A 1,153,433-nucleotide genomic window follows, 5' to 3' on the forward strand; every position below is an offset into this window, starting at 1 on the left:
AAAAAGCGTCGACTGTCAGACCATCCTCCCCTGGAGCACTACCCGCCCTCATTCCGCTCAGTGCCTCTCTAATTTCGTCATGCTCAATGGGGAGCATCAAAAATTCCCTCTGTGCGTTGGATGGAAACGGTAGCTCTAAGTGGTCCAAGTAGTCTAAAATGTCGGACTCTCCCCCTGTTGCCCTTGAACTGTGTAGGTCAGAGTAGTATTCCCTGAACCGCTGCGCTATCTCCTCTTCTTGTAACTTTCCTACGTTGTTGCTTAGCCATGTTTGCCAGAATGGCCCCTGGCCTGTCCTTCTCACCGTAGAGTCTGGCAGTTGCGTACTTGCGTAGGTGTTTGATCTCCGCGTCTGCCTCAGCCTGATATTCAGCCAGAAGCTTTTTCTTGTCTTCCCTGACCTCCTCTGTATTCCCAGTCACCTGTCGCGCCTCACAGTCTGCTATTTGCCGTTCCAGACCAGCTAGCCTCTGTCGAATGGAACAGACGACCCCGGAATGCTTGCTCATGGCGACTCCCCTGATGTAAACCTTAAATGCCTCCCTCGTGGAGTTCTTCACGAAATACAGAATCTAGTAGGGAATACGGCGGGAAGCGCCACAGGAATGGGGGGTTGGCTGCACCAGGGGTCGACAGCTCAATCAATATCGGGGAGTGGTCGGAGAGCATGCGCGGCAATACTGGCAGCTACGCACTCGCGGGAGCAGATCCTGTCGCGGCTAGCCAATAATCAATGCGTGTAGAGATGTTATGGAATGCCGAATAGTGCGTGTATCCTGCCTTCATGGGGTGCAAACTGCGCCAGATGTCAGACAAGTCATCACTAATTAGCAGTCTGTCAAGTTCCCTGGCTGCCTTAGACTGCTGGCGAGGAGGGCCGCACGAGCGATCCACAGCAGGGTTTCGAACTACATTGAAATCCCCCCCCCCCCCGCCCAAAGGGCAGCTAAACCAGGCAGACCAAGAACTGTATCAGCGAGCTTGGCATAAAACTCAGGGCAATCATAATTCGGGCCGTACAAGTTGACAACTAGGGCTTCTACACCCCTGCCCGCCACCATTGAAATTACATAACGGCCATCTGGGTCTGCTCAGAGCTGTGTTAATGCTATGTCAGATTTGGGGTTCACCCATGTCAGTACTCACATCGCATGCGCAGTGAAGCCAGCAGCGTTAATCTGTCCCTTCAGTCCCCTGTCCCGCAATCCAGGGCTGTGTGCTGGTAGGTGTGTCTCCTGGAGCAAGGCCAGATCAATGTGGTGTCTAGTGAGGGGTATCGCCGCGATGCTCCAGCTCCAGTCCGGCCCTCCACATGCCGCCTCCTCGCAGGTGTTCAAAAGTCGGCACAGCTCGGCCCACATCACAGGTGCGGCGCCGTTGACCTCGGGCTGCCCAGCAGGAAATGTCCGTCTTGAGCGCGAAGCAGTGTCTGGGTCCGCCGAACCAGCGGGGTGCCCCAACCACTGCACGCCGCACGCAAGACTACGTCGGCGAGGGGTTCAGGCAGGCAAGGCTGGTGCTTCTGGGCCCTCTGGTGGCGCCTGGTCCGCCCCCGCCAGACAACGAAAACGGGCACCACCAGCTTCAATTTGCGGTTCGGCAGGCAGCGGACAGCACCGCCAACCGCAGTAGCCAAGTTTCAGGTGATGCCAGCCTCCGCGGGACAAGGATAATGCAGGATATTTGAGTCGGTTTGACGGAGCCCGGGAGCTACGCATCCATCTTGGACCCAAGCAAGCTCCGCCCCCTTACCACCATAACTGTTGTCTTGATATTATCATAATTGTGCTCATATCGTGTTGTTTATTTTTCTAATCCAAAATGGCCAACCTCTTTCAGTTTCAAAACACATCCTGTTTTAACACTATAAAGGGAGAGTCAATCTTCAGTTCAATTGTGTCCCAATTGTTTCTGCATCATTGCTCGCTCACTGGACTCGATGGACTCTCTGCCTTCTCCAGTTCCTGTTGTTATTCTCCTACTCGTCGACAGGCTACTTGGCCTATCTGAAAGAAACACGTTAGTATTAGATTCCTTACCTTAGAATATCCCCAGGCGTCAGTCTGGATCCGGAAACTTTTGCGTAGCAGTACCCCTGCGCGTCGGTAGGCGTCGTCTGCAGGCGTCCCCTGCGGCTCCGCGTCCGTCGTCGGCGTCGTGCGCCGTGATGACGTCGCTGGAGTATATAGACGCCGCCTCCGCGCGCTGACGTCAGTTCTTCTTTTTTCTGCGCCAGTAAGCGCAGATCCGAAGAGCAGTACTCTGGTCTTTCGACCAAGTTTTGTTAACTTTCTATATCTTTTTGGTGCCTGGTAGGATGCCCGGTTTCAAGAATTGTGACGGTTGTGACCGCACGATGTCGGTCACGGACCATCACCGACTCTGCCTCCGGTGCCTGGGCCCCGACCACGACGTGGACGCCTGCGTCGATTGCCGGGCTCTGACTAATAAGGCTAGACGGGAGCGGTTCCGCAAGCTACTCGAGCTCCGGGTGTCGGCCCCGCATCGGGAGCGGTCCCGGTCCGGCCGGAGGTCCAGGGAGCGTTCGAGGGAGCGGTCGCGGAGCCGCGCCGGGCGCTCCGGAAGTCGTCACCATTCGTCGGGCTCTTCAGGTAAGAAACACAAGAAGTCGGGGCGTCGTCATCGTACCCCCGAATCCCCCCAATGCTCGCGCGACGCGGCCCGGGGTTCGGGTGACCCCAACCCCGCGGCTCCGCGAGAGTCGCCGGCGCGGCCTGCTCTATACCCTCCGGTCCCTGGGCAAGGTGCGACGCCTGAGGAGATTGAGGCGTTCCTCATGGCCATGAGGGCGCTCACTTCTCCGACGTGGCCTACGGCGCCTTCGGGCCCAGTGCTACCGTCTGAGGGCCCTGGCGGTTCGGGTGTCACTGACTCGACGCCATCGGGTGCTCCGGCCCCGGTGCCGCCGACGGCTCCGACCCCGGCGCCGCAAGGGCCTTCGGGGTCGACGCCGACTGGTTTGCCGGCCTCTCCGGCGCCGATTCCATCGGGGTTACCCCCGACGCCGTCCCCGCGCGGCGCCGGTTCTCCTGTGCCAGCTCCGGGCGGCATCGTCCCCATACCCTCCCCGAATCCGGACGCTGAGTCTGACCGACGTCGCTCGACACCGGGCTCGACGCCGATGGGGCCTGTGAACCCAGAGGAGCCGGTCTACATTGTTGACTCCGAATATGGAGATGATGTAGAGTACGGAGAGGGTTGGGAGGGGTCTGAGGACCCCCTGTCACGTGAGTGTCAGTACGACGTGGACTGGACAGGTGATTTGGGTGATGCCAGTGGTCTGGACGACTCTCCTAACCCAGGCTTTGTCTCTCCTCCTTCCGTGGCATCGGAGGAGGGAGCTGCTTATTCAGTGGTGTTGATGAGGGCTGCCAAGGCCTTACACCTTGAGCTCCCCGTCGCGGCCGTGAGGCCTAACATCCTCACTGAGGTCTTCAAACCGCAGTCATGCCCACAGGAGCCACTGCTGCCGTTTAACGAAGCCTTGTCAGACGTTCTGTTGGGCACGTGGTCCAGGCCCTCTTCAGGTTCGCCTGTTGATCGGAACGTGGCCAGACGCCACCGTCCTTGTCCGGACGACCCCAAGTTCCTGTCCATCCATCCCACCCCTGAGAGTCTGGTGATCCAGGCCTCGACTTCCCAGACCGCATTCCCGTCGGCCCCGCCCGACCGGGAATCTAAGAGGTATGACCAGTATGGCTAGAAGGTCTTCTCGTCCCTGAGTTTGGGACTGCGGTCTTGCAACACCGCTTGCCTCTTGGGCCGCTACACCCACTCTGTGTGGGATACGGTCGCGGAACTGCTGCCAGAATGCCCCATGGTGGTGCGGGCGAAGCTCGGCAAGGCTGTGGCTGCGGGCCGAGATGCAGCGAAATATTCCATACGGTGTGGTCTTGATATGACCGACTCGCTGGGCAAAGCGATGTCCACGACGGTGGCGATTTGTCGCCACGCCTGGCTGAGATCCGCCAACTTTTCGGCAGATGTCCAGAATGCCTTGATGGACATGCCGTTCGATGGCTGTCGCCTGTTTGGTGACAAGGCGGACCACGCGCTGGAACGCTTCAAGGACTCCAGGGTCACGGCCAAGTCCTTGGGTCTCTCGACCCAGCGCCAGCAAACGGGTTCGTTTCGCTCCTTTCGTGGCCAAGGAAGGGGCGTCCCCACACGTGCTGCCAGCCAACAATCTTTTCAACGCAGTGGCGGCCGTGGAAACCGCCGTGGAGGCGGTCGGGGTCAACGGCGGGGTCCCCCCGCAGCATCTGCCTCCAAATCCTCCTAGTCCGTGCTTTCAGGCCCATGTGACGCCAGTGGGTGGCGGGGTTCGCCATCACCACGCCCGCTGGCGCACAATCACATCGGACAGGTGGGTGCTGCAACTCGTCCGAAGGGGCTACTCCCTCCCCTTCGAGACCACTCCTCCAGCCATGCCACCGCAGAACCACCGTGTGTCGGGGGACCACTTGACACTTCTGCAGGAGGAAGTTACGGCCCTCTTGGCCAAGGGGGCCATCGAGCGCGTTCCTGGGCCAGAAGTAGGGCGTGGTTGCTATTCCCACTACTTTCTGGTGCCCAAGAAGGACAAAGGGGGCCTACGTCCTATCTTGGATCTACGGAACGTCAACGGCTTCCTCCGGAAGGAGAAGTTCAAGATGTTGACATTAGCTCAGGTCTTGGCTGCTCTAGACCCGCAAGACTGGATGGTAGCGTTGGACTTGCAGGATGCGTATTTTCACATCCCTGTCCTGCCAGCCCACCGGCGTTACCTGCGGTTCACGGTAGGCCAGGAGCACTTTCAGTTTATCGTGCTCCCCTTCGGCCTTACCAGCGCCCCACGGGTGTTCACAAAGGTGTTGGCGGTGGTCGCAGCCCATCTGCGCAGGTTAGGGGTTTCAGTCTTTCCCTACCTAGACGACTGGTTGTTGAAGGCGGGCTCGCCCCAGACAGTCGTCCACCACCTTCAGATGACGGCAGACCTCTTGCACGACCTGGGGTTCTCCATCAATGTGCCGAAATCACACCTGTGTCCCTCTCAAAAGCTCCTTTTCATCGGAGCGGTTCTGGACTCGGCGCAGTTTCGGGTTTATCCTCCGGAACGGCGGGTCCGGGATATACAGGCTTTGATTCCCATCTTTCAGCCGCTATCCCGGGTTTCGGTCAGGTTGACGCTGCGGCTGCTGGGGCTGATGGCTTCCTGCATCCTTCTGGTGCATCACACCCGGTGGCGGATGCGGGCTCTGCAGTGGGACCTGAAGTGTCAGTGGGCCCAGCATCAGGGCAACTTGTCCGACCACGTCTTGATCTCGGAGGGCACTGCGAGACAACTGCAGTGGTGGCTTACGGACCGCGATTGGGTCAGAGGCAGATCCCTCTCCCTTCCCCAACCGGAGCACGTTGTCGTGACGGACGCGTCCCTCCAGGGCTGGGGAGGCCACTTGGGAGAGGTGGAGATCAGAGGCATCTGGTCTCCGGCGGAGTCCCGGCTCCATATCAACCTGTTGGAGCTACGGGCGATTCGTCTAGCCCTGAAGACATTCCTCCCCTTTGTCAACGGGAGTGTAGTGCAGGTGTTCACAGACAACACCACCGCCATGTGGTACAGCAACAAACAGGGCGGGGTGGGGTCGTAGACCCTTTGCCAGGTGGCTCTGCGCCTCTGGCAGTGGCTGGAACGTCAGGGCGTGACTTTGACGGTTCAACACCTGGCAGGTTCTCTGAACGCCAGGGCGGACGAACTCAGCCATCGGTGCTCGATGGATCACGAATGGCGTCTGAACTCGGACGTGGCGCAAGGCCTCTTTCTGCAATGGGGAGAGCCTTGGTTAGATCTATTCGCCACAGAAGAGAACGCGCAATGTCATCAGTTCTGCGCGTTGGAGTTTCCAAGACGGCACTCGCACGGCGACGCCTTTCGGCGCGAGTGGAGTTGCGGTCTGTTATACGCCTTTCCGCCTATACCACTTCTGCCCAGAGTGCTGAAGAAGATCAGGCGCGACCGGGCCCAAGTTATCCTTGTGGCTCCGGACTGGGCTCGAAGGTACTGGTATCCCGAGCTACTCAGTATGTCAGTCGGTCCCCAGATCCGCCTGCCCCTTCAGGAGGACCTTCTGTCGCAGCAGCAGGGGACGGTCCTCCACCCGAACCTGTCCAGTCTCCACCTCCATGCTTGGAGATTGAGCGGCGGCAGTTGAGGCCATTTGACTTGCCTCCTGAAGTCTGTGATGTAATTCTGGCAGCCAGGCGTCCCTCCACAAAGTCGGTATACGCCTGTCGGTGGAACAGATTTGTGGCATGGTGCACAGCAAAGGCTGTGGATCCTCTTTCTGCCCCTCTTTCCGAGGTTCTTCTTTTTCTTCTCTCTCTTGCCCAGCAGGGCTCCGCTCTGGGCACTATCAAGGGCTACCTTTCGGCCCTTTCGGCCTTTCTAAGGCTTCCTGATCAGCCTTCTTTGTTCAAGTCCCCAATTGTAACGAGATTCTTGAAGGGCATCACACACATGTATCCACCTGTTCTGTTTGTGATGCCTCAGTGGGACTTGAACCTGGTTCTAACCTTTTTGATGTGTGCTCCCTTTGAGCCCCTTCATTCTTGTCCTCTCCGTCTCCTGACTTTAAAGACGGCTTTCCTGGTTGCCATCACCTCTGCCAGGAGAGTGAGTGAGCTCCAGGCTCTTTCTGTCCAACCTCCTTTCCTGTCCATTCATCCTGACAAGGTGGTTCTAAGGACTAGACCTTCTTTCCTGCCCAAAGTAGTTTCTGCTTTTCACATCGGGCAGTCCATCACCCTCCCCTCCTTCTTCCCGCCTCCGCATCCTTAGAGGACCCAAAACGTGCGCTTTCATTTTATGTGGATCGCACACGCCAGTTCCGGGTGGATGACCAACTGTTTGTTGGCTACGTGGGTGCGAAGAAGGGACGGGCGGTACATAAACGGACCATCTCTCGGTGGGTCGTTCTGTGCATCAAAGCGTGCTACTCTTTGGCTCGGAAGGAGCCTCCTGTTGGGCTGAGGGCCCATTCCACTCGGGCCACGGCGGCTACTACTGCCCTGGGCCGGGGAGTCCCCTTGCAGGACATTTGCCAGGCGGCTACGTGGGCCTCGCTGCACACCTTTGCGAGGCACTACTGCCTGGACAGTCAAGTCCGGAGGGATGGCTTCTTTGGCCGTTCTGTCCTCCAGGACTTTCTGGTGTAGGAATGTATTGGTTCGCAGACCCACCACCGGGGTTGGTATTGCTGGGGTATCTATTCTAAGGTAAGGAATCTAATACTAACGTGTTTCTTTCAGATGAACAAGTTACTTACCTTCGGTAACGATATATCTGTAAGAAACATTAGTTAGTATTAGATTCCTTACCGAACCCACCCATCCTCCCCGTTCTGCGAACTGATACCTAGGGTTAAGGACATCCCTTTCAGGGCCCTAGTTTCAAATGGCACCAGTGTTGGTTCTCACATGGCTCTGCGTGTTCTGGCGCGGAAAAGCTGTGTAGAAAGAACTGACGTCAGCGCGCGGAGGCGGCGTCTATATACTCCAGGGCATCATCACGGCGCACGACGCCGACGACGGACGCGGAGCCGCAGGGGACGCCTGCAGACGACGCCTACCGACGCGCAGGGGTACTGCTACGCAAAAGTTTCCGGATCCAGACTGACGCCTGGGGATATTCTAAGGTAAGGAATCTAATACTAACTAATGTTTCTTACAGATATATCGTTACAGAAGGTAAGTAACTTGTTCGATAAGCAGGTAATTTTTTTTCTAGTCTCCAGGTTTTCCCCTTCCGGCTGAAATTATTTTTTGGAGCATGTTAAGACTCTCAGGCCCTGATTTGCTATGATTTTGCGTCAGAGTTGTGTCACTCTTGTGGCTCAGCCTGATGCAAAATCCTTTTTGGCATGTACTTAGCCACGCAAAGCCACTGCGCATGCTTTAGCAAATATAAAGTAACGCAGGCAGAACATAGCTCTGCCTTGCTTTTCTTTGTGTTGTAAAGGCGGTACATGGTTGGAGCATAGGCATTCCCATTCATTCACTCATGTTTGCCTAATGCACACCCAGATTTACATAGACCTGTAAACCTGGATTTGCACCAAAATAATGTGCCTCCCCAATGGAGGAGTAATGAGGAGACCTTGACGCCACAGCTCTGAGGTCAGTGACTGCATCTGTGATGGACCCGGCATGAATGGGGGTATTTACACATGTGGGGTTCCCCAATAAGGTAGCATCTGGCAGAGGAAATAACTTCATGTATGCCCATATGAAGTCCATGTTGGATGAGTGTGGGTAACATATTAATTCTCCACATCAGTGCTTAATTTTTAAAAACATAAGTGCCATGGCCCTCATTTTGAGCTCTGCAGATAGCTCCACCCATTGCCACTGCCAGCAATGTCAGTGACAGTACTCAACACAACTACTAACCACCACACTCCCTCAAGTGTGATGATTGGAGCAAAAATGGGTAAGTGGAAATTGTCCTTTCCCCTACCCTGACCCAAGAGCAACAGAGGCTCAGCAATTCCTCTCTTTATTCTCACTTCCCCCAGGGCTTACTGATTGGTGTTCCCATGACATACACATGAGGGGCAGCATACCTGTTAAAAATAATATCTACAGGCGGTCTGACAAAGTGAGAACCAGCATCAAGGATAAGGTATCCAAGATGTTGGCATTGTGGGTGATTGAGCCCCCCTGTAGTCCCTGGTCCAGATCAGTGGTACTGGTATCCGAGGCTGCTCCTTTGGGCACCAACCCAGAACTTAGGTTCGGTATGGATTGCAGGTATGCTCACCCTATCCCCAGAGCTGATATGCTCACTAATCGGTTGGGGGCTGCCATGTTCCTCAGTAGCTTTAACTTGATGTCAGTGTCGGTGTATTGACAGATTGTCCTAACTGAGGATCCAAGGAGAGGTCAGGATTCTCCATCACAAGTGGCACAAGAGTTTAGTGTGATGCCCCTTATAGTAAAGAATGCCCCCGTCACCTTCTAGAGGTTGGTCACCTGGGTCCTGACTAGGCTAGATAACGTCAGCGCTGCCTACTTGAATGACATTACTGTTTTCACCTTCATTTGGAAGTGCTTCAGGCACTGCAAGGGTGTACTTGGGCCACCAAGTCAGCAGAGGCAAGGTTCCGACTCTTCAGCCCAAGATACAGACATCATGGCTTGGAAACCTCCCAACACCCTGACCCAGTTGATAGCTTTTTTGGACCTCACTTGGTTCTACGGGGGATGTGGTAAGGGTTATTGCAGTATTGTTGTCCCCTTAACTGAGATCACTTCCAAAAAGCTGCCCAAAAAGTGATCTTGACAAAGGTGTGCCAGAAGGCTCTTGACACCTTGAAGGAAGCCAGGTGCAAAGCACCCATGCTCAAACTCAACTTCTTTATTGAATTCCTAGTTCAGACAGATGCTCCAGAACATGAATTGGGGCAGTCTTGTCATAGCTACCCAATGAGGGCTTGGACCAACCTGTAGGGTTCATCAGCAGGAGCCTACTTTCCACAGAGCAGAGGTGGAGGGCAATTGAAAGGAATCATTTGTAGTGATCTGCGCACTGAAAAAGTTGAGACTGTACTTGTTTGGGATTCCCTTCCGGGTTCTGACAATCCACAAACCGCTCAGATGACAATGAAAATGCGTAGTGAGAATCCAAAACAGTTGAGGTGGTCCATCTCCATCCAGGGAATGGACTTTACTGTGGAACATCGCTCTGGGACTGACCACATGAATGCTGACAGGTTTTCCAGGTTTTTCCCCCTTGATTTTTTTTCAAACATATTTTTATTGGCATTTTAATCACTGACAATGTTACAGATTCATTATGACCATTGCTTTTTGGCATATTGCATGAGACCTTTAGCCACAGGAATAAATGAGTATTCCATTCTTATCTAGTATCTCCACCTCTTTTATATATATATATATATAGATGTGGACATAACCTACAATTGGTGATGTGCATTAGCCTTCTCACATTTGCTCAACCCACCTATTGGGAGTATTTGCAGAAGTATCACCTGTTTGCTATTTAATTAAAATATGATCATTCAAACAAACAAAAACATAGAAAAACATGCAAGTGGTCAGTTCTACCGGTAGCTCGGTATTCAATCTGAAAATTTAAGTCACAGGGGGCGAGCGATTTGGGGTCACACTTATGGTTCCTTATTAGGTCTATACTTATCTCACCATTTTCTACTTATTCAATTCAGCACGTGACTGAGTAAAGTGAGGATGCAGATACAAATGTGCAGTGGTTCTTCTCTTTTAGCCATCACCTCCTCCCCTTCCCACACGTCCAATGTCTATTGTCTACCCGACCTTTGCTGCTGTCCATACACATAATGTATTTTTTATGTCTCGTCAGTGTCATTTCTCTGTGGTTCATCCCCGTCCCTAGTCTCATCTTCGTCTTCCTGGGCCTGCATTGGGTGTTCCCAGCTAAACAATACTTCCCTCCATTGCTCAGGCATGGAATGGTGTTTCAGGGCTCGAGACTCCTCCCGGGCTAGAACTTTGCCGTCCGCCCCACCCAGTAAGTGACATCTCGCTTTCAGAGTCCCACTGATGGTCCAGTAGTGGCTTTCCAAGACCTGGCTATCCTTCTTTTAGCTAGTGCCATGGCAAGGTCGATAAATCTATTGCCCACCTTTTGTTTAGGAGGTCGGGGAAAGAGTCCCAACAGGCATTTCTGATAGATACATCTGCCGTGTGGATTCCTCACCTTGTGAATATCCCCCTTGCGTCAGCAACGTTCGGAAATTTTCTTCGTAGCACGCCGTCGTGGGCGACGTCACAGGAGCACGGCATCGCGCGCGACTCCGTCTGACGTCACCGACTCCATATTAGGCCCACGCCGGCGTGATGACGTCAGTTCCCTTTTTTCCGCGTCTCCGACGCTAACGGTTTTCGGGATCTTCAGCGATACCTAGTATCTTTCTGACTATTATTTGTCACTGTTTCTCTCTTGCGACTTTGTTCTTCTCCGGAGATGTCGTCGAGGAAAACAGGCTTTAAGCCATGTAGGTCTTGTGCCCGCATGATGTCTATCACGGACCCGCATAAGGATTGTTTGTGGTGTCTTGGATCGGGCCACGACGTCAAGAACTGCGAGTCCTGTTTCAAGATGAATCCGAAGGCGCTTCGGGAGCGTGAAGCAAAGTTACTCTTGGCGAAGGTGAAAAAGGACTCTGGGCGACTTTCGAGATCTACGTCACGGAGATCGAAGTCGAAGCAAAGGTCTCGGTCGAGGTCGAGATCGGCGTCGAGGTCCAGAGCGGGTTCGAGGTCTGGAGACGATTCGAGGTCCAAGGCGAAGTCGAAGTCCAGAGAAAGGTCTAGGTCTAGATCTAAGTCGGCTTCCGGGCATGCTTCGAGCTCTTCGAGGAGAAAACATAAGAGGAGGAAGCACAGTTCGAGACATCATTCGGGGAAGGATTCCTCTGACTCGAAGAGAAAGTCTCACAAACACCGTAAGGACTTTGTCTCTCCTTCACCTGCTATGTCAAGAGTGGGTTCGCCGGAGCCGGACCCGGAGCCGGTTTCCTCGGAGCATGAAGAAGAGGAGGTGGCTCAAGAACCGGCTTCGGCGGAGACTCCTGTGAATCCAGAAGGTCAGGGTGAGGATGTGTCGGGTCGGCCTCCATTGCAACATCCGGTAGGTCCGTACCCTTCCTTCCCTGGACCTGGACAGGATCCCTCGCATTTTCTCAATGCGATGTTTGGAGTTTATTCTAGGGCGATGTACCCCGCTGGAGCGCCTGGTGGCCCCATGGGTCCGTTATCGTACAACCTGGGTATTCCTCAGTCGTATGCCCCTGCTCCATTTATGCCTTTCATGCCGGCGCCTGTTTCACCTTGGCTCGGTACGGCTCCACCGAGGTCCTCGACTCCGCATGCGGCTTCGCCGACTCCGGATCGACCTCGCAGTCGAGATCGAGGTGCCACACCTGTTCTTGACTCTCGTCCTCCTGCTTCGGTTCCTCGAGCGACGTCGGAACCGGCTCCGTCGGAGTCGTTACCGGATCCGTCGACTTCGATTCGAATGGAGTGGTCGAGGCGAAGAGCTCAGCGTCTTCTCGAGCAAAAGGATGATGAGAGTTCAGATGTGGAGGAAGGTGAGCTTCCTGATCATGGTGATGACTTCGAAGAGCTTCGGGATGCTAGTGGTCTGGAACTCTCTCCCGAGTGGGGTCTGCCTTCGACTTCTGATGCACCATCAAGGGACGTGGCTCCTTATCACGTGGTTATTAGGAAGGCTGCTGAGCTTCTTAACTTAAAGCTGCCCACGGTGGAGTACAAGCCCAACATTCTCACGGAAGTCCTGCATTCTCCATCCTCAATTGTGGAGCCAACTTTGCCGTTTACTGATGCCTTGTCAGATCCAATTAAGGAAATTTGGAAGAGGCCGTTGTCTGCTCCTGCAGTTTCAAGGGTTATTGCAAGGCGCTATAGGGTGGCTCCTGATGACCCTGCATTTCTTTCTACGCATCCGTCTCCGGAAAGTCTTGTGGTTCAGGCGGCTTGTTCTAATAGGGCGGCAGGCTCCTTCCCTCAAGTGCCTGCTGACAAAGAGTCAAAAAAAGTGGATCAGGCTGCGAAGAAGACTTTCTCTTCTGGGAGCATGGCTCTAAAGTCGTCAAATGCCACTTGCCTTCTAGGTAGATATGTGCACGCGCTGATGGACTCAGTGAAGCAGTTGTCACCAAAACTTCCTGAGGAGGATAGAAAAAACTTTAATGAAGTCATCTCTGACACTCAGGCTGCGGCCCGCATGGTCATCCAAAGCGGCATGGACACTGTGGATTCAGTTGCCAGAATTATGGGCTCATCCATTGCAACTAGGAGAGCCGCATGGTTAAAGTCATCTGATTTCTCAGCGGATGTACAATCTACTTTGTTGGACTTACCCTTTGAAGGATCTGGCCTTTTTGGTAAGAAGGCAGATGTGGCCTTGGAAAGGTTTAAAGACAGCCGTGCCACTGCGAGATCGTTGGGTCGTTCGGTCCAGGTCCTAACGGACAACACGACTGCGATGTGGTACATCAACAAGCAGGGAGGAGTAGGGTCGCAGTGTCTCTGCAGAGAGGCTCTGCGTCTCTGGTCCTGGGTTCAGGACCATCAGATTTGTCTGGTGGCAAATCATCTGGCCGGGGTTCTGAACGTGCGTGCGGACAGTCTCAGTCGGCAGTTTTCTGCCGACCACGAGTGGAGGCTTCACCCGGAGGTTGTTCGCAACATCTTTCGGATGTGGGGGACTCCTCGGGTGGATCTTTTCGCCACTCGCGAGAATGCTCACTGCCCTTCATTCTGCAGTCTCCAGTATCCGATGCAAGGAGCATTGGGGGACGCGTTTCAGTTGAGTTGGGAAGGTCGACTCCTTTACGCGTTTCCCCCCATACCTTTGATTCCTCGGGTTCTGAGGAAGATTCGTCAAGACCGGGCCCAAGTCATTTTGGTCGCCCCGGATTGGCCGAGAAGGGTGTGGTATTCGGACCTACTCCACCTATCCTCTCACCAGCCGCTCCGTCTCCCTCACAGGGCAGACCTCCTCTCTCAGTTGGAGGGGCAGGTTCTACACCCCCACCTCCAGACATTACACCTTCATGCCTGGAGATTGAACGGGGCAACTTGAGTTCTTTTTCTCTCCCACACGAGGTGGTGGATGTCATTCTCTCTGCCAGGCGTGACACCACTAAGTCCATTTACTCCTATAGGTGGACAAGATTTGTTTCTTGGTGCAGGGAGAGGGATATTGACCCTTTGAGGGCTCATTTGTCTAATATTTTACAGTTTGCCCTTTATCTGGCGCGGCAAGGTTTGGCTGTGTCCACGGTCAAGGGCTATCTTTCGGCCTTATCGGCGTTTCTATGTTTGCCGGATCAGCCTTCTCTCTTTAAGTCTCCGGTGGTTGTGAGATTCTTGAGGGGTCTTGTGAATATGTTTCCTCCTACCCCTTTTATTATTCCTCAGTGGGATTTGAATCTTGTGCTGACCTTTTTAATGGGTACTCCCTTCGAACCCTTGCACAAGTGTCCATTGAGGCTTCTCTCTTTTAAAACTATTTTCCTCGTTGCAATCACCTCGGCAAGGAGGGTAAGTGAGCTTCAAGCTCTAAGTTCCAAACCCCCGTTCCTGACCATTCATGCAGAAAGGATGGTTCTTAGGACCAGGGCTGCTTTTCTGCCTAAGGTGGTGACTCCTTTCCATCTTGGGCAGTCCATTACCCTTCCTACCTTCTATCCTCCCCCTCACCCGTCTAAGGAGGAAGAGAGACTGCATCGCCTGGACCCTAAGCGGGCGGTGTCCTTCTATCTGGACAGGACTAAGGACTTCCGGATGGACGACCAGCTGTTTGTTGGCTTTGCTGGCTGCAAGAAGGGCAGAGCGGTGCACAAGCGCACTCTTTCCAGATGGATAATCCTGTGCATCAAGATCTGCTACTCCCTTGCGGGTAAGGACCCTCCTGAGGGTATTAGAGCTCATTCAACTAGAGCAAAGTCTGCAACATCTGCTTTGTCTAGGGGTGTGCCTGTTGAGGATATTTGCAGGGCCGCGACTTGGGCCTCCCTCCACACTTTCGCGAAGCATTACTGCTTAGATACCGAGGTGAGGAGGGATGGCCACTTCGCGCGTTCTGTCCTCCAAGACTTCCTGGTGTAGCAGAGTGGACACCCTCCTCCGGGAGTGGGGACTGCTGTGGGAATCTATTCACAAGGTGAGGAATCCACACGGCAGATGTATCTATCAGAAGAACAAGTTACTTACCTTCGGTAACGCTTTTTCTGGTAGATACTATATCTGCCTGTGGATTCCTCACTGACCCACCCGCCTCCCCGTTTGTCTACTCTGCTATACCTGGTCTTTTTGTATATATGATTATAATACTGTTGTATTGATTTGGTTCTATTTGTACTGTGTACATTGTATATTTGCATATTTGCTATCGTTGGTCCGTCCGTGTGCCTCGAAGGCACGGAAAAAAGGGCGGAACTGACGTCATCACGCCGGCGTGGGCCTAATATGGAGTCGGTGACGTCAGACGGAGTCGCGCGCGATGCCGTGCTCCTGTGACGTCGCCCACGACGGCGTGCTACGAAGAAAATTTCCGAACGTTGCTGACGCAAGGGGGATATTCACAAGGTGAGGAATCCACAGGCAGATATAGTATCTACCAGAAAAAGCGTTACCGAAGGTAAGTAACTTGTTCATCTCAATCATAGAGTTGAGCGTGCGCCCCACCGTGGTATTTATCATTAATAAGACCTGTCCCATTTACGCGGTTCACCTCCATATGTGACCTGGAGTCGGTGGGGAGTCATGTATGTCATGTGCACATAGTTGAACTGAATGTACTTCTGCCTAGTGTTACAGGAAATCCTCTTGTGGGAGGACAGAATTCTGCTCCATTCCAGGACAGTTAAGTCCCTGTCCAGAACCTCCTCCAAGCACCTCCATAGTTTATGTAGGGGAGCCAGAGAGGCACCAATCAGTGAGACATAGAACCACCTCACCTGGTGGCTAGCCATATCTAGTGTGAACAATGAATGTAGTACTGCATGGGTCTCTGATTCCATCCTGCGCTTCACCAACAGTTTGCCGAGAGTTCGGGCCAAAGCCTCATATCGGAGGAACTGCCCTGGTGGTAGGCCACATCCCTCAACCAGGTCCTCAAATGGCATTAAGACTCTCTCCTGATAGCAGTCCCCTATCATTTCCAACCCCACCTCCATCCACACCACCAGTTGGTCAATATTAAATATCGTCCGTGGGTTGCAATGGGGTAAGTTGACCAGGGAGGTTCCGCCTTGATGATAAGAATTCCCATGAAGGGTTGAGAGTTTCCCCACCATCTGCTGCGGTTGACACATATTGGAAATTACCATCTTTTATGAGGTTTACGCTCCAGATTTTTTTGCTGAATTAGTTTTTGTTTGCCGTAGACCTCTGTGCACTTTACACCTACCAATAATGGTTAAAGTGCTTGTGCTTTCCTTTTCAAATATGGGAAAAATTGCATACATTAATTAACACATTTAATTTACTGATAGGTCCCTAGTATATAGTACTACCTGTACCGAGGGCAAGTAAATAAAATGTTACTATTATGCTGAAGCACTCATTGTGCTACAAAGCCCTATAAAGCATGTCTCCAGGTCTGCCACTGCAGACTGCATGTGCAGATTTAAACTACCTTTTCAACTTGTAAAAAAAAACTTCTCACAGGTCTAAACCTTCCTTTTTAATATCTATAAGTCATCCCTAAGAAATCTTTCGTATGCCTTATTGCCTTCTAAGGCTGTGTACATGGTATTTAAAATAGGACATGTAGAAATCAAAGTTAATGCATGCCCTGGCAGTGAAATTGCCACAAAGCCATTTTCACTGTAGCAAGGCTAGCTTTCTCATAGAAAAATACTGGGTTTTGTTAAAAACAACTTATAATGCTTGATTTCAGTTTGAGAGTAACTACAAAAATGATTCAGTGACTCAATTTTGATGGTGATTTAAAATCCAACATAATGGTGAAGTCAGATTTTATATTACTATTAAGATAAATACACTTTTAGAAAGGTGTCTTGGTTCTGCCTAAAAGCAAAAAGCCTTTCTGTCAGTGTTCAACTGTCGCTTGACTACTAATAGCTCTCCTGTGGTGTGATGTGTATTGCTCCTAGACAGTGGGCAATAGGTGCTGGGTATGAGAAGGGACGTTTCCTCCTTAACAAGATGGCTTGGGGGGGCTGATCCCAGCCACTACCTAAACTGCAAAGGATGCCGTACCCTGTCACTGGCAGATGAAGCTCACACATAGGCCTGCCTCCCTTTTGTCTTTCTATTGAAGCTAGCTCAAAATTCAGTTGGAAGGGGGATCGGTCCTGAACTGGGTTAGAGAGAGTGGACAAAGGATTTCCCCCCACTCATAGGCTGGCGCTGGGCATAAAAATGGCATCCTCAGGACTCTCCTCAGAACACCCATGAACCTGTGAAGAAAGAGAAGGAGTGCCCTTTTTCCTGAATCCTCAAGGAACACTTGACCTGCCTGCATTGAACCCACGACCCCAAAAGCAACTCTAGGGTCAATAAACTCACCTACTGGTTGATCTACAGGGACACTTGCTTCCAGAGGCATTACCGGTTTTCCAGCTGACCAGTCCCAACTGGACATCCCTGATCCCCTCTGATGGCCTCTGTGGGAGGGTGTCCAGTCCTGCAAGTAATTTCCACAAGGTCCTGGACTCTTGGTTGTTGTCAGTCTACTCCTCCCAGCCTAATTGCAAACTACCCTAGATTTGACACCGAGCATCAACGCCTACAGATTTCGTCAATGGCTTTATTGGACTTGGCGTCAAGCAGCACCTGATCGACACCGACAATCTTTTTCAACAGCTTTACTGGACCTGACGTTAGGCAACCACCAATGGACTCCATGACCTCGTACAGCAATTCCCTGTTGTAATTGAGCCATTCCTCAGGTCCAGATGACTAATCAACAACCACTTTTTCACCAGAAAACATTCTAGGTCAGAAGGTAAACTTTTGTATTTATATGAACCGTTTTATTGAAGCAACAGCAAGCCACTCATTTGTCGGATACACATCATACTAATTTAGCAAGTCCCAACCAAATTGAGAAGTCTTTAACATTCTTCATATTAGCAGTTGGGCAAACCTGGTCCCTTTACCCGACTAGTGAACCATGCAGTCGACCTTAACTTTATACTTTGACTCAGTCTAGCGCAACCATATACTCACGGTTGGTGCCTTGTGCTTGTTGGTGTTATTTTGAACTTCAACTTAAAACATTCATACCTTGGGTAGTACTTATTTCATTTTTATCATATGGTGTCATTTTATTAAAATGTTCTCTATTTTTATAAATAAGTTTGGGATTTTTCTTGTGTTGTTTTTCACTTTATTATTGTTTGTGTACTGTTAAACAAATTCTTTATACATTACATTGCCTCTAATTTAAGCCTGGCTCTTCTGTGTCATAGCCACCAGGGTGTTGGCTCAGGTTTATTTAGTGACTTTTGGGATTCACTCCGACAAAGATTATTATTTGAGATGAGTCCTCAGCCCCTCAACTAATACCCCAAATTCCTACAGCCATCACTGGTAAGCGGTGCCCAACTGACTGTGGCGAATCGGCCAATAAAAACCAGTAGTCTAGTGTGGGTAAATTGGAATCCCAACCTCCAAAGATGGGCAGCAACCGCTGCCATCACTTTCGTGAACACCAGAGGTGCATCGGTTACTATTACCCGCAGCTAACATCTGTGGGAGATGCAGGAAAAGTATGAGAAAGTATGCATCCTATAGGTCTCATGCACCATCGAGTCACACAGATCCAATGTAGACAGAACCTGGGTCAACACGAGCATTTTAAACGTGTTGTTAATAATTTTTAATCTAATAAAGGGTGGAGGTCTCCATCCTTCTGCGGCACAAGGAATTAGTGGGAGTAACAACCTGTTCTGATCTTTACATTTGAAACTCTCTTGACTGCCATTTTCAAAAGTAAAGCGTACACCTCTTTCACTAAGATGAAAATGTGCTCCTTTGAGAGCCGCTCTAAAGTGGGAAGAAGCTGTGGTGGAGCCGAAAGGAACCGAATGGCATGGCCCTTCTAGATAATCAGGAGGACCCATCTGCCGGGTGTAATTAATTGCCATCATGGAAGAAAGTGTTGGAACCTCAAAAACTATAGACTGGGGTAATTGTTGTTTCCCCTAACCTGGTATTTCAACTATTCACTGGATTTGCGGCAACACGAAAATGCATCAATAACTTTCTTGTACCTCAATGATGAACCAGGACCATGTTTTTCTTTGTATTTAATGGATGGCAGACATTATACGTTTTATGTTTCAGTTTATTTCAAATGTTTTTTGAAAAAAAAGATTTCTTGGTGTAAATAGGTGCTCATTATCTGGGTTCCATCGTCACTCAAGTTCTTTCTTCTATTAAGTAGGGAATAGACAATAAGACCCGACTGTCACAATTTTATGTGTGAAAAGTACACGTATGTGGAATTTTGTTAGGGCTGCTCAAACTGTCATTAACGTAAGTGGTGATCGACAACAGCACTACTCTATAACGTACGATACAGCCATACCGTAAGCAATGGCATGCAGGGGCACTAATGCATATTCTTATGTATAATATAACTGCTTCTACTGGTGAACAGCACATAGTGTTGTTTTTATGTTGCTGTGTGATGTAATACTATTCTGACCATGAGTTTATATTTCTGATGTCAGATTTCAAACATCTCTGTACGAATCAATGATGACAGTAATGTAAAATGTAAAAATGTCAATAAATATATTTAAACAAAAAAAATGGAAGAAAGTGCTGGATCCTTCCTCCAACACAATGGGTATGTTCCGCTAAGAGCAAACTAAAGTGGGTTGCCAGTAGATACGGCAGGGGGCCTGGGAAGACTGGTGACCTGCGTTGTGCCTGCCTGAACCCCGGCCACAAGGGTTAAAATGTTTTAAGAAGTCCCCTGGCTCTCCGCTCCTTTGCCAAATAGGCGGGATCCATCAAAAGGCATATCAATATTGGATGTCCGCACGTCTCTTCAGAAACCACACTAGTCCCAGACAAATGGTAGTATCCAGACCAGCATAGATCATGTGCTATTACCGCAAGGTTTTTAGTGTCAGCGAAGCAATGGGCGCACTGCCAATAATAAATACACAGGAAAACAATTAGGTGGTGCAACCGGGTGAGTGGAAAAACCTAATAACCACTCTTAGGTTAAACCAGCAAGCTGGTAAAACACAAGGATTTAAGGAAAAACAAACCCTATGCACACACATCTGATATCAAAGTAAACGTAGGTAGTGAGACATGCAACAAGAAATACAAAGCTGCAGAAAAACAGTAATTTCCAGAACATAAAAGGTAGTCTTCAGTTCTGTAATTTTCATGTACTCAACAGCAGCCAGCCGACACGTGTTCCTGTTCCTGATGGTTCAAGGAACCCTGGCTCATCAAGAACAGTTGCAGAATTGGCTTCTCAAGCATGGTTCAGGAGCTTGACCGATTTGGGGGCATATGATCAAAAACTGAGTTAAAATGATCGCCGCTTTAGCGGCAGGAAACTGCAGCTAAAGCGGCAATAATGAGCTTGATAATATGCTCTTGAGAATTCCAAGAACACCGTTTCTTGATAATATGCCCCTAACACTTTTCTTTCAGTGGAGAGTGTGGGATTGGTTGAGTCCCGGTTATCCTTCTTATATTTCCTTTTTATTTGAACTTTGACTTACATGATTTCAACCATGGTTAAGATCTGTCCCAGGATCGACATTCAGCACGGGAGTGGGTCAGCGCCCTTGACTTGGAATGGGACTTACTTCTTTTGATGTTCAGAGACATACAACTTTGCGGTCTTAAATTGCCCTCGGTGCATGAGGATACGCTCTTTGCACAACTTGTATTCATGCCCAAGTCCAGACACCAAAGAAACACCTTGTGCCAGTCCAGTACTGACGTCTATATCTGAAGTCATGGCACGGTTTGCACCCAGTAGTTTTAAGTTGGGACATCATTCCATTGCACACTGGATTCGAATTGAAAACTTGTCAAAATGATGAATAAGAGAGCAGACTTCCATATCTGTACTCAAAGGCACAGAAAGAAAGAAACTTGTCAGCACGCAGGGGTGGTGCTTATACGCGGCTCCACTCTGCCACTTCTGGGGCGCAACAAAGACAATGTGGAGTCACACGACGAAATCTAGCAGCAGGCAGAAGAACTGCTGTGAAGTTTTCCAGATCCAGTATTGTACATGCTGATATGCTAATGGTGAGGAATCTGAATTTAGAAGTATCCATTGGAAATCATGTAATCAGTTTTTTTTCCAGAATCCGAACTCTTATGAGGAAGCAAAACAGCATACATTAGACGATTGGAACATTAACTATTTATTAGCAAAAAGCATCCTATTTTCGTTCAACTGATCTTCTTTATGCTTGTTTTGGCAAAGAATAAGGAGCCATCTGTAGCTTCTTTGAATGAATGGCTGAGTTCGGCAATCTTTGAATCATATTTAGAATAAGAAAATAAGGGTCCCAAAAAATATTCATGGCAGTTCCACTAGGAGAATGGTGGTTTCACTGTCTTGAGGATTATCATTAAAGAATGTATGTTTGGCCACCATATGGTCTATTGCTCATACATTTGTTAAATATTATCAGTTGCAGATAGGTGAAGGATCCTATGCATCATGTGGAAAAGGTGTGATAAATAATTGATTTTGTGTGGAATAAAACACTTCGTATCTGAAAGTTTCTGGTTAGTTATATTGAGGTGGAAACTACCTCTCAGTCCTCAATGAGGTGGAGGAGGCCTTCCTCTTCAAAGTCATGTGTTCCATCACATCCTCCCTTCTTGCACCGCTGCTGACAAGAAAACAGGAAGCAGGTGTGGCTAGGAACCTTTATTGAATGACAAGAAAGCTGACTTGGATGTGAGTAACTTGGAGAAAAGCGGAGACCCGAGGATGAAATGTTAAAACTTGAAGAATTTAAATACATTTTTATAACATCTAATATGTGTGGGGGGACAGTTGGAACACTGCAGCCTCATCCACTTGTGTTCCGCCGTCGCAAGTGTTAGCACACTTACCTTAACCTTGCATATGCGTGGTTAGGGGTCAGGGTTTTAGGCCTAAGGGCAGGTGAAGGGGCCATTTTAGCGACAGCAGGGAGGTGTGAGGGGGTGGGGGTTGTGTTTGTTACGGGACAGGGTTTTAGGCCTCTGGGCAGGGGAGGGGAAGGGGTAGTCAAGGCCGTTTTTAGGGCTTAGGGGAGGGCGGGTCGTTTTTAGGGCTCGAGAGAAGGTGGGGTCATTTTTTAAAAATAGACGTTTGGGTTTTAGGCCTAAGGGCAGTGGAAGGGGTTGGGGTAGATTTAGGAACAGCGCAGGGTGGTGGGAGGGGGTCAGGTAGTTTACGGGAGAGGGACAGCATGGGGGTTGTGATATTTGGACCTCAGGATGGGGGGTGGATAGGGAGTTTGTGGCGCAGCGCAGGAGGGTTGCACCCTTAGCCATGCACCCTTTAACACGACATTACGTGGTTAAGGCATGCTTGGTAAAGGAATGCGTGGTTAAGACACATTTGTGATTTTGGCTGCGTGGTAAAAGCATGTGTGGTTTAGCAATGCGTGCATCTATCACACAACCGGTGGGGGCAATACAAGAGCCTGTCTTGAGGCAGATTGCTCAATGAATAAGCACTATGAAGAGGAAGACTATGACTTGGAGTAACAAAAACTATCAGTAATTAATCCAACTATCACTACCTGCAGAGGCAAAACATATCTGAGGAAACCGTTTATTTATTTTGTTTCTGGTCCTTTACTAGGAATGTAGAAGCATGTGCGTATACTTATTGGACCAACTTGCTTCTTGGGTACTGATTTAAAAAATAACATACACCTAGTGTTAAAATATAATAATGTAGTCTGGGAATAAATTCTGGTTTGATATTTGGAGACCTTTTTCTTACTGAACTAATTGAAAATCAGTTTTCTAGTTTGTTTGAGACATGCACTAAAAAACAGAACAGGCATGCCTCAACTTTTAAAGTTTCACCCCCTGCTCTTCAGGTGACCTTAAAAAATAATTATTTGTGGATTAAAATATATAAATTGTTGAATGCTTTTCAAACAGGGAAACTTGTTTGCATTCAAAATAAGCGGGCAGACGTGATATGCATTTAGTATTGACCCATATACATTTCTCAGTAACATTTACTTGTGTTAAACCAAAAAGGTGTAATATACTAAACACATGCTAGAACTAGTGAGGGTGAATTAATGTAAGAAGAAACTAAGAATCTGCGTTAGCGTTTGGTGGATGGCATACTTCAGTTAAAACATGAAGGATAACCCATCCGCCATATTACAAATTCATTATAGCCTGTGAAACTTGCAATATGGTGGACGGGATATGTGCCACATTTGCCATTGGCCATACCCTAAATCAGGCCCTAAGTAGAAAGATCCTGCATTTATTTACATGGATACACATGTCTGGATTAAGCTAGAAGTGTCCACAGTCTAGTAGCTGTACAGTACACATTTGTGACTTATAAAATCTCTTATAGGCCAATTGAGAGAGAAGTGGCAATCAAAAGGCCGCTTGGCATGAACGGGTAATGCAGCATTTTAAAACAAAAATGGTTGAGCTGTATATGATATCGTCGGGGTCCGGTTTTGAGGATTCTTGCAGGTTGAGAAGCGGGTTGTGAGCGCTGAGGGCGATGTGCCAGGCGCGCTCCAATCCTCCTCCCGAGACCCATGGTGCTAGTAGCGCCCTGTTTGAAAGTGCTGATACACCCCTGAATTTGGGGCTTTTTTGGCTTGAGCATTTGCTCTTCTAATTTTTAAGCACTTTTTCACTTTTCCTTTTTTCACTTTCATGTCCCCAGGTCAGGGTGGACTATTAGAGTGTCCATACCGCCGGGGTATAGTCCTGAAGAATGCCTTGGTGAATACATACCACAAGCACGGCAGAAACATGTTGACTGATTAATTTAAAACTCGTGGTATTTAGCTGAATTTAACCAAATCCTAACAACCTTGGCACTTAAATTCAGACACATATACCACCCACACGTGTCTTAGGGATCACTCATTAAAAGTTTTTTTGATACCCTGTTAGGCACTTTTAATTTTCCATTTTTCACAACACGTCCTCCCCACACAACCAGCTCCGCAGTCTTTCTGGCGTCGCAGCACACCGAAGAGACACTCGGTCTCTTCGGTGGGGCCCGATGATGAAGCATGACACTGACCAGGTCGGTGTGTGAGGGCTTTCCTACTCAATCAGAGTGACTGTGTCCAAAAAAAACCCTCTTATCTCTTTGCTCCTTATTCCTGGCAGCCTTGTGACTGACCAGACCTCTCTTCTTTTGTTGTTTGAGCTGTATATGCCCAGCATTGTGTCAAATAAAAAATTTGCATAATGCCCAAATAAGAGTTGCTTCTCTACTGCGATTCAGTTTCTCCTTATCAGCATTAATGTAAAAAAGGCTTTGTCAAGTTAGAATGCCTATTTGTAAGTAATGCATGCCAGCCACAGAGCACCTGGTCGAAAAGTAATAATATTAGAAATAAGTCTTCGCACATGATTTATCATTCAAATTCAAATATGTCTTGGAATACACAGTTTTGTCACGCATATGTTACTTTAACAAAGCAAAAAGTTCTAATTTACAAAGACTGGCATACACACAGGAGAGCGGCATCCGTAGCAACATGAGCTACTCATTGGAGACGCCAGGCTTAGATACTTATCCTTCTTTTAAAAATAGAATGTCAGAAAATGCTAGTTTTCGATGAGCAATGCTAAAGTTTCACATGGAATTGAGTGTGGTTGAGGTCTTACACATGTGTGGAGATAGCAGCATTTATGAACATGTTCTGTCTTGGGTGGTAACAGAAGGAGAGCAGGTAACAGTATGGACACTGGAAGGGCTGTGTACCAATATCTGTGTTACAAAGTGATCCAAAGGAAATTACATTTAGGGTGACCTTTTGTGCCGCTGAGATTCCTGCTAGGTACAAGTGCAGTTACATTGAATGATTTGGTGGTAGTCAGATTGATCTTATAATATCAGTTCTATGTAGCAAGTTGGTTCTTGAACCCATGTCTGAATTGGATGAGGTAAGCTGACACTCCATTAAAGGTCATGGTAAAGCAATTTGAGCAGGATATTCATTGTCCTCTTTTATGATGACGTTGTGTAGAGGCAAAAAATATAGACTGAGATGATATTACTAGAAAACGTAAAACCATGTGACATGGTGGAGTAATCAAAAGGAGTGGTCTACATTTTCCTCATGAAACTAGCAGGAAATGATGGGATGACTGCAAATTAAAAATGTCAGCAAGAACAAACCAACCTTATGTGATAGACCATACATAGTTTAAGGAGTAGCTGGTTTAATATCACTATATAACTGTGAGAAAAGATGTTGTAGCAGTGACAAGCCAATAGTGGGATGCAGCTGTTAAAAGCCAGGCTAGGTTAACATGCTAATAGAATTTTCTGATGCAGGGTAATTTTGCCCCAAAGAGTAGCTGGAAGGAGGCATTTTCAATTAAGTGCTATTAAAATTTTCTCTCGCTCTCTCTCTATATATGTATATATATATATATATATATATATATATTCACTGAAAAAACCATAGGTTTCACACCAGTTATAGTTAGGAATTAGCATTTAAAAAACCTATTAAATTCACTGAAAAAACCATAGGTTTCACACCAGTTATAGTTAGCTGGAAATTTTACTGATATAAAACCATTGAAATTCCCACGTTATAGTTAGATGGACTCACTATAACTTGCGCGTGCAATGCACTGCTGATGACATCACATATTACATCACTCATGACATGGTCAGTGACATCACTCATGACATCACTGATGACACCATCCAGTGAATGTGTGTCTTTCTGAAAAATAAATATATTTTATATATGTATATGTAAAAGTTGATGGAAGAATAAATGTTTAAATAAGTGTCTAAATGGATGGTTTTTAAAAATTGATTGGTTAACTGGCTTAATAAGACATCATCAGCAGTGCATTGCACGCGCAAGTTATAGTGAGTCCATCTAACTATAACGTGGGAATTTCAATGGTTTTATATCAGTAAAATTTCCAGCTAACTATAACTGGTGTGAAACCTATGGTTTTTTCAGTGAATTTAATAGGTTTTTTAAATGCTAATTCCTAACTATAACTGGTGTGAAACCTATGGTTTTTTCAGTGAATTTCATAGGTTTTTTAAATGCTAATTCCTTTGTATATCGAGTTTCTAACCTTTTTTTTTTTTTACAATTTGCTGTTTTTTTTTAAGTATTCATTTTTTTTATATAATTTTTTTCTTTTGCGCTCTGGGTGCGCGCTCCGGGAAGCTTTCAGCTAAGCTCTCCGGTAAGCTTTTCCGAGAGCTCATCTGAAAGCGCACCCAGAGCGCAACTGTCGTTCGTGAAAAAAAATATGAATGAAAAGTTAATAATAATGCAAAACATTTCGTACCATACAAATAAAATTAGTTTTTTTTAATAAGGAAAATGATTATGCATTTCTATAAAAGATTGATGACGTCACTTCGGCGCGCAACGTAAGTGCCCTCGGAAGCGCCTACGTTCGCGGCGCATAAACGCACGCAAAAGCGCCTACGATCGCGCCACGTTTGCGCCCCGGAAGCGCCTACGATCGCGCTGCGTAAACGCACCGGAAGTGCTCCGGAGCGCGCAGCGTAAACGCGTCGGGTCATGTGACCCTAAAATAACACTTTTCATTGGTTGCTAACAGTTTTTTTTTACAATGAATGAAATCCCCACCCATTTCCTTCACTTCTTCTTTCACTTTTGTGACTGAAACACCTGCCTTTTTTGCTGCTCCATATTCCTTGATTAAGCATGGCTGCCAGACAATCCAGCAGTGAAGATGACTCCAATGATTTCATTGATGAAGAGCCTCCTCAGCCGAAGGTCAAAGAACATTTCATCTGGAAATTTTTTAAGTTTCCAGCAGACCAGAAGAAGGTGAATGCACCAAAAGTAGAGTGCAGGATCTGCAAACAGGTCCTGTCACGGGGTAACCCCCCAAAAAAATACTCTTTTGTCAACTTCACCATGATTCGCCATGTGGAGAGGAGGCACCCCCAGAATTTTGCCCGTGAAAGTGTCAGGGCTCTGGCACAAGAGGTTCCCAGAGATGGGGCCTCTACATCAACAGGAGGAGCAACTTCTTCTGGAAGAGAACAATCACAGGAGCAGGTAGCAAACATTCAACCTGCATTTAACCATGGGGTCGTCAGATGCAGATACTGCAATCAACTCCTCACCTATGGGGAGCAAAGTGTCCTGCTCATGGTTCGGGCATTGGAGAACCATCGCTGCCCTTCCCACCCCTAATTTTTTTCTTTTCTTTTTGCTCCTGTTGAGCAGTTTCTATTCCCTGTTTTTGTTCCTGTTCAGTTAAAAGAAGAAAACCAAAAGTTCTTTTCAGAACTACCTCCAATTCTCATCAAAGAGCTATATTCTTAAAAAATGAAGAGTAAGTGAAATATAGTGCATTGATAATTGAAAGGAGAATGAGTAAGAAAGAACAGAAAGGTATGAGAGGTGAAAGGAAGTGTAGTAGGAGGAATGAAAGAAGGTGAGTGTTAGAAAAGAAAGTTATGACACAGTGAATAAACTGGAGGCCTCATTTCTGAAAAGTGACGCATCGCTACGTGAAAACAGCGATGCGTCACTTTTCTGCACGCACTCCTTATGACATTCCAGATATGTCATATTTAATATATGACTAATCAATTCGCAAGGAGTTACAGATATGTCAGTATTTCTGACATATCTGTAAACACAAAAGTAACGCATTGCAGGAGTGCGTCACAAAAGTGACGCAACTCCAGTAATGTGTCCTTTCACATGGAAAAAGCACCATGTGAAAGGTTTGCTGTGAAGCAGGCGCAAGATTTTGGCGCAACAGCATCCTAAAAGAGACGCACTGCGTCATTATTACCAAGCTTTTTGCAAGGAACACCCCCTCTGCATGCATTATACCTGACACTATTTTTTAAAAAGTGACGCATCTAGGTACATGGGTCACTTTTTAAAACTCTGCGCCACATTGTATCTGCATCAGGTATAATGTATGCAGAGGGGGCAATCCCTCGCAAAAAGCTTGGTAATAACGACGTACTGAAATCTATGAGATTTCTCTGCGTCACTTTTAGGATGCTGTTGCGTCAAAATCTTGCGCCTGCCTCGCGTCACTTTCATGTTTACAGATATGTGAGAAATACTGACGTATCTGTAACTCCTTGCAACTCCAGTAATGTGTCCTTTCAAATGGGGAAAGCAGCATGTGAAAGGTCTTGCCTCAGTCTAACACCTGCTGTAAAGCAGGCACAAGATTTTGACGCAACAGCATCCTAAAACTGACGCAGTGAAATCTCAAAGATTTCACTGCGTCGCTATTACAAAGCTTTTTGCGGGAGAACACCCCCTCTGCATGCATTATACCTGACGCTATTTTTAAAAAGTGACGCATCTAGGTACATGGGTCACTTTTTAAAACTCTGCGCCACATTATATCTGCGTCAGGTATAATGTATGCAAAGGGGGCATTCCCCCGCAAAAAGCTTGGTAATAACGACGTACTGAAATCTATAAGATTTCTCTGCGTCACTTTTAGGATGCTGTTGCGTCAAAATCTTGCACCTGCCTCGCATCACTTTTATGTTTACAGATATGACAGAAATACTGACGTATCTGTAACTCCTTGCAATATGATTCGTCATACATTAAATATGACACATCTGGAATGTCATAAGGAGTGCGCACAGAAAAGTGACGCATAACACCAGCAGTGTAATAAAATGTGCCTCGTTGCACTATATTTAAAAAGTGACGCATCTAGATAGATGCGTCACTTTTTAAATATTGCATAACAATGCGCATTTTTTTACACCGCTGGTGCGTCACAAAAATTGACGCACAGGAGGCGCAAAACTAACAGCGCAAGGCCTTCATAAATATGGTCCTGGATTTTCCCCGTGCTTCGCCGGTGCGCGTACCATGCGCTTCCCCCGCGCAAAACGAAAAAAAAAAAAAAAATGTAATGCCCCGCAGGACCCTATTTTAGCCCCTACATCAAACCTAGGGGGTCAGAGGGGGTCTACTCTTCCCCCTTATGGTCATTTGCCCCTTTTTTTTTCAAACCCCTTGTGTCTCGATTTTACCGAGACACAAGATGGCGGCCGCTCCAGACTGTTTAGAATGTTTACAGACACCCAAGAGCCAATCAGCTTCCTGCGCGCAAGTCGCGTGTCGCGCCAGGAGCGCACTCCGGTGCGCGCACCGAAGAGCGCATATAGATATATATATTTTTTGGCACCTTAATTACTCAAAATCCACTGCAGCACATATCTTGAGACATAGCAAAGGCACATCGGGCTACCAGTCCCTACAATTTTGCCAAGTTTGGTGTAAATCCATTCAGCCGTTCGGGCTAAAAGTGAAATTGACCGCCCTATGGAAATTAACATGGGGAAAATGCGTTTTGGGACCCCCCTTTTATCTCGGCCCCCGCTTGACGTATCCCCCCCAAACTTTCAGGGAAGGACCGGAGCTCGACGAGGCCATTTTCAGGAAATTTTCAGGCAGATTCGTCAACCAGTGCCAAAGTTATTCCAAATAGAATTTTGAGATTTAACATTGAAAAAAATCCTAACTATAACTACCTACTGGCGACCGCCAGTAGGTAATATATATATATATATATATATATATATATATATATATATATATATATATACACACACATATATATGTGTATATATATGTATATGTTTTTGCTTCCTCTTTTCGCCAGGTCGCGCACTCTAGCACGGGTGCTTTGTTGCGGGGGGCGTACCTCGCTCGTATTTCTGCTCCTTTTCCTCCGTAATTTCAAAGAAAACAAGCACTCACGGGAGGAGGATCAATCGGTTTTTATTACTGACCCTCTGAGCACCAGACGCGTTTCGGCTACTGCCTTTGTCAGTGGTACAAAGGCAGTAGCCGAAACGCGTCTGGTGCTCAGAGGGTCAGTAATAAAAACCGATTGATCCTCCTCCCGTGAGTGCTTGTTTTCTTTGAAATTACGGAGGAAAAGGAGCAGAAATATATGTATATGTGTGTATATATATATATATGGACCCTGTAGCTATTCAGCAGGCTGCTGCACAATAAACGCCTGTCTCTTCTTCACCCCCGTGAGTGTGGCGTGTTTTGTTAAACACAGGAGCTTCAATATTTTAACGGTCCGCCACCGTTTTCTGCACCCGCCTTCAAGAGTGCATGGACATTTAGGCGGAAAAAGGAGCATCGCAGTGACCCTGCATATGCCTAGCACCGCCACAGTACCAGCCTGATTTGGAGCCTGAAACCGGGAATCATACAGATTTGGAAGGAGACCGGATATTCACCACTCCTTCTCCATGCTCAGCTGTTATCGTGGCAGGCGAGGGGGTGCGGAGCGGGTGATTATCAGCAGCAGAACAGGATCCCTGATGAGGACTGCTAAATATGCATTAACAATAAAGACAGCCTACCTGTTCCAGCAGACACCGCGGCATCAGCCCAGCCCGCCATTAGGGGCGTGTCATGTATTTAACTGGACCCGTACCTGCACCATATGTGATGTTCGTCGTTTCCCTGAGGAAGAAGGAAGTTAACCTTCGAAACGCGTCGGAACCTGCAAGACGAACCCTCGGCCTCTGAATCTTCTGAGGCTTTCCATGGACCCTGTAGCTATTCAGCAGGCTGCTGCACAATAAACGCCTGTCTCTTCTTCACCCCCGTGAGTGTGGCGTGTTTTGTTAAACACAGGAGCTTCAATATATATATACATATATATGCAAAATACCTTCTCCGCTGTAGCAGAAAAAAGCTTGAACACTCTTGCAAGATGAAAGTAAAGTTTAATGGCTCCAAACTACGCGCTTCAGCTTTCGCCTTGTTCACGCTCCTGAGTGTGAACAAGGCGAAAGCTGAAACGCGTCATTTGGAGCCATTAAACTTTATTTGCATCTTGCTAAAATGTTCAAGCTTTTTTCTGCTACAGCGGAGAAAGTATTTTGCAAGTGTGGGGTTGCCGGTAACCCGTGCTCGAACTGCCCAATTTTGCCAGCCTTTACCTAACCGGGACTGTTGTTGGGGGGTTGTTGTAGATTAAAAATAATGGAAAAGAATTATGGAAACATCAGAACTTTATGTCAAAAGCAAATGCTTGGTTCTTTAAAAATGTCTACAAAAAGGGAAAAAAAAGTATACTGCAGTTACCATTTACTGTGATCATATATAGTATTGATTCACTAGACATCTGCACCAATGTAAGAAAAGTAACCCTGTTTTTAAAAAAAAATTTTTAATCTGTCTAGAATCAGTCCTGAAGAAGGTAGTCATACAGAATACCGAAACGCCGCGTCGACTTGTGATTCTTTGTTTTAAAGTGTTTTTAATGAAATGTATAATCATGTTTTTTAAGAATTTGTATATTGTATTATGATCAACTGTATTTCCAAATGTAATAAATGTACAACAGAGGTTTACTTAATTCATGGTGTGGAAAATATCTTTTTAAGACTATTCTAAATTGTTTTATTTGTTTTCATTTTTTTCTTGTGGAATACGATGCTTATGTTTGGATTAAATATATACTTTTAGATATGCCAATCACCTAAGACTTGGTAACTGCAGAGATATAGATAGGTCAATCCAGAGATCTTGCCTCCCCATTTAAGTATGTTTTTAGAGATCATTTTCAAAATCTTGTAACTTTACCTTTCCCGCCGAAATAACGGCATGCTAGTTCTTGGGTAAAATACTCAACTTGTGTGTTTCTTTGTTGAGGGGACGCCAGAGTCCGTTGTTGCATTCAATTCCCCCCAGTCCCCTATTAACCTGTGCGGGGTCCTCCTTTATTTTCGTAACTGTTGTAACACACACATACATATATATATATATATATATATATATATATATATATATATACACGTATAGATACATATATATATATATATATATATATATATATATATATATATATATATATATATAGTCATATTATGGGACAATAACTTTTTTGTACTACTCTTAACCATGTTTGGTAAGTGGAACACCTCATTATGAAAGACCTTTTGATTCCAATGTGGACAGTAACTGCAGTCACCAGCCACATTGGAGAGCAGCTGAAATCTCAGTGTGGAAATCGGGGTTTAAATTAGAAACAACTGGGCTAATCAAACCCAGAATTCACAGAGTCCCCCAGTAATTCCTCAATTCTAAGGGGACTCTTCGGGTCCCATTTGTAGATCCTGATAACCCCAGCCCTCTGGAATTAATGGTACCCTTGGTATCAGTATCTTTGGGGGCTGAAGTTACCAGGATTACTGGGCCACTCAGGACGATGGCTCACAATAAATTTGAAGTGGGTTCGGTGATAGTCCTGGTACCAAAAACAAGCACATACTAGGCCACTTTAAGACAGTAACATCCCATTTGATGGAGAATAAACAGACAAATTAGCCTGTTTAGGCTATTTGAAACACAGCCTCCATATATTCTATCAATATGCAGAACAGACACTGTTGCAAATCATTTCAAGAAAACTCTCACGCTTCAACCTGCGCACATACTGCACAACACTACTTGGAAGTAAATTTTTTCTTTCCAGGGATTGCCTTCTCTATGAAAATGGCACCCTGAAATGAAGGTACAATAGCTAATGTAATACAAAACATTTTAATGTGTATAGCTTTGAAGTTTGTAAAACAAAAATGCACCAAACCGTTTGTTTAGGTTCTCACACATTGATACAGAGCTAAAAACAACACTTTTATGCATGTAAATAGCTTTCAATAAAGAGGGCACAGTTTTTACAAATGAATGTAATGCATAGCTTTTTTAGAGGTTTACTACTGTGTGAGTGTGTATATATATATATATATATATATCATACGATTCTTGATCAATTGAAAGGAATCCCATTTTCACTCTGCTATTTAGTATTCTATGCCCTTGCTGTTAGTCCATTTAAACAGGGCCTCTGCCAACATTACTGTTTCACAATTTCTTTTATCTCAACCACATAGTGTTCACACGTCTGTATAAATACTTTTGTATAAATTCAATTTTGATTTTTAAATAGACTTTTATTTTAAAAGTTGTTCTTTTTTCATTCTGTTTACATTGTATGTAACTAGCAAAGTTATTTTACACAATACATTCTTTGAAGAACTTTTGTATTTCAAAAACTAGTTTGCATTTTAAACGGTATAGTATATAGTCTTTCATCTTAATTCATCTCACATACTTTCTTTGGATACTTAGAAATCGATCATCAGTTTGAGAAGCTTACCTAAAAAACAAATATCGAATTTTGTCATCTTTATTAAGTCAGGTGGGAGTCAAAAGCATTTTCATTCATTCCTAAACAATGTTTTTCAAATCAATATATGGTAATTTTGCAAGTGGTGTGATACAAATCTCTTATGCTACATTTCTAAGGGAACACTGTCATCCCTATTTTGCATAGAATTTGCATGTTGCATATATATTTTTTGTGACAAACATTCCAAAATTCAAATTTGCTGTTGTTAATAATGTTCTAGCTGAGAAATGCATATCACCAGCAGGTGCACGTAGCATCTACTCTCCAGACTTTTCTGCCAAACCTACCGGGCAAAGGGTCACCGAACTAGCAAAATCCTCTAAATAATGGTGAGTAAAATCTTCCTATAAAATGATCTTTCAGCACGCTGTCATATTTTCACACACAATATTTCCCATCAGAAGTTTAAAGGAATACCCAGCCTTCTTACATTTGTCCCCTGACCATTCTGCCCCACACTGGATAAAAACATAAAGATTAGTTTCCCAAATGTTGTTGCCGGTAAACAACTGTTAATACAAGATTCTCTCTAAATTTCTCAAACACAGACACAAACTATCTATAATATGAGTACAGATGCTTATGGTCACCACTATAAACACAATGCAGAGTGTAATTTAGATGTTTTATGGTAGAGCCGGTGACCATAATCATGACTTGCAACTTTTTAGAGGATTTAATACTTAGATGCAAGTTGTATACCTTATTTGTTTTTGCTATCACACACAGGTCTCTAATTAAAAATATTTTTATTTTAAAATGTGTCACTTTCTATACAAGTAGCCTTACCTTTAATCTCTGATTATAGCTCCAAGTTTCATGTTTTTACTGATTCCTGCACATAAAGATTGAAAACGATGTTTCCCTGTCTGTATCATTTATAAAAACTAAAAAATGGGTAACAGGTATTCTGACTAACTTCCCAAGAAGTTCACTAAGCCTCCTAGACCAATGACTGTGACTTCTCCATGTGTTTCCAGTATTTATAATCTGATAACTTGCACATAACCACTGACATGCAGAGTGCTTGGATATATTTTGGTCCTAACTGCGACTGGAATTCAGTGTACAGTGAAAAGTTTAACAACTGTGTTAGTATTGTGTATATAGCTACTTCATATAGCATGAACAGCCTATTAGAAGCCAAGAATGAGTGTTCAATGTGGGCAAATACATTTTGAAACTTTTTTCACTGAACAAAATACAGATGTGGGTAAATAAAAATACAATTACTTTAAATAAATATGGATAGTTACATACGTAAATGTCAAAAATATAAATACTGTAAAACAGGTCACCTTATCTATGATGTCCTCAACCTTTTCAATATTAGGAAATTTTGTGAAGGAGTCCTTGAATCACAGATCCAACGTGAGAAATGTTTGCAGCACAAATGAGGGCATGTTTCAACCTCCAGTCCTTTCTGCTATTTGAAAAGATATTATGCCTCTATACAGGCTATTGCAGATTTACTGTAGCACGCTACTAAAAAGATAGATGGAGAAGTTTTTTTCCAGTAGCCAATCACCTTCCTGAACGCCACTATGTCTTTGAAGGTCTTCGGACAATTTTACATTTTTGCACAGATATCTGTAAATTGTATTTTAAAAATGTCAGCACAACTAATGCACACAATTGCACAAAACTTGGTAAAACACACTAGAGACAGTGGGACCCTCTGCAAATAATATTTGGTGCCATTATATCTAGTGATTTGTTTGGTCTGGTAAGGAGAATTTAGGGAACTAGAGGGATGGGCTTAAGGATAGACATGTTAATACAAAAAAACCCGCAAAAGAGTAATACAATTGCAATTCCCAAAATTAATTTCTAAAGTTACTACAGGCCTAAAGCTTTCAAAGTAAGCTATGTACTTTAGCTGTGGCACACGCCCTAAAAAAAACAAAGGAGTCAGGGAATTAAAATAACATCATATTAAAACTAATGGTGCATGAATTACATGTTCAGAATTTCAAATGTTATACGTATGTATATTTTTAAAGTAGTTAAAAATGTAATATTTTTATAAATTTAAAGACAAGTTTAATTTAAATAAATACATGAAACGTTTAAACATTGTTAAAATTGTTTACATTTTTAAATAATTTAAATATATAACTTTTAACCAAGCTTACTAAATATGAAATAAAGAAAAGAAAATGAGTTAAAAAAAAAGAATAATAAATTAATTTCATATATTTAAATTATGTATTTATCTAATACACATTTAGGGGCATATTTGCTAAGATCTCAGGCAACACAGCAACAGAAGTTGCTGTGCTGTTTTATGTGAAAGGGACACTGCAGAACTGCACCATATTTACAAAGATATGGCACAGTTCTGCTCTCTTCTAGCACTGGCCGACTGGTGGCTGTCAAGTGTCAATGCAGGAACCCTTGCATCATTTTGCAAGGGTGCCTACGTTGTGGTTAGGATAGTGTTTCTGCAATATATCTTTCTGCACAAAAATATCCTTTAATGCCTATACCCCTTTCTATTTGGGCTTCATAATGCAGCCCACATGCAAAGAGAACCTAACAAGGAGAAATAATGATATGGCTCCTTGTTATGCCAGCCACAGGAATATGGTATTCGCACAAACCAATGCTCACTAGTCCTCGTAAATTTAGTTTTGTCAAAATTAATGTATGGATGCATGTGAATGCCTATACTTTAATCCTGTAACGCCTAGCTGACACAATGTTACGCAATATGCACATCATTGCGTTACTTTCTTCCCAAAATAGAATTTGCGTCAGGCCGTGCCAAAAAAGTGACATAACCCAGAGGCAAAAAATGTGTAAATCTGAGCCTTAATTTGATAGATCAATGTACTTGATATAGTCTGGAATACATCTGCACCTGCTTTTACACCTCTAGTAATGTACTAACTTTGGATGTTTATTTTATTTGCAATTGTCTTACTCCTTTGTAGGTGTGTTTTTGTATTAGTATGCTCCTCTCTAACCTTCGTTTCCTACTTCCCTATTGTCATCCCATTCAGCAGCATTTTCTAACCACATCCCCCTTATCCGCCCCACATTCACTACAGAAACATATATCTACGTGTATGGACATTGTTGCAGAGTAGATGCCTCCATACAAGAAAAAATAGGAGAGGTGAAGGCAAAGGTCTCTGGCTAAAGTTTTGCGAGTGGCATTTTATAGTATGTGAGTATTTCTCCTGTAGTATGTACTATAAAATGCATTTTGCAAATTGTCAGCGTGAAAGCAGAAGACAGTGTACTGCATGAACCATTCATCAATTGGCCCCTTGGTCACAAATTTCACATCAACTTTTGGCAGCCACTCCATGTTATATTTTCTTTTCTGCTCAGTATTTTATTGTCAAGTTAACAACAAATTCCATTACTAAACCCGTATTAACAAGTTTCTCAAAATAAAGTTGGAGGCATTCGGAAGTAAAATTTGATGCGCTAGAGACTGCTGTAATTAAGAATCCTAAAGTGTATTTTATGCTTGTTGCTGATGCAATATTAGCCAAAACCTTAGCCTTAATCTAGGCTTTGGTAAGAAACTCAACCTAAGAGAATATGTAAGAGAAAACTGGTTTTCTCAGACGTTGTTCATTATTCCTGAGCACAACTAAAGAAACCACATAGCCGACAAAATGTAACAACATAAGCACAGGTGTCTTGAACATGAACTAAAAAATATGAGACTTGATGAAGGACAAACGTGGTCCTTCATTATCATCTAGTTAACATTCTTCTTTTATACTGTTCGTCTGCGTGATAGCCACAATAATCATTGTTTATCTTAAAAGTAGAATCTGCAATTGAAATCGATATGTTTCAATAGCAGAAGGCTTGCTATTTCCACTGATTACAATGAGACAGCAATCTGAAGGTGCACAGCCTCAATTTCTAGCCTTACATGTGGAAGGCCAAAAAGTTACAAGTGCTGGTCATTGATGCAGGCCCACTGATAGACACAGGACATCCACACTTGATATTTGTATAATGGTTTTGAATTTAGGGATCATAAAAAGTTCTGGTAATCCATAATAAAACAAATACCATAACACTGCCCACATGTGTCAGATACGCTGACACTACAAACAAGGATGCCAATTTGTAATGGAATGTATTTGTATGGTGAATACTTGGTGATTGTGAACTGGAACCAAACTGAAACCATCAACTCAGGATTGCAAAAAAATTAAAATGAATAAATATTTAATATTGACATTTAGAGAGATAATATATTGTTTAAACGCTGCTAGGTTGTTTAAATTGTATGAACTTAAAACATAACAAATATATCAAAAATAATAATACTGCCATGTGGTAGCACTAACCTGCAACCTAATTTCAAAAGAGGAATCACTGGACAGGTAGGTCTAGGGCACACTTCTTATGTCAAAAGGTACTGATGCAGAGATCTCCAACTTCTAGGTCTTTTTCACACTCGGAAAAAGCTGGCGGTATTAACAGCTGACCAGGTATGAAGAATCTCAGCTTCTGGAAAAATGGATTTGAAGAACCAACAGCCAAATAGATGAACTTCCTTCCAAGACTTATTCCCAATTAGGAACTACACAAAAATCTTTAAAAAGCCATCTTGGAAATATTATACAATTGAAGCTGTCTGAGCTCTAAAGAATAGAACACATACATCTTTTGCTAAAGTATGTAGCATTCCTCAATAATTTCCTGTCACGTTTGTCGGTCTTTGAGCTATTACTCTACAGCATCCACGGGCTGTTTTTCTATAAAGATGAACAGATCACCAAATGTTTTGTCTTTAGTAAGCCCTCTACTTTTCTTTCAGTAAGACTGACTGGCTCACTGGCCCATCCCCTTAACACCATCAATGCTGATGGTTTTCCCCTCCTGTGCTGGCCACGATTTATTCCCATTGTTCATGACGAGCTCAGCTCGTCATGAGCACAGCTCAACCGTGCCTCATGACGAGCTGAGCTCGTCATGAGCATCGAAGGGGTTAAAACGACCCATAATACTTAGTGGTTGTCGCTACCAGCAAAGACTGTAGCCGCTTTGAGAAAATTAAACCTATACTTATGAATTGTATTATCTTTGTTTGACTTTTAGTGTACATGCCACAGTGAAACAGGGATCACTCACACTTATCTTTCAGATATGGAAAGACCAGGATGTGTTCTCAGTCTAAAGATCTCATTTGGGGCTATGAGCCACTGCAATTACTATTATTGATTGTTACCTGTGGCAAAATTAATCCATTAGATATTATCTATCTGGCTTGAAGGCAGATGATGGGAAAAGTGACGTTACTGATCCGCACCCCTGCTGCTGTTCTGTTTTTCTAGGTGTATTCTGCTGGGGACAACGGTAAGAGGGGCATGGCGTCTATCAACAGTAGGTAAAAGGTGTGGTTCCACTGTATGAACCTAGTATGGAACAATGAAAAAACAAAAAAAGAGGGTCCAAGAATCTCAGGGTGAAGGATCGGAAATTATGTCCAAACAATAACATACCCTTTTGTATTTTAAAACTTCATGTCAAATCTGGAAAAGTCCACTGCAGTAGATGAATTAAAATCTAATCAGCTCTTAGAGGCAACAGACAAAAAATTTAATTTTGGAAATATTTCCTACTTACTGAAAAGAGGACAAATTATTTCCAAATAAAATAACATTCTTGCAAAATACACTGTAGTATTTTTCATGAAAAGTAGTTAAATATTTATTTTCCATACAGCATATATTTCAATAACAGATTGTGGCATATGGATGAACAAAAAGGTCTTGCAGTGTTTAAATTAATGGAATTCTACCAAACACAATCAGTAATACCACAGCACCGCTGGCGTTTGAGAAGTTCTCATATTTTTAAAGTGACTTGCCTTCGTGCACTAGAATAAAAACTGTGATGGCCCTCCATGTACAATCATTCAATAAATTACCAACACATACAAGCTAAGTTACAGTTTTGATAAAATTTGCATTCTCAAAGCATTTGAATGCTGCATATTGCTTATTAAGCACTTGGTAAATTGTAGAGTTTACTGTTAATGTCAGTAAGTTAGATTGAAATAATTATTATCAGTTAGTGTGTATACCTGTTTTAAATAACATCTCACATTGCCTGCGTATGAAAGTTTTTTAATGCTGTAATATGAATACTCATGGTGAAGAGCAGCAACAAATACTGCACCACCAGGGCAGGAACAGTAGTAGATCATTAGAAGTGAACATCCAGCATTGCTGTGTACACAAATAAAGAAAACACTGTCAGCAGTGATGAAGGGCTTCTATCGTGTAATGTGCTACAAACAACTAACAAAACAAATCTATTTACAGGTCAATGCATTGTATGGTCTAGGCCCGAGAAACTAGAATGATGGCTGTGGAGGGGGACTTAGTTGTTAGGGTTTCACATAATATGTAAATATGATGGATGCAAGTGCAATACAAATGATGGAATTCTGAACTTGTGCGAGCAAAATGTACATTATGTTTAGGAATAATGTCACTACAGAATGCAAAAAGCTCCTCCAGCCCAAATTTCTCCCCAGTTGCCCTGGTGGCGGTTCTGTACACCTTCCCTATTACAGTACAGGAAATTCAAGCTTGATAGATACATCATCTTTGGAAGGTTTCAGTAATTTTCCTTTGTAAACTTAAAGACCCTCCTGACCAATACTCACTATAACAGTGCAATTTAGCTCAGCTTAAATATTACCTGTATTTGTGCAACTTGTATATCGATGTGGATTCGAGCATGCCTTGTCACTAGAAGGTGGGTGGTTGCAAGTTCATGACTCTACTTGTTGGTCCCGGACAAGATTAGTGTCTAAAGAGTGACACGCACTGGATGAATGATGATAATGCAACATGCTAACCCCTAACAGGTTGACAGTGTTACCCCATTTAAAGTAATGCTTTAGCTATGATTTACTGAGCAAGACAAATGGTGTAAAGTAGAAGTAGCTACAATAATGTACGTTAGGCAGTAAAAAAGTAATCACCACTGTTAGGACCACTGACACTTTAAATTATAAAGTGGAGTGAACAAAAACAGTCATGTCTGTGGTTAAGTTTAGGTATGTACTCTATCACAGTTAAGTTTAAGTTGACATTATACCAAATGTTCAACACTGCTATTTATAATTACAAGTATCTGTTAACATTGTATTTGAATGTAGCTACTTTTCATCCAACGTACATATTTGTAGACAAAATGCAGTTTAACCTTATTAGCTTCTCTTACTTTTCATCATATGCTTTGGTCACTGAATCACAGCGAAGCAATGCTACATCCTGGAAAGATACCCCAGCCAAAAACCAAGTTGTATTACACCACTATTATAAATTCAATGACACAACAAATGGTGTCGGCACAATGGGTGATTACAGGAAAAGATATTTATAATCTTCGTAATTTTTATTTACAAAGACAGACATATATTGTTAAGTAAAAATATGAACTGTATTTCTCATTAACATCAATATTGACTCATTTTCTGTGGATTGTACAAGCAAAGATCTTTAGAGCAATAATCTATACAAATGGACTCAAAGGAACAACATTTCAGAGTTAGGCAGGTATTTGAAAGGGAAGTTGAAAATATGGCTTAGTGGTCTGAGACAGAATCGTAGGCACTAGCTCTGTTCAGATGAAAGATAAGCTTGACCTGTCAGAGATGATCACTCATTTTTTTTCAATACCCTCTACAAAAAACGCTTACATTTACCTGTAACCCAGGCACTTTTAAGAGCATATGTACGATGCCAGTTACAGGAGAAAGAAGCCCTAATGCAAAGGGGGTGGAGTGATCTATCATTTTGTTTTTCACTCTCACTATGGAGCTACTTGTACCATCTCTAATGTAAGATTTCACCCATGATTACCTCTACATATCTACTTGATACCACTTCATGATCTCCATGAATCTAATTTTCCCCTTTTGGCCATCCCTATGTTTCGGTGTACTACAGTTTAGTGGAGCGGAATCTGCCAGGATGCTGATTTTCCTATCTTTTATAATAAAAGAGGTATCTAAAGAAAATACCCACTCTTCTGTTTTCTGTTGGTCTTTCCATCAAGTCAAAATACCAGGGCTACTGGACACAGACGGCTGATCTACTGTTCCTGTAATGGAAGCAACAAGATGGATGCATCTTAAAGTGGGCCAGTCTTCTCATAAGAATAATGTCTCTCACCCATTTTTTGTGACAAAGTCCCTCTTCAGAAAGACAGCCTCAAACAACCATGAACTGCGGGGATTGTAGGAATCTAGCATGCAACAGCCACTTGCAGTGATTACCTTACAAGCAAATGTAAAATATAAAACAATGACCATGCTGCTTACAATACTCTTAAGCACCAGCTAAATTAAATGGGCATTAGCAGCAAGTTGGGCTTCTTTGTGCATTAAAAAGAAGGGCATGGTGCTGAAATGTATATATTAATTATTTTCACTTTTTACTAAGCTTCACCATACAGTGAGAAGTGCCAGTCATCAATGCTGTAGAAATACAGTAAAGGAAAGTACTTGGAATGCAGTTTTCAATTTAAGGAAAACATAAGTGCAAATATAAGGATGGGTCTGTGATATTTTAGTCCTTGTACACGCCACCATTCTGCATGCTCTGCTTTCATGTGGAAGTCTGGCTTTCTTGATTTCTGTGCAAGTTAGCTGGCTGTATTTAAAATACATTTTGTCAACTAGACCAACAACCTTGAAAATGTATACAAAAAAATAAAAGAAAACATTAAAAAATCTGGTCTGTACTTATCATTACATAATCCATCATAACATGATGTAGGTGTCATTTAAAAAGGCATATTATGTTCTTCATCCTGTGCACTTTTTAATTAGAAAAGAAACCCATGGCATTTACTTTTGAAATGTAGAAAATGGTGTCACACAATGTCTGAACTAACCGGAACATTGAATTGCTGTGGACAAGCAGAAAAGATACTACCCCGTCAATTTTTATGTGAATTATATAATATTTAAGCTACAGTTTTACATCTGCTATCCGTTAATAGCATTAATTCCGATGATTCAATTACACTTGCAATGTAATTATGAAGAACTATTTATCACTAAATGATTTCGACTCATTCAAGATCGTATTAATTTCATCTTCTTTTAACAGACGCAATCTTGCTGAAAATAATTTACAGGATGAAAATTAAGGAAGACAAACAAAAAAGGAAATGGGTCCTTCTGTGGGAATTCCTCTTTCACCTACATTTTTGCATGCCAATTGTGAAAAAGTTCCCAAATTGTCAAATGTTTGTGAATCTCAGCGGAAGATCTTGAAAGGAATTCATAGGAAAAAACTCAACAGTAAGTGCAAACACAGTTTCGTTTTTTTCCATATATCACTGTTGTCCTGAGATAACTTTAATATCAAGTTTTTCAATGACAACATTACTAACTGCCACTCAATCTTCTTGGTGAAATTAAACACATGTAAGCAGTTCCTCCACCTGCGAATATGCTAGGATTTTGGGAAAAAATAGATATATCGAGGTGTTCAAATTAAACTATCGGATTGTATTTACGTGGTCAAACTAAACTAATGGGTTTGGTATAAGAACATGCAGGGAAATCAGATACTTTATTATTGTTCTGCACTGAAATATATAGATGAATATATTTTTATCCTAAACAACTGGTAACAGAGTGTCCATTTTTATAGGTATCTCAGTGCAAGATGGCAAAGTTAGGAAAAAAAGCACTTATACTTCCAGTGTCCCAATCTGTGGTTTCTCAAACAGAACCATCTAACTGGCTTTGAAGCTTATTTCCAAGGTAATTACCAAGTCATTACATATTAGGGCACACATTAACATGCATTATTGTGTACTTACTGTATCATTAGTAGCATTGCACATATATATCGCTACACAATTGTATCAGGAATTGTGCAATCAATAGTACTTGCATATGTAATTCTACACTAGTTTATGTGGAAAAAATTATTTTAGTGTAGGAGTTCCTGTTTCAATTGTATAACTTAAATTATACCATGTGACTAATGATATATCAATACTCTGATTGTTACAAGTAAAATTTTTTATCTTCATACTTTTGACCTCACAGCACTTACACTGCAGTTAAAGTGTTTTTCGGTTTCCTTTGACTTCAGTCACTTTAAAATCCATTGGACAATGGGAATAAAGTGCTGTATAAGAGATTTTATGAATATTTAAAATAAATCAAAATATCTTTAACACAAACTGTATCAACTAAAAGCAAACATTTTGGGCAGGCCTCTTTGCCATGAGATGCAGTTTAAAAAAACAACAACAAAAAACAAATGATCAACCAAAATTAAGCTTTCAAACAACCTGTTAGGTCAGATGTGCTAAGAACTTTAACTGACACTTTGCAGCACTATGTGTTGAAAAGCATTACAAAGCTGTAAACAGCAGAGCTGGATTATCTTTCACACACAAAACCTTTTGTGTCCTGAAAGTTGATTTCGAGCTCTACCTAAATCACTTTGTGCCATCCCTTGCTAATCTATGGAAGGTGGGACATATCTGGGGCAAGCCAGCAGAAAAACCTTAGGTTTTGGGAGAAAGATTTACTAAAATTGCATGAGCTGCCTTTTTTCGCAAATCTGAAACAAAAGAAAAGCAGCTGCAAGCAGGCAGTCAAGTGATGTATCTACTGCTAATCCTACCTACACATAGTGTGTTTTACACTGATCTGACACCTATCTTGGAGTCTATATTTAGGAATATGTACTGGAGGCTTTACCTCCAGTACATACCCCAGGCTAGACAGTGCAGTCTCCTTGTGCATCATGCAGAACAGCTAGATTTAAAGAGTGTCGCTGATGAAATAATCAACAAGTGACTCTTACTAAATGTGGTGCTTTGCTATTTTCTACCCTTCACCCAATGCAGCACTGCAATTTTCCATGCAATTCCTTGAGTGAAAGACAACTGATCTTGGCCGTCACCAGATAGGTCAGAACCTGTGAAAGCCTAAGACTAGATTCAGGATGGTAAATATGCTGAATAAAACATCAACAAATTCATTTAAAAAGCAGAGGAGTGCTTAAATCATCCCTCAACCAAGGAACTAAGGAAAATATATGGCACTGGACTAGAACTCACGTAGGGGTATCCTCCATTCCTTCATATTTTTGATACTTTCAGTTATTTGGCTCTTCTAGTTAACTGAGTTATTGTGAACATATGTGTCTTGAGGGTGGCAAGCTATGCGGTGCATCAGAGTTCCTTTTTAAATGATACCTCCATAAAGTTGTACACATAACTGTGTTTCCTCACTGAGGGCAATAGGAAAAGAAAATCCTAAAATTGTTCAGACAACAAAAATGTGCAACCAGAAAACATAAGGGTGAGTTTCACGAAAAGGTAGAAAGGCTTAAATACAACACAAATGGACAAAGAGAGGCTATTTACAATAGAAACTTTAAAATGGCAAACTAAAAATGATGCTAAAAAAGGCACAGCTTTCCCTTTCTTAAATACACTGTAAACAGTTCGTTGTGCATGCAGAACATTTCACTTTGAAAAAAAAATACCTTGTATTAGACAAAGATAGTACTTAAATAGTCTCCGGCAAAATAGAATTCTTCCAAAAATACTTTCCCATTCGTCCTAACCATTAAAGATCTCATTTACAAAAGCTCCATACAGCTTGAATCGGGTCCTTCACAATTTATACATACAGCAATATACAGTAAAGCAAAGACCGCAACATAAGGTGCCCATAGCCAGCACAATAGATACGATGAACTGAAGCTGGGGCATCCGTTTTAACATTTAATCAATTTCCTTAAATAACTGATGAATGTTTAACACAGTGTATGTCAACTATGGTGGATAATATGGGATAACAAATTCCACAAGTGTGATAATGCAATTATTCTACACCATGTTGCTTTATTACTGTACACAATAGTTTTTATTTTCTTAACAAGAAAAGAAAGTTAATGCCCCATACTGACTGTACAATTTGTGTGCAAACCAAGGGCACACTTTTAGAAAGTTCGGTTTTCTCAAACCTTTCTGAAACGAGCAAAACAACACCAGAAATTCCATGGCATATTTAAAACGTCAACATGTTATAATATCAAAATCAAAGAGTTATTGACTAGTTATGGCTTTTCATCCATAGGAACAGGGGCTTTTTCCAAAATGATGGGGCTTGTTTGCCAAAAAACATCCAAGTCTTTCCAGGTCCGGAAGAACCCCACTTCTTTCTTTAGCCAAAGCCCATTCACATGATTTGTAACTATTTAAAAACTGCAGAACAAGTGCACATTGTTAGAAAATGTGGTTTCAAAGGTCCTTCTTAGGCGTGGAATAATATTGGGAAACTTAAGGCAAAGTTCTTCTGTTAAGACAATCTCCATCACTTCCTGTTAAAGTACAGGGGCTTTGCATTCCCAGCTTCCACCTTTGGTAACTGATCACTGATTATTTCGACCAACATGGCTGGAAACTCCACTTTCAGTGCCTGAGACTCCCGGAAGGTATAGAAGCAGAACTCCAATAAATCTCCAACAAGCTGAAAAACAAAAACAAATGGCGAACATTTTAGTAGTAAGAAAAAAAAGCTGCTTATTAAATTTGCTCCAACTTCAGTGTAGGCTTCAATGCACTGCTAGGTATGCCTTCTAAGTTTAAAAATAGTCCATGACTGTATTTTTAAATACAAGGTTCACTAAATAAAGAACCCAGTGGATTGTTCGTTTTGTGACAGTTTCCAGTACCTTCCAATACTGCAAAAGGGGCCCTCCAGTCAAACAAAAAAAATGAATTACTCTTTACCCAACCTTACATCATCACGTTACAACCACTGATAAGAAATGTAGAATATAACTTTGTTTATTGATGATGACTCATTGGGTGTTTTTTTTATTTTTGGGAAGAATAAAATCCACAATTTTTATTCACTTAATATACTTAGACAAGAATGCCAAAGGTACATTAAATATCATGTAAAACTTCATTGTTAAAATATTATAATGACCTTAGACACTCGGACGCCCACCTTATGAGATAAACTGTATCCCCAGAAATTCTTTTCCGCTCTTAGTAAGAATTGGGAGTCGTGCTATGTCTCTACAGGTTATTTCCGCCTGGAATAAATCAAACTGGTGAGGGATATGAGGGAGGCATACTTCCTATACATCGAAGCGCGAAGTCCTACAGGGAGTTTTAATATACTTAATACATTCGCCTCAAACGTAGTTCAAGGAATCTTTCTGGCATAGTTGCTTACTGAAATAAAGAAAAGGAACCCAAGTTATCTTTTCTGGGTGGGGGAATTTAATATTGCCCCACAAGTACACATAGACAGGCACCCTCAGGCCATGTGCCATTACTACTGGGAGAACTCAAAGATATAGGTGGTATAGATCTCCTGAGTGTGAAAGAGTCTTCTGGGCAATACATGTACTTCTCCCATGTACAGAGATCATATTTGCCGGGGTGGCGCTCCTACAGCCCAAGATTGATACCATTCTGGCTTGGGAACCTCCCCAAAACCCAGACAGAGGTGACGCCTGCCAGAAACATTTTGAAGCCCTTAGATCTGCCATGTGCGTGGAGGCCCGTGCTTAAGGCTCCCAACTTCTCAAGGAATTCATTGTGCGGACAGATGCTTCAGAGCACAGTGTGGGGGTTGTGCTCTCACAGCTAGATGAGGAGGGCCTAGACTGTCCTGTAGCCTTCATTAGTAGGAGGTTAATTCCAGGGGAACGGAGGTGTAGTGTGATTGAACGTGAGGCATTTGCTGTGGTCTGGGCGCTGAAGAAGCTGAGGCCCTACTTGTTTGGAACTCACTTCCGGGATCAGAGCAACCACAGGCCCCTCAGATGGTTGATGCAAATGAGGGGTGAGAATCCAAAGCTGTTGAGGTGGTCAATTTCCCTACAGGGCTCACCCTTTGCCCATCTGGATTACTCTGTTCAGTCAGCGCCATGAAGCCCCTGGGTGTATGAGTGGCTATACAAAAGACTATTAACATAACATAACATAACTTCATGGTGGAACACTGCCCTGGTACAGAACAAGCCAATGCTGATGGTCAGTCACGATTTTTCCACCTTAGTGAAGAGAACTCCCAAGAGTGTGGGTAGTTCTCCCCACATTTCGGCTGGAGGGGACATGTGTTAGACCTGGCATCATTGGTGTTGGTGTCCCTTGTAGTTTGTGCCTTGACCTCTTGTGTTTTTGCTTTGTGTTGGACTCCGTTTTGTTGGTCTAGATGCTTTGGGCACTTTGCCACTACTGTTCAGTGCCAAAGTGCAAGTGCTCCATTTCTAAATTATTGTTATGGATTGGTGTTTCCATGATTGGCATATTTGATTTACTAGTCAGTCTCTAGTACAGTGCTCAACGTTTGCCCAGGGTATGTAAATCAAATGCTGCTAGTAGGCTTGCAGCATGCATTGTGCCACCTACATAAGCAGCCTGTAAATGTAACTCAGACCTGACATTGCAGTGCCAGTGGGCAGTCTAGTAATGCCATGTCGACCCTTCCCTTTTCTACCATGTTAGTCCCCCCCTAAGGTAGGCAGGGTGCAGTGTATATGAAAGGTAGGACATGCCGTGGTGTGTGTGGTATGTCCTGATAGTGAAATACTGCCAATTTTGTTTTTCACTATTGCAAGCCTACCTGTCCCCATAGGATTGAACGGGGATTTTGCTTATAACATCTTATAAGCCTAACTAACCCTGGGATCAAGGTAGGAAAATAAAGTTTAGTATGCCTGAACTCAGAATGTTAAAATGCATCTTTTAGTGAGGGTGATTTTTACATTCTGTGTTTGAAAATACCACATTTAGTTTAAAGTAGGTATTTTCTGGCTCTGCCATCCAGTGTGCCTCTGCTAGGATATGGATTGACTGTCTGGGTTTGGAGTGTGAGGGGCTGAGGAGATGCAGTGGCTCTGGAGAGTGTGATGAGTCAGAGCTGGGCTGATTAGACCTGGGCTGCATTTAGAGTAGGGGGCGGAGATTTCCTTTCTCCGATTGGGCCTGATCTGCCTTCCACAATGCTCTCTCCACCTCCTGCCACGAAGCTGCACCAGAGAGGGTAGAACTGGTTTTGACTGAGCACAGGGCTTCTCTGCCACCAGAGAACAGAGGATTTTGTAGTATGAATATTGGGGCCCAGAACTTTAGATCACTTCTGGGAATCAAGAGGAGCCTTTGCCAATGAGAAGAGGTGGAGAAGCTGATGAGGAATACTGCCCCTGTACTGTATCAGGTTGGCCTGCAGTGGCTACTTGCTACCAAGGAAAGGAGAAGGACTTTGCTGTTTGCTGCGTCCCCTGCTTGAGGAAGATCTCCAAGGGCTTGAGATAGAGCTTGCCTCCTATTCTGAAGTCTCAGGGAAACAAAGACTTAATTTCTTCTGTCTTTCTGCATCTGGAACTGCAGTTTCAGCTGCCACAGAAGGAAATTGCAACACTGAGGCCGGCAAGCTATGCCGTAACCTGCAACAAAGCCGCGGGCACCGCTTGTGAAGAGCATGACGCACTGCCCTGACTTGCACCGTAGGCCCGACACCTGCTAACGTCGTGCTGCACTGACTCCGAAGCCACTGCCTGCACCGGAGCCGTGGACACCGCTCATGACATCCATGAAACACCATCCCGACTCATACTGGAGCCCCGACTTCACCAACGCTGTGCTTCATCAACGCGGAGCTGATACTCACCGTGGGTGACTCCCGAATCCATCGACACCGCACCGTCGTAAGGAACTGCCGCCTCGCCACCACAGTGACGTCACCTCCCCGACACAGTAAGGAACCAACGTCTCACCTCCCCTGGATCGCATTAAGGAACCGAGGCTTCACCTCCCCTGGGGTCGTAAGTAACTGACGTCGCCCGGCGTTACCGAAGCATCACCTCCCCGACAACGTGCACCGTCTTTGCTTTCATTGTTTCCAAGATACTGTTTTTTGGGGTACTGCTTGACTCCATGCCTGACACCGCGCACTTCGCAGTCGGCGCCAAACTTTGGAATTTTTCATCTGTCATGATGTTGTTATAACTCCAGGTGGAGTTATTTGTTGTTACAAACTTTATTAGAGTGAATAACCAATTTTTAAGGATATCTTGATAGCTGTATTGCGGATTTTTGTCGTTTGGTCTTGTTTTGGTTATATTAAGATTACTTATTTTCCTAAATTGGTGTGGTGTCCATTTGTAGTATTTTCACTGTATTACTGTATGTGTTCACAAATGCTTTACACACTGCATCTGAGATAAGCCTGTCTTCTCGTGCCAAGCTACCAGGTGGGTGAGCAGGGGGTTATTTTAGAAGTGTCTAGGACCCTGACTAGGAAGAAGGGCCCCATCTTGGACAAAGGTACCTACCTCTGTCAAATAGAGATCCCCATTTCTAACACCATTTCTAACACCATGTATTTCTCATGGTGAGGTGGCAGCAAATAAAATGAATATCCTTCCCAAACTGTTGTATGCTTTCTAAGCCCTGCTAATTCGCATTCCAGATACATATTTGAAGACCCTGCAGAGTGATGTTGACGCCTCCGTTTTTCATTCTATACCTGTACTGAAAGCAGCCTGAAGCCAGGGGTGTTTTCTCTAACCAAAATCTTTTTTTCTTTGTGTGTCTGTCAGTCACTCTTTTTGATGTTATATGTCCAGGGGGGTGATTGTTGATCTCGGTTGCCCTGATGAAATTGTCGCTGATATTTAACTGGCAATGAAACATGTTGGCCGTCCTTGAAGTGGTCTACAACATGCTGTGTTTTTAACCTTGTGCAGACTCACAGTTCGGTATGAAAGTGACAAGGTTGTGTATGAGTCTAGCCCAATTTTAATAGAGACTTCTTGAGTCTCATTTTTTCACGGGGTCTTGATTCTTTCTTCCACACCTTGTTCATTCACTGGACACATCACACTTGTTTTCGTTTGAGAAAGTTATCGAAGATGACTAAAACACTTGGGCAAGCTGGTGAGAACCTACCAGTAGCTCCTCTGGTGGTGCGCACGTGAGATACTTTCTCTTTTCTCCACACATTTTTCTAGCACATATACACTTAAACAGAAGGGGTATGTTATGTTTTGAGTGAATTGAATGACCACTTCTCATTCTTTTTCAGCAACGGTTTTAAAACCAGTGGGCACATAGGAGTTGGCCGTTGTGTGCTACTGAAAAGCTGGCCGTGGGTATAGCTTCCTCACTTTAATCCTATAGACAATAAATAATTGAGAGACAGATCTTTGTTGTATGAATAGATGTTGATTGGAGGGTGATCTGGCACTTTTTTGCCCTCTATAGCTCCTTATTGAAAGCACAGTTATAATCTTGCCAACGTCCACTGTCCAGTTAACCCCAAAATAAAGAGCATTATTCACTTTCCCAGAGTCTTGTAGTCTGCATATACTGATAGGCCAAAATGTGAGTTTTATTTTTATTAATAAGATACCCTGATAATGAACCAAACATATGTGCCTCAATGTGCATGGCTTCTATTGCTATGCATGGTGATATTATTGCTATATGCAAAAACAACAGTTGATGGACAGAATGCAGAACAATGTCATACATTCACCCCAGTTCAGACATGGCCATATGCAAATCAGCCGTGACCCTGTGCCTCATGGGAACAGTCCAGCCCGAACTGCCAAGCCATGTCTTTCCTGGACCGGAATCAAGCATCCTAGGATCGGTTTCTGGATATCAGCCATCTTCAGCCAGGATAGCTTGACTCCAGTGGTGTGGAGAGTCAAGCAAGCCCGGCTGAAGACGGCTGTAATGCCAGAAACCGGTCCTCGGAAGCTTGTTTCCGGTCCAGGGAAGACATGGCTAGGCAGTTCGGGCTGGACTGTTCCCATGAGGCACAGGGTCAGACTGATTTGCATATAGCCATGTCTGAACTGGGGTGGCAGAGTGGGCTAAAGAACGGTGATGGATTAAACCCAGATCTTTTGACTGGGTGTGAGTGTTTGATTGATTCAGATGCTCCGTCCATCACCACCCCCTTTGGTACCGCTTTTGGCTGCCATAAGTGTGGCAGGGTATGCTCAGACGTGAGTCCCTTGCTCACTTTGCCACTGGATTCAAGCAAGCCGGGCTGAAGACTGCTGGAATGCCAGAAACCGGTCCTCGGAAGCTTGATTCCGGTCCAGGGAAGACATGACTTGGCAGTTCGGGCTGGACTGTTCCCATGAGGCACAGGGTCAGACTGATTTGCATATAGCCATGTCTGAACTGGGGTGGCGGAGTGAGCTAAAGAACGGTGATGGATTAAACCCAGATCAGTTGACTGGGGGTGAGTGTTTGTATTGTCAACGCTCCGTCCATCACCACCTTTGGTTTTTCGATATTATTGCTATAGCAATATCATCTGCATATGCCAGAACATTAGCATGGTGACCATTGCATGAGTATGCACAGACATGACTGCTGCAGCAACCTCTTAGGGGTACGTACGCCCAAGATGTGACAGATCTCAGTTATGAACGAGGAAAAAAGCCCTGGATAAACGTGCAAAGAAATTGAGTATAGCTTCGGAATCTTTCACATAGAAAGGCAGATGAACACAATACATTTGAACACTTGTCTTCAGATGTAGCATTTCAAGAGGACACGTTATTTTTCCAGTGTTACCTTACTGTTCAAGTTTCAAGTTCAAGTTTAACTTTTGTTTACTTACTGAGGACATACACCTAGGTTATCAAGACAGGTCAGTACAGCGGTGCGATTAGAGATAATGTAGTCATTTGTGGGACACTCCTGGTTTTTCAGCATCGGTCTCACCAAATTTCAGTTAAGATCGAGCGAGCAGACTGAGAACAGAAGGATGCAATTTTCCATGCGGTACAGTGCAAAATTAGTTAGCAGTCCCGAACGAAAGGCTTTAGTTGACAGACTATACTATGTGTAAAAGCTGCACTTACTTCTCGTTAGTGCCACATTATCTGTGCTTTCTAGGTTGGTGAGTGCGGTATGTTGGAGAGCAAATTACAGTTTTCAAAATTCTATCTCACTATGCAAGATGAGAGCATAAACTGCAGAGGTGGCAAAATATACTAAACACAAAAGGCCAGCTGTGGACTCTTTCTAGTTATCTATATTCGTGGATGTAAGCCCACAATAAGCAGATATAGCATGCTTATACGAGGTAAGTTTACATTTTTGCCAACTTCCTTAGTAAACATGTGTCCCCCTTCTCTACTAGTACAGATTTATTACACTAGAAGTTCCATGTGTGCAGAGCTAAGATACATGTGAAAATGTATAAATACATTATTTCCTTTAACTGGATAACATCTCTATAGGAGATCAATATAGGGAGTTTTCTGTGTACTTTTCTACTCTTTCAGGGAAAGGTACTGCAAATCTATGTGAATACCCATAATTTTACGACTATGTGTGTTCAGCTCATTTTCATAGCCATACCCACTAGTAATACACCAGAATATGTGGAAGGACATGCACTCAAGTGGCATCTCTGCATGCACAACTATGCAGATCCTGTCCCTCAGAAGCCAGGGATAGGTTCTGAATGTCCCAGTTTGTCACCACAGAGAGAGGTCCAAGTTGCGAACTGAGAAGGCTATGAGAACGAAGCCCACAATGTTTCTTCATCTCTCAGTTTATATTATTTTGCTTGTTAGTCCACTGAATGAATGCAGGCAATTGTGCGATTGGCTTAGTATAGCCTAGCGGCAGAAGTAATTTACAAAACAGGATTCACAAATGCCAATGAGTGGGGGATGGGTTGTCTGGTGGTGGGGGCTTAGTGATGAGACGGGATGAGGCAAGGTGGAGATGGCTCAAAACTGTGCAGCTGATGTGGTGGAGCAAGGAGGGAGGAGACAAAGTAGCACCAGAGTGGAGAGCATGTGGGAATACGACGAGAAGGAGGGGGTGGGGTTAGTCCACAATGTTTCTTCATCTCTAAGTTCATATTATTTTCCTTGTTAGTCCACTGAATGAATGCAGGCTATTGTGCAATTGGCACAATATAGCCTAGCTGCCGAAGACATTTACTAAAAAAGGGATTCACAATGCCAATGGGTGAGGGATGGGTTGTCTGGTGGTGGGGGGCTTGGTGATGTGACGGAATGAGGAAAGGTGGAGATGGCTCAAAACTGTGCAGCTGATGTGGTGGAGCAAGGAGAGAGGAGACGAAGTAGCACCAGAGTGGAGAGCAAGTGGGAGTACCACAAGAAGTAGGAGGTGGGGTTAGTGTGAAAGCACATTCACTAAGAAGGATCCATTTCACACATGTTTATCAATTATGTTATTGTCATTAAGTACCAAAAAAGAAATATCAGCAAATTTAATGACATGTAAGTTCAGCATAAATCCGTCGTAAGATACAAATGTTGTTTGCAATACATGTACCAATACCAAATGTTACTAAAATATAAGAAAGGAAGAGAAAAAATGGAATGGAGTGAGAAGATAAGCCATAGATGGACAGAAAAAAAATAAAGAGGACAGGAGGAAAAAGAAGGGCGGGAAGATTAAACTAAACTAGATAGCAGGGTAAAGAGGGCAGGGAAATGGAACACTCAAATGAAGCCCAAGTATAGTAATGCTAGGGGGAGGCAGGGTCTTGTACATTTCAAGCAGCCATTCCTCATGCGATGGCAGTTGTGGAGAATGCCTGTGTTGTAGAATACAGATCTTGGCAGCTGCAAGGACTGTTATGAGCAGACAACGGGCATGGTGGGTAAGCTTGGAAAGGACTGATAAGTCATGGAGGAGAATTAGGGGGTCTGAAAGTGGCGATGACATATCCAGGGACTCCTGGAGCGTAGACCCTCCTGCTGTCCAGAACGGATGAATGACAGAACAATCCAGTAATATATGAACTATATCACAGGGTGCATGATTGCATCACCAGCAGGCAGGCTGTGAGGGCAACCCTGCAACCTGAAGCCGTGCCGGAGCCCAGCGCCAGCCCTGCAGAATCTTAAATAGACTTCATCCGTGCTTCCCAGACTCCCCATTCTAGAGCTTCCGATAGTTCTACCCAGTCCTCCTCATCATATTCCACCTGCATGCAAGCCTGCCGGGCTAGCTAATTTCGGCTCAGAATAGAGGTGGCAAATCAGAAGATTGTAGAACGCACACATCACAACTTGAAACTGACTCCAAGTGTTAAGGTAAAAGAGCACTGGAGAAAGGGTGATGGTCCAGGGTTGAGGACTCAGTTTGCTCAGCAGACAATGACGTAATTGTTTATAGTGCCATAGTTGAGTATGCAGCAGGCCAATCTGTCCTCGAGCATCTCAAAGGACTCGAGTTTGCAGCCAGAAATCAGGTGCATGAGGCTTAGAATCCCAGCTTTTACGCCAGGGGCCCCAGTCAAGCTTGCCCCCCCCCCCCCCCCCCCATGCGAATACCAGAATTGTTCCAGAGGGGAGCCTTGTCATGGAGATGAGCATCAACAGAAAAGAGCTTGAGAGCCCATATCCAGGTGGTGTACGAGTCTTTTAGCATAGGGTAGAGGGATACAGCGACTGGGCTAGGATGATAGAGGATCTGTAGTCCCAACGAGGTCTCTTGGAGTCTACTTTTGATTGCAACCCATAACGGGGGTCTTGGACCCGAGGGTGCATGTATGCCATTTGTGCCCAGTGTAAGGCTAGACAGTAATGCTCCACAGAGGGAAGGCCAGTCCTCCTGCTGATCTATAGGCGATAAGCTTCCGGATTGCCAGGCGAGGTCCTCCTGAAACCCAGATGTAGGCCTTAAGGGTCTAGTCTATCTGACGGGGGGTCAAGAGGGATATTAGTTGAGGAAGCATGCCCAACTCATATGTGATTCCATGGAGGGTAACCATTTTTACTGCTTGAGTCCATACCCAGAGCAAGAGATTCAGGTGGGACCACTTCACGAAGTCCAATCACATTTGCTCCATAAATGGGTCCAGGTTATTCGCTACCATGCTCTCCAGGCCTCTGTTAAGTAGGATGCTCAAGTACCTAAGGCTGGAATTCTTCAACTGGAATGGATAACCAGTGATGGCGGCACATGTGGTGATTTGTGACAGCAGCAAGGTCTTGCTCTTTCCCCAGTTCACCTTGTAGCCAGATATTGCTGCAGAAGCATCAATGATCTCTTGCGCCACGGGAATGGAGGAAGGTAAGGCTGATAGGGTGAGTAGCATGTCATCTGCATATAAATACAGTGTTGAGGGACCTCGGACATGGGTACAGCTATGATCTGGTCCGGTTGGCATAGGGACGTTGCTAAAGGCTCCATCGCAAGGAGAAATATCAGGGGGGGTGGGCAACTCTGACTGGTACCCCTGTGGACTGGGAAGAGATCAGAAAGAAAGACCCCACAACTGACCTGTGCTGAGGGGGAATGTTAGAAATTGGGGTCTCTAGTGGGCAGCGGTTTGCACCTTTGTCCAAGTAGGGGCGCTTCTTCCTAGTCAGGGTAAGGGGGATAGACTTCTAAAATATCCCCTGCTCACCCCCTTGTTAGCTTGGCATGAGCAGACAGGCTTATCTCGGAGACAGTGTGTAAAGTATTTGTGCACACATACAGTAATACAGTGAAAACACTACAAATTAACAACACACCAGTTTAGAAACATACGTAATCTTTATCTAAACCAAACCAGACCAAAAAGCGTCAGTTCTTTACACCCAGGGAAGGTGATGCGTTGGTTCCTTACACCAGGAAAGGTGATGCGTTGGTTTGTTACTGCCACACAGGGGAGGTGATACATTGGTTCCTTACTGAAGGGGAGGTGTTGCGTCGGTTTCTTACTGTGCGGCAGGTTACGCGTCGGTTTCTTTCTGAGGCCCAGGCGTTGATGTAGACTTGGTGCCCAGATGCGATGCGTTGAGATCAGGGATGAGTCTGTTCTCAGTGTCACAGCGGCGATGCGTTGATCCCTCCATTCGCGGTCCCAAGATGCTTTGGTTTTGCAGCCGCACAGCAGGGCCTGCATCTGAATGGGTGCAGTGATCTCGGACTTCGGAGATCAGTGCACAGGATTCGGCGTGCAGCGATTTGTACAGGCGCGGGGAGACGCTGCATTGGTTTCATCAGCAGCACAATAGCAATGCATAGAAATTCTTCCCGCAGGCAGCGATGCATCAGAAATGGGTGGGGAAGCATCGCGCTTCTTGTAGTTTCTCCCAACAGCAGGAACAACCTCTAGAGGCCCAACTCAGCAAAAGGCACCTCTTCGCAGGTCAGAACTCCCAGCAAGTAAGTACAGGGGAGCTTGTGGTAAAGTCTTTGTGGCCCTGACACTTCAGAACAGGAGGCAAGCTCTACTTCCAGCCCTTGCAGATCTTCAAGCTGGATACACAGCACACAGAAAAGTCTTTGTCCTCTCCTTGGCAGAAACAGCCACTGCAGGCCACCCCCAACAGTACACAGCAAAGGAGCAGTAGATTCTTCTTCAGTTTTCCCAGCTTTTCTCCTTGGCAGAAGTTCTGCTTGAGTCCAGAAGTAATCTAAAAGTTCTGGGGTCTGGGCCCCAATATGTTTACAGCATTTTCCTTTGTTCCCTTGTGACAGAGAGGCTCTGTGCTCAATCAAAACCAGCTCTGTCCTCTCTGACCAACTTTCCGGCAGGAGGTGGAGACAGCATTGTGTAAGGCAGACCAGACCCCTTTAGGTGAAAATAAATCTCCTCCCCCTACTCTAAAGACAGCCCAGGTCTATTCATCCCAGCCCTGACTCATCTAGGAAAGGAAAGGCAGGACACTCCTCATCCCCCCCTGTGGCAGTTTACAGTGAATGCACATCCCTAGCCCCTGTCATTCCAAAGCCAGACAGTCAATCCACAAACCTGCATAGGCAAACAGGATGGCTAAGCAAGAAAATACCTACTTTATAAAAGTGGCATTTTCCAATACAGAATGTAAAATCATCCTTACTAAATAATACATCTTTAGATTCCGAGTTCACACCTTTGGGACAGATAGCCTTTCAATATTGAAATACGAAATTCACTGTAGTTCGCTATCAGGACATATTCCACACATCAGGACAAGTCCTACCTTCCACATGCACTGCACCCTGCCCACAGGGGTACCTTGGGCCTACTCACATGCAAGAAAAGGGAAGGTTAGCGTCTGTTACGTCTGTGCACTTGCAAGGTCAACATGGCAGTACCAAACTGCACACAAACCCTGCAGTGGCAGGTCTGAGAACCTTTTGCGAGGCTGCTTGTGTTGGTGGCACAATCAGTGCTCCGGGCCCCCAAGCAGCATTTGACTTACAGGCCCTGAGAACACACAGTACACTGTAGTAGGGACTTAGTAGTAAGTCGAGCAAGCCAATCATAGAAACACCAATCCATATTCACAATTTACAGAGGGAGCACTTGCACTTTGGCACTGATCAGCAATGGCACGAAAACCGAAGTCCATCACTCAGCAAAAAGGCAGAGGCAAACATACAGAGGAAAACCACACCAAACATAACAGGGAATCATAGAGCCACCTAACTCTGGAGATGAAGTTGTCACCAAGACCAAATTTCTAGAGTGCCGCAAGCAGGTAGTCCCACTCTATCCTATTAAAGGCCTCTGTGGCATCCAACGACAGTGTCAAGGCCTCACACGGAAGATTCGTTGCTTGCCAGACTGCATGAGCTAATGTGTAAAGATGATTAAGGAATGAGCTGCCTAGTAAAAAGCCTCCTTGTGAAAGGTGAATAAGAGAGGGGAGGTGGCTAGAATACTGGGCAATATCTTAACATCTCCATTGAGAAGGGATATGGGGCGATAACTTCCGCAAAGAAGAATGTCTTTTCATGGTTTGGGAAGGACCGAAATCTGTGCCCAGTTGGACACTATACCCAAGCAGTCTGTGCAATAAGCCTCAGCGAACGCCTCATGGAAAAGATCTACCACCTCGGATTTGTTACATTTGTAAAACACTGCTGAAAAATCGTATTCGCCCAGGCCTTTATGATAGGGTAGATCAGAGATGTCCTGCTCAATGTCCTCTTTAGTGATAGCGCCCTGAAGTAGTTGACTGCCTTTCTCTGAGAGGAACGGTAAGTGAATACCATCCAAAAAAAAAAAACATTCATCTAAACTTATCCCTAAATAATTTCCGGGGAGTAGAGGGCCCTATAGTAGGATGCAAATGTATCTACAATCTCCTGTGGCTTGGTAACTAACGCCCCTGAGTAAGAGGCAATAGCAAGAAAGGTCATGCCTGCCTCCCTCTGCCTGAGCTGCGCTGTCAGTAGCCGTTCCACCTTCTCTCCCTGTTCGTAGTGCCAGTATTTCAACCTCTGTAGCACAGACTCGGCTTTGGAGTTAAAAAGAGTTGGAATATGAATTAATAGACTTACTGCTATGATTGATTTACACTTACCTAGCTACAGTTCTGATTTATAGATGTCTATATATTCAAATACAGAATCAGAGCAAATACATAAGAAGACTTAGGATCAGATTTAGCAACTATTTGTGTTGGTGCAAAGTCACCAAAGTAATGCAAAGCGGTACAAATATTATGATTTGTTATAAAGTGATGCAAACAGATGCCAAGTGTTAATTTGTTATAAACATTTTTTGTGCTGAATGTCCCCCAAAAATAATGCTAGTAGTTTGTGATGCTTTGCATTACTTTGCATCAAGGTGGGATACCATAGGTGGTACATGGATTTCAAATGCTATGACCCATGTTTTTTGACACAAAGTCCCATCTACTTACATTGGTAGACAGTGCTTTGTGCCAAAAAATAACATCTCCTTGAGGCAGGCATGAACAGGGAGAAAAGTTTTATTTTCACCACACAGTTGAAACCATGCATGTGTGCTCTATTGTACTGTTATATGTTCGGAATGTTTTAAAGTATGTTTTATCATACTATTTTGTACTGGAACGGTATACCATTCCAGTATAAAACCAATGCTAGACATCACACACACACACACCATACATTGCAACCCTCCCGATTCAGATGGAAAACTACCGATTTCAAGGCTAGTCTCCTGCTCACGATTCCTGCATGCAGAAACCCAATTCCAAGTTTTGAAACACCGGCAAAAATAAAATGTTGATACCTGTCACACACACTCCAATCTCCTCCTCCAAGAATTATCTCTGACATCAAAGGTTAACATTTTGTCCCTGATTCTTGGAGGGGGAGTTTAGAGCATGTGTCATCAAAGGTTAATGCTTTGTCCTTAATTCTCGGAGGGGGAGCTTAGAGCATGTGAAAGGCCTCGAGATTTTTCTTTGGCCAGTTTTTACATAGCGCAAATAAAAACAGAGTTTAGAACTCTGTTTTTGTTTGCGCTATATTATTAAACTGCCAAAGATTAAATGCTGATTTTCTCTCACCATACATACCAATAGACCAGATTCCGGCAGATTGACTCTTCTTCTACACGTCAGTGGGGAAAATACATTCTCCCGACTATTTTCTTTAAATCTTCCACTGCCTGCTTTAAAATGTTGGCATGTGAGCACACACACCTTTGCACTAACATGCAAAGGTGTTGGGTGGCGCTAGGCAGCCTATTTGAGTGCCTGGGGATTACAGCACCACCAACGTCATATTTGCAGATATGGCTCTATTATGCGTTTTCCCCTTTGTGCAACACAACTTTGGTTGCTGCGTTGAAGAACCTTTTGAATAAATCTGCCCCTAAGTATAACTATCATGTTTCAGCTGCTAGACATATGGCAAACTAAGTCGGAAATTAAGGTCTTATTTGCTTTAAATTCCTACATCTTTATAGTGGTGTAGAAGCAAAGACAGACTAAGTAGACCGTTGCATCATGCATGGCAATTGCTAGATTTAATGAGCGCAGAAGTCTGTCTGCTTTCACAGTCAAGTGTCTATGTCTAATTACATATAAAGTAGCCACTGTGTGGAAGCAAAATCAGACCCGTTATAGGCAATTCCATATATCTTTTACTCTGGTCTGAGGCCTGTTAAACAGGCCAAGCCACATGCGCTTTGCTGAAATAATGGGACTTTGTTCTCTCGGATAGCCACGGTAAAGTGTAACTGGGGCAATCAATGCGTTAAACTGACACTGGAAAATAATGTGATATAAATAATTAGCCAATTTTAAGGCAATTATCAAATTTCAGGCATCTGGGTTAGTCACGAATCCGGATAATCATGCTCACAATCTAAAATACCCGGTATGAAGCTTAGTGCCCATTCGGCAGCTGACAACCTTGCTGCAGGTCCTGTGTTAAAGAAAATTTCAGAAGGCTTTGGAAGATGTTGGCAGGCATTAATGCTCAGACTAAATCCTAAAAATAATTTAGCCTGAAAAGTTAAAATATCCCTTCAGATTTGAGTTACTTTTTTAGGTACTTTTCGGACATTAAATGCTGTGCACCCAAGACAGATTAATGTCATCCTTATATCTGGAGGGCATCACGCGACTCACTCCTTTTACCAACTCTTGTTCGGCCCATGTTTATCCACAAACATATGGAAGGAACTGAACAACAGTCATTTTCAACACAGTTTTTCTGTGAATAGTCCTGCCATCTCCAGGCTGTGATAGACTTTCCGACTCCGCAAGTATTATGGATAATGCTAACTGAAAGTGCCAACAGAAAATGCTAGAAAGACTGAACTGTGCTGGGCTAAAGTGGTTGGAGAAAGAAAGGTGGAACAGGGGTGAAATGAAGAGTTCATCTGAATGTTGCTTGACAAATAGCTCTGGTTAATGTTGCTATCATCTGGCACAGGAACTGCGTCATTGTAAAGTGAAGGGGAATGGGGCCCTTTTAGGAAGTGGGTTCTCTGCCTTTTTCTACCATTAGCATTCTAATTGCCCTTTTTAAAGTGTGCATTCATGACTCACTCAGGATTTCTTGGTGAGTTAGCCCTCCCTCTTCCAATTCGACATTCCATTTGTATGTTCTATGCTCAATGGCCACCTCTCATCTTTCTCGCTCTCTCTCTCCTGTACCTCCATCTTCTCCTCCACTTCTGCTATCTCCTCCACTTACCTCTCTTTCTTTGCCTTCTGTCCTTCAGTTTTTGATTCCACCTGCGTGTAAGAAAGGGGGGCATGTTGTGATCTCTCCTGTGTTTGAGGCCGCCTGCCTCTGTAGAATGTCACTGACTTAACGTTCTACTGTTGCGTGACGTTGCTCGCTACCTCTGCAGTTTTGTCAGTTGCTGCTGGCTGAGGCGTGAGGGACGCTGCGACTATGTGCTTGTGAATAATCCTACTTAAATCGTCATCAGCCTGTGTGTCATTCCTGCCTATGACACCTTCCTCTACCTGACTCTGTCCCAAAGGACGTATTCCAAGAACTATGAATCAGTCCCAAAGGACTGATTCCAAGAACTAGGTAATCCAGTTCCCTAACCTGGTAAACAAGGATATTTGGGCTACTATGAGAGGAAAAGCCAGCTGCCTGTGGGAAAATATGTCTCTGGGGAGCGTCAAACCAAGAAGGCTGGTCAATGACCAGGGTCAGTTAACTGATGTGCTAAAGGGGGGACTATGAAAGACCTGCACCAGATACAGGGAGATCCCTGGATCTGATTTTACGAATACTAGAACCCTTGTGGAAAATCCATAAAGCAACAGCTTGAAAAACTCTTCAATATATTAGTTCTGCCAAAAAATGTTAGTTTTGTTTTAGAGGACATTAACCAGATCTATGGGGCAAAGGTTCCTTTCTTCAGTTGCCCCCTTCGGGCTCCAAAAACTAGAGAGAGTATGAACAAGGAAATCAAGAGGGCTTCAACCCCTAGTTGGGATCGAGCCATGAGTGTTCACCTGTCACCATCACTTGACCACTTGTCATTGTTTGAGCTTTTTCCGGTCAATAACCATGATCTACAAAGAACTTCTATGCTGTGCCTCTATATCCTTGCCTTGATACTGCCTCTACATTGGTCTCACTTGACTTTTTCTTGCCTCCAGAGGCATTTCTATTTCGAAAGGTAGGAGGGGTTTTACCAGACACTGCCAATATCTACAATCTTACTGCATTCACATAGTACCTCAGTTGTGTGCCACAATACTGTATGCACAAATATCATATATAGCATCCTAAATAACATTTACAAAAATATAATTCCATTGGGTGTAGTTTTTCTGGTATTGACTTAAATGGGGTGATATTTTTTTGAACAATGTTCTCTCAAATTGCTCTTGCAGTATCAAAAGCATCAGAGATGTAGGAACTGCTTTCTCCCGAAACTTAACAGAGTTTTATATAGCGTGAACTTGACCCGAATCGGGTATCAGATCACTTTACATAGCACCAGTTACATGAGGACACACATTCATTTTGGTTAGGCATGGGGGATTAAGTGATTAGCCCAGAATCACAGGATGTTCAGTGTCATTGCTGAGACTCAAACCCAGTTCCCCAGATTCGAGGTCGACCACCTAGCCGTTAGGCCATCTCCTCTCCCCATTCTTGACCTGCTATAGTGGCAGAACGGCCTGAGGACTAGATTCATAATGGTGCCATAGTTGGTAACCTCTGCTTGGGTGGTAAATTGGATTTGGATTTGTTTATGTAGACTCCAAGGCTGAATAGTGGTTGATGGTACAGGAGGTCTGAGACTAACTGAGGCAAGCCCACCTTCTACATCAAGTCAACAAGGTACCAGAACACGTACACTTTTGACCTGCACTTTTGTAAACACCAGAGGTGCTGATGTAAGGCCAAAGGGGATGACCAAAAATTGGTAGTGAGTGGAATCTGCCACAAAACACAGATGTTTCTGTTGGGCTGCAGGACCTGCATATAAAAGTACATGTCCTCCAGGTCCAGGGTTACCATCCAGTCCACATGGTGCAAGGTCAGCAGAACTTGCACAAGGCTTATGATGTAGAATTTCTCCTTCCAGAGAAACAAATGTAATACCATGGGGTCTGGAATCGGCGGCAGAGCTCCACTATTGTTAGTGATCAGGAAGTAACAGGAATAACATCCGAGCCTCTGTCCTGCTTAAGGTGCTTTCTTGAATTCACACTTTGCAAGCCACACAAGCACCTCCCTAAAGAGGAGTTAAGCATGAGCCGTCAAAATGGTGTGATAACTAGAGGAATATGAGGAGGAGGAGGTTTATATTTTGATGTGGATGCTCATATTCACCAAGTGATAAACAAAAGTGGTCGTGTTATCATGGCAAGTGAGGAGGAAGAGTGCTATTGTGTCCATAACTTCGGGTGTCCAAATGCCTTTTTGTGCCATCTGGGAATGGGTCAGCTAACAGCGAGGGCAAAATAGTGCTGATACCAAAGTGCCAAGATAGGATCAACTACAGCTTCAAGCTGTAAGACAATTAGCTTTTGTTTCCTCTAACAGAGAGGAACTATTAACAATTCATAGCTCTCCTAATGACTACTGCAATGAAAGTACTCTCCTCAGTAGGAAGAATATGTGGCAAATCAAGTTCTGAAAGAGATGTGGTGTCAAGGCCACCTGCATTTCGTACATTCAGGTAAAGGTCAGTATCAGTGTAATGCGGAGGGAGCAAGTTGCCTGCCTCATCCTCGTAATCCAAGTCAACTAGTATTTGAATGGCATTGGAATCAGGGCTGAAGTGCTGGAATTAAAAAATGTTTAATTGCAGCATAGGGTTGCACATTGTTATGGAGACATAGGGTGAATTCCTCTTGCTAATAAAGGATCCTAATCCAAATTTGGTATCAGCTTCCTTGGAACCAATGAGTGGGTGTGCTGATAAAGCAACATCCAGTGAGGCCTTTGTAACAGGCAGTGCCGGATTGGGAACCCAAAGCAGTCCTGGCAATTTGGTTGACCAGCACCCAAGGGAGGCGGGGTGCAAGTGTGAAGCACTGCTGCTTTTTTTTACTGGGAGCTGATATTGCAGCACCCCTGCAAAACCAGCCCCCAGTAACATAACAGGCCCCCACTGTTGCACAACTGACCTCCACACATTAAGTCTCCTGGGGAAAAACCCAATGCCCGCTACGGCCAGCCCAGCACAGGTAACAGGCATGGAAGCACAGCCGGGTATTAGTGGTAGAAGGAGGCACTCCAAGTGTGGTCAGCCGGCGCCAATGGGGGGGCAGCCCCCACCAGAATGCAGACCTATGGCAAGTTGTTTTCCAGATCCAGTGTGGCACTTGAAAGGTTTCAAAAGGTGAAGAGTCTGAGGGTAAAATCATCCATCAAAAGTAGGTGCATCAAGGTGTGATTTGCCTTGGAAATCTGGGAAGTCCCATGAAAATGTTAATTTATGTACATTTATGGAAATTCCTTAACTCCACTCTGACCCCTTTCCACTCTGAAAACGGCCAGAGAATTGCTCCAGAAACGGGTTGAAATAACTCCACTTCCAGGATATGAAGGGGGACAGATCACCCCAGACTTGCTGGGGGTCTGTGAAGAAATACATACTCCTCGTAAAAAAGTGCATTTACAGATGAGGCACTGTTCCCCCTGTGAGGAGTTCTAGGGTATGTATAATAGGAGCCCTTGGGTTTAGTCATAAGAATTTTCCAGTAGTGCTCCTGGCAGCTTTTCGGGGTCATTACTCGAAGACCTTCAATTGTCCTTTGTGTAACACAAGAAATGTTAGTGAACAACAAAAATGTGTACAATATAAATATCCTCTGAAACTTTACTTATTTTGCTTTTTTCTAACTAGAGCCATGTATATATATATATATATATATGTGGGTTTACAATCCCACCTTTAATCTCCCACTCACAGTTATGTAAATGTAAATGTAAATGTATTTCAGCTTATATAGCGCACAGCTACCCACAAAGGGTTTCCCGACGCTTGCTTAGGGAACCCGTCCTGGTATTCCCCTGTGAGATAACCCCGGCAGGGTATCCACAAGGTGAAAGCCAGGCATCCCGCCGCAAGGGGCCGTTGTGGAGATTAAGCAAGCTATTGCCCAGAGTCGCAGAGTGTGAACCCTTGAGTCGAGAAGGCACCGGAGCTAAAGATAACTTACTTTAACCTCCGTAATTCTAGTGTGTGATTAGAATTTACAACTATATAATGCCAGTGATAAGTATACATCAGCACATTTTAGTTGCAGTTATGAATAGAGGCTGGTTTCTTCCCCTTACGCCTTCATCCCCAGCAGCAAAATAGATCCACTGTTTTCCTTGTGCCTTTGGAAACCCAGTACCTGTTCATAATCTGCTCCATGTCTTTTAATGCAGTGGGTTTTCTCGGGTCTGCCCTGGTTGACTGTCAGCCATTAGTTGAGTTTATATGTGTTAATTTGAAAATAAATATTAAATACTTGATATTAAATATTATTGTAAATATATGTTATATATTTATTTTAAAAGAACAAAATAAAAAATGCAACTGCACTATTAACTTAGTTTTAAATTAAATTACACTTTTCTTCTGGAATTTATGTTAAAAAATAAGTCCCATCTAAAGAAAAAACATGATTACGTATTACTATTTATTAAAGGTGATGTAAAAGACTAAATTCCAATTCATTTCATATTATATTTTTTTTAAAATGTAGTTACAATTATTGGTCAATTTAATATAGGGTATTAAAATATTTACAAATTAAATATTACATATGTACTATTTTAATATATTTTAAAAACATTAAGGGGCCCCTTCCGATTTGGTAAAATGCCCTCCGAATAGCCGTACGGAGCTTTTTCCCCATACGAATCGTATGCAGATCCGTACCCGTACGTAAGATGTAGTACGATGTGTACCCAAAGCAGTACTCCATACGAATCGTACCGAAGACCGTACAACTCAGTAATCCGTACGAATCGCATTCGGAACGCGCTGTACGCGATGTCTGTACGGATCGAAGCTGCATTTTCCGACTCATGCAAGTACGAATCGTATCGACAACATTCCGTACGACTCTTTTTCTACGAGACCTTAAAACTTCAGTAAAAGCAGAGTTCGCCTCGAAATGTGTACGAAACGGACCCCCCCTGGGTACGGTGCGTATACCCCATGACTGCAGGGGTACAGTGCATCGGGATACGTTGCATACACCCCTGGATTTCAGGGGTATGGTGCGTATGTCCCCGTGCGTGCACCCCATGATCGTAGGTGTACGGACCGTAGGGCTACGGTTTGTACACCCCAAGGTGGTACGTGTACGGTGCGTACACCCCGTGCATACACCCCTTGATTTTAGGGGTACGGTGCATATGTGATAGTGTTGCCCTCCGTACAAATTGCTCATACGCGACGTTTACCGTACGAATCGTGAACTGATTGCCCGGTCCTGATCGTACTTGGTGGGTCGTACGGCATTTTTACGAATCATACAGTTGACTGTGCGGGTCGATGTACGGATTTACCCTTCATTTTCGTACGGTTTGCACTGATTCAGATGTATTTTCTCGCAACGGATCGTACTACGCGATTCGGACGGATTCGTACAATTCGTACGGAAACGGCTACGAATACGAATCGTCGTACGGATTTGTTTCCCGAATCGGAATCGAGCTCTAAATGATATCTTTTTATGTTTTGTTACTCTTTTAAATATTTTAAATGAACACTATTTCTTATTATGTTTTATTTTATTTCCCTTCCATCCTTATTTTTTATGGGAGGCCATTGCAGGGCGATTGATTGGTAACGTGTGGTAATGGCTTACCACTTTGTTTTTTTTAGTAACTTCTGATTTTACAAATAATGAAAAATTTTAAATGTAGTAAAAAGTGTAAGATACCTTTGTTAATCGTGTGTACCTAAGCTTGTAAATACAAGGACCCCTTCAGAAAGTGAAGTTGTAAGCCACACTGTATATTATGGGTTCCAAGATCCGAGCCATGATATCTAACTACAAAGGAAATGCAACAACTGATATAATTCTGCGATTGCTCCATTTTTCAACACTTTTATACTCAGGAGCAGTATTACATGTGGCCCAACCGGGGTGCGATCAGTATTTGCATTAGCTATTTGCACTCCTGAGGCTGGTTGGTATTGAGGAAAGGGCTGCAGATGCTTGGGTACCCTTTATTTAAATGGAAATTAGAAAGATGACTAATCTTGGTGGAAATGGCGCTTCACAGTTTATAGGCTGTTATCTAGTAGAGATACATATATATGTCGTTGGGTGCCTAGGCATGGGTTGTCATCCTAACCCACAAATAATCCTTAGATTAAAGTTATTCAGTACAGAACCTATCACACCAACATAAAAGATTCAAAACAAGGGCTTCTAGTACAGTTTTAAAGAAATTCCACAATTATCGCAAATAGAGACACTTTAAGGTTCTTTTAATTTCAAAGCCTTTCCCTCAGTCCAGCCAACACGTGTTTCGTCGCTTGGGCGGAGGCCCACGACTTCATCAGGGCTGGGAAAAGATACAATACAAAACATATATTGGAGTTGCGAGATACAAATTATCTCCTGATCACAAAAAATGCATTTAGTTATCCCATTTACATGAAACAGCAAGTAGGCGATTACATTACTTATGTATATTTACATGCCATAAATACCATACATTGGAGGGGGAAGAAGAGGGGTATGGGAGTAAAGGTCATCTCCCATAGAGAAACGGCTGGAGAGAACTCCAATGAAAGCTATAAAACCGAAAAGAGAACCCCACAGTTCGTGATAGTTCCATTAGCATCTATTGTGCGTTTTATAGAGTCAAATTGTTTGTGCTCACCCCAGTTATCGTCAACCTGATTTGTGCGTATTTATGTGATTAATGGTGCCGGGTCAATTCAGTCATTAGTTCGTGTGCTACAATAAGTGTTCTATTAAGGCTAGTAAGATGCTGAGTAAATTCATACTCAGGCTTACCTGATGTCAGGTTCTTCTAGAATTATCTGCCTAAAATTATCAATGTATAAGAGATCTTGAGTATATTATCTGCTCCACATGTTGTCTCATCTTAATGCTAACCTTATAATAATATCCTCCAGCCATGCCAGCAATCAAGGACATACCTTCTGGCTGGTTTTAATTCCGGCCCAGCCTTAAGCGGCGTGGGCAATCCTTTCTTTGTGGGTCTTGATTTATTGTGGACGCTAAAAACGCAAGGATAAATATATTTTAGACTAGTCCAGTCTATCGAGGCCACACTTATTTAATTTACGATTGCCATTATCAGTCATAGAGCTTACCTTCAAATCGGTAACTCTTATCTTATTCCGTGTGCCAGTAGTAATAGGTTGTATCCGGATATATGTGTATACCAAGTATTATTGTCCTTCCTCCAATATTATTGGTGGAGCGAAGTTGCTGTCCCGCTGTTAAATCAAAATTTATACACTCGCGTTAGATGGACTATTATTTAGTAGACACTAAGTTACACTAGTAATACAGGCATAGCCTGACGGACCCGTAGCGTGTGCAATCCTTACCTCTCAATATCGTAGAGTCATGGGGCGGCAAAAATCCTTCCGTGTTGCGCGCGGTCTTCCGTATTTTGGAAGTCCGTGTGTGCGAACCGGAAGTTGATATATATCCGGTTCAAAATTCCCGTATCAGGTCAGGCGGTCATATCTGACCAATTGCTCCGCCATATTTGAGTGGTTAATATTGTCTTAAGGAGCAACCTATTCTTCGATCTCCGTGCCATAGTGCATTTTAATTAAGTTTAATGTTCGGTGCAATGTGAATGGTGCTACATATTTAAAACAGCGCCATATTACTCAATCCTGCGTGCCTCAAAGCAATATGAATGGTGTTCAACCATCTTAAAGAGCGTCATATATTTCAATTTACGTGCCTTAGTGCTCTTAGTCAATATGAAAATCCGTGCATCGCAGTGCCTATATTTAGGATTGAAGGTACTTAAGTTGTACCCGTGATAGTAACTCCGTAGTGTTAGATAGAACCATGGGGTCCCTGACATATTCTTTTACAGTATAATATCCAGTGACATATATAAAATCACTATTATCCTATCATTGTCATCCTCATCAACAAAGTACATCAGTAATCTATTTATACAGTAATAATTTTTTTACAAGTTAAAAGTGCTCCAACATTGACAATCTTAGTAAGTTAATACCTTTTGTTATAACTGATGATGAGAGGGTACAATTAGATGTGTGATGTTGAAAGCACTTTGTATAATTCAGTTGTGCTTGACACATCTATCTCAGAAATGTTTACAATTGTCAGTTTAATATTATAATTCAATCGCCCAGGTAATAGTGCAGTTCCTGATCTGAGTTCATGCCGTACTCTACCGCACGCATAGTTAAGATCCATGATGCTTCCCTGCGTCTCAATGCCAATTCCCTATTGCCTCCTCTTGGATCATTTTTCACCTGATCTATTGCGCAGAAGCTAATTGTTTTGTGTTTACCTTGTTTGGGACATTGGTTCACATGCGTGGCAGTATTGTATCTTGCGTCTTTGTGTTTGATGGCTCTAACGTGTTCAAAAATTCTATCCTTGAGCATTCTTATAGTGCTACCTATGTAAAAGCTGCCACAAAGGCATTTAATCATGTAGATTACAAAACAGCTATTGCAATTGAGTAGTTGTTTGATCGCAAATTCCCTTCCCATGTAGTTGTGAAATGTTTTACACTTGTTGATTGCCATGGGACATAGTTTACAAGTACCGCATTTGTGGAAACCAATGCTTTTCTGTGTCAGCCAGTCAGGAACTGTTTTAGGTTTCACTGGGTAGGTTGGACTTATCCAGGATTTTATACTTTTCCCCTTTCTATATGTAATCAGAGGATTTTTAGTGATATATTTGTTTAGAGCTTTGTCATTGTTAAGTAGCCACCAATGTTTCCTCATGCTGTTTCTCAGAACCATTGCTGCATTGTCATAGTTAGTGATTAATCTGATTTTATCATTTGTGTGGTTCCCTCTCTTTATATCATGAAGAGTCATTTCTCTAGGAGTTCTATCTATTCTCTGTTCAGCCTTGGCGATCATGTCTCTATCGTACCCCCTAGATATGAATCTAGTTTTCATGTTACGTTTGCACTCCACAAAATCCTCATCTTTGCTACAATTACGTCTAGCTCGAGTGAATTCTCCATATGGAATGGATTGGATTTGATGTCTTGGATGGGAGCTACCAGCATGTAAAAGGGAATTACATGATGTCGGTTTTCTGAAAAGTCTGCTATGTATTTTATTGTCTTCAATAAACAGTGATAAGTCTAGGAATTCTATTTGAGTGGTGCTGATAGAGTGAGTCAGTTGGATACCCATCAGATTTGAATTTAAATAATCACAGAATTCTATTAGATTATTCATATCTCCAGCCCAAATCAACAGACAGTCGTCAATGTAGCGACCACAGTATATGATATGTTCACTCCACTTTGCGCCCTGTTGGCCCCAGATCCACTCCTCCTCGAACCTACCCATAAACAGGTTCGCATACGATGGGGAGAACCTGGAGCCCATGGCTACTCCTTGTTTCTGCCGATACCAAGTACTTTCAAATAAAAAGACATTATTTTGTAGTATTAGATTCATCATATCCATTAACATCTCAGTGTGTGCCCATTGAGATGCTGGCCTTTTCTCAAGAAATTTCCTGGCTGCTTTAAGACCCAAATCAGTTCTAATGTTAGTGTATAGGGAGGTTACATCTAGGCTTGCCATAATCATGCCATCCTCCCATGTAACATCCGCCAAAATACTTAGGATGTGTTTCGTATCCCTGATATATGCTGGTAAGTTGCGTACCAGTGGCTGTAAAAAGTTGTCTACATATTGCGAAAGTCTTTCAGTAGGGCCCCCAATACTTGAGATGATAGGTCTCCCTGGTGGATATTGGGCGTTCTTGTGTATCTTGGGTAAAGTATAGATACAGGGGAATCTGGGTTTGTCTACTTTGAGATATGTGAATTCATCCCTACTGATGAGACCATCATGCCACCATTTCTCTAGGTGGATATTGATGTTAGCTTTTAGTTGTCCCATTGGATTTGCTGTCAATTTTTCATAGCATATATCATCTCTCAGTTGTGTCAATAATTCAGTGTTGTAATTTGTCGTGTTCATTACCACGATGTTCCCACCTTTATCTGCCTCTCTGATGGTAACATCTGGTAACTGGCATAGTTCCACTAAAGCTTTGCGTTCATCCTTATTTAAATTGTCAGACAATCTATTGTGTTTTCTGTTGTGTCTCAAGTGGGTGTATAGGTCCTCAGTGACTAGTTTGTGAAACATATCCACACTATTGCCACTCGGTAAAGTGGGAGTCCATCGAGACTTATTGTGTAAACCACTAGAGATTGTGTTGTCAGGTTGTATATCATGGTCAAATAGCAGTTCATCTATGGACATGTGGTCCCTGTCATCATCTACTATAGACAACAATATCTCACAGTCTCTGATCTCTTGTATTGTAGGTATCACATGAGTCACATTAGAGGCTTGTGTTTCTATGCTTTTATTCACATTTTGCATACAATCAAAGTGTTTTTTCAATTTCAATTTTCTAGTAAATTTAAATAGGTCCACCATAGATTTGTGGATGTCCCCATGTTCCCTTGGACAGAAACCCATGCCACGTTCAAGTACCGAGACCATATCAGGTGAGAGTATTTTGTCACTGAGATTTACCACTTGCACACCAGTACATTCCTTCATACTATCAGTTACTTCCTCCAAGACCTCAATCTCATTCCCTGTCTTCCTGCATTTGGATCCTCCTCTTTTTCCCCTCCTTGTCCTTTTGGTGTATTTACCTTTTGTCTTGATTGGTCCCTGTCTCCCCGTTTTTTTCTTTTCACCTCCCTTAAAAAAGCACTACATTGTGCTGTATCATCAGATGAGATTCCTTCATTCTCACTAGGAAGGGTCTCTAAAGATGTTGAAACAGAACTAGCCGGGGTAAGGTTTTGCGCTTGTTCCGTGGCCCCCTTTGCGCCTTTATCTACCAAATGATCATATTTTTTTGCGTAGGTAAAAACCCTGCCCTGTTTGTAGTCAATCTCATCCCTTTTTATCTTGCGTGCTTTACGCTGTTTTATATCTGTCTGGTGTTTCTCTAATATCCCTTTTAGGATTTCATAGTTTTTTTCTGTGGCTTCGGGGAGGTTGAGTTCTTTAATCTCCAATTCTAATGATGCTATTTCGCCCTGCATTTATTTAATAGAAGTACCACGCTGCCATACATTTTTCACAAGCACAATACCAAGGTGACTAACTTTCATTCGCATGGGAATGTAGCTCACTGCAAAGCCAATAACGCCTTTGGCTTTGTGCCTGCATCCCAAGGGCTCTTTGGTATTACACAAGGGGCTGCAGATGAATGTGTGGCCTCTTCTGAAATACAGGGATTATACCTCCAAACATTTTGCACCAATGGCAACCCCCATGAAAATGAGTGATAGCCTTTGTATCATAGGGCGCAAGATTAAGGAAGCTGTCAGGAAGTGCAGTTATTGTGAGCCACACATGATGTGATACACAATGTGCAATCTAATGGCAGCCTTTAAGAAGGAGGCACAAGAGCCACAGGGACCGGGCAGCCCCCTGATGAGGGGATCACTGTCCCCCTTTACAACGAGGCCGGTTCTGCTTCTAGAGTAAGAGGGAGTTGCAGTTTCTAACCATTGCTCGTTCTTTCACTGTTGCTCTCACCGCAACACATTAACAAACAGTCTGAATTTTTGTTTGCACTGGGAATAGCACATTATTTTGTGTGACTGGGTGTGCCATGCCACAAAGTAGAGGAGTATGCCCTATATATACTTCGGTGCCAGGAGGCATACTTATGAGCCCCTGTTGTCAACATAGTGTCATCTTTTGTGATGCTCCAGTGGCGCAAACTACAAAATCATATTTATGAGGTCAGGCAAAGCCACTTTTCATGGCATTGAACACCCTCATAGATACGGAGTAAGGCAAGGCAGCACAAATCGTTGTGTTGCCTTACTGTGGGCTAGTGAGATGTTCCATGGGCGTTGCCGTGGGTGTTCCCACACAACATTCACAGAGTTTGACGCTTCCCCAGATTTACAAAACCATGTAAACGTGGGGATGTGCCAAAACAGAGAAATAACTTTATTTCTTCTTGTGTGTTCTTTTTTTCATGTGTGCTGCATTCTGCAGCACACATAGAAAGTGGATTGAGCCTCCCATGGTGCAAGGGTGCATGTGTTTGCACAAGGCTGTCAAAACGGCACATCCCTGCCCTTTCACTTTGATGTAGGGCAGCACAGAAAATCCTTGATGCACTGCCCTACACCAAATCTCCATAAATGAGGCCCCTGATTTTTAATGTTTTGCAACCCATAGGGTCCCATTACGAAATTCTTGGAATCTTGGATGTGTCCAGACTATGGGCCTTATTTCAAGATTGGTGGACAGGTTACTCCGTCACAATGGATATCGTGACGGATATCCCTTCTGCCTTACTACACGTCCCATAGAATACAATGCACTTGTAATAAGGCGGACAGGATATCTATCACTGTTGTGATGAAATAACCCTTCCACCAAAGATCAGACCCTCTATTTCCCTCAAATATTATCATGTCATCTTTCAAGGTGTTGTTAATTGACAACATTTTTCGAATTAGGAAATGTTCAGAACTTGACTTCAAACATTTCAATAAACATTTGAATACAATGATTTCAATGTGGACTTTAGTGTGGAATGGAATATTAAAAGAATATGGTTTATAGATTGTGTAAAATATTGAGTTGAGAATACTATTCACGCAAGGATTTATAGACGAGAAACAGATGCAAATAGTGTACACATGTTACATCTAGTCATCCCTGACATGAGACTTAAAATATCCCATAGAGAGAGTTTTTCCAAGAAAAAAAGGCTTATTTACGTAATAACTTGAAGAATTTTTTTATCGTTAGTAGATTTTTTATGATAGATTATAAAAGATGTTTGATCGATCAATATGTGAAACAAGCAAGACTAATATCCAGAATTAGGTTAGTATGTAATGCAGTTATACAGAGGAAAACAAAATGTGGCGAAACATAGTCAGCTTTAGCACAAAAATATAGTGCAGGAAGCAGAGGCATTTAAGCAATGTTGAGAAGACATTGCCATTTTTCGACACTGGATTTACATATTGATGAATTTATACCCGAAAACCAAGTGTTACTTACAAAAAAGGTTGACAATGTAAGATCTACTTTTTCTAATTGTTATATTAGGAATGCAGTCAAGGAACAAAGAGCAACCGAACGTTTTCGACAGGCAATTGTGGTACAGTATATGCTGTGCGTATAGACTACAATATGAATGCCATGCTCTACAAGGTATGCAGGTTTGACAATTAGAACTTCAAAAGAGAGATGGAACGGGCACATAAGAGGGAAATAAAATCAGTGATAGTAAATAACGGCTCCAGGGGTCTCCAACCTTTTGTGTAATAAGAGTGTTGTAACAGTGACAACATCAGACTAGGTTACATTAGTACCCACCTTGTCACATTTACCAGCAGTGATCACCTCTGTAAATTAGCAGGGTTACCAGCAGTAATGTAACAAAGGCTTTGTCAATTTAGAATGCCTTTAAGTAGGTAATGCATGCCAGCCTCAGTGCCCCTGGCATACAAGTAAAAACATTAGAAATACGTCTCTGCACATGATTTATCACTCAAAATCAAATACGTCATTAAATACACGTTTGTCATACATATGTTAATTTAACTAAGGATCTATGTGCATTCTGACAAATGTCACCAAAAGGATATTCAAAATATTTGTTTCACATGTATTAACTACGTTAAAATGTATCATGTATTAAAGAGCAGAAATTGTAATAAAAGCCTTTCTGCATCAGAAGGTTGCAGGCAGCACCTAGACAACTCAACAAGGAAGCAGAATTACAAACATTTTGTTAAAACAAATAGGAACTAGGCTTTTACATCAAATAAGGCCTTTCTTTTAATAAAATCAGATTTTTTTTAAATATTCTTGTTAATCTGTTCATAAAGCTAAAACTAATTGTCTATTTAACATTATGTTATCACAGATGAAATTATATATGAAGAATTGGCTCGGATGAAAGGAAATTATAATAGGAATACTTCTACTACTTAAAATACACTCAGGTTCCTGTCATTATGAACTGTGATCCTGAATTTGACAGTTTTGTGCAATGGTGTTTATAAGTATTAGTGCACCATGAATCTATAGAGCTTATTAATATAAACGTAAAGAAATTCCATATTCTCGAAATATTTGAGTGTAAATTTTAGTGAAAAAAATCAAAGTAGTACTTTACTTGGACAGTTAACTGAAGATGTATTCAAGTTGTAAAAATGGAGGATATTTTAAAATGTTTGTTTTTCATGCTGTATATTGTTTTTATTAAAAAATTAAAAACAACTTTCTGTTTTCTTCTAGTGATAACAAATCCAGAGCCTTTGACTTTACTGTTACTATAGCAGGACTGGTCACCAGATGTTCACATGGCAGAGGTGCCCAACAAATGCCTGGGCTGACGTACATGCCAGGGATACCTACCATATGATAGAGAGGGCCCCAATGTGCCAGGTAGGATCACCACATGTCAATATCACCATAAGACCCACAAGTTAAGGTCCTTTTACGACCCCGGTTGCCTTTCAGAGGCTAGGGGATGCTCGTCGGATGACAGAGATTGTCATTATATTCCTGGAATTTGTGTCAATGCGAGGAGAGTTCATTTTGTGTCAGGACAATTAGTATGTTCAGAGGGCGTCCACGGGCAAGGAGCAACCACTGTATGCCAGGCACAGCTTCCATGTGCCAGGAATGCTCTTGTCATTTCATGGGTAGCCAGTATATGTCCGAGATTGTCACAATATGGTGGGGATTTTCATCAGTGGTAGAGGTGACCTTTGTGCATCAGGGATGCTCATCACATGCCAGGCACTGAGAAACACATAATTACACGCACAGACAACCCACCTCCGCCATTCTTTTGCTGATACTCACTCTCAAATATCTATCCACGCTGGACATTGTCCTACTCCAGATTTCCTTCTGTCCTCTGTGGTAGTAATCCAGTGGGGGCATGGGTGATTTCATACGGCCCATGAAATCCCCAAGCAACACCACCACTCTGCTGCTCTTGTCTAATAAATGATTACAGAGCACATTGACAGCACCTTGGAGGCCCAGCAGCCAAAGAGAGTGTTATATATTGTGATTACTTTTCCTTCCCTTGCTCTCTCGTGCTTGCAGCACGAGAGATCTCCTCATGGTTCTGGAATCCGGTCCTTCAGTCGTGAGGATTCCTCGCACGTCACTTTGGACGTTGGCTTCCTCACGACTGGACGGCTCTGGTTGTGGGTGCTATATTTGGAATTAAATCTGAAGAATAAACCTACGAACTACAACCTACGCAAGTCTCTTGACCCTTACTTAACATATTTGGCGACGAGAGTGGGATTTTCCTGCACCCACCGCCAGCCTACTCACCGAAACTCGACCACTGCTCGCTGTGCCTCCTCAGCTGAGCCCGCCTCCAGTCTGCTTCCTGCTACACCAGGTCGTATGCTTCCGGACACCTTTCCTGTCCATTTCCTGGCTCCCGGCGTCATTTTGCTTGGTTTCTTCGCTTGTTCCTTGGCGCTACTTCTCCCTGTCGGTTGCTGCCTCGCGCTCACTCACGCGCGCAACGTTCCGACTTCCTGCTCGCGCACACGCGCGCTACGCTTCAGGACAAGCTCCACCGCCTTTAAAAAACCACGTCTTCCTGTTTCCTAGACGACGACGCCGGCGGCCATTTTCAGCGCCCTTTAAAGCCTTCGTCCACCGCTTTGCGTTTCACACGCACTGCGCTTTCATCAATTTCACAGCGATTTCATCGCCTTGTCAAAGTTTCAAGTACCACTTCAGCGATAGGCACGCTCATTGCCTACCATGTTTACTTAACCCTCATTTACTCATTTTAATCGTTTTTCAACTTCAGCGACAGGCACGCTTTCCTGCCTAACATATTCATGTAAATTTCCATTTACTTCACAAGTTTTCAAGCAACTACAGCGATAGGCACGCTTCTTTGCCTACCATGTTTATTTAACATTTATTTCACAAATCTTCAAATTATCGCAGCGATAGGCACGCTTTTTGTCTTATTTAAAGTCATCAGCGATAGGCGCGCTTACTGCCAATCATTCACTCCAAGTCTTTATTTTTACAACAGCTTTTGACACTTTCCTTTATTTTACAAATACAATGGCTTCTTCTCAACAGTTTCAAACTCCAGCTCCTTTTTTACAAACTCCTGGGAAACCTACTCTTGCTTGGCGCAATTGGTTAAAAGGTTTCGAGAACTATTTGGTAGCCATTGACGCTACCAAATATGATCCTCCTCGTAAAGTTGCCATCCTCTATGGTTGTTTGGGAGTTGCTGCTCAACAAGTCTTCGAAAACTTACCTCATATTTCTTCTCCCGCTGGTGAATCCGGTGACAACTGGGATGTCTTCCAAGAAGCCATTGCTCGTCTCAATAAACAATATGACGATGAACCTAGCATTGTTTTAGAACGCCACAATTTTTTCAAACGGAGACAAAGTCTTGATGAAACTGTAGAAGACTATATCGCTCAGCTTAGAATCTTGGCTTCTACTTGTGACTTTGGTGCTAGTACAGACGCCTCTATCAGAGATCAATTTATCTTTGCTTGTTGTTCAAAAAAAATTCAGGAGCGTCTCTTAAGTTGCAAAAATCCTTCTTTGACTGAAACAATTGATATTGCCAAGGGGATTGAACGCGCAACTTATTCCTCGAAGATTTTACAAGAAAGCATTTCTCAACCTTCTGTTCATTTAGTTGAACAAGCTTCTGGTTTCACTTCCTTTGATCTTGTTAACAATTCTTCACGACAACCAAATAGGAAACCTCTCATTTGCTACAGATGCGGATCCAGGAATCATCTTGGCAATTCTCCCACGTGTCCTGCCTCTGGAAAAAAATGCTCCTCCTGCAAAAAAATTGGTCATTTTCCTTCTGTTTGCAGGGGTCGCAAAAGGTTCACTAGAGTTAACAACATCGAGATTCAAGATAACGTAGAGTCTTGTTCCTCCAGACTCAATGATGTTATGTTGTCTATTGAATGTGACTCTTGAATTTACTAAAATTAAGAGTCCCTTGTGTGAATTGTTGATTGGTACAATTACTATCCAGGTTAAAGCTGATTCTGGTTCTCCCATCACCATTTTGTCTGACCTTACCTTTTATGCAAATTGGAGTAAAGTTGTTCTTTCCAAGTCCGATCTCCATCTCAAAGCATTTGGTGAAAAAGACATTGATATGTTGGGCTTCTTTTATTCCAACATCGCTTGTCTTGGCAGATACACTTTCACCAAAGTTTACGTTGCCCTCAAAGGCAGAGATGTCGTTGGCTGGTTTGACTTAGCCAGAATGGGCTTGATTCTTAAGCCTGGTTCTGACCAACCCATTGCCTTAGGTGACATCCCTCACGACTATTATACCAGTCATGATTCTGGGAACTTTGACATTTCTGATCTTTCCTTTCCCATTATCAAAATTGACTCCTTGCTGAGTTCTTTCCCAAACTTATTTCAAAACAAGGTTGGCACTGTGATTGGTTTTAAACATGAAATTCGTCTCAAACCCAACGCTCTACCAGTGTCCACAAGGTTCGCCCTCTTCCCTTGAGCGCTAGAGACGAACTCAAAAGTGTTCTTAAAAATCTTTGTGACGAAGGAATCATTGCCCCCTGCGATTCATCTGAATGGGTTTCCCCCATTGTTCTAGTTCGCAAGAAGACTGGAGAGGTTAGGTTGTGTGCCGATTTACGCTCCCTAAATAATAATATCATTGTTGATTGTCACCCCCTCCCCAAAATTCACGACCTAAATTCACGACCTATTGGCTAATCTGGGTGGGGCTAAATTCTTCTCCCTCCTTGACCTTAGGTCTGCTTATCACCAAATTCCCTTGTCCCTCAGGTCTCAAGAGTTAACAACATTTGTCACCCCCTTTGGTGCTTTCAAGTACCTTAGGCTTCCCTTTGGCTTGGCCTCTGCAGCCAGCATTTTCCAAAAACTAATGGACAACCTCTTTCAAGATATCCCTGGCGTACAAGCGTACCAAGACGACATCTTGGTCTACGCCAACGACTCTTTTCAGCACAATCAAACTCTTAATACCGTGTTACAAGTCCTAGAAAAAGCTGGCATGACTGTTAGACACGATAAGTGCAAATTCGGTGTCCAAGAGTTGGATTACTTGGGTCACTCCCTTTCTCCCAATGGCATTAAACCCAAGTTTTCTTTAATTAAAGCCATTCGTGACGCTGAACCTCCCAAGGATCGTGACGCACTTCGCTCCTTCCTTGGCTTATCTGAATATTACGCCAGGTTCGTTCATGGTTATGCTCAAATTGTTGAACCTTTAAGAACACTCTTGAGAAAAGGTGTAAAATTTGTTTGGTCCCAAGACTTGCAAAGAGTTTTTGAGCAAGTCAAAAAGATCATCGAAGATTCACCTGCTTTGAACCCCTTTTGTGACGGCTCTATGTGCTTTATCACCGTAGACGCCAGTCTTACTGGTTTGGGCGCTGTCCTGGGTCAGTGGGTTAAGGGCAAAGAACACACGGTTGCCTTCGCTTCCAGAACCCTTCTTCCTGCTGAAACCAGGTACAGCACAATTGAAAGAGAAGCCCTGGCTTGCGTCTGGGCTATTCAAAAGTTCAAATCCTACATTTGGGGTCGCGAGTTCGAAATTTACACGGACCACAAGCTGCTTATGCATATGCTCTCTGACAGTGCCTCCAATAGAGCTTCCGCTAGACTTGTTCGTCTCCTTTCTAAGCTTCACGAATTTCACTTTGTCATCAAACACATTCCCGGAGGTAAAAATTTCAGGGCCGATTGCCTATCTAGAATGTCTCTAACTGATGATTCAATTGTCAATGATGATGTTGAGTGTGTTGTTGCCACCATTGATGCAGTTGCCGAATGTCAACCCATTTCTGAAGCAGAATGGAATACAGCTTATGTCAATGATCATGTTCTCTGTAAAGTTAAGAATTTTATTGTCAACAAATGGCCCGAACGTAGAACCTTATCCACTGATCTTAAAGGTTTTGCTAATGTTTCGGAAGAACTTTCTTTGGTCAATGATATGGTCATGCGCAACGATCTATTTGTTCCCCCTCAGTCTGTTCGTGATCATATCATTCGCTCTGCTCATCAGGGTCACCTCGGCATCTTTAAGACCTGTCAGCGCATCAAACAATTTTACTGGTGGCCTTCTATGGATTCTCACATTAGAAAGATGATTGACAATTGCACCCAGTGCATCCTTTCTGATAAACATTGGAAGACCCTTTCCACACCTTTATGTCCTGTCTCTCTACCGGCTGGCCCGTGGGACAAAGTAGCCTTGGACTTTTCTGGTCCCTATGATATTTTACCCTCTGAACACAAGATTCTCATACTCCTGGTTGATTATTATTCCAAATGGCTTTATTATTCTTTTTGCAATTCTGCTTCTACTGACAATGCCATTAATTTCTTGCAGTCTGTTTTTGACATTGAAGGTTTTCCCAAATCCATTGTTACCGACAATGGAACTCATTTTGTCTCTCAAAAGATGTGTTCCTTTCTCAAACGTAACGATATTTTTCATCACAAAGTTGCCTTGTACTCCCCCTCTTCAAATGGCCTTGTTGAGAGATGCAATCGCATTATTAAGGAGGGTGTCCAAACCGCCATTTCTTCTCGGCTCGACCCTCTACCCTTCGTTCATGACAAAGTATGGGCCTACAATACTTCTCCACATTCGACCACCGGGGTCTCACACATTAGCTTACTTAGAAAAAGAAGAGTTCATTCCGTTCTTAATCCCAGTTGGTTGCATAAGAATTCTGGTTTATCTGATTCTTCTTTTTCTGTTCAAGATCATGTGTCTGCTAAACAATTGTCAATGAAATCACGTTTTGATCAAGGTAAACATTCTGTTGATCAACCTTTACAAAAAGGGGATATGGTTCTTGTCAAAAATCCCAAAAGGGTTTCAAAAGGTATGTCTAAATTTTCCTCTCCAAATTTGGTCATACAAGTTAGTAAAACCTCAGCCCTTCTTGATGACAGTGGATGGTGGAACAAGCGAGCTCTTGTTAAGATCTCTCCACTTCAAGCCCATGTCATCAAGGAACATGCCACTTCAGATTCTGAGCATTGTGATTGGTTTGATTTTCTTTACTCCCAACCACATTCCTCAAATCCCGTTGCTGAATCTTCTACGCCCTCTGCGGACACCGTTCCTGTTCATCTTCCCCTTTCCCCCGTTACTCTCCCTTCCACTTCCGCAGGGCAACAATCCTCTGTTTCTGAGGAAACTTCCCTACCACAAGATTAGATTTCTCAGGAAACTTCTGAAGTGGCAACAAAAAGGGCTTTTCGTTTGAAACAGTTATCCTGCAGATTGAGAGACTATGTTTTAGAATAATTTTGCTTTACACTGTACCTTTTCACCTTTGTTTTGGCAATTCCTCATGTTTGCTTTACACTGTACCTTTTCACCTCTGTTCTTGCAATTGCTCATGTTTGCATTAGTATGTTTGCTTTGTTTCCCTTCTTAGTGGGGAAGATGTTATATATTGTGATTACTTTTCCTTCCCTTGCTCTCCCGTGCTTGCAGCACGAGAGATCTCCTCATGGTTCTGGAATCCGGTCCTTCAGTCGTGAGGATTCCTCGCACGTCACTTTGGACGTTGGCTTCCTCACGACTGGACGGCTCTGGTTGTGGGTGCTATATTTGGAATTAAATCTGAAGAATAAACCTACGAACTACAACCTACGCAAGTCTCTTGACCCTTACTTAACAGAGAGTTACTACATATGGAAGAGGAAGAAATGCTGGATCATTTAGCCGTTGCCCAAAAGAACACGTTCTACAGTCAATGGATGAGGGACTGCAATAACAGCAGCTCTTTTGTACTTTATAGGTTAGCACCATTCCGTATTTACCTTTTTACCCCAGTACACTGCCACTAGCTGAAATTTAGCAAATGGCAGTGTAATATGAAGGTGGATGGGACCAAGAAAGCTTTGCCAATGCTCAGTGTGACAGAATGCCAGCCCACCTCCCAGGCGGTGGAAAAATTCCATCTGAGTTAAATGAGACCTGCCCTCACGAGTGGTTTCACACTACACATATGCTTCTGGGACTGCTCTGAAGCCACTCCAAACAAGCAAGTTCCATGCTAACTCTCCCTTAGTCTTGATCTTCAGAACCCTAGGTCACGGTTGAGAAAGCATTTGGTGTTAAACACACTTATTTCAGTGGTGCATGTGTCAAAATGGTTGAAGCCCCACAGTCCTAGATGACCAGTCTTCACTGTTTAAAAAATGTTACCCTTTTAAAAAAACAAGTTGGTTAGGTCCTGAAGGCTGGCTGTAACAGAAGGTGTATCTATATTTACTGTATTAATTGAAGAGTGATAACAAAACAACTTTGGTGTTTCTCTTGAATGAGAAGTGTAACCCTCTTGGAGTAAAGATGGGAAATGTAATCTAAGAGTGATGATCAAAAGTATTATTGTCCCCAAGCAGTTTTATTGCAGTCAATGTATAAGGATGCCATGCTTGCCACTCTTTATATTTCAAAGTTTTGAGAGAGTTATGATTTGCTACACTGGGTAATATAAAACGCGAATAAAACATTTTATTGAAAAATACATTTATTAAGTCTCAATACCGGTGCAGCAAACACTGATGCTAGAAAAAATGCACCGGTGTAAAAAAAAAAAAAAACTAATAGTAAAAATATTTTACAGCAGTTCCTGTGGTCTGGGGACCCCCTGGGGGTCCATAAGGCCTATTCAAAGGGTCTGCGACTGCTTAGAAAATTAAATATTATTAACAGAATAATAAAGTGCATATATATATGTAAAGAAACAAAATATAAAACTGACCATTTTAAAATGTTCTGTAAATGTGAAGAATTTGGAAATTGAATGCTAAAAATGAAGTTGGTGTCCTAATCTTGTTCTGTGGGATGAGTGCAAATGCATCAAACTGAAAATGTTGAATGTCTTATTTGTTTTATAATTACATTAAATATTTCATCATTTGTGTATTTGTTTGATGAATCGATGTTTCTGTATTTTTGTGTCTTGTTGTGTAGTGCTATTCATGAACATTGCGGGTCCATGGCTTCCAGTAATGACTCAGTGGGGGGTCCCTGGATTCAGCAGAGGTCCTCGAATTCCTGTAATGATTATGTGGTGGTCCACAGAAGTCAAAAGGTCAATAACTACGTATTTACAGAGTTTTCTGGTACGCTGTCATGACCTCTTTTCAAGCAGCACCTTATTGCATTATACATCTCTCTACTGGGGCACTTTCAAAGGAGTACTCAATCCTCAACTCCTTGCCTCCAGTATTTCACTGCTTGGTGCTCCTCACTTCTAACAGTACCCTATTCCCCACACATTCTCCTTGGCCTACAGAGTACATCCTTTTAATACACTGTCACTCCCATTCTCCTTGCTTCGCCATGCCTCCCCTGCCCAACCCGTACTGTATGCTTGTCTTTTGTACAGTGATTAGTTACTCTCTAAAGGAGTTTACTCTTTATAAGTTACACCTCTACAGGGAGATTATTTACTAACATTTGCAAGGGCCCTTGCATGGTGGGCTTTTATAATGCATGGTAAATCACTGCTATACTTTGCGTTACGCTGCAACACGCGTGCGGCCATGCAAAACGTTAGCAAACCTATCACTGAGAGCGTGGTAATCATGCTCCTCAGCTACGGAGCAGCGCAGTTAGGTTGCGACAGGTGACAGACCTTCTACTCTACTCAAAGACAGTAGCGTTGTTTTTTCCTCAGCATTTCTAGGGAGTTTTGTAAGACAAATGGATTGTTTTCCAAAGAGAGAGCTCTTTATACCAATTTCATAAATACTAAGGCTCAGATTTACTAACAGTTTGTGCTGCGTTTGCATCATAAAAGCGGCGCAAACTTGCGCTGTGTTGTATTGAGATGTACTTTCCAGCGCAAAACTTGTTTTGTCCTGGAACATAGCCCTAAAGTAATGCAAAGCAGCACTATGTACTACTTTCTGTCAAGGAGTGTACAACTTGTGGTACATGGGTATTTCCATACAATCACTCATGGATTTTGACGCAATACCCTATCTACTAACACTGCTAGACAGAGATAAGTGGCAAAAAATGGACCCCCCCCTACCCCCCGTCCGCTAGGAGCAGGCCTAACATTGGAGAAAAGTTTTATTTTCTGTGCGCTGAACCTACAGCACACATACAAACTTGGAAAAGTATAAAACTACTGCTAGAAATAGTATTTTGTACTGGAAGGGTATCCTTTCAGTATAAAACCTATGCTAGACATCATTCAGAAACCACTGCACTATGGTTCCAGAGTGTATGCGTCGAGCAAGGCAGGCAAAAGTGTGCCTGCACAGGCTGAGAAACAATGCCATAACTTAGTTGATATGATGCTGCTCTGCTTTTTCCCCAACATAGCAACTTTGGCTGCTGTGTTGAGTCTCGGTGTATATGTTCAGTTGTTAATTGGAGATGATGTGGCTTAATGGCCAGAGCTGTCGACCTTGAAAACTGGGGAACCAGGTTCTAGTCTGGGTGTCGAGTCCATAGCCTATGATTCTTGGCAAATCACGTTATCTCCCTGTGCCTTCAAAAACGTAATGTGGCCTTGTGCAATGTAACTGGTGCTCATGTAGAGAGCTTTAATACCTTCGGGTCGAGTTTGCGCAATATTAAAAAAAAAAAAAAGAAAACCAACATAACATCATAAGTACTTTCTGTACAACCTTGACATTTACATGTAATAAATATGAGCCAAAAGCTATTCAACAAAAAATCTAGTTGTCTGAACATTTTTCGCGAGGATATGGGTTTCGCATCCCCCACCCCCGTGCACAGCTTAGAAGAAAAATTCACCACATGAAATCGCTTCTTTCTCGTGGAAAATGCGATTAGATTAACCACCTCTTCAGACAGTAAAGTACTGACGCTTCTTCACTGGTCCAATGTTACCCCAGTGCAAGAGAGAACTAAAGCCAGCACTAGGAGGTCCACGCTAAGTGCTTCCGGGTTCCACGTGTGCTAATCCCCACAGCCTTCTTTCGGCACACCCCACTGTGCAATTCTATAACCTCTCTGACCAGGGCGAATGACTGGCTCAGGAACGAGTCAATCATATTTCTGCCTCTCACTGAGCTTGTTATTTTCTTTAAAGGGTAGCATAACATTGCAGAAATGTTCGAAACATGGTAGGGGTGAGATAATATATGCACCAACTTGAAACAGCCCATACGATAAATAAACTTCCTTTTACCTTTATGCACAGATTTTTGTATGCTATACATACATGAAAATCCTTATTCCCGACATCTTTGTAATGCCACAAATATCTGTGGCAGGCAGCACAGTTAGTTCTTGTAGTCATGTGAAACACACTTTGCGGAACACAATATAGACGGCTTTAGCTTGGTTGTTAAACATGTGATGTCTGCTGCGTATTTATTAAACAATTTCGAGTCCCCTCCCGTGTGGTCCTGAAACTCAGTTATCAAAAAATAAAGCAACTACCTGTCGGCCCATATTACGCCACAATTTTGTACTTATTTGAGTAACTTAAGGAAGGATACTTCATGGTGTTGTACCTTTTTGAACGATACCTACATTGTGCATGGAATCCAAAAGCTTCGTTAGTTGGTAAAACCGCTGCCAGCTCTGCCCGGAGGTGTTCGGACTCTTTGTTACCAGCTTCCTCAGCTCCTTAATGTAGTTTGACCTCATTTCATCAAATGCCGCTTGGCATCTCAGGCCGTCTTTGGGAACTGTTGAATGAGGAAACAAATACACCAGTCGCTACATTTTCTCGCATGATATATGACATATTTAAACTTGTTCCTACAGAAGTCAATAACTATAACATACAGAAGATGATGGACATCAATCTCAACAGTGGAATCTGCCAATGTATATAAAAATATGTACAGGAATACACACATATCTAAAAGTACCTTTCTTTGCTAATGGAGGCTCTTCTGTTTATCATGGAATTGTTGCTGAAAATGAAACGCACCGTCAACAACACCGAACAAATACTGTCAAACCCAAGAGCTCTGACCTTTTTGCAAGCCTTCATTGCATATTGACATTTTATTTTACTGCAAACATTTGTAATATCCAATAAAATATAAAAGGAATGAAAAATAAAAATCGTACCATTTAAAGATTGTGAGCATATAGCTGCAAAAATAAAAGTAAAAACATGATCCATAGCAAAAATAAATTAATGAACGCGCAAATTAGCTCATCCAGTCAAGTGATCACTTTGTAGGTGGCTATGGAAATTTTCATCAGACACAGCGAAGAGAGCCAATGGGTGAGTGGGCACACTTACTGCTCTATGCTGTGGTGGGTGGAAGCAAAATGTGAAGGACACGTCAGTAGACAAATGGATAAAGAGGGGTGACAGAAAACTTCTATATGTAACCATTATGTATATTATTATGATTTTTGGGGGAAAGATGTGGCAAGACTACAACGTAGAAATTGTCGATAGACACTGGCTGCTTACACCACTACAAAAAAAATCTAAGGCGTAGTATACTATTATCTAAAGAAAAGAAGGTATATGCAATAATCAGTTTCATAACTTCAAATTTGACTCGGGCAAGAAAAACAAGTAAACAGTAATGCTTATGTTTTGCAGATTGCTTGTGCAGCCCTACGAGCATGGTCTTCCAGAAGAGACCTAAAAACAACGTTGGTATTTTGCTGCTGTCTTCATGGGTAAAGTCTACTTGAAAATAACGCCACAGATCTAAAAGTAAAGTGAATGGAGGCAAAAGTGCATCCACAAGATGTGAATCTAGAAATGTTGCTACCAGAAAGGATAACGAAAGTTACAGTTAAATTCAGACAATGCTAGTCAAGTGCCTGATTGGAGACAAGTAGGCACAACTAAAGCAAAGTACCCCAAACTTTCAGATTCTAGATTCAGCCTTAGAGTTTGATGTCAGTAGGAGCACTGCCTTTGGTTCGAGATCCAAAATTGACATCCTGATGGTAATACCAGAGAGCTTCCGCTCCTTTGGCCGCATTTATCAACACTTCGCCCCAGTCAGTCACCAAACATGACACAAACCCACACAAAGTGTTGATTTGGGATTTACTTTCCAGCGTGAAACATGTTTTCAAGATGGAGATCCACAGTTCTCCCATGTGACGGAGACATTGTCAGAACTGCTGAAGAGGATAACAGAACCATAGAAAGAATCAAAAAGCCCCCACTGCAGGCAATGAACAGGATAAGGACAAAACCTCAGATGGAAAGTGGATATCACAAAGAGGCCCAACACTTTGCTCTGCATTGGTGTCATAAAAGGGACGCAAACCCAGCACAAAATGTGTAATTGGGATGTACTTACCAGCTTGTTAAACTATTTTGTGTGAAAAGCAGCTCTAAATCACTAAAGTAAGGCAAAGCAGGGCTATGCGCTCCTTTGCATCAAGAGGTTACCATGGTTGTTTTTGGTCATTCCCATGCAACCATTCATGATTTTGACCCAATACCCTATCAACTAGAAATAGTAGATAAGGTTTTGTGCTAAAAATGTATGCCTCCTCAAGGTAGGTGTAGCGTTTTGAGTAAAGTTTTATTTACTTCAAACATTTCCAAATTTACATTCGTAGCGTACTGTACAGCACACTTACAAATTTGAAAACAAATGAAACTATATCTAAGGATATTATCTTCCCTTCGAGTACAACACCTATGCTAGACTATGCACTATGGTGAAAGGTCTGCGTGGCACAAGGAAGCCAAAAGTGCACCAGTGCAGGAACAGAGAGATATAGTACCATATCTTAAATGATATATCACAGTTCTGCTCTTTCCTTTTCGTGTAATTCACTGCATCAACTTTAAATTAGTAAATGTGTGGCAGAGTTCTAGCTTTACTTTCAATCACCCAAAAACCTGTATAGAAGAAATAAAAGCATTCCGATCTGAAAATGAACATGTACCAAACAAGGCCTCGAGAGTCAGAAAACAAGGAGAGTAGCTTAACTTTAACTTGATTTCACAGCTTCCAGATCCGCAAAGAGATTGAATAAAAAAAATAAAGAATTAAGCCACAGAGGTGGAGTCAGATTGTAAAAACTACACCACAGTCTTAGGAGCTAAAGCTAGCAGAAAACAGTAATCTTCTTAGCAAGTATATCAATATTGGAAATACATCATTCGAAACAACAGGAGAAGTAAATTGTATACCTGCATTACGGGGCTAAAAGATCCTTAGGCCTTACACCCAGCAGTCTGCCAGCCAAGACAGATCCTGTGTGCCTGCACCAACCAACAATGCCAAGGGCAATAAGAACATAGCGCAGAATCAATAGTGATTTCCTTAAAAAAGGCTCACTTTCAGGCCCTTCGGATGTCAGTACCTGTATCTTTTTTCTCCGATCGTTGGACACTGCCTTTTGCTTGGCAGGATCAGTCAACTCAAATAACCCATAACATTTTGCGGAACCCTATGCCAGAGGGGGTTAAGATCTTCAAGACTTGTACTATGTTACAAGGCGGCGAAGCTGCGGATCATTGCAGACTGGTCCCTCGGAGCCTCCGAGAAGCATTGGGTCGGATGGATTATGCTGTAGTTGGTAGATCCATCTGGGACTTAGTTTGGAAGTCCAAAGATGATGGATCAGTGAACGCTTACCTCGGCATCCTGACTGAAACAACCCATACTTCCATAGTCAGCCTTAATTCCTGCTCAATATTCGGGCCCTTTCGAACAGTGGGAGGCAGGCGACTGGTTGGCAATACCTCATGTTCACCAACTAAAAGATGCTCACGTTTCAGGAGTTCAAGTAGACTTACTAGAAAAATGACTGTTTCCATTACACACAATTAAGGCACTGTTTTTTTCCATCCACTTATTGCACAGGAGACACAAGAGTGCTTTTCTCCTTTGAGAAAATTGTGAAAACAGCAGAAGAATCCAGAGACAGCATCTCTTTCCTATAAAGAGTCCTATTGGCTGGCTCAAACACCCCAACCCGCACACCCTAATAGAACGCTGGACAAGAGTCCTAAAGACATGTGACTTCATTCACTAGATGGCGCCTTTAATCGCTAGATTATGTCCACTTTCAGACGAAACAGAAGGATGTCGTAAACTGGTTGTACTACAAAGGAGGTGGAATGCTACAAACCTTAAATAGTGCCACTGGAGAGGAGGAAAAACAATAAATAGGATAAACGATGCGCCAGTTGCAGTAAAATGGCGTTCCACAGTAGTATGGAGAAGCTTCAAAAGTCTGGTAATGAGGATTGAATATGCGGGCAGACATTTAAAGGTTTGTGGTCGCAGTTACAACATTTCGAAGCCCCTGCATTACCTTTTCTTGTGCTATCAAGCGCCGTTGCTTTTGTTTTAAAGCAGCATGAGGCAATTATAGCATACCATCAGAGTTCGACAAAAAGAAGAAGGGGGATGAAATAAACCTGTAACGAACAATGTCCGCTGTGATGCTACATTCTGGGGTCTGCCCTGATTTGACCTCTCAGAGGCCTGAGGGCCGACTGGATGTCTTTCAGCGCTTGAGATCCAGCTAAGAAAGCACCTTGGGGGCGAGCGAGACCGAAACAGAGAATAGACGGAAACCGCAGCAATTGAGATGAATCATGCGGCTTCCTCCACATGTGAGCAATGTTGAAACTGCATTGATGCGGTCATCATGAAAGTTTCATAATAAACCGTTGCTTGTTTTACGATTTAATACAAGGCCCCCAAAAAGGGAAGCCTTGAAAAATTGACATAAACAAATGGTGTTAATTAAAATCGATAACTCTATACGATCATCTTTCAGAGAGTATTTGAGCAACATGTGTAGACTATAATGGAATAAAATACTTGAAGAGCTGCAGCATCGATATTTTATCACCTTAGGCAGTGGTAATTTGTTGACTGTCACAGGAACGTTAAAGGAATGTGAAGCGTTGCAGTGTGTGTTGAAATTACTAAATTAAAAAACACAGGAAGACATATTAACATAATACAAAGCAAAATAACAGGACAGCCAAACCATACCCGGGCACAACACAACAACACAGTCCCAAGAAGAGTGCAATACAACAACCACAGTAAAACACAATAACAATACAACAACTCCCTTACCCCTTGGTCCTGGCCGCGGCTCCCGCTGCAGGCGGAGTATGCTAGAGCCGCTGTTCCTGCCCTCCAAACTACCTAGCACAAAGTTTGAGCCCCTCGTCCCCCGGCATCGCGGTCTGTCTTCCCATTAACATAAACTCTAATTGTTTGTTTTTGCCATTTACTGACTAAACGTGTATTAATCTGTTTCTCAATGTCGTGCATATCCGCATTACTTGTTGCTCATTGTAATTGTGTTGCATTGTCAGAACTGTAAATCCTATCGTCCTCATTGCTGAATTGTTTTATTTCTTTTCTTCCTTGCTGGTTTAGTAAAGCCCCAACCTGTTCTCACGGCCCCACCTGCGCTGTGCTTTTGCCACACCGTTGCCCTACCCACGGCCCGACAGCCCTTTCCACATCCCAGGGCAACTTAATAGAGGCCTCAGCAAGTCCGTCTGCGCCTGGACTGTGCTCAACCCTGAACCCCAGCAATTTCAGGTTCTCCGCAGCAGAGTTCCATGCCCTGGACCCGGCACGCAACAACTGTTTCCTTGCTTCACCACATACCACAGCGGCACCATTAACCTGCATCCATTGCCGCTTCAACACAATCACCACTTTGTTGAACTGCACCACCCCAATGCCGCACTCCCCCCCCCCCACCCCCTCTCAGCTCAACTCAACTGCCTCCTGATCAATGCAAGATAACTCTGCAAACATTCTACCGAGATTTGGGATGCCATCTCCACACTCGCCCCCAAGGTAACCTTCATCACAAGAATTTGCTCACCCCACATCGGTCCCCGACATCGCCACTGCAACCTCCTCCGAGTATAAGATGAAACAGAGACCGCGCCAACAGACACGGAGGAGGCATCGCCATCGTACACAAGGATTCTATCACCTGCACCATCACTAATGACGACACCTCATGGAATACATGAACTTCCAGCTCCGCAAAGACGCTAAAACCACTATCAGCAGCAGCCTCGCATACAGACCGCCAGACCACGAACCAGCCTCAACGATGCCATAGATGCAGTCATCGACCCTCTAGATGTCAAATTCGAACACTACATCTTCCTGCGACACCTACATTTCAACATGAATGACCTCCCTGACACCAACACCATCGACCTCCTGGAAAGATTTAACAATATTGGCTTCAAGCAGTTCGTCACTGATACCACACACAGTGCAGGACACACGCTAGACCCGGTCTTCACATTCAGCAACTTAATCAGATACAGCCACACAACAGACCTCACCTGGATGGAGCACGCCATCTTACACTTCACCCTCACCAGCCCTCAACACACTACCTCCATCCGAGACAACCTACCGCTGCTGGACCAAAGTAATTCAGTAGCTAAGAACAGACGCCCTCAGCACCTCTCAGTCAAACATCACAACCAACCTAGACCAAACAGTAGATAACTTTAATGTCTGGATCACCAATGCCGCCAACCAAGTCGCCCCCACCAAACCACCCAAGAAGAACAGACCCACCAAAAGTGCCAGCAGTCCACACCAGAGCTCTGCATATTGAAACATGAATGTAAACAACTTGAAAGAATTGGTGAACCAGCAAGAATTACATTGACATAGTCAACTACAAATCAACCTGCAAAAACTACTATTGCCAGCTCAAAGCCACAAAAAAGGAGTCCCTCAGGCTCCACAACAAAACCATGGCCAACCAAACCAAGGAACTCATCACCATATTCAGAGAGTTCTCCTGCACCATAGCCACAGAAAACACACTCCCTCACTCACAAGAATTCTGCGACTCCCTCGGCGACCACTTTTATAACAAAATAGCAACTATCTACACAAACTTCGAACCCCACCCCTCCGACATCATCAGCAACACATTGAACCGAACCAGCAAACCCTTGCTCACAACATGGGGAACTCAGCACACAAACTATGACAACCCTGATGAAATCCATCCACTCTGGAGCACCCACCGACCCCTGCCCACATCGGATCTTCAACCTCGGAAGCAACGAGATCAGCCACCAGCTCACAACCATCCTCTGAGCTTACATCACTATAGTAATCTTCCCTGAAGCATGGAAGCACACAGAGGTCAGGTCCCTCCTCAAGGAACCGTCAGCAGACCCCAGAGATCTCCAGAACTATCATCCCATCGCCCTCTTACCGTTCCCACCAAAGTCCTGGAAATAGCCATAAACCTCCAACTCACTGATCATCTGGCACGAAACAAGCTACTGGACCCATCCCAGTCGGGCTTTAGAGTCAACCCCAGCACAGAGACAGCCTTGATCGCAGCAACAGCAGATGACACCCAGGTCCTGCTTGACAGATGAGAAACGGCTGTCCTCATCCTCCTGGAGCTCTCCGCAGCCTTTGTCAATGTCTTCCACCATACACCCATCCAGCGACTTTGCAGATTGGAATCACAGACAATGCGCTCCGATGGATGGCGTCCTATCCTCCCAGGTTCCACCCAGAGGGTCCGCCATCCCTCTTCACCTTGCACCCCCAAGCGCACCATCTGCGGAGTTTCCCAGCCCCCGTCCCTCAGCCCCACTCTCTTCAACATCTACATGACACCATCGCAGACATAGTCAGAGCACACATCAGCATCATCTCCCATGCTGATGACACCCAACTCGTCCTCTCACTCTCAGTAAACCCCACCCAGACAAAGACTAACTTCCACAATTGCATGATGAATGTTGGGACATGGATGAGAGACAACTGCCTCAAACTGAACACAGACAAGACGGAAGTCCTCATCTTCAGCAAACACACCGCTCTCTGGAACGACTCCTGGTGGCCCACGGAACTTGCCGCCTGATTCATCATTCATATTTGCGCTCGCAAAGGGCCAGATTCTGAGAATCTGGCCCTATGCGAGTGCAATTTTTGCATTTGGGATTCATCATCCCAAATGCAAAAATCGCTATTACCGAAATCGCATATTTGCAAGGAATTGGATTTAAGGAATCTCTAATAGAGATTCCTTAAATCCAATTCATCAACCAATTAGAAAATGCGAATCGCAATATTTGGTCGCAATTTACCACCAAGTCTGACTTGGTGGTAAATTGCGAAAAAAGAGCAAAAAGCACTTTAGTGCATTTTTTTCTTTTGCATGTTACACACACACATGTCCTTTGGACATGTGTGTGCGCAACACCTGTTCGAATGAGCATTTAAGGGTTGCTACAGGGTGTCCTTTGGACACCCCTGGCACCCTTCAAATCGCTATCTTATTTGTGATTAGCTAATCGCAAATAAGGAATACTCCTCATTCATTCCTATGGGCCTTTTGGCCCATAGGAATGAATGGGGAGTTTTTCCTTATTTGCGATTAGCAATTTGCTAATCGCAAATAAGGAATTTGTAGGAATCGCATTTTATTTTGCGATTCCTACATGAATACCGTTTTGCGAGTCTCTAATAGCGATTCCTTATGATTCTCTATTAGAGAATCGCAAAATGGTACCTTGATGAATCAGGCTGTTGGTCCCACCCTCACGTCAAAAGACCATGCCCGAAACCTCTGCATCATTCTAAACAGCGAACTCTCCATGAAATGCCAGGTGAACACCACTGCCTCAGCTAGCTTCCACATAATTTGCATGCTCTGAAAGATCTTCAGATGGCTCCCCATCAACACCAGGAAAACTGTGACGCAGGCGCTCATAATCACCCGACTCAACTACAGCAACAACCTCCAAACTCATGCAAAGACTTCAGGCAATTCAGAACGCAGCACCTAGGCTGATACTCAACCTTCCCAAGCGGACACACATCACCAAACACCTGAAAGACCTTAACTGGCTCCCCATCCAGAAGAGATGTCAGTTCAAGCTCTTGACCCACTACTACAAAGCCATCCACAACCTAGGATGACACTACACGAACCAATGCCTGACCTTCCACCAACCATTTAGAAGCCTTTCCTACATGCATCTCGCCCTCGCACAGACTCCATGTAGCCACCACAGCTGCACCAGAGGATGATCCTTCTCTCACCTCACCGCCAAAGCCTGGAACACCCTCCCTCTCCACCTTTGCACCTCTCACTCCCTGAACTACTTCCGAAAGAAACTCAAGACCTGGCTCTTTGACTGAAACCTGCAGGACAGCGCCTGGAGACCCCCTCTCCCCCCTCCCCCCAGGGCTCTACAAATACTTTTTTGATTGATTGATAAACAACACCACAATGCAATAAAGCAGCACAACACACCACCACTAAGAAAGACACAACACATCATCACCTTAGGAAAATGCAATACAAGTCTGCACAAATATTCTTGTCACACATTACCTACCACCTCAGCAAATCTGAGTTCATAATACAGCAGTGAGAGGTGTTTGCATCAATCATTTCCTTATGTACCTTCAAGAGCATGTAACAACACCACACAAAAAAGTAAAAAATGTTTTGTGATCAAGCCCCAATAGTTTAAAACAGCCCGAAGACTCATCTCCTGGTACTAAAAAGCAAAGAGTGAAGACCATTACAAAACCTTAACTACAATGCAGAGGAGGCAATACTACCTCTGTGGTTATGGTTAGGTATGACCTTCCAATGAAAATAGTTGTTCCAATTGTATGCAGATCAAACATGTGAGGGGCAAAAAGGGAGATAGGGTCAAACTAGTAACATTTCCCATTAGAATTCCATTAGGATCCTTCCTTTGCCTTTGCAGGTTTAGGTTTGGTTCAATTTGATTCAGTAGTTTTCAAGAAGCTAGCATTCTCAAATGAGCCAGTAAGTAAAAACTCAGCAATTCCAGGTTTGCGGACCATCCGCGAACCCACATTTTAAAGAATACTTAAATCCAGCTGGACGAGGGGGCTTTTTGTCAGGAGGTATGACTTTCCACTTAAGACTAAGCAGGCACAGAGGAAAGATATTCTGAATCAGTTTGTGCTGGGATTTCATGGAAGGAAAGGCTGGTGGCCCCTGCATAGCATTAGTGTTGTCTGAAATAAAGCTTCACATGTGTAGAGAACACAGTCTGCAATGGCATACTGATGGCAAACTACATTTACCATGAGGCTATGAACTCTTATGTCATTTATAAACACATCAGCCACCTGGGTATTAACTCTCCTTGTGGTCCACAGTAACTTTGCTAGGCAGTTGTGATCCGATGTTGCTGCAGCCAGTACTCTGCTACGAGGATCATTCTAGGCTTTTCTTTGGGGAGAGCAGTTGCTTCCTTTGAAGTTGTTTAAAGGACAATGATAATGCAAAGGAGTATTCTGAAAGTCAAGCTGTATTTCGATACCAAACTTTGAACTATTTTGAACATTTAACTTGATTTCTTCTAAAGACTGTAGGATTGTTGCATTACATCTGAGGTCGTCCTGTGATGAAACAGATAGAATTCCTAAGTCTGAACCATATTGCACATGCTAAGCATATAAGATTACACATATGGTTTTAGAGTTCGAATAATGTTTATAAGTGTTACTAAGCTAGGAATCACAGAATATACATGATTGCTAATCCTCTTGCAGTAACACATAAGTCAAGTAGAACCTATAACTCATCTTCCACAGAGAGTGAAAAATGACATAGCTTGAGAGAAGTGTTGATGAACACATATTAAAGCCACTTATCTTTTATATAGTTTCTGGAAGCAAGTTTCACATCAAAGTAAACACAGTTAGTTACACAGAGATACTGCTAATGTATATTCATTCCCTTTTACAGTTAAATGCAGACTGTCATGGTAAATTACTAATGGTATATCTTAGAGCTATAAGGCAAGATGAGCATCCCATGAAACTTAGCAAAAGGTAGAGGGGACCCAAGGGGAACCACCCCATGTAAAAACAAAATGCTGATATTACCACAGGGCTTGTGACCCGCAGGAATGCGTTTGCACAGAGCTGAAGGCCATCCCCAATGGGGGTTGGGGTTTCATTGAGGGTTGGGCACAGAGCATAGCTAAAGGCCAGGTCTTGCAGTCAACCGCTGTTGTTCATGGTAGAAAGCTGTGCGCAGCAGGCTGTGTGCCGCTGGCAGGGGGTTGAGCACAATGACTACACCTTGTGGCCTTCCCCTGCAGCACACTACAGAAGGTTTTGTGCAACTGGGGTTGGCCTCCTGCAGGGAGGAGCGAGTTGGGCCAAAACCTGCTTCACATAGCTGAAGGCCTTGCGAAGCAGAGATTGACTGTCCATGACCGGTTAGGTGTGAGGAAATGTTGCACGTGGTACATGATATAAAAAAAATCATTAAACAAACCACAAAGATTAAAGGGAAGATACGGTTAGCTTATTTATAACATCTTCAAGTATGTTTATAACAGCCTCATAAATTCACTTACAAACTCAGTTAAAGGGCAGTGATATTTATGAATTATGGTTAAGACAGCAATCATCACACTTACAATAAATAGCAAGGCAAAATTGAGAAATACATTTACGGGAACTGTGTAAAATAAACCAAAGGGCAGATGTTCTCATTTTTAATGCAATGAAGTGCAGCAACCAAATTTGCTGCGCTGTGAGATGTCAGAGGGGGGGCGGGGGGGGGGGGGGGGAGAACAGCACAGAACCATATCTATTACAATTGGCCTGCTGCTGCTATCTTCCCCTATTCTGGCGCTCTTAATGGCTCCCTTGCGCAACACACTGACCCGCAGTACTGAGTGTGTGCTGTTCCTTCCACCTTTCTAGTACACATTCCTATGTCTAGACAAACACTGAAGGATCCCGTGCACTAGATGTATGCTGTGCTTTTCAGCACACATGCAATGCATGGGATTCTTGGCAAAATTAAAACATTTCTCCTTGTACACCCATGCTTTAAAGAGAAATGATTTTTTTTTTAATAGAAAGCCCACTCCGGCTATCTTTATAGCATTAATAAAACTACAGGTGATTGCACAGTAATGTCCCAGTAACACCCTTTTGAGCAAAGTGATAAAAAATGCTCTTTCCTGCAGAAAAAAAGGGTACCTTTGCTGCGCAAAACACCTTTTGCACTGAAAAAGAAATAACATTTTGTTACAAAGTGTTAATAAATCTGGGTCCAAGTCTGTAGGCTAACGGCTAAGAAAAATGCTGTAATCAGCAATGTACAGGAAAAAAGCTGCAACATTCTTTCTTCGTATTAGAGAATTAGTTGTGTGACATCGTGAAATGAAATAGACAGAAATTAAAGCACCTCTTGCAGAAAATCTTTCTTTATTATTAGATTTTAATTTGATCATATCAACATGGGAGCAACAATAAGCAATCATGGGCATCCAAGTCCATCACTGCACCCACTTCTTACTGCTTCATATGATGCTTCATATGATGCTTTATATTTGGTTGTTTCACTTCGGTTACCTAACATGAAAGCTACCATGAAGGTATACAGATACAGAATACTGTCTGAACTGGGCTTGACACCAGAGAGGGCTTTTGATGCTGCTCGAGCGCCAAGTGCCATAAATTCTATTGCAAGCTCTTTGACCTCACTACTTTTTCCCACAAATGCTCCAATGGTGAACTGTGTAGGGCATGACAAAAGATCTAAATGCCATAACTCACATTGCCTGAAATCTCAAATAACAAAAGTCTGTCCTGTAGACTAAGCCAAATGTTTATGAGATACACAACGTTTAAGTAGCAGAACAGTACGTCATGAGTCATTATATCGGAACGTAAATTTTGGTACAATTACATCAGGATATGTATATATCTATCACATTATGTATATTTAAAATACAGACTATAATTAAAATAATTTCCCTAAAAACGTATTTCATAATAAAACAAAAATATAAATATAATGCTTGTAAATGTTAGTGCACATTAATAATATTAATCATAATATAATATTGGAGTAAAAAATTAAGTAACAATGTAAAATGGGAATAAAGTTGAGAATAATAGGGATTTAGGAGAAGCTTAGAAGCAGATTCAGGACATCGTGCCAAACTCATTGGCAAATGAACATATTTTTGACTATCCTTTTTAACTGTCCTTCCCCGATGGATTTATACAAATTAAAAAATACCATTACTAGAAGTAACCTCAACTTGCGCTTGTCTGCTAAATTTTATGAATTCTAACTACACATTTGAAGTTATATATTTGTGTGAAATGTAATTTGCATTTCACCTAATTTTCCTAGGGACGCATACACATAAGCAGGACTTGTTTTGAGGGAAGTAAGAGTGTACTTCTGCATATGTACAACTGGCCAGAATGTGCAAAGTTTCCACTTCTGAATACGTTAGACTTGCAGGAAATGTTAGTTCTGAGCTTGCACTATCTATCTGTCTATCTATCTATCTATCTATCTGTCTATCTATCTATCTATCTATCTATCTATCTATCTATCTATCTATCTGTCTGTCTATCTATCTATCTATCTATCTATCTATCTATCTATCTATCTATCTATCTATCTATCTATCTATCTATCTATCTATCTATCTATCTATATATATATTTACTGAAAGAACCAAAGGTTAAAGCTTAGTTATTTTCCCTATACAAACCAAGTTTAAACTACACAAACTTTAAAAATTCTAAGCTATAACTTTCATTGCCAATTTATCCACCACCTTCAAATTATTATATGTAGCAGGCCTTGTTATACACTCTTTTCAGCTTGCTAACTAGACAACACTAACTAGAACTTGCCACTCTGCCATGCACTCAGGGGATGCTCCTCCGCTAATGTGGAGGAGCTGTTGCTCCACTGCCCTGTAAGCAGTTGAAAATCACAAAACTGCTGTAAGACAGCGTTGTGATTGGTTAAGAGAGTCTGAGAGCCAGGGTGGTTCCTGCCTCCTTCCTACTCCTTGAGTGATGAGGAGGACAGAGATGCGCTGGCCAGTGTGCAGTTAAGTGGTATTTCTTTTCCTTTCTTTTTTTTAATTACCCCACCTCACCTCCTTATCTCTCTACCCCGTTAAGTAGCGGATGCCACTGCAGGCACTGTGTTCAGAGGTGCGTGACTTATAGTAATTTGAAGGTGGCGAATAAATTATAAATGGAAGTTATAACTATAACTTTACAAATTTTAATGTTTGTGTATTTTAGGTCGGGGTTGTATAGAAATAATTAATTCCTAAGATATTTCTAACTTTAAATTATCCTTAACCTTTATTTTTTTCATTGTATGTTAAATGGTTTTTATTTATTTTTTGCTAAAAATGTGTTTCAAATCGCAGTGTGGAGTATATTGATAGATGTGTTGTAAAGTGGAGTGCAGTGTAGTACATGAAGGACAGTGTTGTATAGTCTACTGTTGTACACTGGAGCACTGTAGAGTGGAGTAAAGTAGAATGGAGTAAAGTAGCGTACAGTTGAGTAAATTGTTATACAGTAGAGCGGCGTGGTGTGTCATATCGTGGAGCGGAGTATCGCAGAGTGGAGGGGCGTGATGTACAGTGTAGTAGCTTGTCGAACAGTATAGCTAAGTATTGTAGAAGGGAGTGCCGTTGAATGGAGTGCAATGAAATGGAGTCTGGTGGAGTGGATTGTCATCGAGTAGAGTGTTGTAGAGTGGCATAGAGTGTAGCAGAATCTTGGGGGAACATCGTTTAAAACGAAACTTTTACCACGCACTACCATTACAACGAAAGTCGTTACAACAACTTTCGGTGGAGGGCGCTGTTGAATAGGGAATAGTTTAATTTTCTATCCAACACCTTCCCTACTATCCACGGGGACTGGAGTTGGAATAGAAAATTAAACTATTCCACTATCCAGCGCCCCCCAACGCAAGTCGTTGTAACGACTTGCGTTGTAATACCTGCTTTGTAAAGGCATGCGTGGTAAAAGCATGCGTTGAAACGTCATACAATCGAATCTTGCAGTGTGGAGTGGCAGAGAATCTCGTACAGTGTAGTGCTGTACAGTGGAGTATCATTATTTGTGAGAACACAGTGCTTGGTACAGTGGCGAGTAATAGTTAGTGTTGTCTGGTTAGCGAGCTGAAAAGAATGTGCAACAAGTTCCGCTAGTCACAATAATTTGAAGGTGGTGGATACATTGTAAATGAAAGTTATAACTATAACTTTAGAAGTTTTTAAGTTTGTGTAGTTTATACTTGGTATGTAGAAGTATACAGTAAATGTATAGTACAGTGATGTGGAGTGAAGGAGGATAGGCAGGAATAAAGTGTCGGAGAGTGGCATACAGTGCAGAAGAATGTTGTAGAGGGGAGTTGCAGAGAGTACAGAACTGTGTGAAACAGTGGAGCTGTGCAGAGTCGATGGCTCTTATTGTAGCGTTGAGTGAGAGAAGTCTCGTACAGTTCAGTAGAGTCGAGTGGAGTGGTGTAACGTAGTGTGGAGTAAAGTACAATAGAGGGTATTGGCGTGTTGTAGAGTAGAGTAGCATGGAGTGGACTGTACTGGTGTAACATAGGTAGTAAACTTTTATAAATTGAAGTGGGGTCACATACAGCAGTGCTATGTCGTATAGAAAAGTTTCTTGTAGTGGAATAGTGCTGTACATTGGAGTGTATGAGCATGGAGTGGTAGACTTTTATAGAATGGAGTTATATAGAGTGGAGGAGAGTGTCAGACAATGGAGCAGCATAGAGTGGAGTGACATACAATGGCACTCAGAGTGCATTACCGTTAAGTAGAGTAGCATACAGTGGAACACTGTACAGTGGAGTAGAGTACAAGCATAAAGTGGAATAGCGTAGAGTGGCACTGTGTACAGTGAGGTAGTGTAGAGTGTAATAGGGTACAGTGGATTAGTGTAGAGTGGGGTGGCATATATTGAAGTGGCATAGCCTAGAGTCCAGGAAGCTGTTATAAATTGGAGAGGTGTCTAATACAGTATGTATGTATGTATGTATAGAGTTCTGTGTTGTACTGTGTTGGAAACTGTTGTAGAGTGGAGTAGAGTGTTGTACAATAGAGTATACAGGTATACAGTCGAGTGCACTTTTGGACAGTGAGTGGACCAGAGTGTATTAGAGTGGCATAGACTGTAGTAGAGTTTTGTAGAATGGAGTTATATGGAGTGGAGGAGAGTACACTGAAATGGCATAGAGTGGAGAAGTGTGGAGTGGGATAATGTGGAATAGCATAGACTGGAGTAGCGTAGAGTGGCATATAGTGAAGTAGCATATAGAGGAGTGGTGCAGAGTGTAATAGGGTATAGTGTAGTAGCATACAGAGGAGTGGCGTAAAGTGTAGTAGCGTATAGTGGAGTGGCGTACAGTGAAGTGGTTTAGACTGGAGTGGTGTTTTGTGGGCTGGGGTAGGGTGTAACAGCATACAGTGAAACAGTGGAGTGGGGTAGAGTGGAATAACATACAGTAGAGGGTCAAAGATTGAAGTTGCATACAATGTAATTACGTAGAATGGAGTGGCGTATAGTGAAATAGTGCCTAGTAGAGTACAGTGGAGTGGTGTAGACCAGAATAGCGCAGAGTGAAGTGGCGTAGAGTGGAGTGGTGTAAACTGGAGCAGTGTACAGTGGAGTGGGGTAGAGTGGACCAGTGTACAGTGGAGCGGCATAGGTGGAATGGCATCCAATGGACTAGCGTAGAAGAGTAGCGTAGAGTGGAGTAGTATACACTAGAGTGGAGTAGCATATAGTGGAGTAGCATAAACTGGAGTAGCTTAGAGTGGAGTGGCGTACAGCAGAGAGGCGTAGATTGGAATAGCATGTAGTGGAGTTGCGTACAGTAGAGTGGTGTAGACCGGAGTCGTATATACTGGAATGTGGTAGAGTGCAATAGCATACAATGGAGTAGCATCTAATGGAATAGTGTAGAATGGAGTGAGATAGAGTGGAGTGACACACACTGGAGTGACATAGAGTGGAGTAGCATACAGTGGAACATGAAAAAGTGTAGTGGCATACAGTGGAATGGTGTAGAGCGGACTAGCATTTACTGGAATAACTTATAGTTGAGTGGCATACAGCAGAGTGGGGCACACTGAAGAGCCGTAGACATACATTGTAATAGCGTAGAGTGAGTCTGGCGGCGTCACTACCTAGACTCAGCTAAAGCCCACTATAAAATGGCCCTGAAAGACTACCATAAAAATCTTAAGAGGTCCCCAAGCACCTTTTATGTACAATATATTAGGGAGGCTGATAATGACGGGAAGAAGATTAAAAAAATCATTGCCAATTTTACAGACTCTAAATTTATATCTCCCCCGTTGGAACCTAGTCAGTTCTTATGTAACTGTCTCAGTGACTTTTTTTGAGGATAAAACCCTCAAAATTCAGTCTAATTTAGGGGTGGTGAATAATGCTCCAGGGGACCTGAAATAAGAGATGTAGCTGGTCCCATTCCACAATCTGAATTGGCACCCTTCTAGGCCCAGTCACTGGAGGAGGTGACAGCTTCCTTTAGGAACTGTAAGTCCAGGTAGTCAATGGGTCGAATACCACTTCATATTTTGAGGTCGATCTCTGATATTATCGCCCCAATATATCAGGAGGTATTTGCCATTTCAATCCATTCCGGGGTACTTCCATAGAATTGGAAAAGAGCAAATGTAATTCTTCTGCTTAACCCCTCCCATGCTCATGACGGAGCCGCTCCGTTATGAGCATCGGCTGAGCTGTGCTCATGACGGAGCGGTTCCGTCATGGCCCTGCCGCCGCGCCTGCGCGGCGCTGATTTCGCGCCTTCACGGCGCGTTCTATTGAGCGGGCAGGGCCATGACGGAACCGCTCCGTCACGAGCACAGCTCAACCGCGGCGGGCATGCGGCAGCCGCTCCCCCACCCCCCCTAGCGCAGCGGCGGAATTGCCGCCGCAGCGAAGGGGTTAAAAAGGCCAAGCCAACCCTGAATCCTTGGCTAATTTTAGATCAGTCTCTCTGCTCCCAGAAGCCTTCGTCCTTATTTGAGCGACATGAGCAAATTGTTTGGAAGAAGCCAAATGCATCAGGAGCAATTGTGGGGAGCACTGCAAGGCTCCTTCCTAAGCCCCACACTCTTCAACATTTATATGGCTCCTTTGGTATATTTGATTGAATCATTTAACATCAAGGCCATCTCATATGTGGATGATACCCAACTCCGGCTCACATATGATGAGGATTCCATAAATGCGAAGGATGCATTTCTCGCAGTATGGTAGCGCTGCTCGATAGGCTGAAGGCCAATAAATTGCAGTGCAACACAGTTAAAACAGAAATCTTGTTGTTCGGGTGGAATTCCCTTCCAGGAAGGGTAGGAGCTTGGCCCAACACGGTGCCCCATCTACACCCGGTGGCTCGGAATGTGGGTGTTGTGTTTGACACCCAAATTTCGTTTGAAGCACAGGTATCAGCAGTAGTGAAAACATGCTTTTGGGTTTTTCACATGCTGAAGAAATTTTTCACTTGCTTACGCATGATCCCCAAGTCACAGTGGTCAGGGAGCTGAATCCTTCAAGATTGAACTATGCCAATGCGTTATATATAGGCATCCTTGAATATTTGATCCAGCGATTACAAGTTATGCAGCATATGGCAGTCGGCAGTCCGCTTTCCGTATAAAATACCGAAAAACACCTTAGTATCATTATTTCAGAAGAGACTTCATTGACTGCCAGTTCGAAAAAACATTATGTATAAAGCACTGACCCTGACGATCCAAAACCTTCACAAGGTCTGCATACCTTAATGAAAGAATTAAGGAATACAGCCCTGGAATACCTGCGTTCCAGCAATGCTGGACCAATTCTGGTTCCCTGTTTTAAAAGGCTACCAAGGGGAGGTTCTTTCTTCACTGTTAGAGTGGCGGGTATCTGGAATCGTATCTGGAATCAGCTACCCGAGCAAGAGGTCCATTGCGGAAGAAGCATAATTTTAAAAAGAGCTGAAAATCCTCTCATTCAGATTGCTATGAGGATAGGTGATCAGTGGTCTATGTCTCTGTTCCGCTCTGAATTGCCTAAACAGCGCTGGCACACTCTGTTTGGGTAGCCATGTGCTACAGAAGAATGTATCATTCATTTATTCCACTTCTAATTTCCACTGGCTTTGAGGTCTTTTTTTCGTTCTATGAAATTGGTGGTGTAACTTTGCAGACAAAGGTCTCCTTCACTAAATAAAAAGGTGAACATTCCATTGAATGTTCGATTCGTAATTGCAAAATCAAGCCAGGAAAACAATTACATGGAGTACAATAAGTAACAATGTTGTATGAACTGGAACAGCTAAGCAGCAAATCATAAAAAATGAAAAGATTTTATTTTGGGAAAATACAACACTCCCCCTCCCAGATTTCCGCTTATAAAACTGACACAAGACAAACAAGCACTGCCAAAGCCAACAGATCGGGCTTTAATGTCACAATGCATGCAGAACAGGAATGCAGAAATGTATTCCAATGCGATAACATATTAAAGGCAGAGAAATTAGCTCTACCAATCATTGGTGGTGATGTCTGCATTGGAGGTGATATTGCTGGTGGTAATGGTTATAGTACTGATGGTGTTATTGGTGGTTGAGGTATTCGTTGTGGTATCTGTATTGGTGGCATTTGTGTTTTGGTGATGAATGTCATGGTATTGGTGGTGGTATCAGTGCCAATAGTATTGGTGGTGTGTGACATTGGTGGTGGTGTTGATATTGGTGGTGATATGCGAGATAATGAACTGACTTTGACAAAAGTGTGATGGTGGATTGTACTTTTAAATGTACAGTAGTCCCTAAGGCACTGCAATGCAAGCAGTCCTCAAGAGGTGGAATGATACACCAAACAGCCAATAGCACAAGGTAAGATACACTCTTTTGAGCAGAGCCAAAGGCCGCTTTGAATCTTTTAAAGACATAATAACAACATTGCAGGCGAAGATCTACAGTTTTCTGTAGCCAGATCTTAAAATCAAGGCAACTGTAACAAAATTAGGCAGAAAGTAAGGTTAATAGTCACAATTAACATACCTGTACTTAATAGAAGCAGCACCTTCATTACCGTATACTCTTCAAAAGTGAGCTGCAAACGCCCAAACTCCACGCTGACCCCTTGCATACCCTGGCAGAGATCATACATGGCAGACTGGCGCATCCTCTCCCTGGAAGTAAAAATGTGACCTTAATTTCGATGTATATGAGCAATAGAACAATAAGGCCCTGCGGCTTTTAGAAAATAGTTATTGTACAAGATTTAATTTTTGTTAAAATATCATATTAAGACAACCTATTTTGTTACTGTTTCAAATACATTCACAATGCTCTCTTGCCTGGGAGCATCGGTTATGTTTTATAGCTGATATAAAAAACCACAGGAGAACTTTTGCAAAAACTCTTTTTGGTGTACTAGTTGAAAAAACAGCACACTATGATGTCGGAAGGAACATCAAAATAGATGTGGTTTGTAAAGGAGGAATTAGGGGGCATATTACCAAGCAATAGCGACAGGGCCGGACTGAGAACCAGAACCGGCCCTGGCAAAGTGCTCGGCCGGCACCCCCCCTCCGGGAGGAGTGGGAGGTGTGACCGCGCTCTGTGCCAGGGCCGGTTTTCGGCCGTTTTTGTTACAGGGCCGTTTTTGCAGCATAACGGCCCTGTAACAAAAACGGCCGAAAACCGGCCCTGGCACAGAGCGCGGTCACACCTCCCACTCCTACCGGAGGGGGGGGGCCGGCCGAGCACTTTGCCAGGGCCGGTTCTGGTTCTCAGTCCGGCCCTGTCGCTATTGCTTGGTAATATGCCCCCTAATTCCTCCTTTACAAACCACATCTATTTTGATGTTCCGTCCGACATCATAGTGTGCTGTTTTTTCAACTAGTACACCAAACGGCAATCTCCCGGTGGGCCCATGCGGCCCACCGGGGGATTGCCCGGTGCCCGCAACGGCCAGTCCGGGACTGAATAGCGATAATTATCGCTATTGCTTGGTTAGAGACAAAAATTTACCGCAGCGCTGCGGCGATTTTTACCGCACATACACCTTGGTATTACCAAGGTTTAACGCAAATGCGGTAAAAATCGCCGCAAAGCATGAATATCGCTGAAAAGTCAGCGATATTCATGCATTAGCAAGCTAATGCTCTTAGCCATGTTATCCACCTCCCATTGGATAACATGGCTAAGAACTGCTCAGGGCAGGTGTTAGCTTTTGGAGATATTCCCGCTTAGCGCGAATATCTCCAAAAGTTGGTAATAGGAGATAGCGATGTTAGCGACTGTTTTCAGTCGCTAACATCTTGGCACGCCCACTTTGCATCTCATTAGTGATAAATATCACTGACATGCAAAGTGGGGCCCAAGATGGTCGTTATCTCCTACTAGCTGTCGCTAACTGGTGTTAGTGGCAGCTAGGTAATAGGGAGATAATTTTATCTCCGCTTTCTTGGCTTTTAAAGCCAAAAAAGAGGAGATAAACCCCCTTGATAATATGCCCCTCGGTTCCAGTCACCAGAGAGTGCAGAGCACGAGGTCGGCAAAAGAAGAGGGTGGCCCTTGGGTCGATGAATTAAGCACCATTAGTTTTTTTTTATCAATCGTATGTCACGTCTGACATGGGTACTAAGCAAAGATTTATCAAAATCATAAAATAACATGCAATGGAGTGTTTGCACAAAAACAACTGAAAGTAGAGGGAAACTGTTAGCATACTAGTAGAACGTTTTGCTAGCTCGATTGTATGAGAGTAAAAACTTCCCTGGTGCAACCATTTTCATTTTGGGTTTACATATGCATACCAGGTTTACCTTCGGTTTTTCGTCTCCATTTATGAGTCGCATACTGGAGTTGTGCACCTGGGAGTGGCCAGTGCCACTGTGTCTCTAGGTAGCTGGTGGAGCGCAAGTAAATAAACAAGCATTGGCAAAGTCAATATGTTTCAGCAATACCCAAGCTATTGGCCTTGTCAATGTGAATGACTTTTAGCCATGTTGTCTATCAGCACATCCGCTGTTCAGCATGGCTGAAAGTCACTGAAAGCCCAGAAGCACAGGATGTTGAGCCGACGCTGAGTCTCTTCGCCCCCACCCATGTTGAGATTATTGTCCTGCCCCTCCTAACACAAAAAAATGCTATGTCGTGGCCTGTGCTGGCCACATCATAGCGCCTATTTCAGTGAGTTTCAGCCATGCTGAACAGCAGATGTGCTGCTAGACAACATGGCTAAAAGACATTCACATTGACAAGGCCATAGATTGCACATTGCCGATATTTATTGGCTTTGCCAATGCTTGTTCGGTGTTGATGGGGTCTTGCTGAACAAATGTGGAAGTGATAGTGAGAAACATCTGAGAAGCTTTGAAGTGAAGCGCGGTTGTAGTGTAATGAACAAAGCAGCCGACAGGGGGCCAGGGAACCAAGTTCGAATCTCGGGGTCGGCTGACCAGTTTCCCCCTGTGCACGACAATGAATGTGTCATTGTGTAATGTTACTGGTGAGCACTTAAAGTGCATTAATATCATTGGCTCGTGTTCATGCTATGGCAAGACGGAGGATGGAGCCAGCGCTATAATACTATCGAATTGTGCAAAAAAATCAAATAAACAAGTGCTGTCCACGTTTTAACAGTTAAGAAATGCATTTGTTTATGTAATGGTCATGCATTTTAGTGGTGTGTGTGTACAAGGGAGACTAGAACAAGACGAAGGACGGAACGAGTGCTCCAATACCATTGGATTGTTACAAAAAATAAAAGCAGCTGTGACGAGGGAGGTATTGGGCAGACGGGTCAAGCAGAGAAGCAGGAGGGGATGGGGAGTTGGGCAAGCAACAAAAGGAGAGAGCGGGAGGAAGCAACAATCAAGGGGTTAAAACATGTCTTAATTGAAGCAGGATCAGCAAAAAAAAATAATGTGTCATTATGGAATGTAACTGGTGGGCACTTAAAGCGCTCCAATACCATTGGCTCGTGTTCGCGCTATAGCGATTAAATAACCTTTAGGTTGTTTTAATTTTAATACCAACTCTACTCTTTTACAATACACCTCTCATTTTCAATATTCCTCACCCTTCATCATCCCCTGCTCCCTGCCAAACCAGACAGTGGGTAAATCTGCATATCGTTGTCAATTTATTTTATTACGGCTTGTTCCCTGCTTCCAGAGTTCAAGGATGGCAAGCTTAGGCATTCTGCGCTGTTTGGCTGGAGCAACACAAAGTGAATAAGTTACTCATGTAATGTTCTTGAGTTAGGGGTATTCTTTCATTCCAGGGTCTTTTCCATGGACCATCATTCTTTTGAGGAAGGGTATCCTACAGGGAACATTTGTCATCTCGTCTCCCTATGGAACTGCTCATATGACCTAGAAACCCTCCAATAATTTGGTGAACCTGGCTCCTATGTGGCCAAGTAACAATGACTTACTACCACACTCTGCATTACCAATGCAGAGCAGTATTACCACACTTGCAATGGGCAAATCTGATTTTTACCAACTGGACTGGGGAATGTCAAGAGAAAAGCATTACATTTGGGTAGGCATTTTACAGCTTTAAGTTTGCACATTAAACATACGCATTTGGTTTTATAGTGGTCATTCACACAAAAGACAAAATTGCCCACAACATTGTCCTTTCACCCTATAGCAATCAAATGTCCTGATGTCACACAGTGCGACGTCACTCACCCCAGAAATTACAAAGGGTTGACAAAGCAAGGAACTATAATTTTACACTGAAATTAGACTGATTTTTAAGTCTATCTTTACCTTTAGTCGTTCAAGGGACCAGCTATGAAGCAGACTTACATTATTAATACCATACAAAAGAAAATCTTTATAGCATGTAATCCATACTGAAACTTAAGAATAAAATTGGCTTAGCACAGTAATTTTCCAAGGAAGCTGTTATTACTTAGAGTGTCCTTTCTTTGTCCAGAGCAAAGGTTGTAATCAATCTTTGTTTTTCTTTCTACAATCTGTCATGCAGCACATTTAATCTGATTTCTCATTGTGCAAGTTTATTACTGTTTCTGTTAGTCATAACCTCTCAACAGGGGGCAGGGGAGAGGGGTGGAGGACATGGGCACAAGTCAGCGAGTGGGTGCCACAAACTGATCAAAACTGCTCTGATTCCTAGATACTAGTGGAAACAGCTGTGGAAACCTGAAGATTCAAACAACCTCTAATTGAGGTGCTTGCCCTCTCTCTCATGAACATCCGTTTGGAGAATCCAGAGTTTAGAGCTGTGTCCCATGCTTGCCCATTGGTACCCATGACACTGGTCTTGCTTCCCATGGTCTCAAGAGACCACAAATGCAGCAGCAAATCCATTGCCTATAAATGGCTCTCAAGTCTTGCTGCCTTAATACAACTCCATGCCAAAGCTTAGCCCCTCAGAAGAAAATTAGATGCTGCTGACGGCTAATGGCACGTGATGTCATCAATAGTCAAAGGGAGTGTAACGCCTGTTGTACTAGCCCAGTGAAGAGAAATCCGAATAACTACAATCAGCATATGAGATAAAACGTTTCCTCTTTTGCCCATCTTATAGAACACAATTAATTATTTTAGGGTAAACATTTAATATCAAGAGGGCTCTGGAATGTAATTAAGCCAAGTTATATTCAGGCCCATTAAAGGCTGTATGTATGTTGGTAGAGTATTATCAGTTCCAAAAGATAGCTCTAAAAAGATTATAGTTGTTTAGCTTCCAAACTCTACAGCATCAGAAGACCTTCTGAACAACAACAGAGTGAAATTGTCGCACCAGTTTGCCAAAACCAAACACTCCTATAAACTGCGATGCCTAGCGTTTGATTTGTGTTTACTCAATAAACACGATTTGATTTGGCTTGGGGTGGAGAACAGCCTATGTAAATGAAAGATCTGCTCACCCACTTCATAATTAATGCACCTCTGCGAGTTAAATCCTAGTTGCTGTGTGCAGAATTCAAATCATAAGCAAATATCGACCTGAAGACATAGCAAAGAGCAGGGGTAAATCTGATTCTCTAAATTAATCTCCGGGAGAAACACACATTTAAGAGATTTAGGAGATAAGAGGCTTTTAATTTACTCTGTGTGAATTAGGGACAAATGTTTCCGACTAAGCTACATGAGTACTTAAATGAATCATCATTGGAGGACACAGGTGTCTTGTAGCTGCTCCCAGGCCGGGTCCAGCAGCAGCCGTCATACTTGCTTCCACACAACATTTCCTATTTTCGCTATTCATAAAGTCTAGAAAGTTAAGTTCATCTAAGGACCTACGTGTTCTTCTCGCATTTCGAGGTCATTTTCACTGCATTATGAGACAATTTTCACATTTAATCCACGCAGCGAAGATGGAAACCGCGTGAAGACGATTTCTCTGTAGGTTTGCATGTTGCGATGGTTTTTCTAAGCACAGTGGAAAATGTATGCGTACAATGGCAATTGTTTGCAGAATTTTTCTAAATGTAATGGTCGTTTGTGACACAAACTGTCGAAAAAAATCACAATGTTCACGCACAAGTGGAGAAGCCTAAAACTTTGCAACTTTCTGAAGTTGTGAACATTCCACAGAACTTAGCAAAAGTCTGAAACATTCTAATTTATTTTCTGACACAATCTACCAGGGGATCAATGCCTACGTTTGACAATAATTAAGATGCCACAAAAGGCCCAGGCATATTATAAAAAGCCACAAATCAATGTAAAAACAGCAAAGAAATACGCACAGTGTAAGGTGCACAAATATTCTTCTACATTGAGTGAGACAGAGTACACAGAAGGCCCACACAAAAGTACTTGCTAATTTGCCTCACGATCTAGCCAACAGTTTCTGACCATCCGAGTATTTCTATCAACAGCAGCTTCCATATTGTGACTCACAATGGCCAGGCATTACAAATAGAGTAACAGAGCAATGCTCTTTCAATCTGCATCCAGATAGAGGGGCTATCTTCGAAAGGGTGCCCCTGGCCCTGGAACAGCACCGAACAGCTGCATTCATTTCTATAGTAAGGAAGAATACATTACCTTGCGTCTCCATTGATAATGTTGTCTTGTCAGCACGATGGCGAGTTGGGAATGGCAAATGTACTGTTGGATTACTGATAAGGCATCTCATAATGCTGAATGAGTAGCTATTTGATATATACGATGACCCGCTCATCCAAGTGGAAGAATGTGCATTCAGTGGCACACACCCTACATGTTATGTTAAGGAATTTTTCAAGCGCTTGTATACCCAAAGGTGTCTTGGCGCTCTCTGAGAAAGCGCAGGCTAGAATTAAGGGCCCGATGTAGGTAAATCTCATTTACTGACTCTAGAATACAGAATTTTACCGATTCGGTATTCTAGATTCGGTAAATGAGATGTAGGAAATAATTCGGTAATTTTTACCGAATCGGTATGATTCGGTAATTGCCATTGATTCCTATGGGCCTTGAGGCCTATAGAAATCAAAGTCAATCACCGAATCAGTAAATACTGATTCGGTAAAATTACCGAATTGTCAAGGGGGACAGGGTGTCACTTTGACACCCTGTTGCACCTCTGATTCTGGCTTGTGTGCCATGTGACACACATACATGCCCTTACGGCATGTATGTGTGCCACATGGCACAGGTGTACATGCACAGATGTGCATGTACACTGGAATTCGTTATTTACCACAAAATATTATTTTGTGGTAAATAACGAATTCTTAAGGGCCTGTGGCACTGTTTTCAGTGCCACCTACATCTAGATTTACCGATTCGGTAAATTTACCGATTCGGTATTTTACCGAGTCGGTAAATTTAACGAATCTGTAAATTTACAGATTCTGTAAAATTTAAGGCCCCTACATATCAAAAACCAAATACCGGTCGGTAACGGCCGAAATCGTCCGTTACCGACCGGTATTTGGTGTCCTACATCGGGCCCCAAGTGTTTTAAATATTAAATATCCAAGTTTTGATCTCCTTCCTAAATGCCGGCAAAGAAGGAATGGCTCGAATGTGTGACAGCAGGCTATTACATAACTTGGCTGTACCATGGATGATGCTTCTGCTACCCCAGTGTGCTTTTTTTTTATTTTTGGGACATCTAAAGTGTTAGGGTTAGCGGAGCGGAGATCTCTGTTTGGCATCTACCATTTAAATGCTGAACTGAGAAATTCCGGCCCTGTGTTATGCGGTCCTTTATGCGCATGGCATACAGCTTTAAATTTTGTATGGCTGCGAATAGGAAGCCAGTGTAAATTACGAAGTTCCTGGGAAAGAGAATGATATTTAGGAGGCTTAAGGATCGTTCTAGCCGCGACATTTTGAACCAGCTGCAGCCGCCTCATATGCTTTTCATGTATGTTTAGATAGAGACTATTGCAATAGTATAATTTTGATACGACTAGTGCAGTGATTCGTTTTTCCTACTGTTGTCAGGAATAAAGGGCAGAACTTTCCTGATTGTTTTTAAGATATAGTATGATGAAGCGCTTACTGCAGATACTTGGGCATCCATGTTAAGGTTGTCATCAATGATGACTCCCAGATTTTTGGCTTCGGTGACAGGAAGGGGGATGAGGAAGATGCTCAGGCCATCAGTTAAGGGACCAAGCTGGAGAAGTCTTCCCAAATACAATAATCTCAGTTTTACCTGAGTTGAGTTTCAGGCAGTGTTTGCTCATCCAACTGCTGAAAGCCTCAATTCAGTTCTGACATCTTTGAGGGCCAGTAGTATCATTATTAGCCGCCGAGATTACCAATTGAGTATCATCCACATATGACGTTACCTCCATTCTGAAACTTTTAATAAGTGGGGCCAGCTTAGCCACATACACATTAAAAAGCGTGGGACTGAATGATGATCCCTGGGGGACTCTGCAAGGTAAGGAGTAAGGGGTAGATTCGTATTTCCCTAAGGATACCCTTTGTATTCTGTCTTTAAGGAAGGAGGTGATTAGATCCATAGCTTTACCCTTCACCCCAATTTCCGCTAGGCAATGGATAATGGTTTTGTGGTCCACTGTATTAAACGCAGCCGATAAGTCCAATAGGACCATGACTGCGGAACCCTCCTTGTCCACTGCCACCCTCACCTCTTCCTTTGCTTTGACCAGGGTCAGTTTATGTACTGTGACCTGGTCTAAAGCCAAACTGGGTATAGACTAAGAGCTGGTTGTCCTGAATACATTTCGATAGTTCTATATTCATGATTTTTTTCAGATGTTGGCAGAAAGAGGCAGGTTCGCGATCGGGCGATAGTTGGAAGTATCAGTACAGCTTACGTAAGATTTTTTAAATAGCAAGAGGATGGAAGCCTGTTTTCAAATTTGCGGAAATATGCCTGTGGAAAACATGTTATTGAAGATGTTCGACAGGTTCCAGGCAATTATATCTGGGGCCAGTCTCAATATCTTTACTGGACAGGGGTCATAGGGGGATCCAGTTTTTCTTTGTAAAAGCAAGGAGATCACTTGTTCTGGATTGGAGGCAGTAAAATCATGAAAGGAAGAGTCAACCTGTCTATCCTGATTGGATTTCTCTAGAAGATGTCGAGCTGTAGTTATCAAAGTTTATAAAGATTCCATTAACTTGTTCTTTAAATGAATTTGCCAGAGCATTACAAAACATCTGACTATGAAAGGAGTTATTACTGTTAGAGGTTGTCGTAAGTTTCTCGACAACCTGAAATAATTCCTTGGAAGAATTAGAGGCATTGTCTATCAAGGAAGTGTTATATTTACTTTTTTCCTTAATAATAAGGTCTTTATATTTAGCCAGCACCATCTTATAAGCATGTCTTTCTTGCCCTTCATACTTCCCCCTCCAGCTCCTTTCTATCTTTCTACAGGCTTGTTATTCAAGCCTCAGGGCTTCAGTGAACCAACGAGCTGAGGGCTCCATTCAGTGAGAGCACTGATTTTTACTTGGGACCAGATCATGGAATGCATGAACTATGCAGAGGCCAACTTCCCAGCAGGCTACCGCTAGTTTAGTTATACTTATGGCACAGTGTCCACTGGCTACTGGGAGCAAGTGGCCTGCTGTTTGTAAATGCAACACTTTGAAATGGAAGAAAATGAAAACAAAGAGTTAACCTAATCATCAAGATGACTTTTCGTTTGAATTTTCTCCTATATAAAAGCATCCAGAAACATCATTTTGTTCACTGCTCCAATATTGAGTTGACAAGAACTTTTATTAAAAAGTCAAATACCTCACTGTTTAAGTTCTTCACCTCTGTGCCCCATCCTGAGCCATAAATATGACCGAGCACTGCTCACTATCAGGCTCTGCTATCTGCAGACTGATGGTAATGTAAAATAAACACAGCCTTTCCTTAACTTTAAAAGGAAAATGTGACATGTGCTTATTTAAAGATAAACTAAAGGCTGTGAGCTACTCTGAAGGTGCCTAGGAGCTACTGGTAGCTCGTGATCTACTGGTTGGAGACAACTGTTCTAATTAGTCTTCTATAAGTCTCCTTTTCAGATACAAGAGAATACTAGGGATGTATGCATACTTGAAGGAGAGAATTGTAAAGTCTGATAGAACTCATCTTTTTTTGTTGCAAAGCTGCAGGCAAAGATGCTAGCACTGATATTAGTTCAACTGAGGGGGTTTCCTCGGTAGTGAGGGCTGAGCATGGCAGGGTATGAGGTTGTGGGTTGAGTGGTATTGTGCTGGGTGCCTACGTTCCGGGCTGCTGCTCCTGTTATAATGTGTTGTCAATTCCTCTATGGAATATTGTGCTATGTTGTCAATTTATATGGACTTTGTTTGTCCCAACTTCCTGTGTAATCTGCCCTGCTGCATTGCTTCTCTTTGTTGCTGTCATGTTTTTATAAAATGACAAAGCTTTAAAAATAAAACTTTGTTTTGTAGTAGCAGGATAGTAGAGGAATTTGTGAAAGTCCTGTTCAGGTCTTTCACCACCATAAGAAAACCCCCAATTGTTTGACAGTTTAGTAAATACCTCTTTCAGCTTATGCGAGCACCATTCAAACTGATTCATAGGGCAGGGATAAAGTCAGTTTTAAGAGACATCGAATTACAGGCCTTCACAATCAATGAGCCTTTTCTCAATTTTTCACAGAATAATATTGGGAATTAAACAAAATGTATACCTCAAGTACCTTCAGGCTTCTATCTGAAAGAGTCATTTAGGCTTTTTCCAAATCCGACAATGCTCCGGAGAGAACCCCCTCCTTAGATAAAAGCTGTCCATTAGCTGCGGGCCCATAGGTCGAAATTATTGCCTAGTTTGCTGAATTATTTTGTATTTCCCAATCGTAACATAAGATTCTCTTCAGCATTAAAGGGATACACCACTTGTTCTTTGGAAATAGACAACCTGGAAAATAAAATAGATGCCTGGTGGTAGCTTGAAAAACCTTTTTTTGCAGACCACAATAGTATGAAGTTCGCCTAATCTTCTCTATCTCCTCCTTCAAAAAAGAAGCCAAATCTTTTCTTCTTACCATGTTTTTACCCTAAGACAATATAACGGCCACATTGAAAATGTATAGCCAGCAAACTCATATGGAGATTGTCCCTCCTATTACTGTCTTTATTCAAGACCAATCCGTGTCATCCTATTATACTTTATGTATTGTTTGGTTCACACGCATGTATTTCCTGTGTCTTTTTTTCTTTTCGGACCAAATGTTACACTATTCCCCGCCATGTAAAGCGCTCTGATACACACTAGGGTCCCGTTCGCGCTATACAAAACTTTATAAATAAATAAATAAAATAAGTCTTAGATTGTGCATTGTGTTAGAATAGACTTTTGCAGATTCACTCATAGTACAAGTTTTCTGCATCAAGTATAGATTTGTCCCAGTTGTTTTCAAAGTGAGTTAAGCGGCTGTGGCGTTTATCACCCAGCTTTTGGGACAAGAAAAAACCTGGTGACCTTCTTGTTGTAGATGACTTGTAACTGGAGCCATGCATTTGATAAATATACTTGAACCGACTTCAGGCTGAATGGTAGAACTTTGAATTTCTAATGTTGTGTATTATAATCCATAGTCTAAAATGTTGTCTCTTTTGAATGGATTGTGCTATGGAATTATGTACCTTTAGGGTCTACAGAAGCTAGGAATCCTTTTTGGACAAGGAGATCACATTGGGAAATGTAACCAAGTGAATACATTATACAATACGTACAACATATACACATAATTGTGAAGTGCTACTTATTTAGGCTGCATTAACTTTTTCCTTATTAGCGTATACCACAATGAACAGAAAATGTTATTGTTTTATACTATACTCTACTGGGCAAGGAATGAATCTGTAGCTATTGGAAGAGTTTGTGTAGTCAAAATAAAGCTGCACCCAGAGAAAAATATTTCAAATCATCACCAAAAAGCAAAACAAAGTTTTATGCTTATTTGGGTAGTTATCTTGTCTTTTATCAGCAAAAGCGCTCAAGTAAATTCCCATCAACGACACACAGCTGAAACCTACAGTGCGATTTCAGATCCTATCCAAGATATGGGATGGAGACTGGGTCAACATAATGAGGTAGATGGACTATATATTTAACGTGAAATGGATTGCTCTGTATGAAAGCATTATTTTGTAAGTGTGTTCTCAACCCGGGAGACTATCAACAGTGCTAGCAGGACTGTGGGTTTAACTTCCATCTCAATCGACACAAGGACTTCTTTATCAGGGCATCCGCCAGTCTGAAGTGAAGGGTGACTCTAGTGACAGTTCCAATGTTTAGTCCTGTTCGAGCTAGAAAGGTATTTATCCAGGAACCCTGTCCTTCGGCCTGCAAACAAATCCTTAGAATACTACTACAACAACTACTACCAGGTAAGGTGACGATGCCATAGGACGGTGGTAACTGAAGGAGCTATATGATGTGTTAACTGCTTTTCTGCTAGTGACCCTTTCAGAATTCAGCCTCTTACAAACAAGGGAGTCATTTAGGGTTGGGCAGTAATCAGAAATAGCTGGATGCCCACTTGAGGAATTGCTTCCTTAACAGTGCAGTTACACCTCTTTGAAACTGACCATCTGGTGCTGGTTTTCCTGTTCACAACTGACACGAAAAGCAAGGAGGTCGTGAACAAGAACAAAACAACATGCACCCCATGTGCAGGCTGGAAACTCACAACGTGGCAGGGAAACTGCTATTTTGTCTCTGAAAAGACAGAAAAATGATGACAGGGCCATGATGACACAGTAGGCTGTCCGACACTAAATTTTCACAGAAAGTATAGGTGGGAGCTGACACAGTGGAGGATCTATTGTATTGCATAAAGGCTATCTGATTAGTTTCGCCATATTGCTTTCACTGTAAATAGTACACTTTTTACTAAGAGGAAATAGTCCTAATTTACAAAGGTCCCGGTATTCCTGGGGATCGGCTTCTTTCACAGAAGCATAGATCCGGGCCTCCAGGACCGACTTTGGATAACCCTGGTCTATAGAATGAGACAAATAAGTGCAAGTCTGACACCTATATCAAGAAGGTGAATCAAGTGTAGCAGCAATTTGATCTATTATATCAATGACAAAAGAAACCCCTAGAATAAACACGTAGAAACAAATATCATTATGATATATGCATTTTGGCTCAGTAGCGTCTACCAAGAAAGAAATTCCTTCTTTGTAAACACACCTTTAAAAAAAAGCCTGAATAAGAAATTGAGACGACTCACCACAGCCCTAAATCATGAATATACATTTCTCAATACTCATGTGTCCAGAGATATGAAAGATTCTGGCAACCGAGATGTCTGAGAGCTTCATCACAACCATCAACTCCACCAGACAAATCTATACATTTCTAAACCAATACAGCCCTGCAGATTCAGAAGTTACACAAAACAATCAAAACCAATGTGCCACTTCAAGAGTACATAAACTTATCTGACATAAGATCTAATAGGAAAATTATTGTTGGCTCACTCTGTACGACCAGAGGGCTCTTGAATGAATGAATGAATGATGAATGATTACGCACTTGTATTGCGCATGGTTACCCGTAGGCATCCCAGCGCAGAAGTATCTAGCCATTCCTCCAGCTCAGGGAAACAAGAAGGTTTTAAGCTGTTTCCTAAAAGCCAGGTAGTTGGGTTCCCACCTCATGGCATCAGGGAGCTGGTTCCGGAACTTTGAAGCGTGAAGAGAAAAGCGACGGCCACCCATCCTAGTTCTCTTTATCCTGGGAATTGTTAGTAAATTCTTGTGACTAGATCTAAGATTTCGTGGAATATGGTGGGGCAAGAACAGAGGTTGGAGCAGGGCAGGTCCAGAGGCAAATATGGATTTATGGACCGTGCACATAGCTTTGAACAGAATCCTTTCCTGTACTGGAAGCCAGTGCAGCTGCTGTAAAGCGGGTTTGGCCGAACTCCGTGAAGGCATTCCCATGAGCAAGCGAGCGACACAGTTCTGTAATGTTTGTAGGACTTTGATGGTTCCCACAGGAGCACCCAAATACACATTCGCATAATCAAGGCGCGATAGAATAAGTGATTGGACCAGCAGCTGCCTGGCTACAAAAGGGAGAAGGGTCAAAACCTTTCTCAGTAGCCTGATTATGCCATAGCAGATTGCCGCTACCTTACGTGCCTGTACCAGAAAATTGAGTTTTGGGTTCAACCAGACCTCCAAACTCTTAATTTACTTCTTGGGGTCAGGGGGCAGACCAAGCGAACTAGGCCACCAAGGGTCTAAATTGATGGGTGCCAGATGTCCCAGCATCATGATCTCAGTCTTTGAGCTGTTAAGCTTCAAAAATGAAGTATCCATCCATTCTAGGACTTTATCAAGGCAAGCAGACAGGTTGGAACCAGAGGTGTCATGTCTGGACAGGGCGACCACCAACTGGGTATCATCGGCGTAGGTGACCAACCGAACCTCCCTAGGGAACAACCATTTGTGCCAACGGTCTCATGTAGATGTTAAACATGGTAGGGCTTATTGAGGATCCCTGGGGGATGCCGTACTGTAAAGGAATCTGTTTCGAGATTACCTCCTCCTCAAAGACAGCGAACGTTCTGTCTGTGAGGAAGGACAGGAGCCAGTTAAGGGCCAGCCCTGAGATCCCAACATCCCGCAGCCTCTGCATCATTATTGAGTGGTTGACCGTATCGAAAGATGCACTCAAATCCAATAAAATAATGGCAGCACAGCTTCCGGCATCCACAATTTTCCTAACCTCCTCAATAACGACGATGAGGGCTGTTTCGGTGCCTTGTTTACTCCTAAAGCCTGTCTGAGTAGGATGTAACATACCGTTAGTTTCCAGGAAGGAAGACAGTAAAATATTGGCATGTTTTTCCGCCAGTTTGCTTATACCCGGTAGCAGAGAGATCGGGCGATAATTCGACCAGTCTTCTGGGTCTAGGTTTGGTTTCTTCAGCAGTGCCTTCACTATTGCCTTCTTCCATGGAAGAGGCACCAGAACAGCTACGAAGGAGGAGTTGATTACATCTCGTAAAACTGGGGAAACAATTTCCGCCACTTTATTGAGAATAGATGGAGGTGCAATATCGGCCGGAGACCCAGATTTCAGATTCCCCAGAAGGACCTGTAGGGTGGGGAGGTCCAGGGGGGTAAATTCTTCTAGTTTAACCGAACCTATCACAGGGGTCGGAGGTTCTGAAGGAACTGTCTGCTGAAACCTGGAATATATGTTGGAAACTTTTGCGGCAAAGAAAGCTGCTAACTCCTCACAGCGTTTCTGCGCATTAGAAGATCCTATAAGGGGACCTGCGGGGTACACCAATGATTTAAATATTTTAAAAACTTCCCTCGGAGAGCTGGAGGCAGAGCTAATCTTGTCTGAGTAGTAGTTGGATTGGGTGATTTTAATTTTATTTTTATATACTCGAAGGGCGGCTCTATAGATGCTTTTATCAGCTGCTGCGAAGCCCTTCCTCCATTTCCTTTTCAGCTGTTTGCAAGATTGTTTGAGCAATTTTAATTCCGGGGAATACCATGCTTTTTTGTAGATACCAATACAATGGCAGACTTCCGTCTTAGGAAGAATAACATCCAATGAGGATTCTAACCAGCTGTCCAGAGACATATTAGCTATAGTGGGGTCAGAGCTAATGACTGGTGTGGCCTTACTAAGATTATTACCCCACTCCTCCAGAGGTAACTTCGACCAAATCCTAGTGAATCTTTTAGTTCTTGTAGCCGGAACTACTAGATCCTGAGGGGACCATAGAAAGGACAGGAGCACATGGTCAGACCAGGGAACCACAGTAGATTCCCTCAGACAAATATTATCTAAGTTAGTGAAAAAGTGGTCCAGCAAGTGCCCCGCCCTATGAGTAGGTCCATTGACAATTTGTCTCAATTGGAGCACATCTAATGCTGCCATAAGACTTTGGGGGGCCGAGGTCTCTGGTTCATCAAGATGAATATTAAAGTCTCCCAAGATGGAAAAATTAGGCATAGAGCTAGCATAGTTAATAAACTTGCTAGGGAGATCATTACAGAAACTGGAGTGTGCACCTGGAGGGCGATAGAGCAAAATCCCTGATAGCGAGCAGGTAGGTGACAGCTTGATGGCAAACGAGCAGCTCGCACTATCAGAAATAGCACAAGTAGATAATCTACAGGAATAGATATTCCTGTAGATAATTGCAATACCCCCGCCCTGTCTACAATCTCGGTCCTGTCTCAGTATGGCATAATTTGGGGGCACAGCTTTAACCACGTCGGGATCAGAAGAAGCGTTCATCCATGTTTCTGTAAGAAAAAGGATGTCCGGGCATCTTTCTTCTAATAACATGCCAAGTTCGATTGCATGTTTGGGGAGAGAGCGGCAATTAAGAAGTGCCAGAGAATATGCTGTTGTAGTCCCATTAGATGATCCACTGGGTTCCACTAGTCAGGGGGCGAATTTACAGGCCGGGCAGATCTGTTGTCCATTTTCGTGAAGATTAAGATTTACGCATCTAGGGTTTCTAATTCCCATAAATGTCAGAAGCTGTCCCCTATTATACCTCATAATTCCCGTCCCTACCGGCAAGGGGTCAAGAGTACTAGCCCCTGGGCCCGTCCTGGCACGGACGGGCTTTCCTTTGGCGCTCCTTCGGCGCGATGATGGCGCATCCGCTGCCCGCGTCCGCAGCGTGGAGGCATGCCCGTCTCTTTTAAAGCGGGTCAGGTCCCTGCGTCCCAACCACTAGCCCGCAACCCAGAATTCCATCAAGATGGCCGCTCGATGTTCCATCAGCCGCTGAGGCTAGTGAGTCCTTGAGCACCTATTCGGCTGAGTGACAAGTGAGTGGATGTGGGGGGAATTCAGTTAAAAATACAAGCAAATGCCACAGTGTACAAATAATAACACTGTGACTCAGGACACACCTCATATGCCAGAGGTTGCCCTCAAAATAGTGGTTTCACGCCAGCCACTTTGCAACAGTAATACCATGGCATCAGGACTCCAGTAATGGCTGGGGTTCTGCGGCCTAGAGATTGCTTTGGTTCCTGGTCTCTTTTAAGAATTCGTAGGTAAGTTACCATCACACAACACACCTGAACACCTTCTGCATGAGTAGTGAGCACAAACTATGACTTTCACTCCCTCTGTAATAGTGGTGCTGTAATTACGTAATGTAATGATAAAGTTACTTTGCCTACAATCAGTCTCCTTGAGAGACACACCACTTACTTATAAGTGACTACCACACATGAACAGAGCAATCTGTCACATTGTTGAAATACATAAGGGTCTAATCAAATGTAAACTTTGCTGCTCGGAAAATTAGGTATTGGTTTGGGAAGTTATTAATAAAGCCCAATTACTTACTGAATTACCTCAGCAGCATTATCCCAGGATACAAAAGCAGGTTTGGATTCAGACAATACCATAATACTTGGCAAGAATATAGGCCGGTGACGAATTTGTATTTCAGAACCTCTAAACTTTACGTCACCGCTGGTATGAAAGCTGATCACAGACGGGGACTTCCAAAATTGAAAACAGGACATAACAGAAGGGTCTAAAGTGCCTTGCTTTTGTTATAGTAATATTAGTAGTTTAGGAATGGCATACTGTCCTGGGAAATAGAAATGTCTAGACCACTGGTCATTACATCTAGAAACCGATTGTATGATAGAATATAGGTACATATCTCAGATCTGGTAAAAGGGAACCTGGAAGCTGTCAATCAATGGGATCCCTGCTACCACAAAGACAATTCTGGACAGTTTTAGTGGTCTGTATCTACTTGCAGGAATAGTGAAGGGCATAATAGTTTACTTTTCCTAATAACAGAGAGATTGGTGTTTGTTGTTTGCTGGTATCTTACATTAATTCTTGGACTATGAACTATTCTATAACTGCACGTTTACTCTACAACTGTCTGTCACTCTACCTCAGCATGGAACCCAAATCTGTGAACTAAGCACAAGGTCTGATTAGCCCCCTGTTTAGATCCACCTTCGATTGCAGTCACTGTGACTGCCTCCATTCCACTTTATATAGGCTTCCCTCTTTGCCTTTCTTCCCATCATTGTCATCACTTTGTAAAGTACCTGGAATTGGGGCATCAGCTACTAGACTGCTCTACAGTACACTAAAATAAATACATTTCAAATACTGTGAAGCTCTTGGGTGCACCGCATTTCACACTAGAAAAATAGAATCTGAAGCACACGGCAGACTTAGACCTCTTAAGGTGCTGTGCAGTCAGTGGCGGCTCCTCTATGGGGGCGTTTGGGCGCTGCCACCCTGCTTTCTCGCCGTGCGAGAAGGCAGAAACAAATGGTAGTTATTGCCGTAATAACTACCATTTGTTTCTGCCTTCACGTACGGCGAGAAAGCAGAAGTTCCTGGTTGGGGGTCGGCGGAGTTGCTCGTGGGTAGAGGGGGAGTGGCTTGCCCACTGTTCTTCATACTGACTGCTTGGGCAGCCTGAGGCCGCCCAAATAGACAGTATTAACAACAGTGGGAAAGCCGCTCCCCCCTGCCCTCGAGCAACTCTGCCCACTCTCCCTGTTCTCTCTGTATGCTGCAGCATACAGAGAGAAAATGACGCAGGTGGGGCAGCGGCCGCACCAATCAACAACGCAGCGGGGAGGGAGGCTGCCTGCCGCCTTCCTGATGACGTGCACAGTGCTGCAGGAATTCGAAACTAGGACAGCGGGAGTCGGGAGTCTCGGCAGTGACAGTAAGTAAAGTTTACTTTATTTTATATTTCCATTAAACCCCTCCTGCCTCCCCACCATCCCTTCCACAGCGCCACCCCCCCCCTCCCCCCCCACCCACCCGTAATGCCGGCCGCGACTGCTCTGCTCCATAAATATATACATGAACGCAGCTATGGGGCCAGGAGACCTGAGCTCTGAATTCTGTCTCCCCTACCACTGTTCAACACATTCTGTGTAACACATATATTACTCCCAGCCCTACCCGCCTTTCAGACGGACAAGTGTGTTTTATGTATGACTGACTCTGTCCTAGCCCAATCAGCCTTTCAACTTACACTGGCCTGACGTCAATTTACAAAGCGCACAGATGTCTCTGAAGAGTCCTAGCGCTTGGCCAGCAACAGTCCTATGCTGATGCCACATTCTCGCGAGCTGGTAAATTTCCAGATTTCTCCTGCCAGTCCGCCAATGCCTTCTGGTAATATTAGTATTTCCGGAGTGTGGGCAAGGCAGCATTTTTTTTCAAATGTGGGCATTATAGTGGAAAACTGCTGGGTGTTGCTGGAAAGCCGAGCTTCTCTGCGGCCTTTGGCCAAAGTAAACACTGCCAGGAAAACCCAAAATGGCCGAAAGGCGATTATTGTCTAAATATGCCCCGCTTGATTGATATCTGCCGCGCCCAGCCAGCCTCGGCGTGGGAGGTGGACATTTCACACCACCTAAACGGGAAAGAAGGGATCTGTGGGAGATTAGGGTGCTCTCCACGTGCTTGTAATGAAGCATCGTGGCTTCACGAGTCTGGTGCAGAGGCCTGTTTTGTATGCACCCTGAGGGTCTGGGTGTTAAACCCAGTGAAATAGCTCGGTGGGTTAATGCATCTATTGCATAGATCCGTGTACAACCACCTAGTCACAGGGCAACACCCTGGCTAAATACCTCAGGGGAGTAAATGCAGGTCAGAGTGCTGGTAACACAAAACACAGGTCAGAGAGGTAACGCACCTGCTGCAGAGACGAGTATGCAGGGATCTGTGTGGGTCCCGGGCTCAATAGTGATAATATAGCTCAGGGGGTAAAGCCCCGGCTGCAGAATGGTCCTAAGCGCAATGACTCATTGGTTCATCATTCATAGAGCGATAAACTAACTGAATATATGCAAACACCCCCCAAAAAACATTCTGATTAACTGCAACTAAAAACGCACCCTCCCAAAACTCCCCCAGCGTGGAACTTTAGGTGCAGAGCACTGGCAGAATAGAGCACATGCATGATACATCTGTGATCCCGGGCAGTACCATCTCTCTGTGCTCAGTTCTTATTTTTGGCAAATCTGTATTATGCACTTAGATTCAGAAGTAGGCTGAATACCAGCATTAAGTAACACATCTGACATCCACAGCCCAGAGAATAAGGTACGGCGACATACAAGTGAACAGGGCTAGAACACGTACAGATCTCCACCAGCGACATCAGACTCGGCTGCGACGGTGACCGTCAGGCAGGTGGAAAGTCACTGGCAGAACTGCACGACACAAATGCCTATAACATTAGTAATATGCGCGCTGAACATGTCCTTTTATATGCATGCCAAATCCCCGATGTATGTGCCCCCTGTGTCAGCGTGCAGGACCTAGTGCTTGAAACAGAGGCCAATACTGATCTATAGGTTGTGGCTTGCCCTATATTCATTCCCTATCACGTCACACTCTCTCGAGAAAAAAAAGCATTGCTGGTACGGCAGGCCCTGTCCCGCGGCTGATCCGTGATAGCTTTGCCCTTCCATTTATTCTCCATTTCCAATTTCTGGCCGGCGTGGCCCTGAGGCGGCTGATAGGTTTATCTGAGATGCGCCTCGTGTGAGTGGCATCCCGTGCGCACATTAATACCCTGGACTTTGGTCCTTATGGGAGGCGGGTGGGCGTGGAGAGTGACGCTGAAAGACGCGGCGAAACATGGTGCAGCAAATGCCTCTGCGCTAGGGTCGAGCTCGCTTGCTAAACTTGCTCACTAAATTGCGTTGCCGTGACTTTTACGCCTCACCTCTTTTAAATGTCACCAGCCGCCACTGTGTGCAGTGTACATCAAATGTTAAGGGAGCACACAAGTGGTCAGGACCCTTCCATCCTGGATGCAGGCACTACAAATAGGACTTGTTTGGAGCCCTGCAAGCTACGATCTGTGAAGTGTTTTTGTTAGAAACCCTACTGATGTTTCTCAGACGATGCTAGAGGTCGGCACAAGAGGTGGTACTCTACTGCACTGTGCCCACCTAAGTCTGAGGCTTCTGCCCATGCGGGTTTAGAATCCCTGGCTGAATTGATTTTATTGGCTGAAAAGGCGTCCAATACAGGTCATGCCACTGATTGTTTTTTTGGGGGGCCATGCTTTGGCTTTCCATGCTCAAAACACACAAACATGATGTTCATACTCACTGGCATTGTTTGGGAAACGGTTCAATTGTGGGAATGTGCTGGAAGATAAGCCATTCCAGAGAACGTGTTTGGGAAAGAACTTTTCTAGAACATAATTCATAGCTAGGGCAAACTAATACAGCCTGGTAGCCTACTTCACATTTTATGGACGTACAGTATACCAGCACCAATATCACTGCACACGAGCAATCAAGCGCAGGTGTGCTGTAGTACAGAAATGATGAATACCAGCATGACATTATCTGTACTACACAGCATGGAGGGAATAAACCCCTGCTGCACCTAAACGCACAGCTTCATATGCTGCCTTTATCCGTCTTACCGTTACTATAGAAATCAGAATACCAAGAAGAATTAAAGCTTTTATTGCCTAAAGGTCACACAGAGGTAGCTGTATTACAGCGCATTATGTAACACTAATCCTCAAAGCATGTGTTTCAAAGCGTGTTTTCCCACTATACCTGAACGCTCTCCCTTTGATATGTATGCCTGTCTTTAAAGAAAAAAACAAACAACCCAAAAAAGGAATTCTGCAAACTAGTTAGAGCTATGCATTACTACTAACCCGTACGCAAAGAGAAAGCTGTGGCAAAACTAATTCCCAAATATATATGTTTTTAATAGAAAGGTCATGGTGCATAAAGTGTCACTTATTAACTAAATGCTCAATTAAAGTTTCATGAAATCTACTATTTTAAAAAATAGTCCAAAGATATACAGTACGCGAAATGAATTGTTCATAATAAGAAGTCCAAAATCAATATAAATTACGCCATTCAACTAAACATGTAATTAGAATAATGTTGGTCTCTCTTTTAAAATATATTTTTTCTATTTTGCACATCCAAAGCATTCACCAAATGCATCCATAACGCGAAGACAGCACTCAGGCTAGTAGCACGTGATTTTGAAAGCTGGGGTGTTTGAGATACCCCCTTCAGAGGCCAACATGCATTTTAATCTGGTTTCAAATAAGGTCGAAAACAAAGAAGCTAAAGACAAAGAGTGCCTAATTATAGCCAGAAACCAGGATGGTGTCTGCATCTCAAGAGAATAACACAAATCCAAAGATAAAATTAGAGCAGGAAATAACGTTTATAAAAGATGGCAATTCAAAAACAACTCACTGGCAAAATCCAAGCACACAATAAATTAAAACAAAAATATTATGTCTATCCCTACTAAATCTCAAAAGTTCGAAAATCTATCTGCTGAACACATGTGAGACAACCTGCTTTCATACAGTGGAGAAGTGTGGCTCAATGATTAGAGCAGACCCTGATGCAGAGGTCTAGCCTGGGACCAGGTTTCAATTCCCCACCTCGGCGGGTCTTGGGCTCAAAAATTCCACGGACCTGATAATTCTCGCCTCGGTGCCTATTCCAATCATGGAGTCCCACTCTGCAACTCTGGGCAATAGCTTGCTTAATCTCCACAACGGCCCCCACAACGCTAAGGATGCCTGGCCTCCACCTTGGGGGTGCCCAGGAGTGGACGCCTCACAGGGAAAGCCAGGATGGGTTCCACAGCGGTATTCGTACAAGCGCCTTGAGACCCTTGCGGGTGAGTAGTGTGCTATACAAGTATCAATTTACATTTTTACATTTTACAATTTACATACATTAATAGTCTCTTTCCGTTATCAGGATCCATCATCACAACAACAAAATGTTCAAAAAACACAACCCCAAAGAAATAACTATTCTGTCTGAAAAGTAAGAATCCTGCCCTAAATTTTAGAAAATTAACCACCAATAGCCAGGCAACAACTATCGTCATTACTGGACAGAAAACCACCAACAATTAATGAATTAATAAATCTAGAAAATAATGGACTGAAAAAATCTATGTTCTAATAGCTTTAGAGCCCTCCATAGCGGGCTCCACGCGGCCCTTAAAGGCCCGCCCTTCTTTGTTAAAGTCCCCCGCCTTCGGGCCTGTTACCCTGGAGGGGGCCTTTAATGGCCGGTAGAGCCAAGCCCACTACAGTAGGCTCTAAGGCTATATTATATTACCTGAGCTAGGCTTTGGCAACTTATTGGGACCTAATAGAGCTAACCATCCCTCAAGCATGATAGTTCAGGTTTCTTCTCTATGGCATGGTGCTATAGAATCTCGGAACTTATGGCTGACCATCATTAGAAAAGCTTCCCTGAAAGCTAAATAATAGATAAAACACCTTCAAAGAGAAAGCATATAGTGGGATTATGATTAGTGGCAATGCATTTTAATTTGTGCACTAATGCTCAAAGGAATAAAATACACATCACGATGCAAAGTAATGCCTGCAGATGCAGGCACACAATGAATATGTACTATAAAGTCGAATGGAAATTAGTGGGTGAAAAATCATTCAGCTGTTGTCCCACTGTTGTGTGAGTTCAAACCCTCAGTCTACAGCAAGACAGTGAGGGCTGTACTCTCCAAGTAATAGTGTGTACATGTCATCAATCGTATAAGTATAACCGGTTGCTGCAAGCCAATGACAGAAGGTAAAGTCACAACTGTAAGTTCTATTCACACTCTTTCAGAGAAATCCCTAGCAGAAAAGTATGTATGCTACCACTGATATTTATGAAAGAGTCATTAGTAAGGAAATCTATGTTGAACTGCCTTATCAATTTGACATTGATATTCACCACTTTTGAAACTTGAACACTAACATACACGTATACTTCCTTAAACAGTTATGAAAAGATACTTACCAGAAATCAGCAATTTCAAAGTGGGAGCCTTCAGTACAATCACATGTTTGAACTCTCCTATCAATGAGAGGGTCTCAGTTGATCTCACAGTTTTCATTAAGATTCAACAGCCATGAACAAGACACCTTGATGCCATATACTTTATCAAAGTACAATCATCTTAGACCACCATATGTTTTATCTCATCATTGTGAATAACAGGGTTGAGAGAGTCAAAAATGAGTGTGCTCAGGATAAATACATTGAAGACAGGAAAGTATCCTACATTTAGCTGCAGCTCCTCCACATGGGTATCTGTTTTGAGCTCGTAAATACAGACTAGTCTACATCGAGGACTTGAGAACACAGTTTTTGAAGAAAAGTTTCTCTTTGAAAAGTTAGATTCCTGTTAAAGCAAACATGGGTATGGTGAAACAAAGGGACACACAACCCTTTTTGATCTCTTTCCAAAACTCAAAACATAAAGAAAAAAATAGGAACAGATAAGTATAATCTTCATCAGTGAGGAATTATGGCACGCTCACATTAGGTAAGCCAAGAGCCTCAATGACCTAGAGTCAGTGCTATTAGGGTTCACTCTGAGAGCATTAAAATATTTTAGTAATGTCACAACCATTATAATGATTTTTTATGGAGGATGGAGAGGAATCTCTTAATTCTATGACACCCATGATGGTGTGGTACACAAATCTTTTAGCCTAAATATCATTTAACCAAACTATTCTGTCCAAATATCATTTACAAAATTACCGCACCACTGCAGTCAATAATTGGAAATCTACATTGAATGGAGTAATGCTTTTGTAAATGATATTTAGGTCTTGATATTTATGTCAGACAATAGTTTTGCTATTGTCAGGAGACAAGTAGTCAGGGTGCCAGAGATTAGCAAAAAAGAAGGAAATACCTGCTCATAAAAGGACATTAACATAAGGGCAATACATAATTGGGTGAGAATGGAAGAGATTCAACATCCAAAACCTCTTCCACTAGAAATTGCAGGAAGATCTTTTCGCTGTTTGTCTGACTCCTTTCATAATTGTCATGCAGGCTAGAGAAAGGGTCAAAAAGCTTATTTCAAGAACACACAGTCAGTTTTAGAAATGTCAAGCTTGTAATCCTGCCTGAATCCCAGAGCCGAACTATGGCTTGAACTGCAATTTCCTTGCTGGACTCTCTGATAGGAGACACAGATCTGGATGCATCAGATGATATCACTCTATTTATCATGTTTGACTGTTTCAGCCTGGAATAAAAGGCATGGAGAGAAACGTGACGAATTCAAAATACACTCTGCTACACGTGTGGTTCTGGAAGCGTAATTATGAAGACTCTGTATTTGACAATTTCTCCTGTGTTGACCAGTCCCAGTTAAGTCTTTCCTCGTGGTTTGATTATTGCCAAGATGGCCTTTAAGATCTACTTCAGCTTTTTCAACTGAGTTCAGATTCACTTGTCTGCCTCGGTATTACTGGCACCTGTAAGATGGGCTGCTTTTTTCATAATATATCATGTGATCTGCAAGGATCAATTTAACTAAGCTTCGAGAAAGAGCTGGGGACCCTAGTTTTCCAGGATTGTACAGTTAAAACAGTGTTGTCTACTTGAATGCAAACAATGGGTGGTCATGTGGAGAAATGAGGGTACACAGACAGCTAGCTGTGTGTACAAACATGACATTATAGCACGATTTTTCTTTTGTCGACCACTTTCCTCCAATAATGAATGATTCATACTTAGCGGCAGCTCCTCCTCGGGAGGGGAGGAGCATCACCCCGGCTACTGCCAGTGCAGCAGGCAAACACAAATAAATAAAATGGCATGTCAACGCCATATTGTTTGCCACCACACCGGCTTACACAAGCAAGAAGGAAGTCCTTCCTTTTCCTTCCTGCTCATGGAAAGCTAAGAGGAGTGCCGCAGCGGTCATGCTCTCGAATGTATGGTGAGTCACGTGCCTCTGCGTCCCAACTTTTTATTTTTTTATTTTTAAGGTAGTCGCCACTGTTTATACTGGTGCCCCACAGCATCACAGGGGTGTTTGTCCCTAGGATGCCTCAAGAGTAGAACCCTCAAATGTCATTAAAAGAAAGATGCATGGAGCTGCCACGTCTAGTAGATAGATTATCTTGCTGGCTGTAGGATGAGTATTTGTTTGAAAGGAGCAACATTTTTAATCTTAATTTAGCAGTATGCATACCGAAGGATAGACTCTTGTGTATTGTATTGTAATGTAATTGTTTTCATTATTATTTGTTCTTTGTATGACTTGTAAAAAGTCGAATAAAGATATTCTGACTGATAGACTCTTGTGCCATTTGTGTCTAAAAAGGTACTGAACTTGCTGGACTCAAACAGAGAATTAACTGTTATGATTCGTCTGAAGCCACAGGTTTCTCAAAGTGATCTCAAAATCTTGCATTAGCTTATCTAGAATTCTGGCTTTGAGGGGCCAGTTAGCTAGAAAAGTAGATATACAGATCAATTTCTATTTGAGGAAAGCAGTTGCAACCTCATGCATTTGGTAAATTATTGAGGTTTCTGCTGAATGGTAGTAATTGGTAGTGCTGACTTCTAAGCATGATTATATAAAGAATATCGAATTTTCCCATTATTTTGATGGTGAAATAATATGTCGTGCAGGTCAACAGAACATATCAAGTCCCCGTTACGTAACTTAAAAAAAAGTGGTGCACCCCTAAAATCCAGAAATATTTTAATTTTATCCCATCCTTTTGATGTGTTTAGGTGAAGGCTTGTGCATCTGCTTTACACCGAACTTCTTCGTAAGGAAATGCCAGATGTATATCTTTGTGATTTATAGATATTTTGGTGCAGATTTACATGTCCCTTGCGTCATTTTTGACCCGCTGTTGGTCACTTTTTGTGAGGCAGCAGTGACATAAAAATGCAGCCCATTTACAACGTGACGCATCTAGGGAGATGCGTCACGTTGTACCTGCGTCAGATATAATGTTACAGGGTGGGGCCTCCTAAACAGGAAAGCCTCATAAGAGTGACGCAGTGAAATCTACAAGATTTCACTGCGCCACTTCTAGGAGGCCACTGTGTCAAACCCTTGCTCCTGTTTGAAGCAGGTGTAAGGAGTGACACAGCACAATGAGGATAGGCCTCAACATGCATTGCTGGGGTTGCATCGCGCTTGCGACACGACTTCAGCAATGCGTGACTTTTGCACCAACAGATGTGCTGGAATTTCTGACGCATCTGTCAATTGTTGCGCCATGGTGTACTGTATTGTAAATACAGCGCATCCATGGTGGCACAAGGGCTTCTCAGGGTGACACAGGGAAAGTGAGGCATCTCTACATATGAATCACATTCTTGTCAATCTGCCCTTGTGGGTTGCAATGCTGTTTTAAAAAAAACATGATCTCCGTTTCTTGAACAATCCTGTCAAAGCATTGAGGGCAGTGTTTTCTGGAGGGATATCCACAGGAGCGGATCTGAATCTGTGAGTTTGCCTTTTTTGTGTTATGTTCAGCACACAAATTAGTACGAAATGTTTCCTCCAACAGTGAGAGCAGAGAGAAAGAGTTTCTCTTTGAAGGGAGCTTGCCAAGAACTACTGATGGTTGAGTGTCTTTCTCTACTCTTGTTGTTTCTCGCAATAAGGTTTGTGCTGATGCCGTTGTTGTTTATGCTGCGGGTACCCTCTGTTTGGGGCTTACATGATTGCCTGCTGTATTCCTTTCTACTTACTAGGCTAACCTTCTTTAAAGTGTAGGCCTGAGTGTCAAATAATATGTAACAGAAGAGAAGAATACATAACATCCTCTTGCTTACTCCTGTCTTAAAGCCTGAGAGGCAAAACTACAAGTACGGTGCAGGGCAATTGTGTAGCAATATGCTAAGTCATCTTATGTTTAACATGATTCTTCATTTTCATAGCTGTATTTTATTATCTTTGAAGGTTTTTGTGGCCGATTTCTTGCAATACCTAGTAAAGCCAGTTCAGGAAACGATCGCCATTGTGTGTGGACTTATCTGCAGTCATACATGTTAACAACAGCTGAGAAAAGCTGCTTTACATTGGAAGCATTAAGGGGGTGCGTAAAGCTTCAAAGAACTCTTACATTTGGGACCAGAAACATCTGCAATCACCTTTCCACACTTACTGCACTTCTTAAAGGATACCTAGATAAAGCAGGAGTAAGTGATGTAACAAGTACGGAAAAGTACCCCTACCCCATGATTTTATACAGAAATGTAATATTATGCACATATTCACATTTGGAAAAAAACACAAAAGTGGTCCTGCTTCAAATTTTCCCTACAAACTCCTCCTTAATCAGCAACTTGCAGGAGTAGGACTGGAGGAAACAGCCACATGCCTAAAAATATAGGAACATGGTAGATCCCTGCTGTATGCCTTGGGCTCTGATAATTTGGAAAAAATGTCATGCATATTAGTATGACTTTGTATGGACACTTACAACTTGGTTCAGTAGTCCGTCTTTATAGTATTTACAGGAATTGATTGCATCAGTGCTTTTTGTCATCCATGTGCAATAGAATTAAAGCAGTCTTTTCTGTAGGTTTACCAGAGGTTCACACTGAGAAGCCATAAAACAAGCAAAGAATCGGAGCAGTGTCAGTATAAACTACAAGTTTCGATGTCCATTGTTCTAGGTGAAAAAATTATCATACATTACATTATGGAGTATTTAAGCCTGCCTTTCAATCTAGTTTGACAGCACTGTCCAAGGTTGCAGGTCGACGGCTTGAGCACAACCGCGAGACACCCAGGTATGTTAAATCCACAGTCCTTCATAAATACCCTTCAAGTCATATCTGTCTACCGTCTTTGCTCCATGTCAGTGAAAGTTATTCAGGACAAGCTCAACAAGCTAAAAACCACTGACTTGCCACACAACCTGCCTCTGGTCTGGCTGGCTAGCCAGTAATGCTGTTTAGCTGCTTCATGCCGTTTGGTCCAGACATCTTCATAGGATGATCTAAATGTAATTCTATTGAAGAAATCCAACACAGAGTCATCCATGTTATGCAAAGTTCCACCCACTTACCAGCCTATCTACAGTAGCTAAACTACTATATTAAGTGGTTGTGGAACAGCTTTAACAAAACCCTGAGTCAGTTGGGGTTCAGATCTAGGCATGAGGTAGAAACAGGCCCTGCAAAATTTTGGGATGGTGTCCTTATATTTGTAGATGGCAGGAAACAAGTAAATTGGTGATGCTAATGGAGGAGCTCCCGGCTTCATTGACCCCCGTCCTTCGCTCGAAGATCCTGTCGTATATCCTGATTTCTCGCCCCATATCCGGGTGCATGAACTATTCTGCGAACTGATGGTGCAATCCCGAGAATTTTCCAACATGGTGGAGAGGAGTTATGTTGAGGTTTAATTTGAGGCCTAGCCCAGTCTGGAAGCCGGGGTCTCCACTGTTGGTCTAGCCGGGTCCGAGTTGAACAACAGCGGACCGGAGAGGGCGGCAGGGTCCGGTCCGTGGAACTTCCGACATCTTTCTGATTGCTTTGCTGCCGATCTGCTACCTGGAACTATATCGGAGGTGAGGTGACGAGTGACGCCCAAGGTGGTGTGTGTGGGGGTCCGAGATCCAGGTGCCTGGCGTATGCAGCGCCAGTGCCGTCGGATCGGAGACTTGGTGCGCACTAACGCTCATTGATGATCGGTCCGTCACGACTCATTCCTGCTCCGCCTAATCCTACCCCGGGGACGGCGCCTCCCCGTGGGGGTCAATATGCTTGATGCTATGTGAAGCCCGGCGGAGCGGGTTCAGTGCGGCCCGTCATTGCGGTCGGTGATGGTGGCCCTTGAGTCACTTCAGGCGACTGTGAAGACCCAGGCCTGGAATCTGATGTCGGCGGCGGACAGAATTAGAGGATCGGGACCGGAATCTGACTTGCTGCCCGAGACCCGGTGGCCAGTTCCTTCCCCTATTGCTACCCCATCGATGCAATTTGACCCGGTGCTCGTAGCTTTCCATGCTCCTGCGGAAGTGGAACGGTCCGAACATGTGGAGATCGGCGATACACTTACAAAGTTGGACTCTTTGGAACTGCAATTGGCGGAACTTTTCACTGCTTTTCCCGATTTGGAGACGCCTGCTCGTAATTGTGATCCGTGTGGGACTGTGTCGACCCCCCTTCCCAACGGGTCCGTCAAGATCGCGGATGGGATAGTGCCTGGTCTTAGAGTCAGGAAGGGGCATCGTTGGACTCGAGCGTCTACTTTGGAACTTGCCATCCTTACTTCGACTTATTGACTATGGTTCGACAATTTCTGTTTGACCTTTGACAATCTCACGGTGGGGCTCTCTCTATCGGAGGGGATCAGCGAATTTGCTCGACGGGGCCAAGGTTGCGACTGTTGTTTGAGGTTTCACAATTTTGATTTATTGATAACGGGACTGCTTTATTTGGTTAGCGGAGTCCGGGGCGGGATTTTTAGTTTCTTCTGCTGTACTGTTTCATTGTGGTCTGCTTGATCGTATTATCATGGCGGGGGATTCTTCGTTGAGACAGGGGGAGAGTCCGGGAGTGCGTTGGACATAGCCCTCCTCCATTACTTCCTTTTGGGTAGGGTTTTAGTCTCTTCTTTCTTTCTCTTTTCTTTCTTTCCCTTTGCTCTTCTATATTTCGGGTTCATTTACGGGGAGACAGGCACGCTGCTAGGGGGGTAGGCCGTAGTCATCTGCAGGGATGCAGGGTGGGGGGGTTTGTTTTTATTATTTGTTTCTATTGCCTTTTCTTTTTTTCTTATCTTTCTTTGCCTTTTCTTTTGTTTCCTCTTTTTCGGGTCAGCGTAGTGGGTCTATTCTTTTGTCAACTGTCGTCCTTTTACCTGTGCCTATACTTTCACGGTACTTCAGTACCATCGGGGGGGGGGGGCGCTCCACTAGCGCGAACATTAATTGTATGCTTGTTTATCCTGATTCGTAATCCTCAGCGCCATGGTTTTGAATAATATCGACTTAAATGTGGATCTCCTACTGGTTTGCTCGCCCTTTATGCACCTCTGTGATATTGTATGACACCTGATCCTTCTATCTTATATTATAAAATGGAACCTTTATTATCCTGTTATTCGTATAGTATGCCATGCTGCCAGTTTTAATTGTAGTCATACTGTATTCGCCTCCCGGGGGGCCATGTCTAGTTCTAATTGCTTGGTTGCAATGATATTGATTAGCGGCCAGCCCTGGTGGTTGTAGGCCCATACTTGTAACTGGTTGAAGTATCAATAAAGGTTTTCCAAAAAAAAAAAATTGGTGATGCTAGACGTACTGATGGCCTTTAATGCTGCATACCATGTTTTATTAATCACCCTCTGCCCTGAGTGCTGGATGTCACACCGATTACATTGAAGTGGTTTAATTCTTAGTTAGGCGGCACGACATAGCTAGTTATACTTGTATCTTTTTACCCTAAGAGCATCCAACTCATATGATGTGCCACATGAGTCTAATATTATCACCCATAATGGTGAGTGGCCATCTAGATACCCTTTATGATATTGTTAGAGGGCTTTGACTTCTGGTTGCATATTAATTCTATTATGATGGCAGGTAGCTCTACATTAGAATGTTAAGTCTCAATCAAACCTATGAACCATCTTCATTTATGCTTTAAGAAACCAGAAACCAGAAACTAGAATGCAAGGGAAATATACAACACAAGGGTTTTTAAATGGGGCCACCCTATTTAAGAGAAATTGTAGATCCTAGTTGCACTCTAAAACCTTCTTTCTTAAAGACCTTTTTATTGGTTTCAGTGAAATAAAAGCAATAACAAGAACAATAGCCACCCACAACAATTTGATAAAGAGGTGCAAGAATACAGGTGGTGCCACATATAATCACAGGAACAATACACCCAGATTGAACCACGTGTCTCTTTGGAATAGGTTTCACCAACATCAGTGGAGCCGACATCCTCAGTTTAGGAAAATACCTGAGATCTCCCTGGATCTACAAACCTGTCTGTCTTTCACTGAAGAACAAGATCCTTTTCAAGGTTGCTTAACATTCGCATGCCTTCTTGCCACTGCTATATCCCTGCATGTGCACCGTGATAGATTCCATCTAGTAGTTACTCACTTTAAATTGTCATCAACAGTGAAACAACAGCTTTCAGTGCATGCTGCTTCTTTGTGGAAAATTCTGCTCTTTAACACCAAGATTTCCACAGATACTGTAGCCACATTAGATGAATCCTCAAGGACCAACACTTTGAAAGTGCCCTTTAGGTCACCATCACCAAAAGGCTTGTATGTCGTAGAGTGTTATACAGATTCAGTTCAGTCAGTCATCATAAGCACTTTCAAAACGTGGTAACATAAAAAAATTAAAAGACAATGGGCCTCACTCAGTGTCGGTGGACAGGGTACTCTGCTGCAAACGTGGAGGAGTACGTGGTCTGCCAAAATGACTATGTGTCGGCTCTATTTAGAGTCTAGCAGACTGTCATATTTTCGGGGGCAGTGCTCTCATAGGCTCTGCCAATGGAAACCCTACACAACTGCTCGATGGACTAAGGGACATTGGTGTAGGTACATCAGACCATCCACCCTATTCAGAGCAGATGGTATCATTTACTTTTTTTCTGTTCACGACCACCGGAGAACGCCTCACAGAATCAAATAGAAAAAAATCTAAATTACCCCCACACCATACACCTCTGATCGCTAGCCAAACTCTAAGTGCGGCCCACAGATTTTATTTGCATAAATATTTCTAGTTATGAAACCAAAGCTGAGATGTCTACTGCGATTTTCATACCCACTTAGCCACTAAACTGCTCCAAATGCCACACTTTGAGTGTTACACTGAATCCCCTCTGCGAGGTCAATTACTAGATACTTACTCATTGAAGACCAAATCTGGAGCAAAGTACAGGAACTGGCTGTTCGTCTGCTTGTACGACCTCCAGCTCAGAGAAAATGATGACAGACACATCCAGGAGTACTGTATTAGAGTGATTTGGTCCTCAAGTGGCAAATTTCGAAATCCTGGAGAATAAAATTAACATTATCCATCACACTGAGCTTCACGTCTACAAGCATCCATCTAAATAATGATTAAAGGTATTAACTGTGCATATTCTCCCAACACTTCCTTAAACAATGCCTTGCATCATGAATTCAGAAATACAGCTCCCAATTCTAAGTCAGTTATAACCTTTGCAACCAATATTTGAAATGTAAAAATGTCTAATGATAATGAATCTCATCATTAGAAAGGCACACTTGGACTTTGTTGTTGTCCTCGTCAGTGCTATCAGAATCCACATACAAACATTTCTGAATTTATATAAAAAAATACACACTATCTTGCACCTTCCACTTACACAGAACTAGACCTATTTGGGGGCCTCAAATGTCCTTTATGTTATTATATTGGCAAATGTAACTTGGTTGCCCATAGGCTCCTCGGAATCAACATGTTCACTTCGGAACAAGGTTCTACTTTGGGTTAAATCGTTCAGTAAACTGCCATTGGGTTCTAAATAATGAGATTCTATTTATACGGCGAGTTGGAGGCACTGGATCTTTAGAAAGGAATTATAAACCAGACACTGTTATTATAAATGTTCGTGAACTTAAGCTTGCGGTGGACATTTTGGCCCAAGCAAGAGATGGCATGCTGAAATCTAGCCCCATGAAGATAATGTCACTTTTTTTTATGGGCCTTTAGAACCAGACACTCCAAGGGAAAATTGGGCCAGGGGTTCAAATCATAATTGCAATAGATTTCAACCCAACTTTTTCTTACCCCTTAGGAAAAGGATTATGCCCTTGTCTGGTACGGAGGACAACGATTGACTCTTTAAAGGGGAAACTACAGGGCATTCATTTCACCAGACCCGGGGGGCAAATACCCATGATCAAAACACTTGTCCACTAAATTGGCCTGGAGCAAATACCCATTTGCCGAGAATAGATGGGGGGGATCAGCAAGGCATGAAACGTTTATCTTGGAACATTGTGGGGATTTGCCACAAACTCCAAAATGAGGATTGGTTGATTTTTGTTGGTAAATTGGATTTCATTTGTAGCCAAGAGACTTGGGCCTTTGATACTATAGCCATCAATGGGTAAACATCTTACTATACTGATGCAACTCCATCTGTTAATGGAAGAGGAAAGTGGGGCCTAGCCTTTTTTGAGGCATGTACCATCGGAAACTTGGAAGTCAGAATTTTAGCATCAATGCCATGCTATCTAATTTTAAATCTTTATGGGCCAAAAGTTTTTTTTTAATTTTTTCACAGCACACCCAATAGGCATTAATGATGAGTTGGGGAACCGAGTGTCAGATTAAGTAGACTGGTGGAAAAACGTACACATCAATCATATGGGCGGGTGATTTCAACATTTCCAAATGTTTGTATGATGGGGACTGCACATGTGGATTCACTAATGCCACCAAGGCGACGATATTGGTCACTTTGTACACTTGAACTGTAGTGTAGCCGTAAATCAGCTGGTCTTATCGCACAATTAAGTATTTTTTTCCGATATCCAGGGAAAAGACAAAGTAAACTTACCCATACTTACAGGAAGGGATCAGACTAGTACGATTTTGTCCTGTTATCGAGGGACCTAGTACAGTAACTTGTTGGCTTCGAGTTTTTGCTCACTTCCACACAGTGACCATAGCCCTGCCTTTTTAAAATGTAATATTTTTTCCAGCAAAATACACTTGGCAAGACAATACCCTCTGTTAGCTATTCTATTGATCCAAAAATGTTTTAATGGTCATTGCGAACCCTAACGAGATCTTGGTCTGCGTCTCTAATGTGCACAACAGCTTTACAGGGATTTTTAGAGCCAAATCCAGTGGACTTGTTTCAAAGAAACCACCTAAAGAGAGAACTCTTTACTCATGGTTTAGCCCTGAGTGTACTGCAGCACTTAAAGAATGAATGGGGGGACTCAAATAAACTGGCACAGCTGAAAGAAAAAAGAATTTTTTGAGATATAGTTAACCTAGTCTTTTATTGGACATCTATAGAGACTGACTGTCACATTCCTGAACAAAACTGGGTTGACCACTATTCTCTTGTTGTCAGTCCAGATAAAGGGGGGGATTGGATGCTAAGGAAAATGAGTTTGACTTCAACTCTATAAATAAAAACTGGATAGCTGACCATGTAGATTTAGTTTCTGTAACTAAAGTAATTATGAGTGCCACAAATAGGAAACCTCTCTGCCGTAATGTGGTACCAGTGGACCTGTTTAAACTAAATGTAGAACTTTAGACCCCATTGGTTACAAATGTGTTGAGGGCTGCAGTGAAGGGCGGCCTGATTGACTTGTGGATAGAATCTATAATAGTACACATTTAAAAAGAAAGTTGATCGGAATTCACCTACTTGTTACCGCCCAATCTTGCTGATAGACTCGACAGTGAAGATTTTAGGGTGTGTTATTCTTGGCAAATTGGAGACCTAGGCAGATGTCAATTCTTTCTTGTCCAGCCCTATATGGTTTCCGACCATGCTTAGGAACCGTAGAGCAGGCCCTTAATCTCACACTTACCCTGGGTAATAATTCAAGGGCAGGAGAGGGGCCTTGCATATGGCCTTTATGGACCTCTCCTGTGCCTTTGACCTTGTAGACAGGGATTTGTTTTGGGTTCTGATGGAACAGGCGGGAAATGATCTCCTCCTATTAGACATCATAAGAAATTCGACTCTGCAAGACAGAGTAGAATTTTATTCGCCTTCACCTGAGCTGAGATCCCGTAATCTTGCATTAGCAAAAATTAGGTGAATAAAAAACGTTATCGCAGGAGGCAGCTCATTTTCAAATCAGGCAGCTGTACAGTGGAACAAACTATCTTTAGACCTACGTCTCATCAAAGATCATCTGGGATTCTGGAAAAGATAAAAACATGGCTGTTTAGGGCAAAATGTTGCTAGTGCCAGCACTAATGTATGCCTCAAGAAATGCTAGTGAGCGATGCTAGTGCCGTGATATCCTGTTGGGATGAGTGATGCACTTTATAAAAACTGTAAATTTAAAATGTTTACACTGGGACTCCACAACTGCATTATTCACTGACTTAGGAGTGTACAAACCAATAAAGGTTGCTGGAGGAGTTAGGCAGGGTCACATATTAGCTTCCTTCCTTTTCCTATTTTATATACATTCTTTAGATACAGCATTAAGATCATGAAGCAAAACCGTCTCAAGAATTGGCACCCAGGCAATCCCGGTATTGCTGTATGTAGTGGATGCTCTCCTTTTAGCTCGGACAGCTAATGGCCTTCAAAAGCTTTTAAATGGTTTTAATGATTTTATGCTTAGACTTAAGCTTAATGTGAACCATCAAAAGTCCATCTTTGTGTCATTCGGTCCCAAAAACTCCAAATCAAAAACGTTTTTTATAGGGGGTAGACCTATTAACATCTACTTTTAATTATTTAAGTATTTTACTGAATGCAAATTGGCGATGGGATACGCTAATGACTAGAGTGCAAAAAATAGGGGCAGCCGACGATGCTATATTCAGATTTTCTAAAAGGCAGGGCCAAAGGCCGGTTCAGGAGATGGTCCAGCTCTATAAAAGTAAATGCTTATCAGTGAGAACTTATGGAGCAGGAGTTTCGGGCTATGTGGCCACAGGTAAACTTCAGGTAGACAAAAACTGTTTTCTGTGCGGAGTTTTGGCTATCCCTAAAACTGCTGTGAGTCTCATTGCACACATGGAACTGGGATTAGGATTCATGGAAGATCAAGTCAGAATGGCTACCCCTATTTTATGGTTAAAGATATGGTATAAACCTAAGGCACAATTTTCAAGAAAGATGCACGCTGATTGCTTAAGTCTAGACAACATGACAGCTATCCCATGGATGGCTAATATTAAAAAAATATTTCAAACTGCCTGGGTCACATTCCCAATTTTGATAGACCTGAAAGTATTGTTGCTAAATCTAAAGAGATTGGGGCTTATGAATCCTACAGAGATTAAACGAGACTTGAGAGATCTCTGGATATGTCCTCTGTTATTAGCTACATGCAAATGTTTACATCTACATGCATGGAGCCCTATTTAAACTGGATAACTATTCCAGGGTATAGATTCTATCTCACTAGGTTGAGACTGGATACAGTTCATTACCTTATGGCGTTGCCCATAGGAGGTCAGTGGCATACATCTCTCTCATGCTGTCCTTTTGACACCGTTACTGTCCAATCTGTGCTACACCTTATGCTCTTTTGAACACTGTATGATTTACTCAGCTTGCGCTTTCTGTGCCCAATCCTCTCAAATAAGTAAGTTACATCATATAAAGAGGAGTTAACCTACCTGCAAAGTCTATCTTCTGCTGAAATTTGCAATTCTGTTCTTAGCTTCACTGTTGCTGTTATTACATTAAGAAGAGCGTATGCACTGTAATTGTTCATTGGACGATGGTTGCTGAAATTTGTAATGTTGTTCTTAGCTTCGTTGCTGCTGCCATTTATTACATTAAGAAGGACATATGAACTTTAATTATTGATTGGATGGGTTTTGCCATCATGTCTGTTCTTTCTAAAAAAAACTTCTGAAATGGTCTATTTATTTTAAATGCTTTTATTTTTAGATTGGATAAGGTAAAATAGATTTTACTCAGTGCTTTTATGGCCATACATAGTAGTGGCAGAATAAAGATATATTTGTCTTTGTGCATCACAAAAAAATATTGATTGGAAAAACGAAGTTAAAACTGGGAAAGCATAACCAGACATAATATTAGTGGGTTGTATTTTATTAATGAGATGAGAGCACAGAGGAAAGGGAAAGCAGAGATCTTCAATATAACTATATAAGCATGATCAAAAACACCAGGGCGCTGCAGGAATATGTGCATTTTTAAAGCCCTAAAGACTTCTGTCAATGTTAGTCTTTGGTGACGTTTCTAACATGTTTTTTAATCTTAAAGCAAGTAACACTGTTTGAAGATACAAACACCCTTAAAATGCTCTCCTACCTGGAAGTAATTTTGCCCATTTAACAACTTGAATCATCTGCTTGCCAGCAAGCCGGTTCAAACTGGAAAGCAGGTGCTCTGCTGTGTCTGGCTTTGAATTGTCATACCCTGCATACACAATATCTGGCTCAATGCTTCCAAGAATAAGTGATGGAGCCGGATTAAGCCCTGGTGGAACACCAGGTAGAAGAGGAACGAGAGATGTGTTCATAGGTACAGAGGGCTCTTTTGGAGAAGAAATGCATATTGTTCCTTCTTCAGGGCTTTGAGGAGGTGCTTGTTGCTGTGGATGATGCTGCTGCTGTTCTTCATGTACACCTTTTAACTTCCCCAGCTTCTTGGACTTCCGAGCTGTGAGAAAGAGGAACAAGCAGTGAGTAATTCAGCTGGAAAGATTAAGAGAGAATTTCAGGTCACAGTAAAAGCAGAAACCTTTAAAAATTGAGCAACAATACAAGACCAAAACTAGTTCTGGTTGGGCTTATTTCGAGTCGCGGCCGGCATGACTTGCTAGTGGGGTCCTGGGGAGATTCACGCAGGAAGGGGGGAAGAGGGGGTTAATAAAAAAAAATGTAAAACGTACCTTCGCCTCTAGTCCCTCGTTGTGTTTCCTTCTCTCCCTGCTCCGATTCCCAGGAAGCAGGCAGTCTACCTCTCCTCCCCTAAACCAATCACAACGCTGCAATGGCAGCGTTGTTATTGGCTGCAACGCCTACCGCACAGGCATCTATGGGGAGGCCGCTTCCTCCATGCACGAGTGAGTGCGTATGACTAGTTTTGACGGCCCTGGGGCCGACCAAACAGTCGGCTCCCACAACAGTGGGCAAGCCACTCCTCCCCTGCCCTGCAGCAGCACTGCCCTCCAGCCGAGAAGCAGAAACATAAATGGTATTCATAATACCATTTTATGTTTTTGCTTCTCGCACTGCGAGAAAGCAGTGGGGCGACGTTCCTCCGCCCACATGGAGAAGCCGCCCCTGCTTATTTCTAGTTACTGTGGAAGTGCAGGGGTTAATAGTCAACGCGAGATGAATGCAAGTGAGCCACAAGTAATGACAAAATTATGCAGGATAAAATCGATCAAGGTTCAAGGACGATAATTGGCTAAGAAGAACAGAATCTATGGGGGGATAACTGTATCTCGCATTTCTGGAAATTGTTTGATTATGTTCTGAAATACAGGCATTCAATTGTCCCAAACCTTTAGGTTGGCCTCAATTAACCGCGCTTTGTAAGGATGACTCCACGAAAAAATAAAAATAAAGTGGGAGTCCTTAGAGAAAAGTGGCTGCGTAAGAAAAAAATAAATAATAAGCTCATCAACTCTCTTTTCTCTGTGACTTGTTTTTCCAAGTAGTTGTTTATTACTTTTTTTTATCTGATTCGCGCATCACATTCCTGTTTTCCCTATCTGGCCTCTTAAATGTTCACTATTGCGTGGTAAAAAAAGGATTCAATAAGTACCTAACACAAGTTTCACCTGTCATTATTTTACTTGCATAGTACTTAAATGTGCTGTTTTTTAGAATGTATGTTTTCTTTTTTTCTCATTGAACATAGAGCAATGTAATTTGTCATCATTTAAACATTTGGCTGACTATTTCAATTCATAAAACTGAGCAGAACTTTAACAAACCTAAACCAGCTGCGAACAGGCATAAATGTTCCTTCATGGGTTGATAATATGACATCAGCGGTTTCGTGTGCAGTATCACCTTGCCCTAATTATTGCGTAAAGGCCAGTTACAGTTATCGGTGTTATACACTGATTTCTTTAGGCTTGTAGCAATCACGTCATATTGTACATGCAAGCTGGAGGGGCCTACAAGGGTTCATTAGACATTTTTGGAATGAGCTGCAATTGGAACTTTTAAAACATCTTAAGAGATCCCGGTGAGGAGGCAGATAAAACACATCAAAGTTAAGATCCCATTAGTCGCGGTGAGATTTCTACTTTGCGTAATCCAGCATCCTAAGTGCTGGGTCCGGTCCTCCCCATATGTAAATATATCACTTGAATGTCGAGGTGCAACCCTGGAGTACTTTTTTAGACAGCTCAAAGCACTGTCACGACGATTTCAGCTTTTATTCTATGCACACATTCCTCATTTTTAGGTCTCGGCTAGCGTAGGCTGCGCACATGCGCAGTCTCGCTGGCGAGATTTTATGTTTCTTAGTAGCGAGGGTAAACTCTGCCCCTCTTCTCCATTGGCTGGCTTCCTATACGGCGGCCAGCCATTGGAGAAGAGGATTTAGTGATGTCATTTTTTCCATCTAAGCCCCGTCTTTTTCGGATTGAGGGGCTTGTTTTTTCGTTTCTTTCTCATTCTTCTCCATTGGCTGAAATGTAACAACAACAGTCAAAAACACGCCCATTGTTTACATTCCAGGCAATGGAGAAGAGGGGAGAAAGAAAAAAACGCCCCCCATTCGTTAAATGATGGGGCTTACAGACATGGCAAACGCTTGTTGCTTTCTCGCCTCCTGTATGGAAGAGGAGGTTACATCGGGAAAGTGCTCCAAGCCAGTAAGTCCCTCTCTGGTACTGCTGCCCCCGTAGTGATGGGTGTATGGGCGTTTAGGCCGGGATCTAGGTTAGGTGACGTGGATGTCTAAGCGCACGCCCGCAAGCCCCCAATCATGGCTGCGCTGCCCTTGGTCCGCAAGATGGCTCCAGCAGGTCCCAGTCATCTGTCGCTGCCTGCACAGCTGCCCCCAATGCGGGGATGTGTCTCCGCCGCTGTGTATGGCTTCCTTTTTGAAAGATTTTCCCCTTTGGTGCAGTTGTGCGTCCCTTCCCGTGCACTGCAGCCCAGCAGTGCAGTCAAGCCTCTGGTGCCGGCACTGCACGTGCCTGTGTAACAGTTGGGTTGGGCCCTCACAGCTTTATGGGGCTGCAGATCTATGAGTGGGCAGCAACTAGGCCCCTCCGCCCCTCACCACTTTTACTTCTCCTGCAGTGCGGGACAGTCCTTTACCGCCTTGTGCGCCTTATTTGTTGAGACTCTGCCAGCTTATGTGAATCCTTCTCTGCCCTGTGGCCTGGCAACGCGCTCAGTCCCCAAGCGCTGTCGCTGCCCGTACTTGCCCGACAGACTCTCACAAGGTGGTCGTAGCCGTCGCCTTCACAGCAAGTGTCCCTGCCGCCACCGCTGTTTTAAATTGCGATTTCATTGCAAGAGCCTAGGAGAGGTTCTGCCTTGTTTAGGGGTTCCATACATGCCCTCCTGCGTGGACTCTCTCCTCCTCCCTCCCCCCGCGGGTGTCCAGTGCCTCAATGCCCTCTCTCTTACTGCTGCTTTCTTGGCGAGGTGTCAGCAACCAACATCCCGACTCCGCCCTCTCCCCTCCCGGGCAGACTTTACTCTACCTGCAGCTCACATGACCCGAGCATTTTTTTTAAAAAAAAGGGTTCCATACATGCCCTCCTGCGTGGACTCTTCCTCTCCCTCCCCCCTTCGCGGATGTCCAGCTCCTCAATGCCCTCTCTTAAGAGTATGTGCGATTTCCCTCAGTCCCTCCCCTCACTTTTGCATCTCGCATTGGAGGAGAGGTGTTGGGTGGGGGCTTTTATTCATGTCTTTTATTCATGTCTGGGCTGCGGCCCCCCGTTGCTCGCAGCGAGGGCGGCCTGACTGTGCTGCGGGAGAGTGGGCTGGCAGTGAAGCAAGGTGGAGCAGGCTGGCACCGGGCAGCAAGAGATCTGGGGAAGGGGCAAGGCTGGAGATGGGGCAGGGTAGAAACAGGGGGGTGGGGACAAGAGCTGAGAGTTGTGTGTGTGACAGACAGTGTGTGTGTGAGAGACAGGGTGTGTGTGTGTGAGAGAGTGTGTGTGTGAGAGACAGTGTGTGTGTGAGAGACAGTGTGTGTGTGTGTGAGAGACAGTGTGTGTGTGAGAGACAGTGTGTGTGTGTGAGAGACTGTGTGTGTGAGAGACAGTGCGTGCGTGAGAGACAGTGTGTGTGTGTGAGAGACAGTGTGTGTGTGAGAGACAGTGTGTGTGTGAGAGACAGTGTGTGTGTGGCTCTGTGTGTGTGTGTGGTGCTGTGTGTGTGTGGCGCTGTGTGTAGTGCTGTGTGTGTGTGTGTGTGTGTGTGTGTGGCGCTCTGTGTGTGTGAGGGGCTCTGTGTGAGTGTGTGTGGGTCTGTGTGTTTGTGTGTGGCATTTGCAAGAGATTAAGCTATCGGCATTGTAAATGACAATGACCTTTATTTATCTGTTTCCAAAACCAACACATAAATAAAAAGTTTGTCATTTACAATGCCAATAGCTCTAACTTTTGCAAAGGCGAGACCGTTGCATTGTAAATGCTTGTTTCATGGAAGGAAAAGATCTTCAAATGGATAATAGAAGAAATAATCATTCATTTCACATTTATACCGGGCAGAAATTGGAGCTGTCAATATACGCATTTGGTAGCAGCTTTAACTAGTTGCAGGCTGTGCTGGACCTTTGAGACTGATGCAAATCTATGCAGATTGCAGTTTCATCTGAGTATTGCAATGGCATCTGCTATAAAAAAAATCAAATAGAAGAGAAACGAATGACTGGCAGTCATTCAAATGCAGTTATAGTAAATTTTAAACAAGCAATGGCAGATTCAGTAAACGTAGCTTGCATTTCGAGCCCTCATAAAAAGCATTTAAAAAAGCTTGCTACAATGAAAACGAAAAAATGTTTTGTTCATACAATGCTTCTACGAGAGAAAGAATATATAGTGTGATATGTCAGGATGCAATTACAGACACACAAATACTGGGCATGTGGCAAGCATTGTGGATCACAGGACTATATAATAAAGTTCCATAAACTACGCTCTTAATTATACATTCCTGGTTGCGCTTCTTAAGCCACGTCCCTTTTTAGGGACGACCGCCCCTTCCTCCACCCTTTTCATTTATCTCAAAGCACTGCATCCAGGAGAACACATACCGTTTGATATATTTTTGTTTGTAGCACCCGTCTAAGGAAAATAATTTTTTTGTATCATCGTTTCTGCAGATTTCACATCCCTTTACAGCAAATATTTCAGAAGGTGTTCACAATTTTCTAAGATGCAGGTAGCTTTTACCCAGTGGTCTTCAAACTTTATAATGCTGTGACTCTCTCCCCCTTCCCCACAGAGAGTTACCACAGTTACAGCACTTTTCGAGCATAGAAAATACAGGCATGGATGCGACTTGTAAAGAAGGCCTATGTGGTTTTGCTTACGAATCTCACGCACAGCCACTTTTTTATTTAATAAGGATATGTACAACATATATTTGCACATGTCATGAATCTCATACAAATAAAACATACTGGGCCAGATGTATCAAGCAAAATTGCGATCGCAAATACGATCGCAAAATCGTAGTGTGCAATGTGGGGAAGAAAAAACCCACATGCTAAATAGGAATCGCTAAATTTGCGATTCCCTATTTTGCGCATGCATTTAGAGAATCGCAATTTGCGATCCCCTAAATGCTATTCTAGTAGCCATTGCAAATTGAAATATTGCTTTAAGGAATCGTAATTTACTACCAACTTCAAATAGGTGATAATTTGCGATTTCCTAGAAAAATTTACTTTTTTGCATTTTTCAAAGTGCCATGCGGCTCACATACAAGTCCTTAGGGCATGTATGTGAGACACATGTGCATATCGGCACATTTTAGGGGTGCTACATGGTGTCCTTTTGGAACCCTTGCAATTTGCAAGTACCTATTGGTAAAATTCGCTATTATACACTCGCAAAATGTAATGTTGATACATCTGGCCCACTATTTTGAGAACGCCTTGAAGTTGTGAAGTTTTCCCTAGAACTTTGCACACCGCTACCTGAGAGCTGCAGGATAGAAATAGACCTCTAGAACAAGTGCATTAGTCCATTAAGCCACGTCTCTGGCATTACCTTCAATTCTACAGAATGATGAAGACACTTGTGCATGGCCACTCTTTGAATTCACTCTATATATACTGCAATCTAACTCCACTTGTTTTTCCACCCCTCTGCTCGCTCACTGTGCAATGCTTTGAGGTAGCTATCCATTGGCATGCAGTATTTTATGTATCACGCACAATTAGCATGTCTGTCAAGTGGTTACTGCTTGGAATGTTGTAGGTTTTAGGTGCATCAAAACCTCTGTTGCTTAAACCCTCCGGGGAAAAACCGTTGGTGTGTGTGGTAAGTTAGAAAGGCAGAAAGGGGAGAAAGAGAGAGCGAGAGAGGGGGAGATAGAGATACAGGGACACAGAGAGAGGACAATAGAGATACAGAGCGGGAGCAAAATAGATGCAGAGAGAAAGCATGATAGTCCGGATGGACTATTTTAACTCCTGCCTTTCATCCTTATCACATGCAAAGAGATGTATTACAGTGGCACGCATGGCTAAACCATGCGTGCCTCTAATAAGCTGCCTGAGCATTGCATCCCTTTACCCTGCATGCCTTTACCATGCAATTTCGTGGTAAATGTATGACTGGTAAAGGAATTTGTAGTAAAGATCACATCCGAGGCCACCCGCCCGGAGCCTTAAAAATTCCCCAACCCCCCAATCCCTAAAGACGACCCCAACCCCACCCTGAGCCCTAAAACTACCTGACCCCTCTGAGCTCTAAAAACATCCCAAACCCTATTTGAACCATAAAAACTGCTCCAACCACCCTCCTCCCCGAGACCAAAAACTACCTGAACCCCCAAGCCCTAAAACTACCCCAACCCCCTGACCCCTAAAAACGACCCTGACCCCCCAAACCTGAGCGCTAACAACTACCCAACCCTTAAAAACTACCCTCACCCCTACAAAACCCAGCCCCACTTACCAGTCTGTATCCTCTCCCAATCCTTCCTCTTCCTGTGCCCACCCATCTCAGCATCAAGACCGCACAATGCCTTAACCACGCATATGCGTGGTTATGGCAAGCATGGTTCCTCTTGCAGGGAAACGGCACGCATGGCTCTGCTCGCGTTGTAACGGCCGATTCCCCATGCAAAGGATTTGATGCACACTCAAACCCACATACTATAACTGTGTGCGTGCACACACATGCAAATGTGTAGGCATGCACTCCCTGTATGCAGATGTGCAGAAATATTACCCCCTCGTCTGCTTTACTCATTCCAGTCCTTACTAATGAGGCTTCTGCCTCTAAAATAGATCAAATAGAAGAAGAACTAAACCGCCTTCACATTGTTGTATCTAACTCTCCAGTATTATTACTGTGTTAGGAGCTTTAAGAGTCTACACTGTGGTAAGAGACTCAGCACTCTATGCTTGCTGTAAAATATTACTTACATCAGGTTCTATAATGTATTATTGCTTTTTGAAACAGGTGACAGTTGACTTTAAGACTGTGGGAAAGACAAATTACAATATTTGGTGATAGAAAAAGAGTTGCTCACATGTTGGTGGGCAATTGAGAAGTTTGACTGTTATGTTTGGGTCAATCCAATCATAAACTTTCAGGGCCTATTCTGACTAGAGGTGGTGGTAAATGTTGTACGCCAAGGAATTTAAGGTTATTTAGCAAAAGCGTACAATTCCAGTTTCATGTAGTTCACACATTGCTGACTTTCTGTCCTGGTTCCCATGCAAAGGAGAGGATGAGAAAAAAGCGTGTTGGTAGAATTTATGGATGAAGATTTTGAAGAATGTTTGGTGTCATCCATTGAAGTACCTAAAGTAGGTGTGTGATCTGAGGAAGCATGGAGAGTCTCTCTAATGGAGGATCAGGTTTTACAACAAGTATTGGAGTTTGTCAAAAATGGGTAGCCAAGGGCGCAAATGTTTTCTCTCATGCCTCAGCTATTTTTTAAATTTGGGAGGAACTTCCCATGGCATGCTACTTAGGTCAGATAAACAGGTTCCACTGCTTAAGTTGAGAAGCAGAAAAATTGATTACCCCCATGAGGGACATCTTGGTTCTACTCTCACTAAAAGGCACATTTGTGCTTCTTTAAGGCGGCCTTGGATGGATGCTGACATTGAAGAGGTGGTGAAAAGATGTTGTGTGTGTGCTTCAGCTGACAAAAATTTAAAAGTAGCAACTTCTCCTTTGATGTCTACTAAAGTTCTGTTGAGACCAAAAGTAAAATTAATGATTGATGCTACCAGATTTATTTTTAGTACTGATGGATTACTGTTCTAAGTGGATGGTACTTAAATTCTTAAGAGACCCTAGTGCAAGCTCTGTCAAGGAGTTTCACAGAAAACTTTTTCTGAGGGAAGGGTTTCCAGAAATTCTAATTTCTGACAATGGCACAATTTAAGTACTAAGGAATTTCAGAATGTTCTTGAATCATGTGGCATTAAACCTCATGCCCAAACCAACGGTCATGTTGAAAGGATGAACCGAGCTGTGGGACAGTGTGTGAAGTGCGCAAAAGATGGGAACCATGACATTGTGATATCTGTGAAGAGTATGCTGTGGTTGTATAGGACCATGCCTCATTTGTCAACCAAGTTCTCTCCTTTTGAGTTTTTAGGGGCTAGAAAAGCCAATATCACTTTTCATCCAGCTTGGATGGCCAAATCGTGGAAGAGTGAATTAGTTGTGAAAGAAAATTTCTGTCAAGCTCAGAATAAGCAGAAATGCTGGTAAGATCAAAAGACAAGAGTTAGGAAACGTGATGGTGCAGGTTGGAGAAGTACAGCGAATTAAAGCAGCTATTCACGTAGAAAAAGAGAAAGGCAAATTTGGTGATCCTATTAAAACTGAAAACATTTCAGATAATGAAGTCAGAGTTGATGGTGGCCATTGGTTGAACGTCTCAAACATTTCAAAAGTGGTGAAAGTAAGAGATAAGGAGTCTAAATCCACTACCAGCAAGAAGGAGTCTGAGTCTAATTCCTCTACCGGTAATCAAAATGTTCAATCCTTGCATAGGGGTTCTTGTATAATCAATAAACCGTTTAGGTTTAGAGCATAAGATTTTGTTTAGACTATGTATGTTTTATAGATTGAGGAGGTAGTATGTTTTTTTATTTTTTAAGTGCAGAGGGAGGGGAAGGTATATGCTTAGTGGGTGGAAGTAAGTTTTACTTTTCTACTTTTTAGTTTTATTTGTAATGAGTTATTTATTCAAGAAGGGAAGATATGTTGTATCTAACGATACAGTATAACTGTGTTAGGAGCGTTAAGAGAATATACTGTGGTAAGAGACCCAGTGCTCTACGCTTGAAGTAGAATGTTCCTCACATCAGGTTCTATGTTGTGTTGTTGGTATTTGAAGCTGGTGACAGCTGGCTCTGAGACTGAGGGCAAGGCAAGCGTACTTGCATGTACTGCCATAGCACCTCTTTACTTGGTGTTGAATAAACCGCATTAGCCTTCAATTCTACACCTTGTCTGTAATCAATCACTACACACATTCTGTTTCTTTTAGCCTCTTCAAGAACAAGTTGAACAACCATATGGTAAGTGTTCAATTTTTATGAAAAGCGCATGCATTTTTAACCATTTAGAACACATCTTTTATTTTTCTGATAACGTTCACCTATATGTTTGTGTGCCAATCAGTCTGCCCTTTGAGTTGCTTCTCTAGCAGACAGGAGGACATGGCTCAGCGCATCTTTTCATATTTCAGAGAGGTTGTCTCTGTTGGGCGGGAGAATGCAGCTGTAGCCAGTACGTCCTTAGATATAGATTTTGGTAGTGCGCGGCTTTGCTAGAGCCAGAAAGTCCCCATCTGTTCTTAATTAGTTATCGCTGATAAATTGGCTGTGCTATAGCCACCAGAGATGTTTTAAATAGTTTAAATATAAAAATATATGGATAGTAATTAATGCAGCTGTGTTGTAGTCAGCGCATTCTTCTTTTACTTAATTTACTGCTGTCTGATATGACAAAGACACATTTATGCACAATAGGGAGTTTGAGCAATACCTATCATAATCTCCTATGTTTGTTACTAATTGAAATAAAACTGTGCTTTAGCCAGTTTTCTTCTAAACATTGCTATTTTACGCTTTCCTCTCAGCTGGCAATATCTTACCTGTGGTAGTCTGGATAGGGGCATAGCTTGGTCAGTAACATTGGGGGGTGTAAGCTTCAGTATTTCCAACAATCAGGCTGGCACATAATGTTAAAAATAAAGTATACAAATAGCAGGGTGCCTGAGAGGAGACTAAGGAGCAGTAGCAAGGGAGAAGAATGCGTATTGGTAGGAGTACTAAGAGAGAACACAGAGCATTTTTGATGACTTTCAAAACAGAGAGGAAAGAGAGTGTGCTTAGGTTTTTGTTAGTGTGTATGTGAAAATTCCAGGTGAAATCCGACAGACATCTCATCATACCTGACTGAAAGCAAATGTACCCAAATATTTATCAGAAAATAAGAACTTTTAAGTGGATGAAACACCGCCCCCCTCCTTCCGCCCCCAACAAAGCTATGCCCCTGATTTGGAGGACAGAGAAGTGGAAGGGATCTGCTGGAAAGAGAGGAATTACTTTTTATAGAATGTAGATCTCGTGGGATTTGGTAAACAGGATTTGGGCATGGTTTAATTCAGGTGATTCTGCTAACTCCTTTATTACGTCTTGAGTCATGGAGGAGGAAGGACACACAAGTCAGTCTCTAAAAAGATGTGAAAACAAAAAGGGAGTGGCCCAACTATCCAAGGGACATGGTACCAACACAGCTGGTGTAATAAAGAAATTCCCTTCGTTTAGATATCAGTCATACTCTGATTCTCACCACAACTTGAATACAATCTCAAAAAGTGCACCCTTAGTCAGCTGTGATTATAAGCACAAAATACATTTTAAAAAAAACCAAAATAGAAAAAATATATCAATGTATTCAATACAGTGATGGGACACATATAAAAACATAATCACCCAGATATTTCATAAAAACAATTAAAACCCAAAAAGAGACAATAATAGGTGAATCACTGTGGAAACATCCTAGGTTATCAATTCATTATGATTTATAGTCACTGTTGGGTAAGAATCCTCAACATCCCAAACATTTAGTCCCTTGAATTTGATATAACTCCATATGAAAGACTGGATCTCCAAGTTCCTAGCCGAAAACATTGGCAGCATGTCAATAGAGGTAGTATGGGACACTTTGAAAGCCGGGGTTCAGGGCGAGACGTTGCCATATTCACTTAGGTCCAACAGGCAAGAGAAAGAAGAAATACGGAGGCTGCAGGAAGAGCTTATGTTAGCAGAAGTAGGACTTGTTAATGCCACCAGTAATAGGGACACTACTGGGGATATCTCTAGCATCTTAGCCAAAGTAGCAATTGCAAAGGCAGCAATCACGAATATATTTACGGTTAAGGCAATACGGAAGTATTTACTTACTGGCCAGTTTAACATTTTTTCAGTGCCGTGAGCGTCCTCAGTTAGAAAATGGTTCAACTCAGACCATTACTATGTCCAAAGAGACAACATGTTTTGTTGCTACCACTTTGCGCAACTTCTTCAGGGGTGAGGGGATGACCAGTCTTGACTTTACTTAAAATGGCCACTTGGTTGGGTCGTTGCTAGTGTCTCTCGTACCTGCAACCACCTCGATGTGTGAAACGCGCCAATTGGTTGCGTATCCACAGGGTGACCGCACGTAATTATGGCACCGCTACCATGAAGTATCATTGTCTACAGTATCCGTCCTCACTCGAGGAGTATCACCGTGGAGTATCACCGTCTACAGGCTGCATCCTCGAGCATGTCTTGAGCATGCGTGTTACTACTAAATCACCTGTACCCCTTTATGCTACTTCCTCATCTTCAAACCTGTGTGCTACTTTTCTTTCTCAAACCTATGTGTTGTTTGCCTCAAGCCTATGTGATACTTGGCCTTGTGGAATCTGTTTGCTGCTTGCCCCCCTGAACTTGTAAACCATCAAACCACCCTTAAACCTGTGTGTTCCTTGCACACTTTTGAGCCTGTGGCCTACTTACCTGGGCCATGTGTACTACTTGCCTCCCCTCCAAGCCTGAGGACTACTTGCCCATTCCTAAGCCTATGAACTATCCACCCATCCCTTAGTGTGCGTGTTTATTGCTCACCAATAGACACCTGTGAATCCATTCCCAGTGTTGAAAAAAGACAGCAATAATCAGGGTTCAGTGGGCCCCTAAGGCATCTTGGTACTAGTGCCACTACAATATATAAAAAACCTATTTGAGCAGGGGGTCCTAGGGAAAATTATTTAGAGACCAAACAGAATTTCATGCCATTGCACCTGTTGCAGCAGTGAAAACTAAGCCCTCTGAACCCTGAATATTGCTGTATTTTATCATTCAAACAGAAGTTGGGGTTGTTTCCTGACTTGCACTCGGGAACATGATTGATGCATTATATGGGCCGGTGCTATCAGGTTATTTTGAGAGGGAGAGTACCTGCACTTTTTAGCAGAAGTGCCAATTAGAGAGTAATGGCATTTCTGAGAAACAAGCAGGCACTCTGGCACAGGGTACCTATGAATGCTAGTGCTTAAATTGGGTCAGTGGTTGCAGGTTGGGCCCATCGCCACTCATTTTTGGGGACCAGCTCTTAATTTTCTTCATCAGACTTCGACCCAGAACAAGAGAGCAAAATTCACACAAGGGGGGAAGAAGCAGGAGTAGAAAGATAGAAAGAAATGAGACAGTGAGAGAAACAGGGGTGAGAAAGAGCATGCTAGACTGAGATAAAGTGCAGGGAGTGTCTGGTAGTGAATTAAAGAGGCCTGAGAGGTGGAATCAAGATTAGGCAGGATTGGTATTCAGTACATCAACATACAATAGCACTGGCTGCGGGTTTCTCAGCAAAATGTTGAGCCCACCACTTATTCTTTTACAAATTAAGCACTGGTACCTGCACTTGTATTGTTTTATATCAAGCACACAATGGCTAAGCTACTAATTGATTGGGCGCCCATGAATAGGATTTTAAGTATTTCTGTTTATAGAGTACTTCTTTTGTACCTGTAGAGATTTTCCAGCCTCTGTGTGAAATATAAGTACCAAAAGTTAGATGCATCACTTCCTGTGACAGCACTAAGTTAAAGGTCATGAAATGTTGCATCCTTTGATTTAATGGGGGTGGGGGGAGGTTCAAAGGGCAGGTGACGTCACTTCCTGTGATGCCACCAGATCAAAGTTTATGTGATATCACATTCTGTGACATCATCGGGGAGTGTGCAGGGCAGATGATGTCACTAGGCCAAAGTTTGTGCAATGTCACTTCCTGTGACGTTATTGGAGTGTGTTGTTAAAGGCAGGGGAAACCCAATAAACCCTTGTAGGCTTGGGCACAAAGTAGTTTAAGTCAAGGGATGCTACAAGGGACTTATTTGAAATAGATTTCAATTCACTCATGAGTTGTACATATGTAACGCACTCTTATGTATCCACAGGATAACCGTCTTGTTTCAACTGTGACAAATATATTGGTGGAAGGCAAAAGGAACATATAGAGCAAGAATCGTATTCAGTGTTCAAAAAATTCTTTATACTGCAACAGAAGTAGGGAGACAAATACAAATAAAGTAAAGCAAAAAGGTCATGAACAGAGATCAATCTCATTTTCACTACAGTTCATAACTTAGAACATCAACTCCAGATATTTAAAGACACAACCAAAATTAATTAATAAAAAAGGGGTTGCGAATTGGTGACAGGGCAACAAAACAGGAGATGATGGAGTGTCGACGTTTCGGTCTAGGTAGCAGTCGTCAGATAGACCATCATCAGGACGGTGTTTTTTTATGCAGGAAAAACTCCCTATGCAAAATGATAAATGCAACAAAATCAACAAATGTCTTTAAAATTAGAAGTACATTAGTAGAGAAATACATCAATAGAGAAATACATGCTCTATGCGTCAGATAAAACTCATGTAACCATTTTATATCTCAGAGGTCACTCCTTCCTAGTAACCCCTGAGAAACAGTTTCTAAAATGAAACTAAGGCAGTATAGATAAAATCATAAATCTGCGTGTCTTAGCATGATAAAACTAATATGTTAAAACAATAATGAAAACATATACAGTTATTCATTAATCAAAAAAGGAACAAATGTTCATTTAAAAAGCTTGCCAACGATTTCATTTGAATTCGGCAAAAATATTTACAAACATTTCTAAATTCCCACATATTTAAAATTACCATTCAAATTGCATTACAGACATTAGTGCCTATGTCCGAACATCAATCAGAAAAGCTTAGGTTGGTTTGTCACCTTGAATCCTCAAGTGGATCTTTTATGAGCACGGAAACAGCAGTGGCATATGGCAAAAATGTCGCATATGAGTGCGGGAACAGCAATGGCGTGTGGCAAGGATGTCCGACACGGAGCTTCAACTAAAAGATAAGTGGAGTCCTATGAGAAGTCGGAATCAACAACCATGGACTAAATTTGTATAATTAGATAAACAAAATATCATACCTTAAATTAAAAGAATACGTGTTAAGGCTGGTTGCCAGATTTCACGTGAAGATATAACATCAAAAGTTCCTGTTGGAAGTTAATAATGGGTTGTTTTAATGATCTGTAACATATTGGACAGTTTAACTGTAGAAATGCGGCGTTAAGTTGTAGTTCAGATCTGGCTGCACGTTACTACTGACATCGATCTATGTTTGAAGTGTCAACATCACATAACAGAGACGAGGTATCAATTGCCGCTAGTCCGAGTATGATCCGTTTCAAAGGCTCACAATGCTCATGAGTTACTAGTATCAGATGGCATATGGACCTCGTAGAATTAAATTGCATTTTGAAAAAACTCTGGAACAGCGTTATCTTATTGTTACAAGTAAAAGAAAAGCCAAGTTTTTACAAAACGAGGGCTTAAAGTACCTCGCATCAAAAAGCGTAGAGAGCCGGCACACGGATGCGTCGTCGTCAACTGACGACGACGCGTCCGTGTGCCGGCTCTCTACGCTGTTTCAAGTAAGTAGCCTTCTCAGCGATGAGGTGTACATAATTGATGCGAGGTACTTTAAGCCCTCGTTTTGTAAAAACTTGGCTTTTCTTTTACTTGTAACAATAAGATAACGCTGTTCCAGAGTTTTTTCAAAATGCAATTTAATTCTACGAGGTCCATATGCCATCTGATACTAGTAACTCATGAGCATTGTGAGCCTTTGAAACGGATCATACTCGGACTAGCGGCAATTGATACCTCGTCTCTGTTATGTGATGTTGACACTTCAAACATAGATCGATGTCAGTAGTAACGTGCAGCCAGATCTGAACTACAACTTAACGCCGCATTTCTACAGTTAAACTGTCCAATATGTTACAGATCATTAAAACAACCCATTATTAACTTCCAACAGGAACTTTTGATGTTATATCTTCACGTGAAATCTGGCAACCAGCCTTAACACGTATTCTTTTAATTTAAGGTATGATATTTTGTTTATCTAATCATACAAATTTAGTCCATGGTTGTTGATTCCGACTTCTCATAGGACTCCACTTATCTTTTAGTTGAAGCTCCGTGTCGGACATCCTTGCCACACGCCATTGCTGTTCCCGCACTCATATGCGACATTTTTGTCATATGCCACTGCTGTTTCCGTGCTCATAAAAGATCCACTTGAGGATTCAAGGTGACAAACCAACCTAAGCTTTTCTGATTGATGTTCGGACATAGGCACTAATGTCTGTAATGCAATTTGAATGGTAATTTTAAATATGTGGGAATTTAGAAATGTTTGTAAATATTTTTGCCGAATTCAAATGAAATCGTTGGCAAGCTTTTTAAATGAACATTTGTTCCTTTTTTGATTAATGAATAACTGTATATGTTTTCATTATTGTTTTAACATATTAGTTTTATCATGCTAAGACACGCAGATTTATGATTTTATCTATACTGCCTTAGTTTCATTTTAGAAACTGTTTCTCAGGGGTTACTAGGAAGGAGTGACCTCTGAGATATAAAATGGTTACATGAGTTTTATCTGACGCATAGAGCATGTATTTCTCTATTGATGTATTTCTCTACTAATGTACTTCTAATTTTAAAGACATTTGTTGATTTTGTTGCATTTATCATTTTGCATAGGGAGTTTTTCCTGCATAAAAAAACACCGTCCTGATGATGGTCTATCTGACGACTGCTACCTAGACCGAAACGTCGACACTCCATCATCTCCTGTTTTGTTGCCCTGTCACCAATTCGCAACCCCTTTTTTATTAATTAATTTTGGTTGTGTCTTTAAATATCTGGAGTTGATGTTCTAAGTTATGAACTGTAGTGAAAATTAGATTGATCTCTGTTCATGACCTTTTTGCTTTACTTTATTTGTATTTGTCTCCCTACTTCTGTTGCAGTATAAAGAATTTTTTGAACACTGAATACGATTCTTGCTCTATATGTTCCTTTTGCCTTCCACCAATATATTTGTCACAGTTGAAACAAGACGGTTATCCTGTGGATACATAAGAGTGCGTTACATATGTACAACTCATGAGTTATTGGAGTGTGTCACAAGGGAAGTGATCTCACTTCAGCTACCTCTGACATTTTGATGAATTGACGTCCATATGTTTAGCTCTGCCAAATAGCAGGAATAAAATGCACAATGTCTATGAAAAGGATCACATTGTTACACTGTACCACCAATCAAAACCTATAATATAGGCATAATTTGTGGAGTAGCTACAGTACAGTCTTTTGCCTTTCAGCAGTGTATTTGTCATCCTTGTTCTAAAAGGAAACTGGTGTGTGCAAACATTCAGTACAAAATTATAGGGTGCACGGTTGGATGTATTGGGAGCAATCGAAATTTGCCTAGCTTACGTAACGGTAAGTTTCAATTCTATTAAGGACACGGAGGCGAGGATTATGCTATATCTTCCTTCGCTTTATTAACATAAAGAAACCACAGCAGCTTAGGAAAAGATATAATAGGAACAAAAAATGCTTTAAACATAAAGCATTGACGTAATGTTCAACAAAAAATCAACAACAACTCCCAAGAGTCTCTTTGTTATAATCATAGTCCACAGTCCTTTGTCACTGTTCATCATCCCTATATAACCGGACTTCCCATCATCTTCCTCCTCTTTCTTCGCGCAGATCACGCTAAGCCTCATTGGTCCTGTTTAGCACCGTCGTTGCCTGCCAAAAAAGGAACAGCATCAGCGAGGTGGCCCAGGAAAAAGTTACAACAAGGCGAGGAGCATTCAGTGAACAACACAGTACAGACAACGTAAAGGAAAACGCTTTACTTACTGCCATACGGGTGGGTAGAGACACCACCGTAGTCCGGGTGGGATAATCCTCGCCTCCGTGTCCTTAATAGAATTGAAACTTACCGTTACGTAAGCTAGGCAAATTTCGATTCTATGTCAGGACCGGAGGCTTCAGATTATGCTAGTTTAAAGCTTACTTACCACCAACTGAGCTAAATCCACCACCGGCTTAAAATAAAACCTCTTGAAGGTGGAATCCGAGGACCAGTCCGCCGCTCGCATAAGGTCCTCCAGACGAGCACCCACCGAGAATGCCTTAGAGGCCATGGCCCCCCTGGCGGAGTGTGCTCCAAAGAGAGAAGTATTGATGCCCGCTTCTTGCATGACCCAACGCACCCACCTAGCGATAGTGGGGGAGGAGACAGCTTTGTGTGGCTTCCGCAGGGCAATCAACAACTGACGCTCGCCCGGAGGGCGAAGATCTAACGTCAGGTCCTCATATGCTTTGAGGCATTGCACAACACACAACTTAGGAGTGTCAGTAAAGGCTGGATAAGAAATGGAACGCGACGACGTCTTAGTGCGTCGACCCACCGTAAAAGTAACCCCCTCCGGGGAAAAAATGCGTGCAGAAACATCCAGCGCGCGCACGTCCGAGACGCGCCTACAAGAGACCAGACATAACAACATGGCTAATTTCGCCGAAAGCTCCTTCAGAGACAGATAAGAATTCGCTGGCCACGATAGGAACAGGTTCAGGACCAAATTGACGTCCCAAAGGACGGAGTACCTGGGCTCTGGCGGCAGCGCGAGGCGAACCGCTCGCAGAAGCCGGCACACAAAAGGGTGTTCCCCAACCGGATGGCCATCGATGTTATCGTGGCCCGCAGAAATCGCCGACCGGATAGCATTGATCGTTCTATACGCCAAACCCTTGTCGGCCAAATGAGCCAGGAAATTCAGCACGGGAACAAGGCCGGCGACCATGGGATCCAAATCCCTTCGTAAACACCAACGCATCCACTTAAGCCAAGCGGATCTGTAACGCTTCGTCGTACTATCGGCCCATGCTTTGGAGAGCAAGTGCTCAGCCGACCCCGAAAGGCCCGGGAGCGTCCAGCGTCTCCTGAGAGCCTCCACGCCACGAGGCGGAGAGTGTTCTGCATGACGAGAGGGTGAGGTTCCCGATCCGGGCTCGTCAGGAGCAGAGGAAACAGGGGGAGTAGGATTGGAAAATCCCAGGAAAGTTCCAGAAGAACCGGAAACCACACTTGAGACCACCACAGCGGTGTAACCAACACCAGGTCCGCACCCTGGCGGCGTATTTGAGCCGCCGTTCGCATGATCATGGAGAACGGGGGAAACGCAAACGGCTGTTCCCGACTCCAATCCTGCAAGAACGCGTCTGTGGCCTCCGCCAGAGGGTCCGGCCTCCAGCTGTAAAACCGCGGCAGCTGGTGGTCGAGACGGGACGCGAAGAGGTCCACCGAGAAGGGGCCCCAAAGGGAGTGTAGCCACCGGAAGACTCCCGGATCCAGTTTCCACTGGCTGGCATCCCTGAGATGTCGAGAGTGCCAATCCGCTACCTGATTGGACTGGCCTGGCAGATACTCCGCCGTCACCGCAATGTGACGAGACAGGCAATAATCCCAGAAGTCCTTCGCTAAATCCGCCAAGGCGCGGGACCGAGGACCTCCCAGGTGGTTCACATATCGGACCGCCGAAACATTGTCCATCCGGAGCAGGACACAAGCCTTGACCGAATCCTTGGTCCAACAGCGAACCGCGAAGGAGCCCGCAAGGAGCTCCAAACAATTGATATGCAATTGTTGTTCTTCTGACGACCAGGCGCCGCCGGTGGAAAAATCCCCGCACCGGGCGCCCCAGCCCGACCTGCTGGCGTCGGACTCTATAATTAAGTCCGGAGCCGACCCGAAGATCGCTCGCCCATTCCATGCCTCCATGTGAGACAGCCACCATGACATCTCCTCCTTCACTTCGTCCGTGAGGGGAACCCACTGATCGTAACACATCCCACGGCGCAAATGCTGCGCTTTCAGGCGCTGAAGAGCCCTGTAGTGCAGCGGGCCCGGGAAAATCGCCTGGATGGAGGACGACAGAAGACCCACCACCTTGGCGACATGGCGCAGTGACGTCCGATCCCTCGCGATCGTCTGCCGAAGCAGGTGCCGTATCTTTGCGACCTTCCGGCTCGGTAGGCTCAAGACCGCCTGCACCGAGTCCACCACGAAACCTAAAAAGGTGGTCTGCTGAGTGGGAACCAAGACTGACTTGGAGCCGTTGACGACGAACCCCAGTCTCTGAAGCAGGCCGACCGCTTGACGCAGTTGTCCTGCCAGCACCTCCGGGCACTGCCCCATGAGGAGGATGTCGTCTAAGTAAACTATCATACGGACCCCCTGGCTTCTGAGAAACTCCACCACCGGGTGAAGGACCTTCGTGAAGCACCACGGGGCCGAAGAAAGGCCGAACGGCAGGGCGGTGAATTCGAACACCTGGCCGTCCCACAGGAATTGTAGGAAGCGACGATGAGGGGGGTGGATGGGAACGACCAAGTAGGCATCCTTGAGATCCAGTCGCACCATCCAATCCCGAGGGAGGAGCACGTCCCGAAGGAGGTGGATCCCCTCCATCTTGAAGTGACGGTAGACCAACCACCCATTGAATTCCTTGAGGTTGATCACAGGCCTCTTGCCCCCATCCGTCTTGTCTACCAAGAAGACGTTGCTGAGGAACCCATGCGGGTGGCGCGTTGATAGGCGGATGGCCCCCTTGCGCAGCAAGTCCGAGACCTCCCCGTCTATCAATCGCGCGTCGGAATCTGAGAAAACCATTGGGCGCGGGGGCCTCACCTGAGTTGGCTGGTCGTGAAACTCTATATGGAAACCTCTCACAGTTTGCAAAACCCAAGCATCGGCAGTGAGCAACTCCCACTCCCCGTAAAAGCTTGCCAGCCGCCCCCCAATCGGAACTTGATCCAAGCAAAGTACACTTACCGGGGGCATTTCCTTGTCCGGACTTCTTTTGGAATCCTCTTCCACCATAGCGCTGTCCCCTTGTGGGGTAGAAATTGGTGTAGTTGGCCGAGGTCTGGTACTGACCTCTTCCGGAGCCTTGTCCACGGTTGTTGGTCTGCTGACCACGGCCGATCGCGCGGCCCCTGCCGCGACCGGCCCCTCCAGAAAAACGCTGGTGAAACACCCTCTTGATGCTGGACTGGGCCTTGTCCAGCGACGTGAACGTGTTCCCGAACTTTCCAAGCTCGCGGATGAAAGGTTCACCGAAGAGGCCACCCTGGGCCACTGCACCTGCCTCCGACGAGGCCAGGTCCCCCAGCTTCGGGTCCAGTTTAATAAGGAGCGACCGCCGCCGCTCCGTGGACAGGGCACAGTTGGCGTTGCCCAAGAAGACGATCACCCTCTGGGCCCAGTTGGAGAGCACCTCCGGTGAAATGGCGGTGCCATTCGCTCGAGCCTCCTCCGCCATATCGAGGATTTTCGTGGCGGGCCCGACCGCATCCAACAGCTTGTCCTGGCAGGCCCGCCAGGACCGATCGATCCCCTTCCTGGGGTCCTTCATGAATTTCGCCAGGAAGGTGGCCATCTTGGGGTCCAATTCTGGGGTCATAGCCACCTTCCCCTCCAAAGTAGGCCGAGGGCATTCCCCGCGCAGGCAACCCCTCGCCTCCTTCTCCAGGGGCTTGCGCAGCCGGCCCGCGACAAACTACGCCACCGTCTCCCCCGGGGCCCAGGCCGCGGATCGGGGGTGGACGATCTCGTCCGGGTCCAGCATGCCCGACTCATCCCGGGGCATCTCCTTTCCCGAAGGCGCCGGGAGCCAAGACCGGGTCGACTCCCCGTCGTCATCCGTGTCCGGAGAGTCGTAGATCGGGGAAGCGGGCGCCGTTGACAGACCGCCCGAAGTGCCAGGGTCCACCAAGGGCGTCGGAGGCACCGCCGTCGCCTTGGCCAGGAAGGCGTCACGAAGACGCTCGAAGGCGCCCTTATCCACGCCTTGGGCCTCCGATGAAGGCCCCTCACCCCGGGGTCTCTTCGGAGCGGGCGGCAACCCGCCGGACGTCCCCGGGAGCTCGGGGGGCGGCGGCACCTGCGCCGCTGCCAGCTTGGCACACTCCTCTACGATGCGGGCCGAAAGGCGGTCCTCCATGGGCCCTACCACCTCCGTCACACAACGATAGACGGAGCTGTCCACTGCCTGATAAAACTCATCATCCTGCAGATAGGGGCAGGCCTCCTCATCATACTCCCCTTCCATGTCGGAACCAAGGGCAAATGCGGGGCACCCAAGAGGGCGGCAACCGAGAAAGTTCTCGAATGTGGGCAGGCCCAGCGGCTGCGATCACGTTTTGGGCCAGCTGACGTGGCAGGTGGGCTGCACCAACCCCCAAGCGCGCAGACCCTCCTCGCCGGGACCGGGTCTACGTACCCCTCAAGCGCGCTAGGCCACACACGAATAAAGAGGTGCACAGATCTCGCTCGAAGGCGATTCACGCGGTCAAACCGCCATACAGACCCCAAAGGGCGTCAATTTGTGAAGTACAGACCCGGAGCACCAGGTGTCAGAGGGGTACGCGAGGGTCGGCCCCTGCGCAAGCAGACCCCACGGCGCGGCTCCTCGCACCGCGGAGGCGCGCCGGAGGGTCGGCGAGGCGACAGGCCGCCCCCTTGCGGTCTATGTACACACCGCACACAAGTGGGAAAAAAGTCGCGTAGGAACGGCAGAACGTTCCCGCAACTAGGGGACTCTGAAAGGAAATAAACCATGCAAGGAGTCCCCAAAGACCGCAAGACACAAGTACAATACAAGAAGACAAATAGAAAAGCACTTATCTGGCTGCGGGAGCAGCGAAGAAAGAGGAGGAAGATGATGGGAAGTCCGGTTATATAGGGATGATGAACAGTGACAAAGGACTGTGGACTATGATTATAACAAAGAGACTCTTGGGAGTTGTTGTTGATTTTTTGTTGAACATTACGTCAATGCTTTATGTTTAAAGCATTTTTTGTTCCTATTATATCTTTTCCTAAGCTGCTGTGGTTTCTTTATGTTAATAAAGCGAAGGAAGATATAGCATAATCTGAAGCCTCCGGTCCTGACATAGAATCATTGTTCAATGTGGCCCATGAAGCTACAATGCATACTATACGAGGCCCCTTGAAACTTCCTCCAGCAGTACTTCATTTCACCAGCCACTTGTTTCTTAGGTCGCCGGAGCGACCATCCCTCTGAAAGTGCATGCATGGTTTTTAACATTTGTGGTTTATCTTTATTAAACTGCAACATATTACTTTTGAAATACATCTGGCTGCCTGGCCCGAGGATTATGGTGAGACCAAGCACTGGCAGGGCAGTAATGTGCACTTGCTGACGCATCAAATCTCGGTAGCCAGGTGATGTCATGAGGCAGGGCTTACCTTTTTACAGCCCGTGTTCCCATCAGGAGAACTTGATCCCTTTAGTTGCTCAGCACCGATGAAACTTAAACCTGGTCGGGTGCTGCAATCCGATGCCGTGCATGCTATAAACCATGTCACGCATGGGCAACCACACTCCCTAAACTAGAGACACACATTAGACTCCCACTCCCACTCAAATCTACCCCAGTCTATCTACACTTTCTTCTGCAACTGCGATTGTCTTTGCGGTGCTACACCCGATCGGTAATGACAAGTGATTTTTTATAAAAGGAAGGCTTAAATCAGAGGCCCAGGGAGCCTGATGGTGTGAATTTTTGCCACTTGAGAAAAAGCTACTTTGATGACAGGGTATACCAACAGAGCTCTCCCAGGGAAGGCTTTCTGCAGCAGTAATATATTGCAAAAAACAAGTTCATCTGCTTCCCAAAGAATCAATGACACTGTAGTTAAAAGTGCTTTTGGGCTCTTCGCGCCTGCTGCTGCTATGTTGCTATTTAGTCCCCAAATTGCATGCCTTTAAATAATAACAGTAAAGCCAGATTTCAAATTCTTTAAATAATTCAAGCCTCAAAATCCCAGTTCACTCGCGCCCATGTTTTATTTCTTTCATAACCGTCAATTCTGTTCTCTGAAAGCCTTCTCGGAGAAGACTCTTTAAGGGACTTTCTGTGGCCTGCAGGGCCACTCGTGCTCCCTCTCTTCAAACAATAAACTTAAAGGCCTTTGTGACTTGCAGGGCCGGACTAGCCATACTGGCCACCGGGCGTTTCCCCGGTAGGCCGCTAGGGTGGGGGCTGGTTTTGGGCCCCTGGGGGGCCGTTTTTGTTACCGGGGGTCAGCAATATCGGCCCTGGGAGGGGGGGGGGGGGGGGGCAGCTGAGCAGTTTGCCATATTCCACTTGCTGACAGTGGCCTTGTACAGTGTTGTTGAAGTACCAGTATTTTAGTCCGCGTCTAACAGCCCATTTTGTTGCCCTGCATTGTCTGCACATTGGTTGAAAGGACTAAGCGCAATGTGATGTGAAAAGACGACCTTGGAACTTTTAACAAACATGCCACTCCTCCAATATATACAAATTCAAAACTCGGGTGTGGTGTTACGGCCAGAGGCGCCGTTTTTGGAACTGGGGAATCAAGTTTGAGTTCTTGTGAATCTGGGCAAATTACCTAATCTCTGTGCCTAAAAAAATAATCAGGACCTTACTTAATATGATTGTTACTGGTGTAAAGCACCCTAGTGCTTTTTGAGGTTGCGCTATATAAAACTACAGGGAAAAAAAGGTTTTCATAATGCGCTTTGTGGGAAAAAATATGAAGTGTGGTACTATATCTTCTTCTGAAGTTGCAATTACATTTCTTAACAGTGCATCTCTGCATGAAAGGGGTTCTGCTGAGTGCAAGTTCTTCATGGATAGCTCTCTGATAAACAATATTATTCAGCTTTGAATGGAAACTACATCACACAGTCCACAGTTTTTCCTCCATTTTGAAATGAATTTTTGAGGGAGTTTTAAGACCCATTGTGAAAGTAAAGCTTGCTAGGCACGACACAAAGGTACCCCTTAAGAATCTTTGGATTTTAAAGCAAATGTATGTGTAAATTGTGTTGTAAGTATCCCATTTCGCCACGTTTGTATCAGTACAGAACTATACCCATCACCGAATATTCTACAAGGATTTCAGGTTTGTTCTTTTCACTAGCTGACATTTTCCATTTTAGGAAGGAATTATGCCCCACCACTTTGAAAATGTCAGCAGCCACCACTGCTTAATTTGTAAATGAACGAATGCTGGTACACAAAGCTCCACTAATAAGCCAGCGGCTGTTGTCATTAAATGTCTGTCCAGTCTTCAATCCACTTCATGCCTCTTTACTTCAGTTCTAGACACTTTTAACCCTTTTATATCACTGTTGTAGGTTCCTGTATTTTTCCTTTGTTACGTTTTCCGGTCTTTAAGCTTTGTATGCTTTTCGCTCTCATGCACTTGGGAACCATCTGATGAGAAAAAAGAAGTGCAGATCCCTAAAAATAAGGGCCTGTGGCCCCCCCACTGGTCCAAATTAAGCACCGCCCTCCCGATTTCAGAAAAGTATATTTGTCTATAAAATATAGAAGTGGCATAATAGTACCAAAAATAAAAATGTTAATTTAGTTTAAACAGAATATATGACAAAACAAACTTTTTAAAATAAATACAATGCACAATACGAATGGTATCTTTAGTGAGCAAAAAATCTTACAGCCTGATTCATCAATGGGCCGTTTTGCGAGCCCCTTATAGCGAATCATAGCGAATCGCTATTAAGGACTCGCAAAACGGTAATCATGTAGGAATCGCATAATAAAATGCGATTCCTACTGATTCCTTATTTGCGATTAGCAAATTGCTAATCGCAAATAAGGAATAACTCGCCATTCATTCCTATGGGCCAAAAGGCCCATAGGAATGAATGGGGAGTATTCCTTATTTGCGATTAGCAATTAGCTAATCGCAAATAAGATTGCGATTTGAAGGGTGCCAGGGGTGTTCACAGGACACCCTGTAGCACCCCTCAAATGAAATTTCACACAGGTGTTGCACACACACATGTCCAAAGGACATGTGTGTGTCTAACATGCAACTCAGAAAAATGCATTTAAATGCATTTTTCTGAGTTTTCGCAATTTACCGCGAGGTCTGACCTCGCGGTAAATTGCGGCAGGAAATTGCGAATTCGCAAATTTAAATTGGATGTTGAATTGCATTTAAGGAATCTCTAATAGAGATTCCTTAAATGTAATTCCTCGCACATTTGCGACATCGCAATTAGCGATTTTTGCATTTGGGATGCTGAATCCCAAATGCAAAAATCGCTCTCGCAAAGGGCCGGATTCTCAGAATCCGGCCCCTTGCGAGCGCAATTTAGGTTCATGAATCGGGCAGTTAGACAATATAAACAGTTCTGCTTGTATAACATCTCTACTGAATATGACTGGAGGACGTTTGTAAAAAGGAAGTAACGATGACATGGACTAACACTTTCCTGCAAATACTTGACTTTAAGCACAGGACAGGAATTTTCCAGGTCCTGGGTGGATCTGCATAATGAGGATGTTGCTACCTATTTCACATAATCCATATCTTACTGTATTTTCTCTTGATTTCAGCAAACAAAATATATATAGTGTCTCGAAATCACTAGGTGGCCCTGGAAAGATGAATTCCCTCTAAGAAAATGTCCTTTCATTCAGCCCCTGAACTGAAATATTGGAGTAAAACTAGGTCTTGTCACGGTATATAGCGTTAGTCCCTCTACACTTTCACCATTTTATACCAATTGCCCATTGAGCACGTTATGGTGCATTCTGGGAATGGTAGTATTACAAAAAGCACACCAGTTTGTGCCACAGAAAGTATGACTCTCAACATTTCATCATATATGTCAAGTAGATTGATATTAAAAATGATTAATTTACAATTGTCCATTTATGAGTGTATCATAATGTAAACATACATCACATTTCTTTAAAGACCATAGGACATGAGAGATTTCATAGGTGATTCCTATGCAGCATAGACCACTTATTTTAGTGACGGGTCTCCTGGGTTGCTCTACATATTTCATCCTCTTTAGGCTTATGAGCATAGAACACAGTGTCCATTATCATGCTGTGTTAAGTCCTGGCTCAGTGCCGGTTTTGTTCCCGTATTCTGCGCGTAATGCCTTGATCATGTCCTGTTCCTAGTTTTATTACTAAAAATGGTTTGTCTACCATTCCCAGAATGCATCATAACGTGCAAAAATGAGCAACTGGTATAAAATGGTGAAAGCATAGAGGGACTAACGCTACACTGTGTCCAAGACCTGCTGGTCGAAACGCGTAGGTGGAGAAGGAGAGGAGATGGCATTTTAAATACATCTTTATTGAACTAACAAACCCCAGGAGAGTGCAGCGTGTACATTTCTTTGGTGGTGAAATATATATATATATATATATATATATATATATATTTATATATATATATATATATATATATATATATACATATGTATATATATATATCAGTGAGCAATGGACGCATGTCCGAAACGCGTCTGATGACTGGCACCACCACCACCATTATATGGAATAAATAATTCTTTCAAAATCACAAGACTGGTTTGCGGTAATTATTTTGGAGTCTGTGTACCTGTGCGCTGGCTGACGGCCAGCTGGCGACTCGTTGGAGTTTTATATATATATATATATATATATATATATATATATATATATATATATATATATATATATATATATATATATCTATATATATATAGATATATATAGATATATAGATATATAAATATATATATATATATATAGATATATAAATATATAAAATAAAGTGCCCCAAAGCATTGAAAGCGCAAACGACTTGCAGAAGAAAACCTTCCGGTTTTATTTTCATGAAGAACAAGCATCAGCTTACAACTTTACTTGTATCAACGCGTTTCGAGGCTCCCTACCTCTTAATCATGGGTGATTAGCATATGAAGCAGATGGCTCCGATATTTCTTTTCACAGCATACTTCATTTAAATACCCCCAGTGTAATGATGCACTTTCTTCCCCCAATAACTCTCGGAGTCGGGTAGTGGTGCCAACCTCTTTATTCAAGTACGTACATACAAGGAGCGCAAAGCGTGTCCTACGCCCAGCCTGCTCGCGCTCTGAATGCCGCGCTCCGCCTGCCGCGCCTCTACGTCAACGTACGTCACGTAGCCACGTGACGTACCACGCTAGCGCGCTCACTACATATCTCCCTTTTTTCCAACGAATTATGTGCACAAGTCCTGACTCATATCGTAGTCTCTGAACCTCACTGGTGGGACCACCGCCCTGCCCCTTCTCGTCAGTCTTACCGGGGAACTGGCAGTCGTTGCTTCTTCCCTTTGTCCACTCTCTAGCGCAGCCGCGCTAGGCACACTCCGACTGCTGTCTTCCTCCGGCTGACACTCTGCACTTGCCTCTTGATCCTCATTACTACTTTCGCCAAAGTCCGGGCCCTCACCTCCATAGTCACTGGAGTGGTCACTGTTGCTCTCACTCTCTTCCACGTTGCCTCTGCTTCTCCAGTTAAGTATTTTATTGCACCTAGCCATGCGATCCTGCGACCACACATTTCCATCGCTCAGCAAAGCCGCCCGGCCCTTGATTTCCACAACTCTCAGGGGCCTGCTGTACTTACTTTCCCCCTTTTTCTGTAGTGTGGGCAATCTTACTCTCACCCATTCCCCCTTTTCGAGGGCAGTGTCTTTTACATTCCTCCTCGCATCGTAGTGTTTGGTATATACTGCTTGTGCCTTCTTTAGATTGGCTTGCACCACTGCCGGTGACCACTCACTCTTAACAACTCTGTCTTTCCATATCCTGTTGTCTTGGGTGAACGGCTCCCGGCCCCTCAATATCTGGAAAGGGCTATAGCCAGTGTTCGTGGGAGTTATCCGGTACGCCCACACCATGTGCCATATCTCCGCCTCCCAGTCTTTGTTGTCTGCAATAGCCGCTTGTATCGAGCCCATCACCACTCTATTGAAGCGCTCCACCAAACCATTCCCCGCCAGGTGGTATATGGATGTGTGTTTTGACACTATTCCGTTTCTTTGCATAAACTGGTTCCATCTGTCAGAGCGGAATTGGGGCCCATTATCACTGAGGACACACTTAGGGATGCCCTCTCTCACAAAGGTCTCCGCCATGAAGCTCACTATCCTCTCAGTGTCCATTGTTTCTTCGATCTTTAATTCCGGCCATTTTGAATAGCGATCCACCATTACACAAATGTATTTCTGTATACCTTGTGCATCCAGCACTGGCCCTAAAATGTCTATGGATAGTTCCTCCCACGGATTTTGTGGAGGATCAATCTTTCCCAGGGCAGGGCGCAATGGTTTCAGTGTTTTGTCCGCGCCTTGGCACCTCGGGCACTCTCTCACATGTCTTTCCGCTCTTATGTCCATTCCTGGCCACCAATAATTCTGCTTGGCCCTTAGTTTCAACTTTCCCGCTCCCAGGTGACCTTCGTGTAACATGTCCATCAATCTGGAAATCATCGTTGCCGGGGGTATGACTCTTTCCCCTCTGTACACAAATGTGCCCTGGCCATCCATAGATAGTTCCTCTCTCACCTCAAAGTAGGGGACAAGGCCGCGCTCTAATTTGCATTTGTCCGGCCAGCCTCTTACAATGTAGTCCTTCACTTTCTCCAGAGTCGGGTCTCCGTCATATGCCGTTTTCCATTCCTGTTTGCTGATGGATACTTCGAGGTCCTCGGTGAGCGCGACCCACTCTTCCCCCGCCTCGGAGCGTTCTGTACTGGGCTCCATCGCTGCCGCCCTACTCAGGTAGTCCGCCACTTTGTTCCTGTTCCCTGGAATGTGTTCCACATCATATCGGAACTCCATTAATTTGAGCGACATTTTCGAGATCCTCGGTGTCGCTTCTGCATGTCCACTCGATGTGAGCACTTTGAGCAGGGGCTTGTGATCGGTCCTCAACCGGAACCTTGTGCCCCACAGGAACTGCCGGAACCGGGACATGGCCCACACCACCGCCAACATTTCCTTTTCGATCACACTATATCTTTTTTCAGTGTCATTCAGGGTGCGGGATGCAAAGCATATGGTTTCAACTCTCCCTTGGCCTCGGTCTTGCATGAGGACTGCCCCCAGTCCTTTATCACTCGCATCTGTGGTGAGTATGGTGCTTCCTTGGGGGTCGAACCCTTGCAATGGTATTGCCCCTGCCACTTCACTCTTTATCATTTCAAATTCCCGTTGAGCTTCCACTGACCAACAGAACTCGCTGTTCTCTCGGGTTGACAGCCTCATATGGTGAGTTTTCGAGGCGAAATGTTCAATGAATTTCCCATAGTATTCCGCCATCCCCAGGAATGATCTGACCTCCTCCTTGTTGGCTGGTGCTGGTGCGTCGCAGATCGCCTTTACATTTTCACACTTGGGAGTCACTCCTTGAGCACTGATTTCGTGGCCCAAGTACGTTACCTTCTCCATCCCTATCCGGCACTTGGCCCATTCTGCTGTGAGGCCCTTCCCTTCCAGGATGCCCAACACCGCCTCCAGCTTTCTGTCGTGGTCCATCCTGTCATGGCCCATCACCAATATATCGTCCTGGAAGTATTGCACTCCTTTGAGGTTCTGAAACAGCTGATGCATGAGCTTTTGAAACACCGCAGCCGCCGAGGCTAGTCCGAACGGCATGCGGCGGAATCGGTAGCATCCGAAGGGAGTTATGAAGGATGTTAAGCTGCGGCTCTCTGGGTGCAATGCTATCTGGTGATACGCTGACGTTAAGTCTATGGTGGAGTACCACTGAATACCCCTTGTGCTGGCCAGCATCTCCTCTATCCGGGGAAGGGGAAACTTCTCCACCACTATGTTTTTGTTCAACTCACGTAGGTCCACGCATAAACGGACCTTCCCATTCGGTTTCTTCACTACCACCAACGGCGATAACCATTCAGCACAGGCTATCGGCTCAATGATCCCTCTTTTCTCCAGCTGTTGTAGTTCTTCCTTCACGTCGTCCCTTACTGCTAGCGGGATGTTTCTCACCTTGTGTGCCACCGGCACAGCTCCTTTTTTGAGTATGATCTTGTGCGCGAATTTGTCGAGCCTGCCCACTGAACCTCCAAAGACCGTTGGGAACTCCTTCCTCCATTTATTCGTGTCCAGTGCTTCTTCCGGCTCCGTCATTAATATCTGTTCCTTGCCACCCGGGTCCAGCTTGATGCCCAGGTCTCCTTGGTCGAGCCACCCTAGGACGGAGGGACCTTTCTCGGAGACATACAGTTTGCATCTGGCCTCTCTGCCCCTGAACTCGAAGATCAGTTTCCTGCACCCGGCCATGGGGATTCGATCCCCGTTGTAGGTGACGGGACATATGTCCATCTTGTCCAGCTCGGGGCCCAGTCGCGGAGCAAACTTTTCTTCCCACACGCTCCGGGGGATGATGGTGTAAGGCGACCCGGTGTCTGCCACCACTTGGATTTCGACACCTCCGATCTTCATTTCCAAGACTGGTTTCATCGTTCTTCTTCCTCCGGTACCACGGCCTCGGTCGTTTATGCTTAATATTTCGTCGTAGATGCAGAGGACTGTGATCACCTCTTCCTCTGCTGCCTCTTCTGGCTCCTCCGCTGCTTGGGCCACGTACTTCACTGCGTTCTTGGCTGCCTTCTTCCTGCACGCCTTTTCATAATGGCCGACTATTCCACAGAACATGCACTTGGCGCGAAGCGCGGGGCACTTCCGGTCGTGCGCCTCGTGCGTCAAACTGCCGCATCTGTAGCAAGGCCGTTTGCTACTTCCGGCCTGTTTGCCAGGGTTGCCTGGGCTGTTCCGCCATTTGTCGGGACCCTTTTCTGGCTGTTTCCGTGCCTGATTATCCCTGTGGTGTTCCTCATCATCTACTTTGCTCACTGTTCCACTGGGCCCGATCTCTTTCTTCGTAGCCGCTGCACACCTTCGTGCCAGTTCAGCCCTTTTAACTATCACCAACACGTCCTTGAGGGAGGTGTCCCCTGCAGCCCATAGCTTGTCCTGCACGCTCGTGCACGTGGTGTGCATCACCACTTGGTCTTTTATGAATTCACTTTCCCAGTTGGCATATTTGCACGAGACCGCCAGTTTCTTCAACGCCGCCCCATATTCCTCCACCGTTTCCCCGGGTAGTTGCTTCCTTTGCTGGAAGTTAAACCTGTCTACTGAGACGCACACTGAGGGTTTGAAGTGTTCTTCTAGGTCTTCCAGCGCGTGGGCATACACGTCGTCATCCTCTGACTCTCTCTTCTTCGGCACCAAGCTTTTGTAGATCCTTAGGCCTTCTGGGCCCAGATTTAGCAGCAGGATGCGTTTCTTTCTCGGCGGCTTGAATTTCTCCTCGCTTTCGTCTTCCATCACTTCTATGAAATTGTCTATGTATTCCTTCCAGTCCTCCCATTTCATGAGCGGTTCCCCTGGTCTGGGAAGGAACTGGACTGGCGCTATCGCGTAGCCCGCTTGTGCCTTCATCTTCTCCGCCCGGGCTGCGGGCAGCGTACCTTCCAGGCTTCTCGGGCTCCCTGGTGCACCGTTTCGTTCTTCCTTCTTGAGCAAGGGTGGAGGGCTGCTCCTTTCAGCCCTTTCCTGTTCGGGTGGGGTAGCCAGTGCGTATACCGGTGGGCCTTGACCGTGACTGGCTTCCTACCTCGGTTGTTCAGGGTTCTTCGACCGTCGCTATTTGGGCTCTCGGTGCTCTGTTCTCCTTGCTGATGGTCGCGTTGCGCTCCTTGCTGTGCCCTATGAGGGTGGGGTCGCTGTGCGTACCCTCGGGCCTTCCTCGTTCCTCCTGCGCCACCACTCCGTTCCGCTGTGTATCTCGTAGTCTGCGTGGTGGGGGTCGTGGGTCGGTATCCCACCCTCGTCGCCACTGTAATGATGCACTTTCTTCCCCCAATAACTCTCGGAGTCGGGTAGTGGTGCCAACCTCTTTATTCAAGTACGTACATACAAGGAGCGCAAAGCGTGTCCTACGCCCAGCCTGCTCGCGCTCTGAATGCCGCGCTCCGCCTGCCGCGCCTCTACATCAACGTACGTCACGTAGCCACGTGACGTACCACGCTAGCGCGCTCACTACACCCAGTAGACTTTGCACAGTGCGTTAGTGTTTTCCTTGTAATGCTGGGACTTGTAGTCCATAATCAGAGTCATTTGTAGCGTGAAATGAAGGCAAGTTTCATGAGAGAAACCAGATGGTGGGAATTATGTCGAGTGATCACCTGAAATGCTTCGGGCCTTTGGTGAAACAAGTTTATGCAGGGCAGCCCTGCCCTGGGGAGGAGCACCAACCACATACAGTATGAGAGGCTGCTGCTGGAAACTATTTCAAGCGTGATGCAGCACAAAGTTCCAAATGTAAAATAAACTTGCCTGAAATGCCACGAGTCCTACTAAGGAAAATATGTATGCTTTTAACATGGACACAAGGAACTTAAGCCGCTAAGGGAATAACAGGGACTCCAAGTCCCAGCATGCCGCTTTACATATTGCGGGCCAATTATTGGTTGTAACTAATTGAATACATGCTGATGCCATGAAAATAAATGACGGATTGGCTGTTCCTTTGGTTCAAACAAGCGACCCCCTGACGAAGAGGAGCACTTCCTTGAAACGCGTTGGGCAAAGAATTCATGAAACGTGAAATGAAGGCAAGTTGGTGGGAATTTATATATATATATATGGCTAAAGAAATAAAACGGAACATCTTGCCAATTATTTGTGGTCTGTTCTTCTGCTTCGCCGGCTTTCCTGGCCGGAGGTGGTTTGAGGATCTGGTAATTGATATATATATATATATATATATATATCTCCACACGCTGGTTCATCTCTTCCTGATTATTGGAGCGCTCTTCGTGGGTGCGTTTCACCTACGGCGGAACCACGCCGTTCAATTCCTGTCACAATGTTACTAAAGTTCATGTTATTTGACAAAAGGAATGGAAACAAAAGCCGATTTTTTTCACAAACGGAATGACTTAATGCCTGGCATTAAGTCATTCCGTTTGTGAAAAAAATCGGCTTTTGTTTCCATTCCTGTTGTCAAATACCATGAACTTTAGTAATGTGGGGTGATAGTGAATAAGGTTTACCCCCTGAAAATTCAATATATGACTTAATGACAGTGTTTTTTGTACTGTTTTTGTGGGAACTGTTCAATGACAACTGAAAATACTTTTAAATGTACATTTGTATGGTATGTTTATTTGTTTCTACACATTAATTGTATATATTGTTTTTTCTCGCTTTTTCCTTTCAAATAATCATGGTTGGCTCAATGTGAAGTTGATAATGTACTTTCCTTGTCTTTAAATGTTAAAACACATAACCCAAAAAAAGTGAATGACATAAATTAAATGTCTGGGTGAACTAATTAATAGTGGCTTTCCCTCTGTTCAGCATCAAGTGTTATTTCATAATTGTTAATAGAGGCATAGGTAAAATTCCCCCTTATGGTACTGTAATAGGCCCTACCTACCCTCTTTCCCACAGGTCCAAACCCCTCCTTTCTCTGATGGGTAGAATATAAGGCATGTGAGCACAGGAAGTAATGGCACATTAGTTTGAGCCACCGTGATCAAGACTGTAAATGTTGAAACACGTAGGTAGCATGTGTAATAGCGGGTTCTATGCCCGCATTATGTTAATGAAGGAGACACAGACACCAGGATAGCGAGCTAGTTAATGGGCCAAGAGCACGTGCGCTCCGCCCTTTTTATTGACTGGGTCACCTGACTCGTCACACCAGTGGTGGGTGGGTGTACAGTGTAGGGTTACAGAGTAAAACAACTAGAACGTGTCCAGCAGGACACTACATTCCTCCCAAACTTTAATAAGAATTGAGGAACATCAAAGTCCAAACCTGTGGGAGGAAAAACATGAATATACAATATAGTAAACTTAGAAGGAGGCTCTTCACCTGCCTGCTAGATGACGACGGTGGAAACTTGCAGCTGAAACGTTCGTTCTCTTGGGCTCAGCATCCTGGTTCTCGGTGGGTGTGCTCTTCTGGACTTGCGCCATGGCAGTGTGTTCTTCGGTCCATTGAGATCTTGCTTTTGGGGTGACGCCGAACAGGATGACCAGATGGTAGCCTTGAGGGATGTTATCTTCTTCTAGTCCGTCTGGTTTCTTCACTGTAGGCAGCTTGGCTTCACATTGCAAAGGAGGGAGTGGTTGAAGGACATCCCTCTCACTGGGACGCTCCTCTTGCGGGTGTTCTCCTGCCACGAGATGTCCCGGAGGCCCTCTTCTTCAGGTTTCCTCTGGGCTGGGTGTTCTCTGCAGCGTTGCTCCAACTCCACAGTCTGGGTGTGAATGGAGGAGGCAATGAGATTACTACCTCGCAGTCCGTAGCTCCACCTGGAGGGTGGATGTTGACTCTTGCCTTTGCGCCCAAGTTCCTCTTCTTCCCAGGACGTGCAGGATAGATGGCGGTGGATCCATCTCTCTTGTCGGGACCCTCTGCCACTGGCGTCCCTGAGGCCTTTGCCCCTTGGATATCCACGGGCTGGTGTGGAGTGGTCAGTTCTCCTTCTGCCGGTCGTCTGAGCGCTCTCCCATGCAGACTTCCGCTCAATCCCAAATGTGGGTGTTGCCAATGGTCCAGCCTGTTCACTCCTGCATCCGACAGGTTGTCAGAGGACCTGTAAGTGGATGTCTGTTCTTCTTCTAGTGCTACCGATGTTCCCCTGGACTAGTAAGTCCTGGTATTCGACGTTGTGGCGCGTGTCACCTTCTCTTCTGGTGCTTGTTGGCTTGCCACACCTCTTCACATTTTCCAGGACGTTGTTGTTTCTGGTGGCACCATGCCCTTCGATTCCTTTCTCCCTCGTGACGCGGTCCGGTCATCTTGCTGCTCTTGTCCTCCTGACCAGGCTTCTCCAAGTGGCGTGCACTCCGCCCGTTTCCCTCTGGTCTTGTCCTGGCTCTAGGGCACTGTCTTCTTTTCACTCTGTGACTGGACCGGTCGCCGCAACCTTCTTCTATTGATAGTTTTTCTTCTGTTTCTTGATGATGTCGAAGCTTGTTGGTCCATGTTAGCGGACCACGTCTTATTTGAACTTCTCGGACCTCTTGCCAGTCCACGCTGCCGACCCCTGGCAGCGGTGTAGTCTGGCGCAGGTGCTGATGGCTGGGGTGATGGTGGTCGCCAGCCATGTAGTGGCTCTGGATGACAGGTGTTGGTGACTTGCTGGGAGTGTTGGATGTCCGGAGAGACTTGGCAGCCATGTGCTTCCGCCTTGCTGATGTGGAGTGTCTGTGGAGGCTTGACACGTAGAGTGTGGGGACCCTCGCTTGCCTGTTGTGGGGCCACTGCCGACTCCATCTTGAGGCGGTGTGAGAGGGACACTCAGTGCTGATTTTCACCTGTGGCATCTACGGACAGGAGCAGGGATGCACTTGACTTAGACTGCCGACGCTCAGGGACGGTCGGTCGCCTGGGGAAGCGTTCGGATGAGACGCGGTTGGCGCTTGCTGCGGCTTACGTTCGGTTCATCCATGAGGCTGTATCCAGGGACGTCGTCCTGCCTTGGTAACTGTCTGGTGTGTCAAGGTGTGCTTCTTGGCTGGCTGTGAGTCCTCGGTCTTCTCCCTTTGTTGGTTTGTTCAGCCCACCTGTGCTCATCCGGTCTTTGGGGTGACAGGGCTGTCACTCTTCTTCTTTTCTTTGAGGGCGTTGAATTTGGACCTCGAGGCGGCGCTGTCATGGCGCCAGCTTCTGCCTTTGCTCTGGCATGCTTGTCTGGACAAGTCACTTGGTGAGGCGCTCCTTGCTTGCTGGGCGACGTGACGTCCGGCCTTGTGACGCTGTCTGTTGGAGCGCATGGTGCTGTGGCGGCCTGCCACGTGGGGTGTACGACTCCTTTCTCGCCGATCTGGGTCGCGGCCGACTCTATCTTGAGGCAGGGTGAGGGAGGACACCGTGGGTAGTCTTCGGCCTACTGCCGGGCTTCGCTGTGGCGGTGAAGATGTGTGTGCTCTCCGACCTGTGTTCAGCAGGGCTTCTGTGTGGCGAGGTTTCCTGGGTGCTGACTGTGCAGTCCGGTTCACTGGCGCTGCTTTCTGCGAGCTTCCGGCTTTGCTTGCTCGGTTTTCTTCTTGGATGCTTCCTCTGGTATGTCGTGTGGCTGTATATTCGAGGAGCAAGTGGTGCCCTTCTGGCTGTGGCGTTGGGCAGTCACTTGTGGTGCGCGCGCCGCACCAATCTTCCTTGTGTTTTAGATGGGGATAGCTACCTCGGGACGTTGCCGTCCGGCCGGTCTCTCCCAGTGTTTTGCAAGGGGTGTTAGGCAGTGCCTCTTCTACTACTGCCAGGGTCCTGAGGCGTAGAAGTGCTGAGACTGCTGTGCGAGTATCTTGTCGTGCTGAGCATTGCAGGCTCCTTTGTTCCTGGGTGGGCCACACAGGTCATGCTTGACTGCTTGGGCATGGAGACACTTGCGGTGGCGCGATAGGGCCGTGCACGAGAGTTCCTTTTCTGTCTGTGCAGGTTACCAGTCATAGGTGGAACTGCCGTTGTAGTGTAAGAACTGTGGAGGCACCTCGTAGCCGTGCTGCGGCGGTCCTGTGCAAGTGAAAATCTCGTCAGAGGAACAATGTTGTAGCAGGATTGTGGGCGCAGGGGCCTTCGGGGTTTTCAGGATGGCCTCTGCCACCATTCTGGTTCAGTAGTGACAGTCCCAGTACCAGGCGGGTCACTGCCATTTTCAGTGCTTTTGCGTTGGTGCGCTTTTGTCAGCGCCCTTCATGTGCTTCGCCGTCTCAGGAGGGTTACGTCACTGCTCCTTGGACTTTCTCTTTTGGGTACGCCGTCATGCGTGCTGTCGATGGCACTCTTGTCGCGGTGAGACGTCGCTGCCTTGCTCTGGCGCCTTTGTGCGCTGTCCTGTGGTGTTGGCGTGTCGCTGTGCAGCGTCACTCTCTAGCTGCTTAGTGACCTCGCGTCACTCTATCATTGTCTGTGCGTGGAGTTCTGGCACTCCTGGCGTGTTCCTGCACTCTCACTCATCCGTGCCTCTCTGTTGCCGTCCCTGGTCTGCGTTGCTGCAGGTTTGTTTTACTCTGGAGAACTTCCTTGGTTTGTCCAAGGCTTGTTTGCTGCCTCCTCCATTGCAGTACCTACTAACGGCCACTAGATGGCAGTGTTGCCTGCACTTGCACTGTGCTTTCTAGTTCCAGCTGCCCTGTCCTCTGGTGTGTCCTCGTGCTTGGGGGACCGCGCTGCCTGTCTGGGCGTCACTGGGGCCAAAAAAATGGAGGGCTGCTCGGGATGGGGTTGTCCTAGTTGCCCCCGATGCCCCCCCCCAAAGCTGCAGAGACGTCCGGGCGCTGCTTGGAGCACTCGTGTGCAGCCGGACCCTGCAGGAGGAAATTCCCTGGATTGCTGCGGTGAGTGCCTTTCCTGCTGTTGGGCCTCGTGCGGGAGGAAAGGGGGGGGAAGGAAGTTCCCTCCGTATTCTGACTGTGTTCTTCTGTGCTGCTGTAAGGCATTGGGTGTGTACTGGGGCTTGCACCGTTCTTTGTTCCTGTGGGTGGGCTCCGCTTTATCTATGCATGCCCGGCAGCTCACCACACACTGCGGGCGCTTCTTAGTGTCGCCTTCACCATTTCTCACGCTGCCGCCGCAGCTCACCAGGCATTCCCATGCTGAGCGGCAGGGGGTGGGGTCGCCGCTCCTAAGCTGCAGGTGGGCTCCGTTTTCACCACCAGGCCTTCTTGGAGCGGTCGCATGCTCGGCAGGGCTGCGCTTTGGTTCACTCGGTTCGGGCAGTGTTCAGTTGCGGCCATGTAAGCGGGGTGGGCTCCCGCAGGCCTTATTGCGCTCAGGGTCGCTTCACACGCATAGGCTCACCTTTGGCCGACGGGCCCCCCTGCCATGCGGGTGGGCTCCGCGTGGTTCACTGCATTGGCGGCAGACTCAGGTGGGCTCCGGTCGATCCGTGTCTTCACGGGCACAGTTGCGACCGGTGCAGGTGGGCTCTGGCCGGACCGCTTCTTACGGTGGGGTCACCTGGTTGCGGCCACCGTGGGTGAGCTCCGCGTGATCCGCACTTTCTCCTCAGGTACGGCCTCGCAGAGGGGCAGTTCATTGCAGGTGTATGAGGTGCGGGGTAGGCTCCCGGTCACCTCGTCATTTGCATATAGACCCGGGGCACGGCACACGCCCCGCAGGCCTCTCTGCGGCCGGCGGCGCTCGTCGTAGGGGGTGCCCTTAGGCGGGCCGCATTCACTCCCCCTTTTGTTTTGGCTGTTGCATGCCGGGGCACAGCCACCTCGTTGCCAGTGTAATGTCGAGCTCTAGGCCCGCATTATGTTAATGAAGGAGACACAGACACCAGGATAGCGAGCTAGTTAATGGGGCAAGAGCAAGTGCGCTCCGCCCTCTTTATTGACTGGGTCACCTGACTTGTGACACCAGTTGCGGGTGGGTGTACAGTGTAGGTTACAGAGTAAAACAACCAGAACGTGTCCAGAAGGACACTACAGTATGCTGGAGAAGCTGTTTGAAGCCCAAACAAATATGTGATTTTGAATCCCCCTGGTAGTGCTGCACAGTACTTTGTTGCTCACAGAAAATATATACACACACACTCACTCAATTACATATATATATTAGTAAATCTCATCTACGTAATACAAAGAAGAGAGCGCCACTCCTGATTCAAGGGTCTTAAGATGATTTATTTGAAAACACGAGCAGCAGTAAACGTGTTTGGGTTCTTGACTCACAACCTTGCTCAGGACATTGGGTGCCATGTTTTGCATATCTAATATAGTATCACATGTTAACATGTTATAAGGTCATCCAAACAAACAAAGGAATGGCGAGATCTGCCCAGCACATAATGAGCAGCATTTTTTAACATGTTTACTCATAGTAAATCATGATAATAAAATACAAAACATATCGTACCAGGTATATATTTAATTTTATACAATTCACATGGAACTTAAATTTAATCCTAATAGAGCATGATTCTGAAGTAATAAACTAAACATCTCCTGTCGAGTAAATGGCCAAATTCATAACAAACGCTATCATACAACAGTGTGCAATTTTGTGCCAAAGTGCTGTAATGTAGAATACAAGAGTGTAAAATACAAAGGTGCTTGCATCAGGCTACATATAGTGATATCGAGTAAGAAAGTGTGTGACTTGTTATACACTACCAAGAGCATTTGGGGTAAGGGTGAGTCCTGATTAATCTAGGCAACAGCCAAATGAGACAATACATCCCAAAATGGCACTCTTGAAACCTTATATCCCAATAAAGTTTTTTTTTAACATACTTTATTAATGACCATGACATACTATCCAATGCAATAAGTATTGTACAGAGACAGTTTTTTTGTATTTATAACAGGTACTACATATATTTAACATGAAACTGCCATATATTTTGTACTATTTGATTTGAATTAAAGGACAAATAATTTCTAATGACAACGTGAATATCAGGAACGTCAGTTATGTCAAAGGAATTGGCTATATAAAGCATTTACATTTCTAATTAGCGAGAATAACAGGTTCAACCACACCCCTTCACTCCCTAACCCACCCAACCCGGACCCCTGGTCAGTCGACTATTAACTTCCAAAAACAACCAAGAGGAGGATAGTAGTGAAATTCTAGCAGGTCTATAATGCCCGTAGGTTATAGTGTATGGGTCAGAGTCTCATAGCCCAGAGTATGGGAATCGTAGCGTTACCTGGTATGTCATACGGGTGGGATACTCTATGGGGGCAATAAGTCAAGTAATTCGAACTCATGCAGCATGATCTCCCATTCCATCGAAATGGGTTGCTTTTGCAGCCCCCTCTTTTCCTCCCTCCGAAGGACAGCACCCTCTGCCCTCCCCCATTGAAGCATATCGGCCTGCCAGCTGGAAACCGAAGGACACCTGGGGGACTTCCACCTCATGGTGAGGGCTCGCACTGCTAATATAAGCGCTAAGTCTAAAAATCTCATACGGACCTTTTGCACCTTTGTGCGTCTACGGAGACCAATTAGGCAGTTCAGGACGTCATCCCAAACAGGGAGTTGTATGACTTCGCTCAACGAGCGACAAACACTCTCTCAGTAGTCTCGAATGTGAGGGCAGGTCCACAGCATATGTAAGAAGTCCGCCTCGTCACCTTTACAGCGAGGGCAACAGTGGGAAGAGTCTGGGAACATGTGATGAATCTTCTTAGGGGTGAGATAAGACCTATTAAGGACCAATGTCTGAAGGAACTTTAGTTTCAAATTACGTGACAGGTTTTTGGGGTGTTCTAGCATAGACTTCCAGGCCTTGTCCGTGATTTCCGTAGTAGAGTCCTCGGACCAGTGTGCCCTGAGGGACGTGAGTGCAATCGCTGCGTGTGCCCAAATACCTGTGTATAACCACCGGACCAAGTGTCCCACATTTCCCATGTAATATAAGACGTGTACCAAGTTATGTTGTGAGGGTTCCCTGCGCTGTGGGGCCCATGTGTTTTTGATATAATGTGAGACTGCAGCGTGTAACAGATATAAACGTGTGGGTGCATCCGTAGCCTGAACAAAGGAGTCATGGTCTAGCATAGTTCCATCCCCAAAGAAAGCCCTGTCGTCCTCCACCCCGCATCTATCCAATCCTGTATCCTGGCCTTCGTGAGCCTACCTTGTGGGGTGGGAATGCCCAAGAGGGGGATATTCATCGCATAAGGGGTTGTTTGGGAGGTATAGGATAACGCCTTCCTCCAGCACTGTAGAGAGGTCTTTAGTAGGAGGGGGGCATCCACAGGAATCTTGGCTTTGGGCAGTAGTAGTAAATGTAGCTCGCCCCTATCCAGATCCCTGAGTGTGTACCCTATTTCCTGTAAATTCCTACCCGCGGTCCAGTAAGAGAGCCATTGGAGCTGGCTAGCATAGTAGTAGGCCCTGAAGTCTGGGACTCCCAGGCCGCCGCACCGGGTCTCCAGCTGAACTTTCTGTAGACTCACTCGTCTGCGGCCTGTTCCCCAAATTAGATCCACCAGTATTGTATTCAATGTGTTGAAAATAGACTGTGGGACGACAACAGGTATATTCACAAAGTAGTATAAAAGGCGAGGAAGCATCACCATCTTTGAGATGGCGATACGCCCCATCACCGATAGCGGCAGAGAGGACCGAAAGGCTATGCTGGCACGGAAGGCTGTAATGGTCCGCATAAAGTTACCTTCAATTTAATCCGCCTGTGTTCTGTATACTTGAACGCCTAAATATTTAAAGGTGGTGGGGGCAACTGGTAGGGTGCACTCTCCGAACGTTAAAGTATTGGGGCATGTGGTTTCCCAAAAGAAGTAAGCCATAGATTTCCCCGGGTTAATGGCCACACCCGAGAGACGTTCAAAATTGGCAAAGATCTCGGGGAGGGAGTGTTATCTGTTGTCAGGTCTCGCAGGTACAAAAGGATGTCATCCGCGTAAATAGAGATTATGTGAAGCAACTCATTGATATGTATACCAAGTCGGTCAGCTGTTCCTCTAATTGCTATAGCCAGGGGCTCCAATGCAATAACAAACAACAGGGAGGAAAGCGGACATCCTTGCCTTGTACCCCTATGGATTGTATATTGGTCTGAAATGTAGCGGCCTTTGCGTGCTCTGGCCGTGGGAGATGTGTATAATACCCATTTTAGAAATGTGTCCGGGAACCCAAATCATTGGAGTGCAGCGAACATGAAGTCCCAGGAAAGAGAGTCAATGGCCTGCCGGAGATCTAGTGCTATGCATCCCGCTGCCTGGTATGCGTGTGGAGTAGCATTCATAACGTGATGTAACTGCCAGGTATTAAGGGATGTGATACGGTTCGGTAGGAACCCACACTGGTCACTATGTATAAGTGTAGTAAGATATGGCTGTATACAGTTGGCGAGAGCCTTACTTCGAATTTTATTTTCGGTCGCTAGCAGGGAAAGGGGTCTATAATTAGACAACTTTAAGTCATCGTCGCAACCTGGTTTGGGTAACAACGGGACCAGTGCTTGCATGGTGGATTGTGCCTGATGACCAGTCTCGAAGGCGGCCTTATATAACAATTCCAGTGCTGGGGCTAGAGTCTCTGAGTATGTATGGTAGAATTCAATGGGTAGCCCGTCAATCCCAGGTGCCTTGTTATGATTCAGGACTTTTATAGCTGCTCGAATTTCCTGTTGGGTTATGGGTCCATCAATTTCTTTTTGTATGTCATCGGAGATTACCCGAATGGGGAGATCCCGCAAGAATTCTACTACAGAGGAGCCCTCCATAGGAGTATGGTACTATGAAAAGTGTACTAAGGTAATCATTAAAGGCTGTATTTATTTCTCGTTGGTTATGTTCTATATGTCCCTGTGCTGTACGGATTCTGGTTATAACCGGTGGAACTGGCCTATCCCGGACTATGCGGGCGATCAGTGTACCGGACCTGTCCGCCTCTGTGTGTTTGTGTTGTAGATATGCTCTATGATCTATTGTTCGTAGTGTCTCTAGTGTTTCAGCATGGTCTATACGGGCAGTCTGCGGCGCCTCTCTCTTGTCAGGGTCCGTCACAGCTTCCAGTTCTAGCGTGTTTATTCAGTGTTCGACCCTCTGTAGGCTCTGATGCGTCTCCTGTCGGGCCCCCACTAGCTGTCCTATCGACGCTCCCCGTACCACCTCCTTCAGGGCGTCCCATTCAATTAAGTTAGAGGAGGCTGTGTTCTAATTTTCTGCTACATAATTTGTTATAGTGTTGGAAAGGGCTGTTCTAAATGGAGCATCTTCTAGCAGCTGCGGGTGTAACTTCCAGGTGGGCAGAGGGGTAGGCACATTACCGCAATTTAGTGTGAGCTCTAGTGGGCAGTGGTCTGAAAAGGTTTTAGCTAGGCATGTGGATTGACAGACCTGCACGATATTGGATCTAGTACAAAGGAATCTATCTATTCTGGTATGGAGACTATGTACTGGTGAATAGAATGAATATTCTTTATTAGTAGGGCATATGCAACACCACGGATCAGAAAGCGCCCAGCCAGCAACCCATGTAGCAAATAGGTCAGCTAATTTACTGGCGTTTGTACCATGGAGGGGAGGATGTCATCTATCCAGGGTAATATCGAGTAATGCGTTCCAGTCTCCTCCCAGCACCCAGGGGATACCATCCTAATCCGCCAATGCCGTTCCTAGTCGCTGTAGGAAGCGGTCTTGATCGAAATTAGGGTCGTAAACACTGCCGAGGACCACCAAGGAACCATCTAGTGTACATTTCACCAGGATGTATCTCCCTTGATCATCAACATGGCGTTCCAATTCAAGAAATGGGACCCCATGGCGTACCCAAATGGTCACGCCCCTGGCAAATGCTGAATAAATAGTGGAGTAAATCTGTCCCCACCATTTTCTGCGTGTTTTTTGTGTTTCCCACTCTGTTTAATGGGATTCCTGTAGGAACACTATATGTGCCTAACATCTGAGAATATTTACAACAAGGGGTGGTGAGGGACAGAGTCTCTGAATTAAGCAGAAAGCTCTTACCCAGTCAAGAGATCAGGGCTAGATCCAACACCGTTTTTTAGCTCACTGCACCATCCCAGTTTCAGAACCTGGCTGTATGCAAATTAGTCTGTTCCTGTCCCAGTGCATGATGGGAACAGGGCAAACCAAACTACAAAAGCCAATTCTTACACTGGGAAGGAAACAAGCTCCCGGGGACCGGTTTCTGGCATTACAGCCGTCTTCGGCCCGGTTTGCTTGAATCCTGATGGTGCAATGAGCAAGGGTCTCACATCTGAGAATACCCTTCCACGCTTAGGGTGGACAAAAATATTTACAACAAGGGGTGGTGAGGGACAGAGTCTCTGAATTAAGCAGAAAGCTCTTACCCAGTCAAGAGATCAGGGCTAGATCCAACACCGTTTTTTAGCTCACTGCACCATCCCAGTTTCAGAACCTGGCTGTATGCAAATTAGTCTGTTCCTGTCCCAGTGCATGATGGGAACAGGGCAAACCAAACTACAAAAGCCAATTCTTACACTGGGAAGGAAACAAGCTCCCGGGGACCGGTTTCTGGCATTACAGCCGTCTTCGGCCCGGTTTGCTTGAATCCTGATGGTGCAATGAGCAAGGGTCTCACATCTGAGAATACCCTTCCACGCTTAGGGTGGACAAAAATATTTACAACAAGGGGTGGTGAGGGACAGAGTCTCTGAATTAAGCAGAAAGCTCTTACCCAGTCAAGAGATCAGGGCTAGATCCAACACCGTTTTTTAGCTCACTGCACCATCCCAGTTTCAGAACCTGGCTGTATGCAAATTAGTCTGTTCCTGTCCCAGTGCATGATGGGAACAGGGCAAACCAAACTACAAAAGCCAATTCTTACACTGGGAAGGAAACAAGCTCCCGGGGACCGGTTTCTGGCATTACAGCCGTCTTCGGCCCGGTTTGCTTGAATCCTGATGGTGCAATGAGCAAGGGTCTCACATCTGAGAATACCCTTCCACGCTTAGGGTGGACAAAAATATTTACAACAAGGGGTGGTGAGGGACAGAGTCTCTGAATTAAGCAGAAAGCTCTTACCCAGTCAAGAGATCAGGGCTAGATCCAACACCGTTTTTTAGCTCACTGCACCATCCCAGTTTCAGAACCTGGCTGTATGCAAATTAGTCTGTTCCTGTCCCAGTGCATGATGGGAACAGGGCAAACCAAACTACAAAAGCCAATTCTTACACTGGGAAGGAAACAAGCTCCCGGGGACCGGTTTCTGGCATTACAGCCGTCTTCGGCCCGGTTTGCTTGAATCCTGATGGTGCAATGAGCAAGGGTCTCACATCTGAGAATACCCTTCCACGCTTAGGGTGGACAAAAATATTTACAACAAGGGGTGGTGAGGGACAGAGTCTCTGAATTAAGCAGAAAGCTCTTACCCAGTCAAGAGATCAGGGCTAGATCCAACACCGTTTTTTAGCTCACTGCACCATCCCAGTTTCAGAACCTGGCTGTATGCAAATTAGTCTGTTCCTGTCCCAGTGCATGATGGGAACAGGGCAAACCAAACTACAAAAGCCAATTCTTACACTGGGAAGGAAACAAGCTCCCGGGGACCGGTTTCTGGCATTACAGCCGTCTTCGGCCCGGTTTGCTTGAATCCTGATGGTGCAATGAGCAAGGGTCTCACATCTGAGAATACCCTTCCACGCTTAGGGTGGACAAAAATATTTACAACAAGGGGTGGTGAGGGACAGAGTCTCTGAATTAAGCAGAAAGCTCTTACCCAGTCAAGAGATCAGGGCTAGATCCAACACCGTTTTTTAGCTCACTGCACCATCCCAGTTTCAGAACCTGGCTGTATGCAAATTAGTCTGTTCCTGTCCCAGTGCATGATGGGAACAGGGCAAACCAAACTACAAAAGCCAATTCTTACACTGGGAAGGAAACAAGCTCCCGGGGACCGGTTTCTGGCATTACAGCCGTCTTCGGCCCGGTTTGCTTGAATCCTGATGGTGCAATGAGCAAGGGTCTCACATCTGAGAATACCCTTCCACGCTTAGGGTGGACAAAAATATTTACAACAAGGGGTGGTGAGGGACAGAGTCTCTGAATTAAGCAGAAAGCTCTTACCCAGTCAAGAGATCAGGGCTAGATCCAACACCGTTTTTTAGCTCACTGCACCATCCCAGTTTCAGAACCTGGCTGTATGCAAATTAGTCTGTTCCTGTCCCAGTGCATGATGGGAACAGGGCAAACCAAACTACAAAAGCCAATTCTTACACTGGGAAGGAAACAAGCTCCCGGGGACCGGTTTCTGGCATTACAGCCGTCTTCGGCCCGGTTTGCTTGAATCCTGATGGTGCAATGAGCAAGGGTCTCACATCTGAGAATACCCTTCCACGCTTAGGGTGGACAAAAATATTTACAACAAGGGGTGGTGAGGGACAGAGTCTCTGAATTAAGCAGAAAGCTCTTACCCAGTCAAGAGATCAGGGCTAGATCCAACACCGTTTTTTAGCTCACTGCACCATCCCAGTTTCAGAACCTGGCTGTATGCAAATTAGTCTGTTCCTGTCCCAGTGCATGATGGGAACAGGGCAAACCAAACTACAAAAGCCAATTCTTACACTGGGAAGGAAACAAGCTCCCGGGGACCGGTTTCTGGCATTACAGCCGTCTTCGGCCCGGTTTGCTTGAATCCTGATGGTGCAATGAGCAAGGGTCTCACATCTGAGAATACCCTTCCACGCTTAGGGTGGACAAAAATATTTACAACAAGGGGTGGTGAGGGACAGAGTCTCTGAATTAAGCAGAAAGCTCTTACCCAGTCAAGAGATCAGGGCTAGATCCAACACCGTTTTTTAGCTCACTGCACCATCCCAGTTTCAGAACCTGGCTGTATGCAAATTAGTCTGTTCCTGTCCCAGTGCATGATGGGAACAGGGCAAACCAAACTACAAAAGCCAATTCTTACACTGGGAAGGAAACAAGCTCCCGGGGACCGGTTTCTGGCATTACAGCCGTCTTCGGCCCGGTTTGCTTGAATCCTGATGGTGCAATGAGCAAGGGTCTCACATCTGAGAATACCCTTCCACGCTTAGGGTGGACAAAAATATTTACAACAAGGGGTGGTGAGGGACAGAGTCTCTGAATTAAGCAGAAAGCTCTTACCCAGTCAAGAGATCAGGGCTAGATCCAACACCGTTTTTTAGCTCACTGCACCATCCCAGTTTCAGAACCTGGCTGTATGCAAATTAGTCTGTTCCTGTCCCAGTGCATGATGGGAACAGGGCAAACCAAACTACAAAAGCCAATTCTTACACTGGGAAGGAAACAAGCTCCCGGGGACCGGTTTCTGGCATTACAGCCGTCTTCGGCCCGGTTTGCTTGAATCCTGATGGTGCAATGAGCAAGGGTCTCACATCTGAGAATACCCTTCCACGCTTAGGGTGGACAAAAATATTTACAACAAGGGGTGGTGAGGGACAGAGTCTCTGAATTAAGCAGAAAGCTCTTACCCAGTCAAGAGATCAGGGCTAGATCCAACACCGTTTTTTAGCTCACTGCACCATCCCAGTTTCAGAACCTGGCTGTATGCAAATTAGTCTGTTCCTGTCCCAGTGCATGATGGGAACAGGGCAAACCAAACTACAAAAGCCAATTCTTACACTGGGAAGGAAACAAGCTCCCGGGGACCGGTTTCTGGCATTACAGCCGTCTTCGGCCCGGTTTGCTTGAATCCTGATGGTGCAATGAGCAAGGGTCTCACATCTGAGAATACCCTTCCACGCTTAGGGTGGACAAAAATATTTACAACAAGGGGTGGTGAGGGACAGAGTCTCTGAATTAAGCGGAAAGCTCTTACCCAGTCAAGAGATCAGGGCTAGATCCAACACCGTTTTTTAGCTCACTGCACCATCCCAGTTTCAGAACCTGGCTGTATGCAAATTAGTCTGTTCCTGTCCCAGTGCATGATGGGAACAGGGCAAACCAAACTACAAAAGCCAATTCTTACACTGGGAAGGAAACAAGCTCCCGGGGACCGGTTTCTGGCATTACAGCCGTCTTCGGCCCGGTTTGCTTGAATCCTGATGGTGCAATGAGCAAGGGTCTCACATCTGAGAATACCCTTCCACGCTTAGGGTGGACAAAAATATTTACAACAAGGGGTGGTGAGGGACAGAGTCTCTGAATTAAGCAGAAAGCTCTTACCCAGTCAAGAGATCAGGGCTAGATCCAACACCGTTTTTTAGCTCACTGCACCATCCCAGTTTCAGAACCTGGCTGTATGCAAATTAGTCTGTTCCTGTCCCAGTGCATGATGGGAACAGGGCAAACCAAACTACAAAAGCCAATTCTTACACTGGGAAGGAAACAAGCTCCCGGGGACCGGTTTCTGGCATTACAGCCGTCTTCGGCCCGGTTTGCTTGAATCCTGATGGTGCAATGAGCAAGGGTCTCACATCTGAGAATACCCTTCCACGCTTAGGGTGGACAAAAATATTTACAACAAGGGGTGGTGAGGGACAGAGTCTCTGAATTAAGCAGAAAGCTCTTACCCAGTCAAGAGATCAGGGCTAGATCCAACACCGTTTTTTAGCTCACTGCACCATCCCAGTTTCAGAACCTGGCTGTATGCAAATTAGTCTGTTCCTGTCCCAGTGCATGATGGGAACAGGGCAAACCAAACTACAAAAGCCAATTCTTACACTGGGAAGGAAACAAGCTCCCGGGGACCGGTTTCTGGCATTACAGCCGTCTTCGGCCCGGTTTGCTTGAATCCTGATGGTGCAATGAGCAAGGGTCTCACATCTGAGAATACCCTTCCACGCTTAGGGTGGACAAAAATATTTACAACAAGGGGTGGTGAGGGACAGAGTCTCTGAATTAAGCAGAAAGCTCTTACCCAGTCAAGAGATCAGGGCTAGATCCAACACCGTTTTTTAGCTCACTGCACCATCCCAGTTTCAGAACCTGGCTGTATGCAAATTAGTCTGTTCCTGTCCCAGTGCATGATGGGAACAGGGCAAACCAAACTACAAAAGCCAATTCTTACACTGGGAAGGAAACAAGCTCCCGGGGACCGGTTTCTGGCATTACAGCCGTCTTCGGCCCGGTTTGCTTGAATCCTGATGGTGCAATGAGCAAGGGTCTCACATCTGAGAATACCCTTCCACGCTTAGGGTGGACAAAAATATTTACAACAAGGGGTGGTGAGGGACAGAGTCTCTGAATTAAGCAGAAAGCTCTTACCCAGTCAAGAGATCAGGGCTAGATCCAACACCGTTTTTTAGCTCACTGCACCATCCCAGTTTCAGAACCTGGCTGTATGCAAATTAGTCTGTTCCTGTCCCAGTGCATGATGGGAACAGGGCAAACCAAACTACAAAAGCCAATTCTTACACTGGGAAGGAAACAAGCTCCCGGGGACCGGTTTCTGGCATTACAGCCGTCTTCGGCCCGGTTTGCTTGAATCCTGATGGTGCAATGAGCAAGGGTCTCACATCTGAGAATACCCTTCCACGCTTAGGGTGGACAAAAATATTTACAACAAGGGGTGGTGAGGGACAGAGTCTCTGAATTAAGCAGAAAGCTCTTACCCAGTCAAGAGATCAGGGCTAGATCCAACACCGTTTTTTAGCTCACTGCACCATCCCAGTTTCAGAACCTGGCTGTATGCAAATTAGTCTGTTCCTGTCCCAGTGCATGATGGGAACAGGGCAAACCAAACTACAAAAGCCAATTCTTACACTGGGAAGGAAACAAGCTCCCGGGGACCGGTTTCTGGCATTACAGCCGTCTTCGGCCCGGTTTGCTTGAATCCTGATGGTGCAATGAGCAAGGGTCTCACATCTGAGAATACCCTTCCACGCTTAGGGTGGACAAAAATATTTACAACAAGGGGTGGTGAGGGACAGAGTCTCTGAATTAAGCAGAAAGCTCTTACCCAGTCAAGAGATCAGGGCTAGATCCAACACCGTTTTTTAGCTCACTGCACCATCCCAGTTTCAGAACCTGGCTGTATGCAAATTAGTCTGTTCCTGTCCCAGTGCATGATGGGAACAGGGCAAACCAAACTACAAAAGCCAATTCTTACACTGGGAAGGAAACAAGCTCCCGGGGACCGGTTTCTGGCATTACAGCCGTCTTCGGCCCGGTTTGCTTGAATCCTGATGGTGCAATGAGCAAGGGTCTCACATCTGAGAATACCCTTCCACGCTTAGGGTGGACAAAAATATTTACAACAAGGGGTGGTGAGGGACAGAGTCTCTGAATTAAGCAGAAAGCTCTTACCCAGTCAAGAGATCAGGGCTAGATCCAACACCGTTTTTTAGCTCACTGCACCATCCCAGTTTCAGAACCTGGCTGTATGCAAATTAGTCTGTTCCTGTCCCAGTGCATGATGGGAACAGGGCAAACCAAACTACAAAAGCCAATTCTTACACTGGGAAGGAAACAAGCTCCCGGGGACCGGTTTCTGGCATTACAGCCGTCTTCGGCCCGGTTTGCTTGAATCCTGATGGTGCAATGAGCAAGGGTCTCACATCTGAGAATACCCTTCCACGCTTAGGGTGGACAAAAATATTTACAACAAGGGGTGGTGAGGGACAGAGTCTCTGAATTAAGCAGAAAGCTCTTACCCAGTCAAGAGATCAGGGCTAGATCCAACACCGTTTTTTAGCTCACTGCACCATCCCAGTTTCAGAACCTGGCTGTATGCAAATTAGTCTGTTCCTGTCCCAGTGCATGATGGGAACAGGGCAAACCAAACTACAAAAGCCAATTCTTACACTGGGAAGGAAACAAGCTCCCGGGGACCGGTTTCTGGCATTACAGCCGTCTTCGGCCCGGTTTGCTTGAATCCTGATGGTGCAATGAGCAAGGGTCTCACATCTGAGAATACCCTTCCACGCTTAGGGTGGACAAAAATATTTACAACAAGGGGTGGTGAGGGACAGAGTCTCTGAATTAAGCAGAAAGCTCTTACCCAGTCAAGAGATCAGGGCTAGATCCAACACCGTTTTTTAGCTCACTGCACCATCCCAGTTTCAGAACCTGGCTGTATGCAAATTAGTCTGTTCCTGTCCCAGTGCATGATGGGAACAGGGCAAACCAAACTACAAAAGCCAATTCTTACACTGGGAAGGAAACAAGCTCCCGGGGACCGGTTTCTGGCATTACAGCCGTCTTCGGCCCGGTTTGCTTGAATCCTGATGGTGCAATGAGCAAGGGTCTCACATCTGAGAATACCCTTCCACGCTTAGGGTGGACAAAAATATTTACAACAAGGGGTGGTGAGGGACAGAGTCTCTGAATTAAGCAGAAAGCTCTTACCCAGTCAAGAGATCAGGGCTAGATCCAACACCGTTTTTTAGCTCACTGCACCATCCCAGTTTCAGAACCTGGCTGTATGCAAATTAGTCTGTTCCTGTCCCAGTGCATGATGGGAACAGGGCAAACCAAACTACAAAAGCCAATTCTTACACTGGGAAGGAAACAAGCTCCCGGGGACCGGTTTCTGGCATTACAGCCGTCTTCGGCCCGGTTTGCTTGAATCCTGATGGTGCAATGAGCAAGGGTCTCACATCTGAGAATACCCTTCCACGCTTAGGGTGGACAAAAATATTTACAACAAGGGGTGGTGAGGGACAGAGTCTCTGAATTAAGCAGAAAGCTCTTACCCAGTCAAGAGATCAGGGCTAGATCCAACACCGTTTTTTAGCTCACTGCACCATCCCAGTTTCAGAACCTGGCTGTATGCAAATTAGTCTGTTCCTGTCCCAGTGCATGATGGGAACAGGGCAAACCAAACTACAAAAGCCAATTCTTACACTGGGAAGGAAACAAGCTCCCGGGGACCGGTTTCTGGCATTACAGCCGTCTTCGGCCCGGTTTGCTTGAATCCTGATGGTGCAATGAGCAAGGGTCTCACATCTGAGAATACCCTTCCACGCTTAGGGTGGACAAAAATATTTACAACAAGGGGTGGTGAGGGACAGAGTCTCTGAATTAAGCAGAAAGCTCTTACCCAGTCAAGAGATCAGGGCTAGATCCAACACCGTTTTTTAGCTCACTGCACCATCCCAGTTTCAGAACCTGGCTGTATGCAAATTAGTCTGTTCCTGTCCCAGTGCATGATGGGAACAGGGCAAACCAAACTACAAAAGCCAATTCTTACACTGGGAAGGAAACAAGCTCCCGGGGACCGGTTTCTGGCATTACAGCCGTCTTCGGCCCGGTTTGCTTGAATCCTGATGGTGCAATGAGCAAGGGTCTCACATCTGAGAATACCCTTCGACGCTTAGGGTGGACAAAAATATTTACAACAAGGGGTGGTGAGGGACAGAGTCTCTGAATTAAGCAGAAAGCTCTTACCCAGTCAAGAGATCAGGGCTAGATCCAACACCGTTTTTTAGCTCACTGCACCATCCCAGTTTCAGAACCTGGCTGTATGCAAATTAGTCTGTTCCTGTCCCAGTGCATGATGGGAACAGGGCAAACCAAACTACAAAAGCCAATTCTTACACTGGGAAGGAAACAAGCTCCCGGGGACCGGTTTCTGGCATTACAGCCGTCTTCGGCCCGGTTTGCTTGAATCCTGATGGTGCAATGAGCAAGGGTCTCACATCTGAGAATACCCTTCCACGCTTAGGGTGGACAAAAATATTTACAACAAGGGGTGGTGAGGGACAGAGTCTCTGAATTAAGCAGAAAGCTCTTACCCAGTCAAGAGATCAGGGCTAGATCCAACACCGTTTTTTAGCTCACTGCACCATCCCAGTTTCAGAACCTGGCTGTATGCAAATTAGTCTGTTCCTGTCCCAGTGCATGATGGGAACAGGGCAAACCAAACTACAAAAGCCAATTCTTACACTGGGAAGGAAACAAGCTCCCGGGGACCGGTTTCTGGCATTACAGCCGTCTTCGGCCCGGTTTGCTTGAATCCTGATGGTGCAATGAGCAAGGGTCTCACATCTGAGAATACCCTTCCACGCTTAGGGTGGACAAAAATATTTACAACAAGGGGTGGTGAGGGACAGAGTCTCTGAATTAAGCAGAAAGCTCTTACCCAGTCAAGAGATCAGGGCTAGATCCAACACCGTTTTTTAGCTCACTGCACCATCCCAGTTTCAGAACCTGGCTGTATGCAAATTAGTCTGTTCCTGTCCCAGTGCATGATGGGAACAGGGCAAACCAAACTACAAAAGCCAATTCTTACACTGGGAAGGAAACAAGCTCCCGGGGACCGGTTTCTGGCATTACAGCCGTCTTCGGCCCGGTTTGCTTGAATCCTGATGGTGCAATGAGCAAGGGTCTCACATCTGAGAATACCCTTCCACGCTTAGGGTGGACAAAAATATTTACAACAAGGGGTGGTGAGGGACAGAGTCTCTGAATTAAGCAGAAAGCTCTTACCCAGTCAAGAGATCAGGGCTAGATCCAACACCGTTTTTTAGCTCACTGCACCATCCCAGTTTCAGAACCTGGCTGTATGCAAATTAGTCTGTTCCTGTCCCAGTGCATGATGGGAACAGGGCAAACCAAACTACAAAAGCCAATTCTTACACTGGGAAGGAAACAAGCTCCCGGGGACCGGTTTCTGGCATTACAGCCGTCTTCGGCCCGGTTTGCTTGAATCCTGATGGTGCAATGAGCAAGGGTCTCACATCTGAGAATACCCTTCCACGCTTAGGGTGGACAAAAATATTTACAACAAGGGGTGGTGAGGGACAGAGTCTCTGAATTAAGCAGAAAGCTCTTACCCAGTCAAGAGATCAGGGCTAGATCCAACACCGTTTTTTAGCTCACTGCACCATCCCAGTTTCAGAACCTGGCTGTATGCAAATTAGTCTGTTCCTGTCCCAGTGCATGATGGGAACAGGGCAAACCAAACTACAAAAGCCAATTCTTACACTGGGAAGGAAACAAGCTCCCGGGGACCGGTTTCTGGCATTACAGCCGTCTTCGGCCCGGTTTGCTTGAATCCTGATGGTGCAATGAGCAAGGGTCTCACATCTGAGAATACCCTTCCACGCTTAGGGTGGACAAAAATATTTACAACAAGGGGTGGTGAGGGACAGAGTTTCTGAATTAAGCAGAAAGCTCTTACCCAGTCAAGAGATCAGGGCTAGATCCAACACCGTTTTTTAGCTCACTGCACCATCCCAGTTTCAGAACCTGGCTGTATGCAAATTAGTCTGTTCCTGTCCCAGTGCATGATGGGAACAGGGCAAACCAAACTACAAAAGCCAATTCTTACACTGGGAAGGAAACAAGCTCCCGGGGACCGGTTTCTGGCATTACAGCCGTCTTCGGCCCGGTTTGCTTGAATCCTGATGGTGCAATGAGCAAGGGTCTCACATCTGAGAATACCCTTCCACGCTTAGGGTGGACAAAAATATTTACAACAAGGGGTGGTGAGGGACAGAGTCTCTGAATTAAGCAGAAAGCTCTTACCCAGTCAAGAGATCAGGGCTAGATCCAACACCGTTTTTTAGCTCACTGCACCATCCCAGTTTCAGAACCTGGCTGTATGCAAATTAGTCTGTTCCTGTCCCAGTGCATGATGGGAACAGGGCAAACCAAACTACAAAAGCCAATTCTTACACTGGGAAGGAAACAAGCTCCCGGGGACCGGTTTCTGGCATTACAGCCGTCTTCGGCCCGGTTTGCTTGAATCCTGATGGTGCAATGAGCAAGGGTCTCACATCTGAGAATACCCTTCCACGCTTAGGGTGGACAAAAATATTTACAACAAGGGGTGGTGAGGGACAGAGTCTCTGAATTAAGCAGAAAGCTCTTACCCAGTCAAGAGATCAGGGCTAGATCCAACACCGTTTTTTAGCTCACTGCACCATCCCAGTTTCAGAACCTGGCTGTATGCAAATTAGTCTGTTCCTGTCCCAGTGCATGATGGGAACAGGGCAAACCAAACTACAAAAGCCAATTCTTACACTGGGAAGGAAACAAGCTCCCGGGGACCGGTTTCTGGCATTACAGCCGTCTTCGGCCCGGTTTGCTTGAATCCTGATGGTGCAATGAGCAAGGGTCTCACATCTGAGAATACCCTTCCACGCTTAGGGTGGACAAAAATATTTACAACAAGGGGTGGTGAGGGACAGAGTCTCTGAATTAAGCAGAAAGCTCTTACCCAGTCAAGAGATCAGGGCTAGATCCAACACCGTTTTTTAGCTCACTGCACCATCCCAGTTTCAGAACCTGGCTGTATGCAAATTAGTCTGTTCCTGTCCCAGTGCATGATGGGAACAGGGCAAACCAAACTACAAAAGCCAATTCTTACACTGGGAAGGAAACAAGCTCCCGGGGACCGGTTTCTGGCATTACAGCCGTCTTCGGCCCGGTTTGCTTGAATCCTGATGGTGCAATGAGCAAGGGTCTCACATCTGAGAATACCCTTCCACGCTTAGGGTGGACAAAAATATTTACAACAAGGGGTGGTGAGGGACAGAGTCTCTGAATTAAGCAGAAAGCTCTTACCCAGTCAAGAGATCAGGGCTAGATCCAACACCGTTTTTTAGCTCACTGCACCATCCCAGTTTCAGAACCTGGCTGTATGCAAATTAGTCTGTTCCTGTCCCAGTGCATGATGGGAACAGGGCAAACCAAACTACAAAAGCCAATTCTTACACTGGGAAGGAAACAAGCTCCCGGGGACCGGTTTCTGGCATTACAGCCGTCTTCGGCCCGGTTTGCTTGAATCCTGATGGTGCAATGAGCAAGGGTCTCACATCTGAGAATACCCTTCCACGCTTAGGGTGGACAAAAATATTTACAACAAGGGGTGGTGAGGGACAGAGTCTCTGAATTAAGCAGAAAGCTCTTACCCAGTCAAGAGATCAGGGCTAGATCCAACACCGTTTTTTAGCTCACTGCACCATCCCAGTTTCAGAACCTGGCTGTATGCAAATTAGTCTGTTCCTGTCCCAGTGCATGATGGGAACAGGGCAAACCAAACTACAAAAGCCAATTCTTACACTGGGAAGGAAACAAGCTCCCGGGGACCGGTTTCTGGCATTACAGCCGTCTTCGGCCCGGTTTGCTTGAATCCTGATGGTGCAATGAGCAAGGGTCTCACATCTGAGAATACCCTTCCACGCTTAGGGTGGACAAAAATATTTACAACAAGGGGTGGTGAGGGACAGAGTCTCTGAATTAAGCAGAAAGCTCTTACCCAGTCAAGAGATCAGGGCTAGATCCAACACCGTTTTTTAGCTCACTGCACCATCCCAGTTTCAGAACCTGGCTGTATGCAAATTAGTCTGTTCCTGTCCCAGTGCATGATGGGAACAGGGCAAACCAAACTACAAAAGCCAATTCTTACACTGGGAAGGAAACAAGCTCCCGGGGACCGGTTTCTGGCATTACAGCCGTCTTCGGCCCGAATTGCTTGAATCCTGATGGTGCAATGAGCAAGGGTCTCACATCTGAGAATACCCTTCCACGCTTAGGGTGGACAAAAATATTTACAACAAGGGGTGGTGAGGGACAGAGTCTCTGAATTAAGCAGAAAGCTCTTACCCAGTCAAGAGATCAGGGCTAGATCCAACACCGTTTTTTAGCTCACTGCACCATCCCAGTTTCAGAACCTGGCTGTATGCAAATTAGTCTGTTCCTGTCCCAGTGCATGATGGGAACAGGGCAAACCAAACTACAAAAGCCAATTCTTACACTGGGAAGGAAACAAGCTCCCGGGGACCGGTTTCTGGCATTACAGCCGTCTTCGGCCCGGTTTGCTTGAATCCTGATGGTGCAATGAGCAAGGGTCTCACATCTGAGAATACCCTTCCACGCTTAGGGTGGACAAAAATATTTACAACAAGGGGTGGTGAGGGACAGAGTCTCTGAATTAAGCAGAAAGCTCTTACCCAGTCAAGAGATCAGGGCTAGATCCAACACCGTTTTTTAGCTCACTGCACCATCCCAGTTTCAGAACCTGGCTGTATGCAAATTAGTCTGTTCCTGTCCCAGTGCATGATGGGAACAGGGCAAACCAAACTACAAAAGCCAATTCTTACACTGGGAAGGAAACAAGCTCCCGGGGACCGGTTTCTGGCATTACAGCCGTCTTCGGCCCGGTTTGCTTGAATCCTGATGGTGCAATGAGCAAGGGTCTCACATCTGAGAATACCCTTCCACGCTTAGGGTGGACAAAAATATTTACAACAAGGGGTGGTGAGGGACAGAGTCTCTGAATTAAGCAGAAAGCTCTTACCCAGTCAAGAGATCAGGGCTAGATCCAACACCGTTTTTTAGCTCACTGCACCATCCCAGTTTCAGAACCTGGCTGTATGCAAATTAGTCTGTTCCTGTCCCAGTGCATGATGGGAACAGGGCAAACCAAACTACAAAAGCCAATTCTTACACTGGGAAGGAAACAAGCTCCCGGGGACCGGTTTCTGGCATTACAGCCGTCTTCGGCCCGGTTTGCTTGAATCCTGATGGTGCAATGAGCAAGGGTCTCACATCTGAGAATACCCTTCCACGCTTAGGGTGGACAAAAATATTTACAACAAGGGGTGGTGAGGGACAGAGTCTCTGAATTAAGCAGAAAGCTCTTACCCAGTCAAGAGATCAGGGCTAGATCCAACACCGTTTTTTAGCTCACTGCACCATCCCAGTTTCAGAACCTGGCTGTATGCAAATTAGTCTGTTCCTGTCCCAGTGCATGATGGGAACAGGGCAAACCAAACTACAAAAGCCAATTCTTACACTGGGAAGGAAACAAGCTCCCGGGGACCGGTTTCTGGCATTACAGCCGTCTTCGGCCCGGTTTGCTTGAATCCTGATGGTGCAATGAGCAAGGGTCTCACATCTGAGAATACCCTTCCACGCTTAGGGTGGACAAAAATATTTACAACAAGGGGTGGTGAGGGACAGAGTCTCTGAATTAAGCAGAAAGCTCTTACCCAGTCAAGAGATCAGGGCTAGATCCAACACCGTTTTTTAGCTCACTGCACCATCCCAGTTTCAGAACCTGGCTGTATGCAAATTAGTCTGTTCCTGTCCCAGTGCATGATGGGAACAGGGCAAACCAAACTACAAAAGCCAATTCTTACACTGGGAAGGAAACAAGCTCCCGGGGACCGGTTTCTGGCATTACAGCCGTCTTCGGCCCGGTTTGCTTGAATCCTGATGGTGCAATGAGCAAGGGTCTCACATCTGAGAATACCCTTCCACGCTTAGGGTGGACAAAAATATTTACAACAAGGGGTGGTGAGGGACAGAGTCTCTGAATTAAGCAGAAAGCTCTTACCCAGTCAAGAGATCAGGGCTAGATCCAACACCGTTTTTTAGCTCACTGCACCATCCCAGTTTCAGAACCTGGCTGTATGCAAATTAGTCTGTTCCTGTCCCAGTGCATGATGGGAACAGGGCAAACCAAACTACAAAAGCCAATTCTTACACTGGGAAGGAAACAAGCTCCCGGGGACCGGTTTCTGGCATTACAGCCGTCTTCGGCCCGGTTTGCTTGAATCCTGATGGTGCAATGAGCAAGGGTCTCACATCTGAGAATACCCTTCCACGCTTAGGGTGGACAAAAATATTTACAACAAGGGGTGGTGAGGGACAGAGTCTCTGAATTAAGCAGAAAGCTCTTGCCCAGTCAAGAGATCAGGGCTAGATCCAACACCGTTTTTTAGCTCACTGCACCATCCCAGTTTCAGAACCTGGCTGTATGCAAATTAGTCTGTTCCTGTCCCAGTGCATGATGGGAACAGGGCAAACCAAACTACAAAAGCCAATTCTTACACTGGGAAGGAAACAAGCTCCCGGGGACCGGTTTCTGGCATTACAGCCGTCTTCGGCCCGGTTTGCTTGAATCCTGATGGTGCAATGAGCAAGGGTCTCACATCTGAGAATACCCTTCCACGCTTAGGGTGGACAAAAATATTTACAACAAGGGGTGGTGAGGGACAGAGTCTCTGAATTAAGCAGAAAGCTCTTACCCAGTCAAGAGATCAGGGCTAGATCCAACACCGTTTTTTAGCTCACTGCACCATCCCAGTTTCAGAACCTGGCTGTATGCAAATTAGTCTGTTCCTGTCCCAGTGCATGATGGGAACAGGGCAAACCAAACTACAAAAGCCAATTCTTACACTGGGAAGGAAACAAGCTCCCGGGGACCGGTTTCTGGCATTACAGCCGTCTTCGGCCCGGTTTGCTTGAATCCTGATGGTGCAATGAGCAAGGGTCTCACATCTGAGAATACCCTTCCACGCTTAGGGTGGACAAAAATATTTACAACAAGGGGTGGTGAGGGACAGAGTCTCTGAATTAAGCAGAAAGCTCTTACCCAGTCAAGAGATCAGGGCTAGATCCAACACCGTTTTTTAGCTCACTGCACCATCCCAGTTTCAGAACCTGGCTGTATGCAAATTAGTCTGTTCCTGTCCCAGTGCATGATGGGAACAGGGCAAACCAAACTACAAAAGCCAATTCTTACACTGGGAAGGAAACAAGCTCCCGGGGACCGGTTTCTGGCATTACAGCCGTCTTCGGCCCGGTTTGCTTGAATCCTGATGGTGCAATGAGCAAGGGTCTCACATCTGAGAATACCCTTCCACGCTTAGGGTGGACAAAAATATTTACAACAAGGGGTGGTGAGGGACAGAGTCTCTGAATTAAGCAGAAAGCTCTTACCCAGTCAAGAGATCAGGGCTAGATCCAACACCGTTTTTTAGCTCACTGCACCATCCCAGTTTCAGAACCTGGCTGTATGCAAATTAGTCTGTTCCTGTCCCAGTGCATGATGGGAACAGGGCAAACCAAACTACAAAAGCCAATTCTTACACTGGGAAGGAAACAAGCTCCCGGGGACCGGTTTCTGGCATTACAGCCGTCTTCGGCCCGGTTTGCTTGAATCCTGATGGTGCAATGAGCAAGGGTCTCACATCTGAGAATACCCTTCCACGCTTAGGGTGGACAAAAATATTTACAACAAGGGGTGGTGAGGGACAGAGTCTCTGAATTAAGCAGAAAGCTCTTACCCAGTCAAGAGATCAGGGCTAGATCCAACACCGTTTTTTAGCTCACTGCACCATCCCAGTTTCAGAACCTGGCTGTATGCAAATTAGTCTGTTCCTGTCCCAGTGCATGATGGGAACAGGGCAAACCAAACTACAAAAGCCAATTCTTACACTGGGAAGGAAACAAGCTCCCGGGGACCGGTTTCTGGCATTACAGCCGTCTTCGGCCCGGTTTGCTTGAATCCTGATGGTGCAATGAGCAAGGGTCTCACATCTGAGAATACCCTTCCACGCTTAGGGTGGACAAAAATATTTACAACAAGGGGTGGTGAGGGACAGAGTCTCTGAATTAAGCAGAAAGCTCTTACCCAGTCAAGAGATCAGGGCTAGATCCAACACCGTTTTTTAGCTCACTGCACCATCCCAGTTTCAGAACCTGGCTGTATGCAAATTAGTCTGTTCCTGTCCCAGTGCATGATGGGAACAGGGCAAACCAAACTACAAAAGCCAATTCTTACACTGGGAAGGAAACAAGCTCCCGGGGGCCGGTTTCTGGCATTACAGCCGTCTTCGGCCCGGTTTGCTTGAATCCTGATGGTGCAATGAGCAAGGGTCTCACATCTGAGAATACCCTTCCACGCTTAGGGTGGACAAAAATATTTACAACAAGGGGTGGTGAGGGACAGAGTCTCTGAATTAAGCAGAAAGCTCTTACCCAGTCAAGAGATCAGGGCTAGATCCAACACCGTTTTTTAGCTCACTGCACCATCCCAGTTTCAGAACCTGGCTGTATGCAAATTAGTCTGTTCCTGTCCCAGTGCATGATGGGAACAGGGCAAACCAAACTACAAAAGCCAATTCTTACACTGGGAAGGAAACAAGCTCCCGGGGACCGGTTTCTGGCATTACAGCCGTCTTCGGCCCGGTTTGCTTGAATCCTGATGGTGCAATGAGCAAGGGTCTCACATCTGAGAATACCCTTCCACGCTTAGGGTGGACAAAAATATTTACAACAAGGGGTGGTGAGGGACAGAGTCTCTGAATTAAGCAGAAAGCTATTACCCAGTCAAGAGATCAGGGCTAGATCCAACACCGTTTTTTAGCTCACTGCACCATCCCAGTTTCAGAACCTGGCTGTATGCAAATTAGTCTGTTCCTGTCCCAGTGCATGATGGGAACAGGGCAAACCAAACTACAAAAGCCAATTCTTACACTGGGAAGGAAACAAGCTCCCGGGGACCGGTTTCTGGCATTACAGCCGTCTTCGGCCCGGTTTGCTTGAATCCTGATGGTGCAATGAGCAAGGGTCTCACATCTGAGAATACCCTTCCACGCTTAGGGTGGACAAAAATATTTACAACAAGGGGTGGTGAGGGACAGAGTCTCTGAATTAAGCAGAAAGCTCTTACCCAGTCAAGAGATCAGGGCTAGATCCAACACCGTTTCAGTCTTTGGCTGAGGGCCGGGTTCGGTCAAAGAACATACTTCTGCCTCTGGGAGATGTTACCAGTCCCTTGCCCCTCACACATGTCATTAGTTGAATACTAAGCCGGGGCCTGTTGTGTTTGCCATTGTCTGCTAAGGGGGCCACGGGGGTGTTGCTGATATGGGACATTTCAGATAGTTGTGGAGCTGTGCCGCCTAGTGAGGAAGGGGGAACCATGAAATGCTGTTCTTCATTTCTGGTAGTCTCATCAGCCGTTCTCTTAGAGTGACGCACCACAGCCGCCACCTCTTTGAATCAATTACAACAAGGGGTGGTGAGGGACAGAGTCTCTGAATTAAGCAGAAAGCTCTCACCCAGTCAAGAGATCAGGGCTAGATCCAACACCGTTTTTTAGCTCACTGCACTATAGGTGTGGCAGGGTATACTCAGACATGAGTCCCTTTCTCACTGCTCCATCAGGATTCAAGCAAGCCGGGCCGAAGAAGGCTGAAATGCCAGAAACCGGTCCCCGGTAGCTTGTCTCCTTTCTGGTGAAGAATTGGCTTGGTAGTTTAGTCTGCCCTGTTCCCATGATGCACTGGGCCAGGGACAGACTGATTTGCATATAGCCAGGTTCTGAGCTGGGATGGGGCAGTGAGATAAATAACGGTGATGGATCAAGCCCTGATCTTTGGACTGGGTAAGAGTGGTCTGTTTAACTCAGACACTCTGTTCATCACCACCCCCCTTTTTGTAAATCGTTTTTGGCCACTATAGGTGTGGCAGGGTATACTCAGACATGAGTCCCTTTCTCACTGCTCCATCAGGATTCAAGCAAGCCGGGCCGAAGAAGGCTGAAATGCCAGAAACCGGTCCCCGGTAGCTTGTCTCCTTTCTGGTGAAGAATTGGCTTGGTAGTTTAGTCTGCCCTGTTCCCATGATGCACTGGGCCAGGGACAGACTGATTTGCATATAGCCAGGTTCTGAGCTGGGATGGGGCAGTGAGATAAATAACGGTGATGGATCAAGCCCTGATCTTTGGACTGGGTAAGAGTGGTCTGTTTAACTCAGACACTCTGTTCATCACCACCCCCCTTTTTGTAAATCGTTTTTGGCCACTATAGGTGTGGCAGGGTATACTCAGACATGAGTCCCTTTCTCACTGCTCCATCAGGATTCAAGCAAGCCGGGCCGAAGAAGGCTGAAATGCCAGAAACCGGTCCCCGGTAGCTTGTCTCCTTTCTGGTGAAGAATTGGCTTGGTAGTTTAGTCTGCCCTGTTCCCATGATGCACTGGGCCAGGGACAGACTGATTTGCATATAGCCAGGTTCTGAGCTGGGATGGGGCAGTGAGATAAATAACGGTGATGGATCAAGCCCTGATCTTTGGACTGGGTAAGAGTGGTCTGTTTAACTCAGACACTCTGTTCATCACCACCCCCCTTTTTGTAAATCGTTTTTGGCCACTATAGGTGTGGCAGGGTATACTCAGACATGAGTCCCTTTCTCACTGCTCCATCAGGATTCAAGCAAGCCGGGCCGAAGAAGGCTGAAATGCCAGAAACCGGTCCCCGGTAGCTTGTCTCCTTTCTGGTGAAGAATTGGCTTGGTAGTTTAGTCTGCCCTGTTCCCATGATGCACTGGGCCAGGGACAGACTGATTTGCATATAGCCAGGTTCTGAGCTGGGATGGGGCAGTGAGATAAATAACGGTGATGGATCAAGCCCTGATCTTTGGACTGGGTAAGAGTGGTCTGTTTAACTCAGACACTCTGTTCATCACCACCCCCCTTTTTGTAAATCGTTTTTGGCCACTATAGGTGTGGCAGGGTATACTCAGACATGAGTCCCTTTCTCACTGCTCCATCAGGATTCAAGCAAGCCGGGCCGAAGAAGGCTGAAATGCCAGAAACCGGTCCCCGGTAGCTTGTCTCCTTTCTGGTGAAGAATTGGCTTGGTAGTTTAGTCTGCCCTGTTCCCATGATGCACTGGGCCAGGGACAGACTGATTTGCATATAGCCAGGTTCTGAGCTGGGATGGGGCAGTGAGATAAATAACGGTGATGGATCAAGCCCTGATCTTTGGACTGGGTAAGAGTGGTCTGTTTAACTCAGACACTCTGTTCATCACCACCCCCCTTTTTGTAAATCGTTTTTGGCCACTATAGGTGTGGCAGGGTATACTCAGACATGAGTCCCTTTCTCACTGCTCCATCAGGATTCAAGCAAGCCGGGCCGAAGAAGGCTGAAATGCCAGAAACCGGTCCCCGGTAGCTTGTCTCCTTTCTGGTGAAGAATTGGCTTGGTAGTTTAGTCTGCCCTGTTCCCATGATGCACTGGGCCAGGGACAGACTGATTTGCATATAGCCAGGTTCTGAGCTGGGATGGGGCAGTGAGATAAATAACGGTGATGGATCAAGCCCTGATCTTTAGACTGGGTAAGAGTGGTCTGCTTAATTCAGACACTCTGTTCATACCACCCCTTCTCTAACATCTGAGAAGGCATGCATGTACACGATGTTGCTTCTGAATCGCCCCCAACCCACGTACGTTCCATGTGATTAGTTTATAAGACCCTAAGGTGGTATCTGTCCTGGGCATATCACTATATAGAGGGTGGAGCTCCAAGTTATGTGGAGCCAGTAATTCGAAATCAACAGGAGTCCCCTTTCCTCAGAACATTAACAAAACATGGAGCAGCGCCCGAACTACGCTGGGCCCAACAACAATTCACAAGAATTATAAAACAGATAACGGTGCCTACGCTTGTAGGAAGGCTGCTGCCCTCAATCGCGGTCATGTTCTCAGTGAGGTCAGCAACTTGGCGGCTCTATAGGACCCTGCCAAAGGGAGTGGGTTATGATTTGACCAGCCAAGACAGTAACCTCAGCCTAATGTAAGCATATGTACTACGCTGCCGGAGTCATGGTATATAAGGAGCCCAATATGCACATAGACTGAGGTGATCAATGTATACTGTTTTAGCAAAAGAATCCAAACCCCCATGATAACACCCAGGCTGTAATTGGATGACAATGTTCGTAATTCTAATTACAAAAAACTGGATATGATAGGCTTCAGGAGTTAGTGTCCATTCTGTCCATAGAAGGGTGTGCCAAATAATAGCCCCAGAAACACTCTTATCCCCTTCCCCTGACGCTACATAGTAATGTTCATGCAACAACATGGTGTCAATGTTTAAGTATAGATCTACAAGAATAAGGATATGAAGGGTGCCGGGAGGCGGAGCCCAAGCCATCAGTACACGCGTCCGCCTATCCACGGTTCCAGAAGTCATCTCAGCACGTCGAGCTGTCTCCACCTTTTCAGTTATCGATGATATCGTCCCCGCCTGGGGAGTCATTGTGGGAAATAAAGTTATACTGTGTTCGGAATCGGAGTTCAGAGTGCTGTCCTCTGAATCCGTGAGGATTTTGTTGGAGTCTTCACAAAAAGTCCCAGCGACTGGTCCCGCGCCGCCCTTGCCTCGATTGAAGGTCCGTGATCCATGAGGTCCTGTTTTTTTAAGTCCGCCGAGCCCTGCGAGGATATGTCTGATCGAATGAACTGGCTAGACCCAAGGCCCATAACTTCGAGCCATTCCTCGGCGTCCGCGGGACTCTCAAAGAAGTGAGTTTTTATATCATGGATAACTTTCAGTCTGGCGGGGTACAGAAGTGCATATTTGAGTTGTACATGCTGGAATTTCTTCTTCACCGCTTGGTAGGATAATCTTTGCCTCTGAACCATCATGGTGTAGTCGGGGAACAACGAGATGCAGTGGTTTTCAAACTGAATCAGCTTCTTTTCTCTTGCTTTCTGTAATAACACATCGCGGTCCCTATAATTCAGGATTTTCACTATCAAAAGGCGAGGTGGTGCGCCTGGCTTGGGAGGCCCGGTTGGTATTCTATGGGCCTGTTCGACATAGAAGTATGAGGAGAGTCCCCTGGCGCAACATGGTCCCTGAACCACACCTCCATAAATTTTGCCGCTTTAACACCCTCACTACGAAGATGTTGTTGGTCTGTTTCTGCCCTCCGCATCCTCCACTCGGTCCAGGAGGCTGCCGTTTGTTGTTGTAGCTGACGCAGTGTTGTGGAATTTGCAGTTTCTCAAGTGTCCAGGTCCTCAAGAGATTGTCCGTGGCTCTTGACGATGTCAGCCAGTTTCCGTGGTTAGCCCTGAGTAGTGTAAGGCCTGTGGTGAGCGTGCCGATCTGGAGTTCGAGTGCCGCCCCGGAATCGCGTATTTCTTTGAGAAATAGATCCAGTTTGTCTGGTGCACTCTCCGGAAGCTCCGTGGATATGGCCCCTGGCAAGGAGAACCGACTGGAGAGCTCTGCTACCGTGGAGGGAGGGCCCCCTCTTGCTGACCCTCTAGTCTTTTTGCCCTAATTCGGCCCATGATGTGCGTCCTCCGTGTAGGTGTAGAGTGGTGCCTTCAGGGTGGGCAACTATGAGGGGTTTTGGCGGGACTCCGTATGGATGTAGGGGTAGGACCAAATCCCCTCCCAGCAGGCCCTGGGTATATGGTATCGTCAGCACCATGCGGCTCGGAACAGAGTTAAGTGACACAGGTGTTCCTGCGAAGGAGTTTGTGACAGCACTCCCCCTGTAGTACTGCAGACAGATTTGGCAGACTAATGGACCTTGTTGTGGATGATAAAAGGGGCAGGTCTCAGGGTTAAAGACAACCAGCCATTGGCCCAGGAAGGATCCCTCGTGTAAGGCGCTGCCCGAGTGTTTTCTGCCGCGTCCTCCTGGGGCACCCACAGCACCCCAAAACTCAGCAGGATCCCCTCAGACCGCTCCGGCCGGCCCGTTATTCCTGCGCTGGCGGCGTAGGCCTCTCCTCAGGGCGCGAGTGCACGGCGGGACATCAAGGGTCAATGGTAGATGGTGAAGGGCCCCTACAGTGGAGTCGCCTGCCGTGTTGGGGAATAAGCCCCCCCGCCGCCGTGTGAGAGCAGTACATTCACTAAGCAGGGTCCTATGGCTGGTGCGTGAAGCCACGGAACCACCCCAGGCCCCAGATCACACTGTGGGGATCCAGCCACGCTCCCTGGCAAGACAATCAGGCCTGGGGTGCACTGTCCAGGCCCATGCGGGCCATCACAGGCGTCACCACTCACCACAAAGATCCCTCCGGTGCACCAGTGTGACTCCCCCCGGCGGCAGGTTTTCCCAGGGGGCTCAGGCCCCAAACCGCGTGGCCGCACGCAGTCGTCCTGCAGTGGCCGCCACTCAGCACGTCCGCCCACCCGCGGCTCCTCCAGGAGTCAGAGCGGGCACTCAGGGGTATACTGCGTTGTTGAGAGGGCGAAGGGTATGTGGACGCCTCAACGCCCGGGCAGGTTCCACCGTACACTCGGAGCCATGTATCTTAAGGCGGGCCTCTTTCCACTTCACGCCGGGCTGCTCGCACCCTGTGCGCATCCGCGGCTCACTCCAGGTCCCGGCCTCCGCCCGATTACAGCGGCGGGACGGCCTAGGTCCTAAACCCCTTCCAAATCGTAGCAGCAGGGTTACTCAGGGCATGTAGCACATCGGGGGACCCCAGCGCTTCTGTGGTAATATCCCCGGTCGTCCGTTGGCTGGGGAAGGCAGTACAGGAGAAGTATAAACCCCCCCAAGGGACTGGAGCTCTACCAGGACTCGACCGCCATCTTAGGCGGCTAGCCATATCCCAATAAAGTTAATGTCCGACTTGGGCACACGTATGCTGTGATTCTTCATCCACTTGGGATTGTGCAATCTCTGTTTCCCCTGACTGCATAATTATACAGTTCATTCATATGTACGGTTTTTCGAGAGCATACCTGTACCTAGTTCATCCACCCCACACCCTTCTACGCACACCCATCATCTGAGATAGGGATCTGAAAGGAAAGGAGAGCCCACTCCCTCCCCACACCCTACTACGCACACCTATCATTACAGAGAGAGGTCTCAGCGGAGAATCCAGTCCCTTTACACACCCTACAACGCACACCAGTCATCTGAGCGAGAGTTCTGAAAGGAAAGGTCAGTCCCTTTCAACACCCTACTATGCACACTCATCATCTGAGAGGCCTAAAGGGACATGGCAGTCCCTCTCCACATCCTAGTATGTCAGGGGTGTGGATTTTTTTTAAATAATCTACTTGTCCAAGGGCAAAATGTTTCCAAGATCTACTAGTCCAGTAAAATTCACTTGTCCTACCTATTCTCCATCAGTTCTAAGGGCTGACAGAGAAACATTTAATATAATTTGATTTAATTAAAAATGATAAACAATCAATTCTTTGTAATATTGCTAAAGAAATATGCGAAAAATGATATTATTTATATCTAAAAGTATAGAAATACAACAGTAAATGACCTTGCATGGCAGACTGCTATAAGTCTCATTAAACTGATAATAACTCAATAGTTATGATAGACGTGGCCTCTAATGTCTGCACACATGCTTTATGCCTTCTGTTTGAAGTCAGAGATCAACAGCTCTGCCACAGCTCATACAATATTTACTGTGAGTTAATGTCTACTTGTCCAACGGACCAAATAGGCATTAAATCTTCTTGACCACCACAAAAATCAGCATGTCTCAGGCGTCAGGCGATATGAATCACCCAACCCTGTATGCACACCTGTCATCTGAGAGAGAGGTCTGAAAGGAAAGGTCAGGGCATTCCCACACCCTACTATGCACACCCATTATTACAGAGAGAGGTCTCAGCAAAGAGGCCAGTCCCTCCACAGATCCTACTACACACATCCGTAATCTGAGAGAGAGGTCTGAAATGTGAGGCTAATCCCTCTCCACACCCTACTACACACACCTGTCATCTGAGAGATGGGTCTGAAAGGAGAGCCCTGTCCTTCTCCACAACCTACTACACACATATATCATTACAGAAAGAGGTTTCAGCAGAGAGGCTGGTCCCTCCACACACCCTACTAAGCACACCAGTAATCTGAGAGAGATGTCTAAAAGGAGAGGGCAGTCCCTACCCACACCCTACCACGCACACCAACCATCTGTCAGAGGTCTGAAAGGGGAGGCCAGTACCTCCTTACACCCTACTTCACAGACTGATCATCCAAGAAAGTGGTCTCAGCCAAGAGGCCAGTCCTTTTACACACCAAACTATGGCCACCCACATCTGAGAGAGAAGTGTCAGGCAACATGCCAGTTCTTCCTACACACTATGTATACATGTCACCCTGAGGAGAGTTGTCAGCAGAGAGGCCATTCTCTTCTTACACCCTACCATACACTTTTGTTACAATTTGAAAAACTCTGAGTGGAGAGGCCTCCTTCCCCCCCCCCATATGCTAGTAGTGGAAACTAAAAAGTTGTATTACTGTAATGAAAGAAAGTGTTAAAACTATTCTCCCCAAAAAGAATTGTGATCTTGTGAGACTTTAGCAGTTTTGTAAAAAGGTAGAGAGGGGTTGAGAAAATCTGTCTGAAGAGAGAGAGAGCGGTTTCAGCAGAGGCTCATATGTTTGCACACACTACTATCCACCCCCAAGAATACAGGGCTGTTATCCATGAGACATATGATAAGTGTTTGAGCTTGTGATACTCTCATGAGACTCTGAAAAATGTACGGGCGGAGGTCACCGTTTGTATACTCCTATCCTCAAGAGAGTCTCCTGCATGTGAAGCTAGCTGTGGGGGCCTAGTATGACCCCACAATCCACTTGCGAGAGTAATGACACCTCAAAAAAGATTGCTGGTGACATGTTTCGATATCAGAATTACAATAACTGAGCAAATAAACAATTTCTATTGAATATTTATCTGTTTAATACTCACACATATTTTAGAAAGATTTTGTAAATTGTAAGCCATATCCTGTTTTGTTACAATAAATAAGAAACATTATTTTACTAAACAAATGTTAGAACACAACATATATTATGAAGTCCTTCTACCACACATACACTCACAAAAATATTTAATTTAAAATAAAAAAAATCTAGTAATTCACTGAAAAAACAAAGGTTAAAGTAACATTATAGTTAGGTGAATTTCTCAGTGACAATTTTAACATTTTAAAGTAAACAAAACACAGAAATTCAGCAGTTGTAGCTCGCAGCAACAACAATAACTTGTGCCCCGCCATGCACTGCTTATGACCTCACATATGGCATCACTCATGACATGTTCTATGACATCATTTATGACATCACTGATGACATCTCAAATGACATTCTTGATGACATCACTTATGACATCATCCAAGCTTCTTTTGTACACATTGCTTTATAAAAGAGTATAGCTTGGAGCTCTAAATGGAAGTAAAAAATACCTCAGAAGAATATGAGCTATGATAAATGCCATCAAAGAAACAACTCACTTAGCTGTACTAAGTATGGGCTGTGTGTCACATTTACCCTATACCATACACTTCACAAGTTACTTGGTTCAACTTAACAATCCACCACTGATCTATAAGAAACCCACATTGGATACAGTTTTCAAGCTGTAAACTCTTTTTCAGACCAACACAAGTTCCTAAATATACAGAAAATCTCTTCCAAAAACAATCCCCTAGTACAACCAGCTTATATCTGTATCTAACCCTTGACAGTCACCAAACCTACATTGTGAAATTAAGCTGATATAAGTAGAGAAGTGAATACTTTAAACAGTATTCACTCTATGGAGAAAAGAAGGTTTATTCTGTACCAGACTGTTTGCGTACAGTGAACCTGTCATGACAAATACACTAAAGAGTAGTAAAAAGTATCTAATAAGCACAGTATACATTCTATGCAAAACTCGTCCGAAGAATCACAATTCACGTAAGCTACTAGGACAGTGCTGATAGAGGTCGCTGAGAATCTGACAATCTGTGACAGAAAGCAATGAGGAAAATTCCACCTGAAAAAAAGTATTCATTTAGTACGCACACATGTAAGGCATTCAGCTTCAGACGCTTTGAGCAGATGAGTAGTGCTGAGGCTTGTGCTTCTGTGGGGCGACACAACCCTGGGGAAGGAGTCTTCTGGAGCACTTAAAAGAGCTTTTGCAGGACAACAGGGACAGGTAAAGCAGATTGAAGCCAAGTCATGAAATGTGATGGCCATATTATGGGGTATGAAGCTATTGGGGGACACGGAAAAACGTCCAGAGAGAGACTGGTGGTACTAGAAGAAGTGGCCTAGCCTTCCAGTGTTTTTAAATATTTTGAAAATGTAAAGTAACAGGGCATAAAAACAAATAATAAAATGCAACAAAAATTCTTAAAATAAGTTTGCATAGAAGACAAAATTAAAACCGACATTTTGAATTCCAGTATTCCGAAAAAAACAAGGCATCACAGAAAATAAGAGAATAAGGAATTAAACCTATTTGAAGTCATCCCTGGAGGACACACCAGAGGTATAAAACAAAGTGGTCAGTAGTCAGCATTCACAAACCTAGTGGTGAATGTGGATAGTGTGGATGATGCAACGGATGGACTATATGAAAGTGGACGTGGCAACCAATCATGGAACAACAACACAAGAGCGAGTCAATGCTTTGCTATAAATCAACCAGATCGGATGTGACACGGGGAATAGTGAAACAAGCAAAAAGCTTGCAGGGTTAAAAAAAACTTAGGAAGAAGTAGAACTCAGACAATGGGATGATGACATCGATAACAGAGAGAGATGGGTGCAGTGATTTCTGAGTTTGGGCGTTTGAGAGAGAAGGGGAAACAGAAAAGGAGGTTGAAAGGTTGTCCAAAGATGTAGTCACACTGTATTTGAAAAACAAGGAGTAATGGAAGTGGGCGTGGTAATACACGGAGTACCTCTGGCAGAAGAAATGAATAGGTGCCTCAGAGCAATAGTGATCTGCTTTCATTACTGTACAAACAAGCCTCGAGTCCCAGAGAAAGTGCAAGGCCACAAACAAATTATGGGCACATCAAGATGCAACAGGATCTGTAGTTATACACTAGCTAAAAGATGGAAACAGAGAGGCTGATAACTGAGGCTCCAGAAACAATTTACTGTCACTAGAGAAAAGCCTCACGTGATAGCTTTGAAATAAATCACGAAAAACACGGCGGAATTGCTAAACTACAACTGAAAGAAGGAACCTGAGTGGAATAAAGGGAGGAACATTTACAGAAGAGCTAGAAAAATAAAGAAAGTAGCAGACTAGAAAACCTTTTACACCAAACACTCCATGAGGGAATTAGAAAGATTACATCTAAAAATGAATGCATCACTAAACCAAATAAAATACTTCTGAGACTTAGCCATAAAATAGCACTGCAGTTTTCCTTCTTCCCGTGCATGGTGCCAATAGTACATGACTTTTTGTTCACTTCAATCGCCTCCTGCGAGAGCTTTGCCTGCTTCCTTTGACTAACGAAACCAACGTGGCTCGCACACAATCACTGGGCGCCAGGAGTATTGTCAAGCAGACTCGAGCATCCGAGCTAGCGGGGGAATGGAAGGTGTTAAACACAGACAAAAGGGAGTACACTTGCCACGTTCTGGTACAATACTTTTTTTTCACCTGGTCTTGCTCGAGATGCGGTTTGGGATGGCTCCATGAAAGGTTATCAAATGTCTTCATATCACTAAATACACAATGTTCATATCCTCCACTTCTTTTTAGAAACCATTTCTAACTGAGGCCGTATCATAGCCCCGTTTTCTGGCTGCATATGCGCAGATGTGGTCTGTGAATTTGTTTTTTGTGTCGTTAGCCCATACACTAACTTGAAAACTCTCTAAAATAGTGCATGGGTTACAGAAAGTAGAGCTCAGAAACATAGGGCAGTAATTACCTCTTTGTTGTTTCTGAGCTTTGCTGTAAGTACTAACTCTGAAATGCTTTCAGTTAATATATGCGCTGAAAATGCTAAATAGAAACACACAGACATGATGAGGCCCCAGGGATGCCATCCCAGTTTGATCAACAAAAGTGAACAGAGACTACAAGTTCAAGAATGCTTTAAGTTGATAAGGTTTGGAGCACCGTGTCATTGTTCACATCCAGTGACCTGAGTTTCATGCATCTTTCACAAGTTTTTGCAAGTAATCATGATAGGCTGATTGCTCGATTTATAGGGAGGTAACCCTACAGCTGTCAGAAGGAACTGATTTGTGTGACATCAAGCCAGGTGCTCACGCAAAAAGAACATCAAAACAGAATATTCAGGAGAAATTGCGCGCATTGGCTAAAAATGACCATCACCCTAACAAAATGTATTACCCATCCCAGAAAAACCATCCTAAAGCACAAGAAGTCTCACATTTAGCATACACATGATTTGTAATTAGAAAGGAAATTTCGCAACAAGCATTGATATGCAGTTTGTTCCCTCAAATAATCACACAAATGGTACTGTGATTCAGAGTTTGGAAGGTGCAGTTTGTTAAAAACTTGATAAGTCTTCAGTGTCTTCGATTGTACGTGTATTAATCATGGTTACCACAGGACACATAGTTTATTTTATTTTGAAAAGGAAGAGTTCTGCAATTAAAATAGATTAAGTTCTTAATTAGTGTGACTCGTGAAAATTGCAGACTAAAACCAAACACTACAAACAAAGCATTTGATGGCAAGCTTTATATAGTATATATAGCAAATCAACTAAAAATATATATGAGCGATTAACATTAACGACTGTTAATTCGGTTGTGCCCTTTCTCAAACAAATTGTTTTTTAGGTTGAGCCTAGCGTCAGCGCGCAAGCACTGCTCTGGGGAAGACCTGGGGTAGTTCAATATGTGAGGGAAGCCCTGCCCAAGTTTTCCATTGGCTTGTATCTTTGTCCTTCCTAAATGCTGCCTTTCGATTGGTTTACAGGCTTGTTAGTCCATCCTTATGACAGCCATGTCGTCATTTGTATTCTTCAATGGCATTTACTTCGAGTGTTGCACGGTATGTGTTATTTAGATCATGAACACTATTTTCTTTAATGAGGTTCTCTTACTGCCTGTGCCTTCTCCCCGCACTCCAATTTTTCGTGCCTCCCGCCCGCACTTCCATTGCCCTTTCCTTCTTCCCACTCCCCCGCACTCCCGTTGTCCGTGCCTTTTGGCACCCCCCGCCCTCACTCCCGCTGTCCGTGCCTTCTCGCCCCCCTGCCCCCCCCCCGCCCACCCCGCGCTCCCATTTGCAATGCAATGGGTCTCACGTAAATGCTAGTCCTATTGCATTGTAAATGTTTGTTTTGTTTCAGTATGCGTTGGCAAAGAGACTGGGCGTGTCTCGAGACTCCGGAGATGACAGGGGAAGGCCGACTGGAAGCAGGAACAGGCGCTGTTGCTCCAACTGAATACAGGAAGAACCGCCTCTGCTGCTGCTTTAGCTGGAGAACGGGTAAGTGTCCAGAAGAGCTGAGGCCAGCATCTTGTGCTCGGTTTGGCTTCTTTAACCAAAGAGCTCCCCAAACGTTCTAGAAGTGTACATGCAGCTGGTTATGGTGCTGGCAGTTTATCACAGGGAACGTAATTGCCGGCCCAAGTGTAATCCAACGGAAAGCAGTTGAAAAAACATACCCTAAGGGTAATTATAGGCACCAGTATTACCCAGTTGAAAACATGTGATGATAACACAGTTTGGTATGTTAGGTTATAAACAAAACACGAGAAGCCTACCTCTCGCCACTATGGATGACGTATTAAGACATGCCTAACAAACCAAGCATTTACAATGCAATAGGTCTCGCGTTTATCGAGTTGGAGCTATTGACATTGCAAATGACAATGCCTTTTATTTTTCTTTCCGTTTTTAAAACATAAATAAAAGGCTTTGTCATTTACAATGCCAATAGCTTAAAGTTGCGTAAATTCGAGACCTATTGCATTGCAAATGCTTGTTTTTAGCTACATGCAATTAAGATGTGTACTTTTTACTAACTGACAATGGGCATGGTCAAGCAGTGAAGAAGACATCCTTGCATACTAATTGGGCATTCTAATGTAACCAGTGCAAATGCAGATAATGAATTGCTACTTTGTGTCTTGGGTCTCAAACTAGTCTTGCCAGGAGGAACTGGAACGAGGAATTTCAGCAAGTAAAAAAGCAAATCATGTTATGGTGGCCTCTTCTGACTTTCATATACTTCCCTTTGTCCCAAACAAAGTAGAAATAGGGGAGGAAGCTGGGTAGAGAGTTCAGTGGTGACTGGTGATTCCTAAAAGTGGCGAGGCGTATTACGTGCAACAGGTTTAACTCTCTGTTTTCAAAACTTGCTTTGGGTGCCCTCACACACACACACACACACATGTATCCATACACTCACACTTATAGTTTCTCACTCACAAACACACTTACACAACTCACACTTTCTCAATCACTGACCCTCACTCACAACTATTGGTGCAGAGGGGCTCTAATTTAAACTCCTTGGAAACACGTATTCTGCTTTAATAGAGGCGGGTGCAATTGCACCAGGGCTTCTGTGCCCTGATGCAATTGCACCATTGATAGAGACATCCAAAGGCTTCTGGGTCCTGGTGTAACTTCACCTGGTGCAGCATTGATTGCTAAACCTCTTAAATGTAAATGTAAATGTAAATGTAGTATACTTGTAAAGCGCACAGCTGCCCTAGCAACGGGGCGTCCCAGCGCCATATAACGCTGTGGAACCCTTCCTGGCTCTCCCTGTGAGATGCCCCTCCTGGGCACCCCCAAGGTGAAGCCAGGCATCCCAGTGTTGTTGGGGCCGTTGTGGAGATTAAGCAAGCTATTGCCCAGAGTTGCAGCGTGGGACCCATGGTTAGAGTAGGCGCCGAGGCGAGAATTATCGAGTCTGCGGACATTGAGCCCAAGACCCTGCAGCGTCGGGACTTGAACCCTGGTCCCGGGCCTGATCTCTGCATCAGAGTCTGCCGCTCTAACCAGTGAGCAACACTTCTCCACAATCCCACTCCTTCACTCAATCTCCCATCACTCACTCACTTTAACTCATTCACACTGCTTTACTCACTCCCTTGCTTTCCCTTATTCATAATCACTCTCACTTACTCATTGATTCTCACTCTTTCATTCTTATTGACACTCTCAGCACATTAAACGAACACAGTCACCCACTCAATCTCATTCTTTCTCAATCACTCATAAACTCACTTTCACTCACACATTCACAAATAAAACACAGATCTTTTTCACTTACCTTCCTTCCTTTGATGGCTACTCATAGGCTCCATGGTAGCACAGGAGCCGAAATCCGGTGCTGAACACAAACCAGTAAGCCATGATTGCCATTGAGAATTCAGGCAGAGCAGCAGAGCCAGGTTTCAGAGGAAGACCCACCTCATTTCCTCTCACAGTTCCGTGAGAGGATTTGAAGCACAGTCCTTTGAGAAGCTGGGACAGTTCTGGGGATCCTGCCTCTGCTGATCTCTGTGTGGCTTTTCATTGGATTCAGGGATGCACTGATGTACGCCCAGACAGCCCTACTTTAGCAGATATACTGTGCTGCGTGAGGCATCTGCAGAATGTCTGCTAAACTAAAAGGATTGTGCCTGTGTTAGAAAATCGTCGCTGAGCTTACGTCCTTCAGCCATGCTCAATCAAGACATCCATTTACAGAGCACTGTATTTTGAACACTCTAGAGACAGTTGCTCAGTCCCTTCAGACCCCTTCTCCTTTCATCAGGAGCCTGGTGGAGAGGCAGAGAGGGCTGCCATGTGGATGCAGAGTTTGTGTATGCACGAAAGTGGTGTTTGCATGAACAGTTCAAAATGAATTTATTACAAGTGTAATATTTTAATTGAACAGTGCCTCGTTGGGCTCACAGGTAGCAGTACTCCACCCTGTACCATGAAAAAGATCCAACCCTGCAAAATTGGCTATAGAAGTCAGAGCATTCTGATGAGGAGACACATTAAGACTGAGAGAGATGACTACTCGGGCCGCATGGTCCAGTTCAGGGGTTGATTGTCAGAGCTCTTGGACATTTTAGGCCAGTAGTGCAGGCAATCACCTAGGTGTGAGATTGAACGACACTTATCAATAGTTTGAGTCTCTCTACAAGCTGTTTGGGTTACAAGCACTTCAGTAGGAGCTTAAGGCTGGGCAAGACCATCAGTCTTTGTCTTCCACCCACGTCACAGGCCTGGACAATATATTGGCAGACCGAACAAGCAGTATCAGTATTTTCCCCACCAAGTTCAAGTTCAGGCATTTATATAGCGCACTACTCACCCAGAGGGTCTCAAGGCGCCTGATGAAAAGAAGCATCAGGGAGCAAAGATGGCAGAGCATGAGGGACAATGTGTGGGCAGAAAGGGCAGCAGAGGAAATTTGGTCATTAAAAAGAACTGTACTGTCCAATCTCAAAATTGATAGAATTCCTAACAGTTCAGAAGTCTGTAAGCCTGCCACACATGTGCTGTCCCTGCAATTCTACCCACTTTATAGTCAGATTTGAGTCATGAGGCTTAGGCCACAACAACCTGTTTGGGAACCTAGCTCCCATGTTTCATAGCTGGCCTCTCAAGAGCTTCTCCCTACCTTTGCATGCTGACGGTATTGTGCCCCTACTTTCAGTACAGAAAGAAAAACTCCAAGTTCCACAATGTAAGCCGTAGACGTTAAACTTATCATGAAAGTTCTCTGCAGCTGCGCTTCACCCCAGAATCAAGGCACCTACAGGAGCGAGGTTCTGCACTGTGGATGGAACACAGCAAGGTGAGGCTGCGCTATGTGTGTTCTTTATTACATGTATGGACACAAAGGTAGAATTGACAGGAAATCCTTAACGCCAGAGATACACAATGAACACTGCGTGTCGGTTAAGGTGCTTCACTGTATTGCATAAGCAGCACACCAGCACAGTATTTTACTTGCCTGCTCTAAACCAGCAATTAGTATCATCAAAAGACACCTACAAATACAATCTCAGCTTTTCAGCAGAATCATTTGGCGCGCTGGACACAATGGAAAACTGAAACTACACATAACAATGGAAAGTGCTGAGTCATGCACTGCTTATGGTAAAATGCTTACGACTTTCTCTCCAGCATTGTTTAAACATAGCCCGACCTGAACACAATCTACTTTGGGGTCGTGGCAAGTCAAAACTCGTACACTACCTCTTTGACATTCGGATAGTGTAAGTTTAGTTGTTTAACTTCTAAAAGGTGTCGACGGTTCCCATTTAGAAGAGGAGCACCGAACGGCTTAGTCACCTTCCTATTGTTGCTAATATTCAAAAATTACAGAAATATGCTTTTTGAGCCTCATCACTTCTAGCCCTCGCTGCGTTGGTCCAGTTCAGGGCCACTAAGCGAGCCCAGTCCTCTAACCATGTGTTAAATAACCGGCCCCTAGCACTCTGTGGTGACAGAGGCAACACAGAAACTGTAGGCTCCTGTGCTACAGGCATAACCCCTGCACGGTGCCCACTCTCACATGACATGCAACTTTCTTACATACCTTACATATATACCTCTACATAAACAGCCAACACACATTTTTGTTTTTTTTGTGGTCAATGTTGGCCGCAGATTTTTTATCCTAAATGAATCATCATATCTTTCCTTACACTCCCCAGGTCATCACTTTACGATCTTGGTCATAAATCATCATAGTGACATGTTACACCTTGTTGCTTGTCATAACTCGCTTGTTTGTCATAAATCATTTGCACCTCATAATTCGTAAAGCACACAGAGAGGTTTGTTGTGTTGTTCTGTTCTTTTGGGGGCAGTTCTCATTTCTTGCCACTTGTGGGGTCCCAAAATTGTTCTGTTGGTCCCTGCCCTTTGAGTGTGAAACGTAGCATCTCTCTGGAGTTAGGCCCCAACTCGCTACCTTGGTATTAGTCTCTTTTGCCCCCTGCCAGTCCGGCCGGGTCTGTGCAGTGAGCGCCGTCTCCATTTGCTATCCCCTTTTTGTGAGGCCTACTCACCCTACCATGAGGCATTCCAAAGTGAGTGGCCTTCCTCATGCACACCGCCATGCTGGTGTGCCTCCATAAACAACCATTGTACCCCTTCCTATCGGCCACGCCATCAGGGAGACTTCCGTCTTCCTGCGGCTCCCCCCTGCATTCACCGTTGCTTCTCTTTTTTATTAAAAGCAGCCTGCAGTGCCAATACCATCACGCCCCACAGGTTGTCCCAGAATATCTGCATACCGGCCTCCGATAGGTGAGCCCCGTCATGCCCGTACAGTTCACGGTGGCCCGGAATGATGAGGCTGTGTCTGATGCTCTCCAGGCCGTTGACTTTGCAAAACTTGCTCAATGCTATGTTGAGCTTTCTCCTTCAATTCTCCACCACCTTATGTGACTCAGCCCCAGGCTATATCAGCCTTCTGATCAACTAGGACCACATGATGATTGCGCAACCGAAGCACTGTGCCACATCCATTAAATCCCTATGGATAGTATGGAGGAGCTCTTTCCTCCCCAGCGGTGGCAGGTCGTTCCACCCAAGGTGAATAATGAAGACATCCGGATGCCATGCCATATCTGCCAGTAACTCTGCGAGTGCTGCTGCTAGTTGGTTCTATCTTATCCCCAGGCGGCCCCACCAGCGGACGCATGTATTGACCGGCCTTCCTTTCTGTTTGTGACCTCCCTGCTGCCATCAGGACCCAATTCTGGATACAAATGAGTGGCCCACCACCCATACCAGTCTCGGGCGCTTTCCTGTTGAGGCAATAAGTACAATGTCAGGCAGCTGTGAGGCCCGCCCGCTGCCTTGCTGCCAAAACTCCCGTACAACAGCTGGGGTCTCACGTATGTCTTGTATGCTTTGGACCGCTACCTGCCTATTGCTTTGACTCCTGCTTCTGCCATCCAGTGTTGTGCTGCTGATGTTGCAGCCCAATCCTAAATTAATCCGGGCCAAAACCAGCCAGGGGGAGCCTCGCTCTATTCAGGGTTTGGCGCATCACTGCTGTAAACTGCAATTTGCTTTAAAAAAAAAAACAGTCTCTATGCTTGAAAAGCCGCATTTCCCCTGTTGGTCACAAGGCCATGTAGGTTAGGAGGTAGCAGACTGCGCAATATCTGGGACCTCAATGCAATGTAGCTGTACCACAGCCCCCTTGCCGGCCTTATCGATTTTTGACCTGTGCAGCAGTGCTGGGCCTGACTTTACCGGGCCACCAGTTCACTCAGACTAAAAGCCCCAAAGAATGCAGTCGCGAAAGCCGCCTTGAAGAGACTCTGCTCAAATGCGTCCCTCGTTACTTCCTCTAGAGTGTTTATGAACTGTGCCAACCTCCCAAAGTCTATGGGTCACCGAGTGTCCGCTTTCTTACCCTCTGACTGCTTCCACCCCTTCATCGCTGCCCTAATGTAAGGGGCGGAGGTGTGGTCTAGCCCTGTGGTGATCTTGGCGAAGAGTGCTACTGCTGACAGGCGAGCTAGTGCCCAAGACCTCGATCTTTTGTTCGTGAATGCCCTTTGTATGAACCGCTCCAATGCCCTCACTGTCCCCCCTCCCTCTGCCAGTGACTGTATTCCGCTGAGCTTCATCACTGCGCCCGCTTATTTCCTGTAGTGTTTGGCCGTGCTGGGGGTGAGGGCCTGGCTCACTAGTCCTGATAGGTCCATTCCGCCAGGTCCCACAAATTCTCAGGGAAGGGGGTCGTGTATCTCTCCGCCCCTGGAGCCAGCTCCCTGAATCAGCTCATATGTGCTCGCGATAGTGAGTCTGCTACTTCGTGCTTGACCACCGTAACGTGATGGGCTTTCAGTTCTATGTTCCCCTTCAACTGAAATTTAACCAATTGACGCATTCATCTCAGAATGTTAGGGCACAAGGGTGATCCACTGTTGATCGCCTGCACTAGTGTACGCTTCCAGACCATCAGGGCCCCTATAATGGGGAATAGCTCCAAAACGTGATGTTGGTAGTGAGCCCTGTTTGCGCCAGCGGTTTGGCTATTGCCCTGCACACCACTTGTCACACAGGATTGCACCCAAATCCTGCGCTGCCAGCTGCGTCCGTGAACAAGGCAACCTGCCTGGCTGTCACCCAGCCCTCTCTCCATATCAGGACCCTGTTAAAGTCAGATAACAATGCATCCCACATGCGCAAGTCGTGTTTGACACCTGCCCCCAACCGGACATGGTGATGTTTGTGGCTGAGCCCGGCTGTCAGTTGTGTCAGATGCCTGCCGAAGACCTTGCCAGCGGGGATTACTCTGGCTGCAAAGTTGAGTTTGCCAATCAGCTGCTGTAGCTCCCTGAGGGTGGCCTTCTCCTTGCCACACAACAATGTTATATCCTCCCTGAACTACTTCACCTTAACGTCGGGCAATCAGGATGTTCCGGTGACTGAGTCAAGCTCGATTCCCAAAAATGTGAGTTTCACTGTGGGCCCTACTGTCTTTTCGGCTGCCAGAGGTACCCCCAGCTCCCTTGCTAACTCTTGGAATGCGGCTAGTGTGTCACTGCAGTCTGGGGACCTGGCAGAGCCTACAAATAGGAAGTCATCAGGGTAGTGCAGCTTGCCCCCAGCAGGGTGTCTGTCATGGAGGGCCCCCTCCAGGAATGTGCTAAATTATTGGAAGTATGCGCAGGCCATTAGCATTGCTTTCACAAAGTAGGTGCCCCATCCCATTGGAAACCCAGTAAATGAAATCTGCTTGGGTGTATCAACAGGAGGCAAAATGCTGCTTCTATATCGGCTTTTGCCATGAGGGCCCCTTGACCTGCTGCCCTCACTAACTCAAAAGCGTCATCCACCACTGAGTACCCCACTGAACATCCCATCGTTAATCAACGTGCCCTCTAGGAAGGAGAGGTGGTGGATGGGTCTGAACTGACCTGCTTCCTTCTTAGGAACTACCCCCAGGGGGAAGACTACCAGGTTGTCAGGGACAAGGAGAGGGAGAGGGAGGGGACCCTCTATTCTCCCCAGTCATTTTTCTTTCTCTATTTTTTGGTGCACGACCTCTGTGTGTTAGAATGCTCATTTGAAGTTTTTTACATTACTTGTGGGTAGTGGACCCTTAAATTGTATAACAAAGCCTTCCTAAAACTCCTTCACTGACAGGGCGGCACCCGCCTTATTGTGATGTTTGTTGGCTACCCTCCTCAGCTGGTGTGTGTTAATGGGGGACTCAGCTAACCTGTACCTAGTCACTACTTTTGGGCCCCCCACACCGTGTGTCTGCACTGCTGTTTCTTCTTCTTCTCTCTCTTGTAACTTTGCTGTTCTTTCTTGCGTCTGCACCATGCTGCCGGATGTCCCCCCCCCCAGCTGGAGCATATGTGCTGAAATTTGCATGAGGCCCCATAAGTACATTCGTTGGCTTAGAATTTACAACAGATCGCACCCGGCCCACCAGTGTGTGACTGTTTCCAGTTGTTATATGATCTAGGTTTCTGATATGGTCTGCCCTTCTCTTTATAAAATGAGTTCCAAAAGGGCGGCTCGTTCTTCCCCGCCCAAGCTCTCACCTCCTTAGTTACCAACATTTTGTGTATGAACCCAATAACATCTTCCTCGTTCCATTCGATCTCCAGATGCATCTTTCGCCTAAAGCCCTTATCGTATTCTAGCCAAGCCTCCCCCGGGAATTGCATATGCGCCCCGTGAATATTGGCTTCATACAGCCAGAGGTCCGCGGCGCAGAAATTCTTCTACGAAAATGCAGGCCATGATCCTAAAAGCGTCTAATCAGTTGTCAAAATTCCTTTCTTTCCTTTTCTTTCTCCTCTCCCTCCTGTACTCATCTTTTTTATCATATAACGTCTCGTCTAGCTCGCCTAATTGTATCTCTAACAATGTGAAAATGTCGATAAATTCCTTTCTCCATATTCTCTCTTTTACCGCTAGGGGGAAAAGGTTTGCCAGCCCGGTTGCCCTTGCGGTCATTGACGCAGGGCCCGGAGATGGCCTAGTGTATGATTCTGGGGTTTGACCTGTTCCTGTTGCCTCACTTGTCATGCAGGTGCTGCCTGCGCTGGCCCAAGCTGGCATGGGGGCCCTATTTCCCACCCCTTTCTTGCGCAGCCTGGCTGCCTGAAACCCCAGTACCTGCGGGTCCTGTTTGTTGGCCCTGTAATCGCTCCTGACGCGTCCAACCTGGTTCCAGTAGGTGCCATGGCAACCCCGATATCCCCCCTTGTGTCTCAGTGCCCCCTGTGCCCTGCCCTTGCACGCCCAGGCCATTTAAGAACAGTGGTGTAAATGATTTTAAGCATTCATGGACTATCCCGCTGATATGGTCACCACTTGTTGCTGTGCTGCTGGGTACTCCACTAGATCCCGCTGCCGCCTGGATGGCTACAGGCAGCGGTCGGCCCTCCTGTCCCTGTTATTTACCGCAGACCTCTTTGTTGCTCTGGCTGCAACCCTCTGTCTCTTAGCTGCTGGCTGACCGCTGTCTTCGGGCGTCCCCTCACTTGGTTGCTTGCTTGTTACGCTTCCGGCATCTTTGTCCAGTTGAGACTGTAGCCAACTTGTGCCGTGCACTTCAGAAGCCAGGCTTTTTTGCCTTAGTAAGTCTCTCAAATCCCTGGATTGCTCGCCGCCTATCTGGATCCTCATCCTGGGTGGTGTGTCTGTTTCTTGCTCACTTCTTTCTCTTTTCACTTATTCCCACCCCCTTTTTTTTAATGGTGGGGTGCTGCTGCCCTCCCTATGCACCAACCACTCTTGTTGCTCTGCCTCTTGTCGTTGTGACTGTTTTGTCGTTCACTGGAGTCAAATTGCCCGTATTCGGCTGCCTCCTGGTATTTTCTTTTACCAGCTACGTGATGTTGACTCATGCCTTCAAGGTTCATGATAGCAATGTTGACAAGCTGACATGCACCATGTTATATTTTTGATGAGGCTGTAGACCGATGCTTTCACCACCGTGGTCCACCTGTAAGATTTGTTGAGCGATACGGTAGGCATCAGATAAATATTAAATATTTTCACCCTTCTGAGGTCCAGATACGTATTGCTGATTTAGGGAGAAGTCAACGGCAGAGGTGAGCATTGATACTGTTCCACTACTTTTTATAAAGTTTTGCAGTTTGAGCTCCAAAAATTAACACAAGTGCGAGTTGTTCACCCCGTCAAGACTTTTGCTTTGCACTCTGTGCTAGAACACAAGCTACTGTCCATCAGATGCCAGGATAGGGCTGGAGGTGGCCCCATCCTTTATTCGAAGCTTAATTAGCAGACATGCTGCAATGCCCCAGACAAGTGCTTCATGTCTGCTATCTACTGTGAATGTGTGAGGTGGACTGAAGAAGCCACCTCCTGATACATGCACAGTTCCAAAGGGATAGTGGAGTTCCCTTTGTTGGTGGATTGATATTACACTTTATTTTGGAAACAAACATTGTTTTCCTGTGAGAATATAACATCATGTCAGCAGCTAGTTGGAGACCAGGCAGTACTGGGCCATTTGGTGATTGGTCATTGCTCTTGGGCCCCATATGGACAAACCGCCACTGAGAGAGGACATATGATGATATAGGTAAGGAGACACAAAACAGTGGGGTGGGGATGGAAAGAGCAAGTGAGATGTAAGCAGTTCTGTAGAGCAAGAGATCAGGGAATTTGTAATGAAGTCCAGAAGAGCAGGAATGTATGCCTGTATCTTTCAAAAAGTAAAAGTTGTAAAAATAGAAACCTAAGGAGAGAAGATAATAAAGTGGGGTTATAGGGAAGAAGAGATGCTGGACTGAAAGAGAGTCCCCCAAACTCCTACATTTCAGCTTCAGCTTGTAAAAGTATGAAGAGTGTTCCCTTTAGCACCATTCTATACTGGTCAACATTTTCTTAGAAACATCACTGATAACTTTCTTTTTCTACCAGAAGGTTCAGGTAATTTATTTTACCATCTAAGAAAAAAAAGCACATCTAAACAATTCTCTTTGCCTCCTTTTTCACCTTGCTGAAAATACTATATTATGCGTTTATTTATCTGTTTAGGAGTTGCATAATACACCTTACAACAGCAAGACCACTCTAGAGTAGCAGTTCTTAACCTTTTGACTTGTGTGGAACCCCACTCAATCATTACTGGAATCCAGAGACCCCCCACTGAGACATTATTCAAAGCTGGGGACCACCCCCAATCTAAGCAATTTCTTAGACTGAACCTTAACACAAAACACAAAAACAAGTACACACCAAACAAATGCTCAAATATTGATATATTTGGCTTAATTCCCAATCAAATATATCAAAAGTTCTTACATTTTCAATTTGTTTCTCTATTTCTATTTACTTTATTAAAGTACATTTATTAATGTTATAATTATTTAATTTTTTTAAATAGTTGCAAACCCCTGAGTGAGCCTCGCAGACTTCCAGGAATTCTCAGACCACAGGCTAAGAACATGCTCCAAAGAACACCAAAAAAAGAGTAGAAAATAAAAGCACATACTGATTACAAAACAGCAGGGCCTATTCACAAAAGTGAATTTACACATGGGAAATCTACATGTGTAAATTTACTCTTAAACTTTATAGTAAATTTACTACTTTTGGCTATTCAGGTTTTTTTATTGTAAATATGTTGCAGAATTACACATTGAGTTACAAGCCTACAGAGCTAAAGTTACCAATATGTGGAGATCCTCAACGAGTAGAGATCTCCCCATAGGAAAGTATTGGGAACATTTTTAAAGTTTTATATTCTTTAAAAAAAACTTTCAAAATAATTTAACAAATGTATAAATAAATGTAAATAAACTAAAATAGTATTAACAGACAACTAATAAAATAAAATATTATAGAACATTATCTTATTACATTAAATGTGTAATAATTATAAATATATTTATTTAATTTATAAATAATATTTTGTAAAGAATTATTTAACATAATATTACCTAGAAGAACATCTTTATTTGTATTTACTATGTATTTTGCTTCCACCCACCACAGCATACAGCCCTGTGCAGCAAATACGCCTGCTTTACCAATTGGCTCCCCTCACTTTGCGTGACTGCACAAACCTTATGTACATTGTTCACATCTGCTTCAAAATGTTAGTTCCTCTTCAGAGACAAAGTACTTTCAAAGTGTGCTTTTTAAATGTTATTTTGCAAACCGACTATTTATCTTATTTTCATGCTGGATGCACAAGCTGGCAACTTACTCTATGCTCCGCTGGCTCCTCTCAATTGGTGCTACTGGCTCACCCCATGCAAAGACAGAGGGGTAATAGCAGTGCAGAGAATGCTGAATATACACAATATGGGGGATCTTTTCGCAAATGGCACTGCGAGTACCTGGGGGGATGTGGTAGAGGCGGAAGAGACGTACTCGCTGATGTTATGTTTCCAGTTTTATAGGGTGCGACAAGCACTCAAGGACCTACTGGGAGAGGATATGGCGGAACCCCCGGAGGTTACGGCATTGACTGCTATTATTAAAGCCAAGTTGCCCGCTACCATGGTGTCCAGGCTGTACCGCATAGCCCTCTCTCTGAGGGATACTGAATACTCTAAACCGCAAATGGAATGTGTTAGATCTGGGGGTCTCACCTTTGTCCAAATAGGGACCCTTACTTCTAAGTCAGGATAAGGGGATTACACTCCTTAATAACCCCTGCTCACCCCCTTGGTATCTTGGCACGAGCAGACAGGCAGTGTGTTAAGCATTTCTGACTATACAAAGTAATTCAGTGATAACAATACAGATGGAAACAACACAGGTTTTATAAAAATATGTATTCTTTATATAGACTTAAACACAAGACCACAAACGACAAAAATCAAAAATACTACACTTAAGATTACTTAAAAGATGGTTAAAGTCGCTTAGTTCAAGTTGTTGGTAAATGCGACAAAGTTCTCAACAAAGTACCTGGATGCGTAACGCAAAGTGAACGAAAGGCTCGTAAAAGGGGAGATGCGTTGGTTCCGTGACCCGGGGGAACGGTTGCGTCCTTCCTCAATGCTTGCGCAGAGTAGGGGACTCGTCGTGAGCCTTACCGGTGCGGAGGTAATGCGTAGATTCTCGGCCTGCGGGCCCGTTGAGGTGCGCAAGATGCCGCCTTGATGTGATGCGACGATAGATTGCGATGCGAGAAGATGGCGCCCTTGATGCGGCGATGCGATGACGATGACCTAGCAGCCTTGCGACGACTCTGTACTTTGGAGCCGCGACTGGCCCTGCGACACGCTTCTCCGGTGATGCGATGGCGACTCTCACGATGGCGTCACGCTTCTCCGGTGATGCGACAGCAGGCAGCTTCGATGAACACACGCTTCCAGGGAGATGCGACGAAGGCTCGCTTCTCCGGCTTTGCGACGATTTCAGCTGCGGCAGCGACACGCTTCTTCTCGATGTGCCGTGCTTCCAGCTCTCAGCTCCCAGCGGCACACAAGTGTCTGGAGTCAGAATTCCCATCAAGGAAATTCAGGAGGGAGCTGGAGGTGAAGTCCTTTGTCCCTGAGACTTCAGCAGGAGGCAAGCACAGTTCAAGCCCTTGGAGAATATTCTGTAGATGAAAGTCCTTCAAAAGTTCCTTCTCCTTTCCCTTGGCAATGAAGCTACCATTGCGGGCCAACCCAGCAAACTCGCAAAGGAGGGGCAGTCCAAACTCCTGCAGCTTCCTTGGTTCTTCTACTTGGCAGAAAGGTTTCTTGTTCCAGAAGTGATCTAATTTCTTGGGATCAGGGTCCCAATATTTATACCACAAAATCCTTTGTTCTCTGAAGGCAGAGACACCTCTGCCTAGTTCAAACCAATTTCTGAGCACTTTGTTTACATGACTCTCTTCTTCCTTTCACTGTGCTGAGCAGAGACATCAGCCGCCCCACAGAAGGTGGAGCCAGCACAGGGGAGGGAAGATAAAGCTCTGGAGCACTCTGTTGACATGATTCCTCCTCTCCTTTCACAGTGCAGGGTAGAGACATCAGACAAGCCACAGGGGGTGGAGCCAGCATTGTAGAGGGAAGGCCCAGCCCTATTCAGGTCCCAGGTGCAAGTCCTCCCTCCCATCTAGATGCAGATCTCTCTACTCACCACTGGGCTGCCCCAGCTTGTCTCCTGGAATCCCCCAGCCCTGTCACTCACAAGCCCAGACAAGGAATACACAACCCAGCAGAGGCAAGCTCAAATGGTTAGGCAAGCAAACACCTGCTTTCTAAAAGTGGTATTTGCAAACACAGAATATTAAAATAACCTTTACCAAAAGATGTATTTTATTATTCTGAGTTTAGGCATACTAAACTCGAGTTTCTACCATGTTCCCTGAGTCAGTTAGGATTATAAGGAGGTAATAACCTAACTTCCCATTCTGGCCTACTGAGAACAGCTAGCCTTCAATAGTGAAAAAACGAAAATGGCTGTAATTCACTATTGGAACATGCTACACACATCAGAGCATGTCCTACCTTATACTTACAATGCACCCTGCCCTTCGGCCTACCATTGAGGTGTCTAATATGAAGCAAAGGGAAGGTTTAGGGACTAGCAAGTGGGTGCATTTGGCCAAGTCGACATGGCAGTGCTAGACTGCACACCGGCCTTGCAATGGCAGGCCGAGATACACTTTAAAAGCTGCTTCTGTGGGTGGCATAACCAGTGCTGCAAGCCCACCAGCAGCTTTTCATTTACAAGCCCTGGGCACAAATGGTGCACTGTACTAGGGGCTGACAGATAAATCAAATATCCCAATCATGGAATAGCCAATTAGTACATAATTTAACATAGGGAGCATTTGCACTGTGGCACTGATTAGCAGTGGCACAGTGCCCAAAGCATAAAACCAGCTAAAACATATCAAAACAGAGGAGGCAATCAGTCAAAAATGGAAGGGAGACTCAAGCCAATGATGTCAGGTCTAACACGTGTCCCCTCCAGCTGAAATGTGGGGAGAACTACCCTTCCCCTAGGGAGTTCTCTTCACTAAGGCGTAAAAATCTGGACAGACCATCAGCGTTGGCGTGTTCTGTACCAGGGTGGTGTTCCACCGTAAAGTCCATACCCTGTAGGAAAATGGACCACCTCAGCAACTTCGGGTTCTCACCCCTCATCTACATCAGCCATCTGAGGGGCCTGTGGTCGGTCTGAACCCGGAAATGAGGAAACCCATACCTTGTCATCAGTGCTTCCTTCATGTGGCGATAAGACATCCTATGCTCACTGGGTAGGTCTAACAAAGTATCCCTCCCCTCAGTCAGAAAGCGGCCCTACAACCCCGCTCCCCAATCCTTCTCAGGGACCCGGTGGACCAACATTGCTATCTCATAGGCTGCAAACCACTGACCAATATCTTCACCTTTGTGAAAATCTTTGATGACATCCTTGGGAATATGTACCCTGCCTTCTGAAGGTACAGATGGTGCGCTGCAACCAGAGGGATTGATTTCTAAGCCCTTGGCCTTGATCTCTAACTCCCTCAACATTCTCTCATGCTCCATTCTCATTCTCTCTCTTTTCAAAGACAACCTGTTATTCTCCTTTGACTCTCCATCTTAAGCTTAGCCATCTCCAGCTTGTGTGCCGTATTTCTCTCCCTGTCTTCCAACTATCTGGGGGACAGGTCTTTAAAAGAGATGCTTCTGCCAGGTGGAGACGGCACCCCTCCCCTGGCTGGAATCACTGACCTATCAAATTGCCTATCTGCATCCCCAACTGGCACCACCACAAGATCAGGGACATTTCTGGCTTCTAACCAGGCCCTCAGTGCCTTTTGGTAGTCTTCCTTTTTAGAAATGCCTGGTGTAGCAACTATCAATTTCCTGCAGAGATACTTGAGCTGTTTCACAGTGTAGGCTTCCAACCTCTCTTCCTCAAAATCAAGATCCATAGATGCAACAGATACTGGTTTACTCGTGGTAGTAAAAATTGGGAGTTTTCAGGAAAAAACTAACAGTCCAAGGAAAAAGATTCTTAAAAAAATGTATGTGGTAGCGTTTGGTCTGCACTCACGAGTAGTGTACACCAACCACTGTGTATGAAACACAAATGCAAAGTCCAAATCTTCACCGCTGACCACCAATGTTAGATCTGGGGGTCTCTAGTTGGCAATGGTTATCACCTTTGTCTAAATAGGGACCCTTACTTCTAAGTCAGGATAAGGGGATTACACTCCTTAATAAACCCTGTTCACCCCCTTGGTAGCTTGTCAAGAGCAGACAGGCTTATCTCAGAGGCAGTGTGTTAAGCATTTGTGACTATACACAGTAATACAGTGATAACACTACAGATGGACACAACACAGGTTTTTATAAAAATAAGTATTCTTTATATGGACTTAAACACAAGACCACAAACGACAAAAATCAACAATACTACACTTAAGATTACTTAAAAGATGATTAAAGTCTCTTAGTTCAAGTTGTTACTAAATGCGACAAAGTTCTCAACAAAGTACCGGGATGCGTAAGGCAAGTGAACAAAAGGCTCGCAAAAGGGGAGAAGCGTTGGTTCTGTGACCCGGGGGAACGGTTGCGTCCTTCCTCAATGCCTGCGCAGAGTAGGGGACTCGTCGTGAGCCTTACCGGTGTGGAGGCGATGCATAGGTTCTCGGCCTGCGGGCTCGTTGCGGTGCGCAAGATGGCGCCTCGATGCGATGCGAGAAGATGGCACCCTTGATGCGGCGATGCGATGACGCCCTAGCAGCCTTGCGACGACTTTGTACTTTGGAGCCACGACAGGCCTTGCGACATGCTTCTCCGGTGATGCGATTGCGACTTTCACAATGGCGTCACGCTTCTCCGGTGATGCGAAAGCAGGCAGCTTCGATGAACACACGCTTCCAGGGCGATGCGACGAAGGTTCGCTTCTCAGGCGTTGCGACGATTTCAGCTGCGGCGGTAACACGCTTCTTCTCGATGCGTCGCGCTTTCAGCTCCCAGCTGCATGCAAGTGTCTGGAGTCAGAATTCCCAGCAAGGAAATTCAGGAGGGAGCTGGAGATGAAGTCTTTTGTCCCTGAGACTTCAGCAGGAGGCAAGCACAGTTCAAGCCCTTGGAGAATATTCTGTAGATGAAAGTCCTTTAAAAGTTCCTTCTCCTTTCCCTTGCATTGTATTGTATTAGAAACTTATATAGCGCAAAACTGCCACCCTACGGGTATCCTGGCGCTTGGATCAGAGAGAAGCCCGGAAAAGGAACATCAGAATCAGCTATTTAAAAGATATACTTAAAACCCATTGCTTGGGAAGAGCCAAGTTTTCAGGCTCTTCCTAAAGCCAATCAACGAGCTAGCCTGTCTAAGCATTAGGGGCAGTTCATTCCAGAAACGGAAGGCCATCACTCCAAAGGCTCTACCACCTTTCCGAGACCTCTTAAATCTGGTGGTAGTTATCAGACTGGAGTTTGAAGAACTGAGCTGCCTGCTTGGATTGTACCAGGTGAATGTTTCTTGTAGGGGAACTGGGCCCTGACCATGCACTGCCTTATATACAATACAGAGGGATTTAAAGCGGATTCTCTCCCTGATGGGCAGCCAATGAAGGTCTCTTCGGGCCAGCGTCATAGAGGATCTGCGTTGTCTATTTAGGGCCAGTTTTTCTGCCATTGATTGAACTCTCTGCAACCCCTGCACAATATATTGTGGTGCTCCCAAGTAAAGGGAGTTGCAGTAGTCCAATCTACTCCATATTATGCTCCTCACTACAAGAGGACGGGTGTCCTCGGGGAGTAAGGGAAGGATTTTCCGTATAGTTCGGAGCAAGGAAAGCTTGGGCCTACCATAGGAGTGTCTAATATGAAGAAAAGGAAAGGTTTAGGGACTGGCAAGTGGGTGCGAAGTCGACATGGCAGTGCTAGACTGCACACAGGCCTTGCAATGGCATTCCTGAGACACACTTTACAAGCTACTTCTGTGGGTGGCACAACCAGTGCTGAAAGCCCACCAGCAGCATTTGATTTACAAGCCCTGGACACTAATGGTGCACTGTACTAGGGGGTGACAGATAAATCAAATAACCCAATCATGGAATAAACAATTAGTACATAATTCAACATAGGGAGCACTTGCACTGTGGCACTGATAAGCAGTGGCACAGTGCCCAAAGCATAAAACCAGCAAAAACATATCAAAACAGCGGAGGCAATCTGTTAAAAATGGAAGGGAAACTCATGCCAAGGATGTCAGGTCTAACAGAATGGCAGAGAGACCTCGGGGTGGAAATGACGGATGACAAGTGGCTGCACTGTTGCTCGAGCACTAAACTAATATCGCTCAACGGATGCCACAGATTAGTCCATTTCAAATTTCTGAATGGGGTGTACTATACGCCAGAACGACTACATAGATACAGTCTTCGAGAAAGCCCACAATGTGAGAGGTGTTGGGCGATGGTCGCTGATTTTCTTCATGTAGCATGGGACTGTCTGGGGATTGAGGCCTTCTGGGTCAGGTTATATGAGGAGGTTAATCGCATCACTGAGCTGACATTGACTCCAGACCCACTTCTGGCTATTTTAGGCTATTCCAAACCACTCCACAAGGACCTCAGACGATAGTGAACTACTGCCCCTACTTAACAGGCCCAATAATTTTTGGTCCCTCTTTTTGACCCGGGGACCCATGCACGAGACGCCGGATGGGGAGAATGCAGCCTCGGCCACTGGAGATGATCGCCCTGTTGATCACACATAAACACCTTACTATATGTCTCTAGGCCCTTGACAGACACACCTACTTGTCAGACAGTACACCTGGGCCACAGAGGGATAAGCTCTGAGACAGTTTACCCTTTCGACTGAGGAGCAATGGGTACCTGGGGTGAAAACTGCAGCAAGCCTGGCTAATTTGGTATGATGCACTTGCACTGTGAGGGGTTAGTCTTTAAATTGCTGATGGATATGTATCGTTTTCAGTTATCTGCCTTTTCTTTTGCACTATGTATGTCTACACTGATGCCTTGAACTGTTGTTCTTGTTTTTGAAATGCCAATAAACAAATTAATCAATTTTTTAAAAATCTTATTTGCTTTTTAGGTGTCCAGCTAGCTAGCTTCTTGTCTCCTTTTCTGAAAATTGTTTCTAAAAAGTGCTTAAGTAGCATTGTGACATTGTAGCTGCCACCAATTTTAGAGTGTGGTTGGTTGATGACTTTTTCTTGGTGCCTTCACAAAATATAATAGTGAAATTCATGGCACACTTGAAGGCTTCCTTTAAAAAAAAAAAAAAAAAACTGTATGCTCCCTTTCCTCTGAATTTGAAAGAGTGTTGAAGTCAAAGCTTCATGGAATTGGCTAATTGAGGCCGCCTGTCTAACATTGCATTACAACTGACACTGTTTTTATATTACTGAGAGAAAAGTAATGTTTCAATAGAAAGGTATATGATGGACTTTAAATATCTTGAGCTAAAGTGGATTTTTTTATGTTAAATTCTGAGCTAACAGATTTTAATTAAAAAAATGACTTTGACTATTGACTCAATGCCAAATTATGAGCTGTTTAAGAGGGGAGCACGTTTTGGGCGGTGAAAGACTGACCTGTCGAAAGAATTTTGCTTTAAAATATAAATAACAAAATCATATTCTTAAAAAATATGAAATAGAAAAAAATGAAAATACAATGCTGTTTCTATTGAAGTGGAAATTTCATTATGAATGTAGACTACTGATCAAACATTTAGAGACGTGAATAGACAAGTTCTAGTTGTTCAATTTGGCAAAAAGTCTTGTGACCAATACAAATATATTTATACAAAAAAATGTTTGTATGTTATGATATTGAATAAAGTATTATTTGAATGGATGTTCTTAACTTTAGCAATACATGTGTTCAATTGGCACCCTGCTGGACACAACACGTCTGCTGATACTGCTGCATGAAGTGCTAGCTTTTACAAATAGGTGGCAGAAGAGACAGAAAGCCTCTCAATTTCTCTGCAGTAGGATAACGGGGCATTTGAGCCAGGACAAGGGGGAGGCGACTGTAAGTGAAAGAGTAAAGTGACAAAACAACTTGCAGACACCAGAGTCACGAAAAAGAAAGAGAAAAACATCAGTATGTATCATATACAAAAAAACGTCTGCCGTCCCACAGCACCTCAACAAATTTAAAATCAGTATAATTTCGGAGCAAAAGACCTAGAGTTGACTGCACAGCTGCAGAACGATAACAAATGATACTCTATAAGAGGACATGCAACCTTCTTTAAGACCTGGCTTCTGCACTGAGACAGCTATGCTCCATGTAATAGATGTCCAAGTCCTTGATGATGGCAGCTCCTACCCGCTGTTGCTTTTATAACTGACAGAGGCTTATTTAGTTGGTTTTCATCTTACCCACCAAATCGGGGCCAGGGAATAAAAACCAAGATCTCTTTCTGTAAGTTAGTACCCTTATGCCAAGGAATCTCCCATGGTTCTATACTTGCACTGAATTCTTTCAGTCAGTATCCTTATGCCAGGGAGTGCCACAAGGTTCTACACTTGGAACTGCCGCTTTACTAGTTATATGAAACCAGTTGATGTGCTGCACTGACATCTCACTAGAACATACCAACCACAGCTCTGTTTGAAAATCATGTCATCAAATCACATAAAAAAAACCTTGCTTCCTCCCTTGGAACTATCTGGCCTAGTTCACAGTTCATGATCTGAAAATTAATATTCAAATGAGTTTCTGCTTACCACACTTCTACATATTAACCTGCACTGTGCAATCCTGGCTTGACTCCCCCAGCCTTATGGACAGTCAACCTGATATCACTGACTGCAAAAAAACAATAGCTATAAATAAAGATGAAAGACAAACCCCTCAGGCCTGTTTCAACAATATGGCCAAAATGCTCAAACCATGCATACCGGTAGAAGATCTCTAAGTGTCGGATAAATCGTTGATTTATAAAAAAATATATCATAATTGCAGATGCCACAAATTTTGGTTCCACCACTGTTACCAGCACTTCCATCACTGGCACCACCTAGTTCCACTGCTGGTGTGGCTGCTACCTGCATGTACACTGCCCAAAGCTAGATTTCAGTAAGCAAGCAAGACAAGTGAGCCTGCCTCCTTTAATGGGTATTCGGGGGTTCATCTTCTAGAAAAGTTGCTAAAAGTGATGTCAAACTGGGCATTTTACTGCAAAACTTTAACTTAAATTGGGTAAAACTGATAGACTTTGAAAGGCACCAATAAGCAAGTACAGCACTTTCATGGTCCAGTTTGCAAAAAAGGCAAGCCATAGCAAACCACACTACTTACTTAACTAGGCCACATGGCACTAGCCCACTACAGCTTCAGGCCATGTCTTTCCTAGCTTTTTCATTTTAACAACCAGCTGTTATTGGAATCTGGCGTCTGCACCAGGTGACACTCTGGGTACTTCTCTAAAGCCAGTCTAATGTAGTGGGTGACCTTGGATTTCAGCTTTGCAGCCCCCCCTGAGGCCATGCCCTATGGGCAGCGCCTGCAGTCTTGCTGGACACAGAGTCAAAGCCCTACTGACACAGTCTGCTGTGAAACTCAGCCAGCTGAGCAAGTATTGATGTGTCAGCCTAAGGATGTGTGACACTTTACAAATAATGGTGCAACACTCCTAAAATGGCCCTTGAGTTGATGACTAGTATAACGTCTGCCCTTCAGTCACTGTCACTTGACTAGAACCATTGAACTGAGTAACACTTTTCCCAGAGGTAAGGGGAACTACCAGTGGACGTGTCAAGTACACTTTGGTATTCCAGGAGAGTAAACCTTGTGCATAGTCTTGTTTGAGAGGGGACAGCACTGCAGCATGCCCACGGTGAGTAGTTTATTGATGTGAGAGATTAAACGAACATATAACTTGAGCAAATTAACAATGCTGATTTGTAATTGTCCCCAGCATCTACAATATTTTTTTGATGAAAAGCACTGTAGACTTATGGCTCAAAAGGGTTACCTAATAGAGTCAGACTTCCTTTCTCATAGTACGTCTAACTGCCACTACTGTCCAAGATTTAAACAAATGTCTTTCCTTCTTTCACTTTCCAAATGAATACAAATGCAATCCTTTAACTAAGGGTCCGGGAAATACTGCTCTTAGTGTATACAATATAGGAAACCACACGCACTAGTAAAACAAGCAATTGCAATGCAATAGGTCTCGCATTTGCGAGAGTTTAAGCTATTGGCATTGTAAATGACAATGACTTTTATTTATGTGTTGGTTTTCAAAACAGATAAATAAAAGGCATTATCATTTACAATGGTAATAGCATAAACTCTAGCAAATGCGAGACCTATGGCATTGCAAATAATTGTTTTTAATAGCTTGCTGTTTTAAGGGTGTAAAACAGTAGTTTTAAACACAGAGGCGCCCACCAGGACATGAAAGAAACCATAGTAGTTTGAGTACTAAAAAAGTATGTGTGGGTCTTCTTTCAAGCATTCTCAGCGAAATGTTGTAAGAAAAAAGGCAAATTCGTTTCTTAACAGTTATTTAATATGCAAATTGCAGTGCTGTACTCAGCACTGTTATGTGGATCGTTACGGGTGGCGCCGCCCACTTTGGAGATGGGGAACCAATTTCGTGCCTAAAACGTTGATTTGACCTCTCACATAACATTTAATTGTAAGCATGAATGTCTTGTACATAAAGGGAGCTACTGATAAAAAATTGTTACTGAGAAGTAAAGAGGCCTTAATGAACATAATCCAGAGCGCGCTTGCATTTATAAGGCAAAGAAGGCACTCACGGTGTATGTTTTCTAAGAAATAAAGCTTTTGTTATGTGTATCATTACAATCAGATCTGGCGACGTTGGAGCAAGGGAACCGTGTCTGAGTCTTAATGCCGGCTCAACATCCGGTGATTCTGGGCAAATCAATTAATTTGCCCGTGCATAAAACATCAGTTTTACCTGTTCCATAACATTTTATTGTTAGGATGTACAACGCCTATATACACAGAGGACTAATAGTAAGAAAATGAAGCATAATGATCATAAAAATGAAGGAAATTGTTGTCATTGCGTTCACAAATTTAAGCGCATGTGTGATTGAAAAAATAAATCCTGAGCCTTTCCCATTAACACCAAACGTTCGAATGACTGTTAATGACACAGAAAAGTCATTTGTGCTGTAATGCTGATTTAGAAGACGTGTTGGAAATGGAACCCAGTAGTCAAAAACACTAGAAAAAGTATTATAAATGATTAAAAGTCGAAAAAAGAAAAGTACATGCACACACACTCCAATAAAACATATATTGAAAACTAAAGAAAGAAAATTGTAAGTGAAAAGTATCGGAGCAATGCCAAGAAAGAAAGATAAAACTACCTTGGCGCTGACAGTAAAAGACCAGATTGTAAGTGAAAGAGAAAGCTTGGTGCGTTGTGTGTAGTTAGTAATCTGACCCATGAGGAATGCAGCTGCCACTCTGTGCGCCGCTTCTTGCTCCTGCAGGCAAACCGCCGTGGGAGTGAACATTACAAAAGAGGAGGGACATGCACCCGCCTTTAGTCATTTGCGTGCTTTCATTATTGAAAGACACACACAAAAGCTAATCCAATGTGTGGGAGGAGTCAGGCCCACACTGATTAGACACAAGAAGCCTTGCAGAGCAGCGCATGCGCGCTGCTAGGCTCGACCTAAAAACTGCGAGTTTTGCGTCTCCCTATAATAAAGCAATAAATACAGTAAGCTACTGCTTAGTAGGGCTGAAAACCGGCAAAAACAGGAGTACTCCTGCCTACTTAAATGCAGGTTTTCTTTATTATTTCTAACAAACACCCACCCACAAATTAAAAGCAAAAACTTGTTCCAATGCGTGACTCAACATCAGGGTAACAAGCTAACAGGAACCAAGGAGGTCCATGCAAAGGAGATGCTGTGTAGCTGTGCTATTCACTCAAGAGCAGCATGCGATCCTAATGTGTGTCTTTTCAACACTTCCAAGGTGAAAAGAAGTTGTGGAATCTCTGGCCCCACAATATCAAGTGTCAAAAGAATTAATCTGAACAGAAAAAAACTGATATAGCTGAGCACAGGCTGCAGACATCTGTATGTAATTTGCAATCCGAGCTGACTCTTTTAATACTTTACAATTCTTTTGCCATTTGCATTAGTAATAATGGAAGAGAGTTATTTTGAGATTCTTCCACCTCTAGCCGTACATGCCTTCGGTTTGTTACTATTCCTACATCAGATGCCACCCTGGGCCCAGCAGCATCACAATGCACCAAATGGGACTGGAAGTAAGCACTAATCGGCGACACTTAAGTTGCGTAGAAATGTCTTTTCAAAGTAGACCCCACAGGGTGAAGTGACCTGAAGCTTCTGTGCAATCTTTTAAAGTAAATCTAGCACCAGAAATTGGATTAGCAGCCTGTTAACCGATTACAAATGTCTTCATTAATTACATGCCTAGGTTGATGCCCACTGGTATTTTATTTTAAACAGTTTAACTGCCCCATGTTTCAATCAGGCAGTAGGAGCAGGCAAAACTTTTGTAGCAAGAAATATCTAGACCACAATCTAGATATGTAATTCTATGTCAGGACCGGAGACTTCAGATTATGCTTTTCCTTCTTCGCTGTTTATTATATACCAAAAACACAGCAGCCCAGAAAAGCTCCACAAAAAATGCTTATATGTCCCAAACACAGGAAAAAGTATTTAAATCCAGAAACAAAAAACGATTTCAACATAATCTAACTACAAATCCCTTCATTCCATCATAATCCGAGTAACATCAGTCCTTCCATAGTGTCCATGACGACTAGATAGGGTGTCCATCTTGTGTCTTCTTTCTCTTTCTTCGCTGCTCCGCAGCCAGTTAAGTGTTTTTCTTTGCTCTGCATGACGTTGTGACTTTACAATATATGTGGTATTTTTTCATGACTGTGCATGAGTTTATGCTTTCTGGGGGGGGGGGGGCTCTGATGCATATCGCCATGTTCTGTGCCGTTTTTCCCTTTCAGAGCCCTTTCATGACCGGGGGGACGTTCTCCGTCCCTTTCCCGATCTCCCAGTGACAGCCGCAGTGTTTCTTTCAGCCGCCAGGGGGATCCCTTGCGTCTCGCTGGTCTCGGTGCGGCTTTCCTCACAGTTCGGAAACCGCGCTGAGGAGAGAGATGCTTCGGTGCCTTGCCCCGCCGCCTCACCTGTACGCCCTCACTGTGGGGGTCTGTATTTGCCCCAATTTGTTTCCACGCCTGGAAGGGTCCGTATAGCGGTATTACCGCGCTGCCGCCTGCAGGCGTATTGAAGCACTTAATTGCGGTTTTTACAGCATGTGGGCCCAGTGTTGAGTTTCTCAGGCTTTGTAGGGGTCCCTACAGGAGCGCACGAAGGGGGGCGACCGAGACCCGGTCCTTGGTGAGGGTCTGTGCGCTCAGGGGTTGGTGCTGCCCTATTTCTGGTTTCCATCTGCGGGCCTCCGGCCTGCCCATAACTGGTGCTTAGGTTCTAGCACTGTTTTCCCCCTCATCTTCTCTCGGGGTCTTAGGGTTTCCTATAGACATGGAGGGGGAGTACTATGAAGAGGAGGAGGAATCTCACCACTATCTTAACGATGAGGAATTCTATAACGCAGTGGATAGTTCTATCTACCGCTGCGTTACAGACATTGTAGGCCCCATGGAAGAGCGCCTCTCCACTCGGATAGTGGAGGAGTGCGCCAAGTTAGCGCAAGCGCATTTAGGTGCCCCAGGTTCGGACCCGGACCCTTCTGGGGGTGACCCACCTGCTCCTAAGAGACCTTGCATGGAGGCAGGCTCGGGGGGCGCAGGGTGTGGATAGGGATGCCTTTGAGCGTCTGCGTGACGCTTTTCTGGCAAAGGCAACCAACCCCACCCCTGCGCCGCCACCAGCCTCAGCTCCTTCGGTGTCTTTGGGCACGGCTCCTTCATCCCCGGGGGGAATGTCTCCGGTTGATTCCGACGCGGTCTTGCCGCCCGTCCAGCTCCGCCGCCGAGTTGCCCCCAGACAGCTCGGGCATGTTGGACCCGGATGATATTATTCACCCGCGGTCGGCTGCCTGGGTGCCTGGGGACAAGGTGGCGAAGTTTGTGGCGGGGCGCCTCCGGAAACCCTTGGGGAATGAAGCGAGGAGCTGTCTGCGGGGGGAGTGCCCGTGCCCAACATTAGAGGGGAAAGACGCTCTGACACCAGAACTGGATGCCAAAATGGCTATGTTTATGGCTAAATTTGTCAAGGATTCGCGCAAGGGCATAGACAGGTCCTGGCATAGCTGCCAGGACAAGTTGCTGGACGCCATAGGTCCTATTACTAAGATTCTGGACATGGCGGAGGAGGCAAAGGTGTCAGGGGCGGCCATATCTCCCAAGGTTTTGTCAAATTGGGCGCAAAGAGTTGTCATATTTTTGGGGAATGCCAATTGTGCACTCTCGACGGAACGTAGGCGTTCCCTCTTGATCAAATTGGACCCGAAACTAGGGGATTTGGCCTCCTCGGAGGTAGGGGCAGTAGCCCAAGGGGGCCTGTTCGGGGACCCGTTCATAAAAGAATAGGGCACGTTTGTTTCAACTTTCACATCCCTTGATAAGGCCCAATCCAGCATCAAGCGGGTGTTTCAGCAGCGTTTTTCCCAGGGGGGCGGTCGCTGTAGGGGCCACGCGACCGGCCGTGGCGGTCAAAATTCTGCCAACAAGGGGCAAGGCTCCGGAAGAGGTCAATATAATACCTCTGCCAACTATACAAACTTCTACCCTACGAGAGGCCAACGCTTCAGGGGGCGAGGCGGTTACAAGAACAACGCCGGCAATAACAATTCCAATGGTAAGTCTAATATTGCCGGACCAGATCCAAATTGGTGGCCGGCTAGTGGCTTTCCCAGAGGCCTGGACCGCAATTACTGCAGACGCATGGGTCCCTCAGACCGTGCGCGGTTTTCAGATAGAGTTTTACGATCAACCCCATCAGAGGAACCCCCCTCGCCCAATAGTTTTTTCACTGGCCGATGCGCAGTTGATCGACAAGGAGGTCTCAGAGCTACTCCGCAAGGGGGCCATCGGTCAATCAACTCGTCATCCCTCGGATTTCCTCAGCAATATCTTCCTTGTGGAGAAAACGGATGGGGGCAAACGGACGGTCATCAACCTCAGGGAATTCAACGGCTGGTTGACTTATCATCATTTCAAGATGGAGGGGATCTATCTTCTTTGGGATGTGCTCCTTCAGAACGATTGGATGGTTCGTTTGGACCTGAAGGACGCCTACCTTGTGGTTCCTATCCATCCACTGCATCGTTAGTTTCTTCAGTTCGTCTGGAACGGTCGGGTGTGTGAGTTCACCGCCCTTCCATTCGGACTTTCCTCCGCCCCGTGGTGCTTTACCAAGTTCCTGCATCCAGTGGTGGAGGTCCTGCGGAGCCAAGGTATCAGGATGATTGTTTATTTGGACGACATCCTCTTGATGGCTCAGTGCCCTGAGAAGCTCAGCATTCAGCTTCAGATGACGGTATCGTTGTTACAGGGGCTAGGTTTTATCATCAACAAAGACAAATCGATGCTTTCCCCGTCCCAGAGCGTGGTATTCCTCGGCTTCGTCGTGGACTCGCTCAAAGCCTCTTTGAGTCTTCCGTCCAGGAAGGTGACCAAGATCCGACATGTGTTGCGGCAAACAATGGCAAAATCACACACTTCCCTGCGGCAGATCGCCAGAGTTGTGGGACTCCTGTCCTCTTCCATTCTGGCGATCTTCCCAGGACCCCTCCATTACGGGCCCCTCAACGCCTCAAGGCACACCATCTCAGTCGCGGCGTGTCGTACAATCAGTTGGTTCCCCTTACAGAGGAGGTAAAAGGGGAAATGGCCTGGTGGCTCGCTCATATGGAGGCCCTGAACGGCCGGGCGATCTTCGGTTCAGCGCCGGATCTGGTGATAGAGTCCGACACCAGCAGGTCGGGCTGGGGCGCGAGCTGCAGGGAATTCTCCACAGGCAGCGCCTGGTCGTCCGAAGAGCAGGAGTTGCACATAAATTGCTTGGAGCTCCTGGCGGGGTCCTTTGCGGTTCGTTGCTGGACCAGGGACTCAGCGAGCTCATGTGTTCTCCTGCGGATGGACAACGTCTCAGCCGTCTGATATGTCAATCATTTGGGCGGTCCTCAGTCGCGAGCATTAGCGAATCTGGCAAAAGGTTTTTGGGACTAATGTCTTGCCCACCATGTATCCTTGACAGCGGGATACTTACCGGGTCAGGCCAATCAGGTGGCATTCCAGACATCTACGGGACTCCAGTGTTTGGAACTGGATGTTCCGTTATTCCAGCGACTGAACGATCTTTGGGGACCGTTCTCGATTGACCAGTTTGCGTCCCGTTTGGATTATCAGCTCCCGCGGTTCTTCAGCTGGAGACCGGACCCTCTCGCGGAAGCCACGGACGCTTTTCTCCAAGATTGGAGTCAGGAGAGGGCTTATGCGTTCCCACCCTTTGCGATGATCGTCCGGATGGCGGCCCAACTTCGCCGCCAGGGAGCGGAGGTGGTGGCGGTGACGCCGGTTTGGAGATATCAAGTTTGGTTTCCAGTTCTTCTGGAACTTTCTTGGGATTCTTCAATCCATCTCCCCCGGGTTCCTCATCTTCTCCTCAATCCGGAGGGGGTACCGCATAACCTTCTAACGCAGGGAGCTCTCAGCCTCATGGTGTGGTGGCTTTCAGGCGACGTTGATCACTCCCAGGCCTTTCGAGATCGGCTGAGGATCTCTTGTCAAAGGCATGGGCACCAAGTAGAGATATCGATCCGCTTGGACCAAGTGGATGCGTTGGTGTTTTTGACAGGATTTGGATCCATTGGTCGCAGGCGTCGTGCCAATTCTGAATTTTTTGGCAGATCTGGCCTCCGATGGCCTGGCATATCGCACCATTAACGCAATGCGTTCTGCGATCTCAGCGGCTCATGAGCCGGTGGAAGGGGCCCCTGTTGGGGAACACCCTTTCATATGTAGACTCTTACGTGGGATTCAGCTTGCATTACCTCCGGAACCGCGATATTCCGTTCTTTGGGACGTCAATGTCATTCTAAATCTCTTCCTTTCATGGCAACCTAACAAGTATCTTTCTTTGAAAGAATTGTCGGCAAAACTGGCCATGCTTTTGTGTTTGGTGTCTTGTCGGAGGGTTTCGGATGTGCGGGCCCTCGACATTTCAGTGAGAATTTTTGCTGCGGACGGTGTGACCTTTACGGTGGCCCGTCGTACTAAGTCCGCTTCTCGGACGATTTTTTATCCTGCCTTTGTAGATTCACCCAAATTGTGCGTAGTGCAATGCCTCAAGGCGTATGAGGAGATGACAACAGAACTCCGCCCTCCAGGCAAAAGACAATTGCTCATCGCTTTGCGAAAGCCATACAAGGCTGTCTCCTCCCCCACTATTGCTAGGTGGGTGCGTTGGATCCTGCAAGAAGCAGGTATTGACATGAAGCAATTCGGAGCTCACTCAGCTAGAGGAGCGATGGCTTCAAAGGCTTTTTCTTTGGGTGCTTGTGTGGAGGACCTGATGCGTGGGGCAGATTGGTCCTCGGATTCGACATTTAAGAGGTTTTATTTTAAGCCGGTGGTGGACATTGCGCATTTGGTCGTAAGTAAGCTTTGAACTAGCATAATCTGAAGCCTCAGGTCCTGACATAGAATCGAAATTTGCCTAGCATAGTAACGGTAAATTTAAATTCTATTAAGGACACGGAGGCGGGGATTATACCTCCCAAGACTTCCTGGGGTAAGATTTCCCGCCCATACTTCAGTAAGTAACCAGGTTTTGGTTTCTATTATGTTTGCATTCTTACAATAATTGTTGATTTTGCAGTTGCTTTTGAAGTGTTCGAGTGAACTGAATCTCGTTGTTTAAGCGTGAAGTTTTGATTACAGCGCTTACGCTATTGTGTCTCTTCCCCTAGGAAATGAAGTTTCCAAGCAGGACTGATGTGAAGTCGGCATGACTCACGCGAAGAAAGAGGGAGAAGACACAAGATGGACACCCCATCTAGTCGTCATGGACACTATGGAACGACTGATGTTACTCGGATTATGCTGAAATGATGGGATTTGTAGTTGGATTATGTGGAAATCGTTTTTTGTTTCTGGATTTAAATGCTTTTTCCTGTGTTTGGGACATATAAGCATTTTTTGTGGAGCTTTTCTGGGCTGCTGTGTTTTTGGTATATAATAAACAGCGAAGAAGGAAAAGCATAATCCTCGCCTCCGTGTCCTTAATAGAATTGAAATTTACCGTTACTATGCTGGGCAAATTTTGATTATTCACGACATGATCTCATGAATTAACAGACTTGAAATGCAACTCTTTGTGCATTCTAAATCAGGCAGCAATATTTCCCAAACTCCTGAAACTTATCCACAACAGTGAGGCCTTGGTACTGGTGAGAGCAATAATGACAGCATGCTGGTCTGGCCCAGTCTGAATAGTCAGGTAAGGGCTGGGCTCCTAATGTCAGCATGGCAATGAAGCCTTCAAGTTCCATCAGTGATCATATAAGTGAGACAAGGCCTGAAGGCATCAGGGAACCATGGATGGCTTTGGACGGGCAACTGACAAATACAGGCTAGCACACACTGAGTTGGCTCCAGCATCAAACAGTGATGGAAACTGGTAATTTAATACCACGTAGTTCCCATTTTAATCTCACAGACACGGCTGAACTGGGAACAGGAACCAGCCTTAGCAATTCTGTTCGACCGGTCCCCATTGGGGGTGGGAGAGAGGGCGGGGGTGTGTTGGAGTGCTAACGTCAAGCACTGCTGCAGCTGTTGTTAGAGGGGGCCGATATTGAAGCACTGCTGCAAAACTGGCCTCCATGAGTCAAAAACCGGTCCCCTCCCATCTGGCCTAGCAGGAAAACACCTGGTGCCCGCTACGGCCAGTCCAGCCCTGCTCACAGGCCGTATTTTGTCTAATATAGAAATGTAGTTGTTGATCATAGGGCTTTCCTTTGTTACAATTGAGAACATTTTTTTTTAATTTACAAATGGAAATGCCACCATTTTTTTTAGGAAACTAAGACTGAAGCTTTTATTTTCTGCAAACCCATGCTATGAGACTTTTAATGTCTCTGTTCTACGATCACACTCGACCTTCTACTCCTCAAACTCCTCAAACTCTAAAAGGCCTCCAGAACTCTGTCTTACACAAACTGATCTCAAACACACAAGAGCATATACTCCATAAAATATAACTAAGGAAGAAATACAGCCATTAATAGTCCCATGTAATAATAACTCTATTATCATTAAACCTGCAGAAAAAAGGTGGGAAAAATGTCATACAAAATATACAGGGCTACAAGACAAATTTTATAGACAGCTCAATAATGCTGAACACTACCAACTACCGAAATCCAAGCACCCTGTAGAAACTCGGGATGTATAGAACAACTCACTTGTCACTGGGATTCTGACAATTTGCCTAACCGCCCTGAAAATTGCACTTCATGCAGCTGTGTGCTTAATTGGAGTATGCATAATTATGACCACATCACACATGTGAATTCGATGGTACGGCTACCCTGGCTTAGATGCTAAATACTTCTACAAAAAGCTTCTTTAAGAAATACCAAACTTTAAGGTACCACCGGGCTCCGCCGATTACCGCAGGGGCACGCCTCAGAGTAGCCGTGCATAGTATAAATCCCTCGTTCATTCATTCCTTAAGGAAAACCACATCTTGCAGAATTCTTCTTAGGCTGTTGCATAGAAAATCTGATAGTCATTCCCCTGATTCTGAGGAAAAAAAGCTCCCAGTCAGTATGAAAAAAGAATACTTCATCTCTATAAGCTCCATTTCTACTCTAGAATGCTCTAAATCCCACTTTATTAAACACCATCACCCTCTTGATACTTTCATTGAGTTAAAAGCTACGCTAAGCCTTAGGTGTGCTCCTCACTACTCTTTTCTCACTGTGCATGGCCACGTTGTGTCCTTCTCACTGCTTCTCTTTATATTTGCATTTGGAGCTCCATGCTCTGTTCTATATTCCTTTAACAACCACTCCCAATTTAGTGCTACTATTACTCTTTCCCTCTAAACACTCAACTGTGGTTCATCTACTGTCCTGCTTGTCTTTAGGAGATATACTCACCTGAGTGTATGACATATCACCTCACATGTCTTTCAACTTATTTTCTTTCCCTTGATCTATACTCATCCTATATTACTATGTCCATCCTCCTCAATCTCCCTTCTTTTCTACAGGAGATGTCACCATTGCATATTTTTCATAAGCTTTTCCCTACTTGTTGGATAAGTATCACTAGCCCCCTGTTTTTTTTGTTCCTTTCCTCACCTCAAACGGAACTAATATCGCTTGTACGTTTAATAGGCACACACAACTCTACAAATAACTCTCCAGCTTGCTCCTTTGTAGCGGAGACTCTCATTGCTTATACTGTATTATCATTTGTACATTTTGTAATGTTTTACCTTGAATGGCAACTCTTCTGCCCTCCTTGCACATAATGTATTCCTAACACCTGAAAGTGCATCCCTGAACATTGTGCACTTCTTGTGTGTGAAGTGCTGACACCATCTTTGCCTGGTTTGCGCTCGTAAAAAATATAAATGAACAACCCTTCATTATTAATGTACCAACAGGCATGATGACAGGGCCAGCACATGCTAGAAGCTGCAGCCAGTCTTGGCATGGCCTTTGTGTGCACAGTACGTGATATTTACCATTTGCATAGTGAAGAATTAACGAACACTGATAGTTAAATAAACCCGCGACTGGGGACTAGGATTAAGAGGCACAATGGCAGAGTACCACGGATGACCGCTTAATGATTGACTAATTTCTTACTCAAATACAGTAAGATCTGTACACGTGCAGGAAGCCAAACTATGGTGAAATGTCACTCGCAGAAACACGTCCCTCGACTACCTCCTCTCCACGCTTCATACTCCACTGATAACATATGGGAGACCACGTAATAATTAGGCCTGGGCTGTAAATTCTGTTCTGCTTGCGGAATTTGTGTAATTTTGCATTCCGCAGAATTGCCCAAAATTCCGCAATCCGCTGCTTCGCGGAATTTTTTGCTTGTTTGCGCTTTCAAAATGCATGTTTGCGAGATATTACCCCCGAGCACGCAAACAGCGTTCGCGAACAGGAAAAAAACATTGCGAATGGGCGGAACAAGCAATTCCGCATGTTCGCGGAACTCTGTGTGCTCGCAGAGATTTTTTAACGTTTTGCGTAGCTTTGCGTAGTGCGACTACGCAAATTCCGCCCACCCCTAGATAATTTGCGATGTCGCAATGGTTCCATGTCGAGACGTGAGCTATTGACACACTTCGAGTAAATAGAGTAAAATGAAATGGCCATGGAGACGTGTGGTAGATGAACTTGGAAAGAGCACAGACCCTATCCTCGGCGACCCCTCGCACAGGCGAAGATAACAGGTAAAAGGTGTGGAAACTAATTGTGTTACGTGTCTTTCAATAATCCATATGTTGATAACATGAAACACGAGCACAATAACGCAGCAGAGGCAGCATTGAGGACACAACGGACGTCAACTGACAAAATATATAATTTTTCAAAGATTACAGCTATCTGTGTAAGCAATCTGTGGAAATTGCAGACCGTTAAAATAAAGCATTGCTTCAGCGCATCCTGGATGAAATACTCACATCAATATATACAGTGGCCTACTGTGTAATTTAGATGCGATGCCTGATGGGATTCTTTTTCTGGTGTCACTCAACGAAAAACTGCGCCTTTTCACTGTGTTTATCCACTGAGCTGCTCTCGCTAAAAGCCAAACGGAAAGTGCAGCATTTCAGATACTCCGTGGCATTGGCGCGGGTCCGTCGGAATACAGCTGTCTCCTTTTGTTTGATTAAAACATCAAAACGGAAACCTGCAATTAGCAAGTGAAGAAAAATGGAGCAAATCTAACTCTCAGGAATGCGACGAAGTACACGGATCAAGGGGCATGCCTTAGTTGTGTTCAAGGAACGCGTTTGTATTTTTAGATCTGAAACTAGTGCTTGAAATGCCGGGTACGGAGCACCATCACTTTCTTTTGCTTTGAGAGGGAGAGTACCGGCACTTCTCACGAGACGTAATACTTTTATTTGGAGGGGACCGGCACATCTCAGAAACAAGCAGGTACTCAGCTACAGAGTACCTGCACTTCCATTCTTCTATTTCAAACACTGCCTGAAACGGAAGTGAACATTTCATATTCCAAAATGTAGATTTTACTTCGAAAAACAGAGAGCGCTTGCAAGCACGGCTGCTATGGTTAGTTAATATATATTTGTTGGAGATAGCGCGTGCCTTAAAATTGATCACACATTACAAGGCAGCAGACTATAGCTTCGAAGTTTCCTAAGAAACTGCTCGTTAAATGGGCCACCATTGTATCCGGTATGACGTGACATGGGAACCTCACAGTCAGCTAGCTACCTGCCGCAGGGCAGTTCCACTACACAAGTGAATGCTGAGCGTGTCTCTTTGGCAGTAGCTTATCTGGCTTGATTTGGGCCTAACTCTTTACAAAAGATGAAGAGCCAGCCCAGGTCGAACCCCAGTCTCCCCAAGGAGTGGCCTGATAGGTTCAAAACAAACAACATCATTGCAACAAACAGCTTGTGGCGTTAAGAGTGGTTTTTAGTGACGGCTTGTCTCCCATATATTTTGTATTTGCTGCTGCTGCACGTGAAGTGTCATTGGCAAGGCTGCGCGTGCTCTGGCTTTTGGAGCCAAGAGAAACACTTGGCATGGTCCTGCCTAAAAATTCTCTGGCTAGTCCACCTCTACGCGAGTTATGCGATAACCCAGCAACATTCCGCGTCCACTTCAGAACTCTACTTCTGAGCACAGGAGACTAGCAAAGGCAGGCAGAAGTGCGAAAGAAAAGACTATTCTTGAACCTCTAGCGACGTGCAGGCACAATGCAGGCCGTGAAAGTGCCATTTTCTCACTTTTAAACACCGAGCGTTTAGAGTAGTATGAGCTGTGTAAGGAGATGCTTAAAGAAATTAAACCACTGACAACATGAGGGAACAAGACCACACACATGTAAACCAACAATACAGAATACGCCACAGATCAGCTTCATAGTCCTTAGGACGAAGCCGATAATCTAGCCATCATAGATTTATACCTATGGTTTGCGCCTTACTTTTTTGGAGATTCTCAAAACAGCCCAGTCGTGTCTGCAGCCTTGTTTATTTGTAAGTGGACTCACACTCAAGTAACCTGCGGACAATGAATAAGTGTGACAGATATATTTAGCTGCATACACATCTGTTTTTCCCACAAGAAAAAAGCACCTTGAGGACAAAACCTTTTCATACACCCGATGGGATATGAGGGTGCCACTTCCTTTTCCAACCAAGGAAATATACTTTTGTAGAGTACTTTTATGTGCATTTGCAGGGTAAGAAACAACATGAACAATGTTTCTGGATACTCACATATTTGAAATGTTGTATCATTGCATCTTGCAAAGCCACCTCTTTAGACCCCCCTTTTCATCCAGTAAAACTTGGTAATAGGAACAATCCACCATACCAGCAGATTGTTTGCAGTACTAAGTTCCATTTGCGTCAATTCTGCAAATCAGGACCTCAACACGACATGACTGCAGATTACTTTTCTAATTGCCATCTTAGTGCCAGGATGCTACTCATACACAATTACTGTGAAAAACCTCCACCCCTCTTCCCTTCTATAAACTGAATGCTTGTGCTGACGTTTTAAAGACCAGCACTCAAATACCATTGTCCTAAGAGCAACACGTGCCCGACGTTCTCACTTGACTTACTATTTACTAACTCTTGCTGTGCTTTTTCAGTTTATTGTCAAATTAGGCTGGAGAATTTCTAATTCAAAAAGGTTTAAGGTTTCTTTTTTATAATTCATATTACAATCTCATTTACTCACAGGCTGGAGTTAAGTCTAATGTATATTCGTTTCTGTAAAAACTACTAATTCTCTTCTAATCTTCTCAAATATTCAATAAAAAATATTTATTTATACACCACAGTAGATCAGTACATCCATAAATTCCACTTGCCGCATTTTAGACCTGTCATCCCTAGGGTAGTCTTTCACCAAATTATTTGCTTTTGCAGATTCTTTTTGTTGGCTTAGGACTTTGAGCAGTTTTATACTGCTGATCAGTGCTAAAGTGCATGTGCTTCTAACCTAATCATGATGACATTTGTGTATACCTGATTGGCATATTTGTTGTACGGGTATGTCCCTTGTAAAGTGGTATACCATATACCAGGGCCTGTACTTCAAATGCTACTAATGGGCTGCAGGACTAATTGTGCCACCCACAGAAGTAGCCTTTCAAACCTGTCTAAGGCCTACCACTGCAGTGCCTGTGTGTGCAGGTTACTGCCGCTTTGACTTGGCATTCAAAACTACTTGCCAGGCCTTAAACTATATAAGCCACTCCTAACGTGGGCCCCATGTAACCCGGAGGGCAGGGTGCCATGCAAATAAAAGGTAGGACATTTACTTTTGTGTTTGGCATGTCCTGGTAATGATAGTCTATTTAGTTAATCACTACTGTGAGGCCTACCCCTCTCATAGGCAAGCATTGGGAATTCCTTAATACGTTTTTAAGCTGTAATTCTTGATCAGAAAAGGAGTAGCTTTTTCATATTTCAGATCCTCCTTACTGGTGAAGTTGAAATTAACATTCCTGTTTTAGAAATTTCACTTTTAAAAAGTGGACATTTCCATGCATTTACTGCTGTATGTGTCTGACAGCTTTCCTCCAATGCAAGTCTGGGTTGGGTGACAGTTACACTTTGTGCATTGCCTCTAGACAGCCACAAACACAGGAAGGTGAGGCTTACTGGCATTCTGATCACTCATCTGCATTATGATGGGTCTTCTTGTGCAGTGTGGAATAGGAGGGGCTGACACACGCACTTCAATAGGTAGAGTCCTGTCCACACACAACACACTGAATTACCTCCCACAGATAGCCTGGCAGGTAGGACAGGGTTGGAAGGGATTCTTGTGCACTTCAAAGAGCTGCTTTGAAGTCACTCCTACATCAAAGGCAGTTTTGGGTATAAGTACTGGGTCTCTGACCCCCTAAAAACAGACACTGTATCTTGAACTGACCTCTGTCAGAAGGTCTGCTGAGCTGTGTAAAGGACTCAACTGGACTGCTTTTCTGGAAGGACTGATGTTTTGCTTGTTGCCCTGCTGCTCCCTGACTCTGCTGAAGGAGAGCTGGACTCTGCCTTCCCTCCAAGTGATCTCCAATGGCTTGCTGCCTTGCCTCCTGTTTTCTGAAGTCTCAGGGACACAAAAGACTTCCAGCAATTCTGCTGGTGCTGCTGGACTCTGCCTTCTGTGAGTCCTACCCTTGCCTGAGGTGCCCTCTATAAGTTCTGGGCCTCAGAAGCGGGTTCTGCAGCTATTTTGCTACAAAATCGAAGAATTAGCATCTTTGCGCTGATTAGAACTGACGCATCGGACTTTGACACAGACGCAGAGGCTGTCCAACGACAGCGGTTCTACAGCCTGCGTGGCCTAATGATGATACTTTGCGCAGCTCGATGACGCATTGCCTTCCCCTTAGCAAAGCTTGACAATGATGCACAGACTCGACTCCATGTAAAAGATCTATTATCGTCACCTCAGTGTCGACTCTTTGCCCCATCCAAGGTACTTTCTCAGTGGGCCCTGCATTGGGCCTGTAGCCGGCCTGCCCGAACTTTGGATTTGCACCGCTCCCTCAAGACCTCAAGTAACCTTTTGACCACTAGTGACTTCGAAGCACTGTTTTTGTATTTAATCTTTAAAAAATCATATCTCGGCTTCTACTAATTGCAATTTTGTCATTTTGGTCTAGTTTTACTCAGATACATATTCGCAATTTGTTTAAACCTGTGTAGAGTCTTTTTGCAGTGTATTCATTCTGTTACTGTGTGTCTGTCTTGCACAAATACTTTATTCAAGCAACAGGGAGAGAGAGAAGGGTAAAGATAACTTGTTCACCTTCCCAAGCAATAACTATTATTACAAAAAAGAACGAGTTCGCTACCTACACCTACTCAACTTCAGTTAGAAGGATGGATTTCTCGTAATCCTGAAGACTAAGATGCCTTGGAACCGGCAGGGTGTTTTTAACCGCTTAACCACGGAGCAAATTCTCCCGCAATGCGGGAGAATTAATGAGTGGGAAGGGCTGCGTCGGTCAACGGACGTGCGCAGCACCAGTAAGGTAGTCATCGTGATGGCCGTTGACTGTCGCAAGCACGGAAGGGGTTAAAGAGCCCTCACTCACCAACCTAGTTGGCGACATGCTTCATTATTTGGTTCCCATCTAGGTCGCCGAATGCTTCCAGGGTGTGCTACGATGCCTGATTTGTTGTGATTATATTAATTATTTATTTAGAATTTATATTGCGCAACAGCTACCCAAAAGGGTTTCCTGGCGCATGCCATGAAGCCGTAACACGAGGGATCCTGGAAAAATTATTTATCGAAGAGCCACGTTTTCAGCTGTTTACGAAAACTGGAATAGCTTGTTTCATTCCTAAGTGAAATGGGAAGGGAATTCCAGTATGTTTGCCCTATGTGTGTAAAAGATTTGCCTCCAATGCGGGCTAGCTTGTATTTTGGGACCGCAAAGCGTCCATGGGAGGCTGATCTGAGATTTCTTGATGGGATGTAGGGTGAGACCAGGGAGCAAAGGTATTTGGGGGCTGTCCCAACTTTGATTTTATGCATGTAAGTGAGTGCTTTAAACTTTACTCGATTTTCTATGGTTAGCCAGTGCAGTTTTCGTCAAAAAGCGGAGATAGATTCTTTTTTAGGCACTTTGCATAAAAGTCTGACTGCTGAATTTTGGGCCATCTGTAGCCTATGCGTTATTTGTTTGTTTGAGCCCACGTATAGAATGTTTCCGTAGTCTAGTCGGGAGGTGATTAAGGCATTGACTATAGTTTTATTTGTTGTTTCTGGCAGCATCCAACTGATTTTTCTCAGCCATTCGATGATGGAGAAACAGGTGGCCGCGACTTTTACTGATTGGGCCTGCATGCTCAAGGTGTCATCCAGGAGTATGCCTAGGTTACGTACTTGAGGTGCGGGGGTAGGGAGAGCCTTAATTTTGTCTGGCGAATGTTGTGTGCTCCAGAGGTTTTTTTGTTTACCCAATATGAGTACCTCTGTTTTATCCCTGTTTAATTTGAGGATGTTGGATTGCATCCAGGCTGCAATGTTGGTGAGTCCTGTCTTGAGTGTAGAGGTGTCATTTGGGTTTTGTGCAGATAATAAGAACATGATTTGTGAATCATCTGCTTTGGAAAAGATTACCAGACCAGATTTCTCTGCTAGCTCTGCCAGGGGTATTACATAAAGGTTAAAAAGTAACGGGCTCAAGATGGAGCCTTGAGGTACTCCATGTGCAAAGGAATGTGTTTTGGAGCAAGCTTTTTGGGAGAAGACTTGAAAGGTTCTATTTGAGAGGAATGCCTGGATCCAGTTGGGAGCTGCTCCACCTATACTGATTTTTCTCAGTGTGTTTAAGAGTACCGTGTATGAGATGGTATCAAAAGTGGCGCTCAGATCAAGCAGAATAAGCGCCACTGTTTCTCCTTTATCCAAATTCTGGCGGATAGTTTCTGTGACACCTAGGAGGGTGGTTTCTGTCGAGAAGCCCACCCTAAAACCTGGCTGAGAGGGGTGAAGTAAGTGATGTGTGGCTACATATTGCGTAAGATGAATGTGTATGTGTTTTTCCAGGACTTTGGACAGAATCAGCAGCAGAGATATAGGACGATAATTTTTAATGTCATTAGGATCTGCATTAGGTTTCTTTAGCAGTGGGTGAATCATGGCATGTTTCCATGTAGGGGGAATTTCTGCTTCTTTGATTGATGTGTTAAGAAAATGCGTTAGAACAGATAACACAGAGTGATCTAGTTGTTTCAGAATGTTGGCTAACAGTGGGTCCATAGGTGAACCCGATTTGATAGATTTCAGGAGTGTGTCCGTGTTTTCGGTTGTTAGGTCAGGCCATTCCGTTATGACGTGGTCCCCGACTATTTCATTGTACTCAGGTACATCGGGGGGATGATATACCATAGGTGAGAGTGTATTAATGTTCGCATCGCTGTCATGTGCATGTTTCTGCGAGATTATCTCTTGGTAAATACCTTCAACTTTATTTATGAAGAAGGCTGCTAAGTCCTCGCATTTAGTTTGAGATACTATTGGAGGTTTGGCTACGGTCTCTGAGCCGTCGAATTCTTTTACTGTGTTAAAAAGTCTTTTGGCACAGTTAGAGGCATTACAGAGTGTTAGATTTACAAAAGTTGTGCGAGCTTGTTTGCATTCTTTGTGGTATTTGCTCAGAGCCACCTTATAACTCTGTTTGGAAGATAGATCATAATTTTTCCTCCACCTTCTTTCGAGGATCTTGCAGCTAGTTTTTGAGATTTTTAAAGAATCATTATACCAAGCGCTGGAGGGCGATGGATAGTTCTTTTGTATTTGGTGGTGGGCAGGCAGGTGTCAATGGCTTCAGAGAGGCATTTTTGGACGGACTCAGCAAGGGGGCCAACTTTATGCTCTAGGATAGGTTTGTGTTTCTCAAGACATTCGTTAAGTTTGCCGATGTCAAGTTTTTTCCAATTTCTTTGTGTTTCTCCTACTCCTTTGGTATTATTGGAGTTGAGCTTATCGGAGCTCAGATTGAAATGTATCTGGTAGTGATCAGACCAGCTGGTGGGAAATGCAGGGGAGCAGATGATAGTACTAAGATTGGAAAAGATAGGATCGAGGAAGTTTCCTGCTGTGTGGGTGGGACCGGAGTTTAAAAGCTTTAGATTTAGTGAGGTCATGTCCGATATGGGTCTAGTACTATTAGTGCAGGTAGGGTCTTCCAGATGTAAGTTTACTTCGCCTAAAACTGTGTAATTAGCATTATTAGTGGCAAAGGATGAAACCTCTTCCACAAAAGTGGGGATCCAGTTAGCATGGTAATCAGGAGGTCGATATATTAATACTCCTGAGAAAGTGAAATTAGGGGAAAGAGAAAGTTTAAATAGAGCAGCTTTGCACGTGGTGATGGTTAGTGGCTCCAGAGTGCAGCAGTAGTTTTTTCAAAAACTACTGCAATTCCGCCTCAAATCCTTTTAGTTCTATCTAATCTGGCTATCGCGTAGTTGGAGGGTAGGGCTACTGCTATATCAGGCCCTGAGCTCTCATGGAGCCAGGTTTTAGTGAGAAAGACCACATCAAGCTGGTCATTTAGTAATAGATCAAAAATATTTGCTTTGTGTTTGGGGAGTGAGCGACAGTTTATGCTTTTCATGGTGTAAGTTTTGGGACGGGGGGTTACTTGTGCATCGATAAATGTGGGGGTGAAGTGAAATCCGCAGTGAGTACAGAGGAAAGGATCAGAGATAACATGGGTTTTGATACAGTTAGATGCTAGGGATTTATTGAGAGCTTTCAGAGAATTGGAGTCATATTTGCGAGTCCCTATATTGCACGCTCGTTGTATAGGTGGATTGGTTACTTTTGCCTTCGTTATTTTTGTGCCAGGGTTTCTGGCCCTAGGCTCGGGCCAGGTGAGCGTCCGCTGCGCGTACACTCAAAGGTGTCCCTTTATCCTAACTGCGTCCAACAACTAGCCCGCTACCCGCTCCGAAGACCTCTAAGATGGCGGCAGCGGTTTTCGGCGGCAGTCCCCGGTGTTGCCTAGCGCCCCTGATCTGCTCCTAATCGACAGATTCAGGTAGGTTAAGTAGCAACTGTGCAGATTAAAAATATTGTGTGGGATTTAGCAAAGAAATATGTGACACAAAATAATTCTAAGTAATATTATTAAAAACACAACCGCCCGGCTGATTGTGACAGTGTGTGTGATGGTGAATGGTGACTTTAAAATTGTCTCAGGTACTCCTACCACAATTAGTGTTTTAATACTGGAGGTCTAGGTCAACTTTTAAAAACCGTGGTGAATACTTGTGGGACTTAAGATGATCCCAGTTATCCTCAATGTGGCCAACATGTTTCAGACATCCGTCTAAGTGCTTCTAAGAGTCAGTCGCTTTCGTCAGGACCAAAGATCATACATATGTGCACGCTGCGGCATGCAGAATGGAGGTTTGTACTTACAAACCTGTTCAGTTATGGAGAGAGTCACTTTTTGCGAGTTGCAAATTGTGAGCTGCATAACAAAACAATTTGCGACTTGCAAATTGGAAGGGTCACACATCTGGCTCTTAGTCTCCTGCACAAAGAACTGCATGACGAGCAAACATAAGGGCAGACCTAGCACCAGGCAGGCTATAGTGCACAAAATCCTTCCCTCACACTCCAAGAGATCTGATCTTCGTGTCTCCGATGCATCCACTGTCCTTTTAGTCCATTGAGTGCCCTTCATTTGCCTCTGAACTGCCTGCAATGGACCCTCTGGACAGAAAGTGCTGTCAGTGCTAGTCAGTGTAACAGTATTTCGGATTCCATAGCTGCAGAGATACAGTCATACTTTGCAATACATAGTTCGGGGGGATACTTTTAATACAGTGAAGTTGATATTAACGCTGTGCCACTACATCTACTGCAGGAGATCTTTCGGCAGTGACTTAGCTACAGACATGAATTTCCCGAATTTTGCCCAGATCTACCGGGGTCTCAAAGCAGTAGAGCAGCTCTTTAGCTCCAATACATGTGCGCACTTCATGTGCTAAAAAAACTTGTCTTAGTAAAGTGTGGCATGCATTCAATAGAGCCGGGCAGATGCATGTAAGATGTTCCAGGGTTTCTTCTCTTAGTTGGCAAAGTCTGAACGGCCCTAACCCCGTGCATAGTTTCCCACATGCATGGAGCTCTTAAACAGTTAGGGCCATACGTATTGCATAGAGAATGTGCTTTAGAGTTGCCTTCCTCAGTGCACTGTTCAGATACTGATGGATTAAGCACTCCCTGTATGAATTTATGATCATCCTAATATTGGATTCAGACTCTTGAATATTATTGATGTCTTCCTGCCTAGAGAGGAGCATCACTTGCTTTTTAAAAACAGTTTTTAATAGTGTTGGTGAGAATGGGCTTTCATCTCAGCTTTCCTAGACCAGATTCAGTTTTCCGCGTGAGGCTATCAGAAACGTGGTCTATGAGTTCCTCTCGGAACCAAATATTTTAATTGTAGGTGCAGATGAGATACAGACTTGAGGGATTGTTTGCAGAGGGTGAGCTCTAGGTGTATTAAAAAGTTTCGAACATGAGTTGGAATGCCAAAAATGCACTTATGGGTTACGCACTACATCCTTTTTTCTTGTCAATGTTAAGGCCCGGGGAAGGCAAAATGGCCATAGCAAATGGTTGGGAGAAGTTTTGCTCTGATTACCCTCCGGATGGCTTCTGTGGTTGGACTGTGTAGATTTGAAGTGAGCTTATATAGAGCGTAGGTCGTGCCTTTCCTTTCTCTCCCATTCCAGTGGCATGCAGCTTTGACCCTCACATAGCACTGAACCAGATGCCTAAATAGTTGTGTTTTGTATCACTTGTTATTTTTAAATTGTCTAGAGCCCATTGTAATTTGTTCTTGTTGGATATCTTCCAAAAGTGACAACCTTTGTTTTAGTGTAGTTTGCAACCTATTTATTTTCAATGATGTAAGGCATCCAGTGCTTTTTGCATCCTCCTCTTGGCATCCCCCACATGATGACCACTTCATCTGCAGATTGCATGAGGAATAGACGCTTCTTGACGATTTTCGATACAAACAGGCTTGCAGCTTTTAATGATTACCCAAGGTCTGCGATGTACAAATTAAGGAGCACAGGGACCAGGACGCAGCCTTGCTTTACGTCTTTCTCGGTGTGAACTTCAGGTGTTACTGTATTGTGTGTTAGTTGGACTCGCATTCATGTTTGTGAATAATGTGAGATTATTGCCTGCAGCAATTTTTTCGGGTTTCCCCAGTTGGCTAGTTTGTTCCAGCGTATTTGCCTCTCCCTATCAAATGCTGCAGTATAGTCGACAAAGCAAGCAAAAAGTGAAGAGTTGCTGGCTTGAGAGGCCCGATCCACCAAATAAGCCAGTGCTATAATATTGTTGATGGCTGATGCTCCTACCCTGAAACTTGACTGGAAAAATGGCAAAATGTACTCATCCTTGACCCAGCTTTCCAGATCCTGTAGATCGCCGCATCCACATCGAGGTGCATAGACAAAGAGGAAATGACATCAGCATGGAAGTATGATACCTACATGCAACTCCAGAGGTGAGACAGAACCGCTGTGGATCCTTATGGTGCCACCTATTGCTGTGCAAGAGCTGCTGCATGAGAAATGTCTTGATTCAGTTGGGCGTCTGGGGATTCAAAAGATGAGGATCAGAAGTAAAGTAGTAGAGCACATTGCTAGTCTATGCTATATATTGTTTAGCACGTACTAAAGTGATGGTTTCACTACTGTAATAGTTCATTGATACTAGGGGACTTTATATATGCAAACTAATAAGTATATATAATTACAGCAGCAATATTTAGTCGTACCCATGAGCAGGTCAGTATCTGTCCCTTCCCACCTAGGGCTAACTGAAGAGAAGAGACCCATCATAATTACATTTGGTTTTTTGCCTAGCAATAGGGATGCTCTGTATGGTCCTAGTTTCAAATGACAGTGTGGGATTATACCGCACTTGAAAGGTGAAATATTGGGCCCGTGCAAAACAAATAAATACATCAGCTCTCTCACATTTTTGAATTAAGACTGCTTTTTTTAATCTTGCATCTTTCCATGAACCCCAAGGGAACTTTTGTGATGAAGGCACTGCCTCAACAGGCCCGGACTGGCCATAGCAGGCACCGGGCAATCCCCCGGTGCGCCGCAAGGGTGGGGGCCGGTTTTGAGCCCCTGGGGGGCGATTTTGTTACAGGGCCGTTTTTGCAGCATAGCTGCAAAATCGGCCCTGCAACAAAATCGGCAGAAAACTGGCCCTAGCAAAGAGCTCATCGGCACCTCCAACCCCCCCAGTGGGGAGGGGGAGGGGCGGCCGAGCACTTTGTCAGGGCCTGATTTGGTTCCCAGTCCGGCCCTGTGCCTCAACTTTGTCACCCGGGCAAGAATGCCTCATAAACAGTTATTTGCCAATCTCAAACCAAAGATGGATGCAGCATAGATTTCAACATTGCTGGATTTCCCGTTTACTCTTTCCCTTGGTTTTCTTCTGAAATGTGACAGAAACTCTTGTTGTCCTAAAAACTCACCCTTCATGCCACATTGCTATCAATAAAATACGAAGTACTCTAGAACCTCCTCACTCACTAATGAATGCAGGCCATGGCATACCCCACAGACCTCTCTCCCCGGATCTGGCAAAACATCCCTACTAGGACACTGTCCTATACATTTAACCTCAAAACCCTTTATACTATATCCCTGCTTCGAGCCTTATACTTGATAGGCCAATACATTGAAAGTCCTCCCAAGCCATGTGCCACTCACACAGTCACTACTTTTGAAGGTGGCCTCAGAGCCCATCTCCTTCTGATCAACTCCTAATGTACCAACTAACTCCATCCCACTCACACACACTATTCCTTGCTGCAACACGATTGTTTCCAACTTTCCAGTCAGAAAGAATATTTTCAAATGGAAAACGAATGTAGCGAAAGATTTACAAGAATATTTACATGTGCATCGGGAAATCTGATGAAGATGCGCATGTGCACTCTAACCTTTTTGTTTCTCCATGGGAAAAATGTGTTTCACATGGAGAAATTCCTTCATCCTACACACCCATTAGCTAAGAGACTGTTCTGTTGCCATTCCTACCCTTGAAAAGCACTGAATATTCCAGGGGAAAATATGAAAGTATTTTTAGAATGGGAAACTGTCAGCACGGGGTGTTTGGGTACCCACAAACTTACAAGATTGCTGGTGTTCGCCTAATTTTGCAGAGGGACGTTGCAAGAACCTCCCGAAACATCGCAGTTGTACTTGTGCAAATGTCCCCATATTGGCAACATTTCTGTATTTAGAAATTCCATTTAAGTTTGTACATTTTCCCATTCATTAGTCTTGATGAAAAGGAAAAATCAAAACCATCATAGGCAAAAAGTATAGGTTAATATTTAACACCACCTTGTTGTTGTAGGGGAGTTTCAAGGGACTTGGTGCAACGTGCCAGAAGAGCCAGCACCATTGGACTGTGCTTGGAAGAGGACGTTATTCATAAAGCCATTGCTTTATGGGGACACAGTCTTATTCACATTCGCCCAATCTATTACATCGCTTGAAGCAATCGGACAAATACTTAACTTTAGGGCTCAATACTGAGAGAGGGTGGCCATTCTTATTCTGTGACTCCTTCTTAAATACCAATACTATTCTAGTGTCTCTCCAGTTATCTAGTATTATATTGTCCATAAGCACCACTACCAGCGTCAGCAGGTTTTGAGGGATTCAATGCATGGATCATATTAATGAGTCTTACAATTATAGCCAACTGATCAGGGAACATAACTTTTCCCAAGGGTAAAGGGTGTTTATCATTTATAAAACCGTTATTTACACAAAGCTGTTGGCATTACCTTCTTGATCTCTCTCTCTTAGATCTATTTCCGCTTTTAAATGAAAGAGTTCTTAGCTACCTACTTAGTCATTCTTACATTTTTGGTAAACTACAGGTTAATCTTGAGGCTGTATTCCTTGCATTTCATATTATATTTCTTGTCGCTCTTTTTAGTTCAGTTATACATACGTTTTTCAATGTTATATTTTTACTGTGCTTCCTGCCAGCAACATCACCTGTTTAGAAGACCTTCGCAACAAGCTCTCAGAATTATTGTGTAAGAAAATCACCTCCATATACCGCAAACTTCGACCCTCAATGGACCCAATCTCCATCGCAAGTCAACTTCCTATCACGGGCGAAGAATGAACCTTGATCTTGTGGGCCGCTGTCAACACAATCAACAACGCTGCTAGCATGAAGATCATCCACTCGGGGGCCTCATTGGACCCCTGCCTCCACCACCAACACCAAAGTATTCCTACCAATCAACAGACCACTATAACCCAACCTCAACACTTCCATCGACTCAGACTCGTTCCTGGACACCTAGTAATATGGCATCATCATGCTCCTGCTCAGGAAGCCAGCCACGTTTTACAGCTACATACCTATCTCCCTCTTACTGTATTCAGCTAAGGTCTTTGAGATCTTAATCAACTAATGCCTCTCCAAACCATATGAGCAACCACCAGCTTTACAACACCACACAGTCTGAATTCAGGCCCAACCACAGAATAGAAACAGCACTCATCACCACAACAGATGGCATCCGCATGATCTTGACAGAGGAGACACGGCAGCCTTCATTAGTCTGCACCTCTCTGCAACATTCCACAGGGTCTCACACCCCACCCTCATCAGGCGTCTGCTCCAAATTGGCATCCAAGGACTCACCCTCCATGGTATCTGCACCTTCTTAATTGATAGAACACAGGCTGTTGGCCTGACACCTTAATCCTTGGAAGCCTGCAAACTGATCTACAGAGTGTCTCAAGGTTCAACACTCAGCCCCACCCTCTTCAACACATACACCATCTCCTTGGCCAACGTCATCCACGCACACATCAACATCCTCTGCTATGCCAATGACTTAATACTCATACTCTCCCTCTCGAACACAACCCCGACAACAAGAAACAAGTGTGCCGTCTGCATGACTGAATTCAGTAACTGGATGAAAGCCAACTTTCTCAAGCAGAAGTAGTAATCTTCGACACAAACTCCTCACAATGGGACTCCAACTGGTGTCCGGCCGAACATGGACTAGCATCCAGCACCTATGCCAGGAACCTTGGAATAATCATTGATGACAAACTGAAGAGGACACTCAAGTCAAAGCCGTCACTGCATCCTGCTTCCACACCCTGAAAAAAGATGCTGAGCAAGCTATTCAAATAGGCCCCAAGCAATGCCAGAAAAACAGTCATTCATGCACTTGTCATCAGCAAGTTGGACTACGGAAACACCCTCTCCACCGGGATCACCAAGCAACTCACTAGAAGACTACAAACCATCCAGGACTTTGCAGCCAGACTCATCCTCCCCTCTTCTTGAATTATGCAAGAAGTGGAAGACCTTGCTTTTCAATTAACCAAACCTACCATAGACAGGGCTACGCATACACATCTGCTGAGGCCTAGGATACCCTTGTGGATGATAATGAGCTTTCTGAGTTAAAGAGTTTACCAACAGCTGTAACAAGGTGCATTGTTTTCCCTGAAAAAGAATGAATGTACCTGTAATCTGTGTGTAAAGTCAGTGCCCTGAAACCCATGGTGTTTACATTAAACACAACATTCATCACACATATTTTTTTTACGCAAGTCAAACATCAGCAGCACAGAACACCATTTGACTGCCAAAACGTCAATGAATTCAGAATATTCTTACCTCCTAAATTCATTCCAGCTTGTAGACATTTCTGCAATCGGCATGCTGGGCAATTCTTTCTTCTAATCTTGTCAATAATACAGTCGTTCCTTCCTGCGCACAGGTAGTTGTGCTGCCCTAAATTAGTAAAAAATAGATATTTTATTTTCGGTTACAAATAATTTGCTTACAAAGCCAACACCCTGGTTACTTTAAATGTTTTTTTTTAAATATAAAAACAACTGCATAGTAGTTTGATTTACAACAAATAATGGAATGGAGTAAATGAAAACAATATAAATCCCTATTAGACATAAATATATAAAGTATTTATTTCTGTTAAAACACACTTTACTGGCTCCTACAGGGTCTTTAATAGTATAAACGTTAACCATAGAGACTGCTGCTGGCAGTCTCCATAACCCTATCCATACACACTTCAATCCAATTCAATTGCATATTGCTGAATTGAACGACTAAAGCTTATAAAATGGTATTATCAGAAAGTAGATTTACAAAACAATAATTCAACAAGTAATCCCCAATTTTGTCAACTTATGCACACACCAGTAAATACAGGTGCTCGAGCACTGTTTCCCAGAAGAGGGTACAATTTATGTAACTCGTCTTGGAAGCTCATGCTATTGACAATACACCGCGGGTGAAACTATTCCATTCTGATTGACAGATGGGGTGAACATGTTTGCTCTAAGGATTAGTTTCATATTTCTACTTGCACCAAATTCCTAAATGTTTTAACTGCAAGAATACCCTTGGACACATCCCATATGGGCTCTCATTATTGGTGGCTCAGTGGTCGGTTTGGCTTTCAGCATGCCTGATGAAACTGTGGGTGGTGAAACTTAGCACGCGTAATGCATACATCCATACTAATCAAATGAACAATTCAACAGGAAGTATATGTATGCAATTGTTTGTCAGTCGGGCCCTAAAGAGTGCAGTAGTATTTCTGCACTTTCACACTTCACTTTTAGTTTTGATTCAAGTTCTCTTTTCTCATTGTCGCATACTTCTAAAATCCCCAAAGGAATTATTAGCTAAGAGTGGCATGTCTTTTACTTTGATAATATTCCAGAACGTATTAAAGTCCCTTTATGAATATCATTTTTCAAGCAGATGCGTTCCCGCTTTGGATGGGTCACCTTGAGCAGTGGACAACATGGCCAAATCTTCGACTGTTATATAAAACTTTGAAGAAATGTCTTAAATTGGTTTATTCGACATAATTGTGAGACCTCACTCTATGCAGGACATATTTTTTGATAAAACAATGCTCGAAGATAAACGAATTCTATTACAAGAAATAGGACTGCTTCTACCTGAAATAAAATAGAAAGTATATATTTCAAGCAAAAAAAAGAATAAATAGCAGGTTCAATATCAGCACAATAAACAGCACAGATGTACACTTTTTGGGACACATGTCTGTTGAGGTGGTGTCAACCATTACCTTTCTTTAGTAGATCGTTAAAAAACACATTTGTATCATATTTATTAACAATATTTCATGTACGTTTCGATAAATTACGTAAAAATTATCATAGCCAGGACTGGTTCAAGTGTTTGCGTAGGAGTGTGAACTGACTAAGCGATTGGGGACATATACACGCAGGTAGGTAGACCTTTGCCCTTGCTCCAAATCACCTTTTCCAGATTCATATTTTTCTTGAACTGGGTTAACATGGGTAAGTGGAGTAGTTTAGATTTTAGCTCTAATATGGTAAATGAAATAGTTACGCAACTCCCCCTTCCATATTTCTTTGAGAATGAAGGAGGCATTTTGATCATGAGGACTTCAGGGTCAAACTGGGACAGACAATAGGCACGATCAGTAAAATAAAAATGTCTCCCATTAGTGAATCAGATAGCTAAAAAAGTGACCCGATTCTGCGAATTGAAGCCGCTTTGAACTTGTAAAGACACACTATCTATGTGTTTTGCACGGTATGGAAAACTGTATTCATTTGTGCTTTCTGCAGGCAATATTTGTGGTACTATCAGAGATATAAGCAGTATTAGTCGGCCCACCAGATCATTAAACAGGCCCATACACAGTCAAAACATAGTCCCACACACGGACTTGCAAGACCACTCTTTCCGGCACGGACAGGTTAGGCAAGACCGATTATGGAGGGCTGTTTAATTTCTCTACCCTTATAGTCTACCTAAATAAATCAGTTACTCTAAGTTTAATGGTATTTGTTAGAAATGGGCTCTCTAACATATGGGAGCCCACTGAACTTACTCACGCATTACAGGATTGGACGACCCTTGGGATGATGCTCGCCAAACGTAATATAGCCCGATTGTGAGGATCAAGGTGCTCACCAACGCTACATGACTGGTCTGAAGACATGGATGGGGCCATGGTGGCAGAGAGGGGGACGTATGTACACCGGCGTTGTCCCAAGAAATGGGAGCGAATATGGGGAGCATGGAATAAATATAGGGGGTATATTTGTGCTCCACCTCTGACAGTAACCGATGAGGGTTCTGAGTGAAGGGGGTGATGAGGAAATCGCATTTCAGGTTTAATGTACTAACTGTATTCATGATGTACATATGCAAGTAGACTATGTGTCAAACATTTGACTGCAATTTTGCAATTGGTGGTTTGCAACACAGAAAGGGTGGCAGGTACTATTGCTGCACTAACCGACAGTTATTACAACCGTTTTTTGGTTTACGCTATTATTTCCACTTCTGCCCACCTCCTAAGACCAGCCACCAGAAATGGTCTTAACATATAAACTTGTTTAACACAACAGTGGAGAGGCAAAGCGTATCAGTACTACTTTATGGCTTCAGATGCCATGCATTTGAGTCAACATAGATGACAGGAGTAATGGTTGTCAAGACGGTGACGTGATTTTCAAGTGCCTTTATTGTGTTCATAAAATCCACAGCCAAAATCCACAGCCTACGCGTTTCGCCCAAACACGGGCTTCTTCAGGGCTTAGTATCATATCCTGGTGCTACACTGGTTTCAAGACTGGCTTGGTCCAAATGTAGCTCCCATAAATGGCAGTTGTATCCCACTTGTATTTATTAAAGGTATATTCTTGTGATCCCTTGTATGCTGCCAAACTCCTTAATTCAGAGGATGGGAGAAGAACTTCAAGCTTGGCCATGTCGCTATCACGTGCCAATTAAGGCGTGGGCACGCTTCCGGAACGAATTTCAAAAGGGACGGGCTCCGACATAGGAGACACTATACTATGCCTACAAATGTTTTTAACAGTCTACCTTTAGTGCCAATGCCAGATACGTGGTCTACAAGCATAATAGTGCCAATATATAAGAAGGGTGAGAGAACAGACCCAGTAAATTATATACCAATCTCACTCCTAGACAACACTCCTGGGACGAGTCTTATATAATAGGGTCAATGAATGGGCAGAGGAAACTGGCGTTTTAGATCCCTGTCAAATGGGCTTCAGAAGTAGGGTTGGGACGACAGAACAGTGTTTGAATTTAAATTTAGTAATTGGCAAATATAACATCGCCAGGTCCTCACCAATCTATTTAGCCTTTATGGACTTATAATCCGCATTTGACCTAGTAAATAGGTCTAAATTGTGGTCTATTCTCCTGGATTATGGCCTAGACGAGCCTCTTGTACACTTTTTGGCCTATCTGCACACCGATACAAAAGCCCAAGTAAAGATCGGGATGAGGGGGGAAATCTCCAGGGTCATAAAGGTGGAAAGAGGAGTTAGACAGGGGTGCGTTTTAGCACCCCTGTTGTTCATTATTTATATTAATGGGTTAAGTAACTCCCTAAAACTGGCAACTACAGATGTTCCGAAAATAAGAGGGGGATTGTTACCGACACTGCTTTATGCAGATGATGCTGTCCTTATGGGCCTCACACCAAATGCTTTACGCACCCTGGTTAAAACTTTCACACAGTATATGGATAATTTAGACCTTAAAGTGAATTTTAAATAATCTTTTATTATGTCTTGTGGGCCAGGGAAAAGACAGCTTAGTGCTATTTCGGTAGGAATTGACAAACTATATTCCACAAACACATTTCCCTACTTGGGAATGGTTTTTGCTGCGAACGGCTCGTGGGGTGGACATTTGGTCCATGCCACGAGCAAGTTCTCAAAAGCCATTAATTCCATTCTTAGTCTCCCACGGCCTAAGAAAATAGGTGCTACCAAAGCAATACATTTTTTTAAATTGCAGTGTGCCCCGGTAGCAACATACGGGGCGCAGATATGGGGCCTGGGTAAAACACCCAGCATCCAAACCGAGGAAAATCGCTTTTGCAGGAAAATCCTTGGAGTTCCTATTTCCACTTCAGAGTATATTTGTCATTGTGAATTAAACTTGCACTACATATCGGATTTTATAGCAACCAGACCGGCCCTGTTTTGGCTGGCTATCTGGAGGAATAAATCGACCACTCTAACCCATGAAATTATAAGAGATTGTCTCACCTGGGAGAAAGGGATGGCAATCCCTTGGCTCTCTGGAGTTTTTAATAAATTGAGCAGCGTGGGTAAAGGCGATCTTTTTATCGACCCCTCCAAGATTGAGCCTATAGACAAAAATGAAACAAAGTTTGCACTGTATGCACTTTATAGTAAAGAGAGACTGGAAGGGGAGCTAACCAAATCAACCGTCCAGGCCTACGTGAATAAAGATTTTTATAGGCAACCAATCCCATTGTATTTTACGTTGCCGATGACAAATTGGGAAAGATCACTTTTGTTCCGTTTAAGGGCAGGTACTGTTAGATTTCTATTATGTTTCCCATTAGGTTATTTTTCTACAAAATCCATTGACAAGTTTTGCCCATGTGATGGAGTGAGCACACAAAATTATCTACATTTTTTCTTTTCCTGCAAATTTTATCTAAAATACATCAAATAGTTTTTAGTCCCATATTTTAAGAAACAAAGACCACTTTCCCTGGAACAGTTCTACCTGATGCTGCTTACCCTGCACACTGATAAATTGATATTTCGCGTCAGCACTTTCTTGAGGGTTATTACTCATGTACGCAAAGTGATGGAAAACCCTTGAAATAATTTCTGTACTGTAGCTGCTAAATAACATATAATTTGCGTTAGTTTTTAATGTAATTTGTAAATTATAATCATTTTATTGGGATTGTATATATGAGATTGCTTTTATGGATTTGATGAAATTCGAATAAAGATTTTGAATCTGAATCTCACTACAGGGCTGTAGAGACAGCTTTGTGTGAGGCGGGCACAGCCCTATTTATGTGTCAATGTCAACTCCTCCCACCACTCTTGCTCAGTAAGGCCTATCAGCTTTGTAGTGGGCCATCAGGATATGTAGTTCCCTTTGTGTGACTTTCTAGAGTGCATGCACAAACAGCCCAACTGTCATTCTGACCCAGACATGTATTCCGCAGACAGGCAGAGGCACAGAATGGTTTAAGTAAGAATACACCAATCTTCTAAAACTGGCATTTCCAGACTTGCAATTCAAAAACCAACTTCACTAAAAGATGTATTTTTTAAAATGTGAGTCCAGAGACCTCAAACTCCAATTTTCTATCAGCTCCAATTTGGAAGATACACTTGTAAGATATTACAAGGCAGTTCCAATGCTAACCTATGAGAGGGATAGGCCTTGCTGCAGTGAAAAACGAAATTAGCAGCATTTCACTACCAGTACATGCCCTACCTTTTAAATACACTTCACCCTGCCAAAGGGCTAACTTGGGCATACCTTAGGGGTGCCTTACATGTAATAAAAGGGAAGTTTGGGGCTGGCAAGTCGGAGCACTTGCCAGGTCGAAATGGCAGTTTAAAACTATGCATACAGACACTGCAGTGGCAGGTCAGAGACATGTTTTCAGGGCTACTCATTTGGGTGGCACAATCAGTGCTGCGGGCCAACCAGTAGCATTAGATTTACAGGCCCAGGGCACAGAGGGTGCACTATTCTAGGACCTTACTAGTACATCAAATATGCCAATCATGGAGAAACCAATTACCATTTAATTGTAGACATGGAGCACTTGCACTTTGGCACTGGTCAGCAGCGGTAAAGTGCCCAGAGTCCTAAAACTAGCAAAACCAAAATGTAGCACACAGTCAAAAAGAGGAGTTCAGAAGCAAAAAGACAGGGTAAACCATGCCCAGTCTAAAAGTATTCTAACCACCCAACTGAAGAGCCTTATTGATCAGCGCTAAAGAAACTTATTTCAAATGAATAAAACATTTGGATTCCTCAATTACCATATTCCTTGATGTCTTTCAATGGTTGCATAGCAAGTTTGAGCAGGACAGCACCAAGGAGTACTGTCCTAAAGAGCTGTACCGTAATTTTTTTTATATCGAAGCACTGGCCTCAAGGAAAAAAGTAATTTTTAATTGTAATATATAGAAACTTGGGAATTACAACCGCCCCATCCACGTTTTAGGTGTGACTTAAAGGTGAAGCTGTTTGCAAGGCATATTGTGACCAATTCTTTAGAATCTACATAGAATTAACTTTAACTCTACTGAAAAAAGTATTATTCTCACCTCATTCATTTGGCTGTTCGGTGTATTATTTCTCCTTCTGCTAAAAAGTGCTTGCACTGCAATGAACGGGAGGCTATTTTACAACTGAAAAGTAAGCTACATCATCCCAACATCATTGTATGCAGAAAGAAATAATTTCTGAATGTCTTTAATGCTGAAGGCTTTTTAATCAGGTGCCATTACCAGCACATCCTTTATTACCACCATCATAACTGTTAACTACCTTTGCCATTACCAGAATTAATACCATCATTATTACCAACACCACCACCACCACCACCTGCATTACCATCACAACGATAGCAACTATCACTACCACCATTGCCATTAACACCACAACTAATCTCTCCAGAACCATTACCAGCACGACATTATTTTCTCATGCCTGGATTGTCATGTTTTACTTTTTTACACAAAATATGTACCTTTGGTAGCATTAAAGAAAGGGCAGATAGCTGTTAAACCCGCACTCACCCGAAGGTGACATGCTTCATCATAGGGCTCCCTCCTCACACAATAACCACAAGGAACCTTGTGTGGACTATAACTCCCATATATGTTGGAAGGAGCTGAGGTGTTTTAGATGAGCAAGGTGGTAGCGTTGGTGGGTGAGTGGAAGAGTGCAAAATAGGAGAAGTAGCAGTGATAAACACTATCTCCAAGAGGGCAAAGCTATTTTATTCTGGTGCCCCCTTCAGATAGGGCTAAAACAGTGAAGACAGGGAGTTACAACTACCCTATCTCAATAGGTCAACATGTTTCTGCCTCTTAGTAACTGTATACGCTCATGGGCATTCATCAGCACCAGAGATAGACGGTCACTCTGCTTCAATAATAAAGAAAAGATAAAAATTGGCCATGCATCCAAGCTTGTGATTTCATGGGAGTATTAATCTCATCCTCAGGTTTAATACATGGTCCCAAATGTATTGCATCCTAATCCATGGCTTATTTGCCTGATCTCATCTGTATATTCAGAGATGCTGAGTGCTCCGTATAATGTTTTTTTAAACATATTTAACAACATGACCTATTGGTTTTGTCAATGCCTGTTCCTATAAAGATGCAGGTCTAAGGAGAAGAAAAACAGAGTATTTCAATAAGGAGCACAACTCGCCATAGAAGATGACAATGGCGTAAAACAGAAAACTGCTAGTAGGACTGATCATCCATAGAGAAAAAGCAAAATGGTACTTTCTTTTAACATTTGTTAATTTGTTTGCAGTTTTATATAGCGCAAACTTGGCCTAAGGGCACCAGAGCACTTTACATAAGGACAATCCATTACATTTCTTTTAGGCATGGGAAGATTAAGTGATTTGCTGTGAATCAGAGGATACTGAGGCTAAGCCAGGATTAGAAATGTGTTCCTCCAGTTCTAAAGTTGGCATCTCTGGGCATTAGGCCATACACCTCCTTTTTGCTGGAGGAGAAGCAAGGGATGCCACAGGCAAAAACAGCATGTTGGTCTGTAGTGCCAATGAACAAGTTACTAGCTTTCGGTAATGCTCTTTCAGATGGATTCTTTATCTAACCGCATATTCCACACCTTGTGATTACTCACACCTGCCAGACTGGATCCCAATATTTTTCTCAGCAATTCCCTTGTGCACCTGTTGGTAGTATCATGTGACTCCATGTCAGGTGCATCCCATCCAGAAGTGATGTCGGGCAATACATAACTGCCACCTCTGTCTACGTCAGTTTCTTTCTGGTATCTCTCCACACTGTGGGACGTGGCGCCCTCAGTACTCAGATTTGACTGTGTGCAGATCTCTAATTGAAACCTTTTAGAAATGCAGAAAAAGGAGTCCATTCCACAGGATGGGGAGGAGGAAGGGCTGGGAGGAATCGGAGTTTAGACAGAGTATCCCCCAGAAAGAGCGCTACCAAAGGTAAGTAGCTTGATCTTTGATGGATACTTCTAACCGCATATTCCTCACCTTACGAATAGATACACCAGGCAGGGAGACTCGCTATTGTCCCTCCTGGTTACCTGGGTTAGATGTGATGCGAGGATTTGGGGGTTTCAATGGGGGATGGGATGGAAGACCACATTAACTTGTATGCGGACGATGTGTTATTATTCGTGCCAACAGACGTCACTGGGCTGCAACTCCTTCAAATTCTAGACCTATATGGGCTGGCCTCCCGTTTAGTAAACTGGTCCAAATCTCTCTTTGTCTCCATCACAGGGGTCAGCGAGGCAGTAGATTGGAAAGCCTAGATACCTCTCCACAGACTCATTTTCCAATACATGGGCATTTATATATCCTCGCTCTCAGCTACTGCAGCCACAGTATCCAAAGTGTATGAGGACCTTACCAAATGGTTCAAGTTACTACTCAATATACTGGGCCGGGTGGCACTCCTTAAGATGAAGGTACTGCTGAGTTACTTATAGGTTAAAGAAAATTTCCCGTTTGTGATTCCACAACATTGGTTCGCTAAGTTAGAGGTCAGAATATAGTCATTTATCTGAGCTGGCCAGTCACCACGCTTTGCTTTTGGTAAATGTGTGCAGTCCACTTTTGACAGGAAAATGGCTGTTGCGGGAGTGCAAATGTAATATTGGGCCTCCCAAATGGTGGTCCAGAATGAAAGGTTTCCTTCATGGGATATGATGCAGTGATGGACAAGCTGTACGGGACGCCCATTCCTCGCTCTTTCCCGGAGCTCTTCAGGGTGGTTTTCCTGACATAGAGATTGTCCCATCGTTGGACGCAATGGGGCTGTAGATTTACGCTTGAGAGTCCCCTCTGGAGAAGAAGCTGAATGGAAGGGGAAGTAAAACTGGAGGGCTTTGGTAAATGAGAACTCATTGGCATCTCAAAGTTGGGGGATGTGTGGTGGGGTCAGATTTGAGGTAGTTTGAAGAGCTCCAGACAGACTTCAAACTTTACCACTCCCAGTTCTATAGGCTCATAAAGCGCCAACATGCCCTGATGTTCCAAAGAGATGCCCTTGACAACGTTCCTGAGTATAACCCTTTAGAAGCCAAAATCCCTATAGGACCTATCTGGAAATGGGGTATATCCTTATATATAAATCCCTAGTCATTAACTATCCAGATCTTTTTGTTCCACTTAAAGCCAGATGGGAGACATGGGTGGGACCCCTGGACAACAGTAATAAGAGAGAGGCCAAGATGGCACAACGAGTGCTGCCAATCTCTTCAAGGCTTTGAATAATCCAAATAAAGTTCCTGCATATCACATACTTGACGCCCATATGGTTGTAAAAGGCGCAGAAGCGGGCCTCCCTAGCATGCTTCAGATGCTCCAAGGGAAGTGCAGATTTTTTCCAAGTAGTTTGTAAGTGCCCGGTGATCCTGAAGTACTGGGCTGCATTTTTACTACCAAATCGCAGAGTTTGGAGAGACCCATTGACCCCTCACCTAGTATCACACTATTCAGTTTCTTGGAGTACATGGGAGGGTATAGGGGGGAACAGTCCTTGATTGAGCTGGGCTCTTTAAAAGCAAAACGAAATATTGCCCTTGCATGGAAATCCACGGAACCTCCGCCTCTGACACCAGGCAGGCTGCCATTGACTGGTATGTGCAACTGGAGGAGCCTATGACACAGCTATCCCCAAAAGCACAAGAAAATCTGGAGAAAATGGCGGGAAGGCTATGAACTGGAGCAACGGCTATGATGCTCTTTGTTGTAATCCTCTCCTTTGAAACAGTTCTTATTGCTTGAACTGTACTGTTTATCTTGGTACATGACAAAATAAAAATAAAATTGTTTTATAGAAAAAAGATAAACTGATTCAGCCAGGGAACAGTAAATGGGGAAGGAGTTAAAGTGCACAACGACCATGGATAATATGGCCAATGCATGAAGACAATCTTCCAGTTTTCTTCTTTTCGCTGGGCAATGAAACAGTTCAGGAAATAGCGAAGGTGTGGAATGGGCGGAAGACAACCTCTTGTATGGGTATCTAGTGAATGGTGCAGTGTGTCCCTAGCCTTATGACTAAGGGATACTGCAACTCATATCAGCATACTGCACCTCATATGGACATATTGCAACTCAACTTTTGGCATTCCTGTCTTGCTTCCAAAAATAGAAGAGGCAAAAATCATATTTGTTGCCACTGCACTGCTTATTCATCAAGACAAAATATTGGCTTTTAGGGTGAAATAGATATATTTTGGAAAACGAATAATGAAATAAAATGTTGTTGTACATTCTGTGTTGTGCGCATTGCCCGACTGATTATTTAAGCTTTCTACATGTATCCTTATGGCAGAATCCGTCATTTGGTCGGTGCATGGCTGCATTTACTTAAACATAACCTTCTACAGACTGCGTAACATTCTGCAAAATAATATAGAGTCAATTGTACAAGTAAGAATCAGATATTACAGCAGCATCCTAAATAATAAACTCAATAACAGAGTTTCTGATTACTAGCAGGTGTTTCAGAACCTGGGAACAATGGCAGTTAAATATGGTTGCCCATCTTATGATTACGCGTATATTAAGGGGGCTACACATATCTCATACAACTTCACATATCTCAGTATCTCATTTTACTAGCACAATTTAAAAATAGGTAGAAGCTGAAGTATAAATCTTCTTTCAGAACAGCCTTAAAGTTAACTACCTCATGAGGAGGCTCCGATTCAAACGAAAATTTCTTCCCTGTGTATACAAAATACAAACTGTACATAGGTCAAGAGAAAACTTGCAATATAAACTGCACTGAAAGTACCAAAATGTTTCTTTACTTTATATAAGGATTTTTTTTAATTTAAATATCTTCTCTGATGAATACTCTGTAGCACAGGAGTCTCCAACCTTTCCAAACTGCACCTGCCTCATTAATGAGGCATGCAATTTGCGACCCCATTAGGAATCACAAACAGGGTCTGAGACACTGTTGTACATCCCAATTTGGGAGTTGCGAATTGCGAGTCGCAAATGCAACACAATTGGCGACTCACAAATTGGTGGGTCGTACATCTGGTCCTTAGTGTTTGAAATGCTATCTGCAGAAATTCACAAATTAAATACAGAAACTTTCCAGACAAATAAGATGATTATAAGCCCTTCCCATTCTACTCTGCTTGACTCCTTTAGGTTTAATTAAAGTGAACCAATTCAATGTATTTTAGTAAGTAATACATTCTTTCTTGCAGATGAATAAAAAATGATCGCAATGTCAATTTTCCTTTCAACGTGATTATAACAACAGCAGTCTATTCCTTAAAATGTGCAGGCTGACTGTAACTTATTTAATAAAAAAATTCAGGGCTAAGATCTGCAACTTTTGAGACAGTAACAGCGAGGGCCGGTCACTCACGTGTGATGTAGTGCATAGAGATATGTTTCTTAAAGGTTCGCAGTTTGCTGTAGAAGCCACATTCTCACTTGCAGCAGAAACTTTGTGGCCCTGTGAGAAAGCTGGATCTCGTTCCTATTTAGGCACGCCATCAGTATTTAATTAAGAGTCTGGTGCCGAGATTAGCTGCTTTGAAAACAGTAACGACATGGGGCAGTCACTAATGTGCGATATAGAGAAAAGAAGTATGTTGCGCAAGTGTTTGTGGTTTGCTGAAGAAGCAACCTTTTTATGTGCATCAGAAACGTTGTGGCCCTGCAGGAAAGCTGAATGTTGTGCCCATTTAGGAAAACCATCACTGCTGGTGACAGGATCTAATCTGAATTGGCCTCAGAGCGGGACATAACAATTTCTGTCTAAGGTGAGCAACAGCGGGACAAATGGTCAAGAAGTGTAGTATACTTTCTTCCAAGTGGCCACATTAGCGTCATTGGGAGTCCAGCCAGGATTGATTCCACAAAGGGACCTGATCTTTTGATGGCAAGGCACTCATGCGGAATAAAAGGAGTGAGTGTTGAATGGGCGCTGCAATGTGATTTGGGAGATATGGGTGTGGTCTCAAGGTGGAGTAGTAATCCAGAACTGTCCATCCATGCTTTTTGTGGGCTATCTCTGCTTTGTCAAGGGTCCAAGAATGGAGTTTGACTGCCTTGTTGGTAATATTTTTGAAAGCGGTAGGATCAATATTCATGTTAAGGTTCTTTCAAATTTAGATTGTTTAGTGCTTGCTGGAAGTTTTATGGTTGGGCTGGTTCTCTATTTCAGATCAGCAGAGGGCAGCAAGCGAGTCCAGTAGGGAAGATCTGAGCTTTCAGCATAATTTGATAATTGCACCCAACCTTACAGATACTTGATGGAACAGACCAAACTTCAGTCTCACCTGTGTTTGTGAGATATGTTGCTGGAGCGCGAAAAATGTTTGAACAAGGCAGAATGAAGTTGGTTTAGAGCAGTTGCATCACAACCCTTTTATAGTTCAGAGCTGAAGGTGACTGGGGGGAGAAACTTTGCCCCGATAACCTGAACTAAGTAGTTCTGTGATGTACTTCTTATCTTTTTTTTGCTACATGTTAAAAGCAATTTGAGTTAGTTGGCCTGGGCTCTCCTTTAAAATAAGTGTTCCTTAAATGATAGTAAGGCATTACCATTCCCAGGTATTTGTAAGATTTAGCCAGTTCTAGTTTTTTTCCGGCTGCGTTCCACTTAAACTTGGCACTGGGGGTCACTGAGAAGCAGATTACTTTTGTTTTAGTATAGTTGAGTTCCAGCCCCAGCGTTTGATGTATTTGACCAAGCTGGTGATTAGGCATTGGAGGCCAATGGGGGTCTGACTGAGTAAAACAATGTCATCCGCGTATTGGAGACATTGCAGTGGTTCGTTCGCTCGCTTGGTTGCCTACTGCTCCCATTAGCTGTGTGTCTAGGTATGCCATATAGATTTTCAGTAAGCAGGGGGCAAGGATGCACACCTGCTTATGGGCAGTATGTTTGGCGATCTTGCTTGTGGTTCTGTTGTTGTTTACTATTTTAACTTGTACCTTGGTGTCTGAATACAGATTGATCAAGGCCTCCAGTAGTTTAAAAATTGCATCTCTAGCTGGCCATTTTTACCTGTTGAATGCTGCTTTCAGGTCAACGGAGCAAGCATAGAGTTTTGAGCATTTGCTTCAGGCTTTTTCGACAAGGAGGCTGACCGCAAGACGGTTGGTCAGTGTGCCCATGCCAGCCCTGAATCCTGTCAGCATTTTAGCATTTTAGTGATGAGGTTTGCTATTCAGGCCCAGGCTTCCAGGTCTGATACAAGGTTAGAGGCGAAGAGCTTGGCGTCAACATCAATGAAAGCGATCAGTCTGTGGTTCGTTGGGTTGGTCTGTGAGCCTGATTTGAAGGTGGGCTTGCCCCTCTTGTGGTGATATCAAGGAAACAGATGAACATGCTCTGTTCTTCTGCCCAGCCTACACAAAAGTGAGAAGGTGATTGGTTCCGCTGTGCTAGAATTTGGAAATCAGGCAATATATTGAGGAACTCAGACTACTGAAATACGACATGAGGCAAAATATTGTATTTGCCGTCTCATGATATTTGCAATCAATGATGATGAGCAGGCAAAAGATGTGCCAGTTAAATACTGCCTCTGTTTGTCAAGAGGCTGGTTCCCTCAATAGATTCTGCTTTATGGTAGCATATGCTCTTTACTGCCTTGGGCTAGATAGCTAATATATGTATATTTTCTGACGCATGAAAGTTTTGGTCGTATTGATTTTTATCTAAAGTTTTATTGATGGTAAGTGATTAACTATATCTCAACTTGCACTGTTGGCAATTGACTCCTTCGATGCCACTTGCCCTATTTAAATGTTATGTGTTTTTATTCTGTATGTTTATTTGTTTTTTATGGCTTTTAGCTGAAATAAAGATTATGATGATGATGACGACGATGATTTGAAGATGCGATGCAAAATATTCCCTGTCCATGAAGCCGGGATGGAGTTGGTGATAAAGGCTTGGTTGAACAGCAGGTTGAGGTACAAGGCCCAAAAATGTAGATCTTACTTAAAGGAGGTGCTTAGAAGGCTATTTGGGTCAGGAGCCTCGTCTGATCTCAGTCTCTTAAAGGTGCTCCGGATTTGCCAATCGTTCAGCCATGGGATTTCTGGTGATTTTGGTGGCGTAGCTTCTAAGAGAGAGCTTGTTGCATTTAGTGTGGAAATCTGTCATCATATTGTCTAAATGACGCCTTGGGTGTGGGATTGTATTGTGAGCTATCCCGTCAGCTTTAGAGACGCTGGCGTAATAATGGCAGAATCGGCCGTTTGTGAGTGTATTCATTTCGGCCTAGAATAGCTTGCTGTTTTTCAAATTACTTGCATGAAGGAGCTTTAGCCATACGTTCGTCTGGTATGATTTATTGGCTGTCCAGGTGGCCTTTTTATAGGTGACCCTCAGAGTTGCTACTAGCTGCTTCGTAGTTTGACTGACTTTTAGGTCTAGTTTTTAGTCTTCTGTTAGTGTTAGTAACGTGGATATAAAGTCCATGACTGGCTCTGCCATGGTTCCATTCCAAATGAGGAGTTTCAAATTATAGGTGCTGGGTGTCATAAACAGGTCTTGTGTGCGAGGGACTCTTGATGGGCATGGCAGTAACTGCAAGCGCTGGGGGAGATTATTGCTCTCCACTCTTGTTGTTATGCTAAAATGATTGATTGCAAAAAACAGCTCCATGTCTACAAAAATGTAATCACGGATTTTGTTTGATATCCTGGTGAAAGTTGCTGGTTGGTCCTGGGGAAGGCGGACGTTGAGTGTAAAGAGGCCAATGTTCTCTAGGGCCGTGAAACACGCTTTTCTCGTGTTGATCGGCTTTGGAGTAGGTTGATATTGCTGGTGGTGGTGTTTGGGTGGCACTAGTTAGACGCTGTTGGTGTGGTTGTGTGCTAGTTTGCAAAAAATTAAATTGCTATGCAGAAAGCATTACATGAACGGAAATAAGAAGACTCAAATTGGTTTAGGAATGTGCGTTAAGCATCATATAATTGAAAAGGAAAAGGAGAAAAAACAGTCATAGCAGCACTGTACAAATTAAAAGGCAAACCCAAATTGGACTTGGTGCATGGTTTGTGACTGTGACATACGGATAGCGACACAAGTGACAATTGTGATCAGCTGGAACGGCGTGTGAAGTGCAAGTATGCAAATATATACAGTGAATCAAGACGACGGCAAGGCTCATATAACAATACAGAGGTATTCTGTTTTGAATGAACAATTCAGTTGAGCCAGATGCGCCATTTAATGAGCTGAGGAGTCGACGACATTTCGATCCTTGTGATTCAGGATCATCTTCAGCACGGGGTTGCGTAAGGAGACCGGTGCTGAAGTGGAGAGCGCAACACGGGGGACAAGGAGTCGAGAAGCTTCATTCTCGAATGGCTTCCCACACACGCTGGTGGCGAGGACTAGCCAACCCCCACTGCTTCACTCAGCCGCAGGGTCGATTTAATTGCAACTTAGACCCCCTCCGGGACTACTCCTCCACCCAGACTCTCCTTCATTGGTTGTAAACTTCCAACGTTCTCCCCAGAATTCACCGGATCTGAGGCTCCGCCCTCCGCCGCCTCCACCACGGGACCTCCGGACTCATTGTCCCCCATTTTGCGCTCTCCACTTCAGCACCGGTCTCCTCACGCAACCCCGTCCTGAAGATGATCATGAGCGTCGAAGGGGTTAATGTAATGATCTCACTGCTTGGTAATGGGTGAGATGTTATAATGGCGTTCTCCCCCTCAGCTGCAGTATCTTTTTTGAAAGGCATAAGTACTTTAAATTGGTTGCTGTGTTTATCTGATGACCTTGCTTGGGTTTCGGAGCCTGCTCGCAAGACACTAATAAAATTTCAATGTACATCCAGAGTTTATGGAAAAGCATTCCAAACAATGTTTTTTCCACATGATTCTGGAATAGTGGAAATTCCTAACGAGGGTACAGATGTCTAAATAGACACTGATGAATCTATATTTGTGCATTTGGAGAAAAAAAAGAGATTTGCAAATACCAATGTATGTGCCACTGTGAGCTGTACGCAGTGATTTCCTGAATATCGAAATTTGAGAATTTTCAATTTAATGAATGTTGCTGTTTGCAAAATAGATAACCCTGCACTCTACCACACTCTCCTCATATGCAACATCCCCATACTGTATTCCTCATCATGCAAAAACCAACGTACACGTTTGTCTTGTGGTGGTCATTTGTTGGCTGCTATTTATTAGGAATACAATGAAAACATGTATATACTTTGCATCTTCTGACATTATGCTTCCCTTGGCAAAATATCATACTTGCGCACTTCTGTCCCCGGAGTTAGGCCACGACTTGCTACCATGTCCGATTCTTGTTGTGCCCTGCCGTCCGGGGGCAATGCTACGAGCGCCGTCTCCATTTGCTACCCTCCCTCTTTGGTAGGTCACCTCACCTAGCCGTGAGGCATCCAAAAGTGAGTGGTCCTACTCGCTGCCCTTAGGCCAACTCACCCAGCCGTGAGGCATCCCAAGGTTAGTGGTCGTATTCTGGCACACCGCCCTCCGGTGTGTCTCCGTACCACCCATTACCACCCATTATCTGCGTAGTTCTCTGCCAAGTCCTATCAGCTACTCAGCACTGCGACATTGCTGCCCCTTAGGTGTGGGTGGGTGGGACAAAAAGTTCCTTTCGTCGGTGCTGCTTCCCGCTGCGTGAAGATAGGAGCTTACCTGAGGGAGCAAATGTTCAACTTTTTTTTTTCAACAAGACAATCCCAAAGCGGGAGTTTCTTTTTGAAAGGAAAAAATAACATTCTCATGGAATTGGGGTCATTTTGCTATTTTCCCTATCCTTTACTGCCTGATTTTACCTGGCGGTGATGGACAGTGTAAACTGGCTATGTATTTTGACCACTCTAAATAGGGTGGACGAACATATGGCCAAACATCCTGACAGCCCTTACTCCATCAGAGATGTATTTAGGGGCGGAGTCAGAATAGTTTCTGCCATCTACATATTCAAGTTCCACCTGAATCTCAATGAGGCAGTCAGAAATTTGCTTTGGTGCAGAGGGTAACCATGGGTGCTTCAAGTGTTTCTTATCATAAGTTCATTTATCAGGTGCAATGAACTACACAAAATCTACAAGTTTAATGAGTGCTGATTATTGCAATTCAGAGGCAGTAGGACGGCAAATCAAGGAGTGTCTCTTCCACAAATTCTATCATCTTGGGGAAAATGTGCAATTCTGTAAAATTGCAGCTTGGTTCCCCGCATTTCCTGTAGGGAATTTGAAAAGGAAATGTGTGTGTCAATTCTGGCCAACAATGCATCCAGGACATTATGAAAAATCCTGGAGAGGGCTCAGTGTGTCATAACTCCTGATGTTACTAGAATGCCCAAATAGCTGCCTGAGGCAATACAAGTGGGGTGAACACAGCACCTCCACACATGTGGGTATTGCCTCATTTCTTGGGATGTTCATACCTATCAAAGGATCAGCTCATGAATGAGGGCATGTATCATCTGACTCTTTTGTATATACTTGGCATATGTATGATCCTCTTTTTAGCACAGTATTGCTATCCAGACCCAACGCATCCTATCATGCCTCCTCCTCCTCCTCCTCTGTTGCATTGCTAACAACCTCATTCTCCTTGCCATCAAATATAGCACAACCATTTAGTAGTGAAAAATACATCCAGGGCATTCTTTCATATTTTGCACCTAGTTACCATCTGCTCCTCTTTCATACAATTTGTATATAGCATCCTACAGTTTTTGTGGTCGCACACCAGGCTAGTAATAGGCTTGCGAGTTGCAGAACTTTAGGACATAGGGCTCTTGGTTTGTTACAACACTGGGTACACTTTACCAGCCAGGTATAGTAGAGAAGAGAGGAAATCACATCTGAAAAACAACACTTCACCACAAAAGAATCTGCATTAAATCTAGAGCAGTGGTCAAACTTACCCTTTTTACTGACTATATTAAGAGACCGCGACAGACAGCATCCTTTTGGACTGGCCATGAAGTAATTAGAGAAATGTTGCTAGTGATACAGAAGCCAGTTTATTTATTCAGGTTGTAGCAATACAACCACCAATTTGAGGATTATAAAGTGACAACCATCTGAACGTAGTCGGAGCTGCACAGTGGTGCTCTTCAGTCACCATCAATATGAAAGACCTCACTGCCCTGTATATACAGTCTCTGCACGCCCCAAAATTCCTTCTGGCAACTTGTGATTGTTACATCATGAGTCTGTTTGATTTGCACAACGGCTAGCCCGCTCACAGATTCCAAGAATAATAAAACTACCCCCATCAAACTATTGGAGACACACTTTTGTTTTGCTGACTACAAAGAATGTTACCTAGATCAGTACAAAGAATATCAACATTTCCTTGACCCGAAAAATACACTTACTGAGCTAAAAGGTAGATAGGGATGCGACTGCCTTTAATGTCAGTGCACAACAGGGACGGTTGTAGCAGGGGGCCCAGGCTCTCTAAAGGTAGCCCCCTGACCCTTCCATGGTCCATATAAAAGTAGAAAAATATATACCTATCTTTTCTTAATGTTTCACATGGGCATGCAAGCTTGCTTTCTGAGCTCAGTTGGCAAACTTCCTAACAAACACCAATTCGGTGGGCTACTTGAAGTGCCAGGTTAGGGATACACAGTACTTAAGAGATGACATATGGTCAGAGCCACTGGGATTTTGAGATGCTGCAGATGTGGTGATTTGCGAATAATTATGGGGTGGCCACATATGTCACATAGTGGCAATAATTTGCTGATTTTAACAAAAAAAAAACGGATCAAAAGTTACTAAAAACAATGCATGTGTGCTGCAACAAAGTAGCAGGTCTTTTCTCATGAACAGGCAGGTCACTTCTCTGTTGCACATTCCTTTGTTTAGGTGTTAAACTGATATTAGTGACGTGAAATCTTTGCTCACGCAGAGTTAATGGGTAAAACTTTTCTTGTCACATCATTAAGTACACCTAGGTAGACAGTGGATTTAATTTCTTCCTGCTGCAACCCTATTCTTAACAGTTAGACCTGGCTTTTCCAGCGGGTTTATCCCCAGACTTTTTTCTTTTGGGCCTCGTGTTTTTGACCCTGTTTTGTTGGTTTTAGGACTCTGGGCACTTTACCACTGCTGATCAGTGCTAAAGTCTATATGCTCTCTGTGTACATTGTTCTTATGGATTGGTGTTTCTATAATTGGCTTATGTGATTTACTACTAAGCCCCAAGTAGAGTGCATTGTGTGGGCCTAGGGCCTGTAAATCAAATGCTGCTAGTGGGACTGCAGCAATGATTGTGCCACCCACACAAGCAGCCTTGCAAAAGGTTCTCAGACCTACAACTTCAGTGTGTGCGCATAGTTTTTACTGCCATGTCGACCTGGCAAGTGCACCCACTTGCCAGGCCCTAACCTTCGCTTTTATTACATGTGACTCATCCCTAAGGTAGGCCCAAGGTACCCCTGTGGGCAGGGTTCAGTGTAAGTGAAAGGTAGGACATGTCCTGGTGTGTGTGTGGCAGGCCCAGCTAGTGAAATACAGTGTATTTAGTTTTTCACAATGGAAAGGCTATCTGTCCCATATGATAGAATGGGAGTTTATTAATAACATCTTATAAGTATAACTTCCCATTGGTATAAGATAGAGAAAGTGAGTTTAGTATGACTGCACTATATATAAAATGCATCTTTTAGTTAAGATGATTTTTATGTTGTGTGTTGGAAAATACCACTTTTAGAAAGTGGGGGTGTTCTGCCTGTCCTGGATGCGTTGGGGCTGGGCTGAATAGACCTGGGCTGCATTTAGAGTAGGCTGAGAATTCCTTGCACCTGAATAGGCTTAGCCTTACATAGTGCTGTCTCCACCTCCTACCAGGAAGCTGGACCAGAGAGAAAAGAACTGGTCTGGACTGAGCACAGAGCCTTTCTGGCACAAGAAAACAAATAAAAATGTATAAATATTGGGGCCCAGACACCAGAACTTTAGAATATTTCTGGACTCAAGAGGAACTTCTGCCAAGGAGAAGAGTTGAAAAAGCTGAAGGAGAAGTACTGCCCCTTTGCAGTGTGCTATCTGGGGTTGGCCAACATTGGCTGTTTCTGCCAAGGAGAGGACAAAAACGTTGCTGTGTGCTGTGTATCCTGCTTGAAGAAGATCTTCAAGGGACTGAAGTAAAGATTGCCTCCTGTTCTGAATTCTCAGGGACACAAATAGGTCACCACCAGCTCCCTTGAACTTCCTTGCTGGGAGTTCTGACCTGCCAAGAGGTGTATGTTCCTGTGTTGGGCCTCTGGAGGTTGTTCCTGCTGCTGGGACCTGGGAAAAGAGAAGCATCTAAAGAAGGGTGTCGCATACGCACCCATTTCCAACGCAACACCGCAATGCGGGAGGAATTCCCACGCAACGCCATTGTGCCAGTGAAGAAACCTACCTAGCCTGTGCCCGGCAGGAGAAATCGCTGTGCAGTGAGTCTTATGGACCGATCCCCAAAAGCCCCAGATCAACGCACCGATTACGATGCATGCCCTGCTGTGCTACTGCTAGAACCGACGCACAGCGGGACAGCAGCTAAAGAGATCAACGCAGCGCCATTGCCGCCGCCACATCATTGTGTCGGGCAGAGAGGGAGTGTTAAGAAGAGAGTTGTAGAACACAAGGGAGAGGAGACTGATGGGTGGTGAGAGTGATGGAGACAGAGGATGATGGAATAGAAGAGACTAGAGGGAGAATAGATAAGGAGAGAACATGCCAGTCACAATTTAGAAATGACTGTTAGTCTGGAGGCACTCACATGAGCTATATATTTCCTTATTATTCCTCGTAATTCACATAATTGGTCATCTTGGCATAGTGAGCGGCTATTATAAGAAACGCTTGCATTTGAAGTTTGGCCAGATGCCAACTTTGATAACTCTTTCAATTGTTATTACTTGTATTTGAAGTAAAAGGACAACAGTAGGAACTTCAAAAAGTCTTACAGTCTGTTTATAATCTCTTTAAAATATGCAGGTCCCCAAGTCTTCGTAGATCTTCTGCATTCACGCTGCTGTTTGAAATGTTGAGCGCTGCCAGTGGGGACCAGATACCAGGCAGCAGTATTACAAAATCCATTTACACACGCCGACACAAGCACACCCACTTGAGCAGAAACAGTTAAAGCTTCCTTTACATATAAACAATATTACCCCAAAGGCAGCAGCAATAAAGGAAAGGCTGACAGAAGAGGGGGAGCAGGAGAGAGTCATGGTTTAGATGGAGAGAGGAGGTTGTGTTTCAAGGAGGAGTTGTAGACGTTGTATGTTGGAACAACGCGTTTCACAACTACGACTTCCCTAACAACGAGGACGCTACCACGACCTCGTCTAAACTACAATTTTATTTCCCACGCAATCCTTTGCCACGATTTTTCGTGTTAAGTAATGTATGTTAAAAAAATGTTTTTCAACTACTACCCAATCCCCCTCTCACCCTCCTGCCCCATAACCAAACACGATCACCCATACCCCCTATAAACTAATCCTAAACCCCCACTCCCTAATACCAAACTCAACCCTCTTAAAACTAATTCCCCCACCTTAATAATAAATACGATCACCAACGCCACCCAAAAACGAACTCAACATACTACAAACTAATCCTTCCCACACCCTCTGAACAAACACAATAACCCATACCGCCTAAAAACTAACCCTCAACCTTAAAAAACGAATCCCAAAACCTCCCAACCCCTGTAAATTAACCCCTCTTACCTGTTCCTCTGCGAAGCTCCTCCGAACTCTGCCCTGCCCGAACACTAGACCGAGTCAGCCTTAACCACGCACATGCGTGGTTAAGGCTGAGTCGTTGTTCGGGCAAGTCGATGTTCGGCTTGCGTGACCCCGGAACTCGTTACTCCGGAGTCGTGGCAAAGATCGTTTTCCATTGTAGAAGCAGAGAGAGGGAGGGAGATAAGTAAGAGTGTGCGAGAGAAAGAGGGTGAGGCAAAGAGAGGACGGATACTGAGGAAGAGAGGGTGAGGCTGGTGAGGTGTAGAGAAGAAGCAGGCGGGAGAGAAAGATATGCCAGAAAAAGAAAGTTGAAGTGGAGCCAGAAGAAGAAGGTGGAAGTGGATGCACAGTGAGGGGATACTGAGGCAAAAAAGAGGAGGGTGATGTGGATAGAGAGAAAAAGGAGGCCACTGCAGGGAGAGAGGATGATGAGATGGGTGAGATGGAGAGATGGAGAAAGAGGAGGGTGAGATGAAGAGAGATGGAGAAGGAGGATGTAGAGGGTGAGGAGAGCAATGTGAAGTGGAGAACAGGGAGGGTGAGACATATGGAAAGGGGTGTGAGGTTTAGAGAAAGGATGGTGCAGAGTAGAGAAAGGAGGGTGAGACCGAGAGAAAGGAGATTGACACTGTGAGAGCAAAGGAGATAAAGAACTTAGGTACAAATTAAACACTTAGAAATAGAGGGAGTAAGCAAGATCCCCTCAGTAGCAGAGCATTAAACTCATATCCCCACAAGAATAGCTAACCAGCATGCCGAGACCCAGGACTCGAACACCTGGAAGATGCTACACAAATCCATTCATCATCATGGCCCACCAAAGCTTCTTCAAGACCTGGTGCAAAATGTGCATATAATGAGTCCCTAACTACTCTGTTCCAGATTTGTACCCCGGGAGTAAGTTTAGATGCTGGATACAATGGGCTGCAGGGCAATGTGGAAATGATTATAGCAATATGTGCTGCAGACAGAGTAAGTGGAAACTGTCCACACTTGCAGGGCAGAAAGCAAACATCCAGCATTGATAGCATGCACCACGATCTGTGCACCTCTAGCAGGACTAATTGAGCTGGGAGGTGGACTACCTAATGGAGTATAAGAAGATGCCCATGAATGTAGGGATAGTGTCAATAAAAACAAGAGCAGCTTTGAAATGAGCACATGCGACACTGTGAAAAAAAGCCTCTCCTCAGCTATGACAGGGACCTCTGTCATGTTCCAGATACAGTGCAAGTAAAAAGCTGACCTTTCCAAGTCGTAATTCCATTTTTTTCCCAAGCACTATTAAAATGTGCAATTTTTGTGCGAAAGGCATATTCGAATAATCTCCAGTAAAGTAAAGTTACTGATGTGGCACACCATATACGGGATATACCAGCCACTTTTGTATAAGCGCCCCATGAAATGCACCTTTTCCAAATCAACCTTTCGAATTCGAAAACATCATTTTTCACATGTATGCATCCTGCTTATCTGAGCAACAGGTCTGCGATATACATACATACGCAATTTACTGCAACTTACATTTACACCACATTAAACATGAAGAAGTGAAGTGCCACTTTTGTCTTTAACACTCTGGACCTCATTATCACCCTCCGATTGAGTTTTTGCTTTCATTTCAGACATCTTCACAGTCAGGCACTGTACATCTGTAGAAAAAGGTAGGGCTAGGACCTTTCTCAAGTTTTGCCCGGCGCTAACCGCCCTTGTACCATTCAAATTTACCAAGCAATGAGGCAGGCGCCGGAGACCAGAAGGCAGGAAACAGAAGTTTATTCCGACGGAGCAGAACACATCAGATCAGACAACAAGGTATCGTCTCGAGGTGCTCTAATAGCCTCTCGGAGGCCTGGCCTCTTATACACTGGTTTATGGCATGTGACCTTCCTTTATTACAATCACAACTGTGTAAGGCAAGGAAAAAGTCATCCCCGCAATCCTCGTGTTAATCCCACCCCCATATACCTTCACAATGGAGGTCCTCAACCTGCTGATAAGAGAGAGAGTCATCACGCAGCTGAGTGTTTCGTCGAGTCTTAGGATGTGTGCGCCTGATCACGTCACAGGGGGTGGGGGGGGGCCTGAATCAATAGAGGGTCCTTTGAAGGAGAGCGACCTCATACAATAAGGGCAGTAAATGATATCTTCTCGGCTTAGGTAATGGCCTCGGACCTGTGTGGACAGTCGGACACGGGGTGAGGGGCCATCAATGGAGTGGTATTCATGCTGCGTGGACAATCCAGTGCAGGGGGGAGGTTGTTCAACAGAGGGGCATTCATGGGAGGGGAGGAGGTGTTGGTCAGGCGCTGGCATGACTTCCAAGGACAGGGTCACGCAGATGGGTCATGCTCGTAAGGAGGAGGGAGGGGGAGCCAGGGTGCGCAGAGGATGCTTGCTGGGTCACAGGGGCGCGCTGGCGATCGATCGTGGACAGGGAGACCATGATATCTAAAATGGCTGCCGTGCACGTAGTACATAGGTGACCTAGAATGGCTGCCGTACACGTAGTGCATAGGTGACAAGTTGACCGCCATGCACGTAGTGCATAGGTGACAAGCTGGCGCAGATGATGTTCAGATCGTAAACTAAAATTCCACAGTCCTCCCTTTTAACATGTCTCGCCAACTTGTCAGTTCGGATTTATCCCCATAAGGCCACGTATTTCTACTTCATAGAGAGGGCTCATGTGCTCATTTCGGAAGTCCAAAGTCTTTGGGCACATACAGTTAGAAACAAGGCCGAACAAAGGTGGCAGACATTGGATACCTAGGCAACACCCACATAATATCACAACAGGTACCAGCACGAAGGAAAACAACTTCCAACCCCAATTTTTCAAAGTGTCCCAAAACCAGCTCCCAAGCGACCATCCTTCCTGTTCTTGGTGAACCTCTGAGGACAGTCTGTGGAGGTGTTCAATGGCTTTGTAGACTGAAGGCGAGTTGTCAGGCACGTAGGTGCAGCAGCTGGATCCGATGATGCGGCATGCTCCTCCTCGGTCGGCCAGGACCACGTCTAAGACAAGACGATTTTGGAGGGTCACGAGGCGGACCGCCTGAAGCTCCGCAGTGTTGTTGGCGAGGATGCCAGCCGTGATGTTGATCGTCGTTTCTACTGCCTGGGTCAGGTGTCGGATAGCACGGCTGTTTGCCATTGGGCCCCACAGAGGAACAAGTCCCTTTGCTGCATCCAGGAACTGTGCTCCGGTGGAGTCGGTTTGTCCAAGGTCGTCTGCACGCCTCTGCCGGTGGTGGCTGGCAGGGGCTACATATGTGGGTGGAAGAACGAAGGCAATATAACAGGTGCCCTTCCAGCCTTTCGGGAGCCAGGTGTAAGCCTTGGTGCCACACACAAAGTACATGTTTGGAGAAGCAACAAAGGAAGGGGGGTCAGCTGAGTCCAATGTTCTGGTGATTCGGCAGGCGCTGTGACCCACCAGCTGCGTTCCATGGCCTTCGAGACACACAAGACCTGTGACATTGATAACGGACAGGGCCACAGTTAGAGTGGCAGTAGTTTGTTTTTGCAGATGAGTGAAGGTGGTTCTGGCTGGATTGTGGAGCACCTGTACTTCGACTCGTTCTTTGGCTGGAATGTCTTTGATGAAGGTGGCGCCTGCGAGCGCAGGACACAGGGCAGCTGGGGTCTTTCCTGTTTTGTTCAGCCAGAACCCAGAGTAGAAGTGTGACACTGTCCGGCTGGAGGTGGCGTTGTCCTTGTGGCTCTCTTGCATGAGGATCAACCAGGCGAGGCAAGAGCCGTGAACTGAGAAGGGTGAAGGGATGAAGGGGATGGAGTGTCCAGTGGCATGCGGGAGCAACCCGCAGATCCAACAATTCGTAGCATTCGCAGCAAGGTTGTGTTGGTGCAACAGTTGCACGAAGGAATTGTTCCAGAATTCCCTGCGCCTTTCTCGGAGCTGAGGCGACAGAGAGATCAGGTGATGCTCTTTCAGGGGTGTTGGCTGTGCAGTAGGTAGCAATGTCTCATGAGCCGGAGTGCTTTCCTCCAGAATCCAGAAGGAGGTCATGAGGAGGAGGCAGAAGAGGAAGACGACGAAGAGTGCAATTGTCTTTGATTTGTGCAGGTTGTCAGTCTTTGGATTTCTATGCTGGGTATTTCCTGTTGCTTCCATCATCTTCTTATCTGGCGCTTCCATCATCTTCTTATTAGGCGCTTCCATCACCTTCAAGGGGCTCGGTAGTGGGCAGAACCACAGACTTCGTTCAGCTTCTCTCCCGGCAACCCTTGATTGTGCGTAGGTCACCGTTCTGAGATTTTAACTTAGTCCGTGGCCTACTTAGCCGAGACTCCCTCCTTTCGACGCAGGAAATACCCTTCTCTGGATGGCACAGTAGGATCAGAGAATTTTGCAAGTTCGAGTGCCCCAGTATCTGGATAACAGTCCAATATCGGTCGGTCTTTGCTCAGGAGCTCTTCTTGGGTGCTGACGTTTTCTGTCGTGGCCAGGTTTGCAGGGACCTTCCGACAATGATGCGCGTGCAGCCAGTGCTTCTTCCCCTCCACTCGGAGTGCCGTTCGGGTGGTGATCAGCACTTGCCAGGGGCCCGTCCACCGAGGTTCCAGACTCTTGGTTCGCTGGAAATTTCGTATCAATACGAAATTTCCCGGTTGGATGTCGTGACCGGGGCCCCTGGAAGCATCGGGGATGGCCTGCTGCACCTGTTGATGAATGACAGACAACGTTTTAGTTAACTTGCACAAATAATCAGATAGTAGGACGTCCGGGACGTCATGAATGGAGGTCGGTTTGGGAGCAGTCCAGAGGTTCATTGGTCGCCCAAATACAACCTCGTAGGGGGTCAAATGATGCTTGGTGGGAGTGGAGCGCATCGATAACAAAGCCAGTGGGAGGGCATCCGGCCAGTTAAGTCCAGTGGTGGCCACTATTTTTGACAATTTCAGCTTCAGTGTGGCATTATGGCGTTCCACTAGACCGGCGGATTGGGGGTGGAAGACCGCATGGAATCGTTGCTTCACCCCCAACCCCTTCAGGATTAGTTGGATAACCTCAGCTATGAAGTGGGGGCCATTGTCGCTCCATAAAATTCGGCAAAGGCCATAGCGAGGGAAGAATTCCTTCAGTAGTACTTTGGCAGTAGTCATGGCAGTGTTGTCACGGGTTGGATAGGCTTCTACCCATTTGCTGAAGGCACATACGATGACTAGTACATACTTCAGGTTTTGGCATCTCTCTAGTTGGATGTAATCCATCTGAAGGACCTCAAAGGGGTGATTGGGGGTCCCAAACCCTCCCCGGGGCACTACAGTTCCTTTCCCGGGGTTGTGTTGCAGGCAGATAAGGCACTGCTGAACTAGACGTCTGGCTGAGTCGGGGATTTTGTCGTTATGCCAGACTTTGGAAATGAGTTCGATCATGGGTGCAGATCCTATGTGTGCGGGGGAGTGAGCCATTGTCAGTATGGGAATCAGATATGAGTCGGGCAGCAACCATTTGCTTGCATCCTTCGTTCGCCAACAGCCTTCCTCATCCTTCAAACCCACCCTTGCCCACTTAGTCAGCTCGTGAGGGGTGCTGGCCGATTGTATGTCTCTGATCATTATCCTTGTGTCACTCCATGTTTCTGCTTGTGACCTAGTCACGTACATGCGTGTCACCGTCCTATTCTCAGCTGTGGTTCGTGCAGTGATGTCGGCCAATGCATTCCCTTGTCCAACTAAGTCTGTCACCCTTTTGTGTGCCTGACATTTTATCACCGCTAATCGTTTGGGGAGGAGAACTGCTTCAATCAGAGCGGAGACTAGATCTCCGTGGAGGATCGGGGTGCCGTGGGATGTCAGGAACCCCCTCTCCCTCCACAGGAGCCCAAAATGGTGGACCACTCCGAAGGCATACTGGCTGTCCGTATATACGTTCGTGGTGGTCCCTGCAGCTATGATGCATGCTCGGGTGAGGGCTATCAGCTCTGCTGCCTGGGCAGATCGTTGTGTGATGCAGGCTGTCTCAACTACTGTTCGGGCTGTCGTTACTGCATAGGCAGCTGAAGTGGTGCCATCTGGGAGTTTGATGCATGAGCCGTCTACCCATAGCTCTCCATCGGGGTCAGGAAAAGCAGTGTCTCGGAGGTCAACCCTACTCCTAGTTTGTTCGTCCGTGAGGGTCACACAGTCGTGGATGGGAGGAATGTCGGGGTCATTTTCAGGCAGGGGTAACAATGTGGCAGGATTCAAAGTCGTGCATCTCTTTAGTGTGATGTGGGGTGCAAGCAGAGTCAACTCATACCCTGTCAGTCGTGCGCTAGTCAGGTGTTGGGTCTTGGTCTGGTTCAAGAGGGTGTCGACTGCATGGGGTACTAGCACTGTGAGGGAGTTGGAAAGTACGATTCCCTCGCTCTGACGGATAGAGACAGCAGCGGCGGCTACTGCTCGAAGGCAGGCAGGCAAAGCTCTGGCTACAGGATCAAGAGTGGCGGAGAAGTAGGCACAAGGGCGCTGCTTAGGACCAATTGATTGCGTTAGGACAGACAATGCGCATCCCTCCCTTTCATGGGTGAAGAGGGAGAAGGGTTTGGAGTAATCCGGAGTTCCTAGGACAGGCGCTGAACAGAGTGCATCCCGTAATTCCTTAAAGGAGGCTTGACACTCAGCGGTCCAAGGAAGCGGGGAGGGGACATCTTTGGTCAGTAGGGCAAGCAATGGTTTCACAATGAGGCTGTAATTAGGCAACCACTGTCTGCAGAAAGACGTTAGGCCAACCAAAGAGCGGACCTGCTTTTGTGTTTTTGGGATGGGGGTGTCTAGGATGGTTTGGATTCGGTCGGGTGTAAGTTTCCTCCCTTCTTTGGACAGAAGATGGCCTAGGTAAGTCACCTGTGGCTGACAGAACTGTAACTTCTTTTTGGAGACTTTATGGCCATTCTCTGCAAGAAAGTGTAGGAGTTGGACGGTGGCTGTCGTTGCAAGCGGGGTGGTGTCAGCCGCCAAAAGGATATCATCAACATATTGGATCAACACCACTCCCTCTGGTAGCTGGAAGGCATCCAGCTGTCTTTTAAGGGCCTGGCTGTAAATGCTGGGACTTTCAGTGTACCCCTGGGGAGCTCTACAGAATCGGTACGAGCGGGATTTTAAGGTGAAGCCGAAAAGATAACGGCTGTCTGGATGAATGGGGATAGAGAAAAACGCGTTCTTAAGGTCGATAACAGTAAAGGTGGTGGCAGTGGACGGGATGAGGGTCAGAATGGTGGTGATATCAGATACCACAGGATATTGGGGTACAACTACTTTGTTAATCTCTCGCAAGTCGATGATGAAGCGGTACGCTTTCTCATCTCCTTCACCTTGCTTCTTAACAATAGGTAGGATTGGGCTGTTGCAGACGTTGCTAACCACCTCTTCAACCACTCCTGCGTCTACCAGAGACTGAATGATCGCTACCAGTGCCTTCTCACCCTCTGGCGATATCCGATACTGCGGGAGTTTCGGGAGCATAGCGTCCTGTCGTACAGTTATGTGAATAGGATCAATCATCATTCGCCCCACATCAGAGTCATTTTTGGCCCACAGGTACGAAGGTAGGGTGTCAAGCAGGGATAGGTCAGCGTCAGTTATAGAGCACATGTGTCGTGGGGGACGGGATCTGGGCATGTCTGGGTTGTCGTACAGGATGACTCGTATTCCATCTGGGGAACACCTAATGGTAGCTCGAAAATGCTTCAGTAAGTCAATGCCCATAATGGCGTCAGGGGAGTTGGAGGAGAGGAGAAATGTCGCGTCAGTAGTGTTGTTTTCTAGGTCAAAGGTAATAGGTACGGACAGGGGGTTAGTGGAGGGCGTCCTATCGAAACCTATCGACGTTATGTGTGAGCCAGACAAGGGTGCCCTTGCAATCAGTCGTTTTGATAATACACTACGTGTCGCCCCAGTGTCTACCAAGAATGGAGACTCTGTACCCAGGACCTTAGCAGTGACATAAGGACCTTGCTGGTCAACACAGAGCTCGACTGGATCCCTCCCTTGCCCCTGGCAGTCCTAGGCAAAGTCGGGGGCATTTTCACCTTCGGACAGCTGATATTGGTTCAGTCGGGGACGGTCAAATGTGTTCAGTCTCCCTGATCTGTCATTGCTGGTGTCGTTGGTGCTCCCTCGTCCTTGTACTCTATTTCTCGGGCCACCTGCCACATCCCTGGAATCCCTACTTCTATTCATTTCTAGCAGAACCGGACACTGGAATTTCCAATGGCCGAGCCCTTTGCAGAAGGCGCATTGGTCATTGCTAACGTCTCTACGTCCAGTGTGGGGTGCTGGGGTGTGATCTTTAGGAGGTAGATCTCTGGGGGTGGTTGATTGGTAGTTCCCCCTTTGGTGTTCCCGTCCTAGCGCTATACCCTGTATCTGGGCTATCATTACCCTTTCCTTCAAATCTTTCTTCTTTTTCTCGGACGCCCTATCATTCTCATTCTTTTGGTGCTCGTAATACTGAGCCATCTGAAGGATAGCTGCGGGTTTGGAGGCCCCCCAACTGCTTTCACTCGTCTGCAGTTTTTGGGAGACTTCTTGTGTTAACCCCTTTACATAATTTTGCACAAACAGGTGCTGTCCGGTTGCGGTGGTCATGTCTTGGCCACTGTAGTCGGAGAACACAGTCTCGAATCGGGAGAAGTATTCTGACACATCCTCCTGGGGTTTCTGTCGACAGGCCGTGACTATCGACCAGTCTACTTTTCTTTCCGGGACCAGGGTTTTTAACTTCTGGACTAGTTTGTCTGGGAGTTCCAGTATGTCCTTCACTGGTTTGCTCCCCGGCTCTCGCTGTCTATCTAGTTTACCGAGTTGGTCCCAGGTATGTCCAAACAGATCCGTGTGGTCGACTTTCCGGATTTGCTTCCACACATCAGCTGGCAGGCATAACCCAAAGAACAAGTCAATATCTGCTAAAGTCATTATTGTCGAACCCAAGGCTGTGCCTAATTCGGTATAAAATGCCGTCGGGTTCTTTCTTAAGTCGGGCAAGGTTTGCTTGAAGGTTAGGATGTCTTGTCGGTCCCATGGTTGGTAAACCCAATTGTACACAACCCTCCCCTTTGCATTTTCACTATTAACATCATCGCTCGTTCCCTGGCCCCGTGGCGGGATCCAGTAAGGAGCCGCTTCTCTGATAGGCATCATAGTATTGGCTACCTCTGCCGAGGTTGTTTCAGGGACCGTAACCTTGGTTTCTGGTTTCTGTTCCGCGAGGTGGCGGAAGACCTCAAGCATTTGCATGAAGAGCTCCGTCGCCTCACGTTCAGTCCCATCTCCAACATCAATCTTCCTATACAGTGTTGTTAGTTTAGCGGGACCCTTACTCTGATACCTATCTTCATACGCGTTCAGGGTGTGGAAGCTGAATCGCAAGATGAAATGCCGTCTGTGGCTGTCGGCATGTGAATTATATATGCTCATTGTGTATTCTTCGCTCTCCCTTCGTTCTACCAATGTCTTTGCTATTTTGTCGATCCCATCCCGCTCATCTTTGCTTAACCTACTTAACCTGGCTGATGATTGTTTGCTAGCCTCGGGGTCGTCTAATGAAGTTGTTAATGTGGCTGGTGCGGAGGCCGTGAGGGCCGGTGCACTAGCACTAGGGCCACTTTCACTCACACTCGGGGCTTGCAAGTTTTGTTGGCTGGGAGCATATGGAGGGGGCATGTAGATGATCGGTGGACCTAGCAATAGCTCATCGTTTGCCCGTTGTTTGGAGGGTAGTTCAGGGTAGAGCGCAGAGGGGGTCCTAACAGGACATTGACCTGTCGACCCTGATTCTTGGTTTTGTGTAGCTTCTTTTCTTTCTTCTTCTAGTTGCTTTGCGGCCAGATGGGCTGCCTTTCGTAATTCTTTCCCTATTTTTGCTTCTTCTCTTTTCTTTCGTTGTTCCGTTTCTTTGCGCCACATGCCGATACTGTCGAGCATAGTGGGCGTGGTCTTATTCTTCTGGAGCGCTATTTCTAATGTTTTTATTTTATTTTCACTAAAGGAACCTATCAGTGGCCACTGACTTTCAGGGTTCTTTTTCGTGTATTTATGCCATAGTCTAGTGTAAGCTATAGCGACTAGTCCATACTTAGTAAACATGTCCTTATTAGGGGTGCCCTCCAGTGGAGCTGGATGGTTCATCTCTAATAAGCGGTCCGGGCTAAACAGGCTACCAACCAGTGGGGAGAAGATAGGCATGACGGTTTACACCGGGGACAAAAATCTGCACTACCTATCTTATCACAGCGGGCAAAGACTAGGCAGAATATTTCTATTCTCCGTTGTTTGGCGGCGGTGAATACCTCAAATGAACCAATACCGAACAATCGGCCAATCAAACAATTCAGTGGGGAGAATAAGTGGGCACGAAAAGTTATCGCTACCCACTCTTTCTTTACCTGTAAAGAGAGACCTTGTTCTTCCCTGTTTGCAGAAAAAGAATCTCCAGACAATAATCCACGAACGACAGTTCGGGAAACAGTGGGGGAGGAAGATAGGCACGACGGATTACAATGGGGACAAAAGTCTGCGTTACCTATCCTTCACTGTTTGCAAAGAGAGAGCCTGTTTGTTTTTCCCCGTTTGCAGACAGCGAATCTCCAGAGGTTTCAACAAAGCGTAATACTAGTATTATCCAAACAAACAATTTTCCTCAATTCGTCGTGTTTACACGACCTTACCCGGACCGCATGGACGGTTTCCTGTCCTCTGGATCCAGCGCCCGATCGTCCTCTCTCCTTCGTGATGTTCGTGGCACTCCTGATGGTTCCCAGTCAGGACCGTAGATCACTCGAGAGAGGTCTGTTCAGAACTAGTGAAGGTCGGATGATCGGCTGTCAGACGAGGGTCTATCGGACATGAGCTCTTCCCGATCGTTGCAGTCGTTCACTCTGTCATCGGGACCTCTCCCACTGGATCCACGTGTCGCTGATGGGCCCCACGCTTTGGGACGCCAATTTGTAGAAAAAGGTAGGGCTAGGACCTTTCTCAAGTTTTGCCCGGCGCTAACCGCCCTTGTACCATTCAAATTTACCAAGCAATGAGGCAGGCGCCGGAGACCAGAAGGCAGGAAACAGAAGTTTATTCCGACGGAGCAGAACACATCAGATCAGACAACAAGGTATCGTCTCGAGGTGCTCTAATAGCCTCTCGGAGGCCTGGCCTCTTATACACTGGTTTATGGCATGTGACCTTCCTTTATTACAATCACAACTGTGTAAGGCAAGGAAAAAGTCATCCCCGCAATCCTCGTGTTAATCCCACCCCCATATACCTTCACAATGGAGGTCCTCAACCTGCTGATAAGAGAGAGAGTCATCACGCAGCTGAGTGTTTCGTCGAGTCTTAGGATGTGTGCGCCTGATCACGTCACAGGGGGTGGGGGGGGGCCTGGATCAATAGAGGGTCCTTTGAAGGAGAGCGACCTCATACAATAAGGGCAGTAAATGATATCTTCTCGGCTTAGGTAATGGCCTCGGACCTGTGTGGACAGTCGGACACGGGGTGAGGGGCCATCAATGGAGTGGTATTCATGCTGCGTGGACAATCCAGCGCAGGGGGGAGGTTGTTCAACAGAGGGGCATTCATGGGAGGGGAGGAGGTGTTGGTCAGGCGCTGGCATGACTTCCAAGGACAGGGTCACGCAGATGGGTCATGCTCGTAAGGAGGAGGGAGGGGGAGCCAGGGTGCGCAGAGGATGCTTGCTGGGTCACAGGGGCGCGCTGGCGATCGATCGTGGACAGGGAGACCATGATATCTAAAATGGCTGCCGTGCACGTAGTACATAGGTGACCTAGAATGGCTGCCGTACACGTAGTGCATAGGTGACAAGTTGACCGCCATGCACGTAGTGCATAGGTGACAAGCTGGCGCAGATGATGTTCAGATCGTAAACTAAAATTCCACACATCACTGTGGGCTACTAACAAGCACCGTGGTGGGCGAGGAAGCAAACGGGCATTGTCAGGGATCCTTGGTATAGAAAACTTGTTGTTTGGAGCAGCAACAACCTCAGTAAACAAGAGGATAAAAAATAAACTGAGAGATGTGAGGACGTCTTTTTAGAGATTGCGCTTCTATTCTTTACAATGAGGCTGAAACATTACACTATTTTGCTACTTGCTACATGTTTGGGGGATTTTGTGTACTGGAAGTCCGCTTTCTTTCCTCTACAGGCGGGGTATTATTTTCAGCGTGACATATTATCCCATAAAGGCACCGCTTCTCCTGGGTCTGCTTGGTCTGTGCGAGCATTCGGATGCACAAGTTATTCACGGGATCTTGCATGATTCATTATTGAGATCAAGTATTGTGTAGATTTTAACCTATTGGAATGTGAAATTTGTTTCCCTTCAGATTAGTCTGTAAAACATATGTGCACTTACATTTGAAAACATGCGGAGCCCAATGTACCTTGTAGTCTGAATTAAAAAAAACAATTGTAGGGAGTTTAGGAGATAGGGCAGAAGTCTTCAAACTTTTTTCGGTTGAGCCTCCCCAGCTGATTTTTTTAGATGTCGCCCCCCCCTACACTATCTGACTCTGGTAGACTACATAATCGACTGCCATTCGAATATCCAAAGCCATATCCGGCAAATAATGTTAAACACAGTAAGAGTGTTTAGTAAACTACAGGTTTGTGAGTGGGTGTGTTCAAATGACAGAGGCTTATAATTTCCAAGATAAAATATGAGCAAAGTGTTTTTGCTAGGGTTTTACTGATGCAGTTGAGTCCTAATGTTAATCATGTTGTCATTTGTGTCCATTGCCTTTATACTTCTGATTGTATTACTATATAACTGTATGCCACATAAGGTGCAGACTTTATTCAGTCAGGCGACAAGTGGCTCTTTACAGAGTCCTAAAGTAAGAAATAAATATAAGGCAGTTGCGTACATTGCTGGTAAGCCTTCCGTTCGACACAGGCATGAAAAGGCTGCCAAAATTTCCCATCATCAAATGCTCTCTTCCGCCTTTTCGCAAGACTGGAGACACCCAACTTTCCAAGCACTGTGTTGCAGGATTACGATGAAGCGTTAATTTGGGATCAAATTGTGACAGCAGCAAATTTTGCTAACTAGCCTCACTTGTAATTCACATAACTGCCCATTTGCTGCTGGCACAAAATGAGCATGGCACAATCTGTACATGTCAATGCAAAAAAATATTGTATCAAATATTTAGGTTCAGGACCACATGCTCAAAGGCTGTCAACCTTGTCACTGACGAGAACGGCCTTCTTCATAGTTCTCACTTTCCTTTATTTGCCTTCTGAAACTCCCAGCACTATTTCCACTTGAATTCCATTCACTTAGTAAAACTAAAATGGTAGTCACTTAATTGATTACACTCTGGTATGTGAGGGAACCTAGACTGTGAAACCGGACAGTAGGTTGAGCCAACTGCCCTTCATTTGTCCCCCAAGTCATTTGTTTTAGCCTACTATACAGAAATATCTGTCTTAAAATTGTTCTCCACTCTGGAGGAGTGAGTGGACCTAGTGCCCAGATCACAATTACAAATATGGCACTTGGAGAGCTGCCAGGTGCCCGATTCCAGTGGACCCACAGGATTGTACAAACCAAAGAGAAATGGAACTACAGGCTTTCACTGCAACTAGGTGTAAATTGTAAACAGTGAGGTGCCTGCTCCTCGTCACTCGCAATATGCTGTAGACCACGGAGGAGAGATCCATTATACTTGTTTTTCCAGTGATGGTGAACCATATCAGATATTAAACATAGTTCGGGCACATGCCGTGGAGAATTACATCGTTGCTTAAATCTCCAAAAGAGCTAAGTGAAAATTCACCAAACCAAGAACTGAATGAACACTGAATGGTCGAAAAGTTGCTTTGCCATTAAAATCTGTTGAACTTTTAATTTAGTGGTTTCGGAGTTATGCGTGGCGAATCTTTCCTATGAAAAACCCCATGTTAATTTGAGGAAGTGTAAGGTTCTGCACCCCAACCCCATTATAATTTCTGTGCCATTTGAGCATCTGCCCACTGATGCTGTTTACCCAGGGCTTAGAGCAAACTGCTCAGAGAAAAAAGTTATTAACTGTACAAAATATGAATAACTATGGAGTAAGTTGCCAAACCAACCTGCAGAGTATGTGATGTATTAAACAAGCATGAAAAATGGCTACATTACATATGCACTTTTGTAATTTTTAAATAAAACGGTGAGTGTATGGCATGCTCATATTTACGCAATTTAAAGAGAAACTTTGCCTCCTTTCTTTGAAAAACTAACCCTCCCGGATGGTTAATTCCAAGAGCTGAAATGTTTCAGTTGCTGTGGTAGGCTGGGAGCCTCCTGTGCTTTGAAACCGAAAGCAAATTGCTCAGTGAGTGAGGGGATAGGGACACAGTGATTGAAACCCTCATGGGAAGTGATGGGCTTGCTCTCTGCTCTCATTCGTGCACTGCATGGTTAGTATACACAGTTTCACAGGGCATCTTTTGGCTCTGAGTTCGACCCTACCGTCCTCCACCTACTTTAGGTAACACCAAACTGCAATTTAATTCGCAGCCGACAGAACAAACAGTTTAAAGTCACATTTTCAAATCTATATACATTTTAAAGAGTTATGATGAAACTGAAATACGTTTCAAGTGCTTGATTACACAGCAACTGTAATCTATATTTGGCTACACTGTGTCTGTCACATAACTTCACTGTTCTAGAAATCGTTTTACAAGAACCTAAAAACAGGTTAGAGCAGTTCCTTCAGATTTTGTGATATTGCTGTAAGGCACCACCCAGTGCATAATACGAACACAGTACATTTGTGATTTATAGATTTGATAGGTAACTTATTCAGTCTATATTAAGCTCATCTGCCCAACATGCTATTGTTAAAATTCGAACATTGCCAAAGTAAACCGAAATAATGTATATGTCGCAAGGAAAAAGAAAATTTGAGACTCATAGATCAATAACATCCCAAGGATTTGTGGAGCCTTCAGCAATTATATTTTGGGGCGGCCTGTTTGGAAGAAATTTACATTTGGTTCTTTTTGGCTCATTCACTTTCTCGTGATGACAAACTTAATGAAATTTAAACCTTGAAAGTTAAATCTTCAAAAACTGGTACATGCAAAAAAAAAGTGGAAGGCTCAAGTTGCCTGTTGTGTTGCCTACCAAACAGTTCAATAAGAAAGCTTGAAAACGCCTTTGAATCTAGATATGTTTTACTTGCAGCAATATTTTATATGAATTTCAGTTCATAACCAGCTAGTTACTCCCATTCAACATTCTCCAAATTTCCCTTCCCCTGCTTGTCCCTCTTCTCTTAATATGTTTGCACTTCTGTGGCTAGGCAAGACCCTGCTGTGTAAGAGAAACAGGATAGGGCAGGATTGAGGAGATGGACAGAAAGATAAAGTATAGCAAAGTGAAGTAGGGGGAGAAGGGGTAGAGACAGAGATGATGTAAAAAGATATGTTAGGGAGGAAGAGAAGTAAACGGGGAAAGGTGAGGTAGTCCGAAGGAAAGATAAATCTAGGTACAAAGCGGAAGGTGTTAGCGTGAGTGTTAAACCTGTTACCCTTAGGGTGGTCTTTCCCCAAACATTTTGTCCTAATACTTCATTTTTGGAAAATCTCGTTTTTGTTGGCCTTTGGACTCTGGGCACTTTACATCTGCTAACCAGTGCTAAAGTGCAAGTGCTCTCTCCATCAAAAATGTTGAAATTGGCTTACGCCCAAGTAAACCTTTTGCTATGTCCAAGCCTTCCTTTTTTAATGCACATAAGTCACCCAAAGGGTAGACCCTAAACAGCCCAGAGGGTAGGGTGCAGTGTATTTAAAAAGTTGAATTTGTGTTTTTAGTTTTTGCATGTACTGGTAGTAAAAAACTTTTGAATTTATTTATCACTACTGCAAGGCTTACGTCTCCCACAGGATAACACTGGGTTCCCTTAATACATTTATTAGATGGTAACTCTCAATTAGGAATGGCAAGTTTGGTGTCTAAAGAATTGTAATGTAAAGTCCTCTTTAAAGGTAAAGTCAGATTTTAAGTGACAATTATGAAAATGCCACTTTTAGAAAGTTGGTATTTTTTTGTTTTGTTCCAACCATTTGGTGCCTGAAACCTTAATCATGGGGCACATGACTAGGTGTAGCAGGCAGTTAGCCTTTGTGTATTACTCCTAGACAGTGAGACAAAGGGGAAGTAGACTTTGGCAGGATGGGCCATCTCTGACTGCATAGTGTTATGTATCATTTTAGGACCATATTGTAGGTTTCCCGATTCATGCACTTATATAGGTATAAATCACCATATCCTTATATAGGCATAGAAATCATAACCATATTTAGACATAGCTCATGCAGTCCAAATACGGCAGGGCTACTTCCACTAGTTCCGAAAATCCACAACAATTTCTTGGAAAACTCAGCTTCAGAAGCCGGGGACTTCCCCTTGCTTGAATATTGATTTGTCCAAGAACTCATGGAGTTTTCAAAGAACTGAGACTCCTTGATGACGTTATTATGTCCAACTGTACGTCAAAGTCGGCACCTTCAAGGTATAAATATGCCCATACTCGCCCAAACAAACACACAGTGGTTTGGAGTAGTTCGACTATCTACTTGCCCGACGCGCCCTGCTACAGCAAGTGCCGAAGGAAGCCGACCCTCCAGCAGACGCACTGTGAGAGACGCTGTCTTTTCTCCTGCCGAGAAATCCAGCTCCTGTGTTTCCAAGCTACCCTTGCGGGTTGTTGGGAAATCGAGTCTCGAGACTGACCTTCTCCATTCTAAAGTAAGGTACGGAGCTGATTAGACCCTTGGAGAAATCTTGGGCAGATTCTTGGCAAAAAAGAATACGACATTTATGCTACACCTCACTTACTTCCTCTGTCGTACTAAGCTTAGGTTAGGTACACCGGGGTAGGGGTATTTTAGAAGCACCAGTTGAGTACTTTTAGCCTCTGTTATTTATGGATGTACTTATATATGGTTTAGGAACCATACAATGCTCTTACAGTATTATTTTATTCTACTATTTATACTGTACGCATTATATTTTACAAACAGTGTTACGATTGTAGCAGTTCATTTCTTATGCTTGAGGAAGAAGACTGTTCAATAAAACCTTTTATTGAAAGCGCCGTCTTTCTACTTTCTCTGCACCTCTAATGAAACGATTGCAAAAAACAACAATTGATGGACAGAATGCAGAACAACATCATACATTCACCCCAGTAGAGAGATCTGGGCCTAAATCCATTGTTTTTTTGCACTCCACACCACCCCAGTTCAGACATGGCCATATGCAAATCAGCCTTGACCATGTGCCTCATGGGAACAGTCCAGCCCAAACTGCAAAGCCATGTCTTTCCTGGACCGGAATCTAGCATCCTAGCACCGGTTTCTGGCTATCAGCCGTCTTCAGCCAGGATAGCTTGACTCCAGTGGTATGGAGAGCATGGGACTCACGTCTGAGCATACCCATCCCACTCGGGGTGACAAATGCAAAAACAACAATTGATGGACAGAATGTAGAACAATGTCATACATTCACCCCAGTACAGAGATCTGGGCCTAAATCCATCGTTTTGTTGCACTCCACACCACCCCAGTTCAGACATGGCCATATGCAAATCAGCCTTGACCCTGTGCCTCATGGGAACAGTCCAGCCCGAACTGCCAAGCCATGTCTTTCCTGGACCGGAATCAAGCATCCTAGGACCGGTTTCTGGCTATCAGCCGTCTTCAGCCAGGATAGCTTGACTCCAGTGGTATGGAGAGCATGGGACTCACGTCTGAGCATACCCATCCCACTCGGGGTGACAAATGCAAAAAGAACAATTGATGGAAAGAATGCAGAACAATGTTATACATTCACCCCAGTACAGAGATCTGGGCCTAAATCCATTTTTTTTTTGCACTCCACACCACCCCAGTTCAGACATAGCCATATGCAAATCAGCCTTGACCCTGTGCCTCATGGGAACAGTCCAGCCCGAACTGCCAACCCATGTCTTTCCTGGACCGGAATCAAGCATCCTAGGACCGGTTTCTGGCTATCAGCCGTCTTTAGCCAGGATAGCTTGACTCCAGTGGTATGAAGAGCATGGGACTCACGTCTGAGCATACCCATCCCACTCGGGGTGACAAATGCAAAAACAACAATTGATGGACCGAATGCAGAACAATGTCATACATTCACCCCAGTACAGAGATCTGGGCCTAAATCCATCGTTTTTTTTGCACTCCACACAACCCGAGTTCAGACATGGCCATATGCAAATCAGCCTTGACCCTGTGCCTCATGGGAACAGTCCAGCCCGAACTGCCAAGCCATGTCTTTCCTGGACCGGAATCAAGCATCCTAGGACCGGTTTCTGGCTATCAGCCGTATTCAGCCAGGATAGCTTGACTCCAGTGGTATGGAGAGCATGGGACTCACGTCTGAGCATACCCATCCCACTTGGGGTGACAAATGCAAAAACAACAATTGATGGACAGAATGCAGAACAATGTCATACATTCACCCCAGTACAGAGATCTGGGCCTAAATCCATCGTTTTTTTGCACTCCACACCACCCCAGTTCAGACATGGCCATATGCAAATCAGCCTTGACCCTGTGCCTCATGGGAACAGTCCAGCCCAAACTGCCTAACGAAGCATGCACGATTGACTGAGTGAAATATCTATCTATTGTTTCCATACCCATCCCACTTGGGGTGACAAATGCAAAAACAACAATTGATGGACAGAATGCAGAACAATGTCATACATTCACCCCAGTACAGAGATCTGGGCCTAAATCCATCGTTTTTTTGCACTCCACACCACCCCAGTTCAGACATGGCCATATGCAAATCAGCCTTGACCCTGTGCCTCATGGGAACAGTCCAGCCCAAACTGCCTAACGAAGCATGCACGATTGACTGAGTGAAATATCTATCTATTGTTTACACGACTCTGAAGAAACGTTTTATTTTGGGGAAACAAAGTTGTCATGTTTATGCGGTTGTCATAGACTAATCCCTTCTTGTGAATTCGAGAAAGTTTCTAGTGACCTCAGAGCTAGCTGGCACACACAATTAAGTCTAGTATATTCGATAGAGACCTAGTCGACCTCAGTCTTACGTCTAATCTTTAGGATATATTATTCCAATGCGCAGAGCCTATTGGGAATATCGGAACTACACTACATGGCGCCCAACGTTTGGCAAGGCGCTAATTTAGCGCTAGATACTAGAGTAACTCAGTCGTGCTTTTCACAGAGACCCCTTTATCCCGTAAAAACTCCAATAGACGTGTGGAGTGGGTTAAAGGATAAAATATCCGCCTTAAACTGAGTAGGATGAAAAATCCTATGTATTTGTTTTTAGTTTTGTTCAACGTTGAAGGATACAGTGTTCCAAAATATTGTGCACGTTATCTTTATTTCCTTGAAACTTGCTCTGCAAAAACTTTCATTAAACAATGTTGAATAACGACAACAATGCAACCGGTGGAGCTGCAGCAGCCCAACCGGGTTTAGACGTTTCAGGGTTTAATGAAGACGACACGGATGCTATAATCATCCCGGAAAACGTGAGAAAAGCCATAGCTATAAAGCTTATAGAAAATGGCCTATCACCGAGAGGTGGTACAGTTATATTTGTCATAGAGGCACATGAATATCGGCAGACAGAGGTATTTTATTCATGTATTGTCTTTCCACAGGCAAATCCAACAACACATGTGTTCCACTTCTACAAGACGGAGGAACATCCAGCGGAAAACGTTCCTTTCGAGGACGTTGAAATTCCACTATCTTACCAAGAGCATCAGCTCTGGTTTAAAGGCGCCCTACAACATCAAAATCTCATTACCAGGATCAGTCCACTAGGTAGACCAGGAGCTACATGGCCGGTACTAGTCAGCTATACACCACATCCTAACATTGAAAGAATGTCAGATGTAGACCTATTGGCTCAGCTAAAAAAATGTATTAAAATACATAGACAATTGGTAAAATATGTCATGCAGACTTTAACAGTCCAACCTGCTATAAAAATTCCACGGCACAACCCTCATCAGGGGAACACAAACAAAATCACACCACAGACTATACAGTCAGTAATCGGTAAGTTGCCCGCAAAAAGGGAACAAATTCCATTCTGGTTAGTGCAGAAAATTACTCAAATAGAGGCAGTATTTCCCGATAGTACACCCCATGAGAAACACAGGATTCTGACAATCTGTTTACCAAAGGGGATTGCACCACACGTAGAGGACTGTGACACTTGGGGTACAGTCTTTGCTTCAATCTACACAAAAACACATGGTGTCCCGTCTATGGCAGTAATACCAGACGTTCTGAGACAGATTCAAAATTAATACGGTACACAACCGGCCTTGAATCTAGGTATGAAATTACTGAAAGATTTCAAACAGGTCTCAGCTATCTTATTAACTAACATTAAAGGTGAAGCAGCATCAGTGGCAATCCGCCAAAAATTAAAAGAACTTGATATTACTGAGCAACCATATGAACTTGCCAGAATTATTGAAAAATCCTATGAAGGACTACGAAGAGATAGTTTGTGAGAGAAACCTGTAAAACCTAATAGAAAATCCGGAAAAAGTTTTTATCAAAAACAATCTAACTACTCCTAAAAAGAAATGGGAAAATAGTAGACAGTCACTTCTTAATGAGAAGCGCTCTCAGTCCAGAGGTAGAGCTCCTCAAAAGGAGCACTCTGAAAAAAGATATAACCTTAGAAAAAGAGATAATATAAGAAAACCTGATAGATATCAAGATACTGATACACGATCCTCTCGTACCTTTCAGACTTCCTCGCAGAAATCCAAAAGAAGAGGACGATCAGAACAAAAAGAAGAACGTGTGAAGTCCAAAGACGACCAACACGTTCCAAAAAAAAAAGAAAACTCGATTCTCCAAAAAGAAGGTAGTAAGTATTAAAATCAGACATGACGAGGATCCTGAGGACACAACTCAAGAACAGGGAGTGGGCCCAGATAATGCTGGACAGCGCAGCAGAGGTCACCATAGCTCGCAGGATCCTGAAAGATCATCTGGAGACAGTGGATCTGAATGAATGCATTCGGGTTGAAACTGCAGACACCAGGGTTAGTGTACCCCATAAGTTGTATGAAGTAACACTCCGAATAGAAGGGAGGTATAACTAGGAAGATAAAAGCACTCTTTTAGGAAAAATTATCCCAATGTTATGACATCCTTCTAGCTGAAAAAGACTGGCCACCTGAATTTGTCAGGGAGTGCCCATATGGCGAAGAGATCATTAAGCCAGCCTTCTCTAATCATATTCCTATTCGTAAAAAATACACCTATGCCAGAAAATGGGCTGTGGCCCAGGCTCCAGCATTATATAAAATCATGTGGGATGGGATGAGGATTCTCCTCACCATAAAATCCAGTTGAAAAATCAACCTACTGCTCATAGGCAGTATCCAGTAAAGCAGGAAGCTAAAAAACAAGTCAGGGAGATCTTAGATCAACTTGAATACCAAGGGGTAATTGAAACATGCACCTTGTCAATAAACAATCCTTTGTTTCCAGTTTCCAAACCAGACGAAACATATCCTCTAGTTTTGGATTACAGACATTTAAACTCTTGTTGCAAAACTTTAGCAGTACAAAATTCACACAGTGCAGCACTGATGAATAATATCGTTCGGAAGAAATATAAAACTACTTTAGATATTTCAAACGGTTTCTTCTATCAAAACATTGCACAAGAAAGCAGGTACTTGACCGCCTTCTCAATAATGGGGACACTGCAACACTTCTGTCATTTCCCCCAGGGATTCAAGAACAGACCTGGATTATTTTCAGCCAGAGTAACAGAGTTACTACAAACGTATGATGATGAGGCATTATCTTATGTCGATGACATCTATCTTACAGATGATGATTTGGACAGGCACTTGAACAAGGTGAACGCCATAATACTTGGGTTCGCCTCAGAAGGGTATAAATTCAACTTTAAAAAATCAAGAATTGCCAACCTCAACGTCCTATTCTTGGGATGCCAGCTTTCGAGTGAAGGCAAAAGCCTGGCAGCAAACTTTGTAGAAAAATGTGCGCTGCTCCAAACTCCAAAAACGCGGAAAAACTTACAGTCAATGCTAGGATTCCTAAACTCCGGAAGAACTTACATTCTGAATTACGTAGAAAGGGTTATATCTCTCTACGAACTAATCAAACCTGATTTCAAACCAACTAATTGGACTCAAAAACACACAGACTTTTTGCGTTCAGTACAAACAGACATGTTGGCAACAACACACTTACAAATGTAATTACAATGTACGCAACATTGTAATCCGAATCATCCCAGGGAGATGCGGATTCACATACCTAACCTTTAACCCCTCCCATGCTCATGACGAGCTGAGCTCGTCATGAGCCACGGTGCTCCAGATGAGCTGAGCTCGTCATTGCCTGTGGAACGCTCGCACGCTGGGCGAATTCCCCTGCTGTGCTGAGCATTCCATTAAACAGGTGTGGTCGTGACAAGCTCAGCTCGTCATGAGCACCGGAGCACCGTGGCTCATGACGAGCTCAGCTCGTCATGAGCATGGGGGCGCTGTGCGCGCCCCCTGCACAGCAGGGGAATAGCCCCAGCATTCAAGGGGTTAATGAAGGTGAAAAGGTACCAATAGCTTACAAATCACACTTGTACACACAAGCTGAAATGTAATTCACTTCAACAGAAAAAAATCTGACAGCGGTTCAGACTGCTGTAGCAAAGGAGAGAGCCCTCGCACAGGGTAAACACATTAAAGTCGTTACACCTGTACCTGTGTTAGAGGCAGTGACGAAGGCAAGCATTCCAAATGCAAAAGCTCTACATCTGAGATGGATACAATGGGTTAATTCTCCTGCTGCAACAGACGTTGAATACGTTTTGACCCTTACTTGAAGACACAAGAATTTCTCCAATACGAACAAGAATGTCCTCTGCCTACTGAAATTCTGCCTCTAGAACATTACGGCTGTATAATATATACAGACGGATCAGCACAGCCCCCGATTGGGGGTAAACAAGCTTATAGTGCTGCGTGCGCGATTATTAAAGGTCGCTGGCGCGATGGTAAATTTAGACCTATGGTAACAAAAACTCAATCACTAGGAGACTGTACAGCTCAGCGAGCTGAACTTCAAGCATTCAAGATGGCGCTGGAAAATACTGATCGCGAATTCCCCGCACTCATTGTGTGTGATTCGTATAACTGCGTCGGGAATTATAATGAATATCTGCAGACCAGGGTTAAAAATTGTTTTAAAAACACAAAAGGTGGCACAATCAAGCATAAAAAGCTTTGGGAACAAGTAGTTCTTTTGCAGAAGGAACTATAAAAGACTCACGTGATTCATACACTGAGCCATCAGCGTGATGGCGTTCACGTTGAAGGAAATTCATTGGCTGATGAAGCCGCGAAGGCAGCTGTGCAAACGGCTTCCACAGCTACAATCAATCGTTCGAAAACAACGATAGACTGTGAAACCATGCTCGCTGTCAATGCCACGAGCAAAGGCAGCGGAGCCGCGTTACCTCTAAATTATCCACTCGAGTATACATACATAATTGATGCAAACTCTGTTCCTTTTGCTCGAATCCCTGGAGTGGGGGATAGGGTAATTCCAAACAGGAACAGAAGAGGTGCTCTCATTTTTGAGGCACATATGGGAGAGGGTCTGATACATCAAGGGATCTCTAAATATCTACTAGAATTAGAAGAGATGTACTGGTGGCCAGGGATGAAAGCTCACATATACGAATTCGGAATTAATTGCGATGACTGTTACAAATACCACAGCTTTGAACACCACCAAATTCCTGACTACAGCGTAGCCAGCCCAGTACAGACACCACTGTTAGACAGTATAAGGCTATCTGCATGCGGACGTCTGAATGGACTGATGCAGTCCGATAAATATTAAGACGAGATTCATTTGGATGTGGGCTCAGCGGATGCCCGAACTGTTATAAAAAGATTTGAGAGTCTTTATTGGAACATACGCAATCGGCACGCTACATTCTGACCAGGGTCCTGCGTTTAGCTCTAGGGCTTACACGGAGGCCATGGCCAGCTTGGGCGTTGCATTGTGATTTTCGAGTCCATTCCATCCTGAGGGAAATACGGTTGTGGAGGGAAAAAAATGTGACATAAAGCAATCTATAACAGCTACGGTATTAGGTTCGGGTAAATGGTCGGTCAAACATCTAATAAATGTCCAACGTAGTCTTAATAACCTGGCAAGAAATTCTCTGAGAGGAATCACTCCATACGAAATCCTTTTTGGTACTAGAATGTTGGTTGAAGACCTCGATCGTCACACTTCAGTGGTGGAACAAAAACCCTTTGATATCAAGGATCGTTTGGCTGTTTAACAGGACTTAAATGAAACAAGAAGACGTCTAAGCAATACTATCGAAAAGCCAACGACCACTGAAGAAAAACCACCTGTCCCAGGAAGACCTGTCTGGATTCCAAAGATTGGGGAGCTGGTCAGGGAGAAAATAGCGGACAAGAAGGAATTTGGGCCTTCTTACAGAAACCAGTTCCCGCACTAGCAATCCACGGATCAAGAACATTACTACTACCGCCCTTTGCTGGAAAAAAGGAGAACCGGTTTGTGTCAATTGACCTGGTAAAACCACACCATGTGGCCGATAATAAGTAGTAGGCCCAGTGGACTCCCAAGATGTAGCAGACGACCAAATCTTTCTACTATCCAAGAGGTTCAAACTGAAAGGCTCATCACCTTTGAAGATTCTAAAGTGAGAAAAGAAGGACTATGCAATAAAGCCATGGAACTTGTGCCTCTTGAAACCCAAATAATAGTTCGGCAAGAAACTCCAGTCTACAATGATGTAGCATCTGACTATACAAACATGTCACAGGAAAAAACAGCTCCAGCGATTTCAAAAAATCCGAATGCAATACCAACAATTGACAGAACTGCCTCTGGCTATTTTATCAACTTCGATAACTTTTATGAGGATCCCAGTGAACCTGAAACTACGCCAGCAAACAACTCTTTAAAGGAAAAAGTAAAGGAACTTGGTTAAGAGCTTACAAATACATATCTGCTTTCACAATGGGTTGAACTTTGGATTGTGTTAGGTGTACTTTATCTCCTGCTATGGCTCATTCTTGTGTTAAGTTTGGGAAAGCTGATAGATGGAAACACATTAAAATGGACACAGCAAGTAAGAACATCAACTTGCTCCTGAAGCCACACATATCATCTCATCGTGAACAACGAGACCTGTCATCAGTGAACATCGCAGCGGTCCCACTACCTGGTGAAATAGCATGGGATACAACTGATTATGCCATTTATGGCCCTGTTGAGCTGCTAAAGATTCCTCATCAATTTAAGGTTTCCTTGAGTGATTTCGTCTCACCTAGCACATGTTCTGATGATTGGGACTAATAACATGATGGCAGACTTAGAAATGTCAGCAAAATTTACAAAACATGAATACTTAAAGGTTCGTCAAATTATGAAGAAATGTGTTGTTTTAATCATTTTGGCCAAAATTACTTGCATAAATCTGCAAACCCAAGAAATGTTTTAACTTATAATCAATGGGAACATTGTCGAACACCTCCAAAAGGTAGTTCTAAAACATTTCTTAGAAAATTTCCATATTCCATATTTCACAGGTTTTAATGTTACAAACCCAGAAAGTTTTTACTTTGAAAATGTGAATAAGACAGGCATGAAAAGTATGTTGACAAATACTAAACAAATGTATTCTGCTGCCTGTTATACTCAATTGTCCACCTTAGGCTTTGACTTTTGGAAAGACAACATTGAGACAAAAACTGTTTGGGGCACAAAAGACTGGCAGGTACAAGGTTTAGAAGCATTGTTAAGAGCCTGCATCATCCCAGAACAAATGATGTTCCTAAATGACACTGTTCAACAGACATCTTGTCTTGGCATTGCCAAGATAAAAGATTTAAACAAACCATCCATACCTAAACCAACACCTGATAGTAATTAAACTTCATATGAGGAGGTAGACGTAAATTATATTTTACAACAAAACAGAACAAATCATGAATGGAAAAAATGGTTAATCTGGCCCACAGACACGAATAACTGTCAAGATAGATTCCTGAACAAGACAAAAGGATTCACAGTAACTCGGCCAGATCAAAGATATGTCCAGAGACAACTTCCAGGGATAATAACAACTTATAGTGTAGGAAAACTATGCCTTGAATGGCTACAGAAATCCACACTCACGGATATAAAACAACACTTATCTTTGCTTAAAGATGGCGTTGATTTACGAGAATTCTTAATGGAACCTCGTAATCCACGTCATAAACGTTTCATATTCGCTGGTATATACGCTGCTTACAATGAAGCTTGGAAAGTCACGCAAATGGAAACAGCTGAAAGAATACGAGAAATTGATCATATTAATTTAGAGAAATCACTCTCTGTAGTTGACAATGGGTTAACAACTCTGTCTTCCAGAATTTACTCTTTGGACAGCATTGTATCATCTGCCATAGACATAATGGAACAGGACTTGCTAATGCTACAACATGGCCAGTCTCAATTACGTTCTATAATGCTATTAGGCTGGACGTTGCAAAACCTTCGTTCTGGCTATGTGCCTTGGCGTCTAATCAACACTACGTCATTGTTTACTGTATTTAACCTTACAGATAAACAAATCTAGTTGGCACAGAGGGGAGCAGACTATACGGTGCTGAGCATTGAAAAACTAGAGAGATTACCATTGACCGTTTCTGAGAAACCATCAGTTGAATGGATTATATATGGCACCATCACGATACCAGTGACGACTTTCCAGTTTCAGTATTCCTTAAAACACATACCAGCAGGCCTCTATGAAAGGTTGGGTAAAGAATACATTAAGTCGACCTGGGATTTACCATACACACACAAATGTTGGAGTGGGGGAAAGGAAGGATTTCTTAGTGGTAAAAATTGTGAAAACTCACTAAGCGGTACCCTATTGTGTCAAGGTATTAATTTACACGGAGCCTGCGAAGTTTCTTCCAATAACCTTTCTTGCCACCTGCAGGGTTCGCCGACAGCGGTGATAGATCCAATTTTCAGGCAGCTTTCCAATGGTAGCTACATTATGTTAAATGATCACAGCTGTTGTGGAATGATGCCAGGAATAAGCTATCTTGTTACTGTGTTAATGTATGCAAGTATTGTTTCCTAAAACCAAGACAGACGGGGAGTCGCCACTATGGCCTTCACTGAACATCTCTTCTATATGAATTGATACTTTAAGCAGAATGAAAGCCATTCTTTTGCAAAAAACTGTGCCACTGACCTCGTCCAGAGAGACGTATGATCTGCAAGTTCCTCTGCAGAGATACATGCATTATCAACAAACTGCCCAATACATTTGGCAGAAATGTTAGTTTGTATCTTTAACATGTCTGATACCAGCGGTATTGCACATGAATTTAAGACGATTTTTTCTGGACTGTTAGCAGCCTTTGAAGCAGTCCTGGGCATTTTTCCTAACTTCGTCCACCAGGTGTACAGCGGCCTGCCTCTCATTTTGGGACTCTTAGCAGGGATCTTATTTTTATTTCTCCTGCTCCGTTATGGCAAATCCGGCCACCGGCGATACCCAAGTCAGCATGGAAAATGAGCTCCAGGCCATGAGGTATCGTGAGAGAATAACAACGATCCTTGGCTTGGCTCGTTTGAGAGATCTGAATACCACATGGTTCCTGTCATTCAGACCAATCTGGCAAGATTGCATCTTCCCTGTTCTACGATGCCTGCTTTGTGGAGAGGAATGCATGTTAGATGTCTGTCTAGCACTACCATTGGTTATGCCAACAGATGCTGATGCATTACTGGGTCCGGTAGCGGCTCATGTGTTGTGTTGCCCCCAGCGGCTACCAATCCTGATGACGGCATTCATTGAGATCTCACCGGTAAATCCATCTGGAGGTGAGATACGCCGACCAACAGGCACACAGGTACCATCTGATATGAACATTGCTAAAGCGGCCGACGCTGACGGCGATGCTTCGCATCAGTGCACAATTGACCTTCTTAATGAAGTAGTCGAACTTTCATCTACTGACGATTTCTTTGCCAGCCTTGATGTCTTAATGTTTTCTTAATGTTTTCTCCTGACACCGAGAATAACTTTTGAAATTAGCACACTGCATTCTTTAGAACTCTGAAATTCGACCTTCAATTTTTCAAAACAAAAGCTACCAAGTTTGAAACTCTATTTTAACGACAGATTTATTTGATTTTTTCCAAAAAACATAATGAACTTTTGCACAAAAAGTAACCTGCTTAAAGTAGAACTATTCTTAGATAACAAGAAATTCCTTGAACACTTCCTAGAAACAATATTAGCCTAATCCACAAACAAAAATAGTTTGTATATTCTGCTATGGGATGTTCTCGACCTTTTTCTTCTGAGGTGCATGCCTGGTCCCTTGTCCCTCTACGGCCAGTCAGCAATATTCAAGATGGTCTTGTTACCGTATATTTTGTATCAGCTCCAAAATTACCCATACGACATTCCCCAATCGTGGATTACACAAATGAACTCACTCCTCAAAACGTTCTTATGGGAGGGGGGGGCTGTACGTACGGACGTGTACTCAATCCACTTACTGCAGCGGGATTGCAGCTTCCGAAATCTGCACTTTTTATGCTGCCTCCCATCTCCTCAACATAAACGATTGGTGGTATTGTCCCCAAACAGAACCGGCCTATGCCGTAGAAAGAATACTGTTAGGGGGCCACGCGTTGCTTGACATGCTGTATAGACCACCTGCCTCCAGGAACTAGAGTGGCTATCCAGCTATGGAAATGTGTGGTCAGTCTGATGGGATAGTGAGGGCAATTAACGCAGACAACTCCGTTGTGGCGGGGAGCCAATCTTCGCCAGGTGGCGTCACTGCCAGGTTTCCGTACATGGGACCTCATAGGCATATCTATACCTGAGGACATCGTGAACGGGGTTGTTCTAACATCATTTCAACAACTGCAGGAAGACTTTCATCTTCATCATAACCAATTCTATATAAATTACGACATGCCCTATCCCTGTACATCGCAACACTGACAGAGCAGAGAGAATTCTACCCGCTAGAAGGGCGACTATTAATGAGGGATATTGGAGCCCATAAGATTAGACAGGTATACCAAACTATAATTACTCACAACAGTACAATATTAGACGCACTACGACAGAGTTGGGTCAGTGACATACCTGACCTATCGGATGATGATTGGACAGAGGCATTGGCGAGCCCCCGTGGTATGGCCATAGCATCCCGTTATCGCCTGATACAATTTAATTTTTTTACACAGAAACTACTTAACTTGGCATCACTTTTGGCGCATGGGAGTAATACCGTCGCCTTAGTCCCTGAGGTTTGCACAGGAGGCGGTTACCTTCCTGCACACACTGCTCTACTTTCCAGCCCTAATGGGATAAAATACTGGCCTGCTTGAGTAAAGTGCTCTTATGGAGTATTCCATCTGAACCCAAAGTCATTTTACTACATAGCATGGATAGCATTGGAGGCAACAAGTAGAAACAACAATTGCTTTTCGTGGGACTAACATTAGCCAAAAGGGATATCGCCCAAAACTGGAAGAGTAGCTCTCCGCTGCCCATTGGGAAATGGAGAAAAGCTCTAGATTGGTGCATGGGAATGGAGTTAGCTGTGTTTCAGGATTGGGGTTGCCCACAGAAACACCAAAAGACATGGCAGCGATGGGCAGAGTACAGGGGTATTGAATTGCGAGAGGTGGAATCCCTAGACACTATCTTACTACGAGAGTAGTTATGTAATGGTGTTGCTCTCAGACATTGGATACTGTCATCCAGAGGATACCTGTTAGATTTGGGGGTTTCCAGTTGGCAGAGGTAGGTACCTTTGTCCAAATAGGGACCCTTACGTCTAGTTAGGGTAAGGGGGTACACTCCTAAAATAACCCCTGCTCACCCCCTGGGAGCTTGGCACAAGCAGACAGGCTTATCTCAGAGGCAGTGTGTAAAGCATTTGTGAACACATACAGTAACCCAGTCGCAACACTACTGATGGACACCACACAAGTTGTAGTATAAAAATAAGTATTTTTATATAGACTTAACACAAGACAAAACAACAAAAATCCACAATACTGTACTTTAAAAATGGTAGAAATAGCTTTGTTCTCTTTAGATGTAAAATGCAACACTTTGATGTGACCAGCAACGCCGTGATGCGATGAAGATCCGGTGTAATGAAACAAAATGGCGTCTTCTTCTTGATGCAACAACGATGCATGCACACCCGACAGCCGTGCGGCAACTCAACAATTCTTCTGATACGCGACAGGCCCTGCGACACGCTTTTCCGGTGATGCAGCGGTATCTGCTGCAACAGCGAAACTTGGCTCCGGTGAAGCGAGGTGTTTCTGGTGATGCGAGGGCGACTGCGGCAGCAGCGGCACGCTTCTCCGGTGATGCGATGGCATCTGCTACGCGGCACTCTTCTCCGGTGATGCGTCGACAACGGCTGCGGTGCCAGGGCCCCGAGAATTCTTATTGTCTCTTGTTGGTGTCTTGAGATCTTCTTCCTGATTCTAGATGTCGAAGTGCTAATGTTCTTTTGGGCTGGCCCATTAAGGACGTCATTTCCACAGGGGTGGCTTTCAACCGCATTTATCATGACTGCTCACACAATATTTTAACCACCATGGGTTTACTGCTTAACATATGATAACACACCCTCTACATGGTCAGGTATTTTGATGCTTACTCGACAACACTGCTCATGCGATATTTAAAATATGCTTTTAGTATACAGTACTGCTCTAGCTCTACTTTAACTGTTTTTTGAAACATGGTTTTGTCCATACAGTGATGCTCAAATTCATAATGAATTATTTACTTTCATCATAATTTATGTTGTATCCTTTTCATCATTGCAATACGGGCAACCTAATGCCATATTTCAAATATGTCTTTATTATACAATAATGCTCTAGCCCAATCTGTACTGTGTTTTGAAATATGGTATTGTTCATACATTAATATTCACGATGACTGATTTACTTTGGCCGCAATATGTGTGATATTTGTATCCCTGCATCGTTGCAATACGAGCACCAAGATGCCCCCATACCGGTTAACTGATCATTTTTTAATGGGAGACGAAGGGTTGGCTTTCATGGAAACATAGTAACACAACCAGATGTCTATCTCTATAATTAACCAGGAGGCACTGCCAGCTGTACATTCAAGGCTCTCCGGTTCAATGTCATAGCCTGACCTGCACTTAGCGGCGGCACCGGAATGTACACGCGCTATGCGTACGTCGCCCATGCTAACAAGAGCCTTAAATAACCCGGGAAAAGGCTATCTCATTCAAGACTGCCGCTACCGGAGGACGTTCAATGAGGTGAGTGGGCCCCTTTAGATAACCCCAGAGCACCGCGACTGCATCAGAGCAGATTAATCCTCCCCCATTCCCTTTAGGCACCCGCCATCCTCGATTGGAAGAGGTTTCCCTGAGGGATTCCATACCTTAATTTGGGTGAGTTATTCACATTTACGGTGTTGGCATTTGGCCACCACACACGTTAGTGCTGGAACACACCCCCTGATAAACTCCATTTATTTTCAGGCTGTCTACAACTACCCCCTAGCCTTGAAGAAGACCCGCTATGACATCATTAAATTAGGCTGTCGTCAGGGTCGAAACGTCAGCGTTATACGTTGGCTCAGCCACGTCATGTCTCATGGTTAAGAATGATGAGCACTTTGGCCTTCTACCAGAGACATTGATTTAATTTGTTCTGACCTCTTTTCCCTCAACCATTTTTCCCTTAGTTGTAAATTCAGTGTGTTCGTTTGTAAATATTTTATCTACACCCGTATATAATGCATTTACATCACCACAGTCACTAAGCACCTATTTCACTGTACTATATGTCACTGTTTATTTAGACAGCCTTAGAAACTAAAATAAATATTCTGATTTTTTCTGACATGGATGAAGTAATTTTCATTTGAATTTTTGTTTGGGTTGTGTTCCTTTGGTATCTACATTGAATGATACTAACTGAATTGCTAATGCTTTTGTGAAGAAATCAGTGTTGTACCCCATGGAACCATTGTAGTTTTTGCGCTAAATACCCGGGTTCTGAGGGACACAGGGTTTCCCCATTGTTTTTGTGCGATGCTAGAATAAGCGGGCCTTGAGGTTTGTCAGAAGGGTTGAGCGGAATACTGCGATCGAAACCCCTGTTGGTATTAGGGTTGAAAATGCTTTAGGAGTTGAGACCGAGAGAGATTCTGACCTCTTACTCTTCCTTCAAACGAAGAAAACTTCTTCTGCTGTAAAGTCGCAAGCGATTTGACCATGACAATGTCTAACTATCTATTGCAGCGCGTCACCCAAATAGAAATTCATCATCGAACGGCATTTCCAGCATTTTGTCCTGAACTTCTGGACAGAATGCTGTAGCCCTGAGCGAACCCAGCAATCTCAACTCCGCAGCTCTCGCCATCTGCCGAAGGCGTTAGATGAAATGTCCATTGTCACATCAATAATTTCAGAAGAAACTCTCTCACAGTCCGATAAAACATCCTTTACCTCCTTATTCTTGGCTTCAGGAAAGTATTACAACAAAGAAGAGATGTTGGACCACATATGTCAGCCATATCTCCCGAGGATAGCCAAGGCTTTGGAGGCTTTGATGGTGCTAGCGGCTAGGGCGGAAAACCTCTTGCTGATGTTGTGTATCCGGGCCCACCCTTATCCGGTGGGCTGAACATGGCGTAGAAATTTCTTTTTCTTTCAGCGGCCTGCAGATAACGGAATCAGGTCGAGGATGACCAATAAGGCACACAGGAGTCTTCAGGTCTATGTATTTTTTGTCCAGTTTCGGGAAAACAGCAGGAGTGGAGGCTGGCGTCTTCATCAATTTTAGGCCCTCTTGCCATACGTAATGCACAATGGGAATGGCTCGAGTGGTGCGCTGTGTACTTGCCTTAAAATCATATAGAAACCACTTCATCTGATTGTCGGGCATAGGTAAGTCAAATCGCTTTGACGCTCACTCTAGGAGCTTGTGAAAAACGCCTATATCTGCAGGTGGAGAATCGGGCAAATGCGGAGTAGACATGGGCGCCATATAATCATCCCATTCATCGTGGACATCTGGGTCCAAATGCAGCTACCCTTCTTCTAAGTATGTAACCAGAGAAATAGGTATTTTGATGGAAGGCTCTAAGTATGGTGCTGCTCATCTTCCTGCTCTTCATAGGGATAATGTTCCTGAAATGCGTCCAAGCATTAATCGCAGGGACGCCCTGTATCAGAGAAGGAGTATTTCCCCTCTAGATAGGTTGACAGGTCATCTAGTGCATCATCCTCCTCTGAATCCTGTCACTTGACTCTGAGCTGTGTGGGGCTGTATGCAGGGCCATATGGACCATCATGCTCTGATTCTTGGAAATCCAAGAGACAATGTCTTTTTGAGCCAGTCGAAGTCATCGACGATGTTATTGTCGACGGTAACACCTACTGTGCAGCCTAAAGAGAAATATTTCCAGGTGGTGTAGTGGCGAGCTGGACCGGATGGAGACAGTCTTAATGCTGTCCACAACAGTGACATCACCACTGCCGTTATGGTGGAAGTTGCCGATGAGACCGACGACGGTGTGCCTGATCTTGTGGAAATGGAGGTCGTAGATGGTGAGTGCTTCATCAACAGAGTCATCGACATGTGGTTTTTCTTAGATGAGGAATCTCTGAAGGGAGTGTGAGGCGCAGATGGTGGCCCTGAGCCAGCTCTTTGCTGTGAGGTAAAGGGACCACGCAGGTCTTTTTTAGCCTTTCTTTCCCCAGGCACTTCTCTAGTCTGAGACATAGATTTCTTAGAATCTCTATGGGAAAAAGAAGGCTTTCCTTACTTTCTTTTCTTAGAGGATGTATGAGGCTTCTCCTTACCTTCAGAGTCTGAGTACTTAGCAGCATTTTTCCTCTGTAGCCAGATAAACAGCCTACCCTCATGGTCTTTAAGGGTTTTTGTAGAAAAAGTATGGCAGTACTTGCATTCTCTGGGCTTATGGTCTGGATACAGGCAATAAAGACACTCTTTGTGTGGGTCCTCAGAATAAAGTCTGGACCTTCCAAAAGTATTGCAGGGCCTAAACAACCCTTTTTTAGACTCAGACATTTTGTAGAAAAAACAGGCACACACACATCCAAACTGTACCTCAGATGAAGAGATGAAGTATAGAGATGGACTGCAAGCTGAAAGTTCAAAAGGGTAACTGTAGAAACACTGACTCAGAGAGTTCAGACAGATTCCCTAACACGCGATGTATTGTAAAAAAAAGTCTGAGGTATAATGGCCCTGCAGGGTACAGATACTCTATGCTCTGATTGGCTGAAGTTTGGATGTTTTAAAACAATGCTAATAGGTTACTAAATGCTATTGGTTTTCAATAGGAATTACATTTAAAGCTTTAGCACTACTATTTTACTGTTACCGTGGGACTCCCACCATAACGGCGGGGCAGATACAAGCATATGAATCTATAAAAGATACAATAATGGAGAACCCGGTTTACAACAGTAAAGTAGAGGAAGACAGACAGGGAGAAGGAGGCGTGGATAGAGGTAGAAGAGAACAGTACTCTGAGTGAGGTACTGAAAAAGTGAGAGAGAGCGTTAATGTAGAAAAAGAGGTGGACTAGAGAGAGATAAAGACAGCGAGAGGTGGAGGTAGACAGAGATTAGAAAAAAAGAGATGATAGAAGGCAAAATGAGAAAAGGTATAGAGAGTATTAGGGAAGAGAGAAAGGTATAGAGAGAGATGAAGGTAGAAAGAGGAATATGTTGTAGAACAAAAAGAGGAAGTTGAGAGACATACATGAAATAGCGAGAGAGAGGGGAGTTATACAGAGGTAGAGAGTGGTAAAATGAAGAGATTGTGAGGTAGAGATATCTTTAACGATAGACGTTGAGAGAGGTAGTTGACGTCAGGGTGAGTGGAAATAGAGATGGATGTCAACAGAGAATGATGTGTTAGAGCGAGAGAGAGGGGTTGATGAGAGTAGAAGAAGTAGAGAGATAGTGGTAGCCAGAAATGAATAAGATATTAGGGCGGTGTAGGAAAGGGAACAGAGATAGGACAAAAGAAAGGTGAGTAGGTAAGGTGGTAAACTAATGGTGAAGTAAATTGAGCAGTTGGGTAGTGCGAGAGAAAGAGAGAGGGTGGTGTAGAAAGAGGTGGGGTAGTGATGTACAGGAGATTAGAGAGAGAGGGACGAGGGGGAGTTGTGAGATAGAGTGAGGGCAAATAGAGAAAGTGAGAGAGAAAAGGTGCAAACATGGAGCAAGTGATGGCTTAAAGATTGAGATTAGGTTGTGTGAAAAGGGAAGAAGGAGGAGGAGAGATAAAAGTAGATCAGATAGAAAAATAGGTACAGAGAGGAGAGGTGGGAGGAACAGAAAGTTACAGAAGAGAGAGGGGATTGAGAGGTATTAGATGGCATATTTTGGTGTGATCTCCCCAGTCTTTTTGCTTTTGACCTGTTTTTGACTGTGTGTTGCCTTTGGTTTTTGGTCGTTTTAGAAATCTGGGCACTCTACCACTGCAGCCCAGTGCTAAAGTGCAAGTGCTCCCATTCTAAAATATACTGGCAATTGGTTTCTCCCTCATTGCCATATTTGATTTACTAGTAAGTCTCTAGTACAGTGCAATGTGTGTGCCCAGGGCCTGTTAACCGCATGCGCGCTAGCGGGTTTTCCCGCTGCGCGCTGAAAATTCGAAAATCGCGCGTTACGTGACAAAGCCAGCTCGTCATGCGCGTAGCGCAGGTAACACCCATGACGAGCTGGCTTTGTCATCAGCATCGAAGGGGTTAATCAAATGCTACAATTGGCTGTCAGCACTGATCGGGCCACCCATCTGAGTAACCCTGCAAACATGTTATAGGCCTGCCACTGAGCTGTTTGTGTTTGCTGTTTTAAACTGACATTTCGACCTGGCAAAGGCCCCAACTTCCCAGGCCCAAACCTTCCCTTTTGGTACATGTAAGGCACTCCTAGGGTAGGCCCAAAGTAGCCCCAATGGCAGGGTGCAGTGTTTTTAAATGGTAGGAAATGTACTGCTGTATTTGATATGTCCTGGTAGTGAAATCCTGCTAATTACGTTTTTCACTACAGCTAAGCTACCTATCTCTTTGATAGGTTAGCATTGGAGCTGCCTGGTAACATCTTACAAATGTATCTTCCAATTGGGAGCTGATAGAAAATTGAAGTTTGGGGTCTCTGGACTACATCTTTCAGTAAAGTACATTTTTAAACTGCAGGTCTGAAAATGCCACTTTTAGAAAGTTGGCAATTTCTTACTTCACTTCAACCATTCTGTGCCCCTGCCTGCCTCTGAATACACTTCTGGGTCAGGATGACAGTAAGGCTGTTTGTGCATTCACTCTAGACAGTCACACAAAGGAAGCTGAAGTGTGCCCGGCATATCCTGATGGCCCATCACCAGGCTGATGGGCCTTCCTAAGCTAGAGTGGTGGGAGGAGTTGACACTGACACCTGAATAGGGCTGTGCCTGTCCTCGCACACAGCCGACTTCAACCCCATGTAGTGTGTCTGGAGCCAGGGCAGGGAGAGGCAGGGTATTGTGCACTACAAAGACTCCTTTGAAGTTTTCCTACTTCAAAGGCTGAAATGGGTATGAGTACTGGACCTCTGATAGCACATACTCAGAACTCTTCTGGGGTTGGGGACATTCTTCCATGAAGAAGAGCTGGACTGCTGTCAGGAGATTCTGCCACTTTGCTGAGAATGTTGCTATGCTGGCCTACTGTTGCTGCTTCTGTCCTGGGAGAGAAAGGACTTTTTATATCTTGCTTCCAAGGGCTTGTGTGTGAGTGCCTCCTGTTAAGAAGTCTTTGTGCCATCAACAACTTCATCTGCCTCTTGCTAACAGCACCTGGACTTCTCTGTAGGGATTGCTGATTCTCCAAGCGGGACAAAACCAGTTCCTTGGCCCTTGGAGCTATATAATTGGTGCTGCAACTCAAAAAAAGCAATCCTGACGCTATCAACGATACTGCTGCCTGCACCAGAGCCAAGGGCACCGCTCTTAAACAGACGACGCACTGTCCTGACTTACACCGCAGCCCAGGTGTTGTCTATGAGAGCAACGCCTCGACTTCGATGCCGCAACGCTGCCTGCACCGGAGCCAAGGGCACCACTCATGAAGAGCACAATGCACCACCCGACTTGCCCCAAACCCTGACCCAGCCAATGCAAGCACCTCAACCGCGACACAGCGGAGTCGATAACTGACGCATGCGACCTCCTAACCTCATCAACCCTGCACCGCCGTAAGAAACCAACGCATCGCCACCGACGCATTACCTCCCCTGCAACAGTAAGGAACCAACGCATCACCTCCCTTCCCTAGCAGTACGGAACCAAAGCCTAATCTCTCCTGTGTCAGAAAGCAACTAACGCCACACCAGCACCAATGATGCCTCACCTCCCTGACACCGTGCAAAATCTTTTCATCATCTTCCAAGACACTGTAACTGGGGTCTGTGTGACTCTGCAGCCAGACCGCGCTCCCTTGCAGTGGGCACCGAACTGTTGGATCTGTACCGGTCACGACATCGAGATAGCCTCAGTTGGAGCTTTTGGGTTTCTAGGAGTCATACTTTTAAGTGATCTTGCAAAAGCATTTTTTTAATTTGTGTATGTTGGATTTTTGTTGTTTTGGTCTTGTTATATTCAGAGAGATATTGGCTATTTTTCTAAATTGATGTGGAGTCCTTTTGTAGTGCAATCACTGTGTTACTGTGTGTGTACAAATACTTTACGCATTGCCTCTGAGAAAAGCCTGTGTGCTCTGTGCCAAACTATCAATGGGGTAAGCAGGGGTTATCTTAGGTGTGTAACCTACTTATCATGATTAGAATAAGGCCCCCTACTTGGACAGGGTGCAAACGACTGCCAATTAGAGACCCCATTTCCAACAAGAATGATAGATATAGATGTACCCACAGGGAGGGATACACGGAGGGTCAAGGTAACAAGAAAGATGAGCGCTGCCCCTTGCTTTCCTCCCCACTCCCAGGACCAACTTAACAGATGTGCACAGCGAGCATGCCACTGGCACACCAAAGGCATATCAAAGGAAAGCCTGTCTGCACCCGTCTGCCAGCTGCAGCCGCTCCTTGCAACACTGATGTCATGTCACACCACACAACATCGAAGGAGCACTCCCTTGCACCACCTACAAATTCTCTTATACCTTCCAACACCCACTGCACACCACTCCCACAGTAACAGCACCCAAAATCCGACTCTTGCTCTCCCACACTCACTAGCCACCGACCATACTCCACACTTATGCATCTCTTACCAGGCACGCCATAGAGATATGGGAACTACTGTGCGCTCACGCTCCAGACCTGCTGGTCCTCATGGAGACCAAGCTAAACCCCACATCACCCCCCAACATTGCCACAGGCTACTGTTGGACCCCAAGATTGCACTACTGGAAATGACAATTGATATAGATCTGGCTAGACCATTACTGATCTTCCTGGCGCTGGCCCTAGTGGTGGCCAAGAGAGACGTGGCACGGAAATGGGGGGCGTCAGACACCCCTCAACTAGAAGAATGGAGAAGGGAAATGGACCTCTATATGGCCGCAGAGAGAGTAACATATAAGGCAAGGGGGTGCCCCAAAAAATTTGGTAGGGTTTGGGGCAAGTGGAGGCACTACCATGGACTGGATGGAGGGGTCTGAGGTATATGGGGGGCTTGAACACGCACTCGCCGAGGAGCAGATCCGGGTGGAGGGTCTGAGGCTATCATGCGCAGAGAACAGGGTAGGAGGACTGACTGCACTGTTGAAAATTTAGACTTATGTTTCTGATCTAGGGGAAGGAAATGTGAATAGGGAGGTGGGGAAATATGTGTGCTGTTCGATATTGACATGCTGGATGTTTACTTTTATGATGATAAAACCTAATAAACATGTTTAAAAAAAAAACATTGCCGCAGGCTCTATTCTTTCCCAGCAGGGGAATTGCCATCATCTTCAAGGATGTCATCAACTGCACCACCTCCTCAGATACAACCACCAGTACTTGGAACACCTGTGTAACAAGCTCCTCATCGCAGTCAACTTCACCCTGAGGGGCACCCTCAGCTACAGACTACCTGGACCCCAGACCACCTTTGCATTCAACATCGCACACTTTGTCATACCCCTCATTCTTGACTCGAGTACCTTTATTCTCCTTGGATTGTTTAAGAGACAGTGGTCCCTAGACAGAGGTAATGAATGAGGAAAGTGATACAAAATAGACCCCGGAGTCAGGGCTATATTTTAACGCTGTCCAGCTAAACAGGAATACTTTAATATTTATATTTTTTCACAACATTGTTTCTACACAATTATTTTGTCCTGATGCCTGGCTATAAAAAGGTAAAGACTCCTGTTGGCTACATTCCTGTTAGGATCACTTACATTATTTACCATGCACTTTATAATCTTGTTCATTGCCTTCTTGTTGGTCCTTCCCAATTTGACCGTCCTACCCTCCCAACGCCCATTAACCAAGGAAACTTGTGAAAAAGATTCTAATTTAAAAGTCATGTACTCTACACATTCTTAATGAAACAGATGCATAGCCCTGAACCGGGTTGGTACTTTAGGCATCTCTTGTCTCTGGAAAAATAATTTCCAAATGTTTAGGGGCCGAGAACTCAAATATTCCTATCATATTTGCTCTCCTGCCATAGTGTTCAAAGGGTTTTTCCACATATGTTAAGGATAGCTCTATATTTCGTTCATGGAGGCCACGATTTCTTTTCAGTATGTCTGAATTTTGGACAATTCCATCCAAGTGAAGAGCATCATAGGCCTCTATAATGAGTGTGCAGGAAAACAGTGTGGAATGTCCCACAAACCATGAAGTTCGAATACTTGCACAAATTCCAGTTTGCTCAGGGTTTAGAATGTTCCTGAATCTACCTCAACATTACTAATTGGGGGCCTCAGTCTTCAACAAGCCTGTTATCAACTTGTATATCATGTATAATTTATCCAGAAGCATAAACAGTTATACAGTATTTTTTAAATGTAGCAGTGTTCCGTCAGGCACATTATTGTCACCCTTTCCATTCAAAGTCTATATGCACCCTCTTGCTGTGATTATCAACTCACACCACGTCTAGTGCCAGTTTTATGCTGACAACTCCTAAACTTTTCTCAGATTTGAGATACGATAATGCTCACAGTCAGTTAACAAATAGTTTAGGGTCGAATTAGTTCAAATGAAAGAATGGAAGGCAACCTTTAACAAGCATGGGGAAAATCCAATTCAAGGACGGACAAAATTAAATTTAAACTTCATATGAGAGGTTACCATGAGCAGGAAAAGGGGCCTAGAATTTTTTTTTATGCTCACTGCATACATTACTCCTGAAACCTGACAAGCAAATTCATTAAGATTTTCACAGAAATTTCTAGCCGGAACAACCCAACAACAAACCACACCTTCATCTCAGGTCTGCAACATCATCACATTATTCAGGGAAAATTGGAAAAAAATTAGGAAAACATATAGATGGACCAAAAACCACTGATCTTCCTTACTCCTCCTGCCAACAGGGTTATCACCAAACTTCAACATTACTTTGCCATAAACATATTCAAGAAGTAGAGGCAGCAGCAAAGATAAAAGCCTCACATATTCCAACATACCTGTTCTCGGGACAATAGATCATGGAATTTTTCCATTCTCTAGCACTATATATTGTTGATGTGATCAGTGCTTCCCTCCAACAAAATACATTAACAATTCAGGTAAAACTCGCAATAGTGACACGTCATGTAAAAATAATCTGCAGCTGACCCGTCCACTTAACCAGCGTTAGACCAATTTTTAAAACTTCTGTTCATTTGATGGAGAACAAAATGCTAAACAACTTCCAGAATATCTGGGATCTCATTACAACATGTACGACTTTGAGGCCAGAAAGAGGTGATGAATTAGCTCTAATGCATTGTGTGAAAATAACCTTCCAGCTTTAGACTCAAACCAACTAATGGTTCTGACCCTCCTTGATATTTCAGTTGCATACATCCCCACCAGAACACATCAAGACAGGATATAGGCCTCTGAACGTTTATGGGAAACTATCCGTTGTGGGGGTCCTAAAGAGTCTTTGGAATCACCCATTATATTCAAAAGCTGTAAGCGCCCACTCAGATCTGCTCAGATCATGGACTCATACCATCTCCATTTCCAGTTAGAAGCCAATGAATCCCAAATATTTCTCAGACGTGAAAGAAATTTGCAACCTCTTACCAACATCCCCATCTTTTTAGAACGGATTTTCTCATGAGAGAAAGAATAGAGAGGTCCTTATCCTTAGCAATGGGCCCAATGCAAACTCCAGTCTATCCTTCACCTGCCTGTGATCCTTGGTTAATCTGCATCTCTGACAACTAAGTCAAAAAAACTAACATGTCTGGGGATGTGGCTAAGATGGCGGAGGAGCAGGTTGTGTAATTCCTGCGCTCTGTACCTGCCCACACAAATCCGGCTCATATCCTGTTCATCGTGCCTGCCGTTTAAACCTATGGACATCCTGACATTACTGATTGCCATGTAACGCCCTGGTTGACAATGCAGGCCATTGAGGTAAGATGGAGAGGCTACAGCGGGGAAAGGACACCAACGGGGCTGGCTGGGAGGCCTGTGTCGTGGAGGCGAAGGAGAGTCCGAGTGAGCTCTAGGAGCTGGAATTCCCCTGGGGAATGGGCTGATACGGCTGGCGTTAGGCCTGTGCAGTTTGCTCGGAACATACCCCTGGACTGTGCACAGCTGATAAGAGAGCCCTCTCTACACTCCCTCCTAATTCGTCTAATTGACTCATTCGTCTACCCAGCGGTTGCTTGAAAGAAGCCCCCCGTCGATGTGCTCATGACTCAACCCAGGGAATGGCATGTAAGGGAGCAACTCCAGCAAACTCTACAAACATGCAGTGAGTGATGTCCTGTGTCCCGCTGCGCCCCACGGCAGAGAGACATCCCACCAGGCGCCCATACCCAGCAGGTAATTGTGATGTGTGGCTCCCACATGATCCAGGTCTTCGTTGTTGGCTGGTGGTGACCCCACCTCAGTGGAAGAAAGCAGTCAACGCTGTGTATTGGCCTTTCCTTGAACACACGTTGATAAAGTTTGGCTTTGGTCCTGGTTTCCAGAAGTGTGTTCAACTGCTATACAAAAAATCCTATGGCCTCAGTGAAAGTTGTTGGGGTAGTGTGGGCTGAAACCCAGATTGGCCGTGAACTAGAGAGGGCTGCCCCCTCTCCTCTCTCCTGCTTACATTGAGTCTCTGGCCTGTAAGATTCGTGAATAACCGGAGATCCGTTTATTTAGAGTCCACGATGAGGAAGCCGCAGGGGGGACGGGAAATTTTCCTGTACGCAGGCGAGGTTCTCCTTTATGTCACCAATCCCCCCAATCCCTTCCACTACTCTTTCAGTTGTTGGATAAATACAGAAGCTATTCCGGATATTGCACAAACTGGAACAAATAACTTCTTTTCCCCCACATGAGAATGATGCGTTTCCCCTATTTCCCATAGCTTGACACGCACTACTCTGGGTTTCAAATATCTAGGTATATTTCTGACCTCCCATCAGAAGATAAGTCATGAACATAACTTGGGGAGGATTATGCGTACTTGCAGAGACGACATGATTAGATCACACAAAATGCCCCTTACGCTGTTGGGAAGGCCGTCAATCTTTAAAATTATTGCATTCCACGAGTTACTATGCGTTCTCCAACACACATATTCTTCCATCTCCTCTGAGATATTTATGGCACTGGAGGGGGACATGCACACTTTTTGGTGGAACGGTAAGCACCCTAGAATAACTCTCGCCATGCTTCAGCATACTCAATATGACGGTGGAAGTGGCCTACTCTACCTCCGTGCATACTACTGGTCTACCCATCTTATTAACATCAATGATTGGCTTTTCGACCCCTTGGACCACTTCAGGTTTATCTGTACGGTGGTCATGGACTGCATGATCCGCTAGCTACCATTTTGGCGATCAAATGGAGATCTAATATTGGATCTATTTCTTTTGCTTGGTTGCGGATTGGATACTACTTTATCTCTAAACAGGAGCATATGGGAATACTTCAAGCGTCTTGGATAGGGTGACGGGTGTACTGCTGCACAATGAGCTCTTCATTTTGGATAGAAAAACGTTGTGACTGGTACATTGCCAATTGATACTGTTTGCGCCCTGAGCAAGCTCCCTATGTGGGAGCGAAACGTGTTGGCTGATGATTTGAATGGAATGTTTTTAAAGTGAAAGATTTTCAAATAAAGAAGTGACTTTTCCATCTACCCTGGCCTATTGGACTTTGTGAGCTTCGCACCCCCATTTGTTATACTCCACTTTGGCGATCAATGCCTGGGCTGATGCCATGAAATCCGTGGGATGGAGGGGCAAACCCAAGTGGCTTCGAAGTCTAGGAGCCTAATTGGAATTTCGAAGTTAGGAGATCTCCTAGAGGATGTTGACGATATGTCTTTCTCCTCGCTTCAGTGTGAATATAACACGCACAACACACAATTCCTTAAATACGCACAACTATGACACGTAGCAGAGCGGCTTCAACGGGAGGGAATCCCAGAATATTCACCTCTTGAAGGGAGACTTTGATTGAGGAACTAGGGAGAGGCGAGCTATCCGCTAGGTATAAAACCCTCTTTAACACCTTCCGTGCTCAAGATGAACTCTGCTCGTCATGAGGCACGGTTGCGCTGTGCTCATGACGAGCTGAGCTCGTCATGACACGTGCGGCGCTCACACGTGGGGCTAATTCCCCCGCTGTGCTGAGCGTTCTGAGAAACGGGTGTGGTCATGACGAGCTAAGCTCGTCATGAACACAGCGCCACCGTGCAGCATGACGAGCCGAGCTCATCACAAGCACTGTGGCCCTGCGCACGCCCACCCTCCCACCAGCGCCGCGGGGGAATTAGCCTCACGGCGAAGGGGTTAATAACAAACCCAGCACTTTTAAGGGCCTACGAGAGGTTGGGTGACTGACTTTGGAGAAACTGAGGATATTGTTTGGGAGGTGGCCTTGATGCACCTCCGGGGATTAGCAATAAAGGCAAGACTCAGATTAAACAAGTTTAACATTTTACACAGCGTCTGCTATGATAGGCGACAACTCCATGCCAAGGGGAGTGCCCGTATTGCCTGAGAAGCCAAGACACATTAAACTACTTGCTGCATACAATGTGGACCTGCCCCAGAATACAGGTCTATTGGAAATCCATTTTGGAGGAACATAAGACGTGTTTTATTAACTCTCCCAATGGATCCCAAATGTATTCTATTGGGTATTCTCAATGATGTCGACCTTCTATAAGCCCGACTCATATTTTGCACTTTAGCTGTGATAGGGGCAAAATGAGACGTGACCCTTCATTGGGCTTTGAGGACAGTACCACAGTGACAGAGTGGAGAAATGTCATTGACATGTAAATGATACCTGAGAACACTACCTATCCCAGCAGGGGCTTACCCGAGAAATTCCATCAAATCTGGGGTAATTGGATATCATATTACACCCTGGAAGACTTGGTGGATGATGGGGAGAGGGCATTGGGTGAAAGGCGTTGTGGATCTTGTTACATCTGTGAAATCCAAATAGGTGATGGATCTCTATTACTATGTGACTCTGACGGCTGAGATTGGTTTTGGGGAGGGAGGAGGGAATTGCCTGACAAACATTTGCTACATCTGCTGATGCGAATTTCCAGTGTCAACCTAGTCTTTGTGTCCGCTCCGCGAACCAGCATTAATTCTAACATTTCACGTCAACTGCCAACGCGAAGCTTCAAGCAACCAAATTTTTGCACTGAACAGGGACTGTCCATGACACCTGTCCTGCTCCATGTGCTGACAACTGTCATCCACAGGGAATGGGCAGCTCCGCTGTAGCACCCCGTGTGGACTTGGACTCAGAGAAGGAAAAGCTCTTACTGGGCGAACCTGGTCCCAGCATCCAACCCGCACTGCATCGCAGTCAGCCTGAACTTGTGACTTTGACCCGGTCCAGCCTGACCAGATAATCGCAATTTGCACTTTGTCCTTTAAGCAATTTTGTCACTAGAAACGTTAAAAAACTCATTACTGTGGTTTTACTGATTGGAAATTTTTATATTGGTGTAAATTTATTTAATTAAATAAAAATAACTATCGTTCTAAATTGGCTGTAGACTGTGTTTTGATGTTTAACTAATATGTAAGTGAATTTAAGTGGCGATTATGACTTTGCCGTACATTATTATCTCTGCTTTTCACACATAACACAAAGTGAAGACACTATGTTGAGGAGGACTATATCTGGATATTAAGGTTCCAATTAGATTTTACGAGGGCTCAGACTGTGTTAGCCTCAGATAAACTGAAAGAGTGAGAATCCCTAATCCTGTTTTTTACCGAACAATGTCATATAAAATAAAACGGTGAATGCAGGGATGCGTAATCACATTCACTAGACAGGTGGCAAAATGATGTATAAATGTAAATGAGACCATTCATCTAACACCTTTTTTAATTTTAGTTTTATACAATACAAAGTAGGCCTCAAGGGTGCTGGAGAGGTTTACATAAGTAAAATGAGATGCAGATTTAGGCTTAGAATAGCAAACAAATTCACAGTAATCGCAAATGGTAATAATTTATAGGAGACACCAAAATTGGAGAAATTACAAAAAACTAAAACATTATAATCAAGGGGACAAACATGAAAAAGCACTGTCCAAAATGTACACTAATAATCAGAGGTCCCCCCAAGACTAGACCTGAGGTCAGGCTGAACGCCTAACACAGTACAGTAGGAACATGATATTCACAACCAAATGTCAATCGTATGTAAACAGAAGAATGAAAAGTGAGCCTAATGCAAAGAGGCCAGACGCTCTAGTGAGATAGAACCTGAAAATCTAGCAGAAAGGAAATCAAAGCTGGAAGCAGTGTCGGAATAGAGGAGTTTTGAGTCTCTGCTTGATTTTCCTACAAGAAAGAAACAAAGATGTGGCATTCGTTGCTACCTGAAAAAGACTGACTTAATATGTGCTATTTTTAAAGCAGGACTTTATAGATGAAAAATTTCAAAATTATAAGTGAAGGAAGAACACCATAAATTATTTGATTCCGGGTAAAAGAACTGGATGATTCGGAGTGTAGGGTCTTCTGTACATGAAGATCAGTTTACAAAGTCCTCTGGCTTAAATTGGAAACCATAGTATGGTGAGACGAGCACCCGCTCCTTGTTATCAGTCTCGGCAAGTAGGTCTGCATTTGAGGAGCAAGGAGAACTTTAGAGATTCATGCGAGTTGAAACTTACTATATCCAGTCTAGATAATGAGCAACTGAGTTCCATACTTGAAGTCAGCTTCAAGTGGTTAATCCCACGTGGAAGTCTCAAGTGAAGGGGAGCATTTCAACATAAATCGTTGATTTGGGTTTTGATGAAGCGGACTTCAGAGATAAGTTTAGAATTTGTTCACAGATTTAAACTCCCATAATTTATAATAAATTAACGAGTGTTGCATGTTTTTGTATTAATTCAACCTAGAATATTGTGCCCCCTCACGAACACGTGGGACTAATAATATGTGCTCTTGTCGCATTTGTCACTACGTTTAAATAATATATTAACTTTGTCTTTTGTTTTGTCAAACATTAACTGCTTAAAATAATAGCATGTGCACTTTCTTGAATGTGCTTTTGTTTATGTCGTGTCTTTCATGTGATAGTGTTTTGTTCGTCTTTTGTGCATTAAGCTAGGTAACATCGACTAATGGGTTAACATTAGTGAAGGGGGTGGGTAACAAAATAATTATCATTACTTGAATTAATTGATGTCTTGTGTAAGCATAGGCGAATTTTGCGAATTGGCAATTCGCGAATTTGCGAATTGGCAATCCTCAAAATTCGCGAATTCGTGCGAATTTTTTATTTTTGCGTGTTCGCGGGTGTTCGCGAGGCACTTTGGGTGTTCGCGAGGCGCTTTGCAATTTCGCTGTTTTTTTTTTTTGCCTGCTTAATCACTGCCACCCTCTTGTTTTTTATGCCCATCAGCCCTCTGTACCACTTGTTTCTGTGCCCTTCTGCCCTCTGCCCCACTCATTTTTTGTCCCCTTCTGCCCTCTGTCCCACTTTTGTCCCCTTCTGCCCTCAGCCCCACTTAGAATGGCACCGGCAAGCTGCCAGCGCCATTCTAAAATAGCTAGAAATAGCTTCAACAGGAAGCACTAATAGATAAAGTAAAGCAGGTGCTCCAGTTGAAGGTCAAATTAAGTTACACAATCATTAATCACCCCAAGTTTGGGGGTGATTAATGATTGTGTAACTGAATTTGAGCAGCACCTGCTTTACTTTATCTATTAGAGCTTCCTGTTGAAGCTGACTTTTGAAACTATTTTAGAATGGCTCTGGCAGCTTGCTGGCGCCATTCTAAAAGAGTTACAAAAGTCAGCTTGAACTTTTGACCCAATCCCCGTTCGCGGATTTCCGTTCGCGGATTTTGCGGGAAATTCGCGAATCTCGCGGATTGCGAATTTACCGAAAATCTGCGAAATCCGCGAGCGGAACGGATTTTCCGCCCATGCTTAGTCTTGTGTTTCCTTGCATACTAGAGTCTTGCTAAAAAGAGGCCTGTGGCCTATTTCTAAATGGATGTCCGAAGTCCTGTCGAGTTGGGCCTTGCACAGCAGGGAATGAAAGAAAACATTTTCTTCCTAATTCTTTGAAAAACAAACTCGCGGAAGCTGAGCTGTGCTTAATGCTGAGATAATCATTGTATAACTTTCAATGCCAAGGACAGGACATAGCGGCAGAAAAGCTTGGGCAGAGGAAGCAACGAACTGTTTCATTAAATGTTGCAAGCTTCGGAAGAGCTTGTGACACACGTAGACAAAGGACAATGCCGCTCTTAAGGAATATGGTTCTTGCAATGTGAAAGGCGAATGACTTCATGGATTGACATTTCTCGACCAGTTACGCTTCGAGTTGGTCTTCTTTTTGTATTCTTTTAGTTAGTCTTAGATAGAGAAAAGGTATAAAAATTGCCCCATTGGAAAGAGTTCTGTTGGCTCGTTCCTGTGCTCCAGAGATGCTGTCGGACTTTTGACTCACGTAAGATCCTTTCGAACTTATGTTTTTCCCTTTAGGTTTCTTTAGTTAAGTTAGGGAAATAGGGTCTAGGGAACGAGTTCTTAAATGTTTAAGCATTTCTCATGCTGATTTTGATTTAAACTGACAGTCTAATGTGCCAATCTAATAAAATAATGCTGCTTAATAAAATGCTAATAAAGAGATAAATTCTTAAATGCTCTTTGCTCGATAAATAAAGTTAATAAAATAGATTTTGAAATGACAAGCTGGTCTTGTTTGTTTCGTTTGAGTTACCATTAGTTAATCCATTGCCTATGATTTTGACTTAATTAAATGTTTATGAAAGTGTTTGATTAATTAGGTTATATGATTCAGTTGGTCAATTCATGTCTCAGTCATCTATGGGCCTAGTGATAAATGTATGAATAATGGTGAGTATCGTGGTGTAGAGTTGTACATATGAGACTGAATTTCCTTTGGCCCGCTGGATCAAATCTCTGGTAGCAGAGGATGGTTACTATGGTACCTGACATGTTACATGGTAATTACATAGGATACATGTTTAACACATGTTACGTTTTGTCTAGTTGTTATATGTTGTCGAAAGGTTTTTTCCAGCAGTGAGAAAAATCCTATGTGCCGGCAGAGTAGTGTGACAGATGAAGTTACACATTTCATTTGTTCTGTTTTCACGTTAGTGGTACAGAAAAATCAGTGTTGTGGACTTACAACACAAGTTTAGGGAATTTTAGGTATGACAGGTTGTATGTATAGTGAGGTTTGCCTATGAAATCGTAGCTCTGAGTATAGGGACTAAGAGCCCGTTTTAAAACTTGTTGCGAAAAGAGTAGTAGGATTTTTCCAAGCTTGTGTGAAGGGTAAGATGGCATTGTCTATTCTTACTGGCGTTTGTGGATTTCTATTGGTTGGTTAGAGTCCTGCCAAAGATTTCATGTATACATGAATAGGTTTTCCTGTATGGATGCGTAAAACTGTTTTTGTGAAAATAGCGTTTTCTATTTCACGAGAGTGAAATCTTGACTGTCTGGTAAAACAATCACTTTGTTTAGCGAAACAGACAAATGGTTTGTTTTCTGTAGTAATGAACTGAAATCCATTGAAAAGGATTGTTTTAAAATGGCGCTGTGAAAATATTTTATAAAGGAGGGGTGAGTTTACGGAGTGGCACTGACACGCGCAGCTTCGCTGCAGCGGCTGTATACGTCACAGGGTTCGCGCTGCGATTGGTTAACATACGTCACAGCAAGCGCACTGATTGGTACATGTGACAAAATGAGCTGTTAGCTGATTGGTCCTTTCTAAAAACAGGATTCTCATTGGTTGAGCAAGGTAGTGACGTGGCTTAACCTGATTGGTTTGTTGGTGAGTTTCGCGCACGGATTAGCTAGAGTAGCGGAACAACAAAGAAATACTTACGATCTTTCCTAAATTAAACTGAATTATTTTAAAACATGAGTTATTGGTATAAAGAAGAAAAGAAGCCTTCATGGTTTCAAAAAAATTAAAAATGTATTCAATCCTGACAAGAAAATTGAAGCGCGTGGTGGAAAATTACTTCATAAGTACAAAACACCCGCAGCATATATGGAAGGAGAATATGGTTATCATACGGTTCTCTGGTTTGAAAATTGGATGCAATATACCAAAGATGATGGTGTTTTAGCCTGGCCAGAAGATGGATCGTTTAATGTTAAAGTTTTAAGAAACTTAAGAGATAAAATGATGGCTCTTTCGCCAAGGCCCAGACCCACTCAATTTGAAGCTTTAGCTGAATGGGAATGGGAAATTGAAATGATGGAACTCGAACGAGAAAATTGGGGAACATCAAGAGGTCCAAAATTAGATATAAATAGGGAAACCCACCAAGATAGAGTGCGTCCTTGGAGAAAAGGAGACATGCATGATGGTTTGTACCCGGTTATAGAAATGGTTGTTGAAACATCAGGTCAAAAGAATTCCCGGAAAAAAGGTCATCTTGATGAAGAATTAGATGATGCAGTTTTAGAAGAAATTTTTGCTAATCCACCACCTTATCAGCCAAGCTGTTCACAGTATACCCCGAGAAGCTTTTCAGGAATTTCTCCTAGTGCACCTCCTAGAGAGATTGATGAAAATTCACCCAGATTTTTGAGATTACTGAGAGGGCAAGATCAAGAAGTAAATCAAATGCTCCAAGAGAAAGCAGAAATTATCCAGAGGTTTCAGATTCGAGAAATAATTTCTCGAAAAATTACAAAAAAGCAGAGCTACCTGAAAATATACCAAACATTTCAGAATATTTAAAAGCGAAGGGAGAATTAATTCAGCAATTAACAAAAGGCATGGAAGCAGTAACAGTAACAGTTACAATTGGTCCTGTTGTACCAGTTTTTGAGCAAGGTGAAAACAGACATTCAGTCTTAACGAATCCATTTATTGCAGAAATTCAAAAAGTGGCTATAAAATGTTATTCTGAATTAACATAAATTCACCGAGATAAAACAATTCCAAATTTAACTTTAAATCAAAGTTTGTCAAATGGTGCCACACCATCAGCTGCAGATTCTGATTCTGGTTCTTTAGAAAAGACCACAAATAAAACAGATTTAACACAGATTCCTCAAAAAGTTCCTGAGTCTAAACAACTTGATGTTGCAAAATTAAAAGCAGATTTAGAAGAATTAATTATTGGCACAATTGGTACTGACTGTTTGAAGCAATATCAGGATGATGAACTGTTGTTTATTTGCAAGATCATTCAGTGGAAAACTAAAAATAAATATGAACAATTTGAAGAAGTGGCTGCTGAATTAGATATAGATTTGAGTCATCAAAAACAATTGCAAAAACATTACAGAGTGGATTTTTCTGAGAAGGATATTGAGAATCTAAATACCACAGGCAGGATAACCCATGTAAAATAACTAATTGTGTTTCGAAAAAGATTAGGTGAATTAAGTAAATGGAGAGTTAAATGGACAAAAAAAGAGAAGAAGAAAAGAGAGAAAGAGGAGAAGTTTTTGGTGAATTTCCTATGAGGGAAATAGCTGGTGGAGGTTATGTTCATGATCCATGGACAAGACAGGACATTCTGCTCTTTACAAATGATTTTCCTCGGCTGAGAGAAAAGCCAGTAGAATGGTATCGTCAGGTTGACAGATTTATAAAGGTTTCGAAAGTTCTGTGGATTGATCTTGATGGTTTCTTTGACATTGCTGTCCCATCAGATCTTTGGACAGAATGTAAAATTTCTGTTGGTTGGCCCAAAGAGGAACCACCTCGACATAGAATAACAGGTGCTCCTTCAGACGATGTTATGGATTTCTTTAACAAAGTAATTGTCTGGCTGAAAAACAAGATTCCTGCAAAAGAAGTAGATTGGGTTAAAATAGACAGGACAAACCAAGAACCAAAAGAATCAGTTCATTCTTTTTATGAAAGATGTTAGACCTGACATCATTGGCTTGAGTCTCTCCTCCATTTTTCTGTTTGCCTCTACTGTTTTACGATGTTTTGCTGGTATATGCTTTGGGCGCCGTGTCACTGCTGATCAGTGCCATAGCGCAAGTTCTCCCCCTGTGAAAATGATGTATCTATTGTATCCATGTTTGGCTTATTTGGTTTACTGTCAGTCCCTAGTCTAGTGCACCAGGAGTGCCGGGGCTTGTAAATACAAATACCGCTCGTGGGTTGCAGCACGTGTTGTGCCACCCACAGGAGCGGCCTTGTAAAAGAATGTCTACGGGTCGGTCATTGCGAGACCCACGTGCAGTCCTGCACTGTCACGTCGGCTGTGCAGGTATACCTACTTGCCAGCCCCTCCAACCTTCCCTTAACTTCATGTTAGTCACCCCTATGGTAGGCCCAGGGGCAGGGTGCATTGTAAGTGTAAGGTAGGACAAGCCTGACCAAGTTGGCATGTCCTGATAGTGAAGTGCCGCCATCTTAGTGCTTCACTATTGCGAGGTAGCCTGCTCTCCGTTGGATAGAATGGGCCGCCGGGATTATTAATGCTATGATCCTAGCTGGCTCGGAGAGTACGGTGCAATGTCGAGTTTGGTATCCCTGAGCTCGGGGTTTAATTACGCATCCGTTGGTGTGGATGGTTTTTGGACTCTGGGTTCGAAAATAGTACTTTTAGAAAGTGTCTATTTTCTTGTCTAACCATATCTGGTCTCTGCTGGTCTTGCGTGTGTGTGACAGGAGCTGGGTGGCTCCAAGAGGTCTGGATGAGTCAGTGTGGGATGAGTGGAACATTACGTTGAGAGTAGGGGGAGAGTAGTTGTTGATAGCCTGCCTTGCCTGATACAATGCTGGCTCCACCTCCTGCCAAGCGACTGATGGCTCTGTGCCTGCCATGGACGATCCTAGCCCCACCTCCTGCCAGGAGGGCGATAGCTCTGCTCCTGCCAGTGTCAATGCTGGCTCCACCTCCTGCGGGGCGTCTGAGGACCCGGCCCGGCTCAATGAATAGGCCAGGTGCTACTGCCTAGCTCCACCCACCACAGACCCAGGATGTTGGGAAACCCCCGGCATAGACAAAGGGATCAAAGACGAAAAGGGGTATAAGAGAAGGACCCCTGAACTAGGAAATCAGATCACTTCTGACAAGGAACCCTGTAACCAAGGACAAGAAGCCTGCTGATCTAAAGGACTGCTTACCCCTTCTGCCAGTGTGCTGTTGTTGGGGGAATCCTGCAGCGCTTCTTTATTTTTGCCAAGGAACCAGGAGAGAGGAACTGTGTGTGTACTCTCACGCTTGCTAAGAAAATCTCCAAGGACTGGAAGAGTGCCAGTCTCCTGCCGAAGTCACAGGGCTAAAGGACTTCACCTGCTACAAAGTGCTATCTGCTGGAAGTGTGAATCCAGCATCTCTGAAAGAACCAGCAACCACGACGATCGGACGCTGGGCCCAACCGACGCCAGCAGCAACGCCAGTGAGTAGGAGTACGGCTCTAACTCCAGAGGACCTCGTGTCTGCCCCGCTGCTGATCGCATCAACGTGTGCCCTTCGACGCCGTGAGCGCTGCTCACTCTGTGCAACTGCATCATCGACAACGCCTGCTGTGGCCTGATCGTCACCGAAGACGCGACGCCGGATTGCTCGACGCCGCTGATCATCGTGTGCTTCATTTTCCTAAGGTACTGTGTTGTTGGGGGTCCGTGTGACTCCAGGCCCGACGCAGCGCTCCTCGCGGTCGACGCCGAACCTGTGGATTATCTCTGCCCAGCGTTGTGTAGCTCCCGTGTGAGTTACCCTGTTGCTAAAGAACTGTGTTTCCAAGAAGAAGATTTGCTTGATATAAAAGACTCTTGTGCTAAAGAAGAAACTACCTTTGAACTATCCTTTTTCCTTCCCGAACGTATTTATTCCGATTGTGTACAGTTTTGCCGTTATTTTGGTCTTGTGCTAAGCCTTATATAAAAATACTTATTTTTATAATACTACGGTGTCGTGTCCATTTGTAGTGTATTCACTGTATTACTGTATGTGGTCATAATTGCTTAACACACAGCCTCTGAGATAAGCCTGTTCTGCTCTGCCAAGCTACCAAGGGGGTGAGCAGGGGTTATCGAAGGGTGTGATCCCCTTGCCCTGACTAGAAAAGGAGTGTCCCTATTTGTCAGAAGTGTATACCTCTGCCAACTAGAGACAGCCGGTTCTAACAAAAGATTACTCCTGGTATTTAAGCAATACAGTGGCTATGAAAAATTAAGTGAAAGCAACATGAGCCACTTCATTTATAGATTTGTTTATGGCCTGAAACCTGAAATTGGAGAAATGATTAGAAATGGAATTGTCGGCTGACAGTCACTTTCAGTCGATGATATCCTGAGGAAGGCAAAATACTGCAGTGATGAGATAGATGCAAAGCAAAAGAAACTCAAGGAAAAGGCAATGTGGGCACAAGTAAAGGTAGCTGAACAGCAGATAGCAACCGTAGAAAATAAAAAATTTCAACAGAATCCAGGAAAGTTCAAAGGGAACTTTGTGAATAAGCCTAAATTTAATATAAACATTGAAGAGCTAAAACAAAAGCTACCTTGTTTTAATTACGGTGAAATTGGACACTGGAAGCGTGAGTGTAAAAATCCGCCCAGAAATTTTAAAAATTCATCATTAAATCCACAGATGCAGAGTGAGATAAATCAGCAGCAACAGCTACAGCGACAGTTAAATGAAATAAGTCAGCAGCAACAGCTACAGCGACAGTTAGTGAATCAGCAGAGCCAATTGAATCAGCAGAGCCAAATTCCACAGCCACCCTTGCCAAATTGCATGAATACACAGAGATACAGTCCAGAGACTGGTTTCTGCGGAGCTGAACAGGTAAAAAGATCACAAAAAGTAAATGTGTCAAATGTTTCCCAACAATTTTGGCTGAAAGAAAATGAAACCAGTGATTCGGAGGATTACTCATGACGGTGCCTGAGAGAGGAAGAAGAGTGTGTACTTGGAGCCACTCTTGAGGTAGATCAGGCAGGTCCATTTGTAAATGGTAAAGTGAATGACAAAGATATCACTTTTCTTGTGGACACTGGTGCTACCCGTTCTACTGTTAGATCAGTGGAAATTTAAAATCTTCCTCTCTCGGGTGAGACCATCCAGGTAGTTGGCGTAGCTAATCAACAAATAAAAACAGATTTGACAAAACCAGTTGATGTAGAAATTGGAAATTACAAAGACAAACACAGATTTGTTATCTGTAACAGCAGTCCTGTTAACCTATTAGGACGTGATTTGTTGTGCAAAATGAACTGCAAAATATACTGCTCACCGGATGGTATTGAGCTTCAGACTTTAGAAGAAGATGGTCTGTATAAATTGACAATGCTAATGGTTGACGAAGAAAAGAAAATGTTCCCTGCTTTTGATAAAAAACAATTTACCTGAAGAATTGAAAGAGGCAGTTAATCCGAAAATTTGGGATTTAACTGGTGATGAAATGGGTTTAATGAAACATGTGGACCCAGTAAAAATTACTGTGAGACAAGGAATAGATTTTCCAAACTTTCCCCAGTACAAAATGAAACCTGAAACTATTGAGGGTGTCATTCCTGTGATTGAAAAATTCATTAAGCAAGGTGTTTTGAGAGAGATTGAAAGCAGCCCATGTAATTCACCGATTATGAATTAAATGAATGAATGAATGAATGAAATGAATGAATGACATGAAAAAGGATTTATAAAGCGCATGGCTGCCCGGGAGCGTCCCAACGCTGGAGTGCAGAGGAGATCTGAGGGGAACTAGGGGGGGTGACAGGTGATATTATGGATCTTGTGGGAACAGGTGTGTCTTCAGGAGTTTACAAAACTTCAAGTAGGTTGGTTCGGCCTTTTGATTATGGGAATCAAAAAGCCAAACGGAACTTACAGGATAGTTCAGGACCTGAGAAAGGTTAATAAAATAGTTGTTCCTTGCTGTCCAGTTGTACCAAATCCAGCGGTAAATCTATACCAGATTCCACATGATGCAGAATGGTATACGGTCATTGACCTATGTAATGCCTTCTTTACAGTTCCACTGCATCCAGATAGCCAACAAATATTTGCGTTCCGGTTCCAGGATCGCATATTAGCATGGTGTCGTATTCCTCAAGGGTATACTGAGAGTCCATCTATCTTTAATCAGTTGTTAAAGAAATCCCTGGAAGATTTAAAATTGCCTGGAGAGTCAACATTGGTTCAGTACATAGATGACCTCCTTATTGCAGGAAAAACAAGAGAAAATTGTGTAACAGACACCATTACACTTTTGAATCGATTGGCAGATGAGGGACATAAAGTGTCACCTGCGAAACTACAGTTTGCAAACAAGAGGTTAAATACCTTGGTCACAGAATTGCAAAAGGAATCAGACAAGTGACAATTGAGAGAATAAAAATGATTCGAGCAATACAACCACCAACTACACAAAGACAGATCAGAATGTTTTTTGGAATGGTTGGTTATTGTCGCCAATGGATTTGTGGGTTTTCAGTAATTGCAAAACCACTGCAGAGGCTGACATTTGTTTTGACAAAAACAGAATTAGAGGCTTTTGAAAAGCTAAAGAAAAGTCTGTGTGAAGCACCAGCATTGGGGATGCCTGATTACGACAAAGAATTTGAGCTGTACTGCAGTGAAAGGGAAGGTTGTGCATTATCAGTTCTCATTCAGAAACATGGAAAAATGAGAAAACCGATAGCATATTTTTCAGCTGTTCTTGATCCTGTTGCAAAAGCATTGCCAGGTTGCTTAAAAGCAGTGGCTGCAACAAGTGTAAGCCTTGAGCAAAGTGAAGGAATCATAATGGGGTTTCCTGTAAAAGTGTATGTACCTCATTCAGTTGAAACACTTCTTACCAGAAGTAAAACACAGCACCTGTCGAGTAACAGATTGACCAAATATGAAAAAGTTATTCTGGGATCAGATAATGTATCTATTGCAAGATGTGTTAATCTCAATCCGGCTACACTTTTACCAGATAGTGTGGTTTCTGAAATTGACAATGAAACTGATGACATTGATCATGAGTGTTTGGATGTTTTGGAATACTGTACTAAACCCAGAAAAGTCATTAAAGATGTGCCTTTACCAGAGTCAGACATTGTTTACTTTGTTGGTGGTTCCTTATTAAGAACAGATGAAGGCATTCTAAGAGCAGCATATTCAGTTTGCACAGTTTCTGAAATAATTGAGGGTTCAACTCTTGAAGGAATTCATTCAGCACAAGTGGCAGAATTAGTTGGTTTAATTCGTGCTTGTGAAAAAGCAGAAGGGAAAAAGGTTACCATAGTGACTGATAATCAGTATGGATATGGCGTAGTTCATGACTATGGCCAGCTCTGGTCTCAAAGAGGTTATTTGACCTCTGCGGGAACTCTGATCAGGAATGCAAAATTGATCAAAAGATTGATCGATGGCATACAGTTACCAGAAAAGATTGCTGTTGTCAAATGTGGAGCGCACAAAAAGGGAGAAGATTATATAACTAAAGGAAATGCCTTTGCTGATGAAACTGCACGTTACTGTGCGAAAAGCAATCTTTCACTTAATCGGGAAAAGGATAATGATCATATCATGAACTCTCTCATGCTAATATCTGTAGTAGAAACATGGCAGGGAGCAAAAGACTTACAAGATGAGGCAAATGATGAGGAGAAAAACACATGGCTCAAAGAAGGTTGCAGACAGCGAGAGGAAGATGAAATTTGCGTTTACAAAGGTGGAAGACCTGTTATGCCCAATTGCATGATTGCTGACATGGCACGGATGTACCATGGTCCAGGTCATTTAGGAAGAGACACAATGATTCGACTGTTCAGGAAAACTTGGTATAATCCAAAGTTTAAGATTATTGCGGAGTCACTTTGCCAGCGTTGTTTGATCTGCCAACAAATCAATCCAAACAGAAAAACAGTTGTAAGCTTGGGAAACATAGGACGGGAGGGTGGTCCTTTTACCAGATTGCAAATGGATTTCATTGACATGCCACCACATAACAAGTTGATATATGTCCTTGTTATTGTCGGTCTGTTTTCAAGATGGGTGAAAGCGTTCCCAACTCGTCACAATGACTCAGTTACTGTGGCAAAATTGCTTTTAAGGGAGATTATACCTAGATACGGATTTACAGTGACTATAGAAAGTGATTGTGGCACACACTTTGAAAACAGACTGCTTAAATTAATTTGTGAGGCTTTCGGCATAAAGCAAAAGATGCACTGTGCTTACAGACCAGAAGCATCAGGTGTTGTAGAGCAGATTAATGGCACAATAAAAAACAGAATTTCAAAGATGTGCCTAGTTACAGGAATAAAGTGGACAGACGCACTTCCACTTGTTTTGATGTCTTTGAGGAGCACACCAGATAAAAAGACAGGTCTTAGCCCTCATGATATACTCATGGGAAGAGTGATGAGACAGGCTTTTGTTCCAGTTGGAAAATTGTTGACAATAAATTATAGTGCAATTATGGATTATTGTAAGCAGTTGTCTGATGTGGTAACTTCTGTATTCCATCAGGTGGGAACAGATGTGATTTCAAAAGAAAAGGAGCAGGCTCATGATCTATTGCCAGGAGACTGGGTCAGAACAAAGGTTCATCGGAGGAGGAACTGTTTAGTACCCAGGTGGCAAAAAGCAAGACAGGTGATACTAGTCACAACAAATGCTATTAAATGTAAGGGTCTGAAGAGGTGGGTGCATGCAAGTCACACCATTCGTGTACCACCTCCTGATAACCCTGATGAAGATAGTGACGACACTACAACTGATTCAGACTCAGAAGAAGAATCTGAAGATCCAGATTCTGAAAATCGACAGGAAAGTCGACATCTGGAAAATTCTGATGCGGATCAAGCATCAAATGAAAAAGATCTAGAAATTGTCGACGTTGATTCAGAAAATGATGAAGATGTTCTAGAAATAAGAACTGAAAAATAAACTGTGTCAGAAGAGATTCAAGATCAGGAGAGTATTGAAAAGCAGATTGGAAACTCTGAAAGCAGGAACGGAGATTCTGGAACTGGGAAGTTAGAAGTAATTCCAGAAGAGGAGGACGAATTGCCAAGTACCAGCTACAGAGATTTTGTTCCTAACGGAGTGAAGCTGCTGAGTAAAGAAGTTCCTAGATACAGTATTGAAATCTCTGAAACTGGCTCGGATGAAAGTGATGAAGAGTCTGAAATAAGAAAATTCAGAAAAAGGGCTTAGAAAGCTGAATGTAATGAAATTGAGCCTAAGAAGAAACTCTTGAGAAAAGGTGATGTCTGGCCAAAAGAAGACTTGAAGTTCAAGTTGGTGAAAAAATCAAAAGTGCAGATTAATGAGATATCTAGTCAAAAGAGTGAATCAGACAAAAAAGAACAAGTTGGAAAGAAAATTGAAGTAATTAGCAGAAAGAGCAAAAGACCATTGAAGCCAAATCAGACGTACAAGTCTCCAGAGTGGGCCTACATAATTATCCCACCAGTAGTTGAGGTCAGTAGTAGCAGTCAGGAAGATTTGGAAGAAAATAGTGACAATGATTAGGTTTAGTTTTCTTTGAGTTGAGGTTTATTTTTGGCATAAGGCTGAAGAAATTGGGTTAGGTGACACAAGGTCGAAGAAATTGTGTTAGCTGGAAACACTTTTATGGACGCAAGGTCAAAGAAAAGCTGTTAGAGGGTTACAAAAAAAAAATTAAAAGGGGAGGGTATTATTTTAATTACTACTACTAATTTAAAATTTTTGTTTTAAGTAAAAAGAAGTAAAAAAAAAAAAAGAATGCCTAATACTGACAATTCAAAGTGTGCTATCCTCAGGAGATGTTGTAAAATGTCTTCCATTTGTGTGATTCGAATCATTCTAGTTTGGTTAACCTTAACAGTCATCTTTCCTCTTGGCATAGACAAAGAGGATTATAAGGTGAACATGACAAGCAAAGCTGAATCTAAACAAGCTGTTCATGATGTTGCAGGCAAAACTAACAGGATTATTGAGCATAAACCAGAGATTTACCAGGACAGATCTGTTGGTGATTTTTCTACTAATTCCTTTTCAAGACTCTTGTCAGAGTATGTTAGAGTCATGGATGTCAAAGATTGTTATGTGTGCGTTAAGCTTCCTACTTCAGTTTCTGAAGGGGTCAAGTATAATATGCTTCCTCTAACTTATGGAATAACATGCAGTGTTATATACAGCTTGTTCTATCAGACAGGTCATCTGGAGTACTATTACTCACACTTTGACGAAATATTTGCTAACCTGAAGGTTGTACATAGTCTTAACAAAGTCAGACCTGCCAAACAGATGAGGGAATTATTTCTGGTAACTAATGAACTCACCTATGAGTATGCTTACAAAAATAATTTAGCCTGCAAAATGAGAGATGAAGAAAGATCTTTTCTCAAGTTGGTTGAGGAGAGAAGGGCAATTTATAAAAGAAATGAGATGCTGAAACAGACTAAATCCAAGTTTTGGCAGCTCGAGGATGAGAAGCTTAATGGTGAAAATAGATTTGCTGCTATTCACATAGATAATCCAGTTAGTGGAAAATTCTGCATTAGAAGAGACAACACGCTTTATGACAATTATTTTGTTGGTGTAAGCCAGTGTGAGGACACTTATCGAATTGTAGGGGGTTGGGGATTTAAAGGTGGTAAGGCCCCTATTTTCCCAGGAATTTATTTTATCTGTGGGAACAAGGCATATTTCAATCTCCCGGACCACTGGTATGGTACATGTTACCTTGGTCTAGTCTTTCCTAAAATTTTCCATGTGGACAGAAATGGGGAGGGTTAATTTGAAATTGGCAAACACCTGAATAGGTACAAGAGAGAAAGCTTCTCTGAGATCATGGGAGATATATTTGGTGCAATAATTCCTATGGTGGGAATAACTCTGAATGCAATCAAAATCAGAAAGGTTTCCACAATTGTTGACAGATTGTCCACTGATACAGCAAGTGGTTTTCAATTGGTTAATACTGAGCTCATTTCCACCAGAAGCATGGTTATGCAGAACAGGCTTGCTTTAGACATTCTCCTAGCAAAAGAGGGAGGAGTCTGTGGGATTTTGCACGTTCAGCATTGCTGCACGTATATCCCAGATAAAAGTCAGAACATAGAATTACTGATAAAGAATATCACTGAATTTCACTCAGAAATAGAACCCATGGAAAGTGACAATTTCTCAGAACGTTTGGCTAAAAGATTTGGGGCAATCAGGGAATGGTTTGCTGAAATTGGCAGTTCAATCATTGGCAAAGTGCTTTATCCTGTAATAATCATTGTTATAGTGACACTTTTGTTAAAAATCAGTTGCATGATTCACAAGAGAAAGAAGCATGTAGGGGAAAAGAGGAGGATTTACAAACTCTGAAAAACTCAGGAGAAGGAGATAGAAATGGAAGAATTTCGCAGGGCTCAATATGAGAGCTCCAGACGAACTGATGAAACAGGAGTTTAGATTTACTAACACAGAGAGAGATCATTATATGACATTTCTAAAAAGTAAAATTTTTGGATAAAATTTTGGGTTTGTTTGGTGATTTAGAAATCACCAGATGAGGGAGTTGATGAAGCAGACTTCAGAGATAAGTTTAGAATTTGTTTGCAAATTTAAACTCCCATAATTTATAATACATTAACGAGTGTTGCATGTTTTTGTATTAATTCAACCTAGAATAATTGCCCCCTCACGAACACGTGGGACTAATAATATGTGCTCTTGTCGCATTTGTCACTACGTTTAAATAATATATTAACTTTGTCTTTTGTTTTGACAAACATTAACTGCGGCTGTTTAAAATAATAGCATGTGCATTTTCTTGAATGTGCTTTTGTTTATATCGTGTCTTTCATGTGACAGTGTTTTGTTCGTCTTTTGTGCATTAAGCTAGGTAACATAGACTAATGGGTTAACATTAGTGAAGGGGGTGGGTAACAGAATAATTATCATTACTTGAATTAATTGATGTCTTGTGTTTCCTTGCATACTAGAGTCTTGCTAAAAAGAGGCCTGTGGCCTATTTCTAAATGGATGTCCGAAGTCCTGTCGAGTTGGGCCTTGCACAGCAGAGAATGAAAGAAAACATTTTCTTCATAATTCTTTGAAAAACAAACTCGCGTAAGCTGAGCTGTGCTGAATACTGAGATAATAATTGTATAACTTTCAATGCCAAGGACAGGACATAGCGGCGGAAAAGCTTGGGCAGAGGAAGCAACGAACCGTTTCATTAAATGTTGCAAGCCTCGGAAGAGCTTGTGACACACGTAGACAAAGGACAATGCCGCTCTTAAGGAATATGGTTCTTGCAATGTGAAAGGCGAATTACTTCATGGACAGACATTTCTCGATCAATTACGCTTCGAGTTGGTCTTCTTTTTGTATTCTTTTAGTTAGTCTTAGATAGATAAAAGGTATAAAAATTGCCCCCTTGGAAAGAGCTTTATTGGCTCGTTCCTGTGCTCCAGAGATGCTGTCGGACTTTTGACTCACGTAAGATCCTTTCGAACTTATGTTTTTCCCTTTAGGTTTCTTTAGTTAAGTTAGGGAAATAGGGTCTAGGGAATGAGTTCTTAAATGTTTAAGCATTTCTCATGCTGATTTTGATTTAAACTGACAGTCTAATGTGCCTTTCTAATAAAATAATGCTGCTTAATAAAATGCTAATAAAGAGATAAATTCTTAAATGCTCTTTGCTCGATAAATAAAGTTAATAAAATAGATTTTGAAATGACAAGCTGGTCTTGTTTGTTTCGTTTGAGTTACCATTAGTTAATCCATTGCTTATGATTTTGACTTAATTAAATGTTTATGAAAGTTTTTGATTAATTAGGTTATATGATTCAGTTGGTCAATTCATGTCTCAGTCATCCATGGGCCTAGTGATAAATTTATGAATAATGGTGAGTATCGTGGTGTAGAGTTGTACATATGAGACTGAATTTCCTTTGGCACGCTGGATCAGTTTCTAAATTTAGCGCCAGATGTACGACCGTTTTTTGCAGTCGCAAACGATAGATCGGCACGTTTGTGATTGCAAAAAAGGGTCCTGGCATGTACACACGCTATTTTACGAGTCACTGACTCTCAAAATAGCTTTTGTGACTCTCGCTATTAGGAAGGAGCATCCCTTTATAATAGCGAGTGTCAGTGCAATATACTATTGTTTTGCAACCGCATTTTGGCAGCAAAACACTAGCAGTTTACCACCTACTTCAAGTAGGTGGTAAACCACTTGCAAACGGGATGGAGTTCCCCTTTGTGAGTGTCTGCGAAAATATTTTTTAGGAGCAGGCAGTTGTCACAGGGACCACTGCCTGACCATAAAAATTAAACTGAAAAGTTTTTTTTTTTAAATACATCAAGTTTTCCATAATGGAAAACGGGCTGCATTTTAAAAGAAATTGCTTTACTTAAAAAGCAGTCACAGACATGGTGGTCTGTCGACCCCAGCAGGCCACCATCCCTGGCAGTGAAGGCCATTCCCAATGGGGTCGCAAATTGCAACTGCTTCATGAATATTAATGAGGCATGCAGTTTGCGACCCCATTAGGAGTCGCAAACATTGTCTGAGACACTGATGTACATTCAATTTTGTGAGTCGCAAATTGCGAGTCACAATTCTATGCAATTTGCGACTAGCACAATTGAATGGTCATACATCTGTCTCTTAGTCTCTTATCCATAATACCGACAATTGATGATGCAAGGCTTGCAAATAAGAATATTGATCATGTTGCGCATCAAGGACTGCACATGAATATTAATCAAGGGAGAAAAGATAAAGAAAAACTCTGCATTAATAGCTTTAGATTTAATATAAGAAAAGGACAGATCCTTGTGAGTCCTGACAAGGGGTATGTTGTTAGGTAAAGCTGTGTAAAGCAGTGTATCTGTGAAGTGGTGCATCCTCAGCACAGCTATAGCCAGAGATACAGGAGCATTTAGGCAGTGAGGTTAGATGCTCAATTCATAGGTTGAAAAGAGACAGTAACAAATTGTAACTTGGAAAAATCTCTTGTTGTAATAGAAAATGGGTCTGGCAAACTTTTATTCCCAGTTTGTATTTGTTGAAAAAGATTTGCTAAATAACATACAAACCATCCAAATACAATCCCATCATTGCTGATTTGAGAGATGGTTTGTTTCCAATAATGTAAAATTGTTAACCATGTCAAATTCCACTGAAAGGTCTACAGGTTTCAGCCAGCATGAGTCACCATTCCTTCTCTCCAATTTGTGTTATACGGAATTCAGAAAACAGAAGTCCCAGTAATGATACCTGTTCTAAAACATGATTTGTAGCCATCATAAAAGTCAAATTCATCAACAAATTAGTTTCAGTTGTAGAGTCACACAGTTTTCTGGACCTAATAAAATAGTGACATTATAGCTAGAGGTGGAGTACCACCCACCTTAACAAATAATCCACTTTCTCACAGTGCCACTGAGCACATTCCAAACGTTTCTATGCAACTGTCACCAATGTTTGCAATCCAGAACTTATATTGCTGTTTCCAGCACAGTCCTTTCTTCTATCGCACTACAAACACCTCTTTTCGGAACAATTTCAGCATTTAAATGCTGTCTCTTTCAAATCTTATTCAGGACAAAAGTTTATCCTTGCACTCCTACCCGAAAGAAAATTCACAGAGGCACACATGGGTGTTGGGAGCCTTTGTATTACTGTAAGAAATTAGAGTATTAGTTGAAGAGGGCAAGAGCTCACTTCAAATCATAATCACAATCCTTGTCAGGGTGAATTTCTAACGTCACTAAATAAACCTATGTTTAATCCTCTGTCAACTCGGCACAAAGCAGTCAGGCTTAACATAGAGGCAATTTGTAATGTATTTATGCAGTGCTCAAACAGCAGTAAAGTGAAAACACAACATAGAAGAAATCACAAACCAATTAGGAAAATTAAGAATATTTTAATTAATAAAATGACACCAAAAAGACAAAAATCCAATAAGAAGAGCGAGAGATATGACGTATAAACAATAGCACCAAAAAGCACAAAGAACCAACTGCGATTATCTGGTTACGCTACACCAGATCAAAGTCAAAAGTTATGGCTGGCCGTGATGGAGAGCAGGTCAGATACAAGAACCAGATTCTTCTCAGTGAAACATTTTTAGGGAGCAAAAGTGGTCAACCTCGAGTCATCAGCGGGGCACGCTGCAAGTTGGAAATGAAGTGGAACTCGATGAAGGCGGGATGCTTAAGAGTGGGGTCCTGGTGCAGTCGTCGATAAAGGCGGGAAGCAACTGAAGGGTCAAAGTCGGAAATCCCCACACCAGAAGGCCTTGATGATAATCGGATGCTTCATGGCATCGGCCCTGATGAAGCTCTCTACGTTTAAATGTAGAAACTTTTCTGGAAGTCAGATCTCCTTCAGCAGGGTAACCTAGCAAGATGAAGACAACTAGCGATTCGACGGCGATTGCAGCTTCGACGGTGATCTTGGACACTGACAGTTCTCCAGGAGCACTTCTTGCAGTTTGGAACAGAAGGAGTATACTCTCACCAGCCAAGGGTACATGCCCTAGGGAATCACTTGTGGGTTAGGATTCACTCCAACAGAGGCCAGCAATAGGGTCCAGGGCAAGTCCAGCTGGAATTGGACAGCTGGACAGTTGCAGGGAGAGAGGCTTCTGGACGCTTGTGTCTCTGTAGCTCAAACAGAAGGTAAGCCAACTGACCCTTGAAGTTACTTCTGGGGCCCCGGGTTCAAGGTAAGCAGGTCCAGTCTTCTTCAGTTTCGCATCTCAACGCAATCCTTCTTCTGCTCTTCACAGGCCCAGGGGAGCTCTCAGAAGAGAGGTCTGTGGGATCCACTTTATGCCAAATGCTAGCCTGTGGGTGGAAGGCAAGCCTACCACCTAAACCTATTGTGGTCCGTTCCGCTACTCCCACTGGGTTTGATGCCAGCCTGCCTAGAGAGACAAAGGAGAAGCAGACCTAGGTGTGAGCTTCAATTGCCAGTGACAAGATATTCATCCTTTGAAGCCCAGGAAGGGGCTGGGCACAGCCCCTAGGCCATCCTGTCAAGAGAGGATTACCCACACCCAAAGCCCTTTGTCCACTGTCTGACAGCAAACTACATCTCACTCCAGGAAAGCCATCAGGAGACAGGTAGCAGCTGAACACTGGCAGTTAAGCTTTTTGGCTGCCTGGCCAATCTCCAACACCTGGCCCGCTCTCCCTGCTAGCCCCGCCCCCAGCGCACAGTCTGCATTTAAACTCCTCTGCCTGCTGAATCTACGGAGTCCCTGACCCGTGTAATACCTTTTGTGACCCGGAGACTTTGGGAATCCTGTTTGGTTGCTCTCCCCTCGCCAGGACCCTCAACAGCTCATCGGACCCGCTCCGCGGGTCCCGCATCGGAAAGGAGGGCTGCACTTCGCATCTGGACCTAGTGGAGTGCCTGGGGAACCTCAGTGGATACCAGCAGGGCTGTGAGCGTCAGAGCAGGGACTCCATCTACCAGGAGCCCCTGCCTGGCCAATCTCCAACACCTGGCCAGCTCTCCCTGCTAGCCCCGCCCCCTGCATGGCCCACTTCCGATATTAGCAGAATCTGCTTCCGCTGCGCGGGAGCTCGCGGGAGTGTCCTGGGAGAAGCCAGGGACAAGGGCGGGACCGTCTGTGGCCGTCAGAGGCTGGTGGAGGCTGGGCTGGGCCATTCCCCTTGGTTTGTTCCTTCGGTAATCTCTTTGATTGTTATTTTTTAACAACTCTGGACGGGGGTATAATGGCTGCTCAGACATCTAAGGGAGGCAAGGATGGCGATAAACCTAATAGTGGTAGCATTTTGGGTACCCTAGATAATTACTTCACTAGGGCCTCAGTTGCACTTGAACACCAGATAAGTGCTGTTGAGAAGAGATTATCAGCTGAAATCTACTCTAAACGGTCTTCTTTAGGGGCAATCCAGCACTGTACCACGCCTGAGTCCCGTATAAGTCAACGGTTAAGTGATTTGGGTCTGCCCGAGACCAGCATTGAATTAGATTCTCTTGCAAACATCCTAGAAGAAAATAACTCCCTTATAGTGCCAGGTAGTGGTGATCCAGAAGAAACTCCAACTTGTATATCATCTCCCAATAGCTCCCCGGTTTGTCTGGTAGTTGACTCCCCGCCTTTAAATAAAAGAGCTATTGGTAAAAGGAAAAGAAGGGGTGGGGGCGGTACGCAAAATAAAAGAGCTAAAAGGTCTAAACCGACTAAAAAGGGGAATAAACACGTGGGTGAGGGGATTTGTTTAGAGACTGATAACACACTTCCTTCTCCATTACTCCCCCCAGTTACCCAAGATGATGGGTCTTTGGTTGGGCAGGTTGAACACCTGCTTCGCTCCTATTTACTCCCCATTATCGAGAGGCTGAAACGAGTAACTGCGACTCTGGATACATTAGAAATCTCAGTTAAGGATAATTCCCAAATGCTACTCTCCCTGACTGATGGTAAAAGAAAGGGCAACCTTCCTGTTGCTGACCCAGATAAAGTGGTCACCAGACGTAGCCAGCACCTTCTACTAGTAAATCTCTGCATAACGGAAACAAACCAGTGGCAAATAGAGATGTTGCCCTAGGCAGGTCAGGTGTTAATGAATCATGCCCAGATGTATCTAGTGCACCGAAGGGTGCATTGCAATCTCATCAGGATGTTTGGGCAGAACCCTATAGAATCGCTTCTGGGCATTTGGTTCCTAACAATTCTGATTTAGTTGTAGGTAACCAATTTACACTTAACTTACCTCCTCAAAGTACCCCCTTAGTGGTGATCATGACGAATGTCCCCCCTCTTCGAGCGGGTTTGACAGAGGGGTTCTATCAATTGAAGTCAAAGGTCTCCCACTGGTTCACAAGGAATTTAGTACAGGGCCATGAAATTGGACGAGACATACTCATGGTCCGTAGAGTAGGATGGGTGGGTCGCTCAAGGAAGACCAGAGAGTGTGACTGTATAGTTGTTAATTTTAACAACTCGAGTACAGTTGGTAGAGTACTAGGGGAGATAGAACAGCATTCACTAGAGAGGGGACAGAGCATTGAAGTCGTGCCCCTTAGTTTCTTCTATAGACCAGGTGCCCAGGTAAAACCCTTCCATAGGCTCCCGCATCTGATGAATTTCCCTAATCAAACCCATCCTATGGGAAGACACGGGGTGCGACCTTCACCCCATGTGATTCCATCTGGTTGTTGGTATGGGGAGATTCCGGATATAGAGGGGGAGTTGAAATAACTAATAGATTCAATGTCCTCTCTGGGCTTAATGAATGCGACTGACTTGATCGCAACCAAGTCAACAGCATCTCAGAGCACATCATCAATCGCCCACAAGATCATCATCACAAGGAGGTGGTACCTACTAAGGGAAATTCCAGGACAGATGAGTATACTCATAATAATCCAGCTCCTGATGTAACCTCGCAAGGAACTGACATGGAACCGGCAACAAACAACATGGAGGGAGTAGGAAGCTATGTTTCCTGGAATATAGCTGGTATCCGCCCTAAGTTGGAGTCCCAGGAATGGGTAGATTTTGTAAATTGCTATGATGTATGTATGTTCCAGGAGACCTGGATGTGTGAGCCATGTTTTCTCCCAGGGTATCTGAATTATTCAATCCCGGCAACCAAAGGCCAAAAGGGTCGCCCGAAGGGTGGCCTGATCATATGGGTACGTCAATGTCTGCCCTTTTCTATCAATATGGTTGAGATTGGTAGCAACGATATCCAACTTATAAAAGTGAACATGGGCCTATCTGGGAGTTTAGGGGGAATGGGGGAAAATCACCAGTTTTTGCGGCCCTGGTCTCCCTTCTTGAGACATACTCTATGAATAACAATATTATTATTGCCGGGGATTTTAATCGTGCATTTGAACCCTTGGACATTTGTGGTAATTTAGTTGGGATGGACGAGGATATGATATGGGGTGTACCTAAACTAAATCTAGATCTTATCAAACGCTGGCCTGAGGACATTATCTGTTTGAATGCCATTTGCCTGGAAAGGGGCCTTAAGGCTCTAAATGGGCGTACAATGAGTGACAAGGAGGGGGCATGCACTTTCGATAATGGTAGAAACAGGAGTAGGATAGATTATATTTTGTGCAGTCTTCAACTATGGAAGGGAGTCAACGATATGGAAGTAAAGCAGAGGTCGGAAAGTGACCACGACCCATTGTGTATAACCCACAAATGGTGGTGGCCCGCAACAGGAAAGCCCTTAACCCCTTCGATTCTCATGACGAGCTGAGCTCGTCATGAGGCACGGTTGAGCTGTGCTTATGACGAGCTGAGCTCGTCATGAAACAATAGTATTCAAAGAATGTCAGCAAAGGAGGGGAAAAGTCACAGCAGCCAAGGTGTTAAAAGAGTGGATTGGTGTTCCCCTACCCACATCCTCCAATGATATGCGACGGCTAAAATGGCCTATGGTCTTGGTCAACCATCAGTCTATGGCTAATATAGACACGGAGGTGGACAAGGCGATAATTGCCTTCGAACAAATAAAAACAGTTGTTCCTGGGTCACAAGAAGCTACTGCTATACACGATAACCTTTTTCGGGTTATTAAATCTCATTTCCAGAAACCAGGTAGGAAAACCAATAATGTACGTACCTGCTCTGCGAGGTGGTACAACGATCAGTGTAGGAAAGCCAGGATAGCCTTGGGAACAGCAATTAAAAATAGAGACGTACTGGCTATTCGTTGTGCAAGAAGGTCTTACAAAGATTGTATAGCCTCTGCTAAGAAAGCATGGGATGAGAAGCACTGGAACGAATTAAGGGAGGCTAGCAAGTCCAAAGATTCCAAGCTCTTCTGGAGCATTGTTAAATGGGGTAGTGATGGTCTATCTAATTGCCCAGATAACAACGTTAGTGAGGAGGACTGGGTCAACTACGTCAAGCCTCAATATGCTGATAGCCACCCCGGTTCTGAGATGGTAGATTTTGGGGTTGTCTATCCTGATGGAATTTTTTTTAGTCTTGGCGAAGTAGCGCTGGCCCTAAGTGCAGTATGTAGAGGAAGAGCTCCCGGCTTGGATGGGATCCCGGCGGACCTTTTTATTAATGATCCGAAACGCTGGGGCAAATATATCCTGCTTTTGATTAATGCTGTTGCTAAGGGTGCAATCGTCCCGTCATCTTGGAAAGGTGCAATTATTATCCCAGTACATAAGAAAGGAGACAGGGGTTTGCCGGGGAATTACAGACCCATAAGCTTGATAGCTACCATTCAAAAGGTGGTAGGGAGGATGGTGGTGAACAGGCTCATGGTCTGGGTGGAGGAAAAAAATGCACTATCCCCTTACCAGGCTGGGTTCAGGAAGGCCAGGAGTACGGTGGACCAGGTCTTCCGCTTTACTCTACTACGGTGGCGAACAGTGGTGCTGGACGGGGACAGCCTGTACGCCGCTTTTGTGGACTTGCGCCTTCGACCTGGTTCCCAGGTCAAAGCTGTGGTCAGTACTGTGGAAAATGGATCTTCCAGAGGATATACTGACCCTGGTCATCAGGTTGCATGAAGCGAATCTTGCCAGGATACAGTGGGGTAGTCAAGGGGTAGTCACTGCGGACTTCCCGGTTGAGCAGGGAGTTAGGCAGGGGTGTGCCATGGCCCCCCTACTATTCTCCTTATTTATCAATGGAATAGTAGATAGAATGTTGTCTGCTAATTTAGACGCCCCTTCGTTGGCGGACACTAAGGTCCCAATATTAATGTTCGCCGACTACACTCTCAATATATCGAAGACCCCTAGTGGCTTGCAGAGTGCCCTTAATATTTTTGAAGAATTCTGTGGGGAGCATGGCCTTGAAGTCAATGTGACCAAAACCAAGCTAATGGTATTTAATCCCCACCGTAACTTTCGATCTAGGTTAACTATGAATCAGCGCCCACTAGAGGTAGTTGAAGCTTTTACCTACCTTGGTATCTATATAACCAATGACCTTAAATGGTCCCAGCATATTGATCTAGCGGCATTAAGGCATAGACAATTAGCTGGTACCTTAGGGGTTGAGCATAGAAAATTAGAAACTAAACCAATTATGCCAGCCCTCCAGGTCTACGAGGCAAAAGCCCTTGGCTCAGCACTCTATGGGGCGGAGTTGTGGGGATTTGGAAAACTTGACTCACTACAAAGGTCCGAAAACAAGTTTATTAGGACAAATACGGGTCTTCCCAAAAGCACCCCCCTTCTCCCCCTTAGATATGAGCTGGGCAGAAAGGCTGTGGTCAACTTGGCAAAGCTTTGTCCGATACTGTACTGGAGACGACACTGGACCACTCCAGAACTTAAGCACTATGCCGAAGGTTTTTTGGTGGCAATTAAATGGGACCTTTTTCATAAAATTAAATGGGTAAAAGACCTCAGATCTCTGTTGTGTTTGCTGGGTCTCCAAACTCTTTGGGATAATCCGTCAGGAGCAGTATTTCCTAGTAAAAGTATTGTAAAGGAGTTGTATTGGTACAATGTGACTGAGCGGGGCTGGAGAAATACTGATTCCAGATCGATGGCAGGATGTTACCTGGAATCTAAAATCTCACCCGATTACGAATCTTACTGGGACGCAATAACAAAGCCACGGGATAGGAAGCTCCTATGCCAACTGAGGATAGGTACTCTCCCACTAAGGGCACTCACTGGCAGGTGGAGGGGATCAATGAACATTTCTTGCCCCGCGTGTGGATCTGAAAAGGAGACTGTTGGCCATTTTTTATTCGCTTGTCAAGCCTATGCTATCCCTAGACATATTTGGCTAAAACCTGCATGTAAAAATCTAGGCACCAAAAGCAGTATTGTAGCTATGAGAATTATTTGCACTAGCTCATACTTACCATTGGCTATAGCAGTAGCAAAATTTCAGGGGTGGGCATGGGCTATTAGGAATAAACTGATAGTCGAGTAATTGTATATAGAGGGTGAGATATATTACCACAAGATATTTGATGATGCTTTTAATCTAAAATTGTATACATATATGAACATGATCCTTTTTAAAAAATTCTTGCTTTTATTTTTTCAGAGGCAATCATCTAATATTGTTTATATGTATATGATTCCTTGCTAAAAATTCCTGTTTTTACTTGTCCGAGGCAATCATTTCATACTGTTTTAATATTTTGTATGTATTGAGCTTTTAGGAGAAATGTTCGAATAAAGCCTCTTTGAATTGAATTGCTTTTTGGCTGTAAGATGGAAAATGACAACTTTCTAAAAGTGTAATTTACAAAATAGTAATATAAAATCCGACTTGACCACGAACTTAGGTTTTAAATGAGTCCTTGAACCAATTTTCTATCTGTTCCTAAACTGAACCTAGCACTTATTAAAGGCAATAGTCAGTCAGTCAGTCAGTAAAATCTTTATTTCGATGAAAAGTTCATCATAAAAAGTACATGGTACAAATGATGCATTATACAAAAAATATACATTCATTGTGAGACTGAACCATAAAATTTAAAAACATATTGCACAGGGGGATTGTTAAAAGTGTTAAAAAAGAATATTTCTGAATTATCATTATTCAATCACGGGTTTTCCTAAGTCTTACTGTTACTCTCAAAAAATTTATAATTGAGCACAAAGTACGGGTATCAGCAGCCATTTGTAAAAGGTTCAGGGCAGTCTTGGCTTGGTGGATTTTAGCCTCCTTTAAAATATCAACCAGAAATCTCCGACGGGGCATTTGGTAAAAGGAACATAAAAGTACAAAATGAAGGGTGTCCTGCGGAGACCTATTGTCGCAGCCGCAGGCACCCTTCTGCTCAACTGTCACTGTAAAACCTGAGGGATAAGCTAAAATATGATGTAACAGGTTAAGCCTAAAACAACACATTAAACATCTATCCTGATGATTATACATTAAAAATAAGTAAGGTTCCATACCCGCCCCATTTCTCACTTGGCAATATGCCACTACTGATTTCTTTAATAAATCGGAGCTTAATCTTTCTGCTTCAAATTTATCTAAAAGTTCTCTTTTAATTTGATGTTTGCATATAAGGGTAATGGAAGTCGGGTCGCTAAAAAGTGATGGGTGGTTAATGGCTTCCAGGGTCTCTTTAATGTACCTTAACCACGGAATATGGAGGTGATTGACTTTAAGCAGGCAATCGCTGATTATTTGCCTGCTTAATTCTGCTACAGGATTTATCCATAGCCTGAGCCATGTCATTACAGGCCTTATCTTTACCAGATCAGTGATATAAGGTATCCCCAGTTCTGTATGTTGGCTATTTTTTTTATTCACCTGTCAAGCCTATGCTATCCCTAGACATATTTGGCTAAAACCTGCATGTAAAAATCTAGGCACCAAAAGCAGTATTGTAGCTATGAGAATTATTTGTACTAGCTCATACTTACCATTGGCTATAGCAGTAGCAACATTTCTGGGGCGGGCATGGGCTATTAGGAATAAACTGATAGTCGAGTAATTGTATATAGAGGGTGAGATATATTACCACAAGATATTTGATGATGCTCTTAATCTAAAATTGTATACATATATGAACATGATCCTTTTAAAAAAAATCTTGCTTTTATTTTTTCAGAGGCAATCATCTAATATTGTTTATATGTATATTATTCCTTGCTAAAAATTCCTGTTTTTACTTGTCCGAGGCAATCATTTAATACTGTTTTAATATTTTGTATGTATTGTGCTTTTATGAGAAATGCTCGAATAAAGCCTCTTTGAATTGAATTGCTTTTTGGCTGTAAGCTGGAAAATGACAACTTTCTAAAAGTGTCATTTACAAAATAGTAATATAAAATCCGACTTGACCACAAACTTAGGTTTTAAATGAGTCCTTGAACCAATTTTCTATCTGTTTCTAAACTGAACCTAGCACTTATTAAAGGCAATAGTGCAAACCGTTGTTAACGTACGGGAGAGCCAGTTTTGCCACACTGAAAACTACTTTGGAGGTTTTTCAGTCAGGACATGTAAAACACTAAATGTATATAAACTACTTTTTAAATACAACGCCCCCTGGACATTTAAGGCCTACCTTAGGGATGACGTATTAGTATTAAAAAGGAAGGTTTAGGCCTGGCAAAAGGTTTATTTTTTAGGTTGAAACACCAGTTTAAAACTGCACAGCCAGGCTGCAGTAGTGGGTAGCACAAGTGCTACAGCCCACTAGTCGCATTCAAATTAATGGCCTGAATACAAGTGCTACCATATTCTAGGGATTCACAATATTACATTCAATGTGCCAATAAGGGGTAGGCCAATTTTAAGATGTTCAGAGAGGAGTGCACTCTTTACCACTGGTTAGCAGCAATAATATATGCAGAGTACCATGGCCAGCAAAAATAGGTTCAACAAAAGAAGGTAAACAAATGAGGGAATGGAAATCAAAAGATGGACATTGCCAACTATTACGAATATGTGACATCAATACAGCCAGGATAGTTTCCTTTGGTACTTAGTAGATTGGTATCATACATTGTATCATCAATAAAACTGTCTTTTCTCTCTCATGGACGTCTGTTTCCATATTTGATATGGTTCGAGGGGCTGTAATAAAAATATTCAGGCGATGGATATTTCCCGATTGAAAAACACTATGAAGTGTTCCAGGGAAACTGAACTGGTGAGAAATGTGACTGGTTGCTCCAGGCATTTCCCAATCTTAAAATCTTAACATTGACATGCAATAACAGCTTGCAGAAATAGCACAAGCTGCACAAGATTATGAGTTTTAATTTGCCAGTAAAACTCTAATGGTTAATCTTCAGCTGAGGTAGGTAAGAGGCATTTGGCCTCCGCCTTTATGGATCATGTCTGTTTTTCAGTTTATTGTGTCCCTTATCTATGAAAATACAGAGTAATGAAAAGAGAGAACATCATCTTACAGCAACTTGGGGCAGTAGTAAGTGGGGTGCCAATAACATGAGCCTTAGATCTAAGAGGTACAAAAAAACACAGAACTGCTCCTAAATAGACTATCTGAACATAATCCTTAACTCACACAATCTTTGAGATGGGAATAACAAGATGACAGAACAAAACCTTGCCACTGTGTACAAGCAGGATTAGACACCTTTCAATAAAGATGTCTGAGTGATAAAAAAACATTAAGATGGATAACACAGTTAAGATCCCAGAGACGTCAGAACTCTGTAAATCGTTTGCCCACTAAATATGCATTGACAGCGAGGGCGGCCTTCTCATATTACTGGGGATTGGGGAACAATCCCTGCCTTCACTTACTGGAGCCGGCAATGCAGGGGATTCTTCTGCCCTGAGGTGTGCTGACTTCGCCGTGGCCAGCTGGATGTGTGGCAGTTTTGGATCTGAGACGGTGGTGGTCTACGCGGATCACCGATTTCCCTGCTGATGGTTCCTCAGAGCTGTGCTGAGGGGGGCGAGCTTCTTCCGTGGCATGTGGACGCTGGAGGTCTACAGCAGCTGCGGACCAGATAGACGATAGCTCTCTTCCCCATTGAGAGGGGGTAATGCCTGGAACCTGAGACACTCTGCTCATTTTCTGAACTACAGATCGAGCCAATTACTCTTTCACCTCGAGCTGACTCCTCTGTCTACCAATGGGTGGTCTCGATTTCCCTTCAGCCAATGCTACTGCCCAAAAGTGAAGCTGTTACCAAGTTGTGTTAGTTGTGGTTTCCCTGCCCGCAGTGAGTTACGTGGCACCATTCTGGGGTGGGTCTTCACCCCCCTGACTTCTCTGCTCCAGTGCGAGGAGGCGACGTGCTACAAGAGTGCTTTCCAGTCCCACAGCACAAGTGTGTAAGTTGTGCCTCCAGTGAGAGGAGGTGACGTGCTACAAGAGTGCTTTCCAGTCCTGCAGTGTGGAATGCGCCCAGGCCCATCTACACACGGAGGAAGCTGGGTTGGGCCACACCTCTTAGCTTCTTCTTTTAATGCCCATCAGTTCACAGGGGTGAGTCTCAATTTGATTTATAGCTAATTTCTAACAGGTCAAAACATACAGTGCGTAGCATGGGGAAACGCTAGTGTACGAGAGGAGGTCATTTACCTCCACTCCAGCAAAGGTCAAGACTATGGATAAAACGCTTCAAAGGGCTAAAGGAGTTTTGCTACAGAGATAGAGCTGACGGAAAAGAGACTCTCTTTAGGAGACGGTAGAGATTTTTCCCTGAGTATTGCACCTCTCCCCCTAAACACATTTGTGGTCACTGCTGAAACTCGATCTTTAGCACTACCTGATATTGAACATAATTTTAAAGCTACACCTCCAGATGTTACATCTGTAGCTGCCCTACCATGCTAGAAAAACCCTGAGGAATTACATCAAGCAGGAAAGAAAGTAAAGCGAGCTGTGAAGATTAAGTGTAACTCCCGTCGGGGTGAAACAGTCCCTTCCCCCACTTCAAAAGTTAGCAAAACTGTCTCCATAATCTCAGAGGGAAGATTGGATGCTTTTAAACCCATTTGGTTGGATGATCTCATGGGCGCTCTGACAAACCAACTTTAAGGATTATTACGATCAGAACTTACCTCAATATTGGAGAGACTTAATGAACTAGAATCTGGTGTGAATCTTATTTTCAAAGTTGGTCCACCCCACCAATGTTTACATTTAAATGTCAAGCATGTCCACACAGAGCCCTCTACAGGCCTAGGTATGCCAGAGACCTCCAGTTCTCGGACCCCTAGTAGTGATCTGGGCACATCTCAGGGGCCCAATAAGGTCCTGATTGCAGGTCAGAGGTATACTGGCAGACAGGATGTTACTGATTCTCAGGGTCCTCCTGTGAGAAACAAGGACATTGGATTATACCTCCAAGAATCCAGGAATCTCCTACGCATTTACCCTAACCCTGGAGGCTTGCCCCGATGTAGCTGTGCTGACTGTGGTCCCAGGTTAAGAGCTGGACAGATGGATTCACACATGGAAGTGGGCAACAAGTACTTTAACTGGCTTGGAAAGAACATGAACTTTCTGACCATAATGGCAAATAATATCCTGTTTACAGGCCGTATGGGGTGGATAGGGAGATAGGGTGATCATAAACTTTAGAGACCCTGCAGTTGTTTATAAATTTCTGTTTAATGGTGGTTCCAAACATATGAGGAGTTCAGGACTGACACTTTTAACACTGTGGTATTTTTTAAAAGCCTCCCCCAGAAACTCGACTGAGGATCTGCCAAACTTTAAAGAACGCTGTCAACCTGCATCCCTTGTCCTTAGGTGCCAAACAGACAAATCTAGGTGGTATGTACAATGTTCCAGTATATAGAAGGTTTGGTCCTCTGGATCTTGTTGTATGACAAAATGAGCCAAAGATTAGTCTCTACTCTGATAGGCCCAAATCGGAAACTAGTAGGGTGGAAAACTTGAGGGAAGCTACTGATCGTCACAACGGTCAAAATACAGTTGGGACCATAACTACTGGCTCCTTTCTGCTCCTGTAGCATGATGACACAATGGGACAATTGATATCCCTCACAGACACAGTAGAACGGGAAAAGGTGAGTCCTGATTAATTCCATAAGGTAATGGCACCTTCCAGTGTCAATTCTGGAGGACACAACGTGGTGATCCCATAATACTAGCTAAGGGATTGGACCCAGTGGGAGGGCGTGGCCCAGGACAACACTCCAGAGTGGAGTCCCATAGGGTTGCTCCTGACCAAGTGAATAAAAAAAATAGGAGTAATTTCAGGGAACCTTGCAGTGCTAGGTAATAAGTTGAGCAATTCCGATTGGGGAGCGTACATCAGCACATTCAATATCTGTCTCTTTTTTTCTTCAAACGTGGCAAAGTCAGAAAATTAGTCGTGCAGGCTTTGCCTCATATAGTGTCGAGGCAATGTGTCAGTAGGGGAAGACCCTCTGGGGGATTGATGGCATGGATTGGACACGTGGGATGTGTAGTGATAGGGTCAGAATCGATAACTGATGACATTTTATATGTAACAATCACGACTCCCCAATGGATGTACAGCCAGTATATATAACATTTATTTAAGACCATCTACAAATCATTATGAATCCACAACCATTGATTTGTTAGCCTCACATAAGGCAGGCTTCCTCCTGATAATCTGAAAATAGTGGGAGGTGACTTTAATTGCCAGTTTGAACCTCTTGATCTAGTTAGTCATACCCCTTTGTCGGTAGAGTACAGGATTTGACAAATTCCTGCCCTCAATGTTCCTCCAATTAAGAAATGGTCCATACTGGTGTTCCAACTAAATGCTTTATCAATGAATCACAGTATCCGCAAGTGTAACGGGAGGACAAAAATGAACAGAGATGGAAAGCACACTTTTAACTGGATATATAGTACTAGTTTAATTGACTATATTTCAGTATTTCAGTGGATGTTAAACTATGCCCATTTTTATTGGATATGATTGTGGCGTTTAGGCATGACAGAGATCATAACGCGCTCAAGAGGATTTTGGAGTTTCCTATGGCTTCCACACAGATAGCACTCCCCCAATCATTGGATGGCAGGTGCCAGGTATATCCATAATACGTAGGATTCACTGGTGTGTAGTGGCTCAATCAGAGAAGGCACTGAGATCTATATATACTACGGTGGAACATTCTTTTGGGAGCTTTGCCATTTTAAACTGACGTCTAACCAGGAGACTGTTTTTTAAAGTCCAGAGAAGTACATAACTCCTTTTTGATAGCTTACAAAAGGAATTTGTTAGAGAAGCAAGCAGCCAAGGACCAAGGAGTAGAGTACCATCCTGGTTTAATCAAAACTAGTCTGGCCAAATGCGCTTTGATTAATTCCATTAAGAGCAATAGAAGGGGAGAGATCCAAGCCATAAGAACTGCATACAAAACTGTACTCTCAAACTCAAAAAGGGACTGGGATAACCATAATTGGAGGCTCCTAGCAGAAGCCGCGAGGGAAAATAACCACACCCTCTTCTGGAATTTAATAGCTATAGGTAAATTTCGAGATAGATAATAATGTTGCCACTGAGGCCTGGATAGCACACTTTTCTAATTTATATCTAGTAATGACTGGTAAGGGAATACCACCTGAATTACCTAACCTTCAACAACTAACATTATGATCTGTTGCTTCTCCCTCCCTCTCATCGTTTAGTTTGCCCTAGCGCCGGGAAACCTCCGGGTAGCTGCGCGCTTAATAAATGTAATTATAAATTATAAATCCCATCTCACCCTGAAGTGGAGGGGAATTCAGGGGGGTTCTCCCGATAACCTGTATGGAAGTGGAAGAGGCCTTTAGGAAGATTGTACCATTTAAAGCCCCCTGTATCAATAAGATTCCTGGGGGCCTGTTCCGAACTAAAATCAATATTTGGACCCCGCACTTCACAGCAGTGTCTAATGTCATCTTGATCGGGTTAAGTATTTCTAAATTATGGGCTGGGGCTAAGATCTTTTTTCAATATATAAGAACGGCTGTCCCATGGACCCTGCCAATTATAGGCCCATCAGCTTGATAGACACCACACAAAAACATTTCAGCAGGATCATATTTACCAGGCTTCATCAATGGCTTGCTGAAAACGACATACTTTGTCCCCTTCAAGCAGGTTTCTACTCTAGCACCTCTACTGTAGATCAGGTACTCAGGTTGCATATGATTTACTGGAAGACCATCAGCATTGAGCAGGGAAGGCTACACGCTGTCCTTGTAGACCTCAGAGCAGCGTTTGGCCTTATCCCGAAAACCCTACTGTGGAAAATGCTCCCAGCTTATCTGTGTGGTATTATTGAGAGATTACACCAAAACAATTACACAAAAGTTCAGTGTGGAAAGTTGGCTGAAGTAACAGAACCATTTCCTGTAAAGAAGGGTGTAAAACAGGGTTGTGTGCTGGCCCCCAACCGATCTAACTTATTTTTAAATGATTTAGTTACCTTCCTTAATAGCTGAAACAATGATGCCATAAAGATTAGCAGGCATGAGGGTTCCGGCACTCATGTTTGTAGATGATACTCTTCTTCTAGAAAAATCTCTGATGGGGTTACAGAAAACACGTGACCATTTCAGGAGGTTTTGCGTGATGAGGTGCCTGGAAATAAATATGCACAAAACCAAACACATGGTTTTAAAACCATGCCATCTCACTCGCTCAAATGCAACCCTAGAGGGTATTCCCCCTGAACAGGGCCACCTCTTTGGGCATTACTTTAGACGAAAAGATGGATTTGGCCTATCATACAGCTAAGAGGAGACTTAAATTGGAGCAGCATATTGGAGGCTGCAGAAGTTGTACAAGGGGTCCCACTTTAGATTTGTTTCTACAGTCCTTCACTTGTATACTTACCAGGCATTGGCAGTAGCCCTTGTGGTGAGGAGATCACGGGCCATAAAAATCTCAAATCACTGGTAATGACAGAAAACAGGTTTTTATTAGGCAGCTTTTGTGTTTGCCGGTTAGCACACTCTTGATACCGTTGAGACCAGACCTAGGACTCCGGCCGATATCTGAAAAGATTGAACTTCGCCTTGATTTTCTGTAGACGTCTGTGAATTACTCCTGAATAATCGCTCCATCGTAGCGGGCTGGAGGAAATATTTAAGACATCCCCTGGCTGTCAAATTCCCTTGGATTAAATTTGTCAAAGCCTCCTTCTTGGGGATGAGTTTGGCTAATCTTTGGCTTGATCCTGTGGGTTGCTAACCAACTATTAATGCCAAGGAACTAAAAAAACAATTTAAGTTATATAAATTTAACAACCTTTTAATGCATGCACAAGGCACTTTATCAACTTCTGTTATAGCGCTTAGGGATATTTTTTAGAAACTTTTTGTGACGAAGTTGAACCCAACCTAGCAAAAAAATGCACGTCCAGTTTAGATATGGAAATTTACTACGTCATGCATTTATTTCGAAGTGGTCAGAACTATGAAGCACTAATGACCAGGGGTGCCCCATATGTGGACATAAGAAAGAAAACGTACCCCCTTGTAATTATTTTGTCCAGCTTACAGCAGGGCACGATTAAAATGGTTGATCCTCTGCAGAAACTTAAGCACCACTAGAAAAGAGGAAGCCTATTGGATGTTTCAAACAGATTCGGCACCCCATATTTCCAGATTTTTATTTTTTATTGCATGCTTGGCTGATAAGGAAAAGACATGTTGATGTAACTTGCCCTAATGGACTTAGATAGCTGAATTTTTATTCAGTACAGGATTACTTTTCAAATGTATTAATCAGCAGTATAACATACGTATGGATTAAGAAGGGGCAAGTTCTGGCTTGTTGATTGTGTACTCTTCTTTTATAAATAATCTATATGCATGCTTTTATTCTTTTAACATATTACTAATTTTATGATAATTATTGTATATTGTATTATGTACCTTTTTTATGGTATTTTGCAGAAAGATTATGATGAGTAAAACGTTTCATAAAATTAAGACAGAGCTGGATAATATTGCTGAACAAGCATTTTTTGACTTTGCGGTGGCCATGATTTGAATGTAGAGGCAACCTTTTGTGTTTTGAAAGCTCATCAGTTCATACAATTATTGCACAAGTAAGTTTTAGGAAAGGAGTCAAAGGCAGCAATTAACTGTTTATTGGACATTAACCCAACTTGCTGAAGAGGATTGTTTTTCACTAAAGGCATTTGAGGTAAGCCAAGAAGTACCCAACAATTGTTAAGAAATATAGATGCTGTGTGCTACCCATCATCATAACAGCCTGTATTTCATGTAGACTTCACTCTGAATACATTTTTCTTAGAGCAATTAGGAGTTTTCAAACTCAATTAAATAAAAATCTGACTAAGCCTTGAAAAGGTTAATTGCCTACCCATGGCTCCCCAGATGCATAATAATAGGTGCGGTGTGGATAAATGAGAGAGAGGAGTGAACTGTGTTCGAGTAATATTAGGTGTACGTTTAAATCCCGCTACTAGATTGAAATGTTGATAAGAGTTCTGTTGATTTTACTTTTTTCACATAATGATGAATCTCAATTTGTATACTGAAAGTGAAATGGACTAAGTGGACTACTTACAATAAAATTTAGATTTTCTTTGTTGTGGAAAATATGCCAAACCTATAAATAACTGTAGAGCAGGTCGGTTAGCTTAATGATAAAATGGGGAAGTGTACTGTTTAGGCAACGGTGAATTTGTTACAGCATGCCAGTGATTGAAACTATGCACAATGCTTGCTGAAGGTCACTGCTCTCTGGCACATGTAGTTAGAAAACAGATGTTACCTGTGTTCGGGCTATGAAGCTGTGGCGCCACTTACTGCCTCATACTTGGGAAATAAGTTTTCATATTGTCTGGATGTGCATTCATCAAAACAAAATAAATCGCACATCATTCACGAGCAGCCCGTGATAGTGTAGCAACTTTTCTCAGAAAAAAATACTGTCCATATCTTCGTGTTTTGAGATTCTGGATTTCCAGGAGACCATACTTTAATAAAAATGTATGTAAAATCCTCTATATTCTTTTCTACAGTGGCAACTTTGCCTCTGAATGATTTAACAATTGTTTCGCTGGTGTTTAGAGAGCTCTAAAGTAATGCTGAAGTTATTCCATTAATTTTCGGACATTTCACTGCTGGGGCAAACACTGACAAACTTTGGACTCTGGTGATTGCTGTTTCTTTCTTTTTATATAGATTTTTTTTAAACAGAGATTGGTCCCCTTCTCCTTAATCACCCCCACCCCCAGGAAAGAACATTGACGGACCCCCATCCGGACTCAATCAGGCGCTCTCAGGTAAGGGTACTGTGCTGAGGGGGCCCATGGAGCTTAGGGCCCCCTGTACCGCGGGGGCTGCAGGGGCCTATGTTACACCGATGAGGCGGCAGAATGTTAGATGGCAAAACAAACTCGAAACAATTTTCTCATACCGATTTCTTCTTGTACTTGATGTTTTCATTTTACATTTCAAAGAAAGCACTAGTCGCTTTTGTAGATTCTCTAACCCCGCATTTATATGAAAATATAGCCCATGGAGGTGAAATACTGGCACGTGGCAACCCTAGCCAGTGAGGCCATTATAAGAGTACAACAAATTGATCAAATCATGGTCAACAAGGAACTGAAGACCCACCTGAGTATTATATCGGAGATTTTTACAAAGCACTGGCCACACATAGAGCTGTTTACAACAGTTTAGGGGGATGAGTCAGGGTCTGTGTTTTGTAGTGAGGTGAACACTAACAAGGAGGTGACTGATTTAGGACACAGACGATTCAATATCAGGCACACATTAGACTACTTTGTAAAAAGGCGATATAAGTGGTGGCAGCAGTTTAATACTTAACCATGACTTAATGAACTGTCTTAAGGGTAGTTTTGTTTTCTTTCGGTTTATTAATGTAAGTGTACTCATGAATGATCATGTCATACGTTAAAACCTCTTGGCTGAGGAACTGTAGGAAATTGCAATCAAACACTGTGCTTCAACTTTCCAGTTATTTTTCTGGGAAAGTAAGCATTTGTTAGGTATGTGGCGCCACAATTTCTGTCACCTGGGCCTGTAAAGAATTTGCAAGAAAAGAATTTTCATGTGTCAAGAAGAATGGCAGTGGGTGTGACAGTCCCGCCAGGGAACAAATCCCCTGACTCCTAGATATATGAGATACGGTCTAGCTTTGGATAGCTAGTGAGGGTCTGGGTCCCCTAACTATCAAGCAAGTTTGAACGGAGAGGCAGGAGGGAGAGAAAGGATATGGCATTCTGCCATTAAAATCACCTTGTAGTGCCTAAATATAGCATCTTTGTCTAGCGGTGTGAGAGCATTATCCATCCATTATAGAAAGTCCTACACTTGCCAAACGTATACAGTCAACCACTTTCCTGGTGAATTTTTCACTTGGTGCACCTAACACACCTTTCTCTGTCAACTCTTAATACCTCAAACCGGTGGTGCAGATACGTTTAACCTTGATGTCCTTTCTCATCTTACAATTAACTGCTTATAAAGGAACTCAATCGCAATTTCTTTTTTGGACCAAACAAACGTGCAGTAACATGTGAAGAAATTTTCTCTAAGAAATCACCTGTCAATACCCCACCAAATCTTCCACTTTTTTCATCCTAAATATATATTGTGTGTATTCGATAACTAGAGACTGGTATGCTGATATAACATGTTGAAATTATAAGGATATTCGATCTCTTGAGAACAAATGACCCAATGTAGAGATTAGTCGCAAACAGTGGGTGTAAATTGCATATTACCTTTTTGCAACCTGTCTGCAATTTCGCAATGCAACATATGTTGCTTGCTGTCTCCAACCCGGCAACGCAGCTAGGGTTGGAGATAGCTCAGTGTACATGTCGGTTTGGCCATCCTGAGACGGCCAAATGGCCAAAACAACATGCGTACTGATAGAAGTGCCCACCACTCCCCCGTTATGGCCCTGCCCCCAAGACTCGGCCTGGACCATAGCTCTTGAAAAATTAAGCGATAATAAAACGGTTTTATTATAGTTTTATTTTTCAGGTTTGAGGCTGGTAGAGGGGGTGATGCTCGAGCCGCTGCTGCCTAGGACAAACTATAGTGCAAAATACTTTATGGAACTATGTGGAAATTCCTAATACATAGTTTGAGAGCAAACTGACTAAATTCTCAGAAACAATAGTTAAGATAATGTCCCCCCCCCACTGTCAGATGATTACGCTGCCCTACTATTTTGCAGGTACTTCTGGAGACATTAGGTTGCGCCCTGATGTGGATGGGTTTGTTAATGCCCTGTAAGGTGGCTTCCCACAGGTCTCCTTAAAAAACCTTTGAGTATCTGACAACACTGATAGGCGAAGGTCAAACCCTCTAGACTCCTACATATCCAGTTTCCTGAGGCAGTGTGTGGATATCTCTAGGGTAGAATGGAGCTAGTTGGATGAAGAATGAGGACAAAAAAAAAAGATAATGGGTCTGGAAACTGAGATGTAAATCATGGAATAGACCTAGGCTGCCAAATGCAGTGATAAGACATGTTAACTAGAGGTATATGAGGTTTATGAGGCCTACTTCTGGGAAGCCTGAGACAAAAACAGGGGTTCAAAAACAAAATATTGCGTACATAATGCTGTTGAACTGTATATGCTTAAGTATGAGCATTATGACACCCGCTCCTTCTCGCAACACTGGCTAGATCATTGAAATGCTGATTTAACAATGTTTCTGCAAGTCTGCAATCACCCAAGGGATAGGCAACAAAAAGATCACAGCATCTTTAAAAATCATCACTTATACATCTGTACCACAAAGATCAACATAAACGGCCACACAATACTAGCCATTATCATTACTAAACTATTCAATGTATAGCTAACCATGGCTGAAGTTACCTGAAACTAAAGCATGCCATCATCTTCCAACTGCTAAGAAACAGGCTGATCCAAATATCCAGTCTAATGGCCACTACATTGTTTTTCCCAAAACACAAGCAAGACATTCTCTGTTGCTGCCTAACTACTATAGACATTTTTCAGATGAATGTTTTTTAACAAGCACATTGAGCATCGGTCTTTGCTGCCACCTGTCTACTTCAATGTATTGCAAAAACTGGGGCGATAAGTCTTTAGATTGTATATTCCGCAAGTAAGTGTTTTTTTTCTAATGGTAGCCTTGAGCCTGGAGCCCCGAAAGAACCTCCAGACATGTTCTGCATTTAGAGGCTCAAGGCAAGCAGCAGTTATTATATTACAATCATACTATATATATTCTACATAGTGTTAAATTGTTAACAGTATTAGCTGATGTTGTGAGCGTGAATGAACTAGATGGCTGCCCTGGGAATATAGGGATGAAGATGTCAAAACTGAGCATGGAAGGTCATAGGAATTGGGGAATTGGAGAATGGAGATGAAGCAAGAAAGGTGAGATGAGTGACCTGGCAAGCAGTAACTTTGGAAGTGCATTATATGCTTTTGGGAAGGCAAGAGTCTGATCTGAGCGACAGCTGAAACAGCTGTCTGCGTCTGAGAATATCACTTTCAATAGAAGGGGAAATAAATTTAGCCATTGAGAAGAAAACCATATAGTCCGTTATGACATATAACCAATCTGATGTAATGTCAATACTGGGCACGAAAAAGCTCAATTGGAAGGCAGGTTGTATGTGCTTCGACAAGTAAATATGGTTTATTAACGTTACCAGAGGAATTTAGGTGAATGGTGACACCATGTTCCAATCTTGTACTTTCATTTAACAAGTGAGTACATCCTTAGAGTTGCTGTCCTGGCTGACTTAATCAAACCAGTTTTACTTAAGTTGTAGCTCACAGAGGTCACCCCCTCTTGAATCATGTCCTGTTAGACTCTAACCAAACCACAGGCCCAAATCTCTAAAATCTGTTCATATCATCCCTTTGAGCTTCTCAATCCCCAGCTCTGCTGGACCATCACAGTTATAATCACCTCTAACTCACGGACATTTGAGGTCCAGTGCAATTCTGTCATGCAGGTTTATCTTGCATTTCGGGTGTTCCCAGTCTCAGTCAATCAATTACCAAGATCTTTACATACTCAAGAATTAATAATGCCTTCCATTGATGTGTTGAGACTAACCAACTGACTGCTTTGTGGTCTGTAAGGTTGTGACACTCATTGCCTTTCATCTAAACTCTACATGGAGACTCTCCATTCAATAGGTCATTGTTAAGTAAAAGATCCATGTCATAACAACAGTACTTACTATACAGAACTACTTAAAGAAACATGAATTTGGTTAAAATTGTGTATTGATCAGCTGGAATTCTTTATTAATGACTCCCATGCACAAGGCTATAAAGATATAAGGGATGTGTTAGGACCCTATATGTTTAGTTTTCATAGTCCCACTACGATAAGTAGGCAGAACAGAAATACAGTTAAAACACTAATAAGTATCAAGACAAGCTATCTAAGTCTACAGGAAGTGAGCGTAGAATTAGGTTGTATTTTATCTGTCTTGAGGAACCAAGAAAAGGTTTAGGTAAATAAGTCTGAAGACTAACTAGCAAAAAATATCTATATTAAGTAGATCTTTCAGAGATGGTGAAACAGAAGGTAAAGTGAACAAAAGCATAACACCCTTGGGGTTTATATTGCATTCTTATATTTCTAGAACAGCCATGTTACCACGCTCGCCTGCTCATCAAATTACCATTTAAAGCTGTTAAGAGGTTCTCACCTAAATAACTCCTAAAAGCGACCCGAGCGTGCTGGTATTTGTTTTTATGGGAAGCAGGCCATAGGAGTGAAGTATATAAATATATATTTAATATATACATCTATCCAATTCCAACTGCTCTTGTCAAGACCACGGACCCGTGGAGGGTGGTGCATGCATCGGGAGAGCACCCGGTAAACAAATTCTTCTAATCCGCTTCGTGCCACGAAAGTAATGCACTCTCAGGAAACAAGTGCAGTTGGAATTGGATAGATGTATATATTATATATATATATATTTATATATATCACTCCAATGGCCTGCTTCCCATAAAAACAGACTCCAGCACGCTCGGGTCGCTTTTAGGAGTTATTTATTGCGACCACACACAACTTGGTAACGCGTTTCAACCACCAAGTGGTCTTTGTCAGACCTGGGGTTGTAGCCATTTTCTTGTGTTTTTATAGACAAAGTTTCAACAACGTTAAAGTGACAGTGCATAATAAACCAGTTAAAGTGATAGGTGCAGTCCCTGCTATAGGGTGAATTGACCTATGCCATGTGCAAAAGGAGCATTGTTGTAAAATGCTAAAATTGCAGTTCTCTACATAAAATGCAATAAAATAAGTATATGTCACTCCAACATGTTACCTATGGCTACAGTTGTTTCAAACACATTGAAAATATAAATAAGTGCATTTAAAATACCTTAGTCATCATTGACAGTACTAATCATGGGCCAGGGCCCAACATCACTCTAAGCTCCCAAGACCAAAACTCAAATAAGACACTCTGTATTAGAGTGACCTATGGATTTTCCCTATTATAGGATAAAGTGACTTGTGCCATGTGCAAAAGGAGCATCACTATTAAAGTGCTTTTGTTAAATTCTCTCTATATTAATTATAGTGAATCTAATCATTTCACATTGCAATGATGTAAATATGGCAACAATAAAAGGATTTGAAAAATATTCATTAATGTTACTAATCCGGGGCCAATGCCCAACGCCACAGTATGCTCCTAGAGCCACACTACATATCGAACCCTCTAAATTAAAGTGACATGTGAATTCTCCATTCGTGATAGTAAAATTACATCTACCTCATAACAAAGAGCATGTTATTAAAGTGCTACAAGTACCCTTGTGCTCCTTTTTGGAGCAGACTGTATAATGTAATCTCCATGGCTAATGCCTTTCACCGTCACCCGCTCTAACAGACTCTTTATGCCGGGCCAGTCCTCATTGCCATTCCACTATTTCAGCAAAGTTAGGTCATTTCATTAAAAATTGGAAATAAAGGTGAAAAATGAAATTATAACATGCAGTGAAAATTTAAAACTACATGAATGATAATTCATAAAGACTCAATGGAGTGTGTAATAGATAAAAATAATTGAACATATACTCAATTTCTACTTTCTACTCATTCTGCAGTGCACCATACATCAATACTTATCACCAGTTCAATTCAGTTCAGTAGCCATTCACTCCCCTGACCTATTCATTGATAGACATGTGAATCTTCCTCGGTGTTATGGCCATTTGGGATCTTGCTGTTAAAGCGTAGGATATACCTTGACTCCAGCTGCCTCAGGCACCTTTCTCTAATGCCCCCTCTCAATATTTGTGGTATATGTATATATATAATATAAGATTGACCGGGAAAAAAACTTGCAGGAAATCGTTCGAATAAATGAAGAGCTATCTAAGGAGCAGTTTGCCAAAGATAAAGTACTAATTGAGCAAACGAGAAAGGAAATCAAAGAACGACTCAGAAAACACGAAGAGACAATAAAAACTCGCAAAGTATATAAATTTGCCCGTGATGAACAAGATTATAAACTCGGGCAAATATATACATTTGCTCGCAAGTACAATCATCTGAGAAAACAACGGGGTCCAGGAATGACAAAACAGGCACCAGCAAATCAACAAATGCCAACCAGGGAGGCCGATGAGAATGAATCCAATATAACAGGCTCCACGGACAGTCTAGTGCCAAGCAGTGAAGATTCTGATGCCAGACCCCCAGGTGCAAAACAAGGGCATATGGGCCAATTAACATTGGCGGAAGAACTCGAATATATGCGAGTGCAACGCAAAATGTCATTGAGGAATGCAAATGCATCAACAAGCAACGCAGGAACAAAAGGCGCCGCGAGCGCCGAAAATGCGCCAAGAGGAAGGGGGCGACAACAAAAGAAAAAGCATTGGCAGAACAAAAATCAATAAATGAAAAAACGATCATCAACTTGACTGACACACAATTGAATGAGGCTGAAAAACAACTATTGACTTTGGGACTCTCTTATTGTCCTGAGAGTAATTTTAATTATTGCAATACACGAATTGACGTGTTTAAGTTCATTCGTAAGATAAAATTAAAAAAGTACTTTGCAGTGAAAACTACTTTGGCAAGCAAGAAAAATGCATCAGCCCATGCAAAAGTACCTACGAGTGGACTGCAAGCCAAAGATACCACCCTCATGAAAACAATGCATCATCTTCGTAAAGATGGTGATGACGTAATGGACACACAAGATATTGCCATTGAGGAAGGCATCAGTCTCAGTGACACAACATTCAGTCCCTTCAAGGCCCCTTCGACGTTTATTCCAAGCATGCCCAAAGATGCTATTGACACCTACGCGGAATTGATTACAGAAGGTCTGAAAAAATTACAAACTAAGGTTATGAAAACACAGAGTTTAACCAACACGAAAATGAGACCGTATAACAACTTAATGAAAAAACTGAAAACAAATGATAATATAATTATCAACCAATCCGATAAAGGAGGCAACATAGTTCTTTGGGGGAAAAAAGTGTATTTAGAGGAAGCTCATAGACATCTTGATGATCAATCCTGTTATGCTTTATCCAATATGAAAAGTATCAAAGTCATACAACAATCTTTCTATAATGACTTGAATCGCTGGAAACGGGAGGGACTGCTATCGAGAGATGAGCTAAAATTTCTACATAAGGAGAACCCGGTGTTACCAAATATTTATTTTATCCCTAAATTGCATAAGGGATTAACTCCGGTACCTGGCAGGCCCATCGTGTCGGCGATAAACAGCTTATATGAGAACACTTCAAAATATATTGACTTTCATTTACAAGAATTTGTGACCTCCCTTCCCGCTTATATCAAGGATACCAATGAATTTTTGCACTCCTTAAATCAATGCACGTGGTCGGCCGATTACCTACTAATAACCATGGACATAGCCACCTTATATACAAGTATCTCCCAAACAGATGGTATCAATGCAATTAAGTTTTACCTGGGTAAAAGACCTATGGAACTGTATAATCATAACAACATGCTTTTTTCCATGATAGAGAAATGTTTAAATAATAATGTTTTTCTGTTTGAAAACCAGGTATATAAACAATTGAGGGGAGTGGCCATGGGGGCATGTTTCTCCCCCAGCTACGCGGGGCTCCAGGTTGGCTGGTGGGAGTAACATGTCCTCAGGGTTACACACTCCATATTTTGGCTCAACAACATAGTCAAATATTGGAGATACATCGATGATGTATTCATCATCTGGAAAGGTACAAGTGAACTGGCACAACAATTTGTAGAAAATATCAATACCAACAACTTAAACCTAACCTTCACTGCTGATATCAGTGCCAAGGAAGCAAGCTTCTTAGATGTGCAAGTGCAGATAATAGACAATATTGTGACCACCAGTCTATTTAGGAAAAATACAGCAGGTAATTCAATATTACATGCACAAAGCTTCCATCCACAGCACACCATTCGAGCAATTCCTTATGGTGAATTTCTAAGGATACATAGGGCATGTAGTTCCACTGAACTTCGTGATCACCATCAGCTAGAAGCAAAAGCTAGACTGATAGCGAGGGGCTACAATTCTCACGCCCTCGATGTGGCAAGGCAAAAGGCCAACTGCCTTAATCGTCTTGAACTATTAGACCCCCTTAGAGTATCAAATTCACAAACTAGTGAGGGTCAGGAGATCAATAACATCAGACTAATTACTGGCTTTAGTCGCCAAGCTCGACAAATTGTTTCCATGTTTAAATCACAATGGCCAGTCATCCTTACCGACCCTGTACTTAGAGACATTCTGCCCAACACTCCAACCATCACTTATAGGCAAGCGCTTGGGATGCACAATGAATTAGTCACCAACAGCCCAGAGTTGTCTAAAAGTGACAATTGGTTATCCCCACAAAAGGGCTTTTTCCGATGCAGCTCTTGCAGGGCTTGCAATTTCGGAATTAATACCAAGTCATATACAAGCCCCTTTAGTACAAAACCGGTTTTTGTGAATGCACATTATACTTGTAGGACAGAACTGGCCGTATATGTGCTTACTTGCAGTTGCAACTTGGGATACGTTGGGAGCACCAAACTACCTGTGCACCAACGCATATTACAACATCTAAGGGCCATTGTGAATGCTGATCTAAGCTACCCCGTAGCGAGACATTTTCAACAATTTCACAATAAGAACTTGGCACACTTGAAATATTATGTGATCGATGCTGTGACCACCTCTAAAAAAGGTGGAGATTATGAATCTAAACTTAGACAGCTCGAGTCACGATATATTGTGCAACTCAATAGTAAAATACCAGGGGGTCTAAACATGGGGGAAGATTTAAGCAATTTTTTGTGAGAATCTTACGACCTGCATTGCTTACCTTTGTTTCAGTAATTTAAGAATCTCCATATGTATAGTTTTCTCTGTGTTTGAGTCTACCATGTTCAATAGACATCCATTTGATGACAAAAATAATTGCCGTATGTACCTCATGTCCTATTCAGAGCAGATTTTTGATAAATTTTTTCCATTTTTAATTTTTCCCTTGTAACGATATAGGGTTCAATTTATTTAAAAAAAAGTTTTTTGAATGACTACCCTTGTGCATTATTTTTCAGTTGTCACGTTTTTCTCCTCACATATTATTTTTTTGATTCAAGTTGATCAAACATAGACCACCTTTGCAATAGCATTAGCATTTAGATACACTTTATTTAGTATGTGCTTCGACCAACTATCAGGACATCATTCGCGCTACCTTTCATGTATTATATACGTTGTGTACCACAGGGAAATCATTTTCTGAAAATGATAACAAATTATAATAGAAAGGCATTATGCACGTTATAGGATCATAATATCTTGTTGATATAAATTAACAGTATAGGTGGACATTAATGCGTATTTGCACAGTAAGATAAAGAAGCACTTTTGCACTTTATTATGCAGAACTTTGCACATATGAACGTTTACATATTGCCCTATGCACTTTATTGTATAATGTGACCTATTTTTTGGATCTAAAAAATCAACGTTGATATATAAATGAATGTGTTGTTCCAATTTATCATGTATAATTCCCTATGGTTGTTTCAACTAATACATTGCACGGGTAGATTCATTCATTATTTCTGACACACATTAATGTGAAGATTCAATTACATATGTATTTGTACAGTCATTGTTTCTATCTATTGATATTCGCATCGTTATTTGCGCGATTGGATCCGATATACACAAATTGCCCTAGCATATACTATTAGTATACAGCTGTACAATAATTATTTGTAATGACATTTTATGTATTGACAGCGTTTTACTTGTACCATTCCAAAATGGCGCCCATTTTCGTTTCAATATAGGCTTAGGCAATGTGTGAGTCCTATGTCTATTTCCATATACATGCTTTCGAATTTGGGCGCGTTAATGTGAAATGTATGCTATATATATGAATTGTGGTCCACATTCCCGCCAACAGTGAGCAAGGACGCTTTGTCCGAAACGCGTCTGTTCGGCATTTTTTCACCCTGCACCTTATGATTAAATAAAAGCAGTAAATATCGAAAGACTGGCTTTGGGCGTATTTTCTGTGTCCACGCGCTGGATTCTGCGCTTGGAATGTTGGCGCGGCTACCGGCTGGATTGATATATCATTAGCAAATATGAATTTACATTTTTATATAAAGAACACCCCGCTCTACCCATGTTTTATTTTTTAATTCCCAAAGTACATAAAGGTTTAGACCCATTGCAAGGAAGACCAATAATATTGGCAATAAACAGTGTGTTTGAATGTACATCAAGATATGTAGACTACTACCTCCAGGCACATGTGACAGCGTTGCCGACCTTTTTGCAGGATTCTAGGGATTTTTTATCAAAATTAAATACTGTGCAGTGGACTAATGACTACTTTTGTTTTAACTTTGGATATCGCCTCGCTTTATACTTGCATCAGGAATGAAGATGGCCACCATGCCATAGATTTGTATCTTAAGCATAGGAGTATTGGCATGTATCCTGGGTCACTGTTGGCTGAGGCCTTAGTGCTAGACCAATTGCAACAGCATGCATGTAATCTACCGCATCACATGTCCATGCAACCTCTGGTACATTGGGATGACAAGCCGCAAAATAAAGACACAAATTTGTGAACACCGCAGCACCATCAGGTGCAAAAAGAATACCACCAAACTAACCAACCATTTTTTAGAATTGGGCCACACCACCAATGACATGCGGTGGGTCGTGATTGAGAGCATCAACCCTGAGGGGCCAAACAGCCAAGACATACTTTTGAACAAAGAACAGAGGTGGGTCTACCGTCTATCTACCCACAAGTCCGGCCTAAACGACAATATTCCGTGGAATACCTTGAGCAACCGCTGATAATGATGGCGCAATTTTCCCTCATAAACCTACTCCACTTGATGCCTTTTCCCACACCAGGAAATATTACTAGACGCCTCCAGTCTGAACCAACTCCCTGTAATGCTCTTTTCAAAGTAGCACTTTTCAAAACAACACTATTGGCTTTATTGGGAGAACCATGCCACAATATGTTTTGATATATCGTCACCCTGGGCTGTTCCGTGCCCCATATCGGCCGATGCGCTGAACCAAACTAGACATACATGGGGATATGAAATATGACATTTTCAGTTGCATGAAGTACATTAACTTGTGCGCCTTAAGTACATATACCTATACACACTTATTTGCGCCAACAGAAAAAACCCATTATAAGATGGCTGCCGTGTTCACAGGACTATCTTTTGCCCTAGCGCATGCGCAGTAACGTTCCTGTTTCCAACGCGCATGCGCATTTGAAGGCGGTGCCGCCCCTGGCCGAACCCGGACATTGAACGGGATGTTACATAATGCATAAACAACCGGCGGTTCCTCACCAGCCGGGACGCCGAGGGACCCGATGTAGGTTCCCTGCAGAGGACACGCTCGTAACAAATAAGGTCTTGCCTCCCCATCTGCCAGACAGCACAGCAGATTCCTTCCTTCCTCCTTGCTCTCGTGACGATCTGTGGTATTAATCATTGTTCTTTATAAACCCCAACAGATCCATTACAGAGCTGCCTCTCCCCCGGGCCCCGAAACTCTGGGAAACCATGTTATAGCGAAGTAATTATTGGTGCCCTACATACTACGTAATTTCTATATGTCTGTTTTGTCTCACGATGCATGATTGCTCTCGGGGGCGCAACGTCATTTTAGAACCATGTCATTTTTAAATGTTTGTTTTGTCTCACCATTAAGTGATACCACACGGTAGCGGCCCTTGTTATAGCCACACCAGGGCTCCTCTATACAGACCACCAGGTCTGTCCTGTATCAGGCGGCTATAGAACACAACATGCTATTCCAGCACGCCGCAATAACATGTTACATCATGCCACACAGTATGATGCGCATTTCAACATAAGCATGCTCATCCTCTTCCCCACGTACATGCTGCGCTCAAGCTGAAGTATGTCACTGGTCCCGGCCGATACTTACCTATTTCATGCATGCCGCATGTCACAAAGAATCCTGAACACCTCTAGATAACTCATGGCCTGCTATTTTCCTGATTTAGTATGCTGTGCATTTGTCTTCTTTTCTCTCCTTACAGGATTTTTCTCGCGAATACCAGGTGCCTGCAAGTATACAGTAGCACCTTTTTACCTTTCCTTTTTCCACACACCTTAGCGCGTGTGTAGGAGATAACACACCCGTGGCACCACTTTTGCCACTCACAGTCCGTCTCTTGGTCCTGAAGAAAGTCCTGTCTAATTTTTAAGGGACTGAAACATGTAGACCACCACCACACAGTCACCTCGTAGATATAATTTCTCTACTAGTAGTTGCACCACATCGTTTTTATCCTGACACTCTGGGCCGCCAAGAATAAATTACTAGGCAAGGACTCCCAGAAGTGTATTTTAACATTCACCTTCATCCACATCACACTACTGCACGACACCCGCTCCGCTGTAGTCAGGCGTAGTAGCACAACCAGGTGGCACTGGGCTGCCTGGTTGGACCCCAATGATGAAGCATGACACCAACCAGGTTGGTGTGTGAGGGGTTTATAAACAAGACCTTTTGGGTCTAGCACTAAGGCCTCAGCCAACAGTGAACCAGAATATTAATTTATACTCTACAATCTCAGTGGGCTAGTCCACATTGTTTTCTACATTATTACTTTTGGGGAAAGGACCAGCCCCTTAAAACCCTTGCTCTCCATTTTGATTAGCTTTATGTATTGACATGTATCACTATAACAAAATGCTTTTAGGTATGATACAGTGGTATCTTTTTAACAATGTTTTTATGTTTGATGGTAAGGTTTACAAGCAAAAGCAAGGCGTGGCGATGGGGCCATGCTTCTCCCCCAGCTATGCATGTTTACATGTTGGCTGGTAGGAGGAGCATGTCCTCAAGAATAAGCACAAGGCACTTTACGAACAACATGTGATGCATATGTGGAGATACATGGACGATGTATTCATAATTTGGAAGGGGAGCGGGGATGAGGCAAAAGGCATTTGTGGACCTCATAAATGCAAATGAGCTTTATCTAAAATTCACATCCCACATTGATCCGCTCTCAACCACCTTTTTGGATATTAAGGTGGAAATACATAACCAAACAATTGAAACTAGTCTATAGAGGAAACCCACCGCGGGCAATACACTTTTAAATGTGTCTAGTTTCCACCCGCACCACACCATTGCAAGTCTGCCTTATGGGGAATTCTTGCGAATTCGCAGGAAATGCAGTACAACGACAGCACTGACGGACGCATAAAATGTTGCTAAATGCAGGCTGCTAGAACGGGGTTCAGATTCCCACAAACTGGACCTTGCAATGAAAAAAGCGAATAAAAAGGAAAGGTCTGAGCTAATTCAAGTTCCACCTAAACCTATGTTGGGCATCCCAGTAACTTAGAAAGATCATCAGTGAATTACTGTAGATTAATTTCCACATACAGCAGGCAGTCAGAAACTATTAAGAAAATCATAAACACTCAATGGCCAATAGTTTTAACTGATGTTGTTCTACAAGGAGGTTTACCCAATCAACCTAATTTTACATACCACAAGGCACACTCAATGCGAAATGATCTAGTGAAAACTAGCCCTGAGCTCTATAATAAAAGCAACTGGTTGTCCCCTAAAAAAGGTTTTTTTAAGTGCAGTACATGTCGGGCATGTAAGTTTGGAGTTAACACGAATGTGTATTGTAATGCCTTTTCAGAAGTTCCGATTAAAATCGGTGGGCATTACACTTGCAGAACTGATTATGCCGTTTATGTTTTAAAATGCATATGCGGACTTCAATATGTAGGAAGCACAAAGCTTCAAGTACATGCATGCATTCTACAGCACCTGAGGGCCACCGTTAATTCAGATCCAGCGTACCCAGTTGCCAGACATGTCAAAGAAGAACATAATAATAACATCAATGTTCTCCAATACTTTGTTATTGACAGTGTCCCACAGCATAAGAGGGGAGGCAACAGGGAACGTACTCTCAGGCAGCTAGAAACGAAGTATATTATTGAGCTCGACACTAAAAAAGGGAAGACATGGCTTGGCAGTTTGGAATGGACTGTTCCCATGAGGCACAGGGTCAAGACTGATTTACATATGGCCATGTATGAACTGGGGTGGCTTGGTGAGCAAAATAACGATGGATTAAACCTAGATCTGTGACTGGGGGAATGTTTTGCCATTGTGCAACATTCCCACCATCATCTTGTATGTTTTGCTTTTCACCTTATGAGGGAAGGTATGCCCAGACGTGGGTCCCGTGCTCACTACGCCACTGGAGTCAAGCTATCCTGACTGAAGACAGCTGATAGCCAGAAAACTAGGATGCTTGATTCCGGTCCAGGGAAGACATGGCTTGGCAGTTCGGGCTGGACTGTTCCCATGAGTCAAAGGGTCAAGACTGATTTGCATATGGCCATGTCTGAACTGAGGTGGCTTGGTGAGCAAAATAACGATGGATTAAACCCAGATCTGTGACTGGGGGTGAATGTTTTGCCATTGTGCAACATTTCGCCATCATCTTGTGTGTTTTGCTTTGTACACTAACAGTAGCACTTATTTGACTACTGAAGTCGAAAGGGCTATAAAACACATTAATGCTTTACGATTTTTGTATCACCATGTAATGGAATATTAATTTGCATGTTTCAAATACAAAAGAGCCGTTAATGGGTGAAGTGTTGTTTTTTGTCTCTATTCTTACGCTGACAACCATCTACTATTTCGAAATGTTTGAAGTATCTGCATTTACTGAAAAACACTAATACCCTAAACTAATCTCAAAACTCACTATCAGTGGTGAATAGCTACTATTACCATAGCAAAACGAACACCACCACTTCAAGTAAAACAAACATATTAGGTCACTTACTGTTTATACGTAGGAGAGCAGAAAAAGAGTGTAATCAAATTTTCGATTCTACTTTAATTGCGTTTTAATTGATAACATGATAAATCCCAGGCAATCCAAGGATTCTCCTATCTTTGGCGTTTCTTTTTCGTCTCCCCTGTGTACAGGTAGACCAGGTAGACTTTGTTCTATAAGCAAATTATATCGGGTTGTAAGATACAAAACTTCTCAAATGCTCTTAAACGGACTTTGAAATGTTCTGTAGTGTGTCAATGACCCTAACTTAAATGTGTATGTTTTCTCCACACATTACTCTTTGCAGTGCGTGGACCGGAAGCATTGTAATGATGTTATTGTGCCCTACACACAACACACTGAGTCAGCGGGTATATGATAGTTGGTTTATTCAGCATTTACATAAGTGGAAAGGTCATAGAGCGCCGAGCGTCTGAATAGCCTCCGCTCCGGTCGCCAACTGCCGTTCTGCCTTTCGTGCTCTTCAGTTTATACCTTCTGCGCCTGCGCGCGTCCTCCGCTCTGGTTTACCACGTGACGCGTCATCGCGTACACGCTGGTAAACTAGAGCGCAACACCACAAGCATAATTTTGTTTTTTGTACTATGTGGGAGAAACATCTGCAAACTGAAGGTGTCAGTCACTACCTGCAATGTCTTGGTGCGACAGTGGGAGAATAAAAGCTATTCCATTGTTCCTCTGATGCTATCAGTACCGTAGCCTAACATGTGACTGACACTGTCCTATCGCTACTGGCCTTCTACGAGCACCAGCCTATCAGGAATTCTCCCTTTCACAGCAGGCTCAATCATTTTCAGCCCCCCTGCTCAAAGATCTTTATGGAAAGGCAGGGACATCTGTCAGGAGTCCCAGTGAAGGCCAGAGACATATGTCTGAGAAAGGAGTTCAATAAAGCTGCTATTACCTCAGAGAAAGCTCTTACAAACTAGAGCTTTTCAAGTGGATGCTTCTCTCACATTGATCTGATAGTCATCTTAGGTACTGCTAATGTTCTTTACTTCAGTTATCCCTTCCTCGACCCAGTTATTATTCCTCGATATGTGTACTCTACTGACAGCCAATATGCGTCCAGGACAAATACTGTATTCACTGAAAAGAAACAGCACATCCTTTCGGGGCTCAACTCAACAGATCCTCACTCTTATTAGAGGGATATATAAAGGGAAACGCCAGCCAACAAACATCTTGTTATTGCTGCATATTTGTCTCGGGCATTCTCCACCACAGGACCACTGTGTGGCAGAGTAAGATCAGGCCTGATGCTAGAGTATCCTAGATGCTTTGTTGTGTATGGACCACTTCAAAGAATGGCAGTAACCGTTCTCAAGTGTCCTCAGTCTATCTGTGTGATGCAAAGCCACAGTTACCATGGAAGGGCAGGGGATCAGAGTGGATGAGACATGGGAGTACAGCAAGCAGAGGCCAACGTTTGGGGACAGCACATACACGCTCTTGATCCACCCCCCTCCCACAGCAGGAGATGATAGAGGATGGGGAAGGACAAGCCAACTCGACCAATGGGTATTGTTACAGTTAATTAGTATTTCAATCACACATATTTTGCAATTAGCATGGTTTTAGCACTCAGACCACAGAGGAAAAGACCTTAGCTAACACTGTAAGCTGCAGTGTAGGTATGCAGCATAAGATCAAGGACCCGAGCACATCGATTAATAATGCAGTGCTATCAGTGGAGGAAGTGGAGCGTGGAAGTGGGCCAATCTAAAGAAAAATACATACTTGAACAGAGAAGAGGAATGAGGAGATCGTGTGCAAAAGCTCTGGACAACACTTTCTTTGCTTAAATTAGGCAAGCATTGAGTCAGCGCCCCTATTAAACTGTTCCATGTTCAGCAAATAGCCCCCAATCAGACTTGGTATATGCAGTGCTTTAAATGGGTCGGTACTGTCCGGTACGGATTACCAATACGTTCTTATTCTGGCAGGGAGCGTACCGGCACTTCTCGAGAGAAATGCTATACTTTTAATTGGAGAGTACCAGCACTTATCAGAAACAAGCAGGTACTCTGGTACAGAGTACCTGCACTTCTATTTTTCCATTTCAAGCATTGGGTATATGACTAAAAGTATGTTCCCCGCTGCAATCAACATCATACTAGAGTTAGTACTGCTTCAATATATAAACAGCTGCGGTTCTTCCATAGGATGTGAGACGATTCGCTCCCCCACACTGCTGCAGAAAGAATGAAAAATAAAATGGTAATAAAATTATTTTATCACCATTTTATCTTTTACTCTCTGGCAAACGGAGTGTGAGGGCGGGCTGGGCCAGTCAGTGCATCATTGCTGCTGATTGGCAGCAATGAGGAGTGATCACTTAAATTTGAAGTGTGCATGTCGTTTGGCTGGCTATCTTGCTGTGGCTAGCCCGACATGCGCAATTCAAACCTCTCCTTTTTTTATTTTTATTTAATTTTTATTGAAAGTTCATGACAATATCATATCTAATACATAATAGAAAACACAGACTAACATGACAATACCAAGTAGTTATACATATTTAAAATGTAAATATGGCTGACAGATTTTCAACTTCTAATAATAGTATTCGAGCTAATTAAAACCATTAATATAGCGGGAAATACAAATACAAATAATATGTTAAGATCGTGAGGGAAGTAGTGCTATGAATGTAAAAAAGCTATAAGCCCAGAGTTTTTGACCTCCTCCATGAAGCCACAGGGGCCCAGAGCCTTAGTCCCATATCCCTGGATTTCACTACCTTCAGTGCGTACAGTTCAGACTCAATGTTATGGATCCCTAGTAGCCTACACATCCACATCTGAAAGGTTGGGGCCTCATTGTCCTTCCAAGCAGCAGCAATTAATATTCTAAAAACCGCTGTTGCTATGAAAACGAGTGCCTCCATCTCTACGCTCAAACCCATTTTGGCATCAACCCCGAATATTAAAAGTGTTGGGGATAGATCAATCCTGATATCTAGCAGCCCCTCTAAAAACTTTACAATTTCATTTTTAATTGGCCCTAATTTCTCACAGCAGCAAAACATGTGAAGCAGATCGGCCGGGCCCTTACCGCATCTGGGGCAGTTGTGATCTGCTCTCTTGCCCCAGTCAAACAATTTCGCCGGTGTGTAATAAAGGTTAAATAAAGTTTTAAAATGCTGCGCTCTTAAGTTTGAGGATCTTAGAAACCTTTTATCCATGAGAATGGCTCTATCTAGATCAATGTCGGGGTCATTCAGTTTCCCAACCCACGTAGTTTCTGTCTTAAGCAAATCATCCGACTGTGTACCCAAAAATAATGTATACATTTTCCTTATACGACGGCCGCCTCCCTTCATATAATCTAAAAGTGCACATTCTTTAGATACATCTATAACAGGTCTCTTGGATTTAATTATGTTAGTCAATTGTAAGTATTTAAGCTCTTGCGAACCTTGAAGTGCATACCGTGACATCAGGAGATCGAGGGGCCTCAGGACATCCTTTACCATCACTTGTCCCAGTGAGGTTATTCCCTGTCTTTCCCAATGTCTCCAGGGCCCATCTGTGCTCAAGTGAGGGAATAGCCCAGAGCTCCAAAGTGGAGTATGCTTATTAAACTTCGGAATACTTTGGTTTTTCTGTATCGCCACCCAAGTCGTACGGATATCTTCCAATATTTTGTACCCTTGAGATTTAAAGAAACGTTTGTCATAGTGCCTTAATAGTACCCCATAGACTTCATTCCCTAATAATAGCTTATATATGGACGGAATACCTTTTTGATCGTTTATCATATTAGCAGGGAAGAGAAGTATAGCCATATCTTTAAGGAGACAAGACCAATGGTAGAATTTTAGGTTTGGTATACCCAAACCGCCCTTTTCCTGAGGTAAAGACATGAATTTAATTGATCTCCTCACCTTACCATATTGCCAGACAAAATTCATAAAAATTGCCTCCATTTCCCTGATCAAAATATCGTCAATTTTAAAAGGAATAGATCTGAATTTATATAGAATTTTTGGAAACATTGTCATTTTAATGACATTAGCCCTGCCTATAATTGATAAATGAAGAGTATCGATCCGCTTTAAATCTTGTTTCATTTTCAACAATAATGGTGAGAAATTATCATTGATAATTTCCTGTGTCTGGGCATTGATTGTGATTCCCAAATAGACAACAGAGTCCACATATCTATCATCCAATTTGACTGTCTTACTGGAGCATAAAACCTGTGTTTTTGCCACATTTAATCTATATCCGGATACACTACCAAAATCGGAGGTGATATTAATTAATTCCCTCATGGCACTAGGAGGATCCACCGTAGTAATGGCTATATCATCCGCATACGCGAGGATTTTGGTTGCAAATCCGTTAGTGATGATTGGTTTTATATTAATGTTACCCATAATGTGGCAGATCAGGGGATCGATATACAGGGCAAATAGGATAGGCGAACACGGGCACCCTCGTCTTGTCCCTCTCGAAATATGGATCGGATTAGAACCCTCGCCCATAAGATGGATACTAGCTTTTGGGGTGTGATACATGGCCTTGATTGCCTGGAGAAATCAGGGGGCCAAATCCTCTGCCCTCCATCACTTTCCATAAAAAGCTCCACTTAACCCGGTCAAACGCCTTTTCGGCATCGAGGAGGATCATTGCAATCCCCTCACCCTCCCCGACATGCATATTAAACAGAGTTATGGCTCTTTTTATATGGTCAGTGGTGCCCCTTCCGGGAATAAAACCATGGTGCCAGGGAGAGACGAGGCCTGCAATAATCTTCCCCATTCGTGTGGCCAGAATTTTAGCGTAGAGTTTATTATCGCTATTTATTAATGAAATAGGCCGGTAAGAACCTGGGCTCTCCTTAGGTTTGCCTTTTTTATGGAAGACCACTATATTGGTATTAGTCCAGGATTCTGGTATAATGCCTGTATTAATAACCCCATTCAAACCTCTCCAACCCAGCTGTCTTGGAGGCTGCGTTGGAGAGAAGGCACTGAGCCAGCCTGCTCCAGCCAATCCAGATGCTTCACTCATGCTGTTTAACATTGTTAATAGCATAAGAGCATCTGGCTGTGGGACCTCGTGCACGGAGGAGTCTGGAGCCAGGGACTGGAGAACATTTAAGACGTGCTGCAGGTTAAGGTAAGTGATACTTTTATTTTTTATTTATTAAATGTTTATTTTTATGTATGTTCTTATCGCGCCCCACTATTTTTGTATGTTTTCAACTGCCACTATATATAACATCGCCCATATAATAAGGATTAGGCGTAAATATCATCCTGCACAACAAACAAGCAGTGTTATAAGACCCCAACGTGATGACACTATTCCTATTACAAGGTAACTTCTAATGATTATCAAAACTGAAATGCACCGACCCGGCTAGTTAAACCCTTGCGATGCCAGGTACACAGCCGTTCTTTAAAACAGAAAGACTGCAGAACGCATATCAGCAGCAAGATCAACTGCTCCGAAAATGTGGATTCACGGAGCAGCGCGGCCGGTCGGAGAAATCTACAGATGATTTGTGTTGGCTCTTCCCCACACTCCGCTGACTTTCAGCTGTGCACCCTCACCATCTTTTAGCACTTGCGCTGCCAGTCAAATGAGGTCACTAGCAGGTATTCCAGATGGCAGGATATAGTTCTCTGCTGGTTTCCAAATCAAATTTGACAGATATGCAAAAGGAAGATGATTAACGACTTGATTTCATGTGCATGCTACGAAGTTTCTGGCTGCACAGTGCAGGGGAAAAGATGTTGACATCCAGGAAGAAAACACCAGTGTCATGTTAAAGGCATCGAAGAACTTCAACAAAAAGAAATCTGTTCATGAGAAGAAACTCTTTGCGTTTCACACTGAAATGTATTCATATGCTTAGCAAACTTTTCTTTTAGCTGGTGAAGCCAAGTGATATATGTCCTTCTCCTAAAGGTCCATTCCATGTCGCTCAAATGAAAAAATCTAATTGTGAAAGTCTCTTTCAGTTTTTTATTTCAACCCTATACAAGGGCTTGGAGGCGTAATTAGCCTCAATCAAACCTACTGAAATTGGCCAGATCGCCCACATATAGAATATCCTGTTTTTTTACATTTAGATCTATATTCCAAAATTCAACCGCAATGACATTTATCTACCTAATTTACACATTTAAACAATGTTAAAATGAATTGAGGAAAGAGGGACGGATGTGGAGGAACATAGAAATTAGGTAAACGTGCTCAATGTGCTACACACCCTGTTAACAATAGTTAATATGTGGGGGCGTGGCTAGGGGTCCAAAGATGGCAGGGCAGGCTGTCTGTCTCTCACTGGGTGTCCAGCTTGACTATGGTGTGTTGGCAGACGTTCTGAGTGGCTAGGGCGGCGGATAGCTGGGCTGGACTTCTATAATGTTCAAAACCACAAGAAATAGGCATAGAGCAGAGCCTAGGAGGAAGACATTTTAATACTAGAGTGGGTGCAAAAGGAGGTCAGCAGTGACATTTTAAATTGCCATACAATATCTACAGCATGATGGGAAGGCTGAAAACACCTCAATTGCTAGACAAACATGAAGATGGTAAATGCACTTTAGGCAAATAACACTCTGCTGTATCCCAGGGACAATGCGATCGAGGATGTTGGCATGCAAGCAAAAGTAGACATGATACTGGCAGCGATAACCAGTACCCAGGAGATGCTAGCAGAAAAAATTAATACAGTGGTAATGAATATAAATCTCATGTGGGAAGGCCAAAAGAATCTGGTACACAGAATCCAGAATAACAATGGTAAAACTGAAGGACTGTTTCAAGAAACCACCTAGCTGTGGGCCTTGATACAGGAACTTACTGATAGGATTAGATCCCTAGAAGGGAGACCACAGTGTAACAATGTGAGAGTGACTGGACTTCCGTAGCAAACAGAGGGCTTGGACACAGTAGCCAATATTGACGATTTTATTCAGCAAGAGGTGGTAATCCAGGCTTTGTCAAAATGATTTGCAGCAGAATGAGGGTATACAGTGCCTGCTAGGACCCTGCCCCTTGGAGCACCCTCGAGACATATGGTGATGTGAAGTTTGAAGTGCAGAGAGAGGAATATGATTATACAGAGTGAAAGGTAACTTGGACGATGCATGGCAAAATGTATCAAAATGCTCTTCCCGGATTACACCCTTGCGATGCAGCACCATGGATCCACTATTATGGGGGTTAAAAAACAGCTCAGACAGGTTGGAGTTAAATACGCCCTCCTTTTCGAAGTCAGACTCAAAATCATCTCTGACAGTGACAATTTATTTTCTGAAGGCCCAAAAGAAGAGGGTGATTGGCTGGAGAGGTGGAACTGTAAGCCACTATGAGCGCAGCCACTTCTTGAACAGAGGCAATGGAAAGTTCCAAAAAATAGAAGAAAGCAAGCAGGAATAGTAGGACAGCACTCAACTTCTTAGGCTAAACATGAAAGAGAAGTGTATGTTGTTGAAGCAGCAGAGAGACAATCAGCATGGTAGCAACATTCACAAGAAACTACTGATGGAAGAAGAACCGGAGGAACGTCACCCCAACAGTTAGAAAAGTAGGTGCAGTGAATGCAAGGCTCATCCCACTACTTCATGCATACATACATTGTAAATCCTACCTTGGAATGCTAGCGGTCTAAATAATGTCCTAAAATAATATATTTTGTCTCTATACCTGAGGAGAAGGGGGATAGACATTGTACTACTGCAGAAAACTCATCTGAATACTGAAGAGGGTGATTGGCTTAGGAGACGATGGCGGGACCAATTTTGTTAGTACCACATATTCAATATTTGCTAGGGGTGTGTTAGTATAGATCCGACCAGGGTTGCAGTTGAAATGTTAAGATTAATCAAAAACTCACACAGTCACTATGTAGTACTGCTTGGAAGACTTGATGTATCGAAATCCTGTTGGTTAGTATTTACAGCTCTAACAGAGAACAAAGTGCAGATCACGAAAACATAACAAGTGAACTCACTGACTTTGTGGGTGTCCAAATGCTCCTAAGAGGAAATTATATTAGGTTTGTAGATGCTGTGAAATAAAGTTAACACCCCCCACTTCCTAGCTATGCTACATTGAAAGTAGCTAAAGCGCTATCAACCTTGCAATCTCATTCGAAGTTAGAACATGTATGGCAGATAGGTAACCTTGAGGGCAGAGAATTTCCATTTTATTCCTGCATGAATGGTGATGGATTGATGACAGGGTGACCCTGGAGTATTAAGCAAACACACAGCTAAATCGATTAGAACAGGGTGAAGGTATCAATACTTCTCTAAGTGAGCAGAAAATACAGGAAGCTATCGCCAGCGTGGCATCTGGTAAAACACCAGCTTCAAATGGATTACCAACAGAAATGTAAAAGGTTTATGCTTACAGCTAGCCCTTAGATTGTGGCGATTATACAAGATGCTATACCAGACATGACTAGAGAGGTCCTGATAATAACCTCCGAGAACAGCTAGCCCTTAGATTATGGCGCATATACAAGGTGGTATACCAGACACGACTAGAGAGGTCCTAATCACAACCTCAGAGAAATAGGGCCTTACTCCTGATCAGAATGGACATGGACCATGGGCTATGTTGAATATTGATTAAAAATTATGAGTAAAATCATCGCCAACCATATTGTTGGGGTGCTGCTTGACATGGTTCATCCAGAAGAGAGTGGCTTCATCCTAGGGTGTAGCACATCACCGAATTTAAGGCCCTTTCTGCAAATATGGAATTGGTGTCAAATGACACCCATCAGTTTCATTTTGAAATTCTTCACCTCATGCTGTAGTGCGAAGTTCATCTTTGTTGCCCTTTATATTTTTAGCAGCATTTAAGAGCTAGATTTTGGTGTTGGTGAATGTTAGACCTGTCAGCCTTAGGGTGATCTTCCCCCAATCATTTTGCTATTTGCCTCCACATTTAGTTGAATCTTTTTGTTGGCTTTGGTTTCTGAGCCTTTACCAGTGCTAATCAGTGCTAAAGTGCTTGTGTTTCTTCCCTAAACATGTGTGTAATTGGTGTGTATCTGATTGGCATATTTGTTGTACTGGTAAGTCCCTTGTAAAGTGGTATTCCATATACCCAGAGCCTGTACTTCAAATGCTACTAATGGACTGCAACACTGATTGTGCCACCTACAGAAGTAGCCTTTCAAACCCGTCTCAGGCCTGCCACTGCAGTGCCTGTGTGTGCGGTTTACTGCCACTTCGACTTGGCATTTAAAACTACTTGCCAAGCCTTAAAGTCCTGTTTTATTCCATATAATTCACCACTAAGGAAGGCCCTAGGTAGCCCTAAGGGCAGGGCACTATGTAAGTAAAAGGTAGGACATGTACTGTTATGTTTTACATGTCCTGGTAGTGACAAACAGCCTATTTTCTTTTTCACTACTGAGAGGCCTACTCCTCTAATAGGTTAGCATTGGGAATTTCTTAATACACATTTAAGCTGTAATTCCTGTTCTGAGAGAAGTGGCGTTGTCATGTTTCATATGGTTGGAAAGGTATTGATAAATCCTACTTACTGGTGAAGTTGAATTTAATATTACTATTTTAGAAATGCCACTTTTAGAAAGTGTTCAATTATCAAGGAGAGAGAGAGGACTAGGTAGTTAGTCCATAACCCCAGTTTTATTATATGTAATCAAAAAGAGGACTAGCCCATTTGTGAATGATACAGGACTCAGGACTGTATGAGGAAGGGGGGAAACTATTAAGTTTCTTTATGAAGCCCTCACCCACCAACCTATTTGGTGGCATGCGTCATCATCGGGCCCACCCAGTGACAGCGAATGTGTCCTGTGTGTGCTTCTACGCCTGTGTTACAGTGGAGCTGGTGTTTTGCTGAGTGTGCAAAGTGGGTGACGTGAAAGTGATAATTAAAAGCTATACACCGGTCCCAGTTCCCGAGGGGGTAACTTTAATATCTGGGCCTCTGTTCGCAATAAAAACAAGGCAAGTGAATGCTGGTGGAGTGGTTATTAGGAACTCCTACATCCGAGATGTGGTCTACATGTTTCAGCCAGGCCTTTCTTTAAAACTGGCTTTCCTCAGGACTGTTAAGTGCCTCTGAGATCCGTGACAGCACAACAGGTTTCCAGTGGGTCTTGACCGACAGAGTCGGTCAACACCTCTGCCGGATTTCTCCATAGGGGGATTTGCAGCAAAACGCCAGCTAATGCTTGGAGAGGGAATCCCCCTCCCACACATATAGCACCGTATCGCGTGCTCCACATTTTTGGATCATATACTCACTTAAAGTATAGATCGCACTTTCACATACTTAACAGTCCTGAGGAAAGCCAGTATTAAAATATTTGTGAATTAAATAAAATATTTCATCAATTATGTATTTGTTTGATGAATGCCTGTTTCTGTATTTTTACTGTATTGTTTTGCGGTTCAATTATTGGAAAACGCTTATGCTGCTGGCTCCATATTCCAGTAATGACTCAGTGGGGCTCCTCAGATTGAAAGAATGATTCAGTGGGGGTCCCTGGATTCCAGTAATGATTAAGCGGTAGTCCACAGAAATCAACATTTTAATGATCACTGTGATAGGGTCTCCTTTTCCGCCATTGATGGTAGGTTATTATTCTTTACATATTAAAACAGAGTTTACACAAAAAGTTTATTTTTTTATCACAGGGGCTTCCCTTCCATTCTTTGCAAAGGCGGCTCTCTTTTTTCAATGTTTTAACATTATCTCCAATATACCAATTATCCCCCTTGCATTCCTCTTTACATCGTGACCAAAAGGTGTCTACATTCATTTCTTTCAAATACGGAATATAGCCCAGGTGTGCATGTTACTAAAGACTATCATTAAAGTATTTATTTCTGAACTGTCTTGGGAGCAGTGGCCACCCTACTCTTCTTGAAGTATTGGCAGAAGGTACACATGGACACATGGAACCAACTCAATGGCTAGTATCCCTCTATGATGAAAGCAGTAACTATCTCATGCTCCTCCTTCCAGCACTAAACATCAGAATGAGGGAGCTGTGCCTTTCACATTCTGTACACAGTTCAGAACTTCACCTCTCTAAAATACACGAGATATCTTGCCTACGCTCAATGCAAAAAAAGACAAGTACCACAGTCATTCACTGTAGTTACACTTGTTGACTTTACTCCCAAACCAAACCGCTAATATGTCAGTAGCTCCCATATTCCATCTACTTTCCTAATGTTACATATTGTCAAATTGTAAAGTTTTCTTTGCTTTCAGATTTAAATATAATAATATACATTTTTACAATTAATACGACTTACAGTCTTGTACATATTATTCAGAGTTCAGAGAGATACGATCTAAAAGACACGGTTGTACCATTTACTTTGTTGTAAAATACACACTCATCAAGTCAACTCTTTGTGCTACTGTCAAATTATATGCTTAACTTGAATCTGAAAGGGAGTTTTGTCATGGAGTGTAACTCCTCCTAGTCTTGAGGAAATATAAATTTTATGGTCAAGTTGTGTTCCCTAGCGCGTACCCCACCGACTCCATGTACCAGCTTAAAGTGCATGTAACTTCCCTCCTGTGTCAGTTATGAAGACGCAAATACATTTGCGTCCAACGTTAACTTGTTCTCTTTCAGATCCACCCTGAACGGATTGAATAGTCCGTTCCTAAGTATGCTATGCCACCGTCTTTTTGTAGTGTATTTTACATGTTTTCCTGCTCTGGCGGAGTAGGCCCTGAATTTCTGCCATCGAGCCTCTTTTCTGGCTTCTGACTCTGACAGCCTCAGCCCAGGCTGCCTCTGTACCCGTGAACTCTGACTTACTTCCAGCGCGGCCCATCGCGCTCAGCTCAGCCTGCTTTCTGCCAAAACTGACTATAACCTTCGAGTTATCTGTTCCGCTCCTCGAAAATGCATTCCTGCCTACTAGCTTCAGTAAACATCCTCCCCAGCTGCAGAGCCAAAGGGCCGACCTGTCTCAGTGCAAGTAATTCATAGCTTCTGTTACCATGCTCCCATGGAAGGCCCCGTGCCCCCACGCTTCTCATGCAGACACTTAGGCGCTTATACACGCATCCACAGTTAGTATAGAATAGCTTCTGCCCTAGAGACCTTTCCGTCCAGATAATATGGTTCCTAAACATCAGATATCAGATATGATAGAAGTACAAGTTGATCTGACATGCCAGACTTCTGTCTCTTTCCGTCAGTGTAAATGTCAAGTCCCCTCCAATCACACGTCATGCAGCTGCGCGCGCATCAAAGCTTCCGATTTCTGCTGACATTGCAACATTTCTGTTAGTACCACCCCTTTATGACACCCATCTGTGACGTTTCTAGCACACACCTCCAGTTCACGCCTAGTCCACGCCTTCTGATTACGTACTAGTAACACGTGTATACTGTTATCTTGTCTTATCTTGTCTTCTCTCAGCTGTTACGCCTACTATACTGTTTCTTATGACATGAATTAAGTGAATATGAGCTATGTACTGTCAATAAAATGTAGCGCGCTCTATCCCTTCTTTCACCCCTGCGGTGGGAAGAACATGATATTATGGTCCTGACCATTCCTTTTTGAGGAATAAAACCCCTAAGAACTCTAACACCACGGACTCTGGTTCTTTCTTTCCGATTTGAGTTATTATTGATTAAGTACTTACCTGCATAGAAATTAAGAGAGTAAATTATATATTTACGTCATTTTGGCGCCCGAATAGGGACCCCTCCCCCACCTCACGCGCCGGTTGGTGCGTTGCAAGCTATGTCCCCTGCCATCAGTTAGATGGAACCTACGCGTACCGGCAGGATTTCCTGCATCTCCCTCTGACCCACGGAGGTGACGAAGACTGCGATCAGTGCCCAGACGAGGCGGTGAGGAGTGCGGAGGATCCCGACCAGAGCCTAGCCGAAAGAAGCAAGGTCCGAGGTGTCAAGAGGCCCACCAGTTTTCCGAAGTTTTCCGAAGTCGAGCCGAGTCGAGTCGAGTTTTCCGAGGCCTTCTGTTTCCGTGCTTCCCGGTGAGTACCATTGCTGGGACGTATCTAGATGGGTTTGGGTACACAAGTCCGGTCTGCACTGTTTTTAGGCAGTGTATCTATACTGTTTAGCAGTATATCTAGTATTCTGAATTTCTGAATTTCTGCACTGTTCACCAGTGTATCTGTACTGTTTAGCAGTACATCCAGTATAGGGGGTAGTCATCTATGTCTCAAATGTCTCTTTTCATGTGATTAATGTCGTGGTATGAATGTGACCGTTTTAATGTGCATTATTGTGTTTCTTGTATAAACTAGCTGTATCCAGTATTAAGTAGTAAGGATTGAGTATTCAGTAATAAGTAAACAAGATGCCGTTTTTCAACAAGTTAAAGCAGATAGGAACTAGGAAAGGGATACTAGAGGAAGAAATTCCTATTCCCCCTAGGGACACTCCAGGCAACTTTATGTACCACAAACACGGCATAGATGCCATATTATATCTAGACTTATGGGCCGACTATACCAAGCATCTAGACGAAAGACACAGATGGCCTTTTACCGGAACATGGGATGCCGAGTGCATCATGAAGGTAGAAGAAGCATTATGGAAAAAGAAAGCTAGACAATCCCAGAAAGACGCCATAGAATTTTGGCGTAAGGAATCACATAAGCGTGCTGAGAAAGCACTCCGTAGAGAGGACAGACTTAAAGAATCAGACAAGGCCCAAGAAAACGAGTTAGTTACTGAAGGGATCCGAGTAAAAACAGAACAAATAGACCGTGCCCGAAACAATCTCGTAAACGGTATGTATCTCGCGGCCGAGGGTACACCCGAGGCCCTATCAGAAATACCGAAAAACTTACCGCCACCATTAGTTCCAACTAAAGTAATGCATAAGACTACTAAAGACATATTCCTAAATTCCTATCTAGAGGATGTAGCACCGGCTTACACCAATCTGCCTGTTCGCGCCTTGCCTCCTGACAGGGACGGGGGTGGCACCCCGCCCCCAGATCATGCTCCGCCGGTACCGCGACAGACCTCCCCCGCTCCGCCAGCCCCGCCACTTCCCGCACCCAAAATTGACCTACCGAAACCACGTCTACCTGATCCTACTAAACGACAAATTCAAGTTCAGATACAGACTCCACAGGGAGATAATGCCCAAACATCCGCTTCAGGAGGTGCGACCGCGGGTCTTCGGACCCCGCCATTAACACCCAGATTCAATCTCAGAGATATGCAGAGTCCTCTCACGTTCAGGTCACCCCGCCTTGACGCATTAAAAGAAAACATTTCAGTTTGTAGATATGATCCAGTACCCGGAAAAGACGATCTTATGATATTGGCATCACTACGGTTAAGATCTGCCACTGATATCTTGCTATGCTATGTAGGAATGAAGGACCGTCTAGATAGAATATATGAGTTTGTTCAGACAGGGAAAGACCCTGACAGTATCAAGGATGCCATGGAGAAACAGAAAGTTGACGTTCAAGCACAGATACTACGCTTTTTCATAAATTGCCTAATAAGAGAACGAGACAGGCCCGGAACAGATCAAAGTGAATTAGATGCACTGAACAAGTGGGGTCAAAATATTGCTGAAGGAAAACATGACAAGGGGGCTTGCATAGCCAGTATGTACAAGAAAATTAGAAAAGCAGTGATAACAGTACACCAGAAAGAAAAAGCTTCCTCCGAGGAGGAAGAAGAACTTGAAGAACCAGAAAGGACTCCAGATACTATAGCGTATGTAGGTAAGGGAACTTACCTTAGGAAAGGCATCCGTCCAGAAAGCAAGAGAGTTTTCCTCTCTGCTTTAACCAACCCGAATTCTTCTGAACATCAGTTCCAGGAGACTGATAAAAGACTACGAGAAAGAATGGGGTACCATGTACTCAATTCGATGGATGAACAAGAACTAGCCCGGTCAGCCATATTATGGGCCGAAAATCCAGACATATACAATGATGACACCTTAGCACAGACGTTTCTGAACCTTTCCCCAGACGAACAGAAATTAGCAGGTGTATACATGATACAGCACCTCCTCACGAAATACAGAAACCAACATTCCGATCCAGGTCCCTTACACGAAACATTAGAAGCACTACTCATGGATAGATGGAGAGGTTTCAGTACCAAGTTAATACAAATAATTATAGAACAACGACATAGATATAACACTTTCATAAGTTCCGAATATGTTCCGGCCCCGCCTCCAGAAAGGAAAATGTACCACATGCAATGCGGGAGTGGCATTGAAAGTCAGAACCCTTTACGAGAAGTACACCCAGTTATGGGTGCGGATCATGCCTTGAAACGTGTATATGTACACACGCCACTGACTAAGTTAGAACTGTTAGAAATGAAGAAACTAGTCCCGAGCCATGATAAAGACCCTGCAGGTTTTCATAGAGAGCTTAAAGATATGTTACTGATGGGGGATTACACGTATGATGATATTATGAAAATGTTAAAGGTACTGCTGCCCACGGGCATTTACGAGAAATTAAAGGAAAAAGAATGGGAGGTGGGAGAGAAAAAGATTGTATGGGCAGAAATAGAAGACGAAGAAAGCAAACGTGTCCCAGGGGTAGGCCTTGGGGACAGAACTAAAGCATTACCAGGTTTAATAGTACAGGTTCTGCCAAGATTATTGACAACTAGAAAGGAAGATTGGGACGCCATCTCGTCCTGTAAACAGAAGCATGATGAAGATACTAGTGACTTCTATTCAAGATTCGAGAAATGTTTCATTATTAATAGTGGCCTAAAACCAAGTAGCGAATCATATCCACACCTTTTTGTATCAAAACTAGTCGAGAACTCCCTACCATTAGTTAAAAACCGAGTGTACAAAGTTGAAAGTACTTGGCAGGCAAATACGCCATCCCAGATGTTACAGATGCTCCAATATCATCAGAACAGAATTAGAGAAGAACAAGATCAGGAACAGAAGCGCATGAAAGATACAAAAATGAAAATGTTAGTAGCTCAGACGGTCCCAGCCGACGGGCATAGGAAAGGTGGGACCCAGACAAGTCACACCACAGCTCCCGTTAAAGGAACGTGCAATTACTGCAAGCAGCCAGGTCACTACGTACATGAATGTCCCGTTCTGAAACATAACATAGCAACAGGGAAAACTAAAGAAAGACCGCATCCGCCTAGACAAGACCAGGTCCAGCAACAGACCTCACAAAATGCACAGCCAATGCAGAATACACAGCCTATGCACGCCCCATCTCATACAGCACAGACAGTAGCAGTACCACAGCCCATTGCCGCGACTCAGCAAGTTTCACAACAGATGTACCAGTATGCCCAATCTGCATATCCAGATTACCCCCAATATACATGAAACAGCCTAGAGAGGGAATTTGGCTTGCCTCTTATTGAAATTCCTGTAGATCAAGAAGGTCCTTATGTACACAGTCAAGTATTGGGAAAAGACAGAAAGTTTTTAATTGACACAGGGGCAAGCCGCACCACAATCAGTCATAATGAAGTCCCAGGGGCACCCCTCTCAGGCTCACAGAATGTTTCCCTTGGTTTTTCAGGACAGCCTATTGTAAATGAAGTATCGGAACCAGTACCCTTGGCTGTGGGTCCATTATCACGAGTTACAGATTTGTTACTCACGAACTCATGCCCAGAAAATCTGTTAGGAATTAAAACATTGAAGGCTCTAGGAGCTATAATATGCTGTTCCCCGGAGGGAGTTAGACTCTTTCTACGGGATTTCAAGGGTCACTATGTGTTGCGAGAATTCGATGTCAGATTGAGAAATGTACCAGATCACCTATGGGCAAAAGGCCCAACTGATGTAGGTTGTATGCATATCACACCATACCGTGTTACACTCAAGACAGGAGTTATTCTACCACGAATCAGACAATACAAGTTACCACCCGATGCTGTAGTGGCTTTACTGGAAATCATTGAAGAGCTTATTGCCCAAGGAGTGGTCGTAGAGACCGACTCCAATATCTGTAATTCACCAATCATCCCAATTCTTAAACGTACTGACCCCAATGCACCGCCAGTATATCGGCTGGTGATTGATCTTCGAGAACTGAACAAATGTATTGTACCACAGTACCCTGTGGTCCCCGATATCTCTTCCCTATTGACAGCTATTGATTCAGAAGCAACGTTCTTTACTGTAATTGATCTCAAGAACGCTTTCTTCAGTGTACCTATTGATCCGGAGAGCCAGTATCTCTTCGGATTCAGTTTAAATGGACGAAGTTTCAAATTCTCCCGCGCACCTCAAGGATTCACAGAAAGCCCCAGCATCTATAGTCAAGCACTGAAAAGACAACTAGATTGTATTCAAATGCCAGTTAACACCGCTTTACTGCAATACGTCGATGATCTACTGATCACCGCACGAAGTGAGCCCGAATGTGAACAAGCATCATTGACAGTTTTACATTTCCTGGCAGACAAGGGACACAAGGTGTCTCCTTCGAAGCTACAATTCTGTGTTCAGCAAGTTGTGTACTTGGGTCACTTGCTGTCCAAAGTGGGGAGACAGCTCACTCCCGATCGCATTCAGTTAATTGTAAACATGCCACGACCCCATACGCAAAAGGAAGTGCGGGCCTTCATAGGCCTCACCTCGTACTGCAGACAATGGATTCCTCAATATGCATTTTTAGCTAAACCACTCATCCAGTTAACGACGCAGGAGGCAGCAACTTCGACTGTCCTCCCTTGGACTCAGGAACACACACAAGCCTTCGAGGAATTAAAGAAAGCATTATGCCAAGCACCAGTTTTAGCGACACCATGTTACAGCAAACCGTTCAAACTTTTTGTTACAGAACGTGACGGTACAGCATTGTCTGTCCTCACTCAAGATCAAGCAGGTTCACATAAGCCTTGCGCTTATTTTTCTAGTACATTGGATTCAGTAGCCCAGGCACTTCCTGCGTGCTTAAAGTCAGTAGCAGCAACAGCACTAGCAATTAGACAGAGCGATTCAATTGTTCTAGGCCATCAGTTAACAGTACAAGTTCCACACTCTGTAGAGGTTCTTTTAAATAGAACCCAGACTCAGCACTTGACCATAGCACGATTGACAGGTTATGAATTAACGCTATTCCAGCCACACATAGAAATCAGACGCTGCAGCATCCTGAACCCAGCAACACTGTTACCTACAATTATGACAGATCCAGCCCCGCATGATTGCATAGAGATCATTAATGCCGTAACAAAGCCCCGACGAGACTTAACAGATGTTCCATTGACAAATCCAGACCTGACACTGTATGTGGATGGTTCATGTATGAGAACAAGTACGGGAGAATTAGTGGCCGCGTATGCAGTGACCACTGAAACCGAAGTTAAAGAAACACATCGTATTGACACATTGTCCGCTCAAGCGGCAGAGCTCATCGCTCTGACCCGAGCCTGTATTCTAGCCAAGAACAGAAATGTCAACATATACACAGATTCACGTTATGCTTTCGGAGTCGTACACGACTTCGGCATGTTATGGCAAGAACGAGGTTTTCTGACCTCTCACGGTGCCAAGATTCAACATGGTCCCCTCATTCAAGCACTGTTAGAAGCAATACATCTGCCTTCAGGCATATCCGTCATGAAGTGTAAAGCACATACTAAAGTCACAGATTCTGTTTCCCAGGGTAACGACCTGGCAGACCAGACAGCAAAACATACAGCATTGACTCACACTCAGACAACTGACATGACAAAGACAACCAGACCGACACATTGTATGACAGTCAGAGATCCCACACTAGATGTAATCGATATTCAGACCCATGCCACCCCAGAAGAAATAAAGAAATGGATTGAACTAGGAGGGATCCAAACAGATCAAGGTTGGATGACGAAGGGAAAATCTACATGGTTTCTCCCTGATTCTATGGTTCAAGTCATGATTAACACAGCACATAGTCCAGCACATCTAGGAGAGAAAGCGATGCTAGACAGTTTACAGAATCTATGGAACAATAAACACTTACGAGCAGCAGCAAAACAGAAAGTGCGTACTTGCATGATCTGTTGTCAGTTCAATCCAGGTAAAAGCGTCCCTGTAGAGCAAGGTGGATTTCATCCTCCCGATCACCCTTTTGAAGTCCTCCAGATGGATTATATCCAGATGGACCGTTGTCGAGGATTTAAATATGTTCTTGTAGTTGTTTGTGCTCTGTCCCGCTGGACCGAAGCATACCCAGTCCCAGATTACACCGCTCCGACCACTGCCAAGCAGCTGGTTCGTGAATTTTTCCCACGGTACGGCTTGCCTCGTGTCGTGTACTCAGATAACGGTCAGCCATTCTCATCCGCATTAATGAAAGAAGTTTCTTTATTGCTAGGATACCAGTGGAAATTCCATTGTGTCCGACATCCTGAAGCCGCAGGCCTTGTAGAAAGGCATAACCAGACACTAAAGATTCGCCTTGCAAAAATATGTCAGGAGAAAGGGGTCGACTGGATAGTCGCCCTGCCAGTGGCACTATTCTATATGAGAATGGTTGCCCATTCGAGATCAGGGCTATCCCCGTACGAAGTGGTTTTTGGCAGACCACCGAATATGTGGGGGACGCCCATTCCGAAAAAAATTACTGATGTTGATTGTAATATGTTGACAGATTACCTTGCCTCCTTGATGTCTGCACTCCAATCATGTCGTTCACAGGTTGCCGCAGCCTTCCCCGACAACACTGATGTAAAGCCACATGATGTCCGTCCTGGGGACCTAGTATTGGTGCGCAATTTTGATAGAAAGAGTCCGCTGGAGCCCCGCTGGAAATCGCCGAAGACCGTCCTTCTCACCACGAGGACCGCGGTGAAGATCGAAGGGAGAAAGGGGTGGGTGCATACGAGTCATGTGAAAAAATTCCATGAACTGAAACCAGACCGAGACTCGTCCACCCCCACCAAAGACTGTGTTGAGCCAAAAGACTTTACAGTATCTGAACGAGAAAAAACTCCCCAAGAGGAGTATAGACTTAAGCTCCGATCTAGCAAGTCAGACAGTTTAATTGTTTAAGTCCTCCCCTAGGTGAATCGGTTAAATAGTTTCTGACATGTATCCCCTAGATCGAGATAGAGAGAGAGAATACAAGAAACGTACATATTGTAAATCACTTCGTAGTCACTGTATAGTGACACTATTAATCATGTTTATTCTGAGTATTTTAATTATTGTTGCTAGCATCTTACTACCTATCTACTACCCTATTTTCAAGCGTGAACAATCTGCTTACAATGTTTCTGCTGAACATACTTTTAGCGAGTTACCTCCACACGAACTCTCCTACAGACTTGCGCTGCGCAACAACACATTCATTAGTATGCTACACCATTCCCATCAAACTAACAATGCTACAGATTGCTGGATATGTGGCCGACTCCCTCCCTACCAGAATTACAAGGGAGCTCTGCCCCTCTTTCCGTACCCGTTCACTCACAATGGCTCCTGTGGTGCATGGTTTAAAATAATTAATTCCTTAGATCCTGATATTGCTGTTTTTGACGGGGGTTAGGTTTGGGGAAACCTGAACTTGGTCCTGCTCGACGTCTGTTACCCTGATAAGGAGGGACTCCCCACTAGAATAGGAACTGATCTGGAAAATGAAGTATATGGATTAGGTAATTATACAATTAGCCTCATGATTCTCACTGTTGAAGCGGAAGCTGCACCAGTTCTACCCATTATGTCAGTATTACCAGTTACTGGTGAATTATGTATCAGGAAGAAAGGTTCAGTACACTTAGGTCATAGTAAATGCACTACTGTGATCGAATTCAGTGATCATGGAAAATCGTCCTTTAAAGCTATCAGTCATTCTTACTTTGTTTGTGGTCATACCGCATACATACGCCTACCTCCAGATTGGGATGGTACCTGTTACATTGCATTCCTTCTGCCACCTGTTTTCCTAGCCCCTCCTGATTACCACAGAAATACAAATCTAGTAAAGAATAGACCCAGAAGAGATATCCCACTTGTCGACTACACAGAAACGGCATGGGAACAATACACCGATTTTAATAAAGGATTCTTTTTCTTTTTAGGACCTGTTCAGAATAGTAAATTAATACGCAGATTAACTAGAACACTTGAAGCAGTAGTGAATGAAACTGCCTCCGCCCTAGGTAACTTAACAGAAGAACAGTCCGCTATGCGGGTTGTTGTCCTTCAGAATCGTCTTGTTATTGACGTCATCTTGGCAGATAGAGGTGGAGCTTGTAAGGTCATCGGGTCAAGTTGCTGTGTTTTCATACCACAAAACGCACCATCTGTATATCAAGCTATTACACGTCTCCATAAAATTGCAAATCAGATACATCAGAATCCAGGCACCTGGACTTGGTCCGGTTGGTTCTGGACAACGTTAACCGCTTGGGGATGGAAGATCCTATCCTTCCTAGGCATTGGCCTAGTCCTAGTATTCAGTTGCTGCCTGTGCCTGCAGTGCGGGCCAGCGATTTGTGGACTGTGTGCCACCTCTTGTATTGAACATTCCAGTTTTCTCTCAAAACGTAAACGAAAGAAAGAAGAACAAATGATGTTACAAGAACAAACTGATCGATTCATGAGGATCGATATATCATGAAGGGTCCGTAGGGAACAAGGAGGGAATGAGGAAATATAAATTTTATGGTCAAGTTGTGTTCCCTAGCGCGTACCCCACCGACTCCATGTACCAGCTTAAAGTGCATGTAACTTCCCTCCTGTGTCAGTTATGAAGACGCAAATACATTTGCGTCCAACGTTAACTTGTTCTCTTTCAGATCCACCCTGAACGGATTGAATAGTCCGTTCCTAAGTATGCTATGCCACCGTCTTTTTGTAGTGTATTTTACATGTTTTCCTGCTCTGGCGGAGTAGGCCCTGAATTTCTGCCATCGAGCCTCTTTTCTGGCTTCTGACTCTGACAGCCTCAGCCCAGGCTGCCTCTGTACCCGTGAACTCTGACTTACTTCCAGCGCGGCCCATCGCGCTCAGCTCAGCCTGCTTTCTGCCAAAACTGACTATAACCTTCGAGTTATCTGTTCCGCTCCTCGAAAATGCATTCCTGCCTACTAGCTTCAGTAAACATCCTCCCCAGCTGCAGAGCCAAAGGGCCGACCTGTCTCAGTGCAAGTAATTCATAGCTTCTGTTACCATGCTCCCATGGAAGGCCCCGTGCCCCCACGCTTCTCATGCAGACACTTAGGCGCTTATACACGCATCCACAGTTAGTATAGAATAGCTTCTGCCCTAGAGACCTTTCCGTCCAGATAATATGGTTCCTAAACATCAGATATCAGATATGATAGAAGTACAAGTTGATCTGACATGCCAGACTTCTGTCTCTTTCCGTCAGTGTAAATGTCAAGTCCCCTGCACCCCTCCAATCACACGTCATGCAGCTGCGCTCGCATCAAAGCTTCCGATTTCTGCTGACATTGCAACATTTCTGTTAGTACCACCCCTTTATGACACCCATCTGTGACGTTTCTAGCACACACCTCCAGTTCACGCCTAGTCCACGCCTTCTGATTACGTACTAGTAACACGTGTATACTGTTATCTTGTCTTATCTTGTCTTCTCTCAGCTGTTACGCCTACTATACTGTTTCTTATGACATGAATTAAGTATATAAGCTATGTACTGTCAATAAAATGTAGCGCGCTCTATCCCTTCTTTCACCCCTGCGGTGGGAAGAACATGATATTATGGTCCTGACCATTCCTTTTTGAGGAATAAAACCCCTAAGAACTCTAACACCACGGACTCTGGTTCTTTCTTTCCGATTTGAGTTATTATTGATTAAGTACTTACCTGCATAGAAATTAAGAGAGTAAATTATATATTTACGTCAGTCTAGAGATTTTTTATCTCTGCTATTGTTAGTTAGCTACTGAAGAGAACACTCTCAACCAGGTTCCAAAGATCAAAAGCACCAATGTGCCACTATCCATGCTGAGGAAACTATTCCAGCTCCTCCGTATGGCCTCTTGATAACACATCCTGATTCTTGTAGGAACAGTTACATCGTTCTCCAAAAAACACCTGATCAATAGGCTGCAAAAGTTCCAGTGCCAAGTTGTCAAAATGTACCTACGTATACAGAGGAGATTGGCTCCCACTAGAGATAAGCCTTAAATTCAAGATCCACAGCACAGCTAATGGTGTACAGATCCAGCTTACCTACAGATACTTGCTACCCAATATGACCCACAGAGGTGCCTACCAGAGTTAACTGTATAACTGAATGCACAAAGAACGTCCAAATGGCTAAAACACAGAGAGATAGTCCTCCGAGTACCATGCCTATTGCTGTGTAATGCCCGAGCTCAAACATGAGATCGGAACCAAAGTACATGAGCTTCAATATGACTCTGAAATCTGAACCTTTCGGCATTACCTGTAAAAGAACCAGACGATCAATATGAAGAATGACAGTCCAAGGTCTGCCCACACTAACATACCTGTGCCATTAGATTTGTTTGTATTTTTTATTTAATAAACAACTTTTTTTTAGGTTTTCCAAACGCAAAAAACAATTCTCATCAATAGGCCAGAGAGCATCAACCCTTGTCCAATAGAGGTTCATATAATCAAACGTCAACTAACAGTGACCCAGTCCATAGTGGTCGAATATTTTTTCCCAAATCTGTTTGTGTTTATGCAGGCATCGTCTCACTTTGTAAATGGCTTCTTCAAGATGCGCACACCAGTCCATACCTGATTGCCATTCAGTCAACATGAGTGGGCTAATTGTTTTCCATTTCCGAGCTATGCCTCTTTTGGCTATCACTGAGGCCAAGCCAATGAAGCACGTCTCTGCCCTGATGTTTCTCAGGTCGTCCAGTATTACTAGGAAATTGTGTTTGAGCATCAACTAGAGAGAGTAGCCCAGGACCGGAGTGAGAGAGTTAGTTATCTGTCTCCAATAAATCGTTATCAAGGGGCATTGCCACGTCATGTGGAAAAAGTCTGCATTTGTGGTAGGACAGAGGAAGCAGATTGGGCTGGGTAGTTTCCCCCCGAGCCTCAGTTTCAAGGGAGTGAGATAGGTGCTATGTAAGTAATTCAGCTGGATTAGTCTAAGTCGGGAGGATATGGCAATTTCCCGTGGGGCCATTCGACTGAGTCGCCAGTCAAGGTCCTCCAGGGGGGCCAACCCAGCCCTCCCACCTTCACCTCAGGGGGGTGTAAACATCAGGGGCAATGTCAATCAGGCTTTGGTATATGCATGAGATGCCACCCCTGCCCAATTTACCCATTAGCAGCTTAACTTCCAGAGGGTTGTATTCGGGAAGCTCTTCAAGACTATCTTTATACATGGCGAGGGCATGTCTGAGTTGCAAACTTTTATAGAACTGGATGTTAGAGAGGGCATATTGGGCCTAAAGGTCTTGGAATGATGCTGTCCAATGTCTCCCAATGTCATGATGCCTATTTTTTCCCATAACTGGGAGTCTTGAAGACCGGAAGTATGATGGAGTAGATGTCCTCTCCATAATGGGGCCTGCTGAGTGAGTTGTTGTGCCAACCCATGGAGCGCAGTGCAGTCATCCACGTCAGAAAGACTACTGGGGTGACTTCAAGGAGTTTCAGTGGGAGGAGGTATCCATACAACAGCACAATCACCATGTGAGTCCAAGAAGGGAAAGTTCTGCAAGGTATACTGAGACGCTCCACCCCCTGTCAGCCAGTTGTTCAAACTCAGTAGTTGAGTAGCTTTATAATACAACAGAAGGTACCACCAATCCTATATCCTCATTATGTACCAACAGTCAGCATTTAGACCAGGGTCTCCGAGGCGGGTGATTCACCCATAAGAAGGCCCTTATCATGGCCATAAGGTTGCTGAACCATTTGTCTGGCATTGCCATTGAGAAATTCTGGAAGACACAGAAAAACTGTGGTAGAATCTTGAATAGGGACACATGGCCCAATAAGGTGAGTTTTAAGGTCACCCAGCATTGCACATTTGCTTTCATCACTGAGACAATGGGTGTCATATTCCAAGTTAATTTGGGAAGGCGAGAAATAGGAATTCCCAGGTATTTAAAGCTTAAGCATTTAAAAGGTATGGATGATTGCCATTGCATAATTGCAGTGTCCCACTGAATAGGGAGCAACAAGGATTTTCCCTTGTTTACCAGGAGTCTTGAGGCCCCTTCAAAGAGTCTGAGGAACTGGAAGCATTGTGGTTCTGTACGGATCGGGTTTGCTACTTCAGGCGTATAAAGCGCTAATCTTTGTTCCGTAGTGCTCTCCCATTTCAATCCTTGCAGTTGGGCATTGAAGCTCACCAGCCGGCTGAGGGGTTCTACGGCAAGAGCTAATCGAGTGGGGAGAGGGGGCAGCCCTGTCTGGAGTACAACAGGTCGATACACCCTCATATGCAAGGGCCCAGGCCCATCTGCGTCAAAACCACTCTAAGAAAGTTCCAGTCGATTTAGTCAAAGACCTTCCTGAAATAAAGGAGGAGAAGCGCACACAGGTTGGCCAATTTGTGGGCTCGGGACATTGTAGTCTGTAGCTGGCGTATGCAGTGCTGTGTGCTCCGTGCAGGTATAAACCCACATTGGTCTGGGTTATACTATTTTCTTATAGTATCTCGCACTCTGATAATAAACAATATCACCCACAAAATGTGCAATTTTTCTGGTGGGGTAATCTATACTTGCCAAATACCATAGTGTTCAACAGCTCTCTTTAACTTTGTAACAAGTTCGGAAGGGTCTATTGTACAAGACTCTGAAGCATATTTTTTTTTGTCCTCATTTTGCAATACTATTGTGTCAGGTTTTAACATAGAACCCATAGCTGCTGCTCGGGATGAGCCCGTCCCTTCTTACTCAAACTCTTGTTTCCCGTGGGAAGGCCGCTAGCAGTGTATTCATTTGGCTCCTGGACACTTTATTTGTGGAGCAAGCCACCCAGCATTGCTTTTGTTAAAATCATTGGACGTATTAAAGAACAATGAAGATAAACATATAAAAAGGCCCACACCTTGTATCTATTATGATTTATAAAGTCTCACAGAATTTTTCCCAAATTTCCCAGAATCTATATTTCTTTCTAGGCCTTCCACTTCTGTCTAATCGGTTTATTCTACAGACAGAATTCCACCACTCTAGTTGTGTCGGTGGTTGTGAGGTAACCCATTTAATTCAGATTTCCCTTCGGGCAACAAGGATCAAGGTAAAAAGCAGGTTCTCTTGATTTTTATTCAATTTACAAGTTCCGCCGCCCTCCTCTTGTACCCCAAAAATGACGAGCCCCCTACTTACTATGATGGTTTGACCAAATAGGTCTGTCAATACCTTACCCACATTTGACCAGAAATTCTCGAGCTGGGGGCACTGCCGAAACATATGTAAATCATCCGCCCTCTCTTCACCACATTTTGGACAGGCTTTTGGATGTTGTTGGCCCTGGAACTTTGAAAGTCTCTTTGGGGTCCAGTAAGCTCTGTGAATAGTAAAGAGGTGGTTTCTACTTAAAGCAGCAGGTTGTATAATTTCCCAGCATTTTCCCATTGAAACTCGCCATATGTTCTGGATTTCCAGCGACGGCAGTGACTTTCCCCAAATTGAGTCAGGGATCATAAAATTCTCTTCTCCAGCAGAAATCAGAGTCCAGTACCATTGGGACACTTCTTTTTTCTGTGTTCCAACTGCCAGCATTTTGAATTCTAATTCTTTATTGCCAGTATGACGTTCTGTTAGAAATCTTACCCAACTCGATAGTTGGTAGTATTTGAACTTGGCAATTGGGCCTTCCGTCGTGTTTATTATTGCGCCCAAGCTGATTAGCACTCCTTTTGTCATCAATTGGCCCCAGTTTAGTAATCCTGCATGCCTTAGCGGAAAGGCTAAAGAATCTTTAAGGCATTCTAACGTTCCTGGAGAATCCCAGATTGGGGCGTAGTGGCTGTAGTAGGGTATCTCGTTATTTTCCTTATTTGTAGCCACAATTTAGCCGCTGACAGCAGGACCTTTGGTTTTATTTTTTTAAAGAATTTTTGATGGCCAAATTTAAAGAGAAAGTGGCCTCCTGTGTTTATCATTGCTTGAAAGTGCGGTGGATATAGTTCATAGTCTAGCAGTAGAACTCTGGTATATTTAAATTGGAATGCCCTACAATATTCAAGTATGTCTGGGCTGGCGATTCCCCCTTGATCCTTTTTCCTTCTCAGTTTATTCCAGGAAATTCTGTTACACTTACCGGCCCAGATGAAACTGTTCAGCTCACCCTGAAGTTTCAAAATTGCAGGTTTACCGAATTCCAGAGGAATTGTGCTGAAAATATAAGTACATTTCGGCAAAATTGCCATTTTAATGATGTTAGATCTACCTAAAAAGGTTAGCGGGAGTGCTTCCCATGTTTTCAAAAGCTTTTTTACTTCTCCTAAGACTCTGTTGAAATTGATCTGGGATAATGCTTTAATGTCCTTGACTATATCTAGGCCAAGGTACCTGATTTTCGTTTTCAGTAAAGGATGGTTACTCATGGTATGCCATTCCATAATTTCTGACTTTAATTGGTTAATTTGGTAACCTGAGATCTTGCCAAACTGATCTATTATGTTTTCTATATCAGCCATCGACTTTGATAGGTTGCTGGAGAAAATCATTAGATCATCAGCATGTAGAGCTACTTTTTTCTCCCAGCTTTGATATCGAAAAGGGAGTATCTTAGGGTTTTTTCTCAAGTTTGTCGTCAAGGATTCAATGTACAAATTAAATAGCAAGGGAGAGAGTGGGCATCCCTGCCTAGTACCTCTTTTTATGGAAATTTGGTCTGACAGACCATCGTTCAGCAGGATTCTTGCCAAAGGTTGCCTATAAAAAAAAATGATGGCAGCTTGAAAGTTTTCTCCTAGTCTAAATTTCTCAAGGACTAGATGCAAAAAAGCCCAAAGTAACCCTATCGAATGCTTTGGCAGCATCGAAGGAAATGATGGATAAGGGAAGCTTTTGTTGGGTAGAAATATCTATTGCAGCGATGAGTTGTTGAGTCAGATCTTGAATTTGTCTGCCTTTAATGAAGCCCTTCTGGTCTTCATGAATGAGGTCTTCCATTATTTTACTCAACCTCTTTTACAGGATCTGTGTATAGATTTTGTAATCACAGTTCAGGAGTGATGTTGGTCTATAAGATTCACACTTACTCGGATTCTTACCAGATTTTAAAATTATGGTAATAGTTGCCTCACTACAAGATAATGGTAGATCTTTTTTTTACCAAGGAAGAGGTCATTCATGAGAGCTGTGAGAGGGGGAGTTACAGTTTCTTTTTTTTTTTTTTTTTGGAAAACCTTTATTCACCAAAACAAGTACACCGCTATTCAGCCGTACATCCCGGAGGCCAGGCAGCATCACATTGCAACTCGGAAAAATGTACAAAAACAAGGCACAGGAGTGGTCAGGTTTAATTTTACAATAGAAAATACTAAAATAACAATAATTATGACCTAAGTCAACAGAGAGAAAAGTAAAGAGAGAAAAAGAGGAAGGAAAAGAAAAGGAAGTGAAAAAAGAGAAGAAACGAAATAAGGCTGAGGACAAAGAGGATAGTCTAGGCATATATCACGGGGAGGGGCGGGGTTCGCACATCCCATCAACAACAGGGTACATGACAGTCAGATGGACGGGGAGCAGAGATTCAGGATACAAAGCTTGGAACCTTGGGAGGGGGGGAGCTACGGAGACAGGCGGATCTCAGGCTATGTCATCTCCGGGGGTGCACAGATGTCTCCCCTGTATGAGTTCCACGCTCCCCATATCGACCCCCCACATCCTGGGTTTGCCCCAAGCCAAGTAAACAGTCTTTTCTCGGAACATGCACCAATCCATGTTGGTCTTCCACAGGTCGACAGTGGGGGGCGCGGACGCACCCCATTTCTGGGCAATGTCCCTTTTGGCTATCATATTACCCAGGGTGACCCAGCGGGTCTGAGCTACATTGTAGTCGTTCGGGCCCCAAACGTTCAGGAGGCAGCGCCGGGCCTCGGCAGGCAGGGTCACGCCGGTAACAGCTCTCATCACTTCATGCACACGCCCCCAGTACGAGGCAACCACCGGACACTCCCAGATTATGTACATAAAAGTTGCCACCACACCACATCCTCTCCTGCACAGTCCATCCTGAGAGAGTCCCATGTGTATCAGCCTTGGGCCCGTGATATAAACCCTGTGGAGTATCTTCAACTGAACAAGCCTCAGCCTGGCCGAGATCGCCACCTCCTTAGGGGAAGAAACTGCTGACTGCCACTCCTCCTCATCCATCTCAATTCCGTCATTCACCCAGAGGTCTTTCAGTTTCACCAGCAGGTCAGTCCGCACATTAATAAGCTTTTTATAGGTCAAAGAGATGGCACTATCCGGCATATGGCCGTCTAACACCCTGTCTTCCAGCGGAGATGACTCAGGCACTTTCTCCCCCACGGGTATAGAAGATATGAGAGCGTGCCGGAGCTGTGCATAACGGAAGTATTCCGTTGTACCCAATTGGAACTCGGCCTGTAGCACTTCGAAAGATTTAACCTCCCCCCTAGCCATCACATCTACCACCTTTGAAATACCGATAAGATCCCATCTGTCGAACCCTTTGGAGTGCCACAGTTTCCCAAGCAGGTCGGAATCGTACAGGGGAGTAGCCATAGTGAGTTTGCCCTGCCAACCCAAAGTCTTGGTCACCGCCCTCCAGAGGTGCACCGCCGTTTTAGTAGGTCCAGTCAGTTTCCGATCCAGAGATCTAGAGTACAATGCCCTGTAGTAATTCCCATCATTCGTAAGCCAGCGATCCATGGCATATCCAGGATTGACCGCCGGACCGTAAAAACCGTGGTTAACTGCCGCCAGCTGGGACGCCCAATAGTAGCGGCGCATGTCAGGCAAGGCGATGCCACCATCATACCTTGGAATAGTCAGCTTGGCAATAGAGATCCGCGGCCTGCCATCCCACAGCAGGGTACGCTGCAGGCTCTCAACCTCTCCAAAGTACTTGGCTGGCACTGGGTCTTGCGTATTCTGGAGCGCATAGAGGAACCGTGGCAGGGACATCATTTTAAACAATGCTGCCCGGCCCAGCAGAGACAGCGGCAGCTTCTTCCAGCCCTCCACGTCTCGCCGCAACCTCACCAAAGGAGGGAGCAAGTTCTTAGTGTAACGAGCACGAGCATCCTTTGAAACATAAATGCCCAGGTACTTGAAACCATGTTGCGAAATCTGTATAGAGCAGCCTCGAGGGAGGCGCGGAGTATCGCCACACAGCACGTAGAGGGAGGACTTGGACCAATTGATGACCAGGCCCGAGTAACCACCAAAAGTGCCAAGTAAATCAAACACCATAATCAAGGGCCGGCAGGGAGAAGTAAGATATAAAAGGATGTCGTCTGCATAAAGCGATATTCGATCCTCAAAGCCAGGCGACCACGTGATACCTGCAACGTCGGGATGCACCCGGATCCACACAGCCAACGGCTCAAGTGCTAGAGCAAACAGGAGCGGCGACAGCGGGCAGCCCTGTCTAGTGCCCCTGCGCAAGGCGAACGAGGCAGACAATCGACCGTTCACCGTCACATTGGCAAGTGGGGAAGAGTAGAGGAGCCGGACCCAGCCGATGTATTCAGGTCCAAACCCAAGTTTAGTAAGCACAGCCCAGAGGTAATTCCACTCGAGCGAGTCGAATGCCATTGTCGCGTCGAGCGAGGCAAGTACCGTCGGCGTCGTGATCAGGTGTGCCCGCGCCATTACCGCATGGAGCCTTCGAAGATTAAGGGCCGTGTTACGGTGCGGGATGAAACCGGACTGATCCGGGTGAACCAAGTCTGCGATCACTCCCACCAGCCGGGTAGCAAGAAGCTTCGCCAAAATTTTCGGCTCGGCGTTCAGCAGGGAAATGGGGCGGTAGGAACGGCATAGGTCTCGAGGCTTCCCTTCCTTGTGAATGACCACAATAGTGGCCAGTCGTTGGTCAAATGGGAGCTCACCAGCCTCACGGGCCGCCAGGAACATATCTCTCAGAGGTGCAGCAATGGTATCAGCCCTGAGCTTATATAGCTCCACCGGGATACCATTAGGCCCCGGTGCTTTACCAGAGCGCAGCGACCTGATCGCCAGTGCTACTTCGTCAGCCGTCATGCCCCGGTCCATATCCTCCCGCTCCGCGTCAGACAAGCAAGGGAGCTCGATCTCCTCCAGAAAGGAGGCCGAGTCAAGTTCGGACCGGTCGGAAACGGACGTATAGACCGTCTCAAAGTAGTCCGCAAACGTCTCGGCGATAGCAGCAGGGTCAGTGACGACGGAGTTACAGTTTCTTGTTGGGCTATGTATAGCTCATTTGGCAGAGCATCAGGGCCCGCCGCCTTTCCTTTTTTGAGGCCCTTTATTGCTCTGATCACTTCCTCCTCTGTAATTTCTTCCTTTTTTGCCCTATCCAGTCTTAGCTTATCAACACCTGAATTAGAGTTGTGGTTTAGAAGTTGCATGTCCAAATTTTTTAATTCCTCCTCATATTGTTTTATTGTTTGTTTTAATGTTCTTGCTTTACATACACCAGCGCTCATAATATTACCTCTTATAACAGCCTTGTAGGCATCCCAGGATGTCTGTCGGGTGACCCCTTCTCCGTTTAATGCAAAGTAATGATTAGTTTCTTTTTTTAAATAATCGATTGTGGGAAGATCTAGGAATAAAGTTCGATCTACTGTCCATCTAATCGAATTTTTTAGTGGTTTTAAACGAAGATCTAATCTTACCGCTGAGAGGTCAGATAAATGTGCCGGGAGGTGCTCCACCCCTTCTGATGCTGTAATTAAGTTGCTATCTATGAGAAAAAATTCAATCCTGGAGGAGTGACCCAATCTTTTGTTCTTAAAAGTGAATCTTGTACATGCAACACTTTTAGTTTTCCAGATGTCTACTTGCCCTAAGTCTTTAATACTTAATTTTAGCTGCTCTCTCATCCTAGGGAGACTCGTATTTTTCCTTACCTGGGTCCTATCTACTTTTGGGTCTATAACTATGTTGAAATCCCCTCCCCATATTATGGGGGAAGTAGTAGTCAGAAGTTCAGTATATAATCTTTGTAGGGGTTCAGGATCATCAATATTTGGGCCATAGTACCCAACTATAGTATAGTGTTTTTGGTTCAGCCTGATTTCTACAATTACACATCTTCCTTTACTGTCTACTGTGGAATGTAAAATGGTAGATCCCAGAGATTTTTTCAAAATAACGGCGACACCTTTTATATTACATGACTGATTAGTACAAAAAGAGGTGACTATCCATCTTAAATTCTTGGTCAGGTTCTCCCATTCCTGTTTTATTAGGTGGGTCTCTTGTAGGATTATGATTTCCCTTTCCGATTCCTTAAGGTATTCAAATATTTTCCTTCAACGCCTATTTGTTCTGAGACCATTAACATTCCAGGACAGGATTCTAGTTATTGATCGGTCTACCATTGTTTTTGATGGTTTTTAGGATTTGGAAACATAGTATTTGTGTGTAATAGTTTGGGTCTATTAGCTCTCTTAAGTATTGCAGCCTGAGGATATTTTGTATACATTTTTTCCCTATTTTGCGCCCCACCCATTTATGACTGTTTTTTATTCCTTTTATGTATTTTCCTTCTTACTTGCCCTACCTGGGGGAACCTCCCTTTTCCTTGGTTAGGGCGCATTGCGGCCCTCATTCGAGCTCCTGTGCTCTCCACACTCCTGGTGTTATTTTTAATTTTTTCATTTATCTCTCATCCGTTCTAATAAAAGTACGACTTCCTTTGGTTCCCTACTATTGTGCATTTTGTTCTGCCACATGATTCTTAAACTTGCAGGGAAGCGCATGTGTACCGTAGCTTCTAAGGATTTTAATTGAGGCATTAATTGTCCCAGTTCCCATTGACGGTCCTGTGTGGTCTTGGATATGTCTGAGCGTATTTCAAAGGACCAATCATCTTTATGGAAAACGCCTTCTTTCAGGGCTTCCGACAGTATCCTCTCCTTAAGCATGTAGGATTTAAAATTAATCAGAATCTTCCTAGGGTTCTTTTTCAGTTTATTCCTACCGAAAGGATCTCGGTGGACTCTTTGAATGTCGTCTGTGAGTGCCCTCTGAAGCATATTATTATTTTTCAAAATGTTTGCAAAACCCACCTGTAAGACATCTTCTGACGGTCTCTCCCTGTGCATCATAAATAACCTGAAAAGGGACATAGAATGTTTTTCCTGTCTTCTGAGTTGTGTTTCACAGGTCCTGTCACTGAGTCATTCGTATTGCAAAGGGATTTCTGTATTAGCAATAATGCACCACCATGCGTCAGCATTAATATGAAAAAAACAAATAGTGATAGCTGGAAATCCTTGAATAAATCTTAAACACAAACAACTGCCTCACACTCCAGAGGGGTGGTTGTATGTTAACATTGGATGTACCATATGCAGTTAATAAACAATCTGTAGGCACAAAAGAGATGTTATTCCAGTTGTATGGGTTACTAAATGGCAGAGATGTAGCCGTGGCGAATATCTATTCACCAAAGTTGACGATGCAGGGTTTTTGTAATTACATTATGGCTAGAAGGCGTTAACGGTGTATGGAAAGGCATGAACCCCTTGTATATGATTACCAGAAGAATATAAAAGGCAATCTTAGATGAGTAATGCATAACCTTGGCAACGTTGATTTATGGAGCTAGCATTATCTAGAAATAAGAGAGTTCTCCAGTTATTCAAATGTGCATGGCACATATTCAAGATTAGATTATGCATTCATATCTAGAGCACACTCAGCATTATCACAGTATTACGTATGTGGTAGGATCAGTTCAAACATACCAAATTGGAGATTATGCCTCACTGTATTACAGGAACCAGAATTTCACAGAGGCCAGAGAGAAGAGGATAAGCAGTACTTCACCCACCAAGCAAACACAGCAACATCCAAAAGAAGAAAATGGGATGCAATGAACATAGCCACACGAGATAAGCTGCACCCTCAACAGCATTCACAATTAATAAAATGAAAAGGCAGATGCTTGAATACAATAAGGATCTGGCAAAGCTAGCAAGAATACACAGTTCTGGTTTGCCCCCAAAACAGTGAATACTGTATTTGCAAAGGACGGTCGCCAAAGAACTGTATGAACTAGACAGCGGCGGCTCCTCCGCTATGGTGGAGGAGTGTCACCCCACTGCTTTTAAGCAGTGAGAAGAAGAAGCATAAAATGATAATAACACTAAGTTATTATCATTTTATGCTATTTGATGCATGTGGGCGGGTGGACGAGGCTGCTCTGCTCCCGGAGCAGGGCAGGGGAGGAGTGATTTGCCCACTCCTAAGTGCGCAGTGACTGTTTGGTTGGGCCTCTTGGGCCGCCCAAATCAGCCACGCACTTTCCCCGTTCTCCATGCAGGCTACATTACAGCCTGTATGGAGAACAAGCCCAGGACCCTGTTCCCTGGTTGAGCGTCGAACCAGGATGCTCAAAACCAATCACAAACTGCTTTGCAACATTGTGATTGGTCAGAGGAACCGGGATACCTACCAATCACAATGCTGCATTGCAGCGTTGTGATTGGCCAGTGAGGCCTGGCTGTGCTGCCGTCCGAGACGGAGAGGAGCAAGAGCGGAGACGCGGGACCCCGCGCAAAGGTAAGTTTGAAAAGAAAAATAATAATATGCGCCACCCTCCCATGCGCGGGATCCCCCCACGCGACCCCTCCCCAGCTACCCACCTGCCCCGACACCCGCGAGCCAGGCTGGCCGCCCTTGGAACTAGCATTTTTCAAAAGACATATAGGCAAAGGCTGCATGGGAGGTGACAAGGCTGAATGCGGTCTTGGCTGTTGAAGACAAAGATCCATACTACAAAGTGTCTGCTTGGGAAGGTGAAGGGGTGCTCCTATACACACAAGAGGGAAATAAGTTGACCTTTTATAAGTATCTAAAAATCTTACACAGTAAGGTTAATGCATAGAGAGGTTTAGATAGGTATTTTGTGCTTCAAAAAATGTGGTTCGTATATTAACTCAGAATGACAGAGAGAAGCAAGATGCATCACTGACTACTGAGGAAATAAAGAATGCAACAGATAGTTTTTAAACCTATAAACTGCCATTTTGGGATGGGCTCAGATGAGAAATTTAAAATATTCTGAACAGTGTTGGCAGGCAACTTTATTCTAATGTACACATAAGTGCTGGATAGAAGAATTCTGCATTAATCTGCAAGTAAAAAGCTTATGATAATGATTTTCAACCAAACAAATACCCACAAGACTAGACTATAAGGCCAATAGGCGAGTGTCAAAGGCTAACACCAAAAAGATACTTGGTAAGACACTTGCAGTAAGGTAGGGTATGGTGACAGCAAAATTATTACATATGGGTTTCTGGAGAATAGAAGAACGATTCAAAACAATAAAAGGTTGGCACAAGTTATTGGTGAAAGATAGTGACATGGGATGAGAAAATCGCTTTGCTGCGCAGAACATGGAGAAAGCAATTTACAGCATACTGGGGAGCTGTCTATTTGAGGTCTTAAAATACATTAACTTTAGTACGAAACATAGTTATATGGTGCTATTGTTATACACAACACGTGAAGCAAAAATCAAAACAAACAACATAATATGAGAGGATTGGGATCTGGAATTGTCAACAGGCATAAGACAGGGTGGCCCCTTATCAATGAAACCTTAGTCATGTGGCCCGAGCTGAAGCCTAATATTAGGGGCAAATATATATAAATTGTAAATTGATACTTGTATAGCGCACTACTCACCCGCAAGGGTCTCAAGGCGCTTGTACGAATACCGCTGTGGAACCCAACCTGGTTTTCCCTGTGAGGGGTCCACTCCTGGGCACCCCCAAGGTGGAGGCCAGGCATCCTTAGCGTTGTGGGGGCCGTTGTGGAGATTAGGCAAGCTATTGCCCAGAGTTGCAGAGTGGGACCCATGATTGGAATAGGCACCGAGGCGAGAATTATCAGGTCAGTGGAATTTTGAGCCCAAGACCCGCCGAGGCGGGGAATTGAACCCTGGTCCCGGGCTAGACCTCTGCATCAGGGTCTGCCGCTCTTACCATTGAGCCACACTTCTCCACTACATATACAAACATATATTGTCACAAACATTTGGTGTCACTATACACAGAGTGCATATGTAAGCGACTCAGCGGATACAGTAGCCATATTGATAAATTATCCTTGAACAATTTGGTGAAGAATCGGGTTAAAAAATCAATGGGGGGAATGCGCTGGAGTTTCCAGTGGTGCCTTTAAGGCCGACACTGAGCGAGACACTGTTCCTACCATGGAATGGGCCACGTGACTAGGTTGCCTCTTGACCCCCTTATTGTTTGTGTTAGCAATAGAATGTTTGGTACTTGACCTGAAGTGAAAGCTTGATGACAGGGAGATAGATGCATATGATCACAATCATGTGATGTTTATAAAAATAATAGAGAAGTTACTGGAGTTTCCAATGGGGACCTCAAGAACGTCAGTGAGCTCGACCCTGCTGGAACTATCCTTAACATGGAACACAGACTTTATTCGATATCTGGGCATCAATGCCATTCAAATTGCACAGAAGTGGCATTAACTAAATATGGGGGTAGCGTGCTACTCTCCCAAAAGCACTTTCACGCCTCTCCAGGGGTAGTAAGCACCCTATAAATACAATTACATTGACTAATGTCAAAAATGCATAAATGCTTACAATTTTGTGAGACCCTACTTCTATTTCTGTTGGGTAGGGTAGCTATAGCTAAGATGATTGTACTTCCACGATCGTTATACTTATTCTAATGTTTTACATAATTAAAGGACAGAAATTATAAATACTCGTAGCAATTCTATGGGGGGATGCACTTACTAACTTGGAAAAGGCTTAGTGTGACTAATATCTTGGAATGGGTCAATTCATACATAACCAGAGCTGCACAGAAAACTTCTTGCACCATTACAGAAGTTCTCCTGTTGTGACAGACAGTATGAGTATTGGCAATGGCGAATCAAGGAAGGGCTGCGGTCATCAGACTGCAGCAAGTTATCAGAGGAGATAGGCCGAAGACACAACTAACAGTCAGACAAATGTGGGGCATGTACTGTGTGAAAATATTGAAGGATTAGCAATGAAAGAGTATTTTAGAACTAATACAGTCGGTAACCAGTAACACAAGATTTATTTATTTATTTATTTATTTTTGGTGAACCTTTATTTGTCTTGCAATCAAGTACAGGTACGGGCCTACAACCTTCTCGGCCGGCTGCGAAACAGGGTAAAAGTATAGCAAGCAATACGGAGAATCGGAGCAGTTCAAAAGCCGGAACGATATGTATATCAGGAGACAACACATGGGCTTACGGTCAGGTCCGAAGTCAGGATTACAGAGGTTCATTTTTTAATATAGGAAACTGAAATAGTGCCATACAATCACACGTGGTCCTACAACCCAGCACGCAAATCAGGGTATCCACAATTAATATAGCTCTAGACAAAGTAGTGGGGTTAAGACACACAAATCAGGAGAGGCGTTGGCACAAATCCGGTGGAAAGCAAACCCCAACCCCACCCCTCAAAGCAATATACGTTACAGGAACCATGAACGAAGACGACACTATAGAAAAAGACAAAGACTAAAGGGCCATGGAAACAAAGAACGGACAAATCCCACCCCCCTACCCCCACCCTGCACACCCGCGGAAGGCCAAGGCCTACCCCCCCAGCCGCGTGCCTGTCGCCCTAATGGAACCCGAAATTTAGAAAAGAAAAAGAGAAAAGACAAGAAGCATAGATGGAGGAGGGCCCACAAAGTCGCCGCCCGGTCCCGCCCATCACCCCTGCACGTGGGGGAAATCCAAAAGCAAAATGGAGTAGCACGGAGAATGTCAAGTACCAAGTACATCAATAATACAACCCCAATACAAACACACCCAAAGCACCGTCAGTTAACGCGAGGGCAACCGAAACCTAAAATGCATCACCCCTGGCCTCGCCTAGCAACGGAACCACCCAATGATCCCTTGTCAATCGATATACAGTACTTTTTGGAGGATCTGGAGGATCCGAGCGAATCTGGTCCGAGTAATACCAAAAAAAGGTTCAGCAGCTCGAGTCCATCCAGACGTGTGCAGCTGAAGTCCAATGGCAGTAATACCACGCCCGCGGGTGTCACAAAGTCCAAGCACAGCAATACCATCCATGAAGAGGGAATCTCACCGTCCGGCAAATGCCGCGGTGTTGATGGGGCGGCTCGAAAAGAAGAACAGCAGCGCGTCCCTATGCTCAGGTTAGGCATGTGTCCCAAGGAGGCACTCACGTGTACATCCGCACTGTCCAGGGAGGACGAAGCAACCAGGTCTCTCTGCAGGTCCCGAAACCCAGGCGGGCCCTGAGTCCTCCCCAAGGAAGTAGAAACGGGCACAGAGGCACTCCATTGAAATCGGACTATGTCCTCACAGGGCGGTGAAACAGCAATGGCGGCCATTTTTCGATCCAGGTCACCGGCATTGCAAATCAGGGACTCGCGTAGATCCGATAGGGCGGCCAAGACATCTTTGGGTGTGGGCTCCATTGTGCGCCGCCAGCATCCCATCTCCGTGCCTACGGCAGCCGTCCGATCGGGGCATGGTCCGTGATGAGGGGTGTCAGCTGCCATCTTCGTCAGTTCGGCCCCGTCCCTCTGCACCTCACTGTGGGGACCGGCACAGGGCGCCGCTGAATGTACGCCCGGAACACAAAGTTATGAGGCGGGTACCCCAGGGAGAGCCACCAAAAGGCTAAACAAAAGACCCTACCACCCCCTGGGGCCCGCCCGCCTGTCTCGGGGGCGATCCTTGGTTATGTCCGGGCACGGAGTCCGAAGAGGGGGGCCAGGAGCCACACACCCCCCTCGACTCCAGTATGCCCCTCAGGTCCCCAGGGCTCTTCGACAATGGACCGGGCTGATGCTGCCTTCAGCGGCCCTCCAAGACAACGGCACCCTCCGACCGACTCCACACCACCAGAAGGCGGCCGCTGTTGTTGCAGTCGCGGCCGGCCGCCCGTTGCAATCGACACCCCGGCTTCGTCACCTCACGGGCCGCTGAGCAATGGGTGGGAAATTCTCCGGATTCACAGCACGCAGGAGTCACAGGAGCAGATGGTAGGTGAACGCTCTCCTTCTTTTATCCAAATATACCGTTATAGTTCAGGACGAACATCAGGATGGGCGTGCAGGGAGAGAGGGCTCACGGAGCCGAGCTTGGCTCCTCCAGTAACACAAGATTAATCTAATTCATTTTAATATATTGCTTTGAAAATACACCACCCTGTAGATGCTACATAAGCTAGACCCGATCATAGACATTATGTGCCCCAAGTGTAAAAAGAATGAGGCAAATCTCCGGCATTTGAAAGGGTTCCTGCATGGCAGGTGTGAGCTGCGCCTTTCCTTACTAAATAAATGTGAATAGATAGTTTAGACATCTCCTATTATTATAGGCGAACCTCAGAATAGCAATACATTGGTTGTCATAAAGGTCAGCATTGCAGAATGGAGTGTAGCCATAGAAATACAAATCTCTGTGTACAAGAAAATAACATTATTAAAGGATTTTTCGGGCTGGAAAGAATAAACTAGAGTCTTTATGTATCCTCCTGACTTCTGTGCTCGTGAAATGTGAATATGTAAAATATAGAACAGGCTGAAATATGTCGATAATCTGTGTACGATTCTACCAGTATGGGAGATTACTAAAACATTACCACATAATGCAGCTCTGTCAGGAATGTCAATGATCATGAATTACATGTAATAGAGCAGAGGTGTTATCTTTTATCTTTTTAAGACAATTTTACACAGAAATAGTTTGTGAAACAGTTTTATATGAAAACGACAAACTGTGTAATAGGCTTCTTGTTTCAAAACTACATGCAATGAAGTTCTGATTTAGATACTGCATCGTAAAAGCTCGCAGAATGTTAGAAGTGGTTTTATGGTAACACATAATAGTCAATAAGTAGATGTGTTCTTATGCTTAGATTAAAGTGATAAATAAACGATAACACAGAAAACTTCTATGTGTGCATAAAATGTTTAAAATGCCTCATGTGTTAGAAAATGGATAGCGATATTAGACCGTATAAACGCAAGCATTGACATTGAAAAGAAAATTAGGTGCTACACGAGGTTAAGTTATGATTCCATTTCCTAAAGTTTATCATTGATGTGCCTTTAAATCCTGTATGCTGTAATAACATATAGGGGTCGATTACGATAGCGGACGGACTTGCGTCCGTCCGCGACCCCAGAGCAGGAGGGAACCTCCGCATGACATGCGGAGTTCCCTCCTGTGCAATTAGGATGTGACCGCCACCCTGGCGGTCACATCCTCTATTTTTAACATTGCCGCGGGTGCAGCTTCAAGCTGCACCCGCGGCAATGTTAAAAAGGCACACATTGCATTTGCATGCAGAAAGAGGCAGGCACCGCGCGGTGCCTGCCGCTTTCTGCATGCAAATGCAGGGGGGTACCATAGGTACCCCCCATGTGCACCCCCCACCCCCCCTTCACCTAGGGGACCCGCAACGGGCCCCCGCAGTGAAGTTCCGTATGCTTTTCCGCGGCGGAAAACCCGCCGCAGAAAAGCATACTTTACTGGCCATCCTAATATGGTGGACGGTGTCTGGAAGACACCGTCACCATATTAGAGCTTTTCCGCCGCGGTTGTAATCCGACCACGGCGGAAAAGCTGCGGACGGAAACCAGGACCCACCAGCCATCCTAATCTGGCGGTGGGTCTTTGGTCAGTCCGCTGCGGATTTTCCGCATCCTCGGGCCGGCGGTGGCTTCCGCCGGCCCCGAGGATGCGGAAAATCCGCTATCATAATGACCCCCATAATATGCAAAAGAGATTTACAATATGATATGTGAATTGATAGTGAATATTAAACATTTTTATGGGTACCCTATACTTACATGAACAAATCGCATTTCATAATGAAGTGATATTAATATGCTTAGTTGAAGAAATTAATGCACTATTTATGTAATGTGAGATTCATATTTTAGCACAATGTCATGGTGGATGAGGTCTATTTTAAGATGGCCTTAAAACTTTGCTTCCTGCTAGTATGAACTCATGAACTAAATAGTTTGAAGCCTATGGGAACCTTTTGTAAAGTTATCACTTGTGTTCTAACACTCAATTACCTTCTTTGACGTTTGTTGCTAGCTTGACTAGACTTGTAACACAAGTGTTACTTCCTAAAGCAAACGCTTGAGAATGGACTGATAAAGGATGAGAGCATGAAATTGCATACTTTCTAAATGCAACAAATAATTGAATGACTAAACTACAGTGCCACTAAGGAAATGGCAAGTAATGGATTACTAATTTTTTGAGGATCTATATACTTTTACTTACTACATCATCTCATCTTATCATGAGCAACCAATGGGACAGATTGGTCCAACAAATTTGGTGATATCAAGGGGTGGAAACCTGGAATGAATGGAGTATAATTGCCCACATTTTAAACCATGGAGCGTCACCCTTTTACCCATTTTGCGGTATAGAGACTGATGATTGGGACTTCGAGAAACAATTCGAACTGTGAAAAAATACTGTGATTTGATGCCGGCTGGTATGCTAGTGTAGTGGAACTTTTTCAGCCTGTAAGGGTTTGCATTGGAACAGCTGTAGTATTGACGCTGCAGTGGGGTCAGAGACAGACAATTCTGTCCATGAACTGGAACAGGTCATTTGGAATTTATTGAACTTCCTAAATAGGGTTGGTATAAGACATAACTGATTTCCCTGCTAATTCACTTAGTATAACATCTCTCTTGGCTGAGGAAGATAGTTCCTTCATATCTGAATTTTGCAGAGCTTGCAAATGAGTATTAAACCTGATATAATTTAAATGTAGGTGTATGCTAATTATTTGAATCTAACATGAAATACAAATTAAGATAAAATACTCCGCTGATTGATATTTTTTATGCATTTCTACTTTTGTTTTAAAAAACAATAAAAACATACCTAAAATTAAAAAAAACATTGTGTATTTAAAACGTCAGAGAAGCTTCGACTAGGAAAGCGATTAGCATATAGCAGCATTTGATTAACAGGTAAATTCACAAGTTGTTCAATGTAATGGGATGGAACATCAACTCACGAGGACACTGTTGACATGTTAAGGATTGGATTAGTGAATATGGTAGATTGCTTTTTATTTTACAGACTGAGGCACATGACAATGAGTAGAAGAAAGATAATACAAACGGTATTACGCACTTGAACATTTACCTTCCACTGCTCGCTTGAAAAAGACTTTGCAGCTGCCGCAGGTCACCACGCCATAGTGGCAGCCAGACGCCTCGTCACCACACACTAGGCACACTTTGGAAGGCCTTGACCCCGTTGATACACTCCGCAACGACGAGCTATCCAAAATAAAACAAATAAGAATTTAGTAAAATTTAGTTGGAATAAAATATGTTCATTGCATTAGTGACCAGAACAGGCACAGAAGTACTAATGTAAATCAAGCTATATGCATAGAAAGTGCTAGGCTTAACAAAAACTGAAACAGTAAAGCAAACATCAGTGCCACTAATGGGTACAATAACAACAAAAAGCTCAAGAAGAAGAAAAAAACACTATAAAAAGCAGGACAATCATTGGAATGCTAAATTAACTGATTAATGTCTGAAGTAGGCCACACAAACGTAGGCGCACAAAGTACAATTTACTAAATAAAGTGGAATGTACCCATAAATGCTGAAGTATAAATATGTCATTAAAAAACGAGAAGTTTTTAAGAAATGCAGATAGTGGTGAAAAGCAGTGACTGGTCATGAATTGGGCATTCCTGGGCAGGCAGATGTCCTTAAAGTCTAAACTTTTAAGTTCGTTACATTTATAAACATTGTAGATTTTATAAAACATAGTACGCTTTTTGTTTCTCTCCTTGCTTACCATATCATTATGCATAATTCACAATGCTATTACCATACATTATATGAAAATAGCTCCGAACTGTGTTATCGCATGAAGTAAACGTTGTAAATTACACCTTGGCAGTTTAAATAACACACAGTTGTTTCATCACTGAGAACAGCCAAAGGCCACAAATGATTAGTTTGCCACTTCAACTAGTACGCACAACAAACGTAGAGCATTTCTTTTATCACCCAGAAGTTATATTGTGCCTACGTGCAAGGTGCTGGTGAGGCAGCACACATCGGATCTGTGTGCACACTCCTGGATCTGTATTAATGCATGCTGCCGAAGATTCTTTGCAAGCATTTGTGGAGGGGGGGGGGCGGGGCAGGGGATAGTGGGAGTCAGAGGTCTTTCGTAAGATTGTCTACGGCTGGAGTCAGCACCCCTCCAAAAAGATGATCAGATACCCACAAATCCCAGGAGCACACACTTGCAGCAGCAAGGCCACCAGAAACAGCACCCCTGTGTGCCTTGGCAAAAAAACAATGATCCCAAGTGATCAGAGATACACCAGGAGTCAGGACATTGGTAGACTGGAAATGAAGAAATGAAAGAAAGACAAACATCTGAAAAATCTACCTAGGACCTGGAAAAACTTCCCTAGGAATACCAGGACCGTCCCTAACCTGAAATCCAGAAAGAAACAAAGGCATGCTACCTCGCTACACCATCTGAACCAACTACCCCGAAAATACCATCAAGAACAGCATGTCAGGGTTTGTACTATTCAAAGAACATTACATACAAACATACACACACACACTCTTCACTCCCTGTGAAAGCTGGTAGTGACTCCTGTAGCGCTTTGTCCTGTTATATCTGCGTGCCTTCGTCAGGGAACCAGAAACTCCATAGCCCATGGAAGCGCCCACACTCTACAGTGAAACCTTCGATCTCATTATAAACAAGCATTTGCAATGCAATAGGTCTCGCATTTACGAGAGTTTGAGCTAATGTCAATGCAATAGCTTAAACTCTCACAAACGCAAGATCTATTGCATTGCAAATTACTAGCACAGATGCGGTGCTTTCACATTCATTGAGGCCGCACCTCTTTCTTTAGACGAGGCGCGTCTAAAGAAAGGGGCGTGGCCGACATTAAAGTGAAACCGCAGCATGGGGCGCTTTGCAAAAAAGCATCTGTTTGTCAAGTCGACAAACAGATGTTTTGGGGGAATTTGCTACAATGGCATGAAGACCATCTAAGATGCTTTTACAAGCATGTGTGTGACCCCTGACTGGAGGCACCCAAAGTGGCTTCCTAGTGCAGATCACCTACAATTTCAGTATGTGGTCTGCAAATGTGGAACGACCTTTCACTGCTTCGGAACCCCACGTGTGGCCTACACATACCTACTCCCCTCCCATTTAGTTACAATCGGACTGCTAAGGTTGGGTGATTAGCTGAGTAACCAATCCAAGATGTAAGAGTGAGGCTAGAGTTCTGAATGCATTAAGCACGAAACGTCGGTGAGTGCAAACCTAACTACGTCTTTATGAAGTCCTTGTGTGCAAGTTCAATATTAACCACCTTCAAAGAATTCAGCAGATAAGCAAGATCTCTGCTTCACAACAATCTAAACCAAGAAATGCCCTCTCGAGATCCTTAAGAACCCTCTAGAGCCCAATTAATACATTCTTCATTATCCCTTTTACATTTGAACATTAAAATTAACCAAAGAGCCTACTGCTTTTGCCAAACTTATCAGAGGACTGCTGGGTACATGTACTTTACACAGGGTACGCAAGGCAAAGTACGGAGCCCACAGGCACAAATACTGAGCCATCACAAAGCCAGCCAGGGCAAAGATAAGAAGGAGCGCCCAGCAGGACGTGGCCTGTGGGACCAGGACAACTAGCCGCTGTCCGGCAAGTGAAAGACCTGGGTGCAAGCATTGGCGCAACAGACCGCTGAGTGCTGCACATCAGGGGGAGGCCTTGGCAAAAAGGGAGGGCAGCCTGCCAGGGAAGAGAGGAGTGGGTATGTCTAAGTTCTCAGAGCCCACAAGGTGAAAGGGAGGGAGCAAACAGGCCCCATACACCTTAGTTCACTACAGGAGTCCAATCCCTGAACAAACGGCAGTTACAACAGCTAATATACCTTGGTATCAACCATGGAGATTCAAGGCACCACACCCTCTCTTTTTATGTGACATTTGTGAAGTCACTCAACACCACACCCTGCTCTGGGCAAAAGAGCAAGTCCCAATTATGAGATTTTTATACATTTAGGAAAGCGTGACACTTAAAAATCTGAATGACATGTTACTTAATGCAAGCTTCATCCACTGGAGTCCCAGCTCACGCACAGTTAGTGAGCATGCTGCATTCTTGTTCCTGGTGAGTATTAAACAGTGTTAGAAGTGGGCGGGATCGGAAGGGCACGGTGTGCCCCTACTTTTAAAAATGATGTTAGGCCGTTCCCCTACTTCTTGGTTTTAAATAAGCGTACCGGGACTGCAGGAATAGCCCTACTTTAAAATCCCAACTTTATTTTTCAGCCTGTGTGGTGCACCGTGCACATCGAGGAAGGCCTCTGCAGTGCGCCCGATCTTCTCCCCTTCATCATTCTTTAAAGAAAGCCGGGCAACACTGCTCACAACTGGACGTGTGAGAAAGAGAACCTTTAAGGTACATCAGGAGTTCTTCGCATGGCAGGGAATCCGTGAGAAAGCAGCATGCGAATGCGTACAGCGAGCATCTGTCGCCTGCAAGGCTCCGGTTCGAATTCAGACAGGGCCTACCCTGTCTATCATCCTTCTGAGGTCTCTGGATTCAGTACCTTGAAATTGGGCAATCGTAGTACTTGATGGTGACGGGCATACTACATGGAGACACAGCAGGAGCTAGCACTACATATTGCACGTGTGTTTGCTTTTAATATATTGTGTGTGGACGTGAACCAGGTTTCACTCCACCTAAAATTGTGTGAAGTGAACCGGATACATTGGTGCACTGAGCAGAGCGCTTGGAAGCAATGACACTTTGGAAAAACATGACCTCGTGCTCTAAGGGATTTATTCAGCGGTTTAAATGAGCAACAAGATGTAACAAGCAACCCGGGAATACAAACTTTCACAAAGTCCAGCGTGCTTTAAACAGGGGCATTAACTTAATGTTCAGAAATGTAAAATAGCATTTCTAGCTTCGAAAAGTCGCGTGTCCCCTCCTAAAGTGGGTGCACGAGGGGACATCCTGAAGGCTCATTTGCCATGCTCCTGCAAAAGGTTCAGATGCGCGTGTGAAAAGACTCAACACCATACTTATGACCCTGCACGAACCTTTCTAGCGTTTAGAAGAGCCCACTGTAGTCTAAAAATAGCATTATATGGAGCCACGAGTGTACCTGATCATGGCAGCAGTAAGAGAAGGTGGGGGGCATCGGGGGTGGGAGGGTGAGTGAGTGCAGCTGCAGGAGTCTGTCCTTGACCGGTTCCTCCTTTGGTTTGGGGAGTATGCCCTTCACCCAGTGTTAGAAGTAGGCGGGATCGGAAGAGCACGGCTACCAGGACTGCAGGAATAGCCCTACTTTAAAATGACAACTTTATTTTTCAACCTGTGCGGTGCACCGTGCACATCGATGACGGCCTCTGCAGTGCCCCCGACCTCCTCCTCTTCCCCTCTGTGTCTAGGGGCCTGCAAAGTGACACTTAAAGGGCCATCAGTCTTAGCACAGCGTGAAAACTGCTACCTCTGATGGACCTGCTGCTTCTGTGATTCACACCTCATTTAGTGAGGATGCTACTTGCCTGCCCCCACTGTGACCAATACAATGGTCACATCAGGGTACTTTGGTGTCCCTGGCCTTGACCACCCCTGTGTCTGAATGGGCTGGGTAACAAGAGAGATCCTTGGGCCACTTAGAGTCTGATGAACATAGATGTTTTGTTATTAGGTGCAGCTTACTCCTCAACGCCCCGCTAAGTCAAAGGAGGCCACATCAAAAAATCCTGGATTACAGGGTGGTTTGAAAGAGAGTTAGAGCTTTTTGTATATTTTGGGCAGGTGCTCTGTGACCTCGGTGGCAAAGCTTTAAGTGATTTGATGGGTGTGCTGAGACGTGTACTTAAAGGTAGGTGGGATGCAAATAGAGATTTAAGTCTACACCCACATCAAATTTTTATTTCTGCTGCTTTCATAGAACTGCCAACATAAGTTATTTTACACTTTGCAATTACATTCAAACTGAGAAGTTAAACGAGCAGCATAATTTTTGCTTGCAGTGTTTTCCCTCTCGGCTAGATTTTGTTCTTGCCTTCTAAATGCTAACAAGATGTGCAGTTCATGCCCCGCATTTCCATTCACAGTGCCACCAATGTGTTCAGTATATGTGAATATCAAGCTCTTTAGGGCGAGTTTTCTATAGATCCAGAGATCCAAAGAAGTAGCTGACATTAAAGTAAATAGGCATTTGTTTACCCCTTCGAAACTGTGGCTTTAACACAATTTGCCCATCTGCAACTAGCAGCACAATACTTTAAAGTGAAGGATCAATAAAGTACTGCGACAGGTTTTCTTTTCCTGAGTGTTATGCCAATGGAACAGTAAAATGTATAAACTACTTAACTGTGTCAGTTTTGCACAATACCCTTTTTTCACCATGGCTGGTGATGCTTGAGAGTAGTGTAGCGTAATGCTAGAGATGAACTAGAGTGTACAAAGCGAGTAAGGGTGCATTTTTGTTAAGAGGATTTGCAGTCTGGGTGTTGCAACTCCCAAGATAATTGAGAAAAAAAATAAAGGGGCAAATACTGCATTTTATTTTCAACACCCCATTTTTACACAAATTCTCTCAAAAGCCATTACTGTGCCAAGACAACATAGCCTGATACTCACGAGGAGTTGACCAAATTTTTTTTTCAAGATGCACAATATGTTCCTCCCATAAGTAAATATTTACCTCCACTTTGCCAAGGACTGTGTTTTGTCATGCTTGCTCACATGTTATCTCACTCAGGCTCACTACCCCCATTATTAATTCTCATTCACTTTCCCTTTTACTCAAAATTGCTCACTTGCACTCTTCAACATTCGGTATCACATTATCATTCTCACTCAGTCTCACTTTTTCCTACTCTGATTACCTCATTCTAACTTACTGTTTCACTTACTTTACGGGACTCATTGTCACTCACTTTCTCTCACTTTCATCCACATACACTCTTTCACTCATGCTCATGCTCAGTTATATTCAGGCACTCAATCATTCGCACCCACATTAACTTACTCGCACTCATTCTTCTTTGCACATGCTATACTATACTATGTTTGAGCAGCTAGCTGGCTGACATGAATATGAAGGAGTCCTTGTGGGTTTCCGTGAGTCAGATCAGATTCTCTTGAAGAGTTCCTTTGTCTTCTGAGCCCTGCTTAACACATATGTACAGAAGGAGCCCTATATTCATGACCTCAATGTTTGAGACAAAAAATACTCATTAATTTCTGAACAATGAGAGTAAAAGCATTAAGGTAACATGTCGTTCCTGCTTATATTTTATATGCTTTACATATTCCTGTATTCCCTATGAGTGTTTGCTTTTTCCAGAATGTTGTTACTTTTGTTCAGGCAGTGCATAATTTGAAATGAGTCACATCCATCTGTTTATAATGGGGCAGAATTGGGTTGTAGCTGAAGACAGTGCGACTTTCACTCAGTGAGGCAGAAGGGTGTTCGGGGGGATAGGATGTGGCACTATGGCTAGAGATACTGAATTTTGAATTGGGGAACATGGTCCAGCCTTCATGCCTAGTCCATCAGACCACTCCTGAGGGAGCACATTCTATGATAGTCCTTAGAAGGCCCAGCTAGACCTTAGAAGCCCTGGTTTCTTAGCACCAGCAGGTGAAGCCTACCGGTGGCCAGTGTTGGTTAACCTTGAAGCCCTGTCCACCACAGTCCATACTGAAGTTCACCTTCAGTCTTGCGGGCAGGCCCACAGAGCAGCACACCCTAGAGTGTCAGGGAATCTGTCCCTGAGGTCACAGGACCATTGAGGCCAGTCCACCTCACCCTTTGGTGCCTCCAGAGGCATTGTTCCAGTAGTACTAATGCAACTCACCAAGGATTTGCAATGCAGGATTTGCATGCACACCAGACTAAGGAGCATGTTTTCAAGGGCCTTGCGTAATGCTTGCACCTTGCAATGTGCCACATGCACAATGCAAAGCTCCAAGTCATATTTGAAAACCCACGTAAAGCCACTTTGCATGTCTTTGAACTGCTTCATAGATATGGAGTAGTGCAATGCAGCACAAACTGCTGCATTGCCTTACTGTGTGCAAGGGAGGTGTTGCGGTAGGTGTTGCATGGGAGACTGGTTTTGTAACTGGGGTTTGGTTTTGCAGCAATGCTGCAAAATCGGTCCTCAAGTGAAAGATCTGTGAGAGCTGTTAGGAATAACTACAAAGCACTTAGTAAACACTTAATGGAATCTTCCAAAGACTCAACGAGGAGTGACATTGAGCAGAGGAGATATGCTGTTTTTAACCGTTTATTAACCTCCCTGGTGTTTGTTGAAAATATGGGTATATTATATGATGCTCTCACAGAATTGGGTGACCTATCCAGAAGGATGCAGCAGCGTGATATGACCATATATGAGGCCGATCGTTCAATACAGATGCAGAGTTTAGTGTTTGAATCAATGGCTGATTCACCTGGGCCCTTTGCTACAACTGCATTAAATGCTGCTGAACGGATGCAGTTCGCTGGTGTAGGACTGCAACAGAACAAAGGCTGTGTTAGCATCAATAGGGCACAGTTCTTTAGGAACTTAGCAAATAGCCTGCGAAAAAGGATTACAATGTCTAATGCATCAAATGTTTCTAGATTCACCACCACAAACAATGACGAAATAGAATACAAAGAGTTAGTACATAGAATGAAACTCCTACAACCAGTTTATTGGACAGATCCAGTAGACATCTTATACAGTGAGGTTGAATTACAAAACCTTTGTAGCAGGTTGCATGTATTTGATACTAGGCAGTACATCCTTGGTTTCAGAGAGTACAAACAAAATAAAAATTGCATCCCTGAAAGCCTGAAACCATTAATGCACATTATAAACACCTTTTGTACCTCAATTGCTGAATGTGAACCGGGCTTTAGTGTAATGAATGATGTACTCACACCCCTGCGGAACAGAATATCAATCAATCGTCTGCCTTCCATAATGTTCATAAATATAGTAAGGTCTCTTGTCACAGAATTTAAACCTGAATTTTATGTTCAGATACGGTTAGAAAAAGGGAGGCGAAGTGCCGATGAAAGAAACTGCATGGCTCGGAGACAAATGGCTTATGATTCCACTTATAAGCGTGTTTGGAATATTCAGTGATTAGAAACATGTGCCACATTGTAAATGAATTAAATATAAACAATTCATATTTTAAACCTCAAATAAACATGTTTATCAATTGTTTGAATTAAATAACGTTATAAGCTGTAACTGGTCAGTGAAATGCCAAGCGTACTAAAAATTGGTATGTTTGCTATTTCTAGCCGCACCTCCGACTCTGCCCACTAATCCAATCCTCTGCTTATTCCCGCCCCCTGAGTCTCAGCCCAAAGTTCCCCTACTTTTTTTTCCCCACTTCGACCACTGGTATTAAAGAAACAAAGCAGTAGCGCAAGACTGTGCACCTCTGAGGCTGGAAAGCACTCTCTCCATGTCTGGATGAGAACATCCTCAGTCCAGCACTGCAACCTCTGCATGGCGGTGGCAGAAAGCTACATCATTGGAAATGCAGACATCGACAACCCAGAAAAGGAATGCAGGCAAACAATTTACAGAACAACAGACATACTGAAAAATACAAACAAATAATACGCCTAAAAATAGATCACCTGCACGATAATCACTTGCTTTTTATGTAGCGCAACAAATAATACGTCTAAAAGCAGGTCGCCTGCATGCTAATAACTTGATTTTTACATAGCGCTTTACACCATACTACAGCGGTTTCTGAGCACTGTAAATAACAAATAACACGCACTACTAATTGAGAGTATTGAAGCTCCGTGTGAAAATAGCACAGTGAAAATTGAAAGCATTGCAAATACTTGTTTACAAGCGCGTCATGCTATGCTTTCATGTTAATACGCACATTTCTTTAGACCAACCATGTCTAAAAAAAGGTCAAAGGTCGCAGCTGCTATTAAATGAAAGCCAATATTTGGCGTTTCTACCAAAAAAAAGCATTTGTTTGTCAAGTTGACAAACAAATGCTTTTTTTGTCAAAGCGCCCAGTGAAAGTGCGCATGGCGGGCAGTATGTTCCAGGAAAGCATGTTGTGCCTGCAATTGGAGAAACCATTAATGAAAATAGTGCATACAAAGTAAATAAGACGTACCGTGGAACACTCGAAGTTAAAGGGCCAGTCCTCATGGGAGGTTACGCATGAAGACAAGGCAGTACTAAAGAGGGACTAACAAGTCTATTAAGGAATCAGAAGCCAGCGTTTACGAAGGACAATGACACGTGCCAATGACAAATATGGGAGAAGAGTAGGCGGGGCTTCAATTACATACTCTAATACAGGCTCGACCTAAAAAGGTGCGCATGCGCGGCCCAGGCTCGACCTAAAAAGGTGTGTGCTTATGTATCAGCTTATTGATATTTTCGAAATTTCTGTAGCTAAGAGTGGTGCACAGTCGCCGGAGTAAGGTAATATATCATTCCCCCCCATGCTGTCCCACCAGCTCAGATGCGGACAAGTTATGCAGTACCAACAGCCCCAAACAAAGCCAAGCTGCAGATACGCAGTTTTTGTATTGTTACTTTTTAATATCGAAAAATGCAATAAAAGCAGCAATTTCTGTCACGGGGCCTAGTCTGTATAAGCTCTCCAGGTGAAATTACAATAGCTGACAAGGACTCCACGATCATAATGTAGGCAGCAGCACAACTATTTTACTCAACATACACTGGAGCGTACTTTAAATTAATGACATGGCATCACGTAGTACTTATAACCAACAAACTGTTCTCATAGAATTGATTTAGTCTTTCTATGACACTTTGTGGCATAACTTTTCGCTTAATATCTTGTGTAACATGCCCTATGTTCCATAGGGAAAATAAATCGTGCAGTCGGTTTTAGCAGCTGTGGTGAGTGAGGTTCAAGACGCTTGTGAGTCAGTGAGGCCGCCCTGAACAAGGCTGCAGGGAGTCCCCGAGACTCAATTGCGCTGAAATTAAATCCCACATCATTTAAAAATACTCCAAGCCAGCGTGCAGCGCAATATGCCTAAATCTGGAAGGAATGTCGCTGCTCTTGACTCGCCTCATAATCTGTAAGATTTGCATGCCCTGCTCACGGTGCTATTTATAGGCTCCTTACATAACCCCGCAACACTGACTCCTGGGCAACGACAGAAAAATAACACACACAAGCATGTTCAGAGGCGTCCCTACGCTGAGGGCTCTTCTCCGGTGCGCAGCGTATGCGTATGACCAGGCTTTCTCTGCGCAGGTGAACTGCTCCTCACCTCCCTCCCCCCATGCAATACAGTGCAACTGCTGGAGCTGGCTCACCCCACCTCACTTGTTGCAACAGAATGCGAGGGGCGTTTTACTTGGAATGAGCATCATCTGCAAGGTGAACGTCATATCCTATCTTGGGAAGTACTTGTATTAAAAGAAGATGCCGCCCTACAATGTTTCCTAGATCAGACAAAATAGAACAAACCACTTCACAATTATTCATATTTTTTATAGTGCATAGTACCACCCAACCATAGGAATCACTAGGTAACAAACCAGTCATTCCTAATGCTTAAAATAGAATATAAACCCTGTTATCACTATAAAAGTATTAAGAAGAATATTTATCTGAAAAAAATAAAAAGTTTAAAGGCATTCATTAGGAAAATTTGTGTGCAATTCTCTTCTTAAATAAACGTTTGATTTCGGGAACCTTTGCTATTTTTTCGTTGGTGCTTTACAAGAAGACAAATAATTAAAATAAATAAGCAGGTAAAAGCAACACCTACTATTTACATGACTGCAACCTGTAAACATGTTATGCAGGGAAGAGGGAGTTGAGTGCTATCTGGAGGTTAACAGGGTTATTCAGACCCTGGGTCAGCAGAGTCCATGACCACTACTACTAAGGTGAGGGACTCCGACGGGCAGGCAGAGACCTCTGTCCCATCAACGTAGCCGCTGATGTGGAGTCTCCACTTAAGGCACTGCACTTTGTGACTTGGCACCAGATATGATGCACCCTATCAGCAAAGATGTGTTCTTTTCAACAAACAAACTACCAAGTGCAGCAGCGGCACTCCATTAAGGCAGAGGAGCATCAACTCCCTGCCACCATCGTCAAATAAAACGATAATAAAAAGGGTTTTTAACCAGTTTCATTATCCTTTTATTTTAATCCCTCTGTCCCACCACCACCCAGGACTCTAATGAGTTCTGGGCCCAGATCCAGGGGGAGGATACTGCTGGTGGGGGGTGGTAGTGCACTTCTTCCCTGTGCATGAGGGTTTGGTCAACCACAATGAAGCTTTCTCCAGCCCCGGCTGCATTGCTATGGCTGGAGAGAGCAGGCACAGGCTCCCAGTCTTCGTGGGAGTGAAAGTTGCCCGCGCTCAGGCCAATCCTGGCGCTGCTTTCATCTAGTTTCAGGATTGGCAGCAGTGCAGTCTGGGAGCTTGTGCTCAGAAGAAAGAAGAGCACAATGCATTGGGCATCGCTGGCGGCAGAGTTCAAGGTGCGTTTTTGTTGTTGTTGTTAGACCCTGAATGCACCATACCTCGCCACCTCACCTCTCCCCTCCGCCCTGCCACTCACTTTGGCAGGGGACAGGCCGCTACTGCCAAAGTTGGAGTTTTTTTCTTAAAAACAAACAATATCCCTGATATGCCAGCTGTTTATCACATTATAGGTGTGTGCCACTGCATGTTTCCCCTACCCAGACCTTCATGTACCCTGTAGAAGTGTTGGGCAGGGAAAAGGAATGATGGTTGCTCAGCCCCAAATACGACTGGGCAATCGTCAGCTTGACCTGGCTGGCCTGTAGCAGATTAGTCATCAGTTCAAAGGTTTACACTAGTGAAGCTGTGCAAACCCAGAACTTGCCCCAACTCTAAACAGAGTGGGGAGCCATGAGTAGCGTCTGGTGGAAGCTACACCTATTTACAGAGGTGCTCCTGCTCTGCCAAAGTCAAGTGTAAATAGTCCTAGAAGAATTACCGGATACAGCACTGGCATTCATAACAATAACCTAAAGCAAGTTTCTTTGTAACTGTTTGCCAAGGGCTGTTATGTACTCCTCCATTTACATTATGCTGACTGACGTGAAAAAACAATACCAAAAACTGGAAACTTATGAGAAAAAATAGCACATTTTTGGTAAGACAAAAGCGGTTTCTTAGGAGCCTTTGCTAAAAGTGCTTGCCTGCTCCTGGGCCACTACGTATATATCCAAAAAAAGATCATTTTAAAGCATGAACTGTTATTCACGGAAAGAAAGGTGCACTATAGTAGACATAGCCTTCTTTAAGGTATTGTCTTACTGATAAATGATCCTCGTGTTGTACTGCGGTGCATAATCCCACGCTTCGGTGTCTGGGATATAGGTTTCCTCCTGATGTGGATCTGAGAGAATTACCCATTCAACAGTATTCTATTTTTTTACGTACTTGGTAGTCATATGATTACTAAGTATGATGTCTAATGTTCTGAACACTGTACAATTTAATAAAGTGTATTTAACATTTTTTTTTTCCGACGTACTGTTTTACATTCTTTTAGTAATCCTGCGGTGTGCCTACCCACCTGTCTTTTTTTTGTTGCCTTCCCTTTTCTCTTGTGTGTTTGATCATGTGCTACTTCTTCATTCAGTGGAAAAAAGTATTTTGTCCATCAGTATCACTGTATTTAATACAGGTATGGGCACATATATTTAAAGGAAGAAGTTATATATTCTTATTGGCGATTTTCCGATTGATACTTCTAACAGCAGATTCTTCGCCTTGTTATGTTATGAGTATTTGTAGAGCGCACAATTCACTCATGACGGTAACCTATAAGTGATAAGCAGAGTCTAAGCAGTCAGGTGCCTAGGTAAAGTGCCTTGTCTTCAGTTTCTTTCAGAATTCAAGTACTAATAAGGTGGCTCTTATGGGCAAGGCGTTCCAAGCTTTGGGGATGAGGTAAGAGAAAGCTTGGCTGCTGTCTGCATGTGCAGGGGATGTGCGCAAGCTGGAGAATGGCAGATTGGAGGTGTCTGGAAGTTGATGCGTGTTTTGAGGTAGACAGGCCTAAGTTTGGTAGGGCATTGTATGAGCATTTGTTAATGAGAAACAAGTGAACGTTTTTGAGGTGCAAGGTGATGTGTGTGGGAAGAAAGCCTAAGAGTCAGGCAGCTTTATGTATGCAGTCTTTTGGTCAGCTCGGCAGTGATACCAACATGGTGTGCGTTGCCGTAGTCTAGCTTGCTGGGGATGACGGCTGGGTGACAGTTCTGCGAGTGTTAAGCAGAAACCATTTGAAGATTTTGGGAAAAGTTAACAAGTTCAATTTTACGACTTTAAGGGGTGCAAATTTTGGTAAAATGCAGTTTTACTCCAAATGGTTAATATATACGACCTCACAGCTTTTGAATTTGAAAAACCTGAGGTTTATGTGTGAGGTCATAGATAGGGAAGACTGGTCCCATATTATTTGGAAGTGCGGTAAACTCGATACGTTTTGAAAACGGATTTGTAAGTATTTTGAAGATAAACTGCAGATAAGAATCCCCCAAAGTCCTAATCTTCCTCTGCAAGGCTACTGTGCTATGACGGGAATTCCACTGAGATGTCACAAACTGATGTTCCTTTCAATATTGGCGGCACAATCACTTAAATTGCAGAGATGGAGGTCAAAGCTCATTCTCTGCCTCATGGAATGGCTTAAGAAAATGAAGAGGGTTAAAGGGAAAGAGAATCTATTTGCTGTACGCGTTAGCAATATGAAAAACAATTGTAAACTGTTTTTGGTTGACTTAATTTAAACGATCACACATAAAGGTGAGATGGGAGAATCTTGGACAATATATTGTCGAAGGATTGATGTGGTTTGGGGTTTGACTTTAGTAATGTATTTAAGTATCTCTAAAGTCCAGTTGCTCAGGGGAATTTTTCAAAATCTGTGGAATAAGCATCCTGCATAGATTGTGTATTTATAACAAGAAGCCTGTATTAGGTCTTTTTGATAGTCATGAATTTGTAATGATGGTAATTGCTTGGATCAGAAGTATACCACCATATTGTGTTTTATTTTATAAAACAGCAGAAGAACAACATAAGAACATTCAGGTTAAAAGTCAACTGTCATTATCACGCCCAGGTGAAAAACAGTGCTTGGTACGGATCACACATTTTTTCAATGGGGCTGATACATGTCCTTGGTGGTAAGTAAGACCGAGCTTGGTGCAAACACCTTTCACAGCACTACTATGAAAGCAGATTTATGGTGGTGGTAATGTGCAACAAAAAGGTTTGGACATATTTGTTATATTGCACTTTGTTGGGGGCGGTAACGTTTTATGGTGCTTGTTGTGCTGCTGTGATTTTGTGCTGTATTACTGCATTGTGTTGTTGTAATGTGGTAATTGTGCTGCATTCTGTTTTAACTGTTTCGTTGTGTTGTGTCCTGTTATTGTACTTTTTTTATTTTGTTTTTTTTCTGTCACTTTGTTTTATTTCATTGTGCTGTCTTGTGTGGTTTACCTTAGATATGTCAACAGATTCTGCTGCATTTCCCTTAAAAAAACGCACGTTCCTTTAACCCCTCCCCTGCTGATGACGGTATTGAGTGGCATTTCAAAATACAACACTCTGTAGTTGGATGTCTAAATTGCGCATGTGAGGGGTATAGCACAGCCACCAACCCCTAACGCACAATCCTTTTTATTTAGCGGTATCTCAGCTGTCACTGAAGCATTGTCTACAACTGTGTAAGTGTGGCATCTGGCAGTGTGCTGCCCGTGACGTGCGCTACTCCAGCAGACTTGTGGCTCACAGCTGAGTTAATGCAGCCCTCCTGATTTACCTTTGTGAGGAGCCATACTATTAGTGTATTAAAAAAAATTAAAACGGGTGGGTGGGTGACGATGATGCGAAACCTGGTGGCTGCTCTTTTCTGAGCTCTGCCACTTTTCTTCCACTTGTTAAACCTTATATGCACCGCAAAGGCTCCTGACTGGCTGATTGTTTTGCTGCTGACACAGAGGCCATGCTAAGATAGAGCACCAGCCCTGCAGCAGAGACGCGATGGGACAACATAGGGATGACATGGACTCGGAGCAGAGGTCTGTTTAAAAGTGGCACTGCTGGTGAGTGAGGTGAGTCATCCCTCTTCATTGTCCTAGCTGGCCGCTGTCTGAAGCCCGCCACCCTGTGGGTTGTGAGTCAAGCACCAGAAGAGATGAAACCCATTGGTGGGACGCAGCACTGTAACATTTTCTGCTCGTGAGGAAAGGCGGAAAAAAGCACCCGGCCTGGGCCATGTTATGGACGAGGTAAAGGGATAGATGGACAGTGATTTGGGCAGTCCTCTGGGCCTGGTAGATGGACCAAGGGCTGAGAGGAGCGTTATCGGGGAGTGTTTATTTCAGGGATGTAAGGAGTGGCGACAGGCTCAGTGGTTCTCGCCAGGTACTAAAATAGACGACCTTGCAACTAAGCAAAGAGACTTATGATTGACTGGGGAGCAGAGTGAGGACCCTAATACCCTGGTCTTCATTATTGGAATTTGCTCGCGAGAAAGTGTCACTCATAGTTGCTGAATGTCACTCATAATTACACTGAAATGAAAAAAATGTCACAAATAAGCATTCTGAAACCTTGGCATCCATGAGTCTCCCTAGTGGTAAATGCCTTAGGCAAGAGGCACAAGTCCTGGAAGACAATTACGAGGGTCCCCAGTCATCTCGGGGATCCTAACCACATATTTCTCATATTACTTCCCTTGAGCACATACACACACAACCACTGCATTTCTGTATTGCTAATCAGTCAAGCATAAAAGTAGTGTCTGTGCAAACCTAAGAGCGCTGTCCGCCATGTGCCTGAGTTATTGCCCTATGAAAATACTGGAATTGTCTTGTCCCTTGCACAAACTCCGTTGCGGATTTAAGAGCAACGGCAAAGAGTTATTTGGGAGACCTGGAGTATACCTAATAGTCCATGTTTTTCAAACTACAAAAGTGATGCCATCCTTATCATAAAACTGTAAATTTACTTGCAGTGCTAAAGCAGGAGGGTGATCGATCTCCCAAAATTATCATGAAGGAAAGCAAAGTAGGCGTTTCCAGTGGCAGGGATCAAAAAGCGTTTTTGGCAGAAAAACACCACAAACATCATGTTGGGGTGTTTTTAATGAACAGTCCGATCCACAGCATCTTCACCCTTAATTGCCGAAAACTGTTTTCGGGCAGTTTCCTGATAGCAAATGTATACCGCAGCAGGAAATCACAGAGGGAAAGAATACTTTTCTTGCAACTATACCTTTGCATGGAGGACTGGCTTCGAATTATAGCTCTACTGTGGGACGCTGTACGGTTTTATAAACTTGCAATTTTGGCATAACTTGCTGAATTTCGCCTTCTCCTTTAGTTGTCACCTGAGTGGCAGTCGCAACACATAACACCACCAACATTTGAACTAACCCCAGGTGTTCCCGTTTGGGTCAATTAAAGATCGCAGTGCAGCAAGTCACTGAATAGGAAATAATAGACTGCCACATATCGCATGCCATTCTGGGCAGGCAGCAGCACAGAACTGAAATCATTCTGTCATCAGTGATTGATACCCATAGTGACGTCCCCTGTCAGCCAGTCTGTAGTAATCACTAGTACTGACAAAATGCACATTTGTCTGGACAGGTGTGTCAAGACCAACTAGACATGCCCACAACCGCAAGACCTACAAAACCGACACCATTTATTCAACCCTGTTTAGGTTCTTTTTGTTTTACATTTAGTAGCACTTGTTCACATATTTAAGTAGGTAATATCAAGCTTTCTCTCAGTCTTACTCGGCACAGTAGGAGGGTAAAATCAACAAATAATTAATCCCCTGCCAAAAGAGGAATTTAATATTTCTTGATTCCTTTTAAGCTCTCCTACAAACGGTGCACGTCGTACAACTCTGGGATCCCATACCATGCACATCCACCGATGAAGGAGAAGAAATACAATTCTAAAGTGACACCCTCTTCTGGTGTCAACATGGGAACAACTAAGTACAATGAATGTATTATCCAGATGTGCTAACGATCATGGGAGATTTAGAGGGATGCCCATCACTTAAATCGCTGCCAGGGATGTAGTCATGGTTAGTTGGGGACAGTCCTCTCTGCTTCTTGACTGCTATGGTTATAATGATCTGGAGTCAGTGGTAGAATACACCAGATGTGCTCAGAAATCCATGGTCTTAAAGACACTGCCATTGTTAAGAGCAGATATAAGGGATCTACTGTAGGTATCCGCTTTGCTAAGGTTTTTTGAAATCCAATCAAAAGTGTGTTTATTCTTTTCAAATAAATGTATAAAACAACTGTTCCCAGCGCATGCGCTCTGGTGTGCACATCAACATTAAATGGCTCCACAAATGAAAAAACCTGCATTGCAGTGGCATGAACTTAATTTTTAATCTAATCAAATAAAGCATGTTTTTTTGCATTCCAGGATAACAAGTTCCATTAATGGTTAATATGGTAAATCTTGCCATAACAGGTCAACTTACACAACCCTAAAAAATTAAATTAATCATTTATGGTTGGGGAGTAGTGCAGAGGCCAATGACCATCCCTGCTTCATACCTTTCTTGTAGATGTCACAGCCAGGATACTCTATTCCACTGTGTAAAATTATGCACTTTTCCTTACTTTTGAAAGTAATCCAATTAAGATTTGGCATTCACAACATTCAACTTGTGAAAGTACCCACACATATCAAGGGTCATACTCTTGACTTAGTATGGTCCACAGACCCAAATGTCCTTCTCAAGGATGTGGTTCCTTGTATCTGGACTGACCATTACCTGGTGACCTGTGAGGTAAACATAAAAGACCATTTAAAGCACCTACCCCGAGGTACTAGAAGGACCCGCAAATGGGCCAAGGTTGATTTAAAATCCCTGACCTCTGTGCTTCCGGAAATGGCTTGTTTGACGAATTCAGATAGAAGCCTGGACGTAGAATACGCGGCCCTAACTCAGAGCCTGAACATAGCTATTGATCATATAGCGCCGGAAAAAACTCAGTCAATTAAGGGACCTGGCAAAGAGGCTCCATGGTTTACTCCATCACTAAGGGAACAAAAAAGAAAGCTCCGAGCTCGGGAGAGAATCTGGAGGAAAACTAAGCAGGACACTGCAAGGAACCAATATAAAGACTCACTCCACCTGTATAAAAAACTTATCTCACAAGCCAAGGCGGAGTACTATGAGTCTCGCCTACAGAAGGCCAGGAATATCCAGAAGGAGACGTTCCAAATCCTGTCGGAGCTGAGTAAAAAACAGGAGAACTCTGAGTCTCCCATAAACTGTAACACCTTCCAGGGGTATTTTTTAGAAAAGGTAAAGACTATCATCCGGGATATTAAGAATAGTGTGGTGAACTGTGATACTATACATTCTGAGGTCCATAATCCTACTCACTGCTCTATAGTACAGTTCCCTGAGCTGGATGAGCTGAGCCTAGAGCAGCTAATGGGGAAAACCAAATCTGGTTCCCCAGCGGACCCATGTCCCCCGAGTATCTTCCGTGTGGCACGCCCGTTATTGGAAGCTCGGATCATCTCTCTCCTTAATAGGTCCCTAGAAACAGGGTATTTACCTGGTGACCTTAAGGAGGCGCGAGTTAGACCCCTGCTGAAGAAGCCAGGCGCAGATCCGGCTGTCCTGAAGAACTATAGGCCGATTTCCCAGCTGCCTTTCTTTGCAAAGGTCCTAGAGCAACACGTGCTAAAATCCCTGTCACTGTACCTCGAATCCCATGGCTTATTGCATGAGCGACAGGCAGGGTTTCGAGCGCACCACAGCACCGAGCTAGTAATGCTCTCGTTGTTAGATGAACTGAGAGGCATGGCTGACTGCAAAAAACCGAGCGCCCTGATTTTATTAGACCTGTCAGCGGCGTTCGATACCGTCAGCCATGACCTGCTGCTGGGAAGATTGGAGGCCTTTGGGATCAAAGGCTTGGCCCTTAAGTGGCTGCAATCCTTCCTTTTAGGAAGGACTCAGAGGATACAACTGGGGGAGTCAATATCTGAAGTGGGCCTCTTAGAGTGCGGAGTTCCACAGGGCTCCGCACTGTCCCCACTTCTGTTCAATCTTTACCTGCAGCCTTTGATTGCATCCCTGGCCGAGTTGGGCTGCAGAGTCTACAACTATGCTGACGATACTCAGCTAGTGCTGAGTATCGATAACACAGGGACAGCACAAACCCAAGCTCAAAATATCCTGAGGTACACCGTAGGGTGGATGACGAAAAACCTACTAAAGATCAACCCGGATAAGACCGAGGTATTGGTAATTCCATCTACCACCTCACCATGGAGTGATCTGTATTGGCCTGCTGAGCTTGGATCAGCCCCAAAACCTAGTGCCAACGTAAAGAGTCTGGGGATTAAATTAGATTGTGACCTATCAATGTGCAGTCAAATTTCCGCTGTTGTTGGAACCTGCACGAACATCATCAGACAATTGAGAAAGTTAGCTCCCTTCCTTTCTCATTCTATGATACGCTCAATTGTAGCAGCAACTGTCATTTCACGGATCGATTATGGGAATGCCTTGTATCTTGGCCTCCCAAAATTGTTGACAAACAGACTCCAGGTCGTAATGAATGATGCTGCACGGCTAATCTTTGGAGTGCCCAGACGAACAAAGGCCTCCCCTCTTCTCCAAAACCTTCATTGGCTCCCTGTTAAGGAGAGGGTTCAGTTTAAGAGCCTCTGTATAGCGCATAAGGCGATCTACGGCCATGCGTCGGCCTACATCAAAGCTTGCCTGGAAGTATACAACCCGAAGAGAACACTCAGATCATCGGACTCTCAGTTATTGGTCTGCCCCCGCTACAAATTAGTGACTAAGGGAGGGAGAGCCTTCTCTGTTCTGGCCCCCCAATTATGGAATAAGCTGCCTGAGGGGCTACGCAGGGAGATGAATCTCCTACGGTTCAGGAAATCACTGAAAACCCTGCTGTTTAGAAGAGCCTTGATCACAATGTAGTCCTGTAGCTGCGTCTCTCTCAGGAGTGAACCAAGTTATTGTAATGACATCGATTTCCAAGCGCTTAGAGGCCTGCAGGTGATTGGGCGCGTTATAAATCTAAACTAACAATAACAATAACAACTCAAAATACTTTTGTGTTCTAGAATGGTACCGAAAAAAAATTAAAGATCGCCCAGCACACCACAGAGCTGATGAAAACAACACCCTACAGTCCTTGAATCTCCACCTGCACCAGCCACTTTGGAGTAAGAGATTTAACGTGGGCTTCCTCATTCTTGAATTCGTAATTGAGGGACTGTTGGGAGAGGGTCTCTGTATTATTTATTAAGACTTTTCAGCTTTAGTTATTTGCAAATAATTTATAGATGTATCATGTATAGAGCCCTTGCTGTAATTGCAACAAGAGGCCAGTCTTTGACAGCTGCTTTCATATGTCCAATCAGCGCATGCTTCACAGAGTAAGGAATATCTGGTGTCCCACCAGAACGACTCCAAAACAACGATGCAGCATCAACCTTAGTGAGAAACAATCTAACTTCTCATCACTTTTGGTTAGAAGTGAAACCGTGGAAGCTCCACCTTCCACTTTGGAACTTACATTGAAGGGGAAGTTTGTGAGTGGAATGGTGATAGCACATCTGCAAGATGAAGATGCAGCATTTGTACAACCATCATTGTTTGGCATGTCTTGTCAGCATGCACAAGAGAGACAGTGCGACCAGACTGGCACATAGAGCCGGGAGATGAAGTAGTTTAACACCAGTTTTTAAATGCGAGAAGAGGCCACTCTGGATACAAAACAAGAGGTTTAGAGAGAGGAGAGCTATAGATGCAATCTGTCTCAATGCTGCACGTGTATTCCATGCCATACATGACATAGGATAACAGGATTTGGAACATAAGGATTAACAATTTAAGTCAATATAGGGAGCAAGCTTGATCAGGCACTTCTGCATCAGGTGTTGTCAGATCTTAGTGCAGGTGAGGTGATTTTAGATGCTGAGAAGTAATTCGACTTCCTGGGCCTGAGATTCTTGTTTACAGTTTTGTTCAGTCAACCATGGCAAATGCGTCATTGGATGGATGGTACCCTGCCTCAAGCACCTATGTCTATGTAAATAACCAACTCTGGCCCTTCATCAGTATCAATAGTTGGGTTCATCAAGGATGTCCACTCTCACCATTATTGTTGTCTGTTGCAAGGAAGCAGTTTGCTTTGATTCTCACAGAACGTTTCTTACATGAATGTTTGTATTTTGGCAGTATTCTGTCTCAGAATATTATTAAAAAAATATTGAGAGTCACAAATAACGATTCAAAAATATTGTGCTGTCAAAATAATTGTGGGACAGAATACAGAAGTTTAAAATATATCTTCGACATAATTTGCGAAAATATAGTTGGATAAAAAAGATTTCTTTAATTATTTAGGTGCTTTATTGACTTGTGTCACGGGTTATTATTATATTACTGTTTAGTATGCGTAAATATTTTAGTGTGGTTTATTTTCGTATTTTGTAATATAATTTAAGGTTTTTATTATTTAATGTATTTTGTAGTTTTTAGCAGGTTCTTGGGTTTGCAGGGGACAAAGAAGGAATGTTTTTCAATATTTATTTTATTTGGATAATCCATTTTTTGTAAGTTTTAATTTGTTATTTAGATAAATATGTAAATACTTTGGTTTTTATGGATCATTTTACCAATACTGTAAAGTTTTTATTTAATTGGTTAATGAGATAAATGATTGTGTTAGGTATTTGTTAATAATCATTTGTATAATAATTAATTTTATAATCCTATCATGTGATTAAATAATGTGTATTTTTTCCTTGCTAAGAATTCAATTTCTTTTTGTGGCTTTAATTGGGTAGGAAGAGGAGGTTTTTAAAATCTATTTTTTAATATAGTTTTTCTATATAATTTATCTGCAATTTTAGATGTGAATTTTGTCATTTATATTAAATAATGTATAAATAATATCATGTTTATTTATTTTATAAGTATGTAATTTATTTTGTATAAATTTAGGATACGGAAATGTAAATCTGAGCTTTCTAAAGTCTAATATTTTCTCTACTGTTGCATACAGTGCAGTGGGAATAGTAGTTATGACCCCTCCAAAATTCAACACATTCCCTACTGTTCCTTAAGTCAGAGGGAAAAGAGTAAATCCAACCCCTCTAAAGTTCAACCCTTTCCCTACTGTTGTTCACGTTTGAATGGGAAGAATGAACCTAAGCCCTCCAAAGTCCAACACTTTCCCTACTATTGCTCAAGTGAGAAGAATAAATCTGAAAATTCTAAAGTCCAACACTTTCCCTACTGTTCCTCATGTTGGAGTGGGAAGAGTAAAAATAACCCTTCCAAAGCCCAACACGTTCCCTGTAGGTCACCCAAGTTGGAGTGGGAAGAATAAGTCCGACCGTAAGAGAGTGCAATCCTTTTCTTATAATTGATTACGTCTGAAATAGTAAATCTAACCTCTCTAAAATGCAATACTTTCCTTACTATTGTCAGGCTGCAGTGGGAGTAATGAATTTGGCCCCTCAAGGTCTCATCGCTTTAATCTGCTTCTTAAAAAATAATAATAATATAGGGGGTCATTACGATGGTGGACATCGTCCCGGGGATGGGGACCACCCGCCTATTAGGCTGCGGTCCGGCTAATGAAATTAGGATGGCGGCCTCAAACTGCATGTTTAACATTGTGGCGGCTGCTGCTGGCTGCAGCGCCCGCCGCAATGTTAAAAAAGCACTGTTTACATTTCGGTGCCTGCCACATGGTGCAGGGAAATGTAGGGGGAGCCCTGCACACACCAACTGCCCCTGCACAAGGGGGGCCCGCACTGGGTCCCCAAAGTACATTCCCACCAGCCTTTCCATGGCAGTTGAACCGCCACATTAACAGATCCACCCCACAGTGTAGTTCAAGAAGACACCCTAGTGCATCAAATTCAGACTGGTGGACCTGAGGAAGCTGTTTAGCTACTTTAACTGTATGTCTAAATCTCTAATTACCTATTCAGGTACAGGGCCACTGGGCCGATACTGTCTGGTGTACATGCCCAAACCACACTCCGCCCTCCTGCCAATGACCTCTGCTCATTACTAGCTGAACTGTTGACTGGTTTCTCGACACATTCAAAACAAGTAACTCCTGGATTTTCTTTTGAGAGTAGGCTTGGGCGTTAAAAAGGTAAACGGTGGTCGAAGAGGGCAGGAAGGGAGTCATAATTGACGCTGTGTGAGAAATGCAGTGTTGTAAGAAAGATATGGATAAAACCACACCATTTTAAGTCACCTTCAGTATTCCCACATGTGTATGGGTTCCGTTTGAATTGCGTACAGCGTAGCTATTATAAATAAGAGTTGTGTAAATAAATTAACACACTTTCATCTTCCTATCAGACAGCAGTCTTTGAGAAAGTACTAAAAAAGCTTAATTTGCATTAAAAGTAAATTGCAGCAATCTTGCTTTTGTTTGTGAATATTATACAGCACTTCTGAACTGCGTCTTCTCCTTGCTTCGTTGAAAGACATAGAGGTCAAGCATTTAAGAGTACTTACTCCAACCTATCAAATTACAATGAAACCAAAGTGATGTTGACCTTACAACGGCACAAAATGTTTGCTGTCACGTTAAGCAACATTTAATTAAATATTAATGGTATTTACCTAGGTATTTACATTTTTGGTGCACAGCAAAGGGAACAGCACAGTTAAAGCTAGTCCATCTCATCCCATCTGCTGGGTTCCCCGAGCTTGGGCGAAATGAACATTACCTCACTCAGGCTAATGAGAGAGAGCGGGGTAGTATTAAAGGAATAGGGGCTTGTACTATGCTTGTTCCTGGTTAGTCAGTGAGATTCGGAGGGCGGAGGAGGGTGTGATTCTCAAATTGACCAACTAAAAAAGCAGTGGGATGCAAGGTACAGGGATGAGATGACCAGGGTTCGTCATGCGTTGTTTCATGAGGAACAGGGTTAGTACTGATTTGCAGTAGGAGAGCCTCTGTCCAGAGAGGCACAGAGGGCGAAAAATGATTAGTTGGAATGCAACCCTGGGCTATTGCCACTGGTTACTCCATCTGCAAGCATGTAGCTTTCTAAGCCAACTATTGACAATGTTTGTGAATTTCAAAAAGTAGCAAATTTGCACCCATTCAAGTAGTACTTGATTGGGTGTAGATTTACTATTTTTTGTAAATCACTATATATATTTGTTTCCACTCCAAAAAATGAACAAGTTCAAGGCCCTTATTGAAATGGGAATGATGAGAAAAACCTACAGACATAGGAGACCTGCACCAGGGCCCTCAGACCCACCTACCAAGCCAAGAATGCATTTTGTCTCTGCCAGTCTCACCTAGACCTGGTAGATCTCACTGGGAACTCATGACTACGGTCAAGTACAACACAACAGCTTGGAGTCCATTCCCTGGGATCATTTATTTGATCCTCCGACCTAATACAGGGATGAACATGGGTGGAATAGAGTGTTAGTGGAATGTGAATACACTATACCTTCACTACATTGATTGTATGTATACTGTTTATTATACTGGAATAAAAATATTTTTTTTATAAACAACATTTTTTATACACGTTGCAATCTTGAAGAATTGTTATTTTCCTACAACACTCAACGGTTTGGAAAAAAATTGTGCTTTTATTCACAAGCCTGAAAGGGTTATAACTCATGCAAACCAGGTTTCAAATATATGCAACAGTTGTGAGCATTACAACCACTATGATTTGCATTCCTAAGGTGGCAAATGTTGGACTGCTGGTGCAAGGTAGGTGGGATGACAGGGAGTCAGATAGATAGATAATAATTGTGTGATTGGTTATATCCATTCTGATACACTTGTTCAGTACTTCCAGGGGAGCTTGTCTCTCACCGGGCTTTACCCATGCCGCCTTACCTGTTAAACCCGCATACTTTTCTCTGCATTGAGTTCCTTCTATTCTGGTCTGTTTTTAAAGGATATTCACCTTCTGGTACAAAGTGCTCAGTGTCAGGTTTTAATTGCCTTTGAAAAACATGCCATCTGCCAGTCTACTACATAGCGATATTCTTTAAGTTGAATAACCATGACTGCAACAAGCACTGCACATTCTACCCATTAAGATCTTGGCTGTAATCTTACAGCCTAATTTGGTCAATGTTTAAGCAACCAAACAGAATAACATGACCAATAACAATGGTTTCCGTAGAGCGGAGTCTTCCTTATTAAATATAGGAAGGGTATACTGTGAAGACTGCAACGTGTTATATGATTAAGAAGAGCAAACATCTGCATGATTAACACATTTGTTAAACAGGTACACACGTTATCAAAACAAACAGGAACCGGAAATGTTATTTATAGTAACAAATTAAGAGAACTATTTACACTTACAACAATAACACTGAAGAAAGTTACAATTTCTTCTTTAAATATAAATGACGGTTCACAGAACAGCAACCATTGTAACTGTGTTACAAAATGGATGTTTTAACAAGAATGAGCTGAATTCTTTTTTTTTTTGTAACTGCAAGTCAAGGACTTAGCAGTTTAAATACTGAGACTATGGTAAACTAGGCAATTTAAAATGACTGAATCCTCCAGTAATTACGAGAATAAGCCTTATATATGTTGGTTAGATATCACAAAACATGCTCATTTAATGCATTTTGTCCACCAGAACCACACAGGCATAAGGAATCAGTAAAAATACCTAGGTATTAAAAATGCACAAGATTTTAAGTCAAAAGCTATCATCAATGGGCGTGGTCAGCCGCGACTAAAGATGGGCGCCTAACTTGAGCGCTCCGCTGCAGTTGCGGCTACAAAAGGAGAGGACACACAGCATATGCATGACTTGCGACCTAATTTTGGTGTTGTGGGAGTCATAGTGATCCTGTGCACAGGATGTGCCAAATATTTCATGAACAGGCAACGCGGTTCCTGAGTAACACAGAGTGCGTTTCCTGAGAGACTTTGGGCCTGTGAGTCTGCCTGCATCCTCGAGCCTGTGGTTTCAGGGTCTCCCGCTTGCAACATTCCATAACTCATAATCGAGCTCCCCGGCTTTTTCATGACGCACTTTGGCCTGCGCATCACACAACTTTACTTGCTGGCAATTATGCTGCGCTTTGACGACCCAAGGCAGCCTGCATGTTAAAAAAAGTAACTGCTTTAAAGCGGATGAGTGCTTTGTTGAGTGTTAACTTTGGCACCCTGCTTATTTCCTGGCTAATGCGATATGCTGTTTTGAGGAAATATTTTCGTCTGAGTTTTGAGAGACTTTTCACATTAAACTTTTCTTCGGCTGTAACTGTTGCTTGAATACTGCCGGCATTTCTTACTCAGTCAGCCTTTGTGAAGTGCCTAAATAAAAATGTTCCTTTTATTCACACGCTTATTTTTTCTGAAGGCAGGGAGGAATAAAGGTTCTTCTGTCATGATTGAACTATAAGGATGCCATATATTGCTAATTTACATTGTAGTTAGCACATCTTTTACTACAACATACGGGAGGGATTCTTCTATTTTCCTTTAAAACAATTTAAAACAATTTGACACAGTTTACTTCTTCTGGTGTTCACCAAAATATCGGAACCCTAATTTGAGCCCTTTTCACGTGCGCTATAGAAAAGATATTCACAATATATTCTGGCTATTGAGTGGCTGGTAATTCAAGGCGGTAAAGCGAATTTAATCTCATCGCTGCTTTGTTTTTCTACATTATTTTACTGTCTTAACACCTCACTCTGGCACCTTTCTCTAAAGCAGAAGTTAAGATGTCTAATGCCAGGCAAGGAGGTAAACCCCCTAAGCAGCCTCTTTTTGCGGATGTACTTAAGCAGTCACAAGATGTAGTTGCCAAAATCTCTTATTCTACAACAGAAGATTCAATAAAAACTAACCATGCAAGTCAAACTATGGACCGCATATTGCAAGAAATTTCGGCGGTCAGTCGCAGACTAGAAGGCCTGGATTCAAATACATCCTTTTTAACTGCAGAAACGAAAACAATTCGAGCAGATTTTGCAGGATTCCACGCCAAAACAGAAGAGCTCAACCACAGATTACCAACTGTAGAAACTTGTCTAAACTCAGTACAAAATAGAGACGAAGAGCTCTTATTCCTGCGAAGAGAGATGATTGATTTGGAGGATCGAAGTAGGAGAGATAATAAATGCTATTTTGGTTTTCTGGAAAAAATAGAAGGCCCAAACGCTAGAACGTTTCTCTGAAATATTCTTCCAAAATTAATGGATTTTGCTTTTGATCCTCCTTTGGAAATACAGTGAGCACATCAAATTTGTCAATTACGCAAAGTCTCTGCAGGATATTCACGTCCTCTCATTGCTTGTTTTTTTAAGACATGAGCAGACAAGGCAACTATTAATATCAGCACACACTCATGGTCCATTCTCATACAATGGGCACGAAATTCGTATAGCAGCTGATTTTTCTAGAGATACTAATGAGCGAGGCAAGGCTTTCCTCTCACTTAGACCTCAACTGCGTCAACTAGACATGAAACATGTTTTTTTGATCCTGCTCGTTTTCGTATTACCAAGGATGGAATATCCAAGGACTTTTACGATCCTTAAGACCTCCGTCTACTTATAGACAGCTGGAAACCGCAAAAGATGGAAACTCAGCAATCCACTCCAGATCTACCACAACACATCACTTCTCTTACAGCATTGAACAATGAGCGACGTAATGTCAACAGTCCTCGGCAGAGAGGCAGAGATTTTGGAAGATCTATTCTAAGTCATGAAGATAAAACTGCAGCTCTTCAAACTGTATCTACCTTCACTAACAAACAGCATAGGGGTGAAACCCGTTCCCCCTTAAAATCTACTTCAGACGCAGAATGTGGATGATTTAATGCTTCTCTATAATCTTGCTAAAAAATTAGCCCCAACTTCACACTTATTTCCTTCCAGGTGATCAACCAAACTTAAGGAACTCATAATACAGAGGGGGAAAAGAAGGCATTTCGTGATCGGCTTGTTAAGTATTAAGTATTACATTTATTGCACTGCTCTTTATTGTTCTCTTTTTCTATTTTTCTATTACTACTTTTTGTTTCATTATATCTATTATATTAATTATATTGACTCTGAACATTAAGTTTATCTCCCTCACTGTGTCCACGTATCTGATGGATATCTTTTGTACTTATTAATTCACTTTAGCATTGTTATTATTACAGCTCTACATTAAATCGCTCTTTTATTGTTGATAATCTCATTCTATTAATCTTGAATTTTTTTTCTATTTATTTATATCATTGCATCTCTCTCTTAATTGAATCCAATACTCCCATGGTTCAATAATATGTTTTGAAATTATACCATACTGTTGCATTCTTTAGTAATAACATGATACGCTTCCTTATATGCATTATAATAATTCTCTTACCTCTCCATTTATCATTCACTGGATAAGTATTATGATTAATGATCTGTTTACATTGTTTCCTTTCCTTTTTTCATTCTATTGATTGTGCCATGTTAATTATGTTGGTTCTAAATAACAAGTTTATTGTTATACCTCTTCCCATATACATGGTAAGTATTCTCTGTATTTATTGATGCATTTTAAGATTGTCATTATTCTACTCAATGAAGAAGTTATTTTCATTGTTAATATTTCACCCTCTTTAATCTTCATGTACTATTTATTTATTTATAAACACATTAATCCTTTTTAACTCAAGGGTCCACCAATAGGTTTTAATGTTACAATATCATAATATATTGTTATGTTCTTTATTAATCATAAGCGTACATTTTATTCTATGCATTCTAATGACACTTTTGGCTTTACATTTGTCAGCCACTGTTTCATTCTCCCGATGGGGTCCCTCCTCGTGGCGGTGCTCCAGTAGTGTTAAGAGCCGTGATTAGAAGTTTTGAAGCCCCTTGTGCCATTTTATATTTGGCACCCTTTCCTCACTAGTTTCCCTTTTTGTCATTTGAACTACGTACTATTCCTTTTGTTGAACACAGCTCTGTCTATATTCACACACATACTCTTTAGTTTTGAGTTAGTATTACTCATTTGGTCCACTTACTAGTCACCTGATTTCTGTTACGGAACAGGGTTCTTTCTATCTTCATACCCCTTTTTTCTTTTCTTTCCTTTCTTTTCCTTTTTCTTTCTTTTCTTTTCTTATTTCTTCTCTCTTCTTTTCTTTTTCTTTCTCATATCTTACACCTTTCTTTCAGCGTATATAACAACAGTATATCAACCCTTTAATTTATTGTGTCACGTTCTGACATCTCTAGTAAATTCTTATTGCCAGCCCTTTTTCCTATTTTTGTCCGGCATGGTCATCTCACACAACCTTGGTATAGTAACATGGATTGACGCACTACATTAAAAGGAAAAAAATATGTTTACAATCAAAACATGTGGATACAGCTCTCCTTCAAGAAACCCATCTTGATGCTAAAGAATCTGAAAAATTGTGTAGAGATTGGGTAGGAAGGGTTATCCACAGAAGTATACGGAAAGGAGCAGATTCAGACGCGTCTCCTACCCGTAAATGTGGAGTTGTGATTCTTATCCGTACTCTTTACTTGTGACAGTCTTAAAAACTTGGATAGATCCGGATGGACGATATGTCTTTGCCAAACTACGAATCGGCAAAACACACATCTGCGTTGGTTCAATTTACGCCCCCACTGGAACAAAAAGATTGTTCCTTCTTCAACTGAACCGCCTTTTAACTGAGATAGATGCTTCCCAACTTCTTATTGGCGGAGACTGGAACTTAGAACGTTACCCAGTTCTGGACAAAACAGGCCCTCTAGTTTAATGCGGCAGATAGTGCTTTAATGAATAATGTAGTGGTAGATAATGGTTTGGTAGGTAATTGGCGTCTCTCTCACCCAATGAATTGTTGTAAACGTATCTAGGGCTCTAGTGTAATTTTCCCGATTCATGCCCTTATATAGGTATAACTTATCATATCCTTATATAGGCATAAGAATCATAACCATATTTAGGCACAGCCAATGCAGTCCAAATACGGCATGGCTACTTCTACTAAGCTCCTAGAATACAACGAGTTCTTGAAGACAACCAGCCTTCAGCAGTACGGGACTTCCCCCTGCTTCAGTATTGATTTGTCCCAGAACTCCTGGAGCGTGTAAAGAACTTCGAGTTCTTAGTGAAGCTATTATGTCCACCATTACGTCAAACTCAGCTCCTTCCAGGTATAAATATAGCCACATCTGCCCTAGCAAACACACAGTGGTTTGGAGCAGATCGACTAACTACTTGCCCGACGCCCTGCTGTAGCGAGTGCCGAAGGAAGCCGACCCTCCAGCTGACGCACTGAGAGAGACGCTGTCTTTTCTCCTGCCGAGAAATCCAGCTCCAGTGTTTCCCTGCTACCCTTGCGGGTTACTGGGAGATCGAGTCCTGAGAGAGAGATACAAGACCTCCTTCATTCTATAACCAAGGTACAGAGCTGATTAGACCATTAGAGAATTCTTGGATAGATTCTTGGCAGAAACTATTTAACTCAAGCTACACCTCACTTACTTCTTCCCTTGTACTAGACTTAGGTTAGGTACACCGGGGTAGGCGTATTTTAGATGCACCAGTTGAGTACTTTTAGTCATTATTTATCATTGTATGTATTTTATCTATTTTATGTATCTTATGGCTTAGAAACCATATAAATGCTTTTACAGTATTATTTCATAATACTCCTTTTACTGTATGCACTTTACTTCATAGCAAGTATTACGATTGTAGCAGTTAACTTCTCTTGCATGAGAAAGAAGACTGCTCAATAAATAACCTTTTTATTGAAAGCGCCCGTCTCTCTATTTCTCTGCAAAAACCCTGGTGAAACGAAGCATGCACGATTGACTGAGTGAAATAGCCATCTATTGTTTCCGCGACTCTGAAGATATATTTCTTATTCTTGGGGAACAAAGTTGTCATGTTATATGGTTGTCAGAAACGAATCCCTTATTGTGTATTCGAGAAAGTTTCTAGTGACCTCTGAGCTAGCTGGCATTCACAATTAAGTCTAAAAATACTCAATAGAGACCTAGTCGACTTCAGTCCTACGTCTAAACTATTGTTTATGTTATTCCAATGCGCAGAGCTTAGTGGGAATATAGGAACTACACTACATGGCACCCAACGTTTGGTAAGGCGATAATTTAACGCTAGATACTAGAGTAACTCAGTCGTGCTTTTCACACAGACCCCTTTTTCCGTAAAAACTCCAATAGACGTCTGGAGTGGGTAAAAGGTTGGTATCTGCCAGAACTAAATAGGATGAGAATCCTATGTATTAGTTTTTGGTTTATTCAACGTTGAAGGATACAGTGTTCCAAAATATTGTGCACCTAATCTTTGTTTCCTTGATAACATACAAAATAAAAAATAAACGCAGTATGCTGAAAATATTTAACTTTGATTTGCTGGTGCAACATTACATTTAATTATTAACCCTTGGCCGACGGGAGCACTACCTCGCGGGTGCTGCTGTCGGCCAACGGGCGACGGAGCCCCGCCCACTCAATAGAACTCCTGCACCGTGGCGGAAAAACCGCTGCGGTTAAGGCGTTAATGCGTGTGAATTACTTTTACAACATGCACTTAAAAAAGGTTTTGCATCGCTTGATTTTGTTTGTAAACATGCACTGAAATAAAGTCTTTAAATTGAAGAGATAGAAGTGTAATTTAGGCACATGTTTTGAAAGCCAATCATGGGCACTCAGAATTACAAGTATATTATACTGATGTCAGACTAGAGTGTTGACATACACAAATCATTTGTGAAATAGCTTAAGAGGTGCCCTTGGGAAACAGCATCTGGTATTTGACCTCATTCTTTGAAAGGACAGCAAATGTGACAAGATAAGAATAAGATTTACAGGCCTGTTTACAGAAACGATTAAAAGCCATTGTTTAACATATGTTTTGAAATTAAATCACATGCACTCCGAATTAAAAGTAAAGTTGCGCCGGCAATCAAAATAACAAAATAAAGCAGTATGTTGAAAGTATTTAACTTTGGTTTGCCAGTGCAACATTACATTTAATTATAAATGCGTGTAAATTATTTTTACAACATGCGCTTAAACAAAGGCTTTACATTGTTTGATTTTGTAAGTAAGCACGCACCAAACTTAAGTCTTTAAATTGAAGTGAAAGAAGTGTGAATTAGCCATGTGTTGTGAAAGTCATCATGGGCACGCAGAAATACTGGTATATAATACTGATGTCGGGCCTGAGCGTTGAGGTACACCAATCGAGCTAAACAGGCGCCCTAGGACAACAGTGTCTGACATTTGTCCTCGGTCTTTGAATGCACAGCAAATGTAACGAGATAAGAACAAGATTTACAGGCCTGTTTACAGAGGAGTTTGGAGCAGCAAGTGAAAACACAAGTGCTTGTGTTAGGTGGTCTTTAACAAAGAAAAAAGTAGTTCCTGCAACAGATCCTAAAATGGAAACAGTGGAGGATAGTGTAATTGGTCCATGCTCCCAGGGAGGGCTAAATACAGGAAGAGGCATTACAAATGCATGCCATGGACAAATGGGGAGAAAGAATATGAGAGCTACGATGGAGACTGATATCCGCAAGGATCTTGTTCACGCTCTATAAAACCTTCAAAATAAATAAATAAATAAAATGATGGGCTGTAGCCCACAAAGTATATACGCGTAGGCCCCGCCCTAACCGGTCTGCGTGAGCATCTGGGCATCCAAATAGCTGAACCCGGAGCTCTATTATGTACATTACCTTGCAGTACTAATTTGAAATTAGTCTCAACCAATCTGCTAGAGATATAGGAATGTACTACTAAAAAATTGTTTGTTCTATTGTTCTTTGAAACCACTCACAGACCTTGGTTGCTTTTTGCTTTTTACCTTTCTCCTTCCCCCCGTCTTGGGTTTTCCTCAATTGTTTCTAAATTGTGCAACATCATTCTCCCCCCCGAGTGTGTGAATGTGATATGGTTGTTTGTGATATGCTTGAAATCTTGAATGAAAGATTGAGTGTATGGTTAATGCCTAAATGTCCCACGTGTTTGTATTAAATTTTGAAATAAATTCTTTGTAAAATTTGAATAAAATGCTATTGAGTAGCAATCCCCATTCTTGAATTCGTTTTCTTGATTTGGATGGATATTTGTTTATTTGAATTATCTATATCAGTATTGGCATTGTTGTTTTGTTAGATAATTATCCGGCTCAGCCTTACTGATTAGAGCCAGCCCCCAATTGGTTCTTTCTGTAATAGCGGGCATCTGCCCGCGAGGTAATTTTTGAAACTCCATTAGATTTGGAGTATAGGAGTATTTAGACCTCCTTTTTTCCCCACTGGTTAGGTTTGAATTTATTGTATAACTTTAACCTTCCATGATGTTCTCTATTTTATTTCACCACATTTGTTTCTAATTGTTTTGCTTTTTCCTTTATTGTTTGTTCCTTAGTGATGGCAGATAAGGACACGTTTGCTTACACTGAGGACCACATCAAGAGCCTGCTAAGCGATCCACCAGTTTTTGCGTCGGTTTCTCTGAGTGTGACAGCGACTTCCCACAATGAATCCGATAAGTTGATCTGATTAAAAAAGAAACAGATTAGAACTGACCTCCATGGTCATTTTTTATTGCAACACCTCCGAGAGGGAACTATCCCAGGTGGGTTACAAATTAAAAACATTCCAGTAATCTTTACTGAGGACCCTATCTTTAAAAAGGGCTTTTCATTTATTGAAACCAAGTGCAGCAGAGACCTTATGGTCTTGACAGTTGAGACAGCAGTGAGGATCTCCAAAGAAGAATTGGAGGAAATTGCTAAACTAGAGGCTGAAATTAGCACAAATCCGACTATAGCTGATGCGAAGGCACTGCTAGAAAAGGTGGAGAAGGAGATACAGGAATTTAAAGACTACACAATTGCACAGAAGATCAATCAGTTTGAGAAAGATAAAAAAAGTTTTTCTTTGGATAACGTATATCCATATTTACATGCAGATTTTTACTCCAAGGTAGATTCAAGACGCTACCTTCCAGACAATCAAGGGAGATCTAGAAAACAGTTCATTTCATTCTCTGAAACATCATCATCAGGTACAGACAGTGACACTGGTAGTAATTACAACCGTCCCAATAGGAATCGCAATTGGAATTCAAACCAACAACAGCAAAACCAATCCCCCAATCCTTTTTTATCGAGAGGCCAAACGCGCCCCAGGGGCAGGGTGAGATACACAAACCCCTGGGAGATGAAAACTCGCGGCCAACACTACAAAAATTAGTAGTGTCTCCAATCTTTAATCTCTCGAAAAAAGTCCTGACACAGGCAGAGGAAAGTAAACTAGCGAAGGGATTGTCATTTGTGCCCTCTAAAAGGACAGACTTCGTTAGAATGAAATCTGAATTCATTGAATTCTGCAGAAAACTGAGACTGACTATGTTCTTCATTGAAAATCCTATCCAATGCTCCACCGAAGCAACGGGCTTACGGAATAAATCTACCTTTTGTCCACCAGCAAATAGGATCCCAAAAGAACTCGTGATCTTTGAAAAAAGTGTGCTATCTGCCATCTCAGCCATGGAAAAAGACAAAAAATTTGTCAAATTTAACACCACCAAAGATCAAATGACTGCATTGACCAATTTAAGAAATGACCCTTCGGTCATAATAAAGCAGGCGGATAAGGTTGGGTCAATAGTCGTTTGGGATGCCAACGACTACACTGCTGAAATTATGAGGCAATTGGATGACCCCAGTTGCTACCGAAAAATAGGGAAGGATCCCACAAAAGATCTGCAAAATGAACTGTTCGCATTAATCCAAGAAGGATTCGAGCAAGGGTTTGTGGGAGTAAAAGAGTTGGAATACCTACAAATTAAACACCCTAAAATACCTATGTTCTACGTACTACCAAAGATTCATAAAAACCAAGACAATCCCCCAGGCAGACCCATCGTGGCAGGATGTGGTTCACTGCTTGAGCCGATTGCCAAGTACGTAGATTTCTTTTTGAAAGAATTTATGAGTCAGGTGGTCTCGTACTTACAGGACACCACAGACTTTATTAATAAATTGGAGACAGTGAATTTTGTGAAAGGACTGACACATTGGTCACCCTTGACGTGACGTCCCTGTACACTCAGATTCCCCAGGATGAGGCAGTGGCAGTGCTTACATTCTTTTTAGAATCCAGACCCAGACCTATGCGAGTACCTACAAAATTCCTGGTAGATCTTGCATCCTTTGCACTGAGAAAGAACTACTTCTGCTTCAACAGGGAGTTTTATTATCAAGTCAAGGGGGTGACAATGGGCTGCCCTTTTGCACCGGAGCTAGCAGTATTATTTATGTCCATGTAAGAAAACACCTATGTACACAATAATAATCCATTTGGTCATCATATTGGGACATGGCTACGCTTTATCGATGACGTCTTCATGGTGTGGACAGGAGGCAGTAACAACTTGTCCCTGTTCCACCAATGGTTAAATTCCAGAACACCGGACATCAAGTTTAGTCTTGCCCAATCAGCAACTAGAATACCACTCCTTGATGTAGAAGTATTCCCCAAAGCAGGCATACTGGCGACTACTCTGTTTTCAAACCTACCGACCGGAATAAAGCTCTACTGTTTGAAAGCAATCACCCTAGAAGTCTCAGGGAAAACCTCCCTTACGGCCAGTTTTTGCGTGTCCGCAGAAATTGCACGTACAATGAAGACTATCACCATCATGCAGACAATTTGGTTTCTAAACTGTGCGACCGGGGGTACCCAAAAAAGCTCGTAAAAAACTGCATGAGGAGGGCCAGATGGACGCCCAGAGAGACACTCCTGGAGCGCAAAAAGAAATCTGATTTAAAACGCCAAGTGCGCGTCACCACCTTTTGCCCAAATGCCAACCAGCTCAAACGGGCCATTGGACAAAACTGGCATCTGGTAAAAAATCTAGATGCCAGCTTAAAAGAACTCCCTCTATTCGCCTTTAAGAAAGAGAATAGTGTGGCCAACCACGTAGTACGAGCAGCTATGCCAGTTGAAACGCAACCTACTCTGCGCCAAATGATGTGTATGCCTCCAGTGACAGGGCATCACAAATGTGGCACATGCCTATGTTGTGAAACCACAGTAGAAGGGTCGTTATTTCAACATAATGGAATTTCATGGAAGCACGATGCTTTTAGTAACTGCAAATCAAAATTTGTAGTGTATGGGATAAGATGCCCGTGTGAACGCCTATACATCGTAAAAACAAACCAGGAAGTGCGCCAGCGTATCTCCCAACATAAATCAAGACTGAAAAGAAAGGTGGAAAATGCGCCTTTAGTCAATCATTGGGCAAGGATGCAACACCAAACCAGTGATTTGAGGTGGACAGTTATATCTAAGGTCGAAAAAGATCCCCGTGGAGGTGACTGGAACCTCAAACTATCCAAGAGAGAGGCATTTCTTATAGTAAAATTCGACACGGCAGTGTCGGGCCTCAATGAGTTGAGTGAAATTTATAAATTATAAGGGTGCCACAGATAACCCCTGAGTATCCCCGCTATTACTTCTGGTAGATCACACTTCGGTTCACTGCAAAGGTTCAGCATTTCTGTTGAAGCGTGAACCGTCGTCCGTGTCCCATTCATAACTATGTACAATTAATGCTATTTGTACACCCTGTCTCTCAGACCCCAGGCTCCCGTGGAATCCTTTCCATACAAGAACCGGGTCGATAAGTCATCAACCACGCCCCTTGTGGGCGGTCCTTGTGAAGCGTCCCTTTAAAAAGGAACACCATCTCGGCTGCGCTTTTCCACGCATGCGCGAGAGAGAAGTGCCGATCTAAACGCTAGCCTCCCGTGGTGGCGCTCGGGCAAAAAGTAAGTGTTCTTGCTCCAAAAGGTGCCAGATAACATCCCTGCCCCCACTGTTAATAACGGTTGGTTTCCCCTTTGTTGTAGATTACTTCAACGCCTTTGGTAGGCGTTTGCCCTAGGCGCTTTTGATGTACGCGTATGGGTCAAGTTGGAATACCGAACACATTCGGTAAGAACTGGTGAATTAGGCATCATATCACCGACATGTATACAGGACCAATTGTTTGACAGGTTCTTTTTCGTGCCCTTCTAGTGCTCGTGTTTGAACGCTTCTGAAGTCTTTTTGCTAGTTGTCTCACCATACTCCGAAGCACGCCTATTGAATAGGAGCGGTAAGATCTTTTTGTCCATATAAACGCTCCTGTAATAACGACACTCGTGAGCAGTGAACTGTTACATGCCATTTTTCTACTCCACTGCAGTGCTGATTGCTCATCCACTGTGCGGATTAGAAGAACATACCGACTTAACCAGCTAGGGTTATGAAGCTTTCAAGACCGGTAAGATTCATTTAAACTGTCACTTAGATAGTACGCCAAAGAGTTGTTTTAACCTGCAGGTGTAATCGGTTCTCTTTTACATTGCAGCTGAGACCGTTCACCTAACTTGTCTTGTCGTCCACTTCCTCACCAGCCCCGAAACGAAGCAAATTAGTGGTAGGGGTAAGATAGTCCGTTTCTTTGATCTGACTACGCTACTCCGCCCTGGGCGAGACACTCTAACGAGGTTTTTTCCACCTCTAGGCATCCGTGCATTCTGCGCTTGAACGAACTCTTTCACTACATTAGCGGGACATCTGGAATAAGAACGCACATCATGTGATGTGAAAAGGTGAGTATTAAGACACACGTAGAGCAACATCCCAATCAGTCCACGCCCAAGCCCACTCTGGAAGTGTGACCCCACCTGAATAGGCGAACATAAACACTTCAGTCAAGCCCTTATTTCAAATTTCTTTATTCCACAGGATAAGACCAGCCACAAGAGGCCCTTTCCTTAGTACACGTCTAGGACCCCCTCCATTGGGTAAGCCATTTGCAGGACTGGCAGTAGTATCGTAAAGCAGTGCTCTTGATGTTGTCCAATGTTTAATCCTATGGTTGTTCTAAAAGTCGTACAATATTCTATACTCATTTTTTCTATTTTTCTATTTTTCTTCTTTTCTGTTTCATTTGTCATAGATATTTATAGAGGCCCTGAAGAGAATCCCCAACGATAATAGTGGGATTCGAAACGCGTAGGCCCAGCCCTAACCGGTCTGCGTGAGCATCTGGGCATCCAAATAGCTGAACCCGGAGCTCTATTATGTACATTACCTTGCAGTACTAATTTGAAATTAGTCTCAACCAATCTGCTAGAGATATAGGAATGTACTACTAAAAAATTGTTTGTTCTATTGTTCTTTGAAACCACTCGCAGACCTTGGTTGCTTTTTGCTTTTTTGCTTTCTCCTCCCCCCCCCCGTCTTAGGGTTTTCCTCAATTGTTTCTAAATTGTGCAACATCATTCCCCCCCCCCCCCCCCCCGAGTGTGTGAATGTGATATGGTTGTTTGTGATATGCTTGAAATCTTGAATGAAAGATTGAGTGTATGGTTAATGCCTAAATGTCCCACGTGTTTGTCATAAAAAAAAATGTTTGTACTATGTATTACATTTTGAAATAAATTCTTTGTAAAATTTGAATAAAATGCTATTGAGTAGCAATCCCCATTCTTGAATTCGTTTTCTTGATTTGGATGGATATTTGTTTATTTGAATTATCTATATCAGTATTGGCATTGTTGTTTTGTTAGATAATCACAAAGTATATACAACATGTGCCATCAAGTCAGCACATGCGCTGTCTAAGACCTAAAAATCGAAATGTTACACCATATATTGCATTGTTGAAAGGATTATCAAACATGTACGAGTTTGCAGACTTAAGTGATTCACTGATGCAAGAAGAAGTGGTAATATGAAGGAACATATCTAGAATTCAAGAAAAACTATTAGCTGATAACTCGAACCTGAATGAGGTAATTGAAATATCTTAAAGTCTCAAGCACACAGCTGTGTGCGTAAGAGAAATAAGACCAGCAATACAGTATATTGTTTGTGAAGTACAGGACAGGGATATTTCCAAAGAATCTTCCAAAGCCAAAGGGACACTGGTATCTAAGAACAAAGTAACTAATGACAGCAATATACTGAAATGTTATAGGTGTCAAAGTAATGGACAATTCCCAACAGTGATGTTTGGTTTGCAAGAGATTCTGATTGAAAAAAATGAGAGAATAGCCCAATAGACATATGTATATAGAGATAATATGAATAACAATCAAGCTAATGTGGTTGAAGAACTTAGAGGTTATCAATAACCTGGTATTTCATATACATGATAATGATGATAAAATCCAACCTCTCAGCTTTGAAGTTGCTTTACACAACCTTGTAATCAAAGTCCTTGCAGATTCATGGTTCCCCTTACTCTTACCCTTAATGACAAAAACGTTTCAGACAGTTTTCCTAATAGGGATTAAGTACATTCTAGAGGCACTTAACAGCAAGCCTGGGGGCTACATTAGAGATCCCATTCCATTGGTTAGCTTGTCTGAGTATGCACATGATTTCAAAGACCCTTTCACGCTCTGCAAACTATAAACAAAGGTCAAGTTTGATGGCATTGAAGCATGAAAATAATTTAGGAATTAATGTTTACCTGTAAAGCATTGTTAATTAAAAGCAAAAGAAAAAAACATCACAATATATTGTAAAAGAAGGAAGCACAAATCTTATGGTATCTCAAAACTGCACAATTAATTAATTATTTTAATATTTTTAAATGCTGTGGTTTATTTTTCAAATAGGTTTTACTCAGAAAGCTCTAAGCAGAGTTTAAAAAGTCTAAGAAAGTGTCACATTGTAAAGCAAAAACAATAAGGCCTAATATATTCTTCACAGGATTCCACCATTTGCTCCTCTTCACTAGTGCAGGTGGTAGATATATGTGCCTCCAAGAGAAGTCTTCCGCTAAATACAGCCTCTGCCTCAGGCGTCAGCTGAGTGAGAGCAGCAAATGTCCCATCCCAGCATCATGACAGCCTTTGTGTGCCAAAGCTAGTGCTTTAACGCAACATGTGGAATGCAGGAGATAAGAAAACAAGTTACTTACCTGTAACTTTGGTTCCCCAGTATTGGTAACTTTCATAGATTCCCATGCTTTGTATCATTCCCCGTCGTTGGAATGGGAGCCTCGGTAGTATTACAACCATAGAAACAAAAGAGAAAAATAGGCCTAGGCCTCATCTCCTTTTGTATCCTATCACCCTCCTTGTGCAAAAGAGACCAAACTTTTGTCAGGACCAATCAGAGCAGCCTCACCCCCTAGAACCTTCCTGAGAGAGCTCAGAGCCTCAGATTTTCGTAGCAGTTGTGCAAACCGCCAGTTTCTCTGTAAAAAAACTGAGCTTTCCCAGGGGAGGAGGGTGGGCGCATGGGAATCTATGAAAGTTACCAATACTGGGGAACCAAAGTTACAGGTAAGTAACTTGTTTTCTTGCCCCAGTATTGGAACTTTCATAGATTCCCATGCTTTGTATCAGAGTAGCTAGCAGTAATAACCAAGAAACATTTTGTAGATACATGGCATCACATAACCATAAAGCATATAAACTTATAGTATAGCAAACAAGAAACAAAATGTGCTCACCAGGATGGAGGGCTTGTAGGGAAAGCTCACCTCTCAATGGGAAAGATTCCACAGAACTGCTTGACCAACAGCCGCGTCGTCTCGTCCTGCAGACTCCAGGCAGTAGTGCTTCGTAAAGGTATGTGTACTGCTCCACGTTGCTGCCCTGCATATGTCCTTAATGGCGACTCCAGAGAAAAGAGCCACCGACGATGCCACAGACCTTGTGGAATGTGCACGGACTTTTATGTCCAAAGGCTTGCCCGCCTCCTGATGGCAGAATTGAATCGCACTGGAGATCCAGCGGGAAATGCCACTCTTTGCCAAAGGAAACCCCCTCTGTGGTGCACTGTAGGACACAAACAATTGGGATGATTCCCGAAAGGGTCGTGTGCGCTCTAAGTAGAATTTTAAGCATCTTTGAACGTCCAAAGAATGTAATGTGCGTTCCGCAGGCGTTGAAGGGCGCGGAAAGAAAGACTTTAAAATCAAAGGTTCATTCAAGTGGAACTCAGATGGTACCTTTGGAATAAATTTCGGATTGGTGCGAAGGATAAGCACATCTTTTTTGAATTGCAGGAATGGATGCACTATGGAGAGGGCTTGAAGCTCACTCACTCTTCTCGCTGATGTTAGAGCTAAGAGGAGGGCAAGTTTCCAAGACAGGAATTTCAAGTCCGCCTTGTGCAGCGGCTCAAACTGAGCTTTCATGAGTTGAGCCAGGACAAGATTGAGTTGCCAAACTGGTGGAGGAGGGCGAACTGGAGGATACATTCGAAACAAGCCTTTTAAGAATTGTTTAACAATCCTAGAGGACCATAAGGAAGGGCCTGAAGAACTGCGCCTAAACCTCGATATGGCTGCAAGATGTACCTTAACAGATGAATGCGCCAACCCAGACTTTGCCAATGATAGTATATATGGCAAAAGTTGATGAGGCAGAGATTTGTAAGGATGGAGATCTTGTCTCTGACACCACAGGCAGAACCTCTTCCATTTAGCCTTGTAAGTCTTATTAGTGCTCGGTGCTCGAGCTAGGGACAAAACGTCTCTACATTCCTGCAAGAGATTCAGATGACGGAACTCTCTGTGTTCAGGAGCCACGCTGTCAAGTGCAGTGATTCCGGATCCGGATGGTAAACTTGTCCTTGATTCCTCGACAATAGGGAAGGAATTGGTCGTAAGCGAATTGGATGAGCTTGGGAGAGTAGAAGGAGTTCTGTGTACCAAAATTGCCGGGGCCAAGCTGGTGCAATGAGAATCATCTTGCATGGTTCCGCTTTCATTTTCCTGAGTATTCGAGGAATGAGGGGAATTGGCGGAAAAGCGTAAAAGAATGCGCTGTACCAGGCCATCGAAAGGGCGTTCCCCAGAGATCCCTGATGGTGAACTTTGCTTGCGTAAAACCGGCATTTTGCGTTCACCGGAGAGGCAAAAAGGTCGATGGTTGGTGTCCCCAGACCGAAAACACACTCTCCAGAATGGACTGATTCAACTCCCATTCGTGATTCACCTCTGTCTGGCGACTCAGGGCATCCGCCTTGACATTGAGAGAGCCTGCCAGATGTTCGGCTCTCAAGCTGATGTTGTGTAGAATCGTGTAATCCCAGATCCTCTGAGCTTCTTTGGACAGAGTTTGAGATCTCGTTCCTCCTTGCTTGTTGACGTAGTGCATGGCCGTCGTATTGTCCGTCTGGACCAGCACTGTATGATTTTGGACCCTGGGAAGGAAAGCCTGCAAAGCCAAACGAATGGCCGCTAGCTCAAAAAAATGTATATGGCACTGACGCTGTTCTGGACTCCAGTGCCCACTGACCTGAAGCTCTCGGAGCACCGCTCCCCAGCCTTCCAAAGAGGCATCCGTTGTCATGATCAGAGGGGATGGTGAAACTCTGAGCTTCAGACCCTGTGCGATATTGTCCTGCACTAGCCACCATTCGCATGCCTTTCTCATTTTTGGTGTCACCAACACCTTGTCGTTGAATGATCCCTCTGCTTGGCACCATTGTCTAGCTCTTCCTGCAGAGGACGCATTCGCAGCCTGCAATGAGGTATTAATGGTATGCAGGATGACATCGACCCGCGCAGGGACTTGTATTGTTTGACTGAAAGGAATTTCTTGTGGAACAGTTGGCGAGCCGATATGATCAACTTCTGTTGACGTTCTTCTGAAGGACGAGCTGTGCATTGCGCCATGTCTGAAATGGTCCCAAGGAACCTTGTGGATCTGGAGGGCTGTAGAACTGACTTGTGTTTGTTCAATTGAAGGCCCAGGTGACTGAACAACTGAATGCAAGCCGAAACCGCTTGAGAGGTGTCCTTGAAAGATTGAGCCTTGACGAGCCAGTCGTCCAAATAAGGGAAAACCTCCAGGGATTGTTTTCGTAGAAAAGCTGCTACTGGTGCCAACACTTTGGTGAATACTCGAGGTGCAGACCGAAGGCCAAACGGAAGCACCTTGAATTGGAAATGGCTCTTTCCCACTGTGAATCGCAGATATTGTCTGTGAGCTGGGTGTATTGGAATGTGGAAATACGCATCTTCTAAATCCAGAGACACCAAACAGTCGCCTGGGTTCAAAAGAGGAAGAATTTCTTGGAGAGTGACCATCCTGAAAGAGAGTTTGATGAGGTAAGTGTTGAGCTCTCGTAGGTCTAGTATGGGGCGCCAAGTCTCTGCCGTCTTCCGAACCAGGAAGAACCTGGAATAAAAACCTCTGCCCCTCTGAGAGAGAGGTACCGGTTCTATTGCCCCCTTGAGGAACAATTGGTGGGCTTCGAGGTGGAGCAGTCCCAGATGTTTCGTGCGGGTGGCGCCCGGACCTCTCGTTGGAGGAAGGTCTTGGAACTCCAATGTATGGCCACTCTGAACAATATTCAGGACCCACTGGTCCGATGTTATACACTTCCAGCTGTTCAGGCAAAATGATATCCTGCCCCCCACTGATGTGACTGGGAGGGGAGGAACAGTAGGTAGAGCCAGGAGGCCGCTATTGTCTCTTGGTGTTGTCGCGTCCCTGACGGTTCTGACGCACTCGCGGAGGTTGGCGAGAGTAAGACGCCGATTGTCCCTACCGTTGATTTGAATACTGAGTCTTATAAGATTGCGAAGACTGAGAGGAATATCTCTGTTGGGTGTTGCCTCTGTATGAAGAGAAACCTCTGCCACGAGCGCCTTTAAATGGGACCTTACGGTAGGTGAGTGATCCCAAAGACTTCGCTGTGTCCGTATCCTTTTTTATATTCTGCAGGGCATCATCAACATGCTTACCAAAGAGCATCTCTCCATCAAATGGGAGGTCCAGGATCTTATTTTGGACCTCCTGACGAAACCAGGTGGCTCTTAACCAACCTTGGCGATGAAGCACAGCTGACCCTGCCAATGTTCGAAAAGCCGTGGACGCTATGTCCATAGCACAGTCGATAACTTCAGAGGATGATTTTTCTCCCTCCATCAGAACTCTCCTTGCCTCTTCCCTCGCAGAGTCTGGCAGTTGTTCCACAAACGGCTCCATGTCACACCACATCTGGCCATCGTATCTGCCTAGAATGGTGAGAGCATTTGCTGCTCGAACCAGTTAGCTGGCCATTGAAGAAAACCTCTTCCCCACGTTATCCAGGCGCCTACCGTCCTTGTCCGGAGGCGTAGTCAAAGGTGTTGATGGGTTCTTGGACTTGCTTTGAGCAGCCTGTGATATCACCGAATCAGGCTTCGGCTGCCCAAGAAGACAAGCTGGACTGCCATCTGGAGCCTTATACTTCTTTTCCAACCTGGGGAGAACCGGAATCACAGTGGCTGGATTTTGCATTATCTTCATACCTTCCTCCCACACATGCTCAATAATAGGAATGGATTTGACCGATCTTCTGTACTGATCCTTAAAGTCATACAGGAAACATTCAGACTCTTCCTTCGAAATTGGTAGTCCAAACCTCTTTGCAGCTCTCTCCATGAGGTTATGGAACCCCCCTATATCAACCGGAGGGGAAATAGAAGTATCCCGACCAGTGGCGTCAAGATCTTGAAACCCACTGTCTCCTTGATCCAAGTCTGGGTCCTGCAATGGATCAGTCAAGGGATCCACCTGTACCTCATCATCCGAAGAGGTATCCTGCTGAATAGGAGTGGAGGGTCCGGGATCCGGTGTCCGGAAAAGGACCCTAGGAATGACCGCTGGTGGTGTGAGAGACACCACTTGTGACGGAGGAAGTTCGACCACTGGCTGCGCTTGCAGCAACGCCTGAGGTGGAGGTTGCGTAGACTGCATTGAAGGTTCCGAAGGAAACCTGTTTCTATAGTCCTGCAGTATCAACTGCAGGTCAGAAATTAAAGAGGCGGGTATGGCCACCATGTCCTGCCCTAAACCAGGTGGACGTAGTCCTTGTGGAACATATTGATGCACCCGTTGGTCACATTGCTCATAGTATTCCTCCGTGTCAGTGTCCTGCAATTTTACATTTAAGTCTGAGGGACTGTAGGCATCCCCAAAATGGCCTTCATTTTCCTCATCCTCCTCCGAATCGTCATCTAGAAGCAATGTCGGTAGATCTGTCGAAACTCGTCGAGGAGACGTCATCTCAGGTGTAATTTTCATTCTCTGCAGAGGGAATTGCAGTTTTTTACCCGTCGACGGCTTCGTCGACGGAGCCGTCGTCGACGGTGCGGAGGTCATCGACGGTATTGTCGACGGAGTCGTCGACGACGGGATGATCGTCGACTGTCTCGTAGACGAACTCGTCGTCATCACCATCATTGTCGTCGTCGAAGTCGTTGTCGTCGTCGACTTAGTTTTCGTCATCGACGATGCCGTCGACAGCAGCTTTCCGGAGACCACCATCGTCGACGTTGAAGAAGTTATCGTCGACGAACCAGGAACCTTGAACAACGACGAAGTCGTCGATGTTGAAACCGCTACCGACGACGAGCCCGTCGACGGAGCCAAGGAAGCAGCGGGAATTTTCCCAGAAGTAATCGTCGTTGACGTACCTGATGTTTTTGTCATTGACGGACGCTGGTTTTCTCAGGCACGGTCCCTGGAGTACTTTACTAATGGGAGTCTAGAGGGAAAGACAAACAGAACTAGGACGCCCTCCACTCTGAAAGCTAATAAACACAACAGTCCTAATTCTCATGGCAATATTCATTTGTTGGACTGTAAACATCCATGGTCGAAATTCGTTATCCACGGGATCTCTTTAGTCTAAAGAAAATCCTAAGATGTTTCAATCTATTGCCTCTTTAAAATGACAACCTCTCTGATTGATACAAACAAGACAGCACAGACAAAAAATGTGTGAAAAAGCGAGATGGCACCTCACGGGCGCACCACCAATGGGACCCCTGGTTGGTACTCACCAGGATGGCCCTGTTCTCATCATTGGTGCCATCAAGCTAAAACCAAAAAACGTGCCTCGACCCTCAAAAAATAAAAGGACAGTGAATGGTGCAGTGGACACAACTTATATGTGACAAAACTAACAACATATAACATATTACATATAAGTCACTGAGCAACTGGGGCCTTAACTTTTTATTGTCTTTCCCTTCTCTGTTGCGAAACAGTGAGCACACATATACTAAAAAAGAAGAGAGAAAATACTACCAATCGATTCACTCTCTACTTACAGCCGACATGTTTCATTGCCTTTGATTTTTTGGCAATTTCTTCAGGGCAATACATTTTAAATGCCACTGCAAGAGACACTGAAGTTTGGGTGCTGTAACATAAACAAACAAAAGTGTGGTCACCTGGTATCCCTCTCTATGTTCTGCATATCAAACTGTCTGTCAAAACACCATGCTGTATAGGTAAATAAATGTAAAAATTCATTATTACCCTTCATGCAGATTTGTCTCTCATACCAGTGTTGTGATTATGTTAAAATCGGAATCCAGCTCCCTTAGGTGAGCATGGTCCTTACTCCCCGTTTCAAAAAAGGTACTGAAATGTAAAAAACGGAGAATTCAATTATTTCTGTATTCAAGCTTACTCCTACCTTGCGCGTTGTTTACAGCCTAAATACAAATAGGGAAGGCGTTACCGGTGTAAGAGTAGCGGTCGGCGTCCTCTCAACCCTCGAGCGCCGACCGAATGAAAAAGTGCTTATTTACCGGCTTGGAAGGCGAGGGTTTTTCGCGCTGTGATTGGTCCGCGAAGTTTGGTCACGTGGGCCAGAGCTGCCGGTTTCCCGGAACTCGTATTGGTTCCCACGCCGCATACCGCGCGCTTTCATTGGTCCCTAGTGTCAGGTGACACGGGGCTCGGTAGCCGGTTTTCGGCCACTGTGATTGGACCCAGGCTCTCTTAGAACCAAATGCCGGTCTTCGGGGAGACGACACGGCCATTTGTAAACGGACAGTTAAGCCTGGAATAAGGTGGAATATAACCATTAACTCAATGTTTATTATTCAGTATACGCCACTATTCTAGCTAGTATTATCCTATTGAAATAACTACACTTTTTTTAGAGACTGGTGCAATTTAGAAGGTTCCGTCTTTGGCTATCATAGAATTCAAATGTACACAGAGCTCCACTTGGATATAGTGTAGTCAGGATTACTAGTGGCAAATAACACCCTATAGTGGTAGTGTGGAGGACCCTGGGCGAAACAATTATTAAAGGCTAATACGGACATATCAAATGTTTAGCCTGGTCAGATGGGGTCAGATGAACCACAAATCTGCTGAGATGGAGATATTCAGTTATAAAATTATTAAAGGCTAATATGGACATATCAAATGTTTAGCCTGGTCAGATGGGGTCAGATGAACCACAAATCTGCTGAGATGGAGATATTCAGTTATAACAGGGTTTTTAAGATGTTTACTTCTAATAGGGGCTTATCATATGTGATATGGTGAAGGTCACAGTTATACTGGGATGTACATATTCAATCTTCACAGGGTCTCTGAAAGAGATGTTCTATTTCAAGATGTTAACACCTAATGGTCATTTTAATTTAGGAAGGAGGAGCACCATCAGTCAAGGGGACAACAGACCACTGCACTAGAAGATTGTTCTTCAGGAGGTTAACGCAACTTGTTCCATTCCAGTAATTCATTCAGCCCTCTCTGTTCGCTTTGCTCTTGATATATCCAGCGAGCTTCCTTGTTGATCAATCGTCTTTCCACAGACTGCGCATCGCCCATCACTCTCTCCAACACTACCCAGGTGAAGGTGTGTTTATTGCGGTGACAATGTTGCACTAACTTTGTAGTCAGCTTTCCGATCCTGATTGTACTGACATGCTCCTGGATGCGGAGTTTGATCTTACGTGTGGTGAGTCCGATGTATTCCAGACCACACTCGCATTTTAATCTGTATACCACGTTGGTTTTATTACAGTTACTGAAGTGGTTCAGTGACCATATGTTTCCAGATTGAAGAGTAACGTTAGTGGTTTTCTTTGTCATGGGGCATACAGAACAACTCCCACATGGGAAGTGTCCTTTAGGGATGGTGGTGTTCTCAGCTTCTCGTTTTCCAACACTCCTGGTATGAACCAGTTTGTCTTTCAAGTTACTCGCTCTTCGGAAAGCAAAACGTGGTGGTGGCATCTTAAAGTCCGTTGTTGACAGTAGAGACCAGTGTTTCCTGATTGACTGGCGGATCTTTGTGGCCATGGGATCATAGGTCATGACTACAGGAAGGCAGTCTGACTTTTCTTTGACATGTGTCTCTAACAAGGCTGCTCTTGGTGTGTTCAAGGCTCTTTTCTGGGCTTGCTTGACCACTTTCAATGGGTAGTCACGGGCTTCCAGTTTTGAACTCAGGACTCCTGCTTGTTCCTTATATAGTTCTGTAGATGAGCAGTTTCGCCTGTACCTGAGAAATTGTCCTACAGGGAGATTGTCCCTGAGTGCTCTCGGATGATATGACCGGTATGACAATAATGAATTTCTATCGGTCGGCTTTTGATGCACACTTGTATGGAAACCTCCTCCAGCGGCTTCAATATCCAAGTCAAGATAGACTGCCTTTGTGTGATGGTAGTTCCAGGTGAAACGCAGACTGCTATCTTGAGTATTTAGCCAATTTAAAAATTGGGCCAGGATGGTTTCTTCCCCTGTCCAAAGGAGGAGCACATCATCAATGTATCTCCTCCAGAGACGTATGTGGTCTCTGAAGGGATTGATGTCTGATTCGATGATGTGCTCCTCAAATTGGCCTACGTAAATGCAGGCAAGGCTAGGTGCCATCGTAGCCCCCATAGACGTTCCCGTCACTTGTAGAAAGAGGTCATCCTTATAGCAGAAGAAGTTTCTTGTAAGGGCAATTTCCACACACTGTAACACAAAGCTTTGTGGAGCGTCGTAGAACCATTCCTGTGTGGCCAAAGCTCTTGATGCGGCCACTAGTGCGGCATCCTGGGGGATACATGAGTACAAAGACTCTATATCTATAGTCACGATGTATTCGTTAGTAGGATCAAATGTTATTTGGTCCAGGACTTTTAAGATGTCCATGGTGTCCTTGACGTATGATTTCTGGGTTACCACTGATTCGCGGAGAAAGTAATCCGCGAACTGCGATAAGGGCTCCAGAATGGATTGGATACCGGATACAATAGGCCGACCCGGCGGTGGCCGGGCCGGCTTGTGTATCTTCGGCAGGATGTAGAAGGCAGGGATCCTGGGATTGGTATTGATGAGGAACTCAGCTTCCTTTGCACTTATCCACTTCTTCTCCTTCGCAGTCCCCACTATATCCGTTATCATTTTCATCAGATCTGGAGTGGGGTCTTTGGTGAGAGGTTGGTAGTTGGTTCTCACATTCAGTAAACGGCGAACTTCAGCCTCGTAATCACAGGTGTTTAATATAACAATGGCTCCGCCTTTATCGGCGCTTTTTATAGTGATGTTGTCATTACCCTGGAGGGACTTCATTGCCTCCCAATCACTTTTCGTCATGTTTTTGAATCCACCTGATTTGTTGTTATTTTCTATTCTTCCAATTTCCTCTAGAACTTTGGCCTCGAATACTGCCACTTCAGGGCCTAGTGTCCCGCTGGGGGGGAAAAAGTTGAAGGTTTCTTTAGGTTGGTATTGAAGCTTTTACTTTCTTCAGATGGTTGTTTCGCGAAGAATTTCTTCAATTTAATCTTTCTCATGGTCTCGTGAAACTCAGTCCGGCATTTGAAGGCATCATGGATCGGGGTGGGAACAAATCCCAGCCCTTTGTTAAGAACACGTTCTTCCTCCATTGTTAGTTGATGATCGGACAAGTTGACCACAATGCTTATCACAGTGGCTTCTTTCCCCTGCTCCGTGTCAGTCGTGGGGAGAATGTTTGCCATTGTTGTGGTAGCCGACTGCCGCGTCCTTTTCCGTTCCCTTGTTGTCCCGGTCCCTTGTTGGACGCTTGTCCCTGTTCTAAAAAACTCCGTAGCAAGGTACTCAGGTCAGTGTTGGCAGTTTCCGGTTGGTTAAATCTTACTCTGCTAGTGCTGGGTCCTGGCTCAGGTTCATCCTCACTGGATGTATTATCGAAGGTCCAGTTTGCAGGTGTTCGCCTTTGTGGTTGGAATCTGGCTCCTCTGCCTCTTCTCCCTCGTCCGAATTGTTGTGGCTGTTGTTGTTCTTGTGCTGGTTCGTAATATGAATCGTTGACGTAGGGGAAGGCCCATTCATGTGTATAGCGTTGTAAGTTACGCTGCAATCCCTTTATTTTCTGTGTTATCATGTATTGTTTATACTCTTCCAGATCGTCTTGAATTTTTTGCAGGTGGTCTTTTGCATCAGTAAAGCTGCTGTCCCGACTGATGGCCTCCTCAAGTTCTACGATCTCCTTAAGTACTTCTTCACTTAGTCTCTGGGCTGTACTTATTATCAGTATTAACCAGTCCCTGGTACATTTATTAGCGATAAAGCTCCAATCACGTCGGAACTGTTTATCGTCAAGGAAAATCCGCGGTTCGATTCTCACTATTAGACTTGCAGGTGAGGCCCCAGCTTGATAATATTCAGTCATAAGAGCCCCATGCAGGGCAATTCTTATGTGTTTCTTTTTCAAATTACTTAATTTCTCCCATTCTTCTCTGACTTTATTATTACCAGAGAGGGGATTCCCTTCAAATAGTGATGGGCGTGCAAAAATTGCCGCGATCTGTTCGTTCGTGAAAGCCAGGCAATTTTTGTCCATTCTCAGAATTCAGACTTATTGGTGGTTTGATTGTGCAGTAAGCGGTAGGGAAGCCAGGTTAGGGTGACCACACGTATGCTTTAAAAATCAGAGTCAAGACGTAAGGTTGTATGGGAGTACTCTCACGGCTGAGCCGCCGTACACAAGGCACTTTACTAATGGGAGTCTAGAGGGAAAGACAAACAGAACTAGGACGCCCTCCACTCTGAAAGCTAATAAACACAACAGTCCTAATTCTCATGGCAATATTCATTTGTTGGACTGTAAACATCCATGGTCGAAATTCGTTATCCACGGGATCTCTTTAGTCTAAAGAAAATCCTAAGATGTTTCAATCTATTGCCTCTTTAAAATGACAACCTCTCTGATTGATACAAACAAGACAGCACAGACAAAAAATGTGTGAAAAAGCGAGATGGCACCTCACGGGCGCACCACCAATGGGACCCCTGGTTGGTACTCACCAGGATGGCCCTGTTCTCATCATTGGTGCCATCAAGCTAAAACCAAAAAACGTGCCTCGACCCTCAAAAAATAAAAGGACAGTGAATGGTGCAGTGGACACAACTTATATGTGACAAAACTAACAACATATAACATATTACATATAAGTCACTGAGCAACTGGGGCCTTAACTTTTTATTGTCTTTCCCTTCTCTGTTGCGAAACAGTGAGCACACATATACTAAAAAAGAAGAGAGAAAATACTAGCAATCGATTCACTCTCTACTTACAGCCGACATGTTTCATTGCCTTTGATTTTTTGGCAATTTCTTCAGGGCAATACATTTTAAATGCCACTGCAAGAGACACTGAAGTTTGGGTGCTGTAACATAAACAAACAAAAGTGTGGTCACCTGGTATCCCTCTCTATGTTCTGCATATCAAACTGTCTGTCAAAACACCATGCTGTATAGGTAAATAAATGTAAAAATTCATTATTACCCTTCATGCAGATTTGTCTCTCATACCAGTGTTGTGATTATGTTAAAATCGGAATCCAGCTCCCTTAGGTGAGCATGGTCCTTACTCCCCGTTTCAAAAAAGGTACTGAAATGTAAAAAACGGAGAATTCAATTATTTCTGTATTCAAGCTTACTCCTACCTTGCGCGTTGTTTACAGCCTAAATACAAATAGGGAAGGCGTTACCGGTGTAAGAGTAGCGGTCGGCGTCCTCTCAACCCTCGAGCGCCGACCGAATGAAAAAGTGCTTATTTACCGGCTTGGAAGGCGAGGGTTTTTCGCGCTGTGATTGGTCCGCGAAGTTTGGTCACGTGGGCCAGAGCTGCCGGTTTCCCGGAACTCGTATTGGTTCCCACGCCGCATACCGCGCGCTTTCATTGGTCCCTAGTGTCAGGTGACACGGGGCTCGGTAGCCGGTTTTCGGCCACTGTGATTGGACCCAGGCTCTCTTAGAACCAAATGCCGGTCTTCGGGGAGACGACACGGCCATTTGTAAACGGACAGTTAAGCCTGGAATAAGGTGGAATATAACCATTAACTCAATGTTTATTATTCAGTATACGCCACTATTCTAGCTAGTATTATCCTATTGAAATAACTACACTTTTTTTAGAGACTGGTGCAATTTAGAAGGTTCCGTCTTTGGCTATCATAGAATTCAAATGTAGACAGAGCTCCACTTGGATATAGTGTAGTCAGGATTACTAGTGGCAAATAACACCCTATAGTGGTAGTGTGGAGGACCCTGGGCGAAACAATTATTAAAGGCTAATACGGACATATCAAATGTTTAGCCTGGTCAGATGGGGTCAGATGAACCACAAATCTGCTGAGATGGAGATATTCAGTTATAAAATTATTAAAGGCTAATATGGACATATCAAATGTTTAGCCTGGTCAGATGGGGTCAGATGAACCACAAATCTGCTGAGATGGAGATATTCAGTTATAACAGGGTTTTTAAGATGTTTACTTCTAATAGGGGCTTATCATATGTGATATGGTGAAGGTCACAGTTATACTGGGATGTACATATTCAATCTTCACAGGGTCTCTGAAAGAGATGTTCTATTTTAAGATGTTAACACCTAATGGTCATTTTAATTTAGGAAGGAGGAGCACCATCAGTCAAGGGGACAACAGACCACTGCACTAGAAGATTGTTCTTCAGGAGGTTAACGCAACTTGTTCCATTCCAGTAATTCATTCAGCCCTCTCTGTTCGCTTTGCTCTTGATATATCCAGCGAGCTTCCTTGTTGATCAATCGTCTTTCCACAGACTGCGCATCGCCCATCACTCTCTCCAACACTACCCAGGTGAAGGTGTGTTTATTGCGGTGACAATGTTGCACTAACTTTGTAGTCAGCTTTCCGATCCTGATTGTACTGACATGCTCCTGGATGCGGAGTTTGATCTTACGTGTGGTGAGTCCGATGTATTCCAGACCACACTCGCATTTTAATCTGTATACCACGTTGGTTGTATTACAGTTACTGAAGTGGTTCAGTGACCATATGTTTCCAGATTGAAGAGTAACGTTAGTGGTTTTCTTTGTCATGGGGCATACAGAACAACTCCCACATGGGAAGTGTCCTTTAGGGATGGTGGTGTTCTCAGCTTCTCGTTTTCCAACACTCCTGGTATGAACCAGTTTGTCTTTCAAGTTACTCGCTCTTCGGAAAGCAAAACGTGGTGGTGGCATCTTAAAGTCCGTTGTTGACAGTAGAGACCAGTGTTTCCTGATTGACTGGCGGATCTTTGTGGCCATGGGATCATAGGTCATGACTACAGGAAGGCAGTCTGACTTTTCTTTGACATGTGTCTCTAACAAGGCTGCTCTTGGTGTGTTCAAGGCTCTTTTCTGGGCTTGCTTGACCACTTTCAATGGGTAGTCACGGGCTTCCAGTTTTGAACTCAGGACTCCTGCTTGTTCCTTATATAGTTCTGTAGATGAGCAGTTTCGCCTGTACCTGAGAAATTGTCCTACAGGGAGATTGTCCCTGAGTGCTCTCGGATGATATGACCGGTATGACAATAATGAATTTCTATCGGTCGGCTTTTGATGCACACTTGTATGGAAACCTCCTCCAGCGGCTTCAATATCCAAGTCAAGATAGACTGCCTTTGTGTGATGGTAGTTCCAGGTGAAACGCAGACTGCTATCTTGAGTATTTAGCCAATTTAAAAATTGGGCCAGGATGGTTTCTTCCCCTGTCCAAAGGAGGAGCACATCATCAATGTATCTCCTCCAGAGACGTATGTGGTCTCTGAAGGGATTGATGTCTGATTCGATGATGTGCTCCTCAAATTGGCCTACGTAAATGCAGGCAAGGCTAGGTGCCATCGTAGCCCCCATAGACGTTCCCGTCACTTGTAGACGAACGAACAGATCGCGGCAATTTTTGCACGCCCATCACTATTTGAAGGGAATCCCCTCTCTGGTAATAATAAAGTCAGAGAAGAATGGGAGAAATTAAGTAATTTGAAAAAGAAACACATAAGAATTGCCCTGCATGGGGCTCTTATGACTGAATATTATCAAGCTGGGGCCTCACCTGCAAGTCTAATAGTGAGAATCGAACCGCGGATTTTCCTTGACGATAAACAGTTCCGACGTGATTGGAGCTTTATCGCTAATAAATGTACCAGGGACTGGTTAATACTGATAATAAGTACAGCCCAGAGACTAAGTGAAGAAGTACTTAAGGAGATCGTAGAACTTGAGGAGGCCATCAGTCGGGACAGCAGCTTTACTGATGCAAAAGACCACCTGCAAAAAATTCAAGACGATCTGGAAGAGTATAAACAATACATGATAACACAGAAAATAAAGGGATTGCAGCGTAACTTACAACGCTATACACATGAATGGGCCTTCCCCTACGTCAACGATTCATATTACGAACCAGCACAAGAACAACAACAGCCACAACAATTCGGACGAGGGAGAAGAGGCAGAGGAGCCAGATTCCAACCACAAAGGCGAACACCTGCAAACTGGACCTTCGATAATACATCCAGTGAGGATGAACCTGAGCCAGGACCCAGCACTAGCAGAGTAAGATTTAACCAACCGGAAACTGCCAACACTGACCTGAGTACCTTGCTACGGAGTTTTTTAGAACAGGGACAAGCGTCCAACAAGGGACCGGGACAACAAGGGAACGGAAAAGGACGCGGCAGTCGGCTACCACAACAATGGCAAACATTCTCCCCACGACTGACACGGAGCAGGGGAAAGAAGCCACTGTGATAAGCATTGTGGTCAACTTGTCCGATCATCAACTAACAATGGAGGAAGAACGTGTTCTTAACAAAGGGCTGGGATTTGTTCCCACCCCGATCCATGATGCCTTCAAATGCCGGACTGAGTTTCACGAGACCATGAGAAAGATTAAATTGAAGAAATTCTTCGCGAAACAACCATCTGAAGAAAGTAAAAGCTTCAATACCAACCTAAAGAAACCTTCAACTTTTTGCCCCCCCAGCGGGACACTAGGCCCTGAAGTGGCAGTATTCGAGGCCAAAGTTCTAGAGGAAATTGGAAGAATAGAAAATAACAACAAATCAGGTGGATTCAAAAACATGACGAAAAGTGATTGGGAGGCAATGAAGTCCCTCCAGGGTAATGACAACATCACTATAAAAAGCGCCGATAAAGGCGGAGCCATTGTTATATTAAACACCTGTGATTACGAGGCTGAAGTTCGCCGTTTACTGAATGTGAGAACCAACTACCAACCTCTCACCAAAGACCCCACTCCAGATCTGATGAAAATGATAACGGATATAGTGGGGACTGCGAAGGAGAAGAAGTGGATAAGTGCAAAGGAAGCTGAGTTCCTCATCAATACCAATCCCAGGATCCCTGCCTTCTACATCCTGCCGAAGATACACAAGCCGGCCCGGCCACCGCCGGGTCGGCCTATTGTATCCGGTATCCAATCCATTCTGGAGCCCTTATCGCAGTTCGCGGATTACTTTCTCCGCGAATCAGTGGTAACCCAGAAATCATACGTCAAGGACACCATGGACATCTTAAAAGTCCTGGACCAAATAACATTTGATCCTACTAACGAATACATCGTGACTATAGATATAGAGTCTTTGTACTCATGTATCCCCCAGGATGCCGCACTAGTGGCCGCATCAAGAGCTTTGGCCACACAGGAATGGTTCTACGACGCTCCACAAAGCTTTGTGTTACAGTGTGTGGAAATTGCCCTTACAAGAAACTTCTTCTGCTATAAGGATGACCTCTTTCTACAAGTGACGGGAACGTCTATGGGGGCTACGATGGCACCTAGCCTTGCCTGCATTTACGTAGGCCAATTTGAGGAGCACATCATCGAATCAGACATCAATCCCTTCAGAGACCACATACGTCTCTGGAGGAGATACATTGATGATGTGCTCCTCCTTTGGACAGGGGAAGAAACCATCCTGGCCCAATTTTTAAATTGGCTAAATACTCAAGATAGCAGTCTGCGTTTCACCTGGAACTACCATCACACAAAGGCAGTCTATCTTGACTTGGATATTGAAGCCGCTGGAGGAGGTTTCCATACAAGTGTGCATCAAAAGCCGACCGATAGAAATTCATTATTGTCATACCGGTCATATCATCCGAGAGCACTCAGGGACAATCTCCCTGTAGGACAATTTCTCAGGTACAGGCGAAACTGCTCATCTACAGAACTATATAAGGAACAAGCAGGAGTCCTGAGTTCAAAACTGGAAGCCCGTGACTACCCATTGAAAGTGGTCAAGCAAGCCCAGAAAAGAGCCTTGAACACACCAAGAGCAGCCTTGTTAGAGACACATGTCAAAGAAAAGTCAGACTGCCTTCCTGTAGTCATGACCTATGATCCCATGGCCACAAAGATCCGCCAGTCAATCAGGAAACACTGGTCTCTACTGTCAACAACGGACTTTAAGATGCCACCACCACGTTTTGCTTTCCGAAGAGCGAGTAACTTGAAAGACAAACTGGTTCATACCAGGAGTGTTGGAAAACGAGAAGCTGAGAACACCACCATCCCTAAAGGACACTTCCCATGTGGGAGTTGTTCTGTATGCCCCATGACAAAGAAAACCACTAACGTTACTCTTCAATCTGGAAACATATGGTCACTGAACCACTTCAGTAACTGTAATACAACCAACGTGGTATACAGATTAAAATGCGAGTGTGGTCTGGAATACATCGGACTCACCACACGTAAGATCAAACTCCGCATCCAGGAGCATGTCAGTACAATCAGGATCGGAAAGCTGACTACAAAGTTAGTGCAACATTGTCACCGCAATAAACACACCTTCACCTGGGTAGTGTTGGAGAGAGTGATGGGCGATGCGCAGTCTGTGGAAAGACGATTGATCAACAAGGAAGCTCGCTGGATATATCAAGAGCAAAGCGAACAGAGAGGGCTGAATGAATTACTGGAATGGAACAAGTTGCGTTAACCTCCTGAAGAACAATCTTCTAGTGCAGTGGTCTGTTGTCCCCTTGACTGATGGTGCTCCTCCTTCCTAAATTAAAATGACCATTAGGTGTTAACATCTTAAAATAGAACATCTCTTTCAGAGACCCTGTGAAGATTGAATATGTACATCCCAGTATAACTGTGACCTTCACCATATCACATATGATAAGCCCCTATTAGAAGTAAACATCTTAAAAACCCTGTTATAACTGAATATCTCCATCTCAGCAGATTTGTGGTTCATCTGACCCCATCTGACCAGGCTAAACATTTGATATGTCCATATTAGCCTTTAATAATTTTATAACTGAATATCTCCATCTCAGCAGATTTGTGGTTCATCTGACCCCATCTGACCAGGCTAAACATTTGATATGTCCGTATTAGCCTTTAATAATTGTTTCGCCCAGGGTCCTCCACACTACCACTATAGGGTGTTATTTGCCACTAGTAATCCTGACTACACTATATCCAAGTGGAGCTCTGTCTACATTTGAATTCTATGATAGCCAAAGACGGAACCTTCTAAATTGCACCAGTCTCTAAAAAAAGTGTAGTTATTTCAATAGGATAATACTAGCTAGAATAGTGGCGTATACTGAATAATAAACATTGAGTTAATGGTTATATTCCACCTTATTCCAGGCTTAACTGTCCGTTTACAAATGGCCGTGTCGTCTCCCCGAAGACCGGCATTTGGTTCTAAGAGAGCCTGGGTCCAATCACAGTGGCCGAAAACCGGCTACCGAGCCCCGTGTCACCTGACACTAGGGACCAATGAAAGCGCGCGGTATGCGGCGTGGGAACCAATACGAGTTCCGGGAAACCGGCAGCTCTGGCCCACGTGACCAAACTTCGCGGACCAATCACAGCGCGAAAAACCCTCGCCTTCCAAGCCGGTAAATAAGCACTTTTTCATTCGGTCGGCGCTCGAGGGTTGAGAGGACGCCGACCGCTACTCTTACACCGGTAACGCCTTCCCTATTTGTATTTAGGCTGTAAACAACGCGCAAGGTAGGAGTAAGCTTGAATACAGAAATAATTGAATTCTCCGTTTTTTACATTTCAGTACCTTTTTTGAAACGGGGAGTAAGGACCATGCTCACCTAAGGGAGCTGGATTCCGATTTTAACATAATCACAACACTGGTATGAGAGACAAATCTGCATGAAGGGTAATAATGAATTTTTACATTTATTTACCTATACAGCATGGTGTTTTGACAGACAGTTTGATATGCAGAACATAGAGAGGGATACCAGGTGACCACACTTTTGTTTGTTTATGTTACAGCACCCAAACTTCAGTGTCTCTTGCAGTGGCATTTAAAATGTATTGCCCTGAAGAAATTGCCAAAAAATCAAAGGCAATGAAACATGTCGGCTGTAAGTAGAGAGTGAATCGATTGGTAGTATTTTCTCTCTTCTTTTTTAGTATATGTGTGCTCACTGTTTCGCAACAGAGAAGGGAAAGACAATAAAAAGTTAAGGCCCCAGTTGCTCAGTGACTTATATGTAATATGTTATATGTTGTTAGTTTTGTCACATATAAGTTGTGTCCACTGCACCATTCACTGTCCTTTTATTTTTTGAGGGTCGAGGCACGTTTTTTGGTTTTAGCTTGATGGCACCAATGATGAGAACAGGGCCATCCTGGTGAGTACCAACCAGGGGTCCCATTGGTGGTGCGCCCGTGAGGTGCCATCTCGCTTTTTCACACATTTTTTGTCTGTGCTGTCTTGTTTGTATCAATCAGAGAGGTTGTCATTTTAAAGAGGCAATAGATTGAAACATCTTAGGATTTTCTTTAGACTAAAGAGATCCCGTGGATAACGAATTTCGACCATGGATGTTTACAGTCCAACAAATGAATATTGCCATGAGAATTAGGACTGTTGTGTTTATTAGCTTTCAGAGTGGAGGGCGTCCTAGTTCTGTTTGTCTTTCCCTCTAGACTCCCATTAGTAAAGTGCCTTGTGTACGGCGGCTCAGCCGTGAGAGTACTCCCATACAACCTTACGTCTTGACTCTGATTTTTAAAGCATACGTGTGGTCACCCTAACCTGGCTTCCCTACCGCTTACTGCACAATCAAACCACCAATAAGTCTGAATTCTGAGAATGGACAAAAATTGCCTGGCTTTCACGAACGAACAGATCGTGGCAATTTTTGCACGCCCATCACTATTTGAAGGGAATCCCCTCTCTGGTAATAATAAAGTCAGAGAAGAATGGGAGAAATTAAGTAATTTGAAAAAGAAACACATAAGAATTGCCCTGCATGGGGCTCTTATGACTGAATATTATCAAGCTGGGGCCTCACCTGCAAGTCTAATAGTGAGAATCGAACCGCGGATTTTCCTTGACGATAAACAGTTCCGACGTGATTGGAGCTTTATCGCTAATAAATGTACCAGGGACTGGTTAATACTGATAATAAGTACAGCCCAGAGACTAAGTGAAGAAGTACTTAAGGAGATCGTAGAACTTGAGGAGGCCATCAGTCGGGACAGCAGCTTTACTGATGCAAAAGACCACCTGCAAAAAATTCAAGACGATCTGGAAGAGTATAAACAATACATGATAACACAGAAAATAAAGGGATTGCAGCGTAACTTACAACGCTATACACATGAATGGGCCTTCCCCTACGTCAACGATTCATATTACGAACCAGCACAAGAACAACAACAGCCACAACAATTCGGACGAGGGAGAAGAGGCAGAGGAGCCAGATTCCAACCACAAAGGCGAACACCTGCAAACTGGACCTTCGATAATACATCCAGTGAGGATGAACCTGAGCCAGGACCCAGCACTAGCAGAGTAAGATTTAACCAACCGGAAACTGCCAACACTGACCTGAGTACCTTGCTACGGAGTTTTTTAGAACAGGGACAAGCGTCCAACAAGGGACCGGGACAACAAGGGAACGGAAAAGGACGCGGCAGTCGGCTACCACAACAATGGCAAACATTCTCCCCACGACTGACACGGAGCAGGGGAAAGAAGCCACTGTGATAAGCATTGTGGTCAACTTGTCCGATCATCAACTAACAATGGAGGAAGAACGTGTTCTTAACAAAGGGCTGGGATTTGTTCCCACCCCGATCCATGATGCCTTCAAATGCCGGACTGAGTTTCACGAGACCATGAGAAAGATTAAATTGAAGAAATTCTTCGCGAAACAACCATCTGAAGAAAGTAAAAGCTTCAATACCAACCTAAAGAAACCTTCAACTTTTTGCCCCCCCAGCGGGACACTAGGCCCTGAAGTGGCAGTATTCGAGGCCAAAGTTCTAGAGGAAATTGGAAGAATAGAAAATAACAACAAATCAGGTGGATTCAAAAACATGACGAAAAGTGATTGGGAGGCAATGAAGTCCCTCCAGGGTAATGACAACATCACTATAAAAAGCGCCGATAAAGGCGGAGCCATTGTTATATTAAACACCTGTGATTACGAGGCTGAAGTTCGCCGTTTACTGAATGTGAGAACCAACTACCAACCTCTCACCAAAGACCCCACTCCAGATCTGATGAAAATGATAACGGATATAGTGGGGACTGCGAAGGAGAAGAAGTGGATAAGTGCAAAGGAAGCTGAGTTCCTCATCAATACCAATCCCAGGATCCCTGCCTTCTACATCCTGCCGAAGATACACAAGCCGGCCCGGCCACCGCCGGGTCGGCCTATTGTATCCGGTATCCAATCCATTCTGGAGCCCTTATCGCAGTTCGCGGATTACTTTCTCCGCGAATCAGTGGTAACCCAGAAATCATACGTCAAGGACACCATGGACATCTTAAAAGTCCTGGACCAAATAACATTTGATCCTACTAACGAATACATCGTGACTATAGATATAGAGTCTTTGTACTCATGTATCCCCCAGGATGCCGCACTAGTGGCCGCATCAAGAGCTTTGGCCACACAGGAATGGTTCTACGACGCTCCACAAAGCTTTGTGTTACAGTGTGTGGAAATTGCCCTTACAAGAAACTTCTTCTGCTATAAGGATGACCTCTTTCTACAAGTGACGGGAACGTCTATGGGGGCTACGATGGCACCTAGCCTTGCCTGCATTTACGTAGGCCAATTTGAGGAGCACATCATCGAATCAGACATCAATCCCTTCAGAGACCACATACGTCTCTGGAGGAGATACATTGATGATGTGCTCCTCCTTTGGACAGGGGAAGAAACCATCCTGGCCCAATTTTTAAATTGGCTAAATACTCAAGATAGCAGTCTGCGTTTCACCTGGAACTACCATCACACAAAGGCAGTCTATCTTGACTTGGATATTGAAGCCGCTGGAGGAGGTTTCCATACAAGTGTGCATCAAAAGCCGACCGATAGAAATTCATTATTGTCATACCGGTCATATCATCCGAGAGCACTCAGGGACAATCTCCCTGTAGGACAATTTCTCAGGTACAGGCGAAACTGCTCATCTACAGAACTATATAAGGAACAAGCAGGAGTCCTGAGTTCAAAACTGGAAGCCCGTGACTACCCATTGAAAGTGGTCAAGCAAGCCCAGAAAAGAGCCTTGAACACACCAAGAGCAGCCTTGTTAGAGACACATGTCAAAGAAAAGTCAGACTGCCTTCCTGTAGTCATGACCTATGATCCCATGGCCACAAAGATCCGCCAGTCAATCAGGAAACACTGGTCTCTACTGTCAACAACGGACTTTAAGATGCCACCACCACGTTTTGCTTTCCGAAGAGCGAGTAACTTGAAAGACAAACTGGTTCATACCAGGAGTGTTGGAAAACGAGAAGCTGAGAACACCACCATCCCTAAAGGACACTTCCCATGTGGGAGTTGTTCTGTATGCCCCATGACAAAGAAAACCACTAACGTTACTCTTCAATCTGGAAACATATGGTCACTGAACCACTTCAGTAACTGTAATACAACCAACGTGGTATACAGATTAAAATGCGAGTGTGGTCTGGAATACATCGGACTCACCACACGTAAGATCAAACTCCGCATCCAGGAGCATGTCAGTACAATCAGGATCGGAAAGCTGACTACAAAGTTAGTGCAACATTGTCACCGCAATAAACACACCTTCACCTGGGTAGTGTTGGAGAGAGTGATGGGCGATGCGCAGTCTGTGGAAAGACGATTGATCAACAAGGAAGCTCGCTGGATATATCAAGAGCAAAGCGAACAGAGAGGGCTGAATGAATTACTGGAATGGAACAAGTTGCGTTAACCTCCTGAAGAACAATCTTCTAGTGCAGTGGTCTGTTGTCCCCTTGACTGATGGTGCTCCTCCTTCCTAAATTAAAATGACCATTAGGTGTTAACATCTTAAAATAGAACATCTCTTTCAGAGACCCTGTGAAGATTGAATATGTACATCCCAGTATAACTGTGACCTTCACCATATCACATATGATAAGCCCCTATTAGAAGTAAACATCTTAAAAACCCTGTTATAACTGAATATCTCCATCTCAGCAGATTTGTGGTTCATCTGACCCCATCTGACCAGGCTAAACATTTGATATGTCCATATTAGCCTTTGATAATTTTATAACTGAATATCTCCATCTCAGCAGATTTGTGGTTCATCTGACCCCATCTGACCAGGCTAAACATTTGATATGTCCGTATTAGCCTTTAATAATTGTTTCGCCCAGGGTCCTCCACACTACCACTATAGGGTGTTATTTGCCACTAGTAATCCTGACTACACTATATCCAAGTGGAGCTCTGTCTACATTTGAATTCTATGATAGCCAAAGACGGAACCTTCTAAATTGCACCAGTCTCTAAAAAAAGTGTAGTTATTTCAATAGGATAATACTAGCTAGAATAGTGGCGTATACTGAATAATAAACATTGAGTTAATGGTTATATTCCACCTTATTCCAGGCTTAACTGTCCGTTTACAAATGGCCGTGTCGTCTCCCCGAAGACCGGCATTTGGTTCTAAGAGAGCCTGGGTCCAATCACAGTGGCCGAAAACCGGCTACCGAGCCCCGTGTCACCTGACACTAGGGACCAATGAAAGCGCGCGGTATGCGGCGTAGGAACCAATACGAGTTCCGGGAAACCGGCAGCTCTGGCCCACGTGACCAAACTTCGCGGACCAATCACAGCGCGAAAAACCCTCGCCTTCCAAGCCGGTAAATAAGCACTTTTTCATTCGGTCGGCGCTCGAGGGTTGAGAGGACGCCGACCGCTACTCTTACACCGGTAACGCCTTCCCTATTTGTATTTAGGCTGTAAACAACGCGCAAGGTAGGAGTAAGCTTGAATACAGAAATAATTGAATTCTCCGTTTTTTACATTTCAGTACCTTTTTTGAAACGGGGAGTAAGGACCATGCTCACCTAAGGGAGCTGGATTCCGATTTTAACATAATCACAACACTGGTATGAGAGACAAATCTGCATGAAGGGTAATAATGAATTTTTACATTTATTTACCTATACAGCATGGTGTTGTGACAGACAGTTTGATATGCAGAACATAGAGAGGGATACCAGGTGACCACACTTTTGTTTGTTTATGTTACAGCACCCAAACTTCAGTGTCTCTTGCAGTGGCATTTAAAATGTATTGCCCTGAAGAAATTGCCAAAAAATCAAAGGCAATGAAACATGTCGGCTGTAAGTAGAGAGTGAATCGATTGGTAGTATTTTCTCTCTTCTTTTTTAGTATATGTGTGCTCACTGTTTCGCAACAGAGAAGGGAAAGACAATAAAAAGTTAAGGCCCCAGTTGCTCAGTGACTTATATGTAATATGTTATATGTTGTTAGTTTTGTCACATATAAGTTGTGTCCACTGCACCATTCACTGTCCTTTTATTTTTTGAGGGTCGAGGCACGTTTTTTGGTTTTAGCTTGATGGCACCAATGATGAGAACAGGGCCATCCTGGTGAGTACCAACCAGGGGTCCCATTGGTGGTGCGCCCGTGAGGTGCCATCTCGCTTTTTCACACATTTTTTGTCTGTGCTGTCTTGTTTGTATCAATCAGAGAGGTTGTCATTTTAAAGAGGCAATAGATTGAAACATCTTAGGATTTTCTTTAGACTAAAGAGATCCCGTGGATAACGAATTTCGACCATGGATGTTTACAGTCCAACAAATGAATATTGCCATGAGAATTAGGACTGTTGTGTTTATTAACGGTCCCTGGAGTGCCTGTAGAGTGTTGTTCACCAGTCCTTTCCTTTTTGGACGGAGGAGAAGTGATAGAAACCTCCTTTTTGTCCTTAGAGGCTGTAACTAATCCAGCAGCCCGTCCCTGCCTCTCCTTTTCACTTCCGTGAGGAGATTGAAGGGGACTAGCCCTCTCAGACCTGTCAGAGATCTTATGAGGGGCCTTAGAAGGGGGCTCAGCTGAAGAAGAACCAGGAGGAGACCTACCCCTCTTCTTGGATCTGTGAGAGGAAGCCAGAGATGTCGAACCCTCTTCATCCGAAGAGAGAACCTCCTTCCGAGTCTTCATTTTTTGAAGCCAGGTCAAAAGCCGTCCCTCTCTGTCACGAAGTGTCTTAGTAGAGAAGGTTCTACAAATTTTGCAGTCTGTGGCCTTGTGGTCATAAGCAATAGATACAGCTTTCATGCTTATCCTCCACAAAAAGACGCTTTTTTCCACAAGACGCACAGGACCTGAATAAGGCCTTCTTCTCCTTGTCAGACATGTCCTGATTGAAGTAGAAAACTTGAAGAAATAAACAGTTAGAATGAGAAAAACTGAGCAGAGCTCAGTGGAGACTCCCTAGCACAACGTGCGGTAGAAAAATCTGAGGCTCTGAGCTCTCTCAGGAAGGTTCTAGAGGGTGAGGCTGCTCTGATTGGTCCTGACAAAAGTTTGGTCTCTTTTGCACAAAGAGGGTGATAGGATCAAAAGGAGATGAGGCCTAGGCCTATTTTTCTCTTTTGTTTCTATGGTTGCGATACTACCGAGGCTCCCATTCCGACGACGGGGAATGATACAAAGCATGGGAATCTATGAAAGTTCCAATACTGGGGCAAACTAAAAACAAGCCCCAAAAGTATCTTTTTCTGCCATACCCCAGCAAAAATATCCCTGCAGCTGTGCCTTTGGCCGACAATCTGGCAGGATTAGTGTGCAACACTGCCCATGGAGATATTTGAGAGGTGAAGCAGCACAAGAGGGAGACAGCAATCTCATTGAAAGTAGCATGAAAAAGAAAAAATGTGTACCTTAAAGGTGAGCAGGGGGAGGACAGAAGTTAGCCAATCAGAAGGTATCATAGGGCTATGATCCAAGGGAGGGAAAACACAGGAAGACAAGCCATGGAATAAGAAGACAGCAAATGAGAGTGACAGTAAAGCCAACTAATGGAGCCCACCGTAAGCTCCCTATAGATCTCTCGCAATTAGACAGCTAGTGCTATCTGGCAAACACCACCTAAAAAGCAAGTCTTCTTTCTCCCTGCTGCAAATTCACAGCAGTTGATAACGATTTTAATCCGTTACTGCATCGCCTTCTAACTGTAGCAATATACAACCTACAACTATTCAGGGTTGCTGGTAGCAAATGTTACTACCATCATAATTACGAGGCCACATATTCTTGCCTTGCACTGCTTCTTCCTCACCACACACTTCCTAGCAAAAGAATCCCAACAAATATTTTTTCCACATTATACACAAAAAAACATTAACTGCAACGAATGAGCGGAAAAAATGTATCAGTGCGTTCTAAATTTTTTATAGAATTGCCACTTAAGAATTCAAGGCTCCGCTGCACTACGGCTGCAAAAACTATCTACATGAGAAACTGTTTTTCATTTTTGCAACTCCAGCGCCTTTGAACAGACAGAGTCGCATCTTACACAGTTCCACATTAGTATGCCGTTTCCATCGAACATTTAGAAAAGTAAAATTACACATAATTACAGCATCCAAAGCCTACAAACCGTCAGGCTAAGACAAAAGTGGCATTATTAGATTATTCTACCTCACTGAATGAATTCCCGGTTATCGTTAACTGTTGTTTAGGGGCTTCTCCATCGGTCATATTTAGAGCCTAATAGAAGCATCTCTTGGAAAGACTTGTACAATTAGTCACAGATGAATAGAAATTGAATCCATGCAAAGCCATCCTCGCTCTCCAATCAATAAAAATAACTCCTGCTCGTCTTCTAAGCAGCACAAACAGATGGGAGCAGTCAGGCTCTCCAACCACCGTAGAGTTCAGTTATTATTAAAGGGGAACTTCAGCCAATTATCCTTTGACTGCAGTGCCCCAACCCAACGCCCTGCGAACGGTAGGAAGGGAGGAGGTATCCTTTTCACCACTGGGTGCCAATACCTAAATGCTAAAAAGAAATATTACAATTAAGCTACTTGCTGTCATATCTGTCTATGCCAAGACTGCCTTCCTGGAGTAACAAAGAACTTCATGATATGTTAGTGCATTTATGTGCTGACCAGAATCTGCTCTAGCTCTTCATAAACATCAGACTTAATGTTCAGGACAATGTAAAGGGTTTCTTGGGCAGGCTGACTGGAAGTCAACTAACTTATGCCACACCTGCTCTAATGTATAACGATTTTGGCTGTTACCGATCGGTAAATGGGTGACAGGTATGTAGGGGGCATTATTTTACCGAATCGGTAAAATTACCGATTCGGTAATTTTACCGATTCGGTAAAATAAAAATTCGGTAATTTTACCGATTCTGAGGGACCCAGATGTAGGTGGGACTCTTCAGAGTCCCAGAGGCCTTACCGAATCGGTATTTTACCATCAAATCCAATTTGATGGTAAAATACCGATTCCGGTGTGCATGCACATGTGTGCATGCACACCTATGCCATGTGACAGGCAGACCTGCCCTTAGGGCATGTATGCCTGCCACATGGCACCCGAGCCTGTTTTGGGGGTGCCAGAGAGTGTCAAAGTGACACCCCCTGCACCCTTGTGAAAATCGGTATTTACCGATTCGGTAAATACCAAATCGGTAATGCCCATTCATTCCTATGGGCTTCAAAGCCCATAGGAATGAATGGGCATTACCGATTCAGTATTTACCGAATCGGTAAATACTGAATTCTTCCGAATCGGTATTCCAGCACATCTGGAATACCTACATATCCACCCCTTAGATTTACCGATTTTTAATTACCGAATCGGTAAAATTCGGTAATTAAAAATCGGTAAATCTATTTTACCTACATCTGGCCCTAATTTCCTTACATGAAAGGACTGTTCATAAGTTCGGTTTCAATCCTTTTTGTGCTATAATCACAGAATCGCCTTCCACGATAATATTCACCTACTAAAGTGGTAGGATACCTGACTATTCGCATCGAACAATATAATGTCATTGCTAAAACAAATATGTACAATCAAAATCTGTGGCAGACAGCTGGCACGCAAAATCTACTTAGGGTAAACTCCCAAACAGTCAGAGACACGTCTACCATTCATTGAAAAATCTCAAGATTTTGGTTGCCAGTGTATACAAGTAAGGATAAATTCAAGAATGCAACCTGATAGGGTGGTGTTGAAAGGCAAAGGGAAAAAGTGTAATTCTAGAACAAGTCTATTTAGAAGGATGCATAGGGTTACTCAAAATAAAAGATTTACCAACATTTGTTTATTTCATAATGCTACCTTTGTATAGGAAGGAAACATGTGTCATTGGGAAACGCTGTAATATGTTGAGATGTTTCGCCGAGAGAAGTTCTAAGGCGCTGAGGCTACGGATCCCAGAGTGGAACTTTGCCATCTGCATTTTAAAATATGTTGATAGACATCCCATTTACAAGTACTGGCTCCCTAGTTTACAAAGGAGAATGTATTTGTCCATGTTTGTATAGCTTAAGAAATGTATAGGTCTCTGTCACTGAAGCTGCAGATTTATTATGCAAATCAGCAAGTTAATAACTTATCAGGTGCATCCATATCTGAAATGATGACTTTTAAATTTGTTTTTGCTCCAATTTTCTATTTATAGGCAGCTGGTAAAGTTGGGACAGACACCTGCACCTTCCATTCAGACTACTTTACTTGAGCAGCTGTTACTGAATCTTGACACTGGGTCAAACTTGGTAAATAATAGAAACTATTGCTAGCGGCAGAAATCTGTCGCTAAACCTTCACCTTACAGTTTGAATCTAGCACTACTATAGTTCAGTACAGAAGTACAAATAAAACAGCTATGAATGCTTGGAAAGCATGACGATGACCAACCTCTCACCAAGGAGAAATAGTTGCCTGTATTTAAGTGAAACTAGTAGTTGGATATTCCATCAAGTATTGATTCTGAATACATTTCAACATTATACAAATATGACAAATGTCGGTTGTTACCAGGTGCTTAATTTGAGCCAACACTTAATTTTCAACACCGGCACCATGACAGTCTGTCACATGGTGGCGCTGTCAGTTCAAGTTAGACATGAGCACAAAAATATTTTTTTACAAAAATGAATACCTGCCACCCAAGCCATTCTTATAGCTCTGGGGGCTTGGAATAGTTTGAACTGTCACACCTGTACGAGTGTGATGGTTAGTAGTCATGTAGGTACTGCCTTTGGCAGCACTGGCAGGGACAATGGGTGGTGCAAGCTGCAGTGTTCTCCTGACGAGAGTCCTGGCACCTATTTATTTGACAAATTAACCACTGGTTGTAACATTGGTAATTTTTACACTGGGAGGCATTACATCGGGGTCATTACTTCAAGAGTACCTTTACATGATAGTACTTTACATCAGGAGTACTTTACCTTGTAAGTAAGATGGTAAGAATGATTTTTCAATTTACATAAGCATGTTTGTGTGTGTAAATATATATTTACAGTTACACATACATTCATATGTACATTTAATATCTAATTTAATCATTTATTTTTAGCGAATTCTTTTTTGATTTCCCAAATTGTGTCTATTATTGATATATCATTTTAATAAATAATTAGTTTCAATAAGTTAAATTTTATAAAATAACCATCCTTGAGCCATTAAATACACATTTTTATGTTTTCGAGTGTGTTTGAAAACAAAAATATATCAGAAGTACTACAAAGAAGTTGACAAAGACTACTGCAATATGTACAAGCTATAAAAACAAGCATTGGCATAGCTAATAGGTCTCGCCTGTGGGACCTAATTAGTGGTTAGCCAGAGGTTTGGGCTTTGCCTTTGTCAAAACTGCTGTGCACCTTGGCACAGCAAAAAAAATGGGTGTGGGGTGCACACGCTGCGTGGTGTTGTGATGTAAATTATAATGTGTTATTATTTAATTTAAAAAAAAATGATTTACTTATTGTCCCTTGTGCTTTTTATTTAACTGTACCACTTTTTACTTGCCAAATGTCATGTTATAATGTGGACATGTTATATGTGTACGGCACTGGAGAGAGATGCTTGTTTGCTGCTCTCCGTGTTCAGCCGGGACTGTTCATGTAAAAAAAAAACTGAACTTATGAAGAGCGTGTGAGCGGTAATTATTGCAATTAGTGGTAACGAGCTGCTAAAGAGCCTCAGCAATGGAACCTATGGTGTCGGATGAAAGGAAAAGGCAAGGTGCAGTTTTGACGAGAATACATGTGCTGAGTATACAGTTAAAAAAACAGCATTGACCCAAACTCTCCTCCAGAGCAACACTGTCCATCCTGAGAAGCACAGTACCATACTCTCTTGCCAAAAATAGGTGCCCAACCCGACAAGTTCTGACCCATACTGCCCAGTCCAGAGCAACAACGTCCACCAAGAGAAGCACTGCCCCTTATTATCCCATTGTTGTTTTCGGAAGCACTGTCCATGCTCCTCTTTTGATTCGAAAATGTCTCACACCTCCGTCCCAGCACTCCCCGTCCAAGCTCAGATCCCAAGAACTACCGTCCACCCTCAGAAGCCCCATCACTCCTCCTCCCCCGAGAAACTGTGCCCCACCCTCTCCCAAGGAGAAACGACAACCCATTCTAAAAAGCACTGTCCCACACCCCCTCCCCCATATAGAGACGTACTGATCCATCTTGAGCAGCTATGCCCCCCCCACACACACATGAAGAAAAGATGTCCATCTCAACACTCTTGCTCTCGGACACAGACCTCATCAGTACTCCAGCAACACCCTGCCCACCATCAGAAGCAATGCCTGTGCCCCACGAGGATGCAAATAAACACTACATTGCCTCCCACAACACGGCCCTAGTCTCTTCCCCCAACCACGTCCCTCTTTCCTACAGCACCCGACCCATGTTTCCAGCTCACCTGGCCCGCACAGATAACTGTAGTATTAGGGGTTGCAGTAGGTATTGTCCGCTGTCTGACCTCCCGAAATTCTGACAGCCTAATAGTGCCTTGAGCTCAGCAGGGTGCTGAAGATCAGGCCAGCGGAAGAACTTGCAGAGAAGCCACTAGGGGGTGCCGGCAAGCCACCCACCTGAAGTTCGGCCAAGGGAGGGGGCAGCGGGTCACAGAACCCATCAAAGTGCCAACATCCTCTTTTCCCGCGCTGTTCGTTTTAGTTCCCGCTGTCTGCCTGCGGAGCATACTGCCTATCACAACTTTGCCATGGCATACTATGACAGCGGCATACTGCCTGACCTGCTACCTCACTGCTACCGACTACTTTTCCCATTTTAACAGTATTACCGCTGGCTTAACTACGGAGGTGGTGAGTGTGCCATAGTAGGGGCACTGGTTGTTGTGTCACAAGCAGGGATTGGAGTGTAGGCATAAAAGATGTGCTGGGCAAACAGATGTTTAGAATAAATAGTGACGTGGTATAACAAGTGCGCCTCGCGCGGCGGGAGGGGGCCTGCGCGATTCCCTTGGGGGAGCGTGCGACCATATGGCGCCACCATATGGCGCGGCGCGCTCCTGCAAGGAAATCGCCAGACGAGCACGCGTTGCTATTGAAGGCAATGGAACGCGTGCACATGTTTGGCTGAAAAGCCGAAGCTTTAGCAATAGGTCATTTTGCTTATGCAGAGCATGCGCTTAGCATAGGCGAGACCTAAAACGGGACATGAATTATCCTATTACAAAGCATGTTTGTGATATGCACAAATGTAATTTAAAAGAACTAAAATATTATAGAGTTAATCATATTTCCAAAAGATCCTTGAGGATGAAACTGTGAACATTCAAGGAGGAAACCAGAATCAAAACGCTATTACTACTGGGAAGCGAAATTCAATGTGGCCATAATGAAGATGCTAAGATGCATGTGTACCTATAGAAACCTTGCTTAGACATTAGAAGAAAATTGAACTAGATAACTATCCTGTTTCCTCCGAAGTTACAGGAATGAATTCAATAAAAGAGCATGATGTAATAAACAGTGGGTTTTGAGAAAATTGAGCACAAATAAGTGTATCCTCTTCTATAAGTAAATAATTCACGATTGGGTAAAACAGATACAGTTGCTATGAAAATCTTGGGCAACGTGTAAAATAATCCCTATATATAAACAAGAGTGTGAATCCCAATTTATGAGGCAGTTACAATACAGGGTGTGCACTCACAGGGTTATGTGTAACACGTATATTATTTATTGCAACAATGGGGCAAATGCAATGGGGATTTTGATACATTTGATCAAATAGATGATCCTTGTATGAAATGTGCACCTATTGTAGGACTGGGCAATGTGCAATATGAAAGTCACTGGGTGAAGGAAACAAGTAAGGCAAGTACTTAGAAGTATGAGATATGTGAAATAGAAATGTTTCCACATTACCAATATCGTGCAGTTCTTGATTTATCTGACTGAAGCAGTAAATCTAAATAGATATGGAAGTAATTTATAGGCGATGTGTAAAACATACTTTACACAAAAGTAAAAACGAGTATTCACAAGATGAGATACTGGCATTAGAGCCTGTGCAAATATGGGGTTACATGTGAAACCCAGATCACTGATTGTAAGAACTGAACATAAGTGACAGAGATGTGGTAAATCCCTAATAATATGACTTGCTTGTACGAAAAATGTGCAACAGAAATTGTGCAAATATTGGGCAAAGTTTAACGAGTAACTTAGTGAAAAGATTGTCAGAATGAATAATTCAAGCACTTTCTTTTATGGAAATGTGCAGAACAAATCATAAAAGAAACAGGCATAGGGCATCATGAAACTTAAGGATGGAAACAAACTACTGAGGCAAGCACTTAAAAGTATGTTCTAAAGAATTCTTAGCTGTTCATTGTTAATGCGCAACTCCATATTTAATTGTTTGAGGAAATAGTAATATGAATATGAGAAAGTAATTTATGAGCAACGTGCAATACCACATGTAACTGAAACAAGTACTTCATAGGAATGAGAAGCAAATACAGGGTATTGTGCAAAATCTATTTATATTCACTGAAAAAACAGAGGTTTCAGGAACGTTATAGTTAGCAATTAGCACTGAAAAACCTTAGAAAATTCGCTGAAAAAAACACAGGTTTCAGGGATGTTATAGTTAGTCTGACATTTCACTCATACAAAACCAAAGAAATTCGGCCGCTACTCTTAGCTTAGCTAACTAAAACTCATGCCCCCAATGCACTGCTGATGACATCATATTTATTTTATTTTAATTTATTTGAAGAATTTTATATAGAGCTGGCTAGACCCGGAGGTATCAGAGCGCTTTACATGAGGATTGTTGCATTACAAGTTATATCAGTTACAAGAGCATAGTAAGGTACAGTAAACGTTTGCGAGAATTCGTAGGAGGGGGGAGCCATAGCTGGGAGACGAGGAAGAACTGTGCCCAATGTCCGGCTGGGTAGGTGACGGTCAAGGGGGAAACCAGGGCCAATCTCCTCTATAGCTGTCTAGCAGCTCCACCGGGCATCAGCCATGTTGCTCAGGTCTCAGAATTCAGGGAAAAACAGTTTTGAATAATTAGATAGGCTACAATTGCATAGTCAAGTAGTGGAAAAACATGTCCGCACTAGAGGAAAGAGGAAAAAGAAGGTGGGGTATAAAACAAATCGGAGAAGGAGCTGGGGGCTGACATTTAGGCTGCCGAGGAATGTTTTTTTTTCTTTTTCTTGAGACTCAGTTGAACCAAGTCACAAGATAGCTACCAACCCTTCCTGGTTGGGAGTGTTAGCAGCCAATCAGAATCAAGCTCGTGTTTGGGCGGGTTTACGTAGCCACCACAGTAACCAGAAATGGATATTTATTTATTTTCGAATTCCACAGGAACTACTGAACGGATTTACACCATTTAAGGGAAGAGTGTACTCTGTACAACGAGCTACCTCTCTGCCAAATTTGGTGTAATTCCGTTCAGCAGTTCGGGCTGTAGCAGCAACAAACATTTCCTATGGAAATTAACAGGGAGAAAATACATTTTGTGACCCCCCTTTTTTCTCAGCCCCCGCTTGATGAATCACCCCGAAACTTTTAAGACAGGAGCTGACTGGAGCGCTCTAATAGTTCTCGAACATTTTGCGAAGATTTGTCAACCGGCGCCAAAGATAATGGCAAAAGAAAAAATGCTTCTTGAATAGAAACAAGGTCCTAACTATAACTAACTACTGGCGACCGGCAGTAGGTAATGTATATATATATAGGAAGTGATTCCACATTGTACCATCGGAGGTAAATGGATTTAAATCAACGCCGGTCCTGTGAGCGAAGATGACGAATTGACCCACGGAGGCAGCCCATGAAACACAAAGGGCTGAACTGTTTAGAAATCAGCAGGCTTGTGGATTTCTGCTGCACGAAATTAACAGGCGCAATCCTTTGAAAAAAGTCCATGGGGACTGAAACGCGTCAGGAATGCCTGATTTATTCACCGAAAATAAATTCCTTCACTGCTGAGGTAGCGGCTCATTTCCCTTCTTTAAGGAGAAAAAGTTTTGTTTTCATAAATATGGCGTGGTTCAACCAAAGAGGAACGCACCACCAGCAAAGCGCACCACAGCTGCCCGCAAGTGAACCATGTGGTAGGACTCGTGCAAACGAACAGGGTTCAGCAGGTGTGCCCGAAGACTGGACTTCGGTATGGTGTCCGAGCAAACTTTCAAAGGAGGTATGCAATGGAGTCAGCTATGAAAGGAAAACGAAAAGAACTGCAAAGTGCAACATAAAACTACAAGTCCCAGCCTAACCTTTAAAATCGGAGTGCCATCGACGTCACAGGACCCATAAAACACTCGGTTTCCCAAGGAAGTGATTCCACATTGTACCATCGGAGGTAAATGGATTTAAATCAACGCCGGTCCTGTGAGCGAAGATGACGAATTGACCCACGGAGGCAGCCCATGAAACACAAAGGGCGGAACTGTTTAGAAATCAGCAGGCTTGTGGATTTCTGCTGCACGAAATTAACAGGCGCAATCCTTTGAAAAAAGTCCATGGGGACTGAAACGCGTCAGGAATGCCTGATTTAATCACCGAAAATAAATTCCTTTACTGCTGAGGTAGCGGCTCATTTCCCTTCTTTAAGGAGAAAAAGTTTTGTTTTCATAAATATGGCGTGGTTCAACCAAAGAGGAACGCACCACCAGCAAAGCGCACCACAGCTGCCCGCAAGTGAACCATGTGGTAGGACTCGTGCAAACGAACAGGGTTCAGCAGGTGTGCCCGAAGACTGGACTTCGGTATGGTGTCCGAGCAACCTTTCAAAGGAGGTATGCAATGGAGTCAGCTATGAAAGGAAAACGAAAAGAACTGCAAAGTGCAACATAAAACTACAAGTCCCAGCCTAACCTTTAAAATCAGAGTGCCATCGACGTCACAGGACCCATAAAACACTCGGTTTCCCAAGGAAGTGATTCCACATTGTACCATCGGAGGTAAATGGATTTAAATCAACGCCGGTCCTGTGAGCGAAGATGACGAATTGACCCACGGAGGCAGCCCATGAAACACAAAGGGCGGAACTGTTTAGAAATCAGCAGGCTTGTGGATTTCTGCTGCACGAAATTAACAGGCGCAATCCTTTGAAAAAAGTCCATGGGGACTGAAACGCGTCAGGAATGCCTGATTTAATCACCGAAAATACATTCCTTCACTGCTGAGGTAGCGGCTCATTTCCCTTCTTTAAGGAGAAAAAGTTTTGTTTTCATAAATATGGCGTGGTTCAACCAAAGAGGAACGCACCACCAGCAAAGCGCACCACAGCTGCCCGCAAGTGAACCATGTGGTAGGACTCGTGCAAACGAACAGGGTTCAGCAGGTGTGCCCGAAGACTGGACTTCGGTATGGTGTCCGAGCAACCTTTCAAAGGAGGTATGCAATGGAGTCAGCTATGAAAGGAAAACGAAAAGAACTGCAAAGTGCAACATAAAACTACAAGTCCCAGCCTAACCTTTAAAATCGGAGTGCCATCGACGTCACAGGACCCATAAAACACTCGGTTTCCCAAGGAAGTGATTCCACATTGTACCATCGGAGGTAAATGGATTTAAATCAACGCCGGTCCTGTGAGCGAAGATGACGAATTGACCCACGGAGGCAGCCCATGAAATACAAAGGGCGGAACTGTTTAGAAATCAGCAGGCTTGTGGATTTCTGCTGCACGAAATTAACAGGCGCAATCCTTTGAAAAAAGTCCATGGGGACTGAAACGCGTCAGGAATGCCTGATTTAATCACCGAAAATACATTCCTTCACTGCTGAGGTAGCGGCTCATTTCCCTTCTTTAAGGAGAAAAAGTTTTGTTTTCATAAATATGGCGTGGTTCAACCAAAGAGGAACGCACCACCAGCAAAGCGCACCACAGCTGCCCGCAAGTGAACCATGTGGTAGGACTCGTGCAAACGAACAGGGTTCAGCAGGTGTGCCCGAAGACTGGACTTCGGTATGGTGTCCGAGCAACCTTTCAAAGGAGGTATGCAATGGAGTCAGCTATGAAAGGAAAACGAAAAGAACTGCACAGTGCAACATAAAACTACAAGTCCCAGCCTAACCTTTAAAATCGGAGTGCCATCGACATCACAGGACCCATAAAACACTTGGTTTCCCAAGGAAGTGATTCCACATTGTACCATCGGAGGTAAATGGATTTAAATCAACGCCGGTCCTGTGAGCGAAGATGACGAATTGACCCACGGAGGCAGCCCATGAAACACAAAGGGCGGAACTGTTTAGAAATCAGCAGGCTTGTGGATTTCTGCTGCACGAAATTAACAGGCGGAATCCTTTGAAAAAAGTCCATGGGGACTGAAACGCGTCAGGAATGCCTGATTTAATCACCGAAAATAAATTCCTTCACTGCTGAGGTAGCGGCTCATTTCCCTTCTTTAAGGAGAAAAAGTTTTGTTTTCATAAATATGGCGTGGTTCAACCAAAGAGGAACGCACCACCAGCAAAGCGCACCACAGCTGCCCGCAAGTGAACCATGTGGTAGGACTCGTGCAAACGAACAGGGTTCAGCAGGTGTGCCCGAAGACTGGACTTCGGTATGGTGTCCGAGCAACCTTTCAAAGGAGGTATGCAATGGAGTCAGCTATGAAAGGAAAACGAAAAGAACTGCAAAGTGCAACATAAAACTACAAGTCCCAGCCTAACCTTTAAAATTGGAGTGCCATCGACCTCACAGGACCCATAAAACTCTCGGTTTCCCAAGGAAGTGATTCCACATTGTACCATCGGAGGTAAATGGATTTAAATCAACGCCGGTCCTGTGAGCGAAGATGACGAATTGACCCACGGAGGCAGCCCATGAAACACAAAGGGCGGAACTGTTTAGAAATCAGCAGGCTTGTGGATTTCTGCTGCACGAAATTAACAGGCGCAATCCTTTGAAAAAAGTCCATGGGGACTGAAACGCGTCAGGAATGCCTGATTTAATCACCGAAAATAAATTCCTTCACTGCTGAGGTAGCGGCTCATTTCCCTTCTTTAAGGAGAAAAAGTTTTGTTTATATATATATATATATATATATATATATATATATATATATATATATTACCTACTGGCGGTCGCCAGTAGGTATATATAGTTAGGATTTTTTCTAATAGGGATTTCTGAAAATTCTATGTTGAATAACTTTGGCGTTGATGGACGGAATTGGCTGACATTTTCAGGAAAATGGCACATTTTGTTTCTGAGCGTCCCCTGAAAGTTTGGGGGGGGGTTTCGTCAAGCGGGGGCCGAGAAAAAAGGGGGGTCCCAAAACGTGTTTTTAACATTGAGTTTTCCATAGGGCGGTTGGACTCACTTTTAGCTCGAACGGCTGAATGGATTTCCACCAAACTTGGCAAAATTGTAGGGACTGGTACCCCGATGTGCCTTTGCTATGTCTCAAGATATATGCTCCAGTGGTTTTTCCGAAAATTAACTTTGAAAAATATATATTGGGCTACATTGGGCTATATATATGTTAGAGCCCAAATGTAGCCCAATGTAGCCCAAAGATAGCCACCAGAGACAAAAAAAAACAAATGTAGCCAAATATCAGCCAGATGTAGCCCAACTATAGCCCAATGACAGAATGTCCCAGAGTGTCCTGAAGAACAACTAGAGCGCTAACAGTCTTACTTATGACAAAAGTATGGCACACCTGAAGTCATCTTGATTGGAATAAAGTGTTAACACTTAAAACATTTAATTTGCAAAGGAACAAAATGAGGGGGTTCATTTTGCCATAGAAATTATGATTATTGCTGAAGAAAGAAAAATTAGGGCACATTTTGAGTGACTTTTCAAATTCTCTTATATTTCATTAAAAAAATTCTGATATGCAGTCTCCCAAGATGGCCACCAGAGACAAAAGAGCCCAAATGTAGCCCAAATATCAGCCAGATGTAGCCCAACTATAGCCCAATGACAGAATGTCCCAGAGTGTTCTAAAGAACAACTAGAACGCTAACAGTCTTACTTATGACAAAAGTATGGCACACCTGAAGTCATCTTGATTGGAATAAAGTGGTAACACTTAATACATTTAATTTGAAAAGGTACAAAATGAGGCGTTTCATTTTGCCATAAAAATTATATATATATATATATATTTTTTTTTCTCACAAGATGCCCAAAAGCTTCGGGAGGGCACACAACGGCATTCTCTAAGTGTCCGCCTCGTGCAACTCATCTGTCATTCCCCAGCGCTTTCAAATCAAGCCGACGCGTTTCGAGGCATTCCGCCCCTTCTTCTTGGGCTGACAAGGATACACTGCAAACTTCACCATTAGATTTCATTTATTCAGTGTGATGCCATTAGTGGGCGTGGCCTAGTTCGGCCTCATGGTATGCTGGGACAGGTAGTCCATAATAGTGAAGAGTTCGTAATTACCTTGGTAGGTGCAGTGTACAGTGTCACATTTAAAGCCAGTAACTTCCTTAGTAGGATGAGGATATTTCACAGATGGGTTTTCTTTGCGCAGGAAAACGCCGTGCTTCGTGATTGGGAAGGGTTCCAAATCACAGCCTTTGCTTGAAAGTGGTGCTCAATCCCCGCGGCAAGGGCTGCCGCGTAAGTAATTTTCTCACAAGATGCCCAAAAGCTTCGGGAGGGCACACAACGGCATTCTCTAAGTGTCCGCCTCGTGCAACTCATCTGTCATTCCCCAGCGCTTTCAAATCAAGCCGACGCGTTTCGAGGCATTCCGCCCCTTCTTCTTGGGCTGACAAGGATACACTGCAAACTTCACCATTAGATTTCATTTATTCAGTGTGATGCCATTAGTGGGCGTGGCCTAGTTCGGCCTCATGGTATGCTGGGACAGGTAGTCCATAATAGTGAAGAGTTCGTAATTACCTTGGTAGGTGCAGTGTACAGTGTCACATTTAAAGCCAGTAACTTCCTTAGTAGGATGAGGATATTTCACAGATGGGTTTTCTTTGCGCAGGAAAACGCCGTGCTTCGTGATTGGGAAGGGTTCCAAATCACAGCCTTTGCTTGAAAGTGGTGCTCAATCCCCGCGGCAAGGGCTGCCGCGTAAGTAATTTTCTCACAAGATGCCCAAAAGCTTCGGGAGGGCACACAACGGCATTCTCTAAGTGTCCGCCTCGTGCAACTCATCTGTCATTCCCCAGCGCTTTCAAATCAAGCCGACGCGTTTCGAGGCATTCCGCCCCTTCTTCTTGGGCTGACAAGGATACACTGCAAACTTCACCATTAGATTTCATTTATTCAGTGTGATGCCATTAGTGGGCGTGGCCTAGTTCGGCCTCATGGTATGCTGGGACAGGTAGTCCATAATAGTGAAGAGTTCGTAATTACCTTGGTAGGTGCAGTGTACAGTGTCACATTTAAAGCCAGTAACTTCCTTAGTAGGATGAGGATATTTCACAGATGGGTTTTCTTTGCGCAGGAAAACGCCGTGCTTCGTGCACGGCGTTTTCCAGCGCAAAGAAAACCCATCTGTGAAATATCCTCATCCTACTAAGGAAGTTACTGGCTTTAAATGTGACACTGTACACTGCACCTACCAAGGTAATTACGAACTCTTCACTATTATGGACTACCTGTCCCAGCATACCATGAGGCCGAACTAGGCCACGCCCACTAATGGCATCACACTGAATAAATGAAATCTAATGGTGAAGTTTGCAGTGTATCCTTGTCAGCCCAAGAAGAAGGGGCGGAATGCCTCGAAACGCGTCGGCTTGATTTGAAAGCGCTGGGGAATGACAGATGAGTTGCACGAGGCGGACACTTAGAGAATGCCGTTGTGTGCCCTCCCGAAGCTTTTGGGCATCTTGTGAGAAAATTACTTACGCGGCAGCCCTTGCCGCGGGGTTTGAGCACCACTTTCAAGCAAAGGCTGTGATTTGGGACCCTTCCCAATCACGAAGCACGGCGTTTTCCAGCGCAAAGAAAACCCATCTGTGAAATATCCTCATCCTACTAAGGAAGTTACTGGCTTTAAATGTGACACTGTACACTGCACCTACCAAGGTAATTACGAACTCTTCACTATTATGGACTACCTGTCCCAGCATACCATGAGGACGAACTAGGCCACGCCCACTAATGGCATCACACTGAATAAATGAAATCTAATGGTGAAGTTTGCAGTGTATCCTTGTCAGCCCAAGAAGAAGGGGCGGAATGCCTCGAAACGCGTCGGCTTGATTTGAAAGTGCTGGGGAATGACAGATGAGTTGCACGAGGCGGACACTTAGAGAATGCCGTTGTGTGCCCTCCCGAAGCTTTTGGGCATCTTGTGAGAAAATTACTTACGCGGCAGCCCTTGCCGCGGGGATTGAGCACCACTTTCAAGCAAAGGCTGTGATTTGGAACCCTTCCCAATCACGAAGCACGGCGTTTTCCAGCGCAAAGAAAACCCATCTGTGAAATATCCTCATCCTACTAAGGAAGTTACTGGCTTTAAATGTGACACTGTACACTGCACCTACCAAGGTAATTACGAACTCTTCACTATTATGGACTACCTGTCCCAGCATACCATGAGGCCGAACTAGGCCACGCCCACTAATGGCATCACACTGAATAAATGAAATCTAATGGTGAAGTTTGCAGTGTATCCTTGTCAGCCCAAGAAGAAGGGGCGGAATGCCTCGAAACGCGTCGGCTTGATTTGAAAGCGCTGGGGAATGACAGATGAGTTGCACGAGGCGGACACTTAGAGAATGCCGTTGTGTGCCCTCCCGAAGCTTTTGGGCATCTTGTGAGAAAATATATATATATATATATATATATATATATATATATATATATATATATATATATATATATATATATATATATATATATATATATATATATATATATATATATATATATCACTGAAAAAACCATAGGTTATAGACCATATATAGTTAGGAATTAGCATTTACAAAACCTTGAAAATTCACTGAAAAAACCATAGGTTATAGACCATATATAGTTAGGAATTAGCATTTACAAAACCTTATTTTACTCACACAAAACCATTGAAATTCGCATATATAGTTAGTTGCACTAACTATATATTGCGCACCCGCAATCCACTGCTGATGATGTCACATATTACATCATTCATGACATGGTCAGTGACATCACTGATGACATCACTGATGACATCTCAAATGACATCACTGATGATATCACTGATGACAACATCCAGTGACTGTATGTTTCTGTAAAGTTAAAATATGTCTTACATATTGAAGAATGAGTGGATGCATAAGTGTCTGGATGAAGGATTTAGTAGGTGCATGACTGACTGTATGAGTGAGTGATTAAATGTGTCTCACTGAGTGCATGGGTTAGTGACTAAACTGTCTTAATTTGTGCACCATTATGTCTGTTGTTCTGTAAACTGCTGCATGTGTTGATCAGTAGCTATATGAGTAACTATATGGGTTATTGATTGGTTGCCCAAGTATTTGTATGGGAGACTGAGTGTGTGTGTGGGTGGCTGGGAGGTGTATGACTCTGTGCATAGATGTGTGAGCAGTTGATTCACTAGATGTATGGGTTCAAAAGTGCATGTGGAAACAGCTGTATGGGTAGGTTGACTGTGTGCATGAGTGTATTGGTGAGTGAATGGATATCTCAGTGCTACATGTCAAAGTAAGTACATATGTAAAACACAGTACATGTGAGAGTTGACATATATAAATAACTGTGCATAAGAGCCAGGGAATGTGTGAGTGGCTGTATGGATCATTGTGAACTTGTATCAGGGATTGTATAAGAGAGTAAATATGTGTTAGTATATGTTTGAATAAGTAAGGTGTGTATAACTGTATAGTTGAGGAAATGGAGGTGTGATTGATTCTTTGCATGACTGACTAGGTGTGTGAGTAACTCCATGGATGAGTGACAGTCTGTGAGTGTCTGTTTACACTGATTGTATCTAAGGTTATATTAGAGTCTGAAGAGGTTCATCGTATTATCACATGAATGATATCATCAGTGATGTGATCATTAATGTCAAATGAGATGTTATCAGTGATGTCATCAGTGATGTCATCAGTGATGTCATTTGAGATGTCATCAGTGATGTCATTTGAGATGTCATCAGTGATGTCACTGACCATGTCATGAATGATGTAATATGTGACATCATCAGCAGTGGATTGCGGGTGCGCAATATTTAGTTAGTGCAACTAACTATATATGCGAATTTCAATGGTTTTGTGTGAGTAAAATAAGGTTTTGTAAATGCTAATTCCTAACTATATATGGTCTATAACCTATGGTTTTTTCAGTGAATATATATATATCCTCTTCGACGCTAATGACAAGGGTAACTCGTCATGAACTTTCCATTCATTTCAATGGAAAATGAATGTAAAATATTAAGGTGCCATAGCAGCGAAGTGGATATATATATATATATATATATATATATATATATATATATATATATATACATATATACACACACACACACATACACACATATATTATTAATTTTAGAATTGGTTAGTTGCAATGGAGATGTTAGTAATCTTAACAATATGAAATATGTGCAACAAATGGTTGTGCAAACATGGATAAAGTACACTATATGATTTTATTATGAAAAGGATTGTCGGAATACATTTTTAAAAACACATTCACATTATGGGCCATGTGCAAAAATACATCTCGGACAATATGCAACTCTCGTGTTATTTTATTTGACTGAGGAAATGTTAATGAGATGTTTGGGTTGCACACTAGATGATAACTGACAGAGGCAATGGACACCTTTTATAGGGCACTGGCCTGTTGAATTGTGGTATGATGAAATCAGTTGACTTTTTTGGGTGTGTTTTTGCAAAACTAAACTATGGAAATTCATCCTACTGAGAGTGTCATCTTGTTTCTCGGATTAAGAAAAACATTTTAATTAAAAAAAAACTAATGATAATAAATACTTTTAAATAATTGCTTATGACACTTAAAACACACTTACTTGGAAAGTATAGACATATGATGCAAAAGAATAGTAATCGTACCTATAATGTAATACCTGCTGACGTACAAACCACTTTGTTATGATTCCCAATTTAACTCCTGCGATGTAACAGTAGCACACCATATGTGACACTAGCCAAGATCTCTGTCATTGGCATGTTCAAACCCAGGGAGTAACATCGATGCAACACAGAAACTATTGCACTCCCATTTGTGCTTTGGGATACTCCGAGTTTCAGAAGCTACAGTATTCAAACACAGGAATATATTTAAGGAACTCAATATATCTGAGATAAAATGATTAACACATTCTTGAATAAAATGGAAAAAGAAACAGTTGATTTGTGCCTAAGTGAGTACTCCTCTTTCGCTGCTTTGAACTGCAGAGTATAATTGGACACTGATTAGGCAATGATCAGTACACATTTAAGTTACAGTCCTGTTAATCCTTAAACTGCAGAACAAAATTAGCCAATGTGAATGCACTACCTAAAAACATAGTGTTCCAATTGCAGAACATTGCAAACTCCAGTTGATCAAAAATGCAGCAGTCAGACCAATCTGTAGCCTTCACAGCCGCAGCTCCTTCATTAGGGCGGAGGAGGGTTGCCCCACTAAATAACATGTTGCAGAAACAAAAAGTAAAATGGTAATAAAGTTAATTCATTACGATTATAATTCTCACTACTCTGTCCCGAGCTAAGTGTCAGGGCGGGTCAGGGCCATTCCTGCGAGTGGCTAAGTGCACTTGGCCGGTTGTCTTGCAACGGCCAGACAGACAAGCACACTTTAAACCTTTCCAACCCAAGCTATCTTATACAGTTGGGTGGAGTGTAAGCACAGGCCTCCAGTGCCTTTGGGAGCACCAAGACAGCACTCTCCAACCAATCCCGGCACTTATCTCATACTGGTAAACAAAATGAGAGCAGCGTCTGAACTGGTTGGTGGAGTTGGGTGGGGCCTGCACTGGACGACTGGAGGAGATCACCAGGACCGGAGGATGTGCAGCAAAGTAAGTGCAAATTTTTCATTTTACTTTTTTCAATGTAAACTAAATTGTGGACATGCATTAACATTAACATTTTAAAGTTCACATTTTAACTTTAAAACACTAATGTAATGCATGGTGGCAATTTAGTTAGTGTTACTGCATACATGCCAACTTTTAATTCGGCACAGCACCTTTTTCATCCATTTGCCCGTTGCATCACTTTCAGTTGTTGACAGCTGCCACTCAGCCTTCAGCGTTTTTATCCTGTTACTCCTGCTCTACAAGATCTCCATTGGGTGTCTATGAAGCAAAGAGTCATCTTTAAATAATTGTGTCTGGTGTTAAAAGCAGTTAAACTGAAAACAGAATAATCCCTTTGTAAGGAAATTCACTCTGTATATCCCCACATGAAACTTAAGCTCCAAAGCTGTCATTTTGCTGATTGTGCCAAGGTACCACTGCAGCACTATTGGTGACTACAACTTTTGTGTGGCGGCTGCTAAACTCCGGAAACCTTTTCCTTTCGAGCTATGCTTGTAGTCTTCGCTAATACAGTAAGTCTCGGAAAACCTTCTTATTTTCTCAAATCTAAAAAGTAGTTTTCAGCGAACCCAATCTTCCTCCGCAGATACTTTCTTAGAACCAAGGTACACAAATGTGGCTGATGCACTTTAAAAATGCTATAAAATGAATAAAATAAACAATTAGCCATTATCATGAAGTGAAAGAGTTATACTGTTCGAGCGGAAACAATGTCCAATCTATATATGTTTTTAAGAATTGGTAACAGTACATCATGGGCCAGCTGTGCAGTCAAACCAGAACTAAAGCAAGGGTAGTAACGTGTCAAAACATTAGGGTACATTACTAATCAATTATTTTACCACTCAGGTGCAAAAGACATGCCCCTCACTAGGCACAGTTGGAATGTTTTTAGGTCCAGTATTTACACAGTAGTGTTATTGACCTCGTAGTATTTCAGAACCTTTCTGCAGATAGTCAACATCATAAAAATGTGGATATAGGAAGCATGTATAAAATATAGGAGTTTTAGCGGATGCTCTAAATCTAGAGGATAATCAAGATACCTAATTTTCAATAGATATATTGCATAACTACTGAAAAAGTCTGATTTGTAAAATTGAGTGCATAGTGTGTAAAATACAAGCATGTATTTCTAGTGATTGGGCTTGTAGTCCTGTTCAGAAGGAGGCGGGAATCGAAATCAAAAAGGAGAAAAATATGAAAAATATAATTTACTACCATCATATTTTTTTCAGTGCGGCATTATCAAATTGAAAAATTGGTCCCACACTGTATTTTCCCACTGTGCGGATTAACTAATAATTGCACTGTACTGGGGTATTTACCTCATGGTAATGAAAAACTTCAATGCAAATTAACTGTGTGGTAAATCTGCAAAAGTACCATGCAACTCATAATAAGAGTCATAGGAGGGTGAGTATTTGAGTGTGAAAGAGAATTTTATGACTTGTAAACAAGCATATCAGTACTGTTTTTATCCATCTACAACAATTGTTTTAGCAAATCTATACAAATCTAACTGGCTCAGGATATTTATCGTTGACCAGTTAGAAGGCCTAACTAACGTCCATTTTAAAATCTTGGAGCCCCAAATATTTGCATGTTTATTTTTCACTTTAGGAATCCTGGGAGTTAATTCATTTTAGATGCAGCATCTGTCGGATTTCTACAAGAAAATTAGGCTTTAAGCCCATTCCTAAATTCCGATTAGCACTGAATTTGTGCAATGGTCACTGGGCACTCAAGTCAGTCAACTCCTAAATCCTGATAAAAGAGAAAATGGTCTCTGATTGCACTGGGGGACTAGGGAAAATATTTTCAGTACCTCCTGAAGACCTCTCACAGGCTAGGCTGGTTGAGATGTAGGGGGCCGAGATGAAGACGAGTGTGGCACCTCATGCTGAGACTTTACAGGAGACTGCAATGCAAACAAATCATGGTATGATGATAAAACAAGATTCTTTGTAAATTACAGCTGTCTGCTGCTCCTTAGAAACATACCTGTGTTATATCACCCCCACCCCCCACCACCAAATAAACAAATCTTTAGGACAGCTGACTAGAAAAGGGCATTGTCTGCCAAATGTACATAGGAATGAATTCTAAGAGTTCAATTGTTTAGCAAAGCTAAGGAGAGACTATCAAGGCTGTGTTTACAGCTGAAAATGTGCCCTTTTCTCTCATGAACGTAAATCATTACATTGTCTTAATAGTGCTGCCAAATACTGATGCCAGATATTAGACAAATAACCAGCCACCTATATTTACAGGGAATGCATAATTGTATTTTTTGAGAAAACATGAGACTGTGTTACCCCATTCAACCACTCAGGAACCTCCAAAAAACAAAATGGGGCACAAGGAAGAGAAGTTCAGCTTTCTGTTGGTGGAAATATGCTTCAGATGGCTGCCATTTAGACCTCACAAAGAAGCTCTCCACCCGCTCTATTCAGCAGCCTGACTTTTAAAATATGTGATAGGAGCGGGGACAGGGACATTTCAATGATGTATCACTGACCCAGCCCTAACACTGTAATGGTGCCACTGGGTCCGGGGGCGTTTTCCTGCAGCTTCTGGAATGAAAGGGACTACAAGGAAAATAAGACAGTAATTATTATGCTCAGGTCACTGTCAAGCTTTGAAGGCAGATTTAACTGCCAGGGTCCAACAAAAAAAGTGCCATTCGATAACCTTTCTCAAAAGTGTCTGCACTGAAAACGTGCAGGGCACTTAGTTCAGGATCACCTTATTCAATATCAAATCAAGTCATCTTGTTTCTTTAAATAAAGTAGTAAATGCGGGGGAAGTCAGATTCTGCGCAGGGCTGCTGCAAGGATATTTCGTAAAGGGGCCAGACTAGGCTAATTAATTAATTAATTAATTGCAAGTTTATATAGCGCTAGGATCGACTCCCGGAGGAGTATCTCCGCGCTTCGACCGCTGCGAAACCCTTCCTGGCTTCCCTGAGAGATGGTCCCTTAATGGGTATCTCCAGGGTGAGACCAGGCATCCCCGGCGGTCTGGTGGGGCCGTTAGTGCAGATGAGGCAAGCTTATGCCCAGAGTTGCCGAGTGTGATCGCTGATCAGAGTGGGCACAGAGGCAAGAGAATTATCGAGTCCGCTGACCCTGGTCCAGAAACCTGCCGCATCGGGAATCGAACCCTGGTCCCGGGCCGTCCTCTGCTCTCGGGTCTGCCGCCTCTAACCAGTGAGCCACACTACTGCTACAGTCATGTGGCAGTCTGTTCGGTCATATATCCCACACAATCTGAAGTGGCCCTCGGAGCGCAAGTAGCACAGTGTCAAAAACAATGTTTAGTTAACATGAAAATACATGCATGTGGAGCGTGCAAAGCATATGTATAGAGGATCTTTGTGCACAAGGGATGTCCGTGTGCATATGAAAACTTTATAGAATGGGAATTTTGAGGGTTTACAAGGATCTGTGATGCCTGTTTGTGGTGTGTCTGACAGCCAGGTGGATCGAAATAAACGCATGCTTCCATGAATTTACTTCACACTGCCTGATTATTAGTGTCTAGGTTTTTTCAGCACCCACATTTACCGTGTATAGAAGAACCCAACATGATTTTTCTGGAGGTAGAAAAATTCGCATGAGACTTCGACTGTAGTAGCATAGTAGCAGCCAAGTCCCATGCCACTTTATTCCTGACAGGGCAAACAGAGAATGCTTTTCCTTTCTAATACAAAAAAAACCTTTCCCATCCATGCTCCGTGTACAGGCCCTTTCCTACATTTACCACCTGCTCTCAGCAGATGGTAAATGTATGGTGAAAGACGCATGGAATTGGGAATTACCTACAGTTTTATGGTCTGGAAAATCTGCCCAACATGGCAATTCTTGTAATTGTACGGTGCTGGGCCGATTTTACTGCAATACAACTCGCAGTAAAATGGCCGCAGTACCATGCAACTCGTAATTAGGGCTGTGTTCTGTACATGCATGTAGTCACTATGCATGGGATGCCTCTGTAATAAAGTGTTGATGTTTATATACAAGATAGGGGTCACTGTGTGCATGGACAGCTAACTAAATGTATGTGATTTCTGTGTGTATATGGTGCTTCCAGTTTACCTGGAGTTTTCTGTGAATCCTGGGTTCTGCATGTGTATAAAGGTAGATTTTATGTGGGTACAGGGTAGATCACATGTGCAAATGATAGAAAATGTTTATCATTTGGGTTGGACTTGGCCCTTTTTGCATGGTCATCCCAGAACGTTTTGCCTTCCTCCTGTATTTTTTCTAGCCGGTTTTGTTGGTTGTATGGCTCTGGGCACGTTGCCACTGCTGATCAGTGCTTAAGTGCAAGTGCTCTCTCTTGTAAATTTGGTAAGCTTGGTCTACATCTGTTTGGCATATTTAAGTAACTTCTATGTCCCTTTTACAGTGGTATCCCATACACCCAGGGCCTGTAAATCCAATTCTACTAGTGGGCCTGCCTCCCACCGAAGTAACCTTTCAAACATGTCTCAGTCCTCTGCCACCGCATGGCCAGCGTGCACAGTTGACTGCCGCAGTGATGTGGCATGTAAAGTGGTTGCCACGTCTGAAACTCCCCTTTTACTACATATAAGTCACCCCTAAGGTACGCCCTAGCTAGGCCTTTGGGCAGGGTGCTGTGTAGGTAAAAGGTAAGACATATGCCTTAACTGTGTGGCCTGTGCTGGTAGTGACAAACAGCCTATTTGGTTTCTCACTGCTGTGAGGATGCCCTCTAACAGGGATGCATCGGGCATTCCCTAATATGTGCTTCAGTGGTAATTTATGATATGAGAGGGGTAGCCTGGCCATGTTTGGTATGTTTGGAATAGTAGTGATAAATCCTGCTTAATGGTGAAAGAGGAATTGTCATTACTATTTTAGAAATGCGACTGTTGAAAGTGGTATAAGAAGAAGTAGGAAACCTAATTTAACCTTGGATGCTTGGGTGATCAAAGTATTAACAAGTAAGTGTGCCTACAAGGGATTTACAAAATTATACATTAATAGGCATTCAGTCTGCAAACAATGGTGGCGAGCTTATCTAGTAGTTCACATTCCAATCAATTAGAAATCAAATTAACTTTTTTAATTAGAATGAAACTGCTAACAAACAGTTGTATATATTTCAATAAAGTGGATTTATATATAAAAGATATTTCAAAGGGTACAAAAAACTAGTGTAAAGATTTACATAAAACTACACAACGCAACTGGGGATTTACAAATATTTCATGTTACAAGCACCTCATTATTGCTATTGTGAGCGCCTATTTCCAATAATAACAAGAAAATGTAAATGATTAAGCAGAAAACATATCCATAAGTCAGGTAATTCAGAACAAAAGTAGGCGAAATTGTCGATGTTTCGGTCTATGTGGTGTAAACATCAGCTAGACCATCTTCAGGACGTTAGAATCATGTGTGGAATGACCCTTAGGAATTTACTCGACCGATTTCTCTTTGTGGTTGTCTCTCCTAAAATCAAGGGACAAGTTGCTCATTAGCAACCAGTAATCCACAGCAATTTATGCAAGTAATATTCCGTGAGTTTAGCCCCTTCAGGTATAATCCTAAAGCACCTTTCGATTAGGGTCGCGTCAGTCGGGTATTTTTCAATGAGCTTAGCCCCTTCCGGTATAATCTGAGACCACCTTTCTAACAGGGTTGCATCAGTCTTTATCCTGTCAGGGCCCGAATTACATGACATACCGCTGTCTCTACAGACGCTTTATTTTATGTTGGCAAACCCCCCCTTATCCCCCCCCAGAGTTGCACCACGGGCAGCTCCATTGCGCTGCCTTGCTTCTTTAAGCATGGTGCCCCACCAGCTATGACGAGCAGCTACCGAGACGTTTTAAATATTGTAAAATATGGATAATTTAGGATCAACTATGTTTTGAGATGTAACCAAATGTTTTCTAGAATGTCTTTAGTGGTTGTCGTCAGCAACACATATATGTAATAATAATACAAATATTCTCCACTGTTTAGAAAACTGTCCTGAAGAAGGTGAACATCATTTGAAATCACTGAAACGCAGCGTCGACTTTGTTTTCTGAAATAAAATGTGTAACAATATATTATGTTTTTATGGGTAAATTGTTTTTAAACTGTATGTGGAATAAATTGTACAAATGATTTTGATACATCACTTTTTGGGTTTATGTGTATTATTCAAGTGTTGGCTGACGCAACTAAGGTTTAAGGCATTTTTTTGTTGAGCTTTGTAACAGATTCTCCTTGTCTGTTTAGATTATACCCATATATTTGTGCTTATAACTCTGGGACACTTTTGATTTTGCCTTTGAACTTATTACACAGTCCCTATTGCAAGCAGTAGGGTACCTCCCCTTTTTTTTGTAAACCAGTAACTACAGAATGCCAGTTTCTACTATTCTTTTTAAATGTACACCGTCCTTTTTCGTGCATACAGCCACACCTATTTGGAGCGATACAAGCACACATGCCCCGAACCCATACAAAATCTTTCGCTCTTTTATACACTGAAAGGAATGAATGCACAAGCACAAAAACATGTTTAGACACACACAGATGCACCCTGCCTTATGGGCAATAAATCCCTACCTTAGGAGTGACTTTTAGGTATTAAAAAGGAAGGTATAGACCTGGCAAAAGGTTTATTTTACCAGGTCGAAATGGCAGTTTAAAACTGCATACCCAGGCTGCAGGGACGAGACTGGAAACATGTTTTTCAGTGCTACTTTAGTGCGTGGCAGAATGAGTGCTGCAGCCCACTAGTATAGGGTGACCAGATGTCCCGGATTTCTCCAGACAGCCCCAGTTTTCAGATGACTGTCCCAGTGTCCCAACACTTTTGTTAATTTTAAATACATGTCCCATTTTTTGGGACAAAGGTCAGGTCATCCTATAAAGCAGAATTGAAAGCTATGCTCCCCTTTCAGGGGATGCTGCTGTAGTCAAACATTATTTATTGGTTTCTGCCAAGTATCACAGGAGGATGCTGCTGTCTGGTTCCAGCAGAGAGACAGAGTGGGGAGGAGGAGGCAGGGGGCGCAGGGTGGAGGTCCTTCCATTGCTAAGGGTATGTAAATGCAGCCATGTAAAGGTGTGTGTGTGTGTGTGTGTATACATATACACACACACAAATTTACACGGCTACACAAAGAATGGGCAAGGCCAGATACAGAAGAAAGACTAAATGCTTTAGTCCTACTTTTATGTCTGAACTGACTGGTTTTTGCTTCTCAAAGTCTAGTCACCCTACACTAGGAGCATTACATTTACAGACCCTAGATGCATGTAGTACCATATACTAGGGAATTATAGGTAAAATAAATGTACAATTTTGGAATATGCCAATTTTGCCACGTTTAGAGGGAGTGTACAAACACTTTACCACTGGCTAGCAGGAGTTAAGTGTGCAAGGTCCTATGGCCAACAAAATCGAGTTCGGCAACAAAAGTCAGAAATCTGTGGGAATACCACGCAAAACACAGTCATTTTTAACCCTTCTGTTTATACTTTTTTGCATGGATGAGAGTGTCCTTAGTCAACACAAAGTAGCAATGGAATACCATTTAATTTGACTGCACTACAAGCTTTTCACCATACCTGCCCAAGCAGTTCCATCCAGGCATTTCATCAGACTAGTACATCATCCAAAAAAAGATTTAAAAACCACAGAAGGCATGCAGCATGGCAAAATAACCTCCCTGTTGTTCAACCGAAAAATAGCCCTAAAACGATTTATAATAGATGTAACAATCTTTTACATGAATTAGGACATATATGTTACAAATGGCAAAGGCATTACTCTCCCTCCGCCTCCAGAGTACATCACCATGCACAGTCTGAAACACTTCCAATTTTTCTGCCATACCCCAGGTCTGAGGACTGTGAGGGATGCTTCTGGTCTAAAGAGTGAAGGCTTGAACAAGAATCCAGCCACTAGCTCCCACTTAGCGGTTCTGTGCTGACCACGTCTCTGCCTTGCCAAATCCCCAAAGCAGTTTTCTTTACCACCAGGAAGTGTGTGGATATTGTGGGAAAACATTGTTCAGATTCTTTAATCCTCAGAAAGAAAACAACATTTTATGAAGCGTTCTAGCACACAAGAAGGCCAGGGTTAAGAGGCTTTATAATCACTTTTCTAAACGATCTTACATTATTTTTTTAATGTCTGTCTGCAGGGGGTAAACTACACCAATATGCAGAAAAAGACAAGGATAATTTACCACCGATTACGAGGTCTGCAGTATTTGAAAAAGCCTTTGGCTAGCAGCCCTTGTAGCATGGTTTCTAGTTAGATTTGTGAACAATTTACTGAGCGATGGAGCAGAAATATTGTTACGTTAAATTATTCTCTCTCTAGTCCCTCTACCACAATCAACACAATCCTGACAGTAAAGCTTGTTCTCCATGGGAGAGGTATTTTCTATTAGCCCATTCTCTTATATGTGGATTGTTTTGACAGGTCCGTGGTGGCCCTTAAAATTGCACAGCAGATAAAATGTTGTATCAACTATGTCCACTTCCTCCCAACAGGACTCACTCTACTATGCAGTCCGTGCCCACTGTAACTTGTATGGTCAATGTTAGACCTGACATCATTGGCGTGAGTCTTCCTTCCATTTTTGACGGATTGCCTCCTCTGTTGTGATATGTTTTTGCTGGATTTATGCTGTGGGCACTGTGCTACTGCTGATCAGTGCAACAGTGCAAGTGCTCCCTATGTTAAATTGATGTACTAATTGGTAATTCCATGATTGGGTCATTTGATTTATCTGTCAGCCCCTAGTACAGTGCACCATGGGTGCCCAGGGCTTGTAAATCAAATGCTGCTAGTGGGCTTGCAGCACTGGTTTTGCCACCCACAGAAACAGCTAGTATAGTGTGTTTCAGGCCTGCCATTGCAAGGCCTATGTGCAGTCTAGCACTGCCATGTCGACTTGGCCAAGTGCACCCACTTGCCAGTCCCTAAACCTTCCCTTTGCTTCATATTAGACACCCCTATGGTAGGCGTAAAGGCAGGTTGCATTGTAAGTATAAGGTAGGACATGCTCTGATGTGTGTAGCATGTTCTAATAGTGAATTACAGCCATTTTCGTTTTTCACTATTGAAGGCTACCTGTTCTCATAGGCCAGAATGGGCAGTTAGATTATTACATTCTTATAATCCTAACTGACTTAGGGAACATGGTAGAAATTCGAATTTAGTATGCCTGAACTCAGAATAATAAAATACATATTTTAGTAAAGTTTATTTTAATATTCTGTGTTTGCTAATACCACTTTTAGAAAGCAGGTATTTGCTTGCCTAACCATTTGAGCCTGCCGGCTGGGTTATGTATTCCTTGTCTGGGTTTGTGAGTGACAAGGCTGGGGGATTTCAGGAGACAGGCTGGGGCAGCCCGTGGTGAATAGAGAGATCTGCATATAGATGGGAGGGAGGAGTTGCACCTGGTACCTGAATAGGGCTGGGCCTTCCCTCTACAATGCTGGCTCCACCCCCTGTGGCTTGTCTGATGTCTCTGCCCTGCACTGTGAAAGGAGAGGAGGAATCATGTCAACAGAGTGCTCTAGAGCTGTATCTTCCCTCCCCTGTGCTGGCTCCACCTCCTGTGGGGCGGCTGATGTCTCTGCCCTGCTCAGTGAAAGGAAGAAGAGAGCCATGTAAACAAAGTGCTCAGGGACTGGTTTGGACTAGGCAGAGGCCTCTCTGCCTTCAGAGAACAAAGGATTTTGGGGTATAAATATTGGGACCCTAATACCAAGAAATTATATCACTTCTGGAACAAGAAACCTTTCTGCCAAGGAGAAGAACTAAGGAAGCTGCAAGAGTTTGGACTGCCCCTCTGCCAGTGTGCTGTTTGCTGGGTTGGCCTGCAGTGGTTGCTTCATTGCCAAGGGAAAGGAGAAGGAACTTTGTAAGGACTTTCATCTACAGAATATTCTCCTAGGGCTTGAACTGTGCTTGTCTCCTGCTGAAGTCTCAGGGACAAAAGACTTCACCTCCAACTCCCTCCTGAATTTCCTTGCTGGGAATTCTGACTCCAGACACTTGCATGCCGCTGGGAGCTGGAAGTGCGACGCATCAAGAAGAAACATGTCGCCGCCGCAGCTGAAATCATCGCAACGCCAGAGAAGCAAGCCTTCGCCGCATCTCCCTGGAAGCGTGTGTTCATCGAAGCTACCTGCTGTCGTATCACTGGAGAAGAGTGACGCCATTGTGAGAGTCGCCATCGCATCACCGGAGAAGCGTGTGGCCTGTCGCGCCTCCAAAGTACAGAGTCGTCGCAAGGCTGCCATGAAGTCATCGCATTGTCATCGCATTACCGCATCCAGGGCGCCATCTTCTCACATCGCAACCGGATCATCCCATCGCATCGCGGCGCCATCTTGCGAACTGCAATGGGCCCGCAAGCCGAGAATCTACGCATCACCTCCGGACCGGTAAAGCTCACGACGAGTCCCCTACTCTGCGCAAGCATTGAGGCAGGGCGCAACTGTTCCCCCGGGTCACGAAACCAACGCATCTCCCCTTTTCCTAGCCTTTTGTTTACTTTGCGTTACGCATCCAGGTACTTTGTTGAGAACTTTGTCGCATTTACCATCAACTTGAAGTAAGCAACTTTAATAATCTTTTAAGTAATCATAAGTGTAGTATTGTGGATTTTTGTCGTTTGTATTCTAGTGTTAGTGTCTATATAAAGAATTCTTATTGTTATAAAACCTGTGTTGTGTCCATCTGTAGTCTTTTCACTGTATTACTGTGTATATTCACAAATGCTTAACACACTGCCTCTGAGATAAGCCTGTCTGCTCGTGCCAAGCTACCAAAGGGGTGAGCAGGGGTTCTCAAGGAGTGTAATCCCCTTATCCTGACTTAGAAGTAAGGGTCCCTATTTGGACAAAGGTGAATACCATTGCCAACTAGAGACCCCCAGATCTAACAGTCAGAAATATTTAAACAGAAGGAGAATAAAGTTCAAGCACAGAGCTGTGGATCGTGCACCTTTTTAGGTCGAGCCTGAGCCAGTGTGCAAGTGCTGCTCTGGGGATGATCAGTGGTAGTTCAGTACAGGGAGAGAAGCCCCGCCCACTCCCCCGCCCATAATTTTCATTGGCTTCTGGCTTTGTCCTTCGTAAATTATGGCTTCTGATTTTGCAATTAGCTTGTTAGTCCCTCCTTAGTACAGTTGTGTTGTCATTTGTAACCTACCATGGCTACTGGTCCAATTACTTGGTTGTTACACGGTACGTGTACACTTTACATTAATGAGTTTCTCCTACTGCAGGTACAACAATGTGCTTTGCTTACTTTTATCGCACCGTGGGCGCTTTCACTTTTGAAGCAGCCCGGACAATGGTGGCCACTTAGAATTGAATGCCATAAGTATGGCATTTAAATGCAAGACCTATTGCATTCCAAATATTTTTCACTAACTGCTCAAAATTTGTCTACATGCCTAGCGGTCTTCCTACAAGAGAGATTGAATTGTATTGGTCCTGCCAAAGGTTGCGGCTGCAGCGGGAGGATGCACAATATGCATTTTGACAGGAACTCTAAATTTGCGGATAAAGGGGAAATAAACAAAATTAAGTTATAATGAAATGCACATTTGGGTGAACAGGTGGCGTACAGTTCATGAAGTAATGCAATTTGCTTAGAATTAAAAGGTAAATAAACTTTCATACTTGGAGACTACAGACGTAGAGGTACTGGGGAGGAGAAGCGCACGGGACAGCCAAGATTCAATATCTGGGGTGCAACTGCCTCCTCCAGTCTTTAAGCCTTCAGTTAATGTGTGTCTCAACTGTACCGGGTCACGGTGCTGTTTCAGGGTTGATGTAGGAGGTGCAGAACGGACAGAACGGAAGAGGTCACCGGTGCTGCATGCCTGGGGCTGCTGCTGGGACAGGAATCCATGCGACTGGCTATGGCCTCGCCCGAAGGCACTCAGCAGGTATGATAAGGGAAGGAATGGGGGAGCTTGCAGTAGTCACAGGCAGGAGCGTCTCTCCTAACTATAGAGTGAGAGAGCATGGTTGTGACCATGAACAGCAGTATAATGCTCAATGCACACTTGATATATAGATGCCTTCTCCAGGCCGTCATGTGTGGCACTTTTTAACATTCCTAGCATTTCAGACATCCACAACATGCAATCCAGGGCTTGTAGTTTCTTTGTAAAGACAGCGGGAATGTGCCTAGAAAGTGAAACATGAAAAGTGTTGGCTCAAAAACGAAGCCTGACTGAAGGCAACATACTTAACAGTTGGTCATATGGTCTAAGAATCCATTTTTTTTTATCAGAGTTTGTATATATTTCAGAGATTTGTAGGTACTCCAGGAATACACTATTTTGTGATCGATTCTTTATTTTGTTTGCTTCATTATAATCCGTGTACAACATCTCTTTAAGGGGTAGGCATGCCTTGCTGGCAAGATAGTCCAGTGGCTCCATAAGACCATGTTTTCTGAGTATTTTTAAATCAATGATTCTCGCTCCTGATAGCTCAGCTAATTAGACAGTACTTTGCGCTAGTTTACCCATAATGGATATTTGTACACTCAATTATGTTGTATATGCTTTAGGTTATGTACATGAATCCAACCATATTTTAAAAAGCGCCTAATCTGATTGAAACACGGGTCAATATATAGAAACACAAAGCAAGATGACCCAAATGACATACAAAAAAACTAAATATGATTATGTACAAATTGTGGATAAGGACAAGTATGAAATACAGAGATTAGTGAACCATCATATGCATAGATTCTGTTTAATTAATGCAATTGCACGTGGTTACAAATGTATGCATTAATAGTTGTGAAAACAACCAAGAGAGTATAATGAAGTAGAGGAGTAAGCAAATAAAATTTAGAATGTGATCACACAAGTAACAAGGAAAGAGTGCTCTAGCAACAATTGAAAGCTTAATATATAACCAGGTTTTCTAATGGAACTGCCTCACATGTGGGAATTTTAATCAGTCTACGCCAATATGCAAAGGAGACTCTCCCTAGCTGTACCTATTGTCAGGTACATGGTCATGAGTGGACCACAGGTACATCATTGCTTGCAATATGTATGAATATACTCCCTATACCCCATCCATTCTTTGTGCATGTGTCCAGATACTTGCCTTCCCTTCCTAGATCTGGACGACGCCACTTTACTCCTATTGTGGTGCTTAATCATTCTCTACTTGCACTTCTGCTTTCACCCATCCCTATCATTTTCCTGATCCAAACATTATATGATATGAGACTAATAAATCTTCATAACTTTAGTCACTATGACCGTCTTCCGAATGGTGGCAACACTATCATACTCTGAATCTTCTTCTTGTGGTTGTCGGGTCATCCTGCACCGCCACCTCCTCCACCCCAGGGTTCCATCCTTTTTTACCACACCCTAGGCAGAATTTGGGACTTTGCTCTGTTTGTGCTCTCCAGGTCTAGATCCATGTTGGGATCCTCTGTGATCTCCAAGTACTCCCACAAACAGGGGCTTTGTTCTGTCTTCTTATGCCAGCCACTTCCACATCTCCTCGGAGGTAGTGAAAAAATGTTAACACTTAGGAATGACACACAGCTTTGCTGGGAACATCAACTAATATTTCAGTTTCATGGCTCTCAGCTTGTGATTCTCCTGCCCGAGGGACTCTCTATGTCTCTGTACTTAGTGTGTGCAGTCGGGGAACACCCTGATGGTGCACCCATCGTAGACTGGATCTCCTAGGTTTCTAACATGTTGTGAGATGGTATCTTGGTCCCAATATTGTAACTGTCTTGTACAGTGCCTCTGGTGGTGATAACAAGACTCTTTGTGCCCCCTCAGCAGTAAAGTAGGCAGACAACCCTTTTGGGTTAAGGACTCTTGAAATGTTGTAACCTCCTATGAGGACACCCCCTGTTGCGTGTGTTGATACTTGGTAGGCTTCAATTACAGCCTTTGAGCACTATTTTCTCAAAGAGCTTTGTCCTGCCTGCTCTTGCCGGCAGGAAAAGGCAGACACACTCTCTCCTAACGCATTTGCAATGCAATAGGTCTCCCATTTGTGAGAGTTCAAACTATTGGCATTGTACATGACAATGCAAATAGCTCAAACTCTTGTAAATGCGAGATCTATTGCATTACAAATGCTTGTTTAAGTAACTGTCATGTGCAAAGTTCATCTTAAGTACTCCGTTCCTGTCACTCAGGAGGAATTTTTATGGAGCCACACTACGGAAACAAATGTCAAGAGACTCTTATAGGGGGTATGGAATATAGGTGTCTGACTCAATAGGCCAGTACATTCTCCAAGAACTCTTGATTAAACGAGTAAACGGACCTTTAACGCCTTCTGTGCTGATGACTAGCCCAGTCTCGTCATGCAGCACGGTGCTCGTGTGCTGGTGACGAGCCTGGGCTCGTCATGAGCCGTGAACGCTCACATGCTGCGATAATTCCCCCGCTGTGCTGAGCGTTCCATTGCGCGGGCGGGCTCATGACGAGCCCAGGCTCGTCACCAGCACACGAGCACCATGCTGCATGACGAGCCTGGGCTCGTCATCAGCACCGCGGCGCCGTGCGCGGCCTCCCTCCCACCCGCGCCACGGGGAAATTAGCCCCGCGTCGAAGCGGTTAATATGTGTAAACCAGCAAACAGATAACAGTCAAAAATACACCTGACCAGTCTCAGTCATTGAAGCATGCATGTATATAAGAATACCTTATATGGGCATACATTACACATTATACTTTGGCCTGTGTGTGCAAAGGTGGACATTTCAGTAGTGTTGAAGAAGTAGTCAAGGACATGCATTTCAAAAGTGTAAGATTTTGCAATCACAAAACCATGGACATACTCTTGCTGCACTCCTCTGAGCACTCAACTCATCCCTGAAACCAACCAGGCGGTTTTAATTGATGCTTGCAAGAAGTATTGGTACACGTAAAATAATAAATGATGTTAAATGAAAGGTGAATTGAAAATATTCTGCATGTTTTCATTACATTCTATTAGCAGCAGAGCAAATAGGAGAATAGGCATAGTAACCAATGTTTGTATATAATGTAATACATATTTGCACACACACATCAGGGAATGCATTACACAACAATGAGTCGTAAGGAAATATGGAGAAATAACCAAAGAGTCTCAAACATTGCCTCGTTTAAGGTTATAGTTCTAAATTCCAACCTCTGTGCATCTGACTGCTAAGGTTTTTGGCAGATGTGTCCGATCACATCTTCCCAGCCTGCACGTATTACTGACAACTGTTACATGATCGCTTGGTTACCAGTGCATTCTCACTAGAACTGCTTCACTGTGCATGTTCAAGACCTTTTAATCATTTAGGATTTTTTTCACCACAGTTGCTGTTAGGAGGTTTGCCTCGTTATTACTCTTCAAAGTAAAGCACATGGTATTGTGTTTATTCAATACTAAATTTCTTACAAGTCTGATCACATAAAGAATGATTTCAGAGCTGTTCATACAGATCTCTTCCCTCCTCTCTTTTCTCCCCTTCACTTCTCTGACCTCCCCTTACACAATCACAAAACTCCCTTAAAGCTTCATGAAAATCTTAGACCTGGAGAATAAACAATTATTGCAGCCAACTACAACTATCATTTCTGCGTCTCTCTGGCAAATCTCCATCACACCTCTAGGTGCCTCACCCTGAGACAAGATAAGAGCACGTCTCTGGTCCCCCACGAACATCAACGAAAGACTTCCCACACAGGGACGCTACAAATACAACTCTCTTCCAACCAAGCTTGCTCCACCAGTGGACCGTCTAACCGGTTTTAGAATATGCTGCGGTCTCCCACTAGCGGGTTTGCAGCTAATGTATGACGTTACAACGCATACATTTACAACGCATGCCTTTATAACGCAGTTTTTACATCTCAACATCCTCTACAACACACTCCATTACATCACATGACACTAGATCGCATTTTAAGAAACTACCTTTACAACGCATTCCATTACATCGCACTATACCTTTACAACGCATACCATTACATTGCATTTAAGGTAAGTATTGGACAGTATAGGGGTAAACATTACTATTCTAACTCCAGGGGGTGCAATAGTAGGGTAAGTGTTGGATAGTGTAGGGATAAAAATTACTATTCTAACTCCAGGGGGTGCAACAGTAGGGTAAGTGTTGGATAGTGTAGGGGTATAAATTACTATTCTAACTCCAGGGGGTGCAACAGTAGGGTAAATTTTGGATAGTGTAGGGGTACTATGCGTTGTAATGGTATGCTTTGTAATGGTATGCTTTGTAATGGTATGCGTTGTAATGCCTGCGTTGTAGTGACATGCGATGTAGTGTTATGCTTTGTAATGGTATGCATTGTAATGCCTGCGTTGTAGTGACATGCGTTGTAAAGGATGTTGCGATGTAATGACTGCGTTGTAAGTGTACTGCGATGTAATGGTTTCGTTGTTAAGGATGTTTCTCGTTTACAGCACCATTTAAAGGCATCAATACATGTTCTAATGACCTCACTGAACCTACATACTACTATTGTGTCATAACCTGTGTTTATGGATACTCTTTTACTCATCGAAATCTGTAACTGCAGATTATTAATTCCATTTACTAATCTGACAACTATCACATATACGGACTCCTAGATTCTCAAATGTAGCATCAATGTGTTGCTGGATTTATCAATCCACCACGTTCCTGGCCAACCTGAGATTCTGCTCTCATTCTATTAAACTGGATAAAACGAGTATTTTTCAGTTGCTCTAACTTTTCTATTGAATCTCGTATATATTGGCTTGTGTACTTCTCTGACATTTCAACTTTAGCTTTTGATCTCATTTTCATGCTGATGTTTCACAATTCTTCTCGTTTCTCCCTGCCTTACTTCTTTCACTACATTAAGGGGTTCTACTTGTCTTTTGAACCCTTGATGACATTTCATTTTCTTAAGATTAATAATAAAAAAAAATCCTAATTTTCTTCTCCACTACTTTGCTGCTCCTGTTCTTTCAACTATTATTTTTATCTCTCTCATTGGAATCTTGGCTTTCAGTTTAACTCAAATCTGGAACTTGCTTCTAAAATCTCCTCAGTTACAAAGTCAAATAATTGTCAACTTTTCAAAATCCATAACATCAAACTATCGGTTTTCTTATCCACTTCGAAATGTATTTTGTTCTGTCATGTTTTAAATACCGTTCATGTTTCTCTCTGTTCAAACTACATGTATACTTTGCATGTTCTTTCGTCCTCCTCAAACTCAAATCTCTTTTTTTTTTTTTTTAAATTCCTCATATTGCGATTTTATGTTTTTGGGGAATACCAGGGTTCAGCCTCTGCAACGAGTGTACCAGCACTGCCCCCAAATACGAGTGAGCAAGGGGAGTTTCCCAATCGATCAAATTTGCAGAGGAGTCCCCTTTAGAGCCCTCACATAAATAACTTTTCTGTTTTTTCGTTAGTGGGGGGAGATAGCCACCATTGACTACTCGATGAGTATTATACCCATCAACAGAAGATCCCATCGCTTAATCATAGGATCATCGTTCCATCTCGACCACTAGTTAGGATTAAAATGACTTTCCCATATTTCCCAGAATTTATTTCTGTTAGTATGCTTTCCCCTACTATCTAGTTTGTTTATTTTCAAGACTGAATTCATCCATTCCCCACCCGTGGGGGGTACTGGACCGACCCACTTAATACATATCTCCCTTCTTGCGAGGAGAATCATAACAAAAACCAGGTTTTCTTGCTCTTTTGTTAGTTTACCGCCTCCTATATTGCTGTCAATCCCAAAAATTACAAGAGTGGTACTTACAGTTAGTTGCTGTTGAAGGATTGAGCTTAAGATCTTACCCACTTCAGACCAGATGGTCAGAGATGGGCACTCTTTAAAGATGTGGATGTCATCTGCCTTCTCCTCTCCACATTTCGGACATTTCCTGATTTGGGCACCTTTACATTTTGACAATTTTTTAGGGGTCCAATTGGCCCTATGGATCGTGAAGATATGGTTCCTTTTTAGAGCTGCTGATTTTAGTGTAGCCCAGCATTTCTCGATTGATTTTAGCCACATCCCCTCAAGGTCTGGAATTTGTAGGTTCTTCCCCCAGATTAGTTCTGGGATCTGAGCATTTTCATCTTCTGATGTTATTAGGGCCCAATACCATCTGGCTATCTCTTTCTTTATGGGTAGAACTTTCAGCATTTCTTTCTCCAGGTCTTCCGTGTCCTTTTCTTGATATGTAAGAGTATTTGCCCAACTGGATAGCTGATAGTATTTGACTTTATTGTACTAAAATTGGCTAATTACATATTGATTTGCAATGCAAATTCCACTTTTTTGTGTATTGTCTTTAAATGAAGCCACTCTCTATATCTTCCTTTCCTTTGTTCAGTTATTTCGTTACCTACTTTTGTGTTCTACTTCATTGTGTCTCCTCACTGTTCGTCCGCTACCCAATTTGTGCCTCATCTTATTTTAACAGTTTTGTGCTGTTGGTTCCAAAATTCAGACTGAATATCCCCTTTGTGTATGTCCAGCTCCATCTTTGATTATTCTTTCCATACAACCAGCAATAACTACTGTAACTGGTGCTCATGTAAAGCATTCCAATGTCTTTAGGTTGCATTCACGCTATATAAAACTTCAAAAATAAAAAACAAAAACTCAGGAATAATTAAAAAAAAATACTTTAAGCCTTTTTAGTATTCTTTTTGAAATTATTGGTAAACATTTTGATTAAAAGCACTATAATAACTTAGATAAATGAATACAACACTGTACACTCTTTATCTGTCATGTAGTGCAACAGTGACGGGAGACACTCGAACTTGGGGAATTGAACCGGACTGCGGAGCCCAGAGGACAGCGGGGCAGCAGGAGTCAGCCCGCCCCTCCCTCCACTCACCGGGTGCTTAACCCCTTCCAGGCTATTGACGGAACCGTTCCGTCACGGCTCGTGGGTGAGCTGTGCTCATGACGGAACGGTTCCGTCACGGCCCGGCCGCCGCGCCTGCGCGGTGCTGATTTCGCGCCTGTGCGGCACGTTCAATTAAGCGGGCGGGCGGGGCCGTGACGGAACCGTTCCGTCATGAGCACAGCTCACCCGCGAGCTGTGACGGAACGGTTCTGTCACCCGCGGAGCTCACCCACGCGCCCCCCGCGACCGTTATCGCTGCAGCGGAATAGCCACCGCAGCGAAAGAGTTAATTGACCTCTCGTGCCCCCCGCTTCGCGGGAGACACTCGAACTTGGGGAATTGAACCGGACTACGGAGCCCAGAGGACAGCGGGGTAGCAGGAGTCAGCCCGCCCCTCCCTCCAATCAACAGACGGATACATTGGTGTTTATCTTACCGCGTCGTGGGATGCGCGCGGGGCGACGCCGGGCTAAGCCCGGGCAAAGGGCGGGCTGGGCCCTCTGTGGTCCTCAGAGGCCAGAGGAGGTCGGGTCGGGACACTCTTCTTGGTTGGTCTCTTGGGACTAAAGACATGAACTAAGGTTTGCTTAATTAGAGATCAACCTGCAGAGCCTACCAACGAATGTTCCTGTTTATTTTTTCCGTAGCCCCTTAGTCTACCTAGATATCCATTGGTTCCATACAAGGTGTGTGCAGTTGGGTCAATAGCTTGTCGCATCATGACCTCTAAAGGGTCAGCCAAACAATCCGCCTCTCAAGGAGGGTCACTTAAAGGGACACTGGACTTATATATAACTAGGGTAACATCGGCTTTTGGGTCAATTGAACATAGCCTCCCTAAAGACACCATATGTAGCAAACGATCCCCTCCGATCTTAATCGACTCGCTGAACTCTTTATTAAAGAGGGAATTAAATGCCATTTGCAAAACCAGGTATATTCCCATAGAACAGGGAATTGAACAATCCAGTTCTACAACATGCCCTACGGGTATTGGAAGCCCTCAGTTTAGGAACTCGCTTCAACTTAATAAAAGTTCACTGGAAATTCCAGTCGTAACAACAGATAAAATTACCACTCAGGGGTTAGCACATCCTCAGGTTCCTACCCAGAGTATAAAACGTAAAGGTATGAATTATAAGGGGAAACCATCGAAATACCGAAAAATAAACTTAAACCCCTCTTTGGTTACTGCCACCACCACCCCCGAAACACCCAAAGCAGGTCAAATACTGGAAGCCCCTATATCCCTTTTACCATCTATTCTGTTGGCCCACTTTGAAGAATTGGTAAAAACCCTATTATCCCCGCTTATTGAAAGGTTAGAGAGAATTGGGGAAAAACTCTCAACAATAGACGACAATACCAAGCCAACTAAGTCAAACAACCAATCTCAGAGAATAGCTGCCTCAAAAATGTCTGACACCACTGCACACAGCAAAATTGCCCAGAATAACCCATCTGATCCTGTACTATCAGTTATTAAAAACAAGGAGGTAGCCAATGAACTGACAATGGCCCTTAGCTCTGTTCCCAGAGCTGGGTGGTCGAAAGTAGGCAAATGTTCTGAGGGGCTAGCCGTGAGTAATAGATCTATAAATTTACCACCAGAGGCAGCACCCTACGTGTGTGTCCTCTCGGGAGTGCCTGCGCTCGCTACCGGGAAAATTGAAGGTCACCAGGACCTCAAAAACAAAGTCCAGTTTTGGCTGACAAAGAATAGACCGCTTCCATACAACATTACCGGGACAATCCTAAATGTCAGAAGGGTGAGGTGGATAGGCTCCCGTCCCAAGAACACAGCGGGAAACCTGGTCATTGTTAACTTCCGGGATAACCTGGTCGTCCCTTATCTACGAAGCTGGGAGCCACAAAGAGGAGATGGGCCTATATCAACACTTGAATTGTGCGATTTTTACCCAAGAACTGCATATTCGCCAATCACATGGCGGAGCGTAGAGGGATACCACCGGGGGGGCAGGAGGGATCCTGTATCAACTAGTTACCGGCAGTTACCCCCTATAATTACTAGAACCTACCCCCTGGCCCAGATATGTTACTCTGATAGGACAAGGATATCGCTCCTACCAACTCTGTATTGTTTGATTGTAAGGAAAACTGATGTATTTTTTACTTTAAATTTTATTGTTATTTTATTGTAAATTAATTTTGTATTTTGTATGCTTTTATGGTTAATAATCTTAACCGAATAAAGTACCTACTACTACTACTGTCACTGTGCTGCTTCTGGGTTGTTTGGTACGGAGGCCTATTCCAGTGATTGTGGAGAACCAGAAGATACTGCAATTTCTTAACTGTGTTGTGCCACTCCTTATTTTTTTTAAAAAGTGATTCACTTGCCACTCCTTATTTAAAAAAAAAGTGATTGACTTTACACCCCAACGAGAGTGACTCTTAAAGACGAAACCCACTTAGTATCTTAGTTGTTTGAGGAGAAGGGGTACAGGGAAGGATAGACACAGAAAGTCTGCAAGATGGCAGAGTTCGGAAAATAAGAATTTTCTAACTTAGCCTAAGATGTACTACGGTATTAAGTGTGGTAATTACCAGATATGCAACTTATCACCAAACCTAGCTAACTGACATGAGTTAACCTATTACGTAAATGTTAGGCATGAAAATGTGAAGCGTGGCGACTGTTTTATTGCAGTGGCTCGCCAACCATTGGTACATGATGCAGCTTCACTGTAGCAAGCCGTTGAAGCTCATTGAAATACTTTTGGGTGACAATTGGCAATGCCTTCAGTAACAAGAACATTTTAGGCGAATCTCCTTCTACCACTGTGCAGAGAAAAGATGTACTATATTCCACAGTATGTTTGGAGACTTACCTAGTGCCCAGGTCTCAAAAACACGTATATCAAAAAGACATACAGAAGCAATATCTGTAAGGGGCATGCATGTATTGACTAGGTGGACAAAATCAGGGCCAACAAATATTTGTATATACTGAGCATCAATCACAACGCAATCAACCACTTTTCATTTCTTGGGACTAGATTAATCTACATTAAATGATTCATGCAAAGTGAGGCTCATGCTCCTGCACTAAGGTTTTGTATTTGTTAGGACTAGCGACCAAGCTCCTTGGAAAAAACTGTTTTTTATCGGTACCAATCCTAAATGTCCTGCATAAAAGCAGACATTAAGCAATGCAGGCACTGGTCTAACACCTACTGCACTCCAAAGATACGATAAACATCAGCGTTGGTGGATCATGGCAAATGCATGCATTTCTGATACATTAAAGAAAGAGCACCATGGAGCATGAGCGCATTGGTTGGTATAGGGAAGTCAGACTTTCTTGTTCGTGTTTGTTTTTAAGGTGGCCTCCAGACAGTGAGATAGTTCTAGAAATAAACAACAAATCAACTAGACTTTCGCTCACATGAATGTTTAAGGAACGTTTAAAAGTAAATTGTCCTACTGTAAACCTAAGTTTATCTTTCGCACATATTTAAGCATATTTGAGCTTTTACGTGACAAGAGTTTTAAAGAAAAGGAATGTGGGCTTGGTCAAAAATAGGCAGTTTTCAAAGAGTAAAAGAAATTTTTATAGCGTATGTGTTAATAATGGTGATGCTAATGCTCTGTCTGGTAAGTGTAGAGGATAATTTTTTTTATCGGAGCCATACGCCTCTCCCTTGAATCTTATAGACATGCCATTTAATACCTATTCTTTCCGCTGCTGCTCACAATACAATACAGGGGTCGCATTGATGACGGGCTGGCAGGATCTTGGACTAAAAGAGGGACAAATATGGCCATAGCCTTGACAGCAGAAGAATTAGGCCTGATTGTTGATAAAAGGTGATACAGCTGCACTTGTCCTCCTACATATGTCCACAGCATCTGATAGAGGTGATCACCATATTGTGAACAGACGTCTAACCTGGCATACTGCGTGGCAGATATAGTGCTGGCATGGTTCACCTCTTTTTTTAACAAACCAAATACAAACAGTGATGCTTCCGCCTTTTTGTTCGGCATTACAGGAAATTTACTGTGTGGTCCCTCATGGCTATTTTTTAGCTGCCACCTATGCTGTTTTAACATTTAAATGCATCCCCTGAATCAAATCGTTTGGATGCACTGTTGTCTTGTATGCTGATGGCCAGTAGGCCATAAAGCTAATCTATTGCTCCTGCTGGTGGATAACCATGCTGAGCTGGCAGAACACCATTTCACCCCTCTCATTGGGTTCTTCTCCCTCATCTTTCTTAAAAGTTAAGTCCCTAGGGTTCGACATAGAGGAACATCTTTTTATGAAACAGCAGATCAAAGCAGTTTCCTCACCTTGTTTCCTTCAGCTAGAGACTATTAGGGAAATCGTGCAGTTTTTTCTAAACATCTGCATGCTCTCATGAATCCTTCTGTCTAGATTGGACTATTGAAACCAACTTTTTCTAGCTCTAACACAATCCTTGGTAATATCTTTAGAGAATTCACAATTGGTAGTCAAAGAAGCATGTGGACTGAGAACAAATATGTTTCACATACTAGAATCAATCTATATTGGTTTCTGGTCAAGCAAAGGGTGGTTCTCATAGCCATGTGCATAATGTACAAGTTTTATAGCATGGAACATCTCCATCAGCAGTCCGATTTCAGCACTATAAATAGTCAAGACATTTTTGCTTACATTCTCATCTACTGTTCGCAGTATCATGCATAGAGAAGGATATGGTTGGAGACAATGCACTGTCAGATCTTGGACCCCTCCTGTGGAATAGATTTCTCATTGAGACAAATCTATTAGTTCATATTGGTCTTGCATGAAATCATTAAAAACACATTTTACTAACTGGTCAATATTATGTATAGCTCCTTCTTGTGGAATTCTAGAATCTGTTGTTGTCCTTTAGCGTTAAGATTCCTTAACATGCGCTTTATACATTTCATTTCATCCTATTGCTTCCCCTCTCCGCCTCCAGCAAGTCGGGCCAGATTTAGCAAGTCTGAGCCCGGCACATGAATTCTTGCTGAGGCCAAGCTGCATGTTGGTGTCTATAGCCTCCAGTTTTTGTATACTTTTTGTAAGCAAGTTAAATAAAGGGTGCCAGGATGGGACGTCAACCAAGACCATAACTGATCAATCATCTCAAAGCCTGCTCAGGTAGTATCCAACATCTGGAGTGAGGCATTTACAACTAAAATGTATAAAAGTTAAATATCAGCAATGGTGTATCATGGCAAATGCATGTTTTTCTAGTGCATTATAGAAAGTGCACCATGGAGCATGAGAGCACTGGGAAAGCATCAGTGTGGGACTCCACCTGATGTTCAACATAGCTAGGACCGGCACCCACCCCCACCACCCTAGCCAAAAACCTCAGGCTTATCATTGACAGTAAACTCAACATGACTGCTCAAGTCCATGACATCACCACCTCATGCTTCCATACCCTGAAGATGCTGAGGAAGATTTTCAAATTGCTCCTAATCAGCACCTGAAAAACAATCACACGCAAGTTGGACAACAGGAACACTCTCTATGTCGGGATCAACAAAAAACTCATAAGAAGGCTGCAGACCATTTAGAACTCGGCGGCCAGAATCACTCCAATCTCCCACACACTGACTGCACTTACATCACTCCACACCTGAATGAGCTCCACTGGCTCCCCATTCACAAACAAGCAATTGCATCTGCTTTCACAGACCTTCTAGACACCGTCGCTTGTCCGGACTCATACTTGCACAAATCCCACACATACCGAAAATCAGATCTGGTAGTCGAGCCTTCTCCTACATCACTCCCAAAGCTTGGAGCGACCTGCTACTACACACAGGAGCCTCCTCCTCTCTTTTTAAAGTAAGCAAGAATATGAAGATCTGGCTTTTCAAGTAGTCCCACTAGGTCTTGGATGCACCTAGAGTCACACCTGCTCAGCACCAGGATACCCTCTCGGGTGATAGTGTGCCCTACAAATCTTCATAACATATCATAAATCAAAAGACATAAAACCCTTCTGAAAAATAAATAATTTATGGACTTGCTTTTTTCCATCCAAAAAGAGGTAAGTAAGAAAAGTTGAACTGGAAACGTACTTCAACGTGTTATGCACATGCATGTTTCTCAGGGGGGAGGGGAGCAAATCAAAGTTGAATATCTGCAATGCACTGCAATAACTTAAAACTTCCCTGCTGTTACTCAATTATGTACCGGCTAAACAACCACCCAGGAAAGGCAACAGTTTTCATAATTAATCATTCAAAATAGCACGTGGTAACCAAAACATTATTGTCTCAGTAGAACTAGTCGGCATTGTCATTCTTTGGGTCTTACAAGTCAAGAAAAAAAATTGTGTTCCATATTACATGTTTTGCACATATCAAATCTTTACAGATATCTTTTGTATGCATTCATCACGACTTGCTTCTGCGTGTATCTTAAACAGTCCCTGCAGTGCAAAATTAGACTTTGTTCAATATTCCTCCCAAATGTTTAGGTATAATGATGCCAGTCGGTCTCCTCAAATGACACGGTATGAAGAAAAAAATGATGTAATGTAGAAAATACCCACTTCCTAGGGTAAGCCTCACTTCTCTTGAGTTTCTTTAAATTCATAGGCGTTTTTGTGATAAAAAGTTATTTTGTATTTTTTGAAGATTTACCTGGGGAAAGATTTTACCTCTCCCGGTGATTCTGAGAAACCCTAGGAGATCACCCTAGACAGCTCGACTATTTTCCCAAGAAATTATATCACTCAATTTAAGTCTGTTAGGAAGATGTAACTTCACTTTCAGTTTAGAAAATATCACCTCCTGTGACCCACATGACCTCCCAAGGTGGTTACATTTCAAGTCTGAAGAGGGTTTAATAAGCATCATTAAATCTGCCAGACCAGCACGTAAATTCTGCTTTAGATGGAAAATTCCGACGCATGCACATCAAGCGTAGCCCCATAATTCTGAAGAATTTTCAATGATTTAGGTTTTAGTTGTCTCCTTGTCTAAGAAGAAGAGTCTATTATCGGATTATTGAGTATACTAAAATCTCCCCCAATTACCACATCCCCTATAACAGTCAGCAAAGATTGAAACAGCTTTTCATAGATCTTAAAGTTATCCTCCATCGGTACATAATAACTAACAAAGGTTATAGGCCTCTGTCCTTTTTTAAATGTACATGTAGCCCAACACCAATGCCCCAGCTGATCCCTTTCAGAATTTATAACCTCTGCATGAATATTTTTATTTAAAATGATAGCTGTCCCTCTATGGGATGCAGAGGTCCTGGAGAAACCCCGATACGAAGCCCAGGCCTTAAACATAGAGAAATCAGATAATTTTATAGAGGAAATATGATTTTCTTGTAAAAGAATTACCAAAGGATTTTCGGTTTTGATCCACATCTCTATGGGCCGCATTTTCTTTTGATTATTTAAACCATTTAAATTAAATGATACCACCTTCAATTGCTACTTCCTAGTCATAAAAGCAAATTAACAAAGTTTTGCAGTCGATTGAACCTCATAAAGAGATATAAAAAACCTTGATCAAAAAGAAAGCAATTCAAATAAACAAAGGGCTTCATTTTTTCCTTACTTTTACACCCTATCAACCCCCTGTGACCCTCACCCACCCCTGTAATGCTCCTAACCCTACCCCTGTGCCCCTCCCCCCTGGATGTGGGCCTTCCTTCCTCCCCCACACCAACCTCACTTCCCTTCCCCCTAACAACCTGGGTGTCTTGTTGTTACACCCCCATGAACCCTCCGCCCCCCACCAATGTAAACGATTTAACAGGCTTACCTTCCAGTGAAGTCTAGTGAATGGTACGATAATCCACAATCTAATCTTTTTCAGCATAATACATTAAGACTGGCTTTCATAACCAGGGTAAAGTAAAATAAAGCATCGTTTTTATACTTACCACAGCCATTTGATTAAGACAGAGAATTTTCTCTCAATTCTTCTCCATTTCATTCACCCCTTATAACCCTACGAAATTTCCTTCAATCGCTCCTGAGCTTCATATAGGTCTGAGAACATGAAAAATTTGCCTTTCACCAAAACTTTCAATTTGGACTGTTGGGCAATAGAGGCCTGAGCTCCATTAGCTTTAAACAGATGTAAAATGTTTACAAATTCCTTCCTTCTACGTGCCGCCGCAGCAGACATGTCCGAGAAGATGCGGCACTTTGTTGTTTCATTTACAGGAAACTGTCTTTGCTGTATAGCTTTAGATAGTGTTGTTTCTTTAATACGAAAGTCAGAAAAGTTTAATAAAATTGTGAGTGGCAGCGTAGAATTAGGAAAGGGGTGAGCAGGTACCCGATGCGCTTAAGTAATAGTCAGGTCCCCTTCAAATTCTGGAATGACTTTTTGCCTAATGAATGAAGTGACCATTGTACTGTATTGGCCCCCTCTAGCCCCTCCGGAACTCCGACTATTCGAAGATTGGATCTCCGTGTGCAATTTTCGAGCTCATCCAATTTATTTTCGAGTAGCTGCTTGCTTTAAATTGCCACCTTAACCTCTTCTTTTACCACCGTCATCTGATCCTCAAGGATAGAGATCCGAGCCTCAGCTTCTTGAAGTCTTCGAAGGAAACTTGAAATTACATCCTCAATTTTCTCCAGTCGCTGATGTATAGAGGAGAGCTCAGCTCTCCGAGTTCTTTTCAACTCCTGAACCTCCTCTAAAATTAGATTTAACATATCTTTGACCGTCATCTGGACCTCACTTGCTGACTCAGTATTTAAACTAAGGACTGGGATAAAAGGGTCCGTGGTATGAGGTAGCGGAGTGGCCATATGCTCAGTCATCGACAGTGTATCTTCTGATGAGGCTGCCTTCTGTGAATGCAATTGAGACTGTGTCTTTAATTTAGCCAGCAGATATACAGAAGAACCAGGGAGAGTAGAAATGGCTACCTTCTGGACTAAGACTTGTGTTGGTATGTTGTTTCCTGAACAAAGCTCCTTTTGGACAGTAAGCAGAGATGAATTCTCATCTTGGTGGGATATCAGCCCCAGCAGAGGTGCAGTATTCGAACACATTTTCGCTTGTGCGACCACTTCAGGCACTCCATAATTAGCTATGGCAGACTTTGCACATGGTGGAGCTCATAAAGATTGACAAGTCCACGAGCTCTCCACATCGGGCTGTAGACTTAAGGCAGAGCTCGCAGTTTGTTGTGGAGTTGATTTTTTTTTCAAAAAAAGGGAAAACTGCTTTGCTTCTTTAGTAGCTGCTTTTGCTTTCTTGGGACTGTTAGATCCAATATTATCTGGCTGGGGCAGACCTGGGCTGACAGTGTCTACATTCATATCAGCCGTTGTCGTTGCGCTTACTGGAATGCTAGTTTGACTTAATGCCTCAGCAGAGGGTGATTCTTGCTCATCTGAACTCTCAAATGTAGAGTTGAGTTCCAACAGTTTTTCAGAGGGTTCCTTGCCTGCCATCTGAGCCACTTCTTTTGCTTCCTTGATCTGGAGCCGACGAGCCTTAGCTTTAATACGGGCATTCAACAAGTTGCCCATTTTTTCCCCACTTTAGTCTAGTTTAGATAAGACTATCAGAAAAAAGTATTTCTTCTGAAGCCAAATTCTTTTCCCCCGTTCTCCCAGACAAACATGTAAGTTGGAGGATAGCACAAATAGAACCAATATTACTCACAGCTGTGTGAGGGCTTGTTTCGTCTTTACTCATAAGGTGCTCATAGAGCGCACACAAACTACCCCCTGCACACGCTGTGTAATTTGCAGCAACAATCGAGAAAAGTGCTGCACAACAGTGCAATTTCTCTTCAACCAGGTAATAGACCTTTTCTTTGCCAGTGGTTGAAATCCTCAGCGGACTGGTTAATTATTAGACTGGATCTCAATACCAAGTGGAATATTGAATTTCAAAGAATAATCTCCCTGCTTCAAGATACTTCTAGATGACAAGCACACCCATCTCGGAAATTTGCCAGAAACAGGCAGTGCAGGCAATGCAGGGCAGTACAGTCAGGGCAAAGGCAGACAGATAGCCTATCCAAAAGCCCTCTACATACTGCCTAGTGTGCTGTCATAGTGTCTCAATAATTATTCTAACATGAGCCTCTGACGTGAGCCTCTCACAATTTCACAACTTCACAGTCCCATGCAGCCCCGTACTTTTCTCAAGGCCCCCTATGCCTTTTTCCTGAGATCCTGAGGTCCAACACCTCTCTCACCTCTCTCACTGTCTTTCCACCGTAATTCAAATTTTCCGCCTCCCGAGGATATCATAAATTAGTCTCTTTTTTTTTAATCCATTATCTGATTCTCCATGAGGAAGCAGTGAAGGGAAAGAAGCGTTCAAACATCAGAAGCGGCCGCCGCAGCCACCGCACGCTCGGCCTCTCATAGCAGCCTCTCACCTCCACTTCTAACCCCTCCACCTCACCTCTGTCTCTAGCGTCTCCAGCGCGTTATGTTATAGAGATGTTACAGCAATCCAAAGCTGTCGAATCTCAGCCAAGAGCCAATGCCTTACGGGGCCTTACAGAGCAGCAGCAGCACTCAAAATTACATGCTGCTTGGACCTGGAACAAGCGTCGGTCAGAACCGCGGGAGCCTCAGCCTCGGTCGAACGCCGACAGAATCCACCATCATCATCACTGGGGGGGGCGGGGCTCGGTTCACCTACGGCTACGCAGCGTGGCGCATAGCCGAGCTCCCCACTATCCGCAATCGATTTTCTTATGTGTTTCTATCTTCTAATGGATTATCAAGAAAGACAATAAAATGTATTACAAGATGCCTGCTGTGCAAGCATGTGCATGGTCAGGGGCCATGAAGGAGGGTAGGTGGGGAAATCATTGGCAAAGCTAATAGTTCAGCATCAAAGCCAAGACCTGTTGGCTTTGTCGATAATGCTTTATTTACCTTTGTTCACCCCAAGTACATCAGTTTCTAAAAGTATTATAAAATAAGTGCCATATGTACACTATCTGCTTTATTACTAGCACCTTGCACCACAAACCAGCTCATGATATCTTTGGGTGTTTGAAATGTCCAAGAAATATTGAGTATGTATTACATTTCAGTATCTTTACTGTAGTGAATCTTCCATAAATGTGCAATAAATAAAGAACCTTAAAGACTATTCTGCGTTTAATATCAGAAAGGCAAAGGAGCACATTGCATACTATCAGCAAAGGGTGCCTTGTGCCTTAAGAGTGCTGATACATAATTATTACCTTAATAAACCAACACAACATATATCAAGTGAGAAGCAGCCAAAAAAGCTCCAAAACGCTTTGCCAAAAGAAACAATATCCAGGAGGAAAGAAGCACAGGGATGCAACCTGCATACACCACAAGGCGTTGGCATCCATAATTATAGTTTTGTACGGTTTTCATTTGCTTGCCTATAAGTCATGTTTAGGTTTCTCTTTTTTGAAACCCCTCCCAAAGCAGGGCAGGGACTCAGAAGAACAAACTGACAAAGAGGTTTAGAAGAACAGCGCTGCTTTAATGTGTGAGCATGATTCGCAGTTCTGTTTAGGATTCCAATCGTTTTCTGGAAGGCAGGACTTTACACATGTTCGTTAAGATGCTCAATCACCTGACCAGTTTTGTAGATCTTGACCATAGGAAAGTTCCTGATAAAGGCAGTGAAAGGTGACTTCAGGGCTGGGGTGGGTGAGATATTTTTTTTTTTTTTACCAGCAACGTTGTGCAAAGTTTCCTTTGGCCATCTTTTGATCAAGATGTAAACTCGACTGGCAACAGTGGCAATAATAACCACACCCCCAGTGTGTTTATTAACAGTAGAATTTCAGTAGGTTAATTCCAGGGTGCACACAAAATAAAGACAACTGGGGTGAAAACTTTAACAACTCAAAAGGATCCTAACAACTGTTCAATGCTGCCAAATGCCCAACAGTCAAATCCATCAGGTGTAGCCTCTTACTGTAAATTTCATCCATTGTATGTGAACTCTTTTACTCATTTTACTTCTTATAGAAGTCAACTTCAACACATTGTAAAAAATGCAGAAAGGAGGTCAAGGAAAAGAAAGGATTGGGCAATAGGGAAACACTATTGTGTGAATTCAGAGGAAACACTATTGCAACTGTCCTTTGATACTCAGAGCTCCACCATGGGGTGCATCACAACAATAGAAGCAAAGCTTGAACAATTCAAACGATAGCTCTGGCTTGTGGTTTTCTCAATATTCGTTCTCCTGGATCTCGCTCCAGATCTCCCTGTCTAAGAATTATCTTTTGTATCGGTCAACCCGCTCTTCCGATTTCATCTGAATAAAGTAGCTTGCATTTTCTAGCAGTTTTTCTAGATAATCTTTGGGCTTCACGTGCTTCTCTTACAACATTTTAACTCTTTGAACACATCTGCTGTGGTACGAAACTCATCACATCCAATATCAACAGAGATCATTTGAAAGTTCTCTGGGTGTTTTCAACAGTGTCCACCTCATCTATCAGAGGAAGCATAGGGACCATCTTCATTTCGCAATAACATTCTAAGTTTTGAAAGTGTCAACATAGCCCAAATGTTATATTAGTCTGGCTTGTACTCAAAGCAAGAGTTTGCTCACTTTATCTCTTCATCAGGGAATCCTCAGTGTCAGCAGTTTCTATTCCATGGAAATCCACTGCTGTAAGTGCAGCTGCCACATAATTTACATATGGCCAGGTCTTAACTGGGTTGGCATGGTGAGCAAAAGAATGCTGGATTTAACTCAGATCTCTTGAATGGGGGTGAATGTTTTGATTTGTTCTGCATTCCATCTGAATGTATTTTGCTTCCTCGCCCTAAGTGCGCCGGGTATGCCCAGACTGGGGTCCCGGGTTCACAGTGCCACTGGATTCAAGCTATCCTGCCTGATGAGGAGTGAAACCCCGAAACCGGTCTTAGGATGCTTGTTTCAGGTTCAGGGAGGACCTGGCTAGGCAGTTCAGGCTGGACTGTTCCCATGATGCACAGGGTCAAGACTGATTTGCATATGGCCAGGTCTTACCCGGGGTGGCATGGTGAGCAAAAGAATGCTAGATTTACCTCAGATCTCTTGAATGGGGGTGAATGTTTTGATTTGTTCTGCATTCCATCTGAGTGTCTTTTGCTTCCTCGCCCTAAGTGCGCCGGGTATGCCCAGACTGGGGTCCCGGGTTCACAGTGCCACTGGATTCAAGCTATCCTGCCTGATGAGGAGTGAAACCCCGAAACCGGTCTTAGGATGCTTGTTTCAGGTTCAGAGAGGACCTGGCTAGGCAGTTCAGGCTGGGCTGTTCCCTTGATGCACAGGGTCAAGACTGATTTGCATATGGCCAGGTCTTACCTGGGGTGGCATGGTGAGCAAAAGAATGCTAGATTTACCTCAGATCTCTTGAATGGGGGTGAATGTTTTGATTTGTTCTGCATTCCATCTGAGTGTCTTTTGCTTCCTCGCCCTAAGTGCTCCAGGTATACCCAGACGTGGGTCCCGGGCTCACTGTGCCACTGGATTCAAGCTATCCTGGCTGATGAGCGAGGAAACCCCCAAAACGGCCCTAGGATGCTTGCTTCAGGTCCAGGGAGGACCTGGCTGGCAGTTCAGGCTAGACTATTCCCATGACGCACAGGGTCAAGACTGACTTGCATATGGCCAGGTCTTACCTGGGGTGGCATGGTGAACAAAGAATGATGGATTTAACCCAGATCTCTTGACTGGGGGTGATTGATGTATTCTGCATTCCGTCCATCATCTGTGTGTCTTTTGCTTCCTCGCCCTACGTGCGCTGGGTATGCCTGGATGTGGGTCCCGGGCTCACTGTGCCACTGGCTTCAAGCTATCCTGGCTGATGAGGAGTGAAACCCCTAAACCTGTCCTACGGTGCTTGTTTCGGGTCGAGGGAGGTCCTGGCTTAGCAGTTCAGGCTGGACTGTTCCTATGAGGCACAGGGTCAAGACTGATTTGCATATGGCCAGGTCTTAACTTAAGTGGCATGGTGAGCAAAAGAATGATGGATTTAACCCAGTTCTCTTGACTGGGGATGAATGTTTTGATGTGTTCTGCATTCCGTCCAACATATGTATGTCTTTTGCTTTCTCGCCCTAAGTGCACCAGGTATACCCAGACGTGGGTACCGGGCTCACTGTGCCACTGGATTCAAGCTATCCTGGCTGATGAGCGAGGAAACCCCCAAAACGGCCCTAGGATGCTTGTTTCCGGTCCAGGGAGGACCTGGCTTGGCAGTTCAGGCTGGACTGTTCCCATGAGGCACAGGGTCAAGACTGATTTGCATATGGCCAGGTCTTAACAGGGGTGGCATGGTGAGCAAGAGAATGATGGATTTAACCCAGATCTCTTGACTGTGGGTGAATGTTTTGATGTGTTCTGCATTCCCTCCATCATCTGTGTGTCTTTTGCTTTCTCGCCCTAAGTGCACCGGGTATGCCCAGACGTGGGTCCCTGGCTCACTGTGCCACTGGATTCAAGCTATCCTGGATGATGAGTGGAGAAACCCCGAAACCAGTCCTAGGATGCTTGTTCCGAACCAGGGAGGACCTGACTTGGCAATTCGGGCTGGACTGTTCCCACGAGGCACAGGGTCAAGACTGATTTGCCTATGGCCAGGTCTTAACTGGGGTGGCATGGTGGGCAAAAGAATGAAGGATTAACCCAGATCTCTTGACTGGGGGTGAATGTTTTGATGTGTTCTGCACTCCGTCCATCATCTGTGTGTCTTTTAACACCTCCTTCGCCAAGCAACGCTACACCGAAACAGTGGACATCGGGTGTCAACTATCCAGTAGTCCACTATACTCATGACCGAACACTCACTTCCTCATGGCCTTTTCCTTTATCCAGCCAGACTAGTGGCAGCTACAGATGGCCAATATCTATGGGGTTGAGTCACTTCAAGGTCCGTCCATGGGTTTCATGTTGACATCTCTACATTTTGTGCCCAGGAGGATTTCTCTGAATCTGGCTACTTTATTATCACTGGGAGTGGGAAGTGGCTGTGTAGAGTAACTCCTAACCTGAAGCTGCAATCACACTCTGGCTAGTGCAGTCAATGTGAGAGGTGATAAGAGGAGCACCTTCCAATGATCTGGATGCCTACATCCTTAGTTTGTTTTACTTTTTAAGTGTGTGAATGAAGTCTACTAAACTAGACTGCGAGTCTGATATAATTTCTTAAGTAAAATACAAAATAACTTTGTTAATCCATTCAGGATTACAACAATTTAGTTTCAAGGGAAGGCTGTGGCAAAAAGCTTAGCTATCACCTGTCACCATGACAGAATAGCTTCAATTAAAAAGCTGAGAAGTATTTTTTTTTTATAAATGTAAAGAGGGATGTCACATTAACTTCTAGGGTCAAATTTAAATTCCAGATAAGAGTATGAGCTACAATGAGAGCTATTTCATAGGCTGAAAGCACTCACATTCTCCTTCTCTAAGCAGAAATCTTACACAGATGTATGACGCTTGCAGTGTGTTCTAAACTAGATGTAGGAGAGAGTAGTCTTCATTCAGGAGCAAAAATAATCCACATCTTTGAAGTAATTCTAAAATGAAACGCCCTTCTATTAGACAGATAGGCTTGTAATGTCGAGTTTTCAGGTTTTCTTAGTCAACGTCTTCACATTCAAGGAATTCATGTCGATGCAATATGCTCAGGAAACCTGGTTGTAAAGCAGAATCTTTTGAAGAAAGAGTCAGAGACAAATGCTGGAGGTCATGCAACTTAATCTACTGGGCCATAAAAGAGATACCACCGTCAATGTAGCTCTGACGTTTCTTATTTTACTTACCATTCTCTTCAGGAAAGGACAACGAGGAAAATCATAGGGGTATAATCTGTCTGACAGCTAGGGAGAAGTCTTACCCCCAAAGAGACCTAAATAACTTGGAATCTTGGATCAATACATTGTACTTCGCATATCTGCAGGAAATCCCGTGGTACCCCAAGAGCTGGAAGATCTGCAAGCCATTCTGGTTGATCTCTCAGGCAAGCACCACATGGCTTGTGCTACTATGAGCATCTGTCTACCTCACTAAAACAGGACCTATCACATGTGGCACACGTCCTTTTGACTAATACCTAGAATGACAGTATCCCCACTTTTTGAGACAGCACTGTGCGTCAAAAACAACATAAATCAGTCATAAACAATTGCCTTTTTGTAGTCGAAGTGGCCCTTCCGTCTCGAAAGTGCTGCAGCTCTTGAAGGAACCTATGCAGATGCACCTCTATGTTACTTGAATCCCCAGGGTAACTTGCACTGTTGGCACAGGGCATAAAGAAGAATTGGTGAGCTGAATAAAATAACACAGGAGGCTGCACTATGGCACGGAAAGGTGATGAGACAGGTGTCAGAGGTGAAGGAATTAGGTAGTGGGACCTTACTGGCATTTTGATAGTCAGTAATGTCCGGGATACGGACCACCTTACACCATTTGTAATGCTAAAAGAAAATTCACAACTTTACAACTACCAAATTGGCTAGGTGTGGACCCATTGGCAAGGGACAGACATACAACTAAGCACAATAAGCCATGGATCCTCCATGGGTCCTACTAGTTGGGGGCCACAAACCCAGGCATCTCAAGCTGCTCAAGATGTTCCAACCACATTACAGATGGCTTCCATGATAAGTGATTCATGCAGCTCAGCAGAGCATGTGTAAAGCGTAAACTAGTTTGCAGACATCAGCTAACAACTCTGCTCTAAAGCAGCTACGATAATCTGATCTGTGCTCCAAGAAGATAATTTGCTTGCACACATAATAAAAGAAAACAAATTTCAGTTTGAGCTCCGCCAGGAGTGTACTCACAGTTTTGAAAATTCCCAGCCTCTGATAATGCAGAACCTCTGGGAGCTGCATTAAAGTCCTTATTGAAAAACACAGCCTTTTTAAGACTTTATGTTTTTGCACAAAGCTCATTATGACACAGGACCAAAATACATCTAAAATATATGAAATCAAAACCAACCTTCACTCCTTCTGTTGTCCTCTAGCAATATGCTTTTCTATACTTGGATGTTTCGCAGGACTTACACTGATGGCTGAGTCTTTCCTTACTTAGGCCCCTCATGCTAGAATCAACTACCTCACACCTTGCAAGGTTCTGTTGTTTCATTTAGCTTTTGCTTGTTTTTTATTTGTTGCGGTTATTCATTCAGTTCTCCTGTTTTTGCTGGCTTTGTTTTTGTTGGCCTTACGCCTCTGTGCACTTTACCACTGCTAAACGGTGCTAAAGCACTCGTGTTCTCTCCTTAAAACGTGTTAGAATTGGCTTATACCCAATTGGCTTATTTAATTTACTTGTAAGTCCCTAAAAAGGTGGCACTACCTGTGCCCAGGGTCTGTAAATCAAATGCTACTAGTGGGCCTGCAGCACTAATTACACCACCCACTTAAGTAGCACTTGAAACATATTTCAGGCCTGCCTTTGCAGCCTCTGTGGGTGAAGTTTTAAACTGCCATTTAGCCCTGAAAAAATAAAAACATTTGTCAGACCAAACATTCCTTTTTAATACACATATCACCCTTTGGGTAGGCTGTGGACAGGCCAGAGAGCAGGGTGCAATGTATTTAAAAGGTAGGACCTGTACCTTTACATGCCCTGGTAGTGAAAAACTCTAAAATTCATTTTTCACCTCTGCAAGGCCTACCTCTCCCATTGGATAACATTGGTATTACCTTTTTGCATTTTATAAGAGTGATTTCCAAATGGGAACAGGTAACTAGTTCATGTTTGGTATCTCTGGAATTGCAATTTAAAACCCTAACTTATGGTGAAGTTGGGGTTTAAATAACAATTCAGAAATTCCACATTTAGAAAGTTGGCATTTTCTTGCCCTAGCCATTTGTACCTGTAGCCTGTCTCTGGGTTACATGATTGTTTGTGGGTGACAGCTGGACTCTGTATTCCTCCTATACAGCCACACACAATGTAGATCGTAAGTGTGACTGGATGGGCCCTCACTGGCAGGATGAGTGGGAGGAGCCGGACCCAATCAATCAATCAATCAATACATTTATAGAGAGCGCTACTCACCCGTGAGGGTCTCAAGGCGCTGAAGGGAGGGGGGTGCTGCTACTGCTCAAATAGCCAGGTCTTGAGGTGTTTCCGAAGAAGAGATGGTCCTGGGTCAGTCGTAGGTGGGCGGGGAGGGAGTTCCACGTCTTGGCGGCCAGGTAGGAGAACGATCTTCCTCCGGTGGTGGTTCTGCAAATCCGTGGGACAGTGGCGAGGGCGAGGCTGGCGGAGCGGAGTTGGCGGGTCGGAGTGTAGATAGAACGTGAGGCGGTTGTTGAGGTATTCGGGCCTATGTCGTGGAGCGCTTTGTGTGCGTGGGTGAGGAGCCTGAACGTGATACTTTTGCTGACGGGGAGCCAGTGCAGGTTTCTCAGGTGGGCAGATATGTGGCTGTGGCGAGGGATGTCGAGGATGAGTCGTGCTGAAGCGTTCTGTATGCGCTGAAATCTTTTCTGAAGTTTGGCTGTGGTTCCTGCCTATAGGGCATTCCCGTAGTCCAGTCAGCTGGTGATGAGGGCCTGGGTGACAGTCTTTCTGGTTCCGGTGGGGATCCACCGTAAGATTTTTCGGAGCATGCGCAGGGGGTTGAAGCATGAGGATGAGATGGCGTTGACTTGCTTGGTCATCGTGAGGGAGGAGTTCAGGATGAATCCCAGGTTGCGTGCGTGGTCCATGGGTCTCAGTGCGGTGCCCAGCGCTATGGGCCATCATGAGTCGTCCCAGGTGGATGGGGACGTTCCGAGGATGAGGACCTCCGTCTTGTCTGAGTTCAGTTTCAGACGGCTGAGCTTCATCCATTCCGCTACGTCTTTCATTTCTTCCTGGAGGTTGGTTTTGGCGGTGGCTGGGTCTTTGGTGAGGGAGAGTATCAGCTGGGTGTCGTCAGCGTAGGAGGTGATGTTGAGGTTGTTTTTGCATGTGATGGCGGCGAGGGGCTCATGTAGATACCCAGCACCACTTACACTTGAATAGACTGTGTCCTGTCTCCACACAAAGTGCTGCCTAACCCCTGTAGTTAGTCAGGAGCCAGGGCCAGGAGTGCAGGGCATTTGAGTACTTCAAAGGCATGCCTCTAGAAACTTCTCTCCACTTTAATGGAACAACTGGGTATAAATACTGGACCTCAGACCACCACTTAACTACACATCTGGACCTGTGGTTTCTCTGCCAGGAAGAAGGAAGTGTGTGCTGCTACAAGGAATGCCCCTCTGCTAGACTGTTATTATGAAGGCATTGCTGCCTTGCTGTGCCTACCTGCTGCCCTCTTGCCTGGGTAAGAAAGACTGCACCTGCATCTCTATCACTCAGAACACAGAGTGACTTCAAGGGCTAGTTGGCTGGCATTCTGATTTGAAGCCTCATGAGCACAACAGGCTTCCAACAACCTTGCACCTGCACTCACCTGGATTCTGCCATCTGTGAGTCTACCCTGCCAAGTGTTGCCACCATGGTGCTAGACCCTTGTAAGTAGACTTAAGGTGCTCTACCAGCCTCTGTGGACTCAGTGGAATTGACGCATCTCCTCTGCTGTGCTGCGCAACTCAGAGCAGGACCAAAGCATTTCTCACTGCCAGAGCCCATTGGAACCGCCACGGTGCAACGCATCCTCGTCGGCTGCAGCCTCCATGATGACACCACATTCTGCATCATAGTCTTTCATGTCTTCGGAACCGGCACATCGCCCCGACTGCATGCCGCACTTTGCAATCCCCATTGATGGGATACTCGACGACGACGCAGGTCATCGCATTGCAGCTTCACCGCATCTTGCAAACCACGCACTCCTCGCCTCCCCAACCCATCTTCGATGAGGATTCTCGCAATGCTCTGGAAATCAGGATTTAAGGTACTCTGTCCAGCGGGCCTAACTGGGTCTCTGTCGCTGGCCTGTGCTTTATTGCAGTTGGCCTGAACTTGTGAGTTTGTCCCAGTCCGGCATCGCCAGATATCCACAGCTGACCTTTTTTGGCGCTATTTCCACTCAAATCTTTAAAATTGCATATCTCAGGTTCTAGTGATTGTATTTTTGTCATTTTGGTCTTGTTTTATTTATTAAAGAAAGTTCTATGTGTCTATCTTGGTGGCATGTTGTGTGTTTTTTCACTGCATTACTGTTTGAAGAATTGCACAAATACTTTACACGTTGCCTCTAAGTTAAGCCTGACTGCTCCGTGCCAAGCTACCGGATGGATGAGCACAGGTTAATTTAGAGTTGGCTTGTGCCTTACATTGACAAGGATTGTACTTGCTGCTTGACCAGGGCTCACACCCCAGTCAACCAACAACCCAATTTCTTACAATTATATTCCAAACTGAGGGCCAAATGGGAGGGATGGAAAAGAAAATCTCAGACATCAAAGACACTCAATGGCAAATTGAAGTCCAGCTCACAGGTGTGATTGTTAAATTAAAACCAGAGGATTTGGAGAATCGTTCCACATACTGCAAACTCCGCTTTGTAGTGGCCCCATGAACAAAGAAGAATGGAACCTCCTAAGAAGCAGTGAAGAGTCTTTTTAGTAAATGTGTTACCAATGGCCAACAAGGCAACCTAAAGACTTCAAGGGCACTAAAAGCTAATTTTGATCCCCCAAAATAAATTGCTTATCTGTGTACCTTACTGGTCAATTTTTCATCACAAAATGAAAATGATAGTACATTTGGTATAGGTGGGCCGATTATAGGGGCTTTTTCTTGAAGCCAGTATGCACAGCCGACTTACATCTAGACACTATGGCCAGGATGTGCTGGGTAATGTGACGAGATCCGGACGCACAATTGTATAAGATATTAGATATTGTGTGTGGGGTGGGGTGTAGGGGTAGCCATGGGATTTTGTGCATATGTTTGTGTTTTGCATAATTTAGGGATTCCATCCTGCAGAGTCCTATGTATGTATATAGCCTGCGAGGGTCCTTATCTTGCTGGCAAAAACCCAATAAAATTTGTAATGAAGAAAAATGTATTCAAAGTTAAAAACGAACTTGGCCTTAAGGCCTTTTGTGACGTCAGTAGAAACTTCAAAAAGCTAAAGAGAGTTCAAATATCTGATTCCAAAATTCACAATTTTCCTTAACAGGAATGCAGGAAATATTAGTATAGAAGATTTGTCTTAATTTAAAATGTCTTTCTTCAGCATTTTCTGAACAGTAGAGACACTTAGAAACAAAAGAAAATCCTTTACAGGTGTCCCTGCTGCTCAAGAAATGCTTAATCAACTTCAGTCAAAAGATAGATTCGCTCAGAGGGCTGGTTCCGGTTATGAAACATGTGTCGTTTCAAAAAGCTTCTCCATCTGCCAGTACTCATATGATGCTGTGATAATAAATATTGTAATGATATTTCAGATATAACCTTTGCAAGCAAGAGCGTATTGTCTTGTATTGCAATGGATGGTTGGGTTTTTGTTGGTTTGCGGGATCCAGATGGCATAAAGGGTGTGGTAGGTGTTGGGGAGGGACCAAAGTGGTGCACCACTAAAACATAATAGGAGAAGTGGTAGACTTTGGAACTACGGTAGGCAGGGCTCTGAGGTGAGGATGGTAAGAGTAAGACCAGAAGTTGTTGTGAGAGTAGGGGGGCTCGAGGACAGCCAGACAAAAGGTGCAGGGATGGCAAAAGTTGAGAAAAGGATTTCATTGAATAAAATAAAATTGGAAAGGGGGAAAAATATTTTGTATGAATCGGCATTGCATTTTCAGAGCTTCAAGAAAGGCTCCAGTTGAATTCATCCCATTAAGGTTAATATACAGCAGTTAAGCTTCATTCCGTACAATATTAATGGCCAGAATTATAGACGGAAGAGAATGCTTTATTTTCTAGGCTATTTGGCTATGACCCCTCGATAATCCTTAGCCAAAAAACATACTTTCAAGAGCAGAAGAAGACCAGAAAACGAACCCATAGAAGGCAACATTCTTCTTTTTTACTATTAGCCAAATTCATCCATACATGAGTTGTAGATTTCTACAGTAAAAACCTCAAGCTGACAAGTATATACTCTGCCAAGAGTAAGCAATTTGCCTCAAGCTAATGCTCCCCGTGAACAGGCACAAGCATGCCCTTCAACCCTGCCCCCACATTCAACACTGTCCTTCACCACCAGCTGCCATTTTACATCTGTTGAGAGAAGACGGAAAACGTCAGCAGTTTTTTCATCAAAATGGTGAAAATTGCTCAGAACCTCAGATGGTGTGAAAAGATAATCCCCATTTTGGGTGAAAAAGTAGAAACGGCCAAACTTGACTGCAGATACACTGACTGGTACAACTTAATTCCGGCATTTCTAAATCTCCACTACAAAGTCCCGCCAACTCGTTATCACATGTTACATCATAACTGTCTTCTGTGTGAATACACACTGAGAACATCTTAGAGAATGTCTGCTAGCATAATCTGGCGTGGCATTCAGAAGGAATTATGGAAAGAAAATGTACACCTCTGTATTTTTGCAGACATGAAATGCACACAAGCATGCACATTTCACAGCAAATAACAGAGAATTGGTTTCACGGATAGTTAAGCCTAGAACAGGGACTGTAATTGAAAAGGACATTTTCAGGAGAGAATATGAATGAGAAGTCAAAAGGCAATCAAGAGTAAAAAATAAACACTGCAAAACGAGAGTGCAAAATAAACACTGCACATGCCAAGAAGTCTAAAGGTTAACTTTCTATCTACATAAAGTATGCGGATCTGGTCATCAAGTTATCCTCAAAGAGGGATCTAACAATACATCATTGAACCATTCTCGGAGTACTACAAAATTAAGTTTTGTCAGCTACGAGCGGCTGATGCTTCTCATCATTAGACCTATTGCCGCCCTGGGTGCCTCAACCAGACACCAACAAGTGTCGTTTATGTGGCTTCATTCAGGAGATGTGGTCACATCTTCTCTGTATCTGCCCCTTTATTCGGTGATCGTAGAAGGTTTCTTTGCCACTTTTTGACTAATCAAGGGACACGGTCAATTCAGGCGGCTGTCAAATTCCTATTGAATGAAGCCCATCCACAAGCAATGGCCAGTGTTATAAAACACTTGATTATAGTTGATAAAGCATTAAGGAACTCAGCCACTTCCTCTACTCCCTCAGAGTTCTAGACTTTTTTTGCATGGACATTATTTGAAGAATAAAAGTTCATGTATAAATAAAATGGTTAGGTCGCTAGGAGAAGATTATGATTCTCACCCTAACTTAACTTGAGATCCTCCATTAAAAAGTTACTATATTCACGGTGACAACTTCTCCTATCCTTCCGCCACCAGGAAAATAACATTCAGAAATCATTATTTACATGATCCTTAGCCTAATGTCCCATGGGAAAGACAGAACTAAAGTGACGGAGTCTTTAGGTCCTGTGACTGTCTCTTATCATCAGCAGTGTAAACATCTTGTTTTTTGTGTAAATATTACCTGCAGAACAATGGCACATGCACAAACAATGTGGTCCGGCTGCTAGATGCAGGTTGTCACTTTTATACGGATTTTAATTGAGACTATTATTGGTCATCCAGTAGTCTTGATAAACCTCATCCATCCTGCAGCTTCAGGAATAAAATGATCGGAGTCTGTTCATGGTACAGCCTTTATCATATTCCCATGTGAATTCACCAGAGAAATGCACAATTTAATACCAGGAAATATGGCTAGATGTATTAAAAAAATGTCTTAACTTCAGAAACTTTTGGCTCAATTGTTGTATTATTAAAAAATCTTAGATTATCATAGATTAGGCCATAATATTCACGTCCAAGGTCAAAGTTAACTGCAACCTACATATATACACAAGGCGAAGCTTGACCTGTTTTTAGCACCATGGCAATTGGCAAACAAACATCACTTACCAGTAAACTTGTACCAGAATGAATGCTTTATTTTATTAGAGCACAGTACCGGGTATACTATGGCATATGCTCAAAATCAATGTCCTATCTGCATTGTTTTATATCCTTTACTAGTTTGGATATGCTGCAAATATAATCAATTGTACATCGCTAATTTTAGTAATCTGTGCCAAAAAGGATCTTCGGATAAATAATGTTATGCTAACCATTGTTTCATACCCAAGCTAACAATCACTTGCACTTTAAAATAATACGTTGAGTCGTATTTGCCGTTTTTAGCCTTCTTTACAAAATACCAGGAATCTATACAGTCACTGCTTACCTATTTACCATATTGTATTGTTTTTATGTGTATTCGTGTTGTATATATTATGTTGATGTCACTTTAAAGGATTTGAATGCCTAAATAAAGTATTTTCAAATCCACGAAATTCCAATATTCTATCTAAACAAGTACAGAATAAACTTACTTTTTAGTACTTCGTAAGACTTCTATATGGGGGCCAGTTCCTCCAACACATTTTTCTGATCAGGACACAGATTCGGGCACAATTGAGAACAACATGCTGTCATCTGAATGGAGATTGATTATGTGGTACAAAACTAAGATACTCAAAAACAAGTGCTCAAGGGTTTGCAAAATTTCATTTTAAGACTTGATAACTATTGCTTTGCAACACTTCCTGCAAGGGGGCAAAGCCAAGAAAAAGTTGGGCATATGTGTAATCGAAACAATTACAGAAGCGATCATCTACTACACATGGCTGGAAGATATTTACTGCAAATCTAAGCATAATGAAAAAGAACCTTTAAATTACTATTTAATACATGTCATGTATAACCAGGGGTGGCATTCCTCCACATGGCCATTCTGTACAAGGCAGTAGAGAAAAAGGACTAAAAAAATCATTACATTGGGAGTAGAGGAAATCTCCAAAAAAGGCAAAAAAACAAGTTCACATTTAGTTATTTTGGCTGGTCATCTGTAACACTGCCATTCTACAAACCAAACCCTTCACATGGTGAGCGAATATCTAGGGCAGGGTGCAAGCAAACCATAATTGCCACTGTCTTGGATATGTTCCAATCAGGTTTCTAACTCTGAGGCAGTACTGACTGCCATGGATTGCATCTCAGGTAGCATACCTGCTCAACGACTGTCCAGGGGGAACTGATGAAGGTTAGACAACTATGTGCATTTGTTACTGTAGATTAGCAGTTCTTCCTTCGGCGGACCCCCATTTAATCAGTACTGGAATACGGGGACCCCCACTGAATTATTATTGGAATCCAGGTACTCTGCAACTGAGACATAACAAGACTCTGGCCTAAGCAATTTTGATGATTTGAACCTCAAAACAATACACATAAATGCAGAAACAAGCATTCTTCAAACACATACACAAATGATTAAATATGTTATTTAATTCACAAATAAATGTAAAAACAGATCTAAATTTTAATGGGAAGGGGATAGCTTCTCTAAGTTCAATTGAGGCTGCCCCTGGTCATACTATATTCTGTCTGACGCACTTGCCCTGTTCCCACAAATCAATTTGAGGATTGCAACTTAATTTTTAGTCTACAATTAAAAATTCCTTCACACAATATTTTAAAATGTTTAATTCTGTTTATTTATATGTACTTTATTATTCTGTTAATATTATTTAACTTACTAAACTACCGGGGACCCCCATGAGAATGCTTAGCAGGCTCCCAGGTGTCTACGGACCACAGGTTAAGAACCGCTGCTGTACACTACTGGAAAATTATTGGGGCATGCTCGTACTGCAGAAGAAAACACTGATGTGACCACCATTTATTCTGTTTGCCCTTGGGTAAATGCCCCATCTACTTATGGAGAGGTAAGCTCTCATCTGAAGAACCTTAATACTACATTTACTCACCAATCAATAATTTGCAATATGTTAAGCTCCATACTACAATGAGATGTCTATAATATCACTGCATCCACAGACACACTTTCTTGCAGATGTTGATAGATATATAGCACCCACTTTTAAATGATCCCCAGGCCATGAAATTTAGCATAATCAAGGGATTTATAAAAACAAAGGAGTCTTAAACCGACATGAACTTTGATAAAGAGGGGTCAAGCCTAATGTCCTTAATTTTATAGAGCCCATGCTGGCTAATAAATAGGGGGTGCGATCAAGCTGGTCCATACCATGATCAATTATCTTTCCCTTTGTGAAAGCACATTTTTTCAATGGCTATGATAGTGTAAACTTAAAGGCACCATTGTGTCTCACTTCTTATCATCAATCTACAGGTGCAGTTAAAACGTTAATTCAGCAACAGATGTAAATCGGAGCTTTCTTAGTAATCAGAACAAAGGAACTACATCTGAACTGCACAGGTGGAAACTCTCCTCCTTTTAGATGTGCATTTTGCTGCTCAAATTGTGCAGGCAATGCCTCTGACAAGAGAGAAAAGTTGCAAATTGTGCCAGTTGTCATTTGGTTGTATAACACAAAGGCTCCATGAATTGGGTGGTCTATTTTACTGGCAAAGTAGAGAGGGTAGAACAATGCACAGAAGACTTAGGTAGGGAAATGTGCCACTTTGCAGCCAATAGTGAGCACAAAGTGCTCTGATATGTGCACAGTGTTTCTTCATTTGTTGATCAGTTGCAGGTATGCAGAGCTTTCTGCTTCCAGAAGCAAATGTCACAAGCTGTGGCAATATAGAGTTTCAATGCCTCAGATCACAACTGCGCAGGCTTGCAGTGGAGAAGGTTCGCAGACAGAGGAGTTATTGCAAAGGCCATGGAGAGAAGCGATTTCCTGGACTGGTGCTTTTGAGTCTTTCGATGGTTCTCACAATCTTGATTTTTCTCTTTTCAGCTTTTTCACGGAATATATGGTCAGTTTGGAAAGTAATTCAAGCTATCTCCAAAAGATACTAAATGATGGCCAAGAACTCCTTCTCAATCTCGGTTCCCGTCCCTTCAGCAAGAGCCACCTACTGATAAAAACAGGTAGGGTAGTGCTACTCGAGATCGTGAAATTGACTTAATTTTTGCAGTACCTTGGCCCTTGCATTTATTGAGATGAGAAAGTATTAGCTTTTTCCTGGTGCCCACATCTTGAATGGTTAACAGAAAGTCACATTATTGTTCTTAAACGATTTCTGGAAGTCAATAATTAATTTACAATCCTTTACTGTTCCCTGTCACCTTGGTACACATAGGCCTACTAGAAAGTTGCATATATTGCATTTTCTAGCAGTGAGAGTCATGTATCCTTTCGGAAGTGTATGATATACTTTTTTAGGTTTTACTAGTTTGTCCTTTCAGGTGCCACTGATGAGAGAAATGCCTCCGGTAGGCATCACTTTAGTGCTCGTGACCAGTCATTACCTAATTCAGTAACTTCTGGAACATAAGAGAAGCATTTTTCAAGGCAAATTACTTTAGTGACTTTAAGGAAGTGTGGAAGATGCAGACCTCCTTTAGCAAGTTCTTTAAGGGCAATTCAATACAAGATACTAATGAAAGTGGTGGCTCCCAACATGTCCACAAGATCATCAGCTTGGAGCACACAATAGGTATCTATCTTGGTGAAAAAACCTTAGTTCTTGGTACCAGGTTTAGGGCCCAGCGCTGTTGAGTGAATCAGTGAATTCTTGAGGTATCAATAATATACTTGCTCCACATCCAACAAACCAAGGCACTGCTGCTTCCATTTGCCTTAAATGATATACTGAAAATGTTTTTACATGCATATAGTCAACTCCTGTGTCTCTGAGACCATCATTGTATACACTTACACTTGCTGCCATAAATTCCTCTGCTACACTGATGTCCAATTAGAAAAGGATTTCACTACTTCCACCAAGCCACTCTACACACTTCCAGGCAGCAGTTTTACAAAGACCTCAGATCCTTCTTTTTCAACTGATACAAACATCAGTACCACATCAGCAATGCTATCATGGAAAGTATGACTGTTGACATGAAAGAACGGCTGGAGTTATCTTGATGTGCTTAGATCAATTAGATAATCCACATAAATAATCACTGGTTCTCTCCATATAACTAAGATTTTTGGAGCAAAAAGTAGCATCGCTGCAAAATCATAAAATACTGCAAACGTGATCTAGTACGTTTAGAAACATTAGGGAGACATTTTCTTTTGTATAGCTGTCCAGAGAAGTAGAGCCATTAGTCCTAGCAATGATGCCAATTTCAAATACTGAACACTGAAGAAAACAAATAGTGGCACTAGTGACCTGAATAGAACAAATAACATTGCTTCTGTCAATGTACGAAACCTACCTAGAAGGGTAAGGTGGGAGAATGGCTTGAGTCTTTGAAACATCCTTCAGCTGAGTTCTCACAAACCTCTTGCAAGAAAGGTTTAAAAGAAATTAGGAAAACCAAAACTTGTAACCACATTTCCTTATTTCACCATTTAGTATCATGTGTCTCATTCTTCTTTTGAGCTACAAATACTAGAGTTCACAATAGCAAAAACAATTGGGTGTTCACAGTATGATGATAGAATACATTGCAGCAGGTATATAGTAGCAGTTGCCACAACTTTTATTGGGTTTGACCACAGTCTGTATTCTAGTAGAAATTCATATAAAACTGCTTAAGGGAACACATTAGTTCAAAATGTGCCAGACGGACACTTAAAAGTGTGGTTGGAAGATTGTACCGCTAACATTCTGAAATTACTCATGTGGTAGTGTTCATAAAAGAGGATCCCAAGCTACGTTTCCAAGGTAAACTTTTTATCCATCTTAATAATAATAATAATTTCATTTGTAAAGCGCATGGTTATTACTTCACCTGAAGTGTCCCAGCGGTAGTAAGCTAAGTATAGAAAATTAAGCACACCCGAGGAGCCTAACACGAGCCAAACAGCCAAGTTTTCACTTTTTTTCCCTGAAAATCGATTCAGATGAAGCCAACCGAAGTTCCACAGGTAGAGAATTCCAGATCTTGGAAGCCAAGTGCCTGACCGCGAAACCACCAACTCTAGTTTTCCTAACTCTGGGAACGGAAATTAGTTTAGCCACAGTCGATCTCGGAGTTCTATATGACACATAAGGAGTGATCATGTCCTGCACATGGTAGGGTGTTGGCGGGAAAGCGCTTTGTAACAATAACAGAGAGCCTTAAAGGGAATTCTCTGTTTTACCGGCAACCAATGGAGTTTCTTCAGTGCAGTACTAATAGAGGCCTCGAGAGCCAGAGCAGTGTCTGAGCTGCTGCGTTCTGCACACGCTGGTCTATTCAGACGAGATTGGGAGACACCCAAAAACAAAAAATTGCAGTAGCCCAATCTGGATGTAACTATCACCTGACAACAGTTTTTTGGGCAGCCTCAGGACGAAGGTGAAGGATTTTTTTTAGGGATCTCAAAAGCCCAACACCCTTTCTTGAAAGGGATCAATTCAATTGGTTCTATTGGATATATTGCTGAAAGGGTAAAGATTGAGAGGGCCACCAATATGGCCAACAATTTGGTCACATCTTTGGAATATTCCCACACCTCACAAAAGAAGGGAAATGACAGTAGTTTTTCAGGAAGAAGCAAAACTCTGGCAGACCCACAGATATGTGTAGCCAGTGTTCTGCTTCCATCTTCCTTATTGCCTTCTAGTGTTTAAATGCAAGTGCCCCTTAAACTTACTCCATCGATTGTGTACCAAACGTAAACTAAACTGCTTAAAGTTGTTTTTCTACTTCTTAGCCAGAAAAGATATACATTTCATAATATAAGTAATTCCTCTAATATCATTGAAAGTTGTCTGGGTCGGACCGCACTTGCACTATCGCAACTACCAGAGATCAGTGATCCCTGGATGTGGCGCGGCAGTCTTGTCACCGCAATATGCCAAGCATGTTATGAGTGTCCTCTCCGCCACAGTTTTCACGGGGGTTCCTACTCCATGAAAACTGTAGCGGAGAATTAAAAAAGGGGGCCCAAGAGGGCGCCCCTCGTGCCTCAGGGCCATGGGATGCATGCAGGGGGGTACATGTTGTGCCCGCCTGTGTGCATGCACCCCAGTACCTACACGACATAGAGTGAGCCAGTCCATGCTGTCCCAGTAATATCTTCGACATTCCCATTGAGGTGCCTATTTCATAGGCACCGCAAAAGAACTGCTTGCCGGTGACAAAAAAAGTCATAATTTGGCATGCGTTGTGCACACAGCCTGTGTGGGGGCAGCAGCATGGAGGTCCGGCTCCCACATCGCAAAACTCATGATCAGGCGATAAGTGTCCTCCTGCAGTTGACTGGAATCAAGTCACCCACTACTGCTGTTCCACGAGTGAACAAGACTGGACAGAAATTGCGGATTGTTTTCAATTTCAAACTAAAGAAATGGTCTGGAGGAAGGTAATTCTGAGTGGGTAACTCGAATAACTGTAGCCAGCTAGAGCTTAGATACACAGAATAAAAAGTACCCTGATAGACTCAAAGTTCTAACCACTAATTCTGGGGATAATAACAGAAAAGATGTATCTTCTAGAGGATGTTTACAGTTTTCCCTAATCCCCCTGTGGAAGTTATTTTACCTGTTTTCTCGCATGTTTTGAATGTAGTTTTACCATAAAAAGAGACCTCAAAATATTTAGGACTGACTCTTGAGACTCTAATCCACTTATCTCAGAGGAGCATCGTGGTGAAACGAAACGTGCAGATTCAATTGATCAACTGCCATTTCTTACATAAAGGCAGCAGCTTCCTCAGTTCCATATTCTGCATGCTCCAAGGGTAACCAGGGATATTCCATAAAAGAATGATAATTTCACTGCAGGAGCACAACTCCATTTATCAGTATGGTCAGCAGGATCATGGCTCCAGCTGCTGGAAGCAAATAGGTGGTAACAGAATTTCAAGCACAGCAGGCAGATCCAGTAAGCAGTGAAGACTTACCCATACAAAATATAACTCTCTACAATTGGCTCTAACAAGCAGACATGAATTATTCAATGCAGCAGGCAGGAAGTTATTATTTCCTCCTCTGTTACAGTGATAGATTCCCTTCTTGTGGTGGGACAATTATGTCAGTTTTAAGGGTCATGTGTGACAAGAACCTAGCCGTCCCTTACAAAATTCCAGTTTCGCACCAAATTAATTTACTCTCTTTCATATGTTCACTCTTTCTGGTATTAAAGGTATCCTAAGGATCCAAGCACATAAAAATGAATAATGATGAATTCCTGCAAGTTAACTTTAGAAAGGCTCATAATAGGTGTGTTTCAAAGCACTTGGATTGCAACCCATTAACACCTTTTCATGACCTTGCTCTCCAGTTGCCAATTAAGGACTGACCAGAAGATGTTAGGATATGAAGGAGGAAACCCTTGAGGCATGTCAATCGGACACATCGGTGAATGAAGAGACAACAGTCAGAAGAAAGGCCAAACATATCCAGTGAAGCCATGGTCTGCAGGGTGCTCAGCCCAAGCGATGGTACAGTGAAGGAGATTTTTTTTTTTTTATCACAAAGGCATGTACTGGAAAAGCAAGGGCTGGAGTCTGGTGGAGTTAAAGATACCATCTCAAACAAAGTTCCAAGCTCTGGTATTGACTACCAATACACCTGCTGACTGGAAATGCTGACTGGCAATGCAGGCTGAAATCACGTGTGAACAGTGCATAGACAAAGATTGGGTCCTATCATAAAACGTCTGTTGATCTCTGTCATTTAAACTAGGGGTGGGTGGAATTTGCCTAATCGTGTTACGCAAATCTCTGCGAAACGGTGAAAAATCTCCGCGAACAAGCAGACATTCCGCGAACACGCGGAATTGCTTGTTCGCGATGCTTTTTTACTGTTCGCAATCGCTGTTTGCGTGCTCGGGGGGAAATATCTCAAGAACACGCATTTTGAGAACGCGAACAAGCAAAAATTTCGCGAAGTCGTGGAATGCAGAATTTTGGGTAATTTAGCGGAATGCAAAATTACCCACATTCCGCGAGCGGAACCGAATTTACCACCCAGGCCTAATTTAAACCATACCTTTCCGGTCATTAGCTAGTCCCAGAAATGTCACTTGCCAGCCAAGGTGCTACAAAACAACTCAAGATAATAATGTGAAGCCTGTACAAATCTGACCAACCTTTTTTGCCCCATTATTTGTAAGCTGGTCAGCCTGTTTCTTTATGATGTCTTTATCCTAAATTCCTACAAAAAAAGAGCTGATGACTTCTGTATGAAATTGGATTATTGGTTGAAGGGAGTGTAAGCATCACTCAGGCAACAACCACTAACCTCTTCAGGATGAACCACAAAAAGTGACTGTATTAACCTGTGGTTAACCATCTGGTAGCTTGGCATAAAGCATCAAGGCTCAACTTAGAAACAATGTGTAAAGTATTAAGGTAGCACATAAACGGTAATAAAGTGAAAACACAAGACAAATTCCACACCAATTTAGAAAAAGGGTAAATTTTTACAAATAAAAGGATACCAGACGACAAGAATCCAATTGGTAGAAAGGGAGAGATTGAGTTTTAATGTTTTTTAGTTAAAATTGAGCCTAAAACCATAAAGCACCACTCGTGGTCAGGGAAAAGTCACAAGTTCAGACCAATAACGATGGCGCGCAAGTCGGATACAGGGACCAGGTTAGTTCCGCTGAACGTACTTTCTCAAGTCCAGTGGGTTAAGTTCAGTTTGCTGTGGAGGAGCCCGCCACGAGGAGCCTTTCAGGGCAAAGAGCAAGTAAAGGTTTGTGGACTGTCATTGCTGTAGCACGAAGATCAGTTTGTCGCTGAAGTGTCATATTAGTGGTTGTGGCGTATTCTTTGCTGTAGCATGAAATGCAGGTCTTACATTGACGGTTGTTGTCGGCGCGAAGAGTAGGTCTCACCAGAGCTAAGCATTGCCAGTATTTGCTGGTGACAGAGTTTTGGCACAAACAGACCCGAATGAGGTTGTGAGAAGCCCAACAATATTTATACCTGGGGCCAGCCTTTGTGTGGGGGATTCCCTGACCTACGCCCAACACCGGTTCTGAAAATCTCTTCCCATTTTTCCTGGTCAAGGCTCCAAACTAGGGTGACAAAAGGCAGGCAGGTTTGGTGTGTTCCTTTGCATGTGCTGAAGGCAAGGCCATTTACAGTGTAAGGGAAGCTGAACAAAGCTCCTTCTCAATCATCCTGTCAGTACAGTCCACCCTGTCCATAACTAAGCCCCCTTTGTCCCACTGTCTGGAACACTACACAAACTCAACAGCAGAGCTGTTCACATTCATGTGACCTAGGACACTGGCAGAAGGTACAGTTAATTTGGACAAGAAAATACCAACCTTCTAAAAGTGTCATAGTCAGAATTGCAACTTAAATCTGACGTAACCATTAAAAGGGATATTAAATTACAATTTATTTGAGTGTAAACGGCATCTATCTGCCCCCATTTTACATTTAGAAACAAACAACATATCAACAGGTGATATTTTCAAAAGACAATAAAATAGGGTGAAAAATGTAATTGCAAACAAACAGAAACGGGAAACTAAACCAAAGTAAAATACTACGGTCCACATTGAGACTCCTAATTCAATTTGTTTTAGTTATGCCAGCAATATTACATAATATGCAGGTGTAATTCAAAACTTTAGTGCACACAAAGTGCTTGTGAAAAGTGAATGGGGCAAGTGAGACACATGATATTGTTAAATGAACAGTGAAAACAGCGCAAAGTTTTAAAATGGATACATAACATGAGGACAACAGCCCATACCAATTAATTAGAGTGCCAGCTCCTTGTAGTGGAAACTACGATATGAGCTAACCCTACCCTGTGAGACACAGAGAAAAGGGATTCTCAGACCACATCCATGATGGAGAGAGCGAGAGAGAGAGATAAAACAACAACAATGTCTGGCACAGACCACTCTCAGTAGGAGAAAGAACCCTCTTAGAGAAAAGGTAACCCTCCAGGACTATGTAACGTAGAAGCCCAGAGGAGCAAGAAAAAAGAAATGCAGAAGCAACGACTAAGTTAAGGTCGAACTAGAGCACCTAGGGCGTAGCTACCAGAGCATACGCCCTATGGTACATATAGATATATACGCTTACACACAAATATATGAGAATTTACCAAAAGTATTATGCTTCCCGTCAGAGAAGCAAACCACAGCCTCCAGTGGCAATTTGGGGAGACAGATTAGTGTACAAACAAGAAACACCCATAAAATAGAGGTATCTAATGAAAGATAGATATAAACACAAACATACATTGGTAATCGTATAAGAGGAGAGAGGGAGTGGAGGCACTACCCACCCTTGAAAAATAATGGCAACCGCCCATGAACCAATGCTACTGACTGACGAGGCTACCATGAGGCGGTTAACAGGAAATCAAAAGAAAACAGCAGGTGCAAAAACATTGCTATGAACAGAATGAAGACCACCACCCTTTCCATCAAAAGACATAGTCGAAATATAGGCCAAAACATGTAAGGCCTCGAGAAACCACCAATTTTCATCCAATAGACAGAGAAGTCAACCTGATGGAAGCTTTTGATAAAAGATGGAGTATATAGCCCTGAAGGGATCAAGCCCCATGAAGAGGGAAAAAAATTCCAAAATATCGAATGGCAGTGCATACAAACACCACAAGGATCGAGGCCAGTAAGAAATGTCTCAGCAGGAGACAGGATATATACAAAGCAAAACCTCAAGGTTACCACCACTAAAAAAGAGGAAAAGACCCACATCTCCCAAAGGAAGAGAGGGAGAAAAAGAGAAACAAATCCTTCAGCAGAAGAAATTTGCCAAATAAGGTGGAAGTGGTATAACAGACTTTTGAGGGATAGAATCCTTATCACTTCCTTTGAAGAAGAATAAGAAGAAGAAACTTTAGGAAAAGGATGCTAATAGAGACCCCAGCCTCCTTGGAAATCAATCCTAAAAGAGATGGATCCATAATGTCGAAGGGAAACATGTTCCAGAAGGAAAACTGAAGATGAAAATTAACCACAACACCGACAAAAGGGGTGAGAATGTGACATCTGAAGAACAACCAACCCGGTAAGCAAGTGCTGTGGCTGTGATCTGAAGTGGTAAATAAATAATACCTATAGATAAAAAGGGTACAAGGCATTCTAGAATGCAACGAGTAACAAAATCCTCTCCAGGGATGAAGCAGATAAAAGATAACAAAGCCTGTGACACAGGACCAAGGTAACCTCGTGGCAGTGGGAGAATATGAACCAGTGCATTTGAGGAGCCTTTAATACCCAATGCACCACTGAGCTATAGCCTAACAAGGAACTTGAAAGATCAGTGGCAGGAAACCTTCTGGTCAATGCATAGCGAAAACAGAACAAGAAGTGCCAACGTACTGATAAAGGTCTTATGCCAGAGCTGAAAATCTACCCAGGCCAAGGATCCTGCCACTCGTTCCATGACCTCCGCTATGGAAAGAATGGTAACATTAAAGGGAAGAAATACACTAAGCATATGAGAGATAACCCTTATTATTAGGCTACCTATTTTAGGCTTAATCCTATAATAACTAATAAAACCCCACTGAAAGGGAACTAGCCCTCACCAGTGTAAACATATATACACAGATAAAAACCTGCACACCCACAAACTAAATGTCATTCAGAGAAAAGAAAAGGAGAGAGAAAGAGGAATTTTTATTTCTTCCTGAAGGGGCCAATACAATGCAACTTTATTATACAAGGTAGCAGCAAGAAAAACAGGGCTAACATTACTTTGCTAGAGTTTTGTTGTTTAAGGATGTCATTAAAACATCTCCTTGAGAGTAGGCTGGGTGACAATTTTAGTGACTTTGGTGCTGCAACATGTTCCATGTTAGAATGTTTGCCACTTAGTATGCAACGAAATGTTGAGGAGCAATTCAGGAAACGCTATTTTACAATGCACAGGAAACGGCTTGCAATGATGCATAGAAATGTCCCTTCATCAACAATGGCATTTGAAGTCAATGAAGCCTCACATGGGCACTCTGCACAAGTTCTAGATCCCTTTGGTAAAGGGGAATTTTCCCCAGACTGTGAGAAGTACTGCTTTATTTTTGACTGCTTCAATAACTCTGATGCATATACGCCCAGTTCAAAGCATATGGTGTAGAACCTGTCCCAGAGAATCACATTCTTCGATTTCACCAGTATTGGCATGGAAAGCTATGTCAGCGGCCAAAATTAGCAAATGTGAATTGGCTGTTTTGGGGTTGGCCGTCTCAAGTGCCAATGTTGAGAGGACCTTTTCACCGATAAAAGTTTACATGGTAAGGAAAGAGCTAGCGCGCTTGAATAAATACTCACTGAAGAAATATTGTATGGTGTACTACAATAAGTTTCATATGTAAAAATGTATTTAGACCCCATATACACTTAACATACACTGTCTATATAACATACACTATCAGTGAAAAAAGCAAGCAATATTGAAAGCAAAACGTTCCAGAAACATTGGAAAAACATGGTTTCTGTTGTTTTTAAGGGCAAGAAAATGTGTAACTACTGATAACTACTGTTTTTTAAGATATTGAAATCCTTGAAAAACACTAAATAAAAAACACCAGAATTTATCAAAAATAGAACCTATAAACAGGAAAGCCTATTTATGACGGTTTAGATGGTGGGGGTAGGTTTATATAGCGCTAGTGCACTGCGGAACTCACAAGCACTTCGTGTTCAGAGACAGATAAACTGAAATGGCTTGAACAGCCGCAAAAAACCCAGAGGTGCGCAACCAGGCACACCAAGGTAGTGCCACTGAAGAGGCCATAGCCCGACCTACAGAATCAGTGGTATCCATACCACAGAAAACGATTAGTTTAGCCGCTTGTTGCACATCCTGTACTGATGGAACAAGATTGTTCAGGATCTCTTCCAGAAGAGATGGCAGCAGTTGCTCCAATGAGACCCACGATGTATGGAAGAAACGTACAGGAAAAGAAGTATTCAGGGATAGCAGTGCAGAACTGGTGGAGGAGAAAATATGCCTGCCACAAGTGTCTAGATGTGAGAAGTTGGCTTGGTATATGCTGTCCACTAATTAAAGTGGACTCCTTGCACCAGTCCAAACAGCCCTTATAGTGATTTAAGATGTCAAAGATAACCTTAGAAAGCTATCCAAGTGGTAGCTGTGGAGAGCAGCCTTCAGGCTTAGTCTTGAAGGAATGTTAAGCAGCTTGTTTTACCAGAATGCAATCTTATTGTATTGGTTAAATGAAAGGAGAACCACACAGTAGTTATAGGAATATATATTTATTATTATAACACCTTAAATACCTCACATTATCTGCTACACGCAGATAAACACAAAGCACACAATACTATAGCACAGAAACAAACGTAAATAGCACTAATACATAGAGGGCTCTAGAGGGAGACCCAACCATATACAAAAATAGTGGTATAAGAACCACGACTCGAGTCAAGACAGTGTCTAAAGGTTGTAGAATCGCTGGGACCCCAAGGAACCACCCAAGATGAGTAAGTAGGGACCCCACAGAGGACGGGTGCAGTGTGAGAACACAACATCGCGCTACGTACAATTCAATGGAAGAGTCGCAGTTGCCATTTTAAAGTTTAAGGACCCTTCCCAGTGGATTACAAGGAAACCCTTTGGAACATAGAAGGTTGGAGAGCCACCCCACCCGTGGATACTGAAGTACCAAAGTTACCTATCCCAGGGAAGCCGGGTGCACAGGGCTGAAGTGGCGTCGGAAACCGCCGTTGTTCTCATTGGGAGTCTTCAAAAAAGGCCACTGCTTGAAAGCTGACAAGTATCCGGTGGAATCCACAGGTGGATTCTTGAAGGAAGGAACCTGAAAGCAGAGGGGACAAAATCTGGGTCACTCCGGAGTGACCAGGGGCTCAGTAGACGAATGCCCACCGATGTGGGGTGCTTCAGGTGTGAAGAAGGAGACCTTGACTCTGCAGCCACGGGAACCAGGAAACATTGAAGATTACCACGAACTGGATATGAGCTGTCCCACGAAGGATGTTGAGTGCTGAGGGGTCGGTGTCTGGCAGGAGCACCAACAAGCCTTAGCAGAGGCAACCCACAAAGAAGGTCGAGGAAGGTTATGGTCTAGCCCAGCAAGGACCAGGCGACTCACCACAGCAAGGGCAGGCCTGGAGCAACCAGGGGAGCCAAAGAAAATCAGTGCTGTCCCTCAAATGGACCCACAGGCCAAAGACACAGGAGTCATGAGGGGACCTCTAGCAGTTTCACAAAGTATCTGCTTGCAGGGCACAGAGTGGGAAGAGGTCTGGGTCCTTTGTATTACATGTGCACAGAGGTTGGGGCTACAAATAGCCCAATACACAAAGTTGTTGAACACAAACAAGCATATGCAATTGCAAAAGTATGCGGTGCACAGGGGTTTGGGTTAAGCGGTCCCCACACAGGATACTGGCCTCAAACTCGGTGAGAGGGCAGTTTGACCTCAAGGAACTTAGACAGCCACCTCTTGTGTTGTTTAAACCTTCAGAGTCCGCAGAAGCTCACAATCAGCAGACCGTCAGTTGCATTATGGTGCCTGCAACTGTAGGGGCGTGACTCCTTCACCCCAAGGGAGATACTTCAGATTTCCTAGGTGCTCCACAGGTCCTTCACAGAGACTTTATGGTGCATGAACACAGACAATGCTTTGGACGTAAAGGGAGACTAAGTTGGGCCCAGTCGAAGTCCAGAGAGTCGAAGTTCAGTGGTTTCTTAATCAGAATCTTGTCCACCTCGAATCTAGGGTCCTACAGCCAGGTAAGCCCTTTTGTAACCACAGGAGAGGGTTGGACAGATTCAGGGGGCCCTCCCAGGGGAGGGTCAGGACAGTGGGGAGGATACTCCCAATACCCTTTGTCCAGTTTTGTGCCAGAGCAGGATCCAAAGGCTCCCAGAACTGGTTTGAACTGTACTATGCACAGGGACACCAAGTGTGCCCCAGAGGCAGACTTTCAAGCACTTTGGAAGTGCACCCACCCAGCCCCAATACACTAAGGGCCAGATGTAGGACGGCAAATACCGGTCAGTAATGGCCGATTTCGGCCGTTACCGACTGGTATTTGCTGTTTGACATGTAGGGGACCTTATAGTTACAGAATCTGTATAATTACCCATTCTGTAAATTTACTGATTCTGTAAAATACTGAATCGGTAAATTTACAGAATCGGTAAATACAGATGTAGGTGGCACTTTAAACAGTGCCACAGGCCCTTACAGATTCGTTATTTACCACCAAATACTATTTATAAATATATACTTCTTTCCTACTTTTATGTTTTACTCTCTCTTGAACTGGGCCAAAGTCTATTAAGGGCAATTAAGTCTTGGTCCCTAGAAATGACTGCTGCTGGGCACCTTCTGCAACTACTGCTAAAATTGAGCACTGCCTGCCTTTGGCCTGGTCTGCTAAGGTTAATGATGGGTGAATATTGGGAAGAAACATTTTTGAGCGCAACTCCATGTGGATCAAGGATGCACATGCATATGTGCTGGAAGAACTAGTAGTCAGTAGTGGCCCTTGTTTGGGATGAGTGGCGGGCGGGCAGGGGTTAAAGGGGTCACAAAGGGAGGGGGGCAAAATAGAAAATAATAATTTTAAAAAACTTACTTGGAGCCGGCCGTGTGACGCATCACACTCCTCTTCTTCAGGCACAAGGCCCCCTAATTACCTATGACCCATCATAAAGCAGGTCTCCAGGACAGACTGGGAGTCTGTGCCTGCTCACTCCAACCCCAGCAATGTAGCTGGGGTTGGAGAGAGCTTCACTGCCCATGGCGGTTTGGTCGGTCTGAGACGGCCCGCCAAACCGTCAAGCACAGTGAAGGGAGAGCACTACCACTCCCCTTGTTGCTGTTACCCCCAAGGCCCCACCCCCAAGACTCAGTAGGAAAGGAGAAATAAAACAAGTGCTATTTTATTTTCCTTTCCTGCCGTTTTTGGGTGTGGCGACACTCCTACATCATAGCAGAGGAGCCGCTGCTGCTAGTAGCCATGGTAGAATTTTACAAGAAATACATTGCAAATTGATGAAGTGTGAAATATAAAACTATAAGGTCCAGATGCAATTGGAGATAAAAAAGAGAGGGAGGACTATAAAAGCAAAGGTGTACACCTTATGAATACTGACAATGGTTTGCTGGAGTGTGCCTAGAACACATGTATTTGGATTTAAGTCTTGGCTTCCTCAGGCTGGTAGCTATAAACGTGGGAAGATTTTCACTTGCAGTATGCTATAACAGCTACTGATGCATCATTCTGAATAAAGGTGTATTGGCTTAGAAATCAGCACAACTATTTGTAGGTGTCAATACAGTAAACATCAGAATTGAGAAAATAGAGTGACTCGACTGATCTGTCTCAAATTCATACACTAAATACAGCCTACCCTACATGCTCTAGACAGATGCCCCATAAAAGCAGGGCCAATGGCAAACAATCCACTCTGTTCCATTGTGCTACCATTAAATTGCCCTTTTCATAATAAATTGCTCTTCTTCAGATATATACCCATAAGAAACCTGTGACTGCCCTACATCATCACTCAAAAGATTAAAAATGCCTGGAAAATAGGCTAAATTATCTATTCTTACCTCTATAAATCATTTCCTCTGCCTAATAAGGCATTTTTTATCTTTTTTCTCACTAGATGAGACCCTCCCACTCTTATACCGCCCCATACTTCATAGCATATGATCAAAGTGATCCCATTTACACAGCGGGACGGGAAGAACCCTATAATGAGGAAACCCTAGTGGGTGAGGTTTATTTTAAGAAAACTTTGTTTTCTACCTAATAAGTGGAAAGATAGTCCAATCAAATGAACGGATCTCTTTGGTCACTACAGTAGGCATAGGAGGCTGAGTCCTATGTTTTTGTCTGACCTTTACCTCACCCTTCTTTTGACGAATAATATTGAATACCAACACGTTGTCAAGGTCATTAGGTGTGGAGTTAAGAAAAGTTATTCTGTACTTCCCTGTTTATGCTTTTGTGCAAGAAATGTTGGTAGTCATATTGTGGTGTCAATATTCATGCAGGTGGAAATTCTTGATCCACATATTGTGACATACACCCAGCATTTGCAATTACCAGGCTTCCATAGAAGTACACAACATAACTCTTCTATTAGGTCTTCTGTTGAACCTCAATTCCCATCAACGACATCCTAGTGCTGCATTTTCTCTATACAAACAATAATGAAAATAGTACTACTAATAGTAATAATAATACAAATAACAATGCCCCCTTTGTAATTACATGACGTTTGAGAGGAGTCCTTATGATGGTTTGTGCAGAGGAATGCAGAATTCGGCAGTTAGCATTTGCTATTATTTGCATTTACATGAGAAAGTGGGTTCATTCATGTGTGGTGTGGTATTCTTATTCCTTCATGAAAAATAAATCAATTTTAAACGTTGGGCACATACTGCAAACTTTAGCAGAAACATACATTTCTTCCCAATAATGTTCTTGTTAAGCCTTTGGCTAAACAGCCTTTATGAACAAACACATATTTTTTGTCATCACAGAAGCTGAATGGGAAAAGAAAATCTAGAAAGGGTATATTACATGAGGTCACTAGCTACCCATAACAAATTACAATGAAGCTTGGAAACTGATTCCTACAGATTAAACCCCTCATGAAAGACTATCATCTGAGTCGATCCGAGCACTTACAGTCATTTTGTCTTTTAGGATATTCACAAGCCCCGTAAAAGAAAACAGTGGGAGACCAATCACCAAAACAAGTCACAACAAGTAACTAGAAGAGCTCTTTAAGATCAATGATAGGGTCGTTGCAGTTTAGACGACTAAAATGCAAGACCTAGATCTAAATCTGTCTCAATAGCCAAGTCTGCAAGGTTCCTGAAGACTAACACTAATTTGACTTATCATGTTTAAGTGGTAGGGCATATCCGAAATGTTTTATTGTTATAAACGGTTAATTTTAACAGAGGGTTCCGGAAGGAGCAGTCTTACAGAATCCCCTACGAAAACTCCCACCCTATGATGTACACTATTGTCTAACCAAGACTTACAAATATTGTACTGCATAATCTATTTTTCGTTTTTTACCGTTCTGAAAATCAGAGATCTATTCTAAAACTTGGAACCATCAGCAGGAAAAAGGAATTAACTAACTATTATAATATTAAAAAGCATAACTGCTCATTCAGCCAGTTGACTAGTTTGGCTCACTTTATGACCACTGGGAAATACGCTCAGGGATTAGGACCACACAACTGCCTTTAAGAGGAGGGTTTTTTTGCGGATTGAGAATAGATAAGTCTTACATTTCTAAATTCTATTATCTTTATGTTCAGTTATAGACCACACATGGGAGAGAACTCTAAAACACATGTGTGCATTTCAGTGTGTGCTTGACATATTACAGTACTGTGTGTAGGGCACTAACAAAAAGAGGAAAATGTCATGAATGAGAAAAAACGTAGGAAATTAAAGCAGCAGAAACATGTACAGGGGGTGGACTGCCAAAGATGGAAGACACTTAGGAAAAGTGACTAGGGCCATAAAAGCAACTGCTTTACCGGTCCACGCCAGAACTCAGGTGCAGCAAGAACCACATACAAGTAGGGGCAGCCCCAATGAAAAGGACTTGAAGTGTAAACCTCATTTCCATTCATCATACGTTAATGTGAATGAAAAATAGCGGTCATGAGATTGACATTCATTCTAATATAGCTGTGGTCCAAGACTTTACGCTAGATACCAATGGCATTTAGTACTGGCTCACCACACTCTACATAACCCACCCATTTCCGTGCTCTTACTACTTCTTGCTAAATACTATTTCTGTTCCTTTGAAGGTCTTTCTAAAATATGTTAATATTAAACAATATCAATTCTGTGGAGAGTAAAAGAGAAAGTTGAAGGTAAAAGTCCTGCAGTATTATGTAGTGTGAAAAGCATTTCACAGACTACTTTCCACACCACAAAACATCACTGTGACTCTCAGCAACGAAACAAAACAGAAGTTGTGGCTGCACAGACAAACCAAAGAACTCCGACTTGGAACCTACAATGACACCGAACGCCAGCGTGGGATGATGTAGTCCCAAGGAAGAGTTACTTCAAACACGTTCATAAGTGCGGATATAAATTGCTCCATTACTCGGACTCGTAAAGTGGGTTATCCAAACACGTTTTAAAAGGAAGTGACAAAAGGTAAATTTGAACTAATCTATTTGTCTTGTGCTGCCTCCATTAGGTTGGCTCACCCACCTTTCCTCCTGCCATAAATAGGTCACGCATTGTTGCGCATCGCACAAATTACGCCACAATAAGCAGCTTGCCAAAATGTGCTCTTCATAAATGTGTAATCTGCCAAGCAGAGAAGCAGTAACGTGACACCTGCCTGGCACACCACCACCTGAAGCCTTTTACACTTTTAAAACAGGGTCATGTGGCACACGTGCCTTGCTACAGTGTTTCACTGCATCATTCTTAGTCGTGTTTTCTGTATGAGGGTGCCCCATTTCCTCACAAATAAAGCTGTATATTTACAATGTCGAATTAATAAAGGTTACTTCTAACAACAAGATATCATATTAGACATTTACAGCTAATAACACGTCTACAAAAAATATCCCAAGAATTCTACACAAACTCAGGGGCTAAACAGACTTGCTACAAAATACTTCTCACAATCAACAAGCTGGTTATCCAGATGCTAAGGAACGAAGACCTTACAGGGCATCTTTCTAAAAACATTTTCTTATTTAAATTGTGTTTATGCATAAAACTGTAGGCCTTCCACTCTGACATTAGTGTAGTACAATATTTATAACTAAGCGAACAACAATAACAACGCCAGTCTGAATGAGAGAAATAATCCATGGAGGTATACATGTGTAAATAGCGCACATTAGTAGACAGTGTCACACATCTATCCATTCAGATGATTTCAAATTACGAAGTAGCAAAGGTTATATATAACATGGTTTTCGACCCAATCCCTTTTTTAAAAAAAAATGTTTTAAAGCTTTATTTATCATTTTCCAAATAATAAAAAGCAATACAAGGGGGGAATCACATTTGCGGTATGAGTTATACAATGAAACATATTCATTACAGCGAAAAAGTACCATGGCATGCATATCTTATCCATCTCAGGCAACACGGCAACGAAAGGTGATAAACGATATGATTGTATAATAACGCTTCAAGTACGGAGAAAAGACAAGTATCTATAAGGACCAGTGACTAGATCAAATAGCAAATAAAACAGGCCAGAATACGGGGAGCCGGGGACCAGTGTCGATACCTAAGTGTTCGTGTGCTCATTTCAATGATGAGAGCAATCAATATCAGGGGATCGCGCCCAGATCCAGCGACAGTCTGGCAGCATGCACGTGTCGGTTAAGGTAGGCAGCGTCCCTCAGCCCACTCCTGTTGAAACCAACTGGCTCCCCAACTGGGACTGGCGATCAGCAGTGAGCTTGTCTATGTAGGTGCGATAAGGGCCCCAGATGTCCAAATGGCGTGAAGGGGCAGGGACCATAGTTGAGTACTCCACACAGTTAATGTTACAACTAGCCATTCTCCGGAGCCAGAATTTCAAGCTGGGGGATCGTCTGGCGCACCAAAGCAGAGCAACTTCTCTCTTAGCTAGCAGAAAACCCAATGCCGCAAGTTTGCGAATAGGGCGTGGGAAATTCGCAACGTAACCCAGAAGCGCCATTTCGGGGCTGGGAATCAGATGAACCCCTAGTATTTGACTGAATGTAAGATGTACCTGGGACCAGTACTCGCTCAGCAAGGGGCACGTCCAAGCAAGGTGGGCAAGATCAGCGTGGGGAGCTCTGCATTTGGGACATTGGTGTGGACGGTCAGGGTCAATCCTGTGGGTTAACGCAGGAGTGTGGTATAGCCGGCGTAGGAATTTAAAGCGAATGAGTTTGTGTCTGCTATTTATAGAGACTTCTCGTGTAGCTCTACAACATTGGGCCCACTGGTCGTCTGTTATGGGTCTACCCAGATCATTCTCCCACGCCGCGCGAACCCTGGCGTCCAGTGCAGGGAGAGCAGCGCTGCATAGTCTATCTACTAAATGTGCTCCTGAGGGGTTCTGGATGACAAGCGAGAGGGGGATGATTCTTCAGGGGCTAGTGGGAATGTGGGAAACGCAGCGCGGTTAATGGATAACAGTCTGGTCAGCACAAAGGAGTCCATGAAGGAGCGATCAGTAAAACGGAGATCGTCTGCTATAATTAATGCATGACCATCAGGGAAGAGGTCGCCAATAGTGCAGATGTTGAATTTGGATTGAGTCTGTTTGACCACAGCTTCCCCAGTGATAGGGAGCCAGTGTGCATTAGGAAGAGGGAGAATACAATATTTTCAGACCAAGAAGTCTACGAATCTTGTCCCATGCCCAACAAGTGGATGAGACTGTTTGTATGTTTTGGGGGTCTCGGGGAACCCCCTTGGGGAGAACTGTGGATAGCAGACTAGGGAGTACCAGGTCGGCCTCGGGTTTTAAATATAATATGCGGGCATCAGGGTGGAACCAGGAATAAGCAAAGGAACACTGCGCGACCAGGAAATACAAATAAAAGTCGGGAACGCCTAGGCCACCTCTCTCACACGGGAGTATGACCTGGCAGGACACCCGTGGATTCTTGTCGCCCCAAATCAACCGCAAGAGTAGGGAGCGCAGCTGTGAAAAAAAGTTTTAGTAATGGGGATCGGAATATTATTAAAGAGGTACAAAAAACGGGGAAGCACGACCATTTTGATAATGGCGATCCTACCAGCCATAGATACCGGGAGGCGTATCCAGTGGTCGATCTGATCCTCCAGGAAGTCCAATGCTCTGCCATAATTTAGCCTGATAATGGCTACGGTATCAAGGTGTATATGTATCCCTAAGTATTTGACAGAGTCGCTGCACCATTCCAGTGGAAACGGGCAGTCCCATTCGGTGGTGCAAGGGGTGAGAGGAAAGATTAGGGATTTATGCCAATTTATACGGAATCCAGAAAACCTGCCAAATCGGGCAACTTCCAAGAGCAGAGGTTCCAAATTGATGTGGGGCATTCTAACATAGAGAATCGTGTCATCAGCGTACACTGACATCAGGAGCGGGCCCGTACGAAACTGGAGGCCTCGGAACAGGTGTTTTTCCTGGAAGTGTCGGACCAATGGGTCCATTGCTAATATAAAAAGCAACGGGGACAATGGGCATCCCTGGCGAGTGCCGCGCAATAAGGTGAATTGTTCCGTAATGGTGCCATTCAGGCGAAGCCTAGCTGTGGGAAGGGTATACAATAGAGTAACTGTAGCCATGAAGCATTCCGGCATACCCATACGCCTCATGACGGATAAAAAAAATGGCCATTCTAGTGAATCAAATGCCTTCTCGGCATCTTGCAAAATAGCGGCAGCCGGGGTAGCGGGCTCAATGCGGTGTAAGACCGAGAACAGGGTCCTTAAATTCAGGGATGTGGAGCGATGAGGGACAAACCCAGACTGCGCCGGCGATATTATGGATTCCATAAGGAGAGAAAGTCGTATGGCGATGGCCTTGGCCAAGATCTTGTAATCGAGGTTCAGTAATGACAGGGGCCTATATGAGCTGCACAAGGTGGCATCCTTACCCGGTTTGGGGAGAAGAATTATAACTGCTTCTCTAAATGTAGGGGGCAGATACCCTCGTTCAAGTGCCTCCGCATAATCCTCAACCAAACGGGGGACAAGCTCATCTTTATAAGCCTTGTAAAAGTCGGCTGAGAAGCCATCTAGGCCAGGAGCCGACGAGCCCCTTAATGCGTCAATAGCCTCAATGATACTGTCAGGGGTGATAGGTAGTGCCAGGAACTCCTGCATGTGTTTCTCAAGGTATACCATAGCAATTTCATTCCGATATGTGCCCTGTTCCTCTAAATCTCCGGACAAGGTAGATTTGTATAGGTTCTTGTAATAGGATAAAAATGTGTCGCATATCTCTGGTGTGGAGTGGAGTAAGTCCCCAGTCTGACCTGTGATTGCCGTGATATAGGGTGACTGGTGTGGGGGTCTTAATAGCTGCGCCAACAACTTACCGGGTCTATCTCCCTCACCGTATTGCCTCGCCGTGTATTGTCTGGACAGAAACTTTAGTTCCCTATCAGCTTCTTCCCGGAACTTAACCAACAACGCCAATCGATGTGCCTCACTATCCGTGGAAGGGTTATGCAGTAGTTCGTCGTCTAGGGCTGTAATGTCTTTTTCAATGCGGGAAAGGGTGGGCCTAATGTCCCGCAAGGCTCTCACATGCGCGGCGATACAAACACCACGGATTGTTGCTTTAAACCCCTCCCACAAGGTCGACCAGGGTTCCACAGATCCCGTGTTTAGTTCCAAATAGTCCTCTATGGCCTGTCTGATCGACTCCGTGAACACCGGGTCAGCCAAAGCTCTCCCAGGGAACCGCCATTGCCTCTCATATCCGCCTAATCTGGGAATCCCCAGCCGCAATATCACAGGAGAATGATCTGAGAGAGTGCATGGGAGGGTAATCAGGTTCTCAACCCACCCCGCGACCCCGGGTGTGATGAGCCAGTAATCAAGTCTAGTCCATGTGTAGTGGAATCCGGAGTGGTGTGTGTATTCCTGATTATGTGTGTGTAACCGTGCCTCAATATCTATAAGGGAAAAGTGTTTGCATAGGTCGAGAAGAATGGGACGTGATCTAGTTTTCATGTCAGGGGAAGAGGAGGTACTGTCTCTAGGGGGATTCATTAAAAGGTTGAAATCACCGCCGACAATCAGCTGGCCAGGGTCTATCGTCAGGAGCTTCAATTGGAGGTCGTGGAAAAAGGAGGGAGTGTCAACATTGGGACCATAGATTCCCACCAGATTCACCTTGTGTCCCATGAGGGAGCCCTAAACAATCAAGAATCGGCCGGCACCATCCACTATAGAGGAGGATAACGCAAATGGGACTCTCTTGTGTATAATAATGGCAACCCCTCTGGAGTATCTACTGTAATGCGAGAAATACCGATGCGTGCCCCAGTTCCTAGCGAGTGACTGTGAATCCGAGGGGCGTAAATGCGTCTCCTGTAGGAAAGCAGTTTTGACCCAATCTCTCCACACAAATTCCGTTAGTTATGGCCGCAGAGAATATAGGCATGCAGGTTGATAGGGGAGGGAGAGCTGCCCTTATCCTACTTAATCTCTCGTCTGCATTTGACACTCCACCATCAGGTGCTAGACAGGCGACTAGAGACAGTAGGAATGAATAATAAGCATTGGCATAGCCCATAGGTCTCGCCTTTGGGACCGTATAAGTGTTTAGCCATGCAACAGTTGTTGTTGCACCAAGGATATTGTGCTGCATAACTAAATACTTATAAGGTCCCAAAAGTAGCCAACATGATTGTCACATAATCCTCTCACTTTGAAGTCAAAGAAAAAAAGTAAAGCCCAAGCTTCCAGGAAGACAGAGCCTGACATTTGACCACTGTCTTTGAATAAACAGCAAACGTGACAGGCTAAGAAGGTTGAAAGCCCGCGTTACAGAAATTTAGTACTGTTAGAATATAGTAATTCAAGTTTAAACAAGGGAAGGGATGAACTGAAACTGGTCAGCCTAAAAGAAATAAAGTCAGCAAACAGAAAGCAAGCAAATGTGAGTTACAAACTACAAAGCCAATGGTGGGCAATGGGTGGAATGCATTCCCACGGAAGGTTTCCGAATGTCCTCAGATGCTGTTATCAAATTGTTTCCACTTAATCACAGTTAATGTAAATAAAGCAGGATTCCAAATGCATGGATCATGTTTGGTGTATCCGGGGTGATGTAATAAAAAACATTCTTGGAGAAACGTCCCAACAACTTTTATAAAATGGGAAAGAAATCTCAAACCCTGCAACATGCTCAGACAACTTCAATGCGCTGGGCATTTCTACCAACTGAGATGTGGAGGCGGTTGGTAAAAGACTCCTACTTACCTCCCAGAGCCCTGAATATCTAACACACATACTCTAGCACACACACTCTAGCACACACGAGTTGTACCAGAATACAGTACCAGCAACATCATTACAAACCGACTCGAAAATGCTGCAAGACCAATCTAATGGCACTTTATTAAGGACGGTAACATAACTTATGCAATAACTGCTTATAACCATCTGAGGCTTCGTACATGTTTTATAAAGTGGCATGTGAAAAAGACGACTACTATAGGATGAGCCAGGCTGATCGGACTACACACAAGTCCTTCGCCCACCATGGTAAGCCTGGGAGGATGTCACGTGGAGAGAGCAGATCAGTGCAGGAAAGGCATTCAGCAGTCCTGGAGTGAAACTGCTCTGTGATAAGAGATCTTCCTGATGATTTGATCTAAGGCTGGCTGGGATAATGTATGGCGATGTGTGGGAAGGAAGGTCAATGGGCTGTGAAGGCCATGGAGCAGTGCAGCCTGGGGAGGTACAGGCATGGAGGGGTGCGTACAGAGACATGTGGGCAGAAACAGGTAAAAGAGAATTGTGCGGCCAGGGAACAGTGTGGGCTCGGAGAGGTGTGCGCTGGGATAAGGGCGGACAGATAACTCCAGGCTGAGAGGGCTGCTGGCAGGAAGATGTGCATGCAGGGAACGTTGCAGGCAGGGGGAGGTTCATGCAGGGCAGGATGAGGTGGAGGATGAGGTGCGCACTGGAAGGTGTAGGCAACGAGAGGTAGAGCAGGGACCAGGGAAAGGTACGGGCAGGCGGCCGGAGGGGAGCAAAGATGGCGGATGACAGCCGCAGGCAAGGAGAGCAATGGACTCAGAGGTGGAGGCTGAGAAAGGCGCTAGTTGATAGATGTAGGCTAGAGGTATGCAAACAGAAAGAGGTGGAGGCTGACATAGGTGGGGGCAGGGAGAAGTGTGTGCAGAGAAAGGTAGAGGTAGTTCAAGGTACGGGCAGGGAGAGATGTTAACAGGAAAGGTATGGGCGAAAAGACAAAGTGAAACCGGTAAGCTCTATCATATTAACAAGCATGTGAGTGGTGCCTGCGTGGGTGCGCTCGCAGCCTGCTCGGCCGAAGCAGAATGAGAAGAACAAGCATGCGAGTGGTTTATGTGTGCGTGCGCGGGCAGCCTGATATTTTTAGAAGCACATACGCGCTCCCACAAGGTGTATGCCGCCACAAGCACAAGTGTGTGCTTCCATAAAGAGTTGAACAACGGCTAAAGGTCTCCTATGCAGCGCATGCGCACTGCGTAGGCGAGACCTAAAAAGTGTTTCCCTAACCCTGCGCACCCATTTTTCTCTCTCATAGAGAATAGAAAGTGACATGGGAAGAGTTTAGCTCTGATTCATTTTCCCTTCCCTGTGGGGTTCCTCAAGGAATGTTGCTGTCCCTTACACTATTCAACATTTATGTCACCACTCCAACAAACTCATTCAAGCCTATAGTTTTTCTTTTATATCCTATGCGGACAACACACAGATAGTTATATTTATCACATTGGACATAAACTCTGTGGCAAGTCAGTTTAACAACTGTCTGGCACATATCGCCAGTTGGATGCATAAAAATTACCTAAAGCACAGATAAAACAGAGGAGATACTGTTTCAGAACACTCCCTCTTCCTGGAATGATTCCTCATGGCCTGTTGATGCTGGACCCCGTCCTGACTAAAATAAATAAAAGCATTATTATTGTAGCCTCCCCAAGAGACTTCCTTACTTAGCTAACTTCAATCTGTCACTTAGTTTGCAACAATTGTGATGTCTACTGAAGCTGTCCAGCCAAATAATAGCTTTTAAAGCCATGTGGCATGAACCCATCCTACTTAATGAGGAAAAATAGTTGCCAAATTGAATCCTTACATCTGCATTGCCTCCACTAACAGAAAGAATTGGGATCATGGAACAATTGTTGCTTATGAGACTTAAGGATAGAGATGAAGTAGTATAGTAATTGTGAAAAGGTCATCATTTTAGAAATGGTGACTTTACCTAGTGTTGATAGAAGAAGAGATTTCCAGAAGGACAGTGATGCTCAGGTAGCCGTTATGGCCCTGACAACATTCTCTGATACAACTTCCTCTGAGCCCCTGTAGATTTTGATACCTAGAAACCTGAGTGTGGCTACCATTTTACTTTACGGGCTGTTGTAGCACACAGCTTAGTGGGAGGAAGACCCATTACTTATCATTATTGACAACTAGTCTTGCAACAGTACTGAAGACTCCCCTAAATTTTCCAGAATCGGTTCCAGATCTACATTAACATCACATAGATAAAAGCCATCACCTGCATACTGGGAAATGGCATCCCCTCTGGTGTTCATTTCCCAACTTAGGCCCACCTGTCTAACTTGGCTCACTTGAAGCTCCATGGCCAGGATCAACAAGCAACATGGGGAGAGGACGTAGCCTTACGTCTAGAGCGGTCGACGTCGAAGCTGGGGAACCGGGTTCGAGCCTCAGCAACGACGTTCAACATCACTTGATTTTGGGCAAATCACTTCATCTCCCTGTGCCTAAAAAAACATGAATGTGTCCCTGTGTAACGAAACTGGTGCTATGTAAAGCGCTCTGAAACCGGATATCTTCGGGTCTAGTTTGTGCTATATAAAACTCTAAAAAATACATTTTTAAAAACAGCAGCTGGAATAGAGGATAGCCCAGACAAGTACTGCACTGAATTCCTACTGGAACATAGATAATTCCACAAATTCTGAGGTGCATTGTGGGAGAAGGATTTAACAATTGTGTCCAACGAAGTATTCTGTCACCAAAATCCATGTGCCTTAACCGCATCGCTGCTGCGGCGATTTTTGCGCTGTGCGGCTTTTTTCGATTTACCGCGTTACATGAAGAGCTCAGCTCGTCATCAGCACACGCCACCCGTGGCTGATGACGAGCTGAGCTCGTCATCAGCAGCGAAGGGGTTAAAACATGGAAAAGTTAACCCCAGTCCAATGTGTTGAACACGTTCTTGATGTCTGTGGAAAGCACTACTGATTCTAAGTGTACTAAATTATGCTGTCTATGACATGCAAAGAGTCTTGGTATAGTCAAGGACGTGTTTCTTTTTGGCACAGATCTACTATGATCCAAGTGGACCAACTAAGGCACAATCAACAAGTGTCACATGGCTAGAATGTTCCCAAGGATTTTGCAATCTAGGCTGATTGTAGAAAGGGGATATATCACGTGGATCACATCCCTAGTTATGAAAAACTATGACTGAAATTTCGCAACTGCTGGGAGGTAAGGAGACAGCACATTTAGTAGCCCCGTGCAAGATTTTTATGCCAGTTTTTGTAGTGCTTCCCAGAGAAGTCTGTTGACTCGTTGAAATGCATGACTGGAGTAAACAAGGACTACAAATGGCAATATGCCTGGGGTGCTTCTATGGTTTAACTGCAAACTCGCATAGCGTACACAGGTACACATGCTAACCTTGCAGTCACAGAAGGAAAACATCACCTCCTAAGTACTAAATAATTCATACTGGAAATATACAGTAAAACCAAACCATAAATCCAATTTGGACACAAGCATCAGAAAAATCTACAACCTATTTTTCACTTTCGGTCCTCTGCTTTTCAACCTCTAAAACATTACTTCTAGACTCTTCTAACAAAAATCACCCAGGTTCTATCAAGAAATAAGAAAGTGAAAATATCCCTTCTGTATGGAAATGACATAATGCAGATAGATAATACCCTAAAGACATTCAGGTCTTGCTACATAAAATTGCTAGATTGTTTAAACAAAACCTGCAGAGACTAATCAAAGACAAATTTAAAGGATCAGATGCCAAAACAAGGATGTGTATGCTTTCCTATAAGGTTACTACAATTTGTGGAAATTTCCAGCTTCTTGCAATTCTCAAAGAATTCCAGAAGTACTCCTGGAAAGCTGCAACTGTCGCAATTACCCAGTGGGCCTGGGAAGTGTATATGTTTACATATCATAGTCAGAAATGCAGAAAGTATACATTTCCGATTGTTTAAATATATAGCATTAGTGAGGATAACTTTTTTTGTTTTTGCATGAAGAAAATATTCTTTACCATGAACCATCCCCTCCCACTACATTTCCCCACATTTATGGGGTGTTCCTCACTCTTTTTCTAACTTGAAAAAGTATTCACTCCTGATAGGCGTAAATCTCCCACGATTTTCTGAGTGGTTAGGCTACTAGCAAAAGGTTTGTGAATATCAGGAAACGTGCAAGTTTATAGGCATTCTCCTTCTTTTGCAGATCTTCCCTCCCTCAATACCCGGAGATTTACTTTTACTTAACATTTTTACTATGAGAAAATGCTATTATCAGTGCCAATTCACGTTTTGTGAACTACAAACATGAATCCGCGCTCTTAAGTGAAATTATCTGAGATGCGCTGTTTACCTTTGTGATTCAACCCCAAACTCATAAAGTGGGGACAAAAAAAGCATAGCAAAACGAACACTTCAACTGAGCATTGAAAACGACAGAATGGAACAGGGAAAGAATTCTTCTCTATTGGCTTGAATGTGAAGGGTAACACCAGCTGAATAGATCATGTTGCCTAGAGCATGAGCATATCACTGAACACTGCAAGAGGTATTCAGAAACATTCCATAATTATTGGCACTAATAACGCCTTTTCTTGGCTAAAGCTTTTATTGCAAAAATGGGTGTTATCTGTTTTGGTGCAAAACAGTGTAAAAGCTTAGCAACGCCTCCTACGTATCAACAAATTCCCATAAAGACACAGACTGAGTAAAGAACTTTGAGACCACTGGTCCAACATTACTTAATGTAAGTGCCTAGATTCCATACAAGGACTTAACAAAGAGCAATAAGAGGCTGCTATATAAAGACAAATATGGCGAAATGTGCCAAGACCCAATTTGAATTGAATTGACAAGACCCCAAAGTCAAGAAAAACACATCAACACTGGTACTTTAAAAATGATTAGGTTTGAGTTTAGGAGAGAAGTGGAGAGGTTAACATCTGTTTTGCCATACTTTTATGGAACCTAAAGTGTCCAAACGATTTAAGCACCCTCTTCAGACCCTGCGTACCAGAATTACAATTCATTACTCTAAATAGTATTTTCATATTTTTTCCTCCTTGAAAGTATTTACTTGTTGCAAGTTTCCTACGCCGACGACATCCAGCTCATCCTCTCCCTCATGAAGAGCCCCAAAGACACAAGACTCAGCTTCCAGAAAGGAATGAAAGACTTTGCAGCCTGGATGAGCAAGACAGAGGCCCTAGTCCTTAGACCCTCCCCCACCGCTTGGGACAACATCTGGTGGCCCTCCGCCCTCGGAAATCCACCCAACCCTATGGACCACGCCCGGAATTTCAGCATCATTCTAGACTCCTCCCTCACCATGACTCGCCTGATCAATGTCGTCGCCTCCACCTGCTTGAACTCCCTCTGTATCCTCCGCTAGAACTTCAAGTGGATCCCCTGAAGCCAGAAAGACCCTCACCTACGCACTAATAGCCAGCAGACTGGACTACGGTAACACCCTCTACGCTGGAATCAACAAATCCCTGCTACACAAACTCCAGACCATCTAAAACACCACAGCCAGACTCGTCCTCTGCACCCCATGACATGAGCACAAGACCCAGCACCTGCAAGACCTCCACTGGCTCCTCGCAGAGAGGAGAGTAACCTTCAAGCTACTCACCCACGTCTACAAATTCCTCCACAACATCGGACCCAAATACCCTCAACGAAAGAATTTCTGTGCACATATCCAAAAGAAACCTGCGCTCTGCTGACCTCGCCCTAGTAGAGACCCCGCACATCCGCAGATCCAGAGCAGGTGGAAGAGCCTTCTCCTACGTTGCGACCAAGGCCTGGAATGAGCTACCAGTCAACAAAAGACGCTACCCCACCCTGCACACCTTCAGGAAGAGCCTCAAGACCTGGCTTTTCGGCTGCACCCCTACCCTCCCCCTGAGACCCTCACGTGTGAGTAGCGAGCTTTAAAAGCACGGGATTGATTGATGTGCATAAAATAAAACTTGACTCAATATTCAGAGTAGTACAAAGAGGAATTTGTTGATTATGGACATCAGCATGACCCTTCTGATGACTGCTAACTCACTAACCACTACTCGAAGCCTTTCCTTGCATTCAACAAGTTTTACAGTGATTCCTCATTGTGACTTTAGTCATTATCTTATCTGGTGTGGATCTTTTTATCACTCATAAGTATCTCAAAAACAGCTCCAATTAATGAACTATTATACGATGGAACCGGCTTTGGACATTTCCTGCCACTTGCTCCAACCTGAGTGAAGTGAGCGCCAGAACTCGTTGAGATCCCTAATGTAACTTTTCCACCAGTCCAAAAGTGACCAATATGACCAACCCTTTATATTCATTCTGCTAGAGAGATCAATAAGGACACTTAGAATTATGTATTTATGGGAGGGCTGGTGTTTACTACCAATATCTAGGGGTGTGGTATGTCCTGGGTATGGTAAAAATAATCTGCCAATAAACTCTCTCTAAAACCTTCCCCCTTCTATCCCCCCATTATCATTTTCAATTCAACTAATAGACTCACATGTCCACCTCTCAAATGAACTCAACTTTCACTATACTAATCCACCACTAATCCTTTGTGGGTTCCGGAGTAGCGTGCTACTCGTCGAAAAGCCTTTGAGGCCTTGTCAGGGGTAGTAAGCGCTGTATAAATACTATAAAAATACAATATTTCGGGCTTTCTGTGGATAAATAGGAATTACATTCAAATCAGTGTTTCCCACAATAAATTTCACATTTCAGAATTTACCGCATATTTTCCCCTCAGTAAATTTCTGAAAATTTAAGCTCCCAGAAATTTCCAGGGGAAAATTCTGGTGGTATGGTAACTATGACATTAATAAAAATTCCTATCCAATTTGCAAAGGGATCAGAATGTACTCTCCACCTTGTAATCAGGGTATTAACGTTGTATCCTCTCATATGAGGTAGAGACGATTGGGGTCAGCTCAAGAAGGATCCCGTGAGCACCAGGGGACGGGAGGGGTAAGACTGTGGGAGGGGTTTGGGGGAGGAGGCGGGAAGTTGGGTGAGTTATTTTGTTTTCTTCCTACTGTATTATTGGATGAAGTGGCAGATATACTGCTGATTTATAATAAGGGACCGGAAGCTGTACCATGCTAAAGACATTCAAAGACAATATATTACGCATCACAATGTGCGTGTCTCGAAGATCACCCTGACGTTGTAGGAAGATACGATTGGGGGAGAAAAACGGAAAATGTGGCCGATGTAAAAATATGTTGGAATGTAAATGTTTTTCTCCTGATTTGCACAGCTATGAATAAAGAGTTGTAAAAAAACAAAACAAACGTTCTATCCTCTAACAGAATTCAGTACCTCATAATTAAAAAGCTTAATTTAAAACCCAAAAAAGTGCCTCAAAAGTCTTTGAGAGGTCCTTTATTAATTGAGATGTTGTCTTCTCCCAACATTTTAATACGTTTTTAATCCTTGTTCACTATATTAAAATTAACGTTTGTCCTGACCATATATTTCTTATCTCAATTCTATTTTGGTATACCCCAACAATCCTGGTAATTTTTTTTTTATTTTAAAGATTTTTTATTTGCATCAAATGGACACACAAGATAAGCCAGAAATCATTTATCAATGACTGTCAAACTACGTAGCCGAATCCAAAACGCTGACCAATAATAGAGTTTGAAGTCCGGAAGCGCCAATCCCCCTTGATTGAAAGGGAGTTTAAGTGATGATACAGCACGTCTGGCTTTTTTATATCCCCATACAAAGCTGCTAATGATACCCTCTAATCTAAGAAAATAAGAATTGTTAACCCGAAAGGGAATTGCTCGAAACAAATATAAGAACTTAGGCAAAATTTTCATTTTAATTAAATTTATTCGGCCAATCATACTAATTGGCAAATTATGCCATTTCTTAAGTTGCATAGCGGTCTCTTTTAATAAAGGTTCGTAGTTTAATGCTATAATAGAGTCAATATCAGAAGAAATTTTAACGCCTAGATAGGTTGCAGCGCAACACGTTCCAGGGATAGGGGCAGGTGATTAATAATTCATAACAACTTGAGTTTTAGTAGTATTAAGTCTTTAGCCAGAAACAGATCCATATATACCTGCTTCTATTATAATGCCTTTCATGGTTTGAGACACATCTGAGGAAAAAACTGTAACGTCGTCCGCGTATACAGTAATATCTAGTTTATTTAGGCCATTAAAAAAAGGTTCCTGGTAATTTAAAACTCTGAATTTGAGGACACCACCTAAAATGAGAGATAAGTGTGCATCAAGCAGTCTTGATTCAGCTTTGTAGAGACAGTCAATAGATTTAGCAGACTATGTAAGGTCAAGTGGGGTTTTAAGCCTACACTTCATTTTTTACATTGCTATTTCAGAATAACTTTAAATAGTACGTAAAGGGGTGCCATAACCCTATTGGATCCTTTAGAACAGGAACTTCATTTTGCTTATTATTCAGGTCCTAGAGTCCCAGCTGTTAGAGGCAGAGAGAAAGGATGCCTTCTGTAAATGAAAAAGTGAATATGGAAAAAATTGTCACAGCTTGTAACAAGCATTTACAATGCAATGGTTTCGCCTTTGGAAAAGTTAGAGCTATTGGCATTGCTCATGACATTTCTTTTTTTGTTTTTACTTATAAATAAATGGCATTGTTATTTACATTGCCAACAGCTCTGAGAGAGAAACATTGAACATAGGGGGGGGGAATTTTGTGGGGATCACACTGGGGACAGAAGAAAAGAGCTGATAAACCTATGCACTCTCACGGAGTGAGAGACAAAATCCGAGACAATCCGAGACAAAAAAAGTCATTGAATAAGAAGCAAATAAATGAGATTGACAATAAACACAACCAATGGTAAGCAATGGACAGGTTGTAGGCACACAGTAGGCATTTTGCAATCAGACAAGTTAAACTACGTGGGCTGGACCACAAAAAGTAATGTGTTCACGCTGCGTCAAAATGTCAGGAAGTTAAGAAACAAGCATGGCCAGTACAAATAAGTATGACCTTAATGGGCTGCACTATCAAAGACACACTCATCACTCTGAACTCACATTAGCACTGTTCATCCCCTGCACTTGCACAGGGAAACCACTTCTCCTCCCCTGGCTTTCACAAACACCTCTCCTGTTGCACTCACATAGGCACACATCCTGTATCAGCACTTACACATGAAACCCCCCTGCCTCTGCACTCACAGATAGGCCCACCCGTCCTCCTACACCCACAGGCCCACCCCCTTCTCCTGCATCCACACAGGGCCACCCCCTTCTCCTGCATCCACACAGGCCCACCCCTTCTCCTGTAGAACACCACTCACCCCGCACTGGCACAGAAATCCCTGCACTCGGAGCAACACCCCTCGCGCCGCACGCATTCAGGTACATTGGCACAGACGCACCTCCCACCTCCGCACCTTAATAAAAACACTCCCTGCTGACTTTGGCAGTTTTAGAGCTATCACCTAGAGGTGTATAGACTCCGGATGCTGTGCCACCCGGTCCCTTGGGAAATGGCTGTTTTTGAAACCTCAAAATCAAACATAATTACGTTAAAGACCAGTGATCGGGATTTCGGAAGATATATTACCATAAAGAACATGACCCCAACATAAAATCTCTAAGAAGGGCTCAAATATATATTAATCGACCACTCATTCCAATAATAAGTGTAACCAAAACACGAAAAGGTTTAAACAGTGTAGAATGTATTGTGTTTTATTTCTCCAGCCTGCTACATATTTACCCTAACATTCTATTCACTATTAAGATGGGCAAATAGTGGGCCACTGTAAATTATACATTTTAATGTGTCGACAGCACAGCACTACATATGAGAAAAGTGATTACCACACAATATACAGCATATGCACACTCCATGAAGCAGCATAACATGCATGTAGTACTCCATAGATGTGTTAGCTTCATGAACAGTCACGCTGGTGATTGTTTTCCCAGTCTGGAAGGATGAGAGGCTAACATCACCAGCCAGGTTTGCACCATGTGACACACAATCTCAGACCACTTAGGACAACGGAAGCAAAAGAACAAACAATGGACGGAATGCTGAACAATGCAAACATTCACCCCCAGTCACAAGGATGTGGTAACTATGCAGCTGTCTTCTTTAAGGTGTAGGTAAAACCTCGAGAAAAAATGCAGTTATTATGGTGGTTAAAAGTTGAAAGTGCCTTGCTGTTGCCTGGCAACGAGATCCACCCACTAATCACGGGCCTCCGCAGTGCTCTGTCAGGTGTGCTGCTGAATTTGCACAGGTGGGCCAAACATCCAGTATTGACTCCCAAAATAAGACTTCACAATCTGTACAGCTTCGATTGGGAGCCGTGGGATTTGAGGGGAGACTCGCAATAAGCCACACACCTTGTTTCGATATGGAATATGACTGATGCGTGCTCAATGTGACCTGTGTCCAGCCATTCCTTGCCACTATCTGGAGCAAGCTTCCAGTGCCTTCAGCAGACTCCCTGCCACCTCGCAGAGAGCGGACCTTCAGTTCTGAGAGACAGCTCCCTCAAGGCAGGCAACAACACAGACAGCGGGTGGGGGTAGGCAGGCAGCAACACAGACAGCGGGTGGGGGTAGGCAGACAACAACACAGACAGCGGGTGGGGGTAGGCAGGCAGCAACACAGACAGCGGGTGGGGGTAGGCAGGCAGCAACACAGACAGCGAGTGGGGGTAGGCAGGCAACAACACAGACAGCGGGTGGGGGTAGGCAGGCAGCAACACAGACAGCGGGTGGGGGTAGGCAGGCAACAACACAGACAGCGGGTGGGGGTAGGCAGGCAACAACACAGACAGCGGGTGGGGGTAGGCAGGCAAAAACACAGACAGCGGGTGGGGGTAGGCAGGCAAAAACACAGACAGCGGGTGGGGGTAGGCAGGCAACAACACAGACAGCGGGTGGGGGTAGGCAGGCAGCGCAAACTAAGGGCAAAAAATGAGCATACAAAAACAGCTTCCTCTCAACAAGCATTAGATGGAAGATGGAAAACATGCACAAAAATAGTTTGCATTTTTAACCCATTTCATTCTGACCTCTAAATTAGGCCCCCTGACTGAAAACAAAATGCAACAGGAACCTGTGCTTGAAAGCTCACAAAAATAAACGTAAGTCACCCAAGGCAAACATGTTTCAGTCTATCACCAATGATACCTCACTGAGACTGCTTTTCAACAAGCTTGGCTAGGGCGGTTGGAAGAGGGAGCAAAGTGTCTTGCGGCTTTCACCAGAGAGTGCTCTGTGCACTTACACCGGTTCTGGCTGTTCACTTTGTTTTGCGGGTGAATCAACTCGCAGCTTTCCCGGTGTGGCTGGGTGTTTCCATTCTCCGGTGTGCCTTAGGTTGTACTAGTATATCCAGCTGGATGTCAGTCATTGACCCCTCTACTTTTCTCTGTGTAGGACAGAGGCTTGGGGTTCGCACCTTGCCTGGCAGCGTTGTTACACGCAGTAATCTCTTCTCATTGGTGGTTACTGACCTTCCACACACTACTGGTTCTTTTCCTCCCAACGCCTGTTCCCTTGTCACTGAGGAACTCTCCTTGTGGACTAACTGGGAGGGCCTCTGTGAGTGGCGCGATGTCTTCCAACGGGTCTATATCCGAGTCTGCGGCAGCTGACGTGTTCTCAGCTCCCTGCGGACTGCGCTTTACTAGATACGAGGCTCCTAGTTGGTGGGAATACTTTCCCTCTTCTCGGTACTGCACGGTGCAAATGAGGAGATCCAGGCAGGTCGCTTCTCATTTGCGCTTCTTGTTGCTATGTACTGTACATTGTCAAAACCAACAGTCCCCCTGTGGGGGCGTTTTTTTTTTGAAGGACGGCCTTTCACCTGGTGTCTCTCTCCCCGGGACTCTCACTAGGGCATCGGCAGTCGCAGCCAGGTAGGCGCTATCGGAAGACTCAGTTTGCGCTATGGAGAGTTATTTTATTTTTTCCGGTCCAGGCCATGCTGGGGCACAATGTGAAGTTCAGTGTGCTGACAAGGGGTGAAGAGGCTACGGTGGCCAGCCGTTCCTGATTGATGCTTTCCGCCCCTTGCAGGACACCGCTTCTCTCTCTGGGCTGCCGGGGGAGGGGGGGACTCGAGCTGGCGCTGCCGTCCGCTTGCTCCGTTGTATGGAGCAGAGTTCCTTCTCTTTTCTGCGGGTGGGGTCCGAAAGTACACTGCACCTGAGGCAGTCCCCACAGTCTGCTCCTCTCCTTCGTTGCTCTCCCCACCCGCCACAGTCTTTCATTACACGCGCTGCGCGAGGCGGGGAGGGGCGGCGTTATACTGCGGGTGGGCTTCGCTTGCTCTCTTGGGTGTCCAGAAGCTTCCCCTCAGGCTGCGGGGAGCTCCTTTTGAAGTTCACCCCACCACTGCAGCCTCACGTCAGATTAGGACACTACAGCGACGACCTGCGGAGCCACGCAACACCCGAGCAACACAGCACTCACCGTGGGCGGAGGCGCGGGGCTGCAGCTGCAGTCGCAGCCAGGTAGGCGCTATCGGAAGACTCAGTTTGCGCTATGGAGAGTTATTTTATTTTTTCCGGTCCAGGCCATGCTGGGGCACAATGTGAAGTTCAGTGTGCTGACAAGGGGTGAAGAGGCTACGGTGGCCAGCCGTTCCTGATTGATGCTTTCCGCCCCTTGCAGGACACCGCTTCTCTCTCTGGGCTGCCGGGGGAGGGGGGGGACTCGAGCTGGCGCTGCCGTCCGCTTGCTCCGTTGTATGGAGCAGAGTTCCTTCTCTTTTCTGCGGGTGGGGTCCGAAAGTACACTGCACCTGAGGCAGTCCCCACAGTCTGCTCCTCTCCTTCGTTGCTCTCCCCACCCGCCACAGTCTTTCATTACACGCGCTGCGCGAGGCGGGGAGGGGCGGCGTTATACTGCGGGTGGGCTTCGCTTGCTCTCTTGGGTGTCCAGAAGCTTCCCCTCAGGCTGCGGGGAGCTCCTTTTGAAGTTCACCCCACCACTGCAGCCTCACGTCAGATTAGGACACTACAGCGACGACCTGCGGAGCCACGCAACACCCGAGCAACACAGCACTCACCGTGGGCGGAGGCGCGGGGCTGCAGCTGTCCTACTCGGCAACACCTGCCCGGCAACGTCCTCCGCTTCTTCCGGGGCTCCCTCCAGGCAGGCCACGGGAGCCCCGCGTGGGCCGCCATACTTCTTGTGGGCCGCCGTCTTCCTTCTTCCCCTGGGCGGCGGGGGGGGCGGGCACTTCCGGCCGGCCGCGCTAGGATTGGCCGGCCGGCCGGCTGAAGAAACCTCGGAGAAAACCTCGGAGAGGACGAGGGGGGCGGGCGGGAGAGGACGAGGGGGGCGGGAGAGGACGAGGGGGGCGGGAAAAGGACACGGACGTCGGGAGGGAGGCGGGAAACGTGGGGACGGCGGGAGGAGGGACACAAGGCAGGACAGCAGCAAGCACGGCCCGGCCGGACCAGACTCGGGGGCGTTCCCGGCGTCGCGTGACGTCGGCAAAAGCCAAAGAATCTCGGGAACGCCCCCGTGTCTGGTCCGGCATTGATGGACAGGCCCCTCGTCCAATGGCTAGGCTCCATTTATGGAGCTAGCCAATGGGACGGGGGGCGTGTTCCATAGTGCCTTACTGTACTCAATAGATTTCTCTGGAGGAGGAGCCTAACGGCTCCGCCCCCCAGCGAAACCTAAAAAGGGTCAGGGAGACAGAAACGCCTACAACCATTCATGAAGGTGTTCTGAACAGGCAGAAAGAGCCCAATACTAATCTAGCCTCTAAACTCCTTCAAAGGACAGCAGTGTCGCTTTCTCAAAATCATGCGAAAAACTCCATCAAGAGGAAATGACTCTTGAGTATCTATAAAATGAAAATTAAAAGGGTAGCACTTGTAGAGTAAAATCATGATGACCTCAACATGAAAGGAGTAACTGTAGAATGGTTGAGGAGGAAAAGTACCATAAAAGAGAGAAGGATAGAGAAACTTCAACATAAGGCCACGGGAATATGGCTGGTACTGATGGTAACAACCATTTGGTGAAACGTATGATGCCAACAGTTTAGCACTTCATAGCCTCAGAATCAGAGTTATGTGGAATATCATGACATACTTGACAGGTGTTTTATATTTTTATACAGCTGTGCAATGAATACTTCAGATAAACAATGCTGGGGAGCAACATGTAAGGGAACACATTTTTTAGGCAATTAGAGAAAACGAGTATGTAGTCACACATGAATCAGATGGTGCCAGGATAATAAAGCAAGACTCCAGAACAGTATTTGGGAAACCTCAGGGTAAGCGCTTAATTTACTAAGGGGGAAGCCCAATCAACCACAGAAAGGGGGAAGCCCAATCAACCACAGAAAGGTAGGAAGAAGGAAAAAGATTGCAAACTCTTATTTTTGAGAATTCAGTGACTATCAGGCCTACAGTTAGTGTTTACATTGACAATAACCTATGAGGAAAGGAAGTTCAAGCTTTGCCAGTGGGCAGTGGAGTCATGTTTCTCAACACCCATCCTTATACTGTGGCATAGCAGAGGGTGGGAAAAAAGTGTGGAGCAACAGGACAGGGCATACTGAAGAGATGGGCAGCTGTTAACCACAGAATGCTCACTGAGTGGGCCTATAACAGTATTCACAGCCAGCAAAGGAAATGATATCACTGGCTGCCTAGCTCCCAACGTTTTATCCGGTGCTAATTATTTTAAGCATTTTCTGGGTGTACACCTGCTGGATCTCAGGATTTAAGACCCTAGAGAGTAGGTGTAGCAATCTAAAATATATAGCAGCACAAAGGCACAGAAGAAAACATACGAGTTCTGCAATATCAAGTTCCTTGGTACTCAGTCTTCCAACTTAGTAATACTTGTTTTATCAACCTCTGAAGATTGAAAGTCTAGGATGGCAATCAAGCATGGGGGTACAAAATATGCTGTGTGTCTGCATTGGCACTGACTGGAAAAAGCTAGACTTTCACATTCAGTAAAAGTAAACTATACTTTGTGCCATGGGGGGATGCATGAGCGATTTCCAGAGCAATGGGAGTATGTTACCCCAATGTGTGATTACGAACTGCATGATAATATCTTGAGAACAGACACCCTAAATCTCACTAAAGTAGATGGTTCCAAACTATTGATAAGAGAGCACACAAAAACCCAAAACAGTGATCAAATGATATTACCTTACTGCATCATTAATAGCTTATCGTTAGCATATCGTTAGCATAAGAATCATAATAAATCTTCAAAAAGTGCAATCATAAATTATAGCAGAGAAGGAGACATTGCAAATGTTGTGCACTCCATGTCAATGCCCGAAGTTTAGGATTCGTTGGCGTTACTCTTCAGTATGACAAAAGTGCTTCTTCAAGTTTTAGAATGTCTGTCTACATCTCAGCAGCCATTAAGATGCACAATGATGCATCTACAGTGAATTTTCATATAGAATTGTTGTGGCTATATAACTAGTTAATTTATTGACACCGCAGAGAAATGGAAAAAGGTTTCTGCCCTATTGTTATAATCTGCTTATATATCAATGTACCAGTGTACAGCATAGCAACTTTGTGCTGCCAAATTCCAATATCTGCTCCTTCCAAAGCTTGGGTACTTAAATAATTGTTAGCCTGACTCCAGTATCGGATTACAGTGATTAAGTACACCTCTGACAGAGTGTGTTACTGCGAGATGATGAGTACTATACATTGATCCATTTCTATAAAGTCTGTATTGTGCAGTTTTACACTGTGGTACAAACACACCTCTTGTCATGATTTTGTCCATCATGTGGATCCTGTGGTGGATCAATTCTGGTTTGTGCAAGTCATTATCGAATTCAGGATGAACATGCAACTCATCTCTTTTCATAATGGACCATCTCAAACTATAGAGTAGTGGGCTAATAAATGAAAACATAAGCAACTATAGAAAAGCAGAGAGCAGAAATGGCAGACTGATATTTTTTTCAGCATACATCAGATAGTTTTATGAAACTACATCGACAGCCGCTATATCATGGGGCTCTACATCTCCAGCACTACATCGTGGGACAGTACATCGTCGAGGGGCGGGGAGAACCCTCTTATTTAATTAAGCTCTCTTCCCTATCTCATAATCAACCAATGTCTTTATATTATTGTATCACTTACCTTAAAAGACATAGGGCCTTATTACAAACCTGCGGTCGGAGGCTTTCCGAGCATCATCGAGGATTCAGTTTATTTATTTATTTATTTATTGCCATTTGTAAAGCGCGACAAATACCCGCGGGCGTCTTGGCGCTAAAGAATATTTGCATAAGTGTTACTCAGTGCGGCTAGCAGCATCAGGGATCAGTCAAGGGCAGAAACTATTCGTTAAACAACCAGGTTTTTAGTTTCTTGCGAAACTGCAGGAGAGACGGGCTTAGTCTAATGTCCTGCTGCAGAGTGTTCCATAGTTTGGGTGCTGCTGTCAAGAAGCGACGATCGCCCCAAGATACTGTTTTGGACCGGGGGATCACTAGCTGGTTAAGGTTAGAGGATCGAAGCTGTCTAGGGGGGATATATCGAACCAGCTGGTCCATTAGAAATTGTGGGCCTTTATTGTTTAAGGATTTGTACACTATACATAGCGATTTAAACGTAATCCTATTCTGGATGGTCAACCAATGTAATTGTTTTATTGTTCCGGTTATGGCAGCACATTTTGGAATTCCTGAAAGTAGACGTGCTGCAGCGTTTTGTATCGACTGCAGCTTTTTTAAAACCCTGACCTGGGTGTTTAGAAATAAACCATTACAGTAATCGAGTGCCGAGAGTACCAAGGAGCTAACCAGAGTTTTAGTGGCGGCTGCTGGTAGGAACAGACTTATTTTCCTAATCATGCGCAACTTGTAGTGAGCTGTTGATGCCACTTTATTCGCGTGGTCCATAAAAGTGAGGCCCTCGTCAAAGATGACTCCTAGGTTTCTGACCTTGGCTAGTGGTGTAGGAGCTGCTCCAAATGTAGATGGCCACCAGACTAAAGACCAAGGTGGTTGAAGTGGGCCAAAAATGACCACCTCGGTTTTTTCCGAGTTGAGTTTTAGGCAATTTATTGCCATCCACTCTCCTATGTCCAGCATTCCCCTTTGAAAGCGTAGGGCCACCTCCAGACCGTCACCTTTAATGGCCAGTACCAATTGCGTGTCATCTGCATACGAAGTTAGGCTCATCCCGTGGCTTTTGATGACACTAGCAAGGTCCGACACATAGATGTTATATAGTGTCGGACTTAGGGATGAGCCTTGAGGTACTCCACATGGCAGAGACAACTGAGCAGATTGGTATGTCCCCAAGGCGACAGCCTGGGTTCTGTCTTTGAGAAACGAGGCCAACAGTTTTATTGCTGTTTGTCCAACGCCCATTTTACCAACACGGTAGGCCAAGATCTTATGGTCGACCGCCGCATTACAATGCAGACAAAAATGGTCCTGTACGTTGATTCGAAATCCAAATTGTTTATATGAAATAAACAGGCAGTCTTTGGATACGGAGCCAAGATGACGGCTCGCGCTTTATGATACTGGAGATACACCATTGAGTTTATTGAAAAATTCACCAGAGTTCTCTCCCGCCATTACATACTGCGTGGTTCTGAGAAGCAGGTTGTGACGGCTTTTTTCAGAAAATTGAGTTGCAGTGCAAATTGAGTTCGCATCAGTGGCACACCATTAAAGGGTGTCCACCCATACTGTTGGGGTTACCTGTACTTCTGTGTAACTGAGTCTCCCCCTCCACTTTCCTGTCTTAATGAAGACCCGTCCATGAGGATATCAGTCACCCTGTTTAATTTTGCTTCGAAACGTCGACAATTATCTCCCCCGAGCTTGCACCTTTTTTCCTGCCCCCTCTCCTCTTCCCTGAAAATGAGATCACTGATGACTCTTCCTCCGTGGCATATCAAGAAAGAATAACAATTTTTGCGAATGATATACTAAGGGCAGGCTCATTATTTTCGCTAAGGATTCTTCAGACCTTAGTCCCACTAAAGCAAAAGACTTTACTGTGTTCCTATATTCACCTTCTCAGACCTTCTTGGTCGCCTTACTCACAACAGCACTTACTTTCACCCTATCCTTTGCACGTTACTTGATAGTAATCCCTTGTTTCAGAAGTATAATTTGTACTTTGAAGAACCATGATGTTTCTTTTTTAAATGATTACTAAATAACAGAGTCTCTCTCTTTTTTGAGACACACCTTCGGTTCATGTGTGGTCTGTTGGATCAACAAATGTTTTTGGCTATTGTTTTCTCTGTTTATTTTTTTAATTTTCCATTGCCGGATTCAATCGCATGACGATTAAAAGTAAAAATAACCAATACTTTTCCATTTCATATAAACAATTTGGATTTTGAATCAACGTTCAGGACCATTATTGTCTGTAACACTTGATACCCAGGTCCTTTGACTTTAATTGGGTCACCCCTTCGATAATAACACATTACAATGCAGGCAGTTGAAACTGAAACCGGACGGTCATTACGGCTGGATTCCAACAGTCTCAAGGAGCTCGTCGGCAGTAGGAGACCGGCTCGTAATCCCAATGGACAGCATTTCCACTGTTGGGATTATGATGCTTGGTTTCAGACATGCTTTCCATGCCGGGCTTTCTGACATGGAAAGCCTGCTGGAAAGCGAGTTTGGGGGCCCTTAGCACGGCACCCTTCTCCCTGCGACCTCCGGTTGGGGGACCAGGGGGCTATTATGTTAATCCCTGCAATGCGTGGCAGGCACCTTGAGGGGCTGGCCACACGGTACAGGAATTAACAGAATCTCTCATTTCTCTATGGGAGCTTGTGCTGCAGACAGTGTACCGCCACAGCACAAGCTCCCATTGAGAAATGGAGAATGCAACCATACCATGTGGGGTCGCATTGTGATTGCTATGTTAGGACCACCTATCGGAGGTTGGTCGGTCCCGAGACAGCAATGGTGTCGGTCGGAGGCTCTTGACTGACAACGTAATCGAGCCCCTAATGTCCCACAATGCACTTGTGGTAATGTAGACTCCCAACATAGTAGTTCACTAGTTGCAATGGGGGTATATCCCTCAGAAGCATTTAGTATGCTTGAGTCTTAACTAGAAAGGCAAATACCATCACAGAGACCTCCTACTACTAATGTACTCATGTTTAATCAAAAATGCCACTGGGGCTTAGATTTATGTCACCGTCTAAGTCGATGAAATCACATTATATTTAATTAGAGGATGTTAAACCAGTGATAGAGCAGTGATGAGGACCAACTGAATTGTTCTGCCTTAATCACAGATGGGTCTATTTATGCATGAAATTATTGTTATGGGTACAGATATTTGTTTTCCATTTTTTTATGTCCTGAAGCCCAAAGGTTCACTGGCTAGAGCATGTAATGTGTTTGCCCTTTGAAGAAGCACTTTACTTCTATATGTTACTGAAGCTTACAGTGACTTTGGAGGCTGGCATTACAGATGACAGAGGTGTCCAACCTATGTACAGGAGGGATGGATCCCGACAGTTTTTTTAAGATGGCTATGTAACACAAATTTAAAAACTTTACAATAGAAACTGAAATACTGCATGGTAATCCTTGAAAACCTACATGGATGTATCCCGCCTCAACCTATGTTGGAATTGATAGAGCACAGGTGTTATCTTTAATCTATCTCTGTGAATTCATCCTGGAAAAATGATTTGTGACATTAATTTACAAACATGACAAATGTGTGTTAGGTCACCACTTTTAAGAAAAACGCACAAAAGAAGTTTGATTTAGCTACCGAATCGTAAAAGCCTGCAGAATGTTAGACGTAGGATTGTGATGCCATTTTACCGCAAATAAGCTAATGTAAAGTTTAACAAATATATTAATATATGTTTTTTTAAGCATAAATGAATGTAAAAATCAAACGATAACATAGAAAACTCTATAAAAGAATAAAACTGTTATGTGTTAAGAAAATGGTCATTAACATTAAAATGTGTAATGTGAGCACAGACATTGATGAGAACATCGATGCTGTGATTGTTTTTGCTGTGTAAAGGATTATTTTAAATGTGCTTTTTTTATACTGAATAGTGTATTAACCTATAATGTAAAAAGAGACTTGCAAATTAATATGCAAAACAATAATGAAGTGTTAAAAGGTTTTTTTTTATTAGGGGTACTTTATACTTATATGATGTAGATGAAAATCATTAATCTGCCTAATTGGAGAACTAATGCATTGTACTCAATAATGTGAGATTCATATTTTAGCACACATTCATTGTGCACAGGCTGTGCTTCATTAAGGCCTCACAACTACCTTTTCTTTCCTAGCATGAACTTATGAACTGAATAGTCTGAAGCCTATGGGAACCTTTCATAAAGTTTCTACTTTTGCTCTATGATTCTTTTCACATTTGTAGCTTACTTGACCAGACTTGCAACAAAAGTGTTACTTCCTAGAGCACATGCTTGGACAAGAACTGATAAGGATGAGATCATGAACTCACCTATTTCCTACATGTCACAACCAATCATATGACAAAGTACAGTGGTCCCAAGGAAAACACAAAGTAATGGATTACTTATTTCTTCCGGATTTGTACATTATTACCTACTACATCATCTCAACCTACTGAAACTGACCAATGGGACAGAGTGGTGCGACAAATATGGTAATGTCAAGGGGTGTAAACCAGAAATTGATGAAGTATAATTGCCCAAACTCTGGACAGGGGTGATTCCTATTCTTATCAATCTCTCCTCTGCTCATCTTGCGGTACAGAGACTGACGATTTGGACTTCCAGAAACAACGTGAACCATGACTAAATACTGCGTTTGCTGCCGGCGTAGTGGAATCTTTCTGGCTGGAAGGTTTTTGACAACAGCTGTAGCATTGACGCTGCAGTATGGGCAGGGGAAGACAGTCCTGTCCATGAACTGGAACTGGTCATTTGGTGATTTATTGACCTTTGATCCATAGGGTTTGTATTAGGCCTGAGCTGTAAATTCCGTTCTGCTCGCAGAATTTGCGTAATTTGGGTAATTTGCGTTCCGTGGAGAACGCAGAATTGCCCCAAATTCTGTGATCCGCGGCTTCATGGAATTTTTTGCTTGTTAACGCTTTCAAAATGCGTGTTTGCAAGACATTTCTCCCCGAGCACGCAAACAGCATTTGGGAACAGGAAAGGAAAAAAGCATCGCGAACGGGCGGAACAAGCAATTCCGTGTGTTCGTGGAACTTTGTGTGCTCGCAGAGATTTTTTACCGTTTCGTGGAGCTTTGCTTGACGTGACTACGCAAATTATGCCCACCCATATTTTGTATGAGAGGTAATAGCTTTCTATAGACTCACTTCCTTAGGGTATAATATCCCTCGGCTGAGGAAGGTAACTCTCTTCAGATTGAATTTCACGGTTTGTTAATGCTTATTAAATCTTTAATTTCTTAAAATTACATTGGATGCTAATTATTTGAAATTTTATAAAGATACAATTTGAGATAAATTACTCTGCTGATTCTGTTACATTATTTGTTGAGGCCAATTTATCTGCTTCAAACATTTACCGACCTAAAGGTAGATTTAATCTGAGAAATTCCATCAGTATTGAATGAACGTTAACAATTATCTTATTCCAGGTCCCTATATTGTTCATCCCCTAAGTATTCGGGTCACTTTCAGCACATAACAAGATCTATTGAAGGAACTAATGGGATTAGTGTGATAGCTAAGGTTATGCAAAGATAAATATTAAACCAATTAAAATAATTTATGAGGCCCACCACGTTTACGTTACAACATAATCTACCACAATATATCTGCATGAGTTGATTTAAAACACTATTGGTAAATGTGTGCTCTCTTGTTCATATTTTGTAACCACCAAATAAACACAGAAAGATGTTGAATAAAAATGCACAATCCGTCTTCATTATGCAATGTATACATCTGTGCATTGTTAAAAGGAATATAGCTTGCATCAAACATCTTACATATGTTACATTAAGCAGCACAGTTTCTACCGCATTCCACTAATCAAGACACTTACTATACAGAACCTTTTTGCTTGCTTGTATCTCACTCAGATTGAATTGTCCAACGATCATTTCTGAAAAATCCTCTCTTCGGTATCAGCTTAATTTCTTTATTGGATTGTAGTGGGAGTGCTGGCATCTGAGTTTGCATGGATTTGGACATTTCTTCTTCTTTCATGTCTGATTCTATTGTACAAAGTTATGGTTTTGTGTACAAAGTGATATTCTCCCATTTCTTTTAGAAACTTTGAATCAAGTACCTGGTCTGGTTTTCTGAACGTATTATAAACTGAATGTAATATTATTCAAATTAAGGGATTAGGTTCTGCATGCAGAAAACACACCACAGAAGAGTTAGATTTTAGACTAACATTAATACTATATGTTGCAAGCAAACCATTAATATTTACGAGAGCACGAAGCTGCAGAAAGATACCAACTCTAAAAGACAAATCAAACTAAGTATTATAGATAGTATGAGACAGTTCAGTTCAAAAGACTATTTAGTATATGTTGTTTATTTTTTTTCAGGACTCAAATGAACAAAACACATTCATACCAGGTCCAAGAGAGGGTGCTACGCAGTGATGTGGGTCTTTCCCAATTCGCTTTCCCTTTGTGTTTTTGGGAGTGGCTTCTTAGCCTCCTCAGAGTTCAAGATGGGTGAAACGGAGCACAACGAAGTCCAAACATCCCTGTAAAGAAACCGTGAATCTGAGATGTGGAGAGCACTATCAATATATATTAGGTATTCCAGGCAACAATCATGCCTGTTTTACTGTAGTGTTGCTAGGGAAGATGCAAGAGTCATTGTGCAGGCCCAAGACTTTACTCTTCTTCTGCGATGCAACACCAATATCTGCAGGGTACAATCAGCCAGATGCATCAACAGATGGAATTGCGATTCCTAAATAGCGATTTTTAAGGAATCGCTCTTTAGGAATCGCAAAAGCCTATGCATGTAGGAATCGCTATAAAAATAGCGATTCCTACACATTCCTTAATTGCGACTCGCAAATTGCGAATCGCAATTAAGGAATACTTCCCCATTCATTCCTATGGGCCTAGAGGCCCATAGGAATGAATGGGAAGACATTCTCCATTTGCGATTCTCAATTAGAGAATCGCAAATTGAGATTGCAATTTCAAGGGTGCCAGGGTGTCAAAAGGAAACCATGTTGCACCCCTGAAATTGATCTGTACACACATGCCCTTAGGGCATGTGTGTGTGCAACATGAAATTATGAAAAATGCACAAAAGTGCATTTTTCAAAGTTCAACTTCTTGGTAATTTGCTACTCCTATTAGCGTAATCGCTAATTTTTGGACTTTGATGCATTGCATTTAAGGAATCTCAATTTGGGATTCCTTAAATGCAATCGCAATTTAAGGAGTCTCAATTTAGAGATTCCTTAAATTGCGATTTTTGCATTTGGGATGATGCATCCCAAATGCAAAAATACTGGTCGCAAAGGGGCAGATTCTGAGAATCTGCCCGTTTGCGACCGGTTTTTAGCTTGAAGCATGTGGCTGAATGTGTTTCAGACTATTCGAACTAACATGACAAAGGATATTGTGTTTATCTGGCTATCATGTGCTTCTACGCATAGTTCGAATGAGGGTAATCAGTAATGTCAGCTGAGTATAAAATGGGAGGATAAGGCATGTGAAAGAAAGTCTCAGAAACAGGTAACAACCTCACACATTGCAAACGTATAGTACTGTGGGATCACTTTGAACAGTGCATGTATTCAATGTGTCAGTATAAAGTAACTCTACCAAAAAGGAGGACATTCCTTACCTCAATTACATACTGCAGTGAAATACTCAAAACGCTAAATAATGTAGGCTTTTTTACAACTCTATTCAATTAACGAAGTATGGTAAAAAGAAAAGCAAGAAAGCAGGCCTATTCATCCATCTGTTACACAGCTTTTGGTGACGGAATTTCAAGTATACTCTATGCACCAGGAACAGCAATGTTTCCAGTGCTGTGCTCTCCCTAAGCCAACTAGTACATACAGGCCGTGAGACAGTTGGGTCGCTTCAAATGAATCAATTGATTATATATTATTATGGTTTAATAGGAGCGTGGGCACCATATCTATTCTTAGGGCTGCCCATCCCTCACTAAATGTCATGCACGTCAGACCCATCTTTCAGGTTACATTGCTTTAAGTAGAAGAAAAGCTGGCAGAGCTATTTGCCTGGTACCAAGCTGCTAGAAATACCTCAGATTCCCTAACTACCAACCTGGTTACACAACTCTCAGTACAATCTAAAATGGTAGCGCTATCAATTAAGATTACACAGCACTCTGTAAGGATTGGGACAGCAGGTTTAACTCTCTGGTTACATACTTCTTAGTTAAGTCATACAGAGCAAAGTAAATACTCATCCTAAACAGTTCTCAGACCGTCTGTAGACATTTAAGCATTACATCAAGTAACTAATGAGGTAGCAGAGCTATTCTTTAGTCATATAGCTCTAAGTAACGTTTTACGACCACCTGAAGAGTGCTATGGTAACCCCGTTTTAGGAGTAAAGAGTAGTTCACAAGCAGGAGTTTGTGTTTATAAAATGTGCAAAAGTACCATACAAACCCAACAGTTTACCCCCACACAAATTTTAGCAAGTAAACCTGAAAAAATGTGGGCAATGAACAACTGCAAGATTCCAGGATTGCCAGTCAAGTCGAAGTGGGGAAAATAAACATGCCTTTTCCAGTGTGATAAAACTATATCTACATTTAGTATTACTTATTCCGAGGTGCAAAACCAAAAATGGAATGGTACTTCTCACCTAGGGAAATACCAAATCTTGAAATATTGGTAATTCACTTAGGCAAAATGCTTTGGTTCTCTAAACGACCGAGACAGGAGAGCTATTCCTCAGTTTACATAGTTCTCATAAATGCCTTACTCAAAAGAAATGGTATCTATGAGGGTACATACTATCCAATAATCGCTAAGAGTAGAGCTATCACACAATTTCACTGTGTAAAGTGTAACCTTAGAACACAAGGTAATCCTTATGTTACAGATCCCACAGGCTGAGGCTTGGATCATAGACAGCCATTGGTAGTGACTAAGACATTATAATTCTTGAGATATAAAACTAGCATTATCGACTTATAAACAACTATCCCTCTCGCTGCAGTGATCTCAACATAGCTGTCCATCATTTCTCCTACTACACGTTGGGAGTGAACATTTGAAATACAAACCCAGACCTGCTAATGGTGGTTTCCTATGCTGTTTTCCCTCAGTGAGCGACAGCTCATGATAGGCACAATGGTCAGACAAGAGGGCTTTCACACACAGAGTCGGACGATGTTACATCCGAGTGTGCGTCTAATATTCAACATTCATTTTATATCTGGTATTTCCTTTTCGGATAATTTTTCTTACAAGTGGATATGGAAAATTGTAGGGCCTGAGTTTGTTTTGCCTGCATGGCATATGATTTTTCTCTATTTCCCCGAAGTTGCTAAGCAACCAAATTCTCAACTGAACCCTCACCATTTCAGCAAAGCGAAGGGCTCGTCTATTCTGCATTTCAAGGACTCGATAACATACATTATATAGATACAAATGTGCACGAAACTAATGCTACTCCTCTAAACAGAAGCAGACTAATGGGCGAGCTTAGCGGGTTCGTGTAAGGCTGCAGCATCCCTTCACAAAAACAAATAAAACACCCTCGTTTTACAAAAAAGCTTCTTACTCGAAAACATAACTTTCAGCCTTTTAACACATTTCCAAATTAAACACGTTTTCTGCTCAGATGCCAATGAGGCAAAATGTTTCGGATTAACCTGAGAGAGGCACACGTGGTTGGTAAATATTCCGGATTGCTGGTGCTTTGTTCTGTATCTGAGAGTTTACTGTACATGGCTCCACTCCAGAAGCAGCGCTTGTCCTCAGATGCCTTCCACTGAGCTCTGCCAGACGTCGTGGTTCAGAGGCAATTCCAAAGCAGAATGCTGCAGCAAATAAGAACTAATGTAAAACAGAAAGTGCGCTCTCGCAGCTCTGGTTTGTTTAAAAAGGACAACAGAAATAAACACACACCACCAGTGGTGCTGGGACACTTTTCACGGTGGTGGTGCTGCCATTAATGTTATATCACTGAAATCGTAGCCACTCTGAACAATCCAAGTATCACACAAAAAAATGTAAAAAATATGCCTCGCCCATTCAGCAGGAGAGTAGAAAGATGTGATTATGTAGCTGCTGGTGGATTTTGGAGTACTAGGGTGGCAGCACCCTGTCATTTACATACAGCACATTTTCCATTGAAATGCCCACTGAATTTGCATTGATATGCAGTTTTACAGGTAAATCTATGTGGAGCAATAAAAAGACAATGTGTGAAAATCGAGTTTCAGTGAAAATTTATAATTTGCGCATCATCAAGTGTCTAGATTTGCTATGATCCTAAAAGAAATCTTTGTGTCCTTCTCACTTCAGAATTACAAAAATGTGCTTCATTAGTGCTTTCCTAATTGATGATATACTTTGAAATGTGAGTATAGTTAATTTACTGATATTTAAATGGTGTGTGTTAGATCAAAAATGGCACTCTACTTACTGTATTTCCTTTCACTCCCTGTACCCCAGTAACATTGATACCTAGGTCACTTTCACAAAATCTCTTATTTAGCAGTCAGAGAAATAAAAGTAAACCCCAGTGTGTGAATAAGCAGCAATTTGTCAGAAGGCTTAGACTGACATTTTACCTTTGAACGTGCAGCATATGTGACCAGATAAGCACACAATTTAAAGGCACCTTCATTGCTTATTCACCTTCTCAGCTCCAGCATGATTATTTTCGGGGGTGTTGCAGTACCCCCAACATTTCCAGAGCCTCTGCACATCACGTGACATGCACACGCAAATACAAACACCCGCAGAACACGCACAAACGTACAAACAGACTTCCTATACATATATAAACACACATATATTGTACACACACAACGTACATAAACATGCACACACTCACGGACACACACAACACATACACACAGATGTGCACACACCCTACACATGCACACGCTCTCTCTCTCTATATATATATTTCTATATGCACTTACGATTACTGCACACAGAAGGAATAGTGCAAGGACATTTTCTTAATACAGATCTATGAACACACACAAACGCGCACCACACGCATAATTACACATACCCATGTACAACAGACCTTCTGTTTCCCTCAATATATAGCTGTCGATATATTTACATATGCACACACAACCACTGCAGTACAAAAGCCCTGTATTTATATATAAGTCCATATATGTATGTATGTACAAATACTACACATGCAGACACACAAGCACACATTTTCTAAATATAGATGTTCATAGACAATCATGCATCCAAACATGCCACACACAGTCACTTTCTCTTGCTTTCTGTTAGCATTGACGCACACAGAACCTTCCATCTAATACAGACACAGGTACATATTTACAAATTATTCAAAATGTTGATGTGCGTACGTATATAGAAATGTATTTAAACACACAGTCAGGCGCTCTGTGACAGTTATCAGAGATGTACGCACAATATATTTCAAATATATACTTTCTTACAAACGAGGTTGATTCATTTCATAAACTTTATTCGACAATTTAAGTCATAAAAGTATACGTAAAAAAATCAATATTTTATAACCCATTAAAATTCATACAATGAATATTAAAAAGGAATTAAACTGCAGTAGACTATTGTCGAATATCAACTTACATATTTAAAATCAATCTAATCAATATACAATTCTTTCATGGGTATATTACACAGGAGCTCACAGCTAAAACTAGATCATCATATGTCTGTTGCTATTTGTTTTGAACGAATTACCCAAGCCGATTTTAAGAACTTAGCCACAGCAACAGCAATTGTAGGGGTTGGGTCAGTACATAGAATTCTAAGAGCCTCTTCGTGCCTATGTATCCCAAGCAATTTACATATAGGCTTAATCCATATCGTTCTGGGGGCAGTGTACATGGGACAGAAGAAGAGGAAATGGCTTATAGACTCTTGTTCCTCCCCACACTTTTGACATCTGTCGTTACCATTTTTTCCTGCCCAATTTGCTGTAAAAGACCTTACTGGGAGAGTGCCCACTCTGAGCTGAAAATAGAGCTTACGATCTAGTTGTTTCCCAATTATATCCCAATAAGGCTCCAGAATCGGGTGGGCCTTAATATCCATGAAACGACCTGCCAGATGCCGGGAGAGACCCTTTGACCTCTCTTCTGTAATCACCATCTCCCAGTATTTTTTTTAAAAAGAGTTTTGGAGGGGAAGAGAGCGTTTTCCGGGTCTTCCCACAATTCCCTCATTCCCAATTTAAAAAGTAAAGACTGAATGGCCTTTAACCATTGTATTTTTCGAGAGGAATCCTTCTTCATTATCTCCCTCAAGCCCTGAGCATAGTGGCTTAGTTCTTCTGTGGTCCATAGGCTGGCCAGTAAAGTAGGGGCCGCAAAAGGGCGAGGTCCTGCACCGCCTTTTTTCCAAGGTCCCACATTAATGGAGTTAACGGGGTACTAATGGGAACGCTAGTAGCTTTTCGTAGAAATTAATTTTCTGCTACCGTCAATTTCCCAATATCTTCAAAACGAGGCTGATTCACAAAGGTCAACTTGCACCTTTGTGTAATTTTTTGTTGTTGGTATTGACAAACTATAAATGAATAGTATGTTTACGACTACAGAACGGGTCTATCTTTTTATGTGCGGGGTTCTCTGCTCAATTGCAGAGTCTCTGCAGCTGTAAACTTACTATTAACCTGTAGTTTGCGAACATCAAAAAAACGTAAATTGTGTAATTTTACCTGTCTGAATCAGGCCCATGGATTTTACAGAACCTTCTACGTACTAGGTTACATTGCAAGGTGGTATGAAGAAATTTACAAGACTCAAATAAAACTCAACAAATAAAGTAGAGAAATGCATGTTCAGGCTCAAGCTTATTTCATAAAACAACTTCTACTGAACAAACACCTGCATAATGCAGAGTGTAGGATTAAAAGAGGACCTTAAAAATTCCCTTTTTATTTCTAATGAATTATTTTACTCGTGAAACCACCCCACCTTTACTATCCTTATTGCTAACATAATGAACATATGACGCATTCTTGTCACCCATCACAGGAACATATTGTCTGCAGATCTTTCTTTTAGAGCATCAATTGTGTTACTGATTTATTTCCGTCTCCTTCCCTGGAGCTATCCACTATCTGTACTCAAAAATAGATCATTATTTACATATTTTACATTCTCGCACTTGCATTTGTCTTTCTACGTACACATTTCCAAAACAATTTCAGTGTGAAATATTAAATAAGTAATGAGCTCTGTTCATAACAAACCCTTTTTAGGTCTCGCCTGGCGATAGCAGCGCATGCGCTGTCTTGCCATGCGAAGGCCTTTTGCGATTGATTCTCGGAAGGCTTTGCACGCATGCGTAGGGATGGACAAAGATGGCTGTTCTCGCCGTTTGTCCAAACCTAACAGCATGCACATGCACGTACGGACAGTCCGACGTCATCTTTATTCCAAGCTTTCCATTTTCATGGCAACTAGGCTTCTTATCAGAAGCTTTGAGACGCTGCCTTATATTTATAGTGCAAACTTCACCCGAAGATTTCGGGTATCAGAGTGCTTTACATGAACACCAGGTGCGCTACACAAGGCTGTAACTTTTCTTGGCCATGCTGCTTTCTTTTCTTCTTCGCAATGCTGTTTGTCTAGGAGTCATCCCTTATTTGATGGTCACCTATTGTGCCTTTTTTACACGTCACAATCAACTTTTACCCGTTTGCCTGCAATGAAAATTGATCATGTTAATTATTAATAACCTATTGTTTCATTGTAAAGCTCTCTTATGCCCTTCTTGGTCCACGCTCACTATATAGAACACTGGCGAAATAAATAAACAAATACAATCCCCGTAATGTATGTAGCGCTTTCAGCAGTGTTAAAGCCCTTCTTAACTTGGAACACATGTGCTATGCTGCAGATGGCCACAAGATGACGCTGCTGCACTGGCATGTTTATGTTTACGAAATTTGTATAGCGCAACAAATACCCTAGGGTGTCTCGGCGCATTAGAACTTCATGGGACAAGAGCCAGCAAGTGGGATCATTGATCAAATAGCCAGGTCTTCAGGGATCTTCGGAAGGCGATGAGAGTGGGACTGGTTTTGATCGATATGGGCATCTGATTGCATGACATTTATTGGCTTCCTGAGACAATGTCAAGCAACCTGCCACTATTTTGAAGATGTGGCTGACACATGGAAATGCATGGAGTCGAATTTCACAACTGTGATCTTTACAGGCTGCCACGCACCACAATGAGAACCATGTTGAAGCATGTGAGAAGCGTGCATCTTCAGAGGCCACAGCCCCGTTAAGCCTATTGCGCGGGCTGTGGCTGACCAAAGAGGCTGCCCAAATCTGACAGGCTATAGTCGTACATCTTGACATCTTGATTGAGAACATTTCCGAATTGGCTGGTACAGTTGGGACACTGTTCTTCAGCTACAAGACGGGGCTAACTCTTTTGGCTTCCATGTTCACCAGCCTATCCCGCAGTGTCCTACCTTTCTATAGGCCGCTTATGTTTTCTACAGACCTTTGAGATACGGGTCTCCGAATCAACCTCTAGTGGTGTGGGTGGACGGATGCTAAAAAATAAAATGCCTTCTGACGCGTGGTCCGAAAAGCTCTTCACAAAGTCCTGGCAATCACTACACACAAACACGCTGTGTGCCATCTACGGAGTAAAATGCAGTGCTAAGCAGATGTATTTATTGTCCACAGAAATGGAACCATTATTGAAAGCACTTCAACACCTCGTCAAGGGTAGTAAGCGCTATATAAATGAAATGACAGTTGCAATAGAGCAAGCCGTCGAAGTGCGTAAAAGGGGTAGTTGTGTGCATGTAGTTGTGGTGTGCGGGCGTGTGTGTGCACTTTTGTTGTGTGCCTATGTGTTCATACGTGCGTGCGGTCTCTCCAGACTCTGCTATCTGCTCAATTTTTTCAGAGTGAGCAGTCTGTCCAGAGCGTGAGTCTCTTCCAAATGTGCCTCTCTCCTGCTACTGGCATCCACTCGCCTCCTTCTTACCCAGGGGCAGGATTCAGGAGACCGCAGAGAAGTGATTTCAGATGAATTATTCTCTGCATGTCTCTGCCTGGGGCATCTCTCCTGTGCAGAATCGCCGGCTTTTTATGGCTTCATTGCATTTGTGCATGTGCAGGTATGTATGCTTGTGTCTGAAGCAGGGCAGCGTACATGCTGTAGATCTTTACATGTACAATGGTTACATGTCTTTACATGCATATGTTTGCACGTGTGTTTTATGTGCATGTCGATTTCTGCATACTTTATTGTGTAATCAATTAAAAATGCAATAGGTCTCGCCTTTCATTAACTTAAAGCCCTTTGCTTTGCTATACAATACCATTAGCAAAGCAAATGGCTTTAACTTAATCAAAGGCGAGACCTATTGCATTTTCAATGCTTGTTAAGATAGCACTTAATGTTTGCATGTAATTGTACCCAGGGCCTTACAGATAACAATTTATCCAACGCACAGGCACAGTCCCAACTTGTAAATGGCACAGAAGCTACAAGAAAAGCTTAACAGTGCATAAACAGTACTTCTAAGCCTCCCTCCACCCCCGGGCATGCGCATCTCATCTATTAGTAAAATTTTTCTATCAACTAGGCGGTTTAGAATTATACCATAGTCCTATATTTTATGGAACCATGTAAATGACAATTTTTTAATTACCTGTTTTAAAATGCTTTTTAGAAATTATTTTCTGCAAGACTTTACTTCTGGAGGTGTCTCATGAGTATTCAATGGTTCACTTAGCAAGTGCCCTCTAAGATGCAGATGCTAAAGAGTCATTTAATTGCTTGCAGTGCCTGAAATTCTTTTTTAAATTCCAAGCTTCCACTTTAGAAATGCATCCCATGAATGGGGAAACTCTTCAATGGCCAATACAGCGAGAATATAATGAAACTGCCTATCAATGCGCATGTAAGTAATCAAGGCAAATAATATGGCAGCAGGAGGGGGCCAAGGGAGCAATGTGAATTGCAGGGCTTCTTCAAAGCATTCTTCAAAGCATTTCTAAGCTCCGTTTATAGCTTAGGGAAAACCCTTGTCCATTTCTTGGTCCATTTGTACACAGAAATGTTAACCATATGTTGAGGGAATTAGGTTGGAAAGACTTTGACAAGTTTATGCACTTATTTTGGGCCTTTCCTGTCAAACAGTTTCCATCTCCATTGAAGTTCCTGCTGACACTAGTGGTCAAAGGCAGCCACTTGACAACTCTGGGAAGAACTACCTGAACCTGGTCTTAGAGCTGAACTTGTGGAATACACAACATCTCTCTGCAAACTGAGCGAGTATGGGCAGTAACCCAAAGTCAAGTGCCAAGATCTTTCATCAACCAGAATACAGGGTTCCATAGAGGAGACAGTAACACGTGCTCCAGGATTCAGTTCACCAACTATCATTTCCCCTTGACAGTTTAGGAGCTAGTAGCTGGAAACTCTGCAACTTGCCAGGAAGAGCTGCCCTGAAATCACAGTCAAGGAGGTGTAGAAAGGCAAGAGAAGGAGATGCACTGCAAGGTCGTAATTAACACCTAGCTTCTCAAATGTGTACCTACAGGTGGGACACTGTGACCTTCTCCCCCTGACAGAAATGCGAAGACCAAACACACACTCTACCAAAAGGGGATGAGAGGAGGGATAATGGTCTGTGGGAACAGCCTCCTGACTCGATCATATAAGACCGAGGTATCCCAAAATTATGCTCTTTAGGAATGGTGTGAGAAGTTCAAGACTACAACTGTCTGGTGCCCATCATTATTATTTTTTTTTTTTCAAACATCTTTACTGAGAAAAGTTGCACTTCAAGGTTACAGTATATGCAGGCGGAGGGTCCGCAATCAATAAGGAGGACAACATCTGTTGCGTGCAGCAATTGAAACATCATATGCTAGAAGCTCATTGCAATACCCAGAAAGAAAGGTACAGAGACGAGGCAGGGGGAGTAGGCGAGAGCGCCTGGGAAAAGCCCAACACAGATGAAAAAGGGCTCAGGAGACCAGAGGGGTATGTTAGTGGGGAAACCGCACCTCACGGGCCAGCACCGGCAGACGCCGCGGGCGGAGTGCCGGTGGGGAGAGCGGGAGAGGTCGCGGAGGGCAGGGAGGCCTGGCGCCGGAGATAAGAGACAAGGGGACCCCAGATGTCAATCAGGCGGGAGGTGGCTGGCAGCAAGTCCCAGAATTCGGACAGAAGTGTCTGACAGCGGGAAGCGTCCTCGAGCCAATCGTTAACCCTGGGCACAGAACTTCGACCCCAGCACATGGAAACCGTGCGCCGAGCGAGAACAAGAAGCATCGCAGTGAGCCGACGTGTAGCATCTGGGCAGAATTTCACAAAGCCTAGGAGGCAAAGCAGAGGGTCCCGGTGGACCGAAGTTGAGGTGATCTCAGTAATCACGGTGCACACCAAGAGCCAATATGCAGAAACTTTGGGGCCAAGCCAGGCAAGGTGGGAGAAGTCTGCCACAGGGGCGGAACATCGCAAGCATCTGTCGCTAGCGATGAGGCCAATTTTGTGTAGCTGAGTGGGGGAGCGATACAGCCAATATAAATATTTAAAATGAATGAGGCGTAGGTGGTAGTTTGGAGATAAACGTTTGGTCTGATTGCAACAGTAAAACCAGACCTCCTGAGAGAGGTCGGCGCCCAGAACAGCGCTCCACACCGCACGCGCACAGTCAGTGGAGATGGGGGAGTCTGTGTGCGTAAGGGCGTAGATCTTGGTGACCAGCTTGTAGGGGGAGGGGGACGTGTAGAGAAAATTGTGGGTGGCCATCGAGGGAGGGGACTGAGGTAACGTGGGATGAAGCTCCATACAGAGAGCCCTGAGTTGATAATAAAGCAGAGTATCAATGAGGCCAGACTCGACCGCGTGAGAGAAAAAATTGTTGCTGGGGTAGAGGTCCGACACCGTGGAGAGTCCCAAGCGGGTCGCGTGTTTGACCATGCCGGCCACTGTGTCAATCTTGCCGCGCGGGGGCTTCGTTGCAGCAAAAAGAGCGGGCAGGAGCAGCCAGCAATCTGGTGCTCATCTATTGTGAAAAAAGACCCTTACCTGTTCTATTTGTGGCATGCTTCATCACTGTGCCTCATCCTGGTATACTAAATACTTAATTGTAATTGTCCTAATGACTGTGGTGATCACCACTGGAAGTTCTCTATTCAAGTGGCATTCCACTAATGTATGTGATTGCCCATAGTTCCAGGGAGCAGGTGTGTTGACTGTACTTGTGTCCTTCTGACACAAGCACTTGTCTAAATTGTCATTCAGACATGCACCACTAGCCCTAATGAAGCCAGGGAAGTTCAAACTCAGGTCAGTGGAGAGTTTGCTGATCGGGGATGAGGAGAGTCCTCTTCTTCCTCGAGTCCAAAATAAAATCTAAATAGGCTTAAAAATACTTTGAGGCTAACTAGGTACCCCTCAAATACAGAGAGGCAAAAGAGACCTTTCTGAAGTAATTGTTGAAAAGAGGAGATTGGTGAATTTGCTGTCTGCAGAAAAACACTTTCATCAAATTGGCACCACAAATGGTGGTACTATCAGCAGTATAGGAATCTTCAGAAGCTCTTCCCCAATTCTCTAGGAGACTTATTCCACAAAGGAAGTACTTTATCCTCTCAAGTTCCTATGGGAGACATAGACCTGGATCTAAAAGTAATTACAGAACAGGTAGAAAATTAGGACCACCAAGCTCTCAGGGGTGGGGTGTTGGGAGAGGAAAGTGGGGTCGCCCGGAGCCGGGAGGTGGCGTTGGGCAATCTTCCTATCCATGGGAGCCCCCATGTTGGGCCTGGATCAGGTGCCCAAAAGGATGTCGGTAAGGAGCTCATTTAACGGCAGCAGGGGCTCGGAAGAGCTGGCAGCCGGCTGAAGTACCTCTGTCAGGACGTTAGTCCTGACCGCCACTGTAGGAAGCTCTAGGTTGAGAGCCTCGGCCGCCCTACGCAACACCGCCTATGACGCTCCCTCCTCTGTAGCCACGGTAGGAGGAGATAACATGCCAAGGTCAGGGGAGGTGTCTAGACCACTGGCATCCCCCAGTTAATCTCTCCACTCCTGTTGAGATTCTAGCTGATCAGTCAGAGGGTCCCCTGATCCCTCCCAGTACTCCTCCTCATCCTCTGGGTGCCAATCTGGCAAAAAGAGAACAGGGGCACAATAACCCCGCTCTGCACCGGATCGGGCGTCGGGCGACACCAGTCCGGCTCCACATCGGGGGGCCGACCGGCGTAGAATGTGGCAGCGGTGCCAGAGGAAATGGTGCCGGTGGAGGCGTAATAAGGTCAACTGGTACCGATCCGGATCCAGGCCTGGATCCAAGGGGGTTCTGCAGCGCCGTAGCCGGAGCCATCGGCGGAGAAGGCCTAGTTCCCCCTACCGAGTCCGCGGGGCCCGAAGGTGCGCCAGCGGGTTCAGGCTGCCCAAAGATGGCATGCATCGCCTTGTAAAATTTACGAAGCTGAACAGGAGTCACCCAAGGTCCCGGGAAGGGAGGAAAGCCCGAAGTCAACTCTTCTGGCTCCACATGTGGAGCTGCGGGAGGGGCACCGCCCGCATCCTCGTCGCATCAGCTGACCAACGGGGAAAAGGCGAAGAGCGACGATGCTTCTTTGACTTCTTCTTGTGCATCCACTTACCCGACCCAGAGTGCAAAGACTTCGAAGACCTGGAAGAGTGATGATGGCTCTGCGACCGGTCCCTCAAACTCTCTCACGATCGGGACCTCGAAGGGCACGGAGCCGACTGCCGGCGCTCAAGAAGGTTTCGAGACCGCTCCCGCAAAGCCTTCGGAGCCATGGACCGGCAGTCGGAGCACGACTTTGGGTCGGGTTCGCGCTCCAGGCAAAAGTGGCACACGTGGTGCGGATCCGTAACCGACATCAGTCGACTACAGGAACCGCATGCCTTGAAGCCGGGCATCCCTACGTGCACCAGGAGTCATAGACTCAAAAAGACGTCAACAAAAGTTGCTCAAAAAGTTCAGTCAAAAAGTAACTGGAGGTACCGCTCACTCCGGATCTGCACTGGCTGGCTCGGAAAAAGAAAGAACTGCATCAGCACGCAAGGGAGGCGTCTAAGTAGCTACTGTGACATCTTCCCTGCAACATGACGCCAACGACGAACGCAGAGCCGACCGACACCACCTTCCACCGAGCAGAGGTACTGCTGACAAAAAACTTTCCGGATCCAGTCTGACGCCTGGGGGTAATTCTAAGGTAAGGCATCTATTAACTAACGTATTTCTTTTAGATATCATTGTTATTGCTCATCTGTTTGAGGATGTATATTTTAAACCTGTAATGTTCTACATGAATATTCACAGAGGAACTCATTCCGTCCATCCCTGTCCGCTAGCCTACATCCATGCCATTGTCCGTCTGGCAGAGGTCAAGCCAATAAGCGCAGCAGACTTAATTATGCACCATACAAGAGGGAAAATAATGAAGGATGTCACAGTTATTTTTCTTCAAGGGGAAATAGTTTCCCTTTGAAAGAAGATAAAGCTACGTGTTCGAAAGAGAGTCATGTTTATACATGAGGAATTTCCAACATAGTGAGGAATTTGTCACAAATTGGAATACTAAAGCAAAATCTATGATTGTTGAGGATATCCTAGAGTACTCTTGCGATTATTTTGAATCCCTAAAAAAGTCACAAGTTCATTCACACCACATGGAGGAGTATTCCTACGGGATCAGAGGCCCAACTTCTTATCTTTTGGTTATGTGAATCAAGTTCTATATGTTCTAGCAACCTCCATAAGCAATTCTATTACAGGACCGGAGGCTTCAGATTCTTGCTTCTCTTCCTTTACTGTTTAACTCACAGCAGCCAATGAAAACGTTGTATACACAAAATAAACGGCATTTCCCATGATGTTCTTACATTCAATCATATCCTATCTGACCCTATAAGAGTCACCATTTCTTTCCAATGAGCCTCTATTGTTGCTGCTCACGTAGAGATAAGTGCACGTCATATTATTATATATGCATTTGCATGGCATTATATGATAGTTGTTCCTCAAGCACGCACTTGAAAGGTAATTAATTATAGTTGTGTTGCGCTTGCAATCGATTGTTTTGGTTAATTTTTGCCACTGTGTGCACCACTCAGCGGTGCTTTATGGAGTGTTTCGCCCAATCGGGCAAGTGATAAGTAAGCTCCCGCTGGGAGCATGAGTACCGCACCACTCCCGGCTGTGATTTATGTTTAATTGTGATTGCACACTTATCGCGCTTTACCGTCAAGGCCTCCCTCATCGGCCAAAGTACTGTATAGAGCCTGTGTCAGTCCGACGTTTGTAGCCCAATTGGGCTACTTTGGGGTGTTTTTTGGGCTACTTACATCATACACACTCCCCTGCTCGTTCAAAGGCTCAGAAGCCTGGAAAATCTCACCGAGCAGTTTGTATTTGTGATGCATGACCGGCTGTAACAGCAGTCGGCCCCTGGAGTGAGCACACACTCTCTGTATAATTATTGGCTTTTATGCCCTGATTGGGCTGGAATAATCTTGACTATACCAACTGCTGAGGAGCTAGGTACTTGTCCATTTATTTGTGTGCATGTGGGTTGGCTCCCCCTGACTCCTCCAATATTTCCGTGCATTGCACTAAATTAATACAACTAGAGTACAATAAGTGTGTGCAATGGAAGAGTGGGTGAGATATGAAGAGGAGGATGAACCCTATCAAGAGGGAACACCGGGAATCTACCCTAGATGACAATATTGTTGACGCTCTGGACGCCTCGGTCCAGCAGTCAGTTAACAGGGCCATTGAGAAGGCAGTCCCTAGTACTGTGCAGAAAGCCATGGCCGCCGCATTAAAGCCTATTACTAAACAGCTAGAAAGTTTTGCGAAGCGCCATAGGTTTCAAGTCCCAGCTGCTCCTCCAACTGATGACACCACAAGCAAACCAAAGTCAGGGCCATGGCCCCACGCTGACGCACTTGCAAACCTGTCCAAGGTGAATGCTCCTGATCATGGTTATTCCACTCCCTCTAACACTGGAGGTGGAAAAGTGAAACGCAAACAAAAAGTGTACACAGACACTGACACTACTGGTACAGATACAATTGATGTGGAGGTGTCTCCTAAGAAAAGATCTAGAAAGGCAGTCGATATCACACCCGACATGACATCACAAAATTCAAACACCCCCTTCACATTCAATCCGTCAGATATCGTACATCCTCGCTCGTCAGATTGGGCTCCAGCCTGGAGCTGGCAGACTATCTGCACAATAATCTTAGAAAGGGATTCGATAAGGACGTGTGCAACGGGTTGCGCTCCGAGTGTCCTCGACCTGACATCCCAGATAAGGTGGCGGAAACACCTGATATCGATGCCAGTCTCATTACTTTCCTTAAAAAGTTCACGAAGGACCCCAAAAAAGGGATCGACCGCGCCTGGGGGGGCTGCAGGACAAACTCTTAGGTGTAATACTAGAGATTGCCCTAGTAGCAAAAGAATCAGCCACGCCTGTGGATCCAGACATATTAGCGGGCTGGACTTAGAGAGCGATATGCCTTTTAGGAAACGCCAATTGCACCATCTCTACAGAGAGACGCAAATCTCTTTTGATGCGGATGGATTCAAATCTGACGGAATTAGCACCGGCCGAGCCTGGTCCACTTGCGGAGGGTAACCTCTTTGGAGAAAGATTTGTCAAAGACATTTCAAAGTATGTGGGCACATTTACATCATTGGACAAAGCCCATTCGGAAGAAAAAGGGTCTTTCAGGTGGACCTTTTTAGCAGGGGACGCTCGCCAAGCCACCAATACAACCAAGGTCCTCCCAGAGGAGACTACAGACGTGGTAGAGGTGACTGGGATTCCACCAGAGGTGGAACATTCTCTCCCACGAGACAAAGATACAACAAGCATCGCTTCAACAGGGGTGGACACCGAGCCGGGTTCAAGCCCAAAACTGTGCAGGTAAGAGTTATCAAAACTTCTCACTTACCCTTGGGGGGGCGGGTCGTACCCAATTTTCAGTCACAATTGGGAAATGTTGTCACATGATGTGTGGATTTTGGAGACTATTCAGGGGTTACACCTAGAATTTTATCAAACACCATTCCTAGACAATCAACCGAGACAACTCAGTTTTTCCCAACAAGAGTGTGCTTTTATAGACACAGAAATAGAGGAATTTCTGTAGAAGTGCACAATTGCTTATTGCGACAACGGACCTCGCTGGTTCTGCAGTAATGTCTTCTTAGTGGAGGGTGGTGGTCACAGGTTAGTATTATACCTGAGAGAGTCATTAAGTTTATGACCTACAAACATTTCAAGATGGAGGGTATCCATCTTTTGGCAGATTTACTAAAGAAAGGAGATTGGATAGTCAGGTTAGACTTGAAGGATGCCTATCTGACGATTCCCATTCCCTCCCACCCCTCCCCATCATTGTTTCCTACAATTCCGATGGCAGAACCGATGGTTGGAATATTTGGCCCTTCCTTTCGGGCTTTCCTCGGCTCTTTGGTGCTTCACCAAGGTAATGAAACCGGTGATAGCTCATCTAAGAAAACAGGGCATCCGCATGATAGTACATCTGGACTATATACACATCATGGCACAGGAGCAGTCCTTAGCCACTCAACACTTACAAATGACCATGTCCCTCCTACAGAATTTGGGGTTTGTGATCAATGAACCCAAGTCATCCCTTTGTCCCTCTCAGACAGTGGACTTTCTGGGGTTCGTCATAAATTCTCAGACAGTTCAATTGAGCCTTCCCAGCCCCAAGTTGTGGGATCTCAAGAAGGAGCTCACAACTGTGTTATCCAAGCAGACAGTCTCCCTAAGGACAATTGCCAGAATAGTGGGGCTATTAGAGTCCTCCATACAGGCGATCTTCCCAGGCCCTCTCTATTACCAGGTCCTTCAGAGACTAAAAATCTAACACCTTCAGAAAGGTCTGCCTTACACAGATCTGGTTCCTCTTTCCCAGGAAGTACGGGAAGAGATACAGTGGTGACTGGGCCACGTAGAAGCGTGGAACGACAGAGCAATCTTCGGCTCCCAACCAGAGGTTATTATAGAGTTATACGCCAGCCGCTGGGGCTGGGGAGCACAATACAGAGTTATTTTCACAGGAGGAAGATGGTCCCTTCAGGAACTAGATCTCCATATCAATTGCCTGGAGTTATTAGCAGGGTTGTTTGCGATTCAGACACTCTCCCCCAAACAAGTCTCTTGTTGCATCCTTCTCAGGATGGACAGTATCTCAGCAGTGAGATATATCAACAAATTGGGAGGTACGAGGTCGTCGCTACTAGTGGAGATAGCGAAGGACTTTTGGCACTATTGCCTAAGTAATTTGATTGCAGTCATAGCAGGATACATTCCTGGACAGTTGAACACTGTGGCGGACTGGAATCTCAAGGACTACAGGGAATGGCAGCTCCAACCTCAGATATTCTGTTGGCTGCAGGCAATATGGGGCCCTTGCAAGATAGACAATCGCAGACGTATTTTAGCTGGAGGCCGGATCCGTCAGCGAAGGCGACACATTCGTTCTCAGGACTGGTCAGTGGGCCTAAATTATGCCTCCCCCCCCCTTCATCTTGATTCCCAGAGTGGAAACACAGGTAACCAGTCAACTAGCAGAGGCTTATATTGGTGACCCCATGTGAAAGTCGATGCCCTGGTTCCCAGTACTATTAGAAATGAGCTGCGACTTTCCCAGAATGATTCCATGGTCTTCAACAATGCTCCAGAGCCCTCATGGAGAGCTGCATCCAATGGTGAAATCAGAACAGTTGTCCCTGATGTCATGGAGGCTTTCTGGCAACAATGGAAAATGCTGGGGTTTCGGATAAAGCTTCTTTATTCATTAAACAAGCCTGGGCCCCTTCCACAAGGAAAAGGTATTCTTCAGCCTGGAAAGGCTGGGTTTGTTGGTGCTTGGAACGGCATGCGGCTCCCGTGAGGGCAGAACTATCCCATGTTTTGAATTGCTTGTCAGATAAATTCTCGGAGGGTTTAGCGTACCGTTCAGTCAATAACTTCAGAGTGGCTATTTCAGCTGGCCATACTCAGGTGGATTGTAAGCCAGTGGGTATGCACCCAGTCGTGTGTAAGTTACTAAAAGGCATCAGAGTAGCTAATCCTCCTAAAACAAAATACTTCTCATTGTGGGATGTTTTGCTAATTCTTTCGTTCTTTGACAAGTGGCCGGCTAACAATCTGTTGTCCAGGAAACAGTTAACTGCCAAGCTAGCTATGCTATTGTGTTTATCTGCCTGCAGAGATGTGAGAACTCTGGATCTTACAGGTAGAGTATTTACTCCGGAAGGTGTTTACTTTAATATTACTGGCAGGACGGATACATTATCATGTAGTATTGAATGTAATGCTTTTCCCAGTAATGCTAAGCTATGGGTAGTCCAGTGTCTTAAAGCCTATGAAGAATGTACTCGGTCTTTGCGACGAGAAGCTTCAACGCAATTATTGATTGCCTTACTAAAACCGTTTAAACAGGTTTCAGCGGCTACGATAGCCAGGTGGTTAAAATCAGTCATGCAAGAAGCTGTTCTTGCATGGCATCCAAGACTGTTCAAGATATTATGAGGTCTGCTGATTGGTCATCAGAGTCTATGTTTAAGCAATTTTATTTTAAACCGGTGGGTGATATATCTACAGTAGTTTTTGATAAGCATTAAACAAGCAATATTCTGAAGCCTACGGTCCTGTAATAGAATAAAACATTTGCTAGCATTCACGCTAAGAATTTTCAATTCTATTAAGGACACGGAGGCGAGGATTATCCCACCCGGTTATATTTCAATGTTTTGTAATATATACCCGCCCAAATGTATTTTATTCTCTGTTTAGCCGAAGTTACAGGTTTCCTATGTCTCATTTATTTCAGGTTCAGAAAAGAAGAAGGAATAGGTGTTGGTTGAAGAAGATATATATAACTTTCCAGTTTCGGTTATAGTTCTTCCAAATTGGGGGATGATAATTTGGATTTGAATTAATGTTTAGATTGGACTAAAGACTCGAGCAAAGAAAGAAGCTCTGGGGAAGGAACTGGTGACTCTTATAGGGTCAGACAGGATATGATGGAATGTAAGGGCATCATGGGAAAAGTAGTTTATTTTGTATATACGTTTTCATTGGCTGCTATGAGTTAAACAGTAAAGGAAGAGAAACAATAATCCTTGCCTCCGTGTCCTTAATAGAATTGAAAATTCTTGGCGCGAATGCTAGCACATTTTTTACTTATTACCAACGGGAACGGGTGCCGTTATACACTTTCGCCAATTCAGGAAACACTGAAGACAATACAACTGAATGTTCTCATCACCAAGATACAACAAATGTTGGGAAATTGTATGCTATAGGTAAATGTAAACATAGCAAAACTATAGGCAAGAAATGGAAAAGAACCACTCCCCCGATGAAATGTCAGACAGACAGTATATTGTATGGACCCACATGATAATGATAAAAAATAAAAACAATAACAAAATGAGAGATTAATGCGCTTTAAACAAATCTCTAGTTAAAAAAAAAAATCTCTAGTTTCTATGGGAGTCATCTATCTAATCTGGGCTTAAATCTGATTTCTCTCATTAAAAATCTTGTCTTCGCTTCTGTCTCTTCTACTCTCTCAATCTCCGAAATCCCCACTGAAATATATAGTGCATGAGCCAGGTTAGCTGGTGAGAGACTTTAGCACATTAGGAAGTTCACTGCTGTTCAATAAATGCTGGAGTTTGAACAAAAAATGTGACTGGATTTGTTGATTTCTGGTTTGGCACCTTTTATTTAAACAAAAGTTCTCCCTTTGTTATCTAAATATTGTATAATTGCTGGTTAACCACTGACATGTAAAGCCGTTAGTTAAGTCAAAACGAATTAATAAGAATTGTAAATGTACTGTTTACTCGGAAATAAATGATTGAATTGTGGAAAAACCTATAGGTAAAAGCTGGTTTATGTAATGCATTTCTGCTTGTCTGCACTACTTTCTCGCACGGTTTAAGACATTTTACAGAAGTTTATTTCATTTAAGTTTGGTTTAACACTCACAGATCCACACAGGCACGGAGGTGCAGCTTGAGGCCCACTGGACAGATGGTGTAATACTAAGATTACAGAGTAATCAGCTACAATGAGTGGCTTACAAATCTTACCATTCTAACACAATTACCTTCTGAAAAAGCAACTCATAGGATACCAGCACTATGTCCATTAAATAGGCACTCTCAGACAGTACACACATGTAGACACGCTGCTGTTTGTGTCCGTGTGTGCTTATTGCAACGAACAACAGCCACCTTGCAGGTTATTTACAGCAAGGTGAAGAGCTACCATTGCAAATGACAGCCTGAACTTTAACTGTTGGTCCCACGTGTTTGAGACAATGTGTCCATATCGAGCATTGGTAGATGTCTATGACAATCATGCGGGTATACAGTGTTAAACACGTTTCACGCTGAGGGTGAAGGTGTCATGGGAGAATGGATGCAGAAGTGCTTCTCTATCACTTTACCTCGGTGTCCAGAGCCACGAAGCAGAAGTTGTAGATGATGAAAGAATGGTCTCAACTCTCGAATTTCCATACTTTTACAGCGCAGTACACGATGCATGCTGAATAGCAGAAGACCAAACATGTTTTATGTTTTCATTAGGAACGTGCATAATTATAATTCCACTGGGAAAGATGTCCGAAGGTGATACCCTTCGCAGGTTAATCACTGATTCAAAACTTACTCCACAAATGAAATTTTATGTTTTCAAAGCAACATTCTATAAGAAAAAAATTCTCATAAAGAGTTGGGATTTAAAGTGCTTTTTGCACCACAAAACGTACATTTTGTGACATTTTTCACCCACTATGTTCAGGGGCAGCTCCTCCATTGGAGCGGAGGAGCGTTGCCCCGCTCACGTGCCCCCAAAGCCTCAGAGATAAAAAATAAAATGGTAATTGATTACCATTTTATTTTTGTATTGTCCGGTCCTGAATCGAGCGTCAGGACAGGATGGGGCCTGCTGAGTGAGGAGGGAGGAGTGGTGGGCAGAACAGAAGGCGACCTTTGCCCTTGTTTAAAGTGTGCCTGTGTCTTTGGCTGTCCATCTTTAGACTGACAGCCACACACATAGCTGCCAAGGTTTCAGATTGCTTATGTGTGACATTTTCTTAAAATCAGTGTAAATATGAGTGACATTTCAACGACTATGAATGACACTTCATCACAAGCGAAATCAAGCAATGAAGATGAGGGAAACATATAAATATCAGAAATTACACCCATTTGAGCAACAAGAAACTCTAAGAAGATCTTAAAACTGCTGCACAGGACCTGAAATGGAAGAGCACTAATCGAAGTCAGACTGCGTGACTGCAGTTCGCAGTAACAGAGGGCAGGAAGGCACCACAGTGCTCACAAGATGATCTTGTTGATCTGATCATTCATGACCACACAATAGCCTAAAAAGCTGATTTTATAGCATAGCTGCCGATTTCCAGATTGCTTATGTGTGAGATTTCCATCGTTTTAGTGTACTTGTGAGTGACATTCTTCTGCCCAATGTGTGGCAAATTGAGTGGCACTTTCTCACCAGTAGAAATAAGCAATGAAGTCCATATTGAGAGTTAAATATCACAAATGACCACATTTTAGGCAATGAGGCTAACCAGACAATATTGTCCATTTCAACACCATTAACAGCCAATCAGAAGTAGCCTGACACACTCAGTGCATCCTAACTCCATTGACCGGATCAGAAACCGCCAGGGCCAGCCCAGTGTGTTGGAACCCTGCACACTTCCAGCAAATCTACCCAGCTCAATGCACTCTGACCCCCCCTTACCTCCATCAGAGCCATCTCATGCAGGTGAATTTCATTCTAGCTCCATTCGTATCCACTAGAACTAGTGTGACCCTGCTTAGTCCCTTCTAAACCGTTTAACCCTCAACAGAACCATCCTGGCTCTGCCCAGTCCCATCTAGTAGCCTTTTCCCAGTATGATTCAGTCAGTCCTGCCCGGTGCATGCAAACACCATATCTATGCAAACCAGGCAGTTCAAGCCAATTAGGCCCCAGATACAGCAACCAGAACCAGCCTATAGAGTTGGTACCTGGCTGTTTTTTAATCTGGCTAATTATTATTTTAATGTCTCAGCACAAAAATTGCAGAAAGCTGGCATTTTTTCCCTCTTATCAGTGCACATTTAAAACAGCAAACATACGAGTAAAAGCACTTTAAAATGCGTGGAGGAGCTGCTTTGATGGTCCGGGACTGATAAAGTAATAAAACGCAGAGAGTCAGTGTTAAAAAGGAATACAGACTATTTGTATAGAGTTCTGTTTATCATGTGTAGGCCTTTGGAGAATCTTCAAACATTAGAAATTGTTGGTATTATTCCCTGGGAAAGGTGGCAGCTGAACTGGCCTATCCCTCATCACCTTATCCCATTCACAGCACAACTCACCTGTGACAAGTGCACCTCAGTACCTAACTGCCTCATCTTAGGCCCCACCCACTCTGCGTCGGACGAATCCTGGTGGCCACCCGCACTGGGAACAGCTCCACGGACCCGCATGGAACCTAGGATTCATCCTTAACTCCTTCCTCTCCATGTCAAATCAAGTCAACGCCATCTCCTCCTCCTGCTACAACACCCTCCGCATGCTTCGCAGGATCTACAAATGGACCCAGCCGAAACCAGAAGAACGGTGACTCAAGCCCACGTCAGCAGCAGGCTGGACTACGGCAACGCACTCTATGCAGGAATCCCGGCCAAACACCTGCAACGACTAAAACGTATCCAAAAGGCCTCCGCCCGACTGATCCTCAACGTCCCCCGCCGCAGCACCATCACCTCCCACCTTAAAGACCTGCACTGCTCCCCGTCAACAAGAGGATCACCTTCAAGCTCCTCACCCACGCACACAAAGCACTCCACAACACCGGACCAGCCTACCTGAACAACAGACTCAACGTCTACACCCCCACCCGCCAGCTCCGCTCCGCCAGCCTCACGGGTAAGTAACGCGCTTTACAAATTCACTGATTGATTGATTGTTATTTGTTGTGTAGCAATTTGTTGAACATAAAATTAATAAAAACAACATACAAAAATGAATGAAAACGTATGTGTCCAGTTTCAACATTATTTAAAATGCACTGCTTATGCTAATTGGAAAAAAAGTATATTAAAAACGGAGAGTGTAATGGAGTCTGTATTCTTTTTCAACTGTCGTTTTGAAAAGTCTCTATTGCAGCATTAAGCACTAGCATTTTTTTTAATGTATAGGATGCATGCAGGGCAATTCATTGTGTGGAAAATCAGTGGCATTAGTAAGTAGAAGACGATTCAATAAATGCGTTTAGGCCAGCTGCAGAGCAGTCGAATGTTACATCACCTGTGGATCAGTTCTCAGCCAGAGTAAGACAGGTATCATGGTGTCTGAAGTGAAGTGTGTGGCTGCGACTCAAGTGCAGGTGTGTCATGCGTGCGTGTAAGGAGGAAAGCAAGACAAACTGAGGCACATCATTTGGAGCTTTAATTCCCGTAATTTTCACTGAATGCTTTTCATTAATGCCCCTGACTCCAGAAGGCTACTACTGGCACATACTTGCTTACTTGAATGAAGATTCCTTTGCAGCGACGGCCACCGGCAGCCAGTGAGAGCAGCATCCGGACAGGGCCAGACGCGGGATTTACCGAAGCGCCACAAGCTCATTGTAGCATCCTGGCCTGGAGCTGCAACACTCAGCACTGGTCACTTCTCTCGGCAAACTTGCATAGTATCGAACTGAGCAGCAGGTGTGGCGCGCCAATGCTGTACAGTGGGTCCACATGTACTACGGTCCTGTGGGGTTTGGTCCGGCGGTGCTGCTAGCAACCTATATTTGGAGAGGATTATCACTTAGCTAACACAGTCCCAAATGTTACACTTACTTGCGAGGCAAGCCATTCTGTTTACCGGCCGGCCGTGGATTCCTCAGACTTCCTGCCTCTCCAACATCTCACTGCACTCCCTCGGCTAAGGTGCACTGACGGTGCGCTGCCAGGCCCCCACCCTGGGCATGATCAGATTCCAGCTCAGAAGGCGCAGCAGTTGCTGTACAGTGGGCTCCAGCGGCTGCCGCGGTCTGTGGTGAGGTTGGGTGAAAATGGTGGTCGCTGGGTCATCATTGATTTGAATTTACCGCCACACGGCGGTGCGAACAGCACTGCCATGATTTGCCACACTCAGCCTCGGACTCACTGAAAGAGAGCAGGGACTGACACCGCGCGGGTCCGACGCAGCACAAGAACTCCTCGAGTTCCCGGCCCGTGAGGTCACATCCACCCACGGCGCCAGGCCAAGTCAACCTGTAACAGATTGTAACAATGTAGCAGAGGGAGAGCATGATGATCTTTAACTGTTTCTGAGCCTGCTGACAGGCCGCAAGTGAAATCTGTTGCAGCCCAGGCCGGGCGCACTGCACACAGTGTCAGAGGCGCCGGCGCCCGCGCTAGTACCAGGCTAGTGTAGGCAGCCAGTTTCAGCACTGTCAGGCAAGTGCTGGTCAGTGGCAAAATGCGTGACAATGCATTTCAGTGCGGTAATGCGGGAACACCACACTGAAATATGTTATAGTCTGGTTGGACATCTTTTACGAATTGGTTTACTTACGCCCGTACTCCAGATTGTGAAAAGGCCATTCATGAAACTATATTTGGTCTTTCTTTCTACCATTATAAGATGACTACTACATATACTCAGCCTTGAAAAACTCAATCGGAGGAAACACGTTTCAGCTGCCTCTTGCTCCCTTGTCATACTTAACTGTACTAGAAACTGTGAGAACTGAAGAAAAGAATAAATAATGCACAGCAAATAAATCTATGGACTTTGAACTACTTTACGATCCACTGATACACTACATTTAACGGACTGCCTGTGTGCGCTTCAATACATTTTATTGATTAAATTTCCACCACGGATGTGGTCCTAGGCTGGCTTAGACACTCTAGGTGCATGAAAGCACCTTCTTTTTACTGAATAACATTGTATACAAAAACTGCATTCCTGACTGTTTAAAATTATAGATGTGCAGCAATTAAGGTATAGCCAATACTTCTGTTGTTTGTAAATATATTTGCTTTGTTAGTTCCAAACACTGCAGCCTCAGCTGTTTTTCCTACAAGATAAACTCTACAACCATTTGCATCATTTCTCTAATCTTCCTTCAATGACTTTCTAATAAACTGAAGGTACATTTGAATACTGACTGCTTAGAAAGACTTACAGGGAATATAAATCCCTAAATGAATTACGATTTCTTTATCAGTTGTGGGCTTAGTCACATAACTGTAAGCTGATCTCACCTATTCCTCAAGTCACAAAATAATTTTTTTCAATATTTCCAAAATGTATGCTTCCTTGTAGTCCTTCAGTCTATTAACAAATTGCCATGCTTCCTTTCCTTTTTTCTAGATTTCTGGTAGCCAACTATACGCAGAGACAGAATGGGAACCAAAATTAGCTTCACAAAAAATGTTTGTCCATTCTGTTTCTCATCTTGTCACGTCTCTCTTGCTTCTCCTTCTTGCTCTGATCTCCTTCTACTCTATTAGCCAAATATCTATCTTTCATTGACCCCTTTCTCTCCACATCCCACTCTCTCTCTCGCTCTGTCTCTCTTCCTCGCTGCTTACTGCAATTACGTTTGCAGTGATATAGAGAGTGACAGAGGTGCCAGGGTGGCCAGTGGCCCTAAAAAATGAGCCTCCAGTGGCTCCAGCCCTCAGCCAAAAATGTGTGATTTGATAAATGTGCAGGCCAGCCCTGACTACACCAGTAACGTGTTGCTTTTCCCACCTGTTTCAGTTTTCTGTCTACTGACCTCTGATCTGTCCCTTGCCTACTTTTTCAATAAAAACACTTGCTAATGTTGGATTAATTATTGTTTTGGCTCATAATATCACAATATTGCTACACATTGTCTTTTCTGTAACTCTTCCAGTTCTAAGTTTGTCACTCCTTACCCTTCTGACCCAGGCTCTATAAATTCATCCCAGGCCCTTTATACAAAAAGATTTCAGTGGTCTCATGTCTGAAAAAACATCATTTCTAACTTCAAACCAACCTTCTTTTACACTTGTAAAATCAGTCTCCAATTCAAACATTATATTTAGTTTCACGAATTCCTTAATTCTCACTACTAAAGTCCTCATTACAAGTGGCCTGGTTAATTGCGATGTGTGTTGTACTGGTAACTTCTATTACAGCAGATATGCAACTAGGAGTTTGGTGGCTTACACTGTATTCCTGCCAGGTTTAATCTGCAGCAATCGTATCAAAGGAAAAATGCCTCTTAATTAACAAAACATGCATATTTTGGTGTGTTAAGCACCAATATCAATATGTTAGTCACCATAATCAGGGGACAAACTCTTACTTGGAAGTTATTTATTTAACCAGATAAATGACGACCCAGTTGAGTCGAACTTTATCTAGTCTGATAAATATTGGGCCAAACACTGGGCCACTTGTTATGAGGGACTTGATACAAATTATAGCTGCTCAATGGAAATTTCTCTTATCATTCTCACAGTTGATGGTTTCGCCCAGTAATTGTACTGTGAATGTTCTCTTTGGCCAAGTCCAAATTATGACAAAGTCAACCGTCTGTTTCTTTTCAGTAGCCTCTATTCTTTGGATCATTATTGTTTAGGCATAAGATGGAACGTCTCAAACAATATCTAAGTATCTGGGCATGGATCCTGCTACTATGTACTTTCCTTTGCATCACTGTTAAAAGAAACATGTTCTTGCCAACATTAAAGTCTTACTTTACTAACCTCTAGTTTAAGTTCTTGAAAACCGCTCAAAGATCAACATATTTTATTTTGTCCAGTGAACAACTTAATTATAATCATCCTATTCTCACAGGTTCATTCAGCTGTTCTAACAGTAAAATCAAGTTACTCAAATCCTATTGTTCCCTGCTTTACTTCCACTATCCCACGCCTCCTACACTCATCTTCAGTATGACGATACAGTTCCTTTAGCCACTTCCAACTTATTACACAACCACAAATCTGCATTTTAGTCAATGGCTTCACATGTCACTTTCTTTGCTTGTCACCTACTTACCCTTCCTCAGTAGATTCAATTTTAGCAATATATTTCCTGTCTCAGTGGTAACTCTATCCTACCTTTGAAAATGTTATGATAAAGGTATTATCGCAGCAGGAATCAGCTCATCTGCTTCATTTATCTCTTCGCTCTTCCATCACTCCTGTCTAAAATGTCTCCCCACCAATCTCTGCACCCGAATCAAACGCAAGCACTTGTTTTCATCTGGAACACTTCTAAATAAATCCTTTATATCTCTTTTCCTTTTGGTTGAACTAACAGCGTCAAACAGGACATTAACTTAGTCAAACTCACTTCTACGCGTGTTCTTCTACACCTCCAGAGCTTCTGTTTTCGTTCCATCTTCCAATAATGTGGTTAAATCACTTTTCACTTGATATGAAACCCACCTGTGTGTCTTTTCATTTCGGCCAACATCTACATCATAACCATGGGCTGTCTCAGAGCTAGGATCTTCTGTGTTTGCTACAATAATATTTAATGAAATTACTATCTTAGTAAGAAACTATGACGTAACTTTTCAGGTAAGATTACCAAGTAATATCTTTCCCAGTTCAAGATTTTGTCACTGTTGGCTAGTCTTGTGTAATAGGGTCAGTAAGATCCATCAATAAGTAAAATTGAGATGGCACAGAATTCTATCAAAGGACGAACAATGCAAAAATTATCTTTAGGTTAGATAAATGGTGCAAAAGACATGATTAAAAACAAATACATTTTTTGACTTCCGTACCCGAGCCTCACTTTTGGTGTCAATGTAAAATGTACAATTAAAATAGGAGCAAGTCACACAATAACTAATCTACACATTAGTGCATACCTTTTAGGACAGGTAAAATAATGATTAGAATAAAAGTAAACCGGGAAGCAGAGTAAAAGCAGGGTAGGTGGATGCTGTCATTACTACAAACCGTTGGAAACTTAGATAAAGGGTAAAATGTATTCAAGTGTTAAACCCTTATGGAGAACGTGATAGTCCATAGTAAATTTAAAAGATGAGCAGACTCATGATCTACTTTCTACTAAAAGTAGTTCACTATATTTCACACAGAAAAGACTTTACAACTACGTCAATTTAATGTTGGGAAGGAAAAGTTAGAAGGAATATGGGCTAGTGAAAGGAAAATATGGTTATCTTGTTAGTAACCAAAACAATGTTTTGTCCACGTATGGAATGCATTCTTTTTTAGAATTAGTAACAATTTTCAGAGATGCCCTTTATTGGAGATACTATGCCAGTCAAGTGAGGATCCAGAAGAAATATGTGTACCTAAAGAGGGTGGCAAATACTGGTAAATCATTGCCTATGCTCAAGGCCATCTCTTCAAGATGGCCGATGGATGAGGAGATCTGGCCGGGAGCTTCCCGGCAAGGGATTGCCTTTTGGCGTTTTTCCCTGACTAAAACCCCCGATCGGACCACCTCCACCTGAAGATCCGTAGAAAAGTTTCCCACGATTGCCAGGGCCGATCCGCAGCTTTCGCTGATTGAGATTATGCTTGGCTACAGCAGCTAGCGAGAAGCCTGGAAAGACTGCAACCAGTGGATCCCAAGCATCATGGCCGAAGCTCGGTTGAGCTGCTCAGGCAGCTGAGAGGAGATGGGCTGGGATCACCCCTCCGGCGCTGTTCATGGTCGTCACCTACCTTCCGGGCATGGCCATGGTTGCTCAGTTTCCCGCTATGACTTCCTCTTTTCTACGCCTCCCGTCGTTGCTGCTTTTTCACCCGAGTGCCTTGTTTCAGTTAAAACAGTGAGTGCTCGATGCAACGCTGCTGCCTTTGTGTTCCCCGAGTGATTCCTGACGACCCGTGAGAGAGCGGGGAGTTCCCTATCTTTTGCCCTCTCGCTTCCTGTGACTGAGATTGACTTCCTCCCCGGCGGGTATTTGGGATTTGATGGATCGGAAATTTCCTCCATTTTATGCTGGAGGTCGATGTGCTTGTGAACTGAGCGCTCCATCTCGGTGGTGTGAATCAGATTCTTAGCTCCCTGCTTGAGGCCGGTCTTTGTCATGGTTTCGCCAACCTTACTCCCGCCTCTTGACGATCCCCCCTTAACGAGACGATTAGTCCCTATTGACGACGATGATCCATCTGAGTCAGTCATTTTGCCCCCCTCCTCTGGCCCTCTCCACAGCCAGGGTGCTCCAGCGCAGTGAGCGAGGCTGGCCCCGGGTGCCGTGAATTCAATGTCCCTGACCGGTCTAATGGGTTTATTGACATTGCCTTTGGAGGGAATCCTGATGTTTAACTGTCTTCATTGCCAGTATGCCTGACTTATCCTTTGTCCAGCTACAGGCTCAATTCCCCTCCCTCACCTCCTTTATGTTCTTCTCTGACTTCCTCTTGTGTTTTTCTTTGTTCCCTGGTAACTTATGCAACTTGTGTAACTGGATTTTTTACTCAACTTCTATGTAAAGCGCTCTGATACCTCCGGGGCTAGCTAGCGATATATAAAACTCTACAAACAAATAAATAAGGCCAGACAGGAAACCAAAACCAGCCCTGGTGAAACATTTCTAACGAACCTCGATTCATTCCTCCTTGCAGATCTTTCTCTCACTCTTAGTGAATACTGTAACAGTCTCAACAGATTGCTGCACCAGAAATGGCACTGCCACACCGGGTCAATCAGTATTACTGAGCAGTGATGCGCTTTGGCTCTCCTCTGCAATCTAGGAAGGAGAGGAATTCGCAGAAAAGAATAGGCAAAGACAGTCTATCCCATTTTTTAGACACTAGCACTACCACTAGTATACCTAATAGGAGTAGCCTTGATTCACAAGGCACTTACGCTTGACAGCTATCCATAAAAGGCTCTAACTCTATTTAATTCTGTACCACAAGTGCAAGAATCACTAAGTAGTAAATCCCACACATGAGGTGGATAGTATGGTTTGTTTTGTAAATCTGGAACGCCTATAACATTTAGAGTTTGTGGTCATTCACAAACTCCTCTCTGACCCTTTCCCACCCTGAAAGCCTTTGAAGATTTACTCCAGCAAAGGATTGGAGTAACTCCCCTCCCAGCGGTAAGAGAAAGGGATCATTCACAAACTTGTTGTCCATGGAGGAAATGTTTTCAACACGGAGGAAAAAATGCATTGAGGAAATAGCAGACTATAAAAAGAAAAATCGGATAAATCACTCATCAGCATGTCTGGAAAGCAGAAAATGATGGAGTTTTCTGTCATACTGCTGCACAGCTTTGTGAATAGGGGAACATTGTGAATCTTCACTGCTGAGGAATAGTACTTGTACTAGTAAATATTTTCATTTCCCTTTGTTAACCGACACAGAAAACACTTGATGCTAACAAAGCCCTCCTCCCACTTGATTGCTAATCTGAGGCACACTTTATTAAAAGAGAGTGCATATACAATTTGTGGCCATAGACCTTTTGATAGGCACATCTTCAGCACTGATTTTTTCATAGCTTCACATGCTTGAATCATTTGGTATTCTCTGGCTAATAATACCAGCAGTAAATAGTGTTGGATTGGCTAAAGGCCAAATAACAGGGTTTATTTAGCAGCACATCCACCTCATTTGAATCAAGCCAAACTTCAGCCAATGAGGTGGTAGAGTTGAGTTCACTATTATACCTAGAATCCACAGTAGCTCAGAGTTTTACCATACTGTGTTCCTTACAGGCTCATGGATGGGTGATGGTGCAGGGACATAAGAATTTTTAGAGTTGAAGATTGGCAGGGATAGGGGTACGTAAGGAGTTATAAGGGTTTTTTGGGTTCAGGAATGGGTATGGGGAGGTGGTATTAAAGGACAGTAACCGTTTTTTAGGGTTTATAGATGGGTAAGGGTGAAGGATCTAAGGGTCTTTAGGGTTCAGGGTTGGGTGAGAGTAGTGGTAAGTAAGAGGTAGTGATGGGTTTTAGGATTCAGGGACGGATAAGGATGCAGGTATGTAAGGGTTTTTATGATTAGATGCTTGCTCTGCAGATCTTGAGATTTAATGTTCACATTGCATTAAATGGAACTGAAAAAGAAAATGTTCTAAACAAACTGTCGATATTAAAATATGTCGGTGTTAAAAACATTCCCATAATCATCTTTCCTTTTAAGTTACTGCTATTGTCAGTGGTAACAGTCAGACACATGATTTGTCATGTAACAGCCGAATTCTTAAGCAAAACATTCAGCATGTAACATGATCTGCACCAAAAACCTTTTACGCATACCCAAACTATCTTACATCAACCCTTTAGTATAATCGCCTATTAACCGCCCAAAATAGAGCGTTCAAGACATTTTTTTAACATTGCATATAAGCCTTAAAACTCAGGGACCCTTACACATTTGGAATCGTTCTGCATGATTCTAATAAGTCAGACAGGATATCGGACCATTTGTGATGGAGTACCCGTCTGACAAACCCTAAATCAGGCTCTAAGTCAGAAAATTAGTCCAGAGTGCCCCTTAATGAGGCAGCCTGTCTAGTAGAAACAGTATATGTTACAGGAACAGGTGTGTAAAAAACACATACTCAAGGTTCTGGATAATTGCTACCCAAGAAAATCCACAAACACTTCATAAACAAAGTAGTTATTGGTTAGGGCAACATGTAAATTATCGCTGAAAGGTCCAAATTATAAGATATGTTTGTGCTCTTCATTCTGGTGTACTTCCTAAGCAAAACGTGGGTCAACACCCACAGCTCACTTGTGGATATTCAGGAAGATTCTGCAGGTTATTTCCCACCCTAAAAAGTTATGTGTGAGAAGAGCAAGGGTATATCAACTGCAAGGGCGAAAAAGGAATTGGCACACCCTAAACCCAATATTTCATGTGGTAGGGCACAGGGTTTCTCCAGGAGAAAAACGTTATACCAATGGAGCTAAACATGTTTTTAAATGTGCTTAGCCACATTGCCACAATTTGTACTCCAGCATGTGGCTGGTATGCAGACAAACTATTGGAATACGAAAAATACTATTTTGCAGCCACTGGCATTTTAGTTCCATTAAGAATGAAAACAAGTGTGAGTAATTTCTCACACCAAGCACATCAAAATAAACATGTTTTATGTCGTATTCCCCTAGATGTTTTCCTTCTGTTGCTGAACTTGTTTTTACTGGACACAGAACTCCGCGCAACCATGGGTAAAGTGCTTGTGCCCTCCCTTTTCAACCTGTTAAAATTGAGATACACCGGATTGACACATTGAATTTGTTTATAAGCCCCTAGTGTATGGTACCACCTGCATTCAGGGTCAGCATATAAATTCCACTAGTAGGCTGCAGCACATAATGTGCCACCCACTACAGGAGCACTAAAAACATGTCTCCGGGCCTGCTACTGCAGCCTGGGTTTGGAGTTTTAAAATACCATTTCGACCTGGAAAATAAACCAGGCCTCAGAATATTCCTTTTTACACCCCTAAGCTAGGACTTAAAAGCCATTTATATCCAGGGTGCATGGTATTTAATAAGTAGGACATGTATAGTTCATATCTTACATGTCCTGCCAATAAAAATCAGGCGCTCCGATAGGTTACCACTGTTTTACACTACACTATTACATTTAATAAATGCTAAATTAATTTTGGGAACAGCTAGAAAAATGGGCTAAGGATACATTTTAAAAGTAATTTAAAATCTAACTTAATTGTCAAGTCAGAATTTATATTACTATTTTGGAAATTACACTTTAAAATTCGTTTTAATTTTCTAGTCTAAAACTTATAGGCTTTCCTGCCATTGTCCAGCTGTCACGTGACCCCCGATGGATCCTCTGGGGTGAGATTTGTATTCCTCACAGACAGTGGATAAAGTGCCCCGGGAGTGGGTAGGATGTCTCCACCCTAGGCAGGCTGGTCTTGAAATTGTGCTCAGCCTATTCCTGAGCTTCAAAGGATTCATACCTTGTCGTTGGAAGATGAAGCCCACACTTAGGCCTGCCACCCTGTTGTCTCTCTAGTCTGGCTAGCCTTAGGGGAGGAACTGACCAGAACTTGTTAAGGGGCTGGACAGAGGCTTGCCCTCCACCCACAAGCTAGCACTGAGCATAAAAGTGCTTTTCACAGACCTCTTCTCAGAACACTCTATGGCCTGTGAAGAATCAGACGACCGAATGCCCTGCTGTTTAAAGAAACTGAAGGAAGACTGAACCTGCTTGCTATGAACCCAGGAGTGACTCCAACAGTCAGTTGGCTGACCTCCGGTTTGAACTACAGAGTCACGACAAGCCTCCGGAGGCCTCTCTCCTGCAACTGTCCAGCTGACCAGTTCAGACTGGACCTGTCCTGGAACCTGCTGCTGGCCTCGGTTGGAGTGAGTCCTCATCCCCAAGTGATGCCACCCAGATCCTGGATCCTTGGCTGGTGTTAAAGTGTACTCCTCCTGTCACCAAACTGCAAGAAGTGTGACTTAGAAACATTTTGCAATTTTCTGCTTGCAGAACCGACGAAGATTGTGGTCGCCGTCAAGGCCATAGTCGCCAATGTTGCATCATCGGTCAGCTTCAACTTGCTGGTTTGACCCGCTGAAGGAGATCCGACTTTCAGAAAAGTCTATAAGTCTGAATGCAGAGGGCTTCACCGGGACCGACGTGCAACAGCGTTTGATCGACGTCGAGGCTTTCCTGGGCATGGAATTCAGATTTCTCCTGCTTACAGCTTTCCCAATTTTGTCGACAAACGCACGGGTACCCCACTCTTCAGAGGCCCTCTGTTGTTGAGCCCTGCTTCAGATTCAACTTGCCCCACTGATGACTCAATGACAAACACTTTTTCTCCATAAACGTTTTTAAGTCAGAAGGTAAACTTTTCATTTGGATGAACCTGGTCCCTGAATCAGACCAGCACTCCATCATGGTTGGCCCTATATTTTGACTTTGACCTGGCCTAGCAAAAGCAGACATCCAGGTTTGGCATTTTGAGCATTAGGCACTATTTTTCATTCAAACTAAAAAACTAATCTCTCAGGTTATACTTGTTGGAATTTTGCTGTTTTTATGTCATTTTATTTATTAAAATATTTTCTTTTTTTGTTGTTTCGGATTTGGATTTTTCTTGCATTATGTATTCATGTTATTACTGTTTGAGTGCTCTCTAAAGTAAGAATGACTGATTTGTGCCAGGTTATCAGAGGGTTGAGCACAGGTTTAGTTTGTGACTTTAATGATTCACCCTGCCAAGGACTGTGATTATTATATGAGATTAAGCCATCCCCTCCAACTCATACTCCAAATTTTTATATATAGTGATGCTACTCCTGGATTCAATCGGTTTGAGACCTCCTTGGTATAGGGCAATCAGAAACAATTTCAGCAAAATAAACGTGCACATCTTCTTGTACTATAATGGAAACAAAAATTCAGATATTCAGTGGTATCTATCAACACAACACAGCAGTGGTATCTATCAACCACTGGCCTCTCACTTTTACCGGCTCTTTTCCATCTTATCTAAAATTCCCATAGCTGCCAAGGTTTCAGGTTGGTGTGTGTGACATTTTCATAATTTCCGTGTAATTATGGGTGACATTTCAACTGCTGTGAGTGTCACTTTTTCGCAAGCAAAATTAAGCAATGAAGAGTAGAGAAACGTATAAATATAATACATTTTTGGACCCAGAGTCTGTAACAGGACATGAGAGGCCCCAACACAGATCTCAGCAGTCAGTTGACCCTCAGGTTCCGGCTGCAGCAGACAGTCATAGCACGGTATGATTGTGCAGCCCCTCCTAATGCACTACAAGGGTTCACCAGGGTGAGGTAGCAGCAGTCTCCCCAGGGAAGGATTTTGGTTTTATTGATTTGGGGAAGTTTATAAAGCGTGAACAAGGCCTGAGGAAGTGGGGTGCCTCGTATTAAACATTTATTATCACAAGAGATATACAGGAAGACATACACAGAGCAAAATACCCCCTAGAGGTATACATAGAAGTAGTGGGGTACAGTGGAGTAAAATGCCAGCTGCACAACACACAAGCATCACCGCAGAAGTCAGATATACCTCCAGTGAGCTCTGCCACCTCCAAGACAGGACATTTCCTGGGTTAAAGATCACTTTTTTGGAGACCGATAATGAAGGGGGCAGCAGCAACAACAACGGAACCAGGTACCGGGGCTGAAAGATGCAAAATGGATCCTGACATTTCTGTCATTTCCCTTATTCTGAGTGAATGAATACTTGTCTCGGGTGTAGCACCTAGTATCTGGTGTACTACGCTGTACTAAAGGGCCTCCGTTCGAGCCACAGGTCTGCATCAAGTGGTTCTATGCAGGTCTGTGGCTCGAAATGACAGAAATGTCAGGATCCATTTTGCAGCTCTCTCACGCCTGCAGGGCTTGAATAGAGCCCCAGCATGCGGATGGGCCATGCACGGCACTGATACACCACAAGCACAGACACCAGGGAAGGGGGTGTGCTGTCTTATGCCGTGCATGGAGCACAGCACGGGGGTGTGCAGTGCACAACACTCACGCACCATGATGAGCACAAACTTGAGAACAGTGGCTGTGCTCTCTCGGGTCCTGAATGGAAGCCCAGCACGGGAAAGAGTGTACCGTGTACAACACCCCCACACCACGAGCACTTGACGAGACACGAGGGCAGCCTGTACAAGGAACACTATATTGTGGAGTTATGATTGATGTCAATATTTATTTAGATACACACTAACCTCAGTGGCCAGTACGAGTCAGCACCTGAGACTGAGAGAGTGACTGAAACCCACAGCTGCGAAGAGGAGTCTCCAGCAGTATGGTCTGGGATCATCGTGAGAGGCACAGGCGGGGGTGTGAGCAGCGGCAGACTGCAACTAAACTTACAAACTTCCACCCGGTAGTGGTGCCCACTTAGTTGACTCAGGCGGCAAATGGATTATGTTGTGAATGACGGCGTGGTGCTGGAGCCAATAAGAGCCACCGCTGAGCCCAACCTGGTCGCCACAACAATAACCACCTCCTGGCTGGCAGATGAGATAGATTGTAGTAAACACATAATAATCCAACACACTAGCAGAGCAGCGTAGTTGCACTGTACAGTGTAGTGCAGTCTGTCACACACTGTGGGGCCAGGCTGCCAGAGCAGCTTTGCTTTATGAGGGCTAATAGCAGCGCTCCATCTCCGTTTGTCAGCCAACGTCAGGATGCCCTATAAATGCGTGACTTCGCATTTTGGTGCGGTGATGCGGACCACCAAACCAAAATGCGTTAGTCTGATGTGTAGTACTTGGTAGGGCTGCATTCCTATATGTTGTGGCACACATAAGTGTACCATGCATGTGATAGGCTGTGACCACTCAACAGAAAGCCTCTTGTTCCTTCCACATACTTTGACGGGTGGCTTCTTTCCAGGACATCGTAAGTGGCAAACTAATAAGTTCGAAGTGTCTGAACAATGACTTCAATGCGCTCTGAACTGACCCTCATTGTAAATTTAGCAAGGTCTCAACATATATTAGAGAGATAGAGAACGCTTCGACCCCTGAAGAGATTACAAGGAAGGGAGAAACAACAGTATTTCTGAAGGGATCTAAGATATGTCCTTTCTATCTCGAGGTCACATCAGAATAATGATCGCGGCAGTACTGTTTGAAAAAAAGGTATGACAAATATGCAAAGAATGTATAGACTATCCTTCACTCTAGCACAGACGCATGGGTGAAATGCAAACTCAAAATAGTGATATTTATGATATCAGCATCCTCCTCTAGCTACCCTTCCTATTTTTCTCAATAGGAATATGCAATGAGAGCAGAACAGCCTGGGCTGCCACGGTCTAGACAGGCTGCTGCGCTCTGCTCAGCTTCCCACACAGAAATGCTGCGTCACTGCCAGCTACTGTACAGTACAGAGTGCGCACACAGAAGCAGTTAATGAGACTGGGGCCTCCGCGGTGCACTTCCTTCCCGCTCACCTATCAGAGGTCTGAAGCGAGTCAAAATCATTCCCTCCCCTATGCCGAGGCAAAGAGAAGCTGCCCATGCGGACGCCTATAAAACAGTTACGGCTGAGCTATTTAATATGCCCTTCGTGTTTCAAACGGAGGAGAGAAGAATCATAAAAAAAATCCCCCACCCTTCATGTACTGTGTCCCCCGGCTGCTTTCCAAGGTGCTTCCTTGTCTGAATAATGCGCCAAGTAATATCATTTACAGTAAGACCTTCTCACAAAATACAGACATACGTAAGGAAAAGTCTTCTGCATTTGAGCAGCATGATCTTATACACCGACAATTCGATTGTGGGGTCGTGTCTATGTAATTGAAACTCGAAAAATACAGCACCCCGGCATTTGAGCTTTTAACCTTTCCCTTCCACACAAAAGTCTTTTTACATGCAGCGCACTTAAAAACGCTTAATTCTGCATGGGGGTAGCTTGATCAGTAAGAGGGGGACGGTGAATTTACGATTTACAAATAATTACACTAGTGTATCTTGTATACATTATATGAGAAGCAGCGCATGAGGGGGGCTAAAGGGGCAGGGAATTAGGAGAACTCAAAACACAATATTACTCAAACTAACCAACATTTAGTAAGAGCATCAAAACAGAGACAAGAGAGAGAATGTGTGAGTGTTTTTTTGCAGCGGCTCCCACCCCCCTCCCATCTCCCCCAAATTAGGGCAGAGGAGCGTCGCCCCTCTGCTGCCAGTGCAGCAAAAGTGAAAAATAAAATGGCAATGAAATGGCTTACCTTTTGATTTTTCACTGCTCCCAGGCTGAGCAGTGTTTGGAGGAGGGCTTGCTGCTGCCTGGCAGCAGAGGAGTGGTGCTCACTCCACCAGTTTACAATGTGCATGTCTCTTAGGCCGGCTGTCTTGTGACAGCCAGCCTGACATGCGTACAGCTGGGTGCCTGCTGGAGGTCGATGCAGTCCACTCCAGCCAAACCTGAAGCTGCTCTCATGCTGCTCATCTGCAGCATGAAAGAAGCATCAGGATTTGGAGAGGGGAGCTGGCTGAGGCTCCAGGAGGATTAGCACTGACTGCAATCATGACGAAAAGGGTACTTTAATTTTTCATTGTATTTTTACCTTTTTCGCCCACTGACAGGCACTATGAGAAACTCGAATTGCCTTCTGCCTTAATTCCCGAGCTCTCAGTCATGGCCCATTATAAAATCTGTTAACGAGCCATGATTGAGAGCTTTGGAATGTGAGCCTAAAGGCATTGTGATTTATCACAGAGCCTGCCAATCGGTTTGGCACTGGCTCAACAACCTACCAGTTTTGAGGGTCCCCAACCGCCACTGTGCTTTTGTCTGTGTGTATGTGATAATCCCAGCTGAAATTCGAATTCTTATTGTAAAATATTGAGGTATTGGTCAAGGGGCGTGCAAGCCCCACTCAAGCAGCAACCTCAAAACTTGTCAGGGTGCACCACAATAGTCACAAAATAAACCTGCGCTTAAACCTCTTGTAGCTTGGCACAAAAGCAGTCAGGCTTAACTTAGAGGTATTGTGTAAAGTATTTATGCAGCACGCAAACAGTAATACAGTGAAAACACAACACAAATAAAACTGAAAAACAATTTTGAAAAATAGAGCAGAGTTTAATTAATAAAATAATACCAGAATGACAAAAATCCATTGAGCTACTGAATTTCAAAATATTATGTGAAAATAGCACCTAAAACACAAAGCTTCACTTACAGTTATCTGATTGCGCTAGCCCGGTGGAAAAGTCACAAGTTCTGACCCAGTGAGATGGAGTACAGGTAGGATAAAGGGACTAGGTGACCCAGCTGAAGAGTTACATTTGCGTTCGAGGCGGTCACGAGGAGGAGGCTTTCAGAATGAAAAGCGGGTCAAGCAAGGCAGATTGTCATTGCTATAGCGTGAAGATCCAGTCCTCGCTGGAGCTATGCGTTGGTGGTTATTGTGAGGTATTGTTCCTGTAGCAGCAGGAGCAAGTCTTGCCTCGCATCGAAGAGCTGGTCCCACCCGAGTTTCACGTTGGCGGTAGTCGTGGGCGGCAGAGTTTCGGTGCCTCTTCATGGTGTGAGGAACTCAAACATCAGGATTTTCAAAGTTTCTTCAGGAGGAGTACACTCTGATGCCAACCAAGGGTCCAGGACCAGGGGAGGGCACCTCTTGGAGATCCAAACTCACTCCAGCAGAGACCAGCAGTAGTGCTCTGGAAGGTCCAGGCAGATCCAGTTGCAGTTGGTCAGCTGAGTAGTTGCAGGGATGTCTCTGAAGCTTGATGTATCCCTGTAGCTCACACAGGAGGTCGGCCACCTGACCCATGGAGTCACTTTGTGTAACCTTGGAGCACGGCAAACAGATCCAGTCTTCCTTCTTCAGACAGAAAGGCAGCCACTTCAAGCAGGAGGCCAGTCCTCTGGCAACAGGGTTGCTTTTCTTCTGACTCCTCCACAGGTCCAAGAGTGTTCCGATGAGTGGCTCTGGAGATCCAATATGTATAACTGGTGCCAGCCTTTGTGTGGGGCAATTCCCTCACATACTCCCAAAACTAGTTTTGGAAAGTTCCCCCTCGTCAAGGCTCTAAACTGGCAAATGGCAGGGCAGGTCTAGTATTTGGTTCATTAAGTGTGTTGTTGTAAGCAAATCCCTTTGAAGTGTAAGTGGGGGATGGGCACAGCTCCTTCCTAGCCACCCTGCCATCATAATCATGTGAACCAGGACACTGGCAGAATGGTGCCATTGGATGTGACAAGAACATGCAACTTCCCAAAAGTGACAATATGGTTTAAACAGAAAACTTCCTAAAATTGGCATTATTAGAATTTTAACTTAAAATCTGACTTAACCATTAAAGAAGATTTTAAATTACAATTTTTTTGAGTCTAAACAGCATTATCTCCATCTGCTTCCGATCTGGAGTGAGCACATATTAAATGTAATAAAGTAACCCATGGTTCAAAGGCCGATAAATAGAGATCAGCACTTGAGTTGGAAATAAATACCAAGTTTATTAATCACTCATGAGTGGGACCACATCCACATAGCACTCTCAAGTGCTGCATGAGGTAGTTCTCTGAATTCACAGAACACAGGTCTTATATACAGGTTTTTCTGCACTGTAAGTGTGTGAACAGAAATAGGGAGAACAAGTTTTAGAAATAGTTTTCAGCAAACAAGGACAGATTAAAAACCACATGGTCAGAAAAGTGGAAGGGGGAGCAGGAGTGTTTATGGCAGCAATAAATGGTTGACAGTTAACATCTGAAACCAGGTGCTCTGGCAGCTAAAGAGTGTCAGCAGGTACATTGCTTTTGGCTGAGTCAGGAAGTCAACTAAAATAGATAGCACAGGCAGGTAAAGACGTGCAGCAGAGGATGGGAGAATTGCGAAGGAAAGGAAATGGACACCACAGCCAAAATGGCTGCTGCTTATGCCAAGTAAAATATTACACGTTTTCCACAGACAGCCTTTTTGGCATAAGCTTAGACATTTTCTTATGCTTCTAAAGGGGTACGATAAATATCATACGTATCAATCAGCATCATATGGCTGACTTCTTGGTTTATTGCTAAACTGGCATTTACATTTTGGACGTTTGTTTTAGATGGTAGACAAGTGGAAATACAGAGGGAACAAAGCATTGGCCCGCATTGGATACATAAACAACAAGAGAAGAGAATTGCAATAATTATGAACAAGGCAGATAAAATTTTTAGCCACATACAGAAAATACGCTCCAGAACCATCCAGCCCAAGTCCATGTTCCTGAATCTTGATGTATCTCAGTGGACAGAAGGGGTGTGGTCAGCGATAAACACACAACAACTACTACTGATAATGCAACATGCTCCACCACGATCAGCTAGAACCATGTCTAGCGCCATTCGGTTTTGCAAAGTCAAAATTCTCGTAATTTGGAGTTCTTCTGTAATATTTCCAAGCGCCATTACTGTCCGATAAGTCACAGCCTCTATTACACGGGTTAAGCGCCTAATTTTCCTGCTATTCAAAGCCGCACCAACAAAGAAAAAGAGTCCCAAATTAAAGTCAACATGTTGCTGTAATGCAGTGTCAGTTTGATCCACGTCATCATTATGTATAGTTCTTTCGAATTGATTCAAGGAAATGTCATTAAACTGTTTTTTTTAATTGTTTTTATTAAGAACAATAATAGGGCATCTGTTAGACAAATGGTACATACAGCATGAATGGAAGTTCACTGTAAAAGACAGTGTCAGTACAATATGTAAAAGTATTCAGATAATATAGTTCCAATTCCATCGGTACATCCCCATAGCCCCCCACTCCCTCCCGCCTATGATTCAGAGTCACTTTCCCCTTCTGGCCTCGGTGGATCGCATAGATGCCCCCTGTATTCATTCCAGGCACTCCAGATTGTATCCCATAGGTGTCCTATCGAATCCAATCAATGTTATCATTGTGCCGGACCGGGGAGCCCTAGGAGTAAAGTTTTTAGACAGAGCACTACGAGTACTCCCTGTATCTACCAGAAACCTATAAGTAGATCCCAAGACGTTTGCGTCAACATCTACTGACACCTCAACCCCATCCTAGGCATCCCTATGCATAATTGGAATCCGCAAGGGCATCAGCAGAATAATCAGACATTTGATATTGATTTCGTCTCTCAAAAGTATTAGAGTAATTTGGTCCTTGTTCAACTGCCTCGAAGCTGGGACGAGCTCCTGTACCTCCCCAGTTTCCTGAATTCCCTGGGCGTCCTCTCATACTTCCCCTTTCCAGCTGATACTGCTGACCTCGCAAAAGGGGGCACTCAGAACGCCAATGTCCAGTCTCTTTACAATAAGCACACTGATCAGGGGCCAAATTTGATCCACCGCCCCTAAATGGTGGACCATATATTTGAGCCAACATAAATTTTGTCTTTAACCCCTAACCTTCTTATCCTCCCTGCCTTTTGCTTCCTGTTCCTGTTACTCATAATATTGGGCCATAGTCAAAAGAGAAACTGGGGAAGACGTGGTCCAAGATCTCTTACTGGCCTTTAAGCGACTAGCTATTTCTGGCCCTACTCACAGGAAAGGCCATACACTGGACTTGATTTTTACTAACTACCCTTCTATACACTGTCATCCCCCTACATCCATCAGCTGGTCTGACCACAGCATGTTGGAATTCTCCTTCCTGAGACTTGATAAACCCTCTGCTCCCTCGGCCACTATGAGCATCACTAAAAGAGCATGGCACAAAATTACCCCATTTACTTTTGAACAAACCTGGAAAGAACCTATCATTTCTGATTCTGATGACGTTGATTTGGCTTTATCCAAATTAAATAGCTCTCTTTTAGAGACCATAAACTCTCTAGCCCCGCAAAAGACTATCAAAAAACCCCTGACCTCCAAAAAAGAAATATGGTATTCCGACTCATTGAAAATAGAGAAACAAAAATGCAGGAAATTGGAAAAGCAATGGAGAAAGGACCACTCTCCCGAGAGTAAGGCACTCTACCAGCAGGCCTATCCACCTACCATAATAACATCAAAAAAGCAAGAAAAACTAGCCTACGCTCCCAGCTTGATGAAGCCGTTAACTCCACTAGAGAACTATACAAAATTCTCAAAACTTTTACTAACCCCCTGGCATGCGAAAGTCCGGATACCTTCTCTCAAGAACTATGCAACAATATCTCCCAGTTCTTTGAGGACAAAATTGACACCATTTACAACAAAATATTGGCCAAGCACCCGAATAACCCGGAAGACTCTACTACCATATGTCAGGAAACCCCTTCTGAGACCTTTAATATCATTCCAGAAGTCACAGAAAATGAAGTTCAAACTCTCCTGGGAAACATGAAATCTGGCTCTCCTTGTGATCTTCTCCCGGCTAGGTTAACCAATAACCTGAGTAGATCATTGTGTCCCATTATTACTAAAATTCTTAACCTTTCATTTAAAGAAGGCAAGCTTCCACAACAGTGGAAAGAGGCAACTGTGAACCCGATACGGAAAAATACCACCTCTCCCTGGACTGAACTTTCCAACCTCCGTCCTATCTCTCTCCTGCCCCTCCTGACGAAACTGGCTGAGAAACATGTCAACACTCAGATCTCCAGCTTTATCGAAGCGACAGGGGGCCTGGACCAATCCCAATCTGGGTTCAGGCCCAACTACAGCACCGAATCTGCACTCCTCTCCGTGACCGATAACATCAAGATGTCACAGGATAGAGGAGGCTCGATGATTCTGGTGCTGTTAGACCTGTCAGCTGCCTTCGATACTGTTTCTCATAAGATCTTGCTGAACCGGGTACAAGGAGCGGGCATCAGAGGTCAGGCACTTGCATGGCTGGAGAGTTTCCTTTCCGGGCGCTCACAATCTGTCAGCCTGGGCCCCTACCATTCCATCTCTAGGGCGCTCACTAAGGGGGTCCCACAGGGCTCATGCCTAAGCCCCACATTATTTAATATATATGTGGCCCCCCTTGCTGAGATTGTGAGGAAGTACGGATTCACTCCAGTGTCGGATGCCGACGACACTCAACTCCTCTACCCTTTCCATGCCCCCGACCCTAATGTTAGGGGAAATTTTGCGGAAGGTATGAGGGCCATCTCCAACTGGATGGCTGCCAACTACCTCCAGTGCAACGTCGGGAAGACCGAAGTAATGTGTTTTGGGAAAGCCAGCATGCTTTGGTCTCCTGATTGGTGGCCCCAAGACTTGGGACCTGTACCCTCCCCTAAACCTACCATCAAAAATCTGGGTGTGAAACTAGACCAAAGCCTAACCCTCAAAGAACATGCAAATGTAATTGCTGGTGCTTGTTTTCACACTATTGGATTACTCAGGCGAGTCTTTCCCCTGCTGCCTGACACCTACAGAAAGACTCTGGTGCAAGCCCTTGTAATAAGTCGCCTTGACTATTGCAACGGGCTTCTGATACAAGCCAATGAGGATGCCATCAATCGCCTGCAGGTGGTCCAGAACACGGCGGCAAGACTGATTCTGAATGCCCCCCCCAAAACATCTTCTGGACCCTTGTTAAAAAAACTACATTGGCTTCCAATACGCCAACGGGTTAAATTTAAAATTTGCTGCACTGTACATAAGTGCTTATTTGGAAACGGCCCCAAATACCTAGCCAAACTATTCCAACCCTACAAACCAGAACGAGAATTACGGTCAAGTAATCTACTCCTGCTCAAAACACCTTTTGTTAAAAAAAACAGACAAGGCGGCAGAGCCCTCTCATCAGTGGGGCCGGCCCTGTGGAACAACTTGCCCCTCAACTTAAGACAGGTCCCCAAACACCTTACCTTTAGAAAAATGCTGAAGACGAATCTGTTTGAGGAGATATAACTTTTGGATTGCTGCCTTTACAGTTTCTTGCGACCTGCTGCTGTCAAAGCGCGGAGATAACCCTTTCGGGCTGGATTCTTGCGCTATACAAGCATATAAATAAATAAAATAAAATAAACATATTAGCGACAAATGTATCGACAAACAAATGTTTACCCGTATCATCGGCCAATGACTGACGACTAAAATCATGGAATGTTTCCTCAAACCTGGAAATATGATTGTTCCAGGTGCATCTTTATCCAGAAATATGTCATAACATGAATACTCCTATAGAGAAGACATTGAGATTACAAAAACAGAAACTCAACCAAACAAGGGGGCTTCCTCTTAACTATACGAAGTAAGTGCTTCTATGTTTGAAGGGGATGTCTTCATATTCCAGGGTATCAAGACCATGCTTTCAAAATTTGTGGGTAACGCTCGGGGATGTTTGATAAGCCGTCCATCATCCTGGCAAAAGGCAGGAAGACCTTTGGATACTACAAAGGTGGACGGTGCCAAAAAGGGAAGCATCCAAGTGATTTGCAGATTTACATACTCCTAGCAATTTAAAGGGAGAACCATGTACTCTGCTCTCACCAGGAGAAGACAAGAAAGAACACACTTGTCAAAGTGACATACATATTGAACTCCAATAGATCAATGATGAAGTCGCCACCACAAAGGATGTTAGATCATTTTTCAATACGGAATTGCAGAGGAAATTGCACTTGCTTTGCCTTCGCCAAGCCCAAGAGTAAGGATCACATGCCCTTCTCAGAAGTGACGCTTCAGCGGGTGGTACCTGCTATAAGTATGTGTGTACGTACTTACTGTTGAGGTTTAATTTGGGGGAAAAGAGCATCAGGGACAGAATGGCCCTGGGGACCCCATCCCCTGGGACCCGGCCACAACGTAATGGGTGAGGAGCGCCACGCAGCCCACCTTCCTGCACTGATTTCGGCCCAGGGGACCTTATCCCAGGGGCCCAGCCACAATACAGTGGGAGAGGGGGGCCACGAGGGACACCTCCTTGGGTCGAAATTGGCCAGGGTACCTTATCCCCCAGGTTCCCAGCTTAATCAAATGGGGGGAGGGCCATGCAGCCCTCCTCCCTGGGTCAATTTTGGCTTTGGGAACCTCATTCTGGGGCCCCGGCCATGTGTCCCTGGATGCCATGGTCGCAGCCAGGGAACCCAGTGTGCAGGATGGGGACCATGGGCTAAGCCTCAAGGCCCCTGCTGCCCCAGCAGTGGCCCCTCCTCCTGCAGAAGCAGCATCGCTCTTGCACGCAGGGAGCTGCTGAAAATGAAGCTCCCTGAATGCAAGAGCAATAATTTCATCCTTTTCCCTGTCCAAATGACAGTAGGCAGGGAAAGAGATGAAATCTCTGCTTTTAGCACCCCCGGGTGGTGGTAGTCCCAGGAGCTGTATATGACCTGTGTGAAGGTCTGTGCAGCGCCCAGTCCTTCATTTTTAATAAGTAACTGGCCCCGGGGAGGTGGTGGTGCCCGGGGCCTCCATAACGACTCCCTCTTTAATGTTTATTGTAGCCATGGGGAGGTGGAGGTCCCCGGGGCTTAGGGGAACCGGGGGAAGGTCTACACCGCCCCCCCTCCCCTCCCACCCCCATGTATTTCTTTATTTAATCCAGTAACAGATAGCAGGTCGGAGCCAAGAGAGAGAAAAGGCCAGAGACAGGTATAAAAAGGCAGTGGGATCCAGGAATCAAGAGAGAGAATAGAGAACTGCCACCAGGACGTGATTGGGGCAGGGTTTGGAGTGGTGTGGAAGCCTGGACTGGAAAATGACGAGTATCTGGGAATGTAAGGTATAGAAGGGTATACAATATTATTCAGAGATAAAGGCTGAACCACGGAGTGCCTTCGTGAGCGCCACCTAGAGGACAGATTGTAAAATTCTAATACTGAGGTTCCTTGAATTCCTGTCAAAAGGTGACCTGATCTGGCTCCCTCTAATGGATCAGTACCAAGGAGTATTTGCATATCGATGATCTCTGTTTAGAGAAGCATGGCAGGCAAAAATATGATGGACTAGGATGCCCTATTAAGTAATTATCAGTGGTTGAAATCATTCAAGCATTCCACCAACCACATTTTTGTTTTTCTCACTGTATTTTGCACAGCATTTCTAATAGTCTCCCGATTTGTTTGCACTAAACAATATCAATAAGCAAGATTAGACAATGATAAAGTGAAAATCCACACACCCCAGGCATCTCAGCCTTTCCTGTCTTAAAAAGGTCTGTCTGTGGAGAATCTACTCAGAGTTTAAAATTAGATCAAGCCATCATATAGCATTAATGAACAAGATCTTCAATCGAAAAGTGAAGATTTTTAGACATTACATAAAGTAGAGAAGGTATCACCTACTAGGAGACAATGCACACAATTTCAAACCATGAATACCTGGTAGCCTAATTAATGGCGAAGGAGATTGCTGCTCTGGCTACAACAAGTAGGGCAACTGGACAGAGCACGTGCACAGCATTACATTTCGATAACAGTGTCCCGGCCTCCCCAAATATCAATCTACACCAACCAGCAAGTACACTAACAGAAGGCTGCAATTTAGGAATGGTGGCTAGTCAGAATCCATAACAGGAGTGTATTATGGGGATACACTAGGCGTAGGAGAAATGCAGGTAAAGTAGAAAAGTGAGTAGAAAAATAAAATGTCCTACAATATTTTATTTGAACAAATCAGTTTGCAGAAAATCATGTTTGAGTTTCCCCTAAATAAATATGTTTCACCTGCATAAAATAAAGTTGTCTACTTCTTTTCGAACACAACAGAGGCAACCTGTTTAATTCTAAGTACTGGTGACATTTCTTTGACCTTGTCACAAGTGCATAATCATGTGATCACATTTTGTAAGTCAGCTTACAAAATGCCATTAGATTAATGTGATATCGCTATATTTCAGAACACAAAGCTAGTTGCCAACAACAGCTCTTAAGCACCAACGGCATGTTTACTCTAAAATACAGACAGGTTGTAGGGGTTTAATATACCAGGTGAAAAGCGCCAAGGCACAATCTTTGGAATAGCACCAGGGGGGTAGAGGCCCTTCTCTCCCTTTCACAGAGTGCCAGACATTAGGCTGTCCTGTATACGCTAAGTGGCAAGACGCCAACATTTTCTAGTGACTGAAATGAGAGTGTAATATCCCAAAGGAGTACATCAAATTCTTTGAGATGTACTTATTTATTTATTTGAAACATTTGTAAAGCGCGAACGAAGGCCCGAGGGCATCTCGGCGCTAAAAAACTGCTATGTTTAACCCAGAGAGCCAGAAAGTACGGAGGTTAAAAAGGATCAGAGGTTAAAAAGCCAGGTTTTAAGATTTTTTCGAAAGGACCTGAGGGAGGTGCTGGCATTAATTGAATATGGAAGTGTATTCCACAATTTCGGTGCGGCTACTAGGAACCGCCTATCACCCCAATTGACAGTTTTGGTTCGGGGTACCGCCAGATCAGAAGAATTGGAGGAGCGCAGTGTTCTTGATGGGCAGTAGGGAATTAAATTTTGAGTGAAGAACACTGGTCCGACATTATGTAAGGCCTTGTATGTCAAACATAGTGCCTTGAACTTTATCCTCTTTTTCACTGGGAGCCAGTGAAGTCGCCTTAAAGTTGGTGAGACCGATTGGTATTTAGTGATACGCCCTAGGAGCCTTGCAGCGGCATTCTGGATGGCCTGCATTTTAGCTAGCACTCTCTCCTGGGCACCTAGAAACAGGGCGTTACAGTAATCTAGGGTGGAGAGAACCAGGGCGCTTACCAATGTTTTGGCATGATGCTCAGGTAAAAAGGGCAGAATTTTTTTTATAAGCCGGAGTTTGTAAAAGGCAGAGGAAGAGATCTGGTTAGCATGAGGCAGGAAGTTCAGACGGTTGTCAAACAGTACACCCAAGTTCCTGACCTTGTCGACCGGATCTGGAGGCTGGCCCATAGACGACGGCCACCATAAGGGGGACCAGTCTGGGGAAAGATTGCCGAAAATTACAACCTCTGATTTTTCAGAGTTCAATTTCAGGCAATTATGGCCCATGTACTATGTACTCAGTGCACAAACCTTTTACTTTGTTTTCCTCATATCACACGTACGATAGGGCCTAAAGGGACTGACTGGGAGAAGATGAACAGGGACCTATCGTTACAAATGTTCATGACCTGCTACAAACTCAGTAAGAAAAGGGAGAAATGTGTTGATGGCAAAGAAGGGGATCATTCGCCATTCCCATTTTTATTAATTAATGGCATCAGTTTAGAGGCATGTGTAAGATGTTCTTACACTTTCTGGGAAATACCAGTATTACTCAGCAAAAAGTGAGCCTAAAAACATCAAGGACAAAGAAAATAACCTCTCCCTAAAAGCCAACAGCCAACCAAAAAAAACCTCGGTCATGCTGAGGAGGATCCCGAAGATAAAGCATTCTATTTGCAGTGGGGAAAGCTTTACCGTCCTTTACATCATTACTAATCGAGATCAGTAAAGACAACAATACAGGTTTGTATCTCTATTTAAAGAAGATTCGGCCAATGGGGTATCGCATGTTTACCTTTTGCATTGCACACTTGCAGTGCATATGAGCTAAAGCTAAAAGAAAACAGATCCTTCCTCTCATCCACTTAGTAACCATGATTTTTATTTTATTTATTTATTTATATTTAAGTTTATAGAGTGCACAGCTACCCGGAGGTTTCCCGGCGCTAAGAACAGGTTGAGGGCAGAGCAACGGCAAGATTTGACTAGAAAAAGGGGAGGCCTATTGGTTAAACAACCAAGTTTTCACATCCCTGTGGAACATAAGGTAGCTAAGTTCAGTGCGCAGGGGGAGAGGAAGCGAGTTCCACAGCGATGGAGCCAGAAAAGCAAATGAGCGACCGCCCATTCTGGCTTTTTTGATCCTGGGGACCTGAAACTTGTGCTGGTTGGATGAGCAAAGGGTGCGGAAAGGGCAGTATTGGTGGACTAAAGTTCTGAGAGAAGGGGGGGGCTCTGCCTGCGTTGATTTTGTGCATAAAGCAAAGGGCCTTGAACTTTGTGCAATTTTCAATGCGGAGCCAATGAAGGCTTCGTAGAGAGGTGGATGTAGAGGTCTTGTTGGGAAGTTTGCAAAGGAGCCAGACAGCCATGTTCTGTACTGTTTGCAGTTTACGAGTCACTTCCTTGCAGGCCCCCAGGAGAAGAACATTGCCATAGTCTAGTCTGGATGTAATTAAAGCCTGGACTACTGTTTTTTTTGTGTCCTGAGGGAGCATCCAGATGATCTTTCTGAGCCACTTGAGAATGGTTGTACAAGTGGAGGAGACTCTGACCGCGTGTTGCTTCATAGACAACTGGTCATCAAAAATAAGGCCAAGGTTGCGAGCAGTTTTGGAGGGGACAGAGAGAGTGCCCATTTGTGGTGGCCAGTGGTGGGGGCCCCGTAAGGAGGTATTGTGACCAAACAGGAGAAGTTCCGTTTTCCCCCGTTTAGTTTTCATTTATTTGTGTACATCCAGGTAGCAATGTTGTTAAGTCCTGAGCAAAGGGAAGAAGTAGTAGAATGATGGCCCGTGGAGAGAGAGTAGATGATCTGGGTGTCATCCGCGTAAGAATAGATAGTGAGTCTAGCTTGCTCCGCAATGGTGGCCAAAGGTCTAACATACAAATTAAAAAGCAGGGGACTCAGGATGGAGCCCTGGGGGACGCCATAAACAGATTTATGGACTTTGGAAGCCGATGTAGAAGAGAAGACTTGGAAAGTTTGGTTGGAGAGGTAGGTTGCAAGCCACTTAAGGGCTGAGCCAGTGATGCAGGAGGACTTTAGGGTGTTAAGAAGGATGGTATGGGAAACCGTGTCGAAAGCGGCACTTAGGTCAAGCAAAATAAGTGCCACTGTTTCCCCTTTGTCGACCTGGCATCGAATGGTCTCAGAGACCCCCAAGAGAGTTGATCTGTCGAAAAACCAGACCTGAAGCCAGACTGAGATTGGTGCAGAAGGTTCCATGACTCAACGTGTTTGGTGAGTTGAGTATTAATGTATTTTTCCAGAATCTTGGAGCAGACCGGAAGGAGTGAGATGGGCCGGAAATTGGATGGGTTTTTGGGGTCTGCATTTGCTTTTTTTAGTAGCGGTACTATCATGGCCTGTTTCCATGCGCTGGGGACCTTGGCTTCCCTAAGAGAGGTGTTAAGCAGTTCTAGAATAAGATTAAGGGAGGAGGTGTCTAGGGTTTGTAAAATTTGGGGGGGATAGGATCCATCGGGGAGCCGGATTTAATGTTGCTAATGATGTCCTGAAGTGTGGTGATATCTAGAGGGTCCCAAGTAGTTATCTGCTGTAAGGAAGTGTGAGGAGTATCATCCGGTGGTTCGGATACAGAGGGGACAGGCAATGCAGGCCGCTCAGAGGGTGGGGGTAGGGTCTCCTAAGTCGGCATAGATATTATCAATTTTGGAGATAAAGAATTCTGCCAAAATATTGCATTGCATTGTGTCTAGACATGGGGCTTTTGGCTGGCAGGATGTACCAGAGAGCTCCTGTACAGCTTTAAAGAGCGCTTTGGGGCGGTTTTGTGCATTAAGTATAGTCACATTGACATATTCTGCTCTAGCTGTGTTGCAGAGTGCATGGTATTTGACTAAGGCCGTTTTGTATAGTTGCTTGGTGCAGGTGTCATAGTGAATGCGCGACCGCCCATTTTGGCTTTTTCAGACCACTTCTTGAGACCTATTGTTTCGGAGATGCCTACATACCTCAAGGACACCACGGATGTGTTCCGATTACTGCCGGACATAGATTTTGATATCAACACGGATCTACTGATATCTTTTGACGTAGAATCCCTTTACATGTCGATTCCGCAGGATGAAACTCTCAAAGTGATTCAATCACTGTTGCACACGAGGAATCTTGATAGTATCACCCCAGTGCATTTTATCATGGCCTGTGCCACCTTGGCCATGAAGAGAAACTTTTTCAGATTTGAGGACACCTTGTATTTACAGGTGTCTGGTACCAGTATGGGGAGCATTTATGCCCCCGGCCTTGCTAACCTGTATGTACATTCATTTGAGGAAGAGCACGTGCTGGTCGATACAAACCCTTACATCGGATGTATCAAGACATGGAAAAGATACATCGACGATGTTCTAGTCATATGGCGAGGAACTGCTGAAGGATGCCAAGAATTCCTGGTATGGCTAAACAGTAGGAACAATTTCCTCCGGTTTACCTTGGAAATAGGTAGACACAAATTGGCCTTCCTAGACCTCCTCATCACGGCCACTGCAGAAGGCCTACATTCGGAATTGTACAGGAAACCAGAGGCTAGAAATTCTCTTTTGTGCTTTGATAGCCATCATCCTAGAGCTTTGCGTACGAACTTGCCGTACGGACAATTTGTAAGGATCCAGAGGAACTGCTCGAGCGCAGAGACTTTTAAAACACATTCAGCATCTTTGAAACAACAGCTGATATCACGCAAATATCCTCCGAAGTTGGTACACCAGTCCCTCAAGCGAGCAAGAAATAACAACCGCCAAGCACTCCTGGACCAACCTGTCCCAAAACCACCTTTGGACAGAATAACGTTTGTAAACACGTTTGGGACTTTATCTAACAAAATGCAAAGCATGGTGAGAAAACATTGGCCCATCCTTAACTCGGGCCATCACACAATACAGAAACCGTTGTTCTCTTTCAAGAGGGGTCCCAACCTCCGAAAACTAATGGTACACACCAGGCCACGAGAAATGATACCCAGGGCCCTGGGAACATTATGGGATATGCCACCTGCGATGGGACACCACCCATGTGGTTCATGTCAAACGTGTCCACAAACATCAAAGACAATGCAAATTGATATAGGAACCAATAGACCTTGGATCCTATCCAAACTGACTAACTGCAACAGTAGCAACCTTATTTACTTGATCACATGCCCATGCGGGCTCAAATAAGTGGGCATGACTACACGTAAAGTCAAGGTAAGAATAGGTGAGCACAGAACCACAATAAGATGCAAGAGACAAGCCACCAGGCTTACCAACCATTTTCTGGAGGCAAACCACCCAGCCACACCATTCCATTGGACTGTGTTAGAGCAACCTTATATTCCTGCTCATGTGTCAGACGTCGCACAATTTCTGTTCCGCAAAGAACAGCAGTGGGTCTACAAACTAGGAACAAACATCAGGGGTTTGAATGATGATATAGTTTGGGCTAGTCTTTGATTAAACTGTTAGTCTTTGCACATTAGGACTCCTTTGATGTGTACATCGTTTGATTACACACTACATATGTACTAGGTAACAGGCTGCATGGCTCTACCCTAGGTCATATTTTGATACATTTTGGTCATGAATTTACTAACCAATACACTCTAGGGCATTAGAGGACATATGCCCGTGTCTGCTAACACCATAGGCACCTTTCAAGTGGCATACACTTGACCCTATGACACTACCATATGCATCGACGAATTTGGAGAATGTTCTCAGCATGCACACCTGAGACTAGGTTTTAATTTGCATTAGTCATTTAAGGGTTATCCGGTCACTTATCTATGGCCGTTAATACTACAATATTTGCATAACATCGCTACATACATCAAGCACTAGGACACTGGGGCGTTTGTATTGGTACTTTTGAATGTATTTCTAAATGCATTTATATAATTATTTTCAGACGCTTGTGGCCCCCAAACTGAGACTGCTTCTAGGGCTAGCCATGCTACCTAGTGTCACATTGCTGTGGATCGGGCAACGCTACCAGTTGCCATAGTTTTGCTCTGAAGCCTTGAGCGCCTTTCTCATTGGTCGAGAGCGATCCAATTAGGGGCGTGAGTATTAGGCAGAGCAAACAGAGTGCAGCTCATCGGCACTCGAGAAATATTTACGTACAATTGAGGAAATCCCTAAACAGAAGGTTTCTTTCACCCCTCACGATGTGGGTAATAACAAACTCACCATGGAAAGGGTGTGAATTAATAAAACTACGAACCGGCCACACGAGTGATTACCATGACGACCAACCCTAACCTAAGGAGTGCTTATAGGATTGGCTACATGTCCCCCAATGATGCTCCTACTTGCAATCTAGGAGCCAATGGGAGACGCGCTTAAATAACTCCCCTGCCTCGTCCGAGATACCTCCCCAGATGGCTCAGACGCCAGCCTGAAGTATCGACGGACAGGTAGGGGGCATGCCAAAGCGTTTCTTGGTGAGATCGAGTGAATGATAGAGACAATACGATAGGGGTTTGGAGATAAGTACATGCCCTCCTCCAAGTTGAAGCTAAAGGAGTTGCTTTTTGAAGGCGCATTTTTAAATTTATATCTTGAGAGTGGATCGAGTGGAAACTGTGCTTTAGAGTGGTGCGTTGCGCTGAGTTATGTGTATAAAGAGGCTTTTGTTCACGCCTGTGTACTTTTGCCTTTATTTTGTAGAGCGATGCTTCCCCTTATTTCCTGAGCCGCGGCCAGGTGGGGTGAGGTCGGCACACCTTACGAGTCGGGTAAGTAGCCTTTTTGGTAATATGAACAAAATTGTTCGAACCTCCAGATAGTCACTGTTGGACTGTCAGCACAAGTTAACATTGTACCCATAAGGAAGACACACGGCCATTCTTGCTCATTGCTATGGCCAATGATTAATGTCACAGTCTTGCTGTTGTTAAGTTCTAGCCATTGCACTGATATTAGTTTCTCTTATCTCTACAGAACAGCATTCTGATTCTTAAGGCAGTGAACGTAACGGACACCTAGGATTATCAGGTGAACTCTGTTATTGTTCCTTTGCTTTCTGGGTGTCACTTTATGATTTTTTCTGTATCTTAATTCACATTGCAGTAGTATCCAGTTGTAAGGTCCTGATAAAAGCAAGAGACAATTACTGTCGTCCACTTGCAGAAACATGTTGACCAAATATTCAGCTGGGTAGTCCAACATCTATCCGACTACCTTGCCTACTTTTTAGAGTAGACAAACGGGCAGCACCAGAATAAACTATTTACAGTGCCCGTTTATCTTATTTTAAAGTCACTCACTCTTTCCATTTTTTGTTCCATCACTTTTTATACACTGCAACACCAGTTACCCGTGTCTATACCATCTACACTACCAACATCACATTTGAGTGAGACCATTACATCTTTAGGGAGGGATCTAATCCAGCTATGGTCCCTCAACCTTCTGGCTCTCACTGTGAGATGGTCCTTTGAGGAAACCCAAATGATGAAGGGCGGCTCCGTGTGGTGACTGATGGGCATCCGGACCAAACACCATGAGTTGTCTTTTGGTTGGCTGACCCGCAGTTTAAGTACAATTGGGAGTTTGAGAGTATGTCTTTGGTTTCTGGCTAATACTGTCAATAGGCATCACTATACATGTTGACCCCCTGACATTTTGTTGTGTTACTGGTATTCAAGGGAACAATGTCAGGGCTAGGTCAATAAATATTTCCCTAGGGCCCTCCTCAATTAGTTGTTTTATGTGTCATAGTGAATGCGCCACTTCCGCTCAAGGTTTTTGCAGATTTTTTTTCCCTTTTTAACAGGTCTGTGAACCAAGGGGCGGGTGGGTGGTGCAGATTGTACTTCTTCTTCAGCTGAGGGAGGCACGCTTTGACGGCGGAGGTGAGCCAGTTGTGAATGGCCGCCTCCTCTTCAATGCTAGTCACGGAAGTGAGGGGCTTAGTGTTCTCAAGACAGGAGTTGAATTTATCGGAGTCCAGATTTTTCCAGTTTCTGGTTAATCTTGGTTCTGTAGGAATAACTGGAGTGTTGGGGGACCGATCGATTATTATCGTAAACTCTACCAGGTAGTGGTCTGACCAGGGGATAGGTAGGGGAGGCCTGCTTGTTATAGTATCCAAATTAGAAAAGATGGGATCAAGGAGGTCCCCTGCCTTATGCGTTGGGCCCGAATTGTGTAGAGTGATATTCAATGCTGCTAGATCTAGCGTGAGATTGGTGCTAGTGGGGCAGGATGTGTCATTAAAGTGTATGTTTAGGTCACCGATGAGCAGGAAGTTGGTAGCGTTTAACAGCATGGGGGCTATGTGCTCCGGAAGGGCGGTAGCCCACGAGCTGGCTGGGCCAGGGGGCCGATAGATGATGGTTCCGGAGAGAGTGTAATTAGGGGATAGCAATAGTTTAAACAGGCCGGCTTCTCTGTTGGGAATATCTAGATCCTCCCATTTACAAAAGTATATTCGTTTAAAAATGATTGCTATCCCTCCTCCCTCTTTCCCCACCCTATTTTTTCCGATGTAGGTGTAATTGTCGGGGAGGGCAGATGCTATATCGGGGCCGGAGCTATCATTTAACCATGTCTCCGTCAGGAATAGGGGAGCTGGTTGGGAGGAAGTAAGTAGGTCAAAGATATCTCTCTTGTGCTTCGGTAGTGACCTGCAGTTCAGGCTGATAAAGGTGAGTTTTTTAGATTTTTTAGAGGAATCGCCGTGTGAGTGCCTTGATAGAGGCTGCAGAAAGTCGGATGTTGCAGTATTAAGCATAGAGGGGAGGGGAGGGGAGGGATGTGAGGGAGAGATTACAAACCAAGCATGTCAATGGGGTTAGATGACAGCACAAGGGCAAGTTCTGCGAGCACTGAGGTGGCCTCAGATTAAAATGGGTTTCTCTGGAATATGTGTGGGTTAGTTGTTGACCTTTAGAGGCAGGGGAACTGGCCCCTGGCCGCATCAGGTCGCGGACGGGCGCAGACAGGCTGGACTTAGGCGCGACTTCGACGCGCCATCGTCGCGCCTAAAAATAAGAAATTTGCTATAGATCCTGTTCAATGCATATACTATGCAAATATATATGTGAAAGGAGGCTAAACATGGCCATTGTGCAGGCATCCACCCGCAAACTGCACAACAGATGCTTGAATCGCACCAGAGGTCTATCAGCTTTGAAAGTTTCTAAAATGAGTAACACTTATTTGATAAAAGACGCACATGTCATTTAATGGGCTACAAACCATAAAAACGTTTCTAGTAAACGCTACATAAAATACAAGTTACACAGGTTTATTAAATGAAGTAAAACAGGTTACAATGGAAAAACGTTTACAATAAGTTCAGACTACAACACACAAAGGAAGAAAACACTCTAAAAAAGCATGTAAACACATAGGTATGGTCACAGTGTTTTGTATAAAGAAAAGTGCACCACAGTGCTACACAAATACCTTAAATGATCATGAACAGTACACGGTCATTCATACTGTGTGTTGTGTCGTATTGGTGATAGTGCATGCGGATGCAATACTGTACTTCTCAGAATAAGTCTTCTTTCATCCTCAGTTAACTTTGGATGCTTAGTTGTCTCTTGTACATGTGATCGTTGATACAACTGTACATTTGTACATTCAAATGTACTTTGTTAGTGCAAAAGTAAATCGGGACGAATATATCTACAATTGTTTGTACGAATGTGTATTAGTTAAAGGGAAAGTAGTTGAATAGACCAGGGGTCTCCGGCCTTTTCTGTAATAAGTGTTCAGTGAAAATCATTTAGAGCTACTAATATTACTAGGTTTGGAATAGTTACCACATCAACCAAGATTACATTAGTAACCACCATATGCAAGATTAACAGCAGTGATCACCTTAGTTCTTCAGGCACAGTTGCTACCAGTAATGTAAAAAAGGCTTTGCCAATGTGGAATGCCTCTACATGGGGCATACATATCAGCAATAACGGCAATTGCTCTGGCATCATGGTAAATAAATAATAGTAATAATAAGTCTTCCCAATACTGCATGAGTATTACACAAATATCAGCTTTAAGTATATTTTGGAAATTCAACAATTGTGCTCCACACATTAGCTTATTAACATTTTGAAAATGTTTTTCCTCAAAACTATGTTCTCAGTTTTGGTGTACATATATTAATTGAAGGAAGCAAAAGCATATGACTTAGTAGGCTGAGTTGTATATAGGAGAGCTACTTATAGGTAGCTGGAGAATCACCAATAAGGAACTGAGGGCCATATTATCAACGAAGGGCGATACATTATCGCCGCTTTTATCGGCAGGAAACTGCCGCTAAAGCGGCAATAATGGGCTTGATAATATGCCCTTGTAAAGTCCCATAGAAGCCCAGGTTAACACCAGAACCTGGGCTTCTACGGGAATTTACAAGGGCATATTATCAAGCCCATTATCGCCGCATTAGCGTGTTTTTCTGCCGATAAAAGCGGCAATAATGTATCACCCTTTGTTAATAATATGACCCCTGGTTCCATTTGCAGATGGTTAATGAAGTGGACTTTGTAATGCCGTGCCCAATTCATTTTGGCCATGTGGTAACAGCAGTTGGCATATGCTTTGGGGGCTGCAGTCACATCTTTTTTGGCTGAATGTGAGTTTGTCTTTTCTGTACAGATCTAAACTATAGATGTATCTTAAACATGTTCAAAGTGCTGTCATTTAAATGCAAAAACAACAAGTGATGGACTGAATGTGGATCAATGTCACACACTCCCCCAGTCAAAAGATCTGGGCCCAAATCCATCGTTTTTTTGCACTCCACACCACCCTGGGTTAGACAATGGCGATATGCAAATCAGCTCTGACCCTGTTGCCCCATGGGAACAGTCCAGTCCGAACTACAAAAGCCATGTCCTTCCCAGAACGGAATCAAGCATCCGAGGACCGGACCGGTTTCGAGGTAACGCCTCTCATCAGCCCGGCTAGCTTGACTCCAAGTGGTGTGGAGTGCCTGGGACCCACGTCTGGGCATCCCCAGCGCACTTAGGGCGACAATTGCAAAAACAACAAGTGATGGACTGAATGTGGATCAATGTCACACACTCCCCCAGTCAAAACATCTGGGCCCAAATCCATCGTTTTTTTGCACTCCACACCACCCTGGGTTAGACAATAGCGATATGCAAATCAGCTCTGACCCTGTTGCCCCATGGGAACAGTCCAGTTCGAACTACAAAAGCCATGTCCTTCCCAGAACGGAATCAAGCATCCGAGGACCGGACCGGTTTCGAGGTAACACCTCTCATCAGCCCGGCTAGCTTGACTCCAAGTGGTGTGGAGTGCCTGGGACCCACGTCTGGGCATCCCCAGCGCACTTAGGGCGGCAATTGCAAAAACAACAAGTGATGGACTGAATGTGGATCAATGTCACACACTCCCCCAGTCAAAAGATCTGGGCCCAAATCCATCGTTTTTTTGCACTCATTTAAATGGCTGGTACAATTTTCAACAATTAAAGACACGGTCTAAGCAGATAATCTTTGCATGTCAGGTTGTCTTCTGATGCAAACAGTTTTGAGAGATGTGTGCCCTGAGGAGCACCCTGACTAAGGACATATTTGGTGTTCAAAAACAGACTTTAAAACAATCATCCTTTATACTATGAATTCCTTGATCAATGTTCACCAAGCAAATCTTAATGTTTCTCACAAGTAATGGTGTTTCCTTGTAAGAAGGAAAAAGGTATACAATTATTAGGGTTGGTCATGTGTATTCTTTTTTATCTTTTACAAGCCAATATGCATTGTGCTGAACAAAAAAGAGATGTTGTACCTATATATTACCTACTGCACATTGACAGAGTTTCTTTTTTGTTTTGCTAATACTTCGGCGCCATTTGATGAATCTTCATAAACGTTTACAAAAATAGTTTGCCACTCACTTTAGCTGCTGTCTGAAAATAATCGGAATGATCCGTCAAGCACAGGCAGAGAAAAGTGTGTGGGGGGGGGGTCCAAAATGCTTTTTCCTCATGCATTTTCCAATAGAGATATTAGACACAACTACAGCCCGAACCACTGAATGGAATTAGGCAGAAAGCTGGATCTTGGCCCAGAAAGGGTGCTTTTAGAAATCTGGAGTAAATCTGTTCAGTAGTTTTGAAGTTATTAAACAAAAATAATTTATGTATATCTAGAGACACAGTGGATCTGTGTACCCACTCCCACCAGCAATGCCGTGATTGGCTGGCCGCAACTTGAAAAGAAAGTTGCCTCCGCCATTTTGTGTATCGGGACTCGGGGAAAAATAAAAGATAAAATAGATAGATGGGGTCAGGGTAGAGGTATCATGAACCCATGGGACTGATAAAAGGGTCTGTGAGGGACCCCTCATAGGTAAAAAAGTGGATTCTTTGAGTGTAGAGGATCCCCGGATCCACTGCGGTACTCAATGCGGCCCCCATATGAATCTATGATGGCACTGCAGATCCAGCACTCAACTAAAAATATACACCCTCTCACTGACCCACTCACAGACGCTCTCACATCACTACACAACCACTCACACACCTACTCACACCTCCATACACCAACTCACACATCCACTAACAGACCCAATGAAACACTCACAGACCCACACAGGCACTCACACACCCACTCAGAAAGCCATATGCACACCCTTACAGCTAGTCACACTCCCACTCACAGACTGACAGTCACTTATACACCCACTTACACACCCATACAACCGCTCACACACCCATGCAACCACTCACATACCCACTCAAAGACCCACACAGCCACTTACATAACCGCTCACACACACATACAGCCACAAACACCCACACTCAGATTTGCTGAAGCACTCACACACCCACTCACAGGCCCACACAGCCACTCGCACACCAACTTACACAACCACACACCCACCTACACACCCACAACCACTCACAGACCCACACATACATACAGCCACTCACACCCACTAACAGACCCACTAAACCACTTACACAAACAGCCACTCACACACCCATAGAGCCACTAATATACCCCTATAGCCACTCACACTACCACACCTTCATTCACACACTTATAGAAACTGGAATAGTATATGTTTGTACTAAATGTGTTGTTGTTTTAATATTAAATGTGTGCTTTTGGTTTGGAACAGACCTACATATCCATAAAATGAATTAAAAAATAGTTTTAAAATGTATAAGAATGAATGTGTGAATAAAATGTATTTATAAACTTGTAAACATGTATATTAGTAAACTGAACCTATAGGCCAGATAGTAATAAAAGTTTCATTTAAAAAAAGTGTGAAATTCACTAAAAAAACAACTAACATTATAGCTAGGAAATAGCATTAACAAACCATATAATTAACTCAAAATACTTAAAAACAGGGCTGTTTAGACAAGCCTATGGTTATCTTCCGTTTGCAGCTGCCACTATCTACTTCAATGACAAGAGACCGTTTTTGGTGTACATGTGCTCAATAAATACCCATAAAAAACTTTAAAAACCAAAGGTTACAGGGACATAATAGTTAGGAAATAGAATTTGAAAAACCTTATAAATTCACTGAAAAAAATCAAAGATTACAGCGACATTATTGTTAGGCTCAGATTTTACAAATACAAAAACACATAAATTCAACAATTATAGTTACCTGAGCTAATTATAACTAACAACCCTGCAATACACTGCTTATGACCTCATATATTACATCAGTCATGACATGGTCAGTGACATCACTGATGACATCTCAAATGACATCAGTGGTGACATCATCCAGCAAACTAAACTTCAATATACTTCATAAAACACCATTAACATTTTTTAAAAATAAGAAGAAACTGGTGCAACACCTACAGCGCAGACCTCACTGTAACCTTATCAACTACTACATTCACTTTTCACACAAGATTCCGTTCTCAGCAAATAGTCCTATCTCTTCTGAACCACTACTCTAAACCCTAATGACCAAAGAAAAACATCTAACCGTATAGGCTAGTCTATTGCAAAGGACGACAACACCATTCAAGAACCAAGAAAGAAGTTTTAGTGCAAATGTCAGATTTACACAAACCATTACGACATACAACCAGCAGAGATGCCTTGGCAGACAAGCCACTGTGTCATAAACTACTAGTAACATTATTCTTCATCCTAGCGAAAGTTGTGAATAGAAGGGTGAATCTGTTGTCAATGTCACTGAGCCATCACCCTAGAGAAAGGTCTCAGTGAACAGCGAATCTATGACAATCTACTACTATAGTCATCATCACACAGGAGAGAGGTCTAAGGAAACTGGTCAGTATGTCAAAAAACCACTCTTTACTCAGCCATCACTGTGGAGTGATGTCTTAGTAAAAGCTACGATTGTTGCAAAACACTACCATACACATACATCAGTAGGGGACATGTGTCAGTGTAGAGGCTAGTTCAATGATAAATAGTACACCAACTTTAAAACAGGATTATAGATCAAATCACATATGTTACAAATAGTATCATTCATTAGAAGTACAGAAAGAATAGCAATTTAACTTATGTAGTAGTTATATCTGTAAGTCTCAGAAACTTTTCTGAAATACTTACACTCAGTGGATGTCATGAGGGATGTCACTGACCATGTCATGAGTGTTCTAATATGTGAGGTCATAAGCAGTGCATTGCAGGGGCATAAGTTATAGTTAACTCAGGTAACTATAACTACTGAAGTTCTATGGCTCAGAAAAGGGGGTGGTGATGGACAGAGTATCTGAATTAAACAGAACACTCATACCCAGTCAACAGATCAGGGCTTGATCCATCACCGTTTTTTAGCTCACTGCACCATCCCAGCTCAGAACCTGGCTATATGCAAATTAGTCTGTCCCTGGCCCAGTGCATCATGGGAACAGGGCAGACCAAACTACCAAGCCAATTCTTATACTGGGAAGGAAACAAGCTTCCGGGGACCGGTTTCTGGCATTACAGCCGTCTTCGGCCCGGCTTGCTTGAATCCTGATGGTGCAATGAGCAAGGGACTCACATCTGAGTATACCCTTCCACGCTTAAGGTGGACAAAACGATTCAGAAAAGGGGGTGGTGATGGACAGAGTATCTGAATTAAACAGAACACTCATACCCAGTCAACAGATCAGGGCTTGATCCATCACCGTTTTTTAGTTCTATGGCTTTCTGTGTGTAAAATCTGAGCCTAATTATAGCGTCCCTGTAAACTTTGTTTAAAAAAAACAATATATATATATGTATATATATATATATATATATATATATATATATATATATATATATATATATAAACGCGAAAACTCCAAAAACCACCTCCAATCCCAGCTCGGATCGGCGAAGCAAGCAGGAGACGGACCACCAGGATGAATTACAGGTTTCTTTATTGCATTGCCAGCTGGGTAGAAGGGCAAGATGCGTTTTGGGCTGGAACAGCCCTTGTTCACATGCAAAAGCCCAAATGTAACGTTTTTCTTTTTGTAATGCTGGTGACCCTCCTGTAGCCCGCCTCCAAAGTGAACATGTGACCATAGAAATGGAAAGCATACTGTGCATTCAATATCTTATGTGCAAAATACGCCATAAATAACAGAATATTAAAGTTAACCATATATTGATATATATTAACAGAGAAATCAGAAACATGATTATAAAAACAATACAGATTATTATAACAGGATAAATCCTTATTTCTAATAGCGGTACCACGGTGTTCTAATATAGCATGATATAAAAAGATGTTTTTGCACACTGTGTATGTCAACAGTACCAAAGCGTGGTAGGGCAAAGCAGGAGAACTTATGGTGCTACTATAGTGACACTTAGTCAATGCCTAAAGTGCGAGAAATTGTATTACCTGTGAAAAATAACGTGGGATAAAGTGCCGTAGTGCATGATAAAATCACCCTGCAATTGCAATGCATAAATGCCATATTAACAATTGGGAACAAGAAGAGCCACATTTTGTTAAAAGAAGGCTAAAAACTTTACAAAATTGGTTAAATAATTTATTATGATAAAAAAGTGAGTAAAACACCTAGTGTATAAAACCATATATACCCAAATCTGATAAAAACCAGAATAATATATATATATATATATATATATATATACACATCTATATACACTGAAGGTAACTGTAGCGCTGTTGATTGCATAATAATGACTAACAGGGAACCTGACTAGCCAATATGAAACAGAATTTCCAAAATTGAGCATTACCAAGTTGATCACAGACACAAAATATCCCCACAGGCAACAGGGAACCTGACTACCGTGGGGTTAGGGGCACATTTAGAGAACAAGAAAACTAGAGAATGGAACCCAGATAGTATACGTCACAAGAAGTTATGTAAATCCTCAGTATTATTAAGACTATTCGGCCACTTACTGTCAAACTCGAGGATCATATTGGATTCCAGTTGTCTCAATTTCAACTCTCTAGTACCTCCCCTTAATAATTTTGGTACTGCTGCCACTACGTAGTAAGCCAAGCAATTGACATCCTTATTATGTTTACTAAGAAAGTGACGGGCCACCAGGTAGGCAGAATCACTATGTAGAATGGCACGGAGATGCTGCAAGATCCTGACGTGCGCCTGTTGTTTAGTACTGCCTATATACCGTAGGCCACAGGTGCACGTCAAGAAGTAAACAGCAAACTCCGTTTTACAAGTGTAATTGCCTGTGATGGGAATTTCAGTATAATTAAAGGGGGTACGATAATGGGTTTTATTTATGCCAAACTTGCAGGCCCGACAGCTGGAGCATTTGCGGAACCCGGCAGCAGGTTGTAACCAGTTTGCCTTATGTTTCAGTTCTGGACTGCTGACATCCAAGCTGGCTCCCATGCTGCGTGCTCTGCGAAAGGTTATCAAAGGTTTGTTAGGTAACATGTGCCCTAATATATTGTCTGTGAGTACAATAGACCAGTTCTTATTAATGATCTGTCTAATTTTGGTTTCTTGATCACTAAAGGTCGTTATAAATCTAGGGCAATCGTTTTGCGAATCGATTGTTTCAGGTGTAGATATAATGACCTCACTGATGATAGTTTCAGACGGGAAGAGACTGGCCCTTGTTTTAAATTGGCTTTAGCCAAAGCCTGCTCAAACATAGCGTCAGAATAGCCTCGATTTTTTAATCTGTCTCGTAATTCCTTAACACATCTATCAAAGTCATCAGTAGAACTACAAATTCTTTTAAGCCGTATGATTTCACCAAAAGGAATGCTGTAAATAGTGTGTTTAGGGTGAAGACTTAAGGCATGCAGGGTAGTATTGCCTGCGGTGGGCTATCTGTGCAAGGTGGTTTGCACTCTATTGAATTCATCGATATAGATTTGAACATCAAGAAATTCAATCTGCTTGGCATTGATATGAGAAGTAAACTTTAAGTTAAGGGAATTGTTGTTAATTTCCTCAATGAATGTGATAGCTTCTTTCTCATCACCCTGCCATACTATAAAGATATCATCTATGTATCTAAGATATTTGATGATCTTTTCTTGCACCCACACCTGATGTGTCGCGTTCAGAACCTGCTCCTCCCACCAGCCCACGTGTAAACACGCGTAGCTGGGGGAGAAGCAGGCTCCCATCGCAACACCTCTCAATTGTCTCCACACTTCTTTTCCAAATACAAAGTAGTTGTTGTTCAAACACCATTCCATTAGACTCAGTATGGCCTTATTGTGTTCCTAAAATTCCAAGAGTCTGTGACTTAGAAAGTGTCCTGCTGCTAATAGGCCATGATTATGGGCTATACTAGTATAAAGGAACTCAACGTCCAGATTTTTAAGCAACATATCGTCCTGCCACTCAAGATCTTCTATTTTTTTCAAAAGTCACTTGTGTCGCGGACAAAGCTGGGTAGGTTGCTTACCAGATCTTGAAGAAAAAAGTCAATATACTGCCCAACTTTTTCTCCCATGCTGTTAATCGCTGGGATGATAGGTCTTCCAGGTATGGGCATAATTCCTTTATGGACCTTTGGTATTAAGTAAAAGACTGGCAATACCGGGAATTCATGTATTTGTATTCGTCTCCCGAGATGAGGCCATCTCTGCCCCATCTTAATAAGAGCTTGTTTAAATTGTCATTGGCCCTCAGATATTCCTTGTTGCTAGATTTAATGTAGCAGGCCTTATCACTCAGTTGTCTGTGAGCTTCAGTAGTGTAGTCTTTTTTGGGCCAAATGACAATATTTCCGCCCTTGTCTGCCATTTTTACCACAATCTCAGGATTGTTGCTTAACTTTTTCATTAGAGCGTTGTAGTTCGCCCACTTTTGATTGAATTTATGTCTCTTGTTGTTGTTAGTTTTTATGTATAGCTGTTTAATTTCTGACGTGATACAATCATGAAAAGCGTCCAAAGTGTCTTTAACCATGAGTGGGACAAAATTAGATTTACCTTTAAAGGGAGTCGCGCCCGCTCCCTTTTGTGTCATATTGATTTTATTCAGTCTTCTTTGGATGCTGATATCATAATCAGGCCCCATGGGTTGCGAATTGGTTGCCTGATTGAGATCATGCATCTCCAAGAGAACAGGGACATCCTCAGCCGATAGTTGTGGCTGTTCACTGGCCATGCTGAGATTAGATGCGGAGCTTCTGTCAACATTAGCTTTCAGTTTTTGTAGGGTGAATAATTTTTTAAGTTTAAGCTTCCGTATAAAGCAATAAACATCCACGCGTGTGGAGGCATATTTGAAGGGTTGCTCAGGGCAAAAGTTCAGACCGAGAGATAGGAGTTGCTGTTCGGCTTTAGTAAGTATGACATCGGAAAGATTTATAATTGATTTTTCATTTTCTACTTCCTCTTCTGCCAATGTTGATTCGTCTTCTTTTTCTTTATATTTTTGCCTTTGTTTTCTCCTTCTTTCTCGTCTTTTTTTGTTGCGACGTTTGTTGCCGCATTTCTTTGCCGTGGTCTCAGAGTAGAAAGTCTTTTCGCAAATAAAAAATCAAGCTCTTCCTCGAGGTTTAAAATAGTTGCGGTTTTTCATGACTTGTAGACTCGTAACTCGATTCACTAGTAAGCGACACTGAACTCAGACTGGATATATATATATATATATTGCAACAATCCTTTTCACATGCGGTTCCCTGTAACCTGGAGCCAGAAACAGGAACGGACTCCTCTTATTTTGTGCAAATTTGTTGTTTGATTTAGTTTGTGCGCTGTGCCGCCATGACGCGTTTCGGCCTTTGCAGGCCTTGATCACATAGTTGTAGATTTTTATTTGGTTAAAAATGATAACCATAAAAGAACATAACCTCAAAATACATACATATCATTCATAAAAACGACATAGATACACAATAAAATACATGTTACAGATAAATAAAAATAAAATCAACAAATGAAACACCTATGGGATAGCAACCCCAAATTAACACAAATACGAACATCAAATAGCAGGAATAGAGTTAACCAATGCTGGTGTACCTCAGTCTCATATCAGCTCTTGAAAAACAAGAGACTTTTAAAATGATATGTTCATTAGAAATAAGGGTGGAGGAACAAAAGAGCAGGTCAAACTTGCTTAAAATCCAGAGATTTCAATACAGGCATAATAAACATTCACCAGGGTATCCTAAAAAACTGCAAAACATCAAAAAAGTAAGGTATCCTACAGAGACCAATTGTCGCAGCAGCAAGGACCAGTTGAACAAGATGGACTCCAACCACTAGGAGAAACCCAGAAATTATGTAGCATATTAAATCTAAATATATCACGTTCATTATTTACAAAGTATGGTTCCATGGTCTGAAGTGTTTTGAGCAACATATGCCCCCGTACCACAGGTTTCATCAGTTCTGACCGCACAGGAACTGGGGGCTATGAAATAAATCCTCCCTATTCAGACTCTTAAAGATGGTCTTAATATATGCAATCCAAAGGATCTTACCAACAGGGTTGAGAAACAAGCAGATCTTAAGGATCTGCCTATTCAATTGCAATTCTTCCCTAGTCCAAACCTTGATCCAACCTAACAGTGGCCTAAGAGCAATCATGTCTCCAATGTACTTTACTCCTAGTTCATCATGCACACGGAATGCCGAGGTGCTTAGGGGAACCTGTAGCACACCTTAGAAACATATTTTCAATGGTCTGGATATCAACAACTCTCACATATCCCCATACCTCACTACCATATAAACTCTTGGAGACACGCTTGGCCAGATAAACCTTGATTAGGGTGTAGGCGGCCAGGACCCCTGCCTTTGAGCAAAACTAGCAAAAGCAGTTGGCCTTAACAAACTCTACTTTCTTGTTAGAGATCAGGGGCTTCCAATTTTTATTGCAGTCAAACAACACCCCATGATAAGAAAAAGCTGGGAAATTTACCAAGGTATGATTATCCAAATATACGTTATTGATCTGGTAAAATTCTGACCTACTATCATCACATAAGACTTGGTGAAATTAAATATAAAGTTCAAACTGGCCATACAGGCAACAAACTTTCACAATAACACCTGTAAGGGATCCTAGCCATGAGGAGCGCAGTGACGGCTTACAATACTACGGGGAGCGTTCTCGCCCCACCCTTGGACAATCGACCTCCACATAAGCAAGGACTTGCTCCAAACCATTAACACAAAGAGTAAACAGGAAGGAGGCAAGAATGAACCCCTGGGGAACCCCCCTTCTGCAGCTGATAGATTAAGTGCCAGTCAAACCCTGAGAATGTGCTGAAGTGTGGGCATCTAGATCTCTTAACCCCTCCCCTGCTGGTGACAGAACCACTCCGTCATCAGCCGCGGTCGCGCTGTGATGATGACGGAACGGTTCCGTCATGGCCCGCTCGGCACGCCTGCGGGGCGGGGATTCCGCGCCTGCGCTGAGCTTTCTATTGAGCGGGCAGGGCGGTGACGGAACCGCTCCGTCATGAGCACAGCACAGCCGCGGTTGGTGACGGAGTGGTTCCGTCACCAGCATGGGCGCGCCGCATGGCCCCCCCGCCCCCTTTGCGCTGCGGCGGAATAGCCGCCGCAGTGAAGGGGTTCAAAGAAGCACAATATCAGAGTCCACCCCCATCACAACAATTATGCGCCACAGCTTCTGACGATTGACCCAATCACAAGCAGGCGTTAAATCCTTAAAAGCCAGGTGGATTGACTCGGACCAGGAAACAGTATACTTGTTCATAATTAATTAAAGATATCTATCTATCTATCTATCTATCTATCTATCTATCTATCTATCTATCTATCTGTCTATCTATCTGTCTGTCTATCTATCTGTCTATCTATCTATCTATCTATCTCAGAGTGGTAGTAGCCATTCTGTAGTTTTTGGTAGGGTTACCAGAGATAGGAATTTCTCAGATTTTCTACCCTTAATAACTTTGCAGCTATTTGATGAACCTTTGCAATACTTTGTAGACCTATTGCATCCATTAAATTGGTGAAGGATTGAAAGTAATGCGGTGTCTGGTCAAGGGGTGCAAAGAAAACAAAGGGTGTCCCAAAACACATTTGCACGCCAATATATTTTACATATACTTTGCCGTTTCACATAGCAGCAAAATGGCGGAAAGGATTGCAATTAAATTTCACAGCAATGTACTTTAGACTATGGAGGTGATTCCTTTTGCTACGGCAAGTGACGTTATGAAGTGGTTATAAAGGTACAAGGGTCAACAACTTGGTGATATCTGTGTAGCGCAAATAACTACTAAACGTAGCAAGGAAACCCAAGAAATAAACTAAACTGCATATGCAAAGTTTCAGATTTACTACATGAACAACTAAAATGCCTATTTATGGCCACATGCCAATAGAAACCTATAAACAAATACATAAACAATAGTATACATCTTAACCCCTTCGCTGCGGTGGCTATTCCGCCGCAGCGCTAAGGGGGTAGGGCGGCCGCGTGGCGGTCACGTGCTTGTGACGGAACCGCTCCGTCACGGCACGCGGGTGAGCTGTGCTTGTGACGGAACGGTTCCGTCACGAACACGCCCGCTCAATGGAACGCGCCGCGCAGGCGCGCCAAGCGGGCCGTGACGGAACCGTTCCGTCACAAGCATAGCTCACCCGTGGCTTGTGACGGAGCGGTTCCGTCACAAGCACAAAAGGGGTCAATCTACATAAATTTTCTTTGTTTGCCCTCTGGCTCACAAAATAAAACTGTGCCGAACAAGCCAAACAAAAAACATCTTCCTTATTTATCCCTCTGCAACAAAATGAAAAAATTACCTAGCAGTGATCCACACAAACTACTGTTTGGAGGACATAATAATTGGCCACTAGGTAAAAAATAATAATCCAAATTTTTGTAACAACAATGATTGATTGTTTTTCCTTCACTTTATAGCACAATCCTACTAAAAGTACAAAGGAAGCCCAAAAAATAAATTAGATTGCGTACATAAAGTTTAATTTTTATTGAATGAACAACTAAAAGACACATTTCTGGTCACATTAATATGTAAACCAATACATAACAAATACAATAGATAAAAAGAAAGAAATCACATTAAATCTGATTGCCGCTCTGTAGTTATAGTATTTCTCTTGGATTTTAGCTCCCTAATAACTTTCCACCCGTTTGACAAATCACCATAAACCTTTCGAGATCTATAGCATTTTCTGCATTATGATATGATGCAAATTTTTTGGGTGAATTGTTAAGGCGGTCAAAAGATAAAAGGGAGGGTGGTCCCAAAATGTAATTTTCCACCAATGCATTTTCCACAGTCTATTTTATTTCGCATAAACAGCTGAATATATTTTCATGAAATGTGGCAGAATTACACAGTATGCTACACAGATTATACTTTTTGGATACTGCAGTTAAGTACGGTAAGTATTTCGTAAATTATAAGGCATTTAATCTTAGTGATATCTGTCATACAACTTTCTAGGAAAGTCACAGAAATTCATGAAACTACAACGGTACATGGCTGTAAAAGTAATTAAAATTAATAAAACAATATAAATACATTTCCACACCTATTACCTCTTAATATGTAGGGACATACTACTTACTTATGTATCAGGCCCTAACACCGAACACAGCCAAAGTGTAGTAGAAACAAAATGGTTGCCGTTCATTCTGTAAAAATAGCCATTACCCTTTATATAGTGGCTTATCATCGCTATGTACGCGGTACGCTGCAAAGTTACCACGGTACCATGGCCCAAAATATAACTAAGGCCTAGCTGTATTACTGGATTGTGGTACCCTTGCGTTTTGCATGCTGTCGCATGAGGAAGGCAATACTTAAGTGAGATTTACAAAGCAACGCAAGGCCACCATGCGTGGCCCTGCGTTGACTGGTAAATCTGGAGAAATGCACTGCAATTCAATGTTTTGCCTTACTCTGCACACCATAATCTACATTGCTGTTAAATTTCACATACATCCGTAAGCCACGCCTCAGCACTCTACTATATGCTGCTCCACTCTACATCATTCCACTGAATGCCACTCCACTCTGCACAATTACACTGTACACAACTTCACTGTATCCCACTACACTCTATGCATCTCCACTCTACATCACTCCACTCTACGTCACTCCACTGAATGCTACTTCACCATACGCTATTCCACTCTACGAAATTCCACTAAATGCCACTCCACTCCACGTTATTCTACAGTATGCCACTCCACAACACTCCATTTCACGCTATTCCACTATATGCCACTGTACGCTACTCAACTCTATGCCATTCCAGTGTATGGCACTCCACTTGTTCTTTCTGTGCTATTCCATTGGATGCCACTCAAATGTATGCCACTCTACTGTATGCTATTACTTCACCACTCCACTGTATGACACTCCAGTGTATGCTACTCCATTATACACTAATACACTCTGCGCCATTCCACGCTACACTATTACACTGTACACCACTCCACTCTAAGCCAGCATCTGTACACATCTCCACTCTGCGCCACTTCAATGTATGCCACTCCTTCTATATGCTACAATATGCTATTTCACGCTATACCACTTAACTCTACACCACTGCACACTACTTCACTATATGCTACTCCACTCTACACCACTCTACTCTACGGTATTCCACTGTATGCCACTCCAGTGTACACCGCTCCACACTACGCTGCTCTATTCTGCGTTAGTCTATTGGATGCCACTTCACTATATGCTATTCCATTGTACCCCACTCTGCTCTATGCATTTCCACTCTACACTACACTACTCTATGCCACTCAACTGCACTGCAACTTACACTACTCCACTCTAAACTATTACACTGTACGCAACTTCAATCGTTGCCACTCTACTGTATGGTATTCTATTCTACCACACTACACTGTATGCCACTCCAGTCTACACCACTCCACTGTACTCCACTCCGCTGTACGCTATTCCACTCTATGCTATACAACTCTACGCCACTCCACTGTACTCCACCATGCACTATTCCACTGTAGACCACTTCACTCTACTACACTGTAAGCAACTTCAATCTTTGCCACTCTCCTGTATGGTATTCCACTCCAACCCACTCAACTATAGGCTATTACACTCTACCCTACCCTACAATACAACATTTCAGTCTACACCACTTCACTGTATGCCACTATACTATAAGCTATTACCCTCCAAACCACTCCACTATACGCTACTCCACTCTACGCCAGTACAGTATACTCTTATCCAGTCTATGTAACTCCACTCTACAAAACTCTACTACACTCTATTAGTCTCTACTCCACTCTATCCCTATACACTCCACTGTCCAAATGCTCCACTCTATGAGTTTCCGACACTGTACAACAACAGCACTCCACTCTATCCTATGAGACTCCAGTCTAATTTATAATAGTTTCCTCAACTCTACGCTTTGCCACTTCAATCAACACCACCCCACTCTAAGCTTATCCACTGTACTCTACTCTACTTTACGACACTCCATTGTACACCGCTCCACTCTACGCAATTCCAGGCTATACCACTCCTTTCTTTTACGCTCCACTGTACAGCATTCAACTGCACACCATTCCACTATATGCTACTCCACTTTACCGCAATCCACTCTACACCACTACAGTACATGTCACTGAACTCTACGCCGCTGCACTGTATGGCACTCTCCTCCACTCTATGGCACTCTACAACATTCTACACCAATCTATCCCTGTACACTTTACTGTCCAATTCTATACTACACTCTATGCCTATACACTCTATCGTATAACACTTTATGCCACTATTCAACACTTCTCTATACGACACAGCACTCCACTCTACGAGACCCCAATCCAAATTATAACAGTTTACTACCTAAGCCACTCCACTCCAAGCCATCTCTGCTCTAGGACATGCCAGTACACTCTAGTGTACTTTACCGCACACTAAGTTATATCACTTCACTCTACCCTACTTTCTGTGACTTTACCTCACTCTAAGCTACTATTCAACAAATAGTCTGCGCAGCTTCACTGTTTGATACACTACTGTACTCTATTCACCTTCACTCGTCAACACTTTACTACACTGTATGCCTCTCTCCAAAACTTTACTCCTGTCTATACCCTTATACTCCACTGTATAACACTGTACTGCACTATATTGTAAGCCACTGTATAACACTCTACTCCACTGTGTGTCGCTCTATGATACTCTAGTCCACTATAGAGCATTGTATGCAAAATGTTGTATGCCACTGCATCCCACTTTACCCCACTCTACTCTATGACACAGTATTCCATTCTACTCCACTGTACGCCACTCCACTCTACGCCACTTTAATCCATTGTACTCTATAACATTATATATGACATTCCACTCCAACACACTTTGCATCACTGTACTGTACACCACTCCACTCAACAAAATGCATCTGCACTGTATGCCACTCTACTCTACTGTAGTCTACATTACTTACCAATATTGTATGGCACTACACAGTACTCCAATTTCTGACACTTTACTCAACTGTATGCCCCACCACTCCACTCAACTGCACTTCATGCAACTATAGTCTACGACACACCACTCAGCTCTATGACACTTTACTCCACTCTACACTACCCCAATCTAGTGTACTCCACTCCACTATACTCCACTCTACTACACTTTCTCTGACTATATGCCACTGTACCATACTCCGCTCTACAGTGCTCAACTGTCTTACACTCTATTCCTCTATATGCAACTACACTCTACAACACTGTACTTCACTCTATGAAACTCAGCTGTGCTCTAAGCCCATCCATTCTAGGTCACTGTACTACACTGTATGGCACTCAATGACAGGCCACTCAATTTCTCTCTACGCTAACCTACTCCACTATATAACACAGCACTCTACTCTAAGACACTCTCCTCCACTGTACTCTGCGACACTCCACTTGATTATACTCCACTCAACAACACTCTAGTTCACCCTACTCCACTCTAAAACACTCTACTCGACGTCAGTTTATAACACTCTACTGTAGTATTAGACACAACTCGCTGCTCCAGTCTACAATACTTGACTACACTATGGGCCATATGTATGGAGGTACCGATTTGCGATTCTAAAGTAGCGATTTTTATGAAATCGCTATTTCAGAATCGCAAATTGGTATGTATGTACAAATTAGCTTCTTTTTAGAGAATTCTTAGTATTCCTTGATTGCGATTAGCAAATTGCTAATCTGAATTAAGGAATACTTTCCCATTCATTTCTATGGGCCAGGAGGCCCATAGGAATGAATGGGAAGGTATTCTCAATTTTGCAATTCGCAATTTGAAAATCGCAAATTGAGAATAATTTCAAGGGTGCCCAAAGGACACCCTGTTGCACCCCTGAAATATGCATGGGTGCACATGTGGCGCATATACATGCCCTAAGGGCATGTATGTGCGCCACATTGCACTTTGAAAAATGCTGAAATGTGCATTTTTCAAGGAAATCGCAACTTACCACCAACTAGAAGTTGGTGGTAATTTGCGATTCCTTAAGGGCATTTTGCTAATTTTTTGGGCTTCATACATTGCATTTAAGGAATCGCAAAATTTACGATTCCTTAAATGCAATTGCAAAATAAGGAATCGCAAATTTTGCGACTCCTTATTTAGCACCAGATTTTACTTCATACATTTCATTTTGCTAATTGGCATTCGCTAAGGCCGAAATTCACATAATTTCGGCCTTTGCGAATGCAAATTTGCTTCAGACATATGGCCCTATATGAAGCAACATGCCACTACACTATATACCACTTTACTACACTATACAACACACCACTACATTCTGCTCTACTCCAATCAATGTCCCAATCTACAATGCTCCACTCTTTGACAATAAACTTTCAACACTGTCCTCTACTGTACTGTAAGACACTCTCCACAAAATAAAACTTAACTCACCTTGTTAGCGAGCTGAAAAGAATGTGCAAAGAGGTGCGCTACTTATAATAATTTGAAGGTGGTGGATGAATTGTAAATGAAAGTTATAGCTGTAGAATTTTTAAGGTCTGTGTAGTTTAAACTTGGTTTGTATTGGGGAAAAAAGTTTTCCTAACTATAACTAAGCTTTAACCTTTGTTTTTAATTCATTTAATAAAAAAAACTTTTATATATATATATATATATATATATATATATATATATATCCCATACACAATGGCGACATGAACCAACGCCACTTGCATTCGGCGGGCCACAGCGGGGTTCGCCTTACCCCCGTAAATCCAGTCAAACAGTTGTCACCAGTATCCACAAGACAACAAGCTGAGGCCCTTTTGCATTCCAGGTGAGTTTTATTGGCAGAAAACACCCAGGGTGTTTTCTGCCAATAAAACTCACCTGGAATGCAAATGGGCCTCAGCTTGTTGTCTTGTGGATACTGGTGACAACTGTTTGACTGGATATATATATATATTAAAAAATAATTTTGGGTATAGGAATATTGCCCGGCGTTTACAGACACTCATTCAATAGATATTTACTTTCTCGAATGCTTCAGTGTCTGAATACCTTGGTTGTGACAATGCCAATGGTTTTGAGAATACTAGTGTAGAAGTTGGGGTGGGTGTATGAAAGGTCATACTGGGATGTGAGTGGGCGCATCAGAGATTCTGTGGATGATGTCATCAGAGATGTAATTTGAGATGTCATCAGTGATGTCACTGACCATGTAACTGAACATGGTATGAGTGATGTAATATGTAAGGTCCTAAGCAGTGCATTGTAGTGGCGAGAGTTATAGTTAGCTCAGCTAACAATAACTGCTGGATTTTTCTGGTTTTGTGCTGGTGAAATCTGAGCCACACGATGACGTTCCTCTAACCTTTGTTTTTTCAGTGAATATATATATATATGTTACAGTCAAAAGTTGAAATCCCACATTCTATAGAATGCCTAGGTAATGTAAAGAATGCCTGAAAATGGATGAGGCATTGTATACTTTGCCAGATTGTCTGCCGGCAAAGTATATAATACGCCTAATCCCGCCATTTTATTCCCGCCCGGCAATGTGTGAAATCCGGCATTCTATAGAATGGTTAGGTAATGTATAAAATGCCTGAAAATCGAACGTCAAAGTATTAAATGATTGATAATTTATACATTGCCTAGGCAGTGTATACTTTGCCGGATTGTCTGCCGGCAAAGTATATAATACACCTAATCCCAGAGACAGCACAAGTTATCAGCAAGTGAGGGGCAGATACAGCACAGGTTATCAGCAAGCGAGGGTCAGAGACAGCACAAGCAAGTACTTCAATCTCAGTTCTGCTTTAATTGTTTTCTGGTAAGAATATCCTCTGCTTTATTTCTAAGTTTTGTTCTTTCAGTTTCAAATGCTTATTAATTAATAAAGGCTTCTCATCTTGTGCCCTTTTAACACTTTGCGTAAATGGTACTGGTCATTCTGTATAATGCCTAGGAATTGTATAGCATGCCTAGGAAAAGTATGTAACATTTTCACAAAAAACGTATATTTCATAGTTTGCCGAAAACCATCAGGCATTCTATACATTACCTAGGCATTCTATACAATACCGGGATTTCACACTTTGACTGTAACATATATATATACTATATATATATATAGATATATATATATATATATATATATATACATATACATATATATGTATATATATATATATATACATATACATATATATGTATATATATATATATATATATATATATATATATATATATATACACACACACACACACAAACTTGGAATAGAACTAGAACTTTACTTAGGGATGCGTCTTTGCTTAAATTGGTGTACATCAGTTCAGTGGTTCTTGAGAAGTTAGCGTTACAAAACTGTACTGGGTGGGCCTAAAAGAGTTAGAATTTTAAAGGTACCTAGGAAGTTGAAATTGTGTACTTACTTCCCTATAACCTTAGCACCATTTAATGAAGTCATACACAATTTTCCAGGGACTTAACAAGTTTAACTTACTTGTAGTTTTATATTTGTGCATATTTGACAAGTGGAAGGCGCATTGTAAAAGAGAGGTAAAAAAAAAATTGCTATTAACTCCAGCATCATTTGGAGAATCCACATGAAATCTGGCAGATATTTACCTTATTAACAGCTAGATTCATCAAAGTGAAATCGGCTCGCAAAGGGCCAGATTCTGAGAATCTGGCCATTTGCGAGCGCAATTTTTGCATTTGGGATTCATCCTCCCAAATGCAAAAATCGCAATTATAGAATTCGCAAATTTGCGAGGAATTGCATTTAAGGAATCTCTATTTGAGATTCCTTAAATGCAATTCATGAAACATTAAAAAATTGCGAATTCGCAATTTTGGGCCGCTATTTACAGCTAAGTCAAACCTAATGGTAAATAGCGGAAACGTAGAAAAATGCACTTGAGTGCATTTTTCTAAGTTGTATGTTGCACACACACATGTCCTTGGGACATGTGTGTGCGTATCACCAGCATCCAATATCATTTCAGGGGTGCAACAGGGTGTCCTTTGGACACCCCTGCACCCTTGAAATCGCAAACTCAACATGCGAATCGCTAATAGCGATTCGCACATTGATATGTCTTCCCATTCATTCCAATGGGCCTTTAGGCCCATTGGAATGAATGGGGAGTTATTTCTTATTTGCGATTAGCAATTAGCTAACCGCAAATAAGGAAGCTGTAGAAATCGCAATAATTATTGCGATTACTACATGAATCCCGTTTTGCGAGTCTGTAATAGCAATTCCTTAATAATCGCTTTTACAGACTCGCAAAACATGCCGATGATGAATCTATATGTAAGTCTTCTGTGGGTACATCTAGTTTCATGCAGATCCATGAAGGTAGAGAAAGCGAAAATTAACTTTTAATGCTGTGAGATGAATCTGCATGAAATTTGACAGACTTTTAGCAAGGTAAGCCCACTGAATGCAACTCATTTTTCATGCAGATTTGACAAGGGGATAAAGGTGTAAAACCTTGTTTTGCGAATACCTTTGGCACAGTTTTACACACCTGCACAACACTTGGCAGATGCTTATGTTTATATTGACATTTTAAGCTTGAGATTCAACTTGTAAGTACAACTGTACTTTAAGTGTGATTTTTTAAGTTGTATATATGTAGATGGTAATCTAAAACCGTAATACACGTTATCTGTAATTTTGGAATAGTTCACTTGAAAATGCTGATTTCTTCAAAATTCACCTAACAAGGAGAACTGAATGGAATTAAAATGCTTAGGTGTTATCAATAAATTGCTGATAATACAATGGAGAGTAGTGAAGACAGGCGAATGTATGTGATTCTGTGGCTGCAGCCTTTACCACATAATTATGACTTTAAACTGCCACATAATTAGTTGCATATTTTGCATATTTCACACAAAAAAAGAATTTCTAGTTCAAATGGAAGAAAATAATACTGGCAGAGATCATGCCGCATAATTTGCTATTTTAGGTCTATAATTAAAATAACCACACCACACAATTTAAAAAATACTTGCTGCATCATGCACCATTCCGCCAAGAACTAACTATTGGATTCTTGCCCTAGTGTGAAAAATTATGGAAAACATTTCATTTCAGGCATGGAGAGATGGGTGCTGCCAGGTATTGGCAGACCTGTACTCTAATGAAACTTTTATCTCATATGAACAGGCTTGTGGAGGGGGTTCGGCTTAGAGCAGGGGCAATATCTGCAGCATGCTTACCTCACAGATTTGGCCAGGAAACATGGCCCACAAAACTATAACACCCCTCAGATGACCTACAAACTCGATATCATACTTACATGTGAGAGCGGGTGTCAATTAATCTCATTTTTGTATAGAGCCATGAGGCCGGACACAAGGGATCCACCTCCCAAGGCACGGACCGCATGGGACGGAGATCTACAGATGCCGATGGGCGACAAGACATGGAAACGAGCATGTACCCTAACGCACACAGTATCCTGTAATGCCCGCTTCAAACTAATAGATTTTAATTGTAGATTATCAAGGAGGACTGGCTAAGTTGTGAAAGGAGACTCAATGGGTACGTATGTGGCCAAACCATTTGGTTTGGTCATGAAGCCCTCACCCACCAACCTAGTTGGTGGCATGCTTCATCATCGGGCCCACCACAGTGACACCGAATGTGTCCCGGGTGTGCTTCGACTCCAGATTACTGAGGAGCTGGTATACTTGCTGAGTGTGCAGTGTTGGTGAGTGTGAAAGGTGATGGTTAAAAACTATACAGTGGGTCCCAGTACCCGATGGTGAATGGATAGACTTTAATCACCGGGCCCCTGTTAGCAACTAAAAAGGCAAACAGACAAGTTAGAGTGAATTATGACCGCCTTCGTCCTGTGTGGTCTACATGTTTCAGCCAGGCCTTTTATTTACAACTGGCTTTCCTCAGGACCAATGAGTATGTGAAGGTGCAAATAAATATTTTAAGTGATTGTGATGTTGTTTAAAAGTGACCCGGGACACCGCAGCAGGATAACAGGTCTAAGGAGCACGCAGATCGGCAATTCCGGTCTTTTCTCCCTGCCAGGTGACCCAAGGAAGCTTTAACAGCAAACAGCAAGTTAAAGCAGAGAGAATCCCCCTCTAACACGTAACGCACCTTAGCGAGTGCGACACTTTTAAACAACAACCCCTCTGCATTGCCCGTTTGGGCAAGTCTCAAGATCCAGAAAATGCAAGATGGCATACAAACTATTGCAATTACTCCTAGTATTAGCGAGATGAAGGGTTGCCGTAGTATGGATGGGTAAACGCTCCCCCTCAGTGGACGATTGGTTGAAGGACTTGCGTGAGTGGTCGCTTGCAGGGGAGGTCCACATATAAGCATTTAGAAAGGAGAAATTGGATGAAGACCTTAGAATGTGAAGGGAACTCCGCACAAAAACTGCAGGGATCTCTTAATCACTGAGGTTGTTGAGAGTGATCAATTTGAATCAGATGCGAGTTAAAGTGGGACAAATATGGAGGAGAGCAGAAACCCATAATATAACTGTGTTTAAGTTCCCTGATATATACGATTATTGGCACCTGCAATTGTCTGACTCCATTATGTCAATGTTTTCCATTATATCTTGTGCTTGAGTTCATGGGGGCTGACTACGAACACCTGTACACCCCCTTTGTTGTTATTGCAAAATGGAAAATATATAGGTCAGATGCAAATTGCTGGAGATGCAAACAACTGCAGGCCACTTTCCTACATTTAGAATGGCTTTGCCCCCAATCGCCAAATACTGGGTCAGGGTATACTAGATAATCCATGAAATCACAGGGACTCAATTGGAATGCACACCACTGATTGTCTTACTGGACTACGTCAAAAAGGCTTCATCTGCAATGTGTCACTTACTAGCTATGATGCTTCTATTGGCCAAACTTAGAATCGCCATACATTGGGGGTAAAAACACGGCCCCCTCAATAGACACATGGATTCATGATATCACGTACTGCCAGGAGCAGTTGATAACCTTCTGGGAATGAATGCCTTTAGCGTCAAGACCGAAAGATAGCTGGGCTCCCTTCATTCACTGGAAAACTGCAAGAAACACAGACACCCTTGAACTACCAGACACATCCCTAAATCTGACGACACCTGTGCATTAACTGCTCACACTCTATGAATAGAACAGGTAACGATCTCAAGGTGTATAGCTCACACCAGAAACCTATTAGACAATGGGTAGATCAAATACATGCTGTAAGTACAGGTACAAAACACCTCGCTTGTCTGACATATAATGTTCTGTATCTTCTGCAACATTAAAAATGCCGTTAGCTATGTTATTATGATGCCTTGTGCCCCTATCGCCCTCCCCTAATATTCAACCAGAGTTTGTAACACTGATTTCTAAGCCAAATACTTTTCCAGCCTTACAGACTGTATTGAAACACTAAACAAAAAATACATTGGTTATCACACAAATGCATTGTGCACAATAAGGAACACAAATATGTAGTATACACACATGTGCATACACACACTCGCCTGTGTGTGTTGTTCAGCACAACTTTCCTTTGGAAAGTAATTTTTCGATTTGCCTATTAATTCTGATCTCTTTGCTCAGGTCCTTGCATAATTTGGCGCTCTCTTAGAGTATGCTAGTTTTCATGCTGTTCTTTACTGGTAACAGAAATAAAAAATTAAAGGGCGGGGTCAAGTGTGTTTTCCATTTTAGATACTCTGGGAAATTTGGCTTACTGCTAAATTAAAAATAAATACATGTATTTACGTCAAACTTGGCATGAATGTAGAACTTCACTCATAAAGTGTGGTTTTTAAGTCCATTCAATATATTTTCAGATATTACAGTTGCAAAAAGGTGCAGTGTTTACTTAATTAAAAGGGTTCACACTCATGTATTTATTGTCCACCAAAAACTGCAAATTTGTCTAGATTTGCAAGTTTTGTCAATCACATCTGAATTTTTCAATACGTGAATAAGATGGGGATCAACATTTTCACTTCCCCATCTTGAATACCGCAAATGGTGACAAAATTGTGAATTTTTCGCTCTGTGAAGAAAAAATCCACAGCAAAGAGGAGGCACTATCAGAAGAAGCACTTGACCCTAGGGTTGTGGTAGGGGCAGTAAAGGTGTGGAAAATTGAAGTATACAATAACATTTTAAAACTAATTTGCCACAGACAAATCATAAATGTGACTGAATTATCGATCGCACAGCTGCCATTTTGCACACAGTAATTGCCATGTTTTTCCAAATTGGCAACTTTCAGAAAATTTGTGAATTTCAGAAATCAAGATTTTCATGAAATTCACGAATTTTAAAAAATGATCGAGGCTATGGTGGGATGAAGGCCCTAGCATGGTGCACAAGTAAGTAAGTGGCTGCAGGGCCTGGCTGGAAGCTCTGCTGCAAACTCCTGTTATGGCATTGCTATATTTCTCTTTATGAATGCATAGAGAAAACAGGATGTGCAATTGTCCCACAAAGGCATTGAAGGGTTCTGTGACCTGAAATCGTGAGGCTAGCTTTTATAACTGTCACCACAACTCCATATTGTGTTACCTGTAGAGTATCATTTTACTGTGAACTTTTTCTAAAACAAAAACAATGAAATCAGCACTTCATAATGGTCTTGTAGGCCAAAGTAAAAAAACCTCTCATAAACCTTTAGTAAACCTTGGAAGCAGAAGGATTATCTAATGTAATCACTTTCAACTCAGTCATCAAGGAAAATTAAAAATAATCTCATCAAACAGAAATTAATAACTACTTTGAGCTAATTATCCGCATTCACATTACACTTCGATTTCTTATGTCTCTGGACGGTTAATTTAAAGTACATAGTTTTGAAGAAATTGTTAAATATACGAGTGATGCTTGCAATATCTGCAGCCATGTCCGGAACATTGTTTTGTGCTAAATTCGCTTCTGTTTACCTTTTGAACTGTATACATGTTTCTTTGTTGATTGTGGCCTAGTGGATTTTCAAGATCCAAATAGTCATTTGAAATACAAATGGTGTCCAGGTTTATGTTAGCGAAATTCTGGTGCAATTGTGATAGTGGTTTTCTTCACAGCATTGGCACTGTAATATCAAACAAATTGGCATCGGGTACTGCTTTTGTGAGTGTGGTGGTGGTTTATTCCCATGGATGTGTCCACAGGCAAATAAAGCTCTGCCAGAAAGTCTGCTATTAATTAAACTAAGGAGGTGTCCTGCCAGCAGGACACCTCCTATGGTCAGACACCATAACTCCTGCACTTTATGTACTGAGGTCATAACTACCACCAGATGGAAGATACAACACTTGTTATGCAGAAAAAATCCTTGGTTGTATAAAATGTCCTTTGACTTGATGATGAGCTGCAAGATGCATTATATCAATTAGTTCTCTTAAGTTACTTCTTCTTAAAAGGAAGTATGCAAGAAAAATTATTGCAACCTCGCCCACTGTCAGGAGCTTTTGTTTAAATTTTAATGGCCCCAGGAAAAAAAGAGTCCTACACCTATGGTCAGAGGCAATTGACGATGCCCAAGGCAGACAAGGTCAGAGAGAGCATATTCTGACCTCTACCTTGACCGACAGATCTCAGGTCAGTATCTTCAACGCTTCTAAATCTATTAACACCTTCCTACATCTAGGGCACAGGTCTTGTTTTTAGGTACAACCAGTGGCGGCTGGCTTGTGCCAAGGGTTGTGGGGCACAAAAATAAATTAATACATTCACTTGCCTTCGCAGCTCGATGTCCTCCTCCCTTGGGTGTCTTCCAGAAAGCTCCAGATGCAGGAAACTGCACTACCCAATCCTGGCGCTGCTCTCACAGCATGAAGGTATCAATGTCTACAAGGAATTTCACTTATACTAAATATGTTCTTTTGTTTCAATTAATCTTGAGTCTGTCATATACAATCAGACTCCAAAGTGTCCAGCAAGACAACCACAGTAAATGCAAATAGTTATATATCCTTTAGCTGAAGCCGATTTTACACGGCGACTACATTTTGATCCTCTATGGAACTCTAGATAAATCTCTTAATCTCAACTTTGACCTTGTATGAGACTTTAGATAAATCCAGAGTATACACGGAGCTATATTTGATTCACTTACCTGGCTTCCGCATTTGCGATTCAAGATTGAAGAGGCACATAATATCTATATCATCCATCGATATGTGCTATCTCTGACGCTAATGTACCTTGGGTACGATATCGTCCATTTGAGTCTCTCCACTAGATCTTTAAGACCCAGACATCTAATAATGAGATGGATTGTCTCATTATAAACATACATCTTCTTCTGCCGCACGAAAATAAGTCTTTAAAGCAGGATAATTACCACATCGTAGAGTCATATCAATGAGTTATTTCATGAATAGCCTCTGATGTACCTTCCATACTTATTCATTCATAGAAACTTGGCTCTATTATGCCTTTGAAGAATAAAGCAAGACCCGCTGTTGGCTTCATTAGAACCGGAAATTGGTTATCTCATACCACAAGGTCTGCCTTTTGATGGTCATTAATTGTACCTCTTAATATATCACTGACCAGTTGAGTAATGATTACTCTCTCAATTTTTCTTGGCAGTGATTTGAACGTGGTTTGTAACTGCCACCCCGATTCAAGGTCACTTGTTATTACCTTGGGAATATAATAGAAGTAAGCGATTGCTAATTTGGTTTGCCTTTCACCTTAGTTAATACACAAGGGCTAAGGGGGTGATGTCCTAATCTGTTTGTACTCACTTGGGCTTTGCACAATTGTGATCCTTTGACACTGGTGCACTTGTCTTGCTAGTTCACTACTGTTCCTAATGCACACAATCCTTCCCCATTAGGCATTCAAATTTGAGATAATACAATGTAATGTGGAAATATAACATATTGTATTATATCTGTATAGGGTTTTATATCTTGCAAAAACACAATTGTCCTGAGGATGGTCTAATTGACTGATGCCACACAGACCGAAACGTCAACAGTCCCGTCAACTCCAAGAAAATCTTCAGTTTCTTTAGCAATACTTATTTATATTTAGTTAATATTTGCTTTATTATTTTTTCAGGAGCTGATGTAGGTTATGAACTGTGTGTCTAAATTCATTTGTACATCCTTTCATAACATTATTTGCTGATTTTTACTTTGTTCAATTGTACCCTTTTCAAATTCAATATGCTAAAATCAGATAAATTCATTTCATACGAATAGGATCTTCCGTGTGCTGTGCTCTTTGTCTTTTGAAAATTGAATTTACTGTGGGAGCCGCCCTGTGGTTGTCTTGCTGGAAACTTTGGAGTCTGATTGTATATGACAGACTCAAGATTAATTGAAACAAAATAACTTCTTTAGTATAAGTGAAATCCCTTGTAGACATTTCTTACCTTTAAGTATTTATTGCCCAAGCCTACAAGGGTATATTGGGTTCTCCATTTTCTACAAACTCACAGCATGAAAGCAGCACCAGGATCAGATAGGGTAAGCTCTCCCAGTGCTCTTAAGAGCATTGGAGGCCTGCGCTTTCTCTAACCCAGTTATCTAAGACAGCGAGGTTACAGAACTTTAAAATGCTCATGTATGACTGGCTAGCCCAAGACAGCTGGTCAAAGAGACATGCACATTTTAAAGCGTACAGCTCCCTGCTGCAGCCACTCGGTAGCGCTGGGCCTGTCCTGTCCTGACACTTAGTTTGTGATGGGTTGCTGAATAATAAAATGGTAATAAAACGTTATTACCATTTTATTTTCTAGCTCTGGGGCTTGTGGGGAGACGCTCCACCACTAAAACAGAGGAGCCACCCTGGGTAAAATTATTTCAGCTCTGCTCGCAGTAAAAAGGGACACCGACTATTATTATTCACCTCGTCCTCTCATGATCATGCAATAAAGCAATGCACCTACATTCAGCGTGCAAATGAATGTTTAGTTAATAGGCTCCCGTTCCAAACAAGATCATTAATCTGATCCAGGAAAAGATCACCCTGGATGTTCACTTCTCTATTTAAGATGTGTGGACATCAGAGAGAACTTCTACTGAGTAAAACTTAATCCTGAATTCATATGGTAGGAGAAGAAATCTAAGGCTGGGACAGATGCTCAGCTGACACTCGCACTCTTTGTTGAGATATGATCTGTCCACTCCAGTGAAGGAAACTCATATCATTGCTAGGTGTTCCATGCCTGGTTCTGTGGGTGTGTGCTTCTAGTGTATTCTTTCATTCTTCTTTCATCTTTAAAGGGACCTTTTTTCTGAATCATACATAACAAATATACCTCCCCAATAAAAATATACCAAACCAGGAGGAAGGCTACTGGACTGTAAGCTGCTCAACATTATAAAACCTCTTGTCTTGCTGTTTCGACTGCCACTAGCCCGTCTCTCCTCTCTGAATTCTTCCACAGTACTATACCTATAGTATGACTGATGATTGGTGTAATCATCTTCTGGTTCTATGCTGTGTAGGCTGTCACCTTGGAGTGGCAGATATGAGTCCTGGTTTCAAATGTCACTTGGAATTTAACATCAAGGTGACAGTGTCCAACAAGCACTAGATCCCCTTTCAAAATGGTATGTCCAGGCACTCCACCTGTAGCTCAACCTCTCATGACATCATTTACGTTTGATATTGATGTTCCCAATTTGGTAATTGTGAGTCTTCTCTGCGAGTGACTGGGGATAATTGAAGCAATCGGGTGAAGCATGATGTCAATATGGAATAAAAAGTTGATGGTGTTGTAGTGAGCGACTCAGTAGATGCAGGTAAGTATCATGTGAAGTTTAATTCAGATCATCGACACAGCAGGGTGGTTGACATCCAGCTCCAATAGCTCCCACAACAGTTTGAATCGTAGAGCAAGTAACAGGGCAACTAGGCAACAGGCCAAAATTCTAAAGGAAAGGCATAGCAGCAATAGAGCTGCACGACAGGGTAACCTAAGAGGAGAGCTACAACAGGTTTCAATCTGGAAATAAAGATTTAAATGGAATAAGTTAATACACCCGCTCAATATGAAGCTTTTCTAAATTGGTGAACCAAAAAGTACAATTTGCTCACTAAAATAAGGTCTGACAAATTGATAACTTGGTTTTCTAAAGTTAAATGCTTTGACACTAATAGTCCAGAGGAGACATTAATGTGTGCGCTTGGAGACACTTTGTAGGTGTTAAGAACGTATTCTCATTCTACATATGTTTTATCCCAATTTGGTGGTCAACCAAGCTTAACACAATAAAGGGAATAAATGTTGATTCTTGTGGTGATAGGACAGTGATATTCAAGTGAGCAAATACATCCCACCCTAAGCAAATATAGTGCGCTCCAGATTGCTCTGCAACCCACATTACCATTTTCAGTGGCCACCTACACTAACTGATTTGCCTGTTGGTTTGGGCCACCAAGAGAAAATGTAGACCCAAAGATTCCATCTAATTTTGGAACGCTTGATCTTGAAAAGAGGGGGACGTTGGCTCTCTTCTTTTCATTAGCTATACTTTAATATGACACAATTGTTTAAAACTGTTGTTATGCTGTGTCTTCTGTCAAGGTATTGTTTTGTTCCTTGTATAAGTGTTCATCGACAATGACAAGCAGTTTACTACGGTCATGCATGATGGAAGAATATTTTCTCTTAGTGTGTTCTGCTGAGTCTTTAAAATAAAGTATTGGTTGAAGTTTCCCTGCTAGCAACGCAGCTTGACACAAGGCAACACGATATTTCGCTAGGGAACCCACTCCTCGTCACGAATGTATGACGTTGGCCTCATCTACGAGTGACTTGGAGAATAGGTGGTATTTACAGCACATTTTAAATGCAGATATCAATAAATTTGAAATCCTACAGGTGTGATAAATAGCACTCATACAAGTTTTCAGCATTAGAATGAAGAATAACAAATGGATTTTGGTGCTTTCTGCACCAAAATCCACATGTCCTGGTGTTTCACACAGTAAATATCAAAAGGTGTGACCTGCCAATATTTAACAGGGAAAAACTCTGAGGAGTAGGAAAACTCCGACCTACTTGTAAATGTGACACCTGGGCAGACATGAATTTGCAAAGCCATCTCAATGTAATCAAGCACGGATAATCGAAGCCTTGCTCTCTTTCGCTCTAGTGAGCCTACAGGTTCATTCTGCACATTGTGCAGGGCAAGTAGCTTTGACATCACTCTCCGTGATCCTTCAGCATGACAAGACCTTAATCTGAAGTTTTTGATTTGAGGGTTTCAATACTATTGGCCATCCAGGAAGTTTGTCAACATATACTTCTGGAAATGATTGAGCTATAAATGGCAGATACTTCATTTTCAAAGTCACCCGAGTGATTTCTTAAGTGTTTGGGTCTTTAGTACAGGCCCTTTAATGATTAGTCATACATGCTCTGCGCATGTAGTTTGCTTCTTCATGTTTTGGTAAAGGGGTAGCACAACAGTACCTCGTGGAGAACGTCTGTTGGGTTGTCAGCTTTTGGATATTACTCAGTCATGAATGTTGACTTCTCTACCTCCAAGGTCCATTTTTCTATTTGCGAACGGTAGAGTGATGATAACTGAAACAAAGAGTTTAGTTGCCACCCTGAAAGGATGTCCGTAAAGAAAGATGTGGCAATGCCTACGAGGAGGAAAGCCCAAATGGTGGATGCTAATGGTGGAAACTGCAGTGAAAGCTGCAGGTGAAAAGGCAAATCCAAAACGTTTGAGCTAAGATTTCCTGAACTCACACTTTTCTTCATGCAGCATGGGCTGTGTTTGCATGGTGTTCAAAGAATGTCTTGCATTTATGGTGTTTTTTCTCCTCAAAGTAAGCATAGTCAACAGTGTCACCATTGACACCAGGTGCTCCTTAGGGTTCAGCCGATTATGCAAGAGCACCTGCTCAATCTCTGCCAGGAACCTTTCCATGGCACATGTGCTATCGCTTTAGAGGAAAGTGCACGAGCTGTAATTCTTCGCCAGTGCTACAGGTGAGGAGCATGCCAGTTCTTACACCTGTGGCAAACCACTAAGCCAAAACTTCTACTTTGTTGTGGCATATATATTGCATTGAAATGTCCCCAGCAGCATTGATCTCACGCATCCATATGTACAAATATCCCTTCTGTTTAAAATCGAGGAAGAGGTCTTTAGTCTATACAATTGCTCTGCCGCCATGCCATTTATTCTACCTGTTGGCACCTCGAGGCCTTGTGCTCTGATCTTGCTCGTCAGTACCTCTTTTGTCTTCTATGAATTAAGGTATCAATAGCCACTTCTTTATCCACTGATACTGTGAATTCGTCCTCACCTACCTTCACTTTTCAGACAGGCTTTAATTTCTTTTGCTCATTCCTGGCATAATGGGAGCGCCATATGATTGACATAGCTTTGCCAAGTGGCTGAATTTACCACTTGGAGTATTTCCATCATTTGGCAGTGAAGCTCAGGATTTCACCATAGTATATACACAAGCAGCACGCCATCTGAATTTCTGGCCTAAAAACTGTTTTGCTTCTTACAAATGGGCCCGATATCTTTCCCACCTTTTCTACAAGTTCCATTTTAATTGTGGTGCCACTGATATTGACACAGCTCTAGCAAGCACGCTTGCTCCACAGAGTTCTTGTGGCCCATGCCCACTTCATGCAAGATGATCTGTAATGCATGTTGTCAACCACTTATAGAGCAGAACCGATCCCTTAATATCAGTGTGTTTTTTCACGGCTGCTTTTCGGTATTCCTGGTGGAGTGTCATTCACAGTTCGCAACATAGCACGCTGGTTGAGGCAGGGATGGTGGGCCTACATGTGAGGACAGCAGACGGATAACCAGGCCACAATCGCACCTCCATTATCAGCAATTACCTGAATTATCAGCAATGGTGAGCACTGACCAGCAACACTTGATAAGGTTTCCACTTCACTGCCAGCTTAGATATGAGGACAACACACAGGGAAATGCAACTTGCTGGCCACTTGGTCCCTGATGGGCTAAAATGTGGGAATGAGGCACTCTGGGTGGGACTACTCAGGGCCGGACTAGGGAACTGTAGTAATGGGTTTGTATTATTAGAATGGTTTAGATTACAGAAGGTGGAACATGTTTGTATTCTGTTGAGTGTTACTTGATTCTACATTCTGGAGTAGCTTGGAATGTAGTAGGCAGATTAAGTGCAGCTGTGGACTTGTCCTGTTAGCTGGTAGAGGTTATCAATAAATATCCTTTTAACATGAATAATTGTTCCTGGATGTTACTTCAGGAACCGAAAGCAGCCCTGACAAAAATGTTCATACCAGCCCCTCTCCTCACTTCACCTTCTTGCGCTTTTGCTCTATTTCTTTCCTCTCATTCTTTCCCTCTCACCGTTTTCTCTCTTTCTGTTCCCCATCTCCGATCGCTTTCTTTCTACACACCCCATCCCTTCCGCTCTTTTCTGTCGCTCTCAAACGCCCCCCCCCCCTCCTCCCTCCCCTTGCCGGACACAGGTAACGCCGGGAAGCTTGGGAAAGTTGTGGAGGCACAAGGCGCAGCCCTGCACTTTCAAACCCGCTCTTCAAGGGCTCCTGCTCAGCAGTGAAATTCCCGGTAGCGATAAAAGGCCTGCCCAGCACTGAGACCACCAGATGACAACCCCACTCAAGTGCTCTGTCCACGCAAGCGCTTTCGGCTCCCTTTTATCTAGCCTGCTACGCTGTAAGGGGGACACTGGAAGAAGCACTCCCAACAAATCCCTTCGTGGGCGAGGAAAATGCTATGGATGACACTGCTGTGGAGAAGACAGGCGTTCGATGTTCTGATGCGTTGTACCTGCTTGGGCGAAGTCCTCATTCATTCTGCCTGCCCTATGCCTTGTGCTGCGTGTGTGGGGGTTTCTTGTGCACCCTTTGGTGACACAATCGTCTCTGCAGCCACCTGCTGAACATAATGCTCAGTGGCAGAAAAAAAGTAGGGTTGCAGTACAGTACTCGTACAACGTCTGCTACAAAAAAAATCTCTTCACAGTATTGTAGGGCCTTTCTTTAAGAAGAAATTGCTCATAAAATAATATGTGGAATGCTCAACCAGTTGAGTCATCCAATTAAGTAAATGATTAACAGGCATTGTCGAAATCTCCCCACAGAACCGGTCTGGCTGAAACCACTTTAGAGTAAATATAGCGTGAGAGAACTCAGTATGGCAAAGGTTTAACATGTATAAACCAGACCTAATACAAAGCTGAAAAACATACTTTTTGTTTATGAATGTGTGAATTATGACATATATATATATATATATATATATATATATATATATATATATATATATATATATATATATATATATATATATATATATATATATATATATATACAGAGTTACACTCTACTAAAAGCAAATAGGTTATAGTTCAAATGGAACTAGGATTGACCATGCAATCTTAATTAGCCCGTAATATATTAGGAATACGTATGTGTCTTTCCCTGTAATCCAGGAGCAACACTCCGATGCAATAATAATGCTACCACAAGGTATTAGTCGTTGAGTTAGAAGTACAGAACAAAAAAGAGAGGAATAATTCGCAGTAATATCACTGACATACGTATATGAGGTGTGAATGTAGTTTCCCAAAGGACACATAAAATACACAAACTATTATTCTTCCTCTTCTACTCGGAGGTTACCAACATAGTGTCTTGTCTGTCAGTTTCTTTCTTGGGTTCGTTTTTATAAATTTTTTGGAATTTCATTTTCATTAAGATTGCATAATCTTGCACAGGTAAATTGACAACATAAAGTCAAACACATTTCAGGCAAATTAGTCCAGTACCTTGATTACAGTATAGGTAATTATGGCTGGTTTAAGAACTATACCGGGAATTTAAGCACATAAACTGTAACACATCTCCTCCTCCCTCCCTTCTAACATCAAATGCCCTGGGTGACCTCCAGTTCTCAACACCATTGAGGAGTACGTCTCCCTGCATGTTCAGTCACCTCAACCCAATTCTCAATACTTACTCCATTGTCCCAGTGTTTCCTCCCCCTTCTTGGACAATTGCAGGCACCCATAGTTGTAGACCGGTCAGTCCTCCCATCTCTGTAATAATGTCTAATGGGAGAACCAATCCCACTAGAACCCAAGTTTATCCTTCTAGGAATCCCTAATGATGTTGACCTACCACGGGCCAAGTTTTTTTGTGGTTTGGGTCTAGTAGTGGCGAAAAGGGACATGGCTCGATACTGGGGAGCCAGTAAAAGTCTGGTACTACAGGAGTGGAGATGGGGCATGGATAGGCACTTGATGGCGGAAACGTTACAAATGCCAGTAGTAGCCGCCCCATACGTTTATTAAGGTGTGGGGTGTTTGGATATCCTTCTATTCCCTGGACCTGCGGTAAGATTGGGGGGAACAACACTGAGAAATGCCAAAATGGGTGGGTGTGTTAAATGGTCTTCAGAAATGCTTAGATGGACTTTGCGTTTTCTTCATACCATGAAACTGTACCGGCGGATGGATATCTGGGTTCAGGGTGGTGGGAAGTAGGTGGGGGTTTGTTTTTCAATGTTGTCAGTGTTAATAACCTTTTTGTGCTGGCAATGTTTCCTTAATATGTAACACAATGCTTTCATGTGATATTGCTGCACCGTTCTTGATATAAAACCAAAATAAAAATATTTAAAAAATAAAATAAAACTTGAATTCTTCAGTGTTAAACTACCTCCGGGGGAAGTTATTATTTGCATGGAACACAAAAGGATCTTCAAACTCTAAACTAAGAGGATTGTGATCACTAGGCCCTAAATCCAGAACTCTAAACTGTTTTGCACAATGAAACTGGTAAATTGGGACAAATACATAGTCAATGGACATACCGCTGTTACCATATTTAAAGGTTCTGGTGGCAGGTATGTCACCATTTCACTGACCATTAACATTAATCAAATTCTGCTGAGCTAAACAAGGCAGAACCTTCACATCACCTTCATTGGTACTTGCCCGAAAAATATAACCAGAATTATTTAACACAGACATCAGCTCCACCAAGGAATTATCCAACTCTTTAAACACTGATTTCTCCTTAAAGTCCCTCTCTGCAACAAATAGAGCATCAGGATACTCCAGTGACAATTTTTGCACATCCTTACAAAATTCAACCGTTCACACTCAGGTACAGACAGGGTGGGCTGCCGAAACATATATATTTCAACAGATCATTTGAATCAACTCCGCATCATCATTGAGCAGGTTGACTAAGTAGGCAAGAACCAATACACAAGTCGTTTGCAACTTCGTTACTTTCCTCCTACAATGGACAGATATCAGTTTTAGTAATCCACCCATTACTCTTCCCCTAATCAAAGCCTTGGCATTTTGTGCTATAGCGACACACCCCTCAACAACCGGGCAACCTAATAGTCATGTTTCCAGGAGGGACAGAATACAGTAATTAGTCAGGGCCTCGCTATAAATTTCCCGTTTTCATGAAAGATTTAAATCCATGAATGTTTCATACCAAGACACGCCCTGCCAGTGGATGCCCTAACTCCTACCAGTCAATCTCCTCAACTCCTATGTCACTCCATGCTGAAGTATGACGACCCTGCATGCCTTTGGAGAGGGGACTCTCCCCATGCCTATAAGGAGGGGGCTCTCTGCATGTCTTTAAAGAGGGGGATCTCTGCCTTTAGGAGAGGGATTTCCCCCTTTTTGGAACAGGGCTCTCTATCTGGTAAACCCTATCTGATAGAGATATCTAGCTGTAGATTCCCTAACTTTGACTCCTCCCTAGGCGCCAGACTGGATCCGGACATTTTTCTTCAACAGAACCTCCGCGCGCCAACGTTATATGGCTCCTTGCTGACGTTGACTCCGGATGGGAGGTCAGCGGAGTCCTATAAATCCCCTTAGGCGTGAGTGATGTCAGTTCCTTCTTTTTCGCGCTGCAATGCATATCTGGAGCAGGGATTTCTCAGTAAGTTTTTGGGCCTACTTTGACACTCTATTGGCGTCAAGGGAAAGTGTGCATTTGCCTTCAGGTTTTAAAATGCACAAGTCGTGTTCTCGATAGAAGTCTGCTGCAGGCCACCTTTCCAGCTGCAGGTGGTGCCTGGGGCAGCACCACTACTTGGAGCAGTGCGACTTCGGTAAGTTCCTAAAGCCTTAGGCCCACATGCATCATCCCGGGATTTTGCGAGTTCTAAAGTGCGAAAAATAGCGATTCGCATTTTAGAATTCGCTAAACGGGATGCATGTATATTTTCGCAAATTATTTGCGATTCGGTAGAAATCGCAATTTCTACCAAATTGCAAATATGCGATTTTCAAAGTGCGAATTCGCAATTCACATTGATCCTATGGGCCAAAAGGCCCATAGGGATCAATGGGAATTGCGAATTCGCACTTTGAAAATCGCAAATCCTGATTGCATTTCAAGGGTGGTGAGGGGGGTTCAAATGAACCCCCCCTGCACCCATGAAATGTTGTTTTCGCATCATGTTGCACACACACATGTCCTAGACATGAGTGTCCGTAACATGAATGTATGAAAAATGCATTTGCTGCGTTTTTAACACTTTTTGCAAATTTACCGAGTGGTTCAACCACTCGGTAAATTTGACACCCGAATTGCGAATTTGCAATTTTAAAACTTATCATGCATTGCTTTTAAGAAATCGCAAATTTGCGATTTCTTAAAAGCAATCGCAATTTTAGAAATCGCAAAAATGTTGTGATTTCTGAAAATGTATGATGCATTCCAAAAAGGGATTTTGGAATCGCAAACGGTCGATTTTAAGGAATCGCACCGTTTGCGACTCCAAAACCCTTGATGCATCTGGGCCTAAGACCTTGCGGGAGAGAAGGATGAAGCTTCTGACAGGCCTCTGAGTCCAAGCGAAGTCAGTCTCCTTCCTGCTATGAGGTTCCTGGCCAGGATCGGTCGTAGAGTCGTTCCCGTGGGCGTCGCTCAATTATATCAGAAAAATCCTGTAGAAAGGGTTCAAAGTCGCGGCGGCCTTTGGCCTCACTGCGTCGCTACATGGTCTATGCCGGCTCCTCCCGTTCTTTAGCGGAGGATCTCCCACAAGGGTCGACCCCGTTCCTCCTTCCTTTTCCTGGAGTAGGGTCGACTATGTCCCAGATGCCGGCAAAATACCATGCTTTACCTGCAATTTGTGGGCCCATGCCTTCCCCAGGAGCCCCTTTAGGCCCCAAGGAGATAAAGAGCACTCTGACTAGGTCCACGACGGTGGGTTTGCCCTTGACACCAGTTGAGATCCCCGACTCTTTTCCCGGGGTCGTCACTGCACAACAGGGTGCAGCTTCCAGCTGTGACGGCGGGGGCACTGAACGAGGTAGTTGAGGTTGAAGTAGATACGACGCCACCTGATGTCGGTTGTTGCCAGAGGTGCTGCTTTTAGACATTGCGGTTCCAGCATAGTCTCCCTTGCATTCTGGAGTCTGTGCTGTCTCTGTTGCTGTTTCCCCTGTGTAGCAAGATTGCTCTGTAGTCAGTATTGACTCTCAAGCCGAATTTCGACCGGCCCACTCGACTGAGTCAGTCATCACGGTAGTCTTGGACTCCCTGCGTCATAACGCTGATATGGGAATCCCTCAGACCCTGGTCCTACTTGATCTGTCTGCAGCGTTTGACACGGTCGATCATGTCATCCTTCTCGAACGTGTCAAACTAGCCGGCATCTGCGGTCCTGCCCACGATTGGATCAGGTCCTTTCTTAGTGGCTGCACGCAGGAAGTCGGTCTGCCCCTCTTCTCGTCCCCCAAACTTCACACCACCTGTGGGGTCCCCCAGGGCTCCTCACTCTCCCCCATTTTATTTAATATTTATTTGCTCCCTCTGCTTCAGTCTCTTAAAGCTTTTAAAGTCACTACTTTTAATTATGCAGATGATCTGCAACTCACCTTTACAATTGACAATTCCCCAGATTCGGTCCATGAATTTTAGAATACCATGCTCTACATACGTCATTGGATGGATGGTAACCAATTAAATTTAAACCCTGACAAGACAGAGCTGGTCCTTTTTGGCAAAAGCCAGTTATTTTGGGGCCCCCATTACTGCATCCGAACTCAGCCCCCCCTTACTCCCCTATTCCATCCAGCTCGGTCAAAAGCTTGAGGGTGCTCATTGATAGAGATTTATCATTAAAGCCCCAAGTGAATTCGGTTGTGTCCACTTGTTTTTTCCAGCTCCGCAAAATAAAAAAGATTAGTTGGATTATCACCCAGCCAGCCTTGATCCAGGTGGTGATGGCCTTGGTGTTGTCTCATCTAGACTACGCCAACGTCATCTACCTGGGCCTTCCTGTTGCCCTTAGTAGACGCCTGCAGATGGCTCAAAATCAGGCAGCGAAGCTTATATACCGACTGCCGCGCTGGCAGTCAGCCAGACCCTTATTGAGGCAACTTCATTGGCTCCCCATTACACAACGTGTCACTTTCAAAACTGCTTGTATCATCTTTAAATCTCTATATGCCTGCAGCCCGAAGTTCATTCAAGACCTCTTGCCCAGATAGATCCCTCCCCGTAGCTTACGCTCTGCTTCTCAAATTCTCCTAACTGTCCCCCGCTATAAGCTCCAACGCAAGGGAGGGCGAAGGTTTGCTACCCTCGCCCACAAACTATGGAATTCCCTCCCTCTGGAAATTCGCTCCTGCCTTACTCTTCTTCAGTTCAGGAGGCATCTCAAAACCTGGCTGTTTGTCCAGACCATGATCTCCTTCTAGCCTTCTAAGCTGCATTCTCATAGCTTCCTTCGGTCAGCGCCATGAAACCTCTGGGGGTACGAGCGCTATATAAAACCTTGTTAAGATAAGATAATATAAGTATTGCTGGGGGCGTCGACCGCTTAGTTGGTCATGTTCAGGTTCCTTGGGATGCATTAGGTGAGGACAGTGGTCTGCAACCCTCCCCTGTTTCTTACCTGCTCTCTCTACCACGAATGGCAACTGAGGCTAGTGCAGCTTATGCAAAGATTGTGAAGAAGGCTGCTAGTGTCTCACAATTACAACTCCCTTCAGCAACTTTTTAATCTGATCCCTTACTTGGAACTTGGAGGAGGCCAGTGACTGGGGTCTCTGTTGACCATGCCATTTCCCATCGCCATCGTCCTGCTCCGGACGACCCTGTTTGTCTTTCACAACATCCTACCACTAATGGGCTTGTGGTGCAAGTTGCTACGGCTCAGCTGGATCCAGTCCCTTGCTGCCACCGGGTAGAGAATCCAGGTGGTTGGATTTGTGTGGCCAAAATATCTTTTCTTCAGCTGGTTCAGCCTTGAGGTCGTTAAACAAGTCTTATGTTTTGGGCAGAGCTTCTTATGCTTTATGTGACTCTGTTGCCCATCCTTCAGTTTGTGCAAGATGGCCATGATATGGTGAAGTTTACCATTAAGGCTGCTATGAACACGCCGTAACACGGCCCTCAATTTGTGACGGTTACATGGGGTGCTGGGTAGAACCCTGACGATTCAGGAGCCTGCGATACTGGTATCCTTAGATGCCACTATGGCTTTCGACAGGGTGGAGTGGCCGTACCTATTCGCGGTGCTGGCGAAGTTGGGTTTCGGCCCAGAATTTATCAACTGGGTGTGCCTATTGAACGCCCAGCCTTCGGCCAGAGTAGTGGTGAACAATCGAAAGTCTGCTGAATTTCTCCTTGGCAGGGGCACGAGACAAGGATGCCCCCTGTCCCCGCTCCTATTTGCCCTGGCCCTGGAGCCCTTGGCGACCTGGGTCCGGTGGGACCGCGGGATAAGCGGACTGCCATGGACCCTAGAATAAGAAGACAAAATCTAACTCTAGGCAGACGATATCCTGCTATACCTCACCAACCCTAGGGGATCCCTTATTTGTTTTCTTGCCGTGCTTGCCATCTTCAGGAGGTATTCTGGGTTCGCAATAAATTGTTCGAAGTCAGTGCTTTTCGTCCTCACGCGTGACCCGACAGTGGTGCCAAAGACTTGCCCGATACAAAATGAGCCGATAGGGTTTAAATACCTCAGCGTTTATGTCACGCTTGACCCGAAACTACATTTTGTTAGCAACCTTGGCCCCCTCTTCATCGGTTTAAAGGAGATGTGGCGCGCTGGAAGGCGCTTCCACTTTCCCTTTTGGGCAGGGCAATACTCTTTCAGATGATGGCCCTTGTCTGGTTTTTATATGCGCTGCAGAATGCGATGGACTCGGTGCCCGCGTCTTATTTTAAGGAAAAAGAGGCCCTGCAGAGACAACTACTCTGGGATGATAAACCTCGCTTAGCGTTCACTAAGCTCCCCTCCCTTGGTATGACAGGGGGATTGTCCTGCCGGACTTGAGGAAATACTACTGGGTCTCCCACCTGGAAGGGGTAAACCATGTTGTATACGGGCCCCCTGGGGACCCTGGTTATGCTATGGACCGCAGGCAGGTACAAGGCGGTGACTTCACTAGGGTGCTTTATGCTAGGCCTCACCGGTTTCCCCTCACAGGGCCAACAACACATGCCATTCAGGTGTGGCACGCAGCAAATAGACATCTCAAGTGGGAGGAAAAGCTCATGCTCGCCACCAAGTTATGGAGCTCGGAAAGGTTAGGGAGCCTATGGAAGTCTAAGGGGTTCGACAAGTGGGACCTCATTGGGATTACACAGATTAAAGATATTTGGGGACATGGCACAGTACTCCTGTTCAATTCCCTCAAGGAAAAATATTGCCTATACGACCGTGAGCACTTCCGGTACCTCCAGAATAGACACGCCCTACTTGCGAGCATCCCCAAGGACACTTTACTTCCTGAAGCCTCCCCTCTTGAGGATCGGGTTTTGGACGGACACCTCCCCGAGAAGACTATCTCCCTGATATACAAGAAGCTCATTAATCATACAGAGAACCCATTACTCCCTCTTAGAACGCAATGGGTGGAAGATGGGTTGGAAATAGATGATGAGGACTGGCAGGAGGCGGTCTCCTCACCAAGAGTTGTAGCGATACAGATGAGGCTCCGGCTTGTGCAATTAAAGGTTCTCCGGAAAGCCCGGAGGAGGTGGAAGCGCATATGTCCACTTGACCAAATACATATGTTTAGTATCTATTATTTTGAATGTGTGGAGATGTACCAACGGAACTGTAAGAGAAGTTAATATCACCTGATGTTTTATTTTTTCAGTTTGTTAATAAAAAGATTTATAAAAAAAAAGACTGCTATGGACACCATTGAATCTATTGGTAGAGCCATGGCTAGGTCTGTTGCTCTTAGCAGACATGCTTGGTTGTGGGAGTCGAATTTTCCCTGACACTGTTTGAGAGAATTTAACAGATATGACTTTTGAAGTTGTTATTTGACAGCCATGCAGATGCTGCACTACAAAGCCTCATGGTTGATCGCTTGAAAGGTGGCGTAAGCCTCCTTTTTGCAAGATCTTTTTATGTTAATATCTATGCATGTATCAGCGTTGTTGGTCTCTCTATTTATAGATTTATTTTGAAGTGTCTTGGTTTTTCCTTTGTATAGCTAGGGTCGTGGGTCTATAGGTTCGGTTCAGGACTTAATTCCTGCCTCTACTATTGTTGCATTTTGTGGTATTGACGTATTAAGAACTACTTCTCCCTTATTGCGGAATGTCTGCCTCTGGATTTACCTATTTTGCTCTCAAGATTGTCCTCTGCCGTCATAGCAATTTTTGCTTTTCCTTATTACTCTGTGAAAAGGTTCATGTATTCTTTTATTTTACTCTGATGAGGAGTTTAGTCTCAAGAGTTTATACCCTTTCGGTATGCGTCTCACACTACGTGGAGTATTTGTTTGCTATTGTATAGCTTTTTTCTACATTCCACTTTTATGGGCTGTTTTGTTGATATTGCATAGCTCCCTTACTACCCTGCCTGTGCGGGCATGCATCACTGAGCTGTACAGCCTAGTCCTTCTTGGATCCTGTCATATGCTCTTTAAGCACTATTGTTGTGCGCTCAGGGCATTCTTTTTTCCTTTGTGGTACTCCTTTTGGGGATCCTGTTGCCTTTCACCCCCTTATGGGGATTATGATATTGTAATTACACAATGTGCATTATAGCCTCTCTATGGAGCTGACGTCCCTGAGATGTCTGTCTCTTCTGAGAGACCCTACATGTGGCAGGTTCAAGCTTTATTGTCTTCTCTGGATGTTTGTTTACTAACGTTTCCTCCATTCCGGAGGTTCTGTGGCCTGCTGTCATTAGAATATGGCTGTGCTATGTGCACTGCTGGTGATGTGGACTGGAGGGCAGTGTCACAATATTGACCACGAAGGGTTGGGTTGACTATTGTTGAAGTACCCTCTTGTTTGTGTAGCCAGGAGTTGGCTTCCAGCAAAAGTTCGGAGAGTTTCGACAGTGTGGGGGGCTGTAGCCTTGGAGGTGCATACACCCAAAGGAGGGTAACATCAGTTCAAATCCAGAACCCTCTTACTCCCACGTAACCTCCGAACAGATCTGACCGTTGTTTCACCACCTGAAAGGGAGGGTTCTTTCTCACCAATATGGCCACTCCTCTGGGCCCAGATGTATATCCTGCATGCGCAAGTGTGATGTAGGCCCCTCTCCAAAAATCTACATTGTGTCCCTTGGAGATGGGTTTCTTGTAGGAGAACAACATCAGGCTGTAGCCTTTTGATGTATTGGGCCACTAGGCCTCTTTGGCTTTGTCTCCAAAACCATTTACGTTCCAGATGATGTCGGTGGCTTCGGAACGAAAGGGTGAGAGGCGGACTCTCTGGGTTCTGCCTGAGAGGAAGGACGTGGTCCAGTCAAGGGCCTTCTCTTGGATTCCGGCTTCTAGGAGGCATGTCTTTAGAGTGCGATGGCACACTGTGTCGAAGGCGGCTGACAGGTCCAGGAGGATGAGGGCTGATATTTTCGAGTTGTCTAGTTGGCACCTGATGTAGTCTGTGGCGGTGATGAGGGCTGTCTCGGTGCTGCGGTTGCGTCTGAATCCGGACTGGGATGGGTCTAAGATGTTGTTGTCTTCCAGGTGGCGGGCTAATTGCATGTTGACGATTTTCTCGCTGACCGTTGCCGGGAACGGGAGCAGGGAGATGGGCTGGATGTTCTTGAGGTCCTTGGGGTCCGCTTTGGGCGTCTTGAGGAGGGCGTTGATTTCGGCATGCTTCCAGCTTTCCGGGAATGTTGCTGTTTCGAAGGAGATGTTGATGACCTTTCGTAGTTGGGGTGCGATGGCTGCGTCTGCTTTGTTGTATACGTGATGTGGGTAGGGGTCTGACAGAGATCCTGAGTGGATGGAGTTCATGACCTTGCTTGTCTCGTCATCGTTGACGTTGGACCAGGCGGTCAGGCAGTTGGCGCTAGTGGTGTTCACAGGGGAGGTGGCGTCTGGCGTAGTCGGGGCGGTCGTGGTGTTGAAGCCGTCGTGGATGTCAGTGATCTTGCGGTGGAAGAAGATGGCTAGTGAGTCGCACAGTTCTTGTGAGGGCGGGATGTCGTTGGTGTTGGCGCTGGGGTTGGAGAATTCCTTTACGATGCTGAAGAGCTCTTTGCTGTTGTGTGCGTTGTTGTCCAAGCGGTTTTTGAAGGAGGATATGATGATGACTGTCGGGAGGGAAGAAGAACTATGGACAAGTGTTGAGGACATTTTAACACAAATCCAAATAATGCAATTATAAGGGAAGCTATGGAGACATCGAGCATTTCATATTGTAAATTATGTACCCATAAAAAAGTGAATTTTACCAGTTAAATAGGGAGCTAATGCTATCAACTATTGTAGAGAAGAATAGTCAGCATTTATGGTGGTTGGTGAATTTGGCTACCCTTACTTGGACATCTTCCATTGAGGCACATATAAGTGAGGATGATTGGTACACTTTTTCTTATTCCCACTACAGTGGTGGAAACTCTGAAAATTTGATGATGACACCGGCTACCTCCAAAGTTAATAGGGAGGCTATCAAAAACTCCCAGACAGCAGATGTACTGTACGAAGTAATCTGCAATATGATAGCCTCAAGGGCCAGTGGTCCAGATGGTCTCCCATCTGTTATTTTGAATAAGGAGCCTAATAAGTGGGGACTAATTTTGATTGTTTTTTTCAAGTTAGTAACATCTACAGGTGTCAATGCAGATTCAAGGAAGAGAGATACAGTGAAGCCGTTTCATAAAACATTTTTTTTCTCCATTTGAATATCTTAGTATGCCTGTGAAAGTGTTTCGTTGTAGACTTACTTATGATATCCTTTCAAAAGGTATTTTAAATATGGACTGTTCCTCTACCGGTTTGCGCTATGTTGGCCTGGTACATTGCACTTTTGCTGCCTAACTATATGAAATGACTATTGTATGTTGTAGGTTTAAATCCATGCACTGCTAAAGAATTTGATATGTATAGGACATATGGGTTGCAGATCCCCCTAAGATGTACTTTAGTTGAAAATATATTTTTATATACCATTTTATATCTGTCTTAGGTCTGTGTTATGTACTGGTTGTACTGATATGATTAAGTTCTATTTTTGGGAGATTTTGTGCTATTTTTAATTGTATTGTGTTAGTGACTTGGGTAATGTGTTAAATTTCTGAAAGAATTTATTTCTTGGAAATAAAAAGAATCTGATCTGATCCGATAGGTTTAATAGCTGGATGGGTAGACAGGTAGAGAGGGCAAGAATCTGGTATAAATAGAAGAGCTTCAATTATCAGTATAATAATTAAATGCCTATAAACACACAACATACAAGGACACTGAAAGCAGATGAGAAAGCCATACCAGCAGGATATACAGGCTTAATTTGTATACACATATAACAACATACAAGAGAACTGAAAGCAAACTAGACAGCCATACAAGCAGGATATACAGATTGGTTTACAAATCTAACTGTAGTCCTCAATTAAAATACATACCACATGTGATAAAAAGAAGGGCAGTTGTAAAGGCACTTCTTTGTGCGCATACTAAAAGAAAATGACAACTTTATGAAGAACAGTTTTAAATGGACACAATCTGGCATGGTGTGAAATATCACCAGTCAGATTAACAAATGACACTCTAAAAGGAATTTACAACACCATCAGCGGGAGACATGAGCTGAGAAATCTGAAATTTGTGCTCACCATGTAAGAGCTGGTCGAAAGCGGTTTGTTTTCTCATCAGACTCTAAACACAAAGGCATCACAAAAGTAATAAAGTAAAAACAAAAGCACTGGCACTGAAGGGAACTACCTTGTGTGCTGATCTCCTCCTAGCGAAACAGCTAATTCAGTCACATAAAGTGAAGTTAGCCAGTGGCCGAAGTAGGCTGACCCACTGCTGCATGCTACAGGCTGTAGTGTACAGGAGAAAATGCGAATGACACAACAACAGACCAGTGGCTGAAGACAGCTGGCCGAAGCCCCTTTATGTAAGTATATTGTATGTATCATTGTCTTGTTTTTAAATCAAAAGGTTTTGGCTGACGCCAGACTTAAAGATATCACCTAATGTGAATTTACAGTAAATGCACTAGCATTCCTTTCAAGAGAAACTATCTTTAAGCAGTGCTTTTAAAACAACAGGGATTCAGTAATTTCGAACTCAATTTTTTTAACAGAACTCGCAGTATAGGAGTATAAAAATGAATAAATACTCTTAAGTGTGCCTTTGCCCAGTAAAGCAAAACACAAGAGAAAAATTGACAGTGTTTATTATCAAATATCGTCCGTGTATCAAACCAAAATATGTAAATAGAAAAGAAACGCCCTTATAGCTAGAACGTACAATGAGCCCAATCACCTCAACTGAATTCCACATGCACTCCTACTGTACAATTGTATAATATGAGAAATGCAACTCTCTTCTACTATGAAAGCAAAATGTCACCCTACATAGTCCTAATGTTGATACACAGTCAAATCATTCCATATAGCCTAAGCATGCTACACAGCAGAGAAAGCTAGTGCTAGTGTGTTCTCACAAAAAATACTGAAACTCAGCAGGTCATGAATTAGTTACTTGGAAAGGCGTTCCATTGGCTTCACCTTTGCACATTACATCCTCTTGTAACTTCCTGACTTAATCTAGAACAACAGGAAAGCTCGCTGAAGAGACCATTCACACATGCACATATATGCAGTGCATTAATTGGACATGAACTGCCAGGTGCTGATTACCTGATTCTTTTTTTATTTGAGAGGGAGAGTACCACCACTGTTTAGAAAGGGTGCAATACAGTTAGTGGGAGAATACTGGCACTTTAGCATTTTCATTTCAAAAGTTGGAAATCTACTCGTCGCAGGTTTAGTCCTACCATTTGTGTTCATTTCTGATTTTTTGAGGAATCACAAAAATCTTAGTTTGTGCATATTTTCGACTTCTTGGGAAACTACAAAAATCTGGAGGCGAACTCATCAATATTAATGTAATGGATTTCCTTTTGCAGTCCTTTGTCCTACTCCTATTCCTAATGATTATGCAGAAGGCATACAATATACAGGAGTAAAAAAAGCAAAAATGTGTATTAGCACACCAACATTTTTACTTTAGTTTTGTTCTCTAACAGAGACTTGTATTCCTGTTCCAGAAACTCCTTTTGCTTCGCTTTTTTTCTTGGGGTGGAGCAAAAGTAATTTACTTACTTACTTACGTTTGCTCCACCCCAAGAAATACAGGAAAGTTAAGTACTTTTCCATTTGCAATCTAACTAACACATGCCAGTCTTTGTGCACTAAGTGCAAATAAGTAGAGGCAATGTGAAAAACTAAGAGGAATGCTTGCCTACAAAGTTAAAGCTTTCCTTGTGGGTTTTTGTAGATTGCTTATGTATATCGTAGGATGGCAACATTTACTTTGCCCTGCATTCAGAGAAAGCTGTGTCTCATACTGACCTCTTTAATGCTAAAATCACACACAGGCAGCCACTTTAACATGATACTACCACCCAACCAGTAGAAGACACAACACAATACGCAAATCACAGGAAAACGTCATAATTATCACAGGAAAACTTCATAATTTGTAAGTATTACTTTGTGATACAACCCACAAAGAATGTGTGGTGTGCTTGCTTAAAGAGTGGAAATGCATACCTTACTTGAAATGAAATGGGCCTGTGTATTAAAGCTACACAACAGATTAGTCACCTCAGACCCTGGGAGATAGGGTGCTCCCCCAACCAGACTAACATAATGAGATGAGTTGAACAACAATGAGGGAATGCTGTGACATAGCTATAATCATTAGTAGAGCTGTACATATCAAGCACACCCATAAACCAAGAATCAATAGACTGCTGACTAAGGCGTACGTCATAGGCCCATGCACATTAGAATGTAAATGCAACGGAGGTCTAGAATCGGTGTAGTCAAAAAGATAAAAGAAGTCTACCATTATTTATTTTTATTTTCATTGAAACATGCACATTTGTCTGGTTTTGATTATGTGATTTAAAAAGGCTTAAATAATGTATCTGCTGGATGTTTTAACTGTTAAAATCAATAAACATGTAACAAATAGAAGTACTACAATCCCCTGCAATATAGCAAATAAAATATTTTGATGAAAATATTGAAGCAAAAGTACTGAGCGACTAAAAGTTGCCTATCTTGGCACATTGCGCCCTCACCATATGGAGGGAGAGGACACACTTCTGTCCTGTTTTAGGAACACACACTGCTGATTTGAGGTGAGCAAGCAACAGATCAAACCAAGGGCAGGTGAAAGCGACTTTTGAGTCCAACAGTGTGAGTAGTGGAAATGGAAATCTAAAAGGGACCCTTTATTAAATACTTTGGGCCGGATTTAAACCTCGGCAGACGGGTTATACTCTGTCACAATGGTGACAAATATACCGCCCACCAAAATATAAATCCCATACATAGGGGCACATAGGATAATGGAATTCATATTTTTGACTGGACAACTGTAACAGTTGTGACGGAGTAACCTGCCGCCGAGTTCTAAATCATGCCCTACCCTAATCTATAAAATGATAGTAGGTAAGTGTAGCTGAGGATACAATTGTGACCCCTAGTGACATTTAATAGAGGACAATCCCAGCAGCAAAACAGTCTTACAACAAAATTGTCTGTACAGCATTATTAATAGGTCTTATTTAAAAAAATAATTCAGGGCTACCCTGGGAACTGACAAAATGGTGTTGCTCAAAAGCAAAGCACAAATATTACCTTTATTTCTCCAAAGTAAAGTACAAAGTAAATAGGTAAACAAAAAAAACATTTTGTATGCGTACTTGCTGGTATAATCAGTGCAAATCTTTCCTTCCCCACTTTTCATCGAGGTAAGTAGCAATAATAGTACTGGTCTGTCAGAGTTAATCGTTTTACAGTGTTTTATTTTCACCAACATTTTCTAAGCCAGAAATCGACTAAACGCTCAACCTTGGACTGTTTAAAGTGCCCATACTTCGGGGGGGGGGGGGTTTAGGAATCTAAAACACAAACTCTTAAATCTCCCATTGCTTATGCGCGCCTTTTCTTGCTCACTGAACCAGTCCAAACACAGTGAGAAAGTAAATAAAGGGACGAACTGTAGCTCCTGAACTTATGCCAATTTACAGTAGGAAAAGGAAGAAAATAGATTGTGAAGCAGAGATTGGCAGCAGGCCATTTTTCCAGTAAGCTATCTTGAGCTCTTTCAGTAGAAAGACAAAGGATTCACAGTACTGTGGATGATTTTCTGCACTGCAAATACTTGAGTCCAAATGTGGAATGCCACACTTCATGTAATTAATTGAACACATATTTGTTCAGCTTTTAAGCTTACAATGCACATGCAACTCAATTCTCAGAGTTTAGTTTACAACAAAATTAAGTATCAAAGAGGCAGAAGCTCTGGTGAATAAGCAAGGTCGACGAAGTAGTGCAGATGGTTCTGAAAACTCTTACATTTGGATCATACCGCACACTGAGTTGATTACATGAAGGATAATACTGCAACTGACGTTGGCTATATGAAGGACTAACAAACACTAACATGTTTTCTTGACAAACAACAGGTAAGTAGCATATAATATCACATCTAAACGAACTAATTTTACTACTATGTAGCGACAGAAGCCTATTACAGGAAACCCCACCCTTTCCATTGGAAGTAATTATTCTTCAATGGTCTGGATCTTGCTGAAGTGAGATCACATACAGGAAGACCACTTCACTGTCAGTGCGCTGTTTTAAAATTGCTGGGGCAGTTACTTTCCCACCTTAGAAATGTATATAAACATACTTCTTTTGAAGACTAAGGTAAGTGCTTTTAAAAAGAGAGAAATAGAGGGGGATCCCCCCCTTTTTTCCAGTGGGAAGATATTTTTCACATGCACATCTCGGGCCATATTAGACAGTGACTAGTGCAATGACACCTTCAGGGCTGAGTCGCCGCCACTGATAAAACAGAGAGAATTACTCATTGATTTGTTCGTAGGTATCTAATCGTTCGTATCAAGGTTATTGCTATTCCTTTTTTATTTTTTTTTATTTTTATTATTGCAAGATACGACAAAAACCATTACACTTCCGTGCCATAATACAGTTCATGTTTTAACAAGGTTATACCACTAATAACATTTTGAATAGTTAGCGTAAATAAAAAGTAACAATTATATGGTAGATGTGTGGGAACAAATCGATGCTTAAAAGCAGAAAATACATTTTGAACCGAAAAATTTATAGTAAATTTAGAGAGAAAAGAAAAGAAAAAAAAAAAAAAAAGACAAAAAAGATAGACATTAAAGGCCTGTCCCCCCGTCTTGCCCTTCAAAAAAGTGTTTCCAGATCTTCTCTTTTCTGATAAGGGCTTTTGGGCCTCTATGTTTGGCTAAGGAAAGTTCCATAGTTCTAATTTCGTGAACTAATGCGAGCCAATCTGCTACTCTAGGGGGTTCTTTAGATATCCATCCCCTAGCTATAGTTAGTCTTGCGCAAGCTAACAAAATCGTTATAATATCCTTATTAGGGGTGTTGGTATCCTGAATATCTAATAGAACCAATTGCCCAGTAAGCTCCGGCATAGATATCTGGTTAGCTCTACAGTGGTCGGAGATATTGTTCCAAAAGATGGAAAATGCGGGGCAGGAAAATAGCATGTGTTCAACTCCTGCCGCGACTGTGTTACATTTGACACACATAGATTTGTCTGAAATCGAGTGTCCTTGGGTCCATCTAGATATTTTTTGTGGTGTATAGTACAGCTCAGTAGTTGTTCTATATAATTGCATTCTGAGATTAGAGGAGTGTACTATATCAGTTAAGTGGGTTAAAGAGTTTCTAATCTGGTTCGAGTTTATGTTTAAATTTAACCTACGAGACCATTTAGCAGCAATTTGAGTTGTGTTTCCTTCCTTATCTTTAGTTAGCCATTGGTATCCTGCTTTTATCAACGACTTTGTTTTGTCAGAGTAGATACACACAAGAATGTCTGAGTGTTTCACTTCCGTTATTTTCATTTTGTTATGAAAAAAGTCTCTCAATTGTCTATATCTAAAATGCATATCTTCTGTGAGCCCGTTGGTAATTTTTAGGTTCTCGAAATCGGTCAGTCCATTAGTGCCATAGAGGTCTCCTAGTGTAGTTATTTTATGTCTGATCCATCGGCTCGCCAAACCATCAGAGAATACGCCCGGAAGACCGGGGTTATTCCATAATCTAAGTTCAGCGTTAAAAAATGTGCTTTTACTAATAAGTAGAATTTTATCCCAGATTTTTATAGCATGCTTAGCCGTCTTGAATTTGACCCGCTTAAAGTAGTTTGGATCGTGCACTCGTAGCAGAAATTGGTTTGAGTCGGTTCCTAGCATGTACTGATGAAAAAATAAAGAGGGGGTGTTTTTTAACAAGCTCCTTATTCGTAAAAAAAATGTGGCTAAAAAGTAAAGGTTAAAGTCTGGGAAAGAAAGACCCCCTTTAAAAATAGGTAGTGTCAAGAATTTAATCGCCCTTCTTGCCTTTTTATAGCCCCATAGGAAACTGCTGCATATGCCGTCTAGTTTTCTAAAAAAAAGTTTATTTGGTTGCAGCGGAATAGCTCTACACAAATACAACAACTTGGGTAGTATTTTCATCTTAATCAGATTAAGTCTCCCTATCAGACTAAGAGGTATTTTATGCCATTTTTTGAGGCTATCGAATGTTTCCTTTAAAAAAGAATCATAGTTTATTTTCAAAATTTCCCCCACTTTGGCAGTAATTTTAATGCCTAAATAAACGGCTTCTTTACATGTGTTATAAATTTGTGATTCCGGGGTATAATTGAGTATGATTTGAGTTTTGTTTACATTCAATTTGTACCCAGAAATTCTCCCAAATTTTTGTGCTTGGTTTATAATTTCTGGCATAGCTTTATTGACGTCGGGTGTATAAATTGCTATATCGTCAGCAAAAGCTGTTAATTTAAGAGCTATATCTCCATGACAAGCCGGCACAATATTGGTTTGATCGTTTAAAGCATTTAAAAAAGGTTCTAAAGACAGGGCAAAAAGTAAGGGAGAAAGGGGGCAACCTTGTCTTGTGCCTCTTGCTATCTTAAAATTGGCGGAATTTTTGCCTCCATAGCTTATCATAGCCTGAGGTTCTTCATACAATGACTTAACCCACTCTAAGTAGGAGCCTGTAATGCCCATTTTACTTAATACTGCCCAGAGATATTCCCACCCCACTCGGTCGAATGCTTTTTCCGCGTCTAGCAATATCATGCCGAGTGGGGTGTTAGTGGTTTCCGCAACATCAAAAGCTGTGATTGAGGTATTGACATGCAAAGTGGTATCTCTGCCTACCACAAAACCATGTTGTTGGGTGTTGACAATGTCCGGCATGTAAGAAGCTAATCGATTGGCTAGGATTTTCGCAAAAATTTTAACATCAGAATTGAGTAGAGATATGGGTCGGTACGAACCGCACTCTGTTTCGGGCTTTCCCTTTTTCAAAAAAAAGATAATTTTGGCTATTTTCCATGAAGCAGGTGCTTGTTTAGAAAGAATAATTGAATTAATCACCTCTTGTAGTAGCGGAAGCAATTCCTGAGAGCAAAGTTTGTAAAACTCCATCGGTATACTATCCTCTCCTACCGCCTTCCCTAGGGGCAGGTGATCGATTGCTAGTTTAATATCCTCGAGTGTTACATTAGAGTTTAGGTGTTGAAGTGCTTCAACATTTAAAGCCTGCGTTGGGGTTAGGTATTGATCAAGATAATGTGAGATCTCTGTTTTATGTGGTATATCATCTGGTGTATAGAGTTGTTGGTAAAATTTGACAAATTGGCTTAGTATTTGCTCCTCCCGTTCATACATTATCAGATCAGGTCCTATTATTTCTTTGATTTTGGTTTTAGCTTTTTTATCCGCGGTTTTATATGCCAATATCTTCCCGATTCGGTCGCCACCTTCATATTGGTCTAGCTTATATTTTTGTAATTTAGACATATATCCTTCCTCAAGGTTTTTTTTAATCCTGCTTGTAGTTCCGCCAATTTAACTCTAATCCTCTCCACATTATTTTTTGAGTAAAGTGTTGCCTCAGCCAGTTGCTTTTCCAAATCCAGTAGTTTTGATGTCAGTTTTTTATTTTTCTTGTGATTTTCAGCATTAAGTCTAAATACATATTGTTGGACGAAGCCCCTAATGCTGCACTTACAGGTATCCCATACAGTGTTTATGCTGGCCGAATTGATATTTAATGTGATAAACTCCTGTATATGTTTTTTGACTAATGTAGTAAATGTAGGATCGACAAGTAGGTGTCTCGGGAAAGTGAACTTACGTGGTTCTTTCATATTTAGATCTTTGAATATAATCTCCAATAGCAATGGGTTGTGATCAGATGTAACTTTAGGGCATATTTCAATTTCACAGTTATCCAGCACTTGATCAGAGACCCATATCATATCAATTCTGGAGCAAGATCTATGTGGCGCAGAGTAGTAGGTAAATCCTGCCAACATAGGGTGTTTAGATCGCCATAGATCTCTGATATTATTCAATCTTGCAAGTTCAAGGATTGATGCTCTAACTTTATGCATTCTTTTAAAGTTCTTTGGCCCCGTAGAGTCTATTTTGTAGTCCATGACACAATTGAAATCTCCGGCAATAATAGTTTCGCCTTCCCATTCGAGTAGTTCTACACTTAGCTCTTCAAATACTTTGGGGTTATCAATATTTGGTCCATATATTACACATAATACCAATTTGACATTATCGAATTGCATCTGTGCTAATGCCCACCTGCCGTGAATGTCAGAAGCCGTTTTAATGGTTTCTATTGGAGCTCCTCTTAGTTTTAGAATAGCTACCCCCCTTATAGTCTCATTTAGAGTTGAGCATACAACCAGTTCATAATTAAATTGTGATAACAACTTTCTATCCTGATATTTTATGTGGGTTTCTGACATCAAGACTATATTAGGTTTATACAGTTTGATCTCTTCTTGCACCAAATTTCTTTTACTCTTACTGTTTAGGCCATCTACATTCCAACATAAAATTCTTAATTTAAGCATTTAGCTATTATACTTTTGCTCCTATACGTATTGTTCCCCTCTACCTTAATTTGTTTCACAATCATTGAAATTTCCTTCCAACTACTCTTAGCAAAAAAAATTAAAAAAAAGTCGAATCTTGCAATCACAGTTTTCCCCCTTATTTCCACCCACCACCCACGACACACGTTGCCACACCCACCCCTGAGGCAACCCCACCCCCTCCCTTGCTGAAACCCGTCCCTTGGGGGGGAGCACCCCTCTAGCATTTGCTGCCGCTGTTTAGGGCAGCGTAGTGAGGGTGCATTCTTGAGAGGCTGCTCCTGCCTAATCTAAGTTTAATCTATGTTATTTCTAAATTTGCTCCTATTTTGAAAGATAGAGAGAGAGAGAGGAGAGATAAAAAAGTAAAAGAGGAGAGAGAAAAGGAGAGAAAAAAGAAAAAGAGTGAAGAAAAAGGAAAGAGGGGTCGTGAGCCTATGGATGAAGTGACAAAAAGTGTATAATGCATACAAATAGAGTCCATCTGCACGTTAGAATCCAGTTCGAATAAGTATATTTGAATAGGCTCATAATTTTTCTCCCCTCTCCCCCCCCTCCCCCTCACCCTCCTCTCTCCTCCCCCCCCCCCCCCCCATCTCCCACATCTCATTGGGTTAGTTATCTTTCTCTTTCTCTTTTTAACTTCATTTTTCCTTCTCCTAAGAGAGATTTTCTAGAATTTGTTCAACAGGTGATAGATCTATGGAGAAAAAAGTTTGGCCATTCCGGATAGCGTCTCCTTTCATTAGTTCTCTTTCTCTTTTTGGCTTCTTTTTTCATTTTCCCGAGAGATTTTTTCCAGAGATTGTTCAGCAGAAGCTGTATCAGTAAAGAAGAAAGTTTGACCATTTCGGATAACCTTGAGGCGTGCAGGTTCCTGGAGATAAGCCATACAGCCTAAATTTTTGAAAGCATCAATCATTTTCCGAAGTTCCCAACGTTTATCCATAGTGGTTCTGCTTAAGTCCGATTTCACGAAAAAAGTAAGGTTATCAACTGAGACAGGGTTATTGGGCTTAGCCTTAAATGCCACTGCTTGTCTCAAAAGAAAGTTTCCAAAATATATCAAAAATGGTCTTGGGAATTTGTTATTTGTGTTTCTTTGAAATATAGGTAATCTGTGTACTCTCTGCAACTGGGAGTCCCAATCCCAATCAGCCAGGTCTATAAAAGCCCTTTGGAAAAGTTTCACCATGAAGGCTCTCGGATCGGACCCCTCCATGCCTTCGGGTATACCAAATAGTCTAAGGTTTTGTCTTCGAGCCCGGTTCTCCAAATCCTCCACCTTAGCTTCCAGCAGTGTCACTTTTGCTGTATTTTGATTAGCAGTTGTTGTGACCTGGCTCACGTCTTCTTCCACTACCACTATTCGTTGTTTTATGTCCTCTATGTCTTTTATCACTCCTCCCAAACCTTGGCAAATATCGCTCATAGTTTCTTGTATCTTGGTGTTGTCTTCCTTTAGCTGAAGATATTGCTGTTGTATCTCTGCTCTTTGTTCTACAAGAGTCTGCATGATTGATTCCATTGATATATTCACTGGGACTTGTAAGGACACCTGAGAAGCTTTTGGAAGTGGATGGGAGGTTAGACCAGGTACCGTTCTTTGAGCCTTAGATTTTATATCAGCCCTCACATCCTTCACGGAGTCATGTTCTAAAGTTCCACTTAAGTCAGCTTCCAAAATCCCAGCTGGAAGTAGTTGAGTCTGCCCCGAGCTAGAAGCCATAAATTCAATGGCCTCCGTTGTCTGGTCAGTATTATCGGATGATAGTACACACTCTTGATCTTCGACATCTTTTCCGGCATCATTTTCTACCTCATTATGAGTGAGAGGACACTTGAGAGGATGAAGAAAGATGTTGGAGGTAGAGTTAGGGGAAGTAGGTGAGGCGACCGAGGGAATCTCTGGGCTTAGTGCGCCATTCGTTTCTGTAGTAGCTGTAATAGCTGTATTCAGATAGCTAGATGTCTCTTGGTTGGTAGAGAGTGTACTTAAGCTAGAATCCATTAGAAGATCTATAGGGTTATTTAAGCTTTTAACGTTATCTGAGGCGTTTAAGTTATCCCTCTGAAACATAGCCTCGTCAGGGCTTGCTCCAGAAAGTCTTAGGGCCATATTCTTGACTCCACCTTTAGCCTCTATCCACCTTCTCAGAGGGCTATCATCTAATAGACGATTCTTTTGAATTCCTGTCAAATCCTTACAAGTTGTCTTCATTAAGAGGGACTTTTGCTTGGCTTTAACCTTCCTTTTAGCTTTCCTTGATAGCAATTTCTTGTTTGTTAGGACTTTAGACTCTTCGTCCGGTCCTTCTTCTTCTTCTTCAGATATCTCCTCGTATTCCACATTTGAATCTTCGTCTGAATTGGCACCGCCTCCACAATTGTTCTCTTTTGTTTTATTTTTAACAACCTGCAAAGGAGTCTTTGTATTGGTGTTGGGAACTACAGGATCGACCTTTTCGCTTTGTATCAAAGATTGTGATACCTCTGCTGTTTGCGTTATTGAGGCATCCATAGTGCTCTCTCCCCCACTCGATCTAGCCAGGCTAGCTTCGGTTATTTCTAAACTAGATAGTGCCTTGACATATGGAAGCTTGGGAAGCTTATCTGAGCCCTTCTTTCCTATCTTCGTCTCGGTTCCCAACCCAGTATCTTGTAGCATCACCTCGGCATTTTTTTCCGTCCCAGTCGCCACAGAGTTGTTTGTTGGAGGTATAATTGATGAGCTCTCCTGAGTTTCCACCTCTTTATCACTCGCTTTCTTTTTTGTTTTAGCTGCAGGTGATAGCTCTGCTCTTGGTCTTAGGTCTGCGCTGCCCCCACCCTTCGTGGTCGGTATAGGAACAAGTTTCTCATCAAGGTGCTTATCAACCTCTTTTCGTTTGTCAGCTTCACCACCCCTACAGCTGAGAATTTTTAGGCTATCGTGTTTTTTAGTGTTCAAGTTATTTGTAAAATTCTGGGATTTTTCATCTAGTGAGCCCACTGCCACTACCCCTGTGATTGCTGCTGCAGCCGCCATCGTACCTGTAAAGTCCTTTTTTCCCGTCTGGGCAGTCTTCCTAGTCCGTGCAGATCTGGTTTGCCGTGCGGACATCAGTTCCTGCACTACCTCCGTTGCTTCGGTCGCCTCTATCCTCCGCCGCGCTGTCTGCGGTGTAGTCCGTAGGATTGGGTATCCTGTCTGGTGCACGCCCAGCTGCTGCGGAGTCGGAGACGCCCAGGTGATTGCAACCGCTGACGGCGGGACTCGAGTGAAACTCGCTACGTGGCTCCAGGAGCGCAGCAGATTCCTGCCGAGATATCGAAGCACAACCCTCAGCATTGAGCCAGTTCGTGTCGAGCCAAGAGAAAAAGTACAGCAGTTCAGCAAACAATTCGGCAGTCTGATTCGTAAGTCACTTTCCTTTCCCCCTGCTCTCTTTCCGTTGCACAGATAGCACAGATAGCACAGATAGCCTTTCCTCTCGTGCCTCGATCTCTTCTCTCTTTTTTTTTTTTTTTTTTTTTTCCCGCTTTTTTCAGCCCTCCATTTAGAATTTAGAGTTTAAGGATGTCAGCCCATAATTACGGCGTTTTCAGCGTTTTCAGTGTCTCTTTCAAACGTTTCTTGAGCAGCGTTTCTCTGGGCAGAGCAGCTCCTGCAGCACCTCTCACTCCAGAGGAGCTCGATCCGCCATCTTGACTCCTCCCCCTCCGATCAGGCTCTTCGGTCCCACCGGTTATTGCTAATCCTATCAAGTATGACCAGTAAGGTATTGCAGGGAGTCTGCACTGCTTGACAAGAAACGGGTAACTAAGTGTTGATAAATGAATTGGTTGAATGTCATATTTTAAGCACGTCACAAAGACAAGGAACATAATGTTTAAGACATAATTTTTAGGACACATTGCTTAGGACAGTTCTATTGACTACCAAAATAAAAACAAGCTTAATCAACACCACTAACATGGTAAAAACCCTGCTTGGCAGCAATGGGGTAGCAACAAACAAGAGAAAGTGACAAACCTACCACTGTCTTAGGATAGTTAGCAGTTGAAATCGAGAGTGAAGTAGAACACAGCCAAACACCCACCTACACACAACCAAGGACAAACAGGGACATACACCTGTCCCATGAATCAGAACAACCAGCCCATAACCCAATAAAAAGCAATTAAAGGACCACGCATTTGTCATGCATCATACTGCCCATCAATGTGAGCTTGCATTGGGGCAATATTCTGCACTACACCTGTGAGGTGAACTAACAAACCTACGAATCAACTAAAGGCTCACACACTTATATGATATTGCGTAAGCAATGGCAAACACACTTTCGCCGTAAGCTGCAACTTCCCTAATCACCATGTTTGACAATGACAAATGGGGAGGAGGAAGAGGGTATGTAACTAAGATATCAAAACCATAATGTAACAAGTAATCAAATATAATAAAAGAAAGAGAGTAGGTCACTTCTAGTTTTTCTTTGGTTTTTAATCCGAGTCGCCCAGCCAACACGTGTTTCATCAATATGAAAGACCCCACGACTTCTTCAGGGCTGTCAGGTTCTCTTGTTATAGATCAATGACCTCTCCGCCGGTTGTAATTCTGTCCCGGCTGGTCTGGTGTGCTTTTTTAAAACTTCTGGTAAGTGCAACATAATTTGTATAGTGACCCTGTAACGTAGACCGGCGTTTCTCCAGGATAGAATTAAAACCTGCGGAGAAGGCATTGATCTATAACAAGAGAGCCTGACAGCTTTGAAGAAGTCGTGGGGTCTCCCCCTATGGACAAAACACGTGTTGGCAGGGCGTTTCAAATTAAAGACCAAAGAAAAACAAGAAACATCCTACTCTCTTTCTTTATTACATTTGATTACTTGTTACATCATGGTTTTGATATATGCGTTTGCAGGATAAGCGTTACTTGGAATAGACCTCAGGGTTGATTTATTGGAGGGTCTAGGGTGTTTTTCCTCACCTTTAGCACAGCTGAATAATATACCTGCTCCTTTTTACATTACCCAAATTTCTTGGGCGCCAAGTGTATCCTTGTATTAATGACACCCAATTATCGCTTTAACAAAATATGATAACCAGACCTAGACATGTCGCATAACCCTCCAGCACTAAAAGTCACATCACTAGACACCAAAGGTTGAAACCACCCAATCAAGAGAAAGAACATTCTAGACTATAAATGCAAATTCAAAAGAGCCATAATTTCATTACAAGAGCGGAGGCTACATTATGCAATGACTTTTAATTGCAGATCCAAGCCAGTCGCATCACAATATAAAGGTTCCAATAAGAACACTGAGAAGAAGTAATAGGCAGAACATAGCAACCATCAGCCTCTTTTAAATGCGGCTCCAAGCAGATAAGTAGCTCACTTCATTCTCTCTAATATAACGTTTTTATCTATTAACTGAATGTTAGATTTTTATCTGGGGAGGTTTTAGCTTAAGGCAAGTTAATTACCCAACATTCCCTTGTCTTTCATTAACACGGGTTATGTCCTTGTGACAATCTCTACCCCCCACCCTCCCCGGATCTGCAATTTACGGAGATCCACCCCCCTCCTTGTACCCCTCGTCCTAACACCATTGACTCGCTCTACCCTTAAGAATATTAGGCTAGGGTATCGCGCTGAACGCTTACTCCCCTGCGTTTAACTTTATTCCTCGTATTTGGACTTCCCCGCGATTATACCTCGTTATTCTCCATACTTGGGCTCCCCCGTGACCATGCCTCGTTGTAATATTATTTAGGGACGCTCGCACCACGCAAGGTGCTCAGCGCTTCCCTCGATGGCAGGAGGCCGCGCGCCTGCCGTTTCCCCCCCCCCCCGACATGCGCGCATAGCCTGAGGCGCTGAAATGACGCTGGGGCACTCACCTGAAACCAAACGGAGCGCCGCATACCCGTCCTGGCCGCCCGCCTCCTCACTACGCAGAGCCCTTTCCCAAAACATGACGCGTGACGCGCCTTAGAGGAAAGTACCTAGGCGAGTCTCACGCTTCGTGAGTGTCTCGCCGAGGGACTTTCCTCAACTCTACCGAGCGGCAGTTGTCTCTCAGCTGTTGGAGGCACCTCGGCATCGCGACCTAGAGCGTCGTTACAAACAGCACTGAATCTATTCCTACGCCCATATCACCATATAGCATTTTTACATAAAAAAAAAAAAAAGAGGGTTATTACAATAAATTGAGATGGATAATGCCTCTGACTCAGACTATGAGGGCAATAATGCTACAACCCCTTCCTTTAATAGGGAGGATTTTCGATCCATGATCCAAAAAGAGATGAAGTCCTGTTTAAGGGAGACCTTCGCCAATCTCCCCCCCTATAAAAGACCTCTTAATTCCCAAGAGCTACCCGATACGTTCAAAGCGGGAGCAAAACGCACCAAGAAAAATAATAACATTCCTATGGGAATGCAGGTGAGCACGGGAGGTCCTAGCACCTCTGATATTGTTGGTGGTCTTAGCACCACAAAATCCTTGGGAGGTCCTTACACCTCAAATAATAGAGATGTCTTCTATGACTCACTTTCTTCGGGTGCCCCTTGCGGCCCAAATACCTTGGACGCCCTTAGCGGCTCACTACCCCAAAGTGCTCAATACTACAGAGATGGCTCTGATGATGACGATGACATGGATCCAGACGAATACGTCCTGGACCTAGATGACGGGGATGTTGACCTTTTCGATGAGGAGGACGAACTCCCCTCTACATCTAAAGATTCTATTTTAAACCCTCTGGGAGAAGAGATGTTCTCCCCCCTAAACCTAAAGCATCCCCGTTCCACTCTATGGTCTCCACAGGAACACGTATCTAAATTTATCAAAAAATGGATCCGTTTCCCTCTCGAAAGAGGGACAAGAAATATCCTTAGAGCCGAGTGCTCTAGACCCTCAATCGAAGAAAAGGCATGCTATGCCCCTAACATGGATCCTGAGCTAATTAAATATCTCTTTAGACTAGGGCGCGACCCCAGAAAGGGTCTTGAGAAAGCCTTTAAAGGATGCCAGGATCGCCTGCTGGACGTACTGGGCCCACTAAGCAGGATTCTTGACTCCGCCGAGGAGTGTTACCTCAAAGGCACCCAACAAAATAATTATAACAACGGCTTCTACCGCGGAAGAGGAAACAGAGCCAGAGGTGCTAGATCACGAGCTTCCTTCGCGTCAAACCCTCCAAGTAAGTCTCCAGCCTTCACCTTCCCCATCTACCCCTCCAAAGGTGGGAGGGAGACTCAACCTTTTTTCAAAAAAATGGGAAGAAATAACTCAAGACCCTTGGGTCCTTTCCACAGTAACAGGCTTTATGATAGACTTCACTCAAACTCCTATTCAAACCTCTCTACCAAGAGATATTCCTTTTTCTTTAGAAAAAGAAAAAATAGTCGAGGAAGAGATCCACTCTATGCTGGAGAAAGGAGCGATAATAGAAGTCCCCTTGGATTCTCTAACCTTCGTAAGCTCTCTGTTCCTTGTAGAGAAAAAAGGAAAAGGTTGGAGACCGGTTATAAATTTGAAGAGTCTCAACAAATTCCTGGTCTACAGGCACTTCAAAATGGAAGGAATACATCTCCTAAGAGACCTCCTCCAAAAAGAAGACTGGCTAGTAAAACTAGACCTGAAGGATGCCTACTTCACTATCCCGATGGCGGAAATACACCAACCTTACCTACAGTTTCTCTGGAAAAATCATCTCTATCAGTTCAAGGCTCTCCCCTTCGGGCTCTCCTCCGCCCCTTGGTGCTTTACCAAGGTAATGAGAGCAGTAGCCTCTTTCCTAAGAGAACGAGGAATTCGACTTATCATTTACCTCGACGACATTCTGATTTTGTCTCAAGACTTACCCCAAATCCTTATAGACCTGGAAACGACTATGAATCTGTTAGAAAGTCTAGGCTTCATCGTCAACAAAGAGAAGTCTATTCTAACCCCCTCGAAATCTCTGGAGTTTCTGGGTTTCACTCTAAACACTTCCAAATGCCTCCTCCTTTTGCCTCCTTCAAAGATCTCGAAGATCAAGAAGGAGATTCGTCATGTCCTGAGGCAGGAGGACATTCCCTTAAGGGAACTGGCGAGACTCCTAGGTCTCTTATCATCCTCCATCCAAGCGATTTTCCCAGGCCCCCTGAATTACCGGGCCCTGCAAAGGATAAAAGGAAGGGCGCTGAGATCCGGTCTCTGGTACGAAGACCGAATCTCCTTAGATTTAGAGGCCAAAGTAGAACTGAACTGGTGGTTAGAGAACCTAGAAGCTTGGAATGGGAAAGCAATTTTCGGTTCAGAACCGGATTTTGTCCTGGAATCAGACGCTTCCCTCCATGGCTGGGGTGCTTGCTTCCTAGACCAGGATACGGGTGGTATCTGGTCTCAGGAGGAGTCATCTCACCACATCAATTTCCTGGAACTAACTGCCGGTCTATACGCCCTTATGAGTTTCAAGCACTCAATTCAAGGGAGTTCGGTTGTCCTGAAAATGGACAATATTTCAGCAGTAGCCTACATCAATCGCTTGGGAGGTACCAAGTCTGCCGACCTCTCGAACCTAGCAAGGAAACTTTGGATGTTCTGTTTAGAACACAAAATCGCTCTCAGAGCGGAATACTACCCAGGGAAGTCGAACATTTCTGCCGACTGGAATTCCAGATTCCTTTCAGACTACAGCGATTGGAAACTGAACGTCGCTGTCTTCGACTCACTAAATTCCTACTGGGGTCCATTCGAGATAGACCTATTCGCGAGCCGTCTCACCTTTCAAATAGAGCGTTACTTCAGCTGGATGCCGGATCCCGGCGCACAAGCAGTGAACGCATTCCTCCAACCCTGGTCAGGGATCAATGCTTATGCTTTTCCCCCATTCGCAATGATCCAGAGAGTCCTACAGAAGGTGAGACAGGACAGAAGTTCCCTAGTCCTAGTAACTCCTTTCTGGCCATCACAGGCGTGGTTCCCCACTGCTCTGGAACTGACCTTCGAAATCCCATTTCTCATTCCTTCCCTGAAAGATCTCCTTACGGACGTCAACGGAGATCCTCACCTAATGACCCTATCAGGGAGTTTGAACCTTCTTGCCTGGAGAGTGTCAGGAGATCTAACGAAGTCTCAGGACTTTCGTCATCAGCTTCTTCTCTCCTCAGAGAGTCATGGGCACCAGGGACTCACTACAGATACAACAATATCTGGAAATGCTGGTTTTGTTGGTGCTTGGAGAGGGACTTGGATCCCACTCAAGCACCTATTGTTGATATAGTGAATTTCCTCGCTGAACTCTTCGACAAAGGATTGAGTTATAGATCAATAAACTGTTATAGATCGGCGATCTCTGCTGGTCATGCCCTTATTAACGGCAAGTCTATCGGCAAAAATGTTATTGTTTGTAGGGTGATGAAGAGCATTCGCATTAAAAGACCCCCAAGACCAAAATATGACTCTCTCTGGGATGTAAATTTAATTCTAGATCTTTTCACTTCCTGGCCAGAGAATTCTCTTTTGAACAGAAAACTGCTTTCTTTTAAACTCGCAACTCTTCTTTGCCTCATCTCCTGCCGTAGAGTTTCAGATGTTAAGGCTCTAGAGATCTCTAATAGATCTTATAACTTATTTGGAGTTAAATTTGAAATCTTTAGAAGAACTAAGACCATGTCTGATTCAATTTTCTATCCCAGTTTTGATCCTTCCCCAAAACTTTGTGTTGTTGAATGTATGAAGGCTTATGATAGGACAATGTCTAACCTTCGTCCCCTTAATGAGAATCAGCTCCTCATCTCCTTTATTAAACCTCATAAGGCTGTCTCTTCCACCTCGATTGCTAGATGGGTTAAATCTACTATGTCCCTAGCTGGTATTGATATATCTAAATTTCAGGCCCATTCCGTTAGAGGCGCCATGGCAAGTAAGTCCCTTTGGTCCGGAGGTAAGCTGGATGATATCCTTAAAGCTGCCGACTGGTCTAATGCTAATACCTTTGCAAGACACTATTGTAAACCTATTGATCACATGTCTAATGTAGTTTTACATGGCTACCAACATGCATAATGTAGCCTCCGCTCTTGTAATGAAATTGCGATTCTCCTATTAACATGCCTAGAGAATCTAGATTTCATTAAAGACACGGAGGCTCACATTATCCCACCCATCCCTTCCCTGTTTGGGTGTGGATATATAATTTTTATTCTAAGTATGACTTAATATGTTATGATGTATTTATGCTTATACTAATATGTTGTTTATAACTATTCAATTCTTTTCAGGATTTGTTTATTTATGATTACCCCTTTTAGGATACAATTGTCATTGTCTCCTTTCTTTCAGGTAATCCTTCCGCCTAATTTACGTTGGATGTTTCATCACCAGGAGTCCGTCCGGTTGATTTCTTCGTTTATCTTCTACTTCGATATTTCTGGATACTACTACATCTCCTTTCTTCGCCTGATTTAAAAGAGGCTGATGGTTGCTATGTTCTGCCTATTACTTCTTCTCAGTGTTCTTATTGGAACCTTTATATTGTGATGCGACTGGCTTGGATCTGCAATTAAAAGTCATTGCATAATGTGAGCCTCCGTGTCTTTAATGAAATCTAGATTCTCTAGGCATGTTAATAGGAGAATCGCAATTCTCTAACAAGAATGCAGGCTCAATCAACAATTAGCTCATTCTCTCAAACACAGTGGCTAGACAGAAGTCGCTTGCTTTCAAGCGGTAGGGAAAAAGAACAGGGTGATAAACTTGATCTCTCATGCCTCCAAAATTAATGTGCTATCGTCCAAGGTAGATATCGTAGGGAGATGGATAATACCTTAAATGCTAAAACTCCTAGAACCTAAACTTAACTTAAAATATTCATGGAGACTGCAACAGCCCTCAGAAAGAGAATATACATTCTTCTCCCCCTCACTCAACGTACTCATGTATCAACTACATATTGATCTCAGGTGATCATGCACACAATATCAACCAAACAACCATAGAACCGAGACTGGTTTCAGATCATTCTTGTGTAACCCTGCCACTATCAGGCTTGGAAATTGGGAATAAAAAAGAAACATGGAGACCGAACAACTAAATGTTATTGTCCCTTGAACACATTGAACACACAAGATGTGTGATAAGAAACTTCCTTAATGATAATCCCTAATCCAACTGCTCCCCTTTAACTAGGTGGGAGGCCCTAAAAGCTACATTAGGAGGCTAACTGATACAGATAAGATCAAAGGTCTTGTTAGAACCATCACTGATTGTTTTAAGAATTCAAAACATGGATGAAGAGCCTAGCTACCTAACTCAATTAGACTTACCTCATATCTATATGATTAGTAAATGCTATCAAGGTGCATTTTGTGATATGAATTACAGTAGGTTGTTTTAAGACTTGTGATTAGCATTGAAATATTGGTTATGTACTATTTCTAAGAAACTTTATGTATTAATTGAAGGGTAACTACCCATCTCAAGTAATAATCACTATCCTTGTCAGGGTGAACAGCTAAAGTCACTAAATAAACCTGAGCTGAACCCCTGGAAGCTACGGCACATGCATAATTTACAGGCAAAGTGTGAAGTATTTACCCAAAACAAAAAGAGTAATAAGGTTGAAATGCAACACATAAAACATCCTAAACTGAATTAGAAAAACAGAGTATAGTGTGTAGGGGAGGGAGGGCGCGTGGCCGAGGCAGCCAAGATGGCGGACGTAAGTCCCCGAAGCTCCGTCAGCCAGCTCACATATCACCATTCATCCAGCTTTGGGTCCCTGCTTGGCAGCCATCAGGGGACTGCATAAGGCCCCTGCCACTGTTTGCAGACTTCGCTGCTGTCCTCTTATGGGCCCTGAGGACTAAACAAGAAAAGCTGTGAACAACAGGACCAAACTGCAGCCGGGCTGCTTGGGCCAAGACTGAGGCAGGGGCGATGGGGATTGCAGAGCAACTCTGTCATGTGGTGCCATGCCACTACTCCCTGCGTGGAAACGCACCCTGGGGACGGGGGCTGTGGTGTGGGACTGCCGGAGGCCCAAGTGTGAACCGCAGATTGCAGGTGAGCTCTGGCAATGGGACTTAGGGCACGAGCCCCGCGCCAACTTTCTCGTCTGTCAGGCCTCCCCTGCTGCTCAGCGTCCACTGACCCTCACATCAGAGGGTTGTATCGGAACGAGTGACGAGGGTTTCGACTCTGTACTTGGTTGGGGGTCACCATCCCAGGGAACCGGCCGGCGTGCACCCCACACTGGGTCTGCCTCCTCTTGACCCCTACCAGCAACCTGCATCCTTGCAGCTGCCGACACCTGCCCGCGAGAGCCCCCTGGTCACTGCCCTCAGCGTTCAGATCGGGCGCATACAAGACGGAAGCTCCCCCTGCTGGCACTGGATCTGCATGGTCTCTATGCACTGCACACTGCAAACCTCAACTTAGGCAGCCGTCCCCTTTATTGCTCCTCTTGTTGGAGAGTCCAGTGTGAGCCCCTCCACTCCGACAACATAATCGAGGCGCACACAGGGGCCCAACCACCCTCTTATCATCTGGGCCTCTGAACCCGCCTTAACCCAGTGGGGTGACAGCCCCTTGTGCCAGTTGTAGACCACACCTGGGACTGCAGTGTGGGAGGCACGGGGTAGTCTCCACTCCATTCAGCTGGGCCTCTGGTTGAGGGCCTGATTTTCAGGCCCCATGTGTGATTGCCTCGGGCCCTCCTGGACCTCACACTCAACTGAGCTACCACTCGTCAACCAGCACTGCTGGCTACCCTTCTTGCAGCCCGGGCTCTCTTGACCGCCTCTGTGACCTCAGGCCTCCCTGTTGCCCACAAGACACAGGACTGAACAATCAATCACCTTCATACTTACCTTTTCCGCCACCAGCCACTTGCCCATCCTTGGGAAGTGTCTTCTTGTCACCCCATTCTACACCGTTTGCAATGATACGAGAGATTCGCCACCACAAGCCCTGCTGGGCGACAGTGGCATGGATTTGGGGTGTTCACCTCTAGTTAGGGAGCCGGCCATTGAGATGTCATACATTTATGGTACCCATTCATCCCACAGATCCAGGGCCCATCATCCACAACATCACTACTGGTCCCTCACACAATTAGTCAGCGGTTAATCTTGTTTAGTTACACCATTTACTCGCTAAAGTGGGCCGTGCTCACATAGGGTGTTCAGTGCAGGCGGGCACAACGGCGGGTACCATTACTAGTTAGTCCTATATTATGTTTTATTCTTTAATCCTAACCTTGTTGTACCCCACTTTAATCTGTTGATGCACAGTTTTGTAATGCTTGCATTCGCATATGACATTCTCGGACATGTGCATTGCTGTCAACACCCTTATGTCATCATTATGCATTACTTCCTTGATGTTATGTGAACCTGCTTTGCGATGTCATATAGATTTGTATACCCCCTATTCATGGGGCCAACCATGATGTTACACTGTGTATGTCACTACCTACATTTGTTCTTCATCTGAAAATCAATAAACAGATTTTACAAAAAAAAAGAGAGATTCTCCACCACTCCCTGAGTCACACAAACTGCCAAGGCCTGTGTCCGCCTTACGGAGGTGGTACTTTGGGGCCCCTACATACAACTTGACCCTACGACTCCAAAACCCATTACAACCCTCTCGCAAACCCACATGTCCCTGAAACAAACATCCTTGATGTCATACGGCAAGGGCAGAGTCTGGGCGGCCATGCCAGTCCAAACCCAATATTTGGAGCCTCCATGTAGTGCCATCCCAGACACCATCTAGTGAGGCCCAGCCAGCACCCACAACAGAGAAATTGGACCTAGTGCTGGTTGTCGTAGAGAACTCATGTGTTACATTAGAGATGCGGTTCTATGCACTAGCCACTGACTTTAGCTTCCTTTGCGATGATCATCCCAAGATCACCGTCAAGGTGTCCGGAGAGAAACAACTTTCCACCCTGCACCAGATTGTGATGGACATCCAAAGGACCGTCCGGGAACTGCAGGACCTGGTCCACCAACTAGAAGACGGAGCTGAAGATCTTGAGGGCAGATCCTTTAGTTGCAATGTTCATGTGTTGGGCCTGCCAGAGGGGATTGAAGACCATGACCCCATCCAATGCCTAGAGACCTGGTTCAAGTCCTTTACCCCAACTTCGGAACTCACTCCATTTTTACGCTGGAGAGAGCAGAACGGGTGCCTACTCGCCACCCCCTCCAGGGATCTCCTCTGAGACCTATGCTTGCATACCTTCTTCACGTCAAGAACTGGGACGTCATCCTCAGGGCGGCGCGCCATGCGGGGCCACTTAGGGTGGAGCATAAAGTGATCATGCTCTTCCCTGATTATAGTAGAGCAGTTTAGCTACAACAGTCATCCTTTCTAGGAGTTACGCGCAGTTTACGCCAGCAGAGGGCCCAACACTCACTCGTCTTTCCAGCTCACTTGAAGATCATTACGAACAATACCACCCTCCTCTTCACTGACCCAAAGGAGGTCTAGGACTGGGCCTACCGACAGTATGGCTCGCAGTGGCTGACCACAACAGACCCTCCCAATCTTTACCTAAATCGAGCCAAAAGAAGCATACCAGGTCCTGTACTGGAAGTACCCAATGATCATCCACGGCGCCATCCCTCTCTCATTAGTACTCTTGTGTTCTCTAAAACGGACTACTGCAACTCTCTGCTTCTTAATGCGCAGGAAGGAGTCCTTAACAAATTTCAGACCGTTCAAAACGCGGCAGCAAGGATGTTACTTTCAATTCCCAAATTCACATCAGTATCCCACCGCTTCAAAGAACTCCACTGGCTCCCAATTAGGAAACGAATAAAATTCAAGGCTCTTTGTATAGCCTACAAGACCCTTAATTATCCAGGGCCTAAGTTCCTAAAAATAGCTCTTCATCCTCTGGAGCATCGCAGAACTCTTCGATCCTCTACTACTTGCATGCTGTCTGTCCCTCGAACAAAAAAAGCCACTTGGGGAGACAGGTGCTTCACTACAGCCACTGCCAAGTTATGGAATATCCTCCCACTGCATATCAAAACTGCCCCAACCCTCATCAAATTCCGAAAGAGCCTTAAGACATGGCTTTTCTCCTCTGCCTAACTACCCTCAAAGAGTATGGAGTTCTCTGATCACTAGCGCCGAGACACCCTTAGGGGTATTTGTGCGCTTTAAAAATAGCAAAAATAAATAAATAAATAAATCCCCAAATTTTGAACAGATCATTGAAGACAGGCGGAGTGCCCTGCGGGCGACAGTGGACATCGCACACAACAACGCTACTACTAATGACAAAAAAGGCCCCCACCTCTTCACCACAATGATTCACAGCATAGCTCCCTGAACCGTATAGAGATACAGTTGAAAATAGCAGATGATCCTATATGACTGAGATGCACTGCTGCCTATTGATATGTTCTGTTAATATATCTCGATGTCGCATGTTCCTGCAAATGCTGCACTGCCTTTCCTTCCGCTCTTACCCTCTCCCCATGCGCAGTCTTCTGCTTATTACACTGCGACTACTAAGACTACAGTACTGTTTCACTGTCGCTTCCTCCCTTCAACTTCGATTCACTGATCTTTTCGGGGCCCCCTTAGATGAGCCTTCTGGTTGTGCGCTACAACTCACATATCCAACGCAGACAACGCGCACTCTTCCTGCCATTTGATAATCTACCACCCCCCACATCCTCTAGTGGTGGCAACAGTGAGCCCCACAGGCCTTCATGATTCGTCTATAAGGGCACAAGCGCTCTTGGCACCACACCTCCACAGTTGCTCACCCCCCACTTTCTTAGATTTGCATACATGGCATTGTTTGGGCGTACCCTAGTTAAAGTAGGCCTTCCATGTTCTACTTACCCGCTTGAATCTCATTCCCTACTCGGCCCTCTCCCTGTACTTCCTCCACAAAATGGCAGATTCTCAGCACCACCCCACATGCGCACCATGTGAGGGATTACAGTAACCGCACACTATGCCGAGGCTCCTCCCTTCCGAAGGACCCCATGTAACAAATTCATAATTCAGTCTCCTCTAGTCACACTACACCTACTTACACTGAATGTCTGAGGCATGCACACTGTCCGAAAGAGATACGAGGTATATTCCTATGTCAAAAGGCAGCATGCGCATGTGGGCCTCATTCAGGAGGCCCACACCAATAAAGATGAGGTAGAACGCTTACACAAGCATTTGAGAGGCCATGTTTACGCAAATACTATTTGGTGTATCTCGTGCCGCTCTAATCTGGGTCAGGCCCGGGGTCCCTTACCAGATCCTGAACGCCACCATCGATGCCGATGGTCGCTATGTTCTGCTGGAGGGACGCCTAGACGGCAGCGCTCCTTGGCAGTTTTTACGGCCCTAACTCGGGCCAGGCCACCTTTTGGGACACCCTCTCCTTCATTCTCGCTCATGAAACTGCATTCCCCTGGATACTTGGCAGGGATTACAATTGTGCTCTAGATCTCTATCTAGTACTTACAAGTAAAAACTTTCTTGCGGGGACCCCCTATGTACATGTATCACATAGCGCCCAGGTCCCTGTGACTGCATGGGTTCAAACCCCCCCTTTGTGTAACACTCTAGATCTCTATATAGACCGGTCCTACCCTCCACTTCCCAGGCTCCCTCCTCATGCACAAACAGTGCGCTTATGCAGCTGGCTACAACAATGGCCCCTGGTGGACGTCTGGCAGCTCCATCATCCGACCCACAAACTCTATTCCTTCAACTCCGTACCCCATAGGCTCCACATGCAACTTGACCACTTCTCATGTGTGACTTCCTTAGCGCCCTTTATACATTGCTCTTACTACCTAGTGCGTGTGATTTCAGACCACAACGCATACTATATAGACTTTCGTCTGGTGTCTCCAAAATCAAAGGTTTCTACGCGACTGCCTTGATGACCCAGTTTTCAGAAAGGAAGACGGCGACCATATGCATCATTACTTTGCGGAGAACCATAACACCACCTCATCAAGGGCGGTAGAATAGGATGCATTTGAAACTGTGATGCATGGCTTTTGCATACAGCAGGTGGGAGGGGTCTGAGGACTCTGGATGGCGAAATACAAGCCACTGAGAAGCGCTTTGCACAATAGAGTAAGGTGGTAGGTCAAGACCTGGGACAGGTCCCACAGTTAGCGGCAGCGAAGAGGAACTATGCACAACTCTTGGAGCGCCTCCGTTGCTTTAATTTTACAGCTCATAAAGCTTAAGTCCACAGAGAGGGGGACAGGTCTGGCCGACTTTTAACCTGGCTCGCAAGACAGGACCCCAACCCAGCCTCCATTATGAAACTGACTGCGCCTTCTGGTGCCCCAGTTTACTCCCAAGAGGGCATTTTACACGTTTTATTCCACACTATACCAGGCCCCACCTGACCTCATTGAAGACCACTTTTGAGTCTTTCTTGAGGACGTCCCACTACCCCGGAAGCCCACCACAAGCAAGCCTGCTATGGACACTAAAATTGGCACAGAAAGCGTGATACAGGCAATCAGGGACCTATACCAAAACAAAACTGCAGGACTTGACAGCTTATCACTCATATATTACAGTCACTTTTCTTCACCCAAATTGATTGACATGTACGAAGTGGCGCTGACTACTGGTGAGCTCCCCCCTCCATACGGGAGTCCCTCCTGGTTTCAATCTTGAATCCATGTAAAACCCTGCCCCAACCCTCATCATATCGACCTAATATATTATAAAATACTGGGAAAAATAATAGCAGACTGCCATGGTGAATAATTCCAGATCTCATTCATATAGACCAAAATGGGTTTGTCCCAGGGCGCAGAACCTCTCAGAATATTTATCGGATGTTTCACACACAAGACCGTGTTCGAGGAAATTAACTGTGAGCAGCCTGTCTGATATTAGACTTGGAGAAGGCGTTTGATTCCCTAACATGGAGCTACCTTTTCCTGGCCAATTTGGCATCGGTCCCCGGCATCCTGCATACACTCGACTCCTTTACACCAATCCGACTTCCCAAGTCCGGTTGGGACGCCTTGTCTCTGCCTCGTTCCCAGTGATTAGGGAACCAGACAGGGCTGTCCCCTTTCCCCATTGCTCTTTGCTCTTGGGATAAAGCCCCTAGCCATCCGTTTACGACTGGAGATACCCCTGGGGGACAGGACGCAAGCGGTGTTCCTGCACGCCGACTATCTCCTCATCTATTTAAAAGACATCACTTCAGACCTTAATGCGCTAAACTTGAGGAGTTTGCAATAACCGCCGGACTCCGGGGCAATTGGGACAAATCACCGAAACATCCCCTCCACCCTAACCAGCCAACTTGGTCCATACACTTAGGCGCTACCTCTCTACGCTGGCAGGGAACAGCTACTCAATACTTAGGGGTCCGTCTTTACAACACTCCTTGGGATATATTTTATGGGAGCCTCCAGATAGCACTGCAGGGCATCAAGAAACATATGTACTTCTGGTGCTCATTACCTCTTTCCCCAATCGGAAAAACTGCCCTGGGGAAAATTATCATACTGCCTCGCCTACTGGAATTGCAGTTTTACACTGTTACAGTCACACTACACCGTAAGGCCTGAAGTCATGTTTGCATTGCCTCTATGGTGGATGGCACAATAGGTGCTACAGTTCATTAGTGACATTTATTTGACATGCGCTGAGTGCTTTTTGTAACAGGGACTTAGAGGTTAGCTGAATGTACCAACTACGAATTTGCCAAATGACCATGTTTAAAGGGACAGCACATGAACTTTATCAATAGTGATCAGGTTTAAAGTGCAGAATTCTAACATAAACAAAAATATAGGGTCCAGCAAAAGCTGAAAAATACGGGGTGACCATACAGAAAAGGCAGAATTCCTACACTAGTTTTTTAAATTACTTATAAACCACACTTAATTATTTTCATTCTAGATTGCACATGAACAGGTTGGATATGTCATTCAACAGTCCTTTCAGGAATTAAAATTCTACATTTCTAAAAACTGGCTTAGCTTTACAAACATAACGCATGGAAAAATAAAATTTAAATGTAAACAGTTTGCATGCATTAATAAGGCACTTCAGTGATCTGTTGAAGTATCACCTACCATGTACTAAGAAACAATTCAGTATTTTGTGATAAATATGTTTATTTTTATTCTATATATTCCAGCTGTTAAATGAGAATACTCGAAATGACAATCAAGGAATAAGGGCATTATTAATTTGGAAAAACCCAGCTCAATGGCATGAAAGACTGGAACCTTTTACCAATTTCAAAGTGTCATACTAGAATACAAAACTGCTTTTTTGTCAAATATTAAGCATCCCAGAACTAGAAGGTAACTACAGTAGCTTCAAATACAGAGCTTCTACCTAGTCCACAGAACAGCCTGTCAAACCATGGGTTTGCTGTGTCCTCGGCACAGAGGTGTGCTGACAATAAACCATAAGAGAAAAAAGCGGATCTATCTGTTGTAGAGATGGGAAGGAAATGAGGAGCATGGGTGGAAGATGGGGAGGGCAGCTTTTTGCTAGATGGTTTTGTTTTGCATTTATTGTACAGCTAAGTTTGCATTTTCAGTTTATTGTTTATGATATTTTCAGCACTGCTCATTTCAGTTAATTAAACTTCTGTGACAAAACATTAATGGCTGTAATATGTTGATGCAGCATGCAGTTGTGTATGCGTTAAAGGATATGTGTTTGCATTTTTGTATACAATTGTTTTTCCGAAGTACTGTACTGCTAGCTTTGGTGTAGGTTGGGTTACAAGTTGTGTGTATTGTGAAGGTCAGTCAGAGCTGGGCTTCTGGGCAGCTAGGCGTCATCCGTTCCGATTGCCAAGTCAGTTTCAAATTATTAAAGCAGTACTGAAGAGAAACCCAACCTACATCCCTGTAGCTTTTCAGGGAGATGAGGGTCTGGCCACCCCCCATTTTAATCAGCAGGAGCCTCAATTATATTGCATAGTCTTCTCTGTCATATAGGAGGACTGAGGATTGGGAAGTGAGGCTCACACTGATCATCGTAAGGGACGCTCTTATAAGAGCCCTGCATCTAGTAGGCCTATCCGCTGGCTGTCACATAATCTCTCAGCTCACCTAGAGGCCATATCAGTGTGGAGACCCCCATCCAGGCTAGTTGATCATTTTGAGGTTTGAGGCTTTGGAAGGTTTCCCAGGGTGGTCATGTAGGTTTTTATCTCAGATTAGCATCTCATGTCACTGCCTGTATGTAGTAGATAGAGGCCAACTCGAACCTGAGCTGGTAGCTCTTCAATCACCATGAGTACATCTTCCAGCCTCCTCTAGGGAATGAGCCTCATATGGTCTGATCAGGTGCCCAGCTCTCCAACACCAGCAGCAGCAATCAAACAGACTGGGCACTAGAGCTCTACAGAAGCAAGTCCGCAATGTTGGACAGCTAGCTCTGCCCACCTGAGCATCTAATGAAGAGACATCAGAAAAGGTGGATATATATGAGTGCAAAAGAGCATCCTAGAAAAAACAATTAAATGGGCCTATGGCTAGGATACAAAAGTGAGGAGCAAATTTCAACAAACAGGAGGCCACATATATGATTTAGGACTTCCACAATAGAGCTCACAAACAGACTTAGCAAGATTCAGGGAATATGCTGTCCCCACAAAAAACCTGCTGGAAACAAAGGTATTACATATGGAGAAAAGAGTAAAAGCTGTTCAAATATATGCTTTTCTCTTTATTGAGGAGTTATGGGCTAATGATCCAGTTAACATGCTGGAAAGAATCTTCAACGTGAACTCACATACTATAGATTGTCTAGTACCACTGAAATAAGAAAGGCCTTTAAAGTATCTAATAGATGATCTGATCAGAGGAACAAGCATGGAGCACAGTAATAGTGACCCTTAACCACTGAGGAACACGAGGCAGTGGAGATGAAATCTAGGAAACTAAGACCCGTGTATTCTTTTAGATGGACTGGTGCTTTGAAACTTTTCAGAAGAGAACAGGGGTATTCATTGATAAGGGCATACAGGCCTTTCTCCAAAAAATAAGGCATTTAGCTTACAGGATGAGAGTATGAACTCTTTTCTTTAGGAGGGCTGACAAGACCTGAAATAAGCTGTTGGCCCAACTGCTGTATGGGGTCTAGAATAATATATATTATTTGACATAATTTGCTGATGTCCCTTCAATGTTAATCTATGGAATGCGAGCTCAGATGATGATCTTAATGAGAATCATTTACAGGGCTGACTGGAAAAGATATTGTTATCTCGTCTCCACACCTTCCTGCAACTTATGCTTGTCCGGAATTTTGATTGTGACCTGGAGCTCGGAATGTGGAAATAAAAAAGGGTAGTTTTGCCTGAAGTCTAACTTGGGAGGGGATAATAGCAAAGAAAATATGGTTGTGTGTGCTTCTCGTTTAAAAATAGATGTTGTCTTGCTATGCCATATTTTTGAGAATTTTACTGCCTATAATAATTGCATCTATCATAAGACCATGCCCCTGTACAGCGCTCCCTTGCTCGAGCTAAGTTCAACAGCTCTACAAATACCAAGACTTACACACTATAAACAGATTGTAAAATACAGAGCAGTTTCACTGTTGCTGCTTCGAGAAATCAACAATCTACGCAAAAGCAACTCCCACTGAGTAACAAATGATTTTAAGTGTAAATGAACTGCCTGCGCTTTGTGTTATTTAAATAAAGTGGCCTCACTTCTTAATTTGTGCCTGTGGTTATAGGTGATGGGCACCAGCACTCATTTTTAGGGACCAGGCTTATTTTTTCATCATCAGACTTTGACCCAGAGTGAGAGAAAACAGGAATAACGAAGAAGGGAGAGAAAGATAAGAAAAGAGTGACAAAGATACAGAAGTGTAGAAAGGAGGAAGAAAGATTAATGAAACAATACGTTTCTCAGGATGACTAACGCAAAACACAAAAAAATCCAGTGTTCGGTGATGTCCGATGTATTGTATTACTACCAGAAAAAGCCATTTTTAAAACGGTATAAAATAGATGTAATGAGTAAACAAAGCAACTGTTGTGAAGCTGGACAGTATAGTTTCAAGAACGCAATTTGTTTTGCTCTTACTAAACAGTTATACTAAAAACACGATGTAATCAGAATTATTCATCAGTTAACGATAGGCTATTGCAGTTAGTCCGTTAAACATTAACTGTTGTGCAAATCGTTGGGCAGCAGCAACACAATGTTACCAAAGGAGTCGGGAGCGTGGCCCACAATCTAGACTTTATGCGTAGCTGCTACTTCCCATTTATGAGTGCAAGTTACTACAGCTAAGAATTCAATATTTTGGCGTGCTCCTTAAAATTGTTATAACATTTTGTGAGGAATATTACAACCTTCCTCTTCATCGTTCTTTCCCACTTCAGTAACAACATGCCTGCCCCCTCTCCCTAACCCCACTTGCTTTAAAGATAATCGTTTTTTGAAAAAGGTTATGAAATAGGCGAATTACTGACTTTTCCACAAAATCACTATAGCCTATATAAGCCTGGCAACTCAACAAGGCACTGTGCTGCAGCAAACGTTAAGGGCAAGTAAGGACAGGCAACGAGAGCAACATTTTTTTCAAATCAATAGCAATAGTTTTTATCAGAAGAACAATAGACTCATTTAATTGAATCGTCTTTGAAGCTTTCCAATCAATAGTCGCAATACTCTGGCTGATAGAAAAGTAAATATTTGGTTTAAGGTGCTGAGAACAAAGTCATAGAGATGCTTGATTTGTTTGTGTGCAAAATCCTCATTTACGAGAACTTTGTGAGAAAAAAACATTTCACAGTGAAACAAACCTTTGAAACAGAAAATGTACACATAAGAATCATGTGAATCGGTTCAATATGGGAAGACAGACCACAGACACATTTATTTACCGTGCAATTTCCAATCGACCTGCTCTTATAATAATGCGCTCTCCTCCAGAGATACCTGGCATCCACAAACGACTAGCAAAGACCTAAAACAGGAACTTAATTAAACGCGACTACAGCATCACAACGAACGTGAGATTTCTGAAAACAATGGTGCAAAGTGTTTATAAAAATGTTTAAGATTGCAATCAGAGAGATCAAATGCTTGTTACTGTCTAATATCAAGCAATATATGCAAGGCCAGTTTCCTGGCTTTGATGCTGAGACCTGAAAACTAAGCTGCATCAGGATACATTTTTGCATGGCTATTCATTACTGCGGAAGCACCATACAGTGCAAAAGCAAAGCAAGCCCATATTTGCTCTGTCATGCAAAGCTATAAACAATATTGCAAGCAATGTATCCGCTCTTCATTTGAATATATGTATAATGGCAAAGTGTAGTAGAGCTCATCAAGAAGGCAAGGGAGTGTAGGTATTTACTGTTCAACCAGCCCCACTGTCACAGACCAAATATGACAAAATACCGACTGCAATATAATTATATACCAATATTTTGAGCCACGGACTGATGTCAGGAAAAACGTCTTTCAATGGATTGTATGCCAATTTATTTTGCTCTAGTTTTTGAAGGCATTAGGGTCCAGATGTACGACCATTGCAAATTGCGACTCGCTACTTGCACTCAATTGCGAGTCGCAATTCGGAATGTACAACAGTGTCAGAGACACTGATTGCGATTCCCAATGGCGTCGCAAAATGCGAGGCTCATGAATATTAATGAGCCACTCGCAATTTGCGACCCCATTGGGATGGCTGGCCCTCCCAGGGATGGTGGCCTGCTGGGCTCAGCAGACCCTCATGTCTGGGACTGCTTTTCAATAAAGGAGTTTTTTTTTTTAAATGCAGCCCGTTTTGATTAAAAGAAACAGGACGCATTAAAAAAAAACCAAAAAAAACATTTTTGTTTTATCTTTTAAGGGGAGGTAGTGGTCTATACAATTATAAGCCACTTCTTAACTCATCTTGAAGTATTACAATCTAAAAGAAGAACATGAATGTATAGCACTTATTTTTGTTCATATACATTTTTCTACAAACAGTTCTACTAGTAATCCAAAAAAGAAAACGTTCACTAATTGAAGTCTCGATTGCTCACAGGATACAGCCAACACTTTTCACAGTAGAAAACAGCTACTCCAGGGCTGTAAGGACCTCAACCAAACCAAAAATACAAAAATATTACCACAATTCCATAACATAATTTTTTTCCCTGTCATATGATCATTAACAATTAACAGAAAAGAATGTGTTTTTTTCTTTTTGATAAAATCTACATCTAATTGAGGGCGGAACAGCAGACATTCGTTTTCAAGAATATTTATCTCCTCATATGATGTACATATTTTTCATGATTTCTCAAGCATCAAATTGGAATCAGCACGCTTATGAACTCTTGAATGTTCCCTTAAAATGGTGACCGTTTCCTTTTATGGATCACTATTCAAACTTTTTTAAATTAAAATATATATGAAGAAGACATGGTGGTTTTTTGGGGGGTAAATCTTTTCCACAGTTATGGCTAAGGTATTAATTGCATCCCAGTTGCACAGAAGTGCATCGCTGCTACTGCCTGTGGCACCTGCCAGCTTAAGTGGTACAGCGGCCGGGCAGACCCGGAATACCTGTGTAGAAGTATTGTACCTACTATGCACTACCAGAACAGCCTGCCAAGATTACCTATTCCAAAACTGGAAGATTCTATTAAAAGATACTTGAATGCCCAAAAGTCGTTACTCGATGATGAGCAGTACAGCATTAGTTCCTGTTAACGAATCCATGTCATGTGCAAACCTGTTCACACCGCTGATACAAGATTGCCCTTCATCTGAAACAGCTTAAACCTTTAATTCCTTAAGAGGATCTCAAGACAATTGTACAATCTATAGTCCTTTCTAAACTGTACTATGGAAAAGCCATCCTAAAAGGATCACCAAAAGCTCACCTAGCCCCACTAAGGGCAGTTCTTAACATGGCAGCCCGACTCATAACTGGTGTAAAAAGATTTGAACACATCTCACCAACGCTCTACGCACTCAACAGGCTTCCCATGGAAGGTAGATGTATTTTCAAACTGGCCTGCATCACTCGCAAGGCCCTTCACACCCAATCCCCAAACTACCTAAACAGCAAACTAGTAGAAGCAGGGGAATCCAGAACTCTGAGAAGCACCAACTCACTTCTTCTCATCCCTCCGAAACTGAAAAAGAAAACGACCCAGCAACGTACCTAGGTTGTGGAAGGCACTCCCGACCGACCTCAGATGCAACCCTCCTTCTCTTGCTTCAAAATGGACCTGAAATTCTTTCTTCTCAACCAATACTTTACCGACCAAGGCAACCGTCCCAGGCATCAATAACCTAGTGGATTCCCCACTCACTGTGACCTTCAAGGATGGTGGTTTTTCTGAATGTAAGCCACCTGCGTCATTCTCCCCTCACAGGATACATAAGTATTATGTCTTTGCTTATTTCTTTAGGCATCCTCATGTACTGCGATGTTATGCAATTCTTTTTCTTTTCCTTTCTGTATGTAAAGCGCTCTGATGCCCACGGGTCTAGCTAGCGCTATATAAAACTTTATAAATAAATGTATAAATAAATACATTCACAATCTTGTCAATAAGGATGTTTTAGATTCACACTTCAAGTTCAATCAGAATGTGATTTTTATATTTGTATAGAACTATGTATGATGAAGACATTTGTTTGAGTAATAATGAAAGATTTAATGAGAATTTATCAACTATGATCATGAACATTAGAATAAATAGAGCTCCCATGAAAACAAAATGTTTACTTTAGAAATATCACCAGGAATTGAGTCAGCATTTGCATGATTTTCTTGCTGAGATGAGGCATTACTTTACTGAGGCTACCCCTTATATCCCAAGGATGCATATGCTGGTTCATTCTCATTGTGATTGTTCTCCTCACAAAGATCGTTGGTGCCACTGTGAGCCTTTTTCTTTGTGTCAGAATGTATATGCCATTGTCGTCCCTCCTCAATCTTGTTAGCTGTGTCACTGCAATCCTCATTCAATGTCACTGATTGAGGCATATTTCCGTCATTGTCACTTGCTGTATTGTGCTACAGTTTCCATCTATGGTACATGCTCTATGTGCAAAAGTGGTCCTTTCATGTTGTTGGATTTAAGCGCTGTTGTGTGGCTTCTACAATGTTGCTGTTTGAATGTGCACTGCAGTCCTTCTAATATGTTGTTGGACGTATCTGCTTTTGCAGTTCTTCATAAATAAAGTAATTTTGGGGAGAAATAATGAATCCAGACTTACTAATATGTCTTTCCTAATCTAATATTTTAAAAATGTCCTCTTATTACCTTGGTAGTTCCTCTGTAATAAAATACAGCTGGACATTTTCAATTCAGAACTCTTAATACAGGTCTTTGCTAAAACAGGCTTTCGCAGGTTAGCACTGCACACTCCTGGGATTCCTAGTAACAGCGTGGCAGACTTGTGCTGCTCACTGATGAGACACCTGGAAACAGCCTGTCATACTGTAGGCTTGTACTATTCAGTCAAAAATACCTTGCATTATCAAAGACAAGAGGTCTATCTGTGAAGTGCTACTACTGTTTCATACACTATGACTTTGGCACAGTTCTACAAGGTGTGCTTTTCCACCCATGGGTGACACAGGTGAATATGTTCAAGGCACCAGCGCTGAATGCAAAGGACAGGTTATTATAGCCCAGCAGAACCCCTCCCAATACATGTTGAAGTGGAATCATTGCTTTTGGATTACTAGCAATCCCTAAAACCAGGATCAGAGACACCATGGTACCAGAAACAAACCTACATTGCTCTTTACAACATCACACAAAAATTGTACTAAGAAGAATATACATTTTTAACTAAAATTATTTCAACAAGGCGAACCTGTTTCACAGCACATCTATAACAAACACACAGACTATCATAAAAACAGCAAATAGGCACAGTGTGAATAACGGAAATAAAATGAAAATTTCTAACATAGTTGAAACATCATTTAAAACATTATACCCTAAAACCTATGCACTATACCAGGAGAGAATGGAAAGTACAATTTGCAACCTAGACTTTCTTAAGGAGAAGCAACACAATGCATACCTTATTGACAGCAAATGCTGTGGATATCAATGAGAGATGAAGACAGGGTCCCCAGCGAAAGTAAAACACATGCATTGGCAGCCTTCTTCTCCTGGACATCGCTTGTTAACTCTATCAAGTGTGATGTAGCATCTCCTTAGTTCACTGGCAGCAGTCAAGACCATCTCCGACAGTATGCGGTGTGATAATCTGGGCAAAGGACCTCTCACAACAAGTGGTCAAGTGGCAGTCCTTCTATACTAAATCTTATCAGTGATTGAATTACTGACATAAGTTCAGAAATGTCTGAGGGGCGTGCAGAGGGTAATACCACTCAGGTAAAAATTATATGATAAAACTTTGGGGTTAAGTTGTTTCCCTGGTGCAGTATTACCTCTCCATTGTGAGTTCGGAATGGGGTAACAAGATTTCCATTGAACAAATGTCATCAATAATTACCTGGTGAAATTGAGGCAGAACAACCTCCAGATCAGTGCAAAACTTGCAAACGTCCTCACTTTAGAGCAAAACCCAGTCAAAATATCAGTGTACTCTTAACAAGCACATAATGGACTTAATTTCGAGGGAGCCTTTCCTGATGTTTATGTTGTGGCATGCTAGAATACAGGAGAAACTAGAGAAATTAATGGCATATTTTTCTTTCAAGTAGAAGTATTTATGGACGGAAGAAGCTAGACCCAAAACATACGGTTTTGTTGCCTAAAGAGTGCACCACATTGCTCACTGCTGTATTTTGGGAGGATCCGTTTTTCAGTAGGCAAATTTACTGTTCACCAGAAGAAATTTAAAAGTCATCTAGGTGAAGCTGCAGAAGCTATAATTCTCTTAACAGATAACAATTTGAATCTGCTTTTCTGTGCATAATGTCAGCTTCTTGGATTTACCCACCTTATTCACATGTAGATGCCATTCCAGCTGGATGCTGTATCAGCTCCTTGGCACTATATAGAGCTGCAGCTTGATGGTTATGAGGACTCTTGGGAAAGCTAATGAGTGTTTTCCTATCTGTGCTGCTTTAATCACTCAGTGAGCCAAATGAAATCCCTAGCTCTCACAATGGGAAGCCCTCTGCTAGTTTCACTTGAGTGAACCACTTGTCAGGCAAACACACACAGCCCACCCGAAGGACCCAGGACCATTCACGTAGGGGTTAAACCACTAACCTCTAGAGAATGTGCCACAACCGACGATATTAGTCTAAATTATGGGGCATCTTGAAAATGTTGGTGAGTGACCTGATCTTTGTTAATACTCTAGGTAGGGTTTAGGTTTCTTATAGTGCTGACAAAGTCTCCCAAGGTTTGAACCGATGTATATTTTTATCATTTATGCAGTGTCACCTTCTCATGGTCATTTCCCTCTGATGACATGCTGCACTGGAGAACTGCATAAAAGCACATTACAAACACCTGTGGAGAGGGAAGTCAGTTCCCTCACATTCCTAGAGAGGCAAAAGAGCAGGAAGAGACAAGTCTCCCTGAGAAACAAAAAAAAGTAAAGCGCGTCATTTAAGGAAAAAGATTGGTAGAGAGGGCTTGTGATCCCAGTTAGGTATGGCAAAAGTGCTATGCATTTTTGCCGCTGGCTCCAATCACACTGCAAGCTTCCCTGCTTGCGAATGGTAACCTGACAACATGAGTGACGCTCAACAAAATGTGAATCTTCCGACCCGACACAAATAGACATGGCCCCATATGCTCACGCCTCCCTGACACCATTGCCTCCTTTTAGTGAACTGTCTGATCCTGCGACAACGGCGCCAAGATGGCATTCCTGGATTGAGCGCCTGCAGAACTTCTTCCGTGCAAGGTGGGAAACAGATGGGGCCGCGAAACAATCCCTGCTCTTACACCTTGGTGGTGCGGAGACATTACCAAATACAGGGGGTGACACCTATTTCAACGCAGCTGGGCAACCATCTCTTTGACCCCACGCTCAACCTCAATTACGGATGATTTAAACTGCACCAGGACACTCGGTTGAGTACTGAATCGGTGGATATGATTTATCCCAGCTGAGGAAGCTTGCATAAGGAAATCCGGGCCCAAATCTTACAGGGGTGTCGTTCATCTGTTTTACAGCCTTTGATACTTCGCCAGCCTGTCATCTCACTAGATGACATCCTCATTCTGGCCTATTCCCACGAACTGTTGAATGTCCGGGCAGATGAGATGGAATCGGCCTGGAGTAAAGCGGTGTCTCACTTCGTCCCTCAAAAAGCTCTGAATGTCTAGGTTGAGAGGGCTAACGCCATCCAGCGGCAACAGGGGTCCACACATCAAGGGCCAGCCACAAAGCCCAGGATTGGCTGCTGAAATTGTGGTCTTAAACAGAAAGTGGCCACTGCGTGCCCAGCGAAAGGGAAGATATGCTCAAAATTTGGGCAAGCCAACTACTTTACTAAAGTATGTCACCGGAATGACCCGAGTGGTGCCCGAGCAGTACAAAAGATCCTTAGCGGCCCAGCATCATCTCGTACCGGACAACAACATGGAGGAAGGAGAGCATGAAACCAACAGGTTAGACATCCCCCTGGACAAAGATCATGTCTTTGTGGTATCCTTTGCAGGACGTTCAGGTGACCACCTCCCACGTGCGTAATCCACATCTGTGGCTCTCCGGTGAACACGCTCATTGACACCAGATTGTCAGTGTATTTGATGGGACTCCAAACAGTATGAAATATTACCACATTTGCCACTGGCCCCCAGTTCTACAGCTATGGAGTAATGAAGCCTCTGCTACTCCGGGGGACAATTGATATCGACATAAAAAGAAACAGCCGTTCCCCGAAAGTGAAGTTCCATGTCATGGAGGGTGAGAAAAGGACACCGTTTAGATGTCATACAGCTGAGGATCTCAAGCTAGTGTTCTATGCTAAGTGCATGAATCACATGCCGATGCCCTCCTACTCGAGTCCTCACACCTCTTCCATGGCCTAGGGAAGCTAAAAGAAAGCCAGTCAAACCTCAGATTTATGAGTCCGTCAGGCCGACAGCACTGTGACACCAGAGGGTTTCCTTCCATCTGCAACCGCAGGCGGACTAAAAGTTAAAGGCACTAGACAAGCTTGGGGTCATCGAGAAGGTATCTGGTGCTACGTCCTGAGCATCGCCATTGGTTATTGCGCCAAAACCCAAGCAGCCAGATGCAATACGGCTATGCGTCAACAAGAGGCACCCAAATCAAGCAATAAGGCAGGAGCGTCACATAACACCAATGATGGGTGAAATCATAGCTGACCTCATGGGGGTAAAATGGTTCTCGACCTAAACTCCGGTTATCACCAGCTGGAACTGGCTCCTGTGAGTCGCTACATCACAACCTTGTGCACTCATGTCAGCCTTCGAAGATACAAGCGACTGAGCTTCAGCATGTCGTCCACAGCAGAGGTGTTTCAGAACGCCATTAAGGAAACCCTCTATGGACTACAAAGGGAAATAAACCTGATTGACAAATTTCTTATATACTCAGAGAGCTTGGAGGAACACCAAGTTCATTTGAGGGCCGCACTTCAACGTTTTACTGACAACGATCTAACACTGCATAAAAAAAAAAATTCCTCCTACCAAAACTCTGTGGATTTCTTTGAATAAATTTTCTCCAGAGAAAGGCTCAGGTTGTAGCACGAAATGCAGCTGTAATCTGGGCAGCAACAGTGCCACAAAACACCACAGAAGTCTGCAGTTTCCTGGGAATGGCGACATGCTGTGGGAGATTCATCCCAAATATGACAGGTGACTAGAAACATTCCTGATTCAAAGAGGTGGCGGCTGTGGTGTGTCACTCTAAGAGAACGGCTGATGAGACTACCAGAAATGAAGAACATCATTTCATGATTCCCCCTTCCTCACTAGGCGGCACAGCTCCACAACTATCTGAAATGTCCCATATCAGCAATACCCCCGTGGCCCCCTTAGCAGACAATGGCAAACACAACAGGCCCCGGCTTAGTATTCAACTAATGACATGTGTGAGGGGCAAGGGACTGGTAACATCTCCCAGAGGCAGAAGTATGTTCTCTGACCGAACCCGGCCCTCAGTCAAAGACTGAGAGACTTTGTGTTTGGCTCGAGTAGCCTGATTTCCATTTGTTGCACAGACATTTAAAAATAAGGAGAACATGCTGAGTGTCACCCAGCCTCTTCAATGCAAAGTATCCACTATTCTATGCCAGGGACCACGACCGGCCTGAGGAAATAAATAAATGGCCAAACGGTCGCTAGGGGCCTTTGCAGGGACCTACACTAGAGTGTGTGTGTGTGTGTTTTGGGGGCTCTGGGGAGTGAGGCCTAGCCACACGGCCTGGGGCCTACCAGCCTCTTACAACACCAATAATTTACCCAGAGATCATCACATTCAGTACATTAACAATGAAATATACCATTGCATAATTGAATGTGTTGTCATTTCTGCATTTTCCTGTTGATCCCAACTGACTCCTCTGTTCAAATATTCCTGTGACATTTACTCTCTTTGAAATTATTTTATTCACTTTTTTTACAAACATTTCCGTTCGGAAATCCAAGCCTGCACTTATCTTTCTAATACTCTGCTATTGTGTTGACAGTCCTTTATGGTGTTGTGAACAATGCCATCCAGCCCCCAATGTCCGTATTCTGTCTGACCATGAACTCCTCCAAGCAAGTGAACACGAAAATCTAATCCAATGGGAGGAGGACCACATAGGGTCCAGCAACTCCTTCCAGTCCTCATTACCATTTTCAGCGCGATAGGGAACATCTGGGATGAACAAGGGAACAAGATTAACCTCCGGTGCCGGATCCGAATATTGGTCCGGCTCTGGGTCCAGCTCAGAGGTGAGGATGGGGACGGCGTCGGCCAGGGCATGGCTGACGCCCGCCCGGGTTTTCATCACGGGGATCGGCATTGGGGAAGGGTGAGTACGGTCGACCGGCGTCGATCCTGGATACAGGGTTGGATCAATGGGGGTCCTCTGGCGCTGGCTTGGAGCTGCTGGTATCGAAGGCACAGGGCCCTCGACTGACTCCGTGGGGCCCGAAGACACACCAGTGGAGTCGGGCTGCCCAAAGATAAGGTGTAGGGCCTCTTAGAATGTACGAAATTTGGCAAGGGATGCCCCGACTCCCAGAATTGGGCGGAGTTGCGGAGTCGTTCCTGAATCAGGCACCGAAGACTTAGAGCGACGATGCTCCAGATCCCGCATCGCGTCAGCTGACCGACGGGGAGAAGGCGAAGAGCGATGGTGCTTCTTTGGCTCCTTCTTGTGCTTCGACTTACCCCAGGAGTGTGAAGACTTGGCGGAGGTGCAGTGGCTCCGTGAACGGTCTCGAGACCTTCCCCTCGAGCGAGAAGGGGAGTGACGTAGAGCCGACTGCCGGGCCTCCAAGAGCTTTTGGGACCGGCAGTCGGAGCACGACTTCAGTTCGTGGTTGCGCTCCAGACACCAAAGGCACACGAGGTGCGGGTCCATCACAGACATCAGTTCGTGACAGACCACGCAGGGCTTGAAGCCGGTCCTAGGATGGGACATCCCTCCGCACCAGGAGTCGATGACTCAAAACAAGCATTTGCAATGCAATAGGTCTCGCATTAGGAAAGTTTGAGTTATTGGTATTGTAAATGACAAATTTTTTATTTAGGTTTTGCTTTTGAAAATAGTGAAAGTAATAGCTTTGTCATTTACAATGCCAATAGTTTTAACTTTCACAAATGTTACACCTTTAGCATTTGTAATGCAATATGTGTTGTATTTACGTGACTTAGATGTATTGATATTACAAATAACAATGGCTTTTAATTCTTTTAAAAAGGGTGAGAGGGTGAGAGGGTGTGTGAGAGTGTGAGTGTGAGTGAGGGTGAGGGTGGGTGAGGTTGAGAGATCCACAAAGTAAACATAACACTGTAGGGGAAAGTGGACAAACAAACACCATTAACATAATTTGAGCCTCAGCATCGACTGTAATTATTAGCAAATCCCTGTCTAGTAATTAAAAATAAATAATTAAACCGCAATCTCAGAGGGGCGGTGGGGAGAGAAAGAAAAATGAAACACGGTTGGGATGGGTAAGTGTAGCATCTGAAACAAATGATGCAGAGAATCGTGCCGGAGCCACAAATTAAACATAACACTGGAGAGGGAAGTGCTAAAACGGATGCCCTTAACATGTTTGGAGCCTCGGCATCGGCGGCAATAATTAGCATATCTCTATCTATTAAGTAGAAATAAATAAATAAACAGCGATGTCTGAGGTGGTAGGCACCATTCCATTGTGGTGTGAGGTTGATGGGTGCAACGTTTACACAACTATCACACAGGGTGCATGCTGCGTTTCTTCAAAGTGCAACCATATCTTTTTCAAATACAATTAAAAAAAAAATACACAAACATGAAGAGCAGCAGACACCGGCGTTGTACAAGATTCTGGGATCCCCTGGAATGTGTGTAGTTCTTAATTTTCGAGTAAGAAGTAGTTGCTGTCACACCGCAGGTCCTCAGCCCTCACTCTCTGCAGCTATCACACCATGTTGTTTTTAATAACACAACATGCCTATCTCCTCATTATTCTGCCGCAGCCCTCTCTCTCGCTTAAATTAAAGAAGCTTTAGGCGCGCGGTATTTCACGAGGGACCGCAGTTCCTTCTCCAAATGCTAATTAATTATTATCTCCCTACATGAAAAACAGCACCTTGAGTCAGCGCGCTGCCAAGAATCCGGGCGAACGGCATTGTCTCCTTTGAAAACAAGCTATATGGCGAGCAAGAAATAACAAGAGCCATAAAAGTATTAAACTAGAACGCGTGCTTATTTAGGTAGCGACAGACTGCCAGGAAAGTAAAAGCTAATCCATCTTTAGCAGCGGGCCCCGAAATTAATGACATAAGCACACAATTACACTAAAATCACCAGTCCTGCGTTGCCATCAGCTCTTTGCCGGCCTGTGAGCAGTGGGAGGGCGGGGGCTGCCTGCGCATGCGATCCACTCTTCAGTTTCGTTTCCTTTGGACCAGCGCGAGCCCGTAGAAGAGAAGTGCCGCATGAAGTCCCGGGTCCCAGGAGGGGGCCCGGGTGAAGACCAGCGGGGAGACTGCGAGGCCCCCATGCCTATGGGGAGAGCTCCGCTACTTCGTAGAGTGGGAGAGGAGCTCGAGTGCTCTGCGGGGCTCCCTTGGCAGATGGTGCGAGCCCTACTCCGCTGAGGTAAGAGGGGAGGGGGCGGGAGGGGGCGGGGGGGCTGTGTGCCTGCATGTGTGTGCCTGCGTGTGCGTGTGTGTGTGTGAGTGTGTGCGCGCGCGCGTGTGCCTGTGCGTGCAGTGGATGGGGCCTGCCTGTGTGTGCACCGTGTTTGCATGCAAGCCCTGCGGTCTGCGCAAGCGCGCTCGCTCCAGCGGTAAAATCCGACACTGGGAAAGCGCGTGACACTCTGCTGTCCACTTTCCTAAATACGGATGACATTAGTTGTCTTGCTGACAGCATTCATGCTTTCGCATGAATGCTACGTCAGCTCGACCTAAAAAGAAGTCAACAAAAGTAAAAAAAAGCTCAGTCAAAAATTGATCAAAGGGGTAAGCTCTCTCCGGATCTGCGCTAGGCTGGCGCGGAAAAAGAAAGACTTGACATCAGCGGGCAGGGGCGATGTCTAAGTAGGCACCACGAAGTCATCCCGGCAACCACGACGCCGACGACGGACACGGAGTTGACTGACACCACTTACCGAAACGCAGGGATACTGCTAAGAGAAATAATTCTCCGGATCCACTCTGTTGCCTGGGGGAAATTCTATGGTAAGGAATCTATAACTAACTGTCTCTCTCAGATAAAATTATTAACCAAGCTAGGAAAAGCAAGGTTATTGGCCACAGCACATTACATCCCTCCATCATGTGGCAAAACCCTAAGTTATGGGCGAAAATGTATGGCCACTATTTGCAGAAACAGTTTTCCACTATCATCAAAACATGGGTAGAAGAAGAGTATTTGTTAACCTTAGTTCAAGTGGGTTTTCACCCAATAAACACAGGACTGGATAATATAAATATTTTCTAAATAATGCAGGAAAAATAAGTTGTAGATGATTTACATCATGTTTATTGAGTTTTCTATTGTGTATATTTATCAAGGACCCCTGAGAGTATGGATCATATGATTCCTAGGTCAGGGAAAACAATATGTATGTAAAGTAACAACCTAGGCAATCAACAGTTTTTAAATATGTGCTTGACAAAGAATAATAAACAGGTAACTACAGCTGGCTAAAAGACATAACATTTTATTTATTAATTAAAACAGAAAACATTTCATTCAATGTGACACAAAGTTAAAAATCATGCAGTATTGTATTGCAGGTGAAAACAATTTAAAAAAAGTATACAATGAACAATAAATTCATGGACTAAATAAGACGAGTGGCGAAATAATTCGACTCTACGCGCGTTTCGGCGGCCAGCGCCTTCTTCCTGGAGTAGCCACGTGATATCTACAAATATAAAAACGTACATCAAACTCATATATTTATGTATACATAAAAATTACAGTCTGACATTTATCAGTTTGTCTTTTAGCAGCCGTTTTTAAGATAATATTACAATTTAAAAATACATCATTTTATTAAACATATAGATATATAATTCCTCAAACGTTGTCATTTCCTTACGGTTATTTTTCTCGATAAAGAGAATGAGTGATTAAAGATGTGATAGATGGGCAGCTAGATATAGTATAGATATCTATCACGTCAGTTAGAACAATTGAGAATGTCTAAGTTCATGTGCTTGATTTAAATGTATCGTCAGATATGTTGATTATACCCAAGAAATACATATATATATTTCTTCTTTCCCTCATTTGATATTTAATAAAGAATAATGTTGCTCTTTTTGATTACCTAAAGGTTAATGCATTTTGCAGTATTTATACTGCCTATTATCTTGATAGAAGGTACTTACTCCTAAATACAATTCCCTTTTCAAAAAAGCGATCAAATGCAGTTTAGTTGTCTGCTTCTTTTTGATAGTTATTAGCTGTCAGGATTCACCTAAATTTTCAGAGAAAAAGCGGAGGAGAAAGGTGCTATTTAATAATTTTTTCAATTAGTCCTGCTCTCTTTGATGATTTAAATATTTCATTCCTAGTATTTTTACCTAGATAGGGTTGACAAAGGATATTAAGCATCTGCCACCGGAGCCCTTAGTAAGATTTCGAGGTCTGCGGAGTTTCCAACTTGGCCTTTCACACAGTATCCTGGGATGCGAATTTTCCTAGGATATGTCTGAAGAGGAAAGATAAAAGGATATTCCTTTTCAGAAGGTGATAGTGGGCCGATTATTTCTGAGTACTAGGCATCTGGGCTTCTGTAGTTATACTTCGTTTCATTCTTACCTATTCATTAAAGTACTGTTCTTAAAAACCCGAATTAGTCTTCATTGTTTAGCGTGGTGATCAATCAGCAGGATTTTATATTTTTGGTGATTTCCTCCTTGCCTAAGAAAGAGGGGGCAATGTGGCGGTTAATTATCTATTTTTTTGTCTCATAAGTCTAAGTTTCCCACTCTAATATTCAGCCATCTTACCTCTAGCGATGGATTCCTTTGTTTCTGAGGCTTCAATGAGTTAGTATAGAGGTGCTGGATTAGATGATGAAAGTTAAAAGATCTCCCTGTCTGGAAAACAAGTATAGAGACAATAGGGTAGGATAATATACTATCTAATGACGGGTCGATTTAGAAGAGACTTGTCTCGGACGTTTTACTCTATTCTGGAAACTTACCTGATGATAGTCAGCAGGGCTCGATACGTCCGGTGGCGAGATGGTTCGAAACGGCAGCTGCAAGCGCGGTAAAATAGTGAACCTGCGTTTGTTTTGGGTATTGGTATATATACCTGACTTGATTGGTTCTAACTATCAACACCTGATCTGTTTGTTGTTTCAGGGGTGGCGATATCTCCGCGGAGTTCGCGTAGTTTTAGCGGAGTTTTCTATTTGCCTCATTGATTGGTTGGATATTTCTCCATAGGTTTCTATGAGGTTGGGCGATTGGTTTTAGAAGCTACCAATAGTTTCTTTATATTTAGATGGATCGTTTTTTTACTATTATTAAATGTATTACTCTCTGTAGATTACGGGTATAAAACAAAAATATGTTTTTTTGTTTAAATGATTTATACGCCCTTTACCAGATATCATTCGCCGAATTTTTCAGAAATAGTAATAATCGCCTTATTTCGAAAATTACATGATAGTATTTTTCAATCGCGTATTGTTATGGTTCTTTATAACTGAGGGCGTCTTAATATATTTTATAAGGGAACAATAATCTCATTACGTGTTTGACAATGGGATTGCTGGATTATGCATCCGCTTTCTTGAGTGGTTACTTTCATATGTGCCGTTAAATATGTGATACGTGATTGGATAGAACCTTTACATTCAGTTTTATGTGAATCATAGTGTGAAGGTAATATTTCTAGTATATGAAGGTTATATATTTTCTTCAGCAGATGTTCCATGTTATAAAGGTTGGGCTGTGGGACAAGTTCTCAGATTGGAGGTATTTATTTATTTATTTATTAGAGCATATCAAAAAAACTCTCCAATGGTTGGTGATTCAACACTTGTCGGATAAAAAGGATATGATACTGCCCATATGTATTTTCAAAGGTCTTTAAGATTATAGTCTCTCCAGATGGAATTACAAGGCTTTACACTTTTCTATAGGAGGTTTGGGGATTATTAAAAAATTGACAAGTTTTATTTTAACTAATGTCATTGAGCTAGCAATTTATAGGAAGGCTATCTAGAAAGAATGTGGCGACCTATAGTTAGTGTTGTTTTTATTTTTATGGGGGGAATATGGTTCCATTTTGGGATCCTAGCTACATGGGGGTTATTTAGCAGTTATTTTAGTGGTCGTTACAGTAGTTATTACAAGATCCTCAGTTTAGAGGATATTAAGTAAAGGGTTTTGTAAATAAAAGTTATTCGTACAGTGTTCAACAAATAGCATGCTCCCACGGTATTTCATTGTTTAGACTTTGGCGAAAAGTGTTAAAAACAAAAATCCAGAAGACTTCTCTTTTCTTTCTGATAGTGGTGCCTCCCTTAGAGTCCGCAGTGTGGATTTTCTCTAAGATCCTCCATTTAAAGTCCTCTGCATTGTGTCCTTTCTCTATAAAATGTTTTACCATAGGGCAAACAGTTTTCTTCGTTCTAATAGCTGAGCGATGCTCATTTAGGCGTGTCTGTATGTTACGTGACGTTTCGCCTATGTATCCTTGCTTGCAAGGACACAGTATAAAGTAAATCACATTACTTGATTTACAATTATACATTTCTCTGGCTATAGTTTTGTGTCCATTGTGTTCAAATTCCTCTCCTCTTAGGATACTGTGGCATGAGTTGCAAGAGGAACAAGGAAATGTTCCTTTCAATGGGGTATTTGTTAAAATGGATCTCTGGTTCAGGGTCTCCTCATTTGTACTGTTGAAGCGGGAGTGCACAATATATTCTTTAATGTTTTTGTTTCTTTTGTGAGCAAAAAGAGGTTTAATTAATTTCTGGTCTGCCTGGCAATTGCTGTTTAAAATGTGCCAGTTTGAGTTAATTATTTGTTTTACTTTTTCGTTTAGGGTGGAATGCTTTGTTATGCATACTAACTGATCGTTAGATTTTGGGGGTTTTGTTCTCAGTAGACAATCCCGATCATAGTAGCGTGCTCGTTTATATGAGTCTCTTACTAAACGGTGGGGGTATCCTCGAGCAATGAATTTGGTTCTCATTATTGCGGCCTGTTTGTCAAAGTCATTCAAATTGGTACAATTTCGTCTGACTCTTAAAAACTGGGAAAAAGGAATACTATTTTTTTGAGTTCTAGGGTGGAAACTTTGATAATGCAGTAATGTATTCCTTGCAGTTGGTTTTGTGTGGAGATCTACTTTAAGGGTTCCTGCATCATTTTTAATTTCTAAGTCCAAAAATTCCACCATCTCATTACTAACATGAGAGGTGAATCGCAGATTGGGATTTGCACCATTTATCCATTGAAGGAATTCTGTCAAAGTCTCCCTCCCATCGGTCCAGACAAAGAAGATGTCATCGATGTATCTGGACCAATGGGAGATGGACTCAAAAAATGGGGCAATCTCATTGTAGATAAATTCTTTTTCGAAGGCTGCCATAAATATATTGGCTATTGACGGGGCCACAGAAGCCCCCATACTCACACCTTTGATTTGGCGGTATATATGGGTGCCAAATTCGAAAACATTTTCCGTTAGTACAATTTCTAGGCAGGCAAGTAAAAAATCTTTTGGACAGGGAATTTGATGTAGGTCAATAAACCAACTGGTGGTTTTCATTGCGTCACTTAATGGAATATTGCTATATAATGATTCAACGTCCATTGTGACTAACAATTCATTACTGGTATTAAACGGGATTCCTTCAATTTTTTGAATCATATTTCCTGTGTCTCGTATGTAGGAAGTTATTTTAGGAATGAAGGGACGCAGATAATTGTCTACATATTTAGACAATGGTTCAGTTGGCGTTCCAATTGTTGATACTATGGGTCGGTAAGGGGGATTATTTGCATTTTTGTGGATCTTGGGGAGACCGTAGATGCAGGCAGTCTTCCACTGATGATGATTTAGGAAGTCAAATTCTTTTGTATCAATAAGTCCGTCCTGTAAGGCAGATTTGGTTAGGCAACCAATTTTTTTGGACAAAGGCATTATGGAGTAAGATCTCAAGGGGACATAAAAAGTTGGATCATCTAACATTATGAGCATATTCCTTTCATATTCTGAGGTATCGACAATCACTATACCTCCTCCTTTATCGCAACTTTTAAAGATGAGGTCTTTATTGTTTGAGAGGGATACTAAGGCTTGGTGTTCGTCCTTATCTAAGTTATAGATCGGCTTGGGGATGAATCTTAACGCTTGGTCCAGTTTTTTAAGGACAACTAATTCGAAGGTTGCCACCTCGGGTCCTAATTGTTCTAAGTTGGGGTAGAAGGTTGATGGGAGACATAGGGGTTTCACAAGTGGACTTTCTTCCTCTAAAGTCGTGTTTGATCCAAAGAACTTTTTTAGACGGATTTTGCGGAAGAATGAAATTACATCACAATATAGTTCGAAAAGATTAGCTGTGGAATGGGGGACGTAAGATAGTCCTTTAGACAACACGTTGGTGCTGCTTTTATCTAATTCAAATTTGGATAAATTGAAAATTGGGATCACATGCCCTGTTTCCAATATTGTCGACTCCTGGTCTCGCGGATGAATTGTGGTTCTTCTTGTTGTTGGTGGTGTTGCGGTTGGTAGTGCCCTCTTGATTGGCCCTGAAAATGGACCCTTGGGCGTCCTCGCCCCCCCCCCGCGATTCCCTAAAAAAGGCTGTCTACGGGTTCCTCTGTTAGGGGTTGGGTTATAAATTAGATCTGGTTCATAATAGCCTTCGTTCATTTCATTTTCTGAGTCTGAGGTTTCTGAGAAGGTGTTTACGTGTTGTTTTTGTGGCTGTTGATCTCTAGTCTCAGTTGTATAGTGATTCTGCTGGTAAAAGTCTCCTCTCAGATATGGATAGGTATTTTCGATAGTTGCAAACCTTTTATCTTTCAGTAACTTATCGTTCTTTCTTTTTTCTAGGTAGTTAGTAAATGACTCTAGTTCCTTATTACATTCTGCAATTTTCCTCATTGCTTCGTCTATATCGCCCATTTTTTAAATTTTATTTTCTAGTTCTTCTACCTCTGATCGTACTTCTGCTGCTAGTTCTTTAGCGGTCTCTACAATGAGCATCATCAGGTCCCTTGAGCATCTGCTGGCAATTCTGCTCCACTTATCCAAAAATGCCTTGTAGTGGACAAAGAGACCTGGGATGTTTCTCACCCGTAGACCCATGGGAATAATACCTAGCCGTAAATATGCCAGCATGAATTCTCCATGCGCTTCAATTCTTTTTAATTTTTTCTTTAATTCTACTAGCTTTTTGGTGTCATCGTTATGCTGGCTGGGGTTCGTGGTGGAGTTGCCAAAGGGAGATGATGTTCCCACCAGAGTTTCAAACTCCTCATCTGTAAACCCAAAGGTTTTTTGAAGGGCCATATAGGTGGATGGGTATGAAATTTAAGACAGATGATGTCAATATAAGGGAATAGATGCGACTTCAGACTTAGACAGGTGATGTCAAAAATACAGGAGTGTAAGGAAATGACAAACGAGGATTTAATGTCTGGAATATCTGATAACCAATTGATAAAATATGTAACGCCCTACACAGTCAAGCTGTGGGATGAATTGTGTATATTTATCAAGGACCCCCTGAGAGTATGGATCATATGATTCCTAGGTCAGGGAAAACAATATGTATGTAAAGTAACAACCTAGGCAATCAACAGTTTTTAAATATGTGCTTGACAAAGAATAATAAACAGGTAACTACAGCTGGCTAAAAGACATAACATTTTATTTATTAATTAAAACAGAAAACATTTCATTCAATGTGACACAAAGTTAAAAATCATGCAGTATTGTATTGCAGGTGAAAACAATTTTAAAAAAGTATACAATGAACAATAAATTCATGGACTAAATAAGACGAGTGGCGAAATAATTCGACTCTACGCGCGTTTCGGCGGCCAGCGCCTTCTTCCTGGAGTAGCCACGTGATATCTACAAATATAAAAACGTACATCAAACTCATATATTTATGTATACATAAAAATTACAGTCTGACATTTATCAGTTTGTCTTTTAGCAGCCGTTTTTAAGATAATATTACAATTTAAAAATACATCATTTTATTAAACATATAGATATATAATTCCTCAAACGTTGTCATTTCCTTACGGTTATTTTTCTCGATAAAGAGAATGAGTGATTAAAGATGTGATAGATGGGCAGCTAGATATAGTATAGATATCTATCACGTCAGTTAGAACAATTGAGAATGTCTAAGTTCATGTGCTTGATTTAAATGTATCGTCAGATATGTTGATTATACCCAAGAAATACATATATATATTTCTTCTTTCCCTCATTTGATATTTAATAAAGAATAATGTTGCTCTTTTTGATTACCTAAAGGTTAATGCATTTTGCAGTATTTATACTGCCTATTATCTTGATAGAAGGTACTTACTCCTAAATACAATTCCCTTTTCAAAAAAGCGATCAAATGCAGTTTAGTTGTCTGCTTCTTTTTGATAGTTATTAGCTGTCAGGATTCACCTAAATTTTCAGAGAAAAAGCGGAGGAGAAAGGTGCTATTTAATAATTTTTTCAATTAGTCCCGCTCTCTTTGATGATTTAAATATTTCATTCCTAGTATTATTTCTGAGTACTAGGCATCTGGGCCTATGGAGAAATATCCAACCAATCAATGAGGCAAATAGAAAACTCCGCTAAAACTACGCGAACTCCGCGGAGATATCGCCACCCCTGAAACAACAAACAGATCAGGTGTTGATAGTTAGAACCAATCAAGTCAGGTATATATACCAATACCCAAAACAAACGCAGGTTCACTATTTTCCCGCGCTTGCAGCTGCCGTTTCGAACCATCTCGCCACCGGACGTATCGAGCCCTGCTGACTATCATCAGGTAAGTTTCCAGAATAGAGTAAAACGTCCGAGACAAGTCTCTTCTAAATCGACCCGTCATTAGATAGTATATTATCCTACCCTATTGTCTCTATACTTGTTTTCCAGACAGGGAGATCTTTTAACTTTCATCATCTAATCCAGCACCTCTATACTAACTCATTGAAGCCTCAGAAACAAAGGAATCCATCGCTAGAGGTAAGATGGCTGAATATTAGAGTGGGAAACTTAGACTTATGAGACAAAAAAATAGATAATTAACCGCCACATTGCCCCCTCTTTCTTAGGCAAGGAGGAAATCACCAAAAATATAAAATCCTGCTGATTGATCACCACGCTAAACAATGAAGACTAATTCGGGTTTTTAAGAACAGTACTTTAATGAATAGGTAAGAATGAAACGAAGTATAACTACAGAAGCCCAGATGCCTAGTACTCAGAAATAATCGGCCCACTATCACCTTCTGAAAAGGAATATCCTTTTATCTTTCCTCTTCAGACATATCCTAGGAAAATTCGCATCCCAGGATACTGTGTGAAAGGCCAAGTTGGAAACTCCGCAGACCTCGAAATCTTACTAAGGGCTCCGGTGGCAGATGCTTAATATCCTTTGTCAACCCTATCTAGGTAAAAATACTAGGAATGAAATATTTAAATCATCAAAGAGAGCGGGACTAATTGAAAAAATTATTAAATAGCACCTTTCTCCTCCGCTTTTTCTCTGAAAATTTAGGTGAATCCTGACAGCTAATAACTATCAAAAAGAAGCAGACAACTAAACTGCATTTGATCGCTTTTTTGAAAAGGGAATTGTATTTAGGAGTAAGTACCTTCTATCAAGATAATAGGCAGTATAAATACTGCAAAATGCATTAACCTTTAGGTAATCAAAAAGAGCAACATTATTCTTTATTAAATATCAAATGAGGGAAAGAAGAAATATATATATGTATTTCTTGGGTATAATCAACATATCTGACGATACATTTAAATCAAGCACATGAACTTAGACATTCTCAATTGTTCTAACTGACGTGATAGATATCTATACTATATCTAGCTGCCCATCTATCACATCTTTAATCACTCATTCTCTTTATCGAGAAAAATAACCGTAAGGAAATGACAACGTTTGAGGAATTATATATCTATATGTTTAATAAAATGATGTATTTTTAAATTGTAATATTATCTTAAAAACGGCTGCTAAAAGACAAACTGATAAATGTCAGACTGTAATTTTTATGTATACATAAATATATGAGTTTGATGTACGTTTTTATATTTGTAGATATCACGTGGCTACTCCAGGAAGAAGGCGCTGGCCGCCGAAACGCGCGTAGAGTCGAATTATTTCGCCACTCGTCTTATTTAGTCCATGAATTTATTGTTCATTGTATACTTTTTTTAAATTGTTTTCACCTGCAATACAATACTGCATGATTTTTAACTTTGTGTCACATTGAATGAAATGTTTTCTGTTTTAATTAATAAATAAAATGTTATGTCTTTTAGCCAGCTGTAGTTACCTGTTTATTATTCTTTGTCAAGCACATATTTAAAAACTATTGAGTTTTCTATTGCATTTGACAGAGCAGACAGTGTAGATTATGTCAGAAACTTGTACCTACATTCTAGCATGCCTCCTTTTGATTGCCCTTGGATCTGACACTGAGCTCAAGTTCATGGGGTCACTTAATGATGTAACTTAACAAATGCTAATACCCAATAGTCAAAACAGGGTTGTTTGTTGGCCTCACATTTATTTTCTCTTTATATTTATGATTTACCTGTGTTACATGATTCAACCCATTAATTTCCTCCAGCCCAAAGGAAAAACCGTTCAATATACTGCTATACACATTTGATGCTATCACTATCAACATAACCAATATTAGCCTTCAACTGAGTCTCATTGCTCTCCACTGTTTGATGCTAAATATAGGCAAAAGTAAGTTTATGACTCTTAATGTACATCAAAAGAAGAAAAACTCTTGGTAGAAACTTGGTTAAAAAAAGGTCAAAGAAGGTGTGATATCACAAAATATCTCTGTGTGGTAATAGCACAAAAACGTGAAACCTACCTTACATATCAAAGAATTAACTGCAAAGTCTTTCACATAGAATGAGGTTCACCATGATTTTAATGCAATTTAAAAAACATCTGAAATACTTGGAATAAAGTTAGGGCAAAAAGATGCTAAATGTAAAGGCAGGTACTGCCTGTACCTGCCTAAAATGACGGCCACAACAAACCATCCTGCCTTTCTCCTGAACTTATCTCCCTCCTCCCCCTACCCCCTACCCCTCTCCGCTCTACTCCATTTTCCTGCTACTGACCTTTGCCCTCACCTTTCCTGGCCCTTAGTCCCCACCCTGTTTATCTGTGAATTGTCCCTTGTCAATTGAGATCTAGCTATTCTGTCTGATGCCTGATGGAGCTACCTGGTTTAGCTATAGGGGAGACAGGCCGGGGATTCCCTCCTGACACGTCACCTACCCAGTCGGTCTTTAGACAGACTTCCTTTTGTCTCTCCTGTTGTCTCTTCCCACATCCTCCCTCTATTTATGTCTCTCCTTCTCTCCTCTTTCAATCTATTGAGACTTAACTATTTTGTCTGATGCCAGATGGATCTACCTGGTTTAGCTATAGGGGAGATGGACCGTGGATTCCCGCCTTGGTCGTCACCTACCCAGTCGGTCTTTAGACAGACTTCCTTTTAGTCTCTCCTTGTTGTCTCTTCCCTTACCCTCCCTTTCTCACCTCCCCTGCCCTCTCCATTACTTTCCACCCTCCTTTCTCTCCTCTCCTAATTGTATTGCCTATTTTCTTGATGCATTGTGTAATTGTTGATCTTTTTCTGTAACATTGTTGATTCTCATGTAAAGCGCTCTGATACCTTCGGGTCTAGCCAACGCTATATAAAACTCTTTAAATAAATAAATAAACAGAATATACCCAACAAAAAATTATCTTGTTGTTGGGACAAGATACACCCACTTACTTATATATTCCTTTTAATCTATGATTAAAAAGCTTTATTTGATGCAAGCTTTTTGGGGGATGTTGATTATTGCAGAAAATAAGTATGTCAGTCGATCATATGTGTGAACAAATGGAAGATGCAATATACTAATTATTTCTTAAAAATTAAAGATGTGCAGATTTGTTTATAAATTTTGGAACACAAGTATTTCTCCTGAAGTGCAATCCTGCAAAATGGTTAGTGAGCTATTGGGAAGACTATATATACACCCATCATGTAAATAAGGGATTCAAGATTTAAAATAGACAGTGTTTGTGTGCTGAGCTCTGACAATTTCCTGATAACAATACTTATGATTGATTGATGTTTATTAGAAATAACGTTAGAACTGCAAATTGAGTTCATAGTTTTACATATATAACCGCCGTTTTGACTAATGCATATAGAAATTACAAATGTGTAAAATGTGTTTAGGCCTGTGAAAGATTTCGAATGTACAAGACTAATTATTTGTGTAGTTTATTGATCTCATTATGAGATCTAAATCAAACTCAAACAAATGTTCGGGTGATTTTGAGTACACATATTCTGTAAAATTTCAAGCATCAACATAAAAAGACAAGAAATATGCATTTAGGTTGAAATGGTTATAAGAAATTTGAACGGAAAACACTTGTACTTGTTTAGCTGCCAAATTCCACCACACATCTGAACAAAGATATATAAAGGATAATTCAGTAACAATTAATTTCCACTTTAAGTCATCTTTAAAATACAATTTGCACCTATTAGTCCACCCTCTAATCAAAAATCTCAGACTAATCTAAATCCTTATTCAGCATATTTTAATCCGGTGAGGATGCGACAAAATATTTTCAATGTATTTAAATTTTCTTTAGCATGATTACTAACTTGAGGTTTCATAGTGCTGCACAGCCCCTCTGGTTTACAGCTCCATGAAGCGACAAGAAGGTGGCAGCAAATAATACATGAAAATTAAGTCATTGTTACTGGTAACAATGAATACTATATCCAACAAATTACAGACTAGCCCTTTCACAAAGTGCACACTTCATTGAAGATTATCGAAGGAGGGGCATATAATCAATAGTAAGAACGATGAAGAATTTGGAAATAGTGGGTATTTATAGTGTACACACTTTACATGAACAAAGAGTATCAAAGGTCCTTCGACAGGAATAGCTACCAAGCAAATACATTTTTCACTCAGATGCATGTGTGAGGATGTACTATCAAGGAACATTGCTGTTTACAGTACATTCAAATAATAACTGGTATTTAAGACAATTTACTTCACCAGGAGATGTTCTAACTAAGGACGTCTGCCCTGAGAATTAAATCTAGTAGGAAGAGCAAAGAAAAAGCTAAAGTTCAGTTAGAGTGGAGAGCCATTCAGAGAACCAAAAAAGGGAAAATGCTATTACGCATAGGGTGCTTAGCTTCCTTTCCTTTCTCATTGCAACTAGACTCCTGGACCACGGTTTGCTCATTAAAAAGGTTTTTGCAAACATTCACACAAGGGGAGGCTGTCCTCTGTGGACCCCTTCTCATTTGGGAATTGGTTATTATCTCCTTTGAGGAGATGGTAAAAAATTATTGTTTGGAAACCAGAATCTGGTAGCAAAACATTAATGCATCCCTAAAGGAATCAGTATTTAGAAGTGATGCCATTAACTTACCCCTTCTAAGTACCAATCTGATACTTATTCCCAAACCCAATTAGCGATTCAGTAATATTCAATAAAATATTACCAAGATGGCGGAGTGAGGACGCAGACGAGCGGCTGACCGGGAGCTCCTCATCCCCTCTGAAGAGAATCCGGGGATAAATGCACTGATGCTGTGTTTCCCCCATAATCCCCGAGCTACAAGAATAAGGAGACACTTAAACTTTTGAATTAAGTATATCAGCGCTTACCGATGCACACCGATGCTCTGGCTTTTGAACTTCTCACGGACCGCTAGGCAATCGATTGGGCAAGCGATCCGCAGCCTGCTCACTAACTCGGAGCTTGGATGGTTTGGTCTCCGGCCCGCGGTCCGTGCAAGGTGGACACGCAAAATGTCTCCCAAGAACCCGCCTTGCACCACCCGAAACACAAAGCCCACCATTGCTGCTGCCTCCCTTTTCACGACAGGCGCAACGACTACGGCAGTGGTGACAGCTTCAGCAGCCCTTCCCTCCCCGTCGGGTGTAACGGATACAGAAGCGCTGCTCCCTGACACAGCGACTTTTACAGCTTCAGCTTCGGAGTCCTCTGGGGTAGCAGATGGTGCCAGGAACAGCCCCTTTGCAGCAACAGCGCCGGGAGCCAAAGGTGTGCATAAAGACACTGGAACTGCAGCAACCATCGGTAAGCCATTACTACGCCCCCCCAACGCTGACTGTCTCTAATATTTCATCTAAGAAAACTGTTGAAAATACTGCTAAACCAAAAGTAAAACCCGGTGGCTTAACTGGAACTCCGGCTGGAGGCGAGGGAGGTGAGGGAGGCGATGTAACTGACTGTCTAATTCTCCCAGCAAGCTTAGCTACTGTATCCACAGCAGGCATAGATGAAGCCACAGAAACTGAAACAAAATCCCAAGCTGATAACAAAGCTGCAACTCCAATTCAAACACAGCCTCATACAAATTCAGACTTAATCTCTAACCTATCGCTATTTATAGAACCAGCTACTGAAGTAGCAATTATAGCAGAAGAGAGTTCAATGAATGATGGCGACTTAAATGCAGATACCAGCGGGGACTCAAACGAGCTGATAATCGTCAACGCATCGGGGCACACAACAGAAAAGCCAATGGCAAACGAAGAAGTAAGCAACACGGCTCCAATTGAGGACACAGTAACGAATGGCACTGGGCTATGAAATAAAGAGGCCTGTCATGCTTCTGAGGAGTTGGAAGAGGCTAATGGAGACCTGGACTCTCAGGATGAATATGAAGTAGAGACGGAAGAAGAGACAGTTGATCCGTCTGAAACTTCAACGAGATCCCTGGCGATTAGAAAGTGCAAACCGAAAAACAAGCCCAAGACTAAAAGAGGGGGCAAAGCTAACACCACTCTAAATCGACTGATTACAAATTATACCTCGGCTACCAAGAAAATCGTTATTGATAAAAGCCCTCTTAGGAAATGGATAGAGGCAAAGGGGCTCGAAAAGAGTATGACACTAAGGCTATCCGGAACAAGCCCTACGGATCCAGACCCTATTTCGGGCCTCCTAAACTGTTCCGCTTCCCCGGAGAACAATACTTCATGCGAACCCCTTAACGCAACATCAAATGCAGTACCTGAGCAAGACATGACACCCTTGTCTCTGCCACAACTCAAATCAGCAACTCTACCAATATGTGATTCGCCGGGATCTACTAACTCAAAGACACTAGTCCTAGATGGAACGACCGACAAAAGTACTCCCCCTCGAGATCCAGAAAAAGAAGATAAACAAGAGCCAAACTCCTCCCAATTGGACACTATACTTCAAATATTAACCAATCAACGTAAAGAAGCACAAGAACACTACTTACAACTACGGGAGGATAATAACAAAGTGCAGACCTCCTTATCAGAACTGACCTCTAACCTTACTGGTGTATCACAAGACATCGAAGAACTGCAGCACCGAGTAGTAGGTGTAGAGGAAGAAACGTCTTGTATGAATATAGCAGTAAGCCAACACGACACTCAGATAACGACCCTCCAACTGAAAGTTGAAGATTAGGAAAATCGACAGAGAAGATCTAACCTGAGACTTTTTGGGGTACCGGAAGGATCAGAAGGCTCAGATCCTAGAGCCTTTCTTGTCGGTCTACTTCAGAAAGCCTTTCCAGACTTAGCAGACTGGGACTGGGACTCTCAAATCCAGCGAGCACACCGCTTACCCTTAATTCAAAAGAAGAAAGAGAGTAAATTTCCACATCCCTTTCTTATTTATTTTGGTAATTTTCTATTGAGACAGGCTGTTTGGCAGAAAGCACGACCTAATGCCCCTATAACTATAGAGAATTTGGCATTGTTTGTTCGATCAGATCTTAGTTAAGCCACTATGGACAGACGCTGGGAACTACGCAAACTGATTGACCCAATTAAATCTATGGGGGGGCAAGTTTCTCTCCAGGAGCCTGCACGTCTAAAAGTCATTAAAGGCGGACACACATACTTCTTTAATGGCACTAGAGATGCTGAGCAATTTCTATCTGGCTTAAGTAAAAGCTAGACTTTAACTATTATATTATTTGTAAGACTTTTGACTTTGTCGATACCATAGCTATTGAAAATAAGTCTCAGCTGGTGATGGGCTTTCTTTTTTTCTTCTGGTCCTTAGGAAAAGATACTCTTAAGTGACATTATCTAGAAAAGGGGGGGGGTAAGAAAAAACTAAAAGAGGGGAAAAGGGGGAAAAAAAAAGGCACTTCAGAGGTGGGGATGTTGGGGGTCTTTCAGGCAGTCTGCTGCAGATGCTGCCCCTTCAACGGCAGCAGAAGCTGAAGGGTGGTCCCTTCCCGTTGTGGGTGGGTGACAGGAGGGTGGGGGATGGGGGGAGGGGACTCTCTGTTCTCCGCAGGGTGGGGGGGTTAAAAACTAGAAAAAGGTGCTTACAATTTGAGGGGGAGACACGCTACTGAAGACTAAAGTAAATGTATATTTTTGTGTGGCTCAAGAAAAATTTCCACTTGGTGCTTCATTATGCGGGTTTTTTTTTCTTTAAATGTATAAAATAAAATGTCCTGCCTGGAACGTCGCGGGGCTTAAAAGCAAAAACAAAAGACGTCTTGTGTTGGAAGAGTTGAGACTGTATGATCCTCACCTTATATTGCTATCTGAAACACACGTAGCTGGCAAGGACAAAAAACTATTTTGCCAACTAGGTTACGATATTGTTTGCTGCTCCACTTTTGGAGCTTCAATTAGAGGGGTGGTAATTCTTAAAGATAAACGGTTCAAAGCAGAAATCTTACAAACTGCTCATGATAAAGACGGTAGATGGGTCATCACCCAACTGAACATTGAAAATCACAAATATATTGTCTGCGTGGTGTATGGTTCAAATCAAGATGAACCCAGGGTTTTTGATGATTTAAACATAAAACTTTTAGATTGGGATGGGGAGCTCATTATAATGGGGGACTTTAATTGCATCATGGATTACCAATTAGATACTACTAGGCCTAGGAGCTTCCAACGGATGCGCAAAACTAGAGCCTCAATTTTAGACTTATGCCATACACATAACATTAAAGATGCTTGGCGATATCTATATCCACACACCCCGGGCTACACATATTATTCTGCACCTCATAAACTTTGTTCTCGGCTGGACATGGCTCTAGCTAATGTTAAATTATTGAACATTAGCGTAATGGAGGTATGTCCTTGAATTTCTTCAGATCACAACCCTATAATGCTGACTTTTTATACTCCACATACTCGTACATGTAATAGACCATTTTCTTTCCCCAGATACTTAATATCAGACTCTGTTTACATCTCACAATTAAAAAATCATCTTATTGAATTTATAGAAATTAATTGGAATTCTGCCATATGTAATACGTTCTGGGACACCTGTAAGGCAAGCATTCGAGGATTCCCTCAGGGATACGTGCTCAGACAAAATTCTGAGCGTCGCAAACTTAGTGAATCCTTGATTTCCAGCATTGCTGCTCAAGAAACACAGCTAGCCATAGCACTTCAGTTAAACTCACCTACGTTAATAGAGATAGGCCTTAAACTAAGTCAATTAAAATCTGAAACTAAAACAAAGTTTATTAAAAAAAATCTCGCCAATATACACAAATTTAAGATCGCGCAATATGAGGGTGGGGACAAAATTGGTAAAATCCTGGCATATAAAGTGGCTGAAGACAGAGCTAGTACCATAATTACAAACATCCGAGGCTCTGATAATAAGATATACGTTCAACCACATGATATACTGGAACAATTTGTGGATTTTTATAGGACTTTATACACCCCCGAATTTATTCCTAACTAAATTACCATACAGAATTACTTAGATGAGACCTTAACAACCTTACTTAATTCTTCGGAAATAGATTCGCTGTCTGAAAATATTATAGGGCAAGATATACGTCAAGCTATTGCCAATTTACCGATAGGAAAAGCCGCAGGGGAAGATACCATCCTTTTAGAAATATACAAAATCTGTCTAGAGGAACTAATACCCTTATTACTGCAGGTCATACAATCCATTGGGGTGACTGGGAGGGCCCCCAAGTCATGGAATAGAGCTAAAATAATATTTTTCCTTAAAAAGGGCAAACCAAAGGAAGAGAGGGGGTCATACAGACCCATCTCTTTGATTAACACCGACGCAAAAATATTTGCAAAAATTTTAGCTACTATGCTAGCTCCTCACATGCCCAAAGTAGTTAATCCGCAGCAACACGGATTTGTTACCGGAAGAGATACCACCACCCACGTCAACATGGCCATAATTGCGTTTAACATGGCTGAGACTGATTCCACCCCACTTAGCATGATTCTGCTGGATGCCGAAAAGGCCTTTGACCGAGTGGGGTGGGATTATCTCTGGCACGTTATGACTAAAATGGGGTTCAGTGGACACTTTTTAAAGTGGACTAAGGCATTATATGATAATCCCTTAGCCCATGTTAGCTACGGGGGACAGACCTCCACAGACTTTAAGATTTCTCGGGGCACTCGCCAAGGTTGCCCCTTATCACCTTTATTATTTGCCCTTTCACTCAAACCATTTTTATATTCCCTTCGAGCACAACTTAAAATTGCTCCTTTCAAATCTAACGAACAAACATTGAAAATCACGGCATATGCCAACGACATTGCCATTTATTCCTCTGATATTATTAAGGCACTACAAGGGATTAACGTTGAGGCTTGTAAATTTGGCAAAGTATCCAGCTATAAGCTAAACACAAACAAAACGCAAAACATAGCCAATCACACACCAGCGGTAAAAATCCCCGAGATCCATAAAACTGCCACTTACCTAGGAGTCAAAATTACATCTAATATACGAGAAATAAACAATCTTAACTACAACGAACTAATCAAATCTACTACCATATTGCTTAAAAAATGGCACAGATTGCCTTTGAACCTAATTGGCAGAAATAACCTTAATAAAATGAAGGTACTACATACATTTTTATACCTCCTTCGCTCTATTCCATTAGCACTAAACAACTCTTTTTTTTAAGCAACTAGATGGAATATTTAGCAGCTTTATCTGGGGATACAAAAAAGCCAGAAGATCAATGAAACTCTTAAAAAACAGTATAGATAAGGAGGCCTAAACTTCCCCGATGTTAAATTGTACTGTTGGTCCTCATTTTTCAGGCGCCTCCGGTCTCTAGTACACACTGAGGACACTTTCTTTTTCCATCCTTTTATGTTAAAATCTGACTCAAAAATGTTTCTACTCCGAGCGAACGACCCTAACTACTACAAGAGGGTGAAATTCAAGACCGCCAAAGATATTTTAAGGATATGGGCTAATATTCTATCCTACTGCAATACATCTTTTTATAATCCGAAACTACAGTTATGGGGCAACCAGGGTCTCCCGGGGATTTTCAACGTTGGTATGGCCCTTAGATGGTCTGCTCATGGAATTAAGGTTTTGGGAGATTTGTACGGCGCACAAGGGTTTCTAGACTATAACACACTTCAAACTCTGTATAATTTGACGGAAACAATGAGATTTAAATATTTACAAATACATGACTTTCTAATAAGGAAGAACCAAATCCACAACATTTTAGATTGTGATATCTGGAACTGTTTATATTCAACCAAAAACAAATCTCTGATAAGTGAGGCCAACAAACACCTTTGTGCCATTAAAACCGACGATTGTCAAAAATTAGCTGAAAAATGGAGTAGCAAAACCGGTTTAAACATAACTCCCAAACAAATATCATGCTCCTTATCTAATATTAATAACTCTTTACGATCGTCCAGTTTAAGGTTACAGCAGTTTCGAACAACATGTATGCTATACTATACACCGGAAAAGATCTCTAAGTGGTCACTTAATAACATTCAAGGCGATCTTACCAAATGTCCTAAATGCTCCGCTTATGCAGCAGACTTGGGACACATGCTGTTCTCCTGTCCAACTTTAAAAGATTTTTGGGGGGAAATACTCAAAGTTTTGGAAGTTAAAAAAATCTTCTTACCCTCTCTTACAATACCAATAGTCTTACTCGACATCTATCCTGCTCCCCTTCCTCAATCTGCCCTGATAACTATCCTTATTTCCTGTGCCAAACTTACACTGGCTAGAGCCTGGATATGTCCTAAACCCCCAAGCATCTGGGAATGGTGGTCATTAATCAACGAAATTCACTCTATGGAGTTAGGGCGCGCAAAACTCAGAGGAGTTCGCTCATTAAAAAAATTCGAGAAAATCTGGGGTAATCTTTTCTCTGAAGACTCTTTGGTTACTTAACCTTTTCTTTTTGTTGGATATCTATTTTGTTGCTGCAGACAATTATGTTTTTACTGTTTTTGCTTTCAAAATGAATAATTGAATTACGTTGCAAATATGGTCCAAGTGGAAAATTAAATGTATCTTTGTTAGGGAATAAGCCACATTTATTTTGTAAACAATTGTTTTTTTTATTTATTTATTATATGTACACAGTCATGTCTTCCTAATTAACTTGTCAGTAAAAAAATATTCCCCCAAAAATATATATTACTGAATCACTAATTGGGTTTTGTGAATTAGAAAAATGCCATTTTCTTCGGTTGGAAAAGCTCTGATATTACGAATCACATTGGCATGATACATGAGGGCTAAAGTTTGATACAGAAGGCCACTATTCAAAAATAATCAAGCAACTATAAGTGCATTCCACTAGTCCCTTATCAGTGTGTAAAACGTGTAATATTTTACTTGGCATAAGTTGCAGCCATTTTGACTGAGGTGTCCATTTAAGTTTCCTTCGTAATTCTTTTGTCTTTTCACTCTGTTTGTGCTATCTATTTTAGTTGACTTTCTGACTCAGCTAAAAGCAATGTACGTGCTGAGAGTGTTAGCTGCCAGTACATCTGTTAACTGTCAATCATTTACGGCTGCCAGGAGCATTTCTGCTCTCCCTCCCACTTTGCTGACCATTTAGTTTTCATCTGCCCTTGTTTGCTGATAACTATTTCTAAAACTTGTTCTTCCTATTTCTGTTCACATGCTTACACTGCACAAACCCCATATAAAAAGGTCACTGGTTTGTGAAGCCAGTGTACTACCTAAGGAAGCACTTGAGAGTGCTGTGTGGACATGGTCCCACTCATGAGTGATTAATAAACTTGTTATTTATTTCCTACACCAGTGCTGATGTCTACTTTGTTGGTTTTTGAACCCGTGGACAAAAGGGTGACACTGCACCAGTGTACCCCTAAAAAAGTATATTTCCACAGTTGGTGCCCGTCGTGGGACCCCATTGGAGACACGGCCGTCTGAAGGAGTGGCCTTGACGGAGGATTGAAATTTTGGTGAGGAAGCGCACTGCACGAGGAGACCTTTGAATTTGCAGGCTGACGTGACTTTTCTGGTTTTCTCGATTTGACCGTCCAGGTGGTGGCCGGTCTCAAATGGGGTTTTCATTTGAGCAATTTTGTAGTGACCATTAGGTCGACCAGAGATCAGCAGGTGGGAATTGGAAACCCATGGACATATGAAAGCACACTGCTCCGTTCACTGAAATTGTCGAGGTAGGCCAAAAAACAGTCTGAGGAACCGCTGATCAGATCTGCGTTGCAAGCGCGTAAAATAAGAAACTGACATCACACATCAGGGAAGGGCTTATATGGACTCCATTGACATCACATCTAGAGGACGGTATTGCTAAAGAGTCGTTTATCGCCCTTTACTGAAGCGGAGAGGTACGGCTGTACAAAAATGTCCAGATCCAGTCTGGTGCCTGGGGATAATTATAAGAAAAGAATTCTGCAGCTAGATGTCTCCATCAGATGGCAAGTTGTTGCAAATGACATAAGAGGTGTGGTCATGTCCATGGTTGTAATAGGGGTGGAACGGGGCTACGCACTGTAGCACACAATGCAGACTGCAGTAACGGCATCAAAATCTGCAGGAAGGCAGATCTATGTGTGTGGAGATACCTGGCTTGCAACCCTGTATCAACCATTGTCCTGTGACTTCCAGTGCTATGGCCTATAGCTCTGCTGATGTTCTGGACAGTGTTTCCAAACACCATGAATGAGACCAAACAGAATAAGGCGGAACTTACGTATTTAAAAAGGAATCCTACATTAAAAGGCTGCATCTACAAATAAAATGTGTTACAACCAGAGACTACACCAGTAAAATGACTATTAAGCGGTAACGCCATAAATGAGCCATGACCTCTAGATATTTGTTCTCATTTGTCTATCCCCTATCACTTCATCTTATAAGTAACCACATAAGGAGCCTGTTTATTTCACCACGGTTGGCAGTCGCGGCACACACTTAACTTGTACACACACAGTGTAGATGTATTAAGATGGCAGCTCCTCCGGCGGCGCAGGCCAGCACTGACAGGCCCCTTCCTCTATAATAGAATTACCTATATAATTAGCTGATTGTCATGTGTAAAATATTTATGACTGTACTGGCTGCCTATTTATTACGTGTGCATTTGTTCAATCCTTCAAACACACGCAAGTATTTGGGTGAGAAGGTATAATGTAGTCCCCAAATAATGTAGACAAAGCAGAGATGAAGAGGGGTGGATCAATGTCCAGAGGTACACTATCACTATATTGCATAGTTTTCTTTATGCTGTTTCCTTTGCTGAGTTTTGCTACTTATTGAATCATATATACATGCCTCATCGGTTGAATTTTTATGTATGCAATGCACATTCTCCCAGTAAAAACAATATGTAATTGGTGACATGGACTGAAGCCTTCGCCTATGTAACCTCCAGATGTAACTGACTACACACTCCCAAGAGTTATGTACTAGAAGTACAGTTCATATAGAACAGGAGCAATACATGTTATGCATTATTATGTAGGCAACAATGTAATCTATGCATCAAAAAAGAGGCAATGCCATATGAGTAAACAGGCAGAGATGACTAAACCTCTTGCCTAAAATCAAGATGTTAGGCATAATTAAAGAAATATGGATAGAACAGTTTTTCACAACACTTTATTTAAGTTGTATAACAATGCAAAAAACAAAGGCAACCATGTACAGCATATGAAGCAAATTAAATTGGCACAATGAATTTGTGTGGGCATCCCCAGGAATTAAAATCTAGATAGATCTAATATCTTGAACCCCAAAAGGACGACAATAACATCAACTTCTTTGGGCTTGGATTTACTGCAGAACTGAACAGATGCACATCTCCTTAGATAAAAAAGTGAACAGAATGTTACATACAAACCACAATGGACCCATTTTCACGGCTCCACAAGGTACCCATCTCCATTGCCCCTTGGCCATTTGGGTACATCTTTTCAACTTTCTCTTATTAGGCAAAAGTATAGAAAAATTGTCTGGAATTAGAGGATTTTCAAAAATCTCACTGCATTTATCCACTCTGGATGCAGAAAGCAAATTCCTTAAATACCTTAAAGCCATTATTTATGGATGGATACGGACGACAGTTACCAGTTCTGCTCCTCCGTATCCTCCGACTGCCATTATTCAAGACACAACAGCTCGTATGTTCTTTAGATTACCATGCCCAGCCAATTTGTTATTGCGTCTTAAGTCTTAATCAACCTTTATGTTTATTGAATGTTCACTTACACTATTCAAATATTTTTATAAAAGTCCTCACATTTAAAGGTATACAAAAGTTTTATATGTCTTTTAGCCTTGATAGCTCTCAGTTGCAGCTTTTACAATTTCTTAGACAATATACACCTCTCTTCCCTTAGGGTTGCTGTTATTTTACCATAAACCAAGAGTGATGTGTAAAATGCTAAGAGTCTTCCATGTACAAAGCAAAATGAAGACTCCATGGCTAAAACGCAACTTTTAGTCTTTCTGAAACTTCCTAATCTTCAGGCTAAACGTTAACACTCGCTTTTAAAAGACACGAAAATGAAAGCCATTAGTAATAGGGTATGCTGCTAAACTAGGCATACGGATAAAAACTGAACGCTCTCTAGCATTACGTAAGTGTACAAAATGCATTTTGTTTAGTTTCAACATGTCTGTGCATACGCGCTGTCATCAAGTCTTGAACCAACATTATGGATGGCTTTGGAGGTAAACTTAACGTGCCCAATTACAACGTATGTAATGAAAACAAATTTGCTCTATCAGGGTAGGAACACGGTGCAGAATGTCATGCGTATAGTGTACTTGGTTGCTACTCTCAAGCAGACATTGGTATTACAGGTAAAATGTGAGTTAGTATTTAGGGAGATGAAGGTAGAGGTAATTTACAATTGGACAATGGCATTCGATGATTAGGTATACTATTGTTCTGCAAAAAAGTAGTTTTAATGTGAAACCAAATATAAGAGACAGAATCTATTGACTGTTTAGGAGAAACAACATATTGGTGAATTCCCAACAGTTACAAGCAAAACCATGGAAAGAAATGTTTGTTTGCAAGACATCTTGGAAAATGTTTTAAAAAAGTGGGGAAATGAGCATCACTCACTTTGTTTCAAATCACAAGTCTAGACAATTTAAAAAACAAAATGTACTGCACAAAAGACCGTGTTTCAATTACTAAAAAGAGTTAGAAAAGTGTGTTACCATAATAGAAAATGAAAGTTAAGCAAAAAAGGTTAGGATGGTACTTTCCATTTCTACGCAAGGATGTGGAAGAAGGGCAACAGCAAACAGCAAGATTTGAATTTGATGGGGAGCAAAGAGAAAAAAGGGGGCTGGGATGTAGTCCTCTGTAAAAATAGGGGGACGAGATGCCACCCCCAATGATTTAGAAGAACAGAGAAGAACACCACAAAGAAAGAGAAGATTCGGGGGAGGAGTGAAAGGATAAGGATGCTGAGCAAGGGAAACAAGTAGGAAGATTGGGTGGACTGGATGGTCTCTGTCTGATAAGCAAGATAACAGTGGAAAGATTGAGATGTTGGAGAGGATGAGGGCAGAGTGAAAGGTACTGTTGGAGGGATCAAGCTGTGGAAAAACAAGAATAAATATGAGCAAGAGGAGGGTGGATCAATGTTATGCTATTGCGATGGACAACCTACATAAAATGAAAATGAAATAAAAGATTTTCACCAAGTTGGTTATGACAACTTAATGCATGTCTTTTAGCTTGAATATTTGGAGGAAACAGTTTAAGATTTAAACTGCTTTAGTTTTATTTCATACGCTACACGTAGCTAACCATGACATGGTTCAATAACACATTCCCCCAAATTCTGCATGCATCTCTCAGATGTTGTGACTTGAACTAATCTTTCTACCACATGACATGGCTAGGTTCACTGTCACACACATACTTGGCGCTGATCACTGACCAGGCCAGCAAATGGACCCAGAAAGAAAATCTGCATAACCTCAAAACCTGCTTTTTGGGGTTGATGACCACACCCAAAATTGGCAAACTAAATGACAAATATGTTGACCTGCCCTACAGATAGCTACAAGAGCAATATAGTTTAACTGTAAAGCTAAGCAAATTTCCAGTCATAGAAGCATAGAAATGGACACAGGTAGAGGATGTAATGGGGAGGTGCCTGAGATATTGAGCAGGGAGAGAGATGGGTGTGGTTAAATGGGACACCATCCTATTAGAACCGGGACCCAAGTTGTACAACAAAACGCTATTGATTGCCCGTACTTGCAATTCTGCACTAAAAAGCATGACACAAAAGCTTTAAATGATTTGAACTGTTTAGCAGTGCAGTGAATGATGTCAAATTGTCTTGCATCTTACCCATCTTCAAGAATAGCCGAGACTGAATAGGCCTCTTATGTACCGCTATGTCTCCTTCCTCTAGTTTGATTGTTCATCTTCAGTAGTTGACTGCAATTCGGGGCATATAGCAAGTTGCTCATATATACATGTAACCAAAGTAAGGACTTAACTGGTTGATTTTCTTCAAATGTCAACCCAATACAGATATTTAAAAAGAACGACCCAGAAACCAATCATTCAAAGAGTGCCAATTGAAAACGTGGGTACAACAAAAATTATTCAAATATAAATTGGCCATGTAGGAGCATTGAAATTACTACTTTGCTTACTGAGGCATTCAAAAAATTAGATCTGTGCATCTAATATATGTATGGTCCATAAATATGTTGGAAAGATATTTTCTCCTCAAAGTGTTTTCTAGATGACTGACTACCACATAAGTCGGATTCTAGGTATATCAAAATATCTCATGCATATAGTAAAGGCAATAGCGCTGATATTAGGCCGTGATAGGTTTAGGATGAAAAGACCATGTTGTCCAATCCTTTTGCTCTTTAAATTAGCTACCAGTGACTGAAATGGTAAAATGTAAGTCGCAATGCATACTGCATTGAGCAATGCAAATAAAATCATCAAGCTTTAGTGAGCAAGAATTTACACTGTATCATCCAGACAGGTCACTCTGCTTAGGTGGTAGTCCTAATCTGATTAATTCCATATTCACAATATGTTGATGAGGAGGGGGCTGCGCATTCTCCATTGTGGCAAGCAAACTTTGGAACTCTTGTCCAATCCATCTCAAATGAATAGGTTGCCATCTTAAGCTAGTGATTTCTGACACACTTGCCAGTATTTGCAAACTTTAAAATATAGTAAAAGAAAACATAAACAAAACTAAACTCAAATAAACCATGAAAATCCGAATAGGAAAGTACAACAAGCTTATTGGGTGGGTCCTTTGGTGGTACTGTCTCCATCCCCAACAGGCCAAGTTGGTAGAGAGTATTGTACTCTGTAAATTCCCACTGCATAACATTACTCTATCTGATCCCAAAGGGTTCATGTTCAGAAACACTAACAGTACAACTCACTGTCATGATGTTCAGAGAAAAGTGAAGCATTATTAGACAGCATTTATTCTCTCTTATAAAAGAATGCAATGAAGAAAGCACCACCTTCTTTCTGATTCGAAAGCCAGAGGGGTTTTCAGACTGATAAACTCAAGGGAGAAAACAGGTTCAGCCTTCATGACCCATTCAATATGACAATCATTAACTGTCATTAAACCATCCACTGCATTTTATAATGTCTCTGAATCTCAAGGACACCTATCTATATATCCCCATCACTTAACATTGGGACACGACTTCTCCCATTCAAGATATTATTATCCCACTTGCATACTGCTCTACATTTCAAAACATTGGGACCACAGGTTAAACCAAAATAAATTATCCCAAGCATTAAACAAAACCTTAACCACGTTACAGGTCTGAGCTGAAGGCAAGTGACTTAAACAAGGGACCAGGACTTTAATAGCCGGTATAGCCCTGCTACGAAGGGCTATAAGGCTATTAGAATATTCTGTCACTAGAAGGCAGAATGTTCAAACAAATAAACTCAAAGGTCTCTCGAAGCTTGTGGGGATTTAAATCACCTCGACCTCCGAGAAGCCTTTGTAAAGCATTGGAATGTTGGTTTGCGGGCCTTTACCAGCCGTAGAAGCATGGGGCACTCCATTGTCTACAATGGAGGCCCCAACATTTCAATGTTCTACATCAGGTTACACCAGCTATGTAGTGAAACTGTTGAGCATACAAAAAACGGTATGCCCTGCATAAATAAGTATACAGCCAAAACACCACATTGTTTTAAGAATCTGCCAATCAGTGTTGAAAATAAAGAAACCTGCATTGCACTAAACAGACCTGTTAGCAGGACGGTTGGATAAGCCCCAATTTTACAGAGACACTTTTGCTGTGTGTAATGAAATTTATATAACCGAATAGGTGCTACATCAGATCCTTGCAACTCAGGAGCATTTAGTCAAGAGGTCTAAATGATGGAGATATGTTAAGGTATTTTAAGCAATTGGCATTTCCACCTCACACATTAGCACTTCACTCATGATTGTACCACATTGTATGCAATCTCAAATGGTGCTTCTGCGCTCTTGCCCACTACTGAGTGCGCTGCTACTTCGCAAATAGGTTTGCACTAAAGAAGTACCATTATGGGCCCGATTCAGATCTCGCTCGGAAGGGTACCGAACGTGATCCGGCCGAAAAAAGTACGAGCTGTACTTGTGTTTTCCACCCGACTCGTACATGAGGAAGTACGATCCAAGCAATGCAAAATTCACCAACCGAATCTTTTCCGGGTCCGAACTGCTCCGTACGTCTATTCCGTAAGCAAACCGTGCCATGCAATGGATGTGATCTACGGCCCAGCCAGTACGATGCACGCGTAGGACAGCCGGTTCGAGCCAAAGTTTATGGCACGCAAAACATCTGGGACATTGCCTTTGGGGGTCCGCATCGGACCCCCTGTCACCGCAGCCTTACGACTCGGACACAGGGGAGACCCAAGTCTCCCCAACACCGGCATGTTCGGTGCGGATGGCACTGATGGGTACCCACTGTAGGGGGCGCCTTTGTGTGAGACGTACCCATTCAGTCAATGGGAGCCCATGTGGGCGGCGTACGACCGGCTCCCATTGACTTCTATGGGAGTCTGACCGGACCGAGTCCGGCTGCTTGCGGCCGCATAGTACTCGCTCAGTCGGACTGCAGGAGTCTGGCTCGGTCAGAAAACACTTCGGATCTGGCTCGGTCGGAGAGCTTTCCGACCCAGATCGGAATCGGGCCCTTTGTGCCTATATCCTTTACACATCAATGTTTTAGTATGTGTTCCAGCAGACCCACTTAAACTTTACAATACATTCCGTTTAAAAGGGAAACAAACCAATAGTCACGTTAAAAACCTAAAATACTCATGGTTCTGGGGGTTTCTACTGTGAACAGTTAAAATACCAACATGTTTCCTAGAATATGCGTTTAACATCAATCGGTTACATAAACAAACTGTTAAGAAATAGAGACTCTCTTATTTCCTGCAAAATGTGGCGTGCTTCAACTTGTGTGCTGTGTGATAAGAAAATACACTTTACTGACAGTAGCATGCTCCATCTGACTTTACCAAAACTGTTAGTCCTTGCATATCATCTTTGTTCCCAAAGATGTTATGGCGACACAGGATTTATAGAATTGAGGTAATTTAACAACGGAGATGAAATTAAAAAAAAGTTATATAATTATTACAAAACTTGCTGGTATATATAAGGCAGTTAATACATGAAAGCGGGGAAATGTATTATTATTAAGACACAGTCCTAATGAATCGGCTGGGAACACAGTTCTTTTTTCCTACAGTATACTTTTGAGTCAATGCTAATACTACTGGAATATAGCAACAAGACCGACATTCATACATATATATTTCCAAATCATTGTTTCACTGAAAACACACTATTAGGAGAGAGATGAAGTCTTATTATTATTTATTTACTTGGATTGTTCCCAATTATGTATGCAGGGTCTTTTTGGAAGCCATATTGAGTGAATTTTACTATCAGAAAAATCTGCGGCCCAATTCAAAGAGCAATTTCTGAAAGCAAACTTACCTTACAAGGGCAAACAGAGCCTTTAGGAGTGTAAAATCACTACTGTAATTCACAAAAGATGGTCTTACGCCCATAAAAGTGAACATTATAGTGTAGATATGCCCTGAAACTTTGTGCAGAACCCAAGACTCAATTGTGGTGAGTATTCACAAACTTCAATCTGATCCATTTTTACCCTGGAAGATGTCAGAGAATGAGTTATTCCAATAGCATAGTAATCCCTTTCCAAGGCAGGAAGGTGAGGGGAACACCCCTAAAGCTTTTGAGTGCATTGAAGAGCTCTCAATGTTCAATAATATTTTCCCATTAATGAAAATAGGCACAAACATAAGGACATTTTCACATGTGTAATTGTGTTCTATGAGTGACTGAACATGCAGCAATCTCTCTGCTCAGCTGATACTGCAATTGCAAATTTCAAAGGTTTTTCCATAAATAAGCCCGTAAACCTGTGAGTATTGCAAGCTTTCATGTTTAATGCCGTGTAGCAAGATGTCAGCAACATGGGTGTACATTTGCATGCATGTGTGTTTGAATTGTAGCAGTAGCGAGGACACTCAGGATTTGTTTTAGACCAGATGGAGAGCTAACTGATGTGCTAAAGATGAGCGGAGCTAGTCAAGAAGCAGCACAATTTACACCAGATCAAACATAGAAGCAGGAAGATTTTGAGGATCATGAAGAAGACCTGGATAGATGCATGAGGACCTGCATCATGATTGTTATTAAATCTAGTATAGGAATATGATGATACAGATATGAATGAGAATCACAGAGGAGTCCGAATTTGTTGATATAGTAAGTACAAAACCCTGGGAACAGACATGTTTCAGTAACTGTAATAATGACAATTTAGTCTACCTCATTACGAGCCCGGGTAACAACGAATATGTAGGCATGACCGCGAGAAAAGTTAAGGTCCAAATGATGGAGCATAAAAGTCCCTTCAGATGTCTGAAAACAATGACCAAACTCACTAGACAATTTGTCGAAAAAAAACATAAACCTGATGATTTTGAATGGCTGTTTTGGAGAAACCCATTGTTCCATCGCATTGCAGCGATGTGGCAAGTCTGTTATTCCAACGTGAACAAAGATGGGTCTTCAAATTAGCAATTGACCTTACAGGCTTGAATGATACCATTCCCTGGATGGCACTCGCTAGTAAATGAAATATCACCTACCATGTAAACCACTCACATATGATTAAATATGAATTGGGTCCACTCTTTTCTTGATAGTACAGTGTAATCGGTGTCCAATACAGCCCATTGACAAATAGTTTTCGTACTAATAATAATAGTTTGAGCCTTATAAACATCTAAAACTACACATTTACGGAATGGTGTTTGGATAAAATGCACACAAGAGGTAGTTCTTCTTCTACGCACATGATTACACATTGATTGTATATTACTACAAACTCATGTGAATAGAGACATCTGTTACTGCCACCATTATCAATATTCTACAGATTTGCGCTACAATGTGAGCACAAGAAATATACGTGACTATAACAAACTGTAAATGATTATTGATAGACGACGCACAACAGTGACAACTACAATAGTGCGTGACTCTGACCTTAATATAAGTCGCGCATCGAGATGATATAAACAGAGGCTCACAATGTTAGGCAATAAACCAGTGGATATGGAAGCGTTTAAATTAAGAAAAGAAAAGAAAAGAAAAAAAACAGTGGATGGTTTAAATCTAATAATTAAATAGTCATCTACATGGTGTTCTTATATGGAGTATTTGTTACTTATATATACACACTAAATAAAGGAGATGACAATGACAGTTTTGAGATTCCTAGAACATTGAATAAAATGATAACGCTGTTAGATTTGTATATACAACTTTATTTGCCCGTACAAGAACTACATTTCCCATCGTGATACTAACATCTAAGTAGTTCTGATGGTGACGTCATCAACGTGAGGCCGACGCACGTCAATGGGACGACCTGTTGACCTCTCTGATAAAATGTCCGTTTGGTGTCCGTTCGGTACTTCCACTTCAGCCAAGTATCAAGCCGGGAGGTACCGACGGACAGGTGAGCACAGTACAATTACCGCAATTTGCTAGCAATCTGCAGCGCATTGGCCCGATCCGTGTATAGGTACGATATTCTTTCCCCTGTCCTTTAAATACGCAGGGGCTCGCAATGACTGAATGCAACTCGTATAGAGTTACGGGTGTTGTAGTAGCAAGTATCTCGGCAATAGAGTGTCGCTTTCTGAGTTTTTTGAGTAAGCAGGGGCTCGTATTTGTCATATACAACGTGTAAAGAGTGACTTGTGTGGTGACAGTTCTTTGATCATACAATTGAGCTTTAGTTCCCGGTTTTCAATATTAATACTCCGGCACTCGAAATGTGTGTATCAATTAGGAGTAAGAGGGCTCTCTTGGCTCCACCTTTAACCCTCGATGGCCGGTCTGCTTCACAACCGCTTAACAAACAGGAAGATATATTTCTATCATTTTTTCTGCCTGATTAATCATAAACTTGACTAGAAGTTCAACACAGAAACCTACGATTTGAGGTGATTATAAGAACTAGGAATAGGTACACATGACAGCACATACACTAATGAATCCTCGTGTACTCATGACCTCAATTGTCTTTACATTTGAATACCGAACAAAAATGTTCTTGTTTCATGTATGGGTTTTAATTGTACATATATATGATATCATCAACATACTGATGAACTCTCAGTGAGAGTTCTGTGTACCCTTACATCTATTAGAGGATATTAACAAACTGATGGATATTACTGGCACATGCATGGCACACGCAAACTTTTTTTATCTTACTGGTGATGGTGGCTGGTTTTATAGTAGCAGACTGAGTTTTGCTATGGTTAGGTAATTTTTTACCACTAATGCTGTTTGGTGAACAGATGACATCAAAATGTTGTTTTTCCACAAATGTGTGTTGTTGGATTTTTTCTTTTTCAGAGCGGGCCCTCTAATAGAACTTGAGCTGGTGCCGAGTGAGGTGAGGTTTACCTCTTGGTTAGTAATGGTAAGCCCCCTTTTTTTGCTAACAAAGCTATTAGCAAAATGAATAGTATCATGGTGCAACTATTTTAGAAAGTATTGGTACTTGAAGAGGTGTTATGTTTACTCATCTTTTTCCATAGATGCAGTACAGCCATCATGCTAACATCAAGGGTCAGAATGATAATACAACAGCAATAATACTGTATGTATGATTTTGTTTGTCTAATATAGTGATTGCAGTGACAAAAATATTTGTAGGTCCTAAAGAAAGCCAGGAAGACTATTTCCATGTGGCTGAAACATGTCAACCAGGAAAGCAGTGACTAATTCCTAACTGCTCCATCTTTGTTCTTTCACTTTCACACTTTTTAATAGGAAGACACATGAGACACTGTAAGGAAGGATAGTACACAGTCTCTTTGGTTTATCCTTTTTAAAAAACTTTTTCACAGTTTTCTTGCACTACATTTTAGAGACTATCTCGAATCACCCAATTTCTACAAAACAATCCCATTTGCATTTTTCCTTCTGTAAGAATCACATAGAAGGATACACCTCTCTTCTTTTTCTCTCTGATAACTAATAGAGGTAATAGAGGGTTGTTTGGGACCCCGGATGATGACACTGGGCACATGATTGTGTATTGATGAGATACCAGCTATCCGGAGGTGATTCCGAGTATTTTTGTTCTCTTGGTTTTTCCTTTGCTTTCTAGATTTAATTGCACACACAACCCAACAGCAATCCCATGAATTCTATTGCATCATGCTTGAGGGATCTGTTACGTAAGTGGTGGGACACATGTCTAATTATGGATTTAGTGTAGAGATATATGTTCAATCCCACAACATCATGTCTATAAAACTTACAAAAAATCCACAAAAATAAGGTGTTCCCACCAGGAAGACCTACTATCTAGAGAATTGGGTCACCAACTATAAAATATTGGAATACAAAGATGGATACTTACAGCCCTTTGTGAAAAACCTTCACCGATATGCTGAATAAACTTGATGATATCCAAAGGTCACCAAAATGATTTGGGTTACACTAGATATAAGCTCACTATATATATATGCAGAAACAAAACCAGGAGATTGGAGGCTGGGTGACATTTTCAGATCTACTTCTTATTTTGAACATACTGGTATGATCCTTGATATGATAGAATTTGTACTAGATTACCACGTTTTTACCCATGAGGGACAATGCTTTAGACAGGCCCAGGGAGTTGCTATGGGCTCTCATTTTTCACCTTCCAGTGCAGACCTGTTCGGATTTTCTTTTTATTGAGATATCTATGGCTTGATGGCCCCCAACATCTGACTGAGCATTTCTTTTTTTAGGGAAGGTATATAGACGATGGCCTTTTAATTTGGACAGGGTCTGAATCACTGTTATTGGAATTTTGTACTTACCTTACTTAATGTCAATGATTACAATATACAGATGACACATGAGTTTAACAAGCAAGTATTTTTGTTATTGAGATTTATACAAATAATGTCCCAAAAAAATATACCGTAAACCCACAGCATTCAACCCATTGTTGCATGCCAACAGTGCTCACCCCAGAGCACAGGTGCCAGACATACCGTAAGGTGCAATGTCAGAAATCAAAAGGAACTGCAGTGAGCCAGATGTCTATCAAATTAAACTTGATGGTTTAACCAATAGATCTAAACAAAATAGAAAAGTCATAGCAGGGGCCCGAGATAGGATCTCAAAGAAAGCTAGGGACACCTTTTTGAAAATAAGAAACAAGTGATTAACACTACATGCACAATGATTCTATTTTGCACCCCATATAGTTCTGATTGTAACATCACATATCGGATCCTATTAAAACATTGGCATATCTTATGCAGGGATAAAACTTTGACACGTGTCATACCATCTATACCAAGGATGGTGAACAAGAAGGGCAAAAACATTAGGGACACAGCATTTAACAGCTGCTTGCACCACTAACTGTGGAAACCGACACATGGCTATCTAACATACCTAAAGGTTTTTATAAGTGCACTTTAAGTAATATGTACAATCTTGCCATGCACGGCACACACAGCTTCTGCTTTCATGAAAGCAGGGAATACACAATTTAAGCATTCATAAATTACAACACCAAATATGTTGTCTATGTGTTGATTTGCATGTGCCCTGCCATATCTGTCTGGAGCACTATCCATCCCCTGAAATAATGCACAGAAGAGCACAAGAGGCCAGTGAGAAACAATGACATGACATATCCTCTAGTGAGACACATCCAAGAGGCACATGCTACTTCAGAAGTCCCAGTCATAAGATTTTTAAGGAAAAGTCTGACAAAAGGTAACCCAAGGAGTGGAAATAGCATAGCTGAAGTGAGAAACAATTAGACACAGTGATTTATAAGATTAAGCGTGATGGAACTTGGAATATATCAAGATAATGAAATGTATTGGTTCTTATATTAATCTGACCTGTTTAACACTCTAGCCCTATATGGATGTTCCATGGATTGACAATATCTTGTCATCACTAACAGGCAATGTTCCATTGATGATCCAACAATTGATGTTCATTGTATTCTCTATTTCAAAGTCCTGCAATACCAATTTGACCTCATTATCAAAGTAATGGTATTATGGCATTCCTATGTTCAATGTACTGTATTATGGATACGATTTCATATTCAAAGAAATTGTGGCATTACACTCGTATGTATAATGTTTTGCACCATAGATATGATTCTCTAACGTAATGCTACCACAATTTCTTCCAAGGAGCACATCTCTGAAGTGTTCACTTTTCCTTCCTCCCCTGTCCCTCCAATTTCTATGCACCTTGAACTCAATTAACATAATGTGGCTATTATGTTCTTTCTTTCAGTTTTGGGAATCCGGAGCAGGGTGAATTCTTTAAATCAAATTTTAAGGATGGGACCCATTACCAACAGGCATGCCGGTCCAGTTCTGTTTAATTGTGCACCTTTTGACCATGGAATCGCAAATTACCACCAACTTCAAGTTGGTGGTAATTTGTGATTTCTGAGGGGGCGGAGCTAGCCAGCGTCTATGGCGGACGCGTAAGAGCAGAGCTCCGCGTCGGCGCCAACTATTATCCGACAAAGATCCTTGCTCAGCAAAGAAATCCCAGCGAAAACGGCAGGAATTGTCGACCCTACTCCTTCCGCAACTCCACCCGAAGTTTGGGGCCGATCCGCGCTCGGACGCACCATTTTTCAGCGGCTGCGAGGTGGCGAGAGACCAGGCCGCGATCCCCGACCTCGCTTGAGAGCCGAGACTGAGTTACGTGACCCGACGTGCGGCTGCGCGGACAAGCTGACCTAGACCCCTCCGGGTCCCGGCGAAGGCGGACCCCCAGACCCCACGCCACCTCATCGACACACAGAGTCACCAGCTGGCGGGGGCTCCCGGAGCCGTGAGACCCCGAAAAAACCCCTGGGCTAACTGCGGAGGAGGCGGCGAGCCGCGTGGCGCAGGTCGGGCCCTGACGAGGCGCCATCACCCAGGCCCAGTCGACAAACGAACCCCACGAGCCCTGGACAGGAGGACGGCTAGGTACCAACTCAGCCGGCACCCCGGGCGGTGCCCGCCACGCTTTCCCGACCCAGCGGCATACCCACGCACTCAACGAGGGCTACGTGCTGCTCACCTGCTGCACCCCCCACCGTGGTGCGGGCTTTCGACTGTCTGGGAAACGCGACAATGGTGAAGGGGGACAGGACCCAGTCGAAGCTGTCGTTCGACCTGCGCCGCCAGAAGGAACCAGGCCCTCCGGCCTCCCAGTCGCCAGGAGCGACCAACGACCCGGGCTCCTCGCTCTGCGCGGAAATAAAAGGCATGCTCACGACCATGGAGAAGGGCCTGCAGGAAGGTATGTCGGCCATTGGTAACAAGATCGACGCCCTGGCGTATCGCATGGATCGCATGACGGAGAGGGTGGATAAACATGCGGAACGACTCGACATGGCCGAACGCAGACTGACTGAGGCTGAAGAGGCGCAAACGGAGTGGGACGCTGATCGAAAGCAGTTTGCCCGCCTGCTTCAGGTGATACAGGAAAAGTCGGAGGACTTGGAGGCGCGCTCAAGGCGATCCAACATACGAATAACGGGTGTGGCCGAGACGACCCAAACGGGTAAGATGGAACTTTTTGTCGAAAAACTACTTAAGACACTCTTGGGAGACGACATCTTTTCCCCAATGTTCATTGTTGAGCGCGCCCATCGCACCCTTGGACCTAGGCCACCCCCGGGCGCAAACCCCAGGCCGATAATTGCGAAATTATTGAACTACGGAGACAGGGACACGGCGCTCCGTGCGGCCCGCGAGAAGGGGTCACTGCAACACGAGGGGATGAACATATCTTTATACCCTGATTTCACCACCAAAGTGCAGGAAGAACGACGACGATTTGTCCCGTACAAGCAACAATTGAGGGACCTTGGCCTGGACTACGCCATGTTATACCCGGCGCGGCTGCGCATTAACCGTCAGGGGCATTCTCACTTCTTCACGGATCCCAAAGAACTACAAAAATCCCTGAAGGTGTGGATGAGGGAGAACAGAGGGAGCTCAGGCACGCGTGCAGCGGAACAATCAGGAGCGGAGGACCTGGAGGAACAGGACTGAGGAGCGAGAGCGCTCTTACGGACACACCGGCAGGCCGCAGCTTCAGGGGCACACATGGCGCCACTCCACTTTGACACGGTACGCTCCCCCCGCTCAGTCTGGACTGTGGAATATCTGGACTCCCTGAGCGCCCTAGAGCGGGGGAGACCTGAGTGATTCGACTGGGTGCCCCTGAGCCCTCGCACTTGCGGCACACAGCAATCCTGGATGGGCTCAGCTGCCCTGGAACCGGACACGATACAGGTCAGAGGCGGCTGGAGGGGCGGGAGGGGGGGGCTCGGACAGAGAGCCGAACCTTGTTATGCACTCCTTGCTTGCTGAGCTAAGCCTCTATGGCGCTGGCATGAGGGCTATGTATGAACATTGCACGGAGATCCAGGTGGGACACTGGACGACGGACTGAACGAGTAGGCTACCTCTGCCCCAGCGCTGCCAGCAGTGACGGCTCAGATTGAGCCAGTTTGTGGTGTTGTTGAATGGGATTGCTAGAGGGTGGGAGGGGGGACACAGGGGATTCGGTCACACCAGGTTGGGGTCGGTTGACTGTGGGAGGTGGGTGGGGGTTCTTGTTCTGGAGTTCGGAATGTTCGGGGGGGGGTCTCAACTGTGTTCTGCAATGTTCCATGCCCTGGAGGGGACCGATGGTGGGGGCGCACGTGGGAGGGGGGGTTGTTTACTGCTGGTGCTCATTATATGTTGCCACTTTTCTAATGGCTGAATCGATACTAGGGGACCCACTGCTAAACACTGAAACCCTAACTGCGTTGACATGGAATGTAAGGGGTTTGAACGACTACCGGAAACTCTGCAAAGTGCTGCACTACCTCCAAAGACACCATGTGGACCTGGCTCTGTTACAGGAGACGCACCTACCCAACACCAGTAGAATGCTCACACATAGAGGTCTTCAGGCCAACTCCACTTATGCGGGCTTCACCTCACACGCTAGGGGAGTTCTCACGTGGGTAAATCCTAAATCTAAACTTTCACTCACGCTACTCAGAGCGGACCCGGAGGGCCGATTTGTGTTAAGCAAATGCACGGGTAAGGGACATAATCTCCTGATCATGAATGTGTATGGCCCGAATTATGACTCCCCAGAATTTTATGCGGCGCTGGCGGGGCACTGTGCTGAATGGCCCACAGATAAACTGCTTTGGGGGGGGGACTTTAATTTCACCTTTAGCCCTGAACTTGATAGATCGGGGGGGCCCCCCAGGCGCCCAGCAGCAGCTGCGCAACAAATGCAAGCCGAAATGGTGAGACTGGGGCTGGCGGATGTCTGGAGGGAGCGGCATAGCGCGAGGGGGGGTTACACACACTACTCAGCGTACCACAACCTCCACACTAGGATTGACTACTGGCTCTCCCCTATTACTCTACTGACGATGGTGAGGGACTGCAGAGTTCTCCCGCGGACGCTGTCTGACCACTCCCCCATACTACTGGTTCTGAACACACCACAACCTAGAATCCCCCCGTTCACGTGGCGCTTCCCACCGTACTCTCTGTTAGATGAGGCATTCAGGGCAGAGCTAGGGGAGGACATAGACACGTTCTTTTCCAGTAACGTAGGCACGGTGGATAGCTTCGGAACGGTTTGGGAAACCTTTAAAGTCTATGTTAGGGGTGTCGTCATGGCCAAGCATTCCAGTGTCCTCAGGGCTATCAGGAGTAGACTGTCACTGCTCGAGGGGCGAATTGCGGATTGTGAACGCCAACGACTGACGGACCCGTCCCCGGCGGGGGATGAGACGTTGCGGGGGCTCCTGACAGAGTTCCACGAGGAGGCGGACAGAGAGGTTAGGCACCTAGGGAAATACGCAACGGCCCACGCATACGGTGAGGGCGACCGGCCGGGCTCTCTGCTGGCCAGGATTATGAAGGGCGCCAGGCGACGCCAGGGTGTCACTGAATTGCGCTCCGCGGACGGGGAGACACTGACATCACAGGGAGATATTCTGGCGGAATTTAAAGGATTCTACCAAGACCTGTACACCAGCAAGATCTCGGGTGTGGAGAGCCACATAGACAATTACTTAGACTACATCAAAATGCTGTTCTTAGAGAACTGGCAGAGGGAATTCCTGATGTCCCCTATACTCCGAGAGGAGATTGCGGACGCCCTAGACAGCATGAGGTCAGGCAGTGCGCCCGGAATCGATGGATTGACCGTCGCCTTTTATAAGACGTACAAGGACAAGCTACTCCCCTATCTCTCCACCCTCTTTGATGAGATCTGCGAGTATGGTGCGATGCCCCCTTCTATGAGAGAAGCACTCATAGTGACGATTTTGAAACCTGGCAAGCCGCCTGACCTCCCGGGGTCCTACCGCCCCTTGTCCCTTATCAACGTCGATGCGAAGCTGTACGCTAAGGTACTGGCAAACAGACTAGCGCTCGTCGCCCCAGAATTAGTTGCCCCAGAACAGGCGGGTTTCATCCCGGCCAGAAACCTCACGTATAACATCAGAACGGTTATGGGAGCCATCCAACACACCAAACATGACACCAAGGCAATCGCTGTCTTCTTAGATATGGAGAAGGCGTTCGACTCCGTGGAGTGGACGTTCATGCGCAAAGTCCTCAGAAAACTGGGACTGGGGGACCTTTTCCTCCAACTCCTCGGCGCACTTTATCACCAACCCACTGCGAGAGTTCGGCTGGGTGACGCCGTTTCGGAGGCGTTCACTGTGAGCCGAGGCACGAGACAGGGCTGCCCCCTCTCGCCGCTACTGTATGCGCTGGTCGCGGAACCGCTGGCTTGCGCGATGCGGGAATACCACTCCTACGAAGCCATCAGCTACCCTACCTACAAGATCGGTATCTCCACATATGCGGACGACACGTTGTTGTACGTCAGGGACCCGGTGAACAACCTCGCATCGGTCCTGCGGGAGGTGGTGCGGTTTGGGGCCCTTTCGGGACTGAAGGTGAACTGGCCAAAGTCAGTGGCTTTCCCTCTGACCCCTGTTACCGAACCCTTCGAGATGGACTACCCGCTACAATGGTCCACGGACCCGGTCAGATACCTGGGTATAAAGATACACACGGACCCAGACATAGTGTTACGCGACAACTACGGTGTTGCCTATAGTAAACTAGTTGACGATGTAGAGCTCTGGATTAAGCTACCGCTATCTTTAATGGGCCGCATTGCCTTGATGAAGATGGTGGTCCTCCCGAGATTTTTGTTCCTCTTTAATAACCTCCCGATTGTCCTCTCCAGGGCTTTCTTCACGACCTTAAACAAACTCCTTATCAGGCTCGCCTGGGCCGGGAAACAACCTAGAATCCAATGGAAGGTGCTTCAGCTCCCATACGAGCAAGGGGGGCTGGCCGCCCCAGATCTGGAACGTTACTATAGGATAGCGCAGGCCTCTCACCTCCATACCTGGATACACGGCGACCCGGATATCCCGCATGTGATTCTGGAGCGCCTTTTCGCGGCCCCTACTCCACTCCCGGCGACTATCTGTAGCCCTGGCGACCGCAGAGTGGGCACACTGGATTCCATCCGTTCCACTAACCACGCTTGGAACTCCATAATACAGAGGCAAGATAAGATACTACTGTATGCTCCTAATATGCCGATACATTGGGCCCTTTGGCTTCCTACTTTGGCGGAACCTGGCGTACACAAAGCCCTAGCTGGTCTAGGGGCGCACACGCTGGGGGACCTTTTCCAACATGGCAAAGTTAAGACGTGGGATCAGCTGGTGCGGGGGCTTGACCGCCCCTCCCTGCTCCATCGCTTCCAGTATCACAGGGTGCGTAGCGCCCTGCTACACTTTCTAGGCCCCGATATGGAGGAACCCCCTGTGATACCAGAGCTAGAGTATGTCATTCACACAGAGTCCCAGAAGAAGCTTACTTCTAAGCTTTACAATATGGGACACGCCCACACGGCACTGCAGTACACAAGGGCGCGATTGGCCTGGCAGACCGATTTAGACATGCACATTGACGATGGAATGTGGACGTACTGCTGCGCGGCCACCAGGCGGATCTCGCTGAATGGGAGACACCGCCTTCTTCACTTTAAATTCCTGCAACGAGTATATTATACACCTGAAAGATTGCATCGCTATGGGCTTCGCGACTCTCCCCGTTGCGAGAGATGCCGCGCCCCAGTAGCGGACTTCATGCACGTGGCCTGGCTATGTCCGGGAATCAGTAAGTTCTGGACGACTATTTTTACGGAATTAAGCAAAATAACGGGACAGGAACTGGACGCTGACCCGGCACTCGCTCTGCTGGGCTATACGAGGAATGTGCCGGCGCCGGTGCGTACACTGGTCAGCATGGGCATACTACTTGCCAAACGGGTCGTGGCCTCCTGTTGGATGAAGGGTCCGCTCCCGACTCTCAAGCGGTGGGCTAACGACATGCTGTACTGTAACACGCAGGCGGAGACATATAGCGAATTGCTCCCTCCCCGTAGCCGCCCCAAAAACTTCTGGGAGCTCTATCGCACCTATCTCTACTCCAGGACGGACGACGACGACTTGGCCTCGGGAGGGGATGAGGGCCAGGAGGGCGCAGCGAACATAGATCCCCCCTGATTCCAGCGGCAGTACCGCTTGCTAGACAGCGCTACCAAGTTAGGTAGAAGTTCAGCCATTCCCAGTCTTACGGGATCACACATACACCTGGGCACTCAGCAGGAGATGCACACCACCACTCCACACACCTCTCCAACAGATTGCACCTTACACCACAGGGAACATGCAGACTAGGGACCGGTTACGAGAGGGCGGGGTTGGGGGTTGGGTTGTTAGTTGGGAGAAAATATAAAATTTTACAGATATGTCTACTATGCACTGCGCACGATGCAATACCACTGGCATACCATCCTGGGACCTTCACCGACCGGCCTGCACACTGGACAATACCAAGCTGGGAGCTTCTTCTTGGTACCCTTGTTGTAAACACTACTGTCTCATTGGTAAGAAGACCTGGCCTACCGCCGGCCCGAGAAGGGATGTAGGTGAAGGGCCCTGTACGCAATGTAATGTGCTATTGTTTGATAAATAAATTAAAAAAAAAAAAAAATTGTGATTTCTTTGAAAAATGCACTTTTTTGCATTTTTCAATGTGCAATGTGAAGCACACACGTGCCCTTGGGGCATGTATGTGCGCCACATGTGCACCCATGCTTATTTTAGGGGTACAGCAGGGTGTCCTTTTAACACCCCTGCACCCTTGAAATTATTTTCAATTTGCGATTCTCAAATTGCGAATCGTACATTGAGAATAACTTCCCATTCATTCCTATGGGCCTCCTGGCAATTTGCTAATCAAATTTCAAATTTAAATTTGCTTTATTCGAAGTAAACTCATAAAAGCATTTATAGTCATTAATAAAACCATTAAAAGACATTTGTGTTTAAAAATAAAGCTAAAAACAGATAAAATACTTCGATATGCATTACAGGGTAAAATTTTACAGATAAAATACAGAAACTCTGACAGTACATCGTCTACAGATCATCTGCCTAAGAACTTCTGTCGATTGGTCCATAACCAACCAAGATATTTAGCAGTGGCCTTTGCTATAGGCAGCAAAGAGCTAGTACATATAATTCTTAGAGCTACCATACTGCTGGTCGTACCTAGATTCTTGCACATAGGGGTAAGCCAAATGCGTCTAGGCTCCGCATAGATGTTACATGCAAATAAAAAATGGCCAATTGTTTCATTATGTGCTCCACAAGAGGGGCAATTACTAATTAGTGGGCCACCCCACTTGCCTGTCAGAGATCTAAGGGGAAGGGCGCCCGCTCTGATCTGGAAAAACAACTTCCTATCCTATCCCTCAGGCTTGTGATAGCATCCCAATATAGTTCAAGGCTGGGAAGGGATTTTGCTTCCAAGAATCTTCCAGCCATAGACTCTGTACTAGTTTCACTCCAGTTTCGTGCGGCCACCCTTTCCCAGTAGATCTCTTTGAGGGCTATCTTTGATGGAAATGAGGCATCCTCTGGGTTTTCCCATAACGTGTGAAGGCCAAGGTCACCCAGCATTTTTCTAAGTTCTTTGAGCCATCCAATTTTGTGGAACACATCTGCTTTGATAATGTCCATAAACCCCTCAGCATAATGTAAAAGTTCAGGTGTAGTCCATTGTCTGCGCCAGTACATGATTGGACGCAACCTTGACAATTCAGCAACAGCTAATCGCAATTAGCCCCTTCCCTGCTGGGTACATTCCCCAGCTGTGCTGGGGGGAAGGGGTGAAGGACTGGGCTATTCTAAGGCCCAGCGGTGCCAGGGGACAACACCTGAAACCTTCGTGGGTTACCTGTTCCGGCGTACAAAGGACAGAGACACGGGACACTTCCTTCGGCGTCAAAGATCGAGGTTTATTTACTGCAGGGAACACAGAAGTCACAAGAAGTACAACGCATGTAGGTTCTAGGAGACTGCTTCAAATTGCAACTGTGGATCGCTCCTTTTATACATATTTCTGTCATAGCACAACATGGCGAACAAAAGGTTACAACTTAGTTCCCACAGTAAACTTCAAAAGGGTCGCTTTCATGTATTCAGGGTCTCGGAACATAATTACAGTAGCATCGCCGGTTCCCAACTGTAAAAGTACATCATCCCACCATTAGTACATTCCATTCCGGCTGTAAACGAGTTAAGGAAGAGTCAGAAGCAGGTGCAAGGGAAGACAAAGATAGACAACAGATTGAAAAGAGTGTAGGGGGGTGATATCGGAAACACGATTGCAGGATCAAAGGAGACATGCCTAATGAATGCACGGCTGAAACAATAGACCGGCACGGCAAGATGAGCCTCGAGCGGGGCCATCTGCCTTTGCAGTGTCATCCCCCTCGTCATAAAGACACCCTCAAAGGAACACGTGTCTTCCGCAAGAGTTTGGGAATCCCAGGGTCACGAAGCGGACAGTGTCCGTTCGCTGGCTACTTGAGGGCAAGAGACAAAATGGATGCCGTATCTAAAATGGAACCCGTGGGTTCAGATGAAGAAACCCACGAAACGGACGAACGGTTTAGGTCAGCATAGCGAAAACACGTACACCCACTAAACTCGTCACTTGCGGTTCATAGATACCAAACTCGTCCATATTCGAACGAGTCGAAAACACCACTTATAATTGTCACTGAACCTCAGGGGTGCGCAGCGCCCCCATGCTCATGACGAGCTCAGCTCGTCATGAGCTTCAATGCTCCTGTGCTCATGACGAGCTAAGCTCGTCACGGCCACACCCGTTTCTTTAGAACATTCAGCACAGCAGGGGAATTAGCCCAGCATGCGAGCGTTCTAAAGGCCATGACGAGCTCAGCTCGTCATGAGCACCGGAGCACTGTAGCTCATGACGAGCTCAGCTCGTCATGAGCATGCAAGGGATTAAGGAATATTAAGAAATCGCAAAAAAAAATGTGATTTTTACATACATCCCTATTTGCAATTCTAAAAAATCGCTATTTGAGAATCACAATAATGTTGATACATATGGCCCATAGTCACCTTCTTTTATATCTGAAATAGTGATATCTTACGAACACTTTTTCGAACTCCTAACAGTGACAAATACATTTAATTGGGATAAGTTCACAATAATATTTTGTAGCTTTTGCAGAAGCTAATCAGGACAATGCATGTGCAATGTTTTGCACTTGTGGGATTCAGCAACCCCACATTTTAATTTTATGTATGAAATACGTTTTGTTAGTCTACCATTTCCCTTAAGGTGAGTATATCATTCTTCATTCAGTTTAACAACCACGCAGAGTTGATCTTAAAATTGTGATGTTTTAATTAGCTTTAGTTTGACAATTGTTTCAATGATGTTTTAGGCTTGTGGTGGCGCCTTTCACTTGATTTCTTTGTCAACAGGTGCGCATAGGACTTATGAAGGTCAGAGGTAATATTATTCTCTATTTTTCATTTAACAATTGAGGAGATAGAACAATGTTATGTATCACCTTTCTTTTAGAACTATAGGGAAACTGTTAAACAATTACGATACCATTTGTATTGTTCACACAATCTTAGAATTATTTCTTCCATTAGTTTCTTTTGTGTCTACTTTTTCATGATTATCAAATTTCTTTAATTCAATTTTTCAAGTATTTATTTATCAAGTTCTCGCCCACTGCTCTTACTAAGGACTACTTGGATACTTATACATTCTGGATGTGCTCTCCCATATGATTGTGGGACAGACCTATTGCACATTTTGGTATGTTTACGTTTTATCTCTACATGGTGGCCGTTTTCTTTATTTTTGATCATGAGAATTCAAATAATTTAATTTCAGCCAGTCGTTCTCTTGAATAAAATATATACATATCTATCTCTAGACTCCAGGAGAGGCAGCTGAATCAGAAATTCTAGCCTGATTGGACTATATATAATGATGAACCCTCATGATATGTAGGGGGATATCCATTCTTATTTTTGAGAAATCACATTGATAACAGGTTAGTGGCTATGGTTTGGTCTTAATCTCAGGCCATCTTAGGCAACTTTCTCATCCATCAACTTGGTTTATATAATTCATTACAGTATTTGTGGCTGTCTATTTCTGAACAAAAAACGTTAATTTTATAGGTTACGTTTTTTTTTCACGGGATAGTGATTCAGATGTGTGCTCCCAACCCACATTCTGTTCAAAAGGCTCCCTTGAACCAGCATGCTGACGAGCTTTGGAGATGCACCTGTGTGACTGTGAGTGGTGTTGTGACCTGAGAGAAACTTGGCAGCATTTCCAGCAACCCCAGATGATTTTTCTTTGCTCTCCAATACTGCTGCTCCCTACTGAAGATGGGCTCAAACCAGAAACACATGTCTCGAGATATACAGCAATGTCTGCACCAACTTTGGTGAAAAACCCCAGCTAATTTTGAAGTAAGTTTGAACTGTGTACTGCATTTACCAGGATGCAAAGGGACGAACTGTGCTGGGACTGTGAGGCAGTGTGCTCCCAACCCATGTAGTGATTCAGATTTGGATTTGTGAAGTGTCTGGGCCTAACCAAACTAAACCAGTTTCCCATCTCCCTAATCAGTTCCTAAACTCTATGCTTATAAGTTATCATTCTACAGTCCAATTGGCATTATTTACTCACTGCGCCTTGCTTTTTTAGCTGCCATGATGCATATAATTTTCATATTAGAGCAAATCTAGGCATCTGAATTCTCTAACTTTGTAACTTTAGTTAGACAAACTAAACTTAGAATAAAAAACAACTCTGTGGATTGGACCGTTTCATTTACCTTCTATTGGTATGGGTTGTAACTTTGCCTGGAATCTGCATAATTTGTAAGCATTGTGTGCTCAACAGAAACTGAGTCGGGCATCTCTTTTTGCACTCAAGTACTAGTAGGCATGTACTAGAGATCTTTAGTCAGGAGAGGGAAAGGTTAGGGATGCCTATGTCCAACATGGCAGTAACTCCGTCATTTTCAGAGGATGGAGGCCAAGAAGAGGCACACCTTGCCTGGGGATAGCTTTCTCTCAACTCACATCTCTGGGGTACCTTATACAGGATAGAGGCTACGATTTGACGACAACACCCCACCATGCCAGGACTCACTTCTTTGACTCAGGGGCAGTAATCACCACCCAAGACTTCAGGCCACGCTGTAAAACTCACCAACTCACCACAGAGGAAATCATTTAATGAGTTACTCAATAACTGGTGCTACATAAAACATGAGTTACAGTAACTGTTTAGGAAATGTATGCCTTCCATCTCTTTGGAACTGTAATTTCCATACACCCTCAGGTGCCTAATGTTAAAGGTTTCTGAGTGACGTGGGGAGATGAATTTTGTGTACAAATCTATATGTAAGCAATATCCCCTATCTATTTTATGATAGCTTCAATTAGCTATCCACGGCCTGATCATAGAATATTTAGAGTATAAAGAATATTTTGGGTATAACTGAATATTCAGATGTCGGCAAACTGGTAGGAAGATATCTGCCACTTTTAATATTAGCATGGAAGGGCGAGGTGGAAAGCACAGAAGCTAAGAAACATTTGACCGTTTTCCCTCAAGCATAGCCTGCAATGGCGAGCAGCACATTACTGGATATACATACATCTGCATTCAGTAACCATATCTGCCAGTCACTGAACTGTAACAATATTAAGCTATATCGTATACTATACATTTACTTGCATATTTAGCTTTAACTGTAGCAAATGCAATTGAGAATATAATTGATAATTTATATTTTAGTCTGCTGACCTTGTGGTCTGTGAACTTTGCCTTTGTTATAAGGTTCATTTATTCAACTCCCTCTAGCAAATGGGGACACATTACTCTACCAGTCACATCATGGCAACAAGCATCTGCTTTTTCAAAACCAGGAAGAGGATTTATTGTTATTTAGAAAAGGGAACTATAAAACTACTGAAGAAGAATTACAGCTTTATAAAAAGGAATGTTTTCCAGTAAATTTTAGAAATCAACAGAGGATCAGTAAAAGTATTTGACCTCAAGTAATTTGCAAAACATTCACTCTGGGGAATCAAACGATTACAATACTGTAATACAAAGCACATTCATAAAAACGATAAATATAACGTCTGCTTTTAATATATTTTCTAGAACTGAATCAAAACATATTTATCTCGGGATATAGCCTTTAGTATACAGCTTCACAAAGGTATTTTAAAGTGAAAGCAGTATGAAAACTGCTTTTGAGTAGTTGCTTTAATAGAACTGCATATATCATCACATATTCAATTCATCCATTACACCTGTTGGAACAAAATTATACTAATGTCATATTTCAAAGGATTGATTTCTAAATATTGGTAACACAAATGTTTTCAACGGAACTCTGCTGATCACTGCGCTGCTACAGGTATACAATTCAAAAATTCATATGTACTTTGCAGTTTTATAGTATGTCACAGACGATGAATAGAATCTTATGAAATCACCATGCACATAATTCATGCCTCGCAAATGCAAACTGTTTTCATGTTTTACAGATGATTTCGTTATGACAGTGATGGCTGGCATCTATGGGGAGGCGGGGTGCTAAATAAAATAAAAAAATAAATATACACTTTCCTAACATGTCCTCCTCGCTCCAAACCTCAGACCTCTTCTTTCGTCGACTAAGCAAACTCCCTTCACCAATCCTGGCGCCGCTCACTTGCTGTTAACCACCTGATTGGTTGGAATTGCCTCTCTCGGCACTCCCCAGCCCACTGGAGGCCCGCAAATGCTCTCAATCCAGCTGTTTTATGACAGCTGGCTTGGGAGGTTTAAAGTGCACATGTCTAGCTGGCCGTCACAAGACGGCCGGCCAAAGAAACATGCACACTTTAACCAGTGCACAGGCAGCCCTCTGCCCAGCACTCCTCCCAGGCCCCGCCCTGACACTTGGTTCAGGACGGGATGATTACCATTTTATTTTTCATCTCTGGGCTTTGGGGGGCATTTAAGTGGGGCGGTGCTCCTCAGCTCTAACAGAGGAGCTGCTCTTGTGTTAAGACCTGTCCTTGCCATGTTGGAATTTGAAGCAGATCCTGCATGAAGCGATGAATGTCAGTCAGGGACTGGAAGTATACTTTTCAATGCTGCATTAAGCTTTAAGGTCTACTGGGATTATGAGGTGGACCAAATTATGTGGCAGGTTTAGTAAATTATGGGGAGAATGCAGCCCAATCGATGGTAGTAGTATTAGTTATTGTGTCACGTTAACACATGTCATCACTTTAAATGTTTTCCCTCAACAGTACCAGCTAAACGTCTGAATAAGGCAATTATCGACTGAAAGGTAGCCATTTATCGTTTGCAAAGGGTCTACAACTGCACAACAACATTTATGGTGGTTTGATTTATTAACTTTTTTCATCGGTCTCAGCTAGAAACATTTCTTTTGTTGAAATTTGAAAATTATACAGCAATGGATGAATTACGAGTCTACTGTAGTAAATCTAGAATGATGCAGAAGATGGCACACAGAGGACTCAGTTAGCAAAATTGTATTAACAACTTTTTTTGCACGATCTTGGCCTCATCCACAAAACAAAATAACCATTATGTGCTACTTTTATTCACAAAGTTTAGTTTAGGATTGTAAATTCCAAATCTTGACACGAATGTTCTGGATTTATAGATATTAATAAACAGAAATCCCATGTGCTCATGCAAATAGTGCAACTACATGATGGAAGTGTGTCTGTGTTAGGGAAAAACAAAAGGAAAGAAAGGAACGTGTGGCGATACAAACTCGAGGGAAAACACAAGTAATATAATCCTGTGGTTATTCACACATATTTTAGGTGTTTGCCACCCTGGAATCAGACAGAAAACTACTTTACAGGGTGTGCTTACAGAAATAGTAACAGTGGTAGCCAACATATATTTAAGGCAAGTACTGGAGAATGAGCTTATCCATCACAGGGAAAAATAGTTTGCCAAGGGAGAAAAGCAGGTTTAACAGAAAAGACTGTGGGTCAGTCTTCCTAAATTAAGCAGATTTTGTAGCATCATAACTGTCTACGGAGCTTTCTGATGGTGAAATTGACAGAGGCTCCACCATCATCAGTTAGTCAGTCATTTCTCGCTCTCTAAATGCAGAAATGAACTAAGTAGATTGGATGGCATATCACTGTGTTTTGCCAGCTGTTGCTTTTCCTTGAACATCTAAATGAGACCCTAAATTGTTTCCCCACTTTTTCACACAAGTTCCCTTTTAAAAATATGCTCCTACCCTTGCCTGTGCTAACAATATTTTATGGTGTTTAGCATGTGATCCTGTTTTTAACTTTTGAGAAGGTACCAGAGAATTTGGCAGATGCATTATCAAAGAGCGTGAACTGAATGAATTGAAGCCAATTAAGTTCCTAATAACTCAAATCAAATCAAATCAAAAACAACTTTATTCGGTTTTTCATAATGATAGAAACACCATAAAAGTTCATAAAAATAAATTTTTTACACATTTACTCAAATTATAAGAACCATTAAAAAACAGGAAATTAAAAAAAAAAACAATTTATAAAAACACAGTATTAATAATGACTTGACTTTTACTTATATCCTTTGTGCTCAGTTCATTCTTTTCAATGTCAAAGATTAGAGCGATGACGTATACAAAATTTCAGAAAGCATGCAATTGCTTTTGCTATTAGTTCATTTTCAAGATATTGTAACGCCAAGTATGCTGGACGACATTGGCGTAAGCCCCAGTGTTTTAATATGGGCAGTAGCCAATGTCTGCGGGGTGCAATATGGGCAGTAGCCAATGTCTGCGGGGTCCTAATAACTCACATGACACACCTGACACACAAAGTCTTCGAAAAGGAATATTAGAGAACGGCGCGGGCATCATAAATAAATATTCATAGTGCAGCCATTAAATATGTTGTTTAGACCATTCAAGTGAAAGAGAGATTTTAAAAGTTTTATGTACAGTATGCCCAGCAATAATGTTTTGGTTCTGCTTTTAGTGATCCCGTAAAACATCCAGTTTCTCCCGGTATTCTTAAACTTTAGTTGATTATGCCAGGGAGGAAGCAACTTGATTAGATGTATGCTCCCAATATATCCAAGTAATTGTTTAATGGATGTCATCCAAAGTCAACAGGAAGATATGAAACAGCATACATACAAGATAAGTAGCCTGCTGGATAGTTGAAACCAACATCAAAAGAGTTGCTTCATGAAACAGCACATGACCTATAATATTACAAATGTGCATTTGCATATATATGACTTAACACAAAATATTTCTACAAATGCTCAACAAAATTGCTGCAATTTAAGGGCCCAATACACAAAGGATCAAGAAAAATAGTAAGTCTACAGCGATACAGGGTAAATTTACAGTTGTAGTAAATGTCTAACTTTCTAGTAATTCTCAAAGGATTCTTGAAAAGAGTCCCAGGACTTCGGACAATTGTGATAATTTTATATTCAGTGGAAATCCATTAGGTAGCTTTTTATTTCGCTCTTGTGTTTGGAACTCCTCTTGGTACCTGGACATTCTAATTGTGAATTGTATGCAGGAGGCCTGTTCTAAATATAACAGTGGCTGTGTTACTTCTTAATAAATCTAATAAATTATTCCATGGTGTTCTAGATTCAATTTCAGGACCAGAGGCAAGGATCATGCATTCAGTCTTTACTCTATTCTCCAACAGCAGCCATATTAATTCCCGAACCAACAACAGCATTCTACATTTTCCAGAATATCCATGGAGAACATGCAGTTCCAAAAAAACAATCAGAGTCCTGAATGGGTGCTGTAACATTCAAATGGCTACCTTTCTCCCTCTTGCTTTGTTGCTCCATCTCCGAATAAGCATTCTTTCCCTCTTCAATTTTATCTTGTCACTATATTGAATTGTTAAACACTTTGACTGTTAAAATTGCCTGTTGTGCTCTAACATTTGTCTAAAGGTCCTTGCTCGAGCATTGTGATAATGGATTTTTTCCTGCACATGTTTTGTTTTGGCAAAAGGCCGTCTTTGACAGCACACTGCAATCCGATACTCCAACCAATAAGGGGAGCACATGCAGTCCCGGCTGCAACTCCAAACTCCAACAATGCAAGTCCTTTGAAAGTGGTGACGTGTGGAGCTGGGAGAGATGCAGAAGAAGTGCTGACTCTTAAACAGTAGAGTTTCTCTCTATTAGGCAAAATGCATCTAGCGATATAGGCACTGCTTCAGCCGGGTTGGTAACACTTTGTCACGAACGCCTGAGTTGAGACACAGCCTGAGCTGTAAAAGAGCCATAATTACTTAACGGTGTTGTGTATTATGCCTCAGTGAGGCTGCCCCTCCTCCTACACACACTGATATTTTATGATTGTGGTAAAAAGGTATTGTTTTTCAAATATCAGAGCAACTAATGGTTGCACAGTTTATCCCAGTTTCTTACATATTTTTCATCAGACGTACCTGAGAAATGCAAAGGGACTGTCATGAGTTCGTCAAGAAGAAGGAGGAGTTCAACCCATGGGATGGGAATATTTCTGAGACGAAAGGTAGTCACAAGTGCCTTTGAGCCCATTGGGAAGAAATGACTCATGTCAGTGGCTTGGCACTGTGAACCCCTTCCCTAGAGGGAGGATCTTTGCTCCCAAAAAGGGCAGTTGGACTTCACGGACAAGAGGGCCAAAGACCCACCAAGGCTCCAGGCTCTATGACAAAAACAAAAGGGATGCAGCCCTGTGGAAGCGACACTTTTGATGGTCTTAAGGACGCATTCTTGGCCTGGTCAAACTCCACATAATAGGTAAATAATGGTCAGCAAGAGCATTCCCCAAGGTGTCCCAGCGGCAATACCACTCTTAATGAGGGGCTCATTCTGGCACCTATCACCACTAATGAGGAGGACACCGATGATGATTCGCATAGGGATTAGAATGCAAAATATGATACGGGCAGGCCATTGCAGCCCAACTGCAAGACTGCATCATCAGACTAAGACTCAAGGTCAGCATACCAGCAATCCTCCCGAAATATGCTACACCCAGAGGACATTTTTCGTTCATGCTAAATGGAGTGGTCACCAGTAGAAAAGGTTGTACAGTATGTGGCTGGTTGACTGTGCAAACCTCTCAATAAGGAAGTCAGGAGCCCCCTATATGCGGAATGTACGCATCTAACCCTGGAAAGCAATGTGGCTGCAACCACTGTGGGAGACAGACATATGTCATTTTAATCTGCAAGTTTGTTAAAGACCCAAAGAAAAGTATCAACAGGTACTAGCAAGCCTTCCAGGGCAAGTTGTTGGATACTGATCATGGACATGCATTGAGATTTGTTCAAATTAAACAATTTTCTTAGCAAACTCTCATACATCATTATTGTGGATACAAAGAGAATCCAAAACATGGCCAGGTGGATCCAGCTTTCAGGGAATAATAAAAAAAGCATAAAGTAGAAACAATCCATTCCAAAATATCAACACCCAGATATAATATAAGGAAGCATATTAAACAAAACATTAAAGGCAGTTACAGTGGTGAGTAATTCTACACATTGGTAGCCATATCCAGGGCTGTATAAGAGGAATAACTAGGGAAATGTATGCAGGCCTGATATGAAGAACACTTAAACAACCGTGACTTAGAGGGTAGTCACAAGCATTTTGTAATGCGTTTTCCATATTTTTATGCGAGTCAAGCTTATACCTGAACAGATTGCATAGTAAATTTGTGAATCATCAGAAAGACATTTCAGAAACATACATTTTTCATGCAGAATTTTAAGAATAAAAAAAGGTGAAATTCTACGAATTTTCTTAAGTATATTGAGCTCAATGCAAAAGCATAAACAGGAATCATTAAACAGAACACTTTGCGCACATACAACACATGCTATGCCGTTGGCTATCATGGGGCTCTCAGCAATAGTCATGATGACACATCATACAATCTCACCCAAAAGAACAAATAAGAACCTCATGTAGATCCAACAAAGCCCAGATATGCCAAATATTTGTACATCAAGGGTGACAGTCAGGTCCCGTAGAAAGCAATACCAAGCTCAGACTATCTCTAATCCCAATGCAACAAGCATATTTCAGACCTAAGATTCAAGCAGCAAATCAGTAAAGACTCCCAGCCGTACTCTCTCCAATAGCAATAAATATGACATATCTGCAGCGCAATGATTTCAAGCTGCCCACAGACGATCACAAAGCAGAATACCTAAAAAGTATCACCAGAGGAATTCTCAGACTCCAGAATGCACTAGAAACTTTTAGATGGCATAAATGGTACCTTTGATGCATGAGAGGGCTACAAGGTTTACTAACACCAGACTGTGTGCTATGCGATAGTATCTGTATGAGAGGGAAAGAGATCTCATGGTATCATAGACGTTTATCGAAAAAGTGAAACCTTCTGAATGAATAAGTTCTGTAAGGGTTGTTTCCAGCATATTTGAAGTATATTTCATAGAACTGCACGCTTACATATTTCAACATGTAATTTGTTTTGTGTTAATGATACGAACTTCATTTAAGTGATCAAGACTGTGGTGGACAAATTCGGATCCCGTTGGTGCGCTTCTAGACTTCTTCCTCGACGGGACCTGCCCGCATTACGCTCCGGAATAAGTGCGGTTACCGGTGAGGCAATTTCTAATTTAAACGCACCATGCTTCACATCGTTTTTCACCACTGCAACTTTCTCCTCACGGCGCCCGCCATGTTAGGTGCGCTGTGTGTTCTGCTATTCAACTAAGCGACTCACGGGCACCAACAGCAATTTCGGTCGTAGCTGCCTCATGCCTCCAGCCTGCCCATTTGCTTTCTTACACTTCACCTGCGGATTCCAATGACTGTCTGCAAAGCGAAATTTAATTGTGGACTCTTCTTCCATTATGAAGTATAAGAGACTCTGTTTCAATTGCATTTCCTGAAGTCTTGCTGACCTCTTCTTCAGCGAAACCTTCCGGCATAAGAGGTATAAGACACTCTGTTTCTACTGCATGTCCCCACTTTTCTGAAGTCTTGCCGACCTCTTTTTTAGCAAAACCCGCCTACGTCACACCCTGGCATGTGGTGTGGCTCCGGATAGGCAATTTTTTTTTTGATGATGTGGCACTTCATCTTGATTTTACCGCTGCACTATTCCCGCCATTTTGGGTATGCGTCCAGTCACTGACGATTCCCACATTCTTGTGATGGTGCGGTCTACGCATTTGTTTTCTCAATAAGCTTCATTCAGATATGCGTGCTTTCTTTTTCCACTGAAGCCTCCTCTGCTACTTGTGACTATAACTCCCTTCCTCAGCATGATGCCTAGGAAATTCGTAATTGTGTGTGGCCTCCACATTTCCTCTTCTACCTGAACTCTTCCTCCGATGAAGTTTACCTGGAACATTTTTTTTTCTCAATTGGATAACCACTTCCCTGCCTTTTGCTTCATGAGTAACATTTGGTTATTCTTTGCACTCTTTTTGTAACCTGATGGTACCTCCTATATTTTTGTGACTCTATTCTTCTCTGGTCTCCCTTAGACGCATTGATTGTTAACATTCTTGGGATTACCTACCTCCAATATACCGTACATTATTCATTTTATGCACTGGAGGCCATTTATGGGAAAGCTCCGTAAACCGAAATTTGTTATTGTACCATCAAATCATACTCCTTTGATACGACATTCATCTCCCTCCACATCGGACTCTTCCTCTAATACAGGGCGAATGGCGGGCGTAGCTCCTAGAAACAGGAGGAATAACCTTTGTATATATGGCCTGCCGGAATCCTTGGAGGGGGACGACCCTGCTTCATTTTTCTCCTCTTTTCTTCCGAAACTCCTGGATATGCCATCTACCACCTCTCTCAGCATCCAAAGAGCTCACAGACTCGGTCCTCGCCTGTCTTCTGCAACTACTCCAGCTAAACCTCGAGGCGTCATCATTCTCTTTTTAAAGTTCACGGATCTTCTCTCAGTTCTCTCTGCAGCTAGATCTAAACGTCAACTCTCCTGGTTGGGGCAGAAGGTATTCCTATCTCAAGATGTCTCCAATGTTACTGCGTCTAGAAGAAAAGAGTTCCTAAACCTTTGTTCTCCTCTGCGAACTCTTGGCGCCCGATATGGTTTATTTCACCCGTGTATTTTCAAAGTGACATACCAAAATCAAACATGGACTTTTCAAGATCCTGCGGAGCTTAAGAATTTTCTCCATATCCACACTACCAATGGCATGGACACTACTAATTCTTCTAGTGGTTGATCATTTAACCTCTCTTTTTTCCTTACAGGGTTCCTGTTGATGTTTCTACGTTTCTCTTTCTCTTTTTATCTGTTATAATTGATTTTAAATTTTGCAGTTTTCTTATATAAATTTAGAAATGTTCGTTTTACTGTTTGCTTCTTTTTATAATTACTCATCTAAAGTTATGTGAATTTCTTAGGTTGTTCACACTTTTTGTTACATGTAACCCAGTCGTATTCTCTCTTCCGTATTATCCTCATGTGAGTCATCTCCTTTTTTCATTCATACAGATCTGTTTTTGTCCCTTCAATCCGTTTGGCTCCCCTCCTCCTATTTTCCTCTCGTCCAGATGCGGTTCGGATTCCCAGGCTCAGGTGGTTCGTCTTGTTGTGTGTCGTCACTACCCTACTGTCCTGTCTTTGTTCCCCTCAGGTATGTTATTTTCAGTTTTTGGATATGTACTGTTTCGTCTAATATCTCTCTTCTCTTTCCCTTTTCCTCCCTTCCTTTTCTCTCCCTTCTCCCTCACAGCTCTGCTTTTCTTTTTTCTTCCTATATCTTTTTCTTTTCCGTGCTTTTTTAAGTTATTTCTCGGCACTTCCCATTCCTCTCTCAATAATTTTTTTTTTCCTATTGGCATCTTCTTTTCCTTTTTTATCTCTGTAGATTCTGTTTTATCGACTTTTTGCAGTTTTTTAATTCAAAGTTATTTCCTGGAATGTAAAAGGTTTCATTAATCCTATTAAACGACAGATAATTCTTTCCCACCTAGCTTCTTATAAACCTGATATAGTTTTTTTACAAGAGACACATCTTACTGAAGCTGAATCACTTAAGTTAAAAACAAGCTGGGTGGGTACGGTTTTATTCTCACCTTCTACCAATAAAAAAATGGGGTTGCCATTTTATGTTACAAGAACTTAAAATGTAAAGTCATGTTAGAAGAAAACGATAATGATGGTAGATGGGTTTTAGCTAAGCTCTTGATCAATTCTGTGCCTCTAACTGTTTTTAATGTGTATGGACCTACACAACCTGATTGTTCCTTTTGGCCTTCAATTACGAAAAAATGTATCCAATTTTGAGATGAATTGTTTATCTTAGGAGGTGATTGTAATCAGAGTGTAGATCCGTTTCTTGATCGCAAGTCAACTGTCCGTTTCATACCTCATAAGACTCATAGACAATTCCTTGATACGATTTCCCAATCACATCTAATTGACTCTTGGAGACTTTCTCACCCCAATACTCTTGATTATTCCTTTTTGTCTCCTCCTCATGCATCTCTCTCTCGTCTGGAATACATATTTCTTTCGCAGTCTCTATCTCAGAATATACTTTCCTCCTCTATTGAGCCCATAGTCATCTCGGACCATGCCCCAATTGTAACAGACCTGGATTTACTCCCCCAGCATCCCAAGTCTTCCCGTTGGCGCTTTAATAATTCTCTTCTTACTGATCCACTTTCTTCCTCCTCTTTTCGTTCCTTTGCTAACAAATTCTTTTCGCTTAATTGCGACCCTAACATTGCCCCCATCTTTTTTGGGATTCCTTTAAAGCAACTGCAAGAGGGTTCATTATTGATTTCGTATTTAAGAAAAAGAAACATTTTCTCCAGAAACGGAGAGCTATATTGGCTCATATTAAACTTTTAGAACATAAATTTTACACTTCCTCAACTAATTCCATTTCACCGGCCCTCATCCGAGCTAAACTTGAATTCAATAAATCTACTACTGATAACGCCTCTTCAATACTTCTTTGCAGTAGCGCTCGTTATTATGATGGTCGAAATAAATCAGGGAAGCTTTGGCAAATTACCTAAAATCGCGCAAAGAGCGTATTTTTATAGATTCTATCTTTTCTTCTGATAATACTCTTCTACACAAGGATCAGGAAATACTTGAACAATTTCAACTTTTTTACCAAAAACTTGATACACCTGAATCCCCTCCCACTTCCTCTCTCATTCACTCTTATCTTGAGAAACTCCCTAGTCCCTCCACTTCTCATCTTAATTTTTCCGTTTTTGAAAAAGATCTTTCACTTGATGAACTGTCCGAATACCCTTACTAAAGGAAAATCACCTGGTCCTGATGGTATTTCAGTTGAATTTTACTTAAATTTTTCTGAAATTCTACTTCCTAAACTCTTAACTCTTTTCCAATGATTCTATTTATCTGGTAAGGCAGATGGTAGGTTTCAGGAGGCTACCATTTGCCTCATTACTGAAGAAGGCCGTGATTCCCAATTCTGTAAGAATTATCGTCCGATTTCTTTAGTCAATGTGGACTATAAACTCTTGCTTGCTTTGAGTCTGGACCCTCTTATGCCCCATCTTATTGGTAAAGAGCAATGTAGTTTTGTTAAAGGTAGACTCATTTCCGATAACTCTCGTCTTTTTCTTAATGTTTTGAATAAACCTTCATCCCTTTCTATTCCTCTAGCTGCTATATCTGTTGATGCAGAGAAATCATTTGACAGAGTTGACTGGTCTTTTTTGTTTGCTTCATTACGTTGTCATGGTTTTGGTCCTAATTTCATATCTCTTAACTCCCCACTGTATTCTACTCCTAAAGCTTCGGTCCTAGTTAATGGTCATGTTTCCTCCTACTTTCCTCTCCAAAGCGGTGTTCGTCAAGGCTGTCCCTTATCCCCACTTCTTTTCGTCCTGGCCCTTGAATCCTTCTTGACCTCTATTCGTAGTAATGACTCCATTTCCAGTTTTCCTTACGGTGAAAAACATTTGAAGCTTTCTATGCAGATGATATTCTTCCATTCATTTCCGCTCCTAAAACATATATTCCCACTTTATTATAGGCATTCCAAGCTTTTTCACAAGTTTCCAGGTACAAAATGAATTCAGATAAGACTGAAATTCTTCCTCTCGCCAAATTCTGTCTTCCCCATTCCTTTTCTTCCACGGGGTTTGCTTGGAATGGTTAAAACATTAATTATCTGAGTATATGATTCTCTAATTCCATTCCCTCCTCAGTTAAATTAAATATGACTTCAGTCCTATCTTGAATTGAAAAATCGCTTTCTTCCTGGAATCCTCTTTTTCTTTTTTTGGTGGGGTTGGCTGGACTCAATCAAAATGATGATAGCCCCTAATTTAAGATATCTCTTCTCCATGCTTCCTATTAATATTCCCGCTATTCACTTCAAACGTATTGACTCATGCCTTTCAAGATTCCTTTGGAAAAACAAAAAATCTAGAATTGCTTTATCATCTCTTCGGAAGGCCAAATCTAATGGTGGAGTCAACTTCCCAGATTTTCGTCTCTACCATAAATCTTTTTTCCTTACGTCAGGTTACAAGATGCCTTATTTTATAAACTTCTCCCTTCACTCCTCTCTGGTTTTCTATCGAACAAGTATTATTGTCACCCTTCTCCTTCAATGAAGTTATACATTTCTCTTCTAAAACTCCCTACACTTCACTTCCCTTATTCAGACATACCTCCTCCCTATTGTCACCCTTGGTTCATCCTCCTTCAATCACTCGTGATTCTTTCTTAGAGGCACCTACTTGCCATAACTCGCGTATTCTTCTAAATAAAAGACTAAGGGGGCGTGGCCAAGATGGCGGCCGGAGCGGACGTCTAAATGAGTGGCTCCTCGTCCCGGACCCCCTTGGCGCCCTTTTACAGTTAGCTGAGTCCCCCCATTTGCCCCCATAAGCGGTGCTTCCTCGAGCCGCAAGCACCTGGTTCCCTTGCGGTGAGCGGATCGCGGCAGGCAAGGCACCAGGGACCAACTCCGGCGGCGTGTGTCGAAGCAGGCCGGCGGAAATATCGGGAGGCGGCTGAGCTCACTGATAGCCCACGGTCGGATTGCTCCCCAGTCAGGGGCTGGCTGGGGCCCAGTCGAGAGCCACCCCCGCAGACGACCACTGCCCAGCTAGAGACGGGACGGACCGAGCGGTGGGCGGAGCTGGTGCCCACCAACGCAGAGCCAGCAGAGGCGTGGTGGCGAGCGGCCCCGGTGATTGCTAATCAAGGCCCCAGCTCGGGCCTACGCGAGCGGACCTTCCGGCAATCAGGGCAGCTGCCGGATGCGGCGGCGGAGCGTTCACCAAGGGAGTCCCACACAGAGGTGAGGAGCAGCGTGTGGGGCAAGCTCAGGGGCCTGGAGATCGTGCCCCCGGCGAGAGGAGTGAGGGGGCCCTTCCAACTCCGGCCTAGAGCGCCACAGCAGGCCCGACACAGGCGGCTGGCAGCAGCGGGGATATATACCGCCGGAGGAGGGACCCCAGAGGCATTTGAGTAATAAGGCCGTGCTGGGTCTCCGCGAGGCCCCGGCTTGAAGTTTGGAGCTCTGCCCACGGGGAGAGCACAGACTCGGGGGCGAAACTCGAGCCCCCAGCGCGAGGCCTAACTGGGCCTGCCCGGCCCCGACTGCCAGAGCCCCACAACGCAGCTGAGGCAGGAGTCTGAGAGCGGCCGGAGGGCCCAATTAGGCCACGAGGGCAAGGGTTCCCGAGTGGCGGGCCCGCGGAGATGCGAGGTACAGCCTGACCAATAGAAGCGAGGTCTCGGGGGCGAAAGTCGGGTCCCCAGGGGAGGCTCTGCAGGGGCCGGCCCGGCATCATCTGGAAGAATCAGACCTTTGGCACGTTGGGAGACAAGGGGCGAAGGGCCCCCACAAAGGCTTCAGTGCCTAAAACCAGGGACGCCGGGCGCTCCAGGCAGAACTCACAGAGTAGAGGGATTGCAGGGCCGGTGGGCACCGCGCACGGAACCGCGCGCCCTTCACCCGGCCCAGACTCACTCCATGAGGGGGGCCAAAATAAGGCTCAACTGGCCATTCCCTCCCACGCATCGGGCCCCCCAGCACCGACCCACTGACGGGCCCCCTCGGCAAGGGAGGCCAAAGCCACATTGCGCAAGGGTCAAGATATGTCGAACCGCATGGGAGGACGAACTATCCCCGACATGCTGGACGGAGGCACCCACAAGGGAGCGAAGAGCCTGGAGCAGGGGCGGCCGGAGGAGCACCCCAAAGTACAGCCAGAGGGGGAGATCCCCATCACAAGGGCCTTCATGGAGACCCTCTTCAGTTCCCCCAGAGAAGACTTCCAGAAGCTTAAACAGGAAATGGCCGGGGAGCACAGGGAGCTTAGGCGCGACGTTGACGGCCTTGGAGAACGGGTGGCTGCAGTGGAGGACTCGGTGCACAGCAGGAACGGGGAAATTGAACTCCTGCAACCGGAGATCATTAGGTTACAGGACCAACAAACGGACTTGCAGGCGCTCGCTGAGGACCTTGAGAACCGCTCTCGTCGCAACAACATACGGGTCCGAGGGGTGCCGTCTAAATCGGAGGGGAGCGACGTGACGGCCTTCCTGCAAGAACTGTTCCGAGACATACTGGGAGAACCGGAAGACTTCGAGGTCCGCATAGACAGAGCACACAGAGTGGGCCTAGCTCGCCGAGCTCCGGCTCCTCCGCCTGACATCCTGGCTTTCCTGCCTGACTACTCACTAAAAGAACGCATTTTAAAAATGTCGAGGTAGAAACAACCTCTTCAATTCAGGGGTTATGCGGTGCGGCTCTTTCAGGACCTGTACTATCACACTACAGAAGAGGAGAGCATTCAGGGTGGTCACAACCTTCCTGATGGACCAAGGGGTTCCCTACTCTTGGGGCCATCCCTTCAGACTCAATTTTCAAATGGAAGGGGACCCTCCATCAACTTCGATCCCTCCGGGACATTTGCACTCTGCTGGGCATCACCTTGGGGGCTGACGACGAATAGGAGAGCCCATCCATACGATCCTCCCTGGCGAATTCTCAGAACATAGCGGGCGACGGCTGGCAGCGAGTGAGACGGTGGCGCTCCCCCAAAAGCAATCTCAAGCCGGACCCTGCAACCATGGCTCAAGAGCACGCGGCGGCGGTCCACGAGGTCGCCAAAGACACTTCCACCGGGACAAGAGGTGGCGCTGATGGGGGGGTTTGAATGCATTTTCCTAGCATGGGGCGGGGGGAATGGGACGGGGGCCACCGAGGTCGCCTTGGTCAAACGTTTCCTCACTTCGAGACGACACCACGGGCCTGAAGAGAGACTGCACAGGTCCGGGACAATGATTCCTAGTTTGGGGTTTGAGTTTCTCCGGGAGTTACCAGTTGGGGCTAGGGGGGATCCGGGTGGAACCTGGGGAGTGGGGAGGGGGGAGTTGAGGAGGGGGTGGAGGCGGGAGGAGGGAGGGTGGTCGGGAAGCAACTGAAGGGGGAAGGGAGGGTTGGGGAGTTGGGGTCTGGGGGGGGTCCTCCTTGTCCACGTGGGGGGGGGGGTTGATTTTCTTTGGCCACTACACGTCGAGCGCAGCGCGGTGCCGTCCCGACTAACTACTTAGGATGTCACGCCCATTGTCTATCCTCTCGCTCAATATGAGGGGACTTAATAACCCAATCAAACGCCGAGCGATACTTTCCTTCCTGGAGCACTCGGCTGCAGATATCTGCCTCCTACAGGAGACACATTTACTGCCCAAAGATCACCATCGACTTAAGTCTCGTTCCTTCCCTATGCAGTTTTTCTTGTCGGCAACCAAGAAGGTAGCGGGGTGGCGATCCTAGTGTCCAGATCCTTTGAGGGGCGGGTTATGCAGAAGGAGGCGGAGATCAAGGGCAGGTTGCTGATCCACCGCTTTCTCATTGCCGGGCACACACTCTTAGTGGGCACCATATATGCACCCAATGAAGGACCAGAGAAATTCCTACACACAGCACTAGAATCGGCCACAGCTAATACACAACCACACTTGCTGCTAGGAGGCGATCTCAATCTAGTCTACCATAACACAGCAGATCGCTCAGGCCAACGGTATGGTCAAGTCGGGGCGCTTTCCGGGACGGGCCACGCTCACCTCTCCGACCAGGGCCTTGTTGACCTATGGAGGCACCTCCACCCACAAACCACAGAATACATTTACTACTCAGCCGCCCACAAGTCTTACGCAAGACTTGACTATTTTCTATGCTCCGCGCAAAAAATGTCGACATCCTCCCGACCTCTCTGTCGGATCACTCTCCGGTGCTAGCCTCCTTTCTCTTCCCAACCACACCTGGCCCGCAGCGACATTGGCGCCTAAGAGACGCCCTGCTCCGGAGCCCTGCTATAGTGGAGCAGATCAAAACCGCCATCGCCCAGTTTCTTACTCATAATGCCGACACGGACACTACCAAGGCCACCCAGTGGGCCGCGCTCAAGGCGGTCCTCCGCGGAGAATTCATCTCTATCGCCACAGCTAACAATAGAGACCGCGCTCAGAAACGGGCGGAAATCACCCAGCATGTAGCGGAGCTGGAGCAGATGCACCAGCGCACCGGGGCGGCCCGAGCGTGGCGCCAACTTTGTAAGGAGAGAAAGATGCTGGCGGCCCTGGACCAAGATGTGGCCGAGTACGCAGCCCTACACCTACGACACGCATATTATTCCGGGGGGGATCGCTGCGGGAGACTCCTGGCGAGTAAACTGCGAGAGCAACGCCAAAGACAGGGCGTTCGAACCATCCGGCCTAGTCAGGGTGACCTTGTTACTGACGACGACGCCATTGCCGTGGCCTTTGGGGAGTTCTACGGCGACTTATATGCTGTAGACCCGCTTGACACGCAGGCGGGTCAAGCCTACCTCGGAGGTGCGCCCCTACCGTCCTTGAACGAAGCACAAGCGGAGTTCCTTGATAGACCCATTGGTCTGGAGGAGGTGATCTCGGCGATATCTCGCCTCAAAATGGGGAAATTGCCGCGCCCTGATGGCTACTCGGCGGCCTTTTATAAAACCCTCTGTCATCAGGTGGCCCCATTATTGTGGGACCTCTTCAATACATTCGACCAACCCGGTGCCATCACTGCGGATCTGTTAGAGGCGGCGATATCAGTCATACCCAAGCCCGGCCGGGACCCCAACCGGTTTAACCGAAAGTAATGAAGCAACAAATCAGGATAAAAAAAACAATAAAGAATTAAAACTGTCACGGAAACAAAAAAAACGTGACAGGAAAGCTAGGAATAAAACGTCTTTACTAACGAAGCAGCTCACTTCCAAGGTATACCCAATTTTCTGCTCAGTCAGGACGAGTAATGTAGTAACAGATCCGGCTAGTGTAACAGATGAATATCCGTTTAGTAGCAAATAGACAGAAAAGGCAGATAAGGATATACCAGCAGAATTTAATCCGAGATCAGGTAGAGGAGGAGATATAAATTCGGTACTAGGCATAAATCTTGGGGATACACAGGAGACAACAAATAGAAAAGGAGACAATAAATATGGACCCAAGAAAAAATTTAATCAAGCCGGGAATAAAACTGGCAATAAGCAAACGACTAAGATAAAGGAAACCACAGAACCACAGAACAAAAGTAGGCAAGGCACTGACCCCAACAAGGAAGATCTGATAAGCCACGAACAACCAGGACCAATCACTAGCAATCCAACAGCTCATAACGCCCCTGTCCCAAAAACTATAGAGAATAAGGTAGCAAACAGCCGAAGAGGGGGAAAAAAGGAATACTGTCCCACAGAAATCGGTGAGGATGGATGGCGAGAGCCAAAAATGGAACACAAAAAACAAGACAACTCAATCTCAGCGACCCAAAAAATCGGAGACAGAATGTGGGCAGGACTGACAATGGACAACCCTGAGGCCTATGTGTTTGGTCCCGGGGAAATTAATAGAATGGAGAGAATTCAAATGAAACCCCAATTGAAACAGAGAGGTGAGATCATCCGAGGAAATTTGGGTCAGGAATTAGCAACTAATTATAACGCAGAAACCCTTCAGGAGAACATTGTTTCGGTGGACAATCAAGTTCTAAACACTACATTGGAAAACAAGATCCAATATGTAAACTTAAAAGTTGAAATGAAAGATGATAAGAAACAAATCACAGTCGATAACAAGAATGAAGACCCAATGTTACAGATAGATCATTGTAATTTGCTTCCGAAACAGAAACTATTGTTAATTCCAGAATATGACTCAAAAGGGCCACAAGACATCCTGAAGAGGGGGAACATATTGAAATTAACAGCTAATATTCCAGCTTTAAAATATCTGAACTCGTCCAACTTATTGGCAGTAGAATCTAAAGCAAAGGGAAATCAAAATAATAAGGAACAAACACTGACTAGATGGCAGACTGAAGAAGATGTCCAGCACATTATGAACTCCAAGTCGCAATTCGAAGCTTGGGGAATAAAACTGTCCAGACCAACGATACCTCGCTATCCTGGCCCTTTAACCATCAACTCTAATTACAACAATAGCTATGGACAAAGTCAAAGAGAAAACATGCAGAACAAACATACAGTTTTCAAAGGAGCAAAAGGTAGCAACCTTCCAATTGCACTGAAGAGAGACTTGCAGAACGAACAGGAAACCGGAAAGGATGTGGTCCAGGACAGATGGCGCTGGCTGCCAGGAGCGCTAAGTTCGAATACAGGTCATTGACCATTGGAAAGACATCAGCTGTACAGGACCCAGGAAACATGCAAATGCTCTGATGGAACATAGCAGGGGCTGAAAAATGGCTAGAAAATGGCTGTCAACCAAATAATTGGTAAAATCATGATATAATAGCTTTGCAGGAGACCTGGGCACTGGAAGATCTTATCCTGGCAAATTATATACATTATACAGTCCCTGCTATTAAAACCAAAATTTACGTACGGCCCAAAGGGGGACTGGCAGTCTATATATCTACAGAGCTGAAAATCGACAGTGAACAGATGGTTCCAGCAGGACCTAATATTCAACTGATCAAACTAACATTGGGGCGAGTGGGTAGAACAAAAAACGTCCTGCTGATCAATACATACGCTCATCCCTTAGTAAGGAAAAAATCAGCCCACAATGCTCAGTTGATCGCAATTATTACAGATATAAGGTGTACCGATCCCTTATGGGATTTCATACTTACAGGGGACTTTAATTACAACTTAATACATACCCCGGATGAAGATGACATGCTAGTATCTGATAATATATACTGGAATGTTCCACAGCAATATCAGCCAATGAGACCTACAGAGGACCACGTAGGTTAAAGACTGGTAAATGCTCTAGAGTTTCTTGGGCTAAGAGTAATAAATGGCAGAACAACAGACGATTTACCACCGAAACATAAATTTCATGGCGGAAAGACCAGACCAAGACTGGACTATACAGCTCTTTCAGTATCATTGATGCCTTTCCTCTCGCATTTTTCCATAGAGTACACAACTAGGAGTGATCATTCCTACCAGCACATACACTTTAGGTTAAAAATCGCCAAACATCAGGCAAATACAACAATTGAAGGAAATATTCACACAGTTGACCTAAAGCGCCTAAAATGGTCAAATGAAACAATCGGTACATTATAGTCCAAGATAAAGATGATGATAATGGCTAGTAAAGTTGAGGCCCAGAATAAAATTCAAGCTTGGGTAAAATTTACAGCTGATCTTACAACATTAATGCCGACGGGACAACACCAGACTAAATTTCATGGTCAAAGAAAAGAATCGAATAGCTGAGAGCTTTGAAATGTAAACTCAAAAAAGCTATTAGGAGGCTAAAAAGAACAGTTCCTGACCAAGTATCCTGGGATAGGGTAAGGCAGCTAAGGAAAACCTACAAAAAAGAGCTATGGGAAGAAAAACGAATGAGTAACGATAAATTTTGGGCTGAACTGCTTTGTAGTGCTCAGAAAACGAATTCAAACAAGTTTTGGGAATTCATAAACAAATTTCATAGCCCGATGAACGCACTCTCATCAAATATTCAAGAATACGAGTGGGCTGAATTTCTAACCACAAAGTTCATAAAACACGTTACCCAAGGCACGCCAGAAGCAAGCACCCAGGAGCAGGCTGAGGGAAAAAATACATCCAAAGGGCTCACTGAACGAAACAGCTCAGGAGAGGTAATCACACCTCACACGAGAGAAAAAAAAGACGCAGGGACTAAGCAAATTGAGGAAAAAGGGAAGCCGCAGGGGAAAAATGCATACATCCCCCGAAAACAGCGACAAGCCATTCATCAACGTCAACTGAAGAAGTTATACGTATAATTAAGAAAGGTAGAAGTGACGGTGCTCCTGGTCCTAATGGACTCCCTCAAGCAATTTTCAAGCATGATACATCGTTCTGGGGCAATCATCTTTCTAACCTATATAAAGAAATAGAGCTCCTAAATTACATACCATCGAATTGGCAAGGCTCGATAATGACACCTATTTTTAAAGGAGGAGATAGAATTAATCCATCAAACTATAGGTTAATAGCCCTCCTGGACGTTGAAGCCAAATACTATGCCACACTCGTTCTAGAAGACCTGAAGGATTGGTCCGACAACCTTAATCTTATTCCGGTCAATCAGACAGGCTTCAGGCAAGAATAGGGACGATAACGAACATCTTAGCACTATCTCTAATAGCTAACAAGTGCAAGCAGAGGAAACAACAACTTTACCTCAGCTTTATAGACCTAAAGGCAGCATTTGATAGTGTCGATCGTCACCTCCTGTGGAAAAAGTTGCGAGCATGGGACATACCTGAAAGACTACTAAAAGGTATATTGCTATTCTACTCTAACACATGGTTAAGAATTAAGATAGGTGATAGCTCCAAACTATCAAGGAAGCTGGTAACGACCAGAGGCCTTAAGCAAGGGTGTGTTCTGGCCCCACATCGTTTTAATTTGTTCATGTCAGATCTTTCACAGAGGCTAGACTGCACTAACTCTTATCCGCCAAAACTGGGTAAACTGGGACTCACTCACCTCTCATATGCCCACGATGTGGTGTTAATGAGTCAAACGAAGATCGGTCTTCAAAGAGTTTTAAATGAAATGTCAGATTACATTTCAGCAAACAAACTTGAAATAAATACATCAAAGATAAAAACTATGGTTATTGGCAGTCAGCGGAAATGCAAGCAGACAATCTGGCTTAATGGCAACCAACTAGAGGAAGTTAAAAAATATAAGTACCTGGGATTCTACATTGACAACTCACAAAATCATACAGAACAAAAAAAGTACAAGATTCAGAGAACCAGTGCCCTCATATTCGTCTTCTGTCAACTAGCAAAAAAGTTGAAGGGTCCATCATATAAACCACTGCTCGCAGCAATGACGGCAAGAATCCTTCCTACGATAACATATGCCAGTGCAGCTTTTTATGGTCAAGACGGAGAGGTTTTAAACCAACTAACAGCATCCATTTATAAAAAAGTATTTCAGCTACTACGATCGGCCTCGCCGGCACAGGTCCGTCTTGAATTTGGCTTAACAAACGAAGTCATAGGGAGAATGTATGCTACAGTAAAAACCTGGTATCGGCTGAAACAAAATGCAGCTACATCACAAATTAATGAAACCCTATGGACCGAAGTAGAAGAGGACAGAAACTCTCCTTATAATCAATACTTATGTAAATATCTCTCAATAACCTGTACAACTGACTTATGGAATAAAAATCTGCCATGTCAGTCTTTCAAACAAGCAATAAACAAAGTAGCTAAAATCCATTCAGCACAAACTGACAAAAATATATTTAGGTTAAGGTCGCACGCTTGGATGGTGATAAATAATTACAAGTCTCTAGCACCGGCGTCATACTTGATTTTGACATTTTCAATTGACGTGAAAAAACAACTAATGGCATTACGTTTTGGAAAATTACCATCTTTGGCGGACCAGCCAACTTGGGTGCATACAGGTCCTAAATCGTGCCGGCTGTGTGATTACTATAAAGAAGACTTCATTCGTGTAATTTGCACATGCATTAAACTTCAGAACAATCGAGCTACTCTACTCAAGCAAAGTTTCAATGTGAGAGGCAGTAGGTCCTGTAGAGCTGCTATAATTGCGTACCTAAATCCATCAGACCCACAACTGAATGGCAGATTGATAAAATTCCTCAAAGTTTTTTTAAAGTTTTGTTAAAAGGGACAGAATTCTGGCAAAGAAAAAAGGACAAACACATGACTACTGAATTTTAACAATTACATTTTATGAGTGTCAAGCAGAGATAAAATGGATATATTGTTTAATTCTCTTTTAATCTGTGTTGTATAATATAAGATTTTTATTTTGTTATGGTTTTAATTAACTAAACAATAAACATTTACTTACTTTACTTACTTTGTGTTAATAGCTGTTTGGATAAAGTATGTACATAAAGTAAGAAGAGATTTTTCCCCAGGATGTTATGTTTCACTTAAAAGTGTAGCAGGAATTTTGACTATGGCCTTGTGCTTTGAATTATTTATATTTGTGATTTGAGACTTAAATTAGATAGTTGTCATTGAATTCTGAAGAGGTAAGTGAAACCAGATCAAATCTAGGTGAAGAAGAGTTCATATCAGATCATTTTAGTGATATACTCAGCCTATACATGTTCGGGTAAGGAATAGGTATTCTGGCTATAATGGAGCCTGGTGGTTTTACAGATGCGAAATTTAAAATATTGCCTTAGCCTAACTATAATACGTGCAGCCATCTTTCTGCTCAAATCCAGTTTGATGTCTGTCTCCAACGTGTACACAAACTTCAGATTTGCCCAGCACACAGATTTTCTTTAACACCTATTTGAACCCAGAATTTACTAGTGTTCTGTTTTTTTGAAGTGTCAATTAAGGAACACCACCACTTACTTTTTATGACTTTTTCTTTGATCTTGAGGACGTTTGCCATGCGATTCCTAAGTAGCATTATATCCTGCTTTTGTATCAGTTTACTAGTGTAGTGAAGTTTAGTTAATATATCAATTTAACATTTAGATTTTTTCCTTACTCTGGGGATGAACTATAACTTACTCATTTTGGTATTCACAGAAGGCACTTACTCAATGATGAGTAAGTATCTTCTGTGAATACCAAAATGAGTAAGTGCCTTCTGTGAGTACCGAAATGAGTAAGTGCCTTCTGTGAATACCAAAATGGGTAAGTGCCTTCTGTGAATACCAAAATGGGTAAGTGTCTTCTGTGAATACCAAAATGGTAGTAAGTTTAGGATTTTATCTTAAGTTAGTTCTGTGAATCGGGCCCAGTGCCTGGACATGAGTGGATCAATTGACAGAATTTCATACTGCCAGCGACAGTCCCTTCTCAGAATCATTACAAGGCTGCCTCTAGAATGTCCATTATTCAATATTTGCACTCCCTTAAATAATACATAATAATTACTTACAGAGAAATCTTCTACAAGCTAGGTTTCTTCTACGCAGACTAATAGTAGTTTGCGAGAACTCGTGTCATTTAACTTCACCAGATAACCAACTAGACCAGTGATATTTCAGCTTTAAAATTTAAATCTGCTGTTAAAAAGAATGATCATTCACATTTCTTGAATCCTTGCTTTTTAGAGTAGCTGGGACCAACCCCAAGATCAGGAGCAGTTATCATGGCATTTTTTTTTGTGACTCATGACTGCATTGCAGTTATGATTTTACTGTGTTCTGTTGTTTTTACCGTAAGAGATTTAGAACTTAATAATAGTTGCCCAAATATAGGAAAAAAAATAGAGGACTGTTACATTTCTTCTGAGAGGTTTTTTTTTCCTAATATGTGGCAGTAAGATGCAGCATCGCCTCAATTTCTATTGCTCTTATAACATCAGCATTTGCAAGAACCACGTTGGAGAACTGAAGCAAGGTTAACACGTATAACTAATTAAGAATGTATTATCCAGCTGGAAACACTGGAGCGCAGATGTAGGGAGAATAGTGGTAGATTGGCTAGGCGGCGTCTGGTCCTGGCTCAGCAGCAATACACGGCGGTCCTACTCAAGGAGGCGAGGCAGGCCTGGCTTGCCACTCGTAGTCGGGTGTACCAGTGGGGAGACAAGTCCTGTAAGATGCTGCACCGCCTATGTCAGGGCACGCTCTATGCCCAGCCGCTGCCCTGGTTGTTGGACCCGGCGGGGTCCCCGATCTCAGAGCCATCGAATATCGCAGAGAGCTTTGCGACATACTTTGAGGGACTGTACGCGCCACGGGAATGCCTGCCGGCTGAGACTGTTCAGCGATTCATTGACGACCTCCCCCCACGCGCGGTTTCGGATGAGGTGCAAGACCTCTTGGACAGGCCCTTCACGGATGAGGAACTGGGCTCTGCCCTAGGCGAACTCAATCCGGGTAAGGCGCCGGGCCCCAATGGGTATCCGTGCAAATTCTTTAAACGGTACCACGTGCAGCTGGACCCATGCCTGCGCCCGGTGATCGAGGAAGCGCAAGATATTGGAGTGCTCCCGCCGGACTGGAGACACGCCGAGGTGGTGGTCTTTCTGAAGCCGGGAAGGCCTCCGGAGGACCACGCGTCTTACCGCTCATGGCTAAGGCCCTTGCCAGTAGGCTTAAGCCCCATATTACAGACCTGGTCCACCCTGACCAGGCAGGCTTTATGCCCCGAAGGGCCACCCGTCATAACATTAAGCGCGCCCAGGTGGCGGTCTCGGCCTGGAGACATTTGGACGAGCGGGCTGCATTGTTCCTGGCGGATATGGACCGTGCCTTTGATTCTCTCAGCTGGACCTACCTGTTTGCCCTGCTGCGCCGCCTTGACATAGGTCCTTGCTTTCTGACCTACTTGCAACTGTTGAACACAGGTCTTACGGCCTCTATGCGAGTTGGGGGGGGCTGTGTCCCGGTCGATCCCGGTTCAGAGGGGTAAGCGACAGGGGTGTCTCCTCTCCCCATACCTGTTTGCGCTGGCCATGGAGCCCTTGGCTGCGTGGGTGCGTATTGACGCCCAACTCAAGGGTTTTTGCTGGTCTCCGGGCCTTACGGATAAGATAACATTATATGCTGACGACGTGCTGTTCTTCTTAACGGACCTTGATCGGTCAGGGCCACGGCTGCTGCGCATCTTGCAGATCTTCGGGGAGTCCTTAGGCCTCTATGTGAACCCAGGGAAATCAACCTGTGGGTCTTGGGCGGCGGGCAGCCGGCGGGCGACTGGGCAGCAGACTTACAGCTGGCCCGGGAGGAATGAAGTACCTGTGAGTCTTTTTATCCGAAGACGCAGGTATCTCCCGAGCTCGTAATCTTAACCCGCTGTGGGATCGCACGCGGGAGGATATGAAGGCATGGGGCCGCATGTCACTCTCCATCTTTGGGAGGTCGGCCATCTTCAAAATGGTGGCGCTCCCTTGACTGGTGTATCAGCTACAGAATCATCCCTACCCCATTCCGCCTCGCTGGTTTCAACAGATTAATTCGGCACTGGGCGGATTCCTGTGGGAGGGTGGGGCAGTCAGGGTTGCGCTACGGACATGCTTTCGGTCCACGTACGTTGGGGGCCTCGCCACATCGGATCTACTCTCATATTATCAAGCCGCTCACCTTCTGGTCCTCAATGACTGGTGGTATGGAGACAGGGGGAATCCAGCATATGCTGTCGAGCGCCATCTGATGGGTTCGTCATCCATCCATGTCCTTACGTACTCGGCACCGCTTCGGCGGAATCTTCCATCTGCCACGCAAGTGGTCTTCTCCGTCTGGCGGCAGGCGTCGCGCCGGATGCGATGGTGGAGCGTTCTTACTCGGGAGACCCCCCTGTGGCACAACGGTCGCTTACCCCAGTTGCTGACCCTAAGGGGCTTTAGTGGGTGGGATGCCATTGGAATCTCCACCTTAGGGGACGTGATGTAAGGAGACACCCTGAAGTCGTTCCAAGATCTGCAGACTGAGTTTGGGATGCCTCGCTCTCAGTTCTTTCGCTTTCTCCGACATGCACTGACACCCTACCTGACAGACGTGGACACCCTCCCAGACTTTAGCCCACTTGAAGCACAACTGTTTCTGGGGGAGTTAACTGATAAAAAACTGTCCCGAATATACCAGTCCCTGGTGCGACATTGTTCCCCGGATCTGCAGAGGCTGCGGGGGGCGTGGGTGGGGGATGTTGGGGAATTAGAGGAGGAAGACTGGGTGGAGGCCCTGGCGAGCCCCAGAGGAGCGGTTATCTCCACACGTCTGAGACTAATACAAGTCAAATATCTTCACCGCACATATTTCACTAGGGAGCGCCTTTGGAAGGCGGGATTGATAGGGTCTCTTGAGTGCCTGCGATGTGGCTCCGAGGTAGGCACACTCTTACACACCACATGGGATTGCCCGGGGCTGCATAGGTTCTGGACCGGGGTCTTTCATTGTTTATCAGAAGTATTGGCTTGGGAGCTGTCCAGGGACCCGAAATTGGCTCTGCTGCATGTTATGGAAGGGGTTGGAGGTAACCGATATAAACGTCACTTGCTATTGTTGGGTTTGACCTCAGCCAAACGGGATATAGCGAGAGCTTGGAAGGCACCTCGGGCCCCGCCTCTGACTGCCTGGAAAAACGGCATGGACTTCTGCATGGGGCTAGAGCAGCCTGTCTTTCTAGCTAGGGGGTGCCCCCGTAAGCACTTTCGGATTTGGAAAAGGTGGGCGGATTACAGGGGGCTAGACCTCGACCCCCCACCGGAAAACGATACCACTCTGACATTATAACCACTAAGGAGGGTTGGAGCACGATGGAAGTGCCCGGACGGTTTTGGCATAAGATCATTGTTTCCTTTATTGGCCTCAGTAAACTGGGACATGGTAGCAGCGGAACCAGGGGGTGGGAGGGTGGTTGTGGTGGGGGGGTGTTTGTGTTACATGAAACTGTCTGACACTATTGTACTTGCTTCATTGATGTATGCAACAGAACCCGGTGCTCAGGGCTTTGCATTTATATATGTGCAGACTAATAAAAAGTGTTGTGAAAAAAAAGAATGTATTATCCAGAGAATATCAGTATGAGGATTAATATAGAATGAAATACATCGAAAAGAAATGAAACCATGTGAAGTATCATACAACCTTCCCACTAAAACAGAATACTTAAATTACTTAAGAGTGTTCACAAACTTACGGTTTGTGAATATTGCCTTAGGCAAACAATCAACACAGCAGTAACAACAATATTAAGGACTCCTACAAGGCAAATTGACAGTTTCTCAAGTTCATACACATTAGATGGTGGCAAGCCCAACTCCGGGGTGCAAATGGGCACAAAAGGCCAACTGCTCAAAATCACATGGGGTTCAGAATAGTCCACAAAAACCTTCTTTCTAGAAAGCTAACCGGCTGCTGGACCAATGTTACCAAGGTCAATGGATATCTGGATACAAATAAATATGTTGACACAAAGAAGGTGTGCTTTGTCAGACGGAGTCACAACCATCTCACGTACACAGGCATGGTTGAACTTTTGGACAGGCTGTCACTAGTGCGGGGGGTCAGAGGACTCAGCTGAGATTTTGCAAAGATAACTTCACAATTAGGTGCATTCATGGAAGCCCACCTCCATCTCATGATGAGGAGTATAGCAGCTCAGGCTATGGATTCTCTGTGGATGAAAGACTCCATGGGATAGCTGAGGACTCCTGGGCAAAGGCAAAAGCCGCTACATAACAGGCAAGCAAAGCTTTAGCACATCCTCTGCCCAAGGAGTCATAGCTCAATCAATGTCAAGTGGACCTCACAATTTGCATATGCCAGCCAATCAAGATGAGATCAGAGTGCTTTAGCAAAGAGATTTTTGAGGTACCTGTAGCCTATGTCTTTGTGTGGGAGTTAAGTTAAACACTCCTAGGCACCTCTGTATCCTCCAAAGTAGTTTTGGTGGCAAGATATGTCAATTTCCTTGGGAGTACCTGAAACAAAAGAAGAGCAGGGCGAGGGAATGGCAGGTGGGGCTGTCCAATGTGAGCAGCATTCATCCACCATCGTTCAAATTCTATTGTTACGTTATGGGTAACTGTAACATAGTGTATGGTTTATAGCAGGTTTCTAGAATAGCATGGTTGAGACACTGGGACGGCTGACTATCTAAAGCTGTAACACATAGTAAAACACTGACTCCTCAGTTTTATACCCACCCATAATGGAAAAATGAAACGCATATTTGACCATGCAGGTTTATTATTAGGAAAGCGACAAATTGCCATGTATTGGCTACCCTTTAGGCCCCCATTGGCACCCATCTGCGAACAGATCTGATCAAATGCACTAAGGTCAGGGAACGGAGAATGAGAAACATGACACTGAGGGAAAGGCATTAGAGGAAATTGAGATCTGGTTGGAACTGATAAATAAACTGACTCATTCCATAACACGATGAATAACTAAGTCCAATTCTGGTCATGTGCATTATGTACAGTACATATAACTTTATAAAAGTTTATTACAAATAACCCTAGTTACACGGTTGGCAGCCATGACTGGTAGCCCACACTGAGAGGAAGATGGACTTGAGGTTTGGGGGGAGGGGGGTTGTATATTCCCCATTAGACCTATTGAGCTGAAAGACATGAGTCTACATGTGGGCCATTTTAATAAGAGCAATGCAATGTAATTTACCTTTTTGGATGAAATGTGGTTTTTGGGTAGGGAGAGGGAGTTTTTGGATTTCTTTTCCAATTTCAGATTGTTCTTCATGGTGAGGCACAAGAAGAACATTGCTATTAATATTGTACTGGTATAAAATCAAAACGACTATATTAAAACTGTGACTTAGTGTCTGGTTCTAGCAGCTGAAGACAGAAATATCCTCAGGAATGGATACAAAAGGGCCCCCCTAACTTTTTAAAGACCACTACTCGCCAGTATATCAGGTAAGACTGCAAGGACTCACCCTCAGGAGTAGTAAAACAGACTGAAGTGATATCAAGGAAGCTGAAAAGAGACATGGGAGCAACGAGTAGCAGGTCTTCATTGCTCACTGTGAGTCCATGTTCTTGAAAATAAGCCCCCACCTTGCTGCTAGACTTCCCAAGTGAACTCCCAAATCTATAATGTACTCCCGCTAGTAATCTGAATCCCCATTGGAAACTTCCAAGAAATGGTGCTCAACCCCTGTGAAGAATCTTAGAAAGCTTGAGTCAAAATAGGAGGGGCAGAAGAGGAGTACAAAGCAGGGAGGAACACGAACCAAGAGAACTCTACCTATGGAGGGAGGAGAGAAATACAGGAATTGGAATGACTAAATATATAAATAGTTAACATAAGAAATTAGGAGCAGGTTAGGTTTCACACCAGGTCTTATCGATTAATTAACTGCTTGGTGTTAGCTTATATCAAAATGGCCACCACTGTATCCATCTTGGAAGTATTCAAGAAGCTGTTGTTACGTTGTCTGGTGTTCTAGAAAGTAGATCCTGACTCACCCTTGGAGAACTGGGTACTACAGGGTGAAATATCCCACCAGGAACTATTGCAGCTTTATTGTAAACCCTGGTTATTCATGCCCCAGACAACTTACAACACTAACGTGCCGGATAGGAGATAGATATTGGAGAAATGGAAGTCATGGATTGGGAGGGGTCCATCATGCACCCAAGAGAGGTAGCTATTAAGTTCCGATTACAGTTAATACAGCTGAAAATACTGCACCAAACCTATTAAAACCATAGTAAACTATTCAGAATGGCTAGCGCTGTTAGCTCTTTTTGCTTGAGGTGCACATTAGAAGAGGGAACATTTCTACAAACCATATGGGAATACTCCAAAATGAAGGGGAGGGATGTCTAACAGTAGCTTGATGAAGTTATGGGCATGGAGATACTGGGAACCCCCCAATTACTAAACTTGGGAATCCTAAACAACATCCATATCCTGAGCTGCCCACTGGGATCTGCATGTTGGGGTTCGAAGTGGCCAAACATGAAATGGGTAAGTTTTGGGGGCAGTCACAAGAACCAACTGTAGTACAATGGAGGGAGAGTATGAATAGGTACTTGGCAGCAGAAAGGAAAGGAAAGATTTTGAGAGCAGAGGTATCCCAGGAATTTTGAAAAGGTGTGGGGGAAGTAGCGAGCTACCATGGTCTGGAGGTACAAAAAGGAGATACAGGGAATGAAGATACCCTGGATTGAGACCGCATTCCGGACTACTAAGTAGGTAGATAGGGAAGAATGAAAAAATTATACATCATTCGTGTAGCCTAAACATTGCGGAGGAGGGAGGAAAGAGGAACTCTCTCTTGTACAATCTCAACAGCTTGATATCAATTTGTACTGTATGCTCGGGTTCTGTGCCTTTAAATGAATAAAAAAGAATAAGACATAAAAAAAGAAAGTAGATCCCATCATATACTGTATGGGAGGCATCTCTTATCAGAAACGTTGATTCACCCATGTTCTAATAGTTTTGCCTAAGTATCTTTTTGAAGTTGTGAACTGTGTTCTGTATAACTGCCAAGACCACATGAGGTAAAATAAACGAAATTCTTTCTATATCATGTTCATTGACCATGACAAGGCAACAACTTTGGTGTATGTTCATTGAACAGGACAAGGAAACAACTTTGGTGTTCTGTGCATCTGGTTTGAAGGGTACCATGAAGTCAAAGCAAGAAAATAAGTGTATCTAATGGGTATGTCTGTAATTGAAAGCTTTGGACTGTTTTCAGGAATCCAAGGTTGTTATGTACTATAATAACTGTGACAGAATTTTAGGTGCCCTTCATATACTATATCCAATCTGGGCTTTAGAAATCTACTCAACCACTCCCAATAGCGAGTCAGGTTTTATCAGGGCGAGCTATTTTTAGTGCCTACTCGCCTGGTCTGGTGAGAGTGCTCGAACTGGCAAACAAACCGTGTTTTGTTCCCTCATAAAGTGAATGAGCAGTAAAGATGCCTTTAAATCTTGTTTTAGCTTATCACATTTGACAGAGAGTAAATGGCAGCTTATGTCTAGTTACAAATCGTTGCTTAATATATCATGGAGATCAGTGTTTACTTTTCTTTCTCTCACTCGAATGTTAGAAGATTTTGTAAAGTGAACTGTCTGACAATAGGGCTGGGCACACAACATTTAAATAGTTTGTAAATGAATTGTACAAATATTGAAAAATATTTTCCAGGTGTTAGGAAAGAACATTTTTGTAATTCTAAAGTGAGATGGAAACAAATATGAATAGTATCAAAGCAAATCAGAATACTTTACTTGGTAATGTGCAAAGGATAAATATTTGCTGAAACCTGATTTCCACACATTATCGTTTGTACACCATAGTTTTATCTGTAAAACTTCCTGAAAGTGGAAAGGTTTGTGGCATTGTCAATGAAAACTGTTGGTCTGTAAATGACAGTGCACGACCACAACATGCTTAAGTTATATATTTATGAAAAGTGAGATTTTTTAAGTATGAACTGAGAAACATTTTTGTGCCTGCCCTGATGACAATACTATTAGTGTACTAAGAGGCATGTCAGTGGTCAAGTGTTGCTTATATATGGGCTAGATGTTTGATGCATAGAGCAACAGTTCAGACGATTAAATCAAACAGTTTTTTGTACACCAGACATGCTGAGCTCACTAATTCGAAAGTGCTCTCTTATGTGATAATGAAGAAAAAGAAGATTCTATGAACTGAAATGTTTGGCTAGGATCACAAAATTTGAGATGAGTTAAGGGTCAAGCGCATTACAGTTAGATCCAGTAGATTATTCTAGTCACTAAACCTGCAGGTCTGATGAAACCTTTCAGATTTTTCTAAGGCTGCCATTCTATAAATGCCTCTTGTATCGCTTGGAGCCCTTTATCAAAGATTGTGCAGTTCTGCTCAGATGTGTTTATCTTTCTTGACAGAAAAGATATGGAATATATAAGGTGTGTAGTCACATCCCTTTGTAAAAAGAACTGTTTTAACTTTCTTATTAGAGGCATCCACTTTTACTGTATAGGCTTCTTCAAGATCAAGATGCTTTCGGAAGACTTCTGTTGTAAAGCATTCTTTCAGAGTTTTAAGATGCAGATTGGCAAAAACTCAATAGATAATGTGATTCTTTTGAAGGAGTTGAGTCAATGAAAGGCTGAAATGTGAATAATTAACTATGACTCACCCATAACAGTTGATGAACTAAAAAAAAGCTTTAAAGTGTTTATAGCAAGGGACCACTCTCAAACTGCTTATTGTTTTGCATTCCATTGCCATCGCCGCAGACAAAACAGAAATTCACTTTTGCCCCAGCGGGTCCCTCAAGGATCCCCTAGTCCCCTGAAGGGCCAGGAGGTCAGACTACCCCTACCCTACTCCCTTATATGTTGTTTTGTTTTTACATTCAGGACATGGGGACAAGTCCCAGAGTTCTAAAATGGTGGATACAACATTTCTCTTCATTTTGTGGTCAGCCAATCACAGCACTCGGCCCTATGGGACAGGTACAGGTCCCACAGCTCTAGCCAATCAGTATGCTTCATTTGCCGTTTAGTACCCCAATACTTCCTCTGTAATTCATCAGTAGTACCACATAGCTAGATATCATACTTTAAAAAAAAAATCTTTTTTATTAAACATACACAAAATAAAGCATCAGGTGACAGTCTTAGTTTCACAGTTGTCAAATATACAATACCATGTTCAGAATAATACCTTAGAATAATGTTTAGGGATCACGGGGGCTCCAGCTCCCCTGACACCACTCTGATAAACGGGGGAGTACATGTATTCCCCCTGTAGCAATTCCAAGCGTCCCACACCTTCCCCCACTTCCGGGGGTACCCCCTAGCAACATAAACTGATCTCACCCTGAACATGCACCAGTCTAGATCTGCAATCCACTTCCCAATCTGAGGCGCCTGACTGGCACCCCACAACGGGCTATGTTACGCTTAGCAATCATGCACGCCAGGGTCACCCATTGTTTCCCATATGCGGTCAGGTCTGTGGGTTCCCAGACATTCAGAAGACATCTTCGGGTCTCCAACGCTAATTCGACCCCCATCAGTTCTCGAATCTTATCGTGGATTTTGCCCCAGGAGTCTTGTATTTCTACGCAGTGCCACAGGATGTGCATGAAAGTCCCAATCTCCCCACAATCCATACGACACTCCCCATTCGCCGACATCCCCATCCTCACTACCCGAGGTCCTGTGGAGTAAGACCGATGGAGAATCTTCAGTTGCGCCAATCTGAGTCTCATTTGGATGGCCACAACCTTTGGGGAGGCGATTGCCTCTCTCCAGTCCTCATCATCCAGTACTAGGCCATCGGCGCCCCACTTCCCCCTAAGAGTTGCCAACGGATCCCCCATATGGTTGATCAGTTTTTTGTATATTAGTGAGATAGTTTTTTCTGGGACATGGCCATCCAAGACCCGGTCTTTCAATGGGGAGGCCTCTGGGAGCACGGCGCTCCGGGGAATATTTGTGGATAGGGCGTGTCTAACCTGGAGGTATCGGTAACGCTCACTCTCCTGCAGCTGGTATTTTCCTACATAGCTTCGAATGTAAGGATCCCGTCTTTCCCCCAGATATCCTTGATCTGTGTGATCCCAATGAGGTCCCATTTGTCAAAGCCCTTCGATTTCCACAAACTGCCCAGTTTCTCTGAACTCCACAATGGGTTCGCTAGTGTAAGTCTTTCCTCCCATTTAAGGGATCGTGTAGCTGCATGCCACACATGAACCATGTGTGCCGCTGGCCCGACAAGGGGAAAACGGTCGCTCCTAGCATAGAGTGCCCTAGTAAAGTCCCCCCAGGCATCTGAACGTGATCCATCGCATATCGGGGTCTAGAGGAGACCCGTAGACAGCGTGGTTAACCGCCGCCAGCTGGGAGGCCCAATAATATTTCCGGATATCCGGAAGGCCAATCTCTCTGTCGTACCAGGGAAGAGTAAGCTTGGAGAAAGCTATACGGGGTCTGCCCTCCCAGAGAAGCTGTCGTTGAAGGGACTCTATTTCCTTAAAGTATGTGGTGGGTACCGAATCCATTGTGTTTTGGAGCGCATATAAGAAGCGGGGGAGGGCCATCATTTTAAACAACACCGCTCGACCCTGCAGGGAGAGTGGCAGTGACTTCCACCTCAACACATCTCGGCGGAATCTGGTCAGAGGAGGCCCTAGATTATTATTATATCTCAGCTTTGGGTCCATTGTCACGTATATACCCAGATACCGAAACCCCACCGGCTCAACCCGCACCGGGCAGGAACTTGGAATGTCCGGGGGGTCTCCGCTTAGGACGAATAGCACCGACTTCGCCCAATTACTGGCGAAGCCCGAGTACCTCCTGAATATAGCCAGGACATCCAAGAAACTAATCAGTGAATTCCTTGGGGTGGTGAGATAAAGCAGAATGTCGTCTGCGTAAAGCGAGATCTTATCTTCCCATTCCGGCGTCCTGCGTAGACCCTTGATCGTTCGGTCCCAACGGACCCACGCCGCGAGCGGCTCAAGCTCCAATGCAAATAATAATGGGGATAGAGGACACCCCTGACGTGTGCCCCTGTCCAAGGTGAAGTCAGCGGATTTATGGTTATTCACCACAACCCTGGCTAAGGGACTTGTATACAAGAGACGGACCCAGCCAACAAACTTGGGGCCGATACCCATCTTCCTCAAAACTACAAACAAATAGGGCCACTCTATCCTATCAAAGGCCACAGTAGCATCAAGTGACAATAGAACCGCCGGCTCATGAATATAGGATGCGCCTCCCAGAATCGCATGCAGCCTTCATAAGTTAAGGGCTGTGTTTCGGCGCGGCATAAAGCCAGACTGATCTGGATGGATCAGAGTGGTTATGACCTTGATCAGCCGGGTCGCCATTACTTTTCCCAGTACCTTAGGTTCAGCGTTTAGGAGCGAAATTGGCCGGTAAGAACGTCTTGGGCTTGAATGACGACTATATTTGCGACTCGTTGATCGTACGGGAGCTGGCCCTTTTCCTTACTCTCAACAAACATGCCCCAGAGGAACGCACTAACCTGTTCGCGTTGAGCTGATATAGCTCTATCGGGATACCGTTCAGGCCCGATGCCTTCCCGGAATAAACCCCCCTTAAAGCCTGTGCTACCTCATCGTTCGTGAGGAGGGATTCTGGGTAACCCCTATCCTCCTCCGACAGGACGGGCATTGGAATACCCTGAACTATAGCTGCATTGTCTGCCTCTAAATAAGTGCTCGCGGACGAATACACCGATTTATAATAAGCCGAGAACTTATCGACAATCATTTGTGGATCCGTCACTCTATTCGAGTCTCCTATTTGCAACTCCGGTACCAACCTTGATCCCCACTCACCTTTCTCCAGCCACGCAATCAGTTTCCCTGCCTTATCGCCGTGCTCATAACCTTGCTCTGGGTGTCCGCATGTTGCACTTTAGCCCTCTCTCTAGCCATGCCCCTGTATTCATCTCTATGGAGGTTCAAACGGTGCATCCCCTCAGGAGTGGCAACTAACGCCAGCTCCTTTCCATGTCAGCCAATTCTGCCTCCGTCCTGTCCAGCTCCACCTGACCTTTCCTCTTCTTCCCTGAGACCAGCGATAAAACCTCCCCTCTGATGACTGTCTTATACGCCTCCCATAGGGATTGCACAGACTGTTCCCACATTTTCTTGGAAGTACCTTATTGTGGCCTGTGTCACCTCTTTCTTAATATCGGGGTCTCTTAAGTGCCAGGCATTTATGGGGGCGATCCTGCCTACGTCCCTTTGCCCCACCTCCACCCTTAACCAAATTGGGGAGTGGTCGGAGATTCCCCTGCCCACGTGCCGCACCTCCCGTACCCATGCTGCTTGCGACTGTGGCACTAGAACGTAGTCTATCCTGGACATCGAGTGATGCGCAGCTGAGACGTGCGTGTATTGTATTCCGCCCGGGTTCCTCAGTCCCCACCCATCCTCTTGGCCACCCTGGGCCCCACGGCACTCTTCTGCACAGCGCTCTTCCTGGCCGCTTGGCCCTCCCAGGGCTCTTGATGGTGGCTGCCGGTCTCCCAACTCTCCCGGCCAGGCCCCTCAGAGCTGGGCCACTTTTTCACCCAGGCGCCTTCTTCTTGACGGGCCTGCCTCACTCCACCTGCTTCCGGCCGAGTTCAAAGGAGCCCGAGGCACCGGCACCCCCAGATCGCAGCAGGGCCCCCCCGGTCACCAGGCTCCCGAGGGCCACCCCGACGCGGCTGTTGCGTGTCTCCTGTCGTAGCCTGCGGCGGCCAGTACCAGACATGAGCTCACCTTTAAGTCTGGAAAGGCTCGCATGCAATTCGAGCCGGACCGGAAACGACCAGTATTGCTAGACTCCGGGCGGCCTCAGGATCATTCGAGGCCCCGGCTGCGGCACCCGACAAGGCCCCGTCTCTTCAGGCAGTGTACCTCCGCCGCAAAACCAACAAGAGAGCCCGGGAGAGCTTCGGCGGGCGTCGTTTCTGCTCCTGAATCGGGGAGCGGGGCTCTGGCACAGGATAAGCCTCAGGATGGATATCGGGGGACGGAGGTCGACAGAGCCGAGTCCCTAAGCGGCCATCCTGGTCGCCGGCTTGGCTCCTCCGATATCATACATTTTTAAGCCTGCTGTCTCTTCATCGGCTGAACTGATTTACAACAAATCACAAAAAGCATGCTTTCTGGGTGAAGATATAGTTTTCTACCAAATTTCGTATAATGCCTTTCAGCCACTTTGGCTGGAGCGTTGTCTAAACCTCCCGTGGGAAACTACAGAGAGAAAACAAGTTTTGGGACTCCCCCTTTTTCTCGGCCCCTGCTTGACGGATCAGACCAAACATTTCCAGGAAACTTTTCTAGGAAGGAGCTGAGGTGGTGGATGAATTTTTATTGTGGAAATTTTTGTGAAGATTCATCAAACAGTGCCACAGTAATTAGTACACCAAAATATCAATATCCTGTGTAAACATAGTCCTAACTATAAGTAAACATATATATATTTAAATATATATATATAAATATATATATATATATATATATACATATATATATATATATATATATTAGCGAGATAGATAGATAAACACATAGATAGATAGATAGATAGATAGATAGATAGATAGATAGATAGATAGATAGATAGATAGATAGATAGATAGATAGATAGATAAACACACACACACCTCTCAACTCATAACCTACTACTTACATCTGTTCATTGTGGCCTGGTGGCAGAAGAGCATTCTCAAACACAACTGCCACATTATTATTACATTTTGGAACAAACTTCCTATAGAACTGAGATTGAGTGATACCTCAGCTTCAGGAAACAACTAAACACTTTTTGTTTCAAAAACTTGTTAGGACATTTTGCTTGCGATCACCTTTACTTTTAGCACTAACAGACCAACAGTGGTGAGCAACTGCTTTAAAAGATAATCAACATTAACATAAGATCATATTTTTGAGGTGGGCCAAGTGTTATATTACTGGTCGTGCATTAATACAAGTGATGCTCAGATGCAATGAGGTAGCAGTTTAAAAGACCTAGGGCCAGATGTAGGTGGCCAAATACCGAGCGCCGTTTGCGACCGGTAAATAGCCATGTACAATAGTAGTAATGCCAAACGCCATTGCAAAATAAGGAATCGCTAAAAATAAGGGAAACTAGTTAGCGATTCCTTAATTTGTGAATAGTACACACCGAATCCCTAAATAGCAAATCGTAAAATAAGAAATCCTTAAAATAATTCACAAATTGATGTACCAAAAATCGCTATTTCCGATTTTTCAAATATTCGTTATCTATAAATCGCAAATTACCACTAACTGAAAGCAAGTGGTAATCAGGTGCACTGCATTTAAACAGCCCCAAAATGCAAGTGTGAACACAATGGCCGCCCTCTATGTCATTGCAAGGATGCAAGCAGCATGACTGAGGATCTGGAGACGGGAGGAATGCGTGTATAGACTATGCATTATATTATTCCAACTGACTGAGGCTGAAAACAATGAGAGATACAGGCTTCATTCTCAAACCATCCTAGACTGATACGGAACCTGCACCCGCTCCTGGAGCATTAGACACCGAGGGTGCACGCTATACCACCAACTGTCCAGGTGCTTTGTAGTCTGCACCTACTTGCATCAGGTAGTTACCAGGGGGTGATAGCTGTGGCAGGTGGTGTGTCACAGAGTTGCCTGTCCCGATTTTCCAACACTTTCTTGGATGTCATGATGCAAAGAATGCACCACTACATACGGTTCCCCAGCACACAGGCGGAACTGCATAAAACCAAGATGGAGTTCTATCAAAAGGCACAGTCCCCACATGTAATAGGGTGCATTGATGTGACACACATATCAAACTGCCAACCTGCAGCTACAGAGTACATATATCGGAACCGCAAATCTACACATTCTATCAACGTGCAGGTAATTTGTGATGTGGCCCACATCATCACCGACATCGTAGCCAAATTTCCAGGGAGCACCCATGACCCCTACATATTCAGGAACAGTGGGATCTACACACGTCTCACTGGGGGAGAATTTGGGGAAGGATACCTGCTAGGTAAATCAATGTGACACACCCTGATGTATACCTTTGATGAATGTGTTGGTGACTGTTATTAATGACTCTTCCTTTCTCACTCAGGTGATAGCGCATATGCCGTGCAGGCCTTTATCCTGACTCCATATCTCAACCCATCTTCCCCAAGTGAGAGGAGATTCGATGTGGCACATAGATCTACGCGCAATGTTATGGAGCGCACATTTGGTCTCTTTAAAAGCAGGTTCCGCTGCCTCCACAAAAGTGGAGGTGCACTGCAGTACCGCCCTATCATCTGCTTTAAAATGATAGCAAGATGTGCCATGCTGCATAATGTTGGACAGGCCTCGTGAAGGGGCCGCTCCCTCCCTGCATATTAAGGCCCGAGCACCGGCTCTCCCGGTGTCCCCAGAAGAACCACCCCGGCAACCCACAGAAGCAACCCGCAACCCGTCCCCAACGGGACGCCTGCTCCCGAACACCCCGACATCGGCTGGCCCGGGCCTCCATCAGCAGCATTGCCCCGGCCCAGCCGCCATCTTGGACACTGCACCACGAGGCCGCGTGGCCTCAGCTCGACCCCAACCTTGGGCCTGACCAGGCCCCGACATCGAGGCACCACCATCCACCCAGGAGGTGAAGAGACCACTTGGCAGGTCAATGGGAGAGAGGAGTGTCAATGGCTCTCCCCCGCCAGTTGCCGATCGCCCCCGGTCTCCCCGGGCGCTGGCTCCACCCCCCTGCTGGGTGTCTGGACTCCCTCATCCCGGACCTCCCGACCTCCAGGCACGAGGGTCCGGACATCAAAGGAGGCCAGACCTATAACTGGGGCAGCTCCAGAGCAGGAAGGCAGTTGTATCCTGAAGTCGAGAGACACCTTGAAGAACTCATCCTTGACGGACTGCTGGCGCTGCCGCAGCCCCCTGCAACCTACACCTTCGTCGGGACCTGCTGGCGCTGCCGCGGCCCATCCTTGTAAACCATCGTTCCCTCCTGCTGGCGCTGCCGCGGCCCTCTGCAACCTACACCTTCGTCGGGACCTGCTGGCGCTGCCGCGGCCCATCCTTGTAAACCATCGTTCCTGCCTGCTGGCGCTGCCGCGGCCCTCTGCAACCTACACCTTCGTCGGGACCTGCTGGCGCTGCCGCGGCCCATCCTTGTAAACCATCGTTCCTGCCTGCTGGCGCTGCCGCGGCCCTCTGCAAACCTACACCTTCGTCTGGACCTGCTGGCGCTGCCGCGGCCCATCCTTGTGAACCATCGCTCTTGCCTGCTGGCTCGGCCGCGGCCCTTCTCAACCGAGACTTATCATCCTAGCCAGCTGGCGCTGCCGCGGCCCGACCTTCCAGAACTCCGAGCTCGAGGATTGTGAGCTCCCCCTCTTGCCAAGCCCGTACTGGACCGGTACCAAGACTGTCCCGCTACCCCTTTTCCCCTTCAGAGACTAGAATTGAGAGGACCCTCGTGTCCTGACCTCCCTGTATCGCTGATAACCTTGCTCCAAGAATCGTATATAAAGAGTGTTGACTTCATCCTTGTGTGGTGTCCATCTGTGGGGGGGAAGTTACTTGTCTGTACGATCGCTGGAGACGGTCCTCACCGGAGGCCTCTCCCCCTGTCCTCGGCCGACCCTCCGGGTCCCCGTCTAACACATAACCTTTTTTTTTTCCAGCCAACATAAATACACATTTATTGCCATAATAAATCCTCTATTCGTACAATTCAAATTGTCAACTGTATATAAGCACATTCACGTTCCATATCATTTGTGCATTTATAATCTGAATCAGATTTACAAAAGAAAGTAATACATAATACTTTTTTTTATTTCAAAAACCTTTATTGAATTATTGTACATTACATCAGTGCAATACACATTCAGTGAATCAAAAGTTGCATTGTACATCAGCATTTGTCACCTTCCTGTAGCTTCATCATTTTAGTAATAACTCCCCCCCTTTAATACCCTCGATGTCATCGTATTCCCTTTCAGCACAAACAGTTACATATTCGGAAGAAGATAGCAACGTACAGTGTAGACAGTGATAGCTCTCCATGCTGGTTAATAGTAAATGACATATCCTCAAGAGCACAATCCTCTAACCCCTGGACCTCCCTCCCATATTGCTATTCCAGACCAGACACTCCAAACTGTCCCCACATCCCATCCAGCAGCATCAAATTCCAAGTTACAATCCGACTAGTCTGTTGTGAGCGTTTAGGGGGTCCTCCCTCAGGCTCGGTATTATTCTCTGCCCCTGTGCCAATTCCCTCCAGCCCCTCATCGGCAGTATTATCCTGTGCTAACAGATAAGTAGTCAATGGGCCCCCAGTATCCTTCAGGCGGGACTTTATGGGTAACATTTCTGCATAAAAACTCAGGTTTTCTAGCCATGTAGTCATGGCAAAGATCCAACATTTAAATTTGGGCGCGCGCCCTCTCCCCCAGCGGCAAGCTACCTTCCGTTTCGCCAGGAGCAAACTCATAGTAAGACATTTTTTGTGTGGATATTGATATCTTGGGATAGCCCTAGCAGGCCCACCAGTGGGCATGGGTCTAGTCTAATACCAAGCATAGTTGATAGGCCCTCGCATGTTTGCGTCCAAAAGGTTGCTACCTGGGGGCAACCCCATGCCAAATGGAGAAAATCCGCTCCCTCCCTGCCACACCTAGTGCACCTATCGTCCTCCCTGAGATGTAATCTGTGCAGTCTAGGTGTGATATAGTCTATGTAAAAACTTGAAGTGTATTATACACTATCTGCTATTCCCGGTGATGGTTTCTGTGTGTGTACAGCTACGTTCCCATTGCTCATCTGACAGTGAGACTTCTAGATCCCTGTCCCATTCTTGTCTGGCCCTAATCTTGTGAGGTTGGCTTGCTGCCTGTGTGTGCTTATAGAGAAGAGACACTGCGTGCCTGGGAGGGTCTTTCTGCAAGAACACATGTAGGGGGTCGAATGTAGTCGGTTTCTCAGGAAATGCAGGGGTTGCCGCTTTCACACTCTGGCGAAGCCGAGTATAAAGGAATGTTTCCATCACCGTAGGTGTGCGTGGGGAGAAGAATTGTTCCCTGGTACGAAATTACCCCCAAGATAAAGATCTCCCCAAGTGGAGTATTTAAGGTTCTCAAGCATCCTAAGACAAATCCCCTCGCTAGTGACAGCAAGTAGGGGATTACGGATCAGGGTCATGTTGGGAGAGTATAGCATTAGGGATTCCAATTTATGGGCTATCCTCTGCCACGCCACTACCGTACAGTCTACAGTGGAGGGATCTCGCCCATGGTCACTCACTGACGTAAAGAGGTAGGCCGAGGGAGGCGTTGGCGCCATGTAGCCATCCTCCACCGCAAGGTGGAGCATATAGGGTGGCGGGTGGTGTGGTAAATAAAATTACCGGACTATTTTTCTATACATTAATAACAATAAGAATAGCTCATAAAATGAGAGGCAGAGTCCGTGGTATCTGAGTCATACGGGCTTTAATTAAGATGACTCGAGTCAACGAGAATCGGGTTCCATCACCACTAAGGTTCAGGAAGGGATATCTAACGTTTTATTAACATCACACATTATATATAGTAAAACCGTTCAATTGTAATGAATACAGTAGGCGTAACAAGTGAAAGTAGAGAGAGATAAGGACATATGGGCGTAAAAAAAGGCGTGTAAGGAGGCGTACACGGAGGTGTGTACCAGATGAGTCACAGAGGTGTCATAGGTGGGTGGATGCATAGAGAAAATCTGCAGGGTCAGCAGAAACCTTTTCCCTACATGTGCGCGCAACTGAACATGATGTGAGATTGACGTGTAACTGGGGAGAGCTGGGGGGTTTGACATTAGCACTAGTAGAGGAGACTGGAGTCTGGGATGTCAGAACGACCTGCACCTTTGGCATATCTGATATCTTGTGTTTGGAGGATGTATTATCTGAGGTAAAAGGTCTCTCGGGCAGAGGCCGTTCATCACTGAATGCAAGTGAGTGCATATATTTCTTCGTGCAATGAAAAGGACCATATGCCTACTATGGCAACGGGTTCAGTAAATCACTTGCATGGAGACAGGAAGGCTGGGCCCTATGCTCTGCAGGCGGAAATATGTTTACCTATTTCACTAGACTGGAATGTGTTTTTGAGGAGGCTGAGCAGATAACTGTAGGCAAAATACCGTCTTGGCAGGCAGGCCAGGCCGGGCCGGGCACCGCTCGACTGGGCAGGGAGTAAGGTAGAGGTCAGGGATGCATTCCTAAACTGCAGCTTTCAGAGACAGAAGAGGCTCGGAGCCTGAATTCAGGGCCTGGCTCGGCTGAGCCACAAAAACGTGTGCTTCTCGATGTTAAAACGTATACCATGTAAATGCATTGGCAACGTAGGCTTTGAGGCTGAATTATCGTTTCGTTCATGGAGGGCCTGGTAGATGACATGTTAACGTTGGACGCAAATGCTAATGCGTCTTCATTTTCGGCCAAAGAGGGAAAGTGCATGGATGTCATGCATATATACACGTTGGGGTACACGTAGGGGATACATAGATCATATAAAATTCCATTTTCCTCATTCCCTCCTTGTCCCCTACGTTCCCTTCAGGATATATCTATCTTCATGAGACCATCTATTTGTTCATATAGCATCATTTGCTCGTCCCTTTTTATTCGAGCACGGGAACGTGAACGTGGACTGGGAATACAGGCAGTGGCGCACAAGCCGCAAATCGCTGGACCACATTGCAGACAGAGACAGCAACTGAATACTATGAGCAGTATTATTCCTAGGAATGACAATACTTTCCATCCCCAGGCTGATATCACACTCCAGAGCCAACCGGACCAAGTCCAGGTGCCAGGATTCTGGTGTATCTGGTGAGCTATTTTATGGAGCCTTGTTATTGCTGAATACACTGACGGTGCGTTATTAGGAATAAACACACAACAACTGGAGCCGATCACTCTACAAGCTCCGCCCCTATCGGCCAGGATGACGTCAAGAACAAGGCGGTTCTGAAGAACGACAAGTCTCATAGCAGACTGCTCTTCCGTTAAGTTCCCTAGGGCAGAAGTAGTCTCATTCACTACTGCTTCCAAAGTTCTGGTTAATCTACGTATTAATTTACTATTTTGAATGGGACCTATGAAGAAAAAAAATCCTTTATTGAAATCTGTATATTGCTCCAATTTTGTCTCAGTCTGATCGACAATTGGGGACTCAATCTCCCTCTTATGTCTTACATGTACGAGTCGGGAATCTCGATGATAATCGGATGGGGCTAGGAAAACTGGTGGCAATAGGAACGCAATATAACACGTTCCACCCCAATCCAAGGGCAGACGTACATAAGCTGTCTGACCACAAATAAATTAGGAATGGCGGGAAGCTTTGAAAGTAGATTTTCCTTTATCACTGAATTCAACCACAGTATTGCAATCACTGTATTCTAAGTGCACTGAACCATTTTTTCTAATGCATAATTCACCTTTTACTGGTAAGACGGTTATAAACGGCAAATCTGTATTAGTCTCAGACTGGACGTTTAGGATCATGAGGTTAAGGGAAAAATTTCCTAATTCGTACACTTCATTTTCTAGGTCAGTCCCTGTCCTTTGGGGAAGACCGTCCTTGTCTGGGAAACATGCCTTATTCATAACTGTGTTTAGATCTCCCCATATCCAATCGCCTTGGGAAACTGTGGACTTACTGTCTAATGATGACATTAAAGCAAACCATGCTCCACACGAACCATTGTGTGAAAACGGATAAGGAAAGAGGGGCAGAGCTCCCTTCATTTTCTGGTAGGGTGGGAGTCGGCCACATACCCAGCAATTCGTGACATTGCTGGTCTGGTGAGAATGATGTAACATACGGATGAAAGTGTTGTTACGCAGTGCTAGTCGATAGGACAGTTCGTGAGGTGGCAGGTCGCTGAATGTGTGCTCTACAGTGTCATTGAAAGAAGAATGTGAACCAAAGGGAGGAAAGAAAACATGTAGCGTCAAGCTTATACATATAATTGTAATACTCAGAAAAAACATAATGAGTAAAGTGACTATGCACCGACTGCGTAGATTTTTGCAATATTTGACTTTCATTTTTCTCTGTCTATCTCTCTCACTATTTGGGTCTACAGTCTCATACATATCAGGAACCTGTCTAACCGCTTCACCCGAGGGGGACTTAAACAATTAAACGCTGCCTGACTTACTAGATCGTAGCTTGGAACGATACTCCTGTTGCGGAGTTTTTTTCTAGAAAAGGGAGTTTAGTGTCAGTATCAGGAATGTTCTCAGAAGCTTTCGCAAAACAGTCTTGGGAATCTGAGCCAAGTCCATGAAATCGCTTCACATGGTGGGCATGGATCCAGCCCTTTCGTCCTTCCACTTTGATTGCCGTCCTCGTCGTCAGCAGCACAAGTTTCGGTGACTTCCAACGCGGCTCCAAGGGGCTTGACCGGTCGAAATTGCGCACAAGGACGAGATCACCTGGACTAATAGCGTGATCTTCAACCTGGGTGTTGTCTGGAAAAGCGGCGGCAACCTGTGAACGACAAGAGAGTAGTGCAGACATCAAGGAAGCCAGGTAATCTGTCAGCATATTACTGTCGACATCGGTAATTTTCCTAGGCATAGGCGTACCCCACATGTTTGGCGGTCTACCGAACACAACCTCATAAGCAGATAGTCCGGTTCTGGAATGGGCTACCATACGCATGTAAAAGAGGGCAACTGGCAGTGCTACCATCCAATCCACGCCTTTTTCTGCACAGACCTTCGCTAGTCGTGTTTTTAGAGTCTGATTGTGTCTCTCGACGAGGCCTGCTGCCTCGGGGTGTCGTACGCAATGGAACTTCCACTGGTACCCTAACAGGCGAGATACCGGTTTCATAAGTTCAGATGAGAATGGCTGTCCATTATCTGAGTGCACGACACGGGGCAAGCCGTATCGTGGGAAGAATTCACGGACCAACTGTTTGGCAGTGGTCACAGCAGTGTAATCTGGGACTGGGTACGCTTCTGTCCATCTGGATAGGGCACATACAACTACGAGGACATACTTGAATCCTCGACATCGGTCCATCTGGATATAATCCATCTGGAGGACTTCAAAAGGGTGGTCAGGAGGATGAAATCCACCTTGTTCCACGGGAATGCCTTTGCCTGGGTTGAACTGACAACAGATCATACAGGTACGTACTTTCTGTTTCGCTGCTGCACGTAAGTGTTTGTTGGACCAGATGGTCTGTATGCTGTCTAACATGGCTTTTTCTCCTAGTTGAGCTGGACTATGTGCTGTATTAATAATAGCTTGAACCATAGAATCAGGGAGAAACCATGTGGCTTTTCCCTTTGTCATCCATCCCTGATCTGTCCGGACCCCTCCTTGTTCAGTCCATTTCTTAATTTCGTCTGAAGTGGCATGTGTCTGTATGTCGAGTACATCTTGTGTGGGATCTTTGACTGTCATGCAATTCGTCAGTGATGGTACTTCAGTCTTTGTCATGTCAGCTGGAATATCTGTATGAGTCTGTGCTGTAAGTTTGGCTGTTCGATCTGCCAGGTCGTTACCCTGGGAAATAGTGTCAGTGACTTTCGTATGTGCTTTGCACTTCATGATGGCTATGGCTGTAGGCAAGTGTATTGCATCTAACAGAGCTTGAATGAGGGGACCGTGCTGTATCTTGGCACCGTGGGAGGTCAAAAAACCTCTCTCTTGCCAGAGGACTACAAAGTCGTGTACGACTCCGAATGCATACTGTGAGTCTGTGTATATGTTTACTTTCAGGTTCTTGGCTCGTATACAGGCTTGGGTCAGAGCAATGAGCTCTGCTGCTTGGGCAGACAAAGTGTCAATACGTTGTGTTTCTATGACTTCAGTATCGGTGGTCACTGCATATGCGGCCACTAACTCTCCTGTGTTTGTCCTCATACATGAACCGTCCACATAAAGTGTCAGGTCTGGGTCGGGCAATGCGATGTCTGTCAAGTCTTGTCTTGGCTTCGTCACTGTGTTAATGACTTCCACACAGTCATGTGGTGCAGGATCTGATGTACTTGAGGGTAAAAGTGTAGCAGGGTTTAATATGTTACAACGTCTGATCTCTATGTGTGGCTGGAACAGTGTCAATTCATATCCTGTCAGTCTTGCTATGGTCAGGTGTTGTGTCTGTGTCCTGTTCAAGAGAACTTCCACTGAGTGTGGAACCTGTACTGTCAGGGGATGTCCTAACACTATGGAATCGCTTTGTCTGATAGCTAGAGCTGTGGCTGCAACTGATTTCAGGCACGCAGGCAGAGCCTGGGCCACTGGATCCAATGTACTAGAAAAGTAAGCACAAGGCGTGTGTTTTCCTGCTTGATCTTGTGTAAGAACAGATAATGCTGTGCCATCGTGTTCAGTAACAAAAAGTGTAAAAGGTTTGCTGTAACATGGTGTCGCTAAAACAGGTGCTTGACATAGAGCTTTCTTCAGTTCATCAAAAGCAAGTGTATGTTCCTGAGTTCAAGGGAGGACAGTCGAAGTCGCTGCCTCCTGTGTTGTCAATTGTATGAGTGGTTTGGCTAGATATGCGTACTGGGGAATCCATTGTCTACAGTAAGAGGTGAGGCCTATGAAGGCCCGTACTTCTTTTTGCGTCCTGGGCTGTGGGAGATGTGCAATTAACTGAATACGGTCTGGTGTCAGCTGTCTACCCCTCTTGGACAGCAAGTGTCCTAGGTAAACCACTTGCTGGGCACAGAATTGCAGCTTCGAAGGGGACACTTTATGCCCCTTTTCGGCCAGGGAATATAAGACTGTCAGTGATGCACGTTCACAATCATGTTCTGTCCGCGCTGTGATCAAAAGATCATCAACGTATTGGAGCAGGGCAGTGTCAGTAGGCATGTGAATACTGTCTAGTTGTCGTTTCAGAGCTTGGCTGTAAATACTAGGGCTTTCTGTGAACCCTTGAGGAGCCCTTGCAAATTTGAAGCTTCGGCCATTTAAACAGAATCCGAAAAGGTATTGGCTTTCCGGATGGATGGGGACTCTAAAGAAGGCGTTCTTGAGATCAATTACAGTAAAGAACGCAGCTTCAGAATCAATGGCAGTCAATAGAGAGGAGATGTCTGGGACCACTGGGTACTGGGGTATTATGCACTTATTTAGTTCTCGAAGGTCAATCACCAGTCTATAGACCGGTGGTGCATTTGGGTCAGTTCGTTTAAGAATCGGAATGATAGGAGAATTACATACATTGGAGTCAGTTTCTACAACCACTCCTTGTGCAATTAGTTCGTCAACAATTTTCAGTAAGGCCACTACAGCCTCAGGTGGTAACTTGTATTGTCGGATTCGGGGCAGTACAACTACTTGCTTGAGGGTGACACGGTATGGTGTAATGTGCATGTAACCTACATCAGTCGGACCTTGTGCCCATAAATGCTGTGGTACATTTTGAAGTCTTGAATCAAAATCTCTCAACACATAATGTCCCTTAAAATCACGTAAAAACAATCTCACTCCTTCCGGAGAACAACAAATCACTGCTCCTAGTTCTTTCAATGTTTTTATACCAAGCAAGTTTTCTGGACATGATTTCGTAAGTAACAAGTCTGTAGTGCGGGACAATGGACCAACTTCTAGGGAAACTGGCTTTGACACTTCATTAACAATAGGCTTTCCGGAAAATCCCAGGGAAATATTCTGTGAGCCTGAGAGGGGTGCCCCTGGAACCTCGTCATGACTGATGGTAGTTCTGCTCGCCCCTGTGTCAATCAGAAATTTTCTGTCTTTCCATAATACATGACTATGCACATAGGGACCCTCTTGATCTACAGGAACCTCAATAAGGGGCAAGCCAACCTCCCTCTCTAGGCCGTTTCATGAATACTGTTGATAATCTGGGTAGTCAGACTGCGCATACTGGTACATTTGTTGCGTGACATGTTGTGTGGCAGCTATAGGTTGAGGTACAGCTACTGTCTGTTGTGCGTTCTGTGGAGGTTGCGTGTTCTGCTGGATGTGTTCCTGTCTAGGAGGACGCGGTCTTTCTTTCGTCTTGCCTGTAGCGATATTGTGTTTCAGGACAGTACATTCATTTATATAGTGACCTGGCTGTTTACAGTAGTTGCAGGTCCCTTTTACAGGTGGCACGGCCTTTCTCTGACCATCAGCGGCTGGAACTGATTGGGCAACTAATACTTTCATTTTCGTGTCTTTCATGCGTCTCTTTTCGTGTTCCTGTTCTTCTCTAATTCGGTTCTGGTGGTACTGTAACATCTGTAACATTTGGGAAGGGCTATTGGCTTGCCAGGTACTTTCAACCTTTAGTACTCTATTTTTAATCTGGGGTAAGGAATTCTCTACTAGTTTGGACACAAACAGATGTGGATACGATTCACTACTTGTTTTTAGGCCGCTGTTAATAATAAAACATTTCTCAAATCTAGAATAGAAATCACTAGTGTCTTCATCTTGTTTCTGTTTGCAGGCTGAAATGGCATCCCAATCCTCCTTTTTAGTTGTCAATAATATCGGCAGAACCTGTATCAATAACTCTGGTAATTCTTTAACCTTATCCCCGAGACCAGTACCTGGAGTTCGTGCATTATCCTCGTCTTCTAATTCTGTCCAGTTAATCTTTTTCTCTCCCACCTCCCATTCTTTTTCTTTGAGTTTTTCGTAAATGCCTGTAGGTAACAGGACTTTTAACATTTTGATCGTATCAGCATATGTATACTCTCCCATGCGGAGCATGTCTTTTAATTCACGGTGGAACCCTGCTGGATCTTTATCATGACAGGGTAGTAATTTTTTCATTTCCAATAATTCCATTTTTGTTAAGGGTGTATAAACAAATACTCGTTGAAGTGTACCTGCGTTATCTCTAACTGGGTGAACCTCTTGTAAGGGATTCTGTCTGTCTATGTAAAAGGTCTTCCTTTCTTGGTGTGGAACAGGAACGAAATGTGGAGTCAGGAAAGTCCTGTATTTATGTCGTTGTTCTAATATAACATTAATTAATTCCGTACCTAGACCTCTCCATCTTGCTAGGAGTAAATCGTCTAATAATTTATACAGGGGACCTGGATCAGAATGCTGACTCTCGTACAATGTGATGAGATGTTGAATCATGTACATACCAGCTAAACGCTGTTCTTCTGGAGGAAGACTCAAAAATGTTTGCGCTACTACGTCATCCTTATATACGTTAGTATTGCCAGCCCATTGCACTGCTGACCGGGCTAGTTCCTGTTCATGCATGGTACTAAGTTCACTACTCCCTACTCGTCTTTTTAATGCTTGGTCAGTAGCTTGAAATATGTGTTCAAGGGAATATTGTTCTGGTATGGGAGAAAGAGAACGTTTCTTGTATTCTAGTCGTATGGGTCTATCGAAAGGTTTTGCCCTACCTACGTAATTTATTTTACTTGGTTCCTCAATTGCTAAATCACCGTCCTCTGAGACCTCGTCATCTTCTTTCTCGGTTTCTCTCTCGTGTATCACAATGATTTCTTTACGAATCTTTCTGTACATGGCTTCTACACAAGTCTGTTTATCATGTTTACCAGCAGCTATGTTGTCACTCCAGTTTGTCAGGACTTTAATCCCATCTCTATTTTTACTTGGCTGGTCTTGTTCCCTGATCAAACAATTAATCAAAAACTGTAAGATCATACGTTGAAGCTCCACTTTTCTGTGTGCCATGGCCTCGTGAATGCTATCTGGTCCCTTCCCCGTTCTGATGAAGTGGTATATTTTGTCTAAATGTACCTTCATGTCTGGTAAAATAAGCAAATAATCTGCAACACGTCTTAAACGTATTGAATATATGAGCATAGAACCTTCACCTGGTACTGGATCATATATACAGTCGGTAAGGTACTGTCTAAGGGTTGCGTACGTAGCTGCTTTTGGCGTGCGTTGTAATGCTTGTTCTCGTAATGATGATCGTTTTATCTGAGGCGGAGTGGAGGGGCCCCCTCCTGCTGCTCCCAAACTGAGATCGCCTAGGCTTGCATCAGGTGTTACTAGCTGTGCTGCTGGTTGCGTAGTTACTGGTAACGTTGTTACTGGTAATGCAGGTTGAGCTTGTACTACGGGTGCTGGGAGAAAAGGATTCGGAGGGGGGTTGGTGACGGGAGGAACAGTGGGGGGAGTCGCGTTATTGACAGGGTTGGGAGGAGGATTAGTAGGTGGTACACGTACATTTACATCATCTAAATAGGAAGAAAGGAAAATGTCCGCTGCGGTCTGTTTATGACTACGGAGTGTAGTCGGGATCAGTGGTGGTGGCAAGTTACTGGGTACTTCCGGGGTCACCCTAGGTAGGCCCTCGGCGAGAAGAGGATACATACCTTTAATAAGGGCATTTCTCTGTCGGTCTAATTGTTCTGCTCTAACTCGTTCACCTTCTTCTAGTAATTCTTTTTCTTGTGCTTTTTCTGAAGCCTCTCTATTTTTTTCTGCTTTCCTTATTTCTTTCTCTGTTCTTCTATGCGCTTCTTTACGCCACAATTCTATGGCATCTTTCTGGGATTGTCTGGCTTTCTTTTTCCACAGTGTTTCTTCTACTCTCATGATGCAATCAGCATCCCATGTCCCTGAAACAGGCCATCTATATTTCTCTTCCAGATCCTTAGTGTAGTCCGCCCATAAATCTAAGTACAGTATGGCATCTAAGCCATGTTTATGGTACATAAAATGTCCGGGAGTGTCCCTAGGCGGGACGGGAACTGCTTCTTCGAGTATCCCTTTCCTGGTTCCTATCTGACGTAATTTCGAAAACAGCGGCATGTTTGAACTGACTTGGACAAAATATACAATGAGCACAATAATAAACTGTAAACAATCATTCATACCACGACATTAAAACATTTCGGACAACATACTACCTGGTACATAGAATAACACAATTCTGAAAATCTCGAGAAACAATACTAGAATACTGGATGCACTGCTAGAACAGTACTGCTAGAACAGTACAGTCATACCGGTCCCATAAAGAGACACGTCATACCGCATCCACCTAAATGGACACGTCTATACCGGATCTGTGTACCCAGACCCGTCTTGACCGGGCTCAAATAAATGAACCCGTCTAGATGCGTTCCCAACAACGGTACTCACCGGGAAGCAAGAAACTTGAAGGCCTCGGAAACTCGTCACTGGACTGGACTGGACTGCTACGGCTTCTGGTTGCTACGCATGCGCCTCGGAAACAGGTGGGCCTCTGGATACCTCGGACCTTGCTCTCTCTCTTCGGGCTCTGGTCGGGACAGTCCGCATTCCTCACCGCCTCGTGTGGATGCCTGGTCGCAGTCTCCGTCTCCTCCGTGGGCCTGAGGGAGTTAGCAGGAAAACCCGCGAATGTGCACAGAAGGGGGGTCCGTCACGGCTTTAGAAGGGGTCAGGGGCCTGCGTTACATCGCCGGCGCGTGGGGAAGGGGACTCGTCCCTATTCGTGCGCCAGATTATGTGGTAAATAAAATTACCGGACTATTTTTCCATACATTAATAACAATAAGAATAGCTCATAAAATGAGAGGCAGAGTCCGTGGTATCTGAGTCATACGGGCTTTAATTAAGATGACTCGAGTCAACGAGAATCGGGTTCCATCACCACTAAGGTTCAGGAAGGGATATCTAACGTTTTATTAACATCACACATTATATAAAGTAAAATCGTACAATTGTAATGAATACAGTAGGCGTAACAAGTGAAAGTAGAGAGAGATAAGGACATATGGGCGTAAAAAAAGGCGTGTAAGGAGGCGTACACGGAGGTGTGTACCAGATGAGTCACAGAGGTGTCATAGGTGGGTGGATGCATAGAGAAAATCTGCAGGGTCAGCAGAAACCTTTTCCCTACATGTGCCCGCAACTGAACATGACGTGAGATTGACGTGTAACTGGGGAGAGCTGGGGGGTTTGACATTAGCACTAGTAGAGGAGACTGGAGTCTGGGATGTCAGAACGACCTGCACCTTTGGCATATCTGATATCTTGTGTTTGGAGGATGTATTATCTGAGGTAAAAGGTCTCTCGGGCAGAGGCCGTTCATCACTGAATGCAAGTGAGTGCATATATTTCTTCGTGCAATGAAAAGGACCATATGCCTACTATGGCAACGGGTTCAGTAAATCACTTGCATGGAGACAGGAAGGCTGGGCCCTATGCTCTGCAGGCGGAAGTATGTTTACCTATTTCACTAGACTGGAATGTGTTTTTGCGGAGGCTGAGCAGATAACTGTAGGCAAAATACCGTCTTGGCAGGCAGGCCAGGCCGGGCCGGGCACCGCTCGACTGGGCAGGGAGTAAGGTAGAGGTCAGGGATGCATTCCTAAACTGCAGCTTTCAGAGACAGAAGAGGCTCGGAGCCTGAATTCAGGGCCTGGCTCGGCTGAGCCACAAAAACGTGTGCTTCTCGATGTTAAAACGTATACCATGTAAATGCATTGGCAACGTAGGCTTTGAGGCTGAATTATCGTTTCGTTCATGGAGGGCCTGGTAGATGACATGTTAACGTTGGACGCAAATGCTAATGCGTCTTCATTTTCGGCCAAAGAGGGAAAGTGCATGGATGTCATGCATATATACACGTTGGGGTACACGTAGGGGATACATAGATCATATAAAATTCCATTTTCCTCAGTGGAACCAGTACATCGCAAAGTGGGCCTGTGCGCAATAGTAATAATATTCGAAGTTGGGCACATCAAATCCTCCCTGATGATAAGGCAGATTCATAGTGTTCAGGCTAGGACGCGACTGTTTCCCACCCCATATAAGCCTCGTGAGTTGCGTTCTGAGTGTTTTAAAAAAGAATCTCCCTGGGTAGTACTATATATTAATAAAGAGGTACAGCAGTTTAGGCAGCAATACCATTTTGATCAGTGAGTTTCTCCCAGCCATAGAGAGGGGTAGGCGCAACCATTTACTGATGGAATCAGTGATTTTATCCATAGTTGTGCCGCAATTAGCCCTCATCAAAGCGTCCCTGTCCCTAGTGATGTATAGGCCTAGGTATTTAAGTTCTTCCGATTCCCAGACCAGTGGGTAGTCCTGCTGGTGCAGTTGGGTGGCCTCAGTTAGGGGAAAGATTGCAGATTTAGACCCGTTAATCTGAATACCAGATATGGCCCCAAATTTAGTGATTTCCCCGAGGATGGGTTTCAGATTTTCCTAGGGTTTGCGGACATATAAGGTCATATCATCCACATATAGGGAAATAAGCAACTGCCTGGACGGGTAGATCAATGCCTTTTCATTGTGATGCTGACGCAGCTTTGCAGCAAGAGGTTCAATGGCCAGAGCAAATAATATGGGAGGAAGGGGGCAGCCCTGGCGCGTTCCCCTGGAAATGGGAAAGGAGGAGGATCTGGCGCCATTTAAAAGTACCGATGCCACTGGACGGCAATATAATAGTTGTATCCACTGGAGGAAAGAGACAGGCATACCCATGCGGCTCAATATGCTCATCAAATAATCCCATTCCAGGGAGTCGAACGCCTTGGTAGCGTCGAGTAAAACCGCCACTGCAACACTCTTGGGGTCTATATCTTGCAGTACTGAGGCCAGGGTTCTGAGGTTGTGTGCTGTGGTGCAATTCGAAATGAACCCCGCTTGGTCAGGCAACACTAGTCTTTGCATTAGCAAGTTGAGTCTGGTCGCTATAACTTTTGCGAGTATTTTCATGTCACTGTTTAGTAAAGACAGGGACCGGTATGAGTCACAGCTCGTTGAGGGCTTCCCCAGTTTGAGTAAGGAAGTGAGCAAGGCTTCACGCATAGACTCCGGGAGGCACCCCTCCTCCTGCGCTGCATAAAAGACGTCCCTCAGGATAGGGGCTAATATAGAAGCATACGCTTTGTAAAATTCAATCAGTAACCCGTCCGATCCAGGGGCCTGCCCCGACTTCATTTGCATTATGGTGTCCGTTATTTCGTCTAACTCTAGATCAAGATCTAGGAACTTACGCTGAGTACCACCTAGACACGCCAAGGCCGTGTCGTCCAGGTATGCTGCAAGATCTAGTGGGGCCCCTCTCTGGGTTGAATATAGCGTACTGTAAAAGTCTTTGAACGTACTGAGCAGGTCAGGGAGATATCTGTGGAGGTTACCCTGCGAATCTTATATAGCTGTAATATAGTTGAAAAACTTGGGGGCCTTAGTTGCGGCTGCCAGAGATTTTCCCGGCCGGTCACCCTCACCGTAAATTCTCGCTATGTATGGTTTGCCTCGGAACTTGCTCTCTCTCTATCAGCCAGTTCTTCGTATTCTGTCAGCGTGTCTGCAGCGTGGCCCTAAGGGTATGTCCATCAGGGTTCGTGTCAATGTCAGTTTCGAGCTGCTTAAATGTCTTTTCTAGTTTGTTAAGGTTGTTGCGTAGTGTCTTTAGAACCCCCCCCCCCCCTTTGGAAATGCACCACCCCTGAGTCGTGACCTTGAAGGCCTCCCACACTGTGGTAATACTAGAGACTGAGTCAATATTACGTTAAAAAAAATCCTGGATATCCTGCTCTAGTTCTGTTTTATAGACTGCATCTTGCAAGTGTAGGGAATTTAGGCGCCAGCCCTGTAAGGAGAGTGCTGCATCAGGATCTGCATGTCTACTTTGACAGGTGAGTGGTCAGAGTACGTTCGGGCTAAATGTGTCACGCGCCCCATCCAGTGTGCCATTCCTGCAGATAAAAATATGTAATCAAGTCTGGCCCAGGAGGAGTGGAACACCGAGTAATGTGTGCCCTCACTCCCAGCGGGATGTATGTGCCTCCAGGAGTCTATGAGGTAGTTGTCTACTATGAGGTCCTGCAGCACCTTCCTTGTGTTAGTGTAGTGGGCAGGTGAGGCATTAGACCTGTCCAGTTGAGGCTGCATCGTTGAAGTCCCCGCCCCATACATACATAGGTAGTGACTATCTCTTGAATCTTGTTCCATAATTGTAGGAGTGTGTGGGCTTTGTCAAAGTTGGGCCGTAATAGTTGGCAAAGGTCACGTCATATGAGTTTAGCCTTCCCCAAAGGAGGCAATAGCGTCCACCTCTATCGGTTTCTGTTCCACCCAGTACAAATGACACTCCCTTTTTAACTAGGATCGTGACCCCTCGGGCATAGGTTGAATAGGATGCAAAGGAGCGATGGGATGCCCACCGCGAATCAAACAGTGGAGTAGTTTCGGGGCACAGGTGCGTTTCCTGTAACATGGCAACCGAGATATGGTGGCGATCTAGGTATCCCAGCACCTGACTCTTCTTCCTCGGGTTGTTCAGCCCGCTCACATTCCAAGACAATATTGTAACAGAGTGCTTGTCTCGTGTACTATCCTTCATCACCCCAGTAGAGTTGACATATACTCAATCGTGCTATTGTTACTATTAGTACATGAATAAGTAACCATGTGACATCTAAGGAATTGTCTCCCCCCTCCCACTCCGGCATCCCCAACTTGCCAGGTATAACCGATCCCACCCACCCTTTGAACTATCCCAACATAATTTTTACGTCCCCATTTTAACATGACTATATGGGGAACAGTCAGATTCGGCTGGATGGGGGCAGTTTGCAGGGCAGATTTTATAAAAAACATATGTAGTAATTAGTTTCATATATCAACCCTACAGAGCAGAACAACAGCAGCGGAGCGATCTTGAGGCCTGTAAAGTTTATAGATTTAGTAGAGTCCACAGTCCTGGCCAGATAGAGGAGCGTGAGACCGGGAACGATCTCGTGCTGCAGATCCCGCTGATGTAGCCTTCCGGTAGCGTTTAAGATAGTCCTCGACCTGTTGCGTGTTCTGAAAAAATTGTTGCTTCCCAAGATGAGTAATCTTCAGTTTTGCTGGGTACAACATTGCATAGGGGATCTCCTGCATTTGAAGTTTCTTCTTAACTGCGGAAAACTTGCGCCGAGCTTACTTTACTGACTGAGTGAAGTTGGGAAAGAACGCCAAGGTCAGGTTCTCAAAGTGTACTTGCTTACGCTCGTGAGCAAGACGTAGAACCATGTCCCCTGTCAAGATAGTTCAGGAAGCAGGCTATATCCTGGTCGTGGCGCCGCTCCTGGGGGAGGCCGAGCCGCCAGAGACCTGTGTGCCCGCTCCACTACCAAGTGAGCCGAGAAGGATTCCCTGACGAACAGGTCTGTCACCAGTGTCTCAACGAAGTCTTCCATCCGGCCTACATTGGTGGATTCTGACAGGCCTAGTATTTGTTTGTTGTTCCTTCTGGAGCGCGCCTCCAAATCCTCATTCTTCTCGGCTATGACGCGAAGCAGTTTGTCCATGTGTGTGAGTTGACTTTTACTGGTGGTGGCACCGTCCTCCAGGTCGGACACCCTGGTTTCGACCTCCTTGATGCAATGGTCATGCTGGTCTAGTTTGTTAACCATTGCTTCCATTTTCGAATTCAGTGTGTCTATTTTGGTGTCTATAGAAGTGAGGCTTTGTTCCATGCCTAATAAGAAGTGACTTCCAATCTTCTTACATCTCCCCCGTAGTCCCTGAGTCCGCACGTTCCACAGATTGTGATCTGGGCGCCTTGCGCGCTTCAAACGGGATCTTCGATTGTTTTGTGTCCGTGCGCCCCATCGCAGCGGAATCCTGGCTATTTCACAGGGTGGAGTCAGGCTCAAGAGGAAGGAGTGCAGTACTCAATAATCCTGGAGGGGCCCAGTCAGGTCTGCAAGGATTAGTAAAGTAGTAATGTGCAGGTGTCGAGTTCGCCTCGGCGACAGTGATGATCAACCACGGGGGGCTCCTGTACCACCCGGGGCCTGCTTAAAGGTGCTGTCCGTGGGGTCCGAATTAGTTAGCAGCTACAGGTAGAGATCCACTGCTATTATGTAAGTGCCAGTACCTTCACAGGTTAAAATGGTGTAGTAGGATGCCCAGTCCGTCTGCCACTCCGCCAGGGCCAGCCAGATGCGTGGTTCAGGGGCAGGGTTTCTCACTGTCCTTATTCGCCGTATTCTTATGCCCTCTGTGACTCAAAGTCAAAGTCAAAAACTTTATTCGGAAACATGTAAATCATGTCCATAAAAGTACATACATACAATACATATTAAAAGAGAAAATACACTTAGCAATCGCAATCTGCTAAAAATACAGTATGATACATATAATGAATCAAATAACACACTTTAAAAAATTTCCAATGAATACATTATTTTAAAAGTTGTTAGCTTAAAAATTCATGCTTTTCCTAGAGCTAATGGCCCTGAGTAAATAACTAGCCGTATAAAAACAGATGTCAGGGTGATGCAAATTAAAAAGTAATTTCATTGCCGTTTTAATAGTTCTTGCTCCAAATTTAATAAATAAAGGTTTTAAAAAGAATTTACGATATTCACTATACAGGTTACATATAAGTAGAAAGTGCTCTGTGCTTTGTTCTGAAATGTTGTCGCACCGACATGGACCTATAGGGCGCATCTTAATCTCAGGGAATGCAACCAATAGGTGAGCCGTGCCCATCCTCATCCTGGTAAGGACAAACCGATGTTGCCCTTTGGTTACCTGGGGGAGGTAGGGGTGTAGGCCCGCAAATTCATTCAGTTGGTTGTAACGTATACAGGTGGAAAGTTTGAGATCATCCGTGGCTCGTCTTTCTGCACAATGATTTAAAAAGATTGATTTCAGACTCTCTTTAGAGAGATCCGAAGCAGAACAGTAATCTAATGTAACGTTTAACCCAAACACACTAGAAAAAGATTCAATTGTGTATTTAATCCATGGGATTTTGAGAAAATAGTCAAGACGTAAACAATCCTCAATGATGGCCCTATTAAATGAGGTTTCGTCTTTCATCCAGACCGAACGCCATAACATCAGAGGTCTCAACAGCAATAGATCATTTAGATGATGTAGTCCTAATTCTTTGTGGACCAAACTATTAGCAGTGGATGTCGGGAGACACAATAATTTTTTCAGAAATGTATTCTCTTCTACCTGTAGAGGTTCAACCCTGGATACCCCCCATACCCCTGCTCCGTAGAGAGCAGTCGAGAGACACCTAGCTTCAAAGATCTTAAGCATTACCTTAGGCCTTCTACTACCTAATTTACTTGCAAAAGCAAATATTCCATTGGCACTCCTGATCATTTTGTCGCGCACCACCTTGTGCTCGACATCCCAGCGACCATTTTTGGAAAAAGTAACCCCCAGGTAGCAGAAATTTTCCACACACTGCACCACTTGGCCATCAATAAGATACCTATAGGGCTTTTTAGTTTTGACATTACTAGCTCCACACTCCATCACATATGTCTTGCTCTTGTTAATGACCAACTTTCTTTTTTCGATAAAGGCCACAAATTTGTCCATCAAAAGCTGTAGACCCCGAGGAGTCCTAGAGAGCAACACAGCGTCGTCCGCATAGAGTAACACGGGGATGGTACTTGTGTTTACTCTAGGGGCGTCCGCTGGTGCTTTCTTAAGGATCGAGTCTACTTCATTAATAAACAGAGTGAAAAGCAGGGGTGCCAAAACGCACCCCTGTCTAATACCTCTCCTGACCCAGAATTTGTCTGTACATTCGCCCGAAGGCCCGTACCGGACACTCGAGCTAAGCCTCTCGTACAAGCGGGCCAGAAAATATATGATTTCCCTAGGTGCTCCCATTTCTAGCAAGGTAGTCCATAGTATGGCGTGATCCACCAGGTCAAAAGCGCTGCTCAGGTCAGCGAAACAAAGGTAGAGTGAACCATTTTTTGCTCGGGTGTATTTCCCTATCAGGAGTTCCAGGTTTAGACATTGTTCAATGCAACCTCTTCCTTTCCTGAACCCGTATTGGCAGTCTGTCATTATCTGATTAGACTCTGCCCACTCTTCTAATCGGACGAGGAGTACACGGCTCATAATCTTGACGGACGAATCCAGCAATGAAATTGGCCGGTAGTTTTTAACGTTTCCTCGGTCCCCTTTCTTGTGAATCGGAACTATTATTGATTCAGACCAGGTGCACGGGATAGTATAGTGAACAGCAGCATTAAAAACTTTGACTAGTACTGGCCCCCAAGTCTCAGGTGCAAATTTATATACATCAACTGGGACACCGTCGGGTCCCTGGGCCTTTCCGCCCTTACTAGCCCTGATACTACTTAGGACCTCCTGTAAGGTGATATCTAGGCTAAGTACTGGCCATGAGCAACTTATCGGCAACATTACCGTGTTAGGATTAAAAATGCCAGAAAAATGCTGTACCCATGATTCCTTACCTACGTTTGAGGTCAACACGGGGAGTTTATCATCTTTTAAAAAGGGGCTGTTAACTGCTGCCCAGAAAAGAGTACAGTTATTCGATACAGCCGCTTGATCAAAACGCTCCCAAGCTTCCTCACGTAGTTCAGCTTTCCTTTGCTTAAGAGCTGAATTATAGTCAAATCTAAGCTTAGCTACAACCGTTTTGTCTCTAGGTTTGATGGATAATGCCTTTTTTAGAGTCTTCAGTGCCACAGTACATGCATTATTGAACCATCCCCTTGCTTTATTGTTAAAATTTCCAGCAGCCCTAGTAAACTTACCACTAATAAAAACATTGATTTTTGTAAAGTGAAAAATACAGGCCTCCATATTTGATTTCTCATCAATAATTGATGAGATGTCATTTAGGCAGCATGAGATAATGCAATTAGAAGTTACTTCAGCTTTATCCCCAGCCCACCTTATTCTAAATCCGTTCGGCCTATGTACCTCAATGTTTGTGATAGGGCTACTATCTGGGATTATGCAAACTTCCCAAAACCTAGTTTCAATAACAAGACAGTTATGATCACTAACCATGTGGTCTACAACCTTGACATCAGAGCTAAAATGAGCTAGTTCGGCAGACATGCAAATAAAATCAATTACAGTGTTCGCCCCTCTCCCCACAAAGGTTGGCAAGCTATCACCCTTCTCATCCTGCTCAATCTCTAGGATCTCCATGTCGTGGGCGAGTAGGAAAGAGTTCAGGGTTTCTCCATATGTATTGTGTTGGAAATGTGTAGCTGGCTCTCCAACACGGTTCAAAGTGCCACACAACTTTTGATTAGAGAGCGGGCAAACAGAAATGTTAAAATCTCCAACATATATGAACTCAAAAACTGTATTAGAAGCTTTCATCAATTGTTTGATTGCGACGTCTAATTCTAAAATAACCATATAACTGCTAGCATCAAAAACATTATTATACATGTTAATCAGCAGAATGTTTTTGTCTGCCTCATCAGCTAACCATAGCAGTTGGGAATTATTGCCCACGGTGATATGCTCCTTCACCCTAATTCGCATTTTCACAGAAATCAGAATTAGCAAACCACCTTTGGCCCTCCCTGAGGTAGTTGCCACTGCTGGTAGCTCATATGCTACAAAACCATCAAGGCCCTTGAAATTTAAACACCAGGTCTCTTGTAAACAAAGGATATCAAATGTTCTAATTAGTTCTAACCACCCTAATACTTCAAATTTAGAAACTAGTCCTGCTATATTCCAGCTGGCAATGTGGCAAGATGTTGATGCCCCCTCTAAGGTATTACAAGATGTACCCACAGACTTAGGCAATGTACCACCTATAGAATTTGGGGACTGATTCAAGTCTACTCCTGCGGACACTTCGGCAATCTCGTGTCTGACCTCTTGTCAATCGCAGTTGTTAAGACCAGACAGGGCATCAAATCTGTTATGTAATAGCAGGCTTGGTACTAGGGGAGAAGCCCAGCGGTTATGCATATTCAAGTTGTTATCCCATCCTAGTGCTGGCGTTTTTGGCAGGGTTACATTTTACTGTTCCCCATAGAAGAATTTTAATGTTAGGGGAACCACCGTACCTCTTCTACGCTGAGGCGGAAGAATATGTGTTAGGACATTTGGAAGCACATCGGGGTGTGCGAATGTTATCGCCACACAGTCCCCTTTAAATCTTTTAGGGCGATTCCCTATCCAAGGGACACGTTTAACTGCTTTAATGTCATGCGCCAGTTGCTGTAACCCTCCAGGCGCTAACCTCATATTACCTGAGAGCCAATGGAGGGCCTTACTACTCAGAGAACTAGATGACTCGGTGATGCCGTCATCCAAGAGGGGTACATTAGCTAACACCAGTACAACGGGTGAGGCTTCCTCAATAAACTGCAGTGGGTCTGTACCGTGAGCCTGTGCTTGTGGTAAATTTACTATCAACGGACGCCCTTCTGCTGTTGTTACATGTTGATTAACTTTCGGGGCCGGCATGTGGACTGGATTAGTCAACACACCAGATGTCCCTTCTCCAACTTGGTTAATCCCTTCGGTACTATTTCTTGTTATTAATAAAGTATTAAGGTTGCCTATTTCCTCCGTCAATTTTGTTTGCACACCTCCAAGTCTTTTTACTTCAGCCTGCAATTTATCGATTTTAGAGATCAGAGGTTTTACAATTTCAATAAGTTTGCCCTCTACAACCTCAAGCAGTTTACTCAACATTTCATCATCCCCCCTGTTTCTTAAAGTCCCTTCCCCTATAGCCTTTTGGGGAGCTCTCGAGGAACCTGGGGATAATGTTCTTTTCCTTTTCACTCTTGGCCTTGGACCGCCCTGTTTCCGCTGATTCTTCACACAGGTGCGCACAGGCCGGGGGGTGTGCTCAATCGGTGGTAAATCATCCTCTACAGGACCGGTTTCAGTTTCTGGGTCTGAATCTATAACATTTTCAGAATCTCCATCCAGGATAACAGGGGATGGTATCATGATCAATGGCTGGCTGCTAGACTCAATAATAGGTGGTGCATTTGGTGAGACCCTGGTTTCCACCAACACGAAAGGGCTATCATCAGTTGACAGAGGAAAAGTAGGACTTAGCCTACACAAATCTGGTGACTGGCTTAGCCCAAGTGATTCCCTCCTTTGTTCGTTTATTTTCTTGACTGTTTGCACAACATAGTTGTCCATGGTGTTTGTGGGCAAAGCAGCAGGTTTCTTTTTAGACATCTTCAATATATATACAGGTGTTAGCTAACAACACAGGGAGGACAACAGAGTCTTACTTGTGGGCGCGTCTCTGCTGGAACAGGGGGTCGAGCCCTGCCCCTGCCTCCTCCTGCCGATGAGGGCCGTAGAGGGCCCGCCCTTTGCCCGGGCTTCGCCCCGGGCGTCCCGCGACGCGGGGGTTCCCGGACTTTATGTCCGCGTTGGCGCTCTCTGGGCGCGAGGATGCGTCACTCAACACGTGCCGCCGCGGTGCCTGCCGGGATTTGTGGTCTCCCGGAGCGGCGGCGCGGAGTCCGGTGCCTTGGGACTCTTGGCGGTGGCGGCGATGTTAGTTGGAGCTCCCTGGTGCTCCCTGTTGCTGTGTGTGCCTTCCTCTGACTCTCGGCGGTGGCGGCAAAGGTTAGTAATTCCCCCCGCTCTGCCGGGGTTCCCGGACTTTATGTCCGCGTTGGCGCTCTCTGGGCGCGAGGATGCGTCACTCAACACGCGCCGCCGCGGTGCCTGCCGGGATTTGTGGTCTCCCGGAGCGGCGGCGCGGAGTCCGGTGCCTTGGGACTCTTGGCGGTGGCGGCGATGTTAGTTGGAGCTCCCTGGTGCTCCCTGTTGCTGTGTGTGCCTTCCTCTGACTCTCGGCGGTGGCGGCAAAGGTTAGTAATTCCCCTCTGTCCCTCTGTGACTCATTGAGGGACATATCTCTGGCCGGTGAGTCTCGTCGTGCAGGCTGGAGGCCACAGTTATTAGTATAGGCCGGGGGTATTGTAGCTGGGCCCGCAAGTGCGTAGAGCTGCTGAAATGGCGGAATCCTGGTGTGGGATTACCCTGTGCTGGGCTCCAAAATGGCGGCCGCACTTCACCCGGGCTGCCCCAAGGGCCCACTACAATCTTCTGGCGGGGGGGGAGAAGGGTCGTCGTGTACGGCTCACCCTTGCGGGGGGCCTACCCGCACAGTCCTGGTCCTGGGGGCGCAGTCGACACTGCACCCGCCTCACCTGCCCTCCGCGGCGATGGCTCACCGCGGCCGTGCAGCTTCAGGTCACGCACGCTCTCGGCTCCCCACCGAGGTGCCTCCTGAGCCTCGGACCTCCGTTCACGTCCACAATCGATTCTCTGGGGTGGGGGAGCACAACGGTCACTGATGTAGAGATCTGCCACAACCTCCGCTGCTCAAAGGGCGTGATAACAGCGAGTGCGCCCAGCGCTGTTCGCCGCAGAGCGCTCCGTTGTCCGCCGCAGTTCTGGCCTCGGGCTGTCCCAGTCACTGCCGCCGCATATGTGCCTCCGCAGGAGCTCCCCTCTCACCGCTCCCGGCAGCCACGGTGATCACTCTGCGATCTGGCTGTCCACGCACATGAGGAGGGTACCTATGGATTCAGCAGGGATCGGGGCAGCCAGCGGTGAGGATGAATTAAGTCCTACATATGAGAGGATGGCATTAATGAATGATTTACTGCCCAGCTGGGCTGGAGCCTCACAGGTGCGCGGCCATCTTGGTCATGCGCCACCTACCGCCCCGCCATGCTGCATAACCTTGCCACAAAGAAAGGAATAACAGCGGAACTAACTGACTCAGAGGATGAGGGGGAGGATTGTCCACAGCCAGAGCACTGCGCAGCAGGTGTGGCAGCAGCACCAGATAGGAAACACAGACGGGCTGAGATCACACACAACTATTTCTGAGTAAGTAATGAGAAAATGCCAGTAACTGTAATTGCGTTGCGGTGTTTTATTAACCTTAACTCAGGCAATAGCACAGCACACCGCCACACCATGAAGGCCTCAACATGCTATGCCAATATTCAAAAGGTGAAATGGGTTACATCACCCATCTCACAATGCCAGGTGATGGCTGTCAATATTTTCTGCATCCACGCGCAGCACTACCGCATTCCCTAGGCACACTGTCCACCTTGGCGGTTAGTCCTGCGGCAGCTCCGTGCCGTTCACTGCGCCTCCTGGACTCAGTTATCGGGGGTGTGATGCTGCTGAGGTTAGTTGCCTCCTCACTTCCCCCCCCATCCCCTGCACCTGTTGTGGCTATTTGGGTGGTCTGGAGCACTTCTAGAGCACTGGTAACTGTGACCAGCCCACTTGCAGCGTCACAGCTGCAGTGGGCCATCTCTTCCTGCATGGCCACCAAGTGCCTGCTGAAAACAGAGGTGGCAGTGGAGAGGCGGTTCACCACCTTATTGTAGCCTTCCAATTTCTGTTGGTCCCTGCACCTCGCCACACGATCTTCATCCAGTTTGCTGCACCGCAGCCTCACAGTCTCTGACATGTCCCGCATGCCCTCAGCCACAGCGTTGTTCATGCTATTTATGCCCTCCTTAATTTCCAGCATGTGTCTGTTCATGTACACCATCTGGCGTTGAACTGATTTAATCGCTTTGCCTTGCAGGCGCTGTACCTTCAGCATATTCCCCTCCAGACCGGTGAAAACGCTGGACTCCGCGCCCTGTGCAACAGGACTGGCTGCCCTCGATCTGCGGCGTTTGACACCTGTGTGGGCGCGCTCGGTGGGGGACTGTGTCCCTGCACTGTTCTCATTCTCTACCAGCGTGGAATGTTGGCCTCCCATGCTCCCCTCCTCCGACCCCTCCATCTACTGGAGGATAGCCACTGTATGCGTCCTGGCTCTTGGTGGTCATGGCGATGGTGGTGGTGATGGTGGTGGAGGTGGTGTGTGCTCAGCAGAAGACAAGACCTCCTCATCCTGTGTGTTGGCTCTCCTGGGTGCCTTTCCTTCGTCCCCTTCAGCAGCCTTATGCGCTGCCTCGCCTGTGGAGACAGAATGTACATTTACTCACTTGTCTGGCAGCATTGGGGTAATATTTAATTTCATGACTGCCAATCAAACTGACTGTCCTCCGCTTGCTAATTACTGATGTGTGTCACATGCCACATTACTTTTGACTACATCTCCAATGATGCATTGCTGTTTTTTTGGAAAACATGTACTGGAGTGGGAAATCATACTGGCTCATTGGAGATTGTGGATTGGGGTTAGGGAGTGGGGGGCACAGCATGCATCTTACCTTGCCTGTTGCCAGCTCTGGCTGAGCTGTCTGCTTCTCCAATGCCACTCAGGTTCTCTGGGTGAAGGGTGGACTCCACCAATAGTTCCAGGGTAGTTGGTACAGGCGCTGTAGATGTCCCACCACCTGTCTGTGTGGCTTGCTTGAGCCTTTCAGCCACCCTCTCTTTGGCACGTTTTCTGAGGTCATACCAGCGCTTCTTTAGTTCATCTACTTAGCGCTGTGTTACGCCAATTGAATGTATCCTCTCCTGGATCACCAGCCATATTTTCCTCTTTTGGGATTCCGTGGCATGCAGAGAATGTTTGCCGAAGAGCTTGTCGTGGTCCTTTGCCACCTCCTCTATCAGCACCTCCAGCCCCCTTTCTTTTTCGCTATCCTGCCTCCTTTTCCTTCTCCTCGTTGTCCATTTTTGGTTTGGGGTGTCTGCAAGATGTTTGCAAAGCAGGTCCTGTGTTGTAAGGTCTGCTCCCTGCCGCTCCCACAGCTTCAGCCACAGTGTAGCAGCAGGTGTCAAGCCACTTCCTGCTTGTGATGTCATCAGAATGCACCGGAATAGCAATTTAAATAGTTAGCCATTTCTTAAAATACCGATTCGTTAATACCGATTCGGTAATACATAATTGCTATTTGCAAATCGGTAAATCAGAATCGGTATTTCATTTTACCAATTTTTACCTATTCGCTATTTTTTAACGAATAATTACCTACATGAGACTTTGCGAGTTCTTAATAGCGATTCGGTTAACATCGCTATTAAGAACTCGCAAATTGAGTTTTACCTACATATGGCCCCTAGAGTCCACAGTTTTTATTTACACAATGTAACCCCAAAGGCGGTATTAACTTTATTATTGATAAGGATTAGTGTTTACCACTGGAAGCCATGGACCCCCAGCAATTTGTATGATTTAAACTTCAAACATTAAAAGAGTAATTAAAAAAAAATAAACACACATGTGCACACAAAAGAACTACTCGAATTACTAAGGATTTTTGTATTTTATATTGAGAACATTTTAATGGGAAGGCTGGTGCTGCATCTCCGTGATTAACTTTTAAATGGTTAGTTCTATTTTGCAGTACAAGGCTCCTGCTCCTGCCAGGAAACCCAAAGCAGCCCTGGCAAATGTTTTCAGACCTGCCCCAATACAGTGCACACCAAGTGCAGTGAGTGGGTCTGACCACTACAAAGGGGGTTTGGGAGGCTCTCCCCCCAGGAAACTTTAGGATACAATGGTGCATTCTACTACACATTTATCATTATATATTGATTTGTATTAGCTTCTAAAGAAAAGTAAATGCTGACCTTACTATGCACCAGGATACAACAATCTTTGTTGGGGGTCTTTAATGATTCCCTTATTATCACAGTTCAACAGTGCCTCTCATTTCGCCATAGCACATCTGTCACATGTATTTCATTTGTTGTATAGCATTTTTCATACCATTGCAGGATGTCAGAGCACTTTACATCACACACATATAGAGACAATGAATCATACTTGTAAATCAGTGTAGAGAAAATGTTACATAAGGCAAAGGGGACTACAAGATGTAGAATTCACATGTCTTTCATACTAGTATATGTTTTAAAGAACAAGGGAACCCCAGTATTGAGACCTGGGGTAGTATAGAGTTGGGGCGTATAAACAAGGGTCTAGGAGAGGCCTGAAGGGTCCTCGGGTAGCCTGGGCTACAGATAATGTAAGAGCAGTTTAAGTAAAAAAAACATTAATTCAAGAGAGTCATGGAGGGACTCAGATACTTAATCTATAAGGACACAAGCTTTTGTTTGGAATGATAACACATTTATTATCTGCATAAATAGAGTATCATATATTTAGACAGTATTTCTAGTGCTCACATAGGAAAGTGGGAGTGCGTGAAGTGAGGGTATATTGGTGACATTTTTAAAAATACATCGCATTTGGAAAACAACTATAATTATCAAAACTCCGCAGTAAAATTAATGTGATAATGGAGTTTTTGTTGGAGGTGTCGACGGCGTTTCGATCTCAAACAATTGAGATTATCTTCAGGACGTGTGCATGTAAGCAATTAGAATCTACAGGAGGAGAAAATATTATTTAGAACCTTGGTCCAGAAAATGTACATTTTCTGGACCAAGGCTCTAAATAATTTTTAGACCATTGTTTATACTCACCAATTTCATACTGGTAGGCATTTTTAAAGAGTGCTTGTTCTGGAAAAGCACAAACTCAGGTTTCAGAACGTAACACAGCGGTTAGCATTGACTAACAATAAAAATGTATTTCCACCCAAATAAACCCTTTTAGCAGCATCAGGATAATGAAAAACTGGGGAAAAAATATGTTACTAACTTGTACCATGCAGTGAGTAAGCAGCTCCTTGATGACAGTTTATAGGTCAGTGTGATAGATTATGAGTGTCTCTTATGAGCTGCAGAGTAACAAAAGAATCTCTGTGACAAAAGCAGTAACCCAAGGATCTATGCACATAAAATACTGTTTTTAAAATGCATGGCACGCGTTCTTTGCAGCAGGCATATTAACCCTCTGTGCTACATTAGATAAGTCAAACCTGGATTGGACAAAACTAATTTCTCTCCTGCAGGTACGTTAATCACTGGTGTTATCTTGACACTATTATTGTTGCTCGAAAACTGCTAAATCTACAAGGAACTTTGCAGTGCTTTTAAAACTGCTGCCTGCGGACCCCCTGGGAAAGTGTCACAGACCCCAGTTTGGGAAACACTGATCTAGTAGTTTGGCTCAATGGTGGTAGCCAGAATAGAAATCGGGGGTGAATGGATGGATGAATAATGATTGTAGAAATTAAGCTTGACTGCCTCAGCCAATCGAAATTTAATGTGCTTGCTGATGGAAGTGGCTGATGGGCTAGGAATAGAGCATATTGGTCTGCAGGTTTATTAACTGGAGACTCAAACGAATACTATATTGTCAGGAACTAATTCTGTTAGTTGTATCAATATTTTGCGAGAATGCATCTGAAAGTCGACACTGCCCCGAATAAGATTTACACTATTAATAAAGCCAACTTCCCTGCTGGGTAACAAAATCATTTCATCTTATTTCCTCTGGATTTTAACCATTATTACACGGTATAATGGAAATGACTAAGTACCAGTGGGAATTCAGCAGCATGATAAAATAAGATCTGCAGTGTGAAAAATAAGCGGTATTATTATACAAAGATCCTGTTTTATTATAATTAGAGAAACATCTAATTATCTTTGATTTAAATAGTCTAATAGCTTAACAATTAGCCTCTTGGCTGTAAATTGTTTCCAAGGTCGTTAAGCTAGATTCCTCTTTCGATTCATTTGAACAATGAAATTTGTACTTTAGGACTTGCATCCTTTGCCATACAAGAGTGGGTTGCATTTTTTGACTTCTCTCCGAAACATTCTTGCTAAATTTTAACCATCTATATTTCCATTGTGGACACAGGAAACCCCTAAACCTTCATACCCTAAAATATTAGGTCAACAGTCAGCCCACAGGTTGATGAATTAGAGACGGCTGTAGACCTCATTTTCATGAGGCAATGTGTCCCTGAAAAAAGGCACCTCTCAGCATGTCAAAATACAGTCAATTAAGTAGGTACAGGCTCAATAGGTGAGCTCGAGAGCAGCAGAATGAATGTAAAAGATTACAAAAATGTAAAAGGTGTGCAAGAGTTGGCAAATACAAATGCATAACGTTTTTGCCCCAATCGCTCTCAGTGAATTGGGCATTAAGAATAATGTGCAGAATCAAAATAATTTTAAGTCCCAAGCGAGTCGCACAATCAATAGAGAAATGGACAGTATCCCTAGTAGTATCAGAGTCTTCTGGCTCATTGCTAAAATCGAGGATTTATAAAAACTATTCTTGCATATTAAATCAATAAACTGAACATTCATCATGGTGGGAGCAAAAGTATTACATTCTCAAAAAAAAGCACAGTTTTATTAAACGTCATATTCCCTTAGCACTTAAACTCTATCCCACTACATAAATATTGCTTCTGCCCACTCTATGCTAATAATAACAAAAACACACTGGTCTCTAGTAAGAATACTTTAGATCCAAAGAACCAAATAGTGAATTAACTTTTTTCAACTGAGGTTATGAAAAACACTTTCAAGACACAGAGCAGCACAGTGAATACTGGTGCAAAATAAATATGCTTGGTGCTCTCTTTGAAGGTGATACACTCAGATGATAATTCGGGATCAAAAATCAACAAGTCTGTCAATCAACACAAGAACAGCACAACCCTTTACAGCAAATTCTCAACAATCATATAGGGTCCGTGTTTTTAAAGTCCACGGCGTTTCGATCCCAATAATAATGGCAGGATCATGCTCAGGACTCAGGGGGATACAATGAGCACGAGAGAGAGACTATGAAAGGTAATGCAGTTGCTAAAGCAGGGGTCCCTGGAGACAAGCCCCAGGAACAGGGTGGCCGAAATGGCCTGAGCTGGAAATATCCTGAATACCCATTTGGGGCAACAAGCAGCCCGCAGTGGGAGGCACAAGTGTGGTGTGGGTCTCAAGGTTGAATGCAAGGTTCCTTCACTGGGCTCGAATCAGCCCAAAAATGAAGAGTCGATAGTAGTGCGATCTAGCAGCATAGTCATTGAGGGACAATGATTTCTCAGAGGGAACCCGCTATTTCTATTGGAATTAAAATGCCCTAAAAACACGGACCCTATATGATTGCTGAGAATTTGCTGTAAAGGACCCAGCTGTTCTTGTGTTGATTGATGCACAGGGTGATTTTTTATCAATTGAGTGTATTACTGCTAAAGAGCATGTTTATTTTGCACCAATATTTACTGCGCTGCTGTGTCTTGAAGTTGTTTTTCATAAGTTCCTTTGAATAAATGTTATTTGTCATTTGGTTCTTTGCATTTAAAGTATTGTTATAGGGACCAGTGTGCTTCTGTTTTAGTTATTACCCAAAGCCCTCAGTGATCCTTGGGGCTCCCTTCTTGAAATATTATTATATCTCTATGTTAATGTTATCCAGAGACGGCAGAACAAGCTACTACATGAACAACAGTAAGACAGAATAAGGACCTTGAAACATTACATTTTTAAGTCTGTGTTGAAGTTTTCTTTGAGAACTGCAATAATAGCGTCAACAGGAATAAACAAATCTGACTCTGCTTGACTGCATACTGCAGAAATAATGAACAGTGAAATGTGCAGATGGGGGGACATCCATTTTGAAAAAGATTGCGTTTAGGCCAATTTTGAGGCCCAGTTAGCATGAGCCAGGAAACACACATCTACAAGTCGTAGGAAATTTGCTTTGAATGAATCAACACTTTATCAGTGTGTACATGTAAAATCAAGACTCATTCCACATTCTGCATGTTGTTAATGATGAACAAAATTATAAAATGCACAAAAATCATAGACACTATGAGTTGCTGAAGTCCGAGCACTGTGATTCAGGGACAGAATTACCATTAACCAAATATGGATACGTCCAGATGGGCTAATCAAAAAGGAATGCTCATCTTGATAGAAATATGATTTCGCAATATAGCCAAACTATTAAGCGCTATGACTACACAAAAAAGTCTCTTAATTTTGGATAACGGTCAATAAATATTTTTTTGCTCTTCATCAACCATAAAAATCTTTTTAAAATCTTTTTTTACAAAAAGACGTTCTTTGGTACAAAAGGCTACATTCTACTATAAAACTAGTTTCAACTAGCTCTTTGCCACAAACATGCAATATACAGAAACATAATTCATAAAATAAGACTCTGTTAAATAACCATCAATGCCTAACAGGAAATTCTTCTTCGCTTCAAACTCTATAGATTATGTTAATAATCGTTTTCTTTTATAAAGTTCACTTGGTTGTAAGAGATGGTACATATGGAAGTATGTTAAAGGCTTTGAAGCTTCTCTGTTCAAATTTTCAGGCACTTCACTGTACGTGTTGTCAATCCTTAATAGTGGAACCTCAACATGTAAATGCGTTTCTAGAGCGGTGTTGTGTAGCCAGTGCAGCCTCTCGAGTCTCTCAGTCTAGCATGCTATGGTTGGACTGTTGGTAGACACAGTTACTCATACTGGGTCGTTTCTACGCAAGTACAGAAGGATCTTGAGTAAAGTTTTCCATTCACTCCTGTTCTTCTCTAATTCGCAGGACTGTGTTTCCATCTAACAGGGCAATTTATTTGATCGTTTCTCAAGGGTAATTTCTAGGCCTGGGTTGTAAATTCCGTTCCGTTCGCGGAATTTGTGGATTTTGGGTAATTTCACGTTTCGCGCGGAGAACGCAGAATTACCCAAAATTCTGCATTCCGCGACTTCGCAAAATGTTTTGTTTGTTTGCGTTCTCAAATGCTTGTTCGCAAGATATTTCCCCTCGAGCACGCGAACAGTAAAAGAGCATTGCGAACAAGCAATTCCGCGTGTTTGCGGAATTTCTTCATGTTTGCGGAGATTTTTACCGTTTCGCAGAGATTTGCGTATAGCGATCATGCAAATTCTGCCCACCCCTAGTAATTTCTGACTTTAAAGAGAACATAAAATCTAATGTCATCAAATGAATAAGATTAGCCACAAACTGCTCAACCTCAAACTATAAATCCCAGACACGTTCAGCAAACCAGACACGCAACAAGCCATGTGTGAGAACAGGCATGAATTAAAAGCCTTTTTAGTAGAAAATACAGCTATCTGGCAGTCGTTTCAATGCTCTGGGTATTATCTGATATTTATTTTAATATACTAAATAAAAAGTTACAGAAATTTGACCTTTACTTTTTTCATCTTTCAACTGCTTCACACACAGTAAGGCTGGAATAATACTTTTCAGAATTCTAATTCCCTTTATTTGCATTACTCAATTAATCCACAGAGATATATTTCATATGATGTGATGGTAATTTGCTCAAATGGCTAAATATAATAAAACAAAAACGTACTTAATGTGTTTGCTACAGGATAGCCTACTCCCTGTGAGATTAAGAAATAGGACCAGGTAATGTTGTATTTCGACCTGCATGCTATTTTGCTGGCTCCCCAGATGAATGAAGAATATCTAACAACAAATACTTGAGCAATATTGAGTGACAATGTTATAATTTCCAGGCAGTTTTATGAACTGACAAAATAACTGATGATACCGTGCGTAGCCAAGGCAATAAACAAAATGTACACTTAGCATCTTCCCCACCAGGCTGATTTACACAGCCTGGTGGGGAACATTGTGGTATCTTGTATTCTGTGCCATGCATCTTTCCTACTTCCCTGCCTTGCTGCTCAGCCAGAGTGGATGTGTTGTGGAATGCTGGTGCATGTGATGTAATGGAATGTTGGGGATGCCTGGTGGATGAGTGTCAGTTGGGAGTATGGGCTGAGCAGCAAGGGAGCTGCTCCTGGTGGAGCTCGCATTATAATCTACAGGACTCTTGATTACTTGATTATTACCATCTTCAATAAATACCATCTTCATCTACACCTCAGCTTCAATGTACTTATTTAACATTACCACATTTGGCGACGAGGGTGGGATCTACCAGTGCATCTGAAGAACTCCTGAAGTAATTCTAAGGTAATGAACTGTTTAATCTACAACTACAGCTTCGCACCTAAAAGCATACTGGAACCCCTGAGAGCCCCACCAGTGACCACTCCACCGGTCGCCCACTTCCCAAGCGTGCCAGTCCCTGCTGTAATTTTCTCTCCTGATGCCTGCTGTTCTGATGCTGCCTCCCTGTTTCTGCTACCTGCCTGCTTTTCTGCTCCTCTAATTGAAGGTCGCCATATCCAGCAGCAAGTTTGACATTTTCTGTGTTCCTCTCAGCCTAAAGTTCACCTTTACTGTTGTCCCTGTGGTCGACTGGAGAACTGTGTTCCTCTCAGCGGTGTTTGTCTTTACCATAGTGCCCCAGTGCACTAAAAGATCATCTATCGTCCCTGTGGTGGACTGGAGTATTTATTTTCTGATTAAGAGGAACGAGCAGTGTGTGGTAAAGCTATTTGGCAGAAGGTTTATCTGGCATTGTGTTTTATTTTTCTGACTTTTGATTGCATTCCACTTCAGCACTCCCGTGTTTGAATTGCCATTGTGGGATTGTCATTAAGTGCTTATGGTGAGTCAATATTGTTATATGATTTTTGGGAGCTCAGACAAGATTTGGTCACAGAGCACGTTATAACGTCAATCGGTTGTTTAAAATGCTGGCACAAGTCATTTTCAAATTGCTCACGAGCTCTACCATCGCACGCAGCCTTACCCATTGTCAACGTTGCTGCTATGTTCCTGTTTGTTCGACAATTTCTTTCTGCGTCATATAAGCTGTTCGGCAATTCTTGGAATGTCCTCTTGCCGAGAGCCTCCCGGCTGGAACAACTAAAACGTGCCACCATTTTATGTTTGGCATTCTTCTAAGTGTTCTTGATGCTTTTTACTGCAACATTACATGTCCTGACAAACAAGTTTTTCAGTGAAGGCTTTCAAAGTTGAAACTCCACAGATGGCACGTTTGCTTCGTGGGAGAACTTTGGATTTATTAGCGGTACTGCTCACTGCCGTATTTAGATTGTTTTAGTGACTTTCCATGTCAATTTCAGCGACGCAAGATTCCTACTTCTTTGTCACACATATTTTTTAACAAATCTCAGCAACAGCAAGTATTCATTTCATGAAGATGCCGCGGTATGTACTTTACATTGGTTCCATCTTCCATTCTTGGTTTTCGTTCCGGAACTGCATTCACCTGACTTTGATTAACATCTTAAGTACATGGGACTTCAGTGCGATTTCAGATGGTACCTGCAGTTGAGATGGACTTCGGGTGAGGAGTTCGCTCACCGGAGAGAAGTATCACCTCTTTAAAACTGTTTTGATGGTCATTTATTTTCTCTTTTTTGTACAATGCATTACTGTACTGTTGATCTTCACGTTTATTGGTCTATCTACTTTATTATTTTCATAATGCCTTGCCATTATGAGACTTTCCACCTCCGGCGCAGATATTTGTGCGTGGATATGTCACTTACTGCTTTATAATTAAGTTTCAGTCATTTATTTTTGGTTCCGTTTTGGAATTTTTCTCTTTAAGGTTTTGATGATAGTCTTTTGGCTATGTGACTTTACATGTCACCTACATTTTCCTGCATGTTTTTACATTAATGTACTTTGTACAAGTTTAATTAAGGGAATTGTTCCTGTTTGAGGTATGATTTATGATAGTCTTTTGGACTATGTGACTTTACATGGTACGTTATTTTACGTTATGCTTTGACAAGCTTATTTACATACATTTTTCTGATTGAGGTATGCTTTACATAGCCCAGCTATGTGACTTTCCACTGAGCTTGCATTATAATCTACAGGACTCTTGATTACTTGATTATGACCATCTCCAATAAATACCATCTTCATCTACACCTCGGCTTCAATGGACTTATTTTACATTAAAACAAACATGCAAAGCCTCTAAGTCCCTGTCTCATTCCTGCATTAACATACTCCTAGCAGGTACCAACACAAAATCCCCTGCTAAAATATGGCGTTTTAAGTAACAATGACATATTATCCAACTCAGGTGACAAGAAAAGATTTGAAGAGGCTATATCGAACTACCTTATTGACAATGACCTACCGAACACAAATATACAAACACTTTAGGATGCTCTCAAAGCATCGCTGAGAGGAACTCTCACAGATATCAAAACAAAAATCAATAAAACAAGCAATGCCAAACTAGCAAAATTGGAAGAAGAAAAAAGACAACTTGAACTGACTCACACTAGAAACCTAGATAAAGATATCCTTTCTCTCCTCACACAGAAAAAATAAGACTAGAACAAGATTTTAAGCGAAAGAGCCTTGAACAAAATACAGATTTCTTGCTTGACAGAAGACAAAGGGTCTCTATGTAAACCTATCACCCTGACTGAAACTTCCAATGCAATAGGAACACTAAAAGAGAATAAAGCACCCGGGCTGCACACATAGAAGTTGCAAACAGTCATTTTAAAAAAATTACTTGTTTATGTGCAGGAAGGGGGACTTTCCTATACATAAACAAATATTGGCCTTTTGCTGTTTTCATGTGTGCTGCACAACACAGCACACATGAAAACAGCAAACACGAAGAGAAACTAAACATTTCTCCCCGTTGCGCCAGGGTAAAACCAGGTTTTCCCTTGTCTTCATTTTAGCGCTGCCTCCTTTTTACGCAACCCTTGTAAATAAGTGGCAGTACCAATGGGTGTAACACCCACTGCCATCCCCTAACACGCTAAGCATAGGATGAAAGGGGGCCTTACTTACAAGGCAATGTTAAGCCACGTTAAGTGGCTTAAAGCTGCCTTGTAAATAAAGCGAAGCCCCTATCGCCACAGGAACGTCGTAAAAAGTGATATTCCTGTGGCGATAGGGGCTTGTAACTATGCCCCTATGCTTGCACATTGCGTTTTATCACTGTTTCTCGCTATTTAAAACATTAATTTTATAACATATTACCTAAATGCTCTTTAAGAAAGTGTCATAATCACTTGTATTGTATGTTTATTTTATGGTTGTTATTAATCGCATAATGATAGATTGACTGACTGGCTGTATACTGCATAAAATAAGTTGAATACAGAAATGCAAAAAAAAAAATCTCTCAAAACAAGTACATGCAAAAGCCAAATGACTAACATGCATTTTTCAACTGTGTCACATTTCTCTTCCTCTCTCTTTCTAATAGACCAGAAATGAATACAGTAAACTGCTAATATTTCAGAAAAATGCATTTTGCTATGAAACAAAAAAGATCACCATGGTGCATTATGCCACTTCCCTGAATTGTAAATATAATTTTAATAGCAGCAGGAGAAGTTTCAGTTTGCAGAGAAAGCTTTATCAATGACCAATCTTATCATAAATAAGTGTTTAGAGTTCAAATGTTTGTTCTGCCGCACTGATGGCTACGTGATCAAGAATCACCTAATACGAATGTCCTTCGAAGGTCATAAGTATCACCTTTATGCAGATAATCTCTGGTGTCTAGTGGGAGCTTGTACATGAGAATACTAAAATTCTCAGCTGCGTTGTTTTACTGGAAACTACTGAGTAAACAATGTCTGAAACCTCAATAATGAGTCTGCTGCAAACCAACTATCACTATAATGACCCTTTAGCACCGAAATTTCCTTTAGCATCTCATGACCTAGAGCAAACTTTTGCTTTTTGTGACAAATGACACCTTTATTGCCATTTCAAAATGTACTGTTATGTTGTACAATAAAATCAAAAATAAAATTTTAAAAAACACAAAACTTTATTGCCATTTCTAAAAGACTTGTGGAAGTTTCATTAACTAACATTCAATTTGCTCTGTGGGGGTCTTTCAATGTTTCAATGGCATTTTCTTGTAAGAGAACATCAACCATTAGACTCATCATGCAGAGCCAGAGAGTCGCAGAAATACCGAATTGTTCCAATTATATGTAATGCGAGATGGTTTTGTGGGTATTCTATTAGAAGCTGACTCTCTTTCCAATGGCAGCTCCTCTTTTATCGTGGACATACTCAGCACCTTTTTCACCTGAACAGAGCTGAAAACTTTCCGAAAATTAGGGGCATATGCACAATCACAGTTTTCATCTCAAAGTGGTACCATAAGGAAACTAACCTTCCAACTCCCTTTTTATGTCTTGGCCAACACAAAAGAGAAAGAGATTCTCGTTAAAGCAGCTTCATTGATATTTCTCAAACTACCTTTTTCAGTCAATTGGTGTATAAACATTAACTATCAAGAAACAACCACCAATACCCGAAATTCAAATCAGACCACACGTGATACCAAATTCCTACTGAACACAATAAAAACAAATATTTCAGACTAATCCCATTCATATGTCCTTAAAATCATAAAAGGATATTTAAAGACACAAATTTACAAATAGATTTTAACGTAAAAAAAGACACACTGCAGGTTCAAAAGGTGACAAAATATCAAAACCCATTCAACAAACAAAGAGATCTACCGACTGCAAAAGACAAAGATTAGGTGACTAATTCCTATCTAGATCACCATCAGTTTCACAAACAGGATAAGGTAAACAATGAACACTCACCTCGACATATTTTCTGGAATGTAGCCAGAACCTGGAAATCCATCACTCCTCCTTGATGTCAAAGAGTTTTGAGATATGTCAGAGTGTGTTTTCCACGTTTCAACAAGTGTACTGACCGGAGGAAAATGCTGAAATGACTGGTCTCTGCTCGCAACAGTCCGTGGTAAGGATATTGTTCCTTGGGCTCCAATCCTGTAGTGAAATGACTGCCCTCCCGAGTTCACACCAACAATGGCCGATGAAGGCATGCTGTTTTGTTCATAGTAGCTGCCATTGTCAAGCTCCTGTTTAATCCCCATGGAGAAGTCTAGATTTGGGAACCGACTGCCTTCACAGTTACCAGTAAATGAAGAAATTGGTGGTCCTAAAATCCCAGAAAGTGAGTAATAATCTTTATCATCCATGAAAGAAAAATAGGATCCCTCCATAAATGGAAAAGGGTTTATTGTTTGGCTGCCTTTGAAGGAGGAATTAGAACAAGACATGTCTGCTGATTCATGCTTCACAGATGCAGAGAAAGCTGAATTAGGAGTGACTGTATTACTGTCTCCAAGACAAGCGCTACTGAAAGCTCCATCTGGGTCAGGTTTAATAAACTTAATAAGGCTGGAATGATCAGCATCACTGTTATTTAAGATTGCATTTTCCAGTACTTCCATTCTAGGAAAATTGATTTCATGAGAGTTCTTTGTTTCTGCATCAGGAACTATATCTGTAGGTGTCCCGCATGCAGCAGGTGTGCCTGAGGTTGGGAAGTTTGGGGCACTGTGTCCTGGACTACATATTGAGGATCCTTTCAAACTTGCAGCAGGGCTGGAAAGAGTAGATCGGTTTAAGATTGAAGGGCTGGAGATTGAGCCTCTAGAACTCTGAATATTTCCAGGACTGCATATTGACGATTTCATAGCAATATTATTTGGACTAGAGACAGGGGATTTTACACTGCAATGACTAGGTGGGCTTGAAATGGGTGATCTCATGTTACTTAGGGGACTAGAGAGAGGAGAGCCCATGTTACTGGCATGAGCAGGGCTATGGGACATGGAGCTCCTGCTTTCAATGTTTGGTGAACATTCTATGGGTGTTCCCCTGTTCACTGGACTGTGCATTGTTAAATTACCAAAGCTAGCAGAACAAGCAGTTGATGAAATGGAGTTATTTACAGCAGGACTGCAAAGCGAAGATGCCATATTAGGACTACAACCTGAACAACTCCTTTCGTTGCAAATGATAGGGCTTTTGACAGTGCTCCTCAATGCCCCACCATTCAAAGGACTTTCAGAGGATGGTATTACAGATCTTGAGGGTCTATTTGTATTGTTTAAAATGAATCCACAATTATTGTTTTCCTTGTAAAACCTGGCCATTAGTTCCACATTTTGATTATTCTTAGAAGGGCTGCGGGTTCGCTGCTCATGGTGTGGATCGTAGGTGAAATCTGCATCCCGTATCGAGTCCATATATAAACCCATTGATTCAGCAACTGTTGCAGATAATTCTTTTGATTCTAGATCAGGTTTTGCATTTTGTGTTAAAATGCCGGACTGATCATTGTCTTGCTGGAGGTAAGGGAGTAGGTCTGGCTTTTCCTTATTGATTCCTTGATCACTGTTTTGGGGAAAAGAGCAGGAACCGCGGCTAATGTTTAGAATTTCCATTGAGGAGCTGCTGTGTGCTTGCTGCCCAGCCCCTGCAGCTGAACACCCTGCTGAAGGAGGATCTTGGCCCCATCTTCTCTCCATATTGGCTCCCTTTGGACAATCTGAGTATTCTTTGGTCTCCATACCTAGCACAAATAGATTAATAAAAGAAGTTTAGACAAGGTGCATTCACTTATGTGCTAAAACTGATTAAACAGATGGCAAATAAACATGTCAGAGGCAAAATATAATTGCACTTCTCAAGGTAAAGCAACTGTAGACAAGAAGAAAAGCAATTTACGGAATGCTTTATCCTTCACGGACTTCTCAAGAGAGAAATGATGAATAAATGCATCTGGAACATAACATGTGGCTTAAGAGGAGTAGATGACCTTGAAGGAATAGGAGGTCTTAAAAACTGAGCAAACTTTTAAGTCACACACCACGTACTTCCAGTTGTCACATTTTAGAAAATGAAACACCCGTTCTGCTGTAGACACTCTTTCTTCGCATATTATAAAAGGGAGTAAAAATATGGAGAAGTGTGGCTCAACAGTTAGAGGCGGCAGACCCGGATGCAGAGGTCGGCCCGGGACCAGGGTTCAATTCCCGGGTGCAGGACCAATGTCAGCGGGCCCGATAAATCTCGCCTCGGTGCCACTCTAACCATGGGGTCCCACGCTGCAACTCTGGCAAATAGCTTGCTTAATCTCCACTCTGGCCCCATCACCGCCGGGGATGCCTGGCTGCACCTTGGGGATGCCCAGTAAAGGGACCATCTCACAGGGAAAGCCAGGACGGGTTCCGCAGTGGTACAGCGCTGGGACGCCTCCGGGTAACCACGCGCTCTATAAATCCAACATTCATTCATTCATTCATATATCTACACTTGACTTGACAAAGAACAGTAATTGAAAATTGCACAAAGAACTGCAGAACGCATCAGCTAGGTTGTTTATATGTAACAACAACTACAACATACGCACACAGTCACGCAAACAACTGTTCTCAAATTTAAACTACTTTTCATGTGCATTTGCTATTAGTTACGTTAACAGGAATTTATAGAGCGCAACTATCACTACGAGGAGCATCATGGCGCAAAAGCGGATCACTTGACAGACAGGGTCGCTGAGGCTGGAGAAATAGATTACATGAGTGCTCTGCAAAGTGCATCCGGGGCATTAAAAATCCAGGTTTTCAGGACCTTCCTGAAGAGAGTTTCTGATTGGATGAAACAAAGGTGGTAGGGGAGTTGGTTCTAGGCTTTGGACCTAATCACTGCAATAGATTTTCCCCCTTTTGAGACACATCTGAAAGCTGGGGGTATTAGCAAATTTGCGTTAGATGATCTGAGAGTGGGGTATGGTACATAGCGTGCAAAGCTAGGCTGAAGGCAGTCGGGCCTGAGGAATGGAAAATTCTAAAGGTGATTATCAGAATCTTGAACAGGATTCTTTTGTGGATTGGTAGCCAATGTAATGCTTCCAGTGCAGCCGATGCTGATGACGTCCTGGGCCATTTTAGTACTAGGCGGGCTGTTGCAGTAGTCCAGTCTAGATGTGATTAAGGTCACTGTGACTGCTTGTCTCGCCGTACTGGGGAGTAAGTCAAAGAACTTTTTAAGTGATTTTATCAGGTGGAAACAGGTACCTGCCACTGCTAATGATTGCTGGTGGAAGTATAGTATTGAGTCAAATTTGACCCCCAGATTTCTGGCTACCGTTACTGTGTTGGGGGGAGTGGGGATGCTAGAGGGCCACCATAGACTAGGGGAAAGGGTGTTTCATTTCCCCCAATGGAATGATTTCTGTTTTTTCTGAACTACATTTTAGGTGATTGGCTTTTATCAAGTGAGAAACCGCTGTGAGGCATTGACGGAGATTTTCCTCGGCCAGTGTGGTGTTTTTATCTAAGACCAGGATTAGTTGTATGTCATCTGTATATGAGATGGTCTCGATGTTAAAGGACGATATCAGAATAATCAGTGGGGCCATATAGATCTTAAAAAGCACTGGGCTGAGGATGGACCCTTGAGGAACCCCAGAAAGAAGAGGTTTTTCTGCTGACTGGTATTGCCCAAGGGTAATGACTTGTCTACGGTTTTGTAGGAACTAATTTGGCCAGCCCAGGGCAAAATGAGAGATGCTGTAGGATTCGAGACGGTCCAAGGGGATGACATGTAAGACTATCGAAAGCAGCTGATAGGTCTAATAAGACCTATACAGCATTCTTTCCCTGATCAAGGGCGGCTTTAAGGGATTCAGCAGTGTACAGGAGGGCTAATTCCCTAGAGTACTGAGGCCTGAAAGCTGATTGATTGGGGTGTAAGATATCTGCTCTTTCCAGTTATGTCATAAGTTGAGAGATAACTACTTTTTCAGTAATCTTGCTTAGACATGGAAGTAGGGAGATGGGTCAAAGATTGGTAAGGGTGGTGGAATCGGCAAGTTGTTTCTTTTGGAGAGGTTTGACTGCTCCAAGTTTCCATTCATTGGGAACTTCGGCTAGTGACAGGGAGGCATTTATTATATTGTTGATGACTGGGTTAACAGTATCTATCATAGCATGTAGTATAAAGGCGGGACAAGGATCAAAAGGAGAACTCGATTTAACAGCAAGAGTGGCCTGGTGAGTTTGGTCTAGGCTGATAACCTGAAAAACTCGGAGGGATGGTCTGTTGTTTCCTAAATCGACATCAGTATTAATGGGAGGGACAAAGGTGCTGGGAAATCCTGTTGTATTGATTGGGCCTTCCGTTCAAAATAATCCGCTATGTGGTCACAGAGTGACCTTGATGGGGGGGATCTCTTGTTTAAGGGATATGGGGTAGGTGAAGGAGTTGACTATCTTAAAGATAGTTTTTTGGTTTGAGTTAGCCAGTTTAAGCATTTCGGTAAAGTAGGATTTCTTGTCCGCTTTGATTTGTTGATGGTAGTGTTTAAAAGTAGCTTTGAACTTGGTTAGTATAGCCTGTTCATATTTTTGTCGCCATCTATGTTCCAGGTTCCGGCAGTGGCTATGTTTTTCTTTTAGGATTTGAGAGTGCCATGGAGCGGAGGGTTTCTTGCCCGGTTGGTTGTTTTGTGGGCCAAGGGATGCGAAACGATCCCTCAAGGTGGACATCTACTGCATGAAGAGTTGGTTGTCTATTACTGGATCCCCTGACAGCCTAAGCCTACAGACTGAGGCTTCTCGGTTGAGATCTGGAAGGGCTCCCATATCCTACCACCTGGGCTTGACTATTTGAGGGGTGGGGATGTGTCCCTTGAAGTTTTCCGGGCGCTGATATCTAATTCCTAGAGGTATAAGCTTGTGGTCGGACCAAGTTAGGCCAACTGGGCCTTGACTGTAAGGGTCGTAAGATTAGAGCAGATACCATCAAGAGTGTGGCCTGCGTTATAGGTCAGATTGAGTATCAGCTGCTCCGAGCCAAGGGTATCCATGATTTCCCAGAAGTTTATTGCACCCGGGTTGTTTTGAAGGTCTAGGTGGATGTTAAGATCTCCTAATAGGGTGAAATTGGAGAATCTGAGATTAAGTGAGCTCACAATATCTCCAATGCTATCCAGGAAGGTTTTATAAGGGCCTGGTGGGCGGTAGAGCAAGGCTCCTGCGAAAGCGAATGAGTCCTATAGTTGGAAGGAGAAGCCGGTCCCTTCTGCACGTTTGAGGTCTGATATTTCAAATACTGAACATTTGTACAGTAAGTCAAAAGCTTATGGAGTGGTGTGGCTCACTGGTTAGAGGCGGCAGACCCGGAAGCAGAGAACGGCCCAGGATCAGGGTTCAATTCCAGACGCGGCAGGGTCGTGGACCAGGGTCAGCGGACTCGATAATTCTCGCCTCGGTGCCTACTCCAACCAGGGATCACACTCGGCAACTCTGGACATTAGCTTGCCTCATCTCTACAACGGCCTCCCACATTCGCCGGAGATGCCTAGTTTCACCTTGGAGATACCCAGTAGGGACCATCTCACAGGGATAGCCAGGACGGGTTCCCCAGCGGTCTACAGCGCCACAACGCCTCAGGGCAGCAGTGCGCTTTACAAGACCACATACATACATACATACATATTCACTATTTGTGAGGCTCGACTGTGTGAAACCCCGCGCCCCTTTATGTTACCATATGTTACCATGTAGATAGAGGTTTAAACTTGTTCTATATCACAGCTGACTAGCCCTTGTTGGTGGAGATCAACACAACACTTTCAGTCACCATGAGAGTGATTTCATGAGGACATCATTACATGCTTTTTAAATATGCTCTATAATTTCATATAAAGTAAGTAGTACTGTGATCCTCCTCCTTAACTACACATTTTGAAATGATTTGTTTATAATTACAGATAGCTGTGCATTTGGTGCAATGTTTTATTTCAGAATATAAACTTCACCCCACTGAGGTTCAAGAACACATTTGAGAATTGACCGTCTTTAGCGGGCAAAGTGACGTTTCCTTTAGATTATAGCCTCATTTGGAATTTGTTTGAAATCACTGGGACTCAAACAAAAGCAATCCTGAGTGAAAAGGTGCATAATCACAGCTTCTTCTTTTAGTATGTCTCGAATGTTATTGTCACATGTCTAACTGTGAGTTTGGGTGATGCTGTTGAATTTTTCTTTACTACTGCTAAATAAAATCATTGAAAATTTGAGACATTTCTATTGCTATTTGAATTTCCAGCACTGTTTATACCAGATGTAAATTGCTAGCATGTTTTAAATGAGTTTAAGGCTTAGCTATTTAAAGTTGGATGCTATGGTTTGAACCTCACTTCGTTGTCAAGTTCAAACGGAAGGAATAGTCTAATTGTTTGCCTTTAACAAAACGTACTCACCTTTCACTCTAGCATCTCCAAAAAACAAAAAAGTTGCCCTCACTGATGGACAACTAGTATTTATGTAAGACTCACTAGCGTTGATGTCCTATTTGTATTGGTTTTCAACAAATGTAAAGATACAAACAAATATTTTATCTACTTTTGGATATACATAGACATTTCATTATTTTGATAATCTATATTTCAAATACTGGATCAAAGAATACAAACTGTTCCCAGATTGTATCATATTTATGCAGCAAATTCACTCTTTTGAAGTGCATTTGTTCTTTCACAAATATCTTTTTCATTTTATTAATTAACTTGGTGAACTGAGCAGGATATTTAGCTTTCCAAATTTCGGCCACGATACAGAGCGCTATCAACATAGAAATAAAAAGCATTCTGTTTGTGTAGCAACTTCCAGAGTGTAATAAAAAAAAGCCATTGGGAAAATACTTGCATTCTTTTTTATTTACCCCCTTACTTCTTCATATATCTGCTGTGATACCTCATTCCACATCTTAAGATTTATGCCAAAAACAATCCTACTTTACCGTTTATTTATTATATTACCATTTAACCTTCATATTATTGATATTGTCACATATTTAGCTCCTTGGCCAATACCTTCATATTTAAATTTTCTTCAAAAATACAGTTTCTACAATGCTACGAGATTTTTCAAATTCTTTATTAGGAAGATGGTTTAACATTAATGGCCTGCATGTAAGAAAACCTATCTGGGTTTCTTTTTTATTAGCTGTTTAATCCCATTAGACCAGGCACCTATTCAAAAAGCATTTGCCAATTTTATCAATGTCAAATCAGCTACAGCATTTTCTTTTCTTTTCTTTTAGGTTGCTTCATACATTATATGTAGTTTTCTGCATGTACATGCAGATTTTATACATTTCTACTTATCTTCATATATCGTATGTTCAAAGATTTCCGGCTTTGTTAGAACACCAGTTTGAATTATGGGCTTCCATTTTAAAAATTATCAAATGGTAACTTTTTTACTAATGATTAGGTTAAAAAAATAATTCTCATTATAGCTTGTTTCTGAGAATCTAGTCAGATTTAAAATATTAATGGCCATAAAGTAGTTCCGGAAACCTGGAACTGCTACTCCACCCTTATCAATAGGCAAAAAGAATTTCTTAATACTTATTCTCAGTGGTTTTTGCACCATTAAAAGAGTTATCTAGACTCTCTAATAGTGTGAAAAAATTCAATAATGAATACATGGCAAACCAGACAAGAGAAATAGATACTGAAGTAATATATTCATTGTGATCAATCAAGCTCTTTCTATGAGGGTAATTGGAAGTGGATCCCAACTTCCTTGTAAACTTCAAATTTTTATAATAAAGTTGCATAGTTTAGCTTGTAAAGATCTTGCCAATTTTCAAAGATCCACACAGCCAAATATCTGTTTTATCTTTTTACTATAGTTACTTGCAAAGGGATTTGCAATACTTCCTTCATGGCCTGAAATAATAATACATCCATTTCAGTTGGATTTATTTTATAGTTTCCAGCCCAGTAAATGTTGCTATTATATCTCATGCTACCTGTGTATTACCACTTTGAGCTTGTAGCATCAGCAAAATAATCTGATTCTAGGTGAAGAAGGATGCCTTTGATTCTGGATACAGAAGGATAAATTGATGCTACGTTAGGAATTTTTCTAAGTATAATAGTCAAAGGTTCAATATAAAAAGCAAACACACAGGAGACACTGGACAGCCCTTGTGTGTACGACGAGTAATAGTTACATATTTAATTCATTTGATATTAAGTATCAGACCTGTCAAAGAGTCTTTATAAAGAAACATTATTTACAACGTATGCATTACAACGCGTGTAATGAGAACTAATGTTTTACCACGTGAAATCCATTACAACGCATGTCATTACATCGCATGTCGTTACATCGCATGATCCATTACAACGCATTCCCCAAAGTAACGCCCAGGCGGAGTTAGAAAAGTAATTGCGTTCTAATAGAGTATGCATTGTAATGACATGCGTTGTAACGAAATATGTTGAAATGGATTTTGCGATGTAAAAGATTCATTGTAAAGACACGCGTTGTAACGTGTGCATTGTAAAGTGTCATATTCATCTTTATATAGTGATGCTATCAACTTCGTCATCTAGGAGGGAAACTCAATGCTTGCTAACACCTCAGGGAGCTAGAGGGTTCTTTCCTTTTTTCAAAAAGCATATCTGAACGCCTTTGTTGAAAGCATTAGGAACCCTACCATCTGCCAAAATATAATTAGGCAGATTGGTTTTTGAGTTCACTGTTAAGGATTTTATACCTGGTTAATATTCGAAAATCATTAATTTTTCCACTTTGGAGCCTGACTGGTATGCCAACTGTCCAGCTGCCTGATTTGGGCTGTCTCTGGGATACGTAGAAATTTAGATACTTGGGTATCCAGATTACAAAAACTGAGGCACGTATAAACGATTGAATGTGGAGTTATTGGCGGTGTCTATTGCCTCCTGGAACAGACTCCCTTTGTCAGTGATGGGTCAGGCCGCAATAGCCAAGATGGTTTTTCTCCCTCACTGCCTCTATCTTTTTCAAAATGCGATATTTCCGCTCTGAGCGTAATATTTTTGCAAACTGGATAGCTTACTCACCTCCTTGGTCTGTGCGACATAGCAGGGTGGCACAGTTGGTCCTTAAGTGCGACTTGGAGGCGGAGACCATGATCTCCCGGATGTACAACACTACTATTATGCGGCAAATTTACTACATGCCGCAAGGTGGTTGTCTGAATCCGACTGTGTGGAAAAGAGTTTGTTAGTTGACATGCTAGGAGAGAATACCTTGGTGTGCCTGTTGATGCGGGGTGTGGGCGGAGTACAGTCAAATGCCTGGTCCCATACTTTGTGAAGCAGACAGCGGTGATCTGAGAGGAAGGTGCTGCACAGTGCCCCTTTGACAGGGAGCTTTGTCTCAGGGATCTTGTGCTGTTTCCGGTGATTGATATGTCCATGGAACAATAGAGGGCGAGGGATTGCCGGGTGGCTGGAGGAGGTCTTTATTACCTTCCAGGAGATCTTTGTGGTGGGACCACACCAGTTCCTCCATTATGCTAAGCTGTAAAGCACCGTGTGGGAGGTGTGGCTGGGTTCCTGGTGGGTGCCACACCCCTCTCAAATGATCAGTGCCCCTGTGCTGCACATAGGGCCTCAGAGAAAGATATCGAGGAGCCCATTGCATATACAGATTGGATGCGTGCATGTGAGTTGGTGCGGAGGATGACCTGTAATCATAGATTTAGGTTACTACATTTCAACTTTCTGCAATGCACCTATGTCACCTATAGACAGCTGAATAGGATGGACCCTTCCAAGGAGGCAAGCTGTGCATGGCACAGGAGTTGGGGCAACTTTTTTGCACTTGGCCTGGGCCTGTGTTGTGATTCAGGGATTCTGGAGAGAAGTAGTGCCTACGATTGATAGGACAACGGACCTAGTAATCCCACTGGTTCCACTGGCATGCATTTTGGGGGTGGTGGCAAGATCCAAGGGGTGCAAGATTCCCTACAGCTTGCATTGTTATAGGCCAAAGGCGAATAGCCATTGGTTGGTTGGGCACAAAGGCGCTGCTGAAGTCTTTACGGTTGCAAGATTTGCTGGAGTGGGGTATTGTGAAGGAGACGCAGCTGCGCCTTGCCCGTAGGGACGAGGGTGCCATGGACGCGATCATGATGAGGGGGCTCCTCCTCAATAACCTAATTGATGAAGGTAACTCTAGATCAGAGGATGGCTGGTATGATGTGGTGTGAAGTATTGACATGCTATGCCTATATATAACCAATGTGACAGCCAAGTGAAACTTGATGAAATATTCACTGTATACCTGGCTTGATGACTTAGCACTCTTGTGATATTATCCCTTTCCTGGGACATTTCTCTGTCTTTCTGAAGTGCCATAATATATGACTGTAATATTCTCTCTGGAGTATGCACAGGACCTTGCATGGCTTGTGTTGTTATATTTGTTGATAAAACCAATAAAATAAATTGTTTAAAAAATGATTTTATACCTCACTGCAGGACAACTATCATCACCTGGATGTTTACAATTTTGTAGGCTGCTCGCTGCTATTTCTACTAATTCTCGTGTAAAGGTGCTATTAAAATGTGTGCATCATGCCTAGGACAGGAATTTTTAATTTCTCTAAATATGCCTGAATGTTGAATGTTTGCAGAGGGGGCAATATCTGAAATGTGATGTGTGTTTCTGAAATGGACTTGAAAAGTCTGGCCTATATTAAATATATTATTCTTAGGCTTGTGCACTGATAGACGTATTTCTGGTAAAAGACACTTTTGTAGGCCAAGCCAATATTTTGACCGCTATTTCTCCTCCTTCGCCCTGTTTCAGAATTAGCCATCTCATTTTCTAATATTTGTTGTGTTGTGCCAATGACCACGGTAGAAGATCTCTTTGTTTCTTTATTTCTTGTCCCTAGGCCCCTGCCCACACGCACGTCTAATCCCTTGCCCCTAGCCCCCTGGAAGTGCCCACCCCACTCCCTGACCAGAGGTGGTGTCTGGTCTCTGTCCCCTACCTTAGGTCGTCCGAGTGCAGGGTCCTAGTGCCCCTGACCCCAGGTCACTACAGCTCCCCCTTTGTCACGAAAGAATGCAGGAAGATGGTGATAGATCTCATTGTGTGTCCAGAAAGAACTAGTGATAGAGGGAGAGAAAAAGTGAGAGAGAGAGAGAGAGAGAGAGAGAGAGAGAGAGCGAGAGAGAGAGAGAGAGAGAGAGAGAGAGAGAGAGAGAGAGAGAGAGAGAGAGAGAGAGAGAGAGAGAGAGAGAGAGAGAGAGAGAGAGATGGAAAATGGAAAAGGGGAAGGGGAAGAGGCATGCCATCCTCCTCATCATTGCATTTCTTCAATCAGTCTTTTTATCTTTTTTCTCACTCTTTTCCCTTCTTGTGACTCCTCGTCTTGTCCTTCGCAGTTGTCCGTGCTTTTTCCTCCATTGTCTACTGCTTTGCTTCTCTCCTGGACGCTGATATTCTCTACCGCAGTGTCCTGTCCTTTTTCATCAATTGTCTTCACTCCTTTAAAGTGAGTACTGTTCTGTGTTATTTGATAGGGGCCCAATTCCGCTATTACCATTGGCCCGTTGACTTCTGTTATTGTCATTTGGTACTTTGAGAATGGGCTGTCAGACTTTCTCCTCTGACGCACCACTACTTGGTCTCCTTGCTTCAGGTGACTCGGAGTGTCATGTCGCCTGGCGTCCGCGTATGCTTTCATCTTCTCGTTGGCCTCATGGTCCTTGAGATGCTGCTGTGTTCTGGTGACTTCTTTGCTTCTAGCTGAGGTAGCCTTGTTTTGCTTGACCTTCCTAGCACTAATTCAGCAAGGCATCCATTTATGGAGCTGTGGGGGGTGTTTCTGTAGTCCCGTAGCACTTGACAGAGCGCCTGTCCTATGGAGATCTGCGTTAGCTTTGCTTGTTGTACAGCCTTTTTTATGTTGCCCATTGTTGGACAGGCCACGTGAAGGGCCGCTCCCCCTCTGCCCGACCAGGCCCGAGCCCGGTCCCTCAAGTGTCACACACCACCACTTCACGTTTTCCGTCCCCTCCGGGACCCTTGCCTCTGAACATATCGACCTCGTGGGCCCGATCCATTACTGGCCCGCGCGCCCAGCCTGGGCGCCATCTTGGACACTCCGCCACGAGGCCGCGTGGCCCCCGATCGACCCCAACCCTGGGCCTGGCCAGGCCTCAGACATCCCGGCACCACCATCCACCCAGGAGGTGAGCGGACTACTTGGCAGGTCAATGGGAGAAAGAGGTGTCGATGGTTCTCCCTCGCCAGGTGCCGCTCGCCCACAACCTCCCCGGGCGCTGGCTCCACCCCCCTGCTGGGTGTCTGGACCCCTTCATCCCGGACCCCCCAACCTCCAAGTGCGAGGGTCCGGATATCAAAGGGCACCAGCCCTATAACTGGGGCAGCTCCAGAGCAGGAAGGCAGTTGTATCCTGGAGTCGAGAGACGCAGTGAAGAACTCATCCTTGACGGACTACTGGCGCTGCCGTAGCCCTGCCTTGCGAACCATCGTCCTGCCTGTTGGCGCTGCCGCAACCTTCGTAACCATCATCGTCGTCGGGACCTGCTGGCGTGGCCGCGGACCGTTTGTAACCACCATCTTCATCGGGACCTGCTGGCTCCGCCGCGGACCGTCGCTTCCTTCATCCATCTCGGGACCTGCTGGCTCCGCCGCGGCCCGATCATCTAGAACGCCGAGCTCGAGGATTGAGAGCTATTTTCATCTGTTGGTAACAAGACTGTCCCGCTACCCTTTTCCCAATCCAGAGACCAGAATCGAGGGGACCCCTGAGTCCAGACCTCCTTGTATAATTTTACCGTACCTAAAGAATTGCTGATAAAGTATCGTTGAACCTTATCCTGGTGTGGTGTCCGTCTGTGGGGGGGAAGTTACTTGTCTGTACGATCGCTGGAGACGGCTCTCCCCGGAGACCTCTCCCCTTGTCCTCGGCCGACCCTCCCGGTCCGTCTAACATTGGTGGCCAGCGGCGCGATCCGAATCACCGCATAATCGTACAGAGAGTAGCTCACCCCACGACGAAATCACGATGACAACCAAAGAAAGCGGATCCACCGAGAAATTTCAAATGGAGAAATTGAACGAGTACAGCCATCGTGAACTAAAACAATTCTGCATCGAACTAGGTATCGCTACCACCGGTCTAAGTACCAAAGACGATTTTAAGCAGGCCTTAGAGTCCTGGGCAGAAACCGGGGCCGTGGGAACCACCGACCAAAACATCGCAGCAGTAGAAAAAAACACCACGGCCCCCGAGGAGCAAAGAACGGGTCTCTCGCAAGACGAGATCCAGGAACGAGAAAGAACACGACTACACGAACTAGAAATGGCCCGGCTCAAAATGGATGTTGAACTTAAACTGGCCGAACAAAAAATACGCTTCGAGCACCTGCGTCTCCGAGAAGAAAGAGAGGAAAAACAGAGACAAAGGGAGCTCGAGGAAAAGAGGCTGGCGTATGAACATGAGCGCAAACTAGCTGAGATAGACTTACGCAAGCAGAACAGAGAATTAGGGGTGCCCGAGCAACCCCGCGACCCAGGGGCAACAGAGAAAAAGGTACACATCCCCAAGGATGTCGTTCGAGAATACTTCCGAGAGGACGACATCCAGCAATGGTTCAAGGCCTACGAAATCGCTATGACCGCCCACCGGATCGATCGAAGCGATTGGGGAGCCGGTCTATGGGGGAGATTCCTCAATGAGGGCCGCGATGCCCTGCTACAGCTCCCGGACCATCAGATGACCTCCTATGACCACATGAAAGCTGCCCTCCTCACCCGCTATGGGCTCACACCCGAGATGTACCGTCAGAGGTTCCGAGACTGCACCCGCATCCCGGGTACAACTTGGGTGGACTACGTGAACTATTTTAGCCGAGCCTTCGAGGGCTGGATCAAAGGAAGCAATGTCACAACGTACGAACAACTCTTCAACCTCATGGTGTGGGAGCATCTATCAAACAATTGCTTCATTGAGCTCCGGCAGCACCTCCTCGACAGCAAATTGACTGATCCACGGCAGCTCGCAGCCGAGGCTGACCGGTGGGAAATCACCAGAGTGGGCCGAAATGGATCCTATGAACAGAACCGGAACAACAACGGTCAGCACCGTCCCCGAGGAGGAGGAGGGGGCCAAGGGCGAGGAAGAGACAACGCTCCGGTCGCCCCCGCTACCAGCACCCCCCCCCCCGGCCAACCGGGGCAGCACCCCGGCGCGACCGCGATACAGAGCCAATTTCACGTGTCACCGATGCCAACGAGTCGGCCACTATGCAAACGACCCAAATTGCCCGCAGTACCAGAGCCCAAGACCCCGCCAAGTGGCCGCTGCTGCCCTCGGGGAAGAACATATCTCCGAGGAGCAGGAAGAATACGAACAAGAGCATCAAGAATGGGAGCCAGCCGCCATGACTTTAGCATGCTTAGGGGGGAAAGACATGGTCCCGCGGGTCCCCCTACCCGCTAACACCCGGAAGTACAGCCAATGGGTGAGCATCAATGGACGCCAGGCCGAAGCCCTCCGTGACACCGGGGCCAGTGTAACAGCCGTCCGCTGTCACCTGGTGACCCCAGAACAGTTCATACCAAACATTCTCTGCCCTGTCCGTTCAGCCGATAACTCGGAAAGTCTGTGTCGGATGGCCTGCGTCCCTTTCGAATGGGGAGGGGTCTCCGGCATGTTGAAAGTAACGGTCCGAGATGATGCTCCCGTAGACTGTCTCCTGGGAAATGACCTTGAAAGCTCTCCCTGGGCAGCCGTAGAACGAAGAGAACACCTGGGGATGTTGGGCGTCCCGGACTGGGCGTGCGTCACCACCCGGTCCATGGCCGCCCGTGCCAATCCCCGACAAGAGGAACCCGAATGGCCGGCGCCTCCTCCCCCGGTCGCCCCAGTCGAAGACACCACCGTGCCGTCCCCCCAGAACCAGCTCAACCTCCGGACCTCGCTGGCCTCGACCAGTGGCATCAAGAGGGGGGACCCACACAGGAACAGTTTCGCCAAGAGCAAAAGACCTGTCCCTCCCTCGAGGGACTCCGCCAACAAGCCCTCGCCCAGAGCGCAGGGGATACCTCCGGAACACATTGGATCTACTGGGACAATGATCTGCTATACAGTGAACAAAGGATCGCGGAGTTGGGGGCCAGCCGAGTGCTAGTGGTGCCCCTCCGTTTTAGAGACTTCTTGCTAAACCTGGCCCACGATGTCCCCCTGGCTGGACACCTGGGTCAGGATAAAACCTACAGCCGCCTAGTAACCCACTTCTTCTGGCCCAAAATGAGGAATGATGTACTCCAGCATTGCCGATCTTGCCCCACGTGCCAAGCCAGTGGAAAGAGCGGCCGCAAACTAAAGGCCCCCCTGCAACCATTTCCCGTGGTCACCACCCCGTTCGAGAGGGTCGGGATAGACATTGTGGGGCCCCTGGACCCCCGTACAAAACAAGGACATCGGTTCATCCTGGTACTGGTGGACCACGCCACCCGCTACCCCGAGGCTATTCCCCTGCGAACTGTGACAGCCCCGGTGGTCGGCCGGGCCCTGATGGGGATCTTCTCCCGTGTGGGCTTCCCCAGAGAAGTCGTCAGCGACAGGGGCACAAACTTTATTTCCAAATATATGAAGTCCCTCTGGCAACAGTGTGGGGTCACCTACCGATTCACGACCCCCTATCACCCTCAAGGAAACGGACTCGTTGAGCGGTTCAACCGCACGCTCAAAGGGATGATTGGGGGGTTGGAAGAGCCCCTCCGTCGCCAGTGGGATGTGCTGCTGCCGTGCCTCCTCTTCGCATATCGAGAGGTCCCCCAGAAGTCCCTCGGCTTCAGCCCGTTTGAGTTATTGTATGGACACCCCGTACGGGGGCCTCTCAGTCTAGTCAAGGAAGGCTGGGAAATGCCCCCTCTAAAGAACCCCCCAGATGTCTTCAACTACCTCCTAACCCTCCGCAACCAGACCCGACGGTTCAGAGAGCTGGCAAAAGCAAACCTGGAGGCCAGTCAAGAGGACATGAAAAAGTGGTATGACCAAAATGCCTCCTCCATCGAATTTGAACCCGGACAACAGGTATGGGTGATGTCCCCCACCGAGCCCTGCGCCCTGCAAGACAAGTGGACGGGGCCCTTCAAAGTAGTCGAGCGTAAGGGTCCTGTCACCTATCTCATCGACATGGAATCTTCACGGAACCCCCTCCGAGTCCTCCACGCTAATAGGCTGAAACCCCACTTTGTGCGTTCAGAACTCAGCCTCCTGATGGCCACAGACAATGGAGCCGAAGAAGACTCCGAACCCCTTCCTGACCTCCTACGGACTCGGGAGAAAGATGGCTCCGTGGATGGGGTCCGGCTCTCGGGAGCCCTCACCCTGGACCAACGCCAGGAATGTCGAGACCTCCTGTTGCAGTTCGCCGACCTGTTTTCCCTCACCCCAGGTGTCACTTCCTGGTGTGTGCACGACATGGACACGGGGGACAGCCCCCCTATCCGCCACCGGGCCTACCGCGTACCAGATCGGGTACGGGCTTGCATCCAGGGAGAAGTAACCAAAATGCTCACCCTCGGGGTCATTGAGCCCTCAGACAGCCCCTGGGCCAGCCCAGTAGTACTGGTCCCCAAAGCAGCTGCTCCCGGCACCACACCGGAACTCCAGTTCTGCGTCGACTACCGGGGCTTGAATGCGGTCACCAGGACGGACGCACACCCCATCCCCCGCGCCGACGAGCTAATTGACCGCATGGGAGCTGCCCGCTACCTCAGTATTTTCGACCTGACGGCGGGCTACTGGCAGATCGGCCTCACACCCCGGGCCCAAGAGCGATCTGCATTTTCCACTCCTGATGGCCATTATCATTTCAAGGTCATGCCCTTCGGCATGAAGAATGCCCCCGCAACATTTCAGCGGCTAGTCAACCAGGTCTTGGCCGGGCTCGAAGGATTCAGCGCCGCCTACCTAGACGACATCGCTGTGTACAGCCACCACTGGTCCGACCACCTCCACCACCTCCGAGCGGTGCTACAGGCCCTTCAGCAAGCTGGCCTCACGATCAAGGCCAGCAAATGCCAAATTGGTCAGGGGTCCGTAACCTACCTCGGACACCAGGTGGGAAGCGGCCTGGTGGCCCCTCTGCAGCTTAAGATTGCCGCCATCCAGTCCTGGCAGCCCCCCATCACCCAGACCGAGGTCCGCGCCTTTTTGGGACTCACGGGCTATTACAGACGGTTCGTGAAAGACTATGGTACCATAGTGGGGCCCCTCACAGAGCTCACGTCCAAAAATCAACCCAAGAAGGTCAACTGGACCCCCGATTGTCAAACAGCCTTCGAACAACTGAGGGCCGCCATGTGCTCCGCCCCTGTGCTCCAGGCCCCCGACTACAGCCGGGAATTCGTCGTCCAGACGGATGCCTCCGACCACGGCATTGGGGCGGTCCTGTCTCAATTGAACACCGAAGGCCTTGATCAGTCAGTGGCCTTCATCAGCAGGCGACTCCTACCTCGAGAACAACGCTGGAGCACCATCGAGAGGGAGGCCTTCGCCGTGGTATGGGCCCTCAAAAAGCTCCGGCCCTACCTCTTTGGCACACACTTCCGGGTGCAGACCGACCATCGACCCCTGCAGTGGCTGATGCAGATGCGGGGGGAAAACCCAAAACTACTACGTTGGTCCATCTCCCTACAAGGGATGGACTTCACTGTTGAACACCGGCCTGGGCCAGATCACGCCAACGCAGATGGCCTGTCCCGGTTTTTCCGCCTCGACGAGGAGAGTCCCCAAGAGGATGGGTGACTCTCCCCGCCTTCAGCTGGGGGGGACGCATGTTGGACAGGCCACATGAAGGGCCGCTCCCCCTCTGCCCGACCAGGCCCGAGCCCGGTCCCTCAAGTGTCACACACCACCACTTCACGTTTTCCGTCCCCTCCGGGACCCTTGCCTCTGAACATATCGACCTCGTGGGCCCGATCCATTACTGGCCCGCGCGCCCAGCCTGGGCGCCATCTTGGACACTCCGCCACGAGGCCGCGTGGCCCCCGATCGACCCCAACCCTGGGCCTGGCCAGGCCTCAGACATCCCGGCACCACCATCCACCCAGGAGGTGAGCGGACTACTTGGCAGGTCAATGGGAGAAAGAGGTGTCGATGGTTCTCCCTCGCCAGGTGCCGCTCGCCCACAACCTCCCCGGGCGCTGGCTCCACCCCCCTGCTGGGTGTCTGGACCCCTTCATCCCGGACCCCCCAACCTCCAAGTGCGAGGGTCCGGATATCAAAGGGCACCAGCCCTATAACTGGGGCAGCTCCAGAGCAGGAAGGCAGTTGTATCCTGGAGTCGAGAGACGCAGTGAAGAACTCATCCTTGACGGACTACTGGCGCTGCCGTAGCCCTGCCTTGCGAACCATCGTCCTGCCTGTTGGCGCTGCCGCAACCTTCGTAACCATCATCGTCGTCGGGACCTGCTGGCGTGGCCGCGGACCGTTTGTAACCACCATCTTCATCGGGACCTGCTGGCTCCGCCGCGGACCGTCGCTTCCTTCATCCATCTCGGGACCTGCTGGCTCCGCCGCGGCCCGATCATCTAGAACGCCGAGCTCGAGGATTGAGAGCTATTTTCATCTGTTGGTAACAAGACTGTCCCGCTACCCTTTTCCCAATCCAGAGACCAGAATCGAGGGGACCCCTGAGTCCAGACCTCCTTGTATAATTTTACCGTACCTAAAGAATTGCTGATAAAGTATCGTTGAACCTTATCCTGGTGTGGTGTCCGTCTGTGGGGGGGAAGTTACTTGTCTGTACGATCGCTGGAGACGGCTCTCCCCGGAGACCTCTCCCCTTGTCCTCGGCCGACCCTCCCGGTCCGTCTAACATTGGTGGCCAGCGGCGCGATCCGAATCACCGCATAATCGTACAGAGAGTAGCTCACCCCACGACGAAATCACGATGACAACCAAAGAAAGCGGATCCACCGAGAAATTTCAAATGGAGAAATTGAACGAGTACAGCCATCGTGAACTAAAACAATTCTGCATCGAACTAGGTATCGCTACCACCGGTCTAAGTACCAAAGACGATTTTAAGCAGGCCTTAGAGTCCTGGGCAGAAACCGGGGCCGTGGGAACCACCGACCAAAACATCGCAGCAGTAGAAAAAAACACCACGGCCCCCGAGGAGCAAAGAACGGGTCTCTCGCAAGACGAGATCCAGGAACGAGAAAGAACACGACTACACGAACTAGAAATGGCCCGGCTCAAAATGGATGTTGAACTTAAACTGGCCGAACAAAAAATACGCTTCGAGCACCTGCGTCTCCGAGAAGAAAGAGAGGAAAAACAGAGACAAAGGGAGCTCGAGGAAAAGAGGCTGGCGTATGAACATGAGCGCAAACTAGCTGAGATAGACTTACGCAAGCAGAACAGAGAATTAGGGGTGCCCGAGCAACCCCGCGACCCAGGGGCAACAGAGAAAAAGGTACACATCCCCAAGGATGTCGTTCGAGAATACTTCCGAGAGGACGACATCCAGCAATGGTTCAAGGCCTACGAAATCGCTATGACCGCCCACCGGATCGATCGAAGCGATTGGGGAGCCGGTCTATGGGGGAGATTCCTCAATGAGGGCCGCGATGCCCTGCTACAGCTCCCGGACCATCAGATGACCTCCTATGACCACATGAAAGCTGCCCTCCTCACCCGCTATGGGCTCACACCCGAGATGTACCGTCAGAGGTTCCGAGACTGCACCCGCATCCCGGGTACAACTTGGGTGGACTACGTGAACTATTTTAGCCGAGCCTTCGAGGGCTGGATCAAAGGAAGCAATGTCACAACGTACGAACAACTCTTCAACCTCATGGTGTGGGAGCATCTATCAAACAATTGCTTCATTGAGCTCCGGCAGCACCTCCTCGACAGCAAATTGACTGATCCACGGCAGCTCGCAGCCGAGGCTGACCGGTGGGAAATCACCAGAGTGGGCCGAAATGGATCCTATGAACAGAACCGGAACAACAACGGTCAGCACCGTCCCCGAGGAGGAGGAGGGGGCCAAGGGCGAGGAAGAGACAACGCTCCGGTCGCCCCCGCTACCAGCACCCCCCCCCCCCGGCCAACCGGGGCAGCACCCCGGCGCGACCGCGATACAGAGCCAATTTCACGTGTCACCGATGCCAACGAGTCGGCCACTATGCAAACGACCCAAATTGCCCGCAGTACCAGAGCCCAAGACCCCGCCAAGTGGCCGCTGCTGCCCTCGGGGAAGAACATATCTCCGAGGAGCAGGAAGAATACGAACAAGAGCATCAAGAATGGGAGCCAGCCGCCATGACTTTAGCATGCTTAGGGGGGAAAGACATGGTCCCGCGGGTCCCCCTACCCGCTAACACCCGGAAGTACAGCCAATGGGTGAGCATCAATGGACGCCAGGCCGAAGCCCTCCGTGACACCGGGGCCAGTGTAACAGCCGTCCGCTGTCACCTGGTGACCCCAGAACAGTTCATACCAAACATTCTCTGCCCTGTCCGTTCAGCCGATAACTCGGAAAGTCTGTGTCGGATGGCCTGCGTCCCTTTCGAATGGGGAGGGGTCTCCGGCATGTTGAAAGTAACGGTCCGAGATGATGCTCCCGTAGACTGTCTCCTGGGAAATGACCTTGAAAGCTCTCCCTGGGCAGCCGTAGAACGAAGAGAACACCTGGGGATGTTGGGCGTCCCGGACTGGGCGTGCGTCACCACCCGGTCCATGGCCGCCCGTGCCAATCCCCGACAAGAGGAACCCGAATGGCCGGCGCCTCCTCCCCCGGTCGCCCCAGTCGAAGACACCACCGTGCCGTCCCCCCAGAACCAGCTCAACCTCCGGACCTCGCTGGCCTCGACCAGTGGCATCAAGAGGGGGGACCCACACAGGAACAGTTTCGCCAAGAGCAAAAGACCTGTCCCTCCCTCGAGGGACTCCGCCAACAAGCCCTCGCCCAGAGCGCAGGGGATACCTCCGGAACACATTGGATCTACTGGGACAATGATCTGCTATACAGTGAACAAAGGATCGCGGAGTTGGGGGCCAGCCGAGTGCTAGTGGTGCCCCTCCGTTTTAGAGACTTCTTGCTAAACCTGGCCCACGATGTCCCCCTGGCTGGACACCTGGGTCAGGATAAAACCTACAGCCGCCTAGTAACCCACTTCTTCTGGCCCAAAATGAGGAATGATGTACTCCAGCATTGCCGATCTTGCCCCACGTGCCAAGCCAGTGGAAAGAGCGGCCGCAAACTAAAGGCCCCCCTGCAACCATTTCCCGTGGTCACCACCCCGTTCGAGAGGGTCGGGATAGACATTGTGGGGCCCCTGGACCCCCGTACAAAACAAGGACATCGGTTCATCCTGGTACTGGTGGACCACGCCACCCGCTACCCCGAGGCTATTCCCCTGCGAACTGTGACAGCCCCGGTGGTCGGCCGGGCCCTGATGGGGATCTTCTCCCGTGTGGGCTTCCCCAGAGAAGTCGTCAGCGACAGGGGCACAAACTTTATTTCCAAATATATGAAGTCCCTCTGGCAACAGTGTGGGGTCACCTACCGATTCACGACCCCCTATCACCCTCAAGGAAACGGACTCGTTGAGCGGTTCAACCGCACGCTCAAAGGGATGATTGGGGGGTTGGAAGAGCCCCTCCGTCGCCAGTGGGATGTGCTGCTGCCGTGCCTCCTCTTCGCATATCGAGAGGTCCCCCAGAAGTCCCTCGGCTTCAGCCCGTTTGAGTTATTGTATGGACACCCCGTACGGGGGCCTCTCAGTCTAGTCAAGGAAGGCTGGGAAATGCCCCCTCTAAAGAACCCCCCAGATGTCTTCAACTACCTCCTAACCCTCCGCAACCAGACCCGACGGTTCAGAGAGCTGGCAAAAGCAAACCTGGAGGCCAGTCAAGAGGACATGAAAAAGTGGTATGACCAAAATGCCTCCTCCATCGAATTTGAACCCGGACAACAGGTATGGGTGATGTCCCCCACCGAGCCCTGCGCCCTGCAAGACAAGTGGACGGGGCCCTTCAAAGTAGTCGAGCGTAAGGGTCCTGTCACCTATCTCATCGACATGGAATCTTCACGGAACCCCCTCCGAGTCCTCCACGCTAATAGGCTGAAACCCCACTTTGTGCGTTCAGAACTCAGCCTCCTGATGGCCACAGACAATGGAGCCGAAGAAGACTCCGAACCCCTTCCTGACCTCCTACGGACTCGGGAGAAAGATGGCTCCGTGGATGGGGTCCGGCTCTCGGGAGCCCTCACCCTGGACCAACGCCAGGAATGTCGAGACCTCCTGTTGCAGTTCGCCGACCTGTTTTCCCTCACCCCAGGTGTCACTTCCTGGTGTGTGCACGACATGGACACGGGGGACAGCCCCCCTATCCGCCACCGGGCCTACCGCGTACCAGATCGGGTACGGGCTTGCATCCAGGGAGAAGTAACCAAAATGCTCACCCTCGGGGTCATTGAGCCCTCAGACAGCCCCTGGGCCAGCCCAGTAGTACTGGTCCCCAAAGCAGCTGCTCCCGGCACCACACCGGAACTCCAGTTCTGCGTCGACTACCGGGGCTTGAATGCGGTCACCAGGACGGACGCACACCCCATCCCCCGCGCCGACGAGCTAATTGACCGCATGGGAGCTGCCCGCTACCTCAGTATTTTCGACCTGACGGCGGGCTACTGGCAGATCGGCCTCACACCCCGGGCCCAAGAGCGATCTGCATTTTCCACTCCTGATGGCCATTATCATTTCAAGGTCATGCCCTTCGGCATGAAGAATGCCCCCGCAACATTTCAGCGGCTAGTCAACCAGGTCTTGGCCGGGCTCGAAGGATTCAGCGCCGCCTACCTAGACGACATCGCTGTGTACAGCCACCACTGGTCCGACCACCTCCACCACCTCCGAGCGGTGCTACAGGCCCTTCAGCAAGCTGGCCTCACGATCAAGGCCAGCAAATGCCAAATTGGTCAGGGGTCCGTAACCTACCTCAGACACCAGGTGGGAAGCGGCCTGGTGGCCCCTCTGCAGCTTAAGATTGCCGCCATCCAGTCCTGGCAGCCCCCCATCACCCAGACCGAGGTCCGCGCCTTTTTGGGACTCACGGGCTATTACAGACGGTTCGTGAAAGACTATGGTACCATAGTGGGGCCCCTCACAGAGCTCACGTCCAAAAATCAACCCAAGAAGGTCAACTGGACCCCCGATTGTCAAACAGCCTTCGAACAACTGAGGGCCGCCATGTGCTCCGCCCCTGTGCTCCAGGCCCCCGACTACAGCCGGGAATTCGTCGTCCAGACGGATGCCTCCGACCACGGCATTGGGGCGGTCCTGTCTCAATTGAACACCGAAGGCCTTGATCAGTCAGTGGCCTTCATCAGCAGGCGACTCCTACCTCGAGAACAACGCTGGAGCACCATCGAGAGGGAGGCCTTCGCCGTGGTATGGGCCCTCAAAAAGCTCCGGCCCTACCTCTTTGGCACACACTTCCGGGTGCAGACCGACCATCGACCCCTGCAGTGGCTGATGCAGATGCGGGGGGAAAACCCAAAACTACTACGTTGGTCCATCTCCCTACAAGGGATGGACTTCACTGTTGAACACCGGCCTGGGCCAGATCACGCCAACGCAGATGGCCTGTCCCGGTTTTTCCGCCTCGACGAGGAGAGTCCCCAAGAGGATGGGTGACTCTCCCCGCCTTCAGCTGGGGGGGACGCATGTTGGACAGGCCACATGAAGGGCCGCTCCCCCTCTGCCCGACCAGGCCCGAGCCCGGTCCCTCAAGTGTCACACACCACCACTTCACGTTTTCCGTCCCCTCCGGGACCCTTGCCTCTGAACATATCGACCTCGTGGGCCCGATCCATTACTGGCCCGCGCGCCCAGCCTGGGCGCCATCTTGGACACTCCGCCACGAGGCCGCGTGGCCCCCGATCGACCCCAACCCTGGGCCTGGCCAGGCCTCAGACATCCCGGCACCACCATCCACCCAGGAGGTGAGCGGACTACTTGGCAGGTCAATGGGAGAAAGAGGTGTCGATGGTTCTCCCTCGCCAGGTGCCGCTCGCCCACAACCTCCCCGGGCGCTGGCTCCACCCCCCTGCTGGGTGTCTGGACCCCTTCATCCCGGACCCCCCAACCTCCAAGTGCGAGGGTCCGGACATCAAAGGGCACCAGCCCTATAACTGGGGCAGCTCCAGAGCAGGAAGGCAGTTGTATCCTGGAGTCGAGAGACGCAGTGAAGAACTCATCCTTGACGGACTACTGGCGCTGCCGTAGCCCTGCCTTGCGAACCATCGTCCTGCCTGTTGGCGCTGCCGCAACCTTCGTAACCATCATCGTCGTCGGGACCTGCTGGCGTGGCCGCGGACCGTTTGTAACCACCATCTTCATCGGGACCTGCTGGCTCCGCCGCGGACCGTCGCTTCCTTCATCCATCTCGGGACCTGCTGGCTCCGCCGCGGCCCGATCATCTAGAACGCCGAGCTCGAGGATTGAGGTTCATCTGTTGGTAACAAGACTGTCCCGCTACCCTTTTCCCAATCCAGAGACCAGAATCGAGGGGACCCCTGAGTCCAGACCTCCTTGTATAATTTTACCGTACCTAAAGAATTGCTGATAAAGTATCGTTGAACCTTATCCTGGTGTGGTGTCCGTCTGTGGGGGGGAAGTTACTTGTCTGTACGATCGCTGGAGACGGCTCTCCCCGGAGACCTCTCCCCTTGTCCTCGGCCGACCCTCCCGGTCCGTCTAACACCCATGAACCGTTCCACCATACCATTTGCCTGTGGCCACAGAGGCGTTCTCTTCCTGTGATGACTGCCTAGAACTTTTTGAACTCCTCCCCTGAGAACAGAGTACCGTTGTCTGTCTTTAGTGTCTCTGGTTATTCACCAGGCTGCAAATACATCATCCAATATTGGCAGCGCCGCAGTTGCTGATGTGGAAAATAGTTGCATGTGTCTGGTGGCCCATAGAAGTCTCCCCCTAACGTTATCCATACTGCGTTTGGGAGTTCTGACATTTGTAGTGGTTCTGGTCTTGCTGGTTTGCCTGTTGTTTGACAGATGTGGCAGCTCATGATGGTGTCTTCCACCACTCGGTCTAAGCCAGGGAACCACACCTTTTCCCACAGCATCTTCTTTGTTGCAACAATGCCTCGGTGTGACTCATGTGCTAAGCTAACAGTCCGTTGACGCAGCCCTTTTGGTATCACTATCCGTGTTCCTCGCATCAGTATGCCATTCTCAGTCTCTGAGAGTTCATTGTGTATCTTTTTGAATGCCATCATTTTCTCCTTGTTGACTCCGTCTCCCATTGTGCAGTTGTTGTTGATGTGTCTCCATCTCTGCTGTCTTGTTGTTACTTTCGCTGCTTGCATCCTGTTGTCCTTTGTTGTCTCTTGCTCCAGTTCCGGCAGTGTTTTTTGTGCTGGTGTGTTCTTTCTTAGTGCGAAGTTAAGGTATTCTTCTGCAATGGAGGTCTTTTCTGGTACCAATGGTAAGGGGTGCCGAGACATGTAGTCAGCCGGGTTGTGCTCTTTGCCTGGCTTGTGCACTATTTTGAAGTCGTAGTCCATTAGTCTTATGTCCCAGCGTTCAATGGAGGGTGGCATCTTTGCATTTGGATTGCCATATATTGTCACCAGGGCCTGATGTTCAGTTACGATGTTGAAGGGTTTGCCATCAATGAACATGCAATAGTGTTTGCACGGCCATACTACCGCTAAGCTTCCTTTTCAGGTTGTGAGTATTCTCTTTCAACGTCAGACAGACTTTTGCTTGCGTACGCAACAATTTTTCTGGGGGAGTCTTTGCCTGGCAGGTGCTGTGCTATGATTGCCCCTAGTCCGACCGGGCTGGCATCTACGGTCAGCTCAGTGCATAGCAATGGATCAAAGTATGCAAGGCGATTACGGCCAGCACTACTTGTCTGATGGCTTCAAATGCCCAGATGCACTCTTGTGACCAGATGAACTTCTGACCCTGTTTAGTTAAGTCCCGCAGTGGTGTGCTCACTGTGGCGAAGTCCTTTATGTAGCAGGTGCAGTAGCTGGCAAGACCAAGGAACAACCTCACTTCTGCAATATCTACTGGAGGATTCACTTTCTGCAGTGTCTCGATCTTGCTGGGGTCCGGCCTCATTCCCTTCTTGGAGAAAATGTGTCCAAAAAACGCCAGTTCACTCCTTCCTAGCTTGCATTTGTTGGCGTTTAGTGTTAGTCCTGCTTGCTCCAGCTGTCGGCATACCTCATTTAGGGCACTGTCATGCGCTTCATCAGACCGACCAAATACCAGGATATCATCACTGTAGTTTAGACAGTTTTTTACCAGCCTTATCACTTGTCTTATCGTTTCCTGAAATATCTCCGAGGCAGATGACATGCCAAAACTCAAACGCTTGTAGTGACAAAGGGGAGATGGAGTGACCTGAAGTCAGGGGCACTAGGACCCTGCACTCGGGCGACCTAAGGGAGCGGATAGAGACCAGACACCACTTCCGGTAAGGGAGTGGGGCGGGCACTTCGAGGGGACTAGGGGCAAGGGATTAGACATACATGTGGGCACGGGGCTAGGGACAAGAAATAAAGAAACAAAGAGATCACCTATCGGTCTATGGGTGGTCATTGGCAGAACGTGACAACAGGTGAGCACGCTGATCTCTTTTTGCCTTTTCCCACTAGTCTATAGTATTTTGAAAATTTAAGAAGTTCTCTGCTTCTTTTAATTTGGTATATTAAGCCCGATATTTTAAGTTATTCACTTTCCATATCTGCCTTTGTTATTTGATAAACTTGCCTCTTACCGTTGCTTAAGCTTCTTGAATAACTTCAAGCGCAGCTGTGCCTCACTTTGATATAAAAAAATGGATAATTCTATTTTTTGTAATTATGAATTAAATTATTTGTCTATGCTCCATCTGTTCGGATTGCCTGCTTCTCGCACGATCTCTGGTCTGAAAAACTATTGGGTGAATTACATACTTCTGATTGTTTCAGAGAGCCAGAAAATCAATAAATGATCCATCCAAGGTGCTGACTGGTATTGTTAACAAAAATATGAAAACTGTTTAATATTACTGCTTCCTGATCAACAATAGATCAACCATCCCAGGTTTTTTTCATAGCATTCATTGTTTTGGTGACATTGGGTTTTTTTAGGACTGCATTATACCTTCGTATCTGAGTGACTGTGATAGTTAAAGTCCCCCCCCCCCCCACTCCCCAATATTAAATGTTGAGGAAATCAAACCAAAGGGTACAATAATCCATTCAGAAAGGTAATACAGGTCCTGTGGGAAAGTTTTACCACTAAAACTATATGTTACCCTACCTGGTCATGTGCGGTCTTAAACCTTTTATCCAAAACACTTTTTAGCTACTAGAGTATTAACACTTCTATGAGCTGCTGATGAATAATATGCCTCCTTCTAGCCTTGCCATTTACTCTTAGATTCAGATTGCTTCTTAATAGGTGTCTCTCGTAAAAGGATAAAAAAAATACATAAATCTGTTGAGTTGTGTCAATATTGCCCTATTCTTAGTAAGAATATAAGCCCATTCACATTTAAATGCTGAAAGTAATCACCTGCCATCTTTTTAATCAGATTCAGGTAACCCACATTATCTCCTCTCCCCTCAAGTACATCTCCCCCCCTTATCATCTTCTTTTCTCCCCTCCCATCCTTGCCTTCCCTTTTCCCTCTCTTATGCATTCCCTATCCTGAAAGCTTCTGAGTAGTTGTGCCTACATGTAGGATCCCGCCCCATTATGAAAATATATGCCCCTGATATCGCATCTAGTGCAAGCCCCACCGGGCCTTGCCACTTTCATACAGTTCTATTCCCTTACTATTTGAATACACATATCCAACTATACATTATTTTTTAGATATTTAACTATACTTCCCCCTTCAGTTTCCCTGCATCCTTTTTTCTTCTGTATTTTATGCACTAGTGAAGGTTATGCACAGGGTCAAAAACATCTCGACCTACTTTGAAAAATATGAAGAAACCACACACTATGGTTGTTTGCAACTGCTTTAAGTACAGAATGTTTCTACTACGTAAACAAATACTAAATATAACTCATTAGTTAAGAGGACTTTTAGATGTTTATAATTGGTTATCTCAAGGAAACTGAGGGTAATACAGAATAATCCAGGATATATTTGCTTATTTGTTCAGGTGTTCATGATTTTTTGTCTATGAGTAGTGCTGATTGATTTTGGTATCTTACGGTGAGAAATATGCATGCCTGAAACTTACATGCAGAATTACACAGAAAACTGTCTCACTCATCTGTGACTACACACATGCATTAAGTTAGAGAAAATGTTACCCTCCCCTTTTATTATCACACTATTTACACTAACCAGTAGTTCTTAATTGGTGAGTGAGTAACCAAAAAAGAAGAGCAGAGTCAGTACCAATTTGCACTGTCTAGAGTGGCTTAGTGGGCGAAAAAATGATGGGCTGGAATACGGCCTTGAGCGAACACCAGTGGCTGAGCTTATATTAACTATTCTATACATCACCTTGTTTTCAATTGTAGTTGAAGCCCGAAGTGCCCAGATGTGGGTCCAATGCTCACTGTGGCACAAGACTCAAGTTACACCTGACTGAAGAGTCCTAAATATGCCAAAACTGCTCAGGCTTTGGTTGTGGTCCCTTCTGAAGGGGGACTCGTCTGGTAATTTGAGATGGACTGTTCCCATACAGAGCTGGGTTAGTACTGATTTGCTAAAGGAAGGTCTTTGTCTATAGCAGTATGGTGGGTGAAAAACTGTGGACTGAAATGTGGTCCCAAATGTTCGCCAGTGGCCGAGATTAATTTATGCATTCCATCCATCACCTTGCTTTTTATAGCAGTACATAACCAGAAAAGTTGTTTTTGTTAGGTAAAGTTGAATCATCAGCTATAACCAGGGTTTTCTTCTGAGATGCATACAGGTCAAACCATGACGTTTCTAAAACTAAGAATGAATCTCATTATTAACAGATGAAGGAAGGAAACTAAGATCCTGATTCATAAAGGTAAATTTGCATGTGTAGATTTACTTGCATGTAAATCCAGTGCTACACCAAGGTGTATTTCTACCCTTACTGTAACTCACAATTTCAGAGTATAGATTTGCACCTACGTGTAGACCTACAGGTTGCCAACCCCTGGTGGAGCCATCTACAACAGGATTCAAAGGGTAAAGTTACTAGTAGTAACTTTTCACATGTAGGTGGAGATCTCCACCATCACCGTAGAGATCATCCTATAATAATTTTTATAACATATATAAATATATTCATATATTTTTTAAGTAAAAATAATGTTATTGTTATGACATTATTTTCTAAAAGAGTGTTATTTGGGGTGTGTGGCCAAGATGGTGGCCGGGTGTGACATCTTCTCTTGTCTCTCCGTGCCTGCCACCGGCCTACCACACTACTGCTGACCTGCCATCCATATGGGAGCTGTCGCCAAATGCTGGCAACTATCTAGGCCCTGAATCGGAGCTGAGAGTGGCCTGGGAGGGGAGAAGACAGCTGTCCGCCCCGGGCTTCGGCAGCCGGTGGGCCCACGAGAGCTCTCTGTGGCCCTTGCCCAGAAACAAGACAGGGCCTGCAGCGACTGGCCTCTATGGGAGTGCCGGTGGGCAGAGAGGCCTGCTAAGGAGCACAGCATTGACGGGGGATGCCAGCGCAGGGGGGGTAGGAGGGGCGGAGGCACAGGGGGACCACTGGCTACATACCAAGGCTCCAGAGCGACAGTGCCCAGGCCCAGACACCTGCCGAGTTGGATCGGATACCCGTGCCCACCGGCCCCTAACTGTTCAAAATTAGGATCTCGGCAGATGTGGTCTGTCGCCCCCGGTGAGCGGCATAGGGCGGGGAAAGTCAAGAGGGAGAACTAGGTGCACCCGGGAAAGCGAGGGCCGCCCCTCCAGCGACGCGTGGCTGACAGCACCAACAGAACAGAGAAGGAGAGCCGCTTATACCACCTGGTAATCAGCACCCGGCCACACCTGGCGTGGCTTGACAGACACAAATCTCTGCATTTAGCTCTGGTTTGGAGTGTTCCAAGCGGTGATGGCTGCACATAATTCACAGAGGGACCGGGAGGCCAGTGAAAGATTGGGGGAAATGAGTGCTGGGCCAGAGGTCTACAACACTGAGCCCATTTGTGCACCTGCTGGTTCGGGTGGGTGGGGCTTCGTCAAACCGCCCACGATAGGAAGAGAGCCTACATCTGTCAGCCGCTTCCTGCCTGGGACAAACACGACCAGACCCAGTCTCTGAGCTGTACACGATTCTGAACCAACGTAATAGATATCCAGCCAAAATCGTGGGGAAGGAAGATAGGGAGGCAGTTCAATGAAAAAGAATGGGAAGAGATATGTTACAGAGCCAAACATACAGCCTGCAGTTCAGCACTTACTGAAACAATCACCAAAGTGGTTACATACTGGTACTACACCCCTGTCCGTCTACATAAGGCAAAGCCCACTCAGGTGTGGAATGCTGGAGAGTCTGTGGGGCTCAGAGGACACTGGTACACCTACTCTGGGATTGCCCACAAATACATCCATATTGGACACAGGTGCTTGACGACGTTGATTTACATTTCAGTACACAACTAGCTAGGTTCCCCTCTTATTTCATACTGGGCTTACCCAATATTCCTACATACCCACTTAAATCCAGGCGGAGGAAACAGACAGGTACAGCACTACGGGCTGTTATGCAGAATATTCTCTCACACTTGGGAACACCGAGGGTACACGCTCACCTGGGATGGCTGCACCGGCTATGGCACATTCTAGGCATGGAAAAGATCTTGTTAACACTTGCCAACCAGGGTATCTCTTTCCAGAGAACTATGGTGCCCTTATTTAGCTCTGCTTTCACAGGACTTCGGGGAATTAACTAGCCCAAATATCTTTGCCTCCTGTGTTTGCCGGAGGCCAACCTGAAGGCTTGACTAGGTTAAATGTCGACTGTGTATTTTTGTAACAACCCTACGTTTCACACAAGATATGGAGTGAGTGGGATTGGGTGGGGGAGGGTTGGGACTTATTTGTTTAGAAACCTGAGAGCCTAGAATTGCAAATACTATGAGTGGCTACGAGATGTATTGATGTCTGTACTATTAGTTTTGGCACTTTCTGAATCAATAATGATAATAAAAAGATCTAAACCATAAAAGAGGGTTATTTTAAGTCCCTGTCTCAATTATTTTCTATGGTACTTTGTTGCAGTATCAGTGAGTAGCTAAGTGTGGTGCAAGATTTACTTGAAGGCTGAGCTGGAGTACATGTATTACTGTTTTGTGACCTTTCTGGCTGTAGTAACTTTAGAAGTGTGGTCTTACTCTTGTTCGGTGAGTTTTCTTATTTCATTTCCTACTTAGGAGTAAATATTCCGTATTTTCCAGCCAATCCCCTTGTCCCTGCCACATTTTCCACAAAAACGAATATGTATGTATTTGGTATGTCTAAACCAAATATAAAAGGCAGATGAGACAGAGGTCTCCACTGAGAGATTTGTGAATAGCATTTTGCAGTATGTGAGGAGTACTACTCTGGTTATACTAAACATGCTACAAAATGCAGTTTCTGAATAGGCTCTTGTGAGTGTGCAAGAGTTTCCTTATATTTCTAGGAACAAGAGAACATTTGTAAATTGGTTGATTTTAAAAGTTCATCTACAAATCCGAAGAGAAAACTGCTCCAGCCAAAATAGCCCAACATAAGTACCCAAATGAGCACGGCATATGTAAAATGTTATCCAATCAGGCAAATGCATTTGGAGCTAGCTACTTCTTAGGACTGATAGTTATACTTTCAACATATTTTGAGACTTTTGAACTACTCTAATTTTCACCCATAACCATCAGATTTCATCTGCGTCACATTCTGAGAAGGGACGAAAGCTGAAAATGTTTACACGGAAAGGTTCTTGATTCATCAAACTTAAAATACGACTGATTATGAATGATCCTTAAATATACCACATCAATCAAGAAGTAAGGTCACTGTAAACAAATTCTCCCAAAAACACGTTCCTAAAAGATCTTGACAGAACGAACAACAAATTCCCAGGGAGGTATTCATAAAGTGCTTTAGACCACTAGGGACAGTACTGAAGATTGAAAATCTTAACTCATAGCATCAAAATAGTTACACTAACAAAAACCTTTGTAGCTAATGACAATAAAACTATCTTAGATTAATGCCTTCTCAGAGTACAACATGATGTGCAAAAACATAAAAGGGAAAATGAGTCGCTGTATCTCTCTAAAGTAGTCCATCTTGAAAATGTGCACAAAAGTTGCGAAACTAATTTTCAGCTCTTTGCAAGAAGTATTCTACTAAAGAAAACAGCCACGTCAATCTTGAAAATGTGCACAAAAGTTGGGAAACTAATTTTCAGCTCTTTGTGAGAAGTATTCTACTAAAGAAAACAACCACTTCTCAAGGTGGTGACAATGTATCTCCTTCTCCCATCCCATGACACATTTGGCAACTACATAAACGCTCATCCAATTATCATTGCTAGCAGAACACTTGATTCTGCTCATTTTTGCCATTATGTCACAACAGTAATTGCATAAAACATATTTTACTACTGCTCTTAAGAAGTGATGTGACAGAGCAGTACTTGTGAGGTTTTGAAACATGAAGGATAGTGATATCAGGTGATCAACACCCTGAAGGATAACAGGATCTGGCTGCAGGTTGATTTTACCGTAGGCAAAGTCAGAGCTAAATGGTCAAATCATCTTCTTGATAATACTACGGAATTCCGAGCCTAGGAATATTACGATCCACACAATATTGATGGACAAAATATGGATTTACTATCCTTAACTTCACATCAATGTACCTTGAAGATATGAAATTCATCAAGATGCACATATGCAGAGTTGGGTATAAAAAAAATCTATATTTACTTACCTTTCGATATGTTGTCCTTCAATATTGATTCCACGATATTTGGTGCCATTGAGATACCTATTCTCATATTTCAGGAGCATGCTATTTTTTTAGTTCTGATGAAAAGCAGTTGGGAAAACTGTAGCCTAAATATGAAGCAGAAAAGAAGATGTATTTACCTGATTCTGGTCAGCGGAAACATACTTAAAAATCAAAATGGACATAAACCTTGCTTACTTGCATACCCATGTTGGACTTTTTGGCTGAGCATTTTTCTCCTTGAATTTGTAAAACCAGTTTCTATTATTCCGACTTAAAAACTGACCCACCGTAGTTGTATCTAGGTCAGAATTATCTCTTAGATTGTGAGTTGCACAGAGAGTGACACAGCCTTCAGATAATTATACTATTTAGAGGTTGTGCTTGAAAGCATTAAAGCCACTGTAAATGTGTTCTTCAGTGAAAACGAGTAGATCCACAATGTGAAAATTCAAGTTTATCAATGGTGTGGTAGAGACTTTGAACAATATGAACGTTTCTAATCAACAGCACAGATCAGCTGTACAAATTCTTCATTTTCTAACTATCCACATTTAAACCAAAGGCCATCTATACATTTCCGAAGCCATCTGTCCCAACTCTAGCTATTTTGTCCAGGATTTAGTTTCTTCAGACAGCTTTCTGTTGCAAGACCAGTGAAAATAATGAAAGATGAGAACAAAATAACCAGCAGCAACCTCCACAATTGTATCTTTTGCTGGGTAATCAGAAACGCCTTTGCTTTTTGACTAGATTTGTATCCTTTAATAGGTGACACAAATCAGTTGCCACAGCTTGCCTCCAGACTCATCAGATCATTGAGGAATGGGGAACGAAATTAACATGCATATTCAACACTACAATAGGTCAACTTCATTTAAAAGAATGTACTAAATGTGTGTAAGTTTCTTCTTTGATTATGCAAATACTGTCCATGTATAAAGCACAAAAGTAAATTGGGCTGTTTCGCACTTAATAAGTGTAAATTACTACCATATACAATCTCGGACAGAAAACTGAACGTTTGGTTTACACTTGCAAGGATTCGTACTAAACTCTTGCTGGTTAAAAGATATACACCTCCACCCGCCAGCTCCGCTCCGCCGACCTCGCCCTCGCCACAGTCCCCCACATCCGAAGAGTGACCTCCGGCGGCAGATCGTTCTCCCACCTCACCGTCAAGACCTGGAACATCCTCCCCATCCACCTACGGCAGACCCAAGACCTGCTGATCTTCAGAAGACTCCTCAAGAACTGGCTCATCGAGCAGTAGAAGCATTCCCCACTCGACCCCAGTGCCTTCAGACCCTCATGGGTAAGTAGTGAGCTTTACAAATGCTATTGATTGATTGATTGATGTATAAATCTAGTAACTGTGTGCCACAATAGAAACTTTTGATCTGCTGGCTATACAATGAGCTCTGCAAAAAATGGAAAAGACTGCACCGCTTTATTAGGATTCAAACATATGACCTGCTGGTTCCAAGAAGGGAGCTCAATTATCTAGCTTGTGGGACAAACCACTACCTCTACAAACCACTACCTCTATGCTGTGACCTTCACAGAAGCCTGCTTTAAAGTGTTCAAGAATGTAACTGTTCTCTGCAGTTTCTAATAACTGGCTAAAAGCTAGCTTTTCCACAACTTCCACTAGTAAAGCTATAATAGGCAGTAGGTATTTTACAACTGCAGACGTTTGGGTTCCCAGAAAAATACCTTGGCTGTGGAATCTATTAAATGGCATAAGAAGCTTGTTTATAACCATGGTCACGGATTATTCAGCAGGGAGGACCAAATTATGCAGAGAGAAAAGCCAAATTATGCTGCATTATGCAGCTCATTTTGAGTTAGTATCATCTCGTTATTTTGTAATTTTTACTCATGGTAATACTGCCTGCCAAATTGTTAATCTCATTGTACTTGTTTAACAACTAAATACAGCAATAGGCAACTGAAAGATGGCTAATCAATTTTTGCGAAGGGCCTTCCCAATGCGTGGGAAAACTTGTTGCCACGTTTTTTGCAACATTTCATCCGATTGAGCTCGAACCAAACGTTTTTGGCTAAAATCTGCAGATTACACAGAAAATGATCGATTATGTGGCAAATCCATAATTATGTCTGCAGTATTGTATAGTTCCAGTGGCCCTGTTTATAAGAACAGTACAGAACTAGACAAGAGTCACTGCTCGAACCAAATGCAGAACTTCCTGTAATAAGAGAAATTATTAGAGATTTGGTGGGTAACTTGCATGTATCCCGAGCGTGTTGGTATCTGCATTACAATTACAAGGTATTGGGACACTTTCAAAGGCGATATTAGGTCGGGTCTACAAGACCTTCCCTACAAAGAAAAGTGAGAGATCTTCACAAAGTTGAAGGGAGGGCAAGAAAGCTAATAACCTAGTTCTAGGAGATTGCAGCTCATCAATGATATTAAACAGTTCTTTTGACAAATCAGAAGCTTGGGCGGTGCGCTCTAATAAACAAAACATGCTTTGCCTCCTTAATGTTATTATTATATGCGGTTGCTAGGGGGGCAATGATGTTGCTTAGCTCAGTAGAAGAACAGTGCATCCCCTGTCTTCGTTTTAAACTAGTAAGCGTGCAGCCATAACATGTGTTTCCTCTGGGTTGATTAAAGAAATATGTTTTTCCTTCTGAGTCAATGGATCTCAATCAGAGAGAAGAGAAGATTCAGAAGAGTGGCGGATTGGGGAAAACAAAACCTGAATTCAGACAGTGCATTGATCATAAGCAGTGTTGTCCAATAGCTTCCAGGTTAATGTTCTTTCAAAAAGGATCAGATAGGGTTAACGGAAACCTCTGGGTTTTCATGAGCCGAAACAGTAATAAAAAAAGTGGACCCCAAAAAGGTACGCCTAGGCAAAAGGAATTGGCTCCCTTGTTTTGATGGCTTCAATCATCGTCCACTTGGGATACATGAGTTGAACAGCCACATATATAGGCTTTGTGCTGGGCAGCATGATATTAGAAACAACAAGGACAGTTATGAAATTACAGACAGCCCCTGCATTGGCCTCCAGCAAAAGATGCAAACACCCAAAAGATCTATATCTTTTCCTGCCTAAAGCATGGAGATCAATTGCTCATTCAAACATGGGCAATTTAAACACTGCTACATTTGGAGAGCATTAATTAACAAAAATGTGTGGGTCAGATTAAAAGCAGTGAACGAGAACGTCAGTATTTCGTTTTCGACGTTAGCCTGGATATCTACTTCAATAGTGAAGGAGTTATGGGCTATCACAAGACCTCTCTTTAATGGTTTAATGTAGACGCTCCTGTAAATTATTAAATTGGGCGGCGCAAGTTCATCTAGAAAAGGAGTGCTGTACCGTTAGCCAGGCTTTAAATCAACAGATCACTGAGAATGGATGGCAAACAAATCAGCAATTTGATAAGAGTGCTGAACCACTGATCTATCATTATAATCATAGCATACAACCAAATTATGTACTCATCTCCCATGAAGGTCTAAGCAGAAACTTTTACAAGGGGAGCAGGTTGTTTTTCAGTTTCATTAGCCAGAAGTCATTAGATTGCAACTGTTGCGGAGATTGAAAAAGAGAGATGCAGGAACCACAGAGAGTCAGTTATTTTGAGCCTGATACCTTGTTTAGAATCGGAAAGCAGCTCTGCAATGTTCGGGATAGCATGACTGATGGGTCCAGGCCTAGAGAGATGCAGATGGGTTTGCTTTATATGGGACTCCGGGATACCCACTTCGTAGCTGTTGTACACCTGACCTTAAACCATGATCTGCTTCCCAATGCATGACTCTAGAATGTGAGTCGAGACTGCTAACCGTCAAAAGGGCAGCTGTAAATTGCAAAGTGAGGCGTACATCCAAGATGACAGTGAAGACTGGTGTTAGACATGCCATCATTAGGGTGGTCTTCCCCAAACATTTTGCCAGCTTACTTCCACTTATTGTTGATTCTTTTTGTTGGTCTTAGGACTCTGAGCACTTTACCACTGCTGACCAGTGCTAAAGTGCATGTGCTTATCCCCTAAACAAGGTAACATTGGTGTAAACACACGTGGCATAGTTTACTTGTAAGTCCCTTGTAAAATAGTATACCATATGCCCAGAGCCTGTAACCTAAATGCTACTAGTGGGCCTGCAACACTGATTGTGACACCCACACAAGTAGCCTTTCAAACATGTTTCAGTCCTGCCGTCGAAGGGCCTGTGTGTGCAGTTAACTACCACCTCAATTTGGCATTTAGAACTGCATGCCAAGCCTTAAACTAAGGTAGGCACTAGGTAGTCGAAAAGGCAGGGTGCTGTGTAAGTTAAAGTTAGGTCTTGCATGTCCTGGTAGTGACAAACACCCTAGTTCGTTTTTCACTACAGTGAGACTTACTCCTCTCATACGTTAACATTCAGAATTCCTTAATTCACTTTTATGCTGTAATTCCTGATTAGAAAGGAGTCGCTGCATCATGTTTTATATCTTGAGAATGGTAATAATAAATCCTCTTTACTTGCGAAGTTGAATTTACCATAAATGTTTTCGAAATACTACTTTTAGAAAGTGGATATTTCTCTGCTCTTACTGCTCTGTGTGCCTTCTGCCTGTCTCCAATACACTTCTGGGGTGAATGACAGCTATGCTTTGTGCATTCCCTTTAGACAGCCACAAACACAGGAAGGGTAGGTGTGTCTGATCTGCATTCTGATGGGTCTTCCAAGACACACTTGAATATCAGTGTCCTGTTTCCTTCACAACATGCTGATTACCCCCTACTGATAGTCTGGAGCCAGGGCTGGAAAGATAGGACCTGTGTGAACTTTAAAGACCCTTCTTTGAAGTCACCCCCACCCAAAAGGCATAAGGTATAAATGCTAGGTCTCTGACCCTACCAAGATCAAACACTAATCGACCTGTGATAAACTCTACCAAGAGTAAAGACTGCTGTGATACAAGGGTTGCCTCTCTGCTTGACTGCTGCCCTAGAAAAACTGCTTTTCTGCTTTGCTGTGCTGCCCTGGGATCTGCAGATCTCTGCCCTGCTGAGGGTAAGGACTGGACCCAATTTACTTGAACCCAGAGTGACTCCAAGGGTATGCTGGCTTGCCCCCGTTCTGAAGAATCAGGACCATAAAAGACTTCCTTCAACCCTGAAACAGCACCTGGATTCTGCCATCTGTGAATGCGGCCCTGCTATGTGGTTCCAATCCAGTACTGGGTCCTTGAAAGATCACTTCTGTTGTACAGCACCATCAAAATTGATGCAGTGATGATTTTGCACCGGTCTAAACCGATGCATTGCTCATGGAGCCCACTCAGGAGCTGATCGACAAAAGAACTTCGACGACTGGGTGACTTGAAAACGATGGACAGCGCAGCTCAGTGACAACGCAGTGCCTGCATCGTAAATAGGTTTGAAGCCTTCATCGTCTGCGCGGATCAGAACTGATGCATAGAATCTTTGACCTCGAATCTGGCTCCATCAAGCTACTTTTTCAGCGGGACCTGCTAGAGTCCTGTAGCCGGCCTGCCCTCTATCGAGGTTGGCCTGAACTTTGGATTTACCATGGTCCATCGTGCCCTCAAGTTATCCTATAGCCCCATTCGCTTATAAGCACTACATTTTGGTTCTACTTATTGGATTTTTGTTGTTTTCGTCTTGCTTTACTCATAAACATAGTAACTTTTTTTCTAACCCTGTGTGAAGTATTTCAGTGGTGTTTTCATTGTGCTATTGTCTGTGTGTACTTTACACATGGCCTCTTTAGATAAGCCTGACTACTCTGTGTCAAGCTACCAGAGGGTGAGCACAGGCTATCTTTAAGTGCATATCTAGCTTACCCTGACTAGAGTGGGGGTTGTTTCTGCTTGGACAGTGTGCATACCTCTGCCAACCAGAATCTTCATTTTAAAAATTGGCTATAAAGTGAACAATGAACAAGATAAACATGGAATGGGACAATCAAGGTGAAGACAAATACAAAGAAGCACATTAAATATTAACCAAAGAAAATGAATGAATGTAAAAAAACACACGCCATTCCACCTCTATCAAACATATTACCCAGCAGGCCTTAAAATAGAGAAACTGAAAGCACTACTACAGAAATAAACTTTGAGCAGCATAAAAAATAACTGTTTTTGGGATTAGTGATGGTTTCATGTGTGAAGTGCAGCTGATGTTAAAGAGCAATCAGCTGCCCGGCACAGCACTCTAGGGTGTGAGGGTAGATCGCCAAATAGTCAAAATGGCAGCATTAATTGGTCCGCACAGGTATACACCCAAAATGGCAGACTAGATCCTCTACACAATGAACAAAAAAATCACAGCATGGCAAACTCAATGTGAAATACAATCAACCAAATTTACCGATAAGCAAAGAAAAAAAAAGGAAAACAAAATACAAACCACTCCCATCTTATCAAACATCTTGAGCAGAAGTTAAAACACAAAACGTCAAAGCACTACTACAGCAATAAACGTTAAGCAGCACCAAAGAGCAACCAAAAAAAAAACTTGTGTTTAGATTTGTGTTGGCAGAGGAAGCCTGATCATTGTCTCTTTGAAATATTTTATGACCCCCCCCCCTCCCAGCGCGTGACCAGATGAAGTAGCAGGAAGTTTAGCAGGTAGACTAGATGAAAAGAAAGACGGCTACAAGCGAGAGTGGTAAGGAGGACTGGGAATGGTATCCTCGGGGGAGAGAGCGCACAGTGATTCTCCCCCCGGGGATTTTCGCCCATTTGGTTCAGCCCAGAACCAAGGAGCAAGCGCGAGGGCAGGCAGGGAAGCTTTGTGACGCACATTGTGAAGTGCGCACCGAGGCAGACATTCTTCGGTAGGGGCTGCGCTTTGAGAGGCCCACCCACCCAACCCTTTAAAAAAAAAAAAAAAATGAAAAAAAAAATATATATATATATTTATAAGGTTTTACATAGTTACAAATAGCGTAATAATTAGCCTTTCTGCCGTTTTGAGCAGATCATTAGCCACAAATAGGACAGGCAATTTGCTCTATGTGTCACTGCAAAGGCGGATTGGGGGGGGGGGGGGTCAATGCCTAGAGCGGGCTTGACCGTCCTTCATGGGAGAGGGTGGGGGGAAGGAGTAGGTTGGGGGAAAAAGGAAGGAAAACAAGGAAATTGAATATCTTAATTCATGGGGGTGATTTTCATGAAATGACTTTTATGGTTTTTGGAAAATAAATGTGACAAGAAATAAAGTTGCGAAAAGATATATATGGTTTTGGCCTGAAGTTCTAAATTGCACGGTTTGGATGACAATATTTTACAAACATAGAGTTAATTAATTAATTATTATAAAATTGCCTGATCTTATGAATAAAGTGGCCTTTTATGCTACAAGTGATGTTGTTGGTGATAATTTGAGTTGTGGACTGAGCTATATTGGGCGATACTAACACAAGTGTGAATAGTGGTAGGAAAGTAGCCAGGAGTAGGAAAAGCTGCAAAGAGTGTAGTGGGACATGATAAACACGAATCATGAGGCACAAAGGTGTGCTTTTGAATTACTGTGTCCATATAGTCCATGTTGTATCAGAGACACGGAAGCGACCCAGAGCTATTCATGCAATACTGAATATAAATGATGCAAGTGGGCCAAATGCTGTGCAGCATGACTAAAAATAATTAAAAAAGGACTATGATGCGCACAGTGCTAATGCACTTTTTAAAAAAAAGTGCATTTGTCCTTGCTGTGTCGTAGCATTTTTTAATGAGTTTTTAGCCCAACTGCAAGTATCTGCGCTACTGTACAAAACATTGCCAAAGCCAATAGCTCTCATAAGCAAGACCTATTGGCTTAGGCAATGGTTGTTTTTAGAAGTATCTTTTAGTAACACCCAGGGCAGGGTGAGATATATAGTATTATATTAGCTGCACATAAAGTTCTAATTGACTCTTACATGGCACAGTAATACTGAGGGTTTAGTGAACTGATACAACATTTAAACAAGTGTACTTACTCTCAGTATAGGATTTTATATTGGCATTTATTTAGTGACACACTTTACATTAGATTACACCAGCATCTCCAGTGGTACCAATATTTGCCTGGTGTGGATCATTTTTTTGTATCCAACATATAACTCGCTATGTACGTGACGTTTTTCTTTTGCCGTGAACATGTTTCAAGAAAGTATGCACTAAAATGCATCATTTAGGTCCACGTTTTAAATTTTCATTTTCTATGGGAGGGTGAGCCCGTACCCCACTCCTCTGGTGAGGAATGAGTTTGACTCATCACGCATGCCTGCAAGATGTAATGTGGGACTGAAAACGTCTGCAGGGGCTGATTTGGGTTCCCTGTCTAGGCTGAATTGCTTCCCTGATGTAGCATTGCACCACAAGGCACACATTGAGCAGCGCCATCTTGCTGTGTAGTTTCAAAGACCACATTTTTTGCTTCATATTTCACCTTAGCCGGATTTCTGATATATCCCCCACTGGGCCTGGCTTCTAGTTTCATGGCATCCCTAGCAGATACACTGTCGCCATTTGTATTACGCTATTCCAACTTTACTGTCATTGGAAACCTCAACCTCCATTTTGAAGATGCTCGCATGTCTGGCGGCAGCCATGCTGGTTATGGGCCTAGAAGCTCTTGAGCCAGCTCAACTAGTTCTTTCCCCCTCACATAGGCTGGGACACGTGCTGGACCCTATTTTTTCGACTCTGCCCAGCCTAGTGGTGTATTCTCCTCTTCCACTTTTGTGGTCTGACCATCTGCTCATACCCTTTCAGGTTTCCATGGCCAAACCTCTGCCAATATCCGCTCCTAGTTAGCCGGTAGGGCACAAAATTGGCGAAGGTGACCTCTGTCGATTTTACTCATGCTTTGGACAGGAGTCCTCTTACTCTAGGGGACTGTGTAGATACAGACAATTCCAAATTGGAAGGATGGATACTGGGTGCGCTTGACCAAGGTGCACCTTTGGAAGATCATATTATCAGTAGATACAAACCCTTGTCGGAATTAGTTCAGCGTTAAACTACGTGTTCTGAAAATAAAAACACAAGCGCTTAGAACGAGTTTGGCCAGAAACTTCAAGTCTACTGAAAAGGCCAACTATTGTTTGGCCTTGAAGGAATATTATAGTCATATCAGGGTTACCCCTCCACATTTTTATACTAGGAAAATCGTAGATGCCCAGAACTCCCCTGAAGACATCTTCTCAATTGTAACGTCACTATCTTCCCTGGACTGAGTTTCAGCGTCTACTCAGCCTTTCGGAGGAACGCTATAACGTCATTGCCCAATTTATTTCTGATACAGTCGTTTCTATCTACTCCACTTTTCCTGAGGCAGCTAGAGACTCTCCTTGTCTCAATGTGGGGTGTAAACCCCCCCACTGATAGCTCGGGATGTCTACTTTTAAACCTATCACATCTTGTTTTTGATAGCAGTTAAGTCTAGTTCCGCTGTTGATCCTGTATCTCCAGCTGTCCTGGGGTGAGGAATAGCTGCTAGATTACCCACGTTGTGGGACCTAATCAACAGTTCATTAACAGGCAGGCTGTGTACTCCAGTGCTGGAAACATGCTACATTAGTCTCACTTCTAAAAAAAATGATTTTTGACCCTACTAGTCCTGAAAACTTTAGGCCCATTTCTCTGCTTCCCTTTTTTCTCTAGGGTGGCAAAAAAAATACGTAAATCAGCATCTCTCGACCTTTATTGAGACAGGACACAGTCGGGCATTAGTCCCCTTCACAACACAGACTCTGCGCTACCGTTTACCTCCGAGTCTATCTGCCAAACTGTTGACAGGGGGAGATTGTAGCGCTGCTGATGCTGGACCTCAGCACGGCCTTCGATCCTGTATCCCACAACCTTTTACTTGAGTGACTGTGGAGCTGCAGCATCAATTACAAGGCTTTGCAGTGGTTTGCTTCTTTTTTTCAGAACCTCACCTTTCAGGTGGGACAAAGCCCTTTCCAATTTAAGGCTTTTCAGCTGCAGCAGGGGGTGCCTCTGGGCTCCTCCTTGAATCGTACCTTATTCAGTCTTTCCATGCGCCCCCTGGCTGATATCATCGAGCCCTATGGCTTTAATATTGTATCATGCGTGATGATACACAACTGATTATCAGCCTGTCACAGGATGAAGTCAACACAACGGTTCAGTTAAGGACCTGTCTGTCGGAGGTGGCTGAGTGGATGGATCTCAGTTGTCTTAAGCTTAATGCCGGGAAGACAGAGGTCATTTTCCTTGGTAAGCAGCCTTTGATTTGGTCCTCCGCTTGGTGGCCAGACTTGCTTTAACCCTTACCTGCCCCAAAACCTAAAGTCAAGAAACTTGGCATCTGGTTTGATGCTAGGCTCTCTTTTGATAGCCAGGTTATGGCCTTAGCAGGCAAGTGTTTCAGAATCCTAAAAATACTCAAAAAGATCCTTGGACTTCTCCCAGAAGCTGCCAGAAAGACCCTGGCCATGTAGACGGCTGGACTACTGTAATATCCTGTAGATGGAAGTTTAACAGTCGCATCTGTTGAGACTTAAGTGTGTACAGCACACAGCAGCCTGTTTGCTGCTAAATCTCCACAGTCGGTCTTCCATTGGCCCTGTACTCTCAAACCGTCACTGGTTACCCGTGAAGAAAAGGCTCTTCTTTAAAGCAATATATTATTACTATAGGGCCCTTATCAATAAGGGTCCTCAATATGTGCATACTTTTGTTATGCTCTACTCCCCTAGAAGAAATTTAAGATCAGCAGGAGCCATACTGGCATGCATTCCCATTGTAAAAAGAGTTTGCTTTGGAGGATGCTCTTTTAGTTTTCTAGCAGTCAAGATGTGGAACTCCCTGCCCCTTTCACTCAGACAGGGGAAAAGATTTGAACTATCAGTTGGCAAAATTAGAGCTGCCCTCTAAGCATACTGTTTGGTTCCGACTTTCGGGAGCAAGACCTTAGCACTGGGACACTTCTGTAGAAGTAACTAAGCGCTCTATAAGTCATTTTATTTTTTATTATTACCAAGCTACTTAGGTGGTGCTTACTCTCCCAACTACATTATTTGCATTCTCTAGGAACTTAATCAACCACATCTCTAACTAGATCTCCAAAGTAAACACCAAATCAGACTATGGCCCTGTAAAAAAACAGCCCTCTCTGAAGGGTCACACCAAACCTTTTGCCTTCCTCCTCCTCCTCCTCTTTTTCTGACCTTCATTTTGTTGGCTTTAGGACTCTGAGCACAATACCACTGTTGACCTGTGCTAAAGTGCATGTGCTCTCTCCTCTAACCTCTTAAGTGCTGCGTCGGGCGTTGGCCGACGGCAGCACTACCTCCCCAGTGCTGCGCACGTCCATTGGACGTCCATTCAGCACTAGTTCCAATGGACAGCGCAGCACTGGGGAGGGATATTTGCGCCGCATCTAAGGTGCTAAACATGGTATAATTTGTTTACACCTGTTTGGCATATTGGATTTACTTGTAAGTCCCTTGTGAAGTGGTATGCCATATACCCAGTGCCTGTGCTTCATATGCTACTAGTGGGCTTGCAGCACCGATTGTGCCACCCACAGAAGTAGCCTTTCAAACCTGTCTCAGGCCTGCCACTGCAGGGCCCATGTGCGCAGTTTACTGTCAATACGCTTTGGCGTTTAAAACTACTTGCCAAGCCTTAAACCCCCCTTTTATCACATATAAGTCAGGACATGTACTTTTATATTTTGCATGTCCTGGTAGGGACAAACAGCCTATTTCGTTTTTCACTACTGTGAGACTTACTCCTCCAATAGGTTAGCATTGGAAATTTCTAAAATACACTTTTAAGCTGGAATTCCTGATCAGAGAAGAGTAGCTTTTTCATGTTTCATATGTTCGGAATGGTAATGACCAACCCTCCTTACTTGTGAAGTTTGATTTAACATTACTGTTTTAGAAATGGCACTTTTAGAAAGTGTGCATTTGTCTGCTCTTAGCTCTTTGTGTGCTCTTTGTGTGCCTTCCAGCCTGTCTCCAATATATATATGAGTTTGCGTGACAGCTACACTTTAAGTATTCCCTCAAGACATCCACAAACACAGGACACTCAGCAGCATCTGCACTCGTCTGCATCCTAATGGATCTTCTTTGGCAGAGGGAAGGGGAGGGACTGACACTTATACTTCAAGGAAGAGGTGTGGCGCCGCGGCTAGGATGACCGACTCCGGAATCTGGGGATCACGGTTCGATCCCTGGCACCGGTGGCAGATTAGCCCAGCACCATGTGACTCTGGGCAATAGCTTGCTTAATCTTCCTGACGGCCCCCAGCGCCTAGAGACCCTTACGGGTGATTGTGCGCTTTACAAATGTGGATTATTAATATTATTATCATTATAATAGGTGGTGTCCTGCCATCACACAAAGCACTGATCAACTCCCCAGGGGGCAAGCCTTTAATGCCCCCTCCACTTCAAAAGGCATTTTAAGGTATAACTACTGGGTCTCTGACCCCATCAGGCAGACACTTTTGAACCTGTAACCAGACATGCTGGCTCTACATCTGTACATTGTGAGAACAGGCCAGGAGGGACTGCTACTCTAACTGCTCTGCTGTGTTGGCCTGCTGCTCGTTCAGCTGCAGGAGGAACTGCCACATTGCTACCTGCCTTGTTGTGCTTGCCTGCTGCCTGCTACTTTTAGCTGGGTCCTGACTACTAGTGTTCTCCAAGGGTTTGTTGGCTTGCACCCTGTTCCCCGAAGTCTCAGGGCCATCAAAGACTTAAACCCTGCCGTGGGACTTTGCCGATTGTGAGTCCGGCAGCTGCACTTGGACTAGGAGCAGTGAACAAACATTTCGTACTTGTTTGAGGATCAGCTCATGCCCGAGCCCTAGCAGGTCGGGTGAAATCCTGAGCGCTTCTTGTTTGCCAAAGGTCGCACTCTCTGAGTGTGGAGAGGCGCTGCAGAGTCAATGGAACACCCTTTCAGCGTGATCTTGCGAGATTGCCTCAGCAACATGGAATCCTCGACGTCGGTTGTGCACCATACCTGCTCTTCACTGCTTTATTTCATTGGGCTGCCGAGTCTGCCCCGATGGACCGAAGACAGTTCAGCGTGACCCCGTGAAACACCCTCTTCAAGTCCCAAGTCACTAGGCTAATTTCTCCACTATGCCAGCCAGGGCAAAGGTACTGTGTCTTTGAAATGGGACCTGCAAGGCCCTGTATTATAGCTGGTGCACACGTGGTGGCTAGGATCCTTCACCTGCACCGGTCCCAAGGGAAACATGGGGCAGTTTTAATTCAGTGTCATACAAGTACTACTTGTGACCCCCCACTTGCTTAGTTGATCTGGAGGGTGACTATAGCACTGTGATTTGGGGAGTATTCTGTTGGTACTCCTGTGTTGAGAAAGCACACTAGCCTTTCACAAACCTTATCGTAAAGAGTTCAAGGGAAGTGAATGCATTTCTAAAAACTGTGTTTCCCTTATGCATTTAATGTGATAACTCATAAAGTACTACTCAGACTTTTAATGTGTTGGCCTTGTTTTGTTCAGAATATAAAAAGCTGTATTTTTAAACCTGTGTGGAGTCTTTTTGTGGTGTATTAAATGTGTTACTGTTTGTGTGTGATGCACAAATACTTTACACGTTTTTGATCAGCCTGCCTGCTCTGAGCCAAGTTACCAGAGGGTTAACACAGGTTATCTCAGTTGTGTATCTAGCTTACCCTGACTAGAGTGGTGTGTTCTGCCTGGCTTGGGTATACACTTTAACCAATCAGAAACCCCATTTCTAACAGGCCAGCAATATAAAAAGCCAGTAATTCATTTTAGGGTCAGCAACCCTGTTCCTGGCCTTGTGTAATTAATATGTCTGTAAAGTTAGGACAGAACTGTCAAGTTTCCGCAGGAGCTTTCAACTGCTGAAAACAGAAAACTGAAAACTGAAGGTAAAAGATAACAAGCATTTGCAATGCAATAGGTCTCGCATTATTAAAGTTGAGCTATTGGCATCACTAATAATAATGCAACACCAATAGCTCAAACTTTAATAATGCGAGACCTATTGCAAGGGAGCTGAAATGTAAACGGGCCGGACGGGAGAGAAAACAGGCAATGGCAGCATAGTAGAAAGTCACAGCTACCATTGATAGGTAGGCTTACCTTAAGTAACAAGGGAAACCTTTGGGATGGAAATATGAAAGCTACTGAAAGGAAAGGTCTACATTCAGTAACCGGCGCAATGTGTAGTGCTCGTAATGTAAATAGGTGAACCGCCAGTCGGATCTTACCAGGGTGACTGAGATTTCGAAAGTGAGTGCCTGCAGCCTTTGGAAGGGCGGGTCTGCCGATCCTAAGGATCTGTGGATAAAAACGGGGACCTACAGTGTGAGGAGTCTAACAAAAAAGGAACTTGCAGATCGGTGGACATTGTCCACGTTCTAACTAGAAAAGCAAGATTACCTTGAGCGCGAACTTAGTACGGCATGCAGGCCCTGCTTTGTATCCCCTTCAGACACCACCCACGTCTTACTCTCGCGCATGGCTTCACACACCTAGCATGTTTCGCTTGAGCTTCAGGTATCCTGCCTGTCACACTGAGGCATGCCTTCAAAAAGCCTAGTGTGTTACACTCGGAGTCGGACATGAGTAGACACCCAGCGTGTTACACTTGGGCATGCACACTCGGAAATGCCTACAGACACCAAGCGTGTGACTCTCGTGCATGCCTTCAGACGACCAGTGTATCAAGCTCGGGCATGCCATCAGGATCAGACACACGCTTGCTTTCAGACATCCAGCATGGAAAACTGGAGTGACCCCACCCCCGCCCTGAAGGCCATTCGTGGACACAAGCTTGTAAAATAAAGTCGTGATAAATGTACCAGCTGCAGCATTCGGTACATTACTAGTAGTTCACACTCAGCCTTTCAACCTAAATGTGCACCATTACGCTAGGCTATAATTTGTCATTAAAAACGAAAGAACTGTTAGTATCAGCACAGTAGTTTTCAAGGTCAGCGTTACAAGTTCACTTGTTTACCGACTGTATATTTTAATGCTGCCTCTTCTCCACAATCTTATCCTCTACTCCACAGTAAAGCGCTTTGAAGTGGACTACACGTGATCCGCGCTATACAAAAACGTAAATAAATACATAAAAAAGAAAGACAATGGTAGATAAGACAAGGCACCTGGGCGTCTGCCTGTGGAGGTCTTTTTGTGCCAAGGGAGAGGGTTTTTCAAGTCTGCCCATGACTGGTTAGGTGCCATCATAAACACAGCGGGGACTGAGTAGTGTGTCCGAATCTTCTCCGTGTTACTCTCGTAGGCAGCAGGATTTGGGCATTTATGCAGCCTGGCCATCGCTTTGGCAAATGTAACTCCGGGGGTCTTGAAGGCACTGTTCTCACCCATAAATGCACACAAAGAAAATCCCTTTAGTTGTAGAGTATGAAAATTCATCAATTTGACCTGTATGCACCATCTAGCATAAAAACAAAAACCTACTACAAATGTAACAACAACTTCACTTAGACCTGCTGAAGGAAAAGAAAATCTATTAACACAATCATACAACTACTGTTGTAGCTGTGGAAAATACAGAGAACTGCTTCCAAGTCAATCACCGGCCTCAACCTGTCATTGGAACAGCAGTCTGCAGAGAACTGCCCTCAACCAAGCTGCGCCTAGAGCCATGCTGCGCACTGTCATCTGTAAGGAGCTACACTTTTAACCATGCGGAAGAGACAAGCATGGGAGCACGCAGCCGCCCTCACAGAGAGCCCCGCCCCTTCATAAGACGGACACTAGAAAATGACCCCCACAACTAAATTTTGCCCAGCACCCCCCAGGGCGGTGTGGAGACCTTCTTGCCACGACTGAGGTCGTACATTTCTGTGATTAAAGACCTAGCAGGTGGGGTGCAAGCGCTCTGGACCCTATACAGAGTCACAGGCTTTGCTTGCTGGAAACTTTGTGAAATATACAGATTGTGGTGACAATAAACTTCAGTGGTGTCTGCTGGCTGGCAAGAAAGTGTGCCCCGTACAGCAGCACTGGCCTTTAACAAATTACTTTTAAGCACTTCAATGTTAACTTTAATCTCAGGGATGGGTCAAGGTGAATGAATTCCACGACGAGAGGGGGGGGCGGGGGGCGGCACTGCACGACTGCCAGCAGCTGTGCCTGTGCATCCCCTATTCGGCCAACAAGGACAGCAGAGGTGGAGTGGCGGTGGAACCCACCTGGGGGGAGGGACACATCAAAAAGGCAGCAACACAGCACCACCGTTTCCTGGGGGTCCACCCTGGTTAGGTGGATAGGAAAACAGCCATTCCCTTGGTACGAGCACAGAAAGTTTGCAACGTCGCTGCTCCACTAGCCGAGTAAGTGAGGCTGCCCCCTTAATGGATACCCTTGCAGCTGGCACACTTTTCAGACCACGGGGAATCGCTGCTGGCACGCAGCGCGCCAGACCAGCACCTATGACACTGTGCTTCCATTAACACCGGGTAGTGCTGTGAACTGGGTAACAGAAGCAGAAAGGGCACCATTGCATCAGATGAGTGGTCCGCTACTGCAGTGATCAGACAGCGGTCTGTAGGTGGACTTGTGTGCCCCAGGTCCACCCCGCACAGCCCGGAGAGACAGAATAGCCTTTGTACCCCCAGGGAGGGGGGGACACAGTGATTAATCCCACTGGGATGATTTGGGAGGGCAGAGACATGGAGTTGTGGAGACCTAGGGGTCCACCCTAAACACACGGAGCAGACACCAAGCACTCACCCAGGGCAGCACGGCTCCGGCAGCCATGTGGGTGCAACCACCCCTGACGAGCAATGTTCCAGTTGGCAACCCTTTTCAGGATAGTGGTGAACTTTGTTAGCAGCAGGCAGTTTAAACCTGTGCGCTGCCTTAGGATGACTCAAACTTTACACTACAGAAACCTCCGGTCTGTTTCCAAGAAGCTGATTAATGACGGGGCTTCTTTTGACATATTAATTGATGTTTAGAAGTTGCTGGAGGGCTGGAACGAAACTGAAAGTGCGGTGGGTGCTCACGAGACACCGTGAGCGTGCACATCGCCTGTATCGGCATAAGCTGAGGATCGTCAGAGAACAAACACTGTCTATCCGCGCTGAGGCTCCGAGTCTGAGGCCGAACTGTCCTTGAGCGGCCACCTAGGTAGAGATGTACACCGAGCACCCCGTGAGCTCTGAGGACACACTGCCAGGCATCGTGCAGAAGTATGGCGTAACTGTAAGAAATGCAAGAGTAGCTGTACGGAGGGGGGCATTAGGGGCTGAAAGGTTCTGCTGCAATATTCTCGTGCTGGAGGTGGAAGGAAACATAGTCTGTAGTCGTGGAAGAACATGGAGAGGGTCAAGGGCTGACTGACACTGGAGGTGGTGCAGGGACAGCTGGGGATTGGAGAGGAGCGATATGGTGAGATACGCAGGCGGTTATGTGGCAGTAAGAGGAAGTGCTCGCCCAGGCAGGTACAACTCACGGCGAGTACACTGTGCTTTACCCGGGCCGCTGCACTCTTTGCACTGTCTGCCGCTGCGTGTGCTCCTGTGCTGCAGCTGTCTGATGTGAGCGCTGAGAATGTGTGTATAATGCAAGCAGGATACACCGTAGATGTGTATGTGCTATAGAAACAAGACAGAGCGTGCTGCGCTTGGGGCGTGCATGCGCATTACAACAAAGAAAGTGGAGCTTGCGATGACTGAAGGGAGATGTGCACATGCGCGTGTTCACGGGCGCGTACACAGACCCTAATCGGCGTGTGCCCCGGTCTGTATCACTTGGCAGGCAAGACGGTAACAATAGGTCTCGATAGCGACTGCGTCGCCATGTGCGAGACCTAAAAACTGTAGGACAAAGGGAATACAGTAGGATTACTGAGGGAAATGGACTCAGAATTTTGTTTCCCACAGTAATTTGACACCCCAATAACAGGGGCACTCATAATAAAGCCCAACAATTATTCCTCAATGTATAAAAAGAATCTTTGCTACATAAATTGCTACAATCTAATCCTCTGTACATTTGTATGTCTGTCTTCTTAGCTTTGATGTCATATGTGAGCCACTGTAAATGGTCATTATATTATGCGGTTACTACAGCTGTTAATTCTTTGCCAGCTTGTTTCTACCTTAGCATGATGCTCTCTATGTCCGAAATAAGAATTTGCAATTGCCACATTGCTTCTCCTTTCATAAGGAAAGCTCTGGTACCCACTACAAAAATCTTCAAATAAGGAATTGGGCTGTGTTTAATTTAAAAAAACTGAAAAGATGCACAAACCTTTTTTAGGAGTAGGCAGTGATTTCACTGATCATTTTCTACCCCTAAAAAATGTTTTTGTCAACATTCACAAAGGGAAAGGGGTCCCTTGGGTTTCCGTTTGCAAATGAGTTACTATCTCTTTTGAGTTGTTAGTAAAGTATTAATGTTTTGCAACCAGATTTTGATCAGAAAACATGAATACATACCATAAGGAATACACATTTGAAAGGGAAACCCTAAACACGCCCCTCCCAAATACTGATTTCTTATTGCTTATCCCATTTATTGATTAGGATGACTTTTTCCAAAATGTTATTTGGGCTTGGAACATTTCAAAATGTGTTGTTGTGGGCGCAAACCCTCAGATTTACTGCATTTGAGGTTTGCACTTTGTACATGAGGCCCAGAGTGCTTTACAAATTTACTAGTTGCATACGCTCTATTGCATTACATAAGGTACATGCTTGCCCTGATTAACATTGTGAACGGAGGCGCTTATGTGTTTGAGAACAATCGTCGGTTTTAATTCTACTATAATGCTTTGGTTATAGGTAGTGTGGAGGGATTCATTATACAGTTTTTAGTAATAATACAATTTTGCATGATTACAAGTAATACCGGATGTGGTATTACTAGGCAGTACAACTTGCTTTTCCGCTCTCAAATTACCCCTCCTTACAATAGGTGGATTTTGTCAGCAGATAGGTTTTCCCTCATATTATTCCACATTCCAGGTTTTAATATTTGTAATGGCTCATAAATCGGGTAATACCACCCACCAACAGCATTCTATGGGAGGTACTTTGCTGACAACGCCATGTGATGTATGACACTTTCTGCTAGGTATTTGCGTTTTGCATTCTGGGGTGCACTGTTTTGCTCTTAGCATGATAACTATAGGCTTGTAAATCTCAGCATGCAAAATGGTTTGGACTAAAAATTCAAAACTGGCTAAAGGCCTTCCTCATGAAGAGGTCACTTGGTAAGGTAGATAGGCAGATCCTACAGCCAAGGTTCCTTTGACATCTGCACACACATATGCAAACATGGAACACATAAGCAAAAGTAAACACAACACACCTTCCCCTTAAAATAAAACAAAATATAAAAGAAGGAAAAAAACATACTGAATGAAAAATTATTTATATTCGTCATTACAGATGAAATCCGACATCCATTTTGGTTTGGTGCGCACACACTTGTCACACCCCTCTGTGCGCTTTCCCTCATCACCAAATAGTCCACCCTTCCATACCTAGATCCACCACTGCATCACCACCGTCAGCAAGAACAACCACTTCTACTTCTTCACTCTTGTTTCCAACCAGATCCTCATTATTGTTAATGATGGCACTATCATTCGACCCAGAATGGGCACAGATTATCTGCACACACATCCCAAGCTGAATTTGCATTCCTAGGGCATATTATTTCAACCGCTATTACAATTTTCCAATATACGCAATCCATTGTGTAAAATAGTAAAACGTGTCTCAAATTCCAGACGTTACCATCACTCAATTGAACAGCATTTCTCAAAACTTTCGTGACTTTCAGGGGCACCGAGAATTGGCTCTCACCGTTCCTTACTTTCCAAGATTTTTTAATCTTGACCCAGAAACCCACATTGATAGAAACACCCTTTGAGCCACGTTTACAATCAAACGTCTCTTTATATTTTTTGTGCTTCTTCACAATTCTGGATCTCACAACATCCACGGGCACCATACTGACAGCAGCTTCTAACATCCACTCAGGGTTCCACTTGGTTCTTGCACCACAACCTCTTGTGACTTCAAACGAGGACACTTCTGAGGTATCATGAGGTGTAGTTCTGTACATCCACAAAGTCCTGAAAACCTGAATCTCCCAATCGCTGCCGTTCTTGACAGTTATTTGTATCGCATTCTTCAGCACTCTGTTAAATCTCTCAAACATGCCACTACCACTAGGGTACATAAAGAAGTCATCCAGTGTTTGACCCCCTCTCTGTCAAAATACTCCTTGGAGACATTAGACAAAAATTGGACTCCGTCGTCAGACACTGTTTGTGTTGGTAGCCGTTCCTCAATGAACACCCTGTCAAGAAATTTCAAAACTTCACCAGAAGTAATCTTGTTCACAATTTCTAAAACATGCCACCTTGAGAACACATCAATGAGAGCAATGATATACTTTACCTCGGCTCCAATGGGTCCCATAATATCTACAGCCACGGTGTGCCATGGCTTGGTGGGCACGATTCAGTCGTTTGACCTTAAGGTGACTAATGACGTATCAGAATTAGCACACAACACACAATCCCGCACAATCCTTTTCGATAAGCACATTCATGTCTGGCCATTAATACCATTGTTTTACCCTCTGTTTGGTCTTAACGGTACCACAATGTTCATTGTCACACAGTTTAATGATGTCCGATTTCAAAGAGGTGGGACGTACTATCCTATCACCCCTATGGATGGAACCTTTGACAACCGAAAGTTCAAGTCGAAATTCCCAAAAGGAGCTCAAAACATCTGGGACACCTGATTTCTTTGGTCTACCACCATCAACAAACTTCAACAGATTTTGTAAATCTTTGTCCGAGATGTAAAGACTTTCCCATTTTTTCTCATTGACATTATGCAACCTTTGATAATGAATGAATGTGATTTGCTCGTCATTCCAGTCATGACCACCACATTCTTGCAGATCAAATGGCAACCTTGACAAAAAGTCAGCGACAACATTTTTCTTCCCAGGAACATATGCAACTTTATAAATAAAGTCTTGCAAATGCATCAACATTCTCGCAAACCTGGCAGAAGCATTAAAAAGTCCTTCACAGGGTTCTTCCCACACAAATGAGCGGAAATGCTCCAAAGTCCAGACGCATGCAAGGGTTTCTTTCTCAATAACTGAGAATTTCTTCTCAGTGGGAGATAGGGCACGGGAAGCGTATGCTATTATGTTCTCCTTACCGTCAACACCTATCTGAGACCAAACTCCGCCAAGCCCCCTATTACTGGCATCAACGGTTACAATGATGTCCAATTCAGGATCAAATCCTTTAAGAGCAGGAGCCTGGACCATTACATTCTTAATATCTTCCAACTCTTATTGACATTCCTCACCCCATAAGAACTTCACTCTGCTTTTGAGTAATTGCCTAATGCAAAAAACTTTGCAGGAGAAATCCCTTACTAAATTAGAATAATATTCCACAAGTCCAAGGACCGATCTGATCTCCTCTCTATTCTTCGGACTGGGTGCATTACGAATAGTATCTATTAATGAAGGCTTACACCACTAAGTACATGGCCTAAATACGTGATGGACTTCACAGCAAACTTGCACTTCAAATGTTCTACAGTCAACCACTTTGCTTCCAAAATTCCCGGAACCTCCTCCAAAATGGTATTGTGTTCCTGCCTGTCATCACCAAATACAAGGATATCATCCTGGAAACACCTCACTCTCTTACACTTAACAAAAAGTTGGTACATAAGCCTTTGAAAGATAGAAGCAGCAGAGGCTAAACGGAAAGGAAGCCTCTTGTACTGGAAACATCCGAATGGATTAATAAACAATGTACAGTTTACTCTCCTTAGCCAAGGAAATCTGGTTATAAGCTGCAGATAAGTCAATGGACGAATACCATTTAGCATTTTTGACAAGGGACAACATCTCAGAGATCTTAGGAAGTGGAAACTTGTCCACCACAATATTATTATTGAGATGCCTTAAGTCAATGCACAATCTCAGTTTTCCATTACTACGTCTGGCTAGAACAATCGTAGAATTCACTCAGCAGATTTGAGAGGTTTAATAATATCTGCTCTGACTAGCCTCTCTAACTCCTTCTCCACATCCTCCCTGAGTAGAATGGGAATGTGTCTCACTTTATGCACCTTAGGGCAAGCATCAGGTTTTAAAACAATGCAATGTTCAAAATCATTAAGATTCCTGATGCCTCCACTAAAAACTTTAGGAAACGTTCTCAAAATCTTGTTGCAGGGCAACTCACTGTCATTTAGGACCATTATAGGATCAGGGCTATTGGGATTTAAAATTATGTCTAAATTCCCTTTATCTTTCCAGCCCAAAACAGCAGGCCCTTTTTATGCGACATACAACTTGCCAATCAACTCCCTGTTTTTAAACCTAAAGACGATCGATCAGTAACCTACCATGATGATTTTTTCTTCGGAAAAACCTTCTGGGTGAATATCTGGATCAAGCAGTCTGTCACCTAAACGCTTGACAAATAAACACTTCCAATTTTCCTCATCCACAATAGTATATGGGGAACAAGAGTCTGCATACATTTACACAATAACCCCACCAATGAACATTAAACACAGGGGCTTCTTCCTGTTCGTATCATCATTGTCATTAATGTTTAAAATAAACAATTCTTTGGAATCGAGATCCTTCCTCTCACTACTGCGATCACTAATACAACGTTTTTTGATTCTGGACTCTTCATCACTTGAACTACTTTCTGATCATCCACACACTTCACCCTCCAGTCCCCTTTCCTCCTGCAAACTTTGACAAAATTACCAATCACGCCGCAACTAGAACATTTCTGCTTGCTAGCAGGCCAGGATTTACTAGGAGCAATGTGTGTTGCACTATCACAGCGGAAACACCTCAAAGTCCCCCTTCTGATGAAGTCTTGGTTGTCAACTATCTCTTTCTTGGGCTTGGTTGTACCTTTAGCTTTAATTTTACCAATAACTTCATCAGAGATTGATTTAGCCTCTTGCTTGAGTAGCTTAGCACTGCGGCTGAACATTTCAGCCTTGCTAACAATGTTTAGAATATCTTTTAAATCTGTGTCACCATTTATCCATAATCTCTCCTGAATAGCACTATCTTTTGCATGCATCACTACTTGATGAATTGATCTAATAAATGATCAAATTTGCAATCCGCAGCTAACTTCCTCAAGGCTGAGACATACTTATCCACTGTTTCATTCACCTCTAGTTTCCCATGAAAAAATGTATACCTGACAATACAAATGCACACTTTAGGTGCAAAATAATTGTCGAAATCATTCATAATGCAATCAAAAACATTAACTTGAATAACAACAGTGCTCCTTAAAAAGAATTTTTAGAACATTTGAATAAAGTATAGCCTGTAATAAGTACTATATTCATTAGTGTCCAGCCGGACACATAATTTTAATCAATTGGGTGTATAAAGGAGTATTCAGGAGCAGCAAACATTACAGAGGGATACAATCCTGCATCCGGTACAAGAGAAAGCGACAAACAAACAAATAAACATAAGGTTTTTCAGGCAAAAAGAAAGAGGAAGCTTATGGTCAATGTTAATACATAAACAAGCTATCCAAGATAGTTAACACACTGATATAACACACTGATAAAACACTATGGTTGACTGTGTGAAACTATATGGGTGGTCGACAGCGTTTCGATCCCCTTGAACGTGTAATGGGAACATCCTCAGGACTGTTTTAATCACATTCCTGAAGATTTATAACTGCCGTGGCGGCAGTGGATCGTGTAAAATTGCGTGACCGATCAAGAACACATCGATCGCGCCATTGAGAAAGCGAAACGCGGCTACTGACGCCGGTTGTAAGGCATCGCCCTTCCACGACACCCGCCTCATTGGATCACCTCTCCCGCGGCGCCAATACCTTAAACCCCCACGATCAAGACACCAAGTCCGGAGGCTCTATCGGAGCCTAGGAACTGATTCTGCCCTGCAGGATCACGTATCAATATAGTACTTATTGCAGGCTATACTTTATTCAAATGTTCTAAAAAGTCTTTTTAAGGACCACTGTTTTTTTTCAAATTGATACCCAAGGTCCTTAATTACCTACTGGGTTCCCTTGTACCTCTGTAAACTTATCAAAAACATTAACATCATCACCCCCTGACGCTTTAGTCATTTCTTGATATGCTTTTAATCCACCTGGACCGACAGAATGTAACAAAATCCTTTTTTTCCGTTCAGGTGTCATCTTCCCATCTTCATCGATGGTGTATATGAAAATCAAAAAATAAGCTTTCCACTCGGTACATTTCATGCAGGGGTTCCCTCCAGCTGGCCAGAATGTTTGGGGAGGTTGTAGAGGGACATTTTGACTAGCCATGTCAAAACAATGTTAAAAGAACAAGGAATAACCAAACCAGCATCCTTTCTTCACCTAAAGGAGGACTAGTTTGCTGTGTAAATCACAAGGTACTGTCCTTTCTTCACCTAGGAAGGACTTGTTTTGTGTAAATTGTAGTACCAAGCAGAAAATTATAGTATGCCACGAATCAAAATGAAAGTGAGATAATGCTGAAATTTAAATTAAAACATACTTGAAATTAACTGAACGATAAAGCACCTTGAATGAGGTCTTTGCTGAGGTGTGCGCATCACTGTAAGTCGTTACGGGAGCAGACACAACTCGATGATCATCACAGAGGTGTGCGCATCACCGTGTGTAGGTACGGAAACAAACTAAACCACAAGGAGGTGTGCGCATCACTGCGCGTAGCTGTTGGGTGTCGTACTGATGAATAAACAGCTGTAGACTGCGTGAAAGGATCTTCCCAAGACGGCGGCATTTAAGGTCATGCAGCGTGACCTTGATCGGTAAAAATGTGCCCCACAATACACCGCAGAGAAGAAAAGCTGGGATGAAGACACCAACGTTCTGCAGCTGCGAGTTCCAGGGATCACAGTAGAACGGTGTCAATGTGCAAGGAACCTTAAGGTAAGCATGAGCCCTCGTGACTCAAACGTCAACGGCTGCATGCGTAACGGTGTAAAGTACAAGGCAAAGTAGTAACACAACCTGCCACAGCAATCTTGGAGTATCAGGCAGCACTGACAAAAGTATGAGTTGTTTCCTTCCAGCCTGAAACCTTCGAGACCAAACTTGACTCCAATCACTAGCCTCTTCTTGAAAAGGCTGCAATTTGTTCCAAACATGCTTAGATTCACCAGTGTTTTGCTTTTCGTCACTTGTAAAGTCGAGCCGGACATGGGTACTGTACTGATGGAGCCACCCAGCCCGTCCACACACGCACACACGCACGCATACAGCCTGGGGGCGGGTCAAGCCCTCAGGTATAAATAAACGGGCGCGAGACCGTCTCGTGGTCTTCGGCCCCTAACCTATAGCCAGGCATCCGTGTCATTTATTTGCACAGTGCATTGTAGGCCCCACTACGAGGCATAGGCGTCCCCTGACCCTAGCGAATTCTACACTGGCGACGAGGCGGGTACCTTGCCCACGCCTCGCCCCCGCGGATGCGCTTGCCGTGTCCCGCGGTGTTCTGGGCGCCACGCTCGCGCTGCCTGCGCTTGAGCCCGCGGCTACGGCCCGTACCCCTCGCGGGTGCACTCCCGCCAAGTTGGCCAGTCCGGCCCTACGTGGTCGCCTGCTTCCTCGTCGCGCCTGCACCGGCGCTCAGGTGAGCCCCCCGGGGGTCTGCGTCCGCTGCTTGCCGCGCAGGACGATCTGCACGAGTGGCGCCCACACCCGAGGCTCAGCTCTGCCTCCTTGTCGGCCCGGCGGCTCAGCCCTCCTGTGCCTGGGGAAGTAATCACGCGGCAGCGTGCCCGGCGTCAACCGGAGGGACTGTTTCGGCACTCAACGCTTGCCCTGCCTCCGCGCACGCATCACGCGGGTGCCGCGCCCTGCAATTCCCCACGCATCTCGCGGAGGCCCAAATTTCTCCTGTTGTGAAGGGCAGTGCAGCTCCGGCGCTTCGGGCACGCCGGCACAGAGGCCAAGGGGCCCGGTGGAGAGACAACGCATGGCTGAAGCACGGTCAGCGCCCCCAGAGCGACGGCAAGGGGTCCACCATACTGCCGTCACAGCAGCCAGCCAAGTGCCATCACCGCAGGCCTACGTCAGCGCGTAGCTCATGCGCCACCACGTGCCAGGGATGAATCAACAGGCAGATGCAGGCAATGCAGCAGCTGACCCGGCCCTGCAAGCTCCGGCTCACAGCCAGTGGTACCGCAAAATGTACAGGCTCCTGCCCCCGTCGTCAACACCACGCCAATCCCGCCAGGACACGCCATGGTGGCTCCGCTCCCACCATTCAGTGAGCTGTCAGACCCACCCACGGCTGCCGCGCGGTGGCGCCTCTGGTTAGGCCGGCTAGAACACTACTTCGTAGGGGTCAGAGAAACAGACGCAAAAGTCAAGCGCTTGTTGCTTATGTGCTACGAAGCGACGAGCTGTATGAACTATTCGAAAACCTACCGCACAGAGGGGACGACAACGACTACAAGGACGCCATCACGGCGCTCAATCGCCACTTTGACCACCGCGCAAACCCAGATTATGAGTGGTTCAAGTTGCGCCAGGGCCGCCAAGCGGAAGGCGAGTCAATCGACGTCTTCTACGCGAGGATTTGCAAGCTGGCAACCTCCTGTGAGTTGCCGGATAGAACACTGGAAATCAGAGCGCAGCTCATCCAAGGCTGTCGGTCAGTTCAGCTGAGACGCCTCATCCTAAGACAACCCCGAATAAGCCTGGACGAGATTCTGGTGTTAGCCAGGTCGCACAAACTTTCGAATGCCCGAGCGGAAGCGATGCAGGCCGCAATGGACAGACCTATGATGCCGGCCAAACACGTGTCTGTTAAAGAGGAGCACGTCGACGTCATCCGCAGAAGACCATTTCCGTCCGCCCAGAAAAGCCAGCAGCCTCGCGCTCCGCATGCGGGAACTGCGGAATGGACCACCTTCCGAATGGCCGGTGCTTCGCACGAGGGAAAACATGCTCCAACTGTGGGAAAATGAATCATTAAGTGTGCCGCAGCAGTGGCAGTCGCCGTGTCGGACAGAGTGGAAGGAGCGTTAGCCAAGGAGTGCGCCAAATCTCGCTCGAAGACCCCGGACCTTGCAGCGACACCCCACAAGCAGCATTCCGCTTGGACAAGGATGAGGACGACGACGTATTCTTCGTCTCTTTCGTGGGTCGTGATGGATCGAGGAGACGACCCCCGCCAATGTGTGAAGTCCAGATTGAAAGGCTCCCCGGTACAAGCGTTGATTGACACGGGGGCATCCGTGAACGTGATGGACATCTCACAGTATGAACAACTGTCCCCCCGCCCACCGCTGTCACCCTCAAAACCCAGAATATACACGTACGACAGTGACGATCCCTTGCCTCTACGAGGAGTAATCGATGTGATGGTGTCATGCAACGGCCAAAAGGTGAACACGAAGTTTCACGTGACCGGGGGCAAGCGAGGCACGTTCCTCAGCTGCCACACGGCGGAGGACCTCCGGCTAGTTTTCGCCAACCAAATACACGAACGGCATGCGGACGCCATGCTGAGTGAGTTCCCGGCGCTTTTCCAATGACTAGGCCGCCTTAGAGGGAAGATGTTCAAGCTACATATCAACCACACTGTGAAGCCGACAGCATTGCGACACAGGAGACTGCCCTTCCACCTGCGACCGCAGATGGAAGAGGAACTGAAAAAGCTCGAGGACCTTGGGGTAATCGAAAAAGTGTCGGGCCCTACGCCCTGGGTGTCGTCCCTCGTGGTGGCCCCCAAGCCTAAACAACCGGGCGCCATAAGACTCTGTGAGGACATGCGCCTCCCAAACAAGGCAGTCAAGAGGGAGCGACATCTCACGCCAACTATGGACGATATAGTGGCTGATTTAAATGGAGCCCGGTGGTTCTCCAAACTGGATTTAAACGCAGGCTACCACCAGCTTGAGCTACACCCCGACAGCCGGAATATCACAATGTTTTCGACCCACTTTGGCCTCCGCAGGTACAAGCGCCTGAGTTTCGGCGTCTCCTCGGCCGTCGAAGTGTTCCAAAATGCAATCAGGGAGACGCTATCGGGGCTTCCAGGGGTCATCAATTTAAGTGACGATATTCTGGTCTTTTCATAGACGCTGGAAGAGCATCATGGACACCTTCGGGCCACACTTCGATGGTTGGCTGACCACGGACTCACACTACACCGCGAGAAATGCTTGTTCTACAATGAGTCGGTGGAGTTCGTTGGGTACATATTCTGCGACGGCCTGAGAGTGGACCCGAAGAAGGCTGACGCCATCCAGGCAGCGCCCAAGCCGACGTCTGCAACCGAAGTTCCCAGTTTCTTAAGGATGGCCACGTATTGTGGCCGCTTCATCCCCAACCTGGCGTCCCTATCAAAGCCCCTGCGCGCACTCACCAAATCGGGTCACTCATGGACGTGCTCCGCGAAAGAGGACGAGGCATTCTGTACCGTAAAGGACGCCCTCATAGACAACAAGGTCATGGCATACTTCAGGTCACACAGACAGACGGAGGTCGTCGTAGATGCTAGCCCGGTAGGACTAGGGGCAGTCCTGATGCAGAAGACAGAAGACCAAGAATGGGTACCCACGGCCTAGGCCAGCCGAGCACTGACAGCGACGGAGATGCGCTATGCTCAGATAGAAAGGGAGGAGCTCGCCATAAAATGGGCATGTCAACACTTTCATTTGTACCTTTTCGGTCACGAGTTCAAGGTCGTCACAGACCACAAACCACTGGTGCCGCTGTTCGGGGGGTCGGCCAGGCTTGCGCCACCCCGGATTGAGAGGTGAGCCGTCCAGCTTCAAACTTACAGATTCAAAGTCATTTCCACCCAGGAGCAGACAACCCGGCGGACTTCCTGTCGCGCCATCCGGGACACTCCTTCCTCGCATCGGAGCGGGACGATCTGGAAGAGGTGGAGGAGTTTGTCAGGCTGCTATCGCAAGATGCCTGCCCCAAGGCCCTCACGCTGGAAGAGATTGGGGCAGCCACGGACCGGGACGAATGTCTCCGTCGGGTGAACACCACGCTCGAGAATCGCAACTGGAAGCGTTTCCTGGATGGAGCTAGTGCGTTAACACAGGAGGAGCAGACTTTTCGCCAACAGATGTGGCGGCCCAAAGTGAGCTTTGCACGTGGTCCTGCGTGGTGCCACCATTGTCATCCCCTCGAGCCTACAGCGGGAGGTGGTCCGCCTCGCTCATCAAGGTCATCAGGGAGTGACCAAGACGAAAGCTCGTTTGCGTGGCAGGGTGTGGTTCCCGGGCATCAACAGTGCAGTGGAGGAGGAGATCCGTAACTGCCACTCGTGTGTCATCACAAGCCAGGAGCCGGCGCCACACCCCGTCATCACGGAGGATCTTTGTGACATTCCATGGTCGAAGATAAGCATCGATTTTGGCTCATTTCCTGATGGACGACAAGCCCTGATGCTGATCGACTCGTGCTCCAGATTCCCGGTGGTGGAGGTGATACCTTCCACTGCATTCAGCCACGTGAAGCCAGCGTTGGACCGGACATTTGCCATGCTAGGATTTCCTGATGAAATAAGGTCAGACAATGGGCCACCCTTTCAGGGCAGTGACTTCAGGGCATATCTAAGTAGGCGAGGAATAAACCATCGGAGGATCACGCCACAGTGGACTCAAGCCAACGGCGAGGTCGAAAGGTTCATGCGGACAATGAACCGGGCGTTGCAGATCGGCGTGGAACAAGGGGAAGCGCCAGAAGAGTGTCTGGTGCAGTTTCTGAGCGCCTACAGGCAAACACCACACTGCACCACCAAATGTGCTCCGGCTCATGTCATGTTTCGGAGAGCGCCACAAGACTGTATACCAACGAGCCAAGCGTGGCAATCCCCGGAGCTGAACCACGAGGCAACCCAAGACAGCGCCATGAAACCGCTAGGTGTACGTGCGCTTAAGAAATATTTTAAACTCAAACTCAGAAGGCGACACACTAACGAAAGAGCAAGCCGAGCGGGAGGAGCCCGGGTCAGGCCACTGGCGGTAGGAGACCACGTGGTACTGAAGACCCGCCACCGCAACTGGAAGCATCAGACGACGTTCGAACCCGAAGTGTGGGAGATCGTGAACATCCACAGCACTATGGTGTCAGCCTCCCACGGCACGAGAGCCGTGACGAGGAATGCATCGTGGTTTAAGCGTGTCTCCGCAGAAGGGACCCCGAGGGGACCGACGTCGGAAGATATGGAGTGTGGTGACGAAGACCCAATTCTCCCCGAGACGCCGGCGAGCCAACAAGACCGGGAGCTGTCGCCGCCCAGGCCAGAAACAGTGTCAAGTGTCACCCAGGCCAGTCCCGCACGAAACGTCGAAGAACCAATGAGAGAAGAAATGGCCGGAGGGCAGCGAAACCAAAGGTACCATCTCCGACCAAACCCGGCCCCCAGTCAGAGACTCAAGGACTACGCATGGGGTCTCCTTGCTGCTGAAACATCCAAGTAGCCGGGACTGAATAACTGTGAGTTTGGAGGGATGTATTGACGGAGCCACCCGGCCCGTCCACACACTCATGCACGCACGCATACAGCCTGGGGGCGGGTCAAGCCCTCAGGTATAAATAAACGGGCGCGAGACCGTCTCGTGGTCTTCGGCCCCTAACCTATAGCCAGGCATCTGTGTCATTTATTTGCACAGTGTATTGTAGGCCCCACTACGAGGCATAGGCGTCCCCTGCCCCTAGCGAATTCTACAGGTACGTAAACAAGTTATTTCATACGGAAAAAGACACACTGGTGCGGTGCAGCAAGAAGGGGGAACCCTCCGTCCAGCGCCTAACATCCACTCCAGGGATCTAGAATCAAATCACTCATGTGGCAAGGAGCTGGGCGCGGAGCATAGAACACACAAATGCAAAAACGGAACACATAAACAAAAGTAAACACAACACTCACCAAGTCCGGATTTTTGCTTTACATTCTGTGACTTGTAGTTAGAGCGCCCCTTTCTCAGAAAAAATATACCAGTTGTTTTTGTTTTGATATTCTAGAATGGCCAAGTGCAGGTAAGTGAAAAATCACATGTATAAAATTACAATATTCTTTCATACCATGGCCATTAACCCTCAGGGGAGTTAATAATCATTTATAGAGTATTTAGACAGCTCTTAAACACTTCTGATTTCTACATGTGCATGATGTTTTGGATTTTCATTTTTGGTGCAGTTTTACGAAGGTATTATAGTACTTTACATGAGCACCAGTTAGCCCGACGCAGAGACTAGAACCTGGTCCCCAACTCCACATTTGGCAGTTCTTCTACACCCCCACTCCCCTCCCAACACACACACAATTATATTTAAAAACAGAAATAATACCGCATTTCACTGCTTTTACCAACATGTGTACTGATATGTGTATATAAATACAGACAGGTTAAAAAAACAGACCAGGCCGAACGCTTAGTTGTTAACCTAGTTATATATTTTACACAGGAATACAAATCCCAGGGCAGAAAGCAAAAGCGTGGATGGAGGAGCGAAGCACACGTTTTAGACCTGAGAAATCTCCAGCGCGCGGCCTCTCGAATAATAGTTTCAGTTTTAGGCTGTATATGACACCTTAGAACGATTAAGCCCTGTACTCGGTTTTATACTATCACGGGAAACTGGGATGCGAACGAGTGTTAACGGGTGGCACTCTCCATGCGGTACTAAAAAAGCATGCGAGCTCGTAAGAGCGAATCAAGATGAATTTATCAGTATAAAGGAGGATTCCGCAGGACGGGTGTGGGCCTCGTAACCAGTCTCAAGCACCTGCTCTGGGCTGCTGCCTGCCTTCCGTGTGTGGCGGACACGGGGCGTTATCCTAGCGAAGCAGCGTGATTCTGCCTTTGACAGTTGCTCTCAAGCCGGCTAGATAAAGCCCGAGGAGGAGCACGTGACTGGGCAAGCCTAAAACTTCTCCAGGCTTCTAGCCCTGCCCCTCTATCCTCCGTTCTGCTCAGCGGGATACGGTTCTGTCTTCTGATTGGACAAACATCCTGCCAATCACCCATAGACAAAGTTTGCTGCGCCACACAGCTAGGGAAAGAGGGATCCCTCCTCTTTTCCCACGCGCCCCCTCCTCTTTGACTAAACAGCGACTGCGGGGGTGCTTAGGGGGGATGACTCTTGTGGAATGGGGAAGCTCGCATCACGTAACTAATATAATAAATACTGCGACACCAAGGGTGTGATGCTCTCCAAGGAGACCCGGATTAGCTGTGGGGGCGTGGGGAAGACGATATAAGCATATGGGAGGAGAATACAGGAACTCCCGCTTATTAAGTAGACCTCTCAGATACCCACCCATGGGACACTCAAAACCACCATGCTCCTCGCTTGCACCGAAGGTTCAGCAATGGGCTCAGGAGACTGGCACTGCCACCATTGATGACGCCTTTGCTGGTGTCCTGTGTGCCCCCGCGGGAGGCAGACCAAGGAGGACTTGTTCGTCAGCGCAAAGCGCCAACCTCTCTCGTTCAACCTGCCGCGAGTCCAGGGGGCGGGGCCCGCTTCCCACGCACAGGTGACAGTCCAAACCTGGCTGCTGCTGCTCCTCGTCGGCTCCCCGTTTCTCATTTCCGCGTTCAGATCACAAAACGGGTAGTCTGGATGTTGTGGAAATGCACGTACCACCGAAGCGCGCAGGTGTCGTGGTCAAGAGAAAAACAAAGAATGACCCTCGCAGTGCCACTACGCTGAGCGGCTGCGAGCCAGCCGGTCACCCGTCCCACGTAGCACCAAAATCATTATCTAGTTCATACACGTTCGCTTCCCGTTACCCAAGACACCCCCTTACAACAGACAACCTCCTCCACCCACTTATCACTGTGAGCACCAGATGCCCACTGAACAATATATCACGCCCTTGCCCCCCAAAAGACAATAAGACGCTCAAAAGCATTAGTCAGCATATGCACATCAGGTCAAATCGCCTCCGGTAAACATGTATGTAGCTCCTACCTAAGATAACCAACTAAGCTCAACACCTACCCACTACACAAATCATAACCACTAAGAGATACCACTAAGAAAAATGACTCAAGCCTTCTCCCTCACAATGTGCACAGTGAGGACCACCAGAGCAACAGGTGCGTTCATACACATGCGTATGAAAACTCCCCACCCTGGATAACAGCGCTAGCAGTCCCTCGCCCCCTCCACGGCAGCAGGTGTGGGCGCGATAACGTTTCGGTAAGCCCGACTACCTACTCGCCATGTCCATCATCCCACACCCAGCTACCTGCGCCCATTGGGTCTGTTCACTTCCGAGACACATTTTACGGACCATGCACTTGTTTTTAATTGGAAATACATTTATTACCCAATAATCAAGTACGATGGGCACACGATATGCATTCTGTGCTGGAGCCCCATATTTAAGGTGTAGGGAACCTCAGAACTTCGATAAATGGGAGCAGTTTTAGACAGTGTTTGTAATGACACCGTGAATGTCTGGAGTCCCAGACTCTTAGCTCGCCCCACCTCCTACCGTAAGTCTGCCACAAACGTCATCAGGTAACTAGCAATGGCTCCGCTTCCACTGTTTTTAGTCCTCCCTGTACACACCCTGGGCATTTCATATTTTGGAGACTAATATTCTATTTATTACATACTCAGTAAAAATAAATGGAAATCTGAAACATGAAATTTAGGGTGGCGACCATCGTTCAGGAGGCGTGGTGTACCCACATGTCCCACTCAGACAGAGTGCTTTCTTCTAAAGAACATTTTTATTTTATATCTTTTTACGATTGTTGTTTTACATGTTTTTGTCTGCAATTTAGGAAACTACTGAAGGTCTTAATCCGATGTTTCTTGGGGATGCCCAAACTTCAGTTAGTGGGCGGACGTCTGACTGGAAATAAAGAAAGACATTGGTGGTCGACCAATCTTTAAAGCTGTGACTATAACCCCCGCGACATTCGTATTTAGATGGGTTTCCATGCGGTCACTGCGGTGCACAGATCTCGTTTTATTGGCACCTACCTATAAAGGAGACAACCGACGACCTTCTTTGTACAGTAGCTTTAAATACAATGATTATTTTACCACTGTAGCAGACCAGGCAAAAGTCTTAACAGTGAAGTGTAGCTGTCAGGTAACCTTTTGATGTTCCTCTGTAGACTGGAGAATTTTTAACGCTTCAGGTAATATATGCACCTCTCAAGAACATCAACAAAATAGTCTGTTCTCATTGTTAGCAATATATTGTGAGATACTTGATAAAGACGTCAAAAGCATGAAATAACCATACACAGGTATCATCAAGGTAACGAGAAGAGATTGGGTCGTTGTTGCAAATCTGGATTCAATTCGGTGATGCCTCATGCCAATTAGGCAAAGTGGACAGTTTTTCTTTTTACTAAGATAAAAAACTACGTACGCAGAAGGACCCCGGGCGCAAAATAGTAAAGGCGCAATTAACTGCCACCGCGGGAACCTGGAACAAATAGTGAAAAAAGATAAGAAAGTCGCGCAGTGCCGCGATTGCACTAGAGGGGCACGATCAACATAGGGGCAGACGGTAGCAGGAAATAAGCGGACGAGGGAGGCGCAGACAGCCCCTCCTACTCAGGTGAGGGAGGGGAGTCTGGCTGCGCACTGGCCCAGACAGGAGTGTTCACTGTCAGAGTGCCAAGTTTTCTGTTGACATCTGTGACCTTTTCATGTATATGTACCTTTTCTTTATTTATACCATGCCCATACCATTATTGCACCCCCCGCTGAATTTGTTGTCAATGCAGACTACTATCTAGAATGCAAAGTCCTGGTGACCTGTAACTCTCAACAGACACACGCCCAGGTTAAAAACAGGAGATGCCCTTTCACTCACCTGGCAGCTGCAATCTATGCCATGTCTGCGGGAGGGTTTAGGGTGACTTCCCTCCCCAGCACAGAGTAATCCGAGAGAGGTTGGAAAATTCAAAGTATATCAGGAGCAAATCCCAAAGACACCAGAAAGGAAACAGCAGCTGATCATAATAAGTGTATGGAGGCTGACGGGTGGTTGTCCAGGTTCCCTTGGCGCCCCCACCGCCTCTTGACGCAGATCACAGCAGCAGGTGAGGCACTTCTGCCAGGACAGGGTGCAAACTTTCCAAGCGCCCCCTGTCCGACGTGGGTGTGTCTGATATGCCACCTCCTGTGGCCGACGGGCTGCTCTGGCGCTGCCAGGTGCCCGCTCAGCAGGGTGACAGGGGGAGGGGCGCTGACAGCCAGAGGGGGTGAGTGGAAGGAGGCGGGGGCGATGGTGCTGCGCGAGGTGCTTCTGTTGCTGAACTGTCTGCGCGGCTGTCACAGACTCTGGCGCTGTCTGTGCGGGAGGAGGAGAAGGCGTGGCTGATGCCGCTCTGAGTGACGGGCGGCTGGGTAAGCGGGAGCGCGGACGATCGGGGCAGGCTTTCCTGAGCACGCGCTTCTACCTATGTCCTTGCTTAGTCTGCCAGTTCCGCTGGTGCGCGCCCGCGCTGTTCCCAGGCGCGCGCCCGCTCGTCAGCCCGACCTCTTTTTCTGGCTCCCCTCCTCCTCACGCGCCAATGTCGGAAGCTCGCGCACAGACGAGCCGCACAGCAGGCACGTACTGTGGGAAGTGAAGGGGGCGGATAAGGACACGGCGTGACGTCACCCGCGGCTGGCTGCTGCTGCTGGTTTTTCTTTTTTTTTCTGCCCCTTTTCCCCGACGAGCCTGTCTGGAGGAGGAGGGGAGAGTTACCTGGCGTGCCCCGGTGAGGAAGGGACACGTGCTGTGCAGCAGCCGTCCCAGGGCAGGGCGACGATGCAGCAGTTTCTGAAGGGGACCTCTAGACCTCACTGCTTGGCTGGCATTTTGTGGTGTGACAAGGGGAAGATGCCATGCTGATCACCTCTAGACTTCGTGTGCCCTGCGCATGCTGTTGGGGATGGATGACCACTTGACCAGCTCACATTTGTTACCTCCCGCCGCTTATTCTCAAGTCTCTTTGGTTTCGCCCGTCTAAACCGTATACATTTGAAATGCTTTGCAAATACATCTGACTTCATGGTAAATGGAGATGGCACGGCGTTTCCCACTGCTCCTGCAAATTGAAACACTGTATTTAATTGGGTCCTCACCAAATATTCATGCGGTGAAGTGTGTTTCATTCTGACTACGCCTCTGCCAGCAAGAGCTTGTTTATTTATAAGTACAGTGTCCCTACTGTACACAGCACACGCCTTCTATATTGGGTGCAGCTTGCAGATGTATTCTCGGCCTCTCGGAAGCTGCAGGAAAATGCTCTGCACAAAGGCACCGTGCCATTGTCGGACACAATTCGTGTTTGTACTGCGTGGGAGGATTGTAGATATGCTTGTCAATTAAGCACATTGGGCTGACGTTATCACAGCACACATTTTGTAAGGACAGCGATTTACGTAGAAGTTCAACCGAATGAAAGGCTTTAGGATTGCCCGTATTGTTGAATAATTTGATTTGCTTGGTAGATATGGTCCTATGATTCTTTCTGCGTTTACAGTTCGAATTTCAAGCCAGTGACGCCGATCCTGCCTTTCTTCATTCTTGAATAATCTGATGAGATGCTGCCTTTCAGACGATTAATGGGTAGAAGTCTACATTGCACAAAACGTGCAAGATAGATGTGATACCAAATAAAGATAATCTGCCTTGTTGCAGTGTCTTTTTTTCCTTGAGACACTAATAACGAATGCCTTTCTGTGTTGGTGGTTGTGCGCCAATAAAGTTAAGCAGTGTTATGAAGTAGATGTACAAATATTTGTAAATACAGTTTCCCCCACTTCTGACTTCAGATTAAAAAAAACTTGTGAGCCAATGAATGTTAAAATGAGTTTATTTACAAGCACATTCTGGCACACATACAGATTCAAGCCGCATGTGGACAGAATGATAATTGAACTCCCCCAACTTTATTACAGAGAAAAGATTCTAAAGTGAATTGAGAAGGTGTGACGTGCTTGTCACATATCACATCCTCACCACCATTTCTTGTCCTGCACTCACTACACAAGCATATTTTTCTCTTTCCTTCTTTCTTGTAAGGCTACCCCTTTCCTCACATGTAAAGTGAATGGAAGTCCACCAAAAGTAATATTATCACTGTTCTTGTTAGGTCCAGTAAAGGACTACTTTAAACCTGAGCTCAATCATTGATAGCATTTAAAAGTACCAAACCAGTTAAAAGGTCAAAAACATAACGCAATAAAAATCCCAGTTCAATTTATAAAGATAGAGAATAATTGAATTAATAAAATTGCTGAAATCCAATAAGGGGAACTACAATGTGAATTTCTAAACTTTTAAATGAAAATGGTGCCAAAAAGTGTTAGGTGCCAACCACAGTTTTCTTGTTCCGCTTTAAAGGTACATAGGTGGGATTTAAGGCCTACTGCGATGAGTCAGCCATTGAAACCAGGTTTGATGCAGTCAGAAGTTTTATCTGTTGACTTAGGGCTAGATGTAGATAATTTAGATTTACCGATTCATAAATACCGAATTTTACCGATTCAGTATATATGAATCGGTAAATCCAATTTAGGTAATAATTTGATAAAAAATACCGAATCGGAAGGATTCGGTATTTACCGAATCGGTATTTGCCATTGATTCCTATGGGTCTGGAGGCCCATAGGAATGAATGTCAATTACCAAATCGATAATTATCGATTCAGTAAATACCGAAAAATTCAAGGGTGTCACTTTGACACCCTGCTGCACCCCTGATTAGTGCTTGTGTGCCATGTGGGACACATACATGCCCTTAGGGCATGTATGTGTGCCACATGGCACAGGTGTAAATGCACATATTTGAATTTACATAGGAGTTTGTTATTTACCACCAACTAATAGTTGGTGGTAAATAACGAATCCTTAAAGCCCTGTAGCACTGTTTACAGTGCTACCTACATTACAAAATACAGATTCGGTAAAATTACCGAATCTGTATTTTGAGATGCCCTACATCTCAGTATCCAAATACCGGTCGGTAACGGCCGAAAATCGGTATTTTCGTCCGTTACCGACCGGTATTTGGATACCTACATCTAGCCCTTAGTCTCTGAGATAATCCTCAACGGGGCAAGGCAGTAAGCTGTGGCCAAGAAAGGCACCACAAAGCCAGATGGTCGGAGGAGGTCCAAATGATGCCAAGTACTTTTAACGGGAAAGCTCTGAGCATGAGAAATGTTACATTCACACCCAAGGAAGATATTGGAACCCCTTTCAGAGGGCCAGGAGCAAGTAGGACCTACTGGGCCTAACTATGAGGGTTGAGGCTTTATACTACCAATGTCCCGGGGCCCAACCTACTATGGTTCCTGAGCAACAGGGCCAAATACCCCTTCAGCACCTGGCTCCTAGTATTAGCATGGGTCAAGCAGTCAAAAGCATCTCAGGGGGAGGTAATGCAGGGGCCGAGCAGTCAAAATGCATTCAGTAGCAGCAATAAATGGTTGACCAGTCAAAGACCTGCTTTTATGAAAAAGGTCTATTGATATGTGGACACAAAGTAAAATACGGCATAGACAAATAACATACAGTCCTCCTGAGGTCAGTACTCTGGGGTCATATACACTGGTTTCTTAGTCTCACTTCCCTCTCTTTATGTAGTGGTTATTCCCCATTCTTGACAGGCAACATTCAGTTTAGGCCCCACTTGAAATCAGTGTCTTAGGCGTCACAATCCATCGCTATTGGACATATCATCCTGTGATACGAGGCATATCATGTTCTCCTGGGCCCTTTGACCCTGTGATCTGTCTTACCCGCGCTTGATGGGGTTGCTCTACTGGAGTCCCAAGGAGCATTCCGTGCTCGGATGTCTCTCATGTCTCTGGTGGCTGCAGGCCATGAGTGGCTCTCTTGGCTTTGCAGGGGGAGCAGCAAGGCCATCCTCGGTGCTCTCTCCAATGACGCTGAAAGTTCCTCTGATCCCCGATTGACGATGACCAATGGCCTTTCTGTTGCTAGCAAATTAAGGAAGTATCATTAAACAGCAAGCATAAGTTGTTGCATTTTAAGTTTCTGTGGAGAGCCCACATGTCTCCGGCGAAACTCCACTCCATTGATTAGTTCAGGCCACACACATGCCCCAAGTGTGGGGATTCCCATGCTGACTTTGCACACATGACCTGGAATTGTATAAAAATTGCTGCATATTGGAGGAAGGTGTATGAGGTACTGTGTAAGATGACTGACTTAGATCTGACACCCACGCCACAAATGGCTTTGTTGGGTTATGTTCGGAACATCCCTAAAAAGTTGTGTAGATACACTTCTATTGTGTTATTACTGGCGAAAAGGGAAATAGCTGTGGTGTGGGGTAGTGGGAGAGTTCCCACCAAAAAAGCATGGATATGTAGTTTAATTATTTGTAATACTAACAGGAATATCTACTACTCCACATCGCCTACGACCTCTAGACCTAAGAACATTTGGGGGGCTCTGCAAGATTACCTCTTGACAATTGCACAATCCTCTACATCACAATCTTCTTCTGGGATTATCCCCTCTGGAGTGGGTTAGTTTTCTAAGAGACTAGATTGCCTTGGGATGTTGGCGATGAGGCCTGTAAGTGGTTACTGTGTCCTGTGTATTTTAAAGGTCTTGCTGTGCTTAGAATGAGGGCTTATAAGTGCTTGGGCGGGTGTCAAGAGATGTTATGGTGAAATATGTTTTTATTCATCATATATTGTGTTGCAAAGAAGTACCTGATGATTGTGTTATGTTGAAAATGATAAATAAAGTTAAAACAAAAAGAAAGTTTATCTGTTCCCTGGCATGGAGTTGGTGACAATTGTTTGGGGTTCTGATGCTTCAGTCGGGGCTCTTGCATTTGCAGGTCACCAGAGCAGCCTTACCTCTCTGCATCAGCAAAATCAGGTGATGACCCTGCTCTTCACAAAGGCCCCCCTCTGGCATACGGGACCGCCAACCTACTTCACATATGGGCTAAAGCCCAATCGGCATGACATCAATACCCTCTTCACTACGGCGTCCTTTGGCATACAAGGTCATTGAATTTTCTCAATGCAATAAACAACAAGGACAAATCCCTAGAGGGTTATAGTCATAGTTGATTACCTGTACCCTTTTTGCGAGGGAGCACAGACAACCAGTGGTTGTTTTAGAAGACCCCTCACCCACCTACCTAGTTGGTGGCGTGCTTCATCATTGGGGTTCCAGCTGGATTGCCGTATGCATCCACCTATGCTTCAACTCCTGATTTACAGCGGAGCAGGTTTTTTTGTGAAGTGCTATGTGAGATGTGACTAAATTATAAAAATGTCTCTAAGAAATGCCCTTGTAATGAGTTTTATTGGAAGGGTCTTAGAACATGATTAAAACATAGGCAGAATATTCTTCAGGTGAAAAGTTGTGCCTCAATGTCCCTAAAAAGTGTAAGTCGACTAGTTTCAGCCTTCTACGTTATTCGTGAGGCTTTCTTCAGGACCAAGAATGTGAATGTGGCCAAAAAGTGGAGCGGCCACTCAAGGTATACGTTTTAGCACACGTCCTAAAGTGCGCTGTGAGTGGTGGGATCGTTTACTTACTGATCCTTCACCGGTGAGTATCTGTAAAGAAAGAATATAACAGGCATACACAATTATAGACATATTACTCATTTCTTAAGTAATCCATGCGTGCCTCGCAATTCTGTCCTCCATCGTGCTCAGCGATGCCCTGTAAATTATAAGGTTGTGAACTGGAAACATACAGGTGTGAGCATGCATGATGATTATCTAGTCTTTGACCCATACGTGGCTACACTACAATGTACTGCAAAAGCACAAAGTAAAGTCTTTTTAGCAAACCAAGCGTGGTCAGAATGATGATTTTACATTGAGTTGTATAGTAGGTGACGCGTTACAAGTAAGCTGCGCCTATAAGTGATGGTATCCAGTTAAGGAGGCATAGTGTCGCATTTCAATACACGTAGTTGCCGAAATAAAACATTCCTGCTTTTCTGGTGACATAAGCGCATGGTGTGATTAAAACATATGGAAATACACAGTGAAATGGCAGAAATACGTAGACCAGACAAACTGACACATAACATAAAGGAGGAGGCTTACTTTAACTCAGAGCTATGCAGACCTACCTGTCCTGCCAAAAAGAGGAGCTCCCTGTTTTCAGACCCTTGGGAAAGTGGATATACAGGGTAAAGAGCACATATATAGCACACGCGGTTAGGATATAGTGGACTGCTTGCTACGGCAACTTACTCCGTCTAGGATAGCTTCCGCTAAAAACTACGGTAATTGGACAGGATCTCGCAGGTGTGGTGTGCCCGGCGTTTGACGAGTAAGTAGTTTCCTGAAAGAGGCCTGGCCATGTCATTAGGCATGCGTCACGTCGTTTCAAAGACTAGAGCGACAAACCACGGGGACGTGGTTACGCGAAGGCACTGAAAGTTGTACTTCCACGTTGGGGTGAACATAACAGATTGTGCCTCATTAGCATGAATAGATAAGTAGAAGCCTAAGCAGCGCAAATATTGTATAAAAGACAATGACAGTGAACTGAATGGCAGGTCATTTCATGATTAATACAATTTAAGCTGTTATTCCTGATTGGAAGAAATGTCACAGTAAATGGGAAAGGGGGAAATCGGATTGATGAATGCACTGTGGATTCAACACCAACATATATCTGCGGTCAATGTTACTGGTAAAAGGAAAAAGGAAAAAAAGGAAAAAATGCACAACGGACTGGACACGTTTTGGGTGAACAAAGTCATAGTGGTATTCAGTGACACACTGATCTGGACTACTAAGCCATTAGTGATTTCATATTCTATGTAGGGCGTTCCACGGGACCTTATCATTAAGACCTTTTATGTGGGTAGACAGTTTGTATACCCAGCGTTGTTCTTTTTCTAGGAGTAGTTTTTGCAAGTTGGTGGTGTTTTTATCTAGTTGCTCAATAATCACCCAGGTCATGTTGTTGGTAGTATGGCCTGTTTCTAGGAAGTGATCGGTTATTTTGGTAGTGTTCAGTTTACAGCGAATGTTGCTCCTATGTTCGAAAACCCTGGTCTTTATTTTGCGACTGGTCATATCCACATATCGGAGTCCACATGGGCATGTAATGAGGTATACCACGTTGGATGAGTTGCAGTTTGTATGTCTTTTGATGTGCCATGTTTTGCCCATTTCAAGGTTTAAGGTTTTTGTCGCTTTAGTGAGGTGGCACACACTACAGTTGCCACAGGGGAAGTGACCAGTTACATTGGGCAATCTCTATGCATTCAAAACCGTATTATTAGAGTTGATTTGTTGCTTGGGGCGTGTGGATACCAGGCTGTCTTATACATATTGTGCTTTTTTGTAGGAAAACAATGGCTTCTCCCATTGAAGTTTGCCTGATGTTACAATACACAGGGCACACTGGTCTTGGCAAGCAGGCAGGTACTGGTGCTCCAGGGCAGGTGGGTCTGGTCTACCAGTGTGCCATCCCCTCACCCAGCTGGGAAACTGGCAGACCTTAGCTGCCAGTCCTGGTCACAAGTAAAAGCCATGCAGAGCTTCTCCAGTCTGAATCTTTGAACTTTGTGTTGGGTGTCTGATTCCTTCTGAAATGCCCACTTCTCTATTCTGCTCTTCCTCCTGAAAGCCGTCTGTTAGAACAGGAGCAATTCCAAATCTGATAACCCCACCAAACAGCCCACGGGAAAGACTAGAGGTTCACACCTGGATGTCGGCCTCAGTGATATGTGCATCAGAAAGTTATCAAAAGTGCACCCTCCCTACTCGTAATGTTTCTTTTATTAGCCCCATCTCCATACTAAGATGTGTCCGGAACTTTTCCAATGACCTCTCTCAGAATCAAACAGCACCCATTGAAGTGTCCTGAAGTGCCTGGCTCTTCCTTCCCTCAGTTTGTCCCCAGGTCCCAGGAATGCAGCAGTCAACAAATCTGCCTGTGGGGAATCACCTACCTCCTCAGGTTCCTCCAGTTGGAAGGAACATGATGGAACCCAGAGTCTTCCATGTGTTTAACCGATCAGAGGCACACATACAGCGAGTACACGCGTTCAACCACACTTATGTTGCACAGCGGTACATATTAGCTTGATGTAGGCCAAGGGTGAGTTAAGTATACTGCTGTGGAACTTTACACGAGTAAACCTGTAGGCTTCACTCCTGTGACACAGATAAACAGGCCTGTTGACTCCACCACAGTGCTTGTGCTGCTTAACTCCTGGTACGCACTGGGCCAGGGACAGACTAATTTGCATGTAGCCAGGTTCTGAGCTGGGATGGTGCAGTGAGCTAAAAAACGGTGATGGATCAAGCCCTGATCTCTTGACTGGGTACGAGTGTTCTGCTTAATTCAGATACTCTGTCCATCACCACCCCCTTTTCTGAATCGTTTTGTCCACCATAAGCGTGGAAGGGTATGCTCAGACATGAGTCCCTTGCTCATTGCACCATCAGGATTCAAGCAAGCCGGGCCGAAGTCGGCTGAAATGCCAGAAACTGGTCCCCGGAAGCTTGTTTCCTTCCCAGTAAAAGAATTGGCTTGGTAGTTTGGTCTGCCCTGTTCCCATGATGCACTGGGCCAGGGACAGACTAATTTGCATGTAGCCAGGTTCTGAGCTGGGATGGTGCAGTGAGCTAAAAAAAACGGTGATGGATCAAGCCCTGATCTCTTGACTGGGTACGAGTGTTCTGCTTAATTCAGATACTCTGTCCATCACCACCCCCTTTTCTGAATCGTTTTGTCCACCATAAGCATGAAAGGGTATGCCCAGACATGAGTCCCTTGCTCATTGCACCATCAGGATTCAAGCAAGCCGGGCCGAAGACGGCTGTAATGCCAGAAACCGGTCCCCGGAAGCTTGTTTCCTTCCCAGTAAAAGAATTGGCTTGGTAGTTTGGTCTGCCCTGTTCCCTTGATGCACTGGGCCAGGGACAGACTAATTTGCATATAGCCAGGTTCTGAGCTGGGATGGTGCAGTGAGCTAAAAAACGGTGATGGATCAAGCCCTGATCTCTTGACTGGGTACGAGGGTTCTGCTTAATTCAGATACTCTGTCCATCACCACCCCCTTTTCTGAATCGTTTTGTCCACCATAAGCGTGCAAGGGTATGCTCAGACATGACTCCCTTGCTCATTTCACCATCAGGATTCAAGCAAGCCGGGCCGAAGACGGCTGTAATGCCAGAAACCGGTCCCCGGAAGCTTGTTTCCTTCTCAGTAAAAGAATTGACTTGGTAGTTTGGTCTGCCCTGTTCCCATGATGCACTGGGCCAGGGACAGACTAATTTGCATGTAGCCAGGTTCTGAGCTGGGATGGTGCAGTGAGCTAAAAAACGGTGATGGATCAAGCCCTGATCTCTTGACTGGGTACGAGTGTTCTGCTTAATTCAGATACTCTGTCCATCACCACCCCCTTTTCTGAATCGTTTTGTCCACCATAAGCGTGGAAGGGTATGCTCAGACATGAGTCCCTTGCTCATTGCACCATCAGGATTCAAGCCAGGCCGAAGACGGCTGTAATGCCAGAAACCGGTCCCCGGAAGCTTGTTTCCTTCCCAGTAAAAGAATTGGCTTGGTAGTTTGGTCTGCCCTGTTCCCATGATGCACTGGGCCAGGGACAGACTAATTTGCATGTAGCCAGGTTCTGAGCTGGGATGGTGCAGTGAGCTAAAAACGGTGATGGATCAAGCCCTAATCTCTTGACTGGGTACGAGTGTTCTGCTTAATTCAGATACTCTGTCCATCACCACCCCCTTTTCTGAATAATAACTCCTGGTAAAGGCAGCAGCCTTTCACCACCATAATGGCAGTGCTTCAGGCACCACTCCTGGTCTAACAAGACAGCAGTCTATGAAACAGGCACGTCTTGGTACACAACCACGATCTGTGTTCACCCATTATGAAAAAAATCAACACAAAGGATCCAGATATTGTTGCAGCTGGGCTACTCAGGGCAGGGGTGCACAACCATCATCATGTGTGGGATGTTTCTGTTCCAACAGACTCTCCTTCCAGATCAGACTTCCTTGAACCATCACCAAACCTGCAGAGGTTGGGTGGTCAGATCAATAAAACTGGTATAAAAGTCAATCAGTATTCCCGTGTGTCAATCAGGCTTTATGCTCCACTACAAAATCTAACCCTTGCAGAGATATAGACCATCTCAACAACTTTGGATTCTTTCCTTTACAGCCATCAACCACTTAAATGGCTTTTGATCCTTTCAAAATCGCAGACATTGCCATTATTATAAGCTGAAGTCTTTTTGTTTGTGGCATCCATTTTAGTTAGCCATATGTTAGCCATTTGCTTCTTCCATCTTCACTGTTGCCTGCTTTTCTATTCTGCTTGAGTCATCAACTATAGTTACCTCTTTCAGTACTGATCCAGAGCACTACGCATGCTCAGAAAGGCCTGTAGCTGCTAGAATGCACCTGTCTTAGACTGTAACTGTCAGGCTGTTTTAACGTATGTAAGCAGAAATGTCTCCCCTCCCACTTTGCTGACCAATACATATTTGAATGCCCATGTTAGTCAATAACTATTCCTGTATATGCCTGTACCTCCTCTTTGAGTCTCCATGCTGACTCTGCTGTAAACTGGGTATATAAGGCCCATGGCTACTGTATTCCTTGGACTACCTCAAACAGTGCCTGAGGGTGTTGTATAGATGTAGTCCCTCTCATGAGAGGTTAATAAATCTATTTCTTTGATATTACATCTTCCGTGCCAATCTCTTCTTTGTTGGGTTAAGAACCAGTGGACAGAAAAGGGTGAACCCCTGCACCAGTGGGACCCTAAAAAGGCTAATTTCCACAAATTTTCACCCAACTTGTGGGGCTCCTCGGAGAAGTGGGTATCCGAGTGAGTGGTCTTGACAGAAGACAGGAATCTACTGAGGAGGTGCACTGCACGAGGAGACCCTTTGTCTTTGCTGACCAATGTATTTTCCGGTTTTCCCGATCTGACCCTCCAGGTGTTGGCCGGTCCCGACTGAGATCTCGCTTCTTGTAAAGGCAGGTGGAGATTGAAGACTTTGGTTTGTTATCGTCGCTTCAGCGATACTCTTGTTTTGAATTTGCTTGGCCAAGATTCTGCTTTTGTTTTGTTTGCATATTGCAATGTACAAAGGCAGGTAATGAGGAGATGTTTTTGTCTCCATTTTTTATACTTGGATTAGTTAATATTTGATTATGATATTATATTCTGTTATAATATTTTTGGCATGCCTGCTCCTAGCACACTTCGTAGAAAGTGTTGCTGTCTTGGAGGTACCAATATGGATCTAGAAAATAGTCAGCCGGCTCCCCTAGGGGGGACACCTAATAGTTTTATGTATATTAATTACGGTATTTCTTCCATAATGTATAGCACACTGTGTTTGAGTGTCTCTGAGGATTGTTGACTGTCACCGGTGGTAATGCGTGTGAAGTACTTGCTTGAGTGAGTAGCGACTGTCCTCTTTGTGTAAGAACTGCTTACTTCAGCAATCTGTGCTGGGTGTTATGAGTGTGTGCCCCCCTTCTTGAAAATGTCTGGAATGAGCTCAATTTTGTTTGTTGTCCTATTTCTGTTCTGCTGATGCTGTTGGAAAAATTACGGTTGAATTTCAAAGTATGAATTATATAAAATATGTTCAAAGCCGCACGCTACTTTAGAGAGTAAAAGCAGTAACAAAGTATAGATGTGTGAACATTCAAATATTATATTGCCACAATGGTAAAAAATTAGAATGAAAACTCAATAGGAAAAAAATAGTCCTCACAGAAATAAAACAAATCTATGTGTTTTACACAACTCGAACTCAATACAAAATGTTACAGCATTACCCTTAGATACATTATATTAAATATTAAAAGGCATTCACATTCTATGAGTAAGTGGTTGCTGCTAATATGAAAGCGTTCTTCTTTTACCACACTGCCGTCAATAGATTTTGACTGGCTTGGAATGCCTGGTTTTTAACTAAGCCTCATTCCCAGCACTAGAAAGAGAGCTTTTAACAGCTGCTCAAGTTGCCTGTCTGAAGGAAGCTGTGTGTCAGAGCACAGGTCCAAAAACACAGCTGAATAAATAACACAGGCCTTGCTCAGACACAAACTACAAATAAACGCTGTGGCAACACGGTTTTAAGCTAGTACAGAATGGACTAAAAGCACGTGCATTAAAGACTACGCAGTCCATTAGGATGTCGGGCGGTGGCATTGCCTGTGGTGCGGAAAAAAAGATTTTTTCCGCCCGTGAGCAGTGGTACTCTCGTCCGCCATATTAGTGTGGCCAAACATAGACCTATTCCCGTTCGCCACGATGCAACGCGCACCGCCATCTAAGTGCCCCGCCACCACGGCAGTGGGAGCCAATGGATACTCACCGCCATGCGGAATGACGTCTGCCCCAAACAAGCAGATGCACTGCAGCGGAGACGGCGGAAGCTCGACGGCGGAGGGCTAAACCAGTGTCCCGGTCCACACCACCCAGTCAACATTGCCATAGACCCAGCTCTACACGTTTTTCCGGGGCTGTACATACTACATCATCAGCAACTCATGGACCGCCGGAGACGCTGCCGCAGGTACGCAATTACACAAACACAACACACGGGCTGACACAGGGTCCAAATCCACATCAAACACCCTGCTGGGGACAGGAACACATCCACAAGGGCATCCACACACGACCCACTTGCCACCAAGTCACCCCTCTGCATCCTGAACACACATGTACTGCGATCATGCACCAATGTCCCGGTCACGTCACCGCAGCGGAGAACACAAGGGAAAACATGAGCACAATGCAGACGGCAGGGCCAGTCCAAATCATGGGCAGGGAACAAAGACCTCAGGCCACACCTCCACTACACATTAGTACATCCCATGAAGACACATGCACAACAACAAGCCAGGTCAAAACACACCCTGCACCACACAACAAACAACAAGGGAGACAGCCACAGCAGGAGTGGCTGCACGGGAACACACAACACACAGCACAGTAGCACAGGGCACAGGGCCAGGGAAACACACACACCTCAACAACACCACACACATGGAAACAAAAATGAGTGCAAGCACCAATTGAACACATACAAGAAACAAACATACAAATGGACACACAACCTACATAGTAACACATACATACCACAGACCCAGGGGGCCTATAGAACAAGAGGCCGGAGAAAGAGACTGTGGGAGTGGAGAGGGTCAGATCGGGAAAAACACACACACACACAAATGCCAACAGCAATGGAGCACAACAATAGGAAAGCCAAACTCGGATGCTCACATATGGAAGGCCATGGAGACACACTTCAAGCATGTGTACATCACATGCAAGACAAGGGACACGCAACACCCCCTGGACCATCAAACCACACATGACTGGTACAGTCAGTGAAATCAAACCACAGACATCACAGTGCAACAACATAGGGAGACAGCAAAGCAAACCATGTATAGCCACAAGGATGAAAGGAAGGCCCAGAAGTCAAACTGGGATCAGACACTCGTGCACACAACCACCTCACAGGAGTCCACCAGCAGCACAACACATAGGGCCCTTTGGCACAATCCATGACTGCCAAACACCAGGAAGAATGTACACACATACCCCCCTCACACCTGCAGCACGCAACACCAGTGCTGAACACACTGAAGGCTGGAAATACTTGCCAGTCCATACACAGACAAACAAACACATACCCTGGGTGTAGCCACCAACATCACACACAGGTATGCCAGAACAAATATCTGCATAATAACTACAGACAAACACAGAACCAAACATAAACACACACAGAACCACAGCAGAAACACACATGCTCTGTGCAGCCAAACTGTAGAAAGGCAATGGGAGCACACACACAACAGGAGTATACAACCTAGCCACTCAGGAACAATGCACAGACAACTTACCACAACACACACAAGAAGTGCACCATCACAGAACAACACAGCCACATCAAACAAACAACAGATGCAGAGGCAAAAGAACAGAACAAGCACTGCAGGACATCAGGCGATGCACACCAGGCAATGACAAGGCAACACACACACACACAGCACTGCACGCACACAACAGCACACCCAGGAAGTGAAGCAATACCACAGCCAACACACATACATCCAACACAACAACAACAGATGCACAAATCTGGCACACAAAGGCAGAATCATCTTGACCAGAGGACTGGGCAGTACACACAGCTGAACAGCAGATGAGCAACCATGCTTGCCAAATAGCACAGGGACATCACAAATAAATAATTGGGCAAATATCCTCAGTGGCACATAACTCCTGGCCAAAGAACTGCATCACAAAGCACAGTGCCACAAATGAAGTGATGAGGATGCACACACATAGAAAGCAAGGGGACAGCTGGCATCTAAGTGAAGTGTACTGCACATCAGTAGTGGAAATGGCATGAATGCACCATACACAAACAGAGGGAGATCAGACCCACAAAGGGTAGGCATTTTAGGCGTAGATGGGGGATGGCTTCACACCACACACAACATGCCATTCTGGAGGCACAAAGGCACCATGTGACAGAAATGCATGAGAAAACACAACCACAATGGCAGTGTGCAGCAGGCCTGCACAGTCTACACAAACAGAAACCAGACACATGGATGAACAACCATACACCACACTGATGTGCTAGTCACTCACTCTGCATACCCACAAGTAACAATAATAACAAGTAGGAGTCAGACAGAACTGCATGGCCACACCAACACACTGCACAGTGCACAACACACAACTCACACATGTGCATACAACTACATCCACAGGGCTGAACATGCCAAACAACAGGCACCCAAATCCTGGCGGACATGTGTGTTGTTGACAATACAGAGGCACTCACACATCAACACTCCCTACAAAGTCCCACCCTTTATACTGCACACTTCTTGACTACCCAAGAGCACACATATACGTAGGCCATGGGACCAAGATGACTGGTCATCACAAGATGAACACACACATACACTGCTGGGCACAAATAAAGGTACAACACACATACATCATGACATTGCCAAACCTGCCTGCAAATCTGTGGACAGAATCACACTCTGTGCTGGCAGTGTCCCCCAACCTGACATTTGAAGACAATATCCAACACTGAAAATGCATGAAAAGGACTACTGCAGTGCAGGCTAAATTATCATCATAGACACCCGAAGTATCAGTGTCAAGAAGAACTGAAGTCCCTGACACCCTCGTGAAAAAAAAGAGTAGGCGAGCAAAGACATTGGCAATTTTGAAGTGGCACACAGGGCATGGGGCATAGTCAACAATATGCACACACCAACATTACTTTATTCAGTAGGGACACAGACAAAACAGACTACAGGAGTAACTGTCTTTATTCACATATTGCACAGATAGGCACCAACATTAGAGAAGAGCAAGGCACAAGATGCAGAGCATATCCATGAGAATCTGCACAGGCAAGCTCAATACAGGAAGGCCAGTGGCCAGTTCAGGGTGCACAGCATATCCATGAGAATCTGTACAGGCAAGCTCAATATAGGAAGGCCAGTAGCCAAGTCAGGGGGCACAGCATATCCATGAGAATCTGCACAGGCAAGCCCAACACAGGAAGGCCAATGGCCAGTTCAGGGTGCACAGCATATCCATGGTAATCTGCACAGGCAAGCTCAAAACAGGAAGGCCAGTGGCCAGTTCAGGGTGCACATCATATCAATGGGAATCTGCACAGGGAAGAGTCCAACACAGCAAAATGCAACAAGGCCAGTGTCCAGGGCAAAGTGCAAGGTGAGTACATGAGAGGCTGCATAGGGAAGAGTCCAACACAGCAATGAACAACAAGGCCAGTGTCCAGGGCAAAGTGCATGGTGAGTACATGAGAGGCTGCACAGAGAAGAGTCCAACACAGCAAAGAGCAACAAGGCCAGTGTCCAGGGCAAAGTGCAGGGCGAGTACATGAGAGGCTGCACAGGGAAGAGTCCAACACAGCAAAGAGCAAAAAGGCCAGTGTCCAGGGCAATGTGCAGGGCGAGTACACGAGAATCTGCACAGTCAAGGGCAAAACAGGAAGCACAGTGGGCATGGCAAAGTGCAGAGCGACTACATGAGAACCTGCACAGGCAAGGGCAAAACAGGAAGCCCAGGGGGCATGGAACAGTGCGAAGCGAGTACATGAGAATCTGCACAGGCAAGGGCAAAACATGAAGCCCAGTGGGCATGGCAAAGTGCAGAGCGAGTACATGAGAATCTGCACAGGCAAGGGCAAAACAGAAATCCCAGTGGGCATGGCAAAGTGCAGAGCGAGTACATGAGAATCTGCACAGGCAAGGGCAAAACAGGAAGCCGAGTGGGCATGGCAAAGTGCAGAGCGAGTAGATGAGAATCTGCACAGGCAAGGGCAAAACAGGAAGCACAGTGGGCATGGCAAAGAGTACATGAGAAGCTTCACAGGGAGTGTGTGCGACTTTACCCTTCCATGGGCAACAACACAATCAGGGGGTTAATAATGGGCAGTACAGGCCCACCTGTGTGAGAGACAGGTGTGTGAGGGGGACTACCATTCAGACTTGGCTGTCAGGCGGACTTGGAGCTGGCTGTGTGTCGGGGACAGCAGGAGCACTTGACTGGGGAGAGAGTGGCCCAGATGAGATAGAGCTATCAGTGGCTTGGCAAGCTGGAGGGCTGCTTGGACCAGGTGGTGTAGTGGCACGTGGCGGTGTAGTCAAGCAGACCTGAGACACAGTGTTGGTGGGAGATGTTTGAGGGGTGCCTTTCCACTTCTTGGGGATTCGAAATGGCTTCCCTGAACTGGGATTATTGGGAACTGGTGTGGACACAACAGGTACACGCACCAAAAAAACTGCATCAGGTGCAGACACTGGCACTCCCTCTGGGGACATGCTGGAACCAGCAGAATGCTTCGTCTGGCTTCGTCTCTGACCCTCCTTCCTCTGTTTGCCAAGTGTACCCCCTATAGTTCCCTCCTTCCCCTGCTTCACTGGACTTGGAATGGGAGTCGAGGTGGTGGTTGAATCTGCCTTGGAGCCCTTCTTAGGTGTGCCCTTGCCATGCACCACCTCCTCAGTGAGCACATAAACTACATGCCTCTCTTTGCAAGATGCTTTAGGGACAGGAGAGTCCTTAGCTGGGGATGCCTCTGAGGCATGTGAGCCCGAGGTCTGCTTCTTAGCTTTTTTGGCCGTGGTTTTGCCTGACAGGCTTTTGAATTTGCATTCTGGGGTGGCTTTGCTCTTCTGTGGGGATGGTTTCTGCGGGCGGGGAAACTTATGTTGTTGCTGCTATATGCTGCATGTGCTGCATCGGGACTTTGAGGTCTGTGGACCGTGGTCACTATCGTCAGACGTGGCCACAACCTGGGGGGTGGACAAAGGCCCTGGAGCTGGACTGGTAGTATGTGCCTGTTGAAGGGCAGACGTCACTGTAGAGGACAAAGCCTGGACAGTACGGTGCAGCCCACCCACGTCCGATTGTATGCCCTCCATGTAAGCAAGCACCTGGGCTAATTTTTTGTCATGGTCAATGAAGGCATTGAGCAGAGCTGTCTGGCCCACACAAAGCAGGTGCAAAAGCTCAACAGACCCAGCACTGAGGGCAGCAGGGGGGACAGGGGCAGGGGCAGCGGTGCCAGGTGTGAAGGAAACTCGGCCCCTTTTACTGACCCGGACACGGGCAGCACCAGAGGAAGTAGTTGGGAGGGTGGGCACTGGCTGCTGTGTGGTTGATGATGATACAGAGTCTCCATTCCCTGTGCCCGCCAACATGGATGCATCACCACTGGCATCGGATGATGTGGTACTTTGCGTCTCAGGCTGGGATTCCTCCTGCAGACTCTGGTCCCCCTCTGAGGCGCTGGTGACATCTATGTCACTGAGCTCCTGTGCAGCTGTAGTGATAGTATCACCCCCACTGGTGTCCGGCTCCTGTTCCTCCTTGACCACTGGTGAATCTGCATGAGAGAGAGAGAAGCAGGGCCAGGTTCATGGCAGCAACAGAACAAACCAATGCAATCAATGCAGTACAAAAGAGGACCAAATCGACATGTTGCACACCACAACCTGCAATCACAATCCGGCAAGTCACTACATAGATCAAGAGAGCTCGATGGGGCGGCCGCTCTTTCACCTATTCAGCGGCGAAGGCATGGAACTCCCTACCCCTGTCCCTCAGGAAAAACAGCAACCTGATGTCATTTAGGAGAGAACTGAAAACCCATCTGTTCTCAAAAGCGCATTAATCTTTCCCTGCAGTCGCACACAGAATTCAGTCTCTAGCGCTGCGAGGCCTTTGGGTGGTTATGCGCTATATAAATGGAATTTTCAATTCAATTCAATTTCATAGACCCCAACAGTGCATGTAACCTTGATCATCTGTCATGACAGAACCATGTCATGGCCACACAGAACAACACCCTGCCTGTAGTCTACCAGACACACAACTAGCTCTGCGCACACCTAGGGACATGATGGGGGCACACCACTTATTGCCACTGACAGACCTGAATGGAAAAGGAGAGGCCAACACATACACCTATTACAACATGACAGTCCTCAATGGCAAAGAGACCATGCCAACCACCATGTTGTACTCTGGGGCCCGAAGACTGGTGCACATTGTTGTCAAATGTCTAGTCCTCAAAATTCTGGGTGCATGCAATGGACGCGTTAATGAAGTCACACTCAGATCGTGAACACTGCTGTTCCCTCCCAATGTTATTCCCCAGACTAAACCAATGCTGAATAAACCTGAAGAGCACAACTCAGACTGCAATGGGAATGCACAGCATGGAGAATTACCTTTGTAGGAACATTTTGAGCAAATGCATGACACTGGCACCCAGCCCAGCAGCCACTTACATGACACTGCATCACTACACCAACATCACATAGGCCATCGCTGGCACAGGCCCTGTACACATGCAGCCACTCCCAGACAAAGTCACCCTCCCCAAATACTCACCCCTGACTTGCTGCTGACGCTCCTTCAGACGTGCATCCAGCTCAGGGTGAGTCACTGCCAAAATGCGGTCCATCAGTGGTGTCATGCTGCGCTGTGCCAAATGCCCAGTGAGAGGAAGCAGCTCCAAGGTCATCACTGCCACGTTCTTTGTTAGTCGGCTGATGTCGTCCCACCTCTTGTGGCAGTGGGTGCGCCGTCAGTTAGAGACCCCCAGAGCTCGAACCTTTGCTGCAATGACCCTCCACACAGCCTTACGCTGGTGTACCTTGAGCTGCAGGCATGGGAGACAAGAGGGGCAAATGATCAGTGACACAGTGTCATGTACCAACATCTATCAGTATAGTAGCAAGACACAAACTCATCACAGATTCTATGATATGTCCATCAGAGACTAGGGTACATCTCCACATGGGCACTCTGCATGGGATAAGCTGATGTGATTGCAGACAGTTTTGAGGGAGAACCTAGTCCCTGAACATCTCACACACATGCAGGATGCCAACACTGAAACCCCTATGTGGCCTGCACACATCTCCAGTACAGCAACAGATACATAACATATCACTCTGGGGGTGGACTCACTGTGTGCAAGACTGTGTAGCACTCAATGTTCCTTTCATGTGATCCAATAAGTATGTCATGTGTGTGGCACTGAGGGACATGGGCTCACAAATAGCAATACCTCAACACAAGTCTGGTTGTGTGCAAACTAATGGGCTGAGATGGTGCATAGCTGGAGTGCAATGTAAACAAACGTAGGAATAACACAGTAAGTGAAGTGATGAGTCCCTGTCTTGGTGGGTGGGCACTGTGCAGACCATCTGGGCTCACGCTGAGGCGGACAACAGGAGCACACACAGCCATTTTGCCACATAGTCACTGTCCTGGCTCCTGCATGACCAACATACTGCGTCACTGTATGGCTGACATTGCAAATCAGTACACTTATACCCACAACAGCAGGCAGGCCAACCTGTCACATTGGGACACTTACGTTTCACCTGGAGACTGCATGTTATGCAGTGCATGACACAACCCAAAACCTTCAGGCATATACTGCATCAGTACAATTATATGTGTGCCCACCCTGCCCTACACCTCTGCTATTCATGACTTACCACGACATTTGGGGCACCATACAGCCTTGGGTACTGTGTGATCACCTCGTCCATCAGCACCTCCAGCGCATCGCTTGTGAATGGACTGGCATGGATCTTCTCAGTCCTTGCCCTCACTGTGGGCATGGAACAACTTTGGTGGGATTGGGTGGTCAGGGGTCCCAGGCAGCAGTCCCTGGAGGCAGCAGCAGATGAGGGGTCTCAGGCAGCCATCCCTGGAAGCAGCAGCAGATGAGGGGTCTCAGGCAGCAGTACCTGGAGGCAGCAGCAGATGAGGGGTCTCAGACAGCAGTTCCCGAAGGCAGCAGCAAATGAGGGGTCTCAGGCTGCAGTCCCTTGAGGCAGCAGCAGATGAGGGGTCTCAGGCAGCAATCCCTGGAGGCAGCAGCAGCAGGTCAGAGGTCTGTGGCAGCAAGTTCTTTGAGCTGTGGAAATTTGAGGCTCCCTCCCACACATATATAGCCCTCTAGGGTTGTTTCAAAGGTGCCAAGCTGCAGCAATTGGTGGTCCAGGTCGTCCTCATTCAAAAGCATCCAATGACTGCCTCCGCCGTGGCGGAGCACGCCTACCACATTTTTCAAAATTGCATCATACCACCCCAATCGTGGTTCCCATTGGCTCTAGGGCATGCTCCATGGTGGTGATGCACCGCAGGGGCCCGGAGTGCGCTACCCAATAGTGCATCTTTCAAAAGCATCCAATTACCGCCTCTGCAGTGGCGGAGCATGCCTACCGCGATTTCAAAATTGCATCATGCCACCCCAATCCTCGTTCCCATTGGCTCTAGAGCATGCTCTATGGAGGTGATACACTGCAAGGACCCGGAGTTCGCTACCACGATGGTGCATCATTCAAAAGCATCCAATGACCGCCTCTGCGGTGGCGGAGCATCCCTACCGCGATTTTCAAAGTTGCATCATGACACCCCAATCGTCGTTCCCATTGGCTCTAGGGCATGCTCCATCGCAGTGACTCACCACCGGGGCCAGGCGGTAGCTACCGCTATTTGGGTGCCATACAATGACATGAGGTACAAACAGTGAGCAACCCAATATACCCTTGGGGCTTGGGTAAAAAGTTATGAGATGGGTAAAAAGTGCCTCCAAGGGAATTTATTCAAAGGAGTGTTCTTATATTTTGAAAATAATTATTGTGTAGGATAATTTAATGATCCTAGTCGAGTTTAGTTCAGTCAATTATATGTATACACTTCTGACTTTTCACACATGAATACAATGAACATTTACAATGAACAAAAACAACAACAAGAAGGTGTATAAGAAAAATATTGGATTTTATCAAAAAGAAGTCACAAGGGGTTTAAAATATAAGTATATAAACAGGAATACAGGAAGAATGCAAGTTAACTTCTCTGTAGAACCTGTAAACACCTATCCAAGAACACAAATGTTATTAATTCCCATAGGATAAGGGTAATGGTCGACGTTTCGGTCTCTTATGAGTAATTCCTTGAGACCATCATCAGGACTGATCGATTAATATTTGTAAAGCCCTATTGGAAAATGAAACAAAAAATATTTACAATTACAATTAAATCGAATCAAAAGATTTCATTGAGCATTATACAGCTAAAGTTGACATAACAAACTTATCGTGGACTAAACAAGACATAGTTGAGTTAACATGACAAACTAACCTTTAGACTAAACAATACATACAATGGTGACCATATAGAGAGACAGTACTTTTCAACATTTCCAAATCAATACAAAAAACAATTTGTGTAGCATCATTAAAGTCTTTGAGTCCGATAATGCGTTTAAGTGAAGGTCCTAGACGGAACTCTAATAGGCATATAGAGTAATACCGATTGCATGTCCCTATATATATTCTGATTATTTACACATTTACAAATTAATACAAAAGAGCAGTCTGTATAACATCATTAAAGCCTCTAGGTCCGATCATGTGTATAAGTGTAGGTCTTAAAGGGAACTCTGTTCAGTATGCAGAGTAATAACGATTACTAGTCATTTTATGTATTCTGACTGTTTACATCGTCATACTGATCTATAAGTTGGTCTACAGTTGTGGAGAAGTGTGGCTCAATGGTTAGAGCGGCAGACCCTGATGCAGAGGTCTAGCCCAGGACCAGGGTTCAATTCCCTGCCTCGGCGGGTCTTGGGCTCAAAAATTCCACGGACCTGATAATTCTCGCCTCGGTGCCTATTCCAATCATGGAGTCCCACTCTGCAACTCTGGGCAATAGCTTACTTAATCTCCACAACGGCCCCCACAACGCTAAGGATGCCTGGCCTCCACCTTGGGGGTGCCCAGGAGTGGACGCCTCACAGGGAAAGCCAGGATGGGTTCCACAGCGGTATTCGTAAAAGTGCCTTGAGACCCTTGCGGGTGAGTAGTGCGCTATACAAGTATCAATATACATTTTTACACGTTGCATATTAGATGGAAGAGAGCAACCTAGATAGAACTCAAGCATTTTCAAAAGTCAAGACAATTAATACCTTATTGCAGTGGTTCCCAAACTTTTTTGACCTGTGGCTCCCCTGACCTAATCGGCAGTTGGCCGTGGCTCCCCACCATTTTTTTACCGGTGGGTGGGTGGGTGGTGTGTACCTCCTGTTATCTTCCTTAAAGTATTTGGGACGCAATGAAGGTATTATATTGGTTGGAATGCTTGAATTATTAATCTCATCCACTGGCTGCATCCCAATCCATCGTTTTTTTCCCCAACAGAGTGCCTGGTCCCAAACCCTTATTTATGCCAGCTGCTGCTTTCAGTACCTTTTGGTACTGAGACCCGCTCTGAGAAAATGGAACATTGAGTTTGGTCTGTAGTAATCAGTATCCCCAGCCTTATTCTTACACTAAAAAGGTCTGTCCTTCCATCTGTGTGCCCATCTATATCCAAACATATTCAACCATTTGCACACCTATCCACCATATATCCTTCCATCCATCATTTCACTCATCCATCCCTCCATCCACCCTTTCACTCATCCATCCATTATTCATCTACCCACCCTTTCACCCCATCCATCTGTACAATCATACATGCATCCACTCTTCCACCCAGCCATCCATTCACTTACTCATCCATCCACCCATTCATTTACTCATCCATTCAACCAGTCATTTATCCTTCCACCCATTCACCCTTTCAGTCATTCATCCTCCCATTCTCTCTCCATCCCCCTTTCACTTATCCATCCATCTACCCACCCATTTACTCATCCATTCATGAATCCATCCATTGATCCTATTACTCATCCATTCTTTCACTCATCCAACCATCCGTTCACTCATCCAACCATCCGTTCACTCATCCAGCCATCCGTTCTCTCATCCATCCACCCTTTCACTTCACTTATCTATCCATCCTTTTGTCCATCTACCCCCTTTCACTAACTCATCAATCCTTACATCCACCTTCACTCATCCATCCATTCACCATTCCACTTATCAATTCATCCATCCACCCATTCCCTTGCCCATCATCTACCCTTTCATTCATCCACCCATCCATCCTTTCACACACCCATCCACCAATTCACTCGCCCATCAGCTGCCCTTTCACTCATCCATCCATCCTTTCACACACCCATCTACACTTTTACCCATCCATCTACCCTTCCACCCATACATCTACCCTTCCACCCATACATCCATCTATGTACCTTTTCTCTCATCCATACTTCCATTCATTCACTCATCCGTCCATCCTTTCTTTCATTATCTATACATTCCCCCTTTCATTCATGCATTCATCCTTTCAGTTATCCATCCAGCCATTCAGACATTCCTTCACTTATTTACTCACCCACCTTTTCACATTATGAGCTGAGCCTTTGTTTGCAGAGTGGCAGGCAGAAGAGTCCAATCAAGAATGAACTAAAGCAAGGGGTGGGCTGGTGGAGAGTTCACTATGCCCCTGCACATAGGCAGACTGAAAACGTAGAAGTCCTGCATGATGATGTAAAGTGCCAGGATGTGGGGTTACTGTAACATGGTATTGTTTCCAGGGCTTTAAGCGGTGTAAAAAAACTGGGGGGTCTCTTCAAAGGGGGTGTTTGACGTAATTAAGAGCGCAGCTTAAAACACCTAGGCTAAAAATATGCGCTTAGCATAGTGTTCTGCCTCACTGGTATTATGTTGTCTCTGTCATTGCATCCAGATATATAATACAGCAAGTATCATTGCACCCCAACAAGCCAGGACTATTGGCTTTGTCAATGGTTGCTAGTTCCTTAAAAAAAAAAAGGAGCAACCATGGCTTTGTAGAATACAATATTGAAAATACTTCAGTTCTAAAATGACAGGACAGTGAGAGAACGATAACCTGTTCTTTTAAACTTATTTTACAGGCTTCTTTGAATGAAGTGTTTTCTAACCTCTTAAGCGCTGCTGACGGCCAACGGTCGTCACGAGCGCTACCTCCCCAGTGCTGCGCACGACCATTGGACGTCCAATCAGCACTAGTTCCAATGGACAGCGCAACACTGGGGAGGGATATTTGCGAAGCAGCTAAGGTGCTAACGTTGACGTAAAGAATGCCCTTCTGTACTCTGAGGCAAGAGGAGGCTGCCACATGGTGTCACACCCCCAGACTGCCCCATTGTCATTCAGTAAGTGGCAATCAGCGGCATACTGAATGACAATGGGCGGGAGGGGCTGCTCTCGTGCTCCTGGAGGAGTGCGAGGCGCCTCCAGCAGCAGAGGTGAGGCCTTTCACAGGGGAGCAGTGCTGCTCCCTGTGATGGCCAAAATTACAGATAAAAGGCCCATGGAATTTACGGCCGGTTGGTCACCCTAGTGTGCACGGCGCCCCTGGCACCTCATTACGGCGCACCGGGGCGCCGCGGCGCACAGTTTGGGAACCACAGCCTTATTGTATTGGCCAGCGAGATGATAGACAAGGTTACTGTTACAAGGTAGTCAGATTCTAGCACGCAGTTCTAAATTGAAAGAATTTAGAAAGAATCTGTATAAAAACTGAAATTCTAAGGGCTATAATTTAATATAGAAAATATCGGTTACTGGTCATACCTATGGAAAACGTCCTTTATTAAAAGAAAGAGATGATTGGAGCACCACGGGTAGGGACCGTCAATAGATCTGTAATGGCATATATATGATACTAGGCATTAGTTAAACTGAGGGACATGAGTTACACCAAAGCCACCTACTGAGGTTAAATATTATGTATGATTATCTCATAAGAGTCCATTGGTCATATCGTATAAATATCGACAATGCCTCAAATCGGGTTATCGAGGAGTATTAAACCGTTAAATTTTGAAATCTGTGGGGTATGAAATAAAATATCATAATCTCAGTGTAGTATTAGCCATATTTTAGAGGCGCTTGCTACAAATTTGTAAATTTCAGCGCGATTTAATTACCTTTTTTAAAAAAGGGGATGCAGCAATCGCAGTCAGTGCGGCACAGATGCAGTGTAGAGGGAAGGCAATTAATGCAGAGATCGTCTTTAATCAATCTAAAGAAATGAAGTTATGGCACAATTTTTTAAGCCTATTTAATCAGGGGCAAAGCCCATCAATCAGGGCATTCAAGGCGATGGAATGCACTACAGCACAGTTAACCTCTAAAATATGGCTAATACTACATTGAAATTATGCAGTAAGTTCTTGTTCACCTGTGGATTAGATGGGAAATTGTCCTTGTAGTGCATTCCGCAAGTTTTCTGTTAGCTGTGTGTCATCCACTGTTAGTACAGTACACAATTGAGTGATCATCACATTACTTGCTATGTGCACTACTGTGCCTCCTGACATGATGCAGTGGTACATCCATTACTTGTCCATGGTGTGAAGTATCAATGCTTACCATGCAACTCGTGCAAAAATCATGTCCACAGGGACCTGTAGCCATGTAGGTACCAGCACAACATGTTTTCAATGTTGACTCCTTGTTGATTTGTCTGACAGGGCAGACGTCACATCTGGCCATGTACTGAACATTGTATTCTCCTGCATACCTTTGTCCTGTCATGTGCATATCTTGATTGATAACAACACACATGCTTTCTCTTTCTTGAAATGACCCTTGTGTTTGGGCCCCATGGCAATGCACTGATCAGTGAGTGCTGAGCATGATTGTGCCCAGTCTTTCTTGTACATGTGCATTGTTGTGTCACACTTTGGTAGCTGTGACAGTCCCCTTTGCTTACCCGTGTGCACACTGTGTGTGGCAAGTAGGGTCGGTGTGCACATTTGTGCAATGAAAGGGCTGGCATTGCCATACGGCACCATTTCTTGTGTGACATATGTGTGGCTGCACGTACTGGCTACTTACCTGTTACCTGCTCACATTTGGCTTTGTAACGTTGCACATCTGTGTGTGCCTGGAGGAGGATTACATTCTGCTCAGTTGTGTCATGAGACAGAATGATATGTCTACCTACCGAGTAATTTGCTTGAGGTGGTCCATAATATGCAACATGCATCTGTGTGGTCTGGAGTGCTCCATCTTGCTGTACTTGAGGGACAAGTGTACATGGTGGGAGTAGTAGTGCAGGCCTCCCACCCACATACACCTTCTCAGGTAAGATGGCTACCTACCTGTGAGTTTGTTTGGTGTACTGCAATGGCTTCCGAGTGCTTCTGGGTGTTGTCGGGGAGGGCTCCATCTTGCTGATGCTGTGGATGCTGTGGGACAGGGAGCATGGTGAGAGTAGTGGTACAGGACTCCCACCCACAAACAACCTCCCATGGAAGATGGCAACCTACCTGTTATGTCATTTGGTGTACTGCAATGGCTTCCAGCTCTTTCTGGGTGGGGTGGGGGAATGCTCCATCCTGCTGGGGTGTGGGCCAGGGGGCATGGTGGGAGTAGTGTGCAGGCCTCCCACCCCCAAACAGCCTCCATGGCAAGATGGCTATCTACCTGTTAGGTGAGGGTGATCCATACAATGGCTGCATGCTGCTTCTGGGTGGGTCTGGTGCTCCTTCCTGATCAGGTGTTGTCCAGGGGGCATGGTGGTAGTAGTGGTACAGGCCTCCCACCCACAAACACCCTCCCAGGGAAGATGGCTACCTACCTGTTAGGTGAAGGTGAACAATACAATGGCTTCCAAGTGCTTCTGGGTGGGGTGGGGGAGGGCTCCATCTTGCTGATGCTGTGGGCCAGGGGGCATGGTGGGAGTAGTGGTACAGGTCTCCCACCCACAAACACTCTCCCAGGGAAGATGGCTACCTACCTGTCATATCGTTTGGTGTACTGCAATGGCTTCCAGCTGCTTCTGGGTGGGGTGGGGGAGTGTTCCATACTGCTTTGGCCAGGGGGCATGGTGGGAGTAGTAGTGCAGGCCTCACTCCCACATATAGCCCTCCTTGGCAAGATGGCTACCTACCTGTTCGTTTGATGTGGGTTGTGTAATGGGTGACACAGGCTTTGAGGTGGGGTGAGGGAGGGCTCCATCTTGCTGAGGTGTGGGACAGGGTGTATGGTGGGAGTAGTGGTACAGGCCTCCCACCCACAAACACCCTCCCAGGGAAGAAGGCTACCAACATGTTAGTTTGTTGAGGGTAGTGTAATGGCTGACACATGCTTCTGGGTGGGGTGAGGGAGGGCTCCATCCTGCTAGGCTGTGGGCCAGGGGGCATGGTGGGAGTAGTGGTACAGGCCTCCCACCCCCAAACTGCCCTTCCATGGAAGATGGCTACCTACCTGTTAGTTGAAGGTGAACAATGCAATGGCTTCCAAGTGTTTCTGAGTGGGGTGGGGGAGGGCTCCATCTTGCTGATGCTGTGGGCCAGGGGGCAAGGTGGGTGTAGTGGTACAGGCCTCCCACCCACTAACACCCTCCCAGGGAAGATGGCTACCTACCTGTTATGTCATTTGGTGTACTGCAATGGCTTCCAGCTGCTTCTGGGTGGGTGGGTGAGTGCTCCATACTGCTGAGGCTTAGGCCAGGGGGCATGGTGGGAGTAATAGTGCAGGCCTCACTCCCACATACAGCCCTCCATGGCAAGATAGCTACCTACCTGTTAGTTTGATGTGGGTTGTGTAATGGGTGACACATGCTTCGAGGTGGGATGGGGAGGGCTCCATCTTGCTGAGGTATGGGTCACAGTGCCTGGTGAGAGTAGTGGTACAGGACTCCCACCCACAAACACCCTCCCAGGGAAGATGGCTACCTACCTGTTACTTTGTTGAGGGTAGTGTAATGGCTGACACATTCTTTTGGGTGGGGGGGGGGAGGGCTCCATCCTGCTAGGCTTTGGGCCAGGGGGCATGGTGGGAGTAGTGGTACAGGCCTCCCACCCCCAAACAGCCTCCATGGTGAAGTTGGTGGCTACGTTTGGGGTGAATGGGAGTGGGTGAATGTGGGATCTGTAAGACATGTTTTTGTGAGTTGTGTGGTACAGATGAATGGTATTTGTCCTAGGTGATGTAGCTTTGTAGTTGTGCAAGACAGTACATATCGGTGTGGTGGTAGTAATTTGTTTGTACTTACCAGCCTCCACTCCCCCGGCTACTCCTGTGAGACTCTGTGGATGCAGTATGGCAAGCACCTTCTTCTCCCATGGAGTGAATGGTTTTGGTGGAATGGGAGGGCCACCACCAGTCCTGTCAGTCAGCTCCCAGTTCTTGCTTCTCCCTTCTTTGACAACCCTCTTCAGATCATGCCACCGCTTCATGATCTACTTTTTGGATCGCGAGGTGGTCCCTACTGCATTGACCCTTTGGACTATCCTTTGCCACATCTGTGTCCTTGTGGCTAATGGTGTCTGTTGGACTAGGCTACCAAACAGTTGTGGTTCCACTTTGACTATCTCATTTACCATGACTGTCAACTCACTCTCTGTGAATTTGGGCCTTTTATGTGTGGACATGGTGTGTGGTGTGCAAAGTGTTTGTGGGTGCAGGGGTGTGAGTGGTGTTTGTGGTGGTGGTGTGTGTGGTGTGTTATGTGCTGGGGGTTGGTGGTGCTGCTGTGATGGTGATGGTGGTGATGTGTATGTGCTGTGTTCTTTTGCCTCTCCTTTCAGATCTGGTGTATGCCCTTCCCTTCTGGAGTGTTGCAAAGGATTGTGGTCAGGGAAGGAGCTGGTTTTATACTCAGCTATGTGGGTGTGCCCAAATGGGGTATTCCTGTCAGGTGTGTTGTGTGTGTTGTCCTTGGAATTGTACTTTTCTTTTTGGCATGTGTTTGTGTCATTGGGATGTGATTTTGTGTATTTTGGGGGGCATTTTTATTTATTTATTTAATTTATATGGCGCGTTATAACCACAGGGGTCTCTAAGCGCTACTTTGATTTGTGCAATGCTTGGCCTTATTGTGGGGTTTTTGCATCGTTCATTGGTTGAGTGCGTTACTTTGAGTGTAAACGCATCCCTGCAGTTGGGCACACTACTACCGATATCTACAACCAATGGTCACCAACCTTAAAAGCTATATCAAGGACACCACAGAATTCATCAACAAACTTTCTCAAATCACAATTAATGACGATGAACAAATAATTCTATGCACGGCAGATGTCAAAAGTCTTTACACCTCCATCCCCCATGGCGGCGGGATTGAGGCAGTAGAGAAAGTTCTATTACACAGTGACATTGCGGATCCTCTCCAAACATTCATCCTGGAACTAATGATCTTCACCCTTTATCATAGTTATTTCACTCACGATCATCAATGGTACTTACAGATGTCCGGCATGGCTATGAGCAATTGCGCAGCACCGACCTATGCGAATATCTACATGGGTGAATTTGAGTCTAATTACATATACACCAACAGCAACTGGACTGACAACCTCAAGCTCTATACCAGATACATGGACGATCTTTTTTTCGTCTGTAAAGATTCTCAAGAAAACTTAGAAATGGCTCTAACGGATCTAAATTCCAAAGATAACCGGATTGAACTCACTTGGAACATCAACAATCAGGAAATCACCTTTCTAGATGTTCTTATAAAAGTGACAAAAGACTTATTACAGACAGACCTCTTTCGAAAAACTACAGACCGCAATAACACCTTGCATCATAGTAGTTTACATCAAAATTTGCTAAAAAGACATTTACCATTCAGCCAAATGCTGAGAATTAAACGGATAGTATCCGATCCAGGAAACAGCGCCTTTCAAATGCAAACCATGGCGAAAAGATTTTTGAGTAGAGGGTACCCCAAGGAAACCATCAATGAAGCCATCCAGAGAGTATCCACCATTCCTCGATCAGAAGCCCTTAAGGGCTCAGTTAAGAAAGACAATAAAAGAATGGTACTAGTTTCCAGATATTCCATATCCAGCAAAATATATAAGAACATCATCATGAAACACTGGCATATTCTATCTTTGGAACCAGACTTTGGCGACCTATTCAAGGAAATGCCCATCTTCGCTTATACCCGCACAGCGAATCTCAAAGAGGTCTTATCAAGACCCACTACTGAACACCAAAGACACACTGGCACACGCCCATGTCATCATTGCAATAATTGCAACAACATCATTAAAGGGAACACCATCAATCATCCCATGAGAGGATTTGAGATAAAACTAAACGTTGATGCAACCTGTGATTCATCAAACCTCATCTACCTGTTGAAATGCCCATGTGGGCATGATATATATTGGAAAAACCACCAGAAAGATTAAGACCCGTTTGAATGAGCAGAAATCAAACATCAGAACTAAGAATGTTAAGTCTAATGTAGCTACTCACTTCACTGAAGCAAACCATAGCATCGCACAGCTCAAATTCCTTGTACTTGAAACTGTACCCAAGGTGGAAGGAAGAGACATTAACAAGACACTACTACAGAGAGAGATTTCTTGGATATACAGGCTTCAAGCCATGAAGCCACACGGCCTGAATGACCGTTTAGAACTAAGTTGTTACCTGTAGTACCTGCGGGTACCCATGATACACATTGTGACGTTTTGTCTCATCTGCTTGTAGTGTATGATGGATCACATCACCTATCACCTCTATAACACACTTCACCTTTTACTTTTCCCTTCCTCTAACCCTCTTTTAAGATGGCCGACCGTTTCCCACACCCGCTGCCCTTAGTCCCCTTTCGATCTCCTGTCATCCCATCACGTGTCTCTCTTTTTGAACTACGCTTTAACTTTGCGGAGTTCACGTACTCCACCGGGCATACTCCATGTCAAGGGATCCTTCGCACATTCAGATGCGTCCACACTTTCTAGTAAGTACGAATCACCACCCTGATGATACTCGAGAACGCATGATCTCCGTTAATATTATCCTTTGCTTCATTTTTCTTTAGACCACCTGAAACGGGATTAATGTCATTTACGTAAGTCTCGTCTCTGACGAGCTGCATGTATTCACTTTTTCATGGTGCCGCACCCTTTAATGCACACGTTTGATGCCAAACACAAACCGCTAATTGTTCAACCCACTAGTCACCACCCACGACCTGCTTGTTTTTAATTTCCTCTCACGAGCATTCCATTCAACACAGCCCGCCCGCATGATCCCTTCCCTTTCACATCATTTTGACGATGAGCTGTATGTATTCACTTTCTCCATTGTGTCGCCACTCCCTTTAAGAATCCTTCCCATGCGCACAGAACAGCATGTCTTTTCCCACCACTCCGCCACCAAATCACCAGTCACTTCGCATTTTTACTAGGATTTAACATCATTGTGAACGTCAGCAGTTATTGTTTCATAATTATGTTTTATCACACATATACTGATAAGCGCTTGGTTCTGTTTCTTACAGCGCTCCTAGAAAAAGGACCTTGTGGTCCGAAATGCATCGGAGCACCTTTATGATTAATCCCTTATACTAAAAGAAATACTTTTTGGATACTATGAACGTTGAATTATAATTTGTAAAGAAAGCAACCAAACAATGAATCTTTGAAATTAAAAAGATCTCCTTCATTTGAATTTTCCGGAGTCTGTTGTATTTTCGCAACGAACCACCAAAATGTGCCCAACTGCAGGGATGCATTTACACTCAAAGTAACGCACTCAACCAATCAACAGTTCCACGACGTACTTGGACAGTTACGTCACCTGATGGTGCAACTTTAAACTATATGAACTTCACAACATAGTTACATATTAAAATCCATAACGAATCCAAGCAGTGCGCCGTGCCAGCTTTACCGTTTTTGCATCGTTTGCCATGTTTTCCAAGGATTGTCCACAGCGGTGGCTATGCTGCAGCTCTCCCGCTGGTTCTACCATTCATTCCAGTGTGCGACCGCTGCGGTCGGAAACAGCAGAACGTACCGCAGGACCATCGGGGACATCCTAATTTCCCGTGCGGTGTCTCCTCTATGCTTGCGGTGAGTTGTTGTTTTTCCGCTGCATTTCCGACCGCTGCGGTCGGATTTTGGACATCACCACCCGCTACGGGCGCTTTTCTTGGGCCAGTTCTGCCGCGGTTGGTCTTTTTTGGCAGATGATCCTAATTTGACTTGCTGGTTTTTCCATGGTCCCGGCGGGCGGTTGTTTTCCGCTTACATGGCGGTCGGGGTGATTTTATGGCTGCCATCCTAATGAGCCCCTACTAATTTTGAAAGTTAGAAATACAGCTTCATTATTGTGGATAAAAGAGAAAGGATAAAATTAAGGACTTTCTTTATTGTTGCTTTCTTAAAAAGCACATCTGTGGTTCTTATGGTAAATAATTACTGCTTTTTAAAAGACAAAGGGCCAGATGTAGGTAAAAAACATTTACCAATTTTAAAATACCGAATTGTACCGATTCGGTATTTCAAAATCGGTAAATGGTATGTAGGTCCCAACATCTGGATTCGTTACCGAATCCTTAACAATTCTTTAATTACCGATTCGGTAAATACCGAATCGGTAATGCCCATTCATTCCTATGGGCTTTGAAGCCCATAGGAATGATTAGGCATTACCGATTCGGTATTTACCGAATCGGTAATTAAAGAATTCACAAGGGTGCAGGGGGTGTCACTTTGACACCCTCTGGCACCCCCAAAACAGGCACAGGTGCCATGTGGCAGGCATACCTGCCCTAAGGGCAGGTCTGCCTGTCACATGAAATAGGTGTGCAAATGTGCATGCACACATGTGCATGCACACCGGAATCTGTATTTTACCATCAAATTGGTTTTGATGGTAAAATACCGATTCGTTAAGGCTCCTGGGACTCTGAAGAGTCCCACCTACATATGGGTGGCTTCAAATTGGTAAATTTACCGATGTTTTATTTTACCGAATCGGTAAAATTACCAAATCGGTAATTTTACCGATTCGGTAAAATATTGCCCCCTACATGCCAAAACTTGTAAACCGGTCGGAAACGGCCGAAAATACCGATTTTCGGCCGTTACCGACCGACCTACATCTGGCCCTTAGTGAAACAAATTTTCTATGTTTCAGTAAAGCTTCTGTGCTTAGTTTCAAAGGAAGTTTTTTATGTTTTAGAAATAAATGCATTTAAAGACAGAAGGAAAGGAATAGGCTTGCTTTTCATATGTAGAAAAAACGAAAGGGTTGGTGATCATTGTTCAAAAAAATGACAACATGAAAAAAATTATTAAAAATCATTGCACTAAAATAGTTTTTGCATTATCATGATCTATATAATGTCTAATAACACTACTGAGAAAATGTAATAATATTTAACACTGTAGAAAATGTCCCTGTGCAAAGTATGTATTCAGATTGCAATGTGCACATTAAGATTTCTATCTCCAACTGATAAAAATATGTTGTTGCACCACATTAAAAGGTTGATTATCAGTTTATCTAACAACAGCAATATTACTGTTTCTTAGTGACAAAGTTAAAATGTAGTATGGCCTAATGGCTGCAGTGTCAAATGCAAAGGCTTTTAAAAGTCATGCAAAGAGTAGCTTTAGAGGCATGTGAATTACACTGCGCTCCTTAATGTACAATAGTTCTGGGCACATTATGGCATTCTGGAAACTGAAATTTTGAGCCAATTTTTGTAGGTGCTAGAAAAGCACATTGCACAAGAATAAAAAAAAAATAAAGAGTAAAAGTTGCATCCTACCTTTAAAAATATCAGCACGCAGGCACAGAGCAGGGATGTCCTTCATGCTTCTCGAGAGTTACTTTGAATTGTAAATGCCGCTTGGGAATAGCCTTGCTCAGACAGGGAACAACAGGTTTAAGGGTCAGAGGCCAAGTTCTGTATTTAGAACTGACCACCACTACTGAAAGCAAAATATCCACGGGAGTTTTGGAGCATTGTTTTTATCTGAGGTTAGCCACTGTGACAGTGTGTGATTTCCACTTTCAGGGGCCTACATTACACTATGAAAGCTTCACAGCATTTCCTTATGTGTACATGTACATATATAATTGTTTAAATGTAAGTTGTACATTTAGTATGTAGCCCTTGTAGTAATAATACAAATAAATAAATAAACAGGGCTCTATTTGATTGAGCGGGCAACATATTCCTTTTCAGTAGATTTGCTTCTATTTTGGCCTACAGCAAAAAACACATGTTAAGCAAATGCACACTTCAGTGCCACTTGTTCTAAATAGGAAAAATATAGATATAATACCTGCTTGTAATGTTAAAGAGTAGTTTAACAAATTAGTTCCTTTGTATTAAGTAAATTTCCTGATTCTAACATTGTAGGATAAAACACTACAGGTAATGTAAACTTTGCTCTAATGATGTCTGACGCTATAGACAATCTGATAGTACCTACTGGTCAGATCCACAGAGCTCAAATACTTTGTAGTACCTAACCAATCCACCAGCTAATTTTCTGTTGGGTTTGGATGTGCATCAGTTTTGGTAACCGCATTGAAGGTTCAGTAGTCCATACAGAACTGCAAGTCAGTAGACCTTTGCTTTGGTACAAGCACCACAGGACTAGACTACGAGATCTATCAGTGACCCCAGGTCCAACATTTTGGCAACTTCCACCTTAATGCATCCCTGAAACCGGTCAGACATTCTGTACATCCTGACATTCACTGGCAGACTCTGCATCCCTGAAACAGGTCAGACATTCTGTACATCCGACCCTTCACTGGCAGACTCTTTCCTGTGTCTATATCATGCCCACAGACTGATATCAACCCTGGAGCCAGCAAGAAGCGATTGAAAAAGCATCCCGATACCTCTCTGCACTCTTTCTGCTGGCCATGCATTAACTCAGGAGCTAACTGAACCCCTTTCACAGTGCCATCCGTCATGTCATTACACAACAGGCCAGGAAAAGGATTGCTGTCTTCTCCAAATTCCTCTGCCATATCCATGATGTTCACTGTGTAATCTCTCTGAAGGTAAAGCTTCTGTCTGTTCACATGGACCACCCTCTTGGGTTTCCTTGTGGCACCTGTGTCCACCAAGTAGTTACCATCAGTTAGGATCTCTACCAGTTGTAGGAGCTCCAAGCAGGTGGGAATCAACATAGTTGGTTCATTTGAGGCCTATCTCTCTCGTAGGTTAGCTTTGGAGCAGCCTTGTAACACTTCACAAGTATAACTTCCAGTTGGGAAAAGATAGGAAAAGTAAATTTGGTGTTTCTGGACTCACGATTTAAAAACACATCTTTTACTAAAGTTGTTTTTTTAGCTACAGGTCTGAATATGTCACTATTAGAGAGTTATATATTTTTTCTTTAACCTTTTTGTGCCTCTGCTTGTCTCTGGAATACAAGTCCGGGTTGGATGTCAGCTGGGCTTTGTGCATTCCCTTTAGGCAGCCACACCCAAAGGGAGCTGAGGTGTCCTCTGCATATCCTGATGGCCTATCACCAGGCTGGTGGGTATTCCTGAGCTAGAGTGAGAGGGAGGAGCTGGCACTTGCCCCTGAATAGGGCTGTGCCTGTCCCCACACAAATAGTTGCATACCTCCCTGTAGTGTGTCTGGAACTAGGGCAGGATAGGACAGGGTCTTGTGCACTACAAAGATCTTTCTTTGAAGTCTCCTTACCTCAAAGTCTAAAATGGTTATACGTACTAGACCTCTGACACCATATACTCAGAACACACTTCTGGAACTGAGGAAATTCTACCAGGAAGAAGAGCTGTTGTGCTGTCACAAGGGACTGACACTTTGTTGCTTGCTTTGCTGTGTTGGCCTGCTGCTTCTTGCCTGGGAGTTTGAGTACTGGACTTGACTCTACATCCTGCATCCCTAAATGTTCTCCAAGGGCTTGTTGGGCTTGCCGGGCTTGCCTGCTGTTCTGAAGTCTCAGGGATATCGAAGACTTTACCTGCATCTTCCTACCAGCACCTGGGCCCCTCTTTTGTGAGTCCTGCTCTGCCAAGTGTTGCCAATCCAGTCCTGGGACCGTGGAAGTGAGTGTTTGGTGCTGCACCCTAAAAATCCAATGCTTCGACACCAAAGCGTCAATCGGAACAGCGCATTTCTCTGTGATATCAAAGCATTGCTGCTGCCTGCACCAAAGCCATGGACACCACTCGCCAACTGTGTGACTCAACAACCTCGACTTACAATGCAACCCCAAATTGCAGAGGACTTCTAAACATTGCATTTTGATTAAATCTTGCAAAATTTGTATCTAGATGTTTATTGTTTTGGTCTTGTTTTACTCAGATAAATATTGGTTATGTTTCTAAACTGGTGTGGGATACCTTTGTGGTGGTGTTACTGTGTGTGTGTTCACAAATACTTTACTCATTTTCTCTTTAGTTTTGCTTGGCTGCTTTGTGCCATGCTACCAAAGGGTGAGCACACGTGCATCTTTAGTGTGTACTGCACTTACCCTGACTAGGATTGTGATTCCTGCTTGGACAGGGTGCATGCCTCTGCCAATCAGAAACTGAATATCTAACACGTGCCAAGGGCACTTTGTGGGCCAGTGGCAACAGGAAATTTGTGTGCACTAATGGGACCACTAGCCTCCTGCTAGTTCCTATCTCTGGATCAACAGTCTCACTATAAAGTAGGTCAGCCTCCCAGCAAACATAGTGTTTCCCCACCACTCCTTTGCCGACCTGCTCTGGGCTTCCTTTTGAAATCTCACAAGCCTAGGGCACTCTCCCTGTGCCTTGCAGAAATCATCCTGGGTAGGCGATCCAGCAGCTAGCATACCCTCCAGCTCTGGGAGGAACCCCGACTCCAGGACCTGGTCCACTTCAGGAGTCGTATACTCTTCTCCCTCTGGAGCAGAAGCAATGACTCCTGGGCCATGACCTTCCCAGAGTTCGACTGTACCAGCAAACTACCTTGTCCTGGTCCAGGAGTGATCCAAGTATCATCTTGAGACTGATGTGCAGCCTGTGCAGCTGTTCTAGTCCAAGCCAGAAAGACTTCTGATTCTGACACCAATCCAGAATCAAATCAAATCCTTGCCCAAGAAACATCTAATACCTTGATAGTCAGCTACCCAACATTAACCATGACTGACTGGCTGTTAAGCTCCATCTCAACCCTGGTAAGCAGGTACTCCATGCCCTCTCCATTGGCTCCCAAACATGTATTCTTGTTACCAGGGAGCATCTCTTCAGGCATAAGGTGCTTCCTCAACAATAGTGCTGAAAGCTCCGGTATATCTCAGAGTAGGTACTCTCCTCTACTTCCTGCACAAACCCCATTGTGTTAGGATGAATGTGATTTGGAGCAGTTGGGTGCCTCTCCCAGATCTCCATAGCTACTAGATTGTGCTAAAACAGAGCCCCTCCAGTCCCTTCACCCACTTGTAACATGCTTTGCTGTCATGGGTGCTGCTGGTTCAGAATCTTTCACCTGACAATTCCTCTTGAAGTGTCCCACCTGTTGGCATTAACAGCAATGCAGTACCCTGGACTTTGATGAACTTTCCTGTTTTCCCTTCACCAGATGCTCCTCTCTGGACACACCAATACCATTCTCATTTCGCCTTGGCGCTCCTCTGGTCCCATGGGATTAATCCTGGCCCTTACCTTCTGGTTTGGCACCAGTCTGTGGAGAGTTCCTATCCCCCTTTGGCTTAGACCTATGCTGATCTATCCCCTTATGAACCCTGTTAGCTAACCACTTGACAGCCAAAACTGCAAGGTTCTGTCAGACAGATTTCTCTTTAAGACAGATTTCTTTCAACATGACAGACTTTTCTTTTTTACATTCTTAATGTACAATGTGTGATGATGAATTGTGACAGACCTTTATATTGCAATTTTTAATCTTTTATGTATTATTGTGAAATGTAATTAATTTGTTATAAAAAGGAAGCAGGAGTCTTCGTGGGCAATGAACTTAGATTCATTTTATTTAAGAGTGAAGATGGAAACCCGACCAGCCGTGCCAGGCTGTCGACTGCATCTAACGGCTCTATATCGAACTTCAGGCTGATAAGCACGAGAACATCTCGGCACACGTTCAGCGCGAGCCAGCGAGAGTATTAAACACAACACAGCGCAAGTATTAAACATAACACATCTCCTTTCCTTTAACATAAAGATAATGAAAACAGAAAATAAAAAGAATGTAATTCTTATCAACTTAAGACCATGAGGCATTGTGATGGTAAACATCCAGAAACATGTTATAGAAGACAACATAAAAACATAATAAGCATATGCATTCCTACCTACTCCTTTCTTACACGTTAAACAAAATCTTTCAAATATGAAGGAGTTCTTTTTGTACGAACAGGTCTATTCTCCCCCACGCCAACCCACTGACGAGGGGTCAATTTAAGTGGTTGAGATCCCCCACTCTTTTCACCTTTTTGGTACAAAGGGACTCTTCGCAGATTCCATGTCTGTCCATTTTGCAACCTGACATAGTTATCAAATACCGACTTAACTCGAAAAGGTCCCCTGAATTTGTTAAACATTTTTAGGTTCCCGTCTGGCTTAACCTTAACTAAATCACCTACAGTAATATTGGTTCTGCCAGACGTAACGATGTGACTTTCCTTAACCAAATGTGATTTTTGTAACCATGTTGGAAGTAATTTTGTGCCAGGTAGTCTCCCCCTCATGAGTTCAAAAGGTGTTTTGTTCATGTTTTGGTGGACAGTCGTGCGATATGCCCAAAGCATCTCTTTAATTTCTCCTTGGATAGACCTATTTGAAGCTAAAGCAAGTTGCATTGTTCCCTTGACTAGTCTGTTCACCCTCTCGCACAAGCCATTACTCTGGGGATTATAAAGCGACGTTCGTAAATGCTTCAAACCTATATGATTAAAATATTCCTCCATTTCCCTGGAAGTAAGTTGTGTCCCATTGTCTGACAAAATCATGCCCGGGATACCCTCCCTCCTGAAAACATCATTAAGCACCTTTATAGTGGATTGTGTGTTGATACTCTTCATGAACGCAACCTCGACCCATCTTGAAGTCGAATCAACCAGTACCATAGCAAATTTCTCAGTCTCCTGAAGTTCATGAAAAAAACCTATAAAGTCTATATAAACTTTCGTCCAAACTCCTTCCTCAGATACTATATATCCACCTAATCTTGAGCTTGCCTCTACCTGAAGTCTCTTCTCTGACTCCTTACACAGTTCACAACGTTCCACCCAAACCTTAACCTGGGAATCTATCCCTGGCCACCAGAAGCTTTGTTTAAGACGCCTTGCCGTGAGAGTTTGGCCTAAATGACCCTCATGTGCTATGGCAATGATGCGAGGTCTCAATGAAGTTGGCGGAATGTACCTTTCCCCCCTCACTGCAATAGAATCTCCATGCATAAATATTTCATCCTGCAACTGAATGTGCGGCCTAAGATTCAGTGGTACTGTGCTCTGCCTGGAAACTTCTTCCCTGCACATCCTAACTAAACTTCCCATAAGTTGGTCTTCCTCCATGGCCCGTATCCATTCTTCTTTAGAAATAGACTTTGCAAGGTCTTCCACAAGGTCTTCCAAGTAAGCAACAACGTTTTCAGTCACTAATTCCTCTGGCCTAGCTTTAGTGTCTGGCAACCTGGACAAACAGTCTGCCACACTGTTGCACCATCCTGGTACATCCTCCACATTGCATGAATAATCTTGAACACTAACTGCCAATCTAGCTAGTCTGCCCGAACAATTCTTGATACCTCCTGGAGCCAAAACTTTAAAGAGAGGTTTGTGATCGGTTCTGAGTGTGAATTGAACACCCCACAGGTAAACTCTAAAATATCTAGTTGCCCATGCGGCTGCCAATGCCTCCCGCTCGATGACCGAATAGTTTCTCTCACTCGTAGTCAACGAGCGAGACGTAAAAGCAACCGTATTCCATTGTCCGCCACGTTTCTGTGTCAAAACCGCCCCAATACCCACAGAGCTTGCATCCACTGTGAGGAATATAGGCAAGGAATGTACAAAACTTGACAGAATATTTGCATTCACGATGTTATTCTTAATCAACTCAAAGCATCCCTTTGTGCTGCCCTCCAGATAAATACTTTCCCTTTCCTCAGTATGTCCCTGAGGGGTTCAACCTTCTTTGCAAAATTGTGCACAAACTTTGCATAATATTCTACCATGCCCATGAATGAACGAAGTTTGTCCTTATCGTCTGGTTGCGCAACATTACATATTGCACTGACATGATCACTTTTCGGTTGAATGCCCTCTCCAGTAACATGATAACCCAAGTAATCTACTTCCTTAGCTCCAAATATACATTTGTCTCTACGCAATGTTATTCCAGCTCTTGTCAAACATGAAAAAACTTTTTCCAAAATACAATTGTGGTCATTCAAGTCCAGACCATATATTAGTATATCGTCTTGGAAAAAGACCACTCGTTCAATGTTCTTGAGGATGTCAGTAATGATCCTTTGGAATGCACTTGCTGCAGAACATAGTCCAAAAGGTAACCTCTTGAACGATATGTACCCTCCGGGTAATAAACGAAGTATACACCTTTGAATCTTGATGAAGTTTGATTTGGTGATACACGCTTCGTAGGTCGAGCTTGGAAAACACCTTTCCACCACCTAAGCTTAGTACGATTTCATTTATGTTGGGCAAGGGAAAGTTATCCATCACTACCACCTTGTTCAGGCTTCTCATATCAACACAGAAGCGCAAGGATCCATCCTGTTTTTGCGTGATGACGACTGGACTTAACCACTGTGTTGCTTCCACTGGTTCAATAATGTCCTCTTCCAACATTTGACTTATGATCTTCCTCACCTCCTCTCTGGCAGACAAGGGTACTTTACGTGCAACATGTTTTACTGGCACCACATTCTTTCTAATTTTGATAACATGCTGATAACCTTTCACTTCTCCTAACACTGTGTTGAACGCTTTCTCATATTTGGACAAAATGGCATCAACATCACTGTTATCATCATCAATACACATAACTGGTGGATCAGCCCTTGGATCCACTCTTATATTTAAAGCATATTGATGTAACCAACCCAAAATTACAGGACCATGAGGCGATACATATATCTTACCATGAGTAAGTCTCCCTTTAAAGGTGATGCATGCTTCGAAATACCCTAACACCCCAATGCTCACCCCTTGGTAACCCTTAAGAATGACATCTGAAATGATCAATTTTTCTGTTTTACAAGAGATGTCATACAAATTCTTGGGGATGATTGTATAGAGTGAACCTGTATCAACCATGAGACTTAAAGTCATCCCATTTACATCGAAGTCTGCCTTTGGACGAGACAAGAGAATGTGATCAGCCTCCCCTGAATGATCGTTATCCACAATCATCATAACCTCTGCTCCATCTTCAGATGTGTCACACTTCACCATTGCTATATTTTTCCCCTTTCCGGATTTGCACATACGTGCAAAATGACCCTTCCTCCCGCGTTTTAAGCAATCTTTCATCAAAGCACTACAATTCTTTGAATCAGCTAAGTGAAATGGACTTCCGCATCTAGTACACGAACGTACATTCTGTTTATATTTACCCTGTGGATTTGGTTTAGAATATTAAGTGGCACCTTTATTAGTAGTCTTGAATTGTGAGCTCTGATTGTGCTTTGTGCATATTGGGTTTACGGTTTCACTATTCTCAATCTGTACTGCTCCAATCTCTGAACGGTTAGCTTGCTAAATAGTTTTCAATTCTCTCATACACCTATCACTTTCTTCTGCTACTTTTGCTATTGTGATGGCCTCTGTAAGTATAGGGTTCCTAGCCACGCACAACTTTTCCTGTGTTTTCTTACTGTAACATTGGACAATTAATTGATCCCTGATCATTTCATCTTGCATGCCCCCAAATTGAAATTTAACCTACAACTCCCTAAGTCTTGAAACAAAATCATCAATACTTTTGTTTTGTTTTTGCGGCTGGGTGTAAAACTTATGCCTTCTCATGACAATATTCTCCTGCTTAGCAAATCTTGTATATAATCTGAACAGTGCATCTTTATAAACATCATCAATTTCAACAGGTGGTGCTGGCAAACACTTAAAGATCCTTTGTCCCTCCTTGCCTAATGCTCCTAGTAGTAATGCTTTTTCCTTACAGCTCAGAATTTTGTGCCATCCAAAGCTATAATATAATTCTCAAAAGCCTCACACCAATCATCCCACTCCATGGCTGGTTCCCCAGGAGCAACTAAAAACTGAACAGGAGCTTGAATAGCATTGCTAACATTCATTTTGATGAATCTTGTATAATATATATATTACCACTATCAAAAATGTGTGTGTATCACAGTGGATCAATTAACTTAAACAGGAATGATACACGTTATGCTGTGTGTGTGTATCACAGCTGAATATTGTTGAGTTGGTTAATAACCTTTGCCAATGTCTTAAATAGAAATTCTTCCCCCCCCCAAAAATTCTCTTTAAGTCACAGTCAATGCTTTTCGTGTTGCAGTCAGTCACAAAAGCAATTTTCTAAATAGTGTGGTCCACAACTTGAATATCGCCGCTTTAATTTAAATCTTTAATTCCCTTTGAAAGCGGTATGGGCGTATTTCTCTCGTTGTCTTTGTAACACGATGAGAGCGTGTTTATTAGTGGGACCCACAATGGTATTGCCGCTTTAAATGGGAGAGGTTTCCCTGCAGTCTTCGTCAAGCCAAAGGACTGCGTGACAGGTGGTCGCAGTTACGGTGCGATCTCGCTGCTTGTGCCAAGGTAAGCATGCGCCAAAGTAATGTATTGTTTCAAACGTACCTTAGCCTCGTAAAGGTAAATTCCCAGTCCAATACCTTACGAGTTGCACGCTGTCGGGTTTTCTCTCAAATCTTCTCCCTTCCGCTGCGATCGCTCGTTATCAGTGATGGGAAGGCACCTCCAGTTTCAGACTTCCTTTGGGTACAGCGTGGTCCAAGTCGCCAAAAATGTTATAAAAAGGAAGCAGGAGTCTTCGTGGGCAATGAACTTGGATTCATTTTATTTAAGAGTGAAGATGGAAACCCGACCAGCCGTGCCAGGCTGTCGACTGCATCTAACGGCTCTATATCGAACTTCAGGCTGATAAGCACGAGAACATCTCGGCACACGTTCAGCGCGAGCCAGCGCGAGTATTAAACACAACACAGGGCAAGTATTAAACATAACATAATTGTTGGTATGTTCATTCGCTTTTGAGGTCGGGCCAGGGCAGGGCATGTGCTGCTCTGGAATGCATGCTGTACTCAGGTATGGACTTGAAGCTCCGCCGATATTTTTGATTGGCTTGTGTCATTGTCCTTTGGAACCTGTGGCTTTTGATTGGTCAGTAGGCTTAGTAGTCCCTCCTTAGTACCAACTTGTCTCATTTTGTAACCTCATTTGAGGACACCCACTTTTACATGTGTTGTTCCTCGGTAGCCTTTATTTACAGCCTCCGAGCACTATTTCATTTAATGGTTTTCACAAGCCTGTTGTGGCAGGCAGGACACACTGTCTCCCAACACTTTATTATTATTATTTTATACATAGCCCGCCACGCCATGCTGATAGTGGTGGCTGTGTCTTTGCTTTATTTGCTGTGCCAAACGTGGCCACATATTTGTTTTTTACTATTTATTAAAAAAAATAATAATAAATTGCCCCATGCTGCACTCACACCTTAATGGTGAGCCGCGCCCCTTTTCTTAGATGAGCCAAGTCTAAGGAAAGGGGCTCAGCCACCATTAAAGTGAAAGCACGACATGGGGCGATTTTACAAAAATAAGCATATTTTTGTCAACTTGACAAATAAATGTTTTTTTTTTTAAAGTGCCACATACCGCGCTTTCACTTTAACCCCTGGCCTGCGGGGCTAATTCCCCCACTGCGCTGGGGGCGCGCACAGTGCCCCAGTGCTCATGACGAGCTCAGCTCGTCACAGCCACACCCGTTTTCATAGAACGTTCAGCACAGCGGGGGAATTAGCGCCCTCGTGAGAGCGTTCTGGCTGTTATGACGAACTCAGCTCATCATAAGCACACGACCACTGTGGCTCATGACGAGCTGAGCTCGTCATGAGCATGGGAGGGGTTAATGGCGGCCACTCTTCTTTCTTTAGAAACAGTTCGTCAAAAGAAAGGGGCGTGGCTGATGTTAAAGTTAAAGCGGCGCATGGGCGTTTTTACAAACAAGTGGCTCCTTGCTCCCTATCTCCTGGAGTCCACTGTAATATCTTGTTGCATCGGGCCATGAGATCCTGGGACCACACATTCCCATCGCTCAATCGCGCAGCTCGATCGAAGACCTCCTTGACTTGGAGCAGTCGGCTGTATTTGCTGTCCCCTTTCCTCTGTAACACTGCCAACTTGACTCTTACCCATTCTCCTTCTTCCAATGACCTGTCCTTTACATTCCTCCTCTTGTTGTAGTGTTCAGAGTATATTGTCTGAGCTTTTTCCAAGTTTGCTTGTACGATCGCAGGGGACCATTTGCTGGTCACTGTCTTCTCCTTCCATGCCAAATTGTCTTTAGTGAAGGGATCTCTGCCTCCAAGGATCTGGAAGGGGCTGTATCCCGTACCCGTGGGGGTGATGCGATATGCCCAAATCATGTGTAAGATTTCCCTTTCCCAGTCCTTTCCGATCAAGATTGCTGCCTGAATGGACCCCATTAGGACTCCATTGAATCGTTCTATTTGGCCATTCCCCGCGGGATGATATATGGAAGTGTGTTTATAGATGATTCCGTTCCTCTCCATGTATTTGAGCCATTTTTCTGAAGTGAAGTGGGGACCATTATCGCTCAATATGGACTTAGGAATTCCTCCCTTGAGAAAGGTGGTCGTAAGGAACCTAAGTATAGTCTCTGTGTCCATCTCCTCTTTGATGTGCACTTCAGGCCATTTCGAGTATCTGTCTACCAGGACGCACAGATATTTTTGAGTCCCTTGTTCATCCAGAATTGGTCCCAATATATCAATGGAGAGTTCCTCCCAAGGGTTCTTCGGGGTGGCGAATTTTCCTAAGGCCGTCCTCAATGGTGTCATTGTTTTGTCTGCTCGTTGACATTGGTCGCACTCCCTTACGTTCCGTTCCGTTTGTATGTCCATGCCTGGCAACCAGTATCCCTGTTTGGCCCTCAATTTTGTTTTTCCAATGCCAAGATGGCCCTCGTGCAATATTGCTAGTAGTCTCGGGATTAGCCCTTCCGGGGGTACCACCTTGTCCCCTCTGTACACAAACACTCCTTTGTCGCCCAGAGACAGTTCCTCTCTTACTTCAAAATACTTCCTATTGTCTCCACTCAAGTGTCTCTTTTCAGGCCATCCTCCGACAATGTGTTCTATCACCTCCTGGATGTTCCTGTCCGCTTGGTACACATCCATCCATTCTTGGTTGCTTATCACCTTCTCCGGGTCCTCCATCAATGCCACCATTTCCTCTCCACCGTCCTTCTCTTCCTTTGCAGTTTTCATTGCTGCAGCCCTGCTTAAGTAGTCAGCCACCTTGTTCCAGCAGCCCGAGATGTATTCCACGTCGTATCGGTACTCCAACAGTTTGAGTGTCATTTCTGCTATTCTAGGAGTAGCACTAGCATGCCCACTGGAAGTGAGCACTCTCACCAAGGGTTTGTGGTCCGTTCTGAGTTGGAACCTCGTTCCCCACAAGAACTGACGGAATCTGCCCATGGCCCATACCACTGCTAGCATCTCTTTTTCGATAACACTAAACTTCTTTTCAGTGTCTGCCAGGGCTCTGTAAGCGAAGCTTAATGTCTCCATCGGCCCCCCCCCTCTGTCTTGCATTAGGACTGCTGCCAGCCCTTTGTCGCTGGCGTCTGTTGTTACCACCATTTGGCCCTGTAGATCATACCCTTGGAGGGGAATGGCCTGGACAACATCCCTCTTGACACCTTCAAACTCCTTCTGTGTCTCTTCCGTCCATGCGAACGCCATTTTCTCTCCCGTAAGCTGCCGCATGTGGTGGGTCTTGGTGGCAAAGTGTTGTACGAACTTGCTATAGTATTTGGCCATCCCTAGAAAGGACCATACTTCTTCCTTGCTAGCGGGGGGAGGGGCATCACATATTGCTCTTACGTTCTACTTCTTTGGGGTGATCCCCTTTTCACTAATTTCATGTCCCAGGTAGGTGACAGAAGCCATTCCTAGGCTGCATTCTCCCACTCTGCAGTCAGTCCTTTATCCTCCAGCACCTTCAGCACCTTGGACAACTTGGTGTTGTGGTCTTGGTGATCTCTACCCATTACCAGGATGTCGTCCTGGAAGTATTGGATCCCTTCCATGTCTTTAAAGAGGCGGTGCATGAGTTTCTGAAAGACAGCTGCTGCTGACGCGAGGCCAAAAGGCATCCTGCAGAATTGGTAACACCCGAATGGAGTTATGAACGACGTCAGCTTTCTACTCTCTGGGTGTAATGCTGTCTGGTGGTACGCCGACGTCAAATCGATGGTGGAGTACCATTTTATTCCTCTGGTTTTCGCCAGCATTTCCTCGATACGGGGTAACGGGAACTTCTCCACCACTATACATTTGTTTAGTTCACGCAGGTCCACACACAACCGGAACTTGCCACTAGGTTTCATGACCACAACCAGGGGCGCCAGCCACTCCGCACATGTGATTGGTTCAATTATGCCGTTCCTTTCTAGTTCCCGCAGTTCCTGTTGCACCTCTTCCCTCACTGCAATTGGCACATTCCTCACTTTGTGTGATACCGGCGTAGCATCCGTCTTGAGGACGATCTTGTGGGAGAATCTTTCCAATTTCCCGACCTTTCCGCCGAACGCCTTAGGGAAGTCTTTTTTCCATTTTTCTATGTCTGGCCATTTTTCCGGCTCCGTCATCAGTACTTGTACTGCTCCTCCGGGGTCCAGCTTGATGCCCAGGTCTCCTTGGTCCATCCAGCCCAGTACTGACGGGCCTTTTTCCGCTACATATAATTTGCAAGCGGCACTGTGTCCTCTGAACTCAAATTTTAGCGGTCTAAATCCCAATATGGGGATGCGGTCCCCCAGGTACGTGACCGGTCTGATGTCTGGCGGTTCCAACCGCGGACCCAATTGGGGCATGAATTTCTCTGTCCATACTGCCCTTTGTACTATCGTGTATGGCGATTCTGAGTCCACCACGATGCTTATCATCACGCCGCCTATTAGCATGTCCAACACCGGTTTGTTCGATCTCCTTGTGTCCACTCTCAGGACTTGCTCCTCTATGCATAGCACCTCGTCCTCTTCCTCTTGGCATCTTCCTTCCATGCCTTCTTGGTCTTGGTCTACATACTTCACTTTGGCGGGGCCCGCTTTTCTCCGGCATACCTTTTCGTAATGTCCTATCACACCGTAAAACATGCATTTGGCCCGGAACGCTGGGCACCTTTTGGCTTGTGCTTCATGGGCCGAACTGCCACAACGGTAATAGGTGTTCTTGCTTCCTTTCATCTGCTTCCCTGGTGGTCCCGGCTTCCCCTGCCACTTGTTGGGTCCTTTGTAGGTCGCACCCGTGTTCTTGTTCCCTCCTTTGGGTTCTTCTTCTTCTATTCTGTTAACCATTGGCCTCGCCGCTGTTTCTCTTTTCGCTGCGTCCACACATCTCCGCGCCAATTCTGCTTTCTTCACTATCGCTATCACCTCTTTCAACGTGGTATCTCCGCATGCCCATAGTTTGTCCTGCACGGATTTCATTGTTGTGTGCATCACTATCTGGTCCTTGATGAACTCATCATGGAGGGCGCCATAATTACATGTGGACGCTAATCTTTTTAACGCTGCCACATATTCATTGATCGACTCGCCATTTTCTTGTTTCCGCTGTTGGAAGTTGTAGCCGTCTATCGACACACACACTGCCGGCCGATAGTTCTTGTTGAGTTCTTCTAATGCATGGGCATAGACGTCATCATCTCCGGCTTGCCGTTGTTTAGGTACTAGATTCTTGAATACCCTGATCTCCTCCGGGCCTAGGTTGTGTAACAAGATCCTTCTTTTCCTCTTACTTGTGAATGCCTCCTCATTTTCATCTTCCAGGACCTCGATATAATTTGAGATGTACTCCCTCCAGTCCTCCCACTTCATTAGGGGTTCTCCCGGTTTGGATAGGAAAGGAATTGGTGCCGTCACGGAAGACGTTTGAGCGCTCATGGTTTCGCGCCTTTCTGGCTCTTGGGGCTGCCCGGTGCACTGCTCTCCTCACCTTGTTCTGGATGGAGCTGGGGACTACCGGCTTCACCACCGTCTCTACTCCCTGATTCCGCCAGTGCGCCTGTCCTATGGTGATCTTCCTGCGCAGCGTGGCCTCTTTTCCACTCTTCCTAGTGCCTTATTCTGGCCTGGGTGCACTGTTTTCCCCACTACCTCACTTTCTTGGGCGTTTTTCTTTCTCCCACACAGCCCTGGTCCATGTGTTCATTTGTACCTGGACTCCTCAGGTTGTCTTCCAGTCGAGGGTGATGCACGGTCGCTTCTGCCAAGCTCTCTGTGGTGCTGGCTGTATCCTATGGCCAACTTGTGGTGCTGTGTGTCTGCTCCTGTTCTGCTGTGGTTTTTTTTTTAACTTCCGATTTTTCTTCCTTTTTTTTTTCCAACTCCTAACCTTGTTGCCAATGTTGTGAAGTGATTTACCCCCAATGAAGACAGGACGCAGTGTCTCCTTTCCCTATATTTATTAACCATATCTAATCATTACAGAGAGCGCCGAGCGAGCTGTGTGTGCCACCAGCACCCGACTGATTGCGCTGCTCGCGCGCGAACCAAAATGGCCGCCGTTCGCGCTACATGGTGACGTAGCACGAACACGAGAGCGGCAACTCTACAGATGTCTGTGCCAAGTGTAGGTTAAAGTGTCTTAGTTAAAATATTGTTGGAAGAAAAAGGAATTTCAGGTCCATTTTGAAAGTCACCAACGAGGCAGTTGTGCGCATATTTGGCGGCAATAAATCCCAGATTCTGGTTGCCCTACCCGAGAATGATTGTTCCATCAGTCATTTTTTTCTTAAAGGATGGGGTTCAAGCAGCATGGCTTCAGCATTTCACAATGGTCTGTGGCCGCCTGATAGCTTGAGTTTGTCTGCCAGGTAGCAGGAAGTGGATATGTGCAGAGTTTTATGGGTGATGCAGGCAGTCTTGTAAATAGTCCTAGCTTCAACCTGCGCCATCAGAGAGTGATCAGCATGGTAGTAATGTGGTCATTCCTTTTTGTCCTTTAGACAAACTATGCTTCCGAATGTATAATTGAAGGGGAGGGGCGACTAGTTAAGAGACTTTCAATAGTTTATTCTGGAGAGCACAAGTGTATGAACAAGAGATTTTAGATCTTGTTCTGGGAAGTAACAGTGGATTCCCCACAGTAGACGCAGTTGATGGCGTGCGTTTTTGGCCATAGTGCTGATCTGAAAGTGCAGGTTGAGTCTTTTGTCTAAGATGACCCTCAGAGACTTGTCACTGTCAGCAGTTTAGATAAAGCTGTGTCATCTGCATATTGGTGATAAAAGATCATTGACTTCTTAAAAAGCACTCTAAGAGACTCAATGTTAAGAGACTGTTGCAAAATAAGATTTTCAAACATGTGGTAAGTAAATTTCTGTTTTTAAAAAAAAAGGCGAAGTCCACATACACCCAGCCCTCCAGCATCAACCGCCCAGGGAGGTCTGAGCAACTAACCCACAGGAGGCAGCATGGACCTAAAACACTTGTTAAACCATAACACGCCAATAAAGAATGCAACCTGCAGCAATGTGTGAGCCACTAGTTCTTTAAGCAGGACCTTGCTCCACACAAACGAAACACCTTCAATGAGCAGCACAACATGTACAATGAAACGGAGCACTGAAAGAATATCGAGGAGCATAATAGCGAGCTGCTAGAATATCAATGAGAAAATATTGAGTGACAGAATATTGAATTCCTATCTACAAACAGGTAAGTACAAAAATATTGAATCCTAAATATTGTTCTAAATAATATAGTTTGCTAAAATATCGTCTTTTTTAAATGTATTAAAAGTAATATAAAAATAATTCAATAATAAATATAATTAAGGAAAACATACTTAAAAAGAATAAAAAAACGTTAAAATTAATAAATATAATGTAAATTAAACATGCATTTTCATTATATATGAACTTAATAATATTAAAAAATATATATTTGTAATTATAAAGTGTAAAAAACATGATTTAAAATATAATTTATCTATATATATATATATATAAACCTATAATATTAATATAAAAAATAATAATATGATAAGCCTAAAACATTAAAATAAATATTTTTTAAAAAAAGTAATATTTTACACTACATTAAATATAACAGTACTAAATATCTTGCATAGCGTAAAAGATAAAATTGCTATTTCCACTCCAACAAGTGCTACAGTAGGGAAAGTGTTGGATAGTGGGTGGATAAAAATGACTATTCCTGCTCCAGCAAGTGGAACATAGGGAAAGTGTTGGATAGCAAGTGGGTAGAAATTACTATTCCCACTCCAGGGAGTGCAACAGTAGGAAAAGTGTTGGATAGCGAGTGGGTAAAAATTACTATTCTCACTCCAGTGAGTGCAACAATAGGGAAAGTTTTGGATAGCAGGAGGGTGAAAATTACTAGTCCCACTCCAGTGAGTGCAACAGTAGGGAAAGTGTTGGATAGCGTAGGGGAATAATTTAGTATACCCACTACTGCCATATGATTAACATTAATTAACAATTTTTTTTTTCAAAATGTAATTTACCTCTTACCATTTCCCCCCTATAAACGTCACCAACAATATTGTAAAATATTAATACATTACCATAATTAGGTACCAATTAATTAATTAAATAAAAATAAATTAACAATAAAATGAATAACCATCAAAACTAAATTAATTCACACAATTAACACGTTAAAATTATTTGTAATACATATTATATATAAGCAATAATATAAAATTATATTAAAACTAAATTACTTCATACCCTACTCCCCTATCAACCCTAAACCCACTCCTAAAAAAAGTATAAGGTTAACATATTTACAAATTAACTATTAATAATCAATATCGAATTAATTACTAATTAATTTAAACAAATAACACAATTAACATAATTACCAATTAATGACTAATTGCTATTAATCAATTTTATAATTAATTATTCATAAATTAAATAACTTAATTAACAATATCAATTATTAAATACGAAATAATAACTGAATAAAATTAATTAATTAAAATTAAATTACTTTCCACCCTATTCCCCTATAAACCCACAACCAGCTACAGAATTAAATTACGCAAAAAGTAATTAACAAATAATTAATTAATTCTAAATAAATATTTATAAATATATTATAATTAAATTACTTCCCACCCTATTCCCCTATAAACCCACAACCCACTACGGAATTAAATTACACAAAAAATTAATTAACATAAATTTCATTACTTGAAAAGAATTCAAACATACATTACAAAATTAATACATACTTTTAACACATATACTAACACTTAAAACACTAAAAATAAAATCGATATTTTAACAACTATATTATGACTGTCGATATTACTAACTTCGATATTATGACAAACAATATTTCTTACTTGCATTTCGATATTCTGCAGCACTATATTTTTGAAACTCGATATTATGTCCACTTGATATTTTAAACTCGATATTATGCCATATCAATATTTAAAATTCAATATTTTGACTGTTTACCCATTGAAACATCATAAAATACATAAAGGGTATGGTACAACACCCTCCCCATTTTGGAAAAACAAATTTGAAAAGTAAAAGTGAAACAAGAACCTAAAATATAAAAATATAAGCATTATACACATTGGGGTCGATTCCGAATCGGGAAAAAAAACGCCCGTACGATTTTCATCCGGAGCCATCGCCGTACGATTCGTACCCGTCTGTCCGGTTTGCGTAGTACGATACGCGCCGTACACCCAGCGTACATGGGGTACGGTGCATACCCCATGTACGCAGGGTTTACGGTGCGTAACCCCCATGATCGCAGGGGTACGCGCCGTAACCCTCCGATCATGGGGGGTACGCGCCGTACCTGGGGGGGGGGGGGGGCGTTCCGTACCTGTTTAGTCACGAACTCTGCTTTTACGGCTGTTTTCAGGTCCCATAGAAAAAGGCTTGTACAGTGCGTACCCGACACGTATTGTACTTGCTGGGTCGTATAAACCAGCCGCGAACCGTACAGATGTTGCGTGCAGCGGTATCCGAGTGAGACTCGTACGGAGATTAGAGTCGTACGGTCTCTGTACGATTCGTACGCAGTCCAGCTCCTGGTATGAATCGTACTTCGTCGTACGTACGGGGGACGTTGCAGGGTACGATTCGTATGGGAAAAGCTCTCCGAACAGCTATTCGGAGCGCTTTTTACCGGATCGGAATCGGCCCCAAAGTAAGCCATATAATAATAATACTTAGACCTAGAAGGCACGGCAGCATTGCATGAAACTCTGTGATTATTGGATTTAATTCCAGTGGTGGCTGGTGACATTTGAAAGTGGTGAGGCGTAACATTATTGTCATACTGCACTGCGGCCAGCGAGCGTAGCGAGCAAGCCTGAACAACCTACTGGGCGCTTGGGGGGGTTCTCTGCCCAAGAAATTTTAGAAAAAAGAGAGCACAAATGGTGCGTTTCCAAGCAAATTTGAGGAAGCAGGAAGGTTAATAAAGCCATTAGCGCAGGGCCTAACAAACAATGATCAGTCACTGCATCTCCCCTCACTTCACACAGCTTTGCTTATATCTGTTTGGGATCAATGTAAAACAAGGTGGCGCAACTTCAGTTAGGTCAAAGATTTGTGCCCCTTGAGGAGAAAACATTGGCTCAGCCAGAAAAGTGAAAATAGAACAAGTTGAAACAGCTGTCTGAAGAGTGTGTGGAGTTTCATCCTGGTACCCTAAGAAAATCACAAAAACCCTCAATATATCACAATTCACATGCCACTTCACAAATCTGCATATAAGCAGTCTGGGAGCTTGGAAGCTATGAGGACATACAAATACAAACCACACACCACCCACCTATGGCACATTGAAGGCCCTATAAGGAAGTGTACTCATGCCATTAATGTATCTGAATTGCTTTGATTTGCAATTGCATTTGCCATATATAGAACACCTCTTACTCCTGGCAATTTTGAAAGGTTATCATAGGCAGTGACACAATCATTTTGCGATTTGAAATAAACAAAGTCGGGTGCAGAGGGTGAAAGGTAGGTGCATGCATGTTAAAAGGCAGATGCATTTTTCACAATATTTGCACTGTACATTTCGCTGGATACACTGGTTCAGAGTTTCTCCTTCAGCGCTTACAAAAACACATTTACATGCCACCAAATGCAACTTCTGACACATTTTAAAAGCAAATATAATAAAGTGATGTTGCGCTCATATAATCCCAATTTTCTTGTTAACATGTATGCCAGCTTTAAATTATTAACATTGGTAAGTGTAGCTCATTAAAACACGACAAGAGATGTTTTGAAACAGTGTAGGATTTCAACAGAAAAGCTGTTTTGCTTCTGAAAACGGACTTTCCGATGATATGCCTTTACTACTGAGTGCCCAAAGAGCAGTTCTTTGTGGTGTCTTTCATGCGCTCTTCACAGTCCCCTTGTGCGTCTCTGAGAGTCCCCTCACCCTTGCTGTGGCCCTCCTTCTCTACCCCTTCTGTCTGTCCAGCGCCTCTCCTGCCGTTACTCTCCTCACAGCGCTCCCACAGTCCCTCAGTCCCAGAGTGTCACTCAGTGTCTCTCAGCGTATCACTCAGTCCTTCGGTGGCTCTCCCCTCATGATTGCCCCTGTTTCTTATGGTCTTCTCCCTCCCTCTCCCCACACTTGCTGTGGCCCTCCTCCTCTCCCCTTCTGTCTGTCCAGCCCCTCTCCTGCCATTACTCCCCTAGTCTCAGCGCTCTCCCTCACACTTTACTCCTTCTCTTTACACTACTCCCTCTTGCTCATTCCCTCTGCCCCACCACCCCGCTGCTCTCTAGACGCTTCTCTGGACAATTACTTCTCGTAGGGCAAGAGAGTGACAGAGCTCGTCTTGGCACATACTGTATACATATGACACTGTCCTTAGTGCAGAGCCGGTTGTTCCATTAGTGCAGTGCTGCGAGTATTATAAAACGAAACACACGTAGGCGGTTGTTTTGTCACTACCAGTTCAATGGGTATATGGTAACTCTGCAGCTATGGCCGACATTCGCTCTCCTGCATTCTATATATGTGGGCAGGGGACAATGAGGCAGCATTGGTGCCACAGGCCTGAATGCAAGCAAGGAGGTAGGATTTTAAGGCTACATACCTGTCTGAGGTTAAACGGGTACCAGCTGGGTCGGATAGAAACCGCGTGAGCCTCGGGGTGGGGAGGGACGACAGGGTGGCATGCACATGGGTCATGGGTGACTGACTGTCTGTTTGTTGAATATATAGACACAGCACCGCAGTGAGGACATTTGTGGAGAAGTTGGTTATGGGGTGGTGGGGGGTGGGGGGGTGTCCACAAAAGACTGTTTCACTGGGCGCCCCAGTGCTACATTCGGCCCTGGTACGCATTTTACCACATAGACTATAGTCCACAACCTGGAATGAAGGATTGCCGCCGCTGAAATCTCATAGCTGCGCTGATTCAATCACTGCCTGTTAACTTGTGGGTGGGTGGGGGCTAGCTGGTTGGGGCCTTTATTGTGCGGCAACTTGTGAGATTCTTCCGTAGGTACTGACTCCACGAGCAGCCTCTGACGGGGGCGTAAACATTGCGACTGCGGGAAGGAGGCAGGGCAGGGGGCAGGCAGTCTTAGGCCAGCTGGGTCAGATCAGTTAGAAACCGCGTGAGCCTCGGGGTGGGGAGAAGACAGGCAGGCTGGCATGCACATGGGTCATGGGTGACTAGACTGACTGCTTCAATATAAAAATAATTATTTATTTACCGTCAGACTCAGGAGGAGGCGAGCTGCGAGCACACAACGATGACGAAGGACGAACTGGTGGTCACGCGTCTTGTCTTCGTCACTCTCCACAGACTGTGCTTTACTGAGTTCTTCTACTTTCACTTTCTTTACCTGAGTTGTTGGTGAAGAATGTGTTCTGGAAGGGTGTAATGGCAGAGTTTTTGGCTTTATTTAGCAGTGATATAGATCATTAGTCTTGCTCGCATCTAGTATAGGTATTCTTAGCCTGTGTTGGCCCTTTTAAGCCCTTTTTCCAGATCTAGAAGAGGATAGCTGCTTAATATGCCTTTATTCTTGACTTTCACCTGTCTATTGCCTATTGGCTTTGACATATTAGACACATTGGTATGGTTTATGCAGGTATTCTGACAGAGCTAAGGAGCATTTCATCCCTTTCAGGCCTACAGGCCTAGAGCTAGAGGGACTCCATCTTGATGAAGCTGAGGGGCTTTTCAGGGCAAAGGCAATGTTTTCAGTTAAGGCTGTTGTGCTAGAGGGAGATCCAGTTAGGACTGCTTCTTATCCGAGAAATGTGTTTTTCTCTTGGGCCCAGACGTAACAAGCAGATGGCCACTGCAGTTGCGTGGAAGCCTGGGAGCTGGCACAGGAATTCGGTAGGAGACAGCCCTCCGGTGGAAATTTCCATGAGGGGAGAGGAATCCATATTAGTGAGCTACAGGAGAGGAGGAGTGGTCAGTTCAGTTTTGGAGGTCAGTGCAGCGTGGTGTGCAGTTCAGCGTGGTGCTCAGAACAGCTTGGAGCACAGAACTGCTGGGAGCTCAGAACAGCTTGGAGCTCAGAACAGCTTGCAGAGAGAGAGAGAATGTCTGCTGAAGCTGCAGAATAGAGTGCAGTTCTTGAATGGAGAAAGAAGGCAGACGATTGCTGAAGATGAGGAGAGAGAAAGCAGTGCAGAGAGCATCAAAGAAGGCTGTCAGCTGGAGCAACTGAACCAGAGGCGTGGTGATGTGGTGAAGGAGGGAGAGACAGAGAGAGCCCTAATCCCACCAGAGGCAGAGAGAGAGCCCTAATCCCACCAGAGGCAGAGAGAGAAATCTTCCTTCTAATAGGTGAGGTAGTCTGAATTAGTTACATTTACACTTTATGTCCAATCTTTTCCCTTTCAGCGGAGTGTTCCTGTTATGTTTAATCTTTTCTCTTTCAAGCGGTGTGTTCTACCTATAGTCTTTGTCATATCTGTGTGAAGGTTTATATTGTACTAATAATAAATGACCCCATTAATTAGTGAATTAGTGTGCATGAGTTCTTTTATGATAAAGTTATCCTGGCTTCAAAAAGGGGGGTAGGAGCGCTTAAATCAGGAAATGACTCAGTCACGTAGTGTGTATATCTTTATCCCCCTACAGTGAGATTACTCACTCCTGGTAGGTATTACTGTTTGAACAGATGCTACCCCTGATCAGGTAAGTAATAGTGAGGGAGAGAGGAGACTTGCAACCAAGGGACTAAGTTAGTACACCATCCCATAATATTATTGTAGTAGCAGACCCTTAGTGAAGAGACTTCCCAATATATATATATATATGTATAGGTGTTCATAGGAATGTGGTCGTCGTTGATATGCGGCGTTAGTGAGAGCACTGGGGGGTCGAACCAGTGTGGATACCCACTGGATTGTGGCTTGAATAAGTGAGAACACTAGGAGGTTGAACTAGTGTGTAGTTTCGCAGGATTGCGAACAGTTTGGAAAAGGGAGCATTGGGTTCTGCAGGCCCGTGTGTAGACGCACCGGATTGTGTGTCATATCTGCCCTAGGGTAGAACGGTCTGGGTCAGGGTGGCCGCGAGACCAACTGATGTGAATAAGTGTGGTGTAGGGTATGGATATCCCTAGTAATCAGTGAGTATTCTTAGTATCCCTATAGATTTAGTGGTGTTCTTAATAATATGAGCTTGTATATTGCGAGTTCCCCATCCTCAGGTAGGTACCAGGTGCCTGGATATAGGTGGTCCTGGGGAGGGAAGGTGAGTACGTTCTGGCTGGGTTGGAGGGGCCCCTGGGGGCTGATCCCACCTACTCAGAAAATCCAGCCATAACAAAGGGTTTCACTTTCTGGCAGCAGTGCGCCACGCGCGGTGACGTCCCAACAGCATAGAAATGGCCAATCACCTCTACATGGCTGGATATAGCCATATGGTGATTGGCCATACAGTGCAGAGCAGCCAATACCAATGCGCGGCCACATCCTGCTGCAACAGCCAATCCTGGCGCAGCGTTAAAAGCAACACTACGCCAGGATTGGCTACGAGCAGGATACTATCTGCCCATTTATGAGACCGGGGGCCCGGGTCCCTGCCTGACGGTGCCCTGTGTTTCGAGAGGGGGGAGGGTGGTCTACTGGGCCAGTCGAAACGTGTATACTCCTGGATACCACATGCGCATTGCGCAGTACTGTCTACCCATAATTAGCTATTCTCTGCCTGTGCGCTGCCTGTCACTCTCTGCCGCAGCCCCGCCCCCCACGACCCACTTCCTATAGGATGCCCGATTTAGTCGGGCTTGTCCCGGCGCTGTAAGCGCGCAGTGCCCTCCGATTTATTTTTCATCAGCCGCTGACAGCAGATGCATTTTAAAACCCTTTTAATCCAAGGGCGGTCGTCCATGGCTAGTGGGGCAACGCCCCAACGCCCCCAATGGACGCACCGCCACTGTTTAATTCAAACATTAGTTTAATCAGAGAGAGTGTCTGCATCATGCCCAATATTGGACTGCCTGTCTGCATCCTCACAGACCATCAGCCATGCCAATGTTATACTGACATGAAACCTTGGACCCAACATTATCCTCCCCTTGTCTGTCAAGTACATGTGCTTTAGTTTTCTCCAACCAAGAGCTGTCAATTTAGGAGCTGTGTTCACCATAACCTCTAACTGCTTGAATTTGTGACGCTTGTTCAGGTGTAATCTTAACTACATCTCTTCTACTCCACCACCCTCTGCCAGTTATAAGTACAGAACTCTTTGACACCTTCTCAATACATACTGGTTTGGAAAATTTTAATTTTGATTCACCTTTTCTGACTCTAGTGGTACTCTAGATTAAAGCCCAATCTCCCACTTTTAATATCATTTCCTTAACCTGGTGTTTTATGTCAAAGTTTTCTCTAACTTGACGGTGCATAGCTTCAACTGTGGCTGCTACAGTCAGAAAACTTTTATTGACAGGTACTTTCCTTTTGCATACCTCGCTCACTCAGTCAGGACAAAATAAAGACCTTGGAAGCTTTTACATAACATCACAAATTGACTCTTGGTTGTAGAACTGCGCTGTGTTACCAGGTATGACCTTGATCTGAGAAATCTTTTGACTTCAACACCCATGGTCAAAGCTGTTTGTACCCCTTCCTTTAAAAACCCATTCATGCACTCTACCAGACCATTAGTAGAAGTGAGTAGAGAGCAACCTTGAGATGAGTAGTGTGAAAGTCATTAATAAAATCTTTCATGCATGCAGATATAAAATAAGTGCCGTTGTCAGGGACAATTTCTTTAGGTGTAGCCTTTTCTTTAAGAATTTGATTATAAAATCAGTGTTAGGGACTGAAGTAAAATCGAAATACACAGCAGATCAAACGGGCCAGCAAAATCAAGTGCTACTCTCTGCCAAGCTTCTTCTCCCAAAGGGGGCCATGCGAATCGGTGATTCATGTAATTTCCAATGCTTGCCAGATACTAAGCAGGTGGTACAAAATTATCTATAAACTTAGAATCTAGAGCTTCCATAGCAGACGACCAGCAAAATTGGTCAAAAAGATTGTTGTGGGTGCTAATGAACTCTAACTGACCGCTATGCGCTTCTTTAAAAGGAGCATTTCTGACAGATGCTGGAGGCACACAAACTTAATTCCATATAACACCCCTTCAACAACAGATAGGTCCTCTGAAACCTGAACAAAAGGTCTAAATGAAAGCTCAACATTTCTTTATTTGGGCCAACCTTCAACCTTCTTTCAGGAACTTGAAAACTGACTATAAAGTGGAATCTTGTTTAGAAGACTCCAACTATTGTATATGAGTGAGCGTACCTTTTGGCTTGGGAGGTTTGGGACAGAAGGGGAGTGTGAGTTTCTGTGAGGTTTCTGCTGCCACAGTTAAGGTTTTTTACTGTTTCATATGTACTTCATCTGTTTGCAAGCCCAAGATGAATGGTCAGCCCTGTGATGCATGGACTATTGAGCGGCCAGCTCTCCGGATCTTTGGACTACCTGGGTGCCTGCATACGGGCGGGCGAGTTACGGTTCAGACCATCTTAGACGAACGCCTCATGTATTATTCAGAACGTAGCTTGCATACCAGCACCATTGTATGATATTGTGTTGATGCACTTATGACTGCTATGTATCTGCCATTAAGCTTTATGAGCAATGTTTGTACTGTTAAGAGTAACTCCAAAATAACAATAAAAGCAGATTTGACAAAAAAAATGAGTGAGCGTACCTTTGTCCCCATGTATGTCTTCCACAAGAGCAATTACACAATCATTCTCTTGAGCATTGTTCATACCCTCACCCCAAATAAGTAGCCTGGAAAGACAGTTCGTCTTTACGTTTTTTTCTTCAGGTATATATTTCACAGTGAAATTATACACTTGTAGTTTGAACAACAATCTGTCCAACCCTGATTATACTTTACCTGAATCATTGCCATTTAGTAGATGTAGCAATGGTTTGTGATCAGTGGAAAGATCAAACTGAAAGCCCCAAATAAATGTCTTAAATCTTTCCAAAGCCCAACAGCAGGCCAATACCTCCCCACTCAAATGGTATTGTAATGCGATTCAGCATCACTGCTGAAACGAGAAGCAAAAGCAATTGTGTATTCTTTATATTGAGACAATTGTGAAAACACCGCCCCAAGCCAATTTGACTAGCATCAACAGTGATGGCACACTTCCTGCCAGCAACAAATGGAGATAATACTGAGGCCAAAATAATAAGATTCTACACCTTCTGAAAAGCAGCTTGCAGTGCGTCAGACCAGACATACTTCACTCCCTTCCTGAGCAGGTTCCTCAAAGGTTGCACAATGAATGCATAACCCGGCACAAACCTTGAATAGTATTCACTAAGCCCAAGAAATGAGCGAAGCGTATCTTTTTCTCTCGGTGGTTGTGTCCCCTCACTGGCTTTAATTATAGAGAATTTCAGAGAAATCCTGCTGGAACCAATTGAATGCCCTAGGCAGTCAATTTTGATTGTGTTCAGTCTATGACTTGGCAAAAATTAGCACATCATCTTGAAAAAAATGCCCTCCGTCACACCCCACAAGTTGGCATCCATGAGATGCAGAAAAATGCTAGCGGATGATTCTAGGACACTTGGAAACCTTCTAAACCAATGGGGTCACAAATGTGTTTAACTCTTGGGAGTTCTCATCTAACAGAATCTGGGGTATACTGACTTTAGATCTAATAATGTAAAACATTTACAGTCACCAATACTAGCTAATATGTCCTGAACTATATAGGAAGGGGGTGACAATCAATAACAATATTCTTATTAAGACTGTGAAGGTCAGCACAGAAGCGAATCGCCCCATATTTCTTGTGCACAATAACAATGGGACTCACCCATGCAGAGGAGTCAGTAGTTTTAATAATGCCATCCTTAACTAACTCCTCCAAAAGATTCTTTAGCTCAGCTCTAACACTCAATGGAATGGGTCTAGCTTTGTGTGTGACAGGTATGGCATTCTTCTTCAATTTAATTGTGTGAACATATTTTTCAATTAGACCAATCTTGCCATTACAATTGGCTGGAAATCTCTTTTCAATGTCATCATCAGGGTTTAGGTCATCTACATTAACCAAAGAAATGGGTACAGTAGTTATTCTGACTGATAAGTCTGCATCCAGAACTAACATGGGCCCTAGTCAAGCAAGATCCTGCCAGCCCATGATGTTCCTACCCTTAACTGACACATACATTTTTGTTGATGTTAATCTACCAAGGCAAGATACTGTGTCTATGAAGTACATAACCATATTGATGTCTTGATAACACTATGCCTTAGGATGTATGTCAGATGTTTTTTAAAATAACATCAGAGCCCCATTGTAGACTGAACAATGTATCAGATATAATAGTAAAAGGTGGGCAAATCGATGCAAGTTTCTGCCCAATAATTGCCTTGGACAGCAAAATACGGCAGAATGGGATGGCACTGTGTGACTCACCACGCTACTCCTTCAGTAGTGAAAAAGGGGCTAATTTTCTGCAGGGATGCAAAATAAAATTGAGGCTGATGAAGGCTTTGGGGTCTAAATTCTGCTCCAAATCAGATTATTCAAACATGTTGTAAGTAAGTGTCCGGCTTTTATTGAAAAGTGTGAGGTAACACAAGAGGGGCCCACATACACCAAGCCCTCCAGCATCAACCGCCCAGGGAGGTCTGAGCAACCGACCCACCGGGGGCAGCATGGACCTCGAACACTAGTTAAACCATAACAGACCAATAAAGAATACAACCCACAGCAAAACAGGAGCCACGAGTTCTTTAAGCAAGACCGCGCTCCCAACAAACAAAACAACTTTAGCGAACAGCACAACATGAACAATAAAACATCATAAAATACATAAATGGTATGATACAACAGAGACTGAAAATGCTTGGTCTCCATGCCTCCCACTCACTCATTACATTACTTAGTGCACAACTCAACTCACTCCTGAGAGTGTAAAGTCTTATATACAATGTTCAACTTAAGTACAACACATTTCATACATATTTACAAAGTAATCATCATTTAGTTAATATCTGGTAATGAGAGAGTCTTCAAACGAAGTGTTGATGCTTAATGGATTTAATTTGTTGATTGGAATTTGTTGGCTATCACAAAGTCGATGATTATGGCATCATTGCATCAATTTAATACATTCCCAATGCATTTCAGGCACATCTTGCCCTTCATCAGGGGTATCTGCGGAAATTAGTACAATATATTAACAAAAATATACTGAGAGGAAACGTATATACATGTGCTTACTCATGGGGTTAGGTTAATACACAACTAGAGTATCAACAAATTGATCAGTCTAGATACCAGAGTGCCGCAAACCGCAGTGATGGTGAAAGGAAATGTGCCGACAAAGAAAACAGAAATAGGGAAGGTGCTGGTAAAGACGTGACACCCCTAGATATTCAACCAAGTAGAAACAAAAGGCTCATGTTGGTTACACATGCACTGTATAACTAGGATACGTAATGGCGAGTGTTATGAACCGGTATGTGCTCAATCCCGTGTGGAAACATGGTGCCAGAAGGCTAAACACTAGTCCTTACTTAAATAGGTAGCGTCTGACAACATTCGACCTCTAAATACAGCCCTGGTAAAATATTCTAAGGGGCTGAAAAACCGGCGGGCTGTCAACCGGAGTGACTGTAACAAGAGAAATGCGGGGTTTCTGGATAAGCGAACTAAATACTAGGTGCTAAGTTAATGACAAATATATAAGTGTATAGGAGCGGGACTTACCCGTCTGGGATTCACAAGTGTACCGAAGGTTCAAGGAAAAAAGCTGAATCTGTTGGGAATAATCAAGAAAGCACGTGAATTAGATTACTGTTTCACTGTGCTGCGAGGTCAGTGACAAGAACGAGAAACTGCCAACGATGTGCTAAAAACTCACTGGCACGTTGATTAATGACTCGAGTAGAATGTCCTCCGTAACGTGATAATGGGGCAATTCCATACAGAACACGCTGTGTTGCACTGGTTCCGGGGACTGGCGGTTTAGAGTGTGTGCTACAGAAAGGAAAAGCGGACTAAACTGCAAAAGTGTGTTGGCCATCTTTGAAATGGAAATGTGAATAGAATAAATGAAAGCAACCATTCACCGAAAGCCCACGAGTGTTGCACTTAGTTTCAATTTGATTAATAACAAAGGGTAAAGGGGCCTATCTAGCAACAAATACAGAAATACTCACGGGTTTTAGAGAATAATACATTAAATTAGCTTTCGCATCTGGTGTAGAATAACATTAAACACTCAGAGTTACACATAAACAGAGATCAAGCAATTTTACAAATACACACGTACGTATAGAAATGACATGCTTATGAAAATCTGCTAGTTGTTAGATAACTCTCTTATAGGAAACTAGCTAACTCAAACTTATCATTGAGCCCTGTGGGAATCAGAGTTTGCATGAACAAAATCCAATGTGCTTCGCGTTGTGATAAAAATTGAGACATGTCACGGTCTGGACGCTGGTCTATCACCTCGAGTACCCCAAATCTGAGTTGAGAAATGTTATGTCTGCTGTTGTTCCAATGTTGTGCAATGGGAGAACTGGTTGTGTTGGTGCGTATACGATTTTTTTGTTCAGTTATTCGTGTACGCAGCATGCGTTCCGTTTTACCTACGTAAAACAAGTCACAAGGACATTTTATGTAGTACACCACGTGATGACTATTGCATGTAGCATTAAAATTCAGTGTGATAGGTTTGCCCGACCTCGGGTGATGGATCTGTTTACCCGTGATGGCATTGTTGCAATTGGAACAGTTCAAACATTTCATCATTCCTTTGTGAGTGACTCTGGTAGGGGATTGGCGTTTGTTCAGAATTTCTTTGAGATTAGGTGATCTCCTGTATGCGAATAATGGAGGTTCCGGAAACGTCCCTTTAAAGTCTGGCTCTAGTTGTAAAAGAGACCATTGTTTCAAAATAATGGATTTGATCAAGTTAGATTGAGTGGAGTACGTGGAAACAAATACTTGTCTTGAGGGTGTGGTCTGCTTACTGCTCTTGGTCTGCAATTTTTCACTGTCACGGGTTGCAGCTCGTCTGGCTGCCTCATCAATCACTTTGGGGGGATACCATCTCTGTTTGTATTTAGTTTTGAAAACATCAATTGACTGCATGCCTGTTTATGGGTTTGAGTTGATCCGTTTAATTTGCAAAAATTGCGAATAAGGGATGTGGCGTTTAAGTGACGAAGGATGAAAGCTCTGGTACGACAGGGCCTTTTTGCGGTCAGTGGGTTTAGTGAAAATCGATGTAGTGATTACACCTTCGTTGATACGTAGCATTACCTTGAGAATCAGTGTGGAATGTAAATTGTATCCTAGGATTGACCAAGTTGAGTGGCAAAATGTTACTGATGAGATCAGTAAATGACCCTCGCCAGACGATAAGAATGTCATTGATGTATCGTTTGAAAACAATAAGGTTGGTGGTCCATTGGGGTTGGGTTAAAATATGCTCATGTTTGAATTTCATCATGAAGATGTTTGCATAGCTGGGGGCACCAGAAAAGCCCATAGATGTACCATTTGACTGTACAAAAAAGCGATCTTGCCATTGGAAGTAACTGTGAAAAAGACAGAAGTGTCAAATTTCCAGTAGAAAAATGAGATTGGCCCTGATTTGTCCTGCTCTCAGTAAAGCCCACTATACAGCCTCCAATCCCTCTAGGTGGGGAATAGAGGTGTATAAAGACACGACATCCACTGTGCTAAGCCACACTTGTTCATCAGTGGGAATAACAACCTCTTTAAGAATATTGAGTAGATGCGTGGTGTCTTGAATGTACGTGGGGCTGGCTTGAACTATAGACTGTAGAAAGGTGTCCAAGTAACGACCAAGTGAGTCATGTATAGAACCACATCCGGAAACGATGGGTATAAGGGGGGGTCAACAAGTTCTCTGTGGATTTTTGGCACCATGTACAGGCGGGGTCTACGGGGAAATTTGGTGAAAAGGTATTCTCTTGTTTTGACTGTAATCCATTTCATATCAACTGCTTTGGATAAAATGGAGTCGAGAACACGCAAGAATTCGTTGGTGGGATCTTTGGTAAGGGGCAAGTAAGTTGTGGAGTCTTGTAACATGTGCTCAATTTTTTGTTCATACCTAGAGTGGTCCATGACCACTGAAGCGCCACCTTTGTCTGGTTTAGTGAAGTGGAGCGTAGTATTGGATGTGAGAGAACGTAATGACATTTTCTCACCTCTGGTTAGATTTGATGAGGCATGTGATGTACAAGGTATCTTAGAAATGTCTTGTTTGACAAGAGTTTCAAAAAGGTCTATGGTCTTGTGGGAAATAGGTGCAATAAAAGTGCTTTTGGGTCTGAACTCTTGATATTCTGTCTCTTGTGAAGTCATGGGTTGAGTCTCAATAGTGGAAAAGAAGTGACGAAGTCGCAGATTTCTAGTGAATCTAAATAGTGACACCTGCGTATCTAGTGTTCTGTGCTAACCACTAGTGTTTCTTTTTCCGGCTTGGTTTGCCTGAATCGGTGGCCTCTACGGGTTTTGGGGCTGTCAGGTCGGTTGGTGGTTGGTTGGACGCCGGACTTATGGACGAAAAAGCAATCTTGGAGGTGGTGGCGCTGGTACTGGTGGCATCCCTGCCTTCAACTGAAGGTGCAGAGGCTCCTTCGATTGATGGTACTGGGGGACAAGTCAATTGCGTGTCAGAAACTGAAGCTACACTTTCCTCAGATGAATTTTTGGTAGGTTTTTGCCATGCCCGTTTCTGGGCATATACTTCAGCCCATGAGTAAACCTCGTGGAGCTTATAGTCGATTGTGTATCGACGAAATTTTCAGACTTTGCGTTCATGTATGTCATTGGCGTAGGTGTCTAGTCTAGTGTTAATATCTGCTAAAGTTGTTGTCCAAAGGTCAACCTCCATTCGTTGGATTAAATTAGCTTGAAGATCTTTAATTTCTGACTCTAATCCAATGAGAACTTGAGAAAGCTCTTCTACTATTAAAAGAATGAGGTCCAGGGAGCACTTATTTAAAATGGCGTGCCATTTTTCCATGAAATATTTATTCATTTTAAAGAGCATCGGTTTGATTGCCAATCGCAGACCTCTTGGTATGCGGCTTGCTCTGTGGTATTGGACGAGTGTGTTGGCGTGCAGTCGTTGATTGATTTCGCGACGCATTAGATATTCAAGTTGTTTAACTTGTTGCTGGATAGGACCGGAGGAAACATATAATGTCCTAACCTCTTTAATAAGCCCATATAAGTCCACTGCCTCTGTGGCTGAATATGCTTTAGTTTGGGCCTTGATATCGTCAAAGGATGACGTGATTGTTTCAGAAACAGTGATCAGTGTGGTGCACAGTAGCTGCGTAGCAGGACTATGTGAACACTATGCACAAAAGCAGCTGGTATGCACTCGTTAAACTGGTTTTATCAAGTGTGCTAATCTACAATAGCATTAAACAATATTCAACAGGGTGTGTGCGCTAGGTGAAAAGGCCCTGCTAGACCTTTTATACTAATAGTAGAACAAACATCCAGATAGAGTCCTGGAAAACCTAGTGCACAACTCAACTCACTCCTGAGAGTGTGAAGTCTTATATACAATGTTCAGCTTGAGTACATCACATTTCATACATATTTACAAAGTAATCATCATTTAGTTAACATCTGGTAATGAGAGAGTCTTCAAACGAAGTGTTGATGCTTTATGGATCTAATTTGTTGATTGGAATTTGTTGGCTATCACAAAATACACGATTATGGCATCATTGCATTAATTTAATACATCCCCAATGCATTTCGGGCACATCTTACACCAGATGCGAAAGCTAATTTAATGTATTATTCTCTAAAACCCGTGAGTATTTCTGTATTTGTTGCTAGATAGGCCCCTTTGCCCTTTGTTAATAATCAGATTGATACTAAGTGCCACACTCGTGGGCTTTCGGTGAATGGTTGCTCTAATTTATTCTATTCACATTTCCCTTTCAAAGATGGCCGACACACTTTTGCGGTTTAGTCCACTTTTCCTTTCTGTAGCACACACTCTAAACAGCCAGTCCGCAGAACCAGTGCAACACAGAGTGTTCTGTATGGAATTGCCCCGTTATCACGTTACGGAGGACATTCTACTCGAGTCATTAATCAACGTGCCGGTGAGTTTTTAGCACATCGTTGGCAGTTTCTCGTTCTTGTCACTGACCTCGCAGCACAGTGAAACAGTAATCTAATTCACGTGCTTTCTTGATTATTCACAACAGATTCAGCCTTTTTCCTTGAACCTTCGGTACACTTGTGAAACCTAGACGGGTAAGTCCCGCTGCTATACACTTATATATTTGTCATTAACTTAGCACCTAGTATTTCGTTCGCTTATCCAGAAACCCCGCATTTCTCTTGTTACAGTCACTCCAGTTGACAGCACGCCGTTTTTTCAGCCCCTTAGGATATTTTATCCGGGCTGTATTTAGAGGTCTAAGGTAGCCAGACGCTACCTATTGAAGTAAGGACTAGTGTTTAGCCTTCTGGCACCATGTTTCCACACGGGATTGAGCACATACTGGTTCATAACACTTGCCATTACGTATCCTAGTTATACAGTGCATGTGTAACCCACATGAGCCTTTTGTTTCTTCTTGGTTGAATATCTAGGGGTGTCATGTCTTTACCAGCACCTTCCCTATTTCTGTTTTCTTTGTCGGCACATTTCCTTTCACCATCACTGCTGTTCGCGGCACTCTGGTATCTAGACTGATCAATTTGTTGATACTCTAGTTGTGTATTAGCCTAACCCCATGAGTAAGCACATGTATATACGTTTCCTCTCAGAATATGTTTGTTAATATATTGTACTAATTTCCGCAGATACCCCTGATGAAGGGCAAGATTTGCCCGAAATGCATTGGGAATGTATTAAATTGATGCAATGATGCCATAATCGTGGACTTTGTGATAGCCAACAAATTCCAATCAACAAATTAAATCCATAAAGCATCAACACTTTGTATGGAGACTCTCTCATTACCAGATGTTAACTAAATGATGATTACTTTGTAAATATGTATGAAATGTGTTGTACTTAAGTTGAACATTGTATATAAGACTTTACACTCTCAGGAGTGAGTTGAGTTGTGCACTAGGTTTTCCAGATCTCTATCTGGATGTTTGTTCTACTATTAGTATAAAAGGTCTAGCAGGGCCTTTTCACCTAGCGCACACACCCTGTTGAATATTGTCTAATGCTGTTGTGGAATAGCACCCTCGATAAAACCAGTTTAACAAGTGCATACCAGCTGCCTTTTTGCATAGTGTTCACATAGTCCTGCTACGCAGCTACTGTGCACCACACTGATCACTGTTTCTGAAACAATCATGTCATCCTTTGACGATATCCTACATCTCACGGATAACAAGGCCCAAACTAAAGCATATTCAGCCACAGAGGCAGCGGCATATATGGGCTTATTAAAGATGTTAGGACATTTGATGTTTCCTCCGGTCCTATCCAGCAACAAGTTAAACAACTTGAATACTTAATGCGTCGCGAAATCAATCATCGACTGCACGCCACTACACTCGTCTAATACCACAGAGCCAGCCGCATACCAAGAGGTCTGCGACTGGCAATCAAACCGATGCTCTTTAAAATAAATAAAAAATTCATGGAAAAATGGCACGCCATTTTAAATAAATGCTCCCTGGACCTCATTCTTTTAATAGTAGAAGAGCTTTCTCAAGTTCTCATTGGATTAGAGTCAGAAATTAAGGATCTTCAGGCTAATTTAATCCAACGAATGGAGGTTGACCTTGGGACAACAACTTTAGCAGATATTAACACTAGACTAGACACCTGCGCCAAAGACACACATGAACGCAAAGTCCGAAAATGTCGTCGAGACACAATCGACTATAAGCTCGATGAGGTTTACTCATGGGCTGAAGTATATGCCCAGAAACGGACATGGCAAAAACCTACCAAAACGTCATCTTAGGAAAGGGTAGCTTCAGTTTCTGACACGCAATTGACTCGTCCCCCAGTACCATCAATCGAAGGAGCCTCTGCACCTTCAGTGGAAGGCAGGGATGCCACCAGTACCAGCTCCACCACCTCCAAGGTTGCTTTTTTGTCCATAAGTCCGGCGTCCAACCAACCACCAACCGACCTGACAGCCCCAAAACACGTAGAGGCCACCGATTCAGGCAAACCAAGCCGGAAAAAGAAACACTAGTGGTTAATATTTCCCAGAAACAACTTACTTCTAGTCTATTGTCTGTCTTGGAAAAGGGATGTTCTTTTGTTCCCACGAATCAAAACAGAACAGTAGAAACGCAGGTGTCACTATTTAGATTCACTAGAAATCTGCGCCTTCGTCACTTCTTTTCCACTATTGAGACTCAACCCATGACTTCACAAGAGACAGAATATCAAGAGTTCAGACCCAAAAGCACTTATTGCACCTATTTCCCACAAGACCATAGACCTTTTTGAAACTCTTGTCAAACAAGACATTTCTAAGATACCTTGTACATCACATGCCTCATCAAATCTAACCAGAGGTGAGAAAATGTCATTACGTTCTCTCACATCCAATAATACGCTCCACTTCACTAAACCAGACAAAGGTGGCGCTTTAGTGGTCATGGACCACTCTAGGTATGAACAAAAAACTGAGCACATGTTACAAGACTCCACAACTTACTTGCCCCTTACCAAAGATCCCACCAACGAATTCTTGCGTGTTCTCGACTCCATTTTATCCAAAGCAGTTGATATGAAATGGATTACAGTCAAAACAAGAGAATACCTTTTCACCAAATTTCCTTGCAGACCCCACCTGTACATGGTGCCAAAAATCCACAAAGCACTTGTTGACCCCCCCCTTAGACCCATCGTTTTCGGATGTGGTTCTATACATGACCCATTTGGTTGTTACTTGGACACCTTTCTACTGCCAATAGTTCAAGCCAGACCCACGTACATTCAAGACACCACGCATCTACTCAATATTCTTAAAGAGGTTGTTATTCCCACTGATGAAAAAGTGTGGCTTAGCACAGTGGATGTTGTGTCTTTATATACCTCTATTCCCCACCTAGAGGGATTGGAGGCTGTAGAGTGGGCTTTACTCAGAGCAGGACAAATCAGGGCCAATCCCATTTTTCTACTGGAAATTTTACACTTCTGTCTTTTTCACAGTTACTTCCAATATCAAGACCGTTTTTTTCTACAGTCCAATGGTACATCTATGGGCTTTTCTGGAGCCCCCAGCTATGCAAACATCTTCATGATGAAATTCGAACATGAGCATATTTTAACCCAACCCCAATGGACCACCAACCTTATTGTTTTCAAACGATACATCGACGACATTCTCATTGTCTGGCCAGGGTCATGTTCTGATCTCATCAGTAACATTTTGCAACTCAACTTGGTCAATCCTAGGATATAATTCAAATTCCACACTGATTCTCAACAGATTCCGTTTTTGGATGTAATGCTACGTATCAACGAAGGTGTAATCCCTACATCGATTTTCACTAAACCCACTGACCGCAACAATGCCCTGGCGTACCAGAGCTTTCATCCTTGGTCACTTAAACGCCACCTCCCTTATTCACAATTCTTGCGAATTAAACGGATCAACTCCAACCCAGAAACAGGCAGGCAGTCAATTGATGTTTTCAAAACTAAATACAAACACAGAGGGTATCCCCCCAAAGTGATTGATGAGGCAGCCAGACGAGCTGCAGCCCTTGACCGTGAAAAATTGCTGACCAAGAGCAGTAAGCAGACCACACCCTCAAGACAAGTATTTGTTTCCATGTACTTCACTCAATCTAACTTGATCAAATCCATTATTTTAAAACGATGGTCTCTTTTACAATCAGAGCCAGACTTTAAAGGGATGTTTGCGGAACCTCCATTATTCGCATACAGGAGATCACCTAATCTCAAAGAAATTCTGAACAAACGTCAATCCCCTACCAGAGTCACTCACAAAGGAATGATGAAATGTTTGAACTGTTCCAATTGCAACAATGCCATCACGGGTAAACAGATCCATCGCCCGAGGTCGGGCAAACCTATCACACTGATTTTTAATGCTGCATGCAATAGTCATCACGTGGTGTACTACATAAAATGTCCTTGTGACTTGTTTTACGTAGGTAAAACGGAACGCATGCTGCGTACACGAATAACTGAACATAAAAGTCGTATACACACCAACACAACCAGTTCTCCCACTGCACAACATTGGAACAACAGCAGACATAACATTTCGCAACTCAGATTTGGGGTACTCGAGGTGATAGACCAGCATCCAGACCGCGTGACATGTCTAAATTCTTATCACAACGCGAAGCACATTGGATTTTGTTCATGCAAACTCTGATTCCCACAGGGCTCAATGATAAGTTTGAGTTAGCTAGTTTCCTATAAGAGAGTTATCTAACAACTAGCAGATTTTCATAAGCATGTCATTTCTATACGTACGTGTGTATTTGTAACATTGCTTGATCTCTGTTTATGTGTATCTCTGAGTGTTTATTGTTATTCTGCACCAGATGTGAAAGCTAATTTAATGTATTATTCTCTAAAACCCGTGAGTATTTCTGTATTTGTTGCTAGATAGGCCCCTTTGCCCTTTGTTATTAATCAGATCGATACTAAGTGCCACACTCGTGGGCTTTCGGTGAATGGTTGCTCTCATTTATTCTATTCACATTTCCCTTTCAAAGATGGCCAACACACTTTTGCGGTTTAGTCCGCTTTTCCTTTCTGTAGCACACACTCTAAACCACCAGTCCACGGAACCAGTGCAATACGGCGTGTTCTGTATGGAATTGCCCCGTTATCACGTTACGGAGGACATTCTACTCGAGTCATTAATCAACGCGCCTGTGAGTTTTTAGCACATCGTTGGCAGTTTCTCGATCTTGTCACTGACCTCACAGCACAGTGAAACAGTAATCTAATTCACGTGCTTTCTTGATTGTTCACAACAGATTCGGCTTTTTTCCTTGAACCTTCGGTACACTTGTGAAACCTAGACGGGTAAGTCCCGCTGCTATACACTTATATATTTGTCATTAACTTAGCACCTAGTATTTTGTTTGCTTATCCAGAAAACCCGCATTTCTCTTGTTACAGTCACTCCGGTTGACAGCACGCCGTTTTTTCAGCCCCTTAGGATATTTTACCCGGGCTTTATTTAGAGGTCGAACGTAGCCAGACGCTACCTATTGAAGTAAGGACTAGGGTTTAGCCTTCTGGCACCATGTTTCCACACGGGATTGAGCACATACTGGTTCATAACACTCGCCATTATGTATCCTAGTTATACAGTGCATGTGTAACCGACATGAGCCTTTTGTTTCTTTTTGGTTGAATATCTAGGGGTGTCATGTCTTTACCAGCACCTTCCCTAATTCTGTTTTCTTTGTCGGCACATTTCCTTTCACCATCACTGCTGTTCGCTGCACTCTGGTATCTAGACTGATCAATTTGTTGATACTCTAGTTGTGTATTAGCCTAACCCCATGAGTAAGCACATATATATATACGTTTCCTCTCAGAATATTTTTGTTAATATATTGTACTAATTTCTGCAGATACCCCTGATGAAGGGCAAGATTTGCCCGAAATGCATTGGGAATGTATTAAATTGATGCAATGATGCCATAATCGTGGACTTTGTGATAGCCAACAAATTCCAATCAACAAATTAAATCCATAAAGCATCAACACTTCGTTTGAAGACTCTCTCATTACCAGATGTTAACTAAATGATGATTACTTTGTAAATATGTATGAAATGTGTTGTACTTAAGTTGAACATTGTATATAAGACTTTACACTCTCAGGAGTGAGTTGAGGTGTGCACTAGGTTTTCAAGATCTCAGTCAGAACTGGGGCATTTGCAGATCACCATGGCAGCCTTCCCTCTAGGCATCAGCAAACCCAGGTGAAGACCATTGCTTTTCATTGCAGCCCTCCTCTGGCATAAGGGGTCACTGACTTACTCCACACATGGGCTAAGGCCTGATCGACATGGTGGTAATACATCGCTCATGGCGGTTCCCTCTAGCATATGGGATCGCTGACTTTAACCTGCACACGGTTGACAGCCTGATCCGTGCACCAACAGGTAACTTAACAGCAGCTCCTCTGGCATCCGGGGTTGCTGAATCGAGTCTGCATACAGGCGATGGCCCAATCAGTGCAGCAGCTGTGTCAGAACACCTTGCTATGGGGATCCACTGGGCATGATCCCCCACTGGACCTTGCTCCATCCAAATGTCCTCTTCTTCACATGGTACACTGGTCTTGGCAAGCAGGCAAGCACTGGTGCTCCAGGGCAGGTGGTTTTAGATGTCCCTTTTGATGTCTCTCTACCCAGCTAAGAGACTGGCAGGCCTTAGCTTCCAATCCTGATCACAAGTAGAAGTCTTACAGAGTTTCTCTGGCAGCTCAATTGGCTGCTTAGCAATTGGCAATTTTGGGGGCCTTAAGCTCACCTTCTTATAGACTTCCTTCCAGACACAAAAAAGGATTTAGTGTTTCAATCCATAAAGTTTGTATGGAGGGGTCTTCTTCTTTTTGAAGTGCCCCCCCAACGATTATGCCCTTCTTCCAGAAAACTGTCTGTCAAGGCAGAAGCAGCTCCAGGTCTGATAGTGCCACAACACAGGCCGTGAGAGTGACTAGAGGCTCACACCCTGATGTCAGTCTCAGTGATATATGCCTCAAAGAGTTGTCAAATGACTCCAGCCATACTTTTTGTGATTCTCCTATAAGCCCCTTCTTTTTCCTAAGATATGCTCAGGCCCCTTTCCAGTGACCTTTCCCAGAATAAATTAGCACACTTTGAAGTGTACTGAAGAGCATGGCTCTTCCTTCCTCCAGTGTGTGTCCCAACCCAGTTCTCAGAAATAAAACAGTCCACACATATATCTGGGGGGTCGGGGGGGGGGGTGGGGTGTCCTCTTCTCCATGTTTCTCCAGTCAGCCATGGGTCTCTCACAATGGAACCTAGAGTTTTCCATATATTCACTCACAGGCACACATACACCTAGCAAATACATGCACCAATGCAAGTGCTGCACAGTGCTACATACTTACTTGTTGTTGGCTAATATCTTTCACCATCATGAGGGTAGCACTTTGGGAGCCCCTCCCAGTCCAACAAGAATGCAATTCGAGTGATAGGCTTATGTCATGGCTCAAACATATGATCTGTGTTTACCCATGACTAAACATAATCAGCATCAGGGATCCAGATATTTTTACAGCTGCGGCACTCAGGGCCGGGGAGCACATTTGCCACCATACGTGTAACTTTTCTGTCCCCACGCAACTTTTAACACTTTTGCCCAGTGAAGATTTCTACGTTTGAACTTAGTCAATTTTTTGGAGCTTGGATGCTTCCATCAGGGCAAGGCTGCAAGCTGTAGCTGAATAGGGCTGTGAGAGGCCAGATACTTTCTCCACGACATCCCGCTGAACAGACTTGCTGTTGTGGAAAAGCTTCAAGTGGGAAGAACCTGAATCTTTGGCCTATGGACTTGGCAGGTAATTCCCAGACCTCCAGACGTCTTTGGAGCCAAAACGTGTCTACATCTCAGAATTATCTAGATATTAGGGGCAGCACACTTTAACAACGCCATGGGTTCCATGGACGTCAAGAACAGCACTTTGGAGTCAAGACTCACTGCAGCAGAAGCCACCAGCCGAAACCAGGGCAGGCCCAGTTGGAAATTATCAGCTGGACTATTCAGGAAACAGGTCTTCTTGCAGCGGTGTGTCCCTATAGTTTAACAGGAGGTCAGCAAACGGACTCTTGGAGTCCATTTCTTTGTTCTGCGTACTAGTGGGTACTGTTCTTTTAGAAAAAACGCTGTACCATCAACAATGGGGAGACCTAGGGGGGGACTTTTGTTATTGTTCAGTCATAAACTACTGTATAAGACTAAGCTGATAGTGACAAGTTCACCAAATATTTTAGCCGTTAAACTTATAGGCAATAACCTACCAGGTTTACTGGTGGTATATTTTTATAATTCTTTCTCAAGGACAGATGATTTGGAGCACTTAAGATCTCTGGCGACCTTTTTGGATGATTATGAGTCCAACAATGACACGCCCTACCATCTATTAATCCTTGGTGATTTTAACATTCATGTTTGTCAATCCAATAGTATGCAAGGTATTGAAGATGAGAACGGCCCGCAGGGGATAACCCATTTTGAACACACGAAGTATGGGGCTTATCTAGAGAGTTTTTTATCTGTTTCCAATTTATTCTGCCTGGCACAATCAGAAACTTTGCCCCCGGTTCCGACATATATTGGGCAAGGACATCGAAGCATTATTGACTATATTTTAGTCTCATGCCCATTGATGGACCTGTTAGGAACATTTTGCGTAATGCATAGTTGTTTGAGTGATCATAACCCCCTCACTTTGGCTATTAATATTCAGGCCTTTGAAAATGTGAAACCTCTGGCACTCATCTCTAATTCTAATATTGCCACTAAAGATCAAGATCGAAGGCTAAGATGGGAGGTAATCTCCCCGGAAAACTTCCTTGATAATTTATATAGAAGTCAACCCGAGGACTTTAGTTTATGCTCGAACTTGGATTCTGAACCATCAACAATTCTAGGTGCTTTTGACCGCATATTGAAACAGGTAGCGGCCAACTTGACGCTTCGTTGTAAAACAAGGCCCAAGATACATAAAAACTGGTTTGATCAAGCGTGCACTAATGCGGACACTGCACTCCTGGGGGCGTTGAAAGAGCCCACAAGGGATGTCAACATGGTCAAACAGGCTAGAAGGGCCTATAAAACTGCAATTAAAACAAGAAAGACACATGTTAAAAGAAACGGCCTGGGACGAACTCAGCCAAGCGAGTGTCTTGTCCAGTAGCACCAGATTCTGGAGAGTGGTTAATAGCCCAATGTATGACGAGTCAAACAATTCTGTTAAAGATTGTCTTATTCCTCCAGAAACGTGGGTCGAACACTTTAGTGGCTTATATACTGACGTGAGCCAGATGTTGTCTACCTCTCAAGGGGAAAACATTTATGCCTCAAATGTGCTTTTTACAGAGCAGGAAGTGACTGAGGCGATTATGTCTACATCAAAGGGAAAAGCAACAGGCCCAGATGGTGTACTGGCTGATCTTTATAGGGCAGATCCCACTGTATGGGCTAGGATTTTGACTCTTGTTTTTAATGCTGCGACTAAGGTCGGCTTTCTCATGTCTTGGGCTAAAGCTGTTATAATCCCAATATTTAAAAAGGGTTGAAGAGAGAATCCGGCATGTTACTGACCGATCTCACTCTTGGACTCTGCAGCTAAAATAATGGGGAATGCCGTACTTGCCCGCCTAACAGATTGGTTGGGCAAAAATAGCATCATCTCAGATCTGCAGTATGGGTTTAGGCAGGGAAAGGGCACGACAGGGCAATGCCTTAATTTACACCTAGTTATAGGGAAGTACACAGTCGCTAAGCAGGGGGACATCCATTTAGCTTTTATGGATTTGTCCACTGCCTTCGACCTTGTAAATAGGCAAAAACTTTGGACTTCCCTACACAGTATCGGATTGGAACCGGCTTTGATCTCCTTCCTGGTAGCCATCCACGAAAATACCTCGGCTGCAGTTCACTATAATGAGAACGGCAGCCTAACTGAGGCATGGCCAGTCAAGGGAGGGGTGCGACAGGGGTGTATTCTTGCACCCCTGTTGTTTACACTTTACATTAATAAACTGGGAGACGCTTTGATCTCCTCCTATAAGGATATCCCTAGAGCAGGTTCAAAAATGATCCCTGCATTATTGTACGCAGATAATGCGGTTTTGGTGGCAAGGACGTCGCAAGGGTTACAATCTCTTTTAGATTGTTTTATTAATTTTATGAACTCTCTAGATTTAATAACAAATCTCAAAAAGTCCCATTCTATGTCAATCGGTAAGGGACGGGCTGAAAAGGCTAAATTTTATCGCAAGGGTTTAGAACTTACGAAAGTCCCGGCTTTTCCATATCTAGGCGTCCTTTTGATGAAAGAAGATCATGGGTTATGCAGCGTGCACACACAAAAAGAACACTCTTGCTAGAGCGACCGGGGCATTACTAGGGTTTGCAAGAAGGATAGGATCTAAACCACTCCCGGCCCTCATGAAGATTTACAACGCTAAGTACCACCCAATGGTGACATACGGGAGTGATGTATGGGGCTATATAGAGACTATTAATATACAGACAGCAGAAAATGATTTTTTTCGCAAGTAGTTATCGCTTCCAGCCTCTACTCCAATTTTTAACCTTCATGAGGATTTAGGTGCCGGCTATATTTCAGATCAGATCGCGGTTGCCCCACTACTATGTTGGTTAAGAATCTGGGCACAACCGTCACCTAATCTGAATTCAGGACTGTGTGTCTTTAGACAAAGGACTTGACATCCTGTGGATCCGTTATATTAAGACACAAATGGACTCACTGGGTTGTTCTGACTTATTTTTGAACCCTAGAGCTCTTGGCAAGGCGGCCATTAGAGTCTTGAAGTCCCAGTTCCTGAATAGATCAATGTTAATAGGGAGGATGTGGAACTGGCCAAACCCTCAGTTAGGAGTTTTGTCATGTTGAGTTCAGGCAGAGAGATATAGCCATACCTGACTTATATAAACAAACCCCATCACTTGTTTGTATTAATAAGGTTCAAGTATAATATGCTCCCCTGGCTATTGTTGTTCCCAAAAGGCTTCTCTAAGGAGGGGTCCCTGGGCCCTTGCCCTTGTGATAATTTCTCAGAGCAGAATACCCTTCACATGGTATTTTTCTGTGATTTTCATGTAACACTACGCAGGAAATGTATTTTACCATTGTAAAGAGGGGGTAACTTTGAGCAAGTTAGGCCAGCGTTAGCCTATCTGCAAATGCTTGGTTCCACGTTTGTGTGTTTTGGGGTAGCTAGCTATATTTCAGGGGTAATCAGGCAAAGGAATAAACTTCAATTATAGTGCTGTCTCTCTTCTCCTTATTTAAGTATTTTATGTAAAATTGATTTTTTAAATGAAGGTTTTTGCTGTGTGGCAAACTTTTTAATATATTTATGAACATCAAAGGCGTTTTTTGATGGGAGCGCGTATTGTTGGGCGGCAAATGGTTTTCTTGTAATTGGCATATGAATTGTATTCAATGTTTGTCTTATTTATAATGTGTAATAGGTAGCATGTAATTTGATCTGTGCTTTGATGGTTTTAAATTTTAACTGAATAAAGTAAACTTTGACTTGAGTAAAATCAAGCAATGCAAGTGGGAGCAGGCCCAGCCTTTCAGTTCTCTTCACAGCCCTCGTCAGCAGGTGAAGTCCTTCTTCTGTCTTCCAAAGGTCTAATAGTGTTTTGAAGAGGATACCTAGGGTGCCCAATTTAGGCCTGGCACTAGCCTGTGTGTGGCCACTTTCTAACTAATATGGAAAAGCATCCAAGGGGTTATCCTACCCATGTTTGCAGCAGTTCCTGTGTGCCCTACTGCAGCCAATCACATGGTGCCCCTCTCTGCCTAAATCACAGATAGTGAAACCCTTCTCCCTTTGCGCGGAGCCTGTGTGCCCACCTCAGAGGTGTGTGCAGGGAAATGAACAATCCCTCCTCTGTGGTTACTTCAACCCAGTTCTAGGAGCAACTTCTTTCCCACTGGGATTGGTGGCTGCCTGATGGGGGGAATAAAGAAGGACACTGCCTATGTGTGAGTCAACATTTGTCTGTGATAGGGTAGGCCTCTTTGAAGTTAATCGAGTTCCTGGGCACAGCCAAGATGGTCAGCCTGCCAGAGAAGCAGAACATGGCCCTACACCCAAGGCCTTTGGTTCAGCTCTGTAATAATGTTTTCACTTCATCAAGGGACTATTCAGCTCCTGGGTAGCAAATTGGCCACCAGTGGCAGTAGGTAGGGAAAAGTTAACTTTCTAAAAGTGTGTTTTCTGAAATATTTATTACAAATCTGATTTTACTAGTCAAGTGTAACAAACATTTTTAAAACGTCCAAGAATTACATTTGGATTTGTTTCCTATCCAGATATGACATTATTACATTTAATATTTTCACCCAATGCTTCCCTATGGCACAGCAAACCCTGCTACAGTCAAAATAACTTTTGGGGCCTTTTCGCGGTAAGGACATATTTAAGATTTTAAGTTTACATGCCCTACTTTTGAATATCATGCACCCTGACCCATGGGCAGTAAAGCCTACGTAGGGGGGTGGGGGGGCTTATTAATATTACAAAGGAAGGTTTGAGCCTGTCAAAAGAGGTTAACTTGACTGATTAAAATTGCACTTTTAAAATGGCACACAGTCTACAGTGTTAGTCCTGCAGTCATATTTGCATTGTCACTGTGGGGGTGGCACAATGGGTGCTGCAGTCCACCAGGGACATCTAACTCACAGGCCCTGAAAACACTTTGTATCATATTATAGAGACTTACAGGTAAGTTAAATATGCCAATTAGGAGTATAGCCAATTTCAGTATGTTTCATGGATTAGAGCCCATGCTGGAGGGCCTGGTTAGCAGAGTCCAGGTGCACAGTCCAAAAAAACAGCATCAGCCAAAAAAAGGGTGACCATGCAAAACCTACAGGGAGTCAAATACTAAGCCTAATTTTGCCCAAAAGGCACTTTTGACCTCAATTCTTGGATATAGTGTCTATTAGCCTTTTTCTTTGGGGGTGTAGAGGAACACAGTTTGTATGTCTGAGAGGATTTTCTGTATATTGGTGAGATTTAAAACAAAATCATTTAATAAGCAACATGAAGATCAAAGTATACTGCCTACTTAACTAATATATCTAATTATTCTCAACAGTTATTTTCTTCTCCTTCTTTTGTTCCATCATAATGGTCTACCCCAAATTATAATGAAGAGGGAAAGGGTGGGGAATCTTTTGGGCCCATGGGGAAGTACATTTAAAATGTGTTGCCTCTTATCTGTCTTCAAATCTTCCTCATAATGAAAAATAGCTAGTACCAGTGAGTAATGGCTTAGACAGTTTCATGGACCATCAGACCCTAAACATTCAATTAATGCTGCTGTTCAGAGTCTCTAGGAAAGAGAATGGAGAGACAATGAGAGAGCTTAAGTTCAAAGGGTTCATGGGTAGTCTGTGTTGCAAAAGGAGGCATGAAGTTAGCTCGGTCAGTAGTTTTGAATAATTTTATTAGCAAATGTGACAAGTCAAACAGCAGACATCTTGAAGACATCGGTATTAAGGCGATGGAAAGTAGGTGCACCACAATCATCTTGCTTATTAAGAATTCCTGTGTAAGCAAATCGACTTTTTGCTGAATACCTGGAATCAGTAATTCATAAATCATTTAAAAATCAAAAACATATCTGTTAGTCCTGACACCCTTGGGTAGTAGTTCCCAAACCTTGCCTTCACCCCTCCGGTTTTGCTGAGTTCATATTTGTTGGCATTAGGCATCTGTGTCCTTTACCACTGCTTGCCAGTGCTAAAGTGGCTGTTCACTCTCTTTTAAACATGGTGAAATTGACTTACAATCAATTGGCACATTTAATTGACTTACACGTCCCTAGTACAGTGGTATCACATGCACCCAGTGCCCATAAATTAAATGCTATAAATGGACCTGCCAATATAAAAAACAAGGGGACCCGTCTAGGTAGTTGAGGACCTCGGGTAGTTAATGATTTTTGAAAAGACAAAGGTCCTAAACTTTTTGATGCAATGCAAAACAATGAGCACAGACTTGAAATAAGAACTGTGTATCTTTTTCTCCAATGTCCAGCCGGACAGAGGGATGTTTATTTCAAAAGATTAAGTAAAAAGAATTCAGGATTTAAGTGAAACAAAACACAAAATGATAACTGGGCACAAGCCTGTACCAAGTAAGAAAGGAGAAAACAATACATGGGGGAAAAAATAATAACAGGCAAACAGATTGGAGCAAGAGGTGGGTTACAATATAATGTAATCTTGTGTAAGCTCAAACTAACAGTGACTGCAACACATATTACACAATTGAAAGAAGCAGTACTGTTAAAACAGTCGACGTGACGTTTCGATCCCTATCTCCAAAAATAAAATGGGATCATCTTCAGGACTATCGAATTTACTTTTGCCTGATTGTTTGTATAAAAGCCTGTGGGATTGAACAGGAGGAGGGAAGAGGGAAAAGAGACAAATTATCTCAGGAGGAAATTTCTGTTTATATACAGCATGTCAGTCACACTTTTGGTGAAACAGACGCTCTGTGCCATAAATTGCAAAAGACAACATAACATTGAGGAGACAAAAGTGGTGCGTGACTACCGGGTGGTGTCTTTCGACACTTACATCTGAGCACTGAGTAACTCTTCCATGTCCATTACGGGGCGGTGTTTTTAAATTAGGCCCCTCCCCCTCAAACTCCGCGGAGTTGGAGTTGCGGAGTTTACATTCATGGACGCCGTGTAATTGACTTGGTATGTTGTTACAGAGCTCGTTGTGTGTCCTTGCTGACGAACGCTTTCAGACTTACGCTGTAATGTGAGCTATATCCGACTGGGACTACTATTAGTCTTTAGATTGATCCAGATCGTGATTGTGTGGACGGTTGACCCTAGTTGGGCCACAAGCCTACGGCAGCTGTATAGTACCGACGCCGCCTGACCAACTTTATAATTATTTATACACGACAAGTCCTGAAGATGATCCCATTTTATTTTTGGAGATAGGGATCGAAACGTCACGTCGACTGTTTTAACAGTACTGCTTCTTTCAATTGTGTAATATGTGTTGTAGTCTCTGTTGGTTTGAGCTTACACAAGATTACATTGTATTGTAAGCCACCTCTTGCTCCAATCTGTTTGCCTGTTATTATTTTTACCCCATGTATTGTTTTCTCCTTTCTTTCTTGGTACAGGCTTGTGCCCAGTTATCATTTTGTGTTTTGTTTCACTTAAATCCTGAATTCTCTTAACTTAATCTTTTGAAATAAACATCCCTCTGTCCGGCTGGACATTGGAGAAAAAGATACACAGTTCTTATTTCAAGTCTGTGCTCATTGTTTTGCATTGCATCAAAAAGTTTAGGACCTTTGTCTTTTCAAAAATGAATGGACCTGCAGCACTCATTGTACCACCCACTAAAGTAGCCTTTTAAAACATGTCTCCGGCTTGCCACTGCAATCTACAGTGCAGTTATAAACTGCCATTTTGATCTGGCAAAATAAACCTTTTACCAGTCCTAAACCTTCCTTTTTAATACATGTAAGTCACCTCTAAGGTAGACCACAAAGGTTCAGAATGAAGGTTGCATTGTATTTAAAAAGTAGGACATGTTGATTTAGGTCTTACATGTCCTGGTAGTAAAAAACTCCTAGAGTCGTTTTTCACTATCACAAGGCCTATCCGTCCACTAGGATAACATTGGATTACCTTATTATATTTAATAAGTGATAATTTAGGATTGGGAGCAGGAAGGAAAATCATTTTTGTTCTCAAATGAATGTAAAACCCTCTTTAATGGTGAAGTCGGATTTTAAGTTGCAACTCTGAAATGTCACTTTTAGAAAGTTAATACAACAAGCTGATGGACGGAGTGCAGCAACTTTTCAGCCACTCACCCCCAGTCAAGAGATCTGGGTTTAATCCATCGTTCTTTTGATCACTATGCCACCCCAGTTTGGACCTAGCCAAATGCAAATCAGTCTTGATCCCAGTCTCAGGATGCTTGTTTCAAGTCCAGGGAGAACCTGGCCTGAAAGTCCGGGCAGGACTTTTCCCATGGGGAACAAAGTCAAGACTGATTTGTACATGGCTGGATTTCAACTGGAATGGCACAGGGAGCAAAGAAACAATGGATGTAGGCCCAGATCTCTGTACTGGGGTAAATATTTGACATTGTTCAACATTCTTTCTATCAATTGTTCTTTTCACTTTTAGAAAGTTGGCATTTTCTTGTCCTAACCATTTGGTGCCTGTACCCTGGGAACAAGATAGTGAGAGAAAGTGGGACTAGATGTTGCCAAGATGGGCCATCCTGCTAGGATGGTTGGGGCGGAGCTGTTCCCTTCCCCACTTACATTTCAAAGAGTTGTCTCCAGTGCACTCATAAAGGAGCTTGACCCCAGCCTTTTGTTCCCCTAGACCACGTAGATACTGGGCAGGGGAAGAAAGGAACTTTCCAGAACCAGATGTAGGGGTGACAAAGGGAGTTCCCCCACTTTATAGGCTGGCACCAGGTATTAATATTGGACCTCTTGTGGGACCTGGGGCGGGGTACCTGCCAAGGGCGCCGGCTCTCGCCCCTACTGTTTGCCTTGGCCTTCGAGCCACTGGCGGTGCAGGTGAGAGCAAACGTGGGCCAGTGGGGAATCCGGAAGGGAGACACAAAGCATATCATCTCCTTATAGGCGGATGATGGGCTTTTTGTTTTATCTTTCTCCGGGTTGCTGCCCCCGAGCTGCTGCGCAAAATGGATAGGTTCGGGGAGGTCTCAGGTCAGAGACTCAACCGTAACAAATCACTGCGCTTCCCATTGGCTGGCATGACTGCAGTGTCCATTGGGGACCATCCAGGTTTGGAGTTTCAAAGGGAACGGGCAAGTTTTAGCTATCTGGGGGTCCATATCGCGTTAACCAATGCCCAGGCAAAGCCTTGAACTTGGACAGGACCCTCGCGGCTCTGCAGAGTTTGACGAATTTTTGGAACACCCTCCCGCTGTCCATAATGAGCAGGCTCGCTATTTCAAAGATGGTAATGCTCCCTAGGTGCCTTTATGCACTCCAGAACTTGCTCTATCCGATCCCGACATGAGTATTCAAGCAATTTAATATGATCCAGACCTCTTACTCTGGGCAGGGAAGAGAAGTAGAGTAGCCCTCAACACCATGACACTTAGTTATGAGGAGGGGGGACTGGAAGCCCTGCACTTTGATTTATATTACTATGCCCCCCAACTGCAACCAGCGGCCAGTTGTATGACAGATTGGGAAAACTGGGAAAAACAACTGTTGGCGGTAGGGCATACCCAAGGGCCCTCCAGGTAGCGCTGATGAAGGGTGGGGGGAATAGGGGGGCCTCTCATATATAGTGCGACAAACAGCAAGCATTTAGCAGCGGTTTGTAGAAAAAGGGCTACATCTGACGCCATTCCATAGCGAACAGCTCATTTGGATCCTGACCCCCAGCAGAGAGTTGGGAAGGCTCATGTCTTTTCAGGTCTGAGGGACATAGGGTGTGAAATCCTTGCAGACCTTTTCCCGAATGAGACTTTCCAGCTGTTGCCCTCATTTTGTGCATTTCGTGATTGTAATTTCTTTATTTTCTGTTTAATTGATTTTGTGCCTCGTTAGTATTGTACCCCTGGTGTGCCCCCCGCTACCCGCCGCTGCTCCCTCACGGCCCACCCCCCTTTTTCTTCTGTAACCCCATTTGCCGCCCGCTCCCGCCTCCCAGCTGCTCCTCCCTCCCACTTCGCCTCATATGGAGCCCGCTCGTACGCGCAGCGGGCGCGCCGATTGTGCACCGAAGGCGCGCCAAAAGCAAGCCCGTCTACGCCCGTCCGTGCCTGGACCACGCCCAGCACCGGAACCCCTGGTCCTCGACGATGCCAGCACACCCGACGAACTTACGATGCCGCCACCCTCCACGCACTCAACACTGGCCGGAACCCCGCCTGCCACCGAGCCACCCCGAAAACGCACCCACGGACCCTTCACCTGCCAAGCCTGCCAATTCACCTGACTCCGAACCGGCACCGCACTCGCAAAGCCGAGCACAAGCAACAACCACCTCAAGTGCATCCTGCTCAACACCCGCTCCGTCCACAGGCACGCCGTCGAACTCTGGAACATCCTCGACACAACATCACCAGATGTCGCCTTCCTCACGGAAACCTGGAAGAACGCCTCCTCAGCCCCCGACATCGCCATAGCCATCCCGGACGGCTACAAGATCACCCGTAGGGACCGCGTCAACCAAACCGGAGGAGGCATCGCCATCGTCCACAGAAACACCATCCGCATCACAACCAACTCCGACGACACACTCACCGCCGCCGAGCACCTTCACTTCCAGATACACACCGACCACAAGACCACCCTCAGAGGCATCCTCATCTACAGACCCCCCCGGACCACACACACAATTCAGCGAAGCCATCGCAGACTTCGTCAGTCCGCACAACCTCACCTCCACAGACTACATCTTCCAAGGGGACCTCAACTTCCACCTGGAGAACAACAAGGACTGCAAAACCGCAGCCCTGCTGGACAGCCTCACCAACCTCGGACTCAAGAAGCTGGTAAACGCCCCCACCCACTACGCCGGCCACACGCTTGACCCCATCTTCTCCTCCAGCAAGCATATCTCCTTCAGCCACTCCACCAGACTACACTGGACAGATCACAGCTGCGTCCACTTCAACTTCAGACCTCTGTCAGCACCAAAGACACCACCCGCCTGATGAACACCGTCCACTCCAGCTCCCCTACCGACCCCTGCCCACACCATATCTTCAACAAAGCTGACTCCATCATCGCACCCCAACTCCGGAACATCATCAACAGCTCCTTCGCATCCGCCACCTTCCCGGAGAGCTGGAAACATGCCGAGCTGAGCGCCCTCGTGAAGAAACCCACCGCAGACCCCACGGACCTCAAGAACTTCCGCCCCATCTCGCTCCTCCCCTTTCCAGCCAAAGTCATCGAGAAGACCGTCAACAGACAACTCTCCACCTTCCTCGAGACCAACGGATCCCTCGACCCCTCACAGTCCGGTTTCCGAGCAAACCACAGCACCGAGACTGCCCTCATCGCAGCCACCGACGACATTAGGTCCCTGCTCGACAATGGGGAAACTGCTGCCCTCATCCTCCTGGACCTCTCAGCAGCCTTCGACACTGTATGCCACCGCACCCTGATACAGCGCCTCAGCAACACCGGAATCCAAGGAGCAGCACTGGAGTGGATCATCTCGTTCCTCGCCGGAAGAACACAGAGAGTCCGCCTCCCCCCGTTCTGATCCGCAGCCACCGCAAGGATCCTCACTCAGCCCCACCCTCTTCAACATCTACATGAGCCCTCTCGCAGCCATTGCTCGCCAACACAACCTCAACGTCATCTCCTACGCCGATGACACCCAGCTGATCCTCTCCCTCACCAACGACCCCGCCACCGCCAAAGCCAACCTCCAGGAAGGAATGAAAGACATCGCAGAATGGATGAAGATCAGCCGTCTGAAACTGAACTCAGGCGAGATGGAAGTCCTCATCCTCGGACCATCTCCTTCTGCCTGGGACGACTCCTGGTGGCCCCCTGCCCTGGGCACCGCACCCAACCCAACGGACCACGCACGCAACCTGGGCTTCATCCTGGACTCCTCCCTCACAATGACCAAGCAAGTCAACGCCATCTCGTCCACCTGCTTCAACACCCTGTGCATGCTCCGAAAGATCGTCCGATGGATCCCCACCGAAACCAGGAAGACGGTCACCCAGGCCCTCGTCACCAGCCTTCTGGACTACGGGAACACCCTCTACGCTGGAACCACAGCCAAACTCCAGAAAAGACTCCAGCGCATTCAGAACGCCTCAGCACGACTCATCCTGGACATCCCTCACCACAGCCACATCTCTGCCCACCTGAAAGACCTGCACTGGCTCCCTGTTAGCAAGAGGATCATGTTCAGACTCCTCACCCACATACACAAGGCTCTCCACAACGCGGGCCCGAAGTACCTCAACAGCTGCCTCACTTTCTACACACCCACCCGCCAGCTCCGATCCACCAGCCTCGCCCTCGCCTCCATCCCACGATTTCGGAAATCCACCGTTGGAGGAAGATTCTTCTCCTACCTGGCAGCCAAGACATGGAACTCCCTCCCCACTTGCCTACGGCTGACCCCGGACCATCTCTCCTGCAGGAAACAGCTTAAGACCTGGCTGTTCGAGCAGTAGCGACCCCCCCCTTAAGCTCCTTGAGACCCTTAAGGGTGAGTAGCGCGCTATACACATTTTTGTGATTGATTGATTGATTGAGGTCTCCCGCTAAGGGAAGACCGTTGCATGTGCCTTCTGGCCCATATACGTAGACCCAAAAAACGGAAACAGCCATACAAATTACTTCCCATATACGTAGACCCAAAAAACGGAAACCACCATACAAATTACTTCAGCTGATGCTTGTCTTGGCTAGACGAAGGGTAGCCATAACGTGGATGGGCAGCGAGGACCAGACATGGCAATGTGGCTCAGGGGTACCAGGGAGTGGTCTTTAGACGAGAAAACACACATGAAACTAACACGCAAAGGTGAGGGGCCACAGGCAGACCTCGTGGAATGGAGGGTGCTGTGCAGTTCAGGGCTATCAGCAGTGGAGGGGGGATGGAACAAAGTGTATCTTAGAGCAGCGGGAGTGTCACAAGCTGAGAGGAAAGCCAAGGGAGGGTGGGTGAGGGAGAATAGGTTTAATAAGTGCTTGTCCTATGGCAGAATGTCCTATCTGATGTGACGCATGTTATTGTAATGTAAGCCAGCCTCTTCTGTGGAAACCAAATGACTTCATGTTGATATCAGCTCCGGAACTCCGCGAGAGAGAGCTCTACATGACACTGTATGCTGTAATGTTGGTGTTTTAATGTCATGAAAAAAGAAAGTTATTTAAAAAAAAAATATATATATATATATATATATATATATATATATATATATATATATATATATATATATATATATATATATATATATATATATATATTGGACCTCTTGAACCTCCAATCAGATCATTTCCTGACCTATGGAAGACTCAGAAGAAGGATTGCCTTGCTGCCCTGCTGCAAGAAGGACTTCCGTCCTGCCCGAGCAAGGAAGCCTGGGCCTGCTGCTTGGATCCTGGATCACGGGAGGACTCCATGGGGTAGCTAATTAGCCTCCTGTTCTGAGCTGCAGGGATACAACAAGCTCCAGAGGCCTCCCTGCAACTGCCCATCCCAGCTGACCGGCTGCAATTGAACCTGCTGGGACCCACAACTGGGCCTGTCTGAGCCCTGCTGACCTCTGCTAGAGTGAGTACCTGATCCCCAAGAGGTGCCTTTGCAGGTCCTGGACCCTTAACTGGCATCAGTGTGCACTCCTCTGCCAAGAAAGATGAAATCCTGAAGTTTTCGGTTCTTCGCGAACGGGTTAGTTCGCATTGAGACTTTGTTGCCCATGATGACTTCTAGCGTGAAGCTCAGGTGAATCCAACACTTCTTGCTACAGCAACTGCCAGCAACGGCATTTCTAACAACTCTAGTAGAAGTATGGCCTTGGCTCGCCTTAACTCGCTACACTGGCTTCCGGTGAGTAAGAAAGACAAGTTTAAGTTACTTTGTTATGTTTACAAGGTACTCTGTGACCTAGGGCCAGACATTTTGTGTGACCAAGTGGCTTTGTACAACACACGCACTTTGATCTCCGAATCAAGCTCTGGTATGCAGTAGATGAATCAAGAAAGCCAGAATGAGTGGTCATGCTTTTAACTATTAATTGGTACTCCATTGAAATTCTCTACCTCTGGAAATTCATCTCACAAAGGATCTCCTTGCGTTTTGGAAGCAGTTAAAGTCCTAGTTATTCCCTCTTTAGTGTAGATGAGTATATGGAGCTCGGTATCTTTGTTTCGGTGCCGGGATAGCCCTTGGGGGATGATGAGAACTTTATAAAAACTTTAAATAAAAATACAGCACCCATCATCCACGATGGTATCCTTGTGGCCTTCTCAACCATGAACTGGACTCTTCTCAATGGACTACTAATCTGGTACCTGTATTTGCCCTCGCTCCATCGCAGTTGGCTTGAACTTGTTACTTTTGCCTTATCTAGCACGGCCAGATGACCGCGAGTCACACTTTTTGTTTGTCAGCGCTACACTCACCTAATACTTTACAATTGCATATCTCTGGTTCTTCTGATTGGATTTTTGCCATTCTGGTATCCTTTTATTTATTAACATTTACCCTATTTGCTACAATAGGTGTGGGGTGTTCCTTATATAGTGTTTTGACTTTATTGCTGTTTGTGTGCTGTATAATTACTTTACAATTTGCCTCTAAGTTACGTCTAACTGCTTTTGTGCATATTTACCAGATTGCTAAATTCAGGTTAATCTATTCTAGTGGCTTTTGTAGTTAACCCTAACAGGGACTGTTGTTGTTGAAAGCGAAGGGTCTTCACTCCCCTCAATCAAATACCAATTTCCAACAATATCCAAGTGTTTTGTCATAGATCAAAGTATTTTGAGAGAAATGCAAAGCTCTATATTTACTTCAAGCAAAAGAAACCTGTGATATATTCAAATAAATCATGCTTCTAGCCTAGAGGTCATCAAGGCAGCTCAACTACAGTACATCCTCAGGAACCAAGGGTAAATTGATGCTAGTGTTCCTGACTATGTTGGAATGCTGGACCTTCAGATTCTTGTTGGAGGTCATTTGGCTCTGTTTTTGGAGCAATGGAGGCATTTTGTCAAAGACAATTGTGCTCTATTGATAGTTTCTCAAAGGTACTTCATGCATTTTCATTGATACCTACAGATTCAAGTTTCCATGCTCACCGGAATCGCGGCTCAACTGGACCAACTATCCACCCGCCTGGACTTGGTCAAGGCCAGCGTGGACTCTCAAGACTCCCACCTTCTGCATGTTGAGTCCCTGGTTACAGACGCTAAGACGCTAAGGGTGCCGCAACTCAGGACCGCCAGAAGTTACTGCACGTGAACAAAATCCTGGACATTATTCGGAATAAAAATGAGGATTTGGAGGCCTGTTCCCGGCGGAGCAACCTCCGCATCACGGGAGTGCCCAAATCCACCAATATTTCCCGTATGGAGGACTTTGTGGAGCAGCTAGTAAGGTAAATCTCTGGTGACATCCTCTCCCCCGTCTTTATTGTCGAGCGGGCACATTGCTCCCTCGGCCCACGCCCTGACCCTGGACTAACTGCTCGTCCTATAATTGCAAAGATTTTGAATTTTAGAGACCGCAATGCCATTTTACGTGCGGCTCGAGACTGGGGCAAAATAAGTTATCAAGGCAATTCGCTCTCATTTTACCCAGACTACACCATTGCAGTCCAAGCCGCCCGACGTGAATTCCTCCCAGCCAAAATAATCCTCCAAAAACACAAAGTCACCTACTCATTGGCATACCCAGCAAAGTTGAGGGTCCGACAGGACGCAAAGACACATGTTTTTTCAGATCCCAGAGACAATCTCGTTTTTGCCAAGAAACTCGACAAATCTCATCGCGCTTCACCATCTAGCTCTCAAACTGCTGCACCTGACCACCTCAGTGACAATGATTAACTGGTTGTGCTTTACTGGTTTAATATTCTCATCTCGTTGTCTGACGCTCTGGTAGCTTGGCCATCCTGCTATACCACGGGGGGAGTTCGCTGAGCAATGCCATACCCTCACAGGATAATTCCCTTATCTAACATGGTTTTCCCCTTTCCAAGTTGTGGGCCCCTGGGGTGGGAATGGGTGGTATCTCAGCCTGATTGGGGGGTTGGAGTGAGTGTGGGGGTGGAGGGACATTTAGAAATGTTTTTTGGTTATGGGGGTGTGGTGGGTTGAACTGGGGGTCTGTTAGGAAATTGTTGTTTCCTTTGTGAACTACTGTATTGCATCTTGCTGGGTGCGTGGGTGAAGGTTGGGTTTGAGGGAAGTGTAAGTTTTCTTGTTCTTATTTTGTGTATCCCTTCAGTATGCAACACTGTACTTTTACGCATGATCACTGTCCTATGTCTGTGCAATGCACCTCCCCCCTTTATAGGTTGGCACGGTTTGGTTCAACACCGTCTGCCTTATCCCTCTCTCCCTATTAGTGATGTTCCTCATAGCCAGAATCTCTACATCTGCATGATCTGGTCGGCTCCATTGTATTTTTTCTGTGACTGCTCCGTCCATTGTACATCCAGGTATACCTGCCCTCCGTTTCACACTCCAGATCACGGTCACGGACTGAACTCGCTATCCTGCGCTCCATGTCACCCTGGTCTAGCGGGTTTTGACTGACACCATATGCTGGACTTGGAATATCCGCGGTCTTAATGACCATTGCAAGGCCAGGCTCATACATTCCCACCTAATCCGACATAAAGTAGACATATGCCTATTACAGGTAACCCACCTGCTACCTGCGTCCTCCGCCAGGCTTCAATCGCGCCATTGGGGGGAATCCCACTCCTCTTTTTACTCTTCTTATTCCCGGAGGGTGTCCATCTTGATACGGAGGGGGCTCCCTTGGAGAACGACACAAGTTCTTACTGATCCTGACGGACGCTACGTTATTCTAGATGGCTCCCTGTTGTTCCAACCCATGACAATCGCTGCTGCATATGGCCCTAATTCAGACGACCCTGACTTCCTCACTCATATATGGCACCTTATCTCGGCCTTAGGGCCCGCAGCACTTCTCTGGGGGGAGATTTTAAAGTAAAAATTTCAGCTGACTTGGACCGCTCTGGCCCCTACTTATCCCACCCTCTCCCCACCACTCTCCTTCAGTCTATCCTCACCGACTACTCGTTATATGAGGCATGGCATTACACGTGGCCCGAGGCTAGAGAGGGCACTTGCGTCACCGGCGCCCATGGCTGTTGGTCTTGTATCGATCTTTGGATCACCTCCCCTGATGTCCTCACGTGGCTCACCTCTGCTAACAATATGGCTTGTACTCTCTCGGATCATGCGCCAGTCCAGCTTTGCCTCTGCCTCCCCCACTCCCCTCAGCGTGCCTTCACCTGGAGGCTCCCTCCGAACGCTCTCTGTGACTCCGATTTTTGTGAAGAGATTCAAACTGCTATTTCCAACTATTTCAACTTGAACGTCGGCTCCGTAGATTCGGCATCCACTTTGTGGGAAGGCTTCAAGACTGTGATTAGAGGCGAGTGTATCTCCAAACATTCTGGTGTCCTTCGTTCCATCTGCTCTACTTTACACAGGCTCGAAGCTGAGATTAAGGCTCTAGACGCTGCTCAGGTGTCTCATCCCAGCTCTGAGATCCTCGCTCTCCTGCGCGAAAAACACACAGAATTCACTGAGGAGGCCGACCGGGAACTCTCTTTGCTTGGTAGGGAGGCCTGGGCTCGCCGTTTCGGTGATGGTGATCGGCCTGGCAAGACCCTGGCCAACCTTCTCCGTCCCCCTCATGCCGCTTCATATAACACAGCCCTCCGGGATGGCGGCCCCACCAGAACCACCTCCCCTGAGGAAATTAAGACTAGATTTACGGACTATTACTCGCAACTATATACCACGGACTCCACTCCCTCGTGTGAGGATTTTAAACAATACTTTGACACTATTGCTTTGGTCTGGCTTGAGGATTACAATCGTAAATGTTTAGATGAGCCCTTCTCTAAAGAAGAAATAATTGCAGCCATAAATAGCTTACCCAGTGACAAAGCCCCTGGTCTGGATGGCCTCCCTGCCTCGTTCTACAAGATATTTGCATCGCTACTTGAGCCGCATCTGGCCGCTATGTATAATGACTCCTTTGACAATGGCCTCTTTCTGCAATCCCTTCGCGAGGCGATGATAACTCTTCTACTTAAGCCGGACAAGCCTTCAGACTGCCAAGATTCGTATCGTCCCCTGTCTAAGATTAACATTGACAACAAAATCTTTGCGAAGTTATTGGACTCCCGACTACTTCTCCTCATGCCTGCCATAGCTCTTCCCGACCAGTCCGGTTTCATCCAAGGCCGCGCCACATCTCACAATCTCCGAACTATTTTCTCTGTCCTCCATCAGAATAACCCTAGCCTTCCAGCTGTTGCTGCTTTGCTCGATGCCACTAAGGCTTTCGACACACTTGAGTGGCCTTTTTTATTCTTTCTTTTACCTCGCCTCGGCTTCAGTGACATCTTTATTCGTAAGATATCACTCCTCTATACCAGTCCCTCCGCCAGCCTTCGTATCAACGGCCAGATCTCTGACCCTATCTCGTCGGACGGAGTACTCGGCAGGGGTGCCCGCTTTCCCCTATGCTCTTCGCTATTGCGATGGAGCCACTCGCCGCCCGGCTCCGGCAACACCATACCCAGAGGGGCATTGGCTTCTCAACCCGCGCCCTCTTGGTCTCTATGTACGCGGATGATATTACACTATAAGTCTGCCACCCTCAAGACAACCTCAGCCCTCTAGTGCACAAGATAATACGGTTTGGTGGTCTGTCCGGCTCACAGGTGAACTGGAGCAAGTCAGTTCTGTTCCCGCTCATGGATGCCACTAAGCCTTTTACCCCAGACTTCCCTTTCGTATGGGCCTCCGGCCCCACTCTCTATCTGGGTGTTTGGCTGAGTAGAGACCTGGACGATCTTTGGCGAGCCAACTTCGGACGCGCAGTGGATTGGCTCGAGTCTAAAATACCTCAATGGAATCGGCTCCCTTTGTCTCTGGACCGTCGTATCGCCATCGCCAAGATGGTGGTCCTCCCAAAGTTTCTTAACCTCTTTTTGAATATCCCCTTGCCACTATAGATAAATAGATAAAGAATGCTTTATTCGATTTTAGCAACAGAATAAAATCATAAAAGCAACAATTAAAAATAATTAAATTCATACATGGTTACCATTAAAAAGGGAAAAAAAACACAGCTTTCTATACAAACACTAAAAAACAGCACATCTGCAATATTGATGGTCATTCCATACATAAAAAGCGCTTGTATCTACCCAGATTATAAATATGTTATTACATTTCGCCTCTTCAATATGCTCTTTACCAAACCAGTCATGATCATGATACAATATTCACTATGCAGTTGTTGCAAGAAAATGTAAGCTGGGCGGTATTGCCGCCATGCCCCCTGCTTCAAGAACCACTTAATCCACCTTACGCGTTCGTTAGGCAAGTAACGACAAAATAGGACCACGTGTATGGTAGATTGCTGAGAGATGTTATCGCAAGGGCAAAGCGTCAGGTCCTTAGACCAGTCGTTTTTCTCCGGAAAAGATCCAAGTCGATGAAATAGATCAAACCTAAACCTGGTCAATATAAATCTGTCAAAGCCCTTCAGACAATTACGCAGATAGGGTTGCATCGTCTAACAGACCATGATCATCTGATGTTGCATGACTGATTTTTTATTGATTTCACCTGTTATTCTAAGTGTTTCAAAATGGCTCATGCATAATACTTTCAATGCTTTTCTGGATATATCACAAACCGACTCCGGCTTATCATAGTAATCAGGTCTGCCCAGGTCAGTTAGCATCTTCCGGACATAGTTTAACCATGGAATATTTCTTGCCTGGTCCAAGGCCATAGCATCCTTAATAATTTCTCTATTCAATCCCAAAGTGGGTGTGGACCAGATTCTGTGCCATAATAAAATTGGTTGCAGTTTAATGAGATCCGTAATAAACTCAATACCTAATTCAGCATGGCAATTAAAAACAGGTTTACTCTGCGGAACCGCTAAAGTGTATCTTAGAAAATTATTTTCTACAATTTGAATTGACGCAGCGTTACAAAGTCCCCAAAATGTCCGCCCCATACATTGCTATGCTCCTATATTTTACTATATATTTTTTAAGTAGGATCTCCGGAGGTCTTTTGCCAAGTTTTTGTGAGAAGTTTATTAATGCCGGGGTCGATCTTTTAAATAGGAGGGTCCTACTCCTGACCGCTGGACTCCAAGAGCCCGCTCCCTCTAAGACTACACCTAAGTGCCACTAACTGCGCATTTGTTTTGGAAACTCCGCACACTGATCATATCTCTCGTCTGGGCGCAACCCAGGATTGCCCATGACATCCCCACACTCCCCACGTCTGTTGGCAGCATGGGCACTCCTAATTTTAAACTCTATGCTTTATGCGCACAGGCCAGCTTCCTTCACTTTTGGATTCACCCCTCCCCTTTTCAGCCGCATGTCGCGGTCGAGGCTGACCTCGCGGCCCCTTGGCCGTTGAATACCACCCTGTTTGCCCTGGCTGTCCGTCCGCGGGCTGAGGTGGACACGGTAGAGACACGGCCCTGGGCCTGGCTGGGTCTGATTCATCTCTCCAATTTCCCCATGTTATCTGCTAACGCCATGCCGATTGTACGCCACCCTGCCTTTCCTCCTCTCCAACCATCTGGCATATCCAGACATGCCGCCTGTCTGGGACTTGCAACACTGGCGGATCTATACCCTGAAAATTCTTTCTATTCTCTTCCAGCCTCCTCAGGTCCTCTGGACACTTTGCTCTTTTATCAGTTACAGGCGATTTGTAGGGAGTTACATCCTACGTTACCCCAGCCTCCTCCGTCGATGCCCACTCTCGACTTCATTTATTCCTCCCCCTCCCCCAAGAAGCTGGTGACCAAATTATAAGCAATCACCCTGTCGTCCGCCTCCATTTCTACCGACCGTGCTCGAGTGGCGTGGGGTGAGGATCTTGGTGAGGACATTTCCCAAGCTGACTGGCTCTATTGCTGCAACCAGACAAAATAACTATCTCCCAATTATCGCCTTCGTCTTATACACTTCAAATACTTACACGGGGTATACCGCACTCCCGCTCAGCTACACAAACTGGGACTCATCCCAAATGATAGATGCCTGCGCTGCTCTGCCCCTGCTGCAGATTTTGGTAATTTGGCCTGGCTATGCCCTAGAGTGTCTGATTTTGGCAGGAGGTTTGCTCAGCTATCTCTGAGATCACCTCTTCGCTGGTTCAGCCTGACCCACCGCCTGCTGGGCTTCGTTAAATTTTGCCTGGATGCCTCTCGCCAACTGATCGCTATGTTGCTCATTCTTGCGCGGCGTAGGGTGGCCATGTGTTGGGGGCGCAGACCGGCACCTAAATTTGCCCATTGGCTCGAGGATGCCTCTAGATGTCAGACCCTACTATTGGACTTCTGGGATCGTATGCCTGCTAGATCTCGTCCCCATGACATATGGGGTCCCTTGGTGACATACCTTCATACCCGTTCTCCTAGCTAGCCTGCCTCCCCTGCGCTCCCTTCTGGGACTCCGCCCGCAGCGGCCGCCGGTGCTGGATAGTAGCTATCTCCTCTCTTGTCCCCAGTGTTCTGGAGTCGGTCCTGCTCTCTCCTCTAAGGTGCTGACATTATACTCTACCTGATGTGTTTGGCTTACTGATGCGTTTTTCATATTGTACTGGATAATGCCTTTACTTGATCGGTCTCTTTCCTCTGGTGTTGTGCTATGTAATTGATTCGTCATGTATGATGCTCAGACTTGATGCAGATTTGTACTCTCGTTATGCAGAATCTTTCAATAAAGGTTTTAGAATTTTTTTTAAAAAAAGTTATCTTCTATTTACTTGCCATTGCAACAGCAAAAAGAACAGGCTATTAGAAGAAGAACAATATGCCTAGTTCAGGAAAGGGCCTTAGTTCTAGTACTCCATTAAGAGAGGGGATGGTTCTCAATGTGTTTCTTCTAAAGAAGTTACCAGGTAATCTCAGATTAGTGATAGACCTGAAAGACCATCTTTGCTTCCTGGCAAGTAATTTCACAATTAACACTTTCCAACAGGCTATCCTCCAGCATTGGATGCTTTTTTTTGTTTTACCTCAATAGACATGCATGGTGCATATCTTCATATCCCCATCAGAAGTTTCTCTGTTTCACTGTATGAACAATGCATTGACAATTTCATGTTCTCCTTTTTTTGTCCAAAAGCGTCTCCAAGGGGCCTTTACCAAGATTCTACCTCATTTGATGGCAACTTTGCATGAAGAAGGAATAGTTCATTTTCTACCTAAGTGACATCTTGGTAGTATCTCACTCTCAGTAAAAGACATAGGAGTACTGTTCAGATATTACATAGATTTGCATTTCTAGTAAAAAATCCAGAGTCTTATTTCTAGCTGTCACAGGGCTTGGAACATGTCAGAGCAATGTGTAGTATGTTGTAGTGTTATGTTATATTTACTTATGTTTTCTGCCGTACTATGGAATGTTGAGGTTGCTTAGCTACAGTTAAGTCATAGGGATGGAATGTGTTCTGTTCATTGAGATACTGAACTGCTGAGCCTGGTGGAGTATCCTGCGTGCTCCACGACCTTGTAATTTAATAAATCTACTTGATCAACTCCCTGCTTCCAGTTAAATTACTACAAAATTGTTGGCGACGATTCTGTTTAATTGGTCATCTATTTTTGAACCCAGCGTACTTAAACCTACTACTGTCTACAACAGTGACTTCTAATTACTGCAACGACTTTCATCCTCACATGACAACAACATTCAAGTTTCTTTTTTCTACCAGAACAAGCATTACTGTCATATTGACTTCAGTTGTGGCCTTGTGCACCTACAGCCTTCACTACAAGATCATTTTTGGCCTGTACTGCGAAGTGGTAGGGCGTTCCGGCGCATTTCTATGTTGTTTTGTGAGACTGTCATGTTTGTGGCTCAGCAGCGTTTCAAGTACTATTCTCATTTATGGCGCAATTATAGTCTACAACGCTTCAAGAATCATTTTTTTTAACGTTTCTAAGACTCATTTATGGCAGTATTTTCTTTCAAATCTTGGCGTGTAACCGCCTCTTACTTTCTCATGCTCCTGTTCTTTGAGCCTGTGGCGTCCTTCAGTTTTTCAGAGGAACAGCGTTCTCTGCCTTCTTGCCTGCGTTTCAGTGTCTTCGTCATTTCCTATGTGACGTGGTCACAACGCCCTGGTGGATACGTAACTACGTTGGTGGCCATCTTGTCTTTGTTTCTGCGTTTCAATTGCCTGGCAACAGAAACACAAAGCTTTGCTTGCGTTCCACCATTCACGAAGACCCAACTTGCTAACGCACAGCGCAGCGCTCACTTTCACGGTGATGCGCACACCATTTAATTTATTCAGACTGTTGTTGGGGCATTCAGCTAATGCACAGCGCTCTTTTTCACGGTGATGCGCACACCTTAAGGGCATTACTGTGCTATTCAACTTTGTTTCTTCAGTAAAGAGCACATTGTTACATTAACAGCGCCAATAAGTCTCAAGTTTAAGAGCTTATCACGCAGTGATACGCTCGCCTTTCTCATCAATTAATATATTATTACAGGATTTACATACATACTGGCTCGTCACACGGTGATGTGCACACCATATTTTTGAGATTGTACTCCTCGTTTTTTAGTTGTTTTACGAATTGTTTTTGATGTTACAGTAAAATGCATAGTTTTCTTGATTTGTTCTTCCTTTCTCAACCAGACTTCACTGTGCGTACTTAATTCATTTTGTTTACACTACACCCCAGAGTATTACTTTAACTTTCTTATTTCATTTCATATATTTTATACATTAACAGTCACCATGCAGGCGGTTAATCCTCCTTCTTTCTTAGAGTCTCCCGGGGAACCACCTGTGCTTTGGGAGAAATGGTTTGATGCCTTTCAAACTTATTTGGGGCCAATAGGGGCCACCAGGTATGCCGCAGAGAGGAAGAAGTATCTTTTGCTTCACTCTCTGGGGTTTGAAGGTCGATCCATCTTTAAACATTTGCCTGATCTCAAGCCTGAAGAAAACAATGATCTTGATGAGTATAACAGCACTATATTGAAGCTCAAAAAACGTTTCGACAAGCAGCCCAGTCTCATTGTCTTGAGACATAAATTTTTCAAGAGAAAGCAAAGTGAAGATGAAGATGTGGACCCCTACGTTTCAGCACTAAGGCTTTTAGATGCTGTATGCAAATTTGAAAATGTCACAGAGCAACTCATTAGGGACCAATTTGTTTGTAAATGTAAGGATAAGAACATTAGACAAAAACTCTTATCGTTATCTGACCCTTCTCTTGATGAAACGTTAAGAATTGCTAAAAGTATTGAAACATTGATGTCATCTTTGAAAGAACTTGAAGACAAACCTACTGAAAAGGCTAATGATTCTATCAATGTTGTGAAGAATACCAAAGTTACATCTAAAGTTAAAAACAATGTTCCTAGGTTTTCTCCCAAATTTAGGAAACCTGATCTTAATGTTTGCATTAGATGCAGTAATCCTCCTCATGGGAAGAATGGAAAGTGTCCTGCCATTTCTTTTACCTGTAACTACTGTAACAAAGTAGGACATTTTGCTAAGGTTTGTCTCAAAAATAAAATATTCAAAGAAACCTCGTTTGTGTTGTAGAATCAGATTCAGAAAGTGATACTGAAATTGTTTCAGTTATAAGGGAGGTAGGAGACGCATCTACTCAGATTGGGGCTACATCAGAGGTAGTCTAGGGTGACCCCTCTAAATGTAGAGATCCAATTGTAGATATTGTCATCGGAGATAAAACAGTTCCACTGTTGGTTGATTCTGGTGCTCGTATCACCATGATTACAAAAAAATTCTTTCAGGAGACGTGGGGTGACTCCATCAAGCTGCTTCCTCCTGATCGTTCTCCGGTATCTTAAGAAGGACGCAAAATCGACCTTTCAGGTTATTTTGAAGATAAGTTGTACTTCAAAGGGAGATGCATCAAGGGAAAGATTTATGTTGCAGTGAAAGGTTTGAACATTCTGGGGTGGTTTCACCAGGGTCTTTTCGGAATGATCCTGAGACCTGGGACCCTAGAACAAGTTTTGGTTGTTGATTGTTGTGATGACATCACGCAAAAATGAAAAATTAAATATCCAGCTGTGTTTAGTAACTCCCTTGGAAACGTTAAGGGTTTCAGATATAAAATTGTAGTCAAGAATGATGCCATTCCAGTCAAACACAAGCTTAGGGGTGTTCCCTTTAGTGTTAGGTCTGATTTAGAGAAAGAATTAAAGGAATTATGTACCAAAGGGATTATTGAACCAGCTGAGTCGTCCTTATGGTTAACTTATTTGGTTGTTGCCCGCAAGAAGAATGGACAACTTAGGGTCTGTGTAGATTTGAGGTCCCTTAACAAGGAGATTTGGGTAGATTCCCATCCCCTTCCTAAAATTTCAGATCTTTTTGCAGCTACCAAGGGTGCCAAGTGTTTCTCTAAGCTAGATTTAGCTAGCGCTTACCATCAGGTTGAACTTCATCAAGACTCATAGCATCTCACAGCATTTGTTTCCCCTTTAGGCACATCAATATTGCAGGATGCCTTTCGGACTGGCCTCAGCGGCGTCTGTTTTTCAAAGGATCATGAATAATATTCTTCGTGATATTAATTCTGTTATTGTGTTTCAAGATGACGTCTTGGTGTTTGGTAACGACAACTTTTCCCTGATTAGTGACAATGAGCAAGAGAATGTTAAATTTGACACACTCATTAATGAGGACTGTGAAGACTGTTTTGTTGCCGGGATTGATATTCCTTGCCACAATGTAGGATCTGAGGAAGATTGGAGGTCAGCCTTTCTCTCAGATTCCATTCTTCAAGACGTTTGTGAGTTAGTTGTCAAAGGTTGGCCACGTGAGAAGGTTCTTTCACCTTTACTACAACCCTATTGCAAAGTCAGTCAAGAATTATCTATTGCAGATGGATTGTTATTAAGAGGTGAAAAACTTATTCCTCCTTCTTCTGTTGGACCTAGTATTTTAAAACTTGTACATGAAGGCCATTTAGGGTCAACCCTTACCAAACGTCGTGTTCGCGATGTTTTCTGGTGGCCTTCGATGGATAGAGATGTTGAAAATATGGTGAGAGATTGTGTGGTTTGTTCTTCCTCAGACAAATCCATGAAAGTTAATACACCTCCTTTGAAACCCATAGAATGTCCTGAGAAGCCGTGGGTTAAGGTTGGCATTGACGTACAGGGTCCGTATGAAGCCCTTAGTGGTCATTTCAAATACATCTTAGTTTTGGTTGATTACACATCTAAATGGCCAGAAATAGGATTGGTCAAGGAAGCTAATACCAAATCCATTATTGAGTTTCTCAGTGATGTTTTTTTGAGAGAAGGGTTTTCTGAATCTGTTGTTTCAGATAATGGAACACAGTTCATGAATTCCAATCTTTCCTCAAGTCTGTTTCTGTCAAACACATCAAAAGTTCACTCTATCATCCCCAAACTAACGGTCTTGTCGATAGAATGAACCGTGTGGTTGGGGATTGTGTGAAGTGGGCCAAGTTTGGTCATCACGCCGTTAAACGTGCTCTTGAGGATATGTTGTGATTCTATAGAACTACACCCCACTCTATCACCAAGGTCTCTCCTTTTGTGCTCATGAGGGGAAGAGCTGCTAACACTTCTTTTAGACCTGGGTGGATGGGAAACTTACTCAGGTTTACTACTAGTGTGGAAGAATTGATGTGCAAAGTCAAAGAAAATGTAACAAATTCACAAGAAAAACAGAAAGTGTGGTTTGACAAAAAAAGGGGTGTCAAGATGTCTTTGCTCAACATAGGAGACTTTGTTAGGTTTAAATCTCCTGTTTACACAAAGAAAGGTGAATGTAAATTTGGTGATCCACAACGTGTAATCAAAGTCTATGGAAATGCTGTACAGCTTGAAAGTGGGCATTGGTGGAATCTTGGTAAAGACTCTAAAATTGTTCACAGTTCTGTGCTAAATTCCACCCAACAAGATCATGCTGTTCAAAGTTGTGATGCTTCAAATACTAGTCAACGGTGTTATGTTTTACCTGAGACCGTGAGTAATGGTCCGAATAATTCTTCTGTTTGTCCGAATTTTCCTTCTCCAGTTAGTTTTGAGAAGTAAGGAGAAGTTCGAGAAAATGCAATGTGCCTGTTCGTTTTAGATAACTTTGTAGTGTATTTCATTTAGCTTTATTTCATTTAGCTTATGTTCGTTTTAGATAATTTAGTAGTGTATTTCATTTAGCTTATTTCATTTTTTTGTGTTCTTATTTTGTAGGAGAAGAGAAGGTTTGTAGTATGTGGTAGTGTTATGTTATATTTACTTATGTTTTCTGCAGTACTATGGAATGTTGAGGTTGCTTAGCTACAGTTAAGTCATAGGGATGGAATGTGTTCTGTTCATTGAGATACTGAACTGCTGAGCCTGGTGGAGCATCCTGCATGCTCCACGACCTTGTAATTTAATAAATCTACTTGATCAACTCCCTGCTTCCAGTCAAAATACTACACAATGGTTCCAAACGGACAAAGGGTTTTATCTCTTCTCCCAAGCAGAAGGATGAAGCTATGTCAGAGGTTACATCAATTACTACAGACCAATCATTGTCCAGCCAGGGAGTGGCTTTGAGTTTAAGAAGATATGGCATGTATTCTTCTGTTTGGTTTAATAGTTAAGGTTCTTAATTGATATATTGATTACAATCCTAGCTCCTTTCTTTATAAGTGTTTACATTTATGCTTAGTGCCTCTTTGTGGTACCTTGGTCTTGTCTACATATGGGACCTGTTATTTTACACATTCTCCAGCACTGGAATCCAGTATAGCAGAACTTCAAAGCTCTCATTACTGCAACATTGGCTGTAAAGAGACAGGTAAAATGTTGAATTTTTGTCATCTGTCTGCAGTCAATTGTATCTCTTCTTCACCAAATCCAAATATTTTAACAGCAGATGCAAGCAAAATGATTTGGGGAGGTGGTAATTGGCTTGAGTTCAGCGCAGAGTTGGTGATCAATTCAAGAGAGAACAGACTCTTGGAAGAAAACGGCAGCTATCTTTAGAGCATTACATAACATCAAACAAGAAGTACAGGGGTCAGCGCTGATGATAACTGAAAATTAATTGACAATGATGTACCTGGATCATCCATTCAAGACACGATCTCAAAGTCTCAACAGTGTGGCATGGTAGACTGTATCTTCCGCAGAGAAACATTTTTCACCTCAATCTCTCAACATGTTTCATTTCAAGGGAAGGACACTATATTAGCAGTGACTCTAAGCAGGATATTTTGCTCTTCATAGGCGTTCATGTTACCAGTTTCAGGATTTCAGATGATTTGCAAGAGATTCGGTCTGCCAATAGTGGATCTGTTTACCAGTCAACACAATGAAGTACTCTCTCAATTATTTTCTTAACCTATTAGCTCTGGGAACAAGTGCTTTGTTGATTCAGTAGCCCAAGGGTCTTTTGTTTGCATTCATGTGATTCCTTTAATCCCTCATTACACTGCAGAAATCCAGAGAGACTGGGTGATAGGCCTAGCATCCTTGGCATGACTTTCCCCCTAACTTTTTTCCCCAACCCACCTGTCTGCCGACTTTGTTTTTTCTGGTTTTAGGACTCTGCACACTTTGCCACTGCTAACCAGTGCTAAAGTGCTTGTACTCTCTGCTTGAAACATGGTAAGACTGGCTTATACCCAATTTGCACATTTATGTTACCTGTAAGTCAATAGTAAAGTGGCACTACCTGTGCCCTGGGCCTGCAAATTACATAATACTATTGAGCCTGCAGCACTGGTTGTGCCACCCACCTAAGGAACACTTTAAACATGTCTCACGCCTACCATTCCAGCCTGTGTGTGCAGTTCTAAACTGCTATTTCGACCTGGTAGATTAAATCTTTTGCCAGGCCGAGCCCATCCTTTTTAATACATACAAGTCACCCCTAGAGTAGGCCCTGGATAACCCAGAAGGCAGGATACAGTGTATTTAAAAAGTTGGACATGTCCTTCTATGTTTTACATGCCCTGGTAGTGAAAAAACCCTAAAGTCGTTTTTCACTATTGCAAGGCCTACCTCTGCCATAGGATAACATTGGAGTTACCTTATTACCTCCTATAAACATAGTTTCCAAATTGGAAAAGGTAACTAGTTCATGTTTGTTGCCATTGGAATTGTAATGAAAAATCCTAACTTATGTTGAAGTCCAATTTTAAATAGCATTTTTGAAAATGCCACTTTTAAAGAGTTGTCATTTTCCTGCCTTAGCCATTTTGTGCCTGCAGCTTGTCTCTGGGTCGCATGACTGGGTGTCGGTAACAGTTAGGCTTTGTGTATTCCTTCTACACAGCCACACATAATCCGGGTGTGCCTAGATCGGCCATCACTGGCAGGATGAAAGGGAAGAGCTGTACCCAGCCCTACTTACACTTGAATAGGCTGTGTCCTATCCCCACACAAAGAGCTACATGCACCCCATAGTTAGTCTGGAGCCAGTACCAAGAAGGCAGGGCATCTGTGAACTTCAAAGGCCTACCTCTAGATGATTCCACCCACTTCAAAAGCACAACTGGGTATATGCACTGGACCTCAGACACCCCCACTTTAGTACACTTCTGGACCTGTGAATACTCTGCCAAGAATAAGGACTGCTTTGCTGCTAAAAAGACTGCCACTGCTGGACTGCTGCTCTGAAGGACTGCTGCCCTGCTGTACTGACCCTCTTGCCTGGGTGAGAAGGACCTGCATCTCTTGAACCTGGAATCCAGAGTAGCTTTAAGGGCTAAATGGCTAGCCTCCTGATCTGAGGCTGCTGGGACACAACAGGCTTCCAACAACTTTACACCTGCACCTAGACTATGCCATCTGTGAGTCCACCCTGACAAGTGGTGCCACCCCAGTCCTTGACCCTTGGAAGTGGGCTTGCTGTACTCTACCACCTTCTTTAGATCCAGTCGAACTGATGCATCTCCTCAGATGCATTACGCAACCCTGAGCAGAACCAATGCATCACCGCTACTGTGTGAATTAGACCTGTCGCAAAGACCTGCATCACCTCCACAGCCCGTAACTCCTTAAAAACTGCTGCAGTGTGATGCATCCTTGACACAGTCCCTCATCGGCGGCAGCCGCAACAATGACGGTGAACACCACACCACAGCCACACAGCTCCAAAACGCCAAACTTTGCCTCACAAGCCCGCCGATGGGATACTCAACAACGATGCAGGCCCTCACATCACAGCCTCTCTGCACCTCGGAACCAACATTGCTTCGGCTGCAAGATACATCTTTGATACAGATTGTCGCAACACTCCACCAATCAGGATTTAATGTACTGTATTCAGCAGACCTAACTTGGTCCCCATAGCCTTCCCGCGGTCCAATATGGTTGGCCCTGAACATATGACTTTATTCAGGTATGGCACGTTCAGAAACCTCCAGTTGACACTTTGTGCTTTTTGGCACTATTTTCATTTAAATCTTTAAAATTGCATAACTCTGCTTCTTCTAATTAGTTTTTTGTCATTTTGATCTTGTTTTATTTATTAAAGAAAGTTATATTTTTCTAACCTGGTCTGGGATCATTTCTGTGAGGTGTTTTCCTTTATTACTGTTTGAAGTGTTGCACAAATACTTTACACTTTGTCTTTAAGTTAAGCCTGACTGCTCTGTGCCAAGCTACCTGAGGGTTGAGCACAGTTTAATTTAGGATAATCTTGTGCCACACCCTGACACGGATTGGTGTGGTTGCTGCTTGAACAGGGTTCACTCCCTAGTCAGCCAAAAAGCAAATTTCTTAAATTGAAGATCAGCAATGAGGATTAGGACTTGTGTTTGTGCAGTGTCATACAGTGATTTTGTGTATACTACCATCCCATATATAAGACCAATAAAAATTTAAATTCTCCTTGACTGGTCTTTTTGCTTTTTCTAATTTCTCTTCCTGACAGTTGCTTCTGAAACCACACTTGCAAAAATGGTGTTTGAGTGGGCCAACATGGATGTCTACACTGTAGCCCAGCTCAAGCAGTTCTGCAAGGTGAGGGGACTTTTGGGCCAAAAGCACCACCAGAAAGGGGAAGCTCCAAAAGGTACTGAGGGCATATTGGAAGCTCACCAGTCATTTGGTCAACCCACAGAAGGAGATGAAGTAGAAGGACACAGAGAGGACCTCCTTACAATGCAGCATTCAGCTGAGGGAGTTAACTTGACCTCCAAGTTGAAACTTCCTGTCTAAGCAGGAACCAGTTTGTCCTCTCGCAACCTATCTTCAGAGGAAATAGCGGAAAGGAAGGCAGAGAGAGGGATCAAGCTGCAGAGAGCCCAGTTGAGAACGGAAGAGAAGAAACTGACCATGGAGAGCAGGAAACTGGCCATGGAGGATAGAATTACTTTGGAGTATTTGGCTCATGAGAGAAGCCTTAAAGAGCTGGACATCAAAGCCCGACAGGTGAGTCCAAAAACGGTGTTGGATCTGGCCCTGATCTCTTGACTGGGTGAGAGCTTTCTGCTTAATTCAGAGACTCACCACCCCTTGTTGTAAATATCAGCAGTGAATGTGTCAGCACATCTGAAGTGCCATCAGTAGACAGGAGGGTCCACATCGCCAAGGATCTGGTGCCTGACTTTGTTGTGGGTGATGACATTTACCCATGGTTTAAGGCTTATGAGGTAGCTTTGAAAATGCATAGGCTCCTTGAGGAAGATTGGGGTGCCAACCTTTGGAAACCTATCCCTAATGTGGGCAGGGACACCCTACTGGCCCTAGAGAAAGGGAACAGGATGAGGTATCCCCCATGAAGGAATTCCTTGTCAAAACATTTGGCCTCAACCCAGAAGTACAGGCAGATGTTTAGGGACAGTCAGAGACAGCCCCAACAGTCCTCTGTCGATTGTGTGGGCTCCTTTTGCAAGGCACTAGATGGTGGGGTGAAGGGCAGTGAAGTAAAGGATTAGTAGGGGCTGTACAATTTGACTGCAAGAGAGCATGTGTTCAGTCTTTGTTTTATAAAGTATAACAACGAGAGAGAGGGAAAGAGGCACTCTTAGACCCCCTGTCAACTGATAAACAACAACAAAAGAGTGACTATAGTAAAACAAGGAAACACCTGGTTAAACAAAACAGCAAAGGACAAAAAACAGTGTTTGTAAAAGAACCCTCACTCACCGACCTGGTCGGTGACATGCTTCATCATAGGGTTACACAAGAGAGGCCAAATGCCTCCCTGGTGTGCTTCTACGCCTGGTTTACAGCGGAGCAGGATGTTCAGGTACGTGTGTGCGTGATGGTGAATGTGAATTAAAATGGTGACTGGTTCTAGCCTATCAACTGATTTATTAAAGGCTGACCAATGACTGTTAAAAAGGGTGAGACGGACGTCAACTAGTTCTTTCAAGTAGCCAGTAACATCCGATTTGAGTGTATAAAATTGGTCAACATGTTTCTGCTTATATATGCAATTAGCTAAGCATTCTTCATGACCTAATGTATGTTCCATGGCGGTATGCGCACCCTAAGGCGCACCCTAACCTGAGGGACAATTGGTGTATTACAACTCACGGTTATACCGGTATGGTCTCTCGTAGAGTCGTAGAACATTAAAGCCTGCAACATAGAATCAAAAAGACAAACAAGTATATAACCATAAGTCAATTTTGAAACAAAACGCAGGTTACTACAAAAATACAGGCAATATTGTCCCATGCTGTAATTGTGCAGACAGAGGTGTATTTAAGTGCAGGACACATATACTAAAATGTCTTAAAGAGTATCACAAACCGCTTCGACTGTGTATCTAATTTTAGCCCTATTTGGGAAGATGTGAGCCTATATTGGGCTTGTTAACAACATGAATCTTGTGTATAACACGATGAGGCAAACATCCCACTGGGATATGCAAATAGCTCTTACAGAAAGCTCAAAGTTTCACAGGCGACAAAATAACTTTGAAAGTGCTTGTTAAAATCCCTAGTGATAATTCGGGATCAGGACAAAAACATGCACATATCAAAGCCAACAAACACAACACTACTGAGAAAAAAGGCTTACTTTAACTTAATAAGCTAATCGCTTCATGGGTCCAGCAGGAAGGGGAAGCAAACACCCGGGTATCTGGAGGATAGGACAAAAAACTGAATGAAAAGCCCGTCTGAGCCCCGGTAACAAAGATAGAAGAAAAAAGCCCTCTCTTGAAGAACTTACTTCCCGACTTGTGTGCTCCGGTAGTGGACCTAAGTCGGTCCTCCCTGGCCCGAATATTAGCGATTATGCAAACTTCCGGGTACAAATACAACTGCGCGGTCACATGGTTGCGTGAAACAACGTGTGACGCGTGTTGTCAGGCGGGGAGTTCTAAAACAACTAGACCATTGCCCCGCTTGTAATGGCTGTTGAAAGAAACTTTATTGGTACTAAGCGCAGAAGCTATGTAGAAACCTCAGGATATGTACTAAGATTATACATGAACTGCGTTTAGTGAATATTCAGTTCACATTACGCTTCACAACACAACGTTCCTGAATTAGCAATGGTCTAGTGTTTCGTCATAAATATTTAATGTAACCCAAAGGACGAACAGAAATTAATGAGCAACTGTGGGTCTAAGCATGTATGGAGCAGAGCTAATAAAAAAGATATTAGTAATGCCAAAATGATGGTCATTTTTCATCTTAGTCAAATCTCACCCCACCTAATGTTTAGCGAAGAGATCATGGTTGTCGCTCAGCACATCACGGGAAGAAAAGCCCTCCAAAGGGTCTGAAAAAAGGCTATCTCTTTTATATGTGCAGGGTGGTGGTCAGCCTAAAAACAAGAAACAAAAAAAACACACGCCACTACAAAAAACTTTCAAGGGCGTAGTGATGTTATAATTAAGAACCTCACATATTTTTCATTAAGATATTCAGAGAACACTCTATAGAACCACAAATACTAACTGCTAGGTTGAAGAAAGGCACAGATCAACGTTTCAGGACAGAGCCCCATGGAATATTATCATTTAGTCCCATTAGGTGGGTAGATAATCGATAAATCCACCTCTGTTCTTTTTTCAAAAAGAGACTGTTGGGAAGTTGTTCCTGGTGGTAAATGCTCTATCATTGTCCAGTGTAGGTCATTTGTGGTGTGAATCAGTAGAAGAAAATGGTCTGTCATTTTTGTGCTATTTTTCTTACAGCGAAAATTGCTATGATGTTCACATATTCGTTGTTTGATCTTTCTAGTGGTCATACCCACATATCTGAGCCTGCACGGGCAGGTAATTAGGTAGACCACGTTAGTAGAGTTGCAGTTTGTATGGGTTTTTACCAGCCATTGCTTTCCTTGCTCCAGGTCAAGAATTTTTGATGTAGTTGTCAAATGGCAAACGCTGCACGAACCGCAAGGGAAGTGGCTCACCACCGGTGGCAGCCCCCACACATTCAAAACAGTTGCTTTCTGGTCACTAGTTTCAATCCTAGGACGAGTGTGGACCAGAGTCTCCTTAAGACTTCATGCCCACTGTCCGAAAAAAGAGATTTGTCCCAGTGGTGATTATTGCTCTCCAGAATCCTCCAATGTTTGCGGATTGATTTGCTCACAGCATTTGATGCGGCATTGAAGGTAGTCACACACGTTAGCGGCGGTGGTTCTGAACCTCTGGTAATATTCTCATCCAAAAGAGCTTCTCTGTTTTGATTACGAGCTTGTTTATAACTCTTTTTGATAATCCTATCAGGATAGCCTCGGTTCTGAAGTTTCTTGGTTAGTTCATCAGCTTGGCTTTTGAAGACTGAAACCTCGCTACAATTTCTTCTTATCTGTAAAAACTGGCCAAAAGGGAGATTTTCCCATAGAGGGCGCGGGTGATAGCTTGTGAAATGTAGCAGATTGTTCTTAGCCGTAGGCAGACACACTACAAATTGAAGGTCTACATCAATCTACAATTGCAAGTAGTGAAATTGGGGTGACGACCTTCCTGTCCAGATTTCAAGTTCCAAAACAAAGTAGAAACTTGGGAAAAAAGCCTTTCTGCAATTTATTGAAACAGAAAGTTAATGCTTGGACGTGGGAGATTATAAAACTAGAGGATACCACAATCATTATGGCAAGATACACCTCCACTATATCCTAACTCAGTTGGTAAGAACAATTAAACACCAACTGATAATTAGCAAACAACCAACCAGGAGCAGAGAACACATAGAGAATTTCGCTCCATAGTATAACCAATAGCAGGAACTCCAACAAACCTTTGGTACCACAAGTCAAAGCCAATTAATACAGGCTGCAATATAAAATATTAGAAAAATTGTTTTTAATATAAGAAAGTATTGTCCTGAAGAAGTTGACCAACGATTTTCACCGAAACGCCGCGTCGACAATTTTCTTTTTCTAAATGTTTTTTATAAAATGTATTGCAATGTTTTAACAAATTGTATGATACTTTTATGTAATAATGTTGAACAACAGATCATTTCTCTTTTTTTTACAATAAAATCTAATACATAACACAAATTTTCTTGCCAATTTCGCTTTGTCCATTTCTGCTGTAATTCCTATACTATTTATAATCATCAGCATTCAAGAGTTAAGAGTGTTTGTTTAAATCCTCATGACACATTTGTAAATTTGTTAATTTGCTTTTGGACTTCAGAATTGACTAAGCTTACAGGGCACCACAGAATAAGGTATAACAGGGAGACTACTTCTCGTAGTCATACCTGTTAGTCAAAACCAGGAAAGGATCTCCCTTGCATTTGTTGATTACAAACCCATTCCCGTTTTCTTTAAAAAGGGTGTCTCCTATTATACTTTTTATCGATACTTGCAATTAAATACACCTCTGTCTGCACAATATTGCCTGTATTTTTGTCAGTAACCTGCGTTTTTTTTCAAAATTGACTTATGGTTATATACTTGTTTGTCTTTTTGATTCTATGTTGCAGGCTTTAATGTTCTACGACTCTACGAGAGACCATACCGGTATATCCGTGAGTTGTAATACACAATTGTTCCTCAGGTCAGGGTGCGCTTTAGGGTGCGCATACTGCCGTGGAACATACATTAGGTCCTGAAGAATGCTTAGCTAATTGCATATATAAGCAGAAACATGTTGACCAATTTTATACACTCAAATCGGATGTTACTGGCTACTTTAAAGAACTAGTTGACATCCGTCTCACCCTTTTTAACGGTCATTGGTCAGCCTTTAATTAATCAGTTGATAGGCTAGAACCAGTCACCTTTTAAATTCACATTCCTTTTTCACTATCACGCACACATGCACCTGAAAATCCTGCTCTGCTGTAAACCAGGCGTAGAAGCACACCAGGGAGGCATTTGGCCTCTGTGGTGGAACCCTATGATGAAGCATGTCACCGACCAGTTCGGTGAGTGAGGGTTCTTTTACAAACACTGTTTTTTGTCCTTTGCTGTTTTGTTTAACCAGGTGTTTCCTGGTTTTACTATAGTCACTCTTCTGTTGTTGTTTTTCGTCTTTGTTGTGCACATCTGCACCAGCACCATATTGACATGAAGCTCACTGATCCCAGGAGGCTTGCCAATGAGGCAGACTACTGGACCAGCACCAGCATCCACAAGAATGTATCTGGATGGAATCCCCTCAAGGGTGGGCAGGGTCCCCACCAAAGGAAGGAAGGGGGAGACAAACATAAAAAATAAGGAGTTCTCTATAGGTCCCGAAACTATCTCTAAGGGTCAGGACCCCAATCCCCACCGGAATAGCAGAAGACAAAATGGTTCCCTGACTTTTCACAGGGAACCAGTTGGAAAAGAGCCAGGTCTCGAGCAGTTTCCTAAAGTGTAGATGGTTCTGGGATTTTGAAGTAGTTTGTGCTGCAAAATAGGGGCATTGTTCAGAAAGAACGGCCTTCTTGACTCAATGAGCAATGGCCAAGTTAAGGTCACCGACTGGAGCAGTCTGGATGATAGGTAATGGGATATAAGATTGTTGAGGGTGGGGGCATTTTGGGAATGAAGAATCTTGTGGGAGATACACAGGGTCTTAAAATGTACACGCTTGTCCACAGGAAGACAATACAGCCCATGGTAAAGCCTAGAAGTGGAGCAGAATGTTTGTGAAAAGAGCCTTGCCATGGCATTAAGGGCAATCTGAAGTCTTTTTGTGACAGTTTTTTTTGCTTCTAGGAATAGGACATTGCAGTAGTCGAGGCAGAACAGAATTAGACCTTGGAGGATGGTCTGTCTGATGTGAGGGTCAAAAAAGCCAGTGATGGTTTTGAGGCTTCTCGGAAGACCAAAACAGGTGCCAGTCAGTAGTTTGGCTTGGGCCTCAAAGGCAAGAGAGTCCATCCAAGCTCCAAGGTTTTTAATAAGGGGTTTGGGCTTGGACCGAGTGTAGCTGGCCACCAATGGTCTGTTCAGGGTTGAGAGTGTTTTCCTAACAAAAGAATTTACCCTTTGTTGGCATGTAGGTGCACATGCATCAAAGTTGGATTTTGCGAATCCTCAATAGCAAATCCATAATATTCGTGATCGCAAATAGCGACAACATAGTACCGAATCGCTAATAAAGAAATCGCAATCTGCGAAGTCGCAAATAGCAAATTCACTAATAGCGAAATCTCAAATTCCGTGTCCCTTTTGGTGCATGTTGATGACATCACAATCAGGAAGTGATGCATCCCATGCTGATTTCAGTGCACTGAGAGAGTCAGAGGAGGAGGCAGAGTGCAGGAGCCCAGCCGGAGTTACACATTTGTGCCTTGCAAATACTGTTCTCTGGCGAAAAATTGAATCAGGAGCAGCAAAGAAGAAAGCAGCTACAAGAAAAAGAAAAATCAAATATAGTGAGAAGGAGATAGAAATCCTCATTCAGGAGGTTGTGAGGAGCCATGTTAAGGTGTTTGGCAAACTATCTCTCCAGGTCCCTGAGTCAGAGAAGAGAAAAATCTGTCTCAGGATACAATCCAAAGTTAACGCAGTGGGGCTCCCCCTGCGCAATACCACCGACCTAAAAAAAAGGTGGTATGACCTGCGCAGCCGTGCCAAGGAGAGGATTGCGGAGAGGCTCAAGGAGGCAAAGAAGACTGGAGGGGGACCTGCAACACTGCCTGGAAACACACCCCTGGAGGACCTAGTCGAGTCCACACTCCAGCCTGAAGCTATAATCGGAGTGACGCAGTTGGACACCTCAGCAGCGGCCAGTAATTCACAAGGTAAGATGCATGCAAATGTCCATTTAAAGCAGAATATAAATTGTGAAACAGCACGTCAGTTCAGCTCTAGTGTTCAGAATCAAACTCCAGTCCACATTTTACATTCAACACCCAAATGCATTATGGGAGTAACAGGCAGGGAAGGCAAGTTGGTAGGCAATTACAACTAGGGAGTAAAACACGTGAGCATTGTGTGTCAGATAGTCATTTGAGGAGACAAAAAAATGCTGAATGTGACATTACATTCATGTAAGAATTACTGATAATTGCACTGTTTAACATCACAGATGCAGCAGCAGAGGAGTTGGAGGAAAGTGAAGGCGGAGACACACAGGAGACTCCAGCTGAGGCAGATGTGGAAAAACCTGTAGCCCCGCAAACCACAGACCCTGCACCCACTAGACCCAGGTTCTCAGTCCCGCCAATTCTGGCCAAGGAACTTCAGTGCGATCATGATCCCCAAACATCCTAGCCTGGAGGAACAGCCACAACAAGACCCCAGTCACAGGTCTGGCACAACACTAACCAGAACCGAAGGTGCAGGTCAAGGGCACAGATGACATCACAAGAGGACGACATTACAAATCTCTGGGGGGGGCTGGAGAGCTAAATGTTGAGGGTGCAGCGCCAGCAGGCAAAAAACATGAGAGTAATGCAGGCGCAACTTAGAAAAATGGCAAACAACATGGCAGAAATGAGAGACTGTGTCAAAGAGCTGACTACAGCAGCGGTGGAAGGTAATAGGCAGTCCAATGAGGCTTTGCAGGGTGATGCAGGAGGACCAGGTGTCCCAAAGAAAAAGGCATCGCCAATTATTAGTGCGCCTAGATGGCTACACAAGATTCAACAACCGCCTGAGCAACAATTGGTCTGTGGCCATGCACCTCGAAATGAGTTATTGTTGTGGGGATGTGGCCAGGGCACTGGTCCAGGTCACAAATGCTGTTGAGCAAATACAGACTGCTACTGCTGGGGGCAGCAATGCAACGGGTTAAGGGGGGGGGTGAAGAGGCTTCCAGCCTCAGTAGTCTGTTGGTGGCAGTGACAACATGCAGGAGGCGCACCACTAGGTGTACCACACCTTCCGGACCCTCCATGAGGGATGTGAATGAGGCCACCAAAAGGCGTTTGGGAGTGCTTGGTCGTAGAAAATAGTGTGGCCTTGGCAGACTAACTCCCATATGGTGAGATAACCATTGACAATGCTATAGTAGTGACTGACATACAAGTCTGATGTTAATGTATTGTTGATTTATGTTATTTAGACTCACTGTGCTATTTAGCACCTGGTATGTGTGCATTAACACAACCACATTGCTACATGAAAATACATGCTGTACAGTTCAAACATGCTGTGTCGTGTCTCCTCATTACTCACCTAAAAAAAGTTGTGTAATTTCTACAAGTCTCCTTCTCCCTTCTGCTAAGCTTGCCCCAGCTGCTGCTCGTAGTGGTTGCCCTGGCTGGTTGTCCTTCTCAGGCTTGCTGTCTGACAGTTCCAAGTGTATGACTCTCCTAGTAGCGATGTTTTGCAACATGGCACATTTGGCCACAGTTCTACAGCAGGTGTCTGGTTGGTACTGCAACACCCCACCAGTCTTATGGAGGCAGCGAAACCTACTTTTCAGATAGCCAAATGTGCGCTCTATGGCGTTTCGTGTTGCAATGTGCGCTGCATTAAATCGCTGCTCAATTGGGTTAGTTGGGTGGAGGTATGGTGTCGGGATGTAGTTACGCACAGCGAATGTGCTATCATCTACAGGGTAGTAAGCAAACCGGCAGTAACAGATATGCATTTCCATTAGGTCATAGTGTCAGAGAAAATGTAACGTTTGTTTATCAAGCAGATGTCCTTCTTCAAATTCACCCCCAAGGAGACAAGTGTATATGCCACTGTATCTAAATATGTACGAGTCATGTGTGCTGCCAGGGTATTGTGCTACAATGTTAATGATGATATTATTTGCATTGCAGACTACTTGGATATTCAGTGAATGATAGGATTTGTGGTTCCTAAAGATGTACTCATTCACTGATGGTGGACAAATAGCAACATGAGTCCCATTTATGCAACCTATTACATAGGGAAACTTGACTTCCTGATAGAAGTCTAGTTTAGTCTTAAGCAAATCTTGTGGGGTTGCAGGGAAGCTAATGTTGGTGGTGTATCCTTGTTAACATGGCCTGACGGAATGCATTGAAAATACGTGACAGGGAACTTTGTGACACCCCTCCAGCTACAGCTACTACACCCTGGAAGCTTCCTGACGCTAGTAGGTGCAGGGAACATAGGACCTGCACATGAGTGGAATGGCATGCGTCTTGTGAGTCATGTGTCCTTTGGCAATCAGATCAAGGATCATGGCAGCATTTAGCCTGTATTCTCCTTCTTCTCTGTGCTGCTTCCTCATCCTCCTCGCCATGACATAGAGCGCTGCCATTGTGAAACATTCTGAGGCCTCCTGGACCTTTTTAAATACTTTCCTAATGTTCTGCACCTGCTGAGATTGTTTTCACCTGTTTACACCTGCCTGTAAAATGTGGTAAATTGCGATTGTAAAATTGCAATTTTCATGAAAATCGATATTTGCGATTTTTCTTGCATAGTTCTGTGATTCTTTAATTGCGACTCGCAATTTAGGAATCGCAATTTGGGTACTCGCAAAATTGCGATCCCTTACTTTTGCAAATTTTTCTGACATTTTGCAGAATTGTGTTGATGCATTGTAAAGGCATATTTTGCGATCGCAAACAGGCTTTTTTTGCGATTCACGTTTGCGATCGCAAAATAGCTTGATGCATGTGCCAGTTAGTCTCAAGCAGTTGCTATTTATCTACGTAGCATCAACAAGCATTCCTTTCTGAAAATTGGTAATGTCTTGAATTGCATATTCAGAGAGTGAACCAACCATCTGGGTATCATTGGCATACGATACCAGCACAAGCCCAAATGATTTTACAAACTGTGCAAGTAATTGAACATAGATATTGAACAATGTAAAGCTCGGAAAAGAGTCCTGGAGGACTCTATAGTGCAGGGATTGTTGGTGGGATACAAAAGGGGGCGAGCACTGTATCAAAAAGAAGGTGCCACCCCAGATCTTATGTTCTGTGTGAATTTCTGGCGGTTCACAGTAGTCACCCAGACTGACACACACCCCATCCCCAGAGCTGATAAGCTCATAGATCGGTTGGGAGTTGTCAAGTTCCTCAGCATATTTGTTTTAACATCTGGGAACTGGCAGATTGGCTTGCTTGAGGTGCCAAAGAGAGGTCTCCTTTCTCTGCCTCAGATGGCACTTCTAGTTCCTGGTAATGCCCTATGATTTGAAAGACATCATTGCCGCCTTCCAGCGGTTGGTCAACCAGGTCCAAATGGGGTTGGAGAACTTCAGAGCTGCCTATCTGGATGATATTGTGGGCTTCAGTTCTAGTTGGAAGGACTACCTTTGCCACCCCAGGGAAGTCCTTCTGGCTCTGCAGATTTTAGGCTTGACTATTGAGGCCAGTAAGTGCCAGATTGGTCAGGATTCAGTGGTCTACTTGGGTCATCAAGTGGGAGGAGACAAGGTGTAGCCCCTCCAGGCCAAAATCCAAACCATCCTGGCTTGGGAACCCCCCAAGACCCAGATGGAGATAAGAGCCTTCTTAGGCCTCACTGGTTATTACCTTCAATCAATTATTTGTAAAGCACAGAACTGACACCCCTGAGGTATCTGGACACTGAGGGTGAGGTATCTCCATCGGAAAGCCATGTCTTGAGTTTCTTCCTGAAGTCTGTCGGGAAGTATGCTGTCCGGAGGTGGAGGGGCAGCTCATTCTGGGTCTTGGCAGCAATGTAGGTGAAGGAACGTCCACCCCTGCTGCTGTGTTGGATGCGTCGGGTGTGTGCAAGGGAAAGTGTGTCAGAGCGCAGGTTCCTGGAGGACTGATTCAAGTTCAGTTGGGGGTTGATGTAGGATGGGTCTTGGTTTTGAAGAGCTTTCTAGGAATGTGTGTGGATCTTGAACTGGCATCTCTTCTGAATGGGGAGCCATGGAGGTTTCTGTGGTGTGGAGAGATGTGTGTCCATTTGGAGAAGTCCAGGATAAGTCTGGCTGCGGTGTTCTGTGTGGTCTGGAGTATTCTTAGTAGCTGGATGGGGATTCTGGCATAGAGAGCATTGCCGTAGTTGAGGCGGCTGGTGACAATGGCCTGTGTGATGGTTTTTCTGGTGTTGATTGGGATCCATCTGAAGATTCAGCAGTGCATGCAAAGGGTGTGGAAGCAGGAGGAGGCGACTGCGTTGACTTGTCTGTCCATGGTCATTTGGTTGTCGTGGATGCTACAGAGGTTGCTTGCATGGTCGGTCGGTGTGGGCATGGGTCCAAGTTCTCCATGCCACCAGCTGTGGTCCCTGATGGAGGTGTTCTTCCTGAAGATCAGTACTTCTCTTTTATTGTCATCTGTGTAGGAGATTATGTTGAATCCTTGGGTTCTGATGACGTCTTTGATGGGGGCCATGTAGATGTTGATGTGGGGCTGGGGAATGATCCTTGAGGTACGCCGCATATGATGTCCTTGGGTGTGGAGGTGAAGGGGTCAGTCGGTTGCTCGGTGTGTGACCTATAAGGAAGGAGGCGATCCACTTGAGGATGTTTTGCTGTATGACGATGTTGTAGAGTCTTTCGATGAGGGTGGTGGGAGACAGTGTTGAACAAAGCAGAGAGGTCGAGGAGGATCACTGCCACAGTTTCTCTACCATTGAGTAGAGTTCTGATGTCATCTGTAGCATCGATCAGAGCAATCTTATTGCTGTGGTTGGCACAGAATTCTGATTGTGAGGCGTTGAGGAGGTAGTTGTGTTCCAGGTATTCGGGGGCTGTTGATTGATGGCTTTCTCAAGTACTTTAGCTGGGTAGGGGAGCATGGAGATCGGTCTGTAGTTTTTGAGGTCACTGGGGTTGGCAAGGGGTTTCTTAAGGAGGGGTCTGACCTCTGTGTGTTTCCATCCTTCTGGGAAAGTTACTGTGGAGACTGAGGTGTTGAGGATATTGGCGAGCCTCGTGCTGATAGGGTTGGCTCCCAGGTTGATGAGATAGTGGGGGCAAGGGTCTGTGGGTGCCCCGGAGTGGATGGATGACATGATGGCTATGTTGGTCTGAGTGGAGAACAGGTGGTGATCGGTCAGTTGGTGTCTGCTGAAGGGTTGAGGTTGCAGAGGATGAGAGAGGTGGGTTCAGGATCAAAGTTGTTGTAAATGGTGGCGATTTTGCTGTGGAAGTAGTTCGAGAGGGTGTCGCAGAGTTCTTGGGGGGGGGGGTAGATGGTGTTCTCTCAATCTGTCCAGTTGGAGAGTTATTTTACTATTTTGAAGAACTCCTTCGTGTGGTTGGCCATGGTATCAATGCAGGCGGTGATGGCTGCTCTCTTGTCTTCCTTAAGGTGTAGGTAGTAGTTGCTGAGGGCTGCATTGTGAGCAACTCTGTCAGAGGGATTCTTAGTGGCGTGCCATAGCTTGCCAAGTCGGTAGCAGTTGCGTTTGGTGTCTTTGAGCTTTGGGGTGTACCAACTTGCTTGCTTTGAGTTTTTTTGGGCTTTTGCTGGTTTCCATGGGGCTACTCTATCGGCGCACTTGGTGACTGAGTCAGAGAAGTTCTGGATGGCCTGGTCGAGATCTGCTACTGTTTTGAGTTGTTTGGTGCTGAGGGCCTGTAACCACAAAGCCTTGGTTACCTTGTTCAAGCTTCGGTGGGAGGGGCAGTGGTGTTTGGCAGTGGTGTACTGGGGGTGGGAGATGCTTAGATGGACAATGGTGTGGTTGATCCAGGTGAGATTAGTGATGTGAGTAAATTTGGAACAGTCACTAGAGGTAAAGATGGAGTAGAGTGTATGTCTGCGTGGGCTTGGTGACCAGTTGGATGAGGACAATGCTACTCAGGTTCTCATGGAGGGTGATGGAATTGGCATAGTTGGGGTCGTCAATGTGAAAATCGAGGTCTCCGAGTAGAATGTAGTGGTGGGAGTCGATGGCTTGCTGGGCGATGAGATTTAGGATGGTGTTGCAAAAAGCTGGAGGGTGTCCCAGGGGTCTGTAGAGGAGGGTGTCTCTTAGCGTGGTCTTAGCGTTGGTCTGTAGCCAGAAGTTGAGGTGCTACATGAGAGGATTCAATGGCAATACCCAAGCCCTGTTTGTTGGAGCGGTCTCAGTGGATCATCTTATAGCATCTGTTGGGAGTGGCGGTGGCAATGTCAGCATTCAATCCATGGTTCAGTGATGAAGGCAATGTCCATGGAGAGGGTGTGATGGTGTCCATGTTTAAACAGGAAGCGTGTGTTGAGCAGGATGCTTTAGAGCTGGTCCGGTCTTCTGATTTGGAGCGGTGGAGAGTTCCACTTGGGACAAGGTCCTCTGTGGCTGGCAAATCGAGAGTGTCAGCAGGTGAAGGGTCCTTTGGTTTATCGCTGGGAGGCCATGAAGCAGTAGCTGTGCGGTGTCCAAAGTCCAGGGCAAGGGGCTCTTCAGTGTTGTAGCGATGGGTGGTTGGAAGGCCAGGAGTTCTGGTGCTGGGCATGGTCCAGGCGCAGCAGGCGCAGACGGCTTGCCTTTGGCGTGCATCGAACTCCATTGCCACAGAAATAAATGTACCCAAACCAAACCAAAGAAAATGCCACTAAAACTGAGCAGAGGTAGTAGACTTGTGGAGAGCGGGACAATGGGATCAATCTGTTGGGTATCAGTGACTGGGAGCACAGTCCCAGACTCGTGGTGATGTCAGCAGCAATAGTGAATGGCACCACGACCAAGGTTCAAGGGCTATTCACTGGAGCAACACAGCGGCCTCCATATGTAGTCCTGGGAGAAGGGAGAGGCTGTCAGGGAGACGGGAGGGTGAGAAGCAGGGAGTGGAAACAGAGGGAGTGGAAAGAAAATGACGGGAGGGGCAGGGCAACTAACAGATGGAATGAGCCCAAGCCAAATACCCACGAAGGTAAAGTAAAATAAATTAACATAATTTAAATAAATTTGCCCATACCAAACCAAAGGAAATGACATGAACATTGGGAAGTGGTTTTAGACCTGTGGACAGCGGGATCGATCTGGAAGGCAGTTGTGACTGGGAGCGCAGTTCCGGACTCATGGAGCAGTCAGTAACAAAGGGGAGTAGCGCCACGACCAAGGATCAAGGGCTACTCACTGGAGCTGCATAGTGGCCTCCATAAATAGTCCTGGGAGGTGGGAGAGGCTACCAGGGATGTCGGAGGTTGGGGAGCGGGACCAGTAAGGAAGTGGGAAGAAAATGGCGGTAAGGATGGGGCAACCAACAGGGAGGATGAACCCAAGCCAAATACAAGAGCATGAACCCAAGCAAAATAACCATGAAGATAAAGTAAAATAAATGAAAGTAACTGAAATAAATGTATCCAAACCAAAGGCATTCTAACCACAATTGAGCAGTGGTGCTAGCCCTGTGGACAGTGGTACAACAGGTTCAATATGGTAAGCAGAGGTACTGGGAGTGCAGTTCCAGACTCATTGAGCTGTCAGCAGCAACGGGGGAGAGCGCCACAACCAAGGGTTAAGGGCTACTCACTGGAGTCTTGGAGCAGTCTCCATATGTAGTCCTGGGAGGTGGGAGGGGCTATCAGGGAGGTGGGAGGGCAAGAATCAGGGAGTGGGAACAGCAAGGGAGTGGGAAGAAAATGCCAGGAGGGGCGGTTCAACCAACAGAGAGGATGAACCCAAGCCAAATATGAATAGCAAAAGCCCAAGGCAATTACCCACCAAGGTAAAGTAAAATAAATTAAAGTAATTTAAATACATTTGCCCTAATAACCAAAGGAAATTACACCAAAATTGGGCAGTGGTGTTAGACCTGTGGACAATGATATTGATCTGGAAGGCAGCGGTGACTGGGAGCGTAGTCTCAGACTTGTGGAGCTTTATGCAGCAATGGGTGAGAAGCACCATGAACAAGGTTCAAGGGCTACTCATGGAGCTGCATAGTGGCCTCCATAAGGAGTCCTAGGAAGAGGAAGGGGCTGTCAGGGAGGCAGAAGGGCAGGGAGGTGGAAACAGCAAGGGAGCGGGAATGAAACAGCAGGACGGGGCGGGGCAAACAAAGGAAGGGATGAACCCAAGCCAAATAAGTGGATGAACCCACCCATGAAGTTTAAGTAGGGTAAATTAAAGTAACTGAAATAAATTTACCCAAACCAAAACAAATAACACCACAATTGGGCAGTGGTGTTAGACCTGTGGACAATGGGATCAATCTGGAAGGCAGTGGTGACTGGGAGCACAGTCCCAGACTCCTGGAGCTGTCAGCAGCAGAGGGGGAGTGGCAACACGACCAAGGATCTAGAGCTACTCACTGGATCTGCGTAGCGGCCTCCATAAGTAGTCCTGGTATTTGAGAGGGGCTGTCAGGGAGGTGGGAAGGCAGGGAGAGAGAACAGCAAGGCAGCAGGAAGAAACCGGTGAGAGGGAGCGGGGTAACCAATTGGGGGATGAACTCAAGCCAAATACGAGGGGATGAATCTAAGCCAAATAACTGCGAAGTTAAAGTAAAATAAATTAAAGTAACTGAAGTAAATTTACTCAACCAACCCAAAGGAATCTAACACCAAAATTGAGCAGTGGTGTAAGCTTTGTGGATAGCGGGATCGATCTGGAAGGCAGCAGTGATTGGGAGCGCAGTCCCACACTCGTCAGCGGCAACAGGGCCACTCTTAAAGGAGATTTGCCAAAGGGGTATGGCACCATTGTTGCACCCTTGATATAGCTGACTTTTCAGAAGCAGCCACATCAGGTGATCTGGACAGAGGCATGCCAGAATTCTTTTGATACCCTGAAGTAAGCCATATGCACCCACAAAGCATACTATGGTCACGGCCCGGTGGGCATAAAAAATATCTACCATAGGTACGCTCCCTCCAGAAACCTCAGGTCAGCTAATAAAAATCTGCTCGTGATTCCCAGATTTAAAAAGTTGAGATGGGGTGGGAGAGCTTTTTCGTTTGCGGCTGCCAAGGCGTGGAATTCTCTCCCCGTTTCCCTCGCGGGCCAACAAGTTCATTCAATCTTTCGTAAAACCCTTAAGACCTGGTTGTTTCCCGTGAGACGGATTTGAGCACGAATGCTGGCTTTATTTGTAGGCTTGTCTGTTCACAGCGCCATGATGCCCTTGGGCTAAGTCCCCGTTTAATGAATTGCTCTTTCGTTCATTCATTCATTCATTCATTCATATGCACAACACTCGTGCTCAAGGCCCTTGACTTCTGAAAGGAGTGGATTGTAAATACATACTCTTTTTTATTATTTTTATTTTCTTTATTGGTGAATTGTAATATACATATATATTGACTGGATACATCATGACCCTCAATGTACAAGTTTTTGTCAGAGCATTCCAGTGCAACATAGGACTCCAACAATAACAATAGAAATGTACACCATTGGCATTGCTCAGATCTCGGCATGTCTTACTGCGGTGGTCCCAGACCGTATGGATCCCACTGATCTCTCCTAAAGGCGCCTCAGTCACCACAGTCCTGTGGTCGCCCAAAGAGCTCTGCTATTTGCAACACCACTATGTCCACTCAACTCCCATTCTGCTTAGTGGATAATTTACAACACCTTCATTTTCCCCTCTTTACCTACTAGATAAGTTTGGTATAGGCCCCAATAACTCTTGGGGCAGCTCTGGAGTGGGAGTAGTTCCCTATATACGCCTAACTCTGTGCTACAGTATACCACATCTTCATGCCATTTCTATATAGTGGGGACTGGACTTCTAGCCCATCGCATCACCACTCGGCATTTGGCCAACAGCAGCCCAGTATCTACCAGTCTCCTAACTGCCCCAACCACACCTCTATCATACACCAGCAAGGCCAAAAATGGGTCCATCTCCAGGGTGACAACAGTGATGGACTCGAGTTGCTGAGAGACCTTTCCCCGGAAGTCATGCATTCTAGAGCAGTACCATGCAACATGTATAAAGTGAGCCTCATGCTCCTGGCATCAATGGCATTCTGCTGTGTCTTGTAGTCCATATCTTAAGAGTCTCTCTGGTGTGTAATATACCTGATTAAAATATCTGAAATATATACGTCTATGGCGTTCATTTAATGATACAGCTTTGGTCATGGAACAGCAGTATCTCCAAAACTTGTCATCTATGGCCTGCCAAGGTCTCTTTCCCATTCCAATTGTGCTTTTTTTGTTATGGTATACCTTTGCGCTTCTTGTGCAAGTGCATAACATTTTGTTACTAGTTTAGCAGGGGTATCTGTCTGTATCGGAGAAGAGAGCACCAGATCTCTATATTTCATCACCTAGTAGGTCTCAAAGTGCATGTCGTACTCTAAAATATTGAAAGGGAGTGAGTGCTGTCAGTGGCTCTGCCACATCCTAAAAGGCCCCTCAACCCTTAATTTTACCATCATTAAGGAGGTCTCCCTTCTTCGTTATACCCATCTTATATAAGGCCTTCACCACTCTTTGTTCCTGGGCTAGTGGGAGCCAGGAGCACCACTCAACCATTCAACCAATATGTGCTGAGAGTATAACAGGGGGCTAGATTGCCGTTCTAATAAGTTCCATCAAACATGTACCGTGGTGTTTGAGGAGTCAAATATGCTATGGTCTGTGTCAGATTACAAAATAACATCTGGGAGAGTAGGGGGCGGAGCTTACCCGGCTTCAAGATGGCTCGGCTTAAGAAAGCTCTGCTAGCCATTGAAACGATCCAGTAATTATCCTTGCATTCCCGGTCTACCCGGCACACGAAAATTGCCGCTGATGTGTCTGGGGAGTACGGGCTATTGAATGAGCCCAGTATAATGAAAACTGATGTGCCCAGCCCGCAGAGGCGAAGAGTGACAACACAAGGCCTTCGAAATGCGCACGGTGGGGTCTACGCACGTGCCCAGCTGTGAGTGGCTGCGGATGCCTGTTTCCCCCTGACATTGCGGGCCCTGAGCGGAAAGGGGGTTTGGGGGGGGGGTGGGGGGGGGCAGCCGACCGCAGGGAGGTGTCCCCCCGGGCATTTTGAGAAGGCTCTGGGGGGGGGGTGTTAGTGCACCTTCTGGAAGTTTATTTTTGGGCTCCTTTCTTGTAGGTTTTTGGAGCCCAATATATAAAGCATATTGTTCCCTTCTCCCAACCACCATTTTAGGTTTGGTGACCTGGTGGCTGGGAGGTTAGCTTGATAATTTTTGTGTGGTGTTTCTTCAAGTGGTTATTTGAGGCAACTATTCATTAGCGTTTAGGCTTATTATTGCTGTGTATTGCGATGGAAGATTATCGAGTTTTGGAGGCTATGCGTTTGCTGTCGGAGGCCAGAAGGATGGATTTGCTGGTCGGTGGGGGGCCGGCGCGTCCTCAGCGCCAGGCCTCTGCTGGTGTTGCGGCAGCTGTGGCGGCTTGTTCGTCGCCGCGGAAACGCAGGGCGGCTCAGGTAAGCAAACGGGGCCGGTCCCATATTCGGAAGCCGGCCCCTCTTGAGGCAGCGCGTGTTGTTGCGGAGGGCGGGGAGGGTCTGGTGTTGCGCGACACTCCGTTGGGCCCTGTGGAGGCGGAGGTGGGAGGCGTATTAGTATTGGCGGCGGCGGGGCGGGCGGCGTTAGCGTCTCGCCCGGAGGTTTCTGTGTCTATTATGGAAGCTTCGGTGAAGGTTGGAGGTAAGCGGGGGGTCGGAAGGGGAGCAAGAAGCGCTCTGCTTCCGACCCTGCTGACGAGCGTCGAGGTGAGCGAGGAGAGGTGGTCTCAGTGCACGGTGCGCGTAGGGGCTCAGTGCACGTTGGAGATGGGCAGGGCACGTGGAAGGCGAGTGTGGAGCATGTTGGGGTTTTCTTAACCCCTTTGGTGCAACAGGTGGTGGAGACACAGGCTGTGGGTGAAGCAGGTTGCAGCGGAATGGAGACAGATGGTGTGGAGGGGTTTAGGGTGTCAGAGTTTCAAGGTAGCCAGGGTTTTGCTTTTGCTGATGAGGGGGCTGACCAGTATATCGAAGAAGGGAACTTGGGCAGTCCTTTATTGTTTTCTACTCCTGCATCTGCACAGGGGGTCGCTTTATCTGTAGTTGGGAGCTCGAGAGGTGATGGGGAATGGGCTCAGGTTGGGGAAGGGAGCTCTTGTATGAGAGGTTTTTCTTTGTCTGGTGTAGGACGGCCTGGTGTGTGTGAGGCTCTTAGGGTGGGAACACCTGGGGCATTGTTAGCGTCAATGGGTGAGAACGTCGTTGATTTTGTGCCTAGCTCTTGCGCTCAGAGGAGTAGAGAGTTGGAGCCAGCTAGCAGTATGCAGGATGGGGAAGCTTTACATTTGTTTCCTTCTTGGTCTGAAGGTTTGCGGATGAGTAAATTGTATGGCTGGTCTGGTGGACAAAGCATAGATAATGCGATAGTAGATAAGGGTTGGGGTGTGTCCCGTGTGGCAAAGACTGTGGCAGTAGAAGGAGCGAGAAGTTGGGGTCCAGCGTCAGCTGTGGTGTCAGCCATGTTAGATTGGAGCGAGGATGAAGAAGTTCGTGGTTCTTCCCAGTGGACGGGTGCTGGCAGGGCTGTGCATTTTAGTAGGGTAAGGAGGAGGTCAGCTGGTGCAGTTTTTCCTAGGCAGCAAGGTTTGGAGGCGTCGTTGTTGTCGAGGGATCCCAGTACACCAGTCCAAATTTTTTCTTTTCAGTCTTTGGAGCGGCGCGGCGGCCCGGACTCGGTAGGGCGTTGCACGGCCCAATTTCGCCGAGGTGAAGGGAGGACAGAGCCTAGCACGGCGCTTTCCGTACCACCACGGGAGCCCGTCGCGGTTAGCACACGAAGGTCCGGCGCGACCTCACCAGCCCCGACGAATAGCAGGTCGAGGTGGTCAGCCTTCCCGACGGCTATGGAGCCTCATAGTCAGCGCATAGGGGTGCACCGGCGCGTACAGTCGGCTCCCCCACAGAGAGAATTTTTTGAGCATGTGAGAGACAATGTTGCTAATGTTGGGTTGAGTAAGACCCGTGGTGTAGATTTTGAGAATGCTGGGCTACAGGCTGTGGAGCCAGTTTTGTTGGACTATGATGATGACAGCTTAGAGGAAGGTGAATTACAGGAAATGGAGAGGGGTTGGCCCTCTCATGTGTCGCATAGTGTTTTGCAGGTTCCGGCAGCAGTTCAACAGGTTCAGGACAGACGAGAGTGCTGCCCACCATTGAGGGCTCCTCAGAAGAGAAATGTGCAGGAAGTGGCAACACGGCGGCTGGAGTCCGCGAGAGCAGTGTCTTTAGGGCCAGGTGAGAAGATAGTACCACGGGCCAAACCTACATGGTGTCTGTGGGGACGGCGGTGGAAGGGGTTGGAGGGGTAGGGGAGGGTAGGTTGCTTAAAGGTAAATATGTCAAGGACACAGGTGTGGGCACTGATGACAGAGTCGGGGCTACAGGGGACGAAGGGGAGAGTGGGGCTAACACAGATGCTGTGGGGGGTGTTAAAGAGCCGCTGGACAGTAAGGAGTTGAAAATCAAAAAGTTGCCCAATATGGGAGTTACTAAACCTTTGGGCGCTCATTTAATGTTGGCGACAAAGGAGCGCATTTGGAAGGGTGAGTACGTAGAGATATTGAAGGTCTTGCACCGTGAGGTACGCTCTAAAGAAGGTTCTAAAGAAGAGGAGTATGAATTAGCAAAGCGTTCTAAAGTTCCATTGACGTTCGAGAATTGGACAGCGGCTTTTCTGATTTATGCAAGCGTGTACTGCGAGAAATTTCCAGAGCGCAGCGTTTCTATATTTAAATATAAGGATGTGATTAGAAAGGCGCAGCTTACTGGTGGTGGGTATGCTTGGGCCCAATATGATGAAGAATTTAGGGCTAGGATGGCGTGGGATCCAGAGGCAAAGTGGGGGGAGTTAGATACAGATTTATGGCAGCATACGTTGGGAGCGGCTTCAGGGGCAAAACCATATTTACAGTTAGTGGTTTGCCTTTAATTTATCGGCCCTTTCAGGCCAAGCCCACCCGGGGTGGGGTGGGGAGCAGTTCAGTTACACAGGCAGGAAATGGGGCTTGCTGGGACTTCAATAAGGGGCTGTGCACTAGAGAATACTGCAAATACAGACATGAATGCTCCGGCTGCGGTAGGCGACACCCCCTTGTTAAATGTTGGGGGCCGAAACAGCCAGGTAGTCAGCAAGCGAACCAGGCGGGTGCAAGTACTTCAGGGCCTTCGCAGCAGTTTCAATGAGGTCGGGGAGGTAGAGGGGCACAGGGTCCTGGGCCAAAGGGCTCATATGCCAATTAGGCTGCCGCAATTACAATGGGCTCTCCAAGATTATGAGGACGCAGGTGTTAAACAGAAGCTATTGGACGGTTTTCAATTTGGTTTGCATCTAGGTTACCTGGGGCCAACGCAGAGGCGTTGGGTGGACAATCTGAAGTCAGCATATGAGCATAGTGCAGTGGTGTGGGAGAAGCTGAGCAAAGAAGTGCGTGAAGGACGCATGGCAGGCCCTTTTGATGACTGTCCGATCCACGATTTGATCATTTCGCCTATTGGCGTAGTGCCTAAGAAAGAGCAAGGACAGTGCAGGCTTATTCAGCATTTGTCATGGCCGGAGGGGTCCTCTGTGAATGATTTCATTGATGAGGAGGCCGCTTCGGTTTCATATTCCTCGGTTGACGTGGCCATGTCACTCGTAGTGACCGCGGGCGCAACTGCAGAGATGGCTAAGTGTGATATTAAGTCTGCATTTCGGTTGCTTGCAGTTCATCCAGATGATTGGTGTCTTCTGGGTATCCATTTTGAGAACAAATGGTACATGGACAAAGCATTACCGATGGGTTGCTCCATGTCATGTGCCCTCTTTGAATGTTTCAGCACTTTTTTGCAGTGGCATTTCGCGCTCCATTCAGGTCATACGCTGTTGACACACTATTTAGATGATTTCTTTTTTGTAGGTTCCCGGGCTCCGCGGAGTGCCAGACAGCTCTGGACACTTTCCATGGGCTCATGGAGGAGTTGGGTGTGCCTTTAGCTCCAGAGAAAACGATGGGTACTGCTACAGTCCTTTCATTTTTGGGCATTAAAATTGATTCAGTGGCAATGCTGGCTCGCTTGCCGGAACATAAAAAAGTGAAGATGTTGGAGTTGTTGGGAGTTATGTTATCGAAACAGAAAGTGAAGGTGAAGGAGATTCACGTATTGGTGGGTCACCTCAATTTTGCGTGCCGAGTGGTGAGAGCAGGGAGGACTTTTTTTTCGAAGTTTGGGCATGGCCCTGGCTGGTCAGCATTTACCTCACCATCGTGTACGCTTGTCAGCAGGTGTCAAAGAGGATTTGCGGATGTGGTTATTTTTCCTCACTTCATTCAATGGTGTGCCACTGGTCAGAGATGTGGATTTCCAGTGGGATGTGCAAATGTTCTCGGATGCTGCGGGCAGCGAGGGCTTTGGCTTGTATTGGAATGGGAGATGGTGTGTGGAGAAATGGCCAGAAGAATGGTTGAATGGTGGAAGGAGCATCACAGTTCTCGAACTTTTTCCTTTGCGAGTGGCATTGACACTTTGGGGGGAGGAGCTGGCACATAAAAAAGTTCTGTTTCGTGTGGATAACATGGCTGTGGTGGAGATTGTTAATCAGCAGTCAGCCAGGGAGGAGCAGATATTGAAATTACTGAGAGTTTTTGTGCTTGGCTGTTTGAAACATTACATTACTTTTCGAGCCTTGCACATACCCGGTGTGGACAATGACATAGCGGATGCTTTGTCTCGTTCACAGTGGGGGAGATTCTGTGGACTGGCCAGGGAGGCGGACAGATCACCGACCCCAATGCCAATACATCTGTGGCACGTAGGCAACGTCGGGTCTTACAGCTGGTGGTAGGTTCTTTGTCTGTGTCCATGCGTGCTGCATATTCCCTTGCATGGAAAGTGTTTTTGGAATCAGGCACATGCAGGCGAGAGGAGATTTGGAGTTGTTCCGAGGATGTGATTCAGTTCATCTTGGACCTTTTGGACCTTATGGATAAGGGACTGTCTGGGGTGACTATTGCAGGGAAGCTGGCAGGGATATCCTTCATGGGTAAACTCTTTTGGGCTTATTCTCCTTCAGCTGGTGAGATTGGCAAGAGAATGCTTGAGGGTTGGGCCAGAGAGCGGGGAGGTACACAAATGGCTAGGGCTCCTTTATCTTGGCAGACGCTGGCACGGCTTCTGGAGATTCTGCCTTCCGTTTGCAGAGATGATTTTGAGGCTTGTTTGTTTGCCATGTTGATGGCTTTCATGTTTTTTGGGGCTTTTTGAGTTTCAGAGTTGTTGGCTTCTAAATCTACGGGGGGGGGTTTACTGGCGGGACATTTTTTGCTCGGAGGAGGGTGTGCATGTGTGGCTTGCTAGTTCTAAGACTGATCAGAAGAAGGTGGGAAAAGGTGTGTGGTTGGAGGCTCGATCACCGAAAGTTACTTGTCCATTGCGGTTGGCTCACCGTTGGCGCACGCTATCTGGGGGTCGTGATTGTGATCTTGTTTTGCAGCATATTAATAAGGCGCCTGTTACAGCGTATCAATTGTGCATGGTTTTGTGAAAAGCCTTGCAGAAGATTGGCTTGAATGGAGAGCAATACGGAACGCACTCTTTTAGGATTGGTGCTGCAACAGAAGCGTATAATAGAGGGTGGTCTCAAAGGGACATCATGCGGCTACGGCGCTGGTCTTCTAAGTGCTTTCAGCGATATGTGCGGGGCAACGCGGGGGAGGCGCATGCGTCATCCTCTTTGCCTTGAGTATTCATTGTTTTTTCTTTTACAGGTTCAGTAGCTGGGCCCCGGTCTCGAGAGGTGACGGTGTGGATAGTGGGGCATTCGTTCGTCAAATGGGCCCGGGTTCAGGCGGCTCAAAGTTATTTTGGAGAAATGTTAGAATTTAATGCTAAAATGTTTAATATTGTTTGGAAAGGAAAAGGGGGAATGCTTTGGAAGGAACTTGTTCCATGTCTCAATAAAGGAGTGGGTGGAGGTTGCTGCCCAGATATCTTAGTCATTCACTTGGGTGAGAATGATCTTTGTGGGACCAAAGGAGTTGTTTTATTGCGGGCGATTAAGAAGGATTTAGCGTTCATTAAGGAGCGTTGGTCTGGTTGCCATGTTTTATGGACAGAGCTGGTTCCGCGTAGGATATGGAGAGGTGCGGTGAACCCTAGAGCGATTGACAGGGCTAGGAAGAAGGTGAATGCTGAAGTTTCCAGATTTTGCCGTCAAGTGGGCTTTGGAAGAGTGTCTCATAGGGAGATACGTTTTGAGTCTATTGAATTTTTCAGGGATGACGGAGTCCATTTATCTAGATTAGGAATGGATCTGTATTTGTTGGAACTGAGAGAAGTTTTGGCTAGATCTTTGAACGTTCAGCGTTGAGTTTTTTAGGAGTTTTCCTTTTCCTACTTGGGGGCAGAAAAGGGGGGTGGTGTTGCTCCCCCACCTTTCTGGGTGGCGGGGTCTAGTTGTTTCGGGGCAGTTTGTGGCAGAATTTTGTTGCTTAAAGGTTAGGTTGTGTTATCAGCAGGGAAGGTTAAGTCGGTCATTTGCTGGCTGATTACACGTTTTGGGGGTTTGACAGAGGTGAAGGGGCAGGCATGGAGTTGGTTAACTGAGGGCTTGGTATTTGTAAGTTATTGGGTTGATATGATGATGTAATGTTTTATAATGCTGTTGTAATGTTTTGAAATGTTGTATTGTATGGGTGAGGGAGGGGTCACGAAATTTTGGGGGTGGAGGCGGGGTTTAGGGTTATTTATTTATTTAGTGAGGTTTAGTTTTGGAAGGCTTTTGCCAAGGTTTATTTATTTTGTGATGTGCACCTGTTCCAATAAAAGCGACCTTTTCCACATTCAAGTTTCGTGGTCTGCTTTAACCCCCCCCCTCCATCCTCCCTCCCAAGGGAGGCTTGGGGGGGGCAGCCGACCTCAGGGAGGTCCCCCCCCCCCGGGCATTTTTTGGAGGGCTCTGGGGGGGGGGGTGTTAGTGCACCTTCTGGTAGTTTCTTTTTGGGCTCTTTTCTAGTAGGTTTTTGGAGCCCAATATATAAAGCATATTGTTCCTTTCTCCTAGACACCATTTTAGGTTTGGTGACCTGGTGGCTGGGAGGTTAGCTAGATAATTTTTGTCCCTCCCTCCCTCCCTCTAGTTTTGCTTGCAGTTAGTTTTTTTTTTTCACCCCTTATTTTTATTAGCTTTTCTTTTCCCCCCTTTCCTTTTTCTCGAATTTTTTATATTTTTGTTTTTTTATTCCGGCGTTTTTTGGTTGGAACAGGGGTGCAGTGGGATTTTAGTTGTAATTTGTCGCTTGGAGCAGGTGCAGTGCGGGGTCTAGTTGTTTCGGGGCAGTTTGTGGCAGAATTTTGTTGATTAAAGGTTAGGTTGTGTTATCGGCAGGGAAGGTTAAGTTGGTCATTTGCTGGCTGATTACACGTTTTGGGGGTTTGACAGAGTTGAAGGGGCAGGCATGGGAGTTGGTTAACGGAGGGCCTGGTATTTGTAAGTTATTGGGTTGATATGATGATGTAATGTTTTATAATACTGTTGTAATGTTTTGAAATGTTGTATTCTATGAGTGTGTGGGAGGGGTCATGAAATTTTAGGGGAGGCGGTGGGGGCGGGGTTTAGGGTTATTTATTTATTTAGTGAGGTTTAGTTTAGTAAGGCTTTTGCCAAGGTTTATTTATTTTGTGATGTGCACCTGTTCCAATAAAAGCGGCCTTTTCCACATTCAAGTTTTGTGGTCTGCTTTAACACCCCCCCTCAACCCTCCCTCCCAAGACACTGCAGTGATCGAGGGGTCCTGTTGTGGTCCCCTTACAGACGTTCCTGCTGGTGAGATGATCCTCCACCTGCAAGGTGAGGCAAGTGTACGGCACTGGAGTGATCTAGGAGCGGAACCGCCCGGAGTGACCGAACGTCCTAGACCCGATTAGCCTCATGGACAGCCATTGTAATATAATAAACAACCGCTGCAAAAAGACTGCAACAGCCGCCCTGAACTGTTTCTTCCTGATATTGCTGCTGAGCGATGAGTGACCATAACGCTTGCCAGAAGGGCTGTGAAGGAAGGAAGGCCCGGCCTGCTGACATCTTTGGCGTCAACTTCCCCCTACCGCATCTATTGCCGGACATCCAAACCTGAGGTGGTTGAGGGCTCGGTGCAACTTGGCACACATGCGAAGGCTGCTACTCCCCAGCTAAATTTGCTTTTTGACACCGAGCCTAAAACTGTGCCTTAGAAGTGACGTCAATACTTCCCAACAAGGAAGTATTGACGTCAATTGGTGCCGACACTACTGTGGAATTAAACGCGGCGAGCGGAGGGTCATAGATCTACTGAGAGATTGATTCTGTAAAGGTAAGAAAAGACGGAACTCCGCCTCTATGAGGGCATTGAGTCTCTGTTTAGTAGAGAGCATTACTCACAGCGGTTTTCTCTTTCTTTTTCCTATTTTCAAGAACGGAAGAGAAATAAATAAATAAAACACCGGACGCAAGTCTGTTACTTTACTGCGAAGACTCCGCGCTGGGTGGCGGCTGGAGGTAAGCTACATGTACCATCATGAGTCTGGATTAGAAGCATTCTAAAATCCACCCCCCAACGGGCCGACATTTATTTGATACTCCACCTTTTATGCCCTCAAACAGGTGGAGAGACCACAACTGTTTCTCACAGAGTTACCAACGCTCTCCCTTAAAAAGAATAATTTACAGTGGGAAGACCTTTAGGTAAGATTTCTTCCACAAAAGGCTCCGCCTTAATAGAAATAGGGCTCTAACTAATATGTCCTGACGAGCATTTTTCTCCTCTTTGTTTTCTCCATCCCGTACCCTTCTCCTTCACAGAACTTTCACTAAAGAAGATTTAGAGACAAATCGACTTTGGTTTTCTGAGATATTGGTAAGCTGTAGCTGTAGAACGGTGGCAGGCGTTCAGTTTTTCTTGTAAATAGTGAATAGGACTGAAACAAACCCGATTTTCTTGTCATTTTGCCATTGCAGATTATATTGGTCCTGAAGAGAATCCCAAAAATACACCAGGGATTCGAAACGCATAGACCATTGGGTTTTGCCAGAAAAGATTGCGTCTTATAGATTTGTACTGTAATAACACTGAATGCAAAAAGGGAATCATGTGTTAAAGTCATTCAGTTATATGGATTTATTCCCGTGATACATTTTACAGAATTTTTCTGTGAACTTAGTTTTGGCAAACCGTGTGCTCCTCCATTGGTTTATTTTTAATCACCTTTGGTGTGTGTATGTACCTTGCAGGTGGATTGTGAGTGGTATGGTGTAGAATAGGAAATATGATTGCATGTATGAATGATTGTTTGATTGTGTGATTGTCTATTAGTCCCCTTGTCCTCCAAATTATTTTGTTATTATTTGTTTTGAAAAAAGAAAAAAATTGTATGAAATTTTTCACGATACGTAGAACAAAACTCAAAATAAAAAGCTACTAATGAGCTTTCAAATGTGTATGGTTTATGCATTTTGAAGAAATAGACCCTGAATAATGATGAGCATTGGCACGTTTTTTCGTTATATTAGAAGTGCTAAAGGCGGAGAGCAGTGTGCCTCAATATAAACGTTTAGTGGCTGTGGGACATTTGGACGCAAGGCGCAGTTAACACAGCGAGCCACAAGCTGATCTTTATTAGTCATTGGGTTCTAGTGCTGAGGTCTCCTCATATGGAGCATGAGGCTCCTTCATTACAATACTACGGGCCTCAGCAGAGTGTGGCTGGGCTTGTGTGTTGCCGTGAGACCAAAACTGTAAAGAGTGACTGACAAGTGGGGTCTGAGTGCCCTGGGAGACTGCACTGTCTGGCAATCATCTTGGACATCACTAGGGCTGAAGTAGGGACAAAAAGTGGCCTGCGCACTCCCTCTGTCCTACACTCTAAAGATGGGCAAAGTTGACAAAACACAGCAGAAGCTGCAATTTGACCAATGTAAATCGTGCCATAGAGAGGAGGAGGCAGACCTGGCCGGGGCAGAACAGCAGACGGCTTCAGAGGAACCGGAGGGGGAGCTGAGACATATTCTAGCAGCTATGCAAAAGAGCCTGTCCACTATCAATGCTAAAGTTGACTCTCTTGCCTACAGAATGGACAGGATGTTTGAGAGCATAGACAAGCATGCAGAGCGAATAGATATGACAGAGAGGAGAGTTGTGGACGTTGAAGAGATGCAAACGGAAGCTAACGCAGCGCAGAAACAGATGGGAAAGATGCTAACGAGCCTGCAGGAAAAAGCGGAAGATTTAGAAGCTAGATCTAGGCGCAGTAATAACCGAGTTGTTGGGCTACCTGAGACCATGTCAATTGGAAACATGGAGGTCTTCATAGAAAAGTTGCTTGTCACTCTGCTAGGCCGGGATACGTTCTCAGACATGTTTATAGTGGAGCGCTCTGGTCGCTCTTTGAGACCCAGGCCGCCGCCGGGTGCCCCACCCCGCCCAATGATTGTAAAATTATTGAACTATAGGGATAGAGATGCTGCCCTGAATAAGGCCAGAGAGCTGAAAGATCTGCAGAATGAGGGCTCTTCCCTATCACTATTCCCTGATTTTAACATTAAAGTCCAGGAGGCAAGGAGACAGTTTGTCCCAATGAAGTGGAAACTCAGAGAACTGGGATTGGACTACGCTATGCTCTACCAGACTAGGCTAAGTGTCATAATGAATGGCACTTTTAAAATATTTTTTGACCCTAGGTCACTACAAAAGGCCTTTAAGAACTGTAAAATTGATTGACGAGACAGACAGTGTGTTAATTATAGTGAAAGGTATGTTATTGTTATTCTGAGGGGATGGATCTCGAGGAGTTACCCTGGGGTAATCCGGCACTCTGGGACATGGACTAGTTTGGTGAAAGCCCCCCGAGATATTTGAAGTGACTCAATATATGTTTGGAACTATTATGCAAGGATTGGGTGCTATGTCCTGATTATGCTACCTCATATGCTGTGGTGCGGCCTGCCCTGAGGAGACTTATTGCTCATATTCGGGTGGGGACTGCTTAATAGATGTGGATGGCTAGTTTTCATTTCACAAGGTAAAAAGTGTACTTTCACATGATGCTGGTAACATCCACCCTTGAGTGTTACCCACTACCTGTTTTGGTTTTGTATACATTTCTCCTATATGTTTCCCACTTGATATGGAATTGCTATGCAATAGGGGAAGGGTGAGCTGGACTCAACCACGCTGTTGGGGAAGGCAGGGTGTGGATGGGGGGGTGGAAGAGGAGTTTTCTTGTTTGGTACTACAGTGCAGGATGCAGGAAATGTGAAGGCTATGGTCTACCGTTAAGGATGTACCTGGGATGTAATCTGTGTTACTCTGGTTATGGGATGGTCCCTGATGTGATCTTTGCAATAATCCCTGATGGAAGGTAGAGGTAATAAAGTTAGACTACTTACTTGGAATATTAAAGGTCTGAATGACTATAGGAAGCTACGTAAGGTGATGGCGTACCTTATGAGGCATGAGATAGACATTGCACTGCTGCAGGAGTTTCACCTGCCTACAGGTAGCAATATGTTGAGGTACTGAGCTCTATACGGTCTCATTCACTCAGCTGGCTTCACTACCCATGCCAGCGGTTTCATGACATGGGTGAACCCCAAGTCAGGTATTAAAATACAAGTTCTTGAAACTGACGCAGCTGGCAGATACACAATTTCCAGATGTATGGGAAAGGGGATCGATTGGCTGATGGTTAATGTCTATGAGCCTAATTATGACTGCCAGTTGTTCTATCAGAACTTGCTGGGGCATATGAAAACTTGGGGGGCTTTGCCCATTCTCTGAAGTGGGGGACTTCAATTGTGTGATGGATCCTGCTCTGGACTGATCGGGTGGGCGGCGAGATGCTCTTCTGCAGCAGCAAAGGTGGTCTGTGATATAGCCATACAGCTTGATTTACTGGACGTTTGGAGGGAAAGATCCCTGGGGTGGGAGAATGTATCCAATATTCTGCACCACATCAACTACACAATAGAATAGATTATTGGTTTGTATCGAGAAGCCTGATGTAGCGAGTGCAGGACTGGAAGGTGCTTCCCCGCTCTTTCTCAGATCACTCCCCAATATTGCTAGACATAGTTAAGTTAAGGAAGAGGCTGGTGCCCTTTACGTGGCGCTTCCCGCTATTCTCATTAATGGACAGTGTTTTCCGAGCTGAGCTTGCTGAGGCAATAGAATCCTTCTTTGACACTAACATAGGATCAGTCCACAAGTTTGTAACTGTTTGGGAAACATTTAAAGTATATATCAGGGGGATAGCTATGGCCAAACATTCTTGAGTGTTGCTTTCCATCCTTCAACGCTTGAAGCATCTAGAGGAAAGGCTAGCTGAGTTGGAAAAAGAAATAGTGGAGAATGACTGCCCTGCTGCAGAGGAAAGATTGAAAGATATGCTGATTGAATATCATGAGTCTGCATATAAAGAAGTAAAGTATGTCGAGAAGTATGCCGCGGCTCGCACGTATGGTGAACGTGACCGTGCTGGTGCGGTGCTGGCTGCCCTGCTGCAAGGCAGGAGGGAGGCTGCAAGTGTGACTGAGATACGAGCAGCAGATGGGGGTTTGTTGACTGAAACCGCAGATGTTGCTAACAGGTTCAATTAATATTACACTGCTCTATATAGCAAGAAAGTCTCCACTGAGGATATGGCCATTACTGACTATCTTGAACAGATTCAGATGCCCTAGCTTTCCAGTTTGAACCCAGCCATATGCAAATCAGTCTTGACCCTGTGCCCCATGGGAACAGTCTAGCCTGAACTGCCAAGCCAGGTCCTCCCTGGACTTGAAACAAGCATCCTAGGACTGGTTTCGGGCTTCCAGCCCTCATCAGCCAGGATAGCTTGATTCCAGTGGCATGGAGAGCACGGGACTCATGTCCAAGCATACCAGCCCCACTCGGGGTGACAAATGCAAAAAAAACAGTTGATGAACAGAATGCAGAACAATGTCATACATTCCCCCCAGTACAGAGATCTGGGCCTATATCCATCGTATTTTGCTCATTATGCCATTCCAGTTTGAACCCAGACATATGCAAATCAGTTTTGACCCTGTGCCCCATGAGAACAGTCCAGCCTGAACAGCCAAGCCAGGTCCTCCCTGGACTGGAAACAAGCATCCTAGGACCGGTTTTGGGCTTTCAGCCCTCATCAGCTAGGATAGCTTGATTCCAGTGGCATGGAGAGCACAGGACTCACGTCTGAGCATTGGCAGTTCGGGCTGGACTGTTCCCATGAGGCACAGGATCAAGATTGGTTGCATATGGCCATATCTGAACTGGGGTGGTGTGGTGAGCAAAATAACGATAGATTAAACCCAGATCTGTGACTGGAGGTGAATGTTTTGCCAATGTGCAGCATTCCGTCCATCATCTTGTGTGTTTTGCTATGAGATATTGATGGCACCGAGCTCGATGAGATCCGGGGGAGCGCCTGTGGCGAATGGTCCTAATGTTGCGTTCTGCAAAGAATTTAAAGACTTACTTATCCCACACCTGTGCACTCTTTTTGAAGAGATTGGAGAGGAGGGAACAATGCCTGCTTCTATGAGAAAGGCGCTTATAGTAACTATCCTGGTAAACCGGTGGATGAATGCTCGTCATTTCATCCGTTATCACTTCTCAATGTCGACACAAAATGATTCGCGAAAGTCCTAGCTGGTTCCCTTGCTGGTAGGTTCAGAGCAAGCAGGATTTGTTCCAGAACGTAATCTTTCTCACAACCTTAGAATGATATTCAGAGCAATGCAGCATATTAGACTTGAGATTAAGGCGGCAGCGGGCTTCCTAGACACTGAGAAGGCCTTTGACTCAGTGGAATGGCCATCCATGTATGTAGTCTTGAGCCGAATGGGAGTGGGCCATAATTTCTTACTTTAGGTGGAAGTCTTATATATCCATCTGCTCAAATTTGTGTAGGCGACATTGTTACGTCCCCAATAAAAATATCCAGAGGTACGCGACAAGGGTGTCCCCCTATCCCCGCTGCTATATGCCCTAGTAGCTGAACCGCTCGCTTGTGCCCCCAGGGAATACCGCAGCCATAGGGGAATTAGATTCCCCAGGTATAACCTCATTTTGTCATCCTACGCGGATCATCCGTTGTTGTACGTAAGAGACCCGGAGGAAAATCTCAACCCAATTGTTGATGAGGTGGTAAAATATAGGTACAGATCGGGCTTGAAAATTAATTGGGCAAAGTTGACAATCTTTCCCTTAACCCCTGCTATGGTACAGACGGAGCTGGGTTAGCTGCTACAGTGGTCAACTGAAGCTATTAGATACCTTGGCAACCAGGTACACACAGACTTGTCTCCGGTGATCAAGAATAATTATGGTAGACTGATCTCTAGATTAGAGCTGAATATTGAAAGATGGATCCGTCTACCTCTGTCACTACTGGGACGTAAATCCTTTATAAAGATGGTAGTTTTGCCCAGATTTCTATTTATTTTCCTAAACTTACCCATTGTTCTGCCCCTGCATATTTTTAAAATCATTCGCTCACTTATCATTAGACTTGCCTGGGAAGGAAAACCACTGAGAGTCAGTTGGAATATATTAACACTTCCATATTCATTGGGGGGTTTGGGTGCCCCGGACCTTGAGCTCTACTACAGGGTAGCCCAAAGCTCCCACGCCTACCACTGGCTGCGAGAGGACACGTGCCCTCCGCATCTATTTATATAAAAGGTTGCAGCAGCTCTGGAGCAGTTACCAACACAACTGTTCCGGGCGCTGATAAGAAGAACAGAGGTCTTGGATTCTATAAACTCTGTAGTGCATGCTTGGCACAGCTTGCTAAACGTGAATCGTAAAGCGGGAGTCATTCTTTCTTCCCCGTTGGCCCCAATTAAGTGGTGTGATTGGATGCCAACAAGTCACAAGAGAGGAGTGATTCAGGCGCTTGATAAAATAGGTGTCTCTAAGATGGAGGATCTGTTTGTGGAAGGTAGGGCCCATTGCTGGGACGAGCTGAATGTGGGGCTCGTTCTCCCCTCGCATTTCTTTCGCTTTCAATTTCATAGGGTTAGGGACGAATTAATCAAGCTGCTGGGCTCGGAGATGCTAGAGCCCCTGGAGTTAAAAGCTCTTTCCCACCTCTTATGTTGTAAGACCCCTCATAAATTGGTCTCTATAATATACTCTATAACGAAAGACAATAGGCGGCATCACTACACCAAAGCCAGAATAGAATGGCAAACTGATTTGGGAGTTGCACTAGATGACAAGGTGTGGAGCTACTGTTGTGAGGTTACTAAACAAGTGTCACTAAATGGTAGACACCGGCTAATTTATTTTAAATTCCTCCAAAGGGTATACTACACTCCTGAGCGGCTACTTAGATATGGGCTTCGACACTTTGCTGCTTATGAGAGGTGTGGGATGGACCCTGCTGGGTTTATGCATCTTGCTAACTATTGAGAACAAATATGCAAATTACTGAGTGAAATTTGCAGCCTGGAACTCACAATAAACCCATTGATGGTCTTGTTGGGGTACATGTGGAAGTTGCCCAAGGATGTTCGTAGATTAATTGACATGGTACTAATGCATGAATTTTCACAGGGTAGGGATGCACTCCATTATCATCACAGTTTTTTCATATTTTGCCTATTTTTAAATTGAATGCGTGCACAAACGGCACCTAGGTAAATAACATCTTCAGATCTGGGGCGTCCTTTGGCCCCTACCAAACGCACAGCTGAGGTAGCCTGCTAGGCAATCATCAATGACTCCAATTTTATCCATGTATTCCTTCTTTGCTCTTTAATTCAACTTGTTTTCAACGTTTTTTTCTCCACACGCGGAGTGGAGTTGCTAATTTTCACTTTTTCTCTTGTTCAAGCTGGGCCATCCGAACCTCTGACCAATGGGGAAGGGGTGACATGTTCAAATAAGGGATGGGAAAAGGGAGGGTATTATCATTTGTGTGAAAAGAAATGAGGACGTTAGTTCGGTAACGGCAATGGCAGGTATGCCATGTGATTATAGCAGGGTTTTGATAACAGATAATGGCGATTTTTATTGGGGTCTAATTGGATGTATGAACAAGGTAAAATATGAGGAATAAATGGCTATGAGGTAGTTGTGTTGGGTTTTGAAAGAGGTAGTGTGTGAGTACGTACACTGTGGCAGTGTGAGTGGGGAGGTCATGTCTGGGGTTTTGGATTGTTTTACTTTGGTGTTTAATTGGAGAATGGAAGTGTGGATCTTTGAAATTGTGATCGAGTGGTTGTGTTTGCGTTGAGGATTACTGTTTAAATGTGGGAGTACGAGTCAAGCTGTAAGTTCGGTTGGAAAAGGTGGCTGAGAGAGGAGTGCTGATGAATTCGAAAGAAAGGGGGAGTGTATGGAGTAGTGGTTAAAAAGTGTGGTGGGGTTGTGTCAGATGTTGTGAAAACGCAGGGGAGGGAAACTATAAAGTTGTGCGTTAGGCATGTTAAGCAGAATAGACATGCATTGCGAATGAATGACGATCCGAACAGTAGAAATATTTAAATAAGAAAATTGTGGATAAAAAAGATGATTGGTTTTTGGAGCCGTTTGGGCAGGAGGGATACAAGTTTGGGAACATTTCCAAGTCCCATCATCTTAATGACATATCCCAGTAAGAACTACTAAAAAGTAGGTCTGATGACATGGAGCATTGAAATTACTTGTATGTTTATTCATGAATATTAATGACTTCAGAGGTTCATCATGGTAACATAGGTTGTTTTATTTGTCATTGTAGTGACCCCTGATGAAGAACACCAGAGGCCTGAAATGCATTTTTTTCTTCAAATAAACAACACTGCCTAAGACGACGTGTTTTTTCCAGAGGTTCGGATGGCCCAACTTGAACATTAGGAGAAGTAAAAATTGGCAGTTTCACTCTGCGTGTGGAGAAAAAAACGTTGAAAACAAGTTGAATTAAAGTGTTTACAATATGGATCAAAAAAGGAATACATGGATAAAATTTGAGTCATTTGATGATTGCCTAGCAGGCTACCTCAGCTGTGCGTGTGGTAGGGGCGAGATGACGCCCCAGATCAGAAGATGGTACTATTGCTTGCCAAACGTGGGATTTCTATCAGGTGGGCATGTGCCCCGATCCCTTCAATTTCTGATTGGTCCAAAGACATAATATACTGCAATACCCAATCCGAACTGTACAGCAAGCTGCTTCCACCGCGGAATCGCCCTAAGAACTTCTGGGGCCTGTTCAAACAATACTTGGTGGGAAAGGAAAGAGGGGACGCGGAGGGAGGAAGGGTTCAAGATAAGGAGTCAATGACTTGAACTTGCTAGGATGAATAGTAAGTTAGGTTCGATAAGATTTGTACAGCTAGAAATATGATAATAATCCCTCTACCATAGACGAAAAATATTGTTAACTCGAAAGAAGCAATGCATTAGCCGTGACATGATTGTTTATCTGTGAAGAATGCCTCTTACTGCTATCTCTGTCAATTGATGCACACTGTAATTCATTTTTTCTTCCCACTGTATATACCCTGGCATATTATTTAATAAAAGATAAAAATAAAACATCTGGGGTTGTATGTTGGGGTCCGTGGCATCTCTCTCTATGTATAAATGTGGCAAGTCATGTGGAACACAGAGCCATTGATACGCGAATATGCTCTGTGCTGCATTATAATATAACTCTAAATCCGGAGCGTTTAGGCCTTCTATGTCATAAGGAAAAGTGAGGGCCTCCCACCGCACCCTTGGCTGTTTTCCTGCCTAGGCTAGCTTGATCATAAAAGTTCGTAAAGTGGCAAACAGCTGACAGGGTAGAAGTATTGGAATATTTTGTGGAACAGAAATAAAAATCTGAGTAACACTACCTTCATGATGGCTATTCGTCTTATTAACAACAGTGGCAACTTAATGTAGCACTCTACGTCATCTTCTAGTTTTTGTTTGGCTTTTCCGTAGTTATCCAGTAGGACTGTCGCTGGGTCAGTGTGGATCTGTGGATCCTAGTATCGTACGGTTTGTGTCATCCAACGCAAAGGGTATTCCAAAACTATTGGTGTCATAACAGGAGTGAGCGGGAAGATTATGGATTTTTTCCAATTGACATTGAGGCCTGAAAGCCCCCCAAATCGCACCACTTCTCTATGGGCCAGAGGCTTCTCTCCGGATCAAGGACATATAACAATGTATCATCAGCATATGCTGAAATTACTAGATTTAACCGGGAAAACGAAATCCTCTATGCCTGCACACACCAGCGGCTCGAACACCAGTGAATGCAACATGGGCGACAATGGGCAGCTCTTCCGGGTGCCTCTATTTGCTGACATGACCACATTGCCTACTCGAACCCTGGCTGTTGGAGATGTGTACAATACCTCAATGAACCTCAAGAACACCTTGCCTACCCCAATACGGCGGAGAACAGTGTGCATGAATTCCCACTCAACAGAGTCAAATGCCTTTTCGGCTTCTAAAAAAACAGCTGCTGCTACTACCTCTGGGTCTACATGCTGTATGGTACCGAACAGTGTTTTGAGATTATACCTTAAGCTATGACCTGGCACAAATCCGGCCTGCCCTGTGAGACCCACTTCCCACATCACTAGGGCCAATCTGTTTGCCAATACCTTGGCGTACAGTTTGATATCTACATTTGATAATAATAAGGGCCTGTGTGGTGAACATCTATTGGGATGTCTACCAGTCTTTAAAAGGGTGACTATCAGGGCTACCCGCATCATGAAAGACATCGTTCCGGTCTTCACCATCTCCTGATACAGTGTAACCAAGTTTGGTATTAGTAGATCCTGGTAAGACTTATATAAGGTCACTTTAAGACCGTCCATGCCCGGCGCCTTCCCTGGCTGTATACTTACGATTGCAATACATATCTCTGTTCTCTGTCTTCTATAGGGAGCCATGTCATGGGTAAGTGTTCTAAGTAATCCGTGATAGTGGCTTCGTCTGGCAAAATACGCGAGCGATACACCTCAGCATAATATCTGCAGAAGCTGTCTGAAATACGATCTGTATCATGTATTAGATCCCCTTTATCATTCTGAAGTTCCATAATCACATCGGCCTCCCTCTTTTGCCGCATCTGGGCTGCCATATGTTCTCGCAGCTGCATATTTACCCATGTGCGTGAGTTCACTATTGGCTATTTTGTGATATTTTTCTATTTGAACCTTTATATCCCACAATATACTGGAGTCCCCTGAGCTCAGATGTCTCAATTCCAAGTCAGCGATGTCCGTCTCCAGGTGCGACAACCTACCCCTCAGTAAACGAAGGAACCCGCATGTTTTGAAATTGTAATACCCCTGATATATACCCTGAATGTCTCCCATATTGAGGCAAAGCTATCACTCAAGCCTATAATATTGGGGAAGGATTCCTCAATGGCTTGTGCCATTTCTGCCCTGAAGATAGAATCCAATAAGGAATAAGGGGGAAATCACCAAGTGAAAGGGGCGAACCTTTGACTATGGAGCTCCAACTCCAGCACCACCAGCAAATTATTTGAGTAGGTTTGTGGGAGACGCTTGCAGTCAATGATGTGGGAAACTAGGCTTTTAGATACCAGCCAAAAGTCAAATGCAAGTGTAGATATCATATGCAGCAGAGTAGTATGTGAATCCCTTGCCATCAGGGAAGTGGTGCCTCTACATATCTATCAGTCACCCTAGCCCCACTATCCCAAGAAGTGTTCTAGTGACTGCGGAGGGTCGGTGGGGTGGGCCTATCGATTGGTCATATATTGTATCCAATACACAATTGAAATCTCCCCCCCCAGATCTGTTGTATATCTCTACACTGAAGCAGACGTGCATGGAGTGAGTGATAAATCTGCGGGTTGTCATGGTTGGGACCATAAACCTCCACCAGTAGTGCTTCCAGGCCCCCTCTACAGTAGCGGGTCACCACAAACCTGCCTTCTGGGTCCATGCATACTTTGTTTAGGCAAAATCACTCAACGTCTACCTGCCCATATATGGCCCCACATACATGTGAAGTAAAACCCGCAATGCAATACTGACCATGTAACCTCTCTTTGTCAATGCACTGCTGCACGTGGCCAAGTGTGTCTCCTGTAATACTGCCACATCCACGTTGTGTATTCAAGATATGCCACCACCCTGTTGATCTTCCTAAGACCATTTAGTCCCCTAACATTCCAGGTGAGGAATTTTATCTGCAATTGGAATGCTTGTTTAGCCGCTAACTACCCTACGCCCCCCATCACACCACTTCTGTTTGCAATCGTCGGTCATGCCCAGTCATACTAATTACTCCAGTGTTTGTCAAGAATAAGAAGATTAAAACAACCCCTATGGAGAGCCCTCCAACGCTATGCAAACCCAAACTCTGCGTAGCACAACAATGTCCCCCCAACCCTTCCCAACAATCCCTCAAAGAAAAGTAGCCCATAACTACAAAACGCATATGGTGGTGCCCACATGGGATGGATATCACCTGCTACCAGACTCCTCAGCGGTCCCAGCAACCCTCACAGGGTTTTTTGTTTAAAGGGAGCCCTTAGTACGGAGGAAGATATATTAACAGTTCATTATTAGATGTCTAAAATTCTTGCCATCAAAACAATTATCGGATACCAACAAGGAAGGGCCCAACAGTTCCCCAGGCACAGCATATGATGTGCCCTCGTCCTCATGCAATCTGTTTGTCAGTGGAGGCCCGTATACATACAGTTGGAACAGTCTTACCAATATCTCGAGCCCAGAATTATCAGAGTGGAAAGTCCCCTCAACTTTTCAGCTAATTAGATCGTGTAGCAGTCCATCATGGAAGGCACAGTTCTAGTTTGTGTCAGTAGTCCCCTCTGCCACCAGAGGTGGGCACCCGTACCACAGCTCTGACACCAGCCGTTTGATTACCCTCTGTCCCCTCAAGAGCCTCCGGTATTGTCCTATTGTTCCTCTGTATCCTGTGTATAGTCGTCTTCATTAGAAGTGGTTCACAAAGATATCCATCTATTTCCATCTCCCACCATCCATTTGATGAATTGTAACACCTGCTTTGGATATGTGAAAAAGTGTGCCTTTCCCTCTGACATGACACAAAATCTAGCATGCTATATTCCAATTGGAGTTCACAGAGCTTTCTTTTGACAGGTGCGAACAGTCATCTTGCCTCCTGGACCTTCTGCATTAAGTCTGAATATAGAGACAGCTCTGTGCCTTCATGCCTAAAGGTCTTTAAATCTCATGCCGTACATAAAAAGCAGCAGCGGGTCTTCAGATGCCGCACCTCGGGATTTACACGCTACCGGCCGCTCGGACGATTTGGGATTTGGAAACTCAGTTCTTATATACGGGACCGGGCCCAAACAACACACTGACGTTAATGAAGAAATACGAGGCGGCATCTTGTCGGATCTTTTGAAACCAAGGACCGACTTTCCTGATTCCTTTATGCTGCCAGTTACCTACATAAGAATGACCCACAACTAGAGAAACCCATATTTTGCTGCTTGAGATCGAATACACATCTCTGCATGGTCTGATGCCTAACTAAACTACCAAGCCAAGACTACAGCTGACTGACATCATCTTCATCCCGGGCTCAGGACAAACCGTTTTGTCTACACTTCCAATATACTCTACGTATTTACATCTTGAAAGAACGCTACAAATCTAATTGCCCTGAGGAAGCTCCCCTTGAGAAACGCGTTGGCTGATGTATGTTGATAAATGTGGAGCTTTTTGATAAGAAAACTTGAATAAAGAAGATTTTTTTTGCATACAAACATTATTCTCTTTGGACTTCTTTTCGCTACGTGCACCCCCAACCAAACCCATACTCATGCCGTACGTAGTTTGGCATCCGGATCCCTGTAATTCAAGAGTCTGCAGTGGGAGGCCCCTAGAATCGTTCTGGGCACTAGCAAGCGGTGAGCATGCTCCACCACAACAATTTCTGATAATGTGTCCCTTCCCGGCAGGGCGATTAGTAGGCATATTGCTCCATATTATCTAAGTTCGTTGTCTCCGGTACTCTGACAATCCTTATGTTATTCCTCAGGGATCACGCTTCTAGGTCTTCTGCCTTTGCCTGCAGTTTGTCCACCTTCTTATGTGCTGTCGATTCTGCAGCTATCACATCCCCTGCGTCAGACACTCTCCTCTCAACTGCTTCCAGCCTCTCTGTGTGCTTATCAAGGCCTTCCGTCATCCCATCCATTCTGAATGTGAGGGTGTCAATCTTACAATCGATTTTTATCTGGCTGTGCTGCATTGCCAAAAAACTTTTCTTCAACTCAATGTCTGTGATAGGGTCCGTGGACTCAGATCCAGACTTTGTAGTATTTGCGTTGGTCTCCCTTGGCTTAAGGGTCCTGCGTGACTCGAACTGGCATTTGAGTTACGATCTGTCTTTCTTGCCCTTATTACGCTCCTTCTGTTTAGTGTCAACTTGCGTGAGTAAGAGCAAAGAGCCCCTGTCGCTGCATCAGACACAGTGTAGCACTCTCAGGATGTCTGCAGCTGCAGTCCTTGGTAATGATTTTAGCCCGTCCTGTAGCAGGCACTACTCACACCCAGGCTGAGGCCATCGCGCCTTCCAATGCCAGATTGTGTTGTCTGTTGGGAGTATTTACCTTCAGCCAGGTCCCGAGCAGTGAGAGCCAGCCAGTCAGCTCCCACTTCCAGCCAAGGAAGAGCAGCTCAAATCAGAGCCACAGTCAGGGAGCTCCACAGGACCGCTAAAGCATGCGCCAACAGCACACTCAATATATGTCTGCCTCCAAGACGGATCTGATGGTCTTCTCACCGAAATAATCGGGGCCTTCGTGGTTATGCCTGCCAAGAGCGCACAGCTAGGCCAGTCTCACCTTGTGTGTCACAGCCCCGGCTCAGCCCTCCCACCTCTAGGGCATCTTGCAACTCAGTCCCTTGACAGTGATGTAGCAATGCGGTAGGCCACGCTCCAGATTTTTTGCGGCAGGCGAAGTGCATCTCGCAGCGCCCACTCCATGCTGCCATGCTTTCTCCCACTCGACCCATAGGCTTCCGTCTGCTGTCTGACTAACAGCGGCTCACCTTCCTCTACAGCTGGGTCCACCCGCACACGTCGCTTCCGCAGGCAGGCAATGGATTTGTGGGAGTTCACAACGGGCGAGCCTCATATGCGTCACACGCCCGCTGCATTCCAGCGAGGCCGGGTCCATGCTGCCGTTCTATCGACGATCCCGCAGCTTGCGATCACTCCATGATTCTGTGGCTATGGGCAATACCGTCATGCAGTGGATAGATAGTGGAGTATCTGATCCGATTTTTTGTGAGGGGTGCCAGTATGTTGTCAGAACCTATGCTGGGCCATCAGAGCCTCACAAGTCCATGGCCAACTTGGAGCGAAGCAAGCTCCCCCCACCCTTGCAGGGTACAGGCTTCACCATGGAACAACATCCTGAAACAGACCACGCCAATGCTGTATGTCTCGCTAGGTTTTCCCTCCTTAGTGAATAGAACTCCAAAGGGGTTAGGTAGCTCACCCTACTTTCAGTTGAGGGGACACATGTTAGACCTGGCTTTCTTGGCATGGTTTCCTCTTTAACCTTTTGTTTTCAACCCTCCTTTCTGCTGAATTTTAAGACTCTGCACACTTTATCACTGCTAACCAGTGCTAAAGTGCTTGTGCTCTTTGCTTGAAACACTGTAAGATTTGGGCTCATTTAATGTACCTGTAAGTTCCCAGTAAAGTGGCACTACCTGTGTACAGGGTCTGTGAATTAAAGGCTACTAGTTGGCCTGCAGCACTGGTTGTGTCACCCACTTAAGTAGCACTTTAAACATGTCTATGGACTACCATTGCTGCCTGTGTGTGCAGTTTTAAACTGCATTTTCAACCTGGCAAAATAAACCATTTACCAGGCCCAAACATTCTTTTTTAATACATGTAAGTCACCCCTAGGGTAGGCTCCGGACAGCTCAGACGGCAGGATGCAGTGTTTTCAAAAAGTTGGACGAGTACCTTTACGTTTTACATGTCCTGGTAGTGAAACCCCCCTGAAGTTGTTTTTCACTACTGCAAGGTGTACCTCTCCCATAGGATATTATTGAAGTTACCGTATTGCATGCTACAAGTGTAATTTCCAAATGGAAATAGGTAACCAGTTCATGTTTGGTGTCTTTGGATATGTAATGAAAAATCCTAACTTATAGTGTAGTCGGATTTTAAACTACAATGTAGAAAATGCCATTTTTAAAACAATATTATCTAGTAAAGGTGCCTACAAGGGATATGATTTAAATATGCAAAAAATAATTTATAGTTTCTCGTATCACTTGTGAGTGCCCAAATATTAGCCTCAAGGGAACGTATCCTGTAAATCAATGCACTTAATTACAAACAAAATAGATCAATAACAAAAAACAAGGAACAGGTGTATTCTTTGGTTAAGGTTTATAATCAAATAAATTCAGTTCAAGGGTACAAAACAATATTCATATAAACAAGAGTGACAGAGACTAACACTTCTTCAACAAAATGTCTACTTGTCACTTGTGTCAATAACCCATTTTTAGTACCTCTTTACACAGAAAGTTTCCTATACATCAGGTAAAAATTTCTTGTACAATGAAATTATTTCAATGATGAAAATGGGTAGGTTGGTCAACGTTTTGGTCTTATTATGTCATCCATCAACAAGACCATCTTCAGGACAAGAGAATTTCATATGCTGAAAAAGATGTAACCATTCCAAATGTTTTTCAATGCCTATCTGTAGCCTCTGGTCGTCTATGGGCCCTCCTTGGAAGGATCTCCTCTCTGTAAATCCTATTTTTGCTGACATACAGGAGTGGGTCTAGATTTTTGGCTACATACTGAGTATGCTATAGGTACACATTATGTTTCATGCAGATAACCAGGTGTCTTCATTGTTGTGGTCCAGAAAACCCTTCAGGTGCTTCACCCTCCGCCCCACGAAAACAAACTTACACTCATAAGCTGGTTTGGTTCCATGCCCCTGATGCCAGAGGGTAAAAAGAAATAAACACGACCATGGGTCTCCAGAAAGACAGGTACGATTGTAAGCGTAGTTTAAACATACACATAATCTGTCCCTCGCTCCCAAGACCCTCACACTAGTGATGTAACATCTCCTTCTACTCTGCCCTGAACAGAATACAGGGAGAGCTCCCAGAGGTGTCCTATACCTTCTCTGCTGTGGTAGCTTAGTAAGGGTGTAAGGGTGTAAATATCGGGAGCCGATGTGGGCATGTTCCCTGGCTGTAGGTCCCTTTCGGGTCAACCTAAGTATCATGCCCTGCTATATTACCACAAGTGGGGAAATGCAAAGTGTGTGACGACAATGGTCTCAGGAATCTGAGCTGCCCTTGTGCACAGTAACTCACTCTTGGGATTTGTAGTCCTTCGTGGTGAATTGTTGCTCATCGCCCATTTACTGATTACTAACACTCCAGGATTCCTTTCTGTCCTTGGAACTTCTTGCACCTTGTCAAAGACTTTCTTCTGGAGATAATCAGCCTAGGGAAGCTTGCCTGCCAGTGGCTCTACTGGACCCAGTGCCTGTCCTTCCAGCCACCGCCTCACCTCGAATCCATTGGTTCCTGTCAGGCTGGATAACCCTGGACCAGCCAGGGCTCTCCCTTCAGAGATATGTCAGTTCCTTGTCTCCCACACCATGCTTAACAGGGAAGTATACACTTCATCTTCTTGACACTGTTCTGTAAAGAGCAAGTCTGGTCTCTTGGAAAAGGTATATTTGTTGCACCAATGTCGCAAAAATGATTTCTAAAACTGAAGTTCATTTCGTATGTGTGAACTACGAGTAATCAGTTCAAGCATCAAAGGCTCCCCTGTCAATGGCTGCTGTTAGCCATCCATCCCTTGAATCTAGGGCTATCTGAAGAATGCTCTGCTGACAACATAAAGATCTTGATGGGAGACAAAGGGGAGGAGGGCACAATGAGCAGCAGTTACACAAAGACAAGCAGGATGCTAATGCTGCTTTCAGTTATTTATTAAATAAAGGTGCTGTGGGTGGGCCCTTGACGCTCCCACTCATTCAAGATTTCCACGTCCTCTCCTAATGAGTAAATTACACAATATTTGTGAACATTATGAATCGGATGTTTTGGTTATACTCATGCATAATTTCGGTGTTTGTAGATACAGTAAACCATGCTCCCTGAAAACACTTTGCAAATCGAGCCCATTGTGTTGTCAAATAAAAATGGGCCGTAGTTGACCTTCCGTGTTCTTTTGCTTTTCTTGCTAAACTATTCTTTAAACTGAATCTGCTAGTTTCAGTAATATTAAATCCTAGCTATTTTAGATGCAGCAATTTGCTATACTGATATAGCATGCAATAATTATCCCTATATATTGATTAAAACAAACTATCACAGAGTGGCACTACCTTGACTTTCTTGGCCACATATTTAATACTTCACAGCAGTGGTTAATTTGAGCTGGTGGTTGCTGATGGGAACCACCAACACTTATTTTTGGGGACGGGACTCTTTGTTGTAGGTCAGTGTGATGTGAGGAAATTGGACAGAAGAGCAGTACACAAATCACGGATCCGGGCTGATGAATGCGTCACATGTTAAAGTAAAACTGACCTCCCATTATCATTAGAGCACCATCAGTAAAATACAAGGTTGGAGAAGTGTCTCAGCAGTACATTGGCCCATCCCTCCACAGCTCCATCTGCCTCTCCAGAACCACTATTCCTATTGCTTACTAGGGCCAAAAATCCATAAAGATGCTACATTTGGAACTTGGGAACTAAGGTACCGATTCACAGAAGGAATCTTAGACAAAATCTTAAACTTACTACTTTTGGTATTCACAGAAGGCATGTAGTAGTAGTAAAATTAGGGTGTTGCCTTAAGTCTTTCTTAAGTCTGTCTTAAGTCTGTCCTAAGTTTGTCTTAAGTTTGTCTTAAGTCTGTCTTAATTCAAACTTTAGTCAAACTTAAGACAAAATCCTAACTTTACTACTACTAAATGCCTTCTGTAAATACCAAAAGTAGTAAGTTTAGGATTTTGTCTCAGATTAGTTCTGTGAATCGGCCTCTAAGTTCAGATCTCTCAGCATCTGCCGCACATCACATAATTCCGGGTAATCACTTAATCTCCCTATGCCTAAAAAAGAATGAATCTGACTGTTACTTGGCCCTCTCTGCAGGGTCATCCCCATATCTTTTTCCGTCACCCCTCTTGTTTTCTGAGCCCATTTCAATGGCTTTTAGGACTCCTTGGATTTTACCACTGCTAACCAGTGCTAAAGTGCTTGTGTTCACTCCCTCTTACATGGTAAAATTGGCTTACACCTGATTGGCATAGTTAATTTATGTATAAGTCTCTAGTGAAGTGGTATACTGTATACACAGGGCAGGTAAATGAAATGCTGCTAGTGGGCCTGCAGCACTTATTGTGCCACCCACTTAAGTTGCCCCTTAAAACATGTGTCAGGACTGCCATTACGACCTCTTTGCACTTTTAAAGTGCTAATTTGACTTGGAAAAATAAACCTTTTGCCAAGCTCAAAACTCCCTTTTTAATACATATCAGTCGCCCCTAGTGTGGGCCCTAAGCAACCCACAGGGCAGGGTGCATTGTATTTAAAAGGATTATACTGGATTACCTTATAACATGTAATAGGTGATAGCATTTGTTTATGAGCAGGTAGAAATATCATGTTTGGTGCCTAAAGAACTGTAATTTAAAATCCTCTTTAACGATAAAGTTGGATTTTACTACACAGTTCTGAAAATGAAACTTTTAGAAAATTGCCATTTTCTTTCCAGTAGCCTGTTTCCTGGTTGAAATGACTAGTTGTAATTGGCAGTTGGCCATGTGTATTCCTCCCAGACAGTGACACAAAAGGGGGACCGAATTTTGGCAGAATGGGACATTCCTGACAGGATGGGAGAGACAGAGCTGTGTATATCCCCACTTACGCTTCAATATTCCAAAGAAATAACAATGGTTCCGTGGGTGTCTCTTCATCGCTGTATAATCAAAACCAAAATCCAATCTCTACATCATACATCAGAAATTCTCTTTTTTATTCCTAAACAACATTATGAACAATATCACAATCAAGTGGAGTGCAGACGGCGCAGTGCTCAAAAAGTGCATTGGTGTGCATTATTTACAGTAATCTATATAAAACAAAGGGATGTCCAAGAATTCTCAGGAAGTGAAACAGTCCACGATTCAGTCATTGTTTACTGTGAACAATTTCATCAATCGGACCATCCAAATAGAACAATCGACGTTTCGACCCATGTAATAATTCAAAAGGGTCTCATCAGGACAAACATGCCATCTGACATTTCACATACCAAGGCAAAAAATATATGTAGAAAGAGGTTGGCCTCCAAATACTTAATAATCACGTATTGAGAAATACACCTCAGACACCCACCGGGTCGTCTTGCACTCAACCCAGCTCAGCCACTGTAGCACCTGATTGCCTAAATTGGACACCAAGGAGAAGGACACATACCTAACTCCTACTGTCTGATCAAATCCCAAAACCTCCATCTGGTGATTAACCAATACTCTAAAAAAGTTCTCGGACCCCTTGATAAACTCATTGAGGCCTGAAACCCTCACTGAACCATACATAGAGAACATGCACTCCGCTTGCCTGTTGCTTTGTCTGCTCGTTGTGGTGAAAGCACCAAAAACAAAGAGGAACTGGGTCATGTCTTCTCCGGTCCCTGTAAAATCAATATGTGGCAGACATATTAGGCCCATATGAAATGTGAAACATGCCATGGCAATGTACCTAGTGAGTGAGCACTAATTGTACTCAATTGTGCCCCACAGGTCGCCTTTTCTCTAAAAGAGGTGTGCCCACTCACAACAGACTCTGCAGTCAAGACAAGGATGAGCCGGGAAAACAATGCTCTTATCTCCTGTGATCCTGTGTGGTCAAAAAACTAGACCACACATTGCGGCCGCTGTCTTGGGTGTGTATGAACTGCGCATCCCGGTATTCTACACCGCTTATAGCTGGTGTTAAAATGTTTACTAGATAAACTAGAAAAAAGACAGAGAGGAACATGATACATTAAAATCCTCTACCGGGGGCATCCATATATGTGTCCAAAGCGAGTAACTAGGCATAATGTGAGAACAATAAACCAATAAAAATGTCACAAGTCTGATGTTGTGTGAGTAAAATGTATGTCACATAAGTGTAATAATGTCCTGAGATAACCTTGTGCCAATACCATTACTCTTTTGCTAGAACCATAGGGCACCTTGCACAAACCTCATATTCATGCTGAATATCGTGAGCATGATACATAGCACTACACATACTCTCTAACTCATGTAGTAGATACTCTGTGGATAATGTGAACAAAATCTAATCAGCCACATGCCTCATGGGGAAGAGCCCATAGTTACACCTCTTACCCTCATGGGTGTCGCTTCATCAAAATCCCAGGGGTAGCAAAAGTGACATTACATGCCATTTGACCCCTGCCTGATGTCACAGCAAATGACATCACATGAACTTTGACCTGATGACATCACAGGAAGTGACATCACCTGCCCTTTGACCCACCCCAATGATGTCACAAGAAGTGACATCACCTGCCCTTGGACCCACCCCAATGATGTCACAAGAAGTGACATCACACAAATGTTGACCTAGTGACATCACCTGCCATATGGACCACCATGAAATCGAAGAAAATAACATTGCATGACCTTTGACTTGGTGCTATCACAGGAAGAGAAGCATCTAACTTTTGGTTACTAACATTACACACAGAGGCTCGAAAATCTCTACAGATACAAAAGAAGTACCCTTTAAGCAGAAATACTTCAAACCCTATTGAAAATGCAGCTGCAAACACTATTTCAGGTAGCATCTTCAGATATACAAATAAGATAATGTAGCATTGATTTTTAAACCTATCAAATAGTGAACAGCAAAGGAGAATAAACTAGTCAAGATGAAATCAGCCATTATCAATATCAATTAAATTATAAAATTGGAAGGTTGATGGGCCTATAATGTTCGAAACAAGTTCGCTTTTATAATTTGTTTTAGAAACTAAGAGTACCATGTAATTGAATCTAAGTCTTGGAATTTAGATAACAGCGCTATTTAATGCAGGCCATGTTCTCCCAGCAACTTTTCTTTCCATGACATGGTACCCACTTTTAAACCTGTGGAGTCATTGAACCTTTTCAGGTTAACTATCACTTATTCCTGCTACAGAAAACATGCACATCACTGGTACAGTGGACTGGTGTTGATCATTATATTTGCATTAGTAATTTAAATAGTGTTACGAAAATTTGGGCAGATTTTTCTCACATGGACGAAGATACTGGCTGTCATGTTGATACTGCATTACTGATAAGAACAAATGTTGCTCATCTACTTTGGAAAGAAGGCGACACTGACTGGGCGGATAGAAAGAGACCAACAGTTCACAGGTCCCCTTATAGAATTGTATCTGCTTGTATGAGCAGTAGTTGGTTCTAGTGATGATTGGGGCATCCTCCTTTGTAAAGAATGACTTGAAGGTAAGTTGATGTGCAGGTAATATGAAATCCTGAATAGGCCGACAGTGCCACAGAGACGGTATTCAGATTTCTGAATAGGATACTGGCTCGTATAAAGAATAGTTACTGTACTGATAATTGGCAGTCTTGATGAGAGAACAAATAGGTGGATAGACATTATTTGGCCTCAGGAAACAAGGTGGCTAACAGTGATTTGTAATGATGGTTTCATATTTTTACACGACAAGCTAATGCCACTAAATCACTGAGGGCCAGATGTAGGTAAATACCATTTACCGATTCTAAAATACAGAGTTTTACCGATTCGGTATTTTAGAATGGGTAAATGGTATGTAGATATTCATTCGGTAATTTTTACCGAATCGGTAAAATTCGGTATTCCCCATTTATTCCTATGGGCCTGGAGGCCCATAGGAATGAATGGGGAACACCGAATCGGTAAATACCGAATCGGTAGGAGGGGGAAGACCTACAAGGGTAGCAGGGTGTCACATTGACACCCTGTTGCACCCCTGAATAGTGCATGGGTGCACATGTGGCACACATACATGCCCTAAGGGCATGCATGTCTGCCACATGGCACTGTTAAAAAAGCACAAAATTGCTTTTTTAACGGTTTTCGTTATTTACCACCAACTTGTAGTTCGTGGTAAATACTAAATCCTTACAAGTGAAAAGCACTCACTTGAGTGGTTCCTACATTAAGGATTTAGTAATTTACCGAATCGGTATTTAAGAATTCGATAATTTACCGATTCCTTAAATTACCGATTCAGTAAATTCCCGAATCCTTAAATTCGGCCCCTAAATCTCAAATGCCTAATACCGGTCGGTAACTGACAAAATTCGGTCATTTCGGCCTTTACCGACCGGTATTAGGATTCCTACATCTGGCCCTGAGTCTCTTGTCTCCACTTTTAGTGTGCACAAACTTTTGTACTATTTTCATTCAGGAGAAGAATCTATCATTTGTAGCAGTAGTAATAGGTGATGTAAGAACTAGACGTAAAAGATCCAAAACCTGAGGAAACGCTCCTAGTCGGTACATGAGATACTGCCTGACAGAGTGAATACCTGGTACATTCTTGTCTGAAAGATACGATATTGCAGTTTCCAGTGCATATTGTAGAAGACTTAGGTCTACTGTAGCCTCTGAATATTTGTCAACAATAACTAGTGCAGAGGAAAATTCCAGAAGATTTCCAGCTTTTAGATTCACCATTCCGACAGTAGATATGAGGCCCATGTTGTCTGTAAATTGAGCATGAAACTCTTTTACAAACCTATCCAGAGTAGCGAAAAAAATGTCCTGCTTTAAGCGCTTAGACAGTGGAGTTTGACTTTACGAGACATCAAAATGGCTGGATCTTTTCCCTACAGAGGTACTGAGAAAATAATCTGTCAGTATTTTATTCAATTTATGTTGTCTGAAAGATGGAGCCCTTGGATTGGATTTTTCTAAAATCTCAATTCTACACTGCTCTGCAAAATCCTTTGCCTGATTTAACAATTCAGTCCACTGACTGCCTTGACGGAGTGTCACTGAATCATTTCTTGCTGACTTAATTAGATCACATGCTCTTTGCAAGTCAAGGTCTTTGCTCTGTACCACTTTGGATAGACTGTAAACCTTTTAGAGAATGAGTTCCGTACACTTTAATGTAAGCAAGAAATCTAAGTTTTCAATGTTCTTAAGAAGTCCTGTTGCTTCTGAATTAGCCTCCTTGTCATGTTGTTGTGATTCTATCACACAGAGAACAATGAAAATAGACTCAAATCTCATTTGTACTTTTCTAACACAGAAGTACCAGTAAAACCACCTCATACCTGAGAGTCTTTCTAGCTCCATCACATACAGATTACTCTCTTTCTGAGCTTTCACAAAGAGCTCATGCCTTGGTGTACTTTGTGAATGAAAAACATAAACTGCTTGAAATGTTGAAAAGAAATGTTTTACTGGTTGTATGTTAGTCACTGATTGCACTAACACAAGGTTTAGGTGATGGGCATGGCAGTGTATATAATTTGCTTGTGATGCGCTCTCTCTTATTTTTGCATGGACACGATTAAAACGGCCACTCATAATCAATGTTTCACCATAGCACTGTGCAACACATATCTTCCAGTCAAGTCGAGCTTTCTGTACTGCTTCAACAATGGCTGCAGCAAGGCTGGAGGCATCTAACTTATCCATATGGTAACACCCCAGTGCATTCTCCTGAACCATTAAGAAAAGCGGATAATAAAACTCAACTGCTTTTTATGTGAGACATATTTAGTTTTATAAGCTAGCACCGCAAAATATATATATTGTTTTGACAACACGCTCATGGGCAAGCACTGCTACCACAGATATCATTACATTTTGGTTATCAGGAGGGGTATAGAGCCCATACCTCCAGGACATTTTTTTGTTTTTCATCTCTCATCTTTATCAGAAACCATCTCTAACAATTTAATGAAATGTCCCCTATTGTGAGAATGCTCAGTTTCATTTGTGGTATGGAATGCAAGCCCTTCACAACCCAAGAAACATACTACCTTAAGCAGTTGCTCCACATGTTGTCTATTCTCCTCAATTTCCTGCTCTGCACCTCTAACTATCATAGAAGAAACTAATTGCTGGTGGTTTTTAGGCTGCTGTAATCTTTTTAAGTTGATCCAAACAATAACTGAAGATGTATGCTTCTCTGGCTGTGAATGTTTGGACAAAGAAGGAGTAAACATTTCCCACTTAATGAAGCCAATATCAGCAAATGCAACATTGCCAGATTAATGTCCTCCTCCTCCCACAGAACCAGCACTATAAAGCCTGCATGCAAAACAATAAACAGCATCTTGAATGACTGAATACTCTACCCAAGAATGGGTTTTACAATCTCCATTAAACCTACGGCATGCAATTAAGGGAAATGTTTGAAGTTTTGGTTGCACTGGGTCGCTATAATGATTCAGCGGCAAGTCATCTGCCAAGAATTCAATTGCCGGTAGCATTTTGATGTCAGTGTCTGACTAGTTTCTTTGATTCGAGGTTCCTCCATTCTGTCACTTCTCAAAAAAGAGCTGGCTGGATTGTCATCACAGGATGATGAACAGTCAGTAAAACCAGCAAGGGAAGTACTGTGGTCTAAGCTGTGAACATAAGAAGATGAGTCTTGTAATTTGTAATTTGTAATTTGTAACTGGGTTTTGTATCGCGCCAACTCACCGACAGGTCTCAAAGCGCTACTAACCAAGTACAGCAACAAGAAACGGGATGAGTATGTAAGAGAGTCTGAGGCTAGTAACCGACTACTAGGAAGTAAATGCGTCTTTGAAGAGTAGAGTCTTCAACCTCAGTGTGAAATGAACACTCAGCACTATCAGCATGTGAAGAAATATCAGTAATTTCAACAATGGCAAAACTACCATCATCACAGGGAGAAGCAGCTGCAATGGCAGAAGATGATGTTTCAGGTATGTTATAAGAATGTGAGTATATGCCTTCAGTGCTAGACAGAGCAGCATCAGACAACTTTTTTGTTCTCTTGCCTTCATTAGAACCTGGAAGAGGGTCTTTAGTACTCCTTTTTTAGTGAAGAAATTCAATAGTGATCTTTGTTTTGGAAATTTGAGTTTTGTAGTAGGAAAGATATTGTTCTGTGTTCCTTTGCAGCTTAACTCAGCAATTCCATTGCTAAAATGTCAACATACAGAAAAAGGGTTAGGGTATAGCATGTTACACTGCACATAAGCAGGGCAGGAGGGAGGGGGCAGGTGCATAGACTCAGACAACAGAGAGCAGGGAGGCAGTGAGTAGGGGCAGTAAGCTAACTGTGCAGGGCAGTCGGAAAGGGCAGTGGCAGAACAACGGCCACACAAGCTGGGTGTGGTTAAAGGGGTATGGACCTGGGCAATGGAGGGCAAAAAGGGTAGGGTTAGGGGCAGCAAGTTTGACGGGGCGGCACAATGGACAATGCCAGGCCAGACCCTGCGTCCAGCACCCCCTGCCATGCATTATGATGGACATCTTACTTTATGTTACAAAAACCCTTGAAACTCACTGAAAAAAACAAATATTAAAGTGACATTATAGTTAGGAATTGTAAGAATATCTAACTTTAAATAAACGAAACCTTGGAAATTCACTGGAAAAAAACAAAGGTTAAAGGTATGTTATAGTTAGGTGACAATGTCACATGAAACATACCATTTGAAGCTAACAAAACCACTGAAATTCACCCTAAAATAACCATTACTTGCGACCTCACCATGAACTGCTTTTGCTCTTAAGAAAGAAAGAGACAGACACAGTCAGAGATAGCCAGAGAGAGAGAGAGAGAAATATTTTAAAGATAGACTCTTTAAAAAGAGATAATTCTATCAGAAGGGATCTTGGAAGGTAAGGGCCTTTGCAATTGTCCACATAGCTCCTTCCTTAAACAATCTCTGGCTGTTTTCTTGCTCTGGTAGGCTCGAGAGTGAGGAAGGTGGCCTAGCCATAGTGAGGTGCAACAGGAAGCTTGAAAGTCCCTTACTGGTGGGGATGGTATGAGAACCACAAGCATCACTCAACATTATTAAGATCCTATTAGAAATTCAGATATTGCCCCATGAAACTATTACCAAAGTGTTTAGAAGTGCCCCTGCAGTCATATTAAACATCCCTTTAAAGTGGCAGCTTGTGCTACCTTCTTAGAAGTGACTGTACTTATTGAATTTATAATATGTTTTATATACAACCTAGTGTGCTCCAATGATTAGGGAAGGGCATGCTTAGCTTGCTTCACTGCTGAACTCTAGAACATAAAAACCAGTGCATGTAGAGGTCGTGCCAACAGCCACACAAAAGCTCCAAGGATATGTTGGCTCTCTTACTAGTGATGTGCTCCTCCAAGAGTACTCATTGAATTGCGACTGTTGATGGCATATGCTGTGACCTGGTGGTGAAGTCTTCTAACAAAGGCAAAATTATAGCATTCTTCTGAGGTTTGAATTTTGAGTACTTTTCAATTGGGTGAAAGTGACACTTCTACAGAAAGTGCTTACAAAAATGTGTACAAAAATGCAGAGTGAAGTGCTATATGAAAGCACTTGGCCGTCCTCTACAAATACACACTACAGATAAACAGGTAAGTGTATCAAGTCTAGTCCCAGCAGCAGAGCATGCATCACCACCAATTGAAGCAGACCAGTTGCACACCTCCAGGAAGCAGATAGTGAAAACATGGCTTCACTGCACTTTCTCTTATTTCTCCCTCTCCCTCTTTTACGTGCATAAGAAGTTATTCTGTACTTCTCACCTTTTCACCACCCTTGATATCACTACTTCTCATTCTTTTTGTTAACTTTTTCCCTGTCACTATTTTCTTGATCTCTCTTCCACTCACTTAGGGTACTCCTTTCACTTTCCCACTCCTTCACCACAATTGTACTCTTTCCATCCAGCACGTTCTTTCTAAACCCCACATCTTCCTGTGCTTCTGACTCTTTTCTTAGCCCTTTCTCTATCTTTTCCTTCCTCCTATCCCACATATTACCTGCTCTATCTCTCCTTCTCTGGGATCTTCTCTACCCTTTCTCTGCCGCCTCACTCTTTACGTTTTCTCCTAGTTCTCCCTCGTTGCCTTCTCCTCCGCTACTCCCAAGGTCCACAGGCTTGCAGGGACAGCACTGCTGCAAGACATGGCAGAGAGCCTGACAGAGCAGGGACAAGGGCTACATTAAGCCGGATCAGACAAGGAGGTGAAATTGTGAAATGGGCCACCACACCTGTGCTCCAGCGCGGCTGCTCAGGATCCCAACCCACTTCTATCATATGCTGACAGGCCAGGGGAGAGGTCAGATGAACAACTCTGCCAGCCTTATACACTAGGCAATGGGGTGAAAATGGCTTTTCGCAGCTTGTTGTTTTAATTGAGTGCTCCTTTGAAACTTGGTGGAAGGGCGAAGATTTCTCTTCAAACACGCCGATATTAAATATTTTAACAATTTTTGTTTATGTTTCAGATAAACCAATTCTAATTAAATTATATGGGCTGCAGATGGGTGTTGTGAGACTTTTAAGCCAAAAGAGATGTTTTTGTGGCTTCTCGCTACCGTATTTCTCACCTGCATGCCTCTAAAAGGATGCATGCATTCAAGGGAAGTGCAACAAGTTAACATACGTTTAAGAATACATTTTCAGAAGAGGTATTATTTCCTTTGGTCTCCTGGATAGTATATGCATGATCGACTTGAAAATGTACGTGTAACTTGGGCGGTGTTTGAGGCTTGGCCAGCTTTAGCTCTGGTGGTGCCCAGTGCAACAATCTTTGTTGGCCCCTGTCTCACATGCATTTTATTGTTTTATAGTGCAACTCATACCAGTAGTGTAGGGTGTCAGTGCCCTTTACGTCACATGCAATACAAAGCCAATGAATCATATGTGTGCAAATCAGTCTATAGACTCTTCACAGCTGGGCTTCAGAGATGCTGGTCCTACTTATCCCCTTCCCTTTGCCGGCCTCAATCTGCGCACATTATTGTGTCCATGGGTGGGCCGAGCCAGTCACGGCCAAGCAGGGGACACATAAGGACGCTGGCAGCCCCACCTAACCGGTAGTGAGATGACAAGATTTCATCAGTTTCTGCTGCTAGCTTTGAGAGAGCGTGCTTATGCGACACAAAGCCACTGGCGACGCCAGACAAAAAAAGTCAGCTTGCGGCGAAGCTTTTTAAAATGGCCACACCACTGTAAAAAAAACAGCCCACAACTGGGTCTCAGGCACTGGCCCTTCGCCCGTTGCCCGAATGCCTGGTTTACCAATATGACCATGGGTGTCAGGGACAGCTGTTAATGGGGTAACGTTCTTTACCTTCACTCAAGACTGTTCAGCTGACATGTGATGTTGTCCAAAGTGAGGGAAACTGCAGCAGGAGGAGAAGGATGAAAGTGAGGAGCCATGCGGGGCTGAACAAATATTTATGTCAGGCAGCTAGGGCCATCATTTACTACCACTGGCTGTTGGTTGCTTTCGGATTCTCTCTGGGCTCAGGCTTGGCTTGGCTGCTGGGCTGAGGGGAGACCTTCTGCACAATGCACATGCATTGCACAGCCTCCGAGAGAGAGCACCACCACAAGGTCTTCTGACGTCACGAAAGGAGGAGAGGCTGTGGTGTTTGACGAGGTGAGGTAGGGTATGTAGAGAGCACTGGGGCAGGACAAAGCGATATGTTTGATGTGATATTATACAAAGGCCATCATTGGTACATTGGTAGTGCTTTCTTGCACTCCTACAGATTGAAGGCCCTGTGAGCAAACACACCACTAGGGTGGTCATGTGGTGCGCAAACACTCCACTCGGGAGTGTCATGTGGTGTTGATTTTTTTTTTAAAATAACCGCTGAGTCCATGTAAGCACTGGCTGGTCGGCCCCGAGATGTGGGAAACAAGAGTGATAAGTGAGTGATGATTATGCTAGCCAAGGTATCGCAAGCAAGGTGGCAGGTGTTGTATGGGGTGGCCTAGTGGTCACAACCATCACTAATTGACGTCCATGCTTACCCTGCTTATGATCGGCTGGCTGCGATCCCTCTCAATTCACACATATCATTTAGTCCTTTTTCTTTATCTGTACTCCATAGACTATCTAGCCACCTACATTCATGGGCGGCCAGATCTCCCAGGTTTCCACCTCTTGTGTCCAACCTCACTGTTTCTAGGACAGACCAGCGCAGCATCTCCTCTTTTTGATTTGCGCCCATGTAGAGTTTGACGAGGTATGCTCTTTCCATTCTGCATCTGAAGTGGCTGCAATACTAGCAGAGCCTTTGTTTCACAATTTGAGCTGACTGGCCAACATGCACCAGTTCACAAAGACATATAATCAGGAAAGTCACATTCTTGCTAATATAGTGAGAGTGACCCTTCAGTTTTATATGATTCCCTGCCGCATCTATCGTTTTAGCGTAATTTGTGAATTTACATACTATACAGCTTGCACATTGAAAATTGTCCTTTAATGGGTAGAAGACCCCAACGCTGGATTATAGTCTCATTTCAAGTCTGTTCACTGCAAGCCCTCACCTCATGGTCCCTAATGCTTCTATTCCTTCTATACGCAAACAGAAAAAATCCTTCTTCTCCAGTCAGATGCCTATGCTCATTGATGATCTTGCTTATGGAGTCTCTCAAGGGACTGAACGTGGAAACCATAATAATGTATTTCCTACTAGTGGCAGGCTTCTGCTGTCTTGGTGCGAGCATGTAAAATGTGAGCCCATATCAGTATCGATGCCCGGGCTGCTGGCGCAAGTCGCCTCTTAGTTCTCATTCTGAATATTTACCAAATAAAGAGACGGGCGCTGGAAGCTGGAATCACAAGAACAGAGTTTTATTTCTCATGAGGAGAGCCTGTCATTTCGGACACGAAACACGGTGTCTTTCGGGAGGTGCTCTAACAAAGTGAGCTGAGATACCGTCTTTTATACTTTACAAAACACTTGGCATTACAATCAGGACATTGTGACACGAAGAAAAGACATCCCCATAATCCTCGTGTCAATCCTACCCCACATATGTTTACAATAGAGACCCTTGAACTGCCGATAAGAGAAGGGGCAATGACGCAGCTGAGTGTTCCGCTGATTATTAGGATATGTGCGCCTGATCGTATCCCAAGGGGTGGGGAAGCCAGGCTCAATAGTGGGTTCTTTGAAGAGGAGTGACTCCATACAATAAGGGGCAATAAACAGTATCTTCTGGCTTAGGCGTTGGCCTCGGACATGTGTGGATAGTCCATCGCGGAGGGAGGGTTTACTAACAGAGGGGTTATTCATGAAAGGAAAGGAGGTGCTGGTCAGGCGCGGCCGTGACTCCCAAGGACAGGGTCTTGCAGAAGAAGAAGGTTTATGACTTGCCCGTGTGAGGGAGAAGGGGAGGGGGGAAGCCAGGGTGTGCACAGGGACAGAGTCGCACAGAGAGAGGTCTTATGACCCGTACATGAGAGAGCGGGGCAGTCAGGTGCAGCTGGGGAGGGCTATGTCAGCCGAGGCGAAGGATGCCTCTTCAAGAGGAAATGGGGGGTTTGCGTGGGTCAAGCAGAAGGGTTGCCTTTCAGGGCAGGGTCGCGCAGAGGGAGAGGGTTTCATGGTCTATGCATGTGAGAGAGGGGGGGGGGAGTTTCAAATACGCGCAGAAGGGAAGCCGGTGATCCTAATGAGCGGGAAAAAGGCCAGGGTGCCTAAAATGGCTGTCATGTACACGTGGGCACGGGCTTTTACTGGCGGAGTGATGTGGTCAATATCTTATGGTATTCATGGTGCTTACAGGGAGAGGAGTGAAAAAGGGCAAATGAACACTGCTTATGTACATCACTTTTCCTAATTTTCCACAGTCGCCCCTTTTTACATAACAGAGTTCATTTTTGTAATTGATGGGGGTACATATAAACAGGCACGGTTGAAGAATTAGCATTTGTCAATACTAACATTTGGTATTTAATCATGGACAGTTGATGTGATGGGCAGAATGCAGCACATAGGAAATTGCATTTGTCGAGTTCCTAACATTCAAACGCACTACACAGCATAAATGTTTCTGACTTAAAAATGTGACCAATGAACATTTTGACCAAGTAGTTGAGGGCGGAATTCAGTTCAATACACAAGATCTCTTCGTCACAGTGTCTTTTTAGCAGTGAGCCATCACTGGTAGGCTCTAGTCCGTGTCCTTTTGTTGGCGCTGTTGAGCACCGGCGGTGGAGCTATAGGTCCAGCTCGGGTCCATCCTTACGCGTTGCAGGGTGCGGTCAGTCCTCTGCTGTTAGACCACAGTCCTGTTCCCTAACCAATCCTTTTAGTGGCGCCTTATGCTCGGCACCCATATTCCTGCGGCGTACCCCATTTCCACCTGGATGCTGTTCTTCCTTTCGACAAGAAGTCATGTGGAAAAGAGGGTGTGTGGTTTCGATAGTCGATGGGAGTGAGAGGGCGGAGTGGGGGCAGATTTTCCTGGGACACACCAAAGGGACCAAGGGAGCAAATGATAACAAGCAAGCAAGCCCATCAACCGGGCTTGAAGAGGGGGTGGGGGGGACGGAAGCTTCAGGCACGTGTGGGTAGGCGGACAGAGGGCTTCAGGGCAGCCTTTCATCCTTTCGTTTACCACATTGGAGAGTGCTGCCTCGTCCCGTATTCCTGTCGTGCTGGGGCTCCACCTTTGGTCGAGGTCGCATGTGTCCCATGATCTGCGGCCAGGCTGTATGTCACGTCCAACCCTTCTCCTCCGGTGATCGTATATCTTTGAAATAGGTACAAAACAAGCTTTAGAGAACTGGTCTGGAGAAGACATTTATGCATGTGAATTCTTCCCTCAATCCTACGCACTTGGGAGATACGCTCCTCGGTCACAGTCAGAGGTTCATTACCAAGCAGAGCATAGGTCAGCATTCCTACTGAGTTCATGCCAAGTTTTATTCATCGTCTATACATGTCACATATGGAGAAAAGTCAGACTCTTATCAACTGTGCATTTCATCAAACTCAACATTTCGGAACCTCCGGGGAGACTCGTCTTTCTAACCTGAGCCTTAACAGTCTAACATTTCCCTTCAAGGCTGGCTAACCTTTTCAAACAGGGCGGGGGCGCTATCATCGAGAGTCAGGGTAAAACAGGTTTTTCTCGAGGGACGACAGTTACTCATGGTCATCATGTTTATATCCGGGACAGCAGCTGGGGTCAATCAAGTGGGGCGGGGATGCTTCGGGCATTAGCGCTTGGGTGCAAAGGGGTGGGGCAATCTGGGCATTGGAGGTCAATCTAGACGTTGGCGTTTGTCTCTGATGAACTAAAAAATAAGGTGCCATTGACATACAGTTCCCCTATAAAAGGCCAGATTGGGGGACTTTAGTCGTCTTACCTGTCCTTTCCTTCTCAGCCAATTCGAGTTCATTCATTTTGCAGAAAGGAGAGGTAGTAATATGGCGAGATACGATCATTTTAGTTTTGGTCAATTTCGCTGAACACCTTCGCGTTCAATAAGTATCCAATCAGATTGGTGCCGGTGGGGCACAATTTTACCACAAAGAGGAAGAGGAAATAGGGAGACTCTCATAGAGAGTGAGAGTCGTCCGCAATCTAAACGAGCCATTCGGTACACGTATGACATGTAGAGAGAGGGAGAGAGAGAGAGAGAGAGAGAGAGAGAGAGAGAGATATAGACAAGGGGGTGGGGAGAGAGAGAGAGAGAGAGAGAGAGAGACGTGTACGAAAATAGGTCATTTAGTGCGCTCACAACACAGAACAGCAGGGGGTCAGGTAACGGAGAGACGCAAACAGAGGGAGGACATAAATCCCTACAGTACACACACACAAACTCCGACAAAGGAAGACAGTACATGTATTACATATATAAGACATTCACGACAAAACATAAAACAAATATTGGCCAGAAAGATCTATCTTTACATCCTGCGTATCTTTAATATCCTATTTACCTACGTGCTTAGCTCTTTTTACCTTTCCCTCCTTTTCCCTCTCGCTTGCTATCTTTGCGAGCGTTCCCAATTGTCAATACTTACACCTCGGTCAGCCGGTCAGAAATTAACCTGGTCGGGCCATTGCCCATAGGTGGATCTTAAACCACTTTTGAGTTTCTTCTTTTGGTTGGAAGTTCTCCAGGCTGAGGCAACAGAGGGTATTGATCAGGAGAACAGTCAGACAGCTTGGTTACATCTATAAGAGGGTGAGAAGGAGGTGGTACATTTCGAACATCAACAACGTTTCTAACTTCCCAGACGGGTGGTGCCTGGGAATCCTTACCCCAGGATTCTTCTTTGTCCTTTCCCTATCTAGTCAAACGTCTAGTTACATTATTTAACATGCTATTTCGAGTCAATTTTCGTCATACAGTACCCGTCAAGTTTCTATGTCAGTCCATCCTCCCAGTCGCTACATTCTAAGGAGGAACAGTCATGTCTAAGTCTACGTCTCTTTTTTAAAAAACTTATCAACATAAGGGCTATGCTCATATTTCCTCCTTCCCTTTTCGTCGGTTGTTTGATCGTCACTCCTCCATACCTCAGCCGACGTTCCGACGTGACCTGCAGAAGGGAGGAGAAGGAAGGGGGTGGGGGCAACATCCAAAACACATCAACTTGCATAAATCCGAAAATGTTTTTACCTACCACATACTTGACCTATCTCCACGGGCCGCATTCTCTACCATCTCGGCGTTTAAGCCCATAGGGATCAGTAGCATCAGATAGATAATCATCGATGGTTTGTGTATCTACATGGATCACACGATCGTGGCCTTATAGGTCGTGTGCAAGGGTGGCGGTCAGGTGGTATTTCTGTGGTGTCGTTTAAGGGCGTCTAAAACACTTTTCCGGCTGCCTGTGACACATAATGTAGCTGCTAAATATCGGGCCCTTTTTAACCTTCTGCCTTAATCATACTGTACGTTTCTTATGTCGGTGACAGTAGCCATACATTTCGATAACATTCATAAAATACAAACACTACGAGAATATTTGCGTGTTCAAAAACTTTAATGAAAAGGTTGGCGCACAAATACGGGCCTACAAACCAGTGGGCCGGCTATGGAGCAGACTGGAACTGTGCATAAGGGAAACGAAATCGGTGTCCATTTATTTCATAAAGTGCAGTAGTGTAATGAAAATCATATCGAACTTTCTTAAGCGGCAAGTATAATGCGTGTCAAGCGTTCAACAATATCATCTCATTATTCTACTATTTGCTCAATATCTAATGTATATCAATTCATTGTTTGAATGCTCACTCCGTGCCTATTTCATACCGATTCATAGCTGTCAACACATAATTAGTACCCACTCTAAATCAGTTCATCATCCCAACACATAATCAATGTTCATCTTATATCGCTTTCTTTTCCAAGCACATACTCAATATCCTTCTTATCTACTTTCATTGTCCAAAAACTGCATACATATCCCGGGGCATCAAAAGCTGAGCAATCAGGGTGCAACAAGGATTCTTTTATTTTTTTATTTTTTTAAAAGTCTCATTTTGTGTCGGCGCCATTTTGGGCGAGGTCAGGCAAGTCCCAGTATAGTCAGATTGCCTCCACTGACTCGTAGTAGGACCAGAACCTTCCGTTGGTAGTTCAAAAAAGTTTTTCGCACTGTGGTAACAGTCTAACAATATGGACCATCAGTCAAAGAGTGGGGAGGGCGGCAACAATTTTTCCTACCGGGTCATTCTGGTGTTCCACCGGAACTGAACAAGTCTGTACCTTGGCTGTATTTTAGCCATTTCCAAACTGAGGCTGGCGCAGGCAGGAGTGCGCCGATGTCGCGGCTCCCAGTGAGGGGGACGGGGGCGCCCATGCGGAGGGGTCGGGGGCCCCCCCCGGCTCTCATAGAATCTTCAAAGTTGAGGAGAGAAGGCTTGGGGCGTGTGCCCGTCTCGGGCAAAAGACCGCTTTTCGATGTGGACCCTCTTTAAGCAAGAGCGTTGGGGTGTCGCTGGAAGCCTCCACCTGGAGGGAGGTGGGGGAGGGTCGTTCGCGCCGCCTCCCCCTTCCAGCGACCCCGCGCCGTTCCTCGGCTCCAGCGCTTCGGTATTGGCCGTGCCGGCTATTGAAGATGGGGGGGGGGTCGGTGGCTGAGGCAAGACATCCCCCCCTTGACATGTGGCGGGACTACCTGCAACTGTCCAGGCGCTGCCGTGTGGCTGGACTACCTGTCACTCTCAGGCGTTGACATGTGGTGGGACTACCTGTAATTTTCAGGCATGGTCATGTGGCGGGACTATCTGCAACTCTCAGGGTTGTCCGACCTCGCCTTGGCTCCGGTCCTCGTCGATGGCCAGATCAGGCGAGAGAGGGGGTGTGGGGTGGTCGATGGCTGAGGCAAGACAGCTCCCCCCCCCTCTGTGGCCTGCAGGGCAGCAGAAGAGGGGAAAGGGAGAGAGACCTCCACGATTCCTCGGGCCGTCCACCCTACAGCCTCCCCTTCCGACTGCGGCCAGCCGAGCCCTGCACGCATCGAGGCCTCGCCTTCCGGATGGGCGTAACCGCGGACCTGTTGCACTTCGGGAGCTTCCGGAATGGGGGTAGGTACCTATTGGATTGTTCCTATTTCATGTGACCGTTATTTGGGCGTGGTGGGCAATGAGGCAGACATGTTTGGAGCAGGAATAGGCAATGGAGCCTAGCTACCTCGTGGCTGTCTTGCTGTCAAACCTTTCGCCGTTTTATATTTCTCATTACGAACTATTCCTAATGTTTCTGATTTTTAGTGAAGTCGGAAGCTCATCAGGGGGTTACTGACTTAGCCCGATTTCTTTTTATTATTCCTTCTTTTCCTTAGCGTGTTTCGAGCTAAAGTTTTCTGTTAGTAGGGTACGGTGATCACTTCATTTTTATATGTCCTTCCATTAGGGGTACTCCTGGACGGACCAGGTGAGTTACCTCCAAAAATGGTCCGGGTTGGAACTAGATTATCGATCAAAGGGGAACACATATCCCTTCATTAGGGTACCATCCTGGGCGGACCAAATGATGTACCTCCACTTACTAGGGTAGCCTCCTGGACGGACCAGATGGGTTACTTCCAATAAATGGCCAACAAGTGGGGGCATGTGTCCTCCATTAGGGTAGTCTCCTGGACGGACCAGGTGAGCTACCCCCCAAATAATAGTCAATCAGTGGGGAGTGGGTAGGACTGACGGATTACAACGGGGACAAAAGTCTGCATCACCTACCCTTTTCTATCTGCAAAGACTAGACAGAATATTTCTATTCCACGTTGTTTGCAAACAGAAAATACCTCAAACAAACAATTCCTGGAACAACAATGTCCAGTCAATCAATCAATCAGTGGGGAGAAAAACAGGCATGACGGATTACAACGGGGACAAACGTCTGCATTACCTGCCCTTCGCTATCTGCAAAGGGAGACAGAATATTTCTATTCGTCTCTGTTTGTGGACAGGGAAGATCTCAAAGAGCAACAATCGATTATTAAATCGATTTCAAACAATCAGTGGGGAGAAAAGTAGGCATGACAGATTACAACGGGGACAAAGGTCTGCATTACCTACCCTTCTCTATCTGCAAAGAGAGACGAACGTTCCTATTCGCCGCTGTTTGCAAACAGAGAACCAATATTTCAAGTAGCAACCAAAGCTAAATGAACCAATAACAACAATATCAGTATTCAAATACCGATTCCAATACAATCAATCAAACAATCAGATGGATGAAACCATCCTACCAATCAGGCGTAAAACGCCCTACTTAATCTTACCCGGACCGGACCATATGGATAGTTCTTTATCTTCCTCCTCCAGCGCCCGATCGTTCTCTTACTCCGTGTAGCATTCCTGTGGGATTCCAGTCAGGACAATAGGTCACTCGAGAGAGGTCCGTTCAGAATCGGTGAAGTTCTTTCGATCGGCAGCCGGACGAGGGCCCTCTCAAGGCAGGTATACTCCAATCATTTAGATGTTCACTTCTTCGTCTGGATCTCTCTTACTGGACCTTATGTCACTGATGGACCCCGCGTTGGGACGCCAATTGTAAATGGTGAGCCCATATCAGTATCGATGCCCGGGCTGCTGGCGCAAGTCGCCTCTTAGTTCTCATTCTGAATATTTACCAAATAAAGAGACGGGCGCTGGAAGCTGGAATCACAAGAACAGAGTTTTATTTCTCATGAGGAGAGCCTGTCATTTCGGACACGAAACACGGTGTCTTTCGGGAGGTGCTCTAACAAAGTGAGCTGAGATACCGTCTTTTATACTTTACAAAACACTTGGCATTACAATCAGGACATTGTGACACGAAGAAAAGACATCCCCATAATCCTCGTGTCAATCCTACCCCACATATGTTTACAATAGAGACCCTTGAACTGCCGATAAGAGAAGGGGCAATGACGCAGCTGAGTGTTCCGCTGATTATTAGGATATGTGCGCCTGATCGTATCCCAAGGGGTGGGGAAGCCAGGATCAATAGTGGGTTCTTTGAAGAGGAGTGACTCCATACAATAAGGGGCAATAAACAGTATCTTCTGGCTTAGGCGTTGGCCTCGGACATGTGTGGATAGTCCATCGCGGAGGGAGGGTTTACTAACAGAGGGGTTATTCATGAAAGGAAAGGAGGTGCTGGTCAGGCGCGGCCGTGACGCCCAAGGACAGGGTCTTGCAGAAGAAGAAGGTTTATGACTTGCCCGTGTGAGGGAGAAGGGGAGGGGGGAAGCCAGGGTGTGCACAGGGACAGAGTCGCACAGAGAGAGGTCTTATGACTCGTACATGAGAGAGCGGGGGCAGTCAGGTGCAGCTGGGGAGGGCTGTGTCAGCCAAGGCGAAGGATGCCTCTTCAAGAGGAAATGGGGGGTTTGCGTGGGTCAAGCAGAAGGGTTGCCTTTCAGGGCAGGGTCGCGCAGAGGGAGAGGGTTTCATGGTCTATGCATGTGAGAGGGGGGGGGGGTTTCAAATACGCGCAGAAGGGAAGCCGGTGATCCTAATGAGCGGGAAAAAGGCCAGGGTGCCTAAAATGGCTGTCATGTACACGTGGGCACGGGCTTTTACTGGCGGAGTGATGTGGTCAATATCTTATGGTATTCATGGTGCTTACAGGGAGAGGAGTGAAAAAGGGCAAATGAACACTGGTTATGTACATCACTTTTCCTAATTTTCCACAAGCAGAGCTTCACATGGACAGTACCACACACTGTTTACGAACTAGAGTTTTGAGGTATTCATTCGCCAACAATTTAGTAGTGAGCAATTTAGCTTCCTTGAAATAATCTCCTCTCTATGTACAACTGCATCTGATCCTCAGAAACTAGCCGTATGGTAAATTGGTAAATTGACAAGCAGTGCCCAAGTGTGTTCTATTAGTACTCTATTGTCTAATAGTAAAGAATGGATACCAACCGCTCTCTACATATATTCTATGTCTCGCTAGGTGAAATGTCAGATGGCATGTTTGTCCTGATGAGACCCATTTAAATTATTACGAGGGTCGAAACGTCGACTATTCTATTGGGATTGTCGGATTGCTCATATTGTGCACTGTAAGTAATGATTCTATTGTAAACTGTTTGACTTATTGAGAATCCTTGGACATCCCTTTGTCTTATATGGATCACCGTAAATAATGCACCTCACTGCACTTTTAGCGCACTGCGCTGTCTGCACTTTCCTTGATTATGATAACATTCATATGATTGTTTAAGAATAATAAAGAGCATTGCGGATGGATGATATAGAGATTGGATTTTAGTTTAGATGATACATAGTGAAAAGAGACCCACAAAACCATTGTTGTTTCTTTGGTATATTGTACCCCAGTTCTGGGTGGGCTTAAGGGGTTGGTCCTGTATGCTTTTACCACTTACACTTCAAAGCAGCTGCTTCAGCCCACACACAAAGAACTTCACACTGCCTTTTATGCCCCATACATCCTGGGGCCAGGTCAGAGAGGGAGGAAATTCCAACACTGTGGATGGAAAACTCTAGAAGTTTCTTCCACTTCAAAGCTGGCACCAGATTTAAAATTAGGACCCTCAGGTCTGCTTTTCAGTTCATTCTGGACCTGCGGAGGGCTCTAAGAGAACTGCCCTGCTGCCTGAAGCTTCCCTCAGAGGGCTGCCCAGCTGCTTGAGACCTGCTTTTCTGCTTGAATACAAGACCTCCAATGTGTCTCCTACAGCTGGTTGGCTGGCCTCCTGGTTACAGCTTCAGGGACAGAAAAGGCTTCAACCATCTTGAACACACACCTGCACCCAGCCCGAGTGAGTCCTGACCCTCCAAGTATTGCCTCTCCAGTCTGGGGCCATTAGAAGTGGTTGGTACTAAGAATTTAATTTTGTTTGCCCTGCGAACCGAGAGGAAACAGGGACCTACCGGACCGCCCAAGGAGCATTGACCGTCAGTCTGAATTTACAGTACTTTCTGCTACGCTTTTCTCTGCAGCAGCAAATCCTATACTTCAGCTGCTTGCAGAAGTGGATTCCGGCCTTGTGAATCCCTTGCCGGATGCAGCTTCATCTAGATTTTCAACTTCCAAAATAGAGACTAAGGGCCATATGTATCATCAACCTGATTTGCGATTCTGAAATAATGATTTTTTAGAAATCGCTATTTCAGAATTGCAAATAGGGATGTCTGTACAAATTCGCAATTTTTTTGCGAATTCTTAGTATTCCTTAATTGCGATTCGCAAATTGCGAATCGTAAATTAAGGAATACTTTCCCATTCATTTCTACGGGCCAGGAGGCCCATAGGAATGAATGGGAAGTTATTCTCAATTTGCGATTCGCAATTTGAGAATCATAAATTGAGAATATTTTCAAGGGTGCAGGGGTGTCCAAGGGACACCCTGTTGCACCCCTGAAATAAGCATGGGTGCACATGTGGCGCACATACATGCCCCAAGGGCATGTATGTGCGTCACATGGCACTTTGAAAAATGCAAAAATGTGCATTTTTCAAGGAATTCGCAAATTACCACCAACTTGAAGTTGGTGGTAATTTGCGATTCCTTAGGGACAATTTGCCTTTTTTTTTTTGCTTCATACATTGCTTTTAAGGAATCGCAAATTTAGCAATTCCTTGTTTTGCACCAGATTTTCCTTAATACATACCATTTGGCAAATTCCCATTCGCAAATGTCGAAATTCTGCGAATTTCTGCGTTTGCGAATGCGAATTTGCTTGATACATATGGCCCTAAGTCAGAACCTAGAAATCTTCACCGTGACTTTGTCCATCAGCCAACATCAGTGTCTAGTAAAGTAAGGGTTGGTTTAAGTCTGCCACTGGTCCCAGGGCCCCTGGTGTCATCCTTCGTAACTCTGCTCCCTCAAAGGGCGGAGTTACAAGGGGAGGGGGTAACCAGAACATTGTAATGAGACCTGGTGCCAGTCAGTACCTCAGCGTTTGGAAAATCTATCGTTCACAATGGACAGCATAATTGTCTCAAAAAATATGGACGACTTCCCACCAATTTATAAAGATGTCCGAGGGACCGATGGATAGCTCTCAATTTGGAGGGCAGATTAAAGACAGGTTGGCTAACTTAAAGTTCTTAGCCACGTTCCCTGTCTTTACCCCATCCGCCAACCCTGAAATCAGGCCTCCAGTGATCATTTCCCATCTTTAAGTTTAGTCACGATGGAGGTGGGTGCTGTAATGCCTCCACCTCTTCTTCTGTCTCAGTCTCGTTCACCACATGTAGAATAGAGAAAATGGTTTGAAATATTTGCTAATTATTTTGAGGCACTGGATGAGAAAGACTTGCTTTGAGCAAGGAAAATAGTCTTACTCCTAAGCACCTTGCACAAGGAAGAGCAACACATCTTCACATTTGTGCCAGTCGCATTAGAACGGACTCATGAAACAATGTTGGCTCTATACAAGGAAGCAAAACAGAAACCAGAGACGAGGTTTGGAAAAGATATGAGTATGGCCATCTCACAGTTTAAGTTTAATACTGGGTCACAAAGGGTGTTTGATGCCATGGATGAGTTTGTGCCATGACTGGTGAACGTATTGAGTTCAACTGATTGTACCGTGCAATAACAAAAAGATTGAAGAGAGGCTATGGCTGACCAGGAATCCATCTTTGAAAAATGCCACAAGCATACCCAAAGCTGTGGAAGAACCATGATACAGCATGTATGAGATGGAGAAAAAAGAAAGTAGTAGTGGAAGTGATATTTCTATTATTGAAAAATAAAATTGCTAGTGAAGCAAGTGTTTTTATCAAAATCTGAATAAACTGTTAGAACTGGCTATTTCTGGTTGGCTAAGGCTGACGCCAAAGCCAGGCAGAAACCACCATTCTAGTCAGGGCAAGGGAGTCACACGCCAAGATAACCCCTGCTCACCCCCTGGTAGCTTGGCACGAGCAGTAAGGCTAAACTCAGAGGCAATGTGTAAAGCATTTGCGCCAGCACACAACAGCAACAACATCCTAGGTACACCACAAAAGGAACTCCACACAAGGTTATTATAAAATAACTTTGTATTGTAAAAACACATCAGATAGTATCACACAAAATACATGGCGCCAACTGGCACGGGCATTATTCACAAGGGATTATTTACAGGAGACAGAGCCACGTGGGCCACTGTCAGAATCAGAAATAGCACTTTTAGAATAAAGAATAAAAATCATAGTAGCACTAATTAGCAACTATAGCACACAACCAGTAACCACTGGTAACAGGAACCAGGACCTCACTAGGACCACCTGTACTAAAAGAACAACCACCTAAGAATAAAATACACTTAGGGGTATAAACAAGAACACATTACCCATGATGCATGAAACACATTCAGAGGAGTAGTAAAGAGAAACACATGATGCATAAACCTACACATTCAGCGGTGTTAAGAACAAAGCACATGATGCAATAAAATACATTCAGAGATGCAGCGCAAGAAGACACATGATGCCTAAAACATTCAGAGGTGCAGCGCAGGGAAAAGGAAGACACATAATGCCTAAAAACATTCAGAGGTGCCAGAACAATACACTAGCGCAAAAATCACATGATGCCTAAAAACATTCAGAGGTGCAGGAATAACACATGATGCAAGAAAACACATTCAGAGGTGCAATAACCATACAATTGCGCAAAAACACACAGTAGGCAATTACCATCCTAAACATAGCAGGTAACCACATTGCGCAAAACTCACATTAGCAATTACTATTAAAAACATAGAAATCACATTGCGCAGAAATCACATACCAGCCCCCATCTAATAAAGGGACTAAAAGAGCCCTGTGTCCAGAATGTCAGGGCGTGCTGCCATGCAGGGCCAGTCAGGGGTGCGCCACTGGCGCAAAACCTAAATGGTGTAGGTGCCCACTACTTGCTGGGCACCTGAGAACATCCCAAAACCTAAACGGTGCAGCTGCCCACTAATTGCTGGGCAGCTGTGAATCCAAACTGCGACAGGGTCCTCACTGACCCTTGGGCGCAAACTGCGCCCACTGCTGGAGCCACACAGGCTCTGGAAACACTCTACACACGTTGGAGCCACACAGGCTCTGAAGACACATTGGAGCCACACAGGCTCTGGACATCTCACATGTCCCAAACGTTGGAGCCACACCGGCTCTTAAACAATTAGAATGGCGCTCCAGAGCCTCTCTGGGGCTCTAATTAAACAAACTGCGCCCTGAGCCTCTCATGGGCTTGCTTACAATATAATGCCCCCGGGGCTTCTCAGGGCTCTTCAACAAAGCAATGCCCCAGAGCCGCTCAGTAAAGGAAAAATGCCCCCGGAGCCCTTCACTAGGCTCAAAGACAAGTGAGGCCCCTCTGAGCCTCGCAGGCTCTTCACACCGGGAGGAGGGGCGGGCACTGGCAATGCGCCCGAAGCCCCCACCCCCTCCTTCGGCACACACTCACCGGCTCTCTGGGCAGCGGGGACTCTTCCGGTCTCCTCCTCGAGGCCGGCGATCCTTTACTTGCGGCGGGGCGGGCACCGGCAATGTGCCCCGTGCCCCCTCCGCCCTCTGCTTACTGCTGGCTGGTGCCTGCGGGGCTCTCCCTCAGCAATGGGAGCCCCGCACCGGCGGCACCGGCAGCCATCTCCTGGGTGCCTTCTTCTCTCCTCGGCTGCCACATCACCGGGGGGCTCTCCCGTCCTCATGGGAGCCCCGCGAAAGCTCACGCCGGCCTCCACTATCCTCGGGCACATCTCCGGTCTTCCACTTCCGGTTGTCTCAGTCGTCCCGCCCCCGGCCTGCCTGACTTCCGGTTCAGGCGCCGGGCGGCGGCAGGGACGATCTCGACGCAATTTACGGGGAAAAACGCCAGGTGGGCACCGGCCATGAAAATAAAGCGCTTTCAAGCGCTAAGGACAATGAGCAGAGCGCTACCAGCGCTATAATCAGAAATAAAGCGCTCCTAAGCCCTATTGTCCCAGTGAAGCGCTCACAGGCGCTAAAGAGAGGAGACACAGCGCTCCCAGCGCTAGAAGGCAGGCAGAGCACTCCCAGGCGCTCAGGGGGAAGCACAGCGCTTCCAGGCGCTAGAAATACAAATCAAGCGCTCCCTGCAGGAAAATGCAGCTTCTCCATGCTGCAAAGGTCCCAGAGATTCCCAGGGGGCAAAGCCAAGTCCCCCCCCCATCAGCCCAAGCAAGGCAGAGGGGTCCCCCAGGAGTCCTCCTGGCATCCAAGAAAGTCCATCAAGTGTCCAGGGGCTGGGCAGGGCCCAGGGATTCCCCTGGGCCCAAGCAGCAGCACGCCCCTGGTAGGATTCAAGTCAGAAACAAGAACAAATTGGAAGGGGACACAGACCCTTCTTATACAGAGAAAAGTCTTCGAAGTCTTTGTGCAGGCAGCATGAGAACCAGCTAGAACTGGTTTTACAAAACTCTCTTCAGTGTCAGGGACAGAGGTGACAGTTGCCCAGCGGGAGGTGGAGCCAGCATTGTGGTCAGGCAGGCACAGCCCTAGTCACTCCCAGGTGCCATCTCCTCCCACTTCCCTGGTAGCAGATGCAGCCTTTCATCCACGGGCTGACTCAGACAACCTCCTGGGGCTCCCCAGCCCCTGTCATCCTCAAACCAGACAGTCAATCCACAAGCAGGCCCAGGCACTCCTGGACCAGGCTCACCAGCCAATCACACGCCAGACACAAATTACACAAATATGCCAACTTCTAAAAGTGGCACTTCTAGACTAGACACAATCATGCTGCATATACCATTACGCAGCATTCAATCTCACGAGTTTGCACATATCAAACTCGCCCCTGCACTCCCACAGATCAGGAACTACCATGGGCATACATATTCTCCATTCATTCCTATGGGAGGGCAGGTCACTCACCACACATACACAGAGAGCTCAAGCACTTTACACTGTACCACAGTGAAAAAGTGCACAGAGGCCTAAAATCACCACCACCAGGTTCCAGAAACAGGCTAGGAAAAAGCAAAAAGTCTCGGGGTGAACCTGCCAAAAGGGCCGGGTCCAACAAGAACAGTAACGTGTGCAAGCAAGGGAGGCCTGGGCAACAGTATCAAAAGACACGGTAAGGGAAGGAGACATTGAGAGAGCGCTAAGAGCAGGCATTTAACAAGAATGCAAAGCAAGGAAATGCAGACCAAAGTCTGAGTTAGTAGTGCGACAAGGAAAAGTATACCTAAAGGTAAACTTTTGGCCCATGTACATTATCAGACCCAAGAAAGTGTTTAGGGCAAACTGGCTCTATGCTGTTTTGTTAGCCAAAGATTTCTTTTTTTGTGACATCAAGGTGAAAACATTGACATATTTGAATTCATGCGGTCGAGAATAGTGTTTAGAGATAGAGAGATTGATGGAAAAGTATATGTCACTGAACATGGTCTCCTAATCTTGGGTTAGATGCAACAACATGATCTGCAAATTATCATGAATAAACTTTAAAAAACTGGAAATCATCCCTAATATTCGTAATACACACGAAGATTATCATGAACATGTCTGATTTTGGGCAAGCCACAGGTACTCCACTTTAAGATTTCTACTTCTTGCAGGCTATGCCATGTGGGGTACTGGGATAAGGATTCTATATAAAACAGAAATTACTTATTTTCCAAAAGGCAACTCAATCCGGAGTGTGTGTCCGAAAGCGCACTTTACTTCCAAAGATACTTGACCTCTTATGGGTACTTCACCTATCCTTTAATGGATGTCATTTGGGGTGCGCCATATGTTTTGCTGGCTCAGACGCACAGAGGCATAACTTTCCAACAGTGAGGTTTGTGTGTTTCTTCGGAGGTACTGCAACAATTTAACTCTTTACATTAGGTAAAGCAATGATACACAATCTCACCTGTGCCAGTCAACCCCAACAGCTACTGGAAGTACTGGTGGGGATATGTAATCTCAGTTGATCATGGATCGAGGCAGCATGCAAACCCCAATGTAAAACTGCACCCGCCTTTGACTGACATGCGAGGAAAGCACGAGCCCACTCCTGCACTATGATTGAATGGCATGTCGGCCACACTGTTGAGGGGGCATGGGTCAACCATTGTGTGGAGTGCATGAGGGGAAACTTTAGGTGGACATAAGAGCCCACTGGGAAAGTATGGCATTGTGGCTGTCTGAATTTCATTGGTATGTTGTCTGAGCTATACAGTGATTGATAGAGATGTGTGAGTACCGCTAGATCTACCGTCAACACTTTGGAAGGAGTTTCAGCAAGGATGGATTTTCTTCCACCTTTTTTACAGCCAATGGTATGCAATTGACTGTGGCATCTTACCTTGCTGCTGCATTTTCTGCATAGAAATGTTCCATTTCAGAAAAAGATTACTTGGGATTTAATTCAAGATTCTTTAGATTTCATTTGTCAGGCACTGGCTTCTTCAGGGTAGATGGGCTTTCTTATTAAATCTCACCACTCACTTGCATCTTCTATATGTGGTGGCTTTGTTATGGTGACACAGGCTGAAATGAAGGATTTTTTTAATGAAGTATGGGATTACATTTTGCCCTACTCCGCTGTATAACCCCCAAGCTAATGGCTTAGTTCAGAGAGTCAACAGGATGCTCAAGGGTGTGATCTAATTGTGTTGGCCAATGGTCAAGAAGTAAAGACAGAGAGTGCGGATTTGGTGTGGCCCTGCTGCACTATATGAGCTGTGTGCCTCATAAATACCCATTTGTAGATAAAAGGAGTAGGAATCCAAGAACTAAAGTGGATGAAGGGCATGACTACAAATTAGAAGTTAGGTGTAGTTAACAACCCCTGCCAGGGTGATGAGGTTGTCGGTTGGTAATTGGGCGAAGGTGAGTGAAGGGTTTGCCAAGTTCAGTGGTCCATTAAAAATGAGACAGGTGCATGTGTATTTCATGATGTTTGTGAATGGATAGGAATGAAATTGCAGGAGGGTAGCATTGTACCAGGAAGTTGGAATGTGTAGAGACCAAGTGAGTGAAGGTTGAAGAGGGTTCGGTTGATGAAAGAAAGTGAGTTGAGGCGGTCGCAAATGAGTACTATGGAGAGAGGTAATATTGTAAGAAAGGAAGCAGGTAGTGGAGATAGTACTAGATTGGTGTTTCGATAAAATATAGTGGAAAGAATATTATGAAGCGCAATGATTGTGCCTTAGGGCTTTATTACGAGTCTGGCGGCCTTGCGACTGCCAGACTCGCGGTGGCACAGGATTGACATTCCACCGTTTTGCCGAATACGACTTTATAAATCGTATCAGTATTGGACCTCTGGCTGCGCCAGGGAACAGTCGTTCCCAGGCAGTGGCGCAGGAGCCCCACAATGCATTATGTTGAGCAGGGACTGGAGCATTCCTGCAAAGCATATTTTGAGTTCCTGTACCGCCAGCCTTTTCATGGAGAAGCCCCGCCATGAAAAGGCTGGCCGTACAGGAACAAAGGGTTCCTATAGGGCCCCCATGCCCCTCCCTCCATGGAGATACATTCAGGGAGGCATAACATGTGCCTCCCTGTCTGTATTCCCCCCCCCTCCCCGTTCCAGCAAGGCATGGATGTCACCATCCATGCTGTGCTGGAACTTTTTCGCCGGTCCATTAAGGTGCCTGATTTCAAGGCACCACCATGAAAAAGGCCAAAGGACAGCTGACCGTATTACGAGCTGTATTTTTAATACTTAATAAGGCCGGCGGTCCATGCACGGATTTGGCGCAGTGGATTCGGCATGAGCGGGTTACCTGCCATGGAAAGGCTGGGGAAAGAGACAATGGGGGACCGTAGTCGGCCCCCCTTTTCCCCCCTAGCCCTCAGTGTTGGGTTTTGGTGTCCCCCTACTTATCCCTGCACCATGTGGCAGGCACCGCATGGTGCTTGCAACACAGTGCAGGCATTTGCACAATGTGTGTTTTTTTTGACAGTGGCGTGTGCTGCAGCCAGCAGCACACGCTGCAGTACAAAAAATACCCTTTGCGACTGCCTGCAGGACTGCCGACAGCTTGTCAGGCAGTCCCATCCCGGTTATGATGACGGTGGGACGTGAGTCTGGCTGCCATCCTAATAAGCCCCTAAATGTTCATTTCAAAATGAGCTCTTCAGGCAAGAAATAAGATACAGTAGGTGGACTTTTTAACTGTTTATCTTTCCTTAGCCCTGACTCCATGTAGGTATACCTGCGATGCCTGTGGACCGCGAGAAGTCTACCAAGTGTGGCCGAAACCCTTGGCGTACGGCACAATTGTGCAAGTATACAGTGGTCACAGCTGACCCTTTTGGCTTGGGAGACCCATATGGACCTTTGAACATGTAAAGCGTCCTCACATTGCTTCAGAATTAAAAGAAAAGTTAGAATCGTACATACCATAAATGTGACAACATCATTTGGATGGCGAATGCAACCACACTTCCGTCCTGTGGTTACAGAGGGAAAATAATTATGTAGAAGCAGTACTCTAGCCCTAATTTCGAATATTCACTACAAGTGTAATTCTAGAACCTTGAGCAACAGGATCAGCACTCCAAAAATGTGTAAATCCAGTCTACGAAGTAGGGGAAATGTTTTTCATTTTGACAGAATTACACGAGGTAAGATTGCACTTGCAGGTTTTTATGTGTTTATATTTTAGTAAATCGAACCTCTGCATTCATTAGGTTGTGAGGCAGAAACGATCTGCAACAAATTAGGATAGCAATTATGTAATTTTCATAAGGAGCATATTTATATAGTTAGAAATAAAAATACATGGAAAAAAACAGAGGCTTTGATGTATATGGGAAAAATCAGCAATTAAATTCATCACACTGCTGACCCTTCAAGCTGACACCCATTTCTTGCATATCCTCTTCCATTTCTCCTGTGTGGAAGCTCTCACACACTATTTTTGTAGTTCTGCTTCACGGCCTTTAGGCGTGGGTGTCTTACAACACCAACAACCGGTTGTGCTTAGTAAACTTGCAACTGCCTTCTTTTGTTAATGTTCATCATTGGTTTTGTCCTGTGTTTAACTACAGCTGGTTTAACAGAAGATAAGAGCTTCACCGTAATGGGGCAATTATAGATGACTTAATGTATGCTCACGGTAGTGGAATGTTGCAAAGGTTAAATGGGCTTTTGATATTTGTGAACCCGTTGGACACTGCTGTCTCCAGCTCATAAATATGCATTCACCCGTGCAGAATGACGCGGCCACTCATGCACACGAGACTGTGGCTTGCCATCAATTACACAAGAGAATGTATGGCATGCGGATTCAGCGCCATTACATTCCACTCCCTTAGTTTCAAGAAATGACTGCCGGATGTGACGCAATGTACATCAGCTGTCACGATATACAGGAGATCCGGGCATGCACAGCAATCACGCCGAGAGATGAGTCAGTGCACGTGCTGACATTTGACACCTGTTTTATTTCTGTGGTTCCAGGAATCTGGACTCACCAGGCACCTGGGCACAAGCATAAGGCAAACATTTTTTCACCATTACACACTACAACAAGCAGTGGCAGGCTAATAGGTCTGGCTTATAAATGAAAGACATCGGACAATGCCTCTGCCACTCATCCTAGGACTGATGCATCCATTCATCCACCCACTGATGCACTGTTGCATTTTCCTACTTACACAACCACAATAAAACACACACAACAAACTCTACAGCCTATGTAAGATAAATTAGAGGAATAACAGTACAAAAAGAAAATATATTGCTGCCTAAACAATGCAAGCATGTGCTTCCAGCAAATACAATTAAACACAACAGTGGGTGGCCACTTGGTAATGGTATTGGTGTATCATTGTTTTAAAGTTCCAGCATGCCTAGTGGAGCTGAAACAATATTTGGAGTGGGGGTGTCACAATCAATTCTACATCATTGAAATCATTGGGACTCTGAAAAATGGAGGTGTCACACAAAGAACAGATGTAGCAAATAGGCCAGACCCATTCAACAGAAGAGTGCTAAGGGTGCGGTATGGAGCCAGGATTCAGGTATCTCGGCAGCTAGGGATGGACTCTGCTAAAAATATATTACTAAAACATGATGCGGCAGCACACTGACATTTACAGGCAGCACATTTTCCATTGAAATGGGCACTAAATGTGTACAGAAATGCAATTTTCCTGCCAAAACTATATGGCATACAAAAAATAATGGGTGGAAATTGGGTTGCAGGCAGCAAATTTTCATCATTTGCACATCAGCAAATAGTGTTTTGATGTGTTGTGACCCTATTAAAATCTGTTTACATCACATTTTAGTATACAAACACGTGTGCTTCATTTGTTCTTCCAGAAATGCTGATATATTTTAAATATTTGTACAGTAAATTTAGATGTGTTTCAGTTTAGTTGTTTGCTAAAAATAAATTATATTCTACAGCCTTTCCTTTCACATTGCTGTACCCAAGTAAGATTGTCACATAGTAACCTTTACAAATTCATCTCAATTGGCAGTCAGAGAAATGGAACACCAATCTCCATGTTAAAAGAATAAACAGCAACTTGAAGAACACATGGCCTGACAATTGAGCTCTGTATTATAATGCACACAAATGAGAAAACATAAAAACTACATTTAAAAATATCATCACTGCACATTCACCTTCTGAACTCCATGTGGTTATTTGAGAGTTTTGCCGCATCTCCCGCACCCATACTCCCGGTGCCGGGTGCCTATGAGCAAACTGCTGTTCAACTTTAATTTTATGTGTATGTATGACTGCACAACACAGTCAACCATTTTGGTCCCCCTCCTAACACAGAGTTTTGAAGCCACTTCGAGTGCGTGCACTGTGGATGAGGCGCCATTAGCTCACCCGACAAAACGGGTAAGCACTATAAAATAACTAACTGTAATTACTGCGTAGCCACATTTATGTTGAGAATGTATATATGTGGCACGTCACTCAAAGAGTTCTTGGGTAATATGTTAAAATTTATGTTTTTTAACACTTGTCTCTACAGAACGACACTGACCAGCTGACCACTGGTTCAATAATCTACTAGCTAGCCGGATCCTTTTGAGCCTCCTACTAGATCTGGCATTGTGGTTAAATTCACTTTATTTTCACACTTTACCTGGTCCTGAAGAAAACCACGTCACCTCTACTGAGGGATTAAAGGCTGAAACATGTCTACCATCTAGAGACCATGACAGGGTAAATCATCCTGCCATAGCCCACACTCTTTTTAATCCTGAACCCTGGATGCCCTATTAAAGTTTGTTCTTGACATACCAGGTAGTTAGTTTTAACCTCACTTTCAGTTTTTCACATACTCCCTCCATTTCCGGCTCATCTAATGGTTTTGGAATACCTCTTAACTACATTGATAAAACATCCCTGAGCTCCTCCCTCTCAGTGAGGGATTGTAGCCCGCAGTGCGACTAGGTGCACAGTGCGAGGGCGTTCCCGATGATGAAGCATGCCACCTACGGGTGGGTGAAAGAAACCGCCCTTTAAAAAGGGACTCCACGCACTCCCCATCTTCTTTCTAGACCCAGTGGTGTTATTTTGTGTTGCCATATTTCAAACGAGGGGAGTCACCCCCTGATGGTCTTTAAACCTCCTCAGGCCTCCTTTGTGTTTTGATGGCCAGTACCATCCCATGATGGGCACCTGGTTTAGAGGCAAAGCCATGCAGGATTCGGAGCTCTGCAGATGAAATGAGTGACAACAAGTGGCTTGTTAGTGATGGAGCAAGGTTTCACAAATAAAGTGCCTTTCTTGGACTCAACCCTCTAAAAATAATAAGCAATGAACTAATAAACATGTTTCGTCTCATTAACAATGCACCACACGGCCTTTCTAGTATCTAGGGGAAGCTTTCCTATGTGCTTCTTACTAACCGTAACTCGATCAACCTAAAATGGCCACCGCAACCGGGGAACTTTTCTACGCATGCGTCTGTCACACTCACGTGACATGACGTATTCTCTCTGCTTGGTCGGAATTTCTTGCTTCTGCGCACTTGACCTAAGATGGCTACTCTGTGTGTTAACGTGCTAATGCTTGCACTATTGCTTTTACTAAGTTGTCCATTCTGCTTAATTCTTAACGCTGAAGTTAAAATTAAGTAATGGGAATAGAGTAGAGATAAGTGGTATACAGTGAATTCATTTATTTCTTGGTCTAAAACTGTTTCTTTTCTACTTTTGCATGTATCGTATTTTGGGCCTGACATGTACTTCTGAACTCCATCTTTGGAGGAACTGCGCCTGTACAGAGAAGCTCAAATTCCTGAGGCACTGACATTGAAACCTGGCCAATTCCGGACTTGCTAGAAGATGTTCCTGGGAACCTTACCTCCTGACCCTTGGAGAGGAAGCTGAACCGAATTGTTGTATTACATTGTAGTTCTTATTGATACATTCACTGCTGGGTGGAATAAAAGTGAATGGGAAAATAAAATTATTGGGCGGGAACATAAATCTGAATATTGAAGAGCATGACGTTATAACTGGTATGGTGTGATGACCTCTCCTCGTCTTTTGACCAATCAAATTGAGGGAATTCACACATTTGCTAACATTGGGGGGTGGTACACTGCCCTGGGAAATGGTATAACTAAAGTAGGCTTAGCTAGTTAGATTGTCCGACTTGTCTGGATAGCGGACCTGTCACTGACCCAACGCACTCAATAGGTGATAGAGATCAGAGGTGCTGGCGGAGCACTCTGTCAGAAGATTCAGGAGCAGAGGTGCTGGCGGAGCACTCTGTCAGAAGATTCAATAACCCAATCGGGGTTCTGGGAAGGAGTTGGATAACCCCATCGGGGTTCCTGAGGGAGAAGATTCGCTAACCCAATCGGGGTCCGACTGTTAGCTGCAGAGAGGGGTGTGACGCAGGCGTTGCACTTTAGCTGTGGGTGCCTGTCCTGACCTGCGGTGGTCCTGTCCTGATCCAATTTGGTCCGTCCTGATTCTGGTTTACACCTATTCTATCCTGTTGGCACCTGCCCTATTGGGGGTCCTTTCCTTTATCCCAGCCCGTGACCAGGGTTGGTCTTCACCCCATACTAGGTAAATATAAAAGTCGTAAGGGTATGTCGTTGACATTTAAAGAATTATTCAGATAAAGCGTTTAAATCTTTCCTGAGTCTGTGGTTATTTAATGAGTGCAAATGATTATATACTGCCTGTTATTCTAACTCACTTGATCCCTTAGGACTCTAGGTACCGGTGACAAGGATTGGTAAGTCACGGTATAGGTCCTAAAAAAGTAAATACTACTGGTTTAAAGCGTAGGTTTACCTGTTCAAAGTGTGTAAGTGTTTATGGTCCCAGGTGAGTATTTTAAAAATTCTGGGCAGGTGAACCTGCACTCTTTCATTAGTACTATCTAGGGAGCTGTGGCATGCTGTAGAAATGAAATTAAAAAGACGAGAAGGGGGGCCTGAAGTGTCTTCACTGTCTAAAAGGCTGGCAAGCCAGTGACTGAAGTGGGTTGGTTCACAGCCCCATGCTGTATGCTGTCAGGGATTGAAGGATAGTTTGGATGATACACAAACAGAGCAACAGCAGAAGGTGCTGAACTGGAGACGCTCTGTGTGTGTGTTAGTGAGTGTGTATATATATATATATATATCATCCAAAGAGCACTCTGCATTTGAGGGCCACCCACGTTGTACATTTCCCATCTGCTGGCAGAAAGAAGGCTTGCAAGGAGTTTCCTTTCACGCACATTTATTCAGCTTGCCATCTGGCAGCACGCACTATGCAAAGACTACATTAACAATAATGCAGAGCGAGTGGAGGCCTGGAGGGGCGTGCATTTAAAAGGCGCAGGTGTGCTTCTTTGAACTAACGCTGCCGGTGAAGTTGCCTACACCAGTGATCAAGGGCAATGCTGCCCGAAACATGTTTGGAAATGCGAAAATGAGGCAAGCTGAATAAATATGCGTGAAAGGAAACTCCTTGCAAGCCTTCTTTCTGCCAGCAGATGGGAAATGTACAACGTGGGTGGCCCTCAAATGCAGAGTGCTCTTTGGATGATTTTTTACGGTATGACTCATATCGTGAGAGGCCCCACTGCACCTCAGCAGGTCCCGAGCGCTGGGAAGAATAAAAGCGCTATGCGGAACGTTGTTGCCAGCTGGTGGAAAATGAACATTTTAAAAGGTGAGCAGCGAGTGACTGACAAGCAGACCCACTAAGGGATTAACAGCGCATTCATCTGGCAGCACGCACTATGCAAAGACTACATTAACAATAATGCAGAGCGAGTGGAGGCCTGGAGGGGCGTGCATTTAAAAGGCGCAGGTGTGCTTCTTTGAACTAACGCTGCCGGTGAAGTTGCCTACACCAGTGATCAAGGGCAATGCTGCCCGAAACATGTTTGGAAATGCGAAAATGAGGCAAGCTGAATAAATATGTGTGAAAGGAAACTCCTTGCAAGCCTTCTTTCTGCCAGCAGATGGGAAATGTACAACGTGGGTGGCCCTCAAATGCAGAGTGCTCTTTGGATGATTTTTTACGGTATGACTCATATCGTGAGAGGCCCCACTGCACCTCAGCAGGTCCCGAGCGCTGGGAAGAATAAAAGCGCTATGCGGAACGTTGTTGCCAGCTGGTGGAAAATGAACATTTTAAAAGGTGAGCAGCGAGTGACTGACAAGCAGACCCACTAAGGGATTAACAGCGCATTCATCTGGCAGCACGCACTATGCAAAGACTACATTAACAATAATGCAGAGCGAGTGGAGGCCTGGAGGGGCGTGCATTTAAAAGGCGCAGGTGTGCTTCTTTGAACTAACGCTGCCGGTGAAGTTGCCTACACCAGTGATCAAGGGCAATGCTGCCCGAAACATGTTTGGAAATGCGAAAATGAGGCAAGCTGAATAAATATGCGTGAAAGGAAACTCCTTGCAAGCCTTCTTTCTGCCAGCAGATGGGAAATGTACAACGTGGGTGGCCCTCAAATGCAGAGTGCTCTTTGGATGATATATATATATATATATATATATATATATATATATATATATATATATATACACTGAAAAAAACATAGGTTATAGACCATATATAGTTAGGAATTTGCATTTACAAAACCTTGATGTCATTTGAGATGTCATGAGTGATGTCATCAGTGATGTCACTGACCATGTCATGAATGATGTAATATGTGACATCATCAGCAGTGGATTGCGGGTGCGCGATATATAGTTAGTGCAACTAACTATATATGGAATTTCATTGGTTTTATGTCAATAAAATGTCCAGCTAACTATATATGGTCTCTAACCTATGGTTTTTTCAGTGAATTTTCAAGGTTTTGTAAATGCAAATTCCTAACTATATATGGCCTATAACCTATGGCATTTTAAAGGGTGTCCGGCACCCACGCAGGCTCGCCGCAACTTAGAGACCAGGAGCAGCCGGGAATGGTGGTTTGTATATATATATATATAAATATTACCTACTGGCGGTCGCCAGTAGGTACTTATAGTTAAGATTGTTTTCTATCGGAAATCCACAACATTCTATTGGGAATAACTTTGGCGCAGGTTGCCTATAATTTTCCTTAAATTTGCCTTGCTGCACTCCGCTCCTTCCCTGAAAGTTTGGGGGGGATTCGTCAAGCGGGGGCCGAGATAAAAGGTGGGTCCCAAAACGTGTTTTCCCCTTGTTAATTTCCATAGGGCGGTTGGACTCACTTTTAGCCCGAACGGCTGAATGGATTTCCACAAAACCTGGCAAAATTGTAGGGACTGGTAGCCCAATGTGCCTTTGCTATGTCTCAAGATATGTGCTCCAGTGGATTTTGAGTAATTTAGGTTAAAAAAAATATATATATCTGGGCGGAGCCTAACCACACATCTGATCTGATTGGCTGTCAGCACTTCATCCAAGAAGTGTTGGCAGCCATCTTGGGACCATTATACATGATAGCACCTCATTAAAAAGCATTGTAGTTAATAGAGGGTTTTAGGACTTTAGTTACATTATAAATCATTTGTTGATGGTACCATACTCATTTTAGGAATTGTGGTGTGTTCTAAGGTGATTTTACCATGTGAAAAAGCCTTCTGCTGTGATATCATGAATCATGTTTGAAAGAAAACTAATATCTCATGATTTTCCCACAGTGGTTTGGAAGGGGATCTATAAGCTAAACTGAAAGCATATTTTCTGTAAATTCACATTATCTTTCTCAGTCATGTGAGAATGAAGTCTGACATTCTCAGTAAAACATGTACATCCAACAAGGACAGAGACTGTCAGTTGATTCCTTTGTGTTCTACTGCAGCCTCCTAGAGTGTTCTAAAGAACAACTAGAGCGCTAACAGTCCTACTTCTTACAAAGGTATAGCACACCTGAAGCCATCGTGATGGTAATAAAGTGGTAACTCTTAAAACATTTAATTTAAAAAGGAACAAAATGAGGGGGTATATTATGCCATAGAAAGTATTATTAGTGCTGCAGAAAGAAAAATTAGGGCACATTTTGAGTGACTTCTCAAATCCTCTTCTATTTCATGAAAAAATTCTGACATGCAGTCTCCCAAGATGGCCACCAGAGACAAAAGAGCCCAAATGTAGCCCAAATATCACCCAGATGTAGCCCAAGTATAGCCCAATGACAGAATGTCCCAGAGTGTTCTAAAGAACAACTAGAGCGCTAACAGTCCTACTTATTACAAAGGTATGGCACACCTGAAGCCATCTTGATTAGAATAAAGTGGTAACTCTTAAAACATTTAATTTAAAAAGGAACAAAATGAGGGGGTATATTTTGCCATAGAAAGTATGGTTAGTGCTGCAGAAAGATAAAATTAGGGCACATTTTGAGTGACTTCTCGAATCCTCTTCAATTTCATTAAATAATTCTGACATACAGTCTCCCAAGATAGCCACCAGAGACAAAAGAGCCTAAATGTAGCCCAAATATCACCCAGAGGTAGCCCAAGTATATCCCAATGACAGAATGTCCCAAGGTGTTCTAAAGAACAACTAGAGCGCTAACAGTCTTACTTATGACAAACGTATGGCATACCAGAAGCCATCTTGATTGGAATGAAGTGGTAAGTCCGAAAACATTTAATTTAAAAAGGAACAAAATGAGGGGGTTCATTTTGCCATAGAAAGTATGATTAGTGCTTCAGAAAGAAAAATTAGGGATCATTTTGAGTGACTTCTCAAATCCTCTTCTATTTCATTAAAAAAAATTCTGACATGCAGACTGAAACATGCACTTTGAATACCAGCAGCAGACTTCCCTGGTGAGCAGTAGCTTTACTATAGTGATCTAATGAGAAACTAGAGCGCTAACATTCGGAATTTATGGTAAATGTCTGACACATCTGAATGCCTTCTTGAAGGAACCAAAGTAAACAAGCATTGAAAATGCAATAGATCTCGCCCTCGTTTAAGTTAAAGCCATTCTGTTTGTAATGAGGTGGCTTTTTAGCTTTGCTTTTATTAGTGTTTTTTAAACTTTCATGTAAATACCATGCATCTGTATGCATATATGTACATTAATGCATGCATTTATATTTGTATTTATATAGATATACAGATTATATATGTTTATATATGTATGTATATATATATATATATATATATATACATGCACATACATATATATAAATGCATATGCATATATATGCATATATATGTGTGTATATGTGTGCGTGTAGAGCGAGGTAGAGAGGTAGAGGTGTAGAGGTAGAGGTGTTGAGGTAGCGCTAGAGAGGTAGAGACTAGTAAAGAGAGAAGTAGAGAGAGGTAGAGAGTAGAGAGTGAGTAATAGAGAGTAGAGAGTGAGTAGTAGAGAGTAGCAGAGAGCAGTATAGAGAGTAGCAGAGAGTGAGTAGTAGAGAGTAGTAGAGTGAATAGTGGAGAGAGTAGTAGAGAGTAGTAGAGAGTGAGTAGTAAAGAGTGAGTAGTAGAGAGTAGTAGAGAGTGAGTAGCAGAGAGAGAGAATAGTAGAGAGTAGTAGAGAGTGAGTAGTAGAGTGAGTAGTAGAGACTAGTAGAGAGAGAGCAGTAGAGAGTGAGTAGTAGAGAGTAGTAGAGAGTGAGTAGTAGAGTGAGTAGTAGAGAGTGAGTAGTAGAGAGAGAGTAGTAGAGATTGAGTAGTAGAGAGTAGTAGAGAGTGAGAAGTAGAGAGTGAGTAGTAGAGAGTAGTAGAGAGTGAGTAGTAAAGAGTGAGTAGTAGAGAGAGAGTAGTAGAGAGTGAGTAGTAGAGAGTAGTAGATAGTGAGTAGTAGGGAGTGAGTAGTAGAGAGAGAGTAGTATAGAGTAGTAGAGTAGTAGAGAATGAGTAGTAGAGAGTGAGTATTTGAGAGTAGTGGAGTAGGAGAGAGTAAGTAGTAGAGAGTAGTGGAGAATATTCCAAAGCTTGGCACAGCACCACTTGCACAATAAGTTCAATCAAATCATATCACTTAGAGTCCTTATTGAAGCGCTGAATCTTGGTGTATATTCAAATGCTTTTATTTTCCTTAAGTTCATGTACCACAGCCAGCCGAAACGTTTCGTTCTGTACAACAGAACTTCTTCAGGGCGTTCTTATTTTCTTCAAGTTATGTCGGTATCCTGTTGTCATATAACCAGATATTTCTTCCAAATGTTAGACGAGACGTAAGCACATTCTTATTCAAAGTGACTAGGTATCAATTTTACCCACACAATTCGGGCAGACTTGAGTAATTTATAGCATCCTCAAAGTCAGTCTTTCAAAAATTCCAAAGTATAGGACATGATAATCCAAATTCAAATGTTTCTCAAGAAAAGTCATTTTCAATCGTTCGGAATATCGGTGTTTGGGCAGATATGACCCTGGGACCCCCAGTATGCATGGGGAAATAGTCCCCCCTCTGCCAACGTGCCAGTGGCCTGCGTTGCAGAGAGGTGTAAAAAGGGGCATAGCCTCATTACACCTCTGTGCAATGCAGCCCCCTGGCGCTTACTGGAGGTTCCAGGTGGGCTAGTTGGCCCCCAGGGACCCCTAGTATGCAAGGGGAATTAGTTCCCCCTCTTCAAACATGCACGGGGCTGCATTGCAGAGAGGTGTAAAACAGGGTGTGGCTTCATTACACCTCTCTGCAATGAAGCCCCCTGGCGCATACTTGAGGCTCCTGGTGGGCTAGTTGGCCCCCAGGGACCCCCAGTATGCAAGGGGAATTAGTTCCCCTTCTGCAAACGCGGCAGGGGGCTGCGTTGCAGAGAGGTGTAACAAGGGGCATAGCCTCATTACACCTCTGCAATGCAGCCCCCTGGCGCATACTGGAGGTTCCAGGTGGGCTAGTTGGCCCCCAGGGGCCCCCAGTATGCAAGGGGAATTAGTTCCCCCTCTTCAAACATGCACAGGGGCTGCATTGCAGAGAGGTGTAAAAAGGGGCATGGCTTCATTACACCTCTCTGCCTGCAGTCCCCTGGCGCATACTGGAGATTCCTGGTGGGCTTTCAGGTCTTATATAGTTAGGAATTAGCATTAAAAAAACCTTTGAAATTCACTGAAAAAACATAGGTTTCAGGCCTTATATAGTTAGGAATTAGCATTTAAAAAACCTATGAAATTCACTGAAAAAACCATAGGTTTCACACCAGTTATAGTTAGGAATTAGCATTTAAAAAACCTATTAAATTCACTGAAAAAACCATAGGTTTCACACCAGTTATAGTTAGCTGGAAATTTTACTGACATAAAACCATTGAAATTCCCACGTTATAGTTAGTTGGACTCACTATAACTTGCGCACCTGCAATGCACTGCTGATGACGTCACATATTACATCACTCATGACATGGTCAGTGACATCACTCATGACATCACTGATGACGCCATCCTTGTGACAAAGTGACAGACCTCCTTTCAGTGTAATGTAACCCTTGAAACACATATTCAAAAATAGAAACTAAAATTTTCAAAAAAATAGAGATACCCATACCAGTTATAACAACCAATTCATTAATACCACCATCTATATACACATCCTCCCATTCACCAACAGTTCTATATAGTCACTCATACATATATTCACTCATCATATGTAGTGAAACACCTATACATCCTGTTACACACCGACAGCCATCCAAAGGTTACTTACACACATAATCACACATGCAAATAAACTATTGAACATCCATTTCTTTGCATATACAGCTATACACACACTACCACTTTACTTCTAAGGAAACTTACACTTACTTACTCTCTTAAACAATCACTTATAGAAACACATACTTATTTAAACAAGAACTCTTTCAGACTCTCACTCTCACATATACTCACTTATATACATCAATACTCACATATACTAGATTAAAACATATGTAGTTACTGATAAAGACACTAGTGAGAGTCATTCACTCACTAACACACACACATACACACTCATCCGCCCGTACAGTCCTGCACATATGCTGTCTTCAAAACACATACAAACAGTGAGTCAGTCATTGATGCATCTATGTGCTAAGTAACACCCCCATCAAACCATACAGACACTCATACTGATATTAAAAAAAATCTAATAACCCATATACACACACATGTAGCTACTCACCAACCCATGCAGCCACTTATACACAAAGTGAAACACTGATACAAACATTTAAATATTTAAACAATACTCGCTAATATATGTATTCACTAAGATACACTTAATAAGCCAGTTAACCAATCAATTAAAAAAAAAAACATCCATTAAGACACTTATTTAAACATTTATTCTTCCATCGACCTTTACATATACATATATAAAACATATTTATTTTTCCGAAAGACACACATTCACTGGATGGTGTCATCAGTGATGTCATGAGTGATGTCACTGACCATGTCATGAGTGATGTAATATGTGACGTCATCAGCAGTGCATTGCAGGCGCGCAAGTTATAGTGAGTCCAACTAACTATAACGTGGGAATTTCAATGGTTTTATGTCAGTAAAATTTCCAGCTAACTATAACTGGTGTCAAACCTATGGTTTTTTCAGTGAATTTAATAGGTTTTTTAAATGCTAATTCCTAACGATAACTGGTGTGAAACCTATGGTTTTTTCAGTGAATATATATATATATATATATATATATATATATATATATATATATATATATATATATATATATATATATATATTACCTACTGGCTATCGCCAGTAGGTATATATAGTTAGGATTAATTCCCTATGGGATTTCTGAAAATTCTATGTCTAATAACTTTGGCGTTTGTGGACAGAATCGGCTGAAATTTTCAGGAAAATGGCACATTTTGTTTCTGAGCAGCCCCTGAAAATTTGGTGGGGTTTCGTCAAGGGGGGGCTGAGAAAAAAGGGGGGTCCCAAAACGCGTTTTTTACATTGAGTTTTCCATAGGGCGGTTGGCCTCACTTTTAGCTCGAACGGCCTAATGGATTTGCACGAAACTTGGCAAAATTGTAGGGACTGGTAGCCCGATGTGCCTTTGCTAGGTCTCAATATATGTGCTTCAGTGGATTTTGAGAAATTAACGTTTAAATCAAGATATATATCTGTAACAGCGCTCCGGGCAGCGATCCGGTCCGCTTACTTTTCGGGTTTCGGAACTTTGCGCGCAGAAAGCTGATTGGCTCTCCGGTGTCTGTCAACATTCTAAACAGTCCGGAGCGGCCGCCATCTTGTCTCTCGGTAGGATCGAGAGAGAAGAAGAGGTGAAAAACGAAAGGGGAATTTAATGAAAGGGGGCAAGGTATCCCCCTCTTGACCCTCTAGGAATGTTGTTGGGGTTATTAAAGGGTCCCGTGGGGAAAAGGAAAAAAAAATGATTTTTCACGGTAGAAGCGCTTCACGGGCCGCGAACTGGGCCGCAAACTGGTAGCGAAACGGGAATTCGCCATTTTGTGCTTCGTTAATTAAATTACTAGGTATAAGGGGGTGCGGGAGACGTATCCTAATCCCCTATGTTTCCTGAGGGTGGCTGAGGAGGCTGATATATGTTGATACATCTCTTCCAGCGGCTGTGCGTGAGCTTTTTTTTATTTTGCTGCGTGACAGTCCGGAGCGGCCGCCATCTTGTCTCTCGGTAGGATCGAGAGAGAAGAAGAGGTGAAAAACTAAGGGGGAATTTAATGAAAGGGGGCAAGGTATCCCCCTCTTGACCCCCTAGGAATGTTGTTGGGGTTATTAAAGGGTCCCGTGGGGAAAAGAAAAAAAAAATGATTTTTCACGGTAGAAGCGCTTCACGGGCCGCGAACTGGGCCGCAAACTGGTAGCGAAACGGGAATTCGCCATTTTGTGCTTCGTTAATTAAATTACTAGGTATAAGGGGGTGCGGGAGACGTATCCTAATCCCCTATGTTTCCTGAGGGTGGCTGAGGAGGCTGATATATGTTGATACATCTCTTCCAGCGGCTGCGCCATCTTGCCTTTTTTCCAATGCCACAATTTTGTCGTGCACGGCAGCCATTTTAGATGCCAGGCTGGTCCCAGGCTATCACCTACCCCTGCGGATGTAGTTTATGGCCCCAGCTGTAGAGAATTCAGACATGCCAACCCTCCTGATTCAGGCGTGTGACTACTGATTTCAGTGCTAGTCTCCCGCCTCCCGATTTCTGCAAGCAAAAACCCGGGGGCATATTACGAACAACTAGCGATAATTTTTGTCTCTAACTTGTTTAGAGACAAAAATTATCGCCGCACATCGGCGATTTTTATCGCAGATAAACCTTGCTATTATCGCAGAAAAGTCAGCGATATTCATGTATTATCGAGCAAATGCTCTTAGCCATGTTATCCACCTCCCATTGGATAACATGGCTAAGAACTGCTCAGGGCAGGTGTTAGATTTTGGAGATATTCGCGCTTAGCGCGAATATCTCCAAAAGTTGGTAATAGAAGATAGCGATGTTAGGGACTGTTTCCAGTCGCTAACATCTTGGTACGCCACTTTGCTTGTCATTAGTGATAAGTATCACTGACATGCAAAGCGGGGCCCAAGATGGTCGCTATCTCCTTTTAGCTGTCACTAACTGGTGTTAGCGACAGCTTGGTAATAGGGAGATAATTTTATCTCCGCTTTCATGGCTTTTAAAGCCAAAAAAGCGGAGATAAACCCCCTTGATAATATGCCCCACGATTCCTTGGGGGTTTCAGCTGACAGGGCTTGGTATTGTGTTACATGGTAATTTTTCCAGGAAACGTCAGAGGGTCGATGCAGGGGTTCTAGAAGAGGTGATAAACCATTTTAGCCTCATGAACAAGCGCATGGTCTTTTAAAGATTTGTGAAGTACTCGGGGCGGCGGTGTGTGTGTGCCCTCTTTTAGGAGCGGGCGGGGGGGCACTGCCAGCAACTTGCCAGGTCAGGTAGTGTTCAACACGTGCATCACCCTTTCTCTGCCTGCTATTGCGCTCCATGCTTCGGAAAGGTAAGAAAAAGAACGTGCATTTGAGTTTGAAATGTCCGATCCTGCAGCAGCACACTTCCAAAGCCCACACATGACAATAACCCGATTCAAGGCCCCATTCACCCGTTTTTAAAAAAATAGATAACACTCCAACAAAGTAAGATTATAAAACTTTATTAACTATTAACTATAACGAACGGAACAAAAACTAAAAACATTTAAACATTTTTCAACACAAAAAGCAACAATGGTTAGAAGCTGTCTTTTGTGCGAATAGTCCCAAGGCAGCACAACGTGCAGAGTTCTGGACGGCACCCAGGTGATGTCGCCTGGGTGCCGCACTGGTTTTGGGATCCTACAATGCAGCACAGAAAAACAGCGTGGGGCGTCCCGGGTGGTGCGGGGGGAGGCCTCGTCAGTAGCGGTCTGTTGTGCGAATAGTCCCAAGGCAGCAGAACGCGTTGAGATGTTGATGGGACTGTGTCCAGTGTCACATGGCTGACACAACATGTACGACAGGCACCCAGGTGATGTCCAGTAAACTGGCGCACTGGTTTTGGTATCCTACAATGCTGCTCCGAAAATTGGCGTGCGGCGGCCCGGGGGTGGGGGAGGCGGCGTGAACGGGCCTCCCCAGGTGGCGGCCATCTAGCTGAGTTGCGCCCGCTCTTGCGGCTACAGCGTCTCGCTCACCATGTTGTTGAGTTGCTCCCACTCTTGCAGTGCAGCGATAGGCGGCTGCCACATGGCTCTTAAAATGGCGGACGGCTCCTCGGTTTTGGGCCTGGTCCACTGAAATGGCCCTGGGACACCTTGGAACTCGGACGCTTGCCTGCTAGGGCTTGGGCTCCATTCTCGAAAAGTGTCCCCTCAGCCGTGAAGATTCTACAAAAGTCTTGGGGGCCCCCGACTCCCGCAGGCTTCCGGTGGGGAGCGGCTGCCATGATTGCTCGCGGAATGACCACGACGGAGCCACGAGATGGTGGTGCTCTCATGCTGACGCCAGCTTCAGTCTGAATGATCCAGAAACAAGGTGGGGCTTTCATCGTTTGGGAAAAAAAAATGTTCTAAACCAATGAAAAGTGTTAGTTTTAGGTCATATGACCAAGCCTTCCATCTTTAGGAAACCAAAAGTAAAATGAACCAATGAAAAGTTTTATAAACAAGTCACATGACCTGTTATGCGGCATAGGGCTACAAAAAGCGTAGAAAATCCGTTGGCACGTGAGGCGGCGTCAGTAGCGGACCGATGTGCGAATAGGCCGAAGGCAGCACAACGCGCCGAGATTCGGATGGCACCGAGGTGGTGTCCAGCAAATTGCCGCACTGGTGTGGCCATCCTACAATGCTGCGCCGAAAGACGGCGTGTCCAGCTGAGTTGCGGTCACTGTTGCGGTACAGTGACTCGAACGCGCCGAGATCCGGATGGCACCGAGGTGGTGTCCAGCAAATTGCCGCACTGGTGTGGCCATCCTACAATGCTGCGCCGAAAGACGGCGTGTCCAGCTGAGTTGCGGTCACTGTTGCGGTACAGTGACTCGAACGCGCTGAGATCCGGATGGCACCGAGGTGGTGTCCAGGAAATTGCCGCACTGGTGTGGCCATCATACAATGCTGCACCGAAAGATGGCGTGTCCAGCTGAGTTGCGGTCACTCTTGCGGTACAGTGAGTCAAACGCGCCGAGATCTGGATGGCCCCGATGTTGTGTCCAGCAAGTTGCCGCACTGGTGTGGCCATCCTACAATGCTGCGCCGAAAGTCGGCGTGGGGTGCCCCGTTGGCTTATGAGGTGATGTCAGTAGTGGACTGATGTGTGAATAGGTCGGAACCAGCACAAGGCGCCAAGATCCGAATGGCAAGTCCTGGATGTTGAGTGCCTCAGTTGAGAGTTCTGAGCAGTGCTTGTAAGACTGTCTGAAGCTTATTTGCACCTGCTGCAGCTTCACTATTGCCCTGGTGTGGCCAAAGGTGGCACATGACATAGGCGGCCGGCTCCCGAGGTCCGGCGGAACTTTTTTCCTTTTCCTTTCTGCTTCTTTTCCTACAATCCGTTTCATCTGAAGACACGACCAGGTCCCTGAATGTGTGCAGGGGGACGCTATTGATTGAATGAAAATGGCGGCTTGACACAAAGCTGACTCAAGCGTTACTGTTGATGCTATACAGACAAAAATTGGTTTTCAGTTTGTACATTCTTCAGGTTTTTTTTTTCCATCCAAGTCTGATTGAGAGTTTGTAGAAAAATGGCTTCAGATTTTCCACATAATACTCTTCAACATTCTTCCTAAATGTAACAATGTGAAACTCACTAGGAGAATGGCTGTTTCTGTTTCCTTTCAAAATGCTGCCAACAATATTTTCTGAATGGAAGACACCATCTTGTAGCATAAAGGGCCGAAAGGGGTTCTGGTCTGGCCGATGGTTGGTGGAGACATTTTGACTATATCTTGGATCTGCCCGGCCTCGCACAAAATGGCGCCGGTATAACTCGTAACTCCTTGCCCGCAAATGTATATCTAGAAAATGTTATTGTAAGTGGCCCTGTCGTATTTTAATTACAAAATGTACGTCCACCGATTCCGCAACTGTTAGACACCTTTGTTCTTGCAACCTAATGGCCCGCTCGTTACGTTCTTCTACAGTGTAAATGTCTCCTCATCATATACGATTTCAGTTTGCTCCGTGGCCGGCCCACGTGGTTATAGGCCCGTATTTGTATACTGACATTTTCACAATAAAGGTTTTTAAAACAAAACACGGTAGTAGTATTTACATTGGTAAAGTTTTTACTTTTAGTCACTGTTTTCGAATCAGTAAAGGCAAGTGAAATAAAGCAGTCCAATTACATGACGGATAAAAGGTATAATATGTAGGAACGCAGTAAAGATAAATGCTTAAGGGCAGTTGTGTTTTTCATGTCTGCAATATAAAGTGATCGATAAGAATCTGATAATCAGGCGTATCGGCGACTAAGATAGCAGGCCGAATCTCTTTTACTCAACGGCTCCGTCATGGAAGGAAGAAACGCCCTTTTTCTCGAAAAAGGAATATATTTTACTTACAAGACAGTTGTAAATTTTCCGGGAAAGTACATTAGCCTGGAATATTATAACATATGTTTGAAAAAAAAATATTGTTCGAAAACAATAAAAAGCGTAATTTTTAGGTCATATGACCAAGCTTTTCATCATTAAATTAACAAAAGTAAAATGAACCAATGAAAAGTTTTATTAACAAGTCACATGTCCTGTTATGCTTACGTTACGCGCTGCGCGCCGCGCCTCGGATCACTTCCGGGTGCGGTAACGCGGCGTGTCATATAACGCATTACGCGACAACGTAGGTCAAGAATATAGTCAAAATGTCTCCACCAACCAGCGTTCGGAACACAACTCCTTTCAGCAGTCCAAAAAGTTCTGTTAAATGACAACAGAGGGGACAGGCAACAAGAACCATCAGTCAAAGAGGGGAGGGCAAGTTCTTCTCTTCCGGGTCATGTTGGGGCGCTACCGGAACTGATCGAATTGGTAGTCTACAGTGTTTCTGGATGTTTCAGACTAAAGCTGGCGTCAGCATGAGACCACTACCATCTCGTAGCTCCGTCGTGGCCATTCCACGAGCAATCATGGCAGCCGCTCCCCACCAGAAGCCTGCGGGAGTCGGAGGCCCCCAAGACTTTTGTAGAATCTTCACGGCTGAGGGGACGCTTTTCGAGAATGGGACCCAAGCCCTATCAGGGAAGCGTCCGAGTTCAAAGGTGTCCCAGGGCCATTTTAGTGGACCAGGCCCAAAACCGAAGAGCCGGCCGCCATTTTGAGAGTCCTGTGGCAGCCGCCTTTCGCTGCACCGCAAGAGTGGGCGCAATTCAGCTGGATGGTGGGCAAGACGCTGTAGCCGCAAGAGTGGGCGCAACTCAGCTGGATGGGACAAGGTTCAGAATTGAAGAGTCATCAAAAGGCAAAAAGTTCCGCCGGATCCCGGGAGCCGGCCGCCTATGTCGGGGGCGATCTCAGGCTACACCAGTGCTATAAGACTTGGGGAGGGTGTCGGAGCCAAGCGTCTTCTCCGAGTCCATGGCCATCACACCGCCCCTCAGGGGCCTCCGTCAAGCTGTTTAGGAAGGTAACATATCACATTGTTTTCTAATGCAGTCAGGTCCACAAACGACACTCACTTACTTTGAGAATAGTGAAGCTGCAGTAGGTGGAAATAAGCTTCAGACAGTGTTACAAGCGCTGCTCAGAACTCTTAACTATGGCACCCAACATCCAGAACTTATGCTATTTGAGAATGGCAGTGACATCGAAGCATCTCAGGGACCAAAACCATTAACGTACTTTCACGTATGAAAATCTTACTTGGGGAGGGGGCAGGAGCGAAGCGCCCCCTCCCAGTCAGCGCCACCACACCGTATGTTGAAAATTTGAAGCCATCGTTCTACAAAGTCAACCAAACTTGGATTAAAAATCTAGAAAAATGTACAAACTGAAAACCAGTTTTGGTCTGCATAGCATCAGTAGCAACGCTTGAGTCAGCTTTGTGTCAAGCCGCAAATTTGATTCAACAAAGCACAGACATTGAAAAAGGCTCAAATTCAGAACTCTAAACTATGGCACCCAACATCCAGGAGCTTGCTATCCGGATCTTGGAGCCTTGTGCTGCTTTCGATCTATTCACACATCGGTCCACTACTGACATCATCTTATAAACCAACGTTATGTAAATAGTTTTTTAATAAAATGTTTTACCCTGTTTCTTTGCTGGTGTGTTGTCTATATTTTTAATATTTGCATAGGGTTTGTCGTTATTTTGTGCGGGATGGGTGATGGAGCCGAGCTGTCTTGCAGCCCTCATGGTGTGGAGCTCAGTTCATCTCACTATTTTCGTATTTCTCATGAAGGGTTGTTCCTAATATTTCTATTTTAGCGAGGTCAAAAAGAGATCCAATTAGTGGCCTACTGATTTTGCTCGATTACTTTTATTTTTTTTACACGATTTTTCACTATCTGCAAAGACTAAACAGAGTATTGCGACTTTGTGCTTGTTTGTAAATAGAGAATGATCCAAAGAGAACCAATTCTAAAACAGTAAATGCTTGGACAACAATCAATCAAATGGAGAGACAAGCAGCCACGACGGATTACAACGGGGGTAAAGGCCTGCGTTAACTACCCTTCAGTATCTGCAAAGAGAGAGTACTACTAAGACAAAAGAGGGGAGGGGGGGGGGTGCAGCGTTCAAAGCACATCAGCGTGCATAAATACGAAAATGTTTTTATTTATCACGTACTTGACATTTTAAAGCTTTTCATATTTGCTATTAAAAAACCAATGAAATTCACAGAAAAAACCATAGGTTATAGTGGATATATAGTTAGGAATTTGCATTTACAAAACCTTGAAAATTCAATGAAAAAACCATTGGTTTTAGGCCATATATAGTTAGGGATTTGCATTTACAAAACCTTATTTTACTCGCATAAAACCATTGAAATTCCATATATAGTTATAAGCGCTAACTATATATCGCGCACCCGCAATCCACTGCTGATGATGTCACATATTACATCATTCATGACATGGTTAGTGACATCACTGATGACATCACTGATTACATCTCAAATGACATCACTGATGACATCACTGAAAACATCTCATTTGACATGACTGATAACATCACTGATGATATCATTCATGTGATAATACGATGAACCTCTTCAGACTCTAATATAACCTTAGATACAATCAGTGTAAACAGACACTCACAGACTGTCACTCATCCCTGGAGTTACTCACACACCTAGTCAGTCATGCAAAGAATCAATCACACCTCCATTTCCTCAAATATACAGTTATACAAACTTTACTTATTCAAACATATACTAACACATATTTACTCTCTTATACAATCCCTGATACAAGTTCACAATGATCCATACAGCCACTCACACATTCACTGGCTCTTATGCACAGTTATTTATATATGTCAACTCTCACATGTACTGTGTTTTACATATGTACTTACTTTGACATGTAGCACTGAGATATCCATTCACTCACTAATACACTCATGCACACAGTCAACCGCCCATACAGCTGTTTCCACATGCACTTTTGAAACCATACATCTAGTGAATCAACTGCTCACACATCTATGCACAGAGTCACTCACCTCCCAGCTACCCACACACACACTCAGTATCCCATACAAATACTTGGGCAACCAATCAATAACCCATATAGTTACTCATATAGCTACTTATCAACACATGGAACAGATTACAGAACAACAGACATAATGATGCACAAATTAAGACAGTTTAGTCATTAACCCATGCACTCAGTGAGACACATTTAATCACTCACTCATACAGTCAGTCATGCACCTACTAAATCCTTCATCCAGACACTTATAAATCCACTCATTCTTCAATATGTAAGAGATATTTTAACTTTACAGAAACATACAGTCACTGGATGATGTCATCAGTGATGTCATCAGTGATGTCATTTGAGATGTCATCAGTGATGTCATCAGTGATGTCACTAACCATGTCATGAATGATGTAATATGTGACATCATCAGCAGTGGATTGCGGGTGCGCGATATATAGTTAGCGCTTATAACTATATATGGAATTTCAATGGTTTTATGCGAGTAAAATAAGGTTTTGTAAATGCAAATCCCTAACTATATATGGCCTAAAACCAATGGTTTTTTCATTGAATTTTCAAGGTTTTGTAAATGCAAATTCCTAACTATATATCCACTATAACCTATGGTTTTTTCTGTGAATATATATATACATATATATACATATATATATATACATATATATATACATATATATATATATATATATATATATATATATATATATATATATATATATATATATATATATATATATATATATATATATATATATATATATATATATATATATATATATATATATATATATATACACAAAAAAGAGTTCGGCAAGAACAGCACTGTTAGTCCTTTACTTAAAGACTTTGCTGTAGAAATGGCAAAAGACTTTGTCCTTTTCTATCTCGGCGTGGATGACACTGTGCTCATCCTATGCTTAAAAACTTTGATAGAAAACAGACATTTGAGGTGAGCAGATCTAGAGTGTCGCTGGTGTTGAGAGTGCTCTAACAGGAGCTGCTTTCCACCTAAACCGGAGAACTACCCAGAGTTCTCCTTCTTTTTTGCATAAGTTATGCGTCACTCTATGCCTGAAAGGGTTTTGTTTTGATATACATATATGATTCCTCTTGTAGTTCTGCAAAAGGATGACGAGCCACACCAGCCAGGTACAGAAAAGTTGTTTATTCGGGCACAAACAGACGCGTTTCGAGCTCATGGGCTCTTGGTCACATGACCGCCATTTTTTTGACTCGGTAGTTATAGCAATACCAAACAAATAAAAAGGAAAGAAAGCCTCCGTGTTTACAATCTTCACACGGAAACTGCAACAGTGCAAATTCTTAAATAATAACATTTAAAGAAAAATAACTGGTGAACATTTCCCAAGAGTTTTGTTAAGACTATTTTGTTGTCTTTTTGAAATGTTATCAAGAAAAGCAAAATTCGCATAATGGTATAGTACCCATTTTCACAGTATAGAGGAAACAGTTTAGAGGGAAAGGACATGGGAAGTTAAGAGATGTAATAAGGAGAGAAAGTCTATAATAGGTACATAAGGGGGGAGATAGAAGAGAGAAGATGGAAGATTTGGTAAGAGAATAAACAAGTTAATTGGGTCTAGTACCCCAATAAAAAGCTCCATTAGGCCTGCTATCAATATTCTTTCCCAATCAATCCATAGTCTGATTACTCTCCTCACACCCATATATCCATTATAATCTATATCTATAGCAAAAGGAAATTTGAAAGGACTATAATTTCTATTATGTCAAAAAGGATATTTCTTTATTCAAAATTAATGCCAGAAAAGATAAATAGATTTATTCTCATCTTCCCTTATAGTTGATTTCATTCAACAATTGCTATCCCATGCTCTTAGTCATAAATTGTAATTTTTCGTGGAGTGGTAGTGCTCGTAACGGTATTCACTAATTGTGGTTTGTATTACTCCTTTCAGGACAGCTTGTTTCTAAAGAGATGAAAAAAGGGAAAGAAATTGTCATTACTTCAAAGCAATTTGACAAGTAAAAAAGAAATCTTTAAGAAAGCGACGTTGTCAGATCATGTCCTCTATTAACTATTCAAACAATCTAATTTCCTCAAGGGATCAACTTAGTCAAACTTCATAGTACATAAACAAAACACTACAATTTTCAGCATAAATCATAAATGATAAATTTAAAATCAGATTTTGTCATAGAATCTGAGTTTCAAGAAGGGGAATTGGGAAGGTCTCGGTCTAATAGTTCATAAGTGTACATACATCTCCTCATCAATGTTCATCCCAAAAGGTACGATACAGCCTGCCTGTAAGATAAATTTGGATTCTGCTCTGCGTAGTGCCGTTAGACGGTCTCCTCCTCTGACATGCTTTGGGATTGAATCAAGAGCGAAGAATTTCGCCTTGGTCCAATCTCCATCATGGTATTGATGGAAATGTTTGGCAGTGCTGTAAGCAAAATCTTTGTTCGTGATTGCACGCCAGTGCTCAAGGATTTGTTTTTCAACAGGGAAGGTGGTTGAGCCTATGTACCATTTGCCAGAAGGGCAAGTTACTACATATATATATATATATATATATATATATATATATATCGCCCAGAATGCCGTGAGGCCACGCCCACCAGAGCAGGGGCGATAAATTTGAACAGTGTGCGTTCCAAAGCGCTTTCCCTCAGTCTTCCCACATATGCCACTGATGAAAGGATTGACCCCTGAAACGCGTCTGGCATGAAATGGCACGCAAATGAATTTTGTTTCCTGAAGTGTTTCCTGCTGGCAGGCTGACATTAAAGTGATTCCTGAGCTACACTGCAATCTCCGTGTGGCTTCTTTCCAAAGTGGGTTCCTGCTAGTTTTGGATTTAAATACGGCCGTAACCCGGTCGTGGTGTGAAGTCCACCGCTTTCCTAGCGGGTCCGTGGTGACAGTATCGACTGTTACCATCCACGGGATGGATGTAAGCTGGTACCTCTGCAGGAAGGAACCCGTTTAAGCTCCTTGTCAGTCACAAAGCGGGGCAAGTACCTTCTGGAACACATTGCTGTTACTTATGGACAATTTTTCTGACTATGGAAAACGCACCCACTGAGGTATGAACGACGCGCACTACATCGCCCAGAATGCCGTGAGGCCACGCCCACCAGAGCAGGGGCGATAAATTTGAACAGTGTGCGTTCCAAAGCGCTTTCCCTCAGTCTTCCCACATATGCCACTGATGAAAGGATTGACCCCTGAAACGCGTCTGGCATGAAATGGCACGCAAATGAATTTTGTTTCCTGAAGTGTTTCCTGCTGGCAGGCTGACATTAAAGTGATTCCTGAGCTACACTGCAATCTCCGTGTGGCTTCTTTCCGAAGTGGGTTCCTGCTAGTTTTGGATATATATATATATATATATTCCAGCTCCAGGTGCCCCTCAGGCAGGAACGCACTCCACACAGCGATCGGAGGTTAGTCCTTTATTGGTTTAAAACTGCCCCGTGTGAGCAGAAAGCTTCATGCAGCCAAAGTCGCCGATTCAGCCTGACGCGTTTCAAAGCTATGCTGCTTCTTTTTCAAAGGCTCGACGAACAGTCATTTCAAAGCTCAGATGCTTCTCTGTTATAGGTTCGACATCACGTGCTTTTGGTTGACACACCCCTTTGGAGTCCGGACAGTATCACGCCCTCAAACCCCAAGGATCTCTGGGTCCTGTAGTGTGCCAAAATTTAGCCCTGGATGGGTGCACTGTGTCTGTTGCATGTCGCGCATTTCAAGTCCATAGATGGACCTCCGCTCACAGGGACAGTAGCAGTTTGGCACACTACAGGACCCAGAGATCCTTGGGGTTTGAGGGCGTGATACTGTCCGGACTCCAAAGGGGTGTGTCAACCAAAAGCACGTGATGTCGAACCTATAACAGAGAAGCATCTGAGCTTTGAAATGACTGTTCGTCGAGCCTTTGAAAAAGAAGCAGCATAGCTTTGAAACGCGTCAGGCTGAATCGGCGACTTTGGCTGCATGAAGCTTTCTGCTCACACGGGGCAGTTTTAAACCAATAAAGGACTAACCTCCGATCGCTGTGTGGAGTGCGTTCCTGCCTGAGGGGCACCTGGAGCTGGAATATTTTCGCGGCAGCCCTTGCCGCGAGGAGCGCACCGACCCGCGAAGTCAGGGTACCACGGGGCTTGGTATCCAACCAAGCTTCATTTGTGGAACACGGATTATGGAGTGCTACTGTCCCTGTGAGCGGAGGTCCATCTATGGACTTGAAATGCGCGACATGCAACAGACACAGTGCACCCATCCAGGGCTAAATTTTGGCACACTACAGGACCCAGAGATCCTTGGGGTTTGAGGGCGTGATACTGTCCGGACTCCAAAGGGGTGTGTCAACCAAAAGCACGTGATGTCGAACCTATAACAGAGAAGCATCTGAGCTTTGAAATGACTGTTCGTCGAGCCTTTGAAAAAGAAGCAGCATAGCTTTGAAACGCGTCAGGCTGAATCGGCGACTTTGGCTGCATGAAGCTTTCTGCTCACACGGGGCAGTTTTAAACCAATAAAGGACTAACCTCCAATCGCTGTGTGGAGTGCGTTCCTGCCTGAGGGGCACCTGGAGCTGGAATATATATATATATATATATATAAACCAAGTCCTGTCCACAAGTTGCTCAGCACAAGTATTCAGGAACGGACCACCACACAGGACGATGAATTTAAAGTGCGTATATTTCCTCCACAACATGACGCGTTTCGACCGGGTCACTCCGGTCTGAATCAGGACATTGAGCAATCGTACTGAGTAAATTGATGTTGAAAAATTCTTTTGACACCTATACAGAAGGGTACTAGTCCCGAGTAAATAGTTACATCCCTCCCTACCCTCCTTTTTTCCTATATCTGTCTCATTTCCCCAACTTTCTCCCCCCTCTTTTCCTTTCTTTTTCTCCTTTTTCTTTCTTCCCTCTCCTTGTATTCTTCCCCGCCCCCTCCTTTCTTTCTGGGATCTGAGCCATATTGTTTTGCAAATTGAATGCATATAATCTGATACTAATCATCAATTGGTGAATCATCATAAGATCTGTACATAAGGGGAACTATTTCACTTATGTAGTTAATGAAGCGTTTGCTTTTGAACAAAACGCACAACCATATCCCTTTCACTTCTGTCTCTTTCCTCCCCCCTTTTTTTCCCATCCCGCTCTGTCTTCATGTTACTCCCATTACTCTATCGGTTTAACTGTTTAACTTTTTGTGTACTATACACTTCAAGACAGCACTGTGAATATAGTTCACATGTATTCGTGTTGCCTGATACTATATCAGTACTATGCCAAATTATGGCTTTCTTGTGTAAAAATTGTTTCTTTTGTGTAAATGTTATCATGTTATTTTTAAATTGCACTACATTACCCATAATGCTGCAATAAGGCAATATGGGAATACATATGAGTGCAAGAGAGAAAGGACTCACTGAACATGAGCAAGGCCATGAAGGCTGAAAGGCGTTGTTTGAACTTTAGAAAGTAAATACTTTTTTGAACATTTGAACCCTCATGAGTGCCTAGTCATTGGTGAAATGAAACCGGCTAGAAACCGGCAAAAATCAGCACTCACAGCAGATTAAACCAAAGTAAGGTTTATTGCGCACAAATCCAAAAACCAGACGCGTTTCAGCACTTGCCTTCGTCAGTGTCAGCTGGCGACGGCAAGCCGGAAGTAAATAAGGCATAAATCATAGAAAGCAAAAATGGACCATAAACATGATAGAAGCGCCATCTTTGAATGGTGAAATAACGCTCATATAATACAAATGAAAACTCATTTCTAGCAATGCATGTAAAGCTGTACAAATCAATCACTCTTAAATGTCAGTTGGATTTAAATAAATTATCCACTTTTGATATTTAGCCCTGGATGGGAAAATCATCGGTTTAAAGTCAAAACCTAAATTCATAATTCAGCATCAGTTGCATTGCTCGGTTAATCAATATATTCCACTGGTAAACAGTCAAAAAAGTTTTAAAACCCCATAGATCTGCGATGAATTGATTCAGTGATTATGGCCTGGATGGCCGAATTAGTGAGACTGCAACTCAAATTAACCAGAACTCTACTTAACACTAATAAAACAATTACAGTATCAACTCATCAAGGGGATCAAGCTGTAAACTAATTAATTTCTTAAAGCATTTTGTGTAGATGTAAATCTCTCGGACAGTGACACAGTTCAAGATACGATACTCGTGTTATAAGTGTGATAGTAGCTCTTCCCCTGCGTTCAGTCCTCCTGGTGACTATGTTTGGAGGTCATAATATATTATATAATAATAATATATCGTGACTCCAATCGTCTAAGTCTACGTTTCAGATCTCCACCCCTGATGTCTTGAGGGATACAGTCTAGGCTGAAGAAACTAAGTAGAGTCCTATCGCTGTTGTGGTGACTAGCAAAATGTCGGGCCATCGGATAGCTTTCATCTTTATTGGCGATGGCCCGTTGATGTTCTAAGATTCTAAGCTTGACTGCTTTCGTTGTGCTCCCCACGTACATCCGTCCGCAGGGGCACTTTAGGCAGTACACCACGAATGTTGACAGGACGTAGGCTCCGTTGGCTCCCGGCAGGCCGCCACAAAAATCTTGCTGAAAACATCCTTTCAGGTCTCATGGGCTGTAAAAAAAGGTGTCCACGAGCCCAGACTGCCGAGGGGCACATCCTGGCCCACTTTGGGGCTGCTAGCAGGCTGGGAAGTGGAGGCGACAGCCCGGCTGTGCAGAGGCGGGCCGAAATAAATCAAAGGCAGTGGTCTGCGGCCTACTTCCACAAGACGGAGGCGACCTGGCGCTGGAGGGCCCGCTGCTATCGGGACCCCGGAGGAGTGGGGAGCGTCGACGATGGAGCAGGGCCCACTGCCAGCTAGGGCCCCTGTGTGGAGAGAGGCGCCTGATGCCTGATGCCGGCTGCCCACCGCTGAGGGATCCGGAGATAATACCTGCGCCAGACTGCACGGAGCGGGGGGCCAGAGTGCGCGTTCGGAGCCCTGCGGGCCTGCCCCTTGGAGGGCCGATCCGGCTTGGGAGGTGCCCACTGGCATCGGGGGCCTCCCATCTTATTCGGCGATCTGCGGGCTGTGGGAGGCCTGGAGACGGGCCCGAGTGCCGAGGCAGGTGAGCCCGGTGGTCTGGCTGTGAGGGCGCCCTCCGGCCCTCCTGCGCTGAAGCGGAGGAGCAGCGATCGGATGGAGGGGACTCCCTGTGGCATTGGGAGCCTCCCAGGGCCTGCAATCCTGCGTGTGCGGCTGCAGCCTACTGTAGGTCGGCGCTCCGGGCGGCCTGGGCTGAGGCTGCTACTGGTGCTGTTAAGGCGGGGGAGGCCCAGGAGCCAGGCGACACGTGAGGACGGCCCGGGAGGGCTGCAGAGATGGCGAAAGGGCTCCTGACATCTGAGGACCCCCGGGGGGTCCGCTGGGCCCTCTGGCCTGCCGACGAGCTTGTGGTGTGGAACTATCCTGCAAGGTGACACTGGGATTGAGGCTGCCGGTTCAGGACTCGGGGGACTGAGGCTGGGCTACAGCGTGGGACTCCTGAAGGGCCCCGGTGGAGGTGTGAGAGTCAGCCCTCGTGGGCTGAATTATAGGGACTCCTTCGATCGCGCGCTCGCCGGTTTGCGCTGCGGGGGAGAGACGGTGGCCCTGGTACTAGTTGATGGCCCTTGGTTGCCCGTTCTGAGCAGTACACATGGCCCCTAATCACCTGTGTGACTTACCTAAGTACGCTGGAACTGGCCCCGGACGCGGCATTGGTATTGGGCTCCGGCACCGAGGACGCACCGAGAAGGGCCCATGCAGCATGAGAGGAACACTGTGGTGAGTTGATGTGGACAGAGTGTGAGTCAGTGACTGAAGAATAGATTGTACATCACCTTCATCCACACAGGCCTTGGCGTGGGTCTGCTAAGAATTTCTTTGCCACCTAGGGGCCCTGGGGTGACTCTATATGATATCTGCAATGCGTAAAGACAAAACGCCCCGGGCCTCGCAGCCAAACATCTTAACGCAGTATACTACCCAGCGGCTCCCCTCTCAGAGGATCACGCGCCAGTCGGGGCAGGACGAGGAGGGTGCGACTCCCGAAGAGCCCTCCCGGGCGGAGTTGTTAAAGGCGATTCAGGGATCCCATTCTGCCCTGGAGCGTCAAATTGAAACGGTATCCAGTGACGTGAATTTATTACAGGCAGACCTGCGAAAAGTGGACAACAAGGTTTCTGATGTGGAGGGGAATATCGTCCAGTTGCAAGGATAGGTGGCGTCCCTAAAAAAAACAGTCTTGCAACTTAATGCCAGGACGGGGGCGCTGGAGCGGAGAGTGGAGGACGTGGAAGGGAGAGCACGCCGCAGTAACATCAGGGTTCTTGGTAAGCATGGGCGGATTTTGCGAATCTCGCGTTCGCGAATTTTGCGGATTTGCGAATTCGCAATCCGCAAAATCCACGAATTCTCGCGAATTTGCGGATTTTTTTTTGTGTTCGCAAGTGTTTCTGCCAGTTCGCGAGGATTTGGTACTAGTTCGCAATTTCGAACTTACTTGTCGGCTCGCAACGGTCGCGACTATGTTGTTTCTACGTCTGGTTCATCATCACAGCCTCCCAGCACCCTCTGTTTCACCACTGGCACCCTCTCTTTGACCCATGCCACCCTCTGTTACATTAATGCCACCCTCTGGTTCATCATCACTGTAGAAGATGGGGGGGAAAGCAAGCCCACCTGCCCTGCTTGAACTGACATGAATTAATTTGGGGTTAGTTTATTAACAACACCTGCCCTGCCCCAACTGACAATAATGAATTAGGGGCTAATTAATGTGTCACTGAAAGAATTTGAAGTTCCAGCCTGGCACCTGCTTGTCTGCTCCTTTAGCTGTAAATCAGGACCTTTGTGGCATACAGTTAAGGTCAGAGCAGGGTCACACAATAGTTGCAAGCAGGCAACCGAATTCTGGAGGGCCCCCTCAGGAAGCACTACAGGGAATCGTTACAAATCATGAGGTTGACCTTTTGCACCTGCTCATTGCTTTTGCTTTTGCAAAAATCGTTTTTCGTTTTTTTCACGCTATTCGCGGGGCGCGGCGTCGTGCGAAACCGACCGCGGAAGCCGCCAATTCGTGCGAATGAGCTTTTTATTTTTTTGCGGCTTGTTGTTTCGCGAGTTTTTTTGCAGTATTCGCGAGCCGCTTGCAGCGCAACACGTGAATTTACCCCAAGGTCGAGTACGGGCGCGGCCATTTTGTTTGCGTGACGTATTTCCGTTTCCGCCGGCTATGTATAATCTCGCGCAGTAAGCGCATTGCGAGTAGAGGTTCGCACGAGATCGCGAGGGAAATCTCGCGCGAACTTACTTTCGCGCTCGTGAACGGGCGCCGGCCATCTTGTTTTTCATTCATTTCCTGTGTCTGGGCATGGTGTTTAATCCTCTTGGTATCTTTGCCATCCTTTGCTTGTTTTCAGTTTTTTTTTTACGATTTTGCTTCTTCTCTATCCCTCTCTTTTCCTAGCTGTATATTTTTGTCTTTTCTGCTATTTTTCTTTACTTTTAAACTACTTTTTTAAACTCTTTTCTTTTCTTCTTCCCTATCCTATTCTTTCTTAATTTTCAACTTCTTCCTACCTTACCTGCCCAGACCATGGTCAAGCCAGGCGCCGTGAAGCTGCCCAGGCACTTGAGGACCGCAGCGGCGGCGGGGAGTAGTCCTGGACCCAGTGCCAGGACAGCATGCGGGAGATTGAGGGGGGAGCAGGTGACGCGACGGGAGATCTTCAGCCCGGAGGAAGTGGGCGCGCTGGTCTACTTCGTCCAGCGCCGCCTGCCCAGGACCATCGCGGGAGGCGGCAGGATCGCGGCCGTCGGCTACAACATGCGGGAGCGCCGGAAGCGGTGGTAGAAGGTGTGCTGGGCCATATCCCACCTCTACGGGGTCCAGCGCACCTACAGCCAGGTCACCCATCGCTGGACGGACCTCCTGGACCGGGAGCACGACCTGCTGGACCAGCTCGGCTTGGAGATCCCCGGGCTTGGTGAGTAGTAGTAGCCATTTCATCACTCACTACTATGATGTTTTCTCCTGCTCTGTGTTGTTGTATTGCAAATATTTGTTTTTTACATGGAGCAAGCCAATAATGCCGCTGATGACGATTACATTGTAGTTAAATTATATTTCAAAATCTTCTGTGCATTTCAGGTGCACTGCTCTCCTTCTCAGTGGCGTTGCTACTATGCTTATTTGTTTTCTATTTTGTGGTCTCATTGGCCTGAGTAACTATTATGTATGAGTGTACTTTACAGAACTGCGTAATGCTAGACACTAGGGGGCAGATTACATTTACAAGCCCCTTGCACCACGTTTACGTTGCCTTGCGTGACGCAACAGCGGCGTAAACGTGCCGCATCCCTGCAAGTCATTTACAGCATGACGCATCTAGGGAGATGCGTCACGTTATAAAGCCATGGGCCTGCACCACAATGGGTGCGTTCCTAGTACGCAGGGTGGGCGGTCCGGCAGCTGTGCGCCTCGCAAAATTGCCTGTGTGAAATCTACAAGATTTAACGCAGGCACTTCTGCGACGCTGCTACGTCAATTCAATTCCGCATGCCTGCTTGAAGCAGGCGAAAGGACTGACACAGCATGTTAAGTATTGGGTGGCCCTGAGCATTACTGGAGTTGCATTGCGTTGGCGACGTGACTCCAGCGATGCGCCGCTCTTACGTGACGAGATGCGTCACGCAAGTGCCTACCCTTGCGCCAGGGCGCGCCGCATTGTAAATGAGGCGCATCTGCCGTGTCGCAAGGGTAGTTTTGAGTGACGCATTTGATCTGGCGCATCTCTGGAGATGCGCCAGAACGCGTAAGTAAGTATGCCCCTAAGGGGCAGAATTGCAATTACCGTCGCATCCCTGCAAAGTAGCAGGGATGCGCCATTAATTGTGCGGCCCGCTACCACCACCAAACATGGTGCACCGTATTTGCAATGCGGCGCACCATGGGCCCAAAACGTCACCAAAGCTTTACTGCTGGAGTTGCGTCGCAACGATGGCGCAGCTCCAGCAATGCTCTGGGGTACCCTATCTCCCCAATGCTGGGTCAAGCCGTACGTCTGCTTCAAGCAGGTGCAGGGTTTGTGTGACGCATCATTGTCCTAAAGGTGACTGATTGAAATTTTGTAGATTTCCCTCAGCCACTTTTAGGATGTGTTCCAGCGCAGGAATGCCCTCCCTTGCGCCGGAACGCCCCCTGATGGCGCAGGGCTTTATAACGGGATGCATCTCCCAAATGCGTCACGTTGTTATAATATTATACGCCGCACCATGGCGCCCTTTTTTGTTTAGCTGCTGCGTCACAAAAGTCACGCAAGAACGGAGCAAAAGAGCCGCAAGGGGCTTAAATCTGCCCCTTCCTTTGTACCCCTGACAATAAGAAAAATAGTGGCGGTGGATTGATAGTTTGACTATTTAAATGACTGGTAATGTAGTAGGTAACTGTTAGTGTTGTCACTGATCTGACTGAAATCACAATGGAGTTTGTCTGTCACTTTGCGTCTTGCCTGCGGACTGCTGCCTGCCAGTCCTAGGTGAACCTTTCAGTATTTTGTTTAGTGAGTTACGTGACTTTTGAAGTCACAGGTCCGCAAATAAATGAAAAGTAACCCTAATCAATATAATTTCGCGGAAATATTTTGTTATTGTTCTTTTGAAATGTTTGATTTGGTTGACATTGACAAGCAACAATCATCCATGTTTTCTGTTCTTTCTTTCATGTTGTACGTCAGCTCCCCCCAGGGGCGAGGGGAGGACACAGGAGCAGCAGGCGGCGGATGCTGTTCAACAGGGCCAGGATCGGGCAGGCGAGGGCTCCTTTGCTGGCCCCAGTAAGTTTTCATTTTAGACTAGTACCTATTTTTCCTAGCGTTCCTCATTTGATTTTTTCAAAATCGTCTTTGATCTTCTTGTAGACTGTATCTAAATTCTTATCCTGCCTCTACTATGACTCCCTGTGGTATTACTAGATTATTCTTATTAGTCTGTCTGTGTAGCTAACTAAGATTGCACGGTTGGCGAAACTCCCATTCTAGTCAGCAATAGCTCTATCAACTTAGTGCAGTCCTCTGGGATTGTCCATAATGTCTTTTGAAGTGTTCTATCTGCTTTGAAAATTCCCAACTATAAAATGTGAATGACCACCAAGAAATAATAAGATACTACCTTTTGGTTTGGATAGGAGAACAATCCATACCACTACAGTGGCGCGGACAATTCTTCTGCAGAAACAGAACTATGGACAATAAATAGTGCATTGCTTATGAATTATAATAGGTGCTGTTAGAGTTTCCACATACCTCTGTGATAACAGACTTTGAACCCCCAATGTCCTTACTGACTGACTACTACATAGTGTGGCACAGTCATTTACCTCCCGAATTCATCGATCATTGATCCCCAATGATGATTATTATCCAACGTAGCTGAAGAGTACGGAGTCAGAGTCAAGAAGTGTCAGAGGCACGGACTCATTTTTTTTTTTTTTTTTTAAATATATTTTTATTGCAGGAATCAGTAAAACAATACAGTAGCGACCAGCATTGTATCATAAACAACATATACAAAATAAAGCCCACCGACCCCCTTCCATAACGTTTGTATACAGCCAATCAGCCCATATCCCTGGGGTTGGGCGGCAGATGCAACTGGGGTCAGTAGGATGCTGGAGCTGGTCCGGATAACACACTGTCCGTCGTCTGCTTTTCTAAACAAACCCAAAACCCCTAAAATAAACCCCCCCCTCAAAATTCCCAGTAACTGTGAAACCCCCCCTCCCCCCCCCCCACCATCAGCGCCAGGGAGCTCATCAACATAGGATCCACTGCTTGACCCACGGGGAAGGTAATAGTGCTGTCAATGCTAATGTTTAACGGGACTCGGGGCGAGTTGCTTCTTCACTTTCGGAGTCGCTGGGGGTACAATAATCCCTGAGGGCCTGCACCAGCGTTTCCCACTCCAACGCGGTCTCCTGCGCCTTCTCATTACCCTGCCTCCAAGCCAACTGATATCTTAGCGCGCTCTCACCCGCCGCCCATTTCAAAAGCTCACTGTGCCATCTGCTGCCTGTAGGACCAGCTCGTGCCTTCCAGTTCCTGGTCACCTCTCGCTTAGCAAGTAGGAGCCCCAGGTCAATAAATTTACTGGAGATTTTATTCCGGGGGGTATGGGGGAACCAGTGCAAGAGCCCTACCGCCACATCGAATGATAAGTGCCTCCCCGTCACCTCTTCCAAAGTCGTCGCCACCTCCCGCCAGTAGGGCATCAGTCCTGGACAGGCCCATAGCATGTGTAGTAGGTCCGCCTCCTGAGCCGGGCACCTAGGGCATTCCGCTGAAGCCGTGGCAAAATAACGCCTGATCTTTACCGGGGTCAGGTACGCTCTATGGAGAACATAATAGTGGACCAGTTGGAAACGGGCGCTACGTGTACCCTTCCAGGCACGCCTCACCAACTGGGACCAGGTCGTCTCCGGGATCTCCCTACCAATGTCCTCTTCCCAGCGGGACTTCAGTGTGGTGAGAGGAACCAACCCCTCGGTAATCAGCCTGCCGTAGAGGCAAGTGACCGCCTTCACCGTGCCCGCCGACATCATTACGTACTGGCACACCTGAGACAGTTGAGGTTCCTCTAGCCCGTTCTGCCAGTGCGCCTGGATCGCTCGCACAATGGCCGAGTGCAGCAGAAAGTCGCCCCGGGGGATCCCAAAGCGGTCAATGAGGTCCTGAAAGGACAGGAGCACTCCGTCCTCATACAGGTCCCCGACGAGCTGTAAACCGGAATCCTCCCAGTCCGCCAATCGTGACCAATCCCCTCCGTGGGGGAGGGCCGTCAGCATCCCCAACGGTATTTCAGGCGCATATGGCGTCCGTAGGTGGCCTCTGTTGTGAGCCCGATTCCAACAGAGTCGGATAGTCCGCTCCTCCATCGACAGGTCCCGTAGGACCAAGCGCTGTCGCAGCGCGATAAAGGAGAGGACGTGCCTGGCCATACCCGTCCCTCTACCGTCTTCCGGGCCTCTGAATTCCCTGGCTATCTCCTGGGTGTAGGTCTGGAGCTGCGCCGCTAGATAGTACTTCTCGAAGTCCGGCACAGCGAGCCCCCCCTCGTCCTTCGGCCTCATCAGGGTATTGAGGGCCACCCGCCGCCGGCCCGTTCCCCAGAGGAACCCGACCACCATAGAACGCAGGCGACGAAACGTGGCCGGTGGGACCCAGATCGGCAAAGTCCGGAAGTAATACAATAGCCGGGGGAGCGCCACCATTTTGAGCAGGGCGATGCGTCCCGCCACTGAGAGCGGCAGCGTGGCCCAAAAGTCCATGCAACCTCGGAGTGCTCGTATGCACCGGGCAATGTTCCCATCCAGGAGGTCGGGTTGGTCGTGGTACACAAATACCCCAAGGTATTTAAAGCAGTCGGGCTCCCATCTGATCTCCTTGCTTAGCGCAGGAGTGGGGGCACCCCTACGCATCGGGAAGAGGCAGGTCTTAGACCAATTCACTTGGAGGCCTGAGACCGCTCCGAACTCCGTTAGCGCTAATTCCGCTCCCCGCAAAGCGTCGACCGGATCCTCCAGGAAGAGCAACAGGTCGTCCGCATAGAGCGAGACGTAATGCGGGCCCGCCGCTGTCCATAGGCCCGTATAGTGGGCTCCCGAGCGAAGGTGCATCGCCAGTGGCTCCACCGCTAGTGCAAAAAGAAGCGGGGATAAGGAGCACCCCTGCCGCGTGCCACGCTCCACCGGATATCGCGATGAAATCAAAGGGCCCGATCTAACCCTGGCCGAAGCGGAAGCGTAGAGGACTGCAGTCCATTTGACAAATCCCTCCCCGAGGCCGAACTTCCGTAATACCGTGCATAGGTAGTCCCACTCTAGGCTATCAAAAGCCTTCTCCAGGTCCACCGACAAGACTACCGGGGACGGGGCATCCACGAGTGGTTCCCCAAGCAAGCGGAACAACCTTCGGATGTTCATTGTCGTATTCCGCCGTGGGATGAAACCGGCTTGGTCCTCATGCACTAGGGAACTCATATGTCCCAGCAGCCTCGAGGCCAAGATGCTGCTCAATATTTTGTAGTCCACCGTCAGCATTGAAAGGGGACGGTAGGACCCCGGGTCAGATGAGTCTCGGCCTGGTTTGAGGAGAGGAACCACCAACGCCTCACACATCGAGCCAGGGAGACGACCCAACCTCTTCGCCTCCCTGTAGACCACCAGTAATCGAGGGGCCAAGAGGTCAGCGTAAGCTGCATAGAACTCCACCGGAAGGC

General features: G+C 44.2%; 1 protein-coding gene and 1 pseudogene across 4 annotated transcripts; both read right to left on the minus strand.

Moving 5' to 3' along the window:
• Nucleotides 1-44,393: 44,393 nt before the first annotated feature.
• Nucleotides 44,394-936,968, minus strand: NR3C2 (nuclear receptor subfamily 3 group C member 2). Of its 4 annotated transcripts, none has more exons than XM_086962278.1 (9): nt 936,287-936,968; nt 868,361-870,146; nt 425,272-425,408; nt 263,272-263,388; nt 142,031-142,381; nt 136,913-137,057; nt 104,838-104,968; nt 85,491-85,648; nt 44,394-45,514 (listed from the first exon to the last, which is right to left on the minus strand). In XM_086962278.1, exons 2-9 carry the CDS (start codon nt 870,142-870,144, stop codon nt 45,359-45,361), a joined length of 2,979 nt encoding a protein of 992 aa, XP_086818404.1. In that variant the 5' UTR covers nt 870,145-870,146; nt 936,287-936,968; the 3' UTR covers nt 44,394-45,358. The 4 variants fall into 4 exon arrangements, with proteins under 4 accessions (XP_086818404.1, XP_086818402.1, XP_086818403.1 ...); XM_086962276.1 differs by having other exon boundaries at nt 425,260-425,408; nt 936,287-936,928; XM_086962277.1 differs by lacking the exon at nt 936,287-936,968 and adding an exon at nt 933,757-933,895.
• A 155,068-nt stretch (nt 936,969-1,092,036) lies between these two features.
• Nucleotides 1,092,037-1,093,101, minus strand: LOC147728508 (zinc finger MYM-type protein 1-like; annotated as a pseudogene).
• Nucleotides 1,093,102-1,153,433: the final 60,332 nt, after the last annotated feature.

This window comes from Lissotriton vulgaris, chromosome 3_1, assembly GCF_964263255.1.
Source record: "Lissotriton vulgaris chromosome 3_1, aLisVul1.2, whole genome shotgun sequence".
Lineage (NCBI taxonomy): Eukaryota > Metazoa > Chordata > Amphibia > Caudata > Salamandridae > Lissotriton > Lissotriton vulgaris.

Bases quoted from the DNA above. Each gene is read 5' to 3' on its own strand.
- NR3C2 (XM_086962275.1), bottom strand. The intron at 425,409-868,360 runs GTGAGTGTTCAT...TATTTTGGATAG, and splicing joins ATTCCAGAAAATATGTCGAG to CTCGTCGTTGCGGAGTGTAT. The intron at 45,515-85,490 runs GTAGGTATCGTT...TTTGTTTTTCAG, and splicing joins TTTTGGATTCCATGCACAAT to CTTGTTGGAGATTTATTGGA.